At 38.9% G+C, this 937777-nt stretch overlaps 8 protein-coding genes, 6 long non-coding RNA genes, 1 other non-coding gene and 1 pseudogene across 41 annotated transcripts; 5 read left to right on the top strand and 11 right to left on the bottom strand.

Annotated features, from left to right (window-relative positions):
- Nucleotides 1-19646: 19646 nt before the first annotated feature.
- On the bottom strand, nucleotides 19647-50658 carry STYXL2 (serine/threonine/tyrosine interacting like 2). 2 transcript variants are annotated; one of them, XM_072830447.1, is made up of 7 exons: nucleotides 50495-50629; nucleotides 49695-49819; nucleotides 45370-45432; nucleotides 33233-33327; nucleotides 29648-29879; nucleotides 27989-28206; nucleotides 19647-22945 (listed from the first exon to the last, which is right to left on the bottom strand). In XM_072830447.1, exons 3-7 carry the CDS (start codon nucleotides 45387-45389, stop codon nucleotides 20103-20105), a joined length of 3408 nt encoding a protein of 1135 aa, XP_072686548.1. In that variant the 5' UTR covers nucleotides 45390-45432; nucleotides 49695-49819; nucleotides 50495-50629; the 3' UTR covers nucleotides 19647-20102. The 2 variants fall into 2 exon arrangements, with proteins under 2 accessions (XP_072686548.1, XP_072686547.1); XM_072830446.1 differs by lacking the exon at nucleotides 45370-45432 and having other exon boundaries at nucleotides 50495-50658.
- A 4109-nt stretch (nucleotides 50659-54767) lies between these two features.
- GPA33 (glycoprotein A33) lies at nucleotides 54768-102041 on the top strand. The gene is made up of 7 exons (XM_072830445.1): nucleotides 54768-54926; nucleotides 69566-69720; nucleotides 76876-77092; nucleotides 84676-84828; nucleotides 98871-98990; nucleotides 99697-99820; nucleotides 100270-102041. The coding sequence occupies exons 1-7, from the start codon at nucleotides 54884-54886 to the stop codon at nucleotides 100400-100402; spliced, it is 945 nt and encodes a 314-aa protein (XP_072686546.1). The 5' UTR covers nucleotides 54768-54883; the 3' UTR covers nucleotides 100403-102041.
- Nucleotides 60288-62016, bottom strand: LOC140635586 (uncharacterized). The gene is made up of 2 exons (XR_012032929.1): nucleotides 61678-62016; nucleotides 60288-60523 (listed from the first exon to the last, which is right to left on the bottom strand). It is a non-coding gene; the product is annotated as an uncharacterized lncRNA (long non-coding RNA).
- LOC140635587 (uncharacterized) lies at nucleotides 76731-120827 on the bottom strand. 8 transcript variants are annotated; one of them, XR_012032935.1, is made up of 9 exons: nucleotides 120731-120827; nucleotides 100286-100419; nucleotides 87055-87382; nucleotides 85714-85787; nucleotides 80589-82150; nucleotides 79323-79426; nucleotides 77271-77429; nucleotides 77023-77161; nucleotides 76731-76889 (listed from the first exon to the last, which is right to left on the bottom strand). It is a non-coding gene; the product is annotated as an uncharacterized lncRNA (long non-coding RNA). The 8 variants fall into 8 exon arrangements; XR_012032938.1 differs by having other exon boundaries at nucleotides 77023-77429; nucleotides 80589-81245; nucleotides 82033-82150; XR_012032931.1 differs by having other exon boundaries at nucleotides 77023-77429; nucleotides 79323-79429.
- An 18360-nt stretch (nucleotides 120828-139187) lies between these two features.
- LOC140636174 (U4 spliceosomal RNA) lies at nucleotides 139188-139252 on the bottom strand (annotated as a pseudogene).
- A 2663-nt stretch (nucleotides 139253-141915) lies between these two features.
- On the bottom strand, nucleotides 141916-172565 carry MAEL (maelstrom spermatogenic transposon silencer). 2 transcript variants are annotated; one of them, XM_072830443.1, is made up of 12 exons: nucleotides 172268-172565; nucleotides 171892-171984; nucleotides 170613-170712; nucleotides 169321-169476; nucleotides 168071-168112; nucleotides 159039-159163; nucleotides 158207-158261; nucleotides 157945-158086; nucleotides 147022-147084; nucleotides 145922-146054; nucleotides 142928-143003; nucleotides 141916-142372 (listed from the first exon to the last, which is right to left on the bottom strand). In XM_072830443.1, exons 1-12 carry the CDS (start codon nucleotides 172409-172411, stop codon nucleotides 142185-142187), a joined length of 1317 nt encoding a protein of 438 aa, XP_072686544.1. In that variant the 5' UTR covers nucleotides 172412-172565; the 3' UTR covers nucleotides 141916-142184. The 2 variants fall into 2 exon arrangements, with proteins under 2 accessions (XP_072686544.1, XP_072686545.1); XM_072830444.1 differs by having other exon boundaries at nucleotides 172280-172563.
- Nucleotides 172566-186565: 14000 nt separating this feature from the next.
- On the top strand, nucleotides 186566-247445 carry ILDR2 (immunoglobulin like domain containing receptor 2). 6 transcript variants are annotated; one of them, XM_072830437.1, is made up of 10 exons: nucleotides 186566-186720; nucleotides 201980-202312; nucleotides 203214-203333; nucleotides 221772-221828; nucleotides 224529-224675; nucleotides 225776-225952; nucleotides 234407-234520; nucleotides 238291-238507; nucleotides 239974-240652; nucleotides 241924-244968. In XM_072830437.1, the coding sequence occupies exons 1-10, from the start codon at nucleotides 186675-186677 to the stop codon at nucleotides 241957-241959; spliced, it is 1926 nt and encodes a 641-aa protein (XP_072686538.1). In that variant the 5' UTR covers nucleotides 186566-186674; the 3' UTR covers nucleotides 241960-244968. The 6 variants fall into 6 exon arrangements, with proteins under 6 accessions (XP_072686538.1, XP_072686543.1, XP_072686542.1 ...); XM_072830439.1 differs by lacking the exon at nucleotides 186566-186720 and adding an exon at nucleotides 186950-187153; XM_072830440.1 differs by lacking the exon at nucleotides 186566-186720 and adding an exon at nucleotides 188739-188759.
- Nucleotides 213036-213688, bottom strand: LOC140635582 (uncharacterized). Its single transcript, XR_012032928.1, has 2 exons — nucleotides 213556-213688; nucleotides 213036-213375 (listed from the first exon to the last, which is right to left on the bottom strand). It is a non-coding gene; the product is annotated as an uncharacterized lncRNA (long non-coding RNA).
- Nucleotides 247446-278562: 31117 nt separating the features above from the next.
- LOC140635579 (uncharacterized) lies at nucleotides 278563-279834 on the top strand. The gene is made up of 2 exons (XR_012032926.1): nucleotides 278563-278614; nucleotides 279156-279834. It is a non-coding gene; the product is annotated as an uncharacterized lncRNA (long non-coding RNA).
- A 4758-nt stretch (nucleotides 279835-284592) lies between these two features.
- On the bottom strand, nucleotides 284593-291999 carry LOC140635578 (uncharacterized). Its single transcript, XR_012032925.1, has 3 exons — nucleotides 290789-291999; nucleotides 289937-290030; nucleotides 284593-289606 (listed from the first exon to the last, which is right to left on the bottom strand). It is a non-coding gene; the product is annotated as an uncharacterized lncRNA (long non-coding RNA).
- Nucleotides 290984-307570, top strand: TADA1 (transcriptional adaptor 1). Its single transcript, XM_072830436.1, has 8 exons — nucleotides 290984-291278; nucleotides 295489-295580; nucleotides 295868-295933; nucleotides 300236-300333; nucleotides 301979-302188; nucleotides 303659-303810; nucleotides 305763-305925; nucleotides 306370-307570. Exons 1-8 carry the CDS (start codon nucleotides 291205-291207, stop codon nucleotides 306520-306522), a joined length of 1008 nt encoding a protein of 335 aa, XP_072686537.1. The 5' UTR covers nucleotides 290984-291204; the 3' UTR covers nucleotides 306523-307570.
- Nucleotides 307571-309311: 1741 nt separating this feature from the next.
- On the bottom strand, nucleotides 309312-324201 carry POGK (pogo transposable element derived with KRAB domain). Of its 4 annotated transcripts, XM_072830434.1 has the most exons (8): nucleotides 324045-324173; nucleotides 322834-322900; nucleotides 322654-322678; nucleotides 322439-322572; nucleotides 316734-316860; nucleotides 315682-315780; nucleotides 312920-314411; nucleotides 309312-311181 (listed from the first exon to the last, which is right to left on the bottom strand). In XM_072830434.1, the coding sequence occupies exons 4-7, from the start codon at nucleotides 322568-322570 to the stop codon at nucleotides 312940-312942; spliced, it is 1830 nt and encodes a 609-aa protein (XP_072686535.1). In that variant the 5' UTR covers nucleotides 322571-322572; nucleotides 322654-322678; nucleotides 322834-322900; nucleotides 324045-324173; the 3' UTR covers nucleotides 309312-311181; nucleotides 312920-312939. The 4 variants fall into 4 exon arrangements, with proteins under 4 accessions (XP_072686535.1, XP_072686534.1, XP_072686533.1 ...); XM_072830433.1 differs by lacking the exon at nucleotides 322654-322678; XM_072830432.1 differs by lacking the exons at nucleotides 322654-322678; nucleotides 322834-322900 and having other exon boundaries at nucleotides 324045-324201.
- Nucleotides 321293-321427, bottom strand: LOC140636125 (small nucleolar RNA SNORA52). Its single transcript, XR_012033445.1, has one exon. It is a non-coding gene; the product is annotated as a small nucleolar RNA SNORA52 (small nucleolar RNA).
- Nucleotides 324202-432741: 108540 nt separating the features above from the next.
- Nucleotides 432742-803582, top strand: FMN2 (formin 2). Of its 8 annotated transcripts, none has more exons than XM_072830426.1 (19): nucleotides 432800-434613; nucleotides 473365-473531; nucleotides 492220-492264; nucleotides 531463-531610; nucleotides 539647-539702; nucleotides 556175-557814; nucleotides 559445-559589; nucleotides 602323-602410; nucleotides 632031-632092; nucleotides 666585-666676; nucleotides 666832-666961; nucleotides 668004-668150; nucleotides 671392-671451; nucleotides 671604-671724; nucleotides 704061-704153; nucleotides 726984-727035; nucleotides 772559-772708; nucleotides 800169-800250; nucleotides 802036-803582. In XM_072830426.1, exons 1-19 carry the CDS (start codon nucleotides 433023-433025, stop codon nucleotides 802060-802062), a joined length of 4896 nt encoding a protein of 1631 aa, XP_072686527.1. In that variant the 5' UTR covers nucleotides 432800-433022; the 3' UTR covers nucleotides 802063-803582. The 8 variants fall into 8 exon arrangements, 6 of the variants coding, with proteins under 6 accessions (XP_072686529.1, XP_072686530.1, XP_072686531.1 ...); XM_072830431.1 differs by having other exon boundaries at nucleotides 432801-434613; nucleotides 556175-556368; XM_072830427.1 differs by lacking the exon at nucleotides 492220-492264 and having other exon boundaries at nucleotides 432801-434613.
- Nucleotides 704119-722042, bottom strand: LOC140635574 (uncharacterized). Its single transcript, XR_012032922.1, has 2 exons — nucleotides 721891-722042; nucleotides 704119-709587 (listed from the first exon to the last, which is right to left on the bottom strand). It is a non-coding gene; the product is annotated as an uncharacterized lncRNA (long non-coding RNA).
- Nucleotides 803583-824569: 20987 nt separating the features above from the next.
- GREM2 (gremlin 2, DAN family BMP antagonist) lies at nucleotides 824570-937103 on the bottom strand. 3 transcript variants are annotated; one of them, XM_072830423.1, is made up of 3 exons: nucleotides 936392-936530; nucleotides 935816-935984; nucleotides 824570-827495 (listed from the first exon to the last, which is right to left on the bottom strand). In XM_072830423.1, the coding sequence occupies exons 2-3, from the start codon at nucleotides 935821-935823 to the stop codon at nucleotides 826988-826990; spliced, it is 516 nt and encodes a 171-aa protein (XP_072686524.1). In that variant the 5' UTR covers nucleotides 935824-935984; nucleotides 936392-936530; the 3' UTR covers nucleotides 824570-826987. The 3 variants fall into 3 exon arrangements, with proteins under 3 accessions (XP_072686524.1, XP_072686526.1, XP_072686525.1); XM_072830425.1 differs by lacking the exons at nucleotides 935816-935984; nucleotides 936392-936530 and adding an exon at nucleotides 936874-937103; XM_072830424.1 differs by lacking the exon at nucleotides 935816-935984.
- Nucleotides 937104-937777: the final 674 nt, after the last annotated feature.

Below are 937777 nucleotides of genomic sequence, written 5' to 3'. Positions count from 1 at the left end.
TTCAAACTTCTCATAGAACCTTCTCTCTACCACTTTCCCTTAATTAAAAGCTGATCCCAATTCAAGGACTTGTTTTCTTCACTATTCTTCTTCTAATCTCATATTCTTTACATTGTAGGACCTGGAAATTCAAATTTGTAGTTCACTGGAAGTACAGAAGTCTTTAGGAGCTTGATTCCTATTAACCAAATTTACAGAAGATTGACGTATAAATCTGTAGTACCAATTTTTCCTTTGCAAACAGAGATACACCTAACCAGTGAGCCCTAGGCATCCTGCTTGGCATATAGGGCATTAGAAATAGTGTTTCACTGTTAGCAACAGAAATCTGGGGTAGTAGTGGTTTAAAGAAGATAGAAGTTCATTTTTCTCTCATGTAAATGTGGGCAATTAAGGGCTGGTATGCTGGCTCTGTAGAGTCATCAGTGGTCTTGACTCCTTTAATAAGCCATCTTTTGTACATAGTTTCCATTTAGAAGGTCACTCAAGGTCACAAGTTGGACATTGCCTTTCCAATCATTGAACCCACAGTTCTGGCAGGAAGGAACAGAATGGCAAGGCCAATGGGGACTCCCAACTGATTCAAATATCATTTTTATGGGGCTTTCCCCAAGGGTTTCCAATATCTTAGAAACCAGAATTTAGTCACAGAGTTAACCTAATCTCTTTAAAGGAGCTGGGGATTTCAGCACCCCTCCTCTTCCCAAAATCATAATTATGTTATAAATAAAGGGACAGAAAGGATATTGGATAGACAACTAGCAATCTATGCCATTACTGGGGAAACAGGGTCAGATTTTTTTTTTTCTTTAACATTTTATTTTATTTATTTGAGAGAGAGAGGGAACATGAGTGCGGGGAGGGGTAGAGGGAGAAGTAGGCTCCCTGCTGAGCAGGGAGTCCAAAAGGGCTCAATCCCAGGACCCTGAGATTATGATCTGAGCCGAAGCCAGACATTTAACTGTGAGCCACCCAGGACCCCAAGGATCAGGCTACTTCAAAGCAGCCATAGAATCAGAGATTAGCCAGTTAGGTACTCTTTCTTCAGGAATATTTCACTTAGGCTATGGAAAAGATGGATGAGCACCAAGCCCCACATAGGGGCATTCACTTCTGGAATGCAGTGTCCATTCCTTTTTGTGGGACTGAATAAACACTGATAAAGTGTTCATAACATTCTTCCCCCATACAGTCCATGCAAAACACACTACAGTGGGACTGATCAGCTTACACTGGTGCTGCTCACATTTCCACTGAGACACCCGTATCGGATATGAATAGAATGTTGAATCCTGAACAAGCTCCTGAAGTTTCCTCTCTGGCTGATAATTTCACTCTAGGAAAGGGAGAAAAAAAGCAGAGGCTCTTCCTCTATGCCGTTTAACTATGAGACCAGAAAGTAGGGAATAAAGAGAAACCAAGAAGACATAGCAGGGGTTCTGGGAAGAGAAAGTGCTGGAGAATTCTGGCTTCTTGGGATATGCTGACAGGAGGAACACACTAAGGTCCTTTAGATGGAAACTGGGTAGTGGCTCAAAGCTTTTGTTCACTCAGTTGAGGTAGGTGTGACATAACTGGTAGCTAGAAGCCCAGGCTATAGGTCCCAGAAGTTTGCACCCAGGATGGATATCCTGTCATTTCTGTTGTCCTGAGTGGGTGCTCTACCTGTCTTTTTAGTACTCTGAACTCTGCCTTGACATACAGTTTTTACTTAATATTACATCAAATTTTCTTTGGCTGTTATCCACATTGCCAATTTCTGCTTCAATTTCAGAATATTTTAAGCTTAATGCCTTCTGGACCAGCCTCTTAGGTATTGAATGGAGGTAAATTGGGAACTTGGCACACCCATATAAACACACACTGATAATTATTACAGAGAACATCTTACTCTTATACTACAATTCCACAGCAACTTCCCATGGCAAAGTGAATAAAGGCATCCTCTTGGAGTCTAGGGTGTAGTTTAATTAGCCTACTGCAATCAAGAGTAATATCTTTTAGTAATTTGTTTTATCTTGAAAATGGATACAACATTTTACATTTTACTCCTTGGCATTGCTGTATTTATATTAATTTATTTTTTAAAGATTTATTTATTTATTTGAGAGAGAGAGAAAGAGAGAGCAAGCACATTCATAAGTGTGGGGAGGGCAGAGGGAGAGGGGGAAGGAGAGAGACAGAGAGAGAGAGAGAGAGGCAGACTCCTCTCTGCTGAGTGTGGAGCTGGGCCTGGGGCTTGATCTCACAACCCTGAGATCACAACCTGAGCCAAAACCAGAGTCAGATGCTTAACCAACTGCACCATCCCGGCACCCCTATAATAACATTTTTAGCTCAATAGTCTAGTAGTATTGATATTCCATGAAATCGGAAAGAACAACTTTTCCATAATATTTATGTACTTCTAGGGTATGCATGGTCTAAAATGTGCTATTTATTTATTTATTTATTTATTTATTTATGAGAGAGAGTGTGCTCATGAGCACTAACAGCGGGAGGGGTAGAGGGAGACGGAGAAGAAGAGAAGCAGAACCCCTGGTGAGTGCAGAGCTCTACCCTGGGCTCCAGCTAAAGACCCTGAGATCATGACCTGAGCTGAAGTCAGGAGTCTGATGCTTAATCAACTGAGCCACCCAGGTGCCCCCCAATTTGAGCTCTCTTTGGTTACCTTTTGGTATTGAGTTATGATTCCCTTGACTGGATTAGGACATTTCCCAATATTTCCTGCAGGAACATAGTCATTTCTGGTGATGGTAAATCCTCTTATTGTGTTTTATTTAATTATTAAATTATATTGTATAGTGGTGATTTATACTTACAAAAATAGATGTTCTATTTAAAGACTGTCTTGTTAATTTTTATACCCTACATACTTCATTCCTATGGAGTCACTGGCAAAATTTTTCTGTGAAGGGCAAAATTGGAAACACTTTGGCTTTGTGGGCTATACAGGTGTGTTAAAATTACTCAACTCTGTGGGTGTCTGGGTGGCTCAGTCGGTTAAGTGTCTGACTCTTGGTTTTGGCTCAGGTCATGATCTCATGGGTCATGGGCTCAAGCCCCCATGAGGTTCCATGCTCAGCAGGGAGTCTGCTTGAGGATTCTCTCCTTCTCTTCCTCCCCCTACTTGTGCATGCACACATTCTCAAGTGCTGTCTCTCAAGTAAATAAATAAATATTTTTTAAAAAGCCAAACAACTCATCTCTGTGGTTGTATTGTGAAAACATCCATAGAGAATAAATAAATGGGTTGGGTGTGGATATGTTTCAACAAGATTTTCTTTGCAAAAACAGGCAGTAGGTGGGGTTTGGACCTATTTTATTGATTCCTGCTCTACACCCTATAGAAATTGAATATTGACAAAAATTTGCTCACATATTCAGCCACAAAAAAATTTTAAAAGCCACCCAAATGATTGGAAATTCTTAAGTGCTCTCTTAAGTAATTCCTGGGTCAAAGAAAAAAACCAAAATTATAATTGCAAAATATTTAGGAAATCATGGCAATAAAAATAACAACTAGCAAAACTTAGGGAGGATAGCCAAAGCTATATTCAGAGTCAGCTTTGTGGCCTTTAAAAAATTTAATATAAATATAAGTTAGTATATATTTATATTAAATATATTATATATTTATTTAAAAATAAATGTAAATGGGGTACCTGGGTGGCTTAGTCAGTTGAGCATCTAACTCTTGATTTCTGCTTAGATCATGACCTCAGGGTTATGGTATCAAGCCGGCATAGAGCTCCATACTTCTTGGAGAGTCTGCTTGAGATTCTTTCCCTCAGCCTCTCCCCTGTTCACACACACTCTCTTTCAATTAATAAATAAATTTAAAAATAAGTGTAAATAAAAAATAAGTGCACCAAGTGTTCTATTCAAGATGTTAGCAAAAGAACAGTAGAACAAACCCAAGGAAAGTAGAGATATACAATTAATAAAGATAAAAGCAAGCATTCACAAATTAGAAAAATAATAGTAAAATACAGTGTCTTTATTTTTATTTTTTATTTATTCATGAGAGACACAGAGAGAGAGAGAGAGAGAGAGGCAGAGACATAGGCAGAGGGAGAAGCAGGCTCCATGCAGGGAGCCCGATGTGGGACTCGATCTCAGGACTCAAGGATCACACCCTGGGCTGAAGGCAGGCGCCAAACTGCTGAGCCATTCAGGCATCCCTAAATACAGTTTCTTTTGATAAAATACAAGGAAATAGGTAATCTACTATCTAATCTAAATAAAAAATGAATAAACAAAAAATGAATAAACATATAAAACATTAGGAATGAGGAAGAATATAGTCATAAATACAGCAGAAATGTTGAAGATTTGTGAGTATGCTTCATATAATACATTTGAAAATTTGCATTAAACAATTTTCTAGGAAAATATAAACAATTAAAACTTCCTCAAAAAGATGTAGAAAGTAATAATCCAAAGCCCATGGAAGAACCACTTTCAATGCTGTATAAAATAACGAGTTGGAAGATCACCAAGGAAATAGAAAATTTAACACCGTAAGCCCATAGACCGAATGGCCATTTACAGAACTCTATGGCCCACAAAGGCACAGGATACTCATTCTTCTCAAGAGCACTTCATCCAGTTAGACCATGTGCTAGCTTATAAAACAAGAGTCAGTAAATTTTAAAAGATCAAAATCATAGAAAGTATGCTCTCTGATGAAATGGAATTAAATTAGACATCAGTAACAGATGGGCACAGGAAGAAATTAAACAACACACTCCTTGGTAAGAAATCCATGGTTCAAAGACAAAATCACAAGGGAAATTAGAAAATACTTTGAGATGAATGAAAATGAAAACACAACATTCAAAATTTTGGGATGCAGCTAAAGCAGTGCCTAGAGGAAAATTTATAACTGTAAATACCTGTTTAAAAAAAATGACTTCAGGGCAGCCCGGGTGGCTCAGCGGCTCAGCGGTTTACCACCGCCTTCAGCCCAGGGAGTGATCCTGGAGACCTGGGATCGAGTCCCATATGGGGTTCCCTGCATGGAGCCTGCTTCTCCCTCTGCCTGTGTCTCTGCCTCTCTCTCCCTCTCTCTACGTCTCTCGTGAATAAATAAATAAAATCTTTAAAAAAATGACTTCAAGTCAATAATCCTACCCTCCACCATTAAAAAACTAGAAAAGAAGAGCAAAGTAAACACAGAGCAAGTAGAGGAAGCAAATAACTACTAGTAGAGCAGAAATAATTAAAATAGAATAGAAAAATATTAGTCAATAAGGAGTTGGTTGTTTGAAACGAATGACTAGTAACAAATCTTTAGCTAGATTAGGCAAGAAGGAAGAGAGAAGACAGAACTTATTAATGGCAAAGATGAAGAAGGGGACGTCCTTACCAACCTTACAAAAATAAAAAAGATTGTAAAGAAATAGTATGAACATCTGTGCATATAAATATATAGTTACATATACAAACCATTTGTATGAATTACTGAATCGGAAAGGATTTTCAAAGCAGAAACCATAAAGACAAAGACTGAAATTTTTGACTATCTGAAAACATAAAATGTCTATATATCTGAAAAATGGCATTAATAAAACTACAAGAAAATAAACTGAGGAAATGATTTGCAATATATAGGACAGAGTCAAAATGCATTAATACTACCGACTATATGTAAATTAGTCAGATCAATACCCCAAAGTGAAAAGGGCACAGCAACTGCTAATGAAGCAACTTTTAAATTATGAAACACCAAGAGTCAGAAAACAGAAAAAAGTCAAATTCAGTAGCAATATATAAAAAAAGCAAAGCAAAACAATGAGGTGGTATTTTATTATGTGATTTGGGGCAAGCTACTTATATTTCTATACTTTTCTTCTTTAAGATATTTAATTTTTATCAAAGTAATAGATGTGTGTTGCTTTACATGTACATCATTTCTAAGGTGAAATAAAATGACAAAGCTGATAACAAAAGTCAGCAGACTCTGGGTCTGCTCTCCTCACTTCCGATTTTTGCCTTCTGGAACCATCTTCAGCTGTTTCTTCTAGCAAACACGCCATGTGGCCTAAAGGCATAAAAAGCCATTGCTTAAGAACTGAAGCAATGTCCTGAATGAAATGCAACTGAAGCTGTGTCCTGAATGAAATGCCAGATTTCTTCTAAGGCTGAGAGAGGATGAGGGCACTCAGAGAAGACAGTTGGTCTGCAGGGAGTGCCCATCTGCAGGAGGGTGAGGAGGTGGGGAGCTGTGGGGGGCATGGGGCGTGGGCAAGGAGGTGCCAAGCATCCAGGGGATGATGGTGCAGAGAAGGTGTGGCCAGGGTGGCTGACATGTGAGCATAATCAGATGAAAAACCGAGATCAGGGGCAGTTGGGTCTTAGTTCCCAGTCTCTGAGAGCAATACACCATGGGCTCGGACTAGAAGATAAGTCTCACTCAGGCTGACAAGGCCCTAAAAATGGCACACTCTTGCAAGATCTAGGAAAGCACTAGCACGATGCCTAGCACACAACAAGCATTTCATAACCACAGCCATCATGAGCATCACATTGTTATATTGGCAAAGATAAGTGTATTTGCAATATCCAGCACAGGTAGGAGTTTGATACTGCTGCTGATACCACGTATATACAATCTTCCTAGAAGGCAGTTGGCTATATGTTACAAAGAGGTTTTTGGTTTTTAAGTATGTATGTACTGAGGTAAGAACTTCATAGGATTTCATTTTTTTCTTTTAAGATTTATTTATTTTAGAGAAAGAGAGAGTGAACAAGAGAGCCAAGTAGTGGCGGAAGGAGGAGAGAGAGAATCTCAAGCAGACTTCCTGTTGAGCGTGGAGCCAGATGTGGGGCCTGATCTCACCATCCTGAGATCTTGACCTCAGCCGAAATCAAGAGTTCTTTGCTCAACTGACTGAGCCACCCAGGCACCCCAGGGGTTTATTCTGAAGAAATAACTGAGCAGATACACAACCATGCGTGTATTAGGTGATTCATCTCAGGAATCTAGGGAAAATTAGAAAACATAATTGTTTGGTAATAAAGATCTGTAAAATGAATGAGGCAGCTCCAAGACAGAAAACTATGAGGTTGTTAAAAATCACATTTTAGGGAAATATCTTGAATGGAAAACTATTTAGTGAAAATTAGTTTAAAAATGCACAATATGTCAAATATATTAAAAATATGTATTTATATACATGTAAAAATATTAACAGTGAACTCTGATTATAGATAGGTTTTCTTTGTGTGTTTCTGTGTATATGTTCTAAATTTGCTTCAGTGAAATTTTCCTTTCTGTTTTTAAGTTTTTAAAAATTTCTTGGCAATGGAGAATAAAATTCAAGAATGTTACTGGGAAAACTGTAAAGATTTACATCGCCTAGATTCATGCTTCATTATCTACCTTTTATATATTATCTAATGATTCTCTAATTCGTCAGTGGGTGTTGGGTTTGTCCTTTCCAACCTGGAAGTTGTACTCTTACAGGAAACTGTTCTGGCGGGGAGGGATTTCTTACCCTCAGTATTTCTGTCAGACCAGAGCCATGAACCTTCCTGTAAACAGCAGCTCTACTCCCAATGACAGAAGTCTGCAGGAGTTACTAATGTCACCAATCTTTTAGCTGCAGTTCTCTGAAATTTGTGATGGAATCACTGTGTACAACAGGCACAGATCTCTTTTATTGGCAGAGGTGCCTCCACAGCAGAACAGCATTAGCAGGGGCTGGTTTCTCTTCTTTCCTTCAAAGTGCCTATAAGACTGAATAGCAGCAATGGAATTAAGTAAGCTGATGGTGGCATCACTAACAGAGGGCATTCTCACTTTACACAAACATTCTCAAGCAACAGGTATGAATGATGTTTGTGAAATGCACCAATAAATCTGAAGAAGCACATCTGATATCTATAGCAAGCTTAAAGCCAAATGAGAAAATTGTTCCAGAAAATAGCAGATGCTCTCAATCAAATATATCTCCCCAAAGGAAAGAGAAACAAACAGAAAATAACCTCAGACATGATCAGGACATCCAGCTGGGGAGACATCAATACTATACAGCTCAATTAAAAATTATGTGCCCAGGGTTGATTTATGGTATTAGTCCCTGATTTGGGGTTCTGGGAATGGTAGTTAAAATGCTTTGGAAACATCAAAAAGTCTGTGGACTTTCAAAATCCCATGTCATACCTGCTAGAGCGTTTTGCAGTTGGGAGGCCAAGTGGGGTGTGAGAGAGGGTGTTGGCTTCAAAGTTAGGCAGAAATATGTTTTAAGTTCAGTTCCACCAGTCTAGATGTGTGACATTGAGCAAGTAATTAAACTTCTCTGAACATGTTTCCTCACCTGCAAAATGGGTATAGAAATGCCTGTCTCAGGATTGTTGTGAATATGAAATAAAAGAATGCATAGTGTCTGTGGACATTCCACCAGTGGAGGCACTGAATATTATTGGTAACATTAAGGGACCAGTGCACAGTAGTACATAGAGCAGCAAAACAGACTGTGATAAACAAACAAACCCAAATGATTGGGTGCTGAGGCATCCAGTTCCTTGCTGGAGAAAATAAGAGAACACCTTTGTTTAAGACTAATCTTTGGGTTAAACCAGCCAATCTTGAGTTCAACTCTTCCATACTCAAATGGCAAAAAGATATTACTATTGCAGAAAAGACTTGGGAGGAGGAGAATTGTTGTCTAAAAATTTAAAGATATTCTTGAGAAAAAACAGAATTTCATTAAAAGAGAACATCTTTTAAAATCACCCCAAGGAAATTGATCATTTTCTAGCAAGTTCTTAATGGCTAAAGAGTGGGCATTGAAGTAAAAAATGTGAAAAATCATCCTACTGATCTATAACACTAAAAGATAAAGTCTAGTATGTAGTAGTTGCATTTTAATTATTAACTAATTATTTTTTAAGTCAATGCTGACACATATTGCTTTGGATCTAAAACTAAAATCAATCAAAGTAGCACAGTGAAGAAATTTGAGATCTAGGCTCAAAGTTTTATGGTGGATTCCCTACTCTGTTTTTTCCAGTTGATTGAGTAATTTCTTAAACTCCTGAACCTATTTTTCCATCTGCAAAATGATGATTAAAATGATTTTTGGTTTTTGTTAGATCACTGACATAATGAGATGTGCCGACTCTGGGTTCCAGAAAGGTCTTGGTGAGTCCTGGAAACTTGAGTGGCAAATGGCTCTCAAACACAAGTTGAGAGATTTTATGGAGAAATTAGGGGTTGGGGGTAGTTTGGGCTACAACCATGCAGCTAAGATGTAGAGGGGGAGATTTTCTGAAAGTTGACTTAGAGCTTCAGACTTGAAGAAACATAATTGTATTCAACAAGAAAAAAGATGGAAGTATAATGTCTGGTGCCATTTTATTCTGTAATTTTCTTGATTGGTTCTCAGCTTTATCATAATGAAATAGACACAGCATGTTAGTTTTCTTATGTAGATGGATGCACAAGTTAATGAAATGACATTTAAAGGGCTAAAGGGAAGGAAAGTTTGAATGCTGTCCATGGAATTAAATTGTTCTGCTCACTTGTCTTCTACAGTAAATACTGTTGGCTTTGCCAGGCAAGTGGAGACAATGAAGGTACCATGGGTATCTGATGGCCAACCATCATAGTTATGTAGCATTTATCTGGACAGAACTCAGTCTCAATGCTGAGACTATTGAGGGTCTGTCTGCAAGGCCAGAGTTTAGAGGGATTTTTGTTTATTATTGTAGGGGTGGTGAAAATATTTTATAATAATAAATGGAATTTTTAAAAACCATCCAGTAGGTGCACCTGGGTGGCTCAGTCAGTAAAGGGTCTGACTGAGCTCAGACCATTTACTGACTTTACCCATGCTCAGGTCATGATCTTGGGGTCCTGGGATTGAGCCCCATGTCCAGCTCCATGCTTAGCGTGGGGTCTACTTGAGATTGTCTTTCTCCCTCTGCCTCTCCTGCTCATGCTGTATCTTTCTCTCAAATAAATAAATAAATAAAATCTTTAAAAAAAAATCCATCTAGTATATAACCATAGCAAAAACAATGTTTTTGTATCAAGTAAACATCATAACCCAAAACTCCACTATTAGCATACTTGAATAAAAACTTTGATTGGCTTAGGGCGTTTGGGTGGCTCAGTCAGTTAAGCAGCCGACTCTTGATATCTGCTCAGGTCATGCTCTCAGGGTTCTGGGATCAAGCCCTGATTCTGGTTCTTTGCTCAGTGGCGGCGGCGGGGGTGGGGGGTTCTGCTTCAAGATTCTCTCCTCCTCTCCCTCCCCCTCATTGACGTGTGCATGTGCTCTCTCTCTCAAATAAATAAATGAATCTTTTAAAAAACTTTGATTGGCTTGGCTGATCTGCTGACATAGACTTAAACACAGACTTAAACAAACACAGATTTAAACAAAAGAAAATTTTGGTCAAGGCCAAAGAGGTTGCTGCCTGTGTTCTCCTCCAGGATTTTGATGTTTTCCAGTCTAACATTTAGGTCTTTCATCCATTTTGGACTTATTTTTGTTTATGGTGTAAGAAAGTGGTCCAGTTTCATTCTTCTGCACATGGCTGACTGTCCAGTTTTCCCAATACCATTTTTTGAAGAAACTGTCTTTTTTCCATTGGATATTCTTTCCTACTTTGTCAAAGATTAGTTGACCATAGAGTTCTGGGTCCATTTCTGGGTTCTCTATTCTGTTCCACTGAGCTATGTGTCTATTTTTGTGCCTGTATCATACTGTCTTGATAACTACAGCTTTGCCATAGCAACTTCTTACTAGACAAATTGCCGGAGGTAAGGGAAACAAAAGCAAAAATGAACCATTGGGACTTCATCAAGATAAAAAGCTCCTGCACAGCAAAGGAAACAATCAACAAGACAAAAAAGCAGCCTATGGAAAGGGGGAAGATATTCACAAATGACATATCTGATAAAGGATTTGTATCCAAAATCTATATCAAAATCAACACCCAAAAAACAAATAATCCAGTTAAGAAATGGGCAAAAGACATGAATAGCTATTTTTTAAAAAGAAAACATACAGCTGGCTAACAGACACATGAAAAGATTCTCAACATCTCTTACCGTCAGGGAAATGCAAATCAAAACCATGATGAGATATCGTCTCACACCTGTCAAAATGGCTAAAATTAACAATACCTGAAACAGTAAGTGTTGGTGAGGATGCAGAGGAAAAGGAACCCTCTTGCCTGTTGGTAGGAATGCAAACTGGTGCAGCCACTGTGGGAAACAGTATGGAGTTTCCTCGAAAAGTTAAAAATAGAACTCCCCGACAATCCACCAATTGCACTACCAGGTATTTACACAAAGTACACAAAAATGCAAATTCAAAGGAGTAAATTCACCTGATGTTTATAGCAGAATTATCAACAATAGCCAGACGATAGAAAGAGCCCAAGTGCCATCGACAGATGAATGGATAAAGAAGATGTGGTATACATATACAATGGAATATCACTCGGCCATCAAAAAATGAAATCTTGTCATTTGCAATGACACGGGTAGAACTAGAGTGTATCATGCTAAGTGAAATAAGTCAGTCAGAGAAAGAAAAATACCACATGATTTCACTCATGTGTGGCATTTAAGAAACAAAACAGACAAATATATGGGAAGGGGTAAAAAAAAAAGAGAGAGGGAGGGAGACAAACCAATAGAGACTCTTAATGATACAGAACAAATTGAAAGGTGATGGTGGGACATGGGAGGCGGATGGGATGAAGGGGGGATGGGCATTAAGGAGGGCACTCATTATGATGAGGACTGGATGATATATATAAGTGATGAATTACTGAACTGTACTCCTGAAAGCAATATACCGTACTGTATTTGAATCAGAATTTAAATAAAAAATTTTTAAAGAAAGAAAATTTCTTGGAGTGGAGGGCCAACATATTTACAGTGAGCTGTGTTGTCTTTTTTTTTTTTTTTTTTAAGATTTTATTTATTTATTCATGAGAAACACACAGAGAGAGAGGCAGAGACACAGGCAGAGGGAGAAGCAGGCTCCATGCAGGGAGCCTGATGCGGGACTCGATCCTGAGACTCCAGGATCATGACCTGAGCCAAAGGAAGACCCCCAACCACTGAGCCACCCAGGCGTCCCTGAGCTGTGTTGTCTTGTGCTTCAGTGAGATGTGCATCTTAAGAAACTTACAATGATAGAAGACAAAGGAAGGAAAGGACTCTTTCTTGATTTGCAAATGGCCTCATGCTGCCCTTGTTAATCCTCTGACACAATTTATAGGCTCCTGGACCTTTTGATATTCCTCATGGAAACTTATTTTCTCGGGGTCTGTCTCATTTCAAAGGGACCAGCTAATCCACGCCATGGAGTTACCCCTAATTCATAGACACTGTAACTGCAGCTAGGCCTTAATTCAAAGGAATGAGTCTAATGCTGGGATTTCAAGCCAAAATTGCCTCTGGGCTCCCAAGTGCAGTTCTTTGACAGAGAACCCACCAGACCCCATTCACACTCTTCAGAGAAAGACACTGTGTTTCATTCTTTGCATTTCCAGCACCCAGAACAATTCTTGCCGTCTAGTAAGTACTCCCTAAGTGCTGGTTGAATGAAAGAAGGAAAGGATGGATGAAACCAGTGAAGGAGATCTTTTACAGCAGGTCCCAACTGTTGTCGAATAATATATTATAATACAGGTCAACTGACTGGGTCTAGTATTAGACCCATTTGTCTAAATGTTGGCTGTGTGTGAAGTCCTCATTCCCCCTGACCCCATTGCTATCAAGCAGGGGGCATTTTCCTTCTGTTTGAGAGACTGTGGGGCTGAGTGATTTGCTCTGTCTCTATTTCCATCTCTGTCTCTGTCTCTCTCTCTCTCTCTCTCACACACACACACACATGCACGTGCACACGCACACGCTCTCTGCCATCTCCCCCAGCAGCCTTTGTAATAAATCCAGAGCTACATAACTACCTGTGCTGCACAGCTTTAAAAAGAAAGCTGTCTGAAATACGCACAAATATTGTGACTCCCTGGAATGAAAGCTTCTCTCCCAGGAGTCGGGAGGAGAGAGCGTGCTGAAAACTAAACCTCTTTGAACATCCCATCCTTTAGGTAAGGCTCCCATTTAAGAGCAGTCCCTGGGGGCTCCGTGCTTGTCATCTTCCTGACACTCTTTTGCACTAGACTGTTTATTAGTGAGACGGCTAACACAGAGGATGGAGGGAGGCCAACTGGAGCCCTAGCTTTGTTCGTAGACTGCATCTTCTGGATGGATGCAGCCCTGCAGTCAGATTTCAGATTTCTCTGCAATTTTGGTTTTAATCCCTCCCTGGGCATAGATCTTTCTTAAAGGCAAAATGGTGTGGTAGATAGAGGCTTTAAAATCAGACATAACTAGGTTCAAATTTTTGTTCCCCTACTTACATTGTGATTCTGGGCACATCACTTAGTCCCTTTACGTCTGACTGTTCTCGTCTGTAAAAGGGGGATGTTAACAGTGATTTTGCAGGGTTGTATTGGTCAGCAGGGCTAAATGGTGCCTAAGTGCAATTCCAAAAGAAGAGCAAGGGGATCTCTCTTGGGGCCACCAGGGTGAGGAGCAGGAAGCCACTGAACTGTCTTCCTGTTGGAGGGCTTGTTTGCATGGTCTTCTTATTCCAGTAACTTTAATAAGGCAATGATCCATTTAAGCCATGTCTTCTCAAAATCCTGCAAAGGGCAGTGAGTCATGCCTGCTGTCTGCCCTTTTGCCTGCTGCCTGGGTCTTTGTTGCTCTGTGTTCCTTTGAGGAATGCCTACTTTTCCCAAAACAGCTCTTAGCAGCCTCCTGTGAATGAAGTCAGAGCAGGCTAGCTGTAGCCGGCCCAGAGCAGGGCCAGGACCAGTCATAACTATGATGCCTTTGGGATTGGCTTTCCTCTCTCCTATCCTTCTCTCCATGCCAGCCTTTGCTCCGCCTTGGAGAGCGTGGACATTGGTCAAGACTGGCCTCCATTGGGCAGTCCTGGTGGTTCAGTGGTTTAGCACCAGCTTCAGCCCAGGGAGTGATCCTGGAGACCCGTGCTCAAGTCCCACGTCAGGCTCCCTGCATGGAGCCTGCTTCTCCCTCTGCCTATGTCTCTGCCTCTCTCTCTCTCTCTCTCTCTGTCTCTCATGAATAAATAAAATAAATAAAATAAAATAAAATAAAATAAAATAAAATAAAATAAAATAAAATAAAGAAAAAAAGACTGGCCTCCACTGGAGTAGCTGCAGTGTCACTGTGACAGAAAGAAATGCTTTTAATAACCCTGGCCCGACAGTCAGTGTCAGTGAAATGGGGGCTGCTCTCCCAAGTGGGTGGCTGAACTGTTGTGCTTCCCATAGATGTCTGGGTTCCCTCCCACCTTGCGTATCTTGGGATGTTCTCTCTCCCATCACCCTCTCCATCTTGCTCACTTATGGGGGGGGGCGGGGGAAGGGAAAAAGATCATTGAAACTAAACAGCAACAAACTGACTTCTTTGGGTCCTAAAAATCATCCATATGCTGAATCATTAACCAGCTGATCAATAATTCCATGCTTTTAAAACAGGATTGATTTAAAAACAATCCAGGAGTAGATGTAAGAGATGCTTATTGAGCATTTATTATGTACCAGGCATTGTCCTAAGCATTTTATGGATGTTACATATCTGTGAAATAGTCACATAGTCTCTAAAATCAGATTGTCTCAATTTGCATTTTGTGTATGGCGTGGAGTTGCCCTATGGCCTCAGGTCATTCATGGTTTCATCCCTCTAAACCCGAGCATCTCCACTGGTTTTTTTGCAGGGGGTGTTTTTCCTCAGGGTCCTTACCTGGATGGCTCCTTCTCATTGCTTAGGTTTTAGCTCCTCAGAAAGAGGTTCTTCTGATCATCCTACTGTTGCCCTGCTCCCCACCCACCATTTCCACTGTTACCCGGCTTACTTCTCTCAAAGCACTAACATCTTCAGCCGTAACACAAGTTTGTTAAGAGTTCTTTTCATCCTAGGCTTGGCTTCTAGGTGCAGGGATACAGCAATGAACTGGAGGCACCCCCATGGAACTTGCATTTTATTATGTTATTTTATTTTATTTTATTTTATTTTTTAGTGAACTCTATCCCCAATTGGGGCTTGAACTCATGACCCCACAATCAAGGGTCACATACTTTACTGACTGAGGCAGCCACACACCTGGGGCTTGCATATTTTTTTTTTAAGATTTAATTTATATATTAATGAGAGACACAGAGAGAGAAAGGCAGAGACATAGGCAGAGGAGAAGCAGGCAGGACTCCATCCCAGATCCTGGGATCACGCCCTGAGCCGCAGGCAGAAGCTCAACCACTGACCCACCCAGGCATCCCCTGGGCCTTGCAGTTTAGTAGGTAGAGACAGACAAATAGGCAAGCAGATAATAAATAAGTAAACAATATTCAAATTATTCAAAATTCCTTGTTTGCTGCTATCTCCGTTAATAAAATTATCAGTTCCTTGAGGGCAAGCCCTCATCTCTCTTGGTTTCTCCTGAATCTCCAGTGCCTCTCATTTTGTTTAGCACATCATATGCTTCAAAAAATGAAGTAAAAAAAAATAAAGGGTAAGATCGTGAAGAGATAATCCATGCTAAAGCTCTTAGCGTCGTGCCTGGAGCATCGTAAACACTTAATAAAGTGTTGGCTGTTTTTCCATTAAATTCCAAAGCTGTGTTCTTAACCACTTTAGCACATTGTGTCTATAGTAATTATAACAGTAATCACATTACTATTATAGAATTACACATAACGATGTACAACTTACTAGATTCTATGGTATGCCATCACCTGTCTAGGTATATTAAAATAATATCTTACTTAATTACAACCACACAGTAATCCTAAAAGACATTCTTATCCTTATGTACCAAATTCCTATAATAAAAAGCAGACTAGGGTAAGCATCGAAGACAAGTGCCAGCAAAACGCTGTGTGATTTCAGAGGAGGAAGAGACCCGGGTGGCCAGGGAGGCTGGAAGAGGTTTAGTAGCGAAGGAGAAGCCTGGAGGGTGATGGGACCGTCACAGGGAGGTGGCAGGGCACCATGGGGATGCCTGAGGCAGAGGGGACAGCCCAGAGAAAGAGCACAATAAAGGGTGTGAAACAGCGTGCTGCTCATGCGATGTGGGAGGTGTGGCACGGGAGGGGAGCAACCCATGAGGCTGGAAATGCAGGGTAGGGGGCCCTTGAAGGTCAGTGAGGAAATGTTAGCTTCATTACCTAGGCGGTAGGGAGCATTGCAGTTTTTAAGCTAAGCATTGCAAAGAATCAGGATTATGAACCGTGGGAAGATTAGTCTGGTTCTAGACTAGATAGAAAAGAGGGGAGGCCAAAACCAGTTAGGGAGGCAGCCGCAACAGCTGGTGGTGGACAGAGGGCCTGGCTGCGGGAGTGGCGAGGGGAATAGAAGGCAGGCGGCAAATGTGATGGGCAGAGTTACCTGGCGCAGCCACAGGCAAGGGCCTAGGGAGGCCTCAAACGCGGCCGTGAGGGCTCGAGCTTCCGTGATCGATGCTCTCCTGGCACACCGCTGAGCCTACTCATTTGTCACTGGTTAATAATTCTCCCTAGCCATACCAGGTGGGAACGTTTCAGAGGCCAGAGAAATTCACATCCCTTTTCTGGGGACATGCCTACCACCAAAAGCAGAGTCTTCATAACCTAGCATCCACAATATGTCACAGGATAACTGGCGCACTGGCCCCACATTTTGCCTTTGCTCTTGGCTGGAAGGCCATCTGCCTTCCAGCTCTGCTCCCCTTACCACCCTCCTCTGTGCCCATGAGGCTGATGGGATACATGGCATGCAACTCTCTTGCCTCGGGGTTTTGGTTTGTGGGGAGGTGGCGGGAGCCTGAGGCTGAAGTCCTCTGGCTCCTGCCCCATAGGATCTCGTCAGGCTGGTTCCCTTGACCGAAGCTCTTGCAGGACAGCCTCCTCCATACAGCCAGCCTGTCTGTCTTGGGGCTGCCTGGAACAGCTCCATGTACTTGCCTCTTCAGCCTAGAGACTTGAGCCCTGGCCCTGGGATGCACACTAGCCCTCTACACTTGCCCACGGCTTTGTAGGGGACTCCTTTCTGGACCTCCTCTCTGAACGACCCTAATGTGGGTGCACCCTCTGTTTGGTTCTGGCATGCTCCCCATGCCTTGTTTCTTCACAGCCTCTGTGTTTTCATTTACCCTCCAGGGCCTCACCTTTGGGGCAAAATCTGTTCAGCTCTCTTTCTCTCTCTTCCTCGCCCCTGACCCCAGAATTCTCTGCAGGGTTTCCACTCTTGTGGGGCCCCCTTCTGAACACTGTTCTCCCCTTATTGCGGAGGTTTTCTCCTAACCAATGAAGGACACAGATTCAGATCTGTCTTCGCCTTTTATTTCCTGTAAAACAAAATTACAGACTCTCTTTATTGGTTTTGTGTAGCTAAAACCCCTGTTCCAGTCATTAATTAATTCTTAAGAGCGGATTGACCTTGTGTTCAGCGCACAGTGTTCTCAGTTATTCAGAACAACATCACCAGGGAGGCTCATGGACGTGGCTTTTCCATTCAAATGTATTCATGTCCATGCTGGGTATTTTCTGCCCCCCCCCTCAGATCTGCTATTTGTTCTTCTCCAGCATTCCGGTACTGGGCTCCCCTTCTCTCTGGAGTCCAGTTAGGTTTGGCCAGTGAACGTTACTAGCATGATGACAATCTAGAAGGAGAGGGAAGTCAGGATATCCATACCCCTTCTCCTCTGCCGGGTTGTCAGGTGGCCCTTCCCCCATGGTTGTGGCTTTTGCCCGGCTCTGCAAACAGCTCCCTCACATCGTCCTTAAGGTGTTATCAGTTTTTCGCTCTTGCTAGTAACTGGGTGCTTTACTATTCTTTCTTGTCCTCTTAATCCTACTCATGCTTCTGTACATAGTTCCTGCATTAAACTCTCATCAGTTTCCAGTTGGGGCATGCCACCTACTGGGACCTTTACAGACACAATGCATACCTTTTAATGTCATTCAGAGTCTAGAAGGCTGGAGTGCAACCTATCATCCCAGATTTGGTCTAATTCAGAAGTCACAGTTATGATCCTAACACTCCAAATCCCAGCTAATCCTAATCATAAAAAATCACATAAAATTTCTATTGATGTGGTGTCCCAACACAAAGTCTGAACCCCAGGAATAAGCTGAATTCAGAACCCCATGTTTCCAGACAGATACCTCTCTCAATACAGGATCCTAAAGGAGCTCTCCATGGAGACACAGCAAACAAAGGCCTTTCTCCAGGGCTTGATGCTGCCCCTCTCTGGTGACTTCCTCTGGCGAGCTGAGCTCCTCCATGTGGGGGCCATGGCTGCCCATAGCCTATGAGCACAGCTAAAAACAGGCCTGGAGGTCTCCCTGGTCTGTGCCCCCCCCCAGGCTCACCTTCAGGACTGGGGAAAGACTAGATGTCTTGAAACTAAGATGCGTTGCATGTTTGTTCAACATCCATTCAGTGGGGTATGAATTGGAAGTATTATGCTTTTAAAAAAATTATCTACTTCAAAGTGACTGAGATCAACTTCTTTATTTTTCACTTATGTTAACAAAGAGAAAGATGTGTGGAAACCTGAGTTAACTGGCTCCTATGGATGGGTATTAGGGGCAGTTGCTCAGCTGGCTTGTCAATTCACTTGGTGTATTCATCCCTGACCTTGGCTCTCTAAGTATTTACGCTTAAATTGCAAGATAACTCAAGGTAAGAAGATCAGAAAAGAAATAGAGAGCTGCTGTCCCAGGGACATTCTCATTCCTCCATCCAGAAGATTGACTTCCCACTTGATTGTGCCTGTACCAGAAATTTCCCTATTGGAGTAAAATGAGAGAGGAAAGCTTGAGCTCACCCAGAAATGGGCCACAAATGGCCTTCTTGCTGGAGGTATATTAAGATGGTGCCATTTCATAAGAAAAGAGTGTTCTATCAAGCAATGGAAACCAGGAACAAAGGCTCACTGACATCTAGACATCTTGCAGCCCTGCATGGCCTATGCCTATTTTCAAATCTTGCAAGGTGCTGCCTGTTGAAAGGAACTATAGGAACCAATCCACCAATGCTCGTTGTAAGGTGCTCAACACACCAGCTGGCCTCAGAAACCCAACTTGTGTTCTGTAAAGCAGACATGCCTTGGGAATAAAGGGTAAAGAATTCTCACCAACTTAGCCCATCCAGAGTGCAGGAAGGATCCCGTGAGCTGCCCACCGCATGTCTGACCATCCTCCAAGGAATGAAAAGCAAGGGTGACGGAAAGATTTCATGAAACTACATCTCCATCTCCATCTCCTTGTATTGGGCTTCTTTTCTTCTCCCTCACCCCCATTGGTTTGCTTTTGTCTCTCTGCTATTCCAGGGAGCCCTCCTCTCTACCTATGTCTCACCACTCTCGCCCCAATAAAACCTGATCTCCCTGTAATTCCCTGTTACTCTCAAGGGTCTTCCTCATGTCTTCCCACTTTACTGTATCATAGACAAAATACTTGGTTACTGTTTTAATGTGAAGAGCGCGGTGTTGTCTGGAGGCCGGCATTTATGGAACAAGGTGAGACTGGCTCATGATAACCCATCTGTGTCTTTTAAGGTAGGTTCAGAAAGCTAAAAATGACCAGAATGACGTAAGAAATGTTAGACAACATACCATTTTAATGGAGATCCCAAACATTTAAGAGAAACAACCAGAAATCAGCTTTGCCAGGAGAGGTGAGACTCGCCACAGGATGAATTTCCTGGCTCTAATGAAACCTCCACAACCAGAACCACATCCTGTATTGAGTATTCCTGGATATAAGCTGGAATCTCTGACAAGCTATGGTGTCACACGAGCTCACCTCCAATCTCTGATGGACACGATCACATGTGTAAGTGAAGTGTCAAAGCTTAAGAGGACATTGGGCAACAGAAAGCGGTGTCGGTGGGTTTAGCATTCAGATCTCACTCTCCTCCTCCTCTCCACCCCAACTCGAGTGCCCTGCTGCCCCTCAGGATGATCCTCTCCACACCCCTGTCCCTTGATGGGTGGTGGCCGTGTGTGTTCTGAGCCCTGCACTAAGCTGCGTGACCCAGGTCCACCTTGCCCAGCTTAATCCTCCCTCCTTCTCTGCAGCTTCGTCCTGGTTTCTTCCTGCCGACGTCTCCAGGCAGCAATGATGGCTTCATCGTCCATTTCTTCCTCCTCCTCCCTGTCAGTGCTTCTCCGATACTGAGACCGCCTCCCTGAAGCAAACCTCCCTTCTTCTCTGTTTTCCATTCTCTCTTTTTCTCCCTCCTCTTCAGACCTCATGAAGCTTTGGGTGAATTTCCTCTTGGCTCCAAATTCAGAAAAGTCTGAGTTAGATGACTCTTCCACGTCTTCCCAGTCCCTGGGCCTGGCCCAGTTTGGACGCCGTGGTTCCGGGGATGCATCCCCTTCAGAGGGCTCAGGGCTCCGGCGGAAGAAGTAGGGCTCTGGGCTCTCCTCCCGGGAGCTGGAGGTCTCGCTGAACATCGACCGGGAGAACTTGTGCATCTCCCTGCCCTCCCTGGTAGAGGAAGAAGAGATCCGTGAAGTGCTCCTTACAGAGTTGCCATTGGCCTCATGGTAGGAGGAGGTGTCCTGCTCCTCCGACTGGGATTTGGAGAACTTGTAGCTGGAGGACTTGGACTCAGTCTCCCGGAGCAGGGAAGATCTGGTGTACTTCCCCCTGGAGCTTCCCGACCAATCACTCTGGGGAGAAGATTTTTCCTCTGTCCGGAGGCCACTGAGCCACTTAGTGATACTGCCGTCCATCTCTTTGCCAGCCCTGCTACCACTTCCATTGCGATCAGAAATGGCCAGGGAGGAGGAGGTGTCTGTTTCAGGTTTTTGGGAATTACTGCGGGAAGAATACCGGAAGCTCCCGATGGCGCTGTCAGTGTCCTCATCCCTGTCACCCACATCATCGTCCTCATCTTCCTTGACCTTCTTCTTCTTGAAAAGGGAGCTCCGTTTGTTGTCGGAGGCCAGCTTCTCCATCTTGTACTCAGACATCTTCTCCCTCAGCTCCATCTGCATCTCCCTTTCCTTCCGGCCAAGCTCTTTCAGATCCACGTTGTCAGCGAAGAGGCTGTAGATAGGCTTGCTGGTCCCCCTGACTTTGCCCCCCTGACTTTCGGCCCTCGGACCCCCCGCAGCGCGGGAGGCCAGCAGGGCTGGTGAGCCGGAGCCGGGCCCGGGCTGGCTCTGCGGCAGCAGGCGGCCGCCCAGGGAGGAGCCGCTGTGTCCGCTGAGAAGGGACACCTGGTCGTCCCCCGGGCAGCCGGCTGCTGGCGCCGCCTTCGCGCTCGCCACGGACGGCGAGCGGGGCAAGAGCAGCATCTCGTTTTGCTTCTGGGCCAGAGTTTCACTGACCACGTTGGCAATCCAGTTCTGAATACTGGCAATGGAAATGGTGTCCCCGGGCCCCACGGGCAGGCTGGGCACAGCTGTGCCGGGGAGCGAGGCCAGGCACCCCCCTGCGTTGCTCCCCGCCTGCGAGGCGCGGGAGCTGTGGCTCTGGGTGCTGAGCACCGAGGCCGCGTCCTCCTCAGCGCCCACCGAGGAGCCCGCTGCCCAGAAGGCAGACAGGGGGATGCTCCCGCCGGTGGCCGAGCCGGCGGCCTCCCAGCTGCCCAGGGACTGGCTCTCCTCCAACGTCTGCCGGCTTCTCTCCAGCAGCTCCAGCCTCCGCTGCCTCTTCTTGGCCGAGGCGGCGGCGTCCGCCTTGCTGAGCTCCACCACCTCCTCCTTGTTCTCGCCGCCCACCTTCTTCTGGTGCTGCAGCTTCCAGGCCTGGTAGGCCGTCAGGCTGACGTCGGCGCTCTTCTCGCCCTCGGCCTCCTCCTGGGCGCCCGGCTCGCCGCCGCTCTCTTCAGCCCCCAGGTCCTTCTTGTGAAACCCAAATTGGATTCTCTTGATCTTCCACCTTTCGAGGGCAGTGAGCTTGTCCTTGTGCCTGCTGCAGAAGTTGTAGAACGAGCTGGCCTCGGAAGACACGCTCTCCTCGTCGTCTTGGCGCCCCCTGCTCCCCGCCTCCGAGCTCGAGCCCGCGGCCGCCTCCTCCCTCCTGCTCCGAGAGCGATACCGCCGGGCGGCCTCCTTCTCAATCTCCTGCAGCCTCTGGTTCCACGTGTCCCAGGTGCTCTCCGTGGACACCGAGTCCGAGCGGCGCCTCCCAGCCCGGCTCAGGCTGCTCACCTGCAGCTGCTGCTTCAGGACCCGGATGTCGTGGCTGCTCACACTCTCCGAAGTGCTGCTCTCGCTCAGCAAGCGCCTCCGGCTCCTCCTCACGAAGGAGCCCCCCTCGCCCTCCTCCTCCTCCTGCGCCTGCTCCTCCTCCTCCCTCCCCCACCGCTGATGCCCTTCTGCCTGGTACCTCTCATTTCGGCTCTGCCACTCCCGAATCATCCTCTCCACGTCCTCTTCGTCTTCTGGCTCCTCCGTACCCTGGCCAGAGGCCGGCCGTCTCTGGGCACTTCCAGCCGGGGGGGCCTGGCCCGCCGGGAGGCCCTGCTCCTTCTTCCACTCCTCGTACAGCTTCTCCTCCTCATCTTCGTCAATGAGGCTGAGGGGCTTGGAGGCCTGGCTGGCCCGGCCCCAGGAGGAGCCGCTCAGGTGGCTGACCGTGTCCTCCTCCTCCTGCACCGTGAGGCTGTGCACTCTGGCCCCCACCTTGCTCTCCCTATCCTCGCCCTCCTCAGCCTCATCTGTCACCCCTTCCTGGCTGTAGTCCTCTTCTCTCTCCTCCATCAACTTCTCGTTGAGCTCCCGGAGCTGCTTCAGGAAGCCGTCATTGGGGTAGATGGCCCGCTTCCGGCGCACCGTCATCAAGGCCTCCAGGATGGCCATGTTGTGGAAGATCATCAGGTAGGCCACCACCAGCACTGCTGACCGGCTGATGCCCATCTCACTGCTGACCAGGACTTTCCCTGAAAGCAAACACGAGACGGAATAACATAACTACGGCGGCTTCCTTATTAGGGTTTTTAAAGTTGTGTTAAAAAGTACGGTTTGGTGGGACGCCTGAGTGGCTCAGTGGCTGAGCATCTGCCTTTGGCTCAGGGCGTGATCCTGGGATCCAGGATGGAGTCCCACGTTGGGCTCCTTGTGGGGAGCCTGCTTCCCCCTCTGCCTGTGTCTCTGCCTCTCTCCGTGTCTCTCATGAATAAATAAATCTTTAAAAATAAATAAATGAAAAGCACTGTTTGGATGTGCTGGACTTAATATATTTACCAGCCTCTGGCATTCATCTGCACTCAAGTCCCATGAGGGATGAGCATCACTGCCCCATGTTACGGACATCAGAGAGGCCAGTGAGGCTGCCCTGCGCTTGGGCAAGCATTTTCTGCATTGCCTGAACGTGGGCAGGGAGGGAAGGGTGGGGAGGGAAAAGAGCTAACAAGTGTCCCCACTTTTGAAACACTGGAGTGCACCCCTACTTTCTTCCTGCCAGATGGATGAGCACCAGAGGGAGGAGAAACAAAGGAATGGGGGGGAGGGGGAAGAAAAAAGAAAAGAAATGAGGCTGAGGTGAATGAATCACAGTGACACATAATGTCAGTGTGGGAAAGCACCAGGAGTATAGTGGAAACTTGAGAATTCCCTTTACAATGTCCTCGATGCTGGATCATCCATCATCCAGGAGAGACTGGATGCTTCCTGTGACAGGGAGCTCAGTATCATGCACATGCACACACACACACATACACACACATCCTTCACTCTATATTTAGATCAATTTACTCTTTCGAAACTTGTTTCACATGTTAGGGCAAAGTATAGCTTTCTCTAATGAGTATCTCGTGCTCCTACTCTGACATTCTGACATTTCCATAATGAACCAGGCTTTTATACAAAAATATGTTAGAGATCACTATCACATTCTTCATTAATTTTTTTCCCATCTCTTGGCTATTCTGGGTCTTTCGATCATTACTAGCCAAACTTGCAGGTCAAACTTTATTAGTTTTTTTTTTTTTTTTCCTTAGGAGTCTGTGTCAGGATTGAGCAAATATATTTCAGATTTGGATTGATCCACACAGAATAGAGTGGGCCTCTTGCCACTCTCATTCTGGGCACCGAGGCTTCATTGATGCCATTTAAGCTTGCAATGTGGATGGATAGGTCCTAAAATGAACTCAGATTATCTTTTATATCAACTGAAACCTGTAAAGGTTTTTTTAAAAAAACTGCTATTAAGTCATGTGTCAGCATTTTTATTTTTTATTTTTATTTTTATTTTTTTTAGCATTTTTAAAACATAAGGATAACTTTACCAATTCCTATTAATGTTTTTGGTAAAAATAACCTTATAGCCTACCAGAAACTTTCACCAAGTCTTGACTCTAGCATTCAATAAATCAGTTATCCCCTTGCCTCATCTTCTGCTTCATGTCCTTAATAAATATGACAAACATGCCTTCTATGCCTTCTTTCTAATGGCTGTTTTTGAGCAGCCTGGAACCACGAGAGACCTCCTTGCATGCTGCCATCAATCTATTTGCCAACAGTCTTTGGGGATGCTCGTTACATCTTTAAGAGTCCTAGCTAACAATATGGGATGGGCAGGGGGTGACTTTCATCAGCACATCTTGCATCCAGTTAAGACTGTTTGTCACACGAAGTCGGAGACCAAGGCAAGCCTAGAAGGGACTTGAGGCCCAGTCACGCAGAAGAACATTATTGCCGAAGGACAGCAGTGACTAGAGGGAGGTGAAGGGCAGAGGGTGTCCTCTCCTCCCATCACCAGCTCCGGGCTCAGCTGTCTCTCACCAAAGACTGCCCTTTAACTGGCTGACCAGGCCACTGCCGCCACTTACTACCACCAGCACCAAAGTCTTCCTTCCTTTCTTTGGAGGTGAAGTTACTGGGCTGGCTCACAACAGGACACTTCTGGCACAAGCACCCCAGCTTCCTCATAGAGACTGGCATCAAGTGCTACTTAGACTCAGTCTGGCAGAGACCAGCTTGGGGGGTGCTGTGCTTTTCCATGCTGTGTTCCCTGCATCCCAGAGTTCCTCTGTGGAGCTTCAAGTGTGGCCTGAGGACAAGGGGGAGGTGAGGTGGGTCAGGCCCTGGGTGATAGGACTGTCTGCTCTCTGTTTGACACATGGTCATCCTGACACTGTACCATATGTACATCCAAGTCAAAGTCAATTTGGAGATTTGTTTGGTTCTGATGAAACATCTCCAGCAATAAAACGGCTTGAGGAAGGTGGTCTTTTTCTAATTTGCAGCCACATTTTGATGAGCAGCAGGAAGAGGGAGGTGCCCTCTCGATGTGGTCTCTCTGTTCAAAGAGTTTGAAGGATGTGGCTAGTGGAGAGAACACTGGGCTTGAGTAAGAAAGGTCTCTTTCCATTTTCAGTATGCCTCTACATGGCTGGCTTTTGTGTTGTATTCTCCCAATTATCATTCTCATTTTCCTCAGAATGTTCCCTCTTTCCATATTTGGGAAAAACACACGAAGCAATTGCCCAGAAGCTATGCTCCCCACCTTGCCACCATGGATAGAATTCAGGGTACACAAAGGACCAGAGTCTGCCAAGCACATTTTCTCCCTAGGAAATTTGGAAATGACACTGAGGCAGGAAGTTAGGCAGTCTATGTTCAGGTCTGTGAAGGGCCATGCAACCTGGGGTAGAAAGAAAAAGAGAAGATGGAAACCAAGAGTCCAGAGATTATCCAGTCCTTGTTCAGGTGAGTCTGGAGCCACATCCCCATCTTTGGATTTGTTCTTCTGTTGTTATAATTAATGCCTTTGGTGATGGTTAAACAGTTTGAGATGGTTTCTACTTACTAGCAACCAAGAGAACCTTGATTATCACACAGCGACAAAGTCACTAAACCTTCCGTGGGTCTCAGTTTCCTCATTTGTAAAATGTAAATAACATCCTCCACTGTAGTTATTGTAACTATTACCTAAACCGCCCAGCCCAGGTGTTAGTTTGGCCTTCCTCCCTCTTCAGAGCAGACTCCAAAGCATCCTGGAGTAGAGGAAATCACAGAAGCTACCGCTCAGGGGTGGTGACAGCCCTCAGGCTGGAGTAGGAAGGACGCAGAGGTAACCCCAGTGGGGATAAGGTCCTTTCCCTGCCTGGCAGGGGTGCGGGGTGCAGGGGGTAGAGGCGGAGGCGGGGAGGGCAGGCTGATGGCCACCGCCAGCAGCAGCGGAGGGGAGGAGCAGGGGTGCCGGGCCCAGCAGGGCCACAGGGAGGCCCCGCCACCCGCCCGCCCTGGCGGCTCCGGCTCCGCTCAGGTTGGCCCGACCACGGGCCCTGGTCCTGCTCTGGCCCCACGTCCACGGCCACGCGCTCCCCGCCGCTCTGTGCGGGGCAGAAGCGCGCCAGAAACCCCCTCCCCGCTGGCGTTTGCACACACGCTCCAGTCAACGATGGTCGGAAGGAATAAATTTTTAAAAGTAGGGATGTTTTTTTTCTCCATAGAAATGTGTCAAACCATAGGTATTGTTTTCAATTCAGTTTTGTTCACTTAATCCGTTATAAGCATCCTCTCATGGTGGCAAGTGTGAGGCTCCGTTTTCATTTTTATTTTTTATTTTTTTTCCGTTTTCATTTTTAATGAGAGCTGAGGTTCCTAGTCTATGACCATATCAAACTTTACGTAACCAGCCCACATTTCATCTTTCTGATCATTCAGACTATGATTCCACGAGTAATCCTTGTAAGCACATCTCTGTGGGTATATCTGATCCCCTCAGGGTGGGTTCCTAGTAGAGCTGCTCTGTCAAGTGTTATGTTCTTAAAGTTCTTACTAAGGGTTGTTTTTTTTTTTTTTTAAAGAATTGAAAAGGAGAGAAAACTATTTCATATAATATACATACATATGTAATATATATGCATAAAATTTATAAATTTCATTTTAATAAAAATCTCTATAAAACATTCTATGTATAGAGATACATACATATATTTATAACTATACATATACATACACATACATATTTGCCAGGTGCTGTGCTAAGTAAGTTTTTATATGCATTTTAAAATTTAATCCTCATAGCAATGTTAGGAAGATTACATCTCTTTATCTCTGTTGTATATACAAAGAAACAGGTTCTCCTGGAGAAAGAAATGGCTCAAGGTCCTCGGGAAGAGAGAGCATAGCAGAGCCTGGACTCAAGCCTGAGGTTTCTGACTCCGGATCTGAACTCCAGCCACCCCCAACGCATGGGCTGCAGCCTGTCCCCACTGAGGTGTCCTGTCTACTCTGTGGCTGAGTCTCTGGTCATCTCGCGTTTGGACGACAGCCACAGCCTCAGCACTCCCTGCTCCTAGTCCCACCCTCCCGCCGCCACAGTCTCCCAAGCCCAAAGAGTTTTCTACAATGTAGATCAGATTCAAGGAGCTTTCCATCTCCTTCACTTTGGCCTTCAACTTCTTGCATGACTGGGCCCTGCCACTCTAACCCTTCCCCACCGTGCTGACATATGAGCCTGTGATCCCGGACACACCAAGCTTGTTCCACTTCAGGAGCTTCAAGCTAGCACTTTCCCTGGCCAGGAATGCTCTTCCTATTTTTCCATAGCTACATCCTTCCTATCACTTGGCTTAAATGTCCTCTTCTCAGAGAGGCTCTCTCAACCACCGTCCCCACGGCATCCAGCCAGTCACTCCAACACATCATCCTATTTGGTCTCTGCCTCACACTTGTCACTCTCTGACACATTTCTCTGTGCTCACTACAGTGTGAGATTCAAAGGTCAGGGCTTTTTCTGTCTTTCAGCACAGCACCTAGAACTGTGCCTGGTATGTGTTAGGCCCTCAATAATTACCAATAAGATGAATTATTGTCCTTTCCGTGCCTCTCTTCTTAGAATGAGACAACTACCTTCTTAGGACAGATAACCTCCAGACATGTCAGGTAATCCGGAGTTCTCCTGATGTCCCCCACTCTGCCTCTCCCCCTGTGGAGTTCTAGCAGCCTGGAGAAGGCACACTCTACTCCCTCACCTCTGTAGGTCAGCAGGGCTTCATCAAGGAACTCAGCAGCCTTCCGGAAATGCTGGGAGATGTCTACCTCGGGAAAGTCATCCACCTCCACTCCCAAGTACTGAATCTCCAGGCCAGTGTAGAATTCGGGCCCAGTATAGACGCCGGTGCCATGAGCAGCATTCAGGATGTGCGTGATTCCCAGCCTCTTCAGCCTCCCTTTGTTCACAGCTACGCTCCTGGGGAGGAGGAAGGAGTCAGAGAGAGTTTTGTCAGAGTCAGAGCAGGAAAGGTGCATTACCAGAGACCAGGAGCGAGAGGCCACAGCTGGGTGAGCACCTCCTTCTCTGGTGCCAGGCAAATATGGTTATAAAAAGGGGCCAGAGAAAGAAAGACAGGGAGCTGGGCAGGGGAGGGTAGAATGAAGAGGAGAATAAGACTGATAGGGAAGGAAATCTTTGATCTAGAGACCTCTGGTTTAAAATTCTTTGCCTTGGGATTGGACATTCATCTGGACGCAAAAGTGGCAGACAGAACTAATGATCAAATTAGATGTGCTTCACGTTGATATGTCATGCTGTATTTTTCAAAGTCCTTTTACACACATTATTTCATTTTATCCCTAAGGATAAACTTAAGAGGTAGATAGGGTAACTATTTTCATTCCCGTTCGAAGATTATAAAAATGAACCTAAGAACTTTTCTGACTTCCCAGGACTGAAAGGAAAAAAGACTGAACAAAGAGAGGTGTTTTGGTTTCTAGTTCACAGCTCTTTTTGCTCAGTGAAGTAAGTGGAGCTTGGTTTGAAGAGGCTCTGAAGATGAGATTGCCAAAGAAGAACCAGAAACCTGGGGTTATCCAGAGGCGTCTGGGGTCCCTGGTGAGCATGATGGAATGTCCCTGGATCTCCAGAGCTAGCTAGAGATCACTTAGGACTTGGTGCCCAGCTCTGAGGTTCAGGTTGTGATCATCACTCCTGGTGGAGTACAAGCCCTACCGTCCAAAGTTGTCTTCCCTACTGCCTGCCGCCACGGGGGCCCCCAAATCCCCTCCTTTGCTTCTACATATATGAGTAATTGCACAGGGAGGCTATCTCATTACGTAGCTAATGGATCAGCAAAGATTAGTTTCACAAACTAACCTGTGGGTACTGATTGTACATTAGCAGGACCCTGAAGGAACAGGACATGAGTGAAGTGTTTTGGGTTTTGTTCTGAAAAACCACTCATAAACTTTTTAAAAATAACATTTTTTTTCTGATTATAAAACCAAGAAATGTTTACTGTAGGCAATCTGTACAATTCAAAAGAAACCTAGAGAAGAAAATAAAAACCACTTGTAGAACCACCTCTTAGAGAATACTGTTACTGTTTAATCACATTTGTTTCTAATTGTTGTCTATGCAAAGTGCATACACACATCTATGTGTTGCTCAATTAGTATCATATTATACATATCTATGTACATAGATATGTATTAATTATAACCTGTTTATCATCTTATTATATTGTGAAAGTCTTCATTGGTATCATCCCTGAGTCCAAATGTCCCATCAGACAGCATCAACTTGTGGGATGAAGCTATTGGGGCCTTTGCGGGGAAAGTGGGAGGTGTTTCATGTGTCTCGGGCACTGAAAGGGTGGGGACAAAGGGTCACAACTTGCAGCAGTCAGACTCACTTCTCTGCTATGAAGACATTGGGCCAGACCTCATCCACCTCATTCCAGGGCGCCTCCTGGCGGTCTTGGACCAAGGCCCGCTGTAAATCCAGGACGCAGGGGGTATTGTATAGGCTGGTGTCATCCATCTTCTCCCTGACACGGTTGTACAGGTCCTCCACCAGCAGCTGCTCGGCCGACTCCAGCATGCCTGGACACTCTGCCTCGGCTCTGATCCCCCGTGGCTTGAATTCTAGACAAGACAAGCAGTATTCTCATTAAGAAGTTAAGAATACCACGGCCCTCCCCATTCTCAGGAGGATCTGCTCTTGGCCAGTCTGCTGCTAGGACTCTGAGCATGCCCCAATACCAGGAACGACTTAATGAAGGTCTGGGGGTGGTGGTGAGGGCTGCGTTGGCCTGGACACTTGTGGTCAGGACCAACAACAGTATAGGTATATGGGTGTAGGTGGAGGGACACTCATTTCCCTTACTCCCTCCTGTATTTTTCTAAAGGTTGATAATTTCTTAGACCAAGGTCCTTAAGTACCTGGCGTATGTCTGATTCACCTGCACAGCTCCCACAGGGTACCATGTAAACTAGAAGCATTTACCAAATGAATAAATGGCATTCTTTCATATCACATTTCACTTTATTAGTTTGAGTCCTTTTCATACAGAATGCAGGTAACTTGGGAAAAGTAAAACTTTCAGCATTTATGTGAGGTCACTTTCTCATACACATTTGATTTAGTTGTTTATTTTCTTGTCTGCTTCTCCGCACTGGAGTGTAAGTGCCTGTGAATCTCAGTCCCCCAAACTTTCTGGCAGGCAGCAAGGGTTTGCCAAGAACTCCCATGCAGGTCCCAAAACACCATGCAGGGCCTTTCTACCTCAGAAAAGCTCAGATTGCAAATGGATTCAAAATCTATTCACCCACATCTCCAGTGAGCCTTTAGCTCCTCCTCCTAATATTTTTGTTCCCGGTTTATCAAATTTGGGGGGAATGTAAGATATTTCTTTCTCTGAGAAATGTAAGAATAAAGGAGGGCAAAACCTTTCCTGCCACTTAGTAGCCAAAAATACTGAATAGAGAGAGGGGGGAAAGTAAGAAAGGAAAGAGTGTCTCCCGTGTGGGCCATGACCTCTTGCTGGCACCATCTCTTTCCCTGATGGGTGAAGAGCACAGCCACATTTGGTGACTAGACGTGGCCCAACCCTTCACAAGCTGAACAGGTGTCCATGAGCTAGGCCGGCTGCTCAAGGTCTGCGGTTCCCGGGGGTTCTGCTTTCTACCCAGGTCTGAGCACTCCATTTCCCTAAAGCTCTTCTCTCTCTCTTCCCTTTTCTGAACCACCTGATGGGCCCCCCCATCCCTGAATCAGATCTCAGCTCTAAATGTTCTCTGATCTCCGTTTCAAAAGCAGAAAAAAGAAAAGCCCTGCAATCCCAGAGCTCTATTTTGTTTAAAAATAGATGAAGCGTTCCTATTCTCTCTACCACTCAGTCTTCTCCCCTGGCTCTCCTGGGATCTTACCTAGCAAATGTAAAAGGCCCTCTCCTTCCCTCCCCTAACAGAGGCCTCTCTTCTTTACTACATATAAAAAAGTAAAACTCCCTGATGCCTCATTAAAATATACAGCATTGTCCTCCTCAGCTATTTACATAGCTGGTTGTTGTCTTGATTTTTCCCTTTCCAGTTTAAAAACAAGTGTCCCAGCCCCTCATTCTTACTGGCAGCTCCTGCTTTCCCCAGGTCTGGTCTACCTCCCTCCCTGCATCAATTTCTCCCATTTATTTTACTATGTAATATTCCTTCAGAAGAAAGCAAAGCCTATACTTTTCTCCTTGAAGCTCTCTCGGGTGTGTGGCACATGCAGACTTTCATGAAAATGAAGGGTTCTTCAACACATGTTTTTATCCCTCTGATCACTGGTGAGCAGGGTAATGTTTTGAAATAGCACCTGATACATTTTCTTTTCTCTGCTGTGTTTTTTACCTCCCCACTCCACCCATGAGCCACTGAGACTAAGAAAACCTAGGCTCAATGCCCCAGACAAGGGACGGTAGATAAAATCTAGAATTTAAGAAAAGGCACTACTTAGCTTTAGATTTCAACCTACATGTGCAATGTCCTGTAGACCCATCTAGAGCATTCTATAGGCTTGAAAGCAAAGTTTTCAAAGAGAGGAAATGGTTTTCTTACAGCTCTGAAAGCCAGATTTTTACTTCCCAAGAACCCAAGCATGGAGAAGGGTCCAGAGAGTAAGGCACAGAGCAGGGGTGTTGCAAGTTGGAAGGTGAGGGAAGTTCCCAAACACATGGGAGGAAAAAAGAACTTCCAGAGCTAGGATGGTGCTGGGATCAATTCAGAGAGATCTAGACTGGGTGAAGCCACTTTGGCTTGGCTTGGAGCAAAGGGAAGAGAGACTCTAGGTAGGGCGGTAAAAGAAAAGGGAAAAAAACTTGAGAGTTCCTTGAGAAGATGGGGCCCCCGAGGATGTCTATGTCACAAGCAGTGGCAGATGGAATTTCTGGCTCCTCACGAAGTGGATCCAGATGCCCTTAGCGACCCTGGGGGCACCCAGAGGGCCTGAGGACTGAGAAAGACCTGGGACTACATGGAGAAGCAGCAGTATGTGTGGTTCTCACAACTAAAGGCCAGGGAAGGGTTCATAGCCACCAGCAGTGGATGCCAAATTAAGCTCAAAGCCCAGCAGGACCCTGTGTCATTAGCATGGCTGCTACATCCTACCCCACCCCACCAGTAGTGACAGAGACACTCAAGGCAGAGGGAGGAGAAAAGATGTTTGCTCAAAATTGATTAAAAAAAAATCCATCCAATCAAGATGAGTATCCTTGAATGAAATATATAGTATGTTTTCTGTGCCAAAATTTACGGTGTGCATATTAACATTTTTCCCCATTCTACCTTTCCCTGCCTCCTCCTCATACATAATTCAGATTGAAAACCACCTTCAAACACTAGTGGGAATGCAGATCTAAATCTAGATATCCTGGGCAGCCAGGTGGCTGGGCAGTTTAGCGCCGCCTTCGGCCGAGGACCTGATCCTGGGGACCTGGGATCGAGTCTCATGTTGGGCTCCCTGCATAGAGCCTGCTTCTCCCTCTGCCTGTGTCTCTGCCTCTCTCTCTCTCTCTCTCTCTCTCTGTCTATCTGTATCTCATGAATAAATAAATAAAATCTTAAAGAAAATGAATAAATCTAGATATCCCTTTGAACAGAACTCTCTGTGCTTCTGGTCATTCCTTGGGCTTTCAGCTCTGTGTCTCTAGTATAAGCCACCCCAGGATTCCTGAGATTAACTACAAAACTGAATGGGAGGACATAGAAGCAGATTGGCCCTGTCTCCCTGGCTGCTGACTCCAGAGAACGATTCACACCGATGCGTAATAATTTCTGCCTCTATCTCTTGAAGGTTGATGATGAGTTGTGTTGGCCGAATCACAATCTTTGGATCTACTCCTCCTAATGTGATGGGCAGCCCCTGAGAAGCACCCTGACCTCCTCCAGTGGGCCCTCTCCAGGGATCCCCAGATGGCTGTGGACTCTGCCTGCTTCCACCCGCCTTCTGGTGGCATTACCTTCGTTGATGATCTGTTTAGCTGCAACCGACGAAGACAGGTGAATGGGCTCCATGAAAATGCTTTCTGTTTCTGCATCTGAGACCATCGAGTACCTAAGAGAAAAGAGTATTTGTGTAAGATGACTCTGAGCAGCATCTGAGTGGGAGGCATTCTTTTTAGACAGGAAAACTGGACCTGATTTTAGGCACAGTGGACAGCAATGAGAGATAAAGGGAATACCCTCCTTAGTTTAGGGAACCTGAGAATGGCGAACACTGTGGCTCAGTTGCTGCTTTTCAGACCAGAGTTGGCACTTATGTGAGCTGATGTCTAATGACGTGGTAGTCTAGGCTGTGGAGGGAAGAGCACATGTCTGTGGTTGGGGAGATCTCACCCTGATGTGAGTTCACCTTTTCTACTGGTTTACACTGTTGTTCATATTTTCTATCTTGCCCCTGTTCCTCTGTTATCAATACTATAGGATGTCCCTAACTATGCTGTTCCTGAGGTTCTGCTGGATTGGTGGGCTGGGTAGGCTACCGTCCTTACCCCTTACCCCCATGCCCTATATCTTTGCCCTGTTTGAAAGAGAATAGGCTAAGAATGATGGGCTGGCACAGGGAAATGTGAAGGTTTGCTCAAATGCACAGTCCTGATTCTGGACACAAGAAATCAAGACTCAGCCTGAGCCCAGGGATGCAATCAAATAACATAGGTAAATGTCAAGGTAATTTTCCAGAAATAATTCAGCAGAAATGTCCTAAGGGATTTGAGGAACATGGTGAATCAGGGGCAGAAACAAGGGGTAAGACCACAGTATCACAGTGGGTGCTACCCCCCACCCACGACCTTATGGGTTCTTCTCTTTTCCAGGCATTGGGGTAAGTTTTGGTTCTTTTTTTTGTTTTGTTTTGTTTTTGCTTACTCTTTCCTTTAGGTCCAAAAAGATTAAAGAAAAAGTGAGAGAATTTAATGGATACCATTTTCTTCCATCACAAAAATTCCCTTGTGCTACTTCTTTAGAGTCAATGCCTCCCTTAACCTCATCCCTTGCCAATCACTGATCTGCTTTCTGTCCTTACAGTGTGGCTTGTCCCAGAATGTTATATAAATTGAATCATATCACAGCCTTTGAGACTTGGCTTATTTCACTTAGCAAAATGCATCTACAAGTCATCTATTCTTTTGCATTAATCAATAATTTATTGTTGAAAAATATTCCATATTTTAGGCACCTCGGGCTATTGTTTCCATTGCTGTCACATTGCCTTGAGTCATGTCTGGGTATTCCAGAGGGGGGAAAAAATGATATTGACATTGCTGATTTGGTTGTACTTTGAATTCTCTCTTCCTCAATCTGTCTGCTACTATTTACTTTTCAAAATCTTCAAACAGTTGCTGTATCCTTCTGTTCAGGTTTTATAAAGGCAGTCCATGGGAGAGTGGAGGGTGTGTCTGCCATCTTAGCCAGGACTGGAACCTCTGTTCTACTGTCTTTTTGCTTTTAAATGTCTGAAGTCAATGTGTTTCCTGATTCTTATAAGTGACCTATTTTATCTTTATTAAAACCCATAGGATCTTTTGGTTCATGGTGTTTAGAAACTTCCCAATGATGTTCATTGGTTATTTTCATCCATTGTTCTGGGAATGGATACCATTTTTGAGTGCCTTCTATGAATTTAATCCTGATGAAATTCTCACACAGTAGGTATTATTATTCCACTTTAAAATTAGGAAATTGGGGAACGTGGGTGGCTCAGTGGTTGAGATTCTGCCTTTGGCTCAGGTCATGATCCTGGGGTTCTGGGATTGAGTCCCACATCAGGCTCCCCGCAGGAAGTCTGCTTCTCTCTGTGTCTCTCAAGAATAAATTAAATTAAATTAAAAAAATAAAAATAAAAAGAGTAAATTGTGGCCCAGATAACCTAATGAAATTCTCCAATCCAATAAATAAAAGGCAGGATGCAAACATAGGGCAATCCTGCTCAAAGTCCAATCTGCTCCTCACCACAATATACCATTTAGATTAGACAGAGGAGGTAAGTTGATTGGTGGATCCCCAAGCCAAACATAGACTTCAACTCGGAAAAGTACTTAAAAAATACTTGTTGAAAGCATGGATTGATGAATAGATAGATGAATGGATGGACTGAGTTGAGTTGTACTGAGTCTGGCTGAACTGCATGGAGCTACCTTGAGCAAAGATAAGTTTAGTTGAACTGATTAACAGAACAATTTTCCCATCGTAGAAATCCACACGAGAGTCCTCCCTTGGGAGAATGGTGTGCTCAGGGCTAGTCAAGCTATGGAGAAAAAAAAATCTTTGGCAAAAGAAAGGAGCCTATGACTCTACCCCGAATGTGGCTAGACTTGTCAATGCAGCAAAAGGGACAGCACAATGTGGCATTATTGTTGGTAGTTCCTGATGGATTTCCAAGAAAAGTCGTGTTGGATTCCCATTCTAGCATCAAGTACTCCTCTAATATTCTAAGTACTCAAGAAGATGCATTTTTATATAAGTATGACTGGGAAGTGGGGGTGGATTCAGGGTGAAGCGTACAGGATAGTATCCTTGCTTATTAGAATCAGTGAGGTCTTGGGATCCCTGTGTGGTGCAGCGGTTTGGCGGCTGCCTTTGGCCCAGGGCGCGATCCTGGTAGACCCGGGATCGAATCCCACGTCGGGCTCCCGGTGCATGGAGCCTGCTTCTCCCTCTGCCTGTGTCTCTGCCTCTCTCTCTCTCTTTCTCTCTCTCTCTCTCTGTGACTATCATAAATTAAAAAAAAAAAAAAAGAATCAGTGAGGTCTCATTATTTGGAGGGTAGTAGTAAAGAGTGAACGCTTGGCAAGCATGGGCATGAGCTCTGTAAAGGCACACCTAAGGTCATTTTATTTACTTCTGTATCGCCAGCACATGGAAAGTGATCGGCCAACTAAGAATAGACCAAATGGATGGTGGGCAGACAGATGGGTAGAGGGACGAACAGACAGACAGATGGAAGAATGCATGGGATTTGCTGGGTATTGGGCAAGGTGTCCACATATCACCTTGAGGAGCAAACCCAATGGTCTTCAGGGCCCTGCCATCTCTGGCTGCTTTCTCCTCTCCAGCCTCAGCTCACACTGGCTTCCCTCTGGCTCACTCCTCACACTAATCTTCTTTTGGCTTTCCATCCTCACCAAGCTTCCTTTTGCCCTGGGACTTTCCAGAAGCCCATTTCCACCGCCTACATGCTCAGTGCTTCCCCCCTTACCTATCTTGCACATCTTAGTCCAATCATCACTCCTCTGGTCTCTACCTCTCTCATTGCACGAAGTACCTTTCCTTTATGGTGCTGCTATCAGGTGCAATTTTACTTTTATTTGTGAAATCATTTGATAAATCCCTGTTTCCTTTACTAAATCATACCCTCTATGAGGCAGGCACCATGACTGGTACTTTGATGACTGTGTTCCCAGCACCTAATACAATGTCTGGCACAGACTAAATGCGTAGAAGGGATTTTCTGATTCACAGACTGAACTAGTCCTCAGTATAGTACCATATTTATGGTGATGTAGCAGTTTCAACAATTAGCAACAGGCACTTATCAAGTATTCGCTACTTGCTCAACATTTTACTGGGATACCAGTAGCAAGCTCAGAAGGAAAACCAAGGTTCTAACTATGTTCTGTTCATGCTCATTCTCTGCCCTTGTGAGGCCACATTGCATACGATCTTGGAGGCCAATGTTGACAGTTTGCAATTTTTTCCTAGGGTGGATTAAAGGTGGCCCGGATCTATGACACTCCTCACACCTCCTTTGAATCTGGGTGGTCTCTGTGACCGCTTTTACCAACAGAATATGGTAGAAGTGACACTATAGCATTGTCTGGCCCCAGTCTTAAAGGCAGCTTCTCCTTCCTGGCTCTCTTTGGAAGCCCTGAGCTGTCATGTGAGAAGACCACCAAGCTGAAAAAGCCAATGGTCAGCAGTTCATGCTGAGCTTCCAGCCACATGGATGAGTCACTTACTCCTCCACCTGTCAAGCCACCACAGCCGACTCTACACAGACAAGCTGCCCAGTAGGCTTCTGTCCAAATTCTTAGCCCACCAAAAGGGGAGCAAAATAAAATCATTGTCTTAAGTCATTATGTTTTGGGGTAAATTTGTTAAGCAGCAACAGATAACAGGAGCTGTGTTATTCCAAGGGCTAAGAAGTGAGATTTGAGAAAATGCTAAGGCATCTTCTCCCTAATAGTGAACGTAGAACCTAATAAATATCATTGAATGACCTGGAATTGTTGCAGTTGGGAAGTAACAACAAAGTAACACCAATATGAGAGCAAGCCCCACCACCACACCAGACCCTGTGGACGTTTGGGTCCAGGTTTCAGGGCGGTCTCAGTATTAAAATAGCAACATTCCATAAAACTAAAGTCAGAACCTCAAATTTTATATACATATGAGTGATATCCTTGTAAATAAACAATATTTATTAAGGGGGTTAATTCCTTCATTAATAAACAATTATTTATACCATTATTTTTTATTTATACTATTATTTGTAAAATAATCCTTTTGTTTATTAAGGGTCAATATTATGTAAAATGAGGTTAGGGGTGGAAACCAAAGCAAAACTCTGACCAGGTAAATAGTGGAGAATCACTACGTAGGGATGAGAAGGGCTTTCTCCTGGCACAGCTTCTCATTTCTCCCACGGGTAGGTTTTCTCTGTTTCTCTGTAGGCTTCCACAGCTGTGCACTTGGAGGCAGCCTTCTCACATCCATAATCAGTATTCCCAACAATGGGCATGAACTGGAAAGGGGCAGAGAAGGAGCCCTCACCTGTCAGGTGTGAAGAAAGGTTTGGGAAGAATTCACCTGGCCGTGCCACCTGGATTCCTTCCTGGAGCCATTGACAAGCCTATTATCATGACATTTTCCCTAAACAACACTGATTTCAGGTGGTGTGGATTTGTTCTCACGTGACAAATATAGGGACCTGAGAATCTGTCCTAAATATACCTAATCTCTGAGGCTGTGAGTTCGATAGGGGAGAATTTGAAATTAAAATTTGAAAATAGAAATGATGGAGAAATATCCTTCTTCTTAGGGGTTGTCAAGATTGAACTTTTTCTCCTTCTTCTTTTCTTCTTTTTTAAAAGATTTTATTTATTTATTCATGAGAGATACAGAGAGGCAGAGACACAGGTAGAGGGAGAAGCAGGAGCCCAGAATCCCGGGATCACAACCTGAGCCAAAGGCAGATGCTCACCACTGAGTCACCCAAGCACCCAAGATTGAACTTCTTCTAATGAGTCAGTGAGTAGGACACCCTTGAAGACTCTACCCAGTACACTTTTCAGAAGTTGGAGATTTTGTGATTGAGAAAAGAGGGGTGTGAAGAACAGATTCTCTCCCCAGCCCCACAATGTGTCTCTTCCTAGCTGCTGATGCAACCATGTGAACAATAGTAAAGTGAGCTCAGCATTATGTAGTGTTGAGTATAGGATGTAAACTATGAGTCAACTGCTAAAAGAAAAGGAAATGTAAACCTAACAGTCCTAAATTGTTTTGCCACGGAGGCAGTTTACCATGTCAGATGTGGGGGTGGGACCCAAAAGGACCCAAGTGGAGAACAAAGTTTAGGCATCAAGGAGCGGTTCCTTTGTTTTCCAGGGAGAAGCAGGACTGCAGGGAAAGAAAGGAGGAAGGAGAGCGAGACCTGAACAATTGTCCCTGTATATATTTGCAAGGTCAGTGAGACAGTGGCCCTAGAGGTTTTGATTTATGACCATGTCCATGCCTACCCCCCGCAGACCTGAGACAGAATGAAATGACACCCAGACCCTGATTGGAAAGCGGCAAGGGCTGGCTGCTCAAAAAGACAGGCAGGGAAGGAGAGAATCTAGGATCGATACACACCTCATCACAGGATCACCAAGCAGCAGCTAAAAAGCCTTGAGGGTGATTTGAAAGAGAAACAATAAAGCAGAGTTTGATGGACTTCCTAACCAAGAGCGGGAGACTGGTGCCGTTTTCTTTAAACCCATGTTTTACAAAATTGCGGACTGTGGCCCGTTAGTGTATCATAAAATCAATTCAATGGGTCCTGCCCAGCATCTGGAGAAGGAAGGAGGGAGAGAGAAAGAGAGAAAAAGAGTACAGAGCACTATCCGTTTTAAGGTAAATATAATCTTGTAAAATCTACTTTTTTATTTATACAGACCTGAATGTATGTTCTGAGTTGAGAAGTAAGTGGCACATCCTACCGTGGATTACAGTCACTGAAGTTTAAAAGCCACTGCTTTAAACCAATTGCCATGCTGTCAAGGCACAGAAGTCCTTCAACCCAGACCCCCTCCTGCCAGCTGATCACGTCATTTCAAGGAGTCCCTTGGAAATGAAATGGAGGCAGAGGCCCAGGAGGGGGTGTCTATCTTGATTTGGCTTTTGCAAAAAAGGAACAGATTTCTGAGTTTCTTCTAAGTGTTCATTCGCTTCAGAGAAAGTGACCACATGGGCAAAGTTCAGGTTCCAAAGAAAGAGAGAAGTCAGTAAACAAAAGCAAATTGATTTATAGCAAGCTGCTTCTGGCAGGCCTTGTGGAAGCCGGAAAAGTCTTCACGGAAAAAGAAATACAAAAGAGAAAGGGTAGCTAGGAATAGCCAGTTCCCAAGGACACTCCACGCCCCGATTGCCTGTCCCACCTGCCCCTACCGGCCACAGAGACCTCACTGTAAAGGAACTTGGCTGAAGGTGGAGGGGAAGATGCCTTCATGACAGGCAGCCTGAGCAGATGACCAAGGAGTTCTAGAAACTTCAAAGGCTTAAGAATTCCAGATCTGAAAAGCCAAAGCCAGAAATGAACTTTAACTTGGAAAGAAATCAAGGCAAAACAGAAAAAACATTCTCCAAATCAGAGCAAGAGAAGGATAAAGGAGTCTGGTCCTTCATTTGGAATGGAAGAGAAAACTGGTGATTGCTGAAGAGGAAGAGGAGAGGCAGAGGGGGGCTCCGGAGCCCCTGCAGTATGGGAGGGCTTGGGGGGCTATAGCGTCCTCGGTTCACCGCACAAGCACACTGATTTCTTAGCCTGTGCTCGTCTGGATGACTGGCAAGGTCTGATGGAGATCACAGAGACAGGCAAACCCCGCCAACTTGCCCCCCTGGACAGGAGGTTTTAAATTTTAGTGTTAACTCATAAATTACCTAGGGAAATTAGTCTCATGGGGAGATGGAATAATCTCTTGCCAAAGGCTTTCTTCCAGAAAGAATGCTTCACAGACATGGGTTTGAATTTAAGGCATTTGAGGTCAGTGCCTAAGCCAGACAAAAATGAAGATCTGACGCCTCTATCCACTGCCTCTCCCTCTTTCTCAGATTCTTGATTCACCCCAGGAGGCGATTTACTGGTGAGGTTGGAGATGTTAAGACGCCCTGCCAGGGCAGCAAGCTGACTTCATCCCGCAGCTAGCTCTGATTGATCAGCCGTGGCTTCTAGTCTACAGCACGGGGTAGACTTTGCAAGGCCCTATCCTGGTTGCACAGCAGAGTCCAGTTATGTCTCCCCGGGGCTGGATCTAGGGCTGTAGTAAGTTGAATGGTGGTATCCCAAAAAGGTAGGTCTCCCAGAACCTGTGAATGTAATTTTATTTGGAAAAAGGATGACAGTAGATATAATTCGGTAAAGGATCTTGAGATGAGATCATTGTGGATTAGGATGGGCCCTAAGACCGATGGCAAATGTCCTTAAAAAGGGCACACAGAGAAAGAGAAGACAGAAGAAGATGGAGGCAGAGGTTGGAGGGACAGAGCCACAGCCAAGAAACTGTTGGAGCCGCCAGAAGCTGGAGAGGCCAGGAAGTCCTCCTAGAGCCTTCAGAGGGAGGGTGGTGCTGCCAACACCTTGATTTCAGACTTCTGGCCTCTAAAACTATGGGAGAATATGTCTTTTGTTATTGTTGTTGTTTTAAAGATTTATTTATTTATTTATTTATTTATTTATTTATTTATTTATTTATTTAATTTATTTATTTATGAGAGACACAGAGAGGCAGAGACATAGGCAGAAGGAGTAGCATGCTCCCCACTGAGCAGGGAGCTTGATGCAGTATTGGATTCCAGGACCCCAGGATCGTAACCTGAGCAGAAGACAGACACTCACCCACTGAACCACCCAGGCACCCCTATGGGAGAATATATGCTGTTTATAGGCAACTCAGTTTGTGGTAATTTGGTAGAGTAGCCTTAGGAAACCAGGTGGGTGGGGTATCTGCTGACTCTGTATATTTAATTTTAAAAAGGCTCAAGCTTTTAACTACAGAGATAAAACAAGAAGGATGGAATTTCAAGCACAAATTAAGTACAGGAGGGACTGTGCTGGCTGGAGACCAACAGCAATGGTGATGATCAGTTGCTCAGAATACAGTATTTGCTTAGAGCAGAATGAGAGAAACATGGTATTTTATTTAACTAGAACATGTAGGTCTCTGGTTAAATAAAAATTTCTTGACATCATGAGTTACTGTCAGATATCTTTCACTGGAAGGAACAGGAAAGAGAATCACCATATTTCAATACCTAATATGATACATGTTTACACATGTTATATACATGTTATAATAATATATGTTACATATCTTATATATTATAAACAGCATATGTTATATTATATTGTTTAATTTCTACCACTGGGTAAACTATTCCAATTTTATAACTTGAACAAGCTCTCATGGCTAGTAAGTGGTAGAGCAGAGCTTAGTAAGTGGTACAGCAGAGCTGACTTCAATTTTGGCCTCAGTTATACTATTTAAGTTTTTTTTTTAAGATTTTATTTACTCATTTATTCATGAGAGACACAGAGAGGGAGAGAGAGAGAGAGGCAGAGACACAGGCAGAGGGAGAAGCAGGCTCCACGCAGGGAGCCTGACATGGGACTTGATCCTGGGTCTCCAGGATCACGCCCTTGGGCCAAAGGTGGCGCTAAGCCTCTGAGCCACCAGGCTGCCCTTGAAGTTCTTTCCATAGCATCGCACTGCCTCCTAGAAGAGACTGTTATTTCCCCTCTCATAGCTTTAAAAAAAAAAAAAAAACGCAAAAGAAGCACAGCTTTTTGAGGTATAATTATTATATAAACATCACATATTTAATGTGTACAGAGTGGTTAACATTTGACACATGTATATACCTGTGAAACCATCACCACAATCAAGACTGTGAACCTCCCTATGCTCCTCCGAAGTTCCCTTGTGCCCCATCGTAAGCCCCCCTCTCCGCGCCCCCAGCCCCGGGCTCCCCAGGCAACCACTGATTTGCTTTCTAACACTATAGAGAGTCATTTGCATTTCCTGGATTTTTAATATAAATTGAATCATATGGTATGTACTCTTTTATGTCTGACTGCTTTCATTTAGCATAAGAGATTCATCTGTGTTGTCGTACGAATCAATACTTCATTCCTTTTTTCTGCTGAATAGTATTCTGGGGTATAAATTTACCACAGTACACTGTATTTATCCATCCACTGGTTGATGGACGTTTGGCTTGTCTAAGCTATTGCAAATAAAGTTGCTCTGAACATTCATGTACAAGTCTTGGTATGGATGTAGGCTTTCATTTCTCTTGAGTAAATACCCAGGAGTAGAATGAGTAGATCATATAGGTGTAGGTGTACATTTAAGCAGGTGTATGGTCAACTTTTTAAAAAAAGTTTATAAAATGGTTGTACCATTTTACATTTCCACCAATAGCGGGCTTGTTTCAGGTACTCCACATTCTCACTGATATTTGGTATGGTCAGGCTTTTTAACTTTAGGTATTCTATGGGTGTGTAATTGTATCCCACTGTGGTTTTAATTTGCATTCCCCTCAAAATTGAGCATTTTGGATCTTTTCATGTGCTTATTTGCCAGCCACATACCTTCTCTGGTGAAGTATCTGTTCAAATCTTTTGTTCATTTTTAAAATTGGTTGTTTGTTTCTTTTTTACTGGGTTTTGAGGAGTTTTAAAAAATATCTTCTGGGTACAAGCGCTTTATCAGATATGTGATTTGTGAATTTTTCTTCTAGACTGTGGATTGCCTTTTCATTTTTTTAAATTTTTATTTATTTATGATAGTCACACACACAGAGAGAGAGAGAGAGAGAGAGAGGCAGAGAGAGAAGCAGGCTCCATGCACCGGGAGCCTGACGTGTGATTCGATCCCGGGTCTCTAGGATCGCGCCCTGGGCCAAAGGCAGGCGCTTAACCGCTGCACCACCCAGGGATCCCTGCCTTTTCATTTTTAAAGATACTATGGATTCATTCATCTGTGGTGGTTTAGGCCTGGGTCTGTAGTGCAGACTGAATGATAACTCAAAAGCCAGTGCAGCTGTAATAGTTTATACCTGAAGTTTAACTATGATGATTATTATGGGAAGGTTTTATGATGATTATTGCAGGAAGGGATAGCCCACCAAGTGTCACTGTGTGCTTGCCTCCCTTGAAAATCTCTGAAGGGGGCTAGCTAATTTGGGATCAGCTTCAAAAACCAATTGTTAAGGAGCCTATACAAACCAAGAAGAGCATCAAAACCAACAGGATTCAGCAGGAGAAAATTTGGCTCTGTATGTGGGGCCATGCAAAAGCTCAGCCCATTCCACATGTAAGTGGGGCTTTCAGGTTGAGCCTGATTTTTCCCAGGAGTGAGACTGGCAGCTGGATGGGCTAAAGATTGAGTATCACTGGAACTGCTCAATTACAAACAACTGCTTCTATTCTGTATGTGGCAAGCTAACTTTCTCTGAAACTGTGAAACCACCAGAATTGGCCTTCCCTGTCTCCTACCTCCCCTTGCAATGAGTGACCCACTTCTCACCTGTGCATCCAGTGCTCACTGCCTTTCCCAACCAATAATCTGAGAAACTCAATCACACCAACGTGATACACACTTAAACATGTTTATTCCCTAAGGCAGCATTTAAAAACATATATACCCAACTTTATTTATCCAGCCTACTGTTAATTGGACAGTTTATCAACTTGCTTACACATTTATACCCTTAATGACTGTTAGCTAATAAAACATTCCTTGACTTCTCTTCTGATGCACAAATGTACTTATTTCTGTTAAGTATGTATCAGGAATGAGCCTGCTGGGTTACAGGACAGGCATATGTTGAGCTTTAGTAGTTACTATGAAAGAGTTTTCCAAGTGGTTGTACTAATTTACACTCTCCCCGGCTATGAATGGAGTTCTGATTGTTTTACATCCTCATTTATAGTTGCTATCATTGGGTTTTAATTTTAGATGGCCTAGTGAATATGCAGTAGTATTGAGTTGTGGTTTTAGTCAGAATTTCAATTATATATTTATGCTTTTATTGATTTCTAGCTTCAATCTTCCAAAGTAAAAGAATATATTTTATATGACTTCAAGCATGAAAAATTTGTTGATACATGTATGGCCAGAATATGATCTATTTTGATAAATGTTCCATGTGCATGCGATAAGAATATGTATCCTAAACTTATTGGGTACATGTTCTATAAGTGCCAACTAGGTAAACATTGCTTATTGTTTTGCTCAAACTTCTCATATTCTTTTTAGAAAATATTTACTCATTTTAGAGAGAGAGACTATGTGTGTGTGAATGTGGAGGGACGGGCAGAGAAGGGAGAGAAGCAGGTTTCTTGCTGAGCATGGAGCCCCATGCGGGGCTCAAGCTCATGACCCTGAGATCATGACCTGAGTGGAAATCAAGAGTCAGATGCTTACCTGATTGAGCCACCAGGCTCTTCCTTCCTATATTCTTAATGATTTTTTGTTTGTCTCATACCATTGGTTGCTGAGATTGTTTTTTAAAAATTTTATGTTTGACTAAGATTGCGGATTTTATTTTTTTCTTTAGTTCTGTCAATTTTTTGCTTTGCACATTTTAAGACTACATTATTAGATCTCAGAAATTTTATTTATTTGTTTAGAAAAGATGTATGTATTATTTGAGAGAGAGAGGGAGAGAAAGAGCATGAGCAGAATGGGGGGAAGAGGCAGAGGGAGGGGGGAGAGAGAATCTCAAGCAGACTCCTTGCTGAGCTGAAATCAATGGTTGGAGGTTTAACTGACTGAGCCACCCACGTGCCCCAGATCATAGAAATTTTAAATGATTACATCTTCCTGGTGAACCACACCTTTGATCACTGTGAAACATCCTTCTTCGTCTCTGGTAATGCCTGTCTTAAATTCTTCCTTGTCTGAAATCAACAAATACCTTTAATCAGTGTCTGTGATTGTGGCAGTTTGTATTTCCCCAAAACGGCCCTGCTATTTCCCATCCCACTTCTCTTCAGTGTGACGCTGGTACTCCTGTAATGCTGGCGGAATTTATGTTGCCTCCTTTTGAACCTCTGGGGTCCTGTACATGACCCCTGAGGCTAGGTCATGAAACTCAGTGCATGTTTGCCTTGTTCTCTTGGATGCTAACCCTTGGCATTTGGCTACCAGGCTATGAGAAAGCCCGAACTGGCCCATGTGGAGAGCCCATAGGAAAAGACCACGTTAGGTGCTCTAGCCAACAGCCTGGCTAAGGGCTGGAAATGAAGTGTCATACTTGTGAAGAAGCCACTAAGCTACCAGCCCTCAGTTGTTGAGTCATCCTTCTTCTTAAGTCCTCCTGGGCCGAAAGTCTTTCCAGCTGGGGCCCTAGACATCTTAGAGTAAAGATGTGCCACACTTCTGTACCTTGTGAGGTTCCTGATTGTGAACACGAAACAGTGGTTGTTTTATGCCACTAAGTTTTGAAGATACAAGAGCAACTGTAATTGGAACAGTGTAGTAGAGGTTTTCTAGTCCTTGTTAATCTTTGTATATCTCTCTTTTTTTTAAAAATTTGAAGTAGGATCCATACCCCGTGTGGGGCTGGAATTCATGACCCTAAGATCAGGAGCTGTCCACTACACTGACGGAGCCAGTCGGGTGCCCCTCATATATCTCTATTTCTTAAGGCGTGTCTCTTGTAAACAGCATGTAGGCTTTTTAAAAAACACTAACTCTGACAATTGGAGTATTAGCTTAATATTTTTTTAAGATTTTATTTATTCATGAGAGGTACAGAGCAAGAAGCAGACACATAGGCCAAAGGAGAAGCAGGCTCCCTGTTGGTGAGCCCAAAGCAGGACTTGATCCCAGGACCCCGGGATCACACCCTCCGCCAAAGGCAGATGCTCAACCACTGAGCCACCCAGACATCCCAGTTTAATACTTTTAATTGGAGTATTTTTATTATGATTTTATTATGCTTTAAATTGGAGTATTTCATTTTTATTAGGTTTAAAGTAATTATTTCCACACTTGGGTTTAAATCTACCATCCTACTCCTCTCTTATCATTTGTTATGCTTCCTCTGTACTCTTTTTCTCTTCTTACTTGCCTTCTTTCGGGTTGATCATATTTTAGCTTTGCATCCTCCCCTCATTTGCTTGTTAGTTATACCTTATGTTGTAGAACTTCTAACAATTATGCTATAAATGCACAACACACCTCCTGGACTTCCCATTCACATTTAAAGTTTCAGATACCTTCTGCAGATAATAGCTTAAGCTTAGATAGTAAAGTATGCAGACAAGGAGGCAAAGAAAGAAATCAAGACAGAAAAATTGTATCTAAGAAAGAACTTCATGTGTGGTTTCTGACACGTGAGGTTGTCTGGTCTATATCCATCAGAAACCTATTAAGTTTTTTTTTTTAATGTATATTTTTCTGTTGGAGTTCGATTTGCCAACATATAGCATAAGACCCAGTGCTCCTAAAAAAAAAAAAAAAAAAAAGACCCAGTGCTCCTCCCATCAAGTGCCCCCCTCAGTGCCCGTCACCCAGTCACCCCATCCCCCCGCCCACCTCCCCTTCCACTACCCCTTGTTCGTTTCCCAGAGTTAGGAGTCTCTCATGGTTTGTCACCCTCTCTAATTTTTCCTACTCATTTTATCTCCTTTCCCCTATAATCCCTTTCACTATTTTTTATATTCCCCGTATGAGTGAACCTATATAATGATTGTCCTTCTCTGATTGACTTTCTTCACTCAGCATAATACCCTCCAGTTCCATCCACATTGAAGCAAATGGTAGGTATTCATCGAGAAACCTATTAAGTTTTTGAAGGGATCCTATTTTCAAAGAATCCAGTGTCCTTAAAAAGCCTTTGGCTGCTTTCAGCCTTAAACAACCCTCGGGCCCCCAAATTTCCATAAGCAGGACTAGTCTATGAAAGCTATATAGCCTTTAAGGAAAACACACTCTCTAACCTCAGATCAGATGTGGCTCTAGAGGATAACAGACAAGGAAAAAGGCCCAGAGGGTGGAGCTAGAGGCCACCGAGAACAGCACTAGGGAATGCAGCCCTGAGAGTCAAATCAAGGTTAAATCTAGGAGATCTTCCCGCCTCTCAGGCAAACATGCTCATTAATTATATGGGCTGATGACTGCTATGCCTCCCACTCCTCCTTTTATCAACTGGGAGCTTGTTTTGCAGACAACCAGGTGCTGCACTCTGACCTGGGCAAGAGGATGCATACCCTCCAGAGAACCTAGCGTTTTTTTTTTTTTCTTTCAAGTTTCCTTTTTTTTTTTTTTAAAGATTTGATTTATTTATTCATGAGAGGCACAGAGAGACAGAGGCAGAGATACAAGCAGAAGGAGAAGCAGGATCCTTGAGGGGAGCCCAATGTGGGACTCGATCCCGGGACTCTGTGTTCACACCCTGAGCGGAAGGCAGACTCTCAACTGCTAAGCCACCCAGGCGTCCCTCTTTCAAGTTTTAATTTAAATTCCAGTTAGTTTACATACAGAGAACTTAGCCTTTGAACTGCATGTAGCAGTTTGTAAACTGCTTTTGGGATTGTCTCCCTTGGGAGTTTCATGAGTGGGGGGAAAAGGTAGCATGAATATTAACTGTCCACAGAGGAATACTGTGGCTGAGACTGCTATGTATTAGCAAACCCATTTCCTCTTTCCTGGACTCATGGACCTCATTTCCCACCCTCCCTTATAAGAAAGCATGGCTTTGCTGAGTTCTAGCCAATGGAAAATGAGCGGAAGACAAATAGCCATTTTCAGGCCTGGCCCATAAAAACCTCCCGAGAGATTCTTTATTCTCTTCCCATTTTGTCTTGATGCTGATGAGCACAGTAACTTTAGCAGCCTGCCTTAAAATGGAAGATCTACAGGACAGAAGGAGTCTCAGTTCCTGGATTACTGCTCAGATACCTGTTTTGGCATTTATTTGAGTGAGAAAAAAAATACCCATTTGCTAAAGCAGCTAGCATTACGCTAACTACTACACAAAGCCATCCATCACCTACCTCGATCACACACAAAACTATCTCTGCCTTGCCTGGTAGTGTAGAGAGGGGAGGGATCCATTTTAGAAACTCTATCCTGATAGGTTTTCTGAGTGGGAATATAATGCTGAATTTTAAAGGAAAAATCTCCAACATTTGGACAAAGTGTCCTGGCCAATGAGTGATGAATTTCATTCCATTGGGGAAGCCTTTCAAGCTCTGAGAAGCAAGAGCCAGCAAGACTCCAGAAGGACTTCAGAAAAGTGAAGTCAAACAGAAATCATAGATATTTTGAAGTAAAGTTATCTTAAGTTATCTTAGTTGGGTCTTTCCTTCCTTTTTTTTTTTTATACATAAGGAGACATAGGCTCAAGAATTAAAGGGATTCTTCACATAAATTTGGTGACAGAACTAATATTAGAAGTCATGTCCTCTACTTTGATTTATGGCAGAAGAAAATAGATAGACACACATCCCTATTGCTTCAGCAGGCAAGTAAGCATTTCTTTGATGTCTCATGGTTTTTCTTACAATTTCCTGCAAATTTTCCAATCTACCTCATAATACACCCTCAATAACGTTATGTAAAGAAGAATTTTAAATTATGTGTCATATAATAAAGAGGACTTTCCAGGAAGACACACCGTGTTGATCGACCCCCTGGGCACATTGTCAGTTACCTTCAGGTTTGCACGTATCTCAGTTTGAAAGACACAGCTTGATCACAGATGCAGAATTATCTTAGTACTAGGGCCTGATCTTATGCCTCTTCCTGTCCTGATGCCTCCCATGCAGTCTGTGGTCTAGCATCCCCATATTCAGCCTCAATCCTAGTGAGTCAAGCATCACTCTCCAGGTAGACCTATCAGGTTCTGGTCCAGCATCACTTCCTCCAGGAAGCTTCCTATGGACCCATCCAAGTCCAACTTTCCCTGGCCCACCCTGCACTAGACCTGAGACATACTGATTCTAGCACTTACAATGCCACATCACAATGTAGTCTGTCTGCTTATTTGCCTCTTCCAGCAAGTATGACACATAAAAAATAATCAATAATATTTGTTAAATGAATGAACTTAACATGGTGACTGTAGGCTCCCTGGGGCCCATATCTCATCCTGCTCCCCAGCCCACTCCTGCTGTGGCTGCAGGGGTAGGGAGCACAACAAGTATACACTTACTGGCTGGGGGAGGGGCTCCGGAGGTACTGGGCCTGCACAGCCCTCACATCGGCTTCATCCTCTTCACTTGGGACTACCTGCTCCTCCTCTGGGTCCCCACTGGTCGCCATGACAGCCTGCAGTCCCTGTAAGTTTGGCATGAGAAAGGTGGTTAGGAAATTAGCTTCTGGAGGTTTTGTGGGGAGAAGGGGTATATTAGTGATGTCAGGGGGGAAGGTCACCACATGCTACTACTTTGGTGGGGAAAGGAACCACGGGGGAAAAACCCAGTCTAACTTGGACCAGCTACTGTTAACCAGGATGCCAAGACTCACACCTCAGCCATATAAACTGTCCACCTTAGAGTCACATTATTTAAGAAATGAAAACTTGGCTCCTTCCTCAGATTCCAGTAAGGAAGCAGAGAGGGGACCGGGGTCCTGGGTTTACATTAATATAGCTAAACTAGTTGGAAAGCACAGAATTCCCTAGATCAGAAAGGTCTTTATTGAAACTCCTAGGTGTACTCACACATATGCACACGTGGGGACACATATATAAGCACACACCCCACCTGCACACAGAAATACACCTTTCCCTCTGTTGGGGGGAGGTGCAGCTGGCCTTCTTCAGTATCTCTAACCAAGGCCACAGGAGTCATTGCCTTTGACTCAGGCACCATCCCACAGCCTATTAAAGAACATGAAATCCCTCAGGAGCTGGTCCCACACATGGTTGGGCCCTGACCACTCGAGGCAGCCCGCCCTTCTACTTATAAGTCTTGGGTTCACAGGACAAAATGAAGGGAAAAGCACACTCACCACTGGCTTGCCTGTACCTCCACACCAAAGGGCAGTCACCCAAGGACTCAGGGACCCGGATAAAATGGTCAAAAGTTCTGACTAGTGAGAGGGAACAACCTCTCTCCTCTCTTCAGTGCTTCTTCTCTGAGGGGCAGGACAGCTGTTAACAGGAAATCTTAGCTACCTTCTAAATTTAGTCTCTGGCCCCATAGCCTGGCAGATCTCTAGGAGGAAGGAATGCAGTCTCAGGACCCAGACCTGAAAGCAGGCCCCACTTAACTCTTTCCCTCCTGGCAGATTCTCTGGACGCTGGACACTGACCAAGGAGCAAAGTTAGGAGGTCACATTCCATTGATGGAGAGACCTAAAGAAAAGGGTTTTGAGGGGCTTGCTCTCTATACTCTCCTGCCTAAGGCTACCTATTCAAAGTCTTTCCAGAAGATGATCTGATACCAAAAATCTAGAAGAATGAAACAAACTATATCTCAGCCCCATGTCAGTCTAGAGGGTGCTGGGAAAAAATACCTGATATGTAGAATGGGCAGGGGTCTCTGATAGACGCCAGGAGAGCACCATGGTGCTACTAAAGGATATAGTCATGACTTGTGACCAGGGTTACATTTTTTTGAACAGCAATGACTGTGGATAGTAAAGCAGACAGTTGTACTCACCTTCCACAGTCACCGCCACACTCACACTCACGGTGATGGTCAAGTGGTAAGGATTGAAGGTATAAAAATTCCATGAGCTTCAGGGTGCGTAGGTGGCTCAGTTGGTTAAGCATCCAATTCTTGATTTCAGCTCAGGTTATGATCTCAGAGTTGTGAGATCCAGCCCCGCATTGGGTTCCATGCTAGGTGTGGAGCCTGCTTAAGATTTTCTCTGTTTTGCCCTCTGCCCCTCCCTCCACCACACTCTCTCTAAAAAAAAAAAAAAAAAAAATCCACGAACTTCATTAACTTCAAATGAGCACATAACCCACTCTACCCCACTTTGTCACCTCTTGCCATTCCCGTGACCAAAGCAAACCAAAGCATCCCACACATTCTATAATTATGCCTCATCCATCCATCTATCCATTCATTTATCTACCCGTTCACAAATTACCCACTATGTGTCAGGCACTATACTTGACCAAAGTTAGTAAGATACATAATTACATGCTCAAAACAGTCCTTCCTCTTAGCTAAGTGGAACAATGCCCTGCACACAGCATCATCAAAAATTGGCTGAATAAATGAATGAGCTCACAGTTTATTAGGAGGAATGAGACACAGGTCAAAAATAACTCAAGCATAAGGCAGAATGTTGTTAGTATCCTGAGAGAGATCCAGAGCGGTGTGAGTTCAAAGAAGGGAAGAGCCCTTCTGGCTGAAGAAGTCAGGAAAGCCTTCATAGAAAAAGTAATGATACATGCATTGGCCTTTAAAAAACAAGTTGGATTATAACAGCAGGTGTGATGGGGGAAGGAATGCCAGAGGGGATAGCATGGACAAAGTTTGGGGATGTCAGTGGTTAGAGCTGGGAAAAAAGCAAACAGGTTGTGTGGCAGAGACTTGGCAGGGCTGGAGTGGGGGGCTCCTTTGGGAAGAGTGACCAAGGAACACATCTCAGAGGATGCATATGGCGCCACCATTGACCAGTCGCCAAACCTCCAATCTGCGGTCAAAATAGGGACCCATTAATTGACTGCCAAAGAATGACCACAACTGAGAATGGGGGTTCATTTTATGCCCACACACTTCAAGGATCCATAAAGATGGAAAATGGCTTGAGAGAGAGGTGAGAAGAGGCGGTAAGGATCAGGGAAGGACTAAAGGGCTGCATCAGTCAGGGTAAAGCTCAAGATGACAGGACACCAGCACAGAGAATGAGAGGGTGGCAAGGAAGTGAGGGAGGAAAAGTTGGAGAGCCAACACACCTAAGAGAGGCAACAGATAATGAGGGAGCCACTCAGGAGAAAGACATAGCCCCTGCCTTCTATATACCCTGAGTTACCTATAGAGTGTGACATCAAGTTGCTGCAATGGTAAACTAGAAATTAGAAAACTACTTACTAGCCATGTGACCTTCGAGAAGTCATTTCACTTCTCTGAGACTCAGATCCCTGTTTGTAAAATAGAGATGAGTAATACTCATCTCCCCATCTTGTTCTGACTGCTCAACTAAAGTGGGGCCCTGCCCCTGCCCCAATTTCATTTCCTATACCATGTTTCAGGTTATGTTCCCCACAGTACCACCACCCTTTAAGTAGGGTGACCAACCATTCCGACTTTGCTTGGGACTAAGAGATTCCAGGGCCAAGGAACTTCCTGTTTTAAAACCAGGACAGTTCCATGGGGGAAAAGACAGTCCCTTTAATAAAGGGTTGCTGGGAAAACTGGAGAGCTACATGCAAAAGAGTGAAACTGGACCACTTTCTTATACCATACACAAAAATAAACTCCAAATGGACCTAAGTGTGAGACATGAAACAATAAAACTCCTAGAAGTAAACACAGACAGTAATTTCTTTAACATCAGCCACAGCAACATTTTTCTAGATATGTCTCCTAAGGCAAGGGAAACAAAAGCAAAAATAAACTATTGGGATTACACCAAAATAAAAAGCTTTTTTCGCACAGTGAAAAAAAAATCAACAAAATGAAAGGACGACTTACTGATTGGGAGAAGGTATTCACAAAGGATATATCCTATGAGGAGTTAATATCCAAATTATATAAAGAACTTATATAACTCAATATCAAAAAACCAAATAACCCGATTTAAAAATGCAAAGAGGACCTGAATATCATTTTCCCAAAAAATACTTACGGATGGCCTACAGACATATGAAAAGATGCTCAATATCACTCATTATCAGGAAAATGCAAATCAAAACCAAAATGAGATATCATTTTACACATGCCAGCATGGATAAAATAATAATAATTTTAAAACGACAACAAATTACAAGTGTTGGCAAGGATGCGGAGAAAAAAGAACCCTCTTGTGTTGTTGGTGCAGCCACTGTGGAAAAGTATGGAGGCTCCTCAAAAAATTAAAAATAGAAATACCATATGACCCAGTAATTCCACTACTGAATACACCCAAAGAAAATGAAAACACTAATTGGAAAAGATATATACACTCCTATATTTATTGGAGCATCTCTTACAGAAGTCAAGATACGGAAGCAACCGAATGTCCACAAGATGGGGATATGAGTATTACACATCTCTATTTTACAACCAGGGATCTGAGTCTCGGAGTATATGAAGAATAATACTCCTCCATAAAAAAGAATGAGATCCTGTCATTTCCAACAGTGTGGATGGACCTAGAGAACATTATACTAAGTGAAATAAATCAGACAAAGATAAATGCCATATGATTTCACTTACATGTGGAATCTAAAACAAATGAATAAACAAACAAAAAAGGAGAAACAGGCCCATAAATACAGAGAACAAACTGATGGTTGCCAGAGGGAAGGGGGGAAAAATAGGTGAAGGGGAGTAGGAGATACCATCTTCCAGTTACAGAATAAGTCACAAGGATAAAAGGCACAACATAGAGAATTCTAGTTAATGGTATTCTAATAGTATTGTGTGGTGACAGGTGGTAGCTACACATGTGAGCATAGCATAAAGTCTAAATGCGTGGAATCACTGTGTTGTGCATCTAAAACTAATGTAACATTGTGTCTAGTTCAACTGTACCTCAATTTTTTTGAAGAAAAAAAAAAAGACAATTTCAAGCAAACTGAGACAAGTTGGTCACGGTATTTCTAAGATTCTTTGTTTATTTTGTCTTCTTTGTTTACTTCTGTACTTTCTATCTCCCCAACCAAATTATCAGCTTTCTGAACATAGAGACTTCCTGCCTTTTTCATGGCTACGTCTGTAGCATGGGTGGGTTGGGGTTGTAGGAAAGGGAGAGAAGGAGAGGAACAGATCCTATTGTGCTTTGGAGTATTTCAGCAATTGTGGGCAACACCCCTCTTTTATTGGCTTTGAAAGCCTGTTTCCAAGATCATTCCCTTTTTATTACAAGATGATAATTTCCTATCTGTTATAGAAGCCCACACCTTGGTGAGAAGCCCAGGACTTTGTACACCTGCTAAGTGGAGAAAAGGTGGGGGGAGCAGGGGACTGGTTCAAGGAGAAGATGGGGAAGGTTCCTCTTGGGGCCTCTGGTGGAGTAGGAGGAGCTCGAGCCCAGTCCCATAGGTGAGCTCACCTGCCAGTCCCGTTGAGTAGCACAGTGTGTGGGGGCCAGGCTGGGCAAAGGTAAACAGGAAAAGGGAAACCACAAGGACAGAGGGCTGGGTCAGGCTAGGGCTGCTTTAACTTTAAATAGTCAGCCCAGACCTGTGCAGAGCCAATCCCTGCCAGGCTGGGCTTCGAGCACCAAGGAAGCAAGACCATGGTAGGGAAGATGTTGCCTGTGCTGTGGACGCTCTGCGCAGGTGAGTGGGCCGCTCCCCTGTCCAGCGCTCGGGTGGGTGAAACTAGGGGACTGAGTGTTGACCGTCTCCCAGAGTCTCCCCAGGGGTGACCTCCAGTGACAAAGTTGCATCCCTGCTGGGCAGAATTACAGGTTCTGTTATGCAGGCAGTAGGTTCTAGGCCAGCACCCAGTAAGAGAATGGTTTGTATATGCATGTTAATAAATAAAATTCCAGCCCATTTGTGGACTGGATAATTCATACATTTTCAAGACCATTAATTCTGATCCCAAATCAGATCATAAGTTCTGACACAAGATCTGACAACAGGGACTAGGTATTTGAAATCAAGTTTGTCCTGGAAAATCCCGGATGTGGGGTTCTAGATATGTTCACTCCCTAGGATTTTAGCAGTGCTTTAAAACCAGAGAAAAAGGCAATGGTAAAAGTGATAACTTCTCCATCACTTGTAGAGAAACCAAGGCAGAGAGAAAATGCAACTTAAAAACATTCCCAGAGCAAGAGAAGACTCAAACCTTTCAAAACCCAAACTAGAAAGGCCCTTTCCAAAGGTTAAAGCTCTTCAGCCCTTCTGATACTCCAGTCATTGAAAACTTGGAAGATGGGGAAGCCCTACAAAGTAGAAACCAAACATTTGTTGATATAATGACTAAATCCAAATCAAGTGTTATTAACTAGTAAAGTTGTTGCATGGTGCCCATGGAGTGTTTAAGGGTTAGGATGGAGGCCTTGACATTCAGGGTACTAGGTGCAGGGAAGAAGCAGAATGGAGAATGGAAGTTGAGAGATTGGGGTGAGGGAATTTGAGGAGTATCTCTAATTCAGTGTATTGGGCTATGCTGAGAAATCCCATCAGCCTGCGATTTAGAAACTGTTACAGGCTTCAGGGGTCCGGAAAGAATGGGGAGGAGGCAAAGAGTTTTACAGGGAAATGTAGGAGCCCTAAGGGCCAAGGAGGCTCTGACTTAGAGCTTGATTTTCAGCTCCTACAGCAAACCTCAGGACCAGCTGGCCGACCTGCCGGGCAGGCCCCACTCTTATCACTCAAACCTGATCTTTGAGACCTCAGGTGGAGGTGCTGGGGAAGGACTGGGTCAAGGCTTAGAGGTAGCCCTGGAAAAGACCAATCGGCTCCATCTGGCTTCAGCCAAGAGACCCAATTGCCTGGGGGCGGAGATGCCCTCATGATCAGGCCAGAGGGCCTCGTTCCTTCATTCCTTCATGCAAACCTCTTTACTGATCACATAGTTTGTGCAGGCCTCTCAGGAGTGAGGATTGTGAAATGATTGCAGCCCCGAGGGCACCTATCTCAGCCATCGGATCCAGACAGTACGGATACTTCAAGTCCGGAGGGAGGCTGAAAGCAAAAAACCATCCTTCCTGGACAAAGCGAGGGACACTCTGATACTTTTCTTTGGAGCTGGAAGCCTTGCTAGGGATGCCTCTCCTTCCCCCACCCCCAGGACACATCCCTGCAATCACTGCATTTTTTGGTCTAGGAAAAACTCTAGAATAAAACAGCTCCCCCAGCTTAGAATGAAAAGTGGCCTTAACTCTGAATTGCCTGGAGCAAGTACATTTTCCCTCTTCCTTTGAGAAGGCATGTGACCCTGGGGTGAACTCCACTGGAACCAGTTCTCGGGCCTGTGTTCAGACTCGATGGTGAAGTGTATTTTCTGCCCCCAGCCCCGCCCATCTACCCGCCCAGACTGCCCAGTCCAGATTCACATGCCTGCCACCTGTGGCTTCACACCTTACAGTGGGAGTGGAAGCCTGGGTTGGTGGCCGGGTGGGTGGTCAGCTCGAGGCATACGGACAGTTTGCCAAATGAAAATATTTGTGCGCAGGATGCCTGGGTGGCTCTGCCTTTGGCACAGGGCATGATCCAGGAGCGCCGGGATGAGTCCCGCATCAGGCTCCCTGGGGGGAGCTCGCTATTCCCTCTGACTATGTCTCTGCCTCTCTCTGTGTCTCTCATGAATAAATAAATTAAATCTTAAAAAAAAAAAAAAGAGAAAATATTTGGGGGCAAAATAGCCATTGACATGTGCAAGTGAGCAATGAAGGTGTTCAGAGGTCAAATCTAAGAGCAACTGGGTGGCCCTCCCCACTATGTCTCATGAGAGCACACCAGAGGGAGGAACAGGGAAATGAAGGAGAGCTTCCTGAAAGAGGTGGAGCTTGAGCTGGGTTCCAGAGGACCTACTGGCCTTTGCCCTTCTTCCTTTCTCCAACTGAACATGCGCAGTAATAACCTAGATTTTAGTGATGTACTGGGCAGAGCAACACCCAGCTGATGAGCCAGTCGGCCCCAGAACTCAACAGACCCTAGGGAGGCAGAAAATATCACATATGGAAGGGACTCAAATAGAAGGTGGTACATTAGAAAACTTAAAAAGAATACTACAACCAACTAAAAATCAGTCTGACAATTCTAAACACTGTCAGTGACAAAATACTTCACCCTTCCAGAGCAGATGTTCCCATCCCCCTCCTATCATGGCACTCTACTGCCATCACAAGCACTTGGGGCAGCCTTCTTCCTATACTGACTTTAGCGCAGGGAGAATTAAGTCACCTTTATAAACCTCAGTTTCCCACTCTGTGAAATGGGCAGGGCAATATATAACATGTCAAAATGCAGCGTGCCTCCCACAGGGTTGTTATGGATAGTAAAGTTTGTAAATCTTGGAACAGTGTCTGACATAATAAGCATTCAATACATGCCAGTTATTCTTATTATTGATTATTAGTGTGGGCAAGTGTAAATTACAGAGAATTAGTAGACTTTGGGGATCAGCCTGAGTGCTGGTATCTGGTAGAAGTGTGTCCAGAAAGAGAGTTGGAGGGACACCTAGGTGGCTCTGCAGTTGAGCATCTGCCTTTGGCTCACGTTGTGATCCCGGAATCCCAGGATCGAGTCCTGCATTGGGCTCCTCGCTGGGAGCCTGCTTCTCCCTCTGTCTGTGTCTCTGCCTCTCTCTCTGTGTGTCTCTCATGAATAAATAAATAAATCTTAAAGAAAGAAAGAAAGAAAGAAAGAAAGAAAGAAAGAAAGAAAGAAAGAAAGAAAGAAAGAAAGTCAGAGTCACTGTAGATGAACCCTGAGTTACCACCCCTCCCGAAGACTGCTAGAGAAAACACCCCAACTTGGGCACAGAACTAAGGTTCTTCCCTTTTGGGAAATTGCCAGCCACTGGACTGATGAGACTCAATGTGATGGAAGAAGCTGCACAAGGAGAAACCCACCAGAGAGAAAATGTCCATAAGCAGATCTGCCTGGAGTCACTAAAATCTTTGAAGACTTGATAAGAGACACAAACAAAAAAGTCCCATCTTCCTGAACTAGAGGAAACTTTTTTGAAGGTTAAATGAGAAAAACTTAGGAAGATACTGCTCTACACAGAGAAATAAAGGAATCATCCCAAAATATACTAGATGAGAAAATACAACTTTTCTCCCCATCTAAAAATATTTCAATAAATCCATAGATGCTTGATCCATAGGGAGGGGTCTTTTCTGGGATCTAAGTGTCCAAGTTCCTGAACTGAGACTGATATGCCATTTTAGAATCTTTCCCAGGGGTCTTTGCTAGAGCCACAATTCCTAGCAGGATAACTTTCCCTAAAAGACTTAACGTTTGTCCACTCTGAAGTACTGTGTTTCTGTTGGTCACACAGGCTTGGGGAGCTCCCTGTGGTCTGCCCTGTCAGAGTGTGGCACGTCTGAGCTCAGTGTCACCTGCATGTCTAAGCTCCATGCAGTGACCTGGCCCAGGCCATGAGGTTTACAGGTCTCGGCCTCAGACGTGCACATCTGATGAGAGTCAGATGAGAGAGTGGCTTTTGTCCAGTTAACCTTGACTCTGAGAGGGTGGCCAGAACCAGGGTGGTGTCAGCCTGCAAGCGTGCTGTGAGATGGGCAGCCCAGCCTTTCATCTGCTCCATGGGTGTGAGCCCCATTGCCACTCCAATCCCCAGGACCTGGCTCCCACTTGGGGCCTGGGCACCACCTGCTGCTGGTATCTGAACAAAAGTCAGAAGCCAGTGCTCCCAGGGACCTCTGTGCCTGGGGAATTACACTGTCTGCCTGCCAGAGATGCAGTTGGGATTAAAATGCCCCAGTCCCAGCCACAGCCTCAAAGGGGAAGATGTAACCATCAGCCTAAGAGGAGTATGTGTGCTAAGGGGGTAGAGTGATGGTCTAGGGCAGTGGCTATCAACTCTGGCTGCCCATCAGAATCACCTGGGTAGTAAAAAAAACAGATGCCCAGGCCCCCCAGACCTTCTGAGTTAGAATTATGGGGGGCAGGATCTGGGTCTCTCTGTGATTTTGACAGTTACCCTGGTGATTCTGACACGCAAGCTACTGGAACTAGATAGGGTTAGATCCTGAAACTAGAAGGAAAGTAGGTGTCATCAACAGTCAGCTTCTGTTGCTGGGGCTGATACTCTGCCCGGGACTTGGCTCAGTTTTGCGCCATCTGGCGGCTTCCCGGAGTTCCTGTCCAGCACCTGATTCCATGACCCAAGAGCAAGCATTCTCACACTTTTGTGTATATAGAAGTCACCTGGGGAATCTTGTTAAAATGCAGACTGATTCCGTAGGGCAGGGTCTGAGATTCTGCGTTTCTAGCAAGCTTCCAAGTGATGATGCTGCTGATTTAGAGACTTGTGTTTAAGAAATAAGGCTCAGGGAGGAACTAGTTTGTGGGCACAGGTGTGGTCCTCATTTTGCCTTTGTTTCCCAGTCCCAACCCCAGACGGGTAACCCAGCCATACTGCTTCCTGTGATGTTGGTCCCTAGGATGCCTGTGGGAAAGAGTGTCTGGCTCAGCCTGTGCTTGTATTCCTGACAGCGCCTGACCCTGCTAATCCCTCCTCCCTCCTGAAACTATTCTGTTGCTCCCATGATACACCCTCTCCGGGTTGTCCTCCTAGATCCCTGGCTTCTTGCAGGTCTTCTTTGCAGCTTCACTCTCCTATGCCCACTAAGAAATGTCAGAGCTCCTCACACCAAGACCCACTTCTATTTTCACTCTAGACCCCACATCCACATTCATGTCTCTAAGTGACACCCATTTCCAACTGACTCACAATTTGTCTCCAAACCCAACCTCTCTTCTGAGCTACATACCCACAAATCCAACAGTCCACGTGACCTCTCAACTTAAATGTCTCAGAAGCACTGCAAACTCACAAACTGAAAAGAAAACCCATAATCTTCCCCCCACCCTCAACCTGGGCTTTCTCAGTGGTCTCTGCACCATAAATGACTCCCATCCATCCAAGAATGAAAGCTAGAAACCTAGCAGTCCCCCGTTACGGTTCTTCTACTGCTATGTAATGAACGATCCTGAAACTTAAAACAAGAAAATAATTTATTTTGCTCACAGATTCACAATTTTGTTGGGGCTTGGCAGGGACAGTCTGTCCTTGCTCCATGCAGCATCACTTGGGGTGACTTGATTGGGATTGGAACACCCACTTCCAAGATGGTGCACTCACTGGCTGGCAAGTTGGTGCTAACTCTGATTCCTCTCTTTGTGGGCCTCTCCTCAGGAAAGTCTGGGCATCTTCAGAGCATGGTAGCTGGAATCTAAGAGCAAACATCGAAAGAGAAAGAAAATGAAAGCTGCCAGTACCTTAAGGTCTAGCCCAGATACTGACTGAGCATCGCTTCTACCACGTTCTACTGGTCAGGGAGTCACAGAACTCAGACTCAAGGAAAGGGACATGAACCTTGCCTCTGGATGAGAGGAATTTCAAAGTATTTGGGGACCATATTTTAGAATCCCCGTATCACCCAATACCTCCCTCTCCCTCAGCTACAAATTCAAGTCATCACTGTGCCCTGATGATTTTAGTTCTTTTGAATCTGTTTACTTTTCTGTTTCTCTGCCACTAGCTGATGCGAGCTGCCTCTCCTAAGCTGCTTCCATAACCTCCAACTGGCCTTTGCACGCTTGTTCTGCTCCTTCTATCTGTTCTCCACGCTGGAGCCAGCATGATCTTTTAAAAAAAATTGTGACCATGTCACTCCCCCTACTTAAAGCTCTTCAGTGATTTCTCACTAGCACTAGAATAAAGACTCAAATCATAAAGACAGGTTCTCTAAGTTATATTTAAGTTCTATAAATCACTGAAGTGTTCCCCAAGCCCCAGTATTTCAGCACCCTGATCTCCCAGAGTGCCTCCTATACCTTGAATAGTACACAAATTTTTGTCTTGTCACATCTTTTGCTCCTTGATTTGGAAAAATATCACCACCTCCACCTGTAGTATCCACACCTTCCTTTTTTCCTAATTTTCAGAGGTCACACGTCTCTTTCCTCCATTTAAGCCTTCCCAGGTCACTCTGGGCCCCACTGATTTCTTCCTAACAGGAATATATAGTCTCAACCACCTCTTTGGCATCTGTTATATTGCCATTTAACCTTTCACCCACTTCGGGCCTCGTCTTCCTAAATAACCCGAGGGCAAGAACGACTGCTTCTACTTTTCTTTTTTTTTTTTTTTTTTTTTTTTTTTTTTTTGCTTCTACTTTTCTTTCTTTTTTTTTTCTTTTTTCTTTTTTCTCCTTCCGTCTCCTCCCCACCTTTTTTCTTTTCTTTCTTTCTTCCTTCCTCCCTCTCTTTCTTTCTCTCTCCTTCCTTCCTTCTTTTTTTCTTTCTTTCTTTCTTTTTCTCTTTCTCCTTTCTTTTCTTTTCTTTTTTCTTTTCTTTTTCCTTTCTTTCTCTTTCTCACAGTTACCAGAACAAAGGCTCCAATGTCTATTTCGTTTTCCACGACCAAGTTACACGTCTCTGGCCCTCTTTTCCTCTCCAGTACTTTTCGCTGAGCTCTCGCCTCGGCTCTGAGACTCTCTGTAGTCCGCCCTGGGCATCCATCCCAAGCATCCGCAGACACCGCTATTGACTTGTGAGATTCTACACCACACGCTAAACAAAGACATCCAGATCTCCGTCCCTGGTGATACAGGCGCTTCTGCTTGCTTATCTCCTTCATAATATTCCTCTTCCCTGCCCTCAAAATTGAAATTACCCCTCTATTCGGACAACGGCCACGACTAGGCCTTCTTCCCAAGTAGCAGCCCACCTCTCCCCGCTCCCATCACTCCTCGCGCCCGTTTCCGGCGCGCCTTCCCTTCCCCAAGATGGCCGCCGCGGAGCGCGGGGAAGGCGGCGCGAGTCCCAGCCACGCAGGGCCGCTGGTGTGCTGGGGGCTGGGGGGGGACGAGAAGCTCAAGGCCGGGGGCGCCTGAGGAGCGGGAAGGGCCGCAGAGCGGCACCTGTGAGGCCCACCGCCGGGCAGCCTGCACCTGCTGTGTCCAGAGCCACGGCCTGGCACAGGAAGTGGGCACCTCATCCCCCAGCGTCAGGGGCCGGAAGTGAATGTTGCTGAGGCCCGGATGTGGGTGAGGGTTCCCATGTCTCCGCGGAGCCCTCGGTCGGGCAGAAGAGGCTTACAAATGATGCTGTTGTCAAAAATAAATTGGCCACTTGTCCCTTTGATGGTCACCACCAAGTTCCTTGGGCTGAAACCAGTGATGACAAAGGTTGTGTTGAGGGAGATGTCAACCACACACACCGAGAACCTGGGACAAGAGACTGGTTGAGCACACATGGCAGTGCCTTCCTTGCCACGAAGACTGGGTTGGGATTTGTGGGAAAAGACCAACACCCCTTTGTCTGGCATGCCCAATTACTGTGGCCCAACAGCCCCACAAACAGCATAGGTATGGAACGTAAAAGTAACCTGGCTCCAGGCATGCATGTTCCCAACTGTATTTTCTGCCATAGAAAAACCATGGAAATGCACAATCACTGAGTACCTACCTCTCTTATTCACCCGCTAGACCCTGGAAGTTGCTTGCTTTTTCCTGCTCTCAGTGGGTTCCTTACTTTTCTCCTAATCTAATTCTTTAGAAAGATAAATTGTCTTTCAAACTCATAAGTACCCTTGTTTCCTCCCCCCTTTGAGTCTTCACTCATTTGATGCAAGAAAGAACCCTCATATTTAGAATTGTTTCAAATAAACCATCAATGCAGATAGCAAACAAACAAAACAAAACCCCCAAGAAACCAAAAACCTCAAATTGTGGTCACGGCCAATTAGACTTGGGCCCATCCCATATTTCTGGCCACACCTGCAGTGGTGTAATTCCAGAATTGCATTGCAGGACATCATTGAGGGGACAAGGGGAAGCAGCCAGGCTGAGAGAGGGCAGATAGTGGAACTTGTCCTAAACTGCCCTGATGGAATGAGTATGCTGTTTGTACTTGGTGTGTATGTTTATTTGGAATCTTAGTGGGGAGGTTAAAGGATATCATACAGGGGGAGTCACACCCCCCCAAATCACCTGCTTGGTGCTATTGCTACAGACTGGCATGGTTTACTTTCTGAATGTGCCCTACCTTCTCCATGCCCTGACCTCTGCACAGTGCTCCTCTCCCCCCACCCACCTGTTCTCCAATTTTCTCATGGTTCATTCTTGCTCATCCTCCAATGTCAGCACAACAAACCTTTCCTTTGGACAACCACTTCTCATCCCCAAACCTTTAATTCTATCCTGTTATCAAATATGTAACACTTGTTTCCATGGTGGCTTAAATTTTTCTCTGGGATTATTTATTACAATTTGACTTACCCAGAAGACTGAATGCTATGAGAGTAGGAACGATGTCTGTCTCTGTCATTTTCTCCCAGGAGCCTAGCACAGTGCCTGCAACATGGGTGCCCAGCAGCCATTGGCTTTATGGGTGTTCATGAATAAGCACCTATCCTTTTGAACCTCACGAGGTAGCCAGCTGGTTTGTTTTTAGTGTCTCCTATCCTGCCTGCCCTCCTTTCCCTCTTTCTCTAGGCAGTTCCAGCTTCTGTCTAAGCCTCAACTTTCTAATTTCAAATGCTTCTGTCAAAAGGTACCCGTTCTGAGTCCCTTTCTTGAGTCTGATGGATAAGAGGAACTAATTAGGGAAATGGGTCTGTCCTGCAAGTTAAAGGAAGAGAGCCCCTCAGTGTGTCTTCCCTCCCTCCCAGACAGCACTTGTATTTTAGCAGCAGCTTCAGTGTCTGTCCTCAATGGTGCTAATTATCAGGATTGAGAAAGCTGATGGAGGCCATATTTGACTTGGAAGTTTGTAAAGAGAGTTGTCCTCAGACTACTCCATGTTGGCAGTGCTCAGGTTTTCTCCCTCTCTGCCTGCCGGGCTTGTCTCTGTTCCCAGATCACCCTGTCCCTAGAGCAGCCCTCTCTGCCTGGAGCACCAACTGTCACACTTGGACCTACCTTCTTCCTGAGGTGCCTCCCTCGCCTCTACCACCCAGTGACCTTTGGTCTGTGTCATTGTTTTCTGCCCCAGTGAGTCAGGGATGCCATAAACACCTGGCATGGGCAGCACACAGTGATAGATAGTTGCTCTCACTTAGACCTTATCTCTCTGTACACGTGGGAATGGGTTACACTTGCTATGAGCAACACTAGTCTCCCCTGTGACCTCTCCACACCCCTCTCACCCAGGCTGGAGTCTTGCTCCATCTGGCTCCTCTTCTATTTTCAGGTCTTCCTTTCTGGAGCTCCTTCCCTATTGTCTATAAGCCTGCTTCAAGTCTCTGCATCTTCTATCCCAGAGGAGACCAAAGAACTTTCTCAAGGCCACCTTGTTTCAGCTTTTTCATTTTCCTGTGTTCGACGAGCTCCTTGCCAAAGTAGGCTGCCCTCCCTGTCTCTATGTCCTCACTTTCAGCTTGATTTATAAAACTGTCACATGGCTTTTTGATTACAAGAGTAACGCATATTTACTACAGAGCATTTGGAAAATAAAAATATACAAACAAGAAATCCAAAATTTATCCATGATCCCAAAATCCAGAGATAACTTATTAATACCATATTTTGGTATATTTGCTTCTAGAATTTGCTCTCTTTCTGTGATTAGGTGGAAGTGCGATACTGTTTATATATAGTTGCGCATCCTGCTTTATTTTCTTACCTGTACAAGTTCAAAGAAGTGAATCAACTCCCTTGGGGGCAATTTCAAGTCCCACCTTCTCGACAAGCCTTTCTATTACAATCCTTCTTCTGGATAGTGACACAACCCCTCCACTCTCTGCCTCTACATTTTATTCCCTTAACACTTACACTTAACACCTAATTAGGCTCCATTAGGTTGCTGACAGTGACCTCTAACTGCTGCCTGGGTAGGGACTATGCCCCAGGCTACTGAACCCACAGGTCTTATTAGCACTCAGCTCTGTAGAAACCTTGAGGTGTGAACTGGCAAACAGTAGAGACAAGAGAAACATGAGACACAGGCCCCACAGGAAGGGGCGTACTGTCTGCTGAGAGGAGGAGGCTTGCATGCACCAACCCTCATCAATGGAGTTTTGTGTGTACCTGGTGAAGAGCTGCCTGAAGTGGCCAGAAAACCCGTGAGCATTAAGGGCTGGGATGGTCCCAATGGTTTCTGGAGGATATAGCACATGAACATGCCTCTGATCATTTTCCCAGTGCCTTGCATGAAACTCGGACTGTAGGAAAAATTCATTGAATTGACTGGAATTTACAGATGCCTAAACATCCATGTTGAACAGTTGGACAAGTTCTAACCGCCCATCCCTCCACCGCTGCCAGTGAAGACAGGACAAACCAACCTGCCTGTGTGAACTGCCCCTCCTCATCCAGGGTACCAATACTTTCTCAAGGCGAGAGCAAGTGCCTGGTCCTGGGGCAGGCTGGGACACCTCTGGCCTCCAGCACTTCCTCTCTGAGAATGTGGTTTCTCGGAGCAAATGGATTTTCCTAAGTGGAGGCATTACTGCCAGTTTCCCAAGGGTTCCCATAATGCGCTGTGTATGCCTCAGGCAGCCAGTTCCATCAAGCATTTCATTATTCTCCTTGGATGTATTACTTTCTGGTTAGCTCTCAAGAGACAGTTTATTATCTTCTTAACAAACCTTAATTATTTACAAGCAATCATCAAATCTTCAGGCTGGGTCTCCACACCCCACCCTTTCAGGGAGGTTAAAAGACCTCGCTCATTTCCTTCTGGGGCATCTTGCAGACTCAGCTTCCCTTCTCTGGGGTCTCTTTTGATCCCTTATTTGATTTTTTTTGGCATTTTCTAGCAATCTGTAAGATAGGTTCTCCAATAAGTTTCTCTGGTTGTGAATCCTACTCATCTTTTAAGCTTAAATTCTCTGTAACTCATGTATTTGCTGCCAAAGAGCACTTCCTGTGTTAGGCACTTTGTCGAACCTTGGGGACATCGAGATGAAGAAAACGGTAGCAGAGGAGAAAGATGTGACAATATAGAACACTGGTATGGTTCTTGCCACATCGGGTAGGGGATGTGCCTGCCCACGATGGTCAGTCATTCAACCCTCACCGTAATATTGTTATTCTCATTTCATAGGTGAGAAAACAGGCACAGCAAAATTAATTAAGTTGGTCAAGGTCACACAGTTAAAAAAAAGTAAGAATGAGGATGCCAGCTGGGGCAGTTTGGTTCTTGCACTTGTGTTCTTAGCCACTCTGGTGTATTGTGCAATAAACTTTCATGAGACAGAAGTCTTAGGAGGCAGGCACTTGTGAGCAGTAGGTGGGACAAAGGGCAATGGCGTTGATTCTGCTTGGGAGAGTCTGGACGTTTCCTCTAGGAAGTGAATGCGCTCCAAACGCCTTCCTCAGCAAACTGCTATGGTGCTGGGAGATGTTGACTTCTTCCTGGAGGTGAAAAGCACTTACTCTCCCAGTGTGTCTATCCTTAGGGAGGTTCACACAACCCTGAACTATTCCTTCTTAACCCCTTGTGGGGAACTAGCTGAGCATCAGATGGATGCTCTTCCTGAACAGTAGAAGGGCTCAGCCTTGAAAAGGGAGCAGGGGAATGAGAGTGAGAAAGACTCTTTCTGGAGCACGAGACACACAGCTTGCAGGTGGCAGCAGGATGGGTGAGCTGCAGTTGCTCGAGGCAGGGTGGGTTCTGAACCACTAGAAAGGAGATGCCGGATGTAGACCCACACAGGGAAGTAGAACAGGAGGTAGTTGGAAGGTTCTAGATATGAACTTCTCTACTTCCTACTTTTCTAATCACAGATGAGATTCCCATCTTTTACTTTTGTCACACCCACTGAGTAGGGAAGCAAAGATCCCATAGAAGAAGAAAACAAGGGCCACAGTATCAAAAATATTTTTTAAATCATCAAACATATATTTTTTTAAAGTCACAAACATCTTTTGACCCTACAGACTCTTTTAACTCCCACGTGCCTTTCTCTCTCTCTCCTTTTTGGCAAAAGCTGTCCTCTTCTCATCCACTTGCCCTTGAGCTCATCTTCCCAAGCTCCATCCTTTCTACTCCATGGAATCTGCTCCTGCTGAGGTCCCCCCACCCCCTCCATGGTGCCACATCAAGGGGTCATCTCTCTGTTCCCAGGTCCCTGGCCCAGCAGATCAGTAATGTTGAATTAGTTGACCCCCTCTGCTTTTATGAAACACTTGTTCTGCTTGGTCTCTAGAAAACACTTTTTCTTATCTCTCTTCCTAGCCCCCTGGCCAGTTCTCCTTCTCCTTTGCTGGTTTCTCCTCATTTCCTCCACCACTAAGCACCCAGGCCTCCATCCCAGACACCTTCCCTGTCTTCCTCCCCATCCTCTAGCCTTCAGTGACCTCTCCAAGAACTGTCTCCTCAACACCTCTGTTGGGTGTGTAATAAGCATCTCAAACTTCACATGTCCACAAACAAACTCCTGATCTTCCCCCTGAAACCTGCCCACCTCAGCCTTCATCATCTCCCTAAATTAGAATTCCATCCTTCTAGTTATTTAGGCCAAATCCTGATCTATCTTTGACTCCTCTTTTCCTCTAACACATAAAATCTAATCTGCAGTCAAATCCCATTGGCTCTTTCTACGTACATTCCAATCTGGATCACTTCTCTCTACCTACACCACCAGGACCTGTGCCCAAGCCACCATTAGCACTCACCTGTACTATTGTAGTAGGCTCTTGAATGGTTGTCCTGCTTCTGCTCTGTTCCCCAATCTCCTCCTTCCTCTCACTTCACTTCAGCCAAGATGACCCTTTAAAATGTATGTCAGGGGATCCCCGGGTGGCGCAGCGGTTTAGCGCCTGCCTTTGGCCCAGGGCGCGATCCTGGAGACCCAGGATCGAATCCCACATCGGGCTCCCGGTGCATGGAGCCTGCTTCTCCCTCTGCCTGTGTCTCTGCCTTTCTCTCTCTCTCTGTGTGACTATCATAAATAAATAAAAATTTAAAAAATAAAAAATAAAAAAAAATAAAATGTATGTCAGGTTTATTACCTTGCTTAAATCCCTCTAAGGGTTTCCCACCTCCTCCAAAGAAAAATATGAAGTTCTAGATATGGGCTATAAGACCCAATGTGACCTGAGACCTCTCTACTTCTCTGTCTCATCTCTCTTCCCTCCTCCCCTCCTACCACATGGCTTCCTTGCTCTTCCTCACACGGGCCACACTTACTCCTGCCTAGAAAGTTCTCACAACACGTATCCACATGGCTTTGTGTTTCAGTCATCTATTGCTACATACCAAATCACCCCAAAACTTAGCGTCCTAAAACAATGCTAAAACTTAGCGTCCTAAAACAATGAGCTAGATTTGGCTCAGGAATCTTCACTCTGGGCAGGCTCTGCAGGAATAGCTCAGCCCTGCTTTCCTAGACAGCTAGCTGAACATGCTCATACACATGCTAGGAATTGATGTTGGCTGTCCCAAGGGACCTCAGTTGGGGCTATGTCCCAAATACCTGCATGTAGTCTTGCCAGGTGACTGCTTAACTTTATCACAGAATGTTATTGGGTTCTCAGAGTGAGCATCTCAAGAGGACCAAGCAAAGCTAATGTCCTCTTACAAGTTAGCGTGAGAAGCCATATGGTACCACTCACATTGTAGTCCCAGGCCCACTCAGATTCAAGAGGAGGGGACACAGAGGAAGGAGAGTCACCATCACATGGTAAGATAAGTATACATGATGGGAGATACTGTTGTGGCCACACGGTTTTTCTCACCTTTTCCTGATAAACTTATGTAGAGTAAACTAGCCTGGGAATCCCTCTATTTCTTTACCTTGATTTAATCTTATGTATAAAATTCCTTACCACATTTAAGTGCTCCATAAAAATGTGTAAAATGAATGACTATATCATCATCACAACAACAACAACAAAAAAAAGATGGCAAAGAATATTTATCATGAGCTTTCTATGTGACAGGGACTAAAAAAAGTATTTATGCATATTATCTCTTTAAGTTCCCCTAGCAACTCTGGGAAGTATTTGTGTTCCTATGTAATGGATGAGAAAAGTTCACACAGCTGGTAAGAGGTTGGGGCTGAGGCTCAAAGCTGGGCTTTTAGCTACCACACAATGCGTTGGACTTATTTGTGATGCTGCAGGATGGATATACAGTGAACCAAGGCACACGGCTGTGTTCGCCTCAGTCTCGGAGAACAGTTGGTGCGCCATGGCCAAGATCACAATCATAGTGTGTCTAGCTGTGGTTGCAGGAAGAGAATATCACTGAGCATTCTCTCAGAAGTCCTATGGGCAATGAGTGGCTATGCCATTTACTTCTCCCACTTCCCACTTTCTTTCCAGTCTGGGTGACTGTCAATGCCATCTCTGTGGAAACCCCACAGGGTGTTCTTAAGGCTGCCCGGGGGAAGAGTGTTACCCTTCCATGTACCTACGAGACTTCTGCCTCTGACCGAAATGGATTTATCCAATGGGACAAGCTTCTAAGGACCCACACGGTAAGAATCCTTAAAAAGTTGAGGGTATCATGGGAATGATTATTACCTGACCATGACCTCTTATAGGATGAGCACTCCAAGTCTTTCAATAAATGTTAGAATAAACATAAGCACCCAAGCTGGACTGGATGGGGAGAGAGCAATGAATGTTGGGCCCAGCGAGGGACATATTATGCCACCTTTATTTTGAAAAAGTGAGCGTCCCTAAAATATCCTTCTGCTAGTCGGTCTCAAATTACCTAAATTGTATAATTTGAGACAGTCACTCCTTTTTTTGTTTTGTTTTTTAAAAAGATTTTATTTATTTATTCATGAGAGACACACTCAGAGAGAGAAGCAGAGACATAGGCAGAGGGAGAAGCAGGCTCCCTGCAGGGAGCCCAATGTGGAACTGGATGGTGACCCCGGGATCACAACCTGAGCCAAACGCTCAACCACTGAACCACCCAGGCATCCCCAGTCACTCCTTTTGACTAGCACAGAGCTCTCCCTGAGGCCAGATTTTATTTTATAGTGTTTGGGGGATTTTTCCCTGTTTGCGATCTTTTGGAGAATATAGAAGACATTTTGTTCTATTTTTTATTTTTATTTTGAAACAGATAATACAGTCCCACGGTTCCAAAATTAAAAGATCATCAACATTGTAAAGTCTCATTCCCATCCTTTCCCCTCCTGTCTACCCTAATCTTCTATTCCGCACCACTTCCCCACCCTCACACACACTCCCCATCTGTAGGCAAGGCTGACTTTCACTGGTACTGGTTGTTTGGGACCAGCATCTATTCTGATTGGTTGGTATCTCTGCTGCAATTGTTAAGTATTTTGAATATTACTCTTGGCTAGGAGAACCAGTTTAGTTTCTAGTGTATCCTTCCATTGATTTTTTTATGCAAATTCAAGAAAATGTTAATGTTTTGTGTGTATGTATGTGTGTGTTCCTATTTCCCCTGTTTTTACACAAAAGGTAGCATATTCTACGCACTATTCTGCCCCTTGCATTTTTCACTTAACCTAGTTCCTGAAGAGCTTTCTATATCAGCAATAGAGAGCTCCTTCATTCTTTAAGAGCTGCAGAGGAGTCCATTGTGTGGATACACTGTTAATATTTAACCTGCCCCAAAATGATAGACACTTGCTTATTCCCAACCCCCCAATTACCAAGAATAACCATTTACCTATGCCATTTTGTGTCTGCACAGGTAGACCTCTAGATACACTCCCAGAAAGGGTAAATGCTTTTATAATTTCATAGAGACTACCAAATTGCCTCCCCAGGAAAGCATCCTGTGCTCCCCCAGCAGAACCTGAGTGCTCATTTGTGTGTATGTGTGTGTCTAAGTAATACATGCACATCACTAAAGATTAAGCAGTAGAAAAGTACACAAAGTGAAAGTATGTCTATCTCATACCCTGAACTCCCAGGCTCCTGTTTCCCTCACCAAAGGGAACCTACTCCTACGAGTTTTAGGGTGACCTTCAATAATGCTGTACATATATACAAACATACAGACAGACATATATATGTAAATACACATGTATAAATACGTATGTTTACATAGGCTACGTACACACTGTGCTGCACTTGGCTTTTTTCTCTCAATACATATCATGAAGCTCTTTCCATATGTCAGTACGTTTATATCTATCTCGTTTTTTACATTTGATCTTAGCCAAAAGGCCTAGAAGCAATCTACCTCATTTTTTTAAACATTTGTATTAAGCGTTCCATTTTATTAATGTACTATATATACCAATGATGGATATTTGATTCAGTTCCTGTATTTTGCTGCTACAAATAATGCTGCAATAAAATATCTCTAATGTCTATGGATGAATATAGCACACATACATAGCATAAATGTATATGTAAAGTATATGAATATAGGATAAATTATTTAAAAAAGAACTTTTGAGTCACAGGGTATGTGAATTTAAAATTTTGAAAAATAAGATCAAATTGCTCTCATCAGATGTCATGCCAATGTCTACCTTCACCAGCAAGATGAGGGCACCTACTTCTCTAACACATAGTATTCTCAAAATGTTTGATATTTGCCATTTTGGTAAATGAAAAAAAAAGTGTCTCCTTTCTTATTACATTCACATGTCTCTAATTATAAGAAATGGAGCATCTACTCATAAGTTTGAGTGAGGTCTACTTTTATTTATTTTATAAAAGTAGAGGGTGGGAGGAAGAAGAACACATTCAAAAAAAATTTTTTTGAATACATTCAAAATTAATTCTCCAGCAGACAGACAGCATCAGCAGGTGCAACTGCAAAGGTTTCTCCGTAGATCATATATTCACAAGGCATTATTTGCTTAACAGTGAGAAAGGCTCTGGTGTGTTCTCTGTAACAACATCCACTTCACAATGTGAGCAAGCACTAGTATTGTGTTCCACTTACAATTCCAGGAGGAAAAGCACAACTTGGCAAAAAATATTTTTTGGATCCTAAAGTCAGGTACAATAACATAGACAAACTTTTGAAAACACTTGATCTACTTTTCCACAAAGGAGACTTCTCTACCCAGAAATTAGAGTCTTTCTTTCTCCTTCCCTTGTTTAACTATTAGAGCAATGCCTCATCATTTCCTTGTATATTACAAATACAGAATGGGGGGTTTAAAAAATTACAAAATATCTCAAATGTCCCCATTTGGAACCCTTCAGCAGTCATAAAATAGGGAAATAGAGATTTGATGCAAAAATAAAAAATAAATGAGGTAGATAAATGAATGCTTTCAACACCCATGACTTGCCTGTTCCAACTTCCTAGCCTTCACACAATATTCAAGAACAATCTTCACAATTACTTGGCATACTGCACCAAGGACATTTTTGTACATGTTAGTTTGTGAACTGAGGGGCACCTGGGTGGCTCAGTCTATTCAGCGCCCAATTCTTGGTTTTGGATCAGGTCATGATCTCAGGGTTGTGAGATGGAGCCAGCCACTTGTTGGGCTCTGCTGTCATGGGGGTGGGAAGGTGGGAGTCTGCTTGAGATTCTCTTTTTCTCCCTCTGCCCTTCCCTCGCTGGTGTGCTTCTTCTCTTTTTCTCAAATAAATAAACAAGTCTTTTTTTTTTTTTAAAGATTATTTATTTATTTATTCATGAGAAACACAGAGAGAGGCAGAGACACAGGCAGAGTGAGAAGCAAGCTCCCCATAGGGAGCCCAATGAGGGACTCTATCCCAGGACCCTGGGATCACAACCCGAGCCAAAGGCAGATGCTCAACCACTGACCCACCCAGGTGCTCCAAATATTTTTAAAATGAGTATGTCAACCTATAATAAACATGCCCTTCTATGAGTTTCTTCAAGAATAAAAACCCAGTTCTTCAACTGAGTAGGCACTGGTGAACTAAATCAAACACCTGCTCCCGTGTTTCACCAGTCAGGTGACTGGTGAACTAAATCAAACACCTGCTCCCGTGTTTCAGGAAGGAGGCACCTGGAAACACAGGGAGTACACTGGCATTCTCAGGGCTCCAGCTGGCTCCAGCTGAACTGTATTTAAATAAGCAGCAACCCACATCGACTCCCTAAGGACTAAAATCAGTCACTTTGAGGGTGTCTCACCTAAGGTCCCAAGTTTGAAGGAATTTTATAATTCTACAACCTTATTTTTTTAGTTTTTTTTGGTAAAGTACATTTAGAAAAAAAGAAAGGATGGGTGCAGGGTTAGGGGGATCATACAAAAAACATCTCTAAACAGGTGCCAGATCTTGTTCATGTACCTGCACACGGTCATCAGGGAAATAGATAGTACCCTCTCCCACCTTAAGCTAACAGTTGTCTTTTCCTTTGTGGTTCAGTAAGTTCCAGAGTGAGATCTACTTTTAAAATGCAAACAGAGGGGCTCTTGGGTGGCTCAGTCAGTTAAGCACCAAACTCTCGGTCTCGGCTCTGGTCTTGATCACAGGGTCTTGAGGTCAGGTCCTGCAAAGGGCTCCATGCTGGGTGTGGAGTCTACTTAAAATTTTTTTTTAAAAAATCTAAAAGTACCAGGATGCCTGGGTGGCTCAGCAGTTGAGCCTCTGCCTTTGGCTCAGGACGTGATCCCGGGGTCCCAGGATCGGCTCCCATATTGGGCTTCCTGCATGAAGCCTGCTTCTCCCTCTGCCTGTGTCTCTGCCTCTCTCTCTGTCTCTCATGAATAAATAAGTAAATAATTTGAAAAAAAAAATCAAAGGTGCCTGCTCGAGGTAAGCATCAGGTCCCTGGAATACCCAGAGTGAAAGCATTTAGCTTTTTCCCTGACAGGAAAGAAGAGGTGATTCAGGATACCCACGGCCTAGAGGAGCAGGACCGATGGGACAGGAGAGTAAATCCTGCCTGATGCACCCTGTTGTCTGTTACCCCAGAGTCTCTGATGGCCACGGGCACAGGTCCTCTCTATAACCAGAATCTCAGGGTAAAAACCTAGAGGGGGAAACTGCTGCCCCTAGCTTGAAGGAGGTCTCTTTCACCACCACGTGTGTTCAGCCAACCAGCTGTAGGGTCTCACCAGGCACTTCTGAGTGCTTAGAGAAGCACTGAAGTTCTCCTATTGACTGATGGATCCTCGCCTTCAAAAGGATTTGAGGCAATCCCCTTGAGAATAAGCAAGGGTGCAGAGAAAGGGATTACATCTGAGTCCTCAAGGAGATTATTGTGACATGTCCTGGCAAGGGGGTGGGGGCAGGGGATCCAGGGAGGAAGCCTTGGGACAGCTGTGATTAGGAGAATGGTTGGGGCATGACGAGTCCCAGGCAGAGTCAACTCCTTGGAAAAGAGCTGAGTTGGGAGAGATTCACATTCTTGGACTGGTCCACAGCCCCAGACACTTCCTCCCCTCCTGCCCTGATGCCCTTCTACTTCTCAGCCAAGCTTCCTGAGAGCTGGTTACCTGCACACACACAACCCCCCCAGGACATGCCCTGCCCAAGGGTACCCAGCCCAGGGGGCCTACACTCCATCACCTGTGCCCTGGCACAGGCTGTGTCTGTCCAAAAACTAGGGCACCTTGTCCTAATTTGCCCAAAGGACCTGTCTCCACACTCCCTTCTCTACACAAGCATGCTCTGCCTTCTGCCTCTACCAATCCACTGACTTCGTCGGCAACTTCTCTTTTGCTGAATTCACGTGCTCATTCAGGCTTTATCTTGTTTCATCTCTCGCAAGCATATCCCACTATCAACCACTTTCCCGTCTGGAAATCTTCCTCCTTTGCCTTTTTCGGTAATCCTATCTTGGGTTTTCTTCTATCTGACCTGTCGTGGACCATTCAGAATGAAGTAACCTGGGGACTCGGCATACCGCACTGTTACCTGGGGTAGCTTCATCTAGCCCATGGCTCAGTTAACATCTGAGTCACTGACTCCCAAACCTTCATTCCCAGGTGCACTCAGCCACCCTGTCCAGCTCCTACTGAACTCCACCTGGGTGTCCCATCCACACTTCAGGCACAACACATATAGAACAGAATGCATCACTTTTTTCTTACAACATTCTCTTTCTAAGGTATTTCTTCTCTTGGAGGTGACATCACCACACATCTGAATATTCAGGCCAAAGACTCTCACTTTGAGGTCTTCCACTCCCTGACCCTGTACATTTAATACACTCCCAGGCCCATTGGTCCACCCTGTTCACACTCCCCAAATTCACTTTATCCTTCCCGGCTGCACTGCCACAGCCTGATCTGAAGACCCATCATTTTTCATCTGAATTGCTAAACTGATTTCTTAACTGCCTTTCCTTCTCCTTCTAATTCATTTCCAACTCTGAATGGAGAGCTAACTTCCTAAAATACATGGCTCTCTAGTGCTTTCAGGATAAAATGCAAATTATTCAGACCTATATACATGGTCCCTGAAGCCAGAATGTCCAGTTCAAATCCCTGCCCTGCCATTTGGTTAACCACGTAAACTTGGGAGAGGTACTTAACCTCTTGGTGCCTTGGTTTCCTCATGTGTAAAATGGGTATAATCATAATACCTCCATGGGGGGGGCGTGCTGTGAGGATTAAATGAGATAATACATACCAAGTGCTTAGAATATTACCCAGCATGTAGCATGTACTCAATAAGTAGCAGCTGTGATCTTTATAGCTACCTGCCCATGCTTATCATTTCTCCCTCCCCCTCACACACTCACCTCCATTCATACTGAACCACTTGGGGTTGACCCAACAAAGCTTCCCACTCCTAGGTCTTTATTCAATATTCTTCCTTTGCCTAAAATGCCAGATACATCTGTCTTCTTCCAATATGCGCCGCCCCAACCCTCTAGGGGCCTGGCCAGTTCTCCTTTGTCCTCCAGGATCCAAGGCACTGTCTTCTGAGAACTCTTCCAGGAAGCCTTCCCTGAGTTCCCAGTTTAGACATAATGCCTTCTGAGGTCCCATATAGCTAATTACAGGATGTTGTAGCATTTATTCTTTGAGGACAGAAATCATGAGTTATTCATCTTTGAATGTCAGGCACCTAGTAGATGCTCAGTAACCATTATGTCTAGCACTTACAGCAAACCTACTATGTCAGGCAATGCCATTTTGCATATATATACTTTCATCCTCACAAAAACTGTATAAAATAGGTATTATTGTTTTTATCTCCATTTTGTAGGAAAGGAAACAGTCACATTTTGGTGGAATTGGGATTTGTACTGAGGCAGTTTAGCTCAAAAGTAGTGATCCAGCTAGTATCATGTTCTTTTTGGTAAACAATGAGAAGAGTCAAGTAAATAAAGTGGGCTTGGAAGCCAATGGTGGCTGCCCAGCACAATGTGTGGCACATAAGAGGTGCTCGATAAATACTAGTTGTCTGAATGAGTGAAGACAATGAACTGAAATCGAATGCGTAAGGGAGATGTCAGAGGATACCGGCGGTGAAAGTGTGGGGATCCGAGAAAGCCCCATTTATCCACATGTGCTCCTGTGGTATGAACAGCCTACCTGCCCTGGTCTTTCAATAGTTTTATTAAAAGCACATATATGTTGTAACAGGAATCCACAAATGGGCATTACGTATTAGAGCTGTTTATTTGAAGGGGTTGTTGAGACAGGGCTTTGGGCCTGGGAATGGTGGACGAGAATCATCAGCACAGGCAGCAAGCACCATGCCAAGCCCTGGGGTAAGGCCAAGTGGTGGTTTCTTCTTCCTCCCAGGAAAAGGTGCTCATCTGGCAGTTTTTGGAGAAAAGATACATCTATGGTGAACTTTATAAGAACCGTGTCAACATATCGAAAAATGCTGAGCAATCAGATGCCTCCATCACTATTGATCAGCTGACCATGGATGACAATGGCACTTACGAGTGCTCAGTCTCACTGATGTCAGACATGATGGGCACCTCTCAGTCACGTGTCCGGCTCTTGGTCCTCGGTGAGTGTCTCCATCTCTTTCCTGGCGGGGAGGGGGTGCAGGGGCGGGGGAACAGGGAGGAGAAGCTCCCTGTAAGGTAAGGGGTAAGGTAAAGCCCGGGCAGCAATGCCTGACCAGGAGCTCAGACTCTTCCCCTCATCCCGTCTGCCTGGGCAGGGGGCTGCTCCTCCCTTTTCACCTGAAGACTGTTCTGAGCTGTCCACCCCTGGGAACCAGTTCCCAGGGCAGAGGAGGAGGCCTGTTTGGAGCGGCCCGGGGGCAGCCTGGGAAGTTCTGTCCCCGTTCCGTCCAGTGCTCTTCTTCCCCATATCCCAGCTCCCTTCCTTTTCATGGCAAACTTATTAGGGAGAAGAAAAAGGGAAATCATAGATTCTAAAGAAGGACTCAATAAAATAAAAAAATAAAATAAAATAAAATAAAATAAAATAAAATAAAATAAAATAAAATAAAATAAATAAAATAAAATAAATAAAATAAAATAAAATAAAATAAAATAAAATAAAATAAAATAAAATAAAATAAAATAAAGAAGGACTCTCACCGTGCCTTCTTGTGGTGCCGGCTGAGAGCCAGATCGTGACTTTCCCGTCATAAATTCAGCTAATCAGTAGAAACCCTTCACACCACCATCTCTCTACCCCTGGGCCTCAACAACACACCACTGATCAGGTTCTACTGCCTTTGACAGATGTCCCAAGATGACACTCTTTTCCTACCAATATCTTATTATAGGAGCTTCTAGTTGGGGAAGAATCTGAACAATCATCTCCCTGAGTATCTTCATTTTGTAGATGAAGCCCAGGGAAAGTAGGCACCTGACTCAGAGTCAGTTACTGGAACATTTTAGTGAATGCCTCCTCTATGTCCAATATAGGAGTGGCCTCCACCCCAGGAGGTAGCAAAGCTTTTATGCCAAAATGATGGACCATTTTTCCTTTATTTTTTTTCCATTTATACTACTTAGTGGGATTTTATTTTTAATTGCGGAAAGTGGCCGCCTGGCTTTCTGAAGCATTGTATCAGTCAAACAATAGAGCCCTGAATACAGAATAATTAACTGTCTCCTTCTTCCATCCTAACACCAGCATGGCAGCCAATGGTAATATTCTTTCATGCTTTTCTCCATGTCCTTTCCAAACAGAGATTGTATTATAAAGATCATTTTGGGGGGTAATGTTTCATGCGTATTTCTCGAGATCAATATCTATGGATCTACCTATTAGCAGCGTACGTTCCATCATGTGGATATACTATGATTCATTCAAGTGTTCCATACTGATGGATATTCTCAGGCTGTTTCCATTTTTTTGTATGAACAATACTGATAGATAGATAGATAGATAGATAGATAGATAGATAGATAGATAGATGATAGATAGATAGATAGATAGATAGATAGATAGATAGATAGATCGATCTTCCCACCCCTGGGAGATGATGACGTGGCTCCTCTGAGGTCATGGCCAAGGGAGGGAAGGTTAAAGGGAGAAAAGGGAAAGGCCTGCTCACCTGGCTAGACCACGTGTATCTCTCTTGGCTCTCACGTAATTCCACCATAGGTTTTTTTAGGGGGTGCACTGGCAGTTTCTTCCACCTGACACAGGTAGCATGTGTGCCCCCCATCCTTTTTCTACCCAGCCCCTGCTTTTGGCACTCACTGCGGCCAGTCCACTCTGGGCTCTCCTGTGGCCCAGTGAGCAGAGTCCCTTCAGTATGATGTGAATCAGCACACCACCCCCCTATTTGCCACACCCCTACTTACCCTGCCATTGAAGCTTGCTCCGGCCAGCTTTTCTTGGCAACACGCAGGCATTACAGTCCTCAGGCGGGTCCCCAAAACCCAGAGGATCTATATAGCCCTCCCATCATCACACTGCAGGATCAGCACTTCAGCAACTTACAGGTTCCTCTCTCTCTCTGAGCCTCAGCCAGGGAATGAGAGATGCCATCTCCCAACAGTAGGGAACCCTAATCTCCATGTTGGATTTTTTTGGTGCCTCCCTGGCTTGACCTGAGATGGGGGAAATCCTTTCTTCCCTTCCCACAAGAGAGGAGAGTAAATGCTCATGAATCCCTATTCCTAAGTATCCTCTACAAAGAAATCTCCCTGATGAACCTCTAGGCTTCTCTTGCTCGGGTGGGAGGAAGGTAACTGATAACCTAAGGATTTGCTCTTGGAAAGGCTGCTGGGATGTTCCTCATGCTTCTCCTTAATATTGAGGATACTTACCACCCTGGAGGTTGTAGTAAATTCTGAGCCACAGGAGAAGTCCCAATCTGTATCTTGCTAATGTTTTCTATCATGCATTTGAGGTCTCTTGTCATGTACCATCACTGCTGGGAATATAAAAATGAACTTAATGTTCTTTTCTTATGTCGTTAGGTCTTATTTTTTACATTTAGATCTTTATTTTACTTGAAATTTATTTTTGTAAATAGGATACTAGGAGTCTAACTTTGTTTTCTTTCAAATGGGTAACCAATTACATCAGCATCATTTATTGTACCAAAGAAACAATTATTATCCCACTGGAATGCCAGCTTTGTCACATATTAAGTTCTTACATAGACATGGCTGATTTTTCATTCCTTTTTTGTCCATTTTCCTTTTGATTATTCCTATGCTGTTACATGGTTTTGATTACAGCATGCTTATAGTGTTGATGTATATATACATAATTTTTGTGGGTTTTTTTTTAGTTGGAGCTATCAGTGCTTGAATAGTTGGCTTTTAATATCTGATGCTGTGTAATATCTTCTCTTACTAAACTTCTCCAAAAAAAATGTTGTCAATTTTTTACACATTTTTCTTCCATGTTAATTTTTTAAACCACTTTGCTTCGTTAAAAATAGAAGTTGATTGGAATTATGGTCAACTTACACATTAATTTGCAAAGGAATGACAAGTTAAAAATAGCAAGTCCTCTCATCTAAGAAGATGTATTTCAGATTTAATGACCTTCAATAACATGGGATCTCTAATAGAATTCCAGGCCTCCTGTGGACAGATGCAGAGCCTTTTTTGTCTGTAGGAGGAAGGCATGGGACTCCTTTCACAACCCTGTTCCCATCCTATCTAGTTAAATTTCCCATTTCTATGTGTCCTCTTGCTCTAAAAACAGAGGGGATTTAACTTAAACAGAGAGAAACTACCATCAACTTGCAATGACCTTGGTGTGTGTGAAAGTTGCCACAAATTCATGGTTATAATAACTCCCATTTACTGAGCACCAGGTATGTGCCAGGCCCCTAAGAGCTTTACTGATATGGCCTCTTTTAATCTTTGCAATCCATCTATGAAAGTGGGAATTAACACTCTTGTTTAATAGAAGAGAACAGTGAGGCTCGAGACACCTGTAGGAAGTGTCCAAGCTTCCATCGAAACAGGATGGCCCAAAAGCAAAGCCCTTCACTGCTCCACGGTGCAAACCTACCACTCCCAGCCAGTAATCAATCCAGTTCAGGATGGTTACCAAATTCTTCTATATTTACCTACCTTTCAAAGTAAGGTAACAGCTGTCAGTTGATAGCAGACACAAGCTCACCAGTGATGTTTTAGCTCGCCTTGGCAGTAACTTGCATCCTGCCCTTCCTGGATCCACGCCAACAAGAGAAGGCTAGAGGGGCAGAGCCGTGCCAGCCCTGGATGTGCCACTTGCCTGCCCTTGTCCACAGCACACCTGCATCTTGAACACATCACTCGGTGGTAACTGAGGTTCTGTACCTGCTCTTCCAGGGGGAAGGCTTTCGCTTAGGGTCTAAGAGATGGAAGCTCCACTGCCCTGTGAGTGCATGGGCAGTAGTTTCTGGGTTTTCATGGGATGCTCTTGATGGTCTTAGATCTAGGAACATTCACACCTCCTCTCATCTCATGGACGAGGCTGTCACCATCACACATTATCATCTTCAAGCGTCTTTATAGCTGTGTTTTAGTTGCTCCAGATCTAGTCGGGGTGCCCTGCTGTGTTTGTCTCTCTGGGTCCATCAGAGCAAGAGGCCTGCTCTCCGGAGGGCTCCTCGTGTGCAGATCTGCAGCACAGAGAAGGCTGTGCGTTGTTAAAATGGAGCTCTGCTCACTCCCCTCCTTCTTCCACCTTGGTCCACACACAAACAAAGAACTGTTTGGTGATGCTGCCCTGCCTCTTAAGAAATACTATTAGAAAAAAGAGACAGACAGAGAGAGGGAGAAACTAAAAAAGGAAAAACATTCACTTGTGTCACTAGGTTTTTTATTTGTTGGTGCTTCCTTCCAGCTCTTATCCATGTGCTTGTTTCTGTCCATAACTGAATCTGTCGCCTAAGGAGTTGGGACTTTGCCCCTTTCGTGCCTTTTGCTCTCTTCGCAGTTACCATCCTTTCTTTTTTAAGATTTTTTAAAAATTATTTATTTATGATAGACAGAGAGAGAGAGGCAGAGACACCGGAGGAGGGAGAAGCAGGCCCCATGCAGGGAGCCCAACGCAGGACTCGATCCCAGGACTCCAGGATCGCGCCCTGGGCCAAAGGCAGGCGCCAAGCCGCTGAGCCACCCAGGGATCCTCCTTACCATCCTTTCTAAAGCTCCACGCCACTTGCCCCTCGCCCCTCGGGGGAGTGGGTGCAGCATCCCCCGTCCCTAACCGAACAACCTGTTGCAATTAAAGCCCTTATAAATAATGTCCTAACAAATTGTTCTGCGTACATAGCTCTTCATTTCTATTTGCCTTAGCTCCTCGGGGAGATACTACAAGCCAAAAAAAAAAAAAATGCACGTTTGTATCTAGTTTCTATTCTGCACTTCTTCCTCCTCTCCCCTTGCCCCGCATGGCCCCTGGCTGCACCCCTCCCTTCTCTGCACCTGGTCCTTTTCTGGCTAATTCGGTCTCCTTTTGGCTTCCCCGAAGCAGCTGTTTTCGTCAGGCGACGAGCTGCTTCGGGGAAAGCCAGCAAGACCCGCTTACCCGTGACTGTCCAGTTCCTCCCGCCCCTCCAGGGCCAGCTTCATCCTAAGACAGGAGCTCTCCAGCAGGGGGGCGAAGGACACACGTCCGGTGGGAGATTAGGGATCTCAGTGTTTTGCTTTAAAAGGAGACAGAGAGAAAGGAAAGTGAGAGAGATGCCATTTTGTACTCCAAGTTAAGAAATCCGGTAAAAAAAATCTTTAAAAGAAAGTTTGCTTTGCAAATGGCTTTGCTACTGGGCTATTTTTAGGTAGAAGGGCTTTAATTATACGGGGCCGCCCGACGGGCGGGGCGAGGGCGCCGAGAGCTCCGGGACCGGGCGGAGCGCGCGGACCCGTCCCCGCGGGGAAGCCACCTGGCGCGGGCGCGGGGGCGGGGCGGGGGCGGGGGCGGGCGGGGGCGGGCGGGCGGCTCCGCGGCCTCTGGCGCCCCCTGGCGGCTGCCGCGGGAGGCGCAGCTTCGGAGCGGCCGTGCCCGCCGCCGAGATCTCCGCGGAGCAGCCGCTCTCCGTCCGCGAGGTCGAGGTCGCAAGGGCAGATCGGAGCCCCGCAGGCCTCGCAGCTCCGCAGGAGGGGCTGTCTGCCTGGAGCTGACTCGAGGTCCTCGCTGGCCTTCATGGTGGGGGGCCGGGGACGGAGCCCTGAGAGAGGGTGGGGACCTGGTGCCTAGGTGGGCTGGGGGGAGGACAGCCAGGGCGCTGAGGTTAGGGCCCGGGTGTCAGGGTGGGGGTGGGGGGCCCTGACGTGCTCCCTTATAAGGCTGGCCTCCTGGGGGTGCTTGGTCTCTTGTCTCTACTGCTGCCTGCAGAGTGAATTAAGGATTCGCCTTGATAATTTCCCCTAGCTAGCCTCCGGATGTGTCCGGATAGGCTTCTCTAGAGGCTCCTTTGCCTTGGCCTGCTCTCTTCCCTTTGTGTCTTGGATCCCAGAAAGCTGGTCCCAGAAAGGCCTGACTACAGTCATGCACACCCCGAGTATGACGCTGGTTGCAGTGTTGTGTCCCAGGGGGTGTTGTACTTTAGGCCGACTCTCTCATTGTGAAATGAAAGCCCAGCTCCTCCAAAGGCAGAGCTGAGAAATAGGGTGACTGCTTTTGGTGAGTGGAGAGGGATGTTCCTGTACCCCGGAGCGGTCAGGAGGTAAAGCGTGGCCCGCCAACCCTGACCTAGTGCCAGACCCAGGGCAGGTAGCAGGGCTCACCTTCTCCTGTTCCTGCTGGGCCAGAACCCAGTGAAGGCAGCAGTCCGACCCTCCTGCCCAGGCTGCTTGTCCCTGGGGCCTGGACCAGGATGTAGGAAGGCGGTTCTTGAACTTCCCACCTCTTAGGTTTACGGGAGTCCAACTGGGGCAGGCTTAGGGGAGTGCCTGTTACTTACTCCATGCTTGTCCCACACCTGGTGGGCCTCCACTGGAGCAGCAGAAGATGTGGAGCACACCCACCCACAAGCACCTTGGCCTTTCAGAGCAAAGCTAGAACTGGCAGCTGGGCCAGAGGGGAGGGGTGCATCCTGCGTAGCTTCTCCCAGCTACTCTTCATGCTCAGTGAGCATGCGTCAGTGCAGTCTGGACTGTACAATGGGTGGCACTATTTACTGGAGAAGCAGACTATACATGGGTCTAAAAAAGGAGTTGGAGGGGACAGGCCTGCCAAGGCATTCAGTGGTAGCCCTCTGTGCTGCGTATTCTCCCCTTCTCAGCCCCAGGGATACTACCTGAAGTCTCAAGCATAGCTGATACTTCTTGTCTCAGGGCCTGTGCACATGCTTTGCACACTCTGTGTGGAGTGCCCTCACCTGTCTCTGACCACCACTGCCTCCATTGGCTTTGTTTACTCTCACTCCTCCTTCAGGTCACGGCCCAGGCTGTGACCTTGCTTGTGCCATCCCTGCCCTGGCAGCCTGGCCTCCTGCCTGCCTGTTATTGTCTAATTACTTGTCTTTTGCCCCACTGGACTCCTTGAACACAGGAACTCACTCACTATGTCATCCCAGTGGCCCGCAGTTTGAGTTGAAGGGCTTCTGAGACAGGGCTTTCCACTAACCCGGAGGCAGGCAAAGTTGGCCAAATCCAGCCTAGGCCTGTTCATACATGGCCTGAAAGCTAAGAATGGTTTTTACATTTAGAAAGGATTATTTAAAAAGTAGAAGCAGTGACAGAGACCATAGCATGGCCACAAAATCTAAAATATTACCTTTGACCCTTTACAGAAAACCTATTGTCCCCTGCTCTTAGAGATGGGACACTGAGGGACTGCAGGATTGACTTGAAAGGGTCAACACCAGAGGGAGTTGCTATGGCTACTGGAGAGAGTACTGGCTGTGGAGTCAGAAGACCTGGTTCTAGTCCCATCCAGGTCTTGCCTAGTCTCTTCTCTGGGCCTCAGTCTCCCCACCTTTATAAAGGTGGTGACTACTGTTGCACTCAGGACACTTCCTGATGTCCGTGTGTGCTGCCCGCTGATGGTGACAGGCCACAGAGGAGATATTTGGGGTGGGTTGACCTTACGGCACTTTCTCTCCCCAGGAGGCTATGAATTTCTCTGCCCTAGAATGAGCAAAGTAGTATGTGTGTGAGTGAGGTGGAAGGTGGCTGTCCCCAGGCCCCTCCTGGGTCATGCCTTCACTTTGGTCCTCCCACTCTGCAGTGCTGCCCTCCACGCCGGACTGCGGCATCGAGGGAGAGACCGTGATCGGGAACAATATCCAGCTGACCTGCCAGTCGAAGGAGGGCTCTCCGGCTCCTCAGTACAGCTGGAAGAGCTATGACATCCTGAACAAGGAGCGGCCAGCCGCACCAGGTAACAGGGTCAGCGGGAAGACGGGCCCCCGCCCCAAAATGCAGGTGACTGGCTAGAGTTGCCAGGGGAGATCCCAGCCTGGCCAATCCGGCCTCCGTGCAGGGCTGCTGGGCTGCTGGGCTGCTCTTTCCCTCCACCCTGCAGTCAGCCTGTGATATCTTGCAGTTTCTCTAAGTTTTCTCATGATAATACCCATCTCACAGGTTGTTGTGGGAAGTAAAAGTGAATCATGTAAAGCACTCAGTGGAAGCACATAATAAATGTTCATTTGTTAACTTTGTTCCCTGCAACTCAATTCTCTCGAATGAGCATGTATGGATCACACTCTGTGCAAAAGCACTGGGTGGGATTTAATTTTGACTATGATCATGTCCTAGTCTAGCACTATGGCTGCACTCACAGGCAGGCATTCCCATCCTCATTCCCTATCCGGGCTTCACTGAACTTCACCTTCCCAAACATGCCCCCCATTTCTTCTTTTTTTTTTTTTAAGATTTTATTTATTTATTCATGAGAGAATAAATAAATAAAGAGAGAGAGAGGCAGAGACACAGGCAGAGGGAGAAGCAGGCTCCAAGCAGGGAGCCTGATGTGAGACTTGACCCCAGGTCTCCAGGATCACACCCCGGGGCCGAAGGCAGGTGCTAAACCGCTGAGCCACCCAGGGATCCCATGCCCCCCATTTCGGGCCACACCCAACTGCATGATCAGGTCTACTGGAAGGATCCCATGTTCTCAGGAGACATGAGGTTCAGCTGTGGTTGCCTGGACACCTGCTTTGTACTAGGCAGCTTGGTATTTGACCTTTGATCAGGAAACAAACTGAAAAAAAAAAAAAAAACAACAACCAAAGAACCCTATATAAATATTTTACTGTCATATTACCTTGGCACCAACTGCTGTGGGAATACCTCGCTGGCATTTTTGGGCTCGAGGGCCCCCTGGCACACCCAGTGCTCCTGGAGATAAAACAAAACAAAAACAAAAACAAAAACAAAAAAAACAAAACAAAACAAAAAAAACAAAGTCTGAAAGATGCCGGTTGGTTTAACTTCTGGGATATCTTTCCACTCAGTGTGGGCAGTGAAAAGTGAAGCAGTGGTTGGAGACATGTGAGAAATGGGATGGGGCAGGAGAAGAGCCCTCCGGGGCCTGCTGAGTCCCACCTGGTGAATGAACATTTTGAGGCTTTGGTCAAACGAGGATGAACTTTTTCACTCTGTCCTTCACTCACTTGGGGAACAAAATAAGAACTTTTAAAAAGTAATAATAATAATACAAATAGAACCCACTCAATCTAATGTAAATTAGAAAGTATAATGTGGATTTCAACAAGCTTCCAGTTTTGTTTCCAAATTTCTGGCTGGCAAATTTTTATCGAGTGTGTCTGGAATTTCTGTTGAAACCACCTGGCAGCCCTCCTCTGGGTCTATGGCCTGCCTCCTGACCCGTGCGTGACTCAGTGACTCCAGCAATGGTCACCAAGGTCTGCCATGGACAATGTTGGCCTGCACTTCCTTGCAGCAAAGTGTGTATAGGGAGACCCAGAGCTGAAGGTTACATGATGAATGCTATAATAGCTTTATATCCAATGGTGTTGGAAACCAGAGGATGCACAAGGAGATAAAAAAGGGTTTCTGCAAAGAGGGGGCACTTGGGGTGGCAATATAGCATGTGGCCAAGAGCATGGTGTGAGCTTGAATCCTGGCTCTGCCACTTGTTAGCTATGGGACCATGGTCACATGGTGATTGACTTGGCCTCTTTGTGCTTTAGTTTTTACATCTGTAAAATGGGCATAAAACTAGTACTCACTTCATAGAGTTCCTATGAAGGTTAAATAAAAGTACATGTAAAGCACGGAGACCGTGCCTGGTAAGAACTCCTTAATGCTGTGTGTTATGTGAGCTAGATCCTTAAGGATGAGTGGGCGAGGTGTGGGAAATATCCCGGGAGCAGTGAGTTTCCATGCAGCCAAGGGTAGGGAGCATGCGCTGCAGGAAGGAGGGATCGCAAAGAGCTTGTGCATTGGGCTGGGGAGGTCAGCCTTTGCCCTGGAGGTCACCTTCTGAGGAGCATCATCACAGATACTACGCTACTCATAGCTCTCCTGCCTCCAGCTGGAAAGACTTCCAGGCGCTAGAAGCCAAAACTTCGTCTTTCTATGATTCAAAAGAGGAGAAACCCAAGGACTTGAAAGAAGGTCAAAGGGAGACTCGCATACTTACTTTGGAAAAGCTTCATCCTGTTTCAGGTTAAGGTTTGCTCAGAATCAGAATCCAGATCTGGGAGTGCCAGCCAAGCTTGCACCCGGTGTTGGCGTACAGGTGGGGTCATTCAGAGCCTTGGGTCTCCACCCGCCTCACGAGCACCAGAGTCTATCCTGTCTTCTTCAATTGGACCAAACCCAGTTCTAATTCTTAAAACATGTTAGTCCACAGTGGACAACTTGGAGAGTAGGGTTCCTCCACACTCCTACATCTGAAGACAGCAGAGATTGCTTCCTTTCACTTAGTAATCGGTGGAAGCAAGCCAGCAGTGTAAAGAACAGGGAATCTGGAATCAGTAAATAAGAATTTCAGTCCTGGTGTCTCCGCTTTGTAGCTGTAAGTCACTCACAGCCTCTTTGACCCTTAGTATCATCATCTGAAAACCTGGGATGATCATTATACCACCTTCCCTGAAGGCTGTGAAGAGGATAAGAGGAGATCCCATGTATGATAGTTCTGAACATCCTTTGTCGGCCAGCTGAGCTTCATGTACTGGAAGAGTAGGAATTTGGGTCTCAAAGAAGGAAGGAGGGGTACTTCTGGGGCTAGAGCACTTTAGAAGAGGAGATTCTCAAAGGTTTGAAAGAGTGGGCAGGGGCCCTGCAGCCAGGGAGGGTCCTGAGGATCCTGGGTGAGAGGTGGCAGCCTGAGCTTATTGACAAGCCATAGGATCAGGGTTGTGGGGTGGAAAGTGGCCAGGGAAATGAAAGTTAAATCTTGCCAATTTAACATCAGTGCCTCTGGGAGACCAGGGTTTCTCTGTGGGGAAATCTCGCCCCAGATGTCGCCCTGAAGTGCTGGGAAGGGCTGACTGTCCTGTGCGTTCCTCTTCTGGACCACAAGGTGTCACCACCACAGCACAAACATTAGCTTTAGCCAGATTTCAAAAACTGTATTAGGTCCCTTCTAAGAGGACAAGCAGCTTGGGAGCCCCAGCTCAGAATCAGAGCAGATCTTGTGGCACTAGATACACACTGGTTAATTCCAGAGCAGCTTCTTTTTTTTTTTTTTAAGATTTTATTTATTTATTCATGAGAGACACAAAGTCATAGGCAGAGGGAGAAGCAGGCTCTGCACTGGGAGCCTGATGCAGGACTTGATTCCAGGACCCCAGGATCACAACATAAGCCAAAGACAGACACCAACCACTGAGCCACCCAGGTGCCCCTCCAGAGCAGCTTCTAATGACTGTCATTTCCTTTGTGCAACAAGCCCCAGAGCCCAAAGCTGGGCTCTGATAACCAGCACGGTCCTGGAGGCAGTCTGAAGTCCTGTCTGATGTGTCTGCTCTGTGTCTTACACATAGACTGAATCTCGCACTCTAAAGCAGGGGGAATCTGATAAGGGTTATAGACCCTGTAAGTATTCCCAGGGTCATAGAACATTTCCCAAAATGTATTCCTTCAAGATGCCTCCTTTTTTTTTTTTTTTAAGATTTTATTTATTTACGAGAGAGCGCGCCCGAGCAGGTTGGGGCAGTTTTGAAAGAAAGGGAGAGAGAATCCCAAGCAGACCCTGTGCTGAGCATGGAGCCCAGGGCAGGGAGGGCTCGATCTCACAACCTTGAGATCATGATCTGAGCCAAAAATCAAGAGTCAGACACTCAACTGACTGAGCAGCCCAGGAGCCCCAAGATGCCTCTAAAAATAAAAGAATCCAATTAGTTTACAAAATAAGACCATTAGGGAGGAAGCGTTGTGATGGCAGAGGAGTAGGGGACCCTCAGTTGGTCTCGTTCCTCGAATACAACTAGACAGTTACTGAATCATTCTGAACACCCAAGAAATCAATCAGAGGTTCTGAGAAAACGAATACCGCAAGTGGACAAGCTGAAAAGTGAGCACCTTTTGGGAGGTGGGAGGTGCAGAGGCCGGACCCCAGTGTGACACAGCTGAATATAGGTGGCATACAGGGTGCCTGCTGGAGGACCCCCCCCCCCCCACCTCCCCAGGCGCTGCGGCAGCGAGCGCAGACCTTCCGGAGCTGCAGGTGGCAGAGCAGGGCAGAAATCCGGGTGTGACACTGTGATCTGAGGGTCCCCTGGGTCACAGGAACAACAGATTGCGCCTAAGTGGTGCACTGTCCCCAGGCATAGGGACGTGGGACCCGGCTGAGAACAGCAAGTCTAGGTGCTGGCCTTCTGCCTAGATGGCCATGAACTGTGTGGTTGTGTGACGCTTTCCCGGGCCGGGTCCAGCAAAAGGCAGAAGCGTGGTGAGACCCTCCCCAGGAGGAGTAGTGCAGGTCTGTGCTGCTGGAGTCCCTAAAATCTGGAGGAGTCCTGAAACTCAGTCATGCACCTGAGACAAAAAAAGCTTGGACACAAGCAGGGTGAACGCAGAGTTCTGATGGAAATCAGGGCGACAAGAGTGATTGATTCTGCGAAGAGTGGGGAGCCCAATTTTCAACTCTGGGGCTAGAGAGGGGGCAGGGGCTGCCACTTTCATCCTGCCCAACAGTGTTGAAAGCCTTAGGGGAGCAAAAACAGTGCCACCTAGTGGAGCCCAGAGCCACTTACACGAAGCCCTACCTCCCTGCGCCCTGGAGGCCCATTTTCACTAGGGCAAGTTCACCTGAGAATCAGCATAACCCGCCCCTCCCCCAGAAGACAACACAAACCCTGGTTCTCACCGAGTTTACTGATCATAGAGAGCTGCAAACCTTCAGCTTTAGGGGAAAATAGTATCTAGCATCTTTTGTACTTTTATTCTTTATTATTTTTTTTATTTTAAAATTTTTATATATACTTTATATTTTTTTATTTTTTGTTTCCTTTTATTTTATTCATATATTTTTTCTTTCTTATTCTGGTATCTAGTTTCTTTTAAAAGCAGGCCAAAACACACCCAGGACCTATGTTTTTGTTGTTATTGTTTTGTTGCTTTTCTTTTTCCTTTCTTCTTTTCATTTCTGGACAAAATGACAAGATGGAGAAAATTCACCCCAAAAGAAAGAACAGGAGGTAGTACTCACAGCCAGGGAGTTCATCAATATGGATAGAAGTAAGATGTCTGTACTAGAATTTAAAATGATGATTATAAAGATAGTAGTTGGGCTTGAAAAAGGCACAGATGACACTAGAGAATTCCTTACAATAGAGAAAAAGAACTAAAATCTAGTCAGGCTGAAATTTAAAATGCTATGACTGAAATGTAGTCCCAAGTGGAGGCTATAAAACCAAGGATGAATGAATCAGAAGAGTGAATCAGTGATATAGAAGATAAGATTATGGAAAATACGGAAGCTGAAAAGAAGAAGGAAATAAAACTATTAGATCACAAAAGACTTAGGGAACTCAGTGATTCCATACAGTGAAATGATATCCATAGTATAGGAGTATCAGAAGAAGAACAGCGGAGCAGGGGATGGGGGGAGTGGGGAGAGAAAGGGCAGAAGACTTATTTGAATAAATTATAGCTGAGAACTTCCTTAATCTGGGGAAGGAAACAGGCATTCAAGTCTAAGATGTACAGAGAACTCCTCTCAAAATCAACAAAAATAGGTCAACAGCACAACATACTATAGTGAAACTTGCAAATTAAAGATAAAGAGAAAAACCTGAAGGCAGCTCGGAACAAGAGGTCCTTAACTTATAAGGACAGACACAGGAGGCTGATACAGACCTGTCCCCAGAGACCTGGCAGGCCAGAAAGGACTGGCATGATATATTATTCAATATGCTAAATGAGAAAAATGTGCAGCCAAGAATCCTTTATTCAGCAAGGCTGTCATTCAGGATAGAAGGAGAGATAAAGAGTTTCTATGACAAACAAAAACTAAAGGAATTTGCGAATACTAAACCAGCCCTGCAAGAAATATATTTTTTAAAGATTTTATTCATTCATTCACGAGAGACAGAGAGAGGCAGAGACACAGGCAGAGGGAGAAGCAGGCTCCATGTAGGGATCCTGACATGGGACTTGATCCTGGGTCTCCACGATCAGGCCCTGGGCTGAAGGTGGCAACGGTAAACCGCTGAGCCACCTGGGCTGCCCCCCTGCAAGAAATATTAAAGGGGATCCTTTGAGCAGAAAGAGAGACCAAAAGTAACAAAGATCAGAAAGGAACAGACAATCTACAGGAACAGCAACTTTACAGGTAATACAATGGTATTAAATTCATATCTTTGAATAATTACTGAATGTAAATGGAACAAATGCTCCAATCAAAACACTTAGGGTATCAGAATGGATAAAAAAAACAAGACTCATTGATATGCTGCTTACAGGAGACTCATTTTAGAAAGTGAAGGGGTGGAGAACCATCTATCATGTTAATGGACATCAAAAGAAAGCTAGAGTAGCCAGCTTTAAAGTCAGACAAACTAGATTTTATTTTTTTTTAATTTTTTTTCTTTATTTATTTATGATAGTCACAGAGAGAGAGAGAGAGGCAGAGACACAGGCAGAGGGAGAAGCAGGCTCCATGCACCGGGAGCCCGACGTGGGATTCGATCCCGGGTCTCCAGGATCGCGCCCTGGGCCAAAGGCAGGCGCCAAACCGCTGCGCCACCCAGGGATCCTGACAAACTAGATTTTAAACCAAAGATTGTACTAAGAGATGAAGAAGGATGACGCCTTCTCATTATAAAAGGATCTATCCAACAAGAAGATTTAACAACTGTAAATATTTATGCCCTTAACTTGGTAGCAAATATATAAGTCAACAAATAACAAAATTAAAGAAACTCATTAATAATAATACAAAAATAGGAGGGTACTTTGACGCCCCACTCACAGCAATGGACAGATCATCTAAGCAGAAGATCAACAAAGAAACAAGGGCTGTGAATGACACACTGAACCAGATGGACCTCACAGATACATTCACAGCATTTCACCCTAAATCGGCAGAATGCACATTCTTATCAAGTGCACATGAAACATTCTCCAGAATAGATCATATACTGGGTTGCAAGTCAGGACTCAACTGGTACAAAAAGACATCATACCATGCATATTTTCAGATCACAATTATGTGAAACTTGAAGTCGACCACAAGAAAAAATTTGGAAGGACCACAAATACATGGAGGTTAAAGAACATCCTGCTGAAGAATGAATGGGTCGACCAGGAAAATAAAGAACAAATTTAAAATACATGGAATCACATGAAAATGAAAACGCCAATAGTTCAAAACCTTTGGGATACAGCAAAAGTGGTCCTAAGAGGGAAGTATATAGCAGTACAGGTCTCTGTCAAGAAACAATAAAAGGCTCAAATATACAATCTAACCTTACACCTAAGGGGGCTGGGGAAAAAAAAACACCAAATAAAGCCTAAGTTCAGCAGGAGAAAAGAAATAATAAAGATTAGAGCAGAAATCAATGAGATAGAAATTTTTAAAAAGCATTAGAATGGATCAACAAAACTAGGAGCTGGTTCATTGAAGGAATTAACAAGATTGATAAACTCCTAGCCAGACTTACCAAAAAGAAAACAGAATGGGCCCAAATAAATAAAATCATAAATGAAAGAGGAGAGATCATAACCAGCACTGAAGAAATATAAGAGAATATTATGAACAATTATATGCCAACAAATTAGGCAATGTGGAAGAAATGAATACATTCTTAGAAACATAAACTACCAAAACTGAAAGAAGACATAGAAAGCCTGAACTGAGCCATAACCAGCAAAGAAATTGAAGATGTTATCAAAATCTCTCAACAAGGATTCCTGGGTGGCTCAGTTGTTTAGTGCCTGCCTTCGGCCCAGGGCGTGATCCTGGAGTCCTGGGATCGAGTCCCACATCAGGCTCCCTGCGTGGAGCCTGCTTCTTCCTCTGCCTGTGTCTCTGCCTCTCTCTCTCTCTCTCTCTCTCGAATAATAATAATAATAATAAATCTCTCAAGAAACAAGAGTCTAGGGCCAGATGGCTTCCCAAGCAAATTCTACCAAACATTTAAAGAAGAATTAATACCTATTCTTCTGAAACCATTTCAAAAAATAGAAATGGAAGGAAAATTTCCAAACTGATCCTATGAGGCCATTACCTTGATCTCCAAACCAAAGAACTCACCAAAAAGGAGAATTACAGACCAATATCCTTGATGAACATGGGTGCAAAATTCTCACCGGTACTAGCCAATAGGATCCAAACTCTCTTTAGTGCAGGGATAGAGGAAACATACCTCAACATCATAAAGCCATATGTGAAAAACCCACAGCAAGTATCATCCTTCATGGAAAAAACTGAGTTTTCCCCCTAAGGTCACAAACATACCAGGATGTCTGCTCTCGCTACTTTTGTTCAACATAGTACTTACTAGAAGTCCTAGCCTCAGCAATCAGACAACAAAAGAAATAAAAAGCATCCAAATTGTCAAAGAAGAAATCAAGCTTTCAGTCTTTGTAGATGACATGACATTCTATGTAGAAAATCTGAAAGACTCCACCAGAAAATTGCTAGAACTGATATAGGAATTCATCAACATCAAATTTGTTGCATTTCTATACAGTAACAATGAAGTAGCAGAAAGAGAAATCAGGGTATTGATCATGTTTACAATTGCATGAAAAACCATAAGATACCTAGGAATAACTTAATCAAAGAGGTAAAAGATCTGTACTCTGAATACTATAGAACACTTATGAAAGAAACTGAGGAAGACACAAAGAAATGGAAAAACATTCCATATTCATGACTGGAAGAACAAATATTGATGAAATGTCTATGCTACCCAAAGCAATCTACACATTCAATGCAATTGCTATCAAAATACCACCAGCATTTTTCACAGAGCTGGAACAAACAATCCTAAAATTTGTATGGAACCAGAAAAGACCCCAAATAGCCAAAGGAATGTTGAAAAAGAAAACCAGAACGGAGACATCACAATTCTGGACTTCAAGCTGTATTACAAAGCTAATCATCAGGACAGTATGGTTATGGGCACAAAAGCAACACATACATCAGTGGAACAGAAGAGAGAACTCAGAAATGAACCTTCAACTCTATGGTCAACTAATCTTGAGCAAAGCAAGAAAGAATATACAATGAAAAAAAGACAGTCTCTTCAACAGTCACTCATCACCAAAGAAATACAAATCAAAACCACAATGAGATACCACCTCACACCAGTCAGAATGGCTAAAATTAACAAGTCAGGAAATGACAGATGTTGGTGAGGATGTGGAGAAAGGAGAGCCCTCATACACTGTTGGTGGCAATGCAAAGTGGTATAGCCACTCTGGAAAACAGTATGCAGGTTCCTCAAAAAAGTTGAAAATAGAGCTACCTACAACCCAGGAATTGCACTCCTGGGTATTAACCTTCAAAGATACAAATGTAGTGATCCAAAGGGGCACCTGCACCCCATTGTTTATAGCAGCAATGTCCACAATAGCCAAACTATGGGAAGAGCCCAGATGTCTACCAACAGATGAATGGATAAAGAAGATATATCTAGAAATATCGATATATATACACACATATGTACACACAATGTACACTACTTAGCCATCAAAAAATGAAATCTTGCCTTTTGGAGCAATGTGAATGGAACTAGAGGATATTATGTTAAGTGAAATAAGTCAATCATAGAAAGACAATTATCATATGATCTCACTCATCTGTGGAATTTAAGAAACAAAACAGAGGATCATAAGGGAAGAGAGGTAAAAATAAATCAAAGTGAAATCAGAGAGGGAGACAAACCATAAGAGACTCTTAACTATAGGAAACAAACAGTGTTGCTGGAGGGGAGGCGGGTGGGGGACGGGGTAATTGGGTGATGGATATTAAGGAGGGCGCTTCATGTAATGAGCTACTGGATGGTATATGCAACTGATGAGTCACTCAATCCTACCCCTGAAACTAATAATATACTATACGTTAACTAACTTTAAAAAAAAATTGAAAGAAAAGAAAGACCATTAATACTATAGTCCTCATTTAGGAACACCCAGTCCACACTAGCAAATTAGAAGCTCTAAGAGTTCTCTTGTTAAAAAACATATTTAACCCTCTTTTAATGATTTTGAAATTTGCTTTGGCCTTGGATCACTTTTTTAGCACAGCATATTAATGTCACATGTAAGCAATATTGCAGAAAACAATGACATATGAAATTCTAGGATGGAAGAAGTAGCACTTTATATAGAATGAGCACCCAGAAAATACAGCTGTGGGTTTCAAGGGAAGAATCTGAAGAAAGTACATAGCAAAAGATTGGAAGAAAATAACCCAAATCACCAGCTGTTATTTCTAGCTGGTGAAATTACGGATGATTTTATTTTATTCTCTGTTCTTTATACCAGTTTTCCCTGAACCTTCAGATGAGATTAAACTCCTTTGCTATAAACGCAAATAGCATTTCCATTTTGAACTCTAACCACCCTGTGACCATCCTGGTTTCATGTCTATTAGCCCTCATGCCAAGACAAACACTGTCTTCATCTTGTTTAGTGCTAATTCGATCAAGCATCTAAAGGTTTTCTGGTCTGAACTGAATTGAAATAATAGCTTCATGTCATGTACAATTCTTATAATGAATGTACATCATTTTTATAATACCTTTTTTTTAAAAAGAAAATTGTCAACTGCTCTTGAGAGCTCTAGACCTAAAACAGGATTTTTGTTACACTTTGTCATTTCTTAATTTTGTGATGTTCGGCAAGTACCTTAAGTTGTCTAAGCTTTAAATTACCTCTGTGACATTGGAGATTTTGTTCCACTTCCCATACGAGATTGCTGACGAAAATCATAGGACATTTGAGGAAGTATACCAAGTAGCACATCCAGACAAGGAAAATCCACACCAAGATACAATCTTGCAAGAATGTGGAGGTGGGGCTGGGGGAGGCTGTGCACACCAGGGGAACTGGCAAGAGGTAAAGCTGAGGTGATTACAGGACCAGATATGTAACCCTGTGATCGTATTAAGAAGCTTGGACTTGCGTGTGTGTATTTATGTTTTAATTTTAATTCCAGTTAGTTAACATACAATGTAATATTAGTTTCAGGTGTACAATATAGTGATGCAACACTTCCATGCATCACCCAGTGCACATCACAAGTGTACTCCTTAATCCCAATCACCTATTTCACCCATCCCCCCACCCACCTCCACTCTTACCATCAATTTGTTCACTATAATTAAGAGTCTGTTTCTTTATTTGTCTCTCTTATTTTTTGCATTTTAAAATTTTACTTAAATTCAATTAATTAACATATAATGTATTACTGGTTTCAGAGGTAGAGGTCAGTGATTCATCAGTTATATATAACACCCAGTGCTCATTACATCACATGCGCTCCTTAGTGTTCATCACACAGTTACCCCAACCCCCACCCCTTTCCCTTCCAGTGACCTTCAGTTTGTCCCCCATAGTTAAGACTCTCTTATGGTTTGTCTCCCTCTCTGATTTCACCATGTTTTATTTTTTCTTCTCTCCATCTCTTATCCTCTGTTTTATTTCTTAAATTCCACAGATGAATGAGATCATATAATTGTCTTTCTATGACTGACTTATTTCACTTAGCATAATATCCTCTAGTTCCAGGGGATCCCTGGGTGGCGCAGCGGTTTGGCGCCTGCCTTTGGCCCAGGGCGCGATCCTGGAGACCCAGGATCGAATCCCACATCGGGCTCCTGGTGCATGGAGCCTGCTTCTCCCTCTGCCTGTGTCTCTGCCTCTCTCTCTCTGTGACTATCATAAATAAAAAAAATAATAATAAAAAAAAAGAAATTTTAATATCCTCTAGTTCCATCCACATCATTGCAAGAGACAAGATTTCATTTTTTGATGGCTAAGTAGTATTCCATTGTGTGTGTGTGTGTGTGTGTATACATCTTCTTTATCCATTCATCTGATTTTAAAGATTTTTAAAAATTTATTTATTCATGAGAGACACAGAGACAGAGACACAGACAGAGGGAGAAGCAGGCTCCCCTTGGGGAGCCCGATATGGGACTCTATCCTGGGATCCCAGGATCACGCCCTGAGCATTAAGGCAAATGCTCAACCACTGAGCCACCCAGGCGTCCTTATCCATTCATCTATAGGTGGAAGTCTGGGCTTTTTCTATAGTTTGGCAATTATGGACATTGCTGCTATAAACATTGGGGTGCAGGTGCCCCCTTGGATCACTGCATTTGTATCTTTGAAGGTAAATATCCACTAGTGCAATTCCTGGGTCATAGGGTAGCTATATTTTCAACTTTTTGAGGAACCTCCATACTGTTTTCCAGAGTGGCTATACCACTTTGCATTGCCACCAACAGTGTATGAGGGCTCTCCTTTCTCCACATCCTCATCAACATCCGTCATTTCCTGACTTGTTAATTTTAGCCATTCTGACTGGTGTGAGGTGGTATCTCATTGTGGTTTTGATTTGTATTTCCCTGGTGATGAGTGATGTTGAGCACTTCTTTTATGTGTCTGTTGGCCATTTATTTGTATGTCTTCTTTGGAGAAATATCTGTTCATGTCTTCTGCCCATTTATTGATTGGATTATTTGTTCTTTGGGTGTTGAGTTTGATGATTTGTCTCTGTCTTTTTCCCTTGGCTCATTTGTTTTGTTTCTTAAATTCTACATAGGTGGAAAACAGTATGGAGGTTCCTCAAAAAGTTAAAAAGAGAACTACACTACGATCCTAATTGAATTTAAGTTAAAAAAAAAAAAAACAAAAAACAAACTACACTATGATCCAGTCATCACATTACTATTTACCCAAAGAATACAAAAACAAAAATTCAAAGGGATACATGTAGCTCTATGTTTATAGCAGCATTATTTACAATAGTCAAGATATGGAAGCAGCCCAAGTGTCCATCCACTGATGAATGGATAAAGAAGTGGTATGCATATACAAAATATTATTCAGACATAAAAAAAAGAATGAAAATCTTGCCATTTGCAACAATATGAAGCTAGAGGGTATAATAGTGAGTGAAATAAGTCAGTTAGAGAAAGCCTGGACTTGTTATTGAAGATTATGAACCACCTCTAAAATGTCTGAGCAGTGCATGACTGGATCTTACTTGCCAGGCCAAACATCTCTTCTGGAGGAAATGCAGCCACTTGATGGCAGCAGAATCTTACAAGGCTAACTGCTGCAAAGCAGAGGAACAGGTCTCTAACTCTCCACTCAAAATAGCAGTTAGGACAAAGCATCTTTGAAGACAGGGCATATAAATGTGTCTAAGCATAAAGCTTTCCATTTCAAGGTGAAGAGATTCATAGGATCACATATTTAGCAGGAAGGTTTCTCATGAGGACTATTGGGCCATTCTTGGTTTCTCAAAGACTTCTTCCATAAGTCCAAGCTCAAGGATTCAGTTTCTGAAGATCATAAAAGTGGTTATAACCATATCTTCTAGTTATAAAGCATTTTGTGTGGTATATAATGTATTTTATTATTCCTGAGCACTTAATATACATCAAGTGTTCTGATGTGGGCTTGTATTGATCAATACCTCATTTTATACTCACTATTACTGTGCCTCACATGGACTATTGCTATTTATAAATAAAGAAGCTAAGGTTCCATGAGGCTAAGTTCCTGGGCCAAGGTCACAAAATTAATCAGTGGCAGAACCAGGCTTCAAACCTAGGGGGCCTGACTGAATTCTAAACACTTTAGAATTGTGTATCCTGCCTGCAGTTGTTCTGGAAGGCCCAGAGGTCGATATTCTCTCCATATTACAGAGGAGGCTCAGACAAGTTCAGTGGCAGTGCTTGCATCTGCCTAGAAATCTGAATTCCTAGGTGTCTCTACTGAACTATGGTGCTTGGGCTCCTCACCCTGATTGTTCTTCCTTCCCAGTCACAGGCCAGACCTTGTCTCTGAAGAACATCTCCACAGACATGTCGGGTTATTACATCTGTACATCCAGCAATGAGGTGGGGATGGAGTCCTGTAACATCACTGTGGCTGTCAGACCTCGTAAGAGTGGTTTGGGGGTGGGAGGGAGGGTGAGGAGTTGGGGGGGTGGGTTGGACAATGGCCAAAAGATCAGTAGCTTGGGGTCCAAAGAGGCAGCTGAGAGGGACCCTGTGGAGGTGAATTGGGGAGCCTCCTTAGGGGCACCGGCTGGCAGGGTAGCTGGGGCGACCTCAGCCAAATGCTCCTGTTCCATGCTCCCTTGCCTAGAGGTCAGTCCAGTTCCCTTGGTTCTCGGAAGTAGAGCCTCAGACTGACTGCTGGAGACTTGCTCGGTCCTGCCGGCCTTTAGCACCACTCAGCGGGCCTGAGAGAAGTACCCAGAGTCAGTTGCCAGAGTCTGGACTTTATCTTTTGGTGTGGGTCACCTCCACCAGCTCAAGGACAAGCTAGAGTAGGAATTGGCATGGCTGACAGCTGAGGGCTTTTAGGGACCTGGGTGGCCCAGAGAGTGTTGAGACACAAATCTATTGGCCTGTGTATCTTTGTGTACACCTCCATCCTGAAGAGTAGTCTCTAGACCTACCTGATTGCCTTCCTACCAGGTCATGCCCTTCACAGAGTGTTACTAGAAGCTGGCAGCACTCCCTGGGCTGGGAGGAAGACTGAGCCTGCCCAGAGGCACCCCCCACCTTGGCTCAGCCTCCCCAGATGCCTGGGCTCCTGTCAGCACTCGGGAGGTACAGCTGCTCTGCTCTGTCTCTTGCAGCCTCCATGAATGTGGCGTTGTATGCGGGCATCGCGGGGGGCCTGGCCGCTGCCATCATCATCCTTGGCATCATTGTCTACTGCTGCTGCTGCCGGGGGAAGGATGAGGCTGAGGACACCAAGCTGTGAGTGTTTGTGGGCAGCTTGTTGGCAAGGAGCTGAGCAGAGTGGGAGGAAGTATCACAGCTCCTCATGGCCTTTTCCACTCATGCCACCACTGGGGACAGCTTCCCTGCAAGTGGCGTTGCAGTCCTGGCACTTGATTCCAAGGCCCGCAGTTCCCAGGCTTCCTGTGGCCTGCTCAGGGGCAGCGTCGGGTAGAGCCACCTCCACGGGCTCGCCCCTCCTTACCTAGTGAGCCAGCCTGTTCCTCTCACACCCTGAGCTCATGAGCAGAGCCAGTCTGTGCCATCTACCTGTCTACTCTGAGCTAGCTCGTCAGCCTAGTGTCCCTTCGCATCTGGATGGGTAGGGATGGCAGGTCCAATGTCTCCTCTTCCCATAAGGAGTGCTAGGCCCAGCTCCCCCAGCTGGAGTGAGAGCAACCCTTCCCCTCTGTCCTCCCTGCTCTCAGGAGTCAGGTGGCCTACCAGAAGCCTTCAGAGCAGGTGAGAGAGCCTCCAACAGAGCCGGAAGAGGAGGATGACTACAGGCAAGAAGATGAGAGGAGCACTGGGCGGGAGTCCTATGGCCACGCTGACCGGTGACTGGAGCATGCTGCAGGCTGAGGTGGGGGGGAGATTGGTGTCATTTCTCTGCCTCTGCCTCCCCTCTCCTTGCCCCATTTTTCCAGCCCTCCATTCCAGTCACTGATGGGATGTTTCTTCCCTATGTCATCTGCTGGAGGACTTGGCTAAGGGGATCTTGTGACTGACTGCCAAGTGCCCTCACCCACGAAGTGATCCCTTCCTACTCCCCTGCCTAGCTCACGGCCAGGCCCTCAGCCTGGACCAGGCCACAGCCTCAGCTTCCTCTGCAGCTGGGAGGCTCCCAGAGGCATAGGATGGAGCCTGCGTACTCCTGGTTGTGAGTGGTCTGAAATCTGCAGAAGCAGCACCCCCTTGGGAGAGCAGGAACTGCTCAGCTGCCCTGTGTGCACAGCACCCTGGGGAGCATCTGCATACAGTACATATTTGTTGAATAAATGAGCCTGAGAAGGACTCCCTGTTATTTAGCCAACCTGAGTGAAAACTCCTGCTTCAGGAACCACGTTGGCCTCCAGTTCTCTTTGCAGCTCATCTCCCACAGCTTTCCTGCACACTCCAGAAACTCTTCACAAGGGCCACCTCCCACTCCACTGCACATCTCCTCCGGGGCTCTTTACTTCCTGTCTCTGGCTGGGATGCCCATGCAGTTTCCATCTCCACTTTTCCCGATAGGCCTGTCTCAAATCCCAGTGATTCCTATAACTGGACCCTGATCTCCCCTACACATGGGAACAAGCTTGTCACTCCTCAGGGCCACACAGCAGTTATCTGAGCATTAGCATATGCCTAGGCTCCTTGGGCCAGAGCCTGGGCTTCACTGCCCCCTGCCCCAGCCCTTCCAGTGAGCACTTACTCCAGCTGAATCTAGGTACCTTTTTTTTTTTTTTTTTTAAGATTTAATTATTTACCCATGATAGACAAGAGATAGAGAGGCAGAGACACAGGCAGAGGGAGGAGCAGGCTCCATCCCAGGACCCCGATGCGGGACTCGATCCCAGGACTCCAGGATCACATCCTGGGCCAAAGGCAGGTGCTAAACCACCGAGCCACCCAGGGATCCCCTAGGTACCTATTTTGATAAGTTGAGTCTTCTCCTCCCTGGTCTCTCTGATATGTTTGTAGACTAACAACTCCCGCACAAACCTCTTTACTGGTTTAGTGAATGAATTACGTGCTGATACAAGTGAACACACAGTTGTACACACACAGGAGCCTCTTTCAGCTGGTCCCACATTCTCACATCATGATGACTCCTCTCAAGAGTAACCGGCATGCCCACCCCTGCTTCCTGACACCCAACCCTGACCTTGCCAGCCTGGTCCTGCCCTGTGCCAGCTCTGCTCTGCTCGTTGACAGTCACGCTGCCCTGCCGCAGCTCCCCGCTGGCCTGGCCTGTCTCCCCGCTGTCGGAGCACAGGCAGCGTCCCAGCCTAGGGCTCAGGGTCCTGTGGCTAGTCACGCCCAAAGGTAGTTTCCTATTAAATAAACATCATTGTCTTTTCTGATCGGAAAACCAATTCTATAAATCTATCATCCATTTGAGATTTTAAAAAATATATTTTTTTTACACATTTTGTTAAATTCGTTGCTTCATTCAAAATGCTATCAGTAATAATAAAATTGTTAGTAGAAATTCTTATTTCTTTTTTAATGTGGGGTTTGTTCACACTAAGGCAAAGCTCGTGTCTTGTGGGTTTGTGTCTGCTTATTGCACAGCTCTTCTGCTTCCTAGGAGAGGCGCGGCAAGGTGACAGGCTGAGAGATCGGAGTACAAGGTCAGAACCTGTGAGTCCCATTGCCAGTGGCACTGCTTCCAGTGGTTGCTAGGAACAGGACAGAACCCAACCTGGTAGTGGAGGGATAGTCCAGGGAAAATGGTGGAGATGCTCTTGCCATTTATACCCCAAGTGGAGCTCCTCCTGAGAGAGGAGGAAGCAATCCTTTTGTTGCAGCTGTCAGAACAGGTGGCTCTCCTTCCTCAAAGCAGTGTGGTCCACAGTTGGTTCTCACCTGTGACATTGTCTCTCCTGCCATATGTTCAAAGTTGTCTCTTCCGTGTCCCTTCCCATGGCACCTTGTGCTCCCTCCTGTCCCAGCACTTGTTACACAGTACTCTCATTACCATGGTCTGTTTCTGCCTAGGCCTATACGATTTGCAAGAGTGGGAACTGAATCTCATTCATGGCATGTGTTGACACTTGATAAATGTCTATTGAATAAATAATGTTTAGAGTCAATGTATCTTGCTTAAGGTCATCTCCTGGTCCTTTAGATACTTTGAGGTGCCTTCCAGTCCCCCTGGTGCAAGTCTCTACAAGCATGTTCTTGATAAAGCTATGGAAGGGGAGGTGGCCATGTCCCCTAGTTTTGGCTGGCTTATCTCTCTGGTCTGGAAAGGCTCTGAAGGTTCACATGCCTTCGTTCCAGGCTTGTGTAAGAAAATGAGGGAAATTAGGACCCATTGCATTAATTCAGTAGCCTTAAATCAGGACCTATTGCATTAATTTAATGACAAATCTTTTGTGAGCACCTATTATGTACCAAGCATTGTTCTGGCTGCAGGATATATAAAGGTCACCAAGACATTATAACTCAGGAGGAGCTAAAGTCTAATGGAGGTAACAGGCACATGATTATGTGAGATGGAGAAGATGCAGGAACACAGTGGAGACCCTGAGAGAGTTCAAGGAAGTTCCAAGGAGAATGTGATGTTTGGGCTGCATCTTGAAGGAAAACAAGTGATTGTTTTCAAGTGGAACAACAAACAAGTGGAAAAGGTATGGTGCTGAAAGGTCCATACTCCAATGTGGGGGTTCTCTTACTTGAGTCTCAAATCACATTATCAGCTGGTAAGGCCACAGTCTCCTGCTGAATTTATTTCAAACCAGAAACAGTGGGAATTAGATGGTTGCAGGTTCTCTTACAGCCAAAATTAGCTATTACAGTCTCCTTAAGGTGTCAGGCATTCCCTTCCCAATGCGTGGTTTCCAGGTGACAGTTCAAAGATTTATGGTGCTTGAGAAGAGAGACGAAGGGCATCATTGTTTGAGGGAAGGCTGTGTGCTAGACATTTGTTAGGCATTTGAACCAGTTTTTCATACAATCTTTACGTACAGTTGCAAATATTAAGGCACATGACAAGATGAGTCACGCATATTATCACCTAAGAAGGGACTCTGGCTGCCCAGAAAGGTCCCTTCAAAGTAATATTAACCTTGGTAAATCAGCCACACTTCAGGGACTTGTTAAGTTGCTTTGGTTTGCACCCACACAGCACTGGCTTTCAAAGGCAGAGTGACATTAACCAGCCTCACAGAGCCTGATGTACAATACTAATAGTGAACACTCAGCTAGTACTTGCTCTGGGCCAGCCACCATTCCGAGCACCTTCCATATAGCTCTCATAATCCTCACAGCAACTCTGAGAGGTGATATTATTACCATTTTACAGTTGAGGAAGCTAAGGCACAGTAAGTTTTAGCAAGTTTAATAAACACAGAATGTCACTTTGCTATTTGCAGCTGTTAAGCCGACCAGACTTTCTGTATACGTACCCCAAGCATTCTCACCCCATGAAAACCATGCCCTCAGCTGCTTGGTGAACATGGAATCAGAATAAGGGAAGCTAGCTATCTTCAAGGAACCATTCTCTCTACAGCAGTGTGTATCACCAGGCATCATGTCATCTGGGGGGATTGTGAAGGATTCACCAGCCTTGCCCCATCCCTGGAGGTTCTGATTCAGGGCCCCAAGTATCTGAAGGAGCGGTGCCTAGTCCTATTGGAAGTGCCGTCCTATGGGTAGGACCTCCTTGGGGATACTTGCTATTGGCTCTTGAGTTTGCTCACAGAGATTGGCTCTTTTCTTTCTTTTTTATTTAAATTCAATTAGCCAACATATAACACATCATTAATTTCAGATGCAGTGGTCAATAATTTATCAGTTGTGTATAACACCCAGGGCTCATCATAGCAGGTGCCCTCCTTAATGCCTATCACCCAATTAACCCATCCTTCCACCCACCTCCCTTCTCTTCTGGATGATTTCCAGAAAGGCCTTTCTACCCTCTCCATTACAGATGAGGAAGCTGAGGCTCAGGGATATAGCATCACCAGAGTTAACAGAGTTAGTAGGTATCAGGATAAGGATTAGACTCAGTCTTGTCTGATTCTGAAGACCATGCTCTTTCTACTTGGCCACATTTCCTCCTGACCCCGTGCATATGTACAGGATGACTAAATGGGGAACAAGCAGGGATGGAGAAAGAGTTACAGGGTTTTTGTTTGTTTTAAATTTGTATATGGGAATTGTTACCTACTATAATAGACATTTCAGATATGACACTGTATGCGCATTTCCCCAAACCCCAGAATTTTACAAAATCACACACTAAAAGTAAGAAAATTAGGATAAGAGGCAGACCACAGGAAAACAGTGGGACTTTGTAACTGGATCACTTCTAAAACAACAATCCTAGTAAAAATACAGCAGTGTTAAATCTATGTTAACAGCAAGTATCATAGTCATAAACCTTTGACCCTGAGGACCTTTTGGCTTTCATTTCTACAGCAACTGACTTACCAAAATTAAAAAATGATTCCTGTAGTTCATTTGGCTATAGAGTTGGGAGGGTCTCCCTTTAAAAATTTTGGCTTCTACCATGTGTATTGATTTTTAGCCATGTGCTTATCCTTGTACTTGAGTTCTCTTGTTAGTGTATGGATATAACCTGCCTTTGCCATGTGTGGGAAAGGGCCAGGATATATTGCAAGATGGGTTTACCATTATCTCATCTTAAAAAAAAAATCCTTCCTTTTAAAAAATGTGTATTTATTTATTTTAGAGAGAAAGAGAGAGAAGGGAGAGGGGCAGGAGGGAGAGGGAGAGGATCCTCAATCTGATCCCCTACCGAGTGTAGAGGTAAACATGGGGTTGGATCCCAGGTCCCTGAGATCATGACCTGAGCCAAAATCAAGAGCTGGATGTTCAACTGACTGAGCCACATAGGCACGCCCTTCCTTTTTTTTTTTTTTTTAAATAATGAAAGGTAAATGTCTTTTGTATTAATCAATTTAAGCCAAATTATGTCATGGTAACAATGTAAAATCTCAGTGACTTACAACAATACAGGGTTATTTCTTGTTCATATTAAATGCTATCTCAGGTTAGCTTGGCCCTGTTGCACATCTTCGTCATTCTGGGATGCAGACTGAAGATCAACCCAGCTCTGGAGACCAGGCTAGTCTCACAGCACAGGAAAAAAAGAAAAAAAGAAAGACTCTGAGAACACTCATAAAACTTCTGCTTACCAGGGGCTGCCATCCCTTCTGCTCCTATTATGCAGCATGGAGCAAGTCACATGTCATTGAGACATGGGTCCACCATCCTTTTCAGGGAGAAACAGTGAATACACTGAACAATCGAACATCTGCTACACCTTCACCGTCTCCTCCTCTGTACTCATAGCTTCTTCGTACAGTTATAATGTAAAGCAAAGTGAATTTATTCTTCAAATCACTTGAAGCCCCTTTTAGAATGAAAGGAGGGCACTTGTGCAGTATATTTAGCTTTTTTATTAAGGCCATCATGTATTGCTCAGGCTTTGTCTTTCATTGGGAAAGATTTTCCTCATGCCTGGGAAAGCTATTATCTCCCCAAGGCCCAAAAGAACAAGGTAGGAAGGTGGTGAACCCTTCCAGAACACAGTGGGAGCTAGAGACATGGAAAAGGGATTTCCAAGAGCAGGTGGAGTCATGGAGAGAAGCCAATGCCAGAACAGCAGCACCAGTGCAGGGAGTGGGCAGGGGAGGAAACACCACTCTCCCACCTTGCCCACTTCCCACTGGAAGAACCCAAGCAGAAGCCAGATGGTAAGACGTCAGGCCATGCCTTCTATGGGGATCAGCCTCTTGGAGTAAAAGTCGAGGAAGGAAGGGAAAGAGAAGAAGCGGGGGAAGGCGTAAATGAAGAATAACCATCACAACTGCCTTTACCTGTAACCAATTGTGAGTATTCTATTTTTACCAAGTACTAAATCTCTTCATCCCTACTCCTCTGCACCTTCTTTTTTTTTTTTTAAGATTTATTTATTTATTCATGAGAATACAGAGAGAAGAGAGAGAGGCAGAGACACAGGCAGAGGGAGAAGCAGGCTTCATGCAGAGAGCCTGACGTGGGACTTGATCCTGGGTCTCCAGGATCATGCCCTGTGCTGAAGGTGGCGCTAAACCACTGAGCCACCAGAGCTGCCCTCTGCACCTTCTTAAGGGGTGAAGAGAATCTAAAAGAGTTAAAGCTCACTTAGACCTAGCCTAAGTTCCAAATAAGGAATTTTAGAAACACCCATATCCTCCTATTTTGAGGCCTAAAGAACAAGTGCCTTTCAATGTCCTTCCAATTCTAGAAAATGGGGGATTGGTTCTCCACATGGGTGGTCTCGTGCTAGCATCGCAGTTTACTGGGAGGGGCTGTAGGAGCCATGCCTATGTCGATACCAAACATATACAGGAAGGTGGTGTGATTCTACTGTATCCCTCCACTGGACTTTTTTCTCCTTATACTATTTTTCTTGAAAAACCTACAAAAAATGTGTAAGTAGAACACAAAAGATTTTTTTCCCCTGAACCATTTCAGAATGCCAACACAATGCCCCATCACCCTAAATATGTATTATATATGCATAATATTTAATGTGCATTTCCTCCCTATCAGGATATGTCCCTATGCAACAGCCATTGATAGCAGGAAATCCCCAGACCTCATTAAGTTTCCCCAGTTTTTCCAGGAATATCCATTTGAGCAAGAGAATCTAGTTCAGAATTACCTTATTGCATCCAGTTATACGTTGCACATATAACATATGTAATATCTTTGTTGGTCTGTCTATCCGTCTCTCATATGTATTCAGTCTGGAACAATTCCTCAGTCTTCCCTTGGTTTTCAGGACTTTGACACTTCTGATGATAAGCCAGGTATTTTGTAGAAAGTCTCTCAATGTGGATTTGTCTGCTATTTCTTCATGATTAAACTCATGTGTTTTAGAGAAGAGAATCACAGAAATGAAGCTGTTCTTCTCATTGCATCCTATCTGGTGGCACAGGATTTTAATTTTCATTTACCGATAATGTTAACCTTAATCACTGGATTAAAGTGGTGTCTGCAAGTTTTCTCCATTCTAAAGTTACTTGTTTTCCCATTGCAATGAATAACTTTTTTTTTGAGAGGTTCTTAGAGACTATGTAAACATCCCATTTCTCATCAGAGTTTGAACTTACTCATCAATTGATTAAATCTCTATGGGCTCTTGTGTTTCTATTTTATCTCCTGGGTTATAATCCATTGCTGTCATCACTTATTTTGATGCTCAAATAGTCCAAGATTTGGCTTTGGGAGCCCCTTTCTAGCTGGCTTCTTAGACCCTTGACAATTCTATAATTCTTTGTACACTTCATCACTTTCTGACTTAAGGTATTTCGGGTGTATATTGTACTTTCTCTTTCTCAGCCCTGAAATCAGTTGTTTCCCCAAGGAGCACTTGTCTGTTTTAGTGAAAAATGGTGTTAGAAATGAAGATCTGAGAATTGGGTGTGCTTATTGTTATTGTTTGCAAGCCCCTCTCAGAACTGTAAAGATCTAGTGAGTGAATTAGGCATATATCATATATAAGAAGTTATATTTAATAGATACAATTATATATAATTTTAATAATATATAACTTTAAATAATTTATATAATTGTTATATAATTTTTCTACATACACATTATCCTTTATTTTCTATCTGTCTTTATTTCTCTATTAATAATCTCTATATACTGAAGACCAGTAGTTCACACTAATGCCTCCAATTCCAATCCAACATTGGATTTGAGTTTTCTCTCCTTCTATATTTGTAGCTTCCTCCTCCAGCAGTGGGAACCCATGGGTTAGGCATCTTTCTCTTTCCAGAGATGAAAGATGTTTGGAGACAATTTCCCATAGCAAATTCAAGGGAAATAGCACATCCCTGATTTCCCCTATCAGCAAATCTTCCCCCCTCAAAAATAAAAAAATAAAAAAAATAAAAATTGTGAGAAACACTCCACTTGGCTTTCAGCAGTAGTCCTGAAGTCACTTGCCATTTTTATGGTATGGAGAATTCACCCAGAGTTTCAAAGGAACAGTAAGACCAGTGAGAAGAAGAAAAAGGGAGGAGGAGGAAAATGATGTTGGGCTAGTCTAAAGGAGCCAACAAAGTGAATGCTTAATCTCTAGACACCTTTTGGTGATTCTGACTCTGAGAAGCATGGCATGGCCTGAAGCTCTTCTAATCCTAGACAGAAAAACTGTCCTCTCAGAGCTTGCCAAAGAATGTACAGCAGGGAAAACAGCTCCACATCTGTTCCTCTTTCCTTTATGGAGTACCCATCCTGATTGTTACCCTTCTTCTCTCTGAAAGGCATTCCGCATTATGACCAGAAGCTGCTGTAGAGTGAGGTGCAAGGACAGGTCTTACACAAATGTCTTGGCAAAGAGGCTGATGGGTTGAGTTAACTGCAATGGTGTCTTAGCTGTAGAACAGATGGGTGATCAACTGGTATTGAGGTCTGAGTGGCTCTGATCACCGAATGCTAATAGAAATGACCCAAGGGCAAAATGCCTGACCCACTGAGCTTTTTTTTCTATTTCCTTTGTTGGAAAGCAGAGAAATTGAAGATAAAGGGTTATGAGAAGATGATAGATATCTACCCAATAAAGTTACACAGAGACCATCTAACGTGAACTCTTGTAATAACCTGTTGGTCTCCCCCGGAACTCCTATTATTTGAATTACACACATCCATTTAGAGTATCCAAATCTCCTCACACTTTTTAGATTTTCCATATTCATTTCTCCCTGATGTCTTCTGGGAATGTTCCTTAACCCAACTTTCTAACTAATTTTGGGATCAAGGCTGGCTTCCTACACCTTCCCCAGAAAGCAGAGCCTGAGATCAAGGTGCTTATCTTGGGAAGCCCCAGTGGCTCAGTGGTTTAGCATCGCCTTCAGCCGGGGGTGGGATCCTGGGTACCCAGGATTGAGTCCCATGTCGGGCTCCCTACGTGGAGCCTGCTTCTCCCTTTGCCTGTGTCTCTGCCTCTCTCTTTCTCTATGTCTCTCATGTATAAATAAATTTTTAAAAATCTTTAAAATAAGGTGTTTGTCTTACGAGGTAATTATCAAGAAGCTGAAGTGATGCAGTAAGTAGAATGGTATAGGGAAAAAGTCAGTAAAATCAGTGTTATTGTGCTGGTCCCTACTGTGGGCAACTGGGGCTCAACCACACTGGGTACCCTCTGAGAAACTGTGTGGAACATGCCTCAGATTTTTCCCACTGAAGGGATGATCAGCTGGGGCATTTATCTACTAACTTCCATCCCCTACAGATTCTGCTGGTTAAAGGTTGTTTCTGGGGTGGCAACTTTCCCATACTTCCCAGCTGTTCCTCCTAGGTTGTGTGATGTGCTCCTGAGGCAAAAAAAAAAAAAAAAAAAAAAAAAAAAGGAAAGAGATTGTAGCAGACATTCAAGTGGGTGTAGAAGCATCATGCACAGACCTGTCCATCTAAGCAGCACCAAACTCAGGTGACCAAGAGGATGAGGTAAGGGACCACAAGTGTTTGCCCAACCCTAGTGGCCAGGGTGAAGAGTTTACAAGGTTGCTTCTCCTCAAGGAGACCCTGATCACAGGGAAACTTAAAAGATGTTTTAAATTACAGTGTAGTTAACATACAGTGTTATATTCGTTTCCGGTGTACAATGTGATTCAGCAATTCCATAAATTACTCGATGCACATCATGACAAGGGTACTGTCAATCCCCTTCACCTAGTTCATCCATCCTCCCATCTCCCTTCTGGGAACCTTCCATTTGTTTTCTATAGTTAAGAGTCTAGTTTTTGTTGTTGTTATTTTGGTTTGTCTCTTCCCCCCACCTCCCACTTGTTTGTTTATTTTGTTTCTTAAATTCCGCATATAAATAAAATAATATGGTATTTGTCTTTCACTAACTGGCTTATTTCACTCAGCATTATACTCTCTAGATCCATCCATGTTGTTGCAAATGGCAAGATTTCATTCTTTCTCACGGCTGAATAATATTCTATTATTCTTTATCCATTCATCTGTCCATGGACACTTGGGTTACCTCCATATTTTGGCTATTGTAAACAATAATGCAATAAACATAGAAGTGCAAAAAACCCTTCAAATTAGTGTTTTTGTATTTTGGGGTAAATAGTATCCCCCAAATTTTAATATTTTGAGGAACATATTTTTAATATTTTGAGGAACCTCCACACTATCTTTCACATTGGCTGCATCAGTTTGCATTCCCACCAACAGTGAATGAAGATTCCTTTTCTCGACATCTTTGCCAACACTTGTTTCTTTTTTTTTAACTTAAATTCAATTAGCCAACATATAGTACCTCATTGGTATATCCAACCGATGAGTTATTCTCAACACTTGTTTCTTGAGCTTTTGATTTTAGCCATTCTAACAGATGTGAATGATATCTCATTTGCATTTCCCTAATGATATAGAACTGATGTTCTTTATATATTTTGGATACTAACCCTGTATCAGATATGTCACTTGTAAATATCTTCTCCCATTTAGTAGATTATCTTTTAGTTTTGTTGGTTGTTTCCTTTGCTGAACAGGAGCTTTTTATTTGATGAAGTTCTAATAGTTTATTTTTGCTTTTGTTTCCCTTGCCTCAGGAGACATATCTAGAAAGATATTTTTATGGCTGATGTCAGAGAAACTATTGCCTGTACTGTCTTCTAGGATTTTTATGGTTTTAGGTCTTACAGTCAAGTCTTTAGTCCATTTTGAGTTTATTTTTCTTGTGTGGTCTAAGAAAGTGGTCCAGTTTCATTCTTTGGCATGTAGCTGTCCAGTTTCCCAACACCATTTGTAGAAGAGAATTTTTCCCAGAGACCCTCTTTATACTTCAGCCTCAGATATTATCCCTCTTCAGCCTCAGGAGTGTGGAGAGAGGGGGGTCCAGCCAGGGTCCCTGTCCTGTAATTTGCTCTGGCGTGGCATCCTGTGGCTTACAACTGATTCCTGTAGTGTTGTACCTGCAGCAGCTTCTCTTCTTCTTAGTAGTGATTTGCCCAGGGCAATACGATGAAGAGAAGACAGCACAAAATGAAAGCCTTCCCCCAACCTGAGGGTCCTGATAGACCTCTCTTTCTCTTCAAACCAATCTATGGTCAATTCTGAAGATTCTATCCCTTTATCATTTCTCCATGTGTCCTTCTCCTCTCCATTCTCCACCATTTTGGCATTGTCCCATGGCATAGAAATCTGAGCCTCATTTGTGGACACATCCTTGGTGTGAAGTGAAGCTGGGGTTGTTTGCTGCCCCCTTAATAGCCCCCCAGGCCATCTCCATGCAGAAACAGGTGGAGTGGCCTCTGCTAGGTAAGTATCTTGATTAGGCATTTCAACTTTCATAAGAGGATATCACTTTTACCCTCACCCTCAATGGCTGGCTTTTAAAGCAAATATGTCTGCACTTAACTGCCAAGAAAGACTATTTGTACACCAGAAATATCAGGCAATTGCAACTTAGGATTCACTACCAGTCAATTCATTTAAAAATCTCTACTGAAAAAAAAATAAAACGTATAGAGTATTTTACAGAGTATATAATATTCATTACCCTTGACTCAAGCCACACCATCAGATATGCATATTTGGTTTGCATAATCTTAATTTTTTCTGGAATTCTTTTACATTAACTGTGTTATACATATTCTTTTACATAACTATGTTATTCCACTGGACACTATTGTAGAAGATTGTTAAAAGCATTAGGTCTCTCATTTTTTATTTACCCTTATGATACTGTTGAGGATGCTGATAATTACATTGCAAACTTCTTATTGATAAGAATCAATAAGAACTAGAGAATTTTCTCTTGGTTATGCTTACTTAAAAGGTTTTTGCTACTTGTGAACAACAAATTTGCTATATTGTTTTAACTTAACATATGAATTGTGAACTTGTGTTTCCCTCTTTGCAATGGTTAGTAGGAAGCTCAAAGTCAAACTTATGATGCAGGTCATGCAAGTTATAGAACTTTTCTAAATAGAGGCGCCCCAGTGGCTTAGCAGTTGAAAGTCTGCCTTTGGCCCAGGCCGTGATCCTGGAGTACCCGACTGAGTACCACACTGGGCTCCCTGCTTGTCTCTCTGCCTATGTCTCTACCTCTCTCTCTGTGTCTCTCATGAATAAATAAAACCTTAAAAAAAAAAAAAGAACTTTTCTAAATAGATTTGTGAACTTTTTCCACTACCTTACCCTTTTTTGCCCTCATTTTTATCTTCACATTGATTTTGCTTTTATTTATTGTCTTTATTTGGTTTTCATCTTTTTTGTATTTTTCTAATCCACCTTAAGTTATTTTGAAAATAAGATGGGTTTGATTAGCAATAAGAGTAATAAAAGCAGCTATGGGGTTTGAGGTCTAAATGCCTGGAGCTCTGAAGAGAGTTGTGGCTGGTTCAGCACTTCAAGGGTCACCGGCATCCAGGAGGAGGTAAAGTCATAGACATGGAGGAGGTGCCCTGCATGAGGGTGAGTGGTAAGAAAGAAGCCAGGGAGGAATCCTGGGGACATCTCTAATGACACATAGAGCAAGAGAACTCAGCAAAGGAGATAAATGTGAAGCCTGCAGGAAGGCTAGAAGAAAGCCCAAGAGAGGATGGCCTACACGGCAGGAGAATATAGATTCTTCTCTCTCTTTTTTTTTTTTTAAAGAAAACTTTTTTTTTTCCAAAGATTTTATCTATCTATTCATGAGAGACACACAGAGAGAGAGAGAGAGGGGCACAGAGACATAGGCAGAGGGAGAAGCAGGCTCCAGGCAGGGAGCCTGACACGGGACTCAATCCCAGGTCTCCAGGATCACACCCTGGGCTGAAGGCGGTGCTAAACCGCTGAGCCACCCGGGCTCCTCCTAGATTCTTCTCTTTTAAAATATCTTAAACCCATCATGTTTCTATTTCATCTTTTCCTCATAAAATCAACACAATGTATTTCACTGTTGAAAGTAATTTTTTTAAAAGGAGTATTAGAAAAACACCTTAATTGTTGTAAGTACTTTAAAACTTTGGATATAAGTTTACAACTTATGGAATTAGTTTCATCAACAAAGGATAAAGCAATCATTATGATGAATTAATTTTCCAGGCGTTTAAGCAACATCCAACATTGAGGGAGCCCAAGCGAACTACCTGGCAAGGGATTTCTTTTTTTTTTTCTTTTTTTTTTTATATAAATTTATTTTCTGGGATCCCTGGGTGGCGCAGCGATTTGGCGCCTGCCTTTGGCCCAGGGCACGATCCTGAAGACCCGGGATCGAGTCCCGCGTCGGGCTCCTGGTGCATGGAGTCTGCTTCTCCCTCCTCCTGTGTCTCTGCCTCTCTCTCTCTCTCTCTCTCTCTCTCTCTCTCTGTGTGACTATCATAAATAAATAAAAAATTATTAAAAAAATAATAATAAAATAAATTTATTTTCTATTGGTGTTCAATTTGCCAACATATAGAATAACACCCAATGCGCATCCCATCAAGTGCCCCCCTCAATGCCCATCACCCAGTCACCCCCACCCCCCGCCCACCTCCCTTTCTACCACCCCTAGTTGTTTCCTAGAGTTAGGAGTCTCTCATGTTCTCTCTCCCTTTCTGATATTTCCCACTCATTTTTTCTCCTTTCCCCTTTATTCCCTTTCACTATTTTTTATATTCCCCAAATGAATGAGACCATACCCTCTTGCACTGTTGGTGGGAAAGTACCCTCTTGCACTGTTGGTGGGAATGTGAACTGGTACAGCCACTTCAGAAAACTGTGTGGAGGTTCCTCAAAGAGTTAAAAATAGAGCTACCTATGATCCAGCGATTGTACTTCTGGGGATTTACCCCAAAGATACAGATGCAGTGAAATGGTAGGACACCTGCACCCCAATGTTTATAGCTCAATGTCCACAATAGCCAAACTGTGGAAGGAGACTCAGTGTCCATCGAAAGATGAATGGATAAAGAACATGTGGTCTATGTATACAATGGAATATCACTCAGCCATTAGAAATGACAAATACCCACCATTTGCTTCCATGTGGATGGAACTGGAGGGTATTATGCTGAGTGAAATAAGTCAATCGGAGAAGGACAAACATTATATGGTCTCACTGAAAGTATTAATTGAGCATAGCTTATATAGCATGACAATCTTTTATGATTTTTTCCTTTTTAAAAAAAAATATATTTATTTATTTAATTTAAATGAGAGCAAGAAAGCATGTGTGCTTAACCAGGGAAAGGGTCAGAGGAAGAGGGAGAGGCAGAGAGAATCTCAAGCAGAATCCCCACTGAGTGCAGAGCCTGAGGCAGGCTCAGTCTCACAACCCTGAGATCATGACCTGACACTGAACCAAGAGTTGGATGCTTAACAGACTGAGCCACGCAGGTGCCCCTTTTATGATTTTTTTTTGAAGACTTTATTTATTTATTCATGAGACACACAGAGAGAGGCAGAGACATAGGCAGAGGGAGAAGCAGGCTCCCTGCAGGGAACTTGTTGTAGGACTCGATCCCAGGACCTCGGGATCACAACCTGATCCAAAGGCAGATGCTCAACCACTGAGCAACCTAGGCACCCCTATGATTTTTTTCTTAATCTATGGTTATCTATGGGAAGACAAACCTTTTTGTCTGTTTCCATCTAAATTTCACCTCCCGCATTCCCAGTGACCTTGACAGACACCTGTCAGCCTGTCTACCATCAGATTAAGCAGTCTTATAATGTAATACTTGCAGGCTGAGAGCATGCCCAGATCACAGGCAGACCTCCCAGGGAACAGAAGAGCAGGGCTCAGGAAGCGATTGTGGTGGAAACTGACATTAGCATCGGAGTAAGGCGGAAGTGGGTTTCTGCAGAGACACCTGGACTCATAATTTAGGCTGCTGTCACTTCCTACCCCACTTGACAGTCAAAACCGGAGATGCTTTTGAGCTTTCTTTGCTGCCAGGAGAGAAGATGGGCTCACTGTGCCAATGGGTAATTATTTCACATCCCTCTAAAAAGAGTACAAACTGCAGCTGCCTTGGAGCAGGAGCTTTGAGAGGTGGATTCAAAGTGTCTCATCTCACCCAGCATCCAGGAGGAGGATTCAAAGAACCTGATGAAACATTAATTGAGCAACTTCCTAGAAAAATAAGCCTCAGTGAATCACAACTAGTCAGTCTTCCTATCTCAATATTTTGTGGTATGTATACACATGCTTGAGGTTGTTGGGGTGGGAACTGTGTTTCAGAAGTTCATGAATGGGGCTGCCTGGGTGGCACAGTTGGTTGAGCATCTGACTCTTGGTTTGGGCTGGGGCGATCTTAGGGTTATAGGATCGAGCCACATCTGAGACTCCACACTCAGTGGGGAGTCTGCTTGGGTTTCTCTCTCCCTCTCCCTCTGCTCCTCCCTGCCCTCTGATCTCTCTCTCAAATAAATAAATAAATCTTAAAAAAAGAAGTATTGAGCTTTATAAAGCATAGTCTTTTTTTTAAAAAAGATTTTATTTATTTATTCATGAGAGACACAAAGAGAGAGAGAGAGAGAGAGGCAGAGACATAGGCAGAGGGAGAAGCAGGCTCCATGCAAGAAGCCTGATGTAGGACTTGATCCCAGGACTCCAGGATCACACCTGGAGCCAAAGGCAGATGCTCAACCGCTGAGCCACCCAGGTGTCCCTATAAAGCATATTCAAAGACATGACCCATTTTGATCCTCCCAGTTACACTATCAGCCAGAGAACCATACTATCTCAGAAGAAACCAAGGATCAGAAGAATTGAAGTGACTTGTCAAGGATTCAGGCAGCTGTTTGGTAATAGCTGGAGCTCAAATTCAGGTCTAACTTTATGTAAGTCCTGAGCTCTTTTATAGAACTTTTTGTCTCAGAGAGAGATCCAGAACCCTTGAACAATACGTTAGTTGCTTAAGTACAATTCTACATGCCATGAACCTTAGTCCTTCCCTTCAGAAACAATCTATATGGTTTATCAGATCAGAGCAGCCTTCCACCTCTGTCAGCATGTTGCTTTTATCTTCCCGTTCCCACTTTTCTCCAACTGGTTTTTATTATCTCCCTCATGAAATTAAAAACATCTTGCAAAAAAAAAAAAACAAAAACAAAAACAAAAAACAAAAAAACCAAAACACCTTGCAGTTCCTTTAAACCCATTCCACTACTCAGGAGAGCTCTGTGGCTTGGCAGGTAGGGTGGAGACAGGAAGAGTCAGGCAGAAACAATGCCACCACCAAAAATTGCCCAAGGCGCCATTAATTGGAGTTATTTTCTAGACCAGATGGGGACAAACAGATGGGATTGCATTTGTCTTATTTTGCTCCCTTAACTTCTCTACAATGTTGATGCTGTGGAAATAACCCAGGAACACCTGAAAATCAGGGGCTTTGGCTGTGTGACTTAGCAGTAATAAGATTTGTGGGGTTTTTTCCTTCATTGATAAAAGAAGCCAATGAGACAAAATGAGGTGACTAACAGTCATCTCTACGGCAAAAACTTTACCACTGCTTTTGACTCACTGGCAGGGATGACCCCAAATTTCTGAATATCACAGATGGAAACATAGGGAAAATCAAATGAACCAAGAATGAATCAAGAGTATATTGTTTAGGAAAAATCTTTCAGCCTGAATCAGAATAGTGTCATTTACTTCTCCATTAGCTCCTTTAGGTAGAAGAATAAGCTCATTGTTGGATCTCCTGTGCCTAGAACAGTGTTTGGATATAGCATGCGCTCAGTAAATATTAGTTAAATTAATGAGTAAATGAAATTAATGTAAACACTCAAGAAATCCAAGATTTTTAATCTCACCATCAAAACCCTAATTAATATTTGAAAATATTTGTACATATCACCCTTCGACTGCAATTTCACCAGGACTTAAGTTTCTTTGGTGTATCCTATTTTGCTAAAATTTGAGGCTGTGTTAGCAGAAAGATAATAATTTGAAACATAAGGAAAAGCTTGAAGAATCTATTATCAGATATATGAACACAGCGCAGAGAGAGTGAGAATTACCCTTAATCATGCAAAAATATGTGGGTTTTTTTGCAAAAATATGTTCAACATCACTCACATTAACTCTTGCCAGACAACATAAAAGTAGCAGTGAACAAAAGAGAAAGAAAAATCCCTGTCTCCATGGAGCTTACGTTCTAGTGATGGGAAAGGCCATCATAAAAAAAAAAAAAAAAAAAAAAAAAGAGTGAAACAAAGTGCGTCAGATGCTTCTAACTACAATGGTGGCTGTAAATCAGGCTAGGGAGCTAGAAAATGTGGGGGAACAGTTATTCTGAAGAGGTTTCCCCACAAAAATGACATTTTTTTTTCTTGTTTTTAAGTTCTTATTTTAATTCCAGTTAATTACAGTGTTAGTTTCAGATATACAATACGGTGATTCAGCAATTCCGCACAGTGCTCATTACAAGCGCACTCCTTAATCTCCATCACCTATTTAACCCATCCCCCTACCCACTACTCCTCTGGTAACCATCAGTTTGTTCTCTATAATTATGAGTCTCTTTCTTGATTTGTCTCTTTCTTCCTTTGTTCATTTGTTTTGTTTCTTAAATTTCACATGAGTGAAATCATACAGTATCATCTTTCTCTGACTGACTTATTTCCCTTAGCACTATACTCTCTAGCTCACCCACGTCATTGCGAATGGCAATAGCTCATTCATTTTCACAGCTATATATAATTATATATATTACTGGTGTGTGTATATATATCTATCTATATAAATATATACATATATTTATATATATATACTTCTTTATTCATTTAACTGATGGACACTTGACTGCTATATCTTGGCTATTGTAAATAATGCTGCTATTTATATATCATCAGGGGGCATATATCCCTTTGAATTAGTGTAATTGTAGTCTTTGGGTAAATATCCAAAATAATAGTGCAATTATTGAATCATTGTGTAGTTCTGTTTTTAACTTGAGGAACCTGCATACTGTCTATTGGCTGCACCAGCTTGCATTCCCCACCAACACTGCATGAATGTTCCTTTTTCTCCACATCCTTGCCAATACCTGTTGTTTCTTGTTTGTTGATTTTAGCCATTCTGACAGGTGTGAGGTGTTATCTCATTGTGGTTTTGATTTGCATTTCCCTAATGATGAGTGATGTTGAGCATCTTTCCATGTGTTTGTTGGCCATCCCTGTGTCTTCTCTGGAGAAATGTCTGTTCATATCTTCTGCCCATTTTAATCAGATTATTTGTGTTTTTGGATGTTGAATTGTAATAGTTCTTTATATTTTTTGGATACTAACCCTTAATTGGACATGTCATTTGCAAGTATCTTCTCCTATTCAGTAGCCTGCCTTTTAGTTTTGTTGTTTGTTTCCTTTGCTGTACAGGAGCTTTTTATTTTCATAAAGTCCCAATAATTTATTTTTGCTCTTGTTTCCCTTGTCTCAAGAGACAGATCTAGAAAAAAGTTGCTACGGCTGATGTTAAAGAAGTTACTGCTTGTGTTCTTTCTTAGGATTTTTATGGTTTCAGGTCTCACATTTTTATGGTTTAGGTCTTTAATCCATTTTGAATTTATTTTTGTGTATAGTGTAAGAGAGTATTCCAGTTTTTTTTCTTTTTTTTTATAATTTTAATTTTTATTTATTTATGATAGTCACAGAGAGAGAGAGAGAGAGAGAGAGAGAGAGAGAGAGGCAGAGACATAGGCAGAGGGAGAAGCAGGCTCCATGCACTGGGAGCCCGACGTGGGATTCGATCCTGGGTCTCTAGAATCGCGCCCGAGGCCAAAGGCAGGTGCCAAACCGCTGCGCCACCCAGGGATCCCTCCAGTTTTTTTCTTTTGCATGCTGCTGTCCAGTGTTCCCAACACTATTTGTTGAAGAGACTGTCTTTTTCCCATTGCATATTCTTCTTTGCCTTGTGGAAGATTAACTGACCATATAATTGTGGATTCATGTCTGGGTTTTCTCTTCTGTCTCATTGATTTATGTGCCTATTTTTGTGCCAGTACCATACTATTTTGATTTCTACAGCTTTGTAATATAACTTGAAGTCCAGAATTGCATTGTGATGTCTCTAGCTTTGCTTTTTTTTTTTAAGATTGCTTTGACTATTTGGGCTCTTTTGTGGTTCCCTATACATTTTAGGATTGTTCATTTTAGTTCTGTGAAAAGTGCTGTTGGTATTTTGATAGGTATGCATTAAATGTGTATATTGCTTTGAGTAGTATACACATATTAACAATATTTGCTCTTCCAATCCATGAGATGGAGTATCTTTCCAGTTTTTTCTGTTGTCTTCAATTTCTTTCATCAGTGTTTTATTGTTTTCAGAGTGCAGTTCTTTCACCTCTTTGGTTAGGTTTATTCCTAGATATCTTATTATTTTTGGAGCAATTGTAAATGGAATTGTTTTCTTAATTTCTTTTTCAGCTGCCTCATTATCAGTGTATATAAGTGCAACAGATTTCTGTGCCTTATATCCTGTGACTTTACTGAATTTATCAATTCTAGTAGTTTTTGGTGGTTTTCAGGTTTTCTATATATAGTATCATGTCATCTACAAATAATAAAAGTTTTACTTTTTCCTTACTGATTTGGATGCCTTTTATTTCTTTTTGTTGTCTGGTTGCTATGGCTAGGACGTCCAGTATTATGTTGAATAAAACTGGTGAGAGTGGACATCCTTGTCTTTTCCTAACCTTAGAGGAAAAGCTCTAAGTTTTTCCACATTGAGGATCATGGTAGCTGTGGGCTTTTCATATGTTGCCTTTATTATGTCGAGGTGTGTTCCTTCTAAACCTATTTTGTTGAGGATTTTCATTATGAACGGGTATTATACTTTGTCAAATGCTTTTTCGATGTCTATTGAAATGATCATATGGTTCTTATCCTTTCTCTTACTGATGTGATGTATCATGTTGATTGACTTGTGAATACTAAACCACACTTGTAACCCAGGAATAAATCCCAGTTGATCATCGTAAATGATTTTTTAATATATGTTGGATTCGGTTTGCTAGTATTTTGTTGAGAATTTTTGCATCTATATTTATGTTCTGCACAAAAAATTCACAACAGCTATGTTTCAGTTTCAAAAGGGAAAGAAAACTCTATTATTATTGTAGAAAGCCAATAGAAACAGAAGAGGAAAGGCATCTACACAGAGGTGAAGGTAATAGTAGGTAATAAATGAGAATAAGGCAACATTACATCAAACCTGGTACTTACAACATCCAACCTCATCAGCTGGTGAAGCACCATGGAGACAGCCAGGATGGAGTCCCCATTGAGAGGCCTGGGCAGAGCATCCTCCCCTCAGGTGGACTTCCAACTGACTGTTCCACTAAGGGCCATATTTAAAGGGCAAGTGACAGGGTTTGAAATTAAACATTTGGGGGATCCCTGGGTGGCGCAGTGGTTTGGCGCCTGCCTTTGGCCCAGGGCGTGATCCTGGAGACCCGGGATCAAATCCCACATCAGGCTCCTGGTGCGTGGAGCCTGCTTCTCCCTCTGCCTGTGTCTCTGCCTCTCTCTCTCTCTCTCTCTCTCTCTCTCTGTGACTATCATAAATAAAAAAAAAATTAAAAAAAGAAATTAAACATTTGTTTGCCTATGTGCCGTTTGGAGCCAGCTGCATTTCCATGTTATCATGTTTCTGTATTTTCAAGGAGGTTGGGATATGTGTGTCTGCCTCCCCTCCTGGATTCCATTCCAGAGGGCCAGCCCAGCCTGGAGCAGAAGGAGATGTGAGACAAGATTTATAGCTCTTGGTGCCCAGAACAGAAGGGCCAGTTTTGACCTGTAGGCCAGATATTATATTTCAAACAATTAGGCTCCCAAGGTTATTCACACAGCATGAGTCTCACAAACAATATTCCTCAGCCTGTCCATGTGCATGCAGGTCCAGGTGGTCAGTTTGAGGGACAAATCATAAAAAAATATATCTATACAGAATAGTTTATCATGAATATTGGCCTGTAGTTCTCTTTGTGATGTCTTTACCTGGTTTTGGAATGGGATAATGCTGGTATCATAGAATGAGTTTGGAAGTTTTCCTTCCTTTTCTATGTTTTGGAATAGTTTGAGAAGAATAGGTGTTAACTGTTCTTTAAATGTTTGGTAGTATTCTCCTGTGAAGCCCTCTGGTCCTGGAATTTTGTCTGTTGGGAGTTTTTTAAAAAAAATTTATTACAGATACAATTTCTTTGCTGGTTATTGTCTCTTCAAATTTTCTATTTCTTCCTGGTTCAGCTTTGGTAGTGTGTGTGTTTCTAGGAATTTATCCATTTGAGAAGATGACATTTAAGCAAACATGTAAAGAGGGTAAGGGAAGAGTTGCATGGATACCTTTGGGAAGAGCATTCCAGGCAGATGGACTTAGCATACTGGCCCTACGGCAAGAGCATGCCTGGAGTGCTAATGGAACAGCAAGACAATAGTGTGGTTGCAGCAGAGTGTGCAAAAGGAAAGGGTGGGAAGCAAAGTCAAAGAGGTAGTACAGGGTCTTGGTAGCTATAGAAAGGACTCTCTTAGATGAATTGAGATGGAAAATCATTAAAGGTTGATGGGTTTGTTTTTAAGTAGTTTATTGAAGTACGTATTAATTTCTTAGGACTGCCATACAAATTATACAAACTGGATGGCTTAAAACAATAGAAATTTATTCTCTCACATTCTGGAGTCTAGAAGTACAAAATCAGGGTGTCAGTAGAGCTTATTCTTCCTGGAGGCTGAGCCTTGAGGAACTATAAAATTTGGAGGAAGGGAGATAATACAGTTAAGATTGCAATCAGTAAGACAGGAGAGAACCAAGAAAATGTGCTGTCCTAGAAACCAAGTGAAAAACCTGTTTCAACTGTGTCTAAGAAAGGTTGCTGATAGATTAAGAGGAGGACTGAACTGACCATATTCAGCTTAGCAATATGAAAGTCACTAGTGACCTTGATAAGAACAATTACAGTTGAATGACAGGGAGAGATGCCTTACTGGGTTCAGGAGACAATGGGAGGAGAGGAAAGGAAGAAAAGATAATTCTTTTGAGAAGCTTTGCTCTAAGAGCTGATTATGGAGCAATATAGAGAAGTATGAGGATTACTTGTTTTTATTTAATTTTTTAACTTTTTTTTTTTTTTAGAAAGAGAGAGAGAGTAGGGGGAAGGGAAGGGGGAGAGGGAGAGAGAGAATCCCAGCCAGGCACCACTCTGGACATGGAGCCTGATCTCATGACTCTGAAATCATGATCTGAGCTGAAAACAAGAATTGAACACTTAACCGACTGAGCCACCTAGGCACTCCACTTGTTTTGATTTTTAATGGAAGAAATAATAACAAGTTTATATAGAGTAATGAGAATAATCAAATAGGGAAGGAAGCATGAACAATGCCAGAGGAAAAAAATTGCAGGTACAGTGTTCTGAGAGAGAGGGATGAGAATTAGATCGAAGGAGTGTTTTGATTTTAAGGAGAAGTGGAAACAAATCATCCCTTCTAACAGGATGAGGTGGCTAGGACACAGATATGCATCAGAATGCCAGTGGCTGGGTATATGTCATGGTGGGAGCTTGTACAAGTTTTATTCTGAATGCTGCCTCTTTCTCAATAAAGTGTGAAGCTAGGAGTGAGGATGTGGTAGGAGGTGTTGGAGTTTTGAGGAAAGAAGAGAAGGTATGAAAGAACCACCTAGAAGAGTGGGAAAGTAAGAGACTCGGGTGATATAGAAGCATTAAGGGTGCCCTTGAGGTGGTGGTCATAAATTTATAGTGAGATGGGGCAACTTGGTAATGTGTCTTTCTCCAGCTATTATCAGATGTGCAGGTGTTGACACAAAGTAGGTAGGGTTGGGTTTTGAAAGGACCTGGATTGTATCAAACAAAGAAAGGAAAAGATCAGCAAAGGAGATGACAACGTATGCAAGGGAGTGACACTTGACTGTGGACTTTTAACATTGCAAAAAGCAAAATGAAGACTGTGTGTGGTAAGAGATGGGGGAAATGGTGACTGAATCAACAGATTGTAGGATCCACATGCAACAGAAGGTTGTTGAATTTGGGGTGCTAGGAGATACGAGCTAAAAAACTGAGGTGGTGAGTAGATCATAGAATTTGAAATGAATGTATTCTGTGGCTGTGTTACTGGTAATTATAAGGACCAGGATATAAGTAGGAGAGTGGGTATTGAAGTAGGATGCAGGAGAAGTTCACTGGAGAGGATGTCAAAGAACTGAGACATCAGGATTTGAAAATATCATCTTTACAGAGACTGAAATCACCAAGAACCATGGCAGAAGTAGCACTGGAGAGGGTGACAGTGAGTCCGGAACTGAAATCATCAAAGAATGAGTGTGAGTGTGCTGGCAGAGGTGACAACAGCACGGAGGATATCCACAGGATACTACAGCCTGGAGGTTCTTAGGGAGAAATGAGGGAAAATGAGAGGTCCCAGAGGTATCCATCTCACCACTAGGCCCAGCAGTATGAGGAAGGTGGGAAAGAGCCAACCAGAAGTGGAGAGAACAGAGAAGCATGAAGAGAAAGGGAATGTTCTAACAAGAGGTGGTATATAATGGAGGATGCACCCACAACCTCCCTTGAGCTCCAAAGGTCCCAGTAGAAGGGTTTAATGAGATGGCACCAGAAAAGAAATGTGTAGAGCTGTATGGGGATCTTCATGTGGGGGAAAAAGGATGACTTAAGAGTGTGGTGCTTGGGAGCATGGGGTGGGGGTAGATGATGTAAACAAAAATAACTGGCTCAATGAGATTAGTCTCAAGTCTCAAAACAGGAAGTGGTGAAGCCACTTATGGTTGTTGGGTGTGAGGAAGCCATAGGGTCATAGGCCATGATAACATTTATGTCAACCAGAGATAAGGAGGTTGAGGACTTGACATCTTATAAGAGCACTGAGACATCCCTGGAGGCTTAGGGAGAGGGGTGATGGCAAGGTTGTCTTACCTAGAATTTGCTTGGGGCCAGGAATATTCTAAGTATACTCATAACAACTCTAAAAGGTAGGTGTTACTATCATCACTTTTGGATGAGAAGCACAGAGAGGTAAGGTAATTTGTCCAAGGCCATACAGCGAGTAAGTGGTATAGCCCAGATTTGAATGGAGACTGTCTACGTCAGGGACCATGCTCTTGACCACCAACTCTACCAATATTTGACATCCACTGAAAGTTGACGAGGTACCACCTGTGTGCCTACTTCTCTGTGAACTCTCTAAGAGTAGGGATTGCTGTTCTTTTTCTCTCCTGCGCTGGCATAATGCCAGGTATTTAGAAGCTGTTTAATAAATGTTTGAATAGTAAATAAATGGGCATATGAATTGAATGAATAAATAGATAAATGAAATAAACAAATTTAATCTTGCAGAAGGGTAGGGATTGGGTTAAAAGTGAATGAAATCATTCCTTTGCCATACCAGATAATTACAGATATACAAGATACTTGTTGTAAAGCTATAAGTAAAACAGGGCAATAAGTAAATGAATAGAACAGAAAATCAGGAATTAGACCGAAATATACATAGGCATTTATTAAATGAAAAATCAGCATTTTGAAATTATTGTGGAAACATGAATTTAATAAATGATCTGGGGAAATCAGTTAACCATCTAGAAAAAAAAATGCAGTCTGAATCTGTTACATTGTCACCAGGATGCAATTTGGGATGGATCAAAAATTAAAATGTAAAAATGAAATTCAGTAAGTCTGAGAAGCAAGGTTATATATATAAATATATTTTTAACATATATAACATATATATGTTAAAAATATATTTATTATTTATTAAGTTATTTCATTTTTTTAAAGACTTTTTTTATTTATTCATGAGACACACACACACACACACAGAGAGGCAGAGACACAGGCAGAAGGAGAAGTAGGCTCTATGCGGGAGCCCAACATGGGACTTGATCCGGGTCTCCAGGATCAGGCCCTGGGCTCAAGGCGGCGCTAAACCGCTGAGCCACCTGGGCTGCCCACATTTATTTATTTGAGAGAGAGACCACAAACGGGAGGGGCAGAGGGAGAAAAAGAATCTCCAGCAGACTCCAAGCTGAGCGCAGAGCCCAGCTCGGGACTCAATCTCATGACCCTGAGATCACGACCTGAGCTGAAACCAAGAGTTGTATGTTTAACCAATTGTACCACTTAAGTGCCCCAGAATGAATATATTTTTATCTCAACGTGTGGAAGGCATTTTATTAATGCAATATAAAGCCCCCAAACATAAAAGATTGATAAATCTGATCAACATAAAAATTTCAGCATGGCAAAAGCCACAATTGATCAAGATAAAAGATGTTTAATAAGATGGACTAAAGTATTTGCAACTCGTATGATAAAGGGCTTTGAAAATCAAGTTTAAAAACAATTCAAAAACATAGTAGACAAAGAACAGGAATGCTTAATTAATAAAAAAGGAAATATACAGTTGCTCTTAAGCATATAAAGTATCCTCAGCCTCACTTATAAGAGAAATGGGATTTAAATTATACTGCATTACCATGTTTACCTATCACACTGGTAAAAAGCCAAGATTGATAACATACTGTGTGGTGAGAGTATGGGGAAACAGGCACACTTATGTCTAACACATGTGCAAAATTACACATGTACAAAAATATTCATTGCAGCTTTTGTAACAGCAAAAGATAAGAAGTCATTAATGAAAATAAAAAGAAGCCATTAGTAGGGATATGCCACACCCACACAATGGTGTGTTGCTACATGCACATGTAAATACAATAAAAAGGAGGAAACTCTATAGAATGATGTGGAATGAGCTCGAAGATACATCCAGTTTAAAAACAAAAAACAAAAAACAAGGTGCAGAACATTATGCTACCATTTCTAGTTTTTTTCTGAGACGATAAAGAATATATGAATGTATACATGTTTGGTATGGTTCAATAGATGTAAAATTTGAATACATGTCAAGCAGTGGTGTCATGGATGCCATGCATAGAGATTACTGCATATACCCTTTGTATCTTTTGAATTGTAGTGGTATTAAGAAGAATGTCTTTTTGTCTTCAAGTTGGGGAGACCAAATATACATGCACTGTTTTACCACAAGATGAAAAATGTTAGGTGTCCTGAGAGAGGCAGAGATGAAATTATGCTCTGGCGTGGCTAGGAAGACAGAGCTGGCAGGAATTTAGCAGGAGTATGCTTGTATTTTATTTAAATATACCCACGTGGAACTGGAATGAGTATGCTTATTTCTACGTTCAGGTCATGTTGAGCAGCACTTTGGCCTTCAACAAGTTTTTTTTTTCTGGTGAAAAGCAGTCCCTGAACACTTGAAGAATTCCACAAGAGCACAGACAGCATCTGGTAAAAGTCAAGGGCCTGATGTTACTGAAGCCTTTTTAAGTGCTCGTCGCCCTGCTTTGTGACCTGTTCTGGCAGTAAAACAATGTGCTTAACATCATTGTGTGCCAGTGGGAGACAGAAGATGTATACTATTTTTAGCAAATTCTAGTAAAAATGGTAGATGCTCTTTGGACTCTGCTGGCAGATTTGCCTCTCAGCTCCTGGGAAGCCAAACTTATTTAAATTGCCATCCTTGTCTGTCATCTCAAATGGAAAAATGGGCTTTTTAGGTTCCCCAAACTGTGGTGGGTGAATAAATTCCCAAGGTGGCATCCAACTGGGGCTGACAGAAAAGTTTTGGGTTTGTTTTTCCTTCTTAAAGCCAAGGAAAGACGCAGAGTCTCAGCTTGGCAGCTGACGCAGACACCTAGTTTGCTGATGTACCACATAAAGCACTTCTGCCTTTATCTTCTAAAGTAGAAGTTTCAGGTGACTCCTTAACTCTAGCCCTTTCCATATCAACTAGCAGAAACTGTGTTAAAGATTAAAATATTGTAACTTGAGAGAAAGAAACTTTTTATTTCACTATTTATTGCCCGAGTCATCAAAAAAGTCTCTATTAAAATTTGCTCTGTATCGTCCCTTTAAATGTAATATTTGACACATATATTTCTCTGCTTTCTCACTTTCATTCCCCAGAGGCAACCACTATCCTGACTCTGTGTTTATAATTTCCAGCCTGTGGATTATCTTTTCACAATCTCTGTCGTTTGTTTTTTGTTTTAATGAACACAAGTTCTTTAATGTAGTCACACATATCAATAGTTTTTTATAGCAAGCTCTTTCTGTATTATGTGTTCAAAAAATTCTTATGATCTCAAAGTCAGATATTATATGTCTTCTAAAACTTAAAATTTCTTTTCACATTTAAATCCTTGGACCAAGTGGAATACTTTGTTGAATAAAGTAGGGAAGGGGTCTAATTTTAGTTGTTTTCCCTTTATGCATTTGTCAATTTTTCTAAATAGGCAATTGTCTAAGTGGACGATTTTCTAAATAGTCCCATTGTCTGAAATGTCACTCCTGTCATATATCAGTTCCATAAATGCATGGGTCTTTTGACTCTTTTCCATTAATTTGTCTATCCTTACTGCAGGATCTCACAATCTTAATTATTATTATAATAAGCTCTATAATAAATTGAAGGTCTGGCAGAGCAAGTCCCATCTTCTTTACCACATTATTCTACAGGAGTGTCCTGGCTTTTCTTTGTCTCTATTCTTCCCCAAATTGGCTTATTAAGTCCACAAAAACAAGGCTGGAATTTTAACTGAAACTGCAATCTACAGATGAGTCCAAGGAAAATTGAAATCTTTATGATTTTTTTAATAGCTAGAAAATCTATCTATAGAAAGACAATATTAAAGAAATTTCTGCAAAGGTCTTTATTAAGATTTGCCACTAAAGTTGTATAATTTTCCATATATGGGTCTTATAAGTCTTTGTCAGATTTATTATTTAGGTAGCTCACAGTTTTTTGCTATTATAAATGCTGTCTTTTCATTCACTCATTCATTCATTCATTTATTCATTCATGGGAGAGGCAGAGAGAGAGAGAGAGAGAGGCAGAGACACAGGCAGAGGGAGAAGCAGGCTCTACGCAGGGAGCCCAATGTGGGACTCGATCCCAGATCCCGGGATCAGACCCTGAGCCAAAGGCAGGCGCCCAACTGCCGAGCCACCCAGGTGTCCCTGTCTTTTCTTTTTAAAAATATTTTTTCAAAACTATTTGTTGATGTATAGAAATGATTTGATTTTTTATATTAATCTTATAGCCAGCCAAACTTACTATTTCTGCTCATTATCTGTAGATCTTTTGAGCTTTTATATAGACAACAGTATCTGTGAATAATGACAATTTATTCCTCTCCAAGTCTTCTTCCCTTCTTATATTGTGTATGCTTAGAAATTACAGTACAATTTTTTTTACAGTACAATGTTGAATAGAAATAAAACAGGGCATTTTGTCTTATTCCTGGTTTTAAAGGAGATGCTTTTAAAGTTTCTCTGATAACAATATTTGCTGTAGAATTTTTGTAAATATTATTCATCAGGCTAAGAAAGTTCCAATCCCATTTCTAGTTTGCATTGAAATTTTATCATTAATAGGTGAATTTAGTCAATGTTTCTTTCTTCATCCATTCTAATAATAACATGCTATTCACCCTTGAATCCATTGGTGTAATAATTGACATTTACAGGGTTTCTAATGTTAAATCACTTTTGCTTTCCTGAATAAACCCAGATTGGACATAGACTATTATTTTTTTAATATTGGAATGATATATTCCTTGAAAATTTAGAATTCCAAGTTAAACCACGTGGCCCTCACATTTTATTCTTTTTGTAATTTTTTTAACTTTTAAAACTTAATTAAAATTATTTAATTAATTTAATTCAATTAACTAACCAATAGTATTATTAGTTTCAGAAATAGAGTTTAGTGATTCATCTGATGCATATAACACCAATTGCTCATTACATTACATGCCCTCCTTAATGTCAATCACTCAGTTACCACATCCTCCCATCTACCTCCCCTCCAACAACCCTCAGTTTGTTTCTTACAGTTAAGACTCTCTTATGGTTGTGTCTTCCTCTCTGATTTCCTCTTATTTTATTTTTCTCTCCCTTCCCCTATGATATTTTCTTAAATTCCACAGAGGAGTGAGATAATATAATATGATTGACTTATTTCACTTAGCATAATATCCTCTAGTTCCATCCACATCGTTGCAAATGTCAAGATTTCTTTTTTATGGCTAAGTAGTATTCCATTGTGTATGTGTATATATAATGTATAAAGAAGATGTGTGTATATAGATGCATGTATATGATGTGTGTATAGATACACATCTTCTTTATCCATTCATCTATTGATGGACATCTGGGCTCTTTCCATAGTTTGGCTATTATGGACACTGCTGCTATAACCATTGGGGCATAGATGCCCCTTTGGATCACTACATTTGCATCTTCTACATTTGTATCTTTGAAGGTAAATATGCGTTTTCAACTTTTTGAGGAAGCTCAATACTGTTTTCCAGAATGGCTGCACCACTTTGGATTGCCACCAACAGTGTATGAGGGTTCCTCTTTCTTCAAATCCTCACCAACATCTGTCATTTCCTGACTTGTTAATTTTAGCCATTCTGACTGGTATGGGGTGGTATTTCATTGTGGTTCTGATTTGTATTTCCCTGATGCCAAGTGATGTTGAGCATTTTTTCATGTGTCTGTTGGCCATTCGTATGTCTTCTTTGGGGAAATGTCCATGTCTTCTGCCCATTTCTTGATTGAATTATTTGCGTTTTGCTGTTGAGTTTGAGAGGTTCTCCCTGTATATGATAAGATATTTGCAAGTGTCTTCTCCCATTCCATATGTTGCATTTTAGTTTTGTTGACTGTTTCCTTCACTGTGCAAAAAAGCTTTTTATCTTAATGAAATTCCAATAGTTCATTTTTGCTTTTGTTTTCCTTGCCTCTGGATATGTGTCTAGCAAGATATTGCTGAGGCTGAGGTCAAAGATGTGCTGCATGTGTTCTCCTCTAGGATTTGATGGATTCCTGTCTCACATTTAGGTCTTTCATCCATTTTGGGTTTATTTTTGTGTATGGTAAGAGAGTAGTCCAGTTTCTTTCTTTTGCATGCTGCTGTCCAGTGTTCCCAACACCACTTGTTGAAGAGACTGTCTTTTTTTCATTGGATATTCTTTCTTGTTTTGCCCAAGATTAGTTGACCATAGAGTTGAGAGTCTATTTCTGGGTTCCCTCTTTTGCTCCATTGATATATGTGTCTATTTTTGTGCCAGTAATCATACTGTCTTGATGGTTACAGGTTTGTAATACAGCTTGAAGTCCAGAATTGTGATGCCTCCAGCTCTGGTTTTCAACATTCCTTTGGCTATGTGAGGTCTTTTCTGGTTCCATACAAATTTTAGGATTATTTGTTCCAGCTCTGTGAAAAATGCTGGTGGTATTTTTATAGAGATTGCATTGAATGTGTAGATTGCTTTGGGTAGCATAGAAATTTCAACAATATTTGTTCTTCCAGTCATGAATATAGAATGTTTTTCCATTTCTTTGTGTCTTCCTCAATTTCTTTCTTAAGTGTTCTATAGTATTCAGAGTACACATCTTTTACCTCTTTGGTTAAGTTATTCCTAGGTATCTTATGGTTTTTCGTGCAATTGTTTAGATGATCAATTCCCTGATTTCTCTTTCTGCTACTTTATTGTTACTGTATAGAAATGCAACTGAATTCTGTGCATTGATTTTATATCTTTCCACTTTGCTGAATTCCTGTGAGTTACAATTTTTGGGTGGAATCTTTTGATATTTCAACATAGACTATCAAGTCATCTGAAGAGTGAGAGTCTGACTTCTTTGCTGGTCTGGATGCCTTTTTTTGTTATCTGATTTGCTGAGACTAGGACTTTCAATACAATGTTGAACAACAGGGGGAGAGTAGACATCCCTATTGTGTTCCTGACCTTGGGGGAAAAGCTCTCAGTTTTTCCCCATTGAAGATTATGTTAGCTTTGGTTTTTTCATATATGGCTCTTATGATATTGAGGTATGTTGCCTCTATTCCTAAAGACAGTTTTAAATTAATTAATTAATTAACTAATTAATTAATTAATTAATGATAGTCACAGAGAGAGAGAAAGAGAGAGAGAGAGGCAGAGACATAGGCAGAGGGAGAAGCAGGCTCCATGCACCGGGAGCCCGACGTGGGATTCGATCCTGGGTCTCCAGGATCGCGCCCTGGGCCAAAGGCAGGCGCCAAAACGCTGCATCACCCAGGGATTCCCACTAAAGACAGTTTTAATCAAGAAATGATGCCATAATTTGTCAAATGATTTTTCTGCATCTTTTGAGAGGGTCCTCTGTTTCTTGTCCTTTTCTTTATTAATGTGGTGTATCACATTGATTGATTTGTGGATGTTGAATCACCCTCGCAGCCCAGGAATAAGTCCCACGTGGTCATGGTGAATAATCCTTTTAATGTACTGTTGGATCCTATTGGCCAGTATCTTGGTGAGAATTTTTTCACCCATGTTCATTTAGGGATATTGGTCTGTAATTCTTTTTAGTGAGTTCTTTGTCTGGTTTTGGGGTCATGGTAATCTCATAGGATGAGTTTGGAAGTTTTCCTTCCATTTCTATTTTTTGAAACAGCTTCAGAAGAATAGGTATTAATTCTTCTTTAAATGTTTGATAGCCTTCCACTGGAAGGCCATCCAGCCATAGATGGAAGATTGTTTATTATTGCCTTCAATTTCTTTGCTGGTTTCTTCTATTTCTTACGTTTCAGTTTTGGTAGTTTATACGTTTCTAGGAATGCATTCATTTCTTCCACATTGCCTAATTTGTTGGCATATAATTGCTCATAATATTCTCTTATAATTATTTGTGTTTCTTTGGTATTGGTTGTGATATCTTTCGTTTATGATTTTATTTATTTGGGTCCCCCCTCTTTTTTTTTTTATAGGTCCTGCTAGGGGTTTATCAATCTCATTAATTCTTTCAAAAACCAGTTCCTGCTTTGCTGATCTGTTCTTTTGAATTCTATTTCATTGATTTCTGCTCTTTTCTCTCCTGCTGGATTTGTTTTATTCTGTTTCCAGCTGCATTAGGTATAAGGTTAGGTTGTATATTTGAGCCTTTTCTTATTTCTTGAGAGAGGCCTGTATTGCTATATACCTCCCTCTTAGGACTGTCTTTGCTGCATCTGAAAGGTTCTGAATAGTTGTGCTTTCATTTTCAGTTGTTTCCATGAATTTCTTAAATTCCTGAATTTCTTGGTTGACCCACTTATTCTTTAGTAGGATGCTCTTTAACATCCATGTATTTGTGGTCCTTCCAAATTTTCTCTTGTGATTCACGTTTTAAAGTATGAAAAAATGCAGGGAATAATCCCAGTCCTTTGATACCAGTTGAATCCTGACTTGCAACCCAGTATATGATCTATTCTGGAGAATGTTCCATGTTCACTTGAGGAGAATGTGCATTCTGCCAATTTAGGATGAAATACTCTGAATAGATCTGTGAGGTCCATCTGGTCCAGTGTGTTATTCAAACTCCTTGTTTTCTTGTTGATCAGCCTAGATGGTCTGTCCACTGCTGTGAGTGGTGTGTTAAAGTCCCCTACTATTGTTATATTAACAATGTGTTTCTTTAATTTTGTTATTAATTGGTTTATATACTTGGCTGCTCCAGTTAGGGCATAAATATTTACAATTATTAAATATTCCTGTTGGATAGACCCTTTTATTATGATACAGTGTCCTTCATCTCTTATTTCCAGTCCTTGGTTTAAAATTTAGTTTGTCTGATATAAGGATTGTTACCCCAGCTTTTTTTTGATGTCCACTAGCATGATAAAAGGTTCTCCGCCCCTTTACTTTCAATCTGGAGGTGTCTTTGGATCTAAAATGAGTCTCTTGTAGATAGCATATCGATGGGTCTTATTTTTTTTTAATACACTCTGATTCCCTGTATCTTTTGATTGTAGCATTTAACCCATTTATGTTCAGAATAATTACTGAAATATATGAATTTAATACCATTGTATTACCTGTAAAGTCACTGTTTCTGTATAGTCTCCGTCTTTGTTACTTTTGGGTTCTCTCTTCACTCAAAGCGTCCCCTCCTTTAGTATTTCTTGCAGGACTGATTTAATGATCACAAATTCTTTTAGTTTCTATATGTCCTAGAAGCTCTTTATCTCTCCCTCTATTCTGAATGACAGCCTTGCTGGATAAAGGATTCTTGGTTGTGTTATTTTTCTCATTTAGCACCTTGAATAATATGCCCGTCCTTTCCAGCCCGCCAGGTGTCTGTGGACAGGTTTGTATCAGACTTACTTGTCTATCCTTAGGTTAAGGACTTCATGTCCTGAGCTGCTTTCAGGATTTTCTCTTTATCTCTGAATTTTGCAAGCTTCATTATTATAAATCAAGGTGCTGACCTATTTTTATTGATTTTGAAGGTGGGGTTTTCTGTGCCTTCTGGACTTGAATGTCAGTTTCCTTCTCCAGATTAGGGTAGTTCTCTGCTCCAATTTGTTGAAATAGACCTTCTGCCTCTGTCTTTCCTCTTCCTCTGGGACCCCAATTATTCTAATATTGTTTTGCTTTATGGTATTGCTGATCTCTCAAATCTTCTTTGTGATCCAGTTATTTATCTTTTTCTCTGCTTCTTTATTCTCCATCATTTGCTTTATATATCACTGACTCTTCTGCCTCATTTGTCCTAGCAGTTGGAGCCTCTATTTGATTGCATCTCAGTAATATCCTTTTTATTTCAGCCTGATTAGATTTTAGTTCTTCTATTTTTCCAGTAAGGGATTTTCTAGTGTCCTCTATGCCTTTTTAAAGCCTAGCTAGTAACTTTATAATCATTATTTTGAATTATACTTCCAACATCTTACTTATATCCATACTGATTAAATCCCAGGCAGTGAGTACTGCCTCTTGTTCATTCTTTTGCAGGTTTTCTGTCTCATCATTATGTCCAGAAAATATGAGAAAATATAACAACAGTAACAACAAAATACACTAGAAAAATACACACTAAACAAATCAGAAGAGAACAGAAATATATATATAGAGAGAGAACCAAACAAGAAGTAGAACAGCAGTTGAATTCCTGGGACCAGATGAAACTAAGGTCTCCTACTCCTCTGCCATCTTGGATTCAAGAAGAAGTAGAATAGAACACATAAATAAAGTAGATAATGCATGTATTCTGATCTGTCAGAATAAACTAATTACCAAAATAGGAAAGAAAAACATATATATGTACACAAAATTAAAATCGAATAAAAGGAAACAAAAAATGTAAAATATTTACAATGTAAATATAAAAATAAAAATTAAAAAAGACTTAAAAAATAAGAAAATAGCTGAAAAGGAAAGAAATATATAAAATCGAAAGGCTAAAGAGTAACAAAAAAACAACACGTGTTATATACTGTTTTCCCCAAGAACTGTAGGTTAGCCATTCTGGTTTTTTTATTATGAATTTTTTAACATTTTTTAAAAATTTGAATTTGATTTGCCAACATATAGTGTAACACCCAGTGCTCATCCCATCAAGTGTCCTCCTCTCTCTGATGGGTAAACTTGGTATTAGCTGGTTCCTGTTGGTCTTCTGGGGGAGGGGCCTGTTACTCTGATTCTCAGGTGTCCTTGCACCACCCTTGCCAGTGGGCAGGGCTCAGTATAAGCTGCTCCAGATTCCACTATGTGGCTGTTTTGCTGCCTGAAGGCTTTCAGCACTGATGGGGGGGGATGACAGTGGTGGCACCCCATCTCTAGCCTGGGAGCTGAAAGTCTGTACCCTGCACTCCTCTGTGAGCCCCCCCCCCCCCCCCACAAAAAAGCAGTCACTCTTGTCTCTCAGGTTTCCATCTGAACTCTGTGTTCACCCAGGTTGTGACTGTGCATTTTTATCTCACGATGTGACACAGCTTTGAGTCTCCAAACTTTATGGGACTCCTGTGGACCCTGGGGAAGGATGGGGGTCTCTCTGCAGTTTTGTCTCTCGCTGGGTTCCTGCTCAGAGTGTGGTAGACTGACCATGTAGTGGTTTGTGGTTCATGGCAACACCTAGCAGAAAGCGAGTGTCTAGACTTGCTGTTTGCAGCCAGCCTTCCTGCTCTGATGCTTTGTAACCCTGGAAATCCTGAGACCATGCTGTCCTACTTGGGATTCCACCCACTTTGCCCCCGAGCACCTTTCAGGCAGACTTTTAAAAGTTCTCATGTTGTACTCCACTGCTTGTAACACTTTCCGGTACCCAGCTTATGGAGGCTCCCTCCTTCGCAGTTTATCTTCTGATATATCGCCTCAGATTCACTTCTTTACATCTCCCACCCTACAAAAGTGGCTGCTTTTCTGTTTGTAGAATTGCAGTAATTCTTTTCTCAGATCTCTGGTTAATTTCACAGGCATTCAGAATGATTTGATAACTATCTAGCTGAATTCCAGGGACCAGACAAAATTAGGGTACCATACTCCTCTACCATCTTAAATCCCCTGAACATTTTTAAAAAAATGTTTTAAATGATTCAATTTCTCCATTACAGGAAGTGTAGGCTTTCTCTGTCTTACGGCACTTCTAGTGAATTATATTTTTCTAGGTATTTGTTTCTAGTTCATCTAAGTTTTCAAATTTATTGGTATGAAATGGTCATGGTATTATTTCATCTCTTTAACTTCCACTGGCCTCTTAATTTTTTTAGCTCATTTACCATTTTTTCATCTTAACAATATTTTTCAAAATTTAAATTCAATTTGCCAACATATAACACCCTATGCTTATCCCATCTAGTGCCTGTCACCCAGTTACTTCATCCCCTGACCTTCCTCCCTTTCTACAACCCTTTGTTTCCCAGAGTTAGGAGTCTCTCATGGTTTGACTTCCTAATTTTTCCACACTCAGTTTCCCTCCATTCCTTTACAGTCCCTTTCAATCTTTCTTATATTCCACATATAAGCAAAACCATATGATGATTGGCTTTCTCCAACTGACTTATTTCACTCAGCATAATACCCTCTGGTTCCATCCACATCGAAGCAAATGGTATTCATCCTTTCTGATTGCTGAGTAATATTCCATTGTGTGTGTGTGTATATCTTCTTTATGACCTCTTTTATATTCCTAATATTGTATTCCTAATATTGCTTGTGCCTCTTTTTTGCTTGATTCATCTCATCAGAGTTTTTATCTATTTTAATAGTCTTTCAAAGAGCCATCCAGGGCTTTGCTGAATCTATTGTATTTTTTTGTTAGTTTTTGAGTGAATGTGGAAAGGGGGTAGGGGCAGAGGAAAAGGAAGAGAGAGAATCTTAAGCAGGCTCCATGCCTACCATGGAGCCCAATGCAGGGATCAATTTCATGACCCTGAGATCATGACCTGAGCTCAAAATAAGAATTGGATACTTAACCAACTAAGCTACCCAGGTGCCCCTGTATCTTTGTTTTCTATTTCACTGATGTTGACTCATTTTCTTTCTTCTACTTTTCATGGGTTTATCGTTCATTCTCTAATTCTTAAATTGAGTATTTAGTTGCTTGTCAGCCTGTCTTTTCTTCCAGTGTATTTAAAGCTATATTTTCCTTTCTCAGTACTCCTAATATGTATTTATATTATTGTTCAACTGTTATGCAGAATCAAAACATCAGTTATTATGACTTAGTTCATTATCATTACTATCATTTAGTCACAGGGAAGTTTTTAGATTCCATTAGGACTTCCAATTGTATGGGGTTTTTAAAAAGTTATTTTTAGAACTATATTGTTAATTGAATAGTGCAAAAAGAACAGGACTTATCAACTCCTTGAAATTTGAAACTTATTTTGCAGTTTGGTCTATTTTTTGGAAAAAATTCCATGTATATTTGAAATGAATATAGTCAACAAACTACTAATTCAAGTTTGTGTTTTTTTTTTTTTTTTTAATTCAAGTTTGTTATTAATATTTTTATTTTATATATTTATTGATTTCTAGTATGCTTATCAATAAAAGGCTTATATTTAAATCTTTCAGTGTGATAACAGATTTGTCTATTTCTCCTTATGCTCTAAAACTTTGCAGTTTTTAAAACTATTAGGTGCATAAAAGGAAAAATCATTGAACCAAAAAATATTTATATTTGGGGACCTCTTGCCTCAGCTGTACAATTCTCTCCCATGGGCGTGATTCTGACCTAAGTGGTTGGACAAAACTTGGTGCCAAGAGAGTAAAGCTGTTCAGCACCAAGGCACGGAAGCTCTGTGTGTCCCCATAGCTGGGGCCAGCTTGTGCCCCTGGAGCCTAAAGCCTGCCAATGCTCCTAGGAGGTAGCATCAGAAAAAGATACCCCAAGTTGAACCGGCCTGACACCCCGCCCCTGTCTCAGGGAAACCCTGTGAACCTGAGCCAAAGGGCTGATGTGCACTTGTTTACTATGTAAGCAGGAGTAGAAGAATATCTAATGTACAGTGGAACCTTGTACAGCATAAATAATAGCTTTGAGAAAAAAAAAACATGTTGATAATGAGGAAAGACATGCATGTGTGGGGGCAGGGGCCATACAGATCTCTGCAGCTTCCTTTACATTTTGCTATGAATCTAAAATTCTTCTAACAAATAAACTTTTAAAATACTTTTAAAAAACTATTTCAGGGGCACCTGGGTGGCTCCGTGGTTGAGCATCTGCCTTTGCCTCAGGTCGTGACCTTGGGGTCCTGGTATCGAATCCTGCATCAGGCTACCTACAGGGAGCCTCTCCCTCTGCCTATGTCTCTGCCTCTCTGTCTTGCTCATGAATAAATAAAATCTAAAAAAAAAAATTATTTCCATTAGCAATGCCTAAAAATGAAACACTTAGGTATAAGTCTAACAAAATATGTATTAGATCTATATGAGGAAAACTATAAAACTCTACTGAAAGATATCAAAGAAGAATTAAATTAATGGAGGGATATCCTATGTACTTGGATAGGAAGACTCAATATTGTCAAGATGTCAGTTCTTCCCAACTTGATCTACAGATTTGATATAATTCCAATCAAAATCCCAGCAAGTTATTTTGTGAATATTAACAAGCTGATTTTAAAGTATATATGGGAAGTTGAAAGATCCAGTATAACCGACTGAACATTGAAGAACAATGTCAAAGGACAGACTACTTCAAGACTTTCTATAAAGCAGGACACCCGGGTGGCTCAGTGGCTAATCATCTGCCTTAGGTTCAGGTTGTGATCCCGGGGTCCTGAGATCAAGTCCACATCTGGCTCCCTGTGAGGAGCCTGCTTCTCCCTCTGCCTGTGTCTCTGCCTCTCTGTCTATCATGAATAAATAAAGTTTTTTTTTTTAAAGACTTTCTATAAAGCAACATTAATCAAGATAGTGTGTTACTGAAATAGACAACCTATCAGTAGATTAGAACAGATCCACCTAAATATAATTAACTGATTTTTGACAAAAAAGCAAGGGTAACAAAATATAAAAAGATGGTCTTTTCAACAAATGGTGCTGGAACAATCAAACAACCATGTGCAAAAAAAAAAAAAAAAAAAAAAAAGGAATCTGTCACACTGTCACAGACCTTAACCCTTCACAAAATTTAACTCAAGCTGATCATAAACTTAAATGTAAAACACAAAACTATGAAACTTCTAGAAGATAACAAAGAAGAAAATCTAGATGACTTTGAATATGGAAACGACCTTTTAGATGTAACCCTATAGGTAAAATTCATGAAATAAATCAGTAAGCTGGACATCATTAAAAATTCTGTTCTGCAAAACACAATATAGCAATAATCGCGTCTCAGATAAACCTCATTGGCTACGATACTGCCACTGCGCAAAGCTTGCAAAACACAATATAAAGGGACACCTGGGTGGCTCAGTGGTTGAGGGTTTGGTTCACGTTGTGATCCTGGGGTTCTGGGATTGAGTCCCACATCAGGCTCCCCCGCAGGGAGCCTGCTTCTCCCTCTGCCTATGTCTCCGCCTATCTCTGTTTCTCTCATGAATAAATAAAAAATCTTTAAGAAAAAAACACAATATAAAGAAAATGAAAAGCCAAAGACAGAAAAATATTTGTAAAAGACACATGTGATATATAACTCTTATCCTATTGTATAAAGAACTCTTAAAATTTAATTTAAAAAATGAATGACCCAATTAAAAAATGGACAAAAGAACTTAAAAGACACCATACCCATTTTTAAATTAGGTTGACTTTTTACTGTTGCATCGTAAGAGTTATTTATATATTCTGGATTCTAGACCCTTATCAGATAAATGATTTCCAAATATTTTCTCCCATTTCTGTGGGTTGTCTTTTTTTTTTAATTTTTTAAAAATTTTTATTTATTTATGATAGTCACGGGGCGGGGGGGGGCAGAGACACAGGCAGAGGGAGAAGCAGGCTCCATGCACCGGGAGCCCGATGTGGGATCCGATCCCGGGTCTCCAGGATTACGCCCTGGGCCAAAGGCAGGCGCCAAACCGCTGCGCCACCCAGGGATCCCCTCTGTGGGTTGTCTTTTGACTTTGATAGTATCTTTTAATGCACATAGACAACTTTTACTGGACTTTTGATGAAGTCCAATTTCTCTCTTTTGTTGTTGTTGCTTGTATGTTTGCTGTCCTATTAAGAAATCAATGCCTCATCTAAGGTCATGATTTACCCTTGCACTTTCTTCTAAGAGTTGTATAGTTTTAGTTCTTATATTTAAGTTTTTTGACCATTCTGAGCTAATTTTTATATATGGTAGGGTCCAAATTCATTCTTTTGAATGTGAATATCCAATTGTTCCAGCACCATTTGTTGAAAGACTATTAATCTTTTTTGAATGGTTTTGGCACAAACAACAAATCAATTGACCATAGATAGTTTATTTCTAGAGTCTCAATTCTATTCCATTGACCCATGTATCTTAGCACTTTTAATAATACATTCATCACTTATTACACCTATGAAACAAAGTTCCTTGCAGGTGGGGGAAATATTTGTATTCACCTTAGTGTTTTTAACACAGCACTTAGCAAATCCTCAAAACATGTTTACTGAACAAATAAATAGTTTACTTTTGAGGCTCCCTGCATGGAACCTGCTTCTCCCTCTGCCTCTCTCTCATGAATAAATAAAATCTTTAAAAAAATAGAAAAAAATAGAAAGCTTCTGTGCAGCAAAGGAAACAACAAAACTAGAAGGCAACCTACAGAATAGGAGAAAATATCGGGATTATTCAAACACTTACTGAACATTTTTTTTTTACTTTTTTTTTTTTTTACTGAACATTTTGTACAGAAATTTGGGCACCTCAAAGTTGGCAACTGAGGAAAAAGTAGGTCATGAACTCAAACAGCAACAATTAAAGCTCTAAGTGTTGTCAGTTAACACAAAGAAAATGCTCCTGAAAATAGAACAAAAATCACTTTCAACCAGGACATCTAGGAGTGTCCCCCACACAAAGTCTTCTTGAAGGGTAGGTTAATACCTCAAATTTCCTGTAATGAATTTCGAAAAAAAAAATAAGGAGACAGGAGTTTGAATTTCACTAATATGGTTTGGGAGTTTTGATTAGCTTTCAAGAGTAAGAACAGCTTCTTAAGTAAATTCCTGGGACCTATTCTTTTGGTTTATCTGACACATATACCTCAAAAGTACAACACGACCTATAAAATTTTAAAAATATAAGTTGATTAACACAGGATTAAATTTAGATGGCAGAATAGGACTTAGACACACACCTAAAGCCATGGATGTAAATTATAATTTTAAGCCTTCCTTTCAACTTTACTTCCTCAGCCAGCCAAATTATTGTCATGCTGATTTTTTTTCCCCACAGAGGGAGGGAGGGAGGAAGAGTCCAAGGGAGAGGCAGAGAAAGAGAATCTTAAGCAAGCTCCACACTCCATGCATGAGCCCAGTGTAAGGCTTGATTTTACAATCCTAAGATATTTGGCTTAGGTCAAAGAGTCACTTAGCTGACCAAGCCACCCCTCTGTCATACTGATTTTGAAGAAACATATGCTTTCAAAGCTTGGATATAAAATTTTTTTAAAATCTGCTAGTAAAAAATGCAATATATAAACTTACATTGTGGGAGTTATTTCTTGTTCAAAGATCTGATACCAAAAACAGATGAAAAGAAAAGTAGAAGACAGTGTCATATATGAGAAACAGTCTTTGGAATCAGTTAACAGTTCCTCCAGAATATGACCTAAATCTCTGAGCTGTGTGTGTGTGTGTGTGTGTGTGTGTGTGTGTGAGAGAGAGACAGAGAGACAGAGAGAGAGACAGAGAGACAGAGAAATGAAAGTAATCTTTCTCTAAGTGGTTATAAGGATTTTACAAGATGATATATATGTTCATAAAGTAGGTACTCAATAAGGTTCCAACATTTCATAATGGTAAGACAGATTAACTGTTTAAAAAGCCTTTCAAAACAGATATTCAATACCTTTATTGTAGAGGAAAAGATTATCAAAATATTCCCAAAAGCACAACTCTGAAATGCCAGTTTTGTTCTTAAAGGACTTAAAAACTTTAATGGTGTTCACACCATACAGTCAGGAAGTAGAACAACCCCACAAAAAAGCAAAAAGAAAAGCAAAAATCCCAAGATCTTCTCCAACCACAATTATTTTTACTATGAAACAGAATTTCCTTACAAATTAAGTAGTTTTTACAGTGGCAACATTTATCATTGATGTGATCTGTTTAATATGACTGTAGTCAAAAGGGAAGTTGGGCTTGTTATTTTTCCAGAAATTGAAAAAAGTACCATCATTAAGATAAGGAAGAGAAAGATTTGTATCCATCTTTTTGGGACATGTAAGGTGAGAGTGCAGTCTCACAGTTGGAGAATTTGTGGCTATTGCTGGAGGAACTGGAGATGCTCTCTAGTAAGCGGGTAATCCCTCTTCCCCGAACACTGCTGTTTTGGCCAGAAATTTTCACCCCAGATGGATAGTCACCTAAGGATATTGGAAATACAAGAAGAGAATATGTAGCAATTTCATGGCTTTATTATAGAGATCCCTCAATTGACTCTTATCCCACTGTAAGCCTTTCATGAACAGGACAGAGATTCTTAGCAAAGGAAAACATTCTCAGAGTAAAAGCTAAAAGGCTGAACAAGAATATTTTTGTTTTTAGCTCCAGAAACCTTAATTGAAGTTCTTCAGGCACTACTTGAAATTTCACATTCCTAAGCTTTTAAATTTTCCTATCTGCCCCAAAACATCACAAAATTATAAAACTATAGCTGCTACAAGAATATCAGACTTTAGTTTTTAAATGCCCTGAACGAAAGTCTGGAGGATAAGTTAAATTATATTAAAATGCTACAAAAATGTACATATTCAAATTGTTTAAGGTGCTAATAATGCCAAATAAAACTCCTAATTCAACAAGATCCTTGTAGCTTCAAACTAATTTAGAGCATCTTTAAGTACCATACCCTGGATCTGATTAAGCTTTAAGGTCCTATACTGTCTGAAGTACATTCTTAGGAAACAGAAGATACTTACCAGTGGGTGGGTTTGATCTTTGTTCCTGATTAGAAGAACTGAAATGAGAAAATCCTGAACTCTCAACCCTTAGCTTCTATAAGTAACAAAAATACAAGGGAAAATAAGTTTTATTTTTTAATTATTGGATCTACTTCAATTTCAGATTATTTTTTATAAAATACTAACACCAATTTTTCCAACATCCAATCAATTTTTGAAGAGTATTGCTGTAAAGTGAAGCAGAAGGTAGTGTTTGGAGGGGAATTACAGGGTTAAGACAGGATTATTTTTAAAGATGAATAATAACATGTATCCTGATAAGAATGATTCAGTACTGAGAGAAATGGTAAAAATGCAGGAAAGAGAAGTAAATTGTTGGAGTCATATCTTTGAGGAGGTAAGAGAATAAGATCTCAAACATAAATTAGTGTGGAATGGTCTTAGCAGGAACACAGACAATTCATGCATTAAAAAGCAGAATGCAGTGGTAGGAATATGTAGAAAATCTCTTCTGACTGTTTCTATTTTCTCAGAGAAGTAGGAGGCAAGGGTATCAGCTCAAATAAGGATGAGGGAAGAGGTGACTGAATCTGAAGTGAAAGAAGGTGAGAAATAACACTAGGACACTGGGAGAAATGGACAACTGACAGTGTTCCACTAAGGGCTCACCTGAAGTTGGTAGTGCTGTTTAATAAAACTAGTCAGTATGGCAGTTTCTTTTCAGCCTCATTTAGCTTCATGAGTATGGGGACAGAGTAAGTGAAGAGCTAGGTTTAATCAGGGTATTTGTCAACCAAGTTTGATAAAAAACTTGATATTGCAAAAGTGAGTGGAAATAATAGAACAAGGAATCTAAGCTTCCTGGGAAGGAAAGAGGTGATGGGTGGTGGAAAGAGAGGGGTACAGAAGGAGACACAAGGCTGTTGCACTGCATATATGTCAGGGGTACCACTAGGGTCTAGGGCAGGGTAGTGGGAATGAGTACCTGCTGTACACCAGGAAACAGGACCACTGGAGAACAGAAAGTCAAGGAACTAAGAAGTCAGGCAGTTGGAAGGATTACCCATGGGCAAACTGAAACCAAGAATTCAGACAGGAATATTGTTTGATCTCCTGGCTCAGTGTTGCTCTAGGAATGAGGACAACCAACTCAGGGACCTATTGATTCCAAGATGCAGTTATTAGGCACTACAGTCTTTATAGCATAAGATTTAAAGCCTAAAGATTTTAGGGGCACCTGAGTGGCTCAGAAGTTGAGCGTCTGCCTTCGGCTCAGGGCGTGACCTTGGGGTCCTGGGATCGAGTACTGTATCAGGCTCCTTGCATGGAGCCTGCTTCTCCGGTCTCTGCCTCTATGTCTCTCATGAATAAATAAATAAAATCTTAAAAAAAAAAAAAAAAGAATCAAAGGGGGCATAATGAGATTAATTCTGGGGTCTTAATACAATGATGATAGGGCTAATGAGGCAGGGTTTTTCAACCTAGGCATTACTGACATCTTAGACTGGATAACACTTGGTTGTGAGAGGCTGTCCTATGCATTGTAGGATGTGTGGCAGGATCTCTGGCCTCTACCCATTCAGTACCAGTAGCACCCCGTCCATAGCTGACAACCAAAAATGTCTCCCAACATTGTCAAATGTCTCCCAGAGGACACAAAATAGGCCCTAGCTGATAACAACTGAGTTAAAAGGAGAAAGAAGAGTCTTGCTCAGAAATATATGGACAGTCTGGGACATTTATTCTTTAAATTGTCATACATTAAGATGGACTTTTTGGTGTGTATATTCTACAAGTTTTAACACATGACTAGATTTGTGAAACCACTACTGCAATCAGGATATAGAGCCATTCTATCACCTCAAAAACTTTCTTCATGCTTTCCCTTTACAGTTATACCCTCCCTCCAACTCCAAACCCCTGGGAACCACAGATAGGTTATTGTTATTGTTTTGTCTTTTCAAGAATGCCACATAATATTTTGAGAATGCTTCTTTTTTGCTAAGTATAATTAATACCTTTGAGAATGATCCTAATTACTGACTGTGATCAATAGTTTATCCTATTTTGGGGGTTCTCTTTTCACTGTTTTCTGAACTACTTTTAACTAATATTTATTACCTACTATGCTCCAAGGTAGAGTTCTTGGCCGTTTCATATTCAGTCGCATTTAATCTACAACTACTAGCCCTTATTACTATTCTTGTTTTATAGATAAGGAATCAGCACAGAAAGTTCAAATAACTTGCATAAAGTCACACAGCCCATATGGAGTAGGTCTGAAATCCAATTCAGGAATTCTAACTCCAGAGTCTATACTCTTAGCTGCTATGCTGTTAGTAGCATATAGAGGTCTACCAGTAAATAAATTTCAAGGAGGAAATCTCAAGAAATTAATTCCCTTAATTTATTTAGGGAGATTAAATAGCTCTTAATCAAATCCTGAATCAGGTCTTATCCATTTCAAAGTAAATATTTTAAATATTTACATTATTTACATTCAGATATTTAATATTTGGAATGAATTTTGGATATGATTTGTTAAAGACTAACTGCTCATGTTAATTTTCTTAAAACTTCATTAAATATAGTGGAAAAATATACCAGGAAGGAGAAAGATTTACGCAACTGGGTCCAAATGGATTAAGGGGTCTTTGACATACCAGGGGTGCCTGGGTGGCTGAGTGGCTGAGTCAGTTGAGTAACCAATCGACTCTTGATTTCGGCTCAGGTCAAGATCTCAGAGTCCTGAGAAGTCCCCCATATCTAGATCTGTGCTCAGCAGGGTGTCTGCTCCCTCTCCTTCTGCCCCTCCCCCACGTGCTCTCTTTCTCTCTCTCTTAAATAAATCTTGGGGGGGGGGGGGTGTCTGACATTCCATGAAAGACTTTTTAAAAAAATGTTTTTGAAGAAAGAAAGAACCAAAGTCCTGATCTTTAGCTGTTGCTGACCAGAGCCACAGCGAGTACCACATACAGAGTGATCAGTACCTCCTAAAAGTCAGTTCCTTACCTGGTAACGCCCTGCATCCAATACAACCATTTTGGGTGTCACACTATTGCTGGCCTCATAATCTTGAAGTGGTACATGAGTATCTGTGAGCTGGATTCCAAAGAGAGTGGCCAGAGAGTTACTGATGCAGTACCTTCAAAAGGAGGTAAGAAAAGCTGGATATCAGAATCTGATCTAATTCATTCTAAAATGTTCATATTTTTAAAATTTCTAATATAAAGAAAAAGCATGTAAGATATACTGTTCTAAATTGAGGAAAAAAGAAATTTAGAGATTTGGAGAAGAAATGGGTTCAGGGAGCAATACATCTTATAAACTGATCATTACTGGTAAGCAATACTCTGATTACCAGATAAAATTTCAGGTTCATTTTAAGGGAATAGGATTGAGAGTAAAGATTACCAGAGTTCTAAAATGTTTAAGTCAGGCAGAGGGCAGCAACAGAAATTATACTACAACTTTAAAAATACTTATTTATCCTCAGAACCAACTAACCAGCCATGTAAAGGGACCACCAGAGCACCGAAAAATCTAAGGCTCCAGGTGCTTTCACTACAAAATAAGAAGAAAAGTGTCTATATTTTTTGAGCATCTTAACAATGCTAATGTTAATGGTATTAGCAAATTTCATCTCCTATAAGGAGAACTTTCAGTAAGTGCTTCTGAAGGTTCACCCAAATGGCTCAAGTGATAACTATACCAACAAGTGAGACATGGACAGAATAATAAAAGTAACATGAAGCTTTTTTTGTTTGTTCCTTTTAAAGATTTATTTATTCATGAGAGACAGAGAGAGGCAGAGACACAGGCAGAGGGAGAAGCCCATTGCGGGACTTGATCCCAGGACTGCAGGATCATGACCTGAGCTGAAGGCAGATGCTCAACGGCTGAGCCACCCAGGTGTCCCAACATGAAGTTTTTTTTGTTTTGTTTTTAAAAGAAAAAAAGAAAAAAAAAAACCCAACCATTTGTTTTAGAAAAGAATTATGGAAATAGGTGAACAGTGTTTAACCCCAATTTGCAAAAGCAACAGCGAGCAAAATGGCAAAGAATTCAATGCAGAATACAGCATTATGAAGAAACTCTTTTCTCTGACTTACGCAATTTTCTTGCAAACAGCTAGAGCACAGAAGAGAATATCGTTTTCTTCATGCCACTTGCACCTGTACAAAGAAAGGACTTTAATATCCTTAATGGCAGTAGCACTGCTTAAAGGTTTTTATATGCCAGATTTCTAAAATCATTTAAGAAAAACTGACACTATTACTCAAAGATTAAGGTTTCTTAGTTAACAAAAACCAGATTCTTTCAGAAAGACTTGTTTAAATGTTATCTCTTCTGATGCAAATTCATAATGCTATGCAAACCACACATAACTCTACCAGGTAAATTCTACCTTGAAATAAAATGAGTGTTACAGGGACACATTAGTGACTGTGGTTAACATGCACTTGTTCAACATTTGTTTACTAAGTGCATATTATTTACCAAGTATTGATCTTGGCTCTAAACAGTATTGAATGAAACATGTTTAAAAAGAGAGAGAGAAAGAAGAAAACACAGAAAGTCTTGATAATTACAAATGGAAATGATGAACAACATACTTTTACAACGGCAGCCACCATAAATCTGTATCTTTCCACTGAGCAATGTCTATTGAAACTCAGAACAGTACTAACTGCGTAATTCAAAGCTTGCCTGAACCCTAGCAAGAATCATTTAAAAGTTACAAACATGCTGAACACTAAATGTAAAAACTTAGTTATCTACACTTAATGAAAGTTACTTAACTGAATAGAAGACTGTCTAAATATGAGATTAATAATTTCTCCCATTGCTTTTCTAAAAAGTCACTCAGTAAATAGGATTCATAAAACTCTTAACTCTAAAATGAAGGCTCAAGTTGAAACTAAGCCTGTTCTTACATATGCACACAGAATCAAGTAATTTTTAAATTCCTAGTTTTGCTCCTTTTCTGGAACTTAAAACCAAGTTTACTGCCTCATATACACATTTCCATTATAGATCATATTTGAAATAAAAGCAATTGAAAAACCAACAATGTATTCTAGGATTAAAAACAAACTCAAGAACAAGCCTATGGAAATCTAACCCCAGGGGAAAAATGCCTCCAACCTACAGTTACATTTTTTAAAATGACGGTGTTTTCATCTCTTTTTACTTAAGTTTTCCTTTAAATTCCAGTTAGTTAACATACAGTGTAAATATTAGTTTTGGGTGTACAATTCAGTAATTAAACACTTACATACATCATCCTGTACTCATCAGAAGTGCACTCCCCAATCCCCATCACCTATTTAAGCCCCCACCCCACCCCATAACCATTATAGTTGAGAGTCTGTTTTTCGGTTGGCCTCCCTTCCCAACCCCTCCCCATAATCTTTTGCTTCTTAAATTCCACATATGATGAAATCATATGGTACTGGTCTTTCTCTGACTTATTTCTTCTTGATTCTCTTCCTCAAAATCACCCCACGAATCCCCCTAAAAATATGAGTGTATTTTCTAGTAAAGGAAGATTCACTCTAAGTATCTGTCAAAATTCAGAACTGCTTTGTATACTTCGTTAAGCTATTAACATTCACTTTGCAATATCAAATCTAGCCCTAGCTTTAACACCTCTTAGATGGGTTTCTTTGATGAAATTCTAAAGTTATGAGGTCACAAGTGAGTAAATCTATCCAACACTCTCATTCACTCAAACGACATGTAGCATAAAGGCCTTGAGACTCCTCTTTTCCTATCTCCAAAGGTGGCAATAATCTCCTTTCCTCCTATTTCAGGACGATTCCTCCTCCTTTTCAAGGATAGCCCAGCCTCTACCTTGCTAAGGAAGCACGATCACCTGGCAGCTACAGAGGCTCTACACTCTAGTCAAACCGAATCACTGGTCTGTCTTAAACAGTTCATGTGCTTTCTGTCCTTTGAGTCACTGGTTCAGGTCGTTTCTACTCTTGGAAGGTCTTCCTTTCAACCCAAATCTCTGCTCAGAGAAATTCTATGCATCATTCCAGCAGAACCAAATAAAAAATTTACCTCATAAGGTAATGCATACATTTTTACTGATGTAATTTCTCCCTGATGTATCATCATCTTCTGAAACACCAGTTATCAGAAATTATCACATACAACTCCAGCATCTTTACATGCTTTATTGCTTTTGTCAGCCAGGAGACACTGAAGCCAAAGAAAATCATGTTGCCCTTTCCCATATTTCCCACTGAATCCAGTTTCAGGCCTTATGTACAAGAGCTGCCCAAGGATTTGTTAAATCAAAAACTCAACAAATTGGGCTAAGAAAAAACTATTCTAAAGTGATATCAATATACAAAATTTCACCCCTTAAAAACTACTATTGCTGGGGCTTCTGGCTTAAAATAAACAAATCTATCTCCTCTTGATCCCAATACTATGAAAACAAAAGTCAAAGAATAAAAACAGTAGCAATCCACAATAAAGGGAAAACAGAAGGAGGCCTCCATGGAAGAGAGTTTAACAAATGTGTGGGATACGGAAAGTAAATGCAGGAGTGGGAACTGAGGAGGAAGTAGTAAATAGACAAAGGAGGTCACAGCCTTCACTCCTCACAGAAACAGCTGCACAGAAGGAGATATGCCTCCTAGAAGTCAAGAGAGACTCTGAATCCATGCAGATATCCCTGGCCAGAAAGCAGAGTAAGACAGGAAGCTGAACTTCTTCTGTACAAAGAATAGTCGAGTTCCCTGACCTTGTACAAAGAAGTAAACTGCTCTTGGAGAACCTCTGGCATTTAGGATTCTGTCTCAGTGTAACCTCTAGCTCCCTCATCTGCTTCCCCTATAGTAAAGTCCAAATAGTTGATAATACCCACTGAATACAGAGCACTTACTCAGCTATACAGCCTGATTTCTAAATATGGACATAACCAAGGACAATCAGACATTCAAAGAAAGCATGCAACATGAAAAGATCAAGACAGGACACAACTCACAACCCCAAAGAATGAGATAATCCAGAAAACCAAAGCAAACATTCCACTCCATCAACAAGTATCCCAATGAGATCTGTGAAATTATTGTATCTATGATCTTAGTTTTCTTCCTCTTATTTGCAACCCAAACCAACAATGATGGAGGCTATGGCAATATGTGTAACATGATAGTAACTGCAGGCTGAGAGCTATTGAGAGCTCCAAAAGTAGCCTCTGCCCAGTTCTAAAATGTCAGAACTTGTCAGGGCTCTGTGCTAGGTCCTCTTCTCTTTATGCCCTCTGAGTGACCTCGTCAATATGCTGTAAGATCCATTACAGCAGAAAACTAGTCTCTCTTCATTGTATTTTCAGGGCCCAGAACAGTGCCTGGCACATAATAAATGAGTGCTGGCATTACCCAAACCTCTCCAGAGTGCTAGGCCAGAACCACCAGCTGCCTCCTTGTTATTTCTAGATCTTACCTCACCAGGGCCTCAAAACATTCTAAACTTGCTCTTCTCTCTCTTCCCCATCTACCCTGAAGTATATACTACAAACCTAAGTATGGTCTTTATTTCTTTTCATTCTCTCTTCCTGTATCCAGTCCATCAGCAAGTCCCACTGGTTTTTACCAAGATGAAATCTACTTAATCCTCTCCATTTCTACTGTCACCTCCCTGCAAGCCATTTCTTGCCTGGACCAGAGGAAAAGTCTAATAGTTTTAGACTATACTTCCTTTTTTGCCTCCTCTCAATATATACATTAAAAGCTCAGGCCATCTTTTAGAAACCTAATCATTCTGTGAATTCCCTGCTTGATAAAATTCCTTCCTGAACCCCCCTAAATACAGAGAACTGATAGTTGCTAAGGGGGGGGGGTTCTATTCTGTAGTGAAGAAGGTGTATGGTGTTTATAATCCTTATATCTTCAACCTCACCTTGTGTGTTCTCCCCTTTGCTCACTATCTTCCAGTCACACTGACAACAATTTCCAGTAAACACCAAGCTTTCACCTCCAGGCTTTTGCACCTCTCTTCCCAGAATGCTTTTCTTTACATTTTTCACATGCTTGCATTACTTTCTTGCTTCAGATCTCAGTTTTAAGGTTACATCCTCAAAAAAAGTCTTGACTATTCTAGAAAGTAGTCTTTCTATACACTCTTCTAAAAGAGGAACAATATCCTGTTGATTTCCTTAGCACTGATCACAAAATTACCATTTTATTATTTACTGTATTGTTTCACTTTCCCACTAAAATGTTAACTTTATGAAGGCAGAACCCACATTAATCTTGTTCACCACTGTACCTTTAGCACAGCACAGTGCCTGGGACAGAGAAGATCCTTAATAAATACTGGTCGATTAAATAAAAGCTGCCTTGTTTCATCCATAGGTCATACACAGTAAATTAAAGATAATTATGACAAGAAGAAACCAGGAGAATGGGAGATTTATAAAAGTTATAAATATTCTAGCCTTCAAAATATAGCCCGCTTAATAAGATTCCGATATTTAGTCTAACTGAACTCAACTTCACCAATATCTACCCATTTCACTTACCCATTTTTCCAAAAGCTAGAGACATTTATCAAAAATTTATTTAAAACTTTAATGTAAAAGCAAAAGTTTAAGATAGTGTTTGAAATGAGCCCCATCTGCTTATATTAACTGATCCCAACAAGAGCTTCTGTTGGCTACTACAACCCAATCTCCCTCCTAAATACTACATATTGGAATCCTACATTAAGCAGCTCAGAAAAAGGTAGATCCATCCTGTTCAAAGCAGCTTATTACACAGTGCTTACAGTACTGTGTAATAGTTTCATCGTTAACAAAACCCATGGAACAAGCCTCAGTGTCTTATAACAAATCTACCCTTGCTACAGCCTGTACTTATTCAACTGAGCTCAATCCTGTATTTCTTCCATTTTAAAACATGTTTTCTTTTTCCACATTTTAACTGAAGTTGGAATGCATCTTACAATTGAAGGTATTTTACAATTGCTATTGGTCAATCTAGAATTAGTTGTGTTGCCTGAACATGTACAAATTTGCTTGTTCTTGATGATAAGCAATTGCAACTCATTTTAGTCAATAAACCATTTGAAGATTATTTGAGAAAGTATTGGTTTGTGTCTGAATACTTTCTGCTGACATCATCTGATAAGATCAAGAAAGAACCAGCATCAAACTCACAGAAAAGGTAGGTGCCAGTGGCAAAGAAGAATTTTAATATACTAGCATAAAAATACATATAACCATTGTGTATGTTTCATTTTAATTCATATCATTCACTTTCTTTGTAGAATACTTGCTCAGCCTATTCTTTTTTCTTCTAGTAACCATATACACTTTATCCTTCCCCTAAAATTACTTTTCATTTTTTAATGAAAGTATAATTGACACACAAGTGCTACATTAGTTTCAGGTGTACAACATAGTACTTCCACAAGTCTGTACATTACACTATGCTGACAAGGGTAGCTACCACCTGTCACCATACAACACTATTAAAATACCACTGACTATATTCCCTATACTACACTTTTCATCCCCAAAACATATTCATTCCATAACTGGAAGCCTATACCTCCTACTTTCCCCCTTTACTCATTTTGCCCATTTCCCCACCCTCCCCTCTGGCAACCATCAGTTTAGTTTGTTGTATGTATTTATGAACCTATTTTTGCTTTTGTTTTGTTTTTTAGATTTCACATAGAAGTAAAATCCTGTATTTGTCTTTCTCTTCATTCATCATAACACCCTCTAGGTCCATCCATGCTTTGCAAATGGTAAGATCTTATTCTTTTTTATGACTGAATATTATTCGTGTGTGTGTGTGTGTGTGACTCTATACACACACATACAACATCCTTTTTATACATGCATCTATTGATGGACAGTTGGGTTGCTTTCATATCTTGGCTATTGTAAATAATGCAATAAATACATGGGTGCATATATATTTTCCAATTAGTTTTAATTTTCTATGGGTAAATACCCAGAAATGGAATTACTGGATCATATGGTATTTCTATTTTTAATTTTTTTTAATTTTATTTATTTATGATAGTCACAGAGAGAGAGAGAGAGAGAGGCAGAGACACAGGCAGAGGGAGAAGCAGGCTCCATGCACCGGGAGCCTGATGTGGGACTCGATCCCCGGTCTCCAGGATTGCGCCCTGGGCCAAAGGCAGGCGCCAAACCGCTGCGCCACCCAGGGATCCCTATTTTTAATTTTTTGAAGAACTTCCATACTGTTTTCCACAGTGGCTGCACCAATTTACACTCCCACCAAAAATGCACAAGGAAAAAAACCTGTTAGTTTCCAACGGAGTAATTTCTCAAGTTCACACCTGACCCTTTATATGGCTTTATAGGGAGAGTAGAGTCCACAAGACACTGGGGGAGAGAAAGAAGGGAAATAGAGATCCTAAGATTAAGTCACAATCATTTCACAATGATAAGATCTATAAATATTCAGAATCTTGATAGATCAGGGCACTGACTACAGCAAAGGAACTTAAAAGTGCCTGTGAGGTTTCAGGAGGCAGTCTGGAAGGGAGGGAAGGAAAAGAGTTATTTAGAAACTGTGTGGAGGGAAAAAAAGGCAAAAGGGGAGAAATTGTTTTCTTTTGTCCTGAAAAATCCTAAAGAAAAACGGGAATCCCCACAACCACACCCCTGCTACCCTGAAAGCATTCAAAGAAATTAGTTTGGTACACTGACAGAAGAGGGAGCACTTGAACTATGAATCTCCAAACCACCAGCCATGTCCAAGAAATACAAAGGAATAACATACCTTGATCTACAGAAAGCTACAAGAAAACTGAAAATGAGACTGAAAACACTCTTGCTGATAACCCTCTCTTTACCTTCCTTCCCTCCCCAGTCAAAAAATCATGAGAGGAAAACTATAACATAACACTCTGTGTTGAATTAAATATCTTCAAACAAGAATTTTAAGATATGATAACATGCCCTGAATGAGAAATTTCAAAACTAAGAACACAAGTAAGAGCTGACAAAACTCTGGAAATAAAATTACATCAGAAAAGAACTAAATTACAAACATATGCTGGACTCCCTTCAGAAAAGAAATTAAATAGAACAGAACCAATAAACTACAACTGAATAAAAATCTCCAGGAATAAGACCTGATTCTGCATAATGAATGGGCTCACCAAACAACTGAGAAATTTGGAAACATAAAATGTAAAATCTCTGGAAGAAGTACAGATTACCAAAACAGATCCTATTAAAGTCAGAAAGCCTAATCAAACCGATTTTCATAGAACAGGGAAAGTTATCAAAGAACTGCCCCACAAAAATTTGCCAGTCCCAGATATGCACAACTTGTAGGAGAAACTTTTAAAGGTCTTGGAAGACCCAAAAGTAGATTTGAGAAATGGAAAGACAAATCTCTTGTCTTTGGATAGAATTCAACATTATAAACATTTCAGTTCTCCCCAAGTTAATTTATAAATATAATGCAATCCAAGGAGTTTCATGGAGCTAGACAGAAGTGAAGTGATACTTCTGAATATACCTTTTTGTTTAAACACATTAAAAAGGTAAGAGAATCCATAAGGATGGGGAAAAACAAATGGAATAAAACAAGCAAATGGACGCAATTATATTTCAAAGGAATATTTTAACCATGCTGAAAAAGAGGGGGGGAGGGGAAGAACCAACCCAGATAACTTTTGAGCAAAGTATTTAGACTATATGCCTTCAGACTAAAAAACAACTGAAAGCAAATTCTGAACTATTAATTTTTTACAGTAATATCACTCAATTTTTAAACAATTGACTTTTAGTTCATGTATTCTAGGACTGAACAAACAAGTAAGAATATTGAACACCAGGTTTTTTACTCAGAGAGGGAAAATACAAAAATAGAAAAGTGGAAAACCAGAAAACAGTATGTGTTGAACTGGAATTATAGGTATTCAGTATGAACTCATGGTGAGATAGACATAAAAATGTATGCAGAGGCTGTATATATATGTAGCTCTCTCCACTACAGGGAATAATCAGTGATGCTTTAGAAGGAATGAGCATACCCGTACCCACGTTCTATCTCCTAAACGCTGTCCTCCATTTAAAGGAGCCAGGGATCCTTGGAGAAATGGGTAATCCAAAGCTGAAGCAGGGAAAGCACAAAGATAAGCCTGCAACACTAAGTCAGAAAGCGAAGCACTCAAAGAATTGTGAAGAAATGTCAAAAGGACAAACCACTGCTTTGAAGGGCTTCCCACTGGCCATAAATCAAACTGAGCATAAAAACTAAGTTGATAGTAACAGATTGCAGCCCATTTGATAAAATAGGAATCCATGATTCTATACTCCTAAATTATTTTTTAAAAATAAAAGCTCTTAGGGCATCTGGGTGGCTCAGTCAGTTGAGCAGCTAACTCTTGGTTTCAGCTTGGGTTGCCTGGGATCAAGCCTCATGTCAGGTTGCTGCTAAGACGGAAGTGTGCTTGAGGATTCTCTTTCCCTCTCCTTTCCCCCTGACAAATAAATAAATAAATCTTTAAAAAAATATAAAAGCAAAGCTCTTCCTTACAGAATGTCAACTAATAAACGTAAAAGGAACAGCTGGATTAGAAAACTCACCATTTAGAAACATAATAATTACTCATTCAGGCAAAAGTCATCAGTGGATGTGAAAACCATGAGGCAAAAAAAAAAAAAAAAAAAAAAAAAAAAAAAAAAAGAAAACCATGAGGCAGACTAAAATTTGATATTATCTACCAAATCTCAAAATATCTCCCTACAAAATAATTCCAAGGTGAAAACCAGTAACTTTTCAAGGGAGAAATCTGGAAAGGACTATTTTAAGTTATCAAAGTTATCATCAGTGATGGAACTGGACATCATATGCATCCAGATATGACATAATGAGAAGACCTAATTTTTGTGGTATTCCTGTCTAAAATATATTACCTCAAACTAAATCATGAAGAAATACAGGCAAACTAAAACTAAAACATTCTATAAAGCAACTGGCCTGTAATCTTAAAAAAAGTTAAGATCATGAAACTCAAAGTCAGTCATTTGCAACTACCTTCTCCCATTCTGAAGGTTGCCTATTAGTTTTTATTTTTTCCTTCACTGTGCAGAAACTTTTTATATGTTGATGTATGTTGATGATGTCCCAATAGTTTAATTTTTGCTTTTGTTTCCTTTGCCTCAGGAGATACATCTAGTAAGAAGTTGCTATGGCCAATGTCGAAGAGGTTACTGCCTGTGTTCTCCTCTAGGATTTTGATGATTTCAGGTTTCACGTTTAGGTCTTTCATCCATTTTGAATTTATTTTTGTGTATGGTGTAAGAAAGTGGTCCAGTTTCATTCTTTTGCATGTGGCTGTCCAGTTTTCCCAATGCTATTTGTACATATAGAAAGAACTTCTAAAACTGAACATCCAAAAAACAAATAATCCAGTTAAAAGGTGAGAAGACATGAATAGACATTTCTCTGAAGAAGGCATACAGATGGCTAACTTGAAAAGATGCTCAATATCACTCAGAGAAATACAAATTAAAACTACAATGAGACATTACCTCATACCTGTCAGAATGGCTAAAACTAACAGCACAGGAAACAACAGGTGTTGGTGAGGATGTGGGGAAAGGGAACCCTTTTATACTGTTGGTGGAAATGCAAAGTGGTGCAGCCACTCTAGAAAACAGTATGGAGGTTCCTAAAGTTAAAAATAGAGCTACCCTTCAATCCAGCAATTACACTACTAGGTACTTACTCAAAAGTTACAAAAATACTAATCCAAAGGCATACATGCAACCTAATGTTTATATAGCATTATCAACAATATCCAAACTATGGAAAGAGCATTTCCCAATGTCTACCAACTGATGAATGGATAAAGAATATGTGGTATACACACACACACTGGAATATCACTTAGCCATAAAGAGAATGATATCTTGCTATTTGCAACATCGTGGATAGACCTAGAGAGTATTATGCTAAGTAAAATAAGTTAGAGAAAGACAAACACCATATGATTTCACTCCTAACTGGAATTTAAGAAACAAAACAGATGAACACAGGTGGGGAAGAAAAGACACAAATCAGGAGACTCTTAACTACAGAGAACAAACTGAGGATTTCTGGAGAGCGGAAGGTACGGGAATGGGTTAAACAGGTGATGGGCATTAAGGAGTGCACTTGGTGTTGTATGTAAGTGATGAATCACTGTATCCTATACCCGAAACACTATATGTTGACACAAATTTAAATAAAAACTTGATAAAAGACAAAACAGTCAAAGTAAGACTGAAAAACTATTTCAGAGTAAAGGAGTCTAAAGAAACCTGATAACTAAATGCAACGGGTGATCTTGAATTTAATTTGTGTTAATATACAATAAAATTATCAAAACAAGAAATTGCCATTGGCACAATATTATTGTCAAATCAGAAGGCCATATTCATATTTTGCTAGTGTTCCAATAATGTCTTTTATAGTGAAAGAAAAAAATCTAGTCTAGAATTCTGCCCAGGACCACATGCTCCATTTAGTTATCAGGTTTCTTTAGACTCCTTTAACTGAAATAGTTTCTCAGTCTTACTTTGACTCAAAATTTTCAAGTTTTTATTTAAATTTCTGTACTATTCCTTTTTTCTTCTCTGTACTATTCTTGCAAACTTTTCTGTAAACCTGGAATTATTTCAAAATAAAAAATATTTTCAATTTATTTCACTGACATACTTCTTATAGGTAAGTAGTATAAAAATCCCATGTAATAAAACATCTGTTTAAATAAATATATTCTTTCATCAGTACAAAAATTCTAACTGATAAAGCACCATCTCAGTTATTTGGTAATGTGTTTTGCTTTTAGCTGTAGACAACATGACAATGTATGGGACAATCAATGGAATCTTCTTATTCAAGGAAATAATGATTCCAAGCTTTCATAGGAAAATAGTGCCTATTGACGAAAAAAAGAAAAGACTAACCCTGTCATCATATTTTGTCAGTTCACAAATTCAAAACCACTATCACAAAATCACTTATAAATACCTTGTGTTGCTAGAATAATCCCACATGGCCACATCTAGGAGGCTCCGAACCCAGGTTTTAGAGGGCTCCTTAAGAAATTTTTGCTGGTAGATTCCCACTACAAGATCTTCTACAGTGAGAAGTTCTAGATCTTGTCTGATTTCTTCCATTGGTAAACAGAAAAAGGTAAACAATTACTGAATTTAGGTACACAGAACATATATACCAAAATAGAAATAACAGATGTTACAATGCACTTAAATAATGACCTAGTTTTACTTACCTGATGCCTTTGCCATATGCTTCAAACACCAGTTGACTCTGGCTCTGTCATCAGACTGGAGAAGGGAAAAAATTTACTTGTATTTTCTCCTACACTGAGTTAATTTTAATCAATTGCTGTCCTTTCAAACTGGGGAGGTGGGGGTGGCAGGAAGGGAAAGACTGAAGAGTTTGTGACAACTAAATGAGAACCATAAAAAAGAGCAACATACATTTTAAAAGACTACTGCTTTTAATAACCAGTAACATTTATAAAGCGATGCTAAGAGACTCTGTGAAAAGCAAGGGAGATCTAGGGTAGGCACATGAAGAAACCAATGTTCAGAAAAAGATAAGGTAATCTGTTCATGGTTACACTAAAATAGTAATGTTAAAATCCAGTTCTTCAACTCCTAGCCTAAAAGAATTAGACAAGATAAAGAATAAAGGCTCTCTAAAGATTACAAAAGAAGATCAAGAGATTGTTACAAAGTTTTTAAAAAACAGTAATCTTACTTAGGACAGGTGTACAGATTAGAGCACCCTTTCTTCAGAGTAAAAAAGGGATTTCAGCAGGAGAAACTAAAAACATGAGATCAGTGCTCGCTTCGGCAGCACATATACTAAAAACATGAGATCTGCCAAATTAGAAATAACATTCAGCTTTTGCAGTCTTCAAAATCCCTTCAATACCACAGAAATTATTATACCTAATCACATTCAAAACAATTCAGAATGAACATGTTTTACCACACACAGCTAACACACAAGCAAACATTCTTTCTTTGGGTACCTTTCATGGGTCTTTTAGTATCTCAGTACATGCCTTAAAAAAATTCTTAAAATGAAATTACCTTGCAGTAGATAAGTGGCCAGTTTCCCGGGTTTGGGTGAATAAACCTATAAAGGTTTTGTAACACAGTTGCTTGGTCATACCCAGATTCGAAGTTTGAAATAGGAATCTTGTGACTAGAATCACCTGAAGAGAATACAAAGGAGTAAGGAGTTCAAAATTTGATCAAAGTAAGTATTATGAAATGGGTAAGGAAGAAGGGTTACAGGAACAAGGTACTGGGTAACTCATATTTAAGCACTAGTACCAAGCCTAATTATAGTTAGGTACTTTATATTACCCCATAATCTTATAAGAAGGGCATACACACATATTATAGAAGACACAACTGAAAATCACAAGTTAGCAGAGGTCAATAGTTGGCAAACAATGGAGTCAGGACTAAAGCCCGGTTTAAGTGACTGAGCCTATGTGTGTTCATTATTCCCATCTGCCATTCATGAATCTGTTTTATATATAAGGCTGGAGAACTTAATAGCAAGGACTGCTTTTTCAAAGGTTGTAGGATTAAGGTTTCACTTCCAGTAAAAAAAAAAATGGACCAAGTAATTCAGACCAACTGCTCACAAAAATTTAAACTACCTGAGGATATCAAGAGCACATACAGAGGGACGCCTAGGTGGCTCAGTGGTTGAGCACCTGCCTTTGGCTCAGGATGTGATCCTGGGTGCAGGGATGGAGTCCCATATCAGGCTCCCTACAAAGAGCCTGCTTCTCCCTCTGCCAGTGTCTCTGCCTCTCTCTGGGTCTCTCATGAATAAAGAAATAAAACCTTAGGGATCCCTGGGTGGCGCAGCGGTTTGGCGCCTGCCTTTGGCCCTGGGCGCGATCCTGGAGACCCGGGATCGAGTCCCACGTCGGGCTCCCGGTGCATGGAGCCTGCTTCTCCCTCTGCCTGTGTCTCTGCCTCTCTCTCTCTCTCTCTGTGACTATCATAAATAAATTTTAAAAAAAAAATTAAAAAAAAAAAAAAAAAGAAAGAAAACCTTAAAAAAAAAATCTTTTGGGATCCCTGGGTGGCGCAGCGGTTTGGCGCCTGCCTTTGGCCCAGGGCGTGATCCTGGAGACCCGGGATCGGGTCCCATGTCGGGCTCCTGATGCATGGAGCCTGCTTCTCTCTCTGCCTGTTTCTCTGCCTCTCTCTCTCTCTGACTGTCATAAATAAATAAAAAAAAAAATTAAAAAAAATTAAAAAAAAAAAAAAAGAATAGCTAGTTTAAAAAAAAATCTTTTTCTGTCTAGCAAACATAAATCCTCTCTGGATGAGGGGAACATCATTATTAGCTTTCAATTACTTTAAAATCATTTCTTCAGCATGGCAGGGAAAATGGCGGATGGGAAGGTGGGAGAAGAAAAGCCTGAGAAGCCATGGTAAACTGAAGCCTCCAGAGTAATGGAGGGGAAAGTTCCAGTTGCTGCGCTGAGAAGTGAGCAGCTGAAGCAGCAGCCTGCAGACCTCCCAAAAAAGTCTACAAAAATATCCAAGTCTGGATTTGCCACAGGTAGTTAGATGACAAAGAAAGCCTCAGCCATATCCATCAAACTCAGATCAAGTAAGCCTTAAAAAAACTGTTCCAATTCTTGTTTCAAAACCCTTTTCAGTGGCAGCAGCTTTTAATGAAGACGACGACAGTAAACCAAAGGAAATGCCTCCAGAAGCAAAGATAAAGATGAAAAATACTGGAAGGAATACACCAACATTAGCAGGACCAAAACTCCTTCAATAAAGTAAAGCATGGTTTCTCTGATAACCAGAAGCTACGGGAGCAAAATATAAAATCTCATCTTGGAAATGTCCATGACCAAGACAAATCATGTGTTTTGAAACTGGAGTGTGGAGTGTCAAGTTAAAAGAAATAGTTTCCTTTTTTAAAGAATGGTTATTAAGATTACCCTTAGAGCCGCCTTTTTTAAGATTGAGAGGCAGAACACAAGTTTGAAATCAGAATTACTTTATGTTTTAAATGCAGATTTCAAGATCTTCGCTTAAAAAAAAAATCAGAAATGGTACTTTTCTATTTTTTTAAACACAACTATTAGCACATTAAAAGGGAGGTATAAAGTTACTGTCTATTTAAACTGCAAACAATTACTCTTAACTCCCTGAACCTAAACTGTATGGCTCCCGGGAATAGCTTTATGAGAGAGGGAGTATTGTATTGTGAGGAAAAGGTTATGGAACTATATACTGAAAGTATATTAGAGAATCAAAATACATCTTTTGTCCTCATAGGCATTTGTTTTGTTTCAAGTCATCATAAACAAGGTATTGCACTGCTAGCAGTTGGTACAAATACACTTAGCTCCTTAGAAAAAAATTTTAAAATTGTATATAAATTGTTGAGTATTCTAAACAGCCCACTTCAACCATTTCAGTGGGTCTACCTATTTATTCGTCTTCAAAGACCATTTGCTACAAAAGTAAGTATTTTGAATGTGCTTCCCTTGGTTTTTGTTATTAGCCAGTTCCTGTAAGCATTTCCATCAAATCCTGAGGCAAATCACAAGGAAGTGGTTTCTTTTCAAATAACAAACTACCAAAAACTTAAATATTTGGCTATTTTTTTTAAAGGTAGAAACACCAAAAAAGCAACATCGCATGAAAATGAAGAGGAGAATAATGTATTTTCTATAACTCGGTTAAAGCTTAAGTTACTAACTTGTGAAAGTGAATTTGATTTGGACTTAATAAAAAAATTATTTTAGTACAGTAATATAATTCGATGTATATATATGTTAATATACAACACACATAATATGTTTATATATATATAAACAGCCTTTCAAAAGCACAATTCAGGTACCAAAGATAAAAAGAAAGAAAATGCATCTCTACACACATCTTATGGGATCTTTGACCACATATACATTGTTCGATCTATGTATTACAGGGTTTCAAAAAGATTTTTGTGATAGTTAATGTGATAAACACATATTTAAAAGCATAGTCACAGATAAAAGAAACAGTCTAATGATTTCCTTGAAAACAACTACAGTGTTTAATCTGGAGGCAGCTTCAGATGATTTTATTGGTAATCACTACTCACTGAGCTCTTTTAATAGGTAACAGAGAAGTAACCTGTATATGTTCCCAACACTTTGTTAATTTGCATTCAAGTTTAGAGTAAACCGCAAACAATGGAAATGTATATAGAACTATTAGTTCTTACATGATTTAATTATGTCATGATACATGAACTCAACTTGCTTTAAGTAAGCAAACTTTCCATTTTTGTAATTTTACTGTTTGTTAAAATAACATGCTTCTCTTATGTATTCTTTTCTTACCTTAAGTGAAATATTAGCCTAAGGTCAAGATGGGAGAGAAACAACTGAAATGAAGGTCTTCATTAAAATACCAATAAAAATAAATAAATAAAATAAAATAAAATACCAATAAATTTGGGGTGCCAGCATGATTCAGTTGGTTAAGTGTCTGACTCTTGATTGCTTTGATCATAATCACAGGGTCCTGGGACTGAAGCCCAAGTTGGTCTCCAAGCTCAATGGGGAGTCTGCTCAAGATTCTCTCTCTCCCTCTTTCCTCTTCCCTGCCCCACATGCTCTAAAATACATTTTAATAAGTACCAATAAAAAATACCAATAAATTTGCCATTCTCAAAGATTTTTTTAGTCTACATGAATAACCAGGTACAAGAAAAAAGAAGGAAAACCAAACCAAAACTGATAACAAGGAGATCCAAAGGTATTTCAGCTACTGAAGTTATTCAGCACAGATTTTAAATCATTCTTGTATCTGAGAAGATCAAATTATGAATTTCAGCATAAAGTTATATAAAAGGATAGAGTTCAATTTCTAATAATGACAGTGAGAAACTGAACAAATGAAACACCTGCTTGAAAGCACTGTAGAGATAAAACTGCAGTGAGAATCAGGAGTCCAAAGTCTTGGAGAGGAAGGAAATCCTAGAAAGCTTGATTCTGGCATTCGGGTTCATTGGTAATTTGAGCACTTATCAACTCTAGAATAGGAGATTTAGAGTGTGAGAAAATTAGTAGTTTTCAACAGACCTAGACTTGTAAGAATTAAAAATATTATACCAGGGGCACCTGGCTGGCTTTGCTGGTGGAGAAAGTGACTCTTGGTTTTTGGGCTATGAGTTCAAACCCTATGTTGACTGTAGAGATTACCTATAAATAATTTCAAGATTTTATTTATTTATTCATGAGAGACATGAGAGAGAAAAAGAGAGGCAGAGACACAGGCAGAGGGAGAAGCAGACTCCATGCAGGGAGCCTGACATGGGACTCAATCCTGGGTCTCCAGGATCACGCCCCAGGCTGAAGGCGACGCTAAACCACTGAGCCACCCAGGCTGCCCATCTAAAAATAATTTTTAAGAAAGAATTTATTTATTCATCTGCGACAGAGAGAGAGAGAGAGAGAGAGAGAGAGAGAGAAAGAATGCATGTGCATGTGAGCAGGGGCAGAGGGAGAGGGAGAAGCAGACTCCCTGCAGAGTAGGGAGCCCTATGCAGGGCTTGATCCCAGGATTGAGAGATCATGACCTGAGCCGAAGGCAGATGCTTCACCGTGACCCACCCAGGCACCTCCAAAACAAAATCTTTAAAAAAATATTACTCCAGTATTACTTGCATATCTTAAATATGTAGTTAGAAAATATTCAACTGTCTTCTGGCTTCTACTGTTTATGCTATGAAGTCAATTACAAATTTCACAAGTGGTCCTTCGGTGGTAATGCGCCTTTTTTCCTTTTTTAGAGATCACCTAGAAATACATGGGATTCTTAAAATATCTGAACCCAATTTTGTATTAGCTCAAATTGAATTAAGGTGCTCTGAGATGGCTAGTGACAGAAGCTTTCTGCCAAAAGCAATCATATTTTTTTTGGAGAGGAATAACAAGTTTTCCCATCTACTGTTTGGCACTCAAAAAAATGATCAGACATATGAAGAAATCTGGTACCTTGACTGAGCATCAAGATAAACAGACCCAAAAAGATCTCTATAATAGGGTTATCAGACATAAGACTTTAAATGTTCAGGGAAATCAATATTAATAATTTCACCAAAACCATAAAAAAGAACCAAAGGTAAATTAAAAAAAAAAAAAAAAACTAAAGACATATTCTCTAACCCATTTTAGGAGGGCAAAGCAACCTTGGTAACAAAATTAGGTAAAATTATCCTCAGTCTTTAACATGAATGCACAAATCCTAAAACAAAATATTAACAAAATATTAACAAACCAAATCCAGCAGGTTTACTGCTAGAATGGAAGGTTGGTTATTAGCAAATTACCAGATGAACAAAAGACACAATCATGTGAGACAGAAGTACTGTTCATTAAAATGTACAACTGGTACCTCCAACCAAACTGGGAATAGAACTTTACTGTGATCAAGAATGCATACAAAAAAAAAAAAGTGCATGAAGAAAAAAGAAACAAAGTATAAAGCAAGCAGCATAGTTGTTGGTGAAACATTAGAAACTAGAATTCCTACCCAGTACCCTACGACAAATTTTTAAGTTTTAAATTTTTTTTTTAATTTTTATTTATTTATGATAGTCACAGAGAGAGAGAGAGAGAGAGAGAGAGAGAGAGGGGCAGAGACACAGGCAGAGGGAGAAGCAGGCTCCATGCACCGGGAGCCCGACATGGGATTTGATCCCGGGTCTCCAGGATCACGCCCTGGGCCAAAGGCAGGCGCTAAACCGCTGCGCCACCCAGGGATCCCATAAATAAAAAAAATATAGATTAGAAAAATGTCATCCCACAGACAGGACTATATAAGGAATTTTAAGAACTCGAGTTACAGTTTAGCAATGGCTGGATAAAACTAAAATACAAAAGCAAATAAAAATATAATTTCAAGAGATATCACTTAAAAATAACAAAGTTTATAAGCTATAAATTTAACAAGATATTAAGATCCTTGTGAAGAAGACTGTAAGTGTTGTAGGCTTACAGATGTCAAAAATAAAAGTCACCCCTTGTTTACAGATAGAATATCATGAAGCTTCAGTTTTCTCCAAAATGATCTGAAGATTTAAAGGTAATTCTAATCTAAATTTCAACAAAGGTATTTGTAAAGCAGGATACTCCAACTCTGAATCGTATGAACAGCAAAGGGTCAAGAATAATGAGGATATTCCAAAATTAAGTCAAGGAACTTGTCTAAGTAAGTATTATTAAAATCTTGTGTTTAACAATATGGATACCAAAAAAACAAGCAGACCAATAGAAGAAAATAAAGATATCAGAAAGACTCAGGCATCAAACAGAAATGTGGCACTACATACTGAGAACTGATTATTTAATAAATAATGCTGAGACAATGGATTATCCACATAGAAAAAGAATGAATCAGAATCTCTACATCACACCAAACATAAGTCAATGCCAGGAGAATTAAGAACTTTGGCATGAAAAACAAAACTTAATAAAAACTATCCTTTATGGCCTTCTGGTAGAAGAAGATTCTTAAATAAGATACTAAACCCCCTCAAAATGTAAGAGAAAAGACTGATACATCCACTAAGTCAAAAATAAAAACTTTCGTTCATTAAAAGACATTGTACTGACAATAAAAAAAATAGAAGGTACAAACTGAAAATTGGGATCTGCAATTATATCAATAAGCAGATATGTAGTAAAATTCCACAAGCCAATATAAAAGACAATCCCATAGAAAAATTAGGAAAAGGTAATGCTGAGTTAGAAAAAGTACAGGTTCAGAAAGCAGCATACAATGTTAATTTATGTAAAAGTTTGAAAAAGAGGGGATCCCTGGGTGGCGCAGCGGTTTGGCGCCTGCCTTTGGCCCAGGGCGCGATCCTGGAGACCCGGGATCGAATCCCACATCGGGCTCCCGGTGCATGGAGCCTGCTTCTCCCTCTGCCTGTGTCTCTGCCTCTCTCTCTTTCTCTCTGTGTGACTATCATAAATAAATAAAAATTAAAAAAAAAATAAAAAAAAAGTTTGAAAAAGAAAAATTAAATTCATAACTTAAATATTCACAGGGTGCCTGGGTGGCTCAGTTGGTTAAGCATCCAACTCCTGATTTCAGCTCAGGTCACAATCTCAGGGTCATGAGACTGAGCCCTGAGTCGGGCTCTGCACTGGGCATGGAGCCTGCTTAGGATTCTCTCTTGCTCTCACCCTTGCCTTCTGCCCCTCCCCCACCACTCCCAAGCCCCTGTGTGCACTTGTCTCCAAAAAAAAAAAAAAAAAGGTATTCACAAAACTATTCAGAAAAGAAAGGAAATGATTAGCACAAAATTCTAAATAGGGTCTCTCTTATAAAGAGGGAGGTGGATGCAGTCAAGGAGAGATTTAGGGACCTTCGATGACAGCACACTGCTCTTATTTCTTCAGCTGACTGGGGAATGCACTACTGTTCATTAATTAATATCCTTTATGCCTTAAGTCAATGTTAAATTTTTGTGTATGAAGATTAATATTAAAAGCTGATGGACCTTCCGTATAGGAAGCTAAAAGGAGTTTTCAAAGCTTTGCTTATTTTAAAGCAGAACTTCCCTCAAGAAAATTAACCAATAAAATGGAATCAGAGCTCCTCCGGTTAAAGTCGGGGAGGAGAAGGGCCAGAAACTTCCTGCCTCCATGCACTCATAAGAACCTGAAGTACCCCTTCAGAGAAGAACATGGCAGTGGGAGTGGGGGGGGAAAAAAAAAATCAATAGATTCCATATCAGCATCTCTTCCAATCCTGACGTTCCTTGACTCTAATGTGCTAAACCATAAACATCCATCCATCAAGTATTCACTTAATTATATTTACATGTATTTCATAAAAGGCCAGATAGCACAGGAGCATTTGAAAAATCTACACACACATTCTTTAGCTACTACCCACACTGTATCCACACATAAACTTGCTTCAGTGTGTTCCTCTATGAAATACGATATTTTCCTAAGCACCAGGTTGATTACACCACCATAAGCATTTTTAGTTATTATGTCAACATAGCCGTCAGTCTAATATAGTCATTTATCTTCTTTAACTGGCACATTACCCAGGGTTATCAAATTGGCAATTTAAGACCTGTTTAAATGGGTGAGCTTTCCTGAACAAATTGTGTTCAATTTCAATTAGTTTGAATACTAAATTAAGAAGACATTCCTAATGTCTTTAATAGGTTTATGTTAATCTGGTTAACCTGAAAAGGTTGTAAAAATAAGCCTCAAAAACTTTTTAAAATCAAGTATATCAGAACCAAAATAATAAACAGTAAGGCCAGTGGCACTCCCATCTGGCACTCAATAGATGAACAAACCATAAACAGCTTAAGTAAAAATGAAGTTAACTCACCAGCTAAGTTTCTATTTTTGTCTTACCACCACCTATTTAGTGAATACCTCAGGTGATGTAACTTGTGGGGAGATTAGCTAGGTTCACACTTCAAAATCTGTATTATAAATTTTTTTCATTCAAAGCTACATTAAGGGACCAACTAAAAAAATTTCCCTTACCTGTTTCAATCTATGGCCCTGATCCCAGTCAAACACAAAAAGGACTACTATATACTTTTTTGCTAAGACTGGAAAAAACTCAAAGCTCATAAGCAAAAGGGACTCTAAAATATTCTCTTCATTTATAAAGAACTGTATTATAAATATTACAAATAGCTGCTTGTTATGGCAGATTTGAAAAACTTATTTGTAATTTCAAACACTTCTACAGGCTAGTTTTCTACGTTAAGTAAAAAAAAAAGCTTTTTGAATATAAATTAAAAATAAAACTATTACCATGATTTTCATTCTAATCATAGGAAACTGGTTAAAACCTAGTTTCCAGACAAATTTAGTTCAGAGCTTATTAGGTATATGGTCATATCCTTTAGTATCCCACAAGTCTATTCAATTTTAAAGTTTTTAAGGATCACATATATCATCTACCATTTCTATGAAGATTCTCCAAAAATTTCTTCCCCCAACTTAATGTTTTATGCGCCCATGTAAAGCAGTAAATCTTAACCAGGTACATATCCATTCAATGCCTATCATTCTACTCCATTTCTTTATACTTACTTGCAGCCTGACAATGAAACCGAAATCCTCGTGGAATTTCACCTGTAATACAAAATATTTTGTTGGGAGAAGCTCTCTGGTTTTCCCATAGCCGTATGCCATAGGATGACCGATTGGTAGGTAATAGTTATTGCTATATGAAAATACAAAAAAAAATTAAACCTTCATAAGAGTTCTTTTAAACCAAAGGAATGAGGATTATTAAAGAATTTCGGTATAGTGTCTAAACTACTTTAAAAAGGAAGTCACTTCTTTATAAAAAAGAAATAGGTAAAGCAAAGTTGTGTTAAAAGGAGTCTTAGCTAGGGGTCCATGAGGCCCTATCAAGGGCCTCATGTATGTATTTCTCAACAAAAGTTTCCAAATTCTATCTTTTTAATGTTTTACAATCATATGAACAAAAGTAGCTATTTAATTTATCCTAAGCAGCAACTCTTACAAGTGTGAGTAGGATGATTAGTTGCTCTGTCATCGAAACACAAGAAAAAGTGCTGGCTTGTTCTAATGAATTTTAAATCAACTGGCAAAACTAAAGATGAAGATCTTCTTTCCCCAACCTTTTCTCCTTTACTCTTCCCCCTATATGTTTCTCCTACTTGCCTTTAAAAGTATACTGGTCCTTTATCTTCTTGGGAACTGAACTGAATCCTAGGTCTTCATTACTACTTGCTTTTGCTAGAGTGGAATAGCCAGAAGAGATACTAACAACATTGGAGAGACTATTAAATATTAGGTTATTTCCATATCTTCTCTTGTATTCCTTAGAGCAGCCAATAATAGGTATTATTCCCACTTCACAGATAAGCTAGTAAGTTCAGAAAGATTAATAACTTTCTTCAAGGTTACAAAACAACATCAAGTTAAAATCTAGTAATCACTATGGTGAAGGATGGGTCAAAGAAATGAAAGAGCAAAAGGCATAAAAAGCCTTTAGAAAATTCCAAGATGTAAAAAAAAAAAAAGAAAAAAGAAAATTCCAAGATGTAAGGCTACAGGTAAGCAAATGACAGGCTACACATTTTCTTAGGCATACTATCCCACTCAACTACAATGCTTTCTTCAGGTTAAAAGATTAAACTGAAAAACTCTGTAAACACCTAGTTCTTAGCAATTTTTCAACCAATTATGATGAAGTCTTGTTATACTTTAAGAACTCAACTATGCATCAGCCTTTAAGAAAACAAATACTGTTAAATAAAGTCAAGATAAAATGTATACTGTTTAGATCTAGCATCTTTCACTCTACTTACCAGGATTTATAAATCTGTGGAACTCTGCCATTATACCTTCTTGGAGAGAGTATTTAACACACCCTATTTCACAGGGGAGGAAGCGCTGCTCACAGTGAGGAGGGAGCTCACCATGGCTAAAAATGTTCAAAAAATAAAAAATGCCTCCAAGGAGAGCTAAAAAAGAAAAAGAAAAAAAAGTAAGAAAACACAAACAGATGAGAGTTTACCCCTCTACAAAACCAAGTTTGAAAACTATTTTCCTTGTGTTCCTATCATCAATCCTATGTGAGCTGGAAAAGAGAAAACTAATCTGTACCAACTAAATGAATAAAAATTTTTATAATTACACTTATCAAGAATTTTTTTTTATATTTTTTTCTTTCTTTATTTATGATAGTCACACAGAGAGAGAGAGAGAGAGAGAGAGAGAGGCAGAGACATAGGCAGAGGGAGAAGCAGGCTCCATGCACCGGGAGCCCGACGTGGGATTCGATCCCGGGTCTCCAGGATCGCGCCCTGGGCCAAAGGCACGCGCCAAACCGCTGCGCCACCCAGGGATCCCACACTTATCAAGAATTACAGTGGTAACCATTCTGCATGAAGCAACAAAATTATTCAAACTTGCAGCCAGTTCTACATAATTTAGCTAAACATTAAGCACTGAATTTCAGGAATGACTTAAAAGCTGTGACCTGTACTCAACAAATACAAGAGGTTTGGGAAATAAAGCTAAGTAGAATCAGCAATGAAAAACTCTGATATAAACCATGGACAATTTAATTCACTCTTTACTTTTTACCAATATACACAAGAATACTGATAAATTCTCTAAAGAAAGAAATGTGAGAAAGCGTGAAGGCTCTTATTTACTAGGATTAGCCACATTTAAGACTATAAAAAGTTTATTAGTCTTCAGTAAATTCAGAACACAATGAAAAAAGCCAGAGGAAATAACAAGGACTTTTATTAGCTAAGCTCTTTTCTAGGCTAGATCTTTATACTTTAAATGTATCTAAAGATCTAGCTATAAACAAATCTAAGAAGTATATTTAGTAACCTATGAAGTGGTTATTAATCAAGAGACCAGATTTTTGTATAAAACAAAATCTTCTCTTGTATCTCTCTCATGTTATTTCAACAAATGCAAATTGCCCAATCTTTTACAACTTTAGCACCATATTTGAATACTTGTAGTCAATTATTCTGAAATGCAGGATCAAAATAAACAGAACACGTAATTACTGATCAACATATCATAGTGTTCTGAGCAACCACATTTATCTAAGCAAAAAATTTTAGGATTACTCTACCTTGATCACTTTTTAGAGACAAATTTGACATATCCGGGGGTGAAACATTCTGCTTCGGTACAAGCATGCCTGGCTGCCGCAGTGGAGTGGAAACAGGTTTCTAAAGAGGAAGAAAATAATTGATCACATAATCAAACTCTTACTGAGCACTTTATACAAATACTTAAGTTTAGCAAAACACCTGGAAAACAACTCACTGACTACTTCAGTAACCTCTCTAGGCCAATGAACCCAATGAGTAAAGAAGCACACATCTGTCAGTGACATCAACACCCAAAGGCAGACAAGGGCAGAATCTATACATATTCTGAATCAAAAAGTGAGTGGCAAACAACCAATTCAACCATTGCTGAAAACCATTTGCCCACTACTGATAATCTAAAGTAATCCCACTGAATCCCATAATACATACCAGCCCAGTGGCCAAAAGAACATCATTCAACAAAGTACTCCAATTATGCTGACTTCAAGTCTCAATGAGATATGCATACTTTGAGAATGTCTTATAAGACATTATAGTTAAAAAAAAAAAACAAGGTTCAACTGTATTTCAATTCTACTGAAACACACATCTACAAATTTAAAATCGCTCAAACCTAAAGCAAGCGAAGTGCTCTTGAATTTCAATCCAATGTTGCCAGTTTAAAATAAGAATGGAACTTTACTATGTCAGAATGAAAAGAACACAGAGAGAGGGTAAAAGTCCACAATTACCCTGAATTTTCTTGATACAAACCAACAAGAAAAAGTTTATTCAATACTTTATCATTCTACTACACATAAATTTACCCAAATAAACTTTATTCAACTCTTACCTATAAGGCATACTAATATTCACTAGCATGTGCAAGTTTTGTTGTTTCAATATTTTAAACACAACCGCTTGCTGGTTCCGGGTGTCACTTAAATAGAATGGCCCAAGCTACTTTAAAACATTAAAAAGGGGGGGGGGAGGGGTCTTCAATCATAAAGGGGTTGGAAGGAACCCTTAGCGTTCATCTGGTACCAACCCTAAAACCCAACAATCTCCTGGCAGATCAAAGTTTATTGGTTGCAGGTTTCCTAACAGGGATTCCCCTGGCCTTTCACTACCAAATAGCAACATGTCTCCTAGTTAAGGGAACCTGTTGGGTTTTTCACAGGCATTCTGACGCCAGAAAAAAAAAAAAAAAAGAAAAATTCTTCTTTGCACTAACCTAAGTCACCCACTCACCCATCCAGCATTTACTGAACACGCCCATGTGCCAGGCAGGTAGCGCTCCTCTCAGGCTAACTTTACCTGCTTCTCTGAAGGCCCAAAGTCCCTTCCCTGGGCTGCTCTCCACTCTCGAGCCATTTCTGCGTATTTCTCCTTTTCTTCCTCCTTCAGAAGCTTGGGGACATTCAAGGAGGAGAGAAAGGAGAGAAGCAGCAATGAGGACCGAGTGCCCCCGGCCCCAGAGGCAGAAGCCAGGACTTCACGGGGGTCCCTGTGTCGGTTTGCCCTAGGGCGGGAACAGGGGCCTTCCTTTCACGCCAGCTGGAGCCAAGGAGTCATTAGGCTCCTCGAGGCCTCCTTCCTTGCCGCCTCGCCCTCCCACTTGCCCAACTGCCTGGTCCGCCCCCCCGCAGCCTCCCTACCCCCCCCACCCCCACCCCCACCCCCACCCCACTACCTCCAGTCTCACCGCCCAGTCAGCAGAGCAGTAGGGGATGGCATCAGCTATGCGAGCCACAGGCAGGCCTCGCCGCCGTAGTTCGGGGATCTTCTCCTGCACAAAGAAATAGTAGGCATTACGGCTGGCCCTGCGGTTTGGCATGGCGAGCGAGGCCAGGATTCGACAACCTGCGCCAGAGACAGCACAAGCCGCCGGCGCCCTCGCCGGGCTCCCGCCCTTAGTAACCGAGGCTGGCGCCTGCGCGCCAAGGCCCACAGCGCTGGACCAATCAGGGCGCGGTGCGCAGCCGCATTGGCCTCGCTCCGAGAAAAACAGTCTGAGACTGACTCGCGGGGCAGTGGGGGTGGGGGGGCGGGGGAGCCCTGGGCACAGGTGCGAAGCGTTCTGATTGGCTGGGATGAGGCGTTGATGGGCGCGCTGTCACGTGGAGGGCTTGGCGCAATTCCTGTACATTATTGCGTAATATATGTCAAAGTAGGTGGAGAGAAAGCGGACGAGAGAGTGGTGGTTCAAGTTCTTTCATGTTTCGTAACTGCAAAAGGCCTACTCTGTGCCAGGCACTGTGAAACGTGTTGGGTGGCGGCGGCAGAGTGAGGACCATGACAAACAATATCTTGTCCCTGAAGAAGTTTACAATCTAGTGGGGGGCGTTTGAGGGGAAGATGACAAGTCAAGTGCATCAACCCATGTGGGGCGGGTGGGGGGGGGGGTTGTGACTGCTTTTCTGTCTTTCCCCCATTCTTAAATGACACTTGTTATAGTTGCAAAGAATATGTTTTTGAAATCAACTTTTACCATGTTAGAAAGCACAATAAGGAGCGGAGGTTTAAAATAATGTCCTTCAATACAATTTTACAGATTTCCTCAAAAAGGTGGTGTCATTTTGTTGTTGTTAGTTTTATTCCTGGAATATATTTGGAGCTACTATGAAAGCTTTCCCCCCCCCCCACATTATTTTCTTTTTTAAAATTCTCTATTTAAATTCAATTTAGTTAATATATACTATATTATTACTCATGGGTAGAATCCGTTACATACAACATCCAGTGCTCATCGTAACAAGTGCCCTCCTTAATGCCTGTCATCCAATTATCTCCCCCCCCCACCTCCCCTCCAGTAACCCTTGGTGTATTTCCCAGAGTTTAGCCTCTGGTATGGTTTGCCTCCCTCTCTGTTTTCATCTTGTTTTATTTTCCCTTCCCTTCCCCTGTGTTCATCTGTTTGGTTTCTTAAACTCCACACGCGTGAAATCATATGGTATTTATCTGTCTCTGACTAATTTATTTCACTTGGCATAATACCCTCTAGTTTTATCCACATCATTGCAAATGGCAAGGTTTCATTCTTTTTGATGGCTGAGTAATTTCCATATTTTTTTTGTGTGTGACATTTTCTTTCTTTATTCATCTGTTAATGGACCACCTGGGCTCTTTCCAAATTTTGGCTATTTAAGACATGTTGCCATAAACATTAGGGTACATGTGCCCCTTTGGCTTTTTTTTAATTTATTTTTTATTGGAGTTCAATTTGCCAACATATAGCATAACACCCAGTGCTCATCCGTCAAGTGCCCCCGTCAAGTGCCCCCCTTAGTGACCATCACCCAGTCACCCCCAATGCATGTGCCCCTTTGAATCACTATGAATGAATGGATCAACCAGGAAATTAACGAAGAATTTTAAAAATTCACAGAAACAGAGGATGATGAAAAAATAACTGTTCAAAACCCTTCAGATGCAGCAAAGGCAGTCCCAAGAGGGAAATATATAGCAATACAAGGCTTTCTTAAAAAACAAGAACAGTCTCAAATATACAATCTAACCTTACCCCTAAAGGAGCTGGAGAAAGAAGAGCAAATAGAGCCTAAATCCAGCAGGAGAAGAGAATTAATAAAGATTAGAGCAGAAATCAATAAAATGGAAGCCAAAAGAACAGTAGGACAGATCAATGAACTAGGAGCTGGTTTTTGGAAGAATTAATAAGATCACTAAACCTCTAGCCAGACTTATCGAGAAGAAAGGAGAAAGAACCCAAATAAAAAAATTCGGAAAGAGGAGGAATCACAACCAACATCCAAGAAATACAAACAATTATAGGAACATATTATGAGCAAATATATGCTAACAAATAAGGTAATCTGGAAGAAAATGGATGCATTCCTAGAAACATAAACTATCAAAACTGAAACAGGAAGAAATGGAAAACCTTAACAGAGCCATAACCAGCAGAGAAATTGAAGCAGTAATCAAAAATCTCCCGGCAAACAAGAGCCCAGGGCCAGATGGCTTCCCAGGGGGAATTCTACCAAATATTTAAAGAAGAAATAATAACAATTCTACTGAAGCTGTTTCAAAAGATGGGAACGGAAGAAAAATTTCCAAACTCGTTCTATTAAGCCAACATTACCTTGATCCCCAAACCAGACAAAGACCCCACCAAAAAAGAGAATTACAGAGTATGAATGCAAAAATTCATAGGGTCCAACAATAGGTCCAACAGTGCATTAAAAGGATTATTCACCATGACCAAGTGGGATATATTCCTGGACTGTAAGGGTAGTTCAACATCCACAAATCAATCAATGTGATAAACTACATTAATAAAGGAAAGGACAAGAACCATAGGATCTTCTCAATAGATGCAGAAAAAGTATTTGATGAAATACAGCACGCTTACTTGATTAAATAACTCCATAGTGTAGGGATAGAGATAACATACTTCAAAATCACAAAAGCTATATATGAAAAGCCCACAGTGAATTTCATTCTCAGCAGAGGAAAAACTGAGAGCTTTTCCCTTAAGGTCAGGGACAAGAAGGGGATGTCCACTCTCATCACTGTTGAAAGTACTAACATAGTACTAGAAGTCCCAGCCTCAGCAATCAGACAGCAAAAAGAAATAAAAGGCATCCAAATGGGAATAAATAAATAAATAAAATAGAATAACTCTTAAATGACTTTGCTCATTCCATCATCTGTGTCATTTCTGGGTCTGTTTCTACTGATTGATTTTTCTCCTTATTGTAGGTTGTATTGTCTTGCTTCTTCTTCTTTTTTTTTTTTTTTTGTCTTGCTTCTTGCAAGCTTGGTAATATATGATTTGATGACAACTTTAAATTTTATCTTTTGAATGCTGCATGTTTGTATTCTTATAAATATTCTTATGCTTCTTCTGGGATAGAGCTATATTACTTACAAACAGTTCAAATGTAGTTTTTCCTACTTTTGAGGCTTGCTTTTATGCTTTGTTATTTGGAATCAGAGCAACCTTTAGGGCTGATTTTCTCCTCTGCTGATATAATACCCTTTTAGTACTCTGCCTGACACCCATGAATTTGGAAGTTTTTCCATTTTGGCTGATGGAAACACAAGCTATTTCTAGCCCTGTGTGAATTTCAAGGATTGTTCCTTCTAATCCTTTCAGGTTGTTCTTTCCCTGGCACTGTGTAGTTTCCTCCCACACATACACAGATCAGAATTCAGCTGGAGCTTCAAGGGAGATCCTTAGCAGATTTCCAGAGCTCTTTTTTTGTGCTGTTCTTTCTTTTCTGGCACTCTGCCCTGCAAACTATAGTCACTGTGGCCTATCTAGATACCAACTCCATCTCCTCAACCCAGGGAGACCACAGGGCTCAGTCTGGGTTACCCCTCTTGCTGCATTCTGGATACTCTCTCCAGGAATCTGGGGCAATCATAGAGATCACTTTGTTTCTGTTCTTTCAGGGATTACTCACCCTGCCCTTGATGTCCAGTGTCTGAAACCATTGCTTTTGATATTTATTTTTGAAATATTTAGTTGTTTAAGACTGATGGATAAATTCATTCACTGTTATTCCACCTTGGTCAAGATTGCTTTACCTTATTTTGACATTTTAAAACAATATGTAGATTTAACTGCTAAATTTTTATTTTTTTTTAAGATTTTATTTATTTATTCATGAGAGACACAGAGAGAGAGAGAGAGAGAGAGAGAGAGAGAGAGGCAGAGACACAGGCAGAGAGAAGCAGGCTCCATGCAGGGAGCCTGACGTGCGACTCGATCCAGGGTCTCCAGGATCACACCCTGGGCTGAAGGTGGCGCTAAAACGCTGAGCCACGCGGGCTGCCCAACTGCTAAATTTTTAGATATCTAATCAGGACAATCTCTCTGAGGAGAGCCATTTAAAATGAGAATGGATGCTAAAGAACAGAGCTAATCATGTGAAGAATCAAAAGAAGAGCATTCTAGATAGAGGGAACAGCATGTGTACTGGTCTCAGACAATAAATAGTTTGGTGTATCATTAGAATAGACAGAAAACTGATTGATGTTACAGTTGTGTGTCCACTCAGGTGGAAAAGGTGATTGCTGAGGTTGGGATTTGAGCATAGCAGTGTCAAGTGTTCAAGTATTACTAAGTACGTGGGTGGTCATTGAAAGATTTTTTTTTGTAAGTGTCATGACATGGCTTACAGTTGAAGAAGATCAGTCTTGTTGCTATTTTGGGAATAGGTTTAAAGCAGCAAGAATGGGCATGGGGAGACTAGTTAGGAGGTCCCTTCAGAAGTCTATGTGAGAGATGATGGTGACCTAGAACAGAAAAGAAACAGGAGAAATGAAAGGGAGAGGATGGCTTCAAATTGTACTTTGGGGAAAAAAGAAATAACTGATGGATTGGATGCAGAAGTGAGAGAAAGGGAGAATTCCTATGGTTTTGGCTTGAGTAACCCAGTGGCAACTCATGTGTTTTTCTAAATAGCAAGAACTGGGGGAAGGAGGACAGTGCTGGTACCACAGAGGGTCCACTGCTCCTCATATTTTCTATTACCTGCTCCTCTCCTTCTTTGGCACACCTGATTTTTTTCAGTCTTAGTTAAGTAAAGTCCTATGTAAATGGATCAGTTTTTTCCCTCTTTTCAACCAGATTGATCTTCCTATTCAGAAATTCTAGAGGGTGGTAGGTTTTGGTTGAGGGTGTGCATGGCAGGGGGATCAAGAATTATGTTGCATATGTTAATTTTGAAATGCCTCTTCTACATCCAAGGGGAGATGTCAAGTAGGCAGTTGGCTGTGTACGTCTGGTGTTCTGGGCTAGAGACAGAATTTGGAAGCAATTTGGACATAAAGATGGTATTTAAATTCATAGAAATGGATTATTTTTTTTTTTTATTTTTATTTTTTTTTTTTAAATTTTTATTTATTTATGATAGTCACAGAGAGAGAGAAAGAGAGGCAGAGACACAGGCAGAGGGAGAAGCAGGCTCCATGCACCGGGAGCCTGACGTGGGATTCGATCCCGGGTCTCCAGGATCGCGCCCTGGGCCAAAGGCAGGCGCTAAACCACTGCGCCACCCAGGGATCCCATAGAAATGGATTAGATCACCTAGGCAGAGAGTGAAGAGAGGAAAAAAAGTTTCTAGGATGGAGTCCTGAAATACCAGCAAGAACAGGAAAACCCAGCAAAAGTGACTAAAAAGGAATGTCTGAAGATGCAAGAGAAAACCAGGGAAACTAAGACAAGAGAGTATTTACAAGGGAAAGCACTTCATTCATTTAATAGATATATATGGACAGTCTGTGGACTACCAAGCTCAGTTTTAGGCCCAAGAACACATTACAAAGTGTATAACATAGTGAGGAATGCAGACCATAAAGAAATAAACAATCATGAATATAATAAGTTGTCCGAATATATTATTAGACAATAACTCCAATGAAGAAAAATAATGCAGGATAAGGGATAGGAACCAATTGAAGGTGCAATTTAGGGTAGTCAGAAAAGGCTCTTTCAAGGAAATGAAATTTAAGCAAACAGTGGAAGGAAGTGAAGAAGCAAACCATGAAGATGTCAGGCAAAGGGTAGTCCAAGCAGAAGGAAGAGCAAGCAGGTGCAAAGACCCCAAGGGATACATGTCAAGTATGTGTGAAGAACAGCAAAGCAAGTCTGTGGCTGCAGTGCAGCAAGAAAAGTAGGAAAACAGGGTATTGGAGAAGGAGTTTGGGCCAAACCATCCAGGGCTTACAGGGCCATCATAAGAATCTTAGATCTCACCTAAATGGGTGGGAAGCCATTAGAGATTTGGAGGACTTCTACTCTTTTTTTAAAATATGAAGTATGAAGTGATTTTTAACTAAGTGTTACAAATCCACCAGGAACACATGGCACTTTAGGAAAATATTTTTCCTAAAATGCTAGTGTTTTCCTGATGCTAGTTTAAGTTAAGGGCCTGACATTGTTCAGTGTGCATTCTGTGCTGGTAATAATAGTAATAGTAATGTTCACTTGTGAAACAATTATAGAATCATCCCCATTTTGCAGAACAGGAAATCGAGGCTTAGAGTAGTAAAGTGACAATACCAGCCCACACAGCCCATGAGTGCCTCTGACCTCTATGAAATTCCTGCTTCTTTAGAGCTCTTACTGCAAGCTATTCATTATCAATACTCGAGGATGTTTATAATTGTTTGCCAAAGCAAAAGGGGATTTCCAAGTTGCCCATCATCTCTAGATGTTGCCCAAATGCACAACCACTCTTGAGTAACTCAGCCTGAGGCCTAGTTGATTCCTCTGCTTGCTCAGTCAGGTCACGCAGATTCTACCTTGTGTCTCCCTGCGATGTCTCTCCCACTTATTGTTTGCTTCCCATTTCTGCTACCCTGTAGCCTAGTTTTGGTTCTTGTTCCTTTTTGGGCTTTTGTAATGAGCTCTCACATGGAAGAGGTTGTCTCTCTTCCCATCAACCCATCCTACACCCTGTGGCCAGAATAACTTGGCTGAAACTAATCTTGTTCTTCTGCTGAGAAATCCTTGTGTGGTCCATTGCCCACAGAATTAAGGTCAGACCCGGGAGCCTGGTCCCCTTGGTCTGCCCTTGGCCTCCATCTCTGGCCCTATTGCTATCTCTGCCCATGTTCCAGACAGCAGACTCCACTCTGTTCTCTGCCTGTTGCTTGAGTCTGTACTACCTCCTGCTCCATTTCTGCTTTTAGAAATTCTGCCCAGATAATGTTTAAAACTCAGCTCAGGGATTACCTTTTCTTGAAGAGATATCTCTGACCCACACTCCTTAATGAGTGATCGACCCCCTTCCCTTTTTCTACCACCGTACCTGGCATTTGTCCTAGTATAGATCCTGTCACACCATCACAGTTCAAGACCATATGTCTGTCTCTTCCCCACCCCAACACACACACATGGCTACATCTCAACAGTAAACTCTTTGACATAAGGGGCTGTGACTCATTCATCTTTAAATTCCTTTCATCTTAAATCTCTAGACAGGATTGTGTTTAAAATATAGTAAGGGCTCAATACATGTATATGGACTAAATGAATGAATTCATGGAAGAGAGAAGATGAAGAAAAGGGAAGAAGACCCTAAAAAGTTTGTAATTAATTTTTTTTTTACTTATTTATGATAGTCACAGAGAGAGAGAGAGAGAGAGAGAGAGAGAGAGAGAGGCAGAGACACAGGCAGAGGGAGAAGCAGGCTCCATGCACCGGGAGCCCGACGTGGGATTCGATCCCGGGTCTCCAGGATCACGCCCTGGGCCAAAGGCAGGCGCCAAACCGCTGCGCCACCCAGGGATCCCCAAAAGTTTGTAATTAATTAAACAAAAACCCACATCGATCATCTCTGTGTCTAAAGCACCCACTCAGAATTGGGGTAGAAGTACAAAACTAACAATTCTATGAGAGAGCCCCACCTCTCTCCACAACTCCCAACACAAAGGTCAAAGCTGCTGTTTTTAAAACTAGCTTTCGAGAGCCTACAAATGACCCCTCATTTGTTTGAGCTGTTTCCTTTTATGCTCAGTGTCCAGGCTCTCTTATTCTAGCTCCTGTTCCTGCCTGTTATCTGGGGGTGAGGTCACTGGATGACATACTTGTTCTGGCTCACTTCCCTTTCTTAGGTCCCATCTTTGACCTGTGCCAGGGAAGAAGGCCTCTAGAAGGATGCTTACAGCTGAGAAGCAATCTTCTGGCTTAATCATCAAGACCTAGTGCCCAAGGCCTTGATAAAATATGGGAAGACAGGACCTCTTTAATCTTTCCTTTGGGCTGAAGGATATTGCTCAAGCACTGAAATCTGCTCTGCTGCTGATGTGGGGGTTGTTAATGTTGTTCAGGTCTCTGAAGGACACTAACATTGAAACAAAAAGAAACAAAAGGGGCGACTGGGTGGTGCAATTTGCTGAGAGTCCAACTCTTGGTTTTGGCTCAGGGGGTGATCTTGGGGTCCTGGGATCAGGTTGTGGTGGGTTCTGCACTCAGAGTTTTCTTAAAAAGTCTCTCTCCCTCTGCCTCTCACCCTACCCCCCTCACATGCTCTCTATCTCTCAAATAAATAAATACATCTTTTAAAAAAAGAAAGAAACGAAAGCAAAAATCAGAGAAAGAGCTCATGAAAGAGAAGCAAGCTGACTTCATCTTTGGCTCCGTAACTCTCAAAGAAATTATAGTTGAACCATCAGTTAGTAAGGGCTCCCAGGGCTTCAATTGCTCATAATTAACTTGATTAACTGCTCAGGATTGAGACAGAATGAGAGCAGGTGTACATTTGGGAGCTTTGTATCTGGCTAAAGATACAGGCCTGACAAAACATCTGTAACTCTTTCTTTGTGCCTCTTTCCTTCCTCTAGTGATGTCCCAGAAACAGTAAATTGTGGCACAGTTGTATCTTTTGTCCAGCAACTTTCTCTATGTTGTATAAATATTAGAGGATATAGAAAATTATTCAGAAGATATAAATGAATGACAATCCTACCCAGAGATAACCATTCTCAGTTTTTTGTTGTTTCCATTGACTCTTTTACCTGTATTTCCTATATTTCGGACCATCCTGTTTTACAGTTTTATGTTCTGCTCTTTTTTCTGTACATTGTCCTTGGATAGACCTTTGCAGGGAAATTGTCATTAGAAAGGTAACTCAGGTAGAGGCTGCCCACTGTTGGTGAGGTCTGGGCTCAGGATGGGGCAGGTAGTCACCATCCAATTCAGCATCCTACACCACTGTAGTTTGATTGGAAGCCTGAAATAGCAGACTTTTGGGTTAAATCTGCTTCAAGTACATGGAATTTTCAGCACATTTTTCCAATCTTTTACTTATTATATACTTACCACTGTTCTTGGCAGTACAGCTTTTTAAATTTTTTGGCATCATGCATTCTACATTTGCATATCCTTTCTTTAAAGCATTTTCTTAATGAAACAATTTATTCCTCAATATGAAAGGGCTTTCAGATTGAAAATGTCTCTAGTTTCCAGTATAGAGTGCCCAGAATCTCCAATTTTTTTTTCAGTTCCTTGCTTGAATTTAGATTTTTAAAAACTTATAATTCACTGAAGGTGGTTTTGAAGATGCGAGAGATGGGGAAGATAACAGACCTAAAGGGTAGCACAGGGAAGGAAAGCTGAACAAAACTTAGGTAAGAAACATGGTATCTATTTTAAAGTCAAACCTCATAGATTCTTCCTGGAAGTCAAGATCAGAGAAGAGAAGTAGAAATGTGATGTTATCTGTGTGCTTTAAAAAGACCTGTGTTAAGCAGGATTTATGTACATGCATGCCTATATGCCTGCAATGAAATCATGTTTTAAAGAGGATTCAGCTGCATTATATTTATAACCATGAGGTTGCTACCAGCTACCAGCATATCTCCTTGTGGTGGTTCACTTCTCTTCATGTCCTGATTCTGTTCTACAGTATACAGCTTTAATAAAGCAGTCTGCTAGCCCACTCCCCCTGCATCCCCAAGACCCACAATTCTAGCTATGGCTTCCTTCGACTCTGCTCTGGTCCCAGGAGTCTATGTTCTGACATGTTTGTCCCTGGCAGCTGCAGAGAGTTTGAAGTATTAGGGATTCAGACCCTGCCATAGCTGTGAAAGCTAATCTCTACTGTGGGTCCTGTCCTTTCTGGCCAAAAGAAATGTATAACTGGAGCATCACCAGATCTGAATCTGAGGCTCATTTGCAAACATCAACTCAACAGCTCCCCAGGGAAACAATAAAAGTAATTAGGTACTACCTCTTAAACCATAGAGTGCTTCAGAAGCGATTGAGGAAGGAAGGCAGTTAAAATGCAGATTTTCAGGCCCCTCCCAGAGTTCCTGATCTTAGTTTTTAGAAAGTCAGGGAATCTGCATTTTAAGTAAACACTTTAATGTAATTCTGATGCTGAAAGTTCAAAAACCACCCTTGGAAGGACCCCAGGATTCTGACATCATACCCCTCTACCATCAACAATACAGTAAAATGATATCACTGTTCTGTCTGTTTTCTACTGCCATCCTTTAGGCTGTGTGTTTTGAACCATTATGTGTGCCCTCAAAGGTTCTCTTAACCTTCCATCAGCTTGGTAGTAACCTATGCATTTGGGAGGGGCATACACCATGATTTAACCCAGTTTGGCACCTCCTTAGAGGTGGCTGGGAGTTCCCGACACTCAGGAAGATGCAGCCTAGACCAATTGTTCTTCTCCAGCTGGAAGGTATGCAGAGTGCTATACAGAAAACAAATGACCAGGTTGGTGGACAAGGCCCCTGTGTTCTATGACTCACTCTGGCACAAGCTTCTGCCCAAGTTTCCTGAAACCCTGTTGACATACACACAGGCATATACCTAGAGCACACATGCAAAGCTCACTTCTTTGGTGGGTGCTCACTTTCCACTTCCCATGTCTATGCAGGTTCTCTTTGCTTAGTCCATCTCTCCTTCCCAATTGTTCAACTCTTAAAAGTTGTCCGAGTTTTGGATAAAATACCATTGCTCTGTGTGCTTAGATATTAAACACTATTCAAAATTTTGTGCATTATGTGCACCCGCCCATGCACCCACAGTCAAATTCACATACAATAAATGGGAGAACATAATACAAAGACATCATCATATCAACTCTCTGGTCTGAGTGTCCTTTTATAGTACAAGGGGCATATGCTTTGGAGTCCAAAGACCTCAGTTCAAATCCTACCTCTACCATTTACAAGCTACTTAATCTTAGAGAAGTTAATTAAATTCTTTGAGCCTGAGCTTCCTCATTAGGGTTAAATGAGAAAGCTTGTAAAACACCTAGGACTGTGCTTAGAACCTAAGAGGAAATGTTAGGTATCTCCTTTATTCTTATTTTCTATTTTTATTTTATTTTATTTTTTAATGAAATAATCCTCCAAATTTCTCTCACATAGCATATTAGTCAGGGTTCTTAATTGCAAGTATCAAAAATCATCTCTGGCCAAAATACACAAAGAGGGAATTTATGAAAGATACTGGGTGCCAGGAAGGCTGAAGAGCCAGGTGCAGAAAATGGGCTGGAACCCAGAGAGATCTGCACAAGCAAGACCACAGCCAAAATCCCACCTCAGAGCAATCTGGTGGCCTGACCTCTGCCATAGCTGCGCCTGAACACTGGGTACCCCTACCCCCTCAGGGGCAAAATCTGATTCTCTGCTGTCTCTGCTTCTTTTATCACTTGCTCCAGACTCAAAAAGCTCTGAGTGAGAGCCTGTAGCCCAGCTGGGGTGGTTAGGGTGGTGGCTCTAGACTCTCTGGTTTCCACACTTGGAGTTTATCAAAAACAATGATATAGGCAGACTGAGTCTGAGGACCCAGAGGGTGTCCATGGACCAGCTATAAGCCAAGAGGGTCGTTGGCTTTGTGCAGGATAGGATAGAAATCAAATGTGAGCCGAGAGGAAGTAGGAACAGAGTTTATTAAAGACAGAGAGAGTAGATACAGCACCTGAGGGACTCAGAAAGAAAAAGGAGAATGAATCTTTTCTTTGCTTGTGGCCTGGGGATTTTATTGTGGTCTGGTGTACATGTCCTCTCATGCATCCAGGAACCAGTCAAAACAAGGGTGAGTGCTCAAGTGTCCTCCAGAAGCTACTGATGCCCTAGAGCCAGAGGTTTTCGCATCAAGCTGTCTGGAGTTAGTGATCTACATGATGACCTTGCCCAGTCACTCCTTAGATGTAATCTATTGTGCTGGAAGACTCCAAAGAAATTATGAATTCCTTGAGCTGTACAAGGAGGACCTACATTATCTGTACCACGGGGTATGTGTAAGGTGTGGGGCTGCAGGCGCTAGTGAGAACAGAAGCAGGGAAAGGAGCAAAAATGCGGTCTTTCATGAGTCCTTTTAGTTTTTCTGTCACAATAAGAAGGTAATTCAAATGTCAAGTAGTCATAAAAGATCAGTGTCCAGAGTCTTTTCTCACCCTAATGTTCATATTGCATCTGTTTCATCTATAAATTCATTCTTAAGTGTGTACAGAGTCTTTCTCTCCAGGAACTCTCCTCAACCCTCGAACTACTCTGTTTCAGAGGCAATTTTACACCTTTCTGCCTTGTCTCCTTTCTTTTCTCTGTCCAGAATTCCCTGTCCTGCCCCCTTTCCATCACCAGTCTCTGAACAGCCCAAATCTTGCCCACTCTGCAAATGCCGGTGGAGATGCCACCGTTTCTTTCTTTTTTTTTTTTTATTTTTTTATTTTTTATTTACAATAGTCACACACACAGAGAGAGAGAGAGAGGGGCAGAGACACAGGCAGAGGGAGAAGCAGGCTCCATGCACCGGGAGCCCGATGTGGGATTCGATCCCGGGTCTCCAGGATCGCGCCCTGGGCCAAAGGCAGGCGCCAAACCGCTGCGCCACCCAGGGATCCCCCACCGTTTCTTTCTTGTGGTGCTGTGCCCCACTCCTTCCATGCTCCTTCCAATGTGTTCCTTTTTTTTTTTTTTTTTTTTAAGGTTTTATTTATTCATGAGAGTTACAGAGAGAGGCAGAGGGAGAAGCAGGCTCCCTGCAGGGAGCCCTATGTGGGACTCCATCCCAAGACCCAGGGATCAGGACCTGAGCCCAAGGCAGATGTTCAACCACTGAGCCACCCAAGGTGCTCCTTTCCATTGTGTTCTGAGGGCACTCTTGCTATGTCTCCCTTACCATCTCTGCTCCATTTTACAACAAATATGTGTTCTGCTTTTAATGGCCTCACCTTCCTTCCTCTCCTGGATCCACGTTGAAGCTCTTGAACGGCTTGGAAGTCTGTTTTATTCATATTGCAGCGCAGGTCTTAGGACCTAGTAGATGCTTAATACATACTTGTCAAGCAAAGCTCAGGTTTCTTCTCATGTGTCTCTCAACGCATACATTTAGACTCCTTTCCTACACACATGTGACAGATCCGTTTAAAAAAAAATGGAAACAATCCATGTGAGTGCACCCTGCAAACTGTAGTGTTGAACAAATGCATTTGATCTTAGCCAAAGGCCTAGAAGTGATTAAGAGGTGGACCCATATGAATTGCATAACTATTTCATTCTAGTTTCACCTATGTTCTGTTAAAGACCTAGGTGCGGGCAGCCCCGGTGGCTCAGCGGTTTAGCGCTGCCTTTGGTCTAGGGCGTGATCCTGGCGACTCAGGATCGAGACCCAGGATCGAGTCCCACATCGGGCTCCCTGCATGGAGCCTGCTTCTCCCTCTGCCTGTGTCTTTGCCTCTCAGACTCTCTGTCTCTCATGAATAAATAAATAAAATCTTAAAAAAAAAAAAAAAAAAGAGCTAGGCGCCCTTATTATGCTTCAGGGTGTTTTCACAGGAGAAGGTTGCAGCGCGGGTCTCTCTCCCACCCCTACCTTTCCCGATTTTGCAGAGCCTCTGGGGTCCCTTGCATTGCCAAGAAGGGAAGCCCACCGAGGGACGGGGGGCGCCGCAGAAGCGGAGCCCCTTCGCCCAAGAGGACTTGCTGGGCCAAGTCCCGTGACAGCTCATGCCCAGTCCCCGCGCGTCGCCCCTCCTGCCTCCGTCCCTCTCCCGGCTCAGGTTGGCCAGAGCCACCTGCGTCCGCGGACTCCCCCTCCCAGAGCCTCCGCTCCGTCGGGCCTCGGGTTCCCTGGGAGACGCAGCGCCGACGGCCCGGCTCCCGCAGCCCGCCTCCCCCGCACCCTCTGCCCCCCGCGTACTTTGCTACTCGGCGCGACCTCGGGGCCGGCACGTGACCCAGAAACTTGGGAAGCCCCGGGGCGGCGGGCGGCGGGCGGCGGGCGGCGGAGGCGGAGGCGGCCGAGCTCCCCCGCGCGGCGGGCTCTGCGGCCGGGAGGCGCTCGCCCCGCGCCGCGCTCGCTGCCTGGGCGTGCGGAGCGCCGTGCGGGAGCGGCCGGGAGCCGCGCCGAGCCAGCCCCGGAGGCCGCGGCAGCGCGCGCTCGGCAGGCGGCGCGGCGGGCCCGGCGGGCGGCGGTGCCCAGGGACGCCGGGGGCCCGCTCGCGCGCGCGGCCGCAGCCCCGCAGCCCCGCAGCCCCGCAGCCCCGCAGCCCCGCAGCCCCGCCGCCGCCGCCGCCACCCCCGCCGCCTGGCCACCCCGAGCCTGGCGCTGCCGCCCTTCCCCACTTTGCTCACTCCTTCTTCTGAATGGGAAGTTGGGGAACATGGACGGGGTCGTGCTGGCGTGGACCGCGCTCTTCTGGCTAACAGGTAGGAGTCCTTTTCTACCAACGCCAAGAACTTTCTGTATATCCCCTTGGTGGGGGCTGTGCCCGCCCTGCCCGAGCCGCGCCCCCCCCCCCCCCCCCGGCTGGGCTCGGAGCTGCTCCGCGGCTCGGCGGCAGGTGGGGGCAGGGGCTGGGCGCGCTAGGATGATGGGGGAGGCGGGGGAGAAGCTCGGCTACAAGTGAGACGGGTCGACATGCAGGTGTCGGACTCCTTGGGGGATTGTTCTTGCGCTTGTGCATTTCCTCTTCCACACAACGGTTCTTGTCGATATTATCCTGAGTTGGTAATGCTGTGTGGTTCCTGGGAAGAGCCTGGTTAGGAAAAAAAAAAAAAAAAAAGAAAAAGAAAGCAAGCAAGCAAGAAAGGAAAAGAAAGCTCGGAGGAGACATAAATTGGGAGAACTGCTTTTCTGGAGGTGAGGGATGGAGGAGTGTCTCCCTGATGCCTTCCCTGGAGAAGCCGGGAGACCCCGCGGCGTCCGCCCAGTGCCTCGCGGTGCGGTAGGGCGGGATGAGGAAGGAGATGGGGATGCAGGCTTGATTGGCCGTGGAGTTTAGGGCCTGGCTCGCTCGCGCGTGGTGCCATTTGGGGGAGTGGTCCCATAGCCGAGAAGAACCTTCCTCCCCAGATAAACAGTCTCCCCTCCCCCAGTGAGGATAAATTGCAGAGATATCCAGAAGGTAGAGCTTCTCCCCAGCATTCAAGCCCCTTCCGCTAGCTGGGTCCTTAGTGTGCTTTCTCCTCCCCTTTGGTGAACTTTCTCCCCACCCGCCAGCCTGAGGTCTGGAAAGGCTCTTGCTCCTGGCACGTTGTCTCACACGAGGGTCCTGCGAGGCTGAGGGACCGGTGGCCAGTCCTGAGAGATTCACAAAGTAACCCAGCTTGGGTGGGGGGTGGGCATGGGTGAGGAAGGTTCGGGTAGTTTGGGAAGGGGCTGAGACAAAGATTCCAGGCAAGGTGGAATGGTTAAGAAAGGAACAAGGGGTTAGAAAGGTTGCGAGGATAGGATGAGGGCAGTGCAGGGCAGGAGAGAAATCAGAAAATAGCACCAAAAAAAAAAAAAAAAAAAAAAAAAAAAGTTCTGTTCCCTCTGGGGGCACCAATCAGAAAATTTGGAAAAATCCAGTCAGTAGGAAAAGGAGAACAAGTTTAAAATCTCTAAGGCAGTCATTGAAAGCAGATAAAATGTATTTAAGAAGAAAAGCAAAAACTCCATTTCCCATAGCTTCAAAGAAGATTATTGATTGCCTCACATTTTTTCCCCCTCTTATTCCAAATGAGGGCCCTCAACACTCAGTCTGCCCCATGCTGGCTTTAGGTATAGGGGACGGGGGTGGGCAGGGCATGTCAGCAGAGTTAGCCTCTTCTCTTGGCTGCTCTGAGTTCATCCCTCCCACATTATTCAAATATGAATCATCTCTAATTTCAGGGTTTGGCTGATCCATGTCTCCCCACTCCCCTGGCCTCCTAGTGCCTTCTACTTCCACCCTCACTGATTCTGAATGTCCTTAATTTGCCTCTACTTCTGCGCTATCATACTAGAAGGCAACTAGGCCTGAAGCCCGAATCACCCCTCCCTGAGACCAATGAGGCATCCTGGGGCAAGAGTTATAAGTCAGAGATATGCTCTTCTAGATACCCCAAGGTATGCCCAAGAAAAGCACAGGGAGTGGGGGCAGAAGGGGAACATAGAGCCCTTGTGGCTAGCAGCTTTTTATGAAATGGAATCATATCATTTGAAGGGGCCACAGGCCATCTAGTCCAGTCCCTTAGTTGATAAAAATAGAGGCCCAAAGAGGTAATTGGCACCCAACAAATGTGTGATGGAGCCGGGACTAGAACCTAGTTCTCCAAACCCCAGGCCAATCCCATTTGCGTTCTCCTGAGCTACCTCACTGGGCTTTTTTTTGGTTGTAGGCTGTTCTGTTCTGTGTGTATTTTGAGGGGAGTTGCTGCTTTGTCCTTGGCTCCTTTGCTCTGTACCTGGAGAGGCCACCCCCCTGCCTAGTGGCAGGCAACAGGTTAGTTATTAGGGCCTCCTCAGCTGTCAGAGGCTGGGCTTCTGTGCTCTGCACAGGAGGTTGGCCCTCTGAGATCCCACTGAGCACTGCAGGCATCCCCTGATCCCAGCCTCTGCTTCCCCCCCCATCCCGGCAGGCTGCTGGACACGCTGCCTCAGCCTCAGCAAAGTAGAGGAGCTGACAATGGCGGCTGAGGGGTGTGGGGGGGGAGGAGCAGTCAAGGAGGAGATGAATTCAGACTCATGGCTCCCAGAAAAACCCTGAGAGGAAAGGTAAGAAATTTCAGTCCAGCCCGATCAATGAATTCTCTCCTGAGGGGGTGGTACAAAGAGGAGAGAGGGAAGGACAGATCAAAAATGAGTCAGGGAGCCAGGGGAAAAACACATTCATTCTCCTTCTCCCTCCCTTTGTCCTCCCCCACTCTCTCCCGTCCCTCCTCCCCTCCCCTGTTTCTCTCTTCTAATGCCGGCTGAGCAATTTCTAATCAACACTTTAGGTTTTTTCCTCAGTCTCAGGCAGCTCCTTCCTTGTCTTTCATTGCTAAAATTCTGCTGTATATTTAGTCTCATGATTTCTCATTGTCACTGTGATGCTGCTTCCTGTAATAAATTGTTGCTGTTGTTGTTTTGAACAAACATAGTGTTTCTCAGCTGCTATTTTAGCAACAGGTGCCATCCAGCAGTAGGACCTGAAGGAGGCTTCACCAGGTCTTTGTTCCTGAAGGCGGATGGCATTCCCTCTGTTCCTGGCAGCAGAGGCTGCCAGAGGCTCTCTCCCAGGGAGGGAGCTGGCGACGTGCTTTCCCTGAGACTTTTGGGTCTCTGTGGTGAAGATTGCTATGCTCTGTTAGCATTTCTTTTGGTTGCCTTTTGGTTGTATTCACTCGCTTATCCATCCATTCTACAGGCACACACTAAATCCCTCTGCTTTCTAAGTATTGTGATGGGTGCTGAGGATAAAGAGAGGAAAGACACAGCCGTTCCCCTCAGAGTTGTCAGTTTAGTCGTGACTCGAGCGACTTTTCTGGTGATTGTGGTTTGGAAGCAGAAGGTCCTCTGATGAGAGCTGTGAGAACCACACAGAGGCTAGGAGAGCACCCAAGCCACCCTGAGGTGGAGGCGGAGCAGTCTTAAAGGAGCTCCTAGGAGACATGTGTTCATGCCTCTTCAGCTGCTGAGTTACTAACCACATCCAGCGTGGTGCTGGGGTTATGGAGATGAATGAGACACAGCCCTGCCTTCCAGCACTCGCAGTCTGGTGGCAGGACACCATTATGGAGTAGCCTATCCCCAGGCAGTAGCAGAGATCTGCACCGAGTGCTTTGGGATGCTCCATGGGGGCTGGGTCCCAGCCCAGCCTGTAGGGAGAAGGAAGTATCTAGGGGAGGTTGTTGCCTGGGCTGGCTTGCATTCCAGTAGATGCCTGGTGACTGTGTGCAGAGAGTTAAAGCACTGTTAGCCCTGGAGAAGGAAGAGTGGCTTTCAGAGGTTGTTGACACCTCAACTTCCACTGTCTCCTTCTCTGTCCTGCTTACCTTTCAATTTCTCTCCCTCTACTGTTCTTCTTTCCCCTGCAGAAGAGACCTTGCCCTTACCAGAGCATCTTCTTTCAACACGTTGTCACAGCTCTCCCAACTCCCCTCCGGCCCCCAGCCAGATGCTTTTTTCTGGACTAGAAGAGGGGACTTGTTTCAGAGACTCACATGATTCTGCTGGTTGGCTAGTTTCTACAGACTTGGAATTAGTAGTAGCAGCAATCTTAGTGCAAGTACTTAGTATTCAGTACAGTGTTTGCAGTTTCAGTGCCAGGTGGAAGGAATCCTGACCTGGGAGTTAAGGATTGGGTTCTAGTCCTACCTGCTCCATAGCTTGACTATGTAACCATGAGATCTGGGTCTCATAATCTGTTGAATGAGATGACTTCTAAGGTCACTTTCAGCTCAAAGATTCTATGGTTTAAATCTTTTTTCCATTTAATTTTAATGAGTTGGAAGTCACAACTAAAGCGTGACAGGTCCAGTCTTTCTTTTATAATTCACCTAGTGAAAAGCCCCAGTTTCTTCAGCCTTTCCCAGATCAATAATGATTGGAATGAAAAACACTAGCTGAGGAGGGAAAGCTCTTGTTAGGATTGTCAGAGGGATAGATGGAATAGCACTTGGTGCTTGGTAGATAGAGGGTCCACTCATATTGGGGACTGGTAAAGCAAGGCAAGCACTTTGGACTAGGTGGGATGAATCCTACTCTAGCCAACACAGCCCCTTCTGGTGTCAACTTTTTGTTCCAGGACCTACTTACCTCTTCACTCTTTCTGACATTTTAGCACTTATGTCTCCTTTTCTGCCATCAAGAATATAAAGAAAGGTGTGATGTGGTTGTTGTTCTTGCTTATTTACATGCTATGATGCTTTTCTTTGTGTTAAAGGGCTTTCCTATACATTACGCCTTTTGATCATTTAAAGCAAGAATGGTTGATATTACCTACCCTTGTATAAGAAGGCAAAAGCTTAGAGAGAATAAATAACTTGTCCACGTCCATGGTATCTTATTGTTTAAAAGAATAAGAAATAGTGTCACTGACTTAATATGACTTGGTTGGGTCAAGTGCCTGAGTCCAAGGGAAACTTCTTTTCTGCCTGAATCCAAGGGTCAAAGTAGAACTCTCGATTTAAGTGAACATACATAGTGTCTTTTATGGGGCACTGGGTAGTGAGGCTCAGAAGTCATAAAGCTCAGGGAAATATTGCAGGGAAAAGTGAGAAAGAGTAGCATTTTGTTTTTCCAATAACTCTTAAGATCTAATGGGAAGGAGTAAATGAGAAGTGCTCCAGTGAGCACAGGAGAGGGTATCAGAGCCCATTTGGGACTAGGGGTTGGTGCTATGCACTCAGGAGCCACACAGGATGTAGCTGTGGCATATGTATGCTTAAAATTTTGGTTTTCAAGATAGTCTTTGGCTCTCTGAAAAAGAAAGAAGGCATCTTGGATGACTAGTGTTCTTTACGGGCCAAGAACAAATAAGAACTCTGAAGAGCATGCTGCTTCCCCTGTTTCCCCACAGCACCTGTGGTCCTGCATTAGGAGTAGAACCCTTGCATTTGGTCCCGGGATCCTGCATCATCACTCCTCCTGTGCCCTCTGCTCATCAGGAGGCAGACTCAGAGGCAGTGCAGGAAGAGGGATTAGATTCAAACTGACCTGGATTTGAAAACTAGCTTAATATTTTACTGTATCTTCTTTGGTTTTAAAATGGGAAATGAATTTACCTTATAGGTTGTTGTGATAATTAAAATGGAATTATATAAAACTCGTAGCACAATATTTGGTACACAGTAGGCCCTCAATACTAATTATGAACCCCAAATAGGTATGTTAGCCAGCATTTTGAGGCCGCAATGAGCAACCTCCAAATCTCAATAGCTCACTTGAGCAAACATTTAGTTCTTGCTCATATTACATGGGAGCCAAAGTCAGCTGCGAGTTAGCTGTGACTTGGCTAGAATTGGTATACTTGGCTCAGTTCCAAATGTTTTCTTATTCTGAGACCCAGGATGAGGGATCAGTCACTGTTTGGGCATACTTTTGTTATGGCAGAGGGCTCAAGAAGGTAGGGAGAAGGCTTAGAGTGCCAGAGCCAAAGCATGTACACACCTTTTAAACTTTTGCTTGGACATATCTTATGGCATGCGTGTCATGCAGAAAAGCCCAGGGTTTTTGGAGTGGTGAGTGTCCTTTGCCTACAGGGAACAATGCAAGAGTCCAGAGGGAAAACTAATTGGGAACAAATAATAAGCTCTATTAACTGGTTTAAATCATTCAACAAATATGTTGAGTACCTACTATGTAGCAGAGTCTTTAAAAGGCTACAGGGGAGTTTGTTGTTAATGGCAGAGACAGATAGCTAGGTAGGAAGTTCTCAGGCAATGCAATGTCATCCTCTGGGGTGCTGGAACTACAGTAAGAGCAAGGAGAAACTTCTAGAGGAAGTGACAGCTGAGCAAGTTTGGAGAGATAAGTAGGAATTACTAGGTGAAAAGTGGGATGGGAGAAGGAGAATTTATAGAGGGAACAGCATGTGCAAAAGCCAAGAATCAGGGAGGATGTGATTTGTGAAAATTACAAATGTTTTAGTATGATTGGGGAATTTACTGCAGCAGGAGGAATGAAAGAGAGTGGCCCTCTCTGAAAGGGGCCAGTTGTGCTCCTGAAATGGCGAGGAATCTTTAAAAGGGTCAGAACAAAGGAATGCCCCGAGCAGATGTGCATTTTAGAAATGTCATTGGGACCACAATGTGGAGAATAGGTTAGATGTGGGCAAACTTGCAGCAGAAACCACCCAGGAGACCCTTGTGGAAAGAGAGACAAAGCATGCTGAGAGCCTGAAGTCACAGGGTGCAGTGGGGATGGGAGAGGTGGACAGAGTGACTGGAGGTAGAAGAGTGGCATGGTTGGATGTGCAGGTTGAAGGAGCGGGTATGCCAAAGATACTTTCAGTTTTGTGGCTTGGGATTGCTGGGGATGCCATTTGTGAGCATGAACTATCTAAGTTGCTATAACAAGAGACTAAAATGCAGTAATGCACAGAAAATAATTTCTTTCTCTCTCCTATAACAATCTGGACCTAGTGGGGGGTGAGTCTCCCATTCCCAGCGTGTGGCTGCCAAGACCGCTCCAGTGACAAACATTCTCAGCAGTTGGACCAAGGAAGGCAGAGGGCCAGGGCATGCAGCTTGTGCTGCAGCTTTAGAAAGGGGACCTAGAAGTTGCACATATCACTTCTCACATACTTTCATCCTGAGCATATGGTCACAATTAGCTACAAAGAAGCTAGGAAATGTTGTATTTGGTTGGTTTGGGGGGCTAGATTAAGACCCAAGCAGTTCCTTTACTAATGGAAGAGGATAGTAGGTGTCTCCCTCTATAGAGTGACATGTTGGAAGTGCTTGTGTAACATCCATGTGGAGAAGGAAGTTCGAATTTGGGTCTGGAGCTCAGGGGAGAGATCTAAACTGGAAACATAGGCAACAGCTTGGTAAAGGTTGATCAAGAGTTTTCTCTGTCCAAAGAGCCCGTCCATCCCAGAAAGCTGACCCACCCAGTTAACCAGGACAGCTTCCACAGCACCTCTGCCCTGCAGGGTAGGGACTAACCCCTTTTAGTACAGCTTTGGTCCCATTGGAACAGCAGGGGGGCCAGTGAGACATTAGTCACAAGCTCATTCCAGGTCTCTGGGAGACAAGGCAAATCAGACAGAAAAGAATATGCTTCTGGCTTTTATCTGCTCAATGGTGGCCGAGAATGGGAAAGCATGGCTCAGTTGGACACACAGGACTTATGCTTAATGAATGGCAAGCTCTGTGCGCACAAGTACCAGAGCTATGGGTAGCAGATAATAACTAGGCCATAAGCAAAGCCTCCTTGGGCAAGGGCAGCACTGACATTTTCCATAGTCCCATGGAAGTGGGGGAACTATTGCTGCCTTTGGGGACTGTCAGGGAGAAAGCACACAAGGATGCTGTCATGTTTTTGTTTTTGTATTTGTTTTTGTTTTAAATCTCCAAATGGTACATCTGGTCACCCTAACCCTAACATGGATTGAGCAATCAGGTGTCATGATAGCAAACAAGAGAAGCTGATCCTGGCCAATTTGGGCAGGAAAGGAATTTGCTGGAAAGCAGTTGATTAACTTACAGAACCAACAGGAAAGCTGGATAATTAGGCTTAGATATTAGGCAAATACCAAGGGAATGTCTACTATTCTTTGTAAAGTCTTTTTATTTTTTAATCCAGGTATATCAGGAAGATGAATTGTTCCTATTTCTTTAGGGAGGAAAAAAAAGACCCAAGCTGCATTCTCTTTACCTTTAAACCTTGAGCCTGCAGGGCAACATTTCTCCAAATACTTTGCTCCTATCCTGACAATGCTACTGAGGGGTGGACAGGCTTTATTTTCTCATCTGGATTGTGAACTAAACCTAGAGGAGCTGGGTAGATACTTCATATTCGTCTCTTACCCTTAGAAAATATGTCCATCAGTTGTCTCTAGGCAGTGTCTTAAGAAATTGGGACAACATGTTAAAAGCGTGAAGACAAGAGATAAATTTCTTAAAGAAGATCAACTTGAAGGCAGGAAAAGGAAGAGTTGTATTGTCACACTGAATGAAGAGAAACCTTAGGAGTCTGAAGGCCAAGATATGCTGGGGAACATGTGAGTCTGAGGTCAAAATCCCACTTCTGGGACTTCAAGACTTAAAGATGGATGAGCTCTTTATTCTAAAGATACCTATTTTTACAATGATGATTTTCCATAACCTTCAGCAGCAATCTTTGCTTCTGTAAAATGGGGCTGTGCTTAAGATCTGCTTCTCAAAGATGTAGCAGGCAGGAATAGCTTACCAAGTAACTAGTGGGGAAAAGGAACTGTCTTTGGGAAAAAATGAAATTGCTAAAATAAGAACAGCTTTGCTTTAGATATTGCTTTTGTTATTCTTGCAAGAACACGGTTCGTTGTGTATAGAATCTTTTTCTTTACATGAGAATTGGGGCAGGACCTTATTTTGCCACATGAAGGGAGGCATTGTCTGCACTTGGAGCTGATCTTCCCTGGCCTAGTGACTGGCTGAGTTGGGGGCTGCTCTCTGAGCTGTCACTCATCACTCTACTTCTAGGTAGCTTTTCTAGTTATTCGCCGGAATCCATTCTCTGCACTAGGGGTAATCTGCTAAGAAAGGTCCTTCTGACTCACTCCTTCATTTATTCTTTCATTCTTTGATTCATTCCACATTGTATGACCTTCAGCCATATTCTATGACTTTGTTATATACCAGGGATACACAGCCAACCAAATCCTGGTCCCTGCCCTCAGGGACCTTAGAGTTAGAAATTAAGTTTACATTGGATTTCTCAAGATCTGGGACTGGTCTTTCAAATTGATTTTCCCAGAACTTAACATAATGTTTTAAAATATGTTTTTGATTGAATTTGAATTAGATAGTCAAGGGCAGTTTCTCTGTGCATCAAGAGCACAGTAGAAGTTACAGGAATGGTCTGGTGGTCTAAGACTGAGGATTCCCTCCTTTGCAGATGTAGAAGAGCACACAATCTGCAGTCTTCACTTATGATCTTTCGTATGCTGTTTAGTGCTGCTCTCATTCAGGAATCCTAATTTTTACAGGTACCTTCTATATAGGATGATCCCTTCCCTTGCTTTACTTCTTTTTCTGTCTTTTGCTCTCTTCCCTATTTGTCTCCAGTGTCCTGGAATACTTGGCTTTCTTTGGAGGATGAGACTCAGATTCTTTCCTCACCTCTGTGAATCTCTTTATAGGAGCACTGACACAAAAGTCCCTTATGGTGTCACTGGTGCCTGGACTCAAAGTCCCAGCCTTTGCATAACCCACACTCTGGCTGCCGGAGCCTCCTTCAGTTACATGTTCTTGTGTTTCCCCAGATGAAAGGGATAATACATTTATAGTTAAAGAATGAAAACTGTTTTCATATGTCTGGAGTGTGCTTGGGACCAAATCACAGGGAAGACCTTATAGACATTCAGGTCTCATCCTGGAAGGAATGGGGAATCGATGGAGGCCTTAAAGCACAGAAAAAAAATATATATATATATAATATAGTATATATATTGTATATATAATATAACATATATTGTGTATATAATATATATGTATATATTCTAAACAACTCTAGATAAAAAATGTGGAAAGTATACTGGGCTGGAAGTATGGAGGCCACGTAGGAAGCTATTATAAAACTGAGGAGGTGACGAAGGCCTATGTAAAGTGATGGTTAAAAGCTTTGGAGCCAGTCAACCTGGGCTCATACCTGACTGTCACTTGCTAGCCCTGAGATGATAGGGAAGATACATACACCTCTGAGATTCAGATTATTCATCTATAAAATGAGTATGATAATAATTCCTACTTTATAGAATTTTTTTGAGAGAATTCATTAAGATACTACATGAATAGGGGCACCTGGGTGGCTCAGTATTGAGCATCTGCCTTTGGCTCAGGTCATGATCCTGGAGTCCTGCGATCAAGCCCCACATTCAGGCTCCTCACAGGGAGACTGCTTCTTCTTCTGCCTATGTCTCTGCCTCTCTCTATGTCTCTCATGAATAAATAAATGAAGTCTTTAAAAAAATACTACATGAATAATGCTTAACACCATTTCTGACACCTAGTAAGCATTTCATATTTAATACCTAGTAGAAGGAATAGAAACCCAATTTAAGGGAGTGGCAGTGGAAATAAAGAAGGACCAAATTTAAGAGATGTTTGGATTTAGTGACCAACCAAATGTATTTGGGGACAGAGAAGAAATCATCAAAGCTATGATTTCTCTCTGAGGTGATAGGATGGGGGTATACTGGCAAAGGAACCAGAGAGGGAGAGAGAAGAAGGACAGCTTTATAAGCAAGAAGTGGGAAAAGAGATCATGAATGAGGTTAGACATGTTGAATTTGAAATATCTGTTAAAACTTGCAAATGAGGCTTCAGAGAGTTGAGGTCTGAGACATAATGATAGAACTGTGGGAATGAATAAGATTTCTTAGATCAAATGCACAGATGAACACCACAAAGAAGCTGAACATTTTTTATTTATCTACCTGGCAAAACAAAAGTATTCTCACTATAAACTCCAGCATAAGAAGTACTAGGTTTTGGCATCTGACGAGTGCTGAAATAGGAAAAACTCTGTAGGAGAGAGGACCAAAGCTCAGGACACTAACCTCACTCCAAGGTAGATCTCTTGGAAATGGGAGATACTATCTCTGAGGAGCCTGATCTGGAGGTAGGAATGGAGATCCCATGAGAGGTACTTTTTGAAGTTGGGTGGTTAGCCGCATCAATTTCAGATATGGTTCAGTCACGTGTAAGGGATATAGGAAACAATACCAAATCCTCTAGAGAAGGGGCTGGTGTCATGGCCCAGGCAAGCAGGCCAGTGCTCAGAGTAAGATCTCAGTCCCGGTGGGGCAAATGGATAGGAAGTAAGGAGGAAACAGTCCAGGATAAACACAAGTTGAACGAAAGAGATGCTGCTTAATGGGTGTAAGGAATCCAAGCCTTCACCTTGGCTTGGATTTAGTTAGGGCCAGACGGGCACTTCTAGATCATATCCTTCAATGGGAATGGGGTTCCAAATAGGCATGGTCAGGGCAGACTCAAGAATTGGGTGGCATTCATCTTGCAGTTTACAGAGCTAAAGCAGGGGCTGGCATTTTCAGCTTTCTTTCTAACTCTTCACTATTATGGTCCTTAAAGATCCAATAAACTGGGATTTCCTTGAAATGTCTAGTCCTGTCCTCTCCAGTTGTCCAGATTCATCCTTAGCTTACAGCCCTAGGATTCCCATCATACCCCACACATGTACACACATGGTTACCCTCCATTTTCTGATTTCCAGAAGGTGATGCATGCTTGGGTAGTGATGAGCACACCCAGGCACTGTTACTGTTGTACTCCTAATTACCTATTCTAGCATTCCTGTGCGGTTTTTGCCCATTCTGCACTATACACATTCAGCATCTCCCATCTTGATATCTGTCGCTCACCTAGTTCTAGGTTCATAGCTTCACAGAAGTCAACAGACTTCTGTTTACTGTTTTTGACAGTAGCAGCAACAGCTACATTTATTGAGTGTTTACTATATACCATATTATCCTAAGTGCTTAGGTTAAATTTTCATTTAACCCTCAGTCAGCTCCATAAGGTAGTTACAATTATTCTGGTTTTACCAGTGAGGAAACTGAAATTTGTGAGTTGAGAAATTTGCCTTAGGCCATGCAGCTATGAAGTGGTAGAGCTCAGATTCTAATTTAGGACTAACTCCAAAATCCATGCCTTTAACTCTCATGTTATAAAAAGGCAGATGCAAAAAAAAAATAAAAAATAAAAAATAAAATAAAAAGGCAGATGCTTCTGACACTGTATTTCTTATTCTTTGGAGCTCGAATTTATATTGTGTGTCATGGCATAAACTAAGAACCAACTAACCTCTATTACTAATTAGGAGAGTCCAGGAGCGCCTGGGTGGTTCAGTGGGTTAAGCGTCCTCCTCTTGATTTTGGCTCAGGTCATGATTTCAGGATTGTGAAATCCAACCCCACATGTCAGGTTCCATGCTGGGTACGGAGCCTGCTTGAGATTCTCTCTCTTCCTCTCCTGCTGCCCCTCCCCCTCCCTCTTTTAAAAAAAAAATTAAGGGAGTCCAATGGCTTGGTCAAGTGGCTAATCTAACAGACAGCAGAGCTGGAAAGAGGTTATTCTTGGTAATTACCTAGTGAACAAAAGCCCACACTTAACTCTCTGTCAAAAAAAACAAAAAACAAAAAACAAAAAACCCTGATGAAACAAAACAGAAAACCCTACAACACTTTTATTTAGCACTTGCCTCCTTTGCTGTTTTATTTATCTTACAAAGGCTAGGAAATATGATTTCCCAGGTATAGCCTGAATAGATAGCTGAGAAGAAAGGTGACATGGTCAAGTACAAAGCGTTGTACTGGGAACAATCCACCCTCAATCACTGCTAATTGAAGTCCCTTCACATCTCTGTCCCATTTTTGTTACCTGGAGAATTGGAGTGTGAATAAGGATTTGGAGGAGAATTACAAGATTAAGAATTAATGCAATAGAATTTAAGGAGAAACTGTAAAGAAATTTCCTAATCCAGCTCTGTGAGTTAGACAGCAGTGGAATTAGCCACATCAATATTTGAGGGTGGTGGAAGTTAACAATGGAGACTAAAACTGAGGTTCTTTAGTGAGCTTCCAGAAGGAATTTATTTGCCCCTTGGTGAGGCTGATCTACAAATTCTGGCTGTAATCAAACCTATTGGTGGTGAATGGTCATGGAGATTCAGGGGGCCTCAGTATGGGAAGTAGAGAAAAAGGAGGAAATGGAAAGGAGGATTAGCGTTTGAGATCTACCAGGACTGGGGATGGTCACAATGCTCTGCTCTAGAGTCTCCTCCCTACAAGTTGTTTGTTAACAACCCTGTGAGTAAGGATTAAGTGAGGGCTGCTTAAGAGGCTTCATGGCTAGTGGATGGCCAGATAGGATTCAAAGTCCTATCTATTTGATTCCAATGCTATTTTACTATACCATGCTATCTACAGCATATTTATCTGGTTTTCTCTTAAAAATGCTGGAGATTCCCATAGTAGTAATTATTCATTTGTGCATGCTTTCCTTCATTTATTCTATGGCACTTGGTAGGTTCAAAACACTAAGATTTGGTAAATCTCAAATACTCTCATTTCCTCAGTCCACAGAATGCAGAAACTGTTTTATCCCAAGAAGAATTAGAACCTGGTTTTTCATAGTAGAGAGACACTGGTCTGGAAATCAGAAGACATGAGCACAAACGTAATATCTTGCCCTTGTCAAGGGTGCTTCCATAAGAGACATTGATAAATAAGTGTATGTTTGAACCATAAGAGTGTCATTTTGAACACTGGCAGGAATGAAGAACAGAAGGTGCCCCACGGAAACTAGTCCTTGTGTGTCTCGAGTCCATTGTAATTCTAGGGTGGAGCTTTCTGTCTCAAGCTACCTGACACTGACTTGGCAGGCTCCTAGATTTAATTCAAAACCTCTTTATGGTATCTTTTTATTCATATTCCTTTTTTCTGCCTCTCATCATCATTCTGTTTCTGCTTCTAATATCAGCTCAAGTTAAAAACTCTTGATTCTCTCTTTCAACTGGGAAAGTTAAGTTCTCTTTGCTTGGAATTTCTAGATCTCACTATTGAATTAAGAGACCATTTGCCTCTCAAACACTCCCCTGGTCTTCCGTTCACTGAAATTTCCCTCTTACTTGGACACCAGGTCTCAGGTCAGATCTTTTCACCACTTAAACTTCTCATCTACTCTCTAGCACTTTTTTTTCTCCCTTTTTTTTTTGATTACTCTTCAAAGCTTTTGAACTTAGTCTACAGCTTTTGATCTGAAAATCTTCATCTCTCTTAAAGCTTTCATTTCCCCTTCATTTCTGTCCCCTATACTTGGTTATCAGCTGGAAGGGAAGTCACTTCCTCCTGAAGTCATACTTCCCAGCTTCATTGTCTTTATTTATCAAATATTTATTGAGTACTTATGGGCTTCACAAGCTGGGACAGCAAGATAAGACCCGTTCCTTACCTGACAAGTCTGTTGGGGGTGACAGGCATGAAAATAAATACTTGCAAAGCAATTATAAGAAATGTTTAGAAGAGGATGCTGGGGTTCTGATGGCACAAAGGAGGAAGTGACTAATGGAATGAGGGTCAGAGAAGGCCTACAGAAAGCGTTTAACCTGGGCTTTGAAAGGCAGGAAAGAGTTTCCCAAGGGAAGAAGTGAGGAAGAAGCATTACAGAAGCTAGGAGCATCATGTGCAAAGACCTAGAGGTGTGAGATAGCATGTCCCACTTGGGAAAACTGTTACTTGTTTGGTTATTCTTGGAGGTTGGTGCTCAAGTAGAGATGCCACCAGAAGTGAGGCTGAGGAAGTAAGGGGTAGATGACGGAGCACCTACAATGCCTTTTCAGGAACTTTTGGGCCATAGAGATTGAGGGAAGGGTTTAAAGAAGGAGAGCCATGACAATTAGATTTAGAAAGATCATCTGGATTATATAGCAAGGTAAAAGTATGGCATATGGGCAACTGCAGGCAGGGAGACCAGACGAAAGACTATTGTAAAATTCTAAGTAAGAAATGAAGAGAGCACCACCAAAGCAATGATAGTGAGGTCAAAGAGGAGGGAAGAAATATTAAAGATGTTTAGAGATCAAGTGGAGGGGCACTTGGGTGTCTCAGTCAGTTAAGCATCTGCCTTTGGCTCAGGTTGTGATCTCAGGGTCCTGGGATCAAGCCCCATGTCCAGCTCCCTGCTCTGCAGGGAATCTGCTTCTCCCTCTTCCTTTCCCTCTGCTCCTCCCCCAGCTCATGCTCATGTTCTTTCTCTCTCTCTCAAATGAATAAAATCTTTAAAAAGAGAGAAAGAGAGAGATCAAGTTGATACGGCTTAGTGACTTTTTGAGTATTGGGAGCAAGGGCAGGCTTCTGGACAACACAACCAGATGGATATTGATGCCATTGATGGTGATGGAGAAAGCAGGGAGAGACAGGTCATGGAGGTGAGGTGGAAAGGCATGACTGTGGGGTGTGAAGTGAGGCCCATAATATGGATGCTGTTTGGACATATTCATTCTGTTTTGCAGCCATGGCTGATGGCCTTCAAGTCACGGTGCCTGACAAGAAGAAGGTGGCCATGCTCTTTCAGCCTACTGTGCTTCGCTGCCACTTCTCCACATCCTCCCATCAGCCTGCAGTCGTGCAGTGGAAGTTCAAGTCTTACTGCCAAGATCGCATGGGGGAATCCTTGGGCATGGCCTCTCCCCGAGCCCAGCCTCTCAGCAAAAGAAACCTGGAATGGGACCCCTACTTGGATTGTTTAGACAGCAGGAGGACTGTTCGAGTGGTAGCTTCAAAACAGGGCTCAACTGTCACCCTGGGGGATTTCTACAGGGGCAGAGAGATCACGATTGTGCATGGTAATGATGCCTCTGCTTTGAACCCAGGAATAGAAGGAAGATTAGTTCCCCTGTCCCACACACAAGGGGATGTCAGCCTCTCTGCCTTGCTGCCCCTCAAGATTTTGATTTTATGGGAGATGGAAACATCAAGAAGCCTAGCAGATTACTTAATGGGGCAGTGAGGGGAATAAAGAGTGGAGGGTATAATATCTAGAAAGACACAGAGATGAGCTCTGAAAATAGTCTTTCTCCAACCTGACCTCTAGTCTGAGGAGCTTGTTATCAGAACTGAACTGGAATAGGCTCTAGTCAAAGAATGTTCTCAAATACACCTTGACCTCAGCCTCTATGGTCCTTTCCCAAACTCAGAAAGCAGGCTTCCATAAGAAGTTCCTCTGCTGGGAGAAGGGATGTAGGCATAAATGTTACAGAGCCAGGTAGATGCCCCAGCTGGTTCTGTATCAGTTCTACCCTTTTTTTCTGTTCCGTAAACCACTGGGCAAGAAAAGGGCCTAAGAGCCTGACCTGACTTGTTTGATTATTTGAATTTTGAAGAATGCCTGTGAAGCCAGCTCATTTCCAAGAGTCCAGAGTAATTCTGGAATGTATCTGGCTTTCAGGGGCTTCGGCAGACCTGGTTAGTTGAAGGCAATCTTCTATTCCTAAAACTGGACTGGAACTAGACCAGTTTCTGGGGTCACCCTAAGTCTTTCACTTTAGGCATGCTGGTGTTTGCTATTGGGTTTTTATTTGTGTATTTGTTTGAAATAAAACAAACATCTTGTCAACCACCATCTAGGTGGAGAAGTAAAACACAGCAGACATTCCTTCCAGAAGGGTCCCCTCTCACCCTCCATTTTTCAGTGTTTTCCTTTCAGGGGCCAGTTTTAGGACTGGGCACTTCTTTTTGTGATAACAGATGCAGATCTTCAAATTGGAAAACTCATGTGGGGAGACAGCGGACTCTATTACTGTATTATCACTACCCCCGATGACCTGGAGGGCAAAAATGAGGACTTGGCAGAACTGCTGGTGTTGGGTAAGTGAGAGCCATCAGCACATTTGTATCTTAGACCGCTTGCACTGTTCCCTGTCCTCGCATCTCCCTGCATGTTCCAGCAGCTTACATACATGGACTTTATTTCTTGTGTATAAACTGGTTTTAGAATATGCTCTTTACAAGCAGTGGCCATATTTCTTGTATCCTGTTTCTTGGAGGCTGTGGCCCCCTTTATGGCATTGTCCTGAATGTTTCTTCTGCCTTCTCAGGGTTTTTTTTCCCCCTCCTTTTCACTTGTATACCTTTAAGCCTGATTTCTTTCTGCTCTTATGCTCTACTTATCTTTTCGTGTGCTAAGTGTTGACAAAAATGCCAGAGGCCTTTGAAGCAGAGTAGAGACAGCTGAGAGATAAGAACTCATTGGTGAGTGGGGATCTCCCAAGACATCAGGAATTTTTTTCCACTCAGTTACCTACGATTAAGACAATCACGGGAAAGGGTGACTGGGAGTTTAACAAGAAAATGTACCTGATGGAAAGAGCTGTTGGAGAGTCTGCTAGTGTTTAATTGGAAGGCAAATGCCTTGAAACCTAAAAGTGATTTGAGTCATTTTCAAAGCAAATGTGTCTAATCCTTATTAATATTCATTTCTTCATAAAGGAAAACTCATTATTTTTGGCTATACCTGTCCTCTTTTGTGGATTGGAAGAATGTCAGTGGGAGATGACCTCCTTATATGAAACTAAAAATTGAGCATATATTTTAGGTTCTATACATGTTGGTTGTACAAGAAAGGTAGAATAAAATATACAGAAATTAAGAAAAGAAACTCCCTTAATTGTAGGAGAAAAGGTAAAGACTTGAGGCCATTTTTTAAATGAAATAATCTTTTTTGTAGTTTCCAAGAAGCCAGTGGTAACAATTTGGAGGAATATTTAATAGTGCTTTCTTTTAAAGGCAGATGAGGTTGCAGGTTAATTTTTACCCTTTGTGGGTAACTCAGGGCCCAGGGAAGAAGTAGATTTGCTAGTTAGGATTTTCGGTTTTACTCTATCATGACTGTGTGCAACTGTTCTGCTGCCTTACTTTTATGGTTTATAAAATGGATTCAGGTAATTATTTATTCATAATTAACCTTTTAATTAATAATAACCCTTACTCGAGGGTTGACTTAATTCAAATACATATTCCTTGGGTCTAATATACAAAGCATGGCTGTTGTGATTTGTAAAAGAATGTGGAGAGTATGACACACATAGAAAAGGAAGTAAAAAAGTGAAAAGGCCTATACTGACATTGTGAAAGAATACAGGGAAATCAGATTTGGGATCTGCTATGACTCTGTAAATCAGAAGGGAGTAAAGAGATAAATTTCTACCCAATCACACAACTGTAATGGCCAAGTCTGAAGGAACAAGTGGCTCATTGAGCCTGCAATTAGCTAATTGTGGACACAATTATTTGGCCAGTGCAGCCATTTGCAGAGAAGTAATTGCCTGTGTAGGAAAAGGAGGCCAGGTAAAAACCACTTTAAATAATTTGTTCCCAATTCTACAAATGTGGGGAAATGAATAGAGTAAAAGCCTTGTCATATGAGGTTGTGCTGAAGTATAGGAAGGGCATTCCCTTGGATAAAACGTACAGTCATTTGGGGGAAGATGCTGTCCTTGGGACAAAGAGAGGTGGGTGAGAGAAAGGCTCAGATGAAAATGGTCACCAATGATGGGAGAAAAGATGAAAAGAAGAAATCAGTGTCACTCCAAAAAGAATGGTAAAGCAGTACTGGGGAGGCTGCAAATCCACTCATCATCACAGGTAGAAGAAGCCTATCTGTGAGAAAAACAGATACATACTAGAGTTCTTGGGGAGGAGAAACACAACATTTCACTGTGTTCCACATGAATGAGAAATGTTCAGAGTATGATATATTTGCTGTGTAAATTTTTCAGGGCAACACTAGATGTGTTAGACTGATTTAGAGAAGTAGTTTGAAATCTATGAGAATTTTCTGGACACAGGAAGTACTATATTTACTTTCCAGGTGCAAAATTCTGATCTTTATATACTCTTTAGAGAATTTTTCAAAATATTGTCACATTTTTAAAAATTCTAATTATTTGGTTGTTATATCATGCAGGCCTAATAGTTAGGTGTTCCTTTTATATGAGACCAAGAGAGCAACCTGATGTCTGAGGTAAACCTCAAAAAGATGAAGACCTCAGGGGCCATATAACTGTATCCACAGTTTGCTAATTACAACCTTCATGAGCCACTGGTTCAGTCATTGAATTTTACATGAGGAATGGTTGGAGGAGCTAGAAAGTCTTGATCTAGTGAAGGAGGACTTGAGAAAGCGAGCATGGGAGGTATCTCTAGTGAAATTGTACAGAAGAGAGACTGGACTTACTCTGTCTTTGTAGCTTGGTAGAACTAGAACCAGGACTAGAGGAATCCATCTCAGTGTGAAGAAATAACTGTTAACAATGAGAAACATCTAGAGATGGAGTAGGCATTCTCAGGAGTAGTGATTTTTTTTTTTTTTTTTGTCCCAGGAGGGTTGGAAATTTCTTAGGAGTTGTAATAAATGAGATATTTATGTATAGGAAAGGGGGCTTAGGTTACTTTTGAGCTTCATTTCAATTTAAAAATTTTTGGATTGAAAAGTAGATGAACATGAGAGATGTGACTACCTTGATAGATGAGAAAAAGACCTCCCAGGACTTCCGTCCTCATGACAGGGATAGCAGGGGTTATAGGTTGGTTACAAGAGTGTACAGGGTGAGTCTCATTCACAAGGAAGCCAGAGAAATAGACTGTGGTCTTTTGCAGAAGGTCAGGGTTAAAAGGAAAAAATCCAACAAGAATGAGAGGAAACTATTGATGGTGGTGGAAAGAGTTGAGAGTAGCTCCTCTTGGAGATGATCATGAAGTGGAGAGTAGAAACCTGGTTGGAATTTCAGATGACCAATTAGTAAGGAAAAGCAAGTTAAAGAGGTAAGTTAGAGGCAAAGTTTAGAATTTATTTTTCCCATCATACAAAGGTGAAGATGGAAAAATTGAGAGAACAAGATTGTGAAGTGTCTTATATGTCAGATTAAGAAGTTTGGACTTTATCCTGAAGACTTTTGGGAGCCAGTAAAGAAATATTAACAGATAATTGAAGTGAGATCTCAGGGTCAAAACAATAATTAGCAGCAGGGTAGACAGTGCAAAAGGAATGCTAGAACAGAGGGATGGGCAATGGGGCTGCTGTAGCAGGATGGGTGAGAGCGTATGAGATTCTGAACCAGAGCAGTGGATTGAGAAGTGACAACACAGAAACATTTCTGAGATGGAAATGATGGATGTTGGTGACTATGTATAAAAGGAAATGAGAGAGTGGGATGAGTCAAAAGGACACCATGATTTCTAGCTAGCTGGGTAGCCAACTGTTCCATCAATTAAGAGAGGATACAGGTTGGAAAGCAGATTAGAGAGGCAGGAGAATGACTGTGGTTCTTGATATGTTGAATATGAGAGGCCTGTGGGACACCCAGGTAGGGATGTATTGCTGACAACTGGAAATGTATGTGTGGAACTCAGTGGAGAAGACAGGATTAGATATAATAGATTTGAGAATCCTGAGTGATAGAACCATAGAAGAATAGATGAGTCACCTAGGAAGATTATATAAAGTAGAAAGGGCCAAGGACAGAACTTATCAGTCTTATATTCTAGTTTTACTTCATATGACTAGTAACACTGGCACTGCATATGCACTTGTCTTGATGCTTCCTGCAACATTACAAGCTTCTCAGTAGCACTAGACCATGTGCTTTTCAGAGTAAAGGACCAATGCTCATTTGTCTTTATATCTATAATGCCTAGCAGAGTGTCTAGTGTAAAGAGGCTGGTGTGAATGTTTTTTAAATGATAAATGGGCAGAATCTGTAATTAATATTTTTGCCTCCTAAATGTTAGTGCTAAATATGTATTTGTTGACTTATAAAGGATCAATACAATAAATATGTAGTCTCAAGTGAAATAACATGGTTTAATCTGATCATAATACTTTATTGGCTGTTTAAATTATTACTGGTAATGGATCCATAAGGACTGTGGTTGAAAGCAACAAAAGTGGACACTGGCTAACTTCAGCAGGAAAATAATTTGTTGAAAAGGTATCATAATTGAAAGGAAGGCTGGAAAAATCAGTCTCTGAAAAGGATAGTATGGTAGGGTAACACTTGTTAGCTTCTGTAAAAACACCCCCCAAGTCTCAGTGACTTACTACAGCAGAAGTCTGTTACTTCCTCTTGTCCTAGTCAGATGGGGGTTAGAAGGCTTCCTTCCAGGTGGTAGAGTAGGGGTCTAACCTTCCCCATTATGTGGTTCAGCTGTACTGAAGACATTTGCTCCCAGCTGCTCAGAAAGAGAGAAAGGTCACATGGGACTTTTAGGGGCCAGGTCTGACAGTGAGATGGGTCGCTTCTGCTGTTATTTTGTATTCTCCCATGAAAAAGTAAGAATGTTTTGATGAGCACAGCACAGTCCTTACTGTGCCACAGTTGCTTTAGGGTCTATGTAGCAAGAATTAATAGACAGTGTCTTTAAGGCTCCATAGCCAGAAAAAAGTCAATTCAACTGGGTTTTGTTTTGTTTTGTTTTCTGATTTTGCATTTTCCCACTCAAGAATCAGTCTCAGGAGACAGAGTCCAATTGGCCTAGTTTGGACAGGTATTCACTGCTTAGCCTTGGGAGACCAAGGGCTCTTGGTGGCTAGTCCATCAAGACAAGGAGAAGAATCAATTCTGTGAAGCAAATTGGGGCACTCTTACAAAACAAAGGAAGAATGGATGTGAGATTTTAAAAAAAGCAATAAATATCCACCAAAGTGATGCCATTATTATGTCTGCTACTAATGTTAATGTACACTGATAATAATTCGAAGTTCACAGATTTTTTTTCCTATAAGAACTGCATACGGTAGGAGAGAAGGCATTATTTTCGTAATTTTCCAAATGAAGAAATTAATGTTCAGGTTTTATGACAGTTATCCCTGTAAAAAAATAGTGATGATGATCAAACCCCATTTTTTAAAAAGATTTTATTTATTTATTCATGAGAGACACACAGAGAGAGGCAAAGACATAGGCAAACACTCAACCACTGAGCCACCCAGGTGTCCCAAACCCAAATGTTTTGATTCCTAGCCTCATCTCTTTCCATGATACCATATGACCTGTGTATATTAAGAAGCTATAGAATGTTCCTCTGCATAAACCATGTTTGTTTGTTTGTTTAGAGTGCCGGAGCAGGGGAGAGGGAGGGAGAGGTACAGGGAGAAGAAGAGAGAGCATCTTAAGCAGGCTCCTCCTGCAGCACAGAGTCTGATATACCGGGTTCCATCTCACTACCCTGAGGTAATGAGCTGAGCCTAAATCAAGAGTCAGAGGCTTAACTGAGCCACCTAGGCGCCCATGAGCCATGTTTTAAAAATTGTGGTTGCTGCTTGAGGTCATGGGTAATCATTTTTACTTGTCCCAGATTTGCTTTAGTACTTCACTTTATTTCTTAGGGAAACTGCCTACAACCATTGACCTAGGTCCTCCCTTCAAAGGCATAGTCGTTTTTGCCTGTATTGCATACCTCCCCCACTGAGCATGACCCCATCCTCCTTTTCCCAGACGTCTGAACCATCTATAAATCACTATGGATGTTTCTTTCAGAGGTTTCAGAAGTATCTGAAGACAAGTGATTCAGAGAAATGGGAGGACAACTGCTGATTCAACATTAAACATAAAAACTATGCTGAACATTCTTTATCTCTTTTTGATGATTCAGGAGGTAAAGTCATACAGAAGTTGGAAATACACTTGGTATTTTGAATGCTTTGAGATGACTGTGACAGGTACCTTAGAAACATTTAGACACTTGGGATCTTAGAGCCATACCAGCAGACAGAAGCAGGGAGTGTCCAGAAATGTGCCACCCTGAGATTAGATGTTGGTCTAAGATCTGTGGCAAGGACAGGATGTTTATAACCTGGAACCGTGCCACTGTTTGGATAGGAGGAAGGTTCCCTTGGACAGCTCCAGCTGGCAGGAAAAAGACTTCAACATTCAGGAAGGCTCAAGCAGAGAAGTTATTATTTTAAAATCTAAAAGCAGCTCGCCTTGTTCTTACTTCTTTCCATACGCAATATGAGGGCCTGACCCCTTCTTTCTGATGTCCCATATGGTAGCTTGTTTTTGAAGGCCCTTCAAGCAGAAAAATGAGGGAAACATGGCGGGGTGAACACTCCTGATTCTGGACCAAGAAGTGAGAAAGAGGACATGACTCAAGGGGTCTTGAGATTAAAGCTAAGGAACGCTTTCCTAATGGTAAATAACAATTTTTAGAAATTATGGTTGGTGGGAGAAATTATAGAAACTCCCTCTCTGATGAGCTTTCAACATGGAACAGGTTCTCTTGTCTCAGATATTAGGATAAACAAAATAGCTTTCAGAGTCTTTTCTATGATTTTGACTTTATTTAGAAGACCCACGGATTGCAGAATTAATTCTCTATATAGGGTGATGCCTAGAATACTGCTGTCTTGTTTTGCTTTAATATTGTTTGTTTTAGAAAAAATGATATATATATATATATATTAAACATTTCAAGCAGAACAGGAATGTACAAATGAAGAAAATATCTCCTAAAATCTCACCATCTGGAACCACTGACTATATTCCTCAGAACTCTTCCAATTGCAAGGGCTAGACCCTCAACTTGGCACAGGGGAATTTTTTGGCTAGGCAACTGACAAGTCCAAGCTCAAGCATGGCTGAGTCTCAGTGTTCGGATTATATTTTAAAGAATCTCTGTCCCCTCTGTGTTAGCTTAATTCTCAGGGAGGCTCCCCATTTGGGGCAAAGATAACCCCCAGCAGATCTAGACTTCCATGGTCTTTAATGACTTCCATCTCAGGAGGGTAAAGCACCTTTCTCCATAGTTTCAGCCATAATCCTGTTTATTAGGGGTGGGCTGTGCTTTGGGAAAGGAGTATAACTATACCACCAGCCCCAATTGAACCATATGAATTGAAGGGGAAAAAGATAAGGAGTAGCTTCCTAAAGGGAAATTGGGCAGTTGTTTCCAAATGAAGAAGGCAGGCAAAAACAAACACTGTTAATATTTTGTGGAATGCATCCATTTGTGCTTCTTTATAGGCCAGATGCAATGCTATTCCAGGATGCCAGAAATAGGTTTGCTCCCAGTAGGTCCTTGTGAGTAGGCGCTAAGTTGGGATTGATTCTTCCCTGTGACAGTAATGTCACAGAGATACCTTTGTTTTCCGTCAGCTTCTATTTTCCTTCGTATCTCCTGCTGTGACTTACCCAGAAGTACAAATGTGTATTACCTAGGCAAGGGGCGGAGGAACAGACACCCATGAATTTTTATAAAATCAAGTTATTCACAACACCTGAAATTGCCTGAAATTGTTACTGTGGTCCAAAATACACCTTTCAGCCTGTTAGTATTAAGAAGTCATTAAGGACACACTCAGAAATTAGGGGATTCTTGGGAGGGGAGATCTCAGAACTTGCCATTGACTTTAGGGATTTTTGACAGGTGCGTGCTCCTGAGCCTGAGCAGAAATGCTCTCGCACTCACCCCTTGTCAGCACTGCCTCAGTCTGAAGTCTTTTGCACTCCTACCCCCGTGACATTAGTTCTGGCTGTTTAGCAAGGCTACTTGTTGCCAAGGCTCCTCCTCCTCCTTCTCTTCCTCTTTGCCAGCCCTAGCCCAGTGCTGCTAACCAAGGAGATTTGCCGATTAAAAGGGCTTCAGCTCCCAGAGTTCCCATGGCAACAGCCTCCTTGGAGGTCTTTGTTGCTTGCTAAAACTTTGATCTCTCAGAGTGGCTGCTGCTGTTTCTCTCCAAGATTTACAAACAGAAGAAGAGGGAAAAGAATTGGGGGAGAAGAAAGAAGAAGTTTGCTCCTGGCAGAAAGGAGAGAAGGAATTAATTACAGAGCCACACTCTAGCCATAAATCTGAGGTTTACACCTTTGGAACATCTTTGGCTTTGGGCTGTGCTCATATTTTCATTTGTAGACTCAATTGTACCTCAGATACCTTTGCCCCGTATGAAAGACCTTAAGTGGACTCAATTCCACTAGGAGGGCAGAACCATCCTATCTTCAGTAGACATATGTGCCTTCAGGTTTCCGAGAGAGCCGAGATAGCCATGCTGGCTCCCATGCAAGGAGAGAAAGAGAACTAATGAGGAGTGAGCTCTTTAGCCTATGACCTTTTCTCCTAGTCCTCTCTCCTAGTCCTGGTCCGCTCTGTCCTGAGCTTACCTAGATGCCTCTGTTGGAAGAACTACAAAGTTAGCCAGGCATCAACTAGAATGTGATTCTGGTTAATAACTGTCAGTGACAACCGTTCTACTCTGTGAGCAGTGTAGTGGGGGTTGTGGATGCTCCGAAGACTTTGGATTATGCTTTTTAGTCTTTGCAGGAAGTCTCCTGTGGCCTTCAAAACCCGTGGCTGCATAATTGCAACCTTGCTCTTTGATAGGCACCAAGGAATAGAGTCAGTTTTGCTTCAACTATGATTTACATTTAAATTATGATTTACATTTAACTTCTTTTTTGCATACTGTGTCCCTAGCACAGTGAAGATACAAAATAAATAAGTGACACTATATTATCCCTATAAAAATTACTGTCTTTTGGTAAAGATAAATATTGCATTTCTGAAGCAATTTGAGAATACAAGAAGGGATTGACTGTATTTGATATTAAATGTCTAGGCTATTGGTATTCAAGAGGGAGCTATTTTGGCTTCCCCCACCAGGAGACATTTGGCAATGTCTAGAAACATTTTCAGTTGTCACAATTTGTGAGGTGCTATGGCATCTAGTGGGTAGGGGCCAAGGAGGCTGCTAAACATTCTGCAATGCACAGGACAGCCATCCTACACCCGATAGAGAATTATCTGGCCCCAAATGTCAATAGTGCCTATGTTGCAAAATCCTGATCTTGACCAAAGGTCCATCTGGATACTGGGACGAGGTTTACTGTGAAGAGCATGGGCTTTGGGGTCAGATATCCCTGCACTCAGTGCAGCAAAATAACCTTAGTTACGTAAGTTGATGTTGAAGAGCCTTGGTTTCATTATTTGTAAAAGTGGGGAAGGGGTAATAAAAGTTACATGGAAGACCTATTGTGAGGATTAAATGGCACATAATAAGAACTCCCACCAGTTCCCATCCCCCACATTTCATTCCTAGTGTGTCATCCTTAATCTGAGGGAACCCTCTTTAGGGAATTCTGTGTTCTGGGACTCCTGCTAGAGAGCCGATTTCCCTTTAGCCTGTTCCATAGGCAGAGGCTTTAACGAGCCATCTGTGAATTGGCAATCCTATTACTAATAGATTCACGTTTTCTCAATGACATCTGTGCAGTGCCTTGCCAGTGGTGACCCTAATCAGCCCTGTGGGACTCTTCCTGCTAGTGGATTTCAGGACAGTCTGTCCCAGCATGCTATGTTTTGGTTACTATATTTTGGTTGCTGTTGGAAGTTCCCATTTCTCAGTAGATGGCCCTTAGTTAATTACAAGGTGTTTTGTGCCTAAATACAAGATTATACAGGCCGTTTGATGAAGTCTGGAGGGGTTTGGGGAACACCTAACTTAGATTAGGATCTGGATGGCCCTGAAAAGACGTTAGATAGGGTGACTATAATTTACTATCTAAACCAGAATACTTGAGAGTGACACAGGGAAACTTTTAATAATTTATGTCAAGACAACAGGCATAAACTTGTATTGTGCAGTCAAACTGGTGATGGTCACCCCATAAACATGACCTCCCTCAAGGTTCTTCTTTGGGCTTGAAGAGAACAGAAGATCCAGAGAAGCTGGGGGCAAATCAGTGTCAGCTCATTTCTTCCACTGAGAAACCCTTGCTGCTAGCTGGCATTTTATTCGTGGAGACCCAGGGGTGCGCACATCTCCATTCATTTGCTAGAAACAAGCAAAGGGGCCCAGCGCCGCCGCGATGGTGGTTTGCCTTAATTGTTCACTGGAAATTTTGCACTAAGATGTCTGCAGGGTAAATGATGTCCATTTAGGCCCTCACGACCGACCCCGGGTTGTTAGGAGAACAAACGAGGTCTGGAAGGCGCCCTTTGCCTCCGCTAATCCCCAGCCCCGCAGCCCCCGCCCCGCGCGGTGCCAGCTCTCCCCTCCACCCCCAGCTCGCTCTCAGCCTTTATCCCGCCTCACTATTTTTGCTTCACTTGTTGCTCATCACTGTGGGAGGAAGCTCGGCCTTCAATTAGTGCGCATTCCTGAAGCCTGCGGTTGCCGTGGTTACCGGGGCGCGAGCTGGAGCAGCCGGGTCAGCCCGCCAGCCTCATTGTGGTCTCCCGGCCTGGGCGCGGGAGGGGAGAGTGGGTGTCACCGAGAAATCGGCTCAGCCCTGGAAAGAAAGAGCTGCGGCCCTTGAAAGCCGGGCAGGAAACAGGCATTCCATTTTTCTCCGGAGCCAGCTGCTGCCATTCAAGTGTGCAGATTCGCGTTCACACGCGGGCGGTGCCTCGACTGGGGTCTGGGAAAGGCCCCACGGTGGAAGCCCCTCACCCCAAGAGGGGCTGGCCAGGGAGGAGAGGGCAGGGACTCCGGCCATCCAAGACCTGCATACAAGCCGTGTGCCCTCGCCTCTGCCTCAGACCACCAGGGCTTTAGGGGGTGAAGGAGAGTAGCCGTTCTTGGTATCTTTGTGTTTAATTTGCAGTGCCGGTCTGTTGCATGGAGCACAGTGAGCTCAGGAACTCCCACTGGGTGCCAAGAAAGCCCATTTCCTCCTTCCATTAAGTCCCACCTTCCTCTATGTCATCTTGGAGTCAAGTCTAGCTGTCTTCTGCATTTCATCGCAGGCCAAGTTGTACATGTTCTATTACTAATAATGCTTGGCATCTGTTCTTTCTCTGGGGACAGGGAGTTGGTTCACTCTAGCACTTTGCAAAAGCAGAGTACTTTGCAATCATTTTTATTATTGTTTATTAGTTTGTAGCAGCATGGTGAATGTCTTAATTAGCTCATACTGTGTTATGATGTATTCAGTAATCATCTTCTGGTCACAACTTTAAGAGATGCTGAAAATTTTAACCATCTCTAACATTTTGTACATCCAAAAATTATGCCTTAATTATATAAGTAGAGCAGTAATGCCACAAACATAAATTTCAGGGTTGCTCCTTGCAAATACTAGGAGGCCAAAAAGCCCTTGCTGCACATTTCTAAATTAAGGATAAGCAAAGCTTGAGGGGGGAGGAGATATTGGGGAAAAAATACTGCAATGAGGCTGAGTAGACTCAGGTTCTACTCCTGGTTCATTAGCTATGTTACTCTGAGTAAGATCCTTAATCTCTCTGATCCTCAGATTCCTGAAAACAGGGAGTGGGTTATGGATTAGATGACCTCTGAGATTCTTTCTAGCTATAACATCTAACTCTGGAATTCTGTGTGAATAGAAGTCAGTGTCCGGACGCCTGAGTGGCTCAGTTGGTCAAGCATAATCAGGTCTTGATCTCAAGGTTTTGAGTTCAAGCCCTGTGTTGGGGTCCCTGCTGGGTGTGAAGCCTACTTAAAAAAAATAAATTAAAAAAAAAAATCAGTGCCTTAGGCCAAGCTTATAACCACTGCCAAAAAGCTGAAGCACTTATTAATAGTTAATTGCAGATGGTCCAATACTAGTCATTTTGTGGAGAGAATTCACTGTCAGAATTATTCACTATAATTTAAAGTGACCTAAAATGTAAAAGATATAAAAGAAAAAAGTGCATGCATGAAATGCTTAAATACAGTTTATAAATATATGTAAAAGAAAGGGAAGCTATATCCACATTTGTGATGGATAATCATAAATTATATTTATTGAATGCATGGTTGCTATGGGAATATAGAATAAAAACAGGGATGTGTGTGCACTTGGGAAATTTCCAGTCTTTTTGGGATTCCAAATAGCCATAGAAACAACTTTACACTTAAGGGGGCCAGAGAAAACCATCTGCTCTCCTAAAAGACTTAGGAGAGAAACATTTTGGATGGTTAGGAGCTGAGAGACCAGGGGGTGGGTATAGTACATCCCTGAAAATGGATCTAGGGCATGTTAGGAAAGCTTGGAAGTGGGATGAAGCCAGATGTGCATTAAACAGAAGGAAGAAGAAGGAAATTACAAGGAACTGGAGAAGAAAAGCATTCTAGATCATCCTGAACAGAAAGGTCATTGGTATGAATATTGGTAAACCTAAGGAGGACTCCAAGGTAATACCTTCAAAGAAATGACTGAAGATAACAATGCTGTCAACAGTGGTGACATCATAAGTATGAAGAAAGTATTTTTTTCTCCTCTTTATGAGTTCCAATGCTTTAAATAGTGTGTTTGTTGCAAGTAATTGAATAACAGATCTAGGATCTGAAAGCAAGTTTGTCCTAAATCCAGAATTTCTGTACCTTCCATTGCACTTTGAAGGTAGATAGCAAGATGGCATTTGGGGGTGTTGCAAGGACTAGTGGATGCTCCTTGCATTGAGCCCCGAGTCCAGGGGTGCTAAACATTCTCCAGTACATAGAATAGTGCTTTATGAATGAATAAATGTTTCCTTCGTGTTCTTATTAAGAGCTGGTTCCCATCTGAGATAAAAAGTACTCTTGTGAACAATAAACCAGAAGTCCAGCCAGAAGCTCAGCATATCAGACTGGGGATTTGCTATTGGAAACACTTCAAGGTCCAATAGGGTTAGGTGGGCTTCTGGGGATGCCAAGCACGGAGCACAGTCCCTGCCTTCGAAGGGTTTCCATCTTGCTAGAGGAGGCACGTGTAAAGGAGTTACTGCAGCAGAGAAATAAGTGCCCTCAGGAAGGTGTCTACAGGGTCCTCAGGAGCATGGAAAGGGGCAGCACTCTTCCAGGGCTCTACCAGGATGGATTTCAGAGTCTTGGAGACTGTGTGTAGTAAGGATTTGAACAAAGCAGGAGATCGAGAACTGTATTAGCTGGTTATGTTATTAAAGAAGGTAAGTAAATCCTGCCTTGAGGAGCCTGGCCTACCAAGAAAAGAGCATTTGAACCTTGGGGAAATAGCACCAGGACATGGTTTGTTGTGAAATGTGCAGAGATAAGGCCATGAGTGGAAGAGAGGTGGGAAACCTGGCAAGGACTGTGTATCTGGGGAAAGGCCTCATGGCCTCATCAGGTGGAGCCTGATGTCAAAAAAGAAAAAAAAAAAAGCTGATGATAATTGAATTTGGCAGGAGGAAAGTCCTTTGAGTTTAGTAAGTTTGTGAAACAAGCAGCTAGCTAAAAAAAAAAAAAAAAAAAAAAAAAAACAAGCAGCTAGCTACAACTCATTCTTATACCTACACCGTTGGACAAAGCCGCATGGGCTAGACAGTGAGCCTCTCGGGCATAGGGTTCACATCTCATTTCTGTGTCTCCACCTGGCACAGTCCATATTTCTTTGTTGACTGAATGATGAATGAATGAATTGGAGACATTCCAGAAGTGGGCTGGTTTTCAGGAATATGTACAAAGAGTTCAGGTGGGGATAACTTCAATGTGTCAATGGTAGAAAACAGCTATGAAATAGAGAATTCTATAGGTAAGACACAAGGGTCATTTTTTCCCACAATTCATGTTTCTGCCCTGATCATTCAACTCAAAGTGTGTGAGTGTTTTTGGCTATGAAGTTTGTGAGGGTAATTGTCCAAAGCTGGCATTTGTGTGTGCGCGTGCGTGTACAAACTATTAGTATGCCTAATTTGTTTGGTCTATTCATGTGGAAATTTCTTAAAAGTAATGGATTCTGCAAGGTTTGGGGAAAACTATTTGAGTGCTTATGTAAAAACTGTATTTTCTACTGATAGTTTGAGCTGTGGTTTGAAAAGCATAAACGTGGCCTTCTATTTGCAGGGTCTGTTTTCTATCCTTTCCTCAGACATTAAAGTGACTTGTAATTGCCCCTCTTAAACTGAATCCTGGAAGAAAAGCAATGATTCACAAGTGTTGGTAAAGTGCTACTGAAATCTGGAAAGTATTTACTGCAATTGTTTGGACTTTCTAAGATCAGACCTCTATTGGATGTGATAGAATAGGAAGAAAAGATGGAGCATTTCTAACTGGCAACAGCATTTCTTAGGAATTGTTAGGTAAGAAGCTGGAAGCAAAATTATTTTCAGAAATATATGATTCCAGCATAAATCTACTTTTAAAAATGTCTTTAGTCCCAGTAAAATATAAGTTGTGGTATAAAAGCCAGAGAGACTTGCACTCTCTCTCTCTGCTGTTGCCATGATATAGTCATATTGTCTGCTATCCCAGAACTCCTTCTGTGTCCTGAATTCTGAAGACCTTAAAGTTCACCCACTATCTGGCAAGATTCTTCACCCACACCATCCTGGGGCTAGCACTACATGGGCATATTCTGGGAAAACTCCATTGCTTCAGGGAGAATGAGAAGCTTGATGTATGTTTTTCTGTTGGAGTGACAAGCTTTGTGAATCTCCTGTCCATATTTTTGATACCACCCATCCTTAATTTTTTTGAATTAGAAATATAAACAAAATCTAGAAATGAAAATTCCTTTATTGTTCTTCCATGATACCCATTCCAGCCCCCCCAAAATCAGAAGGGCGAACAGCCTGGCATGTAATACTGTTGCTTTCAGATTTTAATTCGAATATAGGTTCCTAGAGCTTGTATTCATTGACATTCAGTGTGTAGTAGCAAGTTAGGAAACCAACAACATAACCTAAACAGCCTGTGGGGAAATCCAGCTTTTTGTGTGTGTTTTACATGCTCATAAATATGTTGGTTTGCATATACCTGTCAGTGGTTGCCAGTATGTGATCTCGGGCCTCTATACAGCCCCAAAATATATTTTGTATGGCTTGTCTAGTGTTTAAAAAAAAACTGTGAATCAGTTGCCAACATTTGAAAATCAGGATATTTCACACAAAACTCTGTGGTCTGGCTAATCTTGAAAAATTAGAAGACCTGAGACCATGGAGACACATTCCTAGGAGGCAGCAACTGGCTAGAGGTGAGTAGTAGCAGTCCCCGTAGACACATAATCTGTCATTTGCTTCACCCCTAAATGCTCCCTGTGGTATTACATTTGGCAAGCTGTATTTACTTGCATTGCCTGCTGTCCCTATAAACATACAGAGCTGAGTTTGCAACTCTAATCACTAAGTAGCAGATATGAGAACCAAAAATGTTATAGATGGGATGGCCATATAATTAATTGTCCAAAATAGCATACCTTGAGAGTAAAAAGTAGTGCTCTTAATATTTACACCAGGACAACAGACACACACCAGAATATATGGTCTCCCTCTTTATAGATCATTTTATTCAACCACTTCATTTGACTAATGAGAAAATTGAGATCTAGAAAGAGGAAGTAATTTGCCTGTAGTAGCAAGTAAACTAATGGCAAAGCTGACTCCCAGTACCCTGACCCCCAGTCCACTGCTTTTTCTAGTTTAATGTGCTTTATGTAATATGTATGAGCACCATATTTTCCTTGAATATATGGATTTTTTACAGTTAATAATTATCACATGACTACTTTCCTGGGAGGGTGTACAAATCAGTTGTTTATATCATCAATAACATTTCTATTATCAATGTAGTTAATTATGGGCTATAGCACATCTAGGGATGTTTAAAACATTGGTAGGCTTGAGAGCTAAAGAGTAGACACAAGAAAAGCCTTTTCATTTTACCAGATAATAAGAGATTCATTCAGAAGTGCCAGTTGTCTGAATTTTTTTTTAAACCACTGTTAAGTAAGTATCCCATAACCAGTTTGCTAAAAACACAGCATATAGACTTCTTGATCATTGGCTATTGGCTGGTAATTAATATTAGTTGTGTCTTTAAGAGATGGCCAACATCCAAAATTCCCTAATCCTTGACCACTGCTTCTTTGTTGAGTTTCTAAGAGATATTTGTACACAGAACACTCCAGATGAAATCAATGCATGCTCCTAATCACTTGCTCAGACTCTGGCCCCAAATCCCTGTCTGGCATCCCATCCTAGGAACTGGATTAGACCACGTGTGAGTTTTAGAGGCACCTCTTAGCATTTCATGAAGGCTTAAGCCAAAGTCTAGCCTGAGAATTTTCAAATTCAGGATGCCTTTCTCCAGTGTCCCACTTGGCTCCTGTATGTTCTTCCAAGAGACCTTGCAAACAGCAGACCATCCCTACCATGTCAGATGCACGAGATAGAATACAGAAGGAAAGAAGCCCTTCTTTTTTTTTTTTTTTTTTTTTTTTTTTCCACAGGCAGGTGAAACAATTTTATTTCACAGTTGTCTTTAAAACCACAAAGACACTATGTTCTTCATATAAAAACATTAGTACAGATAACTATACTTTCTAGAAAATGATTATATAGACCCTCTCAAAGAAAAATGCACACCATTATATGGTTCAGACAAGTTACTTGGGAAAAACACATCTGGACCGATTCCTAAAACATACCAGAAGACCACGCTGCATCTTTTGGTTCAAAGTATAGATTACTGTCATCAGTAAAGGCTCCTGCATTCTTACATATTTGATAATACACATATAGACTGGTTTGTGACTTAATGCTCCATTGGTTCATCAGCCTTTTCTGCAGGTTCATCAGCAGGTTGAGCAGGCTGTGCCTTTCTCTGTGGTCTTTCTTCAAGACCTAACAGTGACGTCATTGTCATACTGGTTGCGAAACATGGTTCCGGCGCGGGTCCCGCTGCGGCCTCCGGCAGAGGTGGCGGCTTCAGGAGCGCCGAAAGAAGCCCTTCTTGCTAAAACCTAAAACGGAGCTAGCCTGAGTCAGTCTCTATACTTCCTTGACCTTGGAATGTATTGTGATCCTGATTAATTTTTCAGATGAGGAACCATTACCCATGCAGGAGACATGATCAAGGCATATTTTACCACATTGGCCTTGAATAGCTAGGGAGAGCCCAGAAAAAGTAAATGTCCTGGAGGAACTTCTTTTTCTTTGACCTTTATCAGAGCTTCTTTTCTGTGGAGCGGTTTGATAGAACGGGGGGGCCAGTGACCAATCATCACCAACCTTTAGACTCAAAATATAAACCACACACATGGGTAGTTTTTTCTCTCATGCACCTCAAAAAACTTGTTTTCTAAATGAACCAAATCTATATGCAAGAAACAGAGCCCTAAAACTGTGTATTCAATAGTGACACATGGCTATTGAACCTTTGAAGTGTTAATATTTTGGCTACATTGGTATGAGTCAAAAATAGTATTAAATTAACTTTTTTTTTTTTTACTCTTTAATGTGATTACTAGAAAAGCTAAAATTACGGGTAGCTCATATTTTATTTCTATTGGGCAGAGCTGTTCTAGGGGTATATGTTATGCACATAAGTGAAGTAAATTTCAGTTGCATGCTTAAGTGGTACCTCAGTGGCTTTTTGCCATCAGAAGTCTGAAAGGAGGGCAATTTTGCTAGTTGCTTCATATTGTTGCTAGTTGGGAGCTTGTTTATTAGCAAGGCTTCGGTGTGGTAGAAATATCTGGTATAGGTGCAAAAACCACATCAGGGCCTTTACATTTAATTTGATATGAGAACATGGTGAAAGCATTTTCAGTGGTTCTTTCTATAAATCAGGCTAATTTTTAGAAGGACTAACCTCCTCCCTCACATGTTCCATAGTCTCGGTTCCTTCACACCTCTTTGCCTTCTAAACCCTGAGGGGCACCTGTTCTCACACCAGCCCTTAAGCTCCTATGCTGAATCATGCAGAAGGCACTTGGGTTCATACAGTGCCAGCTGTGGGTCCCATATGGAAAAGCCATACCATATACATATGTATAGAGTATTTCTGAAACCAGAAGGAGTGTAGAAGAGCGTATAACTCATCTAGCTTTATCTTTTCCTTGCCTTTGAAAATTTTAATCATTGAAACATCTTTAGGCTATAAATAGAATCATGTAGTGAGACAATTCTGAGTTAAAACCAAATATGTACTTTTGTTTTTATATGGACATAGGACTGTGTATGGATGTATGAAAATGTAGGTTGAACGTTTGGATACAGATGGGTTTGACTCTCCAATAAAATGTGTGGAGAAGAATGTATAAATGAATGGAGATGGTGTATGCCAGTCTGCTCAAGCCGGGTTTTTCAGATTTGAAGCAGAGATTTCCTCCTCCTATAAATAGTTGGAGAGAAAGTTCTGTTTCTGCTTCCATCTGGTTTAGGTGCAAAGTTCACTTAGATGGCTGCCAAAGATTGATGGAGAAGATTTTTCTCTTGACTGAGTCCAGCCTCTGTGACTTGCCTCTCCTACCAGCTAGAGCCTGGATCTTTGACCCTGTGTAGGGATGGTGCCAACTGGAGCCAGCCTTTAAGCTGTATTTTCCTTTGGAGTAACCTCTTTCCTTCTTCTTTTCCTTCCACCTCTTCTAGGCAGGACAGGGCTGCTTGCTGATCTCTTGCCCAGTTTTGCTGTGGAGATTATGCCAGGTATTCAGTCATTTAACTCTTTATTTGCTTAATTTGCTGTCACTCCTTCTGTCTTGCTTCTGCATTAGTCACTAATTGCTCCTTTTTTTTATTTGCACATTTGTCTATATTTCTGTGGTCTTTTCCAGGATGAACTAAGCCCAGTGGAAAAGACTTTAGATTGTGTTTCTTCTGTTACTAGGCCCTAAGAGAACAATCATAATTCAAATAGGCTGCAAGGGGACCCAGTCCTTCCATGTCAGGCCTTGCAGGCTCTTTGGCAATCTCCAAATTCAGTGTCTCAGCTGTACCGAGACACCTATAAGTATCCTTAACAGAGTTATTATTATCCGCATTTCCTTATTCCCTAAGTTATATGTTTATCCATTCATTAGTGTACAATCATGTGACTCTGAATTGCCTTTTATAACTTTATCAAAAAATGTTTTTTCAAGCCTTATGAAAGTAATGCACGCCTCCTCCCTTGAACTACACACTTAGAGACATTGCTTAGTATACAATTTCGAGGCTTGTTGGGCCCCCTGAATCCCCGAGATCCACCAACCAGGTGTCAAGGAAACCCCAAATGCACACCTCTGTCATCTTATGTAGCTTGAGTTGATTGCCGCAGCCTAGACAAGCCAACATGAGTTCGGTGCAGCCCCAGGGTCCATAGTGGATGGAAGTTCAGAGAGAAACTAGAATGAACTACAGGAAAGGACATATCTGAACTCAGGAAATACATAGTCTTTACTATGTATAATTCAGTCTTGCTTCTGCCAAAGGGTTAATAGTTGGGAGTGACAGAGAGATACAAAACATTCCTGGCCATTGGTTTTGACTCTATTCAGGTTTTAAAACATCCATAATCTTTACATTTGAGTTTCACTAATTATTCTTCCATAAATTTTCCTGCTTTGCCATGAGCTGGCCAACCCAAATATAGACAGTCTTCATATTGCTGTTGATCCCAAGGACCCAAATGGATACCTCTTTGTAATCCCTCTTATCCAGTTTTGTCAGCATGTACTCATTTGTTCCTTACACACACAATGTTACAAAGCATTGCTTCAAACTAGATGTTATTTCCCCCAGTCCCAAGAAAGAGTTATTGTATTTTTCATATCTGGTCCTTGTCCCTTGAATATCCCTCCCTTTGGACCCCCACGAATCCTTCCATGGATAACATTATTTTGTTCCTCCAAGGTAACCTGCCAGTCTTTATACCATTGACTGCCTGACTCTAGTTGTAGCCACCCCACACCTCTGCTCCTCAGAGTTCACCTCTGGCTCAGACTACGTAATGTTACTGTGTTGTAGATGAGGCCCAGGACAAAGCCCTCCGCTATCTGTTGTCCTCGGCAGGAATGCTCTCCAGACCATCCTCAGCAAGCGCAAGACCTTCTCATTTCCTCCCCGAAGAGATGGTGACCTGATTAATTTGAATGTATTTCACATGGCTGAGTAAGGAGGGACATTTAGAAAACATAAGTTATTTGTTTTCTTCCTGAGGAAATTATGTTCTAAACAAAGGTCAGATAATTTTATCATTAACACAGAACACTTTATACAACAAAAATGTCATATTCTCAAGCTCCAGCTGAATGACCATTTAATTGAAGGAATATTTAATAACCAAAATTCAAGAAACAACATGTACATAAAGTTCATTGTAAAGGGATTTGGGGTAGGTGGCTTTCAATCAAAATGAATCACTTTAATCTTTGGACTTTTAAAGGAAATCCTGGCTTGCTCCAGCCTGTCCTAGGCCTCAGTGGGAAGCTGGGTCCTGTAGCCAAGTCCCGAAAGCGTGACATAAGGTCACTTGAGGGTCACAGTCATTTTTTACTAAGCCAAATGGAATTTGTTTCCTTTCTCTAATCTTTTGGATTAGCAGATGAGCTAGAATTTGTGTTCAGCCCCTGGTAGAGGTGTGACAATAGCAGAAGTTAACAAACAGCCAATATAGTCATCAAAGCCCTGCACCATTTTAGCTGGGGCTCTGCTGGCTACTTAGCGTGGTTAGCCCGAGTACAATCAAACCAAGCCATTCTTGGGGCATGGGGACAGCATATTCTCTACCTGAGTCTTTGTCTCTAGTTTTCTCTAGCCATGGTTTGTTACACAGGTATAAGCAAAAGGTTTTGGTCTCAGCCCTGATGCTGAGTACAGGTGTTATGGGGGTGCTCAACAGGGAAAATAGATGAATACATAAGGGACCTAGACCACCTAAATAAGATCACAGAGACATAGAGAATTTTTTCTCAGGACTTATATTTTTGTAGGTAAGAATAACTTGACCACAAAAGGAACATATTCACAGAACCCACCACGTCATAGCTCAGCAAGCAAGATTCCTCCTCTCCCCAGCCAGGAGTCTTTCTGCTCTTGTCCATACTTGTCCTGACACTACAGTTGATATGGTAAACCCTCTTCTCAGGTGGGGGTCCCAAAAGTCCCCCGTCACTTTGTGCTGGTCATTACATGTGTTCAGTATGACCTAGGTAACCTTCTTCTGCCTTCTCCATATCCCTACCCTGTAAAGTCAATACATCTCATTCTCAGAGTTCCTCCTGAGTGTGAGGGCTCCATGCCTTGTCATGAGATGCTTACTTCCCCAGGTCCCTCTCACCCACTCCTCTCACAGGAGACAGTGATGAAAGTGTGTGTGTCCCAACAGTGGGCCACCTCCAGTGTGGGTTTCTCTGTGCGTCCTTCCAGAGTGGGTGTTTGTTGGCCTGGTGATCCTGGGAGTCTTCCTCTTCTTCGTCCTGGTGGGAATCTGCTGGTGCCAGTGCTGCCCTCACAGCTGCTGTTGCTACATCCGGTGCCCATGTTGTCCAGATTCCTGCTGCTGCCCTCAGGCCTGTGAGTAAAGTGAACAGTGGGGAGACAAGGAGTGATCAGAAGAGATGTCACCTCTCCATCAGACAGCTGTGTGCCCTGATTCCTTCTCCACCTCCTTTCCTTCCACCTTAAAAGTTGGTTGTTCCAGGTTCACTCCTCTGCTGGGGAGCTCCTGGCTTCCTGAGATGGCCATTCTTGTTTGACTTCTCACCTGCATGCACTTCTCCATACTCTTTATCCACACCAATCACCCATGCATTTGCATTTGTCATTGGCACTACTGATGAAAGGAAGGGCAGGTTCCAGATGGTCAGGTTGTGAGTAAGGCTTTTGCCCTCTCTTCAGGCATTTAGGCTAGAGGAAACCTTCTCTGGTCATGCCTCTCATATGCAGAGAACTCTTCTTTTTACAAGCAGAATGTGCAAACTGCAGCTTTTGCATACCATCCAGCCACAGATGAGTTTTATTTATTTCCATGACACAATAGTCCACGAAGGGACTAGTCCTCATTTGAGAATTCACAATTGTATCTTAATGGCCAAGCCCATGTAGACACTGTGTTGGGCACCCCTGCCAGAAACCAAATACATCCTCAAGGGAAAGACATACATGTATCTTTAATGTCTTTAGGAATAAAGCAGTTTCCAGGAAGAGTCAGATTATTTGCTCTGCTTTTGAGATCACAGAGCAGAGCCAAGTGCAAGCTCATTGCCTGCCCTCCCTCTCTAAAAGGGTTCAGGATCCTCCTGGAAGCAGCCCTGGGTGGCCCAGTGCTAGGCTTCCTCCAGAGGGACTGAGGCGGCCTGCAGACAGTGTGGTTGAGTGGGCTGTGGCTGTCACTGGGAGGCTGCTGTGACAGCTCCTAGTACTGCTTAATTACTCAGTTGCCAGGTACTAAACACTGTAATTCCTTATGTCATTCACTTTTGGTGGAGCTGGAGGAGTCCAAGGAAGTGGGGTAGAATGGTTCTGATGAATCAATTCAGGTCTAGGAGAGCACACGTACACACAGGGACACACCCGGGAGCTCCCTTGAGCGAATCCTCAGGCAGTTTTGGTGTGAGGGTTGTGGAGGGTGGGATGATAATATAATCTCTTTTGCTCTTCATCTCCCTCCACAGTGTATGAAGCAGGGAAAGCAGCAAAGGCCGGGTACCCTCCCTCTGTCTCCGGTGTCCCCGGCCCTTACTCCATCCCCTCTGTCCCCTTGGGAGGAGCCCCCTCATCTGGCATGCTGATGGACAAGCCGCATCCACCTCCCCTGGCACCAAGTGACTCCACTGGAGGAAGCCACAGTGGTAAATGTAGTTCCAGACTGCCCTGCCCCATGCTCCTCTCTGGCTTCTGCTCTGGTTCCTTACTGATAAGAACCATCAGCTCCGTGATTCTTCTTTGGAAAACAATGATCTCCATTCCAGAAATGGGATCCCTCCAGCTGTATCAGATGTCATCTGGAGTGCAGGCTTTCCAAAGGACTGCAGGGTGTAGCTGTCTTTGCTTTCTTCCCAGGCTCCTCAATAACTAAAATGATAAGGAAAAGAGGCAAGGTACACCTTGAATGTTGATCATCCAATTAATAAATAGTTATCTCCTCCCCACCTAGTGTTCAGGAGTGTAACAGGTACTGTAAGGGACATTAAGATGTATAGGATGGGGTTTCTGCAGAAAGCAGTAGGGTCCATCCAGGGAGGGAGAATGTACTTTTATCAGGACAGTTAGATACTGCAAAGAGTATGGTGCTAGGAGTTCAAAGGAGAAAGAGCCGGAGCGTTACAGAGTGTTCAGGGAAGTGGTGAAATTGAGCTGGGCCTTAGAAGAGACAAAGGACTAGGAGAGCAGAGAGGGAGGTGCTGATTACCCCCCAGGATGGACACACTGTGGAAGCCTGAAGCTGGAAGAACAGGGTGTGTGTGTGTTTGACAGTCTCCAACGTGGCTGACTGGAAGAAAGTGGAGGGCTTTGGTGGAGCCTCATCCAGATTAGAGAAGGCCTTGAAACCCATCCAGGAGAGCCCAGGGTTTGGTGCCATAAGTGAGCGGGAGCCATTGCAGGAAGGTTCCTGAGTTCTTGAAGAGGTGACATGCTGCCAAGGTGAGTGGTAATGGAAGAGAGTGGGATCAGAGATCCCAAGCTGAGATGTGATTGAAGCCATTAAGGGGGGATGAGAGCACTTGGGTCATGATAGAGGCCATGGGAATTGAAATGATTAGGTAAATCTGAGAGATACTTCAAAATTGTGACTTTAGGGAATGAAGGAAAGGGAGGCTTCAGGAAGAGCCCAAGTTGCCCAGTGATGCACATCATAGAATTAAGTAATTGGTAAGAAGGGTTTATTTGGATGGGGATTAGCCATGTTATTTAGGGAATGATGAATTCATGGTTATTGGCAGGGGCAGAGGAGTAGAGGGGTGGAGGGGCATTAAAATTAGCTTCCCTGGAGGCATTTGAACAGGGTAGTAAAGGTTAGATGTGTGTGAAGTATATGCAGGAGGTGATTTTTAAATCCCTAGGTGTGGATGAGCCAGTAGGGTTGGTAAAACAGACATTTCTCCCCTGGAGGTATCCTGGCTTCCTGTGGTGGGAGAAGGGAAGAGTATCTGGCCCACGATTGAACTGTCAGTGCTTGACCGTGGAAGGAGTGGATATCCTCAGTGGTAATTGGTATTTGTGAGGTTTTTTCTCTCCCTGGAACTATTAGTAGAATTCTGACGTTTGAGCCTGGGAATGAGTCACAGACTGAGAAGTAAAAGTTAATGATCAAGGACATACAGGGAATTAGAGAGATAAAGACAATACTGTATATTTCTCCAAGGATGGAGTGGGCCAAGGGACATTAATGGAACTTGTCTCATATTTTATTTGCAGCTTCCCCTTTTTTCCAGTCTTTTTATCCTTCCTTCCCACCAGAACCCGTTCCTTCTTACTTTTTAAGAAATGGATTCTCATAATGAAATAATTCTTAATAATTCTTATTCATAGGATGATAAGTACTTCCTCTCTACTGATTTAAACCTTTTTCTAGTTCCTGCTTGTTGCAGTTCAATCATTTTGGCCCCATCCTGCCATACTAACCAACTGTAATTAGAAGTGGCTTGGGGGCAGCCCCAGTGGCGCAGCGGTTTAGTGCCGCCTGCAGCCCGGGGTGTGATCCTGGAGACCTGGGATCGAGTCCCACGTCTGGCTCCCTGCGGGGAGCCTGCTTCTCCCTCTGCCTGTGTCTCTGCCCCTCTCTCTCTCTCTCTCTCTCTCTGTCTCTATGAATAAATAAATAAAATCTTTAAAAAGAAAAAAAAGTGGCTTGGGAGTGCCTGGGTAGCTCAGTCAGTTGTGCATCCAACTCTTGATTTTGGCTCAGGTCATGATCTTAGGGTGGTGAGATCGAGCCCCGTGTCAGGCTCTGCCCTCAGCAGGGTGGGGAGAGTCTGCTTGAGATTCTCTTTCCCTCTCTGCCTCTGCCCCTCTGCCCTGCTCTCTCTCTCTCTCAAAATAAATAAATAAATCTTTTTTTTTTTAATTTTTTCTTTTGTTTTTTTTTTAAGATTGTATTTATTCATTCATGAGAGACACAGAGAGAGAGAGAGAGAGAGAGAGACAGACAGACACAGGCAGAGGGAGAAGCAGGCTCCATGCAGGGAGCCTGATGTGGGACTCGATCCCAGGACTCCAGGATCGCGCCCTGGGCTGAAGGCAGGCGCTAAACCGCTGCGCCACCCAGGGACCCCATAAATAAATCTTTTTTAAAAACAAAAGAAGTGACTTGAAAAATAGGAACATTTATTATTTCACATAGCAAGAAATCCCAAGGAAAGATGGCTCTGGGGTTGGTTAATTGATTGGTTCAGATGGTACCAGTGTAGGACTTAGTTCTTTCCATCTTTTGCTCTGTCCTTCCGGGCTGGCTCTCCTCATGATCCTATCATGACTCCCATAGTTTCAGGTACTAAATGCGCTTAGAGATGGAAAAAGATATGCTTCTTCCTTGTGTTGCTTTTCTCAAGAGTGAGGAAACCTCTTCCAGAAGCCCCTGCCCCTTCTAACAGACTTCTCCTTGCAGTTTCATTGGTAAGAACCATGTCCTGTGCCCATTTCTCTACCAGATTGGCTTGAATTAATCAAGACTCATCTCTGAGCTCAGAACACTATTCACCTTAGAAATGAATAAAATCAGCATTCTATTAGCAAGGGAAAAGGGAAGAATGCACAGCTGATGTTGGCCACAGCTAATCGGGCCCTGGGTGTCATTATCTGGTTCACAGAGTCAGGATGGAGTTCTCCATGATCCTCCAGTGGACACATTTCTGAACTCAAGGTCCCATGGCTAGACTTAATGATGGCATTTGGCTATTTGTCCTTTAAGGCAAAGGTGGCTTAAGCCAATGTTGCATGTAGCTTCTTTTAAAAAGAATGTTAGAGATGTTAAGAAATGCTGATTAATAAATATGTAAATTTGTCCTATTTTATATTTATATGCTACTTCAATTTTAGGGTAATCATCTAGCAACAGTGACTTATTTAAGATTACATTTGTACACATGCCGTTTTGAACCCTCTGGGTAGTTGAAAAGGCAGGGTTACCAAATGTGAGAGACAAGAAGAGGCATTCTGATTCCTTCTCCCATTCTTCATTTGAGATCTCTGTTCCAATAGAAGAAGACTATCTCGTCCTATCCTCCCCTGGATGCAGCCTCTTCAGCTTTGTCAAGATTCCCTTTTTATTGAGAATCCACAGTCTATCCAATCTTCCCTGTCATCGCCAGCCTTTTCTTCTCTAGTGACTCCTTCCTCTCAGCATTCAAACCATGCTTACATCTCTCCCATTAAAATATAATAATTTGCAAAAACCCCATAGTCCTCTGATGTTAGTTGCCTGTCTGTTTTCTCCTCTTCACAGCCAAACTCCTTCAACATTTTGAATATTTCATGTCTCTATTTCCTCTGCTTTTTACCAATTCCTTACTTCCATCTTGCTGTAGCTTTCACTACTCCAAAAACCAGTGCTTGTGAAGATTGCCTTAGTGCTAAATCTAATGGCTACATCTCAATTCTCAAGCCCCTTGACTTCTCAAAAGCATTTACCACCTCTCCTGCACTCTTCTTTCTTTGCCTTCCTCAACACTTTACTTAGCAATTTTCCCTACCTATTTCACTATATGCTGGCTGCCCTTCCTCTGACACACTCCAGATGTTGGGGTTCCTGTTTTGGCTAAGGTCCTCTCTCTGGGAAATCTTACCTACTTCTGTGGCTTCAGTCATTTTCTCATCTTCTCCATGCTCATGACTCCCAGTCTCCAACCCCTCCTCTGCTCCTCAGTCCGATATATCAGATTGCCTTCTGTACATCCCACAGGGATTTCAAGCTTAAACTCTAGGAAATTGAATTAATCTGCTGTTTTTCAACTTCAAACCAACGTCTACAATTCTTATCTCAGTGGATGGCACCATTGTCCACCTAGCAGCCCAGACCAGAAGCAAGGACCTCATCCTTATCTCTTCCTCATTTCCCTCATTTGGTTCATCACCAAATCCTTCAGATTATACCTCAAAATAACCTTGAATCAGTTTACTTTTCCTCCATCTCGGTATTGTACCATCCTAGTCCTTGCTACCATCATCTCCTTCCTTAATTAATGCAACTGTCTCCTACCTTGGCTTCCTACAGCTTCTCTTGCTTTGCTCTAATTCATTTTCACATCTACCTGGCCCCCACTCATCCTTCTTACAAAAGAATTGAGTAGGCAAGTAGGGTTTTGAAATGTCATTTTCAAAACTAATAAGGATGTGTGTCTATATATATGCCTACTGTATGTATACAGAGAATATGCAAATTTTAAGCATCACTTCTCCCACAACTGAGCTGCTATCACCCTGGGGGTGGAATCTGGCAGCTGTTCCATCATCCATAAACAGCCTTACTTAGCTCATTAAGATAGGACAGGAAAAACAAGGCTATATCCATGGGTATCTGCCTTAGAGACTTCTTTTGCAAGTTTATAAGTTAGTTTTAGCTGTAAAGGAGAAATTAGCTGAAAAATAGTTAATTTTCAGTTAACTGGGTCAAAAGTATCAACTCAACTGCCTTAACAATAGGAATTTTTGAAGTTACAGTTTGGCATCAGAATGAATATCCCAATATTCCCTCTTCACTAAAACCAAGGTTGGCAAGGCTAATAAATTAGAGGAGCTCAAGTATGAAGAGCCACACCAACCAAAGGACTTGGACCAGACAGAACTTGAAAAAGATAAATAAATCATCCATCCAACCTAAACTGAAACATCCCTGCGGGGAGAAGTCATTTTCTAAAAAAGTGCTGGACTTTGGCCCATAGTCTAGGACACATCTTATTAAAATATCACCATACATCAGAGTTCTCTGATCTCCAGACAAATTACAGATTAAAACAAAACAAAGCAAAACAAAAGCCAACATCTTTTACTGGGAGAATTGCCTAGTTTTTTTAGCTACTGAAACCAAGTGGATGATCCCTTTAAAGTCTAAATATCAATACTTCTTGGCAAATTAGAGGGACATAGATTTATGGAGATATTAGCTGGGGTGACTGAGAAGTCAAGGCTGAAAATATCTATTCTGGTGGAGTCCCTTTATAATACCAGTATTGAAAGGTAAACCTACCATCTTCATTTTGAAGCTGGAAATAGTTACTGTAATTTTTCAGGGACATGATAACCTGTGCATACGTAATCAAATCTGTCTCATAATCAGGACTGTAATTTGTTATAACGACACAGAAAACAGTCTGTGCTCTAGTGCAAGTTGCAATTAACTGAGAGGTTTCCAGCTGTTGCTCAGAGTGGCCACCATCTCTCACCACCAGGGGATGGCCAGTACATTGTTCCATGAAGGAACACCCCCCACCTCCACTTTATCTCAGAATGACTGAACGTGTACCATAACAGTGCTTCACATATTAAAAGCACCTAGATAAAGCCATAAGTCGGGTAGAGTAGGCCCTTTCCCTAATGCCTATAAAATGCTAGTTTTATCCTAGCATTTTAAAAATAATCACCATCAACAATAACAACAAAACTTGCTGAAAACTTGCTGCTCCCTCAAGCTACCATTCAAGTTCTTCCCTTCCTGGTCAAAACTCTCCAACAAACCAACCACATGGCTGCTTCTGCCTTACTTTGTAGTCCCTTGTAATGTGGTTTCTATTCCTAGTTTCTGTTCATTCATTCATTCATTCATTCATTCATCCATTCATACAAACACACATGTTTTGAGTGTCTACAGTGTGCTAGGCTCTGTGCTAAGTGGTGGGGATGCAGAGACAAAGAGAACTGGTCCTTATCCTCAGGAAGTTTACAGTCTAGAGGGGGAAACTCTACTAAAAATACTGCTTTCAAAAAAAGTCATTAACTCCACCACCATCCCCAGACTGGCACCAGTTCATCTCAAACAAACATCTATTAAGTGCCTACTAAGCAGTGTCCTTGGCTTTGCACTGATTTAGAATAAGAATTCTTTTCAAAAAAAAAAAAAAAGAATTCTTTTCCTTCAAGTATCTCTGGGAAGATTGGACATTTATACAAATAATTTAGAACAAAGTAGCATATATTGAAAGTCGTAGTGAAAGTTCAAAGTAAATGATTTATAAGAGAGAAATGAGGTGGAGAGAGAGAGAGAAGATATAGAACTTTCTAGCTATGAGAATCAGAGAAAGCTTTCTGGATGTGTTGCCATTTGAGCTGCCCCTAATAATTATAAAGAACTCAGAGTAATCTATTGATTTGGTCTTTGTCGTCTTCTTTTTTTTCTTTTTAAATTTTTCTCTATATTTGTCTTCTCTTTTTTATGAAGACAAAGGCTGGGAAGTATTAGTTGCATTTTATAGACATGAAAACTGGATCCTTGATAGGTCATCATTTATTTGAGGTCCCTCAATAAACCAGCAACATGCCTACAAATCCTGATCCCTTACTTCCTAGCCCTGTGTTTCATCCATCAGACATAACTGCCTCAGAACAGACATAGCGGTTCTGTGGGATAATTGCATTTTAATTGAACTGTCTGTACAACTCTGTAAACGCCTCTGCAGAGATGGAAGAGTGTGTAGCTTGATAAATAAAATAATTCCTATTAATAATTGCTTCAGCATAAGGATTATGGGCTCTAACCCCCCCAGGAGAAGGTGTGCTGAGATTAAAAGCGTGTGCTGAGATTCATTAATTTTTTTTAAGTAATTCCACAATTTGAGGTGAATATGAACAACTCAGAATGTGCTCATACAGAAAAATCAGTGCACCTGCAAATGGGTGTGGGGATGTTCTTTTAGTCTTCAGTGCCAGGGCTGTGATCAGAGTGCTGTGGGATACTCTATTTTAATCTCCCATGTGCTCTGTCCACAGTCAAGGTAACATGACTAGAAAGCAGAAAGCAGAATGTCCTCTGGAGGCACATGCAGTCGTGTGGTATCTTTGGTATTTGCCCTGCTTTGGAAACAGAATGTTGGGATTTGGGTTACTTGCTTCCATCCCATTGTATAGTCCTGACTGGCCCGAAGATAGGACTGATCATACCAGCCGTGGCACACCTACGAGCGTTTCCTACTCTGGGCTTCCTTGTCTTCCTCTTCTGTCTCTCCTTACTACCTCTACTTCTGGGCTCCAGAGAGGTTTCTATCAAGGTACATAGTTCTAGCCCCAGTGCTGCCAGTTATTCTTGAGCAGGTTATGAAACCTCTGTGAGCCAAAGTTTTCACAACCATAAAATGAGGCTAATACTAACTTCAGTAGGGCTTTTGAGGAACAAATGTCCACGTAAAGCATTTAGCACAGTACCTAGCACATTTACAGTACCCAATGAGTGTTGTCTCTCACCACTGTGGTCCTGTTCCCGTTCCATTCGTTCTTTCTCTCTCTTGTTTCTCTTATTTGTAAAGATGACACTTGCCTGTGTCTGATCACCCTTGAGGCTGGTATTGGACTTGACTGATACTAAGTGATGTGGGGCTTAAACAGGCTTTGCTCCTGAGACTATGAGTGATGGGAACACTGGAGGTGGTATATCTCTCACGCTTTGTTTTTTATTAACAAAATTAATAAAAATTAATGTTTTTATTAAGCCCCCCAAACAACACCTGCTTGTAACCACATAGCAGCAGGTTGAATTAATCATGTCTAGAGTATGGTATTCCCTCTCCTAAAAGGAAAATGTCGAAGAAATAAAATGGAACCATAATTAGCAATCCACATATTTTGCACTAATGTGTCTTATTGTCAATCATGTTGGCTCTTATGCACCACCCTGTTACGGAGTTTTTACATCGTCTCCCATGAAACTAGAGGCTTTTAGGCTACCTTCATCAAGGTCCCTGATGTTTGGGTGTCTGTTTTATTTACATGTGCTCCCACCAAGTAAAGATGTGATCCTCAGATGGTATAGAGTGATCTGTGTCCTCGGTCTAGAAAATTGTCTTTTTTTAGTGTAAGTATACATCTCTGAGCTTTACGTGGAGCTACAGGAGGTCAGAGGGTAGGAAGCAGAAGGTAAAAAATGACCCAAACTATACTGTAATAGAATTTTGTTGTTTACCTGCTGTTCCTCCATTCCAGGGGCACCATCTGATAAAAGGGATCTCAGGTATGGTTCCAATTAAGTATAAACGTAAATGATTATTTCTGGTGATTTCAAAAAGAATTGTTATAAGCAGGAGCCAAGTGTTTTACTTGGTAAAGTAAGTGGAGGCCCTCTCCTGCTTTTTTCAGCTCCCTCTCCTGCCCTTTCTCAACAGTTCGCAAAGGTTACCGGATTCAAGCTGACAAAGAGAGAGACTCCATGAAGGTCCTGTACTACGTCGAGAAGGAGCTGGCTCAGTTTGATCCAGCCAGAAGGATGAGAGGCAGATGTGAGCATCAGTTACTTCTTTGTGATCTGTGCATCATGCAGGAGTTCACAGCTAAAGGGGATTTGAGGGTTAGCAAACTTGGGCAGCCCCGAGCTCCCAGGACTTTGAACTAGCAGGGATGCTGGTGATATCCTGAAGAAAGTAGCTCTAAGTCCACAGAAAGGAGAAACAGGGCCTCTGGTGGACCACCTTGGTTTATGTTGTTTCTCTCTCTGTGGAGCAGTCAGCATTGCTGGGCCTATGCAATCCTGGGGTTGGAAAAGTTTTATTCAGAGAGTCTTTCCCTACTACTCTCTTTAAAATATACTCAAAATAGTGACTAAAAAGGTGAGTTTTTTCCAACATGAAAACTCCTACCCTTGAATGGTCCAGCTGCCGACTTGCTACATGGAGGCCTAGATGAAGTAGAAGAATAAGTTGGCCAAATGAATCTACAAAGAAGAAGCCTGTGTTCCTCTGAGATTCCCAGCAGCAGAGATTGATGGGCTAGCAAAGAGGTGCCCCTTTTGTCAAAAGGACTTTTAAATTACTGAGTTTGTAAGTGGCAAGGCCCCAACCTTAACTCACCCACAGCCCTTGGACACCCTGCAGCTGGCACAGCTGATTATTTGGGGGTGGATTCCAAATTACCATGTATGATGAGAGAGAGCACAGGGCAGGTCTGACCTGGACGGGCTAATTATTGGGCGGTGCTGGCAGGCATGGCAGTGAGGTCACTGTGTCTCTCTCTTTGAACCCTGCTTGCCTTGGAAGCAAGGAGAGACTTGGTGGAATTGTTGGGGAAACAGTCCCAGACTAGAGGCGCTTTATTCAGATTAAGGACAACATATTCCTCCCAGTTTGCAATGCTAAATTCATCCTGTCTGAGCCGCATCCATCGCTGCATCCTCCCACCGCCCCGACTATAAAAAGACCATCTCCAGATTGGAATGTCAGGAATGCAGATGTCACTGCACTTGACGAGTTAGTTGTAATGTGTTGTCATGGAGCCCTGTAAGGGGACAGAAATGGCGACCAAGGAGAAGGGACCTGGGGAGGAAATCTGTGGATCTCTCAGCTCCGAGAAAGAGTTAAAAACTGAGGTTAAAAGTAAAGGATCGATCCTGACTAAGGTGATGTCTCCTGGCCAACTGGATTACAGTGGTCTCCAGGGACTGGTTGGTCCTAAGGTAATGGCATCTTAGCATCCCAGGGGACCTTAGAGATGGCCAAGATCAATCTTCGCAGTGTACAGCTGGGGAAACAGAAACCCAAAGGGTTGAAGTGACTGGACCAGGATTAGAATCCAGCTTGTCTGACTCCCAGTCCTGGGCTCTTTACACAATAAATTTTTGAGCAAATGGATGGCTCCATGGCTGTAGCAGCTGTTCCTGTTCAGAGATCACAGCCTTCTATCTCCTAGGACTTTAGTATGTTAGAGCTGAAGAGACTGAGATGGTTGAAGCCACCTCCCTCATCTTACAGAGGAGGAAAGGAAGCAAAGAGGGAAAGTACCCAGTGCTGGTACCTCAGTGCCAAAACTAGAACCAAGATCTCCTGGAGCCTGCAGGTTGACATGACAATAATTGCATAGAGATGAAGTAGGAATACAGTTCACTTGGCTTTGAGAGGTTCTATTTCTGAAGAGCAGAATAAACCCTGGGGTGGATCATGGATGTGGGACAGTCTTGAGGATCTCATTGTAAAATGGATCTCATGGTTTTGAATCTGTAAGAACTGGGAATTTCAGGTTTGTGAATTTGCTAGCCATAAGAGCCTCACTTTCCTTGTGTCTTTTAAGTAGGGGGTTGCTCTTGGGATATTTTTAGTCCAGAAACTGGTGCAGTGATCTTGCAGACTATAGCTCCCAGGGCAAATATGTTCCACCTCCAGTTTTTAGAAATAGTTTGTATTGGAGCAGAACCATGCCAGTTCACTTACATACTGTCTGTGACTGCTTTCACACTACCATGACAGAGTTGAGTAATTGTAACAGTATGGCTTACAAAGCCTAAAATACTTAACATCTGGCCCTTTATGGAAAAAGTTTGCTTATTCTGTCCTAGAATTACATTTTCAGGTGTTTGTGAAGCAGGGATGTTGATGTTTAAGTTCAATGTGGCAGAAATGTTAGAGCAGTATACAACCTAGACAGCCCGTCACTATGAATGGTGACACTGAGGTAGCCCTCAGTATGTGGAGAAATGGAAAAGATCCATTATTCGCTGAAGTTTAAGGAAAGTTCTGAGCCCACAATGTGATTTTTCAATAGTTTCGTTTGATGTGTTTTAAAGTTCTTTACTGTTCTCAGGAGATTAGAATTCTCTGGGAACATGAGAAAAGGGAGGTTCTAGATTTTATTAATCAGTAGTATCTGAGTTATTTTCCTTTCAAATAGTCACTGACTACTCCATTCTCCTTAGAAGGATGAAAAGGTTTAAAAATTCGATCATAATTCAAAACCAACTGATTACATGACCAAAATGAATCTGCAGTAAGCCCAGACCTGGTAAAACAGGACAAGGAGGCTGTGTTTATCCAGGGGGGAGGAGGCAGGGGCAGGGCATTCCTTTTCTTTATGGGTGGGAGTCAGCAAAATTCTCTGTTCCACCAAGAACTGTTGGGGATAGGAAAAGAGAAGTTGAGGGGAACCCAAGACACATATTTTTGCTGCCCACATCCTATGTTGGCTTACCTTTTGCTCAATAGCCAGTCCTGATACTTTGTAAATATTGATTTTGATAATATTTTAAGTTCTAATCAAAGGATTTTAGAAAACAAATGGATCCAGTTGCATTACAAATAGATTCACTAGCTGTGTTTTTTAAGTAAAATGAAATTCAATCCATTTCAAAGTTCTATAAATAAATAGTTGGGTTTTTTTTTTTTTTCTTTTAGACTGTGATTCTGGCCTTGTTCACAAGTGCTTTTGCAAAATGCTACTTAGGCCACTTTAGGAAATGAGAAAACTATGAACCCCCTACCCCCACTCTGTCCCTTACAGTTGTTTAGGAAAAGTACAAGTGGAGCCAACAGGCCATAGTGCAGCCAACCTCCCTTTTTTCCTCATACCTCAACATAGCTGTCCTAGTTACCCATGGCCACATACACCTGGATTACTCTTTGAGGAGGCAAAGAAGTCTTTATAGACCCTGGAAATGGACTTGGTACCAATTGAGAAGGGTAGTCCACATTCCTGGATGAGCATACAGAAAGGGGATGATTGGATACTAGGTATGCAGTCCTCTTGAGCCTGTGGACTATGTTCTGTGCTGAAGGGCACAGTTGGGGGAGGCTGGAATGGGTTCCTCTGAAGCATGGGGCTATTCTGGTTCCAAAGACCCATCTTGGGATTCGGCCAAAAGCAAGGAAGATTTTGTGAACTGTAGCTTCTCTCTCTTTTTTGCCCATTTTGGGTCAACATGCCCGGGATCATCATGGCTTTCACAGAAGTATACAAGAAGAAGAAAAACACTGGAACAAGGATGATGATGCCCTAGGAGGAAACCAGCTGCAAAAAGCCCAACTTCTTGGAAACGTGCCTTAGGTGGAACAGAAACAATTGTTTTCCTCTTCTAAGATCAGAGCATGTAGGAAGTCTTCTTCTCTATAAGCAAGGGGGCTTCTGGATGGAGCCAGTTCCTGCTGAGCTTAGTTCAGGCCTACAACCAAACATGGACAGGATTGAGGCCTTCGGGAGGGTGTTTCCCCAGAGCCTTGGTCTCAGCCCTTAACAGAGCTCCCATCCTGATATGTAGAAAGGTCTATCATGCCTGGTTTTGTCCCTGCAGATAACAACACCATCTCTGAACTCAGCTCTCTGCATGAGGAAGACAGCAATTTCCGCCAGGCCTACCACCAGATGAGAAGCAAGCAGTTCCCTGTGTCCGGGGACTTGGAGAGCAATCCTGACTACTGGTCGGGTGTCATGGGAGGCAGCAGTGGGGCAAGCCGGGGGCCCTCAGCCATGGAATATAACAAAGAGGACCGGGAGAGCTTCAGGTACAGGTGAAGATGGCTGTGCCAGTGCTGCAGCTCTGGCGCTTGATGCAAGGGGTGGGAGCTGGAAGGCAAGGTGGCTCTGAGACTGTCAGTTCCCAATAGCATCTCTGTCCCCCATTCAGGTTTTCCTGCCACACCTCTCTTTGGCGTATTGAACATCCCCTTCTCATGTCGATTAAGCAAGGGAACACCTGTGACACCATGTGAAGTAATAGTCATTCAAGTACATTTGAAATGGCTACTCTACGGTCCTTAAGGAACCTTATTAACATTTCCTTGCACTTCTCATAAAATCTTATCCTGTAACCTCTGAAAATTTCCATGTATCATCTCCATCACTTTTTTTTTTTAAAGGTTTATTTATTTGAGAGAGAGAGCATGCGTGCGCACAGCAGAACGACTGGTGAGGGGAGGGGCAGAGGGAGAGAATCTTTAAGCAGACTCCTGGCATCAGGATAGATCTCAGCACCCATGAGATGATGACCTGGGCCAAAACCAAGGGAGCAAGATGCTTCACCAACTGAGCCACCCAGGTGCCCCTCAATCATTTTTGATCGCTCCTTTGTGAAAAGTAAAATGCCAGACCCCTTATACTGCTGTGTTTGATTCTCGTAAGTCTACAAGGCGGTACTGTTAACGGCTCCGTTTTAAGTTGGGGAAACTGAAATGTACAGATGTGAAGGAACTTACCTAGAGTCACCTGGCCAGTGAACGTGGGAGGCCAAGATGTGCACCTTGTTTTGTATGGCTGCTTCCCACTGAATAGCACCGTTACCACTCACCTGTCCTTCATCTTGAAGGACAGTAGACATTGCCTTTTTCTTAGACTTACCAACTGCAGGGAACTTGCAGAGGGAACTTGGCCGCGGGCTCTGAGGGAGGAAAAGGCTTCTCCGTCTATCAGCAGATATTACACGGAATCCTTGGGCCAGGACTGTTTGTATCACAAGCCACACCACCCACGCTGGTTTCGAAGGTGCCAGAAGTGGGACAGGTGCTTGTCAACCAGAAGTCCCATAACAATGATCAGAGGGCCCCGCGGTGTCCCTGGCACCATACAAATCACCGCTGCGTTTTGATCCTTAGCACAAATTCAGGAGAGAGCCGCGGTCGCCCTCCTTCTTGTGTCTGAGAGCGTCAGAGGGGTCCCTGATTAGCCAGGCGCTGGGAGCCAGGAGGCTGCTCAGCCTGGAGCCAGGGGCCGGGGGCCGGGAGGCTGCTCAGCCCGGGGCCAGGGGCCAGGGGCCAGGGGCCGGGAGGCTGCTCAGCCCGGGGCCAGGGGCCAGGGGCCAGGGGCCGGGAGGCTGCTCAGCCTGGGGCCGGGGGCCCGGGAGGATGCTCAGCCCGGGGCCAGGGGCGCGGGGCGCGCGCGCGGCTCCCCCGGGCTCCCCGCCCCGGCAGGTGCGCGGGTCCGGGTTACAGGTTCGGGCCCGGGCGCGCTGACCGCCGGCTCCTGTGCCCTCTGCCCGCAGCCAGCAGCGCTCCAAGTCCGAGATGCTGTCCCGGAAGAACTTCGCCGCCGGGGTGCCGGCCGTCTCCATGGACGAACTGGCCGCCTTCGCCGACTCGTACGGGGCGCGCTCCCGCAGGGCCGACGGCGACAGCCACGAGGCGCGGGGCGGCGGCCGCTTCGAGCGCCCGGAGGCGCGCGCGCTCGGGGGCTTCTTCCAGGACGGCTCGCCCGAGGGCTACTACGGCCGCAGCCGCAGCCGGGAGCCGCTGGGCGACGCGGGCCGCGCCTGGGCCCCCAGCCCCCCGCGCCGGCGGCCCGACGACGCGCCGCTGCCGCGCCTGGTGAGCCGCACGCCGGGCACCGCGCCCAAGTACGAGCACGCGCCCCGCGCCGGCGGCCTGGAGCGCCAGGCCCGGCCCGAGGGCGCCAGCCGCGGCGGCAGCCTCGAGACGCCGTCCCGGCTGAGCGCGCAGCTCGGCCGCCGCAGCGCCTCCTACTACGCCTGGTCGCCGCCCGCCACCTACAAGGCGGCCGCGCCGCAGGACGACGACGACGACGACGACGACGACTCCGCCGACGACGCGCTGCCGCCCTACAGCGAGCGCGAGCTGAGCCGGGGCCCGTCCTACCGCGGCCGCGACCTGCCCTATCACAGCAACTCGGAGAAGAAGCGGAAGAAGGAGCCCAGCAAGAAGCCCGTGAGGCCGGGCCCGCCGCTGCCCGTGGGGGGGGGGGCGCGGGGGGGGGGCGGGGGCCGCGGGGGCGCGGGACGGAGCGCGCAGGCGCGGTAGGGACCGTGGGGACCCGGGACGCTGGGCTGGCTTGCGGGGGCCTCGCGCTGCTGCGCCCTGCCCGGGACCAGCTCATGTCCGGAAGCCTGGGGCCCCGCACACTCGCCCAGAGCAGAAATAAGCGGCGTGTGGATGTGGAGTCTCAGATGCTTAAGACCGGCTGCAAGCGTGCAGCATCGGGGATTCGAGGCAATCCTTTAGGTGGACTTCGGAGACGCGTGTGCGTGTTCTGTGCGTGCCTGTGTGCGCATTCCTCCCAGGTCCCCCACCCCGTACCGCGAGGGTTTATGACTTGCATAAAATTCCCAAAGCCTTCACATCCCAGAGAAGGTTAGTAGCTGCTGCTATTTTTGAAGGACAGCTCACTTCTTTCCTCCTTTGACATTTTGTTGAATGGAAACTGAAAATTGTGCTCTGTGTGAGGGAAACCTTTTGGTCCCTGCCCAGTTAATTGCCTCTTTTTGTAATTGGCCTTACATAGGTTTTTATTGCTTTCTCTGTAAATGCCAAGAGCAGCCCAGTCCATCCCTCAGCCCCTAAATGTGAGCCCTGGACTTCAGAGGAAGGCTGGGGGACGGTCACAGATGTCTCCTCTGGGTTGCCAAAGAGCCTCTGCCCCTTGTGCTCTGGGGGCCCCTCTGCAAGCCCCAGTGCTCATGCTCCCTCCTCCAGGTCCTCTGCCTCTTCTGCCATTTTGTGTTTCATAATTCAAGGTGGACATTTTCTTTAGTGTGAGGTATGGGGAGAGAATGTGAATGGAAAGAAATTTTGACATGATTATTAACCCCTCCAAAATAATTAACTTTTCTTGGTTGTTGTTCTTTAAAGAGAAAAATGAGATGACGTATGAAGTACCATGAGCAGGAGTGAACTTTGTGGTTCCGTTGGGTTGATGACACACCATCTGCACTAGCTGTTGTGTGTTATGAACATTGTGGTTAGCCCTAAGGGATTGGGAAGCCATTCTCTGGCTGTAGAGCTAAGTTCTGTCACATGTATGTTGGCTTCAGCAGGAACTGAGGCTTAGGAATAATGACCACAAGTTTGATAAAATGCCCTGAGTCTGGGGGTGCCAGACTCTGAACAGGTTGTGGACTCTGCCCAAGGAACCACCTCTTATGTTGGGTTTCTTTAACCATTGTGTAGTTTAATGCTGTGCCCATTCTGCTCTTTTCCAGAGTGACTTTCCAACCAGGATGTCCCTTGTGGTCTGATGTTTGTTTTCAAGACATCTCTCTGGGTGACTAGAAATCAGAAGTGGACTACCGGGACAAGACACAGATCCAAGAGCCAGCAGGCCCGCCAGGGACCTTCTCTGGCCACCACCTTGGAAGATTTGCTGATCTTTGCTTTGGCAAGGGGTGGGGGGCAGCCTTTCAGGGAGGCTGATTCCAAACCTCAGTGTATATCTAACTAGTATGAGAAACTTAGGAAGATGACTACGTGTGAGAACATTCCCACACATGGAGTGTCTCACTCACTGAGTTCATCCTGCCTGATGTTCTTCCTTAGCCGAACCAGGATTCCTTTTCCAATTCTGAAAGGGAGTTAGCTCCGGACTGCTAATCCCTCGAAAATGCCTCTGCCTACAGTATGTTCTTCTATACCTTCTGTGCTGTGCTTAGAGACAGAAGAACTTAATAGTACTGTTAGAAGAAGGCCTTGTACTGACAACGGAAGATAGCTTTGGGCAAAATATACCTTTTATCCCCATTTCCTCCCAGTCACTAGTCAATGACTATTGTTACGCACAAATCAGAAGGCCTTTGGTGAGTTCAGTGACAGTGACCTGCTGGACAATCAGAGAAATGACTTCAGTTTGCTGTTCTGAATGACAGTTCTTGAGTGGCTGGAACAAGACAAAAGAGAGTATACTTTTTTTTTTTTTTTTTTGAGAGTATACCTTTTTGAAAAGCTGTATAAGTGGTATTTCTTTTTCCATTCTGAGAACACAAACTGCTTTTTTTCTTTCCTCTGTGCACAGTGACATATGAGTCTTGGACATTAAGGGCTCTCCTCATCCTTCCTTCCCCTGGATTTTCCACAGGTTGGTGCCACCCATGGAGCCCCCCTCCCTCTGCACTCTGATTCAATTGTCATCAGGTGCCTTTTAATAAAGCTTAAAATACACATATAAAAGCAAAGAGGAAGGGGAAAAAAGGAGAAACAGTAACCTAAAATAAAGAATGATGAAAAAGAATTGAAGAGAAAAAGAATATATGATTTCATTATGTTCTGAATGCGGGCCATGTTCCCCACAAACTCTACTCAGTCTTCTCTGGTTTAGTACTTCATTTACCATGAGTTGTTTCTGCCATTCCAGCTCTGTTATTCCAGGACACCAGAGATGTGTGGAGCACTATCTCTGCCTCACTAGGCTGCTGCTCTAGATGCTTTGGGAAATGAGTGATATTGCTCTTAGGAAGGAGGAGCACTTCCTATTCCCACTCTTGCCAAAATGATAGATTTTACCTAAATCCCAAAGCTAGATATCTCTGGATTTTGTAATTTGTATAGATTGCAAAAAATGGCCACAACTACTTCCCTTCTCATCAAGAGGTGCAGTCTGTTTCTCTACCCCTCGAATCTGGGATTGGCTGTGTGATTTGATTTGACCAGTGGCCCAAAACAAATGTAACACAAGCAGAGACTTGAAAAATTCTCTGGCTATCCCCACTGCATGATGAGGAAAAAAGGCCCAATAGCCCTTACACCCTGACAGTCTGTCAAGTCTCAGCTGATTGCAAACACAGGCGTGACCCAGCCAAGACTGACAAAAGAACTGCCTAGCTGAGCCCAGCCCAAACTGCTGATTCCTACTCAAGGCATGAGAAGTTGGTGCACCCTTTAAATGTCTGTTTCTCTTCAAGGAAAAGCTGACCGTTTCTTCTTGTCTGGATGTTCAGCCCTTACTCCCTGACTCCATCTAACCTTAGGTGTTATCACAGTCTCCACTTCCTTTGGCAAACGTTTGCCAGAGCTTTTCATCCCACACCATTATGGTGGGACACATGGTTGGATCAAATCAACGCAGGACAGTGATGCTTGGCCTCCCAGTACTGGTCAATTTTCTATTTTTTAGTCCATGGGCAACCTATGAAGGCTTCTTGTTCAACATCTCCTTGGTCTCCAGAACCACCTGACTGGAGCTGGGCCCTATTCTCAGAGCACCATTCCACTGGTATCCATTTACTTCATGGCACTTCTAAAACAGTCCTACGTTTGCAATGAAATAAAGAAGTGGCTGGTGAGGATCAGAAGGATGAGTTGATATCAACTCATGCTTGGAGGAGACTTGGCCTACCAAAGGACTTTGCAGTGGCTTTGGCCTAAGAGGAACCAGGGACAGTTCAGCCCAGTGCTGGCACTTCCAAGGGCAGGAAGACACAAGCCATAACCCTGGTGCTGAATCTTAGACTTGCTGGTGTCCCTGGCCTCTGAGAGCTAGGTCTAGTCTGTTTGGGCCCCAGTTCAGATGGAAAGGATGATTAAACATCGTCATTTCTTAGTCACCAGCTTTGGATTTTAACTTGCTCAGGCAATTCTGGAGAATATTGGGTAGCTTCAGAGGCTATTCTCTCTTCACACTGAGCACTGTGTCAGGCTTCTCTCCACCAAAGAGCCCCATAGCACCAGCTGCAGAGACCAGACATATTGCTTTTGTTAGCCGAGGGCATGTAGGATTTTGGAGAAAGTTAGGGGAGTCATGGGAAAGAATTATTAAAATTGGAAACCTGCAATCCCAAAGACAGCAAAAACGATGGACAGACAATGCAATCAAAACCATGAAGATAACAGGCTCCTGAAATAACCTGGGGATATAGGACCAGGTTGTCCTCTGTAGGGCTGCATAAATCACTCCCCGGAGAGAGAACACTGTTGTTTCTGGGTATGTGGATAGAGACAAGACTGGCTAGACAAGCAAAGGCAAAGCTGGCCATTCTCAGCACCGTGGCTTTTCTCAGTGGGTCTTCTTGTTTCTTCCCCGAGTAGCGTTTCCCACACAGGAAGGGCTTATACATATTAGCTTCCTTCCTAGGCTTTACTGGGGGTACAAAATAAGTCCTGTGTAAGAGATGATCTCTGTCCATTGGGACCCTGCAATTGAAAAGGGGAAATAAGACATGCCCAGGAAAGAAGTAGGAGGTTTTATGCATATCATGTGAAATACTGCTATGGATAAATTACAACAAACCCAGAGAATTAAAGTTTTTAAATTTAAATGGGTATATTTTGATATTTAAATGTTGTGTGTGTGTGTGTGTGTCAGTCCATTGTATTTTAAAGATAAGCTCAGTGTTCTGCAAACCAGTATTAAAAAATCTGATTGAAAGAGGTGAATTAGGATGGAGAGGGGTACAACGCAGAAGGCCCAGTGGGATGATGGCAGGAGCTGCTGTTTGCTTGTGAGTCACAGCTGAGTCAGGGATATGTCGTCGGGAAAGTTGATGCAGGTGGCTGGAGGTATCCCGCAGAACAGCTTCTTTAGGCGATACATAGATTCACTAGGAAGCTGGGGACATTTGCCATGGACCTGATGATACATGTCAGCTGTTCCATGCAAGCATGTTCACAGGGGCGCTCTGCCTCTGCTTGACCAGGGCCTCAGTTCTGCAGCCGTGAGTGCTGCTGGCCACCCTCCGTAACACACAGAAAGTCTGGCACAGATAATGGGCGTCTCATCTCGCTTCACATGATCCTCACTTCTGCACCTGGCATGGGACTGGAGGTAGAAAGGGGTTGCCACTGTAGCCCGAGGCACTCCATGCTGAAAACACCTAGCCACATGTCTAAGTATTTCTAAATAATCTGAAAGACGTCATATAGGTCATCTGACTAGACTTTGGGGAGCGTTTGAGAGAAGCTGAAGTTGCAGGTACTATTGTAATCCAACCCCCCTTTTCTTTAAAGGTGAAGAAATAAACCAGCATTGCCATTAGTGAAGTTACAAATCTAATTAGGCTTTTAGATTTCAAGCCTGATCCTTTCTGCTGGATTAGTGTTTCCCCAGATTGCCTAAACTACAAATGACTTGATTGCTGTTGAAAATGTATTGTTGGGCCCTTCCTTGGAGATTGATTAGGTGGGTTCAGACGTCTTCTTACTCCCTTGGGGCAGGCAGTGGTGAAGCCCCCAGCAGTCTGGCTGTGATGATGGGGATCGGCTTGCCAGCGTCCAGAGGCAGGAGAACTGTGTGAGGCAGAGAGGGAAACTAGGAACACTCCCCAAGAGCCGGTTCTAGATGTTTCTAATCCTAGAATAGTGATCTGTTGTGACAATCTTAGATCTGACAACAAGAATTATAGGTAATTTTCTCATTCCCTTAATGTTATTCTGAGCAAAACTTAGATCATGAATAGAAGGAAATGGAAAAGGGAAATGGCAAATCATTTTTTGAAGCATTCAAATTATCAGCCTGGCTGGTCAACTCCCCCTTCCACCTTAAGACCCAAAGTGGGGTGGGCAAGAATAATAAAATCAGATTAGATGCTGCCAGAATCTTGCTAGAGTTCAAAACTGACTTACAGGATGTAGAGATCCAAATTCACCAAAATAGTACCCTGGGTACTTAAAGTCCTAGAGGAAGAGTGCCTAGTTTTTTTGTTTTTTGTTTTTTTCCTGCCAGGATCCTACCTCCTAGTCACCTGGAACGCTGATCCGTGGAGCTTTAAGTAAGGAGTTTTACTATCAGAGTGAGAACGGAGATAATGTTGTGCTGTTTTAAGCAGTATCCCGAGTTTTGGCACTGCCTGAGGGTGATAAGTTTAATACTAATGTATTTGTGTTATTTTTATGGTATATCACTGTTTACAGAGCACTTTCACAGGCATTATAGCCTTTGATCCTCCCAACACCCTCCTCCCTCTGTCTGTGTAGGGTTCTTCCCAGACGATCCTGCAACCCCCCCAGGACTGGTATCTGACTGGTCTGCACCTGGTGCAGAGTCCTGGCCCCCGTGCTCACCCACACGCGGCCAGCAGCGGGGAGGCTGTGAAGGCTGGCAGTGAGGGCTGCTTCATGCTGCCCACCCCACTCCTCCACTGCGGCTCTGCACGAGAGCCAGCTTCCCTCAAGGATGGTTTCTGGTTTCATTAGCTGTGCTGTGAGGAGAAAAGGCTTGGACAAAAATATACTTCAGATTCCTTCTTGAAGAGGAACTTCTGAGCCAAACTACAAATTCATCTAAACTCAGAATTCTAGGGCTTGGGGGCAACCTGCTTAGAAGTGAACTATCTGGCACCTCCACTGCATTTGGGGATTTTAGGCAGAGCTAGGAGGGACTAGATGTAGAAGGAGACGATGCAGCTCTAACAGTTAGAAGCTTTGTTAGAGTTTCTTCCTGGGGCTGGACACAAGCCCATGTGACCCGACCCATCTCTTCCGGAAAAACCAAAAGAGACACAAATAACTTCGCTCTTACCTTGGCTTTAAGGAAAAGCCAGCTTATTAACAAAGCTATCAGACACTATCCCATGAGAATATTCCTTTTGGGAATATACAAGAGGGGAATAGAAGGAAAAACAGGACAAGGGGTCAGAAATCTGTTGCTTGAGAGTTACCTGCCCAGTTATTTTGTGCCTTGTCTGTGGCATCAAAACTAAAATGTTGTATCACTGTTGCCCATGATTTTTTCCAGTGTCAAACATATAAAGTGATTTTGCTTGTAATGTTTTACTCTAAATAAAGCATTTCACCTACATTTGTTACCAAGAGCTCCTAATTAACACAACTATGTTTAATCTGATCTGACATTAAATGACCTCAGCAGGGGGAAAAAAATCATACACAACTGCCTCTGATTGTTTTAAGTACTGTATTAGAGGGTTAAATACAGTGGGATTGTAGGGGAGGCAAGTACTAACAGAGCATAAATACGTTTTCACAGACTTTTTAAAATAATATTTATTTATTTATTTATTTATTTATTTATTTATTTATTTATTTATAGAGAGACACAGGTGGAGGGAGAAGCAGGCTCCCTGCAGGGATCCTGACACAGGACTCAATCCCAGGATCCCAGGATCACGCCCTGAGCTGAAGGTAGACTCTCAACCACCGAGCCACCCAGGCATCTGTTTTCACAGACTTTCATATGCTATGTATGGCCCGGATAGATTCTAGTGCCATTCTCGCTGCTCTCCACAGACTAACATTCAGGAGAGTATGAGCAGTAGGAAAGACGGTGGGCAAGGTGATGGTACCTAGCTCATTTTCACAATGGGCACAAGGATCTGCCTGCTAGAAATGGGGGAGGAAGGAAGCTATTTGTGGGAGGACATTTGAAGTTCCAAAGAGATCTGAAAAATCTTTGTTAGCAAAAGAAAGGATAACTACCTTGGGGACATACTAATCCTTTCTTATGAGAGAGACCCTACCAAGGGAGTCCTAGATTTTAGAGTTCTGGTTGAATAGAAAGCCTATCCTTGCTGGAAGCATATGGACTCAATTCTGTTAGTAGTTACCTTAAAAATGTTCACTTGAAGATAGACTCCGAAGCGATTTAACTCTGACTACCTCCTCTGGACTTTTGATTTTGTCCATTGTTTTCACTTTATCTTGCCTTTTCAGCTTTATAAAATATTGTCTAGAAAAAATACAATATTGATTTATATATCTACATGTTTTCTCCACACATCTTTTCTTTCTGCATTTCAGATCTTCTTTTGAAATCTTTTCCCTTCTTTCTGAAGTTTTCTCTAGTAGTGGTCTTCCGGTAGGATGCTGTGTCCATTTTTGTTTATCTAAAACAAAGGCTTTACATCATTCTTGTTCTTGAAAGATAATTTTACCGAGTATGCAACTTTAGACTAATAGTTATTTTCCTTTGGCACACTGAAGATATTAGTCTAATCTCTTCTGACTTTTGCTGTTGCTTGTAAGTCAGTTACCAATCTAATTATCCTTCCTTTGTATCTGTCTTGTTTCTCTGGCTGTTTTTAAGATTTTCTTTTTGTCTCTTGTGTTCTTTGGTTTAATTAACATGGTGTTGATTTCTTTTTTTATTCAGATTGGGATTTGTTGTGCTCCCTGAATCTGTGGGTTGGATTTTCCATTAATGATGGTAAACTCTTACTTATTAATATGTCAAGTATGTCTTCTCTTTAAGCTCTCTTTTGATGATTCCAGCTAAATGTATGTTAGGCCTTTTTATACTATCCTCCATATTGCTTAATCTGTCTTTTGTCTTTTTCATCTCTTTGTCTTTCTGTGCTGTATTCTGGGTAATTCCGTCAAGTTTATCTTCTAGTTCACTATTTTTCTCTTCAGGTGGCTCTAATCTTCTTTGAGTTTTAATTTCAATTCAAAATTTTTCATTTCTAAAAGTTCACTTTAGTTCTTTTCAAATTTTCATGGTCATTGTTGATACTGTCCTGCTCCTTAATCTTTTTTTTTTTTTTTAAAGATTTTATTTATTCATGAGACACAGAGAGAGAGAGAGAGAGGCAGAGACACAGGCAGAGGGAGAAGCAGGCTCCACACAGGGAGCCCGACGCAGGACTCGATCCTGGGATTCCAGGATCAGGCCCTGGGTTTAAGGCTGTGCTAAACCACTGAGCCACCCAGGCTGCCCCCTGCTCCTTAATCTTGTAGACAATTCCCTCTTATTTCTTTGACTATGTTAACTGTACTAATTTTATACTTTATACCCAGTTATTCTTTCTGCAATCTTTATAGGTTTTTGAAGTTCATTAGTTCTGTTAACTCTCACTTATGGTTTCTTATTTCCTTATACATTTTGTAGTTTTTAAATTATGTTTGGTAGAGTGCCATACTGTATGGATACCAGTGAAGAACGACCTTTCTTGCTCCTCACCTGTCTTCCTTCTCTCCATAATGACTCTACGTATACATGGTAACTCTGGAAGGTCCGAGAGAAATGAGTAATTGAGTGAAGAGGGAATGGAAGTGCTAAGTGAGATAAATCTAGAAAGTACATGAATTTCTTTCTAAGCAAGCTTCTAGACTAAAATGAGCCTAAGAGGGATGCCTGGATGGCTCAGCAGTTGAGCATCTGCCTTTGGCTCAGGGCATGGTCCCAGAGTCCTGGGATCGAGTCCCACATCAGACTCCCTGCATGGAGTCTGCTTCTCCCTCTGCTTGTGTCTTTGCCTCTCTCTGTGTCTCTCATGAATAAATAAATAAAATCTTTAAAAATAAATAAATACAAATAAAATGAGCCTAAGATAAAAGAGAACAAAAAGCTTTAACTTTACATATTGTTCACAGTTTGATTATTTTATAATGAGTCCCTATTTTAATAATTTGGGGGGTTAAAAGCAAACTGAAGTCCATTTACCAATCAAAAGTGACCAAAAACATTATGGATCCAGATTTTATTCAAGAAGCAAGGAAGAACTAGACCCATGGGCTGGATCAAAATTAGACAGTTGTGGAGAAAAAATATTTTATGTTTGCACCTATTGATTCCCATTTGTTTAATGTAAAAATCATATTTTTATATTCATTCAATTTAAGAAATAAAGAACCAGGCTTAACTAGGTTTCAGAAAGGTTCTGAAAAATCTTGACGATACATCCTAATAATACTCATCACACCATTTAGGTGAAAGACTTTCGGCTGAATTTAGTTTTAAGCATTTCCTGAAAACTTGTTAGGTGGTCTGAGATGACTCACCAAATATGGCAGGAGGCTTAGAGGTAGCCGGCAAGCCCAACTCTAGAGAAGGGCAGTGGGTTAGCCTGACACGCCATCTAGTGGCACACATCCAAGGAACTACCTCTGGTACTAACTTTCCAGGATTCAAGGTATTAGAGGTGTTCTTCACATTGTTCATGAGGTATAGACTTTTTGTTTCTTTTTCTTTTTTTTTAAAGATTTTATTTATTTATTCATGAGAGACACACACAGAGAGGCAGAGACATAGGCAGAAGCAGCGTCCATGCAGGGAGCTCAATGCAATTGAGCTCAATTGATTCTGGATCTCTGGGATCACGTCCTGAGCTGAAGGCAGACCTCAACCTCTGAGCCACCCATGAGGTGTAGTCTTAAAGAGGCATGTATGAATTCACTTTTGGCAAATAAAATTCAAGTATATTAGGAGTTATTTATTTAGAAGTGATAAGTTTTTCTGTATGTTTTTCAAGTTTTAGATCTTCCCATATTATCTTTTCAGGGCAGACTTTTGTGGATCCCATGTGGGGAATATCTCATGTTTCTTCCTTGGGACCAAGTGGGAATGAGGCACTTGCCTTCTTTGATTTAAAGCTATTTTAAAGTGTGTTTTTAACACCATTGAATTACAAGTCTTTTCTGAAGTCAGATCAGACTTTGATACTACAGAGTTATAGTGAAGCCAGTTTCTCATTAACAAGCAAAAATTATGTCACTGAAATGTGCAACCAAATAGTCCATTGCCTGGACTTTGGCCATAGAAAGATGAATCTCTCTTTCTCTCTCTCTCTCTGTCTCAAAAATAAGTAGAGAAGATTCTGTCGTCTCATATTAAAATACTTTAAATACAACCCTTGCTCTCAGGAGATGTGTTCTTGTATTTTGTTTATATATCTTGTGCAACAGCCCAGCACCAATATATTCTTCCTGGCTCACTTTGTTTTTTTCTGGAGATGTTCATTCTCCAGCAGAGCAAAGCCAAAAAGATATATGTGCTGACTTCTGTTTACCACTGTTCTTATAAAAGATCTTTGTTTAACTGAATGGAATTCATTTATAATAGATATACTAGCATCCTCCCTCAATCACAGCCTCTTGGTGTTGCTGCTACCATCCTGGAACTGGCTTTTCTCATTCCTTCATGACAGGGAGACATAAAGTTCCAGCTGAGGTTTTTCCTTTAGCAGTGATATTAGTCAAAAACCTTTTGGTTGCAAATGACAGAAAGCCAACTCAGACTAGCTGAAAAAAAAAAAAGGAGGGAATGGAGGTAGTTTATTAGAAAGATCCTGGTGTAGTTCATGAAATGGAAGAAGAGCAGTAGAAATGAGAGGAAATCTGGGTTTAATGTAGTCAGTTCTATGTCCACCACTCACATCTCCTTATCTTTTTTTTTTTTTTTTTTTTTATTTATTTATTTATGATAGTCACACACAGAGAGAGAGAGAGAGGTAGAGACACAGGCAGAGGGAGAAGCAGGCTCCATGCACCGGGAGCCTGACGTGGGATTCGATCCTGGGTCTCCAGGATCGCGCCCTGGGCCAAAGGCAGGCACCAAACCGCTGCGCCACCCAGGGATCCCTCCTTATCTTTTTATATCTATATTTTTTCCCAGTAAGGACAGACCTTCTCTACAAGGCAGGAATAAAGACACTAGCAGTCCAGGAGTCACACTTTTCCAGCTTATGTGACAAGACAGATGAAAGGCCTTACTCAAGAGAACAATGAGGAAAGGCTGTGATTGACCCATAGTAAGTCATGTGCCCATCTTTGACCTAATCTTTGCAGCCGGAAAGATAGCAAGTCCACTATGACTAGGAAGATGAGATTCTGTGAAGGACTGGAGAGTGGGATGGGAACATTTCTCCAAAGAAGAGAGGGGAGTATTGATAGAAGTGGGAAATGGGATGCTGCGTAAATCAAACACAATAACAGGTATCCACTACTATATCCAAAAAGAGTCTTTCATTTCTTATTTAAATTAAATTTAGTTAACATAAAATATATTATTAGTTTCAGGGATAGAATTTAGTGATTCCTCAGTTATATATAATACCCAGTGCTTATTACATCAAGTACCCTTGCTATAAAGGTCATCACCCAGTTACTCCATCCCCTACCCACCACCCCTCCAGCAACCCTCAGTGTGTTCCCTAAGAATTTCTTAGGGTTTGCCTCCCTCTCTGTTTTCATTTTACTTTACTTTTCCTTCTCTTCCCTATGTTCATCTGTTTGGTTTCTTAAATTCCACACGAGCGAAATCATACAGTATTTGTCTTTCTCTAACTAATACATATTTCACCTGCATAATACCCTCTAGTTCCATCTACCTTGTTGCAAATGTCAAGATTTCATTCTTTTTGATGGCTGAGTAATATTCCATTGTATATATACCATATCTTCTTTATCCATTCATCTGTCGATGGACATCTGGGCTCTTTCCATAGTTTGGCTATTGTGGACATGGTTATAAATATTGGGGCGCAGGTGCCCCTTTGAATCATGATGTTTGTATCCTTTGGATAAATACTTAGAAATGCAATTGTTGGGTCATAGCAATTTTTAACTTTTTGAAGAACCTCCATACTGTTTTTCAGAGGAGCTGCACCAGTTTGCATTCCCACCAACAGTATCAGAGGGGTCCCCTTTCTATGCATCCTTACTAATGCTGTTGTTTCTCGAGATATTAAATTTAGCTATTCTGTCCAGTGTGAGATGGTATCTCATTGTAATTTAGATTTGTATTTCCCTGATGCTGAGTGATGTTAAGCATTTTTTTCATTTGTCTGTTAGCCATTAGCATTTAATTCATTTACATTCAGAGTATTATTCTTTAAAATTAGTTTCAGAGGTAGAATTTAGTGATTCATCAGTTGCATATAATACCCAATGCTCAAAAAAAAAAAAAATACCCAATGCTCATTACATCAAGTGTCCTCCTTAATGCCCATAACCCAATTATCCCTTCCCCCCATCCGCCTCCCTTCCAGCAACCCTCAGTTTGTTTCCTGGAGTTCAGCATCTCTTATTATGGTTTGCCTCCCTCTCAATTTTTATCTTATTTCCTTTTTCAGAGTAATTATTGAAAAATATTAATTTAGTGCCATTGTATTACTTGTAAAGTTACTGTTCCTATAGACTCTGTTCCTTTCTGGTCTTTGCTTTTGGTCTTTCAGCTCAAAGGGTCTACTTAATATTTCTTGCAGGGATGGTTTAGTGTTCACAAATTCTTTTTATTTTATTAATTTATTCATGAAAGACACACAGAGAGAGAGGCAGAGATACAGGCATAGGGAGAAGCAGGCTCCATGCAGGGACCCCGATGCGGGACTCAATCCCAGGACCCTAGGATGACACCCTGGGCCGAAGGCAGGCACTATACTGCTGAGCCACCCAGGGATCCCCAGTGTTCACAAATTCTTTTAGTTTTTGGTTGTCTTGGAAACTCTTTATCCCTCCTTCTATTCCAAATGACAGCCTTACTGGATAAAGTATTCTTGGCTGTGTATTTTTCCCACTTAACATGTTGAATATATCATGCCAGTCCTTTCTAGCCTGCCAGGTCTCTCTGGACAGGTCTGTACCAGCCTCATGTGTCAACCCTTGTAGGTTAAGGGTTAACCCTTTTGTCTGAGATACTTTCAGGTTTTTCTCTTTATGGTTTGCAAATTTCACTATAATCATGTTGTACTCTTGAGCTATTTTTGTTGATCTTGAGGGGGTTCTCTGTGCCTCTTGGACTTGAATGCCTATTTTCTTCCCCAGATTAGGGAAGTTCTCAGCTATAATTTGTTCAAATAAATATTCTGCCCTTTTATTTTCCCACAACCCCCACTCTTCTTCTGAGCCTCTTACTCCTATAATATGGACAATATTTCACTTTATGGAAATGCTGAGTTCCCTATGTCTACCTTTATCATCTAACAGTTTTCTCTTTCTTCTTTTCAGCTTCCTAATTTCCCATAATTTTATCTTCTATATCACTGATTCACTCTTCTGCTTCATTCATCCTCAGTTTTACGGCCTCCACTTGGGACTACATCTTGGTCATAGCATTTTAATTTCAGCCCAACTAGATTTTAGTTCTTTTATCTCTATAGTAAGGGATTTTCTAGTGTCTTCTATGCTTTTTTAAAGCTCAGCTAGTATCTTTATAATCATCATTTTAAATTCTAGTTCAGACATCTTACTTAAATCTGTATTGATTAAATCCCTGGCTGTGAGTACTACCTCCTGTTCTTTCTTTTAGGGTGAATTCTGCATCTCATCATCTTGTCCAGAAAGGAAAGGAATAAAGGGAAAGAAAAAACTCCCAAAACAACAACAACAACAAATCCTGGGCATGTTTCAGTCTTCTTATTAAAAGAATCTAGTTCCCAAAATAAGAAAGAAAAAGATATATACATATAAAAATAAAATAAAATGAAATAAAACCACAAATATATATGTGTGTATAATATATGTATAGGGATGCCTGGATGGCTCAGTGGTTGAGCATCTGCTTTTGGCTCAGGTCATGATCCCGGGGTCCTGGGATCAAGCCCCACATCAGGCTCTCCATAGGGAGCCTGCTGCTCCCTCTGCCTCTCTGTGTGTCTCTCATGAATACATAAATACAGTCTTTTTAAAAATAAAGTATATATAAAAATTAAAAAGCATTAAAAAATGCTTTATATGTATATAGTGGCCCTAGTGGAAATGGGTCTCCAGGGCGCAGGGAGGTAGGGCTTGATGTAAGCGGCTCTGGACTCCACTAGGTTGTGCTCCCTGAAGGCTTTCAGCACTGTTGGGATGGGGGGATGCATATGGCTGAGCCCAGCAATCTAGCCCCACTTCAGTGAGCCCTCACAGAAGGGCAATCAATCACTCTTGTCTCCCAGTTTCTGTCAAAACTCTGTGTTCACCCTGCCTGTATCCAGGCTTCTTTCTTTTCTTTTCTTTTCTTTCTTTTCTTTCTTTCTTTCTTTCTTTCTTTCTTTCTTTCTTTCTTTCTTTCTTCCTTCCTTCCTTCCTTCCTTCCTTCCTTCCTTCCTTCCTTCCTTCCTTCCTTCCTTTCTTTCTTTCTCTCTTTCTCTCTTTCTTTCTTTCTTTCTTTCTTTCTTTCTTTCTTTCTTTCTTCTTTCTTTTCTTTCTTCTTTCTTTTTTCTTTCTTTCTTTCTTCTTTCTTTCTTTCTTTCTTCTTTCTTCTCTTTCTTTCTTTCTTTCTTTCTTTTTCTTTTCTTTCTTTTCTTTCTTTCTTTCTTTCTTTCTTTCTTTTCTTCTTTCTTCTTTCTTTTTTTTCTTTCTTTCAAATCTCAGGTAGCTGAGTTTCAAAACTCCAAACTTTGGGGATTCCTGAGGCACATACCTGTACTTTTCTTCCCAGGGAGGGTCTCTCCATGCTTCTGCCTTTTGCTGGACCCATACCAAGAAAGCAGTTGAACAACTGTGCAGTGGTTCACAGTTAATGGCAACACAGAGCAAAAAGCCAGCACCTACACTCACTGTTCTCAGCCAGTTTCCATGCTCCTATGCCTGGGAACAGTGCAACACTTAGGTACCACCTGTTCTTGTGCCCAGGGAATCCTCATATCACAGTGTCACACCTGAGATTCCAGCCCACTTGGCCACCTGGGCACTCTACTTAGCAGAGTCTTGAAAGTTCCAATTTTGCACTCCTTTGCTTATAATGCTTTGTGGTAGCCTCCTTAAGCAGGCTCCTTCCCCGCCACCATATACTCAGCTATTCAAGTCTCTGCATCTCCTACCTTGCAAAAGGTGGCCACTTCCTACTTACAGACTAGCTGTATTTGTTTTCTCTGACCTCTGATTGATTTCTCAGGTGTTCAGAAAGATCTGATCACTATCTAGTTGTATTTGAGGGGCAAGATAAACTTAGGGTCCCCCTACTCCCCTACCATCTTAACTCCTCCTCCCCAAAACATTCTTCACCTATAGTCATAAAGGCCTAAACCACCCTCAGAACATCAGAGAGGCTGTTTTCACTGCAACTCATAAAAGAATCCCACCAGCACCTTCCACATATTCTTAGGGTTATACTCAGCTCATTTCAAATTCAGAAATCCATCTCTGTGTTACCATGTTATTTAGGACTTTTCATCTCTTTCCAGGGTTATTTTCCTTTCTTCTATCCTACCTCCAATTCTATCCCATAATAATTCACCCTTTCTTTGTTGCCAGACGTTCTAGATTGTTTCAAGAAAAACACTTGATGTTGGGCAAGGGCTTTCCTCTTCCTCTCTTAATTCCATAGAACTGGGGACTTTTTGCTTCACGATCTACCTTTTCATTCTTTTCTGTTCAAGCAGGAAAGGGGAACTAACTGGGTTCTGGAGAATAGACAGTTCACCATGCCACATTTCACATTATAAAGCACTTTATCTTTTCTGGTCCCAAGTCCTGTTTCATTTCTTGTTCTCAGGGATGGCCAGCACCTCTTGTTCTCAGGGATGGTGCACTTGGGTAGAGTCATTTCTAGGCACCTTGGCTTCAGATAAAGCAGCATTCTTTAATGTGGTTCCTGGAAACCATGTTCCTTGGAACCCTCATTTGACTGTAATCTTTATGTATGTGTATGTGGCATTGGTCATGAAAAATTAGAACTGTGCCACCTCAAACCCCTAAGCCTTGACAGGACATTTTTATGACCAGAAAATACTGGTACATGCTATGGAAAGTTTATTGATAGATATATATCTATATCTATATCTATATCTATATCTATCTATATCTATATATATGTAATTTTTATGTTAAAATATGTGGTTTTTAAAATATATATTTAAAAAATACATTAAGTGCTTCTAAGCAACCAATATCTCACACTCCTCTGACTATAGATTACCCATGACATTACACTTTCTTTCCATTCCAGCATTTGATCCAGGAATTCAGACAAAATATTGAGCCCATTTTAACAAAAATTTTTAAAGATTTTATTTATTTATTAGAGACACACAGAGAGAGAGAGAGAGAGAGAGAGAGGCAGAGACACAGGCAGAGGGAGAAGCAGACTCCATGCAGGGAGCCGGACGTGGGACTCGATCCCGGGTCTCCATGATCATGCCCTGGGTTGAAGGCAGCACTAAACCACTAAGCCACTGGGACTGCCCCCATTTTAACAAATTAAGAGTAATTTTTGATGTTACAATATTATTTTTTATTCAAGTATAATTAACACATAGTATTATATTAATTTCAGGTATACAATATAATGACTTAACAATTCTATACATTTCTCAGTGCTCATCACAATAAATGTACTCTTACTCCCCATCACCTATTTCACCCTTCCATCTCCACTCTGGTAACCATCAGTTTGTTCTCTGTATTTAATAGCCTGTCTTTTTGTTTGTCTCTTTTTTACTTTGTTTTGTTTCTTAAATTCTTCATGTAACTGAAATTATATTGTATTTGTCTTTCTGACTGACTTAGCATTATACTCTCTAGTTCCACCCATGTTGTTGCAAATGTCAAGTTTTCATTCCTTTTTATGGCTGAGTAATATTCCATGGTACCTACATAACACATCTTTATCCATGCATCAATTAATGGATACTTAGGTTGCTTCCATACTTTGGCTATAGTAAATAATGCTTCAATAAACACAATTATTTTTGAATTAGTGCTTTTGTTTTCTTTGGGTAAATAACCTGTAGTGAAACTCTGGATCATAGGGTAGGTAATTCCATTTTTAATTTTTGTTTTATTTAAAATTCAAGTTAGTTAACATATAGTACATTATTAATTTTAGGGTAGAATTTAGTGATTCATCAGTTGCATATAAGACCCAATGCTCATTACATCAAGTGCCCTCCTTATAGTCCATCAACCAATTACCCCATCCTCCCACCCACCACCCTTTCAGCAACCTTCAGTGTGTTCCCTAAAGTTAAGAATCTCTTATAGTTTGCCTTCCTCTCTGTTTTCATTCTATTTTACTTTTCCTTCCCTTCCCATCATTCTTTTTGATGGCTGAATAATATTCATATATATATTTCTCAATCTTTATCCATTCATCTGTTGATGGACATCTGTGCTCTTTCCATAGCTTGACTTATTGTGAATATTGTTGCTATAAGCATTGGGGTGCATGTGCCCCTTCAAATCCCTATGTTTGTATCCTTTGTATAAATGCCTAGTAATGCAATTGCTGGGTTGTAGGGTAGTTCTATTTTTAGCTTTTTTTTTTTTTAAAGATTTTTATTTATTCATGAGAGACACACACAGAGAGAGACAGAGACACAGGCATAGAGAGAAGCAGGCTCCATGCAGGGAGCCTGACGTAGGACTTGATCCCAGGTCTTCAGGATCACGCCCTGAGCTGAAGGCAGATGCTCAACCACTGAGCCACCTAGGCATCCCTATGTTTAGCTTTTTGAGGAATCTCCATACTGTTCCAGAGTGGCTGCACCAGTTTGCATTCCCACTGGCAGTGCACAAGGGGTCCTTTTTCTCTTCACCCTTACCAGCATTTGTTATTTTTTATGCTTTTGACACTAGCCATTCTGACAGGTGTAAAGTGATACCTCATTGTGGTTTTCATTTGAATTTACCTGATAATTAGTGATGTTGAGCATCTTTCCATGTGTCCAGAGCAGCAGAGTTTTGAAGGAAAAAAAATCTGTTTATTAAGAGTTCTTCCTTCCAGGGGAGTGAGCATCATGTACAGGTGTTCCTCATGAAAACTTGGTGAGTGCTCATTTTCCCAAGGAGATTTTTCAGATTTAAATAATTCTATTAAATGAAAGGATTTTCATAAACATCTAACCTCCGGCCACTCAGAATAGGTCATGGGGAATTTTGTAAAGGAAACCTCTTCTCCAGGCATTTGAGGGCTTTTGTGTCCACTTTCAGTGCTTCAGAGGAAAAAGTCTTTAAGAATTGGCAAACAACTCTTTATCATGGCAAACGTATCTCTCATTACAAGAAACTTCACACATTTTTATCTCTCAAGGAAATTCAGGACTAAATAAAATGTTTTAATTTCTTGACTTGAGGAGACCAGCATTTTTTAGAAAGCTGCCAAATGCTCCTCACAGTTTGAGAAAGAAAAAAGATTTTTACCTAAAGACTCTCAGTGTAAGAAATGTAAGGTATAAAAGGGAGCTCCTAGTTCTGCCTTATAGTAGAGGATGCCTAGCCCACACTGAGGATGGGGCACTGCACTGTGTGCCATGAACTGATGGGTTCCTGTACCCCTGGATCCAGGCAAAAGAAAACAAAACAAAAAGAAAAATAAAACTAGCAGCACACAGTTCACTCAAGAGGGCAAACCTGAATATTCTCACACAAGCCCCACTGCATTTTGATAACGTCCCTCAAATATGAAATTCTGTATGTGCAAATGTTTCCTAAGCAGAAAACTCAAATAACAAATATTGCATTAAAATCAAGATACAGGGATCCCTGGGTGGCGCAGCGGTTTGGCGCCAGCCTTTAGCCCAGGGCGCGATCCTGGAGATCCGGGATCGAATCCCACGTCGGGCTCCCGGTGCATGGAGCCTGCTTCTCCCTCTACCTGTGTCTCTGCCTCTCTCTCTCTCTCTGTGACTATCATAAATAAATTTTAAAAAAAATCAAGATACATGGCAAGACTAAAGTCTGTGTCGCTCCCTGCTTAAAACTTTTCTGGCTCTCCACTGTCTTTTAAAAAAAGTAAAGTGACACAAAATCAAGTGCCTTAGAGCACACACAAGGTTCTCTGTGATCTGATTCTTTCCTGCCGTTGCAGCTTGATTGTCAGTTTCTACTTCTACTTCTCTATTTCTTTGCTATGCTCTCAGATGCGGAACCATTTGTAGGACTGGAATATACTGTGTTGTTTTACACTTTTGTGCCTTTATTGCAGAATGCCTTCCCTCTTTGTGCATTTTCTTATGCACACTTTAGGGTTTAGTTTGGGTGTCACATCCTCTGGGGAACCCTGCTCTCACCAGGCTGAGCTCAGTTTCATGCTCCCCAGCACTGTTCATCCTGTGGCTGCATTCAACACACTATTTCAACCTGATCTCTTTTTGTGTCTGTCCACCCACTGCAATGCAAGTTCTTTGAAAGTATTCTTTTTGAATCCTTCAAATCACTTTGGTGTATGGCACACCATAAGTTCTCCAATGTTAGTTTCACTAAACCAAAGCAAAATCATTTATGACATTCTGAAAGCTCTGACCTCAGGAGGGCTTGAGACCAGTAACTGCCATGTGGTTGAATGTGCCCAAACACTTTTACATCCAGGTCACATCTCAGCTAGTACAAATTATCTCAGTCACTTTAGGGCTTTCCTCTTTGCTATATGCTAGAGCAGAGCTTGGAAAATTTTTGAGAGGGACTTGCCTAGAAACTGCTCCCTTTCACAATGACGTACAAGCCTGGAGGGGTTTGCAGGGCAGGCGATGGGGATTGTTTTCACTTATAAGCCATAAGTAAGAGGCCAAAAATTTTGGAGATAGATACATCTGAGGTTAGCACTGGCCTCAAGTGCTCAGCTCAACTGAGGATTAATATCCACAGAGGTTACTGAAGAGGCTGTGGCTTAGACATGAAGGAGGCGATGAGTCCAAAGGCCAGCTATTTGTATGTATTTTCACCAATGCCTAGACTAGGAATTACTACCCTCCAGTGCAAGAGAATCACACGAGAGTATAAGCTATGTATACAAGATAGAGACATTAGGATTAGACAACTGGGGAGCTTGGAAGACACCCTATCCAGGTCATGGGGAGGATGAAGCATGAACTACTAAGAAATATGCTCAGACTCTGTGTCTGCTATAGTCTCTGTGTCTGTTCCCTTCCTCTCCACTGTGTCTGAGCATCAATTTCTTTTAATCTGAAAGGCAACAAATCAGTATAATAGGTAGAAAATATCAAAGTTATGAGCACTCTTCAACTTTGTTCTCTTTCAGTGTACACCAATTTCTGAACAGCCAGCTCAGTGTCTGCAATTTCTAGTATCAAACAAGGTAATGTATCAGAGGATCCAGGCCTGGTTTCACTGATTCACACAGAAGGATCAGAGTGTAGGAAAGAAGAACACAAAGGATAATGTTCAAGATAAGCTAGAGAATTTGGAGAGTCAAACACACACAGATTTGGGGATATAACCATCATTTATTTGAGCTCTTGAGGAACATATGAAAAGAAGATTCTAAGGATTTGTTGTTATTGTTATGGGTGCAATTCTCTTTGGCAATTTTTGAGAAACTTCATGTGCAGTGATAAGGCTATGGGTTACACTGGTTATAACAGTATTTTAAAAGTCTCCCTTTTTATCAAGGCCACCTTCTAGCCATCTAGCACAAAGGGATGTTTTTGATGTCTTCTCTAAGGAGGTGTCTCCATGCTTGACATGAAAACTGGAGGGAAAAGGCCAAGACACCATACTTTGTACAGCAGATGGGGTGGGGAGCTGATGATTTTTGAGATACATTCCCCAACAGTCTCCCACATTGCACAGACTCTCCCTGACTCCTGTCACCTGGCCCTGGCTGTCCTGGAATACTATCTTCCATTTCAATAGAATTTTGGATTGTTTCATGGCATATTTATATACATTGTTATCTGATCTTTCTAACAATTCTATGAGGAAAGCAGAGCAGGCATTTTTCCCCCTCTATTTTACATATGGGAAAATCAAGACTACAAAGAAAGGGAATGCCTTTCACGAGGTCATTTAAAAAAACAACCACAGTGGCAACGGAGCTAGCCCCCAAATTTGAATCCTTGTTCATTACTCCTCACGACACACAATTCCTGCTTATAAACAAGTGTAAAGATTGTGGGAACTCATATTCAAAAGGGAGATGAAATGGAAAGGAAACATAACTAAAGACCCTGGGAATGGTGAGTGCCCATTAACACAGTGTGAAAGGCTGACGGCCAACTTGCATGGGATGCTGCGAGGATCTGCAGGTCCTGATTCTGGGCCAGGTAGTGGGCAGGTCCAGAATCAAATCCCAAGAGAGATCTGTAGCTGTGGGCAATGGGCTAAATCTAACAAAATTAAATTAGAAGGTAAAAAGCAAAGTCGTAAATGCTGATCTGAAAGATAATCGCATAGAGATGAGATGTGGAGATACTTCTTAGGATCTTTTCATTCAATTTACTTTTTTTTAAAAAAAGATCTTATTTATTTATTTGAGAGAGTAAGAAAGAGAGAGCTTGAGAGAGAAGACCAGCGGTGGGGCGGGGGGGGGGGAGCTAAGGGAGGGGGAGAAGTAGTCTCTCTGCTGAGCAGGGAGCCCAACGTGGGGCTCAATGTGGGCTTAATCCCAGGACCCTGAAACCACAACCTGAGCCAAAGGCAGCTATTTAACTGACTAAGCCACCCAATTTACTTTTAAAAGGATTTTTTTGGCACCTTCCATGTTTATACAATGTTCTTGGCACTGAGGTTGTAACCCCAGTAAACAGGAACAAGACAAATAAAGCCCCTACCTTCATGGAACTCAGATTCCAGTGAGGGAGACAGCCAACCTACAAAAAAATTAATGAGTTCATGAAATATCAGCATTATGAAGAAAATGAAGCAGAGTTATAGCCATTGACAGCTAAGAGGTAGGACAGTTTTGGAAGGGAGATTAGAGAAGTCTTCTCAAAGGAAGAAACTGTTCACACTGCTACCTGGAGATTAAGAAGGAACCCAGATATGAGGATTACTGGGCAGTGTTCCAGGCAAAGGGAGAACAAGTACAAAGGGTCTAAGGTAGGAATGACTTCAGAATGTTTGAAGGGTAGAAGGGAAGCCACCACAGCTCATAATAAGTGAATTAGGAAAGATGTAGGAGCTGATGCTGGAGGAGACCAGGCCTTGAAGGCCACATTAAATATGACACACTGCTAGTCATCTTCCCAAAATCTATTTTCCTTTTCTTCCTTGGTAAAAGATTTTTTATCTGGGTACCTAGCCAGACAATATGCTCCCCAGTCTTCTTTGCTGTGCGGTGTGCCCATACCACCGAAGTTATTACCAATGGAAAATGAACAAAAGAGATGTGTGTAACACCCACTTCACAAGGTGGCAGGGAAAATGCTTGTCTTTAACTTCCTCTTTTTCCCTTCCCTTGAGTGACCAACCTTGCAAATACAGACAATATGCTAGCCTATGGGACAGTGGAGTGAGAAGACAGAAGGAACCTGGGTCTCTGAATAGGCTCATGGAGCAGAACTGTCCTGCCAGCCTGGATCGTTATGTGAAAGAGAAATAAACTTTCATTTGAGATCTTTATTATAGTGATGTAGTCTTTCCTATAATTATGAGATATTTGGATTTTTTCTAAGTGAGAAAGAAAGTTTTAAATTAAAAAAAAAGAAAGTTTTAAAGAGATGAATAACATGACCTATGCTTTAAGAAGATCTTTCTGAGTTCTTCATGGATAACAGATGATAGGAAGGCCAGCAAGCGAGAAGGGAAAACAGAAGGCTATTGCAGATTTTAGGTGAGAGACAATGGAATAAGATGATAGCATTGGAGATGGATGTATAGAATGGATTATGAAGATATTTTGGAGGTTAGAGTTAACAGGTTTTCTGATTAAGTTCTGGAGATGGGGCAGGAAAAGTAAAAACATCTGATTCCTAGGTCACTGACTTGAATAACTGGTGAGACAGCGATAGATTTCCTGAAGTGGACAAGACTGAAGTACAGGGTGCGGTGGGACATTTTGACAAGAAAAAACAAAAACAAAAACAAAACAATAGAACAACAGTAATAAAACCAGAAATCTTGACACACACTGGCAAAAACAGTAAGCAAAATTATTAGCTAACAAAATGTAGAACAGGCCACAATGGTCGGTTATTTCAATGGCTTCAATTTATGTTATCAATGATCTCTTTCTAACTCTGCTCTTTGTCATCCAGGTTGAAGCTTCATCCTAAAACTGATTCCTTTTGTAGTCAGCAACTGGGACAATGGATTTCTCTGCTCACACCCAACAGCAAAGAAAGAGAAACCATTCCTTTTTAATATTTAATACTAGCCTTTTCTGCTAGCCTAAATTTGTTGTTTTAGGTCTGCCCTGTTCTGACTGGATTAAATGGATAAGTGCTAGAGGTGGAGTCACTGTCCTGAGTCACGATTGCTGATTGGAGGGTAGAGGATGACACATTGAGGAGAGGCAGGGATCAAGTTCTCTTCAGAAGGACAGGAGGAAGGATTGCTTAAGAGTTTATGTTCATGCACTTAAGCTTTTTGTTCCTTTCTCCCCATCTGTGAAGTGGGGGAAAGATATGTGCAGCCTTAACATACAGAGGAGAAGAGATTTTTGCATCCATCAGAAGAAAAAACTAGAGCTGAAGTCTCTCCAGCACCTGTAAGAAAAGCCCCTTTTATTATTTTTTTTTAATTTTTTTTTTTATTTATTTATGAATGACAGTCACACACAGAGAGAGAGAGAGAGAGGCAGAGACACAAGCAGGCTCCATGCACCGGGAGCCCGACGTGGGATTCGATTCGATCCCGGGTCTCCAGGATCACGCCCTGGGCCAAAGGCAGGCGCCAAACCGCTGCGCCACCCAGGGATCCCAGAAAAGCCCCTTTTAATATCAAAGGGACCCACAGAGCAGACCTGCTGCCTGAATGATGTCATGTGAATATCAGTGACTTTATTTTTTTTAAGATTGTATTAATTTATTCATGAGAGACACACAGAGAGAGGCAGAGACATAGGCAGAGGGAGAAGCAGGCTCCCTGCGGGGGGAGCCTGATGCGGGACTTGACTCCAGGACCCCCAGGATCACGACCTGAGCGAAAGGCAGGCGCTCAACCACTGAGCCACCCAGGCACTCTATCAGTGACTTTATTACGGTGACACGAATATGCTGAGACTGATGCATCCATGTTGCCCTGTAGGGGAGCCAGGCAAAAGGCAGCAAAATAAAACCCTTTGGCTCTGGTTTCCGGGTCTTAGAAACCCAGTCTTTTGGTCTGGAGAGTGATCACAAAGGATTCTAAAACTGTCTCGCTTTTTTTGTAAGTCAGGCCTGTAACATTTTCAGAAACCAGGCCTTGAATATAAAAAAAACAAACTGGGACTGTGCCATAGAGGTCAAAAGGAGCCTCAGTCCAGAATGAGGGAGGTATGAGGAGGGAACTTCCAAGAATAGTGCAATATTATAAGCCACACCTACTCTCCAGGCAGGCCCAAACTGGGTGGGCTGCTTTCTTGGTTAAAGAGTCTTGTATGTATGTATGTATGTATGTATGAATAAATAAACAAATAAATAAATAGTCTTGTCAAAAGCTATTCACAGTTGACTTTGGAGAGGAACCGTTAGGAGAAGGTTTTAGTTAACCTTTGTGATAACCCTGGAAGCACCAATGATTGTCATATTGATGTGGGTTGGGGTCATCTTCCCCCCCCCCCCCCCCCCAGAGGAAGAGAGCAGGGTTTATTTCCTGTCACAGGTGTTGCTGCCAAAAACCTAAGAAACTTAGGGGATGTGAGGCATTTGCACATCACTCAATTAGTTTGCATGAGACACACAGATTCTGAACCCTTTTAAGCCCCAGAGCATACCTCAAGCCATCAACCCCAATTGCTAAAGATACAAGTAGCCAAAGAAATGAGGAAAAGCTATGAAGCTATCAGTGCTTCAGTTCTGATTTTGAGTCTTCTTTGGGCATGCTCCATCTATCATTTTATATTTCTTCAGGAAGATTTTGGCATATTGAATTCTAAAAATGAGTTAACAGTTACTACAAAGGTTGAACAAAGAAGGTAGGAAATCAGAGAACAAGCAACTTTTATATTTAACCTTAGGAATGAACTGGGATTTGTAACGTGGAGTAACAGTAACTTAGCATTACCTAACACTGAAGGCCTGGCCTTTCACCTGTTTTTCCTGGCTGTGTTGACCTCACCAATCCCAGTTAGTTCACCTGAGCCCACAGTCAGACTTCTTCCGTTTAAATCCCATCGTTGCCACTTTACACCTCCTTGAATTTGGACAACATACAGGACCTTTCTGAGCCTTGGTTTCCCCACTTTTGAATGAGAATAAGAACACTATCTACTTTATAGAGTAGAACAGGCCGTGACACAAAATAAGAATAAAATAAATGTCAAAGAATATTATGATTAACCAATCCATTACTGAGTTCTGTCGATTTTACCTTTTAAATATATCATGCATTTGCCCTCCATGGCCATCTTAAAGTATGTGCAGTGAGATGAAAGGCTCTGTACTGAGGAAGCTGCTTGTTGTGGGAGGACAAATCAGAGGGAAATATGCTCACCGGCGGGCAGTGGTGGAGGGGCAGACATGGACAGCTCAGGCTTTTTGAAGGGGGTTCTTGTGAGGCAGCACTGGGGTGGTAGGTATGAAAGGACAACAGAGAGAAGAGAAGCTGAGGCTGGCAGGTGTGTGGAACTTTGAGGCAAGAGATGAGCATTTTTAAGAATTTTTCTTTCTGGGGGAACCGGGGTGGCTCAGTGGTTGAGCATCTGCCTCTGGCTCAGGTTGTGATCCTGGAGTCCTGGGAACAAGTCCCACATCAGGCTCTCCTCGGGGAACCTGCTTCTCCCTCTGCCCATGTCTCTGCTTCTCTCTGTGTCTCTCATGAATAAATAAATAAAATCTTTAAAATAATAAAAAGAATTTTTCTGTTAATTTTTCATATAAACATCTCTATTGTGACTTCCAGTAAACCTAGAGTGAAGACCTACATTATTTTTCTCTGATATTTCTTAATTTAATTTACATTCAATTAATTAATATATAGTGTATTGCTAGTTTCAGAGACAGAAATCAGTGATTCATCAGTCATATATAACACCCAGTGTGGGGATCCCTGGGTGGCGCAGCAGTTTGGCGCCTGCCTTTGGCCCAGGGCGCGATCCTGGCAACCTGGGATCGAGTCCCACATCGGGCTCCCGGTGCATGGAGCCTGCTTCTCCCTCTGCCTGTGTCTCTGCCTCTCTCTCTCTCTCTCTGTGACTATCATAAATAAATTAAAAATAAAAATAAAAAAAAACACCCAGTGCTCATACTTTTAAAGTAATTTGGGGCAATATTTGGATTTCTTCTACACATGGCACAGTCCAAGATTGTCTTTAATTGACCTATTTTATTTGGACCACATGCAGTGCCCAGAACAGAACACAGCACTCAGGGCATTCTCAGCAGCATAGGACAGTGGAAGACCATCATCTTGCCTGAACCAGAGACCAGACTTCTGCCAGCAGAGCCTAAGACCACACAGACTTCTGTGGCAGTCACATCACACTACTGACATACCGTCAACTAAAATCCTGTAAGCAGTATCACATATGCTGATACTTTTGTCTTTCATCATTCATTTTTCATATGGAAGCTTCAAAAAACCTATTCTAGTCGCACTGGCCTCCTTTCAGTTTCTTGAACAAAAATTATTATTCTTGATTCCTTCTCATTTTTAATGGCTCAATTTTAAATGTCCCTTCCTTGGAAAAGCCTTCCTGGTCAGTCTATCTGGTGCCTCTCTTCATCACCCTATTTCCTTAATGGTGCAAGGTGCTATCTCATTAGCTCGAATATTTGTTACTTCTTTAAAAAAAAATTAAGATTTTATTTATTTGAGAGAGAGAGAGAGAGCGCGCGCGCGCATAAGCAGTGGAAGCAGCAGAGGGAAAGGGAGAAGCAGACTCCTCACTGAGCAGGGAGCCGTATGTGGGACTTGATGTGGGGCTCGACCCCAGGACCCTAGGATCATGACCTGAACCAAAGGTAGACGCTTAACCGACTGAACCACCCAGGCACCCCTATTTGTTACTTCTTTATTGCCTCTCTTCTCCAGTAATATAAAATGTGAGCTTACATGGAATATAAGCTTTATGAGGGGAAGAATCTTATTATTTTATCACTGTATTCCAACACTTGCTGGGAATTGTGTCCTGGTGAAGTATTTGCTTAATTAATTAATTAATGTAAAAACAGCAAACCATAAAGATTAAAAGATTTTAAAAAGCTATTTAAAAAAATAAGTACTTGAGAGTGTTTTATTTATATGTCCTACTCTGTGTAGAGACAGAGCTCTCAAGTAAAAGACTCTTAGAAGTCACAAAGTAATAGTGCTATAGTTGAAGAGATCTAAGAGAAACCTAAGGCTTAGGGGTCTGTCCAGAGCCACACAGCTTGCTAGGGTCTATAGTGTGTTGACTGGTGGCTCCCCTCAAAATTTGTCTATATCCTAACCACAAAAATCTGTAAATGTAACTTTATTTTGGAAAAAAATCTTTGAATCTCTGGGTTGACTAACCTCTGGTACCTGAGGACCAGTGGAGGTTGCTGCAGGTCTGCTGGGTGGCAGAAGTTTCTTCCCGTTTGGTGTTCTTTACTGGCCACGCTTCTTGCTGCCCCCTGACTACGCAGACTGGTTTTCAGTGTGAAAGCCCCAGCTGCTGCCCAGGCCTGTCTACTGCCACCTGCTCTCCCAAGATCTCTCTCTCTCTTTTTTTTTTTTTTTTGAGATTTATTTATTCATTAGAGAGACAGTCTGAGAGAGAGGCAAAGACACAGACAGAGGGAGGAGCAGGCTCCTCACAGGGAGCCTGATGCGGGACCCGATCCCGGACCCTGGGATCACGACCTGAGCTGAAGGCAGGCGCCCAACCACTGAGCCACCCAGGCGTCCCTCTCCCAAGATCTCTTAACCGTCCCAGTGATGGCCGAATTGGGGATGGTAGTGCCGAGGGCCCTCTGTCCGGTGAAGGACCTGCTGCTACTTCTCTCTTTCCACCCCTCCTTGGCTGATGACCCAGAGCCCACTGATGATGGCATTCTCCTGGCAAGAGAAAAGCCCTGTTGGTGGGAATGTGAACTGGTGCAGCCACTCTGGAAAACTGTGTGGAGGTTCCTCAAAGAGTTAAAAATAGAACTGCCATATGACCCAGGAACTGCACTGCTAGGGATTTACCCCAAAGATACAGATGCAATGAAACGCCGGGACACCTGCACCCTGATGTTTATAGCAGCAATGTCCACAATAGCCAAAATGGGGAAGGAGCCTTGGTGTCCATCGAAAGATGAATGGAGGGATCCCTGGGTGGCGCAGTGGTTTGGCGCCTGCCTTTGGCCCAGAGTGCGATCCTGGAGACCCGGGATCGAATCCCACGTCGGGCTCCCGGTGCATGGAGCCTGCTTCTCCCTCTGCCTATGTCTCTGCCTCTTTCTCTCTCTCTCTGTATGACTATCATAAATAAAATTAAAAAAAAAAAAGAAAGAAAGAAAGATGAATGGATAAAGAAGATGTGGTCTATGTATACAATGGAATATCACTCAGCCATTAGGAAAGACAAATACCCATTTGCTTCGACGTGGATGGAACTGGAGGGTATTATGCTGAGTGAAGTAAGTCAATCAGAGAAGGACAAACATTACATGGTCTCATTCATTTGGGGAATATAAAAAATAGTGAAAGGGAATAAAGGGGAAAGGAGAAAAAATGAGTGGGAAATATCAGAAAGGGAGGCAGAACATGAGAGACTCCTAACTCTGGGAAACAAACAAGGGGTGGTGGAAAGGGAGGTGGGTGGGGGGTGGGGGTGACTGGGTGACGGGCACTGAGGGGGGCACCTGATGGGATGAGCACTGGGTGTTATGCTATATGTTGGCAAATTGAACTCCAATAAAAAATAATTATTAAAAAAAATAAATGCTAGATGAGAAAAAAAAGAGAAAAGGACTTGACTAGCCTTTCTGAACTTGAACAGTTTCAGATTATATTATATTTTATTTTTTTGTACAGGTTCTGATTCTAATACATTTCAACATGTTTTTTTTTTTTTTAAAAATCAGGAACCTGGTTCCTCAGAGTGACTGAATAATGATGATATAATCAAGTTCCAAGTGGCAAACCAAACCATTAGCACCCAAGTCTACAGGCATTTACTCAAAACAAGTTACATATCGAAATCCCAGGCAAAACCTTTAAGAGCTAAAATCTGAATTCTGAATCCAGGGAAAGTTGCTTTCTTAAGCCACCAAAAGAAGAAATAAACTGGACTCTAAAACAGTCCTGACATTCAGGTAGGGATGGGTGGGCCTTGTCGCTCATGGGACCACATTTCTTCCCCAAACTCTATTCCAAGAAATTGAAACATTAAGAAACCGAGCTCACTTTGCTCACGGCCAGCCTGAATACAAAGCCCATTTTTGTACAGTTATGCTGAGCAAAGGTCTGTCTTTCAAGATTCTTCTCTATATCTAAGGTAGGAGAATATGTTTGAGCCAGAGGTGGACTCTTCTCTCTACCAGCTCATTAAAAATGCTCATCATGGGGCGCCTGGGTGGCTCAGTCAGTTAAGTGTCTGCCTTCAGGTCAGGTCATGATCTTGGGGTCCTGGGATCCAGCCCCATGTCCGGCTTCCTGGTCAGCAGGGAGTCTGCTTCTCCTTCTGCCCCAAACCCCACTCATGTTTTCTCTCTATCAAAAAAAAAAAAAAAAAAAAAAAGCTAATTATGACATCAAGAGTCTTTACCAAGCAGTCAGTGTTTACAAGGGATGAAACTTAATTTCCCTTGCATAATTATAGCATTTCACAGAATTCCACAGGAAATTCTCTGAGCAGTGCTTCTCAAACTTTATTGTGCATTTGAATCACCTAGTGATCTTGTTAAAAATTCAGATCCTGGGGAATGCCTGGCTGGTTCAGTCAGTGGAGCCTGTGACTCTTGATCTCAGGGTTGTGAGTTTGAGCTCCATGTTGGGTGTAGAGATTACTTCAAAATAAAAGCTTTCAAAATTTTTTCAGATTCTGATTCAATAGGTCTTTATAGGACCTGAGGCCCCACATTTCTAACAAAGCTCCCAGGTAATGTTGATGCTTTGAAAGGTCCAAAGCAGCAAAGGAATAGAGCTAATTCTTGCATCATCCTTTGACTTAAGTGGTGAACTTTGAAACTCCTATAGATCTGTTTGGATTACACTTTTATGGAGTTGTCCCAAAATAACTCTTTCTCTTTCCCTAGACCACTTGTCAATATTCATAGTAGTGCCAGAGCAAGGAGAAAGGGGTATGAGTAGGGAAAAGCTAGTATAAGTGTAGATAGATAGGATGTGAAAAATGCTAACAAACAAAAGAAATAAATATTTGGCATCCACTGAAAAACCAAAAATGAAGAAATATTTAATTTTCTGAAATCCAGCTTCTTCTACAGACAAATGCTTGAGAAGACATCAAAAAGGTTCATGACTCATCTTGAACATACTAACTCCTGTCAGCTTATAAAATGAATTTTTTTTTTTTATTTATTTATGATAGTCACAGAGAGAGAGAGACAGAAAGAGAGAGAAGCAGGCTCCATGCACTGGGAGCCTGATGTGGGATTCGATCCCGGGTCTCCAGGATCACGCCCTGGGCCAAAGGCAGGCGCCAAACCGCTGCGCCACCCAGGGATCCCATAAAATGAATTTAAATTAGATAACCTCCTCAGTTACAATTTGTACATAATCACACGATCAAAAGAATTTGGTTAGCATATAAGTGTCTGAATTCCCTCAGACTGTAAATTCCTTGAAGATAGCAACCATGTCTTTTCATCTTTATATCTTTAACACTAAGCACCTATTAGGTGCTCAAATATTTGTTTGGAAAAAAATATAAATGCCTTTGGCGTTTAAAATAATGAACTATCTCATCATGTTATATAATGCACAAATGATGAGACAAGCTTAACCTTGGAAAGGTTCAAAGTTGTGCCCTCCCCACCTCAGCAAGAGTGAAAAGGGCAAGAGTCACGTAGGCAGATTATCAAATGAGAATCGGTGAGAGTAGAAGTGAACAGCACACATAGTGTGGAGGGTGTGTTTAGAGCCACCTGGTTATCTATCCTCTCTACATCATTGTCTTAACATTTGGGCAGGAAGACAGTTTTGGGATTACTTCAGGCCAAAGTGGGAAGAGGATGAAGAGGAAGGCATAACTTGGGCGGAGTTGTGAAAGGAAAGGCAAAGCACAGGATGATCTCTCTAGCCAGAGGACAGGAGATGGAAGGAGCAAGGGCTTTAAAGGACACGAAGGCAGGAAAAAAATCCTATTTCAACATCCTGAATATGGGGCACTCCTAAATCTTCTTCTGTAGCCCAGATTCTCTTCTGAACTCCAACTGTGTAGCTTCCTAGACATTGCAACCCTAAAGATAATAGACTCCTTAAAGTTGACAGGAATAGCACCCAATCCATCCTCCCCTGCTCTGACTCAGACCTGCATCTCCTATTGAGTTCCCTTTATTTTTAACTTAGAAACTGTACAGTCATCCTCAACCTGTTCTTTCACCCTGCAATGCAACCCTGACACTAGCTAGACAGAATTAGGTTAAATATCGCAGGTTAAGGGCACATCCCCTTATATGACTGCTCTCATTTCAGATGTCAACTACAACTGGCTAAAAATTGAGGGGTTTTCCAAAACCTTTTCAGGTTTGATAATTCACTAGAATGACTCACAGAACTCAGAAAGTGTTATATTTCTGATTAGAGTTCATTATAATAGGATACAAATCAGGACAAGTCCTCCAAATAGACCATAGTACAAGGTGTGGGGGGGTGTCCCACATGTAAAGTTTCTGTGTCCTTAGGACACAACACCCTTCCAGCCCACTAGTGTGAAGAAAACTCACTCAAGCCTCAGTGTCCAGAGTTTTTATTAGGGCTTTATTATATAGGCATGATTGCTTGAATCATTGGCCATGTGATTGACCTCTATCTCTAACCCTTCCATCCCTCCCCAAGGTTGGGAGGTCTGGCTGATAACACTTAGCTCAAAGTCCAACCCCCCAATCTTATGACTTCTTTCTGGCATGGCCAGCCCCATTCTGAATCTATCTAGGGGCTTACCATGAGCCACCTCCTTAGCATAACTCAGGTGTGGTCCAGGAGTCCACCATGAACAACAAAGACACTCCTATCACTTGGGAGATTTCCAGGATTTTGAGGTTACCTCCCAGGAACCAGGAACAAAATTAAATTTTTTATTGTACAACACACTCCCAGAGCCGTTACTAAGCCATGCCAACTTCCCTTCCCTTTTTTTTTTTTTAAGATTTTATTTATTTATTCATGAGAGAGAGAGAGAGAGAGAGAGAGAGAGAGGCAGAGACACAGGCAGAGGGAGATGCAGGCTCCATGCAGGGAGCCTGACGTGGGACTCGATCCCGGGTCTCCAGGATCAGGCCCTGGGCTGAAGGCGGCGCTAAACCACTGAGCCACCCGGGCTGCCCCCCAACTTCCCTTCCTAAATATATTTTCAATATAGCCCCCTCCATTCCATCTCTACTACTACTTCAGTTAGGTCCTTATTGGCTCTTAAGTGAACTATATCAATAGCCTTCTAGTTGGTTAGTCACCTTCCTCCTGGGCGCACTCACCCATCAATCCATCTTTCACTCTATTTGTAGTTATAAAACCCCAATTGATCACATTCTTTCCTTTGCACAAAAACTCTCAATGGCTCCCAACTGCCTATAGCAGCACTGTCCAAAATAAATATTACATGAGCTAAATACGTAATTTTAAAGGTTCTCACAGCCTCATTTAAAAAAAAAAAGATCTATTTATTTGAGATGGGGCGGGGGGGGGAGGGTGTGGTGGACAAAAGGAGAGGGAGAAAAGGTCCTAAGCAGACACTGCACTGAGCATGGAGATGGCTTGGGGCTCTGATCCCAGGGTACTGAGATCATGATCTGCGCTAAAATCATGAGTTGGAGGCTTAATCAACTGAGCTACCCAGGCGCTCCAGCCTCATTTTTTAAAAGTAAAAAGAAATAGGTGAAATTAATTTTAATAATGTATTTTTTAAAAGATTTTATTTATTCATGAGAGATACAGAGAGAGAGAGAGAGAGAGAGAGAGAGGTAGAGACACAGGCAGAGGGAGAAGCAGACTCCATGCAGGGAGCCTGATGTGGGACTTGATCCCGGGTCTCCAGGATCACACCTTGGGCTGAAGGCAGCACTAAACTGCTGAGCCACCCGGGCTACCCCTTAATAATGTATTTTATTTAACCCAGCATACCTAAAATATTATCAACATGTTATCTACCTCTATTTATTTTAAACTATTTTCATTTTTAAATCTAAAAAAATTCTGTCCCTCAGTTGTTCTAGCCACATTTCACATACTCAAGAGCTATGTTTCATTAGTGGCTATCCTACTGGACAGCACAGGCCTACCGTACAAGGTCAATTTCCTGCCCATGATGTACAAGTCTTTGACATGCTGCCCCCTTTAATCTTTTCTCCTACCATCCCCATCCCTCTCCTGCCCGCCCCCAGCACAGACACCTCTTCTTCTGGCCACCCCAAACCACTTGTTCTTCTTCCAAACAAACCATACTCTTTCCCACTTCCACACTCATGCAAACACTTGACCTGTCTGCCCTCAAAGCTCCCTGTGCCCCAAAAAGTCACATAATTGGTTGAATACTTTGCCTTCTGTGTGAAAACTTCTCAGACCCTCCAGGCTGAGTCAGTCATGGTCACCACTGAACTTTGGTGGTGTTTTTATTCATCTGTTAGTGCAAACCATATTTTCTGCATCCAAGATGGCAACACAGAATTTGACACGTCAACTGACAACTAAACAGACTATCTGAAAATCAACCACATTGTTTTTGCAATTAGAGTACTTATTGTGTTATATGGAAATTGTTTGTACATGCCTGGGTGGTGAGCTCAAGGACACAGACTGCTCCTCTTCACAGCTGTACACCCCCAGGTCCCTGCCTGGTGACTGCTAGCCCCTTCCCACCTTATTCAACAGGACAGATATCTCTCCCTGGGTACAGCAAACACTCCTAAGAGAGGAAGAAAATGGACCGGTTATATACACTGCTCTTCCCCTTAGCCATCACTCCATTTTGCTTCATCAAATTGGAATGGAATTGGAATGTTTACTCCTATTCAAGGTGTACCTAATTGATGACAGTGGAAATTGTGACCAATCGTAGAGGGGTTTGCATTTTGACAGAGTTCAAAGAGTCAAACTAAGAAGATGAAACATAAGGGCAGAGGGAGAGACATCTTCAGTGAGAGAGGAAGCACTGATCACTCAGGAAAGTTCTGGAGTGTCTGTATACCTCATATACGTACAGCTTGGGACAAGACTAAGTCACTTCAAAAATACAGTGTGCTGTACCACTTTTAAGTTTGGTGGTTTCTGACAAAACTAAACATAATCTTACCATAAAACCCAGCAATTTTACCACTTGGTATTTACTCGAAGGAGGTGAAAACTTATGTTCACACAAAAATCTACACATGCATGTTTGTAGCAGCTTTATTCATAATTGTCAAAACTTGGAAACAACCAAGATGTCCTTCAGTAGGGGAACAGATATATAAATGGTGGCACATCAGACAATGGAACATTATTCAGCGCTACAAAGAAATGAGCTATCAAGCCATGAAAGGAGATATTTAGGGAACTTAAATGCATATTTCTAAATGAAAGAAGGCAATCTAAAAAGGCTACATACTGTATATTTCAATTATATAACCTTCTGGAAAAGGCAAAACTAAGGAGACAATAGAAAGATCAATGATTGCCATGTATTAAGAGGCAGGGCACAGAGGATTTTTAAGGCAGTGAGACTATTCCGTATGGTACCACAATGATGGATATGTGTCATTATGCATTTGTCAAAACCCACAGAATGTACACCACTAAGAGTGAAAGCTAATGTAACCTATGGACTTTGGCTGATAAGGACAAGTACAATGATTGTTACAAAGTACCTCTCCAATGTAGGATGTTGATGGGGAGTATATTATGTACATATAGGGGCAAGGGGTTTTTGGAAACAGTACATTCTGCTCAGTTTTGTTGTGAACCTAAAACTGCTATAAAAAGTAAAGTCTATTTAAATAAACAAACAAACAAACGCTGTAAAATGAAGCCAATTCTGTCCATGCACTTCTGTGGTACTTGAGGAAAAAGACTCTACACTCTCCCAGGTTCAGAAGTCCCGGGAATACCATGGTGAACTCACTCCACTGACCACCCCGACCAGGTGGATTTACTCATTCATCTCCTCAGCTAGGCTGGAGCCTCTTGAGGGCAGGGACTGCATTTTTTTCAATGTTGCCTCCTCGTTTGCCTGGCACAAGGCTTGGCATCTGTTTGGTGCTCAATCAATGAATCAGAGTGTGGGCAGCTACTTAGCTATGAGATTTTATGCAGTACATCTTTACATGGAAATATGTGAATGACATATAAATTAGGAAAAGCGAATTGCAGAACTATCTAAATCCCATTTTTGTAACAAGAGAATACTGTAATTGTGCATATGCACAGATGCATGTTTGTACCTTCCTTGTCTACATATAGAAAAAAAAAACAATGAAAAAATATCTCTGGGCATTGCAGTTGGAGTAGAGAAAAGGAAACTCCTGATGTCAGTTTTTTAAAATGACATATACAAAACATGTATAAGATGGAAAATTTACCAAGTAAAAGATATAAAATGAAAGTAAAAATTTCTGCCCTTGGGACGCCTGGGTGGCTCAGTGGTTGAGCATCTGCCTTTGGCTCAGGTCATGATCTTGGGGTCCTAGGATCAAGTCCCACATCAGGATCCCTGCAGGGAGCCTGCTTCTCCCTCTGCCTAGGTCTCTGCTTCTCTCTTTGTGTCTCTCATGAATAAATAAATCTTTTTAAAAATTTTTATTTCCTTTTCTTCACACCAGGTCACGTCCACTAATAACTGTTTCCTGTAATTTATTGCCAAAAATATTTTAATGCATATATCCACATCATATATGGATCTTTTTGTCTATTCTTGTGAAAGTGTTACACATTGTCCTGCAACTTGGTCTTTTGAACCTTGAGCATATACAACTATTTTATTCTTTTCTCAGGGCGATCCTTATTCATCATATAGATTTACTGGAATTTAGTAAATTTGACCCCTATTTTTGAATGCTGAATGTTTCCATTTTTTTTTTGCTGCTTCACAATAATGTAGCAATAAATATTCTGGCACACACATTTTGCTAAACATCTGCAGCTATATATATTGGGCAAATTTAAGGCAGAGGGATTAGTAGTAAAAGGAGATGAGAATTTTGAGTGTTCTGATGGATATTGTCAAAGCATCCTCCAGAAAGAACACACCAACGTACATTTTCTCAACAATTTGAGAGTGCTCATTCTCTCCTCAGTCTTGCAGAAGCAGGCACCACTAAACATCAATATTTGCCAATTAGATCAGTGAACCAACAATCATATCTTTTTATTAACTGTAGCTTGTTTGCATTTATTTAATTATGAGTGAGGTTGTACATCTTGTCATTTGCTTTATGGACTATTGTTCCTTTTTTCTGCCAACAATTTCTTTTGGCCATTTTCCTCCTGGCTTGGTCATCTTTTTCATACTGATTCATATAAACTCTTTAATAATTAAAGAAGTTTAACTTTTTTAAAAGACTTTATTTATTTATTTGACAGAGAGTGCTTGTGCACAAGCAGGGGGAGCATTAGAGAGAGGGAGAGGCAGACCCCCTGCTGAGCAGGGAGCCAGATGTGGGACTTGATCCCAGGACCTGAGATCATGATCTGAACTGAAGGCAGATGCTTAACTGACTGAGCCACCCAGGCACCCCAGGAGGTTTAACTTTTTACCAGTTTTCTTTGTAAATACATTTCCCAGTTTTTCATTAGTCTTTTGGCTTTGTTTATGGCATTTTCCCCATGCAGCTTTAGAAATGTTTATATGGTCAAATACATTGTTTTTTGATGGCTTCTGGAATTTGTTCTTACTTAAAATGATCTTCCTTATCACAGATTATAAATTCTTCTAGGACTTTTATAATTTTTTATGTTTAAATCATTGATCCAGCCAGAATTTATTTTGGTAAGGAATGTTTACCTTAACTTTGTAGGCATCTGTATTATTTGAGTTGTCTAAAATGAGGATGTATTTGCTTTGGCAATTTAAAAATTCCACTTAAGGAAAAAAGAATATAAAGCATAAAAACACACAGGACAAAGCCTGGAGATAGAAATATCAGGTAAGAGCTATTTTAATACATTGACCACCTATTATTTGTCAGGCCCAGTGCTAGGTACTGAAGACATAATAAGGGCCTGGACTGCAGAACTGACAATGGTTATGGGAAGGAGGGGAAGGATTGATGGAAGTGTTTAGCTCAAGAATGATCACCATGGCAACAGGAGCCTGAATCATCACTATGGAGACAAAGTGCTTGAAATTATGACTAGAGGGATAGTGTGACTCTGTTGGTGAGGATTTTGAAAAAGGTAAATAGGTACATTACAGATGTTTCAAAATGACACTGTTTCTCTCAGTAGAGGTTATTGGCTTTTCCCCCAGTGTTTTACTTCAGGGAGGCTAGAGACAAAATAGTTCAAAGATGACATGGATTGAGACAAGCACAAGCTTTATTTGGTCATTGCTAGTCATGAATGTACCAGCCAGGGAACAGCCTTTTATTCAAAGAATTTAGTATCTAATATAACATGTATTACATATAAAGTGTCCTGATGTCTTAGAGCACTGATCCCCAGGATGCCTTCCTTGCTGGGAGAGAATGCTCATATATTTTCTTCCCTGCAGCAACCAGAAAGATGTCCATCTAACACTAAAGGCCAAATAGAAACTTACATATGGTTGGGAGTGGGGCTTTGTTTTCATGGGAAATTTGAGTAGTGCTTGAGGTATACTCCTGAGCTATCAGATTATACCAATATGTGGTAGGCTTCACCGGTTCACCAGTATAGGTTATTATCAACGTCCAAATAATAATGCCTCTTTTCCCGTCTCTCCTACCCCTTCATATAGAACCTCCAGTCTCACTTTCAGTGGTGATGGGGACTCGGGAAGTCTCCGGGGCAGAAGGATCTGTACAGTGCCAGTCAATCTCTGACACCACTACATTACTGTCACTATTAGCTGTGGACACTGCTCCTTGCCTTGCCTGGGATCTCTGTTCATGCTATTGCTGACTCTTCTCCTGCAGTGCCCAGCCACCATGTTATCCTAAACAAGATTATCGCTCCTCTTTCACCAGTTCACCCTTAGACTACTTCAGGGAGGCTAGAGCACAGCTCAAACTAGACTTTCACTTTGGGTGTGTATTTTCATTAAGTTCAAGGATAACCAAAGGGCAGCTCAAAGTTAGTTGTCCAATGACACTACTTTTGGGGCCAAGGCTCAGTCTCAACTTCCACGATGTGACAAAGGCCAACTTACTTCCATCCTGGAATGCCCTCAACATGTCTATATTCCTTAGTATAAAATGATCCTATATAATTGATACCTGATTTGATCTGTAGCAAACATATTGGAACTTGCCTCTTTTAATTCAATCAGATCAGCATCCTCTCCCCAGGAACATTTGAGGTTCCAAGCCTACAGGCCTCTGCCCTAAAGGTGCTGTAGGTACCCTGCACTGTAAGTCATGTTTAGGAGGGAAAGTATGAGGAATGGATGCACACTGACATCACTTGATTGGGGGATGGGGAGCTTTGAAAAATACTGGTACCTGGGTTTCATTTCCCAGACATTCTCATTTAATCAGTTTGGAGTGTGGCTTGTGTGTGGTTTTAACACCAAAGTTGAGAAACTATTTTTGTCAAAGTTATATTGGGGGGCAAATTAAACAGAAATAATTCTCTGTTAGGGAAAGCAAATCTCAGTAATCTTTGGCCATATCAGGTCCCAGAAATGGAGGGTAGATACCCTTCCTGTCTTCCATAGGCCCCTTTGGGCTTCCCAAAGTAATCAACTGGAATTAACTCCATTGCCCTGGCCCAGTTGGTTCCTAGGTATCCCCTAATGACGTGGAAAACACTGGACTACATTGGACATTAGAGTGATTTGTGTGGACATATTAAGTGCTTGATAAATGTTTATTAGCAGTATTATCTGATCAGAAGCTGGCTGTGCTGGACATTAGAACACAGTGCCCTTCTTCCAACTGGCACAGGGAAGAAAAGGCTAAGGCCCCTTTTACTGGGATTCTACAAAACCCAGTCACCCCAGTGGCCCAGCGATGTAATAGGTACTTTGGGATGTGAGGCTGCTCAGCAGTCCCTCATAGCTAGTAAAGAAGTGACTTCCAGTTACTATCCATTTGGTATTAGACAGACATCCCTCAGTCACTTGTAACAGGAGCAGCCAAATTTCACTAATCTGTTTTTTTTTTTTATTTTATTTATGATAGTCACAGAGAGAGAGGCAGAGACACAGGCAGAGGGAGAAGCAGGCTCCATGCACCCGGAGCCTGACGTGGGACTCGATCCCGGGTCTTCAGGATCGCGCCCTAGGCCAAAGGCAGGCGCTAAACCGCTGCGCCACCCAGGGATCCCCTCATTAATCTGGTTTACACTGTCTATAACCTTCTCCACACACCAATTTAATGTCAAAGGGTCCCTACAGATCATAACGATGGAGAAGTAGCAAAAGGCAAACTTCTAACCTTTTTTATTTGCTTTTGTTTTTTTGTTTTGAAGTCCCAAGCCTGAAGAACCCTACTGGGGAACAGTAAGAGTAAAGCCAACTAGGTCATGCTCTACCATACAGATACAATACCAAAGTTTATTTCAAACAACACCTAGAAATGGTGGTAGTCGTACCTCCACATGGGAGAAGCCTGGGTGGGATCTGCCTCATGTTCCTGGACTGGAGTCAACCACTCAGATACTATTTTCTAGGTTTGGATTCTTCAGTACACTTGGTAATGGGGGCAGGGGGAGAGGCAATAAATCCAGGCCTCAGACATTTGTGCCAAAACAAAACAAAACAAAACAAAAGAAAAACAGAAAGAAAAGACTATTTTGCCCAAATCTCCTAACCTAGCTGATGTGCACAAGACGAGGTGCAGTGTGTAGAGGGGTCTCTCATAACATGGATGCAGGACATGCATGAACTCTGTCTCCACAGTACACAGGAATCATGGGGTTGCAAGGAGTTGTAATATGTGTAATGTAGATCATTGAAAGGATGGCATCAACTATAGTGGTTGGAAGGCATCAGGAATTTCACTCTTCCCTGGCTTGTCTCAGATGAAATCCTTGGGAAGAGGTGGCTGGAGGCACCTGTAATAGGGTGAGCACTAGAACATGGTAGCTAGTGTATGCACTTTGATGTGGGACTGTCTGGGCTCAACTCCAGCTATACCAGTGATCAGCCATATAACTGTAGGCAAGTTTCTTATCTCTTTATGACAGTTTATCTCCCTGTAAAATAGTGATGATAATAGTACCTACCTTGCTAGTATCCAAAATCTATAAACTCAACACTCAAAAAACAAAAAATCCAGTCAAGAAATGGGAAGAAGACTTGAACAGACATTTCTCCAAAGAAGACATACAAATGGAGGGACCCTGGGTGGCTCAGCAGTTTGACACCTGCCTGCGGGCCAGGGCATGATCCTGGAGTCCTGGGATCAAGTCCCACATCCCACGTCGGGCTCCCTGCATGGAGCCTGCTTCTCCCTCTGCCTGTGTCTCTGCCTCTCTCTCTTTATCTCTGTGTGTGTCTCATGAATAAATGAGTAAAATCTTAAAAAAAAAAGACATAAAAATGGACAACAGACACATGAAAAAATGCTCAATATTACTCAGCATCAGGAATATACAAATCAAAACCACAGTGAGATATCACCTCACACCAGTCCGAATGGCTAAAATTAACAAGGCAGCAAACAGGTGTTGGCGAGGATACTGAGAAAGGGGAACCCTCTAACACTGTTGTGGGAATGTAAACTGGTGAAGTCACTCTGGAAAACAGTATGGAGGTTTCCGAAAAAGTTAAAAATAGAGCTACCCTACAACCCAGCAATTGCACTACTACTAGCCATTTATCCAAAGGATAAAAACATAGTGATTCGAAGGGGCACCTGCACCCCAGTGTTTATAGTAGCAATGTCCACAATGGCCTGGATAGAAACTATGTTAAGAGCCCAGATGTCCATGGATATGGATGAATGGATAAAGATGTGGTATATATATACAATAGGATGTTACTCAGCCATCAAAAAGAATGAAATCTTGCCATTTGCAATGACATGGATAGAACTAGAGAGTATTACACTAAGCAAAATAAGTCAATCAGAGAAAGACAAATACCATGACTTTACTCATGTGAAATTTAAGACACAAAACAGATGAACAAAGGGGAAGGGAAGAAAAAATCTGAAAAACAGAGAGAAAAGAGATTCCATAAGAGATGTTGAACTCTAGGAAACAAACTGAGGAGAGATGGGTGGGAGGAGATGGGGTAACTGGGTGATGAGCATTAGGAGGGCACTTAATGTAATGAGCATTGAGTGTTGTATGCAACTGATGAATCACCTCGTTCTACCCGATACTAATATTACACTGTATGTTAACTAAATTTAATTTAAATAAAAATATATTTTTTAAAGATTTTATTTATTTATTCATAGAGACACAGCTAGAGAGAGAGAGGCAGAGACACAGGCAGAGGGAGAAGCAGGCACCATGCAGGGAGCCTGATGTGGGACTCAATCCCGGGTCTCCAGGATCACACCCTGGGCTGCAGGCGGCGCTAAATCACTGCGCCACTGGGGCTGCCCTAAATAAAAATATTTAAAAATAATAGCACCTATCTTATAGGGTTGTGGTGACAATTAAAGAGAGTACTCTGGTAACAATAAGGTACTGTATGTGGGGTAACCCCCTTGGGTGGAGCTGGCAGTGTGGGTGGTGAAAGAATTCACCCAAGGCAAAGGACGAAGAGGATAGAAGTTTATTGAATACACTGCAAGGGAACAGCAGGCAGGACAGCAAAGAAGAGTGTCTGCCAAGAGGCAGTAGGAGGGGGCTGTGGCTAAAGGCCAAGTGAGGAGTTATGGGAATGTCTGGAACTATCCCTTTTTTGGTACTTTTTGGTACCTGTGCCTGGTTGCAAGTAGCCCATTGGCTAGTTAGGGCTTATGGCTACTTCCAAGTGGGTGGCTTAATGAGCCTATTTGCATTCAGCTCAGTGGGCCCTGTGGGCTGCTCTGCTTGCCCAGGAGTCCACGGCTCAGGTCTGTTGCTTAAAGGCAGCCTCTACATTATATAAAGTACTATGATAGTATAATAGTACTTTCCTCATAGGATTATTGTGAGAGTGAAATAAAGCATGCGAAGGGATGCCCAGGTGGCTCAGTCAGGTAAGCATCTAACTCTTGATTTCCACTCGGGTCTCAGGGAGGTGAGACCCAGCCCTCTCTGGCTCCGGGCTGGGCTGCCCTCTCTGGCTCCGGGCTCAGTGGGGAGTCTACCTGAGATTCTCTTTCTCCCTCTGTGCCCGCCCAATTAAATACATCTTTAAAAAAAAAAAAAAGCATTACAAAACATTCTGTTCCATGCTTGGCAGACATTAAATGCTCTGGGGAATTAACTTTTGTCATTATGGTTATCACAGCAGAGGGGATAAGCACAAAAACTAGTACCAGACTTGGGTTCCAGACTTTACCACTTATTTTATATCGTGGGGCAACTTGACTTTCCTGGGCCTCAGTTTCCTCACCTATGGCATGGGGAGAGCAGGAGTTAGGACCTCACCGAGTTATGTCAATAGCTCAGCCTGGCTCCTGGTGGGAGCTAGCTATCATTACTGATTAGGGTCTGATGAGAAAGGCATTCCACAATGGACTTTCTGCTCTCTCTCTCCTCCCGGACCCAAGCTATCAGGGTTGGGTCAGCTCTGCAGGCCTTCACCACCCCCGCCACCCCCAGCTCTAAGCCTCCTTTGGTCTTCAGCTCCTAAATGTGGCAATTCCATTTCTTCCTCTAGGTGACTACCTTGCGTAGAATATGGCAAGGATTCTCCAGCCCATTGCTGGCAGGGGCTTTATGGTGGCCGAGTGCACACCGTCAACCAGTTAAACTTGAACGCTCCATGGGGCAATGTCCTGCAACATTCCTGGAGGCCACCTCTGACACCAAGATGTGAGTCGGAGGGCTTCTAATCCGTAGGAGGAGGGCGGCCACCTTTCAGAGGGCCACCCGAGCCCCGCTAGTGGCCGATGCAAGCTGCCGGGGGCGGCCCGGGGGTGCGGCGCTCGGGGCTGGGCTGCCTAAGACGCGGCATCCCCGCCAGCAGCCGCCCAACCCAGAGGCAGGATTAGGGCACATCACCCCCGTGTGGCCGTCGGCGGAAACCGGCCGCGGCCGCGGTCTCTCCCGGAGCGGCAGCGGGTCGCCTCGGCCACGGCGGCACTAGCTCCGAATCTCCGCTTTGCTTCTCAGGGACAGGCGCCCGCACAGTCGGGTCTCCGCGGGCCCCGCCGCCCCGCCGCCGCAGCAGGTGCGCTCTTGAACTGGACACAGCCCTGCACCCACCTGTGTCGCTGCCGGCGACATCCAACCTCGGCCAAGGGGACCAGGATGGCAGCCAGCAGGTAGGCCGGCCAGGGCGAAAGGCTGTTCACTGCCCTGGGCTACCCAGACCTGCGCGATGTCACCGCCCGTCCGCGGGCCGCTGGTCCCGGCTGGACCACCACCTCCTCGGGGAGAGGCAGGACCAGCCTGGACCCAGGGGGGAGGGGGGGAATCCGTTTTCTCCGCGCAGGAATTATTTGTGGCTGCTCCGAGAGGCCTTGGTGGGGTACCCTTGGGTGGGGCTGAACACAGACTTGCCAGGCCGGAGATCGCTCCAATGGCCCGAAGGAGACGGGGATCCAAATTGGATTTGCAAATCCAAGAGCCTCTTTATAAAAATGTTGTGGAAAAACTGGGACCCCAAAGTAGAGAACCCACAACCTCGGCTTTCCTTCATCATGTGACCCTCCTGAGTTTTCTTTGGAATAAAGTTTCCATGAATGAGGCCAGAGGTGGGGGCGATTCTTTGAAGTGTCAGGAAAATAGTGTTATCTCACATCCACCAACATGCAAAGAAGGGGGATATGTTAATGGGATACTCATCCACCTTCGGCAGCCCATCCTGACCCCAGCAAAATAAGTACCTATCAACACAGAGCTCCTTTGAAAAACTTAGAGGAAATGGAAAAGTAGACAGAAAAACGCATCAATTAACAGAAGTAACTCGAGAAAAAAACAGGACACCCCAAAAATCAGAGAATGGAATTGGAAATTTTTAAAAACCTGCCCTCTTCTCCACCAGAGCGGGCTTGGATGATTTCACAGGGAAATTTTCTCAAACTTTAAAAGAACAGAGAAGCCCCTCTCCCTTTTTATGTTTTATTTTTTTTTCCCTCTCCCTTTTTAAACACTGTTTCAGAGACAGAAAAGCAGGAAAACTCCCCAACTCATTTATTGATGTAATGTTTATGCCCAAACAAGGACCATATTCAAAAGTTTTAGATTGATACTAATATTACTCAGAAGTATTATCAATAGATGCAAAAACTCCTAAACAAAATGTGATCAAATCAAATACGCTAGTGTATTTTAAAAATCTATCACAATCAAGGAGGATTTATTCCAGAAATATGAGTGGAGAAAAAAAATCAATCAGTGTAATTTACCACACCAAAAAAGTAAAGGAGAAAAAAACGGTACAATCCTTTGAATAGATGCAGAAGCACATTTATGCGTTCAATGATAATGCGTGGTAAAACTTTCAGTAAAGTAGAAATAAAGGGTATTTTTTCTAAATGTACAGCAAATATCATACCTACTGGTGAAATGTGAAAAGTGCCATAAAAACCAGGTGCAAGGCAAAGATACCCACTATGAACAGCCCTGTTCCACACAGTAATGGAGGGTCTGGCCTTGAGCTAGCTACTCAGTGACTGGAACTAGCCACAGGTGGTTTTTCAACTTTCAATGCAATAGATGAAAAAGATGTCTTTACAAAAGCAACAAAAATTTTTAAAGAAATCAGGCATAAATATAGAAAAGATATGTAAGACTAAGCTCCTTACTTTGGAGGAAGTGCTGACTCCCAGCGGGCTTACTGTTTCTGATAAGGATAGAGAGTGGACTCAGGGCTCCAGCAAGTGGATGGGATTGCAGCTATAACTCCAGGCAACAAATCACCTCCTGGATTTCAAACATTAAGCACGGGCCAAATCTTCAAAAATTTACGAATCAAGTTCGTTCCCTAGGGTCAGGCTTTTCAGGGCAACTGCAGGCAATTCACCTTTCTGGGTCAGCCCTGTGGCTTTCCCTCTGTCCGGAGGGTGAGGTGTGTAGTCTGGTCTCCATCCAGCACAGTCTGGATGTCATGAGCAACTCCAGTGCCAGTGTGTCAGGTGACATCTCCCCAAGTGGCCTCAAGTGCCAAAGATCTCTCTACTGCTTGACCTCCATCATCACTATACAAAAATATTTTTTAGCACCTGGAGAAACTCTTTAAAATTTTTTTTATTTATTTATGAGAGACACAGAGAGAAGCAGAGACATAGACAGAGGGAGAAGCAGGCTCCCTGCCAGGGAGCCTGATGGGGGACTAGATCCCAGTGCTGGGATCACACCCTGAGCCAAAGGCAACGGCTCAACCACTGAGCCACCCAGGTGTCCCAACACCCGGAGAAACTCTTGTCCACTTTCTGAGTAGTGGCCAAAGGCTTCAGCTAAGTTTTCCAAATTTCAGCTTGACAAGCTGCTTACAGAAGTTTGAAGGGGTTGTTTCCCAGTATATGCAGTTTAATAATTCATGTTTTCCGAAGTTTAAAGGATGGCTCCACAAATACCATTGTTATGCCCAAACTAACTACCTCCCTAATGGGAGCTCTTTGAGCCATCTCTGTTTCCCTACAGTCCGTCTGTAGTGTTCTTACTACCATCACAGAAACAGAACCAAGAGGGTCTTTCTGTTAGGCTGTCAGAGTGAGAAAGGGCAAAAGAATGAAGAGCTGCTTCTGAGATTCCCTCCAAGGCACAGAAATATTCTAGCGAGACCTAAGAGGCTGTGCCCAAGGTTGGCTGCCTCTCTGTGTCCTCAGAAGCTAATCTGTGGTCCAGTTCTGTCCCCTATTCTGCCCTTTTGGCTGAGTAACAAACTCTACTGGGTGTCTATTCTCTGTTGATTGTCCTACCTCTAGCCATTGCATCTAAAGTCCTCTGCTCTACCAACTGAGCTATGGAAGGGCTCTCTGATTGTCCTAATTCTAAGTTGTTGTTGTTTTTTTTTTTTTTTTTTTTTTTTTTTACAATACTTATATTTTTACTTACCCTCCCCTGAGAGGAAGGAAAATTGTTACAAAATAATTTTAAAAACAGATTTTAAAAACTAGACTAGCTAATGTTTGTAGAGTTATTTACATTTTATAATGTATAACATATGTACAGTTGACTATTTTTTTTAACATTTTTTAGAAATTTATTTATTCATAAGAGACACAGAGAAAGAGAGAGAGACAGAGAGAGACAGAGAGGCAGAGACATAGGCAGAGAGAGAAGCAGACTCCACACAGGGAGCGCGATGTGGGACTCAATCCTGGGACTTCAGGATTACACTCAGAGCCAAAGGCAGATGCTTAACCGCTGAGCCACCCAGGCGTCCCTACAGTTGACTCTCTTAATTATTGTCCATCTATATCACAGATCATGGTTCTTCCTTTCTATCCCTTATATTCTGAGACTATTTTAAAACTAACTCCAGCAAAAATGCTTTGATCAAGTCAACCATGACAGTATCAAAACATATGTAAAAACAGTGTTTACTTTTCAGTATTCTTAGGGTTGATTAGGTATCTTTCATTTACTAGAATCCCTAGATGTCTTCCATTTCTGAGAGTCCTAAAACTCTAATCTCCAAAAGATTAAGAAAGAATGGGAAACTCTTATTAACTTCCTGTAGTACTGTTTTGGACTGAATGTTTGCATCCCCCCCACCCCACCTCCAATTCATATTTTGAATCCCTAGTGCTCAGTGTGACCGTGTGTGGAGATGGGGCCTCTAAAGAAGTAATTAAGGTCAAATAAGGTCATAAGAGTGGGGCCCTGACCCAATAGGATTAGTGTCCTTACAAGCAGAGACCCCAGAGAGCTGCCATGCTTGTGCTCTCTCCCTCTTACCCTCCCTACACACACACATACACACTGAGGAAAGGCCTTGTGAAGCCATAGAAAGAGGATGGCCCTCTACAAGCCATGAACAGAGCTCTAACAAGAAACCAAACTTGATGGCATCTGAATCATGACTTCTAGCGTCCAGAACTAGGAGAAAATATATCTCGTTGTTTAAACCACTGTGGGGGATCCCTGAGTGACGCAGCGGCTTAGTGCCTGCCTTCGGCCCAGGGCATAATCCTGGAGTCTCCCGGGATCGAGTCCCGCATCGGGCTCCCTGCATGGAGCCTGCTTCTCCCTCTGTGTCTCTGCCCCTCTCGCTCTCTCTCTCTCTCTCTCTGTGTGTGTCTCTCATGAATAAATAAAATATTTAAAAATAAATAAAATATTACAAAAATAAAAATAAACCACTGTGATATTTTGTTATAGCAGCCTGAGGAATCTAAGTACTTATAAAGCTTCAGAGGGCTTTAAGCTGGGACTCAAGGCTAGAAGAGTTTCAATAAAATTGTTTAAAATGTAACCCTACATAGTTTATTTAGAAAGATTATTCTGAGAAGAGAAGGGCTGCAGAGGCTTTTCCAGACTGGCGATGAAATTCGTGGCATAAAAAAAGATTTAGAGCCTCTTCACCTCCTTCTGGCAGACATAAAATAAATATATGTGGTGTCAGGGTGACATGCCTCTCTAATTGTCTTCAGCCATAAATTTAACTTGGACCTAATATATTCTAGTCTATAAACTTTAACTGTATTAAAATTTGTACCTCAATATAGATAGAGATTTAAGAAGACCATTACATAGAATTTTCTAAAATATTTTATGCTGACAGACACATATGTTGAGTGTGAGCCACTGTGTACCACTGCGCATAACTATAAATATATACACACAAGTAGCCTAGTGTAGCACATAATAAGTATTACAAATTACAGTAAGCGTTATAGCGGTTAATTCAACAGGGCAACTAAAAATATTGTCAATAATATTTTAAAGCTGAATAAGAGTCTTTCCAAGTGAAGCAGAGCTGCTGATGTCTGAAATAGAACAACAGCTCACACATTTGCTGGCAGTGCTCTGGGAAAAAGCCTAATGAGCCAATGTTAATGAGTGGAGTAAGAAAGCCAATCAACAAGTATTTGTAAAGAGGGGGATGCCTGGGTGGCGCAGCGGTTTAGCGCCTGCCTTTGGCCCAGGGCGCGATCCTGGAGACCCGGGATCGAATCTCACATCGGGCTTCCGGTGCATGGAGCCTGCTTCTCCCTCTGCCTGAGTCTCTGCCTCTCTCTCTCTCTGTGACTATCATAAATAAATAAAAATTAAAAAAAAAATAAAAAAAAAATAAAAAGTCAAAATTTCGGGGCACCTGGGGAGCTCAGTCAGTTAAAGGTCTGCCTTCAGCTTGGGTCATGATCCCAGGGACCTTGGGACTTGGGATAGAGCCCTGCATAGAGCCCTTCATTGGGCTCCCTGCTCAGTGTGTTGCCTGCTTCTCCCTCTCCCTTTGCCCCTTCTCCCCTGCTCAGCTTCTCTCCTGTTTACTCTCTAAATAAATAAAATCTTTTTTTTAAAAAAAAAAAAGGTCAAAACTTCTCTGGAGTTTTATGAACACAGATAGAAATACTTTACCTGGCTTGTTCATCTTTGTAAATCCAGCACATAAGAGTTCCCAGCACATAATAGGAGTGTATTTTGCTGAACAAATGAAGCAGCTTGAAGGGGCCTTCGTAGAGAAATTACACAAGATTTCAAAGCAATTAGGATTATTTTCCATCTTTGGAAGGCAATTTGACAATATACACCAAGATTCTTATAAATATTCCTATCATTTAAACCAGTAATTCTATTTGTGGGACTCTATCCTAAAGTGATAATCCTAAATGCAGAAAAGGTTTATGCAAAAAAGTTCATTACTTTACAAATTCCTTTTAATAGAGAAAAAAAAAACGGAAACAATCAGGCTAACAATTAGGAAACAAGTCACTGTGTACATTTTATCTGTGGGGTATTTGATAAGCTGTCATTAAAATGATTATAAAGACACTAAAATACCAGAGGAAAATATTTGTATTAGTATATTAAGCTTTAAAAACCCCCACCAAGATGCACAATAGAAGACAGAGCATGATTATAAATTATGGGGACTGTGGTGTGGGTAGAGGAGAAATCTCAGTTAAAGTTTGTCCGGAGGTAGTAAAACACATTTCTTTCTTTTTTCTTTTCTTTTTTCTTTTTTTTAATTTTTAGCCTTCTGTGTCTTTTCCTTATTTTCGACAATTACTTCATTCATTCCGCAAGTACTTACTGAGAGCCCAGTATGTGGGCAAACGGCAGCGAATAAAACACAATCCTGTCCACATGGAGCTTACAATTTAGCTGGAAGACGCAGAGAATTAAGACGAATCGCTTAAGTGGCATATTACACGATCGGTGCTTGGCGAAAAAATAAGTCGAAGGGAACCAAACAGATACTACACTTACTTTTTGACCTGCCGGGAAAGATAACTCCTGTAGGCGAGAGGACAGCGGGCCGAACCGGGAACTTGCCGGCGGGTCGCAGCCTGCAGGAGCCCAGAAGCACCAGCCCGGCAGGCGCCGCTGCAGCCCACGGCGGCCGCGGCGGCGGCGGCGGCGGCGGCGGGGGCGGGGCCTCACGCGATCACGTGACCCCAGGGGGCGGGGGCAGGAGGACTGAGAGAACAGCGAATTTGCCGCCTCACTTTCTCTTCAGGAAGGCCGGCGGAGCCGAAAACCAAACAAACGTCTTCTGAGCGATTGGGGGCGGGGCAGACGCCGGCGGACTGAGCCTCCAGCGCCGAGACTCTCGCCGCGTTGGCTTTTCGGTTGTTGGTCACCGTGGCAGAGCCGTCTGCGGTCGGGCTGAGACGTGGGGAGCAATGGCGACCTTTGTGAGCGAGCTGGAAGCGGCCAAGAAGAACTTGAGCGAGGCCCTGGGGGACAACGTGAAACAGTAAGAGCGGTTGTGGCGCAGCTTCCAGGTCTCCGCGCCTGTGCTCCCCTGGCTTCGGGCTGCCCCTGCGCCCCCGGAGACGCCCCTCGCCGCCCCGAGGCCTGCGCAGCCTCGCGTCCCGCGCGGCGGGGCCTCCGGGTTTCTTGGGCCAGCGCGGGGCTGGAGGGCCGGGCCTCCCTGCCTCCTGCGGGCCGCGGGCCGCGGGCCTCGGGGGGCGCCTTCGCCCGGGACTCCCCGCCCTGCGCGGGCGGGAGAGGCACGTTCCGTGCCTAAACGGTTGCAGGCCCGCATGCAGAGTTCGAGACCGGTGAGGCCTGCCCCGGGCCGGGTGGCCGCGAACGCGACGCTCCCCGGCGGGAGCGGGCACCGCGTGGGGCGGCGCGCCCCTGGAGGGCTTCCTGGAGGCGGAGGCTTCCTGAGATCCGGGCCCTGCGTAGACCCTGCGTTTTAGAGCGTTGACAGCAGTTTGGGAAGGCAGACGGCCCCGCGGGTAGAATACCGAACATCACAGCAGTGATAGTGAGGATCTCAGTAGGGGACATTAATTGAACACTTTTTAAGTACTCTCCAATGTACTATCTCATCTAATCCTCACAGCAGGGATGTGAGGTAGGTACGGTTACCCTTCTCATTTGATGAGAAGACTGAGATCTAGAGAAGTTAAGTCTTCAAAAGTCACTGGGCTCCCCGTGCCTAATTCCTGGCCCTGATACCTTACAAGGGGTTCTTTTTTTTTTTTTTTAAGATTTATTTATTTATTCATGATACAGAGCGAGAGAGAGGCAGAGACACAGGCAGAGGGAGAAGCAGGCTCCATGCAGGGAGCCCAACGTGAGACTCGATCCCTGGTCTCCAGGACCACGCCCTGGGCCAGAGGCAGGCGCCAAACGGCTGAGCCACCCAGGGATTCCCCCCTTACGGGGGGTTCTAATTTTTTTTTTAATTTTTTTTATTTATTTGTGATAGTCACAGAGAGAGAGAGAGAGAGAGAGAGAGAGGCAGAGACACAGGCAGAGGGAGAAGCAGGCTCCATGCACCGGGAGCCCGACGTGGGATTCGATCCCGGGTCTCCAGGATCACGCCCTGGGCCAAAGGCAGGCGCCAAACCGCTGCACCACCCAGGGATCCCTTACGGGGGGTTCTAAAGGAGCCTGCGCCCAGCCAGGCGGACACAAGCAGGTCCGATGCGGAATGGCGGGATGGAAGATCAATACTTCATCCAAGGCCGAAGCCAAATATATTTCTGAAATAACAAGGAGGTGTTTTAGAAATTGTTGGAACATCAATTGTTATTACAATTTTACTTTTTAAATTTTTATTATTTTTTAAAGATCTCATTCATTCATTCATTCATTCAGAGAGACACAGAGAGGCAGAGACACAGGCAGCCCTCCCCCCACCCCCCACCCAGCCGAATTCGGGACTTGATCTCAGGACTCCGGGTTCATGACCTGAGCAGAAGGCAGACGCTCAACCACTGAGCCACCCGGGTGCCCCCTCTATTTGGTTAGTAAAGACCAATGCTGGCTATCAAATGTTGGTCAAATATAGATGCTAAAGCTAAATTTGGTGCATCTGTAGGGTGAATCACTATATTGCACTAATATTGCAATCAAAATATGCTTTTGTGCCAGGAATAGTTAGTGGCACAGGGTTGGTATTTGTTTTTCCATTCTCTCGCTTTTTCCCCTGCTCCTTAAAAAGTGCCTTTTGGTTAAACACTCTGTACTATTGCTATACAGTAATTTCTCACATTTCCTTCATGAGTAGTTTGCTTTGGTTTATATAACCTGGCAGTTTAAACATGGTCCTGGGTGGTAGGTAAAACACAGAGAGTGTATAAGGAACCCAGATAAGAGTTGCTTTCTATTTATCTAGTGGTCCACATGTCCTTTATGTCAGGTTGCATGCCCACATCAGCTTCTAGAAAGACATGGCCTTTGCTAGCTAATTCACTTTGTGTAGTACCCAGGAAGGTGTCCTATTTAAAGTGTTGAATTTTTTTGGTGACTTGATCATATGTTATTTAGTTTTCTCTAAGTATCTCCAGTGCTTCCTAGTTTGACCCACTCCCATTTCTCTCCTATCATCCTCATTTTCATAGATGTTGACTCTGGTATTGTTGAGGAAAACAGTCATTTGTCCATGGCTGTACAGCAAGGTAATATAGGGACCAGGTTTGGGGAGCAGGTCTCCCAGATCTTTTGGGCTAGGAAGTTTGCCATTGGAGAAGATAAGTAGTATGTTGGCAGAGCTTCCTGTTAGAGCCTTGTTTTACATATAAGTTCACACTCAAAATTTTTGCATCATTCTTGCCAAATAGTGACACAGGGCTTTTAAATAATGAAATTTGTCTCATGTTACTATCCTCTTTTGTTGGATAGAATGGGCCAGGAAGAAACTTGTTTTTTCTGTAGAGCTTTATTTCCTGTCCTAAAACAAAACAAAACAAAACAAAACAAAAAACACAAGCATTTAGGTGTCTGTTGTTGAGAAGTTATTATTGACTAATGAGCGTGTGTGAGTATCAGGTGAAATGTCCTGCCAAGCTCTGAAACTAAACATTTTGCTGTTGAAATGGGTCTTGGGCAACTTTGACCCCATTAAAACTATAGTTTTCTCCTGGGGGGGAAAAAATGGATGTGAACCCAAAGCTTTGCATGCAGTTACATGCACACATATCCAGTTACATACAGAGGTACATACTAAGATGACTTGAAGGTAAGCTATGTGCAGGAGAAGCCCTGCCATGGGTATAATGCAGTGAGAGCATTAAACCATCTAATTTAGAAATCTTTCTTTTTTCTTTTCTGTTAGGAACTCAAATGAGAATTAGAAAATAGCTAAGTGTAAGTTGAAAGTGATAGTAAGACATGCACTGAGTAGTCAGTCTTTAATTCTGTTTGATGCACAAGGGCTGTGGATGTGAAAAGTCATGTTTTAGTGCTCTGATAATGTTGTTAAGGTCTAAGGGATCAAGTCTTTTTTTTTTTTCCTCTCAGTTAACTGGTACCTTTTATGACTAGTGGTTGGTTTTCACTTTAAAAACCACTAAGTTTCTCATATCCACGGGTATTTTCTTTGTGGTGAGGTGTTTTAGAAACTCATTACTCCAGCCAGTTAGATTAAAACTTGAGTTCATTTGAAAGGAAAAAGTTTATCAGGATCAATATTAATGACTACTCCCCAACCCATAAAACACATACACCTTTTAAAATACAAATCTTTTTTTTTTAATTGAGGAATGATTGACATGTAACATTATATTAGTTTTGGGTGTGCAACAAGTATTCTATCTGTATACTGCAGAATTATCATGATGAGTCTAGTTCATATCTGTCATGACACATAGGTAAAAAAATTTTTAATGAACTTTTAAGATCTCTCAGCAAACTTCCAAATATACAATACAGTTTATTAACTATAGTTAATTATAAAAAATAATGTATTTGAAATTAATATTTAAAAGTTAATACTTTTAATAATAATACTTTTAAAATATATATCTCAAATGTAGGACTCTGGAGAGTAGGTCTTTTACAAAGGCAACAGAGAAGAAGGAAAGGTATGGCTGTGATTTTTGGCTAATTGACTCGTGAGTCCAATTGTGTGACTACCTATCAGTTCCTTTTTTGGAAGAACTTCTTCCTTTTCCTTCTGTTGGTTTTCTGATTCCTAAGTGTATTCATTTTCAAGGCTGCCATAACAAAATACCACAGATGGGGTGGCTCAAACAACATAGATTTGTTTTCTCCTAGTTCTGGAGGCTGGAAGTCTGACATCAGAGTATCCTCAGGATTGTTTTTTCTGAGGCCTCTCCCTTAGGCTTGTAGATGGCCACTGTCTGGGGTCACAGGTGTGTGTGTGTGTGTGTGTGTGTGTGTGTGTTCTTTCTGTCCTAATCTCTTTTACAAGGATACTCATCAAATTGGCTTAGGGCCCACCCCCACCCTGAAAAAAAAAAAAAAAAAAGCCATTTTAATTTAATTACCTCTTTAAAAAGGTTTTGTCTCCAAATACAGTCACACACTGGGTACTGGGGTAATGATTAGGGTTTCAACGTATGAATTTGGGGAGAAGTGTATGAACTCAGCTCACAATACAGTAGGAAATGCAAAATTTCCTTTCCTCGGTTTTGGAGCAGGTAAGGTGAATTTGGGAAGGAAAGAAGCAGACCCGTTGGTTCTTAATACTGCTTCTGCCTTTGCAGATACTGGGCTAATTTAAAGTTGTGGTTCAAGCAGAAGATCAGCAAAGAAGAGTTTGACCTTGAAGCCCATAGACTTCTCACGCAGGATAATGGTAAAATAATTATCTGGAGAGTTACTTTACTGTTCTGAAGTTTTCCCAGATTTGTAATAAATGACAAATAAATAATTGCATAAATAAATGGCAGTACATTTTGCAGTAAGTCTTTTAACTTAAAAAATAAAATTGGATTTAGTGTTGTGTAAGATTATTTTAATAATATGGATATTTGAAATAAAGTGTAAAGAATGGCAGGGTGGGGATAATCCAAAGTTAAATAATGGTTTCCTTACATTTTTAAATATTTCGTAATTTACTTGTGACAATCTTCCCTTTTTCAGTCCATTCTCACAACGATTTCCTCCTGGCTATTCTTACGCGTTGTCAGATTTTGGTGTCTACACCAGGTAAGGGAGTGGAAATACTTCCGGGGATGTCATTCAGCAGAGCCATGGAGCAGTGGGCTTTAGTTTCCTTTAACAGACACATCTGTTGTTTGCAAGTGAAATGTTCTTTGAACTGCTCAGAAGAAAACATTTATTATGTAGGTAAAGATGGTTTTATAGAACCTTTGTGAAGTAGATGATTTCCCTGTGTTTATATTGAATTTTGGTCTTTACTGTCCACTCAGCTTGATTTTATTTTATTATTATTATTTTTTAATAATAAATTTATTTTTTATTGGTGTTCAATTTGCCAACATACAGAATAACACCCAGTGCTCATCCCATCAAGTGCCCCCCTCAGTGCCCATCACCCATTCACCCCCAACCCCCGCCCTCCTCCCCTTCCACCACCCCTAGTTCGTTTCCCAGAGTTAGGAGTCTTTATGTTCTGTCTCTCTTTCTGATATTTCCCACACATTTCTTCTCCCTTCCCTTATATTCCCTTTTACTATTATTTATATTCCCCAAATGAATGAGAACATATAATGTTTGTCCTTCTCCAATTGACTTATTTCACTCAGCTCAGCTTGATTTTAGATTGCATAAATGAGAGGCAAGAGGGTGAGCAATCAGGATGAAGAAGCCAAGGGCCGCTGGTGTTAGGAGAGGGTTTCTGTGATCTAGGGAAGATGAGTTAGGGTTAGGCGGAGGAGAAACCACAACGTGGCGAGAACCTGGACTTTGACTTGTATTCTCAGTAGGAGATTGGCACCTGGAAGGTTACAGCCTTAGCTTATTGGGAAGGTAGGTAGGGGCTAATTCTGTCACTTTACCCGAAATAGATACAGATAAGAAACAGTGACTATTTTGCCCTAATTTTTTGGAGTTTAAGTGGTATAAGTCAGTTTTTTCAACCATCTTATTTTATTTTAATCAAGTGATCAAAAATAAATGCATTAAAATTTGCCTCACAATAAAACCTATGCTGAGCTCTTGTTAGAAATTTGGATTTCTAGGTATCTCGTGCTGTAAATTAAGTTGAATATTTTTGTTTTTAAAGGACTTGTGGTGATTGTGATAATCTTTATGGAGAAATGGCTAGTACTTTCTGTCTTTTCTCTGCTAACCCTCTACTGTATAATAATGAACTCAGATGCAGTCTCCTAAAGTCCAAGTCCCCCACACTCAAAGAAGTTGTCATTGGTAAAGAGTAGTTAACAATGAGCATTTGTATATGGAGATTGGAGTTAATAGGGGCTGCTTCCCTTACCCCACACTGCCCTTTTCTGCACATTGTCACATGTATCTGATTTTGCATGTTCTGTTTTCTTTAAATAGAAGTGGACTTCAGCTAGTTAGATCATAGAGATGATCCAGTCCTTAGTGTAAAATTTAATTTGATCAGGAAAGACAGCATTGTGAGAACCAGATCTTGCTCTGTATATTCTAAAGTGGCATATGTGCAAAAGGTGAGTGGTATGTTTGGGGATAGAAACCCTGGTTGATTAGAGTCAAGAGACTTAGGTTCAAGTTTAGGTTTTGCCACTAGCTTAGGTAGTATAGTTAATTATTGGATGTTCTTAGCTTTTACATTACAGTAATATCTGCTCTACAGATATATATAGATAGATAGATAGATAATTATATTTATACATATATGGATGAAAGAACATATGAAAAAGTGCTCTTGAAAGTAAAAAAATGGCCAAACAAAATGAAGTGGTATTAGTTAGTGTAAGTGGCTGGTTTTAACTAAATAAAGCCTTTGATGTTCATGAACATTTGTTATTGATTATTTTAAAATAAATGACGAAATATTTGGAATTTGAGAGGTTATTTCTCTATCAAACACCAAAATATATTTCCTCAAAATGAAATTGATAGTTGCTAGCAACAAAGAGATGATTTCTATTAAAAGTGAAATAGAGGGCAACCCTGTTGGGACCTCTCTCACTTCTGAGAGCTTTCTCTGTATCTTTGCTTTACAAACTTCTATCCTTTTACTCAAAAAAAAAAAAAAAGAAGAAGAAGAAGAAGAAAGAAAGAAATAGAGAAATAGTTCATTGTATGTATAATACTTAGGAGTGGGTTTTCTGTTTTTCTAAGTTAGGCAGGAAAGAGGATTTTAATTGAGTAACTGCAATGCAACACTTTCTGTGCATTCTTTTTAATTGTCACAACTCCTTAGGATAGGTCTTAACCTCCTCTTACGGATTAGGAAACAAACTTTAGAGAAAACAAAAAGAAAAGCAAAACTTACCTGACACTTTATCCAACTAGTAAGTGGAAGTGTTGGATCCACACTGAAATCTGCTTAGCGCTGGAAAGCTGTCCTCATTGTCAGTGAGTCCATACTCACCATGCTGTGCTTCCTTGCTTGGAGTATGCTCACACATCAGCAGTGTCATGGAACACTCAGGCCGACCAGCAGGAATAGGTTTCTCTGGGAGTCTTCTGGGATTGGCTGACCTCATCAGTGAGACCTGGGTATACCAAAGACATTTAAAGTGGTGGAGAGGAGGAACTTGATTTCCCAAACAGTTTTTTCCCCCCTAACTCTAGTCTAGTTAACATGCAGTGTTATATTAGTTTCAGGTGTACAATATAGTGATTCAACGATTCTGTACAGTATCTAGTGCTCATCATCATAAGTGTCCAAACAGCTCCTTTTTAACTGGCAAACTTGGAGTATTTTTTTTTTAAAGCTTTAAAAACTTCTTAAAAAAACATCAAAATGGAAATAATATTTTTTGCTTAGATGATGAGTGGGGTTTTTCTTCTGTCTTACAAAAATTTGGGGGAGTAATTTTTTTAAGTGTACTATAATGAGCTTAGATTACTTCAGTTTTTTTTTTTTTTTTTTTCTTTAAACTATATATGCATACACTCATGGTTAGAAATAATACAGAAGCTTTATAGTGAAATACTTCTTCCCCCTCCTGGACTTTTTCTCAAAGACACCTACTTTGTCTCTTGTTCCAGTAGGACTTCAGTAGCTCCTTACTGGAGCTTAAGTCTCTTTCTGCATTTACTGATTTTGGACATCTGTCTTCATGCTTTGTGTTTGTGAGATTTCCTCAGCTGTTTCAACCTTCCTGCCCAATGCGTTCTTTAATTCAGCAATTTTTATAATATCTTCTTTTTGTTTTATGGCTATATATCTTTCAGACTTCTGAAGGTACCAGTTAGAAATTACTTGAAGTCCTTTGTGTTGCCTGAATTCTTTAATCTGGGACCTTTATTTTCTGTTTGTTTAGCTTGGTCTTCTGATCATGTTACAGACTATTGTCAAATGTCTGGTGATTCATATTTAAGAATGAAGCATACAATGCTTGGGGCTCCTTAAATGGCAGCATACAGAGAGCTGTGCTCTAGAATGCCAACATCTATACCAACTACCTGAATAGATGCCAGAAATTTTGTTCAGCTTAAGTAGAGGAGAGTCGTCCATTCACTTGTCCCCTTCCCCTCTCTCCCCTGCTGTTGTAGTTACTGTTCTATGTATGGGCATGAGCCGGGCTGGCTTCAAGGCCTGTGAACTGCCCAGGAACTCAGATGGGCCCCATCCTTGGCTTAGTGCTCTAATGTGGTTGCCTTGAAATGGTAAATGTTTGCACAAGGGACCTGCATTTTTATTTTGTACTGTGCCCACTACTGGTGGTGATGATTTTTGAATATAGACCTTCCATTAATCTTACTTTTAGCTTTAATGATCCCTCCCTGGTTTCCACTGCACTTACCTCCTCCAAATCCAGAGTCTTTATAGATTTCTGCTATGCAGGTAGACTGGTTTCTGTATGTCCCAACCTTGCCTCGCCTAGGTTATAGCTTCCATATGTCTGCTTGTAAGTCAGACAGTTTTAGACCGTTGTTGAAATTTGTTGAGATATCATCTTGTTTCACTCATTTTCCTTTTTGTCGCTGTTGTGCATATGTGCTGTTTACTTTCCACTGTTATCATTTTTAGTAGGGTCTTAGAGAAATTCATGTGCTCTGTTCACCATCAACTAGAAAATTCTCGCTTACTTTTTTGATATTACTGCTACTTATAAGCAAGCAAAACACCCAATAAACATTAGAGTTGAAAATATGAAAAACAAATTGTCTTCATAAAGGAATAATTTTGGCTACAGCTGGAAAAAACATGCTTTGAGATGATTCATAATTTTGTTTAGAGAAAAAAGAGAAGATCTGAATTTAAGCATTTATTATTTATTTTCATTACTTGAGCATTCCATAATTTTTTAGCCCAAAATGAAAACAAACTTAGCAGTTGACACCTATCATTATTTTCTCTATGGTTATTATTTTTCTGTCTCACAGAGGGTGCTGGATCTTTGCACTGGACCGGGGGTTCTGCAGCTAAACCTGGAAAACCAAAGGGAAAGAAAAAACTTTCTTCTGTTCGTCAGAAATTTGATGTAGGTTGTTATTCAATAGATCTTGGTAACAACTGATTTAAATGCTGATGTGATGAAACTGGCCTTAGTTTTTAAATACATCTTAAAATACTAGTAGTAGAGTTGGAAAAAAGGGGGGCATGATTTGAGAAGGAATGTTACTGTATTTGAAGTTGATGAGAGTTTCAAAGATTGCGAGTCCCAGGTATCTGAATTTTTATAATTCTAGTTTGTTATCGCATACATATTAATATATTTTTGTTAATACCTAATGATTTTTTAATGATTCAAAAAATATACCTGTATTCTTTCTCCTCTTAAGTATTTTTCTGGAATGAATAATGTTTCTTATATTGAAGATTTGTGTTCCATGGCTCTAGGACGCTTGCCTCTGGCAGGATCCTGATGTTGCCCAACTAGGCCCTGAGCCTTTGGGGATCAGCAGAGAAGTCATGAAGGCATTTGGCTATAAAATTTGTAAACATTGTAGAATAACTTGCTTTTTTGTTTGTATTTGGAGAAGAAAGTTTCTCAAAAATACTCCTTTTATAGATTTGACTGGGTGTTAATAGCTTTATTGATTAACCTCAACAAATACTTATTGCTACCTTTGTTTTCTATGTATTCTATAAATAATACTCAATCTGGAAGGCATTGGTACCCCCAGAGAGGCATTCCTTGGTTTGAAAAGGGATATTTGATATAAAATACAGTTTTGTACTTGGAAAATGGAAAAACAACCAGTGTTTCCTTTTGCGATACAAACTTCAAACAGGGACAGGTCATGTTCGCTACTGTGGGTGTGTCTCACACTGACGATGGAGTATACAGATGGGCTTTCAGAGTCCACCAGAGGAAGGCAGAGGTTTTATGAGTGGGAAAAGGTTAAGAAACACTATGTTATTTTTTAAAGATTTATTTATTTTAGAGAGATAGAGTGCATGTGTGCGCTCCAATGAATGGGGAGAGGGGCAGAGGGCCAAAGAATCTCAAGCAGACTCCCCACTGAGCGTAGAGCCCTATTTGGGGCTTGATCTCATGACCTGGAGATCATGACCTGAGCTGAAATCAAGAGTTGGATGCTTAACCAACTGAGCCACCCAGGTGCCCAAGAAAAATTATTTTAAATAATTAGAATGACTATGTTAGCAAGATTCTGTGTTGAGGATTGTAAGTAAAAGATTATATAAAATAGTTATACCGTCTGGTGTTCTTTTAGAATACCTGTTATTAAATCTGTTATGTCAGTTGGCTAGGCTTTTTACAGCATAATTGGAGTATTACTATATATTTCTACTTTCAGAACTTGCTTACTTACAAGTATATTTAAAATGCTCTGACTTGTTTGAAAATAATTTTATATCTTCTCCTTCCCCCTAATTGTTATTTTTAGCACAGAGCCATATATTCTGTGGTTACCAAGGTATTAATTGAATAGAATAAGCTGCTGTGCATACTACCATTATTCCCCTTAATTCATGTCTTCATTATGTAATGGATGTGAATCTGTGATTATTTGTACACAAGTTACTTTTTTTTTTTAAACCCCTCCGGTATGGTTTGGTGACAATTTGTGGGATCTCCAGGCCAATAAATTGGTTACTTTTGTTGTGTCTCATTACTTGCCACTGTGATGAATAATTTTGAAAAGTTTTCTTACCCATAGCATAGATTCCAGCCTCAAAATCCCCTCTCGGGAGCCCAGCAGTTTGTGGCAAAGGATCCCCAAGATGATGATGACTTGAAACTTTGTTCCCACACAATGATGCTTCCCACTCGGGGTCAGCTGGAAGGGAGAATGATAGTGACTGCTTATGAGCACGGGTTGGACAACGTCACCGAGGAGGCAGTCTCAGCTGTTGTCTATGCGGTGGAGGTTGGTTTGCTGGTGGCAGAAAGAGTTTTACAGGTTGAATGTAACAAGCTTGTGTGTGTTGTTAATTTGATCCTGCAAGAAAAGAACCAAAATGTCATGATCTGAGAATTGTTGTCTTGAAATGGTTTTCTTTTGAGGGGAGAAACACCTCATAGTCCAAGCAGTTGCCTTTAGTTAATAGACTAAGCTTTTCAGAAAACTTACTTATGGCCTAACACTTCAGCTTAATTTGGTGTTTAATTTGTTAATAAGGGAGCAGTTTTTGCCTTTTTTTTTTTAAGATTTTATTTATTTATTCATAAGAGACACACAGAGAGAGAGAGAGGCAGAGACACAGGCAGAGGGAGAAGCAGGCTCCATGCAGGGAGCCCGATGTGGGACTGGATCCTGGGTCTCCAGGATCATGCCCTGGGCTGAAGGCGGCACCAAACCACTCAGCCACCCGGGCTGCCCCAATAAGGGAGCAGGTTTTAAGGAAAAAATTGAGATGTAGAATCCTAAAGATTAAAATCACTGATTTTTGCTGTAGCACAGCATTTAAAGAGTCTAAACAGTGAGATTCTTGTCTCAGCACACTCTTTCACTGATCCATTCACTTTATTCATTTAATTATTTGACAAAATATATTGGGATCTATAGTGTGTAGGTATGCCAGATGATACTGGGTAATTCCCGATACTTGGGGCCTCCATTTGCTCTCATGTACTCCAGAGATTATAATAGCTGTCTCATCAAGTTGTACACATTAAATGAATTTGGTATGTGGAAATGACAAATTGTATCATGAAAGCCTGGATATGAAATTATTTTACTGGTATAGTTGAAACACCAGGCCTAATACTGACTCCCCTGTTATTAATAGTAGACTGGGACCAGCTCTGCCTCTTTATTTTCACATTTTCCATTCCTCTCTAATGTACTTGGCTCTCCTTAAGAGATATTAAATACCTAATTTTTGTTTCTTTTCTATATATCTGTTATGTATGTGGCTTTATGGGGAGAGCCAAGGTTCTTTAACGCAAGAATTTTAGTAGATTGGGCATTGTAACCAATAAATTTTAGATCTTGAAACTTTCTGTCCTATTTTAAAACAGGTTTCAAATTAATTTGCCTCCTTTTTAAAATTTTATGTATTTGTTTTTGTACTTTAAGGCTATCTGAAAATCCTTTTCTGAGAGGAGCCAATTTGGAGATATAAATAACTTCTTTAATAAATTTCATGTAGAGTAAGCCCATGTTAAATTGAACTAAATAAAAATAGCACATCTCCCTCTTTCCTTTACCCTCCTACTCTGGTGTGGCTTTGTGGCTCTTTGGTAAATAAATATTCATTTGGTTCCAACATATGCTAGCTTGTCTCATATCTCCATCCACTAAATGCTAGTAAACATTTTTTGGTCAATGGAAGTTCTATGATTTGCTTTTAAACAAGAGTTCATGCTATTTTTCTTTTCTTTTTTGTTTTTACAGAATCACCTTAAAGATATATTGACATCAGTTGTGTCAAGAAGGAAAGCTTATCGGTTACGTGATGGTCACTTTAAGTATGCCTTTGGTAGTAATGTAACCCCACAGCCATACCTGAAGAATAGTGTAGTAGCTTACAACAACTTAATAGAAAGGTATATGAAGTTTCTTGTGATTTTTGCATCCATCCTTTCCTTTCTGGTTGGTATACTACTGTTACGCATTAGACCACTGTTAAATAATTGTTTATTATGTTTCTGTAAGTCTCAGGTACCTTTGAGGACAGTGCAGTTTTATTTTTTTTGGTGCATCCTTGGTGATAACTAATTAATTGTTTGGTACTGTGTATCAGAAGGGAAGTTGCAGAGTTTGGCTGCCACAAGTAGTTTACTGTGAGTGTGCCCCACTTTCTGAGGTGGATGGAGTGGTTCCCTGGGGTGGTGCATTCTGATGGCTCTTAACGGGCCAGCATCTGCCTGGTGGTAGAAGTGGGCCTGCTCTGGGTCAGAAGTGAAGCCTGAGATTGTTGGCTCAGGGTTGGGTATCGAAGATGGGAGGAGGGCTGGGAGGCATTTCTCTATAGCTTCTGTAGCTATAGCTCAAGGGAGTGGCCTATGCTGGGTGTCATCAGATTGTTCTCGGCATGCCATTGTGCAGACCTGGTCTCTCAGCCCCACACCTGGGATTCCTCTGTCCGCCCTCCACAGAGGGGGCTCCCAAGACGTCTAAGGTCCTCCTGAGTCATCACTTTATGAGACAGCCTGGATCACCTTTCATCTCATCCGTGTGTTGTCTGATTTCACCTCTCCACCTTTCTTCCTTTTCCACAGATAATTTAGTCCACATATTGTAAGCCTTTGGGAAAGAAAAAGGAATGATGTGATTTTTCTTGTGGTAACTGAAGTGACTGAATTTCCTTGGGCGCCAGTTATCTGGTTGTTTAGGGAGATGACAGGAGGTCCAAGTTCAGAGCAAAAAAAGTGTGACTGGAAGGACTGGCAGGAGTGATGATGGTGAAGAAGGAATAGGAAGGGAACATAGGAGACGTGGTAGGAAAGCTGAGAAGAGAGTTGGACACAACAGGGAGGGGGTTGTACCTACTTCATGGCTGAAGACCTTTAGGTGGCTCACAAGACCCATTTTGAAGAGCCCCATCTTAAATTAGGTTCACTATTTTTATTTAGATTGCCAAATGTGAAGATTTACATTCTCAGTCTCATTCAGGCCTATCCTGTGTGGGAGTATTCTCTTTGTAAGTCATTCTTTTCTGGAAAAAAAACAAACCAAAAACAGGGAGAGGGGGCTCCTTTTAGTGGCCGAATGCTGGGAGCAGCCTATCTGACCCTGCTAGGCCTCCCGAGCTGCCTCTCTCCCCCGCTGGCGGGCCCACAGGGCGTCACCTCAGTGTCGGGGCATCACCTCACTGTCGGCGCTTGTTTCTCCAACAGGGCTGCCTTTGTCTCATGCCCATACCCACGCACATACGCGCTTGTGCTTTGGTCTGAGTTACCTCCTCGTTGTTTTACCTCCTAGATGTTCTTGAGAACTGTAAAGGTCATCTCCTACAGTATTATGATACAAAAATTATGCCTGACTTCCCTGCTGATACTATATCTGGATCCTGTTTTCGGAAATTGGCAAGATTTGGGTTTTCTCCGTCCCCCGTTTTTGCCTGCTGCTTATTGTGTGCTGTATCTTCTTTTCTTACATGTTAATTTTCAATCCTGTCGCCTCCAGTTACATTTTATCTTCCTTTCCCAAGTCAGTTTTTCAATTTCATTCTCCTTTAATTAAGGTCTGTTTTTCTTCCCCCTGACTAGAAGCACTTTAAGGGCAGGAAACAATTTTGGTTCAGTATCTTGAGCTCAGTAAATATTTTATGTGTTTATGTTTTGTTTCCAGCCTGACGGATGGGCTGCCTATGATAATTAAAATTAGAGGCTACTCATGTATATGCTAGCTAAAAAAATAATTAGATTTGTAATTGGGTTTTTTTGTTCCTTTTAAGATATTTTTAATAAGCTGTATTAAAGCCCATTTCTACTCTAGCTGTTCAGTTGTCTCCTTCCTAGTTACTGGGAATGTTTTTAAAATACTTTGTCTTCAGCCCTCCAGCCTTCTCTGCTCCTTGTGCTGGTCAGAACCCAGCTTCCCACCCGCCCCCTGATGACGCGGAGCAGCAAGCTGCACTCCTCCTGGCATGCTCTGGGGATACCCTCCCTGCGTCTTTGCCTCCGGTCAACATGTACGACCTTTTTGAAGCTTTGCAGGTAACTCTTGGCCCCTTGAGGTTTATCTAGATTTATGGTTCAAAGTTCACTTGAGTTTACAAAGATAATTTGGTAGCTTTTCCTCCTCCTGGTTTTGGTTTTCAGTTTCTATTGTTTGTTATTAAAGCCATTAATACTATCCTCACTTTTCAAATCCAGGGCCCAGGCCTCCTTCCTAAAACTTACCTCTTCCAGCCCCCATGTCCCCAGTGAAAGAAAGAAAAGAAAAAAAAAATTTATTCCCTTACTCCTATTTCAGAAGCTTGTTATTTCTTTGTTTTCTTGCGATCTAGTTTGAGCTTTATCATTAGGCATTGGCTTATAGTTTATAGGTATGTGCATCTTTTGTGTGTTTTGTTGACATAAACCTTACTTTTTAATTTATAAAATGTTGGAAAAATATACTGAAACGTAATTGGAGTCATGCTAATATTTTAATCACAGGTACACAGGGAAGTCATTCCTACACATACTGTATACGCTCTCAACATTGAAAGGATCATCATGAAACTCTGGCATCCAAATCATGAAGAACTGCAGCAAGACAAAGTCCACCGCCAGCGCCTGGCAGCCAAGGAAGGGCTTTTGCTCTGCTGAATTAAGGTGATTTGAGGGCATGGGACCCTCAGCAAATTCATTGGTTAGAGAATTGAATGTTTTTTGGGTCCACACTTCAAAACTGAAGTGTATAGTGTAAATATAAACTTTCCTATGGAAATGTGACACTGAGTACATTTTGCGTTGCTACTGTGAAGCCATTAATATAAATCTGACTTTGATAATGACCCATATCTCTGTATGTATGTATGTATGTACGTGTGTGTGTGTTCCCAGTTATGGGAGTAAGCACTGATAAAATCCTGTGCCTAGAATGGAGATGTTTTTAGGCATCTGAGGCTTAGTATCCTGTGGTCTGTTTATGAGGTAGATGACATTCTAGAACAAAGAAGCTTTTATAACTTAGTTCCCATGATCAGCAGGACATCTGTGTGTTCAATGACAGCATATATTCTGTTATCTGGCAAGCCTAAAATTTTTGCCTTTTCCTAAAGAACTGTGCTCTTGGATTTGGGTTGAAATAATCCACAGTGTTAAAAATCATATACCTCCTTTAGTGAGCAGATATAGGTATATCCCCCCAAATTCATTACAACTCTATAGAAAATAGGACTTAGAAATACTATACTGTTAGACAAAATAAAGTCCTTTCTTTGCATTAAAAACCAAAATAAAAACTATGGAATGTAACAAAGTTTTTTCTCATAACTTACGTTTCTTTTATACTTAATATGCCCAAAGACTGGCAAAATTCATCTCTTGATTATTCCTATAGAATAGGTTTTAAGAAGCCCATGTAGACATACTGGATTTATACTTAGAAATTCCCCACTTCCTGTGCAGTATCTGTTCTGTCCTTCCAAATGATAAAGTGCAAATAATTTACATTTAGCAGTGTTACTAATAATAAAGTTTGTTTTTTTAGAGGTGATGCTTTTTACTCAGAAGATAGTGTTGGTGACTAGATTAGAAGGTACAGATGGGTTGTGTAGGTCTAAGTAATATGTATAGATATGTATACATGGTTCAATATTTGTGTATTTGATTTTGTACTTCAAATGTGACAAATAAACCTTTTGGGAGAAAACTTTCCTCTTGTGTACTTATTAAACATATAAGGAATACTGCCGCCTTTCGAAGTTTGAAAAGCCCTGCTCTGTGAGATTTAGAAGACTGTTCAGAGAGGGATGTGGTGGATGAGAAAGATTAAAAAACAGGTTCCAACTTAGGTATGTAGGTCATTTCTTCCTTTTGTGATGTGTGGACTGAAAAGAAAAATTAAACACCTTAGTTTCAGTTCTTGGTGCAAGTCTGAAAAGTCCTTTAGAGTTTTAGATAATTTTTCAGGTTTAGAAGAATTTGGACGGATACTCAGCTGTATGTAATGATTTGGTTTGGGGCTATTCGTAGATCTGGGGCCTTACTGCTGAGTATGTGTTAAATTCCATGCAGTCCTTCGATGGAAAGCAGCCAGGAGCCTCAGCTGGCTGCCTGTTGCAATGGCAGCTCCCATGGAAGTCCTGCTGCTCCCTAGTGTGTGGTCCACATCCTCAGCCACCTACCCTGGTGGGACCACAGGACACCAGAGGACTCTGTTTGCCTCATGTCTCTTGTGCCTACATGAAAATCTACTTTCTGTGCCAGTTTTCCTCCGGAATCATTTTGTAAAGTGAAAGATGGTGTTGAAGGTAGAGGGATACTTAGGCTTTTTCAAGAGATGCCCTGAAAGATGTGAACACCTGTGTTCCACCGAAGGTTGGTTCCAACTCCCAACTGTTGCCAACTGTGGGATCCAAAGTGAAATCGTGACTGCTTATTACCAAGCATTTAGAAAAGTAACTCTCCCAGTGAGGAAAAAGCTGTTAGAAACTAGGTAATTTCGAAATTAGAATAAAGCTTATTTTTCCTGCAGGAATGTAATGGCCTTTTAGCTACAGGTGTGTCACTATGTAAACCAGGTTGGATAAGGCCCACCTTACATTATACCAGGCATCCCATGCTGGATTTGCACATATTCTCATTGCCTTGATCACCCCCTGCTGGGACCAAGTACAGGTTCCTCAGACACTACCCACCCTGACCCCCCACCATTGCCTGAAGCGATCTGGATGTTTCTGACTGCACCTCACAATTAACTTCTAAAGGATTACTGTTTGACCATTAGATAAATGCCTGTGTTCCATCATATTTTGGCTCCTGCCAAAATGCCTTTAGGATGCAGAATAAGGGTAAGGAAGCTTGGTTTTAGGAGTCAGACTTAGGTGCTGTGGCCAACAGATTGGTTCAGTGCTGGATTCTGATGGCTTAAACAAAGGAAAAATGTCTGGATTGTTCTTAGATAGTAGACTACTAATTTCATTGAATCTGTGGGTATGGTAGATCATCAGGACTTATTTGATTTAAAGCACACCATGAAAAGGGATGTAGCTTCTTCATGCTTTCGTTTTTTCAAGAAATTTATGAAAACAGGATACTGAGTTTTCTTCTCTGTTCATCAACTTCCTAGCATGCCCTCACTGAGATTAATATCCCTTTATGGATTTCCTCCATGTGATTTGGTAACGTACCATCCCTGAGAGCATCTGAGATGTGACTGAGGAAAAAAGCTATTCATGCCAGGCATCCCAACACCTCCTGCCTTTTAATTCAGTTTGAAACCATATATACCATTTTCCTTTGTCTTCAGACACCAACATTTATGTTACCATCCCAGGATATTACATACACAAACATACCCCAAACTGAATGGAGAATAAAGCGTAAATGATTGTTTGAAGTGTGACCTTTCACAATGCTAGCAGGTAAATAAATAAAACCACCATAGCCCATTGTCTTTATTATCAAAGTTTATTGTTGGGGTCGATTTCTATCTACTGGGGAGTACAACTATGTCTCAATATGTGCTATAGTAATTCTAGGGTAATAGCCATTCTGCAAAATAGTTGTACTGGGACTCTGTTAAGCATAGATCATAATTAAGTCTGGAAGAATGAGCCCAGAAAAACCCTGACAGTAGAGCCATTACTCTAGGAAAGTTCCAGTGCTATGCAACCTGTAAGGCATCATCTATCAGCTGATGATGAGACTCAAGAAGGTGTTGGTGGAATGAAATAGGACTTGAGCCCATTTTCTACTCTTTTCCGTAAGAAAACTATGGCTCCAGTACAGGAACCCAAAATTAGGTCTTATAAAATCATTTAAGCTCCCAAAGCAAGTAAAACAGGACGTAAGAGGAAGGGCCAGGAACCAGGACAGTGGAGGAGAAATTAAGTGGAAGTGGAGGGGATGGAAACTTCTGGAATGCAAAGTAGTGGGATTTGGATGCCATTTGTGGTAACACAATTCAGTATTGGTGAAAGCAAATGGGGAGACAATTCAAACACTGAAAGTTATTCAGATACCAGAAACTAAGTGAAAGTATCTCCCCCATCCCCACAACTCCCTTGGAGGAAAACTGGTTTTAAAAAAATGAGAAAGGTGAATCACTAATAGGAAAATGAGTACCTGAGTAGAAATAGGTGTTTCAAGATGCCAAGAACAGTATGATCTATAAATGAGCTGAGTCTACAAGGAAAAGTGGTTACTGTTACTCAGATCTGACATTGGAATGACATTTCTAGCAGTGGCTTTGTCTATAAGGTCCTGGCATATTTTTTGTAGCACAGATAAGCTTAGAAGGAATGTTCTCATGACAACTTATGTGGGAATGCAAATTTCTATAATGTAAAAATTCAAAGACCTCCCATCTATTCCTGCAGGGTAGAGATTTAAAGTACTGAAACAGCTTGTGGCTAAAGGCCCATGTCCTCTCATACCCTTGTGATAAAAATATTAAAGAAATGAACAAAACAAGTATCAGATGAGTCAATGAGCCTTGTACCATGTAGACAGCAGATAATTTATGGTGACTTCTTCTGCAGGCAGCCTGAGAAACAGAAGAGCTTGTGTACTAAATGCTGCCCTATCATTAAGTATAATGACAAACAGAGCCATTAAAGAAGACCCTAAAAAATTCTAGCTGCCGACCAGATTAGGAAGATAAATAAAACAGCACAGTTTATTTTAACCTGTATCTTCCACACTAACCTAATTTGTCTGTAGAAAAGCCATCTGCTGGCACCAGGCCAGTATGTCTGAATTTTGCTATCATTAGTATTTTCATTTTTCCAAAAGAGGAAATGTATAAGTAGCAGGTATACATAAAAGACTCATTTCCATAAAGCCTTTTCTGTAGTTTTAACCTGTGTGGGGACAGGTTCTACTCTTGGAAGCATTTTTAAAGGCAAAAGAAAACATTTACTTGAGGTTTGCTCCACAGAAAGGACACCAGTGGAGTTGGGCCCATATGAGTCTCTTGTTGGTGTTGAACAAATGGTCTCTTCTCCAGGAAATACCTTTGTTCATTCATATTTACAGGGTTTTTTAGTGGACACATGGATTAATCTCTAAACAAAAAATGGGGCAGAAGCAGTTTCTCCCTAATCATGTCTCTGCTGAAATCGAGGGTCCCAGACACCTTTTCTGACACCTTGTGGATGTGGGGCGGGGTTAGGCTGTATCACAGGATGGGGTACACAGGCTGCTGTCCAGACGGGCTTGTTCCGAGCCCTGTGGCCTTTTGCTGTTCCCTGTGCATCCACACTTTGAGGAATCTTCTTGAGGATTTTCCTCCTCACCTGTTTCAAATAGTTCCATTTGCTGGAAAACAGAGAGAACCTAAGTATGAATTAACCCTTAGATTTTGGATTTTAGAAATCATATACATTTTAACAAACACAATTATTCCATTAGTCAGACTTCCAAAGACATGAGTAGAGGCAGTTTTATGGCCGTCTATCCCCTCCTAAAACTCCTGCTTCCTGAGAATCCCTACTTCTATCACTTCTTCAGCTCACAAAAGTGCAGCTGTAGAGAGAAGTGGTGGTCATGATGGGCAAAAAAGGTCACATTTGGTATCGGACGTACATGCCTACCTTCACAGCTGCAGCCTAGCCCTGTCTCTTCCCTCTCCTCTTTTGGTAGTAAAGAGCTTAGAAAAGAAAAAAATGTTATCTAACAAGGAAGGGGGTGCAGAAAAAAGTAAAATGAGAAAATTAAAAATTCACTATAACTCAAAGTTTGATATCCAGCGGAGGTTGGTTAGCAGAAAAGGAGGTGGAATTCATGAAGAGAGAGGGAAGGGACGTGAGGGGGGAGAAAGCAGTTTCGGTGATATGAATGGAACAGTAAGAACACTCTGCTGGAGGACTGACAGAACTCCCAGTGGAGACAGCATCTAGGGGTCTCAGAATCACAGTGGGGTTCAGTAGTATGCGTACGATTCGATCTGAGGGCAGGGACAGAGACAGAAGTCACTCTTGCACTTATACAGCAAGGAGTGGGATGAAAGATTTGAGTTAGCACTTCCCTTGAAGAAAACAGCAAGTAGGATGGAACGTGGAGTTACGCCACAAAAGAAATGTCAAGGTAGTTTTGGGTCCTCTGTAGAAAATGGAATGACCCTTCATATTAAATAGGGAAATAAATTGACCATCAGGGAGACAAGAGCAAGAGGGTAAAATGAATTGTATGTTCTTTCCACATGTTCCCTCAGTGTACCTGGTTGGCCGCTCTCTCATCTCAAGGTGTGTGTGTGTGTGTGTGTGTGTGTGTGTGTGGTGTAGACTTGCCTCCACCAGTGGTGTGTTCATCTGCACTCCCCGATTCCTCTTAAAGCTGCTCCCCTTCTATATTCAACTCTGAAAATTCCAGGCCTTGGACTTTATTCACTGTAGTCCCAGATATGTGCCCTGTTTTCTTTTCTTTTTTTGGTGCAAAGATTCAATTTAGAAATATCTCCCTTCAGACATCAGTGGGCTATAAGAAATTATTGCAATTGCTCATTCCATCCATGTGAAGGTCATGATGAGACTAAGAGATGTTTTAAAATCACTTTTGAACTTCATGGGAAAAGCAAGTCTAAGCTATCGTTTTCACACCCCCGTGGGCTTCTGCAGACCACTCAAGCATGGAGGTGAGGCCCACAGCACACAGTGCTCTCCCCTACACCAGAGTGTTCTCCCTACATCATGGTCCTACAGGCCAGTCGGCTTTCTGGCAAAACCTCTTGCTAACTATGCTCTTTCAGGCCCAAATCATTTCTTTGAGCACGATGGCTCTCAGATGAAATGTTCCGGTAACTCTCTCTTGGCTCATGTTATGTACTATACAAGTGCTCCCAGGTCCGGGCCTCAGAGCAAAACACCCACAGAGTAAGCCACGCAACACAAGACTGACATAAAGGAGAGGCTGCTGGCCTGTTACATAGGGTACTATACCATAGGCTTGAGAGTTCTCGGAAGCACAAGAAAGTAACGGCAAGAGGAAGGGTATCTGTGGACCACAAACCGGGCCGTCAGTGCGGGCGCCAGGTATGTGCCGATGGCTGCCTGGTTACCTTAGCTCTCCCCTCGGCTGTCAGTTGCCCTCCGGCGCACTCTCCGTATCGCATTCTTTGGGCGCCTCCCCTCCTCCTGGAAGCTCACTCTCAATCTCCCACAGGACGTCATCTTCATCTTCCAAATTGCTGGAGATGTGGCACTTCTTGAACCCCTGGACGATGGATTCACTGGAGATGCTATTCCACGCCACCATGACCCACTCGAGGAAGAGCCCCAGGGGCGGCTTCTTGGCATTGCCAGTGGGGCTCAGTGCCAGGTTCCCTGCCAGAAGCCAGTTGGAGTACTGGGCCCGGACGCTGTCATTTAGCGGCTTGTAGACCACTACATCCAACACCTGCAGCTGCGAGGTCAGGCCCCCAGGGATGATAACCATGTCGGTGTTCATGCTCTCCATGGAGCTCTTCACAGAATCAGTGGCGTGGCCACGGAAGCCGTTCAGGATCAGCATCCCACGCTGTTTGGGTGCTGCACCCGTCCTCCGCCGCCACACTACCTCCAACCAGTCCTGCATCAAGTCCTCTGTCATCCACCCGTACCGGTGGCAGCGGATTTCCATCCCACTGGGGAACTTCCCGGGGGGGATGTACGTGCCCCTCAAAATGATGTACGGAGGCAGCTTCCTCCCATCTGCCAAGACACCGAGCATCGCTGTGATTTTTAGTTTCTCCCTGCCAGGCGTCTTGACCAAGACAGGCTTTTCGCCCTGGTTGTCCACAGTCACCCGCGACGGCACCTCTAGACAAATGGGCGTCTCGTCGGCATTGCCCATCTGAGCCACCTGGTAGTCGTGCGCCCTGCGCAGCGCCAGGACACTCCGCTGGTATGTGACAAGCTTCTCGGTCAGGTCTTCGGGCAGCTGCTGGGGCACAGGCACTTTATGCCTCAGGGACAAGTCATACCTTCGCATCATTCTTCGACACCAGCCCAAGCTAGCCTTGAACCCCTTCTCCGGAATGTTCATTTCTTGGGCGATCTCGAGAGCTTTCAGCTGCATCGCTTCCCTGGTGATTGGGTCCCCTTTGGCCTGCATGTACCTGACATACTCGGCCACACGCTGGTCCACCAGGGCGAAGCGACCGTTTTTGGGACCGCGGAAGGCCCGCCGCATGGCATGGGCGTTCTGGAGCTGCGGCTTCACTTTGCGCCAGTCTCGCACATTCTTTTCCAGCACTCCAAACTGCTTGGCCGCCTGGCAGTTGTTGGTGCTCTCGGCATACTCCACCACCATTAACTTGAATCCCGCGTCGTAACTGCGCCGCATGCCCCTGCTGAACTGGAGCTTCCCGGCAATCTCGTCCGCCGAGAGGTCATACCCTGGGAAGCCCATGGCCATGTAGAAGGGGTACCCCTCACTCCACTCGGGCAGATCCGTGAGGTCTCGAGGCAGGCGGAGGCCAAACCCGTCTAGGTGCTGGGGCTGAGCAAACTGTGGGGTGGCATGCATCTGGCCGGCCCAGTCTGGGGGCTTGACATCAGACTCCTCATTTTCTGGGAGACAAACGGGGAGGGGCAAAGATAATGACAGTACTTATAATAGTTTCTGGCCAGTTCCCTGATTTTTTGGATTCAAATACTAAGAATATCTTAATCTGAAGTTTACCCAAAGCAGTAACTTTAATAACAGATAGCATTTCCTAAGTCCTTACTCACATGCCAATTCTTACGGACTGCTACATCCAATTCCAATAATACCTATATATCATCATTACTCCTGCTTTGCAGATGAAGCTGAAGTGATAAATCCAGGTAGGTGAGCTAGAAAGTGCCAGAGTGGGGAACTGAACACAGGTAAAACCTGGATCACATGGTTGCTCTGTGGGCCATGTTTGGGTCAAAATATTTTTATGTGGGGGAGAAGTCAAATAAAACCCATACTACCATATAAGAGTCCAGAATTTAGATGCATCATGGCCTGCATCATATTCCTTAAACCAAAAAAATCTATGGCAAAACCATACTTAGCACAGCTAAGCTTTTAAGGCAGAAAACTAGTTCCTTCTACTAATGTCAGAACTGGGTTTCATTGTATACATGTATTTAGAAGGTGGTCACAGAAACTGAATAGGACTTGGAAAATTATCCTATCTCACCAAAACTAAGATGCCATCAGTTGTAAGATATACCACTAAAAAAGGAAAAAATGCCATTAATTCTAAGAGGCATTCTTAATTTCAGAGATGTTAACAAGATGGGGTGGGGGGGAAAGCACGTCTTAGAATCAATGAAATGTGGCATTTTAAACTCTTAGCTATAGAGAAGGTGAATAAAACCAGTGGCTGCTTGAAAGCTGTATTTATCCAACTGTTGTCCTAACTATGATGCCTGATAAAGGACCATGTGCTTCTCAGATATATTTGCTCACATATGTACTACATTTGCTCTTGCTGGCCACATGCTTCGTCATGTGATTTTCCTTGGCTTTCAGAGGTACTTGGTGTACTACTGAGGTGGCCTCCTTCCCCTAGGATGTGCGCTGGACCAGATGCCATACAAGCTTCAGTATGCTGCATGCACATACAACACTGCACATTGAGACATATCACCCACAGCTGACAGAGGAAGGAATGGAGGCTCAGAGAGGTGAATGAAATGGCCTAAAGTCACACAGCACTGGAAAGATTTTGAAACTCCAAAGCCCATAATCATTCTGCCTCATAACCCTGCCTTACTGTTAAATACACCACACAACGTATATGGAAGATCCAGCCTCACAATGCTCCCCTATTGGATGGATGCTGGAGTGGTTTAATTGTAGTACCTGCAAAGGTTCCTCCATGGAGCTGCCATTCATCAGAATTCTGAGACTCCTCGTCCCCTTCCAATCGAGTGATCATGTCTGGCTTAGGGAATGGGAATTCTGTTTATAGGAAATAAAACAGGTAACAGCTGTGTGTTACTGTCTTGAAACACTGCCAAAAGTAGTACTTTATAATACTTAAGAAATACCCTCCCATGCACATGCTATTCTCAATGTGGAGATACACAAAAGATGGGGGAAAGGGCTCAGGGGTACTTAAAGAAAAAATATAATAGGAAGTTAGTCTGTCCAAGGGAATTTATGGATCTTTGCTAAGGAGGGCTGGTACTAGCAACAACAAAAAAAGAGCTGCATTTAGCAGGGACTTGGTGGATCCAGTGACATTCTGGTACATGTATGAGCAACTCAGGAAATGCTTCCAACTGGTTACACTCTAACTATGTAGATTATCAATGCTGGGAGGGGAACCAGGATTCTCTGGTGGTATGTTCCCACGCAACTGAGGCTGGACAGGGCAAGAATGAGGCTTCCTAAGGAATATATGGAACACAGGTCCAGACTTGTGGTGACATTTCTTAGGTTATGTCTTTTTTTTTTTTTTTAAGATTTATTTATTTATTTGAGAGAGAAAGAGAATGCGTGCACGAGCATGTGGTGGGTAGGGGGCAGAGGGAGAGGGAGAGAAAGTTTTAAGCAGACACCACACAGAGCCCGATGCAGGGCTCTGATCTCACGACCCTGATCTCATGACCTGAGATGAAATCAAGAGGCGGACCCTTAACCGACTGAGCCACCCAGATGCCCCAGGTTATGACTCTATGTGAACACCTGGGTTGAATGAGGATGGTTCAGAGAGCTGGCACAAGTTGCTGAGTAGGAGGACACAATATTTATATCCTGCCTAAAGCAAAAACAGGAAATTAAACGGGCACAGGCATCAAGGGGACAGAATCCAAGTTCAGGAGAAAGGGATGTTGGACACCAGAGAAGAGACATGGAAACAATTCTCTGGGCTCAGGGCTTCCAGGAGACAAAGGAAAACAAAGCTTTACCCAGGGACAGGACAGTTTCATAATTCATCCTCATGACTTCCCGGTAGAGGGCCTTTTGTTGCTCCGTCAAAACTTCCCACTCCTCGTCGGAAAAATATATGGCCACCTCATCGAATAGGGCGGGCACCTGAAATAGCGAACAGGCCTTTCTCAACGACTAACAGGCACACGCAGACACAGACTCACACCCTTTCATCCTAGAAGGGAGGGGCCTCGACATGCTCCATCACATTCACCACAGCTCCTAGAGGCACCCTAGGACACAGCACAGGCCCCGCCTGCCCTGCTGAGTACCCATCACTGCCTTGGCCCACAGACAGGCAGAGCAGCACCCCGAGGAGAAAAACTCCCCAGCACAGATCACCAGGTCACCAGGCGGGGACATCCACTGCGGGGACAGCTGGTCTTGGCTTAGCCCCCCCACTCTGGAGCCAGGAGCACCCACACCCAAGCAGACACCCTGGGGCAGTTCCCCCACCAAGACAACACGTCCCCTGCCTTTTCTCATCTGCAGATCCCTAGCCCAGTGGGGGCGGGGGAGGGGGGACGGGGGGGGGCGGGGGGGGGTCCTGGGTACTGTTTCCTTTTCCAGGGGCACCAGCCTTAGCGTTTGACTCAGAACCCAAAGCCCGGGGAGGAACCAGTGAGGGGGCCTCATTTGGCCTTTTCCAACCTACGATCTGAGAGGAGAGCTAATTAGAGCTTAAATTTATGTAATGAGACACCAGAGCAAACTAGTTTGCTTTCATGCCTAGACCTTCTGCAGAAAGCCCTAAGGGCAGAGAAGGCAGCTCCAAGGCTCTCCCCACTGTTCCCCCTCCCCCAGCACTGTGGGAGGGGACACAGTGGGAGGGGGCACCGGCAGCTAGGCCACCCACACCAACCTCCTCTTGCTCATCCAACTACATATCTTTTTTTTTTAACCATGATGTTTCTTTCAGTCACTAAAAAGCCTCCAAAGTTCATCATATTCAGTGATCGGAGATCACTGGGCCAGGGTTTTGGGCTGGTTTCTTTGCATTACTGCATTCAAAGCTATTCTCCAAGGCTGAATCCAGAGCCTGGGTGATGATGAACCCAGTTTTCATCAGCTTAGAAAATTCATGTCTGCACTGTCTGTAGCTTCTTCAGGTGTCCAGCCATCAGTCATGTGACTGGCATGACATACTGGCATTTCCCCTTATTCCCAAAGTCCACATCCTCCCTTCCCACTCTCAGCACCCTATATGCAGGGAGCACTTCTTAGGGAAAGGCCCCTGTAACTGCTTTATCTGTTTTTTCCAACAACCCCATTTAATCAAGAAGGAAATGGGCTCGGAGAGGCCTTGCTGCTGGTCAAAGTCACACGGCCAATAAATGGCAGGGTGGAGATTTGGACCTGGCACTCTCTGGGTTCAAGGCTCCAGCCCCTACAAAGTAAACTGTCCTCCCTGATGGCCAGCCGCCCCCTCTCCCCCACCTCCGTGCACAGCTATACTCCATGCTTACTCTTTGACCTTTCACGTCCCTGCACATTGCTCTCCCACTGCCTCAGAGCTCCTCCTCATTCTTGATCCGGCTAACACCCACACATCCCCCCCGTCCCACCCATCTTCCAAGACTTAGCCTAGATGTCCTGTTCCCTGGGAAGCCCACCCTGACCTGGGCTGTGTGCCCACCTACACGTTCCCATGATACCTGGGCTCAACACTACGGTGGCACTTATCACAACGCAGTATTCTTTTGGTTTCCTTGTCAGCTTCTTCTTCTGCAGTACAAGCTCACTGAGTGCAAAACCTATGGTTATTCCATTTCCCTCAGCCTAACACACTTCTCGTAGACAGTAATCACTTAAAAATGTCCTTTTGATTTAAGCAAACAATATCCGAATTTCCCTTCCCTTATTCCACTTAGAACGGCTTCAAATGATCATTAAATTTTATCTGTCACAGAAGTAAGCCTCCCCTTTGGAGTATGTGTGAGACACTAGGAGGTAAAAGTGGACGGATCTCTAGGCCTTCCGCAGGCTTCATCAATCTGGAAAGCCAGGCAGCCAGGGATTCTCTACCCCACCCCTGCCCACTTCCCAGACTTTTGAACAACCCTCCCTCTGGCCTTTTCTCTCCCTAGGAAATTCCAGATCTAGGCCAGACCTATTTATAGTCCCTTTCCCTTTGCTGATAAAATGGGACACAGGACTAGCCATGCCTGTCATTTCAGAGGGGCTATCGATACTCAGAAAGGTAACACATCCTTGGCCTGGTAAAAACACCAGGAGCCCTGATGTTGTGAGAAGGTGGCTAGAGGCTGGCTGGGGCCAGATTCGTCTCCTCATACACTTATGACTGATCCACAGAGGATCTTCAAACAAGCCCACATTATGCTCTGGAGACACACAGTACAGTGGCTTAGAAATTCCCCTCACAGCAACCCTCTGTGAGAATTGAGCAAGCCTTCAGCCAGGCCCTGTGGTGCATGCCTCCCCTCTCTCCACAGAGGCTTTTCATCTGGCTAAGCACAGCAGAAGGTAAACAGGGCCAGCCCTGGGCCACACTCAGAAGTCAGGCAGCCTGTGTTCAATCCCCAGATACCCTTTCTTGGCCCCCGTCCCCTTTCCTTTCCTCAGAAGATCCAGGACACATCAGATAGGCACTCCTGCCTCTAGCCGTGTACTGCCTTACTCTGCTGGCAAGCTGGCGTTCTAATGCTCATCTCCAAGGGTAACACTGCACAGCCTCACTGATGAAGTGGCCTAACTACCCAATGAGGGTGGCAGGGATCTCAGGGCAAGGGGTTGTTACCAGTGCACCAAGATGGTGCCTGCTGGATGTCAGATACCGGGCAGGGCGCTCCTTCTTACACGCTTAAATAGATTACCTTGTTGAACCCTTTATCTTATTGAATCCTTTAAATAATATTAAGATATGAGAATCACTACCCACTATTTATTATGAGTGAGGAAACAGCTGCTAAGTAACTTGCCTGCAGTCAGAGTTAGAGAGTCTGACTTCCAAAGCCCATGCTTTTTCAGCAGGCCACTTAGCTACAGGGGCTGCTCCTAACTGCACACAGCTTTCCTCTCCGATGCTTTTGCATATGCTTTCGGGAGTCTGGAGTGCAGGCCCTGTCCCTCCCCCTGGCCAGTGCCACTCGTAAGATTCAGTTCAAGGCGTGTTTTTCCTTTTCTCTACTTGAAACTCTATTTCTACTCCAACTCTCCTATGGAATATTATCCTAATACGTAGCAAGGTTCTTATGTTGGAAGGGCTTTTATTGATCACCCTAACACAATTCTCTACAACCAAAATATCTATTTAAGGAACAGATTCATTTCTTTTCTTCCCCTAGCGTAATGTCCTAAAGAAGGGTTTTTCAACCTTGGCATGAATGACATTTTGAGCCAGATAATTCTTTGTGGTGGGGGCTGTCCTGGGTACTATAGATGGATTAGCAGTGTTCTGGGGAGAGGCCTAGTAGGATCTTCCACTCCCCAACCCCTATCCAAATCATGAGAGCCAAAAATGTCTCCAGATATTGCCAAATGTCCCCAGGAGGGGATGGGCCTGGGAGTCAACCTGCCTACTGCTCAAGACTAGGTAGGTCCATGCTTCCCTTCTGCCAAGAGTCTCTTGAGTTCTCCAGTCTGAATGACACCCCACACCTGAGCCAACTTCCCCCACTACACTCTGAATACCATACTATGAATTGCATTCACTTCCCTACCTTCCTCACAAGAGTGGCAACTGCAGGAGACTAGAGATCTTGTCCTAAGAACATCACCACTGTGCTCAGTAACTACAGATGGCCTGGAGGCCCCAAAAGCCAGGCCCCTGCCTCCTTTCTCAGCCAAGCATGGTCTTCACCTTGATCTCTTCTCGCTGTCCTGCCATACTTCAATGTCCACCATCCCTGTACTCATTTTCTAAGGTTTTCCATGCTATCAAGATGTTCTGGGATAGCCAATTTAGCCTTAAAGTCCGAGGTCTCTACTGCCGGGAAGTCTTGCTCCATGCTACATGGGAGGGACTCCTGTCTTCAAGGTCTCCCCAGCTGCAAGGGATCAGGCCAGGGAGAAGGATGGGATAGGGAGAGAACACAAAAAGACAAGGGCAATGCAGCCTACAGAGCCAGGCTGCAAGCCCAGGGGCTGGTAGTGTATTATTATTTTTTCTTTTTTTAAATTGAGGTATAACATACAACAAAATGCACTACTCTTAAGAGTCCAGCTCAACAGGCATTTTTAAGAACAAATGTCAGTGTGCATGCGTATCCTTGGGGCAAAGTAGATAACTCATCTGCTCCCCAATTCCCTCGTGTGGGAGGGGAGCTGGGCGGGACATTTGGGAGTACCAGGATTCTATGAATACACATCTCCTATTGGAAACAAAGAATATAACGGATACTGATAATGTTCACACATAGAACTAAGCAGAGAAAAGAAATGTCAATTTGTTGCATGTTTAAGATTTTCACCATTCATGCCCAAATGTCAGGGTGTCCAGTATGTACTATGAATAATCATACGCAATTATAACAATAATTCTCTATTACACCACCACCACCACCAGCCACCCGCCCCGGTGTTTCCTGAAGCGCCCCTGGCACAAGCCCACTGCAGCCCTGCTCACTTCTTTGGGTGAGGCTTCCAGAGTGCTCCGTGCCCACAGGTGCAACCTGGTGGGCCACAGCAGACAGGCAGAGATCGGGACGGACAATGCTGCGTCTACATGTTCATGAATGTACTCTGCTTCTATCAACTTTTCTGTTTGAGTATGTTCCAGATTCTCTGCTGCCCATCACCCCAACCCTTCAATTCAGGCCTGCTGGATGTACAGCTCTCCTGAGTGTGCTAACACAAGAGATGTTCGCACAGAACCAATTGTCCTCACCTCCTGCAGCTCTCATGTCAGCTCAACGCCCCAAGTCTTATTTAAAATGATTCCCTTCAAGCAGCAGCAGACTCTCTCCTTCCCCAACTTTAGTCTGAACCCTCTTCTCCACCAGGCTACCATGTGGGCGCCCCTCCTGTCCTCAGCTAGCCCAGCCCAATCTTAGTAAGAATCCTGCTAAGTCACTTTAGAAAGAGTCCCCCACCCCCTGACATGTGATCAACCTAGCCTGCCTTTAGCAAGAATCTTGTTAAGTCAGTTTAGCAAGAATCCCCCCATTCTTGAAGTTTCCTCTTAGTAATTTTCTGTCCCCTGACCCCTCCACTCTGGAGGATTTTCTGGTTAGAAATCCCCGCTCGCCTCACTGTATTCAGTGTTGACCCCAGCTCCCCAGCTCCCTCCTCTACTGCAACAGTCCTGACACCTGACTCAACAGTCCTGAACAGAATTTTTCTTACCATCTTCACAAACGTCAGAATATTTTTTTCTTGAACATAGGTCAGCAAACATTTAGTTGGTGTCTGCAGCATGCCTGGCACTGAGCAGGATGTAGGGGATTCAGGGGTAGGACAGAGAGATAAGCTCTCTCTGCCTCTCGGATTTCCACCCCGAAGGATGATAAGCTACATGGCTGGAGACTGTTCCCATAACCAGCTCCTCCATTCTTCACAGTGCCTTTTAAAGCCACAGGACTGTTTTCTCAGGAATGCAAACATACCGGGCTGGGCTGGGCTATTTTTACTTCCTATGTCTGCCTGAGGAGGAGACTTAACACAAGCCTGGCTCAGGCCTGCTTCTCTCCTCAGAGCTGTGTGGACCTCACACCTTCTTACTTACCCATCCACCCTCTGAGCAGATCCGGACTTTCTGCATATCTGTGGGGCCATCCTCCAGCTCCCGGCTCTGAATCTCTTCTTCCTCTTCTTCTTCTTTTAGGGTCAGGTTGAGAGTGTAGGCTGTGGACTCCATCTCTGCAAGCAAGATTCAGTTGAGAAAAATCAGGTACGAGTGTACACTCTTCAAAGGCTAGGATGGGGGCAGCGTGCACAAACCTCTTAGCCTGGAGCACTCTTCAGGCTGGAGTAAGGGAAGGAAACAGAGTCAGGTCAGGTCTGGGGAGGAATAGATTCAGGAAAAGCACTAGGAAGCTGGAAGGTGACGTATTTAATTATGAGAAGAGGGGCTGCAGGCAGACAGCATACCTGACTGTCTTCAAATATTTAAAAAGCTACCTGTGGAAGAGACCAGACTGGTTCTGTAGAGACCCAGCAGCGGAACAGGCCTGGTGGGTAAACATTCCTGGAAGAGGTTTTAAAGAGCACTGCAAGCCAGAACTTTCTCACAGCCAGTGCCACCCAAACGCGAAATAAGTGGCGGGAAAGGGGTGTTGGCTTCCTATCGATGAAGGTGCTGGAATACAGACAGGGCGGACACTTGCTCCACGGGGTTGTCTCCACGGCCCGGTTCGGCACTGGGGGGTTGGTAGGCCCGGCCCGGAACACCCATCACCCGGATTTTCCAAAGTCAAAGATTCTGTCCATGAGCTGGTCCAGGACACAGAGCCGCTCTGCCTGCCTTCAGGGATCTTCCGAGCCCGAGCCTCAGGGGCACCTAGTGAGGCGCGCCCCGAGCGCCCGCGGAGAGGCAGAGGCAGCCACGGCCGGGGCCCACCCGCGCCGGGCAGCGCCTCGGGGCCGCGGACGCCCTCCCGGCCGGGCCGAGCCGCGGGCGCGTACAAAGGGCCGAGCTCCTGCCCTCTAGGGGCGCGGGCAACTCCTGGGGGCGGGCGGGCGCGTCTCGGGGCCGCCGCGGCGAAGACCCCCGCAGAGCGCAAAGTAGGCTTTCTTCGAGATTTCCAGAAAGGACGGGCGAAGGCGGCGGGTCTGGGGAAGAGCGGGCCGGGCTTCGGGGCCCCGGGGCCCGGGCCCCAACTTGGCCGCGGCCTGCCCCGCCCGCTCCGGCGCGCGAGGCGGGGGCGGGGGCGGGGGCGGGGGAGGCGACAGCGCCCCGCAGCGACAGTGCCCCCGGCGCGGTGCCCTCTGCCGCCCCCGGCCCCGCGCCCCCGGCCCCGCGCCCCCGCGCCCCCGGCCCCGCCTGCGGCCGCCGCGCCCCCGGGCGCGCTCGGGTTTCTCGGGTTTCTCCAGCCATCTTGTCCCATTTCCCTTTCTCCGCGGCCCCGCGCCCGCAGCGCTCCCGCCGCCCCCGGCCCCCACCCGGCTCGGCCCTTCTCGCCGCCCGGCCCCCTCCCCGGCCCCGCGCACCTGCCGGGCGGCGGGAGCCGGCGCCGCCTGCCACCCGGGCGGGCCCGCAACAAAGGCGGCGGCGCCCGCCGCGGCTCCAGCCCCGCGCCCCCGCCCCCGCCGGCGCCGGAACGCCCCGGAGCCGCGGGAAGGGCCGCGCCGCCCCGCGCCCGCCGCCCGCCGCCCGCCGCCCGCGCACTCACCGAGCGGCCGGGCGCCGGCCGGGGCCGCGGGGGGACGCCGAGGGCTCCGAGCCGGCTGTCACAGCGCCATCCCGGCCGCCTCTCCGGCTTCCCGTGCGCGCGGCCCCTCGGGAGGGAGCGGGGAGGACACGTGGTGGGAGGAGGAGGGTCCGGCCGCGAGCTGAGGGTGTTGGGAGGCGAGGGGAGGAGCGCGGCTGATGTCAGCGGGCTCGGCGGCGCCGGCTCCGGACACTCCTCCCCGCGCGGTTTCCGGCAGTCGCCGCCGCACGGTCCTCCCTGCCGAGCCCGGGACCGTCCTCGGGTCCCCCGGCCGGCCTGGCCGCCGCGCCCCCGCGCCCCCGCGCCCCCCGGCTCTCCCCGGCCCCGGCCCCCGCCCCCACCCCCGCCCCGGGGACCGTCGGCTTCGAGCGCTCAGGGCGCCCTCCGCGGGCAGCAGGCGGGAAGGGCCCGGCTCTGCTTTAACCGCGCGTGACCCGGGGTGCGCCGTCCCGACGCTTATTTGCATTCTGCGGGGGTTTGCATTTGCTTAGCTGAGCCCTCGAGGCGCTCTCCCCACGCTTCAAGGAATGCATTGCGAAGTGTAGACCGGCAGGGGACCGGCGGGGACTAAGGAGGGGTCCAGGGTCTTTGGGGAAGCATGCTTGCATGCTGGCAAGCCCACGTGCAGAACTTCCATCGCTGTCTACGTGGGCAAGGAACTTCCTGGCATGTGCAGTTGTTACCTGTTAAATAAAGCAAGCCCTACCCCCTCCCCCACCTCCCCTCCAACAATCCGCAGTTTGTTTCCTATAGTCAAGAGCTTCTTTCTCATGGTTTGTCTCCTCTCTCATCACAAGTGATCTCGTGGAAGTAGCTCTATATAGAAGGATCTTCTCCGAAACGTTCAAAGGACAGCTCTGTGGACCATGAGCACACAAGCCCCGCCCGTGCCCTTCTCATTCCAGAAAAAAAGATTCTGGGTTTGGGTTTTTGTTGGGAAGTCGTTAAAGAAAGAAAGAAAGAAAAATTACTCTGGCACTTGTTAAAATGGAAAGGAAGACTATATTCAGAAATATGGAAGTAGGTGTCAAGACTGTCACACGAGGAGAGAGCTGTAGACTGGACTCTCGATACAGCAAAGACGAGTTGGGGAAGTATAGCCCACGGACCGAGTGAGGGAGTCGGGTGGAAATTTATTCAGAGGTGACAGTAAAGGGAGAGGATTCTTGCTGAAGGCAGGCCAGGCCGATGAGCTATCCAGGGTGGGGCGAGTTCTCCCTAAACTGACTCAGGAGGGTTCTTGCTAAAAGTTGGCTAAGGCGGGAGGCTGGAGGGGGTTGTGCCCGGGCTAGAGAGAGAGGCCTCGCAGAGAAGAGGGCTCGGATGAGGCTAAAATTTGGTCAAGGAGAGAGTTTTCTCAAACTTCGTAGAGTGTTCTGAGATCTCAGTAGCTGCTAGGAAAAATCTCTCCAGGTTTTTTTGTGGCCATTTCTATTTATTTATATATCACCCAATCACCCTATCCCTCCCGCCTCCCCTCCAAAAATCCTCAGTTTGTTTCCTATAGTTAGGAGTTTCTCATGGTTTGTCTCCTCTCTGATCACTTCCCATTCAGTTTCCCCTCCCTTCTCTTTGATCCTCTATGCTGGTTCTTATATTCCATTTATGAGTGAAACCATATGATAATTCTTTCTCGGACTGACTTACTTACTCATTTCACTCAGCACAATACCCTCCAGTTCTACTCATGTCGATGTAAATGGTATTTGTCTTTTCTGATGGCTGAGTAATATTCCGTCATATGATATGATATATGATGGTATATATATATATATATATATATATATATATATATATATATATATATCACATTTTCTTTATCCAGTTATCTGTAGATGGACATCTGGGATCCTTCCATAGATTGGCTGTTGTGGACATTGCTGCTATAAACATTGGGGTGCATGTACCCCTTCAGATCATTACATTTCTATCTTAGGGTTAAAAACCTAATAGTGTAATTGCTGGTAAGAGAGTAGTTCTATTTTTAACTTTTTGATGGACTTCCATACTGTTTTCCAGAGTGGCTGTACCAGCTTGCATTCCCAACATCAGTGTAAGAGGGTTCCCCTTTCTCAGTATCCTCGCCAACATTTGTCATTTGCTGACTTGTTAAATTTAGCCATTCTGACTGGTGTAAGGTGGTATCTCATTGTGACTTTCATTTCTTTTTCCCTGATGCCGAGTGATGTTGAGCATTTTTTTCACATGTCTGCTGGCTATTTGTATGTCTTTTTTAGAGAAATGTCTGTTCACGTTTTCTGCCCACTTCTTGACTGGATTATTTATTTTTGGGGTGTTCAGTTTTATAAGTTCATTATACATCTTGGATGTTAGCCCTTTATCTGATATGTCATTTGCAAATATATTTTCCCATTCCATGGATTGCCTTTAGTTTTGTTGACTGTTTCTTTGCTGTGCAGAAGCTTTTTACCCTGATGAAGTCCCAATAGTTCATTTTGCCATTTTGTTTCCCTTGCCTTTGGAGACTTAACTAGCAGTTGCTATGCGCAAGGTCAAAGGGGTTGCTGTCTGTGTTCTCCTCTGGGAGTTTTATGGATTCCTGTCTTACATTTAGGTCTTTCATCCATTTTGAGTTTATTTTTGTGTATGGTATAAGAGAATGGTCTAGTTTCATTCTTCTTCATGTTGCTGTCCAATTTTCCCAAACCATTTGTTGAAGAGACTGTCTTTTTTCATTGGATATTCTCCCCTGCTTTGTCAAAGATGGGTTGACCACAGAGTTGAGGGTCCATTTCTGGGTTTCCTATTCTGTTCCATTGATCTGTGTGTCTGTTTTTGTGCAGGTTTCATGCTGTCTTGATGATCACAGCTTTGTAATATAGCTTGAAGTTAGGCATTTTGATGCCCCAGCTTTTCAATATTCCTCTGACTATTTATTTGTGGTCTTTTCTGGTTCTGGACAAATCTTAGGATTATTTGTTCCAGCTCTGAGAAGAATGTTGATGGTATTTTGTTGGGGATTGCATTGAATGTGTAGATTGCTCTGGGTAGCATAGACATTTTAGTTCTTCCAATCCATGAGTGTGGAATGTTTTTCCATTTCTATGTGTCTTCCTCAATTTTTTAAGTATTCTATAGTTTTCAGTGTACAGATGCTTTACCTCTTTGGTGAGATTTATTCCTAGGTATCTTATTGGTTTTGGTGTAATTGTGAATGGGATCAATTCTTTAATTTCTCTTTCTTCCATCTCATTGTTTGAGTATAGAAATGCAACTGATTTCTGAGCATTGGTTTTGTATCCTGCCACGTTGTTGAATTCCTGTATGAGTTCTAGCAATTTGGCTAGAGTCTTTTGGCTTTTCCACATACAGTATCATGTCATCTGCAAAGAGTGAGAGTTTGACTTCTTCTTTGCCAATTTGAATTCCTTTTTATTTATTTTTGTTGTTTGATTACTGAGGCTAGTTCTAGTACTATGTTGAAAAGCAGAGGTGAGAATGGACATCCTTGTCATGCTCCTGACCTTAGGGGAAAAGCTCTCAGTTTTTCCCCATTGAGAATGATATTCGCTATGGGATTTTCATAGATGGCTTTTATGATATTGAGGTATGTTCCCTCTATCCTTACACTATGAAGAGTTTTAATCAAGAAAGGATGCCATGAATGCAAAAATTCTCAACAAGATACTAGCCAATATGATCCAACAATACATTAAGAAGATTATTCACCATGACCAAGTGGGATTTATCCCCGGGATGCAAGCCTGGTCCAACACTCATAAAACAATCAATGTGATTCATCATATCAGCAAGAGAAAAAACAAGAACCGTATGATCCTCTCAATAGATGCAGAGAAAGCATTTGACAAAATACAGCATCCATTCCTGATCAAAACTCTTCAGAGTGTAGAGATAGAGGGAACATTCCTCAACATCTTAAAAGCCATCTATGTAAAGCCCACAGCAAATATCATTCTCAATGGGGAAACACTGGGACCCTTTCCCCTAAGATCAGGAACAAGACAGGGATGTCCACTCTCCCTCTTCGCAGATGACATGATACTCTACATAGAAAACCCAAAAGACTCCACCCCAAGATTGCTAGAATTCATACAGCAATTTGGCAGCGTGGCAGGATACAAAATCAATGCCCAGAAGTCAGTGGCATTTCTATACACTAACACTGAGACCGAAGAAAGATAAATTAAGGAGTCAATCCCATTTACAATTGCACCCAAAAGCATAAGATACCTAGGAATAAACCTAACCAAAGAAGTAAAGGATCTATACCCTAAAAACTACAGAACACTTCTGAAAGAAATTGAGGAAGACACAAAGAGATGGAAAAATATTCCATGCTCATGGATTGGAAGAATTAATATTGTGAAAATGTCAGTTACCCAGGGCAATTTACACATTTAATGCAATCCCTATCAAAATACCATGGACTTGCTTCAGAGAGTTGGAACAAATTATTTTAAGATTTGTGTGGAATCAGAAAAGACCCCAAATAGCCAGGGGAATATTAAAAAAGAAAACCATAGCTGGGGGCATCATAATGCCAGATTTCAGGTTGTACTACAAAGCTGTGGTCATGAAGACAGTGTGATACTGGCACAAAAACAGACACATAGATCAATGGAACAGAATAGAGAATCCAGATGGACCCTCAACTTTATGGTCAACTAATATTTGACAAAGGAGGAAAGACTATCCACTGGAAAAAAGACAGTCTCTTCAATAAATGGTGCTGAGAAAATTGGACAGCCACATGCAGAAGAATGAAACTAGACCACTCTCTTGCACCATACACAAAGATAAACTCAAAATGGATGAAAGATCTTAATATGACACAAGATTCCATCAAAATCCTAGAGAAGAACACAGGCAACACCCTTTTTGAACTTGGCCACAGTAACTTCTTGCAAGATACATCCATGAAGGCAAGAGAAACAAGAGCAAAAATGAACTATTGGGATTTTATCAAGATAAGAAGCTTTTGCACAGCAAAGGATACAGTCAACAAAACTAAAAGACAACCTACAGAATGGGAGAAGATATTTGCAAATGACGTATCAGATGAAGGGCTAGTATCCAAGATCTATAAAGGACTTTATAAACTCAACGGCAAAGAAACAAACAATCCATTCATGAAATGGTGGGCAAAAGACATGAACAGAAATCTCACAGAGGAAGACATAGACATGGCCAACAAGCACATGAGAAAATGCTCCGCATCACTTGCCATCAGGGAAATACAAATCAAAATCACAATGAGATACCACCTCACACCAGTGAGAATGGGGCAAATTAACAAGGCAGGAAACCACAAATGTTGGAGAGGATGCGGAGAAAAGGGAACCCTCTTACACTGTTGGTGGGAATGTGAACTGGTACAGCCACTCTGGAAAACAGTGTGGAGGTTCCTCAAAGAGTTAAAAATAGACCTGCCCTACGACCCAGCAATTGCACTGCTGGGTATTTACCCCAAAGATACAGATGCAGTGAAAGACCGAGACACCTGCACCTGCTGTTTATAGCAGCAATGTCCACAATAGCCAAACTGTGGAAGGAGCCTCGGTGTCCATCGAAAGATGAATGGATAAAGAAGATGTGGTTTATGTATACAATGGAATATCACTCAGCCATTAGAAACGACAAATACCCACCATTTGCTTCGACATGGATGGAGCTGGAGGGTATTATGCTGAGTGAAATAAGTCAATCAGAGAAGGACAAACATTATATGGTCTCATTCATTTGGGGAATATAAAAAATAGTGAAAGGGAATAGAGGGGAAAGGAGAAAAAATGAGTGGGAAATATCAGAAAGGGAGACAGAACATGAGAGACTCCTAACTCTGGGAAACGAACTAGGGGTGGTGGAAGGGGAGGAGGGTGGGGGGTGGGTGTGAATGGGTGACGGGCACTGAGGGGGGCACTTGATGGGATGATCCCTGGGTGTTATTCTACATGTTGGCAAATTGAACACCAATAAAAAATAAATTAAAAAAAAAAAGAAAGAAAGGCTGCCATAGGATGCCTGGGTGGCTCAGCAGTTGAGCATCTGCCTTCAGCTAAAGGCATGATCCCGTGATCCCGGGATATGAGATCGAGTCTCACATCGGGCTCCTTGCATGAAGCCTGCTTCTCCCTCTGCCTGTGTCTCTGCCTCTCTCTCTCTCTCTGTCTCTCATGAATAAATAAATAAAATCTTAAAAAAAAAAAAAGAAAGGATGCTATATGTTGTCAAATGCTTTTTCTGCCTCTATTGGGAGAATCATATGGTTCTTGTTCTTTTGTTTATTAATGTCATGTATCACATTAATTGCTCTGCGAATGTTGTACCATCTCGAAGCCCAGGAATAAACCACACTTGGTTATGGTGAATAATCCTTTTAGTGCACTGTTACATCCTATTGGCTATAATTTTGGTGAGAATTTTGGCATCCATGTTCATCAGGGATATTGGTCTGTAATACTCCTTTTTGGTGGGGTCTTTATCTGGTTTGAGGATCAAGGTAATGCTGGCCTCATAGAACGAGTTTGGAAGTTTTCTTTCCACTTCTATTTTTTTTGAAACAGCTCAGAAGAATAGGTGTTATTTCTTCTTTAAATGTTTGGTAGAATTTCCCTGAGAAGCCATCTGGCCCTGAACTCTTGTTTCTTGGGAGATTTTTGATGACTGCTTCAATTTCCTTATTGGTTATTTGTGTATTCAGATTTTCTATTTCTCACTGTTTCAGATTTGGTAGTTTATTGGTTTCTAGGAATGCATCTATTTCTTCCAGATTGCCTGATACGTTGGCATATCGTTGCTCATAATATGCTTTTTAAATTGTATTTTCTTAGTGTTGGTTGTGATCTCTCTTCTTTCATCATGATTTTATTAATTTTTGTCTTTTTTCTTTTTGATAAGTCTGGCTACAGATTTCAATCTTATTAATTCTTTCTTAAACCAGCTTCTAGATCTATTGATCTGTTCTACTCTTCTTTCAGTTTCTATTTCATTGATTTCTGCTCTAATCTTTATTAATTTTTTATCTCTGGTTGGCTTAGGCTTTATTTGCTATTTTTGCTCCAACTCCTTTAGGTGTGAGGTTAGGTTGTGTATTTGAGACGTTTCTTGTTTCTTGAGAAAGGCCTGTATTGCTATGTACTTGCCTTTTAGGACCACCTCTGCTGCATTCTAAAGGTTTTGAACTGTTATATTTTCATTTTAATTGTTTCTTTTTTTTTAAAGATTTTATTTATTTATTCATGAGACACACACACACAGAGAGAGAGAGAGAGAGAGAGAGAGGCAGAGACACAGGCAGAGTGAGAAGCAGGCTCCTTACAGGAGCCCGATGTGGGACTTGATCCTGGGTCTCCAAGATCATGCCCTGGGCTGAAGGCAGCACTAAACCACTGAGCCACTTGGGCTGCCCCAATTTTCATATGTTTCTTTGTTTTTCTCAAATTCTTCTTTATTTTTCTCGTTGACCCATTCGTTCTTGATGGGTAGGATGCTCATTAACCTCCATGTATTTAAGTTCCTTCCAAATTTTCTCTTATGATTGAGTTCAAGTTTTAAAGCATTGTGGTCTGAAAATATGCAGAGAATAATCTCAATCTTTTGGTATCGGTTGAGACCTGACTTGGGACCCAATATGTGATATATTCTGGAGATTGTTCCATGTGCACTCAAGAAGAATGTGTATTCTTTTGCTTTAGGATGATATGCTCTGAATATATCAGTGAAGTCCATCTGGTCCAATGTGTCATTCAAAGCCCTTGTTTCCTTGTTGATCCTCTGCTTTGATTATCTGTCCACAGCTGTGCATGGGGTGTTAAAATGCTCTACTATTACTTTATTATTATCAATGTGTTTCTTTAACTTTGTCATTAATTGATTTATATAATTGGCTGCTCCCAAGTTAGAGGCATGAGTATGTACAGTTGTTAGATCTTCCTGTTGGATGGACCCTTTCATTATCCTTCCTATCCTTCTTCATCTCTTATTTCAATCTTGGTTTAAAATCTAATTTATCTGATATAAGGATGGCCACTAAGCTTTCTTTTGATGTTCTTTAGCATGATAAATAGTTAAATAAATAGATAAATAGTTCTCCACCCCTGACTTTCATTCTAAAGATGGCTTTGTGTCCAAAATGAGTCTCTTGTAAGCAGCATCTCAATTTTTTTTAAATCAATTCTGATACCCTATGTCTTTTGATTGGAGCATTTAGTCCATTTACATTCAGAGTAATTACTGAAAGATATTAATTTAGTGCCATTGTATTACCTGCAATATTGCTGTTCTGGTAGATTGTCTCTGTTCTTTTCTAGTTTTTGTTACTTTTGGTCTCTCTTTCCACTCAAAGCATCCCCTTTAGATTTCTTGCAGGGCTTAGTTTTCATGAATTCTTTTAGTTTTTGTTTTTCCTGGAAACTCTTTATCCCTCCTTCTATTCTGAATGACGCCTTGGTGGATAAAGTATTCTTGGCTGCATATTTTCCCCATATATCACATTGAATTTATCATGCCAGTCCTTTGTGGCCTGCCAGGTCTCTGTGGACAGGTCTGCTGCCAGCCTTATGTTTCTATCCTTATAGGTTGAGGACCTCTTGTCCCAACCTGCTTTCAGGTTTTTCCTCTATATCTTTGGCATTTGCAAGTTTCACTATAATATATTGAGGTATTCACCTATTTTTATTGATTTTGAGGGGGGTATTCTCTGCCTCCTAGACTTGAATGCCTGTTTCCTTCCCCAGATTAGGGAAATTCTCAGCTATAATTTGTTCAAATAAACCTTCTGCCCCTTTCTCCCATTCTTCATGTTCTAAGACCCCTAATATACAGTTATTATTTTGCTCTGTGGAATTTCTGAGTTCTCTGCCTCCTTTCATAATCTAATAGTTTTCTTTCTCCTTTTCAGCTTCCTTATTTTCCATCATTTTATCTTCTGTATGACAGATTCTTTCTTTGTATCATTCACTCTCATTTTCATGGCCTCCATTTGGGACTGCATCTTGGAAGTAGCATTTTTTTTAAGGTTTTATTTATTTATTCATGAAAGACACAGAGAGGCAGAGACATAGGTAGAGGGAGAAGCAGGCTCCTTATGGGGAGCCTGATGTGGACTCTATCCCAGGACTCCGGGGATCACACCCTGAGCTGAAGGCAACCACTGAGCTGCTCAGGCATCCTGGAAGTAGCATTTCAAATTTTGTTTGACTAGATTTTAGTTCTTTTATCTCTACACTAAGGGATTCTCTAGTGTTTCCTTTTTTTTTTTTTTTTTTTGAGCCCAGCTAGTATCTTTATAATCATTATTTTAAATTCTAGTTCCAACATCTTACTTATATTGATTAAATCTCTGGCAATGAGTACTATGTGCTGTTCTTTCTTTTGCAGTGAATTTCTCTGTCTCATCATTATGTCTGGAAAAGAAAGAAAAAGAAAAAAGACAACAATAACAACAACAGGAAAAAAAAACTCAGAGGAAAACAAAACTGAATGAATTAAGAAAAAAAATCAAACCAGAAACGAAATAGAGCAAGACAGAAAACTAGATCCTCGTTGTATTTTGGCTGTCTGTTATAGGAAACTAGATCCCAAAATAGGAAACAATGAAATATATATATATATATATATATTTTTTACACATAGTATGTGTATATTACAATGAAAGGAAACAAAAAATAAAATATGCATATATTGTATATATAAAAATAAAAATTAAAAAAGAAGAAAGAATTGAACAAATAAGAAAATATCTGCAAAAGACCTGAAAGACTGAAGAATAAGAAAAAAAAGAAAAGAAAATCACAAATGCTACATACTGTTTTCCCAAAGAGCTGAAGGTTAGCAGTTTTCTGATTGGCAACCTTGGTGCTAGCCAGTTGTTCCTGCAGGTATCCTGGGGAAGGGACCTGCCGTACTAATTCTCAGGAGCCCTTGCATTTGTGGAAATGTACCTCCCTTGCCAGGAGGTCAGGCTCAGTGAGAGAGGCTCTGGAGTGCACTATGTGGCACTCTTTTGCTCCTTGAAGTCTTTCAGCATCAGTGAGGGGGATGACAATGGTGGTGCCCCACTCTCTAGCCCCAGAGCTGAGAGTTCATGCCCCTCCCTCTTCAGTATGCCCTCAGAGAAAAAAAAAAAAGGCAATCACTTTTGTCTCCCCGGCTTCCATCTGAATTCTGTGTTCACCCAGCATGTCACTGAACATTTTTATCTCAGGTACTCAACTGAGTTTCAAGTCTCCAAATTTTATGGACTCCTGTGGTGTGGACCTGCACTGTTCCTCCTGGGGGAGGGAGGAGGTTCTCCCCATGCTTCTGCCTTCAAAACTCCAAGTTTAAAAGGACCTGGTCAGGTTCTCATCCACTCCTGTCCCCCAAAAGGAACAGCACAGGTCTGTTCCACAGCAAGTGTTCTGTGCACAGCACAGAGGTTTAAGCCTTTTGTGGTTCACAGCATAAAGTTGTTAAGAGGTTTTCTGCCCTCTGTGCACACCTCTGACCCTGCTACTGAGCACTGCTCAATGACCCCCAGCTGGCCTTTTGTCTTTGGAAAGGCAAAATATACTCTTCCAAATGTACTCTGGGAAGGGGAGTGATCTCTCCTTGTGTGACCCAGGGGATCTCCTCACCATGGCTTATTGTGCAGTCCCTACCTGCTGCTTTCTCTCCCACTTTGTCCCGCTTCCTGACTTTGCTCCACAAAAAGGGTTCCCTCCTGTTTGACACCCCTTGGGACCTCTAATTCTCAGTTCTCCCCTAATTCTCAGCTCTGAACCTTGCATCTGCCATGTTCTCTCCTCAGATTATCTTCCTAGTTATTCAAAGTAGTTGAATGTTGATGTGGCTGTATTTGAAGGATGCAGCAAATTTATGGGCCCCCTTCTACTGTGCCATCTTCCCACTCTTCCATAATATTCATTTGTTGCTCCTAGGCTCAGCCTGAGATGACACAAAACAAATCTAACATAACAACCTGGTCAATATTTAAACACTTCTGTTTTGTCTTTTCAAGTCTTCTCTAACTATTTCTGTTTTCTAGTTCCTCATAGGGCATGGTTTCAAGTTTCTTGTCACGGAGATTACTTATGATATAATTCAGAGTTTTCCTCAGATTTTAGTAATACCATAATCCTTAAAGTAATTTTTCCACATCTATTTCCCCCTTATTCCTGTTTTCCTCAGCCATATTCTTTTTATTTCCTTACTTCCTAATTCAGATACTCTGTACTTGTAGATTCATTCAGTTATCGAGTGTCCCCCATATTGTTAAATACAATATCCCCTTCTCACATCTATTTTTGAAGTTTTTTTAATTTTTAAAATTTATTTTTAAAATTGAATTCAATTAGCCAACATATAGTGCATCATTAGTTTCAGATGTAGAGCTTAATAATTCATCAGTTGCATATAACACCCAGTGCTCATCACATTAATGCCCATCACCCAGTTACCCCATCCCCCCCACCCACCTCCCCTTCAGTAACCCTCAGTTTGTTTCTCAGAGTTAAGAGTCTCTCATGATTTGTCTCCCTTTCTGACTTTTTCCCATTCAGTTTTCCCTCCCTTCCCTTATGGTCCTCTGCACTATTTTTTTATTTTCCACATATGAGTGAAACCATATGATAATTTTCTTTCTTTGATTGACTTATTTCACTCTGCATAGTACCCTTCAGTTCCATCCACATTGATGCATATAGTAATTATTCATCCTTTCTGATTGCTGAACAATATTCTATTGTGTATGTGCATGTATACACACATATATACCATATCTTCTTTATCCATTCATCTGTCAAAGGGCATCTCCGCTCCTGCCACAGTTTGGCTATTTTTGAATGTGCTTTTTCCTCTCTTCTTTTTACAGAGAAGCCTCTTTATTGAAAAGGAAAAAACAAACTAGTTCTTCAGCAGAAAAAGTCTTCTCTAGCAGTGAATGCTAGATCAAATTTCTCATGTGTCTTATATAAGGAACACTGAATGATATAATACAGAATGTCCTCAACAACACTTTGAAAAAATATAGTCCCAAAATTAAAATAGTGTAGTAGTCCACTTTTGCTGCACAACAATGGGATGTTGGTGGACATACTGTGAGCAGAGAATTGACCTGTGCTTGCACAGTGGGACTTGCCTTGGATGCTCTGGTGAGTGGCAATGAAGTTTCCCCTGGGTAGCTGCTTCTTGAACCTGGTCTCCAGACAACAGCATATGCAGCAGACCTTAGGCCAACCCATAGTCTGGAACCCACTGTGCAAGTACATGTCAATCCTCTGCTCATATTATGTTCACTAACATCTTATAGGTCAAAACAAATCACATGGCCAAGCTCAACCTTAATACACTCTGTCCACCATGAGGTGATGGTAAAGGTATTGTCTCCGTCTGCTCGGGTTGCCTTAACAAATACCATAGCTTGGGTGGCTTAAATAACAGACATTTATTTCTCACAGTTTGGAGGCTGGAAAATCCAAGATCAAGATACTGGCAAGATAGATTTCATTCCAAGGCCTTTTCTCTTGGCCTGTAGGTAACTGTATCTTGTGTGCTTACATGTACTTCTGTTAGTGCTGCATGTAGAAAGAGTGTGAGATCTTTCTCTCATCCTCTTTTAAGGCTACTAGTCTTATTGGATTAGGGAGCCACCTTTATGACCTCATTTAACTTTAACTCTCAAAGACCCTTTTCCAAATATAATCACATTGCAGGATATAACTTCAACATATGAATTTTGAGAGGCCACAATTCAGCCCATAGTGTCAATGTATACAACTATGACAAGGGAGTAAATAGTTAGAACCAATAATTTAGCCAACAAAATTATTCACAACCCTCCCTCATGCACAATACACTCACACCCATTCTAAGATCCTGCAAATTTTATGTGATCATGGCATCAGCTCAATGTCCAGACTTTTTTTAAGATTTTATTTATTTATTCATGAGAGACCCAGAGAGAGAGGCAGAGACACAGACAGAGGGAAAAGCAGGCTCCATGCAGGGAGCCTGATGTGGGACCCCATCCTGGGATTCCAGGATCATGCCCTAGGCCAAAGGCAGGCCCTTAACCACTGGGCCACCCAGGTTTTCCAATGTCCAGACTTTTATGACTTCCATCAGATCTGCTTGGTCAGGAGACCTATGAACTAAGAAGGCAAGTTATCTCTTCTCCACCCAGCATCCTCCATATAGAGTGGTGGTGCAGAGATGGGATGACCACAATCAACATTTTGATGTGAAAAGGGGGAAGAATGAGAGGCTGAGAGGTCATATTCATAGCAATTCTGAAAGCCCACTGGGCAAATGTCAGGTCCTCCTGTACTAAGGGTAGGGGATATATAACCCTTGGTTAGGCCCTGGGCCTGTTTCTAGGAGTGGTTCCAAGGGTCGTGTTCTTCACCACTATGGCTCTATATTCTGGGAGGTCTTTCATTTTCCATCATTTTCCTTACCCTCTCCTGAAGAAACCATAGGAGAAGAGGCCTTTCTTGGGGGCAGAGTAGCTTTCTCAGTCTGCTCCTTGCTTTTATTTTATTATTTTTTTATTTATTTTTATTTTTTAAAGATATTATTTATTTATTCATGAGAGACAGAGAGAGAGGCAGAGACACAGGCAGAGGGAGAAGCAGGCTCCATGCAGGGAGCCCGACGTGGGACTTGATCTGGGGTCTCCAGGATCACGCCCTGGACCGAAGGCAGCACTAAACCGCTGAGCTACCCAGGCAGCCCTGCCTCTTGCTTCTAAAAAATAGAAGCCCAGAGATCCTTTTGTGTCTTGAACAGAATCAGGTATTTTTGCTTTGTTTTAATAGCCCAGGTCTGACCTGTGTGGGGCACTTTTTGCCAATGTAGCCCTCTTAACAATGTTGTAAGTTTTCTAAGCATTTGATTACAGTTTATATCACATGCCCAGAAAGTCATGTTTACTAGTCTTTTGGGATATGGCTTTCTCACTAGGCACAATTAAGGAAACTTTGGGCAACTCAGGCTTTGGGCAAAGCTTTTAACATTTTTTTTTAGCAGTCCTTTTGTGCAGCTGAAAAGATCTCTATTTTACCTTTATTTTACTTCACTTTATTTTATCCTAGTCCTTTTCAAGGTCTTAACAAAGAGTCATACATCTGATTTGGTCTTTTTCTTGAGGCTGTATTTAAATGTGATTTCATGAGAAATACTTTCATTTTTACAACTCTGCAATTTTTGTGACCTCTATATTCCCTCTAAGTTCTGCTTGAGACTGGTCAGTTCTCTTCTCAGCTCATTTCTTAGCTCTCTTTAGTACTTTATCAAATGCACCTAGTGGTAACTAGTTTACAGCTAACATGTGCCTTTAAACTTAATTCCTCAACCATTTCATTAGGTACATTATTTGCTTTCAAGTAACTGCAGATCTGGTTTTACCAAATGTTTTACAACTACATAATATGCAAACACACTTTAAGTCTCTGGGCCACCTTCTTCCCAGTCTGAAATATACTTTTACATTTTTGTTACAGCTGCAGCCCACTTCTAGTTACAATCTTCTGTATTAATTAGATTTTCCTGTATAACTACTTTAAAACTCAGTGTCTTGGGATGCCTGGGTGGCTCAGCAGTTGAGCTTCTGCCTTTGGCTCAGGACATGGTCCCAGAGTCCCAGAATCAAGACCCACATTGGGCTTCCTGCACGGGGCCTTCGTCTCCCTCTGCCTGTGTCTCTGTCTCTTTCTGTCTCTCATGAATAAATAAAAATAAAATCTTAAAAAAAAACCCTCCGTGTCTAACAAAAATAATTATTTCTTTTTATGCTCACTGGCCTGCATGTCAACTATTGTTTAGCTGATCTTAGCTTGGTAGCTATGCTTCAGTCAGTGGGCTGACTGCACATGGCTCCAGCTTGTAGGCTGGGTTCAGTCACGCTCATGTGTACTCCAGATTAACACAGTAGCAGCAACTAGATGGAAATTCTTCTCATGGTGGATTACTGGAACATGAGAGAGGAAGACTTTCTGTAAGAGCACTTTTCAAGTCTTCACTTACTTACTAATATTATTGTCCAAACAAGTCACAAGGCAAAGCCCAAAGTCAAGGGGCTTACCATGAGGCCATAGCAGGGGACTCTTAACTTAAAACCCTGAGATCAAGAGTCACATGCTCCACTGACTTAGCCAGCCAGGCACCTCTAGGTGTCTAAAGCTTGATCTAAGGAGTGAATTTAGAAGTTTTGGAGGAGTAGATGGATGCTCATTTGTTGGTCTCTTTTCTGAATATTATTGTTCCCAGCCTAGCTTTCGCTGGGAGCTAGAAAGGACACAATTTGCTAATGATAGATGGAAATGCTGCTGCCTTATATTGCTCACTGGAAATTTCTTTCTTTTTTCTTTCTTTTTTGGAAGTTTCTATATGCTTTTGAATTCACATCAGCAGAGGGAGAGTTGATATCCAATTATAAAATACCAAAAAAAAAAAAAAAAAAAAGCTCTAAAGAGAAGAGCACCTGTAGACAAAGCCAAACTTTTCTTAAATTTTATTTTTAATTTAAATTTGATTAATTAACATATAATATACTATTAGTTTCAGAGGTAGAGTTTAGTGATTCATCAGTTATATATAATACCCAGTGCTCATCACATCAAGTGCCCTCCTTAATGCCCATCACCCAGTTATTCCATCCTCCCACCCATTTCCCATCCAGCAACCCTCAGTTTGTCTCCGATAGTTAAGAATCTCTTATCATGGGCAGCCCGGGTGGCTCAGAGATTTAGCGCCACTTTTGGCCCAGGCTGTGATCCTGGGGACCCGATATCAAGTCCCAAGTCAGGCTCCCTGCATGGAGCCTGCTTCTCCCTCTGCCTGTGTTTCTGCGCCTCTCTCTCTCTCTCTCTCTCTCTGTCTTTCATGAATAAATAAATAAAATTTTAAAAAATACTGTTTTAAAAAAAGAATCTCTTATGATTTGTCTCTCTCTCTGACAGTGTCTTATTTTAATTTTCCCTCCATTTCCCTATGATCCTGTCTTGTTTCTTAAATTCACCATAAGAATGAGATCATATGATAATTGTCTTTCTCTGATTGACTTATTTTGCTCATCATAATACTCTCTAGTTCCATCTTTGTCTTTGCAAATGATAAGATATCGTCTTTCTGATGGCTGAGTAACACTCCATTGTACATATATATCACATCTTCTTTATTCATTCATCTGTAGATGGACATCTTAGCTCTTTCCATAGTTTGGCTATTGTGGACATTGCTGCTATGAACATGGGGATGCATGTGCCCCTTCAAATCACTAGTTTGTATCTTTAGGATAAATGCCTAGTAGTGCAATTGTTGGGTGGGGTAGGTCTATTTTTAACTTCTTGAGGAACCTCCATACTGTTTTCCAGAGTGGCTGTACCAGTTTGTATTCCCACCAACAGTGCACGAGGGTCCCTTTTAAAATACTTTACCTCTTTGGTAAGATTTATTCCTTGGCATCTTATGGTTTTTGGTGCAATTGTGAATGGGATTGATTCCTTAATTTCTCTTTCTTCTGTCTCATTGTTAGTTATAGAAATGCAACTGATTTTTATGCATTGATTTTATACCCTGCCATGTTGCTGAATTCCTGTATGAATTCTAGCAATTTTGAGGTGGAGTCTTTGGCTTTTCCACATACAGTATTATGTCATCTGCAAAGAGTGAAAGTTTGACTTCTTTGCCGATTTGGATGCCTTTTATTTATTTTTTTTTCTTGTATGATTGCTGAGGCTAGGACTTCTAGTTGAACAACAGTGCTGAGAGTGGGCATCCCTGTTATGTTCCTGACCTCAGTTTTTCCCGGTTGATGATGATACTTGCTGTGGGCTTTTTATATATGGCTTTTATGATATTGAAATATAGTTCCCTCTATCCCTACACTCTGGAGAGTTTTAATCAAAAAAGAATGCTGTATTTTGTCAAATGCTTTTTCTGCATCTATTGAGAGGGTCATATGGTTCTTGGACTTCTCTTAAATTTTAGATGAGTTTCAGCACATGCTTGGTGGGATCCTTAAAAGTTCTAAACCTCAAGCATGGTGAAATAATTTTGGCCACGAACAACTTTAAAGAAGATGTTAACAGTTGTCTTACAAAGGTTATAGAGAAATAATGGTCACATGAATCATCTATTGGATAATTTCTACCAGTATAGAAGTATGTTGCAAAATTTCTCATTAAATACAACCAAAACTTTCTACATCATGTCTCCCACCATGTACTTTTTCTTTGCTCTCTTGCCACAAAATCCCTTGAGCTGTCTGTTCTATTTCCCATCTCAATCTCTCTCTCCATCTTCCTCTTGGACACTCTCCAGACATGTTTTCTCCCCTATGACAGAACTTGTCAAGGTCATCAGTGAAGTCTACGTTGCTAACTTGAATGACCAGTTATCAATCTGCATCTTACATATCTATGATAGAATGTTACATTACTGCCCTCTCCCCACCAAATCATGGCTCTCAGGATTCATCCATGTGTCCCCTTCCACACCAGCTCTGGACTTGGACATGGAGCTTATTTTGACCCACAGGACATCAGCAAGTCTGAAGCAAGCAGAAGATTGATAAGCACACAGGCTCCAGCTGCCAAGGAACAAATCTGTGCTGCTTTGCTAGAGAGATGATGTGGAGGAGAATCAAGGTGTACAACCCAAATGGACAATCAGATCTGTGGATGAAGCCATCAGAAAAGTGCCAGCTCCTAGCCAAACTGTTGTCTGACTACAGCTGCTTAAGTGATCCCAAAGAAGTCTATCAGGTGTGCTGCCTAGGAGACAGACATCTATCCATGAACAAAAATACTTTTGTGGGTGTTGTGGGATTTAGCACCATATGCTAAGGGACCTGGAAGGAAACCTGTACACCTATGTATCTAGTAATGGAAGAACACACCTTAGTATGGGCTTAGTATGGGCTGCCAAACCAGGGCAGCCAGTCAATCTGCTCAGACCCTTCTCAGCCTAGTTGGGAAAAAGCCTGGAGAATACTGTACTGGCCTGGGTAGATACTCATGCATGGGAAAGAATTTGCAGAAGTCCAGCCTTCCCGAGATAGGATTTTAGCACACCAATCTAGAAAAAAAAAATAGGAGTTGGGTCACAGTGGAGGTGGTAGTATAAGAAATACCCAGTGTGCCCACTCAAGATCCCCAGGAAATACTTCACCCAGGCTGATGTATCTAGCAGCTGTGACCTCTCTTAAGGGAACAAGATAGCAGTAAGTGAGTGCCTGTACTGTAGCTATCAAGAAGTGACTGGAGAAACTTGTCATTTTTTTTCCCAGCAACACCCAGAGTACTGATGTGGGACACCTCCATGATTGGGGGAAGAGAGGATATTAGGACAAGAAACAGGTAAGAGACTCCATCTGCTAACTGCAGTCGTCAAGAAGTCCATTCACACAACTTTGGGAGTACCATGTCCAGGAATCTCTCTATTAGATCCACAGGCATGCACAATGCCCCAAGTGCTAAACCCAACCTCTTCCCACTTTGTGGCCAGCTCCTTGCACCCACTTCCACATGAAGCATCAAGGGAGAACTCCCCATAGACAGTGAGCAATCAGAAAGCCCACCGCTGTCTGTAAACAAAGAGTTCAGACTTGAACTGTAGTGTCATCTTCTGCAAAACAAAAGGTAACCAGTAGCCAGCCTGGTGACTTGTAAGAACCAGAGAAGATACAAAATCTTAAGAATCCTACCACAAAAGGAGCAAGAAGAGTGGAGTAGGTGTACCAATACAAAGAGATTAAACCCTAGATAATAACCCCACCGAATAGAATATTCCATCTAAGAGCAATTTGCAGAGATTTAAGGAGGCATGTGCTACTTCAATGTAAAAACAGCAATGCAAAACTACAAGAAATATGAAAAATCAGGGAAATATATAATCACAAAGAGAAAATGACAATTCTCCAATAACCAAGTTCAAAGGCACAGAATTTTGTGATCTAGCTGATAAAGACTCAAGATAGCTGTTTTGAAGAACCTCAACAAGCTATAAGAAAACACAATTCAATAAATTCTCAAAAAAAACCCCACAAAATTAATGTATTCCAAATTTAATTTCATTTAGAAATTTTAAATTTAATTAAAAAGAGCCAAACAGAGATCCTGGAGCTGAAGAACTCAATAAATGAGATGAAAAATGCAATAGAGATCATCTGCAGTGAGTAGAACAAGTGGAAGACAGCGTGAGTTAGAGGATAGGAATTTTGGAATAACCCCCTTAGAAGTGAACAACAGCAAAAGAATGAGAAAGAGTGAATACAACCTAGTGTGATCTATGAGATCCATACAAAGCAAACATAATAGAATAATTAGGATTTCAGAAGAAGAGAAGGAGGAAAAAACTCAGAAAACTGATTTAAAGAATAATAGCTGAGAACCTCCCAAACCTGGGGAGAGAATTGAACATCCAAAAAGTGAAGCTAACGGATCACTTTATTATTTCAGTGCCAAAAGACCTTCTCCAAGACACGTTATAATAAAACTGTTTAAAATCAAGGATAAGAAAAAATTCTAGGGCAGCCTAGGTGGCTCAGCGGTTTAAGTGCCTGCCTTCGGCCCAGAGCGTGATCATGGGGTCAAGGGATCGAGTCCCGCGTTGGGCTCCCTGCATGGCGCATGCTTCTTCCTCTGCCTGTGTCTCTGGCTCTCTCTCTCTCTCTCTCTCTCTCGCTCTCTGTCTATAATGAATAAAATAAATAAATAAATCTTAAAAAAAATTCTAAAAACATCTAGGGGAAAAAAAGATCATAACAAGAAATAAAGAATTTCTTAGACAAACAAAGCTGAGTTAGTTTACCACACTAGACTTTCCTTACAAGAAATGCCAAAAAAAGTTCCTAAAACTGAAAAGAAAAGGAAATAATCAGCATCACAAACACAAAGAAAGTATACAACCCACTGGTGAAGCTAAACCTATAAAACTTTAAAGCTGCAATAGTATGATGTGTTGACCACTTAACTATAGCATAAAGGTCAAAGGATAAGATTATTAAAATAATTATAGATACTATATTGTGTTAATGAATACACAATATAAAAAGATTATAAGGACATCAGAAATATTTAAACGCAGGAGTAAAGGATGAAGCTTTTGTAGACAAAGTTAAGTTGTTATCAGCTTAAAACGGACTACTTTATCTATGAGATGTCTAATATAAGCCTCATGGTAATCAAAAATCAAAACTTAGAGTAGATGCACTAAAGATAAAAAAAAAGGTGGGACATCTGGGTGGCTCAGTGGTTGAGTGTCTACCTTCAGCTCAGGGCGTGATCCCAGGTCCTGGGACCAGGTCCCATATTGGGCTCCTTGTATGGAGCCTGCTTCTCTTATCTCTGCCTCTCTCTGTGTCTCTCATGAATAAATAAAATCTTTTTTTTTTTTTAAAGAAATTGGTTTAATAAATAAATAAATAAAGGTAAAAAAAGGAGAAATAGAGCATATCACCATGGAAAATCACCAATTTGCAGAGATAGGCAGAAATTTGGGGAAAAGAAACAACAGAAATACAAATCAACTAGAAAACAACAGATTGGTGTTAGTAATCCTTCACATGTCAATAATGACTAAATGTAAATGGCATGAATTCATTAATCAAAAGACACAGAGTAGCTGGATGGATAAAAAAAGTACAAGACTCAATTGTATACTGCCTATAAGAGGCTCAGTTCCACTTTAAAGACACACACAGTCTCAAAGTGAAGAGATAGAAAAAGACATTCCATGCTAGAAAAGTGGGAATAGTTATACTAATATGAGACAAAATAGGCTTTAAGCCAAAAACAATAACAGGAGACAAAGAAAGCCATCATATAATGATAAATAGATCAGTGTATTAAGATGATATAATAATTATAAATATATATGTACCCAACATTGGAACACCTAAATATATTAAGCAAATACTAAGATCTAAAGGGGGGAATAGACAATAATACAATAATAGTAGGTGACTTCAATAGCCTATTTTCAGCAAAGGATAGATCATCCAGACATAAAATCAACAAGGTAACAATAGATTTAGACATTTATAGAACTTCCCTTTCAACAGGAACAGAATACATGTTCTTCTCAAGTGCACATGAAACATTCTTCAGGATAGACCTTATGATAGGACACAAAATAAATCTTAGCAAATTTAAGAAGATCAAAATCTACCAAGTACATTTTTCAACCACTGTGTTATAACACTAGAAATCAACAACAAAGGGAAACTGGAAAATCTATAAATATGTGGAAATAAACACATGCCTAAACAAACAAGGAATCAAAGAAGAAATAAAAAATGAAAAACATATATCATATGATTTTACTCATGTGGAATTTAAGAAAACAGATGAACATAGAAGAAGAGGGCGGGAAAATAAAATAAGATGAAATCAGAGAGGAGGCAATCCATAAGAGATTCTTAATTATAGGAAACAAACTGAGGGTTATTGGATAGGAGGTGGGTGGGGGGGATAGGGTAACTGCATGATGGGCATTAAGGAGGGTACTTGATGTAATGAGCACTGAGAGTTACATGCAACTAATGAATCACTATGCCTTTGAAACTAATAATACACTATAAGTTAACTAATTGATTTTAAATATATTAAACTGATTGATTTTAAATATATTAAAATCTGAAAAAAATAAAAATGGAAACACAGCATGCAAAATTTATGTGTGCTGCAAAAGCAGTTTTGAAAGGAAAGTTTATAACAATAAATATATTAAGAAAAGAAAAAGATCTCAAATAAACCACTGAATTTCACATCTCAAGGAACATAGAGCAAAAAAAGAGAACAAATTTGAAGCCCAAAGTTAGCAGAAGGAGGGAAATAACAAAAGTGGGAATAAATGAAATAGAGACCAGAAAAATAATAGAAAAAATCAACAAGGCAACTTAAAAATTTTTAATTTTAGAACAATTAGCATAGTTTCAATTTATAATATAGTGATTCAATAATTCCATACATCACCCAGTGCTCCTCACAAGTGCTCTCCCTAATCCCCATCATCTATTTCACTCATCTTCCCACTGACCTCCCTTCTGGTAACCATCAGTTTGTTCTCTGTAGTTAAGAGTCTGTTTCTTGGTTCATCTAAGCCTTTAAAAAAAAAAAAAGATAAACAAAATTGACAAATTTTTAATTAGACTAAGGAAAAAGAGAAGACTTGTAAATTTGAGATTTGTAAATTTCATCAGAGATGAAAGAGAAAACATTACAACCTATACTACAGAGATATAAAACATCATAAGAGACTCCTATGAACAATTACATGCCAATAAATTGGATAACTAGAAAAAATGGATAAATTCCTACAAACATACAACCTACCAGGACTAAATCAAGAAGGAACAGAAAATATGAATAGGTCAATAATGAGTAAGGAGTTGGAGTAAGTAAGTAAAAACCTCCCAACACAGAAAATTCTAGGACCAGATTAGTTTATTGGTGAATTCTACCAAATATTTAAAGAAGAATTAATACCAATCCTTACCAGACTCTTCCAAAAAGTTGAAGAGGAAATGCTTCCAAACTCACTTTTTGAAGCCAGAGTTACCCTGATACCAAAGCCAGAAAAGAACTCCAAAGAAAACTGTGGAGTAATATCTCTGATGAATGTAGGTGTGAAAACTAATCAACAAAGTATCAGCAAACTGAATTGAACAACACATTGAAAGGATCATACACCACAATTAAGTGGGATTTATTTCTGGGATGCAAGAATGGTTCAACATACACAGATCAACAAATGTGAAATATTAATAAAATGAAAAATAAGACTAAGATATACCATATTAATAAGAATGAAAGATAATAATCTTATGATTGTCTCAAATGCAGAAAAAGCAATAGGCAAAATACAATATCCTTCCATGATTAAAATGTTCAACAGGTAGGGGGCAGAGTTAAGATAACAGAGTATCAGGGGGACCCTGAGCTTGCCTCATCCTTCAAATACAGCTAGATCAGCATCCAACTACTTTGAACAATTAGGAATATTATCTAAGGATTAAGAAAACAATTTGCACAGTTGGAGGGAGAGAATGCGGTGGATGTGAGGTTTGGAGGAAGAACCGGGGGAGAAGGAAGCTGAGGAGCTATGAGGGGCAGGTAACCTTTTTCTTGGAACAAATTCAGGAAGCAGAGAGAGCGCAGCGGGTACGGATCACACAATAAGCCGAGGTGAGGGTCTGGGTTGCACAGAGAGAGATTGCTCCTCTTCTCAGAGTACAATTGGAAGAGCATATTTTGCCTTCTCAAGGACAAAAGGCCAGCTGGGAGCCATTGAGTGGCCCTCAACAGCAGGGTCAGAGGTGCGCACAGAGGTCAGAAAAACCTCTTAACAACTTTTCACTGTGAGCCACAATAGGCTTAAACCTCTGTGTGTGCACAGTGGCTGCTTTTCTTTGGCAGAAATGGACAGAGAGCAGACACAGGCCGACTGCCACCACTTGTCACTTTCTGCCACAATGGATTCAAGCTTCTGTTGGCACTGCTTTTCTGGGACAGAATGAAAATTAAACAGTATTTATCTTTCTCTGACTACTTTGCTTATCACTATGCCATGCACATCATTGCAAAAGGCAAGATTTCATTCTTTTTGATGTGTAACATATATATATAAAATCTCTCATCTTCTTTATTCATTCACCTGACGATGTGGACATCTGGGCTCTTTCCATAGTTTGGTTATTGTGGACATTGCTGCTATAAACCTCAAGGTGTATGTGCCGCTTTGAATCACTATGTGTGTATCTTTTGGACAAATACCTAGTAGTGCAATTGCTGGGTCGTGGGGTAACTCTATTTTGAACTTTTTCGGGAAACTCCATATTGCTTTACAGAGTTGCTGCACCAGTTTGCATTCTCACCAGTAGTTTAAGAGGGTTCCCTTTCTCCATATCCTTGCCAACATTGGTTGTTTCCTAAGTTTTTCATTTTAGGCATTCTAACCGGTGTGAGGTGATATCTCAGTGTGGTTTTGATTTTTATTTCCCTGATGCTGAATCATGTTGAACATTTTTTCATATGACTGTTAGCCAAGACTGAATGTCTTCATTGGAGAAATGTTTTGTCTTCTGCCCATTTCTTGACTCGATTTTTTTGTTTCTTGGGTGTTGACTTTGACATATTCTTTATAGATTTGGATACTAGCCCTAAATCTGTTATGTCATTTGTGAATATGTTCCATAGGTTACATTTTAGTTTTGTTGATTCTGATGTTAAAGGACTCCTGAAAATAACTTACAAGTGACACTGTGGCCCAACCTATCCCACAGTCACAAAGACTTGTCCAGAAATTCCAGTTTACAGTAGAAAATATTTCTTTGAAACACTGAGTCGGAATGGCCCCCACAGTGAAACTAGTTTGAAAAAGGAGGAAAAAGATGGAAATGGATATACAAAGAGCCAAAGATCTTTTATTTTTATTTTTTAAAGATTTTATTTATTTATTCATGAGAGATACAGAGAGAGAGAGAGAGAGGCAGAGGCAGAGGGAGAAGCAGGCTCCATGCAGGGAGCCTGACGTGGGACTCGATCCCCAGGTCTCCAGGATCAGGCCCTGGACTGAAGGCGGCGCTAAACCGCTGAGCCACCCAGGCTGCCCCAAAGTTCTTCATTAGACATGAAGATGGGATAATGTTGAGAAAGAAGTGTCTAGCAGTCTTCTAACAAGCAGTCTGCCTCAGGAATAACAAACTCCTGTGGATACGGGCGATGGGAAATCTCCACTGCCTATACCTAGGAGCCCTGTCAGTAAGAGCTCTGGATTCATCCCTCAGAAAGACAGGGAAAGCTCCTGACTTTGTCCATTTACGTTTTTCACCCTGCTGAGCAGTGGATGGAGGGAGCAGTGATCCAGGCATAGCAGTTTGCTACTCCAGGCTGATGTTCACATATTTAGAACCAAGTGTAGGCATAGTATTCTTTGAAAAGGTGCTTTCTACAGTGACCAGGTCTTGGAGAATACTATACCTGTGAGAACCATCTGCTCCTCAGAATGAAGGCATCTCTACCAGCCAGGGAATAATGGTGAGCTGGCTACTCATAACCACAACTAAATCAGCTAGTCATGCGCTAATCAGAGAGACATGATGGCCATCTTCGTTTTACTATATCCGAAAGTGACAGACTCAGCACAGTGCCAGAGTGTGAACTCACCAACAATTCCTGTGTACTGGCAGTATTAGTGACAGCCCGCTTTTCTCTGACTATAAACCAAGACCTTGTTAGAAAATCAGTGTGAGGCTGGGAATGGCTACAAGGAGATCCAAAAATCTACTTTTATTTATTTTCTTTAAATATTTTATTTATTTATTTATTTATTTATTTATTTATTTATTTATTTATTTATTCATGAGAGACACACACACAGAGAGGCAGAGGGAGAAGAAGGCTCCATGCAGGAAGCCTGATGTGGGATTCATCGGATCCCAGGACTCCAGGATCATGCCTGGAACCAAAGGCAGACGCTCAACCGCTGAGCCACCCAGGTGTTCCACAAAAATCTACTTTTAGAAAGGGAATGTGACAAACCTGGGAATAAGCAAAGGTATGAAAATGGAAACATGGAAAACTAAAGTTTCTCTTTAGAGATGAGCAGGAACAAAGCTTTTTTTTTCTTCTCTTTTAAAAATTTTATTTATTTTTTAGAAAATTCGATTAGCCAACATGTACAACACCCAGTACTCATTACATTAAGTTCCCTTCTTGTTGCCCATCACCCAATTACCCCATCCCCCCACCTTCCAGCAACTCTCATTTTGTTTCCTAGAATTAAGAGTCACTTCTGGGGATCCCTGGGTGGCGCAGCGGTTTGGCGCCTGCCTTTGGCCCAGGGCGCGATCCTGGAGACCCGGGATCGAATCCCACATCGGGCATCCCGGTGCATGGAGCCTGCTTATCCCTCTGCCTATGTCTCTGCCTCTCTCTCTCTCTCTCTATCATAAATAAGTGAAAATTGAAAAAAAAAAAAAAAAGAGTCACTTCTGCCATGACTCCCTCTCTGTTTCATCTTATTTTATTTTTCCTTTCCTTCCTTTATATTCATGTTTGTTTCTTAACTTGCACATGAGGGAAGTAATATGGTATTTCATTTAGCATAATACCCTCTAGTTCCATCCACATCATTGCAAAAGGCAAGATTTCATTCTTTTCGATGACTGAGGAATATTTTATTATATATACAGCTATTGTAGACATTACTGCCATAAATATTAGGGTGGAGGTGCCACTTCAGATCACTATGTTTGTATCCTTTGGGTAAATACTTAGTAGTGCAATTACTGATTCATGGGGTAGCTCTATTTTTAACTTTTTCAGAAACCTCCATACTGTTTTCCAGAGTGACTGCACCCAGTTTGCATTCCTACCAGCAGTGTAAGGGTGTTCCCCTTTCTCTGCATCCTCCCAAACATGTGTTGTTTCCTGACTTGTATATTTTAGCCATTGTGACTGATGTGAGGTGGTATCTCATTGTTGCTTTGATTTTTATTTCCCCGATGTCAAGTGATGTTGAACAGTTTTTAATAGTACTAGAGAAGAACACAGGCAGTAACCTCAGCCCCTTCAACCTCAGTCAGTGCAATTTCTTACTAGACACATCCCCAAAGGCAAGGGAAACAATAGCAGAAATGAACTATTGGGACTTCATCAAGATAAAAAGGTTTTGCACAGCAAAGGAGGACTCAACAAAACCAAAACACAACCTACAGAACGGGAGAAGATATTTGCAAATGTCTTATCAGATAAAGGGCTAGTATCCAAGATCTATAAAGAACATATCTAACTCACCCCCCCCCCCCCAAATAATGTAGTCAAGCAATGGACAGAAGACATGAACAGGCATTTCTCCAAAGAAGACATACAAATGGCCAATAGAAAGCATTTTTCAGAAGGAGGGAGTGAAGATGCAGGAAGAGAAGGGGGCCCTGCTACACCTGGTCCCTTGAATTCCACTAGATAGCTATCAAATTATTATGAACACCTGTGAGTTCAGCCTAAGCTCCAAGAAAAGAATTGCTGAAATTCTACAACTAGAAAAGTGACCACTTTCTGCCAGATAAGAGGTGCAGACAAGTGAATCTGAGGGAATGTACTGGAAGATAAACCACAAGGGGAGGGAGCCACTATAAGCCAGCTACTGGAGAGTGATATAGGTGCAGAGTGTGCAAAATCAGAATTTTTAGAGGTTTTCTCCTAGGAGGGAAGTCACTGCCTGAAAGGTGCTTACGTGGTGAAGAAGGGCAGAATCCTCGGTGGGAAAGTGTAGTCCCAGGGTCCCCAGGGCCACAGAAAGAACAGGTGTGCCTACGTGCAGCAGCATCCCCAGGCGTTGGAAAGAAGGCTGCAATCAGCAAGCCCAAGAGCGGGCTTTCATCTTAGTGGTACCATAAACCATGAACTGTGGCACAGTCAGGCAAGTGCTCTCCAAGCAGGGGCCCAGCTAGCCTCAGAATGCCAGGGACCCTCCTCCCTCCCCTGGGAAGATCAGTGCAGGTGTGCACCATAAGAGTCCGCAGAGTTTGGCACACACAAATGTGACTGAGTGCTCTTCGCTGAGGGTGCACTGAAGGGTGAGGGCCATGATCGTTCAGCTGTGGAGCTAGAGATCAGGGCACCATGTTTTCCCATCCTCTAAAGAGGCTCAGAAAGCCTTCAGGGAACAAAAGCTACATAGAGCAACCCAAAGCAGCTTACACTGAGCCAGGCCCCCTGGCAAGGAGTGGTGCAACTTCCCCCAGGCAAAGACACCTGAGAATCAGTGCAACAGGCCCCTCCCCCCAGAAGATCAGCAGGAACAACAGGCTAATACTAAGTTTGTGGATCACACAGAACTGAAAAACTCCTGCACTAGGAGAAAATAGTATATATAATTAGAGGATTTTTCTCATGAGTATTTAGTCTTTCAGTTTGAAAATTGACTTTTCTTCTTTTTTTTTCTTTTCAATTAGTTTCTTATTTTATCAACTCTCTGTTTTTGAGATTTTTAATTTTTATTTTTACATTTACATTTTACATTTATATTTTATAGATATATTCTTCATTTTTGGCTTCCTTTCACTGTATCCAACTTTATTTTATTTTTGTATGTATATAGGATTCGCTTTCTTTACAATTTTGGGATTTAATGTCTTTTAACATACAGTCCAGAATACACCCAGGAACAAGGTTATCACCCTGTTTTGTTCACCTGTGAGATTATATTCTCTCTTTCCCCCCTCTTTTATATTCTGGTTTTGGATATCTTTGGATTTGTCTGGTGTATATTTCACTGGAGTCATGGTTGGTAGCCTTTATTTTGTACTCTCATTCATCTATTCTTCTCTGGACAAAATGAATAGAAGGAGAAATTCACAACAAACAAAAGAATCGGAAGTAATACTCTTGGCTATAGATTTAATCAATATGGATATAAGTATAATGTCAGAGTAAAATTCAGAAAGACATTTCTAAAGATACTAGCTGGGCTTGAAAAAAGCATAGACACTAGAAACTCCCTTAGTACAGAAATAAAAGAACTAAAATCTAATCAGGCTGAAATTAAAAATGCTGTAATTGGGATGCAGTCTAAACAGGATGCTTTATTTTTTATTTATTTATTTATTTATTTATTTATTTACTTATTTATTTTAAATAGGATGCTTTAATGGCTAGGGTAAATGAGGCAGAAGAGAGTCAGTGACATAGAAGACACAATGATGGAAAGTAAGGAAGCCAAAAAAAAAGAGAGAAAAACAACTAATGGACCATGAGGGGAGCTTAAAGAAATGAGTGATACCATAAAACAAAACAATATGAGATTTATTGGGATTTCAGGGGAAGAAGAAAGAGAGAGAGGGATAGAAGGTATATTTGAGCAAATCATAGCAGAGAACTTCCCTAATCTGGGGAGGGAAATAAGCATTCAAGTCCAGGAGATAGACAGAACCCCACTAAAAATCAATAAAAATAGATCAACATCCCAACATATAATAATGAAGCTTGCAAACATCAGAAATAAGGAGAAAATCCTGAAATCAGCTCAAGGCAAGAACTTCTTAACCGACAAGGATAGAAATACTAGACTGGCAGCAGACCTATCCACAGTGACCTGGTAGGCCAGAAAGGGTTGGCATGGTACATTAAGGGAACTAAATGAAAAAAAAAAATGCAGCCAAGAATACTGTCCTTCAGAATGGGAGGAGAAACAAAGAACTACCAGGACAAACAGAAACTAAAAGAAAATGAGACCACTAAACTAGTCCTGCAAGAAATATCAAAGGGGATCCTGTAGGCAAAGAGAGAGCCCAAAAGTAAGGTGGACCAGAAAAGGACAGAGACCGGGATACAAAAATGGCAACTTTACAGATAATACAATAGCACTAAATTCCTATCTTTCAATGGTTACTCTGAATGTAAATGGGCAAAATGCTCCAATCAAAAGACACAGGGTATCAGACTGGAGAAAAAAGCAAAACCCATACATATGCTAACTACAAGAGACTCAACTCAGAGCCAAAGATACCTGCAGATTGAAAATGAGGGGTGGAGAAACATTTATCTATCATGCTGATGGACCTGAAAAGAAAACTGGGGTAGCAATTCTTATATCAGACAAAGTATACTTTAAAACAAAGACTGTACTAAATATTTGCACAAGGACACTATATCATACCTAAAGGGTCTATTCAATAATAAGATCTAACAGTTCTGAATATTTATGCTCTTAACTTGAGAGCAGCCAATTATATAAATCAATTAATAACAAAATTAAATAAACACATTGATAATAATATAATAGTAGGAAGGGACTTCAACACCCATTCACAGCAATGGACAGATAATCTGAGCAGAAGATCAACAAGGAAACAAGGGCTTTGAATGACACATTGTAACAGAGGGACTTCACAGATATATACAGAGCATTCCATTCTAAAACTACAAAATACATATTCTTCTCAAATGCACACAGAATAATCTCCAGGATAGATCACATACTGGGTCACAAATTAGATCTCAACCAACACCGAAAGATTGGGATTTTTCCCTGCCTATTTTCAGATCACAATGGTTTGAAACTTTAACTCAAACACAAAAGGAAATTTGGAAGGAACCCAAATACTTGGAGGTTAAAGAGCTTCCTACTAAAGAATGAATGTGTCAACCAGGAAACTAAAGAAGAATTTTTAAAATCCATGGAAACAAGTGAAATTGAAAACACAACTGTTCAAAACCTTTGGAATGCAGCAAAGGCTGTCCTAAGAGGGAAGTACATAGCAATACAAGTCTCTCTGAAAGAATTAGAAAAGTCTCAAATACAGAAGATAACCTTAGACCTAAAGGAGCTGGAGAAAGAGTAGCAAAGAAAGCCTGAACCAAGCAGGAGATGACAAATAATAAAAGATCAATGAAACTAGATGCTGGCCCTTTAAAAGATTTAATAAGATTGATAAACTCCTGGCCAGGCTTATCAAAAAGAAAAGAGAAGGGACCCAAATTAATAAAATCATGAACAAAGGAGGAGAGATCATGAACGACACCAAGGAAATACAAACAGTTTTAAGGATATGTTGTGAACAACTATATGCCAACAAATTAGGCAATCTGGAAGAAATGGATGCATTCCCTAGAAATTTACAAACAATTGAAACAGAAATGTGAAGAACAGACCCATGACAAGCAAGAAAATTGAAGCAATAATAAAAAAAAATCTCCCAATAAACAAGAGTCCAGGGCAGATGGTATCCCAGGGGAATGCCACCAAACATTCAGAGAACTAATACCTATTCTCCCGAAGCTGTTCCAAAAAAATAGAAGTGGAAGGAAAACTTCCAAACTCGTTTTGTGAGGCCAGCATTACCTTGATACCAAAACCAAAGACCCCACCAAAAAGGAGAATTAAAGACCAATATCCCTCAAGAACATGGATACCAAAATTCTCACCAAGATACTAGCCAACAGGATCCAACAGTACGTTAAAAGGATTATTCATCAGGACACAGTGGGATTTATTCCTGGGCTGCAAGAGTGATTCAACATTCACAAGTCAATCAATATGATATATCACATTAATAAAAGAAAGGACAAGAAACGTATAATCATCTCAATTGATGCAGAAAAAGCATTTGACAAAATACAGCATCCTTTCTTGATTAAAACTCTTCACAGTGAAGGGATAGAGGAAACATTCCTCAGCATCAAAAAAGCCATCTATGAAAAGTTCAAAATGAATATCATTCTCAATGAGGAAAAACTTAGAGCTTTTCCACTAAGGTCAGGAACATGACAAGGATGCCCATTCTTACCACTGCTTTTCAACATAGTACTAGAAGTCCTAGCCTCAGTAATCAAACAACAAAAAGAAATAAAAGGCATTGTTCGATGCAAAAAAAAAAAAAAAGCAAATAGAGCTTCAATGCAAAAAAAAATAGCAAATAAAGCTTCGATGCAAAAAAAAAATAGCAACTAAAGCTTTGATGCAAATAAAATTAAAATAAAATAAAATAAGGCATTGAAATTGGCAAAGAAGAAGTCAAACACTCACTCTTTGCCGATGCCATGATACTGTATGTGGAAAACCCAAAAAATTCCACCCCAAAGTTGCTAGAACTCATATTGCAATTCAACAATGTGGCAGGATACAAAATCAATGCACAGAAATCAGTTGCATTTCTACACACTACCAATGAAACTGAAGAAAGAGAAATTAAGGAATTGATCCCCTTTACAATTATGCAAAAATCATAGGATACCTAGGAACAAATGTAACCAAAGAGGTAAAGGATCTGTGCTATTTTTTGGACCAAGATCACAGAAGATTGGGATTGAGATCTCACAAGACTTGGAGGAGATCTTACAATTTTTGAACAGAGATCAAATGAAATTGGGACTGAGATCCCATTAAAATCAGAAGAGATCTTGTGAGATTTGGACTGAGATCACAGGAGATCTGGAGATCTCATGAGATTTGGACCAAGATCACATAAGACTCAGAGGTGATGTCACGAGATTTGTTCCAAGATCATGTGAGATTGGGACTGAGATCTCGTTAGATATGGAACAAGAACACTAGAGAATCAGAGGTGATCTTGTGAGCTATGTACTGAGATCAAGTGAGACTGAGAGGAGATCTCAAAAGATTTGGACTGAGATCATGTGAGGAGATTGGGTGGAGATTTCATGAGATTTGCACTAAACTTATAGAAGAATGCTGGCAACCTCCCAAGATTTGGATGAAGATCACATGAGATTGACTCCCGATATCACGTAAGATCTGGTCCAGGCAGGATCTGGCTTGTTCATGCAAGTGGTGACTCTCACACACTCTGGCCTAAATCATTCCAAGCCTAGGAAAACCCCCAGGGGGCTTCCCTGGGTGTTCTGAGGACCCAGCTCCTAGGCTTCTTGCCTATTCCTCTACTGAATGCCCTCCTGGGTGGATCACCTCTTGTATCATGACCATAAGGGAAGTGGGGGCCCCTCCTTCCCCATTTCAGGGCTCCAGTGGGATCCAACACCACAATGGGGTCTGTGGGCTTAAGTGGCATGCCAGGTGTTCCCAGGCTTCCCCACACAGGAATCCCCAGGGCATTAAGGCATTAAACCCATCCCTGCCAAGGGCCCATGAGATTTCTCTCCAGCTCTCAAGAGCTTGGGCTCTAGATATGAGAAGATTGGCTCCACCTCTTAGGGGACTTGGACCCAGTTCTTGCAAGTGAGTTATGATCTCTGAGATGTATCCAGATCCTCCTGAGATGTGTTCTGAGGACATGAGGTAGCCAGAGAGTTGGCAAGATTGGCCCATGGATGATAGGAATTGCCCCTGAGGACATCACAATACTTGATTTCAAGCTGTATTACACAGCTGTGATCATCGAGACAGTATGGTACTGGCACAAAAACAGACATATAGATCAATGGAACAAAATAGAGAACCCAGAAATGGGCCTTCAACTCTGGTCAACTAATCTTTGACAAAACAGGAGAGAATATCCACTGGAAAAAAGACAGTGTCTTCAATAAATACTGATGGGATAATTGGAAAGCCCCATGTAGAACAATGAAACAGGGCCATTTCTTACACCATACACAAAGATAAACTCAAAATAGATGAAAGAAATGTGAGACAGAAATCCATCAGAATCCTAGAGGAGAACACAGGCAGTAACCTTTTCTACCTCATCTGCAGAACTTCTTCCTAGACACATCTGCAAAGGCACAGGAAACAAAAGGAAAAAGGAACCATTGGGACTTCATCAAGATTAAAAGCTTCTGCATAGCAAACACAACAAAACTAGAAGGTGACCTACAGAATGGGAGAAGATATTTGCAAATGGGCTATCAGATAAAGGGCTAGTATCCAAGATCTACAAACAACTTATTAAACTCAACACCCAAAACACAAAGAATCCAGTCATGAAATGGACAGGAGATATGAACAGACATTTCTCCAAAGAAGATATACACATGGCCAACAAACACATGAAAAATATCCCACATCAAGTAACATCAGGGAAATACAAATTAAAACTACGGTGATGTATCAGTTGGCTAAAATTAACAAGACAGTAAACACCAAAGTTAGGATGCATAGAAAAGGGGATCCTCTTACACTGTTGGTGGGCATGCAAGCTGGTACAGCCACTCTGGAAAACAATGTGGAGTTTCCTCAAGAAGTTAAATTTAGAGTTAACCTATGACCCAGCAATAGCACTACTGAGTATTTACCCCAAAGATGCAGTTGTAGTGAAACAAAGGGGCACCTGCACCGCAATATTCATAGTAGCAATGTTCACAATAGCCAACTGTAGAAGGAGCCAAGATGTCTATATGTCTATTGACAGATGAATGAATAAAGATGTGAGACTATATATATAATATATATATATAGATTACATTGATATGGATGGAACTGGAGGGTGTTATGCTGAGCAAAATAAGTCAATCAGAGAAAGACAATTATCATATGGTTTCACCCATATGTGGAATATAAGAAACAGTGCCGAGGATCATAGGAAAAGGGAGGGAATGCTGAATGGGAAGTCATGAGAGAGGGAGACAAACCATGAGAGACTCTTAACTTAGGAAACAAAGTGAGGATTGCTGGAGGGGAGGTAGGTGGGAGGATAAGGCAATTGGGTAATGGCATTGAGGAGGGCAGGTGACGAAATGAGCACTAGTTGTTATATGTAACTGATGAATTATTGAACTCTATATCTGAAACTAATGATGCACTATATGTTGAGTAATTGAATTTAAATAAAAACATAAAATAAAAGAATTATTTAAAAAAAACATAAGGGATAAAATAAGATATTCCCAGATAAACAAAAATGGGGAAATTTATTACCACTAGACCTGCCCTACAAGAAATTCTAAAGGAAATCCTCCAGATTGAAATGAAAGGATGTTAGAAAGTATTATTTAGTAACTAGACACTAGCAACTAGACACCATATGTACAAGTAAAAATCTCAGGTAAAGGAAAATATATGGGTAATTATAATAGCAAGTATTATTGTTATTTTGATTAGTAATTTTACAGTTTTCTATATGATTTAAGAGACTAATGCATAGAAAACACTTATTAGTCTACGTTTTGGGTTACATAATACATAAAGATATAATTTTGTGACATTTTTAACTGAAAGAGAACAGAAATGGACCTGAATGGGAACAGGGATTTTGTATGTTATTGAAGTTAAGCCTTAAGCTATAGACTCAATGTTGCATCTCTCCAAAATTCATATGTTGAGACTTAAGCCTCACTGTGATGATATTGGAGGTGATTCCTTTAGGAGTTATTTGGGTCATGAGGGTGGAGTCCTCAAAAATGGAATCAGTGCCTTTATAAAAGAGTCCCTAGAGATCTCCCTTCCCACTACTGCCATGTGAAGACAGTGAAGACAGCCATCTGTGAACCAGGAAGTGCTTCCTCACCAGACACCAATTTTGCTAGACACCTTGGAACTCTCAGCCTCCACAACTGTGAGAAACAAATTTCTATTGTTTACAAGATACCCATTTTATGGGTTTTTTCTTTCTTTTTTTTTTTTTTAATTTTATTTATTTATTTATTTATTTATGATAGTCACACACACACACAGAGAGAGAGGCAGAGACACAGGCAGAGGGAGAAGCAGGCTCCATGCACTGGGAGCCCGATGTGGGATTCGATCCCAGGTCTCCAGGATCACGCCCTGGGCCAAAGGCAGGCGCCAAACTACTGCGCCACCCAGGGATCCCTTTTTTTGGTATTTTTTAAATAAAAGCCTGAACAGACTGAAGTGTAATCCCTATTGGTTTTTTTTCCAAATAAAACTTTATTTCAAAGCTTAAAAATTACATAATAATTTTAATTTACCCATATTTTTACTTCTGTTATATAAGAGGATATTATTAAAATAATATATCTAATAGATACTCTTAAAGGAGTATATATTATTTAGACAATAAAAAAATTTATAAATAATATTTGTGGGAGTTAAATAATACATTCTTAACCATTGGGCCAAAGGAATAAATGATAAGAGAAATGAGAAAATATTTAGAGATGAATGAAAATGAAAGCACAACATACCATGCTGATGGGATACAGTGAAAACAGTGTAAAGAGGGAAATTTAGAACTTTAAATACTTACATTAAATAAGATCTCAAATCAACAGCTAAATGTACAATTTAATGATCTAAAAGAAGAACACATTAAACCCAATGCTAGCAGAAAAAAGGAAATAATGAAGATTAGAGCAAGATAAATAAAATAGACAATAGACATTAAAGAAAATCAGACAAGCCTTTAGTTGGATTGATTGAGAAAAAAAGAATATCCAAGTTATTAAAATCAGAAGTAAAAGAGGGGACATCACTATTAATCATACAGAAATAGAAAAGATTATGAGAGTACTATGAACAATCATATGCCAACAAATTGCATAACCTAGGTAAAATAGACAAATCCTAGAAGTAGAGACCCAACCAAGACTGAATGACAAAGGAAATCTGAATAGATTTCTAACTAGTAAGGAGATTGAACAAGTAATCAAAAACCTCCCAACAAAGAAAAGCTCTGAATCTGATGACTTCACAATATGAATTTAGAGGGACGCCTGGGTGGCTCAGCAGTTGGGCGCCTGCCTTCGGCTCAGGTCATGATCCCAGGATCTGGGATGAAGTCCTGCATTGGCCTCTCTGCAAGGAGTCTGCTTCTCCCTCTGCCTAGGTCTCTGCCTCTCTCTCTCTCAGTCTGTGTCTCTCAGGAATAATAAATAAGTCTTTAAAAAAAATGTGAATTTAGGGGAACTGATACCATTTGTTTTCAAATTTTCCCAAAAAATCAAAGAGAAGGAAATACTTCCTAACTCATTCTGTCAGTCCAGCATTAGTCCTAATACCAAAACCAGACAAAGGTACTACAAGAAAATAAACTACAGACCAATATCCCCTAAAAGTGATGCAAAAATCCTCAATATATACTGGATCCTTGGCCTATGAAGTGAAACTCACCATAGAAAGGAAAACCAAGTGGAGGCTCAAAAGTATACCCCTGCTCCAGAGTGAATGTTGCATCAAGGAAAATGGCAGATATTAGCGCCATCCTCAGGGGTCTAAAGAATGCAGGGATAGCATCTCCATCATGTCTGACTCATCAGTCTGGTCCCTTCAGGACACAGATGGACCCCGGTGGATGGCTAGACTAGGGATCTGCAAAATACAGATTTCAGGCCCAAACAGGCCATCATCTATTTTTGTATGTGTGGAAAAAAGAAAAAAAAAAACACAAAGAGGAATAACATTTTGTAATGTGTGAAAATAACATGAAATCCAAATTTAAACATTTATGAATAAAGATACATCAGAACACAGAGGGGCACTTGCTCATTTATGTATCATCTGGCTGCTTTGGCACATTACAAATCACAGTGACCACAGTGTTTCAAGAGCTGCTTACCACGGAAACCACTACCGTGGTACTGAAAGAATAGTTACATGTCTATTACCAGACTAGGCAGTTATCCCAATATTCTCAATTCACAATAAAGCAATGATTAATAAAATTAATTAATATTTAAGCAGGAATATCTCAACAGAACTAATTTTCTTCTTAAAAATAAAAAGTGGAGAGAGAGAGGCAAGATGATGAAGAGTAGGGGTCCTTGTTTTATCTGATCCCCTAAATTTAGCTAGATAATTATCAAACCATCCTGCATACCTATGAATTCAATTTGAGGTGTAAAGAAAGAATGGCAGGAACTCTACAAATAGAAAACCTACCACTTTTTGCAAGAGGTGCAGAAAACCTTCAGGGAACAACAACAACAAAAAAAACCTCACACAACAAACAGCTTACTGTGAACCTGGCCATCTGGCAAGGGGCAGTGCAACTCCACACAGGCATAGACACCTGAGAATCAACACAGCAGGCTCCTACCCCAGAAAATCAGCTGGAAGAACAGTGTGTATTTGGCTTAGGTTGTGGTTGATATTTTTGACTCTGCTCACTCATATAGCCCTTCTGCACTGGACAAAATGATGGAGTAATTTACCACAAAAGAAAGAACCAGAGGTTATACTCTGCTACAGATCTAATGGTTATGGATTTAAGTAAAATATCAGAGATGGAGTTTAGGATTACAAGTATAAAGTTACTAGTTGGGCTTGAAAAAAGCATAAAAGATTCTAGAGATTTTCTTTCTGCACAATTGAGATCTAATCAGGCCGAAATTAAAAAATACTTTAACTGAGATACAGTCTAAATTGGATGCTCTAACAGGTAGGGTTAAAGAGGCAGACAAGGGAGTGAGTGATATAGAACACAAGTTGATGGAAAGAAAGGAAACTGATGAAAAGAAAGAAAAACAACTAAGAGCCCATGAGGAGAGACTCTGGGAATTAAGTGATGGCTTGAGAAAGAATAATATTTGTCTTATTGGTATTCCAGAGGATGTGAAGAGAGAAAGAAGACCAGAAAGTATGATTGAACAAATCGTAACTGAGAACTTCCCTAATATGGGGAAGGTGACGGGCATACATATCCAAGAGACAGAGAGGAGCCCTCCTCACAAATGAAAACTGATCAACACCCTAACATATAATAGTGAAACTTGCAAATTTCAGAGATAAAGAGAAAATCCTAAAAGCAGCTTGAGACAAGAGATTGCAAACTATATAGGGAGAAACATCAAATTAACAGCAGAGGGAACCCTGGGTGGCGCAGCGGTTTAGCGCCTGCCTTTGGCCCAGGGCGCGATCCTGGAGACCCGGGATCGAATCCCACGTCGGGCTCCCGGTGCATGGAGCCTGCTTTTCTCTCTGCTTATGTCTCTGCCTCTCTCTCTCTCTCTCTCTCTCTGTGTGACTACCATAAAAAAAAATTAACAGCAGACCTATCGACAGAGACCTGGCAGGCCAGAAAGGGCTGTTATGATATATTCAGGGTACTAAATGAGAAAAATGTGCAGCCAAGAATATTTTATTGAGCAAGGGTGACATTCACCTTTGAAGATAAAGATAAAGATAAAGATAAAGATAAAGATAAAGAGCTCCCAAGATAGACAGAAACTGAAAGAATATGTGACCACCAAACCAGCTCTGCAAGAAATATTAAGGGAGACCCTATAAGTGAGGTGGGGACCCAAAGAAACAATCTGCAGAAATGGAGACTGTATAAGTAACACTATGACATTAAATTCATATCTTTCAATAGTTACTCTGAACATGAATGGGCTAAATGATCCAGTCAAAAGACACAGGGATCAGACTGGATAAAAAAGCAAGGGCTCCCCTCCCTCACAAAAAAGCAAGACCCATCTAATGCTATCTACAAGAGACTCATTTTAGAACTAAGGACACCTTCAGACTGAAAATGAGGGTGGTGGAGAACCATTTACTATGCAAGTGGACCTCAGAAGAAAGCTGGGGTAGCAATCCTTATATCAGATAAATTAGATTTTAAACCAAACACTAATAAGAGATGAAGAGGGACACCATGTCATACTTAAAAGGTCTACCCAGCAAGAAGACTTAACAATTATTAATATTTATGCCCCAATGTGATAGCAGCCAATTATTTCAACCAATTAATAACAAAAGTAAACAGATACATAGATAATAATACATTAATAGTAGGAGACTTCAACACTCCACTTTCAGCAAGAGATAGATTTTCTAAGCAGAAGATCACCAAAGGAACAAGGACTTTGAATAACACACTGAACCAAATGGATTTCACAGATATACACAGACTTTCCATCCTAATGCAACAGAATACTCATTCTTCTCAAGTGCACATGGAACTTTCTCCAGAATAGACCACATACTGGGTCACAAATCAGGTCTCAACCAATACCAAAACATTGGGATTATTCCCAATATTTTCAGACCACAATGCTTTGAAACTAGGACTCAATCACAAGAAGAAATTTGGTAGGAATTCAAACACTTGGAAGTTAAAGAGCATCCTACTAAAAGACCAATGGGTCAACCAGGAAATTAGAGAAGAATTAAAAGGATTCATATAAATGAAAACGAAAGCGCAATTGCTCAAAACCTTTGGGATACAGCAAAGATGGTTCTAAGAGGAATATTTCAATACAAGCCTCTCTCAAAATATTGGAAAAATATCAAATACACAAGCTAACCTTACACCTAAAGGAGTTGGAGGAAGAACATCAAATAAAGCCTAAACCAAGCAATAGAAGAGAAATAATAAAGAGTAGAGCAGAGTTCAATGAGATAGAGACCAGAAGAGCAGTAGAACAGATCAATGAAACCAGGAGCTGGTTCTTTGAAAGAATTAATGAGATAGATAAGCCCCTAACCAGCCTTATTGAAAAGAAAAAAGACTCAAATTAATAAAATCATGATTGAAAGAGGAGAGATCCCAACTATCTTCAAGGAAATATAAACAATTTTAAGACTATATTATGAGCAACTATATGCCAACTAATTAGGCAATCTAGATGGATTTCTGGAAACTTATAAACTACCAAAACTAAAACAGGAAGAAATAGAAAATCTGAACAGACCCATAACCAGCAAGAAAATTGAAGCAGTAATCAACACCCCCACCCTACCCCAATAAACAAGAGTCCAGGGCCAGGTGGCTTCCCAGGGAAATTCTACCAAGAATTTGAAGAAGAACTAATACCTATTTTACTGAAGTTGTTTCAAATAATAGAAATGGAAGGAAATTTTCCTAACTCATTCTCTGAGACCAGTATTTCCTTCATCCCCAAACCAGGCACACACCTCATCAAAAAGGAGAATTACAGTCCAATATCCCTGATAAACATGGATGACAAAATACTCACCAAGATGCCAGCCAATAGGATCCAACATTAAAAGGATTATTCACCATGACCAAGTGGGATTTATTCCTAAGATGCAAGGGTGGTTCATCATTCATAAATCAAACAATGTGATAAATCAATTAATAAAAGAAAGGACAAGAACCATATGATCCTCTCAATTGATGCAGAAAAAGCATTTGACAAAATACAGCATCCTTTCTTGCTTAAAATTCAAAAAACAAAGAATCCAGTCAAGAAATGGGCAGAGAACATGAACAGATATTTCTCCAAAGAAGACCTGCACATGGCCAACAGGCACATGAAAAAATGTTCCACATCACTTGTTATCAGGGAAATATAAATCAAAACCACAATGAGATATCACTTTACACCAGTGAGAATGGCCAAAATTAACAAGACAGGAAACAACAAATCTTGACGAGAATGTGAGAAAGGGAAACCCTCATATACTCTTGGTGGCAATACAAGTTGGTACACCATTTCTGGGAAACAGTATGGAGTATTTTAACCTCAAGAAGTTAAAAATAGAGGTACGCTATGACCCAGCAATTGCAGTACTGGATATTTACCTCAAAGATACAAATGTAGTGAAACAAAGGGGCACCTGCACCCCAATGTTCACAGAAGCAAAGTCTATAATAACCAAACTGTGGAAGTAGCCAAGATGTCCATTGACTGATGAATGGATAAAGAAGATGATGTATATATACAATGGAATATTACTCAGTCATCAGAAAGGATGAATACATACCATTTACATTGATGTGGATGGAACTGGAGGGTATGGTGCTAAGTGAAAAGTCAATTGGTGAAGGACAATCATCATATGGTTTCACTCATACACGGAATATAAGAAATAGTGAAAGGAACATAAGAGGAGGGGAAACTGAATGAGGAAAAATTAGAGAGGAAGACAAACCAGAAGAGACTCTTAACTCAGAAACAAAGGGTTGCTGAAGGGGAGGTGGGTGTGGGAATGGGGTAACTGGGTGATGGGCATTAAGGAGGGCACGTGATGTGATGAGTACTGAGTGTTATACTATATGTTGGCAAACTGAACTTAAATAAAAAATAAAATAAAAAAGAGTGGAAATGAGGCTGCAACCAAAGTAAGTTGACAAGAGGCTCATATGTTTTCCAAGTGAGGAAAGCCATTAACTGAGGGTAAGTTAATTCAGTCATGTTTGATCACGGCAGACAAAGAAATGTATTCAGAGAACATAAACTTGTTGAAGACTATTAGCTTTTTTGCTTGATAAAGTGAGGACATTGGGAGAAACAATAGTTAATTTTACAAATGCATAATTTCCCAGCAGAGGGCAGCATTACTCCATGGAGCCAAAACCTTCACCATCAGGGAAAGATTTACAGGGTCTGAAGCATGGATCTGTGCTCATTTGCCAAGATTTAATAACCAATGTATTAGCTCATTTAATCTTCATGAAACCACTACAAGATAGGGGTTGGTTTTATCTTTATTTTATAAATAAGAAAGCTGAAACTCAGAGTGGTTAAGTAACTTTCACAAGGTCACATACTTACCAAGTCCAAGCCATTTGTTTGATTCCAGAATTTGTCTTTTTAAGTAAGTAATTATAAAATGCTTGTTATGTGCCAAGCATGATCTAAGGTCTTAATATGTCTTAATCCTTTAGCAATCCTTTAATCCTTATAGCAATCCCAGTATTTAGGTACTATTAGCAGCATCCCCATTTTACATCTAGAGAAACTAAGGTACAGAAATGTCAGCAATTTTCCTAATGTAATTCCACTAGTAAGTGGCAGAACTAGAATCTGCACTCAGACTGTTGGTTCAAGTTCCTGAAGCTCTTCACAGCCCTGAACCCTGCCTTCTGCTGATGGGCTCAGCATCAAGATAGGCCAGATCTTTTCAAAGTAAGGGAACTTACTTTGGAACTTGGGAACTTTCACTTGGGAACTTTCTAGCATTGCAGTTTTGAGACCACGGCCCAGACCTTCTGAATCTGAAACTCTGTGGGTAGAACTCAGCAATCTGAGTTGTACAAGCCCTTGAGGGGCATGCTAAAGTTAGACACCAGAGGTATTGATTCTCATCGTGGTTCTCTCCACTCCAGCACCCTCAATACAAACGAGTAAATATGTAACACACACTTGACAGTTATGGGTTGAGGCAAATGTGTTTGTATTGAATCCAGTTCTTGGCTTCCTTTTAATTACCAGGAGCAAGTTTCTGGGCTGGGGCTTTGGCTATCTATTTACAAATTATTACAACAATAATAACCTTTCTTGGTCCTGCCTCATATCTGTGTAGCTATTCTCATTATGAAACTTTCCCCCTTTCTCCTTATCATTTATTATATCATATCATACATAAACATGATGGTTTTCAAGCATGTGTAAGACCTTGTAGTCCTCTCTGGGGAACTCTGTGACTTACTCTGATCTAGCACTTTTAAGAGAGAGACAGAGATAGAAACAGAGAGACAGAGAGAGAGAGACAGAGAGAGAGAGAGACACCGGCTAGACGTCTATAGAAAAGCTAGGGTAAGGTGCTACTCTGTGTGGCCAGGATTAGGTGAGACAGGTGAGGCTCCCACTACTCAGGCTTGGCTGGGTAAAATGTGAAACAGTGGCTGGTGTAGGAGGGCACACTCCTTCAGTGAATCCCTAGCTGGGCTTCTGAATGACTTGGCTACTTTGGATGAGGGGATAAGGAAGTGGAACACCAGTGCAGGAGGATGTGGGAGCTGCTGGATGAAGAACCTGAATAAACATGAAATAGGAGCCTGCCATTTCCTCCCCCAACCACCCTTGTTTCATTTACAGTGCTTCCTTTCTTTATTTTCTTCTTGCTGTTTACTGTCTCTTGTTTTTCTACCTTCTTTTCCTTTTCTCTCTCCTTTCCATCTTTTCCCTCTCCTTTTTATTCTCTTTTTTCTTTTTCACAAAGCAGAAGTTATTTGTATCCTATCAGTAGATATCCAGTCAAGAGAGAGGAGCCACATACTATTTGCCCAAGAAGGGTTTCATATAAAGAATTACAGTAGCCACCCTCCCCACTGCCAAAATTTCACTTTTCACAGTTTCAGTTACCTAAAGTCAACTGAAGTCCAAATATGGATGGTCCTCCTGACCTACTGGCAGAAGGCCAATAGTAGTCTAACACAATGTCTATGTCACAATGCCTATGTCACTTCATCTCATCACATGGGCATTTTGTCATCTCACATCATCATCATCAGAAAAAGAAGAATGAGTACAGTTCAACAAAATATTGAGAAAGGTCACATTCACATAACTTTTATTACAGTATAGTGTTATAGTTGTTCTATTATATTATTAGTTTTCATTATTCATCTCTTACTGTGCCTAATTTATAGTTAAACTTTATTACAATGAATAGGAAAAAAATAGTATGTATAGGGGCTGGTACTGCCCATTGTTTCCAGCATCCACCTGGGATATTGGAATATATCCTGTGGGGACGCCTGGGTGGCTCAGTGGTTGAGCATCTGCCTTCAGCTCAGGGCATGATCCTGGGGTTCTGAGATTGAGTCCCGTATCTGGCTCCCCCCAGGGAGCCTGCTTCTCCCTCTGCCTGTGTCTCTGCCTCTCTCTCTATGTGTCTTTCATGAATAAATAAACAAAATCTTTATTTAAAAAAGGGAATATATCCTGTGGATAATGGTGGAACTGTATTAACAATTACAGTGGTTAGAGTAACAAGGGATTGACTAATGAAAAAGGAAAGAGAACTCTGAAGAATATAGAAATAGCAGGTATGAGAGACAGTCCATCGCTAGGGCTGAGACAAAGTGCCTAGGAAGGCCTCCCTTCCTGTTGGGAATTTGATAAAAAAAAAGGTGAGCTGGACCTGAGCACCCAGGGCCTCCTCACTCTCTCCTCTATTCATAGAATGTGGGTTCCAATTGCCCTTTCTATTCCCAGAGGCTGCTCCAAGGACAGTCTTGAGATGATGATGTGATGTTGAAAACACCTGCATGATACAAATAATTGAGCCCAGTTAGAGCCTCTTTATAATTTTTAAAAAAAAAATTTTTATTTATGATAGTCACACAGAGAGAGAGAGAGAGAGGCAGAGACACAGGCAGAGGGAGAAGCAGGCTCCATGCACCGGGAGCCTGACGTGGGATTTGATCCCGGGTCTCCAGGATCGCGCCCTGGGCCAAAGGCAGGCGCCAAACCGCTGCGCCACCCAGGGATCCCCTGCCCTGGATGATTTAAAGCAAGGGCAGGGGCAGCATCTCAGCCCAGAAAGTCTTAGTGGTCTGTGTCTTGCATTAAAAGCTTCCGTACTTTTTTTAAAATTATTTTTTTTGGGTCAGCCTGGGTGGCTCAGCGGTTTAGCGCCACCTTCGGCCTGGGGTGTAATCCTGGAGACCTGGGATTGAGTCCCACGTCGGGCTCCCTGCATGGAGCCTTCTTCTCCCTCTGCCTGTGTCTCTATCTCTCTCTCTGTGTGTCTGTCATGAATAAATAAATAAAATCTTTAAAAAATTTTATTTTTTGGACAAAATGTTTAACTTGAAAAATGAACAGTGTCATCGCCTGATTTTTTTTTTTTTTTCTGAGAGTCAGCACAACTATCCAAGCTGTTAACTAAAAGATGGAGGTCATCCATTAGCTTTTGTTAGGCCACATCTCTGATTCAGACCTTTGGAACTTGTGTGAAGTTATTATTAGAGTAGAAGTAAAAGGCTTATCTTGCTCATGTAAAATTTTAACTTAGATTTAATCTCCCTCTTCTTAGACTTATGGTTGGTCATGTCTGCTCTACAGATACTTCTTCTGAAGTGGATAATAATGGCATGACTGCTCAGTAGGGAAGGGTGTCATTTCCTAAAAGTTATAGACATTTTAGCCACTTAATTGTGGAATGCATTTCTATCTAGAATTCTCCCAAAGTCATAGTAGTGCCTAAAGGATGAGATTTGCTCTTTTGTGTCCTCAATGCTAAAAATCATAAAGACACTGAGATGTATATGAAACACCACTACTGGAATGTTAACATGAAATTCACATAATTAATTGCTTTTGAAACCGTCCACTAGCAGCACGCAGCAGTCAACTGGTCAAACATAAACCCCTTCTGGGCTTGGCACTGCTCTTGGCAATGAGGGTAAACAAAATTTCTGCTCTTGAGGATCTTGCCAGGACAATGAGTAGATAAATTAATGGTAGGTACTGATAAGGACAATGACAAAGATAAGATACAATATTAAGGTAGAGACTGAGTGGTGCAGATTTAGCTAGGGTGGTTAGGGAAGACCTCTCTGAAGAAAGTGATGTTTAGGGGTGCCTAGGTAGCTCAGTGGGTTATTTATCTGCATTCGGCTCAGGTCATGATCTCAGAGATCTTGAGCCCCACATCAGGCTCCCTGCTCAGTCTGCTTCTCCTTCTCCCTCTGCTCCTCCTCCCACTCCACTCGCACTCTCTCTCTCAAATAAGTAAATAACATTTTTTTTTTAAGTGATGTTTAAGTTAAAACCTAAACAAACAGGTTATCAAATATTGGCCCCAGCCATCCATCATCACCACCATCCCCTCTCCTCAGAAAACCTGGACTAAGAGGTTGTCTCCCTGCCAGCCAGGCAGTTGCTCAGAGCACTGATGAAGAGAAACAAAACATCACTAGAGGTATTCAGCAAAGCGTAAAAAATGTTAGAAAGGACTTCCCAGTGGAAATAGAAACCTGGTTAGAGCAAAGTTGTCTCTCTACAGGGCCTTTGCACAGCTGCTTGCAGCCTCAGCCCACCAGCTTGGAAAGGGATAGAACAGTGTCTATTACAAGGAAGGAAAGATTTATCTTAGTTAAATATTAATCCCTTTAATATGCCTCTCAAGAATGTCATTGCTTCAGAAAAATTACAAAGGAAAACTGAAGAGAGAACATGAGCTCTCACTGCCTAGAGCCTCTCCTTTAGGATAAGCCTACTTTTAGAAAAAAAAAAAATAATGTGACAACTGTCTCATAAGGCAGAAAGAATTGCCAGGCCAGTTCCACATTTTTCTGGAACATTCTATGATGACTTCCCTTATTGAGATCCTGTTCCTCATCCCCAGCATAGACATTCTTATCATTTATTTCTTAGGAGACAAAGAGGTGATATGTTTGATGATGATGATGATGATGATGGTTGTTTTAACTGGGCTCCACACTGGAGCCCAATGTACAGGTTGGACGCACAATCCTGAGATCAACACCTGAGCTGAGATCAAGAGTTAGACACTTAACCGATGAGCCACCCAGGTGCCACTGTTTTAGTACTTTTTAAATGTGAAAATGCAAATTAAAAAAATATGACAGCCAAGAGAAAAGGGTAGACAGAAAAAGGCAATTTAAACTTCCCATTTTCAACTTTAGCAGTGATTACTCCCAATGGACACTAGAAAACTGAGGGTTTATCTCCCCATGACTTGACATTTGTTTCCAGTTTTCAAAAGAATATACATTTTGTGCAGCACCAAGGTGGCTCAGGAGGTTGGGCATCCAACTGTCAGTTTTAGCTCAGGTCATGATCTCATGAGTCTTGGGATCAAGCCCCATATCAGGCTCTGCACTCAACAGGGTCTCTGCTTGTGATTCTCTCCTTCTGCCTCTCCCCCAACTTGTGCTCTCCCTCTCTATGATAAATAAATAAATCTTTTTTTAAGAGAATATGCATTTTTATTAAATATAAATTTATTTAATAAAAAATTAATTCTGCCCTTATAAATTCTTTTCAATGAATGTATACCAAAGGTAAAAACTACTATCATATGGGAGTCAGTCACATAACTAAACGCTCATGTATACACACACATACATTAAAAGAAGTACTTAAATGGTTGAAAAGGACTGCATTCACATAGTCACTTTAAATGTTCTAGAAAATAGAGTGAGATTCTAGGGCCTTCATCTCAATATAATGATTTTTCACATTAAGGGAAAAACTTTAGCAGCACAAATTTAACTTTGTAACAGTTTTATGACTTAAACTTTATAAATTTTATAAACTTAAATTATAACAAATTTTAAGTCAGGATTGAACTTGGGTCAGCTCTAGCTAAGTCAAAAGCTATCAATAAAGACATGAAAACAAGATGTACTCCCTGAAGGAAGATGATGCATATACCTTGGTTTACAATGCAACAGTGGGAAAAAAATAAATGAATTTAAACCACTGGATATGTGAAATTCACAAATCATCTGTGGTATCACCTCAGGAGGTCAGAGTTTTTACCTTGTAGTATTACCTAAATTTTCATTCCCATACTTATCCAAGCCTTTTTTGGTGGTCTGACCTTTACTGCGTTACCACAGTTTCCTGCTGACCAGTACCACAGACTAGGGAGTACTAAGAAACACAGTGAGTGGACTGGTTTCCCATCATACTACTTTTTTTAGTGGGTAGCAGTAGCCTAGCTCCATGTGGCATCCCAGTAAAGACATAGACTGTCTTTTAATTTTGTTGATTGTTTCCTTGACTGTGCAGAAGCTTTTTTTTTTTTTAAGATTATTTATTTATTTATTAGAGAGAGAGAGAGAGAGGGAGAGAGAGGGAGGGTGGGGGGGAGAGAGAAGCAGACTCCATGCAGGGATGGGACTCGATCCCGGGTCTCTAGGATCACTCCCTGGGCTGAAGGCAGTGCTAAACCGCTAAACCACCAGGCTGCCCTGTGCAGAAGCTTTTTATCTTGATGGAGCCCCAATAGTTTGTTTTGTTTTCATTTCCCTTGCATATTTCTGTATGACTAGTAAGAAGCTGCTGCAGCTGAGGTCAAAGAGGTTCCTGCCTGTGTTCTCCTTTAGGATTTTGATGGATTCCTGTCTCACATTTAGGTCTTTCATCTATTTTGAATTTATTTTTGTGTATGGTATAAGAAAGTGGTCCAAAAAAAAAAAAAAAGGTCCAGTTTCATTCTTCTGTATGTGGCTGTCCAATTTCCCAACAACACTTGTTGAAAAAACTGTTTTTCCCCTTTAGATATTCTTTCCTGTTTCGTCAAAGAGTAATTGACCATATAGTTTTGGGTCTATTTCTGGGTTCTCTATTTTGTTTCATTGGTCTACGTGTTTGTTCTTATGTCACTATGATACTGTCTTGATCACTACAGCTTTGTAATATAGCTTGAAACCGAATTGTGATGTCTCCAGCTTTGCTTTGCTTTTCAAGATTGCTTTGGCTATTCAGGGTCTTCTCTGGTTCTATACAAATTTTAGGATTGCTTGTTCTAGCTCTGTGAAAAATACTGGCAGTGTTTTGAATGGGATTGCATGAAATGTGTAGTTTGCTTTTGGCACTATAGAAATTTTTACAAGGTTTGTTCTTCCAATCCATAAACATGGATGTTTTTCCTTTTCTTTGTGTTATCTTCAATTTCCTTCATCAGTATCTTTTTGTTCTCAGAGTACAGATCTATCAGCCCTTTTGTTAGGTTTATTCCTGGGTATCTTATGGGTTCTGGTGAAATTTTAAATGGTTTTGATTCCTTAATTTATCTTTCTGATGGGGTGCCTAGGTAACTTAGCAGTTTAGCCCCTGCCTTTGGCCTGGGACTCGAATCTCAGGATCGAGTCCCATGTCCGGCTCCCCATGTGAAGTCTGCTTCTCCCTCTGCCTGTGTCTCTGCCTTTCTGTGTCTCTCATGAATGAATAAATAAAATCTTAAAAAATAATTTATCTTTCTGATACTTCACTATTGGGATATAGAAATGCAACAGATTTTTGTGCATTGATTTTATATTTTGTGACTAGTGAATTCATGTATCAGTTCTATGAATTTTTTGGTGTAGTCTTACAGGTTTTCTAAATATGAAATATCATCTGCAAATTAGTGAAAGTTTGACTTCCTTGTTGACTTGGATGCCTTTTATTTTTTTGTTGTTGCTAGGACTTCCAGGACTATATTAAATAACAGTGGTGAGAGTGGACATCCCTGTCTTGTTCTTGACCATAGAGAAAAAACTCAGTTTATCCCCACTGGGGATGATATTAGTTGTGGGGTTTTCATATATGGCCTTTATAATGTTGATGTACATTCCCTCTAAATTTACTTTGGTGAGGGTTTTTATCTGTTGAATGCTTTTTCTGCATACAGCTAAATGATCCTATCATTCTTACCTGTTCTTTTATTAATGTGGTGTAACACATCAATTGATTTGTGAATATTGAACAAGACTTGCAATCCAGGAATAAATCCCACTTGATCATGGTCAATGATTTTTTTTTAATGTACTGTTGAATTCAGTTTGCTAATATTTTATTAAGAATTTTTGCCTTGGGAACCCCGGGTGGCGCAGCGGTTTAGCGCCTGCCTTTGGCTCAGGGCGCGATCCTGGAGACCCGGGATTGAGTCCCACGTCGGGCTCCTGGTGCATGGAGCCTGCTTCTCCCTCTGCCTGTGTCTCTGCCTCTCTCTCTCTCTCTCTCTCTCTCTGTGTGACTATCATAAGTAAATAAAAATTAAAAAAAAAAAAAGAATTTTTGCCTCCAAGTTCATCAGAGATATTGGCCTGTATTCGCTTTTTTACTGGAGTATTTATCTGATTTTCATATCAGGGTAATGCAGGCCTCATAAAATGAATTTGGAAGTTTTCCTCACTTTTCTATTTTTGGAATTGTTTGAGAAGAATGGGTATTAACTCTTCTTTAAATGTTTGGTAGAATTTGCCTGTGAAGCCATCTGGCCCTGAACTTTTGTTTACTAGGACATTTTTGATTACTGATTCAATTTTTTTTGCTGGTTATTGGTCTGCTCAAGGTTTCTATTTCTTCCTATTTCAGTTTTGGTGAATTATGTTTCTAGGAATTTATCCATTTCTTCCAAGTTGTCCAGTTTGTTGGTATGCAGTTTTTTATAATGTTCTCTTATAATTGTATTTCTGTGGTGTTGTTTCTTTTCTCTTGTTTGTGATTTTATTTATTTGGGTCCTTTCTCTTTTCTTTTTGATAGGTCTGGCCAGGGGTTTGTCAATTTTTTTTTTTTTTTCAAAGAACCAGGTCTTGCTTTCATTGACCAGTTCTATTGTTTTCTTTTAGTTTGTACATCATTTGTTTCTGCTTTACTCTTTATTACTTCCCTTCTTCTCCTGGATTTAGGTTTTTTAAAAGATTTTATTTATTTATTTGAAAGAGAGAGTGAGCAAAAGAGAGAGAGAGCATGAGCAAGGGGGAGGGCAAAAGAAGAGGGAGAAGCAGGCTCCTCACTGAGCAGGGAAGCTTAACATGAAGCTCCATCCCAGGACCTGAGATGACTTGAGCCAAAGGCAGACACATTCAACCAACTGACCCACCCAAGTGCCCTCGGATTTAGGCTTTGTTTGTTGTTGTTGTTCTTTTTTTTTTTTTTTTAAATCTCCTTTAGGTATAAGTTAAGTTAGATTATTTATTTGAGGGTTTGGTTTGTTTGTTTGTTTGTTTGTTTGTTTTGCTTCTTGAAGTAGGCCTATATTGCCATATACTTAATTCTTTGGAGCACTTTTGCTGCATCTCAAGGGTTTTGGACTGCTATGTTTTCAGTTTCATTTGCTTCCATGTACTTTTTTATTATCTTCTTTGATTTCTTGGTTGACCTATTGATTGTTTAGTAGCATGTTGTTTAGCCTCCATGTGTTTGTGGTCATTCCAAATTTTTTCTTGTGGTTTACTTCAAGTTTCATAGTGTTGTGGTCAGAAAATATGCATGGTATGATTTGAATTTTTATATACTTGTTGAGGCATAGTTTGTCACTTAGTATATGATCTACACTGGAGAATGTTCCATGTGCACTCAAAAAGAATGTGTATTCTGCTGCTTTAGGACAAAATGTTCTGAAAATATCTGTTAAGTCCAACTGGTCCAATGTGTCTTCAAATCCATTGTTCCTTGTTGATTTTCTGCTTGGATGATCTGTCCATTGATGTAAGTAGGTTGTTAAAGTCTCCTATTATTTTTATATTATCATCAATTAGGTCCCTTATTAATTATTAATTGATTAATATATTTGTGCTTTCCTGTGCTGGGGACATAAATATTTATAATTGTCAGATCTTCATGTTGGATAGACTCCTTAACTATGGTATAGTGCCCTTCTTCATCTCTTGTTACAGTGGTTTAAAACCTGGTTTGTCCAGTGTAAATACTGCTACTCCAGCTTTCTTTTGATGTCCATTTGTATGATAAATACTTCTCCTCTCCCTCATTTTCAATCTGCTGGTATCTTAAGTCTAATCTGAGTCTCTTATGGGCAGAATACTGTGTTTTATCCATTCTGACATCTAATGTCTTTTGATTGGAGTGTTTAGTCCACTTGCATTTAGAGTAATTATTGACAGACATGAATTAGTGCCATTTTTTACTTGTCTTATCATTGTTTCTTAAGATTTCTCTTTTCATTTCTTGTCTTTGTCACTTTTGGTGTTTCTACTCGAAGAGTCCCTTTTAGCATTTCTTGCAGGATTGGTCTGTTGGTCACAAATTCCTTTAGGTTTTGTTTGTCAAGGAAACTCTATCTCTCCTTTTTTTTTTTTTAAACATATTTTTTAAATTTTTATTTATTTATGATAGTCACAGAGAGAGAGAGAGAGAGAGAGAGAGGCAGAGACATAGGCAGAGGGAGAAGCAGGCTCCATGCACCGGGAGCCCGATGTGGGGTTCGATCCCGGGTCTCCAGGATCACGCCCTGGACCAAAGGCAGGCGCCAAACCGCTGCGCCACCCAGGGATCCCTCTATCTCTCCTTCTATTCTGAATTTTAGCCTTGCTGAGTAAAGTATTCTTGGCTGCATGTTTTTCCCATTCAGCACATTGAATATATCATGTGCTGGGGTGCCAAGTGTCTGTGAAGAGATCACTTGCTATACTTACTCATCTTCCCTTTTAGGTTAGGGATTTCCTTTCTCTTGCTGCTTTAAGGATTCTTTCCTTATCTCTGTATATGGCAAATTTTACTACAGTATGTCTTTACTATGATACTTTTGTTGATTTTGATGGAAGTTCTCTGTGCTTTCTGGATTTTAATGTCTGTTTCCCTTTCCAGATGTGTGAAGGTTTCAGCTGTATTTTGTTCAAATAAACCTTCTGCCTCTTTTTGCCTCTCTTTTTCTAGGACTCCTATGATATATGAATATTATTACACTTTATGGGGTCACTGAGTTCCCTGTCTACATTTATGATCAGATGCCATTTTCCCCTCTTCTTTTCAGCTTCATCATTTTCCATAATTTTATCTTCTCTATCACTCATTCATTCTGCTTCTTCCATCCTTGTGGTCATTACTTCTAGTTGGTTTTGCTTCTCATTTATAGCATTTTTAAATTTTGGCTTGACTAGTTTTTAGGTCTTTTATCTCTGTGGTAAGGGACTCCCTGGTGTCTTCTATGCTTTTCTCAAGCCCAGCTGGTGTTCTTATGATTTTTGTTTTAAATTCTGGTTCTTCAGACATATTACTTATATTTGTTTTGATTAGAACACTGGTCATGACCTCTTGTTCTTTCTTTTGGGATGAATTCTTCCATGTGGCATTTTGTCTAGGTCTCTGTCTTGTGTGTTAGGATTATTTACCACGACCAAGTGAGATTTATTCCTGGATTGCAGGGGTGGTTCAACATCTGCAAATGAATCAATATGGTATACCACATTAATGGAAGAAAAGACAGGAACCATAAGATCCTCTCAATAGATGCAGAAAAAGTATTTGACAAAATACAGTATCATTTCTTGGTTGAAACTCTTTGCAGTGTAGGGATAGAGGAAACATACATCACTACATAAAAGCCATCAATGAAAAACCCACAGCAAATATCATCCTCAATGGGGGAAAACAGAATTTTACCCCGAAGGTCAGGAACACAGCAGGGATGTCCATTCTCACTGATTTTGTTCAGCATAGTACTGGAAGTCCTAGCCTCAGCAATCGAACAACAAGAAGAATTTAATAGCATCCAAACTGGCAAAGAAGTAGTCAAACTTTCAGTCCTTGCAGATGACATGATACTCTATGAAGAAAACCCAAAAGCCTCCACCACAAAATTGCTAGAACTCATACAGGAATTCAGCAACATAGCAGTATATAAAATCAATGCACAGAAATCAGATGCATTTCTACACACTAATAATGAGGCAGAAGAAAGAGAAATCAAGGAATTGATTCCATTTACAATTATACCAAAAACCATAAGATACCTAGGAATAAACCTAATCAAAGAGGTAAAGGATCTATACTCTGAAAACTATAGAACACTTATGAAAGAAATTGAGGAAGGCATAAAGAAATAGGGAAACATTCCATTCTCATGGATTGGAAGAATAAATATTGTGAAAATGTCTATGCTACTCAGAGCAATCTACACCTTCAATACAATCCCTATCAAAATACCATCAATATTTTTCACAGAGCTGGAACAAATAATCCTAAAATTTGTATAGAACCAGAAAAGACCTTGAATAGTCAAAGGAATGTTGAAAGAGAAAACCAAAGCAGGAGTCATCACACCTGGACTTCAAGCTGTATTACAAAGGTGTAATCATCAAGATAGTATGGTACTGGCACAAAAACAGATCAGTGGCATAGAATAGAGAACCCAGAAATGGATCCTCAACTCCATGGTGAACTAGTCTTTGACAAAACAATACATAATATCTAATGGAAAAAAGACAATCTTTTCAATAAATGTTGGGGAAATTGGACAGCCACATGCAGAAGAATGAAACCAGACCTCTTTCTTACACCAGACACAGAAATAAATTCAAAATGAGTAAAGACCTAAATGTGAGATAGGAATCCATCAAAACACTAGAGGAGAACACAGTCAGCAACTTCTTTGACCTCGGCCACAGCAATTTCTTGCTAGACATATCTCCAAAGGCAAGGGAAACAAAAGCAAAAATGAACTCTTGGGACTTCATCAAGATAAAAAAAAAACTTTTCACAGTGAAGGAAATAGTCAACAAAACTAAAAAGCAACCTACACAATGGGAGAAGATATTTGCAAATGACATATCAGATAAAGGGCTAATATTCAAGATCTATAAAGAACTTCTCAAACTCAACACCTCAAAAACAAACAAAGAAAAATCCAGTCAAGAAATGGGCAGAAGACATGAACAGATATTTCTCCAAAGAAGAGATAAAATGTCCAACAGAGACATGAAAAAAAGCTCCACATCATTTGGCATCAGGACAATACACATCAAAATCACAATTAGGGGCACCTGGGGGGCTCAACCTAGGGGTTGAGTGTCTGCCTTTGGCTCAGGTTGTGATCCCAGGGTCCTGGGATAGGATTCTGTATCAGGCTCTCTATGGGGAGCCTGCTTCTCCCTCCGCCTATGTCTCTTCCTCTCTCTGTGTCTCTCATGAATAAATAAAATCTTAAAAAAAAAAACCCACACACAATGAGACACCACTTTACACCAGTCAGAATGGCTAAATTTGAAAACTCAGGAAACAACATATGTTGGTGAGGATGTGGAAAAAGAGGAGTCATCTTATATTTTTGTGGGAGTGCAAACTGGTGCTGCCACTCTGGAGACCAGTATGGAGGTTCTTCAAAGAGGTAAAGATGGATCTACCCTAGAACCCAGCAATTGCACTTCTAGGTATTTATCCAAAGCATACAAACATAGTGATTCAAAAGGGCACATGCATCCCAATGTTTATATTGGCAATATCCACAATAGCCAAAACCTGAAAAAAAACCCAGATGTCCATTGACAGATGAATGGCTAAAGAAGAGATGGGATACATACGTATACAATGGAATATTACTCAGCCATCAAAAAATGAAATCTTTCCATTTGCAATGAAGTGGAACTAGAGGACGTTATGCTAAGTGAAATAAGTCAGTCACACAAAGACAAATACCATATGATTTCACTCACATGTGGAATTCAAGAAACAAAACAGATGAACACAGGGGAAGAGAAGAAAAAAAAAATAAGAGGAAAGCAGAGAGGGAGGCAAATCATAAGAGACTCTTAACCCTACCTAACAAACTGAGGGTTGCTGGAGGGAAGATGGGTAGGGACATGAGGTGACTGGGTGATGGGCATTAAGGAGGGCACTTGATGTAATGAGCACTGGGTGTTATATGTCAGTGATGAATCACTAAATTCTACCCCTGAAACTAGTAAGACACTTTATGTTAACTAAATTGAATTTAAATTTTTAAAAAAGGTAAAAAAAAAATCTTCAAAGAAGGGTAGAAAGGAAACTTCTAAGAAAATCTACATAACTTTTTATTATGATTGATGTAATCTTAAGGCCGATGAAATCACTATATAGTTAACAATCACAAAATTGGTGAGCATTCATTCTTCTTGTGACAAATATGTCTTTAAACTCTGAGGTGAATAAACACAGTTCTGCTGCACATGGTTTCCTGTAACAAACATTTATAATTTCAACATTATAAATCAATAATCCTTGGAATTGCTAGATTAAATATCCAAATATTTTCAAAAAGTTTCAAAAGTCTATAATTCAAATTTATGATGACAAAATATAGAACAATTATAAATTTAAATTAAAATATGGAGTATGTAAATGTATTCATATGCCAACCCTTCACTTGGGACTGATAAGTGAAGCCTATTTCCCTGGTTTGGGAGAGAGATAAAACAGTGAGTCAGAGTCTCTAGAGTCAGATTGTTGATGCCCAACACTTACTAGCCATGTGATCCATGATATTACTTTTTCTTGCTAAGCCTCAGTTTCATTCTATCTAAAATACATAAGATCCCAAACCTGCCTTACAGAGCTATTGACTAAATGATATAAAGCCTACACTCAGCTATGTTCACCCAAAATGTGAGTTGTAATGGTTATTAATTAATACTAGTATTGTCATTACCATTACTCGGTGGTATGATGAGTTGACAGAAGCAAAATGCCTGGCTTTCTTAAATAGAGAATATGTAGAGTAGGAAGCAGGAGCACTATGGATGGGACTGCATTGAACAATATTTAAAGCCAAACAAAGAAGAAGAGCCATAAAGGGAAATTAAGGTAAATGATGCAGAAGAAAAACCAGGAGGCAAACCTGAGAAAGCAAAGTAAAAAAGAGGGTTAGAAAAAGAAGGGGATAGTTGACATTTTAAAAACACTATATAATTCCAATGGGATGAAGACTAAAGAAAGGTAATTGGATTTTGATGTAACAAAATTACTGGTGATCGAAGCAAATGTAACAGAAATGAAATGTATTTAGTAACTACTAAGTACACTTATAGATGACTTTGTGAAGAAGAACATAAGAACAACTTCAGTGGGGTTCCTGGGTAGTAGAGTTGGTTAAGCATCTGACTCTTGGTTTCCGCTAAGATCATGATGGCAAGTTTGTGAGATCAAACCTGCAGAGTGCTCTGTACTCAGCAAGGAGTCTGCTTGAGATTCTCTCTCTCTCCCTGCCCCTCCCGCTTGTGCTCTATTTAAAATAAATAAATCTTTAAAAAATAAAAAACAAAAACAAACAAAAAACGACTTCAGTAGATTAGGGAGGGAGAGCTCATACTAGAATACCACTAATTAAGAAGTAAATGGAAAGTTAGAAAATGGGAGTGTATTAGTTTGCTAGAGCTGCCATAAAAAATTACCACAGATTGGATAGCTTAAACAACAAGAATTTATCTCCTCACTGATTTGGAGGCTAGAAATCCAAATTCAAAGTACCAGCAAGGTTGGATTCTTCTGAGGGTCTCTCTTTGGCTTGTAGATGGTCATCTTTGCCCCAGGTTTTCACAAGGTCTTGCCTTTATGTCTATGTCCTAATCTACTTTTCTTGTAAGGACACCAATCATGTTAGATTAGAGCACACCCATTGTACCCTAATTACTTCTTTAAAGGCTCTCTCTTCAAATACAGTTACATTCTGAGCATGGGGGGGGGTGGTTAGGACCTCAGTATATGAACGGGGGGCAAAATGTAGTTCATATGGGAAGTATTACATGTCCTTAATACTTAATGTTTAAGACATTCGTATAAAGCTAAAGTCAGACACAAAGTTTGAAAGCAAGCAGATTTATAGAAGGTAGACTAAAGATTTAAAGAGAAACTTGGTAGGCAGAGGACAGGTATCCTGAAAGGAATTAGATGAATAATCACAGTAGGGGGAAAAAAACTTGCTTCATCAGAGGCTGTTAGAGTTGGAATATTATGGCTCTTGATAAGTGATTTTTTAAAAAAGATTTTGCTTATTTGATCATGAGAGACACACAGAGAGAAGCAGAGACACAGGCAGAGGGAGAAGCAGGCTCCCTCAGGGGAGCCCGATGTAGAACTCCACCCTGGTACTCTGGGACCATCCCCCAAGCCGAACTAAGGCAGACGCCCAACCGGTGAGCCACCCAGGCACTCCTTGGTAAGTGATTCTTGAGAGAAGAAATGGTAGACATGAGAAGAAGCATAAATAAACCAACATTCAACATTCAATGGCTTTGATTTTCTGTACCATATTGGCAGTTATTTGCTGTGAATGAGGAAAATAGATGTAGGGAAGACCTTGAGGAGGGATGAGGGATGTAAAGAATTGAAATGCCTCTTGAAAGGAATGAAAAAAAGAAGGTAGGGACATCTGGGTGGCTCGCGGTTGAGTGTCTGCCTTTGGCTCAGAGTGTGATCCTGGAGTGCTGGGATCGAGTCCCACATAGGGTTCTTTGTGTGGAGCCTGCTTCTCCCTCTGCCTGTGACTCTGCCTCTCTCTCTCTTTTTCTGTCATGAATAAATAAATAAAATCTTTAAAAAAAGAAGAAGAAGAAGCTAACAGAATGCCAGAAGGACTGAGGGGTAGCATGCAAAGGCCTGGATGAGTTTGGAAACAATATATTAGAATCAGTATGGTTACAATGCTTCCTCAGGAATAACCAGGTAAACTGACAGCAGATGGTTGAATTAATCCAGAGTTTGAGGTACACAGAACCACTTAATTGCAAATTATGTAAAATTGGTGGAATATTCTTGTATATTAGTCATCTATTCCTGTGTAACAAATTACCCCTAAATTTAGGGGCTTGAAGCAACAGACGTATATTATTTCATTATTGCATATGGGTCGGAAATCTGGGTGCAGTTTAGGTAATTCTGACACACAATCTCTCATCTAAAGCTTGACTGAGAAGGTTTAGTAGTCTATTTAACTGCCATAACAGAATACCATAGACATGATCTTACATAAAAAAGAGAAATTTATTTCTCACAGTTCTGCAAGCTAGAAAGTCCATGATCAAGGTACTACTAGATTTGATGTGTGGTCGGGCTTGCTTCCTAGCCAGCCATCTCCTGTAACTTCATGTGGCATGAGCAACAAGGCAGCTTTCTCAGGTCTCTTTCATAAAGACATTAATTTCATTCATTCATGAGGGATCCACCCTAATGCCCTAATCATCTCCCAATGGCTCTTCTTCTTAATACATCAAAATGATCATTAGGTTTCAACACATGAATAGGCAGTGGGGGCTAGGTTGTGGGGGACACAAGCATTCAATCTGTAGCAGGAAGGATCTGCTTCCAAATTCATTTATGTGGTCATTGGCAAGATTATATTCATTGGGTATTAGATTGAGGACCTCAGATCTTCCATAGCTGTTGGCTGAAGGCCTCACCAATTGCAGAGCCTATAAGTAGAGGGACAGGCAGGCAAAGAGCAACAAGAGAGATGAAGCATTAAAGTATTTAGATCTGAATATTTACCATTTACATCAATGTGAATGGAACTGGAGGGTATTATGCTGAGCAAAATAAACGAATCAGAGAAAGACAATTATCATATGACTTCACTCATATGTGGAATATAAGAAATAGGACAGAGGATCATAAGAGAAGGGAGGGAAAACTGAATGAGAAGTCAGTCATCAGAGAGGGAGAAAAACCATGAGACTCTTAGCTATAGGAAACAAACTGAGGGTTGCTGGAGGGGAGGTGGGGGTGGGATGGGGTAATTGGGTGATGGGCATTAAGGAGGGCACCTGATGTGATGAGGACTGGGTGTTACATGCAACTGATGGATTATTGAACACTACATCTGAAACTAAGAATGTACTATATTATATGTTGGCTAATTGAATTCAAATTTAAAAAAGTATTTCGATCTAGTAAGGCTTTAGGGGACATGGAATCAGTGGTGGAGATGAAAGTAGAGTGACCAGAAGCAGCCAAATTGTAAAGAGACATGGGTGTTCTGCTACGATGTTTATATTTCACTTTATGATAAATTTATCACTTTATGATAACATCTAAGGATTTTCCTTTCTTTTTTTTTTTTAAAAGATTTTATTTATTTATTCATGAGAGACAGAGAGACAGAGAGAGAGAGAGGCAGAGACACAGGCAGAGGGAGAAGCAGGCTCCATGCAGGGAGTCTGATGTGGGACTCGATCCCGGGACTCCAGGATCATGCTCTGGGCCAAAGGCAGGCGCTAAACCACTGAGCCACCCAGGTTTCCCCTTTTCTTTCTTTTTTTAATTTAAATTCAATTATCCAATATATAGTACATCATTTATATATATGTAAATGTGTATCACATATATATAAATCACATCTTCTTTACCCATTCATCTGCCAATGGACATCTCAGCTCTTTCCACAGTTTGACTATTGTGGAAATTCCTGCTATGAACATGGGGGGCAGGTGCCCCTTTAGATCACTACATTTATATCTTTGGGGGTAAATACCTAGTAGTGCCATTGCTAGGTCATAGGGTAGCTCTGTTTTTAACTTCTTGAGGAACCTCCATACTGTTTTTCAGAGCAGCTGTGCCAGTTTGCATTCCCACCAACAGTTCAAGAGGGTTCCCCTTTCTCCACATCCTCACCAACATTTGTTGTTTCCTGTCTTGTTAATTTTGGCCATTCTCACTGATGTGAGGTGGTATCTCATTGTGGTTTTGATTTGGATTTCCCTAATGCCATGTGATGTGGAACATTTTTCATGTGTCTGTTGGCCATGTGTATGTCTTCTTTGCAGAAATGTATGTTCAAGTCTTCTGCCCATTTCTTGATTGGATTGTGTGTTTGGGGGTGTTGAATTTTATAAGTTCTTTATACATCTTGGATACTAGCCCTTTATGCGACAGGTCATTTGCAAATATCTTCTCCCATTCTGTAGATTGCCTTTTAGTTTTGTTGACTGTTTTCTTTTTTTTTTTTAAGATTTATTTATTTATTTATTTATTTATTTATTTATTTATTTATTTATGATAGACACACACACAGAGAGAGAGGCAGAGACACAGGCAAAGGGAGAAGCAGGCTCCATGCCGGGAGCCCGACGCGGGACTCGATCCAGGGACTCCAGGATCACGCCCTGGGCCAAAGGCAGGCGCCAAACCGCTGAGCCACCCAGGGATCCCCTGTTGACTGTTTTCTTTGCTGTGCAGAAGCTTTTCATCTTGATGAAGTCCCAATAGTCCATTTTTGCTTTCATTTCCCTTGCCTTTGGAAATGTGTCTAGCAAGAAGATGCTGCAGCTAAGGTGGCAGAGGTTACTGCCTCTGTTCTCTAGGATTTTGATGGATTCCTGTCTCACATTTAGGTCTTTCATCCATTTTGAGTTTATCTTTGTGTATGGTGTAAGAAAATGATCCAGTTTCATTTTTCTACATGTGGCTGTACAATTTTCCCAGCATTTGTTACAGAGACTATCTTTTTTCCATTGGATATTCCTTCCTGCTTTGCTGCAGATTAGTTGACCATAGAATAGAAGGTCCACTTCTGGATTCTCTATTCTGTTCCATTGATCTATGTGTCTGTTTTTGTGTCAGTGCCATGCTATATTGATGATTATGGCTTTGTAATACAGCTTGAAGTCCAGCATTGTGATGCCACCAGCTTTGGTTTTCTTTTTCAACATTCCTCTATTTGGGGAATTTCTGGTTCCATACACATTTTAGGATTATTTGTTCCAGCTCTGTGAAAAATGTCAATGGTATTTTGATAGGGATTGCATTGAATGTGTAGATTGCTCTGGGTAGCGTAGACATTTTCACAATATTTATTCTTCCAATCCATGAGCATGGAACATTTTCCATTTCTTTGTGCCTTCCCCAATTTCTTTCAGAAATGTTCTATAGTTTTCGGAGTACAGATCCTTTGCCTCTCTGGTTAGGTTTATTCCTAGGTATCATATGGGTTTTGGTGCAATTGTAAAGGGGATTAATTCCTTAATTTCTCTTTCTTCTGTCTCATTGTTAGCATTTAGAAATGCAAATGATTTCTGTGCATTGAGTTTGTATCCTGCTATGTTGCTGAATTCCTATATGAATTCTAGCAATTTTGTGATGGAACCTTTGGGTTTTCCACATAAAGTATCATGTCATCCAGGTTGAGTGAGAGTTGACTTCTTTACCAATTTGAATGCCTTTTATTTCTTTTTTTTTTTTTTTTTGTCTGATTGCTGAGACTAGGACTTCCAGTATTACGTTGTACTTTGGTGAGAGTGGGCATCCCTGTCGTGTTCCTGATCTTAGGGGAAGCCCTCAGTTTTTTCCCATTGAGAACTATATTCCTGTGGGCTTTTCATAGATGGTTTTTAAGATATTGAGGTATGTTTCCTTTATCCCTACACTGCAGAGAGTTTTAATCAAGAAAAGATACTGTATTTTTTCAAATGCTTTTTCTGCATCTATTGAGAGGATCATATGATTCTTGTCTTTTCTTTTATTGATGTGAACTATCACGTTGATTATTTTACAAATGTTGAACCACTCTTGAATCCCAGGAATAAATCCTGCTTGGTTGTGGTGAATAATCCTTTTAAGGAACTATTGGATCCTGTTGGCTAACATCTTGGTGAGAGTTTTGTCATCCATGTTCATCAGGGATATTGGTCTGTAATTCTCCTTTTTGGTGGAGTCTTTGTCTGGTTTTGGGATCAAGGTAATGCTGGTATCATAGAAAAAGTTTTGAAGTTTTCCTTTCATTTCTATCTTTGAAGCAGCTTCAGAAGAATAGGTATTAATTCTTCTTTAAATGTTTGGTAGCATTCCCCTGGGAAGCCATTTGGTCCTGCACTCTTGATTAGTGGGAGATTTTTGATTACGGTTTTCATTTTCTTGCGGGGTTATGGGTCTGTTCAGATTTTCTATTTCCTCTTGTTTCAGTTTTGGTAGATTATAAGTTTCAAGGAATGCATACATTTCTTCCAGATTGCCTAATTTGTTAGCATATAGTTGCTCAAAATATGTTCTTAAAATTGTTTATATTTCCTTGGTGTTGATCATGATCTCTCATCTTTCATTCACGATTTTATTAATTTGGGTCCTTTCTCTTTTCTTACCTCCAAAGATTTCTTAATTAAATAGAAAAATAATATGAAAAATTTGGCTACAGTGTGCAGGCTGGTGTGGAGGTCATGTGTGTTAGAAATCAGTTAGGAAGTTACAAATATGTTCTGTATAAGAATTATTTAGGGCCTAAATTAATCCTGTAATAAGAAGGTAAAGGAGAATGCTAAGGCTATTGTTCAAGATCAAATCAACTTGGTGACTGTTGGACACTGAAGTCCAGAGAAGACACTTAGAATTCTGAGTTGGATCACTTGGGTAAGTGGTGAGGCCATTCTATATGGGAACAAAACAGGAAACAGATTGGTGGAAGGAAGGCACCTAAATCCATGGTAGTAAGCACTCTATAAATATGATAAAGGACAGAATATTTCTCTTTTTAAATAATTTTATAATAATATTCAAACCAGTTAGGTTAAAATGGATGAAGAGATGAGATAAAAGATGCTAACATTATTTCTGAATTACAAATAAAATTGGCTTATTAACTTTGGAAAGCCATTATATTTGCTGAGTCTTTGTTTCTTAATCCAAAATATGACCACTTTTTGTCCTATTTTTTTGTTCATGATCTATTACTTATTTAAAGAGCTTTAATTTCCTAATTTTCATAATAACTCTGACTGGCCTTTTTCCTTAACACTAATTTTCATTTTGTGGCCACCTCTTTGTTTTTCTTTGACTAATTTTTTCCATTTCACTTATTTTTCATTTAAATATCTTTTTTTATATCTCATACATCATTTTTAATTTATAAAATTTTAAAGGAGTTTCTTGGGAAGATAAAGTGAAATATCCCTAGCAATAACATGTTCACTTCATATACTGAAGATAGTAGCATCTGTTAGAGAGAAAGATAGAATCTTTTCCCTGGAATTAGGTTACCCTAATGTTCACATAAAAAAAACTAGATTGAAACTTTCATTTACAGAAGGAAAAATGCTTTACAGACATTTATTCAAGTGATATTTTCCCTGTTCTGTCATAGACCGAAAACTCCAAATGTACAGAGCTTGTTGATATGCCACAAACTAAGCACTTAATGGATTACATTTCAGTGATAATGCTGTAAAGCCATAATTTAGTCCAGTAACTAAGGGTTAATTTATAGGAATTTTTTAAATCCTGGGAACCACATCAGTAAGGACCAAAGATCTATGCAATTTTACTCAAGACAGACAATGTCTATCCTACTAATTCAAGTGGTATGCAAACCTTGATTTGAATATTGAGGAGCAGAAATGCCTCCAAAATACCAGAGTTCTGGAAAATTCTCAGTAATTTTTGTCACTTTCCAGTAATTGGCTAGTTGGCAATGTGGTTTATAAGGCTGCAACCATACTATTGGAAACCAGTGGATAACTTTTTTAAAAAGCTCACAAAAGATCTTTAAAAAAAAAAGCTTTATTGAGGTAGGCCCGGTGGCTCAGTAATTTAGCACCACCTTCGGCCTGGGGTGTGATCCTGGAGCCTTGGGATTGAGTCCCACTTTGGGTTCCCTGCATGAAGCCTGCTTCTCCCTTTGCCTGTGTCTCTGCCTCTCTCTCTCTCTCTGTCATGAATAAATAAATAAAATCTTTTAAAAAAATAAAAAATAAAAAAGCTTTATTGAGATATAATTCACAGTTTATACAATCCACCCATTTAAAATGTAGAATTCAGTGGGTTTTAATATATTCACAGAGTTGTGAAACCGTCTTCACAATCAATTTTCTCCTTCCCAAATCCATACCCATTAGGAGTCACTCTCCACTTCCCCTCAGCCCCTGGCAACCATTAATCTACTTTTTGTCCTTATGGATTTGCCTGTTCTGTGAATTTTACATAAATGAGATCATGTAATATGTGGGATCTTTTGGTTTTAAGAGAAAGGGTAGGGAAAGAGCACTGCTCTGTTTTTCTATTATTGTGAGTTTCTTGTCTTAGGATATTTAGAATCCTTCTGTTCTTTTTTTTTTTTTTTTTTTTTTTTTTGAATCCTTCTGTTCTTAACTATTATTTTTCTAATTCCCAACACAGCTGATGTCCTGGTTAATTATGATGTTTCCCAAAAGCAAGAACTGGTACCTTGCTGTACAAAGTACATGCTACAGTAGGAATGGGAGGGCATGTCAAACTCATATACTCTTTCCAGAAAACAAATGCTGATTCTGGGTTCCCTAGAAACATAAATCACCCAATAGGTAATTCAGAGTAGGAAGAAGTCAGATATATAAGTATAAGCTGGAATCCAGAGAAAGTTGAGAATCCAACACTTGAGAAATGAGCTAAAACATTGAATGGTGTAGACAAAAGTAAGATTAAAGTTATGATATGGCAGCTAGTGTTTAAAGTTAGAAAACAGATCAGAATAACAGTAGGTAAGAAGCAAGCAATTAATATTCACCATGTTGGCCAAACTTTTTGATAGCCTTAATCTAGAACATAGATCTTTTTTAAAAAGATTTTATTTATTTATTCATGAGAGAGAGAGAGATTAGAGAGGCAGAGGGAGAAGCAGGCTCCATGCAGGGAGCCTGATGTGGAACTTGATCCCAGGACACCAGGATCACACCCTGGGCCAAAGGCAGGTGCTAAACCACTGAGTCACCCAGAAATCCCCTAGAACATAGATCTTCTGTTGGAAGGCACTGAAGGGTCAATTATTTTTTGCCATTCATTTAAGTCTTTGTGTTCTTGGAGAATGGTTAGACATTTTTGGTTGCCTTCAAAGTATTTATCTGTCCTCTCCTTGCTCCACCACAAATCTCTTCCTCCACTCTGGCTAAGTATATGTCTGAAAATGCTAGATATTATATTCCCATTTCTTCTTACAGGTAGAGCTAAGAATAAGATCCAATCATAGCCAATGTGACCTGGTGGAAGATTGCTAGTAGACTTCTTGGAATGGATTTATTCCACCTACGCCCCCCAAAAGATTCACAAAAAAATTAATATTTTGGTAAGACATTGTCTTCATTAGATCCCCAAAAGTGTAATAACCATCTTAATACCATGAAGGGACAAGTCAAAGGATGCCAAAAAGGAAATATAGAATACATCCAAGTCCTTTTTTTAAAAAATTTTTTTATTTATTTATGATAGTCACAGAGAGAGAGAGAGAGAGAGAGAGAGAGGCAGACTCCATGCACCGGGAGCCCGACGTGGGATTCGATCCTGGGTCTCCAAGATTGTGCCCTGAGCCAAAGGCAGGCCCTAAACTGCTGTGCCACCCAGGGATCCCACATCCAAGTCCTTGATGTCAATGTTGTACTTCCAATATAACCAATCATGGAATGCCTCTTCTCAGTTTTTGTTTGTTTGTTTTTGTTTTTGCTTATTGCTTTCACTTTTAAGTAGGCTTCATGCCCAGTGTGAGGCTCAAACTTGCAGTCCCCAAGATCAAGAGTCCATGCTTACTGACTGAGCCAGCTAGGTGCCCCACTTTTTTTTTTCATCTTTTTCTTATATAAGTTTAAACTACATTTAATTGGGTATTCTGACACTTTTTATAGAAAGTATCCTAGAATGGTATCCTGGAAGAAATATACTACTTTCGGAGGATCATCGGTTATAAATTTTGGTTACCATATCACATCTATATTTGTACTTCCTGTGTGATTTTAATCTCTTTGATTTCTCCTTGAAAAAACCCTCCCAGTTGGTGCCATACTTGGTCAATATTCCAAGATCTGGGGATGATGTTGTGGAATAGAAGATCCTAAGAACCAAAGATAGCATTTTCAACTTTCCTTGGCAATGAATGCTTTCTCAGAAACAGTGAGACCATATAAACACCAAGGTACAATGCCAGAAATTGGCTGATAGAGCAAATCAGCAACTTGAGGTGGGAGGGTATGGGGGGAGGTGCAGTTAGGGAGGCTGATTTTCTTTGTGTTATGGATTCTAAATAATAGGCTTTCACAGGTAGTGCTTTGGGTTGAATTATAGCTGGGCCCACTGACTGGGACTTGTCTATACAACAGCTCATATTTCTATAATTCTCTTCAACAAAGACATTAAGACTGGCCTTAGCTAGAAACCAGAATACATCATTTTGATTATGGTTTTAGATTTAGCAAAAGCTAAAAGCAGGGCCCAAACTCTCTATGATCAACATATTGTGACATTACTCAGAAGAAGTTTTGATAGCTCTTGAACAAGAAATAAATTTCTATTTTTAATAAGATTTTATTTATTTACTCATGAATGACAGAGAGAGAGAGAGAGGCAGAGACATAGGCAGAGGGAGAAGCAGGCTCTCTGCAAGGAGTCTGATGTGGGACTTGATCCCAGACCCCAGGATTACACCGTGAGCAGAAGGCAGATGCTCAACCATTGAGCTACCCAGGTGTCCCTAAATTTCTATTTTTAAGTTAAGATGATACAATCATACTGCCTGGTGGTACTACCCCTTCTAGAAAGTAGTAAGGTCTTATGCCAAGCAACTGGGCTGTACACCTGTCTTAATTCCCTACCCTTACATTAGAGAAAGTCAAGAACCAAAAAATGTATGTGAACACTCTCTTCAAGAAAGTACTTCCAGGGATCCCTGGGTGGCGCAGCGGTTTGGCGCCTGCCTTTGGCCCGGGGCGCGATCCTGGAGACCCGGGATCGAATCCCATGTCAGGCTCCCTGCATGGAGCCTGCTTCTCCCTCTGCCTGTGTCTCTGCCTCTCTCTCTCTCTCTCTCTGTGACTATCATGAATAAATAAATAAAATCTTAAAAAAAAAAAAGTACTTCCATATTCAAGCAAAAGCCTGTTATGCAAAAGGCTCTTTGGAGTCTCCCAGCTAAACACAGTGTTCCTCTACCTATGCCCAGAATGAACCACATTATCAGTCTTCCTCACAGTTTTACCTCTATAAACCGGTGAGATAGTGGAAACACCATGCTTTCAGGCTTCCACACAAATGATGGATTCTGTATGTTTATTTAAAAAACACAAACACACACACACACAAAACACAAACACAAAACAAAGCAAAAAACTAGGCAGGTGGTTTGCTGGATTTCATGTAAACTTTTGGTTGTGGGGAATAGGAATGAAATTGGGATCTTACACATCTGTGAACACTAGTCAAGTGGCTTCACTCAATTCTCTCATAAGTTGAATAACACATTGGATACCAGATATTAAGAATCTTTATTTCATGCTTAGGAAAATGACCCTAAAGCTATTGCAGTTTCTAATCTGAGGACATGATTAGACACTTCCACAGCAAGTTTCTCTAATTCACATGTCTACATGGCCAGGCCCTAAGTGTGGATGAAGAAGCCATGTGGAGATGGTGATGAACTATGCCCATCTAAAGGGGACTATGCTATCCAGCTTCATTGAGGTTTTTATCATCTGATGATATAGGCTAGTGTCCTCAGATCCTTAAAATTTTTCTTGAAATGTATTTGACAGATAGCATTGTGTAAATGTAAGGTATAAAATGTGTTACTTTGATACATTTATATATTGTAATATGATTGCCAGTGTAGCAATAATTAGCACTGAATCATGTTACATAATTATTATTTCTTTTTAGTGGTTGGAATAATTAAGTTCTAGTCTCTTAGCAAGTTTGATGATTGTAATACAGTATAATCATTCATATTCACTATACTAGGCATTAGAGCAAATCTTTAAAATGTTTTTTTAATCTTTAAAATTTTAAAAAGAAGCCAGAACACCAACTACATGAAACTCCTAATTTTTTAGCATTTGGCAATTAATTTTAAACCAAAGTTCTCAGCGATTTTTTTGGCCAAGCAAAGCACTTTTACAAGCTGGATGTGTTGGGTCTGAAGGTGTCTAGATGTTTACTCAGCACTACAATGCTGCAAAGTAGATACATTGCATGTGGTATCCATTTTCATGGTTTTATCATATTGAACTTTTAAACCAGATTTGAAAACCTGAAGTACTGAAAGGGTTAATTAATGCCAATGCAACTCAAGAGACAGTCTGTACTTATGAACTCTAAGGTTGGAAGTCTGGCCTTAAGATTGAAACTGATTTATTCAGTGATCTTGAATAAAGTTGTTTTCCAGGAGTTAGCCTCTGTATCTGGGTCTGTGTAACACAAAGATAGGAACTGCTAAGCTACTGTGAGAAAAGCTAATCAACAGGATTTAAAACATTTAGCTCCTTCCAAAAACATGCTTTAAGCATTCAAAATAGGGGTGCCTGGGTGGCTCAGAGGTTGAGCCTCTCCCTTCTGCTCAGGGCTTGATATGGAGTCTCAGCAATAAGGATCTAGTCCTGTTTTGGGCTCCCTGCAAGGACCCTGCTTTGTCTCTGCCTTTCTCTCGTGTCTCTCATGAATAAATAAATAAAATTAAAAAAAAAGAATTCATAATACTCTCTGATAAATGCAGTGATCCAAAGGGGCACCTGTACCCCAATGTTTATAGCAGCAATGTCCACAATAGCTAAACTATGGAAAGAGCCCAGATGTCCATTGAGAGATGAAGGAATGAAGAAGATATGGTATAGATATACAACAGAATACTACTCATCCATCAAAATAATGATATCTTGTCATTTGCAGTGATGTGGATAGAACTAGAGGATATTATGCTAAGCAAACTAACCCAATCAGAGAAAGACAATTATCATTTGATCTCACTCATATGTGGAATTTAAGAAACAAAGCAGAGGATCATAGGGGAAGAGGGGAAAAAATAAAATGAAATCAGAGAGGGAGACACATCATAAGAGACTTTTTAAAAAAAGATTTTATTTATGTATTCATGAGAGACACAGAGACACAAGCATAGGGAGAAGCAGGCTCCATGCAGGGAGCCTGATGCAGGACTCAATCCTGGGACTTGATCCGGGGATTCCAGGATCATGCCCTAGGCAGAAGGGAGGCACTCAACCACTGAGCCACCCAGGCGTCCCAAGAGACTTAAAAAAAATTTTTTTTTTTTCCCCAAGAGACTTTTAATCATAGGAAACAAACTGAGGATTGCTGGATGGGAGATGAGTGGGGGGCATGGGGTAACTGAGTGACAGGCATTAAGGACGGCATTTGATATAATGAGCACTGGGTGTGATATACAACTGATGAGTCACTGAGCTCTACCTCTAAAACCAATTATACATTATGTGTTAATTAATTGAATGTAAATAAAATTTTAAAATAAAAAAATTGGGGTCCCTGGGTGGCGCAGCGGTTTGGTGCCTGCCTTTGGCCCGGGGCGTGGTCCTGGAGACCCTGGATCGAGTCCCGCATCGGGCTCCCTGCATGGAGCCTGCTTCTCCCTCTGCCTATGTCTCTGCCTCTCTCTCTCTCTGTGACTATCATGAATGAATAAATAAAATCTTTTAAAAAAAAAAAATAAAATAAAATAAAAAAATTAATAAAAAGTTAGGTACTCCTTTTATAAATTGTAACATATATTTTCCAGGAAAGAATATTTCCATTTAAGTCAACATTTTCTTTGCAATTCCTTAGGCTCTGAAACTACCTTGTTAGGCATAGTAGAAAAATGAAAACATATTCAATATTTTAAGCCTTATAAATAAATTGGTGGAAGGTAATATTTAACTTCTTTACTTATCCACTCATATCTGTACATGAGCCTTGAGTTGAGCTATGAAGAGTGTTTATTTACACTATTCCTTATTAGGAGATTGTATTCCATTAACTATAAAGGGCTCTTTTTTATTTTGTTGCTAATGCTAAAGTATATTTAATATCCCCATGCTGTATTTTTTGTAATCTAGATGTGAACCACACTGGTATGCAAAATAACTATAATTTTGAAAGTTCCAGCTCAATTTAATAAATTATATACACTTCAAAATTATTTCATGGTATGTAATACCATATTTTACCTATTCGTCAGTACAGAAAGTTTTACTTTTGGATATGGGCATTTTAGTAACTGATCTTTAGTAACTCCCTCAACATCCTCCAACCCATCAATGGCATTAAAAATCCTTATGTTTCTAATTTGCAAACTTTTGTAATTTTCTTCAGCATTATAAATTAGTTGATTGCTATTCTCAAACACCTATACCTACTTTCTCTAAAAAATTTACAACATTGATCTCACAAAATCAACATGCACATTTCATTTTTGTGCAGCCTTAGTATCCTGACATGTTCCCCACCTCATCCCCACTGTTCACTTCTCCTCCCCCACCTCTTTAGCCACAGATCACCAGCTCCAATAATTCTGCCCTTCTTTGCTACTTTTTTATCTGAGCCCCTTTTTCAGCATCCTCTTGCTTCACACAGACCTGATTCATTTGGCATCTGTGCGCATTTCTGACCCTCCAGCCTCCTACGTGCAGCTTGCTTTCACTACTCTGCCCAAGCCCATCTTCTGACTGCATGCTTTGTCTCCATCACCCACTCCCAAACTCCATCCCTTGTTTTTTGTTGACCTTTATCCTCAGAGCTGCCTCCCACAAACATTCATAAACCTCCTCATTGTGCTCCCTCAGATCATTTCCCCAGAAGAGCTTTGTGGTCTGCAAGCATCCTGCTTTTGTGTCTGTATGTCACACTCTTAGCTGTTTCTGGTTCATTTATAGCAATTCACTTTTCCTCCCTGAAAGACTTTATATGGAGACTTAATTTGTTCTGGATACTTTCTTTACAGAAATAATCACGGGGGGGATGCCTGAGTGGCTCATTGGTTGAGCATCTGCCTTTGGTTCAGGTTGTGATCCCGGGGTCCTGGGATCAAGTCCCGCATTGGGCTCCCTACATGGAGCTTGCTTCTCCCTCTGCCTGCGTCTCTGCCTCTCTGTGTGTCTATAATGAATAAATAAATAAAATCTTAATAAAAAAAGAAATAATCAGGGAAGGTACAGCAATGTATGTTAAATAAAACTGTATAACATTTATTTTTAAGTGAATTATGTAAACACACGGGCAGGAGTAATACTGCCTGATGATCAGATGGAACAATGATGGGAGGATCTAAATAGTTTCTCACACACCTGGGAAATTTACATCTTTGCTATAGTATTTAATAACCACTACTATTAGGAATTTTGAACTTTTTAAATAATAGTGCCAGGTTGACCTAAAAGGCTTTTTAAAACTGACTTTATTATAGACATAAGAACACCTTATTAGAATCCCCAAGCAGTTTCATTCTGTATAGTATATGTCTTGAACTGAATGAATTTGTATGCAATTTAAATCTCTTTGAAAGCAAACACTGTTATTACATCTTTTTCAACTAGAGCAATTACCAAACAATCTTTAGGAAAAAAATATTTGTCCTGTGTGTTAGTCTCAAACTCAGCATTACATTGATCCTATGCACTTAATTTAAAAGTAGAAATAAAAGGTATGATGTGTGCTTTCTTGATGAAAAAAAAAGGAGAAAATATTTGTCATCTACTTGCTTCAATAAAACTTGAAGCAGTTTTTAAAAATTCTGTGTTTGAAAATCCCCTGTGATCACTTATAAACTAATACAATAATAATAATGATAATAAAAGTTACAAGCTTTGGACTCATTGCAAACTAAGGCCAGAGGGCAGGCTGCCAAACCCCTCTTTAGAATGATAGCTCCCAGTCTAGGAAAAGATTGATGCTAAAAAAATAGTTCACTGCTTTGCCCAAAGGCTCAAAAAGTGCCCTTTGTCCCAGATAGTAAAAGTAGTGAAAAAAAAGTGGAGGTTCAAAGTCTTCATTTGGTCTTCTTCAGACATTCCATCAAGCACAATCCCCCCTTCTATCGAGCTATTGGCATGTTATTTATTTTGACAATTACACATGCAGTTTTTTCCTTCTCCAGGTGTTTGTCTTCCTTATGTAGGATTGCTAGAGGTGGGGACCATAGAGTATATTATCTGTGCTTGTCACTTCAGCATTGGTACAATGCAGATTGAGGTACCTGAATTCATTCAGTGAATATTTGCTGCATATTTATCAAGTATGCACTAGGCCCTGTAAAGGGTCCTAGAGGTACAATGATAAAAAAGACAAATTCTTGCACTTAGAGAACTGAAATCTAGTGGGAGTAAAATAGGCAAGTATCATAAAAGGTACTAAGTGATTGTCACTGAAGCCAGGATTAGGGGTTATGAGACCACATTTAGAGGGATTTGAACTGCTTGTAAAGAGTCCAATATGAGCTCTCAGATGAAGTGGTTTCTATCTTGCAATCTGGAGATAAGTGGAAATTAGCACAGTAAAAAAGAGCTGGGGGAAGCCGACAGTTTAAACCCATCCCAAGAAGTGAGAGAGAGCATATTTTAAGAAACAATAAATATTTCAATATGTTTGAAATTTATAGTGGCAGAAGAGATTCAAAATAGGGGAAAGAAGGTTTAAGGATGAGCAAAGCCAAAGAGATAGAATTTTGGTCTTGGATCTTGAGGGTCATGAAGGGCAGGTTTTGAGCCGATGTGTGGCATAATTAGAGCTGGCCTTGGAAAGGTCTTTCTGATTGAACCATGATGAGATGGTTTGAGGAAGGTTCAGTAGCTGTGGCAGTGATCCAAATGAGGGAAGGAGGGCCTGTCCTGAGTAATGATGAAGAATGGAGAGAAATGATTGCACTCACTTCTTATTTGGCACAGAGAGTAAATAAACAAGACCTGGTGGATGACTTTGTGTGAAGGATGTAAGAGAAGGAAAATCAAGAGGGCACTATGTTTCCAGGTTAGTCAACTGAAAGTAGGCTAATAATTCTAGAGTAGCAGTTCTCAAGGTATGGAACAGCAAACTCTCATCACCTGGGAGCCTATGAAAAATAGAAATTCTGAGCCCCACTCTTGACCAAGTGAATGAGAAACTTTGGGGATGGAGACTAGTGACCTGTGTTTTAACAAGACTCACAGGTGATTCTGATGCCTGCTTAAGTTGGAAAAACAATGTTCTAGCTTGCAGATGTTCAAATTATTTTGCTCCGTAACGGAAGAAATCCTTAAAAACATTGTATCGTTCACACATTTTAAATTTGACATCTAAAAATGTTCTTTACAAGTATAGTTGCAAAGGATATAATTTCCAGCATATTAAAAAATGTTATGCATTTTAAATAAATTCAAAGGAATCAAAATACTCTAGCAATTTAGTACCCACCATCACACATTAAGAAAATGAACAAGTTATTTTTTATTTTTTCAACAGCTATAAATTTTATAGTGTACTTTTTATGTATTTATTTTATTTTTATTTATGTTTTTAAATTTTTAAAAATCTGTTTTTAACCATGGAAACCCCTGGCATGGAGCCCAGTGTGGGGCTTGAACTCACAACTCTGAGATCAAGACCAGCTCAAATTAAGAGTCAGATGCTCAACCAACTGAGCCATCCAGGCACCCCTATGGTGCACTTTTTTTCCTGAAACATTTATATCCTTTTAATTTCCTTAACTGAATTTTAGACTATATTCTATTAATCAGCCTACCATATTTATCTGCAAAAAAATGAATGCAATAAAATATTTTCCTCACTTTAGTTATAATGATTTTAGTGCACAATTGATAAAAATAACGTAAGTTTTTATAATTTTGATAACTACAAAACATGAAAAAGTAAGATATTTTTGAAATACATCTTCTAATGAGATAAATAGGGCTTTTGAAATTTGATTTTTACTTTCATATTTTTATTTATATTCTAGTTAGTTAATATATAGTGTAGTATTGGTTTCAGGAGTAGAATTTAGTGCTCATCACTTACATATAACACTTACTGCTTGTCATAACAAGTGCCCTCCTCAATAACAACCATCACCCATTTAGCTCATCCCAAACCACCTCCCTCCACCAACCCTGTTTGTTCTCGATCCTTAAGAGTCTCTTATGGTTTTCTCCACTGCCCCCCCCCACCTTTTTTTTTTTTTTTTTTGTCTTTCCCAGGTGGTGGATCATGTGGTTCTCAAACTTTCTTTTACTAATGTGGTGTATCATATAAATTGGTTTGCTAATATTGAACCACTCCTGCAGCTCAAGAAGAAATCCCACTTGTTCATGGTGAATAATTCTTTTTTTTTTTTTAATCTTTTTTTTTAATTTATTTTTTATTGGTGTTCAATTTACTAACATACAGAATAACCCCCAGTGCCCGTCACCCATTCACTCCCACCCCCCGCCCTCCTCCCCTTCTACCACCCCTAGTTCGTTTCCCAGAGTTAGCAGTCTTTACGTTCTGTCTCCCTTTCTGATATTTCCCACACATTTCTTCTCCCTTCCCTTATATTCCCTTTCACTATTATTTATATTCCCCAAATGAATGAGAACATATAATTCTTTTAATGTACTGTTCGATTCCATTTGCTAGTATTTTATTGAGAATTTTTGTATCCGGGTTCATCAGGGATACTGGCTTGTAATTCTCCTTTTCTAGTGGGGTCTTTGTCTGTTTCAGCATCAAGGTAATGCTAGCTTCATAGAAGGAGTTTGGAATTTTTCTTTCCATTTCTATTTTTTTGGAGTAGTTTGAGAAGAATAAGTATTAACTTTTCTTTAAATGTCTGGTAGAATTTTCCTGGGACCCATGCTGTCTGGCCCTGGACTTTTGCTTTTTGGGAAGTTTTTGATTACTGATTCAATTTCCTTGCTGCTTATGGTCTGTTCAAATTTTCTTTTCCTCCTGTTTCAGTTTTGGTAGTTTGTAGGTTTCTAGGGATTTGTCCATTTCTTACAGATTGCCCAGTTTGTTGACATATAATTTTTTATAATATTCTCTTAGAATTTTTTGCTTTTCTGTGGTGTTGGTTGTGATCTCTCCTATTTCATTTGTCATTTTATTTGTTTGGGTTCTTTCCCTTTTCTTTTTGATTAGTCTGGCTAGGAGTTTATTGATCTTATTAATTCACTCAAAGAACCAGTGCTTAATTTCATTGATCTGTTCTACGGTTTTTAAAATTTCTATAACATTTATTTCTACTCTATTCTTTATTTCCCCTTCTGCTGGATTTAGGCTTTATTTGGTATTCCTTTTCTAGCTTCTCTAAGTGTAAAATTAGATTGTGTATTTGAGATTTTTCTTGCTTCTTGAGATAGGCTGGTATTGCAATATACTTTCCTCTTAGGGCCACCACCTTTGCTGCAAAGGTTTTTGCATTTTCATGTTTTTATTTTCATTTGCTTCCATATAATTTTTTATTTCTTTCTTAATTTCCTGGTTAACCCATTCATTTCTTAGTAGGATATTCTTTAGCCTCCATGTATTTGTGGTCTTTTCAAATTTTTTCATATGATTGATTTCTAGTTTCATAGTGTTGTGGTCAGAAAATATGCATCATATGCTCTCCATCTTTTTTTGATTATTGAAGACTGATTTATGACATGGTATGTGATCTATTCTGGAGAATATTTCATAGACACTGGGAAAGAATGTGTATTTTGCCACTTTAGGATGAAATGCTCTGAATATATCTGTTAAATCCATCTGGTCCAGTGTGTCATTCAAAGCCATTGTTCCCTTGTTGATCTTCTGCTTAGGAGATCTGCCCATTGCTGTAAGTGGGGTGTTAAAATACCCTACTATTATTGTATTGTTATCAATGAGTTTTTTTATGTTTGTTATTAATTGATTTATGTATCTGGGTGCTCCCAAGTTAGGGACATAAATATTTATAATTGTTAGATGTTCTTGATGAATAGACCCATTAATCATGATATCATACCTTTCTTCATCTCTTGCTATAGTCTTTGGTTTAAAATTTAGTTTGTCTGATAGTATGACTACTTTAGTTTTCTTTAGCATGATAGATGGTTCTCTGCCCCTTCACTTTCAATCAGGTTGCCTTGGGCCTGAACTGTGTCTCTTGTAGGCAGCATATCAATGGATCTTGTTTATTTATCCATTCTGAAATCTCTTTTCTTTTAATTGGAGCATTTAGTCAGTTTACATTTAAAGTGATTATTGATAGATATGAACTTAATGCCATTGTGTTATCTGTAAAACTAGCATTTCTGGTGATGTTTTCTGTTCCTTTCTAGTCTTTCTTGCTTCTGGTCTTTCTTTCCCACTCATTGAGTCCCCTTTAATATTTCTTGTAGGGCTGGTTTAGGTGTCATAAAAATCCTTTGGTTTTTGTTTGTCTGGGAAATACTTTGTCTCTTGTTCTATTCTGAATGACAGCCTGCTGGATAAAATATCCTTGGTTGCATTTTTTTCCCATTCAGCATGTTGAATATATCCTGCCACTCTCTTTTGGCCTGCTAAATTTCTGTGGACAGATCTTCTGTGAACCTGATTTGTCTTCTGCTGTAGATTAAGGACTTTTTCCCCTTTGTGCTTTCAGGATACTTTCCTTGTCTGTGTATTTTGTGAATTTTGTGTATTTAGTTATGACATGTCTTGGTTTTGGTCAGCTCTTGTTGAATTTGATGGGAGTTCTCTATGCCTGTTGGATTTCAGTATCTATTTCCTTCCCAGATCAGGAAACTTTTCAGTTGTAATTTGCTCAAATAAACTTTCTGCTCGCGGGCAGCCCGGGTGGCTCAGAGGTTTAGCATGCCTTCAGCCTAGGGCGAGATCCTGGAGACCCAGGATCCAGTCCCACGTTGGGCTCCCTGTGGGGAGCCTGCTTCTCCCTCTGCCTTTCTCTCTCTCTCTCTCTCTCTCTCTCTCTCTCTGTCTCTCATGAATAAATAAATAAAATCTTAAAAAAAAAAAAAACCAAAAAAATTTCTGCTCCCTTTTCCCTCACATCTACAGGAACTCTTATGATACAAATGTTATGCATTAAGGAGTCACTGAGTTCCCCTAGTGTACATTTACAATCCAATACTTTTCTTTCTCTCTTCTCTTCAGCTTCATTATTTTCTTTAATTTCATCTTGTATATCACTGATTTGTTCCTCTTCTTTGTCCATTCTCATTGCATCCAGTCAGGTTTGCAACTCAGTTATAGCATTTTTTATTTTTGGCCTGACTTGTTTTTAATTCTTTTATCTTTTCAGGAAAGGATTCTCTAGTGTCTTTTATGCTTTTCCCAAGCCCAGCTAGTATACTTAGGATTGTTGCTTTAGGGACGCCTGGGTGGCTCAGTGATTAGGGGTCTGCCTCTGGCTCAGGATGTGATCCCATGGTCCTGGGATCAAGTCCCACATCAATCTCCCTGCATGGAGCCTGCTTCTCCCTCTGCCTCTGCCTCTGTCTCTGCTTCTCTCTCTCTCTTTCATGAATAAACAAATAAAATCTTTTAAAAAAATAAAATGAAATTTGTTTATTTGTTTTTAGTTAGGTTTTTGTTTTTAAAGAGAGAGACAGAGTATGAACAGGGAGGGGGCAGAGGAAGAGGAAGAGAGAGAATCTTAAGCAGACTCTATGCCCAGCACAAGCCCAATATGGGGCTTGATCTTATGACACTGAGATCATGACCTGAGCCTAAATCAAGAGTCAGATGATTAACCGACTGAGACACTCAGGTGCCCTTCACTGAGGTTTTTAAAAAATAAATATTCCATTTATTAAAAATCACAGATTCAAAACCCTAGTTCTTCCCAAAGTTTTTAAGTCCATATTACAATATTCTTTTTCTATTTTCAGCAATAATTAATTGTCTTTTCTGGGGAGGTAGGGGGCGATGCTAAGTCTCATCCTTTTTGATACATCCCATTTCCCCTACAAGTATTTTGACCTAATAAACAAAACCTAAGTACTAGATAATTCTTATAAATGTAATAAATTGAATTTATAAATACAGTGAAGGTTAAAGTCACAAAAAGGTTCCAACTCAGAAAGATTTTAACTAAAATCATGAGTATAAATCAATTTCTCAATCTCACATTTTAGAATTATAAAGCTGAAGTTGTGGTAGGACAAATTATTTTATAAATTAATAAAATACTTAACAGAATATCGTTAATACTATTAATACTATGGTTTTACTTTCCTAAACATTCAGAATTTTCCTAAAACTGAAAAGATGCTATCCATTAAGGAAAACAGCTATACATGTCAAAACACAATTTCATCAATTGTAACAGATGTACCACTGGGGAGCAAGACAACCATAGCAGGAAGGTTATATGTATGGGGGGATAGAGAGTATATGGGAACACTCTGTACTTTCTACTCAATTTTGTTGTGAACCTAAATGGCTCTAAAAAATACAGTCTATTAATTCATTAAAAGGAAAAAAAGACATTCACCATCTCTATTAATAGGAAACTTTAGTTGGAAGGCTACATTTTTTGTTCACAATCCTCAAACCTATTTGTAGTTGCCATGTCAATGACTCCGTAATTTCAAGAGGTAAGGCATTCCCCAGATTCAAGTTATACTCACTATTACATAACTCTTGAGTCTTTTACAGAACTCTGTAGTCCATGCAAGTTAATCACTTAATTGAGTATTGCATGGTTTTGGCTTTTAAGATATGGCAATATTTCTTCTTTACATGAAAAGATCTTTGAACATTACAAAATACCTGCATTTTATATATTTATTTTATATACGTGTCATAGGCACACAAAACAGATATTAAAAGTATATCTCTGAATCTTGTGTATTTTCACAACATCTTCTCTGATGTTGCAATTTACAAGGTCATTTTAATAACAATGCTCCCAAAACCCTAAGAGCTTATAGAAGAGATGTAACTAAATAAGTGTACCATATGGTGAAATATTCAATTATATAAGCAACTCACATAAGACAACGATATTAGAAGATAAACTAATTCTTGGTGGGGAGAGGTATCATGTATGTGTTTTCAGAAGACTTGATGACTAGAAGAGTTTATTTATTTTTTATTTTTTTCTAGTAAGCATTTAAAATGTTAAACTAAACTTACTAGTGTCATGTTAAAGGTAAATGCTAGGCAACTAATACAGAAAGAAATTCCAACAAGGAATGAAATATGTCCAAATCCATACAGAATAGTTTGACCTAGGACAGTGCCTGACAATTGTATAATGCTTAATAACCATTTCTCAAGTAAATGAATGAATACATGAATTGTGAATAAATACAGCATAAAGTGCTTATAGAAAAAATAGAGCATAAAGTGCTTAGTTTGTTATTGCTAGAGTATAAAGTAAAAGGGTTATGGATTTTGAGTTATAGTAAAATAAAATCCATTGCACCCTAAAACCCCGTTGTGCTGCCCCTATTCATCTGCCCCCTTCTCCCAGAACCTATGGCAACCACTGATCATTTTGCTATCCATGTAGTTTTGTATTTTCCAGATGTTGGATACTTGAACTAAGTAATATGTACCTTTTTCATACTCGCTTCTTTCATCTAGCAATATACATTTAAGATTCCTCCATGTCTTTTCATGGCTTCTTTTCATCACTGAATTATGTCCCATTGTATTGGTGTACCACAGTTCTGTTCACCCATTCAGCTATTGAAGGACATTTTTGTTGCTTTCAGTTTTAGGTGACTATGAATAAAGTTAGCAGAGACATTTTTTTGGAAGGATTTTGTGTGAATATAGATTTTCTTTTTTTTTTTCCTTTAATATTTATTTATTTATTTATTCACGGGGCGGGTGGGTGGGGGTGCAGAGACAGGCCGACGGAGAAGCAGGCTCCATACAGGGAGCCTGAGGTGGGACTTGATCCCCGGTCTCCAGGATCACACCCCTGGCTGCAGGTGGTGCCAAACCGCTGCGCCACAGGGGCTGCCCTGAATATAGATTTTCAAATCCGTTGTGTAAATAAGATTTCTGAGTCATATGGTAAGATTGCTTGGCTTTGTAAGAAACCATCAAACTGTCTTCCAAAGGGGTATGCCATTTGCATTTCCACCAACAATGAATGAGAGTGCCTACTGCTTTACCTGCTTGCTAACATTTGGTTTTGCCAGTGTTTGGGTTAGCCATTCTAAGAGATGTGTAGTGGTGTCTCACTATTGTTTTAATTTGCAATTCCTATATGACAAACGATGACAGCCATCTTTTCATTTCATATGCTTATTAGCATCTTCCTTAGTGACTGTTCAGATCTTTTGCCTATTTTTAAATTGGACTGTTTTCTTACTGTTGACTTTAAAGTGTTCTTTGTATGATTTTAATGAAACTCTTTTCTCAGTTCTTTTCTTTCTTTCTTTCTCTTTCTTTCTTTCTTTCTTTCTTTCTTTCTTTCTTTCTTTCTCTCTCTCTCTCTCGCTCTCGCTCTCTTTCTTTATTTCTCTTTTTTTCTTTCTTTCTTGAAGTAGGCTCCATGCTCAATATGGGGCTTGAACTCACAACCTTGAGATTAAGAACCACATACTCTACTAATTGAGCCAGCCAAGGACCCCATGAAAATCCTTTCTCATATACGTGTCTTTGCAGGGATCCCTGGGTGGTACAGTGGTTTAGCGCCTGCCTTTGGCCCCGGGCGCGATGCTGGAGACCCGGGATTGAATCCCACGTTGGGCTCCTGGTGCATGGAGCCTGCTTCTCCCTCTGCCTGTGTCTCTGCCTCTCTCTGTGTGTGACTTATCGTAAATAAATAAAAATAAAAAAAAAAGATATGTGTCTTTGCAAATATTTTCTTACTGTCTGTGACACATCCTTTCATTATCTTAATAGTCTTTCACAAAAGCTTTTTTAATATTAATAACTTCTAATTTATCATTTTTTCTTTGATTAAATGTACCTTTGGAATTGTACCTAAAAACTCATAGCCAAACCCAAAGTCACATAAATTTTCTCCTGTTTTTTAAGATTTTATTTATTTATTCATGAGAGACAGAGAGAGAGAGGCAGAGACAGAGGCAGAGGGAGAAGCAAGCTCTGTGCAGGAAGCCTGATGTGGTGCTCGATCCCAGGATCCTGGGATCACACCCTGAGTCAAAGGCAAATGCTCAACCTCTGAGTCACCCAGGTGTCCCATTTCTCCTGTTTTCTTATAGAAGTTTTACAGTATTGTGTTTAATATCTAGTTCCATAATTGTGAAATAATAGGAAAAGTATTGATTTCTGTCCCTAGGCTGTGGCATAGAGCTCCTAAGATGGTTGTAATTTCCTACATGATAAGAATATCGGACATAGCGATGCCTGGGTGCCGCAGTGGTTGAGCGTCTGCCTTTGGCTCCGGCATGATCCTGGGGTTGGGATCGAGTCTGGCATTGGGCTACTTGCTGGGAGCCTGCTTCTCCCTCTGTCTCTGCCTCTCTCTCTGTGTGTCTCTCATGAATAAATAAATAAAATCTAAAAAAAAAAAAAAAAGATATCTAACATAGAACTTCCAAATCCCTTGGAATTTCATGAGTGATAAAAATGTGTTTTTTTTTCAAATGAGAGAACTATTGTTGGACTCCTGGATGAGATCTGGTCACCAGAAAGATCAAGCCATAATTAGAAGTTTGAAACTTTCAGCCCCACTTCCCATCCCTAGAGAGGAAGAGGGGCTGGAATTGGAGTTAATAATGGATCATGCCCATGTGATAGAGTCTCCGTTAGAATCCCAAAAGCATGAGTTTCAGAGAGCTTCCAGGTTGATGAATATATCCACATGGCAGGAGGATGGTACACCTCAACTCTTTGGGGGCAGAAGCTCCTGCACTCAGGACCCTCCTGGACCTTGCTATATGCATCTCTTCATCTGGCTATTTGTTGTATCCTTTATTATATAATGAACCTGTAATGTAAGAACGTATTTCCCTAAGTTCTCTGAAGTGTTCTAGTAAATGACTGACCTGATAAGGAGATTGTAGAAACCTCTGATTTATAACCAGTAGGTCAGAAGCACATATATTACTCAGTGCTTATCATAATAAGTGTACTTTTAATTTCCTCCACCTATTTCACTCATAACCTCACCCACCTCCCCTCTGGCAATTATCAGTCTGTTCTCTAAAGTTAAGAATCTAGGATTTTCGTTTGTCTCCTTTTTCTTTGTTTTGTTTTTAAAATTCCACATGAGTGAAATCATATGATATTTGTCTTTTTTCATGTCATCTGCAAATAGTGAAAGTCTGACTTCTTCCTTACCAATTAGGATTCCTTTTATTTCTTTTCTCCCCTCCCCTCCCCTCTCCTTTTATTTATTTTTGTTATCTGATTCCTGGAGCTAGAATTTCCAGTACTATGTTGAATAAAAGTGGTGAGAGTGGACATCCTTGCCTTGTTCCTGAACTTAGAGAGAAAGCTCTCAGTTTTTCACTACTGAGGATGATGTTAGCTGTGTGTTTTTCATATATGTAGTCTTTATTATGTTGAGGCATGTTCCCTCTAAACCCACTTTGTGAGGGTTTTTATCATCAATGGATGACATACTTTGTCAAATGCTTCTTCTGAATCTATTGACATGATCATACGGTTCTTATACTTTCTTTTATTGATGTGATGTATCACATTTCTGAATGTGATTAATTTACGAATACTGAACCATCCTTTAAACCCAGGAATAAATCCCACATGATCCTGGTAAATGATTTTTTAAAATATATTATTGAATTCACTTTCCTACTATGTTATTGAGGATATTTGCACCTATGTTCATTAGAGATATTAACTTGTAGTTCTTTCAGTGGTGTCCTTATCCAGTTTGGGTATCAAGATAAGGCTGGCCTTATAGAAGGAATTGGAAGTTATCTTTCCTTTGTTGTTGTTGTTGTTGTTGTTGTTGTTGTTTGGAATACTTTGAGACTAGGTATTAACTCTTCTTTAAATGTTTGGTAGAATTCATCTATGAAGCCCTTTGGACCTGGACGTCAGCTTGCTGGGAGTTTTTAAAATTATTATTGACTCAACTTCTTTGCAGTTTGTTCAAGTTTTCTAGTTTTTCCTCTTTTAGTTTTGGTAGTTTAAATGCTTCTATGAATTTATACATTTCTTCTAGATGTCCAATTTGTTAGCATATATTCATAATATTCTCTTAAAATTGTATTTCTGTGGTGTTGGTTGTTATTTCGCCTATCTCATTTGTGATTTTATTTGAGTCATTTTTCTTTTTTTCTTTATAAGTCGGCTAGGAGTTTATCAATTTTGTTGATTTTTAGAGAAGAACCACCTTCTGGTTTCATTGATTTTTTTTTTATCAATTTATTTCTGCTCTAATGGTTATTCCCTTGTACTGTTTTAGGTTTTATTTGTTGTTATTTTTCTAACTCCTTCAGGTATAAGATTAGGTTGTTCATTTGAGATTTTTCTTTCTTTTTGAGGTAGGTTTATACTGCTATAAACTTACCTCTTAGAATCACTTGCCACATCCCAAAGGTTTTAGACCATGTGTTTTTATTTTCATTTGTTTTCATGTACTTTTAAAATTTCTTGTTTTATTTCCTGGTTGTTCCATTCATTGTTTATAGCATGTTGTTTAACCTCCATATATTTGTGATCTTTCCAGATTTTGTCTTGTGGTTGACTTCTAGTGTCATAGCATCATGGTCAGAAAAGATGCATGGTATGACTTCAACATGGTATGACTTCAACATTCTTGAATTACTTGAGGCTAGTTGTGTGGGCTGATATGTGATCTCTTCTGGAGAATGCTCCATGTGCACTTGAAAAGAATGAGTATTTTGCTGTTTTAGGATGGAATGTTCTGAAAATGCCTGTTTAATCAATTTATTCCAGTGTGTCATTTAAAACCACTGTTTTCGGGGATCCCTGGGTGGCGCAGCGGTTTGGCGCCTGCCTTTGGCCCAGGGCGCGATCCTGGAGACCCTGGATCGAATCCTACGTCGGGCTCCCGGTGCATGGAGCCTGCTTCTCCCTCTGTCTGTGTCTCTGCCTCTCTCTCTCTCTCCCTGTGTGACTATCATAAATAAATTAAAAAAAAAAAAATTAAAAAAAAAGTTTAAAAAGGAAAAAATAAATAAATAAATAAAACCACTGTTTTCTTGTTGAGTTTCAGTTTGGATGATCTTCAATGTATGTGAGTGTTAAATCTCTCTACTATTATCGTATAGTATTAGCATCTATTAGTTCCTACACAGTTATTAATTGTGTTATGTATTTGGATGCTTCCATGTTGGGGGCATAAATATTTACAAACGTTATATATTCCTGTTGGATAGTCCCCTTTATTATTATATAGGTTCCTTCTTTGTCTCTTGTTATAGTGTTTGTTTTAAAGTCTATTTTTTTCCAAAATAAGTATACCCTTTCTTTTGACATCCATATGCATAACAGATGTCTCTCCATTCACTGACCTTCAGTCTGTAGATGTCTTAAGGTCTAAAATGAGTCTCTCATAGGCAGCATATACATGGGTCTTATTTTTTTAATCTGTTCTGTCACCTATAGATTTGGATTTGAGTATTTAGTCCATTTACATTCAAACTAATTATTGATAGATATGTATTTATTGCCATTTTATTACTTGTTTTGTTATTGTTCCTGAAGCTTTTCTCAGATTCTTCCTTGTCTTTCTCTTTTTCATGTTTTGCTGATTTTCCTTAGTAACATATTTAGCTGACTTTCTCTTTATTTTTTGCATGTTAATTATTGCTTAGTAACATATTTAGCTTACTTTCTCTTTATTCTTTGCATGTTATACCATTAGGATTGTATATACCCTCTTCTACATATAGCAGTATTTTATTTTATTTTTTTATTTTTATTTTTTTAGCAGTATTTTATTAAGTTGATAATCTTTTGAGTTTGATTCCATTCTTTTCTCCTCTTCTCTCCATGTTTTAGGTATATGTATATGTATCCTTTTGTGTGTGTGTGAATTCCTTCACCGATGTTTAGAGAAATACTCTCCCCCCAACCCCTGTTTTTGCGTTTTTTGTGTGTCTTATCTTCATACTTTCACATTTGGTCTCTCTTTTCCACTCAAAAAAGTCCCCTTTAATATTTCTTGCAGGGTAGGTTTAGTGATCATGAACTCCTTTAGTTTTTGTTGGAATGGAAAACTCTTAATGTCTCCTTCTATTTTGAATGATAGCCTTGCTGGATAGAGTTCTTGGCTTCAAATGTTTCCCATTCAGCAGTTTGAATATATCATGCCACTCCCTTCTGATCTGCCAAGTTTCTTTTAAAAAGTATCCTACTAGCCTGGTAGGTTTTCCCTTCTAAGTTAAGGGCTTCTTTTGTCTTGGAGATTTTAACAAGATCTTTAAAAAAACTAGTCAACAACCTGACATATAATAGTGAAACTATAAAATTTCAGAGATAAAGAGAAAATCCTAAATAGCTCGAGACAAGAGATTCCTAACTTATATGTGGAGACATATCAGATTAACAGCAGACCTATCAACAGAGAACTGGCAGGCCAGAAAAGGCTGGCATGATATATTCAGAGTACTAAACAAGAAAACATGCAGCCAAGAATACTTTATCCAGAAAGGCTGTCATTCAGAATAAAAGTGGAGATAAAGAGTTTCCAGGATAGAAAGAAACTGAAAGAATATGTGACCACCAAACCAACTCTGCAGGAAATATTTGGGGGAACCCTATAAGTGAAGAGGAGGCCCAAAAAAAATCTGCAGAAATGGAGACTGTATAGGTAACACTATGAGACTAAATTCATATCTTTCAATAGTTACTCTGAATGTGAATGGGCTAAATGATCCAGTCAAAAGACACAGGGTATCAGACTGGATAAAAAAGCAAGACCCATCTATATGCAGTCTACAAGAGACTCATTTTAGAAATAAGGACACCTTCAGACTGAAAATGAGGGGTATGGAGAACCATTTACCATGCAAATAGGCCTCAAAAGAAAGCTGGGGTAGCAATCCTCATATCAGATAAATTAGATTTTATTATTATTATTTAAAGATTTTATTTATTTATTCATTTGAGGCACACACAGAGAGAGAGAGACATAGACAGAGGGAGAAGCAGGGTCCATGCAGGGAGTCTGGTGTGGGACTCAATCCCAGGACTCCAGGATCATGCCCTGAACCAAAGGCAGACACTTAACGGCTGAGCCACCAAGGCATCCCTAAATTAGATTTTAAACCAAACACTGTGATAAGAGATGAAGAGGGACGCTATATCATACTTAAAGGGTCTTTCCAACAAAAAGGCATAACAATTGTGAATATTTATACCCCTAATGTGGGAGCAGGCAATTATCTCAACCAATTAATAACCAAAGTAAACAGCTACATAGATAATAGTACATTAAAAGTGGGAGACTTCAACACTCCACTCTCAACAAGAGACATATATTCTAAGCAGAAGATCACCAAAGAAGCAAGGGCTTTGTGGGATGTCTGGGTGGCTCAGCCGTTAAGCGTCTGCCTTTGGTTCAGGGCATGATCCTAGGTCTGGGATCAAGTCCCACGACAGACTCCTGCATTGAGCCTGCTTCTCCCTCTGCCTATATCTCTGCCTCTCTCTCTCTCTCTCTCTCTCATGAATAAATAAGTGAAATCTTAAAAAAAAAAAAAGAAACAAAGGCTTCGAATGACACACTGAACCAAATGGATTTCACAGATATATACAGAACATTCCATACTAATGCAACAGAATACACATTCTTCTCAAGTGCATATGCAACTCTCTCCAGAATAGACCACATACTGGGTCGCAAATCAGGTCTCAACCAATACCAAAACATTGGGATTATTCCCTGCATATTTTCAGACCACAGTGCTTTGAAACTAGAATTCAATCACAAGAAGAAATTTGGATGGAACTCAAACACTTGGAGGTTAAAGAGCATCCTACTAAAGATCAATGGGTCAATCAGGAAATTAGAGAAGGATTAAAAAGATTCATAGAAACTAAAGAAAATGAACGCACAACTGTTCAAAATCTTTGGGGGATCCCTGGGTGGCGCAGCAGGGATCCCTGGGTGGCGCAGCAGTTTAGAGCCTGCCTTTGGCCCAGGGTGCGATTCTGGAGACCGGGGATCGAATCCCACATCGGGCTCCCGGTGCATGGAGCCTGCTTCTCCCTCTGTCTGTGTCTCTGCCCCTCTCTCTCTCTCACTGTGTGCCTATCATTAATAAGTAAAATAAAATAAAAAAAATTAAAAAAAATATCTTTGGGATACAGCAAAGGTGGACCAAGAGGGAAACACATCTCAATACAAGCCTCTCTTGAAAAATTGCAAAAAAATCTCAAATATACAAGCTAACTTTACACATAAAGGAGCTGGAGAAAAAACAGTAAGTAAAGCCTAAACCAAGCAGGAGAAGAGAAATAATGAAGATTAGAGCAGGGGTGCCTGGGTGGCTAGGTGGTTGAGCATCTGCCTTCCACTCAGGGCATGATCCTGGAGTTCTGGGATTGAGTACCACATTGGGCTCCCACAGGGAGCCTTCTTCTCCTCTGCCTGTGTCTCTGCCTCTCTCTGTGTGTCTCTCATGAATAAGTAAATAAATAAATATTAAAAAAAAAGATTAGAGCAGAACTCAATGAAATAGAGACCAGAAGTACTGTAGAACAGATCAGTAAAATCAGAAGCTACTTCTGTGAAAGAATTAATGAGATAGATAAACCACTAGCCAAACATGTTAAAGAAAAGAGACAAGATTCAAATTAATAAAATCATGAATGAAAGAGGAGAGATCACAACCAGTACCAAGGAAATACAAACAATTTTAAGAATGTATTATGAGCAACCATACGGCAACAAATTAGGCAATCTGGAAGAAATGGATGCATTCCTTGAAGCCTACAAACTACCAAAACTGAAACAGGAATACATAGAAAACCTGAACAGACCATAACCAGTGAGGAAATTGAAGTAGTCATAAAAACCTCCTAAGAAACAAAAGTCCAGGGCCAGATGGCTTCCCAGTGGAATTCTACCAAACATTTAAAGAAGAAACAATACCATTTATACTAAAGATATTTCAAAGAATAGAAATGGAAGGAATACTTCTAAACTCATTCTATGAGGTCAGCATTGCAGTGGTCCCAAAACCAGACAAAGACTCCACTAAAAAGGAAAATTACAGACCAATATCTCTGATGAACACAGATGCAAAAATTTTCACCAGATCCTAGCCAATAAAATCCAACAATACATTAAGAGGATTATTCATCACAACCAAGTGGGATTTATCCCTGGGATGCAAGGGTGGTTCAACATTTGTAAAACAATCAACGTGATAGATCACATCAATAAAAGAAGAGACAGGAACCATATGATCTTCTCAATAGATGCAGAGAAAGCATTGACAAAATACAGCATCCATTCTTGATTAAAAATCTTCTAAGTGTGGGGATAGAAGGAACATTCTACATATCTTAAAAGCCATTTATGAAAAGCCCACAGTGAATATGATTCTCAATGGGGAAAAATGGAGAGCCTTTCCCCTAAGATCAGGAACATGACAGGTGTCTACTCTCACCACTGTTATTCAACATAGTAATAGAATAGGCCTAGCCTCAGCAATCAGACAACAAAAGAAATAAAGGCATTCGAATTGGCAAAGAAGAAGTCAAACTCTCTCTCTTCTCAGATGACATGATACTGTATATACAAGACCCAGAAGAGGGGGACCTGGGTGGTACACTGGTTGAGTGTTTGCCTTTGGCTCATGTCATGATCCTGGGTTCCAGGGATTGAGTCCTGCATCGGGCTCCCCAGAGGGAGCCTGCTTCTCCCTCTGCCTATGTTTCTCATGAATGAATAAACAAAATCTTGAAAAAAAAGGAAGAAGAAGAAGACCCAAAAGAATCCACTCCCAAATTGCTAGAACTCATACAGGAATTTAACAACATGGCAGGATACGGAATCAATGCAAAAAAATTTGTATTTCTATACACTAACAATGAGATTGAAGAAAGAGAAATTAAGGAATCAATGCCATTTACAATTATGCCCAAAACCATAAGATACCGAGGAATAATCCTAACCAAGGAGGTAAAGGATCTATACTCTAAAAACTACAGAACACTTATGAAAGACATTGTGGAAGACATAAAAAGATGGAAAAACATTCCACACACATGGATTGGAAGAATAAATATTGTGAAAATGTCTACGCTACCCAGGGCAATCTACACATTCAATACAATGCCTATCAAAATACCATCAACGTTTTTCACAGAACTGGAACAAATAATCCTAAGATTTGTATGGAACCAGAAAAGATCCCAAATAGCCAGAAGAATGTGGAAAAAGAAAACCAAAGCTGGGGGGATCACAATGCCTGACTTCAAGCTACACTATAAAGCTGTGATTATCAAGACAGTATGGTACTGTCACAAAAACAGACACATAGATCATTGGCACAGAATAGAGAATCCAGAAATGGACCCTCAACTCTATGGTCAACCCATCTTTGACAAAGCAGGAAAGAATCTCCAGTGAAAACTGACAGTCTCTTCAATAAATGGTGTCAGGAAAATTGAACAGCCACACGCAGATAACTGAAATTGGACCATTTTCTTACCATACACAAAGATAAATTCAAAACGGTTGAAAGTTCTAAATGTGAGACAAGAATCCATCAAAATCCTAGAGGAGAACACAGGCAACAACCTTTTTGATCCTGTCCACAGCTACTTCTTGCAAGACACATCTATGAGGGTAAGGGAAACAAAAGCAAAAATGAACTATTGGGACTTCATCAAGATAAAAAGCTTCTGCACACCAAAGGAAACAGTCAACAAAACTAAAAGACAACCGACAGAATGGGAGAAGATATTTGCAAATGATATACCATCACATAAAGGGCTAGTATCCAAGATGTATAAAGAACTTATCAAACTCAACACCCAAGAAACAAACAATCCAGTCATGAAATAGGCAGAAGACATGAGTGGACATTTCTCCAAAGAAAAGATACACATGGCCTACAGGCACACGAAAAAATGCTCCTTGTCACTTGCCATCAGGAAAATACAAATCAAAACCACCATGAGATACCACCTTACAACAGTGAGAATGGCTAAAATTAACAACACAGGAAACAACAAATGTGGGAGAGGATGTGGAGAAAGGGGAACCCTCTGGCACTGTTGGTGGGAATGCAAGCTGGTACAGCCACTCTGGAAAACAGTGTGGAGGTTCCTCAAGACGTTAAAAATAGAGCTACCTATGACCCAGCAATTGCACTCCCGGGTATTTACCCCAAAGATACAGATGTAGTGAAATGATGGGACACTTGCACCCCAATGTTTATAGCAGCAATGTCCACAATAGCCAAACTGTGGAAGGAGCCATGATGTCTTTCAATAGATGAATGGAGAAAGAAGATGTGGTATATATACACAATGGAATAGTATTCAGCTATCAGAAAGGATTTATACTTACCATTTCCATCGATGTGGATGGAACTGGAGGTTATTATGGTGAGTGAAATAAGATAGTTATCATACGGTTTTAGGTATATGTGGAGTATAAGAAATAGTGAAAGTGCCCATCAGAGAAAGGAGGGAAACTGAGTGGGGAACAATTAGAGGGGAAGACAAACCATGAGAGACTCCTAACTCTGGGAAACAAAGGGTTGTAGAAGGGGAGGTGGGTGGGGTAATGGGGTAACTGGGTGATAGGATTAAGGAGGGCACATGATGTAATGAGCACTGGGTGTTGTACCATACGTTGGAAAATTGAATTTAAATAAATTATAAAAAAAGATTTTGTGTTTATCACTAAAATTTGCAAGTTTCATTACAGTCTGTCTTGGTGTGGCTCTCCTCTTGTTGATTTTGATGGGAGTTCTTTGTGTCTTTGGGATTTGGAGATCTATTTCCTTCCCTAGATCTGAAAATTTTTTTTTAAAGATTTTATTTACTTATTCATGAGAGACACACAGAGAGAGACAGAGCTATAGGCAGAGGAAGAAGCAGGCTCCCTGCAGGGAGCAGGATTCAGGACTCAAACCTAGGACCTGGGGATAATGACCTGAGCCAAAGGCAGATGCTTAACCACTGAGACACCCAGGTGCCCCCTTTCCTATCATTTTTTATGTAGCCTCCTCTGGATATTTAACTGTGGACAGTTTGTTCTGTTAGTCTTTGGGTCATTTTCTGGGTTAGTTGCACTGATGTCAGTGTTATCTAGGTGTATATGGGATGAGATGAACCTATGATCCTCCTAGTCCACTATCTTCTCCAGAAGTCTCTCTTTACAGGTTTAAGTTCTATGTATACATTTTTTTTGTTTTTTGTTTTGTTTTGTTTTGCATCCAAAAGTCCAATTGTTCCAGTAGCGTTTGTTGAAAAGATTCTCTTTTCTCCATTGAATTACCTTTGTTTGTTGTCAAAGATCGATTGCCTGTATTTATGTGGATCTATTTCTGGGGTCTCTTTTCTTTCTTTCTTCTTTCTTTCTTTCTTTCTTTCTTTCTTTCTTTCTTTCTTTCTTTCTTCTTTCTTTCTTTTTTAAAGATTTTATTTATTTATTCATTAGAGAAAGAGAGAAAGAGAGAGAGAGGCACAGAAACAGGCAGAGGGAGAAAGCAGGCTCCATGCAGGGAGCCTGATGTGGGACTCGATCCCGGGTCTCTAGGATCACACCCCAGGCCGAAGGTGGTGCTAAACTGCTAAGCCACCCGGGCTGTCCTGGGCTCTCTTTTCTGTTGTATTTTTCTATCTGTCTATTTTTTTTCCTTAAGTTTTTATTTATTTATTCATGAGAGACACAGAAAGAGACGCAGAGACACACGCAGAGGAGCAGGCTCCATGCAAGGAGCTTGATGTGGGACTTGATCTGAATCCCGGGAATCGGGGATCACTTCCTGAGTCAAAGGCAGATGTCCAATCACTGAGCCACCCAGGCTTCCCTATTCTTTTAGCAATACCACATTGTCTTTTTTTTTTTTTTTTTTTAAGATGTATTCATTTATTTATTCATGAGAGACATAGAGAGAGAGAAGCAGAGATACAGGTAGAGGGAAACGTAGGCTCCCTGCAGAAGCCTGATGCCGGACTTCATCCTGGAACTCCAGGATCAGATCCTGAGCCAAAGGCGTCTGCATGTAAGGAGCACCTGGGTGGCTGAATGGTTGAGCGTCTGCCTTTGGCTGAGCCACCCAGGCGTCCCAATACCACACTGTCTTAATTACTGTGATTTATTTTTTATTTTTTAAAAGATTTTATTTATTTATTCATGATAGACATAGGGAGAGAGAGAGAGGCAGAGACACAGGCAGGGGGAGAAGCAGGCTCCATGCAGAAGCCCGACGCAGGACTCAATCCCGGGACTCCAGGATCGCGCCCTGGGCCAAAGGCAGGCGCTAAACCGCTGAGCCACCCAGGGATTCCCAATTACTGTGATTTATAATACATTTTTTGCCTTTCATACAAACTTTAGAGTTAATTTGTCAATATCCACAAAATACATTGCTGGGATTTTGATTAGGACTGCTGAATCTATAGATCTGATTAGGAAGAATTGACACCTTAATAATATTGGGTCTTTCAATTAATGAAAAGAGTACCTACTTATATAAATCTCAATTTAAATACATTAAATAATGAAATGAGTTTATTTACTCACATAACTGAAAATTTCCAAAATAATATAGCCTTCAGGAATAATTTCATGCAATGCTCATGTTATTACCCTAGGACACACACTTGCCCTGCAGAGGCTATATTGTCCTTAGTGGGCTTTCCTCATGGTGCTAAATTGACCTCTAGTATTCCAGGCCGTTTATCCATCTACCACCCTACCCAGAGCCTTTGTGCATGAAATTCTATATCCATGATTTGAACTACCAGAGGTTATATGCACATTATTTTTTTAATATTTTATTTATTCATTCATGAGAGACACAGAGAGAGGGGCAGAGGGGGAAGCAGGTTCCTGTGAGGAACCTGATGCAGGAATTGATCCTAGGACTCCAGGATCACGACTTGAGCCAAAAGCAGACGCTCAACCATTCAGCCACCCAGGTGCTCCTTATACGCACATTTTTAAAAAAAAAGATTTCACTTATTTATTGAGACACAGAGAGAGAGAGAGAGAGAGAGAGGCAGAGGGAGAAGCAGGCTCCATGCAGGAAACCCGACGTGGGACTTGATCCCAAGTCTCCAGGATCACACCGCAGGTTGCAGGAGGCACTAAACCGCTGCGCCATCAGGGCTGCCCTACACGCACAGTCTTGAAATAGTATTTCTGTATTAAGTCACACATACTAGCTATGGGGTAAGGGTGGGTGGCATCAGCTTCCCACCCATGGATTTCTAAATGGAAACTGGGTACTCTTCTATGATGCTAGAGAAGCAATCATATATACAGCTATAGAATGAAACTGAAGTGGTAGTGATCAGATCGTTTCGTGTAACGTAAAGTAATGGATGGATTTTACACAAGAATGTAAAGTGATTAGATTTATATGTTAGAATTTTTTCTGTGGTCCACTTGGAATGAATTGAAGTTTATATGCCTTGAGGTAGATTACTTAGGAAGCTGTGACAGTGGTCCTGAGAGAGAAGCTAAAGTTTTTGAGATTGTGTGGCTGTGGCAAGGAGGAGAGCAGATTTGAATACATACAATTTTAAGAACACTCCAGAAAAAGCACTTAGAATCACTTTCTGATTTCTCTGACAACCTCATTGATGAGGGAAAAAGTAATATTAGGGCATGTGGGTCAGGGTGGGGTAAGTTGGTGAATTATTTGGGAATGTTGGATGTGGAATATCTTTGAGTCAACCTAAGGAAATATGAAATAGGGAGTTGGGGATGTATTATAGTTAGACTGAGGGCAGAGAAAAACTGGTTATCACCATATATGGGGAGATTAAAACCAAAGACAGCAGGATTCAAGCAGACTACATTTTTAATAAAGAATTGGAAGCAAGCAAGGGAAACAAGCAAAAATGAACTATTGAGACTTCCTCAAAATAGAAAGCTTGTGCACAGTGAAGGAAATAATCAATGAAACTAAAAAGTAACTGACAGAATGAGAGAAGATATTTGCAAATGACATATCCAATAAGGGTTAGTATACAAAAGCTATAAAGAACTTACCAATCTTAACACCCCCAAAACAAATAATCCAGTTAAGAAATGACAGAAGTGAAATAAGTCAATCAAGAGAAAGAAAAATATCATATGATTTCATTCATATGTGGAATTTAATAAAATAGATAGACATAGAGGAAAAGAAGGAAAAAGGAAATAAGATAAAAACAGATAGGGAGGCAGGGATGCGTGGGTGGCTCAGCGGTTAAGCATCTGGCTTCGGCTCAGGGCATGATCCTGGAGTCCCGGGATCAAGTCCCACATCAGGCTCCCAGCATGGAGCCTGCTTCTCCCTCTGTCTATGGCTCTGCCTCTCTCTCTCTGTGTCTCTCATGAATAAATAAATAAAATCTTAAAAAAAAAAAAAGATAGGGAGGCAAACCATAACAGACTCTTAACTATAGGACAAATCTGAGGGTTGCTGGAAGGGGGAAGGGTGAGAGGATGGGATAATTGGGTGACAGGCATTAAGGAGGGCACTTGATGTAATGAACACTGGGTGTTATATGCAACTGATGAATCACTAAACCCCACCCCTGAAATGAATAATACATTATATGTTAAATAAGTTTAATATAAGTAAATAAATAAGAAATGAGCAGAAGACATGAATAGACACTTTTCCAGAAAAGACATCCAGATGGCTAACAGATACATGAAAATATGCTCAACATCATGCATCATCAGGGAAATACAAATCAAAACCACAATGAGATACCACCTCGCATCTGTCACAATGGCTAAAGTTAACAACTCAGGAAACAGCAGATGTTGGCAATGATGTGGAGAAAGGGGAACCATTTTACAGTGTTTATGGGAATGCAAACTGGTGCTGTCACTCTGGAGACCTGTATGGAGGTTCCTCAAAAAGATAAAAATAGAACTACCCTAGAACCCAGCAATTGCACTTCTAGGTATTTACCCGAAGGATACAAACATAGTGATTCAAAAGGGTGCATGCATCCTAATGTTGATAGCAGCAATATCCACAATAGCCAACACCTGGAAAGATCCCAGATGTCCATTGACAGATGAATGGATGAAGAAGAGATGGGATATATACACAATGGAATATTAGTCATCAAAAATGAAATCTTTCCATTTGCAATGATGTGGGTGAAACTAGAAGACATTATGCTAAGTGAAATAAGTCAGTCAAAGACAAATACCATATGATTTCACTCACATGTGGAATTTAAGAAGCAAAACAGATGAACATAGGGGAGGGGAAAGAAAAATAACGTAAGATAACAGATAACAGAGAGAAGCAAACCATAAGAGATCTTAAATGTAGAGGACAAATTGAGGCTGGCTGGAGAGTAGGTAGGTGGTGGGATGGGCTAAATGGTGATGGGCATTAAGAAGGCTCATTTGGGATGAGCACTGGGTGTTACGTGTGATGAATCATCAAATTCTACTCCTGAAACCACTACTATACTATATGTTAACTAACATATCTATCTATCTATCTATCTATCTATCTATCTATCTATCTATCTATCTATCTATTTATTTTTAAGATTTAAAAAGAATTTATTTATTCATGAGAGACACAGAAGGAGAAGCAGGCTCCCCGCAAGGAGCCCGATGTGGGACTCAATCCCAGATCCCGGGATCACGCCCTGAGCTGAAGGCAGATGCTCATCCACTGAGCCACCCAGGTGTCCCAACTAACATATTTAAATTAAAAAATAGAAAGCAACAAGGACAAAATTCGAAGCTAACTTTAAAGCCTATGTATTATTTATTCTTTAAGTTAATTGTTAAATAAACTAGTTATGGCTCTTATTTAGTGTGGCTAATGTAGTATCAATCAATCTTTATAATAATTTTAATGTTCTAAATTGAAGAACCATTTTATGTGTGATTCTATACAGATGTCTGAAGCAGCTGTGCTCCAAATTAATAGTTGCAATCCAGATTCTGCTACCCAGCACAGGAAGACTAGATGAGTAACACCTTTTCCTAATAGTCTATTAATAAGGCTTGTCTCTGTATTTATAAAAGTAAAATTTTCTAATGAGTAAGGCCTGAAGGCTTACTTTTAAATTCTCCTGAGAGTAATCCATGAAACATGGAGATTCACTTTTTTAAACACCGCATTAGTTTTCTAATGCTGCTATAACAAATTACCACAAATCTTAGTGGCCTAAAATAATGGCAATGTATTAACATATAATACTGGAAGTCGGCAGTTCTAAAATCAATGTGTCAGCAGGAATGTTCCTTCTGGAGGCTCTAGGAAAGAATTCGTGTCCTTGCCTTTGCCAGCTTCTAGAGGCCATTTGCATTCCTTGGCGTGGGCCCTTTCCTCATATGACTTTGGCTGATGCTTCTGTCTTCATATCTCTTCCCCTGATGCTGACTCTCCTGTTCCCCTCTTTCCTTATATAAACACTTGTGATTGCATTGGGCCCTCCAGGATAATCCAGGATAATCTGCTCATCTCAAGGACATCTATCAGTTTTTTTTTTTTTTCATCTATCAGTTTAATTCCTTTTACAGCCATAATTCCTCCTCTCCATGCAACATATTTACACATTCTGGGAATTATAATGTACATCTTTGGGGGCCATCATGCTGCCTACCATAGTGAGTCTATGTAACCATGACAGACCTTGTGACTCTTCTTTCCTGGCCTGAGTGGGTTGGATCAGGATAGATGCTCCTCATTGGTGGAACAGACTTTAGTTGTGATGAGTCAAACATTGCTTAGTACTTGAACTGTAGGATTATATGGATCCTGGCCTTGCTCAGTCATTTTAGGTCACATACATGCTGTATAGTAAACAGAAAAGACAGGAAATTGTAGATACATGGAGAGCAATAGAGGCAAGAAAGTCCAGGAAGACAGATAAAGTAGCTGTGTGATGACTTTTAAGTCTCTGTATATGGTTCAGTGTTCTTCGTTTCAAGTTCTTTGAAGTCCATGCAAATGCCTATCATGTCCTTGAAAGAAAATCTTCTTACCTGGACTGTGAGTGAATATTGTTTCCTTGCAGCTAAGCTACAAGTTCCCTAATTGAAGTTGTTTATACCTATATGAAGCAATAATAATTAATCATTATTGAATATTAATTTGAGGATTGGAAAAAAAACTTGGGCTTGAATTTAGTGTTCCATACTCCTATTCTTTCCCTTCTATGATTAACATCTCAAATCAATGAAGAAAGGAGTTAAAAGATTGATTCAAAAGAGTTTCCTTGCTGGAGATCCAGGTATTTGATGGTCTCTGTCACTCCCACTAGTGACTAATAGATTTTCAGCCCATCTTGCAGTATAGCACTTTAAAATATGTTTTATTCTCTTTTGCTCTTTTATCACTAAAAGGAAACATTACAGTATTTGGGGATTGGCAATATCAAATTCATAATGTGTATGCCAGCTGACCTGTTACTATCAATAATACATGACAAACCAAACTAGAGTTCTCTTCTTTACTAAGCTTATCTAGTGAGAGCCATTCCTTAGCAGCCCCAACCCTTATGATTTGGAACATTCATCTCTGGAACTCACTTGTAATTCCTTTTGGATCTGAGACGTGAGTCAAATTTGGGCACTCAGGCCAACACTGCAGAGCAATAGAACCTAAGCCATTTCTTGTCAGGAAATCATTGCCTCTAAGCTGAGGCCCAAAGTGAAAACCATTCACTTTTTATTTTTTAATTTATTCTTACTTTTTAAAATATTTTATTTATTTATTCATGAGAGACACAAAGCGAAAGGCAGAAACACAGGCAGAGAGAGAAGCAGGCTCCTTATGGGGAACCTGATGCGGGCCTTGATCTTAGGGCCTCTGAGCCAAAGGCAGATGCTCAACCATTGAACCACCCAGATGCTCCCATTACTTTTTTTTTTCATCATTCACTTTTTAAATTAGTTTTTTATTAATGGTTTTGTGGAGGTATAATTTACATATGATAAATTCACCTGTTTTAATTCCATGACATCTTAGTGTATTTACAGAAATGTATAACTATCACCATGATATATTTTGAGTGTTTCTACCCTATCCTCAAATGAAACCCATGCCCATTTATAATCAGTACCCATTCCTGCATCAGCTCCAGGCAACCACTTGTGTATTATCTTTCTCTATAGAATTGCCTTTTCTGGACATTTCTTATAAAAGATGTGGCCATTTTTCTCTCTGGCTTTTTCACTTAGTGTAACATATTCATCCCTTGTGTAATGCTTTTGAGGTTCATCCATATGCTAACATGATCAGTACTTCCTAACTTATTATTGCTAAACAGTATTCCATTGTTATGAATATACCACATTTTGTTTATCTGTTTTCTAAAATATTAATTTTTACTCTTAGATCATGAAAATGTATTCTAGCTCAGAAAATGTACTCACAAATCTGCCAGATGTAGTCAGATCTAGGGTACCAGGGCAGATTCATATCTTTCATTATAGTTGGGAATTCTTGAGTCAATGTTCTTTCCCTTGAAGAGGACTCAAAGTTCAGCTCAGTCTGAATCTTCTGGTTGGGAGGCCTGAGTAACTGGCTCCAGGTTCATTTTCTATGGACTACATCTCCACAGCTGTGGTAGATAAAATCTAGCATTTAGAGGCAGGAAAGCTCTAGACCAACAGAAAAACACTCACCCCTTGGCACACATCTGAGAGTAGCATAAGTATAGGATCTTTGTTGGCAGGAAAGCAATAGTTCAGAACACCTAATAGAATTTGAGAACATCCAGCTCCTCATGCCTGGCAGGCTTTCTCATCCTTGGTGAATTAAAAATTTTGCCTTTTTGTATTTCTAGGATTTCTCAGCTGTAAGAGGTCTGGAAATTTGGGGATTACATAACTGGCTCTTATTTCCTTTGTTCAACATTTATTGAGCACCTATTATGTGCTTGGCCATTTGTATACATGGTCAATTAAATCCTTGTAATAATCTTATAAAGTAGCTACTCTTATATTTATTTTATAATTAGAGAAATCAAACCTCAGAGAGATTATTTGCCCCAAATACCCAGGCCAAATGGTAATCAAGATTTGAACCCACTTGATCTAAGGCCAATTCTTCCTATACAATAACAAGCTGCTTTAACCAGGGAGCTTTAAAAAAAGGAGGTGGAATTTAATTTATTGTGGTCAAATGGCGATAAAGTAGGAGATAGTTAAAACAGGTCTTTCCCAGTGATTTTAAGGAGAGAAAAATGACATAGGCTTGATAACTATCAGAATCATGGAGGGAAGGTGGGATCAGGGGAGGAGATGCTCACCTGTTCAGTTTGAAAGTGCTCCTAAGGTGATTCTATTAATCATGGTTCCCCCAGTCCATATCATTGCTTGGTTCATACTCTAGTTACATAAATAATTGTAAGGATCAGATAGTTCTTAAAAGATAGATAATTAATACTTCATTCTGTTATGATGAAAATAGGTGATAAGCAGAAATACAAAATATTAAGAGACTTCCCAGGAACTTAGATGCTGTGAAAGTAAGGTCATAGATTCTGAGGCATAGAACTAAACTACTTGTTTGTTTTTTTAAAGATTTTAATTTATTCATTAAAGACACACAGAGAGAGGCAGAGATATAGGCAGGGGGAGAAGCAGGCTCCCTGTGGGGACCCCGATGTGGAACTTGATCCCTGGACTCTGGGGTCACGACCTGAGCCAAAAGCAGATGCTCAACCGCTGAGCCACCCAGGCGTCCCAATTACTTGGTTTTTAAACCTTGATTCACACTTTTTCCTCTGCCCAAATACTTTTCTTACACATTTTGCTTGTTTGAAACCTTCTCAACCTCTATTTCTCATCATGAATGCCAGCCCTTGCAGAAGACTTCCCTAAGGTGAAGTATAAATAAACCCACTTTAAAGTAGGTTAGTCTCATTCTTAGAGCACCTGTTTTTAATGTCTTTGTAATGATCATAGTTTGTAATTACATAGTATGTTGACTTGTTTAAGGTTTGTCTTACTTCATCCTTTACGCTGTAAATTCCTGGAGGATAGGGAACAAGACTGTTTTAATCACCACTACAGAACCATCTGCTAGTGTAGTGCTTGAAGGATCTCAGTGAAAAAAACTTGTGACTATATGAGGCAATGGATGTTACCTAAACTTATTGTGGTAATCAATTTGCAATATATGTTGTATACAAACTTTTATGTATTGTATGTCAATTATACCTCAAGAAAACTGGGATTAATTTAATATAAGTTAATAAAAATAAATTAACAATATAATCAATATATATGTAAAATAATTAATATATTTACATTATAACTTTTTAACATAATTTTAATAGTAAAATTAATAATGTAAATTAATATAAAAAGTAATTTATATTAATTAAAACAAAACACTATCAGTAATAAACAAGTCAGGCTTCAAAAATGCTTTTGAAGCCTACTTTCAAGCTCCTTAAATATGTTTTTTTAAAATATTTTACTTGGGCAGCTCCAGTGGCTCAGCGGTTTACTGCTGCCTTCAGCCCAGTGTGTGATCCTGGAGACCCGGGATTGAGTCCCATGTCAGGCTCCCTGCATGGAGCCTGCTTCTGTCTCTGCCTCTCTCTCTCTCTCTCTCTGTATCTCTCATGAATAAATAAATAAAAATCTTTTTAAAAACTTTATTTATTTATTTATTTGAGAGAGAATGTGAGTAGGTGGGGAGAGGGAGAGAGAATCTGAAGCAGACTCCACACTGATGGTGGAACCGGACATGGGGCTCTATCCCATGACCAAGCTGAAACCAAGAGTCCAGAGCTCAACTGACAGAACCATTCAGGTGCCCCAAGCTCCTTCAATATTAAAGGGAATCGACACTGTGGGAGTTAACCTTTCTTGTAGACCAGAAGGCTGCTGGGTACACATACTTCCAGTTGCACTCAGCCCACTTCAATCTGGCAGCTGAAATTGATCCACCTGGAAGCTTTCTAAAGTCATCATTGCCTGAGGCCCATAGAACTATTGTCTTGATGGAGACAAGTTAGCAAGCTTTGCACCTTTCTCTCTAGGCACAGTAGATCTGACAACTCAAGAAAATCCAGAGAGGACCTTCTAAATTTTAAAATAGGGATGCCTGGGTAGCTCAGCAGTTGAGCGTCTGCCTTCAGCTCAGGGCATGATCCCAGAATCCAGGATCAAGCCCCACATTGGGCTCCCTGTGAGGAGCCTGCTTCTCCCTCTGCCTATGTCTCTGCCTCTCTCTGTATCTCTCATGAAGAAATAAATAAATAAAAATTTAAAAATAAACTTCTCAACTGCTTAACAGCTGTTTTAATTTTTGTTGTCATTTTTTAGATTTTGCATGTGCATATATCTTAAATGAAGTCCCAGTAGCTTTAGTAAGGGCAGAGGAAGAAATGCCTAGAAAATATTTTCCTAAAAAAAAAAAAAAAAAAAAAAAGAAAATATTTTCCTTGGGTAGAAAGCATCTGGAAGACTAGATGAGCACTAAAGTGCCAAATAGCTCTAGCAGTCTTAAATACAATGCCACAAGCAAGGAAAGGCAGACTTCAAAACAGTTTTCTTTTCTTGCCAATCTCTGAGGAAGTATTTATTTATTTTTTAAAGATTTTATTTATTTATTCATGAGAGACACGGAGAGAGAGGCAGGCTCCATGCAGGGAACCTGATGCAGGACTTGATCCCAGGACTCCAGGATCACACCCTGGGCCAAAGGCAGGCACTCAACTGCTGAGCCACCCAGGTGTCCCTCTGAGGGAGTATTTAAAGTGTAGTAGTAGAGAGGTACCTGGGTGGCTCAGCTGATTGAGCGTCAGACTCTTGACTTCAGCTCAGGTCACGACCTCAAGGCCTGGGATTAAGCCCCCTCTTGGGGTCTGCACTATGTGGGGAGTCTGAGGATTCTTCTCCCAGTGCCCCTCTCCCCACCCCTGCTCCTCCGCACACTCTCTAAAATAAATAAATCTTAAAAAAGTGTAGTAGTAGACACTATTAAATTAATTCCCAGTAAGTATTACAATCATTTTGTCCTGAAATTCTGATGATAGCCATTTCTAATCTGTTACCAGAACCTAGTTATATTTTTGATAGTAAAATTTTCCTATTTCCCAGCGAACACCTTGAAATCACATTTGTACAGCTGAAGCACCAACACAGGTGAGTGAAATAAAATCTCCCACCAGCCTTTTCCTGCTTTTCTGAGGAAAATTAATCTGAAGCAAAGCTCCACACTGAAACCACTGTGTTGTGTGGCAAAACAAAACAAAAACCAGCAACCAGCTGTTTTCTAGTGAGGTATAAATTATTTGTGGGTAATTCTCAGGAAAGATCTTCAGTGAGAGATGTGAGTTTCAAACTTCTTTTGGATTATTTGTGATCAGAACAAGTTTCTCTTAATTTCTGTGTGAAAATGCAAAGGTTTAAGGTATTTGTTTCATAAAGAGCAGGCAAGCCATGCCCCTAAACTGAAACATTTATTTTCTTAAAAAAAAATTATTTATTTGAGAGAGAGAGAGCTATCAAGAGAGAGCACATAGTTGGAGGGAGGAGCAGAGGAAGAGGGAGAAGCAGACCCCCTGCTGAGCAGGAAGGAGTGTGGGACTCAATCTTGGGTTCATGACCTGAGCTGAAGGTAGTAGTTTAACCAACTGAGCCACCTGGGTATTTATTTTCTCCTCTTCACCTTTTTTGTCTTTTTCCATTGTTAAAAAGAAAACCACAGGCTCAAAATGGAATCATTTATGTTAAGGCTCCATGTTAGCGAAACAAGACTTAATACTGAACTTAACTGAGGCTTCAGCTTCCTCCAAAATGTGACCTTTAACCAGGTGAGCTGAAATTTCCTGATTAGCACTTGGAGGTAATTCATTGATAGACCGCTTTCTTTTTCTTTAGGAGGGTGACCTTGACTAAAACACCACATTCTTTGCTAAAAATTTCTTTTTTTTCTGTTCCTTTTCTTCCATTGCCAAGTTTTCCTTTTCTGCAGCTTGATGGAGTTCCTTTCTATTTGCTTCATGAGTTGCTATCCAATTCATGAATTGCTGAATAAAGCCAATTTAATCTTTAAATTTAATTCAAAGAATTTCATTTAATATCATATTGTGGTGATTAGGTTGGCTCTTAAATTTGAAGAGAAAATGCTGACACTTAGAATTCAATGTGAAAGCACCTTTAAAAAATATAAATTGTGAATATCTTAGGGAGCAGTATTGTTTAAACCAATGTTAAGATCATCTTCTGGGATATGCATAGACAAACTAATGTCTCTTAGGACAAACACATATGTATGCATGCTTTTTGTGGTGTTTTGGTTTAATGAAAATCCATGTTTAGCCTAATTTTTGTGGACAGCCCTTATTTTAGTAGTAAAGGCAGAGAAAAGATTAGCAAAACCAGAGTGCTCTGTGGAATATAGTTTTCTCTCTTCTGTGTATATACCAGAATCTCTCTTTTAAATTTTTTTAAAGTAAGGCTCGAGGCTCAGTGTGGTGCTCGAACTTACAACCCTGAGATCAAGAGTCATATATGCTCTACTGACTGAGTCAGCTAGAATCTCTTCCCATGCCTGTTTCATGGATTTTTTTTATTGTAATGGTAGCAAGCTCTGTCAAGAGCGAGGACTTAGCCCAATTACATTTCTATTAAAATGAATGGTTGATAAAAGGTTTATAATTTTTCCCCAAAATACGTTAAATAAGAAATGTTATGCTTACATATGAGAACATACAATGTTCTACTACCTACATGTCATTTTAAGTCTATCAAAATACATAATACTATTTTAAAAATCAATAGCACAGTTTGGATTAGTGTTTGCAGATTCTAAAAGTTGCTCAAAAAGCTCTGAAAAATCTAAGGCTAAGGCTGCACTGTCCAAAAAGAATGACCTTTTGCCATAGATGGCTATTAATCAATTAAAATGTGACTAGTCTGAATTGAGATGTTGCCATTAATAAAATTCACACTGGATCTCAAAGACTTAGTGTGGAAAAAAGAATGTAATGTATCTCCCTAATAATTTTCATTGATTTCTTATAGAAATATTTGGGATATTCTGGGTTAAATAAAATGTATTCTTCAAATTATTTTATTTCGTTTAGGCTTTTTAATATGGCTACTAGAATATTTATGTTCCCAACGAGCTTACATTACATTTTTATTGGAGAGCAGTGTTCTCCAGGCCAAGGATTAGCTGTTTCAATCTTAATTTCATATTGGATCTGTCTTTAGAATGCTTTTTGTTGCTTCTTGCTACTGAACATGGTACATTATGGCGTTACAGTAGGCTTTCTATAGGTAATTCTGAATAGTTGCTGATTACTCACTTGAGAGTCCCCGGATGGTCCCTTTCAGGTAGAAAGGCCAACTTCACTTACAAAGGGTACATCTGGAGAATCAATATCAGGACTCTTTAGCTTTGTAGGAGATTCCTTGTGACATAAGAACAAAATAATGTTTTTCTTCCTTCCTTTGTTTCTCAGTTACAAATAATCCAAAATCTTTTTGTCTAATCTATGTTGAAAGCTAAAGTGTACTCACCTATCTAGGAGGGAAGTTTATGTTTCGCTTGTAGCAGTGAGAAATGTGATTTATAATTCATTACCTTTAACTCTTTTCTAAAATAGAAAGAAATTTGTAGTGTATTCTGTATTGCTTAGGGAAAGTAACGTTTTGACTTTTTCTCAGTTTTGTAAGCACTTAATTTCCAAGAACTGCATGGGTGATAACATGAAAGAGGATGGTAAAAATGGAAAGCTACCTAATTCTTATGTGTAATCCACATAATAATTTCTGTAAAAGAGCTCTCAGGATTCTGTACTGAAATTATCTGGTAAGATTAAGAGCTTTTTATAATGTTAGCAGGTACGTGAACAATTGGAATATTTATACAGATATTTCATAGAATATGAATGTTTCAGAGAAGAATTAATTCTCCATTTAAGATATAGGTACTATAGACACAGTGGTTAAAATCTTATTTGTCCTGTTAGGTTCTGCTTTCAAGTTTCTTATTTGGCTTGATTAGCTGAGAAATAATTTTCAAAAAATTTTCATTCCTTTTCTCATTCATTAAACATTTATTGACTCAGCTCTGGTAAGGGGCTTCATGATAAAGCAGGTGCTCAATCGCAGCATTATTGACATTTTGGGCTGGATCATTCTTGGTTGAAGGGAGGGGGCTGTCCTGTGCATTGTGTTTAGCAGCATCATTTCTGCCAGCAGCATCCATTATGACAACCCAGAATATCTCCAGAGAAGGCCAAATATTCCCTGGGGGAGCAAAACATCTCCCCAGTTGAGAATCATTGATGAAATCAAGAAAGAACAGATGGGATTTGGAGTGGAGGTAGGAGAAAGATGAGGGAAATGACATTTGGGATCGAAGAGATGAGTGGATTTAAGAGATAGAAGGAAGAAGAATAGAGATGTCTCTGTGATTGGTAAATTGTGTGGAATTAAGGAAAGGCAGGAGTTAGCAACAAGTTGGATTTGTGCAACTGGAAAAATTGTGGTGCATTTCCCGAACAAAAAAATAAAGGAGGATGAAATATGCAAGAAAGAGGAGTCCCATTTCAGATATGGTGGGTTTGAGTGGGGGCATGACAATGGAACTATTGTCTAGGAAGTGGGTCCAGGAGTCTGTATATAGGAGTAAAGTCAGGACTGAGAGGTGGATTGAGGAGGCCAAGTCTCAGTAGGTAATACCTGGACAGAGTTATCTTTCAAGATAAGGTCATTTACCTGCTGGAGAGAAGGGCAAGTTGGATATTATCATCCAATCTGATTGTTTTGATAGAGATTCTCAAACATTCCACCAAGATGAAGTGGAGAGAAAACTAAAAACACATGTATGAAAACATTTTAGTATTGAGAGATACTGAATTGAGAGAGTGATGGAGGAGTGGGAGAGCTGAATGAAGAGAGAAAAATGACATATAATTCAGACAGATAGGTAAAAGTGAAGAAAGGAGAGTTTGCTTATTCATTTGTTGTTTATTGAGTGCTATTAACCATTATATGAGGGGGGATCCCTGGGTGGCGCAGCAGTTTGGCGCCTGCCTTTGGCCCAGCGTGCCATTCTGGAGACCCGGGATCGAGTCCCACATCAGGCTCCTGGTGCATGGAGCCTGCTTGTGTCTCTGCCTCTCTCTCTCTCTCTCTCTCTCTCTCTGTGACTATCATAAATAAATAAATTTAAAAAAATACTTAAAAAAACAAAACAAAACAAAAAAAAAACCATTATATGATTTTATGGGACACCTAGGTAGCTCAGCCGTTGAGCATCTGCCTTAGGCTCAAGGCGTGATCCTGCCATCCCAGGATCGATTCCCACATTGGGCTCCCTGCAGGGAGCCTGCTTCTCCCTCTGCCTCTGTCTCTGCCTCTCTCTCTCAGTCTCTCTGTCTCCCATAAATAAATAAATTATTTAAAAAACCCATTATATGATTTTAATTTAAGAGAAGCTGGGAAATTCACACATTCTTACAACCCACTTTCTTATACCACATTTTAGTGTAAAAAATTTCAAACATACAGGGGATCCCTGGGTGGCTCAGCAGTTTAGCGCCCTTTGACCCAGGACCTGACCCTGGAGACCCGGGATGGAGTCCCACGTCGGGCTCCCGGTGCATGGAGCCTGCTTCTCCCTCTACCTGTGTCTCTGCCTCTCTCTCTCTGTGTAACTATCATAAATAAATAAATAAATAAATAAATAAATAAATAAACAAACAAACAAACAAACAAACAAAGGATGTGAAAGCATCAGCAGCCTTCACTCTCCTTTTCTTCTCTCCTGTCCTCCCTCCTCCTTACCTTCTTCTCTCCCCCCACCCCCTTTTTAAATCTCTGGAACTTAAATATATCACAGAAGTAAACAGTAAACAAAAAAACAAAACCCCCCAAAGACCTCCAAATAGTTCAGAGTCAAAGATCTATTATTAAAGAAAAAGCAAAAATAAAAATCCATACTACCTCAGTGTTCAAAGAGGCAGAAAATTATAATGGTCTTAGGCAAATTGTTCCCTCTGAGGAGCCTACATTCTAGAAGAGAGCAGTCTTGTGAAAGAGGGGAAACAAAGGCTTTTCAAACACTCCAGAACTGTTAAGAGACAGGGTTGTTACTCTGCTAGAGTTATTAAAGTTGACTTCTCCAAACCATTTACTCAAAAAAGACACCTAAAATGACTGGCTGGCTGACTTTAAATTATCTATATTTAAGAACATAATTTGAAAAAGGCTGGTAATTATTGTTGCATAATACTTTTACATTGGAAGGTTTGTAGGACTTTTTTTTTTAAAGATAAAAATACTTTAGGAGAGAGGTTTAAAGTGCAGTGCACAACATGCAAAAGAACATTTGCTTGCTGCATTTAAATTGCATCATATAATATGTAGTGTCTTTTCCTCCTTTGGGCTTATTTAAAAATACATGTTGGATAGCTACTCCAATATATTTTCAAAGTGTTTAACAATGAATTTGCAACTCAAATACTTGTAACATCATTGATTAATGCTGCTTTAATCTCTTGGAACTTCTTTATTTACCAGTGATGTTTAAACTTTTTTTTTTTTAATATGGGTAACTAAATTTACTAAGTAACAGTGACAAGATTTACAATGAAGGATATTTTCCTATTAATACAGGAGCCAGAATGTTAAGAAACTCTGTTATAGTAAACTGTTATACACTTTTATAATAAGGCAAGGACAAAATTTGCCTTGAAGGGTTTGCTTGGGAAGCAGTGGTTTACACCATAACATCTGATTTCATGTGTTTGTGCCAAGGGTGTTTCCTTTTTTGTCTTTTTCCTTTTTATATGCAACAACAATAGAAGCATGTTTAATATTGATGAGTTTGACCTCCTGAGAATTATAGTATATGTACCCTTTTGGAATACAAATGCTATTTGATTTATATGGTAAATACGTAGAATTTTGGAGATTAGCATTTTAATCAACTCTAATCTCTTAGGATTTTTTTTTTATTCCCTCACCTTGCCATTTTGTCAAGAAAAGTTTGAAAAATGAACTTTTGATATGGCTAATGTTCTCTCACGCAGATAGATGCTAGGTCTGCATCAAACATAAAGTAGCACTGTATGTAGTAATCTTTCCTAAACCATATGCACAAGCAGATTGAGTGTTGAAGATCAGTTATTAAAGAAAAGAATAATCCATTCATTCAACAAATATTTCTTGAAGGGCCACGCTTCTGCACGCACGTTGAGGGGAGGGTGGGTAGTGCATGTGGCCGCGATATCACAGCACCTCTAAAACTGGAATGTAGCTTGTTTTTCCCCCATTTAAAATTCTCTTTTTTTGTGTGTAACTTTCTTCACTGCAGCTCCCAGAGCTTTGGAGTTCCTCGTGCATCTTCCAGCTGACGAACTTTTTCCACGGGGACAATGCATTCGATTAGCACGGTGGAGATGAAAGTCCCCGAGCTGGAGCAAACATTTTTCGCGCCCCGCTTGGGTGAGGAGCCCAGCGAGGGCGGAGGGGCTGGCGGCGGCCATTGGGGGGCCAGGCCCGGGCCGTGTTCTGCGCAGCCATTGGCTGGCTCTGAGCACCGCACTGAGCATGTTCGAGCCCCACTAGCTCCCGGCGGCAGCGGCAGCCACGGCAGGCGCGGGGGCAGGCGCGCATTGTGCGAAGAGGCGGCAGATGCGAGCAGGGCCGGCCCCGCGCGCGTTGGCCTCCTCGCGCCGAGGCTCGCCTGGCCGCCTCGCTGGCCCCAGTGCCTCCACCTCTGCGGGCTGGGGGCCAAGCAGCGCTGGCATGGCCTGAGTGCTGGAGGCGCCTCGGCTCAGCGGTGGGATTACAACATGGGGAACCAGGATGGCAAGCTGAAGAGGAGCGCAGGTGATGCCTTGCACGAAGGCGGAAGCAGCGCAGAGGATGCTGTTGGGCCCAGAGACCTGGAAGCCACAAAGAAGGGGAGCGGGGGCAAGAAGGCGCTGGGCAAGCACGGCAAGGGGGGAGGGGGCGGCGGCGGCGGGGAGTCAGGCAAGAAGAAGGGCAAGTCGGAATCCAGAGCCTCCGTGTTTTCCAACCTGCGGATCAGAAAGAACCTATCCAAGGGGAAAGGCACTGGAGGCTCCCGCGAGGATGTGCTGGACTCCCAGGCCCTGCAGACTGGGGAGCTGGACAGCGCTCATTCCCTGGTCACCAAGACCCCAGACCTCAGCCTCTCCGCGGACGAGACGGGCCTGTCGGACACCGAGTGTGCTGATCCTTTCGAGGTAACCCGCCCAAGTGGCCATGGACCCACTGATGCTGGGGTTGGGGGCAGGGTGGTCTTGGAGGATTTGGAAACAGCCGTGGGGGTGCAGGATGGACAAAGGACCAGTTCAGGCTCGGACACAGACATCTATAGCTTTCATTCGGCCACGGAGCAAGAGGATTTGCTCTCAGACATCCAGCAGGCGATCCGCCAGCAGCAGCAGCAGCAGCAGCAGCAGCAGCAGCAGCAGCTGCTGCTCCAGGGCCCCGAGGAGCCTGCAGCACCTCCCACAACCGCCTCCCCCCAGCCCGGGGCCTTCTTGGGCCTGGACCAGTACCTGCTGGGGTCCAGCCGCGCAGCCGGGGAGGCCCCTTGCAGTCCTGACACGGAGCAGGCTGCGTCTGCGCTCTCTGACCTGCCTGGTAGCCTAGTCACGGAGCCCCAGGTGCCCGAGCAGCCGCCGCCCCCCGGCAGTCCCGGAGCCGTGGCGGTGCCTGGCCTGCCGGTGGGCCAGCCCGGAGCCGCAGACTCGCCCTCCTCCACCGCCTTCCAGTTCCCGGAGTCCTCAGCAGGGGAGCAATCGGCCGGAGCCCCGGGCCCAGGGGCTGGGGACACCGACGAGGAAGGCGAGGAGGATGCGTTTGAGGATGCCCCTCGAGGCTCGCCAGGGGAGGCCTGGGGCCTGGCGGTGGGAGAGGATCCCCCGAGGCTGGGGGCAGAGCCCGAGGGGGAGCGCAGCGGGCCTAGCGCCCTGGCGGCTGCCTCCCTCCCCAGCAGCCCCGCGCCCAGCGCCCGCTGCTTCAAGCCCTACCCGCTCATCACTCCCTGCTACATCAAGACCACCACCCGGCAGCTCAGCTCGCCCAACCACTCCCCCTCGCAGTCCCCCAGTCAGAGCCCCAGGATCAAGAGGCGGCTGGAGTCCTCCCTGAGCCGCGGGCCCAGAGCTGCCCTGGTGTCGGCCGCCGCTCCAGCCAAGAAGCACCGGGCTGACGGCGGCCTCGCCTGTGGCCTCAGCCGCTCCGCGGACTGGACCGAGGAGCTGGGCAGCCGCGCGCCCCCGGCGGGGGGCTCCGCGCACCTGCTGGAAAGCGGGGCGGCCTCGGAGGGAGGCGGTGCGGCGCCCCCCGTGCAGGCAGCCAAGGTGTCTGGGGCACAGGCGGCAGCGGATGGCTTCCAGAACGTGTTCACAGGTGAGTGTGCCCTGCGCTGGGTCGCCTGCCAATCAGAGCCTTCCCCTGTCACCTGCTGTCCTCACTCTGAGAAGCCTGGGCCAGCTGGTTGCATGTCCTGCCTTCTTAGGGCAATCCTAAAGTCCTGCACGCCAGTTCAGTAAAATTCATTTCTTTTTCTTTTCTCTACTTTTTTTTTTCTATCTTTTCTTTTACACAATCTTCAAGAGAACAACTTTGTTGTGTCTCTTAAGTCATCTCAAGAAAGGGCTCCTCTGTCCGTTTCTCCAAAACATGTGGTGTTCTCTATGTCCAGGGTGTCACCAAGTAGATTAACTTCTTTTTTTTTTTTTGGCATAGTTAGCTAAACCATCATCCTCTGTCCGTCCTTATCCCCACAGCACTAAAAAGCACAAAATTGTTAATGATTCTTTGACAAGAGTCAGTATTGGAGAAATAAATAATTTATTCCAGTACTGTCCTCAGCAATGAGGCGATCTCTCATTGCTCTAATATATATGTGTATGTGTATGTATGTAATATGCAGTTTCTATTTTGCAGCAATCGCTGAGACTACTCAGTGAAGTGAAGGGGGCACTCCTGTTTGCTGATGCAACCAAATCTGATACATGCTATTAGAAAGTTAATACATAATGAAATAGAATATTAGGGATAATTTTCATTTGGTTTTATGTCCAATCAAAACAAGATATAGGTGGGAGATAGTAACGGTGAGAAAACCAAAGGAACATGTAATCCAACTAGTACCTCTTTTTAGCTTTTGTTATAGATTCTGATGGGCACCATAAAAGCCTAGCTAAGGAATCCCTACTTACTGTGGTAAATAGCAAGTAGTATAATGAGTTTCTCCATTTTTATAGGCTTAAATGTCCCAAGGCCTTACCTGAAGTACCCACTGGTAGAGTGACAGTTTGTTTCATGTTCTCTTCTACTCTTAATTATTATTATTATTATTAAAAATTTTATTTATTTATTTATGAGAGACACAGAAAGAGAGAGACAGAGGCAGAGACATAGGCAGAGGGATAAGCAGGCTCCTTGCAGGGAGCCCGAAGCCGGGACTCGATCCCGAATCCCGGGATCAGGACCTGAGCCATCCAAGCATCCCTCTACTCTTAATTATTAAAGGAAATATTCACTATAAGAATTTAAGGAGTAGGAAACAGTGAAAGTTTATGCAATTACTGGTAGGTTTGTGATAAGTATTTGAATGATTAAACATTTCAAATGTAATTTGAAAAGCTTAACAGCTTCTGTTACTTTAATAAATGGGTTATCTATAAAACATTCTTCTTTTTTAAAAGATTTTATTTATTTATTCATGAGAGAGACACAGGGAGAGAGAGAAGCAGGTTCTCCACAGAGATCTGGATGCGGGACTCTATCCCAGGACCCTGGGATCACAACCTGAGCTGAAGGCAGGCACTCAACCAGTGAGCCAGCCAGGCGTCCCCACATTTTAATTTTCACCTATGGGTTACCTTTTACTTTACATTTATAGATTCTTATACTTAAGAGTAACCTTCTTTCATTCATTTATTTATTGCTCCTTTTCACTCTCTCTCTCTCTCTTTTTTTTTTTTTTTACTTATCTCTTCCCTTTATTGTATAGGTTAAATGAAAAGTAATGTTTACTGTCTAATTAATACCTTTTACATAAATTGTAAAAAAAATAAAAAAAACCCTCCAAATCTCTAGAAGACCATTTTTGAAGGATGAAGATAGGAAAGTTCTTGAGTTAATTTTGTGAATTTAATGTTGGTGAGAAATCATGTGTTTCCTCTTTAGTTAAGTAATCATTCATTTACAAATATATATATGTATATATATATTTTAAAGATTTATTCATTTGACGGAGAGAGAGTGCAGGAGGGGTTTCAGGTAGGGACAGAGGGGGAGAACCTCATGTAGACTCCCTGCTGAGTGCAGAGCTGGACTTGGAGCTGGATCCCAGGACTCTGAGATCATGACCTGACTGAAACCAAGAGTCAGACACTCAACCCATTGAGACACCTGGGCGCTGCTATAAATATATATATATTTTAAAGATTTTCTTTATTTATTCATTTATGAGAGACAGAGAGAGAGAGAGAGACAGAGAGGCAGAGACACAGGAAGAGGGAGAAGCAGGCTCCATGCAGGGAGCCCGATGTGGGACTCGATCCCAGGTCTCCAGGATCATGCCTTGGGCCAAAGGCAGTGCTAAACCACTGAGCCACCCGGGCTGCCCTAAATACATGTTTTTAAATGAAAATATCACCATGATTTAGATGATTATTTCTTAATATTAATGGTTGCTCTTCCTAATAGCATTAGAGTTTGGATATATATTCATTTATTTAATTTAACAAATATATATATGTATATACATAGATATACCCACATACATTCTGGATAATATGTTAGTGGCAGGACATATAAAGTTCATTAAATCATGGTTCTGCCTCTCCAGGGCTTTCTGAGTACACTAGAGCAATAGAGACATGCCGCGCAGTCTTCTGGGACATCAAGGGTAAAGGGACTGATTTCCTTTGCAGGGGTCAGGGAAGAGGACTTCATAAGAAGATTGATCAGAGTCCTGAAGATCATAGGCCGTATTTAGGTTGAACATTTGTTTTCCTTTAGAGAAAAACAAAACTCTCGCTACTTGGATTGTATTTTAATTTGCTGAGTATTTCCTAATTTGAAATTTTAGACTCTTAAAGGAGTCCTGTTCAGTAAGTATCTGTGTTCTGTTGCCCTCTCCAGGGAGATTTTTACTGTGCTGGGCAAAAGTGCAGAGTTAGTTCTTTTAATATGGACCTCACCGATTTTGTTTTCGATGGTTGAATATAGCTGCTCAGTGATCCATAGATATTTGTGTAGCTATTTCCATATATTTATCTCAGCCACTTACTTTCTTAAAAAAAAAAATTGACAAGTTTAACCCAGTCTTGAAACTGGTGGGGAAATGCAGGTAGGTAAAGAGATGAAATAACTTTCTCAAGGTCACACTGTGATTCATTCTGAGGCAGAGCCAGAAATAGAAGCTGAGTCTACTGATTTAAGTCTGAATGTCCTTGCTTATTACTCATTTTTGAATGTTGGGTACTGTAAGACAACATAAAGTAAAAACTGTTTACAAAAAATATAGAATTTAAATCTTGACTACAAGATTTTCTAGTTTGTCTGTTTTTAATAAGGTCAATCCCTTTAATTGCCGAACATCTGGGCTTCCTTGGGCTGAAAGTAGAGTGATTGTTGGTCAGACTGAACCAGATTCTCTCCAAGCAGCTCTCAGGGAAACTGTTCTTGTGGTGGTAGAGTGAATCCAGATTGACACATGCTGCCTGTTTTCTTGTCATCTGGCATCACATTTGCTTCTTTACCATCCTCTACAATTTAATGGGTGTCTTGGATATTACTGAAGGCCTGGGAAACAGTGGCATTCTCCTTAGGGAAATTGGGGTTTTTTGGCCTTTTTTTTTTTTTTTTTTTTTTTGCACGTCTTTGGATCTATTAATTGCCAGCTGCCTTTGAAGCAGGTGATCATTATATCTATAAGATTCCATAAACGTCTTTTATTTTTAAACCATAGAATGAGGGTTGTCAACTCTACAGAAAGGAACAGATGTTTTTCTCTTTTTACTGTCTTCCAAACGTAGGGAGAAAATTCAGGCAGATAGAGATCTTCGTGGCACATGTTTTTATTTGTTTGGTAGATATAACAACATTTAATGATGACAGAGACCAAAACTTTATCTTGTTTTGTTGATGATGTTTTAGGGCATTGCATTGAAATATTTCCAAAGTTAATTTGTTTGACATACATCTTTTTCAGTGTTGAGTAGAAAAAAGGCTTCTGAAATTTGAGAGGTTCCTTTGCACAGTAAATCTAGCAGAAGCTTGTTAATAGATTTTTGCAGTTAAAGTTTAGACATGTAAAATGTTAAATTTGTGATGCTAAATCACTTTTGATGGGAATCTTTCCAAAATCAGTTATGTGCTTATCTGTCTTTTTAAACACATGGAATCAAAGTTTAATCTGTTTTAAATGGCTTAATGTCCTCTTCAGACAGGTCATTGTTACATGCTGTGAAAACATTGGGGATGCCCTCCACCGCTGTTGAGGTATGCAGGGTGCTGGCTCCAGTCTGCTGTTTCCTGACTTTGTTTCTTGACTCTTTGCACCTTTGTTTGCACCTTTGTTTCTTGACTCTTTCCTTTCTGTCAGCTATTCATTCATAGAGCTGTCTTTGTCTCTTCTCCACCCCCCATAATTCTAATTTGATTTTTCTGATCAATTTGTTATTGGTTGGCAAATCCTTTCATTATGATGTAAGGTTATATTTATTGCACTTCTACTAAATGCCACTGTGTGGTGCATTATATAATTATCTGTAATCCTTAGAACAGTCTTGAAGTATAGCTATTTATTTCCATTTTCCCAGTGAGCTAAACAAGGTTCTGACAAGTGAAGTAACTTGCCTAAGGACTTTAAGCCAGTAAAAACCTCCTCTAGGATATGTACTTAGATAAGCAAATCTGTTGTTCATGTGTATAAAATAAAATCGAGGTTATCATTGAGCTTTTAAATGACTAGCTAATTAGTAAATGGGTTGCACATTAGCATTTGGATTGTATGACTCTCATTTTGGCTTTTCTAAAGGTTATCTTGATTTTTATATCCATAGAGAGGGGCCCACTATAGGAGTACAGTACAGGTTTTCTTATATAGCTTGTTAAATTATTAAACTTCTGAATTTGTTAAGGCCAGTTGCTGTCTTATTTCTAGCATCTGACAGAGTATCGATGTCCTTCATGTCCAATACATGAAGTCAGAATCATGTCTGATGTGTATATATAATGCATCTGTCTTACTATATAACAGGAGAGGGGATTGATTATATGAATACTGTCCTTTTTCCTTTATCTTGATTTACTGGGTTCCACATATCAGAATAGATTTTGGTAACAAAAGCTGGGACTGGAAGCACTGTTCTTAAATCATTTTAGTTTGGTCTGAAATATCCTTTCCTCATGATGTTTTTTTAAGACTGTGGTTTGGATTGAAGTCAAGCACCCCAGTGGTGAATTTTCATGACTACTTTATGAGCTGAGGACTGGCCTACTTTTAAGTGCATTTAAGTATGTGGATGTAAGCCATGTGTATTTGAAATTCGACAGGTGCTTTTAGAGCTGTGTTTCCTTCTGATTCTATTAAAAAGGCTCTGAATATATATACAGTCAGGTGATGGTACAGCAATTATTCAACTATTATTCTAGATTAGTTTGTATCTTAGCTTTTTCAAGTGACTCTCAAGTAATTTTTTCTTACATATATGAAGGTAGAGGAGTAATTTCAAAATGATAATGTTAAGATTAAATGAAATAGTATATATGAAGCCACCACAACTCTTCCTGGTATGTAGGAGGCCCACAATTGATGCTATTTGCTTTCCTCTCTTAGTTTATTGTATTAATAAACTTCATTGCTCAAAATGGTCCAAAACCAAATTGGTTAAAACAAAACAAAACAACTCTGGAATTGTATACAGAAGTTTGATTAATATACCTAATCACTATTTTCCCCCCAATCATTTATGCATCATTTTTTTTTCTTTTAGCATTTTCTATGATTGTTGGTTTCCTTCAGGGTTTGGATAAGGAAAGCATATGATGGAGGTGTGGCTGTGTGATTAGGTGCAGGTGCTAATTTTTAAAGGAGGGTTGGGGAAGAGGAGGTAGCAGGCAGACATCCTCAGTATTTATGTTCTGCATAGCATCTGGCTGCAATGCCTGACTTTGCAGCCTTAACCTCCCACAGTTTCCTTCATAAGCACTCAGCTTTAGACAAGTTAATCTGCTTACCCTCCTATGAATGTGCATTACATTTTCCTGACTTGGGCCTTTATCTTGAAGTTTTTACCCTCTTGGACCATACTATTTTCTCTCTTGATTTAGCATCTGAAAGGGCTAATTAAATTTCCATTTTCATTTTTTAATGTCTTTACCGATGACCTCTAACTGGTGTCATTTACTTCAGTATCTCTACACTTACTGTCTGCATCATATTATGTATACTTCTTGGGTTTAGGGATTCCTTGTCTTTTTTCTTACCTGTTTCTGCTCTTCCTTCCTCCTCGTATACTCATCTGATTCTGTCCATCATTTAATCTTCTATCAATACATCCACCAATATCTTTTTTGTGCTGCTGTGTGCCAGTGAATGTGATGGACACTTAGCATAAATGGACTCCATTTATACTGTGGGATAAAGAGGTCTTCATGTGGGGCCGCCCCGGTGGCTCAGCGGTTTAGCGCCACCTTCAGCCCAGGGCCTGATCCTGGAGACCCGGGACCGAGTCCCATGTCGGACTCTCGGTATGGAGCCTGCTTCTCCCTCCGCCTGTGTCTCTGCCTCTCTGTGTATTTCATGAATTAATAAATATCTTTTTTTTAAAAGACTTATTTATTTATGATAGACATAGAGAGAGAGAGGCAGAGACACAGGCGGAGGGAGAAGCAGGCTCCACACCGGGAGCCCGACGTGGGACTCGATCCCGGGACTCCAGGATCGCGCCCTGGGCCGAAGGCAGTCGCCAAACTGCTGAGCCACCCAGGGGTCCCCTGAATTAATAAAAATCTTAAAGAAAAAGAGGTCTTCATGAATAATTCTTTGCCACTTTAATGAAAATTTTTACTTATTTTTTAAACACTTTATTTATTTATAGTGAGCGCGAGTAGGGGGAGGAACAGAGGGAGAGGGAATCTCAAATGTATTCTCCCCTGAACGTGAAGCCAGATGCAGGCCTTCATTTCATGACCTGAGCTGAAATCGAGTCTGATGCTCAGCCAACTGAGCCACCCAGGCAGTCCTGCCATTTTTTAAAAAACAGGCAAGTTGGGTATCTAGGCTTCTTATTGGTAACTTCCTATTGAATTCAGGCTGGAAAATTATTAACATTTTTGATTAGTTGAAATTAATTATTTTCATTGAGTTGTGATTGAATCTGATGAAAGTAGAATGATATTTTGATAGAACTTGTTTTGAGAGAACATCTATTCCCAAATTTGTTGGTTGATTTTAAAATAGCAATGGTAATGCAGTAATTGAGCTTCCAATTATAAATTTTATTGGTAATGAAAGAAGGAAATAGAGAAACTTTTATTACTGTATTTATTCCTGCTTATGCATTATAAGTAATAACCTGATGTTAATGAAATTTAGCATTAAGGGACCATTAGGAAGAAACAAATAAGTACTGCCTGTAGCTTGATAGTTATTGGATAGAATTTAGTTACTGAAAACTTTCCCAGGCTTTTTTATATTAGAAATATAAATATATGACAAATATGACTTCTAATCAATTTGAAATGCTATTTAGTAAAGCAAGGTGTTATCACATCGGTGTTATATGAGCAAATAATGACAGTTATTGGATGCTGTAAGAGGACTCTAACCTTGCTGGAGAATTGTTACTCTTTGACACCTGTTCCTCTGCGGATGAGAGAGAGGGAAACATGTATGTCTTCCTCTTTTCCAAGAATGTCTTGGGAGATGTTGATTGGATAGGAAAATAGCTATGACTCTTCTGTGATCTGGTCAGTTCCTGCATATCCTGGACCCACTTGAAGCTGTATTTTCTGTTATACCAGAGCCATCATGGCCTGAATATTGTCCTTTGATTTTCAGGGGGAAGGGGATGATTTTTTGAAAAAAATTAACCCTATATTGATGTTTTTTTTACATATTTAATTTATTTATTCATGAAAGGCACAGAGAGAAAAAGGCAAAGACATAGGTAGAGGGAGAAGCAGGCTCCCCTTGGGGAGCCCCATGGGGGACTTGATCCCTGGACACCGAAGGTAGATGCTTAACCACTGAGCTACCCAGTGTCCCCTGTATTGGTGTTTTAAAATGGTGCTTAAACACTACTCAGTTACATCTCTTTTTTATACTTCAAGCAGAAGAGTTCTTTGTTGTAATATAGTGTAATATATGTATGGAAATCAATTTTGTGTCATTTAATTTGTTGCTTTGCATACACAGGAAGGGAAAATGATGTTTATCAGTAAGTTCCTAGCACTGCTAATGGCAGTAGTGCGGGCTGAGAAGTCTTTCAATCTGCCTCCCTTTTAAAGTATCTCAATGATTTCCTGGAAGACCTGAGGCAATAATTTCTTACCTCTTCTTGGTACCCTGGTTTCCTAGGTACAAAAATGAAAGATTCTTCGTCCAGTCCTCCAACTTTGAGTTCTATAGATGTGACAGTTCAGCAATTACCTTTTCTCTTAATGGCGATACTCTGCATGTTTAATTTTTCTTTATTGTTAGAGCTGAAGAAAATCCCTGTGCTGAGGGATCCATTTATACTGTGGGATAAAGATACTTTGGATATTGGTAGTAAGTGATGGTGAGAGCAATGATGTTTTGATCTTGCTAGTTATGACCAATTGTTGATTGATACTACAGGAGATTTGGATTGGTTGGACTGCCATTACCTAATGCATATTGAGGATCTGGTGTTTTTGGACACTCCTGGTAGTGACTATGTGTGGTGAGTGGTTGACATGTTTTATGAAAAGGAAAATTGTGTTGTACAATGTATGATGCCAGTAGTATAATGAGTAGAAGTATATGGAATCTTTCTAATATTGACACCAAACATATTGAGAAAGTCCTTTTTGTACTTATTGTCTACAATATAAGTCATCTCCTATTTTTGGATGGATAATTGGCTTTGCATTTTTCTTTTAGTTTAAACTGCTCAAGAAAAATAGTACTATTAATTCTCTTATTTCATTGTACTTTCACATTCATTTGACCCCTGAACAACACAGGGATTAGGGGTGCCAACCCCCACCCCTGCAGTCAAAAATCCATGTATAATTTTTGACTCCCCCAGAACCTAAATACTAATAGCCTACTGTTGACCATATGACTTACCAATAACAGTCTACTAAAACATATTTTGTATGTTATATGTATTATTTACTACATTTCTTATAATATGGTAAGCTAGGAAAAAGAAAATGTTATTAAAAAAAATGATAAGGAAGTTGAGGCACCTGAGTGGCTCAGTGTGTTGAGCATTTGCCTTAAACTCAGGTCATGATCTTGGTGTCCTGGGATTGAGCCCCATATTGGCTCCCTGCTTCTCCTTCCCTCCTTCTCTCCTTCTGCCCCTCCCCACCCTGCTCCTGTGTGCATGCTCTCTCAAATAAATAAATAAAATCTTAAAAAAAATAAGGAAATTAAAATACATTTACAGTACTGTATTCTATTTGTATATAAAAAAATCCACCCATGCAGTTCAAACGATTGCTGCTCAAGATTCAACTACATTGGTTTTTGTATGTTTTCAAGTTTCCCTTCTGTCCTATATGCTTACTCAAAATTTTTGTTAATCCATGATGTTCCATGTAGAATTTTTCATTGACTTAAACTTTCTTAGAGACTGAGGCTAAAAGGTATTGAGAACTCCTAGGATTTTTACTTTTGTTTTGTTTGTTTGGTTTTATTGTCCTTAAAAAAGTACAGCTTGTTTAAGCCCATTAAGAAGCAAATAGACTAGAAGAGAACTATTTCAGCATCACAAATGAATTCATTTGAATACTCTGTGGAAAGTTATGTAAACAATGATTCTCTTCATTATTAACATATAAGTCTTATCTTTCAAAAGATGAATGAAAACAATGGGATAACTATAGAGATAATCTTTTGGAGATCACTGGCCCTTCCTCTTTCACTCCACCCTCTTTTATTTTTTATTTATTTATTTATTTATTTATTTCCCACCCTCTTTTAAATCTGTAGACTAATACTTTCCCTTTGGAGACATAAGGTATGTAAATTCTTTATGGGAGGTGTTATGTTTTGCAGCTACCCAAGATGTTCTGCAAGACAATTATATCTTACTGTCCTTATAGTGCTATTTTGGTTAAATGGCTTTAAGAGTGTTAAATGTTTGGATAGTATCCTGGTAGTTTATTTCAGGATATAGGGTTTGATCTGTCTCTTCTAATTTTAGAAAAATCCAACATTGTGTTGACGCTGTTGGATCTAGCATATAAGGTTGTATAAGAACTGCAGTGATTTCTGTAGCGAGACAGTTGTCTGGGCCAAACATGTGATATAAGTGAAAAAGTCATCCTTTAACAGATGACTTTTATCTCTGATTTGGATTATTTCTGTAAGGAGGCTTATTTGATTCTAACTTCACAGATCATTTTCAGTACCATCTGCCTTGTAAAAGCTGGGCATGTAGATTTAGGTAGCTTTAGCCCAACCCCAAGGTTGAGCTACCAGTTTCCTTTGTATGTACCTTCTTGGTTTTATTACCAACCAAAGTTACCAGTCTGTAGCTCCTATCTCTCTCCTGGGTATCAGGCACATCCCACTTAGTATCATGGCTCTGGCTCTTTGATTATTTTCTATAAGGCGGGATGCCTGGGTGGCTCAGTGGTGAGCATCTGCCTTTGGCTCAGGGTGTGATCCTGGGGTCCTGGGATGAGTCCCGCATCAGACTTCTTTTAGGGAGCCTGCTTCTCCCTCTGCCTCTTTCTTATGTCTCTCATGAATAAATAAATAAAAATCTTTAGGAAAAAAATCTCTACAAGGCAAGAGAGTAAACTAATAACAAATATAAAGATGAGCTAAGATGAGGTGGTGATTGCAGTTTAGAAACTTTTCAATGATTCCCTACTGCCCTGAGGCTAAAGTTTAAAATCTTTACTGTATATGTCTTAATATTCTAATGCTCTGTGGTTTTATCCCCTTCTTGTTGCGCAGTGTCTGTCTGTCTCATCCTGTCTTGAATACTTCAGTTCTTCAGATATCTCATGTTCTCTCTAGTAGTTTTAAGTATTAATGACACTGTTTCTGATCTGCAGGATAAAATACATTTATTCGTATCCCTCAGTATATGGCATACCCCATCATTAGTCCATGCAACAAGACTCTTCATTTTGTCTGTTATTTATTCCCTGTATGGAGTTTCCTTCATGATCCAAAAGTACAGCATTCCTATGAAAACTTTTGTAAGCTGAAATGGTATAAAACAAAGAAATAATTACCATTAACTTATATGGGAAAAATTTTGAAGGGTCCCAGACTCAAGAAAAAAAAAAAAACCCTCTCTGAGACTTTTTCTGATATCTTAGGATGCATCTTGCTATTGGCTACACAAAATAAATCAAGGTACAGAACAGATGCCCACAGACACTGGTCAAAGCTCTGGTGGCATGATGCTGACATGCTAAGTGTAGTTCCTGGGGAAGGCACTGGGGTGGGGGGTACCACTCTTGTGTGGGGTGTAAAGATGGCTTGAAAACAAATGCTGAATGCTATTTTTGCTTTTTGCCTTTTTTCAAGAAAGCGAAAGTCCTTTTTGGATTTCTTTTGGTTACTGTAAACAAGTACTAACATGGATCTTTTGCAAAAACAAACTGGTGTTTTGCTACTTTTCAAAAAGCAGGGAATAGCTGTATGTTCATTTCCTCTTCTGTTCTTTCAATGGGCATAGGGAACTGCTTTTGATGTTTGACTGATATCCTTGGAATTGTATGTATTTTTGTAAAGTATGTAATATTTCTGTATATCTTTAGTTTATACAAACACTCTGATTTGGACTTCTTTCTCTTCTTTATTTTTTATTTTTAAAGATTTACTTATTTACTTGAGAGAGAGATTAGGAAGGGGCAGAGGGAGAGAGAGTGTTGACTCCTGGGTGAGCAAGGAGACCCATTACCAGGCTTGACCTCAACTTGAGTCAAAACTAAGAGTCACTCATTTAACCCACTGCACCACTCAGGTGCCCCTTTGTGTGCTGGGGGAGCCCAGTTATGGGGCTGACAGCAGATGTAACATCCAGCCATGGGATTTCATAATTCTAGCAGTCAGTGGGAGTGTGCTGTAGAACCCAGGACTTTAGATCAGAGAAGAGACAGCCACTTCCTTGGTGGCCTGGTTTTAAATTGTGTCTTGGTGAGTGATGGAGGAACAGGGCTAGCTGAGGACAAAGCACAGCTGATATCTCACAAACAACCCGACTTAGAGTGGGATACGTGTGGCATTCCTCAGGAAGCTTCTAGTCCTCTTAATTTTTTTTTTTTTTAAGATTTTATTTATTCATGAGAGAGAGAGAGAGAGGCAGGCAGAGACACAGGCAGAGGGAGAAGAAGGCTCCATGCAGGGAGCCTGATATGGGACTGGATCCCGGGTCTCCAGGATCAGGCCCTGGGCTGAAGGTGGCCTGAACCACTGAGCCACCGGGGCTGCCCTAGTCCTCTTAATGTTAATGCTTTGCTAGAGGGAAAAACAGTCTTTAACTTGACAATGGCAATGCCTCCAATATCTTGTAGGTTCTCCTTAGCATTTGAAAATCCTTTTGAAATCTTCCTTTTCCTTACTTCCCCCAACTCCCAGGTATATAATCAGCTACTTCTCACAAACTCTAGGCAACAGCACTTCCTGCCCACATGTCCTGTTTTTGTGCTTTATTTATTTATTTTTAAAAGATTTTATTTATTTATTCATGAGAGTTGGAGAGAGAGGCAGAGACACAGGCAGAGGGAGAAGCAGGCTCCATACAGGGAGCCTGGTGTGGAAATCGATCCTGGGTCTCCAGGATCACGTCCTGAGCCAAAGGCAGACACTCAGCTGCTGAGCCACCCAAGTGTCCCCTGTCTCTGTGCTTTAATAAAATCGCCATTTTGCATCAAAGACGTCTCAAGAATTCTTTCTTGGTCAATGGCTCTGGACCTTACCTATATTCCAAAACTTCATCAGTGAGTAGTTCTAAAAAGATTGTAGAATCTTTTCCTTCAACCCTTTCAAGATTCTGTACAGTAAGAAATTCTTCTTACTATTTAAACTATTTGGAGTGGATTCAGTTGTATGTAATCATTGGAATCTTAGCATATACAATCAGTTTTACGTATTATATATATTTATTATATATATTTATATATTTAGGTATTATATATTTCACCCTTTACATTTAAGCTTTCAATTTATCTAGTATCCAGTGTATGATGTGATTAATGTAGGGATTCAGTTTTATTCTTCTCAACATCATCCCCTGTATAGTTTTTACTCAGTGATTTTTCATACTACCTTCATGTGATTCTCGTATATAGGTAAGTTTGTTTCTGAGGTCTATTCCTTTTATGTTTGATTTTCTATCTTCATTCAGTACTATACAGTTCTTTTCTTTTCTTTTTTTTTTAGATTTTTTTTTTTATTTTTTATTTATTTATGATAGTCACACAGAGAGAGAGAGAGAGAGTCAGAGACACAGGCAGAGGGAGAAGCAGGCTCCATGCACCGGGAGCCCGACGTGGGATTCGATCCCGGGTCTCCAGGATCACGCCCTGGGCCAAAGGCAGGCGCTAAACTGCTGCGCCACCCAGGGATCCCTTTTTTTTAGATTTTATTTGTTTATTCATGCAAAGCACAGAAAGAGAGAGACAGAGTGAGAGAGAGAGAGAGAGCCAGAGACATAGGCAGAAGGAGAAGCAGGCTCCATGCAGGGAGCCTGATGTAGGACTCTATCTTAGGACTCCAGGATCACATCCTGAGCTGAAGGCAGATGCTCAACTGCTGAGCCACCCAGGCATCCTTGGTACTATATAGTTCTTAAAGTGTGGCTTTGCAATGTGTATAATTCCTGGAAGTGTCCTCCTTTTTCAAAGTTGATGGACCTGTTGTCTTCCATAAGTGTGGAGTTTCTTAAAAAGTCCTAATGGTGTTTGATTGATATTTTATTAAGTTTATAGTTTAAATTAAGGATTATTGTTGCTTCTGTAATATCACCCATGACTGAAAGGCATCTTCATTTATTTAGATTATTTATGTTCTTTTACTAGAGTTTGGACCTTTTCTCTACAGAGGATTTGTGTTTTCTTTGATGAGCTAGTTTCTGAATGCTTCATATGTTTTATTGTTAAGGGTCGTGGTATCTTACTTTTGTATTATTTCTAGTTTCTATTGGGGATAAAGACATCTTTTCACTGTCTTTCAGTTGTATGGTATGATTTCCCTTATACATATTTTTTAAAATTAAAGGTTAGTAATATCTAAGGTTTAGAGTTAAGATTATTATTATTATTATTTTTAAAGATCTTATTCATTTATTTGTGAGAGACACAAGAGAGGCAGAGACATGGGCAAAGGGAGAAGCAGGCTCTATGCAGGGAGCCCCATGTGGGACTGGATCCCGGGACTCTGGGATCACGCCCTGAGCCAAAGGCAGATGCTCAACCACTGAGCCACCCAGGAGTCCCTATAGTTAAGATTCTTTTTTTTTTTTTTTTAAAGATTTTATTTATTTATTCATGAGAGAGAGAGAAAGAGAGAGAGAGAGGCAGAGACACAGGCAGAAGGAGGAGAAGCAGGCTCCATGTAGGGATCCTGAAGCGGGACTCGATCCTGGGTCTCCAGGATCAGGCCCTGGGCTGAAGGTGGCGCTAAACCGCTGAGCCACCCGGGCCGCCCTATAGTTAAGATTCTTATCCAACTCTGATGTGTGGGTTTTTCCCTCCACAGCACTAAGCAGTTCTTTATGACTCCAGCTAGGTGTTTTATAATTCAACTTAATTTTGACATTATCTACCTGGAGATAGTGTACTACCAGATTGCCCCCTCATCACTTGCCAACCAAAATTCCAGACCTGGGCTTCTGACTGACCAGTTATATGTTCCAACAGCTCTCTCCTTGAGTTCAATTAGTTTGCTAGAGCATCTTACAGAACTCAGAGAAACATTTTACTTACTAGATTACCATAAAAGGATATAACTTTAATATAAAAGTTTATTATAAAAGAATATGACTCAGGAACAGCCAGATGAAAGAGATACATAGGGCAAGGTATGGGGAAGCTGTGGAACTCTCATTTTCTCTTAGCATGCCTTTCTCCCCAAATCTCTATGTGTTCACCAACCAGGAAGTGCTTCTAACACAGTCCTTGAGTTTTTAGGAGGTTTTTAAGGAGGCTTCATTATATAGGTTTGATTGATTAAATCATTGCCTTTGGTGATTGAACTTGGTCTCCAGCTACTCTTCCCTCCTGGAGGTCAAGAATAGAACTAAAAGTTCCAGCCCTCTAATCACAAGGTTTTCCCCCTGGCTAACTGTCCTCATCCTTAGGTGCTTTCCAAATGTCATGTCATTAACATAAATGCAGCTGTGGTTGAAAGGGGTTTGTTGTGAATACCAAGATGCCTTTAGTGCTCTATCACTTAGGAAATTCCAAGAGACTTAGGGGCCAGAAACTGTGTGAAAAACAAATACATATTTCTGTTTATAAATCATAATATCATGAGGCACCTGGGGTGACTGGCTCTTGGTTTTAGCTCAGGTCATGATCTTGATCAAGTTTTGGAATACAAGTGAGGTCCGGAGCCAACGACCAAGAAAGATTCTTGAGATGTCTTTGGTGCAAAATGATGGTTTTATTAAAGCATGGGGACAGGACCCGGGGGCAGGAAGAGCTGCTGCCCCTGGCCCGTGAGGGGTGGCTGATTATATACCTGGGCATTGGGAGAGGTTTGAGGATAGCTGTACTCTAAGGAATTTTGGAAGAAAGGTTTCCAGGACCTTGAGGGGGCTAGCCATTGGTGGGAAAAGGTGCACTTATTACTGTCTAATAAAACCTGAGTCATGAGACCCTTCAGATGTGTATCGGTGGGCCATGTCCTTGGCAGATGATTGCCATCATGCATCTTGGGGGTTTAGAGATAAAGGAAATTTTTTTTAAAAGAATTTTATTTATTTATTCATGAGAGATACAGAGAGAGAGAGGCAGAGACACAGGCAGAGGGAAAAGCAGGCTCCAAGCAGGGAGCCCGATGTGGGACCCGATCCTGGGTCTCTAGGATCACGCCCTGAGCTGAAGACAGGCACCAAACTGCTGAGCCACTCAGGCATCCCAAAGGAAATTTCTAAAGGAATTTTTATATGTTAAAGTAGGCTTACAGGCTCTTGGGGGTTGGGCTAAGATTGCCTTCTGCCCTTAGCAAAGCATTAACATCCAGGCAGTTGAGTCTGTAGAAGGTCGCACTCCCTATTTCAAGAACTTGTCAATGTGCTTTGTCCTCAGCTAGTCCTCTGTACCCTCATCAATCTCAGGGTTATAAGATCTATCCCCACATCAGTCTCCGTACTGGGTGTGGAGCCTGTTTGGGATTCTCTCTCTCCTTTCCCCTCTGCCACTCCTTCACTCCAATTCACACTGGGTCTCTCTCTCAAAAAACAAAAAATCATAGTAGCATAATAGTCATATGGGTTTTAAAAAGCAATATTTTTTTACAGCAAAATGATTGAAATATAATCTTATGTCATGATATGAATTATATATATTCTTTTGAAAATACTGTGGTTGTTATGGCTTTCCTTTTGTCATTGTATGTGATCAGTTTTTGTGTCTGTGCCTCTCTTTGGGGAGTCATAATCCTAAAATCCAGAAACATTACTAACATTTTAATTTAGAAGGTTGTGTTTTACACTCAACATTAATAAAAATCTCTAGTATTTAAAGTGCTTCAAAGGCACCATTTAAACAATTATATAATATTTTACCAATCAGAAAAACACCCACCCGTCAGTGTTCATTACATACTCTTCCTTGGTTTGCCCACTATATATTGGGCTAACTTTTCACACCTTCATTTGGTCTTTGTCCACCTTAATTTAACATCCACCCTTGCGTATCCTTTTCATGCATATCTCAAATTTCTGTTTTAGTTCAATAATGAATTCCAGGCATAAATTTCCTATTGCCTTGAAAGTATGATTGTAAGGATATGGGAGTATATCCAAACTCAACTTCTCTTTCCTCTAAACCCCAAATGCTCCCTTATTTATTGCCTGTCCTGGTACATGGTTAACAGTTCTGGCACAGCTCTTTACCCAGTTTCTTAAGCCAAAATCTGGGAGTTATGCAAATTAGCCAAGTTCCTCACACTTACTCTTTCTTAAATCCAGTCAGTCACTAAATCCTGTTAAAATACATTTCAGAACATCTCTCTTAAAATACTCATCCTATTCTTTGCAGGGGAATGATTAATGCTCTTCTCACAATTATTCAATGGCTCTGCATTGGCTTCAGGGAGAAATTTTAAACTTTCGGTATATATTCAAGCAGAAAGTTGAATGCGTTAAAGGACAGTGAACTAGATTTGCTAGCAGTTGTCCGATTTAACTCAACATAAAGAAGGCTGTCTCTTACAGATTGTCCAGCCTTGGAATGGATGATCTTGAAAGGAGTCATTTCACTGGTCAAGTGAACACTGGAGATGTTCAAGTAGAGACTAAATGGGGATCTATTGGGCTACTCATAACTCTGGAGAGTCTGAACTTGGTAACCACTGATACTCCTCTCCAGAAAAGAGAATGCTGTTTGACTTCTAAAGTAAGAGCAGCAGCTGTGGTCTGTCTTATTCCTTTGATTTGACACTGCTTTAAAAAGATAAAAAACTCTTCAACTAGAGGTAATTTAGAAGTTGCCATTTATTAGGTTCACTTTTATGGATTTAACTTAATAGATTAAAATTAAGTTTTTTTCTTTTAAAGCATTTCTCTCTCACAAGTTTAAATTTTCCCTTTGAGCTTTGATTTGCTTCAGGTACTTTATTTATTTATTTATTTATTTATTTATTTATTTATTTATTTATTTTAAAGGTTTTATTTATTTATGAGAAACACACAGAGAGAGGCAGAGACATAGGCAGAGGGAGAAGCAGGCTTCCCACAGAGAACCTGATGTGGGAATGGATCCTGGGACTCTGGGATCACACCCTGAGCCAAAGGCAGACACTCAACCGCCAAGCTACCCAGGCGTGCCTGCTTTAAAATGTTCCCAGATAAATCCATACTCTAACATAGGTCCTAAAAATGTTTGGTAGTCATTGTTATTTATGTTCTATGATATTCTTTGGCCATTTTTTAAATTAATTTTATGAGATTAAATTTCTTGATCTGTTTTTGTCCAATTTCATCTCTTGATTTTTTTTTTTTAATTTTTATTTATTTATGATAGTCATACAGAGAGAGAGAGAGAGAGGCAGAGACACAGGCAGAGGGAGAAGCAGGCTCCATGCACCGGGAGCCCGATGTGGGATTCGATCCTGGGTCTCCAGGATCGCGCCCTGGGACAAAGGCAGGCGCTAAACCGCTGCGCCACCCAGGGATCCCTCATCTCTTGATTAATCAAAGTTGCATAACTCCTTTTTTTTCTTTCTCAGAGAAAAGCCTTGATGGAAGCCAAATATGAACTTCATATACATTTTTAATAGGCTGTTTTGTGACTCTAGTCAGAGGTCTGTAAAAAATTACCAAAGTAATTTCTTTACCTTATTTATTTATTTATTTATTTACTTATTTGTATGTAGTTGACACATAATGTTGCATTAGTCTGAGGTGTAGAACTTAGTCATTTGACAAGTTTATATAAATATTATGCTGTGTTTACAAGTGTAACTAACATCTGTCAATGTACAATGCTGTTATATCATTGATTGCATTTTTCATGCTGTGCCTTTTAGTCCTGTGACTCATTCATTCCATAACTGGAAGCCTGTACCTCCCTCTCCATTCACCCATGTTGGTCAACGTCCTCAGTCCCTCTCTTCTCGCAAACATCACTTTGTGTTCTGAATTTATAGGTCTTATTCCACTTTTTGTTTGTTTATTCCTTTTTTTCTTTTGAGATTTCACTTATCAGTAGAATCATATATTTGTCTTTCTTAATCTGACTTACTTCACTTAGCATAATACCCTTTATGTCCATCGGTATTGTCACAAAATGGCATGATGCCAACCTTTTTATGGCTGTGTAATATTCCTGTGTGTGTGTGTGTATGTTGTGTACACCATATTTTCCCATTTCATTTTTTTTTAAACTTTTATTTATTTATGATAGGCACACAGTGAGAGAGAGAGAGAGGCAGAGACACAGGCAGAGGGAGAAGCAGGCTCCATGCACCGGGAGCCCGACGTGGGATTCGATCCCGGGTCTCCAGGACCGCGCCCTGGGCCAAAGGCAGGCGCCAAACCGCTGCGCCACCCAGGGATCCCATCCCATTTCATTTATTAATGGGTACTTAGGTTGCTTCCATATCTTAGCTAATGTAAATAATATTGCAATAAACATAGAAGTGCATATATCTTTTCAAATTAGTGTTTTCAGTTTGAGTAAATACTTAATAGTGGAATTATTGGATCCTATGTTATTTCTATTTTAACTTTTTGAGGAACCTCCATACTGTTTTTCACAGTGGCTGCCCCAATTTACATTTCCACTGACCATGCAGGAAGACTCTTTTTTCTCCACATCCTTGCCAGCATTCGTTATTTCTTGTCGTGTTGATTTTAGCCATTCTTACTGGTGTGAAGTGATATCTCATTGTAGTTTTTTTTTTAATTTTTATTTATTTATGATAGTCACACACACACACACAGAGAGAGAGAGAGAGGCAGAGACATAGGCAGAGGGAGAAGCAGGCTCCATGCACCGGGAACCCGATGTGGGATTCGATCCCGGGTCTCCAGGATCACGCCCTGGGCCAAAGGCAGGCGCCAAACCGCTGCACCACTCAGGGATCCCCTCATTGTAGTTTTGAGTTGCATTTCCCTGATGATGAGTGATGTTGAGCATATTTCATGTGTCTGTTGGCCATCTGTATGCCTTTAGAAAAATATCTATTCAAGTCCTCTATTTTTAAATCAGATTGTATCTTTTGGCGTTGAGTTGTATAACTTCTTTATATATTTTGGATATTAACCCCTTATTGCATATGTCATTTGCAATATCTTCTCCCATTCTGTAGGTTGTCTCTTACTTTTTTTGGTGGTTTCCTTTGCTATCAAAAAGTTTTTTTTTTTTTTTTTTTTTTTAAATTTTGAGGTAATCCCAATAATTTATTTTTGCTTTTGTTTCCCTTGCCCTAGGAAATGTATCTAGAAAAATGTTGCTATGGCTAATGTTTTCTTCTAGGATTTTTATGGATTCAGGTCTCACATTCAGGTCTTTAATCCATCTTGAGTTTATTTTTGTGTATGCTGTTAGAAAGTAGTCTGGTTTCTGGTTTCATTCTTTTAAGTGTAGCTGTCCAGTGTTTGTAGCACCATTTATTGAAAAGACTTTCTCTTCTCTGTTTTGTATTCTTACGTCCTTTATCATAGATTAATTGACCATATAATCATGGGTTTATTTCTGGGGTCTCTATTCTGTTCCATTGATTTCTATGTCTGTTTTTGTGCAGTCCCATACTGTTTTGATTACTACAGCTTTGTTTGTGGTATATCTTGAAATCTGGGACTGTGATAACCCCAGCTTTGTTTTTCTTTCCTGGATTGCCTTGGCAGTTTGAGGTCTTTTGTGGTTCCATAAAAATTTTAGGATTATTTGTTCCTAGTTTTGTGAAAAGTGCTGCTAGTATTTTGTTAAGGATTGCATTAAATCTGTAGATTTCAGGGATGCCTGGGTGGCTCAGTGGTTAAGCATCTGCCTTTGGCTCAGGGTTGATCATGGAGTCCCACATTGGGCTCCCTGCATGGGGCCTGCTTCTCTCTCTGTGTCTCTCATTAATCAATAAATAAAATATATTTTTTTTAATAAATAAAATATTTAAACAAAAATAAATCTGTAGATTGCTTTGTTTAGTAGGAACTCTTTAACAATAATTTTTCAAGCCCACGAGTGTGGGATATCTTTCCATTTGTTTGTGTCATCTTCAAGTTGTTTCATTAGTGTTTTATAGTTTTCAGAGAACAAGTTGTTCACTTTTTTAATTAAGTTGATTCTTAGTTATTTCATTCTTTTTGGTACAATTGTAAATGGGATTGTTTACTTAATTTCTCTTTCTGCTACCTTGTTATTAGTGTATAGAAATAGTATCAATTTCTGGGTATTAATTTTATATCTTGCCACTTTACTGAACTAATTTATTATTTCTAGTAGCTTTTTGATGGAGTCTTTATTTTTTAAGCTTTTAAAAAAGATTTTATTTATTTAAGAAAAAGAGAGAGAGAGAGAGAGAGAATGAGTGGTGGGAGGGGTTGAAGGAGAGGGAGAAAGAGTATCTCCAACAGACTCCATGATAAGCACTGAGCAAATGCAGGGCTTGATCTCATGACTTGAGATCATGACTTGAGCTGAAATCAGGAGCTGGATGCTTAACCAATGAGCCACCGAGGTGCTCCTTAATGGAATCTTTAGAAATTTCTGTGTATAGTATCATATCATTTGCAAATAGTGACAGTTTAAGTTTATCTCTTATTTCTTTTCGTTGTTTGATTGTTGTGGTTAGGACTTGCAGTACTATGTTGAAAAAAAGTGATGAGAGGGGATATCCTTGTCTTGTCCCTGCCTTAGAGGGAAAACTCTCAGTTTTTCACCCTTGAGTATAATGTTAGTTATGGGTTTTTCATAAATGGCCTTTATTATTTTGAGGTATGTTCCTTCCTCTTTTTGTTGAGTTTTTTTTTTTTTTTTTAATCATGAATGGATGTTGTACTTTGTCAGATGCTTTTTCTGCATCAACTGAGGTGATCATATGATTTTTATTTTTTGTTTTGTTGATGTGGTGTATGACATTGATTCCAAAGTCACTTTTTCTTTTTTAAAAGTAGGCACCATGCCTAGTGTGGAGCCTAATGCGGGACTTGAGTTCATGATCCTGAGATCTTAGACATTTAACCAACTGAGCCACCCAGGCACCACCTAAATCTTTTTTTTTTTCCCCAAAGATTTTATTTATTTATTCATGAGAGACAGAGACACAGACATAGGCAGCAGGAGAAGCAGGCTTCTCACAGGGAGCCCGATGTGGGACTTGATCCTGGATCACACCCTGAGCTAAAGGCAGATGCTCAATTGCTGAGCCACCCAGGCATCCCTAAATCTTTTTTTTTAAATTTTTTTATTTATTTTTATTTTTATTTATGATAGTCACACAGAGAGAGAGAGAGAGAGGCAGAGACACAGGCAGAGGGAGAAGCAGGCTCCATGCACCGGGGCCGATGTGGGATTCGATCCCGGGTCTCCAGGATTGCGCCCTGGGCCAAAGGCAGGTGCCAAACCGCTGCGCCACCCAGGGATTCCCCTAAATCTTTTTTTTTGTTTGTTTGTTTATTTATGATAGAGAGAGAGAGAGAGAGAGAGGCAGAGACACAGGCATATGGAGAAGCAGGCTCCATGCACTGGGAGCCCGACGTGGGGTTCAATCCTGGGTCTCCAGGATCGCGCCCTGGGCCAAAGGCAGGCGCCAAACCGCTGCGCCACCCAGGGATCCCCCCCTAAATCTTTTTAATGCTCTGTTGTAGTGTGGCATTTTATTGTAATGATGTCAGATACATTTATTACTACTCTTTTCCATATTGTCAGTGTTAGGTAACAAAATGCAGCAAACGTGAGTCCCCTTTCACCACACAGAGCAGTCAACTTCTTAAAAAAAAAAAAAATGATAAAGGTACATAGAATTGAGGACTCAGAAAACCAGCACATCTGCAGGCCAGTCTGCAAGTGTTTTATAAAGTTTAAATATCAAAATATTTCTTCCTTATCTGGAATTTTGAGCTTGATGATGTGCTCAGAGGAGGGAGTTTCCTGCAAGAGTGGCTAGTCTGTGCTGTCCACAGTTGCAGGGGGTTCTGTTCAGAGGGAGCAGAGAGCTTCATCCTCATCTGTTCACATCCCTTCATGAGCTGAGGTCATCTTCTCTGCAGGTAGGGACTGAAGGGTAGTTATCTTCATGTGTCCTATGATTTATTTTTCCTATGACATGTCCAGCAGTTTGACTACACATATGTCTTCTTGCCTCAAGACAACCCTAGATATTTATACCGAGGAGGGTCTTCTTCTTATTGTAAAAGTTGAAGCATTGGTGTCTGAAACTAGACATGGTAGTTTCTATTTGATCATAATTGGCCTCTCATACCTGTTTTTTTCTTATTTCTCCAGCACAGATCATCAGTACATGGTAATACACAATATGTGATATCTCTGTATTCACCAACATCCTAAACTCAGTTATGTCTAACTAGATTTGCTGTCAACAACAAATTTCCTTTGTCATTTCTATTGATGGTTACTATGGGCTTTCAGGGGAAGTTTATCAGATAAGTCTCAGCTAGAAGATCAGGAAAAAGCTTAGCATAATAAGACTTCTGTTTAATTCTCATTTTGCATAAGATATAGAACCTGGAAGAAACAGAAACTTATACTGACCCCTTTCAAAATATAGCAGTTATATTTTGTTCATAATTATAAATGAGTGATGTTATGGGCCATAAAACAGCATCAGACTCACACTCAGCCCTTTCCCATGTATGGCCCGGGATATATTAGTCAAAGATTTGAGTACACTGTCATAACATATTATTATTATTATTTGTAAGGGACAGGGAGCATGTTTTCATCATGATTATATCTTCTGGTGGACCTAGGACATTCTTTGCAAATGATAGACTCTTCAGTGTTTGGTTATATCTTGTCTTTGCTACTTTCTCTTTTTACTATTTCTGCAAAGGATGTTTAATTAAGATACTGTATTCTAAATAGACTGCATTTAAAGCATTCCTTCATGAGCTTTGGTCATTATAACTGTCTTGTCAACCCCAGCAGGGTGCAGATCATGTGGTCTATTTCTTTTATATTGTAATAGAGAATGTTGGTCAGAAGCTTTTCCCAGAGTTGCTGGCTTACTCAGAAGTAGAAGATCCCTGGAATAAAAATTAGGAGAGCAGAGCATGCATCCAGTTTTGGCACCGTTACCCTCCAGTCTGTAGCCTGATTCTACAACCTTTTCATCCTTTGGTTAGTTGCTTTGAAATCGTGATGGTAAATCCTTGCTTTGCTTCACAAGCTGACAATAGATGTGGAAGTGCCCTTTATATTATATCATTCTGTCTGAACACAGGTTTTCTACTTTTTATAGCATCACTGCTCACTGCCCAAAAGAACTCCAGTGCCAGGGACTCATGATTTTACTTTTTCCTTGTGTTGGAGGATGACTGCATTTGGCCTTGTTTCCATGTTTGTCCAGCTCTGTGAGTTTTGCTTAGCAATGCAAGAAGAGTATTTGAGGATAGTGTGTTATTACAAAGCTGATACCACATGCTAAAGTGAATATCTTTACTAACTAGGGTGGGTAAGTGTATGCAAGAGGAAGTAGACGGGATTAGTGTAGAAATAATTGGAGAACATTAGTGATTAATAGGTTTTCTCTCACTGGGTGAATATTATTTTTAACATTAATTTAACAAATATAGTGAAACAAATAATGCAAGTTAAAAAAACATAAGTTAGGAATTCTAGAAAGCAGAGTCTTAAATATTACCTATGGTGTCATTAAGAGCTACTGAATGTAAGAGAAAAAACAAAAACGGAAATGAAAACTTGATTTTAATCTGTGATCATCCTGCTTATTATCATTCGTTCTAATGCCTTTAGGTTAGAGGTATATTCTTTTTTTTTTTTTTTTTAAATTTTTATTTATTTATGATAGTCACACAGAGAGAGAGAGAGAGGCAGAGACACAGGCAGAGGGAGAAGCAGGCTCCATGCCGGGAGCCCGACGTGGGATTCGATCCCGGGTCTCCAGGATCACGCCCTGGGCCAAAGGCAGGCGCCAAACCGCTGCGCCACCCAGGGATCCCTGGAGGTATATTCTTAGGATTACATTGATTAGTTATGATTTCCTTTCTCTAGGTTAATCAAATTTTTATTTATTCTATTTAAGAGTACAGAACCTTTGAAATGAATCTTGATAAAAATAATGATAGGGTCATATTTACTGGACACTGTTAAACTTGTTACAAAAATTATTTCAACTTAGTTCTTTTTTTTTTTATAAAGATTTTATTTATTTATTCATGAAAGACACACAGAGAGAGGCAGAGATATAGGCAGAGGGAGAAGCAGGCTCCCTGCAGGAAGCACGATGCAGGACCTGATCCCAGGATCCTGGGATCACTACCTGAGCCAAAGGCAGATGCTCAACCACTGAGCCCACCCAGGCGTCCCTCAACTTAGTTCTTATAACAATCCTAAGTGGTAATGAAGAGGATTATTTCTGATTATAGATAAGGAAGCTGAGGCTTCAGAGAAATTAAGTAGCTTGTCTGAGGCCATAGCTTGAATAATGATACCATCACGAAGGGCACCAAGGCAGTTGGTTTCTATAGCTTAAGGTCATGGCTGCTGAACCATACTTCTTTCTCTGGGTCATTTTATGAAGCCTAGAGATAGATTCCATGTATTTGAAGTGGAAAAGAATGGGCAGAAAATAAGAAATGTTCTCTATTCTATATAAAATAAAAGAATTAACCATGGGTGTACTCTTCTAGATTTCTTCGGGTTATATGTTAGATGTGTAATTTGTGTGATGAGTGAGATAAGCTTTTCTTGGATCAAAATAGTGTGACCTTGGGCAAAATATCTAATATCCCTGGTCATGCATTTCTTAATTGATGAAATGACAGGTAAAGGCTGGATTTGAAAGATAGAAAGATTGCTCTTCCCATTGGGTCTTTTATTTGGGTCCAGGGAAGTAGGGGAGAGGAAGAGAGAGCCTGAGAAAATTTGCCTGTCTCCTGCCCATGCACTTAGAGTCATAAATCCACCAGAAATGACTTTTTATGTACCAATGGAGTTTATAGCAATCTGTGCTGTAGAGAATGATTTTATTGGCTTTTAAGAATTTTCTCAAGTTGTAGTGTTACTGCAGCTACAAGGGGGATATTGCCTTGGCTGTGGTCAAACCTAGCTCTTCCTTTACCTGTGGTACCTTTTCGCATTTCCTTGATATAAGTAGCCCAGGACTGCATGTACTCTGAGGGGCCTTCCTGGCTGACCCTGTGGCCTTAGCCATGGGGCTGACCTCCTAGCAGGCAGCACCCCATCAGCCCCTGTCATGCTCACCGCAGTTTTTCATGACTTGTTGATTCAGCAAATAGGTTTTTGGCTAATTGACTTAGAGCTACTCTGCACCTAGAAAGAGCTTGGGAGATATTGTTGATTAAATAATGAATGAAAATCTGAAGTGAAATGAACACTTAGGAAAGTTATGCTTATGCATATTCTAGGACCAATTATTTTCAGTTTTTGGTGTAGCCAACTTGTCTCAGTCTAGTATAGGTGCTTTGACCAAGGAATGATGTAAGGTGACTAGGAGTGATGGGACACCCTGTTTGTGGGTAGGGTTTAGAAGAGGGTACCAGAGCGAACCTGGGGCCTCCGTGTCCATGTCCTAGCCAGCCAGTTTGTACAATTAAGAAGTAAGGTTAAATTCATAAGGTTTTATGTTGGCTCAGTCTCTCCCTAGTTTGGATTCAAGGCATTCCTGTAGTAGGTGAGTGTGTCCCAGTTAAATCCCCATTTATCAGCTGTGAGAAGAAAAACAGAAGTTCATGTCTCTGTTCCTTCCATCCTGGTCAAATTACATTCATAGTCAGAAAGGGAGCTCAGTACTGTCCAGCTAGAGTGCAGGTCCTAGAAGTAAAAACTTATGATGTTCCTTTCCTACCACAATCATTTGACCCTTTAATAAATTGAATTCATGTCTCTTGTTTTTGTAGAATAAGGGGGACACCTTGTTTAGCTTTGCAATCTTAAGAGTCTCATGTTCTGACTGAGCCAGTCAGGTGCTATCTATCTATCTATCTATCTATCTATCTATCTATCTATCTATCTATCTATCTAGCCTTGCAATCATTAATGTTTTTAATGGCATGATTTAAGGTATTTGTTGTGAAAATTTGATTGTACATACACGTAGAGGTATGATGAGCCCCATGTACTCATCACCCAGCTTCAATAATTATCAACGCTGTAATAGTTTTATCTGCCTCTCCCAAATACACAGTTTCTTATGGAATTATGAGAGGATCATGAGGATCATGTTAACTTCAAGTACTTCAGTATGCATCTCAAAAAAGGACTTTTTAATATGCTGCAATGCCATTATTATATTGAATGCAAATCAAATTTATTGTTCAATATTATCTGGTAACTAGTCCATTTTCGGAGACCTCTGATACCTTAGATTAGAAGTTAGGTCCAATCTGACGTACGATTCAATCTTCTTCTCTTTTTCTCCCAGGGATTAGGGATAGCACATGTGCTAGATGTACAGTGCTATATGCTTTCTAAACCCATATCCAGGAGTCTTACTGTATCTGCCTATGTCAGTTGTATTGAAGCTGTGAATGATTTGTGGGTCTGTTGGTGGCAGCCTGATTCCTTCTTTGCATATTTTTCAGTTGGCTTCTTCTCTAATGGGTTTCCTATCCATTGGCTATTCATTAAGTGAATCATTAAGGATTGCAAAAGGGCGATTTTCTAATTTTGTCACTTTTTTTGTTCCTTTTGGCTAGAACTTTTCTGTGTTGAAACTTTTCTTTATTCACTAGGTGTATTACCCTGAAATCAGTTTATACTGGAAATGTTTCTGGTATTTCCCATTAATTCTCTATTATCAGTGATGTTTGTGACCTAGTATTCTCCAGTGATACCTATTTTTTATTTTTCTTCTTCCTTTTCAATATGTTTAAATTAATTGAGTTACTATATTTTCTATAATAGCATGATTTTTTTAAAAGATTTTATTTATTTGATAGAGAGTGAAAAAGAATGAGCAGGGAAAGTGGGAGAGAAAAAAGGAGATGCAGACTCCCCACTGAGCAGGGAGCCAGATGTGGGGCTCTGTCCCAGGTTGCTGGGATCATGACCTGAGCCAAAGGCAGACACTTAACTGGCTGAGCTATCCAGGTACCCCTAATTGTGTGATTTCAATGGCTACATGTATAGCCATTTATATAAAGCCATCTTTATTACCCGATATTTTGTTGTTACACATTCTAATTTCTTTTAATTTTTTACTATTAATAATTTATTATTGCAGCAGGAACTGTGCTGAGCACTTGATTTGTAGTATGTCATTTAATCTTTGCGGTACCCCTGTGACACATCACTCTTTGGATATATCTGAATATTTATGTAGGATTGATTTTACAAAGTTGAATTTGTGGGTCAAGGGTTGAGATTTTTCAGATCATGGACACATCACAAAATTGCCCCTTAAAGTCTTCCTGTTAATTCTGTTGGTCCCTTCTGGATTTCAGCTTACCTTGAATCCAGGTAGGAGAAAAAAGAAATGACAAACTCATTGCCCATTTGGTGGTCCTTAGAATTCTAATTTTTTTCTCCCAGTCCTCCTACTATTACCATATAGTTCAGGATCTCACTTAGCTTCCCTGTGCATACTGTCCATGTATGATGTCACTCTGCCACACTCAGTTGATGCAGTGAGAAATCTTCCTGGTTTCATGTGGAAGATAGACTGGGCGAGATTATATGAAATAATAAACGAAGACTAGAGAATAAGCATAGAATGATCTAGGAAGCACTCACTCATACATTGACATGTTGAGTTGAGAAAGCAGTAAAGGGGACTTGAGAGACAGTGGCCAGTGAGTTAGAGAAAATACAGTGTGATATCAGAGGTGATAGGAGAGTATTCTAAGGAGTACGAGTGAATCAACAATGGAAATTTTTTTTTTAAAGTTTTATTTTATTTTATTTTTTTAAATTTTTATTTATTTATGATAGTCACAGAGAGAGAGAGAGAGGCAGAGACACAGGCAGAGGGAGAAGCAGGCTCCATGCACCGGGAGCCTGACATGGGATTCGATCCCGGGTCTCCAGGATCACGCCCTGGGCCAAAGGCAGGCGCCAAACTGCTGCGCCACCCAGGGATCCCAACAATGGAAATTTTTGAGAGATTAAGAAATTGAGTAAGATGAAGACAGATGTCATTGGTACAGTGTTGATTATCAGTTTCTATTGCATTGCAAATTAGACTGACAAATTAGACTGCTCAATGTGAGAGGCTAGAAGTAACAAGCGTAGGTAATTCTGGTCAGTAGTTTTTTTTTTTTTTTCTTTAAAGATTTTATTTATTCATGGGAGACACACACACAGAGAGAGAGAGAGAGAGAGAGAGAGAGAGAGAGATAGAGACACAGGCAGAGGGAGAAGCAGGCTCCATGCAGGAAGCCTGATGTGGGATCCAGGTCATGCCCTGGGCTGAAGGCAGGTGCTAAATCGCTGAGCCACCCAGGAATCCCTGGTCAGTAGTTTTGATGCAAAAGAAAATCAAGAAATGGGACAGTATTTGGGAGTAAAGAGTGATGTGGACTAAGGGAGAGTTTTTTTTTTTTTTTTTTTTTTAATTAAGCATGTTTGTGTGATTCTAGAAATGCCTAGTAAAGAAGGAAATGTTCCTGATTCAGGAAAGAGAAAGAGTAAAGAAGTGAAGTCCTGACCATGCCACAAAGAATTCAACTAGGACAATGAAGGGGAAGATCTTGCTTTTGTTTGGAGCAGGGTCTGCTTCCTCTTTAAGGAAAAAGGGAGAGAAGGCATATTTGCAGTTTGTCTTGCTTTTTTCCATTTTCTCCATACATTATTTGAGAAGATCAGTATATCTCATCATTGAAAAGACTGGATTAAGGGGGAAGAAAATGTATAAAATTGTTTTGGAGACTATATGCTTAGATGAGAATACAGAGCAGTGTTGGGCCTAATTCAGGCTTATAGTCACATGATCTTAAAGTGAAAATAGGCTATGAGTGAGTGTCTTTCCTTCATAGTGTTCAGTTGCTTTGGTGTAGGCAAAGAAAAGGTAGATGTCTAGACTGGAATGAATTGGAGTTTTGGGGTTTTCCCATCCTACAATGGTGGGAGGGAGGGGCAGAGGAGCTGGAGTGTTTGAAGGATGTGATTGCAGTGATCAACATGGAATTTAGGCAGGTGAGGAAGGGAGTGATGGATTGTGTGATGGTGCCAAGGATGACTGACTCAGGATCGCTGTGGATAATGGAACTTCAGAGGGGGTTCTAGAATATAAGCTGAGATGATAGAAGGTAGTGGTCAGGGATTAGATGTTTCTTCCAAATATTTGTTTATAGGTTGATTCATTTATGATCAGAACATTAATTGATCAACTACACTGTGTCAGGTTTTTCTTGAGGTACTGGGTAAAAGATGGTGACCAAACAATGGAGTCTGCTAACATGGAGTTTACCTTCCATGAGGAGGAGACAGACCACAGTCTCACATAAATTTAAAGGCTGAGATCTCTGTAGAATAAAGAGGAATAATGGAAAAAAGAGTGACTAGCACGCTATTGAGTGACTAGTCAGGAAGTTCTCTCAGTGTTGAGACAATTAGGCAGAGGTCTGAATGAGATGAAAAAGTGGGTCATTTAACTATCTTGGGAAGAGTGTTCTAGTACAAAAGACTGAGGTTAGAGTGAACCTGTGTGTTGAGGAGGAGGCCAGTAAGTAATCACCTTCAGGGAGAGCAGGAAGAGGTGACAGGTACGGGGTGGGGGAGGGTGCTCTTTAGTTGTGGTGAGGAGTTGGGTTTTGCTTTAAGGGTGATGTGAAACCATGGAGGGCTGGAGTATAGTTTGAAATTGGTCTTCTGAATGGATTGCTTGTGTGGGGTTGAAACACTGACTGGAGGTGAGGATTCAGGGTCTCAGCTGAGTTATTTCTCTAGGTGTTGGTTTGATCTCCATGGGGATGTCAGAATCACTGATAGAAATAGGGGTGGAAAACATAGTGATTGGTCAGGAAGTGAGGTATTCAGTGAATGGTGGAGAGGCAGTAGGGAATGACAAGGAGTTACTGTATGGCAAAAAGGTGAAGGATGGCAGGTGGTTTAGTCAATGGCAGGAGTTAAAAAGATGCTGATGGTTTCAAAGAAGAATAAATCATTTGACAGTGCTCAGGGGATCAAGGAAGTCACTCACACACTTCCTAACCCTACTAAATGTGGGATTTGACACAAAATGTCTCCATGTGATAGGACTGCTGGAGGAGAACTGACTGAATGACAGCAGGTTACTGTCTGTGTGAGCAGGTGCAGTTTCCTTCAGAGAGGCTGAGGCAGGGATTCTCAAGCTAGGGGACATTTGGCAATGTCTGGAGACACTTTGGTTTTTAAAACTGGAAGTGCAGTGGTTATGCTGTTCGCATCTAGTAACTAATGGCTAGTGATGCTGATAACATCCTATAGTACACAAGACACATGGGATTTTCTGTCCCAAGGTGTCAGTGGAGTTATGGTTGGGAAACCCTGGTTGAAGGATTGAGGGGTATTTGTTCATCGTGGAGCTGAAGTTCCAGGGAGCTATATGTCCCTCTCTTCCCCATTATTCCATAACCCTTTCTGATAATTTTTGGTTTGATATACACATACACATTTACTTGCACACACTCAAATATTCCTATATAGGGGAGCTCCTATCTATCTTATACAATTTCTGTCATACACAGTTTCTAAGCAAGCTACTTAGTTTCCTGGCTGTTTTCAGTCATAAGATGTGTAAGATGGGTATACTGCAACAATAATTAATCATTTGAGAACCGAGGGATGTGGTTTCCTTGTTTTTGGTGCCAGCTAGATACAGGGAAACAAGTTCTATAGAAGAAAAATCCTTTATTTCCTTTCAGAAAATATCATGGGAGACCAAAGAATGTTCTCTAGTGACCTAAAGGAAAGAAGAAAATAAAAAGGCCTCTTTTGCCTTGCTTTGTTATTCTACATATCAGAGGAAGATTTTTAAATGAGTTTTGGTAGATAGACTTTTACAAAATGGTGAAGGAGTAGGAGACCATAATTTTGTCTGGTCTCAGGAATTCAGCTAGATAGTTATCAAATCATTTTGAACACCCATTAACTCAACCAGAGATCTAAGAAAAGAATTGCTGCAATTCTGCAGATAGAAAGCAACCACTTTCTGCAAGAAAGACAAATGGAAAAATTCACTTCAAAAAAGAGAATAAGAGGCAGTATTGACTGCCAGGGACCAAATGAGATGGATATAAGTAAGATGTTGGAACTAGAGTTCAGAATAATGATTGTAAAGATGCCATGGGCTTGAAAAAAACATAGAAGACACTAGAGAATCCCTTTTTAGGTGAAATAAAAGAACTAAAATCTAATTAAGTCAAAATAAAAAAGGCTATTAATGAGATGCAGTAAAAAATGGAGTCTCTAACTGCTAGGGCAGAAGAATTAGTGATCTAGAAGACAAATGATGGAGAATAAAGAAGCTGAGAAAAAGAGAAACAACTACAGGATCACAAAGAGAGAATTTGAGATAAGTGATACCATAAAGTGAAACAATATTAAAATAATTCAGATAGAAGGAGAAGGAAGAATAGAGACTGAAGATATATTAGAGAAAATTACAGCCGAGAACTTCCCTAATCGGGAGAAGGAAACAGGGATTCAAGTCCAAGAAGCACAGAGAACCCCCCTCAAAATCAATAAAAATAGGTCAACACCTCGACATACAATACTGAAGCTTGCAAATCTCAGAGACAAAGAGAAAATCCTGAAAGCAGCTCTGGGACAAGAGGTCTGTAACCTACAAAGGTAGAAATATTAGGCTGGCAGCAGACCTATCCACAGAAACTTGGCAGGCTAGAAAGGACTGGCATGATATATTCAGAATGCTAAATGAGAAAAATATGCAGCCGAGAATACTTTATCCAGAAAGGCTGTCATTCAAAATAGAAGGGGAGATAAAAAGCTTACAGGACAAACAAATTAAAACAATTAGTGAGGGACACCTGGGTGGCTCAGCAGTTGGGTGTCTGCCTTTGGCCCAGGGTGTGATCCCAGGATACTGGATTGAGTCCCACATCAGGCTCCTTGTGGGGAGCCTGCTTCTCCATCTGCCTGTGTCTCTGCCTCTCTCTCTGTGTCTCTCATGAATAAATAAATAAAATCTTAAAAAAAAAAACAATTTGTGATCACTAAAACTGCCCCTGTAAGATATATCAAAATGGATCCTTTAAACAAAGAGAAATCCCCAAAATAATATAGACCAGAAATGATCAGAGGCAATATACAGAAACAGTGACTTTACAGGTAATACAATGGCACTAAATTCATATCTTTCAGTAGTTACTCTGAATGTAAATGGGTTAAATGCCCATTCAAAAGACACAGGGTATCAGATTGGATAAAAAAGCAGGACTGTTGATATGCTCTCTGCAAGAGACTCACTTTAGACCCAAAGACACTTCCAGATAGAAAGTGAGGGGGTGTAAAACCATTTATCATGCTAAATGACATCAAAAGAAAGCTGCAGTTGCACTCCTTATATCAGACAAATTAGATTTAAAACCAAAGACTGTAATAAGAGACAAGAAAGGTCACTATATCATAATTAAAGGATCTATCCAACAAGAAGATCCAACAATTGTAAATATTTATGCCCCTAACATGGGAACAGCCAATTATTTAAACCAATTAATAAAAAATTAAAGTACCACTTTGATAACAATACAATAATAACAGGGGACTTTAACACCCCACCCACTGCAATGGACAGATCATCTAAGCAGAAGATCAACAGGGAAATAAGGGCTTTGAATGACACAGATATATTCAGAACATTCTATCCTAAAGCAACAGAATACACATTCTTCTCGAGTGCACATGGAACATTCTCCTGAATAGACCACATACTGGGTCACAAAGCAGATCCCAACTGGTACCAAATGATTGGGATCATTCCTTGCATATTTTCAGACCACAGTGATTTGAAGCTTGAACTCATTACAAGAGGAAATTTGGAAAGAACTCAAATACATGGAGGTCAAAAAGTATCCTACTAAAGAACGAATGGGTCAGCCAGAAAATCAAAGAAAAATTTAAAAAATTCATGGAAGCAAATGAAAATGAGAACATTGTTCAAAATCATTGGGGTGAAGCAAAGGCAGTCCTAAGAGGGAAGTATATTGAGCAATACTCAAATGCACAATCTAACCTGACACTTAAAGGAGCTAGAGAAAGAAAGAATGGCAAATAAAGCCTAAACATGGCAAGAAAGAGAATGAATAAAGATTAGAGCAGAAATCAATGAAATAGAAATCAAAAGAACAGATCAATGAAAATAGGAGCTTGTTCTTGAAAGAATTAATAAGATTGATAAGCCCCTAACCAGACTTACCAAAAAGAAAAGAGGAAGGACCCAAATAAATAAAATTATGAATGAAAGAGGAGAGATCACAACCAATATGAAGGAAATACAAAAAATTATAAAAACATGTTATAAACAAGTATATGACAACAAATTAGGCAATCTGGAAGAAATGGGTGCATTGCTAGAAACATATAAGCTACCAAAACTGAAACAGAAAGAAATAGAAAACCTGAACAGACCTATAACCAGCAAGAATATTGAAACAGTAATCAAGAATCTCTCAACAAGAGTCCAGGGCCAGATGGCTTCCCAGGGGAATTCCACCAAACATTTAAAGAAGAATTAATGCATATTCTTCTGAAGCTTTTTTCAAAAAATGGAAATGGAAGGGAAACTTCAAACTTGTTCTGTGAGACCAACATTACCTTGATCCTAAAACCAGACGAAGACTCCAGCAGACAGGAGAATTACAGACCAATATCCCTGATGAACATGGATGCAGACATTCTCAATAAGATACTAGCCAATAGGATCCAACAGTACATTGAAAGGATTATTTACCACAACCAAGTGGGATTTATTCCTGGGCCACAAGAGTGCTTCAGCATTCACAGATCAATCAATGTGATACACTACCTTAATAAAAGAAGGGACAAGAACCATATGATCCTCTCAATAGATGCAGAGAATGCATTTGACAAAGTACAGCATTTGTTCTTGATTAAAAGTCTTCACAGTGTAAGGATAGAGGGAACATACCTCAGCATCATAAAAGCCATCTATGAAAAGCCTGCAGTGATATATTCTCAATGGGGAAAAACTGAGAGAGGAAGGTCAGGAACATGACAGGGATGTCCACTCTCACCGTTCAACATAGTATTAGAAGTCCTAGCCTCAGCAGTCAGACAACAAAATGAAATAAAAGGCATCTGAATTGGCAAAGAAAAATCAAACTCTCAGTCTTTGCAGATGACATGATATTCCATGTGGAAAACCCAAAAGACTACCTCCAAATTGGTAGAACTCATACAGGTATTCAGCAGTGGCAGGATATAAAAGTCAAGGCAGGGATGCCCAGGTGGTTCAGCGGTTGAGCGTCATCTGCCTCTGGCCCCGGGCGTGATCCTGGGATCCCGGATCGAGTCCTGCATTGGGCTCCTTGCAGGGAGCCTACTTCTCCCTCGGCCTGTGTCTCTGCCTTTCTGTCTTCTCTGTGTTTCTCATGAATAAATAAAATAAAAAAAAAGTCAATGCACAGAAATCAGTTGCATTTCTACACACTAACCATGAGACTGAAGAAAGGGAAATTAAGAAATCGATTCCATTTACAATTGCATCAAAATCTATATGATACCTAGGAATAAATATAAGCAGAGAGGCAAAAGATCTGTACTCAGAAAACTATAAGACGCTCATGAAAAAAATTGAGGAATTCCTAAAGAAATGGGAAAACATTCCCACACTCACAGATTGGAAGAAAAATATTTTAAAAATATCTATGCTGCCTAGAGCAATTTGCATTCAGTGCAATCCCTATCAAAATGCCATCAACATTTTTCACACAGCTGGAACAAATAATCCTAAAATATGTATGGAACCAGGAAAGACCTCAAATAGTCAAAGGAATGTTGAAAGAGAAAACCAAAGCTGGCGGCATCACAATGCTGGACTTCAAGCTCTATTACAAAGCTAATCATCAAGACAGTATGGTACTGGCACAAAAACTGGCACATAGATCATTGGAACAGAATAGAGAACCCAGAAATGGACCCTCAACTCTATGGTCTACTAATCTTGGACAAAGCAGGAAAGAATGTCTAAGGGGGAAAAAAAGTCTCTTCAACAAATGTTGGGAAAATTGGACAGCCGTATGTGGAAGAATGATACGGGACCATTCTTTACCCCATACACAAAGATAAACTCAAAATGGTTGAAAGACCTAAATGTGAGACAGAAATTCATCAAAATCCTAGAGGAAAACATAGGTAACAACCTCTTTGACCTCGACTATAGCAACTTCTTGCTAGAAAGGTCTCCAAAGGCAAGGGAAACAAAAGCAAAAATGAACTATTGGGACTTTATCAAGATAAAAAGTACAGCAAAGGAAACAGTTGTCAAAGCCAAAAGACAACTGACAGAATGGTAGAAGATATTTGCAAATGTCTTCTCAGATAAAGGGCTAATATCCAAAATCTATAAAGAAGTTATCAAATCCATCATCTAAATAACAAATAATCCAATCAAGAATCAGGCTGAAGACATAAACAGACATTTCTCCAAAGAAGACATACCAATGGCCAGTACACATATGAAAAAGTGCTCAACATCACTTAGCATCAGGGAAATACAAATCAAAACCACAATGAGATACAACCTCACACCAGTGAGAATGGCTAAAATTAACAAGTCAGGAATCAACATGTTGGCGAGGTTTGGGAGAAAGGGCAACCTCTTAAGACTGCTGGTGGGAGTGCAAGATGTTGCGGCCACTCTGGAAAACAGTAGGGAAATTACTCAAAAAGTTGAAAATAGAGTTACCCTATGATCCAGCAATTGCACTACTAGGTGTTTATCCCAGAAATGCAAATGTAGTGATCCAAAATGGCACCTGCAATCCATGTTTACAGCAGCAGTGTCCACAATAGCCAAACTATGGAAAGAGCCCAGATATCCATCAACACATGAATAGATAAAGAAGATGTATACATGCACACACACACACACACACACACACACACACAAAATGTAATACTGCTCAGCATAAAAAAAAAAGAAATACTGCTATTTGCAATGATTTGGATGGAACTAGCGGGTATTTGCTAGCAAAATAAGTCAATCAGAGAAAGACAATTTTATATTCTCACTCATGTAGAATTTAAGAAACAAAACAATCATAGAGGAAGGGAGGGAAAAATAAAACAAGACAAAATCAGAGAGGGAGTCAAACCATATAATAGACTCTTAGTCATAGGAAATAAACTGAGGGTCACTGGATGAAAGGAGGGTTGGGGGAGATGGGGTCCCTGGGTGATGAACATTAAGGAGGGCATGTGATACAGTGAGCACTGGGTGTTAGTATGAGACTGATGACTCACTGAATTCCTCCTCTGAAACTAATAATATACTATATGTTAATTAATTAATTTAAAGAATAAAATGAAGCGCCAGGAAAATTGTATGACTAGTATCCTGATAGATATTTATACATTTGAAATTTAGTTGTTCTAACTGAAATACAGACTTGGACCTCATTTTGCACAATCACAAGCTTAACATGCTTTTTACATTTTGAAAACTATTCAGAACAAAAATCAAGAAGAATGTGCAACATAGACCTTCCATTACCTTCCAATCCTAAAATATTTACTGTTTGACCCTTTATGGAATGAAAAAGTTTGTTGATCTCTGGTATAGATGTATTTTCTATCTAGTTTTGACCATGATAAGAGTATTTGTCACAGAGTCATAGCATTGTATTTATTTAGAAATCCTAAAACTATTTATTGATACTCCTTATGTGCAAGTGGCTACATTTGCAGGATATATGCTGGTTGTCAGAGAGTTTATTTTAGTACGAGGTGTAGGTTTTTATTTTTTTTAAGCATTTATTTGAGAGAAAGAGAGAGAGCCAGGAGTGAGGGAGGGGCAGAGGACAAGGGAGAAGCAGGCTCCCTGCTGAGCAGAGAGCCTGAGGTGGGGCTGGATCCCTGGATCCTGGGATCATGACCTGAGCTGAAGGCAGATGCTTAACTGACTAAGCCACCCAGGCACCTGCATCATTACAGAAAGTACTAAGAAGGGTTTCAAAAAAGTATGGGAGGGGGTCATTGAAGGATTTTTTGGATAAGTGATTTTAATCTAACTTTGAAGAGTGAATCCACCAATTGGAAGGATGGGCAGGAGCTGGGCAAGAACTGAGAGGCACTTGTGGCCCTGAAACGGATCCTTTCTTATACCAATGACTAATGGAGAATCAGCTAAATCAATTTCTAAAGGATAATAAATTAGAGAGAGAGTAGTATCAGATATGGATTAGGAACTTGCAGTTGTTGTGTTGTCCCAGATGAATCTAAGGTATAGCTAGGTTTGAGAACCATGGCACTAGGTTGATGCAGGCCCTTTGGGGTCCTCTGCCAGTGACCTCTTCTCATGCATCTTTTTTGTCTCTTTGATGGAAATAAAAACTAAAGTTTGCACCTAGTGTAGAGCTATGGTTCTGGGGAGCATGTGAGAAAATTTTGAGTCTGTACGTCTTTCTTCAGGGTGATGTGTTGGCTGGCTAACTCTTTCCTCAGGGGTAAGGGCCTTTGTCTGCCTACTGTCCCCTCATTCCCTGTCCCTCCCCATGGCCATGCCAGAGACTGTGAATGTCAGTTATTGATATTTCTTAGCTCACTTGGTGGTTGCTAACTGCTCCCTCAGAGAGCCATCAGCAGTGTAAACAAAGAGGAAGGAGGGTTACCAATGAAATCCAAAAAGTTGGGCACTCTTCAGGTGGAAAATGTGCAGCCAATCATGTGGCCTCTTTTGGGGCAGGAGATGTTTTGGGAGATGGGAGAGCAAACCAGATGTGACTTTTTCCAAGTGGAATCCCAGGCCTCAGACTGCAGTTCTCTGTGATTGGGAAGCTGCTGTCGGTGCATGTGAGTAGCCTTGGCAACAGTGATGCTCACTTGTGTTTTCTAGGCCTCACTCCTCTGGGATGGTTCTGAGCTAGGTGACCTGCCAGTGTTCCTTCCTAATGACTGTTTCATCTGCAGGGCGAACTCTGTTGGAGAAGTTGTTCAGCCAGCAGGAGAACGGGCCTCCAGAAGAAGCAGAGAAGTTTTGCTCCCGGATTATTGCTATGGGCCTTCTACTTCCTTTCAGTGACTGCTTCAGGGAACCCTGTGATCGAAATGCCCAATCAAGTTCAGCTCCGTTTGATGTAAGTAGGAACATTTACTTCTCTGTCTGTGAGGCAGATTGCAGTAAAAAAAGCAACTGTGAAGTGTGTGCCCAATCACTCTATAATTTAAAAACCAACATGTGATGCAAGCCATTCTCTCCACTCAGCACTAAGCATGTCGGTGTCTACGCTTTCCTTGAATAATCTTAAGTATATTGGCCAAACCTCCTTTTCTTAACAGATGGCCACACTCTTGACAGTTTTCCAGCCTGTTTTAATCAGTGATGATTTTAAAGTGTCTATAATTCAGGACTGCTGACTTTGCTGGTTGTGGACATTACTTCAGAAGCAGTACCATAGGGCTACAGCTTTGTTCCCTGTAGGCCTCTGGTTTCCATGGACACCTAGAACACTATTTCAGTGCGATCATAGCTCATCTGTTATTAACTATTGGTATGAAGCAGCGCTGTCTGCTTCTTCCCTAGCTCCCATTCACCAAGAGAATAGTGATTATTGCAGAGCAGTAATCCAAAAGGCATATAATTCCTAATGAATATCAGCACAGCTGGATTATCATTTTCAAGACAGGTTATTGCTAATCTTTCTCAGGTATGTGGTACATGTGTGATATTGGTAGTTGTGTTGAGTCTGCATCTAAAACCCAGATATAGGGGATCCCTGGGTGGCTCAGCAGTTTAGTGCCTGCCTTCGGCCCAGGGCCTGATCCTGGAGTCCTGGGATTGAGTCCCACGTTGAGCTCCCTGCATGGAGCCTGCTTCTCCCTCTGCCTCTGTCTCTGCCATTCTCTCTCTCTCTCTCTCTCTCTGTATATGCCTCTCATGAATAAGTAAATAAAATCTTAAAAAGAAAATAAAACCCAGATATATAAGAATTCTTCTGTATGATTTTCTCAATAAAAATTGAAGGTCTAGTTGGCTCACTTGTGTGGAGCCCAGTATTTATAAGGCAGAGTAATGGGTTCTCAACCATATGGGTTAGTTGCAGTTGTTCTTTGCTTCTGACTATACCCTTCTTCTGTGCCTTCAGTATATGTACTGTTGACCAATGAATGAGACACTGGTGAATTTTGAAAGACGATGAGTCCCAACTGAGATTAAGGTATAATAGTAAATAATAATATGTCTATGTGTCCTGTATTTCTTCCTCCTCTTCTTCATACATTATGACCTATGTTCTTCCTTGATCTCCCTTCAGTATTAGAATTAATCATAGAAAATATTGTGAGATCTTCTTGATACTTCTTCCTATGTGAAAGAAGTTTCCTCAGTGACTTGTGAAAGTTGCTTAAGATCTTTTTATTTATTTAAGTATTTTAAAATGACATAGCTAATTACTGCTAGGTAGATCTTTCTCTTCTGTGGGAAGAACTGGACAATTTAAATTTTTTCCTTTTTTGTTTTTCCTTGTGTGTGTGTGTGTGTGTGTGTGTGTGTGAGAGAGAGAGATGTATGTGTTATTATAGACACAAGACCTGGGGACTGTGTTGCGCTAAAAGTGTTGTAGAGCTATATTCTAGAAAATATATCAATTTGCAATTTGGAATTAAAATCAATGTGGTATAGACAAAGGAAGACCCTAGGCATGTCTAAAGCTTGCCTTTTTTTTTTTTTTTTAAAGCTTGCCTTTTGATTGAAACTATTCCCAAGTTGATTGCATTTTCTTCTCTTAAAGTTTAGAGGTAAACAGTTTTATCATTCAAAAAATGTGAAATTGAAATAAATGAAAAGAATAGAGTAATTGTATACCTTCTTTTTTTAAAAAATCACTGAACTGGCTGCTTCTTATCTCCCACCTCTTGTGTTAGAGTAGTAACTCCTTCCATCGTTTACTATTTGGAAGACGGGTGTGGCATGAAGAGGGAAAAGCAAACAACAAATAAAATTCCTTAATATGGTAGGAAATAATTTCATCAGAATGAGAAATTTGTTTCCTCCAACTTTATAGGTTTGCATTTTCTCCTTTCTTTACTGGCTCTGTAGTATATCTTTACTCCCTCTGCCAAACTAAACACAAAACAAATATGAAATTAAAGGCCCTGTAGTAAGAAATGTTACTCCATATACTTAAGCAGCAGTTCAGTCACAGAACTGTGCATTTGCTGTACGCGTAGTTAAGGATTTTCTTCAAAACTCAGAAGTAGCATTACAAGGAGTTATGTAGACTGAAGTATTGGTGGAATGGGGAGGAATGCATTTATTTGTATGGAGATAAGTTTCTGATAATTAGTCTCTCTGCTGCTTTCCAGAAAATTGCTGTTGGGAGGATTTCTAACCAGAAATTCTCTTGAGGACAGTTGCCTTTGAGACAGAGCACCATATGGGACTAAACTCATAACTGGCATTCTTCCCACCCCCAACTTTGTTCCCTTCTCAGAGAGCATTTGATCCACTCCCCCTTCTCCTCTCTCCATTTATACACATAACTAAAGTAGCAAAGGGTTTTGATTTAGGGGTCTTACTGATCCAGTTTATCGCTTAGCCTTCTTCATTCAACGCTTTTGATTTTAGTTCCATGTTAGGTCATTCATTTTTGGGGCCTAACATTTTGCTTTAGAAATGCTATAGAAAATATGGAAGGACTTGACATTTTCTCTTCATCTTTTAACTTGGTTGAAGTTTCAAGAACCCTAAAAGGCAAAGAGCTGTGAGTGATAATGTTAATTCATTCACAAATACTAACTACATTCTGTAGGCAGTGTTGCATTAGTGAGGAAGAGAAATGAGATTTTTTTTTTTTTTTTTTGAGAAATAGTTTTCTGTTCTCCTGAGATTTATATCCTTATCACAGTGGGGAGAGACACATAAAAACCAAAAACCAAAACATCAATAACAAATAAGAGCATAGATCATGAATTTCCATCAGATTGTAATAAATGCTATAAAGGAAATAAACCCTAGTAATATGATAGGGTGAATGTAGAGGAGGCCTCACTAAGGATCCATGATGGGAGGTCTGAAGGAAGGTCATTCTATGAAGTTACTTGGCAAATACAAAGGGCCTGGGGAGAGCATAGGCATGACCTAATCAAGGCACAGCTTGAGTGCCTATGTAGCTGAAGTTTCACAGGAGGAGGGCAGAAAGGACCTGGGGCTGGAATATGTAGTCTTGAAAGCCATGGAAAGAAATTTTTTTTTTTTTAAGTAGGAGATTTTGGAAGGTTTTGTGCAGGGAAAGAACATACTTTACATGGATGACTCAGTCTGGTCTTTGGGTAATGGAATAGAAGGGTGGAAGTAGAAGCAGGAACACCAGGTGTGCGATTGTAGTAGTGGAGTGAGGGACAGTGGCAGTAGCTTGAGGTGGGATGCTGATGAGAGTTAGAGAAGAGTTCTTAGGTGTGGGACAGATTCTGGAGGCAGAACTGATGGGACTTCTAGTGAGTTGGGAAGTCAACTACAACCTCTTGGTTTTTGATTTTAAATAGTGGTGTGGCTGGTTGTGACATTTATTGAAATGGAAAGGACAAGTCCATTTTAGGAGGAAAATATTGTAAGGATATACTTTTCTTGAGTAAAATTCTGTTAATTTAGAAAACTAATACTGAGCATATAAGCTGACAAACATAAACTTTTGATTTTTGCTTGTGGAATGATGTTGACTTTATTAGCCAATCAAAATTAGGGCCATGATACTCAAAGACATTTCAGCCATCAGAAGGGTTGGTCGCCCTTTCTTTGCATTGCCATGTCTTCATAACAGAAAGAAAGATTGGACTCCTTTAAGGGCATAATAACATTGTCCATTATCTTTTTCCATTTCCATTACTAATCTGGGGACCCAAAAGCTATCACCTTACTTCGTATTCTCTGGTAGTATGCTCACATTTGCCTCTTGCTTTGTTTGTTTCTTTTCGTTTTATATCTCAGAATTCTAAGCTAGATCATATCTTTTTCTTTTTTTTTTAAAGCTAGATAATTTCTAATAAGAGAAAACACACGCTTAATAAAACTGCTTAGTAGATTGTATTGTTTAGTTGTAACTCAAGGTATTTCTTGTGATGAGGAAAGACTTTTTTCTTTTTGAAGTCTGTTCTAGTCATTTCTCAAGTGTGAGGAAAAATATCTCTCCTGAAAATGTTTACTATAAATCCTAAGAAATAGCAAAACCTTTGTTATTATGACACACAGTTGACCCTTGAACAACATGAAGTTTAGGGTCGCCAACCCCCTACACAGTAAAAAATCCACATATAACTTTTGACTTCTCCCAGATTTAACTACTAATGACCTACTGTTGATTGGAAGCCTTACCAATAGCACCAACAGTCGATTAACACATTTTATATATGTATTGCATATTGTATTCTTACAACAAAGTAAGGTAGAGAAAAGAAAATGTTAAGAAAATCATAAGGAAGGAAAATACATTTACTATACTATAAAAAATCCACATATAAGTGAACCCACATAGTCCAAACCTGAGTTATTCAAGACTCAACTTTAATTTGCATTTTTGGGTCACTGCCCTGCTACCTGTGAATAAGATATGCTAGTCCTCACCCTGTGGCTGACCACAGGCCCATGCTCATTGTCTGTTAGGTGTGAGATGGAGATTATTTTGCAAGAGTAGGTCCAGTTTATGGTCCCTTAAGATTCATTTTCTCTTGAATACTTTTTTTTTTTTAAAGACTTTTATTTACTTATTTGAGAGAGAGAGAGGTAGAGCATGGGTGGGAGGAGGGGCAGAGAGAGAGGGACAAGCAGACTCTCCAATGATCCAGGATCCCGATCTGTGCTCAATCCCAGGACCCTGAGATCATGATCTGAACCGAAGTTGGACACTTAACTGACTGAGCTACACAAGCACCCCTTCTTTTGAATACTTTTATTCATATTGGTTTTTCTGGGTCATATTCATCAGTGGCTGTTGTCCAGCAAATTACAGTTATTTCACATAATTGTTGATTATCCATTAACAAGCTCTTCTAGGGTTTCTTCAGTCATCACTGTGTTAGATATCACAATATCTCTTTATAACATGAAAAATCAAGCCCAAAGATTTTGGCTGGAGTAGATGATTATACCTACTTAATCCTTTAGAACTGATTCATTCTATCTATCTATCTATCTATCTATCTATCTATCTATCTATCTAGATTTATTTCCTGAGAGAGTGAGAAAGGGAGAGCATGGGGGAGGGGAAAGGGGAGAGACAGTCTCAAGCAGACTCTGTGCTGAGTGTAGAGCCACTCGGGGCACTATTATTATTATTTTTTTTGTTTGTTTTTTTCGGGGCACTATTATAACCCCGAGATCACAACCTGTGCAGAGACTCAGGGTGGCCTGCTCAACTGACTGAGCCACCCGGGCACCCCTAGAACTGATTTTAAATGTCTTTCTAGTAGAACATTTTTGGATGCTGGGCTTTTTTGGGGTTGGCAGATTTGCTAATTTTACTAAATATGCAGTGGTCCCTATGCTTACCAGATGGATGGGAGTTTCTTGCTATATATATAAATAGACATAAGTTTAGATGAGTATATTAGCAGGGCCAGAATTAACGAGAAGAAGACATAAAAGTCTAGGCTAAAAGGAATAAAGGAAACCTGATCCTGAACCTGTTGGAAAACTAATTCATTAATCAAAACCAATAGTGGTCTTGACCAGAAAACTAATGGAATGTACTCTGCTCACTGTCACCAGTAGCCAGAATGAAGACTTAAGTGAATAGAAATGAGCATTTGTATTTGAATCCAACTTTTTTCCAGAGTAGGAAGAACACTTGGACGCTATGTAGTGAAGCCCACACGCATCCTTTACTGAGAATCAAAAAGAGCCATGACACATCTTTCAGCTCTAAGAGCACATACACACACACACTCACACGATCATATGATCATACAACACATGTATATATCACTGTTCTACTTTTATTCTTGAAACATTGTTTTTTTTTTTTTTTTTAAATTTTATTTATTTATTCATGAGAGACAGAGAAAGAGGCAGAGGCACAGGCAGAGGAAGAAGTAGGCTCCATGCAGGAGCCCGACGTAGGACTAGATCCCGGGTCTCCAGGATCAGGCCCCGGGCTGAAGGTGGTGCTAAACTGCTGAGCTACTCGGGCTATCCCTACTCTTGAAACATTGTGTAGAGTATTAACTCTCAGGAAGTTTTTACCTGTGATATTAAAATTGTACTTAATTTTCCAACCAGCTTTTTAAATTATTTTAGCTGAACATTTCTTTTCCTTGCAGACTTATCTAATCTTAACATAGGAGTCAGTAGTAAATAGATTTCATTTACTGATTCATTTTGTAGGCACATTTTACATCTATTCCATACTCAGGTAATCATTGCCTAAACTCATGAGAAGTGGGGTGACAACAATAGGTTGGAAACTATAATCCTTTCTCTCAGTTTTATTCTAGTTTTTGTTTGTTTAATTTTAAGGACTTAAGGGATGTCTAAGATACTACATTTGCCTCTTAAAAAGCAACTCTGCTCCTCACCTGGCCCCTCCACTCCAGTCCTATCCCAGCCTGGTTCTCCTTATTCTTGTTTTTCTGGTTTTGACTTTGATATTTTTAAGTTTGCTGATTCATTTTGGTTAGCAACATTGCTATTGCCTTTGGGCTGTCACAGATTAGGATTTAGGTATTTCTCAACACTTCCCCTCCCCATTCCTTCAGTATAGTTAATACTCTTCTAACTTCCCTATAATAATTCTCCCTTTAACCTTAACTAATATGCTTCAGGTTATTTTGCTGTTGTCTCATCAATTCAGATAATGTCTGCTGCAGTCCCACCCACCTCATACAATTAGACTGTTGCCTTCCCTTCTACCTAGTTTAAACCTCAACTGTTCTAGCTTAAACCAAGAGCACATTGATCCTAAAGTATATTTTTAAGGTTAAGTTTTAATTTAATTTATTTTTATTTTTAAAAAAGATTTTATTTGTTCATGAAGGAGAGGCAGAGACAAAGGCAGAGGGAGAAGCAGGCTCTTCACAGGGAGCCTAGAGTGGGACTCGATCCCCAGACCCTGGATCACACCCTGAACCAAAGGCAGATGCTCAACCATTGAGCCACCCAGGAGTCCCTTAATTTTTAATTTTAGTTTAAGAGTTGAAAACCTATGGGCACATTACGACTATTGCCCTGCGGAGCCAATATTGTGCTCTAATTTCATTTGTTTCTTAATACCTCAATATCACAGCCCCCAGATCCCTCAAACAGGGATGTTCCTGGGGTTAAGTTCCAATGGATTCTGTTATTTTAAGAAACAATCACTTGCTTAAAAGTGATATTTAGTTCAGTGTAGTTCAGTTTACATTGGATTTATCCCTTTTTTATACAGGGAGCCCTCATCTAGTACAACAAAGTTTTTGATTGCCTTTTATTTTATTTTGGGAGAAGAAACCTATACCTTTCTTTCTTTTTTCCTCTATATTCTCAAATCTTTGAGTTTGTACCTCATTCTTACCATTTAGTGGAGTTCTGTCAATTTTTCTTGAAGACTACTGCTGTTGTCTGAAATATTTGTGTCCAAAATTCATAGATTGGAATCCTTAGGTCCAAAGTGATGTTGTTTGAAGGTGAGGACTTTGGGAGGTTGACTGGATCATGAGGGTGGAGTCCTCATGAATGGGGGATTCCATACAGCTGTCTCTCCTACCATGTCAGGGTATGGTGAGAAGGTACCAGCAATGAACTGACAAGAAGGCTCTCACCAGATAAAGAGATCATGTTGGTTCCTTGATCTTGCACTTCCAAGCTCCAGAACTGTGAGAAATAAATTCTGCTAATAAATTCTGTTTATAAGCCACCCAAACTGTGATATTTTGTTATAGCAGCCTGAATGGACTAAGATACCTACTAGCTTCCTCTTCTAATTTAGATCAGGTTCTTGATATGTAATTATGATTTCTATTTGTTTTTTTTCAGCTCCTCTCTTTTCTCTTGCCCTGCCCCTACTGGGGACAGATAAATGAAAAAAAAAAAAAAAAAAAGAAAAAAAGAAAAAAAGAAAGAAAAGCTTTTATTCTCAACTGATTTATAGCCACTTTAGAAAAATAATATATGCAAAGAAATTATTAGACTATAGTGATTGAAGAGGGTTCTGTAGTCAGACTGTCCTGGATTTGAGTGCTGGATTTCCCACTTACTGTGTTAACTTAGGTAAATGGCTTAGTGTCTCAAAGTTTGTTTCTTCCGTAAAATGAGCAGTGATGTAGTAAATTTCTAAATAAGAAGAAGGTATGAATACAAGTAAAGCATTTTGCACTTTATGGGGCATGCAGTTAGTGTTCAATGTATGTTAACTGTTACCACAAATCATAATCAAATTTGGAGTTTAGTGGAGAAATGTATAGCGGGGGGAGCAAAGGAGAGGATTAATGTGTCTCTTTGGTACCTCAGGAGATAACTTTTGGGATGAGACTCAAGAGTACTTGGAATTGGCTGCGGGGATCAGCCAGATACGGAGAAGTCTATGTGTGAGGTATACAGATGTAGGTGACTACAGTTTGTAATTATTCTGGAGTATAAATTGGGAGAATGATAGGTGGGAGGAGGACAAACATAAAAACAAGGATATTTATGTCACTTTGGAGATATTTTTAGTATATGTGCTGCTGAAGCAAGCGCTCCTTGGGGATATTTGTAAATAATTTTTTAGTAGTTAAGCTATATAAACAGATTGGCATTTATAAAAAAATCATTCTGATGGCAGAGTGGAGAATGAAGAAATGTAAAATTTAGTGTCTGGGTGATCAGTAAAAATGCCTAAACTCAAACAGGCAGTGCAGATGGAAGGATACAGCTATGGAGAATATTTAGAATTTAGAATTGACAGGGCTTGTCATTTGATTAGGTATTGGGAAGTAAAGGAGTAGATGATTTCTTTGGTTTCTGATTGGCACCTCTGGATGGATGATGATACTCCACAAAGAGGCGGAATATTAATAAAGGAATAAGTTTTAGGGAAGATAATAATTCGTGGACATCTAGAATGTGTGGTTATTTGGGACATGATGGTTGGCAATTCCCAGAGGGTGAAGGAGCTGATGTTACTAGCATCAACATTGTTGCTTAAAAGATAAGCAGATGTAGTAAATTAAGACAGAGTGTAATTAAGATTAAAATTCTTAAGGACAGTGAAGAATAGGTGTGTACTGGGAGGGGATTCATGAGAGGCCAGAAGATACTGGGATTTAAGAATTCAGAGGTGAAGCTGTTCTATTGATTCCAAAGTCCAGTCTGTGGAAGGCAATGTGCATTGTCATTGGAATTGAGGCTATGATGGTATTGGTTTGGATTCAGTGTCTCACCGAATTGTGGAGGAGTAGGTATTGAGGTGCAATCACAGGACCAGGCCGTATAGTCCTCCAGGAGTAGAAGTCCCTGTGGAGTTTAGTCAGTTTTTGCATTAAGAGCGAATGATGACACTACTGCTTGATATGGATTTCAAAGATGCAGAGGATTTTGCACAGAATGAACAAGGAATATTCTCTAGATGATTATGGAGGGCTATATTACAAGGCCATGTTTCACTGAACTTTTAGTTCAGTTCTTACTTGCTTGATTTATCACATCAACCTTTTTAATTATCTTCTTGGATCTGCCCATTACTGGTCTCCAGTCTGGTCTCCTTATGCTTTCCTAGGAATTCATTGTTGGAGCCATGTTCCTTTCCAGATGTATATGGCAATGTCTGAAGACATTTATGGTTGCCACAGTGGGGGAGGGCTGCAGCTGGCATCTTCCCTCCTCAACGAGGGATTTCCCAGTACAAAATGCCAATAGTTGAGAAACACTGCAATGTATATCCTGCATAAAGCCCTTAGTGGTTTCTCTATCAGAATGAAGTGCCAGTTCCTTGGACTTCCGTGATTTGCCTCTAGCCTTCACCTCTTCCATGTTTTTCTAGCTCACGACGCACTTCCTTTCTGTTCCTCCAAATTTTGTCTTTTATGATGCTGAAGTGCTATCAGTTTCACAATTGTCTATATGTTCTCTCACCTCTGGAGCTCTGTGAGTACTACTGCTTCTCTTCCCCAACTATTATTATCCAGTTAAGTTCTACTTTTTATTTTTTTAAATAGAATGATGTTCAGAGATCCCTCTGAGATACCTTCTTTAACCATCTAAGTCTGAATTTTCTCTCTTAATAGATGTGTTATAATTTGATGTAATGCCCCAATGCAACTTATTTTATGTAAAGGTGTCCCTTTGATCAGGGCAATGCTTTGTCTCTATGTCTATAGATCTATAGTAAACATAGGCATCAGGTTTCCCCAGAGTGGTTAAGAGCAGGCCCTAGTCCTAGATTGGATTACATCTACTCCACTTAAGAGGTTAGGATATTTACTGAAGGTCGTAGATTATTGTTATTTTTTAAGATTTTATTTATTTATTCAGAGAGAGAGAAAGAGAGAGAGAGAGGGAGAGAGGCAGAGACACAGGCAGAGGGAGAAGCAGGCTCCATGCAAGGAGCCTGATGCAGGACTCAATCCCGGGTCTCTGGGATCACGCCCTGGACTGAAGGCAGCGCTCAACCGCTGAGCCACCCAGGCTGCCCTGACGGTTGTAGATTCAAGTTTTTCATGTGCAATAATGGTGCCTACCTTTGGAGTTACTTTGAATATTAAATAAGATTGATAAAGCATAGCACAATTCCTGGCACATAATCAGTACCCAGTAAATATTACCAATTTTTATTTTTAATCATTCTCTTTCAAGTTCCTATCATAGAACCTGGTATAGCCCTTCAATAAAAATACCTTGATTTCATGAAGAGGGCTGTAAGAAAAGCCTTATGCTTTAATGAATTATCTTGAATGGACAAAAGTTATATATGTATAATAATCCTTTTTTATATATTTTATTTAAATTCAGTTGCCAACATATAACACCCAGTGCTGATCTCACCATGTGCCCTCCTTAATGCTCATCACCCGGTTACCCCACCCCCTACCCGCCTCCACCTCTGCAATCCTTTGTTTGTTTCCTAGAGTTAGGAGTCTCATGGTTTGTCTTCCTCTCTAATTGTTCCCCACTCAGTTTCCCCCCTTTCTCTGATGGACACTTTGACTATTTCTTATATTCCACATATGACTGAAACCATGTGATAACTGCCTTATTTCACTCACCATAATAACCTCCAGTTCCATCCACATCGATGGAAATGGTAAGTATAAATCCTTTCTGATGGCTGAATACTATTCCATTGTGTATATATACCACATCTTCTTTCTCCATTCATCTATTGAAAGACATCATGGCTCCTTCCACAGTTTGGCTATTGTGGACATTGCTGCTATGAACATTGGGGTGCAAGTGTCCCATCATTTCACTACATCTGTATCTTTGGGGTAAATACCCGGGAGTGCAATTGCTGGGTCATAGGTAGCTCTATTTTTAACGTCTTGAGGAACCTCCACACTGTTTTCCAGAGTGGCTGTACCAGCTTGCATTCCCACCAACAGTGCCAGAGGGTTCCCCTTTCTCCACATCCTCTCCCACATTTGTTGTTTCCTGTGTTGTTAATTTTAGCCATTCTCACTGGTGTAAGGTGGTATCTCATGGTGGTTTTGATTTGTATTTTCCTGATGGCAAGTGACAAGGAGCATTTTTCCATGTGCCTGTAGGCCATGTGTATCTTTTCTTTGGAGAAATATCCATTCATGTCTTCTGCCTATTTCATGACTGGATTGTTTGTTTCTTGGGTGTTGAGTTTGATAAGTTCTTTATACATCTTGGATACTAGCCCTTTATGTGATGGTATATCATTTGCAAATATCTTCTCCCATTCTGTCGGTTGTCTTTTAGTTTTGTTGACTGTTTCCTTTGGTGTGCAGAAGCTTTTTATCTTGATGAAGTCCCAATAGTTCATTTTTGCTTTTGTTTCCCTTACCCTCATAGATGTGTCTTGCAAGAAGTAGCTGTGGACAGGATCAAAAAGGTTGTTGCCTGTGTTCTCCTCTAGGATTTTGATGGATTCTTGTCTCACATTTAGAACTTTCAACCGTTTTGAATTTATCTTTGTGTATGGTAAGAAAATGGTCCAATTTCAGTTATCTGCGTGTGGCTGTTCAATTTTCCTGACACCATTTATTGAAGAGACTGTCAGTTTTCACTGGAGATTCTTTCCTGCTTTGTCAAAGATGGGTTGACCATAGAGTTGAGGGTCCATTTCTGGATTCTCTATTCTGTGCCAATGATCTATGTGTCTGTTTTTGTGACAGTACCATACTGTCTTGATAATCACAGCTTTATAGTGTAGCTTGAAGTCAGGCATTGTGATCCCCCCAGCTTTGGTTTTCTTTTTCCACATTCTTCTGGCTATTTGGGATCTTTTCTGGTTCCATACAAATCTTAGGATTATTTGTTCCAGTTCTGTGAAAAACGTTGATGGTATTTTGATAGGGATTGAATGTGTAGATTGCCTTGGGTAGCATAGACATTTTCACAATATTTATTCTTCCAATCCATGTGCGTGGAATGTTTTTTCCATCTTTTTGTGTCTTCCACAATGTCTTTCATAAGTGTTCTGTAGTTTTTAGAGTATAGATCCTTTACCTCCTAGGTATCTTATGGTTTTGGGCATAATTGTAAATGGCATTGATTCCTTAATTTCTCTTTCTTCGGGATCCCTGGGTGGCGCAGCGGTTTAGCGCCTGCCTTTGGCCCAGGGTGTGATCCTGGAGACCCAGAATCGAGTCCCACGTCGGGCTCCCGGTGCGTGGAGCCTGCTTCTCCCTCTCCCTGTGTCTCTGCCTCTCTCTCTCTCTCTGTGACTATCATTAATTTAAAAAAAAAATTTCTCTTTCTTCAATCTCATTGTTAGTGTATAGAAATACAAATTTCTTTGCATTGATTCTGTATCCTACCATGTTGTTAAATTCCTGTATGAGTTCTAGCAATTTGGGGGTGGAGTCTTTTGGGTCTTCTTCTTTTTCCTTTTTTTTTTTTTTCTTCAAGATTTTGTTTATTCATTCATGAGAGACACAGAGAGAGGAAGAAACATAGGCAGAGGGAGAAGCAGGCTTTCTGTGGGGAGCCCGATTCAGGACTCAATCCCTGGAACCCAGGATCATGACGTGAGCCAAACGCAAACACTCAGCCAGTGAGCCACCCAGGTCCCCTTCTTTTGGGTCTTCTATATACAGTATCATGTCATCTGAGAAGAGGAAGAGTTTGACTTCTTCTTTGCCAATTCGAATGCCTTTTATTTCTTTTGTTGTCTGATTGCTGAGGCTAGGCCTATTCTAGTACTATGTTGAATAACAGTGGTGAGAGTAGACACCTGTCATGTTCCTGATCTTAGGGGAAAGGCTCTCCATTTTTCCCCATTGAAAATCATATTCATTGTCGGGTTTCCATAAATGGCTTTTAAGATATGTAGAATGTTCCTCCTATCCCTACACTTAGAAGGGTTTTAATGAAGAATGGATGCTGTATTTTGTCAAATGCTTTCTCTGTATCTTTGAGAGGATAATATGGTTCTTGTCTCTTCTTTTATTGATGTGACCTATCACGTTGATTGTTTTACAAATGTTGAACCACCCTTGCATCCCAGGGATAAATCCCACTTGGTTGTGATGAATAATCCTCTTAATGTATTTTTGGATATTATTCACTAGTATCTGGTGAGAATGTTTGCATCCATGTTCACAGGGATATTGGTCTATACTTTTCCTTTTTAGTGGTGTCTGTCTGGTTTTGGGATCAAGGTATGCTGACCTCATAGAATGAGTTTGGAACTATTCCTTCCATTTCTATCCTTTGAAGCAGCTTTAGTAGAATAGGTATTGTTTCTTCTTTAAATGTTTGGTAGAATTCTGCTGGGAAGCCATCTGGCCCTGGACTTTTGTTTCTTGGGAGGTTTTTGATGACTGCTTCGTTTTCCTCACTGGTTATGGGTCTGTTCAGATTTTCTATGTCTTCCTGTTTCATTTTTGGTAATTTGTAGATTTCAAGGAATGCATCCATTTCTTCCAGATTGCCTAATTTTTTGGGATATGGTTGCTCATAATACATTTTAAAAATTGTTTTTATATCCTTGGTACTGGTTGTGATCTTTCCTCTTTCATTCATGATTTCATTAATTTGAGTTTTGTCTCTTTTCTTTTTAATAAGTTTGGCTAGGGGTTTATCTATCTTATTAATTTTTTCATAGAACCAATTCCTGGTTTTATTGATGTGTTCTACAGTTCTTCTGGTCTCCATTTCATTGAGTTCTGCTGTAATCTTTATTATTTCTCTTCTCTTGCTTGGTTTAGGCTTTAGTGTTCTTTCTCCATCTCCTTTATGTGTAAATTTAGCTTGTATATTTGAGATATTTGCTTTTTTTTTTTTGAGGGAGGCTTGTATTGAGATGTGTTTCCCTTTTAGGACAACATTTGCTGTAGCCTAAAGATTTTGAACAGCTGTGTCTTCATTTTCTTTAGTTTCCATGAATCTTTTTAATCCTTCTCTAATTTCTTTGTTGACCCGTTCATCTTTAGTAGTATGTTTTTTAACCTTCAAGTATTTGAGTTTCATCCAAATTACTTCTTGTGATTGAATTCTTGTTTCAAAGCAGTGTGGTCTGAAAATATGCAGGGAATAATGCCAATCTTTTGGTATTGGTTGAGACCTGATTTGTGACCCAGTATGTGGTCTCTTCTGGAGGAAGTTCCATGTACACTTGAGAAGAGTGTGTATTCTGTTGCATTAGGATGGGAAGTTCTGTATATATCTGTGAAATCCATTTGGTTCAGTGTGTTATTCAAAGTCCTTGTTTTTTGGTGATCTTCTTAGAAAATCTGTCTATTGCTGAGAGTGGAGTGTTGAAGTCTCCTACTATTAATATATTATTATCTGTATTTGTTTACTTTGGTTATTAATTGATTGAAATAATTGGCTGCTCCCACATTAGGGGCATAAATATTCATAATTGTTAAGTATTCTTGCTGGGTGGACCTTTTGAGTATGATATGGTGTCCCTCTTCATCTCTTATTATAGTGTTTTGCTTAACATCTAATTTTTCTGATATGAGCATTGCTACCCCAGCTTTCCTTTGAAGCCCTTTTTCATGCTAATGTTTCTCCACACCACTCATTTTACATCTGAAGGTTTATTTAGGTCTTAAATGAGTCTCTTGTAGATTGCATATAGATGGGTCTTGCTTTTTTATCCAGTCTGATATCCTATGGTTTTTGAGTGGACCATTTAGCCTATTCATGTTCAGAGTAACTATTCGAAGATATGAATTTATTGTCATACTGTTACCTATACAGCCTGTTTCTGCAGATTTTCTTTGGGCCCCCTCTTCATTTACAGGGTCTCCCTTAGTATTTCTTGCAGAGTTGATTTGGTGGTCACATATTCTTTCAGTTTCTTTCTATCCTGGAAGCTCTTTATCTCTCCTTCTATTCTGAATGACAGCCTTGCTGGATAAAGTATATTTTTTAAAATAAATTTTTAAAAATTTATTTATTCATGATAGAGAGACAGAGACATAGGAGGAGGGAGAAGCAGGCTCCATGCTGAGAGCCCGATGTGGGACTTGATCCCGGGACTCCAGGATTGTGCCCTGGGCCAAAGGCAGGCGTCAAACCGTTGAGCCACCCAGGGATCCCCTGGATAAATATCTTTGCTGCATATTTTTCTTGTTGAGTACCCTTAATATATCATGCCAGTCCTTTCTGGCCTGCCAGGTCTCTGTCGAAAGGTCTGCTGTTAATCTGATATCTCTCCCCATATAAGTTAGCAATCTCTTGTTTTGGGCTGCTTTTAGGATTTTCCTTTTATCTCTGAAATTTGCAAAATTCACTATTATATTTCGAGGTGTTGTTTTTTTTTTCTTTATGTTAGGGAGGTCTTCTCTGTCTCTTGGATATGTATGCCTATTGCCTTTCCAGATTAGGTAAATTCTCAGCTATGATTAGTTTAATCATACTTTCTGGTCTTTCCTCTGTCTGCATGTCCTCTGGAATCCCAATAAGATGAATATTATTCTTTTTCAAACTATCTCTTACTGCCCAAAGTCTCTCTTCATGGGCTTTTAGTCGTTTTTCTCTTCCTCAGCTTTCTTCCTTTCCATCAACTTGTCTTCTATGTCACTCACTCCTTATTCTGCCTCATTAACCCTAGCTGTTAGAACATCCAGTTTAGACTGTATCTTAATTAAAGTATTTGTATTTTGCTCTGATTAGATCTGCATTCTGCAGAAAGAGACTCTCCAGAGTCTTCTATGCTTTTTTCAAGAGCCACCAGTAATTTTTAAATTTTAATCCTGAATTGTATCTCTGACATCTTACTTAAAGCCATATCCATTAGATCTGTGGCAGAGAGTATTACTTCTGGATATTTCTTTTGTCGAGATTCTTCCTTCTAGTTATTTTGTCCTCATAGCTGTATGAGTCAGCAGTGTCAAAAATATCAAGCACAACCGAAGTAAAATACATTCTAGACAATACCAAAGTGTTCAGGGGCCAGAAATAAAAGGGGGAAAAACAGACAATGATAGTGAAAAAGAAAAAATGGAGGGGAGGCAGAGGTGGTGGAGAGAGAATATAGTCTCAGAGGTTGGACCAAGATGGTGATCATCTGGTTCTCAGTGTATTTTGGTGTGTACGTTAGAAGGCTTGTAAATTCTATATTTATGTTAAGAACCAAAACTTACATAGAGAGATGACAACAACAACAACAACACAAAGAAAAACATGAAGAAAAAAGAGGGGGCAGATTGGATAGGAAGATAGAATATAATCTCACAGAGTGGACCAGCATGGTGCACCACTTGGTTCTGAATCTATTTTGGTATATAGTTTAGAAGGTACTAAATTCCAGAAATGTGAAACAAATCAAAACAGAAAATCCAAAATACCCCCAAAACTTAAATGTATCTACAAAAATTAAATTGAATACATTGAAAGGAAGCCAAAAATGAAGAATTTATCTATGACATGTAATTATAAAAAATATGAAAGTCAAAAAGGAAAAACTTAAAAATGAAGTTTTGATAGAATATTGCAGTTAAGACATGAAAACGATAGAATATGGGAAATTTTTACCCTGAAAAATAAATCTTAAGGAAAAAAGTCTCGATTTCTATATACTATTTCCCCTCAGTCCTGGAGGTTTCCAGTACTATTTGATCAGTAGACTTGCTGTTTGCTTGTTTTTCCAGCTGGTCTTCTGGGGGATGGGCCTGTTGCACTGATTTTCAGTTGTCTCGGCCAGGGTGGAGATGCCCTGTCCCTTGCCTGGTGGTCAGGCTCCGTGTAAGCTCTTTGCCCTGTAAGGTCTTTGTTCCTTGGAGGCTGAGCTTCTGCAGGTTGAAAGGAGAAAAAAAAATGGTGGCAGCCAGATCTCCAGCCTCCAAGCCAAGACCTTCCAGCCTGTAGCTACCTGTGGTTTCTTTGTCTGCACTGCCTCAGATCCCTCTGGGGTCAGTCATGGGGGCAAGGACTCATACAATTTGAAAGGTAACAGGTGGTGTGAGAGGTTTCCCAGTCTTTTTTTTTTTTTTTTTAAAGATTTTATTTATTCACGAGAGACACACACACACACAGAGAGGCAGAGACACAGGCGAGGGAAAAGCAGGCTCCACGCAGGGAGCCCAATGCGGGACTCGATCCCGGGACTCCAGGATCACACCCTGGGCCAAAGGCAGGTGCTAAACCGCTGAGCCACCCAGGCGTCCCAGGTTTCCTAGTCTTATGTAGTTACGAGCTCTACCTCTCCTGGAGGAAGTGCAGCATAGCTTGCTTCTATCTGCTGCTGGGTGGTGGGTTGGAGAATGTTCACCTGCTCTAGTGCTACCCAGTCTGCCTCTCTTGGAAGATTGCTGCATTCCAGTCCTTTATTGGGACCGGGATGGATGGTGTTTTGCGGTTTATGGCACAGGTTGAGCTTTCCCCTGGGTGCCCCTGTTCTTTCTGTGCCACTGGGAATACTGAGACCTCACTGCCCCTCCTGTGATTCTGCCCTCTTTCTCCACTAAGCATTTTTCAGACAGGGAATACTGTCTCATGAGCAGATTTCTAAAGGACCTGATAGTGCACCTGATAGTGCACCCTAAAGCTGTATTAGTTTCCTGCAGCAGGCTTGCAAAGGCTCCCTCCCCCAGCCATATATCTTCTGATATATCCCCTCCCTTTCTCTTCTCTGGACTCCTACTTTGTAAAAAGCATTCACTTTTCTCCCTGTAGCACCCAGTGATTCTTTCTTTATATCTTAGGTTGAATTCATAGATTTTTCACAATGGTTTGAAATTTATCTGGCTAAATTTGGGAGACCAGATGAAAGGAGGACCCCTGCTCTTCCTCCATCTTGCCTAAAATCTGTATTTAATAATTTTTTTTTTTAGATTCTACTTATTTATTTGAGAGAGAGAGAGAAGCAGAGGGGGAGAAAAAGAGAGAGAGAGAGAGATCATGAACTGGGGGGAGTGGCCCCCAACTGAGCAAGGAGGCCAATGGTGGGATCAATCCCAGCTCCTTGGGGTTATAACCTGAGCTGAAGGCAGACACCCAACCCACTGAACCACACTGGTGCTCCCCTGTTTAATAATCTTTAAACACCTGGAGGGAGAGCAGATAGAGAATGGGATGGAATATGGATTTGCTCAGAAATTAGTTGGCTTGAGAATTGACTCTGTTGGATATCTGCTTCTGGGCTTATTGTCATTCTTCTTTCTTAATCCATTTGCTACTCATGATTTTACTGCTCTAATTACCATATTTTCCCCCCAACCTGCCCTCTCCACTCTTTTTAGATGAAGTCAAATGGAGATGGAGAGAGTAGGAGAACCTATGGAGAGGTAACTACAAACTGTGAAGGGAAGCCAGCATGCCCACTTGGTCCTGTGTTCATGACCACTTCATATTGACTACATGCTGTCTTTTGTTCTGAGAAGTATTATACTCATATCTTGGCAGACAACTTACATATTTGCTGCTTTAGCTCTCAGTGTTTGTGTGTGTGAATGTCTGGCATACTTTACAGATAATGTGGCATGAATGAATGGCTTTCTGTAACACCTCCCCAAAGAATAAGGACCTCTGTTTCACTCCGCATTCCTAAGATAGAGAAGCCAAAAAGGCAGAGATTTGTTTGCTAAACAACATTTCTCCTCTTTCAAAGAACTCTACCACATGGAATAAGTCTGATTTTGATTGGATAATTCAATAAAAAATTGAAGGGACCAGTCAATAAATATAAACAAGGAAAAAATGTGCTTATTATTATTTGTTTTCTCCAAAAGACATTTTTTAAATTTAAATTTATTTTTAGTTATAAAATAGATTTATTTCACAAAGAATATAATAAGCGGGTTTGTATCAAGAAGTTCCTACTTGATTTCTTTCTTTGCAAGCTGTACATTTGTATGGTTTTAAAAAAAATTGCCACACTAACCTTTCTTTACCACGAGATTGATTATGTGTTGTGTTAAATTATGTCTGCCATGTTTGTAGTCATACAATTCAGTGTGAATTAGAGGACTTTACTATATATTTTAAACACTGTTATTTCTCTGGACTCCATTATTTTAAAATGTGTTCTGTTACATTCTTTTTATCCTGACAATGTATAGTGATCTGTCCCTGGTTACTATTCAGTGAATGGTTCTATGACTGGATCCTGTGGTAATCAGTGTCCAAGTTTTACACAGTTGAGTTTAAGCATGTATATTTTAAGATTATTTGAATTTTTTGATCTGATATGTGATTTTAGTAAATTTCTAACACATGTGCTTTTGTTTATTTTGTTTAAGAAGGTAAAACAAGGTTATTTAAGAATAAAAGGGGGTATGAGTTCAAGCCCCACAGTGGGAGTAGAGGTTACTTAAAAAAGTAAAGAGAAATTAAAACAACAACAACAAATACCACGGATTTGGTGGCTTAAACAACAAAAATTGGGGTTCCTGGCTGGTTCAGGCGGTAAAGAGTGGGGCTCTTGATCTCAGGTTTGTGAGTTACAGCTCCACATTGGGTATAAAGAGTACTTTTAAGAAAAAGAAGATAAAACAGGTGAATCCCCCACCCCACCTCCAATTAGGCTGAATTCAAGAGTGTTGTTATAAAAGTGGTAAGGGTAACTAATTGTTTATTCCTTCTCCATAGAATTTTCTGAGTTTAGAGGAAGTACCACCAGTACATTGTAGATTTTAAAGTAGTCTCCAACCATAAAGTTAATTGAAGTTTAGAAAAATCAGTTTCTAAAAATACATTATTGGCAGTCATACTTTCTAAGGCAGTGTCATACTTTCTTCATGATTTGTTTTTTTCTCAGTTGAGAGTATTAAGCTATTAGAGATATCTATTTCGGCTTTTACAACTGGTACTTTTTATCATCTACTTGGCAAACTGTGCTGAGTGACTCAGAATTCATTTTGAATTTGTATGATGGACTTTTATTAAAATGGGCGACCTAGCCCAACTTTTCTGTCATGATTTCTTTTTGTATTCTTTTCCTGGATATGCACTGAATATTAATAAGTTCTGTTGGTTATTAAGTTTGTTTCATGTGATCTTTCTTTTTTTTTTTTTTTAAAGATTTTATTTATTTATTCATGAGACACAGAGAGAGAGAGAGAGATAGAGAGAGAGAGAGAGAGAGGCAGAGACACAGGCAGAGGGAGAAGCAGGCTCCCTGTAGGGAGCCCGATATGGGACTCTATCCTGGGACTCCAGGACCACGCCCTGGGCAGAAGGCAGGTGCTAAACTACTGAGCCACCCAGGGATCCTGTGGTGGCTTCTGTGACCTTTCTTATATCAAGAGCCAGGAGAAGTAGAGAATTATGAATCTGTGGCACAATGAAGGTGACGTGTATTGAGAAAACATCACCCACACAGATAGTTAGAGGGTTATTTTTTTTGTTTTTTGGGGTACCTGAAAGAAGAGTTATTCCAAGGCGACCAGATAGAACATATTTTAGGCTTCAGCAAATATTTACAGTCTTTGTCACAACTGCTGTTATATGAAAGCAGCCACAGACAATGTGTAATGAATAATGGCTGTGTTTCCTAATGAAACTATTTTCAAAAATGGGCAATTGGCCAGATTTGGCCTGTAGACAGACTGTGGTTTGCTGACCCCTGGTCTATACTCAGGTAAGATTTTAAAAGTGAATCTGTTGTGTGAATTGATTTTTCTGTCTTTATGTGTGGTTACTGGCCAATTACACAATATTTATTGAATTTTTTCCATGAAAAATGCAGATAGTCTCTTGTATTTATTTGCTTACTGTCAAAAGAATGGAAAGACGTAGCAGCATACTGTTTAATAGGAGGGTGATGGTAGAAGAGTTTTGAGCTTTGAGTGGTCAGTATGACCAGAGCAGAGTCACACCAGGAGACAGGGACGGAGGAGACAACATTAGATGTTGGATGGTATCCAGAGCCATTTATGAAGGCTTCTGAAGGAATGTTTAGAAATTGGAACTCAGGGCGTGGCTCAACGGTTTAGTACTGCCTTCAGCCCAGGGTGTGGTCCTGGAGACCTGGAATCGAGTCCTGCATGGAATGGAGCCTGCTTCTCCCTCTACCTCTGCCTGTGTCTTTGCCTCTCTCTGTCTCTCTCTCTGTCTCTCATGAATAAAAAAAAAGAAAAAAAAAAAGAAATTGGAACTCAATCCTGAAAGCATTGAGGGTTTTAGGTGGAGGAATGTGATATAATCAGATCCATGTTTTAGAAAGAACATTCTGGGTGTTTGTGGAGTATCAACTGAGAGGTGTTAGATGGGTATGGTTTGTAGGCTGGAAGATTCTGAGAAGATGTTGCAATAATCCAGGAGAGGGGAGATAATTGCCTTTGACTATATAAGTAGTAGTGAGGATGAACAAAGGGGAATTCTTTTTTCTTTTAAAGTTTTATTCATTTATCTGAGAGAGAGCATGCACAGGCAGGAGGAAGGTCAGAGGGAGAGGGACAAGCAGACTCCCCACTAAGCTGGGAGCCTGACATGGGGCTCCATCACTGGGCCTTGACATCATGATCTGAGCTGAAGTCAGATGCTTAACCAATTGAGCCACCCAGGCACCCCAATAAAAGTCTGTTCTGATGGTTCTTAGTTTTGAAACTCTAGTAGGCATTTGGAATCACCTGGACGATTTGTTGAAACACTAATTGCTGGGCTCCACCTCTAGAGTTTCTGATTCCATGAGTCTGAGGATGGGGTTGGAGAATCTGCATTTCTAACAAGTTCCCAGTTGATGCTGATATTGCTGGTCTGGGGACCGCACTTTGAGAAGCAAGGGCTGAAATGCTTTAGAAGGTCGAGTAGACAAGCCTTGAGAATTCGGTTGATTGTGTAAAGGGGAGGGAGAGGCAGAAACAAGAAGGATGTGCCCAGATTTCTGGCTTGAGTGAGAGGGAAGAGGGTGATGCTATTTACTAACTATAAAACACAGAGGAAGTGGGTTGGGAGGACAATTTGGGTCTTACTGAATTTGAGGATATCTACTAAAACATGTGCAAAAATAATTAGTTGTTTGTATTTAGGGGTCAGGAGAGGTGAGCCTATGGGGAGAGAGATTGAGGAATCTTTAGTGTGTAGATGATACTCAAAGCCATTATTCATTGAAAAGTGCCTGCAGGTTGAAAAGGGATAGGGGCCTGCTATATATGGATGAACATTTATGCAATGGGCAGTGTTAAAAAGGATGCTGCAGGAAGATAGAGAAGGATCAGTCATAGAGGTAGGACAGAAAAAAAGATTTTGTAATATTAAGTGGTACCAAATGTTGCCAAGAGGTCAAAGTAAGATTAAGACTGAAAAGTAGTTACTGAAGGTACCAAAAGTTAATAACCTTGTAGAGAGGAATTTGAGTTGGATGCTGTGCGTACAATTCAGATTTCAGGAAGCTTAGGTTTGAATAGATCTTGTGTGTAGATCAGAAATGTGTTAGAGTTTCCTGAGATCTTTGAAGTTGGGAGAGAGCTCTCCTTGAGGATGAATCGGCATCCTCCTTTTTTTCTAGGGCTAAGATTCTCAAGGTTCCAGTTAGACTCTATGGAAGATCCTATTGACCATATCAGAAGCATGAAAATAGGGTATCCTTAGAAAGAAAGGATCTGGTGCAAAGCCAAAATATAAATTAGAGACTAGCATTAATAGAACTTTATTGAATCTGAAATTGGCCTCATGTAGTAGTAAATTGACTGTATATCATATCTATATTTACTGTAAGTGGATGAGGAAAAGGACTTCTGAGCAAGCAGAGAACAACAATGCCCCTACGATCACAAGACATAGTGGAGAAAAGTATTTATTTTTAATATTATACTTAGAATACAGCCAATATTTACTACAATGTGAGGTGATTTTCAAAATCAAGATAAATGACAGCAGTAGCTAAGGCAAGGTCTGAGACAAATCTTGTTATTTACCATAGAATGCTATAGCTCTTGACCAAGTACCCTGCAAAAAGGGGGTGCTCATTAGATAGATAATGAGATCAAGCAAGAACTATTAAAGGTCTTTGAGGTGCCATCTCTTGGTGCTTATAATCACTCTTCTTACTATGTGTGAATTATGAAGTTGAAAGACAATGGTCTAAGTATGGTGTTTTCAAAGTAATTTGAAAAAAATGTATATATTAAGGAATTTAATGTCTAGTTTGCTATTCAATAAGAAAAAAAATTTACTCTTAATGTAAATTATAGTGATAGATATTTAAGAGCTTGCCCCTGAATTAGCAGACATCAATCTTGATATTAGTATTGTGCCATTACTGTTGACAACTGCTATAGAGTGCGTCCTTTAAGATGATATCTTGACAAAGTGGTAATTCAGACTCATTTTGGATATAGGCAATGAAGACCTAATGGTGGGTGATGTTTTCTTCTATGTAAGTAAGAAAATGGGAAAGGGAGTGATTATATCCTATGGTGAATGCAAATTAGTGAATCCACATGTCTGTTTGGTTTCCCTAGGCCAAGTGGGGAATAGAGAAGACAGAAGACAGTCAGAAACTGGTGCAAGCCACCTTTGTCTTGTGTCCGGACCACAAAAGTAGCTCCTAATTAGTCTACCTGGTTTCATTCTTGGTACCTCCAGTTCCTTCTCTGCAAAAGAATGATCCTGGTACACTTGCTAGAGATGCTTTACCTTTAGGATAACACCAGAGCTCTTATTCATGGCCTCCAAGGCCCTCCCTTACTTACGTCCTGGCTAGGTCTGCAGCTTCATCTCCACATGTCTGTGCTTCCCAGGGAGCTTCCTAAAACGGTAACTTTGTGGTTCCACTTAGGGAATGTCCAGTCAACTAGGTATGAAGATGGACTCTGGATATAAGGGATTTTGGTCAGCCAGCTTTGGGAGAGCTTTGCTCTAGAAAATGTGTTCCTTCAATGTTAGTTATAGCTTAGATGTGGAAGCTGCTCTTGGCTTTTTGTAAACTCCAAGAAGGGCCTACCTTGAAATCTCCAGGGTTTTAGCTCAGCTGATGAGAGCTGCTGTGCTAGAACTAAGCTTAATGAGGGAACATTTTCCCCAACTGCTTGTTAAGGCTTTGCTTCCCTTTCTGTAATTGAGAAGCTGCTTAGGTGAGAGACAGAGAGAGAGAGAGAGAGACCAAGTTGGTGTCTTAAGTGGTTTATAGGATCTTCAGTAGAACTAATGCCACTTTTAATTTCTTACAGGAATGTCCTCTGTTTAACTTTCATTCCTCTTATTAAAAAATACAAAAACAAAAAACACCTTGAGATGTAAAATGCAGATATTCAGACCAGGAAATATAACTCTGAATAAATCCTTATCTTTAACGAATAATATATCAAATTTAATCTTATTCAATATTTACGTGGCCCCAGGCCTAACCCTGGGATTTTTCTTCCTTTTGATTCTTCCTTTATAGATTTATAAGTGTGTTCTTTTGGTTTTTACCTTTGAAGTATTAGAGGTTGTGTAACATTGAGGTTACAGAACATTAAGAATAAACTAATTGCTTATAAATTTATCAAAGTTTCAAATCTGAAAGAAAAATTTTAAAACCTCTTCAACAATTTTGTCTATAGAGTGTGTATTTTAGATTAAGGAACTGTTATGGAATGCATATACAGATACAAATTACATTTATAGATTAATTTATATACATATTTTTATCTCTACCCTTAGCACATATACCATGTATTTCTGATTTGATTTGTAAGCTATTTAATTGTACCACATGTATGGCATAAAATGAACAAGGTACTATTAATGTTACATTATTTCATTTGTTTATTCTGTTAATTTCAAGCATTTCTACTATGGTTATTTATTCTGTTGCAGTGTTGATTTTATTTCCCCATTTGTACTAAAGAGAATTTTATTAGGTTGACATTTCTTCTTGACATGTCTCCAAATTCAGCAAATATAGCAACTGAGGTGTTAAATTTCAGTGAAAAATAGAACTTGTCAGCCTCTTTTTGGAAATTTTTTCTCATTCATGCTCAGGATTCCAGGTATCAAATGTTTAGTTTTGCCCTCTGCTGGTCATTTCAAATTATGGAGAGGGAATTGGAATTCTCAGAATGGTCTTAATTTCCTTCCAAGTTTACAGAGTGGCCAGAAGACATTTTAAAATTCAGCACTGCAAGGTCTATTCACTAGAAAATTAATTATAATAGTCTTGAGTTTTAAAATTTAAAAATTTGTTCATTTAGTAACTTTAAAATTGGAGAGAAGTTTCTACTTTTTATATTGCTCAAGAAAATAGCATTTGTGGTTTTCTTCAAGTAAGATGAAAACAAAAATACATGTAGTTAAGGTTACAGTAACATTAGAGAATGTCCAATATTTTAAATGTTGTGAGGCCGCCTCCTGCCCAGCCTTCAGCCCTCCCCCCCCTTTTTTTGACCCTTCAAGAAATTTACTTTTTAAAAATAGCCACCTGAGTGGTGATGGTGCAGGGAAACAGTGGTGACAAAGACTATGGTCTCAGGGCCCATGCAGAGGGAGCTCTGCGGGAACCCATTCCCTGCTGGAGGGAGACCTAATGTTACAGCAGCCACACAGGGTCAATAGGAGGCTCAGATGGAGGCTCAGGGAAGGAAGAAGTGGAAGGGAAGCTGAGCTGCCCTCTGAAGGGTTGCTGTCACCAGGACCAGAGCCCCCAAGAGAGCTGGGTCACCTCAGGCAAGCAGTGGCTCATCCTCCGCTTTGACCACCCAGACCCCCGGCTCAGCCAGTGGCAACAGAAGCACATCATCCTCATCCTCTGGAGACAGGACCATTGTGTGGAGTTCGGGTGGCGTCCGAGTTGGTCCTCACAATATTTTAAATGCTGATGTTGATAAAGTTAAAGGATTTTTTTTTTTTTTTTTTTGTACTCTACTGACACAGCACTTACTCATTTAAAGCTCTTGATAAGTCTCTTAAGTTTAGGTTAAAACAGTATACCTTCTTTTTTAGATAGAACAGATTTTTCATTAAGTTCAATTTGCTAAGTGATTATCTCCTTTAGCTAAAGGATTAATTATTGAAATATTCCTTCATTTTTAGGATTTGCACAGAACTTTGTAAAGGAGCTTATATCAAGATTTAAAGGTAATGGGAGTTTATATGTAGGATGAGCTGGAATTCCAAATTTGAGGTCAGCCATCCATCAGGTATAGTCAACACCTAGAATTGATGGAAATCAGTTAGTCTCTTCTGTACTGAACAATAAAGTGAGTATTGATTAAACAGGACTTCATTCGATCCTATGTTCTCTTTAGCTATGACAGAGAAGCTGTATCTGTAAGCATGAAGAAAGTTTCCACGGGGTAAGATTAAACACTACACAATTAAGGCATATATTGCTCAGAACCTTGTTGGATCATGCCTTTAATTAAGGTCACACTGACATTGAATGATTTGAGACTAAAATCCTGCTGAAGAGTACTGAGCTGGTGATGAGAATTGCTTTTGTTTTTAAGTTACTACCAATTCTGTGACCTCACTGGTAAAATGCAGCATAGTTCAGTGACCCCTAATGGCCTTTTAAATAATAATAGTTACCATTTTTTTGTGTGTGTGACCTTACTTTGCTAAGGATTTTCCACAGATCATTTGATCCTTATAACACCCCTGGGAGCTATTATTATGTCCATTTTAGAGAGAAGGAGACTGGACATAGTAATTAGCAGAGATATGGTTCCCATCTACTAGATGATGTTCTGTTGAACTTTAACTGGCTGCTCTTAACTCTCATGCCTATTATGCAGGTCTGTGAGTCTATTTTAGAATAATCATTATAGGCTGTGAATACAAATGTGTTAGCATTTCACAAGTCTGTTTAGAAGCAAAGGAGCAAGTTCTAACAGGAGCCTCTCTTTCACCATAGTTTCAGAAAATAAGTAATAGGTGGTAGAAACAAGAGTAAGGTAATAAGCTCTCTTCCCAATGGAACTGTACATGGATATATTGATAAATTTGCTGCTTCCTAAGCGTCAACTGTTACATCAGTTTAAGGACTTGTTTTTTAAGACATGGTTTGCTCAAAGTCTATTTTGTGTAGTCCTATTTAAGCTCTATAGATCAAGGCATTGCATTTGAAGGTAGCCCTTGTTTTTAAATGGTGATGAGCATTGCTCTAGCCATAATGGCAGTGCATTCTACCAATTATTGAATCATTTTCCCTTTTAAGCATCCTGTAGGTGTTCTTGTCTGTAAGTAGCAGAGCTTATTGCAGATCTTTATCTCACTTCGAGGTTGTTTTCTCTGCTATACATGGTTGGTGACAACTTTTAAGGCTGAGACTTTATTTTAGCTTTTCTTTCTGTGAATAGAGGCTCAACATGCCGCTTTAATACATGTGCTAATTCAGCTTGATATGTGTTTTCCTGGAGCTAATTGTCAAAACTCACCTTCAGCTAACACCTTTTTTTTTTTTTTTAAGATTTTATTTAGTTATTCATGATAGACAAAGAGAGAGGCGGAAACACAGGCCAAGGGAGGAGAAGCAGGCTCCAAGGAGCCTGATGTGGAACTTGATCCTGGGACTCAGGGATCGCACCCTGAACTGAAGGCAGATGCTCAACCACTGAGCCACCCAGGCATCCCTTCAGCTAACACCTTTTGGAAAGTGTTAGCTCTGCTGTGTGAAGCCTGGATTCTGAGGGAGGGGAGTCCTACAAAATCAGGAATGTTAGTTTTCTACAATACTTCCTTATGGTTAAGAAAGTTCCAGTATTGGCGCCCAGATATTCTCCCTCTCAATTTGAGATTTGTTGATATTTAATTATAAGACTGGATTGCTACTGAGCGTCAATCTACCTCTCACTGAGCAGAGCTGCATAGTACAAGCAGAGGGACTGATGGGCTTGTGAATAAATGGTTAGCCCCTGCCCTCAGGAGTCTTCCTTTTCCCTCATTGGTGGTTACTACCATGAGCTGTGATACAGTTTACGCATCATCTAATTGAGCTCTGACGCTGTGTCTCCTCCAGGCCCAATCTGAATCTAAGTGTCCTTCTCTGGGCCCTTTTGACACTCTGAACTCATTTAAAAAAATAAGCTTTTTTCCCCCCTCAACAAATTCTTTTTACTTCTTTAACTCAACATTGGTTTTCATTTATCAAACCATAGTTTTTTGAAATCCACTTCTTTTTGGAACTTCTAATCTCATAGTGTCAGGAGGTAGGGTGCACATTTGTGTTTGGTCTAGCTATAGCTTCCTACCATGCTGTCCTCTTTTTGGGGCCTGTTTTCATGTCATTGGGAACCTCAGCACACTGCCTGTGCCTACTTCTGGTGTGAGCTGGAGGGTGAGGCACACATGGAAACTAAAGTTATGCTGGAATACCAATTGAGGAAATTCTGCTTTTGGAACCCTTGATGCTCTACTAAACAGATCTGTGCAGAGAAAAGCTTGCTACTGAGAATTTCACAGATTTTTGATCTTCTGGAGTTTTTACCTTGCTACCCACCACCTGCTCTCTTGTGCAGAGCTGACAGCCAATTACTGGAAAAAGCCACAAAACGGTGGCCATAAAGTCCACCATGTCTTCCAGAAGCCCAATCTGAGCTGCCTGAGGACTCTTGACTGCTCGGCTGACATTTCATTCCCATTTGAAACATGCCTTCTCTTCTCAACAACCATATAGCCCACTGACTCTGAACTGGGACCCTCTAATTTTACTGGGAAGTTTACACTTTTATGTGATCTTTCTCTTCCTCTTATAGGCACTGGCATCTTAGATTCAACATATCTGCTTCCTGAGAGTGGCGTTATTCTCACTTTTTCTCCTAGGTGCAAAGCCTTGACTGCCTGTCTGCACTGATGGCACTGTGGCCTCTTGCCTGTGTCCAGTCAAGCTGTGGGAGGGTCTGCCTCTTGAGCCTCAGGGTACTACCACCGCTCTGCTCCAGGCTTCTTGCTAGGATCAGTCCCCCTAACTCTGGTGCCTTTACTCATTCCAACTCATTTTTACAGTGACTGAGTCTGATTTATTTTACTTTAATTTGCAAACATCACTTTGAGCTCCCCAGTCCTACCTAATGTAGACATACCCTGACTACATTCAAGGCCCTCTTCATGCCTTCTCTTGTACTTTCCTTCTCCCCTTGTTGAGCTGGACTTGCTGCCCCTGGCACGCCTCATGATTCTGATTTGCTAACAGCCCCCTTATCCTGAATGCTCTTCAGCCATTATTTTTGGTTTTTAATTTAATTTTAAAATGCTTTTTTAAACCTTTTGGAAAGGTTTTCCTGGTAGCCTCACTGAGAAGGAATCTTACATTATTTTGATTACCATAACACAGGTGTTTTTCCTATGGTACATATTGTTTTTTCTCTGTTTTTTTTTAATTTTTATTTATTTATGAGAGAGAGAGAGAGAGAGAGAGAGAGAGAGAGAGAGGCAGAGACACAGGCAGAGGGAGAAGCAGGTTCCATGCACTGGGAGCCCGACGTGGGATTCGATCCCGGGTCTCCAGGATCGCGCCCTGGGCTAAAGGCAGGCGCCAAACCGCTGCGCCACTCAGGGATCCCTTTTCTCTGTTTTATAGTTTTTTTTGTACTTTTTATAATAGTCTAGCATTTTGGCTGAAGCACTTTGAGTTTAGACACAGTTGGGTTTGAATCCTAGCTTGTTTACTCTGTAGCTGTATCATTTGGGGGCAAGTTATTTACTTGAGCCTCAGTTTCTTCATCTGTAAAATGGGGAAAGTAGAAGGGATTTTGGGGAGCATCAAATTAAATATTGGTCACTTAGGGAAAGTGAAATAGCTTTATAGAACTTATGATTGAATCCCCAGTTGTTTGATTCTTGGCTTTGCCTCATACTTAACCATGTGGCATTGGTCAGCTCACTTGTCCTCTCTGGGCCTCTGTTCCTAGATAATAAATGGGGAGGCTAGTGGCCATATCAGTTGTAATGGTGATAATGCAATGCACGGCACAGAATGAGTGCTCAGTAGGTATCAGAGCCATTTTATATATTGTTGTGTTCATGCCAAGACTTTTTCAGGCAATGTTCATATATCATTTCATTTTATTTTCGTTTTCAAAAAGATCCCTCTCTCCCTGTGAGCTGGTTGTACTACCAATTTATAGGCAGGGTAGAAGCCAGGATTCCATGGCTGTTTCTAGAAAAAGATGGGACTATGATCTATGATTTAAATCCGGAAGTTGCCTGGCTTAAACTTCATGGACTTTTTGTTAGATCATGATAAACTAATATGTAGTCGGTGATTCAGTAAATGCTAATATCCATATCCACTTAAGAACAATACATAGTCCACGTCTTAGGAAATCTTATCGTCTAGTTGGGGGTGGGGAGCAGACAGACAACATGAGAGAGAAAGAGAAGGCAACTTAGAGAAAACACTGCTACGGAATCTACAAAGAGTTGTGGGAATATGGAAGATGATGCCATTAACTCATACCTGGGAAAGGACAGAGGAAGAAGATCCCTACCTTAGAGAGATGATATTTGAATGTCACTTGAAGGTTAAGCAGAAGTTTGCTAGGTGGAAAAGCTGAGTTGTCTTTTGGGAGAAGAACTGAATTCTGTTTGAGGGGCATGGGGCTCCGAAAGATCCTGGCACATTCAGGAAATGGTGAGCATTCTCCAGTGGCAGAAACAAAGGGTGATGGAAAAGGATGGGAGCAGAGAGGAATGGGCCATTGGCCATTCATAGGATGGCTTCACATGCCAGAGCAGCAGCCTGAATTCTATCTCAGAATCATTGGAGATCTGAATGGTTTTAGCAGCAAGAAATGAGCATGTTCATCTTTGCTTTTGATGAAGACTTACTGCATAGTGGGAGGTGAGGTGCGGGGGTGTGGTGGCTGCATATGAGAATTTTGAAATCTTTTAAACTGGGTCTGAGTGGCTGGGATATGGAGAGGCTAATTCTAGAGACACATGTGAGATGGAGTTAATTGGTTTTGCTAACTTACTGGATTTAGGAGGTGCAGGGTTGTCAAAGATCAAGGTTTTTAATTTAGGAGACTTGTAATTTGTCCACATGTGGACTCTTTAGCTATATCATTAAAGAAAAAAAAAGACTGACCATCTGTATACTGGCACAGCAAACCTAATGCCGTCGTCGTTGTCGTCGTCGTCGTCTTCTTCTTCTTCTTTCTTTTTTTCTTCTTTCTCCTTCCTTCCTTCCTTCCTTCCTTCCTTCCTTCCTTCCTTCCTTCCTTCCTTCCTTCCTTCCTTCCTTCCTTCCTTCCTTCCTTCCTTCCTTCCTTCCTTCCTTCCTTCCTTCCTTCCTCGTCCTCCTCCTCGTCGTCCTCGTCGTCCTCTTCCTGCTGCTGCTGCTGCTGCTGCTTCTTCTTCTTCTTCTTCTTCTTCTTCTTCTTCTTCAAGTGGCTAACACTTGGGATTTTTAAAAAATGTGTATCACTGAAAAGAGTCCCAAGCAGAGGACAACATTCAGCTGGGTTTGAGGCAGATCAAAACCATTTGTCTAAATTCCAAACCAGTGGCTGCTTGTGAAATTTTATTTTAGTATACTTAAATTTTATTGATTACCTGTTCAAAAGCTTTAAATCTCTGCAGAGGGCTTTCTTTTTAATTCATCCATGTTGCTCATGCTGCATTTTCAAAGGAAATGCTAGGGAGAGAATGCTGAGTCAGGAAACTGGTTCCAGTAATGGTGTGGGAAGTAGTAAGAGCAGGTTTGAGTCTGAAATAGAGACACTGAACTTGCTTCAAAGGAGGGATATTTTTTCTCTTTAAAAACACTTCCAACAGCTAGAGTAGAGCACACTAGAGTTGGCAGTCTGGAGATCCTGGTTGGCCCTGGGATCCTAAGAGAAATAATCCACTTTTGTTGTGGGAAGGCTTCATGCAAAATAGAAAACATGTGTCATGACCTATGTCCCAAAAAGATAAAGCAAAATGTTCTGACCAAAATGATGGAATTTAAACATCTTATGAAATAGTATATGTGTCAGATTAATAGATATAATTGTTCTTCATTTGAGTCATAATATATAGGAAAGACATGCAGAAAGAAGAAAAATATAGTCTAGAAACATACAAAAGATTTATTTTGCCACTTGAGAAGGCTTTTTAAAAGTTTTAGGAAGAGTGGCACAGCAGAATTACACAATTTTAAGTTCATTTACTCTTTATCATACTTGCTGAAATCTATAAAATGAAATTAAAAAAAATTCTTTTTGATGATAGCAGGTGTGTAACTACCAACTTTATAAAATGTAGATTTGCCTAACAGCTTACATTGTTTACTGTGACAAATTATTGTTTCCCCTACAGTGCTTTGCTATTAGCAGATGCTTTATAGGATGACCATCTTCTGAAGCTGTAGAAATGTAATTGACATTATAGTATTTTCCAGTGTATCTGGAATAAAGTAGTTGCTCACCATTGATTACTCCTGAGAACTGAAGTATGTGTGTCATAGTGAGAAATGTGTGGGAGTGTGTGGCTTCATTAAAAATGGTACTTTTCCAGTCATCGTTATATTAGTTCAATGCTTTCTTTGAAATCTCAGTTAGAGAAATAATTGCTTTTGTGATGGCTGTGCTCTGCTATGTACTATATGATTTATTTCTACTTTTTCCAGAAGTATTGTAATAAAACAATCTCCTTCATGGCTGCATTATATGAAGGTAAAAGTAGTAAATGATTATAATATTAACTATTATTACTAATTATATTTGGTACTATTTATTGAATATTTACCAGAGATTGAAGCACTGTGATTTGCAAAAATTATAATTTTCTCATTCTACAGAGGGAGTATTGAGGTTCAGGGGGATTAAGTAATTTATTCAAAATTAAGAGTAGAATCCAAGGTTTAAATTAATTTTTTAAAACTCTGAAACTATCCTCCTAATTGCCTACCTCTTCCACTTGTTTTTTATTTCTGTCAGCTGGATAATGCTAGAAGCTGTGTTAAATATTGAATCCAACCATATGCCAAGTTATATTCAGCTTGGATTAAAAATAATATATATATATACATTCTTCTTCAAGGTCTCAGAATAATAAGCTCTGTGTATTCTAGGAAAATTTATATATTTAGCTGGATGTAGGAAAATCTTGCTTTCTTTTTCTGGATTGGCTATGACCTTGGGTAAGTTGACTGACCTTCTTGGGTGATATTCAGAGCATTATTGATGTTAAATAATATATTCTTATCAATGCTACAAGCAAGATTGATTTGACATGTTTCCTTCCTAATGTTTGATGAGGAAAGAGAATTTTAGACTAAGGTAATTTTTTTTTTCTCCCACCCTCATGGTCAACCAACATTTTAGATATGTCAAGTCGAACAGAAATTATTTAAATATAGGTAAAATACTTTTTAATAAAAATCACATAACTGTGTCTCCTTTCCCATGCCCAAATTTGATTCACCTACTAAAAAGATCTCCGCAGGTCCTGCCCAGCTCCTCCTGTCAGTACATTACTGAGCAGGGCACCCATCCCATATCTGTGCCTGATTACTTATTAAGGAACTTTCTTCTGAGCCCCTAATGTATCCTCTGTTGTGACCACATTCTGTTAAAGTCTCTAGTGGAGAAAATGATAGGCTGAATATTGCTAATTTCAATATTTTAATTCAGATGTAATAACTTAAGAATTGAGCTAATTAATAACATGTTTATATGTTTAATATTATTCATTCTTACTCTTGTCCTCATGTGAATACTCCTTATTTCCCACTGTTTTAGTGGTATCTGGTAAAGAAAACTCATGTGATATTTCCTTTCAACTGATATCTTAAGTATTTGGATTAACAGTAGTTATAGTATGACCAATCACATCCTCTATAAAGATAATCAGAAACAGGAGTTACAGTATTTCCAGTTCCTATCTTTAGTTGCTGTGGGAGTAGTTCAAGTGCTGCATAATATTTATACACACTCTTTTATCTGGAGCTAACAAAAAGATTTGAGAAAAGTCATTATAAAAACTGTTTCCCTCTAACTTGACAGCTTTGTTCTGTTTCTTTTAATTCTGTGCTTATATATTATTTGCTTTGTGTTGCTGATGGTAGAATAATCTTGCGTTACAAATTAAGAGACTCATAAGAAACTGAGTTGGCCTATTCAACCAATACAGAGTTATAAAGATTACCTTTTTATGTGGTTTTCTAAATATACCTTATGAAAAATTTTTAAATTTGTCTTCCATCTGATACCCCGGAGCTTAAAGTAAGTTGCAGTTGCTTTATTAGAAATGAAAGATATTGTATTAGTGTCTTCTAAATAGCCTCTAGTCGTTTGGAAGATATTCTCCTTTATTCCAGGCTCAGTATTATTTTTCTCTGTTCTTGTTTTAACACCTTTGTCTTCTTTATTGGACAATAACAGCTTCACTTTCAAACCTCAACCAACAATCTCTACTTTTGGTATAGAGTTCAAAATACTACTCCTTACTCTTCTAACAGGCAGATGTTACTTTGTTCTGACTGTGGGAAGTGGAAAACTAGTGAAATAAATTAATAGTATCTTCAAGGTGAAACACACTTTATTCCAAACTCATAGCAAGTCAGAAAGCCCCTGTGCAACATCATTATGGGGTCAGAACAGAGAGTGGGAAGAGAGCCCAGTCCATTGATGGACAACTCTGACTGCCATTTATTTTGGTTCTAGTTAGAAATAATGCATGTTCACTGACAGGGTTTGAAAAATTTTGAAAGCTCAAGAGAAAGTAAAAACATCCATACTTCCAAGATCTTGGGCTTTTACAAATTTTCAAACTTTTATTGAACAATAATTATTTGTATTATGTGTATGTATACCTATGCACAGTTCACATTTAGTATTAAGTTTGCACACACCCCTACCTTTTAAAATAATTTTGTCATTAATAAAACAAGCTTGTTAACAGAACAAAAAAAAACCTGGGGTTGAGGTGGCTTTATTGGTGAATTTCACCAAACCTTAAAAGAAGAAATAATATCAGTCCTACATAAGCACTGTCCAAAAATAGAGACAGGGACACTGTCCTTTTTATTTATGAGGCTAAACTTTCCCCAATACTGGAACTACACAGAGTCATTAGAAAAATGCAGAGAAGTATCCCTGATCAAAACATAACTAGGGCATTCCCTAACAAAATATTTGCACATTTAATCCAATATATATATATATAAAGGAATGTGAGGTTGACTTAACATTTGAAACTCAACAAAGTATAAAGGAGAAAATTACATAATCTCAGTAGATGCAGAGAAAGCATTTTAACAGAATTCAAGCCCATTCATAATAAAAAATCTGGGCAAACTAGGAAGAGAAAGGAAGGGCCTCACCCTGGTAGATAGTATCCTATGAAAAACCTAGAGCTGACAACGAGTTTAATGGTGAAAGACAATATTTTCTCCCAAACAATGGGAACAAGTCAAGGATGCCCACTTTTACCATATCTGTTCAACATTATACTGCAGATTCTAGCCATTGAACTAAGGCAAAAAAGGGAATAGAAGACATAAAGATTAGAGAGGAATAAAACTTTTTTGAAGTGCAGATTACATGATTGTTTATGTAGAAAGTTCTGGTGACAGTACTTTTTCCTTTTTTTTTTGTTTCAAGTTTTTATTTAAATTCCATTTGGTTAATATATAGTGTAATATTAATTTCAGGAGTAGAATTTAGTGATTCATCACTTACCTATAACACTCAATGTTTATCACAAGTGCCCTTCTTTTTTTTTTTTAATTTTATTTATTCATTCATGAAAGACATAGAGAGAGAGGCAGAGACATAGGCAGAGGGAGAAGCAGGCTCCCCGCAGAAGCCCGATGTGAGACTCGATCCTGGTATTCTGGGATCACACCCTGAGCCAAAGGCAGATGCTCAACCGCTTAGCCATGCAGGCGTTCCACAAGTGCCCTTCTTAATACCCATCACCCATTTAGCCCACCCCCCTGCCCATATTCCCTCCAGCAACCCTCAGTTTGTTCTCTATAGTTCAGAGTCTGTTTTATGTCTTCTCTCTCTCCTTTCCCCCCATGTTCATCTGTTTCATTTTTTAAATTCCACATATGTGTGAAGTCATATGGTATTACCTTTCTCTGAATGGCTTATTTCATTTAGCCTAATACACTCTAGCTCCATCTATGTTGTTGCAAATGGCAAAATATTATTTTTTATGGCTGAGTAGTATTCCATTGTATATACCATATCTTTTTATCCCTTCATCAGTTCTGATGACAATACTAAACAACCATTACAACTAATATATGAATTTAAGAAGTTTATTAAGCAAAGACAAACATATGAAAATCAGTCATAGTTCCACGTCTAGCAAAGAACATTTGGACTATAAAGTTGAAGAAATAATACCATTTAAAATTGCGTGATAACTGGAACTTAGATAAAAACTAGGAGGAAGAAAAAAATACCATGAAAAACATAAAATATTTAGAGATAAATTTGATAAAATTTAGGCCAAATCTATATTCTGAAAACTACCTAACATTGCTAAGGTTACTTAAAGAACTAAGTTAAATGGGAGATTTCTCACCATGAATTGGAAGATGCAATATTAAAATCTCACTTTACTCCCAGATTGATCCAGAGATTCAGTATAATCCCAATAAACATTCCAGCAGGCATTTTGTAGACATTGACAATGGATTTTAAAACATATGGTGAGGTGCAAAGGAATTAGAAAAATAAAAAGTTTCAGAAAAGATAAAGTTGGCAGACTGACAAATACTTTCCACATATATGCCAAGGCACTCAATCTTTTTTTTCCTTTTGAGAGAGACAGAGCGCACGTCCATACACACGCGCATGCGCGTACACACATATGAACGCACGTCCATGGTCAAGGATGGACAGAGAAGGAGAGAGAGAATCTTAAGTCGGCTCCACACCCAGTGCAGAGCTGCACACGAGGCTTGATCTTACAATCCTGAGATCATGACCTGAGCTGAAATCAACAGTTGGATGCTTAATTGACAGAAACACCCAGGCACCCCAAGGCAGTTCATTTTTTAAAAAAACTTTTATATTGGGCAATACAGCTTACATATAGAAAAGTACACGAGTGTAGCTCAGTGATTTATCACAAATATATCACCCATCTTACTGTTGCCCAGGTCAAGAAATAAAACATTGATAGCATCTCAGAAAATTCCTCTCATTCCTGTACCTTGCTGCCAAAAGTGATTAATGCTCTGACTTAAATGGTAATCACAACCTACTCTTCGTTATGATTTTACTACACTAGTTTCTTTCTTTCTTTCTTTTTTAAAAGATTTTATTTATTCATAAGAGAGACAGAGAGAGAGTCCGAGACATAAGCAGAGGGAGAAGCAGGCTCCCTGCAGGGAGCTTGATACAGGACTTGATCCCAGGACCCTGGGATCACACCCTGAGCAAGAGGCAGACGCTCAACCACTGATCCACCCAGGTGCCCCACTATACTAGTTTCAGTCCTAAAATACTGTAGTTTAATTTTATATGCTTCTAGGACTTTGAATAAATAGCCAAAAGTATGTGTTTTTCTGTGTCTACTTATTTTGCTCACATTACATTTGCAGTTTGTGCAGAGTTGTAGTTTATTTTCTTTTGCTCCATTGTATGAAGATTTCATATTTTACCTAGCTGTCCTGCTGTTTATGAGCATATCTGTTTTCTATTTTGAGTGATGACAATACTGTTATGGATATTCTTGTACATTTCTGTGGATGAACAGGTACACATTTCTGTTGGGTTATAGGATATGCATATATATTCAGTTTTATGAGATGTGGCTAAATACTTTTCCAAAAATCATTTTACCAATTTACAATCTCAGCAGCAGCATATGAGAATTCCCATACTTTACATTCATGGCAATTTTGGTATTGTCACCCTTTTATTATTGTTTTTGCTACTATTTTGATGACTTTAACCACTTTGATGGATGTGTAATGTTATGGCACTCTGATTTTAATTTACCTTCCTCTGATCATTAATGTGGGTGATAATTTTTTCATACATTTATATGTATATTCTTTGAAGTTTCTTATTCATTTTTTCTATGGGTTGATTATAATTTCTTGGTGACTGTAGCAACTCTTTTCTTATGGATTCAAATCCTTTGTTTTCCTTTATGGTGTCTTTTGGTGATTACTTTAAATGTAGTCCAAATTATTAGCCTTTTCTTTGACAGCTAGTATATCAGATATTCTGTTTAATAAAAGTCTTTGCTTACCGTACAAGCTACAAGATATCCTCCGATATTATCTTTGCAAAATTTTGTTGGTTTTGGCTATTTGGATCTACAATCACCTTAGAATGACATTTTAGGTGTGTAAGGTAAAGACCCTATTTTATTATCTGTCTGTATGGGTGAGAGACTGGTATGTGAATCTCTATTCTGTTCCATTGTGTGTTAAGTCTTGATGTCTAGAATAACAAATCTTTCCACTTTGAGTTTTTTAAAGACTGTTTTAGGTCCCTTTAATATACAATTTAGAAACAGTTTGTCATATCCACCAAAATACACATGTGTACTTGAGATGTTGATTAGAATTGCATTTAACTATCAGTTTAGAGAAAAATGAGATAACCGAGACCTAAATACACAAATGTTATAAATCCATTCATATATATTTAAGTCATTTTTATTTCTTCTCATTGCAGTTTGATAAGTTTCTTCCTAGAGGCCAGGCACATTTATATTCAGTGGCTCCTTAGGGATTTGAGTTTTTAAATGCTACTTTAAAGTACTTTTTTTGGTTAGTTTGTATTTGATGTACAACACTGTGTAAATTTAATGTGTATGGGTTGATTTGATACTTTTGTATTGCAATAAGGTTGCCATGGTAGCATTAGTACCTCTATTTTGTGACGTAGTTATCATTTCTTCTAGTATTGGGGACAATTAAAGTCTAGCCTCTTAGCAATATTTACAATATGGTTTTGTTGTCTGTAATTACTGTACTCTATTAAGTCTCCAGGACTTAATTTTCTGTTTGGAAGTATGTGCCCCTAAACAACATCTTTCTCATTCCCCCCACCCCAACCTCTGATAACCTCCATTTTACTCTCTGCTTTTAAAATTACAATTTTGATCAAATAATTTTCATATATAAGAGGTACCATTTCTCTGTCTGACCTATCTCAGCATAATGATCTCAAGGCCCATCTGTGTTATCGCAAATGGAGTGTCCTTTTTTTTCTCATGGCCAAATAGTATTTCATTATATATTTATACCACATCATCTTTGTCCATTCATTTGTTGGTGGACACTTAGGTTGTTTCCATATCTTGGTTATTGTGAAAAATGCTGCAGTAAACATGGGAGTGGAGATAATCTCTTCAATACCATATTTTTATTTCCTTTGGACATATATCTAGAAGTGGAATTGGTGGATCATATGGCAGTTGTAATTTTCTTTTTTAATTTAAATTTTAGTTAACATACAGTGTAGTATTTGTTTCTGGAGTAGAATTCAGTGATTCATCACTTACATACAACACCTAGTGGTCCTCACAAGTGTCCTCTTCAGTACCCATCACCCATCTAGCCCAACCCCTACCCACCTCCTCCATCAGTCCTCAGTTTGTCTCTATCCTTAAGAGTCTCTTATGGCTTGTTTCACTCCTTCCTTTTTTTCTTTACCTGCTTTCTATATGTTCATCTCTTTTCTTTCTTAAATTCTACGTGAGTGAGATCATATAGTGTTGCCTTTCTCTGACTGACTTATTTCAATTACCATAATGCACTCTAGCTCCATCCATGTCATTACAAATGGCAAGATTTCTTTCTTTTTCATGGTTGAGTAACATTTATCCATTCATCAGTTGATGTATATTTGGGCTCTTTCTATACTTTGGATATTATTGATAATGCTGCTATAAACATTGAGGTGTATGTATCTCCTTGAATTATATTTTTTGTATTCTTTGGGTAGATACCTAGTAGTGTGATCACTGGGTCATTGGGTAGTTCTATTTTTAACTTTCTGAGGAACCTCCAAACTGTTCTCCAGAGTGGCTACACCAGTTTGCATTCCCACCAACAGTGAGAGAGTTCCCTTTTCTCCACATACTTACCAACACCTGTTGGTTCTTGTGTTATTAATTTTAGCCATTCTGATGTGTGTGAGGTGGTATCTCATCATGATTTTGATTTATATTTCCTTAATGATGAGTCATGTTGAACATCTTTTCATGTGTCTATTAGCCATCTGGATGTCTTTGGAAAAATGTCTATTCATGTCTTTTGCCCATTTCTTAACTGTATTATTTATTTTTGGGTGTTGAGTTTGGTAAGTTCTTTATAGATTTTGCATACTAGCCCTTTATCAAATACGTCATTGACAAATCTTCTACCATTTTGTAGGCTGCCTTTTAGTTTTGTTTAGTTCACTGTGAAGAAGCTCCTATCTTGATGAAGTCCCAATAGTTCATTTTTGCTTTTGTTTCCCTTGCCTCCAGGGATGTGTCTAATAAGAAGTTGTTATGGCCAAGGTCAAAGAGGTTGCTGCCTGTGTTCGCCTCTTAGGATTTTGATGGTTTCTTTTCTCATATTTAGGTCTTTCATTGATTTTGAATTTGCTTTTATCTGTGATATAAGAAAGTGGTCAAGTTTCATTCTTCTGCATGTTGTTGTCCAGTTTTCTCAACACCATTTGTTGAAGAGACTTTTTTCCATTGGATATTCTTTCCTGCTTTGTTGCAGATTAGTTGACCATATAGTTGTGGGTCCATTTCTGGGTTCTCTGTTCTGTTTCATTGATCTATATGTCTGTTTTGGGTGCCAGAACCATACTGTCTTGAAGATCACAGGTTTGTAATACAGCTTGAAATCCAGAATCATGATGCCTCCATTTTTGTTTTTCTTTTTCAGAATTGCTTTGACTACTTGGGATCTTTTCTGGTTCCATACAAATTTTAGGATGTTTTAGCTCTGTGAAAAATGATGGCATTATTTTGATAGGGATTGCATTAAATGTGTAGATTGCTTTGGGTAGGATAGACATTTTTAAAATGTTTGTTCATCTAGTCCATGAGATTGGAATGTTTTTCCATTTCTTTGTGTCCTCTTCAATTTCTTTCATAAGTGTTCTATAGTTTTCAGAGTACAGATATTCAACCTTATTAGTTAGGTTTATTCCTAGGTATCTTACTGTTTTTGATGCAATTGCAAATGGGATTGATTACTTGATTTCTCTTTCTGCTACTTTGTTTTTGGATATAGACATGCAACCAAATTCTACCAGTTGATTTTATATCCTGCAACTGTGATGAATTCCTGTATTGTCCTAGCAGTTTGTTGGTGAAGTCTTTAGGTTTTCTAGATAGAGTATCATATTGTCTTCAAATAGTGAAAGTTTGATGTCTTCCTTACTGAGTTGGATGCCCTTTACTTATTTTTGTTGTCTGATTGCTGAGGCTAAGACTTTCAGTACCATGTTAAATAGTAATGGTAAGAGTGGCCATCCTGTCTTATTCCTGACCATAAAGGGAAAAGCTTTCAATTTTTCTCATTGAAGAGGAGATTAGCTGTGGGTCTTTGTATATGGCCTTTATGATGTTGAAATGTGTTCCATCTATCCCTATTTTGTTGAAGATTTTTATCAAAGTAGCCTGCTATATTTTGTCAAATATTTTTTCTGCATCTATTGACAGGATCATATCATTCTTATCCTTTCTTTTGTTAATGTGGTATCACACCGATTGATTTGCTAATATTGAACAAACCCTGCTGACTAGGAGTAAATCCCACCTGAATGTAGTGGTAATTCTTTTAATGTACTGTTGAATTTGATATTTTATTGATAATTTTTGCATCCATCTTCATCAGAGATATTGACCTATAATTCTTCTTTTTAGTGGGGTCTTTGTCTTATTTTGGAATCAAGGTAATGCTGGTTTCATAGAATGGGTTTGGGAGTTTCCTTCCATTTCTATTTTTTGGAACAGTTTGATAAGAATATGTATTAATTCTTTAAATGTTTGGTGAATTCTCATGGTAAGCCACCTGGCCCAGGACTTTTGTTTGTTGGGAGAGTTTTGATTACTTATTCAACTTCTTTGCTGATTATGAGTTCAAGTTTTCTATTTCTTTCAGTTTCAGTTTTGGTAGCTTGTAGGTTTCTAGGAATTCATGCATTTATTTCTTCAAGATTGCCCTGTTCATTGGCATATAATTTTTCACAGTATTCTCTTATAATTGTTCATATTTTTGTGGTATTGATTGTGATCTCTCCTCTCATTCATGATTTTACTTATTTGTATTTTTTCTGTTTTCTTTTTGTTAAGTCTGGCTAGGGGTTTATCAGTTTTATTAATTTTTTTCAAGAGCTACCACTTAATTTCATTAATCCATTCTATTGTTTTTGTTTGGTTTCTATATCATTTCTTTCTGTCCTAAGCTTTATTTTTATCCTTCTTTTGGTGGCTTTAAGCTTTACTTACTGTTCCTTTTCTAGCTCCTTTAGGTGTAAGTTTAAGTTGTGTACTTGAGACTTTTCTTACTTCTTGAGGTAGGCCTATATTGTAATATACTTCCCTTTTAGGACTGCCTTTGCTGCATCCCAAAGCTTTTGGACTGTCATGTTTTCATTTTCTTTTTTTTTTTTTTTTAAGATTTTTTTTTTTTAATTTTTTTTTTTTTTTTTTTTTTTTTTATTTATGATAGTCACAGAGAGAGAGAGAGAGGCAGAGACATAGGCAGAGGGAGAAGCAGGCTTCACGCACCGGGAGCCCGACGTGGGATTCGATCCCGGGCCTCCAGGATCGCGCCCCGGGCCAAAGGCAGGCGCTAAACCACTGCGCCACCCAGGGATCCCTTTTTTTAAGATTTTTTAAAAAAATTATTTATTCATGGAAGACAGAGAGAGAGAGAGAGAGGGAGAGAGAGGCAGAGGGAGAAGCAGGCTCCTTGCAAGGAGCCCAACGTGGGACTCGATCCTGGCTCCCCAGGATCATATTCTGGGCTGAAGGCGGTGCTAAACCGCTGAGCCACCCAGGCTGCCCATGTTTTCATTTTCATTTACTTCCATTAAAAGAAAAATTTAAGTTTCTTCTTTAATTACCTGGTTAATCCATTCTTTTCTTAGTAGGATGTTCTTTAACCTCCATATGTTTGTGGTCATTCCATGTTTTTTCTTGTGATTGACTTCAAGTTTCATAGTGTTGTGGTCTGAAAATATGCATGATATGATCTTGATGTTTTTGTACTTGTTGAGGGCTGATTTGTGACCCTGTTCTGTAAAGTGTTCTATCTGCACTCAAAAAGAATGTGTATTCTGCTGCTTTAGGATGAAATGTTCTGAATATATCCGTTAACTCCATCTGGTCCAGTGTGTCATTCAAAGCCCTCATTTCCTTGTTGTTTTTCTGCTTAGATGATCTGTCCATTGCTGTACGGAGGGGGTTAATGGTCCTTACTATTATTGTATTAATATTAATGAGTTTCTTATGCTTGTTATTAATTGATTTATGTATCTGGGTGCTCCCAAGTTGGGGGTATAAATATTTACAATTGTTAGATCTTCTTGATGGATAGACCCCTTAATTAGGATATAATGCCCTCCTTTTTTTTTATGCCCTTCTTCATCTATCATTACAGTCTTTGGTTTGAAACTTAGTTTGTCTGATACAAGTATGGCTACTCTGGCTTTCTTTTTTTAAATTTAATTTTATTTTAAATTTTATTTATTTATTCATTAAAGACACACACACACATACAGAGAGGCAGAGACATAGGCAGAGGGAGAAGCAGGCTCCATGCAGGAAGCCCAATGTGGGACTCGATCCCAGGACCCCGGAATCATGCCCCAAGCCAAAGGCAGATGCTCAACCGCTGAGCCACCCAGGTGTCCCTACTCTGCCTTTCTTTCGACATCCATTAGGATAGATGGTTCTCCATCCCCTCACTTTCAATCTGCAGGTATTTTCTGTCTGAAATGAGTCTCTTATAGGTAGTATATAGTTGGATTTTGTTTTTAAATCCATTCTGATATCTTATGTATTTTTTAGAAAAAAAATTATTCATTCATTCATGAGAGACACACAGAGAGAGGCAGAGACATAGGCAGAGGGAGAAGCAGGCTCCCTCCCTGAGGGGAGCCTGATGCGGGACTCGATCCCAGGGCCTCAGAATCGATCTGAAGCCACCCAGATACCCATACCCTATGTATTTTGATTGGAGCACTTAGTCTATTTATATTCAGAGTGATTATTTAAATATATGAGTTTAGTGTCATTGTGATACCTGTAGAGTTGGTGTTTCTGGTGATGTTCTTTGGTCATTTCTAGTCTTTCTTGCTTTTGGTCTTTTTCCCCACTCAAAGAGTCCCCCTTAAAATTTCTTGCAAGACTGCTTTAGTGATTATGAACTCCTTTAATTTTTGTTTGGGAACCTCTTTATCTCTTCTATTCTGAGCGACAACCTTGTTGATAAAGTATTCTTGACTACATATTTTTCCCTTTCAGTACTTGAATATTTCTTGCCATTCCTTTCTGGCCTGCCAATATCCTGTGGGAATCCTTTTCTGTCTTCCCTTGTTGGTTAAGGAATTTATTTTTTCCATGCTGCTTTCAGCATTATTGCCTTGCCTGTGTATTTCCTGAAGTTGACTATGATATACTTTGGTTTTTATTGAATTTATTGGGTGTTTTCTCTTCTTGGATTTGAATGTCAGTGCTCTTGTCCACATTAGGACAGTTTTCATCTATAATTGCTTGAATAAACCTTTTGTCCCTTTTTCTCTCTCTTCATCTTAAGGGCTCCTATGATATGAATGTTACTACATTTTAATAAGTCGTTGAGTTCCTTATATGTAACTTTGTGGCCTATTACCATTTTTTCCCTCTTCTTTTCAGCTTCGTTATTTTCTATAATTTTATCTTCTATATCACTTATTCATTCCTCTACTTTGTGCATCCTTGTTTTGATGTCCCCCCTTTGGTCTGCATCTTGGTTATGGCATTTTTAATTTCAGCCTGTCTAGATTTTAGTTCTTTTATCTCTTTAGTAAGGGTTTCTCTAACTTCTTTTTTGCTTTTTTCAAGCCCAGGTAGTAGCCATATAATTGTTGTTTTTAATTTTGGTTCCAACATCTTACTTATATCTGCATTGATTAAATACCTGGCTCTGAGTTCTATCTCCTGTTCTTTCTTTGATGAATTCTTCCATCTCATTATTTTGTTCAGAAAAGAAAAGAAGATAGAAAGAAAAAACCCAAACAAAAAGCAAAGGAAAAACAAACAAACAAAGAAACAAAAAACTAGATCCTGAGTGTGTTTTGGTCTGCGTGTTAAAAGAATCTCCATCCCAATATAAATAAAAAATAAGTGAAGGTTAACTATATATAGGTAAACTATATGTATTTTACATATATAAAGATAAAAGTCTAAAAAAATTAATAATGAAAAATAAATTGAAAAAAATTAGAAACTAAATGAAAATAAAATAAAAAAAAGATTAAAAATATAAAGGAAGCTGGATCCTACTTCCCGTAGATCTGAAGCTTTGCAGCACTCTGATTAGTAGACTTGGTGTGAAGGAGTTCTTTGGGCTGGTTTTCTGGCACCGGGGCCTCTTGTGCTGATTCTCAGGTGGACCTGCCCAGGTGGAAATGGGCCTCTAGGATGCCCGGGGGGCGGGGCTTAGCGTAGGGTGCTCTGACCTCCGCTAGGCGGCTCGCTTGCTCCCAGAAGGCTTTCAGCGCTGATGGGGGGGGGGGGGGGGGGATGGCTGCACCTGCTCCCTAACCCTGGCGCTGAAAGCTCATGCCCCTGCCCCTACAGTGAGCCCTCACAGATGAGCAGTCAATCACTTTTGCTGCGGGATTTCTGTCAGAACCCTGCGTTCACTCTGCCTGTGCCCAAGATTTTTATCTCAGATGCAACTGAGTTTCAAAACTCCAAATTTTAGGGACTCCCACAGCATGGAGTTGCACTGTTCCTCTGGGGGAGGGGAGGGTCTCCCCACACTTTTGCAATTTGCTGGCGCGTTCCAGGAAAACGATCTTATTACTGCAGAGCAGTTCACAGTTTCTTGCAACATGGAGCAGAAACATGGCACTAAGACCCGCAGCTTTCAGCTGGCTTCCTTGCTAGTGTGCCTGGGAACAGTGCAGAGTTTGGCGTCCCCCATTCTTGCGACCCAGGGGATCCTCAAGCCACGCTGTTACACCTGGGATTCCACCTGGGCTCACCATCTGAGCACCTTTAAGCTATGCACATTTCCCACGGTAGCAGACTTCTAAAAGTTCAGATTTTGTGGTAGCCTCTGGAAGCAGGCCCCCTCTCCTCCACCATATTCAGTCATCTCTCTCCTGTGTGTGCTCTCTGCACCTCCTACCTTCCAAAAGGTGATTGCTTTTCTCCTTGTAGACTTGCAGTTTTTGTCCTCTCACACCTCTGGTTGGTTTCTTGGTTGTTTGGAATGATTTGCTAACTATCTAGCTGTGTTTGAGGGAGGAGACAAACCTAGGGTCCCCCTACTCCTCCACCATCTTACTCCTCTGGCAGTTGTATTTTCAATATTTAGGGAACCTCTATAGTGAACTCCACAGTGGCTGAACTGGTTTACCAGCAGTGCACTGTGTTTCTCTATATCCTCACCAGCACTTGAGCTTGTCTTCTTGATGGTTACTACTCTTACAGGTGTGAAGTGATACCCCATTGTGGTTTTGATTTGTATTTCCCTGAAGGTTAGTGATATATAGCACCTTGGGATGTACCTATTGGCAATATAGATGTCTTCTTTGGAAAAATGTCTGTTTAGTTCTTCTGCCCATTTTTCAAAATCAGTTTTTTTTTTCTTTTTTGTTACTGAGTTGTATGCATTCTCTATAAACTTTGAGTATTAATGCCTTATCTGATACATAGTTTGCAGATTTTTTCCTCTCATTCTGTAGGTTGCATTTTCATTTTGTTTCTTTTGCTGTGCAGAAGCTTTCTTTCTTTCTTTTTTTTTTTTTAAAGATTTTATTTATTTATTCATGAGAGATACACACAGAGAGAGAAGCAGAGACAGAGGCAAAGGGAGAAGCAGGCTCCATGCAGGGAGCCCGATATGGGACTTGATCCCTGGTCTCCAGGATCAAGCCCTGGGCTGAAGGCGACGCTAGACTGCTGAGCCACCAGGCTGCCCTGTGCAGAAGCTTTTAAGTTTGATGTAGTCCCACTTGCTGATTTTTTTTCTTCCGGTGCTTGTGCTTTTAGTGCCATATCCACAAAATCATTGTTAAGACAGATGTTGAGGAGCATCTTCCCCATGTTTTATTCTAAGAGTTTTATGGTTTCAGTTCTTATGTTTACATCTTTGATCCATTTTGAGTTAATTAGTGTTAGAGGTGTAAAATAGGAGTCTAGTTTCATTTTTCTGCATGTGGTTATCCTGTTTCCTCAACACTATTTGTTGAACACTGCCCTTTTCACACTGGGTGTTTCTGCTCCTTTGTCAAATATTAGTTGACTATACATGCAGGGGCTTAATTCTTGGCTCTGTATTCTGTTTCCTTGGTTTGGGCGTCCTTTTTTTTTTTTTTTTTTTAAGATTTATTTCTTTATTTGAGAGAGAGAGAGAGTGTGCGTGGAAGGAGGAAGGAGGGACCAAGGAAGAGAATCTTCAGGCAGACTCCCTACTGAGTCTAGAGCTTGACTCAGGGCTCCATCCCATGACCCATGACAGCATGACCTGAGTTGAAACCAAGAGTTGGGTGCTCAAAGAGCTACCCAGGTGCTCCGGGAATCTATTTTTTATATCAGATTATAAAAGTATGATGTTTAAGCATTTTTAAAAGTTTATTTTATGTTTGTTCATGGAGAAATACAATTGATTTTTTATATTGAGCTTGTATTCAGAACCATGTGATATTTATTTATAATAGTTTATCTGTAATTTATTTGAAATTTTTATACAATCATGTCCTCATAAATAATGGCATTTTTAATTTCTTCTCCAATCTCTTGTCTGTCTTGTTTAACAACTTCTAGACTGAATAGGGATAATTTTGAAATAGAATACAGAGTGATGATAGTGGCATTGTTTTTTCTTTCCCAGATTTAGAAGGAGAAACCTACAAAATTTCAGCATTTAATTACATAACCAAGTTTCTTCTATTCCAGAGAGTTTCTATCAAGGATGGATTTTATCAAATGCTTTTCTGATACTTCTATTGAGAATACCTTTTTCTTTGTTCTGTTCATATGGAATATTACATGAATTTAATTATAAAATACAAGCTTACTTTATTTTCCTGGAATCAACCAACTTACTTGTGATATATCATTCTTTTAATGTTCTGCTGAATTTGGATTGCTAATATTGCGTTTTAGATTTTTTTCATCCATGTTCAGGAACGTATTTGGCCTGTAATTATCCTTTTTTTTAATGTCCTTTTTATATTTCGGTAACTCTGTTATGTTGGTCTAATAAAATAAGTGTATTTTATTAGTGTTCTCTCTTTTTCTAATCTTTGGTGGAATTTGTGTAAGATTAGTGTTGCTTTTTCCCTAAGGGTTTGGGTAGAATTTGTTCATCTAGCAACATGAATGTGCCTAATGAGACATTTAAAAAATTTTAGTTTAGTTTGAGTTATGGGGGACACCCAAGTGGCTCAGTTAGTTAAGCATCTGCCTTGGCTCAGGTCATGATCCTGGGATTGAGCCCCATGTTGGGCTCCCTACTCAGCAGGGAGCTTGCTTCTCTCTCACCCTCTGCTGCTCCCCCTGCTTGTGTTCTCTTGCTCTCTCTTTGTCAAATAAATAAGTAAAAAATCTTTTAAAAAATTTGAGTTCTGGGATTACTCACATTTTCCCATTTCATTTGTCAGTTTGGATAAATTCCTTTTTAAAAGGAGAGATGATTTAATAATTTTATCTAATGTTAAAAAATGTTTAAAGTTATTTTAAATTCTATTTTTTAAATGTCTGTAGGATCCGTATAATGTTTCCATTTTTATTTCTGACATTGCTTAATTGTATCTTTACTTGATTATATTTGTCAGAGGTTTTGAATTTTATTCACTCTTTTAGGGGACTTCCTTTTTTTTTGTTGTGAGTTTTTATTTAAATTCCAGTTAGTTAACATACAGTATAATAAATTGGTTTCAGGTGTACAATTTAGTGATTCAACACTTCCATGCAGTGCTAGTACTCATCACAAGTTCCCTCCTTAATTCTTATCACCTATGTAACCTAATCACTGCATTTCCTCCCCTCTGGTAACCATCAGTTTGTTCTCTATAGTTCCTTGGTTTGCATCTCTCTCTCTCTCTCTCTCTCTCTCTGTCTCTCTCTCTCTCCCTCCCTCTCCCCTCCATCCTCTCATTTTCTCTACCCCATCACTTTATTCATTATTTTGTTTCTTAAATTCACATATGAGTGAAATCCTATGGATTTGTCATTCTCTGACAGATGTATTTCACTTTGCATAACATTCTCTAACTCCATGCATGTCATTGCAAATGGCAAGATTTTATTCTTTTTTATGGCTGAGTAATGTTCCATTGTGTGTGTGTGTGTGTGTGTGTGTGTGTGTATGTGTATTCTTTATCCATTCATCAGTTGCTGGACACTTGGGCTGTTCCATAGTTTGGCTATTGTAGATAATGCTATTATAAACATTGAGGTGCATGTATCTCTTTGAATTAGTATTTTTGCATTTTTTGGGTAATTATCTATAGTGCCATTGCTGGATCTGTAAGATATTTCTATTTTTAACTTTTTGAGAAACCTCTGTACTGTTTTCCGCAGTGGCCGTACCAGTTTGCATTTCTACCAACAGTGAAAAGGTGTCTTTTTTCTCCACATCCTTGCCAACACCTGTTGTTTCTTGTGTTTCTAGCCACTCAGACAGGTGTGATATAATATCTCACCTGTGGTTTTGATTTGTATTTTTCCTGAGGATCAGTAATGTTGAATATCTTTCCATATGGCCACCAGTATGGCTTTTTTTGAAAAATGTTTATTCATGTCTTTTGCCCATTTTTTCATTGGATTGTTTATTTTCTGGGTGTTGACTTTTATAAGATTTTTCTATATTTTGGATACTAACCCTTTATTAGTATATGTCATTTGCAGATATCTTCTCCTATTCTGTAGGTTGCCCTTTTTTTGGGCTGCTTTCTTCAATGTGCAGAAGCTTTTTATTTTGATGATGTCCCAATAGTTTTTATTTTTGCATTTGTTTTCCTTGTCTCAGGACACATATATAAAAGGAAATTGCTACAGCGGATGTCAAAGAGGTACTGGATGTGTTCTCCTCTGGGATTTTTATGCTTTCTGCTGTCACATCCACTTTGAATTTATTTTTGTGTTTGTGGTAAGAAAGTGGTCCAGTGGGGATCCCGGGGTGGCTCAGCAGTTTGGCGCCTGCCTTTGGCCCAGAGCGCGATCCTGGAATCCCGGGATGAGTCCCGCATTGGGCTCCCGGCATGGAGCCTGCTTCTCCCTCTGCCTGTCTCTCTCTCTCTCTCTCTGTCTATCATAAATAAATAAATAAATCTTAAAAAAAAGAAAGAGGTCAGTTTCATTCTTTTGCATGTTGCTGTACAATATTCCCAAGAAGAGACTGTCTTTTTTCCTGTGGGATATTCTTTCCTGTTTTGTTAAAGATTAATTGAACATATAATTAGGGATTCACTTCTGGATTTTCTGTTCCATTTTTCTAGGTTTCTATTTTTGTGCCAGTGCTATACTGTTTTGATCACTACTGCTGTGTCATATATCTTGATGTCTGAATTTGTGACACCTCTAGCCTTGCTTTTCTTTTTCAAGATTGCTTTGATTATTCAGGGTCTTTTGTGGTTCCATAGAAATTTTAGGGTTCTAGCTCTGTGAAAAATGCTGGCAGTATTTTGGTCGGGATCGCATTGTGTAGATTGCTTTGGGTAGTACAGACATTTTAACAATATTTGTTCTTCCAGTTGATCACCATGAAATATTTTTCCATAGCTAAGAAAATACCCCTTTTTTATATTACACTGAAACATTTTCAAAGACCTCTGCTCTCCTATAGATTTAGTCTTTATGATGTTACTCTTATTATTCTTTTGTGTATGTTATTTTTATATACCCTTCCAGGTTTATAACTTCTTTTTTATTTTTATTTTTTTAAAGATTTTATTTCTTTATTCATGAGAGGCAGAGACACAGGCAGAGGGAGAAGCAGGTTCCCCACAGGGAGCCTGATGTGGGACTCGCTTCTAGAACCCCAGGATCACACCCTGAGCCAAAGACAGACGCTCAACCGCTGAGCCACCTAGGCATCACTATAACTTCTTTTTTAAATGCCGACCAGGGATGCTTTGAGCAGTCACATTCACATGTTCTCTTTAGAGTTGATTGAGTATACTGTAATGCTAATTGTGTCAAGACTATTGCAGAAATATAATTTGTAAGCATGACTATGATGCAGTGATTTAAAAAAAATCTGTAGTATGTTATTTATTAGAAAGCATGTACACCATGATTACAGCTACATAAATAATTCAGTATAGACAATAGACAATAATATATTCAGTGCATGCTGTCACATGTGGTACTGGTTAGATATTGTTTTTCTTATTCCCCTTACCCCAAAGCAATTCTATAGAGTTGTGCTATTGGTTTTTTTACAATTAAATTGTCAATACAAACCAAAATATTGTGAGTACAATTTTGTCTACTATCATGGATGTACTTTTTATCCAGTCAGATATTTTACAAAAAGTTCAAATGAGCTAAAATAGGCATATGAATGGATCTTTCTTCATTTCTCTAATACAAATTATGTGTTTATTGCTAGCTTATTTCAAAAACTACTTAGAATGATTAGTAAGAAAAGTAAGACATCATAAAATAAAAAAATTAGCTATCAGTATAAAGAAAAAAACAACAACAAAGAATAAAATGGAGCCAGAAATGGGGCTGATAAAAATCATGTATTCTGTTAACTCCAAAACATGAGGCAAATGGGACATATGCTTATTTTAAGTTTTTCAATAGCCAAAACAATAAACAAATTTGGTTAACACAGTGGTCCATAAGATGAAAAAAGTACAAATAAACTCAAGATACCATCCAACTATTGAATATTTAGGTTAGGCTATGAAATTCTAGTTTAGAAATAGTTATCTTCAGAACTCTCTCATAGAAAATATTGTGTGATGGGATGAATATTTTCAGCTGTCTTCTTTTAGTGAACCTAGCAGTCTTTTTTTCTTAGAGGTCACACCCAAGCGCAGTTTAGCTGAAGTAATTCTTGAGGAAAAAGAGTCCTTGGGTGGCTTGAGATAGGTTTTATCTATGCACTCTGTGGGTGAATGGAATATATGTAAAGAAATGGATGAACTGTATACTTTTTTGAATTTTTTTAGTTTTCTCCCGCAAACATAAACATATTATTTATGCAGAATTAGACATCCAATGTTATATTAGTTTTGGGTGCACAGCATAGTGGGGTTAACTAGTAGCCAACTTGTGATTTCAACCATGATTTCAGGGTCCTTGAATTGAGCCCCACATCGGGCTCCATGCTCAGTGGAGAGTCTGCTTGTGGATTCTTTCTCTTTTGCTCTTATTTTGCCCCTCCCCCTACTTTCTTTCTCTTTTTCTCCCCCTTTGAAATAAATAAATAATCTTTGAAACAATTCTATACATTTTACACAATAACTATAATTCCCATCTGTCACTATATGCTATTATAATATTTTTGAATATAATTCCCTTTCCTGTATTTTTTATCTTCCTTTATCTATTTTATAACTGGAAATTTGTACCTCTTGAATCCTCTTCACCTATTTCTCCCATATCTTCTGGTAACTACCAGTTCTCTGTATTTATGAGTCTGTCTTTTTTGTTTTTTCATTTGTTTTTCTTGTTAGATTCCACATATAACTGAAATCATTTAGAATTTGTTTTTCTCTGTTTTATTTCACTTAGGATAATGCCTTTTAATTTGGTCTAGGTCACAAATGACAAGCTCTTGTTCTTTTTCATGCCTGAGTAATAATCCATTGTGTGTGTGTGTGCGTGTGTGTACCCCACACCTTTTCCCATTCGTCTATTGATGGACACTTCAGTTGCTTCCGTATCTTGGCTATTATAAATAATGCTGCAATGAACATGGGGACAGAGGACCTGAATACACATTTTCCCAGAGACATGCAGATGGCCAACAGATATAAGAAATGATTCTCAACATCACTCATCATCCAGGAAATGCAAATCAAAACCACAATGAGATAATACCTCACACCAGTCAGAATGGCTAGTATCGAAAAGACAAGAAATAACAAGTGTTGGTGAGCGTGTGTTGATAAGATTATCCCTGTACACTGTGGTAGGAATGTAAATTGGTGCAACCACTGTTGAAAACAGTATGGAGTTTCCTTAAAAAAGTAAAAATAGTATTACCATATGATCTGGGAATTCCATAATGGGTATTTACCCATTTAAAGTACTGCCATGGGAACATATTCTTGTTTTAATCCAGATAGAAAATTATGATTTGATTTGTCACAAAACAATTTTTATTGCTCTTGACCCTTGTAGTTCATGTGTACATAATAATATCCTGGGTGAAAAGCGGGATATAGAAAAAAAACTCAAACACTAATTTTATTTTATTTTATTATTTTTTCAAACACTAATTTTAAAATATGTATTCACCCTCAGTCAGACTTCTCATTTTTGATAGGGGATTGTACTTCTTAGAATATCTGAGGTACAGTTCTATAACTTGCCACCCAAATATAGATCTATCAGCCTTGATAGACACTTGAGTAGGGGCAGCACTGAGGAGTTTCTGAGGAAGTGAGGAACTCCAGACTAAGACTTATTCCCATATGTGTGGACATCCCATCCCCACTCACTGATGAGTCATAGGAATACCAATGGGATGGCAGTACTTCTCAGAGAGTAGTTTATCTTATTTTATTATTTTATTATATTTATTTTTAAAGATTTTACTTTATGAGAGAGAGAGAGAGAGACAGAGAGGGTGGGGGGCAGAGCACAGAGGGAGAAACAGGCTCCATGCAGGGAGCCCAATGTGGGACACAATCCCGGGACTCCAGGATCATGCCCTGAGCTTAAGGCAGATGCTTAACTGCTGAGCCACCCTGGCATCCCTCAGAGAGTAGTTTAGATTGTGCTTTAACATACAGACTAATGGACCATGAAATTTTCTTGCATAAAGCACTATCAGAAAAATGTTAACATGAGATATTTTAAACTGATAAACAAACCTTACTTTGGGTTGAAAAATCTCAATGAAATACTCTTAGAATGCTTAACTTTGAGTATTATATTTTCCAGTGGGTTCTCTAAAATAAACTATTTATGCGTTATAGCTCTGAGTTATTTTGGGGTTATTATTAAATATCTGCTATAAGTAGCTATTCTTTCTTTTTTGAAGTAGTAAGCTTATGGTCTATTTATGTCATTTTTGGTACGTGATTTTAAATCTTCTGATCTGCCTATGGTAGAAAGCTTATATTTGTTTTCTTTAATAAGAAGAAATGATCCAACTCAACAAAAGTTAAAAGAGACTTCAAGAATTTAAAGCATTGCCATGGGAACATATTCTTGTTTTAACCCAGATAGAAAATTATGATTTGATTTGTCAAAAAACAATTTTTATTGCTCTTGACCCTTGTAGTTCATGTGTATAGAATAATATCCTGTGGGAAAAGTGGGATATAGAATATGGTAGTTGGAGCAAGGGGCTTATAACCCTCCTTGGGAAAATAACAAATATATTTCTGGAATGTTAGAAAGAAATACAACAAAGAAAAAGAAATTCATGGATGGTTGAGGAAAGATCACAGGGCAATCATTACTTGAATTAAGAAGTTAGGAACAATCAGTGCAATTGCCAAGAGAGCTCTGGAGACCAAAGTGTGCTGAACTAGCTTCCTACCATAAAGCAAAGATTTAGTGTTGGTTTTATATCTTGATGTGTACATATGATGACAATTTTGAATTCCTCTGAAAAGGATATTTTATTTTATTTTATTTTTTTTGAAAAGGATTTTTTAAATACAAGAAATGATCTAATCAAAAATAGATTAAAAAATCAAAACAAGTAGTACTCATGATGTATTATTATTATTTTTAAAGATTTTATTTATTTATTTATGAGAGACACAGAGAGAGAGAGAGAGGCAGAGAGAGAGGCAGAGGGAGAAGCAGGCTCCATGCAGGGAGCCCGACGTGGGACTTGATCCTGGGTCTCCAGGATCACACCCTGGGCTGAAGATGGCGCTAAATGGCTGAGCCACCCAGGCTGCATGATGTGTTATTTTTGAATAACAGCATGTCATTATCATAGCTCTTTCCACATAATATTTGCTCCTACTTCATGCTACCCATATAAAAAAAGCCGTATAAAAAAACGGGCAGGTGTTTTTCCTGATTTACTGATAAGAACATCAAGACCTTGTAAAGTTAAGAGGTTTGTCTATGATGCAGCACTGATAATGTCCTAGGAGTTTTGTCTACTCCGTATTTTTCTTTATATTGTATATTTGCCAATAGAATTAGGTAGAACAGATTATTTAATAGCTTTGTTTTACATGTGATGTCCACAAAGTACCTTTTCAGTACCTTGTTAAGTAAATGAAGAAAAATGGGATTACCAGCTACTGTCACTGCTCATATTGATAAGCCATCTCTTCTATTTCTTTTGTATCTGATAATTCTGTTAATTCAGTAGACAGTTAAATGGCTTTTATGTAGTCATCATCACATTATCAAGTGCTAGGGGAGATTTATAGGACCTGTGTACATACTTCACATGCTGAAGGAGTTTTCAGTCAATTTGGGGAAAGATCAGATGTACTCAGAAAAATGTTAAGCCACCATCCTGGATGGCATACCATTACTTCTCAAAATGAAGGATGGCAGGGTGCTGTATTGATGTTCTGATGGAGGAGTGGTCCAGGTGAGGTGGGACTTCAGCTAGACTTTTACTGATAGATTAGATTCTATGAGTGGAGAGAACTGGAAAGGCATTGTAGTAGAGTGAAGCTTGATTTAGGGAACATGGAGAGATAAATTGGGGTGGGGGTGGATGGAATTTAGAAAAATTTAAATGATAGGTTGAAGAGTTGACATCTGTATGTTTTAAAAAGCCACAAAAGAAATTTGTGTTTTGCTTCTTTTCTGCTAGTGGAGCCATGCTATGAAGGAGCAATTTTGAGATTACCATCATAGCATTGTGATATATTACAATCCTGGGGTGTGGCTTCAAAAACTGGAGGACTGACCAAAATTTATTGTTGTTGTTTATTTATATGAGGCTTATAAAGTGCTTTTAGCATACTTTGTATTTTGGTGAATTGTGAAATCCTAAGCGAAACTGTTTATCCTTTTTTTTTTTCTTTTTCTGTTTATCCTCTTGACTATTGTTGCCTTTTTTTATATGGTGCCAAGTCTGAGGCGGAGTGGGTCTGTTATTAAGATGATGAAGCTCTCTAGGCAAGAGTTCCTTTGTCAGGGAATGTACAGCTTGCCACCCGGCTAGGTGCTTGACTACACTTTCCATGAAAGGTTCATGTGTTGCAGACACGAAGGAAGCAGAATTCTGTGTTTAATGGTTGGCAGCAGAAAAGGAGACATTTTTCTAAAGCAGTGACTGGATGCTGCACTGCAGCAGGCCTTGACATTGTCTCTCACCCAAGTCTTACTCTGTTCTCGTAGGGATGAGGATATTCTCTGATTACGGTATATGTTTTGTTTGTTTGTTTTTAATTTGCTCTTCACCTCTATCATACTGTTATTCTCTTTACTTTACTTATGTTGATCAAAAGCTATGGGGAAATATACCTATAAGTAAGGAAAATGTCACAAAGAAACCTAGGGCATACGTCTATTGAGCGCATGCATCCTAAAATGGTTAAACATGTTATTCTGAAATCCTAATGAGCAATTTTCCAAGGTGTTTATGGGCCTCAAAGTGACTTCCTTTGTGAGATTTCCACTTTGCTCTCTGGCACTAGGTATAGTTATGAGCCTTCTCATTCTGTCCAGATTCTGTTGGTCGGCAGCTGGGAAGCACTTTCTTTGCCAGAAGATCCCTGTCCAATTCTTTTATTCTTGGCAGGTTCATTTACTTTTTCATGGTTTCAGTTCCAAACAGTTCCCAGCCTGGACCCAAGATAAGTCGGTTTCCTAGGCTTTTTGTTGTTGAAGGCAAGGAAGCTATTATTGTCCAGTGGTGCCCAAGTACAGCCTGTCCTTTGACTTTGCTACGAGTGTTTAAACAGATTTTAAAGGGACATCACATTCAAATGTCTTAAAGATGCTAGTTCAGGGAGTCCCCTGATTGAATGTCTGGATTTTCTGATAATTCCTTGCAGACCCCTATGGCATCTGTACCACTGAAGAAAGACCGAGTTTTGCTATAGAAAAGCAGTTGAGACAAGTATAGTCATGAAAATGAAATGACTATGTGAAAGGATGTTTATGTTATGAGTCTACATTGGATAGTATGCAGTGTTGTTTTATATGTGTATATACACCCCCAAAATGAATGTATATATATGTGTGTGTGTGTGTATATATATATATATGATAGAAATGAAGTTGTAGTGATCAAAGATTTCATTTTTTTCATGATTGATTAAAATAGCTTTACATTGTATTTATTTATTTTTATTTTTTATTTTTAAATATAGCAAGATCAACTTTATACCTGGGCTGCAGTCAGCCAACCCACTCACTCACTGGATTACACAGAAGGACAGTTTCCCAGGCGAGTCCCATCTGTTTGGCCACCATCTAAACCTCGTGATGAAGAACACAGGCCCAAGGATGCTGAAACAGGTGGGACCCCAGGAACAGTGCATGTTCTGAAAGTGCATAACATAAAGTACCTGTGCAGTGCTTACTGGCTAGTGAGTCTGCATTTCTTTTCTAAGTATTTCTTCGATTACAGTCTGCAGCTAACTCAAGTAAAATCACTGGGAGTCTTGTTAAATTGAAAATTTTTATGTTCCACCTTCAAGACTGCTGAGTCAGAATTTTAGGGAATGGGATACTGGAATTACACAGTTATTATTGTGTATACAAAAGTTTGCGAACTACTGCTACAAGTGACCATCTATAGCCACTACCTGAGCTTGAAGCTCTGTATCGTGTGGACTGAGAACTCCAAAGGGAAATTTCTGTCTCTTGCCTTCAAGGATGGTGACTACCTTACTTCTCTACTCTGACTGTCTTCCTTTACTGCTTTCCTTATGCTTTTCTTGATCTTTTTCTTTACCTTCAGAGTGATAGAGATAAAAATTTCATTAAACCTAAATTTTAAATGATCTTTTCAAAACTACAATGTTCAGATGTATTTATTCTTCTTTAAAATTTTTCTTTTTGGTTGTTTTGTATCTTTTGTTAAAGTCTTTTGTGTTATTGGCTGGGAAGATAGCATGAGATTAATATCAGCTTTATATGGAGTCTGAAAGTGGGAAAACACTTTGTGTTTGTTTTAGGAATTAAGAATCATATTTGTGTAAGAATATTTTATGAAATTTGGTTGTTTAATTCCTTTTTTTACATTCTTCAATTTGGAATAATAAAATCCGGATTTCTCAGTGGACTGACTCATAAGTGGAAACTACATGGGAGGGCACCATTACTCTTTAGAAATCTACCCTCACCAAATTTTCCTAAATAGTAGCATGAATGTTAGAATTAAGAATTTTGATTTTTTTTTTTTAAAGGTTCCTGGATGGCTCGTTTAAGCATCTGACTTGTGATTTTGGCTTAGGTCATGATCTCAGGGTCATGAGATTGAGCCCCAAGTTGAGCTCTGAGCTCAGCAGGGAGTGCGCTTGAGATTCTCTCTCTCCCTCTGATCCTGCCCCTGCTCATAGAAAGAAAGTCATTAATCTGGACTTGTAATAAAAGAGTATAACATAAGAGCATGGAGGTTTGTTACCTTGGGCAAATTTCTTAATCCTTGTACTCAATTCCCTTACCTGTAAAATGTCAATAAGAATAGCATCTACTACGTAGCGCTGTTTTGAGGATTATATGAGTTAATGCATGTTAAAGCACAGTTAGCATTTAGGGTGCAATGCCAGGCTTGGTTTAAGTGTTTGCTACTGTTATCATTATTAGCACTATTTGATATCTTTATTAGTTTTCCATGAGTTCCCTTTAAAACCAACAATGGCCCACAGTGTCAAGGATTTTATTCTAGGCCCCTTTCCAAAGTGAATATGGTGTTTACAATCCAGTCTCGGGAGAGATGCATTTATTTACCTTTCTTTCTATTAAAGATCACATGTCCAGCTAAGTCAGAGTTCTTTCTATGGGACTCCACACTCAACCGTGCACGTCCCCTTTTTAATGTCTAATTAAATGCTTTTGAAACCCTGCTTAATGCTCACTCTGTGGACTGTACTCCCAGAAATGAACAACAAATGAGAAAGAGAAAGTAGGAAACATTATTAGTGTTGGGCTCTGAGTTTCTTTTAACACAGAACAGTTGATCAAGGGCCAAGGTATAGAGTTCCTTAATGCCTATGCTTTCCAAGATGAAGGGGTTCTAACATGATAGCACCTGAAAATAAAGCAGTCACATAAAAGCATATTTAGTTTTAAAAAGTTTTAAAATATTGTTCGCGTTAAGTACACTATGTTATTCATGTTAAAAATTACTTCAGCTTCTTGACAGGAAATAGCCAGGTGTAGGTATAGTAGAATTGATTAGTTTCATTGAGAGCTTTCTTTCCTGCTCTCCATGTCTTGTGTTTTACATCATGATTAGTGTGGTATTTTCATTTTTTTCTTCCCTGGTATATCTTTACCCACTTTTTGGAAACATTTATATTCTCCTCTAAAATTTTAAGGCACTTTAAAAAAGTTTGAAATATTTTATATTACTGATTTTGTATGCTGGAGGAGGAGTAAATCGAAAGCTAGTGATAATCTAAATTTTGGTTTGGTAAAAAGTGATAATTGGAATTGATACCAGGAACTTAATAATGTAGTTTTCTTTGTTATTTGATGTAGCTTGCAAAATGCCAGATCAAGTAATTTTTAATATAGTAACTTGTATCCTTTTAAAATATGCATTCTTGAAGAGGATGATGGAGGTAAGTAGAAAATAATATTGTGTAGTGATTTTTTTCTCCAGTTGATCTGTTGTAAACCTCAACAACTGTATAGCATTCTTTTGTCCAAATGATCTAATGGCACTTTTTAAACCTTTCCTGCTGTGACTTCATAGGGCATTCTCCTTCTGAGGACCATACTACCTTCTCCCTCCTAGTCAGTCAATTGTAAGAGTGAGAATATCAGTAGTATAGCAAAAACCTTGCATAGAATCTACTGCTTTAAAATATATATATATATATGGAGCAAACTTGATAACATAAATATTAGTAGTAATAAACTCTTTGTAGTACACTTAATGACTGATTGCTATACATTGTTGTGTAATGGCACCATGGTTAAAACCAGTATAAAACCAACATGTAGCCCCTTTCAATTTTAGATCGAAGTAAAACAGTTCAGTGACTTTTTTCTTTTTGAAGAAAAAGACTTTCAGTTACATCTTAGAAAAATGAAAACTTGTTAATTTTGGTCTTGCAGCTCTTTTTCATATTGATTACTAATTCACATGTCCAGCTAAGTCAGATTTCTCTTGCATCTGACTTAAATATTTTTATAATTCCTTCTGTAAGAGAGGTTTTTCTCCACCTTTCATATAATGATAAAAAAAAAAAAACCAAACGTCCTTTATATGGATTTGAAGTGCAGAGGTCAAGGTGAAGCCTTGGTATCTCTCCCTACCAGTAAGCTGGACAAAAGCTTCAAATTCTTAGGAATCTTTTGCAGTTGGCATTGTCACCACAGAAGAGCCCAAGGTGTGAAAATTGACCTTTTGAAGTCTATAGAATGTCTCCTGGAAGAATAAGTCTAGCTGGACAGGAAATTAGGAAGCAACGTTTTACAAAGTTTGGTGGTAGAAGCATTGATAAGAAGAAAACCTTTCCATTTAGGTTGTTTTCTCTTTATCTTCTCTCCCTTCATTTTCCTTTACTTATACTATGCAACACCCTCCTCACCTTCTCTGGTTGTTCTTTTTTCTGGAGTCCCATGGCATTTTATTCATATCTGTATCATTCAAATTACATATGCATTATAATTTATCTGTACATATCTGTCTTCCTTGGAGACTCCCAACATTTCAAGGCTTTTGGGCACATAGTATATGTTTATATATTTAAGCCAATAAATTAAGATCTTTTTTGGAAGAAGATCAAAAATAAATATCTACTTAGCACATTAATGCAAGTATTTGAGAGAGTTTTGTGTGTGTGCCCATGGATCATTTTCCAGACTCAATACCAAGTTTCAAAAATTATTCACTAGATTCACAGAGATGAAAGAGATAATAACTTTAGTTTATGGAGAATAGGGGCAGGATGTCTAGATGTGTGTAGGGACTTGATCATTCTTTGTTGTCTCTTTGAAACATCAAGCCTTTTATCTTTCTCTGAAAATGTAAATGGCTGGAGAAGTAATATTTAGGAAGGCAATTTTGGGGCAGAAAATCCTGGAGGAAAATACGTGGAAGGAGAGGTGGTAGAAACATGGCAGAGACTATTTATATTGAAATTCTAAAACTCATGTTTAAATGTTGGCTGAAAGCAGTGTAATCCACCTTTGCTCTAGAAGAGATTTGAGCAGCATATAAATATCTAAGATATACAAAAGGATTACAAAGGAAAATAAATCAAGCTGAAAGGAATTTAGGATAAACAGTAAAATGAAACTGAGGTAAGGTAGCACACAGATGTATTTCAGAAGCACTTGGAATTTTCAAAGGTAGTTGGAAATTTTTCCTCAGATTTTTTTTTTTTTAATTTTCCTCAGATTTAAAGCAGAAAGGGAAATGGGGACAATTCTCTCATCATCCCCTATGTCTATGAGATTAAAAGCAACAGTGTCTCAGAGAAGCACTTTTCTGGGCTTCTATATAAAAAAGAAGTGTTCCTAATAAGAGAGATTCTGTGTGATGTAAGGCAAACAGTATCATCAACTCATTTCCAGGTGTAGTCTGAATGCTTTAACATATATACATTCCATTGAGGTAATACAGAAATTCTATAAGGAACCCAGGAAGAATCTGATAGTGTTCTATTTCTCAGCTTGCCACTTGATTAAGGGATAAAATGTGCTAGAAAATATTGAAAGATTGACCATGTCTCCTATAGGTAATTCTTTCTTTTCTTTTTCTTTCTTTTTTTTTTTTCTTTTGTAATTTTGGCCTGCATTTCTTTCTTATATATGCAAGCTAAAGCTTGTGTGTTACAATGACAATGAGGGGTATATCCATACTGTGAGGTAATCAAATAAGCAGAACATAGAGTTGAACTCTTTTAGGAAAATTGCATGTTTAATTCTATCTTCATTTATGGAAGGACATGATATACCAGAATTAAAAACATCTCCCATTTATTAGGTAGCTAACCATAAGTCATACTATTTAAATAACATTTAATAAGTTCTCCCTCAGTTAAATTGACTAGACTTGAATCAAATTGGTGTATGCATCATTAAAGAAACTGTATTTTAATAATTTTATGTAAGTGCGTTTTTACTTAAAATGTAAAACTGGAGACTGCTTAATTCATTTTTAGAAGGCATACTTTATAAGCTTTAAAAAGGTGATTTAGTTTATTTTCCATTCATTGCACAGAGGAATATCCTCATTTTCTTTCTTTCTACAAATATAAAACTCATCCAAGTTTGTTTTGTTTTACAAGTTATAGGCTTATTTTGTGATGATGAAGAGTTCATTTCTGAAACATATTTGGAATTGTGGGGAGCCCAGAATTTTAGATTATCGATTTATTTAGAACACGTAAAGTTTTGTCAGGAACGTTCTTTCTCCTACTGTGCTTCACAGTGATTTTTGTTTTTGTTTTTGTTTTCAAAAACAGTCTAGTTTCTGAATTCTTAAGAAGGGTCAGTGAAGGAGTTGGCAGTTTTAAATGTACCCTTGAGAGAGCTCTCACTGGGTTACTCTTTAATAACAACTATCCTGGGTGATGAATATGTAATGGGGACTGGACTGTCAGTTCCAGAGCTGAGTGGAAAGCAATTCTTGAATGCTTCTGGATGCTGGGAGAGGAAAGGGTTGGTAATAAGTGTCATGGGCATTTGTACCAGAGGTAATTATTCTAAGAATGTTAGAACTAAGTGGATTTCTCAAATTCCCTGGCCCATTGACCCTAGCTTTTAGCAGCTACTCAGAAACCAGTTTACTTATCATTTGCTGCAAACATGCCATTTTCTCTCTACTCACACTACTTTGTGCTGTATCTCATGCTTCTTTTTATTTTCTCCTTCCTATGCCTTGTTTGTTTTTTCTTTAGTTGTCTTCTCCTTAACTTTTTTTTTTCTCTGAGTTCTCTTTCATTTTACCTTTGTTTTGCAGTGCAGTTACTCTGTACATCTTTTTCATCTTAAAATCTTGACACTCTCGATAGAACTCCTATGCTTCAGTTTATGATTTTGAAGAAAGCATTTTCCATAAATTTCTCTTAGATGTTGTAATACACTGATTCAAAGAAATAAGAAGTATAATGGGAGAGAGGGAGTGGGGGAATGAATTAAATTCTGGCACCACTGAATTTTTTGACAGAGGGGAACTGAAAGTTTGGGAGGAGGAGGATTCAGAAAAATGACTGTCTTTCTAGTTCATTATTCTAGTAAACTGTATGCATTCTTTTTTAACATCAGAGCCCAGAAGTTTGCTTTTTTGGGGCGGGTCACCAAGTCTATGGCTATAGGGAAAAAAAAGAAAAAAAGCTAAGAAACACTGTATATATTTCTAATACAAAGAACTGTTGGTGTTCCACCAGGAGATCCTTTGGGTTCTCCCTGAACAATCAAAATAAAAAACAAAAGAAGAAAAGTGTTTTCCATCAATACAAAGCCCCAGGACCTTATCTAGAATCTATTGTGTTTGGGGATTTGGAGGTAACTAGAAACAAAAGTGTTCAAGAGTTCAGATTTGCTCTAATATGAATTGCTGCTTGACTTTGATGTTAGGATCCTTATTCAAAATGAGCTAACTCTGGTGTTAAGTTCAGAGCAGACGTAAAAAAGGAGACTCCCTTTTTAATTACCTCAACGAAATCGAATACTTGTCTGGGAAAATGCTTATGTTTTAATATAAGGCCACTTGTTAATATTTTATGGCCACAGTGACCTCTGTTGGTAAGTGACTACTTCATGCTCTTTTCAAGGATTTTTCTTTTGAAAAATGAACTCTTAGCTGAGGTGCAGGAAGTAGCTAAAGGCAAAGTGGTATCTATATTGCCCCCTTTAAAATCCTTACTCCCATTCTCCCTCCCCCGGAATACCCCTTTCATGATTTGATGATTCTCTTGATCACCCCTTCCATTCACTCCTACAATTACTCAGCAAGTATTTTAAGCACCTACTTTGTGCCAGGCACTATTCTAGATGTCAGAGATATCATGGGGAAAAAAGGACAAAAATCCCTGCCTTACGTTATGGTAGAGTAAGAGAGATAAACATTGGAGGCGATCACATGTAAAATAGGCATCACATATAACATGTGAGGCTCCATGTTACAAAGAAAGTAAGAGACAGGGGATGAGGGGTGATAGCAGTGTGTGGGATTGCCATTTTATTCAAAAGAGTGCAGGAAGTTTGAAACAAAGCCCTAGGGAAGGGGCAAGGCAAGGGGACATGCCAAAAGATATTCCACCTCAGCAGAGACCTTGTGGAGGGAATATGATTGCACGTTTAAGGGTAGTGAGAAGGTCAGGGTAGGGGGAAAGGCAGAGATGGTCAGAGAGGTCAGGGACTATGGACAGATGGAAGAAGGTCAGTGGGCCTGTACAGAGACTGTGCTTTAATCTCTGTGAAATGCACTTTCAATGTAGTTTAACAATGTTACAAAGTTTAAATAGTAGGCATATTTTATTTTTCTATGGCATTGTAACATGTATCAACTAAAATCCTGCTAAATTAGGGATGTCTAAATTATCCTCAAGAGTGACTGCTATTTTTTGTCAGGTGTCTGGTCTGCATGCTAGTTGTGGGTGGGGAGCCATGTGACTGGAGACAAACTCTCATCTCAACTTCCCACCAATTGCTTATATTATAGCCTCTGATTTCTCAGCTATAAATTTGGACAGAGGACACAATGAGTTGGTTTCAGATTATGCTCCATGGAGCACTGGGGATTTCTGAAGGCCCTTTTGTTTTTATTTTTTGTTTTTAAATTTTCATGCAAGTTTCACTTAGAAGAAATTGCTCCTTCACCTAAAAAGTAATCCTGGAATTGGTTATCCCTTAGGTTTTCCAGCATGAATTTGCAGACTCATAGAGTCTCAAAGGCAAATAAAGGAACAAAATCCCTTCAGAACCCCTTATTACTCAATGCCTCTTGGTGGTAGTGAAATTAGAAGGTAATTTGTCAATAGATAAGACAATTAAATTCTGTCTTTAAGATTGATGAGTTGGCTTCTGTCATTGTACAGACTTTGGCTAAGTGAATAATATAGTAAGTGAATGTTTCAGTAGAAACACTCAATTGAAAGTGGCAACTGAGAACAGTAATTATGATTGATGTGTCAAGGGCCTGAGGCTATTCTAATTTTAAAAATAATGACGTGTTAGTCATTAAATGTGTTCTATATACTGAAGAGTAGTTATGTCCTCCTCATAATACAGAAGTATAATTGGAAGATAAATTGGATGTTTTTGGTAGTTCGGGGTAAAGATATATTTTAGTTCATTTTGTTTTCTGTTGAGGAAATGGGAAAATTTCTTCTCTAAGATACTGACTACCTTCTTCTTTTCCAAACCAGAATCTCAGTCTGCTGTTTTGGAAACTCCAAAAAAATGTTCAGATGCTGTTCAGCGGGTAAGAAGATCTTATTAGGATGTTGAATCCTACTCTTTCTTTCTTACTTTCTCTCTTGCTTGTCTTAAAATTGTGACAGATTCTGATTTATTTTTTCATCTGCCAACTAGCTTAGGCCACCCTTATTTCTCTTAAGCCTTTAGGGGAATCTAGTCATGTGGAAGGGAATGTTTTCTTCCATTTAGGCTTTGCAAAGAAAATCAACCTTGAAGTGGAACTGACTACAAGCTTTTTAGAAGCTGCATCATTCTATATCTGGCCAAAGAGTTGGGCCTGACAGCAGCTGACTCCAGGAAACGGTGGCCATTCCAGATGTCACATGGAGATGTGCCTGGCTGAAATAATAGTCACATGGATACGAGTTTTAAAAAAAATTCCAGAGCTTTCCTAAAATCAAATCATTTTCCTAAGTTGCTTTAGTGGATGAAACATTAGTTAGTGTCTGTTTAATTTCCACAGAAATATTTTTTTTCTGTTACTAAAAAAGCCAAATTTTATGTGTTTTTTTTTTTTCTTATATCAAAATACTATTAAAGGAAAAAAGACTTGAAGAAAGGAAATGCTTATATGGAATAGTAATTGTGGATAGCAGTTTTTCTTTTGGATACAAAACCATTTTTTAAGAATGTATTTATACTTTCCCCCAACTAATCTTTTGAAAATAACTTAGTATTACAAATTATCAGTAAGAAGAGTCTGTCCTCCAGAGTGGTCTAGTAGGTGACAAGACTTTCTTGTTAGTGTATAACAACATACGAGGCAATTTGGGACATAGTGTTTTTCTCAGTATAACTAACGAATTTGATGGTTTTTTGAGAGCTTTTCCAAGTTAAAAAATGACTTCCCTTTTGAAAAGGAGCAGTCTTGCACCAGACATGAAAAGTTGTGCTCCTCCTAAGGAGAAGTGAGGATGTAACACTGGTCAAGAATTTTATTTTAAAAGTTACTCATGCTTTAAAACAAATATAGCTATAAAGTTATTACAATATTATAAACACCCATGCTATATTTTCATCCCTATGACTGGTTTCTTTTATTACTGGAAGTTTGTACCTCTTAAATCCCCTTCACTTATTTTACCCATCTGAAACTAATATGTCAATTGTACTTCAGTTAAAAAAATAATAATTGGAGTGTCTGGGTGACCCAGTCAGTTAAGCATTTGACTCTTGATTTTAGCTCAGGTCATGATCTCAGGGTGGTAAAATTGAGCCCCACCTCAGGCTCTGTACTGGGTATGGAGCCTGCTTAAGATTCTCTCTCTCCTTCTGTGCCTTCCCACCCCCATGTGCACTCTCTCTCTCTAAATTAAAATAATAATAATAATAGTAATAGCAATCAAAAAATGTAGCCACATTGCCCATTATTGTAAGGTTAAGGACACTCTTAAGGATAGTGTCATAAAACATGTTCTTTTAGCTTTTTGTCAGAGCAGAGAACTATGTGAGGCCAGGGCACTTGGAGAGGGATGGTGTTCTCAGTTAATTAACTGTGTAATGATTAGCCAGTAGTGATTGAGATGAAGAAAGATAAAAAGAGGTAAAGAGAAATAAGTTCAGGAATAATTAAGAAAAATAGTGCCCTCAAAATATCCCCTCATTTTTATAGCCTTTTTTTTTGAGGCATGACTAAGTATATCTAATGTAATATACTAGATTTACATGTTCCTAAATTTACATGTTACTTAATTTTGTGATACATGATAATGCCAAAGAAAGCCTCAACAAAATATAATCTATACTATCAAAAATGATAAACATGTGCAACTTTGCTCTATGTACCAAGATTCAAGGTATCTATTCATGTATATAAAATTAGAGTGATTTTTCAGGGAGGCTGGGTGGCTCAGTTGGTTGAGCCTCCGGTCATGATCCCAGGATCCTGGATTGACCCCGCATTGGGCTCCCTGCTCAGTGGAGAGCCTGCTTCTTCCTCTCCCTCTGCTACTCCCTCTGCTTGTGCTCTCTCTCTGTCAAATAAATAAATAAAATCTTAAAAAAATTATAGTGATTTTTCTATTTTTCTTGAGCTGTGAACCGTGGTAAAATATATTGTAATAAGCAGAAAACCTGATGGCACTGGGTGATTTACAAATGCTTGATGTTCTAGTTTTGGAACCTCAGCGATGAAATAGATGGATTTAAATTTCACATCTTTCCTTGTTGCCAGTGAACTCTCTAGAAGCCGAAAGTAATTGAGAGGAAAAAATAATTTGGAAGCAATTAAGGTTAAATCCTCAACAATGACATTGCTTACTTTCTTTGTCATCAGTTTACTTATAGATTGGTTCCTTCCTTTGATATGTGTATGTTTCATAAGTGCTGAAACTAAGTGGCCATCAAAGGGATACAGGAAAATTGAATTAATTACCAATCTACTGTGCACATACTCTTTCACTGTATTATTTTATGCAGTTCTTATAATAGTTCTTTAAAATAGCTATTATAATTAATGTTTAACTAATACAGAAAAAGATGTTTATAGTAGTTAACTTATTTACAATCAGAGAATTGAGAAAGGGTTAAGAGCCAGGACTCAAATATAGGTCTGTTTGATTTTATACATGTTTGCTATAGTATGATACAAATTATACTTAAACATGAGCAATTGCCTTATGAATAGTTGCCAAAATCATTAGATTGATAGATGAAAAGTTTATTTTAAAAGTTGTCCCATTATATTTAAACTATATCATTTGTAAGAGGCAGAGGTCAAGATATGTTTCAGAGGCACATAGACTCATTAGTTTACCTATACATTTTTAAGTTTTAGCATGACTTTGGTGTGCTACATCATGCCAATTTTGCTAACCTCAGTGTTTCATGACTCAAAAAACTTACAATTTAGTTTTCATGTGAAGTACCCTGCTTTTTTCTTCTTAGTCACTAGATGGCAGTTCAGTATCTCTCTAAATTACCACTGCTGAAGGCTATGCGAGATTTTAAGCCAGTTTACTCTGTACAAATGATGAATAGAAGAGTTTTTCTGGTCCATCCCAGGCTGCCTGCATTATTCTGTGGTTGTAATGCGAGATCTCTAGGACTGCTTAGTCAGAGGCATGGAGCAGGGTTGGAAAGCACCCTCTTAAGTTTTTCTTCAGATGTGAGTTCAGGCACCTGTTCTCTCAATCTGAGCACACTGGAATTTATTTGAATGAGTTTTGACTTTTACTCTTTCCGTGTAGTTAATAATTCTGAGAGCTCCATATCCCTAGAAAAAACACATGACTCATAAAATCTTTTCTCAACTAAAAGAAGGTAAAGGCTGTGGTATTGTCAGAGAGTCTGATGCTTAAAGCAAATAGAGCTGGCACTTATGCAAGGAGAAAGAACTATAGCTTTCTCCCTGAGGGTTTTATTGATGGCTTTATAGAATTAGAAAGTTTTCAGATAAAACTACATTATTTAGGACCTCATTTATTGATTATTTTCAAGTGCTACACTCTGAAAATCTGCTATGCCTAAAGGATTATTTCAAAAAACAAATAGGACTGTCTTTCAATTCTGTTTTAAAATTTTTCATAATTTGAAATACTATTTAAACAGTAAACTCTTAAATTCTACAACATATAATTATAATGTCTAAAAATGTTTGCCTCTATATTAAAGATTAATATACAATAGCAAAACTGGTTACTACAATTTAAACTTTTTTTTTTTTTGCATTTGAAATTATAGTTGACTCTTGAACAACCTGGGTTTGAACTGTGCAAGTTCATTTATATGTGGATTTTGTTCCCATAAATACAGTACTATAAATGTATTTTCCTTATGATTTTCCTAATCCTATTTTCTTTTTTCTAGCTTACTTTATTGTAAGAATGCAGTATATAATGCATATGACATATGAAATATGTGTCAATCAACTGTTTATGTTATCACTAAGTCTTTTAGTCTACAGGTAGTTAAGTTTTGGGGCAGTCAAAAGTAATACAGACATTTTTGGATGTGTGGGTGGTTGGTGCCTCTAACTGTGCTATTCAAGAGTCAACTATACCTATAAAATGAAGCATTTTCCTAAAACTCCTTATACCTTTCTAATGCAAATGGACCAGTTGAAAGGTAAATAGAATAAAACTTGATGTTTAAAAATTCAAGCTTTGGGTAAGAATTGATAATATCAGACAGTTGAAAGTTAAGGCTCTCTACACATTATGGTTTTTATGAATTGTGTATAGCCATGTCTATTACAAGTCTTGGATAATGAAAAGAAATTAAACAATATCAGCACTCTCTTACCCCATATGTTGGATAGTTCATCTGCAAATAAATTCTCAAAGTTCAGCAAAATGCTTATGACTTGAGATAACTGGCAAAATCCTATATCAGTCCAATTTTAACTTTCTTTGAAATTGGCTTAAAAACTCTTCTCAGGGAACACCTGGTTAGCTCAGCGGTTGAGCATCTGCCTTTGGCTCAGGTTGTGATCCCAGGATCCTGGGATGGAGTCCCACATTGGGCTCCCCACAAGGAACCTGCTTCTCCCTCTTCCTATGTCTTTGCCTCTCTCTGTATCTCTTATGAATAAATTAAAAAAAATCTTCAAAACAAAACTCTCTCTTAGGATCCTGCTCTGATCAGTGCTCCTGGATCTCCTCAATGCCTAATTTATCACAAACTCATTTGAGGAATTAAATATTTTTTCCATTGGTTCTCTGTAAAAGTGTTTATTATAGTGCTCTTCATATACAAAACCCACCCAGTACAATTTATTATTAGTTTCAGAAACATCTTTATTTGGGAACAAATCAAGGAAATAGATGTGAGTAATATGAGGTAGCCTAGTTGATGGTGCTTGAGAGTTACTCACATGTGTCTTGGGATAGAAAAATTTAGAGAGTAAAAGAAGTATGGGTCAGATCAAAAGAAATGTGTGGGGTGAATATAATTCTGAAAGGATAATGATGACTTATAAAAATAAGAAGCCACTTGAATTTTGTTGGAATGTATTACACATATCAAAGGGTTGGAAAAAATTGTTTAAGTTCCTTCAAAACTCTAATGATGAATTTCCATGGTTATTATAAACCTACAAAGTGATGATTTACAAGACAAGTAAACAACCAAAATATAAACCATGTTAAGGAAAATAGAGGTTAAAGGAGAGAGGCAGAGAGATGGTTGAAGGGAGAAAACATGAGTCAGTCTAGCCATCCTTGATGTTACCTCAGGCTGAACATTCTTAGGCGTTTGACAAACACATTGACCCAGTGAGTCTGGAGAGGGGCAGGGTAAGAGGTGGTTGGGAAGGGTAGAGATGCAGGACACAGTGGTGGAGGCACTCACATTGAAAATGGGTAATATTTGGGCAAGGTATTTACCATAATATGTTAAGAGGAAGAAAGGATTTTTCTGGAAAATATATTTTCATTTTGTGGAAACCCTCTACTAGCTCAGAGAAAAATTAAGACATTTTAACTACAGAAATAAAGAGAAAAGAGAAAGTGTTCTTAATTTTAAGAATGAAAAGCCATTAGCATCTGAAAAACAGTTAAAATTTGAGATGAGAATGTGAAGAAAGAATTAGATCTTACACTGTTTTCTCTTTACTCTAGGGCAGTAGGGCTGGGAGGTGAAATGACGTTATATCTTTGTTCTGTTGAATGTTAGATGGTATAAACCTCATTTGTGCCAGACAACATTGTTGATGTCCTACAGAGAATGACAAATAGTTCAAGCAACTGACCTGAAAGAATAGCCGAGCCAATAGAAGTTCTTAGCTTGGTTGCTTAACCTTTATTGGACATCTGTTGAAATACTATGCACAAGGTATTTGTGGTAGGTATTGAAGGAAATTCACACAATTGTAAGGTCCCAGGCTCTTTCATATACAGGAAATGATTTGCAAGATATAATGTGATCCTGCTGAGATGTTTAGTATAATAATGTATTGCAGAACTTAAAAAAAAAAGGGGAAATATTATTGAGAAAATGTAATTAAGGACAACTTAGGGAGGCTGAAATTTAGATCAAGTCTTCAAAGTGATCAGTTTTGGACAGATGGAGGGAAGGAGAGTGAATTTCAGGTGAGAAAAGAGAATAAAGGCACAAAGGTGAACGTGAATGTCGCATTTTGGCAAGGGGGCTTGAGGGAGGACACAATAGAATAGTTCGGGTGACCAGGTGACATTAAGAGGTGGCTCAATTTATTCCTCTAGCAACCCAGCTTTGCTTTCCACCTCCTGGGCCTCTGCCTGGGGCCCAGTCTTATCTGGATTGCAGGGATAGTCCCCAACAGGACTCTATACTTCCTCTCTTAATCCCCTCTAATCTTTCCTCCACAATGCCTTGAGTCATCTTTCTAAACTCCAGATTTACTTATGTCTGATATCTGCTAGGACTCATTCAATGACTGCTCCTAGTATTTGAGGGAAAAAAAAAAAAAAAAAATCAGGCCCCTGAGCTTGACATACAGGCTTTTCCTTGCCATCCTCCATCTGCAGCCTTACCACCCACTATTTCCTATGTTTGGTTTGTTCTAGCATTAAAAAATACCCTAGTTTTCTGAAAAATAGCCTAGTTTTGAGATCCTTCATATCTGTCTTTTTATATGTTTTTGTGCTAATTCCTGTTTCTTAATCTAAACTCATGTTAAACTTTACTTCCACTTAGAGAAAATCCCTGAGACTTCAGTCTGGAGAGTTCTTTTGGCATCCCTACTCTGGGACTGTCCTTATTTTCTCTGTGCCTCCCGTATCTAACATAGCACTTGACATTTTTTTAGGAGCTCAGAAAATATTGATGAAGGGCTAATTAGTAGGAGACCACACTGACTAGAGCAGAAGGTGCTTATTGGGAGTGATAGAAAATTCGCCTCTATTCATACATGGTAGTTGAGGATGTGGGCTTTGGACCAGTTTCCCTGGGCATAAATACCACTATTCTTTTAGCTGGCAAACCTAAGCATACTATTTTACTCCCTGTGCCTTAGTTTCCTCATCTATAAACTTTTATCTCATACGGGTTTTGTGAGATTTAAATGAATTAATTTAAGTGTATTCATTTAAAAGCATTAATTTAAGTGCTCCTGACAGATAGTAGGCACTCTATGTTAGCTGTTATTTTTGTTATTATTGTTGTTATATCTGATTTTGAAAGTTGTTTTCATAATTTAGTTGATCCTCATTATTCATAGATTCTGTATATGCAGAATACGTTCTGCAATGTTTGTATCCCTAAAATCAATACTCACAGGCTTTCATGTTCATTTGTAGACATACACAAAGCGGTGAACAATTTGAGTTGCCCTACATGCACTTTCCCAGCTGAGGTGGACCAAGGTGATACTCTACCTTCTTGTTTCAGCTTATACTGTAAACAAGTATCCTTTTTGCAATATATTTAGTGCCATATTTTTTGCCTCTGTGCTTTTTGTTCTCACTGTTTATAATGACCCCCTGGGCATTGTGCTTCAGTGATGTCTAGTGTTCCCATGTTTGGGAAGATGTGACGTGCCTCAGGGAGACAATGCATATATTAGATCCGCTTCATTCACACAGGAGTTAATAGTGCTATTGTGTGAGTAAAATGGCTATAAATCCACAATATATATTACACAAGGTGACTTTAAATAGAAACGAAGAGAAAACAAGGTTATGTATTGATCAGTTGATGAAAATGTTGTTGCCAAAGGCTTGTAGGAACCTAACTCTGTATTTTCCCTAGGATCTATGGTTGAGTATTCACTAATTAATTATCCACTTTATAGAGTATAACAACTGTGAATAATGATAACTGACTGTATCTGTGTAATCCTCACAATACCCCATTGCAGTAGGCAGGGTATGTAATAGGGTATCTACTTTTTACAAGCTGTGAAAGACCTTGTGAGCCAAGTAGAGAATTTAAAATGTCTTATGCATAACATATGAGCATAAGAGCCATAAGTTTTTGAGCAAGAAAGTACATGAATTAATGCTTAAGATACAATTATCTGGCAAGAGAATGGAGAATTAATAGGGAAATAGGAGGGAAAATAGAGCCAGAAAAGAGGACCACTTATTAAACTCTCCTTATGTCCCCATAGTCAGGTAAGGAGAATCTGAACTAAGGTGCTGATCTGATAAAAGAGAAGGTAGCAGCCAAAGGTTGAAATAATGGATTTGGCAACCACGTCTAGGGTATACTTTGGTTGTAGTTCTTAAAGTGTGGTCCCTGGACCAGCAGCATTAGCATTTGGGACCTGATTAGAAATGCAAATTCCCAGGCCCTTCTCCAGAACTACCAAATTGGAAACTCTGAGGGTGGGAACTAGGAATTTGTGTTTTAACAAGTCCTCCATGTGATTCTGGTACACAGCATGGGCTAGTGAATTAGAAAAAATAATTGAAAGATATTACTATTCCTAGATAAACTATAAGGCATGGAGTTGATATTTCTTTGGAAATAAATGCATTTTAAATTCAAGGAAAATACAGAGTAATCAAAATGCAATGATAGCTAAACGATCACAATATGGAAAAGAAAGTGAGGAAAACAAGGAAATAATCATATAGAGATGAAGACTAAAGACGTAAAAATTGATGTTCTCGCAGCATTCATGGAAAAGATAGTGGGCTAAAGGACAAAGTCTTGGGAGTTACTGTAGGTTTGGTACCCTGCTCCCCCCAAAAAATAAAAAGGGAACAGAGAAAAAGAAATGGGAAGGAGAGAGCATAAAATTACAGACAAAAGAAGAACAGGAGGGATTATGGGGACAGTAATGTAAGAGGATAGCAAGGTGCAAAGCAGCTCTACCACTCTGGCTAACATATCTAATCCATTGATTTCCTCCAAACTTTGCTTTTTATGAAGTCTTTGATGTTGGGGATTAGTTGGATGTTAAGGAAGGTGGTAAGGAGGTGGAAAACTGAGGTGTACCTTATATCCATAGATCATTAATGAAAATAAAACTATAATAAAATAGTATTTTTTTTTCCTTGCACTATTTGGGACTATATTGCTTTAGAACATGGTTCAGAATGTTGCCACAACTCTAGCTCAAATAACTAGAGAGAAAATTCAGAAGATGTAGGGATACCAAAAAGGCAGGTTCTCTTTGCCATTTCTTTCTCTTTTTTCCTGACCCCCTTTCCTTATCATGTTTATTACTTCTACTTTGGTTATGCACTAGGGATGTTGACTTTCCATTGATCAAATTGTTATCAACTATTGCAATAAGGAGATGTTAAAAGGAATACGGCCAATTATGAGTTCTAACTAATCCCTCCCCCTCACATTTCTCATCTATGCAATGAAGGGATTGGAAGAGATTTGTCATATCCATTCCAGTTTGATGATATTATAATTTCACTAGTTCATCTGTTTCATTGTAAGGATTCCAGAGATACCATTTTAGCTCTCTGTGTGAAGCTCTTTTTTTCCCGTAATATGTTCTGTTTAAAGAAGACCTAGGTAAGTTATTTTCTACTTATCATGTATTCTGATATTCTCTCCTTTCCTGAGATTTCCTTTTCAAACTTGAAATTGATGGTACTTTATTTTTGTCCATAATCTTATCTATTTAAAATCTGGATTTCTTTTCCTGCCTATAATCATGTATAGCATCTGTTGGCTTATTGTAAATCTGGAATGCCATTGGTTTGTTCAAAAACCTTAGAATGTTGTTTAGAATTTAGATCATGACAGAGAATTTATATGCTTCTCTGAAGAGTAGGATTTATATTTTACAGATGTCTAGAGGTATCTTAACTTGCCAGTAACATGGCCTTAGAATTCAGCAGAACTTGAAAATCTGAATATGATAGAAAATAAATTACATATCTCATATTAACATTTACAAAATAAATTATCACAGTGTTAACTTACCAATAGCTGTTTTTGTATTCCAGGCTCTGAAAGTATCTTGCTTACATTATAAACATCATAAAGTTTCAAAGACGAGCAAATTAACTTTTCACCAAAAGCTTTACTTGAGTGTATCTTGGCTTCCTTTTTGACAGTTTTAGCCTTAATGTTACATTAATGTTTCTTTTTCTGGGAATCAGATAATCTTGTAATTGGAAAAAAATTTTGGTGAACATTTTATTTTTTAATGGAAACTTGTATTTTGTGATATGCAAGTGTTCAAACAATTTATAAGAACTAACCATCACCACCCACATATAAGATTATACAGGAATAGAAGAATTTTGGCTGACGTATTGTATATAATTGTTCAGCCAAAGTGGATGGCAGACTTTACTACTTATAGTGATTTAGGGGATTGAAGTAATATTTTAAAATACAAACAATCTCAACATTAGTAATATATAAGGTGTATTATATACTGTTTTTTTTTTTTTACATACTGTTTTGAATAACTAAAGTCAACTTGTTATCTTTTCCCCATTTATAGGATGTACCCATTATTTGGATTCTGTGCAAAATTATAGATTACTTATTTTCTATTCTCCTTTTAAAAAATTTGTTTATTTTAATTTTTAATAGTGAGAACCATTAGTGTTGGGTAAACCGTCACATAATTATTGGAAATGCTGTCTTTTTGAAAAGTTTAGAAGTCTAAAGGTAATAGAAAGTAGTGTTTTACCATTGTTAAGTCCTTTGAGGATCTGATAGGCCTCTATCTAGGTATATATCCTAAAGAGATGGAAGATTAAGTACCAGGCACAGGACACAAGGAACAGGCTCTCCACTTGAGGGCCTTCCATGGACCACTGAGTGCCTGGCAGGCTCTCAGAGATTAAATCTGAGCTTTGTGGGTGGGCCCTAAGAGGACTTTTGTTTAAATGGCCAGAGAATAGGCAGTCTTTTTTTTCTTGATAGGAATTATTATTTACCATGTAAATTTCTTTATAAATCTTTGAAAAAAAATGAAAAATATAACCCAAATAGAAGCCAACTCTTACTGATGATAGGCAAAACAGCCTTCACTAAATAGCTGTATAGGAATGTCTCAGCTGATGAAATTGGTACTCTCTGAGAGCCAGCCAGCCCTCCATTGATAACTCTGGATAAGGAAGGTCAGATAAGATTCTTTGAAGACTTCCCGCTGAATTCAAAACCAAAAATCTTACATACATTTGGCTACTCTGTAAGAATAGATGGCTGGCTGGCCTTATTTTATGGGTTAATCAGTTAAAGTTTGAGATGAGCTTAATTGTTTTTTCCTGGAATAGAAAAGGAGGATTGTAACATTGAGTAGGGCTGGGATGTTGAATGTAAAGATAGGGTCATAGAGGGGGAATCTAAATTTTAGCAAATTGGTTTTTTGTTCTCTCTACACTGGAATTAATGTAAGAAGCAGATAGTCTCTCACTCCAACCTTTTTCCATGTCCTCTGTAATAATTATCTCTACAAAGCAATCCTCTATGCAAATATCAGCCTTTTGTCTTTGTGGTCTGTTTATTCTCTATGAATTCTTTGACTTCACCACCTTCCTGGCACCACAAGTTTAGCATCACTATATTTACTGCAAAGTCAGTTTTTGAGTTTCGTTGTCTATTTCCCCTGCCATTTCCTCCTCATTCTAGTTCTTATTGTATCTTACATTTGAAAACCTATAAAGTTTATGGAATGTGTCATTCCCTTATTTTCTCATCTTTTTCTTATCTGAGTGCCCTCAATTATCACTTTTTAAAGAACGTAAGTAAAATAAGTAACAGAACAATATACTCTAATAAATTGACCACTTATAAAATTAGGTCCAACCCCAATTCTATCCCTACTTAACTTAGACCATCTGTTATTATCTACCATGCTTTAGTTTGGGCAGTGTCATTTTATCAATGTTTTTCGATGTTTTAAGCCACATGATACAAATACAATGTAAGGTTAAATTGTTAGTCTTGCAGTAGGTGTAGAATTTCCTGAAGTCAGGGGATGGTGATGGAGAACCTGAATCACATGCAAAGTGATTGATTAATGAGTACCTGACAGAATTAATTTGGTAAGGATAGTAATTAACATATATGTATGAAAATATTATTTTGCTTATCAGAGGATTGTCAGAGGCCACTGGGAAAAAAGGATGAATTTCTCTAATGTTATAATTGATATTATAAAAAAATGACCGTCTTTTCATAAAAATTGTATATCATGGCATTATATACTTTTGCTGGAAAGTTTGTGCTGTAGAAAATTAAACTTGGGTCATTTTAATTCTAACAATTTGTTCATGCTTACCATTAGGAGAAAAAATTGTTTAAGAAATAAGAATATAGTTGTTTTATTTTTTTCATTTTTTAAGGAAGAATCTTTTTTCCACAATTAAAAAAACCACTTTTATATGCATTTATTTTATGCTGAATGGATTTTTAGGCTTTAAGTTTTCGTTTCTTAATTTTCTTCTGGAATCTCTCTCTCTCTCTCTCTCTCTCTCTCTCTCTCTCTCTCCTTTTTCCTATGTAATCTCCTCTTCTAGTTTAGAAACTACATTTTTAGTAAGGATCATCTCATTCTGGCAATGGGAGATCATGTATGGGTTAATCTGACTGTGAGCTATATAAATCTGGCAGTATGTGTTCGGGAGCTTTTGTTTACATGGATATGCTCCATGACCAGATAATCATTATCTAAACCCTTAAGTTCAGCATTATTTTCTGCATTTTAGTCACATAAATAAAAATTCAGCAGTCTTTTTGGGCCACTGACCCTGTGTCCAGCCTTAGTGTTTGGCCTGGATATGCTTACCAATAGCACCATTGTGTCTATGGAATGGCGCTTGTTGCTTCTGTAAAGTGACATCTTTCAGATACTTAGTGGCTTTTCCCATATGCGTGCCCTGGGTGATGTTCTTAAAGTGAACATGAAGATTTGAACCTCTTGATTTGCATGATGTTTTTGGATTTTCTGGGTCAAGTGAAAGTGAATCATTTTTAGAGATCACCTTGGGCTGCTTACAGGAAGATCCTTTTTTCCCTTCATATTTTAATCTGAAGTATTAGTAACTAGTTATTATCAATCAGGCTTTATTGACGAACAAGAAACCATACTAAATATATTAAACAGAAGGGTTTACTATATAAAGTTAACTTTTTCAGGAAAGGTTAAAAAATTTGAAAGATCTGTGTCTAGCCTGAAACTTTTCAAAGGGATCATATACAACTGGTATACCAGGGAAGCTAAAATCTTTGAGGCTACTGTTGGAAACTGGAGAGTGGACAGTAGAACACTGTTCTAGAGCAGCTTCCAGTTAGCAGATCTTGATTGCTAAGAACAGTTAAGGACACTGGAGTATGGCTCCTGTCTTATTCCACTTGCTAAATCTCTGGGCAACTGCATCTAATTGGATGAACCTAATTGCAAGGGAGCTATAAATGTACTTTTTCTTCCCACTTCTGCATATAGAAGGAGAAGGAGCTGGAGGTTGGGAGAGTCAATCCACAATAACTGCAAAATTGTCTTGATTCCATTTAAGAAGTCTTTTTCTGGTATAGCATATGTAATGGAATACTCTTCTACCTTTTTCTTGCTGGCTGTATAAGTAATCAGAAAAGCTTAAAAATCTCCGGAATCTTTCTAGTCGCTGGTACTATGACCTTCTATGCTCATGGTCTTTGAGTGCTGTGTTGGACTAGTTGGCTTGTAAATGTGGGAGCATAAATTCATGTAGAAAGAAGTGTAATAGTTGCTATTACAATAGTTGCTAAGCTGTCATGATTTAGGATTAATTCCTCCTCTTACTTGTTGTCCTCCTTCTTGTCTTTTACTTTTATATGCTTTCATTATATTCTTTCCCTAGATGCAGAAAGTTTTCAGCTATGATTTCCTCAAATAAATTTTCTGCCCCCTTTTATCTCTCTTCCTCTAAGACTCCTATAATGTGAATGTTATTATATTTAATGGAGTCACTGAGTTCCCGAAGTCTATTTTTGTGTTCCATAATTATTCTTTCTCTCTTTTGTTCAGCTTCATTATTTTCCATCATTTTATTTTCTATATCACTTATTTATTCCTTTGCCTCTTCTATCCTTGTTTTCATTACATCTAGTCTGTTTGTAATCTTGGTCATTTCACTTTTCATTTATGACTGTTTTTTAACTCTTCTATCTCTGTGGTAAGGGCCTCCTTGAAGTCTTCCATGCTTTTCTCAAGTCCAGTGAGTAAGTATCCTTATGATTGTTGTTTAAAGTCTCCATCAGGCATATTACTTATATGTGTTTCAATTAGATCTCTGGCCATGACCTTATCTTGTTGTTTCGTTTGGGATGAATTCCTTCATCTTGGCATTTTGTTTAAGTCTCTGTCTTCTTCTCTGTGTTAGGAAAGCCTGTTATGTTTCCTGCTCCTGAGAGTAATGGCTTTATGAAGAAGAGGTCATATAGTGCTTTCATTATATTCAAATCTACAATGAAAAAGAGCTGGTCTCGGTAATAACATTTAAGAAATGAGTGCTCAAAAAGGGTATTCTTTATTATAGTTTTTTTTTTTTTTTTTTACCATGAACTATTTAGAAAATGACATGATTTCTCAAACTATGCATTGTAATACTTTTGTAGACACCAATGTAGACATCGGTGAAAAGTAGCAACAAAGTACCTATATATATGTATGTATATATATATATATATATATATAAAATCTATATTTACAAATAAATAGTCCCTCAAATTTTGCCTGTTTAAAGTAAATTACATTCCTTTATTAGTTGAAAAGTAAATTAGTTTCCTTTTTAGTTTTCTTCCATAGTAAGGGCTATGTGGCATTACATGACAAAGCACTTTGTGGAAAGGCCATGCCTTTGAGGTTACAAGCTCTCTTTAGTTCTCAACAGGCATCATAACTGATCTAAAGGAAGTTAAATGTTGTAATAAAAGATAGAGTTTCCAGGGAAGAAGTTACAGGGATTAGTATTAAGACTACTAAATTAAGGGATGCCTGGGTGGCTCAGTGATTGAGCGTCTGTATTCAGCTCAGGGCATGATCCTGCTCTGGGGCTCGAGTCCCGTATTAGGCTTCTTGTAAGGAGCCTGCTTCTCCCTCTGTCTATCTCTCTGCCTCACTCTCTGTGCCTCTCATGAATGAATGAATGAATGAATGAATAAATAAATAAATAAATAAATAAATAAATAAAAAATAAATAAATAAAATCTTAAAAAACCAAAAGACTACCAAGTTTATACCTTCTTTACTTCCCATGGGAGGGATAGGGAACTAGCTCTGAGGACTTTTTTTTTTTTTTTTAAGAACTATACACATAGCACCAAAAATTCTTCATTTATAGTAAATATTGTACATACATTTATAGAAAGAACATTTCTGTCTTGTCCATCTACAAATTTTCCATTGCAGATGGGTTATTTGTTTTGGATTTAATAAAAGGGAAATAAAAAGCTTATTTTTTATTTTGTGGAGAGTTTTCTTGTATCCAGAGTTTAATCTTGGGCAAGCAGAATATGAGTTTAGTTTTATACTTAACATAATCTTGATATTACCTCTTAATTATTCTTGCATTATTTGTAAAGAGCAGGTCTGAAGTGGCAGGTTCAGGCTCCCATATGGGGAAGGTAATAGATGTGTATGTCTGTGGACTATGGCTCTTTATGGAGACCCCTGTTGGGATCATCTGCGGAAAGCCCTGGGACACTCTGTAGAAACAGCTCTTACTTTGAGAACTCTCCCACATTCTCTTTGCCTTGTATGCGAGCCTTGAATGAGCAAATCCATGTCTGCCTGAGCAGTTGTCCAATGTTGCAGCTTCACATAGCTGGGGTTTGTCTCTTATCTCTTCTACCTTCTCCTATTCCTTTTTTCCTCCTTTTTCTTTACCCCTACCTTATTCTTCTAAATGCATTTTGCTCATCTGTTATTTTTATTTAATTTACCCATAAGGCTTTTCCCCTCCATTGACCCCCAAAGCATTTTCTTTTTCTTAAAGTATTTCTGGTTGATTCTATGCCTTGGGAAAGAAAGACACTGTTTAGAGGTGAGGGTGATCCATACATTGGCACAGTTGTTATCAGGAGTCTTCATAAATTGTGCAGAGTCATAGACATCACGTTCTGAAATGTCTTCGGTAAAAAATTAAAGTTTTAGTAAACATGATGTAAGTGAAATGGTAACATGTGCATATGGATGTCAGAGCTGTTTCAAATAATCTTATTGGAGACTCTTTCAATGACTACCTTTAAAAGGTAGTGATAATTTTTAAAACAGGATTTAAAATGTCTTTAGGGAACATAGTAGTAGCAAGTGTTACTGGGCAGGTATGAGAGGAGGCTGTCTTGGAAATAAATTCGTTTATTACCAGAATTTTTTCTCCCTGTTGTCAGTGATCCGCTTGTCTTTAGTAATATCATTTAAAGATTGAACAAACAAGAGCCTTTGGACTTTATGGCAGTGTGTGTAAACCACTTTGAAGTCTAAGGGTGAGAAAGAAGGGATACATACAAACACTAATAGTATCTTTCTGTGGAGGGATATTTCTGGAAGTATTACAACAAACAAATATAATTTGCAAGTTTTAAAATTATTATTTTAATATTTTTGATCACATTTTATATTTAACTATATTTAACTTTGTTGCCCCTCAGGAAGATTTTGAGATGAAGTCTGAAGGACAGGCAACTGTAATTCAGCAGCTGGAACAGACCATTGAGGATCTGAGGACCAAAATAGCTGAGCTGGAAAAGCAATATCCTGCCTTGGATATGGAGGTGGCCAGCGGCCGTCATGGGGCTCAGAATGGAATGGCACCCTTAGAAGGTGTCTGTCTTGAAGCTCTCAGGTTAGGAGAAAAGGATGTACGCCATCAAAGGATTTTAGAGGCAAAGTCAATCCAGACGTCCCCGACAGAAGAGGGTGGGATACCAACATTGCCTTCTGTTAATGCACTGCCAGAGTGTCCTCCCCACCCACCTGGGGCCGAAAGTGGAGACTCAGCTGTGCCCTCCTCACCTTCTGGACCTCAGACAAAATTCTGTTCAGAGATTTCTTTGATTGTGTCTCCAAGGCGAATATCAGTACAGCTCGACACACATCAGCCCAGTTTGCCTCCACCACCTCCATCCCTTCCTTGGTCTGACGGTCAAAGACAGGCTGGGTTACAACCTTCCCATCCTTCTCTTCATACTGAATTTGAAACCAGCCATGAACAGTCTGTTTTCTCTTCCTTTGAAAACAGCCATAGCATCCAACCCTCACCACCTCTGCCTTGCACAGAGTCTTCCAGCTCCATGCCTGGAGTGGACATAGTGGCTCCCTCACCTCCCCCTTTCCCTGCTCTGCCCAGTACAGCCATCCCCACACCTCCTCCTCTGCCTGGTAGAGAAATGCTACCACCCCCTCCTCCACCTTTGCCTGGTGAGGGAATACCTCCTCCCCCTCCTCTTCCTGTAGTGGGGATACCTCCTCCCCCTCCTCTGCCAGGTGAAGGAATACCTCCTCCCCCTCCTCTGCCAGGTGAAGGAATACCTCCTCCCCCTCCTTTGCCAGGTGAGGGAATACCTCCTCCCCCTCCTTTGCCAGGTGAAGGAATACCTCCTCCCCCTCCGCTTCCCAGTATGGGAATACCTCCTCCTCCTCCTCTTCCTGTAGTGGGGATACCTCCTCCGCCTCCTCTGCCAGGTGAAGGAATACCTCCTCCCCCTCCGCTTCCCAGTATGGGTATACCTCCTCCTCCACCTCTTCCTGGAGTGGGAATACCTCCTCCCCCCCCTCTTCCTGGAGTGGGGATACCTCCGCCTCCTCCTCTTCCCGGTATGGGAATACCTCCTCCCCCTCCTCTTCCCCATGTGGGAATACCTCCTCCCCCTCCACTTCCCAGTATGGGAATACCTCCTCCCCCACCTCTTCCTGGAGTGGGGATACCTCCTCCCCCTCCCCTTCCTGGAATGGGAATACCTCCTCCTCCTCCTCTTCCCCATGTGGGAATACCTCCTCCCCCTCCTTTGCCAGGTATGGGGATTACACCCCTTCCAGCTCCCCCTCCCACTTCTGGAGCAGGCATTCCCCCACCCCCTCTGCTTCCTGGATCAGGCCCTCCACTCCCCCCTCAAGTTGGAAGTAGCACTTTATCAGCACCACAAGTATGTGGCTTTCTTCCTCCTCCATTGCCAGCTGGCTTGTTTGGATTAGGGCTGAACCAAGACAGAGGGAGTAGGAAGCAGCCAGTAGAGCCTTGTCGGCCCATGAAGCCTCTGTATTGGACGAGAATTCAACTGCATAGTAAAAGGTAACATGAATTGAAGCTCATCTTTGCACAGTTTGTCAATATGAGGGAACATTTGTCTTTACAACTCTTGGGGAAATTATATTTTAATGACTTTTTTAGTACTGTTCTGAAACTTTTCAGTAGATTTTTACATTAATGTTTAGTGAAGCATCTGTTATTTAGATTTTTAGACTTTTCTCCAGAATTATCAGAGATATAAAACAAATGACATACATGTATCAAAAGGTGTACAGCTATCCATCTGTATATCTGTCTGATCAACCCTGTAAAGATGAAGGGATATATTTTTCTTAGCATACATGCTCTATTGAATAGTTTTAGAACCTCACTCTGACAAATAGCTTATAAATCATAAATCAAATTCTTAAGACAGACTGAGCCTCGAGAATATTTTTTGCAACCTTTTGAAGGCACAGCCTTGTCTTACTATTCCAGTTTTACTTGCAATAGTCTTTATCTTCAAAGATGTGCTATACAAAAATACACAAATCCATATGCCATGTGTGAAATAATTTAGTTTTGAGAATTTCCTGGCATTTCTATAGATAATTGGTGACACAGTGTTAAGTTATAAAATCATACTTGGGAATGATATTTATAAAAGAATATTTCCCAGAAGGTAAGCTTAAGTATGGTATACTTATCCATGCATAGTCTATAGTTGGTTTCCCTGATTCCTAGGACAGTGCTGTGATACTTGGTTGAGGAATGTGCCAGTGGGGGACAAAACATACTCTTTAAACTTCACTGGACTTCCTTGTTACACCTTTTCATGATTCCTTGAATTTTTTTTTTTGTATGATATGGCATGCATTTAGAATAGGATATTTACCAGGCCTCCTCATATGTTATACTAATTTTCTCTTCACTGAATCAGACTAGGGGAGAAGAATCTATATAGTTTGACTACTTCTAACTTCACAGCTTATTTTCTGTATAATTGCCATGTCACTTATATACACTGATGCTTCATTTCAAATCATGCTCCAAACTCGTTTTATCCAGATACATTATATGAAGTTATTTTATTTTGTTGTTCCTTTGCTCTAAAAAATAGACCTACCCTTTTTAGGTGGTATGACATGAATCTGCAGTCACTGTAGAGTGAAGGGAAGTGGTAGGGAGATGGAGGATGCTACCTTGGATCATAAAATAATTTCTTTTTTTTTTAATAATTTCTTTTTTAAACATATGCATAGTCCACAAAGCTGATGAGTCAAGTTGGAATTGTGAGATAGTAAGCATTCCTGCGTTTATAGCTTATACTGAGAGGGGTTTTTCTTCTACATTTTTATACAGGACTTGATAACTAAGAATTCTTAGAAATTATTTTTTTTAGGCAAAGATTTCATTCTGTATTGATGGTATTTTAACTTTATCATCAAGTTGATAAAACAAATGGCAGTGTTAAAAAGAGTATTCTTTTCCTCCTTATTGCTTTCCTCTTGTCCTCCCTTCTCCCTGCCCCCTCCTATTCCCTTCCTTCCATACTTCTTTTCTTCCTACCTCTCATCTTTTTTTCTCTCTTGCCCTTCTTTCCTTCTGTTCTTCATTTTTGTTTATTATACTCACAATGATATCTTATAGTTCAATTTGATAGCTATTTCATTGGTTTTTTGCTTAACTTTAGAGACTCCAGTGCTTCACTTATTTGGGAGAAAATTGAAGAGCCATCCATAGATTGTCATGAATTTGAAGAATTATTTTCTAAAACTGCTGTGAAGGAGAGGAAGAAACCTATTTCTGACACCATTACAAAGACCAAGGCTAAACAAGTGAGTACTTTTGTGCGCTTCCTGATATTGGAAACTGTTTTGGGCATAAATGTGAACTTTGATTAGAATAAAAAAATGAAATTGTTTTCTGAGCTGTGTAACCTCCATACTCCTTATAGATAGTAGAAGTTAGAATTTTGGGACATGTGGATAAATAAGACTGTCCCAAATAGAACAATAAATCATTGTCTCTGCCAAGCGATAATGTCCTGATGATTTTATTTGTAACCTCGTGATACATATTCCCAAAATTTCAGCTATTGCTTGTTTCTAGAATTAGTTGTCTAGAAAGAAACTGTCAGTTGATTGAAATTCATCTGAGAACTAGTATGGATAGAAAGAAAGGTTAAAAGTAGGCAAAGAAATACAAGTAAGTAAGAAGTCCAGGCCTTAGTAATCTATAATGTGTTTGGTATTTTGTGGAATTGGACATTCTTTAGAGTCCAGCTAAACAATCACACTGTACTTGACATATGAAAGAAAGTCTTTTTTTTTTTTTTTGAAAGAAAGTCTTATATCTAATACCAACATCTCTATTCTGTGATAGATCCTTTGATCTATCTTGTGACACCTGAGTTAGAAAAAGAAAGAATAGTGCATTTGGAGTAAAACATTTCCTTTTTTTTTTTTTTTTTTAAATTTTTTTTTTAATTTATTTATGATAGTTACAGAGAGAGAGAGAGAGGCAGAGACACAGGCAGAGGGAGAAGCAGGCTCCATGCACCGGGAGCCCGATGTGGGATTCGATCCCGGGTCTCCAGGATCGCGCCCTGGGCCAAAGGCAGGCGCCAAACCGCTGCGCCACCCAGGGATCCCCGGAGTAAAACATTTCCAAGCAACATTTCCCAACTGATCCACCCAGTGGACTTAATCATGAAATGATATTGTAAATTTCTCAAGGGTGTCATTTTCAGGAAAGTATAGCAACACTCCACAATAATGAGCCCCAGATAGGAGTTACTGCTATTGGTATCCATCATTTACCCTAAAATGGGGTGTGGCTACATTTCTTAACTTTACTGGGTGAATGAAAAAGTATATGGAAGTAAGAGAATGGTGCATGGTCTTAGGGGGCAGTAAGAGAGAGAGAAATGAGACCCAAAGTTCCCATTGTTCTCCTGGACTATTATCTCCAGATGAGTGGTAGCCAATGGAATTTTTGCCTCTGACCTGAAAGCTGTAGCTAGTAGTGTGACCCAGTTTTTTCCGTTGATACTTATTTCAGAGCAGACAACTCCCAGCATATGGATACTGCCAAATCTAGCCAGGGAAGGATGGATTTGAATGGCACAACTAGACCCCTTGAATGTCTAGTTAAGTGGATTGGCAGGCTCACCCCAGGCATTTCTATTAATCTGAAAATGACGCAAATCTAAACATTACGCAGTTGAATTTTGAGAGTCATTTATTGTAGTAAAGTTGGCCTCTGGTGACCATAGTTCAGGAACTATGATGAAGTATACAGCACCTGGCATATTGTAGGCACTGAATAAAATTTTGTTTAAAAATAAACCAACTAACTGAGGGAGGAGGACCTTATAAATATCAATGACTATGCCTAGTAATTATTAAAAAAACAGAAAATCATTCATCTCATAATAATTAGTATGGTCAAGGTGGCAGTGCTAAGGGGAATAAAGGTAAATGGAAGTCACATTTTCTCTGGCAGAGATAAATATTAAAAAAATATTTTTCACAGTACATTTGCATATAGCACACTTAGTCTGAATCATACTTCTTTTCATGGACTGTCAGAGATGGGAAAATTAGGCAAGGAATCTTGTCAGAGTGACTGTATCAAGGCCAGTGAGGCAGTTAGGATTGTCATTTAACGAGGTGCCTGTGCTGGGCAGATGTGACACAGAATGTCTCTCGTCTAGGGATGAAATGCTCAGAAAGGCAAATGATACCTCCCTCACCTTCCATCATCACTTTTTTCTATTGAGTGAACACAGATAAGGAAGATGCTTCATATGTTGCCAGCAACTATCGGATTTCATGACTTATTTGATATAATATTCAGTTTTAGCTTACTGAAATACAATGTTAAAATCATCAAAACTTGAAATTCAACTAGTTGGCATGAGATGGCCTCTTTGCACATGAATAGTTCATCTGTACTGAACATCATCTGGACACAATCACCTTACTCTGTTATTAGGACATTTCATAAACTGTGGGTAAGAGACTTCACCAATGTCATAGTTAGCACTTATTGACGGTGATGCTACTGTTGACCTTCAACTTCAAACAGGGTTAATGGAATAGTCTCTATCATGACTCCTGATAAGCTTGCTCTGCGTCTCTTTGGCCTGGCTCTTGGTACTGAGCCCTCCACTTCAGATCTGATTTTGGAGGGATAAGGGATAAGATTTGTTTTCTTTCTTTCTTTCTTTCTTTCTTTCTTTCTTTCTTTCTTTCTTTCTTTCTTTCTTTCTTTCTTTCGTATGTTGGAGAGAGAAAAATCTGTGAAGTGATATATTGCTGAAGAAACCTAGTTTTATTTAACTTTGTTGTATTTGGAAGAAAAATCTATTCATTCCATCTACTTGAGACATTTAAAATTTTGTTTAAGGAAAATATATTTTCAGGATGCATGCAAATAGTTCCCCTTTTTATGGGAAATGTATACTGATTGTATGTGCAGACATTTTGGTACCTCATGATTCATGTCCGGTGAAATGAATAGCCTTTAATGCTCTGGCATATGTTTATGGAGGTATTTCAAGCAATTCTTCTTATATACAATGGAAGCTAGAAGTTCTGTTTTTCTTTAAATATTTAAAAATAGCCAAATAATTTTTCTGTGATCTGTCTTCTTGAAAGTAAGACTGTGGTCAAATGCACTGGTATTTAATGAGGTGCCTGTGCTGTTTTTACTCTTTCAGAAGAGACATTTTCAGCTTGATAATAGAAGATTCTTTAGCTGGGCACGTTGCCGTTTGGCATGAGGAGAAAGAAGGTTACTCTTTGGGTATCTAGTAGTAATGATGGATATCTTGTATTTCCAGACCCCTTTTCCTCAAGGAACCTAAAACAAAGCATTTCTTATTGTTTTCATATAGCATATATATTTCTGTGATGACTTCTTAGTTTATTCTTTATTTTAAAGTATTTAAAACATTAGAGGATTAGCTGAGAAGGTATATGTGAGTTTATCAGACTTTGATTTGACATAGTTCTTAACCAAATGAGTGTGATACTTATACATCACAATTAAATGTCAATCTACTAATTTAATAACAATAACTCCATTTCATAAAGAATCAGGAGGAAAATAGGAAAAATAGTTTTTTATGAGGCCTGTTTTAAATGCTGATAGGCATACATACTTGACCATTATTAGGGAATGCTCTAGAACTAATAAACACTTAGCCCAATCTCCTCTCTATTGCTGGGGTAATACAGAAATATTAATGACAATAATGATCTTAAGTTACTTCAGGATCTTCTGTGTTTCACTAAAGGTTAAGTTTAACCTGAGCAGAAAAGTAAAGTAAGAGCTGCCTCACAAAGAAGTTTCTAGTTAATCCTGTGTCAAACGAGGTCATAAACAAGTATATTTTGGTAAACATGGCAGCAGTTGTAGTAGTAGCAACAACAATACTAATAATAGCACGAATTATGACAAGAAACCACAAGGCATACTATACTTTACTATGTACCAGTCATTGCTGTTAGCATTCTGCTTATATTGATTGACTCATTTAATCCTCCTTGTCATATGAGGTAGACAGCATTATCACCAGTATAGAGTACAGAAAACTAAGGTGTAAAGGGATTAATGCTTCCAGGCTAGTTTAAACTCTAACCATCTGGCTCCAGAGACTGTGCTCTTGATCATTAAGTAATATGTATGAATGTGAAGTATTTTATGTAACTATGAATATACTATTTTATTTATCTGGAAACCAGAATAGATACTTTTAGAAAATAATTTGAATTTGTTTTGGTTTTTATATATGCTCAATATTTAAATGACTAGTTACACTAACAAAATTGTATATGAAGATACTTTTAAAGCATTTTCCATATTCTAACAGATTTTGACAAATACATAAACTATGATGCCACCAAGCATGACATTTGCCCAGTTAAGTAAAAGTTTATCTGAGAGATGTGAACTTGAGACACAAAAATTTCTGCAAACAGTAAGAATGAGCGTCATTTGCTTGTTTGGCAAGTAAGTACTGGTTGGAGGTCACAGCCACAGTGGTTAAACCTCACCAAATGCCAAATGATGATACCTTTGATTCATTCCATGACACAGAAAGGAGCCATCTCTATAAATATGTCTTAAGTAAATAAAATCTAATCATACTTTAAAAGTCTGTAAAAGAACATGCTACGCACAATGGAAATTTACACACAGAAGTTAACAAGAGTGAATAAGAAGAATCTGTGTTATTTTTAAAGTAAACTGACATTTGTATAGTCATTTAATGTAACACAAATGAATCTCTTTCTGGACTTCTTCTATTTATCAGATTAAAATGCTCTGCCCAGAGAATGGCAGAGCAAAACAAGTCATGATAGTTAAGTATTTGTTGGGATTTAGCCTCTGGAAATATGATTAGAAAAATAGTTAAATCTGCTACTTATTTTAAGGAGAGGTAATAACAGAATTTGTTAGAATTCCCATTTAATACAAATATAAATGTTAAGGAATTAGACATTTGGTATCTTGTTCTATTTTCTTTTTTTTTTTTTCTTGTTCTATTTTCCATTGTGTTTGCGAACCTAACCTCTAAAAAGGCTGTTTTTGTGTGTATTATAAAAACCCATTAGCACAATGGAAAAAGAAGTGTTCATTATTCAGATGTTCCTATATAGGGGTGTATAATGTAATGCTTTCAAATGTTCTTACATGAAATAGTAATTGCCATTTTAAGGCTGCTTTCTACCATGTGGAGGCATTGGGAAATTGTATGTACTATACTTCAAATATTGTCTGCTGCTGTAGTATTGGCCTGCATGAAAAGGAAAAAGGGGTATGTATTTTACTCATAAATCTCTATTTATTGCAAATGTTTTACCATCCTCACGGGATATTTTAGTGTAGGCTGGGTGATAATCTGAGTAGTAGAAATCTAGTTTTTTTTAAACTGATGTTAATTTTTCCTATTGTAGCTGACAAGGGTGTGTTTTGGTTGATTTGGATAGTTATATTGGTGATCTAGACTGAAGACCTAAAATAATGTCTGAAACACAAAATATCTTACAATAAGACAATTTAGATTTGTTTTGGGGATACATAATAAACATTTGGTACTTTGTAACTTTTAGCATAACATCTGTTTTTAATAGAATACATTCCTATTGCAAGCCTTAAAATGTATTTACATAGAAAACCACATCAAAATACAAAGCTATAATTAGACAAACATAGGTTTTGTGGAATCTGGATTTGTTTTAGATGTTGAAAGATTTATTATTTTTTGAAGATGCTATTCCCATAACTATTTGTAGAGCATACCCAATCAATTCAAAGAATGCAAAAATAATAATGTCTATTTTTAAGTTTTCTTTCAGCCAAAAAATTGTTTTTATACTTCTAAGTAAATGGCAAAAAAAAAAAACCACCCCAAAACTACTGGCATAATGAAAAGGAAAAATAATTAGGCTAAAGTTCCTTGACCTTGCTATATTACATATTAGGAAAATTATGTTTGATTAATTATGCATTGAAATCGCACAAAACCTAATCATGATCCTGAAAGTTAATTGTTTTGGACCTTATATTCATATATTATAATGATACTAAGATTCTTTTTTTTTTTTTTTTTGGATACTAAGATTCTTTTGTACTAGATGTATAGGAAAGAGTTGTTGGCATTTAATGACTGAGATGTTCTGTTTATCACAATCCATAGGTATTGAAGAAATGGTTGTTTGGAAAATTCATGTACAATTCATTACCTTATTATCATTATTTATGAACACTGAATGTCATCCTTGCAAAAGTAAGGAAAGATTTTTCATCATTCACAGAGTCTAAATTGTATAATTTGGAGCAGGTGATGGGAGGGTATTTTCTCAGTACTACTAATATTGTGTGGGACAAATACTACAGACAGCCCTGAAAAACCAAAGAAAGGGAGCACCCCGAGGAGAGTAGGGTTTATTCAGTTCAGCAAGGAATACAGTAAAGAAGAGAAGGCTGCCAGGCCAGAGAAGTTTTCTGGAGGGTTGATTTACTACTGTCTCCATGAGACATGGTATGAAGTAATTCAGGTTTAGTGACTTGAATTACTCTTCAACTTTCACACTATATACTAAAATAATAAGTGTTGTGGGTGGTCAGGAGGAGTTTAACAGAGCACACTGGCTGGACTTAGTGTGAGGCTGTGTAGAAGAGACGAGGCTTGAAGTAGGCCTTGAATTTATTGTTTAGATATGTAGAGAGGATTAAGGATGAATTTTGAAAATAGCACCATGTGCAAAAATTTCCTTGAACCTTATTTAAAACCATAGTAAATCAGTCAGTTTTTTTTCTCTTTCTTTTTCTTTTTTTCTTTTACTTTTCCTTTTTCTTTTTCTCTTTCTCTTTCTTTTTCTTTTTCTTTTTCTTTCTCTTTCTCTTTTTTCTTTTTTCTTTCTCTTTTTCTTTCCTTTTTTTTAGTACTCCTGTGTGTGTGGAAAGCTCCTGTTTGATGGTTTCAGGACTGCAGATAATTTGTTTCCTTAGCTGAGTATGTTTCCTTCTCATCCCAAAGACTGGAAAAAGTCTTTAGACTTGTCTTAGACATAAGAGTGGAATGGAATTTCATAAATTAGACCTGAAGTTGATTTCTGATGTCTTGATATTACATAGTGGAAGGTATGTTTCTTTACCATGGACAGCAACTGTGTGTTAAATTATCCTAGAGTGGAGAATTTATCTGATTTGATTCACATAGTTACAATTATTATAGCTCCTACCTTTTCCCTGTGGAAAGTGATGCAGATGACAATAGTTGGATAGTTCACACTATACTTTACTGTAAGGTAAGCTGAAAAATGATTCCAATTATTTGAGGATACAAGTTTCAGACTTAGAAGAAAATGATGAAGTTTTATCATGTCTCTATATTTTTATTTAAAACTTTTTTGTGGTTTCAACTAAAATGTAGATTTGTTTCTTTTTTCAAAACCCTGTTTATAATGAAGATTTCCATCATTTCTGCTTTTATTTTGTTAAATGTTAATATAAGAATTTTTAAAATTACTTAATTATAATTAGAAACTATCTGAAATATTTAAAAAAATATTTTATTTATTTGAGAGAGAGAGCATGCACAAGCAAGGGCAGGAGCAAAGGGAGAGTGAGAAGCAGGCTCCCTGCTGAACAGGAAGCCCACCTTGGGGTTCAATCCCAGGACCCTGAGATTGTGACCTGGGCTGAAGGCAGATGCTTCATCAACTGAGTCACCCAGGCACTCAAAACTATCTGAAGTATTATTTTACAAAAGAGGTGGGCCTTCTAGATCAGCAGAACAAGGAATTTGGTGGGTTCTTTTATCAGCAAAACTGCAATTAACTGTGAAAAATATAACAAAAATATTCATTTAAGGTCTCTGACAGTTGGCCTAAGGGTATCAAGGAAATAGAGAAATAGTCATTCAAGAAAATCTACCAAGACACAGTGAGAATAATGAATGTCTGAGGTATTTGAGTTCTGACCCACTCTAATACGAGCTACCTTAACTCTGTGTTAGGAGATTTCTATCCCTGGTGTGTATAGCTGAGAACACATAACCTCAGGTTATGGTTACTTTAGGAGAGAAAAGCATTCTTAATTCCCCAGTCCTCTGTTGCAGAAACTCTATTCCAGGCAACCAGGCAACCATGGAAACTAAGGAAAGGGCCCTCCAGGGATCAGACATCTCTGGAATCAGGAAGACTGTGCACTTGTGCTAGGCGGTATACTCTCAGGAGCAGTCAGAGCAAGATATGAGATACCATGAAAGCATTCCTCAAACCTTATACAGATTCATCAGAACTGAGTGCAAAAAGCTTCACCAGCACAAGTTTTAATCACACCTTTGTTGAAACATTGACTGAACATAAGCTACTTTGACCCAAACGCAACTGCTAAGCCAGAGTTAAAAATAAAATTGGTCATTCCTGAAAGTCTGGAAGCTATGTATATGCCCAGGGCTATACTTTGCCTGAAGCAATTAGAGAAAATCCAAGTTGCTATCTTCTTCATGGCTGAATGTGGGGAAAAATTTCATAAACTTGAAACTGTGATAGTCGCCTCCAATGCACGCATCCTACCCCACCCCCCAACATACACACAATGGTTAAGGGTAAACTCTTAAGGAGTGAGAGGAACTTTAGTATAATATTTGGCTCAATAAATGGTACCTAGGTAGTCAGGCTAAAAGATAAAATGATAGAGGAAGAATGTGTGTAGGAACATCAGATCATACACTGTAGTAGATAGATTTCACAGAACTAGTCAGGCCAAAATAAACAAGTAAAAAATAAGTAAGCGGACAACAACAACAACTCCTGGGGCAAGGAAGGAGAAATCAGTATCCAGAGTTGCTAGAGTATATTATCTGAATGTCCAGTTTTCAACAATATGAGAACTACAAAAAATAATAAAGTGTCACCCATATACTGGAGAAAAAAATAGGCAAACAGGTACTAGAAACATTATACAAAGAGGCCCAGATAGGATATTTAACAGACATAGACTTTAAAGCACTCATGCTAAATATCTCCAAAGAATTAAAGGAATCTATTTCTAAGAAGTAAAGGAAGGTATGATGACAATATTTCATGAAATTGAGAATACCATAAAGAGACATTATTAAAAAAATTTTGGAGTTGAGAAGTATAACCAAAATGAAAAAAAAAAAACCCACAACTATGTAATTTAACAAGTGATTTGTGGTAGCAGAAAAAAAGCTAGCCACATTTAAGATAAATCAATAGAGGCTATGAAATCAGAAGTACAGAGTAAAACAAAAGAAAAAAAAAAGACAGAACCTTAGAAAAATGTGAAACACCATCAAGTGACAAATATCAATGAAATGTGAGTATCAGGAAGAGAGGAGAGAGAAAGGTGCAGAAAAAAATTGAAGATGTGTCCAGAAATTTGATGAAAAACATTAATAAATATACCCAAGTTCAGTGAACATCAAGTAGTAAACTCCAAGAGATCAACACCTTGATATCCCTTAGTCAAAATGTTGAAAGCCAAAGACATAGAAAATAATTCCTGAAAGCAGTAAGAGAAAAACAACTCATCACATACAAGGAAACCTCAAAAATAACAGCAGACATATCAGAATGAATGGCATTCCGAAGGATGACTTACAGTGTTGAAAGTGAAAGTGATCAACCCAAAATCTCATGTCTAGCAAGACAATTTTTCCTAAATGAAGGTGAAATAAAGACATTCTCACATAAGCAAATGCAGAGAATTTTTTACTAACAGATTTGCCTTTCAATAAATGCTCAAGGGAGTTCTTCTGATTCAAAGTAAATGACATCAGACAGTAATTTGCAATCATATACACACACACAAAAGCACTAGTATACATAATTTTTATCTACACAAATGATATTATAATTGTATATTTCTTCTCCTTTATTCCCTTGTCTGACTTTAAAAACATCTTCTTAAAACAATATGTATATTGTTGAACCTATGACATACAGAAATGTAATGTGACAGAATAATAACACAAAAGACCAGTGGAAACAAAGCTGTATTGGAGTAAGGAGATGATACAAGGTAAAGTCAAAGCTATAGAATGAAATGAACAATGAAGGGTAAATAAAATTGTTAATATAACAACTGTATGAATATTCCTCTCCTCTCAACTTCTTTAAAAATTGTAAGATTGTATAAACTAGTGATTATAACAACTTGTATCATATATTAAACAAATGCACAGAGAGTATATCTAACAGCAATAGTATAAAAGTGAATGGAGCTATAGACGAATAAAGTTTCTATGTTTTTGGAATTAGATCAGTAAAAATTTGAGGTAGATTCTGATAAATTAAAGATATATTGCAAGCCCTAGAGCAACCACTAAGAAAACTGAAGTATAAGAAAAATCACTAATCTTTTTAATAAAAAAGAAGGTAATGAAGAATGGGGAAATAAAAAAGATGAGGTATATTAAAAACTTAAAAATATACAGATGTAAATCCAACCATATTGATAACATTAAATGTAAATGTATTCCATAATCCATTCAAAAGGTAGATGTCAGATTGCATAAAAAATCAAGTATATTTGTTTTTGTATTACTAGAGCAACATTTCAGATTCAAAGATATAAATAAGTTGAAAGTAAAAAGATAGAACAACTATAAGCAAACGTAAAAAAAGGTGGAGTAGCTATACTGATAGCAGATAAAATAGACTTTAAAAAAATTACTAGAAAAAAAATTACTAGAGATAAAGAAGGGTGTTCCCTTGTAATAAAAGCTAAATCTATGAGGAAGATACAGCAGTTATAAACATATATGCATCTCACAGTACTGTCTCAAAATACATAAAGAACAAACTGACAGAATTAATGGGAGAAATTAGTAACATTTGGAGACTTCAATAGTCTGCTTTTAATGATGGATAGATGGTAAGCAGATCAGCATGCAAGGAGGACAAGACTTGAACAATAGTATACACAAACTAGATCTGACATCTCTAGAAGATACCACCCAGTAGCAGCAGAAAAATGTATTTCTCAAGCATACGTAGAACAGTCTCTGGGACAAACCATATGCAAAGTCCACAGAACAAGCCTTAATAAATTTGAGGAGATTAAAGACTTAATAAATTTTAAACTATAGAAAATGTAGTTTTCTGATCCCAGTGGAATTAGATTAGAAATCAGTAACAAAGAAACTTGAGGGTATTTGCAGATATGTGTAGGTTAAACCTCATGCTCCCAAATAATGTTTCAAAGAAGTCAAGGAAAAATTAGAGAATACTTTGAAATGCACATAAATGAAATCATAACATACTAAAATTTATGGTTTGCAAGTAAAGCAGTGCTCAGAAAAATTTATAGCTGAAAATACCCATCTTAAAAAATCTGATATCAATAATCTAAACTTACATCTTAAGAAACTGAAAAAAGAATAAACCAAATCCAGCAGATAGAAAGAAGGTAGTGATAAACACTAGAGTGGAAATAATGAAATAGAGAATATAAAAACAATAGAGAAAATCAACAAAGTCAGAAGTTGGTTCTGTCAGATTAAGAGTACTGAAAAGCCTTTAGCTAGATTGACCAAAAAAGAAGACAAGATGTGCCTTCTCATCACTTCTGTTTAGCAGTATCAGCACTTCTTTAGTTAAGAAAAAGAAGCAAATGGCATTCAGATTGTGATGAAAGAAATAAAAACTACAGGTGACATCTCTAATATAAAGTATCCAAAGGAATCCACTAAAACCAATGATAGGACAGGAATTCAGTGTGATTACATAAGATACAGAATTAATGAATAAAAACCAATTATGTTTCTAGACATTAGCAATTAACATCGTGAAATGTAGTTAGGAAAACAATTCCCTTTATTTACTCAAAAAAGTAAAATATTTAGTATAAATTTAACAAAAAATATGTAAGACGTATGAAATGAAAACTAGAAAACACTGTTGAAGGAAGATAAGGAAGATCACAATAAATGTACAGCATGCCATGCCCATAGATCTGAAGACTCAACATTGACCTATAGATTCAACAGAATGTCTAGCAATATCCCAAGTTTTCTGTTTTTGTTGTTGTGTCTTTTTTTGCAGGAATTAACAAGCTGATATTGAAAATTTATATGCAAACACAAGGGGCCCAAGGTAATCAAAATAATCTGGAAAAATGACAAAGTTGGAGGACACACACTTTCTGATGTGGAAGTTATTACAAAGATAGCAATTAAAGTGTGGTACTCTCACATGGATAGACATACTGGTCAATGGAATAGAATTAAGAGTCCAGAAATAAATCTTTAGGATTTGATTTTTGACAGTGCTACAAACATTTCAAGGGCAAAGGAAGTATTTTCAACAAATGGTGCTGAGACAACTGAATATTCATACCAAAAAAAAAATGAAGTTGAACCTTTATTTCATACCATGAACAAAAATTAATCAAAAAGTATCATAGACTAAATGTAAGAGCTAAAACAAAGAAAAATCAGAAGAAAACATAGGAGTAAGTCCCATAACATTGGGCTAGATAATGGTTTTTTTAGATATGACTCCTAAAGCACATGACAAAAGAAAAAAAATAAATTATACAATGGGATGATGAACAATATTTGTGCTACAAACAGTACTATCAAAATGAACAAGATGACTCACAAATTAGGAGAAAATATTTGAAAACTATATACTTGATGAGTTAATATTCTGGATGTATAATGAACTCTTCCAACTCAACAACAAGAAAACAGACTGGTTAAAAAATGGTCAAAGGATGTGAATAGACATTTCTGCAATTGTACCAGTGGCCAATACATGTATGAAAGGCTACTCAATGTCAATGACATTAGGGAAATGAAAAAATCACAATGTAACACTACTTCATATGTATTAGGATGGCTAAAAGCAAAGAGAAAGACAATAATTGGAATGATAAGGATGTGGGGAAATTAGAACTCATACACTGATGGCAGAAAAATAAAAATAGCGCAACCATTTGGATTTCAGTAAGAATTCAAGTCTTAATCCACTAATTCATATATTTACCATAAAATTCTATTTTTCATAAGAGAAATATTTTTTCTGACAGCTCTAATTACCCATCAAATAGTTATAATATCAGATTATAATTTGGGGAGATAAATTTTCAAGCTCAGAAAACTTGTAAGATGAAACTTTTTCCCCTAAAATATATTGTCAAAAGTGTAAGCTATTTTTAACTTGAAGCACATATAATTTTATTAGGCAAAAAATCCATTAACATCTGACAGAGAAATCGATATATTTTCTCTTTGCTTTTGATGAAGAGGCTAGACACATATGGACTATGATTTTCTCCTTAAGTGTGTAAATCCTGGGAATATAATTAAACCCCTTTAGAAACCCACTGGCCTTTAGTGAATGCTTTGGGACAGAGTCACCAGACTCCCCCAGAGGATAGATTTGCTGTGTTATAAAAGTGACATCTGCTGTTAGCTTAGTATTGACTGTAAACTGGCTTATTGCTTATTTTCATTAGAGCTTTGAATAATTTTTCTTCCTTCAAGTCTTCATATCTGAAATAGAACTAAAAACAGAATTTCAAGACTTCTGTGCTTTTTAACTTATATATGCTGCAGAGGAGTTTTCCATTATTGAAGATGAATTTATGTGAGTAAATTAAAATTAGCCCATACTGCCACTCTTCAGCTCATTCTCTCTCTATTACTCTCTCAGTTTCCCTCTCTCTCTCTCTAATATGCGGTGGTATGTGATGTTTGATGCTGTCCTGTGATCTGGCATCTCTTACCCTTTACACAAATGTAGAGAGCAAAAACCAAAAACTGTTGATTTCCTGATGACATAGTTAATGATGCCTCCACAGAACATGTAGCACTTATTTTGCTGCTGATTATGGTACCATTGTAATATTTGTTTATGTTTAGGCACAAAGCAAAAAATGACTATTTTGGTATTTGTATTGAATTGTTTTATATGAAATTGGGCCAGGATTAAAAGTGAATGAAATGCCTATCCTTTCATAATTGGCAAATTATAACGAGGGTAGGGAATGTGACTTAGAAATATCAAGTTATAGAAACAAACTCTAGACTAAATCATGCTATCTAAAACTAATTGGAAGATAAAATGGAAGTAGTATAAAGAAACTTGAGAGCAAGGAAAAAAAAAAATGAGAGCAAGAAAGAAAAACAAGAAAGACCCGAAGTCAGCTAGGGCTTTGCAGAGCATTAAGGTATTTTTTTCCTCATTTTTTGTTATAGTCATAAAAATTATTGTTTTGAGATGAATGTTAAGCAGGAATGTAGGCAAGGTTTTTCTTTAATTGATCCATATGGCAACCTTTATGTATGGTTTTGTGTATTTCTCCATATGGATTTTAATGTCATTAAAACTTTTTCACAAAACATAAACAGGTCATTCTTTATAGTTCGTAGCTCTAAGTATAGTACGAAATCGTTTTTTTTTTCCTTAAATTTTAGAACTTTTCTATGTAATGTTGATGTTTTTACTAGTGGTCCCTTTACTAAGTTTTGTATACTTTAATCAATTACTGTTACAAGTAAAGCTTTTCGTAATTAGGATGGAATTTCTCCCGCTTTTTTCTAGTGCCAAAAAAATAAAACTAGCATGTTCTTCAAGCATCACTGGAAGCTAGAATTTGAGTTGATATCCACTTGAAATTGCGGGCTTTTAAAATTATCAGCCTTTCTTTTATGGCCTATGTTGGCACAGGGCCTCATAAAAGTTGGCTTTGAGCATGTCCCCATCCTTTGAACTGGCAAGGAAAGACAAAATCACATTTTTAAATGTTGTTTTTATTTTAATTTCATAGTAGTCAACATAAAGTGTTATATTGGTTTCAGGTATACAATATAGTGAATCAGCAATTCCATACATCACTCAGTGCTCATCACAAGTGTATCCCTTAACCTCATCATTTATTTCTCCTCCCCCCACCCCTGTAACCATCAGTTTGTTCTCTATAGGTAAGAGTCTATTTCTCGGTTTTGTCTTTCTCTCTCTATCTTTCCTTTGCTCATTTGTTTCTTGAATCCTACATATGAGTGAAATGATATGGTATTTGTCTTTCTTTGACTTATTTCACTTAGCATTATACTGTCTAGCTCCACCCATGTTGTTGCAAATGGCAAGGATTCATTCTTTTTTATGCCCAACTAATACTTTATTGTATCTTCTATATCCATTTATTCGTTGATGGACACTGGAGCTGCTTTCATACTTTGGCTATTGTAAATAAAGCTGCAACAAACATAGATATGGATGTATCCCTTTGAATTAGCATTCTTATAATTTTTGGGTAAATAGTAGTACAATTACAGGATCCTATTGTAGTTCTATTTTTAATTTTTTGAGGAACTTCCATACTGTTTTCCCCACAGTGGCTATACCAGCTTGCATTCCCACCAACAGTGCAGGAAGGTTCCTTTTCTCCACATCCTCAGCAACACCTGTTGTTTCTTGTGTTTTTTATTTTAACCATTCTGAGAAGTGTGAGGTGATACCTCATTGTACTTTTGATATACATTTCCCTGATTGAAAGTGATATTGAACATCTTTTCATGTATCTGTTGGCCAAGTGGATATTGTCTTTGGAGAAATGTCTGTTCGTGTCTTCAGCCTATTTTTTAAAAAAAGATTTTATTTATTTATGAGAGGGAGAGGGAGAGAGAAAGAGAAAGAGAAAAAACACTAGCAGGGGGAGAGGGACAAGCAGACTCCCTGCTGAGCAGGGAGCCCCATGCAGGGCTAGATCCCAGGACCTCAGGATCATGACCTGAGCTGAAGGTAGATATTTAACTGACTGAGGTGCCCCTCTTCTGCCCATTTTTAAATTAGATTATTTGCTTTTGGGGGGTTGAGTTGTATAAGTTCTTTATATATTTTGGATACTAGCCCTTTATCAAATATGTCATTTACAAATATCTTTTCCCATTCAGTAGATTGCCTTTTCATTTTGTTGATTGTTTACTTCACTCTGCAGAATCCTTTTATTTTGATAGAGTCAGAGTTTTGTTTTTGTTTCCTTTGCCTCAGGAGACATATCTAGAAAAATGTTGCTATAGCAAATGTCAGAAAAATTACTGCTTGTGCTCTCTTCTAGGATTTTTATAGTTCCAGGTCTTTCACCCAATTTGAATTTGTGTATGGTGTAAGAAAGCGGTCCAATTTCATTCTGTTTATGTCTGTCCAGTTTTCCTAACACCATTTCTTGAAGAGACCATCTTTTTTTCCCATTGGATATTCTTTTCAGCTTTGTCAAAGATTAGTTGACTATTGAGTTGAGGGTCCATTTCCGTGTTCTCTATTCTGTTCCATTGATCTATGTGCCTGTTTTTGTGCTAGTACCATACTGTCTTGATAGATTTAATCTCTTGAATTCTGATACTTCCAGTTTTGTTTTTCTTTTTCAAGATTGCTCTATTTTGGGTCTTTCATGGTTCCATATAAATTTCAGGATGGTTTGTTCTAGTTCTGTGAAAAATGCTATTGGTATTGTGATGGGATTTACAAGAACTCTGTAGATTGCTTTGGGTGTCTAGATATTGTAGCATTTTTTTTTTTTGGAATCCACAAGCAAGGAATGTCTTTCCATTTCTTTGCATCCTTTTCAATTCTTTCTTCAGTGTTTTATAGTTTTCAGAGTACAGGTCTTTCACCTATTTGGTTAAGTTTATTCCTAGGTATCTTATTACTTTGGATGCAATTGTAAACGGGACTGTTTTCTTGTTTTCTCTTTCTGCTACTGCATTATTACTGTATAGGAATGCAATCAATATTTACTTATTGATTTTGTATTCTGCAACTTAACTGAATTCATTTTATTGGTTCTGGTAGTTTTTTGGTGAGGTCTTTAGAGTTTTCTATATGTAGTGTAATGTCACCTGCAAGCAGTGAAAATTTTACTTCTTCCTTATCAATTGGGATACCTTTTATTTCTTCTTGTTGCCTGATTGCTGTGGCTAGGACTTTTAGTACTATATTGAATAAAAGTGATGAATGGACATCCTTGTCTTGTTCCTGTCCTTAGAGGAAAAGCTCTCAGTTTCTCTGATCAGGTATGATATTTTCTATGTGCTTGTCATTGATGATCTTTATTATTTTGAGCTATGCTCCCTCTGAACCAATTTTGTTGAGGATTTTTATCATGAATGGATATTTTATTTTGCCAAATGTTTTTCCTGTATGTATTGACATGATCATATGGTTTTCTTTCTCTTATTGATGTGATGTATCACATTGATGTGCAAATATTCAACCACCTGTATATCTGGGAAATAAATCTTACTATTTGTGGTGATTCATTTGTTTAATGTATTGTTGGATTTGGTTTGCTTGTATTTTGTTGAGGATTTTTTGTGCTTATGTTCATTAGTGATATTGGCCTGTAGTTCTCTGTTTTTGTGGTCTCTTTATCTGGTTTTGTGATGAGGGTGGTACTGATATCATAGAATGAATTTGGAAGTTTTCTTTCCTCTTCTAATTTTTGGAATAGTTTGAGAAGAATAGATATTAATTCTTTTTTAGATATTTCATAAAATCACCTTTAAATTTGTCTAGTCCTGGACTTTGGTTTGTTGGGAGTGTTTTGATTGGTTATTCAATCTCCTTGCTGGTAATCTGTCCAATTTTTTTTTTCTTCCTGCTTCAGTTTTATGTTTCTAGGAATTTATCCATATCTTCCAGGTTATCCAGTTTGTTGGCATATAGTTTTTCCTAATATTCTCTTATAATTGTGTTTCTTTTTTTTTTAAAGATTTTATTTATTTTTTCATGAGAGACAGGAAGGAGGGAGAGAGAGAGCGAGCGAGAGAAAGGCAGAGACATAGGCAGAGGGAGAAGCAGGCTTCATGCAGGGAGCCCTATGTGGGACTGGATCCTGGGACTCCGGGGTCATGCCCTGAGCCAAAGGCAGATGCTCAACTGCTGAGCCACCCAGTGTCTCTATAATTGTGTTTCTTTAGTGTTGGTTGTTATTTATCCTCTCTCATTTGTGATTTCCTTATTTAGATCCTTTCTCTTTTCTTTTTGATAAGCCTGCTAGGAGTTTATCAGTTTCATTTTATATTTTTCAAAGATCCAGGTCCTGGTTTCATTAACCAGTTCTATTATTATTATTATTATTATTATTATTATTATTATTATTAATTAATTTTTAGTTTATATATCATTTATTTTTTCTCTAATCTTTACCATCTTCTTCCTTCTTTTGGTTTTGGGTTTTATTCATTCTTTTTCTAACTCCTTTAAGTATAAGGTTAGGTTGTTTATTTGAGATTTTTCTTCTTGAGGTAAGCCTGTATTACTATAAACTTCACTCCTAGATCTATTTTTACTGCATCCCAAAAGTTTTTGGTCTGTTGTGTTTTCATTTCTTTCCAAATCAAAATCCACTTTTTGATTTATTCTTTGATTTCTTGGTTCACCCATTCATTGTTTCATTGTAGCATGTTATATAACCCCCATGTATTTGTGGTTTTCTAGATTTTGTGTTATGGTTGATTTTTAGTTTCATAGTGTTGTAGTCAGAAAATATTCATGGTATGCCTTCAGTCTTTTTGAATTTGTTGAGACTTGTTTTGTGACATAATATGTGATCTATTCTGGATAATGTTCTGAAAATATCTGATAGTTTCATCTGCCAAATGTGTCATTCAAAGCCACTGTTTCCTTGTTTATTTTCTGTTTGGATCATCTGTCCATTGATATATGTGAGATATTAAAGTCCTCTGCTATAATTGTATTAGTACCTTTTTAAAAGATTTTATTTATTTATTCATGAGAGAGAGAGAGAGAGAGAGGCAGAGACATAGGCAGAGGGAGAAGCAGGCTCCCTGCAGGGAGCTCAATAGGACTCATCCCCGGATCCCAGGATCACACCCTGAACTGAAGGCAGATGCTTACCCGCTGAGCCACTCATGTGCCCTTAATTGTATACTATTGATCAGTTCCTTTACATTTCTTATTAACTGTGTATTTCAGTGCTCCTATGTTGGATGCATCAGTATTTACAATTGTTATATCTTCTTGTTGGATTGTTCCCTTTGTTATTTTAATGTGTCTTTCTTTGTTTCTTTTTACAGTCTTTGTTTTAAAGTCAATTTTATCCCAATATAAGTATTGCTACTCTAGCTTTCTTTTGACAACTAGTTCCATGATAAATATTTCTCCATCCCCTCACTTTCAATCTGCAGGTGGCTTTAAGTTTGAAATGAGTCTCTTGTAGGCAGCCTACGGATGAGTCCTGTTTTTTTTTTTTTTAATCATTCTTATGCCCCATATCTTTTGATTGGTGTATTTAGTCCATTTCAATTTAAAGTAATTATTGATAGGGATGCCTGGGTGGCTCAGCGGCTGAGCATCTGCCTTCAGCTCAGGATGTGATCCTGGAGTCCCAGGATTGAGTCCCACATCGGGCTCCCTGCATAGAGCCTGCTTCTCCCTCTGTCTGTGTCTCTGCCTCTCTCTCTCTCTCTTTGTGTCTCTTAGGAATAAATAAATAAAATCTTTAAAAAAAACAAAGTAATTATTGATATATATATATATTTATTGCTATTTTGTTACTTGTTTTTTGGTTGTTTAGGTAGTTTCTCTCTGATCCTTTCTTCTCTTGCTGTCTTTCGTGGTTTGCTGATTTTCTTTTGTGATACACTTGGGTTCTTACTCTACATTCTTTGCATACCTGTTAGTGGTTTTTGATTGGTGGTTACTATTAGATTTGTATATATAGCCTCTTCTGCATTTAGCATTCTATATGAAGGTGATGGTTGCTTAATATCAATCCCATTATTTACTCTTCTCCCACTCAGGTTTTAGGTTTATGGTGTCATGTTTAATATCCTTTTATTTTGTGAATCTCTTGATGATTTTTTAATAGAAATAGTTATTTTTATTGTTTTTGTGTTTCTTCTTTTTACACTTTCATATATGATCTTTTTTTCCACTCAGAGAGTTCCAGTCCCCTTTAATATTTCTTGTGGGACTGGTTTAGTGGTCATGAACTCCTTTGATTTTTATTTGTCTGAGAAACTCTCTTTTTCTATTCTATATGACAACCTTTCTGGGTAAAGTATTCTTGTTTGTGGATTTTTTCCTTTTCAGCAACAAAGTAACATTTTTTTTAAAAGTTAGATTGCAATATTCTGCTGCCAATATCAGACAGACTGCTGGTTTTTTGTAAGCAGAAACTTTCATATTACTGTAATGCTTAGCCTCCTTTTGAATATTGCCACACAAGAAGCAGTTAGAGGACTCATATTCTGATGACAACAATAAAACTCTCATTAGACTCTCTTTTTGCATTCTATATTGTTTCCCCAAAACCGAACAATGCAAAGCAGCCAAGTATAAGACCAAAACAAATTTCCCATTCTATAAAGATTAGAAATATTTCCTCCTTTTTATGCTGAGTATGGGTAAAGCTTGGTGTTATTTCAAAATCTGACCATTACACAGTACACAGGAAGAAAATAACCAAATGACAAAGTGGATTCAGTTTATTCTGTATGTTTTGGTGATATAAAAAATTAAACAGGAAGATAATTAATTTAATTTAAGATATATAGATGGTAGTTACACTAGGGAGCAGAGCATAACATATAAAGGTGTCAAATCACTGTTGTACACCTGAGGCTAATGTAACCTTGTCAACTGTACTTCAATTAAAAAATGCAAATTATGCTATTGGCTAAATTAGAATAGTACATATAACTTGGAGGAAAAACACAGCTTCTGAAGGCATAGACATTTGAGACCTTGAGATGTTGAATCCAAAGTGGTATCCCAGGGGCTTGGAGTAGTTACAGGTAGGACTTGAAATGATTTGATGGTTTGCATTTTTAAACTCACGAAATAGCTAATTGAGAGATTTTCTACTTAAACACTATAAAGTCCCTTATGAGGTGATCCTCGTTGGTTTCATGTTATTCAACAGATGTCTTCAGGAACCAGAAATAATGGTTAGGAATAAGTCTTCTTGTCAAATTTATCAGGTCTTTAGTATCCTTCTGAGTTTCTCCCCTTTAAAATGTCCCCCTGTTCTCCAAAGCATTTCTAGGCACTTCTTACACTCATTTATCTTCATTGGGTGGTTTTCTTCCGGGTAACATGTTTCATGTGTTTCCTCCACTTTTCCAGGAAGTATTACTTATATTCTGTATTAACCGTGAGTATCCTAACATTTATATTACCGAATCTCTTCCATTTGATCATTCTTTTTTTTTTTAAGATTTTATTTATTTATTCATGATAGTCACACAGAGAGAGAGAGAGAGAGAGAGAGAGAGAGGGAGGCAGAGACACAGGCAGAGGGAGAAGCAGGCTCCATGCAGGGAGCCCGACGTGGCATTCGATCCTGGGTCTCCAGGATCACGCCCTGGGCCAAAGGCAGGCGCCAAACCACTGCGCCACCCAGGGATCCCCATTTGATCATTCTTTTACCTAATTTGAATTCATGCAACATGATGGAATTCAAAACCTACTTTAAGAATCTTTTTAAAAATATATTTATAACCTTATTTTTAGCCAGGCCACATCAGCAACTAATGTTTCCAAGAATGAGAATGGATATCTTAATTATACTTAAAATTTCACATGATTATAAGAATCTGTCCTCTTGTATATTTCCTGTTGTGGTAGTATTACTGTTTCATTTATTGCAATCAATAGTGCATGCAAAATTGTAGAAAGGAATTTAACACATGATTCATACCTAATTTGTTGTTTGCTCTCTCTCTCTTTTTTTAAAATCCCACTTAGTAAGTTATGCTTGCCATTCTTGATGTTGCTAATAAGATTTCATGGATTTCATTGCTCTGTGTTAATACCTATACCATTCCTCCTTCATAATAGTCTCCTATACCTTTTTCCCCCCACTAGGCCACCCAGGACTACATTGAGTCTCTCATTGTCATCATTGTCTTTCTTACTCATCTTACTGTGGTCTTGCCCTTTGCTCATATATTTATTTAATCTTATATGTGTTTTCATTTACACCAATATTGTATTTTTAAAATGTAATCTGGTGTAAATTTTTAGTAGTTTATGTATTGTCTATCCGTTTTTTTTTGATTAAACTTTCACAGGCATTTCATAATCTCAAGTTTTTAGAAAAGTACAGTTTTTTGTTTTTTGTTTTTTTTTGTTTTTTGCTTTTGTTGCACTTGCCTGGGGAGACAGATCCAAGAAAATATTGCTCAGACCAATGTCCAAGAGTTTACTGCCAATGTTTTCTTCTAGGAGTTTTTTGGTTTTAGGTCTTACATTTAGGTCTTTAAAACCTTTTGAATTTATTTTTGAATTTGATATAAGAAAGTCATTCAGTTTCATTATTTTGTGTACAATTGTCCAGTTTTCCCAACACCATTTATTGAAGAGACTATTTTTTCCCCATTGTATATTCTTACCTTTTGTATCATAGATTAATTGATCAAATAAATGTGGTTTTATTTCTGGAGTCTTCATTCTATTCCATTGATCTGTGTGTTTTTGTGTCAATACTGCACCATTCTTAACTAGATTTGTAGTGTAGTTTAAAATTAGGGAGTGTTATAACTCTAGTTTTCTTTTTCATTCTTAAGATTGTTTTGGCTATTTAGGGTCTTTGTGGTTCCATACAAATTTTAGGATTATTTGTTCTAGTTCTGTGAAAAATGACATTGGTATTTTGACAGAGATTGCATTGAATTTGTAGATTGCTTTGGGTAGTATGGATGTTTTAACAATATTATTTTTTTCTGTCCATGAGTACAGTATATTTTTCCATTTATTTGTGTTGTCTTTAATTTCTTTCACCAGTTCTTATGGTTTTCAGAGTATAGGTCTTTCTTTCTTTTGATTAAATTTATTCCTAGATATTTATTCTTTTGGATGCAATTATAAATGGGAGTGTTTTCTTAATTTCTTTTTATGAAAATTTATTGTTAGTATATGAAAGTGCAACAGATTTATATACATTAATTTTGCAACAGTAAAGTTTCAGTAAAGATTCTCTAAAGATTCAGTAAAGATTCATTTTTTAGTTTAGATTTTTTTGGAGTCCCTAGAGTTTTCTATATTTAGTATCATGTCATCTGTAAATAGCAACAGTTTTACTTTTTCAATTTGAATACTTTTATTTTTCTTTTTTCTCAGTTGGCTGTGGCTTGGACTTCAAATACTATACTGAAAAATAGTGATAAGAGTTCGTCTGTGTTCTCTTTACGTTCCTTTCTCAAAGCATGTGAAACTCTTTTGCTAGGATTACTTTATTGATTTTTTTTTAACTACACAGGTCATTTTTAGAGAATAACATAATATCTTTATGAAGACTCATGCTAAGGTTCAGAGAAGTTGACATTTGAAAAGATATTACTTATTCTGAAAAACTCAATACAATTATCTTAGAGGGAATAGAACCTAGTTTCCCTTACTAATTCGGGATAAAATGAAAATGTTAAATTCCTCCTTTTTCTATGTTTTTAAACAAAGAATCAGAAGCAAGAGAATGATCTCAAACATTACACATTGATCTCCCTACCTTGACAAGTAAAGTGGGCCATTCCAATTATTTGGGAACTTTGGAAATGGGTTCCTGAGAACTATTGCGATACCTGCTGGTAACAATGTGTGTATTTCATAGTTTCTTTAAAGGGGGGGGGGCGGTGTATGTGAGTCAACCTTTCAGATGGATGAAAGAGATGTGGGTACAATAGAATTGCTACAGTGCATGAATTCACTTTTTCCCTGGATCCTCTTAATTGAAAAGATATTTTTTAATTGCTTGATGGCTGTGATAATTGGTTCCTTTTCATCCATTCCGGTTAGCCTGTCCTTTAGCCCACAGTGTCAGCTGGTTTTCTGTGGGGACAAAGCAAAAAAAATAAAAAAAAAAAAAAAAAAATAAAAAAGGGAGAGAGAAAGAAAGAAAGAAAGGCAGAAAAAATTCGAAGAAATTATTGAATTTTTTTTGCATTAACAACCTCCTCAGGTGACACTCATCCCCCCTACCCTCGCCATGATTCTTACCCTGAAAAGAGGAGGAAAAGGTGAGGAGGGCCAAAGAAATTTTACACACTGGGCAGAACTTCTGTCGGAGAAGATATCAAGGGTATAGAGAACTTCCAGAAAAGGGAAAACCCATTGTAGAAGAAAGGGAAAGAGGCCTTGGAAGGGTGAGTGCACTTGAGCATTATATGTGAAGATGCCAATTTGTGTCTCTTTAAGCCCAAATCCAGTCTGGGTTTGCATGTCTGTTTCTTTTCTATCACAGAGACATATGTCACACTTGTCATAATTGTATGTTGCAGAATAATCATATAACTTCTGTTGTTACCAAAAAGGTACATATGTACCAGTCTCTCCACAGATTAGATGTAATTAGAAAATCATGTTGAATCGGATGAGAATAATTCCTGTATTTCCTGTGATCCTGAGAAAACACAAGAGGTTATTTTGCTCTTTACTGGCTAGCTTTCTGACCTTATGTTTTATCATATCAGGCATGTTTTATCGGACCAACTGTAGAAACTTGAATCCTTCTCTTTCCTGCCTTTACTTTAGCTACTATGTTTTTTACTTCAGTTCAAAAATTGAAATGGGAGAAAAAGAAGCCTGAGATATTGTAGTAAATAGAATGATTCTTTAATGTCCTAGGGTGTCTCCATAGCAGTTGAGAAAAAAAGCCTGGATATCATTCTTGCATAATTAAATAGAGGGACTTCTAGGTCAACTTCTCAATCTGAGATGAAATTAAAGAATATTTGTAAAATTGTTGTGATACTTTTTTTTTGTGATACTTCTTTCTTTTTTTAAAGATTTTATTTGTTTATTTGAGAGAGAAAAGAGAGAGAGACAAAGAGAGAGAAAGCACAAGCAAGGGAGAGGGGGCAGAGGAAAAGGGAGAATTGGGGAGTTTGATGCTCCCAGGACCCTGGGATCATGAGCCGAGTGGAAGGCAGATGCTTAACTAAGCTATCCAGACATCCCTTTATTTGCTTTTCTTTTAAGAGATCTTTTTATTTCGATCAGTTACTGATTTGTTAAATATGTAATCTTGCATCAGTGAATCTGAAGATTTTCTTGTGTTCAGGTGGTAGAAGTCACCTGATAACCTCTGAGAATAAGGGTCCACCTCTGTTCTCATCCCTCTCCTCCAATATCCAATTTGGAATGGCAGATAGAATTCCACTCAGAAAGTTTAGTAACTTACTCATTAGTTACTCATGATTACTCATATATCCTTAAAAAAAAAGTGTGATGATATTTTAATACTCTAGGATATTTGTGTCTATTTTTTTTAATATTTTTTTCTTTATTTATTTATGATAGTCACACACAGAGAGAGAGAGAGAGAGAGAGGCAGAGACATAGGCAGATGGAGAAGCAGGCTCCATGCACCGGGAGCCCGACGTGGGATTCGATCCCGGGTCTCCAGGATCGCGCCCTGGGCCAAAGGCAGGCGCCAAACCTCTGTGCCACCCAGGGATCCCTGTGTCTATTATGTTACATGTGAGGGCTCTCTGTTTCCCCCTTAAGAAACTGTTTTTGGTATAGAATTAACTTGTGTTTATAGTGGGATGGACATAAAAGTGTGGGTTGATGATTCTGTTCAAGCAAATTTAGTTAATGAGTGACCTGTGAAAGTTAGGTGAGGTTCTCTTGAGAGTCACAGCTTCTTTTGCATGGCTTCTGTTCTTTGCATTCACTTAGTTCTGTTGGTAGAAGAACAGTTTCCTTTTAGAGGATTACCTACAAATGGATTTTTCTTCCTCCTCTCTAGCAACATCTATTTTCTTTACACCGGAAGGTTTTAGTTTTGGGGAATTTAGCCTGGCCCTTAACTGTATACTTCAGGCCCCTAACACTGTAAGATAGCTCATGGAATGGGTCCATTACCAGTCTTATAGATGATGTGTTTCCTAATCATTAGACTTTTTGACAAAAGGCCATATGTAAATTAAATTGTTCTTGGAGTTTCAGGAGTTTCATTTTCCTGTTGTTTGCCATCTTGGGCTTAGCCTTTTATGGAAGTGCCTTAGGAAATTCAAAGACATGAAAGAAAGTCTTTACCATGTCTTCTGCAAATTTGGTATTGCCTTTACTAAGAATAGCTATGTATAGGATGCAGGTGATCTTTTAGACAAATTGGACCAATTATGGAAGAGGCTTGCATTTGGAACTTGGGTTCTCAGGTTATATTTCCACCTCTTGCCCTATAAAACAAAACAAAACAAAACAGTAATCTGAAGACTGGGGTAACAATTTTGTTTTCATAAGAGATAATCCATTTATTTGACTACTGATGGTCTCTGTGATGATTCTTGAGCAGATATAGGTATAGTCAGATGAGTTGCGGCCAACTTGGGAAATGTTTGGGGATTTTTATAAGGGTCCCACTGACTGTAGTTTAGGTCAGTCTTGGCTCAGCTAGTGCATTACCTGCTGGTGGCCCTAGCTCATCCCTTTGTACATACTGTGTTATTTGATGATGCATCTGGATCTTTCCCATTATCAGTTTCCTGCCCAGGGGCATTTTTGTTATATATTTGTTTATTGCTCTGCATTTTCAGTATCTTTCCCTTCTTTGTATTTTTAGAAATAGACTAAAGATTAGTAAAGCCCCTTTTTATCTTGGGATGGAATCACTTCCAGACTGGGATACAGATTAAGTCATTGTGTAGTGACAAAAGGGAATTTCATAAGGGCAGTTAGATAACTAGAGATTCCAGTGACATTAATTCACTCCATGCTTATTTAGTCAATACCAACAGCTCCAAGCACTGATCTTAGCACTTAAGCTTTGCAGGAGGACAAGGAGGTTGCAGATTAAGACTGGGCTTTGAAAGGTCAGAGTTGAGTTATACATTTAGAATTCTGTATACATAGAGAATTCTTTCTATAGAATTCTACAGAATTCTATTCCGTGTATATACTTGAGTCTTTTTGCCTTCTTGCTGCCCTAGACTCAAGAAAACAATGCTGAACTGAGAGAAACAAGCTTGTAATCCCAAATAACATCTGATTCTGATATTGCTTTTATTTGACTTTTGAATGAATCCTTTTAAGAAAAATAATTTGTTTCCTTATTATTTTGATTTGACTTAGTTTGTAGTTTTGATTAATTTAATCTGACTTGTCTTTTCTGAACATATTACACACAGATTCTAGGAGGGAACGATTAGACTGTTGTTCTATGAGAGTGTGACAATTATTTAGTACAGTAAAAGTTTCTTTAAGTGGAATTGTTGAGGGGTACCCTTGTGGCTTGGCAGTTAAGATTCAACTCTTGGTTTCTGTTCAGGTCATGATTTCAGGGTCCTGAGATCTAAGGCCTGCATTGGGCTCTGTGGGGAGTGTGCTTAAGTTTTTATCTCCTTCTGCCCCTCCCGCCTCCACTCCTACCCTCTCTCTAAAATAAATCAATAAATCTTTTTAAATAAATAAATAAATAAATAAATAAATAAATAAATAAATAAAGTAAGGAAGTAAGTAAGTAAGTAAATGGAATGTTTGAAGAAAGGGAATATGTTAACACACAATCCCTCAAAATGGTGCCATCAGAAAGAAGACTATTGGTATGTAAAGGCTTAAAATCACATATTGAAACTTTTATTTTCTAAAAATGAACATCATAAATTAGCTCACTGACAAGTCCATGTTTATCACTCTTTTACTTCCAAACTCTAGGAGGTCTTTGGAAAATCAGCCATTGCTTAGTCAGTATGTCATTTCCAAAAATAAAGATTGTACAATTGCAAGAAAGCTGGACATGTGTTCTTCAACAGGGTAGGATCAAATGCAATTTCACTCTTATATATCTTCACACTGCTAAAAGCACCATAATCATAGATAGAGCCAGAAATCAAGTTTTGTCTCTCTCTGAGGGCAGAAAATAATGTCATTGCCAATGGCAGAAGAATAGGAAGAAAAGCAGCCTGAGTAGGCCACAAACTGAAAAACATTCACCGAAAAATTAAAAGTTTGTTATGTGATTCTACTCAATAAGCTTAAGTTAGGTGGTCATTCATATCCTGAATATTTAACTTCTTCAATATAATACTTTTAATCTAGGGGTCCCTGAGTGGCTTAGTTGGCTAAGTGTCTGCCTTTGGCTTAGGCCATGAACCCAGTGGGACTGAGGCCTGCATACAGCTCCCTGCTCAGCCGGGAGTCTGCTTCTTCCTCTGTCCCTCTTCCTGCTTGTGTTCTTTCAAATCTCTCTTTCTCTCAAATAAATAAATAAAGTCTTTAAAAAAAATAACACTTTTAATTTGAATTTATCTCTGACATGTTGTTGTTACACTACAAAGGAAGGGAACTATTTCAGCTTTTGTTTTTAATATTTTGCCTGAAATTGAGTAATACAGAAAACAGAATATCCAGACAGGGGTTTTGGTTTAAGGTTTGCATTTTAGCTAACAATTTGAAAAATAAATTTATTCCCATGTGTTTTATCTGTCCTTCATTTTATATAATAACACAGGATACTGAGGAAGTTGTGGGAAAAGTGAGGCATGGTGTGTGAAGTGCTTTGTCAGAAAGTGTGCTCTCCGTATAGAAGGTTCCAGGTGGTGCAGAGAGTGGCTCAGAGGGCAGGACCACATCCTGCTCTGTCACTACCTGGGTGTGTGATGAGCTGTAAAACATGGACAGTAGTAGTCACTGCTTCATTAGGTTTTTTCAGCAATTCCAAGAATCAACGGCATAAAGTACTTTATTATTATATGCCAAGTAGTATTGTCTCAATGTAGTTGCCATAAGATAATAATAAATGTGAAAATGGTTTCAATAAGAATTGTTTATTCATTTGGGTTTGTCATTATTTTACCTACATCATATCTTTTATTTGTGATGATTAGCATCACTCATTGATAATAATAAAATATGAAATGAGATGTTGATGTCCATATTCTGTAGAACCATTTGATCCAAATATTTTTAGTAATATTATGCAATATTTAGATGTACTGATGATGTTTTTTTGATGCTTTAATTCTAATCCTAACCTGTAAGAGTTCCCACTGAATTTTAAATGCTAAAAACATAAAGTTAACATTTAAATATCTAAAACCAGATTTTTAGAAGGAATTTTGAAGAGAAAAATGCAATTTAATAGACTTGCATGTTATCAGATAGATGCAACATTGTTTTCTGATCACCAAGATATTTGAAATGAAGGACCAAGTTATATCTTTCATGTATCTATATGACAAAACTGGCTACACTGGCAAAAGGCTATGTCCAAAGAACACAAGAGAAGTTTGTGTATGTGTGGTTTGTTTTTTTGTTTTTAATTCAAGGAGCTTAAACATCTCTGTATGTTTTCTCTGTGTTTAAGAAGTAGAGAGAGATGGGGATTTATGGTAGTTGGTTTTAATTAGAAAAATACTATAAGATCATAGTATTATTTATTTCAATGTTTTATTCCCTGTTACTATATTTATTAAAAGAAATATGAAATTTGGAAATGTAACAAGCATTTTATTAAAATCTAACTTAATATCCTTTTTTCTCATTAATTTAAGTATCATTTTAGATTCTTTTTTTAAAATTATTTTTTATTGGTTTTGTTCTGTTAGCCAAGATCATTCTAAAGACTTCACTGTAATATAAGAAAGGGGAAGTTGAGATAATAAAAATGGAATTCTTTCTTTGTTCTCTCTCTCTCTCTTTTTTTTAAAGAGGTAGTGAAAGGAGTGGAGAGGGGGGAAGGGGCAGAGGGAAAGGGAGTGAATGAGAGAGATTGAGAGAAAGAGAGAGAGAGAGAGAGATTGTTAAGGAGGCTCCATGCCCAGCATGTAGCTGGACACTGACATCATGACTTGAGCTGAAATCAAGAATCAGATGCTTAACTGACTGAGCCACCCAGGGGACCCAGGAATTGAATTTCTAATTCTTTTAAATTTTTCCCTTTAACGAAATATCTCATAAAGCCCAAGATTTCCCCTTGTTTTATTGTTAGTGGATTCTCATACAGTGTTTGGTACTCTATGTCAAGGGTGCTGCAAGGGATGTGTGTGTGTGTGTGTGTGTGCGCACATGCACACATGTGTGCATGTGAGTGGCTGAAGGGGCCTAGAGTAGGGGCAACAAGTGAACTTTGGAGTCAGGCAGAGCTCAGTGGAAATTCCAGCCTATTCCATGTTGTTGTAGATCTTTTGCCAATTTTACATTCTGAACGTTGCTTTCTTCTTTTGTGAATCAATACATAATCGTTATTTTTTTGGCACACGTGATTTGAATATGCTGTCTATGGACCGAACTTTTTAGGATACTTAATTACTTCATTCAGTTTGAATTTATTGAGCACAGGCCTGTGGCTCTGCTCCTCTTCTTTACCTGCCTGCATCTTAGGGTGCAGAAGAGAGGAATCAAACCACTGAGTGGATAAATAAGAGCGATCTTGTAGTCCAGATAGATATGGCTCTCTATTTGAGAGCACCATTCCTGAAACAAGGAATGACACATATTTCTTAGAGTTTATCAAATGAGCTTTATGTAACATACATTTGCTGTATCTAATTATGAGTTTTGTGTCTGACTTGATTTCTGATATAATGATTTATAATGGTCCATGAGTGTACAAAAGATAGCAGAGGAAGATATTGTTATTGAAAAACAATGGAGATCCAGGTGGATAGTAGTTTTTATTTGGTGAGATGGCCCATAGACTTATTGCACTTACTTGAAGTTCACGCTTTCAATTATTTGGGACAACCTGGGATACAGGAGCAGGACACTGGTCTCAGGATCGTGGACTAAATGAGAATAAGAGCAGGAACCAAAAAGATGGTGCCAGAACAGGTTGAAACAGTTAACTCATTTAGTCAAGGAACAGCACCCAGATTATAATAGAACCAGGAAACACAGCTTTTTAAACTGACATCTAAAAATTATATTAACACAACCAAGTGAGGGATGTTGACAGGCAGGGAGAACACACATAGGCTCTTACTGATGACCTTACCAAACTCTACAGCTCTGTCTCCTCCTGAGGTTGACTCAGACTCACAGGCAGCTCTGGAAGAGCAAGTAGCTCCCATCGAAGCTGTAGCTTGACACCTAAGCCAAGATACTCATCCAGGACTAAGTTAAGAAGCAGGTAGTTTTTATCAGAATAGAATGTGATTTTCAAGGTTGACTTCTAGATTCTTAGTCAGTGAAGGATTCAGATATCTCACCAATTAGCAGTCTGTACCTGTTTTGTTTCCCAGATTGTGCTGAAGCTGCCCAAGTACACAGGGTTGTCTGGTGCCAACCAGATAGTCTGGAGATATCACTCCTGGGCATGGTCAGTGTCAATGCCTCCTCTGGTCTGTAGTGCCTTGGAATGCTGTTGGATGCCTGTGAGGCCGACCACCCTGCCCTGAGGCTTAACAGTAATCGGAATAGGAGAAGGTGGTAGTGTAAATAAGACTGCAGTCCTCCTTGCCTGTGTATGTGGACTAAAAAATCCCTGATAACCTCTTGCTCTGCAAAATCCCATACAAACATTCTTTACTTTTGAGTGCAGACTATTTAAGATCTAAGATGTTTGCTTTTTTCTTGAAATAGTATCAGACAGTACAGAGAAGTCTCTTGGTTCCTGATACTCATTGGATCAAATATCTAAAGATGACCATATCTTTCCAAAGTAAAAAAACTGAGTCCATATCAAGGTTATGAGATGACCAACAGTATAAAGAGTTCTTAGAAAAACAGCACTTTGCAAATTTGTGAGGGGGTGGGGATTAGCTAATGTGTGAGTTGTTCTCTCAGTTCTAGAGTTAGCCAAACTTTCTTTAGTTTAGTCCATATAACTTTCTATTATTGCTTGTTTTTTCTTTTGTTGGAATAAGCTCAAGTGGTTTTACAACATTATAAAATATAACTGCTACTTACTGGATTGTTAAATTAATACCAACACCTTGTATTTGCTAGATGTTTTATACTTTAAAACTATTTCATGTTGCATATTTGATTGTCTTAAATTATTGGCATATTGCATGTGGATTATTAACTATATTCCACAGATAGGGAAGTTGAGATCCACTGGATAAAGAACTCGTTCACAGTTACATAGCTGCTAATTTAAGCAAAGACATGAAATGAAATACAGATTTCTTACCTCTACACAATTCAAATTGTTGGGAATTCTGAGACTGGCAATTATGATCTCTCAGCATTTCCTCCTATCCTTAAGCTTTTTAGTTTTTACTGTTTCATATTTCTCATATTCTCTTGTTACTTTCTCATTAGAGTATTCTTGGATGCTTTTTGCATCTGTTGCTCCTTGAGTGCATTGCATACCATTTGATATACTGCCTTGTGCTCTAATATCTGTGTGAGAAACAGCAATTTTTACATTCTATAATTCTGCTTTGGAATTTACCTCTACCTAATCTCTGTAGTTGACTCTTCTTATCTTACCCTACTCAGAAAGGATTTGCCTTATTGGATCTGGCCATTTATCCCTCTAATCTAATATCAGTTTCCAGCAAGGCCCTGCCAAACCATTTCAGAAGAAAGCAGTGCACTCTCCCTGACTGGGAATTAGGAAACAAAACCCTTGCTGTGACTGCATTTAGGCTATGAGCAAGTTATTTGGTTTCTTTCTTTAGTGTGTGATTTCAATAGATTGTAGTAAGAAACTGCAACTTCAAGTTATATGTTTGTTGGATACTTAATGTGTAAGCCTTTGATGCATCAGCTTAATTATGTATGTCGCATGGAATACTAGATAAAATACATACTTTACTAAAAGTTCTGAATTAACAACAAACACCATTGTGGACTGATTAATCATTTAAACATGATTTTAGTTACATAATAAATATAGTTCATATTGGCTTTCTACTATGTCTTAACATGACTGTCAAATTACATAAGTTCTTATTTTTCAGTTCTTTTTTTTAGCTTTCAGTTCTCGACTTGAGTTTAGTTGTGGAATCACACATAAATTAGCAAATATTTGAATACTTTCTTAACTGCATCACCATTAGCTGTGGAGTGTTTAAGAAAATGTATATTCCAGAGCTTTATCCTAGAGAAAAATGACTTTTCAAAGTAGAGAGTAGGATCTTTTGTTTAAGAAGCTACTTAGATCATTCTGATCTATAGCTAAGGGTGAAAACTATTTTTTGAAGGTTATGGGGGTGGAAATGCTTCTGGGGTAAGCTGAGTAGTTTAGACAAAGGTCACTTATTCAGCAGACATGTACTGAATATATGCCTGTGGTATATTCATCTTTGTTGGAGGAACTGAAGCACATGGTAGGATAGCTTCTATCTGGAGGTGCTGGTATTATAGTGAGAATTACCCCAACAAGTACTTTATGGTGTGTATATTATAGAGGAGAATGTACAGTTTGATGACATTAAAGAAGAAGGTCTTAAGTCAGCCCAGATAAGACTTGCATGAGAAATGGGAGGAGGTTCAGAAAAAATCTCTTAGAGGAATGATACTTGAACATCCTTTCTGGAGAGTTGTCTGAGTTTGTCCTTTTGATAGTAGAAAATAGAACAGAAAAATAAGAGGCCACTACATGTCTGTTAAGAGGAGTGGCATGGTGAAAGCAGCCTTTTGTGAGAGCAGGACTGTGGTTCTAGAGGCAGGAAGTTCCCATGCTGTGTGAGTAGGGGGAAAGAATTGGTAACAAGGTGGTGGTAGTTGAAGAGAGGAAGGTAAGAAAAGGAAACATCAGTGGATTTTGATGTGTGACTTGTTATGGAAACGAAGAGAAATGGGTCAAAGTTCTCCACCTTGATGTCAGGCTGGTGGTGCTCCTGGGTGAAATACAGGGGTTGTGGAATAGAGATAGGTGAACAGAGGAAGATGAATTCCTCCATCTTTTTGGTCTCATGTGCATTTGCCCCTGTGTCTAATAGAATGCCTATACTTAGTGGATGCCTTAGTTAAAATATTCATTTGGCTGCATCTACTGGAACCTATAAAGGATGGAAAGTTAATCTCCCTTTTTATGGAAATGTCTGGGCAGGTAAGTGTCCAGGGAGGTAGAGTGGCTCAATTCCACCAGGTTGTCCAGGGATTGATTTCTAAGCTCTCTTGTTGCTTCACTGCCCCTAGGATATATTATGGCGGAAGATAGCTTATTTCCATAATTCTGCCTTTAAGCAGGATTCAAGAAGGAAAGAGGAAATAGAAAGCAAAGAGATTCCTTTTTGAGGCTGTGTTGTATTGCTTTCTATATTCTGTTGTCTCTCTTGGTCACATGGCTATATCTAGGTATCAAGTAGGCTGTGAAAAATGTTGTGTTAGCTGGCCAGCCATATAACCACTAAAACTCAGAAGTTCTATTGCTAAATAACCAAGAGGACTTTGTGGTATAAGTTCTTAAACATGGGACCTGCTGCAAAGGTCATTAGTTTTGTTGACTAAGTATGTTAGTATTTGGCCAATTCTGAGTTGAAGGAGAGAGGGCCTACAAGTGGAAGTGCCCAGGAGGAAATTGAAGACATAGACTTGTAGTCAGAACTGTGAGTAATCCATACAGTATAAATATGTGAGGCCTTTCTAAAGACTATAGATGTGCTTGTTAGACTAGAGAGAAAAGCAGTTTAAAAAAAGGCAGCAGAAGGGTCTTGAGGTTCTTGTAGTTTAGGTGGTTGGAAGTGGAGAGAGAATCCAAGGAAATAATTGGAGAAGTAACCCTCTAAAGACACTGCAAAATATTGTTTCCTGAGACAGGAAGAAAAACAAGATGAAATGATATTGTGGAAGGGGTAACAAAATTGAGAAGGACAAAAATAAAAGATGTAGGGGCCAAGGCAAATGTATGAGGGGAGAGAGCTGACTACTGAACAGAACAGAATATTCAGCTAAGATTTCTAGCTTGCCAGCATTAGACTCCATTCAGAGTCTCAGATCAGATGGCCCAGTCTACAGAAGGAATCTGTTCTGTCACAGAAAGACATTGTTTAAAAGATATATAATAAAGTAAAGGTTCTATTGAAAGTATGGAAATATGTCTATGAAACTGTTAGTATGGTTGTGTGTGAGAGCTGATACTATGCTGGATAATTATTTCCTACTATTTCAATGCTGAAATTGACACTTAAAGATTGATTATAATTTCTGTAAACAGTAAAAAAAACACATTATTTTAATTTCTATAAGTAGCTTCATTTAGGTTAGTTGATTATAATCAACAAGTAGTGTGAACCACATTTGATTAATTGGAAAGTTCAAATCCAGTCTAAAATGATTTTCAATATATGATGTTTCAGTTCTCTGTAGTATTGTGTGGTGGAGAGAAGTATCTTCCTAACTAACTCAGGGGCCTCATATTCTGGCATTTGTGTCATGTCATTCCCTCGAAGTATACTTTTGACTTGTTTTGCTTATACTATCTAATAGGGAACAAATCTGACATGTTTTTTTTGTTTGTTTCTCTTTTTGTTTTAACTGACCTGGAAGTGAGACCTGTTTAACAGCCAAGAAAACTTTGACACATGCCATCATTAGCTTCCTTTATTTTTGAACTTAATAGAAAGGAAATCTAGGTACAAGCTAAATGGTTTAGTGATTTGTCTGAATTTGTTAGATCTTATTGATCAGTGCTGTCCAGTAGAAATATAATGCAAGCCACATATACAATTTTCCATTTTTTAGTAGCCACATTAAAAAAATGCATGAAGAGACAGGCAAAATAATTAAAAAAAAAAAAAACCAACTCTTTTAAGTCTGCTTATTTCAAGTGCCTTACTAGCTGTATGAACTAGTTCAGTATTGGACAGCACTGCTCTAGAGAATTCATCAGTCATCTTTTTTTTTTTTTTTTTAATTTTTATTTATTTATGATAGTTACAGAGAGAGAGAGAGGCAGAGACACAGGCAGAGGGAGAAACAGGCTCCATGCACCGGGAGCCCGACGTGGGATTCGATCCCGGGTCTCCAGGATCGCGCCCTGGGCCAAAGGCAGGCGCCAAACCGCTGCGCCACCCAGGGATCCCCATCAGTCATCTTTTGAGAGTCCTACTGCTATCTTTATTTACCCTGAGGTTGTAGGGAAAGGTACGGGGAATTATGAGTAGATTTTGGGTCAGTGTCATCCTTATCATTCTGGCCTTCCTTCCCCAGGCTTAGTCCATTCAAGCTGCTATAACAGAATGTCATAGACTTGGTGGCTAATGAACAACAGATTTATTTTTCACAGTTCTAGAGGTTGAGAAGTCCAAAATGAAGGCACTGGCAGATTCACCATCTGGATTAGAGCCTTCTTCCTAATAGCCATCTTTTTGTTATACCTTCACATGGGAGAAGGGATGAAGGGTCTCTTTGGGGCCTCTTGTTTAGGGCATTAATCCCATTTTTAAGAGTTCCACTCTTAATTACCATCCTGAGGCTCCACATCCTAATACCATCATGTTGGACACAAGGCTTCAACATAGATTTTTGGAAACACAAATATTCAATCTGTGGCACATCAGTCCTGTCCTTTGCCCAGGTGCTCCCATCTCAAGCTGTCGTAGTGGAGGAGCAGTTTTTAAATCCCTAATCTATTATGTTCTGAAACTTTTGTAAACTACAATATAAATGAATTACCACACAAATGAAATTAGAAAAACCCAAAGAAAGATATACAAATCCAAATTCAACAGATAAAACATCACCCCATCATATTGCTGTAAAATTTCTTGTTCTTGCTCTCAATTTCGTACTGGACAGGTAACACAGAGGACTTGACAGCAGCCTATGATCTACATTTTGAGTAGGCAGCACTTCTTTACATCTGCAGTAATCCTCATATTAACCTGCATATAAAGTATGCCCTCTCTTTTTCAGACCAGGGCACAACTATCAAAGTGACTTAGTAAGATGCCCAAGGATGTGACAGTGATGGAGCTGGAATTTTAAACCAGAGTTGCAGCTAACTCACAAGGAGTCTTGTTAGAATTATGGAAAGGTATCCCTTCCCCTGGGCTGGCTGGCTCCCTGCCCTCACTCTACGTGCATTGTGGAGCATAGCCTGAACAATGTAGGATACGGTCCTGTCAGACTTACTCATGCTCTCCCTGTCTAGCTTTGCCAGGATAGAAGGGTAAGTGAGTGAGCAGTGAGAAGAAGAGGTAAAGGGCAGACTATGTTTTGTCTCTGTCATTCTACTGTACATTTTTTAAAGAGTATGTATTTATTTATTTATTTATTTATTTATTTATTTATTTATTTATTCATGAGAGACACAGAAAGAGGCAGAGACATAGGCAGAGGGAGAAGCAGTCTCCCTGCAGGGAACCTAATGTAGGACTGGATCCCTGGACCCTGGGATCATGAGCTGAGCCAAAGGCAGATGCTCAACTGCTGAGCCACCCAGGCGTCCCTCCACTGTACATTTTCATAGAAAGGTGGTTAAAGTTGAGATAAAACAAAACTTTATTTAGTGAAAATGAGTAGTTTTCAGAATTCTAGTTTCAAGTTGTGTTCAACCTTAAGCTTTTGGTGTACCTATTTAATTACTGTATGCTGTCCTGCAACTCCAATTATTAGAAATTTCCATACAGTCAGCCAAGTTATGGGGGTTCAAGGTAACACAGAAACTGTTTAGCAATCTACAGAAATATGTGTGAACACATCCTTGTTATCTTTGTTGCTCTTACCATCATACATCTACTCTTAATTTTCCAGTACTGGCTTAGTTTATAATTTAATGAAGAAATTTTTTAATAGTACAGACAGTGGAAATAGACCAAGGATATATCTCCTTGATATGATAATCATTCATGATACACACTAGTTAATGTTAATTTGAAACACATTTCTAGTTATGCAGTCTAATTATATTAACTATATTAGGGTTGTAAAAGTTTGACTGAGGCCATGTGTATGCTTTTGTTCTCTTTCTATGGCCTAAAATTGCACCTGGTCACAGCCATTGGTCATGTACAATGCCAGGAAGAGAATTAAGGGAGAAGTCATTTGCACATTTCCACCACTGGAAAACTATTTTGAAGTAATAAAAGTCTGGATTTCTTAGGAAATTATCTGGAGGAAGAAGAGATTATTAATTAATTTATTAATTCTCTCATAGACTTAAACTGAGTAATGACAAGTTGGCAGATATTTTATTTTTGAGAAGCCATTTAAAATGCTTCCCTAATTATTTAAACTTTGTATAGCTATTACTGTCCAAGTGAGTACACTTTTTGCTAAGTGTATTCCCAAGACTGTCAAGTGCATTATGCTGAATATTCACTACAGTTTTTTGAAATCAATGGTGCTGTTATTTTTTAAGATGAGGAAACTGAGACTTTAGGATGTTGCTGTAGCTTTTCTAGAAAGCTGTATCCAGACCTAGGAATCAGAATCAGCATTTAAAAAAAGATCCCAAATAATTCATGTGCATAATAAAGTTTGAGAAATAACGCTTTATTTTCCAGAGTCCATGTTCATAATCTCTACATAGTCCTGCCTCCTTGGATAATCTTAAGATAAAAATTTTAGTAAGAACATTAGCTGAATCTAATATGTGAATTTAGATAACTTCAAAATAATCCTTTTTTTTGTTATATGTTCTAATTTTGTAGATCTCAAATTTGTTAATTCTGCATTTTCCATTTTTCAGCTAAGTTTTCTGAGATCATCTTCTAAGAGTCAACTCTCTCCTCTCCATCGCACCTGTGGTCACTGGGATTCTAAGAATGTTCTAGTTTGATAGCTTCAGGTTCTTGTTATCCAAGGTGTTTTTTTAAAGGATAAATAGTGACTATGGTAGTGTTAATCTACAGAATTACAGAGTTGATATTTTTAGACATCTATCCTCTCTTGTGTACGTGCCTTCTAGAATATGATGATAGCTTATTATTTCTACCTTTAATCTTAGGCATTTAAATGTAAAATACAGTTTATAATAAGTTCATTTGAATTATAACAGAAAAAGCAAGTGAACAGTCTATGAGACATTTAAACATTTTTTTTAAATTGAAGTATAGTTGACACATAGTGTTACATTAATTTCAGGTGTACAACATAATGATTCAACATTTTTATATGCTATGCTATGTTGCCGCAATTATAACCACCATCTCTCCTCATACATCACTATTATAGTATCATTGGCTATATTCTCTATGCTATACTTTTAATCCCATGATTTTATTCATTTTCTAATGGGAAGTCTATCTCTCCCACTCTTCCCCCATTTTGCCCATCCTCCTACCTTCTTCCCCTCTGACAACTAATAGTTTGTTCTCTGTGTTTATGTGTCTATTTCTGTTTTTTTTTTCGTTGTTGCTATCTGTTTGTTCATGTGTTTTCTTTTTTAGATTCCACATATATATGTGAGATTATATGCCATTTGTCTTGTCTTGTCTGACTTCTTTCACTTAAAATAGTAACCTATAGGTCCAATTATGTTGTCAATGGCAATATTTCATTCTTTTTTTATTGCTGAGTAATATTCCAGTGTATTTGGCTTTCTTCCATATCTTGGCTATTGTAAATAATGCTGCAGTAAACATTGGGGTGCATATGTCTTTTCAAATTGGTGTTTACATTTCCTTTGGGTAAATACCCAGTAAAGGAATTACTAGATCATATAGTATTTCTATTTTTAATTTTTTGAGGAACCTCAGTACTGTTTTCCACAGTGGTTGCACCAATTTTCATTCCTACCAATAGTGCACAAGTGTTCCTTTTTCTTCATATCCTCACTTGTTATTTCTTGTATTTTTGATACTAGCTACTCTGACTGATGTGAGATCATATCTCATTATGGTTTTGATCTGCATTTCTTTAATGGTTAGTAATGTTGAGCATCTTTTCATAGGTCTCGGGCATCTGTTATGTCTTCTTTGGAAATATGTCTATTCAAGTTCTCTGCTCATTTCCTAATTGGATTATTGTTATAAATAATAATAGTTATTATTTTTATTAGTGTTGAGTTATATAAGTTCTTTATATATTGTTGGATAGATCTTTTGCCAATATCTTCTTCCATTCAGTAGGTTACCTTTTTTTTTGATATACAAAAGGTACATTTTTACATTTAATGTAATGTTACATTTTGTTGATATACAAAAGCGTTTTATTTTGGTGTAGTTCCAATGATTTATTTTTGCTTTTGTTTCTTTTGCCTGAGGAGACATATCTAGAAAAATGTTACTAAGGCCCATGTCAAAGAGATTACTGCCTATGTTGTTGTTCTAGGAGTTTTATGGTTTCAGATCTCACGTGTAGGTCTTTAATCTACTTTGAGTTTGTTTTTGTGTATAGAATAAGAAAATTGTCTAGTTTCATTCTTTTTCATGTAGCTGTCCACTTTTCCCAGCACCATTTATTAAAAAGCCTGTCCTTTTTCATTGTATATCCTGTCTCCTTTGTTGTATGCTAATTAACCTATATAATTGTGGGTTTATTTCTGGGTTTTCTGTTCTGTTACATTGATCTATATGTCTGTTTTTTTGTGCTATACTTTTTTGATTATTACAACTTTGTAGTATGTCTTGAAATCTGGGATTGTGATACCTCCAGTTTTATTCTTCTTTTTTCAAGATTGCTTTGACTACTCAGTTTCTTTTGTAATTCCATACTAATTTTAGGATTATTTGTTGTAGTTCTGTGAAAAATTCTATTGGTGTTTGATAGAGATTGCATTGAATCTATAGATTTCTTTGAGTAGTATGGACATTTTAACAATATTAATTCTTCCAATCTATACTCTGAAAACTATAAAAAATTGATGAAAGAAATTGGAGATGACACCAACAAATGGAAAGATATTCTATGCTCATGGACTGGAGGTCTGTATGACCTTTTAAAAGACTTAACATGTAAACATGAGCCACTCAGGTTTAAAGAACAAGGAAGGATATGCAAATATCAGAACTCTTAGATATGGTACTTGGAAATCAGTTTGGAAAGTGGACAGGAAGCAATGAGAATCATCAGTGATCCTAGAGTCACTTAAAAGGCCTTTTGAAGTGCAGATTGAGGAAAATCTAAAGCCCATATTTTCTGGCTAGTCGGTTTGTGATAGGGCCCATTATTTTGCATTTTTAATTAAGTTCCTAGGTGATGATCATGCCTGCTGATCCAGGGAGCACACTTTGAGAGCTACTGCACTAAATTTGGGAGGCTTGTTAGAAATTTTTTATATTGATCTATGTAAGATAAAACATATAAATAGATGCTGATAATAGAATTGAAGAGGAAGAGTGGGTTCTAAAAATATAGAGGAATTATAATTGACAAGACTAATTAACAGGGCAGAATATACAGCTGAAGTAGAGGTAAGAATCTAGATTGATTTCTAGATTTCTAAGTTTAGTAGGTGGATGGAAAATGGTGGTGCCATTATCTCAACATATGGAATAAAAAGAGAAGATGGATAGGTTTTGGAGTGGACCTGATGATGAGTTTGGTTTTAGACATGTCAAATGGAGTTGTGCAGATGCCTGTTAGGAAAGTAGGATACTGTAGAGTTGAAGATACAGTTACAAGAATGAATTTATAAGTGCTGGCATGTATATCTATAGAGGAGAAATGATAGGTCATAAAGTGAACAGAATAAGGTGCTGAGAATAGAACTCTGAAGATTGCCAATATTTAAGGTGAAGTCAGAATAATTCACCTTGAAAGGCTTGAGAAAGGCTGCCAGGAGCTGTGAAATAAAGAGTTTCTATAAAGATGTGATTAGCTTGTCACCACTGCAGAAAGGTTAATTGATATATGGATTCAAATACATTTAGTTTTGTCAGTATCATAGATGGGACCCAGATTGTATTTATCTGAATTTAGAAAGTGTTTTTTTTTAGGACAGGATACATGCCTTTTGTTTTTCTGGTATTAAATTTCTATTCACTTCTGAAGAAGATAACACTGTTGATAAAAATACTTGGTGTATGACTGGATTCATATTCAAGTTCTAAGCTAATATTTTATCTGAAATTTAATAAAATGTTTAAAGAGCAAATGAAGAATCATAATTTATATACATATGTGTGTATATATACATATATATTCTTTTGAAGAAGCACTGTCTCTTGTGGGGTATTACTCCTTTCTACAAGAAGCTTGCATAAATGAGTGTGGAGGTTTTTGTGGTTGGTCCTTCTGAAAGTGTTTCGTTTTTTTCTCCACCCTCATCCCTTCTGGGGAACCAGGAATGCTGTTATTTCTATTAAGAATATTGTTTTACTCTGTGACTTTGTGACAGCTGGGCATGATTATTTTATTAGTTTACTGATTGGTCCAAGTTAAACGGAAAAGAAAGACAAGGTCATCAAATGTGATAACTGTTAGGGCAGCTGTCACTTCTGGTAATCTGACCATAACCTTTTTTTCCTTTTCCTCTAGTGTTTTTTTCTAAGCAGACTTATAACAAAACCATGAGAGTAAAATAGAAATTGCTGCCCTTCAAGACCTGGGATAATGGTTTCATAAGCAGGATTTATCAGTGGTGTGTTAGTATCTGGAGAAGATAGTTTAAATGTGTATGTCCAATAGCAGCACGCCTACCTCTGTTTTAGGAAAACTTCTTGTGGGGTATGTGGATTGACTGACTCGTTAGGACTCTCTGGAAAGCCAGATTTGAGATTGAGCAGACATAGCCGTTTGGATTTGCTGCTTGTATTCCTCTATTAATTAGTTGGAAAGTTCCCCACAAAACATGGCCAAATGCAGAATGAGAGGGACTGCCAGTAAAAGAGTGAGTTTTCTGAAGGACCAGAATCAAAGCACGTTTTCTGTTTTGTGCTCAAACAGATCTGATCTAACAGATTCTCTGTGTATAGACTTTACTATTCACTTGTTGAATACTTTTAAAAATTCAGGCTGCAAATTATCGAATGTGTGTTTATTGTTTCACAGAGACCAAACTAATATCCTAAACTATTAGAAATTTTACTCAATGACAGATCAGTCTCTTAAAAGACTGGTAAAGGGCATGCCATTGAGGCTGATGGAGTGAAGATGGTAGATTTTGAAGATGTAAGACATAAAACACAAAAGTTCTTTTTAGATCAGTTTTGAATACTTTAAGTAAAGACCTTAAGTTGTATGTTCTCCATTTAGAATTAAAAAGAACATGTTATCAAGCATATCATTGGAGTTCAAATTGACATTTCCCCCTTTTCCTTTCTTTGAGCAGGTGGTCAAGTTATTAAGCAACAAAAGATCACAAGCAGTTGGAATATTAATGTCTAGCCTTCATTTAGATATGAAAGATATACAACATGGTAAGTATAAAAATAAAAATTCAGGTTTTGAATACCCAAATTTGGGCTGAAGGATGTGCTGTTTGGTGGTAAAGTTATTTTAGAGCTTTTGAGGTTAGTATGTTTCCTATAAGTGTTACCAAACTTTCTATCATGATTGTTTCTGGAGGGGTTACTAGTAATGTGTCTTTTATGTTGTTTCTGTATTTTGCTAAAAGCCTAATTCCCAGTTGACATAGTCTGCATTAATAAATACTTAATTTTTAATTCATCAGAAATACTAGTCCCACTGTGCTTTGTAGCTAATTAGATAATATCTGAGGATATTTACATCTGGATGTCCTGCTCAGAGTGACTGATAACAGGAATGATAGTGGAGTATGTCTCAGCCATTGAAAATACCTGAAGATAGTGTACTGGAGAGATAAATATGTTGAGATTTCAATCTCAAGTGTTTGATGAGCTAACATAAATGTTCTAACAGATTGGCTTCAACCAATGTAGGAGTTACATGGATGCTTGTTTTGATTGTTATTATTTTAAGAATGTTTTTATGATTAGAGATGTTGACTAGTAGACTGGATTGCTATGTATAGTAATTAAATGAAAACTCAGAAGTGCTTAAGAGGCTGAATGATCATTTGTTGCAGATGTCTATAAGCATTGGACAAGTAAGGAGGCATTTTCTCTTAGTCTTCCTTTTCCGAGATACGATGAGATGCTGAAAGAATCACAAAAACAAATTTATCGTGTATAGCTTTTTAGGGTAGAAAACTGTTCCTCTTCTTTCAGTTATTTGTTGTGACTATATGTAAACTCCTGGGCTTTTCTATGCATGGAGGGATTGAATTATTTTTTTTTAATAAGCATCAAAGATAGTTTCAAATGATTCTTGCCCACTGATATTGTTGGTGATCCAGACATATGGAAGCAGTAATATCATGGCCTTTGTTATTTCTTTCATGTTGTTGTTTTAATTTATATTTTTAACCAGGCTTATAAAATATTCTCCTATGTTTAGAGCTAGGGTGACTTTAACATTTTCTAAGTGGCTTTAATGTCAATATTTTAAATACTTGAAATCCATCCTCTCATTAACAGGCATTCCTATACTGTATCTTCCTATCACATTTGTGCTGAGAGATATTGTCCAAAGGTGAATAGAGGAATTAAATTTATATTCAGATTGTCCCATAAGCTGCCCCCATAGCCTTAGAATAGATTTAAAGCAGATTGAATTATCCAATGGAATGCCAGTTTACCTATTAAAGAAATGTGGTTTCAAGTATAACACAGACTTTATAAATCATGAAAACATTTAACTGGCTTTCTAGCTTACCCCTGTATGAATGTGGATTCTGTTTGTTAGCCTTAAAATATTGTGTGGAATAATTCATAAATAGCACAAGCCTGGGATGCTTTGTCAATTGATGAGTAACTCTTAATCATAATTTAAGTTTTTATTAAACTGTTTTGATGGTGAGGAGACTTCCTCAAACTGAAGCATTGGGGGTAGTAGTCATAGAACAGGACGCCAAGGCTGGCGCCAAGAAGTACTTGGCGTTTCTAAAGCTGGCAGATGTAGTCCAGTTAAGTCATAGAATGAAATCTGAAAATAATGATATGGTCCTTTCCTTCAGTCAAATATTCAACCCGGGTTGAGTTAATAATGAGAACCTTATGAACAAAGGAGTCCGCCTAACATCTGTGTCTGTGGTAAAGCCAGTGAGAGTTCATTGAAAATTTGCTAGCTTAACATGCAACGCTAACAATAACATGGCATGAACGTCAGTAGTTGAAGGGTCACACAGAATTATGCATAAACTTTATCCTATTAGGATATGAAGTGATTGCTTGAGTCACTTTGAAACCCTGTACACGGTTTTCTAAAAAACAGCCGTCTTAAAATTAAAGTCTGAAGAAGCAAGTAGTGTGCCTTTCAGTGAACAAAGTCCTGTTCTGTCTCAGTATGTTGTCTGGAACCATGATTTACATGTGTGAATCACTTGTGGCCTCTAGAATAAACTTGACTTCTATCAGGATATGCCTCCACTGAGAAATCCACAGAAGCATAAACATCATTGATTTTGGTTGTAGAAGCAGCCACAGAATTTATCTAGACCTCAGTGTCATCTTGTAGAAGAGCAAACAAGACCTTTTTGGTCATCAGGTTTCTTTTTCAAGGTCACAAAGCAGGTTAGTGGAACAGACTAAACTTGGGCTCAGCCCACTTCACTCTCTGGTCCTGTTCTTTTCATTCATATCAGCTGCTCCTTCAAGATTATGCTTTTTCTACAAGCAGCATCAGTATCTTGAAACAAAATCTATGTAACCTTGTATAACAAGAATAGTTTTTTTTTTCTCTTTTTCTCTTTTCCCTTACCAAAACTCTGGAAAAGTTTAGAGTTGAGTTTACTTTGTAATGTTTCTATTTTTAAAGTGCCACATTAGAGTCATCAGTGTAGAAGGTTTGGATGAGAGGTGCCAAAAGTCTAATCGTGGTCTTCCCACCATATCCAGTGAACACCACACCCTGCTCCGGACTCAAAGGTATTTTCTACAATAGCACATGTAGAGTCCTCAGTGTCACACAGAGTCAAAGGGCAGAGAGGGGAGAAAGGATCAGTTTCTTACCTAAGTTTACTAACAATACAAGTGAAGCAGTCCCAAATAATTAACTGTGTGCATGTGCGTGTGCCCATGTGTGCATGTGAAGGTTATGGTGAAGACCTGAGCTGCTCTAATACAGTGTAAATGTGTCTGGTACCTTCTAAACTATCCTGTAAATTATAGCGGTTTTCCAATGGGAATGGTGAGATGGTGGTGTGCCACCTCTAGAAAACAAAACACTCCAATCCTTTATAATAATTTGGAGTCTAGGATGAAGGTGCTTTTCAGAAATGACTTACTAGTGTGCTAGAGTGTAGGGTCATTGTGGCTTTAGGATCCCCTTAAATTGAGCTCTAAGGATCCCCTGGAGTAATGCCTGAGTTTTTTTTCCCTGGTTTGAGTTCCAGTTTATTGTCACATATGTAGGTCTAGAATCTGTACTTTGGGTGGGCCCTGTGTTTTAATATTTGGCCTTTGGCTGCATCTGGCTGTCAATAGTAAGTTCAGATTTGTTGGGATAGAGCTAAAGCAGTTTCTGAACTGGCTTGTTTTTCTGCATTCTCTCTTGATTAGCATGGTAATTCCTATCTTGCCTGCTTTTTGATGCTTTTAAGGTAATTGATAAACATTTCTTATCCATGATTTTAAATTGCTCTCAATGGGAGGATTAATTCAAATCATCTAGCCTATTATTGTCACTATGAGAGTATCCTGTAGCTCTCTAATCGAGTTGTGTGGAAAGAGAGGAAAGTTTCTGTACAGCATTCCATCCGTATTTCAGAAGTCAGTGTGGTAGTCACAGCTTCAGGCTCATTCTGGTAGAAAATAGTAGCTGCAGAGCAGTTTGAAATTTCATGAGGCTCAGTTTTATGTCCCACAGTCTCAGTACTAGGTAGAATATTGAACTGTGATAATTTTGAGAGTGGAGGGGGTTGCTATGACTAATATAACCTGGGCAGTCAGTGCAAAGTGGAAATTTTGCAGGCACATCAGGAGTAGGGTAACTCTCTCCTATCAGATCAAATGGAGATAAATTTCTGACATGATTCTCCATTATATATTTATGTATTTATAGCTTCCTTTATATTTCATTTATAAAACAACTATTTATTGGCCAGGGAACTAAACAGTTTGAAAAGCCTGCTTTGTAAACCTGAGGTTGTCTAGTGCTCTGTCCTTTTGGTACTTGTGTCCAAAAGGATTGTTCCAGATTGATGCAAACACATCACAGAGGCAGGAAGCTGTTACCCTTACAGTCTGCAGCTGGCAACTAGAAATCTAACTTAGCCAGTAGCTGGACCCAGGACCAGTTAGGGACCAAACCTCCAACAGCATCCTTAAAGATCCAGGCGATAGAACTCCACTAAATTTTCCTGCTCTGTCTGTGAAAATGGGTGGAGCATCCCTAAGAGATTTAGCTAGCCTGTGTGTCTTGTATCTTTTTAGTGTCACCATTAAATACCTACTTGAGCTGTTAGAATTATTAGTTAGCAAGCCTCAGTTACTGATCTAGACTTGAAATAACTATCTCTGAAGTATGGCTTTTCTTACAGAGTGCTGGCCCACCATCTCTGAGGTAGGGATGACTGCCTCTAAGTTGAAGCTTTAACTGGCTCATATACACTATTACATTCCCTCAGTATGCATGTTTTATAATAGATTAAAGATACTGTAGCAAAGGAAACCTAAGATGTATTTAATGATCTCACCCATAGAAATAAGTTTTTTTAACCTTCTAGAATTGTCCAGCCCAAAGTATTAATGGTTCTTGTTCCTTTTTTCCTTTCTTCCTTTTAATGTCTGCCCTGTCTAAAGCCACGTGGTATCGTGAGCCCATGGGCAACAAATACTAATATATGTCCTTGTTGAAATTTCTATCCTTTTTCATCATGATTTGTCGAGATCATGTATCTTGACATCAAATATGATAATTTTGTTAACTCCCTGGTCAATAAAATCATGGATATTTTTCTTCTTTGGTCTCTAAGCCTATTAACTGCTTTTTTCAAACACTTTAAATAAAAAAATGCAGGTAGGATACCTTACAAGGACAATGACATTCTTTTAGGTTTAAATCAGAAATTCCAGGGGCACCTGTGTGGTACAATTGGTTAAGTATCTGACTCTTGGTTTCAGCTTAGGTCTTTTTTTTTTTTTATAGGATTTTATTTATTTACTCATGAAAGACACACACACACACACACACACACACACACACAGAGGCACAGACACAGACAGAGAGAGAAGCAGGCCCCATACACCCTGGAGTCTGAAGTGGGACTCAATCCCGGGTCTCCAGGATCACACCCTGGGCTGAAGGCAGCGCTAAACCACTGACCTAGCCAGGCTACCCTCAGCTCAGGTCTTGATGTCAGGGTCGTGAGATCAAGCCCTGTATTGCACTCTGCACCCACACAGAATCAACTTGAGATTTTCTCTCCCTGCCCCTCTGCCCTTCCTGCGCTCTCTCTCTCTCTCTCTCAAATAAATAAATAAATCCTTAAATAAAAAATCAGAAATTCCAGTGAAGTCTGTGTGCTAATTTCTGATTCCTTACTGGATCCTGTATCATGTTGATGTTTTTTTGATCTTCTGTCACTGACCTCCCTCAATAGGGCTCAGAGTTATTAGAAGCCTTATCCCAATAACTGTGTAGGAAGATATCTAGTTTTGCAGGTATTTAAAAAGAGAATTACTTTTGACAAACAGGACACATACTCTTTCATAATCAGATCTTTTTATTAGTATCTGTAGAGGTGAAATTAAACATTGTCTTGAGTTTTTACCTCTCCACCCCTTTCTATCATTTGCCAATATAGGCATATCTCAGATATATTGTGGGTTTGGTTCCAGAACAGCAGTAAAGGGAATATCAAAATAAGCTGAGTCAAATGAATGTTTTGGTTTCCAGCGCAAATAAAATCTGTTTACACTACACTATAGTCTATTAAGCACACAGTAGCATTTATTTAAAAAAATCATATATGTACCTTCATTAAAAAATACTTTATGGCTAAAAAATACTAACCATCATCTCAGTTTTCAGTGAGTTTTGATAATTGAGCACAGATCACTGTAATAAGTATAATACTAATGAAAATTGAAGTATTGCAAGAATCACCAAAATATGACACAGTGACATGAAGTGAGCAAATGCTGTTGGAAAAATGGTGGTCATAGACTTGCCTGAAGCCAGTTGCCACAAACATTCAATATGTAAAAAATAACAGCCAAGTCAGTAAAATGAAGGGCAAGAAAATGAGGTAAGCCTGTAGCTGTATAAAGTGGTCCAGAAGGGAGTTAATTTTCATTATACAATGGAGGGAATGAAGGCTTATAGATTAAGCCTGCCTGGGGCTTCACCTTAATAGGACCAGAATTGGTGTCCAGTTCCTTTGGATCCCACTTTGTTGCCCTCCATAGCATTTTAGCTTTTTTTCAGAATGAGGACCTGTGTTTCCTAATAAAATGAGAATATGCAACATATGCAAAAAGAGAACTGGCAAAAAGGCACAATACTTCTGGCCAGCAGTTTTTTTTTTTTTTTTTTGAGTTACTAAAGCACTAGAAAATATATTTAGCAAATTTCCTTTATTCCTTTGTCATTTCATACAAATTCCCCAGTTTGCATATTGACTCTGTTCCTTAGAGAATGAAATGGATTTTTTTCACAGCTACGAATTAGGGGGAAAAATATTTTAAAGGGAATTATTAATAAAGTTGCTTATTCTTGACTGAACCAAGAAAAGATAAACACATTTATTAGAGAGAAAGCAAGCTGGGCTGAGCTTATCAATGAGCAAAAGCAGGTTGTGATTACTTGTAGAAAGCTTGTGATACATAGGGCATGGGACTTTCCCTGCCTTTTTTTTTTTTTCCAAATTACTGATGGTCAGAGAGTTTAGAGGGAAATATATCCTCGTTAAATCCTTGGGGATGCTTGCTTTCATTTTGTACTCATGCTCTAAGCATAATTCTTTATTCCTTTTGTCTATAGTCCCTGGGTTTCCCCTTTATTTTCAAGTGCAGACTAACGTTGATTAAGAGCCTGATTCCAGAGCCACACTGCTCAGATTTTGTTTTGGACAGAACATTTGTCTCCCCTCAAACACTAATTCATATGTTGAAAGCCCTAATCCCCAGTGTGATTGTGCTGACCACAGGGCCTGTGGGAGATAATCAGGTTTAGATGAGCTCATGAAGGTGGCTCCCATGATAGGATTAACATCCTGTAAGAAAAGGAACAGAGGCCACAGGTTCTGCACACTAGGAAGAGGGTCCTTACCAGTTCCAGCCTCCAGAACTATGAGCACTAAATTCCTGTTTAAACCACCCAGTCTGGGAGATTTGTTAGTGGCACCAGCTGACTAAAACAGACTGGAATCCCAGTTCTGCCTCGGGTTAGCTGAGTAACAACCTGGGCAATTCTCTTCATATCTCTATGGTTCCATTTCCTCATTAGTAGAAAAGACTGTTAAATGAGTTATTTCCTGTAAACACACACATACATTAGTCAATATTCATTCTGTCTTTGCCTTTCTGCATTTCTTAGGAAATGAGTTGTGTTAATAGGCTTTGGAGGTGCTTGAAACTCAGAAGTTGGCTAACCCTAGTGAGGAGAAGAGAACATAAAGGTTATTTATTCCCCCTTCTGTTGTGAAGAGGTCTGCTACAAGCCTTTACCGTGAGGAAACAGGTGGTGGAATGCAGAAGCTGCTCCTGATGGCATTTAAGAGCCAGATGAGAGGAAAGAAGTGGGAGTCTAAGTTCAAGGGGCACATAACTGGGGCAGATTCAATTGTTCTGGAGCTTGGGTTTTCTGTCAATATTACTGAAATAATGAGTTAGTACTGGGCTGTGTCCATCTCTGTTTTCTGGATGGAGATAAATATGAGGATTATTTATATGAGCAGCCCTTTAACATTGAGCCCTGGCACACCTTTGGACTGTACTTTATCTGCAAGGAGAGCAATTTGCTTTTGAAATTTGAAAGGTGGGGGGATCTCCCCTAACTGTGTGGTTTCTTAATCATTGTTGCTGGGCACTGTGAGCTCACCATATTCCACATGTTCTGCTGTTGGCTCTGGGTGGCTTTTGAGGGTAGCTGGGGAAGGGAGTTTAGCATTGTTACTACAATGAATCTTGGTAAGGAGCAAGAGTAGAAGTGGAGGCATGGACAGATGCTTCTGTTTCTTGATTTGAGATATTATTAAACTGACAGTTAAACTGGTTTCTAGGTCTGAGTGTAAAGTATAAAAACACTTGTTTAAAAATCTGGAAATTCCCTTTTGAACTACAGGAACTTATGGTAAGTCTTCCCATGAATTTTGATAGCCTACACACGTAGCAATTTTTTTTACCCTGTTGGGCTGCCACTGAATAGTGTTTTTCTTATGAAATTTTCTACCAAACAAGTTGTAGATTACAAACTCCTGGTCTTTTTCCTGGAGTTTCTGGTTTCATTCTTGGAGACACCAGCTTTTTCACTTGCCTATTAATTACCATAAGAAAGTTTATCCATAATCATTTGTTTATTTTTGTAATATTTTCAAAAATTGGTTTTAGTGTGGGCAATGTTTTTCCCAGTAGGTTTTCCAGTGTCTGGTTTCTTTATGAAACTCACGTTTACAAGGCTCACTTAGAAATTGCTTCATGCCCTTTTTTTTACCTTTATTTTAAGTGTTTTCCTCACATGGGATATGGAGTTTTAAGACCTGTTTATTATATTTATTGAGACATTAAAATCTAGTAAATGCTGTTGGGAGGTTTAGTGAATGGTTTTCATTGAAATGTAAAGTCACTTAGAATTAGAAATTTGAGAAGAAAGTGGGCTCCATCCAGTGAGCTGTGTAACCTTTTCATCAATTGTAGCCTTGTCATGGAGAAAAGTGCATGTGCAATAGGTCCACTTTCATTAAAACCTACTTTTAGAAATTTAATATCAGAATATGTTTTAATTTAAAATATAAATTCATTACCTAGAATTTCTTATAAAAAGAAAGACCTCCTAAATCATTTTAAGTCACACATAGATTATTAAATCAAGGGAAAATGAATTATTAGAAGTCTTTCATTACAGGTTCAGAAAAAAACCTGGGTTGAACTTAGCTTATATTTTTTTTATGACATTATTCCACAGTTGGGCTTTTTGATTATGCTTTTATGGGAAGGAGAAACACAATACTTAAGGCTGTTCTGAAACTGTGAGCTTTGGATATGAATATTCTTTTCCTTCATTGCCCTTAGTATCTGATTGTGTATCAAGTGTTTGGGTGTTTATTTTTGCTGGCCTCCCCCACCTCTCACCCTCTCTCCCCTGTTAGCTCTTTGAGGCCCCAAGACAGCCCACTGCAGCTCAGCTCAGTATATTTTTGCCCCTATAATGCTTTACCTGTTCTTCACAATTATCAAGTGATTGTTAAAGGACTTGTCTAGGACCAAATGGGGCATGTGTAAAAGGTGGAGCTCAAATCTGAGCTCAGAAACTTAGTATCCCGAGTACAAAATTAATCACACCAACTTTGACTCTTGACCCACTGTGTGTTAAAGGTGCACTTATTGCAAAAATATTCCTTTTGCATAATCCTTGAGAGGGGTGGGGATTCAGACTGTTATTTTTTGCAGGGGAGCCTTTTTGATAACTAGAGTCCCGTGTGTATTTTAAAATTGACTTCTTAAAATTCTGTGTGTTTTGACAAGTGCTTTTTCAGCACCCAAAGTGGCCACCCTCAAGATGCTTTCTGGTTTTCTTTATCCTTTGAGATGAAGTAAGAATCTGAGAGTACTAGAGATGAGGAGAGAAAGGAGTGATTGTTACTTTCCACATTTCCCTTAGAAGCCACCTGTGTCCTATTCCTACTAGGTACATTCTAGAAATATCAGAAATATAATCAGCTCTGCGTGCTAAGACATCAGATAAAATGGCTAAAAATGTTACATAATGGCATGTTATCTTTGAGCATGACTACAGTAATGATATTTCATGCTGATGACTATCTTTCCTCTTTCCTCATGGTCAAACATGAATACAATAAGATCTCTACTTCCCCAGTAGCAATTTTCAGCCAAATACCTTTGAATTTGTTGTAAAATTTATTAAACAGTTTCAGTCAATTGTTATTTACATGTAATTAGGAATCCAATAGTACAGAAGGGCTTGCAATGAAAAACCCCAGTTCCCAGTTCTCCATATGGGCTTCGTCACTTCCATGATGGATTGTAAAGGCATATTTTCCCCTTATTTGGGCCACTGTGGAATAATCGCAGCCTCTTTCAAGGAAATGGTGGAATTTAAGAGGAGGATTCTCTATCGTCAATGACAGTATGAAGTCCTTATGAATTAAATTGTTGTGAAGCGAATTCTAAATTGAACGTGATGTTTAAATGTATTTTCTGCAAGTTTTTTTTTAATTCTAAGATTTGTGATTCTAAGTTTATGATTTCACAATTGCTGATGATAATAATATTAATAGCCAGCATGTAAAGTCATTGCTGTAGGGTTTGCAATAACTCAATGAGGTAGGTAAGTTATTATTTCTATTTTAGGGATGAGAAATTGAGACAAAGAGGCAAAAGAAAGTTAAACAGCAGGTGGTGGGCTGTGATTTAATCACCGGTGGTCTGGTTGCAGAGTCTGCTTTGAAGCCCTGTGCTATACTTTCTAAGAACTCTCAAATGGTAGTAATTGTATCAGTAACTTAAGCTGGAGAAAATAGTGCATGATTTTTTATCCTCCATGGTTCATAACTACCAAATCAGCAAAGAGGTTACTTAATGGATAGTGGAAGGTTTGTTTTAAAATTCCTTTTATTATCACGTCTTGTCCTGTCTTTTGTCAGTTCTGTGACTTAGGTGATGCTCAGATATGCTTTGCCAGAGAAAGTTGCAGAGTAGAGGTTGTCTCTATGCCCAACTTCTGTGCCAATTAAAGGGATAAGGAGGAAAATGTATTCAAAGGCTATGACCACTTTAGCAACATATTTTCATATAAGTATCAGAGTGTATTAGGGTGACTAATTATATTGTTATAACCATTAGCCCCTATTATAAAGATGTCAGAATTGATATTTAACTTATAGTAGGAAGATCTTGATTCATTCATTTCTATTCTACTATCTTCTTTCCTTTTTTCTTTTTTTCTTCCCATAGTTAATTATTCACTTACTCAGATATTTACTGAGTACTTACTTTGTGCCCAGCTCCATTCCTGGCACTAGGACATTAAAATGAGAACAAAAAAGACTAAACAACAACAATAGCAGCACACGGCTGTGTGGAACTTACATTCCAGAAGGGAAGAAGACTTTTTTAAAGTTTCTAACTCAAATTCACTCCTCCTAGATGGAGGAGAATGGAAATCAAGTATTGAGTTGATCATTGTCCTCAGTTTCCAGAAATAATGTGAGTTTTCACAACACCTTCAGGATTATAGCCTATTTGAATCTACTGTGATGTTGCTTAGAGTATTCTAGATGGGTTAGGAATTAGATGAAGTGGAAAATGAAGAGCAATGAGAGATATATTTATATTGAACATATTCTATATTTTTAGTGGTTCTATCTGGAAAGAGGACATTATATAAGCTTTCTTTATTTTTCCTCATTTGTGCATCAAACTTGATTCACTAAGAAAAAGGATAATTGGAAATTGTTTAAAATCAGATTGTGTTTTTATATTATTTCCACTAAGCAGTTGGTTCTATTAATGATTTCTTTCATAAAGAGGAACATAAACAGGAACAGCTTTCTTGATTTGCTAACACTCATGTGAATATAAATTTGAAATATTTATCTTTAGAGAAAATATTAGTAGCTAAAATACAAGCAGAAAATTTGATTCTATTTAGTAAACTGTGCGATAACATTGCGAATTTGTCATAATAGCCATTTGGAAGAGAATACAAATTGAATAATTTATGTTATACACATTGATAGTATTTCCTTTGGGAACAAATTTCTTTTAATTCTTACCATTTTTTCTTTTGAAATTCAAAATTTTATTATCAATCTGTTTTAGACCTATTGGCATATATGCTCTTGAACTGCTATATATCAATGTAGTTCAATTATGTCTTTCTTCCTTTAAAAAGTTTTAATTAATCGAGAATGGAAGTGTGTTTCATAAAGGTTATGCCTCAACCAAAAATGTCTTACTTTTTTTTTTAAGATTTTATTTATTTATTCATGAGAGACACAGAGAGAGAGAGAGGCAGAGACACAGACACAAGGAGAAGTAGGTTCTTGCAGCGAGACTGATGTGGGACTAGATCCCTGAACTCCATGATCACACCCTGAGCTGAAAGCAGAACTTAACCACTGAGCCATCCAGGCGTCCCTGTTTTACATTTTTGAAAATCTCTTATAGTCCAGTTTAATAGATAGCCAGAGTCTCATATCTGCTTCTGCTTTTATTCTTTTGTTATATGTTGTTTTGGTTGAAATGTATGAAGAAAATCTGTGTTCACACAGATATGTAGTTGAAAAGAGTGAAGTTATTAGTCTTTCATACTACACCATAACTTAATAAGTAATAATTTCCTAATGGTTAGTTGCAATGTGGAATTTGAAAGCCACATAAATAACTTATAATACATTAAAAAAAAAGATTATGTCTCATTCAACATTAAATACCTGGATCTGCTAACATTACTTTATATAACTGAGTTAAGGCATTTAAATTATTTAGATATTTGGCAGAAAACATAAATTTAAGAATATTGAGTTCATTTAAATGAAACCCAGATATTCATTTAAATCTGAACAGGCTCTGCTATGTTTTGAAGTGTTGGAGATGTTTAGAATAGTTCTAAAACAGCATACTTTGCCTTTTTGAGATAAATTGTATATTTATTTTTAACTAAAATTCACTCATTGGCAGTTTTCTGGGTCCTAATGCCAGTTACAATATGTGTATGTTAATGTTGGTTGCTCAGTGCCCTATTTTAAGTTTAACTTGGAACTGTGCAAACAGACATTTGGGCCTTCTGGCTTCACTGCCGAACAGTGTAAACTAGCAAGCAGAGCGTCAGTCATCCTTATCTCAGTCATAATCTCTGGAATGAAAGATTCCCATCATCTGTTGCACGTAGCAAAAGGTCTGGGTGTCACAAGGAAATGACATCAGTTTTCTAGCATCTGTGATACCCTCGAGTAGTAATTTCAGAATACTTAGCAAAAGGCTTACATTGTTGAAATATGATGTAGTCTGGGGAGTTAACTTTTAGTCTCAATCTCTAACTCTTTTATTCTGTGCCAGAAAGGAATTTTGCAAGACAGGATGAGTTTTCCTTTATGGTAGCCTGGCTAGTGGGGATGAATACACCTACTCTCCTCTTTACTCAGAAGAGAGGAGAATGGAAGGAGATGTGATATTCGCTGGGAAATCTAAGAATAGGAAATTGCTTCTTCTTGAACAGTGAGGTTCATGATATCAGCTGAGTGTATTTTTAGTGCTTTGGCAAAGTATGTTAGCCAACCAGCAACCATTTCGCCTACACAGATACACTCAGATGGACTTTGTCCACCTTGAAAGTAAGGAACAGACACAAAAACATACAAAAGAATATGTATGGGAATTGTGAAATTTGAAGTCTGTGTTCTGTTTTGTTTTGTTTGAATGGTTGACTTTTTCATGGGATTATATATGTACGGAATAGCTAAGGAAAAGACATTAGCGAATTATTGTGATGGTGGAAAATGGTTCTCCTGGTCAGTTGAAGCAATAGGTATGGGAATGTGGAGAAAGTTTCTAAATATTGATTCAGTTCTTTGGGTGGAATCTTGAAGAAACATCTATTATTCATAGAGCACTCTCATTTCTTTTAAAGATTTTATTTATTCATGAGAAACACACAGAGAGAGGCAGAGAAAGAAGCAGGCTCCCTGAGAGGAGCCTGATGTGGGACTCAATCCCAGGACCCTGGGGTCATGCCCTTGAACCAAAGGCAGACGCTCAACCACTGAGCCACCTATGTGCCTCTAGAGTACTCTCATTTTGAACTGTAATTCTTAACTAGTTGTGGGGAAGAGACTGGTAACTTGTATTTTACGATGGAGGAGAACTGTGGTGAACATTCAGGATGCCCAGGGTAGGTTAAACCTCTTCTCCCACCAATGTCTTCCATCTAAAGCTTTTCTAAATGGTGATACCCACCCTCTGTTTTGCACATATTGCTAGTCATCCAAGGAATGTCAGGAAGCTCTGGCCATGATAAAAGTTTTCTTTAGTTAAAAAATTTCTTACAAGCCACGAGAAGAAAAGAATAGATGCATCTTGCTCAATTAAATGAAACATTTTGAGGCATTGTAGTTGCAGAAATGCTGAAGTCACTGAATATTGAAAGTAATGAAGGAAGAAGGGGGAGGAGGAGAAGCAAAACTAATAGTCTCTTTTGTTCAGGCACGATTCTGAGCAGTGGGTGGTCATTACTGAACTCTAGAGAATGGGCGCAGTGGTGACCGAATAGCAGATACAAGGAGGAAAATTGCCCCAAGGGTGGCCTTACCATTCACCAGACAGCCCCTAAAGCTTAATTAAGGCACAAAAGTCTGAGTGGATGAATTAGAACAGAGGCAATTCCATTTTACATTTAAAGAGTTTCTGTTTTCTTAGAAGCGACTTTTATTCATTAAAAGCATATCAGAGAAATCAGAATATTTGGAACTCCTCCCCATATTTATCTGATCTCTCATTCTTGGCAATGAAACATTGCACTAATTCTTACACACAAATATATACATCATAAAAGAAGCAAGAGAGACCTTCATTAACTGAACGATGACAAAATAGACTTACACACATAGACTAGTGCATCACATTTTTGTACGTATTAACTACATGTTAAGCTAAGCAAACCACAAAATTATTCTTAGGGGAACAAAAGAATTGTGTGTAGTCTTTAGATTTTTCATATTTTTAAGTTTTTTTTGGCAAACTAGTCACGAGACAGAAGTTGTTAGTCAAAGTCATGTCTGTGGTGCAATGAAAGGAATTACCTTACCATGTCACATCTTGGTATGCAAGCTCGTCATATTCTCAGTCATATATTGTAAGGTCAAAACTATAAGTTCTCTTTGGTTTTTGGTGAATTTTTAATTTTCAGTGACTAAGCTTCTTGGTTCCTTTCCCTATCTCAACATGTCTGCCAGTATATAAATGCTATTATATAATATACTGAGGAAGCTATGTAAGTGCATGTTTGAGTAAATTCTTTTAAAAATTATTTTTCTAAACCACAAATATAATCTTTGTGTTTGTAAATTTGAACTTTCTCTTTAGGGTTTCTTTTGAAGTCAGACATGTTTGTGAAGAATCACACTGAAAAAGTATAAGTATTATCTGTGTGGATGTTATTTTAGCATCAGACATTTTAAATTTCTGATAGATTGTGTATTCCTGGAGCAGTGTATATGCATGCATTCAAAATAAAAATTAATAGTGTTCCCCTTTTACAGCATGTGTTAGAAAACAGTGGCAAAATGTGATCAGAGTTAGGGTCCTATTTTCAGGGAGACTCACTAAGCTCTATTTTACAAGGGCATAAATGTTTACCTAAGCAAGAAGGTGAAGTCCGTTATGCCCAATAAAGGACATTTTGGAGTGCTGGTTTACGGAAAACATTTAACAGACAGTGGATCTTTTACACAAAGTACAGTGCGTTGTTTGAAACTATTTGCTCATCTATACACTATGCTTAAAATAAACACTGTCTGGGAATATGCCAGTCTTTTTTTTTTTTCCCCTACCTTTTAATTCCACACCCTAGATTTTGTCACCTGCCAAAGTCAAATAAATCTTATCTAAACAGTTGAGATAAGCTTTGAGTTGTACCCAGTATGGTCAAATCAACAAACCTCTTCAAAAACAGAAATGAAATACAATAACACTAGATTAAACAGTCTACAATGGCAATTGTGTTTGCATTTAAAGATTTTATTCCAAAAGGATTACAGTCTTGGTATCCATTTTTCTCCCCGCTGCCTAGACAAGAAGGAGACATACTGAGTTAAACAAAATGCATTTGTTCTCTAACAATTTAACTTGTACGGCTCTTATAAACAAGGCCCATAGGTGTATGAAGCCTACTGACTTAATCACTAACTTATGTCATTATCCTTGTATAAGCAAGTATGCTTGAGAGGTACCAGTGGTGGATTGAGTATCAGATTTATTTTTTCCAGCAGGAAAGTCTTTCTTTATATAGCCTAAGTACAAAATCTATAGAATTCTGGCATTTTATTGTCTGTACCCTAGAACAAATCCCCACCAGATTAAACTTCCTGAAAAGAGAAGATAGTATAAATGGATATGATTTCTAAATTAATAGTCTATTATAAAAATGCAAGTTTCTTCCCTTTTAGGGCATACATCATTTTAATTGCTAATAAAATGTATACTCTTACGAGGGCAGGAAGTATGTCTGTCAGGTTTACCATCATATCCCCAGGGCAGAGAAGACTACCTGGCCTGGAGTTTGAACTCTATGAGTATTTATTCAGTGAAGGAGTAAATGATGTTTTCAAGAAGAGGCTGTTTACTTTGCAGATAAATACAAACATTTCATAATTATTTAATCAGTTGTTGATATTTAAAAGTAAGTTTCTGAAGTGAATACATTTTATCATGGAGTTAAATGGTTCCCTTTCAATGTTACACTATTTAATTGGCAGTTTATTTATGTGTAATCAGTAGTAAACAGATGTTATTATTTCAGTCATTGTCAGATAGTATTGACTTCTGTGCATTTCTTGACCATAGCGTAATTTATACACTGCTTGGTGATTTTTCACTGATCTTTAAGTACATCTTCACCTACTTGAATTTAACCTTTAGCACATCTGAGAATTAGCCCAGCTGGGTATAGAATTGGGATGCTGATGTGCTGCCTTTATTTTTAAGGCCCAAACAATGATATAAAATATATATTTTCATTTTATGAACATGATACATAACATAATTTATGTTGTTTTGTAAGAGCAATTATATCTACAAATGTGTGTATGATATTGAGACATTTAGAGACAACTAAGAACTTTCCATTTTTGAGTGCCTGCTATGACAAGTACTGTGTGCTACACAGTACAGGAATTACTTCTAATCCTGATAATAACCATTTGAGGGAGATATTAACACCATTATTTACCCATTTCACATGTGAATAAACTAAGTCTCCGAGAGCTTACCATGTCTCTCCCAAGAGACATGCACTAGTCTGTGTGAATCTAAAGCATTGAGGTCTAAGGTTTCAAGTAATTTTGGAAAAAATCCAGGCTTGTGAGTTATTATTTGAGTATATTAAAACTTTTCAACTCAATAAATATGTTAATGCGTAAACCAGGGATTTGAATGGAAGGAGCAATAATAAAACTTAGAAGTCTTATAAATAAAAGGAATGGAGTACCGGTATTTTAATTTGGAATCTTTAAAAGAAAGCTATTGGCATATTTGCCATTAAGTTTATATGGTCTTAAAAAAAAAAGTTTATATGGTCTTTAGATAATCCAGAATTACTTGAAATATTATTGAAGAACTTGTGTGTTTTCCATGTATGTTAAAAATGTGTAGCAACATGTCTTCTGGCAAGTTTCCCACGGTATGCACATGCTGGGTGTATGTTTGACAAGCATATTTGGTAGTAGGATGTGTAAACACTGCAAATGTAGTGTTTCCTCTTATTATCAAGGGTGAAATTTAGATGAATATGGTACCGAGTATTTTCCTTTCTGAGAAATGTTAGTTTTTTAACTTGTTGGGTATGTTTGGTTAACTAAACCAAGCAAAATCAAACAAAATCTTTAAAATTGCTTCACTGCATCATTAGGAATTTTTTGTTAAATAATATATTTCAACAGTTTTTAAAGTAACTCCCCAGGTGTGTGGATTCTCAGTTGGGGATTAACACATCAGTATTTCCTTATAAAGGATTCTTGATTCCATTGTCGTCAGATTGCACAGTGACATACACTTACCAAAGGTTTCTATGCTTTACTAACACTCAAAAAAAAAAAAAGGAAAGTAATTCTAGGCATTTCTACCTAAATTGTTTTTCCCTCTTTTGTTTTCCTTTTTATATCTTCCTGGCAGGACAAATAAAGCACTTCTAGAAATTCCTGAATCCATAAAAACTGACCATTCGCATCCACCACATTTTGTAGATATGAAGAAGGAAGAGGAGGCTTCTTCCTCTGGAAATATCTTTTACTCTGTATGCCTCAATTTCTTCCTTCATTGTCGTGTGGATGGTTATGCTTATAGTATTATTTGCAGCAGTTATCACTGCCCATGCCAATATTTGGTTTTAGCTTTCTCAGGTGTTGCTGTCTTCATGGATTGATGGGACCAATAACACAGATAGGTGATTGGTAGTGTCTCTTTGTTAAGGTCAAAGATTATGGCTTCTCTCCGAAGATTCAGTAATGACTTTATTTTTCACATTTTAAGCTCTTTTAGTTTTTCACTTTATGTAGAACACTGGCATGCGCTGATGATATCTAAAGCGGGATCCCTGCTATTAGGCTATTTAAAATCTCCTTGGAGGGACAAAGCACCTAAATTCTGTATGAAAGAAGTACTTGAAATTATCAGGTGATTTGTATTTATGTTAAAGGGTTCAAAGAAGAGGTCAGGATGTCATCATGAGCCATGGCTCTTAGGGAATATTTCAGAGATTACTTAGGCTGGGGCCTGAAGTTGCTATTTGTCAAAGATGGTGGTTTGTCACATTGCCCACACTTTTCAGCTTACCCTCCATTTTAGGTAACCACTGGAAACTGTTCTGACCAGTGAGACATAAGTAGAAATTCACTAAGAATTCTTATTTATTTATTTATTTATTTATTTATTTATTTATTTATTTATGATAGTCACAGAGAGAGAAAGAGAGGCAGAGACATAGGCAGAGGGAGAAGCAGGCTCCATGCACCGGGCGCCCAATGTGGGATTCGATCCCGGGTCTCCAGGATCACGCCCTAGGCCAAAGGCAGGCGCCAAACCGCTGTGCCACCCAGGGATCCCAAGAATTCATATTTAATAAGCATTGCATATGTTTTCTTATTGCTTTCCTTTTCCCTCAATTTTTCCTGGAATGTGAAAGTGATGGATGGAGCTATGGCAGCTATTTTTCCACATGAGGAATAAGTAAAAAAGACCATAAAAACTTTTTTGTCCCTAACCTTTTTTTTTTTTACTTTCTGAATCAATGCCAACCTATCTCATTTTTAAGTCATTATTTACTCAGGTGTTCTTTGTATAGCTAAAGACAATTTTTAGTCAGTGCAAATATATTTAGTACTTTTGCCATATTATCAGGTAGCTAATTGTCAAGAATTTATTCATATTTCACATGTCTTTTTACTCTACTATAACTAAATGGTTGACATCACTCCCTACAATAGTCTAAAATGAGCCAAACTATTAAGTTGGGTGGAGGGGGGTGGAGGGAGGGAGGACTAAGTTATAAACAAACATGAAGAATGACATTTTTTTTTCCCTCCACCTAGTCCGCATGTCTTTCATTTTACTTCCTAATACATCAAAGGTTTTGGAATTCAGCTCTTATTTCTCCTTACTCCACCAGGATCTAGATACTCTTTTTTAAAAATCTCCTTCCCTTCCTCAACTGTCCTCAGTTTGCATTAATCACCCTTGCACTTGGAGGAAGCTCCACCTATGTAAGTATTTCTTTTCTTTTTTTTTTTTTTAAGATTTATTTATTTATTCTTTCATGAGAGACTGAGAGAGAGGCAGAGACACAGGCAGAGGGAGAAGCAGGCTCCATGCAGGGAGCCTGACATGGGACTCGATCCCAGGTCTCCAGGATCACGCCCTGGGCTGAAGGTGGCACTAAATCGCTGAGCCACCTGGGCTGCCCTATGTAAGTTTTTCTCAACATATTATTACTTTTGCAAAAACTAGAGACAACCACAAATTGAGTTGGGTAAGAAGAGGGCAATATTTCTATTAATAAGGAAAGGCTTATAAGAGAAAATAAGGTGATCAAAGTTTCTAGCCTATGGTCTCTCTTCTAGCTTCAGAGTTCCTAAAGTTTTAAGAGCACTTTTGGTGGAGTAGGCAATATCATGAATGAATTTTGTGAATACCGAGATCACTGGGGGTAGGGCTTCTTGCTGTGCTAGAGTATGAGTCAGGTGCTGTATATCTAGCAGAATATGATCAGAAGAGAGTGTGTGGGATCTCTGTGAGGAACTGGCCAAAATTATTTTTTTTCTCCTAAAACTCCTTTATTATTGGGATGTTGGCTTTCTTGAATTGGTTCAATGTTCTTAATGTTTTCTTTTTGATGTACTTTGGGCAATGCTCTCACATTTATTTCCCATTCTTTCTATTGAATTTTTCTACTTATATTACCATGTTTTTATGTGTGAAGAACCATTTTCTTTTTCCAATTTGGAGGGTATTGCAGCAATTCAGGCGATAGTTAAGAGTGTCTGGGAACAGGTTGGTAGCAATGACAGTGATGAAATGAAGTCATATTCTACATGTATTTGGAATGTAGAACCAGGAGGATTCATAATGTATTGGATGTGGAATGTGAGCAAAAGAAAGTAATTAAAGATAGTCCGTCTGCCTATGGAGTCTCCATCATGTAAGACGGGATTGTATGGGCAGTGTGTGTCTACCCCTAGAGTTCCAGGTGAGCTAGCTGAGAAGGCTGTTGGTTCTACAAGCTGGTGGTTCAGGAAGGAGGTTGGAGGCTAGAGAGGAAAATGTTTCAAATCTGCCATGAGACTAGAGGGACATCACGAAGGTTGGAGAGTAGATGGACGTGAAAAGAGGTAAAAGGATCAAGCCCTAGGATCCTTCAATAATAAGAGGTTGGGGAGAGAAGGAGCCAGTTTAAGAGAATGAAGAGTGGGAAGCATTAGGAACAGGAGGAAGAGGAAGAGAGTGGCATCCTGGAAGCCAAATTAAGCATGTGTATCTGGAGGAAGGAATTAGTCACTGCATCAAATGCTGCTGAGGATGGAGTAATGTGCATTTGGATTTCACAGGACTGAAATTACTGGTGATTTAGTAATTCGAGCAAAAGCCTCATGGAGTGGGATTAAGAAGATAAGGGCAGAGAAGAATGTGGGGACAATGGGTATTGGCATACCTTAGGAAACTATGGAGAGTAGTGTTCCTCCCCTGTTTTCTGGTCTCAGTATCTGTGTTAGAGGCATTCTGTAGATGATTTGATCTTTGGCTCTCCTGGCTGAAAAGTGGCAGAGGTAAAAGCTAATGAGAAGCTGTGAACCCTCTTCCACAGCCTTTGACTCTCACTCAGTTCAATGTGTTATTATCTGGCTATGTTATTTGTTGGGCAACCACCCAAGTCTTTTTGTTCTTTCCTCTTGGAGTGGTGAGATGCTCCAGAGACTTCCAGTTTCTAGCCTGAGAGAATAAAGGTCTGTTTGGTAGTTTTCTGGGCCCCATGATTGGGAAGAGAGTTGGCTAGAGGTAGCGGGGGATGCAGGATGGGGAAGAGGTTCTGTCTTCAATAATGCAGTACTGCATGTTGTCCTCATGTTTTCCGTGTAGTCCTCTGGTCTAAAATTGTGCTTGTCGTCCCTCTGCCCAGAGATTTTGTTTTAATTTCTCAAGAAAATGAACCTGACATACTTGGGGAGGACATTTTCAGAATGGAGATATAACCAATGGACAGATGCCACTCACCCAGAGCTCCTTGTTTCTGGCACTCCCCACTTTTACTCTTAGCTGGACAGCTATCTGGTGCTGCCAGTTGCTTGGCCTTCTGAGTTAGTTCTCAATGTTTCCCCGGACAGCTGTAGATTCGCCATTTGCAGGTCTGCTAAATTAGGTACAACTAGTTCCATATTTTACTGCTGTCACCACCTCATCTTTCAATCCTTATGAATTTATATTTAAAAAAAAATCTCTCTACTATGGAATAGAGAGTGGAACTTTAGGGGAGAGCAGAACTGAATACACGTTTTCCCTCTGCCATCCAAGGCAAAGATGCTTCCGTCAGTGTATCTGTATCACCAAATAAAATGAAGCAATTTAAATGCTATTAGGATTTATACCGTCTATTTTTTAAAAAGATTTTATTTATTTATTCATGAGAGACACAGAGAGAGGCAGAGGGAGCAGCAGGCTCTATGCAGGGAGCCCGATGTGGGACTCGATCCCCAAACTGGGATCATGCCCTGGGCCAAAGGCAGGCGCTTAACCACTGAGCCACCCAGGCGTCCCTATACCGTCTATTATTCATTCACTTTCAGAATATTCTTTGAGGATCTTTTCCACTTGATGATTGCATTATTTGTCTCCCCTTCGCACAAGTTCTGCTGTGCACTTACATTGCCATATAATTGTATGCTAATGTCTTTCCATTTCACCAAACTGTGAGCTCCTCTAGACAGAGGAGCTTACATCTCCAGATCTGCAAAATGGTTTACCATGCATTTACAGAAGAGATAATAAATATTTTCAGAGAAAGTGAATAGCAACTATATCCCCCCTCAAAAGGGGAAATTTTTAATTGAAATGTACAGTGAGTTAGAAATTATCTTCACATATGTCCTTTTCCCTGACTTGAAAGTATAATGACAAGTTGTTTGCAATTCCTTAAAGAGATCTTTTAGAAGATTTTGGTTCTCAGTGGCTAGGAGATGATGACAAGCTTGGAACCATTTTTAACCAAGAGATGCTTCTGATCTTTGCTACTTAAGATGAGCTTCTACTTGAACAAAGGTCTTTGCTTTGCTTCTAAGCAATTTGCAGAGCTGACTTCGTCTTAATTTTTCCTGTGGCTTCTGAATTCCAAATTCAGAAGTTAAGATGGTTTCTCTAAGCCCTTACACTCTTTCTTACTATGTCAGTGAGAAGAGGGCATGAACTGTAAATACAGGCTGATTTGCCCATTTTTTCTGTTTAAGCTTCTGCTGACTCTGCTCCCTTCTCATATACCTTATCCAAAATTAGTGTTGATGGTTTCCCTGTGGGTGAGACATGTTTAGTCTCCCATATTACTATGGTACAAGTAAAAATCATTTTTCTTTTTGCTGGGAGTGTTTTCAACCTAGTTTGTCTAAAATCTCTCAATCAAAATACTGATTTGGAGAGATAACAGTATGATATTTTTCATATACGAATGTTAAAGCGGCCATAATAACAAACACAATCAACATTTTCTGAGTATTTGCTACAGGAATGGCAGTGCTTCTGGGTGTTTTACTTGAATAATCTCCTGCAAGAATCCTATAGGGTGGATGCTTTTATTCCATCCATTTTTGTAGATTACAAGCAAATTGAGACATCCTATGTTACACAGATAATAATAATTGGTGGGGCCAGTTTGACTTCAGAGCCCTGTGTGTTCTACTGCCTTCCATCGGTACTTGTCAAATGATATGACGTTACATATTATCTTTGCGTTTTATGTTTTTGCACCAAAAAGTCATCTAGAATGAAGTTAATTGTTTATGAAAGGGCAATCGGGGCAAGCGCATAGAATATTTAGTTTGTCTAGTCAAGTTAAAGGTACTGTTAATTTCCAGGAATTACTAACCTCCCAGCCTATTTCAGCCTGTCAACATCCAGCAAAGATTTTTTCCAAGCCTCCTTTTATGTACTTGTTTTTCTATTATATATATATGGTGAAGTACATAACAATAAATTAGGCATGATCATGTAATTGTATAGGGAAGGATCTGTTAATATTATCTCATGTCTCTGTATGTCTGTATATCATGCCTCAGATAAACTCAATCCCATTGAGACTAGGAGGCTCAGCTGATTTGATAGGCTATGCCTGTATGAGAAGTCAGCTTTCCTGACTAGTGCGTTTCTTCTGTCTGTTAAATCATGATGCCTCTCCCATTTATTCTGTGCCCTTAGAGTCTAATAGAAAAACAAAAACATTGATGAAATTAATACATGGTAGAGAATAATAGAGAGCCACAAGTTGAGATTTGAAATCTAAGGAACAAAGAGCCAGAATTAGCAACCTGGCATGGTGGGCAGCCTCTTAGATGGCCTCCAAAGATCTCTTATTCATGCTCTTGTATGTGGGCTGAGTCTAGAGACTCATAATCAATAGAATATAATGGAGATGATGGAATGTCACTTCTAAGATTAGGTTACAATGAGAAAGTGCTTATCTTTCGTGCCCTGTCTCACTCCCTCTGAAGGAAGCCAGCTGTCTTATTGTGAGCTTTGCTACGGAGAAACATATCAGGCAAGAAACTGAGGCTCAGTTTAAGCCAATAGGCAGTGAGGAGCTGAAGCCTTAACTCTGAGGAACTGAATCCTGCAAACAACCACATGAGCTTGGGAATGGATCTCCCCATAGAGGCTTCATAGAAGATCTCAGCCCCAGCCAATACCATGACTGAAGTCTTATGAGAAACCTTGAGGCAGAGGCACCCAGCTAAGCTGCACCTGGATTTCTGACCCACAGATAATACACTGATAATATGTTTTAAGCCTCTAAGCTTTAGTGTAATTTGCTATGCAGAGATGGATAACTAATATTCTCAGTAATAAACACCATGAGGTTTTCTACTTTTGGGGGTCTCTACCTTCAGTTTAGCAGGTCATGTGGGAGGGAGGGATTAAGGCAGGAAATCATAGCAATTGGAGTCAGTGTTCAGGGCTGATGGAGGGAAGAGGCCATCAAAAGCAGCCTCAGGGCTGTCCTATCCCACTGGGGAGACCCCAGCTTAAGAAAACCCAAATAAACAAGAGTGGAGTCGTCAAACACTAACAGTGTTCCATTGCTTAAAATACTGCATTCAGTGAGAGTGTATCATACTGAATTACACCAATAAAGTGAACTACTTCATCTGGCTACTCAAAATATATGAAACATTTACAATTTGGCTAATAATTAATGTTTTGGGAACTTTTGTGTGAGTTTCTTTTAACATAACCTCTTTTATGCACTTTTTTGATCAGAAGCAGAGGCTGGATTCTCATTATCATGCAGTAATTCAGACAGATATGTTATGTCACACTCTAGTCTGTGAGTGATTTAACATTGTAGTAAGTTAGAATAAGCAACATGTCCCACGTTTCTGGTGTTGAAGAAGGTAGCTATGTGTAAATAGCAAAGACTGAGTATCCAGGGAATGTAATACAGGCTTATGACTATCACCTGTTTGTGTCATTGTGTGTACAATGTCACGTGTCCAACACACCATCATTTCCCATGTTGGATCTAGAATTCTTTTTGTGTAATGTGATATCTTAAAATTAGAAGGAAATAGATTTTTTCTTCTGTTAGCATAGTTCATTTTGATACATTTTTATTATCTTAGGTTAAATTGACTTTTTATATTCTAAAATAGGCTATTTTACTCTTCATTTTCTAACAGCATGGTCTAATGAGAAGGCGTTGGATGTCAGCAAGTGTGTACCAGTGGAGTTCATGAACTAAAGGACTGGTCTTAACTTTTGATTATTGAAAACAAATGTTCAATCCCAAACCTAATTTTAATCTAACACATTCCCAGCCTGTCTCTAGTTCTAACCAATGTGTTCACAGATAATACACATTTTAAAATTAATTACACAAATTATTTCAAGGCTTCTTGAATTATCCTTCTTACTATAAAATTGCTTATTTTCTCCACATGATAAACATATGCTACAGACAAAAGTTATTATCCCACTTGATAAAATCTCAGAGAAGATTAGTGTCTTGATCAACAATACACAGCCTGTTGGTAGAAAAGCCAGAAAGAGTACCATGTTCTACTTATCACATCCTTGGCATTTTATAAAAGTTTAAACTTAAAAATAAAGATGCTATCTACTTTGGTCTGGAGTGACTATTAACACATGATCATTTATAGGTTGTTTAAAGAGAATGGTTAAAACCTCCATATGTTCTAATCCTGGAAAGTCCATGTCCTTTACAAATAAATTAATAATCTTTTATCATGCAAAAAATTTCCTCATGCTAGAATTTCCTCTCAACACTTAGTCTTGCACTCTTCTGCATAAAAACAGGTGCTTCTTGGATAAATTCCGAGTAACAAATTTATATATATTTATGGGAAAGCAATTAAAACTGCTCGGTAGACCCACAGAATGTTGAGGTGGGAAGTGTGATGAGTCCCAGTCAATGATGGCTGCTCCTGAAAGTCCTAGAGCAAAGTGTAGGAAATGAGTATGAAATATTTGCATAATCTGAAGCATAATCACATAAACACCTAGTGGACTGTTAGAGAATAAAGTAATCTGAATTCAAGATTTATCACTAAATATCCTTCCTAATTTGGGATTTGTGTTTTGAAATCTAAGTCTTATGCCTAACAGTTTAAAGGCCAAGTAAAAAGAGTTATGATGAATGGATTACAGTAGCTGTAATGTAAGCCAGACTGTCATTTAGTTGTGGTAGTTCATTGTTCAGGTGAACCCCTTAATATTAATACAGGTGGAGTTTTTCTTTTTGGTTTATGAGGGCACAAAACAGAAGGAGGAGAAGAAAGGAACTTGTTTAACCTGAAGTTAGATAATAAAGTTTATTAGAGCCAGAACAGTTGAACTTTTGTGAAAACTTGAAGAGAGAAATATAACTAACCAACCACGTGCTAGATTATTTTTTTTAAGATTTTATTTATTTATTTATTTATTTATTTATTTATTTATTTATTTATTTATTTGAGATACACAGAAAGAGGCAGAGACACAGGCAGAGGGAAAAGCAGACTCCTCGCAGGGACTCCGGTGTGGCACTTGATCCCAGGACTAGGATCATGCCCTGAGCCACAGGCCGATGCTCAACTTCTGAGCCACCCAGGAGCCCCCCATGCTAGATTTTTTTTTTTTAATTTTTTTTTTATTTATTTATGATAGCCACAGAGAGAGAGAGAGAGGCGCAGAGACACAGGCAGAGGGAGAAGCAGGCTCCATGCACCGGGAGCCCGATGTGGGATTCGATCCCGGGTCTCCAGGATCGCGCCCTGGGCCAAAGGCAGGCGCCAAACCGCTGCGCCACCCAGGGATCCCGCTAGATTTTTTTTTTACTTATTCCTGCCTTTGGTCCCCAAGAAACCCAAAATCATCCTAATATTTTCTACTATTTCCTTTTCCCCTCACCCCTGTCCCCCTTAAAGACACTAAAGATTGTCAAATTAACTGACAATTGAAGTAATGCAGCACTAAAGAAAAATTTAAACCCAGTAAGTTCATTTCTATGTCCTGGGTTCTTTCTACATCAGTAAACCATCCTATAAAGATAGAATTCCTTTTTGGGGGAAAAGATGAACTATCACCTTGTTATAATCTCAAAAAAAGATGTTTTCCTCTCAAAGAAGGCTGAAATTTTGTACATGGAATCAGGGAATTTGTGAGGTGCTTTTTCTTTGAATCTTTTGCCACCTTAAAAAATGTATGTGTATTTCTATTTACAAAAATTCCTTAGCATTGCCATACCTGGAAATCCTAATTGGAGTGGTCTCTGAACATCTGGTTGTCTGCAGCCTTTTGAGGCTGAGAAATTGAGAACATCCACATCAAATAGCTCCAGTTTCAGGTCATTGTTTCTCAAGTAACAATTAACCTGTGTAGTACGTTGCCCGAATGATAAGAACACTTTACATATTATTGAGTACATGAGTGAGTGCATTGTTTTATTTCCTTGATTTTAGAATTTTATCAGTTAAAAATATACAGATTTTAAGGAAGGGAGCACTAGAAGGCACCACTAAATAGTAAGATATGAATTTTAGTCTGAGTTTTGATTTCTGAAATGTTAAAATGTGCTTTTTAAATTGAATGAATATAGCACTTCAGTAACCTTAACCTTTCCCCCATTACTTCTTTTGCCTTTATTGCCCATCTTAACGTCCTGTCATTCCATTCATTCATCTGCCTGTATCTAATCATCTCTAATTTTCAGCTACTGAAACATGACTATATTGTTCTCTCAAAATTGCAATTCCCATCAAATTGCGTTAGCATCTTTCAAGTGTAAAGCTAACTAGGAGAAAATTGTGAGGAAAAATAGTAACAGTATTTCTTTCCATGGTGATTTCCTTGTGGATGACTAAAAGTGAACTTTTATGGATTAGGAACTTTGGAGGACTTAAAGCCATACACCTATGGTTAGGACCACATTCCATTTATTAAGATATTCTTCAGGATCTGACATCGTGTGAGATAAATAGGTGAGAAACCTCAGTATATATGTAAAAAAAGCTTCATGTGTGGGAGCTTGTAGGAATAGCATGTTTTAAGAGGATGGTTAAAGTCGGAGGACCATTGTAACTTTTATAAAGAATTTTGACATAAGTATGAATGATTTTATTGTGTCATTTTACCTTGTTCCAAGAATGAAATCTTACACTAAGTTGACTACTGGCATTTCCTTCATTGTTTTCCCATCAACCTTTTGCTGTATCATCAGAGGAATGTAGAAATACTGGATTATTATCTAATGAATTCCAAAGTCAGAGATCTTTGGATTTAGTGTAAGATTTTCTTTAAGGGCTAGCTCGACAATGCACAAATCCAAAGGGATAATTCCACACATGAATTTGCTGTCTTTTGAGTTTAATTCATTTTGTTACATTATAGCCATATTACCACCAGTGAAAATTTTTTATTAGTCCCTTTTAATTAATTTCTGAAATATAATCAAAGTTAGTTTGGTCATGTTTTTACTACTTTGAGTTATTAAATAGATTGTGATATGTTTACCTTATGTGGTCTAAGGAATGAGTAGATTTGTCTGAAAATCTTAATCAAATTCTTAGATTGATATTTGAGACATAATTTTTTGGAAATGGAGATAGTGGAATATTATTAGGGTGGAAGTATCATATTCTACTTACTACGATCTTTGTCGGTGAATCTGGGCTCTGTTCCCAGCTCCAAATAGAAATGCTAAATTATCTTGGTTAGATTTCTGATCCATCATATGCTTCAATTTCCCACTTGTCTTTTTAAATTCTTTCTTGGTATTTTGCCAGAGTCAACTAGAAAATGTCTCATGTACTTTAGGTTTTAAGAGAGAAGACGGTATAAAACGCCTCAATTATCAGAATAAATCTAACTAATTTGTGATGATCCACTTTGTGATTTTTCTCCCAGAAATCTTTAATCCCATAGGAGCTTCATTGGCTACTTGGCACATATCTGATCAGGGCAAATTCATGTCATTTCCAGCAAATATATATGTAGGTAATGCAGAATGCTTTTGATTAATCTGTGCCCAAACTGCATTATAAAGCATACTGACTCCAAAATCCAACATGCTCTCAGGCCAAAAGAAATGTATTTAAGAACATATTCCCAGTTTTTAAAAAATTTTTTTAAATTTTTTATATTTCCCAGTTTTTGATTATCTAGTCCTCTTCTTATATAAATGTGGGTAGTTTGTACTTTAAGAATTGATTTTGGGGGTGCCTGGGTGGCTCAGTCAGTTGAACGTCCAACTCTTGATCTCGACTCAGGTCTTGATCTCACAGTCATGATTGGAGCCCCACATTGAGTTCCACGCTGGGCATGTAGCCTACTTAAAAATAAGTGAGCTTTTAAGGTTGTATCTGTGTTAATCTCAATATCATAATCAATGAATTCTCCCTTGATTATAACAATTTAAAAAATTATAACAAAATGCATCTTTCGTTTTTATATGAAGTCCTTCAGTTTAGTGATTAATTTCACCTTTGTCATAAGTCTAAGAATTGGCAGATGTGAGTGCTTACCTCACAAAATCGGGTATTGCAGTAACAGGACTGATTTGCCTGTTTCTCTAGTATTAAGCAAATTTTTCAAATTCATGCATTTGGGCCTTGAAAGACAGACTCACAGTTTATCTTTGACTTTAGACTGGGTCATATTCATGAGATTTTGCATTTAAGGAATAAGTGAAAGTTTTAAGACCCCTGCACCCATTGAAATTCTCTGGGCACAGTATTGGTAGTGGGGTAAGTGTGTAAATTTAAGTTAGAACATTATTCTGGAGATGGTCACTGTTATTCAAGATGGTCAAACATCTTTTCACAGCTGGCTTATGGCAATTTATATTCTTTTGTGTTTTTTCCTTTTTTTTCTACAGCTGTTGTGAACTTGGACAATTCTGTGGTTGATCTGGAGACCCTTCAAGCTCTCTATGAGAATGTGAGTAATAGAAGGAATTTTATGTGTGAGTATATAATACATACACAATACTTGCCAATATGCACATCTAGACTCATTGCCTTAATGTCCTTTAAGAAAAATTGATCTGGGTGTACTGAATTTACTTAAGTCTAAGTTTATTAAGATATGGTCTAGGCAACCTACTGGACAAATGTGCAGTCTCATAATTTCAAAGATTGTGGTTCAAAGCTTGCAGCATATGAAGTCATTCACATTCCCTCTTTTGAAATATAATAGTCAATGCTTAATGTAGGGGTTAATTTGAGCTAAGCATTGTTCTGTGCACTAACTCCACATCAAAACTCTAGGTAGGATTTACTATTATCTCCATTTTCCAAACTTTAGGAATTTTGTGGAAGTTTAGGCATAGCAAGGTCAGATGACTTGCTCAAAATCATACAGCAAATGTAGCATAGCTGGGGTTTAATTCATTCTGGCTCCATTGTTCTAAACTGCATAGTTTGCTTCACCAAGTGGCTGAACATTCAAGCTTTCTTCTTGTAGCACTTTTTCTTAAGTTAGGCAGGAAAATGTATAAGTAACGGAGAAGTATGACTGTAGCATGATGTAGTCTGTGCCTTTGGAAAGTGCGATCTGTGTGGTGATATATAAAATGGTTTTAGATGACACATAGCATTAAATAACATTGATTCACTTAGTAAAAAAGTGATTATCTTATTGGGGCTGTAAAGATGCTTCTGGATTATATTTAGGAGAAAGTCTCATCGTGGCTATATTTTGTACTTGGTATCTTTGGGCTCTCTCTCTCTTTTTTCATTTTGTTTCTGCTCTTGACGCTAATGCACCTGGTCTGTAAGCCTCTGTTCTCTTTAGGGGCATGGCCTTAGTTGGTCCTTGACTTTTCAGCCCCAAGTTAAAGACTTCCTGGCTCTGGAAGACACACATGGTCAATAAGGATGCAGACTTTCTTCCCTGACTACTCCCTTGGGAACAGTGTATTGCAACGGCTTGTCCACTCTTGAGCTTGGTACTTTTTAAACTTAGGCATATGTGGTCTCCCCTGTGAAATTTAGACCTCTGTAGGAGAAAATATTTCTAATGGTATATCACATAGAATCTCTTGGTCAAGTGTAGAGTTGGTACCTGGTCAGCACAGCGAACGTAGCAGTTAGATGGAGTCATTCAGAAACCTTGAGAGGGCAGATTTGAATAGTTGATTATAGAGTTGCCACTACATGATGGAAAGCTGTAAAAAATAGATCATGTTTTTAGTATATTAGTATCCTAGTGAAGTGGGTATTTAAAACATATCTATTCAGAGGTATAGAGAGTTTTCATTTCTCTTGAATCTTTGATACTAACCCTCCCCCAACCAGGAGAGCCATATGGAAGAAATGAGGAAATACCAGGGAAAGGAATTTCTTCAACAAATCATAATGATATATGATGTTGGTATATGTGTAACTGCTTCTTATACATACATTACATATACATATATACAAGTGGTTAGTTATATACATAATTTATGTGTGTGTATGCATGTGTTGTGTATATTATATGAAGATAGATGAATGTCTTAACTTGGTATATCCATGTGCACAAGTATACATAGAAAGAATACATAAATTGGGCACAAGTATATTTATGAGGGAAGTTTAATTTGCAGTGATTCAAAGTATTTTATTTGGAAGTTTTTAGCCTTTAAGAGCAAGTTAATTTCATGAAATATAAATTTCTGATTGAACAAACTACATAGCTCCCCAGAATTTGTGTGTCTAATTTCTCATCATCATACTTTGTGAAAGTCCATTGAGTGTTAGCTGGAACTGGTTGAATTTGTGGCTTTCTTTTTATTGTTGTTGTCAAACAGTGGTTCAGGCTTTCGTTGTGTCAAGGAAACAATAGTGAGGATGGTTCACAGTAATATTAGTTCAGGTAGGAATAGTCTAGATTTCTTTGATAGCTATCTATGGTAGAAGAACTTAAAGAATCCATTATGAATAATAGATAATTGTATATAACATATACAAATAGAACTCATTTTAGTGCCTGGTTAACTTCCATTAAAGTACAAGCCCAAAGAGGGAGAAATATTTGTTTTATCCATTGACAATATCTCCAGCATCTAGAGGTAAGGAATATTGGGCACATAGGAAGTATTTAGTAAATGTTAAATAAATATTTATATGAGTTAATGAGTGAAATCTACTGATAGGGTTTATTTCAAAACCTCTTTTGGGCTATCATGTAGTTTTAAGATCCAGTTTGTCTGTTCAAACTGTTTGATACCCACTAGAAATAAGGATCTATATTGAATATCTATTTGTGCTATTTTTATTTCTTTAGTAACTTAAGAGGATTTAGTGTCCAAAATAATTAATGATTCTTTTCTAGGGATAAATGCTGAGAAAAAAATTTGTGCATTTTTGAGTAATATGCAACAGTTGCCGATAAAGTCTTCCTCATTTAGCAAATGAATATGCCTATAACAAAGCAAGGATCTCTTAAATTAAATAATTGAAATACATATTCCCAGCTCCAGCAAAGATGCATTTATTCAAATTCCTTCTTTTCAGTTGCTTAGTTAAGTCCCTTATATGTATGAATTAATTTAATCCTCTAAGTGGCCTTGCCTATGATTTCTGAAGAAGAAATACTATTGTTATCTAACCCTTTTAGGAAAAATGAGACAGAGAGAAGTTCTCACAATTCCAAGCTGGATTGACACCTGGTCACTTCCCCTCAGGAATGTGCTCTAAGCACAGAATTTCCTGGCTCATGGTGATAACTGAATAGAGCCTTCAGGGGGCCTGAGATAGCACTTTGTGGTGAAAATGAACACGAGATAAAAAGTCATAAGAACTCTGTTCAGGTCCTAGCACCACAATTAAATAGATATATACCATTGTTTTTTTTTTAATTTTTATTTATTTATGATAGTCACACACAGAGAGAGAGAGAGGCAGAGACAAAGGCAGAGGGAGAAGCAGGCTCCATGCACCGGGAGCCCGAAGTGGGATTCGATCCCGGGTCTCCAGGATCGCGCCCTGGGCCAAAGGCAGGCGCTAAACTGCTGCGCCACCCAGGGATCCCGATATATGCCATTATTTTCAGTTTCCAGATTCTCATTTCTAAATGGGGTTCCTAATAATTCATAATAATATCACCTTTTTCATCACTATCAAATAGATGTAGAAAGACTTTTCTAGATTACTCAATACTTTTATACTTTAATTTTTTTTAATAAAAATAGGTGTGGGTATAGAACTATGTCAAATTGCAGATGATTTCATCTAGGATTGGCAAGATTGAGGGTAACAAAGTTTGTGTGCCACGTAAATTAATGCAAAATTGGACCTTTCCCTCAAGGGTCTCAAGATTTTGCCAAGTGAAGCAGATTAACGCTACATGTTTACAAGCAACATGAGTTAATAGAGAATACTTTTTAAGTTATAAAACTCACAATGATACTACTTTACTCACAATCCTTTTATAATTTGCTTTACCTTTTGAAACAATCTCAAAGATAAAATAAAGTTGCAGGTGTGGCACAAAGATAGATATATCATAGCTATAAATTATATATATATAGTGCCATTTGCAAATAAATTGCCAACATTAGGCTCTATTTTCTCTGAATACTTGGGTGCATACTATCTACAAATAACAAACCTTTAACCATAATGCAACCATCAACATTAGGAAATTAACGTTGATATATTACTGTCATGTAATCTTCGGAACCCAGTCAAATTTTGCCAGTTGTTCCAATCGTGTCCTTTATATTTTGGACATCTTTCAAATACTGTTGTGCTTCCTGTTGTCCTTTCTTTGGGAACTTGCCTCTTTTGTGCTTTATATTAATTATCATTATGTGTGTATATATCATATCTTTCAGCTGAACTATAAATTCCTTATTAGGAGGATTTGTATATTTCACATTTAACATAATGGTTGGCATATAATATAATAATTACTAATTAATTAAGGAATGACCTGTTTTTGTTCTCGATATAGTTTTATAATGGAGGTGCATACTGTTTATATCACTATATTTCAAATGCTGTATTTTTTTGAAAGATCAGTATAAATGTGATGATCTCAGAAATATATTTTCAAAGATTCAGAGTTACTGTGTAAATAAAGTTAACCATTACTATACCAGAAATTTCATTATATTATGTGTGGTTTTCCAAAAAGCAGTTTGAATTAAAATAGCAACATTCTTTTGTAGGGTAAACAGCATGTTTGTTTCATTTATGTTCTAATTTTGGAGATTATTGCCTCAAGAGTCCCTTGTTGCTAGCAAAATCTTGCCTTTTCTTAGATTACCTTGAACCTTTTGAGTGTCCAGGGGATTGTCAGGCAGCTTGGGCTTTCTTTTTCAATTGACACTAAATAACACATACTTCAGTGAACCCAGATGAACCCAAGACCATAGAACCAGTTATAGTTTATTTTTTGTGCACAGTGCAAATAATTTTTTCCATGTTTTTTAGTTGCTGTCTGTATATTTACACGTGACTGATAAAAATAAGGTAGCATGCTGTATGAATGCACATTTCTGGCGTACCTTAGTGGGAGTCCTACTTCCCACTTCCCAAACTTTACAGCAGTATCATAGCTAGATTAAAATACACCATAGTTTCATTTAGTGTGACGATATGAACATACTTTTAGTACTCTTTCCCTCCTCTACTCCAAATCACACAAACGCATACCCAGAAGAAGTTATAATTCTAGCTACATGAAACTATCCTAAGGTGACAGATTCTTCCTATTTTTATCTACAGTGTATCAGATAGGGCAGCAACTGTGTAACTATAATAGAAGTTTTATATCTTCTCTATGCTATTTACTGGTGTGGAATGAATGAGTGAATGAGCTCTTTGAAACAGCAGCTCAGCATAGTAAAATTTTCAAGCTATTTATCACTGCAATTCCTTTCCCTTTCACACTTCTAATTCCTTTCCCTTTCACACTTCCAGCTTCCTAACTCACATATATATGGAGATTAAGCCATCTCATTCATATACACCAGTTTTTCTTCATTGGCCATTACCATTTTCTCTTTTTCTAAAACAAATTCTATAAATACCTTTGTGTCTTCTTATGTTCCAACCAGTGAGATGTTCTCATTCTGTACTCATTTCTTCTCCCAGCTCTCCTTTGTCAAAGCATGCTCAGATGTCACTCAAATTTAAAAGGAAAATAAAGAAGTAGCTTACTCTCTTTGCTTAATTATTTATCTCATTAAAAATATTTACAGAATGCTAACTAAATGTCAGTCACTATGCTACAACCAATGCTCAGTAGTAGTAGCTTCTGTGGTTTGTCTCCTCCAGATTTCATAAATGATGCCTTCCTCTGGTTCATGTACACACACACTCAGAAAGAGAGAGAAGGAGAGTTAGAGGAGTCCAACTACAAATGGGCTCTGAACACATGTAATCGGTAGGGAAAGCATCTCTGAGGAAGGGATGTTGAGAGTGAAAATAGGAGTCACCCAAGAAGGAAATGAAAATGTTCTAAGCAGAGAGCACAGTGTGTGCCAAGATTAGGAAGCATGAAAGGAGTTAGCACACTGGGGAGAAGAAAGTATGTTTGAGTAAATAGCTCTGGAAGGAACGGGCAGAAAGATGTGGAAGCAGACAGTGGCTAGGTTTAGCTAGGGATTTTAGGGCATTTTAAGAGAATTGTGAAATTTAAAAATTTTCCCTTTAATTCTGTCAATTTTTACATCCTATATTTGGAGGCTTTCTGATTAGACCCATACACATTTAGATGTATTTTTGGGTTAAATGTCGCATTTATCATTATGAAATTATTTCCTCTGGTAATACCTACCTGGTTTTGAAATTTATTTTAACTAGTACTTAAATAGCCATTCTACCATTCTTATACTTACTGTTTACATGGATTTTCTTGTTCTATCCATGTACTTCCAACTTACCTGTGTCTTTTTTAAAAAAGATTGTTTATTTATTTATGAGATCCAGGATAGCCCTACAATTTTGCATTCCAACTAACAGTATACGATGAATGTTCCAATTTCTCCACATACTCATCAACACTTATTGTTCTTGTGTTTTTTGGTTGTTTGTTTTTGTTTTTTGATAATAGCCATCCTAACAGGGGTGAGATAATATCTGATTGTAGTTTTGATTTGCATTCTTCTGAAGACTGGATATTGTACATCTTTTCATATACCTCTTGGCTGTTTGTATGTCTCATTGGGAAAAATGTCTGTTAAAGCCTTTAGCCTACCTTTTTTTTTTTTTTTTTTTTTTTAAAGAGAGAGAGAGAGATAGAGTCAGAGAGAGAGTCAGAGTGCAAGCAGGGGGAGAGGGAGAATCTTAAGCAGAGATCATATGTGAGCCAGAATCAAGAGTCAGACACTTAACCAACTGAGCCACATAGGTGTCCCTAACCTATTTTTTAATCATGTTATTAGGAGTTTTTTTTTTTTTTTTTTTTTTTTGCTATGGAGTTATTGGAGTTTCTTATATATGTTGAAAATTAATCCTATAAAATTTATATGATTTGCAAATATTGTAATCCCACTTGTCTGTTTTTGCTTTTGTTGTCTGTGCTTTTGGTGTCATATCCACAATATCCTTGCTAAGACCAATGTGATGAATCTTTTCCCTATGTGGTCTAGGAGTTTTATAGTTTCCAGTTAAGTCTGTGGTTCATTTTGAGTGATTTTTGTGTATGGTATAAGAGTCCAGTTCCATTCTTTTGCTTGCGGATATCCTATTTTCCAACACTACTTGCTGAAAAGGCTGTTTTTCTCTGTTATGTATTCTTGGCACCCTGGTTGAAGATTATATTGAATTGATTGTATATCTATAAATTTATTTCTGTGCTCTCTGTCCTGTTCTATCGCTCAATATATCTGTCTTTTTGCCTGTATCATACTGTTTTAATTACTGTAGTTTTGTAATATAATTTAAAATTAGGAAGTTTGATGCCTCTAGATTGGTTCATCTTATTCAAGATTGTTTTATCTGTTGGGGGCTTTTTGTTGTTACAAATGAATTTTAGATTTATTTTTCCTACTTTTGTTCAAAACAAAACAATCCAGTTGAGATTTTGCACTGAATTTGTAAATGGCTTTGGGCAGTTTTAACATCTCAATAATATTTAGTCTTCTAACTCATGAGCATAAAATATCTATTTATTTGTGTCCTAATTACTTTCTTTCATCAATGTTTTGCAGTTTTCAGTGTACAAGTCTTTCACTTCCTTAATTAAATTTATGGTTAAATATTTTATTCTTTTTAATGTTTTTACAGATAGGATTGTTTTCTTAATTTCCTTTTCAGATTGTTCATCATTAGTTTATAAAAACACAACTGATGTTTTTCCATGTTGATTTTGTGTCCTTTAAATGTTTGGTTGATGGGGTACCTGGGTGGCTCAGTCTGTTAAGCATCCCAGTCTTGATTTCAACTGAGATCATGATCTCAGGGTTGTGAGATTGAGCCTTATGTTGGGCTTTTATTTGTTGAGAGTTTTTTGATTACTGATTCATTCTCCTTAGTTATTATGTTCAGGCTTTCTTTTTCTTTTTGATTCAGTCATAGTAGGTTGTATATTCCTAGAAACTTACTCACTTCCACTTTGTTGGCTTACAATTTTCATTGTTGTCTCATGACCCTTTTTATTTTTGTGGTATCAGTTGTGTTTTTGTTTACATTTCTGGCTGTATTTATTTGAGTCTTCCCTTTTTTTCTTGGCTACTCTAGCTAAAGGTTTGTTAATTTGGTTATCTTTTAAAAATATCTCTTAGTTTCACTGATTTTTTTTTTTTCTATTTCTGTATTCTATTTTATTTCTGCTCTATTTTTATTATTTCTTTTTTTTTTTATTTTTATTTATTTATGATAGTCACAGAGAGAGAGAGAGAGAGGCAGAGACACAGGCAGAGGGAGAAGCAGGCTCCATGCACTGGGAGCCCGATGTGGGATTCAATCCCGGGTCTCCAGGATTACGCCCTGGGCCAAAGGCAGGCGCCAAACCGCTGTGCCACCCAGGGATCCCTTCTTTTTTTCTTCTAATTCTGGATATAGTTTATTCTTTTGTAGTTAGTTCTTTGAAATGCAAAATTATGTTGTTTATTTCTTCTTTTTAAATATGGGTGTTTATTGCTATAAACTTTCCCCTCAGTACTATTTTTGCTGCATTCCATAAGTTTTGATATGTTGTATTTTCATTTTCATTTGTCTCAAGATATTTCCTGACTTCTCTTTTGATTTCTTATTTGAACCATTGGTTGTTTAAATATGTCTTGTTTAATTTGCACCTATTTGTGAATTTTATAGTTTTCTTTCTGATACTGATTTCTACTTTCATTCCACTGTGATCAGAAAAGATACTTGGTATTAATTCAGTATTCCTAGATTTCTAAACATTTGTTTTATGAACTCTAACATGTTTTCTGTCCTTGAGAATGTTCAATGTGTGCTAGAGATGCATGTATATTCCATTTTGTTGGATTAAAATTTTTGTACATGTTTGTTTGGTCCATTTGGTCTATGGTGTTAACATATCCAGTGTTCCTTTGTTGATTTTCTGTCTGCTTATCTATTCACCATTGAAAGTGGGATGTTGAAGTTCCCTACTAATAATTGTTTGCTGTTTATTGCTCTCTTCAGATCTGTCAGTATTTGCTTTATATTTTTATATGTGTAGATGCTGGGTCCGTATATATTTATAATGTTGTATCTTCATAACTGGCCCTTTTTTCTATATAATGACCTTTGTTGGCTCTTATAAATAGTTTTTTACTTAAAGTCTATTTTTTTTCTGATGTAAGTATAACCTCTTTTGCTGATTACTATTTGCATGGAATATCTTTTTCCATCACTTAACATTCAGCCTATGTGTCCTAAATCTAAAGGTAAGTCTTGTAGATAGCATATAGTTGCATCTTATTTTTTAAACCATTCAGCTACTCTCTTTGATTGATGAGTTTAATCTATTTACATTCGAGGTGATTATAAGTAGCAAAGTATTTGTTACCATTTTGGCAATTGTTTTCTGTTTGTCTTTTAGATCTTTCACCCATCTTTGCTCTTTCTGTCTTCTTTTGTGTTTTGTTGTTGTTTTTTGTTTTTCTGTTTCTTATTCACATGCTATGATTCCTTTGTCTTTGTGGTTACATGGGGTTATATAAAATATCTTATAATTAATTTATTTGATTTTATACTGATAATAATTTACCTCTACTTGCATGGAAAACCTAACTTCTATTACTCTGCCTCCCACATTTTGTTATTGATTTCACAATGTACGTATATTCCTATTGTGTATTTATTAATTTATTAATTTTTTAATACATTTGTCTTTCAACTTTTATACCTAGATTGAGTGATTTTTTCACCTCCAGTTTAGTAATACAGATTATCTACATGTTTACCTTTAGTAATGAATTTTATACTTTCATATGTGATATGTTGTTATTTAGTGTCTTTTCATTTGCAGTTAAAGAACTCTCTTTAGCATTTCTTGTAAGATATTTTTACTGATGCTAAACTCCCTTAGTTTTTGTTTTTCTGGGGATGTTTTAATATCTTTTATTTTTGAAAGGCAGTTTTGTTGAGTACAGTAATTTTTTTTTCTCTTAGTGCTTTGACTGGCAATTTTTTTTCTCTTAGTGCTTTGAATATATATCATCTCAGTGCCTCTTCTTTTACCATGTGTCTGCTCAAAAATCTACTGATTGCCTTATGGGGATCTTCTTGTTTGTGACAAGTCACGTTTTTCTCACAGTTTTCAAAATTCTCTTTGATTTTTGAGACTTTGATTATAATGTGTCTTGAAATAAGCCCCTTTGTATTGATCTTGTGGAAGATCCTTTGAGCCTCATGAAACTGGCTGTCAATATCTGTTCTAAGATTTTGGAAATTTTCAGTCATTTCTTTATTTTTTTAAAGATTTATTTATTTATTTATGATAGACAGAGAGAGAGAGAGAGAGAGAGAGAGAGAGAGGCAAAGACATAGGAGGAGGGAGAGGCAGGCTCCATGCCGAAAGCCTGACGCGGGACTCGATCCGAGGACTCCAGGGATTGCGCCCTGGGCCAAAGGCAGGTGCTAAACTGCTGAGCCACCCAGGGATCCCCAGTCATTTCTTTAAATCAGCTTTCCACCCTTTCTTTTCCTTGTCTAACTACTGGCACTACCATAATGTATATATCAATCTGCTTAAAGTGTCTCATAAGTACCTCAAATTATCCTCATTCTTTTTCATTCTTTTTTTTCCCTTTTTGCTTCTTTCTCCTAGTGGATTAATTCCAATGTTTTTGAGTTTACTGATACTTTCTTCTACTTGATCTAGTATGATTGAATCCCATTTTTTAATTTTTCAGTTCAGTTATTGGATTCTTCGGCTCTATGATTTGTATTTGTCCTTTTAATTACTTTCTGTCTCTGTTGAAATTCTCACTTTGTTCATATATTGCTCTCCTGACCTCAATGATCATCTTTAAGATAGTCATTTTCAATTCTTTATTAGGTAAATCCTCTATAACTATTTCATTAGAGTTATTTTCTTGACGTTTATTTTGTTCTTTTATCTAGAACTTATTTCTCTATTTATTCACTTTCCTTGACTCCCTGAGTTGATGTTTGTGCATTAGACAAAACAGCCTGGCTTTGTACAGAAGACCCTTACCAGTCACCTATTCAAAGATTCTGAGTACCTCTTAAACCTTCATGCTAGTCCAAATTACTATCTTTGTTTGTAGAGGCCTCTAGGTATCTAGAATATGCTACAACCCATTAGTTCTCTGAGACAGGTTAGATGGAGGCTGGTGTTTTGAGAAGCTGCTAAAAATTTGGGATGCTATATGTATGGTCCAACTCCTTTACTCCTTAGAAAATACTGGGAGGTAGAATTTATTGCCTGTTTATTCTGTGCTGAACCAGGGGAAGTAGCTGTGGCAAGGGCCTGCATGCTTTTCAAACTGCTATTTGTTTTGTAAACTCCCCATGAGACTAGTGAATGCTGCTGTCAGAGACAGATGAATTAGGAGTCAATCTCTTTGGTAATAACCAGAAAAGTTGTAATTCTAGATGACTAGTCCAACTCCCTTACTTCTTAGAGAGAAGCTGGGAGCTGGAGTTTGCTGCCCATTCATTGTGCAGTAGGCCTAAAGGAAGGTCTATGGCAAGTGACCTATGAAACTGTTGCTCTGTTCTCTATCTCTGTCTCTGTCTCTGTCTCTGTTTCTCTCACTCTCACACAGGTAACAGTGATTGCTGGGGTCTGTCAGTTCTCAGGGACAAATGAGTTAGAAGCTAGACCCATGGGTAGTAACCAGAAATATGGATTACTTTCTGTATATCCCAAAATACTTACTCTTGGAGAAGGTGAATGATGGAGGTTGTCTCCCAACTGTATGACACTGTGCCAGTGGTGCAGATTACGACAAGAGTGCATCTCAGCTTTTCCTATTAGTTTCACTATGGCTAGCTTCATACTTGCCCAGAGTGCAGGAGCCTCTCATCTAGCTTCTATATTTCTCACAAAGTGAAATGATAAATGTGTTGTGTTGAATCTGTGTGTTATGTGGGAAAAAAGAGTTCACAGCCTCTCATTCCAGCATCTTGCTACCATTATTTCTTCTTCCTTTGTTCTTGAAGATCAGATTTCCCTCCAATATAATTTCCTTTCAGTCTGAAGAAGTGTGTTTAATATTCTTTAAGTACAGATCTTTCCATAGTGAGTTCTCCTTATTTTACTTTATCTTAGAATGTCTTTATTTACTTAATTTCTGGATGACATTTTCATTGGATATAGAAATATGCACAATTTCTTTCTTTGTGCATATTAAGCATATTCTGTTTACCTCTGGACTTCACTGTTTCTTGTGGTAACATTAAGATATATTTGGGCATTGTTTTCTTTGTTTATATTGTGATTGAGTTTGATGAACATCTATTTGTTTTTTATCACATTTGAAAAATATTCAACCTTCCATCATTCAACTCTCAAATACTCTGTATTGCTTCTCGCAATCCTCTCCTTTTGAGTTTCCAGTGACATATATTTTAGACCTTTTGATATTTTCATAATGGTCCCTACAGCTGTGTTCATTTGTTTTCCTCTGTCATCTTTATTTCATACAATAACAAAGTTTCATTTTCAATATTGTAATTTTCTTCTTTAAAATTTTCATTTGGCTACTTTTTTAATAAATAAAGTTCTATTTTTGTGATTATTTTTGACAGTCCTTTTTGTGCATTTTTAATATATATTTTTTTAACATCATGGAGCATAGTTATAACAGTTGATTTAAAATCTTTGTCTGGGGGCACCTGGGTGGCTTGGTGGTTCAGTGATTGAGCGTCTTCCTTTGGCTCAGGGTGTGATTCTGGGGTCCTGGGATTGAGTCCCGCATCGGGTTCCCCACAGGGAATCTGCTTCTCTCTCTGCCTATGTCTCTGCCTCTCTCTGTGTCTCTAATGAATAAATAAATAAAATCTTAAAAAAAAATAAAAATAAATAAAATCTTTGTCTGATCATTTGAACATATGAGTCATTGGTGTTGACATCTGCAGGTTTTGTTTTGTTTTTTTACTTTTTTCAGGTGGTCACATTTTCCTAAGTTTTCATACATAGGATAATTTTGTATTGTATCTTGAACAACATAGTGTACTTTTTATATGTATAATCATACTCAATTCTTTCTGAACAAAGCATTTAAGTGAATTTAGTACTCTACAGTTTGAGTTTTTTGAAAAAGAAACATTCAGTTTTGGAAGCGTGTATTCCCCAGTATTGTGTTTTTTAAAATAAATTCAGTGAAACACTCTTCTTCTTCTAGGTTGTAATGAAAAATGTGTTGCATAATCAAATAAGTTGAGGGAACTGTTAACTTAAAGTTAAAAATAAAATTGTCCAGTCATAATATATGCTTAATTAAATGATAATCTTCAGATGGGGAGGCATTTTTAATTGAATCCTTCATTCAATCAAATTTGTTTTGTTTTGTTTCGTTTTTCTTTCAAGACCTTCAACCAAATTATTAACATAGTGAGAACAATTTAACATTTTGTAGTTTGGGAAATGTTACCATAACACAGTTGAAGTAAACTCAGACCTTCAGAATTATGTCTATTATGTAATTCCAAAGAAGTATCTATTATATAATTATAACTTAATATTATTACTATCCTACTTATTAAAAATCATTGAATATGTAGCCCTTTTATGTGTTTTTTCCATTTACAGTTCTTACTGTAAGAATCATTGCATGAAAATGTCATTTTAGAATTTTAGGATGTTTATAATAATTGGATATAAATAGTAATTATAAAAAGTCAGTATAATTATTTTAAAGACCTCAAATGTAGGGTTTTTTTAGAATAGATGCATGTATAAAGTTTAAACTTTTTTTGTGTTATGGAGAAAAAAAAATCAATTTGAGGAAAATGGAAATTGCTCAGGCTGGTAGGTACAATTTAAAATATTATTTAAAGATGACATTTTAAATAGGAATTGCAGGAGATGAGGAAGAAAAGCTGTGTGGATGTCCTGGAGATGGTATCCACTTAAGGTGTTAGCAAGTCTGATTTATTCAAAGAACAGCAGGAAGGCCCAAGTGAAATGGTGCCAGGGAGGGAAGTATAGTCAGAGATAATCAAAGATGTATTGAGGGGGACCAGCTTCTCTAGGGCCATATAGGCCTTTGTAACATTTTGACTTTTACTCTGTGCAAAATAGGAATTTAATACACAGAGAGTTTTAATCAGAGGATTGCATTTTAGAAGGAAACTTTTGACTACTGAAGAATAGATTATGGGGAGCCAAGATAAAATGTCAGAGACTGTTAGTGTTAGGAGATAAGAGATGATAATGACCTGGACCATAGTAGAAGTAGTGGAACTGGTGAGGAGTGGTCAGATTCTAGAAATAGTTTGAAGAATAAGTCAATAGAATTTGCTGATGATTTAGATACAGACTATGAGAAAGAAGAATTGAGGGTGATCTCAAGAACTTTGGCCCAGGCAGTAGAAACAATAGAGTGCAATTAACTGTTATGTGGAAGCTCTTTGGTTAAGGATAGGGAAATAAGAATTTTGTATTGATCCTGTTAGGTTTGAGTTGTCAATTAATTCATACAAATACATTATGTCGATTGGATATCATGTCTAGTAGTCTCAAGCCAGAAAATAGATGTGGGATGGTCTATTAGTCTGGGTCCAGTCAAGGAACAGAAACCATGGCATAATATATATGGAAATTTAATATAATGAATGATTAGCCTGTGATAGGAGAGCACAAGGATGTAAAGGTAACTCTAAGTGGTACCCTAGGATTGAGGGAATGTACCCAAGGAAGGATAGACTTGAAAGGGGAGCTTTCTCACTAAGGCTGGGCTGCAGATTTCCCTGGAGAAGGTATGGTTGTAGCCCACTGGTTTGTCTGGGTCAAAGCTGGTTCCCAGTCTCTGAGTGAGCAGGAAACAAACTTCTGGGTGGCAGGTAAGCCACAGCTGGTGAGCAGACATGCAGGAGAAGTCAGTATGCTGCACAGGGCATGAAGCCCAGAGTGTATATTACCTGTGTTGAGAGAGCCCAGGAGAGAAATTTCAGTTCATAGGTAAGCCATGGCTGGTACCAGTGCATAGTGTGCATGGTGTTCACATCAGGCACAAAGAGGTCACCAGGCTTAGGCTGCATGATGTTCTGTATGTTGTGCTGCTGCAATTTGGGCAGAGGCCCCTTAGGGGTCCTTAGACACTCATACTGCTGATTACCTGTGCAGCAGGAGGAAGAAAAGGCAAACACCTATATACTAGAATCAGAAAGAGGAACTCCCTTCCTCCTGCAGTGTCTCTCCAGAGCTTCCTACCAGTAAAGGTTAACATTGTGTTCACCGTAAAGGAGGAAATTCTAAGAGCTCCATCCATTATCTCAGAGTGGGTTCTCTGTGGTAAATTGAAGGCTCAGAGGCAATAACTGGCAAGGATGGTAAAGAGGGTTGAGACATGGGGAGGTTTGCTTTTATTTGGTGACTCGTCACTGCATATACATGAGCCTTGCTCATATGAAGGTATCTCCAGAAGGAAAAAGTGATATGTTCATGCTAATACTTGGCTTGAGTTCTCCTTGGAAATCTTTCAGAGTTTATTGTGTTAATAACTTCAATTATTCGTTTCAGATCCAAAAGAGTATCTGAAAGTTATCCTGGTAGAGTTTTAATTTTGCTTTAACAGTTTCATAGTGGTATTTGAGGGGACATTTAAATTTTATGTATAAAAAATAAATTAATGTTTAAACTCATTTTTGTTGTTAAATATGAGCAATAATCATACTTACCATTCCACTACTTATTCTTAAGGATAAAAAACATAGCTAACCTGAATCCTTTCCCATAAATACATGCTTTCTTTTTGCCAGATGCTTAAATGTCATCGGACTGTTTTAAAGTAGTTCTATTTGATCTCTGTGAAACAGATGGAAGTATTTGTTATACAAACCTTATTTAGAATGTAATCTTTTTTTCTCCCCTCATTGCATATGTTTGGCAGTCAGCTTTCTCTTCTAGATGTGAATGAATTTTGGGCAGTCTCCAAATCTAAACACACCCTAATTTCAAAAACCACAATCCTCAGGGCCCAATTCCTGTTTACTGAGGAATTAAAACCTAGTAAAACCACATAGTTACTAAATACAGTACATCCTACTAGGATTTTTAAAACAAAAATCTATACAGTTTATTTAGGGTTAGTGACTATCATTGAATTCAGAGAGTAAAGTCCCTTCATAAATAGCATATAATAATTATAGTTGGCTAAAAATACCTATCGTTCCCAATTCTTAATATGTGCCCAAGTGAGTTTGTGAGTAGGTGGGAAGTGATGGACTGTGGAAAGGGAATGGAGGAATAGTTGAAGTGGAGCCTTATTTTTTCTTTAGGGTTTTGAGTGATTAACATGAAGCCAAAAATGTGTCTGTAAAAATGTCCATGTGTAACTATCAATTGAATTTTTTCAGATAATGGTTCATTTTTTCCTTTATTTCATGTTCAAGAAATGAAACTGTTAAATATTCAAACCAAACCAAACCCTGAAGTGAATCCTATTAGAAGTTCAGCTGAAAAAAATATATAAAAAATATAGGAAGAGAAAAATATCCCACACCCCTTTGTAATTAAACAGCTCTAATCCAATTAGAAGGAGAAAAAAAAAAGCAAGTAGGGTAGAAAGAATTAGAGGTTTAACTTTACACTTCTCAGGATTGGATTTCACAGGCAGGCTTTATAGTTTAGTAATCTTTACTTAGGGTAGTAGTTGACATACCATAAACTTTAATCTGAAAGAAGAATATAGCACATGTCACATGATATAGCATCCTCAAAAGTGTATACCGTATTACATTAATGAAAATGAATTGGATTAACCATCTGTGTTCCCATAACTTCCTAGAGGTATTTAACTGATTCATGTTTTAAGAAACATTTAATCATTAGTTTCTTCAAACACGTGAGAAGAGTATTGGCTTTCTTCACATAGCTTTTTTAAAACCATACTCATATTTCATTGTTTTATTGAGTTGGTTCATGGAATTCCTGCAAGTATGCTCATTTTCAACTAAAAATGTGCTTACGGTGAATTTCAGAATTAAAAAAGAAAAGCTTTAGATCTTGAATCACTTACAGATTGACTTTGTAGACTTAATAAAAACCAGAAAATACATTTCTTTTTTGTTCATCTAAGATGTGATAATGTCTGCCAAATCATAATGTTATTGACTAACTTTTTGATAGCTCTGCCCCTTTTGAACAAATAACTATCTCCAGTGAATTTGTTGGAAAATGAGAGTTAACATGATTAACACTACTGCATTGGAAAAAAAACAGCATGAGATTGTTCATATACATTTTCACTTTAATATGAGATTTTAATTTGATTGATTATTTTAATATATTGACTTACTGGAGAACACTTAATATTTTCATGTTCACTATTGGCTTGTAGAGTTTATGGATATTTATTATTTGCAGGTAAGTTCTCTGAGACATCTCTTCTACTTCACCTTCTTACACAAATACCCAGCTATCTGGCCTATCCGTTTTTCACATCCTCCTGGACCCTCTACTAGAACAGAATGGACAAAACAATTCTCTCAGATAGCAAATTTCTACTACCATCTCACCCTACTGAACGTTTTTGAATCTTCAAGTCTTAGTCCTTCCTTCCTTAAGCATTCTTCCCTGTCACAAATCCTCCTCTTATAGTTTTGTAGCAACATATACCTCCTCTGTAGAGCCCATGGCCTAGATATTCCACACCCATATATTGATTATCCTTACTCTCATGTTCTCTAATTTCATGAAATATCTATGTCTGTTTTCCCCCCTAGTATTTTGTATTGCTTTGGCACCCAGTAAGTGCTACAAAAAAATTATTTTTTTATAAATAAATGCAAATGCAAACTATAATACTAGCCTTGATAAGTTTTCTTATTTAGACTATAGTTGAATAACATGGGTTTAATTGCATGGTCCACTTCTGCATATAGTTTTTTTCAATAAATACATTGGAAAATGTTTTGGAGACTTGCAACAATTTGAAAAACCTTGCAGCTGAACTGTGTTGCGTAGAAATTCTGAAAAAATTAAGAAAAAGTGAGATAAAAAATACAGAATACACAGTACATATAACATATAAAATATGCACAAATTAACTTTATGTTGGGGGTAAGGCTTCCAGTCAACAGTAGGCTATTAGTAATTAGTTTTGGGGGAGTTAAAGGTGAATTTTTGACTTAATAGGATGTTAGCCCCCAAGGCCCTTGTTGTTCAAGGGTCAATTCTATCTTTAAAAATATTAATATTTTGATCATTAATGCTGTCATGTATATCAAGGAATAAACAGTAACTATGATCAGATATTCCACAATGTTAATTCGAGGATGAGTTTTAACTTTTACATAGGAAACACTTCTGCTTTCTTGTCAGTTGTGACAGATAGCCAAATATCTAATGGTGTGTTACAGAATCTGCTACCCCAAGTAAGATATAGTTGTTGAGTGCCTCACACATTTCCCTAGTGCTAAACTATTTTCGCATCAAGATTATTGTCTTTCTTGTATGCCAATGAGGGAGAAGTGAGAATTTTAGCACTTCTTCCTGTTTCTGACCTCCTTTATTCCCCCCCCACATACCCACTCATCTTGTTTTTAATTATTAGACTCACTGCAGAAACTAGTCCCTTGAAATTTACCATGTTACTTAATGTGCAGCATTTGCCTTCCAAATTAACAGTATTAGCAATTACACTTTCCCTTTTGAATCTCTTTCCTAGGGGAGCTGCCTATAGAAGGATGAGTCCTCCTGAATGCACAACTGCTAGACTATGCCATTAATTCTCCATCCTACCCATCCACTGCTTCCTTATTCTAACAAATATTTATAATGTTTCTTTTACCAACCTGAAAATAAATTGATGGATAATACAATCTATCTACATATATAACAAATCATCTCATGTATGCCCTATAATATAAAATAGAAGTAACAAAGTAATCCACAGTATTATATGATCCATTTAATTAGGTAAGTGCTTGAAAATGATTGAACCAAAAGATATTATGAAGTAAAAAGATATTTGTCCTTTTATTTATAATAGTTTAATTATAGCAACTAAAAATAGCTTTATTACAACTTACAGGATTTTATAAAATGGTAGATACTTGGTAAAGTTGAAGTGTGTTTTTTTCTGAGATATGCCTGGTTGCTGCCTTTTTGGAAAATTCCATATATAATAATGTGTACATTATGGTCTTGAATATTTAAATATTTAAAATATTATATATAAAATAATATTTATTAATACCTCGAAAAATATTTCATGCTTACATGTTTTGTTTTCCAATTTATGCTTTTGTATATGATCTAGAAAATACACTTACCTATTACCTGCCTAATACCTATTACCTGCCTCTGCAAGAAGAGCATCGTTTTGGGGGGAGATAAAATATGCATAAAAACATGGCTATCATATAAGAATTCAAGTGCTATCATATGTGATGAAATAATAGTTTAACATAAAATGTAATATGCTTTAAGTCTCTACCCCTAAAAAGGGGGCAGACCATAAAGGCTGTGCTATCTTGTGGAAAGGAGATGTGGCCCCCAAATGTAGCTAAGAGCACAAACAAAGCTTAAGTGGAAAAAATGAAGGATTGTTGTATTACGTATGCCATATTTCATACTTCCCTGAAAAGTTCTGAGTCAGCTACTGACCTATTACAAATCACAAGCCTGTCTTCAATAGGTACTAACCTTAAACTACAGGATATTCCAGTTTTCTACTACTTGCAAAGAGAAGAAGAGAGAAGAAAAAGGTTATGCTATTACTGCTGTCCTAAATTCCTTATAAAAGTAGATAGAGAGAGGCACCTAGGTGGTTCAGTCAATTGAGCGTCTGCTTTTGGCTCATGGTCCTGGGATCAAGCCCTGCATTGGGCTCTCTGCTCAGCAGAAAGCCTGCTTCTCACCCTTTCTCCCCTGCTTGTGCATGCACTCTCTCTCATGCAAATAAATAAAAAAATATTTTTTTAAAAAAGTAGATGGAGAATAAATCCTTAATAAATTTTAAAAAATGGAAGAATGGCTTGTATGTTGGCTTAACACTAGCTTTAATTCCTGCTATGTTTTCTTGTGTTTTAGTTCTAAGTGTAAATCTTGTTTGATAATAGAAGCACTTGTTTGCTTCTCCTTTTATCCCAACTTCTTTTGATCCCTCAGGAGGTCTCCCCTCAGAACATGAATTGTATATCCTTATGTGTGGTGTCAAATTGTTTATAAGCACCCTGTCTATCCACCAGCTTTTTATATGAATCCTATTCTACTGTGATCTTTCTCTTGTTTCTCTCCTTGAGAACATTAACAACCCTCTTAGCTTGGAAGGGCAGAGAAAGTATTTTTTGCAGATCCACCCAGTCTCTTCTGACACACATATACTAAACATTTCCCAGTATTTTTTTCATGATGGCTAGCAGGCATTAGAAAGATGGTGGAGGCACTTGGATGACTCAGTGGTTGTGCATCTGCCTTTGGCTCAGGTCATGATCCTGGGGTCCTGGAATCAAGTTCCACATTAGGCTCCCTGCAGGGAGCTTGCTTTTCCCTCTGCCTGTCTCTGCCTCTCTCTGTGTGTCTCATGAATAAATAAGTAAAATCTTAAAAAGAAAAATAAAAATGGCGCAGTTGGCTAGCAGCATGATATACTTTTCCAACCTAATGCCATAAATGTTCACTATACCTTCTTAAATCCCTGTATTCTATTAATATTACAGGAATGTACTTATGAGTAGGAATCTTACTTACAGTTTATGTAGAAGACTTTTTAGTTTGGCTTGTGTATGGTCATATAAAATAGAAAGCTTTCAGTGGTGGCAAAAAATTTATTGTTTTAAGTACCTGCTAAGAGCCATGGTTAATACTAAAGTTGGGTCGTGACTTGAAATTATATGACAGGTATAATATTTGATGGCTTTGACATATCAGCTTGAGAGCATCATTAGCCTTCCCTCCTTGTTGCCCATGATTGCAAAAATTTAAGTGGGCAATAAATTTATTAAGGGAGTAAGTAGTTAACTCTTTTAATAAAACTCTTATCATATTTCCCTTCAATAAACTTATTTAGGAAGTTGAATGATTCCAGATGGCATTTCTTGTGTATTTGGCTCAGAATTTCTTGTTTACTAGCATATTTGCCAATATATGGTTAAGTGTTCAAGGTTTCCAGGTCTCTGAAGAGCTGTTCAGCCCTTAGACATACAACTTTAGTTTGCTATGTGTATATGGCAACCATTTTGCAAATTGCCCTCAGCCCTTGGTATTTAAAGATATCCCAGTTGTTTATTGTACCTAAGGAAGAAAGATCTGTGGGACTATAATTCGTGTCTGTTGACTATAGAAAGTATATCTCTTAAAAAGCTAGTGTTCATGATTAGAGGAAGTATGAGCCAACAAATAAGTATACAGACCACCCATAAACTCTTGAGTATGTAATGTGCAAAAGTATATTTTAAGTGGTCATTTAATAATGCAGAAACATTTCCCCTTACAATTCCTGAGAAGTCCTCAGTCTGTTCCATAATGTCCATAACATACAGATTTTTAAAACTGAAATAAAATGAGAAAACCTAACCATCAGGTGGAGGATTGTCAGATCAGATGGTTGAATGCTATAGCCTCTAACAATTATTAGAGGCTAATATGGTAAGTGGTGGACTACAATACTATAGAAAGAGCAGGGTAGTTGATAAATAGGTAACAATTATTTACTGTCAAGGGAGCTAGAATAATCGTCATAGTGAGGCTATAGTGTTCTGGGTTGTTCTTAAATGTTGGATGATAATATGCTCAAGAGAAGAGATGAGAGATGTTCTCAGCAGATGGGGCAATTTGATCAAAGGCTTACATGTGGAAAAGTATAATGTATTTGGGGTAAGGAATGTGTTGCTGGAAAGTTGTACAATAGGGGAATTAGAGTTGGAGTTGGGGCAGGTGTTGAAACTGACAGGTGTGGATGTGGTCAGATGGCTCTGGGGTGGGAGTGAGATTGGGGAGGGAGAAAATTATTTCTGAGTCTTCAGGGCTGAACTAAATAGGAAGTGTTGCCTAACTGGGTGTGGGAGGGGAAGGATTGGAACTAGGCTTTCTTCTTGGGTGTTTGGAGAGGATGGTCATAAGCAAGATTAGGGTCCTAAAAAGATGAACAGATTTGGGAACATAAAGGAACAGTTCCTCAGTGGGTCATGTTGAGTTTTTAACTTTTCATTTTGAAATAATAATCAGGGATCCCTGGGTGGCTCAGCGGTTTAGCATCTGCCTTCGGCCCAGGGCATGATCCTAGAGACCTGGGATTGAGTCTCACATCAGTCTCCCTGCATGGGGCCTGCTTCTCTCTCTACCTGTGTCTCTGCCTCTCTCTCTCTCTCTCTCTGTGTGTGTCTCTCATGAGTAAATAAATAAAGATCTTTTTTTAAAAAAGAAATAATAATAATTTCAAAGGACATAGCGAAAAATACATACAAGCCCCATTAGCTTTCACCTAGTTTTCCCCAATATACCATCTTAAAATCATAGTATAGTGTTAAAAACTGGAAATTAATTTTGATATGGTCCATAGACATTTCTTTAGATTTCACTAGTTTCATATGCACTTCTATATGTGTGTGTGCACGTGTGCGCACACATGTATGTGGACATACTCCTATGCAGTCTTATCACATGTTGATTCATGTAACCATCACTATAATTAGGATGTAGAATTGTTCCACTTCTACAAAGTTTCTTGATGCTATCCCTTTATAATTATGCTATCTAACTTCCCTTTTCCCATTCCTAACCTTTAGCAGTCATTAATCTTTTTTCCATTTCTTCAGTTTTGTCATTTTGTGAATGCTATATAAGTGGAATCATATGGTACATAACCTTTTCAAATTAGCTTTTTTCACTCATTATAATTCCCTTAGATCTGTCCACGTCTTGAGTGTATCAAAAGCTCATTTCTTTCCATTGTTGAGTAGTATTCCATGGTATGGACATACCAATATGTTTCCTTCATTGAAGGCCATTGAGATTGTTTTAAGTTTTTATCTATTACAGATAAAAGTGTTGTGAACATTCATATAGATTAAATTCTTTTGTGTGGAGATTTAAGTTTCTTTTCTTTGCAATAAATGCCCAGGAATGCAATACAGTTTTGCATGTTAAGTGTATGTTTAGTTTTTATAAAACTATTAAACTATTTTACAGAATGGCTATTCTGTTTTATATTCTCAGCAGCAATATATCAAAGATCAGTTTTGCTGTACCCTCTCCTGGTATAGTCACTATTTGTTCATTCTAGCTGTTCTCATAGATGTATAGTGGCATTTCATTGCAGTTTTAATTTGTATTTTCCTAATGGAAAACAATGTTGAACATCTTTCATGTGCTTATTTTTCTTCTAGGTCTTTTCTTTGGTGAAATATCCGTTTATGTCTTTGACCCATTTTCTAGTTAGATTGTGAGGCTCACTAACACTACCAATAACCACTTAATTCTACCTTATTCCTGTTGGGTCAGGGGTGGAAGTTCAGCTGGCAGCTAGGCCCCCTGGACACCAGGATAGGAGGACATTGGGGGAAGCAGATTGCTGAATAGCATTGCCTCCTACCAAGTAGCTTTACCTCATTGCTGACACATTGGGTGGAAGGGCAGTTCTGTACTTTGCCACACTGATTCAATGAAGGGTCAGTTTTTCCATTTGATTTTTGGCTAGAGTAGGGCTGTATTAAGAGAAAAGTATTCTGTTTTGCTAGATAATGTTTCCTAGAAATAGGTTTTCCTAAAACCTATTTTTTAACCTGTGTCTGCTGGTAGTTCCAGGTTCTGACTTCTTCAATATCCTATCTGAGCTGAATGGTTGGGGAAGAAAACCTAGGGAGCTCACACCATTCTTTGATTTGTGAGGGGGCTGCCCACCCAAACTGCCCTATATTTTTGAAAGCCTTCCTCTGTTTGTGGAATTAGGATTTTTAGTTGCAGAAGGACTTTTAGTGTAATTACTTTATCTTGGCCTTCATGTTGATTTTTTTTTTTTTTAAAGGATCTAGGATCCTTCAGTAGGTAGCTTGGGGCTCAGTAGAGTTTTCTGAAGAAATGTAGGTCAATAGATGTTAGATGAGCCACTCTTTGTTTGGATCTTGGCTCCTGTATTTACTAGTTAAGACTTTAAAAAAGACTCCACTTTCTCATCATAAAAATGAGGATGATGTTGCTTACCTATTAGGGCACTGTAAGGATTATATTAGATTATGCATGTAAAACAGTTGCAGGATTTGCCTGACAAATACTGAGTACTCAATAATATCAGCTCTTGTTTTATCTGCAGAGAAATCTGGCTTTGAGAAGATCGTTGTTGAGTTTAGTGAGAGTGATTTGAATGAGAATTAAAGCTAGATTTCCAGGATTCAAAAAGCAAACAAAATATGAGGACAGAAGTCCGTATGCCTTCAGGATACTGTGTTGGAAAAGTAGAGGAGGCAGTAGAGGGTTGTGGAGGGATTCAGGAATGTGGTTGGTTAAGGGAGAAGTAAGTTTGAGATTTAGATAGAAAAAAAGAGAGGATTATTTCAAATAAATTTGAACATGAACAAAAGACTGAGGGGAAGGGGTTAGTAAACTGAGGGAGAAACGAACATGTAAATTATAGAAATGGTAAGGATGCTGATGATGCTGGACTAACCGCACAGGTATAAAGAAAAGACAAATTTATTCCTTGGAAATCGAGCTCACTCTTCCCTCCAACATCATCCAATATAGACCAGTTTCCTGGGTGTTATCATTGATGTCACCAAATATCTTGACCTCTACTTCTCCAAAAATAGTCATTGGAAGTGTGACCTCCCCATTTCAGTTCCTAGTAGTCTTTGTTTTTATTGCAGAAAGGAAAGACACAGAAGAAAAACTGAGACTGAATGAGGAGATAGGATAATAGGAAGAAATGAGGGAATTTGGAAGAATTTATATATTTAAGAACTCCATTCATTCATTTATTATTATTTCATCAGATAATTATAAAGTGTCTACTGCAGGCGTGTGCCGTCTTATGGTGATAAACAAAAAATAGATATTATCTTTGTGTTTATGGAGCTTTCTTTCTAATATGGAGTTAGACTCAAATATTCATTTACAATTGTCATAAGTGTTATGAAGGAAATTGCATTTCTACAGTGAGAATGAGGTAATGGGAAGATTCATTGTTGATGGGGAGCTTAAGAAAGGCCTCCCCAAAGAAGAGAGTTCAGAGCTGAAACAAGGAGAAGGTGGATATTGTGGAAGATGAGAAGCATGGGGAATGTATTTGGCACAGGGAGAAGCTAGTATGAAAGAGGAATTGTGATCTGTTTGAGGAATGAAGGGAAGCCATGGAGAATAGAATGTATGTAGCATGTGGATATATGGCATGAGATGGAATGCAGAGGGAGGTGGGGTGTGGGGGTAATGAACCATGTGGGCTCTGTAGGCACCTTAAAGTCTGTGGTATTATTCTAAGAATAACAGCCATTAAAGAGTTTAAAGTAGACTATACATATTCTACTTAACAACTTTAAAAAAATTGGGTGCTGTGTAGGACATCTGTTAGAGCCAGGGATGATTATGGAGAGACCAGGCATGGTATCAAAGTGGGTGTTGAAAGGTGGCAGCAGTCTAGACAAAGGTGATAACATTGGAAATGAAGACAGGTCTTGGTGATTCATAGGACGTAGAAGTAAATTACAGACATCCAGCATGATGCCCAGCTTTCTGATTGGTGACTAGTTTTCCAGTTTACTGTAATCAGAATAACTGAGTGTTTGGGGAAAGTATACATGAGTTTATTTTTAGACTTTTTTTTTGTCCGTGATGTTTCTTAAGTATCCAGGTTAAAATGCGGACAAAGTAATTGCATGTCTGGATATAAAGGGAAAACATGGGCTAAAGACAGTTGTTATATAGTATTCAGATAGTGGATGCAATTCTGGCAGTGGAGACTGACAAGGTCCTGCAGAGTGGTAGGAGGATATCTAGGAAAAGATGTAATGTAATCAAAGGGAACAATATTGGAGGTAAAAATCACCTAGTAAACATCAGGGATGATGACGTTAAAGAAAAAGATAAAGATTTAAAGATTGACTTTAGCTTTATTGTGAATATTGAAAGAAACTGGACAAAGGAACTGCTAAAATTTGGCTAGGGACAACGTTTCCATGTTCTATCCCTAGAACACTGCTTCTTTGGGAGTGTTACTGTCATTTTCTCCTCTGTCTGGCTGTCTCTGGCATGCATGCATTTTTGGTATCAGTTAAGTATGAGGATTGCTCTTGAAATAGTCTTTTCAGTAATATAACTTCTACGAGTATTTAGCATGTGAGTCTTAAAAATGGATATATAATTCCTAATGAATTTCAGGAATCTAAGTTTGTATTCTTTGGAACACTGTTTGAGAAACATTTGCTTAGCACCATTAATAAACTAATGCAGTGGAAATGCTTACCGTGGAAATGTATACCAACTGATTTCAGTGTTCTTCCCTCCCTCTCTACCCCTTGCTCCCCATTCCCTTCCTCTCTAGAAGTAATGCTTCTTCCCAGGAGTTGGAATAGCAGGATTCAGTTTAAGGGGGTGTATGGGCCAAGGGTAGTGGAAGTCAAAATAAATGGTGAAATCAGTGTTGACAGCCTGGAATCTGGGTCCATTTTGGCCAGCGGTTAGATAAAAAGTTCTACAGGGTTTTAAATGTGATGGATCTTTGGTAACTGTTGAAAACATCCAGTTTAGCAGCAACTGAGGTCCACTTCATTCATAGGCAAACACACTGAATCCTGGTACAAATCTGCAGGTGATTGGGGAAGGTGCAGGAAGGGCTAACATTAAAGAAAGAGACTGAAATGATTTAATCATTGAAGTGAGTGGGACAGGGAAAAGGAAAGTTTGTAATTTGAATATATGGAGCTTAGAAATTCCTTTATTTTATTAATTGATGTTTAAGTTTGTGATGTTGTTGCCCAGGTCTTTGACCATAACGAAAAATGAACTTGGGATACCTAGGTGGCTCAGTGGTTGAGTGTCTGCCTTGGGCTCAGCTTGTAATCCCAGGGTCCTGGGATCAAGTCTTGCATCAGGCTCCCTGCAGGGAGCTTGCCTCTCCCTCTGCCTATGTCTCTGCCTTTCTCTCTGTGTCTCTCGTGAATAAATAAATAAAATCTTAAAAAAAGAAGAAGAAAAATGAACTTATTTCAACAAATCACTGTTGGTGTGGTAGTGAGAACATTAGCATCCTCTTCATATATGGGGAGTCATATATAGTTTTAAAAAGCAGTGGAAGATCACTATAGAAGGGTTAAACAAGTAAGAGTGATATTATGAGCTACTTGGTACGTTATGTTTTAGCATTTTGCTTGAATCTGAAGGCTAAGATATATATCTTTTTATCCCCAGTACCTGGTGTAATGCTGGTAAATGCTGGGCCTTTAAATGAATGGATGAATGAATCCCTAAAAGTCATTTGTTTTAAAGTTTGATCTTGATGATTACCTACTAGTGGACCAGAGAACACTTGACACTAAATTTACTGTGAAGGCCAAACAGAGCCAAAAGTATCCAGATGACCTCTGGTTCTAGTACCAATTTATAACCACTAGCTTGACATAAATTGTGTGGTAGCTATTAAGAACAATAATATGGGGGCATTAGCAGATAAAAAATAACTGACTTTTGCTTGATCTCTCATGCTTTGCAAGGAGCAAGCCAAGATGATGGGCAAGAAACACTGATCATGGTATATTAATGAATAGCAGAATCTTGCTGAATTGGTTAACATTGCTTAAACCTATTATGATTTAGTCCTGCTTATTGTACCTTTAGACACATAAGTATTTTTGCATGAGATGAGTGATGGGGCACGAGAGTTGTGTTGAATGTATAGATGAGTGAATTCATATGTACTTCTGCTGGGCATAGCTTTCTTATTACTTTTATTTACTTATGTTGTACTAGCATTTGAAATGACTCACTCTGTCTCACACATTCACATTATCAATTTTGGAGTTCAAATGACCTCATAGCTGCCCTCATTATACTCTTAGGATGATGATAAGCAGTTGGAATTATCTGCATATCATTATGTCCTCAATACTTCTTAGATTGTTCTGTCATTATGCCTCCTCTTTTTCCTGTCTGCTCTCCATGACTTGGAGGCCTTTTTCTGTCATATTCAATTACTGATACAATTTTTCAGTGTTTAAAAAAATATCACTGACTGCTTACCACATACCATAAGCTCTACTGGTTACTAGGACAATAAAGATACGTGAGATGTGATCTTTCTTAAGGAGCTCCAATCAATAGAAGGTGTAGACATATATTTATATCACCATTAAGATGCTGTGATAAGCATAGCATAAAACAAACCAACTATTGGTTCTCTGTTATCATTTTGGAAAGAAAATAATTATAGTGGAGATCAAGGTGGTTGAGGCAGGCTTTCCAGAGGAGGTCATTCATAAACCAAGCCAAGAGCAGCAAGCCAAAGTGAATGCTACATATTCAGGTAGAAGATCTGGTGTGATAGAGTCATCAGGTCCTGTGTCTTCAGCGGTGACTGCGAATACAAGAAGCAGAGAAATTTTAGAGGCAAATCAATGAGATTAGTTCTCCATCTATTTAGGGTCAACATATTCTTCAAACTCAGGTCTTACCTCTTTTTTCTGAAGCTCTACCCTAGCCACGCTACCCTAGCCCGAAGTATTTGCTCCATAGTATTACAAATTTATGATCTCAAGCTATAAAATCTTAGAATAGTTGATTATATGTAGAAAAAAATAACAAGTGTGTTGTTGTGCTTGAGCCCAAGATAATCAATTTCATAAGTACAGAATAGGAGAGGCAGAATAGAGTCTATAAACATGAAAAATAATGCAAAGGTTTTAGACCACTGATAACTTAAAGAATATGGGGCTTCTCCAAATATTGTCCTTAATTTTAGGCTACACTAACAGCAGCAGTATTTCTGGAATGATGTAGTTGAGAAGCAGACTGTACGATGGGAGAGTTATATGACACTGTTGTGTGTGCCTCATTTGTAAGCCATCAGAAAACTACTCAAACAGCAACTGTAATTATAATAGGCTCACATTCATACCATAGGAAATGTAAAGAACCAAAATACTTAGAAGACAAAAGAGGAAAAATTTAGCTTTCCCAAATATTTGAAAGGAATTTTCAGTTGTTTAGAGTGAGAATGAGTTTTTGTCACTGGAGGTGTTTGAGTATGGTGAATGTTGAAGATAATATAATCATCATTTGGATAAGAAGATTTTACCAGATGTCAGTTTCCAAACTCTGCTCTGTGGGTGCCCAGGGACTCTACTTTTTTCCCCAAAGGGGTCTGCAAGATAAGAATGATTTTCGTAATAACACTAAGATATTACTTGCTTTTCTGGTAGTGTAAGTGTTTGTACTGATGGCTCAAAGGCAGTGAAAGGTAAACATTCTGGCACCTCTGCCAGTATCAAGGCAGTAGAACCACACATTTACATGTCATTATAATTCTTCATTGCCATGCAATTGGCAGGGGCGTAAAAAGATGACTTAGTTTAAGAGTGTCCTTAATGAACAGCGAAAATTATTATATTTATTAAAATTCAACTCTTGAGTATGTCTTTTTAATGCTCTGTGTGATAAAATGGGAAGTACACACAAAGTGTTTCTGTTACATGCTACAGTACAACAGATAGTTTGATAAAAACCACTTGTGATTTAAGGTAGCCCCTTGTCACTGGACACCATTTCTATTTGAAAATCTGATTGGCAAACTGGGATTATTAGTAAGTTGGGGTTTGGTAGATATTTTCTTCAAAATGTACGAAGTAAGTGGTCACTTCAAGGAAAACAATTGATGATTGTTGCCAACCATAAAATTCAAGATCTGAAGTAAACAATAGAATTTTGGAAATTTTATGTTTGCTACCATAAGCTTGATAGCTTCATTATATTTAAAGACTTTTTAAAAATAAGATGAATACTGATTTTTTAAAAATTGATTTAATTTTTTTATTTTTAAAGATTTATTTTTTATTAGAGAGAGAAAAAAAAATGAGTGGGGGAGGAGCAGAGGGAGAGGGAAAGAGAATCCTCAAGCAGACTCCCTGCTGAGTGTGAAGTGGGACTTGGGACTCCATCCTAGAACTCTGAGATTATGATCTGAGCTGAAATCAAGAGTTGTATACTTAACCTACTGAGCCACCCAGGCGCCCCCAAAATTGATTTTATTTTTAATGCCATAAAGTTACATATGCCAGTATTTGGAAGAAGAATGCAGTTTATGGGTCATGGATATGAGACAAAGCAAGCACCAGATTCCAGTTCCCTCAGCCCTGACTGTGAAATTCAGTGTTTCTTGGCTGCCTCCATAAGGGAGGCTGAGGGAAGCTAAAACTCAATGCCTCTTGAGTAGCACATCTTGCAGGAATTTGGAAAGAGGATGCTTACCACAGATTGGTGAAGACTGGACCAAACCAGTCTGTGCCAAGATGCACCCCAGCACTGACCTTTCCCCAACTTTTCTCTTCAATATAATACTAAAAATTATGCCCAGGGGTGGAGATCTTACATGTTTATTAGATATGTGATGCGTGAAGAAGTATAATCTTTAAGTGCACAGGAGCTAATAAGTCCCTGCCTCTACATGCTTAGATGTCACCCTTTTGCCACCTAACTTTTTTTTAAGTTCTTTTTTTTCCATTTGTTTTTTTGAAGTTTAATTTGCCAACATATAGTATAACACCCAATGCTCATCCCATCAAGTGCCCTCCTCAGTGCCTGTTACCCAGTTACTCCAACCTCCTGCCCACCTTCCCTTCCGCAACCCTTTGTTCATTTCCCAGAGTTAGGAGTCTCTCATGGTTTGTCTCCCTCTCTATTTTTTCCCACTCAGTTCCCCTCCTTTCCCTTATGATCCCTTTCACTATTTCTTATATTCCCCGTATGAGTGAAACCACATGATGATTGTCCTTCTCCAATTGACTTACTTCATTCAGCATAATACCCTCCAGTTCCATCCACATGGAAGCAAATGGTGGGTATTCATCCTTTCTGCTTGCTGAGTAATATATGCACCATGTCGTCTTTATCCATTCATCTGTCAAAGAACATCATGGCTCCTTACTCAGTTTGGCTATTGTAGACATTGCTGCTGTGAACATTAGGGTGCAGGTGTCCCAGAGTTTCACTATATCTGTATCTTGGGGTAAATACTCAGTATTGCAATAGCTGGGTCGTAGGGTAGCTCTATTTTTAACTTTTTGAGGAACCTCCATACTGTTTTCCAGAGTGACTGTACCAGTTTGCATTCCCACCAACAGTGCAAGAGGGTTCCCCTTTCTCTACATCCTCTCCAACATTTGCTGTTTCCTGTCTTGTTAATTTTCACCATTCTAACCGGTGTGAGGTGGTATCTCATTGTGGTTTTGATTTGGATTTCTCTGATGGCAAATGATGCAGAGTATTTTCTCATGTACTTGTTGGCCATGTCTTTGTCTTCTTTGGTGAAATTTCTCTTCATGTCTTCTGCCCATTTCATGATTGGATTTTTTGTTTCTTGGTGTTGAGTTTAAAAAGTTCTTTATAGATCTTGGATACTAGCCCTTTATCTGATATGTCATTTGCAAATATCTTCTCCCATTCTGTAGGTTGTCTTTTAGTTTTGTTGACTGTTTCTGTTGCTGTGCAGAAGCTTTTTATCCTGATTAAGTCCCAATAGTTCATTTTTACTTTTGTTTCCTTTGCCTTTATTGATGTGTATCTTGCAAGAAGTTACTGTGCCACCTAACTCTTAAAAAAAAAAAAAAAAAAAAAAAAAAAAAAAAAACCACCTCTCCCTGACCTCTCCTCCAGAAGTCAGCTTGTGGACATTCTTCTTTTGTGCTCTCTCCTTTGTGCTCCAGCATGAGCCCCAATAAAGCCTTGCCTGAAACTCTGGTTTGGCCTCTGATCAATTCTATTGTTTAGAGAGTCCAGGGACCCAATGTGGTATGGCATAGAGTGGCATTTAGTTCCCTTTATCATCCATAAAGCAGCACTGTCAACCCAGGGTAGCTTGCTTTCTAGAGTCATCAGAAATGGTTTAGTAGAGCATAAGTATAAAGGACTTTGCAATTAGTAATTTATGTGTACTAAATAATTTAGAGAATAACTCTATAGTATTGCCAGAAAGTCACTATGTTCTCAAGACATTGGGGAGCTTTTTCCTTCTCTTGTGTATTTAATTATTATTAAGATTTACTTAGCCATCTTCATTTGTCTTGTTGCTGTCTCTTGAGGTGTGTGTGTGTGTGTGTGTGTGTGTGTGTGTGTGTGTGTGTGTATCTAAGCCCTAGGGAAATTTACTGAGTCGGTGGAGTCAGCTTCTAGTCCTTGATCTTCTTGTACCAGCACTCAACTAGGTTGAGTCTATGTCAAAGTATCTAAAGTTCAAAAAACAAAAATAAAGCCAACAAATTTGATTACTTTATCAGATTGTAAGAAGGTGGATTTCCAATCCACCCCCCACCCTAACCCCGCCCCTGATGTTTGAGTATTGAATGTGCTTGGGCTTGAAGATAGCAGACTAATTTTCTGCTTTGGTAGAACTTATTTCTTTTAAAAGAATGAGAGAAAAAAAAAAAAGAATGAGAGATTATAGGGACTAGAAGCCTTTATAAGGTATAATTTGGTGTGGACCTATAGTTCTTAAAACAACCCTTGCTTTATCTGTATTTTTAATTTAATATTCTTTTAGGATATCACTCTGTTCACTCATTTGCCAAAAGATGAGCATGGTCATTATTCTTTTTTTTTTTTTTTTTTTTTTTTTTTAAAGATTTTACTTATTTATTCATGAGAGACACAGAGAGGTAGAGACACAGGCAGAGGGAGAAGCAAGCTCCATGCAGGGAGCCCAATGTGGGACTGGATCCCAGGACTCCAAGATCACACTCTGAGCTGAAGGCAGATGCTCAACCACTGAGCCACCCAGGCATCCTCAAGCATGGTTATTATTAAAGGTCATCTTGTTACTTGTTTTCAAGTGGTATAATGATAGTATCCGTCGAGCTGACTTCTGGATGGTAACTATGATAAATAAATGAGGTGGTATTTACCCCCCTAAAATTCTGGGGCAAGGCCATAATAAACTGAAGGAAAAAAGTAAGATTATTATGCAATTTAAATTCTAGGAACAGGTTCTAAAACTTTCAAGTAGCTTGGGATATTTGCATTAAACATATTCCTTTTATACCTTTGGATCTTTTGTTGTATTATTTCAGATAGAAAATTTATTTTCAAATTCAAATCCTCAGAAGATTTCCTGATCTGCTATCTAATCCCCTGTCAAAAGAAGCTTCATTTGGGGTACCTAGCTGATTCTGTTGGTAAATGTGTTACTATTGATCTTGGGATCATGAGTTTGAGCCCCACATTGGACATAGAGCTTACTTAAAAGCAAATAAATAAAATTTAAAAATGAGCAGCTTTCGGGTCATCTGAGGCCTCTATTGGTTAACTGTCTGCCTTTGCCTTGGATCACCATCTCAGGTGATCCTGATCAGGGTCCTGGGATCTAGCCCTGCATGGGGAATCCCTGCTCAGCCAGGAGTCTACTTCTCCCTCTCCTCTACTCTCCACTTGTGCTCTCTCTCTGGCTCTATGTCTCAAATAAATAAAGTCTTTAAAAAAAATGAGCAGTTTTTTTTAAAGCTTCTTGTGAGAAACTAGTCTTTGCCAGTTAATCCTATTACCTGAAAACTTGTATTTCAAAACAATAAGAAACAGAACATAGCTGTTTTTCAGATAAAATCTTTAGTTTCTATAAATCTATCACATTCTATTCTATACAGTAGTCCTTGGCTAAACTGCTTAATATTTAAACAAAAAAATAATGTGAAGGGAATTTAAGTTCTCATGATTAGACTCAAATTCAAAGTATGGTAGTCTGGGGCGCCTGGGTGGCTCAGTGGTTGAGCGTCCGCCTTTGGCGTGATCCTAGAGTCCTGGGATTGAGTCCTGTATCGGGCTTGCTGCAGGCAGCCTGCTTCTCCCTCTGCCTGTGTCTCTGCCTCTTTCTCTGTATGTCTCATGAATAAATGAATAAAATCTTTAAAAAAAGAAAAAAGTATGGTAGTCTACTGACATTTCTTAATGCATAGGAATATTCTATTTAGCTATTTTGGAACATCTCCATGAGTTCTAAACTAAAGACAAGACTACAAATAAAAAGCATCCAAGTTTTTCATAAAGAAGAATAGATTTGTGTTTTTCAATGTCTATAAACTCTTCTATCGTATATTGAAAATTCAGGAAAAACTCCCTACAAAGAAATTTAGTAGGAAGGATAAAAGGAGATACTTTGGGAGAAGAGAAGCCTGAAGCCATTTTTGTGTCAAAAAGAAAACTCAGCAGAAGAATAAAACCCTTTTATTTTTGTCCCAGCACTTAATAATTCTATTGTATTTTTCCCTTAAAAAAAGCCATAAACAATGATTGTAATAGTAAATAAGTACTTTTTTTCCCTTTAAATTTCTTATAACATTAGGTTCACATTACTTCCAAATTTAACTTGGTTGATTTCTGAATAAGACATACCACTTTAAAATGAAGTTCTTGTATTCTAGAGAGTATTACAAACAGCCAAGAAACAAGAGAGGAAAACTGTATTGTTTTAAAGCATACTTGAATAAATAAATGCTTTGCAGATCACTAATAGCCAATAACATTATTTGGAAGGTTTAGAGGTGATCTGGTTTGCATTTAAACATATTTACACTTTAAAATGCCTTCATGAATTAAGTCAAGCTTTACGGCAAACAGATGCTAAGAAATATGAAAATATATAGAAGTTTTCTATATTAAAATTACCATAATCTAAGAGATTAATTTCACCAGATTTTGAATCACTGCTTGGCATTATTTTTTCCAGAGAGCACAGTCAGATGAACTTGAAAAAATCGAGAAGCATGGCCGGTCCTCCAAAGACAAGGAAAATGCCAAGTCTCTGGACAAACCTGAACAGTAAGCACACCTTGAAAGCTTGTGAGGGTGGCCAGGCTATGGACAGCCTGTTTCCATATGGAAAATATAGTGTCTTCATAATTGTTCTGATAGGAGAATAGACATCTGTTTATATGAATTATATTTTTCCTCTTAACTTGGCTTTATTTCCTTAGGTTCCTTTATGAACTGTCACTAATCCCCAACTTTTCAGAGCGAGTCTTTTGTATCCTGTTCCAGTCCACATTTTCAGAAAGTATTTGCTCAATTCGTCGTAAACTGGAATTGCTACAGAAATTGTGTGAGGTGGGTTCTGGTCTGTAGAATGCTGACAGTTGAGTTCTGATGTTGAATTGTGTTCAGTCGTGTTCATATTTTAAAAACTTTTTTTATTGTATTCTCTAAGTATGCATAAATTTTCAGGAGAGCAGTTCCACAGAAGAGAAGGTACCACAATGGCTTCCAGATCAAAGCAAATGATGATTGGTGCACACTGTCACAGGGTGCTATCGCTGGAGTATGCTGGTTGGGCTCCTACCTCCAGGGATTTCTGTTCCCTCTGCTTTTGCCAAAATGGTCTGATCCTGTCCTACCTCAGACTCCAGATTCGATGTGATTTGAAGGCATTTCATTTACTTTCCCTCAGTTTTGGAAGGGGCCTTCAACAAACTGTTAATGATTCTATCCAAATAGTTTAGGAACAGCTGTATGACTCAACAGCAGATAAATATTCTTCCAAAAATAAAGAATAAATGCTTGGCAGAAATTACCAATATTACCATTTAAAACAATTTGTCAAAAATCAATTGTACCATTCGTTCTCGTTGTGGTAAATCATTTTGAAAACTAGTAAGATGTTATTAAAGACACATTTTCAGAGGAAAGAAGACATGCAAATTGCAGCTGAGCTTTGTGTTTTGGAAGAAGTGAGTGTGAACTTTTCAGGGATAAATCTAAATTTGGAATTAATCTTTATAGCCGTGTTTTGGTTTCCCACAGCTTGTGCCAAAAGTTTCTATTGCTCCAGAGTTAGGTACAATTAGGGTGATGGCAATGACATTATTTTGTAGTAGTTCTCCTATTACAACCTTATTTGTTTTCTGTGCAATTATATCATAGAAATAGCCTAGAATGGTATCTCTCAGTTTACAAATGTATATCTGAATGTTGTAGGTGGCAACTTCTTAAAATTAACTTTGGAAACACTGCTCTTAAAATACCCTAATAATAAGCACTGATACATTTTGATTGTCACCCAAAATTATTAGTGTAATATCTGCCACTGATTTAAGATAATTCAAAGAAAACTTTGTCTGAGAGAGAAAATGTTCTTTATGCTGTTTTGCAGACATTAAAAAATGGTCCAGGGGTTATGCAGATTCTGGGTTTGGTTCTTGCTTTTGGCAACTACATGAATGGTGGAAACAAGACTCGAGGACAGGCGGATGGCTTTGGATTAGACATTCTTCCGAAGCTGAAAGATGTCAAAAGCAGTGTAAGTATTTTGTATGAATGAATGTAGGCAATTTGAGGATTAGATGTTTTGTTTAGTAATAAGCTTGACTCTAAACCTGTTGCAATAAATGTTTCTTTATGTTCCGAATTCTTTATCTTCTGAGTCAGATAAAAGTATATGGCCATCAAAAGTTTATGGTTTTGTGAATAATAATACTTTCTAAAATGAGTAATTGTGAATCCTATGACTAATGAATAATTGAGTAGAGAACTTTTAAATAGAATGAAAAATAATGATTTTTATCATTACCATGTCTGCTAATATTTATCGCTTTGGACTCTGAGGACTACTTTTCATAAATTAGACATTCTTCTTCTCTTCTATGTTAAATAATGGAGGCGAACAGGCTTGTGCTTTTTAAAACAAAGCAAAGATGGGTGAAAATAGATTGTAAATAAAATGTAAAAGATGATCCTGCTTTTCTACATATCATTCTCCCCTTTATACTGATATGTGTGAGAATGTCTAAGCCTTTTTGCAGGACTAATTAATTTTTGATCTGCTTCTATACTTGTATTTGTTTAAAATTAACATCTCAGATTATGAGAGTGTCAGTAAAAATAGAAGATTAAGGAAACAACTATGATGTTTAGAGTTAATGTCTGAGACTGTAAACTTAGAAAATAGTAGAATTCTGTTTCTCTGATAGAAGAATCTCCACACAGAACTGTTTGATAAAGGAAATTAGGGTCATGTTTTTAAAATAGTAAATTTAAGTAAACAACTGACTCATAGAAATGGAAATACTAGAATTGTTTTTCCTAGATAATGAATATAGTTCACCCTTGAATGATGCAGAGGCACTGACCTCCTGCTCAGTTGAAGATCCACACATAACTTTTGACTCTCCCAAAGCTTAACTACCAATAGCCTACTGTTGTTGATGAGAAGTCTTACGATAACGTTACTTGACACCTATTTCTTGTTACATGTAATGTATACAGTATTCTTACAATAGAGTAAGCTAGGGAAAAGAAAATGTTATTAACAAGATCAAAAGGAAGAGAAAATATATTCCCAGTACTGTACTGTATTTGTTGAAAAAACCTATGTGTAAGAGGACTCACACAATTCAAACTCATGTTATTCAAGGGTCAACTATAATCTCCCACATAAGAAAGACATACTTCTTTTTGTTTTTTTCTATTGGCCCACAAATAATTTGCTCATTCATTCATACTTCTACTCATACATCCATTTACCATTCTTTCATTGAGTTCTGTGATATGCAACACACTGCTCTTCCAAAATTCAATAAAGCTATCATCCTGTTTTGCAACACCAGCAGCATATAATTTTCGTGATTTTTAAAATTCAGATCCTATCATATTTGTATGTCACAAGTTTTCACAGGAACCTCCAATTTGTCAACCTAATAAATCATATTTATCCAAAAGCAAAAGCTCTCTTTGAAGCACTTGAATGTGGCTCATAGTTCTTCTTCTTCAAAGCACTATGAATGTGGTTCATAGTAAGAATGATGGCTGGTTTGAAACAAGTAACATTTGCAAATAACACTGGAATATAAATATCATCAACACAATATTTAACTTACAAAAGTGGATCTGAAATAGATTCTGTAATCATAATTATATATGAATAAGGGATTATTTGTTTTTTTATTGTTTGATATATCTTATTCAATCCCCCAATAAGTTAAATTTTATTAATTTAAATAACTAAGGAGAAATCTAGATAAAATTACATAAAAAATCAAGAAGCAAGATTTTATTTTATAATTTCACTTGCAGTCTCACAATATATAAAGTCTTCCTGATTTGGTTCTTTCTCTATAAAACAAATATAACTATATCTACTTCTTAGTAGTATTTGTAGGCCTACATGGACAGAGCTGTTATTTAGATGACTTAGAATTTTCACTCAGCATGCGTATCAGCACACATTTAATAAATGCTTTGTTAATTGATTCATATACTGTTAACCATTGCATTGATATATGTTAGGAAAGAGAAAGGTAAGTTGCTTAAATTATTTACAAGCAAAGTCTCTTTCTAATAAATACACTGCTTTTATTATTGTAATATATTACTGCATAATATATTATTATTATAAATTACTATGAGGGAAGTCTCTAAAAGGTGAATTCATATCAAATTAAATTATAAAAGTATATTGCTTTTTATAAATAGAGGGAAAATGATGTTTAGGCTGAACACTTTAGGAGATGTAGTTTGTGTCATAAGGTTTTTAAAAAAAAATATATATATATATATTTGTCTTCCCACATTCAAATTATCTAGCAGTAATTTCAAGTGATGCAAAAAAGAGAAATAATTAAAACTTAATACCTCTAAGTATGCCAGAAAAAGAGTGAAAAACTATTCCTTGAAAACTATTAAAATAGAAACAATTCTACATGTTTTTCTATAGTAGTAAATACATTGCATTATTTATAGTAGTGAGGATATTAATTTCTCAATCTCAGTTGCTGACTAGCAATTTATAATATGCATATTTGCATTTTTAAAACTCCTGCTTAGGGGCACCTGGGTGGCTTAGTGATTGAGTGTCTATGTCTGGCTCAAGTCGTGATCCTGGGGTCCTGGGATCGAATTCCACATCAGGCTCCCTGCGGGAAGCTTGCTTCTCCCTCTGCTTATGTCTCTACCTCCCTCTGTGTGTCTCTTATGAATAAGTAAATTTTTAAAATTTTAGAAAAAGTAAAGTTCCTGCTTTTTAAAAAATTTTTTAAAAAATTTTTATTATTATTTTTTTTAAGTTCCTGCTTACTTAAAATAATACTTAACTTTATTTTCCTAATCTATATACTAATAAGCCTTTGTCAAACTTACTGTTGGAGTGATACCTGCTGGTCCAGAAATGGTATAGAAATGCTGGCAATATTTAGTCATTTCAGCTAAAATAATAGTTATACCTTTTAATAATAAAACATGACAGTTAATGAACTAATTTTCTGACTGAGGAGGGTAAAAACAGGAAAGTATTCACAGCTGAGACTCCACCCTTGAGCAGCTGTGCTTCCACTTGGAGCTTAGATTAGAACATTGGGAAAAACAAGATCTTCTGTGCCATTAAACTCCTTAGATGCAGTGGCTGAAGTACTTTGAAACATGGACTTTCCCATTTTATTCTAAATGTTTCCATTTATATATTGATTTACTGGTATTTATTTTATTTGACATTGTATATTTAATATTTCAAAAAATATATTTTTACTTACTTTGGTCTTTCTGCCTAGGACAATAGCAGAAGCCTTTTATCATATATTGTTTCCTATTATCTTCGAAATTTTGATGAGGTAAGACATTTTTTACATATAGTTGATTTTGTTATTCTTTGTTGTTGAGTGATTGGCAGTGTTTGTTGTTGTTTCACCATTAGCATTGTTGTGTTATTCTTATTTATATTGATGCTGATTTGTTTTAAAATTATGTGTTTCTTGCTAATTAGGATGCTGGAAAAGAACAGTGTGTTTTTCCACTGCCAGAACCCCAGGACCTTTTTCAGGCCTCACAGATGAAGTTTGAAGATTTTCAAAAAGATCTCAGAAAACTCAAGAAGGACTTGAAAGGTAACTCATAATCTTAAAGAATCATGTTTTGTACTACTTATGTTTTTTTAATGAGAAAAACACAGACTTTTCAGTATTTTTCAAGAACGTAAATCTTTAATAGCTTTGTAAAACTACAGTTTTTTTTAGTGTGGCAAAAGAAAAATGACCTCATTCATTTGTTGTTTAAAAAGTTATATGTATTAGACATTTAGCTATTGAGTAGTATATTGGTTATTTGAATAGCAATCCCTTTCATCAGAAGCAAATTTGATCATCTTGTTTTCACTTTAAGCCAAGCATTTGTACATTTATCATGTTATTGTTAAAAGAGAAATAGTTCCTCCTATACTCCCTTGGTATTCTTTGCACAAGATGTTGTGGCTTATGAACTTTCCTGGGAACAAAAAAATATTCTTCTTTCACATATTTGGTAACATTTTATTTTTAGTAGAGAAACCTTGTATCAAATCATTTTGAACTGAGTCTGGAATTTTTCAGGTTTCTAAATTAAAAGTAAATTTAAAGGGCACCTGGGTAACTCAGTCGGTTAAGAGTCCAACTCTTGACTTCATCTCAGATCATAATCTCAAGGTTGTGAGATCAAGTCCCAGGTCAGGCTCTGCACTCAGCAGGGAGCCTGCTTGAGATTCTCTCTCTGCCTCTGCCCCTTTACCTATCTCTTTCCCTTTCTCTCTCTCTTAAAAAAAAAAAAGTAACATTTAAAGTAAAAGCTCTCCAAATTGGAAAGGAAGAAGAAAAACTCACTATTTGCAAAGGATAATATTTTGTATATAGAAAACCTTAGGAAAAAAGAAAAAAGAAAAGAAAACCTTAGAGACTGCACCAGAAACTATTAGAACCAATAAGTTAAGTTTCAGGGTACAAAATCAATAAACAAAAATCTATTGCATTTTTATACACCAACAACAGACTGTTCAAAAGAGAAATTAAGGATTTGATCTCATTTTACAATTTCATCAAAAAAAAAATACCTAGGAATAAATTTAACCAAGGAAAGACAAGATGTGTACAGTAGAACCTATAAGACATTGGTGAAAGAAATTGAAAAATGTACAGATAAATGGAAAGCTATTCCATACTTATTGTTTGGAAGACTTAATTTTGTTAAAAATGTCTGTATTACCCAAAGCAATCTACAGATTCCATGCAGTGCCTTTTGAAATTTAAATGCCATTTTTCACAGAATTAGAACAAATCCTAAATTTTGTATAGGAACCACAAAAGATCCCAAATAGCCAAAGGAATTTTGAGAAAGATGAATAAAACTGGAGATATTACACTCCCTGACTTCAAGCTATATTACAAAGCTATAGTAATTAGAAGAGTATAATATTGGCATAAAAACAGACACATTGGTCAACTGAATAGAATAGAAAGCCCAGAAATAAGCCCATACATATACAGTCCATTTAGGACAAAAGAGGCAAGAATATACACTGAGGAAAGTATGGTCTCTTCAATAAATGGAGTTTGGGAGAACTGGACATCTAAATGCAAAAAAATGAAACTGGACAGTATCTTATATCATATTCAAAAATTCACTCAAAATAGGCTAAAGACCTGAATGTAAGACCAGAAACCATAAAACTTGTAGAAGAAAATATCAAGCTCCTTGGTATCAGTCTTCGTGATATTTTTTTGTATCTAACTCCAAAGGCAGTGGCAACAGAAGCCAAATAAACAAATGGGACTATATCAAACTAAAAAGCTTCTGCACAGCAAAGGAAACTTAACAATAGGACAAATCAACTTACTGAATGGGAGAGAAGATATTTGCAAATGATAAATCCAATAAGGGGTTAGCCACGAAAATATATAAAGAACTCCTACAACTTAAAAACAAAAACACAAACATTCCAATTTAAAAATGGGCAGAGGATCTGAATAGACATTTTTCCAAAGAAGACATACCAATGGCCAAGAGGCACATGAAAAGATACTCAGCATCACTAATTATCAGGGAAATGCCAATTAAAACTATAATGAGCTATCATTTCACACCTATTGGAATGGCTATTATCAAAAGGACAAGAAACCGCAAATGTTGGCAAGGATGTAGAGAAACAGGAATCTGCTCACTCCGTTGGTGGGATTATGAATTGGTGCAGCTACTGTGAAAAACAGTATGGAGGTTTCCAAAAATTAAAAAATAGAACTGTCATCAAATCCAGCAGTGTTACTTCTGGATATTTATCTGAAGAAAATGAAAACACTAATTTGCGAAGCTATATGCAGCCCTCTTGTTCATTGCAGCATTATTTACTATGGCCAAGATATGGAAGCAACAGAAGAGTCCATCAAGAAATGTATTGATAAAGATGTTTTATTTATGTGTGTATGTATATAGTGTGTGTACATGCACACAGGAGTATTACTCAGCCATAAAGAAGGATGAAATCTTATTTGCAACAACATGAATGGACCTTGAGTGTGTTTTGTTCAGTGAAATAAGTCTCACAGAAAAAGACAAATACTATATGATTTAACTTATGTGTAGAATCTAAAAAACAAAGTAGGAAAACAAAACAAAGCTCATAGATACAAAAAACAAATTGGTAGTTGCTAGAGGGGAGGGGTTTGGATGGTGGGCAAAATGAGTGAAGGGGATCATGAGGTACAAATTTCCAATTATGACATAAATATGTCATGGGGGTGTAACATAAAGTGTAGTGAATTTAGTTAGTAATACTGTATTATAAATTTGAAAAATGGTTAGAAAGGAAATCTTACGAATTCCCATCCCAGTTAGGGTGCCTGGGTGGCACAGTGGGTTAAGTGCTTGGCTCTTAGTTTTGACTCAGGTTGGAATTTCAGAGTCATGAGATCAAGCTCTGTGTTAGCCTCTGGACTCTGTGTGGAGTCTGTTTAGGATCTATCTTCCTCTGCCCTTCCCCGCCTCTCTCTCTCTCTCTCTCTCTCCCTCTCTCTGTCTCTATCTAATAAACAAATCTTGAAAGAACTCACATCACAATGAAAAAAATTAACTATATGTGGGACTGATGTTAACTAGACTTATTGTGGTGTTCATTTCACAATGTATAGAAATGTTGAGTCATTATATTGTACACCTAAAACTAAAATAATCTTGTATGTCAATTATACTTTAGTGATAATTTTTAAGATAAAGAGAGTTATAGTGAAAAAAGGTAACATTTCCAGGGAGTCAAATAGTTTATAATTTTTTTTAGTTTTATATGTAAAATCTCTTTATTCCCTTTATGATCATGAGGGTTCTTGTTGCAGAATTGAGAGTGCCTCTGCTGTTTGTTTCAGCTCACTCTTGCTAAGTGTGTTAAGCACAGACAGGGAATAAATAGATTTATGTGAGATTTTCTTTTCTTTTTTTTTTTTTTAAATGTGAGATTTTCATTTGAGGTTGTATTACTAGATGAGAAGAAGTGACTTGGTTACCTCTTTCCATAAATCAAATATGATATCACTTTTTAAGAGATTGAATCCTAGTTTTGAAATAGTCATCCAAAGATTTTGATCTGTAAGGAAATTTATGAAGTTGTTAAATTCTTATCACAGATGCTTATATAAACTTAAATCAACAGAGCAACATTATATAGTTTGCTTATATTTTCTAAACACTCTACAACATTTATTTATAGCCCTGATGCATGTTAGGCATTTGCTTGTGCTACGCATAAGAAAAGTTATAATCATCACTGCCAAGGAGGGGTGAAATTCTGTCCTGTAGATGTTCTCACTTAGAACCTCAAATATGGGTGCTCATTAACTGAGCCCAAGAATGACTGCCTTGTAAACAACCCAACATTTCATGTATAGTATTGTATTATACTTCAAAATTTGCCAGGTATCTTGGTTTCCTTAAGAAATTCTGTATTCTCTCTCTCTCTCCTCTCTCTCTGTCTCTTTAATGTGATGCTACGGGGAATTTCTGGAATATCTGCAAAATACTTTTCACTTTGATTAACAATTTGGTCTTGCAGAGAATTCTGTAGTTTGCAGGTGATTTAACAAATGATAGGAATGGTAATCTTATCACCAGGGGATTCCTGTTTGCTTTGGATTCCTGTACATCACTTTGGAATGTTACCACATTTGTTTTTTATCTACATAGTTTTTTACTATAGTTATTAAATATACATATAGCCCTGAAAATGCCACGTTCTCACAAGTCTCTTTGAGCTAAAACAAAGAAATTAGCATATACCAGATAGTGGTTTTGAAAAGGACAAGTTACCAGTGCCACTGAGTACTGTTTCCTCTTGCACATCTGTCTTGTGATAAACTACACAGATTAAGCATTGAGGGGACATCTTGGCAATTTTTAGTACCTCAGAGGGGTGAGAAGGTGATGATTTTAAGCCCTACCATTTATACTTTTTGTTGGGATATGACTAATTTCTCTAAAAAGCCTCTTCCCTAAACTAGGACCGATTGCATTTGCTCACCCAGTATATTTCCTCATTTGTGTGTGATTGTTAAAATTTGCTGCTCTAGAAATGGAACATTTCATGACCAAATGAAGATAAGAACTGCTGGGATAAGATAAATTTAAAGGTAATTCACAGTCTTCTCTGAAAGAAGGGTTGGCAAGCAGTTCTCTAATTTATTTGACCACAGAGTACATTTTTCAGAGTATCTGGTAGTTTCTCTAGTTGGTGGAACACATTTTAAGAAATGCAAGCCTGGTACCATGTTAGTAACAGAAGCCCAATGGCATTTGCCTCAGAGGAGCTCACAGTGAAAGTGGGGAAATGAAACTATAGTTTAAGAACTAATGTAATTATGTGTTACTATTCTTGTAAAATGATATTAGCTTGAAGAACTCTTTACAAGGCTGTCAGACTCTGAGGCATCCATTAAATACTGACAAAAATCATAATTTAATCATACCTATTATGTTTTGCTTTTCTAGAATTTGAGTTTTTCCATTTAAAAAAACATTTCGTGATACAAAGAAGGAAATCTTATGAGCTGAAATTTAAATTCAATTTCTGGGAAAGTTTTAGCATATGAATACAGCATTTTATATCAACAAAGCATAAAACAAAATTGCCTTGTGTCCCTTTTGGAATGCGATGGGTATAAATAGATATATACATTAATTTTACTGAATAGGAGTCAAATGGGAGAATATTGGGTTGTATTATTTTTGATATAATTTAAAGTAATGTCTACTTTGATAAATAGCCTATTAAAAATGACTCCTCCTAAGTGATCAAATTAGATAATTCATTTAGGAAGAGTCAAATAGCCTGTTCAGGTTTTTTTTTTTTTTTTTTTTTGCAGAAGCAAGTTGTTTCAAGATGGTTTAGAAAATGAGAGATGATGTGTATAGGGATTTATCCCACTACTTCCCACATTGTAAATGTCCAATAAATATTGGCTACTCATAATAAAGAAAAAATAAATGGTGTGATTAGTTTGATAAAAAATAAACTATAACCATTAAATTACTTGTCTTCTGCCTCTATCACTTCTTTTTTTTCTGCTTACAGATGTCATTTTTATTTCTAAGGAAATACTGGGAATGATGTGTTATGGCTTAGGCATTTTAATAAAACAACTGAATCTCGTCTTAGCATTTGATAAGAACATCCACTAAGTTTAGTTTCTATACTTGTTTCCCAAGATTTCCACAGCTCCTCAGGGTGCTCCCCTGGCTTTCTTAGCTCAGTGACATGTAGTTTGTTAAGCAACCTGATCTGCTTTTGATCCTTCTGGCTGTCAGCAGCTTTTCTTGATGCAGTCCTGCCAAATGACGACTTCTATTCCAGTGCCTTTCTCAGCTAGAAATTGTAGCACTTGCCACATGACTTAAATCAACTCAACATGTACGGGGCATTGGGTAATTAAATTACCGGAACTGGGCAAGAATGTTCTCATGCAAATTATTTCTGTATCCTCTACTCCTACCCCTGCCTTCAATAATCAACTTGAAAATGTTTGAAATTCATAAACTATATCTTCAAATTGAAGTCATGTCTGTGCTCAGAGATATACAGGAAAATTCAGCCTTCAAAATTGCTAACATAGACATATTTGTGCATAGCAATTTTATTTACAGTTGTAAATTTCTAATGATTTTTGTTTGACAGATAAATGATATAAACTCCATTCAAATGTAACCAATAGCTTTTTAAGAAGCAACATTTTATTATGATTATAAATATCAGTTCAGCATAGGAACATCAAACAACACTGAGAAATGTAGAGAAAATATGTTTATCTGTGATTCTACAGTGCAGTGATAAATAATATTAGTATTTGATATATTTTTATCTAGTATGAGTGTTTATTTCACACGTAAGCACAAATTATACCATTGGAGCCATGACACATATAAATTTTGTCTATTGTACTTTCTGCTTTATAGTTGGGTAAATTAACATTTACATTCTGTTTTTCTGGTTTTCTTCTGTGTTCACAAATTTTTCAGTATTCTCTCTCTGATTCCTCTAATGCATTTTGGAAGCTATAGATAATTTCTATTAATTTGTGGGCTGATCATAAATGTTTAACATATTTTCTTTATATAATGTCTAATATGCTATAAATTTATTTAGTGTATCTTCCCAAATAAGATGGAAGTTTTAGAACATTCTAACTAATAAAGTCTCATCTTTCTTCTAGGATTTTTTTCAGGCTTCTAATCCCAACATTTTTCTTCTGAAAATTACTAGTGTTTTATAATCATTACCTAATAACATTTATCGGTATTAAATCAATCACTATGCTGCCATTATTGCATTCCATTTTTCTCCTTCTCATTTGATTGTTCTCTCATTGAAGGTTGGTACATTTGAAATTTAGTCCAAAAGATGATTGAAAAGAAATCCTTATTTTTAGTTATTATTTTGTTGGATAGATAATTCTAGATTGACTTGTTTTTATCAGTATTTTGAAGATATCTTTTTTTCTTCTGTCATCTGATAAGACTGTATTAAATGTAATTGTCATTCTATTATAGATAATCTATCCTCTCTTTGGATGACTTTTATAATTTTCTTTTTTTTAATAATAAATTTATTTTTTTATTGGTGTTCAATTTGCCAACATACAGAATAACACCCAGTGCTCATCCCATCAAGTGCCCCCCTCAGTGCCCGTCACCCATTCACCCCTCCCCTTCTACCACCCCTAGTTCGTTTCCCAGAGTTAGGAGTCTCTCATGTTCTGTCTCCCTTTCTGATATTTCCCACTCATCTTTTCTCCTTTCCCCTTTATTCCCTTTCACTATTTTTTATATTCCCCAAATGAATGAGACCATATAATGTTTGTCCTTCTCTGATTGACTTATTTCACTCAGCATAATACCCTCCAGTTCCATCCACGTTGAAGCAAATGGTGGGTATTTGTCATTTCTAATGGCTGAGTAATATTCCATTGTATACATGAACCACATCTTCTTTATCCATTCATCTTTCGATGGACACCGAGGCTCCTTCCACAGTTTGGCTATTGTGGCCATTGCTGCTAGAAACATCGGGGTGCAGGTGTCCTGGCGTTTCATTGCATTTGTATCTTTGGGGTAAATCCCCAACAGTGCAATTGCTGGGTCATAGGGCAGGTCTATTTTTAACTCTTTGAGGAACCTCCACACAGTTTTCCAGAGTGGCTGTACCAGTTCACATTCCCACCAACAGTGTAAGAGGGTTCCCTTTTCTCCGCATCCTCTCCAACATTTGTGGTTTCCTGCCTTGTTAATTTTCCCCATTCTCACTGGTGTGAGGTGGTATCTCATTGTGGTTTTGATTTGTATTTCCCTGATAATTTTCTTATTATCCCTATTCATCTTTGGCTTTGCTTTAAGTGCACAATATTCATTCATTCATTCATTCATTCATTCATTGTCTTGCTCTGTACTTAGTGAGAACTTTCAGCTTAAAGACTGATATTTTCCTTAATGTCTTCAGAATTCTCAATGGTTATCTGTTAGTGTTCATCACTTTTCTCTCTTTACCTGATGCTGTTTTTAGATGTACATTGGAGATACTTAGCTTACCTCTCTGTCTCCTAACTTCTCTTTCATCTTTTAAAAATCCACCCCCACCTTTTTTGCTATAATCCTCAATGTTGTCTTCTAGCTCTTTGTCTCTCTTTGACTTTGTCCAATTTGATGTTTGTGTTAACAATGCAACTAATCATGATAATATTTTTGTTTGCAATATTTCTTTTTTTAAAGAAAAAAATGTTAAATATATTTTTTAAAGAAAAATATTTTTTCTTTTTATTTATTTATTCATGAGAGACACAGAGAGAAAGGCAGAGTCACAGGCAGAGGGAGAACCAGGCTCCATGCAGGGAGCCTGATGTGGGACTCGATCCCGGGACTCTAGGATCATGCCCTTAGCCAAAGGCAGGCGCTAAACCACTGAACCACCCAGGCATCCCTGTTTGCAATATTTCTAATGTGATTTTTATCACATCCCTTTTTAAATTTAAAGTAATTTCTTGTTCTTATTTTAGATATTATCTTTCCTTTATCTCTTTGATATTTATAAAACCATATTGAAGACCTTTTTGGATTTTCTTTTGTTTCACCTGAAACGAATTAATATTTCATTTATTAATAGTTACAAGCTATCTTTCTATTCATTAGTTTCATTTTGGTGTTGCAATGTTGATTTAAATCAAGTGTCAGAAATTCACAGCCTATCTGTTAATTGAGCCCTCTTTCTGTAAATAAAGTTCAGTTGGTACATAGGCATAGGCACACAGTTATGTCTGTATTGTTTAGGATTGCCTTTGTATTGCAAGTTGTGGATTTGACAGAAACTGTCAGTCTGCCTGTCTTTTGTTCTTTCCCTTCTCCTGACCCCCGCAATCCTTAACTGTCTCATTTTTTTTTTCAATTGCTTTGACACGGCCTGTTTTTGGCCTGTAGGCCAGAACCAAAGCCTCTATTAGTATGCCCACGTATATGTATGTATACTTGCATATTAGGCTTATTACAGATTCAGTATCAAGATAGTGAATGACTTAGCTGAGGTCTTACCTGAAGGCTGTGTCTGCCTGTGCATCCTGCTCCAGTCACACAACTGCATGTAGTCAATAGCTGTTTTCATCCTCCTTTCATGATTTGGAGAGCTCAGTCACAGCTCTGTTTTCTAGTAGTGAGACTGGTTCCATTTCTGGCTATGTGAACTCTTCCTTCACTAGTCTCTTTGTAAGCCAAGATCTTTACCTTCTCTACATGCATACTACAGTGACCTCTCACTTTAGGTCTGTTTATTAACTTGGGATACTCTAATATTTCTGGTCTAAGGAGATATTACAGTTTTTAAAGCATACTGTGTTGTTTGGTTTTCTCTTTTTATGTTTTCATTTATTGCTATGTGTTTTCAGCAGAAGGAAGGCTCAGCCTATGAATTCATCATTCCATTTGACTGGACATCTGTATTCACTTTTATAACTTACATGTTTTTTCCCACTAAAAATTATAACATGAGCATTTTCCCATGCCATTTAATACAATTCAAAAACCATTTCAGATGATTTCATAATAATCCTTCTTATGATTGTGCCATAATTTAGTGAGTAATTTGATTCTTGTAAGAAAGAAATTAGACTTTTCCCAGTTTTCCCTACTCTTAAGAAATATGTTGAACATCTTTATTCATAATGTTTTTACTATATCTCTGATTATTTCCTTAATAGACTCTTAGAGGGGATCCCTGAGTGGCTCAACAGTTTGGCACTTGCCTTTGGCCCAGGGTGTCACCCTTGGAGTTCCGGGTTTGGGTCCCACATCAGGCTCCCTGCGTGGAGCCTGCTTCACCCTCTGCCTGTGTCTCTACCTCTCTCTCTGTATCTCTCATGAATAAATAAATAAAATCTTTAAAAAAAATAGACTCTTATAATTACGAGATCAGAAGCAATGAACTTTTTTTTTTCAGATTCTTGATAATTTATTAGGTTTAGAGGAATCTTAGAGATATTATAGTCCAACACCTTAATTATCATTCAACACATGTTTATTAAATTATTAGAAAGTACAAATAAAAAATAGACCTTTCCTTCATAGTTCATCAATTAATAAGAGGCCAATGGATAACTACTTTGTAGTATAACAAATATTTTTTAGTTATATAAATAAGATACTATAGAAACACAGAAAAGGTAATGATTAAATATAATTGAGAAATTATATTTAAATCAGACTTTGAATCAGTAAAATTTTCTCCAGGAGAAAGAAAAAATTTCAACAATGGCAAAGAGCATGAGCAAGTCACTGGTCTTGCAACTATTTTGGCTTTGATTATCTATTGACCCATGAGGCCAGAGTTTTCTTAATTTATATCAGGTTTACATCTGATGGATAAAAATATTCATACCTGAGTTGGCTCATTGAAGAAGAATTCATAAGTAGTGTCAGAATTGTGCATATATATGGTTTGATAAGGCTGCTCAGCCAGTAATTTTGAGTTGCTTTTCGAGGTAGATTGCTTGCCTACTCAGTGTCCGTGTTTTACATGCATTAACTCCATTTAATTCCTATGATGTTGATATTATCATTAATCCTCTCCTCAGTGATAAGGTAGCTACAAATTAGAGATGTTAAATACCCTACAAAGGAGGCTCTATTTGAACCAGGGGAACCCAATCCAGAGCTTTATGTCAACACTAGTATAGCTCCCTGTTATTGGAATTGAACCCTTCAGTGAGGATTTGACATTGACTGTGCTTAGCTTTTAGCAGATGCCTGACTTGATCTGGACTCAGTAAGTAAGTGAGTGAACCAATAAAGGAAAGAAATGGATGGTAAAATCTGATAAAACTAGAGTATAGAGTGCTCAGGAATGTGCAATTAGAGGATGTCAAGGCATCCTTGGGAAGGATCTTGAGGACTGACTGAGGAGTTTGGACTTGATTCTGCAATTGTTGCTTAGACATGGAAATGTTTTGAGGCAAGGATGCAACAAACATATTTAGACATGCATCTTTGAAAGCCCATCATGAGGATTGTGTGAATGATGGTTTACAGGGGAGATTGGAAGCAGAAGACGTAACTAGTCATAGATGTTGAGGGCATAATATAAATTCCTTGTGGGGCAGCCCGGGTGGCTCAGCGGTTTAGCACCACCTTTGGCCCAGGGTATGATCCTGGAGACCCGGGATGGAGTCCCACGTTGGGCTCCCTGCATGGAGCCTGCATCTCCCTCTGCTTGTGTCTCAGTCTCTCTCTCTCTCTCTCTGTCTCTCTCTCTCTTTGTGTCTCTCATGAATAAATAAAATCTTAAAAAAAAAAAAAGAAAAGATAAGTTCCTTGTGGTTAGAATGAAGAGGAGAAAAGGTTATAGGAGTTTTCCAAGATACACTGGAATAAGATTCTGTAATTGTACTGATCTATACAAGGTAAAGAAAAGAGAGGTACACGATTTTTTAAATTTTAGCTTGTATACCTGGATTGATAAAAAACTATTACAGAAGGGAAGACAGGAGGAGTAAATAGAGATGGAAAGTAGTCTCTGACTTATTTTAGACATGTTAAAGTTCTTCAGAACTTGAGGAAATTATGTCAAGAATGAAGTAAAAAAAAAAATACACAAGGAGCATGAAAAGCCCACAATCCTGCTGTGACTTGGCTAAGATAAGAGCTCCAAGCTGAGTCAGGATCAAAGACCCCCCCACACACATTTTGGTTCAACACACCTTACCCACTTATAGTGAGTTCTATAGCCCATTTCCTATTACATCTAGAATTGTTATTCTAGTCAAGAGCACCCTTATTATAAGGATGATATGATTTTAAAATGAGTCTATTAAGGTATTCTAATTTTAATTAGAAATAGGTGAGAACTTGAATCTTTGAAATTATAGTGTACTTTAGCATGGCATATGAAAGAGTTGAAGGGATACTAATAGAATTACACAGTAGTTATTGAGCTCTGCTTTCTTTTTTTTTCATTTTTAAAAATTTTATTTAAGTTCAGTTTGCCAACATATAGTTTAACACCCAGTGCTCATCTCATCATGTGTTCTCCTTAGTGCCATCACCCAGTTACCCCATTCCCCCCAACCTCTCCTTCTGCAACCCTTTGTTTGTTTCCCAGAGTTAGGAGTCTCTCATGTTTTGTGTTCCTCTCTAATTTTTCCCTTCATAGTTTTCCCCCTTCCCTTATGGTCTGTTTTCTCTTTTTATATAGCATTTCTATATGACCTTGTCTTCTGTTATGTGTGTCTCATGTAATGTGAAATTTTTACAACTAATCTATCATTTTCATTATTCTTATATTCTCATCTGAAATATTAGAGCTGTATTTTTACTGTATGTAATTTTATTGTTGGAATTTAGTATGTATCAAGCATGTCTATAAAGTACTGAGCTTGGTCTTTTTAAGTCAACAAAGTTTATCCAAATAGGTGTTCTCAGCTGTACTCAGAACTGGCATTTTTTGAGCACCTTTTAATGAAGATGCTTTGCTCCATTCCTAGAGTGAAAAGATGAATATGAAATTGGTTGTTATACTTTAAGAATGTATTATGTAATCAAGAAGCCTAACACTGGCATGTAATTATACCGTCGTATCATAATCATGTTAACAAATTGGTATAGAGAGCAGAGTGGAAGGTAAGCCTGGTGCTACCTAATTGGTTAGGGTAGGCTTGAGTTAGCAATTGCTGTTAAATGGAATCATGACAATAATTTACAGGTGAAAAATTTATGGAGGGAGATTTGAGGCAAATCACTGAGTTCCATTGCATAAGATGAGTATGTTCTTGGAATTGTGAACAATCCTTTGTGACTCAAATACAGGCTTAGTGCAAGGAAGGAGAAAGTGATAAAACCACAGAGATATGCAGCAACTAGATCACAAAAGCCAACACAGGCATACTGGGCAGGAGGACTGGAAATGGATAAGGAGCATGTATGTACCTGGAATAGATGGGAAGGAGAATGAAGAAGAGCAGAGAAGCATTTTGGGCAGTGGAAAAGTCTAAAAGCCTCTGTATTCTGAGAACGCAGTGAGCATGACGTGAGAAAGTTTTCTGATCATATAGAGTATACAAGTTTATGTGTTTTATAAGTTTACATTTTATCCCAAATGCAATATCCAGCCCCTTAAAGATTCTACTTACGGAATTAGAGTGATATGACTTATGTCATGAAAACATTGCTCTGAAAGGCATAGAACTGGGGAGACCAGTTAAAAGGGGCTCAAATGATGATAGTGGTTTTTACCCAATTTTGTATAGAGAAGATGGAGAGAACCTAACAGATCTTTCTAATTGTTAGGGGCAGTGAGGATGGTGTAAAGTATTACTCTATAATCTTCTAGTCAACACTATGCAGGTTACCATAATGTTTTGCTGTTTGAGATGTTTACATTCCTTTACGAAAGTTTTGTTTTCATTTTTTTCTTTACAAAAGTTTTGAAAGAAACTTTTCATTTTTGATATTTTTTTCCAAAGTTAGTAAGCTTCAAATATCTTTCTCTTCTCACCCTGTCTTTTCTCCCCCATATTCATACCCATATGCACTCAATTCAGATAAACATTTTTCAAGATCCTTGGACTTTTCATACTGTAAATCTCTTGAATCTCCATTACTTTCTGTGGTAATTCTGCTAGTGGAAGGGAGAGTTGATGAAAAGAAAATCAGGTCATCAGTCATTCAATTTGAAGATTTGATGCCATTTATCCATATTAGAAGAAACTAGTAAAATTATACTTCCTCATTTTCACTAATCACTTGCTTTTCTAACCTGGCTGTGGTTCTTGAGAAAAACACAGATAATTAAAGGTGATTAGTTCTCTGACACTTTGAGTTAAGATATATTTAATTTTATAAATTACCCATGATTGTGTTACAAAATGTACTCTACAAAAATGTTTTTCTTTTTGTACAACAGCCAACTTAGATTAATTCAAAGACGTAAAATGCATGTTTGCACAGGGACCCCATAAAAGCAAATCATCACTTGATAATTTGGAAGCAAAGTCTTCCCATATGTAGTATGTGGTCACTATTGGATTAAAGTCATTTATAACAGTCTGCATGCGAATGTTACATCCTCTATGACTGAGGTTCTCCAGTTATTTCTTTTTTCATTAACATTAGCAAACTCCTATTCCTCCTTCTGTACTCAGCTATAATGATTTCTCTTCAGGAAGCTGTCTGGTTGGACTTGCCCTATAGGAGAACATTGATAAAGGTATACTGGTAGATGGAGATTTGCAGGTGCATGACAGCTTGTTAAACATGAAAGTGTAAGTGTCATGAACTTTTTAAATCACACCTAGCATTTCATTTCACGATATAGATTAGTATCCTTTTCAAAAATATAAAAAGTCAGAGAATGTGAAATTGGCAAAGATATGGATAGATTAGTGAGAAGTCTTATTACACTGATAATGGCAATAGAAATTGATGTCCTTTGTTTTGAAAACTTGAAGGTAATGATTGGCTGTGGGCCCCAGGGTGGGATGTAGGGAGCACATGGGACTTTTCCAAAGTATTGAGTAAGTTTTATTTCTTTTTTAAATTGTTTATTTAAATTCAGTTTAGTTAACATACGGTGTATTATTAGTTTTAGTGGTAGAATTTGGTGATTCATCAGTTACAAGTTCTGTTAAGTTGGAAACTGGATAAATGTTAAGTACATGCTAAATATGCTCCTCTATAGTATGACATTTTTAATAATTTTATTTAAGAGGAAATAAAAATAGGCAACCACCCAGGAATAGACTTTTAGAGTTGAAATTCAGTCATCTGGGCCCCACTAATTTAAAATGTCTGATTACTCAGCCTTTTTTTTATTCTTTATGAAGAAATTATATAGCCTAGCAAATTCAAAAGTAAACATAAAGAACATATGAAATTTAATTAAAAGTACAAGCTATGTTGTTGTTTTTTTTTTTAAAGAATTTATTATGAGACACAGAGAGAGAGGCATAGACACAGGCAGAGGGAGAAGCAGGCCCCATGCAGGGAGCCCGATGTGGGACTCGATCCTAGGACTTGAGGATCACGCCCTGGGCCCAAGGCAGGTGCTCAACCGCTGAGCCACCCAGGCATCCCCACAAGCTATGTTTTAAATGACTTTAAATATATGTTTGTAGGTGAATGGTACTAATAATATATAACATTTTGGGTAGAATATTAATCTGAAAAACTGGTGCATCTTCTGGTGAACATTTCAAAAAAACATTATGTACAAGCAAGTAATAAAAATTAGATTAAATACTAGTGCCAGCCAGAAAGCTGCTAAATACTTAGAAAAAGATAGCTCATTCATTTTGATTTACTGTTGTACTAGTTCTGAGTGATGTCAGAAAAGCAGAACCACACTTATTATTTTAATAGAATTAATATAGAGAATTAGGTTAGCACATGTTAGGACAGAAAAATCAAAAAGGGAATGCTCAGATAAGTAGTGGAGCAGCTCTCATTCCTATGGCAAGGGGAACCAAGTGAAGAAAGAACTAAGTTATCAAAGAACCTAGAAATTCTAGGCAAGTGCTCTGTGGGGCTGGACCCTAGACCTCTGTGGAGAGAGTACAGCCTGGGCAAAGAGTACCTGAGCAGGTTGGATGGGGACTCTGCAGAGCTGAATTGAAGAAGACAGGATATGAAAGATCCTTCAGAAGAGAAATCAGGGAGTGGTTCTAGCAGAGCTGGGACAAAGGAGTTTGGAGAGAAGGGGCTCCACACAGCTGGATTTGGGGAACCTAGAGGAAGAGTTTCTGCCTGGCTGACTGGTACTTTCAAGGGGTGCAATGGTGCTGGATTGAGGCCAAGGAAACAAGCCAGGACCTGGAACTGATATTGGCGGCGGAGGAGGGTCTGGGGGCTGTGCTGAAGGGAGCAGCAAATCCCCATCAGCTGCACTCCTCTCACTCTCTTTCCCCTTGGGGAAACCTGTGAGAAAGCCTGCTAGCAGAGGAGAGAGGTAGTTTGCTGAGACCCAGTGTCCCAGACCTCAGTATGGATGTGTAGTTTGGGAGCTAAGAGACTGTTTACTTATTTTATTATTTAATTTATCTATTTAAATTATTCTAAGGTGGCCTTACATGTTTCTGCTATGGCTCTGAAAGCTAAAAATAAGTCAAAGAGGTTTATAGTTTTTGGAAATGCTTAAACCATCCTGTTTTCTTCTCTAGTCAACATTTCTTTTGCTGTCTTCCCTCTTTATTTAGTTCTTTCTTTGCTGCATTGTAGACAATCTCACAGGTGATTATATCCATTTCCAAAACTCAGAGAAGAAAAAATCAGAATAGAAGATGGATAGATAATTCTAACCAATGTCTAGTACAATAGAAAAATGGTATGCCTATTCGAGTAACACATTACAGTTAATGGTACCCTATGTGTACCAAAAGAGTTTGGTTCTGGCAGTTTTGACTTGTTAACTGAGTTATCCCCATGATTTGTGTGTCATTTTTCACAGATCTCTGCCACCTTTCTGGGCTATGTGTGTTCTTTACTTCTGCATCACAAGGTGTCTTCTTTATATGTGTGTCTTTTGAAACTCATGGCTTCTGATAAACCCTATAATTTATCAACAATGCCTAAAGTTCTTGTGCTGTATTTGAAGAGTTGAAACTTCATAGAAGTTTCTAATTAATTTTCTAATTAATGGAAGTAAAAACAGAATAATAGATTAACATGTACTGAAGCTCTCCCACAGGTGCTGTGCACCTCATATACATTAACCCTTGCATTAAATTGCTGGAGGTGAAGGTTGCCAGCTCCATGTTGCAAATGAGATAACTGAGGTGAACTAGATTCAGGAACTTGTCTGAGGTCTCAGATAATGAATAGTGAAAAAACAATTTGAATCTAGTTCCCAATCTTGGGTGAATATCCTGGTGTGCTACTTCTCTAGTTTATAAAAGTGCTTCCCATTTCTTCATCTACATTAATAGAATATTAAAGGATATCTAGAGATACTGGTCATAAATCCAGAAGATTGGATCCTAAGTGTAATTTCCAAAAAAATTCTCTCTTAACCACTGGGGAATGTTAGAGATGATCACAACTGCATTGATAAATTTCTTTGAATTCTTACAGTAGTTTCAAATACTTGAGTCAGAGTTACTACCCTCTCTCTGTTTTGTTTTGTTTTGTTTTTGAGATATGTTTAGTAGACTTTACTACTTTCCCAAACTTAAAACCTACAAATCCCCTAATCTTTAACTTCATCCTATTTCTTTCTAACACTTACTGTTCCTTTGAATGAGAGACTAGCTGGTGCATCATTAAGTATTTTGATAACTCACTCTACATTTCAAATGCTTCATAATTTTCTCAGCATTTCTTATTGTTCTCTCCTCCTGCATATATATTTCTCTTCTATGGTTCTTTCCATACCTCCTCCTCCTTTCATTCTATGATTTTAGGAAACTCAAAGGAACAAGACAAGACATTTAAGCCCCAAGACTTTGCTTTAAATATCTTTTGCTAACTTTAGGGATCCCTGGGTGGCGCAGCGGTTTAGCGCCTGCCTTTGGCCCAGGGCGCGATCCTGGGGACTCGGGATCGAATCCCACGTCGGGCTCCCGGTGCATGGAGCCTGCTTCTCCCTCTGCCTGTGTCTCTGCCTCTCTCTCTCTCTGTGTACCTATCATAAATAAATAAAATAAAATTTAAAAAAAAAAGATGGCTTTTAAAAAAAATATATCTTTTGCTAACTTTATGTTTGTAGGTCCAAACTAGAAAGCATTTCCATTTGGAGGTGGTCTGTCTTGAATTTTGATTTCTTAGGCACTGGACAAAATTTTGGTTTATATCTTGAAAACACGCCAGTTAAGAGTTTTACTCGTTGGGTACAATATGCTTCATCTTTAATTATTTTTAAAATTATAAACTACTGTTATACCTCAATGGAGCCCACTAACAAGACACCATTCCAGTAACAAATAACAGCCCTAATTGGGATCTGTTTGAGTTGATGGATGCCACCCGCTGCAGCTTGACTGCATGGGACATTTACTAAACTCTTCTATCTCATTGAACACCTGCCATGTCAGTTACTCCAATTCCAGCACCAGTGCACATCAGAACTGGAAAATATTGGCAACCATAGTGACAGTACTACTCCAGAACTCTCAAGGAGACTGAGATTTCTAGGCCAGTCATAGATGCCTGCAGTTATACCTCAAGTCATCATCTAATAACGAGTATGGTGGGGCAGTCAATATGCAACCACGTACCTGGCCAGTATTATCAAGATATTGTTATTTCCTTCTGTGAAAGTCACTTATACCCTCAATAAACATTATCACCTAGTCCTATGGTTTTACTGTATCTTTAGAAAATGTCAGAGGCTTTGCATTAAGCTCACATATGCAGAATATTAGGTACATTGTATAATACTTCAGTTTTGTGTAAATCACTTTTATACTCAAGACATTGTAATGTTTATAGTATTGTTTAATGTTAAAGAATTCATTTGCAGGGCATCTGGTGGTTCAGTGTGGTGGGTGTCTGCCTTCAGCTCTGGTCATGATCTCAGGGTCCTGAGATCAAGTCTCTGAGTCATTTGGTCTGGCTCTCTGTTCAACAGGGAACCTGCTCCTCCTTCTCCCTTTTCCCACCCCCTGGCTCATGTTCACATGCTCTCTCTCTCTCAAATAAATACATTTTTTTAAAGCAAAAAATTTAGAAAAAAGAACTAATTTGACAGATCCTAAATATTTGAGCAACTTGCTAATTCTTGAAAATATTATGGTTAAGGATATACATATTTGAAGAATTCTAGAACCATATGTCAAATATTATAAGCAGGTTAGTTTGTGGTAAGGGTACTCTTATTATTTTATTGTAAGATGCTACATCTGTCATCTTAAATATGGTTTAAAACTATGAAGTAATAACCTTTTACAACCATCTTAGGGAAGTTGAATATCTTTACTTATTTGGAAGAGTAGAGTTTGTAGTCATCTTTAAAAATCTGCCTGGTAACCATTACCAGTGTGTTTGCTGTCACCCTGAAGTGCCAGTCAAACCATCAGCTAAAGAGACACTTGTATCTGCAGCTGTAGATCCTTTAACACTCTTAAATCGAAGCCAGATGTAAAAGAAAACCAAGCTTCACACTATTTTTGAGGCATACCTTAACTGTTCTTAACATTCTAAAGAAGTTCTATGGAAGCCCCCTAACACCAGGTCCTTTGGAGTCTCAAAAGTCTAAGTTAGACAAATTGGGGCATGTTGTCATTCTTTGTTGTTTGTTTACAACTTTTTATTTGATATAAGTCAAATGTATAGAAAACATGCAACCTAGTACATGGAATTCTCGTCTATTCTTTCCCTAGACTATCAGTTGTTTATTTTTTGTCCCACTTGCTCTATCATTCCTGTCCTCCTGTCCCCCATATATAGACATGGATGTATGCATGCTTATGAAGACAGATGTGGGTGTACATAATTTTATTTTTCTGAATCATACATCAGCAAGTCAGAGATATAATGCTTCTTTACCCCTGAAGACTTTAGTGTATATATGCTAAGTATTTGGGCATCCTTTTATGTATGCACAGTATAATGACAAATTCAGTAAATTTAACACTGATAAATACTATTATGATAATAATCCAAAGACCATATTCAGAAGTATTCTTTATAGCTATTTTGCCAATCCCTAGATCACACATTGCGTTTAATTTTTATATCTCCATAGGCTTATTTAATTTAGAGCAGTTTCTTAGTCTTTATCTTTCTTGACCCTACCATATTTAAAAAACTACTTATTTTGTAGGCATCTCCTCCATTGGATTTGTCTGCAGAAGTGGTATGTGTTCCTTATGCAGGTCCATGATACCAGCTTGTCTCATTACTGCTAATGCTGATGCATCATTTTGGCCACTCTTGTCACTTTGCTTAGGTGGTATCTGCCAGTCCTCCACTATGAAGTTATATAGGATTTTTTGTTTGTTTTTAATAATTAGTAAGTAATTCGTGAGGTGACTCTTTGAGAGTATGTAAATATTTTATTTCTCAGCACCTTTTACCCAGGAATTCTAGTGTCTATTAGGGTTTCTAGCCCATTATTCCATCTTTAAAAGCTTGCCATTCTTTTGAATGCATTTCTTTCAACAGATTTTGGCATTTTTTGATTCCATTTTACGTTAATTTAATCTTTAAAATTTGTGAGAGATTAGTCAGTATGAACTGAGGAGATGTTAAAGGAAAACTTGGTATGCTTGTTCCCATGAAGTCTCAGTGTTATCTTCAGAATTCCTGCAAATTTCTATAGTTTGCTTCATGTTCTGTGAAACATTCTGAGCTAGTACTAATGTTCATTCTCAGAAATCAAAAATTGCCCCTATGAAATATGATATAATGTGGAAAAGGAGAGATGCTAGAAATAGTCAAGTTTATTTTTTTAGTAGAAAATAGTCTTTAGTAATGTCATTATGTCATCATTTATCATATTGTTGTATTCCAAAAGACATTTGATTTTAAAAGATTAAGTTTGATTTATGTATGGTTTTATGGAAATTTATCACTGAATATAAAAATTCCCTAAGACCTTTCCTTTGGCTGGTTTGTGGATGGTTCAGAAATTTAGAAGAGATACAATGATCTGGAAATAAACAGATCATTCTTTACTACATAAATGCCTTCTTTTCACTTTTTTTTCATACTATAAGTGATGCATGATCTATTCTAATGGAAGAAATATGTATCTTATGTATTTAACCTCTAAAGGAAATACTGTGGCAAATGTATTGTTTTAAAAGGGAACATCATGTTTCCTTCTGAAGTTAAATAAGAGCAGATCTCCACCTTTAGGAAGTGTTGTGATTCATCATGTTGATACCTTTTTCTGTTTGCATTGTTGACCTTGTTAAAAAAATAAATATTCAGGCAATGGGATAATATATATATTTATATTTATATGTATAAATACATATATTTTTCAAGATTTTTTTTATTCATGAGAGACTCAGAGAGAGACAGAGACATAGGCAGAGGGAGGAGCAAGCCCCCCGTGGGGATCCTGATGTGGGACTTGATCCTAGGACCCTGGGGATCATGACCTGAGCCAACCTGATGCCCAACCCCTGAGCCACCCAGGTGTCCTGGGAAAGTATATTTTAGAACATCAAACCTCATCCAAATAAATATAAAAACAATAGTCATTTTGGAAAAATCACAACAGAAATATTGCATCATTTCTTTTAGTCCTTAGAGAGTGAAGTGGGTCTGTGTTTTATGTAGGATATTGTTATAATATCCTTTTTAAAATTATGTGTGCACATGCATACATTAGCATTGGGTAGATGCAAGACTGCTAAAAGATCTATCACTATAGGTCATCGCTATTCTATAGTCTTGAGAGTCGTTTCATCAGTATTTGCAATATTACATACATCTGTTATCACTCCTCACCCAAACAGACTCTGAATGTCTTAGTGGAGACCAGTTATTTTAGCATTCTTAACCAATCTTTTTTTTTTTTTCCTTCCAGACTGTGGAGAGTAAAGTAGATGGAGTGATATTTTAAAGTTGAAATGAAAGTAGACAGAATTGTTTTCAAATATATGAAAGGCTATCTTAGTTACTTCCTTTGATCCTGTGACAAACATCTATTTAACGGTGTCTTTTCTGTTGAGTTACACATAGACTCTTCAAAATCCTTTTGAAAAACATGCTTCAAGTGCCCCCTATTATACAACCAGAATTGATATTTGAAATAAAACTTGCTATCCTAAAATTATACTCATTCTGTGTTGTACCAGTGGACAAGACCTAAGGTCAATATGTGAAGCTAAAGGCAGAGAATTCAGTTCTATATAAAGGAATGTCTCCAGATAGGAACTGAAACAGTGGAAGGGCTACCATTAAAAGTAGTGAGCCCCGCGTCACTAGAAATATTTACGTACAGGCTCAGAATAACTGTATGGTCTATAATTGTCATGACTTTATTGCTTGCAAATGTTAAGACACTTCTGTTTCATTCAGTACATGGAAGGTTGAGTCAACACCAGTGTCTCCCCCCAAAGCGTATGGAGTACAAACTTGTGGAAAGTCTTGTTTTATAAAATGATGTTATTTTCACAGATACCAAATATATCAATTGATTTTGAATTATTTCAATTTGACTTTGAATCCCCTTATTAACAGAGTGAATCCATTTAAATGATCTAAATGACCACTGTGTTATTGCTTATGATAATAAAGCATTAAGTTTTCTTGTTTCCCAAGGCCAAATGTGAAAAGCAAATGTATTGCCAACGATGTACACTCACAATTTGTCATGTGTTTGTATGTGTATAAATATATATACAACTCATTTTCAGTTGTCCCTATGGAAATATCATACTCATATTCTGAAGCATGGCCTTCTCTGCTTCTTTAGATTTAGAAATAGAAATAATGGTCCAATTCCTTGTTGTGTATTAGTAATTGTGGTGTATGGTGGTGGTAATAGTGTCACAGGAATTATAGCAAACATATTACTCTTACAAAGCATGAAGCAGATATTATCTCTCATATTACAGATGAAGAACTGAGGAACAGAAAAGACTACTTTTTTGAAAATCATAGCTATTATGTCTTACTGTTTTGTAACCAGTAGATTATATTTGTCCATGGAAGTATATCATATTTGAAAACAGTGACTTGTATATGTGAATTGACAAAAAAAAAAGATAATTCCTCTTATAGGAATGATTATTTAAGGAGCAAAACTATATGTATTGTGCTTTCATCATTTCAATTTAAAACAGTGTTCACTTCCAAAACCCCTCAGTTTGAAGAGGACACCTGTGAAACACCTGTTAAAAAGTATACTTACACAATCGTTCAGTTCAGTTTAGCTTTGTTTTGAGGTATAAACTGACGAGCTCAGCATGACCTTAATATATTGCACTGGCAATACTGCTAAGTCTACCATGTCCAAACTAAGGTACTGTGGGATTTGTGTGTGTGTGGTGTCTCTGTCCTCTTTCATTATATTTACATGCTAAAGGACTACTTTGACATTAATTTGCAGACATTTAATTCTTAGGGATCAGATTCTTCTGAAATCCATCTTTAGGACAGATACACAAATTTTATACTTAACACACAGCTGAATCTATGGATGCATTGTTGGCAAGACTAGGATATTTTGAATATTATTCAGAAGTTTTAAAGGATTTGTGTTCATTTATTCATCATTCTTCCCATTGCCCACAGCACACCTCTGCTGGGCAGGTTTTCTGGGACTTTTCTGCTCATAGGCCAAGATGTTAACTTTCCTGGTCTATTTCTGGGTTCTTTGATTCACTACTTCCCATTCCTTCCTCAGTTTGCTACAGTGTGTCTTTTTCTCTAGCACTACCGAAACTGTTGTCACAGTTTGCCAACTTGCATTTGACTTGCTATCACTAGCCTGTTGGCTTCATTAGTCCTACTTACTGTTGATTCTCCTTATAGTATCTGACAATTCCTTCTACATTTTGTTTCTGCAGGGCCTTCTCTTTCTCTGCTTCTTCATGAAAGTTGATATACCTCAGGTATGCTGCTTTGGCTCAGTCTTCTCACTGAAGCCTTTCCCAAGTGATCTTATTCAGTGTTTCTATTGTCACTCTGATCTGCAGAGTTATACACCCAAGCACTTGGTGGAAAACTACTCATGGATGTTCCACTGGCATCTTAAAATGCAGCAAGTTCAAGACGAATTCATTTTCTTTCCTTCTACAAGCTATTTTTCCTCTTGCATTCTCTCTCCACAAAGCACCTGCACTGCAAACCCAGATGACATCCTTCATTCCTCCCCTCAGTCTTACTTCACACTTCTGTGTGCATTAGAATCATTGTATGGACTTTTTCTGAGCCTTATCCTGGAGTTTACTTTTCTCCAAGTATCTCCCAGGAGATGGGAGCATTGGCAGGCAGATTCTGAAAAGGCCCTCCAGTTGACTTTCAGGTTTGTCTCTTCAAGAAGGGATGGCTTATGTACAAACTAGTCAGTTACCAAGCTTTGCTGTTTTCCCCTAAATATTCCTTGAGCTTGTGCAGTCTTCTGTGTCTGCATATGATTTTGCTTTTGTCATTGCATATACTCTTGAGATATAGTGAAGCCAGATAGTGTCTTTTTGCTGCTTCTATTTTTATTTTGTGGTTTGGATTTTGTTTTATTTTTTGTTTGTCACTTTTTGTTTTGCATGTTTGGTTTTTTGGGGGGTTTCTAGGCTTTCAAGTAATGACATGGAGAGGTTGGATTTTACTGAAGCAGTATGACTGTCCACCGCCGTCACCAGCTCCCTGAGTGTTGAGACACATTTTTTTGATGGTGCATATTTAGCAGGTGAGATTTGAGTCTAAAACCACAGTTGAGACTGTGGTATCCACTATACAGCTTAGATACTGAGTGGCTCACCTAGGGCCACTTCTGCAGTTTTGTTCTGGGAGCTGTTCCTGAAGACCAAATGCAGAGCCAATTTCTCTGTTCTTGCAAATATTTATAAGTATCATTGGCTGCATTGATCTGCTTTAGGTAGCTAAAATGACTTCTGTTTCCAGAAATTGAATCCAAAATAATAATCTGAACCAGGTGTACATGGGAAACAATTTGGTGTTAGAAGAAAATATGTCTGATTACTCAAGTTTGTTTCTTTTCTTATGTGTCTGTTATGTGGCTTCATTCAAAGTTGCTGAAGCAGGTTTATAAATTCCAATGACCTACTGGAACTCATAGAAGAGCAATGACTCTAAACTGATTAACATTGATTGAACTTGGAGACTTGTAAAAGTTATAGCTGGAATATTTCACTTCCCTAAAAAAGTAACTAAACTGCTCATGAACATGATTCATTTTAGAGAGTGATATGTAATGTTCTTGTTTTAAAATGAAAGTGATAAGATGGTGTTTGCCGAGACCCCAAACATGCCAGTCTGTGGATGGCATTGATGTTTTAGAACCCATATTGCAGTGAAAATGTCTAAGACATTTTTGTTCTTCCAGTCCCCTAGCTAGATTTTTTCTTTGCATTTGGAAACCTAATTTATGCTTTCCAGTATTAGCTCTTTAACCCAATACAAAATCATTTGGGATTAGGAACTTCTTTAAATCAAACAAAAAGCCAGCTGATTGGAATTATTGAGTTATACCAACATCCCTTAACAATTGTTTTAAAATTTAGATTTGACTATAATACAGATTTTCCAGGAACACTGTCATTGTTATGTTTTTAGTAATGTTTCTAAATGACCAAGTTTGTAAGATTATAGCAGTTGGCATTTTTTTTTTTTTAGGTTTACATAGTCACCTACCAATTTTGAAGATGATAAGTGATAGCTAGGATGATACGTTATGTACCTTGATGCACTACAGTTAAGAGAGGAATGGGGTTCAGTCTTACAAACAAATTTCCTTATTCCTGGGACCCCTGGGTGGCCCAGTTGGTTAAGTGACCAACTCTTGATTTTGGCTCAGGTCATGATTTCAGGGTCATGGAATTGAGCCCTGTGTTGAGCTCTATTCTCAATGTGGAGAGCTTGAGATTGTCTCCCTCTCCCTCTGTCTCTCTCCCCCATTCCATCTCTTTCTCTCTCTCTCAAATAAATATATAAATCTTAAAAGAAGAAATTTCCTTATTCCATAGCACATTAAATATATTCATATGTATTATTGAATATATTAGATGTATAAAAGATTTATGTCTATATAGGAGTATATATAAACTCTACAGCTTGATATTTTATTTTTATACTTCTCCAACAGCCTCTTCCTTCTTAATACAGTGAATAAGTAAAACAACAACCATGTACAAATAATTGTATAGGTTGTGTATCACATTGAAGAACTTTGGAAATTTGGATTGGGTTTTTGTACATTTTGCATAAGACTTATGTGAAGTTACAAATGATCCACAACTGAAGGCTTAATATCCAGATTAAGGAAAGTCATAATTATTGACATAGTTGAATGTGAGAAAAGCACAATGTGCTTTTTTCCTTTAGCTTTTCCTTATATTGCAGACACTAGGCACAAAGAAGTAAATAGACAATTCTTGACTTCAGGAATGAAAAATAAAAGTAAGTCAAGGACAAAGATGCATAAACAAATAAATGCAATGAGATAATATCATTAACAGCAATATGGTTTTTTGGGAGTTTTCAATGGCTCAATGCTTTAGCACTGAAGTGCCACATCTTCATCATCCCAATTTTTAGTTTAGGCTCAGATAACTTAAGGAACCACCTCAAGATCACATAGCTACTAGTAGAACTAGGCTTGGGTCCACATCTCTTATTCTAAGATTTGCTTTTATCTTATATCATTTACGCATGTTGTACAGAGCAGAGAGATAGAACGTTCAGGGGGAGATTGACTCTCTTGGCTTGGGGTGAAAATTGAAACTTGGGATGGATAAGTAGAAGTACATTGGTTCTGAGGGGTAAGAGTATATCAGATGAGTGAATAGTATACATAAGGTGTGAAGAAATTTGAATAGGCATGACATTTTGAAAATTAAGAAAAAGTTCATTGTGCCAGGAGGGTCTAGTTCATTTATCCATTCATTCCACAGATAATTGTTGGATGCCTATTGCCTACCAAGGAATGTTAATGAGTAAATGAAGAATGGTAGGAGATCAAGGTCTTCATCTGTCTTTAAAGAGGGTAGAATTTGTCTGTAACTCACTAAAGACCTGAACTATCTATGGTGGACTTTATTTTTTTTTTTTTTTACCGATTTTTAAAATTACATAAATAATTATATGAATATATCTGGAGCATTTTATTACTATTGTTTTTTCGAGAGGGTGTAGCGGGATAAGGGAGAGAGGGACTCTCAAGCTGACTCCACATCCAGCACAGAGCTCCACATGGGGCTCAGTCTCACGACCCTGAGGTCATGACCCGAGCCTAAATCAAGAGTCAAATACTTAACTGTCAGAGCCACTCAGGTGCCCTATATCCAGAGTATTGTATGTATGTATGTATCTATGTATCTATGTATTTATTTATTTATTTATTTATTTATTTATTTATTTATTTATAAAAGACTTTATTTATTCATTCATGAGAGATACAAAGAGAAAGGCAGAGACTTAGGCAGAAGGAGAAGCAGACTTCCTGAGGGTAGCTGATGGGGGACTTGATTCCAGCACCGCCTGATCATGACCTAAGCCAAAAGCAGATGTTCAACCACTGAGCCACTGAGGCACTCTTTCTGGAGTATTTATTTATTTATTTATTTATTTTCCTGTAGTATTTCAAAGCAAACTCCAGATATATCATTCCATAGGAGAATGTATCATAAAGAGAGATTTCTGCTTAATATGTAGTTGAAAATTCCAGTAATTAAAACAACTCAGTAAGGAAGAAGCTGCCTGGTAGGGAAATGAATGGACATCACTGAGATATATTACAAGCATTTTTTGTTGCCTTCTAGAAAGAAGACTGAAAATGAGATGAGGTTGTTAGTAAATGACCCAAAAGAACTTCTAAAACTAAAATTCTACCTTGTTCTTACTGTGTACATGAAAATCTATAAGTGAGGTAAAAAGAAGAAATAGAAAAAATAGTTTTTGTTTAATTTATGTTAAAAATATTAAGTTTGTATGAATGGGCCAAGGACAGTTGTGAAAATAAGAGAAAATTAAAATAGAACTTTCCCTTAGTTTTTTTTACATTTTAAGTATTTATTATAAATTCTGTTGTTTCAAAGTTACTGAGTACAAATGAATACTTAGAGAAATTTTGGCACATTTTAGAAGACTTTCCTATGGACTGTCTTTGATCTAACTCTGCTTTCCTAAGTAGTGAAATCCTTTGTAAGTCACCAGATCCATCAGATGAACTTCTGCAAGTTCCTAGTGTTAGGGTTTTACAGCTCACTATGCTTCTAGACATAGTGTAGTATCATGAAAACAAAGCCAGTTACTACTTTCATTTTCTAGTAAAAAGTAGCAGATGAAACAATTGCAACTAATTGTCAAAACATTAATCTTTCTTGCCTAAAGCTTTTAAGTTTTGAAACTTAGACCAAGTGGAAAACTAGATCCTTTTTTGTTTTTATTTTTTATGTTGGCCTAATCTATTAGATACTAGGCTATTAGTTTTTACTTTTCTTGTTGGAATTGGAAAACAGTTCATTAAAGACTGTGTATTTTCAAAAAAGGCAAGCCCTCTGAGGACAAGGATTTTTGTCATGGCAGCTTTGTCCCAGGTTGCATCATGTGAGAGTAGGTTGGTTAGCAATTACAAGCTACTGAAGACCATTCAGAACAGCTCTTCATGTGATTTTTCCAAAAATGATTCATTGCATGATGGGAAGGGCTGATAAATTTCTACCTCATTCCTTTTAAATAATGTACACTGTTACTTTTAGAAGATACCTAAAGTACGACACTAAATATGTCTTTTGTATCCATGTAGAGATATTACAGAACATGGAATTTCTGTTACATGGGGCTGTCATAAGTGAACATTACAGAGGAAGCTGAATGCATGTCTTCTCCTCAGACTCATCCTCTTTACCACATTTCTGACAAGTAGCCCACTATTTTCTGAAGAGTACCAGTGATGAAATGCTCATCTCCTCATATGGCTGGTTACTTCACTGTGGGATTGTCCTAAACATTAGCCATGTTTTTACTTAGAACCAAAATCTTTCTGTTCTCTAATTTTTGCTTGTTTAACTCCTTCCTTCCTTGGCATCAACATGAAAATTTACACACTTTTGTCCCTGAGACCACATTTTAAGAGCAGCTATGATATTTCTTCTCAGACTTCTCCAAGCTAAAGCTCATTCAGTGCATGCTGAACTAGAATATAAACCCTCTATCTCCATCTACTAGTTTCCAATATCTAGAATGTTCTTTCTTCAGCAGGAGCTATTTATCCAGCCATTAACCCATCCAACAAACAATTTGTTGCTTGTATCAGGTACTAGGAATACAGATGAGAATTAGATTTCCTCTATGTAGCTCTGTCTTGTGGAATAGAATAGATACAATCACAAATAAGATTAAAACAGTGTGGTAGCTGATGTCCTTTGACAGATGAATGGATAAAGATCTGATATATATATGTGTGTATATATATATGTATATATATATATATATATATATATATATATATATATATATATACACATACACACACACACACACACAATGGAATAATAGCTAGCAGAAAGGACAAATACTTACCAATTGCTTTGACATGGATGGAACTGGAGAGTGTTATGCTGAGTGAAATAAGTCAATCAGAGAAGGACAATCATCAGATGGTTTCACTCATCTGTGGAATATAAGAAATAGTGAAAGGGATTATAAGGGAAAGGAGGGAAATTGAGTGGGGAAAAATTAGAGAGGAAGACAAACCTTGAAAGACTCCTAACTCTGGAAAACAAACAAAGGGTTGTGGAAAGGGAGGTGGGTGGGGAGATGGGGTTACTGGGTGATGGGCACTAAGGAAGGTGCTTGATGGGATGAGCACTGGGTGTTATACTATATGTTGGCAAATTGAATTTAAATAAATTTTTTTTTTAAAAAGTGTGGTAGCTGATACAGAGTCCCACCTTCTCAACTTATGAACTGTGTAAACTTGGATAGTCTCTGTATTTTATTTTTCTCTGACATAAAGCAAGCATATTACTAATCTATTTCAAAGGGTTTTTTGATAATGAAGAACATATGCAAAGTGTGTAGCAGTCCTTGACATATAGAAAGTACCCAACAAAGACTTTAATTCTGTATGCACAAGATGCTGTGGGGTCACAGAGGAAAGACACCCAGTCCTAGCTGAAGACAGGAGATAAGAAATGGAGGAAAGCAGGGGTTGTAGGAAACTGAGGAAATACGTTTTAGGGGCAACTACATTGAGGTTAAGTCATGAAGTAATATTGAGAATGGGTGAGATGAAGGAGAGAAGATAAAGGAGGTAAAGTAGCGAAGCATTCCAAGTAGAGGAACCAAGGTTATGGAGACTCAATATGTATTGAGTCTGCAAAAAACATCAGGAGTAGAGGTGGATAAGTAGAAAGTTGGGCAAGGCCTAGACTTTGAAAAGTGCTCTACTTTGTATTATAGCATTTTATTTTTTTAAAAGATTTTATGTATTTGAGAGAGAGCATGCGCCTGCGTGTGCGCATGAGTAGGGGTGAGCGGGAGAGGGAGAAGCCGACTCCCTGCTGAGCAGGGAGCATTATATGGGTGCTCCATCCCAGGAACTAAGGATCATGATCTGAGCCGAAGGTAGATGTTTAACCAACTGAGCCACCCAGGTGCCCCATATACTGTAGGGTTTTAAGTCATCCCTTTACTCTGGGTATGGTTGTGAGGATTGAGGTCATTGAACAGTTTTAGGGAATTGGTCAGGTTTCTTATGGATGACTTTTATTATTTAATTTAATTTAATTTAATTTAATTTAATTTTTGTTTATTGCTGAAGTATAATTGACAAACAGTAAGTGTTACATTAGTTTCAGGTGTACAGTATAATGGTTCAACAATTCTATACATTACTCAGTGTTCATTATTATATGTGTAATTACTGTCTGTCACCACACAAAGTTATTACAATATTATTGACTATATTCCCTATGCTGTATGCTATATCCCCGTGTCTTATTTATTTTATAACTGGAAGATTATATCTCTTAATCCCCTTCACCTATTTCACCTATCACCCCACCCACCTTTCCTTTGGCAACCATCACTTTGTATTTAAGAGTCTGTTTTTGTTCATTTGTTCATTTGTTTTTTTAATTCCACATATAAGTAAATTCATATGGCATTTATCTTTCTCTATATTATTTCACTTAACATAATACCATCTAGACCCATCCATGTTGTCACAAATGGCAAGATTTCATTCTTTGTATGGCTGAGTAATATTCCAATATTCCACACACACCACATCTTCTTTATGCATTCTTCTTCTGCTAGGAGGAGAGTTGATCTATGTAGGACTGGTGGTGGAATTAAGTTATGAGGCTTTCCTAGTAGCCCAGTGAAGAATGATGAAAGCATTTGAACCAGCATAAGGCAGTAATGGAGAGAATAGGTAGATTTCAGAAGCATTTAGGAGGTAAACAAACAGGATATTAGGATAAGGAGAGGAAGTCCAGGGTAACCCTCCTGCTTTGGTGTGAGTTACTTAGGTCAGATCATGGTGCCACCAATAGAAGAATAAATAAGGAAGTAGCAAGTCTAGAGAAGGCTGTGATGAATTCTAAATGAAAATATTGATATGTGAGAAAGTTTAATGTATGAGTCTGAAGATACAGGTATTGGACTGAATGTGGATTGGCTAGTCACAACTTGTGAGAGCCTGTTCTGGCAGAGTGAGGAGTGCTGGGGAATGTGGGCAGAGAGAACCCTGCATATGTCTAACTGGTCTTAAGTCTTACTAGGCCTACTTGTTCTTCACATTTGATGGGAATAATGAGTGCTAACAGTACAGTTCCCCTATATTCTCCTGCTTAGACAAGCTAATAACCTGGAAGGAAAAGAAAACTATATTTAATAAGAGAAAAACATATTTTAAAGAGTGGAATTTCAAAGTTGCCTTGAGGAATTAATTGACAACCTCACCTTAAGAATTGTAGTGAGAAGTATGTTTTCCTGATTCAGACATTTATCTGCCCTAAGTTTTGTCTTTCACGTATGTGCTTTTTAAATTTTGATTTCTTTTTGCCAGTATCACCATAATGGCAGGAGTTTCCTCAGAAATTTTCTTAGAAGTACTTCCTAATTAACCCTTGTGGGATCTGCAGCCCACTAAGGCATTTATGATGGCATGGACATAGAAAATAAGCTCTCGAGTCAGGCCAGGATTTCATTTATGGGTCTGGTACTTATTATCTGTGGATGCATCAGCAAATAAGTACCCTCTGAGCCATTATTTCCTCACCAATAGAATGGAATAATGTCCACTCTTACTAACTTCTTCTTAAGGTTAGGTTAACTAATAGGTTAAAAGTATCTGCCATCCAATAGATGTTCTGTAATTATTGATTTCTATACTAACATTAGCAGTTATCATTTGTTGTTATTTGTGGGAAATACTGACGTATTGCTTTACTGTCTGCCAAGTACTACTTGAACACTTTGTATCTATTAACTGATATGATCCTCGTGACAGTCCTGAGAAGTAAACATTAGTGATGTACTCATTCTACAGATGAGACTGAAGCTTAGAACTTAAGGGACTTTCTAAATTTGCACAGTTTGGTAGTGACCAAACTTGGATTATAGATTCTTAAGAACTTTTTATAGTCCCCCAAAGTGAAGACTTGATCATAGACTTCTTATGTCAGTATTTGGATGTTTCCAAAATATGTAGAACATATATCAATTAATGTGGTTAACAGGGATTTTTAACAGTAGCTAATATGTTTTAAAAATTGTTTTAATACTCCATTAATACTGTGACATTTTAAACAATGTCTTTCTCTGATTTCAGCCTGTGAAGTTGAGGCGGGGAAAGTATACCAGGTATCCTCAAAAGAACACATCCAGCCTTTCAAAGAAAACATGGAACAGTTTATTATTCAAGGTAAATTCTAAAGAGACATGTTGCATTTCCCTTTTTTTCCCCCCGCAGAATGGTAGGTAGAAAGCATTTTTAAAAATATGCATTGGTTTAAAGCAGATTATTTTGACATCACAGAAAAACAAATTATGTTTAATCAAGAGTCATACAGGTGTGAGTAGCAATTTGGTAAACATTCTACTATGGATAATTATCATTATTGTTTTTTAATGACAGTAAATGTACTAGGTTAAAATAGCACCTTTTTATAAAGATATTAAAATTTTTATGCTTTTTGTGATAGAAAATTAGACATTCTTCTGAATTTTAACTATGTTTATGACTTCAGTTCAACTTTGTATTTATTTAGTTTGTCCAAACATTGAGCCAAAAAACAAAGTATATTTATGTTTTCCAGATCTTAAAACATTACATTCTATTTTTTGTAGGATGTATAAATACCTCTAGATATTTAACACCTTTTTTCTAGAAAACTTAAATACTTAATAAATATCTTATTGACTCTTCCTGTTACATAAGCAAGGATGAATAATTTCAGAAAATATATTTAAAAATTGTAGGACAGAATATCTATTAAAAAAGTCTTGTTTGGGATGCCTGGGTGTCTCAGTGGTTGAGCATCTGCCCTCGGCTCAGTTCCTGATCCTGGAGTCCTGGGATCAAGTCCCACATCAGGCTCCCATAGGGAGCCTGCTTCTCCCTCTGCCTATGTCTCTGCCTCTCTGTGTGTGTGTCTCTCATGAATAAATAAAATCTTCAAAAAAATAAAAATAAAAACATCTTGCCATTTTAAACATACAATTACATCAAAGCATTTATTACTCAAAACATTTCTGCTTTGGAATGTTACATCTCCTCTGAAGATCAGATTTGTGTCATGCCATGCTCTCAAAAGTTCTTGTTGTCAGGAATTTTCCTAGAGGCAGACATGGCTTCAGACTGAGGCCAAGTAATACTCTGAAGATTGGCTCCATCCTGTGTTTATTAGGTTATGGTTTTTATAGGTTGTTCAAGTGTCATTAATGATAATTTACAATGAATGAGTCGTATTGGAATTTGATTAAACATTAAACACACAAAAAACCATTAAACAGCTTATTTTAAAGATGGGAAAATGCTATTTAATCACAAGACAATCATGAAGATTGAAACAAAACTTTGGTCAGATTCATAAATCAAAGGAATTGTTATTTCTAAATTATCAGGTCCTCATGACTTAGAGTGGAAAATCTACTTAGTAATTCCTAAATAGTCCTTGGGATAAAATCAGAGTCCTGTAGTTGGTTATATATTAGAGGACACTATAAGCTCACTACAGTCTTAATGGTGAATAAAAATGAGTTTTGCTCTCTTCATTCAGTGAGGTTTTAGGATCAAGAACATGCAGTTTTAGAGGACTATATAGGTAAAGGAAGAGATAATCTTTTTGCTTATGTGATAAAGGAGTCCTTAATTCATTAACTCAGTAAAGAAAGAATGAATCTTTCTTCATAGTTCTTCTTCCAGTACTTTCTGTGACCTTTTTATGTTTGTCCGATTCAAGTGTTCTATGATTACATGTTCATTGAAGAAAAATTTGAATACCTCCTATGTGCTTAGCCATTCTTTTGGCTCCTGAGTTATAGCAATGAATAAGAAAATATACATTATCCAGAAGACAGACAATGACAATAGCACATTCTTTGGAACATTTTATGTAGATCAAATATGTCAAAATGTAGAAGAAAAGAGTCCAGCTTTAAACATGAGTACTTACGAGCCTATATTCAATGATTTCAATCTATAAACAATAGATTTCAAAATGTTTCTCTTAAGATAAAGATATTAGAATATATCCAATTTATTTTTTGGTCCCATGTGCCCTCTAGTTATCAGTACATATTCTGCAATTAGGTTTATACTCTGAAAAATGAATTCCACCTTAGTACAAATAATATATGCCAAATCTTTGCTTAATATTAGGCTTTCCTCAATAATAAATAGTATTCTTACATTAACCTCTGTGTTCAGATTACCTTACATAGGTAATATTAATGTTTTATATATCCCATCAAAGTCTTTTTAAATGTGCCACATTTCAAAATCTAAAATCTCTCTTCAGCAATTAGGAGACTATGCCCAATACTGGCCAAACATTTTTATTGCATTAGCTGCCACAACATTATAGAAACATCTCTTATCCTCATAATTCAGTTATTGTGTGACCTATGGACACAGAGTAACAGTCTTTGGATTTCATCTAGCCCTACGATCCAGTGATTCATCCAATTTTTTACTCCCTGCCTTCCCAGTTTTCCTCAAGCCAAGATTTTTATGGTCTCTGCTTAAATATTTCTTCCTTGGGAATGTCCTCACCCCTGTTCTAAAAGAGGCAGATTTAGAGAATTGAGTCCTGCCTCTACAAGGCATGTATTGTTTGTAATGGTGCCAGCTATGTATGATCTTTGGGAGAATTGATATCAATCATATCAATTAATGATATTAACACTAATAAATAAGTGTTTGAATTATTTATTGAATTATGTCCTGAACTCCACCCAGCATCATTTCTCCATAACACTTAATGTTTTCTACAGTTGTATTATTTATTTGCCTCTCAACAATGTAAGCTCCATTAAGAAAGCATCCTTGTTTTGCTCCCAGTTATGCTTATACCTAGAACAGTGCCTGGCATGTTGTACACCCTGTCCTGCTCACCTGACAAAACCCAACAGCCCTCATTAAACCCATCTCTTTGCACCAGGGTAGCTCAACGTTTTTTTGTTTTTGTTTTTGTTTTTGTTTAATGTGGGAGTGGTCTGAACACCAACTGGTATCATGTAGAAGTCATGACCACAGACCTACTGTTAGAACTCATATCTTTTTTTTTTAATTTATTTTTTATTGGTGTTCAATTTACTAACATACAGAATAACCCCCAGTGCCCGTCACCCATTCACTCCCACCCCCCCGCCTTCCTCCCCTTCTACCACCCCTAGTTCGTTTCCCAGAGTTAGCAGTCTTTACGTTCTGTCTCCCTTTCTGATATTTCCCACACATTTCTTCTCCCTTCCCTTATATTCCCTTTCACTATTATTTAAATTCCCCAAATGAATGAGACCATATAATGTTTGTCCTTCTCCGACTGACTTACTTCACTCAGCATAATACCCTCCAGTTCCATCCACGTTGAAGCAAATGGTGGGTATTTGTCGTTTCTAATGGCTGAGTAATATTCCATTGTATACATAAACCACATCTTCTTTATCCACTCATCTTTCGTTGGACACCGAGGCTCCTTCCACAGTTTGGCTATCGTGGCCATTGCTGCTATAAACATTGGGGTGCAGGTGTCCCGGCGTTTCATTGCATTTGTATCTTTGGGGTAAATCCCCAATAGTGCAATTCCTGGGTCGTAGGGCAGGTCTATTTTTAACTCTTTGAGGAACCTCCACACAGTTTTCCAGAGTGGCTGCACCAGTTCACATTTCTATTCAGCACTTCTATAAGATTGTCCTTGCAAATTTGATTTTCTCAATTTCTGAGATTTGTTCTTCTATTTTCCTCTCAAACCTCCACAGGCTTTCTCTTCTGCTTCCTCATGACTCTAATGATAACCTCATTTTATCCTGGGATGAGAAAACAGATGCTGTTATACAGAAGCTCCCACACCTCCCCACCACACGTTTACAAATTTGGCTGAGGGATTTGGGCTTCATCCTGAATCCTTGGGGACCAGACGTTTAAAGGCTTAGAAAGTTTACACTGGCAGCAAGTAGGATGGACTCAATGGAGATAGATCAGACTTGGAGGCAGGAGTTGTAAAATTGGTATGAAACATTGTTAGAGAAATGAGGTGGCCTTGTTCTAAGGACATAGTGTTAGTACTGAGGAGAGGACATATTTAAGAAGTAATAACATAGAAGAAAAAGTACTTGGTGACCGAAGAAACTTAGAGGTGATGTATAGGTGTCTAGATTTCGGGTTTCTGTGGCTGGGGATTGGTGGTGTTAATCACTAGGATAGAGAATGTAAATATAGGAAAAGATCTGAATAGATAGCATGACCATAAGTGGATAACATGACCATAGAGCAGGTGGATATATGCCTTAGACATGGCAAAGAGTACAAATGGAGGACTGGGCATTGTAAGCCAGGTGATTGTTGAGAAAAGAAAAATAGACTCAGGGATAGAATTCTTAAGGAGGATACATTTATAGGATGAACAGAGGAAGCCATGACAGGTGTTAGTGGTGAGTTTAGGTAGAAAGAAAAATAAGAGGCTGTTGTGATGGAAGCCAGAATTAGGAAGAGTTTCAGAAAGGAGGGAGTGATAATAGTAGTTACTGGATGGAACATTTTTCTTGGATCGATAGAGACAGAAACCAGTTTTCTGAGCATTTAACATTTAAGAGAAGTGAGGATATAGAAGGGCACAATTCTGCAACAATTTTAAAAGTTACTGTAGGATATTATAATGTGCATAACTGTTAGACAACTGTTGTTACTATAATTTAGCTTATTTCTGATTTATGCCAACATATGTGATGATTTTATTTTTTTGGATGTATTATGATGAAAACTAATTAGTAATCACCTGACTCTTATTGAGCCTTTATCTACCATTTTTGTTAAATTTTCTTTTGTGCTTCTTCTTTTTTAAATAGAAAACGAGAGAAGAAGTAAATGAGACAACTAGGGAATCTCATGCTAAGCTAATATTTCTTTCAGAACTCAGCACTCTCCTTCATTTTAATTTTTCCTCTTTCTATTTGAATCCAAGTTGTATTATGGACAAAGTATGCACATGAAAACCATACTTCGGAGCTAAAAGTAACTTAGATCTAGTGGATTGTCTTTATAGGTGTCTGAGTATGGTAAGATTGCCAGTAAAGAAATACCATCCTAATTCTATGCTGTTGGCCTCCACAGCCTTTTTACTCCTATGATATATTTTGATAAGTGTATATTTTAAAACTCAGCCCAACTGTGTTTTTAAGTGAATGGCAAATTTTGTAAAAAGGTAGTCCCCCGCTATTAAATGAAGTCAAGTCCTTATTGTGATTTTATAAATCAGAAATGGCTAATGATATTTTTATTAGCCTAGTTCTCTATATCCCCACCCCCTCCCTTCCCAAACATTTTTTCCTTAAATGAAGCAAAGTAAATTATAGCTGAACTAGAGGAATAGAACCAAAGTGAAGATGCATATATCTGTAATCACATGCTTATCATTACAAGGGTATTGAAACCTCAACTTTCAATATACAATCTTTAGTATTGGCAATTCTACGATTGAGAATGAAGGGATTGGGAAGGCAGTAGCGCTAATCATGCCAAAGACTTAGATGAGAAGTCTGACAGAAGTATCTTCAACTGGAAACAGTGCCCATGGCATCCAATAAGCAGTACTCCATATTCAGCATGAGCATGTTTGGTCGTGTTTTAATTTCTTTTTCTGAAAATATAATGAGAACACTTTTTAGTGATGACAAAAAAGGTGTATCTAATTTTTGAAAGTCTTTCATTGACCATTTAAAATAAAAAAAGAAATAATTGTCATTTAAGCACTCATCTTTTTAACTTATTATTCATATAACAACAATAGTATTGAGCATTCATACCAATTTGTTGTAGTAAAGAATTAACTGAAGTCGTTTTGTATTCCACATGATTTTAATTTCATAATTCTTCAGAACAGTCTTAAGTAGCCACTGTTATCCTCATTTTCCAATAAGAAAATGAATGCTCAGAGGGCTCGATACTTGACTAAAATCGTGAAAAGAGATGGCAAAGTCATGTTAGAACTGAGACTTTCCATAAGAAGCTTTAGCTATATTTTATTTTAATTTAAACACTATCATTCAGGACTCCAGGAGGTAGTGGATAAGTCAGTTGTGTAATATCAGGTGGTAGAAACCATAATGCAGAAAAAAATCACATGTAATTAATTAATTAAACCCATAAGTCATAATCAGAAAGTGCAGACACTTCTATATTCATGCAATATGCATGCTGACACTTTGTACCAGATAGACAAAGCTCTTTCCCCTGGTATATTGATAAATGATGATTCCATTGTACTGCTCTTGTCACTCTTAACACAGAAGAAGCATAAATTTGAAGTGATTCTTCTGAAAAGAAGAGTAGTCTATATTACTACTTCTCTCTGAGGGTTAGATTTCCACCAGCCGCAGTCATTCATTCTGTGTCGTGGATGAGAAATGATCAAAGAGCCTCTGAGGAGTGGTGGGAATTGATTCCATATGCGATTTGCTAACAACTACCTCCTGCATATTTCTACTTAGATGCTCCCACTGATGCCTCATACTAAACATCTCCATAATATGTTCCATGCTGTATCCTCTGCATTCAGTATATAACAGATTCCAAATAAATGTTTATTTCATAGATAAATGAATGAAGGGATGACTTTATCAATTCAGTCAAGCCTCTCAGGTCCTCTGCCCTTCCTGTATTCCTTGTTGTTGTGATAGAACCCCCATCTGGTTGTCCATAACAGGGACTTTGGCCTCATTGTCCTTTTTTTAGTGGATGATTACAAGAAATAATTTTTAATAATGCATGAGTTTATTATAAAATTCAGGTATATAATGAAATGTAAATCATCTTACTATTACTTTCCTCTATTTGGACAATGTTGTGTTTCAGTTCTATCCTTCCAGAGGTAATTTGTGCATATACATATACATATACATATACATATACATATACATTTGTATTTATATATATTTTACCAGTGGTTAAATCCTACTTGTTGTTTTTGTCCCTTGGTTTTTCATTTTTATTACAAAATATTTTATCTTTATGTGTATTTTATATTTATATATAATAGACATAGCATAAATATACATGGATGCATGCAAGTTATAATTTTGTATGTTTTATGTTCATTTTTTATATAACACAAAACAACTATATCTTATTATTCATTATTTGCTATTAAGTATGTTTTATAAAGTTGCCACAATACTGAATTAATTAACACTGAACCATTACTCATAGGAGCAAATACAAGGTTCAGTTTCTTTCAGGATCTGGTTACATTGGTCTCATTTTCATCAATCAGTCAACATACAATATTGTTTTTTATGTGTGTTCATGTTTTTTTATTAAATAGGGTTTATTTTTCTCAAGTTTATGTGTGCTTATGTTTGAAGACACCTCGTTTAATATACATTGTTGATTCATAGTACCTTGCCAACAACCAGCAGCATCATAATTGTACCGGAACCAAGCATATCTAACACATGTACTTTCTCTGTAAGACACGTCACAGACTTTTGTGTGCTTAGGAGCGAGCACTAGACAGCACTATAGCACTGTATTGATGGCCATTTTGAAAAGATAAATTACCAAAAAAAAAAAAGAAAAAAGACACCAAAATGCAAGAAAAGTCACAATATAGACTAAGAAAAAGACATTAGTTTGTTTCCCAGAGTTAGGAGTCTCTTATGTTCTGTCTCCCTTTCTGATATTTCCCACAAACTAGGGGTGGCTAGAAAGGGAGGTGGGCGGGCAGGTGGGGGTGACTGGGTGATTGGCACTGAGAGGGGCACTTGATGGGATGAGCACTGGGTATTATTCTATATGTTGGCAAATTGAACACCAATAAAAAATAAATTAAAAAAAAAAGAAAAAAAGACATTAGGGTATTTGAATCATCGGGCTCCTAGACAAAGCTTAAAAAAAGTTTTAAATGTTTTAAAAAGTGATTAGTTCCGATCTACACTTGTATCAGCTGAGTTCTAGTTGTATCAAATACTTGTCAGCATGTGGGCCTTAGATACAACAAGTCTATTATTTAAAATGATATTCAACAGAGGTTTTAATTTGCATTTGATTTTTTTATGAGAGGTTAGTATATTTTCATGTCTTTATAGTTGCTTTGTCTTCTATGAACTACCTTTTGAGTCTTTTGACTGTTTTTCTGTAAATTATTTCTCTGTCTTTTTCTTATTGAATTATTAGGAACTCTTTATGTATTTAGGATATTAAAATGTTGCAAGTATGCATATCTCCCACTTTGGAGATTCCCTTTCCACTCTTCTTGTGCTGACAATTGATGAACAGAAGTTCTTCATTTCTGTATAGTGATATTTATCAACCTCCCTCTTGATGAGATACAATTTTTATCTTATTTAAGAAATCTTTCCATGTTACAGGGTCATAAAGATATTGTCCTATATTATCCTGTAAAAATATCATAGTTTTACTTTCAAACTTAATCCTTAACCTATCTGATTTTTATGTATGTGTATAATTGATTTTAATGCATGGTCTATAAAAGTCAAATTGATTTATTTTACATAGATAATGTTTTAGTCATTGAGTACCATGTAATGAATAAGCCATTCCTTCTCTTCTAAAATGCAGTGCTATTGTGTCATGTACAAATTTTATGTATATGTGTATGTTGTTTTTCTGGGTTTTCTCTGTATGATTGCATTGGCCTATTTCCAGTATTGATCTACATAATGTAACCTATTACTATCTTTTTTTCTGTAGCCTTCTAAGAATACTTGAAATTTGATTAGATTTCCATTTTCTTTAAGAGCGTTATGCCTCTTATTGTTAACTTATTCCATGTAATTTTAGAATCAAGTTGTCAAGTTCCACCAAAAATAAAATTCTGTTAGGATTTTGAAACCATTAGGCTATACATCAGCTTGGAGAGAACTGACATCTTATGAATTGAAACTATGAATATGAGGAAGACTAGCATCCATTTATGCCTCCTTTAAAGTTGGTATAAAAAGTTGTACAATTTTCCTTAAAGGCCTTTACATCACTTTTTTATAGTATATTCCTAAAGATCTTATTTTTTACTATAATACATTTTGTGAATTGCATGTCCTATTAGTCTCTGAAGATATTTAAAATTCAAATAACTATTGTATAAAGCTGTTACATCCTAGAAACTTGGTGAACTCTGTTATTAATATAGTAATTTGTGAACTTTAAAAAGTTTTCTCATAGAGATCACTATAAATATTGTCCATTTTATTTCTTAGTTTCTTTTTTTCTGGCTGTGTTGTACTGGCTGGTACCTTCAGTATAATATGGACAGGAAGCATGGAAATGTCCTATTGCAAAGAGGTATGGTTAGAGGAATGGAACTTTGTAAATACATTACCACTGATTGATGGTTTTCTTCTCACTCAACATTTCTCCTCCACTATGTTGCAGATTATATTCTGTACCTTTATTCTTTTAATGCATACCTTTGATATTTCAATAGGATTCTTTAACAAAATCTAAGGTTTAGGGATCCCTGGGTGGCGCAGCGGTTTGGCGCCTGCCTTTGGCCCAGGGCGCCATCCTGGAGATCCAGGATCGAATCCCACATCAGGCTCCCGGTGCATGGAGCCTGCTTCTCCCTCTGCCTATGTCTCTGCCTCTCTCTCTCTCTCTCTCTGTGACTATCATAAATAAAAAAAAAATTAAAAAAAAAATTAAAAAAAATCTAAGGTTTAAAATATTAAAAGTCCCTAGAATGCTTCAACTATAACCTCATCCATTTATCTTAAATGCCATTCTTTTCCAATGTTTCAGTATCATCTTCTGTTTTGTATAAATAATACTTTTTTGCTCACCATACCCTCATACTATGCCTTCCTTCACAACACTGTCTTTTTTGCTCACCTTACCCTCATACTGTGCCTTCCTTCTAAGATGATTTTTCTTCTCTTTGAAGAACATTCTTTAAAAGTTAGTTTGGTTTGAGATTCTGGATTGTAGACTCCTTTTTTTGTCTGTCTTGAAATATACATCACGTTATTTTTGAGAGATAGGTCTGCTAATTATAAAATTCTGGGAGGAAAATAGTTCCTTTCAGGTCTGGGTGCCTTAGACTCTTCTATCATTGGGTTAGCAACTCTGCTTTGTCCAATTTTTGTGAATTTGTTTCTAATCTAAGTTTTCTCTCAGGCTCTTTCATATTTTCGATTTCTCTTTATGTTTGTTTTGGCTAATCATCAGGGGGCACTACCAACTGAGAACTATTTTAAAATACATTCTTCCCTTGCATTTTAGGATCACATATTGTGGATTGAGGCCCAATGCAGAGTGATTGCCCATTTGGGATTATGGCTTCTCATGTGGGAGGTTTTCCCCTCCCACAGATCCACGGGGAAATGGACACATTTTCTCAGTGTGTACTTTACTGAGGTATAATGATTTTCAGTTTCCTCTTCACTGAGGGAGGGAGTGTCTCTTTGGACACTTTTGAGAATTCTAGTCCTATGCAAAGTGTCCCTCCATGGCCTTTCAAACTACAGCTCTAAGTTGCTGGATTTAGTGATGTCCCTAAGTCAGTGCCCTTTTACACCCCTTTGGAGTCTTGCTTCTGTTTGTTTTTATGGCCTCAGAGAATTTTCCTTATTTTCCAGCCAACTCAGCCATGCATTCAAGTGTTTTTTTTTTTTTTTTTCCTCATGCATTCAAGTTTATTTTCATCCAGTATCTTTGTGGGCTTTGTTATAAAACTTTGATATCTGGTCCTTAGTATGGTTGAAAATAGAGGTCTATCTTGGATTTTTTTCAATTAAAATATCTTTGAGATGATTTTGTATCAGTACATGCTTCTTAATGACTTTATGGTATTTCATTATAAAAATGCATCATTTACTTCCTCATTTTTTTTTTTTTACTTACAAATCTTCTTTCCTACAGCATTGATTTCAAAAGAGAAAAATTATAGAGGATAAACATGCACATTTCTCATATTGTATATGTGTACAGGATATTCCTAAATATTAAAAGCAATTTTGGCCTTATTCCCTATGCCTCTGTTTCCTATTGTTCTTCCCAAACTTGCTTCTCTTGTCTGCACATGACTGAATCCTGTATATTTTCTCAAACATATCAGCTTCTCTCAAGCCCCATTGCATTCACCATATCCTAGCTCAAAATATTTCTTGTTTCTATAATGCTAGCCCCCTCCTAAAAGGTCACATTTTTCCTTGTTATCTTCATTCTGTTGTAGCACAATCACCAATGAACCTCGTAATAACATATTCTCTTCTGGAAAAGATTGAATTATGTTCAGTACCATGATTATTAATATATATAAATGATCATTATAATTTAGATCTATTTAAATTATATCTAATATATTTTAAAATATGTCAAATATCTTACCCATATTTAAAATATATTCCTTATTTGCCCTCCATATTACATAATAAACTATTAACTGCATATTTTTTTATAATTTAACCTCAACTTTCTTTCCATAGGTCCTGGGTGCTTGGAAAGGATCCACTATGAGAATCCTGACCAGATTGTTATGTTCTTATAGCAGAAACCCAAGTACATTCCTTAACGGATGATATGGCACTTTCTAGATTTTTTGAAGAAAACTCAGCTAGAAATGGAACTGATGACTATTACTTTTAAAATCATAAACATTTTTTGTTAAAGCATTTCTGGTGTAGTAAAACCAAAGAATCCTTTTCTGTAATTACTTAGGAAATAGCAACATGTTGATGCAGAGGGAAATACTCATAAATTTAACCATTTCGAATTATAAAGATTTTTCACTAATATTTAAAAATCTGTCAGTCTATTAGTTTTCTGCTTGACAGGTTTTTTTGGAGGTTACTTGGGCAACAGGACTATTAGCGACATTAGAATTAAGGAAGTATGTCCATATAGGATGTCTCTGATTATCTGTGTCTACTCTGAAGATGTCTACACTTATGAGGCATAGATCCATGGCACATAGGAGTGCTCAGGTATGATGACCCCTCTCTCCACTGTAAAGGAATAAAATTTTTGTGAGATACTCATAAAGCATATTAATCTAAGAGAGAAGTCATCTGACCCAGATGGCAAATGATATCCTCTCATGTGCCACATCTAATAAGTTGATGAATGGCTTCTTGGAGTCTTGTTTGGAGGATAATTCTTAGGTTTTTAACTGGATTCTTGAATTTTAAAGAGTAGCTTGAGTAATTAGCTTTGTTCTGATTAGTGCTTGTGTAATGCACCTTTATCTATTTTTTAATTTTAACCTAAGTGTATATTAATATTTTAAGTGGGATTCATTGAGATTGTATATAGTTAAAATTTTTCTAGCCAATTTGAAAATCCTTGCTTTTGAATCAAATATTTGAATCACATACATTTACTATAACAGTCAAAATAGTTGCTTCATTCACTCTCTCTTAAATTTGTCTTTTGTCTGTCACACTATTTTCCTTTTTAAAGATTTTATTCATTTATTCATGAGAGACACAGGGAGAGAGAGGTAGGCATACAGGCAGAGGGAGAAGCAGGCTCCATGGAAGGAGCCCGATGTGGGACTCGATCCCGGGGTTCCAGGATCACGCCCTGAGTGGAAGGCAGGCGCTCAACCCCTGAGCCACCCAGGCATCCCTATTTTCCTTTTTATCTCTTTTCCTGCCTTCTTATGGATTAGTTGAGTATTTTATTTGTATACTTGGCTTATTAGCTTCATCTTTTTGTTTTCTCTTTTTAGGGGTTTTTCTAGGATTTACATTGTACTTCTTTAATTTATCACAGTCTACCTTCAAATAATTTTATTCAATTTCAAATATAATCTAAGAGCTTTATGACAGTATATTCCCACTCTCCCTCCTATTGTGTTGTTGCCACATTTTTACTTTCATATGAATCATAACTAAAATAATATATTGTTTGTACTTTTGCTTTTAACAATCACTTGTCTTTTAAAGAAATGTATAAATGAGAAAATGTCTTTTATATGCTTCCACATATTTAGCATTTCTAGTTCATTTCTTATGTAGGTCTGCCATTGCCAAACCTTTTAGCATTCGATTGCTTACAATGTTTTATATATTTGTTTTTTTCTTCATTTTTGGTAGGTCTTTTCACTGGATGTAGAATTGTCAATTGACAGATTTGTTGTTTTGTTATGTTTTTTCTTATCACACATCAGGATATTTTTCTCTTGTGTTCTGTTTGTATAATTTCTGATGAGAAATATGTATTAGTTTCCTATTGTTGCTATTTTAAAAATTACCACAACTTTGTTCACTTAAAACAACACAGATTTATTATCTTACAGCTCTGGAGATCAGAAATCCAAATGGATATTGTTGAGCTAAAATTATGATGTCAGCAGGGCTTTGTTCCTTCTGGAGACTCTAAGGCAGAATCCATTTCCTTGACTTTTTCAGATTCTAGAGGTTCCCGCATTCCTTGACTCTGGGTTTTCTTGCATCTTCAAAGTCAGCAATGGCTGATAAAATTTTTCTTATGCTGTATCACTTTGACACTGACTTTCTTGCCTTTTTCTTTCACTTTTATAAGGACTTTGTGTTTACTTTGGGCCAATCTAGATAATACAAAATGACTTTTCATTTCAACATCAGCTGATTAGCAACATTAATCCCATCTGCAACCTCAGTTCCCCTTTGACATGTTACATAACATTCACAGATTCTGGGGATTAAGACATAAACATTTTTGGAAAGCCATTATTCTGCCTCCCACAAAGTCTTTGGCAATTTTTATTTTTTGTTCCTTGATATGAAGTATTTCCTCCCACTTGTGGCTATTTTAAAATCTTGTGTTTATTGCTGATTTTTTTAAGATTTGGATTATAATGTGCATTTTTGTGTATATTTATATATATTTTTTATTGTTTGGAATTAATTGACCCGTGGGATCTGACAGTTTTTATCAGATTTGAAAAATCTTTGACCAATGTTCTTTTATCTACTTTTCTGCCCTGGCTCTCTCCTTTTCTTTCACTATTCCAATTTCGTCTATGCTGGACTGTCGACTATTGTCCCAAGGTCTTCAAGTCTTGCTTAGTATTTTCAGTCTTTTCTTCTGTATGCTTCAGGTGGAATAGATCCTATTGTTATGTCTTGAAGTTAATTCTTCTTTGCTTCTGAAATATCTAGCTTTATGTTATTTTCATTTTTAAGTGAATTTCATCTTTTAAAAATATTTTATTTATTTATTCTTGAGAGAGAGACAGAGACCAAGAGAGGCAGAGACACAGGCAGAGGGAGAAGCAGGCTCCATGTAGGGAGCCTGATGTGGGACTCAATCCCGGGACTCCAGGATTACGCCCTGGGCTGAAGGCAGGTGCTAAACCACTGAGCTACCCGGGCTGCCCATGAATTTCATTTTTAATTCAAGTCAGTTTTTCATTTCAGATACTGTCTTTGTTTCATCTCTATAAGTTCCAATTGGTTCTTTCTTTTGTATCACCCATTGTTATATGCTGCACATTTGTGTCACCCAGAGTTCATATGTTGAAACCTCACCGTGTTGGTATTAGGAGGTGAGGTTTTGAGAGGTGCTTAGGTTATGAGGATGGAGTCCTCATAGATGGGACTAATGCCCTTGTAGGAAAAGACATGAGAGAGCATGCCTCTCTGTTCTGTGGTATGTGAGAATGCAACAAGAAGTTGCCTGTCTCAAACCAATAAGAAAACTCTCACTGGAACCCTATTGTACAGGCACTCTGATCTCAGACTTTGGGCCTCCAGAACTTTGACAAATGAATGTTGTTTAAGCTAGCAAGTCTGGTATTTTGTTACAGCAGTCTGAACAGTCTGAGACATCCATATTTCTGCTATGTTTATGATTTTCTTTAATATTTGAGCATAGTTATAATGATTGCTTGAATTTTAATGCTTTTATTTGTTACTTCATCTCTTGTTATTCCTGGTTCTTTTTCTATTGATTTGTTTATCTTCTGATTATTGATTACATTTCCTGATATTTGATTGGTCTAGTAATTTTTTTATTAAATCTAAGGCAGTGTTATTGTTGACTGTGTGGATTTTGTGTATTACTCTAAAGAATATTTGGATTTACTTGTGTAGATAATTTAAATTACTTATTTCTCAGTTTGATTCTTTAAGTCAGGTTTATGAACTTTTCTGCAGCTAGTTTATTTTTTGCAGCAGTGATAATTCAGTCCTAATAAGGTGCCTCCACAATCCCCACCCCACATCCCCTGCTGGGGTCTCCAGTAGCTATCCTGTCTCAGGTGGTCAACAACAGCTGTCCATTCCCAATTTGAAACATCTCTTGGCTCCCTGTATGAGCTCTGAGAAATATTCAGCTTATAGCTCCTTGATTCTTTGCTTTGACTAACCAAGTCTTTGCTTTACTCTATATATGTGCCACCTAATACTCCGCAAAAATTCAAAGAGACCTCAGTACAAATTTCTGGCCTTCTTTTCTGCAAGGCCCTTTCTTCTCTGGCTTTCTGCCCCATAACTTTCAGCTACTTGACTCCCCCAAATCCTATCTGTATTTCCTCAACTCAGCAAGACTGACTGGCTTATTTGGGTTCCCTTTCCAGCCCCACAGTCTGGAAATTGCCTTTAGACAGAAATCCAGGAAGATTTTAGGACTCAACTAGTTGGTTTATTACCTTCTTCCAGAAAGGAGAGCCTTATGCTGCCAGTTGTCTAGTATATGAGAACTGTTGTTTCATATATTTTATACAGTTTTCTGGTTAATTACAGAAATAGGTAAGTTTAGTTTTTGTTAATAAAATCCAGAAGTGAAAATCTCTTTCCATTGGTTTAAAGTGAACAAAGTTCAGTCTCCTTTGCCTCATTTGTTATGCTATCACACCATAAGAGGCAGAATCTGTCTCTGTTCCACAGCTTTTTGGCCAACTATTTTCCATTATGTTTCCTGTCTTGTCTATATTATATCCTTTCTTCTTGAAATCCTGTACTCTGTAGCACTTATGTCTGTTCATTTTTTCCTGCTGTTTGTTGTTTAAATGTCCTCTGTAATCTCTACTTTTTTCATTTGACTGATGCTTGTCCACCATTATAGTCCTGGCTCAGCATTTTGCCTTTCTCTTTTCCTTATTAACATCTCTCCCAATAGGTAAATGTTTCACTTAATTGTTCTTATGACTGACTTGGCAGTATGGCTCTGGGGTCAGACTGTGTGAGTTTGAATCCTGTATCTTTCTCTTAATATTTCTGGATTTCTGATATGTTGGGCAAGTAGTTTATTTTTATTTATTTTTATTTTTTATTTTTTTGGGGGGGCAAGTAATTGAACAGCTAATTTTCTTCTTGTAAAATGGGAATGATTATAGTGCCTTTCTTATAGGTTTTATTATTGTGGATTATTATATATAAAGAATTAGAATGGTAATGCCATCAGCTGTATCTGTATTCTCATTGAGCTTCCTCTGTAATGCTTATTTGCATGATGATTTGTCCCTCTCCTCAAACATTTTCTTGAAAAGAAAGATGCTGTAATAGTTATCCACACATTAGCCCCTAACAAAGTATCCAAAACATACTGGATGCTCAAAGTTTGGTTGAAATATTGTAACATTAAATCATGTGGCTTTTGTTTCTAAGATTGCAGCACCCTAACCTTTCTACTGTAATTGTTGCATTGTGTGGGTGAGTAAAGTTGAGAGGAAGAGAAAATACATCAGGAAAGATTTTCAGATTTTTAGTTTAAGCAGTTTTGCATTTTGATATTTTGAATTTACAAATTAGAATTAATTAATACTGCATTTAATATGGAAAGCTCAGTCTTAAAGCATGCATTTACATAGTTTTGGTTAAAGACTCAGAAATTTTTGTGTTATTTGAAGGGTGCTAATTTAAGTTAAGGTTAGAATTAGAGAGAGGGTGTTCTTAATTCATCTTCAGTGAGGTAGCTGTTACTTGATAAAAAAAGAACAGGATTTGCTACAGATCTTTTGCTTATGCTAAGATTAGTGAAAGTTTATGAGAAATTTACTTAGAATATAGGTAGAATAATATGTAGACTTTGTGATTTTATTTTAAAAATTACGTGGTGTAAACAATATTTCATTTAGAAATCAATAGCTATTTTATAATGTATTGTTCACAGAATGTGAAACTCATGCATGCACATTACGTTTTCCCATGTCGTTTTCACTTTAGGTTTAAAATAAAGATTTAGAAAGGAATTTCACTGAGGACCACTTCAATAACTACATCAGCCTGGGTGATAATAGCACATAGCTTTCTTGTATTTTAGGTTTGGCCAGAAGCCACATATATCAAACTTTTAAAGTATGCATCATTTACTATAGTATGTACGTTTCTTGAATTTTTATAGCAAGTACCTATTCATTATGTTTACAGATACCTATATTCCTAGGGACACAAATCGTATATATTTTTATGCACAAAATAGTAGTAACCCTCAATATTGACTCAAAGTTGGCTGTGGACTATTGCAAAGGCCAAGTTGTAATTTTATACTCTAGATATTGTTTTTCTTCCTCCCAGGAATATCCTACAACATTTGTTTTATTGTCCTAAGAACATTTGCAGCATCAAGGAAGGAATGCATTGAGAGTTAGGTATTTCTTTTGCTGTCTAAGGAAAGAAATTCTGATATTCATTTACTCTCTGACATATATAAACTGCCTAAATTTACTTGACTTTCAGTTCATTGTCTGAACTGACAGTGTCTCAAACTGTCCAGAAGCAGTGTCTCAAAAATCTCAAAACCAAAGCAATATATCTGCAATTAAATGACAACTTTAAATGACTCAGAAGAAAGGCACTGCATGTCTAAAAAATAACCCATACTGGCTGCACTTAAAAGCAACTGAAATGCACATTCATAGCTAATTATAAACAAAAACTAGTTAACACTTTAAATAAAAGGAAAAATAGCAAAAAAGATTTAGAGCCTAGACAAGCAGATGAAAGGGTTCTAAGTTGCCTTCCATCTGATATTACTCAAATGCAACTCTGTCTCCAATTACCTGGGAATATGTGGTATTCCCTCATGAAAGCTCCAGATCAGAAAGGGCGTCCATTCCGTGCCTCTGCTTACTCACAGTCATTTGGAACCAGTTCAGCAGAAATATTTAACATTGCAAAAGAGTCTGGAGCCAGACAAGCGACTACAGACGCTAATCACTGGGTCAAAATAGTAACTTAGTAGGACAACAACTGCCAGAAAATATTTGTGGAAGCAGAGATTTTAGGGAGGAAGTATTTGTGCTGTTGGAGAAGCTATCACTGAATGCCAAAGTGCTGAAACAGAGTCATTAAAACACTTTTTAACCACTTGCAGGTTTGGGGACATAGCAATGATCATGCCAATGGCCTCTGCTAGATTTGGATTTGAAGGGTAATCTTATGCCCTAGCCCTAAAATAAATAAAGAGGGGAGGGGAAACTAACCAAATAAATAAATAAAGGCTGCCTGCTAGAAAGTTCAGTGTTTATTTTATTTTATTTTTGTTTTCAGTGTTTATTTTATTATATGATTTTAACCACAAGCTTCCTCTGCCTCAAATTGCCACTTACTAGTTTTTGAGATTTGGGGAGCAGAGGGAAACCATCACTACAACAATTAGAATATTTGGTTAATATCTAAGACCCTATTTGCCCCTGAAGTGCACCATTTGTTTGATCCACTTCTGTAAGGTCCATTTATTTCTACACTTTTAGATTTTAGGTCTGTTAATGTGAATTATGAATATTCTCTGGCGATTATTTCTCAGTAGAAACCACTATTATTTGCACTACATTGCACTTTTCTTCCCTCCAGTACCAGTATAGGATTAATTGCTTTATTCCAACATTTCATTTCTCTTCTCCGTACTTCAGACTCTGTTTTCAGGATATCGAGTCTCAGAACATTTTCTTGGCATGAGGATGGTTGCCCATGGTATATATATGGAGTAAAAAAAAAAAAAAAATGTTTGCTTTAGAGGAACACTACAGCCTTTGAAAATATCATCTTATCTTTTGAATTTATGTAGTTTCTCCCTAAATTTACAAAAGGTATTGTCTTATTCCATACAGCAATTTCATTTACTGCTGTTCTTCAAAAAAGGTACTGAGAAACTGTTAGCCTCTGCTTGCATTATAAGGATATAAGGATTGGGAGTTCTCCATTATAGGCCTATGACAACCCCAACACACACCAAATTAAGTAGAAGTAAAAAACAAAGATATTAAATACAGAGTTACTCCTTGATTTTTGTAAAAGTGTTTGAGTCTCCTGTGATACTTCTTGGTCCATAACTTCTTTATATTGTTATAAGGAGGCACGCTTATCTTAACAATATATGTCTCATTCTGAATCTGGGTTCTATCTGTAGAAGCATAAGAAGAAGGTATTTGGTGCTCCTACAATGGAGAAGTATTTGCATATCCCAATCCTTTTTTATAGTCAAGGTAATGTGGAGAGGAAAAGAAAGAAAAATTATTACCTATGGAGCAGGTGATTTATACATTATTTAATTAGGCAACTCAATGTAAAAGAAATTATTACCCAGTTTTAATGATAAAGAAAAGTTATTAAATCAAACGTGATTACTAAGGTTATTAAAGTCTCACATAATTTAGTGGCTGATCTAGAACTCATATATTGGTCTGTCTGACTCTGAATATCATGCTCTAATTCCAAACAGAGCCCGATGGGATCTGAAAACAAGAGTTTGAGTGGTAAGAACCTTGTCAAGGAAGTGTGGCTTTTTCATAAATGATACAAGAGAGGTAGTTGCCAGAGATTGAGACCAAGGAGGCCCTTGGTGTCGGTTAGGGGTCACAGCAATTCCAGTTTCCTGCGCAGCTGGGTGCAGGGAGCCTTGGGTGATTGGATAACATGACCATCACTCCAAACCAAGCTTCAGACATGTTGGTCTATTTTAAATGCTTTTAAAAATGTTTCTATAGTTATCATTATCATGAACAACTAGAAGGCCACCATCCTCATTTGATAGGTCAAAAAAGAAATGAGATATGCTTTAAAGAATGGGAAAATTAATCTTACTTTAAATAGAAAAGTGGAACCATTTCAATCTCTCATCTATCAAATTTACATATTTTGTTATAAAACTTTATTGACAGTAGGTTATAAATATATAGGAAAGGGCTACTAAAAGTAAATTGGCATTCAGAACTAGTCACAAAGCCCTCTGTGTCATTAGAAATGACCTGAAAACAATATTTATATTTTTGAAAAAGTAGGTCAGGAATAAAAGAATTAGAAATAAAATATTAACCTGGTTTATAGAAAATAATCTTATTGCTATGTCACCTTTAGCTTTTACTTAAAAAGATGTATATATAACACAGATGGCCACAACCTCTCAGAAGCTTTTACTCAGACTTAAAAACACAGTCTAAGATTTTGTCACTGCATGTGACTAGCTTGAGTACTCCCTAAATGAATGGCTGTGTTATTCTTATTTTGTTTCTAAAATATACCTTAATTTTCACTAACTTAATTACATTTTATTTTACTTTGGTAGATTTCATCCTCATTAACTAAAGAAACTGAATCCTGCATTTGTCACTAAGTTAACATAATAAGTGTTTAAAAGAATCATGACAACAAAATATTGATGGAGTGTTTATACAAGCAGCATGTTTGAAAGTGGTATCTCAGTGTTCCTAAAAACGGAATTGCACCCCAACTTTTCCAAAAATTTTTGTTTCTAAGATTGCCATACAAAGGAAAATCTAATTCATTGAATTGTTGACTCTATATCAACAGTTGAAATGTGTACTCTGATGTACTTTCTTTGATCTCTCATTTGACTGTTTATCAAAGCTGATTAAACTCTGGATACACAAATCCTCTTAGTTTCAAAATCATGTAAAAATAATGGATAATAGAGCATTTTAAAGTATTCTCTGCTATTCCAATTTGGTTTTATGATTGTAATATGGCTATTAGGTTGGGGAAGAGAGTCTGTTTTTATGTTTAGTTCCCTTGGTAAGATCCAGTCTTTTGCCACATTGGGTTAGAGTGATTTTTCAGCCAAACTTGCTCATGCAGTGAGGCAAGAGCTGTTTTAGTACACATCAAAAGGAATCATTACGAACATATGAAACTCAGTTCATTCCACTCACCACAATTTAGGGGCTTACACTTTTTGAAAAGCTGTGTGTGCTTTCTTTATCTGTATATAAGTTGAGACATAATAGAATAGCAGTTGATGTATTCAATTATAGATAGTTACATATTATATCACTTTATGAATTTCAAGAGCTTAACGTCCAACATTTTCAAAGAACATATATTTAGTCCCTGCTTATTATTGGAGGCACTATGCTAAATATTTTATATATGTTAACAGATTAATCTATTTGCCTAAGATTACATAGCTAATGTTAGTGGAAGAATCAGGAATAGAACATAGATCTCTAGTATCTTATTCTAACACGTTTTAAATTTCATAAATCATTTATTTGATTCTTCTAACATAATCCAGAAATTTTTCTTCCAATCTCAGTCTTAATCTCTGTATTTAAAAAAAAAGGGGATAAATATACACATGAGGGTGATTAGAAGAATGTCCTTCCTGAAAATGACATGCATTATGGTGCTATGTTGTTTCCCCTTATACACTTTATATGGCTCTAGAATTGCTTCTTGAAGTAAACCATTATTAAGCTAGGCAGCCCAGAGCAGATTTTATAAGATGATATGCTCATGTTAGAACCTTTTCAAAGTAAAATCATGGAACACTTATTCTGTTTTTTAATATGGTTAACAACTGACTTGTAAGTTCACGTAAACAACTAAAGTACAAAAATGAAAAGAGGGAAACGATGCTCTCTGCTGCCAGCTCAGATGATCCCTGTTAAATTCGACAATCCTGGCCAAGAGTGGCAGTGTGACCCTCGATTATGGCTTTGCAGATACTGTACAGACCTTTGAACAAACATTATTTTGAGGTTATAAAACATTAACCGGCCCAAGGGGGACTATTGTGTTTTAAGTAGTGATAGAGACACTTTGACAATTCTCAAATGACCGTGGGTTTGATTTCATGCAGTTCTGATTTTTCATAATCAACTTTCCCTATTCCACTTTCTCTTCATTTCTCCAAATGGTCACAAGTGTGACCCAAAAGAGAGTGATTATAAACAGGCAACTTCTTCTAGCAGTTCTAGGTTTTCTTTGAGTTTTTTTAACTTTTTGTTCTGTCGCTCAGTGATTTTCAGAGTGTGTGACAAACTATTAGTGAAGCATGAAATCAATTTAGTGGGTCACAACTACACTTTGAAATCTAATAGAATGGACTAAAAATATTTGAGAGTATTGCATGAACTAAGTGCATTTGTGAAACTTTTGTGTCAGGTGTGTGTGCATGTTAGAGTGATACATAAATTCCTAGAATGCTTGCTGGTCAAAAAAAGTAAAAGTCACTGCCACACCTATTTTGTGTGATGGAGTTCCTATGTTATTTTAAATAACTTCAAATAGTGATATAATTGCTTTCTCAAATGTGATCTATTGGTTTATGTCAGGCTACCATTTATTTTTAGACAAAAATGATAGCAAATAAATGAGGATACTACGGCCTCCCTACTTTCAATTAGTAGAAAATGTTAGTATCTTGTACCTCTGTAGAAATAGTCTTTGGATCTGTTCACTTGTGATCTGGTGCAGAGAACACTGGTCAAGGTCACATACCATTTCTATTTAGTTTCTTGACTTAGTTGCTGTACCTTTGCTTGGGAGAATTATTTTTAACTAATTATTAGCATTTATATCCTTGACAAACACATTTAATGTGGATATGAATTTAACTACTGTTTTGTTTTCTCAAGGTAATACGACTGACTTGAAGAAATTAGAGAAAAAGGAATTAGAATTTTAAATTTGTAATTCATTATATATCTTATGTGTGTTAATACATATTTTTAACATAATGAAAATTAAATATAATCTATTTAACCATATTTATGTATATATTTAAAACAAACCCTGGAATCCATTAGAATTAATTAATGAATAAAAGTATATTTCATATTATTTGGATCATATTTTGCTTAAGATAGTATAATTATTATGTATCTCATTTCTTTTTCTTTTCTTGCATTTTCAGCTAAAATCGATCAAGAGGCAGAGGAAAACTCACTGACAGAAACTCATAAATGGTGAGAAATTACTTTAATATAAAAATTTATTCTCAGAAGAGGTTTATAAAGTACTTATTAGTATGTTGTATCTGAAAGAACCAATTATTAGCTCAGTTTTTATTTTCAAGCATAAAAGAAAAAGAAAATAATAGTTTACTTTAATATTATATTGAATTTCTGAATCTTATTTTTATGACTCTGAATGATGTATACATCTGTTAAGTACCAAATTATTGTGAATGCTTTAGTACCATCTCTTTTGGATGAGATTTAGGACTGTGGAAGTACAAGAGAAGGGAAGATAGCAGAAACCCATTTCAAGAAAGAAGGGTGAAGAGTTTGGTTATGGAAAACTATTGAGTTTCCACATTTAAGAGTGGAGTTTAAGTTGGAAGCCTGGCGCTTCCCTTGCATAGACTTTTACTTTCAGAATGGAGATTTGGCAATCATGAGTGAGTGTGCATAGAAAAGTATCTCACAAATCTCTTGGCTTCTCTGCCTCAATTTTCTCCTTTTCTCCTTTCTTTCTATATTAGTCAGTATTCTCCAGAAAACAGAACCAGTAGGGTGTGTGTGTGTGTGTGCGTGTGCGTGTGTGTGTGTGTGTGTGTGTGTGTGTGTTTACAGAGAGACTGAGAGAGATTAAGTAATTGGCCCCATAGCAGGTTGGAAATTCCTGAAAGGAGTTAATATTACAGTCTCGAGTCTGAGAGTATTCTGGAGACAGGATTCCAGAATTTTTTCCTATTAAGATAACCATGGTCTTTTTTTCCCTAAGACCCTCAGCTGATTGGATGAGGCCCATCCACTTTGAGGGTAACCTGCTTTTCTAAAAGTCTACTGATTTAAATATTAATCACATCTTAAAAATATTTTCACAACATATAGATTGGTTTTTGACCCAAAACTGGTTACCATACTTAGCCAAGTTGACACATAACAAATTAACCATCATATTCTATAAAGAAATCTGACAACTCCTGAAGGAAAATTTTGATTAAAGAAGTTCTTTACCATTACTTTATTAGGCAAGATCCTGTATATTCTGTGAACAGATATCACATTTTTAATTGTTGTTTATTTAATATGACATATTGTGCTAGACAAATTAATGAAGAGAATTCAACAGTTTCCTTTTTTTAAAAAAATTCTTTTTACTTAAATTCAATTAGCCAACACATAATGCATCAATTATTTCAGATGTAGAGGTCAGTAATTCAGTTGCATATAACACCCAGTGCTCATCACATCATTGTGCCCTCCTTAATGCTCATCACCCAGTTACCCCATCTCCCCACCTCCCTCCTCTCTAGCAACCCTCAGTTTCTTTCCCACAGTTAAGGGTCTCTCATGGTTTGTCTCCTTCTGATTTCTTCCCATTCCATTTTCCCTCTCTTCCCCTATGATCCTCTGTATTGCCTCTCATATTCCTCCTATACGTGAAACCGTATGATAATTGTCCTTCTCTGATTGACTTATTTCACTTAGCATAATACCATCCAGTTCCATCCATGTTGATGTAAATGGTAAAATTTCTTTCTTATGGTTGAGTAATGTTCCATTGTGTATCACATCTTCTGTATTCAATTATCTGTCGATGAACATCTAAGCTCTTTCCATAGTTTGGCTATTGTGGACACTGCTGCTATAAACATTGGGGTGCAGGTACCCTTTTGGATTACTACATTTGTATTTTTGGGGTAAATACCTAGTAGTGCCATTGCTGGGTCAAAGGGTAGCTCTATTTTTAATTTCTTGAGGAACTCCATACTGTTTCCCAGAGTGGCTGCACCAGCTTGCATTTCTACTAACAGTGTATGAGGATTCCCATTTCTCCACATCCTTGCCAACATTCGTTGTTTCCTGCCTTGTTAATTTTAGCCATTCTGACTGATGTGAGGTTGTATCTCATTGTGGTTTTGATTTGCATTTCCCTGATGGCAAGTGATGTGGAGCATTTTTTCAGGTGTCTGTTGGGGAATTGGCCAATTTCAATGAAAAGCAAAAACAGGTGAAAACAACAACAGCTTCCAGGGAAGATGGCAGAGTAGGATGCCCTATGCTCACCTGGTCCTATGGATACAACAATATAGTAGCCACCTCAGTGTAAATAGCCTAGAAAATTATCCAAAGACAGAACAGAATCTCTATAGATAAATGTAGAGAAGAGGCCACATTGAAGAGAATAGGAAGGGTGGAAACACAGTTGGGAGCTAGAGGGACCTATAGGACGATCCACAGGAGGGAGGGACACTGCCGGCACCAACATGGAAAGAGAAGAGAAACAGAGTCTCACACCAAAGATCCCACACAGGAAAGATGAATCCCTGTAAGATTTGGCTTTGAAAACCAGAGGGGTCAAATTTTGAGACATCTTAAAATCTGCAGGGCTTAAAACCTGGAACATTAAGAGTCAGCAGGGCAAACAGAGAGGAAACTGAATCTTCCATCCTTAAAGAGATAGCAAAACATCCCTATTGAGGTACAGCATAGAGGCAGCAGTTTAGAAAACACCTGCGGTATATAGGAGGGAGATTTGTTTACCAATATCAGAGCATATGCTGGAGGGGCAGGGATCTTTGGGAGATTTCTTTAGGAACAAAGTACCTGACAGGCACCATTTCACTCTTCCACCCCATAGCCTCAACACATGGCACTTCTGGGAGCCAGCATTCCATGATGCTCACTATCTAATGTGATAAGAGCATGCCCAGCCCAGGCATTCTCCTGTGGACATGCTGGGTCAGCTCCAGGTGTCCTTCCACAGTAGACCCATGCAAATCCTGATAACACTGAGCATCCTGCTCCCACCTACTTTTGTGGATACCCCCCTTCCAACCCTGCGTGCTTCAGTCCCCAGGAGCTGCAGGTCACCTCCCACCTAGGTGGACCTTTCTGGCACCACACACCCTGCTTTCACTGTGTCCTAAAGTTCAGTGCACTGAAAATCTGACAGACACCTGGTAAGACTGAAGCCCAAAGTGGCTCCAGATATTAGCACTACGGGGGCCAAAAAGTAAAGCAGCCAATAACAAACATAAAGGAAGTAATTGATGGTAGTACAATAGTAGTAGGGGACATTACATCCACTTACAGCAATGGACAAATCAAACAGAAAATCAGTGAGGAAACAGTAGTAGCTTTGAATGACAAACTGGACCAGATGGGTCTAACGGATATATTCAGAACATTCCATTCTAAAACAGCAGAATCCACATTCTTTTCAAGTGTACATGGAACATTCTCCAGAATAGATCACATATTAGCCCACAAAACAAGTCTCGACAAATTCAAAAACATCGAGGTCATACCATACATATTTTCTGACCACAGTGCTATGAAAGTAGAAATCAACCACAAGAAAAATTCTGGAAAAACCACAAATACATGGAGGTTAAATAATATGTTACTAAACAATGAATGCGTCAATCAGGAAATAAAAGAAGAAATAAAAAAAGTACATGATAACAAATGAAAATGAAAATACAGCAATCCAATACCTTTGGGATGTAGCAAAAGCTTTTCAAAGGGGGAAGTTTACAGCAACACAGTGCTACCTGAGAAAGCAAGAAAAATCTCAAACTTTTAGTCAGACTCATCATCAAAAGAGAGAGGTAGGAAAAAGATTCAAAACAACAAAATAAGAAATGAAAGGGAAGTAATCATTGACACTACAGAAATACAAAGGGTTATAAGAGAATATTAAGAAAAATTATATCCCAATGAATTGGACAACCTAGAAGAAATGGATAAATGCCTAGAAATATAGAACATACCAAAACTGAACCAGGAAGAAATAGAAAATTTGAACAGACTGATTACCAGCTGTAAAATTGAGTCAAGAATCAAATAATTCCCAACCAACAAAAGTCCAGGACCACATGGCTTCACAGGCAAATTCTGTTGAACATTTAAAGAAGTGTTAATACCTATTCTTCTCAAATTATTCCAAAAATTGAAAAGGAAGGAAAGTTTCCAAATTTACTCTTTGAGGCCAGCATTACCCTGATAGCAGAATCACATAAAGACATTATAGAAAAAGAGAACTATAGGCCCATATCTCTGATGAACATAGGTGCAAAAATCCTCAACAAAATTTCAACAAACTGCATCCAATATGTTTAAAAATCACTCACAATCAAGCTGGATTTATTGCTGGGGTACAAGAGTCATTCAATGTTCACAAATCAATCAAAATGATACATTGTATCAACAAGAGAAAGCATATGATCTTTTTAATAGGCCCAGATATAACATTTGACAAAGTAAAATATCCATTTATAATAAAACTTCAAGAAAGTAGTTTTAGAGGGAACATACTTCAACATAGTAAAGGCCATTAATGAAAGACCCACAGGAAACATCATACTCAATGGTGAAAACTGAGGGCTTTCCCCCTAAGAACAAGAATGAGAACAAGACAAGGATGCCCACTCTTACTCAACATAGTACTGGAAGTTCTAGCCACAGAAATAAGTCAAGAAAAATTAATAAAAGTGATCTAAATCAATAAGGAAAAAGTAAAGCATTCACTATTTGCGGTGACTGTTACTGTATGTGGAAACCTGCAACACTCCACCAAAAAACTACTAAAACTGATAAATAAGGGCAACTCCGGTGGCTCAGCGGTTTAGCACCGCCCTCAGCCCAGGGTGTGATCCTGGGGACCGGGGATCAAGTCCCACATCAGGCTTCCTGCATGGAGCCTGCTCCCTCTGCCTCTCTCTTTCTCTCTCTCTCTCTCTCTCTCTCTCTCTATTAAATAAATAGAATATTTTTTAAAAATAATAATAAAACTGATAAGTTCCATAAACTTACAGGACACAAACCAATGTACAGAAATCCATCTCATTTCTATACACTAATAATGAAGCAGCAGAAAGAGAAATTAACAGTCCCTTTTACAATTGGACCAAAAGTGATAAAATAACTAGGAATAAACTTAACCAAGGAGGTGAAATTCTATTCTCTGAAAATTATGAAGCATTGATGAAAGAAATTGCAGACAAGAGAAACAAATGGAAAGATATTCCATGCTCATGGATTGGAAGAACAAATATTGTTAAAATATCTGTACTCCTCAGAGCAATCTACAGATTTACTGAAATGCCTATCAAAATACCAACAGAATTTTTCATAGAATGAAAACAAATAATAATAAAATTTGTATGGAATACCAAAAGTCCCTAAATAGCCAAAGCAGTCTTGAAAAAGAACACAACTGGAGATATCACAGTCCCAGATTTCAAAATACACTAAAAGAATGTAGTAATCATAGTAGTATGGTGCTGGCACAAAAATAGACACATAGATCAATGGAACAGAAAAGAGAGCCCAGAAATAAAACCCACAATTATATGGTTAATTAATCTTTGACAAAGTTGAGATTGTATAATGAGAAAAAGTCAATCTCTTCAGCAAATAGGTGCTTGGAAACCTGGAAAGCTACATGGAAGAGAATGGAACTGGAGCACTTTCTTACACCATACACAAAAATAAGCTCAAAATGGATTGTGAACCTCAGTATGAGACCTGAAAGCATAAAAATCCTAGAAGAGAACACAAGCAGTAATTTTTCTGACATTAGCCGAAGCAACATTTTTCCAGATAAGTCTCCTGAGGCGAGGGAATCAAAAGCAAAAATGGACTGTTGAGAATAAACCAAATTATTTTAAGATTTGTGTGGAATCAGAAAAGACCCCAAATAGCCAGGGGAATTTTAAAAAAGAAAACCATATCCGGGGGCATCACAATGCCAGATTTCAGGTTGTTCTACAAAGCTGTGGTAATCAAGACAGTGTGGTACTGGCACAGAAACAGACACATAGATCAATGGAACAGAATAGAGAACCCAGAAGTGGACCCTGAACTTTATGGTCAACTAATATTCGATAAAGGAGGAAAGACTATCCATTGGAAGAAAGACAGTCTCTTCAATAAATGGTGCTGGGAAAATTGGACATCCACATGCAGAAGAATGAAACTAGACCACTCTCTTGCACCATACACAAAGATAAACTCAAAATGGATGAAAGATCTAAATGTGAGACAAGATTCCATCAAAATCCTAGAGGAGAACACAGGCAACACCCTTTTTGAACTCGGCCACAGTAACATCTTGCAAGATACATCCACGAAGGCAAAAGAAACAAAAGCAAAAATGAACTATTGGGACTTCATCAAGATAAGAAGCTTTTGCACAGCAAAGGATACAGTCAACAAAACTCAAAGACAACCTACAGAATGGGAGAAGATATTTGCAAATGACATATCAGATAAAGGGCTAGTTTCCAAGATCTATAAAGCACTTATTAAACTCAACAGCAAAGAAACCAACAATCCAATCATGAAATGGGCAAAAGACATGAACAGAAATCTCACAGAGGAAGACATAGACATGGCCAACAAGCACATGAGAAAATGCTCTGCATCACTTGCCATCAGGGAAATACAAATCAAAACCACAATGAGATACCACCTCACGCCAGTGAGAATGGGGCAAATTAACAAGGCAGGAAACCACAAATGTTGGAGAGGATGCGGAGAAAAGGGAACCCTCTTACACTGTTGGTGGGAATGTGAACTGGTGCAGCCACTCTGGAAAACTGTGTGGAGGTTCCTCAAAGAGTTAAAAATAGACCCGCCCTATGACCCAGCAATTGCACTGTTGGGATTTACCCCAAAGATACAGATGCAATGAAATGCTGGGACACCTGCACCCCGATGTTTCTAGCAGCAATGGCCACAATAGCCAAACTGTGGAAGGAGCCTCGGTGTCCATCGAAAGATGAGTGGATAAAGAAGATGTGGTTTATGTATACAATGGAATATTACTCAGCCATTAGAAATGACAAATACCCACCATTTGCTTCAATGTGGATGGAACTGGAGGGTATTATGCTGAATGAAATGAGTCAATCAGAGAAGGAAAAACATTATATGGTCTCATTCATTTGAGGAATATAAATAATAGTGAAAGGGAATATAAGGGAAGGGAGAAGAAATGTGTGGGAAATATCAGAAAGGGAGACAGAACGTAAAGACTGCTAACTCTGGGAAAGGAATTAGGGGTGGTAGAAGGGGAGGAGGGCGGGGGGTGGGAGTGAATGGGTGACGGGCACTGGGGGTTATTCTGTATGTTGGTAAATTGAACACCAATAAAAAATAAATTAAAAAAAAAGAATAAACCAAAATAAAAACTTTTACACAGTAAAGATTCAATAAGACTGAAAGCCAGCCTAATGAATGGGAGAAGATATTTGCAAATGACCTATCCAATAAAGAGTGTCAAAATATATAAAGAATTGATACAACTCAACACACACACACACACACACACACACCTAATTAAAAAGCAGAAGACCTCAACATGCATTTCTCCAATTAAATATCCAGATGACCAATAGACAAGTGAAAAGATGCTCAACATCGCTCATCATCAAGGAAATGCAAATCCAAACCAGCATGATATATCACTTTATAATTGTCACAGTGGCCAAAATAAAAAACAAATAAAAATACTGGAATAAGAAGCGTTGGTGGAGACACTGAGAAAAAGGAACCCTCATGCACTGTTGGTAGGATGCTACTAGTGTAACTTTTATAGAGGTTAATCAAAAAAATAAAAATGGAATTATCATATGATCGAATAATTCCACTACTGTGCAATTACCAGAGAATATGAAAATACTAATTTGTAAAGATATATGTACCCCTATATTTATTGCAGCATTATTTACAAGATCTACATTATGAAAATAGCCTACATGTCCAATTGCTAGATGAATGGATAAAGAAGATGTGCTATATATACAGTGAAATACTACTCAACCATAAGAATGAGATCTTAACATTTGCAACAAGGTGGATATATCTAGAGATAATAATGCATAGTGAAATGTCAGTCAAAGGAAGACAAATACTGTATGATTTTACTCATATGTAGAATTATGCAACAAAACAAATAAAAAAGAGACTAGTCAAAAAACATACTCTGAACTATAAAAAAAAACTGATGGTTTCCAGAGGGGAGACGGGTCAGTGGATGGGTGAAACAGGTGAGGAGGATTAACAGAACACTTACCAAAATGAGCCCTGAGTTTGGCATTTCTGAATCACTATATTGTCCACTTGACTAATACAACATTGTACATCAACTATACCAGAATAAGAAGAAAAATGTCCTTACATTGTAACAGAATTTTCAGTTAGTTGCATGAAAGAAAAACAGCCTAATGGCCAACTGTTAGGAAAAAGCCATTTTTTTTTATAATTAAACAATTATGAAATTCAAAAATAAAAATAAAAGGATGCTCAGGTGGCTGAGTCCATTAAGTGTCCAACTCTTGTTTTAGATTCAGGTCATTATCTCATGGGTCATGGGAGTGAGCCCTGTGTTGGACTCCACTCACTGGGGTATCTACTTGAGGATTCTCTCCCTGTGCCCCTCCCCTTGCTCCCCTCTCTCTATTCCAAATAGATACATGAATCTTTAAAAAAATAAAAATAGCATTTCTCAAAGAAATAAATCTTTGTTCCATGTTTGTAGCAATCTCACATGACCAGGTCAGCAATCAGTAGTAATTCTATTCAGGAAGGCCCCGGCCTCATGGCCTTGTAGTCCAAATCATGCCTTTCACGTGTTAGCTCTGTGATTTTGGGCCAATACTTTAATAGTACCTACTTCTGTAGGTGAGAATTGAGTTAGCTAATATTTGCCAGATGCTTAGTTTTTAGTAAATGATCAGTAGATGTTAATTGCTATATTATATTCACATTATCTTAATTAGAGATAAGAAAAATTTTGTGGTAGTAATAGAAACCACAGACAGATTTCAGACTCAGTCCTTGTATTTATTTGTTTGGTTTATGTTCTTTACTGTCTCCACTGGATCAGACATTGGGCAGCCTCATATGGTTATAGAACATAGATTTTGGTATCACTTCTGTGTATCTGCACTTACCCCAAAGTGCTGGTGCTGTGGCTTCAAGGATTTATCATAACTTTTGAATCTTTGTCCTTATCTGTGAAATAAGAGAAACAATACCTAGATTGTAAATATATATATATATATATAATAAAAATTGTAATATATATATATAATATAAATATATATATAGAACTCCTTTGTCATATAGATTTTACTAAAATACTTGAAAATAAGATAAAATACTTGAGCTTAGGAGACTGACTTCCAGAATGAACTCCCATCCCAAAAAATGAACAGTTAACTGGAGAAAATAATCTAAAACAATCATTTAACAGCTCGAGAAAATGTTCATCCAGCAAATGGAGAATCATTCATTTAAGACAATCTACTAAATCTTGTCAAGAACAGTGCGAGTCTGTGGCATTTAAGCCACAACCCATTCTTTTCAAGGTTTGATCTTATGGAAACTGCTCTCAGAACTCTAATCCAAGCAGGTAGTCTGTCCTAGGTACCAGTCTATTATTTCACCCTAGGATCAGCAGACTGCCAACATTGCTCATCCTGCTAGCTGCAGCGTACTGTAGAAGTTCTATTCTAGATGAATGATGTAGAGAGGAGGGGCTCCTTTCCTTAACCCAGCCCCCATCTGCAAGGTGTAAGCTCTCTCCCTAGGGTGGCAAATGAAGAATATTGGGCCCCCAATTTTTTGCTCCAGCTGCCTGTTAGGATGAGGGTTCTGTATACACCAAGAAGTGCAAGCCAAGATGAGTAGGGGCTACCCATCTCAGCTCCTGCTTGTAGAACAGAAGTCTCACTTTAGGACAAGTGGGCCACTTTCTCATCTCCAGCTTTAGCTCTTGTGCAGAGACACAGAGGTCCTGCCCAGAGATCTGCAGCTCTATCTGAGAAGACTGACTGTATTTGGGACAGAGGAGAATTCCATGGCTAAATGTTTGTTGAAACAATGGAGGTCTTAGTGTAAAGTAATTAAGAGGCCACTCACAGCTCCTGGATACAAGGAGCAACAAGCAAAATGATTTAACAGACAGAATCAGGAAGGAGATAGGATCATCCTGGGATTGCAGTCCACCCGAGGGTGGGGAAGGCTGTGTGTAAGTTTCCCAGGTGGCACTTCCTCATGAGCCATCAGACGAGGGTGTAGAGCTGACTTGAGAACATTCTCCAGGATGTATTCAGACCCATCAGCAAATGATAGAAGCCTCTCAGGCGCTAGGGGCTTCAGTGTAACCTCTGACCAGTCCTTTGCTGATGATAGCTCTTCTGAGCCAGGGGCAGGTTTTAGGAAGCTAAGCTTAAAATAAAATCACACACATGCCTGGCAGTCTGGAATATACGAGACTCTGTGGAATTCATGGCTTCTCCTAGAACTCTATGAAAGCAGTCAAAAGCGCTTCTTCCTGACATGCTAAGGGGGTTTCACTCAGCCAGGTTGGCTGCCTCCTCTCCTGCAGCTGAGGGAATGGTGAGTTCGACTGAAATTCTCAAGTCTTGGGTCTCCTTCCCAGCTATGAGGCCTTGGCCATCTGGTTAGCCTCCCCCCTTCTCATTCCTAGCTCCAAGGGCTCTCTCTACCAGTATAAACTTCTTGGGAACACAAGGCCTCAGGCTTTTACAGTTTCTTTGTACTTGTGTTTCTTTGTGAAGAAATCCCTCTACCTAGGCTATCCCCCACTCCCACCCCCCCAAAAAAAACCCTAAATTTAAAATGAAATGCCAACTCTATATTTTGTTTGATCTCTTTGAGTTGCCTAGGCAAGGCTCTGAAGGAGAGGAGAGCCAGGAATATGTATTTGAGCAGAGAGCTTCTCAGTCTCCCATTCTTCCTTTATTTTCTGTTTATTACAGGTTATTATTATGTTCTATGTGTCATATTATTAAGCCAGCTGCAATCCATTTTGGAGGTAAGATGGTATATAAACACACTAATTCTACTTGGTCTGCATGTCTAAGTACCAACAAAGCTGAACTTTTTCATTTTCCTGACCTTGAGGCAGTGAATATACAGTAAAGCTTGGTTGTATGAATATATTGGAAGCATCTTCATCAGAGGAATTTCTTTGTGAGGTGCTGTTTTTATTTCTGCGATGCTATTACAACATAAGACATTTTTTTTTTCATAAGACATTTTAGTTTTACTTTGTACCCTATCACAGGAGGCCCTGTGACAATCAGTGACAAATGTATATGCTTTTATTTTTAGAACTAGTTGAGAATCATTTAGAAATAATTGTGATAACTGAGTTGGGCTCTAAGTGTCCTGAAGATCATATTGTGATAGAACTTTTCTGTTTCTCAAAGTTTTTGAGGCAATTTAGCATTCCACACACTCACTGCAGTTACTATGAAAGAAGGCAAACCAGTGTGGTGGACAGGGTCCTGACAGTTCTACCTTACAATTGCAGTTGGAAAAACCACCAGTGCCTGGACCTCAGCTTCCTTGTTTGTAAAAGGTATATAACCCAATTCTTCCTTCTGTGTTCTAGGGCTGTAGGAACAGAATACCTTGCTTGTTCTTTGCAATATACAAAGTTTCCTCAAGTTCCCTCAAGTGAGGCCAGTAAGAGGCTTTTACTAGAAAAGTGTATTCATGAGAATGGTTCGTGAACTAGGCAAACTGAATCAGCATGCTTTGAAAGGAATTGTATACTAATTCATCTTTATATTTGAGTACTTACAAAGAAAAAAAGAAGTCTGGGCTCTTAGTTTAATGTTTAAGTGAACTTTTATCAAGATACTAATTAGAATTTTTTCTATAATGGAATATTATGGGGTTTTTAGGTCATTTTATAATTTCCTTAATAAATAAAAATATTCAAAAGAAACAATGGTTCGTAAATTTTTTAAAGCAAATCAGACTTTTTTTCATGTGCCATTTGTTAACATAGTTTTATATGCTAATTTTTTTGTTTACTCACACATTTTTGCTATGAATCTGAGAAGTAGGACTGTGTTCCTATTTCACATAACAAAAATGTATGGCTTTTGAATAAATAGTTTGAACTCTTCAATTCTCTCAGAAAGTAAAACAACTGAGTAGATGATTCTTGAACATTACCCAAAACCCAAATACAAATGGATGAACACTCTCATCTTCAGATGATTTCACTGGGCAAGCCAAACTATCGTATTGTATTACAAGATGGGTTTCAGCAGAATCTTGTTGAGATTGGCTGCATACATACTGTATGTGTTTATTTCAGCTTCTGCTTTTATTTTATTTTTAATTAACATAAGCGCTCTCTTCAATTGTGGAAAAATATTACCAGACCAAATATGTTGTTTTTATTTTCCCACAGAATTACTCAGTGTCTGTCTCAGCTCACAAGCAGAGAATGTAGAGATTCTGGATTTGTCTAATAAGTGGCCATTCCTTTAAATCTCTACTTAAAGAATAATGAGAGTGGGAGTTATAAGATTGGTTTCTAATACTCAGAGATCCTTTTTTTGTAAATTGTGACTAGCTTGAATTTTTTCTTAGAATTTTTACTATTATGTTCCACTGGTAAAATACATATTTTATGGTGAAACTGGCTTTTGAAATAGAAAAAGAGCAGATTTTAGAAACAATTTGTTTCAGCTACCAGTTCCTGTAGTTTCACTAAATTTATTATTCTGGCATCAATAAAGCAGATACAAATGATCAAAAATAAAATTTGGATTATAACTATTATGTTAGATAGTTTACCTTTGTCAGTTAATTTATATGGAGTTCCAGATAAAGTAAAAAAAAGGTGAGAAAGATATAATTAACTTGTGACACCTTATGTGGATAATAGTAAACAAAGTAACTTGTTTGTAGCACTTCTTTATTTTAAAAGGAAATATTTTATTTTTTAAGAAAGTATGTGATTTTTTTTACAAATGAAAAAATTTGATTCAAATATGTTTATATTTTTCAACAGGACATATATCCTACTGAAATTTTTATGTAAAGTTCTGTTTTTAAAATGTATTTCAGAATGAAAGTCCCCAATGCTATCCCAGGAGCTAAAGACAGGAAAAAGAGTAGAATGTAACTAATCTTCTAATCATAAGTGAGATAACAGTAAATTTAACTAGAAAAGCAATGATTATAATCATACTTCAGAACTAATAAATTAATGTGCTTCAGTTTGGCATTTTGATGTGATGAAGAATGACTGTATAATTTTAACATACACTTAATGTACCTCATACTACTAATATTTTTTTATTTTTAAATTGAATATACTAGTTCCCCTCTCTCCTCCATTTAATATAAATAATAACAAAGGCAATTGGAAACAACCAGTAATAAAAGCTGAGAAATAGTAGGGGAAGAAAGCACATTTGTGAAAGAATTTTCAATCACATGTTTAAAAAAATAAATACTATTTCTGCGTGTAATATTGCTTGAGTGGTATTTTACCAAAGCCAAGATTGCATAACGAATGAGTTGAAATGGAAAATTAATCTTTCGTGCAAAATAGAGACAAAATAAAGGAAAGAAAGAAAAGGAATGTTGGTTCCAATCTTTTCATATAGTATGTAACTGTTCATTTGTCATGGGAGAGAAAATATTTAATCAGTCCTGAAATGATGCACACATACTTTATCATGTTTAGTGACTTTTAGAGTGTCAGTTTGTAAAGTGTTTATCCAAGGAATGGACTTCTGGCACATGGATAAAATGAAAAGTGAAATGTTTAGTTCATAATAGGCATATTTTCCAGAATCTTTCTGAGTAACTATCCGGAGATGAATAGAAAGACTACAGGTCTGTGTTTATCTGGCTTATGCTGGCAGACCAGGCAGGCTCCAGCCTGGTATTAAAACTGAAGTGACATGGAATGTCTTTGCAAAACCCCCAAACAATTACATCATTCTCTTAACAATATTGATAAAGTAAAACAAAGTTGGAGTTTGTTATTTTCCAATTTGGATTTCTAGTTAACTACTTCAAATCCTGCTAGAACGTTTAGCAGTTGGAGGCTCATAGGAGGAAGGCTTCCTAGACTCAGTGTTAGACTCCATTTTCCATACCTTTAATTCAGGCGAGGTTGTAAAGTTTAGATGTGGCACTTTTCTTTGTACAAAGGGATTTTCTCTGTGGCTGCATTATTTAAATTTTTATAAAATCCATTGATTTTCAATAATGTGGGTGCCTATGACATCTGGTGCAGATTTGCTGGCTTTTGTCACTTATAGAAAGTTATTCCTGTTAGTCTCTCCTGAGCATTTTTGTTAGCTTTTGTGTATTCTGAATAGGAGGACTTCAGGACCTTCTCTCTCAGAGTTTGGTATGTTTCCTTTCAATTTTGGTTGATAATTGTAAAGGGCAAAGAATGCATCACAGAATTACTACCCTTTTGCAAAGTTTTGTTTTCTTTTTTTTTTTTAAATAATAAATTTATTTTTTATTGGTGTTCAATTTGCCAACATACAGAATAACACCCAATGCTCATCCTGTCAAGTGCCCCCCCTCAGTGCCCGTCACCCATTCACTCCCACCCCCCGCCCTCCTCCCCTTCCAACACCACTAGTTAGTTTCCCAGAGTTAGGAGTCTTTCTGTTCTGTCTCACTTACTGATATTTCCTACCCATTTCTTCTCCCTTCCCTTCTATTCCCTTTCACTATTATTTATATTCCCCAAATGAATGAGACCCTATAATGTTTTTCCTTCTCTGATTGACTCATTTCATTCAGCATAATACCCTCCAGTTCCATCCACGTTGAAGCAAATGGTGGGTATTCGTCACTTCTAATGGCTGAGTAATAGTCCATTGTATACATAAACCACATCTTCTTTATCCACTCATCTTTCGATGGACACCGAGGCTCCTTCCACAGTTTGGCTATTGTGGACATTGCTGCTAGAAACATCGGGGTGCAGGTGTCCCGGCGTTTCATTGCATCTGTATCTTTGGGGTAAGTCCCCAACAGTGCAATTGCTGGGTCGTAGGGTGGGTCTATTTTTAACTCTTTGAGGAACCTCCACACAGTTCTCTAGAGTGGCTGCACCAGTTCACATTCCCACCAACAGTGTAAGAGGGTTCCCTTTTCTCCGCATCCTCTCCAACATTTGTGGTTTCCTGCCTTGTTAATTTGCCCCATTCTCACTGGCGTGAGGTGGTATCTCATTGTGGTTTTGATTTGTATTTCCCTGATGGCAAGTGATGCAGAGCATTTTCTCATGTGCATGTTGGCCATGTCTGTGTCTTCCTCTGTGAGATTTCTGTTCATGTCTTTTGCCCATTTCATGATTGGATTGTTTGTTTCTTTGCTGTTGAGTTTAATAAGTGCTTTATAGATCTTAGAAACTAGCCCTTTATCTGATACGTCATTTGCAAATATCTTCTCCCATTCTGTAGGTTGTCTTTTAGTTTTGTTGACTGTATCCTTTGCTGTGCAAAAGCTTCTTATCTTGATGAAGTCCCAATAGTTCAAAATAGAAACTCACCCTATTGTGCAGAGTTGGGAAGATCTTCTCCATTCCAATATTCAAAAATCTATTTGGCCTTGTGTCGACTAAAGTCTTTCCAGAAGCTACATTCTCCAACTTGATAAAAGTTAAAACTCCTAAACTCCTAAAGAAGTTTAAAGGAGAATAATGAAATCGCCATATTATCATTGGGGAAGCTGATGGTTATGTTCTTAGGAGGGGGGGTAGAGAGGGTGAAGATAATGCAAGAAAGACAGATTAGGCTATTTTGACCACTGTTCTGTATTTTAGAAAATAGAAAGTAGAAATAGTAGGGGTTAATTTAAGCTAGCAGGTATATTTAACTGTAGTATCATGACTCCATTAGGGTTGTATGGTTTTAGAAACTATGCTTTTAGGACGGTAGATTCCAGAAAAACAGTTGAACAAAAATAATCTAAAATCATTTACAGAGGGAGAAAAATATTTTTTAAAACAAGATATATTTATTCATGAGAGACACACACACACAGAGAGGGAAATACAAGCAGAGGGAGAAGCAGCAGGCTCTTTGCAGGAGCCCCATGTGGGACTTGATCCCGAATCCTGGGATCATGACCCAAGCTGAAGGCAGATGCTCAAGTGCTGAGCCACCCAGGTATGCCAGAAAAAGATTTTTTATGGGTAAATGAAATTAAGAGAAAATGAAACTGTTCTAGGTGACTTTATCTATATACATATTTCATAAGGCAAATTACAAATCTGCTTTAAAAATAGTTATTAGAAGACTCATTTGGTTATACATTACAGAGAACTACCTTAAATTAAGTCACACCTCCAAAGAGATTCCCAGAGTCCTCTGGAGTCCAAGTAAAGGTAAGCAGCCTCGGAGGGGTGGTGAAAGGAGAAGAAGCAGGTGAAAGTACAGGGTCCCCACCCCTGGCCAGGTGGATAGTGGAGTATTCAACAAATCCAGGTTTACCTTTTTGTTTCAAAGTTGTTTAATGTGGGGAATATTATTGAAACTTTCTGTACCTCTGTTTCCGTATTTCTAAAATGAGAATAGTAGAACAGTGCCTTGCACAGAATAAGCATAATAAAATTACTTGATATTATTGTTACTTTACAATGTTTATCATATTGACCTACCAATAAAAGCTCACATTTGAATTTTCTCTGTTGTGATTATTGCAAATTCTCAAAAGATGAATCTGATTGACTCCTAGACAGGTGACATGGGCTGCCCTAACATGGGCTATGGGTGAGGCAAGTTTTCTAAAGTTAATAACTTGCAATATATGAAAATGAAGGTTGAAAAGAGATAATTTTGTAAATGATGAATGAGCTTTTATAAATTGATTTTGTGTCTGTGTGAGAGAACTTCTACTTCATAAGGCACTTAAATCATCTCATTTTTTATTGCCTTTATCAGATATGGATAAACTTAAGTAAAAATAGTATTACCGATTTTTTTGAGGGGTGCCTGTGTGGGTCAGTCAGTTAAGTGTCTGCCTTCAGCTCAGATCATGATCCCAGATTGATCCTGGGATTGAGCCCTGCATTGGGAAATCCCTGCTCAGCGGGGAGTATGCATATTCTTCTCCCTCTACTGCTCTGCCTACTTGTGCTTGTTCTCTCTCTCTCTCTCTCTAATAAATAAATAAAATCTTAAAAAGAAAAAGAATTTTTGCAACTGGTTTATTCATCATCTGTTCTGAATGGCAACATAGTTATAGACTGAGGCCAATAAAAATTATAGCTGCATTAACCTTGCAGATTTTTAATCAGAAGTGGAGGAGGGACATAGTGTATATATTCTGAAGTTATATGTCTGCAGAAAATGTCAAGGAGGAAGATAACAACTACTTTCAGGTCTGTGGCAGGCTAATTAGTATTTCAGATCTTGGTTTTTCTTCATTTGTTGTGAGAAGTCAATGTGATCATATAAATATTGTATTTAGCACAGTAGCTAAACATGTAGTATGTGTAAAATAAACACAGCTTTTTCCCAAGGAGTATGCAGCTTTCTACTTTTCAAATAGCAATTTCTTTTAATGGTCCACAGTTTTCCACAGCTCCTCTACTTCCTCCCCCAAATAGCATCAACCCATCTGGGTGAGACCACAAGGTCACACTCCTAATTCTGGTCACACAGTCTCCTAAACAGAAACATTAGCATATTTGCAATGAAAATATATTTTAATCCCTCTGGTAATACTGTGGTGTGGAAATTTGCATCTATACCAGTTTTGAAAGAGTAAGATTATTATTGGCACATAAAACCCAAGATTAGCATAAATAGATGTAGATTTTACATTCTACTTCCAGAAAGTTGCCAAACCTTATTGTATATTATTTAACCCACTAAAACGGTTCCCAAAGTGACTGGGGATTATTTTTAGATGTTATGAAAATATAACCTTACAAAATAATTCATCAAGTTTTTGTTTGTTTGTAGTCTTTACATAGAAATAATATCATGAGTATTTTGAGGAAAAATTCCCGAATTAATAAAAATCCTTTGATTTGAAGGTATTGAAATCAAGTTAAAAATAAAAAGAGAACATGTGACATGGTTTTCAAGATAGATCTAAAAAAAGTAAGAGAAACTAGGCCAGAAGACTCTTGACTTTGAGTTACTCACAGTCAAGAATCCACCAGGAGGAGAGTATAGGATGGAAAAGGCAATACAAGATCAGAAAATAAGTTTAATAAATAGAGAAAGGGAGAGAAAAGCAGAAGTTGGAGATAGTTAAAGACATTGCAACAATTACTGTATTTTTTCTTTTCTTTTCTTTTCTTTTCTTTCTTTTCTTATATGAGGGTGTTTGAGTAACTAGAAGTGTCATAGACCATGTTATTTTTTACAGCCTGAAATGTAGAGTTAACCCTTTTAAAGTTGATTTTCATTTCACGTATTCAATGATAGCTGAAAACGAGGCTGCATATTGGTAAGAGAGGTAGTTAGTTATTTAAAGAACTTAAAATATAAGCTCATTAAAAATAAGAACCAGAGAAATCATTGTTTCTAACATTTCAATTGTAAGTCACCTATCTGGTATAACCAAAAGAAAAAAGGTACCTTTGTACCTCCAAATCTGCCCTTAAAACTGAGCTGCTTTTGTTTCTGAAGGTTCTCAGAATCCTCCAGTTATGTCTCTGGAGAAACAGGATCTTGTAGTTTGACATACATACTTTTAAAATCTGTGTTAAAGACCTTTTAATTTCTATTCTTATTTACAAACATATAATGGAGGTTTCATTTTTTTTTTCAAAACTCATGCAACTTATCTCTCTTTCTTCCCTTTAGTTGCATCCCATTTGTTCCTGGTTAGATAGGAATAAATTAAGATAATATTCCAAACCTCTCAACTTTATTTGAAATATGTATTTTTATCAACTCTGCTATTTTAAGTGGCTAACCCATGTTCTCAGATGTAGGCTTACAGCATTTCAACCTCATTTTAAAAGCAACCTCTACAGTTTGGGTATGCATTTGCATAGGACATTTTACATTTTCATAATGGTAAAAGGCATTTCATACACAGTGCCTACAGAAAATGTGAGATTCTGTTTTAATGGATTATAGGATTTAAGTTCCTAATGTAAATCCTTGGAGGTAGGGGTTAGCATCCCTTCCCTGTCCTCCCAGATCACGTGTGCACACAGTTATTCAGCATTGAAATAATTGTATAAACTCCATAAATTATCTTGCATTGCAGTATTTTAATGGAAATGCCAAATAATAAGGAAGGCATGTAAGAGGTTAAATAGTGATAAATGTCTTTATTGGTTTGCTAAATCTGCAGTTGGTAAATATTATATTGATTTAAGACAATGGCATTTCCCCTCCATAATCTAATACGTAGTTCAAGGTCAAAATGTACTAGCAGTATGAGGAAATGCATACCTCAGTAATTTTTATATTTTTTAAAGCAGTAACTAGCTACTCTAGTACTATTTTGACAAAAAATTTAAAAATCTAATTTTAAAGAAAACTAAATGTCAGGATCCAGAACTTGATAGTTTATATCAAGTATAATGTTTAGCATATGATAACAGAATAAATTTAGCTAATTATAAGATTTAAAGGACATTGAGTGAAGGGTGAGATATCCTGCTTCCCCACTAGTAGTTGATAATTTAGAAAAAAAAAAAGAGAGACAGCTATATAGCTAGCTAATATTAAAAAAAAAGATAAAAGTTAGAAAGGTACCAGCATTTTAAAAATAATTATTTCTTAATTCCATTCTAGAAAAGACATTTAGGTTACAGCTTAGAAGCAAAACACTACTGTTAAAGTTTTCTGTTTGCAGTTTTTCACTGGATAAATAAATCTAGCAATCTAAAAAATTGACAATGATAGAGCAGCAAAATGAAGACGTTTTGAAATGATGAAGCAAGGTCCTAGAATTCAGAAGGGAAGTTAACCTTAGGATAATGAGGTTCTGCGGGAAGTAGATACAGATTTCTGAATTTCTGCCTCAGGTCATCAAACAGAAAAATTGCAAAAGAATTAAGGAAATAAACATTAAAATTGAAACATTAACAAGAAGAAAATATTGGGAAATACTTATAGGGTTTAGAATTGAGAGGTTTGTAAGCATCATACTCTCAGAATATCAATGTTTATTTCTATTTTTGTTACTTATTTCTAAGTGAATCATTGTTGGTTGGTGTTCTACTAAGTAACAAATTGCAGAGGATACATAGTAGTCAAGTTAGTTTAGAAAAGTATTGCCAGCTATTGTTACCCTTGTATTTTTTCAAGCATATACTTCCTCTCTAGTTCATTCCATTTTTTGTTAATTTTATCTCTCAGTTTTAAGTGTAGACATATTTGAAAAAATTCAATTATTCGCACAAGGCTTATAACAAAAAGCAGCAGCTTCCTGCCTTGCCCTCCCCTCTTCCCTCTACATTTCCCTATGCTGTTTCCTCTGATATTTTCTGCCATAATTCTCAATCATATCCTACTGGTATGTCATTATTTATTAACTTAGCCATTATCTACTATTTTACAATAATAAGCTTTTAGTTCACTCTTATCCCCATCTTATTTCTTTATTCTTCTAACCTTCATGCAATTTTTAGTTAAGTGTTTTAGTGTTTGCTTAATATCACTATTTCAATATTATTCACTGGTCTATCAGATTGTGTGATATGGTTGTTTCTTTCTTAAATGATTTTTTTTCACTTGAAGTTTAGAATTATTTTTTTTTTCATTTGCTTAGTTTCCTCTGAGTTCATTCTTAGTTCTCACTTAACCATATGTCCAAAAGGCTTTCCCTATACTATTTTCCATGTGGTCAGACAGATCTAATAAACTATGATATTTATTTTTATTTTCCTCTTGAAGGTCTGCATCCTCTTGATTCGATCTGCATGGATTTCTTTGAGCTTTTTGCTCGGATATCATCCTGAGACTGTTGCCAGCTACTCTCCTTTGTTGGGCATCTCTTTCTCAGATTTTGTGTTTTTCTTCTTCTTGGGCACCCCCCTCCCCTTTTTTTGAAGAGGGAGTACATTCTAGAGTATATACTTCTTAGGAAAGTTATCTGCAAGATGATGTTTTCAGACACACAATATCTCAAAAAATGTATTCTTCCCTCACTCTTAATTGATAGTTTGTTAGACATAGAGTCCTAACTTGAAAATCATTTTTTCTTAGAAACCCAAAGGCATCATTTCTTTGTCTTCTACTTTTCAGAAGTCTTAAAATATTCTTATCGGCAGGCAGTCCCTTTGTAAAGTTTGTCCTACAGCATTTCTCACAGGAACACTTAGGTTTCAACTCTGTTGTGGTGTAGAAGTGTATACTTCTTAGGCCCTCATGGTTGCCTTTTTTACTCTTCTGGAAAGTTGGTGAGTTTTTTCTGTTTTTTTGTTTTGTTTTGTTTTGTTTTTGTTTTTGTTTTGTCTCATGTGCTATTCTGGGGTTGCTCTTGGAATGATCCTCACATTTCTGATGTAGAGGACTAAGATGGTGTTTCTAAACTGAGGTAGTGATAGGATAAAGCTTTAGGTGTGTATGAATCAACCAGGTAGAAATGATAACTATTTGGTTCAGTATTTGAGTCTGAGGCTCAGGAATGTAGCCTGGGTAATATCACTATCACAATCTGATAGTGAAGTGATTGCACTTTGTATATCATCAGTATAACCCAACAGAAGCAGAAACCATGGAAGTGCATGAGACTACCCAAGGAGATGATGTCCCCATATGATCAGGGCCACAAAAAAAAAAAAAAAAAAAAGACCAAACCACACATACACAAAAATCACATCCAAGGTGCTACTAGAGAAGGAGCACATATTAGAGAAAGAGGTCACTTCAAAGCAGTGAGAAGAAAAAAGAGGAGAGGTATTAGAGGTATTAGAGGTCTTAGTAAATCAAAGGTGGCAGGAAAGCCCAACAACAACTATGATCCACAGTTAAAAACAAAGTATCTGTTTGTTTTAGTGATGGCAAAACAATTTGTACCCTTATCAAAAATAGTTTTGAGTCTTGACCCAGTTTAAGTAATTGGGTCAGCAGCTGTATTGCAGTAGGCTAAAGAGAATAAGGAAGTGAAAACTGAGGGTAGACCACTTTTATCAGAAGTTTGCAAAAGGACAGAAGGAGAGACTGGATGGAATATATATATATATATATGTATATATATATTTATATATATATATACATATATATTTTTTTTCAAATAACTTTTGATTGCTACACCTGAAGATGTAGATATAGCTCCGTAACTGGAGAGATAATCCACATTTTAGGATAGACAATTGTTACAATAGCCACAACACAGAAGAAAGCTATGATCTAATTGCTCTTGGGTGTGAGGGAGTTAGAATTATGGAAGAAGTTGAGTAACTATGAGTGAGGTGTGGCTCATCTGATGAAACAGTGGTTGGGAAGGGCACTGGAGGACAAAAAACAAGGAGATCCCTTCTTGACTCCCTGAATTTGAGAGGGTTTTGAGACAGAAATGTAAGGATTCCACCAAACATTATGGGTGACATGGGATCGTCTAGTGAAAGCTGTACTTTTATTAAGGAAAAAAAGAAAGCAACTAAATATATTGGAGAAAGAAAGTGTGGCTATAAATATATCTCCCCACTCCCAAACAAGCAGGAAGCAGAGCACTTGAGAATAGAGCTAGTAGAGCCAGTCAGTGATTGGTGTTACAGACTCTGATCCATGGGATGTAGGTACAAGAAGAAGAAAGGGAGTCGAGGTTGGAGGGGCTTGTACCTAGAAAAACAAGCTTGTCTGTCAGTGAGGAAAGGTAGACTGGAGGTTCATAATAGTAGCACAAGAACTGAGTGCTTTCTTGACTAAATTATTTTAATGGTGAGTGTTAATAAGTTGACTGTGGTGCATTGATTTGTCGGGGAATATGGTAGCACATCCACTGTGACATGACCTCCTGGATTTGTTGGGCTTAAGATGGGTCTAGGAATGGCCAATAGAAGTAGATCCTGACTGGCATTCTTGGGAGAAGAAGGGCTCGTTTCCTCTGAATCAGAAAGAATGGGAAAACAAATAAATAAATAGGGGGTTTATCTTCAAGCTCAATACACTAGAAGGGTGTCAGAGTTACCCAGTGGCTTATGTTACCTTACAATGCTGTCTCCTTGATGGCACTCTTTCTTTTTTCTCATATGTTCAGAAATCATAGGAGATAGGCCCTGTAACAGATGGTCTAGAAATGGGATATTTCTTTATGTTTCAAACTGCATTAGTGTCTTCAAAAATGTCAGGAGGCCAAATAATCTGATTAGCTTGCAGATACTTCTGTGGTAGGGCTTGTTTTCCACCTCAACAACTGCCATGAGGCTCCTTGCTCACTCTCATAAGAAAAGGTATTCCACTCAGTATGACAAGCTATGCAGTTTTCCACATGCCACAAATATCTTACAAATATTGTTGAGCTAGTAATGCAGAGATTTATCTGAGCAGCAAAAGTACATTTTTTAAATGCCAGATATTGTTTGATTATTATTATTTTCTTTCTCCAGACTCAGATTCTGAATTTACTTCCGTGGAATTTGGGTTTCCATGGATCTGGTTGTGATTAATTGCTACTGCCTGTGAAGGGAGCTTTCTAACATGTCTAATTCCTATTGTCACAGAAATGAAGGTTGTATCTTCTCTACCTGAGACCAAGGATGGGAGGGCTTGGGGACCTGAACCCACCACTTCACACACTGTTCTTATGAGAAAAGGATAGGGGAATTACTAATGCCCATTTTACAGATGAGGAAACAGAGAGAATTTTATTCCTGTTAAATTATTTCCCCTGTATCAAGGAGAGAAGTAGCACAAAGCCAAGAATGGAATTCAGGCCACTCTAAAAGTTGTTAAATGTTAAATGTTGAAAGTAGTCTGTTATGAAGTTGCAGCGTTATGACATTTTAAAGCCAAAATGAACTAGTGTTTGTGAGCATTTTTGCTACTATTTAATTCTGCCAAATAATAGCCTGTAACTCATTTCTTATCATGTTCCTGCCTTGCTGACAGAAATGTAAAGATAAAACTAGCAATATATTTTAAAACACTTTGTGAATTACAGGGCTCCTCGGTAGTACATTCAGTTAAGTGTCCAACTTTTAGTTTCAGCTTGAGTTGTGACCTCGGTTATGAGATTGAGCCCTGCATCAGGCTCTGTGCTCAGGGTGGAGTCTGCTTAAGACTATCTCTCCCTCTGCCCCTCACCCCCCAAAATAAATAGGTAAAATCTCTTTAAAAAACTACTTTGTGAATTGTATGGTGAAATATAAATATGAGATATTTGAACTGATATTACTTTATTTACAAGTATATGGGCTGTTATTGCCTTTAATTATGTCAGTGAGAGTTCAGACATAAATAGTATTTGTGATGCTCATATAAGTCTATTATTTTGACTTGTGTTAGGAAGGCCTTGCATCTAAAAGTGGAACCCCTGCATAGTAGTATACTTTTAAGACTGATGAGAAATCTGTTATATTTCTAAAGAGTGTGGTTGTCTATATGTCTATTCTATATGTCTCTTCTGAAAATTACATCTAAATACAAATGTCTGGAATTAAAACCGTCATCTTGGGATCCCTGGGTGGCGCAGCGGTTTGGCGCCTGCCTTTGGCCCAGGGCGCGATCCTGGAGACCCGGGATCGAATCCCACGTCGGGCTCCCGGTGCATGGAGCCTGCTTCTCCCTCTGCCTGTGTCTCTGCCTCTCTCTCTCTCTCTCTCTCTCTCTCTGTGACTATCATAAATAAATAAAAATTAAAAAAAAAAAATAAAAAAAAAAATAAAACCGTCATCTTCATTCTGAGAATTAGCATTGATGTGGCATAATAAGATTTTTGTACTGTTGGCCATGAAATACCCTGTTCTGAAGAAAAAGCTGGGGAAAAAATTTAATACTGAAGTTTCCACCTGAGCTGGGAAATCTCTCTTCTGTGTATAATGATTCCTATAGTATCGGTTCTATACAGTATCTCCACTGTATGTGTGAAGTCAAAACAGTGAATGTATTAGATGCCTTAGCTTCAATGTGAAGAATTATGTGTAAAGACACCTAGAAAACAGGGATGATAAGCCTTTCATGAGAAGTAGGCTTGAAGTTTGCAGTGCAATGCAGTCCATACTTATTCAGTGATTAATACAGGTAAGGACTGTGATAACTGCCATAAGAACTTTGAAGTTTAAGGTACGTGCCTGTTTTCAAAACACCACTATGAGATTGTCAAATGCAAGAAATGTTTCCCCAAAACACTCTTGTTTCAGGGGCACCTGGATTCTTGGTCTCGTTTAGGTCATGATCTCAGGGTCATGAGACCAAGCCCTGCAAGGGCCTCCCTCAGCATGGAGTCTGCTTAGAATTCTCTCTCCCTCTTCCTCTGTCCCAGTGCTCTCTCTTGTATCTCAATCAATCAATCAAATCTTTGAAAACAAAACAAAACAGATCACTCTTATTGCACAGTTTATCCAGACTCCTTAAACTTCTGTTCTCTCTCTTTGCTGTTCTGCTTGCCCTAATAATTTTACCCACTCCTAATTTCATAGAGTAAATCCCCCAGGCCAGAATTCTTTCCTCTTTCTGTTATACAACTGTCTTCTTTTCTTCTTAGAAGTGTCTTTTCCCATCAGACAGTTCCTCTGGATCCTTCTGCTTGATTTCACCTTCTCCCTTACAGCCATTCATGCCCCTATTTCATTATTATCATGAAATAGCTGCTTAAAAACAAAGAAACAAAAAGTGGTCTCTTGCCTCAATATCTTTCTGTCACCATCCACCATCTCATTGTATCTGTATTTAGGTTCCTAACTAATATTTCTTCCTGCCTTCTTTTACAATTTCATGACCAGTCCTTTAGGAAAGTTGTCTATTTTACCATTCTGGCAAAATAACCAGATATTTTAGTTTATTATCTCCTTTCCTGCCCCTTTGGAGGAGGAGTTCTTTCTATTTCACACATTTCTACCCTTTAATTATCCCATCTTTCTACAATTTATGGCCATTGTTGTTGTTTTTTGGACTTGTCAGTTGAATGAATAATTCATTTATTTTAAATTTTCCTGTTTTTAAACCATACATTTACAGCTATAACTTTGCCTTTAAGTTCTACTTTACATCCTATTAGAAATAAAATATATTTTTGGAAATATATATAGAAATATAAAAATATATTTAGAAATAAAATATATGTCATTGCTGTTAAGTTATAAGTTGTTTGTCATTTCATCTTCAGGTAATGAGTTTTTTTGTGTACATTCATTGTGTTTGTTTCAAGTGTATGGGTTTCATTTGTTTTTTTTGTTTTTTTTTTTTTGCGGTCATTTTCCTATTGATTTTTAGTCAATTGCATTGCAGTCAAAATCGAGTCAGTATGATGCTCTTTAAAAATCCATTAAGACTTCCTTTTTAAACTAGTGTACATACTATATTTAGTAAATACTCATATTTCCTTGTGCACAGTGAGTTGTGTGTGTGAATCTATAATTTATCAATTTTCTGATGCACACTTTTTTCACACTTTGTATCTCTGAAACTGAGAATACATCTTACAGTTGGCTGCATTTTATGATTGATGTGGGCCTGCTAACTTCTTCCAAAGGGCTTCGAATTTGTTTTCACCAGTCAACTGAGGGTATTGTCAACCCCAAACCACTTTAAATTAAATTCTTGGCTTTTGTCTGAGATTATTTGTTTTATGAGACCTGGTAGTGTGAGTTCACAAGAAAACTTGCATAATTTCTGTCTGGCTTATGATTCAGATTGTCAATGAAGTTGTTTTTTGTTTGTTTGTTTGATTGGTTTGGGTTTCATCTCTTTACCTAGTGCCTGAGTTGAGACAGTAAGTTTCCTTACTGTGCCTTTCTGCAGTGGGGCTTTTAGAAAGAAGCTTTTGGTATCTTGTTATGAGCCTTTGATAAGAGCTCTTTGGTGTCTTGATTCATGATGCATGGAAGTAGTAGAGAGGGATTCTTCTATAAAGATTCCTCATATTGGTTTATTTTTCTTTATTAATGGTACTTAAAATAATGTTAGTTTTTTCAAATCCATAGTATATTAAATTAGTGAAATCTAACATTTTAAAAATAGAAATTGATTATAGTTATTAAATCTACATCATTAGTAATTTTTAGAAGACTCCATTATAATCTCCCATTATAATTGTGACTTTTTCAGTTTTATCTTTTAATTCCATGTTTTTAAACTATATATTTTGAAACTATGTGATTTTTATTATCTTGGTGGAATGTTTGGGGTTTTTTTAAATCATCACACAATGTCCCTCTTTATTGCCACTGTTATTTGTCTTACATTTTATATTGCTTAATATTAGAATCTCTTTACCAGCTTTCTTTTAATATTCCCTTGGTATAAATTTTTTCATCTTTATTTTTATTTTTCTGGGGGTATTTTGGTCTAAACATGTCTTTGTAAACATGTATCTGAGATTTTATTTAAATAGCCATTCTGAATGACATTCTTCAATAGGTAATTTAAATGATTTTACATGTGTTATGATTGTTGATATATTTTGATTTATTACTACCAACTTAGTATATGCTTAAGTGTTTGGGGTTTTTGGTTTTTTTTTTTTTTTCCTTTTCTTTTTTTCCTTCCCTCTACTAGAAGGAAAAGTTGTCTTTATTCTACCTTTTGACCCTTTGCTGGATTAAAATTTGTTGATTTTATTTCTAGTATCTTGGTAGTTACCTTTAAAATATAGGCTTTCTAGCAGATAATGAAGTCTTTAATTTTCTCTCTACTCCCAAACAATTCAAAGAATAGTTTGTTCTCCTACCTTAGTTTTAGTCACCAGTTTTTAGACACAAAAAAATGAACATTTAAGAATTTATTTTTAAATTTATTGAACAAATAACTGTATTTAATGACTCTTTTTACAACTGTTTCCACTCTTCTGGATTAAACTTGTTTTCTTTCTGAAGAACTTTCTTTAGTAGTTCTTTCAGTGAAGGTCTTATTAGGACTTCGTCTCAGGAGTTATAAAGAAGTGTATTTTTAAATTTCCAAAATGTAAGAGATTTTAAAAGTTGTCTCTTTTTTCTGCTTTTTAATTATATAAAGGTTACTTAAAAGAACACTATCTGTATGAGATTAATTCTTTGAATTTTTTGAGACATGCTTTATGGCCCAGAAGAAGATCAATTATGTACAAATATACCAGCTGAGTCTGAATACAATGTTTCAGAGTTAAGCATAATGTTCTCTATTTGCTTACTGTTTTAAACTGACTCAAAAATTGTTCAAATATGCAGTATCTTTACTGTTTTTTTTTTCCTGCTTCTGTCTGTCAATTACTGAGAATGGATAGTGAAGACATGGTAGATATGTCACTTTCTTCTTACAGTTTGCCATGTTTGCTCTGTGTATTATTTTGCACATGTTTTTGTTTTGTACATACAGATTTAAAGTTGCTTTTTATCATCCTGATAAATTAAATCTTGTTTTTAATGCTGCCTTTTTTTCTGGTAATGTTTTTTGTCTAAATTTCTATTTTGTCTAACATCAATATAAATATACCTCAACTTTTTTTCAGTTAATATTTATTTGTTATGGCACTGCCACAATTTACTTTCGACCTTCCTATATCCTTATGGATTTAAAAAAAACAATTTACAGATTATTCCTAGTGCTCTAGTATGGTCATCCCAATTGTATGCTCAGTGAGACTGTGTGATTGAACTTTATACTTTAGCCAGGATTCTGTTATTACCTGGCCATGTGAACCCCTGCGTTAGTAGAAATGGCCATGGTGAAGCTGTGGGTGTCTGCGCAGACCCTGTGTCTCATAGTCCTCAAAATGTCTGCATATTTCCCTTTATCTAGTGTGCAGTCACCTGAGTGATGGCTGCCGATTCCTTTGGACAAGGACTGAGGGAATCACTACAGTATATACTTACATGCTGTTTTTCAGGGTTGTTTCTGAAAACAGGAACAACTTCTCCTCCTTTATCCTCCTGTTTCTCTATTCTTGCCCTTGTCTTTGTTGTAGATTTAAGCAGTGCCCTATTTTTTCCCTTAGGGTACATGATCTGTTAACCATCTCCATCTTCCTTGCAGGTCAAGCTTCCATATCTGCCCCTTACCTTGCCTTTTACTAAGGTAATCACAATCCCCAGGCTTCTGGCCATAGAGCCTCACCATTTGGCCCCTGTTAACCTCAGGGGTCTATCCACTCCATGGATATGAATGAGTTCAAGCTATAACCCTCTCCTCCTGTCTCTCCAGACCTACAAAGAAGAGCACCATCTGCACTATTCAGTGATGCTGGTGCTCCTGTTACTAGTGCCTTGTCCTTCCATAAAAAAAAAATCCTTTGCTCAGTTTTCTAGACCATGCAATATATACAGGTATGCTTATTGCTCTCAATGTCTTTATTCCTTCTTCTGCCTTTTGCCTGGGGAACTCACCATTTTTGCTTTCCTCTGCATTGGCCATCACTTATTCTAGGACTATAAGAGCCACTACCTGACTCCTGCCATGGCATGACTCCTAATTCTTACAGCTCCTTGGGTGTATAATCTCTTTTTTCTTTTCTCAAGTCTAGCACTTCCCTAGCTGGGTTATGCTGGGATTTTACCTTAATTTTTACCTTAATTATTATCCTAGCAGCTAAGAGAAGAGGCAAGGCAGCTTCTGAGGGCACCAATTTTTTTTTTTTTTTTTTTTTTTTTTGCTTTTCGTAGTGTCTTCTAGCACAGGGAGGGACTAGGGAAGAGTGGGCTACCTCTTCAAACATTGAAGAGTTTCAAGGATCTCCATCCCTTGTTTCAGGATCCAATTTTTCCCAGCCAGGGCTCAACATTAGCTTAGCAGACTTACTTTTTTCTGAGCATTGAAGTATCTCTGGAGCTCCGCAACTCTAATTCTTCAATCTTCTTCTTACTCAGCTGTGTCTATCATTTCCTTGCAGGAGATAGGTGCCCCTTTCCCAGCTACCCAGGAAGCCCTCTGGCAGTCCTTTTTTTTTTTTTAAGATTTTATTTATTCATGAGAGACACACAGAGAGAAAGAGAGGCAGAGACACAGCAGAGGGAGAAGCAGGCTCCATGCAGGGAGCCCGATGCGGGACTTGATCCTGGGACTCCAGGATTACACCCTGGGCCAAAGGCAGGTGCTAAACCATTGAGCCACCCAGGGATCCCCTCTGGCAGTCTTTAATTGCTTATTAACACCCTGCCTCTCTCCTTATCCCTCTTCAGGGTGTCTATCCAACTTAGCAGTAGTTAGCTAACTCTACTGTCTGTATGGCCTTGTTCTCCCCTTATAATCAACAGCTTGAATCATCACACCTGTGACGACATTCCCAGACCAGGACATTTTTTTCAGCTGAGGTGATATCTTTGCAGTTCATGGCCATCACTGTATTGGGATCTGTCTGTACCCCACATACCACTCAGGACAATGGTGTGGTGAGTGAGCCTATTCTAGAACCCCACTTCACTGCTTGTGTTCTCAGGACACTTACAGCCTTACTTATTTTATTTTAGGTTCTTCAAGAAACAAGTGCTAAGACTGGCTTTATTGGGAATACTAGGAAGGGGGCCAGAGAAAGCTGGGACAGCTATTAGGCCTGGATGCAGATCCAACCCCTGTGGAGGAGAGGGAAGGAAGGAAACATGGATCAGAAAAATCTTAGGCGGGATCCCTGGGTGGCGCAGCGGTTTAGCGCCTGCCTTTGGCCCAGGGCGCGATCCTGGAGACTCGGGATCGAATCCCACATCGGGCTCCTGGTGCATGGAGCCTGCTTCTCTCTCTGCCTCTCCCTCTCTCTCTCTCTCTCTCTCTCTCTCTGTGTGTGTGTGATGACTATCATAAATAAATAAAATTAAAAAAAAAAAAAAAGAAAAATCTTAGGCTGCAGTGCTAGTTACAAGAAAGTTTTGGCAAAGCCAAAGGAAGTTCTGGAGCCAGAGTTGCCCTTTAGAGGAGTCTTTTGTCCACTGGGATTACACCTGAATCCGTATCTCTCCCATGTCCACTCACTAGCTGGGAAGCACTACTGGACTTCTGTGCAAGTAAAATGATTGCCTTCAGAGCATGCATCTGAGGGACCTTGGTCATTTTTGTTTTCCACACTTGGAAACCTGGGAGATCTGAAAAATGTATACTCATGGCAGCCATAGAAAGAATACATTTTATTTCTCTTACTTTTAATGATTACCTTTAAATTAACAAATATTATTAATTTATTTAATATTGTTCCTGCTTTCCAAAATAACATACAATCTTCAAATTGTTTAACTTTTCTTACCCTCATTCCACAAGTTGCTGATCAATTATTTTAGATCTTTGTGTGTGTGTGTGTGTATGTGTGTCTATTTAATGTTATACCTTTGTATTCCATTTTGGATTCTATAGTAAAACATATATATGTATATATAATATATATTACGTATATATTTATTTACTTTCAAGGTTTAACTGGTCAGTGCTGATAGTAATGGAAACAAAAGGAAAGCAATTGAGTTTTATCTATTGACCTATATCCTTCAATCTTGCTATATTTGTTTATTAATTTTGTGAAGTTATTTTGTAAGTTCATTGGCATTTTGTACATAGACCTACTCATCTGCCAATAAAGATAGTTTTATGTCTTACTTTCCTATGTGTATACATTTTATTTCCTTTTCTCATTTTATTGTATTAGTTAGGACTTCCAGCATAATGTGAAATAGGAGTAATAGAGTGGATGCCCTTAATTTATTCCCAGTCTTAGGAAGGCATTCAGTAAAAAAAAAAAAAAAAAAAAAAAAGGAAGGCATTCAGTCTTCTCATCTTAAGCATAATGTTAGCGGTAGTATTTTGAAGATGTTCCTTATAAATGTGAGGAAGTTCTCTTTTCCTAGTTTGCCAAGATTTTTATTACGAATGCTGTTAGATATTTGTCAAATGTTTTCTCTACATCAATTTATATGATTTTTTTTTTGGTTTGTTAATGTGATAGTCTACACAATTCAATTAGAATCTTGAACTCACTTTCATAACTGGAATAAATCTCACTGGGTCATGGTGTATAATTCCTTTTATTCTTGTTGAACTCTATTTTATAATATTTATTGAGGATTTTTGCATCTGTGTTCAAGAGAGATACTGGCTTATAGTTTTTGTCTCTTGTTATGCCTGCAGCTTGTTTTGGTATTAAAGTAATGTTGGCTCATAGAATGAGTTAGGAATTGATTCTACATTTTGGAAGATTTCAGAGAATTGCTATCATTTTTTTCTTTAAAGATTTGATAGAATTCACCAGTGAAATCACCAAGTCCTGGTGGTTCCTTTTTAAGAAGGCTATTAAATATTGATTTAATTTCTTTAATAGATATATATGCCTTTAGATGATCTATTTTTCTTTATGAGTGTTTTGGTAGTTTGTGTCTTTCAAACTATTGATTCATTTTATCTAAGTTATCAAATTTGTAGAATTGTTCATAATATTCCTTTAAATGCCCATAGGATTGGTAGTGATAACTTTTCTTTCATTATTTTTATAATACTAATTTGTACCTTTTCTTTTTTCCTTAGTCCAGCTAGAAGTTAATCAATTTCATTGATTTTTAAAAGAGAAAAAGGGATGGGGAATAACATCTTTTGGATTTATTTTCTGTATTCTTACTTTCAATTTCATTGATTTATGCTCTAATTTTATTTCTTTTCTTTTGCTTGCTTTAGGCTTAAATTACACTTTCTACTCTAGTTTTCTAAGGTGGAATCTTGTGTTTTTGAGCTTAAAACTTTCTTCTTTTCTAATATGAACGTGGGAGGCTATAAATTTTCATCTAAATTCTATGTTAATTGCCTCTCCAAAATTTTTATATGCTGTATTTTCAGTTCAAAATCTTTTCTAATTTCCCTTGAAATGACCTCTTTATAAATTATTTAGAAATAATCTGAAGATTTCCCTATTATTCTCTTGTTGACTTCTAATTTAATTCCAATGTGGTCAGAGGACATACGTATGATTTCCATCCCTGTTTCTCTTTTTTTTACCCCAAATAATTATGAAACAACATAAGACCTTTATATAAATTAAAACTGATATCATTATTCAGTATCCTAAGGACAGGAGGCCAATGCCAGTGTGGTATGACCACCCTTACTCATTCCTCCATATTCATCTATGCAGTTTTATCTCCCTTCTCTCAGAAGAAACTTTGCAGGAGCTCCTGCCAAGAGAATTTCTCTCACTTTCATGGTTCTGATGTTAATTTCTTAGCTTTGACAAATGTATTGTGATTATATAGGAAATTAGTACTGGAAGAGGCTGGTTGAAGCTATATGTGGACTCTGTATATTTTCAACTTTTCTACAAATATAAAATCAATCCAAAGTAAGGTGATGACATAGGTAATCCAAAGCTTCCATAATTGAGATTCATGAAGGGAAAATGGAAATAATGTATTTTATTCCATTTGCATAGGTCACTGTTAGGAGTAAAAAAGATGCTCTGTTAATAACTTCTTATTTTTGAATTCAAGTAAACAAGATAGTAATGGTCCCATTTTAAGGACATGAGGATGAAAATTGCTAAAAGTCATAGGTTTTTCTTGCGGAACCCTGAGAGAAGAAATATGGAAGGGTAGCCTATGAAGCCAGATTTCCAAATGTGTGAGGACACAGAAGCATTAAGTCATATAGCAATAATACATAAATTATGGTGTCTCTCAATGAGTCTACATGACTATGAGGATTTTTCCTTTTTTTTTTTTGATTTTTCCATTTTTTAATGGAAAAATCTATATTTGCTTTCAGGATCAGAAAAAAAACATGATAATAAGAGAGTTATTAAATGCTGGAAATAGGAAAAAATGGAGTTGATACCTTCCTAAAAGAAATGGTTGTAGATAGGATAAAAGCCATGTAGGTAAAGAACTTAGTCTTGATTGAGAGGTGCCAAAAGTCCCCCTGCCTTTAGAAATAAAAATGCAATGATATATATATAGAAAAAAAATTAGAGTGATGATTTTACTAATTATGTAGATTAGCAAAGTGAGGTTGCCATGGAAGAGAATTCAGGACATCGTAAAGAATAGAAATAATTTAGTAACAAATTTAGAGTATATATATGTATAAGCTGCAGGAGATGGAAAAAGAACTGCCTTCACATTGTTGACCATAGTTACTGTCCGGTTCCTAGTTTTAGAGACTTTTAGTTGCTTGGTGTTGGGCATCTCTGTGACTTACATTGTCCTCTTAGGGCCAATCAGTGCCTGAAAATGTGTCATATACATTTTTAAGCTTCTCTTCCATGTTTTATATAAACTGATACTTGTTCTTGTGTTGAACTACATTTTTCTAAGAGCAGTTGGTTGCTTTGAGAACACAATTACCCTGAAGGTGGAAATACCATAGTTCTTCATTTTAAGAGAAAAGAAATACCAGTTTGTCTTCTTACCATTCTGAATTCCTCTGACTTTCCATTGCCTGAAGCAAAATCATTGGCATGAGAGTATTCTGTGTGCTTTTTAGAAGGGATGGAAGACCCCTCAAAGGCCTTTTAATGATGAACGAAGGGGATTTATTCTTCCTTATTGGGGTAATAAAATTTGTTACACTTCATGTAAGTTCCTATGGGGGTGGAGGAAGGACGTGGAAGTGAGGAGGATGATTTGGATTCCAAAAACTGCAGTTACTTGTGAAAGGTTTTAACTGAAAATAGATCTTTCTCTTGAGATTTTAGTTTGTTCTGGAGAATAATGTTACAAAATCCAACATTGCACAATAAAAAGGCAAAAGCAAGAGAAGATTTATGATGATGATCCTTGGCAGTTCATTTAAACTGGTATGCTCTCTTGGCCTCATTTTTAATACTGAGATGCTTTATGTTCTTGGGTCTGCCTATATGAACTAAATTAAGTCATAAATGTGCAACTCTTATTCTGTGTATAAACTGTCATTTAGCATGTGACCTTTTTGCTATACTCCAAATGGACAATGGCATAGAGAGAAGGAAGGGATAGTCGCAGAGGCAACAAAAAGGAAAGCCCCTCCCCACCCCGGGCCCACTCAAATGGGGCCAGGATTAAATTGCTGACTCACTGAAAGGCCACTCTGATCATAGAATGTGCATAAGAAATGACCTCATCAGACCCCTTCACTTCCACCCACGAGTACAAACATAGCGGTGTCTCAAAATAGCCTGAACTGCCACGTTGGCAGTTGAGCCAGGGAGGGAGGACTTTGGTCCTAAAGCTTGTTGGCATTAGCATTAGAGAGAGGGGAAATTAATAAATGACCTGTTCCTGTCTGCACAGAGCTTGGAGAAGCAACAGAACATAAGAACAACTCAGATGTAAATTGTGGTATTAGCTTTACTGATAACTCCAGCTATATTTGTAGTAGGAAGAAGGGGAAGTTGGATTAAATGGATTTATTACTTTCAGCAGGCCTCTTTGCTTAGCTGGGGACTGTGCTATGTCTGTTAACGAGGTGCCAGGAAAATTGGTGCCTGTGTGGATGCCTGTGTTTGTGCATGTGCACACACACATAAATGAAATATATGTCATGGAATATGAGCCAGTCACATGAAATAGACTCAAGAGTGGTACCTGGGTGGCTCAGTGGTTGAGCGTTTGTCTTCAGCTTAGGTTGTGGTCCCGGGGTCCTGAGATCGAGTTCCACATCAGGCCCCTGAGAGGGGAGCCTGCTTTTCCCTCTACCTATGTCTCTGCCTCTCTTGTGTATCTCTCATGAATAAATAAATAAAATCTTTAGAAAAAAGAAATAGACCCAAGAATAAAGGATGAAATCCCTTACTGTTCATCTCTTACATGGTGCCAGGGTAAAAGGATATTTTTCTCTCTACATAAATGAAGTGAGAGGAATTCTTTCAACAGGAGTTACTGTGAACTTTTTCCTAAACAGAATGAGATAAACTGCGCAGATGAGTAGGGAAGAATGGGTAATGTGGTCACCCCACTGGACACTGGCCTATTGTCTTGGGAGACTGACACAATGATATTAGTTTTAATTTGTAAATTAGCCCTGTATTGTCTCATAATTATGTGAGGTATCAGAAAGAAAGCAATCATTCTCCTTAACTTATCTGTACAAGCAACAGGCACCAAATCTTTTTATACTCTGTGAACATACCAAAAAGTCTGAAGAAGTGGTGGCTAGTGATAATAGAACCATCACTTATAGATCTTACTATACTCCTGGCAACTCCGTGAAGCATATTGCCTGCTTGATCTCATTAATCCTTATAAGGATCTCTATAGGCAGGAAGCACTGCCATATTCACATTACAAATGGGGGGACAGCTTACAGGAGAGTTCATTAAGTCAGCAAAGGTCCACTTTGGGTAGAGCCAGAACTAAATCTTGGTTCTTCTGATTCAAAACCCATGTTTTTTTATGTCAAGCTATACAAGGCCTAACATTTTTTTCTACTACTAAGTTTCTAAAGATCAGAGTTTTTTTTCCCCAGAACTATCTATGCCAGTCATTCAGTGGAGAATCATTCTCTAAGCAAATATTTGCTGAACAACTTCTATGTGCCAGGTATTGTTCAGATGTTAGGGATAAAGCAGTGAACATAAACATCCCTCATAGAGGATGAATTCTGAGAGATAAACATCCCTCATAGAGGATGAATTCTGGAGGAGGACAACCAACAGTGAACAAGTAGACAAATTATCCCCTATTTCTGATGGCAGTGAGTGCCTTAGAGAAAAATAAAGCAGGGATATTAGATAAGTCCAGTGTTGCAATTTTTCTTTGGCTTTTCATGTAGGATCTCACATGAGGAGGTAAGTTTTGAGCAAAGATCTCAAAGAGGTGAGAGGCAGCCATGTGGAGTTTGGGTGAAGAGCATTGCAAGCAGATGCAAAAATGCAAAATTGGAATGTCATGGCCTGTGAGTCTAGATGAATGGGAGCAAGAAGCCAGTGGGTAAACATCATGTGGTATTATTATGTTAACTGGAGTGGAAAGTGTCTTTGACATCGATAAAGATACTGATGACTCTGAAAATCAACCTTTTCTTTTCTTTTCTTTTTTAGATTTTTAGAGAGAGAGAGAGAGAGAGATCATGAACAGAGTTAGGTGCCACCAAAATTGTTAGGCTTAAAGGCAAGGTTTTATATAGTGCTTGACTGGGGATAAGCCCTGCTCATAGATGGGAAATAACTGATAGCAAGAACAGACAATATATTATTTTTAAATATTTTGTTTGCAAAGAACATGCTTCTCCATATAGATCATAACCTGTGGCTAGAAAATGCTATTTTAGGATAATTACTAGCACCTCTTTTGTAATAAAAACCAAGTTTTGAGTCATTCTTTATGCACACAGTTCCCAGACAGAGAACTGCTTTAAAAACAGATGAGGAGTTTAAAAGAATATAATTCTCATTTTGTGGTATGGCCCCTTTTCAAATAAGGAAATCAAAGTGGTCTGTTTTGATTATCTGTGGAACATAACTCATAGTCAAAAACGCTACCCACTAGAGGTCTTTCAAGCAATGTTCTAACCTTTTAAAAATATTTCTAGAATGCCATCTTGAAAGGTGCTTATAATAGCCTTTCTTTGTATTAGCCTTTTGTATATGTATTTGCAATTCAAAAAAATTCTTCATTATGGAAAAGTGAAGACATGTTCTAAGTTAAAGAATGTACAGTGATCCACCATGTAGCCATCACCCAACTGCAACAATTACCAATGTGGTTTCATCTATACCCCTACCAACTTGGCCCTCCCATGGTATTTCTGAAGCAAATCCTCAACAGATCTAATTTCATCCATGTCTATTTTAGTATGTATCTCTGAAAGATCACTTTTAAAGAACATAACAACTGGGACACCTGGGTGCTCAGTGGTTGAGCATCTGTCTTTGGCTTAGGTCGTGACCCCGGGGTCCTGGGATCAAGTCCCACATCGGGCTCCCCACAGGGAGCCTGCTTCTCCCTCTGCCATGTCTTTACCTCTCTGTGTGTGTCTCTTATGAATAAATAAATAAAAATCTTTTAAAAAAGAGATAACCTAACCACTTTTAATCCCTAAATATAATAAGAACCCCTAATGTTACAAAACACCCACTTTCAAAAATCTAATCAGTTCATATATATTATAAATGTTTTTAATTCGTTACAGTTTGTTTGAAACAGGATATAAAGAAATTCCAATCTTTATAGTTAGATTATATCTTTTAAGTCTTTTAATAGTTTCCTCTTCAATACTTCTTTTCCCCTTGAAATTTATTTATTGAGGAAACTAGATCATTTTTTCTTGTCTTGGTTCTAGCTTTTGTAACAAAATACCATATATTGGGTGGCTTAAATAATAAGCATATATTTCTCACAGGTCTGGAGGTTGGAATGTCCAAGATCAAGGTGCCAGCAGATTTAGTGTCCTGTGAGGGTCCTCTTCCTGGCTTGCAGCCCAGCTGTCTTCTTCTTGTTTCTTCACATGGCAGAGACTGACATTCAGGGAATAGCTCTGGTTTCTTCTTCTCATAAAAGTACTAATCTCATCATTGGGGGGCTCTATGCTCAATACCTCATATAAACCTAATTATCTCCAAAAGGTCCTATCTCCAAATACCATCACACTGAGGATTAGGTTGTCAGCATGTGAAAATTTTGGACACAAACATTCAGTCCATACCAGTCGTATGGTGTTTCTCTAATGTCTGGATTTTCCTGATTTTATCCTATTAATGCAGGTAAACATGATCCTCTGTCCTGTATTTCTTGAAGATTAGTAAACAGCTCTAGATGCTTAGTCAGTTTCCGATTTGAATATATTGACAATTATTTTGTAAATTGTGGTATGTTACCAAGTGGAAGTATATCATATTTGGTTGTCTTTTTTTGTGATATTACTAGCCTTTGACAATCAATGTATAGATGGATTAATTTATAAGGAATTGTAAAATGGTGACAATTTTATCATTTTTCTCAGTTATAGAAGAAAAAAACATTCTCTCATTTGGCATAGAGCTATTCAGTGATTTGGTTCATATGGGAAATGAATGTTCTTTTTTCCTTAGTTTTCCAGTTTTCAGAATAATGAGATGGTTATCTAGCATCTTCCAACATTAGGTAAATATATTTTTTAAAGTTTTAAGCATTATGATGAGTTCATTGAATGAAATATATTTTTAGAGATTTCAGTTCTTTACACTTATTATTCTTACTAATACAAAATATCCCATCTTTAAGTTCACTTCTGAGTTATTTTTGATAGGACCTTCCTTACTATCTTCTTTGATAGTACATTCCAGATTCATTTTGTACCTTTTTTCCCCCGTCCTGGATTGAGCTATTTCTTGAAGCAGCACTGGGTTCATTATTTAGAATGGTCTTTGGAGATCACAAACCTGGGTTGTAGGTTTATTGGTATTGTAATTAGTACTGTAACTAGACTTGTTAGTAAACAGAGCTAGAATTAAAGTACATTGTTAGTTCATACCAGCACTTCCAGTTCGAATTCAGGACAGAGTTCTTAACTGTAAGATTCGACATCCTGCATCCTTTCCCATGTTGAGAAACCTGAGCTGCCCATCCTTACATCAGAGTCTCTTCTGTCGTCTTGACTTCCTGAATCTCATTTTCAAGTAGATTCTTCAATAATTGGGTGTTAGAACAATATTTCTTCAATTTGTTCATACTAAAAACAGTCCTCTGCCCTTTACACTCAAAAGTCAAGTTTGGTTGGATATAAAACAATTTGGTTCACTCTTTCTTTAGTATCTTAAATATATTATTCCACTGTCTTCTGACATTGGATATATGCTAAATATATGATGATAGTAAGGTTTGTTCTTTTTGGTTTTTTTTTGTAAGGAACTTGGGTTTTTTGCATGATGACCAAAGCAGGTTTTTTTCTAATTTTTTAAAATACAGTAGTTTTACTAGAATATGTCTCAGTGTTGATTATTGACATGCCCTTTTAACATGTAGTTTTAAATATTTTTATTTCTTTCAAAATAATTTTCTTGAATTCTATTTTTAAATATGTGTTCTATTCCATTGCTTTGGTTATCTTTTGTAGGGCCTTCTAGAATACATCTGTGGGAATGTCTTGGCTTCTATATTTGTAACTTTCTCTTTTCTTTCTTCATTTCTCTTTGATTTAAAGTTTTTTATTTCATTTTATCTTCTATTTCTACTATAAATGATGCCCTTTTTATTAACTCTTTGGTTTCTAGTTTAGTGTTCATATGTGAAATATTTTATTTTATTTATTTTTTATTTTTTTATGTGAAATGTTTTAAATCCATGGTTCTTTCCTAAATCCTATCACCTCATTTTTGAGTTTTTCTACTTTAAATTGTGTTTTTTTATAGCCTCTATTATTTTATTAATTTCTTTTAGCTTGTCTTTAAATTATTAACCAACAGTTTTCATCTGTTTAAAGGTCTGTTTCTGGCAGGTTCTCAATTGGTCTATAGAGCCATTATTTTATCCCTGGTTTCTTTTTTCTCTTAATAACTATTAAACATAGGACTTAATCACAATCTCCTTTCAGTTCCTTTTTCACTCTCCTCTCTTTTTTTTTTGTTTTTTTTTTTAATTTCTTTCATTCTTTCTTTGTTCATCAAGGCATAATGTATATAATAAAACAAGTTCGATGAGTAGCTACCATCCAAACATGATTCAGAACAGCTCTGTTGCCTCAATCTGTTTACTCCACACCCCTCTGAAGAGACAATCATTATTTTGACTTCTATCAACATAGATAAATTTTGTATATATTCGAACTTCATATAAATGGAATCATATGCATAATTTTGAGAATGATATTAGCTATAGGCTTTTCACAGATGTCATTTATCTAATTGTGTACTATCCCTATCTTATGAAGAATTTATCCTTTTTATAATAATTAATGTTGAATTTTTCCAATTTTTGTTCTCCATTTATTGAAATAATGTGACTTCTTTGCTCATGTGACAGGTTACATTGATGGCTTTTCAGATGTTAAAACAATTTTGTATTGGGATAAACTCCAGTTGTACATGACATAGTATGCAGTTTTGAAATTGCTCCATTCAATTTTTTAATATTTTATGAATGATTTTCTACCTATGTTCACAAGGGATATCGGTCTATAAACCTTCCCTTTTTCCTTTCATTTGTTTTCAGTTTTTGATATCAACATCAGAGTAACTATGGCCTCATAAAATAAATTGAGAATGTGCTCTCTGTTTTCTGAAAGAGTCAGTGTTAAAGTGGCATTATGTCTTTATTAAATGTTTGTAAATGTACCTGTGAAACAATTTGGACTATAAGTATTTGGGAAGGGGTATTTTTTATTAACAAGTTTATAAAAAATAATTTATTATTTATTTAAATAACTATTAAAGTTTATTAAAGTTATTGGTAAAGGGTTATCAATTTTATTAAACTTTTCAGTAAGCCAGCTTATGATCTTGCTAATTTTCTGTAAGGTTTGTTTTCCATTTCTTTGTTTTGTGCTCTTTGTATTATTTCCATTCTTCTGCTTAGTCAAGTTCAATTTGTTCCTTTTTAGTTTCTTGAGTTAGATGCCCACATTATTCATTTTATACCTCTATTTTTCTAATTATAAGTATTTTAAAGTTATAAATTTTTAAGTATTTTATCTGCTCATACATATTTTGATATTTTATGTTTTCAATTTTAGTTCATTTGTAGCTTTACTGCTCTAAGCTTTCCCTTTTGTTTTGTTTTTTTTTTTTTTTTTTTAGCTTTCCCTTTTGTTACTTGTGCACAATGGTAAAAAAGAAAAAAAGTGACCTCATACTGCCTGCAAATTTTGCCCCCTAATATATCTGCATTTTCAATTTCCTTTGTCCTTTTGCTATCCTGCACAATTTGAATCTACTTCCAGCATTTTCTATCAATGCAGAGTTTTGCCATAAGAGGGAGTATCTCTTGGTTGGTACTTAGACTTGATATATTCCAGACTGTTGCCAGCCCTTTCAGAACTTACTGTAGATAGATCTTTTCTCCTCTTCCATGCATTAAAGTGTATAAAACCCCTTCCCATTTCAGCTACAGTTCTCAGATGTCCCTTAAACAATTTTCAGGAGTGCCTGTTTGTGATTCAGGAATTCTTCTGCTTTTAGGGAAGTCCCCCTGTCACTTTCTTCTGCCTCTTTCTATACAGACAATGTTACTAGTTGGGTTTTGTGTTATCAATGGTTTGTCTCCCCTGTTTGCATTTTGAGGTATGTGGTGATATTGAACACAGTGTCTTTGCAGATATTTTTCTATTAGCTTTGATTTTTAATATTTCAGGTGCTCTTTCCGTTTTTATGTGGGGATTCAGAGAAATTTCAAAACAATTCTGCTGGAACTCTTTTCAGAGCTCTATGGCGAGCTCAGTTGTATTACAGAGCAGTATATTTATACTGTTTTGTGTTTGTGGTGAAAGAAGCATAGTACTGATCTCTTCTAGAAAGAGCTTTTTAAGAATCCTGATTATAGGGTTCTTGATTGTTTGGTGACCTCTGGAGTTGTCTCTTACTATTATTGCTCCATTTTCTTTGTGTTATAACTACAGTTCCTTACTGGCTCCTAGTGTGTCATGGTCATTTCAAGAAAGTCTCACAGAACAGCCAGTAGTGAGGAAGGCTCCAAATAAAATGCCTGCCCTCTTTTGTGTTCTTATGTTGCTGTGTGGTAGATGGGACCCTCCTGGATTCAGATTTAGAAAAAAAGGATAATTCAGAAAGAATGGAACCTATCTTTTCTACCCATTATCCAAGTGGGTATCTTTCATGTCATATAAGTTTGAATTAGCTGAATTGCCACCTAATACTGCACAGGATTATGTAACCAAAAATGCCTCTAGTATGCAAATTGCCTTGATAACTTGTAGAAATTATTGTCTATAATTTATTTGGTTATTTTTGAAAAGTGCTTCTGCTTTATTCTAGGGAGTGGGGTGGTTGAACACAGTTGAGATAGCATTTGGGATCCTCAGATAATGTTTTACTCTTCGTGTCATACTTAGTTGATAAGTTCTTTCACTGTGGCCACTTCCAAAAAAATGACTACATATATATTGTCACTGACAATCATACTCAGCAGTCATGCATTGACTTCAATTCAATTGTAGGATGCTAATGTGTCTCACAAATTCATTAAGTTTTGCACAAAGAGCACTCAGTGGAAAATGCTTGATTTTATAAAGTTAATACATATATTGCTATTTTAGTTTATAATACGCAAGTACTTTTCATTTAATCTTTATGATAACCTTGAAAAGCAAACATATCATTCACTTTAGAGAAGAAACGGAAAAACTCAAAAGTTGCTTTAAGACAAAGCTATGTAGGCAATATATGACAAAGCCAAAGGGAAAGTATTCAATAATTAGAATAATTACTACCAGTGTCAGAAACCTCTATGCATGCCAGTAATTAAAAAATATCTCTAGGGAACATGATCACGTGAGTATTTTTAAATAAATCAACTTCAATTGAATTAGTTACAGTATAGAGATAATTTTTAGTAAATATATATTTGTATTTCTTAATATACAATATAGAATATGCAGTATATGTAATGGGAAATAATATGCAGTACAAAATAAATTTGTCTCGTGTTAGAACAATTTGAAAATTAGGGGATCCCTGGGTGGCGCAGTGGTTTAGCGCCTGCCTTTGGCCCAGGGCGCGATCCTGGAGACCCGGGATCGAATCCCACGTCAGGCTCCCGGTGCATGGAGCCTGCTTCTCCCTCTGCCTGTGTCTCTGCCTCTCTCTCTCTCTGTGACTATCATAAATAAATAAAAAAAAAAAAAGAAAGAAAATTAGTTTTTCGGAATTCAATTGTTTATTATAGTCACTACTTTATAGATGAAAAAGCTGAGTCAGAATGATGTGAAATGGTTTGTCCATGTAGCTAATCAGAGTCAAGATTCAATACCCTGTGTCTTCTCATTCTAAGTCCTATATTCCCTCTTTTATACCCTGCTGCCTCATAATAGAACTTTCAAAATGGTTTAAGTGGCTGAACAGATGAACCAACTCTTAAATTTAGACATGTCTGCTCAAACAAATTGGCTTGGTCTGTAATAATCAATTTATGAAGTATAAATACCAAGAAATAATGGGAAAGAATAAAGGATTTGAGACCTAATTTCTGCCATTCAGGTCATAAATAGTCTTTAGGCACATAAGGAGAATGACCTGTTTTCTTAGGATGGAAGTATGTGTATACTTTATCAGTTTTAGTAAAATATGACCCAGATATGTCTTAGACTATTCATGCTCCCTGCCATCTACTCTCCTGGCAGTCCTCACCCCATCAACACATTCTGCGGACACATTCTGATGTCATTACGACAGCTCAGGGCAGCCAGATTCTCACATACCATATCCACTTCACAGCCTGACTCTCAGGACTGACTGACTTTACTGCGTCAATTTTCCTGCTAGGCTAACTAGGGAGAAATACGTAATTCCCAGGAGCTACACATTTGATCAAATATGTGATGCCATCTCTCCCTAGAATCTAAAAACTGGTGTCCTGGGGAATCTTGATGTTCAGAGACTACCATGAGGCAAGCTTATAAACAGAACAGACTAGCCCATTGGTCATAGTCAGGGTGTCTGTGAATTCTTGATTTTGTGTGTGATGCTCAGTCTCCTTTACCTTCTGAGCAGATTCACCCTACACGTCTCATTTTATTAATGCTCATCTTAATTAGACATTTTTCATATATTTTTCAGGATAAGGATTTGAAATCAGCTATATGACAAATTGAATATATACACAAATGTGTGTTAATGTATGTATGTATATACACATATTTTTAATCAAGCAATGCAATATGGCAAAATCAAATTGCCTTAGAAATTTTTACTTCATAGTAAATCAAACTTGAGCTTTGTGTGACAGCAAAAGTGCTGGCCCTCTGCCAGGGTAGGAAAAAAGGGAAGGAGGGGCAAAGACTATTGGACTGTCATTCCTTTTTTGCAGCAACTCTGGCCATACACTGACCAGCTGCCCAGGTGTCTCACTATGACATTACCAGTTTTATTGGCCTAAGTCCTTTCCAGGCCATTTTTTATGGGAATGGAAGACTTTTTGTTGAGTCATAAAGCTACCATTTACCAATTGTATGTTCTTTGTGAAGTAGGCCTTTTGAAACTCTTTGGAGCCTCATGTAGTTGTAGTATGAAGCAGCACCTTTTAAAGACTGGCACTATCTGTCTATTGTCACAGTGCTGGCTGCCATATTGGTATATTGGTATCCATTCAATGATATTTCCATGATCTGATGAGAGACTTCTTTACCATTTCTTGGGACTCGCTTTTTTTTTTTCTTCAGCAATGTAGGAAGCCGAAGTACATGTAAGCAATGTAAAATACATGTAGAATACATATTAGTTTGGGGACAAGTGGCTGATATTTTACTTCTTTAGAGTATAGAAAAAAAGTATAGACCCATTACTTACAACATGTCCCAAGTTGACTACAAGTTTATTTCTGAAATATGTCAGGCACTTAGTGATTCACTTTGAAAATGGAATTGAATCAAGGATAGTTATCAGTATGTGAATGATTCTTATCAGCTGCTAATATCTGTATCCAAAACTCTAACATGAAACCGTAAGAGACTACTGTTCATGCTTGAAGAGTCTGAGTCTTCTTAGTAACAATAACTGCATGAATGAAATCAGCATTTGGATGAAGAAAGAATATCCCATATTGGAAAATAATCATAGCTTTTATGCTTGTGTGTGTGTGCTTTGACAGCTTTTTGGAGACTACAGCCTATTTCTTCATGAAACCAAAAATTGGAGAGAAGGAGGTGTCCCCAAATGTTTTCTTCAGTATCTGGCATGAATTCAGCTCTGACTTTAAAGACTTTTGGAAGAAAGAGAACAAACTCATTCTACAAGAAAGGTAGGTTTTTTTCATTTCACAATGGCATTTTAAAACTGGTATTTTATTAAGTGTGACACCATCGGGGTTGCCAACTTTTATAGCCTGAATGAAAAATTAGATAGCCCTCAACCTGGGATATCAAGTCAAACAGGGTGCTAAGAACTGGCAAAATTTGGAGTTTGAATAAGAAAGGTTGGCATAGAAGCTATGATGCTACAGAGAATAGCTGGGGAGATGGTTTGCCAGGACCACCGTCTGGTAGAACAACTTCTGTGATGAGGAAACCACACAAAAGTAGACCATGTAAGTGGAGTGGAACAACCCTGCTGAGATGATAAACCTACTCACCTCAAAAGATCAGTAGCAGAGACTGTATGAAGGTAAGATGAATCATTTTTTGTTTTATTTTGTTTTTGCTCAATTCATAAGATATTGTCCAAATTTCACCATTTGTATTAAGATTTCTGCCAGATGTCACCAAGAAACAGATGATCAATATTTTTTAAAAGAACTTCCAGGATTCTTGTAGAATTACACCACATTTCCTAAAGTAAATTTTTCAGGATTGAAAGAAAATTTTTTTCTCTTAAATATATGAAATAAAGTCTCTGTCACTGATTATGAAATTCCATAGAGACGTATTAAATATTAATTCAGGAGGAAAGCTAGCCCTCCCAGGACAGCAGCCCCAAATAGTTGGGTCTACCAGGAGAATGAAAATGAAACACGATCAGCACTGTAAGCCAAACCCTAATACTGAACCAATTAGTGTACTTTCCAACATCCCTACACTAACAATGACTTTGCTTTAGATCTTTAGAAAACTTAACATTCTAAGGGACTTTGTTCATCATACCACAAAATTCCACAATTTCTGCTTGTTGTCTTCCTTACATACAAACTGTGATTATCCACCTAACTGTGATTATCCATTATCATTGTAAGTACATCCTTAAATAAGATGAAATTTGCTGGCATGTATTGAGTGCACAAACTGCTATGAGCGCTAACTCATATAATTAATTACTTAGATTCCATAGAGTTATCATAGAAGAAACTTTACCTCAGTGACTAGTAGATGGAAAAAGAGAGTGGTCTGAACAGAAGGGAAAATAAGCATCCACTCTAAAGATAATGAGAGTATTCTACTTAAAACTGGTTCATTAGGGGTTAACCTAAGAGACACAATTTTAGTCAAAAGTCCATGCAGGTAAGATAGGAGAGATAACTGCTGAAATATAAGCACATTAAATTGTCATTCATGTCCTCAAATTTAGCTATATATTATCTTTGTGAGGGTTTTTTGTTTGTTTGTTTGTTGTTTTTGTTGTTTTGTTTTGTTTTGTTTTGTTTTTGTTTTTGTTTGTTTGTTTTTGTTTTTACCGAGCAAGGGCTGTCAGTTTGGAAAATTGTAAAGAGGAATCTTTTTTTTTTACTGCAGCCCAGGACCTACAATATCCCTTCATGTCCCTCACTGGTTCCCATTGGCCTCCTTGCATCTCTAATCTCAGTTTATTCCCCCGGAAAAGGGCCAACAGCTCAGTCACATCAATGTACAAATCTGATAGATAAGTATTCCTTTTTCTTTTTTTTTTTTTTAAGATATTTATTTATTTATTTATTTATTGATTGATTGATTGATTGGAGAAAGGGAGATAGAGAGAGAACATGAGCAGGGGGAGAAGCATAGGGAAAAAGGACAAGTAGACTCTGCGCTGAGTGCAGCGCCTGGCATAGGGCTCAATCTCATGACCTGAGATCATGACCTGCACTGAAATCAAGAAGTTGGATGCTCAGCTGACTGAGCCACCCAGGTGCCCCCGACAGATGAGTATTTCACCATGTACACCTATTTGCTTGTGGCTGGGGCTAGAGAATGAGAGTGGAAGTAAGGAGAGGTCAGCATCCACAAGATAAGACTGGTAGAGCTGTAGTTTTGGAGTAACTATTCTGCTAGCACATCAGGGAAGTAAGTAAATCATAGCAAAAGGCTGGCATATTCCTATGGTGGCACCTCTGGAGATCCTAGGGCAAGAAGGTAGGTAGACACTCTCATTGTAGTTTGCCTTTACTCTGTACATGAGTACATGAGTTGGTGAGATGCCATCTCAGGGGAGTTGTTGAAACTGACTAATTCAGTTACACAACTCTCCAGTGATACCCAGTCTCATCTAGCCTGTGCTCCATGAGGTAGAGTTGTGTCTCTAGGTAACACATTGATACCAATCCACTGTTCCATGATATTTTATGCATTTAACATAACCAAAACTAGCTTTTCTTTACCGAGTATCTCATAAAATCAAACAGATGCTTCCTATGCTTGTCATGTCCCAGGACTATGCTGTGGCTTTTTTGACCCAACCCTTGGTTGATTTTGCTTTTTGATGCAAACTTTGGTGACTTTGCTCACCCCTTGGTGGCAGTGTTGTGATTTGGCAGATTACAAGTGCTCTTCACTGTAGACTTCTCATCATTCACTATCATTTGCTTTATTTAAGAGCTAAGGAGGACTATGTGGCAGGTGAGCCAGTGCTTCTTTGCCCTTTAACTTCTGAAATATATTATACCTCCTGGCAAATAGCTGCTTTGATAAGCAAGACCATTGGTCTGACTCATTTGTAGAGAAACTTTGTCCCTTTCCTTTAATATAGGACCAGTGACACAATTTCCAGGAAACAGTGCTAAATGAAAACATTGGGCCCCTTGTTCAAAAATTAATAAACAATTTCAAAACAGGAAGTACAGAGCTCTTCCAAAAGTGTGCAAACAACAACTGTGAAGCCAGCTTTACCCTAGTGTAAGCTTTGTATCATATTTTCTGTAGGTAAATGGAAGGATATTTTAGGAATGCTTCATACCCTCAGACATGAATTGGAAATGGGATGTGGTCAGTTAAGGGTCTTACACTTCTGGTACAGTCTGTATTGATCTGAGTAGAGCTTCACATAGCACTAACTTCAAGCACTTAAAATGGGATGTTGTTCTGCAACCTGATTGTTCCCTCCTCTGTACCCTGTACTTATTATCTGCATATTTTGTTTAGTCAGTTTTATACTATGATAATGCCTAATGATGTGTCTGTTTTTATTTTATACCATAACCATTTTGATATTTGCATTTTAGTCTTTATTTCCCAATGAGATGTTTCACATCTTCATTTCTGATGTAGCTCTCACTGTCATTAAGTCATAGTGCCTTTCCACTCTTCTGATCTCCATAAATATTTGCTGATTTGACTAGTTACATCATTGTATTTGACACAGACACAGGAATAAGAACTTAGGTTATGAAGTAATGAACATGCTTTTCTACATAGCTTAAGCTTATCATTGTAAGTAATAAAAAGAATACCATTCCAAATACCTTAGGCAAAAGGAAAGGCATTGTTTAGATAGTCAAACCACAGAAGGGCAGGGATGGAACTTGTGTGTGGATTGCCTGAATACAGAAATTCTAACTGCAGTCTGTGGGAATTGGTCAGATGTGTCCATGCCTATCTCTCATGATCTGTCTTAATAAATGTTCTCTTTCATCCTGCTTCCTCTTCTTCTCCCTCTCTCTCTTTCTCTCACACTAATTCTCATGTTCTCACTCTCTCCCCCTCTCATCTCCCTACCATCACTCTCCTTTGTGGTTTATCCTAGTTTCCAAGCCAGGCTATTCCTTTAAGGGTGGCCCCATGGCCACTGGTCACAGCCATGACTCACATTCTCACAGCCCAGAAGGAGAGAGCACTCTCCACAATCTAGAAAAATTCCAAAGAAGAACTCCAGATGAGTTGTGCCAAGTTCTGGATCAGGCACTGTGGCCAGAGATTTGGAGTACTATTGTTCAGCAATTCACAAACCCTGATGTACAGCCAGAGAGGAGGGCTGCCATGATTGACATTCTCCTTCATCGCAGTCACTGGAGTTAGTTAGGTAGGGAAGAGCAATGTCTAAAAAAAGTAAATAATATTATTATTACCCAAATTTATTAAGCCTTTAAAAATAACCTGTGTAATTAGCAGAATGTCTTAGCATGGTAGAAAGAAACCTGAATGGTTTCATGCTATAGTTGAATGTTTACTTTCCCCTGTTCCTTGATCTAATTTGGAATTCACAGATTGATTATCTTTAAAGTTGTAAATCCTGTAAGAATATTTCTTATCCTATAATTTCTGTTTGGTTCTGATTATAGAGTGGTAGTAATTTTGTGTTTTCTGGCTTTGTCCTGATGATTCCTATGACTGAGTAAATGTATTTCTTGAATTGGTGAATTTCTACACACCATGAAAGGTCTTAAAAAGGTCTGCTTTCTTTCTAATCGATGTGGTTTGGAAAACATGAGGATGTTTATGTTAGTTCTTCCACTTACCCGCCTAGTCATAGAAAGCCATAGTGTCCTAAACTGCAAAATAGAAATAGTAAAATCTCTCTTGAGGCATTATTGTGTACACTAAGTGAGATAATATAATTAGAGTATACAACACAGTATCTACATGCCAAATGCTCAATCGTTCTTCCTCTATCATTTAATATAAATGATTTCCTGATCATGACTACCTACAAATGTAACATATTGTTAAAGCATGTTAAGAATGTATTCAGTGGATACAAGGCATTTTTGTAATTCAGTTACTTTTTGGTTAGGTAAAATGTTTTGATTCTTAGTCCAAGGGAAAACTTGTTCAAGAATGTTCACACAGTCCACCCCTCCATTATTTACATCATACTATGCAAAAGAATTCCTGTTGTAATGCTTTTAGACAAGTGACCCATTGGTTTTGTCATGAGTCAGAAAAAGTGTTTTTTTCATATGCTTGGAACTAGGCACATACAATTGTTAATAAGAAACCCTTCTCTAAAAAGAAATCTAGACTTGTTATCACCGAACAGCCCAAAACATATGAAAAAATCATTTCAAAAAACGAACTCAACTATATCCAGAAGGTGAGATAAACCAACCTTTTTTACTCTGCTAAACATCTCTCCAAAAGGCTCACAGAGCACAGTGTTAATATGGCAGGAAATGGGCAGTTCTTATCTCTTTTATTTTCAGGTAGGCAGTAGCATTAGTATCACCTAGCTGCCAATGAGGCCCTACGGAGCTTGAACAATAAGAGTTTTATTAATTAGAGGAAAGAAGTATGGATTGATTGGGAATACTTGTGCTTTTTGACCTTAATGGGATTGTGGTTCTTGGAGAAGATAGTGGGGCCCAAAAACAACTCCACTTCTCACTGTTTTGTTCTGTTGTAAGTGGCCTTTAGTTTTTTGGCAGTCTTTGGCTATGTAAAATTATTTGTAATTATTCTCACATTCCATATGGAGTTTTTACTATGCACAAGAGACACTCCGTGCAATTGGTGACAGACCTGTCTTTGTTGAGCTAACAACCTAGCCGGGTATGATGTTATATGCAGTGGGAGAAACTGCGGGCAGGAGTTAATTCTGTCCAGAGGATTTATGACAAGGAGACTGGAGTTGGACTAGGATTTTCACAGGCAATCCAGTGTGGTAAGGGCATTGTAGGCAAGATAATGTGGCTCTGGCAACTGTACCTCAAACCCCATAGTGTGCAGTATAGCCTCTCAAAATTTTGTTTAGTGGGCTTAAGACATTTTAATTTAATAAATCAGTTGTGACATTAGGAAGGGTTATGTTTAAAGTATTGTCTAACTTAATTTACAGGTTTATTTTATTTTGAGACAGGTAGTCTTTGATAACCCAGGAGAAAGGATAACTACTCCTCTAATTTGTGCAAGCACGTGGTAATCAGGTCTGGTTTCTGCCCAGCTTAAATCTGCAATTAGAGGGAAAGGATTTCAATGCTTGGCTTTAGAAGGTTATGCATTAAATTGGAGAGCACCTCATGCCATGTTAACGTTCCAGCTTCCATAATTTATATTTAAGTGAGCTGTATGTTCAGATTTAAGTAGGACATTATTAGTGTAGAAGGAAGTGACCGTTATAAACGATTGAAAATAAATCTGAAGAATTGAGGTAAGGGAGGAAGGTTTATTGTTATGTAATAACGTATTTGCTGAATTCCTAGATGAAATTGCCTCTTGGACTGCATTGTTGCATTGCAGCATTAAATGAATTTATCCAACCATTTACCCCTTTAATTGAGCCACCAATGTCTAGAAAAACAACACAAAGAAATTCTCTTCCTACTTCTGTCTTTTTATAGCAGAAACTTTGGCACAAGAGCTGGCAAACAAGATAGAATCATGGCTAATGGGACCTGAGAAAGTGTAGGAAATGTGATCTGAAGGAGTAACTAATATGCATTAAGACATAATAGACGATTCACTTATTTATTAATTTATTCAAAGGTACTTTTGTCCTACTGTGTGATGGCCAAATTTTCTGGCTATATGGTTCTTACCCTTTAGTTAGAGAAGCAGACAATTTAAAAAACCCACAATTTTAAATTATAGGTTCAAATTAGTGCTATGAGGAAAATAATGAGCCATTTTTGCAAAGCAAAAAGCAGAAGAGGTTCATTTAGAAAGTGTGGTCAGAGGAGGCCTTTCTGAAGAAGCAACATTTATGCTGACACTTGAAGAATTTGTGAGAGCGGCTATGTTAAGGGGCAACACAGTATATGAGCCTGCCAGGCAGAGATGTAGGAGTTCAAGATAATATGACAAAAAAGATCGGGTGGACTCCAAGAAAGATGAAGGTGATGAGATGAATTAATGAAATAGGCCTTGTGGATCATGGTAAGAGATTGACTTCTATTATGAATGCCATAGAAAAATCATCAAAAGGGTTCTTAGAAAGGGAATAACCTGATGTGATTCATGTAATGAAAAGATTATTAATTCAAATGTATAATAAATTGGACAGTGGTATTGAGAAACAAGTTAGGAAATTAGTATAGTAGGCCAGGTGAAAGATGTGATGTTGTGGACCAGGGGGAAGGTGACAGAAAGGAGAGGAAATGGGTGTGTTGGATATATACTTTGGAGGTATACCTATACAAACTTGCTATTTGCAGATTACAGCCTCTACTAGTTATAGAGGGTCAGAAAATTCTAAGTGTCAGCTCAGATACTGACAAGCTCATGTTAGCCAGGATGTTTGAGATCAAGAATGCAAACTTTCCCTTTCTCTTCTAAAATGATTTTCAAAGGCAAGGTTAGGGAACGATGTGAAACCTCAGATATTAGGAAATTCACTTTCCAAAACTTAGTTCTCCAAGAATGATGTAAAATCATAAGGTGAACGTAGGATGGAAAAGATCTTTGCATTTCTTCTTGATCTTGCCATGTTCCAAGACATGTTTTTTAAATCTTAGAAAATCCTTTCTCAAAAGCTTCATGTTCAAAAATGGAAGAAACTCACCCTCAGAATCTCTGGTTCCAGCTCCCCATCAAATAATCAGAACTAAGAGCCAAGAAAGTAGCCTGTCCAAAGATATTTTTGCTTTGAAAAGGATTTAAACATTGAGGTACCTTCCAGTAAATTTGTAGAGACTTGTAAAGTTATCTGAGCAATTATTAATTTCTCTTCAGCGTTTGCTAAAAATAGTTTTTGACGTCTTAGCAAAGTTTGTAGTAAAACCGTTTTGGATCAAAATATACTTTATGGAGGAGATATTTCAAATTACCCATTAAAAATAACATCATGTAGCTTATATGGGCTGAAAACAATTTCTATATAAGCTGTTCCTTTACAAGCAAGATGGTATTTTTAAGGGGTCACTTTAAGTTTTGTTAGGATATTCTTAAACAATGTCATGATTATAATCTGCTAGAGGAGGAGATCTAGATCTGCTAGATTTGTATAACGTCAAATTAACAAAATCTTAAATTTGTGTGGGCTTCTGCTAGAGCCTGAATTTTTAAGATAGTGACAAATTTTAGAAGCCAGAGGCTCCCCACAATTCATTCTCACTATAATGCTCTCCATACGGACTCTGACCTTTTTAAGCAAGGGAATTCCACCTGCTTTGCTTCAGGATTCCACTCTCAAGACACTACTCCTCTTCCCATTAGTGATAGTGAAGCTTTAGAGAAATGAGAAATGCTTCTTAAAAGTTTGGGATTCTAAGGTAAATAATGGATAGTCATAGACTAGTCATGAGAGGTAAAGATGGAAGAGATTGTCTTCACAATGTTTTAGGTATTGGTCTCTACAACAGATTTGAAGTTGATGGCAAAGTTTAGACCAAGATATGTCGGCAGTTATTATATTTGACAAATAGCAATTAACTTACTTGGTTTTGCTGCTGAAGTCTGGTTGATTTAGAAGCAACTGTGAGAGGGCATCAAACTCAATTTTAAAAGAAATCATTTGTGAAAGCATGTGCTGAGTGTATATGTATGTGTAGTGGAGAGGGGACAGGGTATGTGTGGAAGGACACCAAAATGGAGATCAGTACTGAAGAAATTTTAGAGTGTGTATTTTAATATAGGGCACATAAAAGAAATAAGGTAATATTTGTATGTCTTTGTGGAGAGGAAATGGAGAATGGTCTTAAGCAAGTAGAATGGCTAATAAACATATGAAAAGATGCTCTGTATCATCATCCTTCATGGAAATGTAAATCAAAACCCCAAAGAGACACATGCTCATTATGATGGCTATACAAAAAAAAAAAAAAAAAAGCAGGCAATAGCAAGTGTTGGGGAAGATGAGGAGAACTTGTGAAACTCTCACACTGCTGGTGGGAATGTGGCAATGGTTCAACCACTTTGGAAAACGGTTAGGCATCCCCTAAGAAAATTAAACCTGGAGTTACTGTGGGACCCAGGAACTTCTTCCTAGGTTTATACCAAAGAGAAGTAAAAGCATACATCCACCCAAACGCTTGTACATATGTGATCATGGCAGCATCATTCATAATATCCAAAAGATGGAAACTACTCAAATGTCCATCAACTGATGAGTGGATAAATAAAATGTGAATATTACAATGGAATATTATTTGGCAATAAAAAGAAATGGAGCACTGATACATATGCTGTGCCATGAATGAGCCTTGAAAATAAGAAGACAGTCACAAAAGGCTATATATAGTATGATTTGATTTATATGAAATGTCCAGAATTGTCAAATATATAGGGTCTGAAAGTAGATTAGTTGTGTCAGGGGTTGAGGGAGAGGAGAGGGATCGTTAGTGAAGTTTCTTTGGAATATATGGGATGTTCTAGAATTAGATGGCTGCACAACCCTGTGAATATACTAAAAGAAACATTGAATGTCCACTTTAAATGGGTAAATTTTACAGGATGTTAATAACTCAATAAGCCTTTATTTTTTAAGTAAATAGATCTCTCACATCAGAGCTCTAAACATAAACACAGACCACATAAGTCTTTTAACTACTAACATGAACATTAGCTAAATCAAAAATAGAGAGATAAATCTGTTGGCAAAATCTGTAAAAAAAAAAAAAAAAAAAAAAAAAGTAAAATTGTATAGCTCAGTTCAAAATCAGAAAGGCCCCCATCAATTTAGATGATTAATAATTTATAATAACTTGACTCTAGTGATGAAATGAACTAGTGCTTTTTCTATGTAAATCCATTTCAGGAAATCACAAGTCATGTTAAAAATACACACAATGTAATAGATATTGTGTGTGTTTACGTATGTGTGTATTTTGAAATTATTCATCTACTGCAAATAAACATTTTTTTCAAATCTTATCTCCATGGGAGGGGATTGTCAAGTTTTCCTAACTTATATTTCTGATGAAGTGATAAATATCTACAAAAATAGTGGATATAATAAATGGTTAAAATAAATGAAAAGAAAAGGGAAAGAAATTGGTCTGTGTTTGCTATGGGGTAAAGCCTTATGTCTTTCACTTCTGTCTTGTTAACCCTTCCTTCACCCTCTTGCTGTAATGTCTCCAGCCCTTTCCTGGTCTTTTTAGTGTTCATTCAGGACCCTACTCCACAGGCCTTCTGGCCAATGTGCTGCTCAAGGTTTTTGCTTCTGCTTGTCATAAACAGTTGGGTTAACAATGTGAATCATGGGCAGCTGCTAGGTCATGAGTGGAATTTTGACCCATGGAAAGAAGACATTTCTTTAAGGCAGACAATAATAAGGACAGACCATTGATGTGGTGCACCTTAGCCAATGGGCACTCAGTGAAAACCAACCCTGTTGATGCCGAAGAACTAGCTGTGGAATTATAATGTGGTCTTGGATATTGCCATTTCCAGTCAATTCAAGTGTCTATCAATTGAACAACTGTCATGGCAAATTGGTATCACATAAGCTTGGATTCTTTGGTTTATATAGAAAGCTGTTGTTTACCATTTGCTCCTCCTTAAAAGGACCTTCAGATCAATGTTTTCATCATCATCATCATCATTTTTATTATTTTATGCATATCATAGTTTCACTTCTAATTCTAGTGCTCTTAAAGTTTTAGGAGCTATGGTTTTGTAATTTTTAAGACTAATAATGTAACAGAACTATAAAATGAAAATTGCATCATACCTAAATATAATTCCTAAAATGGTAATTTTTTTGCAGTTTAGGTTTTCTAATTATAATATTATCAATATATAAATACATGGAGAGTTTGTCTGCTTATTCCTTTCGAATGTTGTGTTACATGAAACCTGTGAGCATTTATTTTATTTTATCTCATTTCATTGCATTCCATTGGGATTTATTTTGCTTTTGTCTCCTGAATAGACACTGTAAAAAAATACTTAGGATCCTTGATGCCTTGGATGTCTTTCTAAGTTTGAAAACTGTATTTAATCAATTTCATCTGTCATTTTATCTTATTGAATAATGTTAAACATTCTCTAAATAATCCATCAGCTTTGTCTCCATCCTCTTCCACACACCCATGGACATGTTCCACCTCCAATTGATTATAAAGGTTGCCCTTCCTTTAGGAATAACAGACTGGCACCCATGTGTCGCACTCTATATCTAGATGAAAGAAAGTGTTCCTGGCCAACATGTCTCCACAGCTCATTGATCTCTCTCTGGAGAAAGGCTGGTATGTGTCCTTACAGATTCCTTCTTTGAGTGATTTAAAACTTGATGCTGAGCTATATAAAGTCCTGTTTGGATAGCTGTGCCTTACAGAATGAGGGTCATGCCACTTTTGCATTTACAGAAAGGGCACACAATCCTCTCCTATATGAGCTGCATCTCCTATTGCATTGTATGGAATTAAGTGATGGTTACACTTGGCAAAGTAAAAACTAAGGCTCAGAGGAGAATCAAAGTATCTGGTGCACAGTCAGGAAGTAAACCTGCCATGTCCTTTGGAGGCAGATTCAAGCTCTCTGGCTTTTTATAAGGAAATAGTAATTTTCAGAAAGTAGCAATCTCAGAGGACAGAATTCTGGGTGTGTTGGTGGAGGCCATAGCTGTCTGCGGCGAGCAGAGTGAACCCAGAGCCAAGAGGTCACGACTATCTCTTCCTGGGCTTCTTAATGTTGTTCTGTCTTGGCATGCTTCTATACAGGAAGTAGGAGATGAGATAATAGGAGAGTGCCCTGGAAGGAAAGGTGGCAGTGAGGTTAGAGAGGGCTCGATCCCCTGACTTCCATTAACCTAAGATGACCCTCATCTCTACCAAATTAGAACTGAGGCAGTGGTGGGGCACCTGGGTGCCTCAGTGGTTGAGCATCTGCCTTTGACTCAGGTCATGATCCCAGAGTCCTAGGATCGAGTTCCACATAGGCTCGCCATAGGGAGCCTGCTTCTCCCTCTGCCTATGTCTCTGCCTGTCTCTCTATCTCTCATGAATAAATAAATAAAATCTTTTAAAAAAATTTAAAGAACTGGGGCAGTAGAAGTTTCTTTGATTTAGTATTCCATCAGGGTAATCTTGTGTCATAGTCATGTGTAGCAAAAGCCAGTAATAAGACATAAGTTCAGCTTTTTGATTTTTTTAAAAAATATCTTTTGAATTTTTTAAAGATTTATTTATTTTATACATATAAATAGAGGGCACGAGCACAAGCATGTGATGGGGGAGGGGCAGGGGAGAGAAACTGGCTCCCCACTGAGTGTAGAGCCCAACCCAGAGCTGTCTTATGTCCTGAGATCATAACCTGAGCTAAAATCAAGAGTTGGATGCCTAACTGACTGAGCCACCCAGGTGTCCCCAGCTATTCTATCTTTTTTAATAAACAGAATAATCTATCATCATAATAATGAATTAGTGCTTTATTCCATATATTTAAGTCCTATTAACATTCTTCTATTGTTTTATAATATGGGCATCTAAGGTGGGCTGCATTTACCATCACTTTGAAAAATGATAAAACTTAAAATTATGCCATATTACATTCATACTTTTTTAAAAGTATATTTAATACTCATGTCTTTTAGGCTTTGTAATATTATGGTTTATAATAAGAAATATGTATTTGATCTTCAGCTGAATTTTTGGCACAGAATTCCTAAAACATTTGGGATTTCCTAAGTGATGAGAGTTATAAAGATGTCTTCTGTTATATTATGGGGTGGCTTTTAGAAAGCCCTTGGGTCACCTAAGGATGACCAGGGAACCAAACTTGTGATGAGAGGGTTGAAACTTTCTGTCTTATCCCCTGACCTCTGGAAAAAGAAGAAGGACTGAATCAATCACCAATGGCCAATGATTTAATTAATCATGCCTATGTAATAAGGCTTCCATAAAATCCCAAAAGGACCCACACATCTTGCTCTATACCTCTTTTCCACTGGGCTCTTCTGAATTCAAACCTTTTATAATCAACTGGTGATCTAGTAAGTAAAATATTTCTTTGAGTTCTATGAGCTGTTTTAACCAATTAATTGAACCCAAAGAGGGGGTTATTCTAACCTTTCATCTCTAGCCTGTGATTCAGAAGTACAATGACAACCTGGACTTGCCATTGGCGTCTGAAGGGTGGTGGAGCAGTCTTGTGAGGCTGAGCCCTCAACCTGTGGGATCTAAAGCTATCTCTAGGTCAGAATTGAATAAATTGCTTGGTAGTATGAGAAAAACCCACAGGTCAGAATTAGTATCCTTATCAGAGACCTTCATTTAGAATTTAAAATATCCAAAAGTAGGAGTTTGCCTGTGAGAATCTCTAGACTTTAATATCTAAACTTGAATTTGTCATATAGTATATGGAGATCAGCCTCTAAAATTTGTCAGGTGAGGAAAAGGGAAGGAGTAGCAGTACTAACTCTTTAAAATATTCTAATTATCATTATACATTTAGGTAATACATATATTGCAAGGATAAAACATCAGAAATGAAAGCATATTCATAGTTTTTCTTAACTTTCTTTAAAAAAATTAACCTCTTTGGTTCAAAGGGGTGAACATTGGCCTAGGGGTGAACATTTTGATAAAATTCCATTTGGCCACATTAAAGTTTTCCAAATGTATGGGGGAGGTAAATGAGATGAAGAATAGTTAAAAAAGTGTATTTCAGCAGGTAAGAGAATTTCAGATGCTCACAGATAACTTAAAAGCTTTCATTTTGAAAGTCCTAGATGTAATCAATGTATTCTTAAATTCATGTGTTGTTTTTAGAGCAGAAATACTCTTAATTCTGTATTGAGTTTGTACATGGGTTTATTTTTTATGGTCTCTATTAATTTTTTAAAATATTTTAGAGCATGAACTAGAAGCTAGAGAATGTTGATGGACTAATTAGATAAAAAAGTCAAAAGGCAATTGTTTTTTAATATCATAGATAAATGACTAGATGGCTGAACAGGTGGATGGGCTGTGGATCGAGAGTTATTGGAAATTGCACATAAAACCATTCAGGAAAAAAATAGAAATCCAAATAAGTAAAAATGATGTTATTATGAAGAAAGCTTAAATTGACTTCTATTTTTTTAAAAGCTTTCTACTTCATCTATCATTAATAAAGAAAAAGAACTCACAGCATACTTTACCAGTAGTTATGGTCTATTACTGTGTCCCTAACATTCACATGAGATTCAAGGACCATGCACAACCACTTAGCTTAAGAGAGACAAGAATGGGACCATCAGAGAGCTAGTGGATCATAGTAAAAAGGAAAAAAATGTGCTGACTTCAATAAAATATATATTTCAGCATTTGCAGGTAGTTACTAAAATCAAATTTCCTAGTAATGCTGATCAAAGAAAAATTAAGAATTAAGTGTTCACATCCAAATTCTCAATTATTAGTGTCCATTTCCTATTTTCCACCTGAGGGTATAGCGAATTCCCTAACAGGGATAATAGAGTTCACAAACACTGAGAACAAGTATTATTACAGATTTGGCTTTATTCATAGTTTTATAGTTCAGAGCCATAATTCCTTGTCTACAATTTGGAGATCCAAAACACCTCTGTCATCAAACATTTTTTCATAAGTTTTTGGCAAACTCAATTTATGTGAGACTATTTATGAACTTTTTATTCATCCCACTTACTATGAATGTTCATATGTCTACTACAGAAATGGTAACATGTTTGATTACTTCATGCTATGTCAGACCCATTTGGTAGTGTTATGTACCATCTTTCTGTCTGAAATTAGAAGGTTCTGAATTCTGTAATCCAACTGGCCCCAGAGGTTTGGGGTAAAGGATCACAGAATGAAGAGTTATCTGGCTGACTGAGCACTGTATTCACTAGTCCTAATTCTACTCCTTCTCAAACACACAAATCCAATCCTTTTTCCATGTAATGGGTCTTCACATTTAAGGTTAGCTATGAAAATACTATCAAGTTCTCCATCACCATGATAGAACATTTGTGGTTCTTCCCATTGTTCTAGAATCTCATCCATTCATCCATTCATGGATGGAGCTTCCTGCCCAGCCTGGGCCACATCATCTGTTATTCCTGCTGTGCCCTTACTGGCATTATGTCTTACACAACCAATTATACTTCTTAACACTCCCAGTATCAGCAAGGCCATACCCTTCACCTTTCTTGCTCTAGGAGAAATTTCCTAGCAAGGCTATTTAAAAATCAGTGTTCTCCAGCCTAAGGTAGCTTCTCTAAGGAATGGAGATTCTGAGATAAATCCTGGGAAACATGAGGGGGATGAGAAGTCAAGAATGCTTTTATGCAACTTTTAATTGTCCTTTATAATTGTTCCCTGCGGTGCCTTCTACTTTCTTCCAACTCTGAACACCATTTCTGCATTCTTCACTGTGAACTTATGACTTGTTCGCATGTTTTACTGAGGTCATTCAACAAGAATTTATTAAGTGGTTACTATATGCCAGGCACTGGAGCTGTAAACAAAACCAAATCCTGGCCTTCTGAATCTAAATTAACATACCCTAGGAGGACTGATGCAGACTTTGACAAAAAAATAAAGTAGGGTGAAGGAAAAAGCGAGTTGTAGGAGGTGGTGGTCTGACTATAAACAGAGACTTGAGGGTTGTGAGGGAATAAACTAGTGGATACTTGGAGACCAAACATTTCAGACAGAGAGAACAGCAAGTACAAAGCCTGAGGAAGGAGCATATTTAGGGAGGAGGCTGAAGTTGCTGGAACAGAGTGAGCAAGGAGGGAGAAGTAGAAAGTGGGTATGGAAAGGGTGTGCCTGCCAGGCAGGGTGCAGAAGGGGCTTAATTAAGGAGGAGGAGCTTAAAAGAAGAACCATGTGAAATGCTGCTAGTATTCACATGAAGGAGGTGAGGACCAAGAAGTGACCTTGGAATTGGAACTGGAATTGATGGCATCCACAAGAATAGTCTATCCAGTGGCTGGGTACAGATGTCTGATGAGAAGAGAGCAGAAAAGTGGAGACAGTGAGCACAGGAACTTGTGCGTAGAAAGGGTCACAGAGAAAAGAAGTCCAGCTGGAGAGGAAGGTGAATTAGGGTTTTTTGTTTTTTGATGATGATGGGATAAACAGCATATTTTTAGCCGGATAGGAATAATCCAGGAGAGGAACTATTATGACCCTTATTCTCCCTTAATATGTGTGTTTCCTTGATCCCATTCCTGCCTTGTATCTCCCACATCTTCCCCTTAATTAAGCCGTACTTCCTCTTGCATAATCCTAAAGCATCATGATATAAATAGCTTTCTGGTACTCTTTTATGAGTTTTACAGGGAGGAAATGTGATAAACTCTCTATAAACTAATTTCCATGTCTAATAGCCCTTGAATTCCTCCCCACGACAACAAAAAAAAAGGTCTTTAAAAAATAGGATCCAAGTTATTCATACATGTCATCTTTTGCTAGAGAAGTGTCAAAACAAAAGCCATGGTGTATGTACCAGCAGCTTGAGTTTATATCTCACTAGCTATAATCAAAAATGTTTCTGAACCATATGCAAAAAAAATCACTGACATTAAGAAAATAACATGTGGAAAGAGTAAAACGATGTTTGCATGAAAAATGTCAAATGTAGTAAACACCATTATTCTCCTGCAATAAAAGATTAATTTTGCTGTCACATGTGATTTTGTTATAGTTTTGATCATCATGTATGACAGAAATTTGTTTTATTTGTTATCATAAATTTGTAGAACCAGGGATTGTTATTAGACCTTTTTTTTTTTAGGAAATCTAAAAATCTTCAATATGTATAGAAAGAACATGGTCATTCTGTTGGGACTCAGATAAAGGGCACATCAGCTGAGCTACTTTTGTAAATTCCATGTAAATCCACATCTAATATAGAATTAAAATAGTCTCTATTGCAAGATCCATGAGAAAAACAAACCTTTTTTAATAAACCAGAGATTTGGGCAGCCTGGGTGGCTCAGCGGTTTAGTGCTGCCTTCAGCTCAGGTCGTGATCCTGGCATCTCAGGATCGAGTCCCGTGTCAGGCTCCCCGCGTGGAGCCTGTTTCTCCCTCTGCCTGTGTCTCTGCCTCTCTCTCTCTCATGAGTAAATAAATAAAATCTTTAATAAATAAATAAATAAACCAGAGATTTTGAATTACTGATGAAAAATATGTGATGAGGAGTTTAAAAGTCCTAGCATGTGTATGAACACAAATATTCCTATTTTCAATGACTGCTGAAAGCTTATTGTCTAAGCATCTCAAAAAGTTCTAAATAGTACCTTCCAGATTTCTCAGCTTTTTCTGATGCCATGTTTAATTCCTGTGGAAGAACATGATAAAAAAAAAGGATACTCTTGGTTTGACAGAGTTTAGTTCAGGTTCTTTATTTACACAGTTGGAATGTGAACCTTGCTGTTGATTCCGTGAAGCAACTATATTTTCCTTCTTCAGTAGCACAGAATGTCAGCCTTTCCAGCACTTGCCACCTACTCCTGTTTAGTTCAGAGCATTGCAATGTGCTGCAATTAAGGAAATATGCTGACTATCCTGGATTTTTCAGACTTTTATGTCTGTATCAGATTAGGTCACCAATAAGCACCTGAACATACTTGAAGAGTGTGTTGACTTCCCTGTCTTCAGAAATGTCTTTACTGAGTTAATAGTTTAAAATATATATTGAAGATTTGTGTAAAAAAAGCCTCTTCCTTCTGTATTTTTTAGGTTAGTACTGATTGCAATTCACATGCTTATTCAGAGAACTACATCAAAAATAATCTTCTAGAAATTAGAATCAAGAAAATGTGGTAGTAGCTTTGTTTTCTCCAGTCTTACACACTTTCCTTTTTCAAAGATGAACACTATAGCCTGTTGTGTTTCCACTGCTACTTTTCCTTGAGTAAAGTTCAAAATTTGTGCAATTATAGTACTTCTCCCCAGTATGTAATAAAATACATGTACCCATTTTTCTCAATAGTTTCTCTTCTCAAAAATCACGTTGAACTGCAACACTTTATATGTTCAGAGTTGTAAAAGATTCAGTCTTTAAGCATCAAATGCTTCTAAATATATAAATGATAAATATAAATTAATATAGCAAGTGGAAATATATAGGTATATGATAAATACATACATAGAAATAAATAGAAGATATCAATAGTTATGTATTTCATCTTACCTATGGATTTGGGTAGTAAAAGGCAAAGTTCAGTGGTTAAAACCAAACTGTGAAGGTTGATTTTCTTAGTTTGACTGGATTTGAACCACAGCCCTGCCACAAATTGGTATATGGCCCCAAGCAAGTAATTTGACCATTTTAGGTTTCAGTTTCCTCATTGTAGAAGTTGGGAAACAATAGTATCTACTCCATGGGATTATTATTCTCCTCTATTTAAAGGAGATAACATCTGTAAAACCCTTTTAGCCTAGTGCCAGGCATATAAGGAGTCCTTAGTAAGTGTTAGATGTTACTGTGATGAGCCAGATGCTGTGCTGGGCATGAGATATGAAAAGGAAAGACATTGCATTCTTTGACTTCAAGGAGCTTATATCATAGTGTCTTTTAAGACACTTACTCTGTGGAAGCTTTCTAAAAGGAAAGAGAAGTAAAATAGGAAGTAAAATGAACATTATCTACCCTAGTTTACTTCCCATTATGGGAATACCATTTTTTTTACAGTACTAATAGGTAGACATTAAGCCCATGATTTTGTACCCTTTCTAGTGGGAATGATATGGAAAGAGTGCAGACTCTGAAGTTGACCAAGTTATTCATTCCATTATCATGTGACCTCAAGAACCTCACTGAGTCCCAGGCTCCTCCTTTTCAGAAGAGCATAATGGCATCTCTCATGCTTGGTTGCCAGATGGTTGGATGAAGTGGTACACATGAACCACTCACTCACTCACACACTGTGTCTGGTACACCACTGGCTTACTGTAAATGTTCACTTTCTTCAAATAAAAAATCATCAACTTTTGGACATCTGTGATTGCTAAGACGGTTTATTAAAACAGTCTCTGTATAAATTTTACTAGTTAATTGTGCTTGATCCTCTTCAATGGGTTGCTTTGTAAAACAGGAACATAATCATATGTAATGACACCCTGTTATCTTTTTTTTAGTATATTTGACCATCATAAATTCATCTAAGTATCCAACTCCCTATCATTTCTCTTTCTAGTCTGCAGACATCCCATTAGAGATTCTTTAAATGTTTTGTTGAAAAGAAGATTTATTACATCTATGTCATTTATCTTTTGCTACTAACCTAAGGGCTAATAAGAGTTAGTAACATGATTTCATGTGGAATCCTTAAAGGCTCCTAATGATTCATATAATGTATATAAACTTAGTTTTTCTTTAAGATGGGAGAAAATGAATATGATATACTAAACTCTTTCATAAATTTTATGTACATTCGTTTAACTACACTGTTATTTATGGATGGAATTATAATAGTAAATCAGTAAACTCAAAGGTCAGGTCAAATAGAACTCTGCATAGCTTACTCAAAATGTGAATTGGACATCCAGACTCATTGCTGCGGAGTTCACTGGAAGAGGAAGGCAGAAACAAGAGATTTAAATCAAAGTCCTAGTTATTTGTCAAAATTTATCCCTGTGATTTTTTTTAGCTTACTTTTAATTTCCCTGTTCATCATCATTTATTCATTTAGTCAGTTACTTTTCAAACATCTAGTGAATACTTACCTGTATCAGCTTTATTATTATCCATGGGAATGTAAAAATGAATGTACATGATCCCTAATCTACAGGACTTACTATTCAGCAAAGCAAAAGACAGATATATGAATAGCTGTAAGTCTTTAAAATAAGCCTTCCTAGACGGTCAGATATACTTTCTATAGGAAGACTTTTTTGAGCTTAACTTGAAGGAGCCATGGAAGGAGGAGAAAAAAATGGGTAGACCCAGAGGAACAGTTTTAGCAAAGACCTCCCATTGGAGTGGGGAGTGTTTCTGCATGGTTGGAACCAAAGGAACATTGTAGAGACTAAGGAGAAATTAGGTTAGTTGCAAATGGCCTTGAATACCATTACTAAGAAACTTAAACTATTTTCTTGGCAAATGAATAAGTGGCTCAGATGATTCCCATGTTTTGGACATTTGTAAAGGATGGATTAGACCAGTGTGAATGCCATTCAAGCAGTGGTCTAGACATAAGGAGAAGCTTGAAAAACAATCAGGTACAGTGGAATTTAGCTTGGGACAGATTTAAAAATCATTACTAAGGAATCATTAGTAACAGAACTTGTTAACCATTTGCATATATATGGAGGGCTGGTGAGGAGGGAGAGAAAGGATTCAGAGGATGAATGGTTATGGATGGTTATATTCTTAACCAAGGAGGACCAGGTAAGGGAGGAAAGAAAAATGTCCACTGGTATCTGGAGCTCAGGGGAAAGATCAGAACTAGAGGTATGGATCTGAAAGTCTTCATTACAGTTGGAATTATAAAGTAGAGATTGCCTATAGATACCACAGAGTCAAGATTAGACCCTGGGTAAGGGAGAGAAGTTTAACAAATAAGCACCAAAAGAGATTGAGGAAGCATGTCCAAAAAAATACTTGGAAAACTCAGAAAGTCTTCAAGGACAAAGAATAAGAGAATTTTAAAATTAGGGACTAGTTAACCACTTCAGAGTGATTATCGTGGTGGAGGAGGTAAGAACTAGAAAGTGCTAGTGGGCTTGCCAGTTAGGAAAGGATTGACAACTTTTATTCCACAGAAGGGCTAATATGAATGACGATTTGTGTTTGTTGGGGAGAGGGGTGTTTTGTTTGCTTTGAAATGAGAGCATAGTGGCAGACATCGATGGCCATCTTTTGTTATCTATTACCATTCCAAAACTATAGGAAAGTTTTTTTTCTGAGGTAGCTCATCCATGTTCTACATTTTTAGAATCTTAGACAGTCACCAAAGAGATTTAGACCATAGGGATCGATTTGATTGGTTGAATATGTTTTCTTCTGAATAAATGGTGCATCTCTTTTTACTCACATATACCTCTAGGAAACACTGATGAACCTCATTCTGCTTATTGGCTTTATGTATATATTTGCAGTTTTTAAAACATAAACAGAGAACGTGTATTTTGTCATGGAATCCTAGATTTTACACCATGTATATTTCTCAAAATTCAGCTACTGTCATTGATAGAAGTGGCCTGCATGCACCATGTCTTACCGTGATATGAGTACAGTACCATGTGTGAGGCATCTGTGCCAACCCCTTCTTCAGCTCATACTGAGCTGTTCTCTTGTTACATCAAAGAAACTGAAAGGTATTCTTAAAGCTTGGTTTTCTTGAGTCAAGGGCAATTTTGTGTTCATTCTGATTGTTCTCCATAATTGTTTGAGGTAACAAGTATAATGTTCTCTCTGAAAAGTCTGAGATTGTCAATAATAACATTCAGAAATTCATATATGCCTGAGAAAACTGAAGTTCTTTTTACTTGAGGATAACGATAAGTGGCATTTCTGGTTGATTGTTCCCATTATATTGTCAGGGGCTTTGTGGTACTTTTGTGTGTGTATTTTAGATCATTAGTTATACAGGAGAGAAGATAGACAGGAGTAACCTCCCCCAGATCTACCTTTAATTCCAGAAGGCATCTAATACCTATTTCTGTCTTTTACCTGGAGGGAGAGAGACCCACAACTTTAAAGCTGGCACTCCTAACCAGCCTTTGTCTAAAGGCTGCCTGCCTTCTCTGTGTGTATATATGTGTGTCTTTTCCCCCCGTTCTCTTAAAAAAATTGTAAATTTGTTGGCAGACATGATGGTGTTGTATTTCAGTGAAGTACATTGTGAATTGGTAATAATGATAATTATGTCTACTCTTAGCTTATTAATCTGTGTATCAAGACCTCCAACATGTGACATCCCAGCGCCAGGCTGTGCTTAAATCTCTTGCAGGCTGTAGGCTCCAGTAAGGAATCAGGCTACTCCCAGCAAGTCTCATTGGAGCCAGCAGGAAATGAATCCGTCTGCCACAGATACTTATTTAGACCAAATTATTAATGTTTAGTGGCAGAAAAGTGACTCCCTTTCTCCTTCGATTGAATGATGAGAGCGTATCTGTTTTCTTGATAAGATTGTGGCCAGCCTGGCTTTTGCTCTAGAAGGTAGATAAAAATTATTCTGCCTGCAGGCCTCAGGGATGTCTGGTTTCTTTTCTCTGTTTCTCTGCCAGAGTGTATCTCCCTTATTCATCTCACAAACTGTCTTTAAACTTAATCACACTGAACTTTTTGTATATGTTTGCCTGACAATAAATGGGTCTGGGGATGGGGGGAAACGTGCAGAAAAAAATACATCTTTATTAGGAGAGAAATAAGAAACCACTCTCTCTGTTTAGAATAACCCTTAGGTCAAATGTGTCCGGTTATATTAAGGACAAAATTTGAGAAACTTTTCATTTGTTTTTAAAAATACCCAAATAAAAATAATAATTGGAATGCAAATTAGTTTCAGGAAATTCTGTAATTAAAAAGTATTTTTTTTCATTCTACCATCTACCTCTGCCTTGTCTCTAATATAGACTTTAAAAACATTTTCATTGTCCTGGGCAAATTTTCTATGCTTCATAACTTCTGAGTTCATAATTCTTTAAAAGCAAATGAAGATGTTACAACTTAGGGTATTTGCATAGAAGGAATAAAAGAATCCTATGGATGTATTAATATGTATTTTTCTTTTTTACGTTATATTTACAACTTTATTTTTTTAGAAAATAAATTTAATGTAAAGTTTTTTAAGTAAGCTTAAATTTAAGCTTTAGTACTTAAAGATGTTTTGTTTTTCTCAGTCGGTTTGCCCTGGACTGAGAAAACAGTTTCAACTGAGGGATAATCTCAGAGTCCTGTTCCTCACCAAATGCTTCCCTCCCTATCCTGTAGGTGGTTCTCTGATGCATCACAAAATCTGTCATTACCAATTAATGATGTCACACTTCTTTACCTTGATAAGCTTGAATTTCAGATTTTACCTTGATTCCAGCATTACTTTCCATCTTTGTGGACAACCCACTGAGTAAGCAGGTTGGGTGGTACAATATGGTGACATGGTCCTAAAATCTTATACTCCTAGACATTTAGAGCAGTAAAGCCCTGCCTATCTGTAAGTCAGAATTCTGGCCTCCCCAGCCTTCCAGACACAGTTGGGAACTCTGAAGTATGTGGGAGGTATGCGGCGTAAGGGAGAAGCCCCTGTGGCAGCTGGAAGTACTGCCTCCAGGTCCAGGAACTCTATTCGTTTAGCTAGAATTGAACTCAGTCTTACTGCTCTAATTTGAAGCCTATTTAAATTAGCTCTGTTATCTGGTTTTCCTGTCTAGAGAAGATAGAAGTTATTAGAAGAAGATAAAGTCTCTACTCAAGGCAGGCATACTGGCACCAGCAAGATGAGAGCACAACTTGCTGTGTTAGCCAGAAACACAAACCTTAACAAGTGGACACAAAGCAAAGCCAAGTCAGTGTTAAATCCATGCAGGGGCAAGCCACGATGTATGTATGTATCTTAGGAGGCCGTGAGCATAGCCCTGTATCAGCACATTACAGCAGTGACGAAGGCTGGGACAAGCATGGGCCATCAGGTATGAGGTAAATTGTTCTAGTTATTAAAGAGAAAAGTTTTATTTTTTTCAGAAAAACTTTATTCAAAATTGGTTATACAGAGTTGGCCCTTAAGTGGACCAAGTTTCTATTTTCTGGGAATCACGCAGTGATTCCTGTCACTCTTCCCAATTGTTGTCTGAATGAAACCTTTCTTGTGACAAAAATTGTTTTGTTCAAATTAGTCTCCTACTCTGTTTGCCGAACCTGATTCCATATATGTCTTCTGGTTATTTCCTATAATTAAATTCTCCCTTAAAAATAAAGAATGCCTCGTTTTCTGATTACATTTGGTCTTCCATGTAAGGGATAAGTACACATGTTTGATATTTATTCAGCATAGTTTTGTTTTGGAAGTTCTGTAGTCAATAGAAGCTATGACGGTGAAATATTAACATAAACATCAAATTTTATAGCCATTATATACTGCTCAGTATCCTTTTCCTTCTCTTCTAAAAGGTAATGCTATATTTCCTTTTATTTTATTTTATTTTATTTTTTTGGTAATGCTGTATTTCTTGTTTTCTAATCCCTGCTTTTTTGTGTTGTTGTTTTTCCAAGACCACTAAAAATGATGAATGAAGAATTTTCATTATCATATGGTTTGTTTTTTGCTCATGTTTTCTTTCTGTAATCTAGATTGCTGATTGGAAGTTGCAACTGTTAAGTAAGCCTATCAAAGATGTCATCTGAAATTTTTTACTTCCCTTTTTAGTTCTCTGAGAGGGTGAAATCGTGATTTATAAATGCCCTGGCAGTCTCCTTTGTGTGAAGGCAGCCAGATTCAAAAGAACATGTCTTCATGAATCAAGCATTAGAGCTTTGTCTGCATACCATCCATAGCCCTCACCCTAAATGGAGTTTAAACTCAAGTGCCGACGACATTTGGAAGCCAAGGACTTTCTTCTTCCACCTAGCCTTTGTTTCCTCTCTCTCCTTTCTCTCTTTATAAAGTATCATTCGTCTTTTTACTCCCCACCTCCTTTCCAAGCAGGACGTGGTGGCCATTTTTACTTCTTGTTTGAAATGTTATCACCACCATGCTTTTTCACTTAAGGCCTAGTGATGTCTAGTTATGAGATATACATCTTTTTCCTACTCAGTTTAAGAAATTTTCAGTGTGATTGAATGAGGGGTGAGGCAGGAGGGAAGGAGGATGGAACATGTACAAGTAGTTACTCAATAGGCCTAACTTGGACGAGCCAGCTGACGAGCCCGCCACGCTCGCCCAGATGGAGAGCGAGCAGGAGACACTCATATGGACAGCTGCCTCGGCCCCCTCCTTCCCGGCTTCTCCCTCGTTATGCTTCTTATTTCTGCCAACTCTGGCAGCGTATCTCACCTCCAGGGACACATTCTTTTTTCCTGCCTAAAGTGTGGAAAAAATTTCTTGTTGTCAGAGTTTTGTTGAAATAAAATTGGCATTTGTAAGAAGCCACATTTGCTGGGAAGCTTAGGAGGGGCACTAGCACAAAGTGCTGAAGTGAGCAAGATCTCAGGGTGTGGGCTGGGACCCGGTGTGCACTGGAAGGAGAGAGGGGTGAGGAAACACAGTGGTCGGGGCTCAGTGCAGCTGCCCAGTCCAGGCTTCAGGGGAATACCTCGGGGCTGGGGCAAGCAGTGTGGCCTACAGGCTGTCTTCATCATGTCCTCTAGTTAGGAACTACTTAGAAACATACCCCTCTCCCCAACCCACCCCCCACCGGGGACTGCACCAGAGTAAAACAGATCCAGAAAATTGCATTTTAACACATGCTCCATGCTTGTGCTTCCAAATCCAAAGAACAGCTCCTTGAGGTTCTGGCGCTTAGTTTCTCAGCTCCTCACATCATTTATTTGTGCCTGTCTTGAGGTGCCTAGGATGCAGTGACTGACTCACCTCAGCCATGGGCATCAGAACCCGGAGCATAAAGCCAGCCAGCTCTCTAGCACTGGCCTCTAGGGTAATGGAGATCCTATGGCAGCACAGGCCAGAAGTGTGTATGTTCTGCTATACTCCTTGTCTTACTTGGCCTTTGCACGTATCATCCTGTATTATTCTTCATCCTCTGTCCCATTTCCCCTTCCAAGGAAAGTATGAGCAGTTAAGATTTCTCTTTGAAGCAAGGCTCAGCTGTCAACCTGCTCCAGAAAGATTTTCACAACCTCTACCCTCCTGGGACACAGCTGGACCTCTCCAAACCTAGGTGGTGCTTAATGCACATTTCATATTTACTTGCTTGTGTGTGTAGCTCTCTTATTAGACATTGAATGTAATTGTCCTTATAAAACAGCCGAGCCCAGTGCCTGACCTGGAGTTACTGCTCCATAAATGATCGAAGGAGTAAGCTAGATCTTGTGAGGGTTCCTTGACGCACATTCTCTTTTGCTTTTGTCATCTCTACTGTAAGGAATGGCTGAATTTCTTTTTGCGTAAAAAATTAAATCTGTTTGTATTAGATTTGTCTCCCTGTGATCCTTAGAAAAAATGTGTTTTAAAAACAAAATAAATATGATGGTGAGAAAATTAAGATGCTTTGGTGATCTAAATACTTGTAAAGTATATTTTTTTAAATAAATGTTATAAAATACTTTAGAGTTCCAAGTAAAGTTAAGAGGGGATCTACTGGATTTTGGCTAAGTGCTTAAAAAAAAGGTTTTTTAATTCCCTGTCCAAATATTTCAACTTAAATTTACTGGTAGCTATTCCAGAGGAAGATGGTAACTCTGCAATCCTTTGTTTGTTGTAAAGAAAATGTCTTTGTCTTCAAATGTTTGGAGGAAGGATTAAAGGCAATTTATGGCTTGGGTAGAAAGTAATAAAAGTAGTAACAATGAAGTGTCTTCTAAATTGTCATCATTTTCTGGAATTACTAACAATATCAACTCAGCAGGCATTTTATGTCCAGAAGGAATTACTTTCATTTGTTATGTTTTAATGTAAACTCTAGTATCAGTCTTATAGCTGCTGTGCTGGATCATTTGCTTCATTCCACTGTTTCAAAACAGGATTCATTCAGTTGTAGGGCAGAGGAATTCTTGACCATAGGGCTTAAAAAAATATATTTATAGTTCATTTCTTTCAGGAAATAAGCTTCAAGATCTATATAAAAAGTCTTTTATTAAGATAAGTCATGGCCTTTTTAGTTTCTCTAGGAATACTCCATTTTTAATTCCCAAGGGAAATTGTAATAATAAATAAATTAACCTGGCAGGTTATTTTCCTTTTTATGGCACCCCTTTTTACTAATATAATCCTAGTTTACAGATTCCTTACCATTTGTTTAATTAAAACAATCACATATACTTTATAGCATTTTACAAATTATAAATTACTTTTTAAATAAAAATTTTGTGATCTTTGCAACAATTCTGTGTAGTAATAATAATAGTGCCTTTATATATTATTAAGCCCTTTTAGTATTTCAGGGAATACAAGAGTTGGTGGTATCAGGACATTACCCAAAATCAAATAGCAGATCTAGAATGTAATGGAGAACTTACCTCCAAATAACACCTCTTAACTGTTCCTCTGGTAAATTCAATGCTGTTTTCTTTGGGATGTGTTTTTAAAAAGAAATGTCAAAACATTATTATTGCACACACTCTATTTTCTGTTTTCAAATAAATGATTGGTTGTTGCTTAATGAAGCTCAATTTTTTAAAACCTGCCTAGGGATTTACTGCTGATGACTTTTATGCATGGGTAAGTATGATGTGGAAAGTGAATCTGAAATAATTTTAAATAAGCATATGAGTTTTTCGATAATACTGTTTAATTATTTTAATGTTTCAGATTTATGTAATGGTTGCCGATCCTGTTTAATGGAGCCACTCTCAGTACCCTCACCTGAAAATGAGCGCTATTTCCTTTAATATACATGAGACTCCTTTAATATAAGATGAAATGTAGATAATTAAATTTTTTAATGTGTTTGTATAACATTCTTTTTGACATCCTTTGATTCCAAGGTGAGAACCCCTGAATGAGTTAGTCTCTAGCTCTAATATTCAGTGTTTTTGAATTACATGTTAATAATGTTCCTGTGTATACGTTATTATTTTCTCCAATAATTCAAATTCTGAATGAGTTGATAACTTGCTCACCTACCATAAGGTGGCTTGCAGTGATCTGTATAGGTCTTTGTTTAAATACATGTGTCTTCTCTCCACCCAGGGTAAAAGAAGCCGAAGAGGTGTGTAGACAGAAAAAGGGAAAATCACTTTATAAAATAAAACCAAGACATGACTCTGGAATTGTAAGTATTTAACTCTTCTCTTTTTAACTTGTGATTTGCTTTGACTTTTAAACACTGTCTTCACAATATATACAAACTCACATAATAATGTTTTAATTGTTTTTCTCCTAAGTGTGAATGAAATGCTCTGACTGAAGGATCTCCTTTTCTTTATGCCTTTAATCAGGCCTAAAAGGCTAGGAGAATCTCAGTATCTAGTACCTGAAGCTTAAGAATAAAGACAAATCTACTAAGGGAATGCGATACCTGGATATGTGTGTGTTGGCAGGGGTTGGGGGGCAGTTTCTCACTTTCTCCATTACATAAGCATCACCAGCACAGGGCTGCATTTGAATCCAGAGTGGCTGTTATTGGGTTAGCACCAATGGGATCTAAAACATGATGGAAAATGCCAAGTGTGGTATTGTCCTTTGCTCAGACCAGGGAGCTCAGACCTGGCTTGAACCCATCAGTGGCTCTAGAGAATTGGCTGTTTGACAGCTGTCAGCCAGTAGACTGAGTTTAACAAACTAATCTAAGATTCCTCCTTGCCCACTTCTTTAAAATGCCATATCGTGCACCCTAGAAGCCAAGGCTTGGTAAAAATAATGAGTTTTCCCTTGTGACACTGTCAATATTGTTTTGAATGTTTTGAGAGTTTATCACGATACCACAAGAATAAGTAAATGATGCTGTTTTAAAAGTTGGGTTGGGCTTTAAAAGAGGAACATTTTGAATCAGATTAGTCTAATTGTGGTGTAAATGGTAAAGATATCAAAATACCCAGATTGAAATTTGAGTAAACTGTGATTAAACCCTATTTATGTTAGGGTTTTAGGAACCCTAAATGTTAGGAAGTATATCCTCATTTAAAAGATATTTTTCCTTTAGTTTCTCTACATCATAGTCTTCTCTAATAGTAAGTATTATATTATGATTTAGTTTATTTTCTTTTTGATTAAAGTACAACCTTAGGATGCATTGAATGAGGAGGAATAATTATTAATTAACCTCAATCAGGCCATTATAAGGATAGAAAAGAATTAAATCATTAACCATGAAATGAAGCAGCCAGTTCAATTTTCATATTTTTGTATTTATGCATAGAATTGAGAATGAGAAAGATGAGTTGCCATGTTTTCATGTTGGTTAGAAGCTAAATTTTTAAAGGTTTTTTTGTTTTGTTTTGTTTTTTTTTTCTAAAAAACATTTGGTGATTTGGCTGGTGAAAAATCTTTTTTTTTTTTTTTAAGATTTTATTTATTTATTTAAGAGAGAGAGAGCACAAGTAGAGAGGATAAGAAGCAGGGAGCCTGATGTAGGGTTTGATCCCAGGACCCTGGAATCATGACTGTGCCAAAGGGAGACACTTAATTGATTGAGCCACCCAGACCACCTTTGACTGGTGAAAATTGTTAAAGATAAAACAGATTTTACTTATATCTTTTTCCTTTATGGGTTGGTGGATCTTTTTTTTTTAAAAAAAAAAAAAAGATTTTATTTATTTATGCATGAGAGACAGAGAGAGAGAGAGAGAGAGAGGCAGAGACACAGGCAGAGGGAGAAGCAGGCTCCATGCAGGAAGCCCGACATGGGACTTGATCCCGGGTCTCCAGGATCCCACCCTGGGCTGAAGTCGGCGCTAAACCGCTGAGCTACCAGGGCTGCCCGGTTGGTGGATCTTTAACCTCTTCCCAGAGAATTTGATCCAAATGAAAAGATCTTGTTTGGGCTATTCTAAACTCCGTACATTTTTTAAAGTTCTTCTTACTAACTATAACTCTTATCTGGTGCATTTATTTTCAGAAAGCAAAGATAAGCATGAAAACCTGAACAATGAAAAGCAGAATGAATATGAGTCACTGCAACCACTTCCACAAAATTCAGCTGACCTGAGGGCGGGAAGGAAACTACATCATTTTGTTCATTTTTCCTCTTGACCTCTTGCATAATCTTTGTGTTTTCTAGACAGTTCACTGATTGTTGAATTTTACTGTACATTCATAAAAATGCAAAATCAGTAGACCAGTGGAGAATTTGACACCTTTTCTTTTTTGTAAAGTTTATGGTATTATATTGATAGACCAAAACAGCATGTATAAGAGGCAATATTTGCATTAATGCTGAACATGCTAAATGTTAACCTAAAATTTACTTTTGTGAGAATATTCCTTATCCCAGCAAAACACTTTACTTTCTACTGACAACCAGTACTCCATGTCACTGCATTTAGATTTATGGTTAAAATGTTATTTCTAGTGAATTGTTTGTATCAGTTTCATGTCTACATATAAATTTTCTATTTTAAAATTTAAGTACCATTTATATATCATGATCAAGGCTTTCCCAACTCTTGGGTTGCTCTCCATAACTATATATTTGTGAAAGAAGATTATCATTTTTTACTCAAGTCAGATAATGAATAGAAGAAATATAGCAAAAGGAAAACCCATTCCTATAAATCATCTAATATAGGCAGGAATTAGAGTTTTAAGTTTAATGAGGGCTTTTATCAGCCCTGTGTTCTTTGAGACTCTACATAAAGCTTATCTTCAGCTAAAGTAAGTTAAACTAAAGGTGTGCCTCTCTAACTTTACTATTGGCCTTCACAAATAAAACATGACTCAATATTTTGAAGGAATTGAAATAAATGATGCTCATAAAATTGCCAAACATAACTAATTGTTGGCCAAAAAAGGGAAAAAAGTAACTTTTTGGATGGATTGGCATCTGTTAATTAAACATACCTGCCTGACTATTTTTACATGATTGGATTATCTTTATATGTTATAGCAGGTGACTAAAAGCTGTAAAATGAGTATGTAATGATTTGTTATCTGAAGGAGCATAGGAAAGGACTTTATTTTATTTCACGTTGAGGGGTAAAAAAGTAAATCTCCCACTCTTTGTGAGAGTATGTTAAAGTCATCTCATGATGCATTGTGATGGTTTTGTCTAATATTAATAGATGGGGTTCCGTAAGATTCTTTTTAATGATATTTGTTGGCACTTATGGTCATTGATAAAAGGGGAGAATTTCTTGCTATTGGAAACCAATTATGGAAAGGAACTTAAAGAAAATGTTCTGAATCATAACTCTGTTTGCATTTATGTGAAATATGGTCTCTTACCTTTTAGTTTGTAGTTTAAGTGCAAAGAAAGAGTAGTGGATTTTGTTTGTTTTGTAGTCTTCCTGTCTCCTTCAGTCCCTCCAATGTGTATATTACCATTCTTCACTGAAATAATAGGGCATTTAACAAAGATCGCTATGTGCAATACTGTATTTAGTGTTTCTATTTCGATTTTTCTAGGATGTTAATTTATATGAAAATAAAATGAATAATAAAATTAGAGTTCTGTGCCTGTTGTGTGTGTATTGCCTAAGGATACTTGCAAAATGTAGTCACCATATTTAACACTGGAGGAAAATAAGTTAGACTCTTTGAAGTTTTTTTTTAAGTTCTTATTTCAAGTATAACAGTTGTTAGTAGTTGAGTATTTGAAAAAAATTGAAATGCTTCTTATTCAATCTTAAGGAAGAAGTACTTCCCACTTATGAGCAGAAATATATTAATATTTGAGAAATCCTTTTTCCAAAAGTTAAAAGTTAGATGCAAAAATTCATTGGATATAGATTAAGTGGTGAAGGGCTATTGGGGAAAAAGGGGAAAATTATGGTGCAGATGTGATGTACATAGAAGAGGAAATAGAAGAAAACTAAGCACTCTGCTAATGGAGAAGCATGAAAAGAGTTTTCTTACTTCATAAGGTAAGCTTTGTATGTAGGTCTGATCATTTTTCAATATAAACTCTTTTATCAGCTGTACATTGGCTTATCTACTGTGTCAAGAAGGCATGGTGCTATTAATGTCTCAAAGATCTTCAGCAAGCTGGGAGGAGGGGAAGAGTATAAAGCAACAATTATGTTCACTGTAATGTCTAATTCAGAGAGCACAAAAAGCTGAGGTGCCTGGCTGGCTCAGTTGGTAGAGCATGCGACCCTTGATCTCAGGATCATAAGTTCAAGCCCCATGTTGGTAGTGGAGTCTACTTTTAAAAAATGATGAACAAGAGCACAAAAAGCTAAATCTAGAGGGATGAGTGGGTATTAGGCAAGTGAAGGGAGGAGAAGAGAAATCTGCAAATGGAAAGATAGTGCTCAAAGGCATAGAAAGCATCATTTCTTTTAGGAGTTGTACCTAATTCAAATTAGAGGGAGGGAGCAGAGCATAAAATTCAAGAAAGAATGGCAAAAGATGTTGCTAGAGACAGGAAAAACATTTATAGTAAAACAAATTTTATAGTAGAATTTTATGACAACTTGGGGTCAAGAGGATCTTAGAGTTATCTATGCCCTTGCTACTCATAGTAGGGCAGTGAATCAGCAGCATTGACATCACCTGAGAGCTTGTTTGAAACACAGTCTTAAAAGTTTTCCTAATGGAAAAAAAAAAAAAGTTTTCCTAATGGTTGGTAAGGAGGGGATGATGATGCACTTCTGAGAGAGGTAGCAAGCTGAGAAAAAAAAGCATGGAAAACAGGTGCAAAATAGTCTGCCACACCTGTAGTAGAATTAGTTCTACACCAAGAATAAGAAGAAACTGTATGGAAAAAAAAAAAAGGAAAAAAGTATGTAGTACATTGTGGAACTAATAAGTTATTTGAAAGTGGTAACATGAACTGGTTTTGATATAATAAGCACTATTCTGGTACCAGTGTTGAGAAATATAAGTCCAGAGGCCAGAACAACTTTAAAGAAACTATTGCAACTCAAAGGAAGAAATAGGACTTGATAAAAGTAGTAGAGATAGAAACTTGGTGCTGAAGAAAAGATATGTTAAGGAGATAAAATATATATGAGAACTTCTTAAAACTTTATATGTGAAAAACAGGAAAGCATATTGAACTTAAGATGACAGTCTGGTTTCTTGACTGGGTTATTTGGCAAACTATATAGCTTTGTGCATCAACAAAGGTGATAGGAGGAGATGCTTCAGTCCAGTTTCTTCAAAAATGTCAGTGCCTCAGAGATACCTCTGATAAGCCTAACAAGAAAAGCAACTCTCAAGTCTTTATCTCCTTAAATCTGCTTCATTTTCTTCAGAACACCTGATATTAAGGAGTTATATAGTTATTCATATATAGTCTGTCACCCACTCAAGTTTAAATCCAGAAAGACAGAGACTTTTTTCCTTTAGGACTAAATCTGTAACATTAAAAGCACTATGTGGCACTCAGTAAAAATGTATTGATTTAATAAATAAATAGAGGAAGAGAAGGGAAAAGTTCAGATCTGAAAGGGAATGAAGAATCCATAATGTGTGCTGGACATGCAGTAATATTTCTAGTAGCTGGAAAATATTGATGAACTCATGAGGGAGGTTTAATCCTGGAGAATTTCAGGTAAGAGCCATCTATATTTGGGTGATAAGTTGAAATCAGGTAGATTGTTAAAATTGTCTTGGAAACCTAGAACAAATTTTTTTAAAAAATCACTGAGATGAGGTTGAAACCAGTGTTTAAAAGAAAAACAGAAATAGGTCATAAGAGGAACCTCAGGAAGATTAACCAGGGAATTAAAAGCAGAGAACCACAAGGTAGTATTGCAGAAGCCAAAGTAAACAACACGTCAAAAAGAAACACTTTCCATGGTCACCATCCTTTTGCCCTTCAAACATACAACCATTGTAAATAACAAATGTAATAAAAAATATATAATGGATTGACTTATTCAACATTTTGTTTAAAACTGCTTTAGAGAAGCAGTGTAGAAAAGAGATTTAAAAAACCAACAAAACACATGGGTTCTGGAGTTCTACTCCTGGTATGACTGTGTAAGCTTCTAAGATGCCAATCCTCCCCCAGACAGTAACTGGAACCTCTGAACAAATTATAAAAGCAATCACTCGGAGGCCCTGGATAGTGAACAAAGGAGGTAGGTTCTGGGGCACAGAGAAGATGGAACCTTAAGACAAGGGCCTAAGAGAAAGCGTCAGTAATAGTACTGCACTCAGCGGCTAAAAACTCCCAAACAGGCAGTCTTTTTGGCCAGATGACATCATCTTTAAAGTCCTGGGAGTAGGGGGTGGGGAGAGGCCCTGTCGACCAGAATTCTTTTTTTTTTTTTAAGATTTTATTTATTTATTCATGAGAGTCACAGAGAGAGAGAGAGAGGCAGAGACACAGGCAGAGGGAGAAGCAGGCTCCATGCAGGGAGCCTGATGCGGGACTCGATCCCAGGATCATGCCCTGGGCCGAAGGCAGGCACTAAACCGCTGAGCCACCCAGGGATCCCCAGTAGTTTTCTTATAAATTCAAGTATCTTTACTTTACCTTCAGTGGTGAAGTCTGTTTTCATGGGAAATAGAATTCTGGAGGGATCCCTCTCTCTCTTGACTCTCATGAATAAATAAAATCTTAAAAAAAAAAAAAACCTACTATTTGTTACAAGTAGAACTGTACTACAAGAACACTGAAATAAGTTTAAGTTGAGGGAAAATGATACCAAAAGAAAATGTGCATCTTTAAGAAGGAACAAGCATTGGAAATAATAAATGCCTAGGAAAATATGAGACTAGTCCTTTTGCTTTTATTTTAAATACGGCTTAAAGCAAAAAATACATAACATTTTGTTGAAGAGTTTATAACGTATTTAATATAGTGCATAAGGCAATTTCAAAGGATGTCAAGGATGAGGGAATAAATTGCAAAATTTCTGTATTTCACATGGACTGGTAAAATATTAATTCCAGGGATGCCAGAGTGGTTCAGTGGTTGAGCATCTCCCTTTGGCTCAGATCGTGATCCTGGGGTCCTGGGATGGAGCTCCACATCCAGCTCCCTGCAGGGAGCCTGCTTCTCCCCTCTGCCTGTCTCTGCCTCTCACGAATAGATAAATGGAATCTTAAAAAAAAAAATCAGTTCCAAATAGACTGAAAAGGTAAGGATATACACTCTCAGAATGTATAGTGTAACCTTTAGTGCAGCCACTAAAATGTAAGGGAAAGAAGTATAGCTAAAGAGCCGACAGGTACATTGAAATGGAATTCAAAATATACTTGAATACTTGGGGACAAAAAGGATTGGAGACAACAGAATTAGAAAGGACAGGACAAACAGTAAGATTATATCCTTAAATGCAATCTTATTAATAGTTATTTTATGTGTAAATGGCAGAGATAATCACTCTTATTTTTTTCTGAAAGACAACATTATGCTGCCTACAAAAACACAAATTAGAAAGATACAAATAGATGTAGTCATAAATATGTATGCATTGATAACAGCTTTAGAATAAATGAAGTAAAAATTGACAGAATTAGGGAAGAAACAACTCCATTATCCTAGTTGGAGGTTTTAATACTCCTTTCCCACCAACTAGTAGAACTAGACAACTGATGGAACAGGAGAAGGGGTTGTAAACCGGGAAGGAGGAAGGAAGAGAAGGAGGGAGTGTAGGTGAATGAGAGCAGAATCTCTATAGGGTACTGTGAGCTAATCAAGCCCCACTTATGGAGGGAAACCAAACTAGACTTACCACCAGAGATGTGGGACTAGAGTGAGAGTCAATAAATAACTATCAGTGAGAGTCAATAAAAAGTAATTATGGTGGATGCCACACAGTATGGCAAAGAAAGCAGCAAGTCATAACAGGAGCAAACTCCTAACAGGAGCAAACTGTCCTAACAGGAGAAAGCCACACAGAGCAAACTGGGCCGGCTAACTTGGCCCATGTCTACACCTGCAATATCTCCAATTATCACTGCTACACAGGAGACAAGTGTCCCCCACCAAAATTTGTTCTGAATGGGGAATGGATGGAAATGACAGAAAATGACTAGATATAGAGAGCTAAGGGAGAAAGAGCATGAATACCCCCTCAAGACAAGTCTGAAAATACACTTCCCAAACCACTTAAAGAAAATTGTCAATAAGAAAGAAGAAATCAATTCAATAAGTGAAAACAAATTCACTTTCAAAAGTGCAAACAATAGGGTAAAATTTACATGAGTTAATAACCATGTTTAGCACTTGCAAATAATTTGAAATATATAATCATTGAAATAGAAATACATATGTAAGCCAATAATTCTAGATGGACTCAAGAGATCATTAGTAATTTGGAAGACAGTACCAAGGAATTCACTGAGAACCTACCACAGAGAGAAAAGACATTTTTAAATGTATAAGAGGAGTTAGAAACCAGATAGACTGAGAAACCAATCATAGAAGCATCCCATAAGGAGAAATGAAAGGAAGTGGTGATGAGCAGCCAGGTGATGGCTTGAGGAATGGCTGAGAATTCAGAGAATCAAAGAAAGACATGAATTCTCTGCTTGAAAATGTGTAACAAATTCCAGGCAGGATAAATACTGATAAATTTGCACCTAGAAATATCAAAGTGAATCTCCAGCCACATAAAGACAAAATTTCAAGGCCCCCAGAAAAAAATACACATCACATACAATGGAATGATAATTATACTGGAAGCAGATTTGTCTTCAGCAACAATAAATATTAACAAAGGGTAATACTGCCTTCAAATATTGTAATGAAAATAACAAATCAAGATCATTATACCCAGTTTAAGTATCATTCATATGGAAGAGGAGATATTTTCAGACATATGAAAACCTTCCTGAAAGATCTGCTCGAGGGCACACTTTAGCGAGGACAAAAGATAAAGTTAAGAGTTGGGATGTAAGAAATGACAAAAAGTATAGAAATCAGTGAAATAGATCAACTCTAAATTGTAAACAGTGACTATAACGAAAGTGTTTGTAAAGGAGACTAGAATTTTAAGTAATAAGATAAATAGGAGAAATTAAGGCTATAATTCAAGTGTGCCTAGTCTCCTCATTCATATTACTCAGAAAATATTCATAAGTGGCTAATATGTGCCAGAAACTGTTGTTGGCTTTGGGAGTAATGGACTAACAGTGAAAGTTCCTATCTTCATGGAACTTATATTTTAGGTGAGGATCCAAAAAACAAAACAAAACAAAATCATGAAAAATAATGTCAAGTGCTATGATAATTTAGTTGGATCATAATTTTTTTCCAAATCAGAATACCCTTGAGGGTGCAGAGAGGTACTCTTATGCCAGGAAGATGCCACAAACTAACCCATCCCATACAAACTGTGGCCACCCTGTGTGTACGTGCTATGTAAGCTTTAAGTGCTATGATGAAAAAAAGGCAGAGGATAGAAACACTGAATATGTTTATACTTTGTGTCAAAAATATGAAATTAAATATAAATGAAAAATTTAGGGTATTCTTTAAAATAATGGAAATAACTAAAAACAAAGAGGGAATTAAACTATCCATTCAACTAAAGTCCAGAAAGGCAAGAAAAATCAAAACAAAACAAACTATGGTAAGAAAAGAGTGACTAGATGCTAGGTATGAGGACTAGGGAAGAAAAGAAATTGTCAGGACCATGCTCTGGAATCCTACACAACCCTTCCTTGCAACCCTGGAATCCTATGCAATCCTTCCTTCCTCGTGTTACATCCATCTGTCATGATCACTTTCACTTCCCAGCCAATCAGCGAACTCAGACTTTGAGAGGCTGTTATTTTTTAATTTTTGTTTTCCACGAAATGCATCTTGTGTATTATATAATCAAAAGCAATAGGAAGAGTTTTAAGTCTTAAAATGGTGTGATAAAGGGAATATTTACCCTTTCTCTTCTCAGAAATCATCCCAAAGCAATAAGGAGCAAAAACACAAACTTCATCTTTGATTAAAATTAGAGGTATTGAAAACCCAAACCACAAATTACATGGAAGATCTTCCAAATGTGTGGGTATGGAAGGAGGCAGAGAAGGGATGCTCATGGAGGCAGATCTCAGAAAAAGCCAGGAAAGTCTTCTCCAAGATGAGGTCTTAGGTGCCACCTCAGAATGCTGTTTGCCAAATGGACCTTGGTAGACCAGTTGGTATAAGAAGCTTCCCTATATAAGGTTTATTTATTTTATTTTATTTTATTTTATTTTATTTTATTTTATTTTATTTATTTTATTTTTTATTTTATTTTATTTTATTTTATTTTATTTATTTTTAAAGATTTTATTTATTTATTCATGAGAGACACAGAGAGAGAAAGGCAGAGACACAGGCAAAGGGAGAAGCAGGCTCCATGCAGGGAGCCCCACGTGGGACTCGATCCCGGGTCTCCAGGATCAGGCCCTGGGCTGAAGGTGGCGCTAAACCGCTGAGCCACCCGGGCTGCCCCAGGTTTATTTTTTTTAAAAGCAAGGAGAAGACCTAAATGACCAATGAGGCAGACAAGTCAGATTTGTAGTAAGATGTCTACCAATACAACAAGGGGGAGAAAATTACTCTGAATTGGAGTACTAAGTGCAAGAATAAGTCATCCTCTCCATATTACTTCATCATGAAATATTTGCTAGCTTGAAACACAGCCCAATCCTCTCCCCAACATACATCTCCCGCCAATAGCTGGCGAGCTTAACCCCGTTAAAAATTATTTGAAAAATAGACCAACATATTTATAAGTAGTACTACAAAAATAAAGAGTAAAATACTAGCAAACACAAGAATGACCACAAAGAAGTGGGGTTTATTTCTGGAGTACTGGGACGATCATATGTGTATCACATTGTATGTTATTATGTATGTATTTTAAAATAATATTTAATGTATACAAACGATGTTCAGTTGGAAGATATAACTGGGAAAATCTCCCACTTAAATAGCGACCAAAAAGGGTGTATAGCATGGAATGAATTTAATAAATAATACATGAGGGCAGCCTGGGGTGGCTCAGCAGTTTAGTACGGCCTTCAGCCCAGGGCCTGATCCTGGAGACCCAGGATCGAGTCCCACGTCTGCTCCCCGCAGGGAGCCTGCTTCTCCCTGTGCCTGTGTCTCTGCCTCTCTCTCTGTGTCTCTCATGAATAAATAAGTAAAATCTTTCAAAAACTAAAAATAAATAAAAATAAATAATATGTGAGATCTATATGAAGATAACTGAGAGACACATGAAAAATAAAAAGGTGTATGATCAGCAATATCAGTCCACCCTAAATGAATCTTTAAATTTAATGAAATCCAAATAATCAACAGAATATTTTGAGGTGTGAAGACAGCAAGAAATGAAGAAGCTGATTTTAAATTTTATACGTTAAAATAAACAAGAACTGTCATGAACGTTTTTTTGGGGGGCGGGGAGAACAGTAGAAGGAGGAACTGGCCCAACTATGTATTAAAATATTAGAAAGTGACAATAAGTATTTGTAACAGCAAAATAGTGGAAATTCTAAATAAAGAGGTAATACACAGGCTTTAAAAAGGCAAGAATGTAGGGCATTTTATGTACTGTTTTAAAGATGTACAACATTTTGTTAGAGAAAAGAATCCATGAAAAAATTATATCTTTGTCATTTTGGTGTGGAAAAAAAAAACCAAGAGGCAAAACTGTATAGTGCACTCCACTTTATGTAAAAATGGGGGCAATGTGATTACTGAATCCAGAAACTAACTTATATAGATGATCTCTGGAGGCAGTGACGATAAACTGCTAATATGAGCTGGTTCTAGAGAAGGGACACTGGTGGGCTGTGGAATAGGTGAGAGAAAGACCTCTTCACTGTTATTTCCTTTGGATCTTTTGGATTTTGTTTAATTTTGAAAAACAAGTCAATACAGAAATATTTTATAATTTTGGGAATGTGTCTCATTTCAATTATCAAATGAAACACCTATATGGTCAATTCCATTGAATCGAGACAATATGCTTTGGGTAATTTATGATGCTTGCACATCACTATAGCAACTCAATCAGATATTGTTCACGGGGAAGATCTGGAAAATTCTCACACTATGGAGACTTGTAAGGGTGGGAAGCCAAACTTACTCATCTGTTATAGAATGAAGAAAGGAAAAAAAAATCTCAGGGTGGTCTGTAGGCCACTGGACACATTTTCTCCTATGGTGGTCTGACTGTTACAGTAACACTGGGCTTTTTATTTCACAATGGCCCATTTTGGTAATTCTCATGAAAAACCCCATTCATTTCAATTTTGGAGTTACTTCATACAGGCCTCATTGACTTTATGTAAATGTTTCTAATTTATAACTATAATCCTATCATATAAGGTAAATTTTCCAGAGATTAACATCACTTTCTAATCCATGCAGTGGATCCCAGGGCCAACTCACTCCTTACAGGCTAATGAATGAGATTTTCCTGTTGGTTTTAGGCTTTTGGATTCAGAAACTGGCAATATGTTTAATCCATGTTATAATAAGCCATATTACAATAGAATTCAATTAATCTAAATTGGGCTCCATAACACTGGTTATTTCATATCCATGTAGTTCACTTGGTAAACGCTATCTGTAACTTGTCAGTATACTCTTAGAGAACTTATTTCTTTTGTCAAGCAAAGGGTGAGAATTAAGAATTTTAATATTTAGTTTACAGAATTCCAGGATAAATCTAGAAATAGACCCTATCAATAGAGTGCCTTCCAACACATGGAAAAACAAACATGCGGTGCTTATGGGAACACAAGTTGTATATTGTTTGGCTCCTCAAATAAAACAAAAATTAGAAAAAAATATACACCACCACAAAACAAAAACAGAAAGCAAAAAACTACAAGATGTAAATATTTGGATAACTCTCAAACCTTTTTTGCTGAACTTTCAAACATAAAATTTAAAGTTTCTAGCCTTGATTAGACACCCAATTCATAATTTGGTATCCAATACCTATTCCCCAGACATTAGAAATTGCATCATTCTCATGGCTATGTCTTGTTAGATGAAGAATGTCCTGGCAGCAGAATTTTATGGCTAGAGGTAGTGGTTAAGGACTCTATGTGTGCCCGGTTTTTAAACGTGCTTCTTTCCTTCAGGATTGGAGTTGGGATTGGGACTCAAGCCAACAGCGCTTCATCAGGAAGGAGTGGCACTGCCCAAATAGCAGAGAGATACACAGAACAAGGGAAAGGGGGAAAGGTAGGAGCATTATGTGAGACAAGAGTGGCATAGTGAAATGGGAGTAAGGCCTCATTTTTTACATTAAGTAGTAAGCCGACATTTCCTGAAGAATGTCACTCATGTCCTTTATTCCTATTCTTTTTAAGTACAGTTGACCCTTGAGCAACATAGGGTTAGGGGTATCAACCTTGTACGGTCAAAAATCCACTTCTAACTTAACTTTTGACTCCCCCCAAACTTAGCTTTTAATAGCCTGCTGTGCTGGCTCTTATCAATAACAAACAGTTGATTAACACATACTTTTATTTTTAAAATATTTTATTTATTTATTCATGAAAGACACAGAGAGAGAGGCAGGGACTTAGGCAGAGGGAGAAGCAGGCTCCATGCAGGAAGCCTGATGTGGGACTCGATCCCAGAACCCTGGGATCATGCCCTCAGTCAAAGGCAGACACTCAACTGCTGAGCCACCTAGGCGTCCCTTACACACATTTTTAAACTTGATTTAATTTAAGTATGCTTAACCTACAGTGTTATATTAGTTTCAGGTGTACAATATTGTGATTCAACAATTCTATGCATCACCTAGTGCTCATTCATTAACCAAGTGCACTCCTTAATCCCTATCACCTGTTTCACCCATCCTCCCACCAACCTCCCCCTGCCCCGGTGACTATTAGTTCTCTATAGTTAAGAGCCTGTTTCTTGGTTTGCCTCTCTCTCTCTCTCTCTCTCTCTCTCTTCTTTGCTCATTTGTTTTGTTTCTTAAATCCCACATATGAGTGAAAATGGTATGGTATTTGTCTTTCTCTAATTTACTTATCTTGCTTAGCATTATACTCTAGCTCCATCCATGTCATTGCAAATGGCAAGATTTCATTCTCTTTTATGAGTGAATAATATTCCATTATTGGAATTTGTAATTTTGGGGGTAAATACACAGTAATGTGATTACTGGATCATAGGGTAGTTCTATTTTTAACTTCTTGAGGAACCTCCATACTTTTTTCCACAGTAGCTGCACCAGTTTTCATTCCCACCAATGGTGTAAGAGGGTTCCTTTTGTTCCATATCCTCCCTGATGCTTGTTTCTTGTGCTTCTCATTTTAGCCATTCTGACAGGTATGAGGTGATAGTCTCATTGTAGTTTTGACTTGTATTTCCCTGATGAACAGTGATGTTGAGCTTTTCTCATGTGTCTTGGCCATTTGCATGTCTTCTTTGGAGAAATGTCTGTTCATGTCTTCTGCCCATTTTAATCGGATTATTCTTTTTGGGGGTTGTTGAATTGTGTAAGTTCTTTATCTATTTTGGATACTAACCCTGTATAAGAAATATCATTTGCAAATATCTCCTCCCATTCAATAGGTTGATTTTTGGGTTTTTTTGATGTTATTTTGCTGTGCAGATTCTTTTTTGTTTTGATGTAGTTCCAATCATTTATTTTTGTTTTTATTTCCCTTGCTCAGGAAACATATTAGAAAAGTGTTGCTCATGGCCAATGTCAGAGAAATTACTGTCTAAGCTTTATTCTAGGATTTTTATGTTTCCAGGATTTACATTTGGGTCTTCAATCCATTTTGAATTTATTTTTGTGTATGGCATAAGGAAGTGACCCAGTTTCATCTTTTGCATGTGGCTGTCCAGTTTTCCCAACACCAATTGTTGAAGAGACTTCCTTTTTTCCCATTGGATATTCTTTCCTGTTTTGTCAGAGATTAATTGACCATATAATTGCAGGTTTATTTCCAGATTCTCTATTCTGTTCCATTGATCTATGTGTCTATTTTTGTGCCAGTACCATACTCTCTTGATTACTATAGCTTTGTAATATAACTTGAAACCTGGCATTGTGATACCTCCAGCTTTGTTTTTCTTTTTCAAAATCACTTTGGCTATTCTGGGTTTCTTGTCATTCTGTATAAATTTCAAGATGGTTTTTTCTAGTTCTGTGAAAAATGCTGTCAGTATTTTGATAGTATTTGACTGCATTCAATCTGTAAATTGCTTTGGGTAGTATAGACATTTTAACAATAATTGTTCTTCCAATCCATGAGCATGGAATGTATTTCCATTTCTTTGCATTGTCTTCAGTTTCTTTCATCAATGTTTCATAGTTCTCAGAGTACAAGTCTTTTACCTCTTTGAATAAGTTTATTTCTAAGTATCTTATTATTGGGGTATAATTGTACATGGGATTGATTTTTTAATGTCTCTTTCTTCTGTTTCATTATTAACGTGTAGATGTGCAACAGATTTCTGCACATTGATTTTCTATCCTGTGACTGTACTGAATTCATTTATCAGTTCTAGCAGTTTTTCTGGCGGAGTCTTTAGAGTTTTTAATGTATAGTATCATGTCCCCTGAAAATGGTGAAAGTTTTACTACTTCCTTACCAATTTGGATGCCTTTTATTTCTTTTTGTTGTTTGATTCTATGGCTAGGACTTTCAGTACTATGTTGAATAAAAGTGGTGAGAGTGCATATCCTTGTCTTGTTCCTGACCATAGGGAAAGTTTTCAGATTTTCCATGTTGAGTTTGATACTTGCTGTGGGTTTCCAATATATTGCCTTTATTATGTTGAAGCATGTTCCCTCACAACTTACTTTGTTGAGGGCTTTTATCATGAATGGGTTGTTGTACTTTGACAAATGCTTTTTGTATGTCTATTGAAATGATCATATGATTTTAGCCTTTCTCAGTTGTCTAATTTGTTGGCATGTAGTTTTTCATAATATTCTTACAATTGTTTGTATTTCTGTGATGTTGATTGTTATTTCTCCTCTTTCATTTGTGATTTTGTTTATTTGAGTCCTTGTTCTCTCTTTCTCTTCTCTTTTATTGATGATTCTGGCTAGAAATTGATCAATTTTGTTGATCTTTTTAAATAACCAGATCCTAGTTTCATTGATTTGTTCTACTGGTTTTTGTTGTTGTTGTTTTTAGTTTGTATTTCATTTATTTCTGCTCTAAGTTTTATTATTTCCTTCCTTCTGCTGATTTGGGGTTTTATTTGCTGTTCTTTTTCCTACCTCCTTTAGGTGTAAGGTTAGGTTGTTTAACTAACAACATTAGTTAAACAAGATATTTCTTGTTTTTTGAGGTAGGCCTATATTGCTATAAACTTCCCTCTTAAAACTGCTTTTGCTGCATCCCAAAGGTTTCAGACCATTGTGTTTTCATTTTCATTTGTTTCCATGTGCTTTTTATTTTTTTCTCTTTTTTTCTATGTACTTTTTAAAATTTCTTCTTTGGTTTCTTGATTGACCCATTCATTGTTTAGTAGCATGTTATTTAACCTTCATGTATTTGTGGTCTTTCCAGATTTTGTCTTGTGGTTGATTTCTAGTTTCATAGTGTTCTGGTCAGAAAAGATGCATGTATGACTTCAATATATTTTTGAGTTTTGGGGCTTGTTTTGTGGGCTAGGATGTGATCTATTCTGGAGAATGTTCCATATGCACTTGAAAAGAATAAATATTCTAATGTTTTAGGATGGAATGTTCTAAATGTATCTGTTAAATCCATCTGCCCAGTGTGTCACTCAAAGCCACTGTTTCCTTGTTGGTTTTCTGTTTGGATAATGTGTCCATCAATGTAAGTGGGGTGTTAAAGTCCCCTATCCCCTACGGTTATTGTATTACTATTGATTAGTTCCTTTATGTTTGTTATTAACTGTTTTATGTGTTTGGGTGCTTCCATGTTGGGTGCATGTATATTTACAATTGTTATATCTTCTTGGTGGATTGTCTTCTTTATGATTATATAGTATCCTTCTTTGTCTCTTTTTACAGACTTTGTTTTAAAGTCTGATGTAAGTCTTGCTACTCTGGCTTTCTTTTGACATCCATTTGCATGATAAATGTTTCTCCATCACCTCACTTTGAATCTGCAGTTGTCTTTAAATCTAAAATAGTTTCTTGTAGGCAACATATAGATGAGTCTTGTTTTTTTCATCTGTCACAGCTTATAGCCTTACAAAGTTTCTTTTGTATATAAGTGTCTTCTTTTGCAGCATTTAAAATTCTTTCCTTGTCACTACTTTTTTTTTCAATTTCAATTACCTGGGGTGGACCTCCTTGGATTGAATTTGTTGAATTTGTTTCCATCCCCAGAAATCAGGAATTTTTCAGCTATTTCTTTAGGTACCTTTTCTGTCTCTCTTCTCATTCTCAGATCCTTATGATGCAAATGTTATTATGTTTGATGGAGGCACTGAGCTCTCTAAGTCAGTCTCATTATGTAGTAATTGTTTCTCACCTCTTCAGCTTGACCATTACTTTCTCTTCCAGGTCACTGATACATTCCTATAGCCTACTATGTATTCAATCTATATTTTTTATTTCATTCACTGAATTCTTCATCTCTGATATGTTATTTTTTAAAATCTCTTTGTCAAGGATATCACTGATATCCTCCACCCTTTTCTGAAATCCAGTGTATATCTTTATAAACATTACTTTAAATTCTCTATCAGGCATATTACTCATTTCTGTTTTGCTTAGATTTCGTATTGTGATTTTGTCTTGTTCTTTCACCTGGGACATGTTTCTCTGTCTCCTCATTTTGTCTACCTCTCTGTGTCTGTTTCTCTGTGTTAGGAAAGTCCGCTACATCTTCTGCTTTTAAAAGTAGTGGCTTTATGAAGAGGAGGTTCTGTAGTGCCCTGCAGGGTAGTATCCTCTGTTTACTAGAACATGGCACTTCAGGGGAGTCTCCTATGTGTGTTGCTTGCGTCATGCTATTGTGTCTGGGTAGCTTTGCCTTTCAGTCCAGATGTTTGCACTGACTCTCTGCCTATTGTGGGCTGTGCTTGCTCTCTGTGATGTTAGCGAGACCCAGGAAGACTGGCTCTAAGGGGGCATAATCACAGAAGGGCCTGGGGGTGAGGCAGCGGTATTAGAAAAAAATTTTAAAGTTTTTATTTAAATTCTGGTTAGTTAACATACAATGTAATATTAGTTTCAGGTATATAGTATAGTGATTCAACACTTCCATACCACACCTGGTGCTCATTACAAGTACACTTCTTAATCTCCATCACCTATTTCACCCATTGCTCCACCAATCTGCCCCCTGGTAACCATCAAGTATTAGAAAATTTGCACTAAACTGCTAGTCCTAGGCCATATCCTCCACAGCCTGGTGGCCATGAGTGATGGTGACGGTGGCTAGGGGTGCACAGTGTCTTTGTGGGGGGCAGCTGGGCAGGATGCACCTGGGTGGCACCACCAAATTTGCACTGAATCCCAGGCTGGATCACCTGAAACACAATGGCTGTAGGGGTATGATGTGTGGAGGCACTGGCTGGGCAGAGTGTATGCACACATTAATAAAATTTGTGTTGAGGGCTGAGGGCTGGCAGGCTTGGAGTAGACAGTCTTCAGGAGAATTCATGGGCAGGATATACTGCAATCCATCAGGTAGCAAGTGCTGTGCTCCTGCACCACCTCCGGCAGATGCCTCTGTGTTTATGCTAGGGGGCAGGGGAAGAAAATGGAAACTGCCAGTTCCTTTTTTCCTTGGAGAAGTCCCCCAACATGCTCCAAAATCTGTAAAAAGGTATCTCCCTCCGATTGTGCAAACTGTCACTTCTATGTTGTCTCTCCAAGGGCTGTTGTCTCTTTAAGGGCAGGGACCAGGCTATCTCAAGCCCTTCAGGCTCGCCCAGTGCTGAGTCAGCTGACTTTAAAGTTCCAGGCTCCAAGAATCGCTGGTTATACAAACTCTGGAATTCAGCCCCTCTGGATTTCAAGGCCAGACGTTATAGGGTTTTGTTTTTCCTGTGTGGTCTCCCTGGTGCTTTCCCCTGTCTGCGCCCACAGTGCCCTCCTCCTGCGGGCAGCTGCAGACCACCCTTTCTGTCCTTTCTAACCTCTCAGATACAGCTTCATCTCTACATTTATTGTGGGGTGTGTTATGCTAGCTTCAGATAGCTTTCTGGTTTATTTACTTGGAAGTGAATGTTATCCAGTTGTAAACGTGGAATGAGGTGAGCTTAGGGTCCTCCTACTCTGCCGTCTTCCCAAGGTAGTCAACACATATTTTTTAACGTCATATACATTATATACTGTTTTATCACAATAAAGTAAGCTAGAGAAAAGAAAATGTTATCAAGTAAATCATGAGAAAGAGAAAACACATTTTGCAGTACTCTCCTGTATTTATTGAAAAAAAGTCCATGTATAAGTGGGCCTGCACAGTTCAAACCTGTGTTGTTTTCAAGGGTCATTGGTATTCCCAAAGGTAACTTTGTCCTCTATTCTCTCATTCTCTCTCTTCCTTTCTCCCTCTCTTTTGGACATCTCAACTGTGTTCATGAATTTAGTCACTTTTTTTGCTTCTAGCTTGTCATTTGATTCCAGTCCTGTTTCTTCAAATGGGACAGTTTTATTTAGATTACTTCACTATCACTGCAGACTTAAAAATCTACAAAAACCCATGTTATCACTTCACTTATATTGGGTTACTCATCTTTTACATTAATATACTTCACCTTGGTCATCAGATTCTGCAAATATTTCATATATTTGTCTCTTCCTTTCAGATTCGATTCTGAATCTGACCCTGTCTGGCCCTAATCTTCCATCTAAGCTCTTATAAGAGCCACTGAGTTGGCCTGTCTGGATATGGATTCTGCTGCCTCCAGTCATCTTGCATATTGTGACCAGAATGATCCTCAATCAAAATTGTCAACAATTTTCTGTTTCCTATAAAATCAAGTGGAACCTCCTTTGCTTCTCTTTCAAGGTCATCCACAAATTCTTTACTCTATGTTTCCCCTTCCTCCCACAATCAACTTCCCTGCCCATCCTTGTCAACCACATGTGAAGGTGGCTATTATGAGATCCACTCAGATACCCTCTTCAGGCCTGATGCTCCCATCCCATCTCACCCCACCTTCTGACCCCAATGAATTAACTGCTAATAGCTCAAAGCGAGGTCCCTTACTAAGAGTTGTCCTTAGTGAAAGAGCACACATACTCCCTCCAGGGGATGCCCTGAAGCCGGTGACTGGCTGATGTGGGATCCAAACCCCTGTCTTCTTTGCTACCATTTGGAACAACTCTAAGCACCATCCTAACACTACATTTCTGCATAGGATCAAATGAAGCCTCAATTACAATCAAATTGATCTTTCTGCCACACAATCCTATTTCCCCACTCCCTTACAGGTCTATGTTCTGAAATTACTCCCCAATAAGCCTTCTGCACAAAACAATTTATCTCAGAGTTTGAGAAACCAATCTAAGATAGGCAGTTCCAGGAGTGGTCTAGGATGTGTACTCTAAAACAGGATTTGGAGATGAATCACTTGTCAGTTGCCAAAGGTGGCCTCTGGCATGCTATAGCATGCACTGTTAATATTTTTCCCAGGGATAAACTGAGATAGGTTGTTGGTGGGGGGACTCCTATCTGGTGCAATACTTCTGATGCTTAAGAATTATAAGGTACACCAAAAAAATTATAAGGTACAGCGTGACTGTGGAATTGGGTAACAACTTCAAGCGGCATTGATTTATTGAAGAAATTTAAAAAAAGACTTGGGGTGATTGATGACCAGTTCATTCAGAATATGAGAGCAATATGGTCTTTGGCAGAATTTAGTTAAGCCCTAGTATCCTGCAGCCAGGCAGACTCAATTGTAGAAGTAGTGCTATTTCAGAAAAGTTTGGATTCTTAGCTCCAGCAAAATTTTTGTGCATCCTAATAAGGAAGGATTGAAATCCTAAAACTGGGATGGGAATACCTTGATAAATGTGGTCAAGAATCTCAAACTCCCCACTTCCTCTAAACCTGTTGGCCTGCTGTTAGGCACCCATCCCTCTTGGGATGTGCTGGGTTAGCTAAGGGATGAGCGTAAAGTCACTGCAGGAGCCAGGTATGTAGGTATGGGGTTGTGTCCTGAGGGTCTTGGATCAAGGAAAGGGAGCAGAGAATTAAGCTAGATATCACTATGGGAGCACACTCCCATGAGTCAGGACTTAACACTGTGGCAACTATCCCAGGGATGGTATTAAGGTATGATTCCTAGAGTATCACAAAAACTGATCCATACATACTCAATTATATAAAAATGTAAGAGCTTCCGTGATGGATGGTGGAGGAAAGCATCCACAAGCTCAGAGAAGTGAGCATGGAAAAGCATCTGGTATAAAACACTAAAAAACCCACCAGCCAATGACAATCCCAGGAAAACCTACATTCACCAAAGCGATGTTGCCTATGCTTGTTTCAGGAGCAGCAGCAGTATGGAGAAGCTCAGTCATGCCTGTTGTCTTAACCCCAGGGCTAACAGTAGGAAGAGATGCTATTAAAAAACTAGGCTCCCCGATGAATCTGAGAATAACAAGATTTCAAAATAATATGTCAGGTGTCAGTGCTTAACTTTCAGGAGTATTGTGAGCATAATTGTTCCAAAGAGTTATGGCATTGAAGTGGCATCCAGAGAGTCCCAACTTGGAGCTGATTAATAGAACATGGTGTTCCCAGCTATGAGATAGATGGACTGCCAACAAGGGGATTGCTTAATTTATGTAGTCAAAAGAAATCAATGATGGATTATCAGAGACAGAGGGCGGTATCTCAGTAAAAATCACAATTTCAGGCAGCCCGGGTGGCTCAGCGGTTTAGTGCCACCTTCAGCCTAGGGCGTGATCCTGGAGACCCAGGATCGAGTCCCACATCGGGCTCCCTGCATGGAGCCTGCTTCTCCCTCTGCCTGTGTCTCTGCCTCTCTCTCTCTCTCTTTCTCTCTCTATGAATAAATAAATAAATAATCTTTAAAAAGATCACAATTTCTTGTTCAGTTTCCAGATCAGACTGGAACCCACTAGCTGAGGGATGGGTTAATTCTTTAGAATTAATAACAGGACCCTTTAATAACAGATATATTCATTTATTATTATCCTGGTACTTAACCAGCAAAAAGTTAGGACTAGTTACTCAGGTAAATGTGCTATGTGGAAAAAGAGGAATACTCAGATCTTTTGAGGCTTATTGAACATTGGTTTAGAATTTACACAAATACCTAGAGACCCAATAAACAAACATGGCTCCATATATAAGTGCCATCAGATTACTAGCCCAAATTTGGTTCTCAGAGAGTCCACTGGTCTATTGACCAATCTGGTGATCCTTCCCCTAATCTTCAATGCATAATTGAACGGTAGTTTGAAGAACCTTTGCAATGATTCCTTGACTTCCTGAGTAAGAGCTATTGTGGGGAGGGGCAAGTTGAAGTTTCTGAGGCTTCCTATTCCAGCAAAAAGAGTAAATAAAAAACAATGCTGAATTTCAAAGGGGATGGAGGAAACTAATGAAACTTTCAAAGACTTGAATATTGTGGTTACTCCTATCATACTCTATGTATTTCATCAGGCCAGCTCCTGCAAAAATCAAATAGAACATGACAGGTGATAGGACGGTAGCTCCAGTTGCAGCTACTGTGCTCAAGTATTTTTTGTTTGTATATTTTTGGTTTTGTCTTGCTAGACTAGGTTACAACAGCCCCCAGCACTTAATCTGGCAAATGTGTTTCTAGCCACACCTATCAAGAAGAAGTGGATGCCATTGACATTAATTACCATGGGATAAACAAGGGCTTATGGTCTTGCCCTCACGTCTATGCTAGTTTCTTCCACCCTTTATCAAGATGTAGTCTAAAATAACCTGGATTTTATGGACATTCTGTACAATGTCACATTGATTGACCATATGATTGGCATCATGTAATCAGACCAGATGAGGAATATGGAGCAAGTATGTTGGAAGTCTTGGCTTATACATAATATATACACCAAACTCTAAGGGTTATATACTATAAAATTTAGAGAATAGGTAGTAAATCTTACAGAGATTCATAAGACGTCCGATTCCAGACGAAATGGAGTAGACACATTTTGCCTATTCCTCTACTAAAGACCTGGAATATTTATATATATATATATCTATATATACATATATAGATATATATATATATAATCTCAACATAATAAGGCTCTAAAAGTTGGGGGAGGGGCGCCTGGGTGGCTCAGCAGTTGAGTGTTTGCCTTTGACTCAGGGCATGATGCCAGCGTCTGGGGTTCAAGTCCCACATCCGGCTCCCTGTGAGGAGCCTGCTTCTCCCTCTGCCTATGTTCTGTCTCTCTGTGTGTGAGTCTTTCATGAATAAACAAATAAAATCTTTAAAAAAAAAAGTTGGGGGAAAAAGGCAAATCAGGTAGGAACCTCAGGATCTAAGGAATGACAATACAATGATTTTCTTGACTGCCCACACCCACCCCACCTTCCCATCATGTATCCCAGACTGAGTAGAGCCCAGAAATGCCAATGGATACAACCATCACCACCACAACAAAAACTACTTGGTTTCCCATTTTTCCCTTTTGGTAAATGGCCTGCTGGATTTGAGAAGTAGTGGCAGTGGAATTGGGTGAAGAGAGTGGCAAAGGTGGGTGGAGGTTAAGAAGGATCCAAATGATAACCTAAAGATCAATGCATTTAACTGTATTACTTATGATTTGGTCTTATTGGTTATCTCTTATGTAGAGCTAATCATCAGTGGTGATAGGACAATTATCAAATGAGTTTTATGGAAATACATTCTAAGTTATTCACTTAATAGCAAAAATTCATTTTCATTGACTTTATAACTTAAAAATCTATTAGCCAGCTTCAGAAACAAGTGAATTGAAATATCTTAGCCTCATTTAAGTGGAATATTCTGTCCCATTTAATAAATTAAGATAAATTATTTATTATTAAGTTAAATTTAATTACTTTGAAGTCCATAGAGTAAATCAACCATATGCAATTTTATTATAGTGCTTATTTTTTATTAGTAATTGAATTACTTGAATGGGATATAAGTCAATTAGTTGAAAAATAGAGACACTGTGAAACTAAGAGTAGTTAAATTAAGAAATGTTGAAACGTGAAAAGTGAATGTGAAAATGGACGACACTCAAGACAAGTTCTGGCTTGTTGAAGAGCCCTGGCCAGTACAAGGAAAAGATGAAGTTCTATTTGCAGCAGTTTCTCAACACTTCCTCATTCAGTATTTCTTATTCAAAGGGTACAATGAAAAGAGCTTAAGAATTCTGTCCTCAGCTGCTGAGCAATCTGTGAGAGGCTTGGAAACTCCCCAAGACCAGGATTGAGAGCTATCCCCATCACCTCTGGTCCTTGAATGCCTGATTCTGATTCTCTTTGAAGATGCCAGGCCCCAAAGGAGGTTGCATGATGTGGGCTAAGGACTGAACTCACCATGACTGGACAGAAGCACTTTGAACACACAATGCTCCCTCATGGCCCACTGAAACAAATTCTTAATTCAATTTTTATGGCACATCACACCAGGATCACATATAATCCTAGAGTATCTTTATTTGTTCTATAATTTAATAGTACACCTATAAAATAATTACATTATACTTATAGCTTTTCTTCATTTATAAACAGACAAAAAACAATTAAATACAATTTGAGCCATTATAAGGTAAACTTTGTACATATAAGAACCCCCAGAAGGAGCTTCACACTGCAGCATATCATATTGCTTCCATTGCTACACCCATAATTGGGTTCAAAGAGAGTGTGCTCATGTTTGTATTCTGTGGTTCATAGCTTAATCCTTCCTCTGTCTGCTTGGGTTCTGTGTTAATAAAATGACAGGGTTGGCTTTGCAGTCAGCCAGAGACTCCCATTCACTCCTACCCTACTTTGAGTCCATTGGCCTCCCGTACAGTCCTGTGGACCTCCTTCCTTCACTGCTTTTCTGCTGTGTGTTCTGCACGGAGTCTGACTCGAGGCTTCCCGATAAAGGCAAAAATTAATTCTGAACTTGGACACAGTCTCCACTCTTTCTCTCCATTCCAAGATTCCAGGCTTCAGGGAATTCTGTTGAGTTCTGCCTCCTGATTTAGGGCTATATATACCCATTTCCAAAACCCATACCCCCTTTTACAACAGCACATTCTGCTCAAGTCTCACGGAGTTACAGAAGAGACAGAAATGAAGCCTGCAGTGGGGAGGCAGGAAATGGATTCAGGGACATGCCACCCTTTGCTCTCCTGACCCCCCCCCCCCATCACTGTCTACTGTCAGGAAGCCTCAGTTCCCCAAGCAGCTTATAAAGGGTCTCACACACCTGGAAATGGGCTGAGTGCCCTTGGCAGCAGCGCTTAACACCCAGTGCTCAGGAATTACGAATGAAAGGTTTTCAAAATGCTCTGATTCCCACCAATGGCATCTCATTCACATTTATCAGATTCCATAAACATTATTCACAGGGAAGCCTCTGTGGGCAATTTACCAAAGGGACTCAAAGTAAGTATAATTTTGCAAGAAAATAAATTATGTCAGCTTTCTGATACCAAGAGACCACAACATGAAAAACTCAATGAGTTCATTATAAAAATGAAAGGTAAGTTGATGTGTGATCCTTTTTTTTTTTTAAAGTCCATTCTTTGAAAAGGAAGCTGCTGTAGGACAGCTTAACTAGATTTATATTCTATGTATTTTATCTTTTACTTCCTCCTACACCACAAAGTGACCTGACTCCTCATATATTTAAATATTTCTTTCTTTTACCAGGAAATGTTTTTTTTTGTTTTTTTGTTTAGTGTCATGGCAGTCAAACCGTATCCCTTCTCACACCACATTTGCATATTAAATATCATAGGGCTTTTCAGTTCCCTGGTAACGACCTCCCAGTGAGTCCCCTCCCTACACCCATCCATCCCAACCCACTTCCTACATTGTGCTGCAATGCTTTAGTACCTTCAGTGAAATAGTCATTGTAAAATCGCAATGTAAAATCACCTGCCGTCTCCCTGCCCAATCTAAGAATAGGTGCATGACAGTGAACTGCTGACCAGGCATTATTTCTGAGTGAGACCCCTTGTGAGCCTTACTCAGAAGGGTGCTGCAAAGCCAGAGTCCAAACTCGTGAAACAATACATGGATAGGTCTATAGTGCTTTTTAACAGCTCTTTACAATACAGGTCAATTACAAAACCAGCGTTAATATGGAGACCTTTGTGTGTAATAATATTCTAATCGCAGCGATAATAGCATGCACACCAGAGTTCATCAGAGTCCACGGATGGGGGTGGGGGTGGGGGTGGGGGTGGGGGTGGGGGGGAGTGCGGAAGAAGAGGCGGTGGTGGCTGGGGGTGGGGAAGTGTGGCCTGCTGTGAGCAAGGTCCCCAAGGAAGCCCATTTCATGATCCCAGCGGCTCAAGTCGTCTTCTCGGGTGTCGGGTTTGTTAAGAGAACCTCCCTGTGCGCGGACGTTGTCCGGGGCGCCCCGCAGCGGCGCGAGGGCCGCCCCCCTTCCACCAGGGCACCTCCCAGCCGCAGGGCCCGGGCCCAGCGGAAGAGCAGCGAGGGCCGCGCCCTTCACTTCTCGGCAGAGGGGCGCTGGAGTGTGGGGTGAGGCCGGGGAAAGACTCGCTTTTCCACACGGTGGAAACATCAGTGCCGGCTTGGCAGGGCGGCCCCGGGAAGGTCCTCGCCGACGGCTGGCTGCGGGCTGGGGGGTCTCCAGCCGCGTCCCTCGGGTCCGGGGCGCACAGGAGGGCCCGCGGTCGGCCGGGGACGCTTGGGCGCAGCTCCATGGGCGGCGCGCGTGTGCCCGGGGCGGCCGTGGGCCCCCGGAGACGCGCTGGCCGCGGAGGGGGCCGGCGGGCGGCGCGTGCGAGGGCTCGGAGGACGGGGACCACGGCGGCGGCGCCCCAGGGCCGGGCGCGCGGGGCGCCGAGTCCCGCCGCAGGTGCTCACTGCTTGTCCGAGTCGCTCAGGTTCACGGACATGCACCGACACTGCTTCACCTTCTGGATCTTTTTGAGTCGGAAGGGAGGGTCCAGGCCGGGGCATTCGAGCTCCACGAGGACGGAGGTCACGCGCTGGGGCTTGCAGAAGGCGCACGACTGGAAGGACTCCTCCTCCTTGCGGACGTGGCGCGGGATGTAGAAGGAGTTGCACTGGCCGTAGCAGAAGCGGTTGAGGATGGTGCGGCTGCGGCAGCCCTCCTCGCTCACCGTCTGCCGCAGCGGCTGCGTCTTGCACCAGTCACTCTTGAGGTACTTGCGCTCGGTGACCACCAGGGCCTCCTGGCTGGAGGCCAGCACCTCCTTGATCTGGTGCTGCCATCTCTCCGAGTGGTTGCTGCTGCCGTCCTTGTAGGGCGACGGGATGGCGCCCGCCGGCCGGTTCTTCCGGGCCTCCGCCACCTTCACCAGCACGGCCACGAGGCACAGGGACAGGGAGAGCTTCCAGAACATCCTGCAACGACAGAAGAGTCAGAAGGGGTGGCTGGGGCAGGGGCAGGTGCAGGCGCAGGCGCGTGGCAGGCGCCCCCGGGGTCCTCCGGAGGAGCTGCGGGCAGGTGGGCCAGGCTGCAGGAGAGCCCCAGGCGGCGGCTCCCACGACGTCCCGGGGCCAGGCGGGGCCGGAGGGGGGTAAATATGAATACGGTTAGAACACGAACGCATGTTCAACAACTAAAGAAGAATTACGGTTCGGGATCCCCGGGTGGCTCAGTGGCTTGGCGCCCGCCTTCGGCGCAGGGCCTGATCCCGGAGACCCGGGATCGAGTCCCCCGTCGGGCTCCCTGCATTGGAGCCTGCTTCTCCCTCTGCCTGTGTCTCTGCCTCTCTCTCTGTGTCTATCATGAATAAATAAATAGAATCGTTTAAAAAATAAAAATAAAAAAAGAAGAATTACGGAGCAAAGGTTGCCAGAAAAAAATAGCCCAAGACCGTTTGCTGAAGTGCCAAGAATAGTTAATAAATTTCACTGCATTTTCATTTCATAGGTGCAGGGCTGTCCTATACTCGTTACATGTATACCTTATTTCATCCTCAAAACAGCTTTAAGTTGGAGGTTATTATACCTACTTTACGGTGAAGGAAACGGAGGCACACAGGCATTAGTGATTTGCCCCAGGTTGCACCACCACTAAGAAATGTCCAGGAGCCAGGCATCTGCCTTCCGGGGCCACCAAAAGTACCACTCGATGTGGATCTGATCGGGAATGTTGGCAAAAGGCAAAGGAAAAGCGAACATGGTCACATGTTTCTTCAAAATGAGTACTGAGGGACCCCTGGGTGGCTCAGCGGTTGAGTGTCTGCCTTTGGCTCAGGTCCTGATCCTGGGGTCCTGGGATCGAGTCCCACATCCGGCTCCCTGCTTGGAGCCTGCTTCTCCTTCTGCCTGTCTCTGCCTCTCTCCATCTCTCATGAATAAATAAATGAAATCTTAAAAAAAAAAAAATCAGTACTGAACTGAGGAGTGGACACAGACCAGGAAAACTAATGTGTACACCTCTGTTAATTGTTAGGAATGAAAAATTGCATCTAACATCTGCACAAAGATAGTCAAGTTAATTCAGGCTAGTCACGAATTAGATTCTTGTAGTGGAAACCACTTCCCAGTTGTGAATTAAGAAATTTCCAAGGCTGTCTTTAAACCACCTTAGACAATGCAGTGGTAACCCACATGAATAGATTATTTCTTCTGTCTGTGTAGTAGGGCTTGTGACACAAGGGTGCAGGGGTGGAAGTGAGGGAGAAACTGACTTTGAACCATGTCATGTAGGAAGCAAGGCAAGTCTGACTGAAAGATGGACTTCTTTGAAGTTTAATTCACAGTTTCCATTTCCATTGTTATATTTCTGTTAATACCCTTAAGGGACAACAATACCCCTCAGTAGGGATGATCCTTATGTCCGGACAACTGTAGCTCCTTCATTATCCTTGTCATCCTCACCATCACATTCACACTTATTCATTGCCTCTCTGTAGAGTTGCAGATATTTTACCACCTGTAGAACTGCATAAGACTCTCATTCCTTTAATGTGTACCCCCAAAATGGCATGTAGAAATTAAATATATATATATACACATATGTATAAAACATTATATAGTTCTATAATGCATATTAATTACATTATCACAGGCATAAACATAATGACTAAAATTTAATATTAGATATATTAATCCCCTGAACTATAATCAGTGTCTTACATATATTTTTGCTAATAATAACAGTTAATATTTGTGTTCAATCCAATCCTTCTTACAGTTTCCTTTCATGTGTAAACATCAAAATTCTATGAAATAGGTATCATTATTTCTCCTGTTTCATGGATTAGGAAGCTGAGGCATGGAGGGGCTTCACAACTTACCAAGATCGTATGCGAAGCATGTGATATATTTGAATCCTGGCTCCATGCACCCTGGCTCCAGGTGAGTATAGTTTTCTTGTTGTTAAAAATATTTGTGTTAAGGGGCACCTGGGTGGCTCAGTAGGTGAGGCGTCTGCCTTTGGCTCAGGTCATGATCCTAGGCTCCTGGGATAGAGCCCCGCATTAGGCTCCCTGCTCAGTGGAGAGGCTGCTTCTTCCTCTGCCCTTGCCCATGCTCTTTTTCTCACTCACTCTCTCTCAAACAAATAAAAAAATCTTCATTTTTTTAAAGACATTTATTTATTTATTTATTCAAGAGAGACACACAGAGAGAGACAGAGACACAGGCAGAGGGAGAAGCAGGCTCCCTCCAGATAGCCTGATGCAGTACTTGATCCTAGAACCCTGGGATCAGGACGTGAGCCAAAGGCAGATGCTCAACCACTGAGCCACCCAGGTGCTCCCAATAAATAAAATCTTTAAAAAAGTTATGTTAAAATATCTATGCTAAAATATTTCTGTATGTCATTCTTATTGGTCTAAATGTAAACTACAAGAGACTTACAAATCACATAGCTGAGAATTCCTTCATTTATCGAGTTTGTTAAGTATTTATTCTGAAACAAACTCTGTGGTAAGCCTTGTGAATTCCAGTACCATCCTCAGAGACAAAGAGAAAAGTTCTTCCAGTGTCAGATGAGCCCTGACAAGATCTGCTCTCCCCATTCTCATCTCATGGGCCTCCTCAACTACACTTTCCTACTTGCTCACTCTGTTCCAGCAACCTGACAATATTTCTGTTTCCAGAATGTAGGTGGCATTTTTCTGCTCTAGGGACTTATGTTTGCCTTTCCCTCAGATATCTACATGGTCTTCTACCACAGTCTTCAAGTCTTTGCTCAGTTTTTGCCTCCTTAGGCCTTAACGGGTAACTTCGCCACAGAGCTGGCAGTCATTGCCTCCTTTGTCCCTGCTTTATTTTTCTCCGTGGCCCTTAGCATCTTATGAGATAGTATTGAATAATCTTACTGATTTTTGCATTGTCTGACTTCCCCAACTGGAACATAAGGTCTGAGAAGGACCACCTGTTTATCCGTTATTGCATGTCCTGCACTCAGAACAGTGCCTGGTACATAGTAGGTACTCAATAAGTATGTGTTGAAGGAAATTCGAATACCAGGCATTTTGGTGCTGTCAATGAACTTATAATTCAGAAGTTAGAGAAAGGCATGGAGATGACAGTGTCATAGCTCTAAAGGCGTGATGGCATAGGTTCTCGCGGCAGTGATCCTGGGACCAAGAACATCTGAATCACTGGGATGCTTTAGAATGTAGATTCCTTAGCTCCACCCCCAAAACATTCTGAATCAGTAGAGTTGAGGTGGAGTTTGAGTTCCGTATTTTAAAGAACTGCTTTGGGTGAATTCCATGGGCCAGTGCCCCAGGGGTAGTGGGAACACAAGGAAAGAGCAGCAGTTCCTCCTGGACAGGGAACCGGAGAGGCCCAGGAAATGACAGCTAAACTCCAACAGGATTCTTTCAGGCAGTGACCCCGCCTGGAGTGCAGAGTTAGGTAAATGTAATGACAAGAGGCAAAGGAAGTGAAAACATTGAGAGCAGAGAGGGGAAAAGCGGACAGATTTTCTCTTTTTTTCTTTCTTTCTCTTTCTTTCTTTCTTTCTTTCTTTCTTTCTTTCTTTCTTTCTTTCTTTCTTTCTCTTTCTTTCTTTCTTTCTTTCTTTCTTTCTTTCTTTCTTTCTTCTTCTTTTTTTTTTTGTAATGATTTTTAAAGCAATACAATTACTGAAATTTTGAGGCCGAATTTTTAAAGAACTTTCCTCATGCCTCCTTAGTTCCACACATGAACTGTCATATGGAAATGGCCACACTTCCAGCAGATTCATGGCAAGCATTGAGTATTGGACTCATTCAACTTACACAGCTTTTTATATTTGCAGAATGATTTGTGATCTCAGTAGTCTCTTAAAAAGAAAGTATGTTGGTTCCATTTTAATAATTTCCAAAATTATTAACAATCTGAGTAAATACAACCAAAAGTTTCTAAGTCCCAGCCAGGAAAGATTTACAGAGTCAGCCTGGTCTTCAACCCCTAGTTCCAGGAATAGCTTCACATGCATCTTTGATGGGCCCAAAAATGCATGCTTTCACTCAACAGGTCCTAGCTGTTGTCAGGGAGAACAGAACTAAAACATGTTCCGATCAATTTAGGGCAAAAACTCTTAGAGTCACAGTATTAGATGTGATGATTAACAACATGCATTCTTCGAACGCTTTGAAACATTTTCAAAACATCTGGCAATCACCCTTCGAAGTTATGCTTCACAAGAACCTACGAAGGAAAGCAAACCTCCCATTTTCAAGACCAGGAAAAGAGGCTGAAGATAGTGAAGTGACAGACCAACCCCCGCTCTTCTCTTTCCTTCCTTCCAACTCGTTTCTTTACTCCTTCGCTCGTAGCAACAGGAAGATTGCCAAGGATCTGGAACTTCAATGTCAGGACAGGTAAGTAGGAAAAGAGGTATTTTGCTGCAGTGACTGTATCCTTTTCGCACAAGGGCACTAAAGCAACCGAGCCAGTTTTTGCTCACGGTATATCCTCCACTGGCACTGGGGTGTGTGGGGTTCCTCAGGGGAGAGAACACACATGTCCCTTTCTTCAGTTCACTAACTATTTCACACACAGTTGCACACACATGTCAGTGGCCCCACCAGGGCCTGAATTTAGCACTCAGGGTCCTGCTTTGCCTTGAATCACTTTGCTACTCAGAGAAATGGTTTGCATACAATTAACGTCTCAGAAATGTTGCCATAACCACTGGTACCACAGCACGAACATCCTTCATTTTATCCTCACATCTTGTGTTTGTCTTGTCTCAGAAGAAACTTGTAAATAAGTCTTTTTGGTTTTATTAACCATCCTTGTGGGCTGACAATGTTGTAAATTTGCAAGGGGTGCCAGGCCCGTAAATGCTGATATGCTAAGCAGTCTGGGTTGGTCAAAGTGGGTTGTGGAGAGAGAGAGGAAGCAAAAGCACTTTCCTGTAATGCCCTGAGGCCTGGCCTTTCTTGGTGTCAGAACGAGGGCGGCACAGGCCAGGATAGTATCTAGGCAGCTAAGGAATAACTGGCCCCTTCCGTCAGCCTATTCTAGATGTCAAGGGGTTCCACAATTGGAGCTTGAGCACTGATGCTTCCTCATTTCTAGGAAAGGCTGTGGCAGTGCTGAATCCTCCCTGCCAAAAGGTGTAAGTGACCAACGGCCAAGTATTCAGCTCAGCTGATTAACTTACTCCCTGAGTGACCTTGTTGAGTTTTAGAGGTCAGGTCAAGACAGTACAGGGCTGTGCATGAATGGTGAATGGGATGAGGCTCAAACATTTTCTGTGACTTAAGTAAGAATTCTAGACATCCTTGGCAGGTTGAAGGGAAGCAGCCAAGGCTGAATGTGGGCAGGCACATCTCAGATGAACTTGCTCTCACGGCCCAAGTGGAAACAAAAATCTAAATCCAACAGCAAACTCCAAATAAAACCCTCGACACTGCGAGAATTCAAAGATTATTTTTGTGAGTTTTATTACTAGAACCTCAACAGCCAAAGGTACTTCATCTGTGACATGGATTCTTAGTTTGGGAGGCTGTGGGGGAGCTCTCCAACTAGAGGTAGGCGCTCCTTGGCTCTGGGATCATTCTCTTAGCCCCAAATCAAGTGTCTGCTGAAGCTACTTACTTTCAGCAGCTGGAACCTGCAGCACCCTGTGGCCCATGGGCCGAACCCCAACCTGTGGTCTGTTTCTGTAGATACGGTGATACTGAATGCAGCCATGGCTATTCAGCTACATTTTCTTTATGGCTGCTTTTGTGTTACAAAGACAGACTAGTGGGGACAGAGACACAGCTCACTAAGTTAAAAATATTTAATCTGGTCTTTCACAGAGAAATTTTGCCAAATCCTGTTCCTAATTTTTCCTCTCTAATTTGGTCACTGTTTTCCCTTTACCTTTGTGCTCTTTTGCTAGAAAAGTGAGTTTGAATTTTAAAATTCCTAACTATGAGACATTTCAAACATAGAGCAAGCTAGAACATATAATAAACCCTGTCCGCCCACCACCAAGATGAAAACAATATTAATATTTCCTATCTTTATTTTGCAATCTCTTTCCATTTGGAAAGAAATAAAGCAATATAGGAAAAGGTAAAGTTTTGTTCTCCTATCCTTCTACTCTGACGGAGATAACCAGCATCCTGAAGTTGGTGTCATTCCTGTAGTGCTTTTCCATGTTTACTGGTTTACATATTTTGCATATGAGGGCATGTTTGTGTGCACACATTTGACCCTCACATATGTATAATGCTACACCTTTAAGCGACTTTTATTTTATTTTATTTTTTGAGCAACTTTTAAATTCAACAATAGGTGTTTGAGATTTTACACATGGATATGTTTTTAGAAGAAGTCTGTTCATCTCCACTGCTAAATCCTAAAGCACAATTTATATATTCACCTTACTGAGTGACAGCGAAGTTGCTTCTACTTTGTCACTGTTAATCAGCACTTTGTACTGAACAGTTCTCTGTTTATTTACACCTATCTGTTAGAGTTATACTAAAGGACACACTGAGAAGTGGAAATGCTGGGACACAGGATATGTACAACTTGAGTGTGACTAAGTTTTGCACAGTTACTTTCCAAGTACTTGTACCAGTATTCTCTCCCCTGAGTAATATGTGAGTCCCTGCTGCTGCACACACTTGCTAACACTTGGTGTTACCAGATTTATTATGTTTTGCCTATCTGAAAAATTTGAAATGGCATCACATTGTTATTTTAATTTGCATCCTTCTGATTACAAGGGAGTTGATCACCAAGCTCAAATACTGAAAGGGAGTAATAGCAACTTCTTATAAGTAAATTGTCATACTTGTTATAAGTATAACTTATACTATAAGTATATTTTAACTTTTCTAGTTAAAATATTAGTAAAGGAAAAACAAAAAGTACTAACTATAAATCTTCTGAACTATCATGAGAAGAATAGGAAGTGGCTTGCAATTTCAAAGCAGAATGATCAGGGCATCCCATATGACTCAGAACTTTGAAATCCAAATGGATTCATTTACTTTTCCAAGTGACATTGCCTGAGTGGAACATTGACTATCATTTTGTTCCAGGAGAAGTTTAATTTCATCTGGAAAAATTACATTATGTTTTGAAAAAAGGTTTTCGACCAAAGAAGAAATGATACTATCATTACTTGCTTTGACTTCTGGATAGCAAGTGTATCATTTAGGAATTTGCAATCAGAGTTCTTAATCTTTGAAACAATTGTTGGGATAAACTCAATCTAGGATGTGTAACGCCGAGGCAAGATGGCAGCAAAGCATTAAGTTAAATAAGAAAATGGATGGGAAAGTTCTCTGAATGCTGTAAGATTATACACACATGGTTGCTTTTCTCAAGAGCAGAGCCACTTGGGAATGGGAGTGAGAACATGGTTTCTGGGACTGGAGCTGCCCATCTCGTGACACTGTGTGACTCACTACTGAGCTTCCCTGGGTTCTCCTCTGTAAAATGATGTTAATGGCACTTCCCACCCCCTTTCCAGGTTGCTGTTATGAGGAAGGTGGCACTGAGATCTAGTCATAGTCCGAGTCCTCTCTGAGTGAAAAGAGTTACGAGTTTTATTTGAAAGGAAGGAAGAAATTATGAGCGATCCATTAAGGATTTTGTAGCCAGTGATATTGTTCTTGCAGCCATTAGGCAGAACTTTTATTATTATTAATTATTATTATTATTATTATTATTATTATTTTCAGATGAAGATTTTAGGCTGTGGCTCGGGGGGCCAGTCATACTTCAATGATTCTGTCTTACTCAACCTCTTTTCTCATGTCTTCCTAGGACAGCCTTGTGTGTTCAGGGTGAGCTTCTAAAACAAAAGGCTTCCAGTTCTCTGACAGCAGGGTGTAGATTTTTCTGTCTATGTATACATAAAAATTAGAAGGGCCTGTCTAAAATGCGTGAGTAAAATCAGAAGCATCCTGCCCATGCACCCCACAAACACACTCTACCCCACGCTACTTTATTTCACTTGTGTGACAGTGCATAGCAATGGGACATTGCATGTGGTAAAGCCTGATAAAGCTGTGTATGTCCTTTCACTTCCTCTGGAATTCATGACAAAAGTATTTTTATTATTTTTCTTTAATCTTTTGATATCTTTTACTGATTTTTCTTTCTCTGGCTTCCTTTTAGAGGTTAGTGTTCCCCAAGGATTTTTCCATAACCCTGTTTTCTCCTTCTCCACATTCCTACTTAGAATTTCATTTGCATCAAGACTTCAGCCACCGGCTGCTAACTGCTCCTGACTCTCAGACTCTATACCCAACTGCCTGGCAAACATTCCCTATAGGCACCCCAAATTTTATATGTTCCAAATCTCATCCTATTTTCTCACTCAGCTCCTCTTCTGAAAGTAACTATCTCAGTGAAGAGCACAACGTTTATTCTTTCTCCCCAGGTCAGAGAGCTGAGAGTGAGGGCAGGCCCTATTTGATTTACTACCTGAGAGCCAACGTCCTCATTCTTCTTGCTAACAGGAGCACAACATTGGTTAGGTACTGGTGTCCAGGTTCTTCATGGGCACGTCTACATACCATGGAGTACAGAGTTGATAGGTTCAAGTCAGGGACTAAAAGATGTAAGAAATAGCCCCCTGAGAAAGATTTTTACTCTCTGATAAAAAGAGATGCCAGAAGAAGTTATTGTTCTGGTCTGGGTTTGTTTGTACAAGGATCTGGTGATTGAGGCTACAGCAGCCACCAGGAAGGTACAGCAGGGGATGAAAGTCAAACCTTTATAATATAAAGCACAAAATGGAAAGCTGCTGGATTCTTGATTATATTGGTAAGCCATTGAATTAGCCAACCTTATAACTGCATTATCTCTGGACTTCAATGATGTCAGTTAAAAAACCCTTCAATATTTAAATCACTTTTATTTGGGTATGGAGAATATCCAAACTTATTTTCTCACATATTAAATCCATTAAAAAGACCTTATTGCCTTTCTTGCCTCACTGTCAAACTCCACTGTTATATTTGGGTCCTCATCACCTGAATATTACACCAGGCTCCTCACTCGCCTCCCTGCCTCCAGATTCACACTCACATCCACCTTCTAGGCTCTTATCCGAGTGAACATCCTAGCATGCAGAGCAGTCTATCTTATCCCTTTCAGTCTTCCCTTTTCAGATTTCCCATCACAAACAAGTTCAGTCTTTGGCACAGTGGGTAAACCTGTGATCTTTTCCCCTCTAGTCTCATCATGTTATCCCCTCACAATATCACATTACACTTGAAACACACAAAACTATGTGTCCTACCACATGCAAGGTTATTTTCCACCTGCAAACATTTGCAGTTATTTCTTTTGCCTGAAATACTGTTTCTCTGACAACTGGTGGGTATTTAAGTTTCAATTCAAATTCCACTTCCTTTGCGACGGCATCTGTGCTTCCTGTGTTCTTCATTTCTGCCATAATCATACCTGCCTCATCACAATGAACAGGCCACTGTGTGGCTATTGGCTGCACATTTCCCTCACTGGATTGCACGTTATTGGAAGACATGATATTTATTTATTTATTCTTTTAGAAGATGTGATATTTAATCTTTGTTTCCATAGTGACTTGTGGTCAGTCTACAGAATAGTTTTAAATACTTATGAATGAATGAAAGAGTGAATGATTACATGGGTTCTAGCTACACCAGTATAAATGTGAATGTTTTTATTTTTAAAAACTATAAAGAAGAACTTGAGACTGGATTAACTTTTCAGTAGCAATTATACTTTTATGCAAGTCTTTAATCATAATGATTTAATATATATCAAGTTATCAAAATCAGATGTCAACCTAACTATTAAAGTGGAGTAATTTTTTTTTTTTTTACAACCTAATAGACTGGTGCCTATGATTCAGTAGTAATATTTTTGCAGGTCCTACTGTCCTTCTATTTCAAACTGTTGTCCACCTCTCTTTGTTCTTTCTGCCGCTGACCTAGTGTTCTTGTCATCTGTCATCTTCCAACTGGTATTTGGTACAGTCATGGGGGTTAAAGAAAGTCTTTCCAAGGGGTAGCAAGGATGGTTTTAGTGAAAGCAACGTTAATATCCTCAGCCTCCATTTCTTCCTTCTAAGAGATCTGCCGAAGAAGTTGTCTTTATGCTAAAGTTGTCTGCAACAGGCCAGACAAGTTCTCCCTCCCTGCCTCTAACAGTATCCCTTCCTCCACTTGATAAAAGGAAGGGACAGGCTGTCATCCACCTGTACTTCTACTGTGGCTGTCTTGCCTGGAGTATAAGAAAGGTTCCAGGGATCCCTGGGTGGCGCAGCGGTTTGGCGCCTGCCTTTGGCCCAGGGCGTGATCCTGGAGACCCGGATCGAATCCCACATCAGGCTCCCGGTGCATGGAGCCTGCTTCTCCCTCTGCCTGTGTCTCTGCCTCTCTCTCTCTCTCTCTCTGTGTGACTATCATAAATAAAATAAAAATTAAAAAAAAAAAAGAAAGGTTCCAGAGCATCAAATGAAAGGACAATTTTAAATATTAGAACTCTCACTAAAAAGGTAAAAGTCACCTTAATAAATTCTTTTTCATGTCAGATTGTTCCCAATAATTTGCTTTAAATCTACACTGAAGAGGCACTTGGGTAGCTCAGTTGGTTAAATGTCTGCATTCAGCTCAGGTCATGTGCCCAGGGTCCTGGGATTAAGCCCCACATTGGGCTCCCAGCTCAGCAAGGAGCCTCTTCTCCCTCTCCCCCATGCTCCTGCTCTCTCTTGATGTCTCTCTCTCTCTGTCAAACAAGTAAATAAAATTTTTTTAAAATCTTAAACCAACATTGAAGGAAGATTTAAATTGTCAGGTGATATATATCACCCAAAATAATTTTTTGATGATGAGCATTATGTGATTACTTACATGCAAGTAAGTCTGAAAAGTTTTAAGAAATTGAGACATTGCTATTAGGAAACACATTTCTGTTACAGCCTATTTTTGTGAACATATTTACTTAGTATATATTATATATAAAATATAATCATACACATACCCACACATACAGTATATGGTAGAGACTTTCTGCCGAATCTTGTTTCTTTCTGGCAATAACTACTATTTATTCATGAAAATATAAACAACAACAGTAAATCTCCATGTATGAAGCATCTTTTAAAGAGAGGTAAATAATTAAAATTTACCTTTTTTGCATTTAATAATCAGTTCTTAAATTTGTGATTTTTCTTTATTTATTTTAGAGAGAACATGGGAGCATGTGCATGCAAGTGTGGAGGGAAGGGCAGGGAGAGGAGGAAAGAGAAGGAGACTGACTAATCACTTAGGTGCCCTTTCTTCTCTCGATCTTAACTTTAGAGGTTTTGGATTTGAAAATCTTTTTTTTTTAAGTATTTATTTATTTATTTATTTATTTTATTTTATTTTAAAGAGAGAGCGCACCTGCACATGTTGAGGGGTGGGTAGAGGGGGAGGAGTAAGTAGAGGGAGAGAATCTCAAAAAATTTAAATCGACAAGCTTTTTTTTAATTAAGAATATAAGAAGGGATAGGGCATCTGACTGGCACAGTTTGTTAAAGGTCAGACTCTCGGTTATGCCTCAGGTCTTGAGCTCAGAGTGGTAAGATTGAGCCCCACCCTGGGCTCTGAGTTCAGCCTGGCATCTGCTTGAGATTCTCTCCCTTTCCTTCCCCTCTTCCCCACTGCCCTCCCCTCTCCCTCTCCCACTCTCTCAAAAATAAACAAACAAATAAATAAAATCTTTAAAAAGAAAAAAGCCTTTCAAACCCAAAACCTGTCATCATAGGATAAATCTATGGGGAGAACTAGAGAGAAATATGAATTCAAGGAAAAAATAATGTCAAATTTCCTTACAGGAAGTGCATCTACAACTATTTTTTTAAATGTATAATAATAGGCATAAAATATAGCTATTGTATTTAGCTATTATGGTATTTAGATTCCTTTGGAGACATTAAAAAGAGTATTTTAACCATCATCATTTTAAAACATCAGTGTTGCAATATTCTTTAAATGATATTTGCTGCAATTTATATGTCAGTGAAAGAGTTTGTGAGAGGTTATATAGATTTAGAACTAAAAATGTTTATAGACTAGTACACTAAGTATATTATTATATTACTATTTCTAACCGTGAAAATTGTGTTAACAATACCAGGCAAGAATAATAATTCATCCTCGAATTCTCTGATACATAAAAAGTTTATGTCCCCAAGTAAATGTTATGAAGAAAGCTCTGACTTTGTTTCTGTCCTAGTCATGGACTCATGTCTCCCAAATTCTGCAACCTCTCTTTTCTGACAGGTTTTCAAAACACTGTTGGCTAATGGGTCCATAGAGGCCTGGAAAGTCCCATATTAAGTAATTTAATTAAAACAAGAAGTCTGGTTTGGTTGGTATTAAGTCTTAGGCACCCTGCCTTTTTCATGTTAGCTCCTATTGACAACTGATGCTGAATTCAGACAAATTAAAGGGTAAATTCAAGGCTCTTGACCAAAAAAAACAAACACAATCAGAGACAACCAGGAGACTTATGCCAATGGACATGGAGTCATGGAAAAAGTAAAAAAAAATTTAAAAAAGAAAGTATCACAAATGTACTTAAAATGAATACTAATATCCAGTGACCAAACCTGTCTCTATACACCTAAAACAGGCAGTACTTATACTGTAAGCATTAATTGGTTTATTCATTCATTCCACCATAGAAGGTGTTCTATGCACCTTCTTAGGTGATGGGATACAAAGATGAATAAGACATCGATTTCATGTCAGGAACAAGATAAATGAACAAAAAGTTGCATTAACTGTCAAGTAGGAGACTAGTTAGTTGTTGGAGTAATCCATGGAGGAAACAATGTGGGATGTAACTAAGGGGCAATTGGAATAGAACAGAAGGAAACATTTTAGATACTTGAGCTTTAACATGTTGAAAGTAATTGAATGGCTATGAGATGAGGGACATTGGAAAACCTGGGTATCTGCCTCAGACAACAGGAAGCTGGGGACCAGGCTAGCTCTCCATGACCAAGAACATGAGAGGAAGAGCTGGCTGGTGGGGTCAGGGAAGTCTCCAAGCACAGGAAAGCTGTCTAGTCCAAGATGGGCTTCACAGGGTTGATTTGAAGGGATGTCATTATGCGGGGATGATTAGATCACTCATGGGTTGAGCAAGAGGAGAAGTGGGTGGTAGGTGGAACTCTGGGATCATAAGCTCTTCCAGGAACTGAGGAAAAGGAAACCTACAAAGGAGGCCAAGGGAAGGCAGGGATAGCCAGGCTGTGAGAAGTCAGATGAGGGAACACTGACACGTGATCATGTAATCACTGGATCGATGGTCCACCAGTTTTGGGCTGGGGAGTTTTAGAGACATAGTGGGGTGAGAGCAAGATTGTAGAGGAGAGAAGGTGAAGATAATATGTAATGGATTCTGATTTTCGTACTTTGAAATGTTGTTGGTAAACTGTAATCATCTAGCCTTCCAAATATTTAACAACTTACTCTAAGTGAAGTCAAAGGACCAATTGGAAAGGACAGAAAGTACTTTCTGAACCACAACCTCAGAAACCCAAGCAATATCACCCTGGAAAGCTGAGCAAAATGAAGCAAGTGCCAACCTGATGCCTGGGCTTGAAGTTCCCAATACTCTTTCTGAGATTGCCCTGGATTTTCAAATAATTATCTTCCTCCAAACACCTAAGCTTCTAGTCCTCTTCAATGGAAAACTCCATCAATGTAGAGATCAAGTCTTTTTTGTTCACTACCATATCTCTGAAACTTAGCCCAGGTCCCAGCATATTGAAATGACCAATTGGGGCAGGCCAGGTGGCTCAGCAGTTTAGCACCGCCTTTGGCCCAGGGCGTCATACTGGAGACCTGGGATCGAATCCCGCATCAGGCTCCCTCCATGGAGCCTGCTTCTCCCTCTGCCTGTGTCTCTGCCTCTCTCTCCCTCTCTCTGTGTGTCTCTCATGAATAAATAAATAAAATTTTTTAAAAAAGAAAAAAAGAAAAATGACCAATAAATATTTATTGAATAAATGAACAAAGATCTAATATTTTAGAGAATTATTTAAATCTAAATTATGTCATAATTGCTCATATTCAAACAGCCAGAATACAACTGATATTTGAGAAAAAGAAAACCTGAAAGATTAGGAATCAGTCCTTTGCCTTTTATTTGGGAAATAAAGTAACTATAGTGTACCATTCATGCAGCAAATATTTACTAAGTGCACATGTGCTCATGATATGTTTGGTGTCCATTCTGCTTTTTATAACTCTGTTTAGATCTTTCCTTGGATCAGCCTAATTATAAATAATATAAATAAAAAGGGCCTTTACTGAACTTTTGAAGTAATTCTAGGGAATGTTTCTTGTTAACATCAAATAGAGCCAGTTATACCTTAAGCCAAGCTTATCAAATATTTTCTAGTATATTGTTTCCAAACACAAGGATTGGCACATTTTTCTTTAGAGAAAGTTCTATAACAATATCTACTATTTGCATTCAATACAAATTCAATATAGGACTCTTTTTCTTTAATAAGTGGTCCTCAGACTTCATTATAAATGAGACACATGTGGGGACTTGTTCAAAATGCAGATCCCAGGACCACATACTTCAGGAGTTCTGATTCCCAAGATTTGGGCTAGAACCTGAGAAATGGCATTTATAATAATCATTCCATATTCTAAAAAACACAGCCTAAATTACTTGTCTAAAATAAAATTATCTGGGCTCTGGTCCAGTGCCCAGGGCAAACTTCATTAATTATATCCTCATTAATAAGGACCAGAGACTAATCCAGTGGTACATAGCAATCAGTGTTAAAGTTAATTGAAATTTAGATCTAACATCTCTTCTTTCTGTGAGCAATTTCCCCATGTTTAGAGTAGAGGACTTCTTTCATGGTTTGTGACAGGAAGATGTGAGGGAGATGATTTGCAATTAATTGTGATGTATGTTTCCACTTAGGATGTCTTTCTTCTCAAGCCTGTGTGCTGCAGCTTCTGCAGCTCCACAGATCTCAATGTTGAGAGAAATCCCTGCGTGGGGCCCAGGGGAGAGGATCTGCACAGGAACCTGGCCACTGCGACTCAGGTGTAGTGGAGGCTGGCAGTCACATACACTCAGGCCTGCACAAAGATCAACTTGTCTGATTCTCATGACCTGCCTCCCCTTCTCTCCTTCCACTTTCCCATGAGTCTGGGGCTCTTTCAGGCAACACATATAGAGTGGGAGCTTAAAGAGATAAAGAGAAACCATAGCAGTAACTATGGTGAAAGGGGCCACATAAATCTGTATATTTAATATGAAGAAAATCATAGGTATTTGGTAGAGGCACTGGATATGGTAGTGTTGGGTGATGAGGGAGAGTGATCCCTCAGAGCTGCAGTCAGTATATGAGGGGCTGCCATGTGGGAGACACAGTTAAGCCTCGCCTGGCTACTCCAGATCAGGCGAAGGCCAACAAGCAGGTAGAGCAGAGCCAAATATTCTTACTGAATGTGTACATTTTTTAAAAGATAAAAACTATCACTCTATAAAAAGTGAATGTTGTCCAGAATACATAAATCCATAGAGACAGAGCACAGATTGGTAATTTCCAGAGGCTGGAGTGGAGTGGGAAATGAAGAACTATTGATTAATGGGCACAAGATTTCTTTTTGGGGTAGTGAAAATGTTTTGAAACTAGATTGAGCTTATGGTTGCACAAGTTTGTGAATACTAGAATGTCATTGAATTGTGCACTTTATTTTTTTTTAAGATTTTATTTATTTATTCACGAGACACAAACACACACAGAGAGAGAGAGGCAGAGACATCGGGAGACGGAGGAGAAGCAGGCTCCAGGCAGGGAGCCTGATGTGGGACTCGATCTTGGGACTCCAGGATCACGCCCTGAGCCAAAGGCAGACGCTCAACTGCTGAGCCATCCAGGCATCCCAAAATGGTGCACTTTAAAATGGCTAATTTTATGGTATGTGAATTTTGTCTTAATTTAAAATACAACAGAGAAATTGATATAAAAATTATTTTTTGAACAAAATTCTGTGTCCAGTTAAAATCTAAATCAGTAAAAATCAACCATTTTTCTCAAAAATAATTTCACTTGGTTGCAGAAATTGTTTGCTATTTGTAGAAAATTTGGAGAATTTGGGAAACATTAAGGAGAAATATAAATAAATTCAATGACTATATAATCTTCTAACACATATGTGTTTTCAATGTACTTTATTATTCTTCCATTTAGGTGGTGTCCAACTTTTCAACTTTTAAAGTAATACTGCTATAAATACCTATGTATGTGAATTTTGGAATATCACATTAACATAGTTCTCCAGAAATAACATTACTTTATCACAAAGAGATCTTTGGATTCTAAGATTTAATGGGTTTGAGTATTTGTTTAGGAAGTCAAGTGTCTTTGGTAGCTGCTGCAGGTCCTAATGAGAATGAACATGGAAACAGTTCAGAACTCCTTCCAAAGAACCTACAGAAGAGACAGGGCTACTCCAGAGCAGAAGCTATTCTGCTACTTCTGAGCAGAAGCAGAAGAATGACCTTTGATTGGTTGTCTATTTTCTCAGTTTACCATGTCACGTGATTGAAAGTGTAATAGAAAATACTGAAATTCTAATATAAGGGAATAGTGAGAGGCAAACATTATTTGGGGAAGGTTGTCTTTAAATAAATACAGGAGAAGAATTTGCTGGTGAAGAGTAAAGGAAACATGTAAATATCAGTATGAAACATCTATATGTGTGTTTAATAAATATCTAGTAATAAAAGGAGCCTTGACATCAAATGAGACAAGATCCTTATATATTAAAATACATATAAAATACAAAAAATGACTTATCTGGATAACTCAATAACAGGTTAGTAGACTAATTATTGAAGTTATGAATAAAATTTCCCCCTATTTTCTTTCTATTAGGGCCTTTTTCTTCTTTTCACAATTAATTATGGATAAATTTTGATCTTAGAGTGTGATTCCCTGATTAATAACATCTATATCACCTGGGAATGTTTTAGAACTTGCCCTTCACCTCCACCCTCCAGATCTACTGAATCAGAAACTTTGGAGAGGAGATGGGATGTTTTAGGGGTCCAACAATCATTTTAACAAGGCTTGCTGATGATTCTGGTTTGTGTACATGAGCTTTCTGTTACAAAACTTACAGGCAGAGGGCTGTAATAATAAGAATTTTTAATAATTGGATGCAATTACTTTGCTCCTTGCTACCTGCAGTACATTTCTTACTTCCCTGACACATTGATTTAAAAAAGCAATACAAGCTCTGTAAAAAAAAAAAAAATGTGTTAATTGTTCCTTATAAAGTTTTCATCTAAAATACTTAGTAAAATACTCACTAAAATCTTCTTCTAAAATTCATAGCTCATTTGTTGTTTCATAACTCCACTTTTCTTGGAAGTTACATTTTAGTGAGGGTGCACAGGTCATAAACCAGTAAGTAATAAAAAACTAAGATATTTTCAGGTAGCTGGAGGTGCTATGAAGAACCAAAAAAAACCCCCAAAAAACAAGTTGATGGGAGGAAAAAAATGATTTGTTTGTGGTGTCATTAGATTGAGCGGTTAGTTAGGGAAAGCCTCTCTGAGGAGGACATACTACCTGAGACCTCAATACCAAGAAGGACCGACACTCTTCTTTCTGGAAAGAAGCGAGAGCTAGCACAGGAATGACTGGGTCCTTGCAAGAGAAAGACCAGTGTGGCTAGTGATTAGTGAGCTGGGGAGCATATCAAGATATGGGGAAGAGGCAGGTGGGGACCAGATCATACATGGTCTTATGGACTAAAATGAATGTTTGGACTTTATTGTATGTTTGATAAGAAGCCAGCACAGAGTTTAAAGTAGCAAAGTAATATAATCTAATTTCATGTCTTAAAAGCCTTAGCACTCTTACTGCTCTGTGAAAAAAGAATATATTGATGAGAAAGCAAGTGGAAGACCATAAAGGAAGCTATTGGGATAATTGAAATAACAAAGAATGGTGATGGAGAAAAGGAGAGGGAAATGACTTTGAGACATATTTCAAGGATAAAAACAACATGACATATATCTGGTTAGATTTGAAATGAAGTAAATTTTTTTTTGAAATAAGAAAGACTAAGGGAAAAGCAATTTTAGGACATAAATCAAGGATTTGATTTTTTGCCATGTGAGATGTCTATTAGATACCCAAGTGGAAAGGATCAGTTAAGTTGTTAATATGAGTCTAAAGGTAACAGTGGGGGAAAGATGGTGTTTAAAGCCAGGGACACAGATGAGTATGCATATTTAGGCAGATATTAGAGAAGAGTGAGTGCCTGAAACAGCTCTGGGGCCCTCCTACCTTAAAAAGTTACACAGAGAAGGAGGAAGAGTAAAGAAGATTGAAACAAAGCATCCAGAGGTGAATAAAGTAAAAGGGGAGTGAATATCACATAAGCCAAGAGAAGATGTTTCAAGAAGGAAGAGTTAACTCTTTGGAATGCTACTGAGATCAAGTAGGTGAAATTTCAGAAAAAAACCTCACCCATGAATTTGTCAAGATGGAGGCCACTGTCAAATGAACAAGAGAAATTTCAATGGAGATGCTTTAAAAGGAAGCCACATTCAGTAGGGATAAAGAGAAAATGAGAGACAAGAAAGTAGAAACAGTGACTAAAGGAATTTTGCTATACATGAGCCACACAGGAAGGAGATGGTGGCTGGAATGGAGAGGGGTCAGGTTGTGAGGTTACGGCACGATTATGGATTATTTCAGTGTACGTGATGTGCAGTGGTGCCATTAAGCTTATTCTTCACTGAAACAACAACAAATGACTCCAACAAATCCTATAAATCCTCAACATATGTCATACTCTTATAAGGTCAATCAATTGAATTTTAACTTTTTCTCCACTCACAGTTTTATTAAATGGTTTTTATTAAACGGACCTATTTAGTCCAATGTGTTTTTGCCTCACTTTCCCCTCTCCATAATTTAAAGTATTAATTTCTGTTACTCCCCCACTTTGATGAGGTCAAAAGACATTAGAATAAGATAATATCTCAAAAGTACTTTAAGTCTCTTGGAGGTACTCTATATCAGTAAGGCTTTTATTATTTTTCCTCATTTACTCATTTCCTTTCTCTCTCTGGGAGGGCACTTTTGAGATTATACGAGGTTGGGATTTATGAGTTAAACAACACAAATACTTAACACAAGTACTAGCACTTAAAGAAAAAGGGATAGGGGTCATTGCATAATATTGTAAATTTTGGGACTAACAATTTTGTTTTGTGGGTTTTCTTCCTGAGGCTGTGTTCCAGAGAGGGCAATAAAGGGTAAAACTCATTAGTGCATCATTATCTTTTGTCTGAAGGAAACAATGTGTGGTTTCTGGGCAGCCCACTTGGTGTTTGCATTGGTCCTGGATGTATTTCAAACCAACTATATTGTTTGAACAATTCTCCCTCTTAAACATGAAAAAGACCACCACTAAACCACAGAGTTGATGCTAAATTACTAGGTGATGACTCTTCTGGCTCCTAAAGGTTTCTAGATCTCAGTCACTGAAATCATGGATCTTTCTTCTAATGAGAAAGATCTAAGCCTCTATGGTAGACCTCCCATGCAGTCTCCCCACTCCTGCCCCCAGTGTGCTCCATGGACTTCTGAGAAGTTTGGTTTAGAATCAAGGTCATTGAGTTTTCTCCAATCCTGACTCTTAATAGTAATTCTTTGGAAACTGCATAATATTTCCAGGTCAAATCTGCAAATTCACAATTATCAGCAACTGTATAATCAATAAATATATTCGATAATGAAAATCCATTCTGTTTTCTCTTTATCAAAATGAGGCATTAAATAGATAGCAGTGATTTTATTTTTATTCTGTTGTTCCCTAATTTTACTTATCTTCCTTAGGGATTTCATTAGACTTTATTTCTATTTCTGTTTTCTTTTTAAAGAGTGATATCAAAACAGCTGAAAAGATACATCTGAGGTTATCTGGGAAGAAATAATGTTCATAGGGATTTCCATCGAATATAGTACCATATACTATGTCTTCAAAATATTTATTATGGACTTATTTGATATATTGATTGATCAATCATTTTGTTTTGCTTATTGTTTGGTTTGTTTCTTATAATCATATGTCTAGATTTAAACAATAGCAATAAAAACAAATGCCTATCTCCTAGTTTATATTATTTCTAAATTATGCAAAAGTTTCAAGGGTTTAATGTCAGAGACCTAGAAAACTATAGAAACAGAAGAGAATCATCGTATAGTAACTTGAGCCTCAAATCTGTGCTTGAATTGTGGGTTTTATTTTTGTTCTTATGAAGATTAGTGTCCAGTATGATCCAGTGATGCAACATACATGGTATATATGGAAAGATGATGGTTAAGCTGTGATTGGTGTTGTCCTCTAGTCAGACTGCCTGGCTTGCAACCCCATATCCAACACTGTTCACTGGCAAAAACTCAAGCATGTTTTGAACTCTCCTTGTATCATGGTTTCCTCATCAATAACCAGATAAGAAAACTGAAACTCCATCATTATTAAGGGCTGAGATTCAAATTTATGTCTTACAAAATGTTCCTTGCTTTTTCCAAATATATCCCAATTACTCAAAAATGAAAATTCCCTTTACCTTTTTATAGTTTAACAATGTGCCTTTATAATTACATTATTTATATGTCCAAAGAAAACCATAAAATATTTAAAAATGGAAACACTCTAGCATGCCATTTTGAAATTCTTAGTAAATTTTGTACAAGGAGCCCCATATTTTTTATTTTCTCTGGGTATTCACAGTTAGAGACACAGAATGCAGGGGCCATCTGCTTCTCTCCTGGATGTCCTGTATTTCTGAAGGAACTGATTATTCCAGCATATTTATCATCTGTTGCTGCCCATTCTTGTGTCCTTGGTTAATACTGCATAACAACTCTTCTTTAAGATAAGTTCTTTTATTTCTCTTTAATTATGAATTTGTTGAAAAAAAATTTTTAAATCAGAAATATTACATTATAGCTAAGAACATCCATAGTGCCAGGAGAAAATAGGAGTCCTGTGACATACACCCACTATGTAAACCCTCACCTTTCAAAAATCCAAATCCTATGTGGCATTGCTCAAAGATATTTTAGAGATGCTAAGACAGTGGAGGTGGTACTTTATGAAGCAGGAGGTTTTGTCATCAGTGTTATTTCGCTCACTTTCACAGTCTTAAGAACAAAATACCATTATCCTGCAAGTCATGCCTATTCAACTCCTTTCATGTATGCCAAAGAGTTGGTCTTCTCATAACTAAAGATATCAGTTTTTTTCCAATTAATTTAGGCTGTAACTGACCTGCTTATGCTTTTCCAAGGAATATATATTTTTGGAATGCAATGGAGCAGAGAGATGCTGGTGCAGAAGTGAAAACTGTAGTTTTGAAATATTATCATCTATCCAATTCTGCCATCAGTTAGAGGGACAGGGCTAATTCACTCTTATTTTAAAAAATCAATAATTTCCTTGCTAAATATACTTGCTCTTACTCTAAAGGATGGGCAACAATTCTGAACAGAAAATAGGTCCTCCTTAGTCTATATTATGTGGAGAGAAATGTATTCTTGCCATTGGCACTTTTTAACTATTAATTCTTCCAATGCCTGAAGGTCAAAGTGGACTATTGAAGCCTAACAGTTTCTGGATTTGTTGTCTAGATGAATTCATAAGAAAAGCTACCTCCATTGGAAAATTGTGTTTTTTTAATATATTTTTTAAAAGATTTTACTTATTTATTCATGAGAGACACACATAGAAAGAGGCAGAGACACAGGCAGAGGGAGAAGCAGGCTCCATGCAGGGAGCCTGACATGGGACTCGATCCTGGGTCTCCAGGATTGCACCCTGGGCTGAAGGCAGCGCTAAGCCGCTGAGCTACCAGGGCTGCTTAAAAATTATGTTTTGACCAAAAAAGTATATATCATTCAGAAACATCCACCTCACAAAAAAGAAACATCCTTCTGTGGAGCAACATGTTTCACTCTGATCCTACCCCAAAAGAAGCTTTGAGTAAAAAAACCTGCATGGATGGTTTGGCACTACTGGACAATAATTGGAAAAGAAAACCTCTCAAAGTACAGATTGTCTTTATGTAAGGACAGCATGTTTTTATTTCTTGATTAATTTATTTCTTGAAAGAATGTCAGTTAATTCTAAAGACCAGTGTTCTTGTGGGTTTTCAGAGTGTATTAAATTGCTGTTGTTGATGATGTTTTTGCTTTTTCAAGTTTCCTGAGTTTTGGGGAGGAAGAAAGCTGATTGTCAGCTTCAAGCGGTAACAGTCTTGGTGGAAACCAATTTTAGAAAATTATTCATTTTAAACGTGTTAGGCTAAAAGCTCCTAAGTACATGTAAGACTCTTGCAATAGATTCTTTTAAAAAGCAGGTATTTTTGGAAATTTAAGGATTACCCCTTAAGTTTTCCAAATGTACATTTCCCATATTAGTTTATGTGAAAAACAGAAGTTAGTGATGTGTATGAGATCGTTTGCTCATACACTCAATGTTCTTAGGTTGGGGGTATAATTGTAATTGGTATTTTTTTTTCTCTCCCTGCCCATAGTAATAGCTTTTTGCTAGTGTCGCTGTTTGGAGTGATTCTTCTATCATGACTCTCTTCTTTTTTTCTTTTCTTTTCTTTCTTAGTTATTATCTTTACTTCCTCACTTTTTTTTCCTGGTAATAGGACCTAGCTTTTATGACCACCATTTCCAAAAATAAAACTGCTTTATTCTCACTGGTAAACCAACCAATCATACTAAATTTCTATATTTCTAGATCAAGATAAGCTGGATATTAGCATATATGGTATTCACTTAACACCTGTTTATAAAAAACTCTGAAGCCATATTTGTATTGATAGAGATTAAGTGTTCTTTCTTCCTTTACCTTTTTATTTCTCTTAGTTTCCTGATTTTAATCCTTAGTATTTGTCTAATACGTTCTGGGCACAGAAAGATACACTTCTTGCTTGATAATATAATCAATATTTTTCCATTTTCTGCAAAATAATGTAAGATAAAATGAAAAAGACTTAAAAATGCTGTATGAAAAGGCAGTCACTTATAAAAGCCAGCTCAAATTCATCTACTTTGGAAAACATTTTTTGTTTATATCCCAAGCTCATGTTTCTCCCTCTCTCCTTTTATTGGGAGGGGGTAACTCATCACTATTTTTGCATTTTCCTTATGTTCAGTTTCTCTAATTTGTTCTTAAAGTCTTTGAATGTAGGTGTCATGTCTTAAAATTGGAATGGGCCCTAGTGGTCTTCCTGTCCATTTTTTATACACAGGAATCCAAGCTGTAGAATACACACCTTGCTCTTGACTGTTTTCACAGAACAGTGACTGCTGGGGGAGACTCTGGGACTGAGTAGAATGTAGACTCTGCTTGCAGATAGGCTGCTTTGCGGGACAGCTATGAAACAGATGTTTCATAGAGTGTTTTTTTCCATATAGATTATAAATTTGTTGAGAGCAGGAATTATTTATCTTTTTAAAGTTTTTAAAGTTTTTTTTTTTTATAGAATTTGTATTAGTGGGGATCCCTGGGTGGCGCAGCGGTTTGGCGCCTGCCTTTGGCCCAGGGCGCGATCCTGGAGACCCGGGATCGAATCCCACATCGGGCTCCCTGCATGGAGCCTGCTTCTCCCTCTGCCTGTGTCTCTGCCTCTCTCTCTCTCTCTGTGACTATCATAAATAAATTAAAAAAAAAAAAAAAAAGAATTTGTATTAGTGGACCAAAAAAAGTTTTGTTTGTTTGTTTTTTAAAGCCAGTTTGAACCAACAATCTGGTTCAACATCCTGTCTTTCATATTTTTTTGGAAAATAGAAAAAGTAGACTAAAGTACCAAAATAACTCCTAATATAACTATAGTTTGGGTAAACTTTGTTTTTTGATCCCACTGAATTCTTTGAATCCCTTACTCTCTTCTGGTTTCTCTGCTCTGAGTTACAAAGGCTTTGTATTTTTCTGATTCTGTCTTCTGAGTGATGGTAGCAGCTTATGAATGTCATTAGTATGCTCTTGCTTATGGTTTCTTATTTTTTAAAAAAGATTTTATTTATTTACTTATGAGAGACACAGAGAGAGACAGAGGGAGAAGCAGGCTCCCTGCATGGAGCCTGATGCAAGACTCTATCCCAGGACCTTGGGGTGACGACCTGAACCGAAGGCAGTCACTCAGCCACTGAGCCACCCAGGTGCCCCAGTTTCTTATTTTTATGTATCTTAAATATGAAACAGGAAAAGACAGTAAGTATCTCAAAGGAAGTACAAATAGCTGGACATTAATGACATGTTAGGATATTATCTATTCACAACGGAGAGCCTTCTTCATTCTCTCATATTGTGCTTAAAATGTCCAATTCTTTCTACCCTTAAGGCCATATCTATATACATATACATATAAAATATATTCAACTTGGTTTTATATATTGTATACATGTGTGTATATATATACTGCATACATATATATGTACATATATTGTAAACATTCTACACATATATACACAATGTATACAATATATGTATATATGTGTCATATATGAATATATGCATATATATTCATATATATATGCATATATGCAATATAGGTCATATATACACACATATATCCTGCACATATACATATTGCATATATATGTGTATATATATATATATATATAGATAGCAATTCAACCAAGTTTTCTTACAATTTGAAGTAGAGAATTGGAATTTTTAAAAAGATTTTTCAAAATTTATTTTAGAGAGAGACAGCATCCCAAATGGGAGGAGTAGAAGGAGAGGGAGATCGAGAATCTCAAGCAGATTGCTTGCTTGAGCTGAGAGTTTGACACAGGGCTCAATTTGAAGACCCTGAGATCATGACCTGCGCTGAAATGTAAAGTCAGACACTTGAGCAACTGCACCACCCAGGTGCCTCTGGAATTATTTTAATTGAAGTTTGGAATACAATAAATATTATATTAGTTTCAGGCATACAACAGAGTGATTCAACAATTATATATATTATGAGATGCTCATCACAATAAATGTAGTCACCATCTGTCACCATACAAAGGTATTTACAGTATTATTAACTATGCTGTACTTTCTATCCCCACAACTTATTTTATAACTTGAAGTTTGTATCTCTTAATCCTCTTCTGAACAAATAAATAAAACTAGAAATAGACTCATAAAAACAGAGAAGAAACTGATAAACCAGCAATATTTACTACACCTTGGATTGTTCATATAAGCGTATTTGTGTGTGTGTGATATGTTTTTAGGTATAATTTTAATAATAATTGAAATAATTAATAATAATTGAAATGTCACAGAAAATCCTGAGGCTGGGAGAGAAAGATTGAGAAAGTGTTGAAATTAAAGTAAAAAGTAAATATACAACCTAGAATTGTGGAACACTTTCATCAAGGAAAGCCATGAATAAAACTCTGGGCAGGCTCCTGCCTTGATCACAATGAATTTGGCTTCCAACACATTCAAGGCTCTATAGAATGCTTTACCCTGATAAAGCAGCTTTGGAACAGTGGTAATTAAATAGGAGGGTAGACATTTAATGGTAAATACAATTTTACTACCTTTTTGTCAACTTTTAGTGATGATGTGGAGCAAGAATGACTAATAATGAATTTATAGTAGATTTATGAAATGATTCCAGAGAAATTTTTGGAGGTCCTTTGACCTCTAAAGGTACTGTTGTCAGGAGTTCTACTCAAAAGGCACCTCTGCCCTATCAGTTCTCTTCTAAAAGAGTGTTTGTCCTGCCCCTGAGAAAACATTGACTTACACCTTTGTAACTTCTAGTAATTTAGGTTATAGTTTTCTCTGGTGTTTGCTAAGACCAAAGCCTGTTTGGTCAGATACAATACACTGTAACTTCATTCTCCTATTTTACTCTATTGTTTGAAGTACCTTTCCAGGAGAGAACATTCCATCAGTTGTTGAAAGAATCAATATATATGTCCTTGAACTTTACAAAAGGACAAGAGGCCACAAGTGAAAAATACCAAATAAGTAGAATCAAAGATTTTTCTTCACACTCCTTACAGTTTTTTTTTTTTTGAAGATTCAACATGACTTTTTTTAAAAAAAAAGATTTTATTTATTTATTTGAGAGAGAGAGAGAGCAGGAGAAGCCGGCTCCACACCCAGCAGGGAGCCTGATGTAGGACTCAATCCCAGGACCCTGGGCCATGAACCCAGCGGAAGGCAGATGCTCAACCAACTGAGCCACCCAGGCACCCAAAAGTGACTTTTTTTTTTTTTAATAAAAAGCAGTACTATTTATTTACTTTTAAATAGTATATATACATGCAAGTACATGAGTCACCAATTGCAAAATGGAAACAATGGAAACAATGGAAAAGTTTCTGTCCATCTCTGCCCCTTAGCCTAATAGTCATGTAATATAATCAGTTTATAATCATTATTAGTTTCTAATCATTATTCCAGAGTAGGGTTTCCCCTTCTTGGCACTATTGACATTTTAGACTGGATAGTTCTTTGCTAGGGGAGGCTATCCTATATTTGTAAGATGTTTAGCAGTATCCTTGGCTTCCCTCACTGGATACCAGTAGCAGCCATTATCTACCTCCCAGACTTGACACCAAAAATGTCCCCCAAGTAGTCTCAAATGTTCTTTGGGGAATCATTTAACAATATACATAGAAAAAAATCTCCATAATAGTAACTCTTCATAAAGAGAGTTCTCACTATTTGGGGAAGTCACATCAAAATTCATTAAATATATTATGAGAATTTATTTAACTAGCAACTTATTGATAGTCCTTTAGATTTTTTTTCTGTATTATTTGCAGTTATATGCAGGGTGGCAGTGAAAAATCTCACACGTGGGTTTTTGCAATATATATGTATTTTCCACCTTTAATATAAATTCCTAGAAGTAAATTGCTGGATCAAAGGTTATGTGAGTTTGTAATTTTGATAGGTATTTCTAAACAGCCTCTTTCAGGGTCCATATAACTTTATATTCTTAGTAATAAGGTATTTTTGCCAACATAGTGTGTTATTAACATTTAGACTCTTGCCAATCTTATAGTTTAAAATGGTGTTTCATTGTTCTTTTAGTTGTCATTTCCACATTGAGAGACGTTAAGTAGCTTTTCATTTATTTAAGATCTATTTATATATCCCTTTTTATGAAATGTCTGTTCATATCCTTTGCTCATTTTAATTGATTTTTAAAAATTCTTTACATACAATGCCTTCATCTATGATATGTGTTATATATATATATTTTTAAAGATTTATTTATTTATTCATGAGAGACACAGAAAGAGAGAAAGGCAGAGGCATAGGTAGAGGGAGAAGCAGGCACCCCACAGGGAGCCCGATGTGGGACTCGATCCCGGACCACGGGATCATGCCCTGAGCCAAAGGCAGACACTCAACTACTGAGCCACCCAGGCATCCCTTTAATTATATATTTTTTTATCCAGTTTATTGTTCTTTGATTGGCTTATGGGACAGAATATGGGGTTTGAAAAGATACTCAGATACACACAGGATATTTAGAAAGTGTTTATGTTGGTATTTTGACTAAATGAGGAATACAATACATGGTGTTGGGACAACTGAAAAGTCATCTGTGAAATATAAAGTTGAATCAATGGCTCACATTACACCAGTATAAATTCCCATAGATCAAAGATTTAACTGAAAGGGTAAAGTATCAGAAGAAGACATACAAGTATTTTTTTTCAATAATCAAGATACAGAGAAGGTGTTCCCAAATATCACAAAACAAAAAGAAAAAAATACTAGGCTGAAATGTTTACTTTTTGATGACCTTTCTTTTGTATCCTTTTTTCCTACCATAATTTTCTGAACTAGTTCCAAGACCAAAACAGACATATCAGCAGGGCCTCAGCCCCTTTAGCAAAAGCTGAAAGTGACCTCCTGATAATGATGTTGAAGCCACAGGTATTAACAGCCAGACCAGGAGCAGCTCAGAGTTGCAGAGAACCCAGGGGCATTTGAACCAGGCACACCTGGTTTTCACCTTGTGTTTCAGCTGCTAAGAGACTCTATATAACCTTGGGTAGTTCACACAACTGCTCTGAGGCTTAGTTTTCTTCACTTCCTCATAACCTCAGCTTCAGTAAATGTGATAAAGCCTGTGAAGCACCTCGAGGGTGGAGGTGCTAAATGACTGGTGCTTACTCCCCTACTCTTTCTTCTCCCTGTAACATCAGATTCTGTACAGGCTTCCTTCTATTCCCCACATCATCTCCAATTACACACTTATTGGGCAGGAGATGTCATGATTTCTCAGCTCAAGCTTGCTTAGCTTTACCCTGGTGCTGAGTCTCCATTTTTGGACAACGCTATAGGTAGGACTATGTTTCTTTGTCTTCTCTCTGAAGTCCTTCCTTTGAAAAGCTGAGCAACAAACTCCCCATGTGTTTCTTAAGGCTCTCTTGGCTCTCAGCTTGGGGCTACAAAGGACTTTTTGAGAGTGAAGGTAAGGACCCTGCCTTTGAAACCTGTAATCCTCCTGTATTCATTTTCTATTGCTCTCATAGCAAATTACCACACATTGAGTGGCTTAAATCAACATAGATTTATTACCCTATGCTTCTGTAGAAGTCTGACATGGGCCTCAGTGGACTGAAATAGAGGACTCTACAGGGCTGTGTTCCTTTCTGGAGGCTCCAGGAGGGAATTCACTTCCTTGCTTTCCAGGTTCCAGAGGCTGCCCACATTCATTATTGGCTAATGTTTCCCTTTCTCCAACTTAAAAGGCAGCAAGGTTGCATCTCTTTGACCACTGTTTTGTACTCATATCTCCTCCCTCTGACCACAACGAGAAAAAGTTCTCCTCTAAGGACCCTTTTGTTTATATTAGGTCCACCTAGATTGTCCAGCATAATCTCCCCATCTCAAGATCATTAATCTAATTACCACTGCAAAGCCCTTTTTTTCATGTGAGGTAACATATTCATATTTTCCAGAGATTAGGATGTATGCATCTTTGGGAGGACATTATTTGGTCTACTATACCTATATAATGATTCCAGGATCTGAGGAGTGGGTAAATCATCCCTGAGCATTAGGGGTCACATTTTATAATTGTGTCATGATAAATACATTGCCTCAGTGGTTTGAGGTGATAATTTTGTCAAAATTAAGGCTCTTTGTATACCTAGTACATGAGTTTAATATGCTGGGTTCTGTAGAAATCAAAGCAACTCAATCTCTTCTCTGCCTTTATCACTATTTCCAGTAAGCATTTAAACCCGTGTTCTCCCTGGCTTGCTTGGCCATCCAGGCAAGCAGTCCAAAGGGCCCTGGGTGCAGCTGCTCTGGCTATCATCAGTGCCATGGCCTGGATCAGGTTACTTTGGCCTTCTTCTCTAACTTGGCTCTCTCCCAAGAAGTACTTTGATTTAAATATTCTATTACTGATCTACCAGGCACTTTCTGACCCCTGTCTATCTTTGAGACAATTCCAAACCTCCCTGCTTATGTGAACATGTCTTTAAGAGCATCTACTGGGCAGATGCACATTGTTCTTCTACTGCTTCAAAAACATCCAGTATCTATTGTAAGTCTCCCAATATTGACACACAGCAGAAAAAGTGAATGTTGCCAGGTTAAAATTGCATTTCTAAACTGCTTTTCTGGGCAGATGAAGAGATGGCCTAAGAGCAGAGCACTGGATAGAGAGAAACTTGAGCCCTTAGGATGCGGTCAGTTATCTTGTTACCTTTGAACTCTGTTAGCTGATGTTCCACTAGCTAAGCAGTACTTACTAACAGCGATCTTCAAAGTCCAGACTAGCGAGATGGTGAGATGGTTTGAGAACTCAAGGAAGGGAAACAGAAAAGGAGCCCGTGAACAGGAAACAGGAGTTAAGTCTACTTCAGGGAGAGGGTACCTCTTCAATGTCACTCATTTGTATCCATGGCATGTTGATTAATTTTGTTCTAAGTCTGTTGGCATGTTTTCTACTTGTCTCAGGATCTCAGATATGAAATGGCATTGATTTTTATTAAAGAAAGGGAAATTTAATCCTGATAGGTTTAATAAGATGCACAGTTGTTTATCTTCATGTATCATTCACTATTTGTAACTTGAAACCATTTATAGGTCTCACCGAGAGTCTTTAAAATAATCCTACCTAAAGATAATCACAGCAATTTTATATCATTAAAGAAGATTAGAATTAATTTTAGTGTGTTTGCTGTTGGATCCACTTCTTAGGTATACTCAGATTATACAGAAAACACCTTGTTTATGACAATCAATAGAATGAGGAAGAAAATAAAAATATTTTATAATGCCATTTCTGCTGTGGACAGGAGAAAGTGTTTTGAATATGCATGTTGGTGGTTTTGCACAAGCAAGGGAGAAAAGAGAGGAAGGTGTCTCTAGACTGTCATTTAGTTAGCGCTTACCGTAAGCAGGAATAAATGTTTATAACCTCTCCTTCTTACCACAGGCACCCACATGTGATACTGTTTTCCTAACCTCACAGATACACAAACTAAGGCTTTAATTAATTACTTGTCTAAGATCACACAGCCACTGAGATGTGGAGACAAACGTTAAATCCCAAAGTGTCTGAATTCTAAGTCTTTGCTTATTTTATCATGCAATATATAAAGTTACTGAGGGGCCCCTAGGTGGCTCAGTTGGTTGAGTGTCTGCCTTTGGCTCAGGTCATGATCCTGGGTTCCTGGAATTGAGCCCCATGTGAGGGGCCCTGCCTGCTTCTCCTTCTTCTCTCCCTGCTTGTGCTCTCTCTCGCTCTCGCTCTCTCTCTCAAATAAATAAATAAGATCTTAAAAAAAATAAAGTTACTGAAATCATCCATGGGCTTGTTCTGCTTTCTTACCAGAGGAATATGAAATTATAGAAAGAAAATAGGGTTAATGCAGAAATGCCCCCCCAAATTTTTCAGATAGATACAGAAAATTTAGGTATAACAAAAAAGGAATAGCTAATCCTTGATGCTATGTGCCAGGAACTGAACACACATCTCATTTAGTCCTTATAGGGGCCTCTAGAAGAACAGTAAGCTCGCTCCTTAACCCACTGTTGTATCAGGAAACCAAGGCTTCTAGAAGTTTGAACTCTATTTATTTGAATATCAAATTTTACTCAGAGGGATACAATTGCCTTTTTTTTTTTTTTTTTTTTACATTGCCTTTTAAGTAATGAGATTTCCTATGGAATTTTGAAATTTCTGAGATTGGACCTACTAGGTGCATCTAGGAAAGTAGATGCTCAATAATATTTGCTACATTAGTACATTCTAAGTCCCAAATGATCATGGTTTCCAGTGGTCACTTCTTTATTCATCTGTCCCTAAGCCCTAAAATTTCAGAAACATCACTGGCCACAGGGAGAAAGTTGTACATGGATTCAAATGGAGTATTTTAGGAATGGTAAGAATAATTTTCTTTGAATAAACCTAAGACCCACAAAACATGACATCAGATAATTAAATAAATTAAGTAATTAGTACCAAGCCCATTCTTCATATGTTCAGTGAATTTCCTTAGGTAAGTCTAACTTGAAAACATGTCTCACTGGGCCCATCTGTGCATGTCTAAGTGTTCTGGCTCCTCAGTTCCAACATTACCCAGGGCCTTGCCAGGGAAATGATAAACAGCCTGCCTGCTGGAGTTTTATGACTTTCTAGCCTTAGAACAGACCTTTATATGCAAGTAGAGCTTTAGATTTAGCATCAAGTTTTGCCAAAGCCACATCAAGGAGAATCATTTAACTTGAATTGTTTTCCATCTCTGACTGCTGCATCCCAGTGAAAGGGCTCTTGGGGCTTTCTTAAAGGGAGCATTTGATGAATCCCTATATCAGCAGCTAAAGTTGCCCTAAGGTTAAACAGGGTCAAACTGTTTGAATTCAGTTTCCTTTATTATTTGACCACTTATCATGACATGAAACTCTTTAATTCAGTAGGTATGTGAGGGTGTTGGGGAAAAAAAAATTTCTGCCAGACTTTCTGGTGAAGTGGTGGGGAGGTGGTCAAATGCATGGGTTCTTACAAAGTTGTATCCCAGACAGAGATGGCATGGTGATTTATATTGTGCCTTTTTGATTGACTAAACCATTGGATAGACTTCTCTTTTTAAAAATTGCCAGTGACTATGGTTTTTCTTACAAAGTTTGTTAATGATCACATATTTACATCAAAGAATTTAGAAAATGACAACAAGGCATGGAAAGTCAGAACCAGAATGAACATCATAAAATGACAGCTCATTTAACAAAACAGCAAATCCTCCCATATTGCTGATCTCATAGCCCAGGACTAAAAAACAGTCTCATCTTGAAATGACTTCCCAGCAGACTAAGGCATGTGGGCTTCTGCCCTACAGCAAGCTAGTGTAAATAATCTACTTGACACATCTATTATGCAAAATAATTAGTAATAAAAGTGTTGGATGAATAGAAAACAAAACATAATAAAACAAAAAACCCAGAAACAATTTAAATCTGCTCACAATTCTGTTTTATTCACTAAATTCCGGGATTATGAAAAGTCCCGTAAATTTATTTAATGACTCAGAAGAGTGGTAGTAGTAGAATCAGTAGACTAGTTGTATAAATTTCTCTAAGCTAGAAAGTAGAAGCTTTGGGATTTACCTCTCAAATGATGCTAGTGTACTATTAATCCCACTTAGGTTGGGCTTTCCCAGGTTGATCTGCAGTCTATAAGACACTGAAAATATTGTTGCTGCTTACATAAAAACAATGTATCCAATAAGCAAAGAGCCATCCCTTACATTTACTACCCAAGAACTTTTCCAAGGTAATCTTAGGGCACAGGTTATCCCTAAATGCTAGTTAATGTTTCAATTCCAAGATTCTGGTTTTAGATACTAACCCACCATTTGACAATCTTATTGGGCCCCAAATTTCTCAAGAAAAGGGAGTTGCTCAATGTTTCCTAAAACACGATTCTCAGAATGCTAGTTCCACGGAATAATCAAATTCTGTGACCAAATAAATTATGATGATTAGGGTTAATATGACTATAGAGCCTCCTTTTCTGAAAGAGTTAAATGTGACTAATGGTGGTGATATGTGAGTCACTAAAAAAGAGTTATACTGTGCAGGATTTCCTGACTTCTTGGACAATGGAAACTTCGGAGAAGTATCTCACTGGACTAGTGTTACAAGCAAGGGACATACGTTGTGACCGTCCAGACAAGACGATTTCTAGGAGTTTTTCCTGCTCTAAATTCTCCGATAATCTTTGGTTCACAGGAAAAAACAAGCTATTCTCCAGATACTTCCTATACACTTAGCTTTCAACATTCCTTTCTAAAATATATGACTCCTTTATGATTGTAAGGATCAAAAGGATCACATGTGGCTTCCATGAAAACAAAGGTATTTTGAAATTTTGTGCATAAGACATATATGGTTCATGGGGAACTTAACACAGTTTTAAATAATGTTATCATTGCTAACCATTCTGACATGCAACAATCCCAAATGAAATCACTCTTTTAAATAATGAAAAGATCAATGTATACCAGGCAATGCAATAATAAGTTCTATGGACAGTAGCTTCTACCAAAAGGCACAGAGAGTCTTTCCGCAGTGGATATGTAAAAAGAACTCCAAATTGAATGCTGTTCTTTCTGTCATATTTTTCCTTACAAAAATTGGGCCTCACATTTTGAGAGAATTGTTCATTTTGTCTAGCAACCAAATACTTGTGAACAATAGTACAAAGTGAACCAATAAACTGAATGGAAAAAACACAGTGCTTTATAGAGCTAACTTCTGCTGTTTTAAAGAAATTTCAGAGCAAAAGTAGACAATCTTGGAAACTTCAAAATGCAGACAGATATCTAGAAGCCTGCTATTAAGGGCTTTATTTTATTCTATTAAGTTTTCAATCAGATTTGTTGACAAATAATTGGGATGACTGCATTTATTACTAAGAAGTTTGTGGGATTAGGAAACTCCTTTAACCAAGGACAACTCATTTAGAAGCTCCCGATTAGATTTCTGCAAGAGGAAGAAATATTTCCAGCTGTTTAGCATTTTTTTTCTCTTTCTGGCACAAAATGATACTTTTCTTACATGTTCTCTCAATCTCCATTTATAGAGATTCTCTTTCTTTACCCTACCCTTCTGGAATACCTCAAACAAATTGACGATATAATTAAAAATTTGATTTTTCTGGGAGATAACTTCATAGGGGAAGGCAACATAGTTAAAGCTAGACAGAAGTGGTGAGATTAAACATATCGGATCTGCATGCCAGCCCTGGGGAATGTGTCCATCTCAACTCACGGTTTATAGTCACTGCAGTTTTAATCAGATTTGTATGTAATAGTATTTCATAATTTTCCACAGAGTTCTTTTTCCTTTCTTCAGAAAAGTAAAACCTCCCAAACAAAGGAAATAAAGAAACAGAATAATATAGTTGGTGTGTGGTTATGTGGTGAGACCAGTCACTTCTCCACCCATTTGGCATCTTCCTTCTCCCTGACATGGACTCAAGGGTCTCAAGGTGAAAAACAAAACAAAACAACAACAACAAAAAAAAAAAAAACAAAAAAACAAAAAACACACAAAAGAGTCTCAAGGTTTTCTCATTGTTCTTCAATTCTAATAGCCACATAAATTTCATCAATCCAACCAACTGGAGATAATAGGCATTGGTATATGCTTTGGTTCTAGTCCTGGATCTTTACTAACTAGCCTCTAATAAGCTATATGATCTATTAGATCTTAATCTTCTTAGCCCTTATTATAGAAAATGAGGGTTTTGAACTAAATGATCTTTATTGTCCCTTCCATTCCAAGTATCTATGTCTTGAACTTAATGGCAGCTTTCCATAATTAACCAAAGATATACAGTTTATTTTTATTCTTAAAACAAATTTTAATTAAAAGATAAGTTAGACAGTGCAATTTAAAGCAACCTGCCAGATGCAAGGTAGTAAAAATGGCAAGTGACATTTACTAAGAGCCATTGTATGTCAGGTACTGTAATAACCATATCATAGAAGTTATTATGAATTAATCCTTGCCAGAACCTCATCACTATTATTTTACAGATAAGGAATAATGTTTTGAGAAGTACCTATCTAAATATGGATAGCCAAGGTGGAATTCTTTTTTTTTTTAAAGATTTTTATTTATTTATTCATGAGAGACACACAGAAAGAGAGACACAGAGACACAGGCAGAGGGAGAAAAGGGCTCCATGCAGGGAGCTCAATGTGGGGCTTGACCCCAGGACCCCAGGATCACGCCCTGGGCTGAAGGCAGGCACTAAACCACTGAGCCACCCAGGAATCCCCTCCAAGGTGGAATTCAAACCCATTTTCTTTATCCTCCAAATTTATGCTCAGAACCAATGCAGCTGCTGCCCCTAGCATTCCGCTTTGAAGTGTACATTGATTCCTTCATACTTTTCAAGTTGTTTAACTTTTCTAAACCTTATTTGTATTGGTCCATTCATTCATTCAACCAGCAGCAATCAAGTGCTTATGTACCATAGGTACTATGATTGATATTACGATACAGAAGTGACTATGCCATTAAACCTACCTACGAAGAACTCATAGTTTTATTAAGGAGTTGAGCAAGATGGCACTTACAATATATTAATGTCATAGGTACTATGAGATATATGAGACAGGTGTGCATGGCACATGGAGAAAGGGACATGGGAGTAGAGATCAGGGAAATAAAAATCAGTTCCTCGGAGAATAAGAAGTGGAAAAATACTTGAATTGACACTTTAAGAACCAGTAGAAATGTGCTAGCTGAAAAAGGAAAGGGAGAGGCATTCCAGCGAAAAGAACAGATGAGTTCAGAGGTTTGTGAGGGCATCACATTTTCTGAGAACTGAGAATAGGTCTTTATTAATGAGGTACAGTGTGCATGATAAATACTGGGAGATTAATCTGAGAAATTCTACAACTGAGAAGACCTCGGTATCTCATGTTAAAGGTATGGAACTCTATCCTGAAGACATTAGGGAGTCCCTCTAGAATTTGAAACATGATATATTTATGTAATAGGGAAGTCCTTTTGGAAGCAGTGAAGAAGCATGAGTGGGATGGAGTGTGCTGTTGGCCTTGCTTTGGAGTAGGAAGAAGAGATGGAATCTACTGCAGGATGTGCAGCCCCCTCCCAAAAATCAGAGGAATCAACTATTGGAATATAGAGAAGCAGCTGAATTTTAATGATGTTTGGAGGTAGGCAAGCAGGATAGAAAGGATTTTGGTGGTGGAACAGATATTGGAAGTAGAAGAGAAGATACTATTGACTGTCACCAAAGTTTCTGGTTTAGCTTAACAAAATGGATGGTAGCTGGCTCTATTTTAAGAAACTAGTCATTAGAAGGAGGAAAGACCTAAAGAGACCTAAGTTCAGTCTAGAGCATGACATTCTTGAGTTGTCTGTGAAGTTTCATTCAGGTAGATAAATGTTCCTATTGCAAGTCAAGACATGGTGTTACCCTTAGGTAATATGTATTTGAGAGAAGGAGAGTTTTGTAAACAAATAACAGTGTCAAATATGTATTGGGCAGAGATATCAGTTAAAAATAATTACAATAGCAATAATACTAACAAAACTATAAGGAGTATAATTTTAATTACTATGTGGAGGAATTGAGTAATATATACTTTATATTAATGCATACATTACCCCGATAATGATCTAAATATAAACACCTGGATATGAATGCTTTTTATAGAGATGATAAATAAAAATGAGATTGTGTAACTTATCCACAATTATGCTGTTAGTGAAAGTAAGTGTAAGAGCTGATATTCAAATTCAGGTTTGTCTAGGTCTCCAAAAACCAGTATTCTATTTGTATATTTGTTTGTTTCTTAGCCACAACACTTCTTTGAGTTCATAAAGAGGGAAAATTATAAAAAGGAGAGAGCAAAAAAGATCAAAGTTCCAAGAATGACAGTTCTAAAGAACAGATGTGAAAAAGACGGATTTGTACAGGAGATTTTGGGTAAAAAGATAGAAGGCAAAACTCAGCCAGGGGTTTCATGTAAACCAAGGGAAAGATACTATCAGGAAGTAGGGAGTGATCTACCATTAGCTGTGGCCAGGAGGAGTAAGATAAGGACTCAAGTGAGTCCTTTGAATTGGGAATATGTAGGATGTGAGTGACCTTTGTCAGAGCAATTTTGCTGGCAGGTGTCACAGATACCAAATTACACATGGTTGAAGACTGACAAAGACATGAGAAATTGGCACCACAGTACAGACTATTCTCATTTTAAAGGTAAAATTGTTATATAACATTATATAAGTTTCAGGTGTATAGTATCATCATTCAGTAATTTCTATGCACTACAGGGTGATAACCATTAAAATCTTCACATAAAGTTGATCCCTTCACCCATTCCCCACCCCGTTCCCTCTGTTAATCACCAATCTATTCTCTGTATCCATGAATTTGTTTTTTTGTTTTGTTTGTTTGTTTTTAGATACCATGTATGAGTAAAATTACACAGTTTTTGTCTTTCTTCTTCTGACTTATTTCACTTAGCATAATACCTTCAAGGTACCATCCATGTTGCAAATAACATGATTTCATACTTTTTATGGGTGAGTAGTATTACATTGTATGTACATTGTAAATAATACTACAATAAATATAGGAAGGCATATATCTTTTTGAATTAGCATTTTTGTATTCTTTGGATATACACCCAGAAGTGAAATAGCTAGGTCATATGGTAGTTTTATTTTTAATTTTTTTGAGGAGTCTTCATACTATTTTTCATAGTGCCCTAACCAATTTACATCCTCACCAACAGTGTGCAGTTTTTCCTTTTCTCCACTTCCTCTGCAATAGTTGTTATTTCTTATGTTTTGACAACAGGGATGGAATGATATCTCATTATGGTTTTGATTTGCATTTCCATAATTGGTCATATTAGCATTTTTTCATGTGCCTGTTGGCCATCTGTATGTCTTTGGAAAAATGGCTGCCTATTCAGATCTTTTTCCCATTTTTTAAAAAGATTTTTTCTTTATTCATGAGAGCGAGTGAGCAAGTATGAGTAGTGGTAAGGACAGAAGGAGAGAGAGAAGCAGACTCCCTGCTGAGCAGAGAGCCCATCATGGGGTTCAATCTCAGGACCCTGAATTAAGGCAGACGTTTCACTGACTGAGCCACCAAAGTGCCCCCATTGCCCATTTTAAATTGTTTTTATTGTTCTTGAGTTATATGAATTGTTCATAAATTTTCCTTATCAGATATAAAAAATTAAAAAACACTTTTCCCATTCAATAGGTGTCCTTTTTGTTGTAGTGATGGTTTCTTTCACTGTGCAGTTTCACAGTTTGATATAACCCTCTTTGTTTATTTTTGCTTCTGTTACCCTTGCCTTTGGAGTCAGATCCATAAAAATATTGTCAAGATTGATGTCCAGGTGCTTACAATCTATATTTTCTTCTAGGAATTTTATGGTTTCAGGTTTTACATTCTAGTCTTTAATTCATTTTGAGTTAATTTTTGTGTATAGTATAAAATAGTGGTCTAGTTTCATTGCTTGGCATGTGGCTGTCCACTTTCACTGGCATATTTATCGAGAGACTGTCCTTTGTATGTTTTTGGTTACTTTGTCATAAATTAATTCTCCATATATGTGAAGGTTTAACTCTGCCTCTCATTTTTATTCCATTGATATGTGTCTATTTTATGCCAGTGCCTTACTGTTTTGATTACTATAGCTTTGTAGTATAGTTTGAAACCAGGGAGCATGATACTTCCACCTCTATTACTCCTTCTCAAGATTGTTTTAGCTATTAAGGATCTTTTGTGCTTCCATATGAATTTTAGAATTTTTTGCTAGTTCTGTGAAAAATGTTATTAGACTTTTGATAGGGATTTCATTAAATCTACATTTCTTTGGTAGTATGGACATTTTAATAATAATAATTCTTCCAATCCCTGTGCATCGAATATCTTTCCATTTATTTGTGTCTTCTTAAATTCCTTTAATGTCATAATTTTCAGTGTACAGAACTTTCCCTCTTTGATGAAATTTATTCCTAGGTATTTTGTTCTTTTGATGCAATTTTAAATAAGACTGCCCCCCCCCTAAAAAATACTGTTCCCTTAATTTATCTTTCTGATAATTCATTAGTGTATAGAAATGTCACAGATTTCTGTATGTTAATTTTGCATGAAGCTACTTTGCTGAATTCATTTTTTAGTTCTAACAGGCTTTTGGTGGAGTCTTTTGGGTTTTATATATATGGTACATGTCATCTGCAAATAGTGGCAGTTTCACTTATTTCTTTCTGATGGGGTTGCACTTTATTTCTTTTTCTTGCCTAAATGCTTTGGTTAGGATTTCTAATACTATGTTGAATAAAAGAGGTCAAAGTGGACATGTTTATCTTATTCCTGATCTTAGAGAGTATGATGTTATCTGAGGGTTTGTTACATATATCTTTTATTATGTTTAGGAACACTCCCTCTATAACCACTTTGTTCAGAGCTTTTATCATAAATGGATGTTGAATTTTATTCAAATGCTTTTTCTGTGTCTGCTGAGATGATCATTAATGTGATTTTTACCCTTCATTTTGTTAATGAGTATCACATTGAATGATTTGTGGATGTTTAACCATCCTTGAATCCCTAGAATAAATCCCACTTGATCTTGGTATATGATCCTTTTAACGTATTGTGGAATTCAGTTTGCTAATATTTTGCTGAGGATTTTTACATCAATGTTCATCAGTGATACCGGCTGTAATTTTCTTTGCCTGTTTTAGTATCAAGGTAATGCTGATCTCATAAAATGAGTTTGAAAGTATTCTTTCATCTTCAATTTTTTTTCATCTTCAATTTTTTGAAGGAGTTTGAGGATAGGTATTAAATCTTTGTATGTTTTGTAGAATTCACCAGTGAAGCTTCTGGCCCTTTGTTTGTTGGGAGGTTGGTCTCTAATTACTGATTCAATCTCCTTATTAGTAATTGGTCTATTCAGATTTTCTATTCATGATTCAATCTAAGAATATTTTATGTTTCTTTTTTTAAAGAATTTATTATTCATGAGACACAGAGAGAGAGAGAGAGAGGCAGAGGCAGAGACAAAGACAGAGGCAGAGGCAGAGGCAGAGGCAGAGGGAGAAGCAGGCTCCATGCAGGAAGCCCCATGTGGGACTTGATCCTGAGACTCCAGGATCATGCCCTGAGCTGAATGAAGGCAAATAGTCAACCACTGAGCCACCCAGGCATCCCATATTTTATGTTTCTAGGAATTTAACTATTTCTTCTAGGTTATCCAATTTTTTGGTATACAACTGTTCATAGTAGTCTCTTATGATCTTTTGTATTTCTGTGGTGTCAGTTGTCATTTTTATTTCATTTCCAAGATTTTGTTCACTATACTCCTCTTTTTACTTGGTTAGTCTAGCTAAAGGTTTATCAAGCTTGTTTATCTTTACAAAGAATTAACTCTTAGTGTCATCGATCTTTTCTATTGTTTTTCAGTGTCCATTGCATTCATCTCCACTCCTATTTTCATTATTTTCTTCCTTCTACTAACTTTGAGCTTTATTTATTCTTTTTACTAGCTTTGTTAGGTATAAAATTAGATTGTTAATTTGAGATTTTTCTTGATTTCTGAGGTAGGTCTGCTACTGTTTTCTGAGGCAGAACTGCTTTTTCTGCATCCCAAATATTTTGACATGTCATATTTCCGTTTTCATTTATCTCCAGGAGTTCTTAAATTTCTTCTTTGATTTCTTCCATGACCCATTGGTTGTTCAGTAGCATTTTGTTTAATCTCCATATTTTTGTCATTTTCCAATTGCATCTTGTAATTTATTTCTAGTTTCCTACTATTGTGGTCGAGAAGATGCTTGATATGATTTCAGTCATTCTGAATTTTTTGAGACTCGTTTTATGGCCTAACAAGTGATCTACCCTACAGGATATTTCATGTGCACTTGAGAAGAATGTGTATTCTATGGCTTTTGGATGGAATGTTTTGTATAAATCCTATTAAGTCCATTGGCTATAATGTGTCAATTAATGCTGATGTTTCCTTATTAATTTTCTGGTTGATGATTTATCCATTGATATAAATGGGGTATTAAAGTCCCATACTAGTATTGTATTGCTGTCAATTTCTTCCTTTAGGTCTATTAATCTTTGCTTTATATATTTTGGTGCTCTTATGTTAGGTGCAAATATGTTTATAAATGTTATAACTTCTTGTTGGATTAACTCCTTTGTTATTATGTAATACCCTTCTTTGACTTTTATTAGTCTTGATTATTTAAAAAAAATTTCAATTAGTTTTTGTTTTAAAGTATATTTTATCTGAGTACATCTTCCCCAACTTTCTTTTCATTTCCATTTGCATGGGATTATCTTGTCCATCCTTTTACTCTCAGTCTGTGTGCTTACCTGTGAAGTGAGTCTCTTGTAGGCAATATGTAGATGGGTCTTGTTTTTTCATCCATTCATCCATTCTATGTCTTTTGATTGGGCAGGTTAGTCTATTTACAGTTCAACTAACTATTGGTTTGTATGTACTTACCTCCATTTTGTTAATTCCTTTATGATTGTTTTCATAGTTCCTCTCTGTTCCTTTTGTCTCTTTCTCTCTTTCCTGTGGTTTACTGGCTTTCTTTAGTCATATGTTAGATTCCTTTCCCATTTTCTTTTGTGTATTTAGTGTAAGTTTTTGCTTTGTGATCACCATGAGGTTTGCATATAACTTCCTATGTGTATAACTGAGTTGATAGAAAGTTAAATTTGAACATATTCCAAAATTGATACTTTTCCTCTCCTTCAAAATGTTTTGCTTTTTAAAATTTTTTATATTTTTTATTTCAAGTATAATTAACATACAATATTACATTAGTTTCAGGAGTACAATATAATGATTCAGTAAATCTGTATACTTGCCAGTGTTCATTAGCATAAGTGTACTCTTAACCCCCTTTATCTATTTCATCCATTCCCCCTTGACACACACCTCCCTTCTAGCCACCATGTCTGTTCTGTTTTGAAATTCCAAACCTCAGCCTGGGTGTTTGTGTTGTTGTTTGTCCCTTTTAGTCTTTGTTTCTTAAATCTCACCAAGAACCCTCCTGCACTATTGGTGGAAATGCAAATTTGTGGAAGCACTGTGGATATGGAGGTTCTTCAAAAAATTAATCAGGGGGGATCCCTGGGTGGCGCAGCCGTTTGGTGCCTGCCTTTGGCCCAGGGCACTATCCTGGAGACCCGGGATCGATTCCCACGTCGGGCTCCTGGTGCATGGAGCCTGCTTCTCCCTCTGCCTGTGTCCCTGCCTCTCTCTCTCTCTCTCACTGTGTGCCTATCATAAATAAATAAAAAAATTTAAAAAAAAAAGAAAAAAAATTAATCAGAATTACCATCTGATCCAGTAATTCCACTACTCAGTATTTATTCAAGAAAATAAAATCATTAATTCAAAAAGATATATGCACCTCTGTGTTTATGGCAGCATTCTTTATAATAGCCAAGATATGGAAGCAACCTGTGTCCAGACAGATGAATGCATGTTTTGCATTTTCAATGTCATATTTTACATCATATTTTATTTATCTTTCAATTAATTATTATAGTTTTAGTTAATTTTACTAACAATTTTACTATGAAGGTTAAGGTAGTTGCTTTGAAAGTGATTGATCCACTACCTTTATTATATATTTACCATTTCCAGTGAGAATTTTACTTTTGTACGTTTTCTGTTATTAATTATTATTAATTCTTTTCAGTTTAGAGAGGTCCTTTCAACATTTCTTATAAGGGAATTTAGTGTTCATGACTGCTTTAGCTTTTACTTATCTAAAAAGCTTTTAATCCCTCCTTCAGTTATGAATGATAATCTTACTGGTTAGAAAATTCTTGATTGAAGGTTTTTTCTTTCAGCACTTTACATATATTATGCCATTCTTTTTTGGCTTGCAAAGAAAGAATTTTGCTGAGAAATCTGCTGATACCCATGTGGAGCTTTTCTTGTATGTATTATGTTGTATTTCTCTCACTGATTTTAAGATTCTCTCTTTATTTTTACCTTTTTAATTACTATGTGTCTCAATGTGGCTCTTTTTGGGTTCATTTTATTTTGGACTCTTGCTTCCTGGATCTCTATGTCAGTTTCCTTCCTAAGATTAGGGAATTTTTCAGCCATTATTTCTTCAAATAAGTTTTCTGGCTTTTTCTCTTTCTGGAGCCCCTAAAATGCAAATGTTATTCCACTTGATGTTGTCTCAGAGAGTCTTCTAACATTTCATTTTTAGAAGTCTTTTTTCCTTTTGTTGCTGTGAGTTCTGTCATGTGAGTTCTATTACTTTGTTTTCCAAGTCACTAATTTGATCTTCAGCTTTATCCAGTCTGCTGTTGAACCCTCTACTGTATTTTTCAGTTCAGTTGTTGTATTCTTCAGTTCTTTAATTTCAGTTTGAATCCTTCTTATATTTTCTGTCTCATTTATCTATCCATCCATCCATCCATCCATCCATCCCTCTCCCGTGTTTTATGAGTATCTCTATGACCATTGCTTTGAACTCTATCATAGATTGCTTATTCCAATTTCCTTAATGTCTTCTTTTCTGATTATTTGTTTTGTTCTTTTGTTTGGAATGTATCCCTCTATCTCCTTACTTTGGCTGACTCTGTTTTATGCACATCAACTACCTCTCTCAGTTTTGAAGGAGGAGGTCTTTGTAGGAAATTTCATGTAGAAGTGAAGACACAATTCCCTCTAACTACTAGAGCTAGTGCTCAAGGATCACCCCTGTGTGGGCTGCACATATGCATTTGCTGTCTTGGTGGCCACATCCATGGTGCAAGAAGAGTGGCTGGGGTTGGTGCCTTGTCTGGCTGCCAGTATAGGCTAGTATTTCAAGAAAAATGATTAAGAAGGGAAGGCAAGAGTGGCTACATTGAGACACAGGTTATGCTTCTATCATAGCAAGTTTATTGTAGTGGTGACAATGTAACATTTTTCACTAGGCTTATGAGTAAAGAGTAGCTATAATAAGACTTCTCAATATTAGAAACCATTAGGGAATAATACATTTTAGATCACTTCCCAAAATAACAATCAATATATTTCCTATAATTTGACTTCTAGGGCCTTAAAGTAAATTGCTTGAAGAAACTGGACCTTAAAGATTACAGATGGCAAATGTTTGTAATATATCCATATTCAAGTAGAGATCAAAGAAATACAACCACCAAAAGAATTGTGGACTTATAATGACAACTGGGCGTTGACTAAAAGTTCTCCTTAAAAGTGCTATCTTAAAGATTATAACTCAGACTTTTAAGAAACTAAGGTGATTGGCAGTGGAAGGAATCACATGTGAAATTCCTTAAATGAAAACTTATTGACTTAAAAAAAAACAAAAACAAAAACAAAAAGAAGAGATGGCTAAAGATCAGACCTCAATTAGAATGGTTACAAGAAAGGCAGTGCCAGAGAGGTAATTTATTATTTATCCATGTATTTACTTGGCTAGATTAGAAGTACATGTATTTTTAAAGCTGAAAAGTAAAGAGTAGCAGGCAGTATGAGGTTTAAATCATAATAGTCATAGTCAAATCATCTAGTAAGAGACTATCATGAATCCTGAAGCAAGGTCTATAATAAAATGAGAAGGAAGGGGCATTCAGTAAAGTGCACAGGTAGATGTGCTGACCTTGTCTTGAATTGATCAATGGGTAATTAGCCTTTGACTCCAGAGAAAATACTTAATGATAGAAGAGTAAATTGGTACATTGGTATGAGGAAGGGTGAGAAATTGATGCTTGTGCATGAGTAATTGAATTTTCTCCAGCCAGGGGAGGCTATGGCAATTTTTCCTAGTATGAAATATTGAAAATATGGGTTTCAAGTACAAGTATAAGAGAAAATTCCAGCTGGGGTTGTATATCTGGAAGCCATGTGTAGTTGTGTGCATAAGAAGAAGATCTTCCAGTACTAATGTGAGGTTTAAAAGAGGTAAACCGTTGACTCTTGGAGACAAGCAGAGGGTAAAATCCCTTCAAAAGAGATGGAGAAGTTTGGAAGGAGTAGCACTCAGAATCTGAGAAAGGCAACAGTAGCAAAGAGCTGAGTGCTGAACAAAGTGTACTGCCACAGCATGTTAGAGAAAATATGATGGAAATGACCAGTTAATTCCTAACAAAGTAGATAACTTAGTTAAAGCATTTTTGGTTGTGTTATGGGAGAGAAAATAAATACATTTTTTTTCCTATAAACTAGACAGACTTTAGAAATTACAGCCTTCTTTCCTCCCTCCCTCCTTTTCTTTTCCTTCCTTTTTTCCTTTTCTTCTTTGCTCCTTTTTTAGAGTTAAATTTCATTTTATTTTATGATTTTGTTTATTTATTAGAGAGAGAGAGAGCACCAGCAGGGGGAGAGGCAGAGAGACAAGTGGAATCCCCACTGGGCAGGGACTCCATCCCAGGACCCTAAGATCATGTCCCTAAGATCATGTCCCTAAGGCAGATGCTCAACTGACTGAGCCACCAAAGTGCTCCTGGAGTTAAATTTTAAATGAAAGCTATTTGAATATATTTTAAATTGAGAGCAAAACATAAAGTGGGAAAATAGAGGAAAAAGAGATACCGGACAAGACTAGATACTGCATTCTCTAAAATGGGAACTAAGGATAAAGAATGGTGAGTTTTGCGGGGAAGTAAGTTCTAAGGATGAGAAGATTCCTGTCTGGTGGCCTCTCCATTCTCTGAAGATGTCTACTAAGAGAACATAGCTGTGGACATGGGATGAAGCTTAAGAAGATTGATAAATGAAGGAAACAGCACTGCAGGGCAGGAAGAAGGGAGCTAATGCCGAAGGAAACAATGGAAAGAGTTCAGTAACCTCTACAAAAAGTGAAGGTGTATTATTCTATTATAAAAATGGAAAAGCATTAACAATATAGATTCTGCAAAATATCCATGATTTGTGGAATAACTTCTATAATGTTCTGTAGAACTTTGGGTCAGACATTAAGCTGTGAAATGACTGACAGACTCCACTTCCTCCGATAAAAAGATTAAGTTCCGCTTTATTAAAATTAAAGAAACATTAAATCTCAATAGATTTCATATACTTAAAACAACAGAATTTAAAACTAATAGAAGTCAATAAATAGAGGAAAAAGTTGAAGTAGGATTGTCTAGAAAGTAAAATTTCTTGGTTACACTGACCTTAAATTTAGTTATTCTTACCTGTAAACTAACTTAAAATGTTTGGGAGTTCAGGCTTAGCGTGTCCCCAGATGCCAAGGTCTGTGGCTCTGTCTTGAATCTCTTGATAAAAAGAGATTTTTTTATCCTCTTGAGAATGCTTTTTCTTAGCTCTTTCTTGATTTATTATTCCATTAACAATGTCAGTGCATTAAAGTAGAACTAGGGGGATACCTGGGTGGCTCAGCAGTTTAGCACCTGCCTTGGGCTCAGGGCGTGATCCTGGAGTCTCAGGATCAAGTCCCGCATCAGGCTCCCTGCATGGAGCCTGTTTCTCCCTCTGCCTGTGACTCTGCGTCTCTCTCTCTGTGACTCTCATGAATAAATAAATAAAATCTTTAAAAAAAAATAACAAAATAAAGTAGAACTAATATAAGGTAACTTCCTTAGCTTCACTAACCTGGGGAAACAAGAGTATGGAATCATTGAATTATTCTTCCATCCACATCTTTATTAAGGACCCACAAAGACTTTTTAGAACAGGGTTTGGTAGCTAGCATATACTCAATTAATATTACCTATTTATAAAATATTATATTCAATGAAATACTATGTGTATGTGTCTCTCTCAAAATGAATCTGAAACTTGGCATACTGGCTAAGAATGCTTTGAAACATCTCTCAAATGAACAATTTTTAGATATTACATTTTAGAAATGAAATAACAGTATCAGATAATTGGCAGCAAAGTCATTTTCCCAAGTACTGATGCCAAGCACATGGCAGACATCCATTATGGGTTGATGTAGATCAAAAGGGGCTGAGACACCATCTCATGCTTATAGAATTTCAGAATTAAAGACATTTGGAAGGGAAAAGTTAGCATCATTTGCCATGTGAAAGCCAAGCCATGTGCACTGAGCTGCTTTTCCTCACTAGCCAGGCCCCAGTCATTTCATTCTTATTTACCACCCTCTTTGGATTTCTTATAATAGCCAATGCATACAGAATTGGTCAAAACTAAATGCTTCACTCCAGTTACAACAAAGCCTGACTTAGGGTCTTCCTGTTGGTGACAAGTTTCTGTATTTGCCTGACAAGCCAGAACTTTTCCCCCTCTCCAGATGAGTATGCATGAGTGAACCATCTAAAAGTACTTAGAAAAAAGCAAAATATGTGTTTACTCCTTCTAGAGAAGGGAGGAGACAAACATCTCTCTCCTTTCCTGGACCCTCACCAAGGCCCAATTTTTTTCTATAAGATCTTACCACATTCTCTGTTCACTGAGAATAAAAGGCTCTTTAACAAAATAAATTTATGAATCAATACACAGTTTTAAAATATACTTGAGCACTTCCAGGACATTGAAAGACCTCTTGAAATAATGTATTCATACTCCCTGGAACACATAATCCATATACACACGGTGAAGAAATGACTTGGAGCTAACAGTAGGCTGTAGAGGGTAGAAGGAGGAAAACGGCAATTGACTTGTCATGTTAAACTCTGTATAACACGGATGAAGTGGAGATTTTAAACTGCAATGTTATTGTAAATTTTCCAGTAATCTAGATTTCTGAATTGCAAATACTGGAAACCAGTTCTGCCTTCCTGCTTCACACTGACAGCGACACATTGCTTGCCCACATCAGAGATCTTGTGGCTTTTGATTCATTCTGTTGTTGATGCCTCCTCTTTTGTTTTCTCAAAATGTAAATATTTGTTCTGTCTGCATCCTAATTGCTAGTCTTGGTGTCTTATTGTGTATGAGGGCTGTGGTAACTCAGATGCCTCAGGATCCCTTGCTATGTGCTGGGATTTCATGTCTTATGACATTAGCTTGGCATAGCTGTCAGCTACCCTGTTCCATGCCCCTGACTAAACTGCAGTTATGTCTCTAATTGAAAGCCAAAATTATTTTATTCCTCTCTACAGAGAGGAAACCCAGAACTATTATTCTGTACACACACCAAACCACAGGAGCCTGGGTGAGGGTCTGTAATGACAGGGCCTCCTACACAGCACATTTGCAAGCTTTCTACTAATTACCTTAATTTTCTTTGTCTAGACTAACTTATTGCATTGAAGAGCTCCTTTTCTAAAGGGATGGGGGTGGGGGTAAAAGGGACATCGTTAGTCCTTCAATTCCTGCCAAATAAAGAGGAGAGAAAAACATGAATAGAACCAAGAAAACAAATAAAACAGAACGAGAAGATTAGCCCTTGAGTGGGCTGTTTCCTAGAGCACACACTGGTTTAAAATTGATCTGGGAGGTTATGATCTAGTAAGACCAGAATCTCTAGCCTTAACAGCAGAAAACACATTAAGCAATATATAAACCCAGAGAAGAAAGGTGTTTCATAAGAAAAGACAATAAGTAAATAGGAAAATGACACTCATCAGTCTATTCCCTACATCATCAGCAATAATGAAAATTCTTCTGTTTTGTTCTGTTTTCATGACATTTTCCAAGTTTGTCTTTTCAGATTGAAAGAAAATGGGTTTGTGTGGAATAACCTGGCTTCTCTTTGGCTCATGCTTGTGGTGAACACTAAGAGAAATGTAATATTTCAGCTATTAGCCATTTTGAAAATTTTTTCCTTGGATAAAGGGGTTGGATCAGCTTGAATAATAGCAGGCTGCATTTTCACATCTTAAGAGTTATAGATGAAAGCAAATGTTGATATTTACAGACTGTATGGCTCTAAGCTAGGGAGAGGAACACCAAAGGTGCTCATAGATTGCAACGGTGGATTGAAAGACCAAAGGGCAAGGCTGGTCCCTCCTGGGCTCAGCTGCCCTTTTGGTTGCCAGCAGTCCAAGGCCATGGGAACACTGGTCCTGGCTGCAAGCCCTAGAGGCTCTGTTCCTGTGGGACACTCTCTTTAACCAAATTCTCAAGCCCCTGCTGGTTAACTCACTTCCCACCTCTCTTCTGTTGGGAACATTACATTTATTTCCATTTGCATATTCAAAAACTTATTGGTTTCCTAGGATATGATGATGGGTTTCATTTTACTACTATCTTGTGTTTCAATTATATTTCCCTTGATTGATCTAGTTTTGAGTTTGGTTAAATTAACTGTCAGTGGGCCCAAAATTTAAAGTGTTATTTTTTTGCCTCTTCATACATTGTGCATAATAAAGATATTTTTCCTGGATTAAATATTGGGTTTCTGTTTCTAAATCTGAGTGAACTATTGAGGCAAAGATTGTGAAGGTACCAAAATGTGTCTTCTGTCACTGGCCGCAGGTAATTGTAAATAATCTGGCCTGGGTAGGTACACACTTGGAAATGAGCAGTGCTGCTGCTATCTTCATCACTCATTTATCCATGGCATTGCTCTGAGCCCTGTTTCTGAGAGAGATAATTATATATTGATTAGATCAGTGGTTTTCACCCAGGCCTGACTTTGCTCCCCAGGGGATATCTGTCAATGTCTGGAGTCATTTCTGGTTGTCACTACTGGAGAATGGAGTGTTACTGGAATCTAGAGGGTAGAGGCCAGGGTTAATGCTAAACATCCTTCAGTGCTCAGGACAGTCTTCCACAAGGAAGAATTATCTTGTCCCTGATGTCAATAACATCAAGACTGAGAAATAATGAATTAGATTGACAATTTGCTACTTTATCACATCTCTACAGATGTGATGAAATTCAGAGCTATCTCTATTCACTTTATGGCAACTGACTCAGCATTTTACTTTCTTAGGAGGTGATACATTTTCCTTACAATGCTGGGTAACTCCTTGGATTTTTCACTTGGTTTTTAAAGGAACTGGAATCATATGAAGCTTTGGCAGAAGAAGATTAAAACCAAGCAAATCTGACATAACACTTTGCTTATGCTTCTGACTTCGGACAAAAGGTGTCATAATTTTTTGTGCTTAGTAGATTTGTCTCTAGACTTTTTCCTAGTAAATTGAAATTCTTCAAAATTATTCACCACCTCTGAGAAAGAAAAATCTCCTTCTACCTATACAAATTCTATAAAATCCCACACAAAATTCACCTTCTTTTTGAAGCCTTCTACTTTACTTCCTACCCATTCTCAAGATCTCATTAAAACATTAATTCCTCTGTGAAGTATCCCTAAATGTTGTAGGCTGAATTTTCTGGGTTACTATATTTTGATTATTTGTCTAATTTTATCTCCTGCATCAGATTGTGAATTACCTCAGGTTGGGGTCAAGCTTGCTTCATGTTAGGATGACTCTACAGCCCAGCAGAGTAAACAAAGTGCTCTGTAAAATGTGTCAGATGAATCCAGAAATTATCACAAATATTTCATGTCAGTTTTAGAAACAAAGTACATCTTTAAAAAATATTTGACATGGGGACGCCTGGGTGGCTCAGCAGTTGAGCGTCTGCCTTTGGCTTAGGGTGTGATCCTGGAGTCCTGGGATCAAGTTCCACATCGGGCTCCCTGCATGGAGCCTGCTTCTCCCTCTGCCTATGTCTCTGCCTCTCTCTATGTGTCTCTCATGAATAAATAAATAAAATCTTTAAAAAAATAAAAAAAAATATTTGACATGAACATAAAATATGTCATTAAGTTAACTTGCTATAACACGAAACTTACCTTGACATTGATCTTTCATAGGAATAACTAATTACATTTCAAAAGGGCTTGATATATAGGCCTAGCACTATTTCTGAAATTTGATATGTTGAGAGAAATACCATATATAATATGAGACTACTATAATACTTTTAAGAAATGTACATTATATGCTTTCTTATGGAAGCAAGAGTAAAACTAAGGTGGCTCATATATTCAAAAAGCTCCAACTATGACTTGAAAACTCTTTATATTATTTATGGTTATCTGTTTTCTATTATTATAAGAAAAATGATTCCACTCCTGCTTTTTATGCATTTTCAAATTCACCTATATCCCTTCAAACAACTCTTTTACTTCATTTTATGATCTTTGTAGTTTGAAATATGTGTCTTTGGTATCCTCAGTGCTATAGAGATTCCCTCTTTCTATCTCAACTGCCAGTGTTGTTTTATGTGTAATTTGTGTACATGTTGTAAAGAACTAAACTATCAGACCTCTCTGGATCTTCTCATTTGCCCAGCCCATGAAAAATTATACAATTCTCAAAGTTTAAAACTTAACATAATCACACCAGTTCATTTAATAAAGATAAAATTAGATTGAATATTATATATTACTAAAATATAATATATTCAGAACATGAATGTTTTCATAAAACTAAACAAAAAGCCTTGGTGGTTATTTAACTAACAAAGTTACTTATTCATTAGCTAGATAAATGTTTAAAACAAAACTAATTAATTAACAACTCCCAACTTCTCCCTAATTTCTTCATAGTCGCTCCAATTTCTCTAGAAAGAATATGTCACTTCATCATTTGCCCACTTTATATATGTCTCACAAGACCTCATTGCCAGATCTAAAAGGTAGGGACATGTACATATGTCTTTACAAGATTGTAGCTCCTTAAGGGGAAGGTTATCACACTTATCTCACCCTCCCACAGTATCTATGATGGATATAGCATATAATTCACTAAATTCAGTGGAGGTATGCACTACAGAGAAGCTTGTAAATAAAACTCCTTGCATCTGTGCTTCAAAAGTATGTTTCCTTTTCAGAGATTTGTAAATGTACTGTGATGTGTTGATACTGTCCATGGTATTCTTTTGGGAATGGGAGGAAAAAATAAAATGTTTATTTCATTGAAAGAAGTAGTTGTGAACTCATAAATATTAATCACCTGCCTTGTCTGCTTGATGTTTTTAGTACCATTTTAGATGTCAGGAGCATAAAAAAAGTTATTTGTTCTTTGTAGTCTTATAAAATAGGAAGGTAGACTGCATACGTACATGTGAAAAAAAATGCATAGTGATATAGGGTATCATGTAGAAATTGCTGATGGAAGGAAAGAATAGTGTCGTCAGAATTCAGATGAGAAAGAAGACACTGAACACGGAGATACCTGTTGATGGCCTAATGGGGAAGGTGGAAATTGACCTGATGTTAAAAAGAAGAAAGGGATTTAAAGGAGAGGGGATGATGAAAGGTATTCTTGTCAAGAAATACCTTAGAAGCTGTAATGTATATGGCATGGTTACCACGGAGAGATGGGAGAGGAGTATTTTGATGTGAAAGGTTAGGCACATCACCACGGGCAAGGGAAACAAAAGCAAACATGAACTATTGGGACTTCATCAAGATAAAAAGCTTCTATACAGTGAAGGAAACAATCAACAAAACTAAAAGGCAGCCTACAGAATGGAGAAGACATTTGCAAATGACATATCTGATAAAGGGTTAGTATCCAAAATCTATAAAGAATTTATCAAACTAAATACCCCCAAGATAAATAACCCAGTTAAGAAATGGGCAGAAGACATGAATAGATATTTTTCCAAAGAAGACATCCAGATGGCTAACAGACACATAAAAATATGATTAACATCACTTTTCATCAGGGAAATACAAATCAAAACCACGATGAGATACCACCTCACATCTCTCAGAATGGCTAAAATTAAAAACACAGGAAACATCAGATATTGGTGAGGATACAGAGAAAGGGGAACCCTCTTACACTGTTGGTGGGAATGCAAACTGGTGCAGCCACTCTAGAAAGCAGTATGGAGTTTCCTCAAAAAGTTAAAAATAGAACTATCCTTAACCCAGCAATTATAGGTATTTATCCAAAAGATACAACAATAGAGATTTGAAGGGGTATAGGCACCCTGATGTTTACACTAGCATTATCAACAATAGCCAGACTATGGAAAGAGCCCTACTGTCCGTAGACTGATAAATGGATAAAGAAGATGTGGTATATGTCCACACAATGGAATATTATTCAACCATCAAAAATAATGAAATCTTGCCATTTGTAATGATATGGCTGAAGCTAGACTGTATTATGCTAAATTAAATAAGTCAATTAGAGAATGACAAATACCATATGATTTCACTCTTATGTGGAATTTAGGAAATAAAACAGATGAACATTTGGTAAGGGGAGAAAAGAGAGAGGGACACAAATCATAAGACTCTTAGTGATAGGGGCACCTGGGTGGCTCAGTCAGTTAAGTGTCTGGCTTTGGCTTGGGTTATGATCCCAGGGTTCTGAGATCAAGCCCCACATCAGGCTCCCTGCTCAGTGGGAAGTCTGCTTCTCCCTATCCCTCTGCCTGCCTTTTCCTCTCCCTCTTCCTGCCACTCCCCTACTTGTGCTTGTGCTCTCTCTTTCTGTCAAATAAATAAAATGTTTTGTTTTGTTTTGTTTTTTAAAGACTTAATGGTAGAGAACAGTTTAATTGGGAGGTGGGTGGGGGATAGGCTAATTGGTGACAGGTGTTAAGGCAGGCACTCATTATGATGAGCACTGGGTGTTATATGTAAGTGATGAATCCCTAAAGTCCACTTCTGAAACCAATATTATACTATATGTTAACTAGAATTTAAAAATTTAGAGGAAAAAATAAAAGAAAGTTAAGAAGGGGTTTCTGAGCAGAGTGGAGCATTCAGACTAAGAATGTCAGATGTGACGTAAAGGAAGTTAGACTGATCTTGGTAACTAAAAACCCTTTAATAGATGAACTTTTATAGAGTAGTGAGTACATGGAGAGGTGTTTTCAGAGGATTGATATGGCACTTAAAGGAAAATTCTGAGAACAGAAGTATTTGGGAAAAAATTATCATCATTTACTTATATAATAAGTAATTATTTAATATAATTTTAAAAACCACCAAGAAGTCAGGCTCCAGCACAGTAAACACTAACTGACCAACTATTGAGTAAGTGATTAAAGAGATGTGAGAATCACAAATATATTATCTGATAGGAGAAAGAGGAGGGAATGTTAAGTTACTGTAAAGGAAGACAATAGGATTTGTTGATAAATACTTGCTTTTTTAAAAAGGGAAGAGCATTATATATGAATTTTTACTTATGTTTGTGTAAAAAACACGACACAATTTCCTGCTTTCTCCAGCAATGCTCAGAAGATTGAATGAATGTGGGTGTGATTCAGGATGGGGCGCAGCATAACCAAATGCCATGATGAGATGTGGTGTGGGAGTTTGGGGAGTAAGAGGAAATGGAAGAAGGCCAAATATAGCATTAACTCAAAAGCTAGAAAGGATTGCTTTCTATTAAAAATGAAAGAAGGAAAATAGAACTCTATTTAATAGCATCAACACCTAGTCTCTAATCTTTAATTTTCTTGCTTTACAATGGCATTTTCTTTTCCATATTTACATTGTAGACTGATATTTTGGGTCAGTCTGAGAATATTTTAATGATACTTTTGTTATATGCTAATTAAAAGGGTTTTCATTTTATATTGCAATATATTGAATGATGGAAATCAAATACCATGCTGACATATGCAATAAATGAATATTTTCAAACATTCCCAGACTATATTCTTTAAGTTAGGTCTTTCATATATTTGGACATATTACAATTACTATGGAAAGACCATGAAGATCAATTAGAATGGAAACTTAGAATTTAAAAGAAATGCTGATTTTGAAAAAAATTCTTCCATGGCCAAAAGAACCTACTAAAAGTGTTCTATAATCAGCTAAATATTACAGAATGTTCCTTAATTTGATTTATTCTGTTGTATTCTGAAATTGAGCTGGTTTCTCATCTTCCCCATGCTTTCAGTGGAGCTGATCCAAGCACAGAGTCTTCTTTAGTATTGGAAGAGACTGCATTTGGATCTCATCCACAGGATTCAAAGTTAGATGAAACATTGGTTCTTGGGAATGAAATGACTGTGAATCTTAATTCTCTGACATCTGAAAAAAATCTAGTTGATTTCTGTTGAGATCTGAGCTCAGTGAGGAATACATATTTTGAGTTACTGGGGTCTGATTGTCATGAAACATTTTTTAAATGCGCGATTGAATGAGGTGCAAAGTATAAATACAAATAAGAATGAAAAAAAACACCTAGAAATAAGATCTGTTTCTTTTCTTTCTTCTTCCCTCCTTGAATGCTGAATTAAGATTAGTGAGGCTATTGAAGACACATACTTGTTGAATTAATGGAAACAGGAGGAAGAATCATTTAGATCATGGCTTCTTAGAGCCAGAAGGGATCATACAGATTATGCCACCATTTCTTATGAATTTTGTAGCTCAGGAAAACTGTGACTACAAAAATAACATGATGTGTTTAGGTTTACACACCTATTTAGTGTGTAATACTATAAATAATCCAGGACCATACACCAGAACTTTTGGTTTAGTTAGCACTTTCCATTGCACCATGCTGCCTCTTGTAAATTTCTCTTAACTCAACTAATTCATTAACACATCATAACCATCCAAAGTCCGTAGTTTACCATAACATTCACTCTTGGTGTTGTAAATTATCACAAATATATAATGATGTATCTCTATTACTATATTATACAGAGTATTTTCAGTACCCTAAAGATCCTCTATGCTCTGCCTATTTATACCCTTACTCCCACCCCTCATTAGCAACCACTGATCTTTTTATTGTCTTCATGGTTTTGTGTTTTTCAGAATGTCCTATCATTGGAAACCTATAGTATGTAGCCTTTTTAGTTTGGCTTTTGTCATTTCATAATGTGCATTAAGATTCCTCCATGCCTTATAATGGCCTGATAGCTCATTTCTTCTCAGTGCTGAATAATACATAATGCATAATAATAAATCTATTATCTAGATGTACCACAATTTATCCATTCACCTGTTGAAGGACATCTTGATTGCTTCCAAGTTTTGGCAATTATGAATAAAGGCACTATAAACATCCTTATGCAGGTTTTTATGTGTATATAACTTTGGGAAATATTCCTTTGGGCAAATACCAAGTGTGATTGCTGATTAATAAGGTAGGTTAAGTTTTATAAGAAACTGCTAAGCTGTGCCATTTTGCATTTGCACCAACAATGAATGAGAGTTCATGTTGTTCCACATCCTTGCCAACACTTAGTATCATCAGTGTTCTGGGTTTTGGCCATTCTAATAGTTGTGTGGTATCTCATTATTGTTTTCATTTGCATTTCCTTGATGGCATATGATGTGGAGGAACATCTTTTTTTTTCCTTTTTTTTTTTTTTTTAAGATTTTATTTATTTATTCATCAGGGACACAGAGAGAGAGACAGAGACACAGGCAGAGGGAGAAGCAGGTTCCATGCAGGGAGCCCAATGTGAGCATGGATCCCAGGATCCCAGGATCATGCCCTGAGCCAAAGGCAGCCACTCAACCACTGAGCCACCCAGGTGTTCTGGAGTATCTTTTCATATGCTTATTTGCCATTTGTATATCTTACTGGCAGTGGCCTTTATTTTTTTATGTATTTCCCTATGCAGAAAGGCAGTTTTTTGGTGGAGCATAAAGAGTCCCAGGACAGCCATCAGTAGATTTGATCTTGTCAGAGATTTGCTATGTACAAGCTGTGTGATGCAAGATCCAGCCTTCCTGAACATCATATTCATTGGCTGTAAATGCAGAATGATGAAGTTCTTCTCAACTATTTTGATGTAGGGATGAATCTTTTAAGATGTCATATTTGAAAGTTCTTGAAAAATCCATGTGTAAACTAATATAGCATTAACTAAAACATTCTTTCCTAATATTAAGCTCTTCTCTTACGTAGTGTTCCATGGCTATTAAGAGTAGTTGGTAACCACATTTTATATATTTGAAAAATCTTAAGCTCATTTTAAGCATTTCTCCTCTATCATTTGCATTTCTTGCCTAAGTACTTGGAAAATATCTTCCAAGAAAGAAATTCAGTGGTATTTTTTCAAGATACTTTATATGGGAAATCATATATGGCAACCTGATTTCAGCATTCTGAAATGCCAAAGAATATTAGAAGTCTATGGGAAATCACAGAGGCTTTGAAGTGTCTGTATCCTGACCACTGAGTCAAAGAGACCCCTAAATCAAAATCTTATCATTTGTGACAATGTGGATTGACCTTGAGGGCATTGTGCTAAGTGGTATAAATCAGACAGAGAAGGACAAATACTATATGATGTTGCTTATGTGTGGAATCTAAAAAGACCAAACTCATAGAAGCAGAGATCAGATTTGTGGTTGCCAGAGGTGAAGGTAGAAGAGGTGGAAGGGTAATGGGATGGAGGAATTTGGTAAGATGGGCAAAGGCACAAATTTCTAGTTATAAGATAATTAAGTTCTGGGGAGAAAATTTGCAAAATGATGACTATAATAATAATGTGTATTTGAAGGTTTCTAAGAGAGTAGATCTTAAAAGTTCTTATCACAAGGAAAAATGATTGTAATTAGATGTAATGAATATTAACTAAACTTATTGTGGCAATTATTTTACAATATATGTACATAAAATTATGATATACACCTTAAGCTTATACAATGTAAAAGTAAAGGTACTTTCCATCTTGACCATGATATGGCTCAAAGGAGAATCTAGCCTGAGTGTGGAGGGCTGAATTATTTTTCATTTCTCTTGCAGTTGGGATGTGTACAGCTTTTAGGACCACAGGACAAATGACACATGCAATTTTTATTGTCATTTCCCTATTGCCTAGTAGTTAAATTACATGACTTTCTTTTCATGTCTTTGCTAGGGCTCTTAACCTACCTGCCAACCTGTCAGATGGGTAAGACTCTAAATTCAACATGCAATATGAACACTGACACAATCTGACAGGATTCCACATTTAATTAGGCACAAGTTTCCAATTAGGAATCATAAACGAGTTCACACACTTTAAACAGTTAACACTTCGTGTTTAATCTGGTATGAGGTCTCAGCCTTGCCACCATTTATTTACACAATGAATATTTTTTAGACCAATTGAAATGAAATGTATATGGAGAAGTATAAAGAAATGCTGTGCATATGCCTATAAATAATCTAAAGCAGAATTCATATTCCTCAATGGATAACATCTGAATTCTTAATCTTTACAGAGTTTGGTTTTCTTAATTCCCCTCCTAAATTTCCATGGAAAATACTCCACAGATTTATGAGAATGTGAATCTGCTTTAGAATACACTGACCTAGAAGAAAAAAGTGAACAAGAAAAACAAATTCTGTGTATGAGTGGATGAACTCTTATCCAAGAGTGAAAAATCAGCCCTGTTGCTTGAATCATCAGCTCCAGACTTGGATGTTAAATGCAGTAATGTCTTCTTTTTTGCATCATTTCTTTCTTTTTGATCCTGGAAGAAAGCAGTGACCTATGATCTATCACTTTCCAGGTTTTTTGGACTAGTCTCTAGGTCAACACCTCTTCCTCAAATACCACTTATGACCCCAGAAGGAAGCCTATGTTCTTTGCAATTAGCTAGGAATAGCTTCTAGAGCAAGTTTAAAAATTCATTTATTCCAATTCAAATTAAAGGAGGAAAACAAAAATATGTTCACTTGATTTTCACTTTGCAAATGAGGAAGGTAGATAATTTTTTTTTAAGATTTTATTTATTTATTCATGAGAGAAACAGAGAGAGACAGAGAGAGAGAGAGAGAGAGAGAGAGAGAGGCAGAGACACAGGCAGAGGGAGAAGTAGGCTCCCTGCCAGGAGACTGATGTGGGACTTGATCCCAGATGCCCGGGTCACACCCTGGGCCAAAGGCAAACGCTCAACTGTTGAGCCACCCAGGCATCCCAGGTAGAGAATTAAAAAAAAAAAATTTCCTCTAACCTGAGTCTTCAAAGACACTTGACACAGAGTTAAAGAGTTAGAAGTAAATGCGTAAATATGGGGACAATATAAAGAAAAATTAAGGAAGCTGTCTTTTAGGTGTTTACTGTTTTTCTCTTTGAAGTCATTATCTAAAAATCCTCCATTCCAAAAAGCAGAACTTACTGAACACCTAGAGTTGCACTCTGCAGAATCCTTCTCGGAGCTTAAACCTTTGAAAACAGAAACAAATCAACTCATGAACACCTATCTCATTCTGTTATAATCTTTCCTTCCCTTTACCAAATAAAAATGTGGTAACACATTTAGATTTTTAAAAAACAATTCCTTGACAATTAAAAACAAAAACAAACATGAGAATTTAGTGACTCTGGAAGAGCAATGGGGAAGATATAAAAGACTGAATGGATTAATAAAAGAATGGATGATCATACTCAAAACATATTTATTGATCATTGTCTATATTCCACGCACTAGAACTACTAAAAAGAGCAAAGCACACAGTGGATTCATGACACACAGTCTGTCGAGGATTAATAATGCCAGGATAGGCAAAGCATTTCTCTGCCTTGACTAGCCCATGGAAATTAAAGATAAGAGCCTCCTTCTCCAGTCACATAAGCAATTCTCTTCCACTGTGCACCTAATTTGAAGTTCATCTCATGCCTCTTGTTATAATGATTTATAAACATGTTTTAACCCTTCTCCATTTGATTTTTCTTTCAATTGATTTTAGGTTCTTTTTAGAGTAGAAACTGGATCTTATTTGCCTGTGTATCTCTTCAATAACTATCAAAATGTATTACAAATAACTCCATAGGATATTCTTAAAATTTTACTGTTTTTGTTTCTGGCTCAGAAGAATAATCAAGAACAAATAGAAGGAAAAAATAAAAATAAAAAAAGAACAAATAGAAGGTAGAAATGGTTTTTTTCTTAATCTTTATTTTATCGTTTTTTAAAAAAATGATGATACTTAAATTCTACTCTTTCAGCAAATCTCCATTATATAATAGCGTTATCAACTGTAATCACCATGGTGTATATTCAATCTTCAGATCTTATGTATCTTATCACAAAAAGCGTGTACCTTTTCACTAATCTCTTTCCATTTCCCCCACTTTCCAGCCCCTGGCAACTACCATTTTACTCTTTCTATGTGTTCGATTTTTTTTTTTAATACTATGCATTATTTGTCTTTGCCTGGCTTATTTCACTTAGCATTACACCCTCCAGGTTCATCTAGGTTGTTGCAAATAGCAGCATTTCCTTCTTTTAAAGGCTGAATAATATTCTGCTCTGTATACATACATACACCATATTTTCTTTATCCATTCATCTGTTGACCAGCACTTAGGCTGAGATGATCATGTGATTTTTATCCTTCATTTTGTTAATGTGGTATATCATATATATTGATTTGTGTATGGTGAACCATCCTTGCATCCCAGGAGTAAAACCCATTTGATCATGGTGTATGATCCATTTAATGTATAGCTACATTTGGTTTGCTAATGTTTAGTTGAGATTTTTTTGTATATATGTCCATTAGGGATATTAGCCTATAATTTCTAGAAAAAGTATATTTTAAATTTGGACACTTTCAGCAGCTAAACTTAACGTTCATATTTTAGAAATTCCTAGTTAATTTCAAAGGAAAAGTTAGGACTATAGATAATCACTGAATAAGCTGAAAATTTTCATGCTCTACAATTTTCAGATATTACATAATTCCTGAGTTGTACTAATTTAGATCTGACAGTTTTTTTGGTATAATCCTAAGAATTTTCAGACTTCAGCCCACGAATACTGACAGAAAAACTGGTAAACACACAAATGTTGCATTAGTTCAGAGTATTGAAATTTATTCCAGAATGGGTACAGCAACATAGGGAACAGTGTGATAATTTTTTTTTATAGAGCCTGCATTACTTAGTTGCAGTAGTCACAGCTCCTAACCACAGCTGAACTATCCAATAAGCATCAGTTTCTATGAGTAACTATTGACAAGGACAGACACATTTGCATAGGCAGAGCACCAGTGATTATTAAATTGTCATAAAAATTTCAGTTTTACGTTGTCACAGAAAACAGAATTGGGATTTAAGTTTCACAGTTTGTACCCTGGAATTCACATATTATTCACAGTTTTATCTCATTCCCATAATTACAGCATATTTTCCATTTTGGAATTTGAACTGGCATATCTTGTCCCCTTCCTTTTATTTCCTGCCATTAGTTATGCTAATGCTAAGAATCAATCATAATTTAAGAATTATGACCACATAATTGGGAGACCATATTTGCCATTTTTAATAATGCAGAATTAGAGCAGATGGAACTGTATTTAAGTACTGGCTTCACTGCTTTGGTTCTTCATCTATAATGGGTTGTTAGAAGGACTGAATACAGTTAATACGTACAAAGCATGCCACACAGGCCTGGCACAAAGTGCAAGCAATAGAAATAGCTAAAATTATTGTCAATGTGAAAATAAGTATGTGTTGGGTTCTAAAGGGTTGTAAATAATTTAAATATTTTTTAAAAATAAAAATGATTAGGACCCAGATAAATCAGAAATGAAAGATGTAAGATGAAACTGTAACAGTGTTCAGTGGCCCTTCTAGTATCTCTGAGGATGGAAAAGAAAGCTGTACATACACTAAAATTGAGTGTATACATCAGGGAATGTTGATGTCACCCACATTTTGGACGTGGATGATATATTTAGGAGAAATTTATCAGCAGATCAAGAGATAAGTGTAAAATGGACCTTCAGTGATTTGAGTTTAAGATATTTGTACTGGGAAGATATTCAAAGTATGTTATTCATTAACTATTCACCCCAGCTATCCTTGGAGAATAGTATGATATGAAACAGATGCAAAAACTACAGTTAATTCATAATTCCCACAGAGTAGATAGATTTTAATTGCAAGGATATTTTAGTCACCTTTGATTTAATAGCCCTTGGTTTTTCTTTTCTCTGTCACATTGATTTTTCTAAAGTGGGACAAAAAAATGAGCTTTGTGGTATCTCCTTACAGTTTATAAGAGTTTCTAGTAGAGTATATCCTAAAAGTGTTTAATCAACAAATACTTGTTGCAAATGATGAGGGATTATTTTAGTCATCATTTATTAACAAATTCCATTTTTTTTCTGTCATTGGATTCTAATATGTGTAAAAGGCTTTATATAATATATTCATTTAAGTCATGTTTGATGTTTGAAAATTGAATAAATCTTTGGTTATTGTTATAAATCAGATCAAATTAAATAACATTTTAGATTTTTCTTATTCTTTGCAAGTGCTAGAATATGAAATCTCTGACAATTTCTGGAAATTTTGCCAAACAATAAGCCAAAAAAATTAAAGTGGGTCTTTATTTAAAGATAAGTTGAACATATACAAAAACTGCCACTGCCTCTCAAAAAGCTTTTTAAATAACCAGATATTAAGGGAGGAAGGTATTAGGTTAAAAAAAGCGATTTAAATCAAAATGGATATAAATCCAAATAGAACAGACAATGGCAACAAAATTTTGGAGGCTGCAAGAATGGGGGTGGGCATTTCTTTAAAAGCAATAAGCCAGCATTTCTTTAAAAGGCATTCAAAGAGTAACTGGGTACACCAGGAATCTCACAGGTAGGGGTGAATCGGGGGGCGGCTAAAATCAAGGAAGTTGGTTTAAGGTCTGTTTGCAACAGAATCAAACTTCAGCATCTCTACTGCTCTATGTAGAAGATCATCATGCCCCACAGTGTGATGTATATTTATTTTCTACATATACACATGTGCATACATACATTCATTCTTTGGAGAACTCAAAGCAGAAGGTCTCTGGACTATAGGGCACAACTTGAAAGTGAGGACACTTGCTAAAAAGAGGGTGACTGAGTGAATGTTGGAATAGGAAGTCCCCAGACATCTTCCCAACTCAGCAACCAGAACTCTGGCAGCCACGTTTATACTTCCCAGCCAGGATAGGAAGAGCTTTGCTGGGACATCTGTTAACACAACGTGAGATAAAAAAGGCCTAATGATACTGCCTTTGGGGTCTCCCCAAATAAAGAACGAAAGTAGGTCACTCGGTACATTTTATTATTTGTAAGTCTATTCGGCAGTACTGTACTGCCAATCAGTTTTTTAGTGCTTTAATTTTAAATTTGCACCACAAACTGCCAGGATGTCTGGCAAGCATCTGAGGAAAGCCTTCAGCATTAAAGAAAGCCTCAAATAAGCCAACCAATGAGCAGAAACAATCAGAGTAAAGAAAATTATTCGGGGAGAAGAAATCTCAAAATCCTCAAGTAAGACAACTATTGCACCCTTGGAAAAAAAGACACCTCCAAGAAAGGACTCCACAAAATAAAAAAGAGCTCTTGAAACTTAGGGAATTCTAAAACAAAATAATTTATAGTAATAATAAATATACTGTAGCAAAAAAATGAAAAAAAAAAACAATAAAAGTGAGTAAAGTTGAGGAAATCTTTACAAATGAAAAACAAAACGAAACAAAAGATGGAAAACAAGAGAGAGATGATAAAAAAAAAAAATCAAAAGACCAGTCCAAGAAGATTTATCAAAATAAAAGGAATTTCAGGAGTTAGAAAGGAAGAAATTATCAAGAAAATAATCGAAGAAAATGTTCAGACACAGAAGGATCCACCAGTATCTAGCATAATGAATGAAGGCTACATCCCCAAAGTACATTGTTAAGAATTTTCAAAAGTGGGACAAGGTGAAAATTCCAAATTCTTTCAGAAAGGAAAACAAACAAAAAACAAGAACAGTTTTTATACAAATAACCAAGGATGAAAATAGCATTGGATTTCTCAACAGCTGTACCAAAAGCAGAGGAAAACAAAACAAGAGTTTTTAAATTCTGAAACAAAATGATTTTTCAAGTTGCAGTTCTCTTCCAAGTTAATAAACCTATTTTTATTTATTCATGAATAATTTATTAATACATGTATTTTCAGACATGCACATTCTAGGAAACTTAATCTTCCATGTACTTTTTTTGGTGAAGTAATCAGAGTGCTGTATCACACAGGAGAAAAATAAGAAAGAGAAAGACATGGGATCAGAAACAGGGCAGTATTGGGTCAGCTGTGCTGATGAGAGAGATCTCAAAGGTGACTACCATGAAGCCACTAACTTCCAGACTGGAGCCAGAGAGCGCTTTCAGACAGTACCTTAGGAAGATGAACATCAGAGAACAGCTAATGTGATTAAAATATCAACAGGAGATTATGCAACTACAGAAAGTTTGTGGCTGGAGAAGAAAGAATATGAAAATTAAAAAAAATTAATGCAGGAAAGGGAAATTAATAATAGTGCACTACATAACTCCACTATGAATTGTGTGTGCATATTTGTAATGGTATAAGAAGTTAAAATTTTATCCAATCAAAATTTTAGTACTAGGAGGATGGGGCTTGAGGAGTGTGTGTGTGTGTGTGTGTGTGTGTGTGTGTGTGTTTGGGAGGTGGTAGTGATGGATTTGGGGGCATAAGGTGACAGAGAGCTCAATCCTCATCTTCCACAGTGGGGAGCCAGTACACCCTGCTAACAGCTAAAAAAATTAAGATCTCAAAATATAAGTATGTTATATTGAGAAATAGAGGTAAATTCCAGATTAGCTGGAAACTTTGGAATTAATTGCCTTTTGGAAGCTGAAAATTTGGGAATGGGCTAGCAGCTGAGAGATTTTTGATTTCTTTATTAAGCTTTGTAGAAAAGTTTGCCTCCCAACAATGAAAATGTGACTTTGAGGAAATAAAAAATAAACTCAAAAAGAAAAAGCCTAAAAAGCATATATAGCATTCAAATTAAATAAATAAAACATTAATTGTGGAAAGGAAATACATAATATATAAAAACAGACTGAGGAAGTTTGTCAAATCCTGAAGTATAATTGCAACTCTGATAATTAGTGAACTACATTAATTTCTTTTTCTTTTTTTTTTACAGTGATTTCTATTAAATTTTGAAAGGGTAAGGGAGCAACCAATAAGTAGAAAAAGTCTTCCCCGGACATTCCACAATTGGCTAGACCAACAATTCTTGAGCTTGGTTTCTGAACTTTACTCTTAAAAAATTATTGAGAATCACGAAGAGCTTTAGTTTCTGGGTTATATCTATCATATGAATCAGATTAGAAATTAAAGCTTAGAAAAATTTAAATATTAATTTATTAATTCATTTACAAATAGTGATAATAAATTCACTATATGTTTTGTGAAAAGTAACTACATTTTTTAAATAGAAAGAAGAATAGCATTCTTTTACATCTTTTGCAAATCTCTTTAATATCTTGCTTAACAGAAAACAGCTGGATTTTCTTATCTTCTTCTGCATTCAAGCTGTTGTGTTGTTTTAGTTGAAGTATATGAAGAAAATCTGGCCTTAGAAAGATATGTAATTATGTAGCCTTTCTAGATAATTATTGTGAATGTTCTTTGGTAGTACACCAAAACCTGACATGAAATTGTTTCTTAAGGGTTAGTTGAAATGTGGAATTTAAAATGATATGAATGAACTTCTTGAACTCTGCTACATTAAAACTCATTGGTCTGCCATTCACTTCAAATGGATCTTTTATTCAAACATGATTTTATCAACATCATGCACTGGCTTACTGAAATACAAAGATCCTGAAAATACGAAAGAAATCAGCCTTTATATCACTGCCAATTTCATTAAAAGTCTTTGACAAGCTGTCAAGCTACTGGTGGCAGATAAAATTTTCCAAAATTCTAATATTTGCTTGAAAGCTCAGATTTTTTCATTGGCAATAAATACTATTACTTTCTTTGAAGTCACAGACTCCTTTTGTTAAATTTTGTTAAATTTTCCCAGCTATACACGTAGAAGTAGTCCTGGTTTTTCTGATACTGGTGTTTAATGGTATTCAGAGGTGTTCAACTCAAACAATCACATAAGTGCTTTACCTTGAAACAGTTGTGTTGTTTCATCATGCAGCAGGAATGTTTCTTGTGTGCTTCTCATTTGCCTCATACAGTATTAAAAAGACATCTACTCAAGGGTTGAAATTTAATAAAATTAGGAATTTTTACCACTGTGTTGAGAATGTCCTTAGGTAAAATTGGCAATTTTTCCCCCTGTGATTGCATGGCTGAATATGACTACAGTACAGTTTGGAGACACTGCCCTGGTGCTAAGACATCAGAAGTTTTAGCCACCACTGCTTTCGCACCATCAGTGCCAATGTCAACACAGTTAAAAAGACCAATAATGTCTTAGTATTATTGTGACCTTTTGGACTGCCAGAAACCATCTCAGGGACTCCTTCTGGGCTAAATCATAAGCTCCTGAAGAGTGGTAATTAATTCTTTCTTACTCTTCTTTGTTTCTATAATAGGTGGTCAAAAAGTATAATGAATGAAGATAGGTAAATGAAACGTTTATGTGGAAAAATAGTGGGTAAATTAATGGGGGAACATGACAAGAGGTGGATCCTCAAAAAAACAAATTAAAACTTCTTTATGTTATTTCTGTGTTTACTATTCTCCTTAAAATTTGGCTTTCATTATCCTCCACCCTTCTACTGCTTCTCAACTTTACTATATTGGCCTACAAAACAAACCAGTGTACCACCAAGCCTTGCATTCAAGACTTCCCCATCCAGTTAAAATCAATGTCTTTTCCTATAGCCTCTTCTCCTTGATCCCTAGTTAATCACTTGGCTTCTTTCAAATCGCTGATGGTCCAGCCCCCCATAGGTAATAACCTTTCGTGATTTTCCAACTTCTCTGTTTTCCCTTGTCTTTCATATCTGGTTAAAATCCAAACATTTTAATGATGTATATGTCCAGGTGACCTGACCCTACTGACATATGCCATCCCTGGGCAACGATTTAAGTTAGATTTAGGTCACATAACTTAAAGTTTTATAAGTAGGTCACCAATTGCTTGCTAATTCATTCAAGTGTATTAATCATACCTCCCTGGGTATCAAGTTCCTGGAGTGTGGAAATCATCTCTTTCAAGATCAGACCAAGAAGGAAGGAGACGGGTTCCATGAGTGGCTTGTGTACCAATAATTACTATATAACCTGTCATCATTTATTTTTCTTGCAGACTCCATAGTATTGAATATGGTACAGGCTTACTGTAGGTCTTCAGTAAACACTTCTATCTTAATTGAATGCAGAAAGTAAGGGCTGCTATTTGGGAGAAAGATTACCCACAAGGGAGTTAAAAGACTTGAAGGATTGTATGTGGTATGTTTGAACAGAGCAAAGCCAAGTAAAGTTTGTAGATTCCATATTCCAATTGATTTTCATTACATTTTATTTGTCCACCATAATAGGCCCAAGTAAGAGTTGACATGGAGAATGCAGTTAAAAAGAAAAAGGCCTTTTTGTTCCATAAGCAAATTCACATTAAATAGTCTTTCAATAAAACAATAAATTAAAAAAAAAACAATAAATTAAAATTTTCTCAAAATCAATCATTTTTATGTCCTGATACAAGTTTTTTTTACTGAAAAAATTCCTTGAGACACTTGCTGAAAACTGAGATTTTTGTCATTAATCACACAAAATAATGCTGCACTTGATAAAAAAAAGGAAAAACTGCCATAGGAGCTGTGAAATGGAAATACTAATTGTATATTTATTATGTGTCAGATACTTGGATATCATTTAGTCTTCCCACCAAGTCTTCAAAATAGGTAGTATTATCCTCATTTGGAGAAAAGATCACCACTATTTAGAAGGATTAAGAAACTTGACGAAAGTCACAAAATATTTAAGTTGTGGGTTCAGTGTTGGGAAGTGTTGTTTGAACCCAAAAGTCCTGTTCTTTCTTCTCTACCCAATAAAAGGATCTCTTGTTTTAATAAGATGTCAAATAACCTAACGAAAAATTGACTAAATATACTACATGCTACTCTGTAAATATTAAATGCAATCCTAAGCTGCTTCTTGCTAATTGAAAGATTCCCTACAGAAAGAAAAAAAAAAAAAAAACTTCTTTGGATGAGGTGTGCATTTAGGGGCCGGTGGTTGTTTAGAGGGAGGTGACGCAATTGACTGCTTGTTGCTGACTCAGATGTGCAGAGAAATGGTAAACATAAACAGATGGTCTCAAAGCCCCATTCCTTTTGTGAACTATATGACCCCAGCTCACCAAATCTACAGTTGTGGCACTGGATGCCCTTTCACTACAGTCATTTTACCTTGTCAGTCTAATGAAATGACTGAAACTGAAAAATGACAGACCTGCTATAACCTTTAGAAGCGGCCCTGCTTCTGAGACACAGACATTTTGTGCTCCGAGGGATTACGATTCCTACACTAACAGGTGGTGTCAGAAAGCAGAACCTAATCCTCCAGGGGCTGCCTTGGTGTTCAGTTTCGCCTTTCACTGTAGGTGTAATCCATGCCATTAGTTTAATATTTCTCTGTGGGAAAGACACCAAGAGACAGGATCCTGGAGAATGTCCCGGGATTTCCAATATCTCTAGAGGAAATTATTTATATCTGATGTAGGGCTTTCCCTTTAGAATTCCCTATACAGACATTTGTAGGACTACAGAGTTTGTAGTGTGTATGTGTGTGCATGTGCAGAAACATATTTGCTTTGAATTTAACATCTCTTTACACACCCACTGCATATGCCAAAAAGTATGAAGTCTTGTGACTGAAGAACACAATGCTCCTCGGGCTAAACTCAGGGAGGATGGACTTCTGTCTGTTTGTTGCTGCACATTAAAGGGAAAGAAGCAAGTTAGCAAAAATGGCTGTATGAATACATTCTGTAATATAATGGCAGAACAAATTGATTTAGACAAGAACAAAATAGCTGAGGATGGAAAAAAATGTTTTGTGCCCAGCTATTAATCCAAGTATGGGATAGGGTTGCTACCTTTTGTCTGAGTTTCCCAGGACGTTAGTCAAGAGGATGCATGTGAAACTTAGTCTCTATAGCAACTGCTAGTATGACCAGGTCAACCTGGAATCACACATCATTTTGCAAATGTCTGTGTTGGCAGGACCACATATCTGGATGACCTTGCCTAGCCCACCTTCCCAATCCTTACACACTTACTTCCTTTAACCTGCCTTCTACTTTATGTTCCTGGCTAAATAAGAGATAGAAGCAAACTTGTTTCCAATGGCTTTCAAACTTTCAGTGCTTAGGGATATATTAAAGGCAAGATCCATATGAGTACCCAATGTTGAGCTTTCTAAAATTACTTTGGAGAGAGGTGGAGGTGTGACAGTTTTAAGTCCTATTACTGGTCTGTACTTCTGCCATATCCCTTATGCTTCTTTTTCTGAGTTGGATCTAGGATAAAGCTAATGAAGTATAAACTGAGGGTCCCTTAGAGCCTAGCAATATTTTCACATGATCATATGGTTTTGTAACATTTGCAAAAGCAAGGTTGATTAATACTGAATATCTTTCCATTTCAACCTCTCCTTCCACTTTCCCTTGTGTCAGTAATACTGGCATGGCCATGCGCATATTTCGCATTTTTCATCTCTACTAAAAGAAGCAGAGTTAGATATACATTCATTTTGGGTTTGTTAGGATGTATTTATGTGGTTTACAGTCACTACTGTATAGGATGAATGAACTTCCAGTAATGGATGACTTTTAGGAATAGTGCATTGACTTCCTTTTTGTCAGAGTTCTATATTTGTAATGTTAGATTTTATTCCTCGAAGAAGTTCCTCAAATTAAGTTTTAAGCCCCACCACACTTGGATCTTTCCCTGACTTTATTTTAGATGTGTCTTGGTGTTTGCTTTATGTTAATGTTTTATCCTACATGGATAGAGGATTCCCTGTTGTTAAATGTATAACTGCGGGATCCTTATTACATGTTATAAAATTAGTTCAGAACAATGTTCTATTTAGGAGTTATGCATAGCCTCTATATCTTCTAATGCCATACTGTATTTACTTATGAAATGACAGTGTCAAATTGCAATATAAATCACTAAAATTGAATGCACCTTCTATTACCCAAATTGGCTATATTATTTTTTCATTATATTTTATAAATTTACATGAGGAAGCTTGAGATATGAAAAACATTTTACAGATGGTTCTGTGGGCTATGTTTTTACCTATTCAATAAGTGTCAACAACTAAAAGCAATGTTTTAGGGAGTACATACCTATTATTTATGTGTTGGGTTCAGTTACTTCAAATAAGTATACTAAGAAGTTATTCCTATTTATTGTTTCCTCCATAAACTTGATGTCACTAAATTATTTTACATTTTAGGAAATAGTCATCCTTAACTCTGAACACTCAAGTAAGAGTTTTTATTTGTAGTAGTTTGCATCAAAGCCACAGATGGACACTAAATCATTTAATCTTTGAGATTTGCGTTTTTCTTTGAAACCAGGGAACATTTTTTTCCTTTTATAATTCAGCATCAGATTTTAAATTATTAGTTAAAGATTCTGAGAAATATAAATTACATCTTTCAAAAGAAAATGCAGATTAGTTTTATAACAGGTTACAAATTAAATTGAGGACCTCTGTTTCTGGCCAAGTTAGAAAAGAGGATACCGAATTTATGCTCCTGCCTGAAATAACCAAATTCCAAAACCAAAACCAAATCAAACTAAAGCAGACAAAATATTTGAAACTGTGGTTTTCAAGACAATGAACCCAAGGAAACAAAGGACACCTATCCTTGAGAGATGGAAAATAAGTAAAGTGAACCTTATGGTTGTCCCAGCTTACTGCTTTGAGATTGTTTCTGGATTGTATTGCAGGGAGATGGGACACAGATAAAGCCCAATGGATCTCCTGAGTTGAGGAGATAAAGCTGCAAGTCTGGGGAGATCATGGCACCTAGAGTTATCATAACATGAGAGTAGAGAGTGGCACAGAGAAAAAACTTCAGATATCTTTAGTGGGTCCTCTTCTAGCAGCTGAGTACTGATCAGATAATTCATGTAAAGAAACTACCCAGGGCCAGGAAAAGAATTATCCAAATGTACTAAAGATCCAAGAAGATCAAACTGCTTCCATGTAGCTGAACTGTTCTCCAAACAAAACCCAAGATTATTTAAAGCACTATAAAATTATCTAGTGCCCAACAGGTAAAATTCATAATGTCTGGCATCCAATCCAAGATTATCAGGAATGCAAAGAATTAGAAAATATAAACCACAATAAAGAGAAAAAGCAATCAATTGAAACCAACTAAGAATGGACACAAATGATAAAATCAGCAGAGAAATACATTTAAATGTCATTATAGCTATATTCCATATGTTTAGAGAGTTGAGACATGAAATAAAATACCCAAACCAGCTTCTAGAAATGGAAGCTACAATATCTGAGATTAGAAATACCCTGGAAAAATACACCGGATAGGAATTAATGAAAGATTATATATTGCAAAATAAAAGATTAATGAATTTGAGGATATAGCAATAGAAACTATTGTCGACATTTGAACGACACAGGGATTACAGGTGCTGACCCCTTCGACTGTACTTTTATGCTAGGAACAAACACTTGGAAATTGAAATTAAAAAGTTATATCATAATAATAACAAAGATATGAAATATTTAAGAATAAAACTAACAAAAGCCACACAAATATGTCTGAAAACTACAGAACATTGCTGACATAAATTAAAGAAGACTGAAGTAAATGGAGAGTCATCTTGTTTATGGGTTGATACACTCAATGTTGCTAGGATGACAATTATCCTTAAGTGGATCAACTGATTCGATTCAATTTCAATAAAAATTAAAAATCCAAGCAGGCTATTTATTTACTTTGTAGATACTATCAAGCTGAGTCTAAAGTTCATATGAAAATGAAAAGAAGGGGTGCCTGGGTGGCTCAGTTGGTTAAGTGTCAACCTTTGGCTCAGGTCATGATCCCAGACTGCTGGGATCAAACCCCACATCAGGCTCTCTGCTCAGTGGGGAACCTGCTTCTCTCTCTTCCTCTGCTATTTCCCCTGCTTGTGCTCTCTGGCATTCTTTCTTTGTCAAATAAATACATAAATCTTAAAAAAAAAAAAAGAAAATGAAAAGAGTAGCCAAAACAATTTTTATTTTTATTTTTTAAAGATTTTATTTATTTATTCATGAAAGACACACACACACACACATACACACACACACACACAGACACAGGCAGAGGGAGAAACAGGTCCCAAGCAGGGAGCCTGACGTGGAACTCGATCCAGGGTCTCCAGGATCACGCCCTGGGATGAAGGCAGGCGCTAAACCGCTGAGCCACCCAGGGATTCCCCAAAGCAATTTTTAAAAAGAGCAATGTTGGTATGTGAACACTTTTTTGGATTTCAAAACTTCTTAGGAATTTACTGTAATGGAGATAGTGCATCATTAGCATCAAGATAGACAAATTAATCAAAGAAAAATAATAGGTTGTCCAGAAATAGATCCACACATGATTTCTGACAAGCATGTACAGCAATTCACTAGAGAAAGGATAGATTATTCAGCAAATGGTGCTGGAACAACCAAATATTCACATATGAAAAAGGAACTTTGATCTACATTTTGTGCTATCTATATGCAAGAATTTTCTTGTGGTAGATATGAATGTAAACTCCTTGAACAAAACAGAATAAAATCTTTGTGACCTTAGACTAGGCAAAGATTTCTTTGATATGACACCCAAAGTACAATGTATTTTAAAAATTGATAAATTGGATATTATTATCAAAATTAAAAATGTCTGCTCTTTTAAAATAAACTGCTAAAGAGGTTATTTAAAGAATGAAAAGGGGGGTGCCTGCGTGGCTCAGTCAGTTAAGCGTCCTTTGGCTCAGTTCAGGATCCTGGGGTCCTGGATGGAGCCACGTGTCTGGCTTCCTGCTCAGCGGGGAGCCTGCTTCTCCCTCTCCCTCTGCCAATTCCCCTGCTTGTGCTCCCTCACTTTCTCAAATAAATAAAATCTAAAAAGAAGAATAAAGAGTGAAAAGATAAGACATAGAATTGGAGGCAATATATAGAGAGCAGATTTCAGAATAAGGGACTCGTATCTAGACTGACTATATCCTGAAGTCTCCAGATTCATTAGTAAGAAAATCACCCAATACGTGAACATAAGATTTGAATCACCACTTCATTAATGCACATGTAAAGATGCTTAACATCACCAGTCATTAGGGAAATGCAAATTCATAATGATATGAATCATATAATAATGATACTACTGCATAACTATTAAAGTGTTAAAAAGGGTGACCATATCAAGTGTTAGCAACTCTAAGTATTTTGCTATTGGTGCAAATGTAAAATGGTACAGCCACTTTAGCAAACAGATTGGCAGTTAAAAAAGTTAAAACTGTGCCTACCATTTGATATAATCATTCCATCCTAGGCTTTAACCAAGTGAAAACAAAGTATTATTATATTTAGATTTGCATAAGAATGTTTGCAGTAGCTGTATTTGTAATAATTCAAATGCCCATCATCAAGTGAATGGATGAACAAATTGTGGTAGAGCCATACAATGGACTCAGAGAAAAAGGATCAAACTATTGATACACACAGCAACACGGGTGAGTATCAATAATCACTTGAGTTAAAGAAGCCAGACATACTTACTCCATTTACACAAGACTCTAGAAAATGCACTGGATGGTGGAAGGATTCAGAAGAGGTTCAAGGAAACTTCTGAGGGTGTTGCATATGCTCACTGTTTTGATATAGGCCAAATCATACATTTTAACTAAGCATAGTTTATTGTAAGAAAATCATACCTTCCTAAAGCTTTTTAAAAATGCAATTGAAAATGTGTGTCAATTCTGTATTGGCTATCATTTGCCTCCCACTGTCTTCCTGATGGTCACATGGACTTCTGATTCATTATGTTCTTACAATTTGATTGGAAATCTCTTGCATTCTTCTGGTGCTTCTACTTGCAGAGGTATAGATGGGGGTGCTTATTTGATTTTCATAGGTATTGAAATGCCTTTGCTGGAAAGCTTGGTGTTTTTAGGTCCCTGATACTGTCTTTTAAAAACCAAATTAATTAGGATATGAAAAAGTTTAGGAAGTTGAAGAAACTCTAGTAAAGGACAAATATGCCTCAGAAGGCCTGAGACCCTAACTGTCCACGAATAGCAATACTCTCCTGTTGGAATTGTGCTCTACCCTGAGGTCTTCTGAGTGTCTTCCGGGAGAAGTTAATACAGTACTCACAGTTCTGTTTTGTAGTTTCCCTTCATTATTTACTACCATCAATGAAGTCATTCTGAAAATGACTATGCCAGGTAACCTAAGAAATCATGTATTTGGAGGTCAGGTCCCACATTCTTTTTTTTTTTTTCGACATTCTTTTTGAGTGAGTACCTTAGTAAAATGTACATAGATGTAATCATTTGCATGCAATACAATATACAATTCCTTGCTCTCTTTTGATATTAATCATCACTGTTCTGAGCTTAGTGTTCCATACCCTATGGGCATGAAATTTATGAAGGCTGACTTATGATTTAGGCGGGAAACAGTGCATGCAGGAGAGTCCTGGCTTATCCAGGTTAAACCTCTGCATATTAACAATTTCAATCATATAATATTTCAACATTTGGAACACTCTAAAATTGTTGTCATTGATTTTTATATAGAACCAGTATGTCTGTAAGAGAAACATTCATGTGTATATATTTTTCTACTTCGTGTGAAAGAAAATTCCTGATTCTATTCCATGATATTCTAACTATATTCAACTTATTCCTTATGAGAGAGCAGAATTAACTAGTGGAAGGAACACTGGCAAAGGAATTCCATAAATCTAGATTGTATTCTAAAAAATGTGTGGCCTTAAAGAAGTTTTATCACCTATAGAATGAGAGCTGTTTGAATTAACTGATTTCCAAGACCCTACCCAGTGTTAAATATCTGATTAGGACAGATCTTTAGAGAAGGATGCAGGTCAATTTCTTATCTGGCATGTATTGTAGTCCCTGCCCTGCAATGAACTTTTCAGGGGTGCCACATGGGCGTTCAAGTTCCACTACCAATTACTTCTTAGTTTTCAAACTAAGGAATTTGAATGATTGATTTTGTTTGAGCACTGAGGAGATAATAAAGCCAAATGCAAGTGTTGGGTTCATCATCAATTTCCTAGTCCCTGAGACATTCTGACTGCCAGGACCAGTCACCTACGTCAGCATCACCACTCAGAATTGGCTGATTCCAGAAGCGAGTCTAATTACACCCACAAGGCCCCATGAGGATTTTGGCACCTTTTGATCCAAGATGTAATTAATGCTGAACTAATGATAAATAAGCTTATTCTTTCCTTTCTCTTGTCATCTCTACTTTAAATTATAGCTAGAATATTCCAATAGATTTACTAGGAATTTTTTTTTTAATTTTACATTAAAAAAGGTATATTTGTGTTCTGGTGTAGTCAGATAAATCTTTTATTTCAAGTAGTAGCTAATGAGGAAATTGAGTTTGTTTCACCAATGTGTTCCCATCACTTTAACTGTCTATAAAATGATTAGTGTGAATCTGTAGCACTAGAATAATAATGGAAGTAGTTTGCTCTACATGGATAAGACATAGATTGACTTTTCTAAGCCTTACTTTCCTGCATTCTTTGCAATTAGATACACCACTGGTAACTCAAATTTTCTTAAAGAGTCAAGTCTTCTCCAGCAGCTGACAAGTGACATCCCTATGTCACCAAAGGAGAGACATTGCCAATATCTAGTTTAGTTTATCCCCTGCTGGACTTTATCTTTGACTAATGATTATAGAGAGTTAAAAGTCAGTTTTCTTACAGTTGCGAGGTAATCTCCCATAATTCTTATTTTGTTTTTCTTGGAGGATTGGTTGTATAGGAAATCATCAATTCAAAAATGTTGACTGACTAACCTAAATATTTCAGTCAAGCAGTCAAATAAGGTGACTGTTTAAATTGGATAATCATTGAATTAAGCATTTGTTTTACCCAAGTGTCTAGACTGGCAGCACACAATGAGGTATATGGAGGGAAATGCTCTGAAAAAGGATTTTTGTTGTATTAACATGGCCGACACTAATTCTCAATTTGTCTTACTGGAAAAATAAAATGATGTTCCTTTTTAACTGAATCAGAGAATTTAATCTTATATTAAAATTAATCACTGGTCTTTGGAAGCAAATCTATCAAAATAGTGCTAATCTGTGGACAAAGTAGGGACCAAGGTGAGGCAAGTAAGGTAATTCCCTGAAATCAAAATTGAAGTAGGAGCAAAAACCCCAGTAATTAAGATAAATAACACTTTAAGAGAATGCCAAACAAACACCAAATTCATGAAAAAAATCCATGATGAATAAAAACATCAAAATTTTAATAAAGATAAGATCAATATTATTTGGATTTTTTCCCCTTCGGTTTGAACTTAGTATATATAACCACACAGTATCATTGCTGACATCATCTGTATTTAAAATTTTGATATTTTGTTCATGGAATTTTTGCACTAATTTTGATTCTTTAAAATATTGCATTAAAATATTATTTATTTTGATTACTGAGGCTTTCGGAACACTTTTAAATATTTTACCAGAGGTGTTCTCATCTTGCCCTTGTCCAGCCTTGGCTTTCTACTTCGATGCCCAAGATGAGAAATTGAAATTCCAAAGTCACATAGTAAGTGGTGGAGTCTGGATTCAACATCAGTCCTCATCAGGCCCTCTATTCAAGACTGCGCTTTTATACTTCCCAAAGCCACTGTGCAGTCTAATATCTCTGGAGGAACCAATTTTGTTTCTTTTCAGACTGGGATGGTAAATTCAGAGGTAACAATCTCAGAGATGAGATTAGGTTTGACAGGGATCCAGGAATGAGTTAAGGGTCACTTAAATGAGAAGAATATTTATTTATTTTTTGTTGTTGGACAGGATTCAATCCTAAAAAGTCAAAAAAGGGAACTGATAATGAAAAAAGGTATCATCTAAGGAGTAAATTCTCAGAGAAGGTTTGTAGAGCCTAATGATGAAATAAGAACTTCTCTAAGATAGTACTAGTGCTTTTCTTACTCACCCATATATTTATGTGATGCAGTCAAGAGCTCTGGACACAGAGGTTAACCCTTGGAAGAGGAAGGGGTGCTTTTCCTCTGAGGTAGGACAGAAGGTGTCAATGGATAAAAATAAGGGAAAATGTTTACTTGCAGAAGAGAAGAGGAATATCAGGTAGAACTAATAAAGTGAAAGTTGCTCCTGACAGCCAGCTTAGAAATCAGTGAAGTAGGATGCTGGAACTATTGGTGGGCAGATAGGGGCAGGAAGAATGTGGAAGGAGAGGGCAAAGATAAGTGGACAGTTTTGGAAGACTCTTTGTGGTAAGTGTAGTAAGTGTTTTTCTAATTTTTTCACAAAAAGTAAGACCACGAGATCATGTTCCAGTGGGAACAAATCTGAGATTACATGGTGAAAAAGAATATGAACCTAAGATTTACTTAAGCGAAACTTAGTTTTCAATGACTTTTATTGGAAATTTCCTAAAGAGTAACTCTTCTCATATTTAGTATGCTGTTACATTTATATTATTAATATGTTGTTCATTCCAAAAACTATCCTAGCAGGATTGTTCATTTTTTAAAAGAAACACAGAAGGAGAATGAAAAACAACATCAGACTTTGGGTGATATGTGCTATGCTAGGAAAAAAAGAGGGAAGAGCAAAATCACTTCTGTAAAATCATTGAGCATTTATCAGTGACAAACTCCAAGATAAAAAGGCTATTTGCCTAAACTAAGAAGAAAAATTAATCAAATGTGTCCTATGGAAATAACTTTTTAAAAAACATTTCTTGCAACCTCTCCTCAAGGCAAACAGCCACACACCTTGTAGAAATGAATTCTCTGGAGAAAACAGACAAGAAAGAAAGAAACAAAACCTATGAGCTCAGTGATGTACACCAGTGAATTCACCAAGGTAGCATGAAAGCTTAACTAGAAATTTAAATTCATAGATAACCCACTTTAATTTACTGGGGCCAGCAACAGAATTGGCTGTGTTCTCTCTGCACCTTGGTTTGGCCCCTCCACCCCCTTCCTCCCAAATGTAGTCTTTAACAAATCCTGTAAATGGATCTGCCTTCCCTTTTTGGACTGAGCTTCCTGCTTTCATCTAGGGAATGTAATGCAGCCTTTGTGACAGCTGGTCACGTTACTACCATCACCCCTCCATATTTCCTGTTCAGATTTCTGGGAAGCCACAAACTCTGGAGAATCATAGCTTTGGTTTGGTTTGGTTTGGTTACAAAACTTTTTTTTTTTTTTTTTTTTTTTTAAGAAACTGTGAAACCACACAAGTAGTCCACAGTCCCAAAGGCTGCCAAGCATCCCTGGTTGACCTAGTTAGTACTGTAGTGGAAATGGGGGAGGAGTGAAAGTCAACACAACTTTAATTAAAATATTCAGAAGACTTTCAAACATTTTAAACTAAACTCTTTGAAGTAGAAACAATTAAATATTTGGACATGATGGAGGATGTATCGGACATTATAACAATTTTTTTCTTTACATTTCAGATATCCCAATTGGGACTAAATTAAACTCAATGAATTAAGATTTATTAAACTCTACTAGTTCTTTTTACATTTGTTTGCAGTATTTTATTTTTTAAAACAACCATGTAATCAATATTTCAGGAAACAATACATAAGAATTTACCTGGCAAGATTTTTTATTCTGTTTCTGATATATATATTTTTAGTAATATGCCACATGGTTTTCCTTGCTGTTTCAGTACTTATAAGCAAATCAATAGATGCATATTTGAAATATTTACACAAAATTTCCAAATGAATTATTCTGTCTCTATTTAAAGAAGGCACCAACATTAGTTTTTGGTTTATAGTGGATCTTTTTTATTTTCCTTTCAGAGTCATGCAAAACCAGGATCTTCTTTAACTGAGCTCTAAAAACATTCCTGGCACTGTCAATATCAAAATAAATAGAAGTTCCATTCTTGAAAACTAACATGGAATTGAGTCGGCTATAAAAGTGATGTTGTCGCAACTTATTTCAACAAAGAGAAGTTCTAAAATTAAAAACATGTTTTTTCTGTCATGTGTCATACAAGAAAAAAATGGATATAGGGGAAATCTTAGCGTGTTCCTAATTTAGATTCATCTTCTTTACTATAAACATAACTTTCTCCAACAACGACACATAAATATGTTGTGCTACTCTTGAGTATTGAAGGAATTTCTTTTTTAAATTTTGGTTCCCACCATTTGAACACTGCATTCAAAAATAAAGTTTATATATATGAGTGATGATGAGAGATGGGTCTACTATTTATATGGTTGTTTCTTGAATAGGGTTTTGGTCCTAACTTGAAAACCAGAGCATCATGAAACATTTCTTTGAAAAATTATAGTTTGGGATGTTAGTCTTAATGCCAAGTTTGTAGATATTTTGATTATTTCACAAACTATTAAATTATATAGTTAACAATATTAGCAATTTCTAAATAATAAACTTATGGCTACCTACGTGTATATTCTATATATTTTGTAATTTTAGCTATGAGATTCACAGAAATTCACAATGAAAATGATTCAGGCACAGACTAAATCTTTTTGAGCAAATTTACATTTTCAGAATAACTGAGCTAAGTAAACAACTTATTTTCTAGAAACAAAATATCCAAGAATTCAAGGTCATCATTTCTTGAGAGCAAGTCATGGATCTCTGTATACATGTGGCATTAAGTTCAAAGAGCAGGAAGTTGAAGGCATGTGGTTTGGTTGAAGGCTGTAGGGTGTTGGCTTATTCTTTTCTTTATGGCTTCTTCAGCCCATGACCTTTGGCAAGGTGACTCTCTTTCTCTTAGTTTGCTCATCTAAACAATGGGTATGAAAAACTTGCTTCTACACTGTTTAGCCTTATAGAGGCTTTCCGAACAATGCTTCTGATTAGTATGTTGTATTTCCCAGTCAACTGTCTTGTTTTTTTTCCAACCTGCCCCTACCCAGGTTCTGAGACCTCAATTTCACTGATAGTAAAATAAATGATATTGGTATTCTTAACAGATGCTATGCCATAAATTCTTATGGGCTTCAGTCAAATGCATGGCAAGCTTTACAGCTGCTTATGAGGATTAATAAGATTAACATCTATGAAGGGATCTTGGGAGGAGACAGCAGGTTAAAATGATCACACAAGTAACCCACGTGCCAGACTTAACAGAGGCACATTGTATCTCATTGTTTTCCAAATTGTGATCTACTAACCACTTTTATTAGAATTACTTGTGAGTTTACTTAAAATGCAGATTATAAGACTTTCCGGTAGACACTAATAAATCAGAAGTGTTAGGGCAGAGGTTGGGAATCTACATTCTTAAACAATCTCAAGATTGAGGTGGGGGAGGTGAATCTTATCTGAGAATTTTATATCTCAGACTTTCTTTACACAATAGGACATGGAGAACAAGCTTGAGCTGTATGTCAGAGCTGAAATCAGGGTGATTACTGTCATTCATTGTTACTGTTCTCAGCTTCTTCCTTTCCCTAGTTAGATAGCTAGTTTATAGTTCGCATTAGATACCTGACTGAAATCACTTGTAGGGGATAGTAGGCAATTGATTATTGGGGTGATGCTATCCACAATATAATAAATAACATATATTGAGTTCCATAAAGGGGACTGGGATTGAAAGGGAAAAATCTTCATACTCAGGTAGGAATCTATCTGGTATTTGGCACTTTTGAGACAAGAAGATTCTTCTCCCTCCTCTTCGGACACTCATTGTCAGGGCATTCCTCGAAAACCTTTGGGGAAGGGAGATGAATTTTCCAGGCACAGCTGCCAGATTCCACATGGCAATTACATTCATACCCAATTCCCTCTGCTACTACTATCTGTGGAGAAACTTAGAGATCTGTAGAGAAATCTAGAAGGTTGTGGGACAACAATGGAAGACCACAAATCAACTCTGCATTAGGAGCCTGACTAGCCCAGAATTGATTAATTTATTTTTAGATTTGTTGATTCATTCAACAAATATTTGAGGACAGATGTGCACTGAAGGAGCACAGACCCAGGGTGAGAAGACTCAGAGTGACACTAAGCAAAGCACTTTCTAAGTCTTACTCTCCGATTCTTCATGTATTATAAAAGAATCATGATTACGTCTATCTAACAGGATAGGTGTGAGAATGAAGTGATATTTGGGGTGAAGCCACTTTATAAACTCTACGGCCTGCACAATTTGTTATGACAAATACTCACCATTTGCTTCGACGTGGATGGAACTGGAGGGTATTATGCTGAGTTGAAATAAGTCAATCGGAGAAGGACAAACATTATATGGTCTCATCCATTTGGGGAATATAAATAATAGTGAAAGGGAATAGAGGGGAAGGGAGAAGAAATGGGTAGGAAATATCAGAAAGGGAGACAGAACATGGAAGACTCCTAACTCTGGGAAACGACCTAGGGGTGGTGGAAGGGGAGGAGGGCGGGGGGTGGGGGTGATTGGGTGGCTGGCACTGAGGGGTGCACTTGACGGGATGAGCATTGGGTGTTATTCTGTATGTTGGCAAATTGAACACCAATAAAAAATAAATTTATTATTAAAAAAATAATAATGGCAGTGTCATAGGGGGCTGACATCTACATGAGCAGCTATAGTGTGAATGTCATGTGAATGATGAAATACTAAAGGAGCTGTGATGGATTTTGTCTGGGATCACCAGCAAAGTTTTGTTGCAGCGCATGTTAGCATATCATTTGGGCTCCGAAGTGCGGTTAGGATCTCAAATGACAAAGTAGAAGGGCATTTTTGGGAAAGGGAAGGACATGAGGAATAATGTAGACCTTAAAGAATGGAAGATGTGCTTGGGAAATGATACCAAGGTAGAGATACCCAAGTCCATCTCTACCTTGGGACCATACACTTAAATGTGGCAGTATGGAGAGCAGCTATAAAAGTAGAGTAGCTAGAGTCAATCATACATGCTTGTTGCCCTTCATGAGACTTAAAGAAATCTAACGCCAGTGTGCCTCTAAAAATAGAGAGTTCTCTCCAAGATGCTGAAATCAGGGCAACTTTAAAACAGTATAAAAAGTTCATGTCAAGGATCCCTGGGTGGCGCAGCGGTTTGGCGCCTGCCTTTGGCCCAGGGCGCAACCCTGGAGACCCGGGATCGAATCCCACATCGGGCTCCCGGTGCATGGAGCCTGCTTCTCCCTCTGCCTATGTCTCTGCCTCTCTCTCTCTGTGTGTGTGACTATCATAAATAAATAAAAATTAAAAAAAAAAGTTCATGTCAGTGCTAAAATATTTCACAGTAATATGTATACAAGGATGAAGCATGAATAAATAAATTAGGCTTTTGTTAAATGTCTATTCTTAGCTTATTAAAATAAAAATGGCTTGAATTTTCACAAGCTTTCTCTTCATACCAATGATCAACTAATATTTTCGCTTGCTGGCATCTTTAGTTAAGATATAAGGTCTTGTCTAAATAATTGATAACTCTCTTTGACAAAAGGTATATGGGGACACTTGTTTTAACTAGTAAATTACTACTACATACATCATCCTCTATGCAAAATTTAGTTGTAACATATTCAAGATAGTGTTTGTATTATATAAACATTGACTTTTAAAAACGCGAAATAATGAAGAGAATAGCCTGCTAGTAAAAAGCATGAAATCTGGGATGAGACAGCTTGGGTTTGTAACCCAGCTCTGAGATTCAGTAGCCCTCTGATCTCAGGTTAGTTACCGAACCTCTCTATGTCAGTCACTATATGCAAAGTACAGGTACTGTTAGCCACTGTAAAGACTAGGAGGACCTGATATGTAGTAAATTCTGAATAGATTGTAGCTAATATTATTGTCCAAATATTTTAAATCAAGTTGACTCTTATCTAAAGTTTTAAAGAGGGTTTTATAGCCTCATAATGATGTTAATGAAAATATATTAAATAGCTTCTAAAATTTATTTGTAAAAATAATTGTACTTAATTTATATTTTATTTACAAAATAAAAGTAACGTTTTATAATAAATAATGCAATAAATAACACATATAATGTATTGTTTACAATTTATATACTTGTAAACAATATAGATAGTATGAACATAGTGAATTATAATAATAATACAAAAATATAAAAATAATATAAAAATAAATAATATAAATATAAGTAAATATTACACTAGTTATATAATTATAATAATATTATAAAATAATACACATGTAATAGATAATTTATAATTTATTAAAAAAGATTATTTTTCTCAAGTGTATTGCTTTAGAATTCAAGAAGCATTTTTTGGCATGAAATATTCTTTAGATAAAGAATTAAACTTAGAATTGAGCTTTCCTATGCCTGTCAATTTACATATATAAATAGCTGTTTACTGAGTAAGGGTTTTGACTTTGAATTTTCAACACAAAGATTTCTGCCTTTAAGTTTTAAAAAGATATTAATTACAAAATTATTTTGATGGTTCTCCAAAACATTTATAATAATTTACGTAAACTCTTCAGTAGATATCTATTTGGAGCATGCAAGGAGATTCTGTAACAAAGTGGTCCTCAAACTTTAGAATCATCAGAAGGCTCGTTGAAGGACAGATTGCTGAGCTTCATCCCCAGATTTCTGATTCAGGAGGTCTGGATAGGGGCTGAGAATCTGCCTTTCTAATAAGTTTTCAGGTGATTCTGATGATGCTGGTCAGAGAACCACACTTTGAAAACCACTGCTATATTTCATGATGAGAATTTAAAACGTTGGATTTCTTAATAAATCTGTTAATTATTTTATGTATTTTTCTCTTCTTTGAACCAAGGATGAAATATTTGTGTGTATGCTTTTCTTTTGTCTTCCTTTTTTATTTTCTTAGATTTTTTTTCTTTGAGTACAGTTGACACACAAAGTCACATTAGTTTTAGGTGTACAACATAGTGATTCAACTTCTCTATATATTATGGTCTTGTATTCCAAAGGGTAAGTAAAATCTAGGAAAATCTGTTTCTCAGAAAACTATTTCTGGATTCCACAACTGACTTTAGATATACTCTACTAAGACCTCTTATATTTTATTTCCTCTCCTCATCATACTTCATTTTAATGATGATGACAATCTTCCTTTATGAGATTTTAGGATTTTGTTTTGCCTGGTAAGTCCTAAGAGAAAAGTTGCTTTGTATCTACCTGCACATTGTCTTGTAATTTATTACACTGAACCACCATTTAAAAGAACAATTTCTGGAATGTGACACTTTGGAAATAATCCTTAATTGCAGAAAATGTTGCTTATCCAGCATAGTATGCATTAATCACATGGAGGAAACAGGGCAAAAAAGAATGAGAATGTGTGCGGCAGTAAATATCAGAAACATCCAACCATAAAAAAAAAAAATGCAGACATTATTTAGGAAAAATAAAGAGATGTGACAAGTAGGTAATGAAAAATTGCCAATTTTCCTGTTTCAGCAAACATTGCTACTAGGAGCTCCCCTGCATGTGCTGACACCAAATATACCTGATATCGGTGCCTTTTTTTAAGGCAAATGCTCCATTCAAACAGCAGAGCTTAAATTGCCTTCCATAATTTTGCTCTAACAGCCAAATATGCTCTACCTCAATTCAAATTTCTTAATCACCTTCATCCTACTTTCTTCCTTGATCCTGTTCATGTCCATTTGATTCTGCATCACATCTAGTTTTGAAGCTGAATCTTCTAGAGACATCATTATCCCCTTCCTCTCCTGGTTCTTGAACAAGAGTGAGTGAGGAGTTCTGCAGGGTTTGCCATTACTGCCATCTTGTTTCTCCATGCCCTCCCATTTTGTAGTTCCATTTCCATTTGAAAAAAAGAGGATGGTTTGGTATATCTTCATTTCATCTTAAAATGAAGCTGTAGGCTCCAGTCCATCTATTACCTACAAGACCTTTATCTGCAACTTTAGGTTCCTTAAAAATTTAGGGGTCACTGTATGTGCTTGATTTCATAAGATGATAGTGAGAATCAACTTAGGCAATCTAGGTAGAGGCTCTTTGTATACTATGTAAGCATAACTTACATGTCATGGCCAAGACTAGGGGTGAAGCAAGTGAGTTGCCTAGGGTGCAAAGTTTAAGGAGGCACTCACTCTCAGGGTTGTGCCAAAGCAGGCTGCCTTCAATTTTCCATCTTTAACTGATGTCACAGGCAACTGAGCTGTGACCAAAGGGTTAAAATCAGTGTATGACTGGCATTATATAGATTAAATAGCTATTCTTTCTCCCAGGGCAGATGTACTTAACAGAAACAGCAGTTTGGGGATTAAAGAAAAAGAAATAAAGTTCCTAGCTGGTGAAAGACCCTTCAAAAATTTGCAATGGATTCATGGCAACCTACCCTACCCAGGAATAAGGATGGTCCTGGGTTTCAAGAGCACTGACTTAACAGTGCTAGCAGGCAGGAAGCTTGTACATTTTTCTTTTTTTTAGCTTGTACATTTAAAAAGAATTTGCATCGACTGCACTCCTTCTCAGAGCAATCGTTCCACTTGGGTCCTCAAAGTAAAGAATTTAGAAGGATTTCACTATATTTAATTCAGAACCCACATTAAAAACAAAGAAACAAAACCCACGCGTAATTAGAGCAGGAAGCCCTCTCTCTGTCTTATCCTAGAAACTGTTATGCTTCACAAACAGATTGAAGGAAAATTTCTCCCTGCCTCAACATAACATTAAGACAAAGATTACTACATAGTGACAAAGCTAAATCATCTCGGGAGGATAGAGTTCCTTGCTCACTAATGATTATCATCTGCCAAGAACTAGCATGCTATTAATACTTGCGAAGTTCTCTGGACTAGAAATCCATTACTAGCAAAAGTACATGTCCATTTTTATTCTAGGTAATTAATCTAATTTGACTTTCTCCTGATTGCTGCTTAGCAGAAAATGGATGCCGACTCCCTTCTCTGTAAAGAACAAGTAGATCTTAAAGCATAGTTCTCTCTCTTTATCATACCCTCTGTTCAATGAGTTCTCCAAGTGCCCAAACTTGTCTAGAACTATGATTATTAGTAGAAAAGATACCCAGTACCCAATGGCTGCTATGTAAAGAGGAGGTGGGCCTGGGAAAAAAAACTCATGAACCAGGCTCCCAACCCCAAAGGAAAACGATATGTAAACCCCACAGATTCATGGTGATTCTCCAGAGAATATAGAGTTGGGATCCATCAACCCTCAACCTTCAAATGTTGCTTCCTTCAAAGAGGAACTCACTATATTTGTCTCACTATAAATAAGATGGCCCTTAAAAAAAAAAAAAAAAAAAAAAAGATGGCCCTTAAAGAAGGAAGTTCAAAAGTGTTGATTTCAGTGCTTTATTCAATCTCTAAAGATGCCTCAGGCAAAGAAATACGTGTTTGAGAATGCTTTCCATTCCAGTCAGCCCATTCTTCTACTGAAACTGAATTTAAACTGGAAAAATCAGAGAATGCAGAAAAGTGAGGAAAAGACTTAATAGACATCAGTTACCAAAGCAATCAGTGGTGAATTCTGGAAATATATGTGGCATATATTATAGATATTTCTGGATTACATTGGTTTTACCCTGTAGTCTGATTATTTGATCATCCTCTGGTCTGATTACTTTTTTCTATTCTGAAGTTAAGTTGTTCTAAGCAGTACATGTCTATTAAAGAAAAATGAGAAGGTAGAGATAAGTGGAAAATGAAATCACTGAGAAACCTACCTGAAGGGGGTTAAAATGTACACTCTGTATGTAAATATTTCCTTCCAGACTTTCATGCATACTTCTATATACATGCTTATGTTAGAAATTTTTTAACTTGTGTTTTCACGTTCATAAGCATGTTTCCATGTAAATAAATAAGCTTTATTTTTTTAAAAAAATTTATTTATTTATTCATGAGAGATACAGAGAGAGAGAGACAGAGACATAGGCAGAGGGAGAAGCAGGCTCTCTGCAGGGAGCCCGATGTGGGACTCCATCCCAGGACCCTGGGATCACTACCTGAGTCGAATGCAGATGCTCAACCACTGAGCCACCCACGTGTCCCCATAAATAAACTTTAATGCCTTATTCTTATCCACTGCATCATGTTGCACTGTGTAGATGTAGTGTGATTTATGGATGTTAAGTTTTGATTAGATTGAAATAAACTATAATGAGTGGCATCTTTACTAGTCCAGATAGACTGCAAAATGCTTTTTTCTTCTTTTAAAATTTTGAAAAAATATCCTGTTTATGCTATGTATAGTCTTTACCCTGAGCCCACTCATGTGGTGTAATCTCTAATCTTTGACCTGACATGCAGGCATGTTAGAATAAAGGCTGTCAGAATCCCACTGTATTCCCGGTCTCCTCCCACTTCTATGCATTCCAGCCTGGTTCTCGGGGTAGCACCCTCCTCTTTGATGGTTGACTGTTGTCAACCTGCCACCCTGAGCCCACTGTGCCTGCATGCTTACTGCAAGGTAGCTGGCAGTGCCTGGGAATCCATGTTCTTCCTGGGTCAATCCTCAACCAATGACTGACAAGTGTAGGGGTATTAATATCTCAACTCTTTCGCTTTTAGGCAAAGATTAACCTGAGGCTGTATTTTGCACTTTTTTTTTTTTTTTTTTTTTGGTGTTGTTCCACTGGATTGAGTACCATTTGCTCACTGTGGTTGCTGGTTTAAAATGCAGTCTTTATTGACTGCCTTGCCTTCTCTGGTCACTTCTGTCCCTGTCCTGTGTTCCTTGCACTTCCCAATACACTGCTTGCACTTGAATCCTTGGCTCAGTGTCTGCGTCTGGGATTACCCAAACTAAGACACCTGTTACGGTCTCTTCACCAGCAGGATTCTGAAGGCATGGCCTCTGTGTTGTTGCAGAGGTAATGTAGGAATTCATCCAGTCATCAAACAGAAACACTTTTCTTACTTCACATCAGTATAACATTTGTTGCATTCACAGAAAAGCAGAGCACTTAACACCATGTTGATTTTGCATATGGAAATACTGTAGACTCTGAGCTGAAGCAAATATTGTACAAGGTCATGCAGCTAGTTAGAAGAAGAACCAACACCAGATCTGGTTTCTTACTAAAAAACTGTATCTTTATTAAGTAGCAGTTATGTGTCAAAAGTGAGATTGACTTGGGACAAATATGAATTACTTTTAGGAAGCCTAAACCTTGAACTATGGTCTATTCGGAGTATTTTAAAAGCATACTTATTTGCTTAATAACTATGTTTCATTCGGGATTCTAATCTCTACTTTTTGTCCTCTTTATGTCATTTCTGTGGCACCTCTTTCACTTCTTTTGTCACCTAAGGGTGAACTGTGTCTACCAGGCACTCTATGGGCTCATAAACTCACAAGTGCCATTTAGCTGAACCTTAGTAAGCTGGACTCATGGGGAAGAGTGATGTGCATAAATAGTTGTAGCTAAAGGCAGTGTGTGGTAAGCACTCTAAGAGAGGTGGAAAGTCCTTTGGGAGGACAGAGGAAGGAAAGATAAATTCTGGCAGAGGGAGCAGGGAAGGCTTGATGGAACAGGTGGCCTTTAAGCTGGATCTGGAAGGATGGGTAGGATTTCAACAGGCGGATGTCAAGGTAGGGAGGGGTGAGGAGAAAGGAGCAGCATGAGCAAAGGAAAATGCAATATGTTTTCAGGGAATGTTGAGTGGAGTGGGGTAATGGGCTCACAGAGCACATCATCAGAGATGGAAGAGACATGTTTAACATTATATGGTGAAGAACTCTCCCCTCAATGTCTGGGAGTTACCATTTTATTTGGTGAACAGCAGATCTGTTAGCAGGGAAGTGTCATAATTAAATCTATATTTCAAGAGTATTTGCCTGAAAATGCCGTTTTTTTATTAGATACTATCAATTGTTATACTCAGTCATCCTTTTATTGTAGAATCAATTTCACATAGAATAATATAGAGTCCTTTACCACGACTCTGATACTGTATAGCATCTAGCCTTTGCCTGTTCTTCCACCTTAAATTGTGCCACTGACATTTGCACACTAAGTTCTGAGCACATTTGCTTCTAGAAGTTCCTAGAAAACACCCACTTCTGGTCGGCCCTGGCCCAGGGATTCTGCACTGCTTCTTTTTCCAGCTTCCATATAATTGGCTTCCCCACTTTCTTTGCAATATAATTGACATACAACATTGTATAAATGTAAGACATACATGATAATTGTTTGACTTATGAATATTGCAAAATGGTTACTACAATAAACTTAATGAGCATCTATCATCTCATGTGGACACAATAAAAAGAGAAAGAAAAGAAAGAACTATTTTTATCCTTGTGATGAGAACTCTTAGAATTTGCTCTCTCTTCACAGTTTTCCTATATATCATGCATCAGTGTTAGCTATAGTCACCATGCTATATGTTACATCCCCAGTACTTACCTGTCTTGTACCTGGAAGTTTATACCTTCTGACTCTCTTCTTCCAATTCCCCACTGGCTTCTTTTTAACTGACATTTTCTTAAAGAAAATCTCCTTGTCTACCCTATCTAAAACAACATTCATGCTATTTTCTAAATAGAAACTAACAAAATTATTATTTATTTGTTTGTTTCATTCTCTGCCACTGTAATTGGCTCATGTGGGCATGGATCATACAGTAATGGTCTTCAGGGTATCTCCAGAGCTCAGCAGAGTGACTAACACATAAAGAAGCTACAAAAATGTTGAATAAATAAATTGAATGAAGTAGGATTAATATTGCTAGAAAACTGGAAAGATGTTTTATTGCTTAGAGATATATCTAAATAAAGTGTTCAGCCCCTGATTATGGAGGTTTGTACCAAGGATTCTGGAACATACTGGTTCAATTGTGCAGAATATCTTATAGTCATGGCCTTCCTTATTCATGTTAGTTGATGCATCGTTTCTAGGTGGAATTTCCTTTCAGTACATTTGTTCCTTCTTCCCCACATTTCCCACCTCCAACATTTTCTGGCCATTATTTCAGCTAAGTGCTAGGCTTGGTAATTTTCCTAATGATCTGGAAATGGATTGCTCTTTTGCAGATGGCCATGGATTGAGTTGCCCAAGACCCGGTCATAAGTCATGACTTGCTGAAAAGAAAGGGAGTTTTTTGAAGTGGAAGGGGCCTTTGGAGGTCATCCAGCAGCTTTTGAAACAGCTCCAGCAGCCAAACTAGTAGGCCCAGTACCTTCCCTGGCAATCTGGTTTCCTGATTTACTACGAGGTATGGAGCTGTTTATGATGCTTTTGATAGAAAATAAATGACTCTTAATTCTACCGTAGGATGAAGTTCATATTTGAAATATTTGAATAGGTTTTTCAGACCATGGCTCTACAATTGGCTATAAAATTTTACAGTCTTGTTTCAAGGATATAAAAATCTGTGATTGGAGCCTCTACTCCAGGCTACAACTGGAAGAATTATAAAAGCTAAGGCTACAGCTGAGAGACACTCCTTCCTGGTTTTGGAATAAATAATTCATCAAACTAAAGAAGCAATGTATAAAGGTAGGTAGACTGATGTGAGACTAATTCTAAAATTAAATTTAACCTGGAAGGTGAATAAAAGGATACTAGTTAACGTCCTATGATTTCTAGAATGAAATGCAATCAGAACTATAAGACATGATTTGTTCCTAAACTGAGGTCATGTGGAAAGAGATTATTAGTTTTAAAATTATTTTAATTGTGCCAATGGACACAATGGGATACCACCCAAATACTGGCTTTTTGGATATTTGAAAGGAAGCTCTACCTTTATCGTGTGGGACTTCTTCCTTTTCAAACATATGATTTCTTTCCATAGTTCCCCAAACAATATAATTCATTCCCACCACTTCAATGTTAGGATAACCCAAAGAACATATTTACATGAATTGTCCAGTGTTATGCATAAGGTCAGCATCCATGGTTCTAAGTGGAAGTTAAAAGTTTGTATTTCCTAGAGCTGGACTATTAAAGTGGCTCCTCATATACCTAAACATCATTTATTTGACATCTTTAAACAGAGTCAAGAACTGGAAACCAAGTCAAAATGATCTCTGAATAACAAAAACAGGTGGCACAAAATTCATGCACAGAATCTTCCACATTTCTTTAGAAGACCATCCTTCACCTTCTACTATCTTTCCCACAAGCTGTGTACTTTTATTTCATACTTAACTTTAATAAGCTCTGTTATTCAGTTTGCTGTTGCTAATAAAGCAAATTCGCCACACGTAAGAGTAAGGAATAAGAAACCACAGCATTGGGGCACCTGGGTGGCTCAGTTGGTTAAGTGTCCAACTCTTGGTTTCAGCTCAGGTCATGATCTCAGTGTCCTGGGATCAAGTCCTGAGCCCTGTGTGGTGCTCTGCACTCAGTGGGGAGTCTGCTTCCTCCCTCTCCATCCCTCTGCCCCTCTCCTGGCATGTGCACACACTCTCACTCTCAAATAAATAAATAAATCTTTAAAAAATGAAACCACAGCATTGGAGGGAGGAAAAAGCATACATAGTGTTCTTATGTGATTCAGCACACAGCATACAGATGAGAATGTCTCAGCCTCATAAAGATGACATGACTTAACTATAAAGCATTTGGAACAGTACCTGGCACAGAGCAAGCACTCTATAGATGCTTATTAAATTAATATAAATAAATGTGCTTCTTAATAAAAAACGAGTGCCTAGAGAACAAGTGATGTTCTCTTGGATGACAATGATTTTTATAAAGGAGAGCTTCATCACCTTTCATACATCATCTTTAAGAGTGCAGGAAAATAAACACCACTTTTTGAAAATATTTCCATCAGAAAAAAATATTTAAACTCAAAAATAGAAGTTAAAATGGTATATTTTAGTTATTTTCAAACTCTAGGTGGAACTCCATTTAATGTCATCTGACAAATAGGGTTTCTTGAAGTCTTTGTTCTTGATTTATTCCCTGATTTAATGTTTATCAAATTCTGAAATGTGACAGAAACTACTTTCTAGAAACAACATTATATTTGAAGTCAATTTGTCATGTGAAAGGAAGAGCTCAGGACAGAGTTTGGACCAAGGTTCTGCGTCCAGCTCTGATCTTAGTGGTGATCTTGATCCTAAAGCACAACTCTGCCTCCAATCATAAGCTTATGTGCCTCCAAAATGTTATTAGCTTTGGACCGTCTCTTGCTCTCCACTGCAGAGACAAGTAATTTGAAGGCACGGGTTTTGTCACTGCCCTTTACATCCTGGTGCTATAGGGGAGAAATTTGCTCCCCTGGCCCTTTGCCTAGAATGTCTCCATCCCACTCCTCTGCTCCCTGATGAAATTCTAGGTTTCTTTAAGGCCCGTCTCAAATGCTACCACCTTTTGACACTTCCCCTCCTCTCCTGTTCCACATGCACCACAGGAAAGGGTGGGAGGCTTCTTTGTGCTCCACCATCACTCAGCTCCTAACACCACTGTGACGTGTGTCTTAGTATCCACCACAGGGAAGCAGCAAAGCATGGTGGCCATGAGCTCAGGCCTAGAACCTGCATGCATTGAGGATTGAACACTGTTTCCACCAGCTGTATGTTGCCAGACCTTGGACATGTCCTCCTTGCTGAGTCTCAGTACCCCAGTTTGAAAACCCAGCATAAATACACTACTTAGTTCATAGGATTGAATGAGGATTACATGAGGTAATGAACAAAAATCAATCAGCAGAGTGTGTGTCGTGTGGACAGTTCTCAATGAATGTTGGTGTTAGCACTGTTGCTTTTACTAACATAAGTCATGTATGTGTCATTTTTTTTTTTTTACTAGACTGTGAGCATCATCAGTGGATCCTTAATAGTAGCCACCCCGCCTTGGCACACACAAGGTTCTTAGTGCTTGTCAATGAATATATGTGATTGCTTTCAGTGTCATATGTGATTTTCCAGGACTCTGTTCTCCTAAAGGGCTTACACTACCCTAAAGGTCAGACCACTCTTCTTCCATGACCTCATTTGCTATGCAGTGGCCTGCCTTCTGCCTGCATAATTATTAATGAAAATAATAATTAATGAAATTAATTCATAATTATTAATGAAATAATTATTAACCAAACACTCTGAAAAGTGTTTGGTTTAGACAATAAATTTTATGGTCTCTGTAGTATTGAGAGGTGCTTCATCAGTTTTATTCTCAGAACTTAAGTTCCTTTCTGTGCAAAATGAATGCTACTGTTGACATTATGAGGAGTGGTCAATCATTTGCTGTATGGGGTTGAAGTCCTCCTACAGAGAAAATGTTCAATAAATAGCTGATAAAAGAACAAATGAATGAAAATTGGGTTATTCTTTGTTTTCCTTTTTTTTCTTTTGAAAAATAAAACAGGGTAGAATATTGGGTATGAGCCTAGGAAGATAGGAATATTGGACCAAGAAGTTCTTTCTGCCATTTAGAATTAGAAGTGGGATAACCCTACATGGGTAGAACTTTAGAGAACTTTTTTTTTTTTCACTCTTTTTTTTTTTTTTAATTGGTGTTCAATTTACTAACATACAGAATAACCCCCAGTGCCCGTCACCCATTCACTCTATAAATCCAAAACAAGATATAAGGGCGAGACCCAAGAAAAACCCAAGCTAAGGGTATACATGCTCTTTGGCCTTATGTCTACTTGTGAATACTATTTTCAGGGAATGCTGCAGTGAAATTTAAAGAAAAAACTTAGAGCTTTCTGTTTGCATGTTTGTTTGCTTAATACTAGGCAGTGTGGTTCACTGACCTAGCCCTTAGAAAAATGGTGAAGCAGTTGCTTTCTTCATGAATCCTCAGGCTCCTTTTCTTACTCATTTTGCTCTCTCAGTGTTGTGCTCTCTCAGTGTTGTGCCCTCCCTGCGTACCCTTTTTCCTTTGTTCCCCTCTCCCTGTGCACCTGTTTACTGGCCTTGGCAACCCAGAGTTCTTTGGTCAATCTTCAAATACCCCAGGAGTGTTTTTCTTTCTAAGTCATTTTCCAAATTATGGAAAGGAAGGTGTTATTTCCTATTAAGGAAATTTCAGGCACCAGAAAACCCACTGGGAAGAAAAGCAATCTGAGGATGAGGATAGCGTCCTGGAACACGTCTGGAGGCAGCATATTGAGTAGATGGAAAGCATGGGCTTTGGAGTCAGGCCGAGTTGGGTCTGAATTCTGGCTCCTTGCTATTGGCAGTGTGGCCTTGGGTCTTCATTTGTATGAAAGGAATAATAATAAGACTTGACTCTAAGGTTGCTTTGAAAATTAATATGATTGTCTCTGTAAAACACCTAATAGTATGCATAGGTTGTAGTCTTGCATGAGGATTATGAGTTAGGGATTTGGAGGTAGATAGATAGAGGGCCTAACTTTTGCTCAGGGGGAAATAACTTGACTCTCAGATTTCTGGAGAGATAGCAGTGCTTTTTTCAGGACTGTTATTAAGGCTTACATGCATGTAAAAAGACTGACTCCAATTCTTGAAATATAGTAAGTTCTAAATGAGGTGTGGCCTACTACATACATATAATAACAGTTAAAATTATATTAATCTACTATGGTTGAGCTCAATGAAGTAGAGATTATTCTTGTTGTCATTATTAGTGAATCATTGGAATTTCTGAATTCCTTTGGGAGACAGGTATCTTCCTTGTTTAAACATGAGATAGAATCCTGAGTCTAATCAATCATTTTATATAATAATATTTCCTATGTAAGGGAAACTTAGTGTTTGAAATCCATTATATTTTTCCAGAGTGAAGCGAAGGAAATGCAAAACAAGATAAATCACTTGATCTTTTCTGTCCCCCATTACTACTTACCATAGTCATTTGTGTGCACCCAACCCACATAACAAGGTGACTGAATTTATTTTTAATGTCATCTTGGGCTGTGGAGAACAGTCTAGAGCACTCCAGGTAAGCCTCTGTTATGAAACAGGATTCCACTTCAGCTGCCTCTAGTCACGTAGATGTACCCAAACTTATGCTCTGACAGAAAAACAAACATTTGGTTATCTCCTTGTGCATACTTGGGGGAGAGGGGAAAAAAAAGAAAAAAGAAAAGGATCTGACCTTTTGATATTCACTTTCTCCATCCTGCGTCTGGCCAGTGCACAAGTAAATAAAGGCTGGGAACTACAAGCCCACTGTGCCATTCTTCGTCATGAACTAAAATTCAGCCAACACCAGATATGAAACCAGAAACAAGCAGCATTACTACTCTACTGAGGCACATTGCCTTCTTCAGATCATGTTTTTCCAAAGAGCTACACCTGAATGTGACTTGCTGGGCTTCCAATAATCCTTTTTTTATGATTGTGGTTACGATCTTTTCGGAAAAAGCCAGGAATGAGACCACTGTCTCTGGTGTGCAGCAAAATTCAGAAGCCAGAGCATTCAGAGTGTGGTGCAGAAGGAGCCTACTGAGCCACGGGCAGGCGAACCAGCAGGACATTTTAGATGTCACAAACCGTTTGCATTTACTAGTAGTTCAAGGAACTAGGAAAAAGTTGCACAGCAGATCTATTGTACTGTTACAGGGACAAATAAAACAGAACACAACACAACCAAACCAAAACAAAACAAAAACGAAACTGTGAAACAGATGATGTGTGGGAGTAGTAAACTGCCCAGCATAATAGACACACAGTCTCCTCCAGGATGGTATGTGCTTCACAGTCTCTACAAAACACAACTAGTGATTCACATTGCCGTTTTGCCCTGTTCCCACTTCACGTGGCTCAGAGGTAGCCCTTCCTATTGAATGTGGCTATTATCTGTTTAGTGTTTGTCTCTCCCGGTGGACTGGGAACTGTTGGAGGGCAGGACCGTATCTTAGTCCTTGTTTTATATTCCTAGTGCCTGGCACACTGAAAACAATAATGTCTGCTGATTGTATATAAATCATAACCCTGACAAAACAGGGCTAAAGTTCTAAACTGATAGGCAGTTTGTTAACATACATTATCCGTGATGGTTTTTTTTATATATATTTAAACAGTTACAGGTCCTTACTTTCAAATTCATATACACCAAGTTATTCGTTTTCTCATGTATCCCCAACACACTTTAATGTACCTACCTACCCTATAGGCCAGCTACTGAGGGGGTTTACACAGATGGAAAAAATCTTTTCCTCTCCTTTAATGAGATTATTGAATCTGTGTCACGAGCCACAGCCTATATATTCAGAAGCCGCCCTAATAAATAGTTTGGGGTTTATTTGATAGTCTTGGCTGTCACTTGAAACAGAAAATCAGTTCAACACCACAGCAGTTAATATTGACTAAATGCCTCCAAACCTCAATTGGCCAATGTTTTAATCATATGGAGACAATCTGAATTTTACTGCCATCAAGAAACAACAGGAATATCTAATGCAGGAATTAGGAATGCATATCAATTTTCACAGTGCAGTTTAGTAATTATGAGAGTACACTTTCTTGTTGTCATTAAAGGGGCTTTCTGGTAGCCAAACTATTGTTCTGGTGTGTGGTGAGTCTAAAGACTCCACTGGCCTCTCTGCCTTTGATCTTTTGAGTTTCTGAAGTTGTGGGATTTTGCATGCTACACTGATAATCTGGGAAAATGTACAATCACTATAAAAGGAAATTTTCCTATTAGTCCAAGAATAATCGTTTATAGCAAAACCACCTGACAGAAACATGTGGGTGCATATCACCCTTATGAAGACCAAAGATATTTTTACAACTGAGGATTATTTTCTTCCCTTTGTACAAATCCATATGGTGCCTATTCAGACATCAGTCATCACCAGTGCCGTCTCATTCAACCCCAAGAATAGAGTTCACAATTTTTGCTCCAAATTTGGATAAAAAGAAGTTTTATGAAGAGTTAGTTGTTTCATCTTCCACGGCCCAATTACTTGAGATCAATGGCATATAGACTCAGCTGGGGTAGAGCAGCAATCGTGAATGAAAGTCATAGGGTGTGGCTTTCCTGTCTTGGGTACAGCCTGCTTGATCCATGCCCTACATCCTACTGCTTTCTCTCCTGGAGTAAAGCATCCTCCTGACTGTATAAGGGATAGTACTTCTCCCACAGTGAACAGTCTATCTCTTGTTGACCCTCATTACCATATGTAGGGACTGCTGCACCTCATACATTCATTCATAAAAAGGAAAGGAGGGAGGTGCCACTGTTTACTGTGGTGACCTGTCCTAGGTGTATGTCTGGTTCTGTGCATGCTTGGTTCCAGAAATAAAAGGAAAGAGGAGGGAGACAGACCACTGTGCCAACATAACCTGGCTAAAGAAGATCATAATATTTTCCTCCTGAGAATGACCTTCCTCTGACAAAAAGAGTGGGAAAATTCTGGGTGGACTCTGACACCACTTCTCTTCTTTGGCTGCATTTGTTGGTTAAAGTAATTCTAAATGTGACCAAGTAAACCTGTCTGGCTAGGCCATTTGAACTAGAGAAGACACTAATTGTTGGGGATGTGGAAAAACCTGACTACGTATATAACAATAATAAATCCATCCACCCCCCCAAACAGAGGGAAGGGAAAGTCATTGTTATTACTTCAGTAAGCCGGAATCTGTCATGACACTTGGTGACCTGGGAAGGAGAACGCAAGTACTAGGAGAACATCTCCTAATACTTTATTCCATTTTCCATTTGTTCGCCGCTTGGTTTGAAGGCATTGTTGGACTTCTAAAACTGATTGTAACTATTTCAATGAACCTCAGCCTTGGGGAGTTCAAGCTCTGGAATTATCTACTATTGCAGAGAGCAGGAGAAAAGTTCATTCAAATTAAACAACAACAGACTACACTGCATTTATACAAAATCCTTCTACTGTCCCCAAAGCAAAATGATTTCTCCCCCACTCTGGCGCACACCCTGTAGGCTGCACCTTGGACCTTTGTGAAATCTCCTACAGCACTCTGTGTACTGTTGATTTAGGCTTAGCTTAATGGTAGAGGTCCACTGGGGAGCATGGTGTAGTAGAAAGAGGAATAGATGGAAGAACCTGGGAACTACTTCTAGTTCTACAAAATAAGTAGTTAGCAGTCTTACAGGGCACACAACTTTCTGGGCTATCAGTTCTTATGTGTAAGATGATAAGATTTAATAAATTGTTTCTTTGTATCTCTAAAACTCAATGAGTTAGAAGACATTAATACATAACACAGGTCATAAGGTAGAGAAAACAGAAAGAAAATAATGCAAAGTGGCACACAGTGTGATTTGCCCCAGCCTTATTGGAGCATCAAAAATTCTTCATTGGAAGTAACATCTCACTCCTCCAATGCCCTTGTCACTTTGTCTCCATCTTTGTCAATTTTATCCAGTTCTTACCTGACGTTCTCATAACTGACATATAGATCTTGTCTTCTCCATTAGCCGTAAGCTCCTTGAAAATATGATCCATCTATTCTACTATCTATAAATCTCTGGATCTATAAATATTTGTCAGAAGAATCAATGGTTCTGGTGGGAGTGTTTAATGCTTCTAGATAATTATTATATTTAAAAGATAAAATTAAGTCTCAAATGATTTATTTATCTCAGTTCATAAAACTGGATTTGAACCCCAGTTCTCAAGTATTCACAGTAATGTGCTGTTCTTTTATTAAAATTCACAGACGCTTATTCTGAAGACCTTTGTTTCTCCGCCCTCCTCCCCCTCTGCCAATCCACTAATATCAAAAGCCTGGTAAATAAATAAACAAATAATAACAAGACCTGCATTTTTTTGTGCCTGGGCTGAAAGCATTATTTTATAAAATTCTTAATACTATGCACATTTAGATGAGGATCACTGCTTCTGAGTAGTAGTGCCACTCAGATAGGAATGGAGCCAGGATTATCTGACTCCAAAGTTCATGCCTTAAACAAGTAGTGCACACTTCCTTTGTGTTTGATTATCTACCCAACACAGCCTACCTAGACTCTTATTTCTGTGAGTGTCTAGTATGAACCCTACATCACTGTGATGCAACAGAGCCAAAATTATTGAAGAAAAAGGCAATGTTTTAGAGCTTTGTTGTGGTGAAGAGGCAATGAATTTTATTTGGAGTTCGTAAGCTATTCGATTACTTAGCCACTTAATGGCTGTGCGAAGTTAGGAAATTTACTGAAGCTTAATAAACTTCAGTTCTTTGTTGGTAAAATGTGGACAAGAGCACGTACCACAAGAAGTTTTTATAAAAACTCAACGACATAGTGTGTTCAAATACCTAAAAATGCATAGTGTGTGCTCGATAAGTCCTTTCTCATCCTCTCCCAACTCTGCCTTCCAGTGTAAGCACTGCCTTCCCAAATTCCTAACAATGAAAGAATGAACTATACATTGGCAGGAACGTCTTGGCATCCTCTATTAAGGAGAACTTCTCTCCTCTTCAGCTTAAATAAAGTGCTTTACCTCACTAGAGGTTACCAGAGCCCATCAAGGCCCTAGCCATCCTGAAAGGTATTTGCTATCAACACTTTCATTGAGTTGAGTAGAAGAGAAGTTGCTCATTTTGCCATGAACAAAATTCTTCCCTGATGTTTTTATTTCGGTACTCAGTAGTCCAGAACTATGTTCTTCATGAGCCCATACCATAATGATACTTTTATTGAGTAAAATCAGAAGTATTCTTTCTCATATTTTCTTCCTTAATTTATTTTTAAAATATAGGGCCACTGGTTCTGCAACAACAGTGACCTCTACAGGGGCATTCATTGATTCATTTGCCAAACATGAACTATCTTGGACTAGAGACATCAAGATGAAAATGCATGACCCCTTAAATATCTCACAGTACCTCAGGGGAGAGAAGAAATGAAAAGACAATTACAATGCAGCCTAGAGCTATCTATGCCTAGGAACCTCACGTGGTGACCCACGTGGTGAGTCTCTGAGTCTTTATAAAGGGTACTAGCCAGACCTGATCAGCAACTATGGCTCTCAGCCATCCAATTCACAAGTACTTACTGATATTTGAGTCTACGCTAGAAACAAACACAAAGATATGTGGCATGATATATGCCTTTGAAGGACTCTTCTTTCCTTACAGAAGCCAGTTGGCTCAAACCCTTGAAAATTTAAATTGAGGAAAGCAATGGACTTTTCTTTGCCTCTTGGTCTCAACCACGTAGCCTCAGTGTTAGGTGGTAGCATCAAGGTCCCACTCCATATCAGATGTATCACTCCCCTCAACTGAACCCAACCTCCGCACCACCTCTTGCCAGCACGAGCTTCCTTGGCTCACAGTGTGGCCCATTCCATTTGGGGCAACTTAAGGTGAGAAACCATTTGCCATCTAATAAGCCAAATTTACCATCCTATAGAGTATGGTGTTCTACATTTTTTTTCCCATGGACTGCCTTTGAGTCTAGTGAATTTCCTTAGGATAATGTTCCTAAGTTCAGAAATGTATACTTTTTTTTAAGATGTAAAGAATGAGCAGGGAGGGGCTGAGAGAGAAGAATAAAGAGAATATTAAGCAGGCTCCACGCTCAGTGCAGTCTGACATGAGCTCTGGGATCATAACCTGAGCCGAAATCAAGAGTCAGATGTTTAACCAACTGAACCACCCAGGCACTCTCAGAAATATATACTCTAAATAGGAAACTATGCATGTATGTGTGTGTGTATATATGTATGTGTGTATATGTGTATAAGTATACAAATATGTATGTATATCAATATGTTTTAAAAACAAAAGACACAGATTTATGTGGTCTTCTTTACAACATGTCTAGAAATAGGTATAACTATCATAATTTTGAAGTAGTGCTATGTGTAAGTGATATTTTGAAACATCTGTATCAACTCTAATATGATATGAAAATAGCCCTGATTTCTATTGGTGACAAGGCGACAGTTCTACTAATACTACTGTGGTGTGTTACTCACATTCATAACTAAAGGGGATGGGAAATTTCAGTTACAGGGTAGCAGAACCAAAGATGTAATTTTTTCCCACCCAAATTCATAGACTTCCTTGAATTGTCACAAACTACCTCAAGGTAAAGAATTCTTTCACAGAGATTCTTAAAAATTTGCTTTTTGCAACCACACACAGCAAATCAGTCTTAACTCTCCTGCTTCTCCTGAATTAAGCCATCCAATTAAAAAACTGACTTTGTTTCCAGAATCTTTGGTAATCTTTGGTAACACTTTCTCTGCATTGAGCTAGAGTTTGTTAATTTCCAAATTAAAGCACAAAACCCAGAGAGTAAGCAAACATTCCAGTATGTTATGACCAGCCCACATAACCCCAGAGGAATGAAGGATAAACTTGAAGGAACACCTTGGCACCCTCTCATGATGAAGTTGTCTCTTGGGGAGAAAAATGTGTCAAAATGGCTGATTAACTATTTTACAGTCAAAGTAGTAAGTTGTTTAAAAAGAGGATTGACTTTTAGTGACAGTTTGATTTTCTTACTGAAATGATCATTTTAAACACAAGTATGTAACACAAGGGATTAGTAACACAAAACTAAAAGAAAAAAAAAAGGTTTTTTTTTCCCCAAGATGAATGACTGAGTTTGTCATTTGTTTAGCTTATGCTGGATGTGTGTATTTAAAGCTTTTTGAAGACTGCGCCTTCCAGCAGATAAGCAGGAGTCTCTGATCCTAGCTGTAAATTAGATGTAGCTGGAGCTCAATAGTGGTACGATTAATTAAGCACCAATTCTGTGCTGGGAAGCAAAAAGATGAATAAGAAATGGCCTCCGTCCTCAAGGGAATTTAAAATTTAGTAACAGACATAGACATATGACAAAAATAATTATACAAGGAAGACTAAAACCACACTATATTGGAGGGGGAGGAATATCCAAAATGATATAAAGAAAAGAGTTGTGCTATTATAATCAGTAGACTTAAACTGTCAAATGGTTTTGTTGACAAGACAAAATAATACTATAGATTCTCAAAGCATTCCATATTATCATACTCAGCAAACACCACTATAATTGCTAGGGTATTCCCTGTCTTTCCCACTTATTTGAGCTCTTCGTGATTATCCCCTAGAATCTTGCACAGCACCTTGCACATGGTATCTTCTCCATACCTACTATAAATAAGTGAATGAAGGTGCAACATACAATGGGAGAGGTGGAGGAGGGAGTGGAAACCCAGTTCGACAATTTGCTTGGCTGTGTTAATTTTTGAAAGCTCTTGAGCTCTCTAAGCCTTGGTTATCTCACCTGTAAAATGGGAATAATAGTAAGAATCCTAGGCTCTTGTTAAAGATTTAGATGATACCTATTAAATATTTAACAAATGGTCATCCCTCAAGGAATGTCAGCTGTTGTCCCAGAAGGAAACACGCAGAACTGATGTTTAGGGCTGGAATCAAATACAATGATCCACTTCCGCTTTTTCTTTTGAAAGAGTAAACTCAAGAGACTGTAGGCTCTACCTCTTCCTAAGGCCACGTGTCCAGTATGAAAAACAGGAACAGGTGCAAACCTTGTCTCCTGACTTTCCTAGCTTAATAACTTTTATGAATAACTAGATAACCCTTTTCTAGGTCAAAGGGGTCTTAATACCTTTTGGGCCTCTGAAACACAGTGATACTATTGTCAGCAATTGTCTGTTTTCTCCAAAGTTTACATTCTCTGAATTCACAGAAGTGAGATATCTTAAGTACTTTTTCCATATTATTTGTCAAGTTAAAGTCTTGGAGATATATATATATATATATATATATATATATATATATATATATTTGAAGCTACACATTTCTGTATTGCTCCATATATTTAACGAAGAACAGTGAAGAGTGCTCTCTGAAGGCCAGAGGATATGGCCCTAAGACATAAATATATCCTCAGCAAAGAGGTTAAAATGGACACCAATCTATGTTCTCTTTCAAGTAGTAGGCTTGAGGGTATTTTTCATCTGTTTATACTCATTTTTCATCTCCTCAAATGAAACACTCCTATGCCAATAGACTTAAATCAAGCAATAGTCAATCAAGACTATTTCCATATACACAATTGTAATCACTTAGTAACCAGTTGGTACTATATAGGAAGATGTTTGCTTGTTGTGTTTACATGTGTGAGTAACTGGTTTATCTAGGGATTAAATGCAACAATGCATGTAAAGGATCATGCTAGAGATAATAACCAGACTATTTTATTACTATTTCTGTTGTTTCTACTATACAAAGAAGCAGCTCAGTAGCTATCTGTTGAATGAATGCTTGCATAAATGGTTATGTTCTTAGCTATCAAATGTTATAACCAATTGCCTTAATTAATAAAACTTGCAAGAGATAAATCCTTGGGGTGGTGGTAAAGATTAAATTACATATTATGCAGGAATGTATCTAGTATAATCTGGTATGTGTTCAGCATTGATGTTAGATCAATGTTAGATCAATCTTATTTTGAAAATGATCAATAAGGGGAAAATTAAAGATAGCTTGAAAATTTGATGAAATTTAGATTCCTAGAAAAAGCAGTTGGCAATGAAATCTCATTATACAGCTGCTGGGTTTTTATTAACTGTAAGTAAAATATCAACACATCTATCAACTTTCCCAAAACACTGCTACTACAATTAGAAAATATAATGCATTATCCAGAGTATGTATTGTAATTGCATAAAAGCAGAGTGAGGTGGCAAGTTTCCCATAGGTGATAAGATTAGCTTCCTCCAGCTTTTAGAGTCACAGCTGTAGAACCAGGTGGAATAATTTTTAATGCAGATGGTATTTGTACTAGACAAAGTCAACTCAGCTTAGCATTTCACATGAGTTAGTCAAGTGTTCCCTTGCTCACCGTGTTCTCTTTTTCCACCCCCCTCCCGCTGTTTAAATAAATTACAGGAGAGGAGAATTTTAGCTTGGAACTGCTACTAATCCATAACATGAAAGTCATGTTTGTGAATATTCCTGCTCCTGGCACCATATCCTTTAAAAGCTCTCTTTGGGGACAAGTTTTTCATTAAGTCATGTATTTCCTTTGTCTCTAATTCCCTTGCATTCATAATTCAGAGATGTTTTCTTAGTGTAACATACTCTCAGGTATGTCTTCTCCTGAGGGTTACTATATCTGCGAGCATACTATGATCTTACTTACCCTGCTTTGCCTCTCAAACAGGTAAGTGCCTTCAAAGAGATTTACCCTTTAGCCATGGGATTCCTTTATTACAAAGTAATCTAGAAAAAAGAGATGGAATCCAGAGTTTCTCTGACTGAAAGGAGATGGGATGTGACATCAAAAACTGAGAAGCAGCAGTGGACCTTCTCAGCCTCTAGGATTTATCTCTCCTTCCCTTGTTGCTGATACCTCACTATTACAACATTGTGTTTGGTTCCCCCTTCATCCAAGCTTCTGCACTATTGGGGCACCGTGTAATTCCATACAGTACTTGGGTGTGTTAGAGGTTAACATGGTTGAGAATGGGGGAGACACAGTGTGACCTCCCTTTCTTCCCAGACACCAGGAAATCTTTACTTTGTCCTTGAAAAAACTTTTTGCTTTGATTCAAGGACACCATACCTCCCAGCAGAACACAGTGGCACTAGAAAGAAGCAGTGTCCTGCGCACAGGCCGAGCCCCTGATGGGCAGTCCCAGGATTCCCTACCCTTTCCTGACACAGAGGTCACAGCTTCCCTCAACCTTGCCTGCCCACCCCCACCCCAGTGTCCCTTCTCCCTCCTCTGCTCTCAGGAAGAACCGCAGCTTTTCACCAAGAAAACTTTTTTCTGGGCCTCCCAGACTTTGTTTTAAAGCCCCCTCTGAGCTGTATCCCCTAGCCTTCATATTTAGCAGCAAGTTGTATGGCATTTGACCCAAAGATGGTGAAGAGACAAAGGTGTTCCTAAAGCTAAAATCACCAACCTAGCTAAATTAAGATGAAGCATACAGGAATTATCACTGCCAGCCACAGGTTGCCCACTTTGAGTGATTATTTCTCTCTTCTATGCACATTTATAGTTTGGCCCCAGAATATGGCTGATCATGAAAGTAACAACAGTGCGAGGCTTATTAGCCATGAATTTTTAAAAAGCCAGACTAGGTGTAGTAGGGACTAGTCTGACCATCTCTGAGATTCTAAGAGATAGATGCATAATTCTTGTTATTCTACCACATATCTTAGACTCTGAAAAAAACACTTAAAAAAGCTATTCCAGCTCTTCTGTTTTGAAACCAAATTTGCTAGGATTCTAGAGACACACTTGACTATCACTGTACAAAATGTATTCTTGTGGCCCTGAACCTACCTTTGAGACATGTTTAAAACAAAGGCTAGGTTTATGGATAAAGTAGCTCATAAGAATTTCCCCCTGGGGCAGCCTGGGTGGCTCAGCGGTTTAGCGCGCCTTCAGCCCAGGGCGTGATCCTGGAGACCAGGGATCGAGTCCCACGTCTGGCTCTAGTGCGTGGAGCCTGCTTCTCCTTCTGCCTGTGTCTCTGTCTCTCTCTGTCTCTCATAAATAAATAAAATCTTAAAAAAAAAAAAAAAAGAATTTCCCCTTGGAGCACCAACTCAAGAAACCCTATTCTCTCTCTTCTCTTTTTCTCTGTATTCTACTTCCCTTTCTCTCATCCATCTCCTAGCAGAGTAAAGATAAAGATCACTTGAATAACTTCAAAGAATGAAGCTAATTCAAAGAAAGAGAAGTTGAGTTCTCTCTTAAATATGCTGCTTTTCTTATTTTGCCAGGCGGCACCAATTCTGGAAGCAAAAGTAGAAAAAAGTCTTCTGAATGGTGTATCCCCCTTCTTTTTTTTTAAAAAAGATTTTATTTATTTATTCATGAGAGACACACACAGAGAGAGAAACAGAGACATAGGCAGAGGGAGAAGCAGGCTCCACGCGGGGAGCCCGTTGTGGGACTCGATCCCCAGGACTCCAGCATCACGCCCTGAGCTGGAAGGCAGCCGCTTAACCGCTGAGCCACCCAGGCATTCCAGTATATCCCTTATTAAGTAAGGCTCTAGACTCTACTTTTCAAAGGGAAGAAGGTATATACAGTTAGGCAGACTGGTTTAGCTATTCTGGAGATTGGAGTCTCCCCCTGGTCAAGAGAAGACATCACTTTTCACAGTTTGCATGCTGCCCTCTCCTGGCCTATGTGTCTGGGAATGTTACCAGCACGTCAAATGTATTTATTTTCATCCCACACCTGGGTGCAAGGTGTGTGTGTATACATGAGAATTTGTTTAAAATATTTAGGAAATCTCACTAAGAGTTTATATTTGAAGCTTGTTTGAGGAAACAAACTCACTATTCCCCTTACTCTTGGATTCATATTTATACCATCTCCCCTCATACCTTAGTGCCTTGACCCTCTCCCTATTCATCCTCTTACTCCCACGTGGCTCTGGGACTCTACACTGCAAATCAGTGTTCCACATAAGCTGGGTCTTATAGATGAGCTGGCCAATCACAGACATATTCCCAATTAGAAGGTGTGGCCATGGGAAATATCTGTATTTAGCTTAGTGGTTTGAAGACCAAACTTTAGCCTGACTTGTGATCAAAATTAATTCTACACATTATTAGGTCAGCATGTCTGATTTTTATAAGAGGGAACTCTGTGGTAGGAACAGAAACAGCTAAGCAAACACAGAAGTAGACGGCACCAGAGGCCAAGTCCATAATTGTATACCTTCCCCTTCAAAACAATTTGTCTTATTTGCTGGTTCTTTGTGTAACTTGTTTTTAAACCCAACACTTGGCACCTTTGGTTGCAATAATTCATCACTTTCTCCTAAATACTTAAAGGACCCTGATACTGAGAAAATGCTTGCAACCTCGCATGATTGCTGTAGCAACGCTGGCGTAATGTGGCTGGTCTAATCTGTTGTGTGCCTGTGCCTCTGCAGACTCTAAGTGTTTGTCCTTGACCTAGGCCGGCCAGCCCTTTTCATATCAATAAGAACTCGGTGCCCAGACTGGGAACCTAATTCCATTCCTTTGCTTTAGAGGAAGAGATCTAAGGAAGAGGTGTTTACTTTAAAGAGATTTAAAGGCATGTATCTTGTTTAAATTTTACCAAACTTATAACTGGCGGGTATCTAAAGCTCTAGCTGGCTATACTAAAATGCACAGGGAATGAACTTTTCATTACTTCTCTCAGTGAAGAATGATAGCACAAAACAATGAGTAATCAAAGCATTGTTTACATTTATCTTCCAAACACCATCAGCGTCTCTTAGTCCAGATAAAGTGTGTTTATATATTCAGCCTCACATTTACTTTGTCACTACCGACATGCCCCAAATTGCTTTAGAGTTTGAATGGCAAGGGGAAAATGAGTCTCAATTTATTTCAGTTATTATATTTGTAGATTAAAAAATGTTTATAGTAATGCAAAACTGCCCTTTTAACTGGAAGTAGAATTTCGTTGGGTCAGTTAAATAGTATTTATTTAAATAGGTAAATTCTTGACAACTAGTTTCCTTTGTGATGTAAAAAGAGAAAAATATCATCTATAAAATCAGAATGTTCTCTCCTAAATAAAACATTCACTTGCCATGTGTATTCCTTGACATGATTTCAAAAATACCTGCTAAATCATTCAAACTCGGCACTGGACAAAAATATGAGCAGTTTTCATGACTCCATGGTAGAGCTAAGCATGCAGTTTCCTTAATGACAAAAGAACATGTTAATTTGATAAAAACCAGGTCAGTGTAAATTCCCCATTGAGATATGTAAAGCAAATACCTTTCTTATAACTTCCTTATCTACCTTGGGCAGGCACATGTCTTGGATAAGGAGTGCCCTAAAAAACAGGCATGACAGAGTGGGGAACTGATTGTGAATTACCAATGGATGGTTTGAATATGTTCCACCAAGAATCCACTGGGAAAAGTGCTAATAAGGTAACATATTCTATTGGTCCTGCACCTGCTGTAGTGCCATTCTCCTGTGGAACTAGAGTCCCAATCTGTGTCTGTTCTGAACTGCAGGAAAAGCTCTTTATCCAGGGATTCAGAGCAGCTATATAGTAGTTATTTGAGGATCGCCCAAAGCAAGACTAATCTTTTAACTCAGCCTTCATTCAATCCCCACTGGCTTTTCCAAGGCAAAGACTGAACCCATTAAGCAATGTTAATTTAATCACAAGTAATCAACGGGGGGAAAAAAAGTTATATAATCATCTTCAAAATTTGAAATCAAACCCTGTAAAATCCCAAGACACAGAATTCTTTTTTTTTTTTTTTACAAAATTCATGTCTCAAAATAAAATGAATAAAGAAAGGAAAAGAAATGGCCAGATGCCTACCGATTTTAGTACCAAATTAAATCAAACCAAAAATGGGCATTTCCTTACAAGTATCACATTTATGACACAATTCCAATTCATGACTCTTTAATGCAATAATACATGAGGTCTTGGAACTCATCCTGCCTGAGGGTGCAGAACAGAATTGCATATTCAACTGGTAAGACAATGTAGAGATAAATCAGGTACACAAGAAGAGCCACTGACCATTCCATTGAGAAATCTTTCTCCTTCCTCTCTTTATCTTGGACCACAGCGAAGCAATACAGTGCTATTTCAACTCATGAGTTTAGTCCACGTTGGCCACAGGCTTTAGAGATGAAAACCACGCTCAAGTCCTCTCTGGTTCCCGACTCCTTCAAGGGAGGGTATTAACCTGATGGGGAGGTGGGAACGTTCAACGCCTGCTTTCTAACCATCAGATGCTGTTTGAGTTGCTACAGGTCACAACTGTAACGGGGAGGGGGGGGGGGGTCACCAAGATACACAAGTGGGCAGCATGACAACATGCAGATACTGATGTGGTTTTAAAGAAAGAGATGACGGTCAAGTTGGAAGGTCTTTGCTTTACACCCACAGAGAATTCAATAGGTGGACAGACCCTGCAGCCCCCAGACACACGGTAACGGCTTTGATCATCTAGGGGGCATCGGGAGAGACCCTCGGTGCTTTCTACTCCGGCCAGCGCGGGGGGAACAACGATGTCAATTACTTTCAAGTGCCTTGCGAAGGTAGAAATCAGAAACCGTGTCTGCGCCGCGCTCGTGGTGACAAGCTGCGTACCTGCAATGACGTGATGGAAGCCGCCTCCTCGCGTCCCGCTCCTCCGCGCTCTACAGTCCCCTGCGCGCGGTGCGCCGGCTCTCGCTCTGCCGCCTTCGGGGGCCCGCGGCCGGGGCGGCGCGGACGCGCATGCGGAGGCGCGCGGGCCGGGGCCGGGGCCGGGGCCGGGGCGGGGGCCGGGGCGGGGGCCGGGGCCGGGGCCGGGGCCGGGGACCGGGCTGGGGCTGGGGCTGGGGCTGGGGGCGGCGGGGCGCCGGCTCCGCGGCGCGCGCTGGGCTGCGGCTCGCAGATGTGCACCGGCCCGGGGCTCAGCTCTGACTCCGCGCGGCGCTGCACCGGGATATTATCGCAGTCTGGGATTCCTATTGGCTCTGCACGCCAAACAAATCACACCAGCCACCCCCCACCCCCCTTCTCGGTTTCACTCAGCGCTTGTTTCTCATCTAACCCACAAACATTGCAGCCACACACACTTCACTCACTTGCAATGTTTCTCTTTTTCTCCTTCCAGTCTGGATTTACAACCCTGTGGTCAGCTGTTAACATTTTTTTTAGCAGGCTTCCAATCCAAACCTTCTTGTTTATGCAGAGAAATTCTCCATCCCTAAACCCGCAAAAACCACTCATTCCCCTCAGATCTTCTTCCTCCTTTTGTTGATGGGTTTGCAATGTGAAGAATGTACAAAGCCTGTGTGTGATGCGTCCGTGTGTGTGTGTGTGTGTGTGCGCGCGCACACACACACATACACACGCGCGCACACACTAGGCTCCTTTTGTTTTGAATAACTGAGGCCAAAGAAATTAAAGGCAAGCTGAGCCTAATAACCTAAGTGAGAGCTCAACTAATAAAATCTTGAATGAATTCAGTGGAAAACACTCATTGCTTGAGTTTGTTTTCTGTTCCAAATAGCGCTTTGGTCATTATCCCTATTTTTGTTTATTGAATGCAGAGGTTTCTAATGCAAATCAGACTTTACAGCATCCAGCGAACATGAACAATGACGCCAGACCAATTCTTGTGCTGCGTGGGCTCCGTGTGTTATATCAGAAGGCTCCAGTGACGCCTGCATGCTGCTGCTGCTGCTGCTTTTTTTATTATTTTTTATTTTTTTAAATTTTTTGGTCTTCTCTCTACTGATGGTCTCAAGACAGACACTCTCTTAGTGTGATTCACTGGTCAAAGAAGGCTGGTGACACTCTACTGATAAAGTTTCCTGCATTAAAATGTTCAATCTGTGTATATCAAGAGTGATAAACCTTCAGTTAGAGAATGAGCCCAAGAAAAATTTTCTGAGATCTGACAAACTTGGCTGGGAAAATTAAGAATAAAATAAAACTTCACTGTGTTTTCTAACACAGACCCTCCCTTAGTTTCCCCCCACCAAA

This window comes from Canis lupus, chromosome 6 (genome assembly GCF_048164855.1).
Source record: "Canis lupus baileyi chromosome 6, mCanLup2.hap1, whole genome shotgun sequence".
Taxonomy (NCBI): Eukaryota; Metazoa; Chordata; class Mammalia; order Carnivora; family Canidae; genus Canis; species Canis lupus.
The sequence above is the reverse complement of the archived record's forward strand: the minus strand, read 5'-3'. Positions and strand labels throughout refer to the sequence as shown.

Coding starts and splice junctions, on each gene's coding strand:
- POGK (XM_072830432.1), bottom strand. CDS start 322,570: ATGGAGTCCACAGCCTACACTCTCAACCTGACCCTAAAAGAAGAAGAA. Junction 316,861..322,438: donor TCTGCTCAGAGGGTGGATGG/GTAAGTAAGAAG, acceptor TCGCTATTTCAG/GTGCCCGCCCTATTCGATGA. Junction 315,781..316,733: donor TGAAACTGTCCTGTCCCTGG/GTAAAGCTTTGT, acceptor TCCTATAAACAG/AATTCCCATTCCCTAAGCCA.
- FMN2 (XM_072830426.1), top strand. CDS start 433,023: ATGGGGAACCAGGATGGCAAGCTGAAGAGGAGCGCAGGTGATGCCTTG. Junction 668,151..671,391: donor TGAAAGATGTCAAAAGCAGT/GTAAGTATTTTG, acceptor CTTTCTGCCTAG/GACAATAGCAGAAGCCTTTT. Junction 727,036..772,558: donor CTGACAGAAACTCATAAATG/GTGAGAAATTAC, acceptor GTGCTTTGACAG/CTTTTTGGAGACTACAGCCT.
- TADA1 (XM_072830436.1), top strand. CDS start 291,205: ATGGCGACCTTTGTGAGCGAGCTGGAAGCGGCCAAGAAGAACTTGAGC. Junction 295,581..295,867: donor ACTTCTCACGCAGGATAATG/GTAAAATAATTA, acceptor TCCCTTTTTCAG/TCCATTCTCACAACGATTTC. Junction 305,926..306,369: donor ACCTTTTTGAAGCTTTGCAG/GTAACTCTTGGC, acceptor TTTTAATCACAG/GTACACAGGGAAGTCATTCC.
- STYXL2 (XM_072830446.1), bottom strand. CDS start 49,804: ATGGCGACCAGTGGGGACCCAGAGGAGGAGCAGGTAGTCCCAAGTGAA. Junction 28,207..29,647: donor AATGTCTTCATAGCAGAGAA/GTGAGTCTGACT, acceptor CCTCCTCCCCAG/GAGCGTAGCTGTGAACAAAG. Junction 22,946..27,988: donor AGCCCTGCTGACCTACAGAG/GTGAGGGAGTAG, acceptor GTTTGCTTTCAG/GGAAAGTCCTGGTCAGCAGT.
- GPA33 (XM_072830445.1), top strand. CDS start 54,884: ATGGTAGGGAAGATGTTGCCTGTGCTGTGGACGCTCTGCGCAG. Junction 54,927..69,565: donor GCTGTGGACGCTCTGCGCAG/GTGAGTGGGCCG, acceptor CTTTCTTTCCAG/TCTGGGTGACTGTCAATGCC. Junction 77,093..84,675: donor TGTCCGGCTCTTGGTCCTCG/GTGAGTGTCTCC, acceptor CCCACTCTGCAG/TGCTGCCCTCCACGCCGGAC.
- MAEL (XM_072830443.1), bottom strand. CDS start 172,411: ATGCCAAACCGCAGGGCCAGCCGTAATGCCTACTATTTCTTTGTGCAG. Junction 169,477..170,612: donor GTCTCTAAAAAGTGATCAAG/GTAGAGTAATCC, acceptor TTTCTTTTTTAG/CTCTCCTTGGAGGCATTTTT. Junction 168,113..169,320: donor CCACAGATTTATAAATCCTG/GTAAGTAGAGTG, acceptor TTTGTATTACAG/GTGAAATTCCACGAGGATTT.
- ILDR2 (XM_072830437.1), top strand. CDS start 186,675: ATGGACGGGGTCGTGCTGGCGTGGACCGCGCTCTTCTGGCTAACAG. Junction 225,953..234,406: donor CACTGGAGGAAGCCACAGTG/GTAAATGTAGTT, acceptor CTTTCTCAACAG/TTCGCAAAGGTTACCGGATT. Junction 240,653..241,923: donor AGGAGCCCAGCAAGAAGCCC/GTGAGGCCGGGC, acceptor GCTCTTTTCCAG/AGTGACTTTCCAACCAGGAT.